This window comes from Kogia breviceps, chromosome 6, assembly GCF_026419965.1.
Source record: "Kogia breviceps isolate mKogBre1 chromosome 6, mKogBre1 haplotype 1, whole genome shotgun sequence".
NCBI lineage: Eukaryota > Metazoa > Chordata > Mammalia > Artiodactyla > Physeteridae > Kogia > Kogia breviceps.
Genome location: NC_081315.1, coordinates 61,071,048 through 62,157,322, shown reverse-complemented (window position 1 = coordinate 62,157,322; position 1,086,275 = coordinate 61,071,048). Strand labels below are relative to the sequence as shown.

The following is a 1,086,275-nucleotide window of genomic DNA, read 5'->3' as shown; positions in this document are numbered from 1 at the left end:
CTGAACCGACTCCATAAAATAAAGTTCATAAAATTCTGGAAAATAATAGGCATCATCAACACTTCTCCACGTATTCAAAAATGATCAAGGCCTTTGGGCAGGGCAGAGAAGAGCTAGCAGGGGGGCTTGCTTTCTCAGCCAGTTTAAACTTAGATGAGAAATAAGGATAACCCACAGGGTTCTTAGGTGTCCCCACAAAGGCTCAGGATTTGTAAAATGCTTTTTTTTTTCCTTCAGAGTATTCTCTTGGCTTACAGATAAATCCAGCCTGCTGAGATGGGATCCCTTAGCTCTGCCCTTAAATTTTATAAGGAGATGGCGGTGCAGGCTTATTACCAAGATAATCTTACAAATAGAATTTCCTCTATTCAGAGAGTTCAGAGTATGATGCAAACTGTGCTTGTTTTTCTCGCGTTAATTTTTCAGCCTGTCCTCTGTCAATCTGCAGAGAACCCGAAGGGAGTTTTACTCTGCCCTCATGGAAGGCATGAAGGAAGCAGAGTTTTATTACCGCTAGGATTGGCCACCTCTTTCAGCACAATTCCCAGGTGCTGTAGTATCTATAGGGTCTCTTTTCTTTGCCTTAACAAAGAGTCCTATCAATTATCCTTGCTTGGAATGGGCCTGGGCCCCAGGAGGTCAGCAGTCATGTACCCTAGATGATAGGGGATGAATGGAGGAAACTCAGCATTGTCAACAGCAGACAACACTATTCCCAGTAAGGCTGGCACAGGCCCAGCTCCCATTCTTCTACCTGAACACGGTCTGTGCCCTGGAGCTTGCCCTCACTCCTCTCTCCAAATCAAGATGTACATTTCTTCCGGAACTCTTGATTTTAACTAGCAATTTGAAGGTTTAAATTTATCAATCTAACTCATATGATTGTGTGACTGAGAATCATTTCATGTTCATTTTCTAGCTGGTGGAGTTTTAGGGCATATAGTAGAGAACATTTTTACCATTTAGGCAGCGAGGGGAGAAATGTGGGCAAGAGAACCTTACAAAACCACAAAATAGGGCTTCCCTGGTGGCGCAGTGGTTGAGAATCCGCCTGCCGATGCAGGGGTCACGGGTTCGTGCCCTGGTCCGGGAAGATCCCACATGCCGCGGAGCAACTAAGCCCGTGAGCCATGGCTGCTGAGCCTGCGCGTCCGGAGCCTGTGCTCCGCAGCGGGAGAGGCCACAGCAGTGAGAGGCCCGCATACCGCAAAAAAACAAAAACAAAAACAAAAAACATCACAAAATAGAAGAGCTTTAAAGGTTTTACCAAGTGATTGATTCCTCTAGCCATCAAACTGCTTGGTGAATGGCCCGAGACCAGGACCACAATCTAAGACTGCTCCCTGGCACTAAGCAGCTTCCCTCCAGAGCAGGCCAGCCTGCGTGGGACTTTGCCCAGGTTCACACCATCAGCAACCTGTGGTGTTTTCAGCTATTCCAGCACTTTTGAATTCACAGATTCTCTACTTGTCAAGAAAAAAAATGGAAAAATCTCATTTGAGATGTACCGAGTATGCTACACACTATCCTCTGAGGAAACCACCTTGCAGTACAACAGGTGTTGGGAGTCGGTCCTGCCTTGATGTTCCCGCAGAATCCTCTATTCTTAGCTAATCGGCTTGGGAGATCAGAGAGCTTTTCCTGGCGGTTGCAAACCTGAGATCTTATGAATGTTTGCCTGGGGAATTCCTACTGCATGTGTGTACAGGGCCGGGAAGCCGTATATGGTCATATTATTTTGTTCTGTAGAGGAGAAGGAGGAGGACTGGGCACTGAAATCCAGCCCCAAGCTGTGTATGAACTTATACGGAGGCAGACTCCAACCGGAGGAAGGGGCACTTTATTGTAATTCATCCTCCCCGATGGGGTACTTTTTCCCACTTGATACAGAGGCTCTTGATATGCAGGGAGCAGCCTTCCTATAGGGCACAAACAAAATGCACTATTCAAGGAACCACCTTGTGTTTGTTACAGCTGAGTTAGGGTTCAAGCTGAGGCTTGAGAGGTAGTCAGGATCTGGAGGAGAGGTTGGAGATCTGTGCTGAGAAATTGCACTTTATCCAAAAGGTCTATGTGAAGCCATTGAGGGATTTTAGCAGTGAGGTGACAAGGTCAGAGGTGCACTTTGCCAAGAAAACACTGGCTGCTCAGCAGAGGATGAATTGGTGCTGGGGGGGAGGGAGTGGGGAGGATGGGGAGTTGGGGCTGTGGTAGGCGTGATCATAAGAATAACATAGAGGAACTGAGTAGGAAATTCTTGTCTTAGACCAGACAATAAATTAGGAGGGTCTGCGCCGAAACAGGGAAGATAGAGAGGAGGAAATAGATTCATAAAATGTTAAGAAGGCAGAGATAAAAGCCCTGGGAGAAGAAGACTCACAGTGTGCGTGTCCTTGAGGATGAAGAGGAACTGAGGCTGGGGGCAGCAGTTGTTTGTGTTACGGGCCAAATTGTGTCCCCACTAAAAAGATGTGTTGGAATCCTGGCACCTAGAATTGGTACCTATGTGCTACTCCTAGTCTCAGTACCTCAGAATGTGACCGTATTTGGAGAGAGGGTCTTCTCAGAGATAATCAAGTTAAAGTGAGGTTATTAGCGTGGGCCCTAAAACAATACAACTGGTATCCTTCAAAAGGGGGAAATGTGAAGACAGACATACACAGGGAGAATGTCATGTAAAGATGGGGTTACACTGCCACTAGCCAAGAAACCACCAGAAGGTAGGAGAGAGGCCTTTCCTTGTGTCTTCAGAGGGATCATAGTCCTGCTGACACCTGTATCTCAGACTTCTGGCCTCTAGAGCACAGACATAATACATTTCTGTTTAAGCTACTCAGTTTGTGGTACTTTGCTACAGCAGCCCTAGAAAACTGTCTGTCTCTTTTATGATTAAATTATGTGTTAGTTGGAGTCTGCCGTTAATTAAATCCCTCTAATAAAGAGGAGGTTTATAAAGGGATTAGGTAATACTTCCTACAGTTTACCTTGAACTCTGCAACTACAATCATTCCATTTTATTGCTAAACATCCTTTTAAGTTTCCATACTTTATTACCTTCAAGTACATCACTCTTAATCAACGTAAAATGAATAGGGAGCTTGAAATGTTTACACAAATCAGTATACATGTCACGAAAATTGATGTGATCCAGTCCTGAGTTCCAACCCATGGTGACGTGGAATATGTGGGCGAAATGGCAGAGTCATAAAGGACTCTGGAGAAAATAATATATCCCTCATTTTATAGATGCATGTACTAAGGTCCAGAGGATTTATGTGACCCGGAGCTAGTGAATTAATAAAATGGTGACGGGGCTAGAAGTTAAGATTTCATCTCTTGACCTGTAGTCTATTCTTTCTCCTTATACTGCTGGTTCAATGCTGAATTTCTCTTTGAACTGAATTGGTCTGAGGCCACCCCAGGTTTTTGAATGCATGTGTGAAAAGTCAAATGATCCAGGACTCTCCATTTTGCAGTAGTTCTAGAAAAGAGATGTAATAAAAAATAAATAGCGGGCTTCCCTGGTGGCGCAGTGGTTGAGAGTCCGCCTGCCGATGCAGGAGACACGGGTTCGTGCCCTGGTCCGGGAAGATCCCACATGCCGCGGAGCAACTAAGCCCGTGAGCCATGGCCGCTGGGCCTGCGCGTCCGGAGCCTGTGCTCCGCAACGGGAGAGGCCACAATAGTGAGAGGCCCGCATACCGCAAAATAAATAAATAAATAAATAAATAAATAAATAGCAATGTATAAGGGAGCAAACACAAAGTCCATGTAAAGAGAAAAAATTTTTTGTTATCAAATCTATCTCATTGGCTACTTCTCAGTTTACTTTGCTGATTCCTTCGTAATCTCAAAACACTGGATTGCCCCAGGGATCAGGGACTCCTTTATTTATCATCAGTACATACTTCATTCAGTCCCATTGCTTTAAAATCCTCTGTTACCCGGTCACTGTTACCGGGTGACTCCCCATTTACAGTGCTAGGACTTCTCAGAGATGGATTCACTTCGAAGATTGCATAGCTTAACCTTTAGGGCCTCTCACTTGTACAAACCCTTCAAAGATGTCAATTTTGAATTGAGTCTTGAATTCTTTGTCTTTTTTTTTTTAATTGAAGTATAGTTGATTTACGGTGTTGTGTTAGTTTCAGGTATACAGCAAAGTAATTCAGTTATACACATATACGTATTCTTTTTCACATTCTTTTCCATTATAGGTTATTATAAGCTATTGAATATAGTTCCCTGTGCTATATGGTAGGTCCTTGTTGTTAATCTATTTTATATATAGTATTGTGTATCTGGCTTTTTGGGGGGGGCGGGGGGAGACTCATACTGTTTTTTTATATCTTTATTGGAGTATAATTGCTTTATAATGTCGTGTTAGTTTCTGTTGTACAACAAAGTGAATCAGCTATACACATACATATATCCCCATATCTTCTCCCTCTGGCGTCTCCCTACACCCTCCCTATCCCATCCCTCTAGGTGGTCACAAAGCATGGAGCTGATCTCCCTGTGCTATGCAGCACCTTCCCACTAGCCATCCATTTTACATTTGGTAGTGTATATATTAATTCCCAGATCCTAATTTATCCCTCCCCCTTGAATTTAACTTAGAAAAACTTCCCCTAGAATTATATAACTCTTGGTTCCACAAGCTAGGGTCCACCCCTAGGCCCACCCCTGGGCCTCAAATTTGTGCACTACACCTCCACTTGGATGGCTGTGTCCAAAAACAAAAAACAAAAAACCTCCTGATTTTCTCTTCAGCGGTAGTCATTGGTACTAGTCACCAAATATTTCCACCTCTCGGATTCCGGGACATGTGGTAGGGTTGCGTTTCCCCTCATCTTCTTTGAAGTTAGGCAGAGCTCTGTGGTGGCTCTGTCTGATGAAATGTGAGGGGAAGTGACTTCACTTCCCAGCAGGAGCTTGAGAAGCCAGAGTACAATTCACTAGGTTCCCTTCCGACTGCAGTGGTGATGAAGGAAGAGGGTCAGGATGAAGCCTCAGTCCCCTTGGGTCCCCAAATTAATAATCAGAGAAGAGCTCCCTGCCATGGCAGTGGACATGCACTATGAGTGACAGGGAGAATTTTGTGGGTTAATCGAGTGAAACTTGGGGGTCTGTTTGTTACCACAGCATAACCTGATGGATACACTTCCCCAGTCTGTGCCTCTTCTCATCGTTCCACTCAATAAATACCATTCAATCTTCTGGGTTGCTCAGAACGAATCACTTGGCCTCACCCTGGACCCCTCTCTCTTTCACTGTATGTCAATAGTTCTGTAGACGGCACCGTCAAATACATCTAGAGACTGAATACGTCTCTCCACCTCCAACATTTCTCCCAGCAAGATGCTATCATGTTTTGCTGGATTATGGCAAGAGTCCCAAACCCTTGCCTTCCTATGGCCTCTATGCCACATACCAGCTAGGGTGGTGGTTTAGAGCACAGGTCCTCTTATGCCACCCAACCCATCATTCACATTCCTATAGTGGTTTCACATTTCACTCAAAGTGAAATCCGAGGTCCTGTAAGAAAGACATAACCCTGCCTCTCCCCCACCATCTTCCCCCTTGTTCATTCAGATCCAGTCACGCCCACCCTGCTGGTCCTCACACACGCTAAGACTTGTCCTAACCATTCCCTTGGCCTGGAGCACTCTTCCCCAGACAGCCCCATGGCTCAGTCCCTTCTTCATCAGCTTGGCTCAGATGTCTCCTTCTCAGTGAGGCCTTCTGACTGATCCTCCCCTGTGATACTGTGCTTTAGAGTAAGAACTACATATTTGGTCTTCGTTCCTGTTTCTGGCACACAGCTCCTAAACTCTTAGGATTTCCTAAGTGATGAGAGTGATAAAGGTGTCTTTTGTTGTATTAATGAGGTGACTTTTGGGCCAAACTTAAGGATGGTGCTGGTTGCCCGGAGAATCAACCATGAACCAATCATGGGATTAAAGGGTTGGATCTTTTAGTCCTACCCCCATCCCTTGACCCCAGGGAAGGGGAGAAGGCCTAGAAGTTGATTCAATCACCAATGGCCAATGATTTGATCAATCATGCCTATGAAATAAAGCCTCCATAAAAACCCAAAAGAGGGACTTCAGAGAACTTCCAGGCTGGTGAATACGTGGAGATTCAGGAAGAGTGGCGTGTGCTCAAAGAGGGCATGGAAGCTCCCTGCCCTTTCCCTGTACCTTACCCTTTGCATCTCTTCCATCTGGCTATTGCCGAGTTATATCCTTTTATAACAAACTTGTAGTCTAGTAAGTAAATATGTCTCTGAGTTCTGTGAGCCACTCTAGCAAATTAATCAAACCCAAGGACGAGGTTGTGGGAATTTTCAAAATACAGCCAACAGGTCAGAAATACAGGTGACAGCCCGGACTTGCAATTGGCATCTGAAGTGGGGGAGGCAGGCAGCCTTGTAGGACTGTGCCCTTAGTCTGTGGGATCTGACTCAGAATTTAGCTGAATTATAGGACCCCCAGTTGGTGTTGGAGAAATGCTTGGTAAGTGTGGGAAAACCCCCTCCACACACTGAATTGGTGACCAGAATTGCTTCCCCTAAAGCAGCAAGCCCCTCCCCAATGAGCCCATTAGTTTGTAATAATGTGTACTGAACTTACTGCTGTATGTTACGTTCTCTGTTAAACTCTTGATAGAGATAAACTCATTTAGTTACAACTATCCTGTGCAATAGAAACCATTCTTATTCTTACTGAAGGAGTAGAGAAGTTGTGGCATATAGATGTTAGAAACTTGTTTAATGTCACAAAAACTGAGTGCCACAACTCAGATTTATCTGTGTCAGACTCTAAATTCATGTTCTTAATTGCTCTGTAATTTCACTCCATAGATTAGGAAAATTTCGAAGTCATACGAACACTTGATTTTTGCCAATTTTTAAGATAAGTATTCATTTTATTCTATTGGTGAACAAATTCAGCCCTTTCACCGCACAGAATTCAGAGCTCACTGAACAATGGTGCCCACAGACTGTGGATGGGTGTCAGTGTAGCCTGGATACAGGTTTGGAACGGAATGGCAGCATTCTCACTCTGTCCTGGTCTGCTCTCATTTTTTCACTGACCAGCATGAAGACTGAAACAGTCACAAAACCGATGTGGCATCAATATTCAAAAAATTTTGTTTTGCTGCAATAAGGAATAAAAATGAATCAGATGAAGCTTGACAGGCTGTTAGGTTCAAAACTCACTCTTGTAAATTCAAGTGGAGAAAATGGGTCTTACAAAAGTTCAGGTAAAGGACCCTAGTGATTTAAATTGACCTGTCTCTCCACTGGACCAATAGTGTAACATCACACAGATGCTTTTAGCAGCCATCTCAGTCTCACTAAGAAAAATCCTGCATCCAGATGGAGGAAGGCTAGAGGTCTATGGCCAACTGGGTTGCTAAACCATATCTGTATTCCATCCTAACATTTTTTCATCCTATTGCTTTAAGTTCTGAAGCTTTTAGAGGGATATTGATAAAGTCTGGAGCACCAAGAAGACAGTGATAGGATAGTGAAGTTTTAGGAATCAAAGCCAGGTGAGACTTTGGCAGGACCCAGAGTTGTTGAGCCTGAAGGGAAGACCTGGTGAGAAATAACTACTGCTGGAAGGTTTTAATCTATTGTGTAAAAGAGAAGAATTGGGGTACAAAAGTGAAGACTACAAGGAAGAAGATTTCAAGTCAATGGAAAGAATCTTCTAATGAACAAATATGTCCTGTGTCCCTAATGGTTACAGGAGATATTCTCATGGATAGTAATGTAACCATACCCTTGCCTTCAAAGTGCTCACTGACCAATAAGAGAGACAGTTCGTTGACTTGTAAACATTGACTTGCTTAAATGCAAGCTTTGAAGTTGCTGGAGAAGTCAGCAATGGCACAGGGGAAGGAGTGATTGATTCTCTCTCCCTAGGTGGTCAGGGACACTTCACAGAAGTGATAATTAAGCATAACTTAGAAGCACAGGTATGAGTTTTGCAGAGGGATACGTACGAGGGAAGTGTTCCCAGGAGAAGCCAGTAAGGGAGTTCGGGATTACAGTAAGTCTCCTACATACAAACAAGTTCCATTCTAAGAGCTTGTTCATAAGTCCAATTTGTTTTTAAGTCCAACAAAGTTAGCCTAGGTACCCAACTAACACAATCAGCTATACAGTACTGTACTGTAATATAGTACAGGTTTATAATACTTTTCACACAAATAATACATTAAAAACAAACACAAAAAAATAAAGAAAACATTTTTAATCTCACGGTACAGTACCTTGAAAAGTACAATAGTAAGTACAACAGCTGGCATCCAGGGGCTGGCATCGAGTGAACAGGCAAGAAGTGTTACTGACTGGAGGAGAGAGAGGAGGTGGGAGATGGTAGAGCTGAAGGACTGTCAGCAATAGGAGATGGAGGGCAAGCTGCAATGTCACTCACTCCTGATGCTGATGGCACAGGTTCTGGTTCCTTGCTGGATTGAATTCTATCTACCCTCTTAAAATAATGACCCAGTGACGTCTGGGTAGTAGCTCTTTTTTTCTTATCATAGATGACACGGTAGCGCTGGATTGCATTCTGAACGGCTGCTGCAGGCTTCATGTACCAGTCTACATTCCGGTCCTGTGCCTCAAAAACTAACAGTGGCTCCTCAAATAAGGAAAATCCCCTCGCCATTTCCGGCGTCGTGAATCTCTTCGGTTCTTCAGTTACTTCTTCTTCCTCTTGTCTCCCTTCGTCCTTTCTCTGGGCCTCCAATTCCTGGCACTTCCTAGCAGTACCAGCTACATCACTGCTGCTTTTAAGCTTGCTTCCAGACATCCTGGCCTTGAAATAAAGATACTGTACTACTGTACGCTATACAGTACTGTACAGTAAAGTACACAAAAGCACAACCACAAGGATGGGAAAAAGCTAAGCAAGAGTGCCATTTCACGTGAAGTCTCAGATTCACCCCAAGCTCTGGATCGTCAATGACACCCCAGTGTTTGTCCTCCTTGGAGGAAGAGAGCTGGGCTTCTCTACTTCTGCACCAGTCTGTCACTGGTAATGGGCTACAAAGATGGACGAGCAGAGGGAGGGCACGGAACTCCCAGGCATATCGGGAATAGGTGGGGCATCTTCAGGGTCCTGGGTGCCGGGCGGGAGCCACTAGCTGCAGAGCAGGCAGAAGTCAGAGGAAGGGTGCCAGATATGGTTAAAGGATCACATATGGTTCCAGGGATCTGGGTGCACACCAACAAAGTCCTCTCTCAGAGTCATGGAAGGGAGGGCCTTCTAGCAAAAGAAAAAGCTGAGTGAAGGTGTAAAAAATGATGTGTGCTTAGAAAAATAGACTCAGTGTTCCTCAACATAAAGGGCAAATAGAACATAAGGGACAACAAGCCAAAGAGCTTTAGTGCAGTTAGACTTCTGTGGTGCCAAGGGGGAAAGATGCCAGCAGGCTCAGGAGAGACAGGGATCTCAAGGAAGCCTAAAGAGAACTGCAGTATATGGATACGTGATAGAGGCTGATTCTGGAAGGCGATACAAGATTCGAGGATGCCCTGAGGATCTCACAGGCAGGAGTTAATGGATTTGTACTTTAGGTCTCTGACAGATTTTCTCAAACTTTCCTAGTTCAAAAATCCAGGGGTGAGAATCTCTTGGCCTAAATAAACATCACTAACCTTGTCCGAGCAGAACTTTTTGTATCAGCACACTTCTGAATTTGCTGTAAAGCTTCGGGGAGGTACCTGACCCTGGTGCCCAGCAGCTGTCACCAGGAGTACAGGGCAATATGTCATAGGTCACAGCTACCTGGACACATGTCACAGGACACAGCAGGGAGATTAAAGCACTGGTGGCCATGGTACGGGCGCTGTGATTGGTCAGAATAAACCTTCCAGGAGCCAGATGGAGAAGATCCTTGTATCGTTATCCATGGCCGTGTAACCAACTACACAGGACCAGGACTATAGGGTGAGGTGAGGGAGGTGAGTAAGGCACCTTTGGTACAAAATGTAAGGAGGCTCACGTTCAGGGTCACGGAAATATGAGTGAAGCCCTGCTTACATTTTGCACCCTGGGTGCCTCACTTCCCTGACCCTAGTTCCAATCTCAGCCACCCGAAAACTGAGTGGTTTGGCTCACAAACCCGAGGGTGGGTAATCTGGGGTGAGCTGAGCTGGGCAGTTTTTCTGCTTGTCTCGGCTAGGCTTGTCCCTGTGTCTGTGGTCAGCTGGCTTTGGCGGGTTGATGATGGCCTTGGCTGGAATGTCTAGGATGACTGGACCCTCCCTCCATGTGGTCTGTCATCCACTGACTTGCTCACGTGGATGTCTAAAGGTCTCAAAGGAAAGCAAGAGAGGGCCTTTTCAATCTCTGCATGTGTCACCGTTGCTCTTGTCCCATCAGCCAAAGCAATTCACACGCCCAAGCCCAAGTTAAAGCGGTGGAGAAATAGACTCCATCTCTTGATGGGAAGAACTGCAAAGTCAGTTTGCAAAGGTGCATACACACAGGGGAGGGAACATTTCTTTGCCACTTTTCAATTTACCAAAATCTCATGTGCAGAGGAAAGGAACATGGTTTCCATCCCATGGCCAAGGGAGCCGTGGATGTCTTTTAAGGTAGGGAGTCATGATCAGATTGAGTGGTGAGAGATGTCGCTGTGGCAGCTGCAAGAAAGAAGGAAGACTGGCAGCGTGAGACGTGAGATGGGAAACAATCAGGTGCAGGTGAAAAGTGATGAAATCTTGTACAGAGAGAGCAGCAGTTAGGATGGAGAAGAGAGGGCAGGATCAGGAATGTTTAACAGAATGAACTATCATGGATGATATAATTGGCTGGAAAAGAAAACTGTGGGAGTGCAGATTGAAGCCACTTCCGGGTCAGGGTTTCCGGATTTAGCTGGGCTCTCAATGGTTCCCTCTTTCCGTGGTCGGTCCAGCCTTCACTTTTTTAAAGAAATGACGTTTAATGGTCTTTTCCATTATGGTTTATCACAGGACATTGAATATAGTTCCCTGTGCTGTACAGTAGGACCTTGTTGTTTATCTGTTCTATATATAATAGCTTGCATCTGCTAATCACAAACTCCCACTCCATCCCTTCCCTGCCCCCCAGTCTTCACTTTCAAAACCCCTTCCATCCTCAGTCCTATTCTCTCTCAGCTGACCATCTTGCCCCCTGATTCACCAAGAAAATTGAGGTCAACAGGGGATCATTAACCCAACTTCCATCTTCCTGCATCTATTCCTCACATTCCTTTTTTTTTTTTTTTTTTTTTTTTGCGGTACGCGGGCCTCCCACTGCTGTGGTCTCTCCCGTTGCGGAGCGCAGGCTCCGCGGCCATGGCTCACGGGCCTAGCCGCTCTGCGGCATGTGGGATCTTCCCGGATCGGGGCACGAACCCGTGTCCCCTGCATCGGCAGGCGGACTCTCAACCACTGCGCCACCAGTGAAGCCCCTCAGATTCCTTTTTAACTGGTTTGCGTTTGCACCCAGTGTGACTATTTGCCAGGGCTCTCCAAGGATAGTATCTTCCCACCCAAGGTTAAGACCTCCTGTGATCGCCATCCCATCTTCTCTTCTCTCCTTGAATCTCACTCTATCCCCTTTTACAAAAGGTTATTGTCCCTGTTATAAAGTTTGAGCATTATGGGGACAAAGACATTAAATGTATTATAATTTATTATAGAGGCACACTTGCAAAATGTCTGTTATGAGTACAGCTGGCAAATAGTCAAGCCCTTTAAAACCAGTCTGGACATTTTGTACAAATAAGGTGGCCACCATAATGAAGTTTCTTTGTTCCTGGTTCCAACTTTGGAAAAGGGTATGAGAAGGGTTAACCCGAGTCCGCACACCATAGTTTCCTTCTGGGTAACTCTGGTGGTGTTTTACCTGAGACAATAAATCGTCAGTGAGGTGCTCTGGGGCCCAGAAGAGATGGAAATACTGGAAGAAGATCAGAGAGTAAGGACAGACATGACTAAGGGAGTAAGGAGGGATTCATTTATGTGGAAACATGAAAGCAGTACTAACTAGGCAGTGACTAATGATATAATAACTGTCTACAAACACCCGTGTGTATGATGTGAATGCCAAGAAGTCTTTGCCTCATTCGGCACAAAGTTACAGCCTGAGCGGTAACACGATAGACGAAAAAAAAGGAAAAAAAATAGAGCATCCTTAATTACAGTCACAGAAGAAAAAAAAAAAGAGTAGAGATTGACGTGATTTCATGAAGACTACTTCCTTTCTCTAAAGACAACTCCTATTAATAAATTAATTAATTCCTTTCTTTAACAAACTTGAAATACTTAAGGAGCTATGAAGAAGACACCTCTTCAGCTTTCCCCATCCCACCTCAGAGGTCCCAGTCGCTAACCTTTCCTTCATTTCCTGAGTGGTTTCCTGAATCCTCTCCATTCAACGTTCGGCCAAGAAATTATTGCTAAAAAGGCCAAAGCAATAGCATCTTGATGTGTAATTTAACTCATCTCAGGAAAAAAAACATCCACAGAAGGCTTGACACTGCATTCAAGTTGCCTGTTGATCCTGGAAGCGTGCCATCCTAGAAGGATGAAGGTTCAGCATGGGGGGGCCACCACCACTGTAAAAGCCCACCAAGGCTTCTGTCACAGGCTCCAGATCAGCCCACTGCTCAGTGCTCCCCGTCACGAGCAAATTCTCCCCTTCTCCCGTGTGACATTGACCCACCCCTACAATCATCATCTTCACGGATCACCAGGGCCAGTGCAAGGCCCATGTCAAAGCAGATGTACTGACAGTGCGCCTCCTCTGGGGAAATTTATCATGAACATCACTGAAGAAGAGGAAATCACAGTTTCACAATGACCCGTTCATTCAATAAACCCACATGGAGTGCAGACATCACGCTAGGCTTTCTGCTGAGAGCTTAAACTGCTCTCACGAAGAATGCCCGAGACATGGTCTCAGCTTCAAGGAGCTGTCTGAGGGCTGCATGCACCACTAGGTACACTGAGCTAGGAACTGCATTACACAGTGTCGGTGTCTAAGGCTGTGTGGAATTATGATAATGGAGGGTCATGGGAGTTAGGTGTGTGGATGGAATAGGGCCAGACAAGAAGGAGTTGGAAATTCAGAAACAATTTGAAGGAGGGGGCCAAGAAGGCTTAGTTAATTGTGGAGGGATGCAGATTAGAGGTGGAAAATTACTAAATGTATTAGACCAAGCACAGAGAAAGTGTGAGTCGGAGGATCCTGTGCTAGCTCCCAGAGACAGCTCAGACAGAAGGGAAGGGCCTTATGAAAGATCAGGCAACCTACTCACAGCATCTTGAACAGAATGAGACTGGGAACTATGGATAAAGGCACAGACTGCTGAACTTTTGGAACTGAATTACCAACTTTCTTTTTTTTTTAACTCCACTGATAACTTCAGGAACAATAGGAGTTTTTAACAATTTATTTAATTGAAATATGGTTAATTTACAATGTTGTTAGTTTCAGGGGTACAGTGAAGGGATTCAGATATACATATTCTTTTTCAGATTCTTTTTCATTATAGGTTATTACAAGATATTGAATATCTTGTAATATATATTGAATATCTATATATTACAATATATTGAATATCTTGAATATTCCCTATGCTATACGGTAGGCCCTTGTTGTTTATCTATTTTATATAGAGCAGTGTGCAGAATCACAATCTGTCAAAAAAGAAAATGGGCTTTAGATGTTGAACTAAATGGGCATCTAAATGGGCTTTAGATGTCTTTATCGCCATCAAGTGGTGGAACAAGGTAGCTCTAAAATAATCGGCTGTGAATTAATTTTTTTAAGCCACAGAGAGGCTGGAAGTTATTAAATTCGAAAGTAGAGTCTGAAAGTCTTTATTCCTTTCGCACACCATCACAATTTTGGAGCTTTTCCTCTTTTTATATGTTTTGTATTAGTTGTCCCCTGATTTCTACTTCTAGCTAGATCAGCCGATTCCTCTAGCTTTGTTGCTGACGACAGTGTGGTTGGAGAAATGCTGCCACTTTGTGGGCAATGTGAAAAGAAGCACTGAGGGCGAGAAAGAAATGGTTTAGCTTTGTGAGAGGGAAAATTGTGAGGCTGGCAGAACAAACCGTTGACATTTCTGTCTTCCTTTTTGTAGGGAAAGGACATACACTATTTTTGAATTGTAGTTTGGTCACTTCTGTGTGGCTATAGGTAAATGAATTTTTTAGCTTCACTTTCCTTGTCTGTAAAGTACACATAATGACACATATATAACACAATAAATATTATTTTCCTTATTTTTTGCCTTCTTTCTTACAAGAGCTTCTTGTCTTTCTCTATCCCCCAAATAGAAAAAAAAGCACCCTGTTTACATTAATTCTCACTAACGTATGCATAACTGCTCTGCTGTTTTATAGTTATGGCAGTCCATGAAGTGCAGGGGTGCAAAAATAAATCTTTATTTGTACAACTGAACATAATCTTCTAGACCTTGACTCTTCCCCACCCCTCTCTTTGGCAATTTCTAGCTTTTTGAGTTCCACTTGGTGGCATTCCAGTCAAAATGATGATTCAGTCCACTGGGTCCCTGTTTAAAGCATCCATGGCCACTTCCTCTCACGGGTCACCTTGGGCCAGTCATCATTTACTCTGGTCCTTGTCCTGCACACACGGCAGATCCTGAGCTCAGCGGAGCCCACAGGACTCACAAGACACAGGTCTCCCAGAAAACAGTTCAAGGACATTGTCCAAATCCTATCTACTTAAGCACATGGAACCCCAGCTTATATATTCTTTTTCTTCCTGTTCCTTTACAGTGGCAAAGGGAGATTTAGATAATAACATTGGAAAAATGCTTTTTAGGAAATCATTATTTTAAACAAATGAATAAAAAACAGGGCCACTGATTTCCATTTTCCAAACTAAACACCTCGAAAGATGGGAACCCGTAAACTGGAAACCTGGGAAATTCCTATATGACTTAAATTTCCCAAGACGTTTTGCTTATTTCCTGCAGGTCCCAAGTGCCACCTGCCTTCTTTAATAGTACGGTAGTTGAGGAGAACACAGGTTCCCAAACCTTATGTGGAAGATCCTGAGGGCTCTGGATTTTCTGGGGAAATCCTTGCCCTTCCTGGTGGCCAGCAGGGGGGAGGCCTGCAGCTTTCTCTGAGAGGAAGGCTTGGCCTCAGCTTGGGGTCTCCTTGGCCCCTTCCCATTCCACAGATCCTTCTCCCTGCAGGATTCTTAGCTTTGCTTATCTTTAATTCACAATATAAAAACAATAGAATCATAGATGCTTCAGCTCGAGAGGGACCAGCCCTATTTACAAATATATTTCTTAGGGAACACCTGGAAGGCCTCAACCTTGAGTTTTAGGTAAATGCGAAAGAAGGAGCAATTACATAATAAAGTCATTTCTGTGACAAGTGTAGTAATTGCTGAGGGGTGAGGCATGGGTTTAGGTGGGATTTCCGAAACGTCTCCAAAAATTACTCTGCAAGGTTTAGACACAGGTAAGATGGGTGGGTATTGTGGCTGGGTTGCTACCTGTTACCTGGTAGTGTTTTGTTAGTACACGTGCGGGGCATTACCTTCAGGGAGAGGACACCTGGTTTCCATTATCGCCTTGGGTTCCTACTTTGTTTCTAAAAGGTGTTTCCGAATCGAAGTGCCCACGGGTGGGCCCAGCAGAGCTTACCGTCAGCCTGTCACTCAGGAATCCCGCGGGGGAGCATTCCTTTAGCTCATCTCCTTCCAATAGTGACAAAGGTAGTTTGCCTCCCACTCAATTCCATCTGTCCGCAGCCCTTTGGCTCCTTGGAAATACTTCGATCACAGGCGGGTCCTCAGGTAGGCGGTATGGACAATTCCTTTTCCTTGATGCAGGGGCAGGGGTGAGTTAGCCGACAGCAGCAGGCACGTGAAACCTGTGCACCCACTCCCGCCTCCCAGGCGCCCAATCCCAAGCTCTGCGTCTGGGTCTGACCCTGTCCTCACCAATACAAGGGACCAATGATCATGATACTTCCTCTTTTCTGATGCTTTGGGATAGAATTATTATAAGTAAGTGATCCTGACCTGGAGTTTGTGGATAGGTTTCAGATGACCCGTGACCGCCTGAAATTGTAAGTGATGTGTATTTGTATGTGTTTTACTACGTATTTTTTTCTGAAGAGAAATTCCATATATTTCCTAGAATTCTCAGAAGGACTCATAATTCCTCAATGGCCTGTTAAACGGCTTTCCAGAGAATACCAGTCTGGTCCTTCAGACCAGTGACTTACCTTCTTGGGACCCAACTATTCCATCTGCTAAAAGGAAGAGATGAAAGTCAACCAACATCTACAGAGCGTCATCCCTATGCCAGGCACGTCCATAAAGAGTCTCTCATCTCATCATCTCAACAACCACACAAGGTCACTACCATTCCCCTGTTCACAGTTGGGGGAGTGGAAGCCCGCAGAGGTCAAGTAACTTGCCCAACAAAACCTGGCATTCAAGTAAGAACAGGCAAACTTCAGAGATATTGCGGGTTTGGTTCCAGACCACTGCCATAAAGTGAATATTGCAATAAAGTGAGTCACATGATTTTTTTGGTTTCCCAGTGCATATGAAAGTTATCTCTATACTATACTGTAGTTTATTAAGTGTGCAATAGCATTATGTCTAAAAAAAAATCAATGCACATACGTTAATTTAAAAATACTTTATTGCTAAAAAAAATGCTAACCATCATCTGAGCCTTTCAGCAAGAGGTAATCTTTTTGCAATAGTAACATCAAAGATCACTGATCACAATCACCATAACAAATATAATAATAAAGAAAAAGTTTGAAATACTGCAAGAGTTACCAACATGTGACACAGAGACATGAAGCAAGCAAGTGTTGTTGGAAAAATGTCCCCAATTGACTTGCTCCACTCAAGGTTGCCACAGACCTTCAATTTGTTAAAAAAAAAAAAAAAGCATTATCTGCAAAGGGCAATACAGCAAAGTGCAATAAAATGAGATATGCCTATATTCCAGACTCCAGGATGCACACATCAGCCTCCACCCTCATGCACTGATGATCCGGCATCCCGCTTGGCTTCTTTGTCAACTCTCTCTTCATTCTTCCTCTTCAGCCACCCTCTGTTTTGTGAAAATCAACCCATTCCTATCTGGCGGGTGTCTGACCCTTTCCTCACTCGTTCTTTGCCTACACACTGGTAAGCCTTGGGTCAAATCTGCCCTGCAGGTATTTTTTATGATGAACAATATTTTACCAATATTTAGCAAGTAGAATAATTCACATAAAAGTTTGGATGCCAGACTGCTTTGGAAAAAGATCAGAAGATCCAAGCCCACATTCTCTCCTGATCAGCGCGGGCTGGAGCTGAGTAGACAGGCCGGCGTTCTTCAGTTCACCGCGGTGCCATCACCCACTCTGGACTCTTCTCCTGGCCAGCGCATCACTCCCCCACATCATCTGCTGAGGGCCTTCGGCATCTGAGTGTTCAACTCTTGTCTTCTCCCTTCTCTTGCTTTCTTCTTCTCCGTCCCTCCATACCCACCCAGCTATGGGCTCTCCCTCCCCACAGTAAACTCCTGGGTGTCTTTGCCTTTCTCTCTCATGCTCATCTCTGCTCTCTTTCCCCTTCTATCCTAATAAAGAGCCACAGACAAAGAGAGACAAATGGAGACGATGCTGTCTCTCCACTAGAACGTCTGAGCAAGGCTCTAAGTAGGGCGAAATGCCCAGGGCTTCCCCTGGTCAATTAATATCTCCTTTCTAGTGTTTCCCTTAAAAAGCAAAATGATCAAATCGGAAGTACTGAGGAAACAACTGCAAGTACATTGATTCCATCTGTGCCTCCCATCTTCTGGACCCTGTCACACACTCAGACATTTGTGGTTTCTTGGCTGCTGAAGGCTTTTTCTGGGATGCTGGGTGTGTGATTGATTTTCAACATTCCGCTCTCCGAGTTAAGCTTCTCAAGGCTAATGTGATTGGATGTGCCACTGCGTGGACTCATTTTATGGAGATTTTCTTTAGTGTTAAATTATGCTCACGTTCCAACGTGTTACCCTTTCTCTTTTGCAAATCTGGGAGGCAGGAGATGGGGGGGGGAGATGCCCTGGGGGATGGAGTAGTACTAAGGGTTCCCTTCCTAATGGCAAAAGTGCATTTATCGAGTTCTTGAGGGTCAACGTTCCTGCTCAGTTCAGGGGTGCGAAGAGGGGAAGGTCAGTCCCTCAGGGACAGAGTGGCACATGTTATTTGTGAAGAAACCCACAAGGCCCTGCTGGTGGCTGTCATCCTTGCCCCTGCCAACTTTACACACAGCGAGGACTTCAGTGCCCCACTCTGTGTTCAATGGACTTGTCCTAAATAGTATGTCATTGCAATGGGTTTGGAGAATGGAAACCTATTTTCCCATTGGCAGTGGGCGTCCCACTTCAGAGACGTTTAATCAGAATCTCTGGCTGATCTTTAGTAGATAGTGGCTCTTACCTCTAAGTTTACTTACCCACACCAATTTCTTCATTACATTTTCCATCGTGGTGACACCTCATACGTTTAAGGAAATCAGCTAGTCCAGTGACTTTAAACTTGAAGACTAGAGATCCCCCAGGGTAGCTAAGTTAGTGCAGGAGGCCAGAACACTAGCACTGCTGGTACTAGTCTGTACTGACTCCTGACAGAATGATGAAGGATGGGCTAAACTGTGAGAGAACACAAGGTGGCAGCGGGGCACTGCCCCCAGGTGGAGCTCCGCCTGCACACCCTGCACCAGCAGAGGACCCCGTAGGGGAATCCTTTGGCAGCAGCCGCTTTACTATGCTTGCAAAATATCGTTTGTGGTATTAGTCTGAAGCACTCCTTGTTTCTCTGCTCTTTAGTTTCCAGTGCGGTGTGAAATGGAAGGCCAGTGGATGGAGGAGTAGGTAGGGATAGAGAGTTACCTGTACCGTGGTTTCTTCTCATCTGTCTTAACTCCCTTCTCTTCGCTTGTGGGCCACAGTGGACGTTATTCTTCTAGCGAACAAAATGTACCTTCCAGGCATTGTGGAGCCTGTCTCTGCTCTCCTAATGCCTTTGATTGAGGCCCTGATGTTGGTGTGTGGTGTGTCCAGGAATCATATGAGACCTGATAAGAGTTCCAGGAGCCCTGCCATCTGTCTGCTCTCTTCTGTCTCCTGATGGACCACTGCCCACTGTGAAATTGTACATTCAGGGAACACTTTATCTGATCTTGAAGAGCTTATTTAAGGTTCAAGAGTTTTGATTTTAACCTGAGACCTGTCACCAATGTGTCCTATGGTCTCGGACTGTTCACTGGGTTTCTCGAGTTCTCTCTTTCACACACTCACATGTAGGATTGTTAAATAAAGCGTGCCTTTCTGTTTGGAAAATATTAGCTGCTTCTTTTAAGGAATGTAGTTGAAATATTTCATATATCTACCACATGCATGTAAAACACTATAGTAGATACTGGGGTAGGGAAGGAGATGCAAAGCAAAGAAAGGAACCAAGAACTTTATGATGAGGGTGTTAGTCCCATTTTACACCTAAGTAAACTGAGGCTTGGAGAAGCTAATTAAATCATAAAAGGGCCGCCGACCTTGGAAGCTCTGGCATTCAAACACAAGTAGATTTAATATCAAAGGCTATGCGTGTCCTTCTCATTGTCCCATATTTGCTACAAAAATGATTGAAATATGGCTTCTGTCCCCAAGGGGCTTTCAGTGTAGAATGGGTGATAGTACATAAACAATAGCTACAATTGCAAGGAATAGTCTTAAGTTCTGCATAACAGAAAAAGCAGACAGCTGTGGGAGAATAGTAAATGCAACAATTACTTAAGGTTATGTTTGGGTCTTTGTTATTGGTAGTGTTGTTACCATAGTTACGGCTTGAACCTTTCTTAGAATTCTGAACTATAAGCCCCACAGATGTCTGTGATGATACTCTGACATTAATGGCTAAATCCGTGCCATAGATGACAGCAAATGCTGGTGTCAAAGATGTTCAGGGAGTGCTAAGTGTTCCAACAGCTGTGGGGATCGGGCACTGGTGCGTTACTCCGACTCTACCCTGTGCTTTCTACCCACGGTTCACAATTTAAGCCTCTTGGTAGCACAGTGACGTAGCCAGCTCCTCTAGGAACCGGGGCTGATCTGAGCTCGCCCTGCCTGTGCTACCTAAGGTTAAGCGAACACCACTCCTCAAACGTGGGAATGAAGGATTTTGAAAGTCCCACTGCAACATTCCGTAAAGAACCAAACACTCATGCTCAGCAAAGGTTAAACCCCAGGCCGGATTCCAGATTCTTATCCTCTGAAGCTCTAGGAGAGAGTTATTACTGCATTCAGAGAGTAAGGATCTGGCCCAATCAAAACAAGCCAAGTTATAACTGTGTGACAGACACATTCTGCTTGTAACTCTCAACTAAGAGGCATTCCGCTCTAGATGTACAGCCCCATGAACGCTCCTGTCACACCCTAAGCAGCTTCATCTGATTTTTAGGTACGGCATTCTTGGGGTTGGACACACCAGGTTCTGCAGCCCCAGAAGGCTGCTGGGTTTGGAACACCTGTAGCCAGTGCACGGGGATTAAGAAGCACTTGTTCCATCCCTAAGCCTTGCCAAGTGTCTCCACCCCACAGAAATGGGATCTGGCCAGTGCGGAGGTCAGAGGGCCCCCAGCTCGCATCACATTCTTCCAGGCTTAATCTACTCAGCAACCAAAGTGGAAACAGCTATCCCCGACCCCTTGGCCAACCGAGTGTACAATAGAGTCTACTGTGGCCACAGAGCAGGCTTCATGGGTGACTGACTCTGCCCTGCATTCCTCCAGAGAGCTTTCTAGAACTCTGCTGAGGGCACGATTTAGGGGACAACAGTTCTTTCACAGGAAGGAGAATAACCTAATATGCATCTGGAAAAAGGTGAAGCTTTGAATGGCAATGACAGTTTAGTTCATGTTTATCTCTAAATTTCTTCTTTGATTCAGTGGAACAGGTAAGATGTGATGGATGTGGCACAATAATACAGAACAGGTGGTTCTGGAACTTCTGTTACAGCTATGATCTTGTGCCTTCAAGTGGGACCCAGCTGGATGGGCGGACATACAGTGTCTTCAGTGCATCTCCCCAAGACTTTATTCCTCAGAGCAGGAACTGGGCAAGGCAGCTTGGCGCTGACTTCACAAAGTGTGGCCAGGTGAGCTCTCTGAATCGGTTCCAGAAAAGGTGGAGCCCTGATTGTGTTTTAGGTTTTCTTACCCGCCTCAGCCAGCTCCCCGGAGGAGGACTTTTCAAAGACAAAAGGCAAATGTCATCTAGCGTTTGTTTAATAGTTTTGTTGATACTAAATCCATAATTTCCAAAAGTATTTCTAACAAAGTTCCCTTTGTCAATTAACCTGTCTCATTTTCATCTCCTTTATCCTGTCTCTTCTTCCTTCAGAGGGAAGATAATGGAGTATCCTGCAGGAGACTTGGACCTGATTTTTATCCCCCAAAACTCTGATTGAGGAGAAACCAAGAAAAATGTCATTTAAAATTATTTCAAGTATTTCCTGCCTTATTAGAAATGGCAGGTTGGATTTACCTTTGGGACATATTATCCTTTTGTTCTGGGAAAAACTAAAACAAAGCAGAAATACTTTATTGGTAGACGAGTTTCATCTAGAAAATTAACCGTCACTGTTCTTGGAAGAAAAACTAAATGCAGTGAAGCAACTCAAAACTGAGAAATGAAATGTTCTGTTGGTAACGCAGTCAGTGAAGGTTCATAACACTGCCTCTCTTATTTCTTGCTGTATTGTGAATGCTGAGAAGGGGTAGGGTCTGTTGCCCAGCAGGCACTCAATGCATATGTGCTGACTGATGGCCTGACTTGTGGCTACAACTTTAGAAGTTATGGCGGTTCCTTTGTTCCAGATTGGGTGGATTGCTCATCTTGGACTGCAAGAGGGTGGGCCTACCTTAAGCAAATGCTACATGTTTCTCAGGTGGTGTCTAACTTGAATTCTTACAAAATAATGATTTAAAATGCACCAGGAAGAAAGCATTTAGAGGACCCCACTGTGAAACTTTTGTGGTGATTATCTTATAAAGATGAAGGTGGAATATGTCTTATTTGTTTGCTTTTGTTTTTTAAAGCAGGCATGTTTGCAATTCGTTGGGATTACTACCACTGATAGAATTGAGAGTTTCTTTTGCCCCAAAAACTCTGTTTTTTTCTTACTTTTTTTTTTTTTTTCCACTGCAAAATTTCCTTTTGGTCTTTATTTTTCATTCTTAAACAAGTCATCCATCTCACAGGCTACTCTCTGGCCAACTGTGTGTTGCCTGGACTGATGTTCCATCAGCCCGTTGGAAATTTCTTACATACAATTTCTTACATTGTTGGAAATGATTATATCTCACCATATTAATTTCCCTGAATATTCCTGCTGAGGTCTTACAGGAATTCTGTTCTGCATGCGTGCAATGTTTGTTCACTGATGGGAAGAGGTCTCCTTTGAGCGCCTCAGGAACATTGAGGGGGGAAGGTTCTGGAAAGAGACCATGAGTTTTGGTTTGTTCTGTTCTCCAAATAGCTCCTATATGAGTGTAGTCAGAGGCAGAGGGCAAGTGCATAGAAAACTACTCATAAGTTGGAAAAAAAATAATTCAGACCCCCAAGGAAGAGAGGACAAATAAAGATAAAGCCCCAGGACAACTGAAGTCACCATAAATATTTTAAAAATCGTAGTATACATGCCTAAAGGATATAATGCATTACTAGGGAATGCACTACAGTCAAATGTATGGCATCTCAATTTAAAAGAATAGGAAGATAACGAGGAGGAGGAGGGGAAAGAAATCCCACAAGCCAAAACAATAAAATAGTTTGGTTATGTAGTACTTATGGTTGCCTAATGTGTTTTTTGTTTGTTTGTTTACATGCCAGTCTTATCTTTATTTAAAACTTTGATAGTTTGCTCATCATGAATTTTTTTGTGTTAACTTTGATTTTTTTAATTTTAAAATTTTTATTTATTTATTTTTTTATTGGATATAATTGCTTTACAATGTTGTGTTAGTTTCTGCTGTACAATGAAGTGAATCAGCTATATGCATACCTATATTCCCTCCCTCTTTTACCTCCCTCCCATCTGTGCCATCCCACCTGTCTAGGTCATCAAAGAGCACCGAGCTGAGCTTCTTGTGCTTTATAGCAGGTTCCCGCTAGCTATCTACTTTACACATGGTAGTGTATCTATGTCAATCCTAATCTCCCAGTTTGTCCCACCCTCCCTTTCCTCTTCTGTGTCCACATGTCCGTTCTCTATGTCTACGTCTCTATTCCTGTCCTGCAAATAGGTTCATCTGTACCATTTTTCTAGATGCCACATATATGCGTTAATATACGATATTTGTTTTTCTCTTCCTGGCTTACTCCACTCTGTACAACAGACTCTAGTTCCATTCACATCTCTAAAAATGACCCAATTTCGTTCTTTTTTAAGGCTGAGTAATATTCCAATGTATAAATGTGTTTGTTTTTAAGCACCATTTGTCTTCAAGTACAGAAGGATCTTCTCATAACAGCTATTGATTATATGGGTTCAATACCTTGTAGGTCTGATGTTTCTAGAATCAGGGCAGCTGCAGAGGATGATAGCCTAATGGATGACAATTGTTAAGCTCCTAGGTTGTGTGAATCCAGTTCCTTTGTCTGTGGCCTAAAGAGTTTCTACTGTGTCTGTCACTTAAAAATACTAAGCTCACAGTTCAGTCCCACACCAGCCCCATGGGCTTCCTCGCTCCACAGCCTGTGAGCGACAGCCCTTTGCTCACACCTAACTGGGCCTCTGGAGTGAGGAGGTGCTGTACAAAAGGAAATATGAGGCACAGAGAAGTTAACTGCCTGGTCTAAGGTCACAAAACTAAGCTGTGTGGCTGACAGGGTCTTGGTGCTCTGGCCTGGTGTCAGGCCTGAGCCTCAGAGGTGGGAGAGCCGAGTTCAGGACATTGGACCACCAGAGACCTCCCAGCCCCATGTAACATAAACTGATGAGAGCTCTCCCAGACATCTCCATCTCAACGCTAAGACCCAGCTCCACTCAACGACCAGCAAGCTCCAGTGCTGGACACCCCATGCCAAACAACTAGCAAGACAGGACCACAACACCAGCCATTTGCAGAGAGGGTGCCTAAAACCATAATAAGGTCACAGACACCCCAAAACACACCACCTGATTCGGTCCTGCCCACCAGAAAGACATGATCAAGCCTCATCCACCAGAACATAGGCACCAGTCCCCTCCACCAGGAAGCCCACACAACCCACTGAACCAACTTTAGCCACTGGGGACAGACACCAAAAACAATGGGAACTATGAACCTGCAGCCTGCAAAAAGGAGACCCCAAACACAGTAAGATAAGCAAAATGAAAAGATAGAAAAACACACAGCAGATGAAGGAGCAAGGTAAAAACCCACCAGACCAAACAAATGAATAGGAAATAGGCAGTCTACCTGAAAAATAATTCAGAGTAGTGATAGTAAAGATGATCCAAAATCTTGGAAATAGATTGGAGAAAATACAAGAAACGTTTAACAAGGACCTAGAAGAACTAAAAAGCAAACAAACAATGATGAACAACAGAATAAATGAAATTAAAAATTCTCTAGAAGGGATCAATAGCAGAATACCTGAGGCAGAAGAACAGATAAGTGACCTGGAAGATAAAATAGTGGAAATAACTACCACAGAGCAGAATAAAGAAAAAAGAATGAAGAAAATTGAGGACATGAAACACATCAACTTTCGAATTATAGGAGTCCCAGAAGAAGAAGAGAAAAAGAAAGGGACTGAGAAAAAATTTGAACAGATTATAGTTGAAAACTTCCCTAATATGGTAAAGGAAATAGTCAATCAAGTCCAGGAAGTGCAGAGAGTCCCATACAGGATAAATCCAAGGAGAAACATGCCAAGACACATATTAATCAAACTATCAAAAATTAAATACAAAGAAAAATATTAAAAGCAGCAAAGGGAAAGCAACAAATTATAGAAAAGGGAATCCCCATAAGGTTAACAGCTGATCTTTCAGCAGAAACTCTGCAAGCCAGAAGGGAGTGTCAGGATATATTTAAAGTGATGAAAGGGAAAAACCTACAACCAAGATTACCCTACCCAAAAGGATCTCATTCAGATTTGATAAAGAAATTAAAACCATTACAGACAAGCAAAAGTTAAGAGAATTCAGCACCATCAAACCAGCTTTACAACAAATGCTAAAGGAACTTCTTTAGGCAGGAAACACGAGAGAAGGAAAAGACCTACAATAACAAACCCTAAATAATTAAGAAAATGGTAATAGGAACATGCATATCAATAATTACCTTAAATGTAAATAGATTAAATGCTCCCAGCAAAAGACATAGACTGCCTGAATGGGTACAAAGACAAGACCTGTATATATGCTGTCTACAAGAGACCCACTTCAGACATAGGGACACATAGAGACTGAAAGTGAGGGGATTGAAAAAAGATATTCCATGCAAAAGGAAATCAAAAGAAAGCTGGAGTAACAATTCTCATATCAGACAAAATAGACTTTAAAATAAAGACTATGACAACAGATAAAGAAGGACACAACATAATGATCAAGGGATCAATCCAAGAAGAAGATATAACAGTTATACATGTCTATGCACCCAACATAGGAGCACCTCAATACATAAAGCAAATGCAAACAGCCATGAAAGGGGAAATGAACAGTAAAACAATCATAGTAGGGGACTTTCACACCCCATTTTCACCAATGGACAGATCAACCAAAATGAAAATAAATAAGGAAACACAAGCTTTAAAAGACACATTAAACAAGATGGACTTAATTGATATTTATAGGACATTTCATCCAAAAACAACAGAGTACACTTTCTTCTCAAGTGCTCATGGAATATTCTCCAGCATAGATCATACCTTGGGTCACAAATCAAGCCTTGGTAAATTTAAGAAAATTGAAATCGTATCAAGTATCTTTTCTGACTACAATGCTATGAGACTAGATATCAATTACAGGAAAAAATCTGTAAAAAATACAAACACATGGAGGCTAAACAATACAATACTTAATAACCAAGAGATCACTGAAGCAATCAAAGAGGAAGTCAAAAAATACCTAGAAACAAATGACAATGAAAACATGACGACCCAAAATCTATGGGATGCAGCAAAAGCAGTTCTAACAGGGAAGTTTATAGCAATAGAATCCTACCTCAAGAAACACAAAAAATCTCAAATAAGGAACCTAACCTTACACCTAAAGCAATTAGAGAAAGAAGGACAAAAAAACCCCAAAGTGAGAAGAAGGAAGGAAATCATAAAGATCAGATCAGAAATAAATGAAAAAGAAATAAAGGAAGTGATAGAAAAGATCAAAAACTAAAAGCTGGTTCTTTGAGAATATAAAGAAAATTGATAAACCATTAGCCAGACTTATCAAGAAAATAAGGGAGAAGACTCAAATCAACAGTATTAGAAATGAAAAAGGAGAAGTAACAACTGATACTGCAGATTACAAAGGATCATGGGAGATTACTACAAGCAACTATATGCCAATAAAATGGACAACCTGGAAGAAATGGACAAATTCTTAGAAAATTACAAACTTCTGAGACTGAACCAGGAAGAAATAGAAAATATCAACAGACCAATCACAAGCACTGAAATTGAAACTGTGATTAAAAATCTTCCAACAAAGAGAAGCTCAGGACCAGATGGCTTCACAGACAAATTTTCTCAAACATTTACAGAAGAGCTAACACCTATCTTTCTCAGACTCTTCCAAAATAGAACAGAGGGAGGAACTCTCCCAAACTCATTCTATGAGGCCGCCAATATCCTGATACCAAAACCAGACAAAGATCTCACACAAAAAAGAAAATTACAGGCCAATATTACTGATGAACATAGATGCAAAAATCCTCAACAAAATACCAGCAAATAGAATCCAGCAGCACATTAAAAAGATCATACACCATGATCAAGTGGGGTTTATCCCAGGAATGCAAGGATTCTTCAATATATGCAAATCTATCATGTGATACACCATATTAACAAATTGAAGGATAAGAACCATATGATAATCTCAATAGATGCAGAAAAAGCTGTTGACAAATTCAACACCAATTTATGTAAAAACTCCCCAGAAAGTAGGCATAGAGGGAACTTACCTCAACATAATAAAGGCTATATATGACAAACCCACAGCCAACTTCGTTCTCAATGGTGAAAACTGAAACCATTTCCACTAAGATCAAGAACAAGACAAGGTTGCCCACTCTCACCACTATTACTCAACATAGTTTTGGAAGTTTTAGCCACAGCAATCAGAGATGAAAAATAAATAACAGGAATCCAAATCAGAAAAGAAGAAGTAAAGCTGTCACTGTTTGCAGAAGACATGATATTATACGTAGAGAATCCTAAAAAATGCCACCAGAAAACTACTAGAACTAATCAATGAATTTGGTAGAGTTGCAGGATACAAAATTGATGCACAGAAATCTCTTGCATTCCTATACACTAATAATGAAAAATCTGAAAGAGAAATTAAGGAAACACTCCCATTTACCATTGCAACAAAAAGAATAAAACACCTGGGAATAAACCTACCTAAGGAGACAAAAGACCTGTATGCAGAAAACTATAAGACACTGATGAAAGAAATTAAAGATGATACAAACAGATGGAGAGATATACCATGTTCTTGGATTGGAAGAATCAATATTGTGAAAATGAGTATACTACCCAAAGCAATCTACAGATTCAATGCAATCCCTATCAAATTACCAATGGCATTTTTCACAGAACTAGAACAAAAATTTCACAATTTGTATAGAAACACAAAAGACCCAGAATAGGGTCTTCAGACTATACTACAAAGCTACAGTAATCAAGACAGCATGGTACTGGCACAAAAACAGAAATATAGATCAATGGAACAGGATAGAAAGTCCAGGGATAAACCCACGCACCTATGGTCACCCTATCTTTGATAAAGGAGGTAAGAATATACAATGGAGAAAAGATAGGCTCTTCAATAAGTGGTGCTGAGAAAACTGGACAGCTACATGCAAAAGAATGAAATTATAATACTCCCGAACACCATACACAAAAATAAACTCAAAATGGATTAAAGACCTAAATGTAAGGCCAGACACTATGAAACTATTAGAGGAAAACATAGTCAGAACTCCCTATGACATAAGTCACAGAAAGATCCTTTTTGACCCACCTCCTAGAGTAATGGAAATAAAAATAAAAATACACAAATGGAACCTAATGAAAGTTAAAAGCTTTTGCCCAGCAAAGGAAACCATAAAAAAATACAAAAAGACAACCCTCTGAATGGAAGAAAATATTTGCAAATAAAGCAACTGACAAAGGATTAATCTCCAAAATGTACAAGCAGCTCATGCAACTCAATATCAAAAAAACAAACAACCCAATCCAAAAATGGGCAGAAGACCTAAATACACGTTTCTCCAAAGAAGATATACAGATTGCCAATAAACACATGAAAGAATGTTCAACATCATTAATTATTAGAGAAATGCAAATCAAAACTACAATGAGGTATCATCTCACACTGGTAGAATGGCCATCATCAAAAAATCTAGAAAGAATAAATGCTGGAGAGGGTGTGGAGAAAAGGGAACACTCTTGCACTGTTGGTGGGAATGTAAATTGATACAGCCACTATGGAGAACAGTATAGAGGGTCCTTAAAAAACTACAAATAGAACTACCATATGACCCAGCAATCCCACTACTGGGCATATACCCTGAGAAAACCATAATTCAAAAAGAGTCATGTACCACAATGTTCATTGCAGCTCTATTTACAATAGCCAGGACATGGAAGTAACCTAAGTGTCCATCGACAGATGAAAGGATAAAGAAGATGTGGTGCATATATACAATGCAATATTACTCAGCCACAAAAGGGAACAAAATTGAGTTATTTGTAGTGAGGTGGATGGACCTAGAGGGGAGGGGGAAGGGTAAGCTGGGATGAAGTGAGAGAGTGGCATGGACATACATACACTACCAAATGTGAAATAGATAGCTAGTGGGAAGCAGCCGCACAGCCTAGGGAGATAAGCTCGGTGCTTTGTGACCAATTAGAGGGGTGGGATAGGGAGGGTGGGAGGGAGATGCAAGAGGCAGGAGATAATGGGGATATATGTATATGTATAGCTGATTCACTTCGTTATAAAGCAGAAACTACCACACTATTGTAAAGCCGTTATACTCCAATAAAGATGTTAAAAAAAAGAAAGAAAGAAAAATACTCAGTTCACAAAAGCTATAGCTAACAAAGGGTCCTACAAGGAAATTGAAAAATAGATCAGTTCAATTCCTCAGAGCTCAACATCAGCATGATTTTAGGTGACAGGTAAATACTGGCTAAAGCAGACCTGAGAGCTGAGAGGAGGCAGACCTGCAGAAAAAAAATCCCTTCCTCATTCCTGGGGAAAAGGTTACAGTTTTTATTTTTATTAATGATAAAAGGCTGTTGGAAGTCAAGCATCACATGGCAATGGCAATGTGCTCCCTTTCACCTCTGTAGGAAATGAGGCTAATTCTGTCACTTTCCTGAGGCTACGACAGGAACTCAAGAAAATAGGCCAAGGGAAAAATCAGGGAGTGTGGTGTAGTGGTTTTAACATGTTATAATAAAGACGAGAGTGGAATAACCGGCCAGAGGTGACTAGAGATATGGATTAGGGTAAATTTTTAAGCCAGGGATGTGGAAAGTTATTTCCAAAATGACCATCCTGTACTCACCCTTAACAAATTTGGTTTTACAAATTCTGCTCCAATATAGCAAAGTGTCTTTCTAATCTGTCATTGAATATGAATTAATTTTAGGGTCTGCTGTAGGAATGATATTAAGTTGATGCAGAAAGTGGGAGAGTAACATTTTATAGCAAATTACTTTATGCTTCCTCTGGAACTGAAGACATGCTTCCCTGACTGAATAATGAATACCAATAATAGAGAGCATTATTCAGCCTGAAAGGCAAATTGAGTATACATATCTAATGAAAATAATAGCTAACATTTATTGCATACTTCTGATATAACAGGCATTATTCTAAGTGCACTGCATGGATTATGTCAGCCCCCATCTGGTCCTTTGAGGTCCAGTGGTCAAGGTGGATTCGTCCTCCATGGTGCTGCCATTGTCTCCCATGCCCCCTGGCCTGATGCTAGTCCTGCCTCCCCTTTTAAGTATTAGGGTGCCATCTAACTGGTCTTTTTGCCTTCCCTGTACATGCTGCATCCCCAGTGATGTTCTTGAAACCAACACAGGTCTTAGCTGGATGAAGAATGGATACTCGCTTAGAACAGATTAAGCATCTGAGCTTTCCCAGAAAGTAGAGCTAGCTATTGCAGACACGTGGTTTTAGGCAAATGAGCAGGGCTGAGCCAAAAAGATTCATGAGCGAAGTTGGCGGGGGTGGGGGTGGGGGCCGGGTCAGAGCAACATGATGGGAAGTGAAGGAGGTGATTTCCCAGGCCACTCAGGACCATTGTAGTTTAGATCAAAAAGTGCCTTTCTCACACAGGAGATAAACAGGGGGACAATGCCGGGAGGTGGGAGGACAGAGCATGCAAGAGTAAAGTCTGGCAGAGCTCAGAGCTCTAGATGTCTGAGACCTCGTGTGAGGAGGAGTGAGCCTGAGGTGGGGTCTGCACTGTGGGTGGGAGAGGAGGAGGGCAAGTAAAACGGGCACAGTCCTTTGGCTCCCTTTGTCCACAGGTCCTATTTTTACTTCTGTAGGATGTTTCCTACATGCAAAAGAATGGTTATGTCAACACATTTCTTCAAACACTTGTTGGGAAGGTCCCACATTGGACAAATATGCCGCTCCCTGGTCCCCACCCCGGGCTGCTTCAGTTCTGACACCTGCAGGCAAACCAGAGAAGGTGGCTCTGTGAATGGTCTGAGGACCCGCCCAGACCTCGCCTAGCATGGTGGCCAAATGCAAATGACCATGGCTGAGAGCATCGCCCAGCCCTGGTCCTGATGGGCTGATGAGAAGGAACCAGAATCTGTGCTTGAAAAGACATGAGCTGAAAACCACTTTGGGCTCCATTAGCACCAGGAACCCATGCTCTGAAACTCGTCCATTTCTCTGTTTTTGTGTTTTCCTTTCTTACCTTTGGTTGCTCTCCCACTGTTGTTTTGTAGTGAAATTCTTTTAGAAACATTCTGATCTTTCCTCAGTTGAACTGAGAGGCTGGGCCCAGGTGAGGTGAAGCCACAGAAAGTGAACTGCTTTGTTATCGCCTGCAAGATGGGTGCTTTCATTCAAATGGAGTCTTGATGGTTAGGGTCAAAGGGAGTCCCTTGTTGGGCATCCAATACCTTTCAAGAGCACTTTGTCAAACATTAGTGAAGGAAAGTGTTGTATTATCATTTGGAAAAGATGAGCCAGAGGAGTCTGAATAATCTGATTCCTGACCACTTCCTGGGTCCGGGGTCACAAGGAATCGCTTGCATCTAAATTCAGCCCTTAGGAGTCTGAGTTCAAATTTCAGATTCTTCAACCCGTTTACTAGACACGAGTATCCTGAGGAGAGGAGAGAGCATGAGAAAAGAGGTAAGAGCCCGGGCTTAGAGTCAGACACACCTGGGCAGAAACCTTACCCTTTTATAGCTGTGTGGCCTTTAAAAAGTCCCTTAATCCCTCTGCCTCAGGTCCCTTGATGGTAAACTGAGGATAAGAAGTCACTGTAGAAACATCTTAACAATTAGATGAAATAATATAAGTAAAATTATCATTAGCACAGACAGTGGCCCATGATAAAATCTCCTAAACGGAAATGCTACTTATTTATCTTGTACCTAATTGAGTGTCTGGAATATTAGAGGTATACAATCATTATTTGTTGAATTTAATTGAATCCAGATTTTTTTTTAACTGGACACATTCCAGTGAAGTGAAGTGGCGGAAGTTTAATACAAGGTTTTAGGGACTTCCCTGGTGGTCCAGTGTTTAAGACTCCGTGTTGCCAATGCAGGGGGCACGGGTTCAATCCCTGCCTGCTGCGAAGCTTGGCCAAATAAATAAATACAAATAAATTAAATATTTTTTCTCTTCTTACAGTTAGTTTGACTCAGGTTTCAAACGAAGTGCACCCATTGCATTGAACTTTAATCCTTTTCAATCAGGAGCAGTTCCTAGTCCATCTTGACTGTCCCACATTCTGGATATTTCTGTGTATTTTCTCATTGTATCATTTAACTTGATTCTTTAGCTCCTGTATTTCTTGTAAACTGGAAGTTAGTTTTAATCACATGAAGTTAAACATTTTTGGGGGTTTGATGCAAAAGTCCATTATAGGTGGTACCGTGTAGTTCTGTTGCTTCACCATGGGGAGGTATAAGATATCTGGCTGCTCTACTTTGATGGTGATTTAATGTCATCTAACTCAGGTGTCATAAACTACGGCCCACGGGTCAAGTCCCACCTACCACCCACTTTTGTAAGTGAGGCGTAACTGGAAGACAGCCACATTCATTCCTTCAAGGATTATCTACGACCGCTTTTGCCCTACAATGGTGGAGCTGAGTAGCTGTGACAGAGATGGTATGGTCCACTGAGCCTAAAATATTTATTATCTGGCGTGTAACAGAAAAGTTTGTTGATCGCTGGTTTAGTGTGGTTATGTCACGACAGACTTATCCTCTAAATGAGGAACCTACGCTCTAAATACTGAATGGATTTGTCGCACAGTCAGGGAGAGGAGGAAGCAGGGTCCTTCAAGGCTTTTTTCTGTAGATCCTGTCTCTTCTCCTTCCTCTATTCTTTGTCCTCCCAATATCCTAAAAATCAAGTGGTCAGACACCAGTAAAAGTTTCATTCTATCCCTGGCCCATCAGCATTCAAACAGAGTTGGAACCCCAATATTTGACAATGCACAGAGAAGGAGGTGTAGTCTGATGTTTGTAGCTGTAACAGAAATCTGACTCAAAGTGGCTCAAACAGGAAATGTATTAACTCTCATAATTTGACGTTATTGGTGCCCGCATGGGCCTGGGTTCCTTCTATCCCTCTGGTCTGCTCTGTGCCTATTCCATTTTCAAGTTGGTTCCCCTCGTGGTCTCAGATGGTGGCCAATGGTAATCAACGCTGCAAGCATTCTTGCCATACCCAGCAGGAGAGACAGATGAGCAACCTTATACTTTCAACGATGGTGTATGAGTCCTTTCCTGTAGTCTGATTAAGTACCCCTGTCCGTCTCTGGAATAGTAACAGTAGCTGGAGAATTCATTAATTGACAGAGAATAATCAAGAGTCTCTCTCTAGGGCTAGAAGTGGGGTGAACCCTTGAAGAGCAATTAAGATTCTGTTAAAAAGAAGGGAGGGGAAAATCACTTTGAGGGAGAGCTGTAGTTTAGGATCTTTGGGGACTAATAAAACTACATATTTCCAGGGTGATTAAATGATGTTAATTGTTAACTAAATTTATTGTCTCCAACCAACTGCGTTACTGTAAGTTAGTTTTTTAGTTCAGAAATTCTGATTTAATCACCTCCCCCTGACCAGGTAATTCTAGCCTACAGTCAGCTTTAGTTGGATCTAAAGACAAGCAAAGACCCCACAGAGGTGCCTTCTCTTCTGGGCCTAGAACTTAGGCCTGGTGTCTAAACCTGAGACCCTAATGGTCATATTGCATTGATTCTAAGATGCCCTCAGCCTCCTCCCACCTCCACCAAATCTATATATACCGTCTCTGAAATTGGGACGTAGTCATCCAGGCTAAGTGCTCAGCCTGCCTGAGCATGTGCATCATCACCTGTGACAGCAGTTTGGAGGAAGATGCTGGGACCAGTACAGTTAAGTCCCTTAATACGAACCTTCAAGTTGCCAAATTTCAAAGATGCAAACGTGAGTTCCATCAGTGTCAGGTGTGAGTGACATTGCAGCTTGCCCTCCGTCTCCTATTGCTGACGATCCCTCAGCTCTACCATCCCCCACCTCCTCTCCCTCCTCCAGGCAGTAACTTTCCTTTTCACTCGATGCCAGCCCCTGGATGCCAGCTGTTGTACTGTACCACTGTACTTTTCAAGGTCCTGTACTGTAAGATTAAAAATGCTTTCTTTGGGGCTTCCCTGGTGGCGCAGTGGTTGAGAATCCGCCTGCCGATGCAGGAGACACGGGTTTGTGCCCCGGTCTGGGAAGATCCCACATACCGTGGAGCGGCTGGGCCCGTGAGCCATGGCCACTGAGCCTGTGCATCCGGAGCCTGCGCTCCGCAAAGGGAGAGGCCACAACAGTGAGAGGCCCGTGTACCACACACACACACAGAAAAAATGCTTTCTTTGGGCTTCCCTGGTGGTGCAGTGGTTGAGAGTCCGCCTGCTGATGCAGGGAACATGGGTTCGTGTCCCGGTCCGGGAAGATCCCACATGCCGCAGAGCGGCTGGGCACGTGAGCCGTGGCCGCTGAGCCTGTGCGTCCGGAGCCTGTGCTCCGCAACGGGAGAGGCCGCGACAGTGAGAGACCCGCATATCGCCAAAAAAAAAAAAAAAAGAAAAGAAAAGTTTTCTTTACTTTTTGTGTTTGTTTTTTTAATGTATTATTTGTGTGTTATAAACCTATTACAGTACAGAACTATATAGCCGAATTTGCTAGTTGGGTACCTAGGCTAACTTTGTGGACCTACCAACAAAGTGGACTTAAGAATGTACTCTCAGAATGGAACTCATTCGTATGTAGGGGACTTACTGTATTGCAGTCCTTTAAGAAATGTGGTATATCATGTGTTGCGTGGACTCCCACGACTCTCAGTCAAAAAGTGACTCAGAAAAGTCAATTCTCAAAGAGAGGGAATTTTGAACATTCTTTAACCAGCTTATTTTGCATAGATTTGTCTTTTTAGGCATGCACAAGAGCAGTGCATAATAAAATCTGTCCAAACAAATCTAAAAAAACTCTTGCAATAAATATAAAAAGAAAAATTCTAAGTGAGCGGAAAACTTTGGGTCATCATTTAATAGGTAGCAATGTTATCTCCTTTCTTGGTGATATAGAATATAATGGTATATCTTGCAACTAATGATATCTTGGATTTCATGAAATATGGTATCAATGTAGTGTTGGAATAAATATATTTTCAAAAGAAAAATATTATTGATTATAAGATGGACAGCATCAAAGAAACACTCATTTCTTTACTCTTCCTCCTGTGGTAACAAGATACTTATTTATTTGAAAATCAGCTTCTCCTTTGTATCTCAACAAGGCTGTCTCTGTACTTCAATCAACATGGGGCTGTCTATCCAGATAGTTTTTCCGACCCTGCTATCAATATCCTTTGTCAACACTGGTTTAAGGGGGAGTCACTAGCTGCTTTGATGGCTTACTTTGAAGGATGCTGAGAAGTTTGTCATAGACAAAAGCACTATCTCTCAGCAACACCCAGACTTTAATAGACAGGGATTCTTTACTTTTGGTTAAGGCATTATCATTAGACAGTATTCAATATATGCTTGACAGAGGTAGTACATTAAATACCTCTTTCTCCACTAATAACTTAGTAAATTCGCTTATTGGAGTATTTCAAGTGTGTGGTCATCTGAGGATAGGATTTGAGATGGGAGAAAGGGAGGGAGAAAGAGTAGAGAGATGTGTCCAAGACACTGGTATGCTGGTATAGGTTTAACAACTGGCTGGATCTCCAGGGAGGAAAATAAGCCCTGATCTGTAGCATTTGCCAGTTTCCATGGTGTAAATACTCCCACCATGGCTGATTTCAAGCTACAAAGTGGTCACTGAACATGGAGTCGGGAAGAGACTCACAGGGTCAACACACATGAGCAGGCAGGAGTTGGTTCCAGCACGTCCCTAGGACACCTGGGGGAAGTCGTTCTGAGAATCCAGGAGATAGAAGAAACACAGGGGAACCTGGGAAAGTTCTTCAAGCAGACAGAAGGATAAAGAGGGAAGAGAGGAGATTTTGTGGCTTCCTCAAGCCATGCTAAAGGAATGTGCCTTCTGCCTCAGGATATGTCCTCAAGCTATTTCTCTTTCCCAGTTTTTCAAGTATAATGGACATAGAGCTGTAATCTCACCATTATTTTTTTTAATTAAAAAAATGTATGGGGTGTGCCCATGATGTCATAGTTCAATGGAGCATGGTTTCCTTCTCCAGCTTACACGTGTAGAATTGAGCTGTAAATCTGTGCATCTGGCATGTTCAGTTAGCTCCAGTCACATGGTGGACGTGCAAGTATTTTTGGCTTTAGATCAAGTAAATTAGAAGATTCTCATATTTATGGTCCTCTTGAATGGATATACCTCATTATTTGTGGGGAAAAGGCAGATGCCCAAGTACTAATTAAATCCAAGAAAAAAATATTGTGTCATTTTTATCTTATTAGCAGTTATTCCTTAAAAGAGGATGTCTGTTATGCTTTGCCTTTCAAAGGAGAGGGAATCATTGGGAGGCTTATGAGGTGCCAAACATTTCAAACTTTTGAGAAAAAGCATGAAATAGTAAGTACTTGAAACAGGCATTTTAGACTCTAAAGAAAGAATAAACTTTTCTAGAAAGACATGTGGGTTAAAAGCTGCCTTTGGGATTTTTTTTTCCTAATTATTTCTAATTAGTTATGTGTTGATGGTATGTGTTTCCCGCATCAGTCACTTAGTTCCTCCCCTGAGATCAGACCCTCAGTCATCAAAAGTCAGGATCCTCTGGTCAGGAAGAAACTGAAACGATTTTATTTATAATGACATAGTGGATATAAAAGCCATAATAAAAAGGAAGACTTTAAGTAAGAGTTAAAGAAGTATAATATAATACCTTTACTCTTTTTTAGCAGAAAAGGAATTTTAAATCTCTATATTTATGATTCTACATGAAACTTATGTATGGGCTCAGATTCAGAAGAGTAGTTTTTGTCAGGTTTTTCTCATTTAATGCTTTTCCTGTCCTTCCAACTCTCTCCTGTCTCCCAGAAGATGAGGATCTCTGTCTCGGGAGAGGCTCACAGACCACAGACAGTCAGTGAATAAATGCTTTCCTGCACCTTTGCTTTCACTGTAGTGATTTGTTCATTTCACGGTCATTCGGGCCCATCAAAAATGTTTGTTGAACTTAGAAAAGTATCAGGGTTTGGATGGGTCTCGAAAAGAATTGTAATAGTTTTTTTGCCCTTGTTTTTGTTTTTTTAACAAGAATGTCATGCCCCAGCAGCCATTTAATAGAAAAACAAACAAGCAATAAAACACCCTGACATATAAATTCTGGTGGAATCCCTAATTTATAGATTATGTGTCCAGTTGAGTAAATATTTGAGTAGTTAATACAAGTAGAGAAAATTGGACTATGAGTTTTCAGCAGATAAGACACAATTTATGAATAAATAAAACTAATTGTCATAGTATCAGAGACAGATGGATATCTTTGTTTCTTTAAGTATATAAATTTTTAAAGATATGTTTAAATACAAATATGCATATATTTCCAACCCTATGAGTTTTATGAAATGTTTTGTTGGCTGGCTTTGTTGGTGAGCACTCCTTATTCCCGATTTGCAAGCAGACTGACTTTCTTGTCCTCCACTTGGTAATTTTTGTCAATTCTTTGGAAATATAAATATAGTCCCTTGTAACTCTTCTATTGTGCATGCCTTATGACAACAAAGCAAATCTTTCCCCATGATGGCTGACTTCCAAATTGTTAAGGTTTTCCAATACTATGTCTGGGTGAGGAATATACAAACTTCACGGAAGGGTGGCTTTGACTATTCGGGTTTGCCTTTTTGAGGTAGGGTCAGTGTTTGATACTTCTCTTTCTTCCCAAGCCACCTCTTACTCTCTTCTTGAGTTACTAGTCATCTCAGCCACGAGGTCCGTATGCCTCTAAGGTGTTTATGGGGCACCTGTACCTGAGAATTTGAAAAGGAATTCCTGCTGTGATAAAAAGTGTTCTTTGGTCAAATGTGTAGTGGTAAAATTAATTGTTCTGAGACTGTGTGTCTCAAGCCATCTATAAAAGCCATATTATTTACTGCCTAGGATGCCACCTGTATAATGCAGCTGTCTCAACTGTTTTGCGCACATATACACACCCCCACACACATACAGATTTACAGATTGAGAGAGAGAGACAGAGACAGAGAGAGAGAGGGAAATTATATTCAAGGGGAGGTTTTATTTGGGTTAAAGCCATACTCTCTGGAGGTTTTGCTTTCCCCTAATTGAAAACACCTACAATACTTCTGCCGAAGAAACCAGAACACGGGTCAACCTGGAGATGGGGCCCTCTCGTCTCTAAACCATGAATCACGGATGATCTTGCCTCATATCTAGGCCCAAGTATTATACAAGGTTCTGCTTATCAAATAAAAATAGTAGCAAACAGCAGGATCACTGAACTGACAGCTACCTGATTCTCAGCCAAAGAATTGTCATTAGGCTTTCAGTCCCCAAATGTTTCTTGGAAGTAGCTGAAGTGAAGTTAATTTTAAATAACTCAGGGAGCTCAGGGAAAAGTCTTTTCTACTTGTACTCCCTGGTGCATGGTTTGTACTGCCATTTGGAATTTTCTTGTCTTCTATAGCCCAACTTCATTTCTTCTTGTAGATTTGAATAGTAACAAGGCCTCGTTCAGTTCATTTATCTCTATTAATATATGAATCTCAAGTTAACTTACCTCTGAGGTCTAGGACACAAATAGAGCAAAGACCATTCTGAGGCCGAAAGAGGGGAGGCTGAGGAAAGCTACTGTTTCTTCAGCCTAGATCAGGGCTTGGCAAACTGTAGACCACAGGGCAAGTCTGACCTCTTGCCTATGTTTGTAAACAACATTTTTCAGAACACAGCCAAGTCCATTTATTTGTGTCTATTGCTGCTCCGTCATAATGCAGAGTTGAGAAGGCGTGACGGTCCACAAAATTGAAGATACTAATTTTCTGACTCCTTATGGAAAGCATTTGCTGACCCCTGACCATTAGGGGTTAGTGTTTGAGGACTTTCCTGGGTATTGGAAACAAGCAAGCAAGCGGCCAAACTCTTGAGCCTGTGAAATAAAGTATAAGAGAAACCTCTGGAAAATGATGGCAGCAGGATAATTCTGTTCTTTGTATACATCAGTGGTGGGCTGTTTGTGAGAACTCACCACCCTGGGTGTATCTAAATGTGGAGAGGGTATATGGAATTATGTTTCCCAAACGTTGTTTCATAGAACCTTCATGTCCTTCCAAAGTGAAATCATTTCATGGTGAAGGGATTCCCTTGGAGAAGTAAGTTTATTAAATACTTGGGCTGAACAAAGTTCAAGAGTTTTCTTTATTCCAGGACTTGTAATACACTCATGTGCTGTGGAACACAAGAGGAGTATAATTTGTACTCAGATCTTACTTGCCCATAGAAACCTTTCTCTTGGGACATCTAGAGATATCTTATGAGCTACATTTTCTCATGGAACACAGTCTAGGAATCCTCTCCAGGGTCCCAGCACACATGAAATCTGAGTGTTTTCTTTTTTCAGAATTAATTGCTGCAATTTTCTTTTTCAGCTGGTAGCACTGGTATTTGCTAGGCACACAACAGTACAGTTTGTCCAGTTGCTAAATGCCTTGAAATACATATCAGTTGGCAAATAACAGCCTCTCTGAGCCCTCAAGTATCTCCTGCAGCCCTGGCTATCCTGGCTCCTTCCCTGAGATTATCCAGACTTCTGCTCGTTCTAATAAATAAAGGTTGTCATGTGCAGAGTAGTGGGGGGAAGAGGCTCTAGGACCATGTTCTAACACTACCCGTGTGTGTTCTAACTGGTCACTGCCCACACCCTATGGGCTGTTAAATATTTTGAATAACACTATCCAAACTGCAGCACAAGTGGGTCGATTTTCTACGCCACTAAGAAATGTCTTGCTCAACTAAGCTCCCAGCCTCCCTGGTGAGGCGTTTCTAAACATCTGTCCCGAAGTTCACATTGGTGAATCCTCCAGTGACACCTCACCATTTCTGTGATACCTCCAGACCCTTCAGCTGCCTTGCAAAGCATGCAGGCGGCACATCACAGCCACCCAATGATTGCAAAATACAGACTTTCATCTGCATGGTCTGGGAATTGTCACTCAACAGCTATTGGTTAAGCACTTGCCTATATGGCCCTCCACACTGTGTGGAAAGCCCTGGAGACTGGAAAAACAAAAAAAGAAGAAGAAGAAAAAAAAGAATACACAGGTCTTGTTCTGAGGACGTTTACAGTCTAATAGGGACAATACTAAGTCATACAAAGACTACTAACAATAAGAGGAAGCAGACAGTAAGTGCCAAAAGAGAGGTGTGGTCATTAGTGGGTTTTAGAGACCAGACGCAGGAGGAGAGCATTTCTGCTTAGGGTGGGCAGGGAGGGGCACAGGGGAGAGATCGGAAAGAGTGAATATCAAAAGACAGAAAAGCTCATAGAACGTGTTAAGCACTTTCTCTAAAATGGAAGGATCATCACTAGTGGGAGACAAAACTGTGAAAGTATTTAGGACAACTTGGGAACAGGACTTAGTTATAAAAAAAATAAAATCAGGATTTATCCTAAAGACAACCCCAAATTTAAATTCATGAATATTGTACAGTATGATCTGTCATTCTCCCTCTCTCTGTTCTCTCTCTCTCCATTTGTTTATACAGTTGACCCTTGAACAGCAAGAGTTTGAATGATGCAAGTCCACTTATACGCAGATCTTTTTCAATAAGTAGTTACCACAGTACTACACGATCCGAAGTTGGTTGAATCTGTGGATGCAGAACCCTGGGTATGGTGGAACCAGAGATATGGAGGGCTAAATAAAGTTGTACATGGATTTTTGACCATGTTGAGGGTTGGAACCCCTAACCGCAATCCCACCACCTGCATTGTTCAAGGCTCAGCTGTATATGTATAGAGATATAATATTCATAAAATATTTAAAATGTTTATTATCAGGTGGTAAGACTTGGGATCACCTGTGGTTTTCTTTTTTTGTACTTTTCCTTATTGCTTAAAACTTTTTTTTTGTCATGAATGTGTATCATTTTTATAAAAACAAAGTCATCATTCTAAAAAATTATAGGTGTAAAGTCACTTGAAAAATGATATCCTAAGTGTCACGTAGAACACAAGTTACAGGGAGGCCATGCGGTCTCATTACACACGATGACTCCAAGTGACAGTGGGAAAGTCCAGGTGAATTCTTTGTGAGGGATTTTTTCTGCTTTTTTTAGTTTCTGCTTTATAACAAAGTGAATCAGCTATACATATACATATATCCCCTCCCTCTTGCATCTCCCTCTCACCCTCCCTTTGTGAGAGTTTTTAAACATTTTCATTTCTGAGGCCAAGTCAGATGACTGAACCAGCTGGAAAGTGAAAACTGCAGTCTAATTCCTTAACACCAGCAAGTCAAATGGTGTCAATCATCTCAACAATTTTCTAAGCTTTTGAAAACAGGTCTGAGATTCACACATCCAGCAACTTTCCACTTGGCTTCTTTCTATCCAAGTGAGAAATAAAAACAATTTATAGGCAAACACTAAATGATATACACATTTAAAACATTTTTTTTCAAAGTACAAATGGCTTTACTTATAATAGAAAACACATATAATTACACACACGTATAACTTGGTCTTATTAATCAGTTTACAAGATACTAAGTTTTTTTTTTTGTTTGTTTTTTTTGCGGTATGCGGGCCTCTCACTGTGTGGCCTCTCCCGTTGAGGAGCACAGGCTCCGGACGCGCAGGCTCAGTGGCCATGGCTCCCGGGCCCAGCCGCTCTGCGACACGTGGGATCTTCCCGGACCAGGGCACGAACCCGTGTCTCCTGCATCGGCAGGCGGATTCTCAACCACTGCGCCACCAGGGAAGCCCCTAAGTTTTTTTTTTTTTTTTTTTTTTTAAACCAAAGACCGAATAAATTGCTAATTGGGGTATGACTCAAAATTGCAACAAAGATAAGGGAAACCAAGCTTATCATCACTCCTTTGAACCTAATATTAAACATGACCGCTTTGCTTCAAAATGGAATCTTGATGGCCCCGTATTCTAGGAAGTGGTGTCAGAGGTTTTTCAGCGAGTTTTCAAAAGGAAATCACCTTTTCTGCGTATTAGTATCAAAAGAACAGATTCACTGCTTCAATAGAATAGTGCAATAGTGCACTTCAATATGCAATAGTGCATATCAATTATATGCACTATAATATCACATTCATATCTTAAACATTATCATTGATCTTTTTATCAAGAAATGTTCTAATTAAATTTGCATTTTATTAATTTTTGACTTAAGACATTTAAAACATTTTTAACAGTATCAGTTTATTTGGAATTTCGCCACCTACTCATCCACACTATCTTGCAAATGTGTGAAGAGGCCCTGGGCACCCTGATAGTGTGAGGAATGCAGACTTTGAGTGCTTGCCCAACTTCAGGAGAATGAACAAGCACTGGACCATTCAGCCCCAAACTAACAATTGCTGCAGACATTACACTGTGCATTGACTGTTTCAGGTCATAGGGAAAGAGAAGTTAACATAGATTGATGTATAGATGTTAAGTCAGAACTCATCTTAGGATTTTGTTCTAATTATAAGGCATTTAGAGTTCTGTTGGTTTTTGAGAAAATACACATTTGCTTATAGCAAAGTCCATTATTATTATTTTTTTACATACAAACCGCATGCATACAAACACTTTTTTGAGGGAAATTAAGTTAAAAAACAAAATAAAATAGCACAAAATGAACTGAGCTCCTATATATATATATATATATATATATATATATATATATATATATATATATATATATGTATGTATAAACATCTTTATTGGAGTATAGTTGCTTTACAATGGTGTGTTAGTTTCTGCTTTATAACAAAGTGAATCAGTTATACATATACACATGTTCCCATATCTCTTCCCTCTTGCGTCTCCCTCCGTCCCACCCTCTCTATCCCACCCCTCTAGGTGGTCACAAAGCACTGAGCATCGCCCTGTGCTGTGCGGCTGCTTCCCACTAGCAAAGTCCATTATTGCACAGTCTCATTTACATCGTCAGTCAAACATTTCACCAAAACGCGCCTTCATAGATTACTATCTAGTGAAAGCCTGATATATGTACCACTCTCGACCTACAAGGCTAATTCATCCTATACCCCAATGCCAGCAATTTGTGGCAGTCTGTAGATTTTTAACACTTGATAATTCCTCTGCTTTTTGATAGATATTTAAATTTGCATTAGTCAAACAACACTTTGGTGATTACAAGATTGAGAAAGAAAAAAAACGGAGACACCTCTGGAGCTCACACAGGATTTTGAAATTTAATTCCCAAAGGGTCAATGTATAGATGGATGAGTGAGGAAATCAGCTGGGTATTACATAAGCTTCATAAGGAGATTTTTTTTCACTCACTGAAAACTTAATATAAAGAAAAACTCTGACTTTTAAATGATTATCTGGATGGTTGTTTCAATTCTTCGGTGTGCTTTTTTAGAAAAAGAGACCCAGTTATAGAACAATTGCATTTTAGAGCTGGAAAGGACCTAAGAAATGCTTTCACTTAACTTTTTGAGGGTGAGAGCAAATGACACTTATTATCTATGATGCTTTCCCAATTCTTCATTGAGACTTAAAAAATCTTATTTATGATTATCAAGCTATTAGGTGCACACTAAAGAAAATGTGATGAGTACAAAGTCTTATTTAAATCTGGTCTATTTCCTTCCAGAATTTCTCCCATTTACCTATTACATAATGTCTTATCACAATACCCTTAAAAATGTTTTTTAAATTGTTGGGGGACATTCCATCAAGTGGATGAACCATACTTAATTTAATACTTTAGTTACAGTTTTGGACACAGATTTTTTTCTGAATTTTTGTAATGATAAGGCTGTGCTTACCTCTCTTTGTGTACACCTCTGATTATATTTCAGGATTAATTTCTAGAGGTGGAATTCTTGTTGAAAGGTAGGGATTGTTAATCTGCTTTTCAGAAAATACAATAGCAGTAGAGGAAGGTGCCAATTTATTTTAACTGCAGCACTTTATGCTTTCATAAACATGCAAATCATGTTGTTTCTGGTGCTGTAATTAGTTGAAGACATGCCTAGATCATTATAGAGATAAGGAAACCAAGAACCAGATTGTGTGGTTGAATTGCCCAAGTTCACATAATTAGTGGCAGAGCTAAAGTTAGAACCAGACTCTCTTGATTTCCAATCTGGTGCTCTTTTGCTATAATTCTTTACACAGTCCTTAACCAAATATATTTATTATCATTACGGCTCTAACTATATATTTTTATTCATTTTAAAGACATTTATAGGTGGACACTAAGACATCAAGGTACTCAGTGTTTTATGCTGTGCTTTTTCCTTTATTTAGGAAATTTCCTTTTCTCTCCCTCATCCAAGTACCAGAGATTCTAAACTTGCAACATCAGTATCGTCTTGTTAGCTTGTTAGAAAAGTAGAATCTTAGGCCCTATCCAAGTCAATGAATCAGAATCTGCATTTTATCAAGATCCCTGGGAAGTTTATAGGCACATTAAAATTTGAGAAGTATTGTGCTAAAACATGTGGGTTATCTTTCCTGCAAACTGGAAATATTTTTAAATTGTCATATTAGAGGGAAATAAAAACATGTATTAACACCTTGAATTGAAGTGATGGATGATATCTTTCCCCAAAATATGACTAAATAGTTCCTGGACAGACATAAGTTGGGCCATAATAAATAAAACCTTTATTTTCTATAGTGCAATAATAAACTTAAGGATTTGTCCCTGGAAACCAATTTCTACCATAAAAGCAGCAAATCTGATCACAAAATAAAGAAACATAATATGAAACAGAAATTAAAAATTTTAGACTATTAGGAAAAAAATATTTATTTGGTAAAACCAAGCATTTTTGCTGTCTTTTGAGGATATTTCTGTAGGGATTGAATTGATGATATATCTTAAAGTACACATCCAGTGAAGTTAGGAACATAATATAGATTTTTATCCCTGGCAACCGTTTGTATTGCAAACAGAGGTATTCTTCATTTCTCCAGACTTCTAAATTTTATTCAAAATTATGGCAATTGCTCTTTAAAAAGTTCTTGCTGATTTGATACTTATGAACGTTGGAGAAAATCTTTAAATGAGAAATTCCAGGGCAGCGCTGGGGTCCTTTGTTACCTTGTGGTGGCCTCCTGCATTCCATTCTTTGGTTGCTCATTAAGATGAATTTTGTTTTTCCTTTGGATGGCTTGTGCGTGACAGAAAAACTTGTAAGTGGTTCATAGGGTTTTTTAAGATCTAGATCTCTATTTTGATGCACCTCTAGGGGAGGTCCGTTGCCTACTGACTTCATGGGCAGTTCTCTGAGAAGACTGATCTGCTGGCTGTGATGGGGAGAAAGGGAGGCTGCTGTAGAGGGTACACCCCTATTCACTAAAAGTCTTCTCAAAACTTTCAAGGAGTCAGAAGAAAATGTTAACTTCAAAGCTTTTGACTTTCAAAGAGTTAGTGTAAAAGGACCCTTGAAATTAAAAACTTAATATAGAAATTATAGCAACTGCCAATATTTAAGACACTTTTTTTGGTCACTTTATAAGATTTAATGACAATTTGCTGTAGGATACAAAAACATAGCTGAAAAAAAAAGTTTTACCTTCCAAACATGAGATCCATTAATTTGGACTTTACGAAACCAAAGAACTCATTTGATTATCATCAACTTATCTCCCTCACATCACCCCACCCTGACCCCCTAGAAATGTACCACTAGGTATTGATTGAATCTTACTTGCCCTTCTAGAGAGAAACCAGTTAAACTGCTTACCCACAAAAACTGTATCTTTTCCATGTCTATCCAAACTTCTTTAACTTATGGAATAATAGTTCCACTTTCCAAAATGCTCTCAGAGAAAACAAAGAATAATTTTAACATAACTTCTTTTTAAAAATGTATTAGCCAAAGGGGATTTTTCTCCCTTAGTCCCCCTCTTGGTAAAAATTGATTTCTTCTTTACAATGTTGATAATCAATAAAAGCCTTTACTTAAACTCCCCAAAGCACAGGTGGTAACCTAGTCCTTCGATAAATCTAGGGCCTCTCCCAGGGGTTTCCAGGCCAAGCCACACCACCTCCACTTTTATGATGATATATGGGGGTCAGATCCAGGGACTTACCCCACATCCTCTAAATTAAAAGTCATTGGAGCAGGTAGTTTAAGGAACAGATTTATAACAAGTTTCAAATGAAAAAAAGGTATTCTTCACAGCTGTGAGCCATCTGCAACCAATTTTCTCATACTCAGTGTGTATTGAAGATAAATATTATCCCCGTATCCATCCCACCCCGTCAAGCACACACAGAGGCTCATATAACATGCCACCCAGAGGAACCTTAACATTTCCGAAGTGTACAGCTGCTCAGCCTCCCTTTGGCCTTTCTCTTGTAGTTCATATCAATTTCAAATCACTACTACACTTATTATGCAGACCCTTACATTGTTGTTGAGCCTGAATACGCTGGTTGGAAAAGTAAGGATCATTTAATTGCTGTGAAGTTCACTGCTATGACTGATTATTCAATGTGGTGGTAAGTAATATTAAAATCACAGTCTGGATAATTTCCCATAAGAGTGCAGAGAAAAATAGGAATATAGAGCAATGTATCCCAGTGGTCCAGAGCAGGGCTTGCATCTGACAGACCTGGGTTAAGGCCTTCTCCTAGCTGTGTAAACTTGGCCTCCATTTTCTCAACTATAACCTGGGGACATGAATAGTACCTGCCTCAGGGTTCTTGGGAAGATTAAATATGATAATGCATGGAAAATCTGCAGAAGGTATTTAGCTTCCAGTAAAGATTAGTTATTATTATCTTTATGAATGATAATATGTCCAAAGTTACTTTTATTAACCATGATGTCATATAATAAAATATGAAAAAGTGATCATGTAATCTCTTTGATCTGTCACCTCATAGCACTGCATCCTACACGACACAGCACCAACTGTATTTATTCCAGCATTTACTTCCCAAGCTGTCCTTCATAGAACATCAGCATCCCATAAGATGTAACATCTCCCTCTTTCTCTTTCTATTGATAAACAAGATAGAGAAATGCTGGGATGAATACAATCAAATAGCCTTTCCTGCCAGAACTTCACAGAGTCTTTAATATACTGATGGTCTGTCAATTTCAGCATGGTGGTGGTAGCAGCGGTGGCTACTTTAAAGGGGGGGAAAGGGGGGATTACGTTTTACATCGTTTTCCAACCTTATTTTACCAAAGAACACTTTTTCATTGTTTGTTTTTCACAGAATATCCAGCTAGGTGGTTTATTAAATGGCCTGAATTTGGAGTGTGTATCTTAGTCTGTTTGGGCTGCTATAACAAAAATATGGCAGACTGGGAGGTTTTAACACAGAAATCTGTTTCTCACAGTTTGGAGGCCGGGAAATCCAAGATCAAGGTGCCTGCAGATTAGGTGTCTGATGAGCGCCCGTTTCCTGGTTCATAGATAACTGTCTTCTTGCTGTGTCCTCACATAGAAGAAGTGGCAAGGGAGCTCTCTACAGTGTCTTTTATTAGGGCACTAATCCCCTTCATTAGGAATCCGTCCTCATGACCTAGTCACCTCCCAAAGGCCCCACCTCTACATCTCACTGCACTGGAGATTAGGTTTCAACATAGGAATTTTGGGGGGACACAAACACTTGGTCTATAACAGTGTGGTATAAACATGAAATAATTTTTTTTTAGTTACCTTCTTCAACTACATACCTTGTGCCAAAGTGATACAGTAAGATCCCATAGCTTTCTAGTCATTCTAGTCCAATCCAGTCCAGTTAAAAACTTCAGTCTCCTTTCCAGTGTGGTACTATACACCATTCTCTTCCCTCAGCACAGGCATTCAAAATAGGGAGGGGGCTTGGTTTGCCCTTTCACCTCTTTTCTCTAACTTCTGGGTTCTATTTCGTCTGTGTTGGGATAGGAAAGAAAAATTAAAGGTTACAAAGAGCAAATGTTCTTTCTGTATGTGTGTAAATGGAAATGTAATTTAATACACTATTGTGTGTCACTTTTGGGTGACCTGCTTAACTGTGAAACCCTATGTGTGACTTGGCAAGACAGACATTCAAATGCTACTTCTCTCATAGGGCCCTTGTTTACTTTCTCTGAGATGTGGATCTTCACTGCATAATGCACTGATGAGCTCCTGGATTGATCTCTTCCAACATTTCTCAGTTCCCACCTGCATGGTAGACCCTACAGCCTCTTGCTTCTGGGGACCCCTCATCAACTGGCTGCCCTCCCAGGTGGAGCACTGGCTCAAATCCAATGATCTTCATGGGAGTGCAGGTTATTCCACTGACACTTCTCTCCACCCTGGCTCCTGTCTCTCTGCAGCCTAGCTCAGACAGCCACAGATAGTAGACTAGCAATTCCATCGCATACGTGGACACTTGACTGGGGACTTAGATGTCTATCCCTCCTTCTAGAAGGATCTGCCAATTTCTAAAGGAGTCTCAACTAGCACCTTCTTTACTCGGCTTTTGGGGTGAGGAAGCAACCTTCTTTTCAGAAGGGGGAGAGGGAAGAGCTATAGTACTATGAGAAGATGTTTGGCACTTCATGCCCTTGAACCTATGCCTTCTCTCCTTCCCCTCCTCCCTCCCTAGTCTTCATGCATGGAAAATGAGTTTGGGCTTGGGTAACGATGGCAGTTCTTGGAGGTAGTTCAGCTGCCACTTACTAGTTCAGCTGTCACTTACTGAACCTAGACATAGTAAGAATCTGGTCTCCAATTGCTTACAATTCTCTCTATCCCCTAGAATAGAGATTATTCCTGACTTTGGGTCCCGTTCAGCAGAAAAGTCTGCTCAACATTTTGCAACCATTATTAAGTTCTTGTAGACCACTGGGGACCTGTGAGACACAGTTCAACAAATGCTGGATTCTAGGTTTCATGTAGACAGGGTCTGTGATTGTTTTGTTCATTTGCATCCCCCAGTATTTTGTAGGAGCTCAGGAAATGTTTGTTGAATGAGCATATTAATGAATAAATGATCAAGCCTAGACATTCTTTAAATTTTAGAAGGAATAAGAATCACTTGTGGAGCTTATTTTAGTACAGATGCCCAGGCTTCAATGGCAGAGATTCTCATTTAATAGGTCTGGGGAGATGAGACACACTTTGAGAAATACTGGTTAGTCCATGCACAGCTTAACCTTGTATGGTTCTACACTTACTGGCTAATGATTGCTTCAACACATGTGTTTAATGCTGATTTCAACAACTTTCTCCTGACTGCATATGAAATAATTTGTATATATCCAGATATGCAGGCACAACTGCACACACATCACACATAGGTAAGAGAGGAGAGGAAATAAGATATGAAATTGATGCCTGAGTCAATACTTTGGGACTCTTGAACACATAACCTCGAGGAAACTGTCCTTGGAAAACCCTATAACCATTTCCGACTTTTACAAATGGGTGAAAGTTCCTTTCCTAATTGTGATTAAATCACATGTTTGTATGCTTCAAATCAAGATTCCTTAATTCCCAGGATCCTTGTCTGTGGTAAAACCCAGGAAGGAGCCATGGGTGGGGCTGTGGTGTATCCACTTTGCAGGTGGTACCAGTTATAAGAATAAATTATGGTTTCCTTTGCTGTGCAAAAGCTTTTAAGTTTCATTAGGTCTCATTTGTTTATTTTTGTTTTTATTTCCATTTCCCTAGGAGGTGGGTCAAAAAGGATCTTTCTGTGATTTATGTCATAGACTGTTCTGCCTATGTTTTCCTCTAAGAGTTTTATAGTGTCTGGTCTTACATTTAGGTCTTTAATCCATTTTGAGTTTATCTTTGTGTATGGTGTTAGGGAGTGTTCTAATTTCATTCTTTTACATGTAGCTGTCCAGTTTTCCCAGCACCACTTATTGAAGAGGCTGTCTTTTCTCCACTGTATATTCTTGCCTCCGACGAAAAGACAACCCTCAGAATGGGAGAAAATGTTTGCAAATGAAGCAACTGACAAAGGATTAATCTCCAAAATTTATAAGCAGCTCATGCAGCTCAATATCAAAAAAACAAACAACCCAATCCAAAAATGGGCAGAAGACCTAAATACACATTTCTCCAAAGAAGATATACAGATTACCAACAAACACATGAAATAATGCTCAACATCATTAATCATTAGAGAAATGCAAATCAAAACTACAATGAGATATCATCTCACACAGGTCAGAATGGCCATCATCAAAACTCTAGAAACAATAAATGCTGGAGAGGGTGTGGAGAAAAAGGAACACTCTTGCACTGCTGGTGGGAATGTAAATTGATACAGCCACTATGGAGAACAGTATGGAGGTTCCTTAAAAAACTAAAAATAGAACTACCATACGACCCCGCAATCCCACTTCTGGGCATATACCCTGAGAAAACCATAATTCAAAAAGAGTCATGTACCACAATGTTCATTGCAGCTCTATTTACAATAGCCAGGACATTGAAGCAACCTAAGTGTTGCTTCAGATGAATGGATAAGAAGATGTGGCACATATATACAATGGAATATTACTCAGCCATAAAAAGAAATGAAACTGAGTTATTTGTAATGAGGTGGATAGACCTGGAGTCTGTCATACAGAGTGAAGTAAGTCAGAAGGAGAAAAACAAATACCGTATGCTAACACATATATATGGAATCTAAGAAAAAAAATGTCATGAAGAGATTAGTGGTAGGATGGGAATAAAACACAGACCTAGTAGAGTGTGGACTTGAGGATATGGGGAGGGGGAAGAGTAAGCTGTGATGAAGTGAGAGAGTGGCATGGACATATATACACTACCAAACGTAGGGTAGATAGCTAGTGGGAAGCAGCCGCATAGCACAGGGAGATCAGCTCGGTGCTTTGTGACCACCTAGAGGGGTGGGATAGGGAGGGTGGGAGGGAGGGAGACGCAAGAGGGAAGAGATATGGGAACATATGTATATGTATAACTGATTCACTTTGTTATAAAGCAGAAACTAACACACCATTGTAAAGCAATTATACTCCAATAAAGATGTTAAAAAAAAAATTGTAATCCCAGTACTTCCTAAGAGTAGTCATCATTACCATACTTTTAGAAAATCTACGTAAACTATATACCAGGGTTATATGAATCCCAAAGAATCTGATTTAATTGGGAAAGATTTGAATTGTCAAAGATAAATATTTTTAAAAGAAGTGAACTCAAACAGCTACAACTTATTTCATATATTTCCTAAAAATTTTTTTTATTAAATAAACATACATACAACAAAATGGACTTCATACACTTGCTCTTATTTTCAAGTTGTATAACTGAAATTCTGCTAGAAACAGGATAAATATTCTAAAATATATTTATTATTTGAAATGAAGTTTCCATTATAACCCTGGAATGCATAGTTGTAGAGGTTCATTTCAGCAGATTAGATTATTATTTTGCAAGCCATGCTATTTTCACATGTTTTCTAGAAAGTTAGAGGACAATTACATGACATTTTACTATCAGATATAGTTGACATCTCAGAGAAAAATCAGGCAAGATATAAAGTGAAGGAGGTCACAGTTTCAAGGGTTTAAAGTGATGAATTTTTCAAAGCAAATGTCAGGAATTACTTCGAGTCTTCAAGCTTCTGAGTTTTGAAATAGCCCCAGTAGCCTCTTTGCCTCAAAGATACTGCTTAGAATGAGAGCTATGATGATACAAAGAAAACTCAGGAGATTGATGCCAAAGCTTTCTTAGATACAAAAAATCTTTGAGTAGAGACTCAAAGATTCATGACACGATGTAAATTATGGGATTTAAAAATATGTCTTACCAAGAAATAAATCAGCAAAATTCAACTCTTCTATCGTGAAATGCAACAGGTCATTTGTAGTTGGATATTCTGCTATGCCCTCTCCTCCCCTCCCCTCTGTTTCTTGCCCCTCCCTTCTTTCCTTCCTTCCTTCCTTCTTTCCTTGCTTCCATTTTATTTTGTAACTTCAGATTATTAATTTCTATTTGGACAGACTTAAACCCCTTATAAGGGCTTCCCTGGTGGCGCAGTGGTTGAGAATCCGCCTGCCGATGCAGGAGACACGGGTTCGTGCCCTGGTCCGGGAAGATCCCACATGCCGTGGAGCAACTAAGCCCGTGAGCCGTGGCCGCTAGGCCTGTGCGTCCGGAGCCTGTGCTCCACAACGGGAGAGGCCACAACAATGAGAGGCCCGCATACCGCAAAAAAAAAAAAAAAAAAAAAACCCTTATAAGGAAGAGGCTACAGTATGGATAATAAAAATGAACCACTACTCTGTCCCTAAGTCCTAGAAGAGAGATCTTTCTTGAGTCTGTATTAATATCTCTGGCCCATTGGGGACGTGTGTGGAAGGGAAGAGAAAAAACTTGGGGAAAGAAATAGAACCAAGCATTTTTAATCACCTATGACATCTACTCAGGGCAGGCTTGTTTACTTGTCCAAAGCATTCCTGAAGTTTTAATTCCTTTCAACATAGAGCTCTAAGTACTTCCAGAGTGGTCATAGAAAACCTAGTTTGATCCAGACTCCAAGGGTAGACTTCAGACATCAAAAGAAAATCTGGATAATCTCTGTAGTGTCTCAGAGAAGAAGCTGGGACAAACGAGAGGTCTAGGAGTCCCCAGAGGGCAGGACATGGCTTCTGGGGTCACTTAACTCTGACTGTAATCCCCAATGGCTCAAGTATTGCCCGAAGCTCAGCACAGTTTTCAGACCGTAGGGTGTGGCATTTATAGAACCTATGTGGTACATTTTGATCTAACCACTTCCCAAATATGTTATGATTAAAATTGATCTTTTATCTTTTTAAAAAGAATAAGAAAATGCAAAACAAAAACCCAGACCTCTCTGCCTGGACATAATTTCTAACACTGAAACTAGACATATTTGCTACCTCTTTACCTGACACTGTGTTCAAAGTCCTGCCAGGACCCCAGCTGGTACTTCAGGAAAGTGTTAGCTTACTGAGCAAGGAAAAACCCAACCTCTTGTGGGATATAAAGCCATAGTTACAAACCTAGAGGATTCTTATATCATGCTGACTGATTTATGGATGTGAAAGGGAAATTTTTAAATGTACTCTATCTTTAGGGCTCTCTGTAACTGTTAGGAATGAAAAAAATTCAGGAGTCCAGTGAAATGTTTTAAAATGTTCTCCCTGCTGTTTTGTTTTCTTTTCTTTTTGCTTTGATTCTTTAAAAGAAGTACTCAACAGAAAACATGAAAACACTTAAAAATGCATGGCATAATTATGACCTAAAATTACAGTTGTGAGTCACTATTAGGCACACATGTATGTGTCCTGCATGATGCTAATAGTTCTTTTGCAAGGATACCCAGATACTTTCTGCTGAACGAACACAAAGGCATCTTGTATTTTACTGTAAAATTTCTTCTTCAAGTGTACTATTCCAATCTATTTCTTTACACATTTTTATGAATTCACGGTTATAGCTCATTTCCTAGTGGTCTACTGTACGTTGATGATTTTACAACTATTCACAGCCTGGGTTATTCCTCCTCATGATATGTTGGAGGAGTTTCTGTCAATAAAAAAAGAGAGGTGCTGGAAACAGGCTGGGAACTGAAACAAAGATCAAAATTGTCCATATGATTGGGATTGACATACATACACTATGTATATATGTATAAAATAGATAACTAATAAGAACCTGTTGTATAAAAAAATAAATTAAATTAAAGAAAAAAGTGTCTATATGTCTATGTGTATCTTTTTTTAACTGATATGCGTCTCTAAAGTTGATAGCCAAATATAAATTATTTTTTGGTTATTCACAATCTGAATCCAACAAACAAAGTGAAATTTTATGACCCAAATAATTAAATGGATACTTGTTATCAAACTGTTTTCTGTCTCTTAAGTGGGCATAACCTAGCAAGCTAAATTGTGCCCAATTTTCAAATGGATCAAATGCTAATCTTTGATTCTTGTCCCCAAGAATAGCCTTGCCAGTGCAGTTGCTCTATACTATGACTTAGAGGACAGCTTTGTATATCCCAAGTAAAAACACAGGGCAACTAAAGGAATATTGATAAGCTTCTATAACTTACATGTTTATTTGTAAATATATCTGTGTTATGGTCTGAATGTTTATGTTTCCCTCAAAATTCATATGTTGAGGGCTTCCCTGGTGGCGCAGTGGTTGAGAATCCGCCTGCCGATGCAGGGGACACGGGTTCGTGCCCCGGTCCGGGAGGATCCCACGTGCCGCGGAGCGGCTGGGCCCGTGAGCCATGGCCGCTGAGCCCGCGCGTCCGGAGCCTGTGCTCCTCAATGGGAGAGGCCACAACAGTGAGAGGCCCGCGTACCGCAAAAAAAAAAAAATTCACATGTTGATCATATTTGGATGTGGGACCTTTGGGAGGTGATACGGTCTAGATTGTATCATGAGGATGGGACCCTTATAATGGGATCAGTGACCTTACAAAAAGAGAAAGAGAGAGAAATCTCATTCTCTCTGCACTAGCAGGCACTGAGGAAAAGCCATGTGAGGACACAGCAAGAAGGTGGCCATCTGTAAGCCAGGAGAAGGGCTCTTATCAGACATGGAATCCTTGGCACCTTTATCTTGGACTTCCAGCTTCCAGAACTGGGAGAAATAAATTTCTTTTGTTTAAGCCGTCAAGTCTACAGTACTTTGTTTTGATAGCCTGAGTAGACTGAGACAATCTGTTAGGAATGTATTACTCAGCTATAACCAACAGAAAACTCTATGAGAATGGGTGAGTGTAAGTGCCTGCCATTAAGCTTGTGATTGTGGAGGCATCCATTTCAAAAGACATCTACTTTGATTAAGCATATCCCCAGCTGTATGACCCTAGCAGAACAACCAGGTAAGGAACTAGGCCACCCACACCCCTGAAGTTCCCTGTGCCGCCTGGATAACAGACCCTGTGTGTGATCCTCCCTCTAATCTCCTGAGCCCTGATTCCCCCTCATGCTTCATATTAGCCCATAATGAGTGACCCTGCAAAACCCCAGACACCTCACCCTGAGACCCTAACCAAAGCAGAGCCCAGGTTCCTTCTCTCTGTCTCTGTCTCTGTCTCTGACTCTCTCCTCGTGATCTCGCTGTGTGGCCCTCGGGTGTGCAGTATACTTTCCAGGATCTCTGAGTAATAAATCTTGCTCCTTAAAGTTCCCTGAAATTTTTTTTTTTTAACTGAAGTGTCTCCTGTGATCATAATAAGCACTGCAAGTGTGGGCCTAGACACAACCCTGGGCCCGGATGTGGGCTTGGAAATGTCTGTGGACCTTGCTAGGAGGGACAGGGCCCAGGCCAAGTGCCTCAGGCCTTCCTAGCCCAGAGCATTACCATTAATAGGCTGGGACCGACAGGACAGAACAAGGGATTTAAATATTAGGATTCTTTTGACACACAGAGAAATGCAGGGAAGGGAAGCCAGTCCAAGGCAGGTGTGGTGGCTCAGCAGTACCATCAGTGACCCATTCCAGCATCTTTAACACGTAAGCCCTCATGTCCATGCTTGCTGCCTCATGGTCACAAGATGGCTGCTGCCCCCCCTAGCCTCTTATTTATGTTCCAGGTGTGAGTAAAGGGGTAAAAGAAATTTGAATGTTGTCCTGTCTTACTAACGAGGCCTTGTCTTTTTACTTGGGGAAGGTTGCCCTCACCAGGTACTTCTATCTCTCTTTGGCTACGTCACCTGACCACTCTGACCTGCAGAGAATGTTGTATATCTGTCTATAGATTCAGGGATCCTTTAGTAGGGAAAATGTATTTTACCACTTGTACTCCTTGGACAATCTGACATCCATCCATACAGTTCTTCACATAAGTGCACTTTATACTGAATGCATTTCCAGCCTCTCCAAGAGAATAACCCCAAGTTCTCCGCCTGCTGCTGTATTCCTCTTCAAGCTCAGGATGTCTAGCTGATATGTAGGTCTCCGTGGAAGATCCGCGTGCAGCCCTGTTGTCCTGGGAGGCTCATCACCCCACCCCACATGGGCTGCACTGACCACTGACCTTTGGATGTACCACGGGGATGAAAATGGGAGGCACCAGTGAATCTACGCATTTGTGTTCTTGATGCTGTCTATAATGTTTGCACCGTTTTTGCTCCTTTAGTAATAAAACCTAAGTGAAAGCAACCTTGAACTGAGCCCAAGTCCGAATTCTTGCTAACTCAGACTAGATTTTGTGGTCAGGCCTAACTCATGGGGCTGGTTTTGCTGCTCTATGAATTGTCAGAACGACTGGTGTGTTTTGGGGAAGAAAATAATCAGTTAAACCTGTCTGACTGAATCATGGGTTAATTCAGTCAGCCTGGTCAGTCTTGTAAAGTTATGTAGACACAACTTCAGAGTTTTTGTTTTCCTGATACACAAACTCCAAAAGGGCCCACAACAGACAAATGCAATATCTTGAATATACTCACATCTTTCACCTGTACTTCCTTCTAACATGAGGCTTTTTAGAGAATTATTACCAGCCTCTCTATTCTTCCTGCAAAGGCCCCACTCCTTCCCTCAGAGTCAGATGAAAATGTCAGAATTCCTAAGAAGTGGGCTGCATTCCACATGTATATTTCACTGTAAAAACAACAGTGCCATCTGATTTACATTCCCTCTGGGACACGTAGAAGGAAGGCCCTGCTTGTAGAGCACAGGTTAATTGCCACCGCTGTCTTCTCTGTGTACTTTACAGCTTTTTCCTAGTTTCTGATCGATGGCGGGGAGAAAGACTGAGAAATGCTTCCATACCCGAAGCTGATGAAATGAAGCATGTTTCCTTTGGAAGTGTCTTTCAGTCTTTCTGAACCCATACTCCAATCCTGAGTTACTGGGCAGGGACAGCATGTGGTTGCCCATGTGCCATTTAATACAGGCAGGCAAATTATTTTGAAGAATCCACGGAGTGTAGGATTGACCCTACGTTTGTATGTCTCTGGGCACCTTAAGAGAGCTTCTGAGCCCCTAAGATGGCTGTTACTGCTTGAGCCGAAGCTGCATTTACTTTAGCCACTAGGGGGCAGCACTGCACAGAAAATGAGGGGCGGGTAGAAGACACTTGTCTGATTTAAAGGATGCGAAGAAGGTTTCTGTGGCCTAGGGCAAGCAAGGAGGGAGTCCCCAAAAAGCAAACAATCAAAAAATAACCCCTACAATTACCTCGTGTAAAAACTTAAACAGATGTGCAAAGATTGCCACATTTCTTTGGAATTCATGGTGGCACTAGAGAAAAATACACGAATATATTTAGATATTTATCTCCCATACCAGTAATGGAAGAAGGAACCAACTACTCAGTTAAACTGAGGGAAAGGTACCAAAATCAGGAAGAAAGTTTAAAGTATACTTTCACTCATTTGGGGGACATGACACTTTAATGTATTTACACCTAGGTTTATATGTCATTTTTATCATTTGCTGAGCTTTGTGATACTGGAAAGTGTTTAATTCTCTAAGCTTCAGTTTGTTCTCCTGAGAAATGGGGATAATAACAATAGCTAACTCACAGAGGGGTTGTGAGCTTAAATGGAATCATGTATTTGAAGAGATTAATTCAGCTAGTTAGCCCTCATAAATATAGGCTCTGGCTATGATGAGTGTCATCCCACAGCTCATTGTTAGAAATAAACTTTGCCCTTCCCAAGTCTTTTAAATCCCGGGTTCAGGCCCCTAAGGGAGATACAGGAGCCAGGAATAAATGGGGCCAGCAGGAGAAGGAGGCAGAGGCGACAAGGCCAGCACTGTGGCCAACACCCTGGTCCTACCATGGGCTTGGGCAAGCTGCCGTGCTGCAGGCAGGATGCTGTGGCCACTGGTTGGCTGGCTGTGTCCTCCAGGCTCCTTGCAGGCTGGGAGCTCAGCTCAGGGATGGGCTGGAGGGAATGACAGTGGCTGATTCCTACCCCTTGTATCTTTGCCTTTAAAATGTTCTGCTGAGCTTGAAGCCACAGTGACGGGAAAGGCGATGGAGTGGGTAGTTAAGCAGCCTGCCCAGCCCAGGGGGAAGCCCCTGCCTCTTTTTCTATTCTTACTACCCTTGGGAACTCTTTTCCTTAGTTTCTTCCTCTCTTGCTTCTTTCAGTCCTGCTCTAAGCTTATCAAACCCTCTGTTCTGCCAACAAGCATCTCCTTTATTTATTCATCCATCCAACAAGAATTTATTGAGGACTGACTGTGTGCCACATATTGGGAATACAGTGCTGAATGGAGGTCAGAACCCTGCTCTAATGAAACTCTTTAGTGGGGAAAACATACAATAAACAAACAAACAAAAAGTCAGATAATTTTGGATCATGGTTAAGTTTCAGGTAATGTAAAAGTTGAGGTGCATAAGATGGTGCAGTCAGGGAAGGCTTCTCTGAGGAGGTGACATTAAAGCCAAGGCCTAAATGATGAACACAAGCCACCCAGGCACAGGTCACAGCATTCCAGGCAGGGTGAAGGCCCCAAAGTGGGCTTGCTGCACTGGGGGACAGAACCAAGGCCCATGGGAGGAGACAGGGAGTGGAGACAGATGACATCAGAGGTCAGCTCAGCATGTCAGCCTGCCAGCCTTCGGAGGTCAAGTTAGAGTCTGAATTTGCCTCTAAAGCAAAAGAGGAGTGATTTTTATGTCTTAATAAAGTGTTCCCTCCTTTGATGTCATAGATAATGTCTAATGTTTTCTTCTACCTGTTTTGCAATTTGGGTTTCTACTCAGTAGAAATGGCCTGGGAAGAAGATTGCTTCCTGTGGGGGAAGAATATGATATGCAGAGAGATTTACAAATCAAAGGAACATAACCAAAATAATTGGGATCTCCTCTCAAGGCCCCTCCTGAGTGAATAATTATACTCATGCTTGCCTTGTAATTTCCTTTGCCTTCTAAAGAGAATGAATGTGGAGACTAACATCTGAACCGTCTTCTGGGCAACACTGGGGCTGGCTCAGATATGAGGCGGAGGAACGTGAAAGGGTACTAGGAAGTACAAAGACAGCACACATGTTATCACTGGCAATTTCCAGCATAGCCCTTGCCAAACAACAATCCAAACGCTACCTAAAAGAGTGAAGCCAGCTGAAATAACTCAGACATTCTCCCTGCTTGTAAAGTAAAATACACCACAGTAAACTGGGAAAGATGACATCAAAGTAGTCCGCAAAGCCAGGGTCTTCATGGAATCAAAGACATCCCTAAAGCTTTCAGGCATCTGCTCTGTACCATTGCCTGCACTCCTCCAGATCTGGCCAGTGTATATCTGGAAAGCACACATCTGGAAACAATGTCAAAAGTACTTCAAAAGTTAATTATTTCTTTGATAAGAGTGTTACTTTCTTCAGGATGAAATAGTGCAGGTTTCCCAGTTAGGCAGATTCTTTATCTCCAAGAATAATAAGTAGTTTCCAGGTATAATCTAAAACAATAGAACAGAGAATAATAATCATTATAATTTCCAACAAAACCAGTTGGAAATTCTCCAATGTCAAAGTCCTTACTCGAACTTGTTTTGACTAAGCCTGTGCACGGATGTAAGATCTTCTGACACGTTGTGGGTATGTTCTCCTCATATCTTCTTGGGTCCCTTACCATTTCCATGCACAGTGGCCAATACCTACTCTGGGCTGCTAGGACCTGCTTTGCCTATTGAAGTGCCTAGGAATTAATGACTCCCTAGGGGCTTCCTTATAAATTACTTGAGGGTGGGAATACAAATATCCCAGCTCCCCTGCCCCTTGGCAGGATAACTCAGGTGTGTACGTGTTGATGCCTTTTCCCAGAGCCTCTTGTTGGATTAGGCTCTGGCTGCCCCCGAGGTAGCTGGCTTCATTCTGGGCTCCAATTGGCTGCCCTATCTGTTCTGTCTCATCTAACCCTGAACCTCCCAAATAAACCATGCATTCACTCTGCATCTTGGAGTCTGCTTCTCAGAGAAACCCGACTAATACACACCCCTGCTGAAATAATTTCTCTCTCCTTAACATTTATATGGAAAGGAAACGTATCTCCTAAAAAAACAAGGGATGCTGCAGGATAAAAATCAGCTGAAGTTTCCTAACATCTGTGCAGCTGCAAACTGGCTGCAGATCCATGAAGACTTTAGTGTTACCAGCCCTGTCCTTACTCAATCCCTTCCACCTTCTTGTGCTTGGCTCTTCTTGCAGTGTGGGAGGAATTCAAGTTTAGAATAGACCCCTTAGCATGTCCCTTCCCATCACACAAAGCAATGAGGTTGTGGATACCATGAAATACTCCTGGCTAAAGAATCATAGGGGAGGTGGAGCTTTCAGGTTAAAATAGGAGGTTCCAAGATGATATATAAAGTGTATATTTATCTGCTTAAGAAAAGTTTGAGGTGTCTATTAAAACTAGATTCCCAGCCTCAAGCCTCAGACATACTGATTCAGTGGGTCTAGGGTAAAATCTAACGATCTGCTTTTTAAATAAGTGTGGCAGCTTTAAAACATGGCCCCATATTCTTTGACGCTACTGGCATTGAGGGCTGAGGTCCATGTCCCCTCTCCTTGACTCTGGGCACACTCATCACTTGACTGATAGAGCCCAGTGGACAGGATGCTGTGCAGATTTCTGGGCCCAGGACTTAAACCTGTAGCTCTTACTTCGGCCTCTTGGGATGCTTTTTTTTTTTTTTTTTTTTTTTTTTTTTTTGCGGTACGCGGGCCTCTCACTGTTGTGGCCTCTCCCGTTGGGGAGCACAGGCTCCGGACGCGCAGGCTCAGCGGCCCTGGCTCACGGGCCCAGAACCCGGGGCACGAACCCATGTTCTCTGCATCGGCAGGCGGACTCTCAACCACTGCGCCACCAGGGAAGCCCTTGGGATGCTTATTGTTTGAACCCAGCCACCGTGCTGTAAGGAAGCCAAGCATCTGTATGGCGAGGCTCTTTACAAGTGTTCCAGCCAGTTGAGGATTGACACCTAGCAACAACCCCAAGTCACGTGACTGAGCCCGTGTTCTGAAGATTCCAGTCCCTGGATATGGGTCACCTTTAAGCAGTACCTACTGACATTTTGTGGAGCACAGACAAGCCAAGCCTGCCATGCTCTGCCCAAATCGAGGAACAATTGTTGTTGTTTGCTAAACAGCAATACTAACCAGAACAACAAATTCTCCTGGTGATGCTTAAGTGCATTGCTTATACTCTTTTGAAAAATACTCTTTCACACAATCACAGCAATTGGCTGTGTCGGGAAATTATGCAGAAGTGAATGGGATTCGTCAGTAGGGGGATGCAGAGGAAAAATATTTTAATATGAGGCCTCCATCCATAATGTGGAGAGCATGAACCTTAGTCTATCTATTCAGATGTATCGGAGAAGTAACTTTGAAAAAATTTGATGACACAGCTTAGTTTGTTCCTTTCCTCATTCCATTCCTTGGCAGTGCTGAGGCACTGGGGACTTCTGATCTTGGCCACTATGTGGTCACTCTTTAGCATCCACTGATGCCTCTTTGGTCCCATGTCCATCAACAGAGATCACTGCTCGGGTTTCTAATCTCCAACTCCAATTCCAAGGTCCCTCAGCATCCAGATTCTGAGCTATATCTGTCCCTCCTTAGGACGGCACAGCAACACACTGTAGCTCTCTGGTCACTACGCTGCATCGTGTCGCCTTCCTCGGGCTTCAAGGAGAGAATAAATCAGTGAAGTGGACCAGTTCTGAGACAAAAGAGGCTGCCGTTACTTTGCTCTAGCTAGTTGCTGCCATGAGGGAATATGGGCTGGGGTGCCAGACATCCTGGTATTTTGAGAGAGTCCTGAGGTGAGAATTGTTATGTAGGCTCTCCCAATATTAATGGTGTGTAACAAAGACACGATTTCAAAATATACTATAAATGTCAGACAACACTTATCTGTGGGTCAGCCATACAGCCTGGCAGTTTGTATGTTCTGTCTTAGTTAATTTTATGCTTGTGGAGCTGTGGAGGACACAAAGAACAAAGCAAAGAATAAAAAGAGATATTGGGGCTTCCCTGGTGGCGCAGTGGTTGAGAATCCGCCTGCCGATGCAGGGGACGCGGGTTTGTGCCCCGGTCCGGGAAGATCCCACATGCCGCGGAGCGGCTGGGCCCGTGAGCCATGGCCGCTGAGCCTGCGCGTCTGGAGCCTGTGCTCCGCAACGGGAGAGGCCACAACAGGGAGAGGCCCGCGTATCGCAAAAAAAAAAAAAAAAAAAAAAAAAAGAGAGAGATATTGGAACTGAGGTCCTGTCTGTGATTTTAAAACAATATTATTCCAGTAAAGAAGAGGAACTAAGGAACAGTATAAAACTGGAAGAAAATGAGATTTCAATCTAGTTTCAAATGGGGGCAGTTTCTCACTACGTGTAAAATAATCAGCCACGCAATGAACAGTGTCCTGCCCAGATTTCAGAGCACAGAGAGCCCAGGGTCTGGAGCATTACGTCTGAAAAGGACTTTATAGAGATTTAAGCAAGCAGGCTTTCTGATGGCCATTTTGAGCGTTACGTTCATCCTCAGATTGAAAAGCAGAAGCAATTGACATTTACAGTCAGTTCCTCATTTTGAATATGATCCCATTCTAAGAGTTATCATGCACCCTCCCACTCAGACATAATCAGAGCTAAGAGTTTAGCTCCTAAAACGTTCATTGAAACAATATATTAAACTTAGGGGTCCAAAAAATGAACAAGGGGCAGAGGAATGCAAAGGTTTGCTAGATGAATATGGGTCCATGAGACCCAAGGAGGAAGAAGAGCTTAGTACAAATGTCCTGTGTGCAGCCAGGCTCCAAGATCAATGCTGTTGCTTTATTGGGGAAGGTCCAGAAGGAAGATTATATATTAGCTGGGAGATAGACAGAAAATTGGTCTGAAGTTCTCCATAATATGGGAGCTCCCTTTCCTTGTGGAAGGCATGGATGAGGGCACTTGGAGAATGCATAAGAGTGAAGGAGCATTAATAGTTAGGGCTCTCATTGAAGGTGACAAAACAAAACCTCCACTAGTCTAAAGCAAGAAGGAAAATATTTGCTCATAGAACTGACCAGTCCAGGGATAGGACTGGTTTAACTCTCTCTCCAGGGCCTCAAATGATGTTACCAGGACTCAGTTACTCTCTTCTCTTGGCCCTGACTGAACACCAGCCCAGAAGCTCCAGGCTAGTGTCTGAGGCCCAGGTTCAAGTCCAGTAGAAAAGAGAATATCTCATTCTGGTGGCTGAAGCCCAAGCTCCAAGGTTAGCTCTGATTGCACCAAACTGAACTACACACCAACTCTTGAGCCAATCATGTGGTCAAGGGAAGACAAACCATCTGACTGGTTGGGTCTAGGGCAGGTCACACAATCCAACATCAGAGCTTTTTATGTTGTTTTTTTTTTCCCCCAGTCCTTTTTCTCTCTATGCTTCAGTTGAGGTCCTTTGCTTTGATCTTTCAGCTGATGAACTTTATCTTCTATTGTGTTCCATCAGCTGTTAAACCAGTCTGTAGAGTTCTTACTTTCATATGTTACATTTTTTTTTCAATTTTAGAATGTCCACTGGATTTTTTTAATGGATTCACCCAAAGCCATGTACAAGTATGTTTTAAAAGAAAGCATTATTTGTAATAGCCAAAACTGAAACCAAAATAATTTCTATCAAAAGTGAATGGGTAAATAAATGGTGTTGTATTTCTAGAATGGGATACCATATACTAGTTAAATGAATGAACCCAACTATAGCCAACAGCAAAAACTAAAGTTGAAAACATAAAATTAAGATAAAGACATCAAATGAAAAATATTGTGTGATCACATTTATATAAAGTAGTTAGGGAATACTGTTTACTTAGTAAAAGTATAAATAAAGACAAGGAAATAATTACAAATAAAGCAAGTACATGCATTTTTGGGTAGCTGTATTATATTTTGCAATAAAGAAAGAATTAAGATAAAGGAAAGGGGTAACTGGGTTTTGAAAAACCCATGAGAACATAAGTAGTTCACCTCTGCCTCTTATTTCTGTGGTCCTCTTCTCCTGCTGCCTCTTTTAAACACCATCGCAAGCTTTCCACAATGATGATTAATTTTTTTCCTAGAAAAGTGGTAAATAACATTGTCTCCAGAAGTCTTCTGTTAAAATTAATCTAGCAAGGTAGAAAAGAAATCAGTGTGTGCTCTAGAAGGAGTTATACCAACTGTCTCTACCATCAATCTGATAGGAGGTAGCTTCCAGGGGCCAACCTGAGACAAATCACGGCTGTAGGAAAGGTGGATTTAAGAGACCTGAGATGGTACCCTGGGAGTTAAACTATAAAATCAGATAATGAATTAAAGCAGAGATTTGAAAATTTCTGCTAAATAATAGGTAAGGTTTATTTAGTATTTACTAAGGTTAATGTTCTAAAAGCTTTATAAGCATAACCCTTACAACAACCTTGCAAGTTAAATGGGATTATGTTCTTAATATTGCAATGGAGGAATGAGGTTTAGGGTATTTCCAATAAAGTCTTCAAGGTCATGTGGCCAAGAAGTGGCAGAACAAAGGTCATCTGGCTCCCAAGTCTCTGTTCTGAACCCCCTCATTATAATCCTTTGGCTGGAGAGGTCCACTGGCTCCCAGGCCTGAGCAAAACTGGAGGGTACATGCTGTTATTTAACAGCAGAAGTGTGGAAAATAAGAGCAACTTGAGAGGGCCAAATCAGGCACTCTTCAGGGAGAGCATCTATCCTGACAATAAATTCTGGTTTTCATCATCCCCTTGCTTTAAGGCTGTTTCTACAGTGGGGCTGGATGTATTAAGCTGACTTAGCCTCATGATATTAAACATTTTAATTATGCAAATAATCTCTCGTCTTCTGAGGGCTTTGTTAGCAAGCAGCTTTTTGATTATCCTTTGACTTTCCAAAAAGAACCCCTGAGAATTTGGAGTCTGTCGATTCGAGTATGCTGGTGTGTGTGTGACGGTTTTTGTTTTTCATTGTCTTCCAATGTATTAGCACTCTTATATATACATTGGTTTCTTGACTTATGTGAATGTGAATTTTTTTCATTAGAAATTGACTTTACATGCCACATCTACAAAAATCTAACCTCCGAGTCTGAAAGACTGAGCACCAAGCTCTGAATTTTGGCAGACTCATCAAGGTAGAGTTATCGCAGGAAGTCTTTTGGGCAATAAACAATTGACCTTTTTCTATTCAGATTTTTTTTTAATATCCCTTCTTTCTTTCTTCCTTCCTTCCTTCCTTCCTTCCTTCCTTCCTTCCTTCCTTCCTTCCTTTCTTTCTTTCTTTCTTTCTTTCTTTCTTTCTTTCTTTCTTTCTTTCTTTCTTTCTTTCTTTCTTTCTTTCTTTCTTTTTCTCATCTTTATTGGAGTATAATTGCCTTACAATGGTGTGTTAGTTTCTGCTTTATAACAAAGTGAATCAGTTATACATGTACATATATCCCCATATCTCTTCCCTCTTGCATCTCCCTCCCTCCCACCCTCCCTATCCTACCCCTCTAGGTGGTCACAAAGCACCGAGCTGATCTCCCTGTGCCATGTGGCTGCTTCCCACTAGCTATCTATTTTACATTTGGTAGTGTATATATGTCCATGCCACTCTCTCACTTCGTCCCAGCTTACCCTTCCCCCTCCCTGTGTGCTCAAATCCATTCTCTACGTCTGTGTCTTTACCTGTTATGGAGTTCAACTTTTAAAACTTAACTTCCCTAAGCATATCAGTTCACTTCACCTGGTGAATGATTGTCGTGCTATAAGGCAGAATGAACCATGAAGCCATTAAATTTCAGTGAATTGATATGGTAAAAGATGGGTTAGAAGGGTGCTGTGGACTGAATTATGCCCCCCCACCAGATTTGTATATTGAGGTCCTAATACCCAATGTGATGGTATTTGGAGATGGGACCTTTGGGAGGTAACTAGGTTTAGATGAGGTCATGAAGGTGGGGCTCTCATGATGGGATTAGTGCCTTTATAAGAAGAAACACCAGAGAGCTTGCTTCCTCTCTCTCCTTTACCCCACCCTCCAACCCCCTCCCCATGTGAAAAGAGGTCATGGTAATGGCCATCTACAAGCCAGGAGGAGAGCTCTCATCAGAACCAGAACAGGCTGGTAGCCTGATCATGAACTTCTAGATGCTAGACCATGAGAAAATACATTTCTGTCATTTAAGCCACCAGTCTATGGTATTTTGTAGGACACGCTGAGCAGACTAATACTCCTTTCCTAAGTGTTCACTGGAAAACAGGCAGGCAGCTCTTCTTTGAGTGACTGAGAGATGTGATGGCTGAGGCAGGACAGGATCAAGAAAACTGAAAGGCGATCCCAAGAATATGAACAACCCAGACAGCATTCTTAAAAAGAAATCTGAAAAACTACCTTTGCTTTTTTTAGGACTGTGTTGCACCTGATATTCCACACCAGGCCTTTTTTCTGAGATTTTTCTTTGTTTCCTGCTCCTGTTTCATTCAGCAGAAGAGTTGCACTAGTGTCATCAACACTTAGAACATTTTTAGAAATCAAAACATTTGACTCAGGAAAAATGTTTCATTACATCATATTCCTTCTGCAGATTATTCTTTCCTTTCTGGAAAAGAATCAGATTATAAAACCTTGGAAATGCAGTTAGCAGGACTTTTAAATGGTGCTTGATTTTTTTTTTTTTTTTTTTAACATCTTTATTGGAGTATAATTGTTTTACAATAGTGTGTTAGTTTTCCTTTTACAACAAACTAAATCAGTTATACATACACACATGCTCCCACATCTCCTCCCTCTTGCATCACCCTCTCTCCCACCCTCCCTATCCCACCCCCCCAGGCGGTCACAAAGCACAGAGGTGATCTCCCTGTGCTATGCAGCAGCTTCCCACCAGCTATCTAATTTACATTTGATAGTGTATATATGTCCCTGCCACTCCCCCACTTCGTCACAGCCCACCCCTCCCCCTCCCCATATCCTCAAGTCCATGCTTGAGTAAGTCTGTGTTTTATTCCCGTCCTACCACTAACCTCTTCATGACATTTTTTTCCCTTAGAGTCCATATATATGTGTTAGCATACGGTATTTGTTTTTCTCCTTCTGACTTACTTCACTCTGTATGACAGACTCCAGGTCCATCCACCTCATTATAAATAACTCAGTTTCATTTCTTTTTATGGCTGAGTAATATTCCATTGTATATATGTGCCACATCTTCTTTATCCATTCATCTGTTGATGGACACTTAGGTTGCTTCCATGTCCTGGCTATTGTAAATAGAGCTGCAATGAACATTTTGGTACATGAGTCTTTCTGAATTATAGTTTTCTCAGGGTATATTCCCAGTAGTGGGATTGCTGGGTCGTATGGTAGTTCTATTTGTAGGTTTTTAAGGAACCTCCATACTGTTCTCCATAGCGGCTGTATCAATTTACATTCCCACCAGCAGTGCAAGAGGGTTCCCTTTTCTCCACACCCTCTCCAGCATTTATTGTTTCTAGAGTTTTTGATGATGGCCAATCTGACCGGTGTGAGATGATATCTCATTGCAGTTTTGATTTGCATTTCTCTGGTGCTTGATTTTTTAAAAAGCTTAGGCATCTGACCATGAGTTTTCCAAGTCAAACAGTAGTATAAAAACTTAGAGGCTTGGAAGTCAGAGGCCTGTAATGCTGTGGGGTACTTCTCTGTCTCTCCCCTGAAATAGTAGGTGAGATCAGCTGAGAAAATTTGCGCAGATACTGTTTGTGTTTCTCTACGTAGAAGACCATTTCTTAAGAGTCTGCCCTACAAACCTTACTAAGATTCTATAATACACTGAGCCACTTTTTGGAAATGTATAAGAAAAAAATTCAGTGTGCTGAGGAAATCTTATTTAACGACACTGTTATTACTTTTTAAAAGTGTCATTTTTTTCTTCGCTTTTCAAATAACGAACGGAAAGACCCAGAGTTTTGGAAGGCCACATAGCAAGCCATGACTAATCCTGATTTTAAACTCAAGAAAATAATATTTTTTTAAAGTTGAAGTATAGTTGATTTACAATGTTCTGTTAATTTCTGCTGTACAACAAAGTGATTAAGTTATAAATATGTATACATTCTGTTTTTAATACTCTTTTCCAGTATGGATTATCACAAGATATTGACTATAGTTCCCTGTGCTATACAGTAGGACCTTGCTGTTTATCCATTATATATATATATAAAATAGTTTTCAGCTGCTAAACCCAAACTCCCACTCCTTCCGTCTCCTACCCCCCTCCCCTTGGCAACCACAAGTCTGTTTGAGAGAGGCCTTTTTAAAGAATGCAAAGATCTCAGTAGTAATTCACATGCTACTATATATAAAATAGATAACTAATAAGGACCTACTGTATAGCACAGGGAACTCTACTCAATACTCTGTAATGGCCTATATAGGCAGAATAAACATGAGAAAAGAATCTAAAAAAGAGCGGACATATGTATATGTATAACTGATTCATTCACTTTGCTGTACACCTGAAACTAACACAACATTGTAAATCAACTATACTCCAATAAAAATTTTAAGAAAATAATAGCTACCCTTTACATTGTACCTACAACATGCCAGTCACAATCCTTGTCATCTTGGATTATTTTTCACTGTTGCAGGAGGTCAACAATGAAGATATTTATAGCGGATGAAGAAAGTAAGGTTCAGAGTGGTTAAGTAACTGGACCAAGATACATTACTAATAAGAGGCTGGGTCAGAACTCTCCAACTCCCTGGCCCTGAAGTCCACATTCTTCCCACTACTATGCCATGTGACCTCCATAATGATATCTGCATTTCTGGAAAGACCAGATCAATCTATTAATAACTAATTTCTCATCCTAGAGTAGTAGAAAACTCACAATGAGAGTAAAATGGATATTGGTGGTCTAGTGACTTGAACGTTATTTCATTTCTCTGCTTTTGAAATTCTTCCAAAGCAAAGCTGATTTTAAAAATATATAGTGGTAAGAGTGTGCTGGAGAAAGGCCAGAGAGACTGAGGACTGTGCTTTACCAACAGGTTCTAATCATGCCATGATGACAGACCATCAAGGTATCGATCTGCAGAGCTTACAGTGATCATGATAATTCATATTTGTAGAGAACTCTATTTTTAGGCCTGAGATAAATTGTCTAGAAGGAGACAAGACAAGTAACTGGATCAGAAAAGAAGCTGTGCCATGTAGATTAGATTAGCTTTCTTTGTGGATTGTGGGGAGAACCTTGACTGGATCCAAGCTTCTGTGTGGGTAGCTGGGGAATTGTAGGTCGTGAATAGTCACCAGGGAAGCAGTCTACCTACAAAATACAACAGATGGAAAAATATGAAATTGCGAATTGGTTTATTATAACAATGGGGGAAATGAAGACGGGTGATGAAGTTCAGGTAGTTACAAACACCCTGAGTAGGAGGAGGATTACCTGCAAAAATAGGGGTGAAAGGGAGGGCATCTTTGTGAGCAGTTTCCTGCACTAAAGAAGGAATGATGTCTAGTCTGCTCGACAGATCTATTTCTGTAGAGAAGGAAGGGAACTCAGTAGTTTTCCCTATCTTCATGGTAATGTTCCCAGGATCATCTAACTCCTGCAACTCTGATTCTGTATTCTCCAAGCAACCTTCCGATTGTAATTGAGTTTCCCCAATAGATTTCTCTTCTGGGAAGGAAATGAGTGGACAGACGAACATGACTATCCAATCGCCTTGGCAGTGTGATTTCTCACTGTAAAATTAAGACTCTGGCTCCTGCAAGTGATGTAGTTGGGTGATATGTGTCAGGTCTTCTTCTGTAGTAGGCTAAGTATCAAGGCCCTAGGTATTGCTATTAGAAATGCTAATAGCAACTATTTACATTCATACAGTAATTTACAGTTAATAAAGCCGTGTCATCTCATTTAGCTTCCATAATGTGTCCATGAGATAGTTATTAAGATCTCTATTTTATTAAGATTTGACAAGGTTAAGTGAATTTCTCAAGGTCATATAGCTAAAGGCAGACAGGAGGCAAAACCCAGGACTTCTGATGATAAACACAGAACTCCTCCACCACAAGGAACAGGTGAGTACACAAATGGGTGGAGACTAGTGAGATGGAGTTTTCAACAACTTGCAGCCTCACTGATCTTTTGCTACAGCAGAGCTGGTGGGTAGAGGGTGAGCCTCTTTTTATTAAGCTTCTTTAGTCATCATGCCTGATCTCCCCATCATCTCCAGGCTTAGAAAACCACTAATCTACTTTCTGCCTCTATAGATTTGCCTGTCCTTGACATTCCACGTAAATAGAATCATACAATTATGTGCTCCTTTGTGACTGGCTTCTTTCACTCAGCGTAATGTTTTCAAGGTTCATCCGTGTTGTATCAGTACTTCATTCCTTTTTATTGACAAATAACATTCCGTTGTAAAGATGTACTACTGCATTTTGGTTATCTATTATATTTATCAGTTGATGGACATTTGGGTTGTTTCCACTTTTTAACTGTTTTGAATAGTGCTATGAACACTTGTGTACAAGTTTTTGTGTGAACATAGGTTTCCATTTCTCTTGGATATATAATGAGAAGTAGAATTGCTGGATCATATGATAACTGTATGCCTTAATATTTGAAAAACTATCAGACTCTTTTCAAAACAGTGGTACCAGTTTATATTCTTACTAGCAGTGTATGAGGCTTTCAATTTCTCCCCCTCCTCATCAGCACTTGTTACTATCTGACTTTTTGATTAGAGTTATCCTAGTGGGTATGCAGTGGTGTCTCACTGTGGTTTTGGTTAACAGTTCTCTGATGTTTAATGATGGTGAACATCTTTTCAATATGCTTATTGACCATTTGCGTATTTTCTTTGGAGAAATGTCTATTCAAATCCTTTGTCCTTTTTTAAATTGTGTTGTCTTTTTATCATTGAGTTGTAGTAGTTCTTTACATATTCTAGACACAAGACCCTTGAGAAATGTATGATTTTAAAAAATACTCTCTCACTTTATGGGTTGCCTTTTCACTCTCTTGATGTCCTTTGCAACACAAAAGTTTTTAATTTTGATGTTGTCCAATTTATCTATTTTTTTCTTTCATTGCTTATGCTTTTGGTGTATAGATGAATCATTTTGAATAAGAAGAAAACCTGATTAGATGTCTAAATACTGTTAACTGTTACTGTGATATTAAATATCACAGTTACTGTGATATTTAAAAAAGAACAGTTTCAGAGTATAGGTATCTGCTTTCATGGAGTTGACAAGGTGATGAAAAGAAAAACTAAAGAAAGAAAAAAGGTAGGAAACAGTAAAAGAAGGATAGGAAAAGTTTTGGTAAGGGATAAATATTGAAACTGAAAGTTCAATAATAGCTTATTCTAGCAATGTTTATTGTCCTCTTTTTTTGTAGTACAAACACATTATATCAGCAAAGTATAGCCCTTAAATAATATATTTTACATTTAGATTCTTGGATGTTTTCCTAGAGGTGGAAGCAACCATGGCTGTATTGTACATTTGCCTTCAAAACTAGTATAAGTCAAATGAGTTGTCCATATATATTTGTATAAGATTTAACTATTTATTTTATACTGACACTTTTGTGTCTATATCATTACTAAAACAGCACCTTGCTTTATACAAAAGTCTTAAATTTCCTCTGAAACTCTCATTTAACATAATATTGTCTCCTTATACAAACCAAGATATATGTAGCTTCTATCTATGACACAATTAGATATCCTTCCTGGTCTGTTGACAGGTATTTTATGAGTAACATCTGTAATATCCAGTAATCTGCTTCAAGAAAAAGTGCTGATTTCATTAGAAAATAATTTGCCTTTCAAAACACTTTTTCATAAATTCTAAGAACTCTCTAATAATGCATCTTAATAATAGATCATCAAGGAAAATTCTGGGAACAGTAAAGAAAAAAAGAAGTATATTCAGTTCAGTGTTGAAAGGAAAAGTGAGTGGAGAAACTTTATCTATGCTTTTGCGTGTGTTATAGTTGCTCTGTACCTACGTTTATATCTAGGTTTAGGTTTATTAACTCATCAGAGTTAAATTTTGAAGTGCTGGTGAGCTGCAAACTCCAGGATACTACTATGGTCCTAGAATTCAAACAACAGTGCTTAATCAAAGTCTTAACTAAACTGTTATTCAGGAAAACATATCTTCATTAAGACATTTAAAGCTCAGCAAGAGCCAGCAAACACTGTACTTAAGAATGAAGTTCAAGGGTAACTTTGAAATAAACCAAGTGTGGGTTATGATTTCTTACCTTCTCCATTTATTTTCAGTTTTTCTCTTTGAACGAATTCTAATTTCATTCTTATGCACAAATGCTTACCAGAAAGTTCTTCTCTGGTTGACCTTGTTTGTTCAATATGAAATTCAAATCTTCCTAGGTTTTGGGCCAGTTTCCCAGATTTGGGGATATTTTTGTAACAAAGTGACTGTAGGATTATTTTTCTTCTCACATCTAACTGATTAAAAAGAAGAAAAAAATTAACTCTTCTGCTGCCAGAAATACACACACACACACACACACACACACACACACACACACACACACATAAAATATTATTTTCATTGTATTATGTTATTTAATATTAACATATAATAATATATATACTCTACATAAAGACTGTCTTTCTAAAAAAATAAGCTTTAAAAACATTAGTGACAACACAGTGTTCAACATTAAAGTAACTTTTTGATGTGTTAAACATCTATAGTGAGGATAGTTAAATAAGCTATATTAGATTTAAACAAAGGTGTCAATCCAGAGGAAAGTAAAGAAGAAATCGAGTTGTGATGGTTTACATCCTCAGTTATAAGTGTCAAGTGTTTGAACTACTTTAGAGAGGGCCTCTGATATTCTCCATATCAGGTGACCCTTTTGAAATAACCTGAGCCACAGTGACATTGCAGGATAGTGTACACTGAAGCAGCTCACAGCATTTTAGGATTAGGAAGGTGTTTTGACCTCTGCAAAAGAGATAAAATCTCCCCTTGAGGGAAAGGGACTGCTGACCCTGCAGATCAGTGTCCAGTTCCCTTGCTCACATGATCTACCCAGTCTTGCTAAGGAAAGGTATCAGCAGGAAGAGGGTGGGGCTGCCCACAGGGCAGGGGTGAGCCCAGAGCGGATTTGAGGCTCAGTGAAGTTATGACGGCAAATGGCCAGTCTTCCTGTTTTCTCAGGAAGGGGACTCTGAATGTGCCCATCTACCCATGAGTGTTTTAACTGAATCTCAGCCCTGTGATTCTGTGGCCACAGATACCATGTCTGTGAAACAATGGATGCAGAATTGCCCTGAAAAGTCTGGAGTCCTCTGCATTATGATCTTTCTTCTTATTGTCAATTAGAAGTAGGCAGATGGGGGACTTCTCCTTCTTTGATTAGCAGCCCTCTGCCCACAGGGGAAGCCAGGCAAGCTCTGCAGGAAGGTCACCCCTCACTCTGCATCTGGGTGTCCAGACTTTGGCTCAGACACCTGCACACTGGTTTACGGTAGCACGAATTTGTGGTTTTATTAACCAGCCCAGCACCCTTCAAGTCTTTTTCGGAGAAGTCCTCAGCCTTTTCTTTCTGAATGGCCTCCTTTCATCTTTCTTGGGACTTTGTCCTTAGTCTCCACCCTTGCCTGGAAACAGAAGCTCTGTTTTCCCATCACTGTCATTTTGGATTTGTTCCATGATCAGAGCTGGCTTCATGGGCGTGCGACAATTACATATGGCCATGTGCTCAGAAGAGCCCCCTTCCTGGTTTACTGCTCTACTGTCACTATCTTGAAATTCTGAATAATTTCTGAACAAGGATCCTGGGTTTTTGTTTTGCACAGGATTCCACAGACTGTGTAGCCTGTCTTGTCCATGACACATGGCCATGAGCCCACCTGGCTCGCTCTCATGGTTTATTTCCCCTGATTCGCTAGCACAGCCTGAGACCCTGTGCAGAGGGAAGCCAGACTGATGAGGATGAGACTCCACATACTTCTCTCCTTGCCTAAATGGGAACAACTGTACCCATAGCTAAAGGGATTCTGTGACACCAGCTGAGGCTGCCACGGGGAAGCCAGGATTTGAGAGCGTATTTAATAAGCAGATGTTGGAAGCTAGGACTGACTTAATCTTCCTTCTTTCAGACAATGTTTAATGAAGACCAAAGAGAGAGATAGAGAAGCAGCCAGTGCCCCTCCTCCACTCCCAATCTTATTGCAGACCTAAATGAGACCTAAGCTTGTATGGCGGAGATTTAAATTGAATGTGAGTTTGGAGTTATGTGGTTACCACATGAGATTAACTTTTTACTTATTTAAGAGTGACTTACCATTTAATAATAACCAGGAGAGCTGTGAGACCTGCCCAGCATTCATCCAGGGTCAGAGAAAGAACCAGTTGAGGGAGTGGGTTCAAAGAGTTAGTGGCAGAAAGAAAAAATTTGCCTTTTGTTTGTACTCTCTGGAATCCAGCTTATTTAATAAGCTAGACACAAGAGCCTTACTGCCTTAAGGCCAGTGGGAAAATATGCAAGCAAATCATGAGGACATAACTTATATTAAACCACAAGTCCTATTCTTTTTATTCATGAGGCTGACCCTGAATTAATTCAGGGACTTATCTAGTCCCTACTAAAATAGTAACTACCAAGTTTTAGCTGTTTACCATGCGCCAAGCAAAGTAATAAGCATATTTTATGTATTATATAATTTCTACCTCACAATGAGGTCTTTTAATAACTGCATCACATAAATGAGGAAATTGTATGTTAGAAAAATTAAAGCCACTAAGTCATATAGTGGGTAAGTAAAGGAGCCAGCATCTGAAGGCAGCCCCATATAACTCCAAAGCTCATACTCTGAACCACTAATTTATTCTGCTCTTAATAGAGCTAAAAGACTGAGTTATTCAGACTTTTTTGACATGCCTTTCTGTACAGTCCATTAAAATAGCATCATTTTCAACCAAACAAATGCAATGAAATTCCTTTCTCATTCCCCTTTCCCTATTCTCTTGCTCTTTCATAATTATACATATAAACTGTAAAACGAACAAAAACAACACCCAAATACATTAATTATGCTAACGTTAAAATTCAGCCATTTGTATAGCTTTTGTAAGTCCTGTTCTGCTAAAAACAAAAAGAAAACCAAATAAACAAAAAACCACAGGTCTTATCCTAATTTCTTGTCAATATCAAGTTTCAGATGATGAAGGAAGCCATGAGAATCACTGTTCTAGATCAAAATCTGATCAACAAGAAAGAGGACCTGACTGCCCAAGAAGAGGAGGTTGTCCATGGTCAGATATATCCTCAGAGTTCAGCAAAGGGCACAGAGTTAGGATCTCAGATTTCCAAATGTCTATGAAGATATAAGGAGAGATGTAGCTGTACAGAATTCTCTCTAAAATCTTGGCTTCATAAAATCAGGAATAAGATGCAAAAGGAGGAATATGCTTGTACCAGGAGTTACAAGAACCCGAAAGAACAATAAGAAATAGGCCACTATTCAGAATAAACAAAGATTTATGGAACTGCTCCCTAATCCTGGTTTAAGTGCCTTACACATCCAACAAAGATCTTTAAAGGACTCTAACTCCACTCTTAGGCTGGGGTCAGAGGAAAGGCTACAGACGTTTGAAAAGGGACAGACTAGGCTCACCTTCCCAGAACCATAAACGACAGTGACAGCAGAGGGACTGTACCCCACTTTAGGAAACTTGATCTGGCCCTTCAATGATTCTCCCACAAACTTCAGGTCATCTGGGCCAGGGAAGGCAGCACCTTCAGAACATAGAATAGGATTTTAATAGTTTTTTTTAACAGTTAGAAAAGAAGCCTATTTCCCTACATCTGCATCCTTTCCTCTATAGCATGTGGTAGAAAAAATTATATTTATCAGAATTTCCTTTTAGCAGAGAATGTCATCTTCAGAGAAAATTTTCAATGAGCCCATTTCGAGAAGGTGAGATCTCAAAGGACCTGCCAGTGGGGATCTGCCCCCTACCTACCTAGAGGGCTGCTGTGAGCATGAGACGTTAAGTCTCGTAAAGCAGGGGTTCCCAACCCTGGGGCCATGGACTGGTACCGGTCTGTGGCCTGTTAGGAACTGAGCCACACAGCAGGAGGTGAGCGGCAGGCCAGCGAGCGAAGCTTCATCTGCTTTTACAGCCACTCCCCATCTCTTGCATTACTGCCTGAGCTCCACCTCCTGTCAGATCAGTGGTGCCATTAGATTCTCATAGGAGCTTGAGCCCTACTGTGAAGTGTGCATGCGAGGGATCTAGGTGGTGTGCTCCTTATGAGAATCTAATGCCTGATGTGAGCTGGAACTGAGGCAGTGATGTGAGTGCTGGGGAGCGGCTACAAATACAGATTATCATTAGCAGAGAGGTTTGATTGAACAGAGACCATAATAAATCATTGCTTACAGACTCATATCAAAACCCTATCAGTGAGTGGCAAGTGAAAACAAGCTCAGGGCTCCCACTGATTCTGCATTATGGTGAGCTGTATAGTTATTTCATTATATATTACAATGTAATAATAATAGAAATAAAATTCACAATAAATTTAATGTGCTTGAATCATCCCCAAACCATTTCCACCACCCGCCTCCAGTCCATGGAAAAATTGTCTTCCATGAAACCGGTCCCTCGTGCCAAAAAGGTTGGGGACCACTGTCATAAAGGACTAAGAACAATGTCTGCCATGTGGCAAGTATAATATCACGATTTTTTATTACTACTTTTTGAGAATCTTGCTCTGGATGACTCTCAAGATAAACAGTCTTTTATCTGCCATAGCTACCTTCTCTCCTTTTTAAAAATGAGGACAACATTTGCTGATCTCGACATTTCATATCTTTTCTTAGAAGACCACCTGCTTTCCTGTAGGTGCTCCATGCTCTTTTCAAGCAGGAGGATATAATGTATGGGGGCCAAGGGGACTTGCACAGCCATTTACAATCTCCTCCCTTCTTTTGGACTTTGCTCCAATAATCATCACTTTCATTGATAGAGAAACATAAGTGAAACAGGCAATTGGTAGTTATTCATTATATTATCCATCTCCTCCAAGGACCAGACCTGTGTTTTACTTACCCTTGTTCCTTCTCTAAGGTTTAACATTTTCATAGCTCTTAACATCTTGTATAAAGCTGGCTAGGGCTATGCCCACTTTGCCTGTCATTCTACCCAACCCCTCACCCCCAGGGGGCAGTGAGGGCTTCTGTGAGTCTGAGTTTGGGCAATGTCCCTTCATACTCACCCTGAAAGGCGGGTTTTTTTTTTGAGAAATAAGAAGGTGGGGAGGGAACAAAATGAAGAATTGAAGGACGATTCCCCCTTGGCTCAGATTCTGACACCAGCCCCTTCCCCAGAGCCCACCTCTGTCTCTATAGTACCTGAGCCTTCGCCCACTGCTGGCACTTAGAGACATCCCATGGTGACTTAACTCAGGCCAATCCCAGGTGAAAGACTGAAATCTACTGAAGAAAGGAGATTTGTGAAAATCAATGTAGAATGTGTGAAGGTAAAAGCTATATGAATACCAAACACAAAAACATCAAACCTTATTTGAAGATAGAGGAAATTCCCCAAGAACATACCTTGGGAAATTCAACCTAACATCCAATTGGCATGACCACTTGTCCCAGGTCTGCCATGTTCTCATTTCATTAACCTTGTCACAATAACACTCCTATTTTACATGTTTGAAAAAGTTTTTGGAGCTCATTTCTCAATATCATCAGTGGGGTTGGAAGGTATTTGTTAATTTATGGATTAATTAATTTTACGGGCATGCAGTAATATTCCTACAGCAACGTTGTATTTTCCCTGACATAACACCTTCTAAGCAATATGTTTACACTTAGAGATTGTCTTTCCCAGGGACCTCAGAATATGACTAGTGCAGTGAAGTGAAGGGGGACAGAGTGTTGCTATGAATTGGCAGCTGGGTTCTACACTCTGCTTGGCCCATAGGCAGCTGTGTGATCTTGGATCAGTCAAATAATCTCTCGGGTTTTCTATCCTTACTTGTAAAATGAGAGGATTAAACTATGATCTAAGATTTTTTAACTACAGTCATCTCATTGCAATGGCTTTGCCCTTTTTTCCCTATTTATGTACATACCTTGATCTATGAATCACAAAGTTCACATTTTATGGCACTGGTTATAACTAATTACAGAATCTTCTCACTTGGTTCCAGTCTTTCCCATATCTCTTTCCTCTTGGAGGAATGCCTATAATGGCGTTTATATGGTAACAGATGATTTAAAGTCATTCACACACAAAAAAATAAATAAAATAAAGTCATTCACATCCTGATGTTTATATCATGCTTACATCATTGACTTTCAAGCTATTTAATGGATATCTGTGCACAAAGAGAGTTAACTGAGCAGACCTGACTCCTGTCTTATGAATGGCTTGGTTGGCATCTGAGAACTTATATTTTGGGATGGATCATGTTATTCTAACTGGTAAGAGTGGCTCACAGTTTCTAAACTGTTTGTACAAACAATTTGGTTTATGCTGAACACCTGCTTTCTTCTAGAAGTCTAGGATTTTGGTAAGTGCTAGGCAGAGGATGCCTATGTGCCCATCCCCCAACAAAACTCTTGGACACTGAGTCTCTAACGAGCTTTCTTAGTAGAGAACATTTTGCACGTGTTGTTCCAGCTTGTTGCTGTGTGACTCCATTGGGAGAGGACTCTTGAAAGTCTGCTCCTGGTTTCCTCCAAACTCTGCTTCATGGGTCTTTTTCCTTCATAGATTTTGCTTTGTATCTTTTGGCTGTAATAATTATAACCATAAGTATTTCTATGTGTTGATCCTGTGAGTCCTCCGAGGGAATCATCAAAACTGAGGATGGTCTTGAGAACCCCTAACCCAGTATCCTTGAAATGTTTCCTTTTCCCTATATCATTTCAGGAACTAGTTCATTTCAGGGACATTTCTGGCAGGAACGTTCTACGTTATATACCAATTTCCAGCCCTGCATAGACTAAATGAATGGGGTAGCCATGTTAATTGACCTAGGATGTAAAAGTACTGTTGCCTTTTTATCCAAGTGTTCTCATGAACATAAATGTTATAGAAAAGTGATTTTTCAAACTTAATTTTTCAGTCATAGAATCCTTTGGGTATAGAAAGATCTTATGGGAAAGCCGGTCTATGAAACATTTCAAAGTAAGGATGCTTTGATTGAGGAAGGTCTCAGAGCTTTGCCTACTCCCTATCCTTCCCCATTCCTGATATCAGCTAGGAAATGTGACTTGGAGGTTACTTTTTTCTTTTATAATATGTATCATAACTGTGAGTAGTCCACAAGGTTCCTCACAGAGGGAGGGAGCTAGATGATAAAGCAATTGCATTACTTACCAGTGAACTCATTAAGTGGAATGATGCAATTAGGTTATGACAACATCATGTTTAACTCTTTAACCAAAAAAACAAAACCTGAGCACTGGGGGAGTGACACATGTCATAGCTAAAGGCACAACAGAAGTCACTTCTGTACCTGACTGTTTTTCCTCAGTATATAAAGAGTAGGGGACTAATTGTTTTTAAACCGTCTGTTATGAACGCACTACATATTGTTGCATTTAATTTTTAGAAAACCATTAGGGGTATTTTCCTCTTCATTTTACAGGCCAGGAAACAAAGTCTCACACTGGTGCAGAGTTGGGATTTAAATCTACCCTTGACTCTTTTTGCTGAAGCACATTGCATCCCTAGGTGTCAACCTGTTAGGTTGTCTACTATTTGGCCCAATAGCCCTGCTCACTAACCTCATGTGCTGTGATCCTTTCTCTTGTGGCTGCTGAAGTCCTTTTATCCGAATGAAGAGTGGCTGCAAGGCCCTACTTCTGCATGCCCTGAGAAATAGACAGGGAGATTAACAGACTGTCATGTGGCCATCCCGCTCACAGAGGCTGTGTTGAAATCTGGATGAACATTTAGCCAAAAATACCCTCAATGGTCTAGCAGTCCTTGCTAAACTGAGCACACAGGAAATGTTCTTTAATTACCACTGGCCGCAGCTATCTTAAAGATATTTTGCTGTTTTTGACTGCTTCCGCCTGAGTTTCCTAATTGTCTCCAGTTTTTCTGTGTTTTTGAAGTTGTGCTTCAGTGAATCCGGAAAGCATTTCCTTTTCCTTCCCAGCTTGTGATTATCCCACTTCAGCCTGCCATACAACAGCTGTCTGGGATCCAGCTGTCACCCTCCAATGCATGTGAGCAGTCCAGCAGAATGATATTACTCTGTATTCTGGCTTCGCCCCAAGACTGTGGGAGGACATCACTCCCCATGGAGGATGGAGGATTGAAGAACGAGGGAAGTTAGGACAAAACTCATAGTTGTAAACGCCCAATCCATCAGCAAGGTGTGGTCCCAACAGGTGATACAGATTTGAACTGGGGAGACAGTATGTATCCTTATTTTTTTTTATTTTTTTTTAATTTTTTTTGTGGTACGCGGGCCTCCCACCGCTGTGGCCTCTCCCGTTGCGGAGCTCCAGACGCGCAGGCTCAGCGGCCATGGCCCACGGGCCCAGCCGCTCCGCGGCACGTGGGATCCTCCCAGACCGGGGCACGAACCTGTGTCCCCTGCATTGGCAGGCGGACTCTCAACCACTGCACCACCAGGGAAGCCCTGTATCCTTATTTTTATTCATTCCCTGTCCTGAGGTTTAAAGACAACATTGAGATAGGGTATGCTTCTCAACACTGGCTATGAAGCATGGTGAGAATAAGGGATTCAGCTCTATGTAGAAGGTGGGTCACTAGGAAACCAGCCTGTATGGCACGAAGGATGGGATTGTAGGCAATAGAAAGAAGTTCACCACTCATTGGCAAAGAATGAAATAATGCCATTTGCAGCAACATGGATGGACCTGGAGATGATCATACTAAGTGAAGTAAGTCAAAGAAAGACAAATATCATATGACATCACTTATATGTGGAATCTAAAAATATGATACATGAACTTATTTGCAAAACAGAAATAGACTCACAGACATAGAAAACAAACTTATGGTTACCAAAGGCAAAAGGAGAGGGAGGGATAAATTAGGAAATTGGGATTAATGGATACACACTACTATATATAGTAGTATACTATATATAAAATAGATAACCAGGCTTCCCTGGTGGTGCAGTGGTTGAGAATCTGCCTGCCAATGCAGGGGACATGGGTTTGAGCCCTGGTCTGGGAAGATCCCACATGCCGTGGAGCAACTAGGCCTGTGAGCCACAACTACTGAGCCTGCACGTCTGGAGCCTGTGCTCCGCAACGGGAGAGGCCATGACAGTGAGAGGCCCGCGCACCGCGATGAAGAGTGGCCCCTGCTCGCCGCAACTGGAGAAAGCCCTCACACAGAAATGAAGACCCAACACAGCCAAAAAAATTAATTAATTAATTAATTAAAAAAAAAAAAAAGATAACCAACAAGGACCTACTGTATAGCACAGGGAACTATATTGCTTCTCCAAATTAATTCATCAAACATTCAGTTACGGGAAGCTATTTAGGCATTAAGATTTATATTGACCATCCTTTAGACGTGGCATTCATTCATTCATTTATCTATCTATTTGCCTGACATAGACGCTGGATAAATGTGCATCCTGATTCCTTTCCCTTCATTGTACATAGCTTAGCAGAAGTCAACTGGCAAGTGTAGGGCTAACTGTGAGGCTGATCAGCTTCCCCTGCTTGATCACTGTGCTGTACCTGAGTCCCATGTGGTTGTTACTACATGTTTCACAAGGCTGGGGAATAAATACGGTCATATCTCTTGCATTTTTCCCAACAGTCATTTGAGAAGATCACTTTTCTTATTCATTAGAAGTCCAGAGGGCTTCCCTGGTGGCACAGTGGTTGAGAGTCCACCTGCCGATGCGGGGGACGTGGGTTCGTGCCCTGGTCCGGGAAGATCCCACGAGCAGCTGTGCCCGTGAGCCATGGCTGCTGAGCCTGCGCGTCCGGAGCCTGTGCTCCGCAACGGGAGAGGCCACAACAGTGAGAGGCTCGCAGACCACAAAAAAAAAGAAGTCCAGAATCACACTTTTAATGCTTTCTCTCACTAAATTGTCCAATAACCTTGAGGGTGTAATTAGTTTGGAGAAGGAGTCTGGGATTAGCCCTGCTTCCAAATGCCAGGTACAAGGAAAATTGGAAAAATGCATCAGTCGGTGGCTGCCATTGTCTCTGGCCACTACAATCTGGTGTCAGATGGTTGGGGAGTGGCTTGCTGTCTGTCCAAGGACTCATTAGAGCCCTCTGCTTAGAATCCTAGGCTAAGGCTCTTTTTAGCGCATACCCATATGGCCAGTGGCTGTTACCAAAAGCACAGCCACTGGGCTAAGCTTCAAAGTGATTTCTGGCTTTGGTTATCCCCATGTTGGAACCAGTCCTCCCCTCATTCCTAAGACCTTGTGCTGAATGAAGGTCATCAGAATTGACTTTTCTTGAATGATGTGGAGCCTCTAACGACCTCTGCTGTCAGTAAACCCTAAAGCCCACTTGGCCCACCGGCTTCTCTAAGTTACACTCTTAGGTAACCATGAGCTCAATCTTCCTCCCTCCTTGCCCCGAAATTCTTTGCTTCAATATGCAAACAAATCCACCTTTACCTCAGAAATCAATTCTGCTTTTCAGAATATTTTCAGAAGGAGCTTGCCTTGTTCCCTTCTCCCAGATAAGTGGGGTTTTCAATAAGAAGGTCTGTTAGACCTGAACGGTCTCCGAAGAATCCCAGCTCGCCCAAGAACCGCCAAGAGTCGAGAGTCGCTGCAACACGCAAGAGGTTTATTAGGAGCCGGTGCACCGGGGTTCCTTGGTCCTCACGCAGGAGGCCGAAGAGGAACCCCCCCCAAGCGGAATCACATACATTTTATAGTTTTCATTTTTCATTATGCAAAGTGTGGATATATCAAGGGTTTTTTTCTCATTGGTTTGTTTGTTCCTGGACCGGAGTGGGGACTTGGCTCTAGTTCCTTGATTGGTTAGCTGTCGGATGCCTACTTTACATTTACCGGAGTGGGGTCTTGGCTCTAGTTCCTTGATTGGTTAGCTGTTGGATGCCTACTTTACATTTACCGGAGTGGGGGTTGAGTCACATGAGTTATGGTTGGCTAGGGCGACCTTTAAACTCTGGCTTAATCATTCTTATCACCCGCCATACTGGTTTGCTCGAGGTTTCATCCCCCGCCATACTTGTTTGCTCGGAACGGTTTCTGCCCAGGGGGGGGACATTCCAGTATCTTATTGCCAGCCGAAAAAGCTTAAAGCTCAAAAGTATCGATAGGTGTAAGTATAGTTAAGGCCCTACATTCCCCCCTTTTCTTTTTGCAATTAATTTCAATCATGGAATTTCAGCCTCTCTCTGCAAGCTTTGATATTGTTGTCTTAGCATTAACACTTGTACTGCGCTGACACGTTGCCTGATAAAGGCTATCAAGCGATTTAAAATGCATGGTCCAAAAGTTAAGGGCAGCAACAAAATAATGAGGGGTCCTAACAAGGTGGAAATTAAAGTAGTAAGCCAGGGTGATTTGTCAAACCATGATTGGAACCATCCTTTTTGATTTTCCCTTTCTTGTTGCCTTTTGTCCAGGCGCTCCCTAAGTCTGTCCATAGTTTCGGTGATAGCCCCAGAATGATCAATATAAAAACAGCACTCTTCTTTTAGTGCGGCACATAGTCCACCTTCCTTAAGGAACAGCAGGTCTAGTCCCCTCCTGTTCTGCATTACTACCTCTGAGAGCGAGGTGAGTGATTCTTTTAACTGAGTTATGGAACTTTCTAACGCCCGGAGATCGACATCTACAGCCTGTCTTAAGTTAGCATAGTAGTGAGGTTGTTGGATGAGGGCTGTTGCACCTGTTCCTACCCCGACTGCCGTTCCTAGTCCTAGGAGTACAGCCAGGGTGAGGGTTATGGGCTCTCTCTTAAATCTCCTTCTGCCTTCATATTCGTCTAGAAAAGATGAATCTGAATGATAGATGAGTCTGGGGACCAGCTGGACTAACACACAAAAGTCGGCCGAAGCATTGAGGACCTCTAGAGAAATGCAAGGGGTCAATCCCGTGTTACATGCCCACCATCCATCCTGAGGAGGGAGGAGATATCCTGAGCCCTGTGGGAGGCTTGAATTGGTACAGAGATGTCGATGGGACGGGGGGGGGGGGGGGGGCGTTCCTACACATGTACCGTTTCCTGATACTGAAGACAAGGTCAATTTACTATTTCCTTCTTGTTTCCATCGACATTGATCTGAAGAGTTGACATTACTAAAATTAGAACTATATCCTATAGCATCATAATAAGGGGGAGGAGCAGCATAGCAAAGCCAACATGATTTGGTAGCCTCTGGATTTGTGGCATTTAGGACCCCAAAAGCCGCCTGGACCAATGAGAGCATTCGGTCTCGGGGGGCTCTGGGTTTGATTGTTATTTCTTTTAGTCCAGAAGTCTGGTTTCTTATCCCTGGTAGTATTGTGGGTGGGGCCAAGGGTAGCAGAGGGTGCCCAATCTCAGGATTGGGGCCCATAGGGACGGGAGTAGGGGTCTCGATCTTTAATTTGATGGTCATTAGGAGCCCATCATCATATTCTGCTTTGTAAAACCTTATACCCCATGAATGGCCACCTATCCAATTTTTGTTTTTCTTCCCAGGTTCACTAAAAGAAATTTTAAGGGGATGGCACCACGTTGAACATTCGGGCACATTGTCGTGATGAGTGTAGTTGGCCATTACCTTGATAAAATCCCAGCTAGAGGTGGGTTTCCAGTAGGTGTCCCCAGTGGTTTCACATCCCCAGATCTTGCAATAGAAATGTTCTCTTCCCCCGCACCGATAATTCAAAGACCGGTGACGATGGAATCCAGGGCATACATAAAAGGAGAGGGCCCTGAGCATGATTCTCTGATTCTTGGTCGAACAACCTCCCCCCCCAGGGACTAATCCCCAGTCCCCGGGCGCTGTCCCCGGCCGCTGATTCGGGGCAGTTTGTTGATCGTGATATCCCCCTACATCCCAGTTAGGGGGGGCTCCCAGGGCCAACTTACAAACATCGGGGAAGAGGTCTGGCCACCAGGTCCAAGGGGCAGCGGTATGGCTAACAGACCATATTACATCTCCAGTTTGGGAAATTACCTGCCAGGTTAAACGCTGGGGCAGGTGAGGACTAAAGTTACTCACAGCCAGTAGGGGTAACAAAGTCAGAGTTATGAGTCTGGTGAGCGCAGGAGCTTGAGCTTGAGCGGGTTGCTGGTCTTTTGGGCCCGCCATTCCGATGATGATGCAGACGCTGGCGCAGCTTTTACGTGTGAGGCGTGAATCCAAGCAGCGATGCCGTCTACCTTTATAGCCGTGGGGGTGGTGAGCAGGACGATGTATGGTCCTTTCCACCGAGGCTCTAGCGTCTGGGTTCGGTGTCGACGGACGTACACGGAATCTCCGACTTGGAAGGGATGAGCCTCTGCTGGTGTTCCGGGTCGGTAAGCCTCTGCCAGCTGGGACCACACCTCCTTTTGGACCAACTGGAGTCCCAATAGCCTAGCATATAAGTCAGTGTTATTCTGGCAGTCAGGACTTATTCCTTCCCCGAGCGTGAGAAGGGGAGGTGGGGCCCCGTATAGAATTTCAAATGGAGTGAGATGATAGCGGGAGGGGGTATTTCTAGCCCGAAACAGGGCTAAGGGAAGGAGCACCGTCCAATCTGTACCGCCAGTCTCTATGGACAATTTAGTTAGGGTCTCTTTTAGAGTTCTATTCATTCTTTCTACCTGTCCTGAACTCTGGGGTCTATAGGCACAATGTAATTTCCAATCAGTCCCCAGGTATTTGGCCACACCCTGACTTACCTGGGCGACGAAGGCGGGACCATTATCGGATCCTATTACCTTTGGTGCCCCGAACCGGGGGAAAATTTCTTCTAAGATCTTCTTGGTCACCACAGTAGCTGTCTCCTTTTTCGTTGGGAAAGCTTCTATCCATCCTGAGAAGGTATCTATGAAAACTAGGAGATACCTGTTACCATACCTTCCAGGGCGTATTTCAGTGAAGTCGACCTCCCAATAGGCTCCTGGGCGGTCTCCTCTGAGCCTTTTCCCGCTCTCAAGCTTTCCTTTATGGGAGTTTACCTGTTGGCATGGAATGCACTCCCGGGCAATCTGTTCAGCTAATTTGGTTAGTCCAGGAGTATCATAACCTGCCTTGTGTAGTAGGGATACCATTTTTTTGGTTCCCAAGTGTGTCCATCTATGAATCTGTTGTAGCATGGGTTTCGCTTGTTGAGGAGACAATGTGTCTTTGGTTATGGCTGGGGGGGTTCTTCCCCTGTCATTTGGTTCCCCAGGACTCTTGTCCGATAGTTCTAGTATGATTTCCCCTAGCGCCACTTCTCGTGCCACCCTATCTGCCATGTTGTTGCCCCTTGTCACCGGGGTATTGTCCTTCTGGTGCCCGGGGCAATGAATGATGCTGACTTTAGTGGGGAGCATGAGGGCAGCTAGCAGGGCCACTATTTCCTCTTTGTTTTTAATTTCTTTGCCCGCTGAGGTGAGCAACCCTCTTTGTTGGTAGATGGCTCCGTGGACGTGGGCGGTAGCAAATGCGTACCTACTGTCCGTATAGATGTTTACCTTTTTGTTTTCTGCTAGTTCCAATGCCCTGGTCATGGCAATTAGTTCAGCCCGTTGGGCCGATGTCCCTTGCGGTAATGCGGCTGCCCAGATGACCTCTTTCCCATCTACCACAGCTGCTCCCGCCCGACGCTTACCTTCTTCTAGGAAACTGCTTCCATCAGTAAACCAGGTAAAGTTGGCATCGGGGAGAGGATGATCCATCAAGTCTGGCCTGCTACCGTGTGCTGCAGCCAATACTTCCTGACAATCATGGATGATGGTGGTGCCTTCCAGGTCAGGGTCAGGCAGCAAGGTGGCCGGGTTAAGTCCTGTGGCTGATGTAAACTTAATACGGTCTGAATTTAACAGCAGGGTTTGGTAATGAGTCATTCTGGCATTTGTTAGCCACCTGTCGGGTGGCTGACGAATCACACTTTCTAATGCATGGGGGGCTGTTATCGTTAAGTTCTGTCCCAAAGTCAATTTGTCAGCATCTTTGACCAAAGCGGCCACGGCGGCGATTATTTTTAAGCAGGCGGGCCATCCTGTTGCCACAGGATCCAATTTCTTTGATAGGTACGCAACCGGGCGATTCCAGGGGCCCAGTTTCTGAGTTAGTACTCCCTTTGCGATACCTTTATTCTCGGCCACGTACAGATGGAAAGGCTTAGTTACATCTGGTAGCCCCAAAGCCGGGGCTGATAGCAGGGCTCGCTTAATTTGGTCAAAAGCCCGTTGTTCTTTATCACCCCAAGCGAAAGGGATGCCGTTCTTGGTCAGGGGATACAAAGGGGCTGCTAATTCAGCAAACCCTGGAATCCATAGCCTACAGAATCCGGCCGTCCCCAAAAATGCCCTAACCTGTTTAGGACTCTTGGGGGCCGGTATGTGGGCAACGGTGTTTTTCCTGCTTTCCGAGAGCCATCTCTGTCCTTCTTTTAGCAAGTACCCCAGGTAACTGACCTGTCGTTGACATATTTGTGCTTTCTTTGCTGAAGTCCGATATCCCAGTGTCTCAAGTTCCGTTAATAGCCTTTCAGTCCCCCTGATGCAGTCTTCTTGGGTCTCTGCCGCTAAAAGAAGATCATCAACATATTGAAGGAGAGTTACCTGTGGGTTGGACTCTCTATAGGATGCCAAATCCTGGTGTAGGGCCTCGTCGAAAATGGTGGGGGAGTTCTTGAATCCTTGGGGTAGGCGAGTCCAGGTCAGCTGGCCCGACATCCCCGACGCTGGATCCTTCCATTCGAATGCAAAGTAAGGCTGGCTGAGAGAGGAGAGTCTCAGGCAGAAGAAAGCATCTTTAAGATCCAAAACAGTGTACCAAGTGTGCTGAGGTGGAAGAGTACTTAAGAGATTGTAGGGGTTGGGTACCGTGGGGTGGAGGTCCGCTACCTGCTTATTCACCTCACGTAGGTCTTGTACCGGCCGGTAATCATTAGTTCCTGGCTTTTTAACTGGTAAAAGAGGGGTATTCCATGCAGATTGGCACCTTACCAGGATCCCTAATTCCAGCAACCTTTGTATGTGAGGACGAATGCCATCCCGGGCTTCCTTGCTCATAGGGTACTGGCGGACTGTCACCGGGGTGGCGGTTGCTTTGAGTTCTACCACCACGGGGGGGCGATATTTCGCCATTCCCATACCGGCAGTTTCTGCCCAAGCCTGTGGAAACCTGGTCACCCAATCTTGCATATCAACTTGTGGAGGCGAGGGCACTTCATATAACCTATGTTCATCTTCCAGCTTCATAGTCAAAATTTGGAGTAATCTCCCTTGGTTGTCAGTTATAGTGGGCCCTTCTGGTTGAAAGTGGATTTGGGCCCCCACCTTAGAGAGTAAGTCCCTGCCTAGCAGAGGGTATGGGCACTCAGGTATGACCAAGAATGAGTGGGTTACTTGTCCCATCCCAAGGTCTACTGTCCTTCGTGTGGTCCATGAGTACTGCTTATTTCCTGTAGCCCCCTGGACCCATGACCTTTTAGTTGAGAGGGGGCCTTTTGGGTGGAGGAGGACTGAGTGCTGAGCGCCGGTGTCTACCAAGAACTGGACGGGTTCCCCCTCCACTTTAAGAGTTACCCTGGGCTCGGGGAGAGGGTCCGAGCCCTGACTTCCCTAATCTTCCTCTTCCAGGGGTAAAATTTTGTCTCTGGTTGGTTTTCCCCCATTCTTCTTTTTAGGGCATTCTCTTACCCAGTGACCTTTTTCTTTACAGTAAGCACATTGATCCTTGTCTAATGGTCGCCTTCCTGTCCGCCCTTCCTGTCTATTCCTGTCTCTAATATTTCCTCCTCTGACTACAGTGGCCAGTATCTTACTCAAATTCCTCTCTTGCCGCTTGTCCCGCCTTAATTCACGGGCCTCTTGCTCCTTCTGCTTCCTTTCTTCCCTTTCCTCTTCTGTTTCCCTCTTATTATATACTTTATCTGCCTCTTTTACTAAGTCCTGAATTGAGAAACCTTGTAGGCCATCCAGCCTTTGTAACTTCTTTCTAATGTCAGGGGCCGCCTGGTCAATAAAGGCCATTGCTATGGTGGCCTTATGTTCCTCAGAAGTTGGATCATAAGGAGTGAACCGTCTAAAAGCCTCCATTAAGCGTTCTAGGAACACGGTTGGTGACTCCTGGGGCCCCTGAGTTACCTCTCTTACCTTGGCCAAATTCGTGGGGCGCCTGGCCGCTCCATGGAGACCCGCCACCAGAGCCTGGCGATACATCTTCAGGTGCTCCTTACCTTCTGGGGTATTGAAGTCCCAAATCGGCCTGACGAGTGGAAAACCGGCATCAATCTCGTTAGGCAACTGGGTAGGTTGCCCATTGGCGCCTAACACATTCTTTCTAGCCTCCAAGAGAACCCGTTGCCTTTCCTCAGTTGTGAGGAGAGTCTGGAGGAGCTGTTGACAATCGTCCCAGGTGGGTTGGTGGGAGAAGACAAGAGACTCTATTAAAGCAGTGAGAGCCTGTGGATTTTCAGAGAAAGTAGGGTTATGCATCTTCCAGTTATAAAGATCTGCAGAGGAAAAGGGCCAGTATTGGAGGGGCCTATTCCCGTGGTTATCGGGGGGGCCATATTCTCTAAGGAATAGAGTGGTAGAATCCGGGGAAATAGCCCTCCGGCTTCTGGTGCCCGCCGAGGGACCCCCCCCCTCTGCCACAACAGGTGGCCCTATTGGTGCGGAGGGTTGTGGAGCTGGGACTGGGGAATCGGGAGGCGGTATGGGGTCTAGGGCTGGAGGGTAAGGTGGTGGTGGGGGATCGAGGAGAAGCAGATCGGACTGCAAGTCTGGATATATCGCCTTCCGTGAGTCCGGGGCTTCAGATGACTTCTCGGCGTCCGGGGCTTTTTTCAGGGCCAGTACTTCCGACCGTGCTGGTGCGCATGCAGACATGCCTGTTGAGGGAACAAAGGGCCGGACCCACGGAGGCGGGAAGAGAACTAGATCTTCCCAGACCAGGATATATGGTGTCTGGTCTGGGTGTCCGTGGGGTCCTGTGTTAAAGACCCTAGACTTGACTAGCCTGATCTGATCTAACATAAAGGATCCCTCGGGTGGCCACCCTGTCTGAAATGTAGGCCACTCAGAGGTACACAGCGTTTGCCATCTCCCTTTCCTTACTTCTACCGAAAGGTTGTGGGCCCTAGACTTAACTTCGGTCCAGTGACTTAGAGTGAGAGAGAGAGGCGTCGTCATAGTTTGTCCCATTATCGTCCGTCAGGAGAAAGATAGAGCACAGGAGAACAATAAAATTTCAGAAGACACACCTTAATATTGCCGCCGCGAGCTCGTTTTAAAACTGCAACCAACTCAGATTCAGATGGCAGTTTGTATATCCTGCCAGGACCGGTGAAGGGGAGACAAAATTTGTCTCTCCTTCCAGATGGACCACCAGGGCGTCCCCCAGGGTCCGTGGACACCAGCTATTGGCACGTCTGCCTAGCCAGGAGTCCAATACAGATTTCACAGAGAGCCGGTTCGCACGGCTTCTTTCTGATGGCGGCTTACAGAGGACAGAAGACGAACAGACAGACAATTAGGCCTACCTGATACCTCCAACTCCCGAGGTTCCTGCGACCCGGGGCGAGTGGGGATCCCGGACGAGCCCCCAATCTGTTAGACCTGAACGGTCTCCGAAGAATCCCAGCTCGCCCAAGAACCGCCAAGAGTCGAGAGTCGCTGCAACACGCAAGAGGTTTATTAGGAGCCGGTGCACCGGGGTTCCTTGGTCCTCACGCAGGAGGCCGAAGAGGAATCCCCCCCAAGCGGAATCACATACATTTTATAGTTTTCATTTTTCATTATGCAAAGTGTGGATATATCAAGGGTTTTTTTCTCATTGGTTTGTTTGTTCCTGGACCGGAGTGGGGACTTGGCTCTAGTTCCTTGATTGGTTAGCTGTCGGATGCCTACTTTACATTTACCGGAGTGGGGTCTTGGCTCTAGTTCCTTGATTGGTTAGCTGTTGGATGCCTACTTTACATTTACCGGAGTGGGGGTTGAGTCACATGAGTTATGGTTGGCTAGGGCGACCTTTAAACTCTGGCTTAATCATTCTTATCACCCGCCATACTGGTTTGCTCGAGGTTTCATCCCCCGCCATACTTGTTTGCTCGGAACGGTTTCTGCCCAGGGGGGGGGACATTCCAGTATCTTATTGCCAGCCGAAAAAGCTTAAAGCTCAAAAGTATCGATAGGGAAGTAGGGGTGTAAGTATAGTTAAGGCCCTACAGGTCAACTCCAGTGCTATAAATAAATATAACAAATATTTTATAACATATATAAATATATTTTTAAAAAATCATTCTGTTTTCCTCTTTCTGTAACTGTCTCATCTATGTATCCTATCATATATATATATATATATATATATATATATATATATATATATATATATATAAAACCTCTTACAAATAATTTGCTATTTCTCCATTACTCAAGGGAGGAAAAAAAATCACTAGATGGATCTGTTCACACCACTGCTCTTTGGCACAGATTCTATCACCAGTATCACCGGTCACAGAGAGAATAGCACCAGAGCCTGAGGCTAGATTAAACCATGTTCCTGTAATTGCTAGAGAAGCCTGTTAAACTCATTAAACTACAGGTCTACTGTTTATGAGCTGAGCATCCGTGAGAAGAATATTTGTATATGGTAAGAACTGTACTTTTCTTCAACTAGTTATTGTTTATCTTATGGACACTCTGAATGTAACATTTGATTGTATTCTTCTTGGGTTGAAAATTCAGAACTAAATGGATGGGACCTTGTGGTATGCATGTATTTATTCTAATATTCCTCCGATTTATCAAAAATAGTTTATACTTCCATATTAACCGTGCTTTCTTTATTCTATTGAGTGAATACATTTCCTTAATGTATCTTTAAACCTTTAAACATATTTGGATAGAGATATGTTTAAAAACTGAGGGTGGATTTGTAGTATCTTTTTCCTGTGTGAGGGCAATTGTTAGTATTATCTAGATCAGATGCTTTTCAGAAAAATAATCAATGTGATTTACATCCTGTGCCAATTCTTAGTGTATAATGTAATAATATACCCTAATGGACAAAATCTCATTGAGAAGATAATGAACCTATTTACATCTCTGAGGGAAGCAGACAAGGCCATTTGGATTTAAATATAGAAAAATCTTTTGCATTCACTAAAGAATGTATTTAAATGCAGGCTACTTAAAATATGCATTCATCAGAAGATGACAACTGATATGTAATGAAGTTCATTTGCTTAAGCATTTCCTAGAACTGGTCAGGAAGTCACCTCTGTGTACAGACAAAATTAAGAACAATTTAACGTCTAGAATTCATCTCTCACATTTGGAACCAGTCTTGGATTATTATTTGAGATGTTAATTAACTAGTTAAAGGGATAAAAAGACTCTTGGTATTCTATCTGCTACCACTCAAGCAATGTTAAATAAAGAATTGAGAAGTTGCTGAGAAAATTCAATACAAGTTTCTCTCTCAATACAAATACTAAACACTGGTTAACTGACTTCATTAGCATATGGTTCATTTAAGGTCAAAACCAGGCTAGGTAACTTCAAGGGCCAGATAACTGCATGGAAAGAAATAGCCACAGGCTGTGTGCACAGAGCCCCAGGACTGGGAGAGACGAGGTATGAGCAAGGCAGGCAGGGAGGTCGTGGCGTGGGCCTGTGTTCAGCAGATCATATTTCAAAGACAGAATGTTTGTTCACTGGCCTCATCATTTAAGTGCACTTCCAAGAACCAGAAGACCTATCCAGATGTGCCAAGTGCTGTATTAGGGGCTTTACATACATTATCTTATTCATTTATGAACTCAGAGCTGAACTAGGAAAAAGACTGGAGACCAGGGTGGTAAGAAAAATGCAAACTATAGGAGCTGATGTAACTTCCTCATGTTATCGGATTTCTTGTTACCTTTTTACTACCCTCAACTCCCTTAGAATGACAAGAACTTTTTTTTTAGGGGCACAAGAAAATTTGGGGAGCCTTGTGGAGAACAGAGGTCAGGGTCGGAGAAGAAGGTGGCAGCAACAAGAAGATGAAAAACAAGAGAATCCCGGAGGCAGTGGTGAACTGGTAAATGTTTTAAAACTGGCTGTGGTGGTAGGGGAAAGCCCTGATTTGTAACGTTTGTGGATTTACCAGTTCTCCTGGTGTGAATTTTCTCACCAGTGCCAATTTCAATACACTGACATAACGTCACTGAACGTGCAGTTGGGAAGAGCCTCATACACTCGGCTGTGTGCGCTGGTTGAGAGCTAGCTCCAGCAAGTGCTGGCAAAGAAAAGCGCCAGGAACTCCCTTGAGCCCAGAGATTGGAGCCACCTGGGGTTCATTTTAATGTTCCTGCCTTAGCTTCAGGCTTCCTAAAGCTGAGATTGTGATTGTTTATCTTATGTCCTTAACTTCTAACAAAGCATCTGACACATAGCACGCCTGCAAATGGTCTGAGAGACAAGAGTCCAGATTCTAAATTCGATCTCTATTACTGTTTGAGTGTTTGTCCTTGAGGATGTCACTTAAACCTCATTTTCCTCATTTGAAATATTGGAATTAAATTTATTTATTTATTTTTGGCTGTGTCGGGTCTTAATTGCCGCACGTGGGCTCAGTTGCCCCGTGGCATGTGAGAACTTAGTTCCCAGACCAGGGATCAAATCGGCATCCCCTGCCTTGGAAGGCGTATTCTTAAGCACTGGACCACCAGGGAAGTCCCTGAAATATTAGAATTTAAAGTAATTCTGTTCCCATGTCATTTCTGGCTCTGAGATGTTATGAAAAAAGGTATTTATTTTTTAAAAGTATTAATTTTCTTCAATCAAGATGCATGTGTACTCACTACTATACATAAAATAGATAACCAACAAGAACCTACTGTATATCACAGGGATCTATACTCAATATTTTGTAATAATCTGTATGGGAAAAAATCTAAAAAAGAATATATATAGATATATCTATATATATCTGAATTACTTTGTGTAGACCTGAAATTAACACAACATTGTAAACTGACCATACGTCAATTAAAAAAAAGATGCAAGTGTACAATGTTTCCCTGATTTCTCAGATTTTTTTTAATTGAGAAATTGTGTCTAGTTTAATAGGAGTTACAGTTTGTAAACTTCTATGGGCTCTGAGCCATAAATGCTTCTTTTTCTAAGTGCTTAAAAGACAGTGGTATGAATTTTATAAGCCACAGCTTAGCTGTACAAAAATAGAACATTTGTTTTCTAAAACTAAGCTTCAATTCATTGTTGAATTCCAATTCTGCTCTCTAGGAGCAGATGTAATCTTACAAAATCAAAGAAAACTCCACTGAATTCTGCAATTTCTCAGGCAATTCAGGGGTTTCCCTCATCTTGACACATCCAGGCTTGTGTGCTATCATTTTCACTTCTGCAAATGGAGGATCATTCAGAATTCATAAGAGCAGCATCAATTTGCTCTAAAGGCTCTTTACAAAAACACACGGGAGGACTTCCCTGGTGGCGCAGTGGTTGAGAGTCCGCCTGCCGATGCAGGGGACACGGGTTCGTGCTCCGGTCCGGGAAGATACCACGTGCCGCGGAACGGCTGGGCCCGTGAGCCATGGCCGCTGGGCCTGCGTGTCCGGAGCCTGTGCTCCGCAACAGGAGAGACCACAACAGTGAGAGGCCCACGTACCACAAAAAAAAACAAAAACAAAAAAACACGGGAATGGAGCAGGTTATCCTGAACATAATCAAGTTAGTGACTCCTCTGATCTCTCTGAGAAGAGACCCTGGGCCTTGGTCTATCTCCGGCTGAGGTTGATGGGGTTTTTTTCTGGACTCCAGTGGCAGCCTATCCCACTCTATGAGGACCAACTAGGTTGCTCTTGAAGGGTTCGGTGTCCATTGTCTGTCTCGAGGACCTTGTGTAAGGATTTATATATGGAGTAGGAGCCTCACACAGGATGTAGGCAGACAGAGATAATTCAGATATAATCAGCTTCCTCCCTACTGGGAAGGGAGACAACATGGAAATTTCTAAAGTGCCCCCTAGGGCTTAGAATCAACCTCAAGGAGGAAAGGAAGAGAAAATACCCTGAGAGAGGGTCTTTCTGAATCATAAACCTAAATGAGAAAATGGCTGAGTTGCATTGAGTTCAACTTAGAAACGAGTAGATTGTTTTCTTTATCAGCTAGAATTGTAGCTGGTAGACAGAAATCAAATTTGATTATTGAGTTGGTAATTGTGAAATTCCAACTTGATAAAATAATAATCTGTTTTAGCATTTTGTTAGAAATTGACACCAAATATGTCTATCTCCTCTTTTTTGGAGTGGCAACTTTTCTACTTCTTGATTCTCAACATTGCCTCTGTTTTCTGTAATTATGCAAGTTACAAAAATGAGCAATATTCACATTTGCAATTCTCAGTTCTTCAGGAAGGAATCCATCTCTGTCTGAAGATTTGTGTTTATTTAAAGCCACTAAGAGCTTTATTTCCAACTGCTTTCCACTTATCCTGGGTTTCCATTCCCTTGCCATCATGCTTGTTCAAGTTTTTCGAGCCTGAAAATGACTGCTCCTTGTGGATTATAATGTACTTTATACTGAATAGATAGATAACACTTACCGTAAGCATGAGTTGTGGTTGATAGATGAAGGGTTATTATAACTAAGTGAAGCCCTGTAGATCATACAGTTGAAGTGAAGTGGGGAATTAATATAAATATGCAAATGAACTTAGCCAAGAACACTTTTAAAACGATCTAGATAACATGGTTTTGCAGCTTCAATTCTTTGGATACTTGAAGTGCTCAGGTTTGTCCCTTTACAGCCCACTGTAGATGAGGCTCATCTACCAAAAGAAGGCGCTGTTGGGGCTTCCCTGGTGGCGCAGTGGTTGAGAATCCGCTTGCCAATGCAGGGGATGTGGGTTCGTGCCCCGGTCCGGGAAGATCCCACATGCCGCGGAGCGGCTGGGCCCGTGAGCCATGGCCGCTGAGCCTGCGCGTCCGGAGCCTGTGCTCCGCAACGGGAGAGGCCACAACAGTGAGAGGCCCGCGTACCAAAAAAAAAAAAAAAAAAAAAAAAAAAAAAAAAAAAGGTGCTGTGGACAGATCCTTAGACAATTAGAATTTCGATTCCCAGATCTTTAGACAATTAGAATTTCGATTCCCTCCTGATTGGCCCAAGAAAGTCCAAGTCAAAGAATTAAGGGAAGCTTTTGAGATGCTAATAATTTTTCAATCTTTCTGCAGACTCTTCTCTACCACCCTTTTCATGAAGACAGAGGTAGTTCACCATGACACTGAGGAAGCTTAAATTTCAAGGCCCTGAAGCAGCCCAAGCAATGTTTTCCTACAGACACGTGTTTTTGTAAGTTTCACAAAAGTAGAATATTTAACTGTAATCTGTTCAGACATCTGAGTTGTTCTTCTCTGACCTCCTCTCTGTCATATTTACTCTCCTGTCAGGAGGCCTTGGAGTGTCTGTGAACATTTTGGGGACTTGAGAGCAGATTTAGGTTGGTATTATCTATGGGGTTTACAATCAGTTAAATTATAGCTGGCTTTTCCTCTGTGATGTGGTTTTCAGGTGTGGTGTGCAACACAAAGGTGCAGGACTGGAGGTGTATAGTGATACACCTGTACTTAGCACAGGAAGCAGGTGGGTCCTAAGGAGAAACATGGCTTGCAATATATAGACTCAAAAGCTAATTTATGGAAAACTATTTCAATCACTGGATGTGTACAATTTTAAACAGAGGATATCATTCTTGTTGATTCCTAGTCAAAATAGAAGTTCTCTCATGTTCAGAATATACTCAATAATACAACATATACAATTGTCAGCCGACTATACTGTTAATAGGAGCTGCTGAAATAGAATTTATCGGAATTTATCTGTGTTTATTGGACAAAAAACTGCACTCAGTTTTTACAAACAGGGAGAAGGCCTGTGGCAGGGAGGGGCGGGTCATGTAATTTAATCATCTCAACTATTAATTAAAGAAAACAGATTTCAGTTAGTCTTATTAGAAGAATGAATTATCTTTTTGTTCTTTCTATAGATTATTTTTTAAATTAACATATAAAAAGGTGATAAAGGAGCATGCAACCAAAAAACGTAGGGAAAAGCTATTACAGAACTATGTTAACCGTTATTTCAAAAAAGCCCTTTTTGTTATTTTCTGGATTTTTGCAATGTCTTAGGTACTTTTCAGCTTCTTAAAATTTATAATTTGTGGTGATTTATTTTCTCATTCTGAACTACTATTCACTTTGTTACCTAATTTTGATATTTCAGTCTTTTATTCTTTTTCTTAACAATGTCTCCCACAAAACTAAAATCTCCCTTCACAAGCCACCATATTTCCAACTGATAAATTCTTTATCATTCTCATAGAAGAACACATTTCATGTATTATTTATTGAGAAATTATGATGTACAAAAGCATTTCATAGTTATGGTCTGACTTAGGGAAATTTGCTCAGCTTCCCTGAGCTGAAGATTCTTTATCTATAAAATAGAAAGCACAGGTTGGCTCACAGCACTGCTTTCCAGATTCAATGAGGTTAAATGATACACATGGAAATGCTTTCTAAATTATCAAGTGCTATTTAAACAGTTAGCCTGGCATACAGGCCACTATGAGAATGGACCACCCTCTGTTATGTTCTGGCTCTACTTTACTAGTGACACTTTCTTGAATCTACTCATCTCTTCACTTGTAAAAATGGGGAAAACATATCCAATTCATAGGGCAGTTTGTTATAAGCCTTAAATGGGTAATCACCATTATTATTATTGAACTGGAGCTGTTATTCATTACCAAGATCTATGTCAAATAATGCCTCTAAAGAAATACAGGGAGTTACAGAGACCTTTTTAAATTAAAGTATTGTTTTTTATTAAAATGTAGTAATTATTATTTTTGTACTTTTCATTTGTATGAGATTCACTTATTTTGCAGCCATGAATATTATACCAGCTTTTAGTTTTATAACTGATTTTTTAGCTTGAGCAATATAAATAAGAAATACAGCAGGACATGTAGCAGAGTCTTAAATATTTGGTCACATCACTTATATCGTAAAGACACATCAGGTCAAAGAGCAGACACTTAAATATCCAGGACCTTGTAGGCATCATAAAATTTCATGCATGATTTGGCAAGACAAATTAATAAAACATCTTTCTTTTCTACCAGGTTTTTAAAAAATATGTTTTGTCTTGTTCTTTCACTCCTCTATCACTTATTTCAAAAGAATAGAATTCAAGAGTAACCTTTTCTGGATTTCTTTCTCATTTAGGTCACCACAGAGTATTGAGTAGAGTTCCCTGTGCTATACAGTAGGTTCTCATTAGCTATCTATTTTATACATAGTATCAATAGTGTATGTATGTCAATCACAATCTCCCAGTTCATCTCCCCCACTTTCCCCCTTGGTATCCATATGTTTGTTCTCTACGTCTGTGTATCTAATAAATTTTTTTTTTTAAATGAAAAAAAAAACGAGTAACCTTTATAAAAAGAGCTTTCCCAAACTTATGCCCTTTTCATTTCTTACCCCAGAAGGAGAGACTTCTCCTTCTTTCAATTAAAAAATTTCTCAGGCTTCCCTGGTGGCGCAGTGGTTGGGAGTCCGCCTGCCGATGCAGGGGACGCGGGTTCGTGCCCCGGTCCAGGAAAATCCCACATGCCGCGGAGCGGCTGGGCCCGTGAGCCATGGCCTCTGAGCCTGCGCGTCCGGAGCCTGTGCTTCGCAACGGGAGAGGCCGCAGCAGTGAGAGGCCCGCATATCACAAAAAAAAAAAAAAAAAAAAAATTTCTCTCCACTTATAGCTATATCTCACATATAGTTAATCAGGGAAATTGTCTTGGAGCCATCTTTGAGGTATCTAGTGTAACATCAGAGATCAGACAACAAGTAGAGCCAGAGGATTAGGAGGAAGATGACAACATTTGCTGGGACTAAAAAGATCAGGATAGGAAATGCTGCATACCTGTACAATAAGCACTTGAGTCTGGTTTGCTGGCAACATCATCTTTCCATGCCCCACCCTCAAACTGTGTTTCTTTTCTGCAGTGAAATTTCCATGTCTATGGCTTCCCTGTGGCTCATGTTAAATGTTCCAGTTACTATTGCTGAAAAACAAACCACCTCTAATTCAGTGGTATAGAACAACAACCATTTTATCATGCTCACAGATTCTGGAGGCCGGGAATTTTGACCGAGCGCAGTAGAGACCCTTTTATCTGCTCCATAAATCTGAGGCCTCAGTTGGGAAGAGTAGAACAGCTAGTGGTGATTTGAATGGTTGAGAGTTGGAATCATCTGGAAGCTTCTTCACTCACATGTCTGACTTCCTTAAAATCCAGTCTGGATATAGGTTAATGAATCACAGATTACATCTTGAAGGGAAACTGTGACAATCTGATGAGCATTATAAAGTTCAATTTTATGAGAAGCTTTGTGGCTGGCAATTGGGAGTATGTTTCACTGTTTTAAAGACCTAAGTTACCCTTTAGGCCGATCATGCTTTATGACCACATATCAGATTTATCTATGACACAAAGCCATAATAATATAGCAGCAAACATTTATTAAGAGCTTATTGTGTGCCAAGTATTATGTTAAACACTTAACAATAGATCGTATTATTATTATCTGCATGTCAGGATGGAGAAACCAAAGTTTATGGGAATTATATACTTGATGAAGTTCTGGAAGCATGTAAGATAGAGAGATAGAATTTGAATCCAAATAACATATATTATACTGACTAATGATACAAAACCTTCTTTTTTGCTAGCCCCTTTTGGACTATGCCAACATGACATTAAATTAGGTTCTGATTCAGTCTAATTAATTTAATTCAATAAATATTTATTAGATAACTCTTCAATCTACCTGGACTAATATTTAATGAGAGGTTAATAGCAACCAGGCACTGGCACATAGAGTTGACAAGATAAAAACTTCACTGTCAAGGAGAATGCACAGTTTATTAGAAGAAAAGATAATTGCAATACTTGAGTGGTAAATCCCAGTCAATTTTTTTTTTTTTGGCGGTACGCGGGCCTCTCCCGTTGCGGGGCACAGGTTCCGCGGCCATGGCTCACGGGCCCAGCTGCTCCGCGGCATGTGGGATCTTCCGGGACCGGGGCACGAACCCGTGTCCCCTGCATCGGCAGGCGGATTCTCAACCACTGTGTCACCAGGGAAGCCCTCCCAGTCTAGTTTTAAACATTGTGTAAGTGCTACTGAAACTAGAAAAATTAGCCAGGTACAATATCTGCCCTCAAATACCTGTAATTTACTTGAAGAACTGAATTCTATTAACACAGCCTCATCAGATAATACAGGCAAATATCCACTCGGGTTCCTGGTTTATGGTTTCTGATGACTATTGGTAGTTTCTTTAGATTTCAAGATTGTGCTTCCTGATGAAACATTCCAATTTTTTATGAATGTAGCCAAAACTGTCAGAAAATAACCAATGATGTTTTAAATAAAAGACAACAAGCAGTGCTTGTATAGATGACTATAGTAGCACACAGATTGACTGTCATTGTGGATGCATTGCCTTCAATTTACAAAATGTTAATTACAAAAAACCCATCCTTGAGAATTTCCTCTTGAATGGCTAGTGTTTTCAGTTAGTTATGTTTTGATCCATCTATTCATCCATCCACCCATCCATCTAACATTCATTGAACTTCACAAGAGTGTGATGGCATATTAATGTCATCTGTCAGCTGTGTGCTGAATCTGGCTTACACAGGCTTGTGAGTGACAATTGTTAAATTTCCAGGAATTTGCATGTTTTAAAAACAGCTATTTTGGGCTTCCCTGGTGGCGCAGTGGTTGAGAATCCGCCTGCCAATGCAGGGGACACGGGTTCGAGCCCCGGTCTGGGAAGATCCCACATGCCGTGGAGCAACTGGGCCCGTGAGCCATAACTACTGAGCCTGCGCGTCTGGAGCCTGTGCGTCTGGAGCCTGTGCTCCGCAATGGGAGAGGCTGCGATAGTGAGAGGCCTGCGCACCGCGATGAAGAGTGGCCCCCGCTCGCTGCAACTGGAGGAAGCCCTCGCACAGAAACGAAGACCCAACACGGCCAAAAATAAATAAATAAATAAATTTAAAAAAACAAACAAACAAAAAAAACAGCTATTTTAAAAATATTAAACCATATAAATCTACAGTGCAATGAATTACAAATAAAGTTAATAAGTACTCAAAACTCATAATTTCCTAATAATTTTACTACATTTCAATATTATCTGTGCTCTTAAGGTTATTTAAATTTCTGATATCTGTATGGTAGAAATATTAGATAATGGTAAATTCCTTTGCCTCTCTTCCCAACTCCACACTCAGTGATGTCATGTTGGTAGCTTGAAACCAATCATAGTGGGAGTATTTACACTTTGGACACTAGCAAAAGTACCTTTATGGGATAAAAATTGCTGGGATCAGTGTTTTAAGTAATGGTGAGCTTGTTTGTTGTTCATTTATTTTGTAATGAATATCTTTTATTTTATTAGACATTTAAAATAGACTACATATATATGATCGTTTAAAAAAATGAATCATATGGGGAAGCTTTATAAAGGAAAAAAAAAACCAACCACAAAACCAATTGAATACAGTCCTACTCTGCATGGCAACTGCTTTTAACTCTTAACTGTTTCTTCTGGTGGTTATTTTCATAGTTAGAAACAATATATTTTAAAGTTTAAGATGTACAGCAGGATGATTTTTAAAATTGAGGTATAATTGACCTATAAAATTGTATAAGTTTATGGTGTACAACTTGTTGATTTGATACATTTATGTATTACAATATGGTTACCACTGTGGTGTTAGCTAACACCTCCATCCTCACATAATTATCATTTCTATTTGGTGAGGACATTTTGCGATACAGTCTCTTAGCAGCTTTGAAGTACACAACATAGTCTTGCTGACTATAACCTCCATGCTATGCACTAGATCTCCAGAACTCATTCATCTTGTAGTTGCAAGTTTGTACCCTTTGACCAACATGCAATATAAGAAATAATATTCTTAAAATGCATACCATAAAATGATTTCAGACACCAAGATACCAATCTTCTATTGTATTTTTCTGCCCCAAAATGATTAAATAATTTTCACTTAAATTTTTTTTCAAATAGAAAATAATAATTTATATTGACTTCATTTTACTTAATATTTATAAATAATGATGATTTCATACACTTGTAAAACTATGTCCCTTCAAATCTGCAAAACAAAGATTTACTACAGTGAGCACTTAAAATTCCACAAACCATCTCCATTTGTATTTGATTCTAGAATTTGATGTTGAAATTATTTTCTCTTGGAATTTTGAAGGCACTTCGCCTCTGTTGTCTAGTAGCCCATGTTGCTATTGGGATGTCTGCTTTCTTTTATCTTAGTATTTGATCTTTTCCTCTCTGGAAGTTTTTGGATCTCCTCTTTATTCCTAACATTCTAAAATTTCAAAGTAATATCCCTTTGTGTGTTTATTTTCAATTTAATGCGCTGGACATTCATTACACCTTTCATTTTCCTTTAGCTTTGTTACAAGAGAATTTCTTGAATTTATCATCCAACCATGTTATTATCATTTTTTTTTAATTTTAAGAACTGTATTTTTAAGTTTTCTGAAATGTGTTTCCAAATTACTTTGTTTTAAATGTATCATATCAACATTTATTGGACTGTAGTCTATATCCAGTCTAAGAATATTTTTGTTATTATAGGTGACTTCTAACCATTTGTTCATTGATGTGACATATATATTCAGTCTTAAATTTACCTTTTTATTTAATGTTATGCTCTTCGCTTTTCATTCATTTTGTTTGGTCACTTGCTGGGATTCTTCAAGCTGCAAATCAAAGCCTCATAGACAAATACAGCATGGTATTGGAGTTTGTTAATTTCATAACCTAAGGACTGAATCATCTTTTATTTCTCTAGACCTTTCCCAGCTACAGAATAATGCTGAGTTTGTTATATATGTAATAGATATTCTGTTTGACATTCTACTGTGTATTTACTATATAGAGCTTGTCAGTGACCAAATTTATTTAATACCCTCCAGTGCTTAGTGTTATTGGGCTTTATAAAAATTATTTATTGAGTGACTAAGTGGTAAGATTAACCTATGCAGAGAATAATTTTTTAAAAAATAACTTGTTTTCTCCAGATTAATTTTTATTTGTGCACTATATGGTGCAAATATGTCAGAAAACCCAAACATGATCTATAGGATAGGAGAAAGACAGTTGTGAGCACTTCTTGGGTTACAGAGTTTTGAATGAAGCTGCAGTCCTCAGTTTTATACTACTATTTTTCTCTGGGAATCCTCCAACTTGTAATAGAAGTCAGTAGGGGAAATTTTCCTTATAGAAACGTACTCTATGATCTAAATCAATTGGGCCCATCTGTTCTATAAATAACACAATGCCTATAAAAAACAATAACAAAAATATCCATTACACTATTTTCATACTTATCACATTATTAGATCTCGTTTAAATAAGACAGGCATTCAAATAGTTAAATGACACGAAGTAAAGTATAACCTAAGATTTTCCCAGTTTAGCCCCATTTTGTTTTTTTCTGGCTCCCTTTAATTAGCCTGGTGGAGTGAGTTCAAGATATTAAGTCTCATGTGAGCCTTGAACAAATTCCCATCTCATTATGTCCAAGTGTAGCCAAGTTTCTCACAATTTTCTCCTTAAATGTAATGCATATCAAACTCTATAGAAAGGAGAGCTCTAAGACGGTTCAGATTTGGCTTTTCGTGAATCCAAAACGATATGCTCTGTAGAGTTTATTAAGGCTTCTTATGTAAAAGTTGATTAGCACTTGTAACTAACTAGGCAGTTTCTGGGCAAAGTCCCACTTAATTTGGCTCCAGGATCAATCTAGAAAATTATCTCTCTCTCTCTATTTTTAATCCCTTATTTCCTTCTTTCACATTTCCTTCCTTCTTTCATGTTTAGATGAGAAGGAACCTGTCTTACTCCCTGACAATATTTCCATTAGCCTTTCCTGGTTCTCCTGACATTTGACAGAGTCTGATGAGCAGTAGTGAGAGGTAGAGAAGTTGGCCAGAAGATTAAGAGTGAGGACAGTGGGGTCCGTGTGTGCCAGTTCCCAAAAGAATCATCAATAGCCTGTGCCAGGCCTGGCACACAGTTTATTAGGAATTTAAATGGACATTTCAATCTTGAGATTGCCATCTGGTTCTAACAATAGGCTATAAGAGCTCTGAGAAGACCACATAGCTGACAGCCCTGTCTGCCTTCCCGCTTTCCCTTGGAGCACCACTCTGTGCCAGACACCGTTCTGGTGAACAAAACACATAGGAGGAAACTGACAAAGAAACAATATACACACTAGGCAATTTACTTATCTAGGATCTTAGAAGGTGATAAGTACCGGGAAGAAAAGTAAAGCAGGGAAGGTCACAGGGAGGGCTGGAAACGGGGATTGAAATTATAGGCTCTACCCAAATCTACTGAATCAGAATATTCAACGGTTTGAGGAGCAGGTAGGTATCTGAATTATGAACAAGCTCCCCATGGGCTCATTTTGCATTCCAAAGTTTGAGCATCACTGATCTAAATAAAATGCCTTGTGTTGCACTATATGTCATAAGAAAGAACAAACATTCTTCTCCAAAAGTTTCATAGATTTTGTTGCTTTTTGAAGCTTTCTTCATTTGCTTTTCCTCTGAACAATTATTGAAAATTTCAGCATACTCATGCTCTTTTCTTTTTTCTTTTTTTTTTTTTTTTTTTTTTTTGCAGTACGCAGGTGTCTCACTGTTGTGGCCTCTCCCGTTGCGGAGCACAGGCTCCGGACGCGCAGGCCCAGCCGCTCCGCGGCATGTGGGATCTTCCCGGACTGGGGCAAGAACCCGTGTCCCCTGCATCGGCAGGCGGACTCCCAACCACTGTGCCACCAGGGAAGCCCCCTCATGCTCTTTTCCATGGCTCTCATGCTGATCTCTGAAGGTTGGCTTTCAGAGGAGATGGTGAAGGTAAGAACACCAGAAATCTCTGTCTATAGGTAAGACGCACTGATTGGTTTCAATAAAAATAACCCAGAGAAGATGATTCTTAGACAACAATGAGTTATCGTAACAAAGTACTTAACTGTCATAATACTTTATTCAATTACATAGATACAATTACATACATACAAGTGTTTTATTTGGACTTGAGGATGCAATTCAATTTCCTTTTGCTAAAAACATGCATGGTCATAAGTTTTTATTATCTTTATCTATGGAAACAGGCTACTCTGGATGACTCTAACATCATATGACCTGTTGACTAAACATTTGGACAGCCCAATAAATCTTGATGAACTTTGTCCAGTGTTCTTATTAGTGAAAGATTAAAAACTGAGATATAAAGTAAATGATTTAATAAGTAACACCTGCTCTTCAGAGGCAGTGGGATATTAGGGTTTGCTGTACAGAAATGCAGTGGAGGCATATTTCTTTCCTTTCAGCTTCCCGTAGCAGCCTCAGGTTTCTGTCTTAGTGGATCCTAGTGTCCTCACATGAGCTGGAAGTTTGTGCAGGACACAAGGAAATGCTTTTCTCCTGACCTCTATCTGAGCCATGGGAAATAGGATAAAATGAGGACAGGAAATGAGTAGAACATTTCCCATTCATTTTACAGTGAGAGTGAGTTATTAGTTTAACTCTTTTTCTAAAAAAATGTTACTGAACACCAATATTGTTGTATATTTTAAGCATACAACTTGAATACACTCCAATTTAACTTTGGTTCCAAGCAAAGAGGGCATACTGGGATTTTAACTGATGAAGTAAACATATTCTCTTTTCTCTCTAGAGAGCCTGGTCCTTTACTGAATGATTCTTAACTTTGAATTTGCTGGTATTTTGTTTCAGAGCTTGAGAAGTTAAATAAATGAGAGGCGTCTTGATATCGTTGAAAACAATCTGGCGTTAGGTTTAGAAAACCTGATTTTGAATTCATATTACTACTAATTACCTCTGTAGCCTTCATTTTTCATTGGCAAAAATTGGAGTAATATGTAAATCCTAGGACTGTTGGGAGGATTAAATAAAATAACATGCAAAGGCAGCTGGCATAGTACCTAGCATATAGAATAAGCTCAATTGACGCTAGTTCATATAACATGATACAACATGGCAGGAGGTTTCATTCAATAATCAATGCATATCATTCAGTTGGTGAAGCTTTCTATACCTGCCTGTAGGAGGACTTTCATATGGGAAATGGTAGGGAATTTAGTATCAATTATTTTAGCAGAAATTTTACACTTGCTGGTAACTTTTGAAAGCTGCAACTGCTGGACATAATCACGCCAACTAAATGCGAAGAACTCTGGGGCAACATGCCATAAAATAGCAGCCATGCATTTTAATAATTCTCTTCATAAAAGGAAGATCTGCTTCAAAAGACAACCCCAAGACTCTGTATGCTTGATTCTGTTGGTTCCCAAGAGAAAAGGAAATGCTGCGCAGTGTGTGCGGGTAGGTAGTGGAAGAGGCTAGTGTGTGTGTGTGTGTGTGTGTGTGTGTGTGTGTGTGTGTGTGTGTGTGGAGGGGTTGGAGTGTTTTATCAGGACTCTGGGTTTAAAGGTTTATAAATATGGGGAGAACTAGAGCAATATCACAATGCTGACCATGAGAATGTAATTGCTCTGCATTAACGCACTTCTTCAAGTCTGGGAGACTGTTTAGCAACTTGGGACCCTGCCCTAGACAGGAGGATTGCTGTCATTACATCCTTCTAGTTTCTGGCTGCCAGAGTACGTATGGTAGCAGCAAAGAAGTTTATCTCCATCCTTAAAAAGGCGAGCCTTAACAGCTGTAGTCAGGACTTCTAGACAACATAGAATACATATGCTGTCTTTGCTTTTCCTCCTTATTTGGGAAATATACTTGATCCTGTGACAGAACGCTCGCTTGCTTGTGAGGCAGAAAAATGAAATGCTCGCCTTCCAGACTAACAGAACCTTGGTGTCACTATTACTATCCAGCCGTGATGCACACCTTTCTAGTCTACAGATTGCTAAGCTTGGCACCGCACGTTAGACTAAGAAGACAGAGAGTTTGCAGTGTAAGGTCAATTTACAAATTGTTTTCTTGTACAAAGGACAGTCTCAGAGGGTCTTTCATAAAATACAATTCCTTTTTTTTTAAAGTCCTATGTTTACACAGACTTGAGCCAGCAAACCTCTTTTACAATTAGTCTTTACTTATTAAACATTTCATCAACTCTTTCCGATGTAAGGATATAAACTTCAAAAGGTTAGAAGTGGAAAATGAAGTAGTTCAATTCTAAAATAGTAATATTATTCCCAAATCAAATAATTTTTAAGACATCACTATTTTCTTTAGCCCATTAGTAAGACAGTTTTGTCCATTCAGATTTGGTTTTTAATTGCTCCTCAGGAGAAATGTTTTTACAGTTGGAAACTTTTTCGGAAAATTTGCCCAAGGGGCTAGAATATAAACTTCCAGTGTCACAGAACCAGTTTGTAGTAAGGCATTTTTACCTATAAAGGAATATAGTCCTACTCAGTAAAGTGATTTATTTCAAAGCAATTCACTTACATTGTGCACAGGATAAGGCACTGAGGGAGGGGTGATGAAGAAGAGGGGAAAAGTACTAACATATTCCAAGGTCTGCAGGCTCTCAGACTTATTGAAGAAGGTAATGGGTAAATAGGATGCAATTAAATGGTAAAGCAAGGCCGCACTGCAGGGTTCATGTGCCAGATGAATTGTATAGGCAGAAAGCGTTCTAGGAATAGAAGTCCAGTCAGCCAGATCAGGCTCATGATATGAGTAGAGTTTACATTACTCTCCCTGAGGCCTTTGGACATTACTTAAAAGGAAAGAAGGAGGGACTGAAGAAGGATGGAATGAAGCAGGTGGAAAGTGGTGTGAGTTTATTATAGACTTGAACCTGGCGTAGCAACAGCTCTAGGGCTTGCAGATCCAAAATACCATGGTAGAAGATTTTCTTCAGCTAGGCTTAATGCTCCTGAGTCTCCCAGACACCTGATACAGTCCCTCATCTACCTAGGTGGGGATATTTTTCCTTTAACTAAAGTCAAGTTGGTATAGGTGATGAACTGAATAGTCCAGTGACTTTGTTTCTCTGCCTCATACTATTAACAGGGTGAAATTAATAACTCTGAATCAAGTCATGAAGGCAAGCCATATCGGGTCAGACAGACTTTATTTACTATCTCAGAGAGGATTTGGGGTGTCATGTAGACTCTGCCATTGATTACCATCCATATTTTCTCTTTCCACAGATGATGTTTATTACTGGAACCAAAGCACATACTGGAGACTTGTCTCTGGCACTCATTATGACAAAGTGTTATAATGTTTGGGGTGGATGTGGGGTTAGATCTAAGGATGACTTAAGTTAAAGAGAATTTGTAGAGCAAGCAGGGCAAATAAAATCTTCAATTTCAACCCTTTTCATTAAGGCTCCCTTCACCTTTAAGATTCTTTTTCAAAAACAAGTTTTCATTACAAACTAGGAAAATGATTCCTTGGCGTTTTTCTCCTGTGCCAACCATCTGGCAGTATTATTCTTGGTGAGAGAAGCATATTTTCCCTATTATTTGTTAATGTTGGGGTGACATGTCACTATCTTACAGTATTTTGGGGGATGCACCTGTGAAACAGCAGGGCTGATTCTCGTCTCCTCCCATCCCAGGCCTAAAAGCAAGTATGAGAAACCATACAGGGCAGTAGGATGTGAACTAGGCAAAGTCGTGCTCTGACAGAGCCCTTTAAAAGTAAACAAATCGGGCTTCCCTGGAGGCGCAGTGATTGAGAATCTGCCTGCCAATGCAGGGGACACGGGTTCGAGCCTTGGTCTGGGAAGATCCCACATGCCGCGGAGCAATTGGGCCCGTGAGCCACAACTACTGAGCCTGCGCGCCTGGAGCTTGTGCTCCGCAGCAAGAGAGCCCGCGACGATGAGAGGCCCGCGCACCGCGATGAAGAGTGGCCCCCGCACGCCGCAACTAGAGAAAGCCCTTGCACAGAAATGAAGACCCAACACAGCCAAAAATAAATAAATAATTTAAAGTGACATGTTATTTAAAAAAAAAAAAAAAAAAAAGGTAAATCAACCCAAGTTACTGTCAAGGTGCAATGGAAACCTCCCTCACTTCATCTCTTATTCAAATAAGTTTCCTCAGACCAAATCTGGAAGAAATACATCATTTTCTTCAACTCTAGAGTCAGTGAAAAAAGATCTATGATTTGATCCATTTCACTGTTAGAAGTTAAAGCAGATCTATAAGGCTCATGGGATCTGAACAAACTCAAGATTCTGTGGCTCGAACACCTGTGGGTCTTTGAAGACTGCTACTGTGTGTGCCCTTCGACAAGGGGCCCTCTGCTCTTTAAGCTGTTGAAAGTTCATTCCTTTTGGCATCTGCATCTCTGGGCACAGTGACAAAACCCGGGGGCCCAAAACACTTTGTCAGCTGTTATGTAGGGGGTGCCCTGACACCACATGCAACCGTACATCTTTCCCGTGTGATTTAGCCATGCCACACAGCGGTTGGTGGCTATTTCATAGACGAGGTGCGAGGGCGCCTCACAGCCAGTTCTCAGTGATCTAAAGAGGCATCATTTCTATTTAACCTCTCCTGACTCTCCCTTCTCACTTGTTCTGCCCATAGCCTGGTGCTCCATTAGATGGCTAGCCATCCTGCCTGATGTTTTTGATAACAATTTATTGATTATTTATATGCCATTTAATACAAAATATTTTTTGAGATGATTTTGCAATGCTCTAGATCCCTATAAAGGTGGCTTCTGCTGAAGGGAATGGGCAACAGTCCTTTTTTTCCATACTGATAGTACTTGCCTTCACCTCAACTCAGGAAAAGGCCACAGATTTTTTTAATAATGTAGGTGTACGTGCTGCAACGAACGTCATTCTGGAATAACGGAACAAGGTGACAATACTCCTAGTCACTAAATAGCAACCGAAACCAATGAGAAGTCCTTCTCAGTAAGCTACCCTCCTACAGTAACATAAAAGGCGTGTGGGATCCTAGCTCCCCGACCAGGGATTGAACCCGGGCCCCCTGCAGTGGAGGCGCGGAGTCCTGACCACTGGACCATCAGGGAAGTCCCCAGTAACATAAAACTTTTAAACAGAGAAGTCACTATCCCCCTAACAGAGTCTGAAATGCTTTGTGGTTGTTTTGCATTCCGAATTTCCTTTAAATTCTTCTTATTTTAGACATGGTTTCTATTAGAAAACAGGCCTTTACAATTTACATTCATATAGTACTTAGTCCATTGTTTTTGGATGGAATGTCCTATAAATATCAATTAAGTCCATCTCGTTTAATGTATCATTTAAAACTTGTGTTTCCTTATTTATTTTCATTTTGGATGATCTGTCCATTGGTGAAAGTGGGGTGTTAAAGTCCCCTACTAGTCCAGAGTATAATAAAGAAAATGTATTACTTTCCTCTGTTTAAATAAAGAGATTCTCCACCACATGAAGAAAACTGAATAGAATTCAGTGTTCTATTTGATTGAAATTTTAAAAATATATATGTTTTAGAATTCAGAAAGAGGTTTCCTGCAAGTACATTCCATTGCCAAGTTCTAGATGTTTTACTTTACTCACAAGATTTTGGGTCACCATAGAGATCTGAAACACAAAAAAACAAAGAAGAGAGAGAGAGAGGAAAAATATATCACTCAGTAAACTGTCAAAAGGAAAAGTCCATATTCCACATCTAGTTATGTGAAAAAACACCTATTTTCCCCTGTGGCCGGCTGAAACAAATTGTTGGGAACAGGACCTTGCCTTTGTATGAGGAAAATACACATTCCACACTTTAAGTAGAAGGTGAACATGGTAAACAATGTGTGTGGGGAAAAAGTGGGAAAGATTTTGCTGCTTCAGTAAGAAGGGGATGCATGTCCACACCACAGATTGGGGGTAGAGGGAGGGAAGTACAAAAACAAAGGAATTCCCTTAGTAAGAGGGGTAAGATGGGCACACAGGGTCAGAGGCATTCCTTGGATCTCTCTCTAAAGACACTTACTGACACACATAATGATGATGGATATGTTGACTCCATGAGCTGTGCTTCTTGGTGAGCTCAGTAAATGCAGCATTTCTGTGTGCATTTGCCGCTAAATTTCTGGAAAGTTTACATCCAGACATTAATGATCCATCACATAATCTGTCAATGGATTTATTTTTCAGTGACTTGCTAGATGATCCTGATTTAAGTCGTCTACCTAAAAATCCTATTCAAAGAGCCAGACAATTGAGATATAACCACTGCATCCCTAAATGGCTTCATTAGTAGTCTCCATAGAGACAGCCAGGGAGACCCCTTTCCCTTTCTTTGCTCCCTTCTACTGGTACCTCTAAGCATTCTAGCCAGGCCGTCCAAGGATTGATCCTCTCTTGCAATGATATACAGTCCAACAGACTCAAGGGGTTGTGATACCTCAAACCCTTACCTGTCCATTATATATTAATAGCATATTAGAATTACTAATAATTCTACATTATTAGTAATTTTAGTAATTACCAATATTATTAATAACTTTAGTATGTTAGAATTAAAGGTAGCAGGCATATTAGAATTATTAGTAATATAATATAAAAATATATATAATGTATATATTTTACTGAATATATTTACTGAGACTAATCTAATATATTACTAATATAAACAGTAGTAATATATAAACTATAAATATCAGTAATAGATTAGTCATTCATTCAGTAAATCATTTTTGAATATTCACTTGTCAGACATTCGTTTAGATCTATAAACAAACTTAACAAAACAGACACAAATTCTTGTGAATGCAGAAGTTTCCATTCTACTGGAGGAAAAAAATGAACAATAACCATAATAAATAAGTAAATTAAATAGCTGATGACTGCTACAGAAAAATAAAAAGTAGAGCAAGACAAGGGAAATCAGTAATGCTGAAGGGAAAGAGGCAATTTTAAATGAGGCAAGAATCACCGAAAAGTTGAGCCTGAGCAAGTCTTGAAGGAGAAGAAAGAATACCTGGGGGACAATAGATCCAGGTAGTAGGACCAGCCAGTGCAAACGCAAAGAGCTAGTTGGAGTGTTCAACAAACAGCAAAGAGGCTACCGCAGCTGGCACGGAGGGGCCTGGGGAGAGTAAAAGATGAGGTCAAGAACCAAAAAACAATGGGTGCAGAGTGGGAAAGCTGATCATGAGTGCCCCATAGGACATTACAAGGATTGGGGTGCTTATTGTGAGTGAAATTGGGAGCCACAATAGGGTTTTTTAAAGGGGTGTGACGGGGTCTGATTTACATTTTAAAAGAATCGCTCTGGCTCCATGGGGATAGAGTGTAAGGGGGGAGAGAAGAGGGGCTGAAAGAGCAGTCAGGAGGCTGCTCTGAGAACCCAGTACAGGATGAGGTGGCCTGGACCTGGTAGTAGCAGTGACGGTGGTGAGAGCTATTCTGAAGTTACTGCCAACAGGATTTCCTTATGGATTTGATTACATCAGACCCTGCAGGACTCCTGAGTGACATCCTTTGGGACCATTCCTCTAGTGCTATTTGGCTTTGGGTATGTCTGTCTCTGTCTGTAGATCAGATTAGGTAAGACTATAGCCCCATTCCTTTGCTCTCTCCTTCTTCATCTATTTCTAATTAAATATTTGTGGTGTATGTTCTTTCTCTTTTCAAAAATTTTATTAAAGTATAGTTGATTTACAACGTGTTAATTTCTGCTGTACAGCAAAGTGATTCAGTTCTACATATATATATACACATTCCTTTTCATGTTCTTTTCCGTTATGGTTTATCACAGGATATTGAATATAGTTCCCTCGGCTGTACAGTAGGACTTTGCTGTTTATCCACTCTCTATATAACAGTTGTGCATGTTATTTCTTGTTAAAAATCTTCTTCCTTTGACACTTAGGGAAAAAAACAATAAGACATAACATGTGTTTAACAACTGTATAAATCAGGTCTTGTGCTGGGCACTTTAAATGCATATAATGAATGAGCTAATATTTATTGAGTGCTTACTAAATGCCAGGCATTGTGCTAAACACTTTTATACAGATCATCTTATTTCACCCTCTCACCAATCATGTGAAGCTACCATTATTATCCCTTCTTACCAGATGAGGATATTGAGGCTTAATAAAAGGTGAATTACCTGCCTAAGATTATCTCATAAGCAGCAGAGCAAGGAATCAAACCCAAGTTTGTCTGGAGCACTTAAGTATTTTGCTTTCCATTTAATCCTCACTACCCATCCCCCAAAAGGCTGTGAGGGAAGAATTATTGTCTCCATGTAAGTATAACAAATTTCCACTCAATTTACTGTTATTTTTTATTGCTAGCATGCATATGTATGCACTTGCATATAGAAAAATTGAGTATATGCCATAGCATCAAGTATGATGCCTTGAGCATAGTTAGGGTTGAATAAATACAAGTTGATTGATTTTGTGCTGTGTTGTTTCATGACATCATCTTACACCACATACAGGGTCAGATTCTACTTCTTTATGCCCCCAGAGTGCACATTACATAGTGTGTGCTCCAGAAATCTTATCCACAGCATATGTTTGTTACTTAATCTATTTCTATCTTTGCAATTCTGCTATGACTCTTTCAGTTTTCACCCAGCTATTTTGTCTGCTATGACTCTTATGAGAAGAAACAAACACTATTTTTTTTTTTTTTCTGGAACATTTTTATTGTATTCCCACTTGGGCAGATAAAAATGAATCTGACATCAGGGCTCAAACAACAGCAGTGTTCACATGGACTTATTTTTCCTATCTTTACCACTCTCATGAGATCTGTAAATTTATAGTACTCTTAGCTTCTTCAACAGGTCCTACAGGCAAATTGGAAAGAGATAGACAGCAATTTGAGCCAGGTCAAGGAAACAAGGACAGGTGTCACTGGATAATGTAAAGAAAAGGCATAAGCCTAGTTGCTAATCTAGAGGTCAGAAGCTTAGGTTGGGTTCCTCAAGAACACAGGAGATCTTGTAAAGAATTGTATGTCAGTTACACACTAGCTTCTTGCCTTTCATTGAATAGTCTATTCTCGGACCATATTGGGGAGCTCCACTTCTGAAAAACAAACAAGTGAACAATAATGGCAAGAAGACATTAAAAAGCACATTCACCTACTACTTATCCTAACTTAAAAACGTTGATTTTCTTCACCCATGATAGAATCTACATTAGTCAGCTCAGGCTGCCATAACAGAATACCATAGACAGGGTGGCTTAAACAATAGACATGCATTTCTCACAGTTCTGGAGGGTGGAAGTCCAAGATCAAGGTGCTGGCTGATTCAGTTCTTGGTGAGGACTCTCTTCCTGGCTTACATTCTTGTTATGTCTTCACATGGCAAAGAGAGAGAGAGAGATCTGGTCTCTCTTCCTCTTCTTATAAGGACTCTAATCCTAAAATCTCTTAAGACCTCATTCAATCTTAATTATTTTAGTAATAAAGTTCCTCTCTCCAAATACAGTTTCATTGAGGGCTTGAGCTTCAATGTATGAATTTTGGGTGGCCAGAATTCAGCCCATAGTAGGGTCTATCTTTGTGATTTATCTAAGACTGGGCTCTATTTATTGAATAGTTAAATATAAATTTTCTTTATCTATAGAATAGTGTTCTCACTTATCATTGTTTTACGAGTGATAGATGTATTTCTGGAAAAGCTGAGTGTTGCATTATTCCTATTTTAAGATGAAATGAACAATAACTTTAACAGCAAAAGCAGATATTTAAAGCAGCCTTGGGAGCCTGAATGCTACTGTTATTATTGTGTCATCAGAAAATCTCATTAACAATTTAGAAGGTCCCTAAAATGATGAGACAAATCTATTCTACTATTAATTAGCTCTAGGATACAGATCATCCTTTACAGGTATACTAATTTCCTTCATTGAGCACTGATCATAAAACAATAATATTCCAAGCTAACTTTTAATATCATGTTGTTAAATACCACCATATCCTTGGCTTTATAATTTAGTCAAAATAAAATCATGTCATTAAACCAGCAATGTTAGGAGGAAAAAGAATATTGTTGATCCCTGACTTTACCTTACTTAAGCCATCTTCATCTTACTAAAGCCATCTTCACCTCAAAGGTGTCTTCGCCTACTCTGCATGACTACGTGACTCCTATTACTATGTCTACGTGGTTTTCTAAACAACAGACAAGTTTTAGTCAATTTAGGGAAATAGCTAGCCAATATAATCAGAGAGAAAATCATATTCATTTTGGGGATCACATACATGTGGTCATGACTGTACTATTTATTATCCCACTTGAGTCAAACATATAAATTGTGATGGTTAAAGGTACTTTTGGAATATGGGCTGCAAAGTTCAGATTCTTTTGAAACAACCCTGAAAAACAGGAGCTTAAGAGATCTTCCAGCTCAACCTCTTTTTGGTGGCTGAAACAATTATTGCAGAAGGAAGGTAAAAATATAAGAGCCCATACCCAGCAGAACCTCGACTAGAACGAGGGGCCAGGTTTCACCATGTTGTATCAAGCTTCTCACCAATATCACCCCATTCTAGGTTTAGATTATTTTCGAAATACACCTCCATGTTCTTTCTCTGCCCAGTAAAACATTCTTCCACCAGTGATACCTGAAACATTTCCGATGAAAGGGTTTGAGATCCATAAGTATTCTTAAAAGAGTATAAGAAGTTGTCTTTCCTTGATTTCCTAAGAACTGTGTGGACATGATGTCTGTGAATTGCCATATTCAGTTTTTTTCTTATAAACTTATAGTTTTAAAAAAGAGTTGTAATTGGGGGGATTCAAAGAATGTTCCTGAGAGTCTTAAGTTTGTATTTACTAGTTCCATTCCTCCGTCACATCTATTTTGCTTTACCTTCGTTTCCTGAAATTGTGAAACTTCGTTTCCCTCTCTCACTAGCCTGGAAGAATCTACTCGTACTAACTAGATTTGGTGATTACTGTGGGTGAGAAAATCATGTGTGCCTATGCATGTACCTTCAGCAGGAACTGGTGAGTTGTCACCATTTGTTTTTGAAGACTCTAGAAGTACAAGACTATATCTGCATATCATACTTTTAAAAACATATTGGAATCATTTCCTATTTCTAAGTGGCATGTGATGTGCAACAGCTGAGATGTTTCAAAAATGGGGCAGATATATTAGAAAACACAGGTACGTGAAAGACTTAAATTTAGTATTGGGTTTTGATAAATAGCATGAGAACTCGGGAGAGTCTGAAGATTTTCCAGTGTGTGATAAACTGAGGGTGCTGTCACATTTATGTGGTCGTATGGTCAAACTCAAGCATGAGAAATAGCTTGGTTTGCTCATGCAGAGTAAGCAGAGTCAGATCATTGTGTTGTTGAACTGAATTAAGCTATGGTAGATACTCTCCATATGGACATATATACATTTACATGCATGTATAGGCATTATATAACTGTAAATATAAGTATACTATAAAACCACATATCAATATATAAATAAGATAACCTATATACAAATCAGGGTGCTAGATTCTGTGACCATTGCAGAGACGAATAAGAGAGTGTGCTTGGAGAGGGAGGCATGTAAACATTTTAATAACATTGGTTAAAAAATGACCAGGACTCTTACAAAGAATCAGGAGACTTTAGACTCTAGGTAAGGGAGTCCTGAAAAGGTAAGGAGACACTGAGATCACCGTTTCCCAAACAATGAAGAAACCCTCGGAACAAAACAAACAAAGCAAAACAAAAACAAATCCACCCTGCCTCCTTCACAGTTGTTTCTAGGACCCTTGATGAACCTAGGGAAGGCCAACTCCCAGGAATCTTGAATTCCAGAACCAGGTGGCATGGGTTCAAATCCGTGCTCCATCTCTTACTTACTGTGCTACCTGGAAAAATTACTTACCTTCTCTGTGCCTTTGTTTCTTCATCTATAAATTGGAGATGATGATAGTGCATACCTCATGGATCTTCATGAGGATTAAGTGAGTAAATATATGTAAAATACTCAGAAACATGTAAGTGATATAACACAGAGGGTAGGCCTCATCTTAAATACAGGGGTTGGGGAGAATTTGGGGTGAGGAGGGGAAAACAAAGTATTTTCTTTTGCTACTCCCAAGGACAGTATGTAATCTAGCTTTAAAGTCTTTAAAAAAATAGAGTGAGAGATACTATGTTGGTAAAATATCAAGCTTGCAACTTCATAACTAATAGGCCTTAAGAAACCTGAGCTCAATGGTTATTGTTATAGTCATGTCACAGAGGTTCCAAGTTTGCTTTACTGAAGATGAAAATTCAATCATTGTCCAAATCAAATTGCAGAGGAATAGGTGAGTTAACATTGTTTTCTGGACTTTTCACTTCCTAACATTTGGGTCAGAAAGGAGAAAACACAGAACCTTTACTTTATATGTTATTTTCTCGCCTTTATCTGAGAACTACAATATTCCTTCTCAAGTCGGTAGGGATCTCAGAATGTGCAAACTGCTCCCTGGGCTGTTGGATACTTTTAGAAGCAGCATTGAGGTTATAGCAAAACACAGTGAGATTATTTTTTTAACTGATGTGCTTTATAAGTAACTGTCAAAAAATTACTTTCTTTTTAAGATGTAAATTAGACATCTTGGGCTGTTTTCCTTTCAATATTTTTTTAGAGTACTTCGAAAGATACAAAAACAACTCAAAACCCTCTCAGTAATTTCCAGATAAATGCCTCCAGTAATGTTTGTGTTTAGGCCTTTGAGCCTACTGTCATTAAACTGGCAACTCTTCTCTCCTTCAGGATGCTAGAGTTTTATTTCTCTGTCTCTCTCTCTCTGTCTCTTCCCCGCCTCCCCACCTTGACATTTCAGAGTGAAGCAATAGATACCTTTATGCCCTTTAGGTACTGAAAAGGCATAAATTGCTTCTTTCCCTAGGAAGACATACTTAATTTTCATTGATTAACATTTCCCTGGAAGAAGTTGTTGGGAAGGGGAAAATTTCCCTCTTGAGTAATAATAAAATTGACGCAAGACTAACAGTGGGGTTTCCCTGGTGGCGCAGTGGTTGAGAGTCCGCCTGCCGATGCAGGGGACGCGGGTTCATGCCCTGGTCCGGGAAGATCCCACATGCTGCGGAGCGGCTACGCCCGTGAGCCATGGCCGCTGAGCCTGCGTGTCCAGAGCCTGTGCTCCGCAACGGGAGAGGCCACGACAGTGAGAGGCTCGCGTAACGCAAAAAAAAAAAGAAAAAAAAAAAAAGACTAACAGTGGAAAAAGAAACAAATTTTAATTCATGTGCATGGAGGTCTCATAGAAATGGGACCTAAGAAGTGGCCAAAGCAGGCAGCTTTTATCCTTTTTAGATAGACAAAATATAAATTTGGAGAAATTTGAAAGAAGCGTACGTTTTGAGTGCTCAATTAGTGAAGAATCTAAACAGAGTTTGGGCTTGAGGTAGTAGATTAAAGAAGTAACAGTGTTTGTTTATATAAGCTTCTTGGCCCTAATTCCCTGTCTCTGGCAATTAAGGGTGCCCTTCTACCTCCGGATGCAGAGTGTACCTTTCACATGAGAGATTTAATTCTTGTTTCAGGGCGAGGGAGAGGAGGGTCAAGGTGTCCCTCTTGTGTTGGCCATGTCTTAAGTTCCTTTAATTCAAACTAATCACTATGCCATTGAGGTGCATTTGGGGGTGGCCTGCCTTGAACCCCAACAAAATCTTGGAGGGGGGAAAGGTTGGGTGGACATTTTTACTTTAACTATTAACCAAAATGTAATTGTTAATGTGAATAAACAGTGTGATCTTTCTAAAGTCATAGGACACATAAAATCATTTATCTCCTCAGCAAAAACACCCACAAAAAACAGCAAGATTTGAAGCAACAGTCTCAACTTTAAGTTAACTATGAAGAAATGCGAATTCAGAGGTTTTACATATCAGGCTTGGAAAATTTGCTTACCTGATGTTTAACAGAAAGAAAGTGATTTGTGATTAAAGTCCATATGAAGAGAAAATGTTTGCACATACTTAAGTGGTTCAAATATTTTTCCTCTTTGATTATTTACCAAATGGTTACTACAACCAAGTGGATTAAATTGAATAGCTTATCAGGGAAACAGCAACGGTCAAGTTTTCAAAGTGGTTGGTTGCTACCAAAAGTTATTAAAATATGCCTGCTTGTGAAGAAACTAGATTTCTATTAACTATCCTCCATGTGATATCGAATTGCATCCCAGACTCCTAACAGAGTCCAACGGGGGTAGAAAAGGACACGGAGGAGACTGACCAGACCTTCTCAGCAGTGCAGGTAAGTTTGCCTGAAAGATCCGGTAGACAGGTGAGCCTTGGCTCTTCTAGAAAGAGGCACTCAGTGACTTAGAAGAACTAGAGGGATTAGCGAAAGAGACCAAGCATAAATGAAAGGAAAAGAGGAAGCCATCAGGAAAGACAGAAATTGACTTTTGTAGCAGTCAAGTTACCATTTCCATGCACCCAGGCCTGACTTCTAACTTTTGGCACCATTGGTCCTTGCCTGCAGGCTCTCTGATTGCCAGGAGAGGCTGGAAGTAAAGGGGAATTATTGCCCCTCAAAAAGGGGAGTTATTTCCCTCCAATCACTCATGGGAGTTTGTGGACAAAATGCCCAGCTCCCTGCAGGGAAAACTCTGAGCTGAGTCCTAACTGACTCCTAGAGCTCCCAGTGGGGATAAGTGCCACTTGCTTGCGGTGGTAACTGGCTTGATCTTTCTTCTTCACTGGATTCCTTTTCCCTCTTGCTCTCTTCTCTGAGCTCTACAGAGTTTCCTGGCACCACCTCCTAGCTAAACTACTTACACTGGAATCTTGTCTCAGGGTCAGCCTCAGGAGGAATCCAAACTAAGACAACTCAACCCAGGAAAATACTTGGAGAAGAAGAGGACACTCTTTGTCAGAAGATAGAAAATGGCAACGTCCATACATTTCCTTCCTTCTCTCCACAATGGCCACCTATGGATACAGATGGGAGCAAATTAATACCATTAACAATTCTTCTAAGCTATATCAGCCCTTCTAAGTCTCTCCCATTGGAAAAAAAGGACTGATGGTCTCTGGTGTCATTCAGCTTCTGCCTTCTGAGGTATGCTTCAGGTTGCCTGCCTTGCTACCAACCAGGAAACCCACACCTGGCTGTCCCTGTTCCTGCTACCATCTGGGTGATCTACTCCAAGTGCCAGTTTCTGCTTCCTTGAGTGACAGCCAGGCACTAGGCAGGAGGTACAGGATTTATGTTGCCATGAGAACAAATGTGCATGAGTGTGCGTGTGTGTTTAGCTATTCCCCAGTTTAGCTCATCTTTATGAATTACCACTATTATATGTTTTATAGGCCAGCTAACAAATAGCATTCACAAAGGGCCTGTCATTCTGCATTTCTATCAATCTCCCAGGAGATGCTGATGCTGATAGGCCTGGCGCCCCACTTTGAGCAGCAAGGCATTGAACTATGCTGTTTCTCACATCAGCTGCTGGCCTAGATTCCACCAGTAGGCTGTGGTCGTAGTACTCTTGAGATAATGGATTCTTGCTGCCTCATCGAATTGCACTACAGGATTTAAAATTGGACCAGAACCTCCCAGTAACCAAGTGCTGACCCTGCACCTGTGGGCTTTTCAGACCTTAGTCCCTCCAGGTCTATCTGTTCTGTTGCGGTCAATCCTTATACCAGGCCACACTAGATGGAATGACTTTTCGATTATGACATGGCTCTGCATTGTGGCCAAGATGTTCTCCTGTCCTCGTAGGTGGGCTATATTTACAATGTTTAGTAGAGTTTTTAGGCCTTCTGGTAATTCTCAGAAATCTCCATCAGATAAAAGCTTTTAGGAAACTGATTATGTTTGCCATAATCCTGATTAATGGGGAAAGATCTATGTTACCGACATCCAAGTAGTCAATAACCCAATGTTAGGTTTATATCCATTCTTATTTTGTTTTGATTTTAATTTTTGTTTTGTTTTGTTTTCTTAAAGCTAACCTCTAAATAAACTTGCATTCCTGTTTTAGGTGTCAGCTAGATAGTGGAGGGAAGTTAGGCAAGATTTTAAAATATGGTAGCAATTTAATGCTTAAAGAATGACTCCCCTATGCACCTGTGTTTGGCAATGGATTATAATAAAAAAGCAGGCAAGGCAAATTCCTAGGACACCAGGTCAGGCAGAACTCTAGCTATTCACTTTGCGCTAGCTATTCACTTAGCACAAAAAAACCTAAAACTCTAATTCATGTCTCTGTTAGTCCACCATGGGTGATGTTGCAAACCTCACAATTTTAGGAGCTCTGATATGCAAGTGGCACAGCATTTCTTGAAGTGTTCCATGGTATGGTGAGAGCTATCATGCAATGAAGGATGAAAGAAACAAAGAAAGGAAAGATAACTAACTAAATTTGGGGAAACATTAGACCAAGATTAGACTAAAAATTAGACTAAAGAAAGTTAAACAGAGTTCTTTCATGAAGCACACCCTATAGACTTTAAGATGTCAGGATGCAATAGGAGTAGGAATTAGCTCATGTCTGCCTTTCCCAAACACTTTTTATAGCCAAACTTTTATTTTTTTGCTTGAATTAGAAAAACATATGGCCTGGGTCAATTCTTTAAAATACACAACTTCCACTGAATATCTGATGAAAGTCATACAGGTATTTTCAGCTCAGATGTCTCTATGAACTGGGTGAAAGCCTGAGGTGGGTAGAGATAGAGTGTGTGGCAAATTGGGAGATATTTTACAAATCCAAAAGCATTTAAATTCAAATTTCTAAGAGCATCCTTCTGGCCAGGTATATTAGTTGGCTGTTACTGTGTAACAAATTGTCTTAAGGAAATTAGCATCTTAAAACAACACATGGTTCAAGAACCTGGGAACAGCTCAGGGTCTCTCATAAGATTGTAGTCACAAGGTTTCTGTCATTTGAAGCCTTGACTGGGGCTACAGGATCCCTCCCAAGCCTAGGCATTTGGCTGTTGGCTGGAGGCCTCAGTCTCTTGCCACTTGGACCTTTCCATAGGACGGCTCACTACATGGCATCTGGCTTCCTCCGTAACCAGTGATCCAAGACAGACAAAGAAAAGGCAGAACATTTCGGTGCCTTCTATGTTGCTTCCAATTTTCTGTAATTATGAAATAGACTGCAATGAACATTTACAATTAAATATCTTAGACATTCATAGTTTCCTTAACATATATTTTTAGAGATAAATTGTGCTCACACTGCCATCATGACTCAAATGTCATCGCCTCTGAGAGGCCTTCCCTAACCAGTCTAAAGTAGACATCTCCCCTGTCACTGCTTATCCAATTGTTCTGTTTTATGTTCTATAGGATTATCACCATCTGAAAGTATTTTAATAATTTATTAAGTTCCTTCTTCTCATAGAGTGTAAGCTCCATGAGGACAAAGATTTTACGTGATTTGATTGTTACTTTACTATATTTCTGGCATCTGGAATAGTGCTTGGCATGTGTAATGTGTTCAATAAATTTTTAACACATAAATTAATGCATATGAGTCTCTATTTTCCTGCCATCTACCTATCACTATCATTAAGAAAAATATTTTCAGGGGCTTCCCTGGTGGCGCAGTGGTTGAGAATCCGCCTGCCGATGCAGGGGTCACGGGTTCGTGCCCTGGTCCGGGAAGATCCCACATGCCGCGGAGCAACTAAGCCCGTGAGCCATGGCCGCTGAGCCTGCGCGTCCGGAGCCTGTGCTCCGCAACGGGAGAGGCCACAGCAGTGAGAGGCCCGCATACAGAAATAAATAAATAAATAAATAAATAAATAAATAAATAAATAAAATTGGCAGTGGAGAATTCTAGAACAGTTTGGTGCCACTGCCTTGAAAAAAAAAAAAAAAGAAAGAAAAATATTTTCAAATAAGTAAAAACTGGTATCTTGTTGATGGTGTCTTTTATGTCTTTGATCAATGTTTAGTTTGAACTTTTTTTAATATGCTTATTGATGACTGTAGTTCTACTTTTAAAAATTGTTCTCTCATATTCTTTCCCCAGTTCAAAACATTGGGGCATTGTTTCTTTTCCTATTGATCAGTAACAGTTCTTTATATTTTGATACTTTGCTTGCCATTTATGTTGCTGGGGCAAACTGTTCCAAATTAATTTCTCTATGCAGGCCAGATCACTTGCAGGCATTGAGTTTTCAATTCCAAGATGACAGTGACAGAGACTGATAGGTTGAATCAGAATGGCTGAAAGGACCCATTCTGTTTCTGAAAGTGCAGATGCAGCTGCTATTTGCAGAGTCTGAGCCTTTTGCTTGCTCTGAGCTTCATGTGTTAGCCTAAGGTCTTTAAAATTACTTTCCCATCAGACCAATGTGACAAAGCTTGCCTCATCATTTGAAGCTGTGCTTCAAGGAATCCTTAAAATAGTACTCTTGTCCCAACCTGCTTGTCACTGCCCTACTTTCACTCACAATCATGAAAGTTCCTTGAGTGTCTGGTGGTCATCTGTTTCCCACATGGGGTCATTTTCATAAAGCTATGCCAAGATAAATGTCACTCTATTGTTGAAGTCCCTGGCAGGCCATTTCCTGGTCCATAAGTTCACAGGGAATTCCACTGGAAATGCTCGAACAAGAAGTGGCTTCCGAGGTAGGTACGACTCTCAAAATGTTCAGAGTTGGGCTTTAGTCTTTCAAGTCACACTATGCCTGCTGTCAACTCAAAGGGCTTAGCCTTGTTTGTTCAGGTTTCTTCTTTGTCAATCTGTGCAATATTGGATTGACAACTTCTTGACACATTTTGGAGATGGCTTCCACCTTTGCATGACTGAAGAAACTCTTTAAAATATGAGTATATTCCTCTGAGGCAGTTTAGCCTATCTTGATCTGCTTTATTTATCTCTTTCTCTCTCTCTCTCTCTGTCTCTCTCTGTCTCTCTTCTTTCTTTCTCTACCTTTCTTTCTATGAAGAAGAGGAGAATGGATTATGACAAGTGGCAAAATGCAAATAAATATGGTCCAGTACCTCTGACCTATTCCTGTGGTGATGAGGGACTAAATTATATTATATATTCCTAGAATGGGTTTTATTTTTATTTTTTATTTTTTATTTTTTTTGTGATATGCGGGCCTCTCACTGTTGTGGCCTCTCCCGTCGCGAAGCACAGGCTCCGGACACGCAGGCCTAGCGGCCATGGCTCACGGGCCCAGCCGCTCCGCGGCACGTGGGACCCTCCCGGACCGGGGCACGAACCCGCGTCCCCTGCATCGGCAGGCAGGCTCTCAACCACTGCGCCACCAGGGAAGCCCCTAGAATGGGTTTTAAATGAAACCATTACAACAGCCTTTTCTTCGAATTATAAAAAGCAGGGAAATAGTAAGAATTTTAAACTTCAGCTCCATGCTAAGCTTCCAGTTATTATAAAATGGGATGACTAGCATTGGGCAGGGATGGACCAGGAAGTGAAAGAAGGTCTTCATGTTGCCATTTAATTGGGTTGACCTCACACTGCTCACTGACCTTTATAAGGGCATAATTGGAATGTGTAAATGTAGCACCTCAAAATCAAAGTGAGTCTTCTGTAAAAGTTCTGTGTGAAAATTCAAAAACACTTTGCTATGCTTTTTTTTTTTTTTTTTAATAGACTTTGCCTCCTCAGTTCAACATGTAATTCAATCAGGCCAGTGATAGAATCTTCTACTCATAGATGATTGCAAAATTGTTCTTCTTGAATTGTTAATGCAGATGTGAAACTGAGGTCATGCTGTTAATTCTCTTGTTTTTGTTTTTGTTTTTGATTGAAAACAGTATGACTTTTGGTGTTTTCTTCTAAGAAAGAACGGTGTGAGCCATAATCTTTTGATTTCATTTTCTGAGAGAGCACTTTAATTGGGCCATGGTCATCTTCATCTCCACTTGGGCTACAGAAGAGCATCTGAATGGATGTAGACTACAACTTCAGAGGTCCTGGTAGAAATCTTGTTTTTGAAATTACTGGCTCTAAAGAATCCCTCGGCTTCTGTGGCTTGTTGCTAGTACACCCCTCCACCAGCTTGGGGGAAACACCTCCTTTTTTAGAAAATGAACTCTACTAACTTTTCAACTCTGGTTTTTCTCCTTTGCAGAGGACAAGGAGCTGTGCCTCCAAGTGTGGCTGACGAGCTAGTACCCCACAGTGTTGAGGTACTTTACACACCACAGCAGCAAATCCACCAAAAGACCCGTGCTTTAAGATGTGCTGCAGTAGAGGCTACTATGGCAAGAATCTAAAACCAGTGGGACTATTGTTTTGTCTTCTTAAAAACAGGATTGGTACATATCCTGTTACGAACGATTAGCTCCTTCATCTAGGAAGGCTTCTCTGAATAGCTGATATTTTTTATGACCTATATTTCCTTTTCATTCCCATTCTTGCTTGTACTTGAGTACTATAACTATTCTTTCTATGCAATTTGGAACTGTTGGAGGAAGGACATTTAATATAAAATAGAAAGTAACAGTACAATAGCATTTCAATTGGACCCATGGTGAAGGTTGTATGGCTCTTACTATCACACTCACCACTTCAGTGGTGTCCTGGAGATGCTTATACTGGCTGCTGAGAGCTACTTTGCTCCTCTTCCCAACCCCACATTTAGTGGTGTCACGTTGGCAGCCTGAAATTAACCACAGTGGAGAGTCAGGTGTGATTATACCTTTAAAAATCAGTCGTATCTCCCCTCGCCCCCCACCACAGGAGGCCCAATTGTTAATCATTTCTCAATGCATCTTGGCTAATGGTCCACAAATGAAAGCAGGAGGACAAAGGTGAATCATAAAAATCCACCAGTGGAAGTCTTTGTGATGGTGGGAATATTACAGCTACTTCAGTTATACAACAACTCATATAAACTGAGACTATAAGGGCTGAGCAGTTCTTTTGAACAAGCACAACAAAACAGAGAGATCTAAATGCGTTTCCTTCCAAAATTCCTACTAGGAAAAATGATGCATTTTGTTCTGTTTAGTTGTCATTGCTCAAATTAGTTTTGAAGCCTCTTCTTGAAACCAGTTCCAGAGAAATGTTTATGAAGCACGTACACGTTTTATTACTTCATAGTCTGAGACATAAGATGCAAAAATGCTGAAATATCTCAGTCCTTACCACACTCTGACATGCAGCTGGTAACATCAGCTGGCATTCCTCCACTAAGTTCTCTGCCCCTATGCTGCAGGGGTTCCCAGCAAGATTTCCAGTGTTCCATTTTCCTTGCTTGAATGGCATTTTAAAGATGAGCCAGCTCAGTTCCTAATCAGATATGTAACCCAAAAAATGAGTCATCAATCTCTACTTCCCAGTCACCGCAAACCTCATCAGACTTCTTACGGGGCTACCCTCCTTTGGATTCAGGGAGGAAAAGTCCTCTTGTCCCAGTAGGGGGAGCTGAAGGGAGGAAATGGTTACTTTGCGTAACACACTGTGCTCCCCTAAAAGATGAAGTCTCTCTAGCTCCTATTTCTCCACTTATATTGTTGAGGGGTGAGAAGAGGGAGAATAGAAATGCCTTGTCCTGACACCTCAAGCCTTGGAGAAGTGGTTGGACACAGCTTCTCACAGTCCTCTTAGAAACTTAGCACCTTTTCTCTCAGCCAGGGCCATAATTGTTTAAAAAACCAGTCTCACCCAGCAGCTAATACCAGGAATCTGATTGTAAAAATAGTGTTTTTTTTTTTTTTTTTTACAGCTTTTATGCTTAGAAACTCAATGTGTGAAAAAATGGAGGCAATGCAACATAGATTTTTTTAACACTATGACAGAATGGTAAATGGTGAGGGTGTGTGTGTGTATGCAAGCTTGTACATAGAGTAATCAGGACTTTCCTCTTTTTAGCAGCTCACAGAAGTCTCCTCAGGGCTGCTTATATTACTGTTCATTCACTTTTTTTGATCTATGATTTTTATCTTTACTCTCTAATCTTTTGAGGAACACTCTATCATATTTCAGAAACTTCTCTTTTAGTAGCCCTCTTGCCACTTGGAAAGAAAATGTGGAAGGTCAAGTGAAGAGGAAAAGCTTTGAGAAACTGTGTGATAAGTAACATCTACTCATTTTTATCCTGGTGGGAGAATCACATTCACTTAATGTATGCCACTGATTCGAAACAGATGGACACAGTTGTAGAAAAATGGTAGGAATGTTAGAAATTTGGTTCTTATCACAATTTCTCCCTCTCTGTGTGGTCAGTATCAGCATCTGAGGTACTGGATGCATTTGACTTAGAACTGACTTGAATTTGGGGATGAGATCAGAGCTGCATGTAGAAAGCTTAGAGTCAGGAAAGAATAAGAAAGAAGAGAGAGAGGACCTCTGGAGGATGGCAGTGGTGAAGGCAAGGGCAGGTGAGATGGGCTTGAGGTTCACCTGGATTAATAGGCAGGATGAGAGAAAGAAAGGGCACTGCTGGGAGGGAGATATTTAACGAAATCGAATTCTATCGTAGCTAGTCCCTGGGAAGTGCTGACACAGGCTGAAGGATGTGTTTGGGTATGCAAACCACTGTATAAATTATATTCAACGAATAACACATGGGAGAAGTCTTAGATGCGTACCTGATGCATAATGGAAATTCAGTTAGCATTAGTTTTCCTTCCCTTCCTGCCGTTAATGATGCTGCCAGGTGGCACATAAAACACATTGTGTGAGTTTGGGTCAAAGCATCATTGTGACAATATTGTCTCAGCAACATTTCCAATGCAGGTAAAAGTTGCACTCAATGTGTGAAATGGCTGAGTGAGAAAAACAGCAGTCACAGATCAGGATAGAAATAAAACTGCAGCCTTAGCTGGAGTTGAGAAAGAAGTAATAGGGGTCTAGTTTCCCTTGGGGGAAGCAGGACTATCTTATATCCCTAGGGGCCCATCCATGAGCTAGTGACCATGACTCTGAGAGGCAAACTAACCCTAGGGAAAAATGTTGGGAAGTCATAAAAAATCAGGTGATATGGGAGTCCATAGATAATGAATCTTAGCATTTGGACGCATTCAGGAATTAAATCTATTTTCTATCTAAGGAAACTAGGATGCACAGGGCAATTAAAGGGGCAGAGATAGGAAGCTGCCTGCTTCTATGTGCCCTCTGGGTAAGACTTGGAAGTACTGAGGTTGGGCCCTTGGAATCTTCTCCTAGCCAACAGGGGTCTATAGTGTCTCATTTGTTTGAGTTGCCTTTTTAGGGTTCCTTCCAATTATGAAATTTATACCTATTTGAGAAAAAAATCAAAATGAAACTTTTCTTTTTACTATTTAATCAACCCTTCAATCTATATTTAGATACTTAACACACACACTACAAATTAAGTTATTAATTTTCTACTACTCTGAAAGCCCTTCATATCTACTTGATCAGATATCACATTATGAAGCCTTCTCTAACTCCTTCCATTAGGATAGTTAAGCTTTCACAATGCACTGTAACACTGTAAAACTTCAGAAAACTTTGGCTTGTGTAATGGACCTGCAACACACTTTTGAAATGACGCTGATTTAATTATCTTTGTATTCATTTGCAGGATCGTTGTTTATTGTTTTCTGCCATTCAAAATCCATCACCTCCTCTTTTTTTGCTAATGGTGCCTTATTTACTTTGGGGGAGAATTATCTCTCTTCCATCATGTTTGTGATCTTTCCCCCCAGAAGAACATATCCTGCCGTCTTCTAGTTGCAAGGTGGGTATATGAACCACGATGGCCAAGTAGACTCTAATGGAACTCTCTCTAGCTATTTAAGCAGAAGGGGATTTATTACAGAGAACAAGGCTTCCAGGAATTACTGGCAGTACAAGATTGGTGTGCAAAGAGAATGTCTCCCATCAGGAAGCTGAGGAATTAGGAAGCCACCACACCAACTTTCGGTGCCCACTGCAACTGTGGGCTCCAGGAATATGCCACCTTAGCTGTGACCTGGGGTTAGAATTCACTGCCAGAATTGGTGGTTCCAGAGCCATGACATCTGCTGGGACTGTACGAATAATATGGATGAGCTATGCCATGCCTCTCAACACTTACTAAACTAGTGGTTGGGTATTGGAACCTTGGCTAGAGAGGTTGCAGAAAAATCAAACATCTTGATATCTACGCTCTGGAGCAGAAATTGCAGAAGCAGCACGAGTATGGTCTCTACCTCACTTCTGCCTTTCCGATCTCACAGAAATGCATGTGACTAGCTGAATAATAATTCTCCCCCAGAACACTGGCTGCAAGGGAGACTGGGGAATATAGTTTTTAGCTTTCTAGGCTTTACCATAAGTGAAGGGATCCTGGAATAGGACAACATGAATAGAGAGCATCAATCCATCATGTGAACAATGAACTCTTCTCCGCACGTGGACTCTTGAGCCTAGTGACTGAAGGACAGAAGAAAAATGGTTGGAGCCAGTGCAGGGTCCTGGAGAACAGCCACTTAGACCTCCCCAAAGCCCTAGTTCTTGTCCTTTCAGCCTTCTGCTTCTTCAGGTTTCCCCTGTGAGCCCCACCCTGACCTCATCATGATTTCCCTTTCACCTGCAATTAGCCAGAGTTGAGTTCTGGTATTTATAATCAAAGACCGTAAATGATACACATATGAACACTGTTTTGCAGTGTCAACAATTCCCCAATTCTTGCTGAATGCATGCATTAAACTCTGTATTTAGAGGTGACTCTTGGAATTCTAGTTTCCTAGAACTCAAAAGCCAAAGAAGTCCTCAGAGATCAGCTTATTCAAACTCTTTTTTTTTTTTAAAGAAATGAAGAATTTGAAGGACAGAGAAAAGCTAAACTCATTTCTTTTCTCATCAAACACATTCCCTTATTATTAGCATTATAAGGATTCTTCCTGAAATATTTCATCTATATAACAGCACAGTCCTAACTGTAACAGCATGGAAATATCCTTGGAAGAAAAAGGTAGCAAAACACACTTAAAAACAATTAAAATAACATAGGCTTTAGGTTGCTCTTGTCATTAGCTAAGAATTTTATTATAGAATTTGTAGCCAGACTTGTGAAAATCTATAAACATCTTATGGAGTTTCTTTGATAAAGAAAATCATGCTCAGTAGAAAGGTTTTTGGGGTTTTTAATGCAGCCATTGATTTCCCCTTCTTAAATTTTAAAACTACAATGAGCCCATCTGTCTGTCAAAACCTACTGTAATGTAAACTTTGCATATGGTCCAGCCACAGTCTTACATCCTATGAAGATTTCAAAATATGCTCCATGTCCTCCCTGCAAAAATACTTTCTGATGAAAATGTTTAACCACGTTTTTTATAGTAGTGGCCCAAAGACTTTGAAAAACATCCTCAAGAAGCTACTACAGGAACTTCCAATTTAATGAATTTTAACAGCTGTTCTGCCACTAGGTCTATACGTAGAAATTGATTTCCCCTTGTGGCAATTCTATTAATTTGTTTTTATTATTTTAGGATAGCTACTACGCTTTTTCTGGCTGGGTTCTGACACTAGAAACTGTGCTCATGGAAAGGCAATTCTGGTCCTAATCAGTACTCCTCTGAGGGCTTCCGCTAAAGACCACCGAGACGGTGGACAGTGCAGGGCTGGGGTGTGAGCAGTGCTGAGTCGTCCCATCCCGCACAGAGGGGTGGAACACTTCTGCTAAGCACTCTGGAGAAGTCCTTGGAAGTTTTCAGTGCTATTATATGCCTAAGATGTGGAAATAAAGATGAGCACAATTTTAAAAGAAATACTTCTACGCACTTAACAAAAGTTTTCCTTAGATAGGAATCTAATATTAAGCTTACCTAAAAACTTTGTGCCTTATAGATCATTTCCCTCTCCATACAATGAAGTTGAGACCAGGTTTCTTTTTTTTACAATTTTATGGCCAAAGGTGAATTTCAAAGGGAAAGAAGTTAGGATATTTGGATTTTTTTTTTGGCCTCGCCGGGTGGCTTGCGGGTCTTAGTTTCCGACCAGGTATTGAAGCCGGGTCCCCTGCAATGGAAGAGCACAGTCCTAACCACTGGACAGCCAGGAGATTTCCAGGATATTTCCTTGAAGAATCTGAAAAGTTTAGTCAGTAGGAATCCTCTGAGTAATTTATTTCCAGTTTAATAATTTTAGTCCATTAAAAAAGTCTTTACATGACAGTATAAGGCATAGTTCAGTTCTTTTAGCCAAATTAATTTGTTAGCTTCTAACATAATCATTCAAAGTAAGAATGATGAACTTGAATTGTAACTAAATGTTCAAATAGTTGAATTAATGCATTTTAGCACAATGACACGGGCTTTGTGTGTAAAAGACATACATACATGAGAGTATGTAAGGAAAGAATCGAATCCTACAATTGAATTGGCTCCCTGTGGTTTGCGTTGGGTTACGTCTCTATCATAACAAGTCATTGCTTGGGTCTGCCTGACTCATAGCACCAAGCTTTACTCTACAGTTGATTGAATTGTGAATGATTTCTCAATGAGTAAAACAACTCTGTTATTTCTATTTTGCTCTTTGTAAAGCTGACTTGAGTTTTCATTTGATTATTGTTGCTGATTTTTGGAGTAGGCGGTCCTGAAAAGATGTGGATGTGGCTAGAAATTTTTAAAAATATATTTGTTTTCTAGTTTCAAAAAGTGTACATATTCACTGTAGAAAATGTGGAAAATTCAACAAAGCATGAGCAAGGAAGTAGAAATCACCCAAAATGGCACTATTCAGAGTAAGACATTTCTATCATTCTGGTATAATTTTTTCTTCTTTTTATTTCCTATGTATATTTTGGTTTTTAAAATATGTACTACTTTGTAATCTATTTTTTCCTTGACATTACACATTATTTACTTGTTCATCTGATAAGTATTTACTGTATCAATTATATGTTTTTAAAGAGCTACAAGAAATTCAATATTGTCCATGTTTTACTATGATCAACAAAAGATGGGAAAGGTATGGCTTTTTTTCTTTCTACTGTGTGTGCCACCCTGATTCACCTAATTGATGTATCTGAATCATTGCCAGTTGAATTTCTAAAGACTCTAAAGTTTGAAGAACTCCTTAAAATCAGGAATTATTGTCATTGTCTCTGTGAGTTATGAACCATTTTTTTACATTAATCTTTTTCAATTTATAGAAAGGCTAGCCATCATCACTGACTATGGAAAGAATCTATATTTCAATAAATAAATACCTTATGGCAAAAACTCTCTGTACAATTTATTTCTTTATTTATTTATATTTTTTTGGTATGCGGGCCTCTCACTGTTGTGGCCTCTCCCATTGTAGAGCACAGGCTCTGGCCGCACAGGCTCAGTGGCCATGGCTCACGGGCCCAGCTGCTCCGTGGCATGTGGGATCTTCCCAGACCAGGGCACGAACCCATGTCCCCTGCATCAGCAAGCGGACCCCCAACCACTGCGCCACCAGGGAAGCCCTGTACAATTTAAATAAGCTTAAATCATTAAATATTTTTATTAAAAATGATAAACATTTTATCTACCTTTTCCTTTATATTAGAATAAATTCAACAAATATTTTATAGAATCTATAATACACAGACATTGAGCAAGAGGATACAAGGATAAATATAACATGATCCCTACTCACAAACAGCTCACATTCTATTTGGGGACCCAGTCATGAATGTAATTATATAACACTTACTTGGTGCTGTACTATAGATATAAATAAATAAAGTGCTATGGCTGCTTAGAGGAATTAGAAATTAATATTGATTGGGGACTGGGGGGAGTGTCACAGAGCAATTAGCATTTTAGTTTGCCTCAGAATTCCCTAGACAAGACCCTGATATCTTAGCATGAGGATTTATGTGCAAGTGGTTTATTAAGGAGGTGGTCCCAGGAGAAACTAGTAAGGAATCTAGGGAAGCAGGACAAGGAGAGAAAGAAGCCAAGCACAAGGGCAAGATTTCTGGCAAAGTCTGGCAGAATGTAGCTTCCACTTGACACTGCAGGGTGCTGAGGAGTGTGTTTTATCTCAGAGTTGGCCTGAGTCAGACAGCTGGGTTTTCATGCTCCTGGACTGGTCAGTCAGAGCCAGAGTGATGCCCTGAGAGTGGGGGATAGGAGGTGAGGCAGGGCATAAACTCCCAAGCTCTCCAACCTCTTCCCCTTTGTGCACAACCTCTCCAGTAATTTCAGAACAGCCCTCTGAAGAGTCATAAGTACAGGCTATTAGAAGCAAAAGCTGAGAGGCACACAGAGCAGTAAAAGGGGTCTGAGAGGCTCTGGGTGGAACACTGGCAGTATTCACAATAGTGTTAGACATTCAAAGGAAAAATGTAGAGTTTCAACAGATTTGGAAATAGGGAAGAACATTCTAGACCTGTGCTATTCAATATATCAGCCTTTAGTCACATGTGGGTAGTAGCTACTGTACTGGTCCATGCAGATATAGAAAACATTTTACCAACAGAAAAAGTGCTATTGGACGGTACTCTAACTAGACTGAGAATAGGATGAATAAAATCATGGAAACTTGGAGAAGCAAACAGTTTAATAGGGCCATAGTGAAGATAGATGGCTAATACAGGCTGTGTTCAAATTTTAACAAGCTTTGGAAGCACTGGTCCTATATCCTATATGACCTTTCCTTCCTTTCCTCAATCTACAATTTTTTTCTACATATGAATCTAAAAGAGGAGAAAATGACAAGACTACAAGCTTAAATCATGAAACATTTTATCTTTTAAAAAATTAATTGTGGTAAAATACACAGCAAAATTTACAGTCTTGATCATTTTTGGTGTACATATGGTTTGATAGTGTTAAGTACATTTACATTGTTGTGCAATCAATCTCCAAAATTTTTCATGTCGCAAAACTGAAACTCTGGGGGATTGGTTCAAGATGGCGGAGTAGAAGGACAAGTGCTCACTCCCTCTTGTGAGAGCACCGGAATCACAACTAACTGCTGAACAATCATCAACAAGAAGACACTGGAACTCACCAAAACAGATATCCCACATCCAAAGACAAAGGAGAAGCTGCAGTGAGACAGTAGGAGGGGTGCAATCACAATAAAATCAAATCCCATAGCCGCTGGGTGGGTGACTCACAAACTGGAGAACAATTATACCACAGAAGTCCACCCACTGGAGTGAGGGTTCTGAGCCCCACCTCAGGCTTCCCGACTTGAGGGTCCAGCAACGGGAGGAGGAATTCCTAGAGAATCAGACTTTGAAGGCTAGTGGCATTTGACTGTAGGACTTCAACAAGACTGGAGGAAACAGAGACGCCACTCTTGGAGGGCACACACAAAGTAGTGTGCACATCAGGACCCAGGGGAAGAAGTAGTGAACCCATGGAAGATTGTACCAGACCTACCTGCTGGTGTTGCAGGGGTTGGGGGGGGTAGCTGTGGATCACTCTGGGGAAAAGGACACTAGGAGCAGAAGTTCTGGGAAGTAGCCCTTGGGGTTAGCCCTCTCAGAGTCTGCCATTAGCCCCACCAAAGAGTTCCAGTGCTGGGTCGCCTGAGGCCAAACAACCAACAGGGAGGGAACCCAGCCCCACCTATCAGCAGACAAGTGAATTAAAGTTTTACTGAGCTCTGCCCTCAAGCAACATCCAGCTCTACCCACCACCAGTCCCTGCCATCAGGAAACTTGCACAAGCCTCTTGGATAACCTCATCCACCAGAGGGCAGACAGCAGAAGCAAGAAGAACTACAATTCTGCAGCTTGTGGAACGAAAACCACATTCACAGAAAGACAAAATGAAAAGGCAGAGGACTATGTAGCAGATGAAGGAACAATATAAAATCCCAGAAAACAACTAAATGAAGTGGAGATAGGCAACCTTCCAGAACAAGAATTCAGAATAATGACAGTGAAGATGATCTAGGACCTTGGAAAAAGAATGGAGGCAAAGATCGAGAAGATGCAAGAAATGTTTAACAAAGACCTAGAAGAGTTAAAGAACAAACACCTAGAAGAATTAAAGAACAAACAAACAGAGATGAACAATACAATAACGGAAATGAAAATACACTAGAAGGAATCAATAGCAGAATAACTGAGGCAGAAGAACGGATAAGTGACCTGGAAGACAGAATGGTGGAATTCACTGCCATGCAACAGAATAAAGAAAAAAAGAATGAAAAGAAATGAAGACAACCTAAGAGACCTCGGGGACAACATTAAATGCTCCAACATTCACATACAGGGGTCCCAGAAGGAGAAGAGAGAAAGGACCCAAGAAAATATTTGAAGAGATTACAGTCGAAAAATTCCCTAACATGGGAAAGGAAAGAGCCACCCAAGTCCAGGAAGCACAGAGAGTCCCAGGCAGGATAAATGCAAGGAGAAACACACTGAGACACATAGTAATCAAATTGACAAAAATTAAAGACAAAGAAAAATTATTAAAAGCAACAAGGGAAAAACGAAAAATAACATAGAAGGGAACTCCCATAAGGTTTACAGCTGATTTCTCAGCAGAAACTCTACAAGCCAGAAGCGAGTGGCACAATATATTTAAAGTGATGAAAGGGAAGAACCTACAAGCAACATTACTCTACCCAGCAAGGATCTCATTCAGATTCTTTGGAGAAATCAAAAGCTTTACAGACATACAAAAGCTAAGAGAATTCAGCACCACCAAACCAGCTCTACAATAAATGCTAAAGGAACTTCTCTATGTGGGAAACACAAGAGAAGGAAAAGACCTACAATAACAAACCCAAAACAATTAAGAAAATGGTCATAGGAATATACATATTGATAATTACCTTAAACGTGAATGGATTAAATGCTCCAACCAAAAGACACAGGCTTGCTGAATGGACACAAAAACAAGACCCATATATATGCTGTCTACAAGAGACCCACTTCTTACCTAGGGACACATACAGACTGAAAGTGAGGGGATGGAAAAAGGTATTCCATGCGAATGGAAATCAAAAGAAAGCTGGAGTAGCAATACTCATATCAGATAAAATAGACTTTAAAATAAAGAATGTTACAAGAGACAAGGAAGGACACTACATAATGATCAAGGGATCAATCCAAGGAGAAGATATAACAATTATAAATAAATATGAACCCAATATAGAAGCACCTCAATACATAAGGCAAATGCTTATGTATTGAGGTATGTATAAAAGACGAAGTCAACGGTAACACTATAATATTGGGGGACTTTAACACCTAACTTACACCAATGCACAAATCATCCAGACAGAAAATTAATAAGGAAACACAAGCTTTAAATGACACAATAAACCAGATAGATTTAATTGATATTTATGGGACATTCCATCCAAAAAGAGCAGATTACACTTTCTTCTCAAGTGCACATGGAACATTCTCCAGGATAGATCACATCTTGGGTCACCAATCAAGCCTTGGTAAATTTAAGAAAATTGAAATCATATCAAGCATCTTTTCCAATCACAACACTCTGAGATTAGAAATAAATTACAAGGGAAAAATTTAAAAAACACAAACACATGGAGGCTAAACAATATGTTACTAAATAACCAAGAGATCACTGGAGAAGTTAAAGAGGAAACCAAAAAATACCTAGAGACAAATGACAATGAAAACATGATGATCCAAAACCTATGGGATGCAGCAAAAGCAGTTCTAAGAGGGAAGCTTATAGCAATACAAGCCTATCTCAAGAAAAAAGAAAAGTCTCAAATAAACAATCTAACTTTACACCTAAAGCAACTAGAGAAAGAAGAACAAACAAAACCCAAAGTTAGTAGAAGGAAAGAAATCATAAAGATCAGAGCAGAAATAAATGAAATAGAAACAAAGAAAATATTAGCAAAGCTCAATAAAACTAAAAGCTGGTTCTTTTAGAAGATAAACAAAATTGATAGACCATTAGCCAGACTCATCAAGAAAAAGAGGGACAGGCCTCAAATCAATAAAATTAGAAATGAAAAAGGAGAAGTTACAACAGACACCACAGAAATACAAAGCATCATAAGAGACTACTACAAGCAACTTAATGCCAATAAAATGGACAACCTGGAAGAAATAGACAAATTCTTAGAAAGGTATAAGCTTCCAAGACTGAACCAGGAAGAGATAGAAAATATGAACAGACCAATCACAAGGAATGAAATTGAAAATGTGATTAAAAATCTTCTAACAACAAAAGTCCAGGACCAGATGGCTTCACAGGTGAATTCTATCAAATATTTAGATTAGAGCTAGCACTCATCCTTCTCAAACTCTTCTGAAAAAGTGCAGAGGAAGGAACACTCCCAAACACATTCTATGAGGCCACCATCACCCTGATACCAAAACCAGACAAAGATACTACAAAAAAAGAAAATTACTGACCAATATCACTGATGAATATAGACTCAAAAATCCTCAACAAAATACTAGCAAACAGAATCCAACAACACATTAAAAGGATCATACACCATGATCAAGTGAGATTTATCCCAGGGATGCAAGGATTCTTCAATATATGCAAATCAATCAATGTGATACAACATATTGACAAATTGAAGAATAAAAACCATATCATCATCTCAATAGATGCAGAAAAAGCTTTTGACAAAATTCAAAATCCATTTATGATAAAAACTCTCCAGAAAGTGGGCACAGAGGGAACCTACCTCAGCATAATAAAGGCCATATACGACAAACCCACAGCAAACATCATTCTCAATGGTGAAAAACTGAAAGCATTTCCTCTAAGATCAGAAACAAGTCAAGGATGTCCCCTCTCACCACTATCATTCAACATAGTTTTGGAAGTCCTAGCCATGGCAATCAGAGAAGAAAAAGAAATAAAAGGAATATAAACTGGAAAAGATGAAGTAAAACTGCCCCTGTTTTCAGATGACATGATGCTATACATAGATAATACTAAAGATGCCACCAGAAAACTACTAGAGCTAATCAATGAATTTGGTAAAGTTGCAGGATACAAAATTAATGCATAGAAATCTCTTGCATTCCTATATGCTAACAATGAAAGATCAGAAAGAGAAATTAAGGAAACAATCCCATTCACCATTGCAACAAAAAGTATAAATACCTAGGAATAAACCTACCTAAGGAGGTAAAAAACCTGTACTCAGAAAACTATAAGACACTGATGAAAGAAATCAAAGATGACACAAACAGATGGAGAGAAATACCATGTTCTCGGATTGGAAGAATCAATACTGTGAAAATGACAATACTATCCAAAGGAATGTACAGATTCAATGCAATCCCTGTCAAATTACCAATGGCATTTTTACAGAACTAGAACAAAAAATCTCAAAATTTGTTTGGAGACACAAAAGACCCCAAATAGCCAAAGCAATCTTGAGGGAAAAAAATGGAGCTGGAGGAATCAGACTCCCTGACCTCAGACTATACTACAAAGCTACAGTAATCAAGACAATGCAGTACTGGCACAAAAACAGAAATATAGGTCGATGGGACAGGATAGAAAGCCCAGAGGTAAACCCATGTACCTATGGTCAACTAATCTATGACAAAGGAAGCAAGGATATACAATGGAGAAAAGACAGTCTCTCAATAAGTGGTACTGAGGTAACTGGACAGCTACATGTAAAAGAATGAAATTAGAACACTCCCTAAACACCATACACAAAAATAAACTCAAAATGGATTACAGACCTAAATGTAAGACTGGACATTATAAAACTCTTACAGGAAAACATAGGAAGAACATTCTGACATAAATCACAGCAAGGTAGGGTAATGGAAATAAAAACAAAAATAAACAAATGGGACCTAATGGAACTTAAAAGTTTTTGCAAAACAAACTATAAACAAGATGAAAAGACAACCCTCAGAATGGGAGAAAACATTTGCAAACAAATCAACAGACAAATGATTAATCTCCAAAATATATAAACAGCATATGCAGCTCAATATTATAAAAACAAACAGCTCAATCAAAAAATGGGCAGAAGACCTAAATAGACATTTCTCCAAACAAGACATACAGATGTCCAAGAGTCACATGAAAAGCTGCTCAACATCACTAATTATTAGAGAAATGCAAATCAAAACTACAACGAAGTATCACCTCACACTTGTTAGAATGGGCAGCATCAGAAAATCTACAAACAACAAATGCTGGAGAGGGTGTGGAGAAAAGGGAACCCTCTTGCACTGTTGGTGGGAATGTAAATTGATACAGCCACTATGGAGAACAGTATGGAGGTTCCTTAAAAAGCTAAAAATAGAACTACCATATGACCCAGCAATCCCACTACTGGGCATATACCCAGAGAAAACCATAAATCAAAAAGACACATGCACCCCAATGTTCATTGCAGCACTATTTATAATAGCCAGGTCATGGAAGCAACCTAAATGCCCATTAACAGACAAATGGATAAAGAAGATGTGGTACATATATACAACAGAATACTACTCAGCCATACAAAGGAACGAAACTGGGTCATTTGTAGAGAAGTGGATGGACCTAGAGACTGTTATACAGAGTGAAGTAAGTCAGACAGTGAAAAACAAATATCGTATATTAATGCATATATGTGGAATCTAGAAAAATGGTACAGATGAATTGGTTTTCGAGACAGAACTAGAGACACAGATGTAGAGAACAAACGTATGGATACCAAGGGGAGAAGTGAGAGGGTGCGGGGGTGGGATAAAAAAATATATAAACTTGTTATTTAATATGGTAATAAAGTGTTTTTATGTGGGAAACACAAAAAACCCCTGAAACTCTGTACTAATCAAACAGCAATTCCCCATCACCCCCTCTCCTACTCTTGGCAATCAACATTCTACTTTCTCTTTCTGTAAAATTGACTATGTACTCTCGGTATTTAATGTAAGTAGGATCACACAGTATTTGTCTCTTTGTGATTGGCTTATTTCACTTAAATAATGTCCCCATGGTTCATCCATATTGCAGCATGTGACAGAATTTCCTTCCTTTTTAAGGCTAGATAATATTCCATTGTATGAATAAGGTAATATTCCATTGTATGTATATATCACATTTTGTTTATCTAATTATCTGTTAATAGATACTTGGTTTGCTCCCATATTCCAGCTATTATGAATCATACTGCTGTGTTCATAAATCATGGAATTTTTACAAATAGCTCTTTTAGAATATAGCCTTAGCTTGGTACCAGTCATCATCTTTTTCAACATCACTTAAAATATATATATTAATAATCATAATGGGAAACTAAAAGCATGCCAAGATACTTAAAGCTATCAAAAGCATTGTTTTGGAGGCCAGATTCCTTATTCAGGTATTTCCTTTTTTATGTTCTATTTCCAAGGCCCTACATTCATAGTGATTACAAATTCAAAAGGCTACTTTTTAAGATATTTAATATCTTACTCTTTTTTCAGGTTACCATTTTTAAAGAAATAATTCAATTATATTCCGTATACTGAGTTCCAAAGCAGAGAACACTAGTCTAACACATTAGCATGATTCTCAAAAAATAAATATTGAAATAAAAATTGATTATGGGTAACATTTTATCTTACCAGAATATTCACTTAATCAGAACATAATAAGTATGTCAATGCTTACTGACTGTACTGCAATCATAAAGAATTGTGCTTCAAAGGATGTGAACCCTTGTTTTAATCAAATGTTGAAAGACTAAAAATGACATTTGTGTGTGGTTAATTTGGGGTAGTATGTCCTCAGCCACATGCAAGAACAGCATTTCAAATAGGTCCTTTCAGGACTGAACTTAACCCCAATACATGAGGCAAATCTTTTTAGAAGGATGAAGAATTGCTCAGCCAATTCAGCCAAGTTTTACCAACCGTAATTTTTACTGTTATGAATGCCTTCTCTCAGGATTTTTGTTCCTTTTTTTGGAATCTGTTAAATTGCATGGTGAGGTTTTTTTTGCACCACACACTCACTTGTGGTCCCAAGCCAATTAAAGACCTTGTAGTACATCTGTGTAGCTGATAAACAAGCTCACAGAACAGTCACAGGGAACAACAGAAAGCCCTGATTTTCTAAGTGACAGTGTTCCCTTCAGTGTGGGAGAAGGAATGTGTGATATTGAATGAAATAGCAAAGAACCAGGCATTTAAATGCATCACTTGGGCCAAAAAAAATTTAGTCAATCCGTTAGTTTCATTAACCGAAAGTGAATCACAGTACAGTTTGATTCACAATCTTATTTCTTTAGTCCTTTTTGGCTTGTCAAGGTATCGATATTTATATTCAACTTGTAACACCCCTGTATTTTTTTCTCCATCAAGGAGAAAGCGGTTATTATAATATCCTGATCTTCTACCTCTCTGTTTAAACTTCTCAGTGTGAAAATCAGTAGGGCTGCCTTCCTGGATAAAAAAGACTTGGTTTTATATTTTCTACATCTCAGCACTCTTTAAAAAGAAGCATGACAGATACAAGGGACCAAAATTCAAAAATCAGAGCCTGCTGGCAAAGCTTGTGATCATGGCCAGCTAGCGTCCATAGTTTCCTACTAAACCCGTCCATGAGTGGGTAATATCTGTTCTCTTTCATTCCAGTTCCTTTCCGAGGGATATAATTTTGTCACATGGGCGCTGTCGACCAAACCAGCCTGAACAGACAGTGAGTTGTATGACTGTGTACATGGGCAAGGGCCTCGGGAGGAATTTGAGGCTGTGGTACACAGTCACCCCAAATGGGGAGGGATTTCCTGGAAACTGAACTTTAGCCGAAACCCAGGAGTTTAAAAAAGGTAAAAGTAAATGTCAGCTTATACCACTGGAATAAGTTATTGACAGTGGATTATGGGGAAAAAAATCATAGTAATTATCTACACATCCCTATCAACTATGTCTTTTTTGTAATTTAATAATATTTCTTCTGGGTTTTAAAATGGTTTCTCAATATTCATATTTGTGTGTGTATGAAAACAGAATATATTTTAAAAAATAAGTGAAAACATAAAATATAAAAAGTTTGATTGTCTGTCCAGTTTATTTTCCTGCCTACCTTTTCTGGGTTCACAAATTTCAAAGGGAACTCTGTAAACTAATTTGTCACATGATTCTTACTGACTTGAGAACTGCAAAGGAAAGATATTTGCAAAAGATGAAGCATATCATTGTGTTTCTTTCTCCTTTTCTCTACTCTGAAACTATCTACTTGCTTTTAGGAAAGACTTTCTTTCTTTGTTTCACTTTGGCCAATGTAACATGTATGGTGGAGACATGTATAACTCCTGGTCTACATATTTTTAAAAATTTTTTCCTGAGAACATTCAGAAGAAAGTAGAGAAACATGAAAAACTATCATTAGATGCCTTTACTCAGAAGATCTGGGTTCAAGTTCCAGCTCAATTACTTAGCAACTTTGTGATCCTGAGTCTACATTCTAAGAATAATGATACCTGTCTCACAAAGTTATTTTCTGGATTAAATGAGATGATGCATGTAAAGCACTGAGTAGGCTGAAACACACCATATTAATTTAAGACATTATCAATATAAGGTCTAGGTAGGTAAGCTCAAAAGACACCAAGCAAAGAAATTCATATTCTGGCCTTGAAAGCACTGAACTAATATGATATGATATGATATGATATATATATATAAGATACACACACACACACACACACACACGAATAATTCCTTGAGAGCCTCTAGATACTGTTCAAAACATGATTTTATTAATCTCCTCTATAATCCTCTGAGGTACTATTCTCCCATTTTACAGATATGGAAAAATGCTTAGCTGGGATACCCTGGTTGTATTTCTAATAGGTGGCAGAATCAGGATTCAACCACTGGTCTTGGTGGCCTGCTGTCTAGGCCTCTCTACCAGCTACTTATGATACAGATTGTGTTCCCAAGAACTCTGTGAACTATTTTAAGAACTCCAGAAACTGTCTAATGATACTACCATAGGTTCTTATGGCTCATGTTTGTAACAGATAGATATTCACAGGATTTTTGAGATTCAGAGCAGAAGATAATGAGGCAGTGTGCTTTAAGTACGTACTGTAAGCCAGACACAGTATTAAATAATGTTTATGTATTGCTCATTTAATCCTTTTAACCCAACAACGTAAGCTGTTCTTTAAGGCCATCCCCATTTTACAAAGGAGGAAAAGGCAGCAAAAAGAGGCTAAGTAACTTGCCCAGAGCTGCACAGCTGGTGAGAGGAAGAAGAGGTCCTTGAACATGCACAGTCTGGCTCCAGAGGCCCAAGTTCTTAACCACTACACTGTGCCTCTGATGGTCTGTGGAAGTAAAAGCATGGATATAGAGTACTTGATTCATATTACTTGATCTGAAGCAACATCACTTCCATTTTGTTGTCATTCTTTTCAGTCATCATTTACTCTGCAGAAAACATATACATTCAGGGTCTCCATGTTGAATCACGAGATGCTGTCTTACACAACATACTTATATCATTTTCCTAAGTTCTAGCATACATGGAAAATAAATCATGTATGAAATATGATCAAAATAAATCAATCCTATCTCCTTGCCTTTTCTTTTTTGCTTCTGCTTCTCAGGAATCCAGACAAGTACAGCAGAATAAGCATGGCCTTTGGAAGGGGGTTACAGTCCTGGCTTCAGCATATCAGCATACTAGCCAGGGTGCACTGTGACCTCAGGCAGGTAGCTTAACATCTCTAGTCTTAGACATCTCAAGTCTTAGTTTTCTCGTTTATAAAATAGAGATGTAAAATTTACTTAAAGGTTTATTATGAGGAATACAGAGACCATTTTGCAACACGTCTCACCTAGGGTAAATGCGTAATAAATATTGCTTCCTTCCACTTTTGCTTCTTTTGGTATGCATTCCAGCTATCTAAGCATCTTTACCTTCTATTTTTTTAAAAAAACCCTAAAGCCCACCAATTTATCTGAATTTCTGAGGATATCTGATGCCTAAAACGGTTTTCAAGCCATTTTCAAATATTTAGTGATCTTCGTGTATCTAGTGATACAGGCAGTCCCAGGTGGTATCTGATGCCCCAAAGGGTGACCCCAGGACAAAATCTGCCTTAAGATTATTCTGACCCTCACAATGACTGATTAGTTTAGCTGACATGAGTTACATTTATCATTAAAACTGTCAGAATCATTTATTTAGATTAATGTTCTATGTCCCGTCCCCTGGAGTCCAAGTGACCACAGACTCAGAAATCTATTTTTCAAATGGTAAATCAGGGGAAGGTAAAGGTACAGTTCTGGCTGCTGTTACTGGATACACATTTTATTTGTTTGTCTGTTTTTAGACGAACTGATATTCCTGGACAGAGAAACATTTCTTTCCAGATCTCTGGAAAATTTGTTGAGTGGGAAAGAAGTATTTTCTGAACAGGGAAAGCTGCTGGAAGTCTTGAAGAGGGGGATTCCAATGGCGATTTTTGTAAGAACACAGATACCAATGTCACTTCAACGTAGAAAGTTCTGGAGAAAAAAAATTGTCTAATATGGTCTGGCACATAGACTTTCTGCTCAGGAAGGACAACACCAAGAAATGCTTCCTTGTTGATTCTGGCAAAATCAAGGAAATTAGATGAGAAAGAGACCCCTGAAGGAGCTAGAGCATTTCCAGAGTAAGGAAGAAAGCAAAGCAAAATTGAAGAACTCTCATGTCCTCCAATATGCAAAGATAAAAATAAAATTTTAAAAAGAAAAAAGATGGTAGAGTGGTTATTACACTACTAGAGATGAAAGACAGAAAGAGGGCCCCAGCCAAAGAAATGATGATTATATGCCAAACCAACATTGTCCAGCTACAGACTATTAAAATGAAAGGTCAAAGCACAAAAGAATTTCTGGTCAGCCTAATGTTGATGGTAACGCTCTTATCTGGTATAGTCAATTGGCAAGCATAGATGAAATTATCTAGGATTTACTCTATGTCCATAAGCCAGATAAATGCTGTATATTAACAAACTGAAATAGAGCCAGGTAGAAAGTAGCAGACTTCCTGGAACATAGGAAATGGCAGATACCCAGTTAAAGCCAATGAAAAAAGGAAAGCAGTGTAATCCTCAAGGAATGGCAAAACCTAGCCATGTCCCCAGATAGCCACAAGGGGAAAATGTTGACACTTTGAAGCTGAACAGTAACTAGCCCTCAACAGAGTGAGAAACTGTGGTGGTGGGACCATAGTGGTACTTTTGAGAGTAGGAGTGTCTATGATTTTTGGTCAAGCATCCTAAAGAAACTAAGCTTTTACAAAAGTATTTTCAAAATAAAAGTTAACTTGCATATAACATTGACTTAGGTTTAAATTTTAGAGCATGAGTAATGTTCCTTCAACAGCAAAAACATCTCAATTCTCATCATTTTCCACATAGAGTAGCTGCTAAATTCTTCATGAAGTTGGACAATAACATGTGCAATAGGCATGGAAGGGTTTTTGAGTGAGATTAATCCAGTTAAAATTAGAATCACAAATTATCAGTTTCCCAGCATGAGAATAGTAAAGCTTCATAACCAAGTAAAACTTTTAAAACATTTTTTGGTCACATTTTTAGCTGTGCTTAAATATGTAGGAAATATTAAAAGAGGAAAATATGGAACTCTAAGTAAAGGTGAATAAACTAGAAAAACTTCCTGCTAGGTGAAGAAACTGCCCTTCAAAGCAATAGTTGGTTGGGAGATTCATAAGAGCTCTGAGATATTGCCCAAAACATTAGGACACCCTGTGGAATACTAAGTCAAATTTGATGACCAAACACATTTAATACTGTCTGTCAAAAAGTAGACTTGCTCATTTTAATATTTACTCAGTTGGGGAAACATTTCTTACATGCATGAAATTTAACTTCTCAAGACTAAGTTTGGTGAAAATATTGGTATTTAGAGATGAACATTACACATAAAAATAAATAAACCATGCTTTCTATCTATGTGAGGGTGCTATGAGGTGTGATGATTTGATTTTTTAGAAAATAGGCCTTGTTAAACTTGGTTAAGAACATACCTTGAAGAACATACTTTTGGCAGAGATATCGATAGGAAAGTACTAAATCTGTGTTTGAAGTGATCACTGCTGTTGGAGCTCACAAAGGATAACCTGAAAGAAAAAGTTAACTAGTTGTGGTAAATTACAACTAGCTCATCCTTGGAGTACTAGAAGGATTAAGTATGTTTTCATTGAATGTATATCACAGTAAATTTTCCATGTAACCAGCACAGCTGTTGTAACTCACTTAGCGGTAGCTGGAAAGTCGACTGCCATAGACTGAATGTTTGTTTTCCCTCCAAATCCACAGGTTGAAACCTAATCCCCAAGTGATGGTATCAGGAGGAGGGACCTTTGGAAGGTGATTAGGTCAGAGAGTGAAGCTCTCAGGAATAGGATTAGTTCTCATAAAAGAGACCCTAGAGAACTCCCTCATCCTTTTCCATGTGAAGACACAGGGAGAAGATGGCCGTATTATGAACCAGGAAGACAGCTCTTATCAGACACCAAACCTGCCAGTGCCTTGATCTTGGACTTCTTAGGCTCCAGAAATATGAGAAATAAATGTTTGTTGTTTACATCCCCCCCATCTTTTGTTATAGCAGCTCAAACAGACTGCTATAGTCTACAGCCTTAAAACCAAGTAGGAAATGCACTGAAATTCAATTAAATATGGCTGTGTCAGTTAACCTGTGCTGGGTAACAAACTACTCTAAACTTTAGTAACTTAAAATAACAGCTATTTATTTGGCATGTCAGCCGTTTGGGCTAGGCTGAGCTGGGCAGTTCTTGCTTTACCAATCTTGGCTAGTGTTACAAGCTGAATTGAGTGATTTCCCCCCACGTGGCCACTCAAATGCATATTTGCATATGACTGGTGTCCTTGTAAGAAGAGAAAATTTGGACAGGGATGCATACAGAGGGAAGATGATGTGAAGATACAGGGAGAACACTATGTCAACATGAAGACAGCTATCTACAACCCAGGGGGAGAGGCCTACAACAGATTCTTGCCTCAGAGCCCTCGAAAGGAACCAACCCTGCTAACTTTGACCTCAGACCTTTAGCCTCCAGGACTTTGAGAAAATAAATTTCTGTTGTTTCAGCCACCCAGTCTGTGGTACTTTGCATTAAAAAATAAAATTGAAGCAGAGTTGATGTACAATATTATGGTAGTTTCATGTGTACAACGTAGTGATTTGACACTTAAATACATTACAAAGTGATCACCATGATAAGTCAAGTCTAATCCCATACAGAGTTATTACAATATTATTGACTATTTTCCTTTTGCTGCATATTATATCCCCATGATTCATTTATTTTATAAATGGAAATTTGTACCTCTCAATCCCCTTCACCTATTTTTACCTAACCCCTCTACCTCCGTCCCCTCTGGCAACTACTAATTTGTTCTCTGCATCTATGAATCTGTCTCTGTTTTGTTTGTTACATTTTTTTAGATTCCACATATGAGTGAAATTACACAGTATTTGTGTTTCTCTGACTTACTTAATATAAACCCTCCAGGTCCATTCCTGTTGTTGCAAATGGAAAGATTTCATTCTTTCTTTATGGCTGAGTTATATTCCAGTGTGTGTGTGTGTGTGTGTGTGTGTGTGTGTGTGTGTGTGTGTGTGTATGTATAAGCCCTAGCAGACTAATACAGCTGGACTTTCTCATGCATCTGCAGGCAGCTGGTGGATTGGCCAGGCCAGCTGATTCTGATTATGATGGCTTCCGCTGAGGTGTCTGAAAGAACTGGGGTCTCTCTCACTGTGTTCTCACCCTCCAGCAGGCTAGCCAAGTTTGTTCACATGGCATTTGCAAGTTTCTCAGAGAGTAAGAATGAAGCTATAAGGCCTTTTGAAATAGAGACTTAGAACTGGCACACTATCACTCTTGCCGTATTCTATTGAGCACAACAAGTTCTAGGGCCAGCACAGATTCAACAGTTAGGAAATGGACTCCACTTCTTGGTGGAAGGAGGTACAGGGTCTCGTGGTCATTTCTGCCATTTACCACAATAGCCATTTGACACTGTGGCACAAAAGCTTTCCCACACATCAGAAGTGTAGGCCAACATTACGCTCCAATATCAATTCTGGAAACCTCTTGAACAGAACTTTCCATCAAGATTATATTGAGGCCAATATCCAAAAAATAAGGACTAGGTTGTTAAACATCATAGATGTTTTTGAGTACATTCTATCCCCATAAACCAAGTTCGTTTCAAGTAGATGCTAACATACAAGACTGGATCCCTGATTAAAAAAAAAAAAAGAAAATTAAATCTCTATCCAACAGGCTGGTTATTAGATCTTAATTTTTATAGCTGGAATTAAGCAATTAAAGGGATTATAGGAAGTCATTACTTGCTGAAACCTGCCTTTCCCCAGTTTAGGTTTTTTTTTTTTTTTTTTTTTTTTTTTTGTGGTACGCGGGCCTCTCACTGTTGTGGCCTCTCCCGTTGCGGAGCACAGGCTCCGGACGCGCAGGCTCAGCGGCCATGGCTCACGGGCTTAGTTGCTCCGCGGCATGTGGGATCTTCCCGGACCAGGGCACGAACCCGTGTCTCCTGCATCGGCAGGCGGATTCTCAACCACTGCGCCACCAGGGAAGCCCCAGTTTAGGTTTTTGAAACAGAGTTCATCAGCTTTGTTTTATAACTCAATGGCCTATCTGGACTCTTTAGTATTACCTTTTTTTTTTTTTTTTTTTTTTTTTGCGGTACGCGGGCCTCTCACTGTTGCGGCCTCTCCCGCTGCGGAGCGCAGGCTCCGGACGCGCAGGCTCAGCGGCCATGGCTCACGGGCCCAGCCGCTCCGCGGCACGTGGGATCCTCCCGGACCGGGGCACGAACCCGTGTCCCCTGCATCGGCAGGCGGACTCTCAACCACTGCGCCACCAGGGAAGCCCCAGTATTACCTTCTTAAGTGTATTCCTTTGATTGATAATTATTTAATGCATTTACTTATGAAATAAATAACGGCAAGGGCCTTATTACTTGCAAGGTCCCAGTAACACATCAGTGAACAAAGTATACATGATCTTTGCTCTTGTAGAACTTTACTAAAGTAGAAGAAGACATTAAGTCAATAAAAGAACACATACAAACATAATTAAAATTGTAAAATTTTATATAAATATACATAAAGTGTGTAATAAAGTATTACTCATTCAATAAATATGTATTGAGTGGCTTACTATGAGCCAGTTAATGTTCTAGGCACCGAGAATACCAATGTGAACGAGTCAGAGACACCTCTTTTTTTTAAATGGAGCTCACTTTCAGCCCCAAAGACCAATAAGTTAATTAATTACAAATAAACAAAGACGTAACAATAACTTGTGATAAACGTTATGGGAAAACAAACGAACAAAGAAAGGGACAAAAGGGAGGCCATCTTTAGAGGCTGTGAGCTGATAAGATTTCCATAGAGAAGGTGATATTTCAGCTGAGATCCGAAGATGAAAGAAGCTGTCATTTTAGGAAGAGGTAGAAAATTCCCAGGGAGAGGAAACAGGAAGTGCAAAGTCTTGAGGGTGAAAGATCATGACCGGATGGAGTAGGAACCTTAATGGAAATCCAATGACCAGATCTGTCGGCGGCTGGGGGTGGGGGGCGGGCGGTGGCAGGAGCCAGATCATGGGGCTTTCATGGGGCAGCAAGAGAAGTGGGGATTTTATTCTAATGAAGTGGGAAGCCCCTGAAGGATTTTAAGCAGAGAGTGATCTGACCTATTCTAATAGTCTGCTGCTGTGTGGAGAATGGATTGAAAGGATTAGAAGTAACAGTAGTGAGACCAGTGATGCAGCTGCTACAGTAGTCTAGGTGAAGGCTGATGGCAGCCCAGAAGGGAGGAATAGAGGAGCAAGGAGCATTTTAACAGGAGTGAGGTAGAGCAGGAGGGTCAAGGCTTCCCTACGTAAGGCTAATGCAAGGTGAGACCCACGGCTGGAAGGTAAGGAGACGCCTTCATTCACACAGCGAAAGCAGGATTAAATTAAGACCTAAAGAAGACTTAAATTCTGAAAAGACTATCGTTTCTCTCTTCCCCAAGACACATGTAATAGCGATGTAATTCAAAAGCGAAACAGGACTAAACCACAAAACAGGTGGAAGCAAGTTCCACCAGATTCACAGTTTTTCCACCACGACTAGGTTAGTGTTTTCACTTTTGAAATTTCGAATACTGAATAATTTCAAGATAGTTTTGCTGATCTAGATCTGCTGAGCCTTTTCGTTTCATCTAGCCTTTAACAAAGGCCCTGAGAAGGGAAAGTGTTTGGAGCGTTTTTGACTGAAAGTAGACTGCCTCCTATTGATGGATCTGCAGACCATGCAGTGACCTGCAAGCTAAACTGGGGACTGGAACTTCAGAACAAAGAAGGAGAAGGTGACACACCTTGGGGTCCTGCCCAGGGGGCGGACAGCAGGATGGAGGCAACCTTGGAGTAGCACCTGGAGGACACAGTGAAGAATCCATCCACTGTTAGAGTCCCGTGCACAGGTTCACAAGGACTCGATCTGGGCTGCTGCAGAACCCTGTCAGATGAGCATGATGGGGCAATATTTGTTCTAGCCCAGCAAGCAGCTAAGTTGACCTTGGCCCCCACTGATATTCCTATGGTGTGTCTAGAATCAGGGAACATTATCATGATCTAGAAACGCGATGGCATTACAACGGCAGTGCACAAAACGGCCTCTTGACATTTCGTATCCTTTCCCCAGCAGCCTGTCACAGGGACTCAATCATACATTGTGTTAATTATCTTATAGAACTAGGAGAGTTCCAGTAGTTAGGCCAGTCATGGAATGTGCATTGGACACTTTTCCATTAATTTTAGAGTAAGCTGCTTTTGGACATTCTATGGATTGACTTATCAAAATACTAGTTAAGAAAATAGCTTTTTTTTGGTCCAATGAGCTGGAGATCACAGATTCTTGGCTCTTGTCCCACACAGCTACCAATAAGCCATGTATGACCTTGGTTATGTCTCTTCATTTCTCCAGCCAATGAATGAGAGTTTGGAAATTTCTTTCTAAATCTAAAACCCTCTCTTTGTTCTTTTCTTTTTTTAAAAACATCTTTATTGGAGTATAATTGCTTTACAATGGTGTCTTAGTTTCTGCTTTACAACAAAGTGAATCAGTTATACATATACATATGTTCCCATATCTCTTCCCTCTTGCATCTCCCTCCCACCCTCCCTATCCCACCCCTCTAGGTGGTCACAAAGCACCGAGCTGATCTCCCTGTGCTATGCGGCTCTTTCCCACTAGCTATCGATTTTACATTTGGTAGTGTATACATGTCCATGCCACACTTTGTCCCAGGTTACCCTTCCCCCTCCCTGTGTCCTCAAGTCCATTCTCTAGTAGGTCTGTGTCTTTATTTCCGTCCTGCCCCTAGGTTCTTCAGAACCATATATATTTTTTTGGTTCCATATATGTATGTGTTGGCGTACGGCATTAGCATGTTTTGAAGGTATAGGTCACTTTGTAGAGAGAATTTTGTTATGTTTAATAAATCTGGTTAGAAGGTGGGAAAAAGAACAAAGAAGGCTATATTAGAGACCAAGAGAGGAGCAGGGAAGTTCAGACTGGACCTGACTGCACTGACCCCAGGGAGAAATGGGTGTGGCTAGATTACAGGTGCTGATGGCAGTGGCAGAAAAATTTTCTGTCAGTTAAAAGTCAGGTCAGATGATTCCGGAGGCCAGTTCTGATCAGATAATGAATACCTTAGCTACTCTACTATTTTTTTAAAATACACTTATTTGTATACCATTTCTCTATTTTGAGTGGAGCAAAGCAGAGTTGAGAGTTACTTTAGTTGGTGTGAATAAAATGTCAGAGGCAATGTATCGGTCTAGTGACTTCTTCTTCAAAAGAATTGAAAAATGTCATCATTTTTATATTTGGAAATTCACTCTCACTTTGTTCTGTTTTGATCTGTATGGTTTGCCTTGAAGATAATACTGTAGTTACCCTGGCCTGTATGTCTTGCGGTGGCTTTTAACCAAACCCATTAAAATTCTGACCTGTAATAATTCACTTTTGACTGTACCAACTTATTTTTTCTTTCTACATTTTTATTTTCCTTGACTCTCTTATTAAGCGATAAGCTCCTTTTCAATGTTTGAATTATCCAATTCTTTGGTCCACAGGTTTCAGAAACTTGAAGTGAGGAACCCATTCATCTTTGTATCTTGAGCAAAAGGACAGTGCATGAAACAAAACAGATGCCCAGTCTGCTTGTGGAATGGAATTTGGACAGTCCTGCCCTCAGGGAGATTGTGGATGACCTGCGGAGTCAGCAGCATCAAAAATGACACAGTGCTGTTGTAAGTGGAACAAGGGAAGCACGTCATGATACAGAAGTAGAAGAGAGAAAGAGAGTAAGATGAGTTATGCACGAAAGTGTCAGGGAGAGTATGAAAGGGGAGGGGATTCCAGGGGAGCAGCAGGGGAAGGACACCCAGGTGGAGGAAACACCATGCAAAGCAGAAGCAAGAAATATCCAGAGATTATAAAGTTCCACAATTCTTAAATGGGCTAAAATGTGCTGAAGGCAGCACATATAGAAGGAGACAAAGTCTAGAGATAAGCAGGAGCAAAAACATCCAAGGCTTTGTAGGTCATGTTATGGAGTTTGGACCTGGTTTGGCAGGCTGTGAGGCAGGGGGCAGGGAAAGGTCTTAGTGTGGATAAGCTGAGTCTCAGTAACATGACATTGCTAAGTCTCACAGCAATAGGATCAGACTTGCATTCTGCAAAGAGCACTCCGACTGTGTCACTGGAGTGAGTTCAAGTGCACCGGTGGATTGACTTGGTAAGGTGCTGTGACAATGAAGCAGATGTGAGAGGACTAGAACCTTCAGGAAAGCAGACGCCATGGAAATGAAGAGGCCAGGTCAATTCAAGAGATTTATAAGATGACGCAAGACTTGATGACTAGATATGAGGATCTGGGGAGAGGGAGATAACAGATTCATGGCTTAAGAGACAGGTAAATGATGGTGCTACCTACCAAGGTAGGGAATACAGGACTGTTTGTGGGGGAATGGGGCAAGTTGATAGTAAAGGGGACAAATCAATCCTTTGGGTCATTTTGAGTGTGGGGTAACTGCGGACGTTTAAAGTAGAGGACACTGCACCTCAGTGTCCTTGCATAACTGCCCAGACAAAGGCAGTTTTTCACAAATATTTTTAATAACCTTCATGCCTTTGTTATCCCTGTATAGCACCCTCTATATTGCATTGTTATTCACTTCACTTTTTAGAAAATGTGCATTTTCTCCTGTGCTTTCCATCCCCATTAATGGTGACATGTTCTCACCACTTAGCCAAACTCATCACCTCAGAGTCGACCTCAATTCTTCTGTCTTTCTTACTAGTCACATCCAACATGTCACTCAGAATGTTCCTAATCACTCTCCTCCTCTCCTCTTTCTGGTCACTGTTTGGTCCAGCATACCTGTCCACTGCCATATACACCTATATCCCCAGGCCTCCCCAGTCAGTTTCTTTCTCCAGACTCTTGGAGTGATTTTCTAATTGTTATTTCTGCCTCTAAGATTTGCCCTGGAAAATTACCCATCACTCACACTATTGCCAGAGCAACCTTTCTGTAACCAAGTCTACTCATATCACTTCGTTACTTAGAAATATCAATAGCTCTTCAATCCCTAAATGGTTATGTACAAACACCTTGTTATCTCATAATTTGGCCCAAACTTATTTTCTAGACATAGCAAATTATTCTTTACTTCACAAATGATACCTAAATTGACTTTAAACATTGTAAGTCAAAGGCACTCTGATATATTAGTTTTATGACTCTGTATTATTTCAGGTAGGTGTTGGACAGGTGAAAGAGGGACTCTGTCTCACTCCACCACCACGGACACAGATACACACACACACGCGCACGCGCGCGCGCACACACACACACACACACACACACACACACACACACTGTTAGATTCAGTTCCAAAACTAATTCACCAAGGATACTGTTATGGGTTGAATTATATTACACTGAAAATGTATGTTTGAAGTCCTAATCCCTGGTACCTAGGAATGTGACCCTATGTGGAAACTGGTCTTTGCAGGTGGGATCAAGTTAAGATGAGGCCATTAGGGTGGGCTCTAATCCAATATAAACGATGTCCTTATGAAAAGGTGAAATTTGGACAACAGTCGCAAAGGGAGAATGCTACATGATGATGGAGGCCCTGTAGCTACAAGACAAGGAATGCCAAGGATTGATGGCCACCAAAGAGGCAAAGCAGGATTCTCCCCTTCCAGTTTCAGAGCGAGCATGGGACTGCCAACATCTTGGTGTCAGACTTCTAGTCTCCAGAACTGTGGGATGATATAGTTCTGTTGTTTTAAGGACCTGGTTTGTGGTAGTTTTTGAAGGCAGCCCTGGGGAGTTAATTCAGATTCGAGATTTCACAGGATGCAGAGTGGCCACAAAGCCTAGCTTCTCCCAGCCTCTAGCATTTCTGGTGGGCACAGCTGCTCTGGTGGCCACAGCTGCTCTGGCGGCACTGTCCCTGCATGGCAGAGGTTCCTTGGATCTGAAAAAAGTGCCACCATTGCACTTTTATGTGTAAACTTACAGCACCATCCCTGAACAATGTACAAACTCTGGCCTTCTGTTCAAGAGAATGTTTACAAACGTGGCGTTCTGCTGGTTCTTGATCCAGATTCAACGTTGACAAAGCCACAACTTCATCCAAGGGGAGAAACGACGGTGAGTGTCAGGAATCTCTTAATCATATCTTTTCCTCTAGCTCCCTGGAAAGCCCATTTCCATGCAGACTCACTTTTTTTTTTTTTTTTTTTTTTTTCCGGTACGCGGGCCTCTCACTGTTGTGGCCTCTCCCTTTGCAGAGCACAGGCTCCAGACGCGCAGGTTCAGTGGCCATGGCTCATGGGCCCAGCCGCTCCGCGGCATGGGGACCGGGGCACGAACCCGTGTCCCCTGTATCGGCAGGCAGACTCTCAACCACTGCGCCACCAGGGAAGCCCCAGATTCACTTTTTGATAAAAACTGTAAAATGTTACCTAGTCTTATACTCAGAAAGCTACTCCTATTTGTCTTTTTTCAGCATTGTGATTTACTTTATCAAAGGCTTTTATATCTTATTTTTCTTTGTAGGTGGTATAGGGAGTGATTTTTGAGCAAAAGCAATGAAATCCTGACCTTACCTCAATAAGGACCTTGTGGTATTTTACTTGACCAACTTTATCAACTTTGTTCTATTTCATCTGCTTCCAGGATATGCTATGCTTTTTTTACATCTCCTGGCTTTTGCATGTGTCATTTTCCTCACCTAGAACATATGCCTGATTCATTTCCAACTAAAGAATGCCATCACTTCGCTAATTATCATAATCAACACTGTCCTGGGTACTACACAGACATGCTCCCATTCGTATCCACAAACTTGTGATTTAGACTGAGAGAGGTTAGAGTGACGAGGAGGTGGCATTAGAACCTGGCTCTTTCAGATCACAGAAACAATGTTCCTGTTGCCTAGCCTCTTGCCAAGTCAGAAATCTTCCTTAACTTTCCTAGCCAAATATTCACTTTCTCCTCCAAGTTCCTGGAGAGTTTTGTACTTACTTTTATTGTTATAAGTCATGAGAGTTTATATTTTAATTACTTATTTGGGTTTGTAGCCCCAGTTGGTTGAATTCCACAAGACAAGAAATGGCTTTTTGCCTACCTGCTTTAATCATGGCTCATAATAGATGCCCTCCAAATATTTGCTGAATGGATTAGAGCATGCTGAATAAATGTACACACGGATTATAAAGTCACAGCATCTTCTATTTGACTGTGAACTTCTAGAAGACAGAGACCTTGCCTTTTAAAATTTTGAATCCCCAAAGTTGAATAAAAGTCTGTTGGCAGAATGAATGATTTAGTCAATGAATGATTTGGCTGAATGAATGATTATAGGTGACTAGAAGCCCAGCATGTGGCAGTTTTCCCTCCATGCTTTATAAGATTTAGGAGCAGGACTTCCCTGGTAGTGCAGTGGTTAAGAATCTGCCTGCCAATGCAGGGGACACAGGTTCAAGCTCTGGTCCAGGAAGATCCCACATGCTGTGGAGCAACTAAGCCCATGAGCCACAACTACTGAGCCCGTGCGCCACAACTACTGAAGCCTGCAAGCCTAGAAGCCCGTGCTCCACAACAAGAGAAGCCACCACAACCAAGGGTAGCCCTTGCTTGTCACAACTAGAGAAAGCCCACAAACAGCAGTGAAGACCCAAAACAGTCAAAAATAAATAAATAAATAAAATTTTTAAAAAAAAAGATTTAGGAGCAAGTGATAAAAGATCATACAAAAAGGCAAAAATTTTTCTAATCTCTGTTAATCTCAGATTGAATGCAGCTAATCCAGCTTCATGATGGGGACTACAATCTGATTTTAAGATGAAGAAAATGAAAGTACTAAAATTGAGGAACAATTTCATTACTTCATTCATTTATTCATTCATTCACTTACACTTGGGAATTGAAAAAGCACCCGAAAGCTGAGTAATTCACAGCCTTCTTTTTTTTTTTTTTCCAATTGTTGGAAGTTTGAGCTTGGGAAGCCAATTGAACTGAATCCCAAAGACAGCCACTGTGGTAAGATGCCTTTGGGACCATCCATGACATATAATGGAGTATGGGGCTTATAAATTAGAACAGTGGTTCTCGAATTGTGGCCTGGCAACCCATGGGAGTCCCCAAGAGCTTTTCAGGGAGTTACAGATCAGAATTATTAAGACAATACTGATCTCTTATCTGCCTTTTAAATTCCCATTCAGTGGACTTTCCCAGGCACTACATGGTATGTGGTATAACACCAGACTGAATGTAGAAGTCAGTATGCAAATCTAGTTATCTTCTATTAAGTCAAACATTAAAAAGATTTGCAAAACCATAAGACAACGCTTCACTTCACTATTTTTTGGAACCAGTTATTTCTCATTAAATGATGTCATTTATGTTAATATTTAATGGTGTATAGCAGTTATTTTAAGATAAATACTTACAAACATTTTCTCAGTTTTACTTTTGAACATGGTAAATGTTGATAGATATAACCCACATAAACAAAAGTATGTTGGAGTCCTCAATAATTTTAAGACTGTAAAACTCATCTGAGACCAAAAATGTGAGAACCACTGACTTAGACAAACATGGACTCATAAGAAGTTTCGGACCCACTGCCCTCTCAGGAAGCATTGCCTAGAGTGTGCTTCCTTCTAGCTGGTGTGTAGGTGGGGTGTGAAGGCAGAAGGTGAATCATTTACAAGGATCTGGACACCCACCCCCTTCACTACTTCATTCCTCTGAACCTACTCTCTCCACAAGGGCAATGCTATTTCTGCTTCACCAGGGATCTGCAACTGGAACCAGATATTTACTCTCTGGTCCGAGGCCAAACTTTGACGTCCATTCTCCCTACAGCAAGTCCCTCAAAGCCATCTTCTTCCAGCACCAGGGAGACTCAACTCCTACAGAAAATCTGTTCAAGGGCGAGTCATTACAATCAGCTCCTGGAGAGTGTGCTAATTATGTACTTTCTGAAATGTTCTCTCAATAAACGAGCCATTCAGTGATGAGGAAAAATAAAATAACTCTTAATCACAGTTGCAGAATTTCTAATAAAAATCTATAATTAAAAAAGAAATTGATCCTCAAGCATTTTCACTTTTATTAAATTGCTAGAAAACAAAGTCGTGTTCACCTCTGGTCTTATAGGAAGGAGCCTAGCAATGAGTATGCATCCATTCAAGAAATAATGATGGGGACTTCCCTGGTGGTCCAGAGGGTAAGACTCTGTGCTCCCAATGCAGGGGGCCTGGGTTTGATCCCTGGTCTGGGAACTAGATCCCATGTGCATGCCACAATTAAGAAGCCTGCATGCCGCAACTAAGACCCGTTGCAGCCTAAATAAATAAATATTAAAAAAAAAAAAAAGAAATAATGATGGACCACCCATTCTGTGTTAGGGATACTGGGAATGTTTGCAAATACCTGGCTGAGAAGATACTGTGTATCCTATGGCCAGCCCCTGATAAGTAGTTACAGAAACTTGGCCTTTATAAAATGAAATAGAGATCAGAACAAACGTAGGAACCTGTTTTAAATGGACCACATTGACAATTAAATTGGTGGTTTACTCCCAATTCGGGTCTCCAAAGGGAAGGTGGACATGTAAATTGCCAAGTCGGTAACAAAGAATAGCATGGTCAGAGAAAAGGAGAGGGTCACGTAGCTTAGGTTAATCTGTGGTGATCCCGATTGGCCAGATCATGAAATAAACAGTGACATCTGACAGTGTGCTAAGACAGAAGACTACGAAGTCTTGTTTCACCGGCTTCTTCATGCAACATGCTGGCTTGATATAGGCCTGGAGATGATTTATTATTTGCTTTCTTTGAGCAGATGATTCTGCCTGGCATTATGGCATCCAATGAGCTCACTTAGCAGCACACTGTTTACACAGACTGAGCAAAATCTGAAAAACAACTTGACCCTCTGAAGTACTGAAACTAAATAGGGATCTCAGTTACTCTTCTTTCAGGGAAATGTTATTGCTGGATGATTAAATGAAACCTTTTGTGTCTGGAGGACTTTCTGAGAGGAAGCATCAGTTACAGACAGTCTGGGTTTGGGAAATAGGACAACTTTATATCTCCACTGAAGTCCTAATGGCTTTAGTTCCTCTTGAATGGTTACATGGAAAGATAAATATAGTTCAAGCCAGGTTTTTCCTGTTTAAATGACAGGGTGTGCAAATAATAGCCCATATCCACATGGCACAATACTCTAAAAGAGCCAAATGAAAAACAATAATAACAGTCAAGTTGTCTTTATCTATCTTTCATTACTTTGGAAGTTGTCACTATGTCTAATACAATTAACATATTAATAACAACGACATAAACAACAAATGGAACAAACCAATAACAGAACTCAGCTACTATTAACAAACAGTTTATGATATCCCAGTGTAACTGAAAGTGCAGTCTGGCTGCTTGTCACTCAAAAGCCAATAGAGAGGCAAGGTTGGTGGAAAGGGAAGTCTGCTTTATTTTGGATGCCGGCAGCTGGGGCGGGGAGGGTGGACGCCTGTCCAAAGGCTGACTCCCCGCTTCCTACAACCAGTGGGCAAGAACTTTTATAGACGGAGGGAGGGGGCTACATGCAGAAACAGTACAGTCGGCTCTGACAGTCGTCTTGAAATTGGTCACTGGTAGTCTGACCAGCATCATCTTGATGGCTTCAGGTACGGTTAATCTTCAGGTCGGTTTGTTTCCATTTCTTTGAGGCCAGTTCTCGGAATTGTGGCAGCTTATGTCATGGCTACAGCCTGCTCATCACGTACTTAACTTCTTCCACCTGGTGCGGGTGGATATGGCTCAGAATATTACCTGTATCCCTTAAAGAGGAACTAAAGGTCCTTGACTATGTTTAATGACTAAACTATTATTATTTGGTCTCCTTTGACTGTTTTCCTTTGTTTCTCTATTTTTTCACTTCTCTGATTAAACTTATTCTTTGGCTAAAGTTTTTCCACAGACAAAAGGCAGGCTGAGGACATGCGGGGCATAGACCACAGGGTCCTGCTCCATTTCACTAGATATTACTAGATAGGCATGGGTGTTCTTTTTAAATTTATAGCTAGGGCTGCCATTTATAGAGCTGTTGCTAAGTGCTATTTCCATTTGTTGGGCATTCGGCAACTGAATGTCAAAACAGCCAACACATCTCTAGTTACTGTACCCAAGGTTGTCGTATGGGATGGAATTATTTCCCAGCATTCCAGAACAATGTTGCCTACTGGGTGGAAGTTATACTTGAGTGGGGATGTAACGTCCTTCTTTTATTAATGGACTTCTACTGAATGATTACCTCGAAGAAGAACTCATCTGGGCTGCATAGGAGTTTACAGTTTAATCCTAAAACAGGTACATAAACATAGGATTATAAAACGGCTTGATAAAAGCTGTGACACAGGCAAAGCCTCAGCCAGATGCTAGCATTAGGGAAACAGGCTTAGGGGCAGGCCCAGGGGTGTGTGAACATCCAGAGCAGGAGCACACACAAAGGTAAGTGTATTTGCTTCTCCTGCTATCTCTCCCCTCACATTCAGCTCCAATACTGCATACAGGAAAGCGTCGTGGTCTCTCAGCTTCTAATCCTTAAAATCATCTTCTTCTTCCACAAAAATTTTCCATCAGGTTACAAGCATGTCTTAGTCCTTGAACCTCCAAACCAGTTGAGACACTATGGAGCTCTTAGCGTTACTGGAGTGGCCACAGCAGAAGGAGGCAAGGCTGCCCTCTGGGGTCTTTCCACTCTAAGTGTGATTCACCTGGGAGCTTATGAAAAATGCAGTGCAGCATCTCAGCCTCCTCCCAGACCTACCGAGTCAGAACCTGCATTTGAACAAGCTCCTCGGGTGAGCAGATGCACTGGTCTAGGGCTGCCTAGGAGGCCAGTGTATTCCTTCAGTATGGACACCTCCCAAGGAAAGCTACAGAATTCAGCCTGACTTGCTGGAAAGCCACATTAAAGATTTGAGACTTTATAGTAAGTGCAGTGGGAAGGCCTTGGAGGTAGAAATGTTTGGGGATTTTTTTTTTTTTTTTTTTTTTTTTTTTTTTTTTTTTGCGGTACATGGGCCTCTCACTGCTGCGGCCTCTTCCATTGTGGAGCACAGGCTCCGGACGCGCAGGCTCAGCGGCCATGGCTCACGGGCCCAGCCGCTCCGCAGCATGTGGGATCTTCCCGGACCGGGGCACGAACCCACGTCCCCTGCAACTGCAGGCGGACTCTCAACCACTGCGCCACCAGGGAAGCCCCTGTTTGGGGATTTTTTATAGGCCCTATGCACTCTGACTTTTGGAGGCTCCACTTCCACAGCATATTAAGCAAATATATTGGCATCACGAAAATGCAGACATATGTTTTTTGAAAAAAATTTAATAATTTTTAAAGTTGTGTTTTTATATGGCTAAATTATTCCTTTTCTTTTCTGCTTTAAAATTGATAATATATATGCATATACATACAAATATACACATATACTCACACGTACACTTGAATTGCTAGTTAGCATAATGTCATCCTTTGTAGATACTTAATTCAACACTTTGTATTTTTCTCTTTTGTAGCACGGGGGGCAATGATTTTTTTCCAGGTCCCATATAATTCCACAGGTCCTTGCTAACATACGGCTGTAAGCACTGTGGCTACATGCCTATTAGATTAATGGGCTTTGAGCAGAGAAGTGACAAAGTCTGCTTTATGTTCTAAAAAGATCACTTTGACAACATGTAGGGAATGGGCTGGGGCTTGGTGTGGGAGCAGGAGTGGCCGCTGAGAAACGATGAGGTGACTCTCTCGGCAGCTCAGGCAAGAGAAGATGTTGACGGTGGTGATGGAGAGAATCTCCTGAATATTAGAGAGATGAGTGTGGCAGAATTTTCAGGACCTTGGGACACATTTCTTATGGGGAGTGAGGGAGAGAAGGAGAAAGGCATGACTCCCTAAATTCCAAACTAAGAAATCTAACTGGAAAACAGCTTATTCGTATAAGAGACACCGAAGGAGTCATTAGTTCTTGGGGACAAGATGTTCCTTTACTTTTGGACATGTTGATATCGAGTGACCTGTATCTTGGTCCCTGAGTGGAAATATCACAAAGGTAGCTGAACAAGCTATTCCGGATCACGGAAGAGAAGAGCCATGTGGAAATGGAGATTCGGGAGTCACCAGCACGCAAATAGGGATGGAAACGAGGGGTTCTCTATGTTTCTCCGTCTTTACTGCAGAACTGAAAGGGGGCACTACTTTTAAGAGGTTGGTCCCTGACAAAGAGGAGAGACAACCTTGCTTAGGGGAGCAAGGACTTTCAACATTTACGTTTAGAGACAGAGTCATTGGCAAGGGAGACTGGGAAGGCGGGTCTACTGTTGTGAAGAAGGAAAGAAACTTGGGAGAATACACGGTCACTGAGGCCACTCCTGTGAGAAGTACCTGCATTCAATGCTGCTGAGAGGTCAACTAAGACACACGTATTTCTAAGGAAACTAGAAATTGGTGACCTCTGGGAAAGTATCTTCGGTAAAGTGGTGGGAAGCCAGATTACTGAGTGCGGTAGGCAAAATGACAGCTCCCCCCAAATACACGCCCTAATCTCTAGAACCTGTGAAGATATTACACTTGCAAAACAGGACTCTGCAGATGTGATTAAGGTAGGGATCTTGAGATGACGAGATTATCCTGGATTATCTGGGCGGGCCGAATGTAATGACAAGGGTCCTTATAAGTGAAAGAGGGAGCCAGAAAGGTCAGAGTCAGAGAGAGCTTTGAAGATGCTAAGATGCCGGGCCTTGAAGATGGAGGGGACCACGAGCCAAGGAACATAAACTTCCAGAAGTCGCAAGAGGCCAGGCAACAGATTCTCTTCCACCGCCTCCAGAAGGAACACGGCCCTGATGACACCTTGATTTTAGCCCAGTGAGACCCATTTCAGAGTTCTGACCTCAAACCGGGTAGCTTAACAACCACCCAGGAGCTTTACTGTCTCCCAGTTCTGGACGCTGGAAATTCGAAACCAAGGTGTTGGCAGGGTTCCTTCCTTCTGAGGGCTGTGAGGGAAGGGTCTGTTCCAGGCTTCTGTCTTTGGTTTGTAGATGGCCATCCCCCTGGGTCACTTTACGTCATCTTCCCTGTATGTGTGTCTGTCTCTGTGTCCAAATTTCTCCTTTTTATAAAGACATCAGTCATATTGCATTAGGGCCCACACTGTAGACCTCATATTAATTAACCCCATCTACAATGACCCTATTTCCAAATAAGGTCATGTTCTGAGGTACTGGGAGTTAGGACTTCAACATATGAATTTGGAGCGAGGGTGGGCGGACGACACACAATTCATTTCATGACAATCATTATTACTCTTTTCTCTGCAAAGAGTCAGTGAGGCTACCCGCCATGAGTAAGAGTGGTGAGAATAAGGTTTAAAGAAAGAGGAAAAAGTTGGCCATTTTTATTATAATAGAGAGAAAGATCTGACCAAGCAAATTCAGTAGGATTGCTAGGGAGTCTTTAGCAACCAGAAGTGGTTGGTATCAAGAATATACAGTGGCCAAAACCCCTAACTTTTTATTAGTGCCTCCAGGGCCCTATGCAATCTGACTCCAAGCTTTCCTCCACTGACTTATCCTGCAGCCCACTCCTCCAAGCTCACATGTTCCAGCCACCATGGACTTCTTCCTGCCCCTGCACCTCACCAAGCTCCTTGTGGCCTCCTGGCCTTTGCTTTTGCTCTTCTCTCTGCCCTGCATGCACTTCCCCTGGAGCATCCTATGGTAGGTTTCACTCAAATGCTCCCTCTTCAGGAAGGTCTCCTCTGACCACCTCTTGGAAGTCGTCTTCCAAATCCAACCTACATTCTGTTTTATAGTCTTTATAACACTTGTCAATATTGGAAAATATGTCTCTTAATTCTTTGCTTCTATTCTATCTCTCCTTCTCCAGAGTTTTTTCTTTTTGCCTTATTCTTTCCTTTGTTCAAATATTCTACTCCCATTCCCCTTCTCCCACAGAGGCAAACATTCCAATGTGCTAATTTTATATCTTTTTATTTGTATGTGTTTTTGCAAATTATTTTATGCATATTTTTGATTTATGCAGAGTATGGTGTTATATATATACATATCTCACATTTCTTTCATTTTTCTATTAGATACTATATATTTAAGGTATATCATTTTTCCTTGTGAATATCAAATCTGTTGTTCTAAGTACTGTATAATATTCTACGGCATATCTCCATGAACAATTTACATATCCATTCTCCTGGAAATGGATACCTAACTACCTTCCCTAACCACAATAACACAAAAGAACCTTCAATAAACATCCTTGTGCGTGTCCCCATAGGGACCTGTGTGAGAATTTTTCTGGGCTATATAGTATACTCAGAAGCAGAATTGCAAGTGAGCTGTACTTAATCTTTTTTTTTTTTTTGTGGTACATGGGCCTCTCACCGTTGTGGCCTCTCCCGCCGCAGAGCACAGGCTCCAGACACACAGGCTCAGTGGCCATGGCTCACGGGCCCAGCCGCTCCACGGCATGTGGGATCTTCCCGGACTGGGGCACGAACCCGTGTGCCCTGCATTGGCAGGCGGACTCTCAACCACTGTGCCACCAGGGAAGCCCTGTACTTAATCTTGAGTAAAGATGGCTCTCCAGAATGGCTTTACCAGTCTAATATAATACCATTGACCCAGATCTTAAGTTCCATGAGAACAGGGCTTATATTTACCTTGTTCCACTAGCACTCACTGTCCAAGCATAAGAAAAAGAAGATTAAAAAAGAAAAGAAAAGAAAAAGAAGGTGAAAAGGGGGATTCCTCCAGGACGGGGGCTTCATCTGGCTGCTGCAGAATACATCGTTGGGGAGAAATACCAAGAGTGTGAAATAATGGACTGCACACTAAACTGAGTAAGAAGCAGGGTAAAGACAGGGAGGAAGAAAACAGAGGGTCAAAGAACCAGAGGTCACTTTAAGGTCAAACACACATGAAGAGAAAATAACTGAGCAAATAAGCTTGAAGGATGGAAAGTTGTGGTCACAGAGTATAAGGGCTTATCTTAGCTTGGGTTCTCTAGGAAACAGAGCCTGAGACAAAGGTCACGTGCTAATTCTTAATGAGGGGGTGTTATCCTAAGGAAATAGGAGTGAGGGAGAAAGAGAAAATGATGGAGAGGAGAGAAAGCAGATTCAAGGTGATGCATTACCAGTCTGCCACAGCTTCTCTAGAAAATAAAGCTGGCTGCTGAGTCATGCTTGGGTAGCCAGAAGTACAGAACCATTGCATCTCTGAACAGCTCCTGGATGGGCAGGAAGGGTGAGCAATTACCTGCTGGCTTCTTCCTGGCTGTTGTCTCTCAATGGTCAGAGTCAGCTCCACAGCACATTAATTCCACTATATCTCTAGGGTGAGTTTTGGGCCCCTCCAGGCAGCAGCTAGGGAAGCCAGAACTTCTGTGGGTCCAGCCAGGTCAGACATGGGAGCTGGAACCACTGAAGCTCCCTCTCCAGTGGGTGTTATGGAGGCCATGCTGGTCTGGTCCTGACTCCAGAGGAGGCTGAGGTCGGTGACACCGTTCACTGGGGCTTTACAACCACTGGAAAGGCATGAGGCCCTGCTGAGACCACTGTGTCTAAGAAGAAAAGCAAAGGGCTAAAGCCTTGAGGGCAGGCAGAGCCAAGCTGTTCTGGGGTGCACAAGCCTCCATGATTTTAGAGGAGATTCCAGGTCTAACTATGGCAGTGAATGCCTGAAGCTGAGCAGACACGAAGATTAGTGGATACGAGGTCTAAGGAGTTGAGAGGCCAAAGTGCTGGATGGATGGTCCACATGGATTTTGAAATAGTACAGGATGTGGGGTGCCAAACACTGTGAGCCTAGTGCATAGTTAGTGCACATGGGCTACGCCCATAACTAGAAAAAAAAAAATCACTATTTAGGAATGTCAGTGCACTAGGGACTAAAACTCAGTATGTGCAGGTAGAAACAGAACATAAAATGTATTTGTATGTTGGTCTTTTGTAGTAAAATTTACTATTACCTGCTTGCTAATTAGGCAGATTATTAATTTCTAAATTGTGTCATTATTCCAAACAATTGTCTTTATTCCAGAAGGAAATCAAGAACACATTTCAAATTCTTTCTATAGAATTTCAGAAACTTAAATACAATTCTTCTAGGTAGTAAGTCATAACTCTTTCTATCCCTAGGATTTGGACCTTCAGTGGGTGCTGTGAGAGACACAGCCAGCAGAGATGAAATCAGATGTGAACCATGCCCTCCAGGTATTTATGGTCAAGTAGAGGAGATAAGCAATGTAGATAGATAACAATAATACAAAGTAGAATGTGATAAATACCACCAGAAGGGCTGAGATAAAGTGCAGCTCTGAAAAAAGGAAGTACACTGAGAAGTGATAATTGAAGCTATGAGGAGAGGTGGGTGGGGGGGTGGGGTGAGAGAGAGAGAGAGAGAGGGAGGAAAGGAGGAAGGAAGGGGCCAAGGACAGAATCCTGGGAAAATTTAGAATGAGTGGGAGTGGGGTAGAGGAGGAAGGTCTTTCAAGGAAAACGTGGGCAAGAGACTGGTCAATTCAAAATGGGAGGCACTTGTAGGCTCCAGCTGCTGCCTTGAAGGGCCGGGAGATTACCCGAATGCGAATGCGCTGTGAGTTAATGCGCACAGGGCTCACGGTCCATCCTCCTCCCCACCAGGGATCAGCAGGGAGGGATTTGGCAAATGAGAAGCCATTGTCCCCTTGGAGAGACGAAAGTGGAATGGAGAACTCAGCACTAGGCCCAGAAGATTGTGTGATGTGTGTAATGGGCTCCCATAGGTTTCTTACTCAAGTCTCTAGTATCTTGGCAAATAGTTTTTGTGCTTTTTGTTTGTTTTTTAAGAAAACAGAGACAGTGGATTAAAGAGTGGAATTGGGGGGGTTGTTTTTCGCATTATGAAAAGACTTCAGCTATGTATGTTCTGAAGATATAAGAGTTAAAACAACAATGTCCGGGCTTCCCTGGTGGCGCAGTGGTTGAGAGCCTGCCTGCCGATGCAGGGGACACAGGTTCAAGCCCTGGTCCGGGAAGATCCCACATGCCGCGGAGTGGCTGGGCCCGTGAGCCATGGCCGCTGAGCCTATGCGTCCGGAGCCTGTGCTCCGCAACGGGAGAGGCCACAACAGAGAGAGGCCCACATAATGCAAAACCCAAAAAAACCCCCCAAAAAACAAAAACAACGTCCCTGCTCTGATGTCCAGTAAAGGATGGAGACAAGCCGATGAGCCTTTGAGACTTGGGGCAGCACGCTCCTGTGGGGTCACAGAACCACCACTCTGCAGAATCAGGGAGACTTCATGGAAGGAATAAACGGCTTTGAAGTGAAGAAAGGGATGGTGGGCTGCAGGGAGGTTAGAGAGCAGGAACACGGTGGTGGAATCAGTTGGTCCCGTTTCATAAGCATTTTGAGGATGCCGGCCCCTGGACAGCAGGAATGCAAACAGCAAATGCTAGTATTTCTCCTGGGTTAAGGTTTGGCAAAGCTGAAGTGAAAGAAGGGCACAGTGACCTAAGGTTCTGGCTTTAGAAATTGAACTGGCTTCTCATGAGGTCAGTCTGGTGAGATAAATAAGCATGCAGACAAATGAAAGAAGACAAGAGAGAAGGGAGCAGAACCAAAGAGACAGGGAGAAACAAGTGGGAACCAGGATGGTGGATGTGCCCCTCTCGTGTCCTCAGAAGAGCTTCTTCTGGTGACACATAGGAGAGAGCTCAGCTTGTACCCCGGGGTGGTCTGAGCTGGGCTCAAACGTTGTGAGCACAAAGGCTGATCTAATGGGGTGGCCAAGTGCAAGGGCTACTACAGAGTCTCCTGTGAGGGCATTTATCCCAAGAGAATAGTATTCCATCTAGATGAACGTGAACGTGAACCAGAACTCAGTTTGGAGTCTGAGCTCAGGGGAAGTAACCTGTTGCCAGCTTAGTCCCTTAGACGCATGTCCATGTGAGAAAGAAAGTACAAGAAACAGATTTCCCTAAAACACCAAGGCTGCTTAAGACCTTCTCGGCGTGTTAACACAAAGATGGGCATTTTACTCTCCACATCTCCACCAGCCATCTCTGAGCTTTGACACCATGAGAGCGCTAGCGCTCTGGTGACAGTGCTTGGTGGGGACCATGACACCCAGTGGAACGGAGGCACACCCAGTTCTAGAGGATTTATTCATGAACACGGGTCCTGCACTACCAGTGGGCCCAGAGAAACCTTGCAGAGGAGGCCTGGAGGTGGCACTCTGTTCCTCAGTCAGTGGCCAGGAAAGGCCAGTGACTTCTGGCTTCTCACCATCTCTGTAGAGGCAGAAGCCACGATTTTAGGCTCTGGAATTAGACTGATTGGCTCTGTGACTTATAAGCTCTGTAAACCGGATCACGTTATTTAACCCTTTGAGCTTTCTTCCTCAGGTACACCTACCTTTTTGGGTCGACGTAGTAAATGAGGAATTGCATGTACACCTTTAACACGTGGCACAGTCAGACCACACACGCTACTCCCTCTACCTGAAGGTGCGTCCTCCTCATTCCTTGCTGACTGTTACTCATCTTAAGTTTAAATGTCATTTTTTTCAGAGGCGTCATCCCTGAGCTCCTGTAGCAGACTCTGGATTGGCTACCCAGCATCCATTGCCACCTCCTCCTTTTTGTTCAGGTATCAACTCCTCAAAGAATGTAATCCTGAAAAGTTCAAGGGTAAATCCTGAAGAGCCTTGACCAGTTACAGTAATCCTCAACTCCCGCCGCTGCCGCCGCCGCCCTCATTCCCAGCATTTTAGACGTGCGTGGGTATGTGACTTAGTTTGGATTGATGACGGGTGAGAAGTCTGCTAGAAGCTTCTGAAAGAGATTTTCCCACTCTGGAAAAAGGACATACTCTGCTACCAATGGGCATTGTCAGGATTGTCTGTCCTAGCGGGAGCTGCTCCGCCTTCCTGGGACCATGGGTGGGGCAGACCCAGTGCCATGCTGGCAATGCTGGAGATGGTAGGGGGAATAACGGAACGGGCCCTGGGCCTTCCCTGACAGCACTGAGCTGCTGAATTCACCAGATAGAGCCTTTGGACCTTGGGACTTCTTGCCATATGAAACAATAAATTTCCTTATCATTAAAGACATTTTAAATTGGGTTACTTATTAATTGTAGCCTCCCTCATCTAAATTATGACGCCATCATTTTTGCTCTCATATCGTATTTCCCTTCATAGCATGTATCACATATATAGTTACTTTTGTGTTTATTTGATTGATGTCTGTTTCCCCATTGGATTCTAAAGTGCTGAGATCACATGTTGACTTTGCTCACCATTAAATTCCCAGATTTTAGCGCCGGGCCTAAGGCATAGAAGCTGCTCAAGCACATTTGTGGGAAGAATGAATAAAGAGCTCAAACATGGTCACTTTTCTCCTCCTCTTCCTCACCCTCCTCCTTGTTCTCTATAACTCTGCGTTGTTGACAGAGCACAGGATCCCTAGGAAGGAACCTAAGTTCTCCTTCAAAGTCTGACTCTCAGCAGCAGCCTGCACTACATCAGTGCCTTTTGAGTTTTACCTCAAGGAACAGTAAGAAAATACATATTACACGGTTGACCCAGTACACACACATTTACATATTTAACCGAAGTGAAAGGTTTACAGAGCATATTTACTTGTACTATGTGTAATGTCTCTGATCTTTTTATCCTATTCTATTTCATTTAAAAAATGCAAGTTCTGGCCCAATACATCCATTTTTGGACCCATTAATTAGTTACCCACAGCACCACCTCCATGTACTAAATTAAATGTAAGGACTTTGAAAATCTCTGATTTTCTCTTTTTTTTTGTTGTTTAACTGTTCATAAAAATGCAGGCCATTGACTTAAATGTCCATTATTACAGTGACTTAACAATGACTTAATTACTTTCCCTTTTCCTGTGGAATTCTTCTCCATCCCCGTCTCCTCTAGTTGGGCTATTTCAAAGGCCTGCGTAAAATGGAAAGACTCTCTCATGTGTTCATGAAAAAGTACTTTGTACTTCTGCTGATTTTTTTCCAGTTAGCACACACAAACCAGGACTACATTTTCCCTTCTTTGAAATTTAATGGCTCTATTCAACATATTTTACGTGGGCCTAACTTCTATGTAAGTTTATACATGTACTAGTGCAGACCGGCTTTACACGAGTCTCACTGCCACCCTGTGGTTTAAAACCCAAGGGAGCTGGGTTCTAACGTTCTCTAGAGGCACAATGAATAGACCCTCACTGTAGTTCTTCCGCACAGAAACTGCCCTTGTCTTCCGAGGATTTCCCAGTGAAATTCCTCTGGAGGTGGGAGAAAAGGGGACAAGCCACACGGAGATCTCACAACTCCAGGGCAGAGCAAATAATGCGGTGGGGTATATATATATTTAGAAAACCATAATGCGAGCCTCAGGAAAAAACATGTAATCAAAAGGCGACGGGGAGAGGATTACCAGCTTGGGTGATCAAGAAAGCTCCCTGCCAGAAGACCTACAGATTCCGAAGGTCCCTTGAAACTCGGTTCAAACCACTGCCCCCAGCATCATGTGAACTGGCAGACTCGGTTCAAGTTATGGCTCCAGAGTCCGCGAAGAGCGCGTCGCCAAGCTGTTCCAGGGTCACATGTCTTCTAGAAGGGCACCGGTGTGACAGAGGAGAGCACGTCCGGAGTACGTGCTCCTGTTTGCGCTCTGGGAGTGAAGGCGAGGTGGGAGAGAGCCTGCAGTGAAAACGGACCTGGGGGCGGGGGGAAAGAAGGAGGGGAAGGAAAAGGACACCTCCCTGAACTTTCCTCTAGCCTCGTCCCACACACTTGAAATAGAAACAATAACATGAAAAAAAAATGCTTACAACCGCGACGCTATCTCCCTACTTAAGTTGTCTCACTCTGGGCGATGCTGTCGCCGCTAGCGTGTCTCGGGAGTGAAGGCTGGGGCCGGTGTGGGTGCGCGGACGGGTGACCCCACCTTTAGGGAAGCCGGTTCTCTGTTCTTCCACGCCATCGCCCCGACTGACCCCCGCCCCCCTCCCTTTCGTCCTCGCCTCTCCTCCCTCCTCCCCCCTCCCTCCCTGCCTCTCTCCCTCTCTCCCAGCGCGTCTCCTCTGCACCGGCCCCCGCGGAGAAGCCAGGCGGCAGCACCGGAGCCGCCGCAGCCTCTGCGCGCAACGCCCTCACCCGTGCCCCCCGGTCCCACATAGCCCGAGCTGCGGCGCGGGCAGTCCCGGGCCCGCGCTACGCGTCCCGCGCCTCGCGCCCGGCCTGGCTAAACTGACCTGCGCCCGGCTGGGGCGCCGCGGGAGGCTGGGGAGGGAGGGCGGCGAGAAAGCGGACGCGGAGACGCAGGGGCGGCGGCGCCGAGGGGACGAGCTGCGCACCTGGAAAGTTACCGGCTGTCTGGTGAGGCTCGCGGGCTGGGAGCTCGGGCACCGAGGGGCGCTGGGGGGCGGTGACCGGGGTCTGCGCGGGTGTCGGCTGGGCGTGCGGGGCGTGCGGTGCGCCTCCGTTCCACACCCAGCCGCTCTCGTGCCTGTGCTGCTGCCGTGTGGACGTGTGCACGCGGTACGTTCGCTCGGGGTGGCAGCCAGCCGGGAGCTCCGGGCGGCAGGGGGAGGCTACTGGATTTCCAGAAGCTCGGCTGGGGGCGGGAGGGGCGAGCTCAGCCCGGGTGGGGAGACGTCAGGTTCTTATTCCTTTAGCCCCGGCGGCCGTGGAGACTGCTGCTCCGGGCTAGGGGCTTGGCAGTGCTCTCAGGGCGTGCGCTCCGGGCTTCGCTTCGCCGAGCTTCGGGGAGCTGCTAGGAGACGAGGACTTGGGCGAGGACTTGTAAACTTGTGTGGGTGTCCTGTGTCACTCTCGGCACCGTGAGGCGCTTTCACATTTCTCGCTCTGTTTTTCCTGGTGAAGAAGCAAGAGTAAACAAACAAACAAAAACGAATCCGTCACTTTGGGGACGAGAGAAAAAGCAAGGGGTTCAAGTTTGAGAAGAACTAGGGTACGGATGCATAGCAGTTGAGACCCTGCAAAGACACACCACAGGCAGAATGAACAGGTAGAAAGGATGAAGCTCTGGTCTTCATCTCGTCGCTGAAGTTCCCAGGGGCTTCTCTATAAAGGAAGAGAGAAACATACACCTGCCTGCGCTCCCCACCCCGAACAGTGCCTTAGAAATTGTTGTCTCTTTTCTTTGCAAGTTCCCATTTAGCTCTTGGAGAAGGCTATTACCTACATAACATACAGTAGGTGTTGTCAGTACTACTGTTAATTTTACGCAGAAGGGTAGAGGCGCTAATATGGTAGAGAATTATCTTTGGAGAATTAGAGGCCATCTTCTCCCTTGGAACATTGTGTAACTAAGAATAAACGACATAAAAAGATGGTACACAGAGATCTTTCTCTTTTACCTGAAATGCTCCATTTCAGTCCTCTGAAATCCTTACAAGTGAGGGCTAGTTCACCTCACAGTGAAGGCGTATGTTGCCTGGATGCTGCCCAAGTCTTTTGAGCCCATATTGTCTTGCTTCCTCTAGGCTATTTTCCTATCAATTATCCCCTCTTCTCCTATGTTTTCATTTTCTCTATATTCACTGATTCATTATTTGGGGCTTACAAATACTCTCAAGTTTTCACCATTCTAAAACTCCGCTGCATGAACCATGGTACCATGTTGAAGTCCCTGCTCTCAGTGTCAGCTCTTTCCACCGTCCTTTGTAATCCGGTTTTTATCCCAGCTCTTCTGTGAAAGGCTAAATTCAGTGTATTTCCCTCATGTGCTTTGATATGTCTTTGGGATGTGAACTGCAGCTTGCTCACCTGTTGAAAATCTTATCTTTATGGCTTCCAGTGTACTTCCAGATCTCTTATTGTACAACTGTTCCTTCTCTGCTTTTGTTATTTGCATCTCCTCCTCCTCTTCTCCTATAAATAATATCCACAGGTACCATCTAAATGTGCATACGTAACCATAGAGGCATTCCTTTCTTTTTTCCTTCAGTGATCTCATCTACTAGTGGGACTTCAGTTCTTGCCTATGAAGTGTTCTCTTGCCTTGACCTTTCTTCTTTGCTACCATGTGTTAGACATTTCCACCTTGATGACTCATAGGCACCTCAAACTCAACAAATATAAATCCAGACTCGTCACTTTTTCCATAACGCTTGCTTATTCTCTTGACTGTGGTCAGTGTCACAGTGCCTAACCCAACCATGGTGCTCTATTCATTTTTAATGAATGAATGAGTTCATAGTACTGCCTTCCTTCCCGCCTGCCAAGATCAAAACACTGGAATCTTTTTTGACTCCCCTTTTGTGTGCACCCATGTAATTACGACATTTAGAGATTCTGCCTCTGCAGTATTACTCCCACCATCTTGTCTTATACAATTAATCCCTCCACATCCTTTCTCTAACACGATAGCTTCTTCTTACTGTCTCTAGTTTTTCTCTCAAACTTCATATAGACCTAAACACTTTTCTTCTCTTCATTGCCAGTCTAATGGGCACTTTTATCTACTTCTTCAGCTTCAGCCTTTACTTATGATTGCTAGGTATTTTCAGCTCCCCCTTTTTGATTTTCTAGTCCCTTGTTTCTTACTGTCTACTGAACTTCTTGACCTTAAACTTTCCACAGTTTCCTCAAACTGTCCAAAATTAAACGCACTGTCATATCCCTCAAATCTGCTCCTCAGTTTGCTTAATGACATCTTCTCTTACCCAGTTGCCACAATGGAAACTTCCAGATCTTTATCTTTCTTCTTAACGTCACTCAAATTCCATCAGCTACCATCTCTGGACCTACACCTATATAATTACATTTCTGTGTGTTTGCCTCCTTATCTGCTTCTTTGGCACCCCAAAATAGCTGAATGGAATGCCACTACATTTGGCAGTGAACATATGGGATATGTGGCATTTATAAGATTCACTGTAAACATTCTGCAGGGTGGGTGTGTTAGGGCGCCATTACAAGGAGATAGCCTCAGGAGTAGCTGAAACTTTGGTACAATAAAAGCTCATATGACTGCCTGACAAGAGAGAATTACTCCACAAATTAAAATGCCATAGACAGAGAAAACAAGCAATAGATTCACAACTGAGCCCGAGGTCAACAGTCACAAGGTCAGATGGACAGGCACTTTTAATTGGAGAATCAATATGAAATTGAGCTGTTTCTCACAAGGACAACTCTTTGTGGTTGCTTCAGGGAGGAGGGGGGGTGGTTATCTACTCAATGATGGTTAATTATTTTCTAAAAGACATTTGGTGAGACAAAGTTAAGAGTAACACCAGATGCATCGGTTTCATATGTACTTAGAAAACTATCTCGAGAAGGCTGTGTCATTCATTTGACTTCAGGCTAACCGGCCCATGTCATGAAAAAGAATCTATTCTACTTTTAATGATTTATTGAAGGGAAGGAAATTGCAGAGTTGCCTATAGCCATAGCTTTTGCCAGATCCCTTATGATAGTGTTTTTCTCTTTTGGCTACCATGGAGATGGTTCATTTTTTCTTGAGTTCAAGATATTAGAATAGGGTTGGGATGCTTTCTGATGTTAACCCTGTCCTCATCCTCTCTTACTTGGATTGGTGCAGTAGCCTCTTATAGCCTCTTATTTTGTCTTTCTCCCTCTAAGCTCTTTTCACTCCATTCCATATTTATTGCCAAAAAAAGTTGTTTATTTTTCTAAAGGACAAATCTGACCATATAACTTAAAAAAAACTTGGCCTACACTAAAATCCAGATACCATAAATGGCAAATGAAATTTTTCAGTATCTCATTCTAGTATATTACTTTTTTAGCTTCACTTCTCATCACTCTCCTTCACCCATCATGCATTTCAGCCTGTTCCTTAAATATGCCATCAGCTTTCTTGCATTCACCCCTAGTACATGTTTTGTTTTGTTTTTAATTAATAGAATTTCTTTTTTCGAGCAGTTTTAGGTTTACAGAAAAATAAGGGGAAAAGTATGGAGAGGTTCCATAGTCTCCCCTCTCCTTCCCTATTCTTAACATCTTGCATCAATGTGATACACTGATGGGCCAATACGGAAAAATTATTAACTGAAGTCCATAGCTTACATTAGAGATCACTTTTTTTGTTCAGTTCTATGGGCTTGGACAAATATATAATGACATGTATCCACCGTAACAGTATCATACAACATAGCTTCACTGCCCCCAAATTCCCTTGTACTCCACCTATTCATTCCTTTCTCCCTCTCCCCAATCTCCTGGAAACCCCTAACCTTTTTACTGTCTCCAAGTTTTGTCTTTTCCAGAATGTCATATAGTTGGAATCATAAAGGATGTAGGTCTTACAGATTGGCTTCTTTCACTTTGCAATATACATTTAAAGTTCCTCCATGTCTTTTCAGGGCTTGATAGTTATTACTTCTCATCACCAAATAATATTCCATTGTCTGGATGTGTCACAGTTTGTTTATCCAGCCATCCACTGAAGGACGTCTTAGTTGCTTCCAATTTTGGCAATTATGAGTAAAAGTGCTGTAAACCTCTGTGTGGGCCTGTGTTTTCATGTCGGTTGAATAAATACCAAGGAGCATGGTATCTCATTGTTTTAATTTGAGATTCTCTAATGACAGGGCATTAAGCATCATTTCATATCCTTATATGCCATGTGTGTATCTTTTTGGTGAGGTGGTTGTTTAGATCTTTTGCCTATTTTGTAGCTGGATTGTTCTTTTTCTTGTTGTTGAATATTAAAGAGTTCCTTGTATATTTTGGATAGTAGTCCTTTATTAGATATGTGTTTTGCAAATTCCCCCAGTCTGTGGCTTGTTGTTTCATTTTCTTAACAGTGTCTTTTACAGAGCAGAAGTTTTTAGCTTTATTGAAGTCCAACTTATCAATTTTTCCCTTCATAGATTGTGCTTTCAGTGTTTTATCTCAAAAGTCATCACAAACTCAAGGTCACTTCCATTTTTTCTTATACTGTCTACTAGCAGTTTTATAGTTTGTGTTTTACATTTAGGACTTTGATTCATTTCGAACTAATTTTTGTGAAAGATGTATAGTCTGTTTCTAGACTCTTTTTTTTTTTTTTTTTTTTTTGCATATGGAGTCCCAGTTGTTCCAATACAATTTGTTCAAAAGGCTATCTTTTCCCCATTGAATTATCTTTGCTCCTTTGTAAAAGATCAGTTGACTAATTTTTTGTGGGTCTGTTTTTGGTCTTTCTATTCTGTACCATTGATCTATTTGTCTTTTCTTTCACCAATACCACATTTTCTTGATTGTTGAAGCTTTATGGTAAGTCTTGAAGTCTGGTAGTATCAGCACTCTAACTTTGTTCTTCTATAATGTCCTGTTGCTTTAGTACATATTTTTTGATCAGTAAGTTTTTCCACTAAAATGAGTTGTTTTATTGGCTAAATAATGTTAACAGTAATAGCAATAATTTTTAATATTTATTGAACACATACTATACGTCAAGCCCTGTGCTAAATGCTTATCATGGTTTATCTCATTTAACCCTCTAACAATTCTAAATGATATGCAACATTATTTTATCTATCTGTCAGTCTGTCTATGTGTCTATCCACCTCTTCTATTATTCACATTCATGCCCAATGTCAAGGCCTAGGGCTTATAAATACTACGTGAAAGTGCTTGGATTGGGACTCTGGCTCTATAACATTAGCCAGCACTATACCATCTCCTGTATTTATAGATATATATATCAGAATCCAGATGGGTAGAGAGACAAATAGATACTATCTAGATCAGAGCAAAGATTTTGGTTTCAAACTACTTTAGAGCTGGAGGAAAAACAGACAACAAAGACTAATTCTTCCCACATTGGCTGTCAGGTGTTAATCTGCCTGCAAGAGCATCCACAGTCAGTTTTGCTTTTCCTGTGTCTTTTCTAGTTACCTCTTGTAGATGACATTTCCTAAGTCATGATTAAATTAATGTAATAATAATTTATAACTTTATATAATTTTCCTCTCTTTTGCTAGATGCCACTGCTCATTTTATTCCTTGCTCCTGTCCCTGGCTGCAGAAGAATGTCCCCTTCAAAGTGAACCATGTTTTTTTTGTTGCCTTTGAAGATAATTAGGTGGGCCCTCTTGGTTTAAGGATATCAGTGTAATATGTGTAAATAGATGGAGGCTACATGAGGGAATTACAAAGGAGGAGTCCTTGCAGTCCTGGAACCTGGGCTGGCTTGCTTATGAAACTTTCTGGTCTTCATCTTTTTTTTTTTTTTTGTGGTACGCGGGCCTCTCACTGTTGTGGCCCCTCCCGTTGCGGAGCACAGGCTCCGGACGCGCAGGCTCAGCGGCCATGGCTCACGGGCCCAGCCGCTCCGCGGCATGTGGGATCTTCCCGGACCCGGGCACGAACCCGTGTCTCCTGCATTGGCAGGCGGATTCTCAACCACTGCACCACCAGGGAAGCCCTGGTCTTCATCTTTTGGTGGGGCTTCGCTTAACTGGGAGGGTTTCCCAGGTTGTTTGTTCCAGAATGACTTTTTGTCTTAATGAAGACAGAGTAAGGATACCCCTCTCCCCCGCCCCCAATAATTTTCATCTTTAAAGACCTGTTGTCCGGAAGACATCCAGTCTACTAGACTTCTTCCCCACCCAGTAATGATGCCCTCTGGGCATTTGCTCATACCAAGTCACTTAGTGCCTTGCTAGTCACATACTATAAACGCTACTTGGTGTGTACTACATGTCTGACAATGCACAGGATATCTTACAAACATAATCTTCATAATAAATCTATGAAATGGGCATAATTATATCCACTTTCTAGATTAGAAAACCGAGGATTCTAAATAATTTATAGAAGGTTACACAGCTGGGAAAAGGCAGATTGTTTTTCTACCCTGGCTGGCTTGACTTCATTGCTTATGTCAAATCCTGATCTTTGTCTCCATGCTCATTTCTTATTACTTCACTATACTTTGAAAACAAACAAACAAGCTCATAGAAAAAGAGGTCAGATTTGTGGTTACCAGAGGTGGTGGTCGTGGGGGGAATTGGATACAGGCAGTCAAAAGGTACAGATGTCCAGTTATAAGATAAATATTAAGGATGTCAAGTACAATATCATACATATAATTAACACTGCTGTGTGTTATATATGAAAGCTGTTAAGAGAGTAAATCCCGAGCTCTCATCACAAGGAACAATTTTTTTTCTATTTCTTAAATTTTGTATCTATATGAGATGATGAACGTTCACTAAACTTGTGGTAATCGTTTCATGATGTGTATACATCAAATTATTTTGCTGTACACCTTAAGCTTAAATAGTGCTATATGTCAATTATATTTCAATAAAACTGGAAGGAAAAATATCCTGATCTTTATCTCCAAGCTCATTTCTTATTACTTTGCATGCTGTTCTCTGATTACAAGAATGATTCTAAGAACCTATAGTTGCTAGATTGATGGGACAAAATCCTGTGGTTCAGTTGTGACTAGCAATACATATTTGAGAAATAGCTTGTCTCTCTTAGTGACTGATGCAGGAAACACAGGGAGTCTAATTAGGTTTTATGAAGCCAGACACTCGAAGCCTTGGCTTGAGGGACACCAGAATTGAAAGGGGTGAACTAAGTAAGAAATCAGACTTAGTATTGAGTCATTCAGTAGTCCTTACATATCTTAAATTAGTGACTTGAAAGATGGGTGAGTTCCTCTCATTTCATCCCTCTTTAGAATTCTAAATAGCTCAAAAGATTTATTCAGCTTCCAAACTGACTTCAGTAAAGCCAGAGAATAGCTGGTGTTTTGGGAGAATTTAACCACCTCTGCCTAACTGTGTTTCAGGTTTGTAAAATTATTGGATTGGTACAGAATGTTCTGACTACCATGCATAGAGCAAAAATGATTCTAAGCCTTCTCATATTTAGAATGCTAGAACTCTTCTCTGTGTCGAATTTGACTGCAAATTCATGGAGCTATGCCCCTGGTATAGTACATGACACTTAGTTTGGTCTTAGTAAACAATTGTTCTATGAATAAAGAATGAGTTGTTAGTTTCATATTAGATTTTAAAACGTTTGTGCTTACTTTTGTTCTTTATAAGGCAATTTCTTTTCTTCCACCCATTCCCCTCCCTCTATCCTGCCTTGGATTAGGAATGCTTGTCCATGAACCAAAAAAGCACATCTAGGAGACGTCTCATTGCTGCATGTTAAAAACTTGTGCACACATTAATTTAAGATCCCTTTGGGGGTACCCTTCTCATGCCTGTCATTCAGAATCTCATTCAAGTTTATTCTCAGGTCCCAATCTAACATCTTCTGAATTGCTTATTCAGGTTACCACAGTGTCCTGGGTCACTTCTTTGAATTCTAGTCTCCTTAACCTTTTTAAATATTCCTAATATATAAGGATAGTAAATGCTGCCGACTCAACAGAAACTTAAAGGTTAGACCTGCCACATCTCTGCAACATATTACGGCAGTTCCCTGGAGGCTAATTATTATTAACGACTACTTTGAATCTGAATTCTACGAAGAATGTCTGGGTATTGCAAGATTACTATTATAAGTGCATTCATTTTCTGTTTCTACCATCCATCTTAGGTGACCTGCATTGACTCTTTGGTTGCATCTGTTTGAAACTTAGAGGCTGTGTATGTCTTTGTCTTTGCTGTAAAGGTTCATGATGATTCCGGTAGAGCTAGTGAAATCAGTCTAAGCTTTTATTTCTCTCAGAGTTTGAAATGTGGGGAGAGAGAGGGCCAAGAATGTGTGAGATTTATAACTTCAAACTTCCATCTATCTCTTATTAGATAAGAAGCGGTCATTCAAACTTAGTTTACAGGCTTCTTGAGTTATGGCTGTCAAAAATTACACGTGCAAAGGTATGAAATTTAAGTAGCTAGCTTAAAAAGACTCAAACCTTATGATAATTAATCAAAGCAGTATTTTCCAAACTTCAGCCTTTCAAGTTCTTTTTGATTTTGCTCATATGTACTTATTAACTGCAGATAATTTCTTTTCTGTTTTCACTGAATTGACTCAGTAAATCTAACTATCTTACTGAACCTCAAAATTTTGTGGTGCCAATTATTTATATTCCTAATGAATGTTAAAATAAATACATAGCTATTGAACTAAAAACCATTTTTTAAAAACATAAATTTTATTTATTTATTTATTTTTGGCTGCGTTGGGTCTTTGTTGCTGCGTGCGGGCTTTCTCTAGTTGCAGCGAGCAGGGGCCACTCTTCATTGCGGTGCGCAGGCTTCTCATTGCGAGCTTCTCTTGCTGCAGAGCACTGGCTCTAGGTGCGCCGGCTTCAGTAGCTGTGGCTCGCGGGCTCTAGAGCGCAGGCTCAGTAGCTGTGGCGCACGGGCTGTGTTGCTCCGCGGCATGTGGGATCTTCCCGGACCAGGGCTCAAACCCGTGTCCCCTGCATTGGCAGGCAGATTCTTAACCACTGCACCAGGGAAATCCCTAAAAAACATTTTTGAATCAACTAAAATCATGCCTCATAGTCCCCAGTCTGCCTATTACATCCTGAGACTCACTGGATTAGGAACTACTTTGGAGCCTACACTGAGGATATTCCTTACAGGAAAATAATAGAGCATTGTACCATAGGTTGTCATTTTTTGGACAATCTTGGCTTTAGGATATAAAGTAAAGGATGTAGAAGAACCCCCATGCCTCTGTTTTACCTTCTGGTAATTGTCATCCGGAAGTTTGCAACAGCGAGCGTTGTCAGAAAAGCCAAACTTAATAGGCACACACGGCTGGAGAAAAGTGCTAATACAGCAACACCAACTGTGCCTCCTCCTCCCGAAGTGCAGATGTGTTATTTTCTAAACCAGGGGGAGGTTTCTTAGTGTAGCCACTCAGGGAGCTGTGAGAGTTGTGACATTAACAAGCCTCTGCTGCGGTAGCTGCTCGTTGGTGTTTTATCTTTGCCATGCTGACATCCGAATCACAGTTTTGTTGTGATGCTTTTGACAGCTGTCCGGAGAGAACGACCAAAGAGAAGAGCAGGTGACACAGGCCGTTTGTGCAAAATGCTTATTAGGTGGGATGCTTGGGCCAGCAAAGGGACGGGGAAGAACGAAACCAAGTGCCAGCTCCTCCTCATTGAGGGACAAAGGGAATCAATCCATAGCTTTCCTTCTGGAAGCGTGGGGGAATTTATTGCTTACCAAACAGCGATGAGCGCTGTGTTTCTCTTTATGGAACAGAGAGGGTTGAGAGGAGCGGCGGTGGCGGTTGGGAAGTGAAACTCCACTAGGGAATCCCCAATTCTCTGTCCTCTTTCAGGTCCTTGAGCAAAATGGGAAATGGTTCCGTGAAACCCAAACATTCCAAGAATCCAGATGGCCACTCCGGGAACCTCACTACCAGTGCCCTCCGGAGCAAGGTGACAGAGCTGGAGAGAGAGCTGAGGAGGAAGGATGCCGAGATCCAGGAGCGGGAGTACCATTTGAAGGAGCTACGGGAGCAGCTGTCCAAGCAGACTGTGGCCATTGCAGAGCTCACGGAGGAGCTCCAGAACAAGTGCATCCAGCTGAACAAGCTTCAGGATGTGGTACACATGCAGGGAGGAAGCCCGTGTCAGGCATCTCCGGATAAAGTGCCTCTTGAGGTCCACCGCAAGACCTCGGGATTGGTCTCCCTCCATAGCAGGAGGGGAGCGAAGGCTGGTGTGTCTGCTGAGCCCACCACCCGAACCTATGACCTCAACAAACCCCCTGAATTTTCCTTTGAGAAAGCAAGAGTCAGAAAGGACTCCAGGTAAGTTCCCACCCGCTTTTGGACACAGGTGGCCTTAAATATTATGAAACATTAGAACGCTATTTATTGAGTCTCCTCAATGGAGAAGCGCATATTAACCCTTTCAGATTTGGCGTTAGAGGGGCTTCGGAAAGGATTTTGTTTTGCAACAGGGTGTCCCTGTAAGTAGAACTTCTCTTTAAAGCAGGACTCGTGCTTTACCTGGACTTTGATTTGTGATTTGCATAACTGAGGAACCGAGTTTACAAAAGTCATTTCTGTTATCTTGAAAACCCTAGGGGAGTGCAGATGTGGTTGTAGGAAGTCTGCCCTTCTCTCTTCCAAAGAAGTAGACTTAATGGTGTACACAAGTCACGCTGAATTATGAATATGTATAGCAAAAGCCACTTCTTAGCACTTAGTCTTCAAGTGTCGTGAAAAAGGGATAAGCTGATGCCTCTGAGGGGGGTGCATTCATTCATTCATCCCAAAGTTTTAGTTAAGCACTGCCTTCTCCCAGCCACTGTGTTAGATGCTAAGTATATATCAGTGAATAAATAGACACAGAGCATTTCCTGTGGGAAGATAGTATACATGGAAACAAGTAAACATTGTGTAGTTATTAATTATGATGAATGATATAATGAAACTGACAGTAGAGTGGGTGGTGTCTGGGATTAAGGGGGAGAGAAGGTCAAGGAGGGGACAGAATTGGGATTGTCATGGAGACCTGGTTGAGGAGGTGACCTTTAACTGAGACCCAAAGGAGAAAAAGGAGAATAGACCAGGTAGAAAGGGCACTTACTTCAGGCAGAGGGAACAATTATATGCTAGAATTAATTTTAAAAATAAGGATTTTTAAAAGAACATGTAAATATTTCCCACAGTATTCTTGTGTGTGTGTGTGCGTATGGGTACGTTTCTCTTCTGGCTCAAGTTTGAATTTCCTAACCAGGAAAGATCAATTAGAAACATTATGAGTTAGGGTCTCCTTTCTGCACTATTTTTTTTTTTTAATTTATTTTATTTATTTATTTGGCTGCATTGGGTCTTCGTTTCTGCGCGAAGGCTTTCTCCAGTTGCGGCGAGCAGGGGCCACTCTTCATCACAGTGCACGGGGCTCTCACTATCGCGGCCTCTCTTGTTGTGGAGCACAGGCTCCAGACGCGCAGGCTCAGTAGCTGTGGCTCACGGGCCCAGTTGCTCCATGGAATGTGGGATCTTCCCAGATCAGGGCTCGAACCCGTGTCCCCTGCATTAGCAGGCAGATTCTCAACCACTGCGCCACCAGGGAAGCCCATGCACTATTTTTAAATGAGTAAATATTTATTAGTTGAAATTAGATCTTTTGCCTCGATAATGTCTTGGCTGAGACTGGATCCTTCTTGCAAAATCCAAGATTTGTGAAATTAAAACAACTTTAATTTATTCACACACATAAATAATATAAATCAAGATAAAACATCTGACTTAAACAAATAAAGGATTAATTTTGATAACAGGATTATAAAGGGAGGTTTAATTCATCAATTTGTTGACAGTGCTTGGCACATAGTGAATGAGCAATAAATGTTTGTTAAGAAAACAAGTCATGCTGGATTATCAACGCATAATACTCTGTGGTTGAAAGAATCTGATTGATATTAGAGTTCAGAAGACTTTTTTTAAGCCAAGAGTTTATTTATTAGTTGGCTTAGAAAGGTCTTATCTATTCCCATTGCAAAAATAATAATTATTTATTTTTAATGGTGTGAATTCAGAAATTATAAATGTTGCTTACAAACTTATGCTTGTTTTTCAAAATTTGAACATCATAGTGTTCTCTTTTGATGTATAAGAGATATATGCACATATAATAATTGTATTATGCATTCTCTCTATATACGTACTATACACATACATATGTTATACATACTATATATGTATACATAAGACAATATATTATTTACCCACAAAAAATCTTTCAAATAACAATGTGCTTATGAACCTAGGAGAAGTGCGAGAGACTTTAATAGTAATTCATCTTCTTTGACCCTCTTCCTACATATTCCACCAGATTTCTCCTCTTTTTTTCGTTTTTAATAAATTGATTTTTTAATTTGTTTTTATTTTTGGCTTTATTGGGTCTTCATGGCAGTGCACAGGCTTCTCATTGCGGTGGCTTCTCTCATTGTGGAACACGGGCTCTAGGCGCGAGGGCCTCAGTAGTTGTGCCGCACGGGCTCAGTTGCTCCGTGGCATGTGAGATCTTCCCGGCCCAGGGCTTGAACCTGCGTCCCCTGCATCGGCAGGCAGACCCTCAACCACTGCACCACCAGGGAAGCCCTCAAGTTATTTTAAAATTAAATAGCCACATGTGTCAAATGGCCACTGTATTGGATACTGCAGTTCTAGATTCTGTGGTTTTGACTGTAACTGCTATCTTTTGAGGTGGGGATTGTGACCGTAGTGAAGTTTGAGAGAACTTACAAACAAAATAAGACCTGTATTCGGTATTAGGACAATGTCACAGAAAATGAAAATGAGCCTGTCAGATGGAGGTGGGCACAATGTGGAATCCCTCTTCAGCTGAATGGAACCTGCAGTCTATCATAGCCTTTTGTAGGGACTTGGCTTTGTGCCCACTGACCATTTTAGATCTTCAGAAGCATACAACCATGTGGGCATGTAGCCCGTTTTATTATAGGTACTCAGCTTTTCTGAATTATCATAAATCATGATGAGTCAGAGCATTCCAGTATATCAAATACTCTGATCTCTGATTTAAATCTATTACAGTAACTATCAGAAGACTTTAGAGCTGGAAGAACCTTAGAGATTGTTTCACGCTTCTCCCCTATTGGAGAAGTGAGGAAACAGGTGCAGGGGAGTTGCAGAATACGCCTTGGTAAGTGGCAGAGCTAAGATTAGAACCCAAGATTGACTTTGGAACCAGTTCTTTCCCTCTACAATCCCCAAAATGGTTGCGCAAAGACTGGATTTGCCTCTGGGTGGGTGTCAAGCCAAAAGACACTACCAAACCAAAGAGCAGGAAAAGAAAGGATTTATTACTTGCAGCAAGTAAAGAGAACACCAAAGATATTTCCCAAAGCAGTATGTCCCTGAACAGCAAAATTGGGAAAGTTTTAAGCTAAGGGTGCATGCATATTTATGAAGAAGCTTGGGCAGTATCTGCATATTCATGGAGGAGAATTCAGTGTAGAAATGGGGCAAAGACTGACAGGGTCCTGGCTCTAGTTGACTGAAATCCATAAAAGTCATCATGATCATTCCTTAGGTTCCAGTTAGTCGGGTGGTTGAGTGCTTGAGGGAGATTTGGATCCTGCAGAATAGTTCAAGAATGTGCTTCAGGGCTTCCCTTGTGGCGCAGTGGTTGAGAGTCCGCCTGCCGATGCAGGGGACGCGGGTTCGTGCCCCGGTCCAGGAGGATCCCACAGGCCGCGGAGCAGCTGGGCCCGTGAGCCATGGCCACTGAGCCTGTGCGTCCGGAGCCTGTGCTCCGCAACGGGAGAGGCCACAACAGTGAGAGGCCCGCATATCACAAAAAAAAAAAAAAAAAAAAAAAGAATGTGCTTCAGAACGATCTTTATTTTTGAAACAGAACTGGGAGTATTTACAACTGATTTATTGTCTCCAATAGGTTATTTTCTGGCCTGATCAAGAGCAAGCACTGTGGCCAGACTTAGATCACAAAATGGCTTAGGCCTAAAATGGCTTCTCTTATGTCAAGAACGATATGTCTGGTTCTCTTCCTCTGGGGGTCCCCGACCCTATCTACCTATACTAGTGTTCTTAACCCACAAAGATCAAAGGGCTCAAGTCAGGTTAGTTTGGGCACCAGGCTGCTTTATTTATTTATTTATTTATTTATTTATTTATTTATTTATTTGCGATACGTGGGCCTCTCACTGTTGTGGCCTCTCCGGTTGCGGAGCACAGGCTCCGGATGCGCAGGCTCAGCGGACATGGTTCACGGGCCCAGCCGCTCCGCAGCATGTGGGATCCTCCCTGACCAGGGCATGAACCCGTGTCCCCTGCATCGGTAGGCGGACTCTCAACCACTGCGCCACCAGGGAAGCCCCAGTCTGCTTTATTTTGATACACTGTATTGATTGGTAGGAAGAACAATGCTGCTTCCCGACTTCTTCCAAGCAGAGTTGAGCAGAGCTTACCCATTTCATTAATATTCACCAAGTGCTAGATCCTCAGAGCTCAGGCCTCTGTGAAAAGGACACAGAGAATTGATTTGATCCATCTGATGGTACAGACTGATCTATATGGAGGGGCACGAATGGGTTCTGAAGCAAGTACAGAGCTTCTCAGGGCTGAGAACTGAATATCAGTGGCAAAGGTGGGTGAGAAAGAGCTCAGATCGCATTTCTGTCCATGTCTGACCTGCCTTGAGCACCAAGAGAACCATGCCTGCAGAGGTCAGACCTTTTACTGAAATTAAATTTTCTGTTGATGTAGACATTGTTTAACAAACTTCAGCACCAGCAGAACAAAATTATGAGCTCGTGCAGAATGTCTGGTGGAACACAGGCAAATTAATCAGAGACATCTGGGAAGTCACTGATATGACTTCCTTTCACTGAGAATGCTTTAACTATCATCTGAAACTATTGTTCTTCTTTGAAAAGGAGAGGTAAAACAAAGACTTGCCATCTGACTTCAGATATTGACTCTAGTTTTAGGAAGGACAATGAGTCACTCCCACCCCAGGAGCAGAATAGGTAAAAGTGGAAAATGCTGGTGAGTAACCCATTTAAACAAGATGGGGGAAAAACAGCCAGGAAGAAAGAGTATGTTTGTTATTATTTGTTCTTCCTTTCGAAAGCAGTGCCGAGCATTTGAATGTGCATTATAGAAATACAGCTCTTTTACTGAGCAGAAGTGTTTGCATGGAATGATCATGATAATAGTAAAAACAGCATCTATACATTGCTAATGATGTGCCAGGCACTACTCTGAGTGCTTCACAAATATTGGCTTATTTAATCCTCACAACAAATGCATGAAATAGATATTATTATCACCATCATAATAGATGTGTTTATGTATCATTTTATATATGAAGAAACTGAGGCTTACAGAATTAAATAACTTGCCTAAGGTTACACAGCTTTTAATATTGGAACCGGGATTCAAAACCAAGAAATCTGCTATCTAAAGTCTGTTCTAAATAAGGACTGACTGTACAGCACAGGGAACTGTATTCATTATCTTGTAATAACCTATAATGGAAAATAATCTGAAAAAGAATACATATATATAACTGAATCACTTTGCTGTATACCTGAAACTAACACAATGTTTAAACCAAGTATACGTCAATAAAAAGTCTGTTGTAACAACTGCACTATCCCACTATACCAAAATGAGAATCAGAGGAGGATTCTTCATATTTTAGTTGGGAAGCCTTGTAAAAAATTAAATAAATAATTAGAGGGCTTCCCTGGTGGCGCAGTGGTTGAGAGTCCGCCTGCCGATGCAGGGGACACGGGTTCGTGCCCCGGTCCGGGAAGATCCCACGTGCCGCGGAACGGCTGGGCCCGTGAGCCATGGCCGCTGAGCCTGCGCGTCTGGAGCCCATGCTCCGCAACGGGAGAGGCCGCAGCAGTGAGAGGCCCACGTACCGCAAAAAAATAAAATTAGATATAGATACGTTTCTATTTTTTGTTTTTGATATGGTTACAAACAGCTCCCTGCTGTTGTCAGGTTGTTTGAAATCAGAAAGATTTATAGCAATAATGTACATTTAGACATCCAGATCAGAGCTGGCTACTCAGGGATGGGGTGAGAAAACCAAGTGTTGGGGCAACTGCTAGACGTCTGTTGTTTTCTATGTATTATCTCATGGAGACTTGCCTAGTGAGGTAGGTGTTGCTTTAACCTTGGACCAAAGGTGAAACGGAAGCTCAGAGGCGTTCAACAGCTTGCTCAAGGTCCTCTGCTGAACCAGGTTTCCAGCGTGAGTCTGCCTGATGTGAGAAGTGTGTTCTCTACCGTTGTGTGCACGACTCTTAGAGCCGGAGCAGCCTGCAGAGTGAATGGCTCCCCTTGGGGTTGGTGAGGGGTGTGGAGGGGATAGGCAGTGCGGTTAAACTTCAGAAAAAGGAGAGGTCAGGAGCGTGGAGGAGTTGAAGAACCTGCCTAGAATTCAGTGGCATCTGCCTTGACACCTCAGAGAAGTGAGATAGATTTTGGCAGATTTTCCGAGTCCTGGCACCCAGCGCCCGCGACTTCCTGCACCTGCCTTTTCTTCTTTCTAGAAGCCAAAGGGCCTGGACTCTTCTCACTCTGCACCCCACCTAAGCCTTCTCTCAACCTCTCAAATTACCCTCTGCTTGGTTTATAGTCGCCCTCTGTTCCTTCTCACTTTATCCTCACATCTTCCAGTCTGTCAGTTGCTAGGTGTTAGGAAAAATGTGTAATTAAGTCTCAGGAAACACTCAGGACTCAAGGACTAATCGTTGTGAAAATCAAAAATCGAAGTGCTTATTTTAAGTTCCCAGCTGACTCGGAACCACCCTTCCCTTGCCTGGTGGTCGGCGTTCCTGAGTTACAGCATGTTCTGTGATGTTTTTATACTACTGCACAATAACCACAGCCATTCTTGACCCCATAGCCTTGGCTAGAAACATTCCCTTTACTCCTTCAGATGAACACATTCATTTCAACAAGTGTTTATTGAATATTGAATTCTTTAATTTTGTTTTCTTTCCTTTCTTTTCTGTAGTTCTTTCTGTCTCCTCTCCCCCATTTCTTTCACTTATATGTTTATTTTGTTTGCTCCTAATTTTCCTCCTCTCTCAGCATCAGACTAGTCAAGGGCCATCAGTACCAATTTCTAGTACCTGGTATAGGCCAGACACACTGAGTTATCTCATTCATTTTCATAACAAACCTACCAGGTGAATATTATTGTATGAGGCTTACCAAGAGTAAGTAACTAGCCCATGGTGGTCCTCAGTAGTGCCTAAATCTGGGCAACCTCACCTAGATCCCGAGACAGCTGCCACTTAATCAGAACAACTCTGAAACCTACACTTATTATATTTTGCCTGCTCTCTTACTACTTTATGGGATATTTATAGCTGTTTGTGGATCTGCTTGCTTCTAAGTAAGTTACTCCAAGTGAATATAGCAGGGCTGGCTTTGAACAGCTGTCCTAAGAGCATGGGCAGAGCCTCCAGCTCTCCTTACTTATGGCTTTTAAGTGAACCCATTTCTCTGAAATGGGTTACTCTTTCCTGACCCATTTTTTCGCTCACACACATTTCATGCCATTTTGGACACTGCCCATTTCCTTGCTAGATTCCCAGGAAAGAGTGTAGTAAAAATAGGATGGTTGAGAAGACAGTGACCTTTTCTCCTTGCTTGTCCAATCAGAGGAAAGCATCATCACTGACTGCTGCCAGTGCGGTCAGTTTCCAGGGGGAGCCTCCCCTTTCTTTACAAAGCCTGAGCATCTCAGCTCATCACCTGACTTTTTCTAGGGTTTAAACTGCTTCTCAAGAAGGGGGAAAAAAATCTAAAGCCAAGGAAAAGCTTTCCAGTTTTTAGACTTTGGAAGTACCTTCTGTGTGAAAGATATATTTGTTGTAATGATCCTTTAACTAAACCTGTTTTTGTTCTTTAAAGTCTCATTTTAAGATAATTTGCTCTCCTCCATGCAGACTTTCCTTAGAAACATTGGTGAGTTGTAGATTTTTCAGTGCAGTCTTGTTTGACAGGTTTTTGAGATCTATGGCCAAGAATCCCCAGTTTCCTTTGAATTGTTCCAGGAGCGTTTGTTTGTCATGAAAAATTAATTTGAATTAGTAAATTCCAAGCATCAACTTTCATAGTCTTTTTGGGGTTTACAAATCAAGCTCTGAGAAATATGAAGGAAAGAAAGATCTGTAGCTTCCAATCTTTTCTCTCCAGATGAGGTGAGAAAAAAGGAGGTAAAAAGTGAGCAGGAGAAGATACTACTTTGATAGTCCTTGGAACTAGAAACTCAGAGAAACCCAGGTGTGTTAGTTTTCTATTGTTGGATAACAAGTTACCACAAACTTAGCAGCTTGAAACAATGCATATTTGTTATCTCACCATTTCTGTGGGTCAGGAGTCTGGTTGAGGCTATTTAGGTCATCTGCTCAGGGTTTCATCAGGCTGCAGTCAAGGTGTCAACCAGCTGTGTTCCTTTCTAGAGCTTTCTAGTGGAAGAGGTCCTCCTCTAAGCTCAAGTGATTGTTGGCAGAATTCAGTTCCTTGTGGTGGTAGGACTGAAGTCCCCATTTTCTTGCTGGCTGTCAGCCAGGGGCTGTTCTCAGCTCCTAGAGGTCTGCCCAGAGTTCCATGTCGTATGTCCCCCTCACATGACAGGGACCCTCTCACAACATGGCTGCTTACTGCTTCAGGGCCAGCTGGAGAATCTCTTTACTGTTGGCTAAGATGAAGTCTTATATAACATACGCTGGGTGACCCTCCCATCACAGTTGCTATATTCTGTTGTCAAGGAGCAAGTCCCAGGTTCCATCTCCACTCAGGGGGAGGGGATTGTATAAGAGCCTGACACCAGATGGGTAGAGACAGTGGGGCCATCTGAGAATTCTGCACACCATACCGGCCCCTTTGCATCTCTAGTATGAGATTCTCTGACTAATAATCTGGCCATGCTAGATATGTAAAGCTATGTATAGAAAGCCCAGAGTCCTGTACATGCATATTCATAGCATATTCATAAGATGCAAATACTCACTGATGGATGAATGGGTAAATAAAATGCAGTATATACATACAATGAGATACTATTCAGACTTAAAAAGGAGGGAATGCCCTTCCGTTTTCATGCTACAATATGAATGAATCTTGATGACTTTATGCTAAGTGAAATAAGTCAGACTCAAATTATTCCACTTTATATTAGGTACCTAGAGCAATCAAATTTCTAGACACATCAAGTAGAATGGAAGTTTACAGGGGCTGGGAGGAGCAGGGAATGGGGAATTATTGTTTAATGGGTACAGAATTTTAGTTTGGGAAGATTAGAAAAGTTCTAGAGACAGGTGGTGGCGATAGGTGCAAAATAATGGGAATATACGTAATGCCACTGAGCTGTGCACTTAACAGTAGTTAAGATGGTACAGTTTATGTTGTGCATTTTACCACAATTGAAAAAAAAAGTCCTGGGGCTGATTTGACAGCATGCCTCTAAGTGCCAGGCTGTTTCAGGTTCCATATAGGATGCTGGAAGGAGGTAGAGTGATGATTTTCTCTTTTCTTATTTTTTTTTCTCTTATTGGTTATCTTGTAACGGAGAATAAGATATAGCAAAGTCTTATGACAACTGAACATCAATTCATTATTGTTAATTAATCAGCCATTAATTACTTAATAGTAATTGATTGATTGCTTGTTGAGCTTTCAATGGAGGCTTGTTCCCAGTGCTGTGGGAAAATAGAGGGAAAGAACAACTTCAAACTCCCTTGTGTTTTCTTGTTTACAGCTGTAATTCTTAAGCTTAAGTGCACATTGTAATCACCAGGGAAGTATTAAAAAATATTGATGTCCTGGTATGACCCCGAGGGAGTCTGATTAAATTGGTTTGAGGTAAAGGCCCTGGGTATCAGGATTTACAGAAGGTCCCTTGATGATTCTAATGTGCAGTGACAACTGAGAACCATTTTGTTATAGGAACAGGCTTCCCTGCAGCTGACTCTATGACACTCTAAGAGCAATGCTCATTACAGACATCTAAGAGAACTATTTACCATTTCTACCTAATTACCATGCAGCGCAATGATGATTATGAATATCACTGAGTGTGTCAGATTAACTTCCTTATATGTTTTGGTTTTCAACATTATCAACATTATTAAGCTCTGTTCTTTGATGTTCCCGGGAATTGGATCATCTGCACACATTTAAGAAAGGGAGAGAGAAATGTTTGTTGTAAGCATGAAGTAACAGTAAGCATGATTCAATTACAACTGTACTTAATTACGTGGGCAATAGGGTAAGAGAGTTGACAGGACAAAGTCATGCTCAATTTCTTATTATTCATGGAATGACCTCATCTTTTCATGCTGGTTTCTCAAATTATAAACGTGTGCATTTATTAGCTATTTTTTTTCTTGCTGGTTTATTACTCAAAAAATTGGGGGGAGAAGTAAATAGATGTTTATCTTGCTTATTTTCTGTGCCTGTTTAGTGGGTGATGGACATTTCCCACCTCCACTCTTGTCTCTGTACCCAGGATTTTTAAACTAAGAGAAAGAACTTAAATGTCCTTTAGTATTAATTTTGTTGAGTGCCTACTTTGTGCCAGATGCAATTCCAATGTTAGGTAAGAGGATGAAGAAAGTGTTGTCACCCTTGAAGATCTCGGTCTCTTTGGGGAAATTAAAATGTATTGCAGTCTTGTGCGATTGATATTCTAAGAGATGGGTGTACAAAGGAGGAAGGGAGCATCCTGTGCTTGGGGGGATCAGGGACACCTCCATAGATGAGCCGACGTTGAGCTGGGTTTTGAGGAGGAATGGATGGCTGGGAGACCAAGCGGCCTGGCACATTTGGGGACCTGCAAGCAGTTCAGTGGGCCTGGGGTACCCCGAGCATGGGGAGGCTGGCCAGGCGGGGGACCTGGATTGTCAGGAGTTTTACTCACATTGTGAAGGAGTCTCCCCTAATAAATAGTGGCAGTTCGCAAGCATAGAGTTTTTAGAGCTATTTTAACTCAAAGATTTTAAAGTTGCTGGTAATTTGCAGACATATAATAATACAGCTATTCCTTCTGTAATATATTTTATGTGCCAGGCCATGTTCTCAGTGCTCAGTATTGTTAACTAACTTAATTCTCATAGAAATCCTATGACGTGTGGACTGTGTTTATTGTCATTTTATAGCTGAGAAAACTTGAGATTAAGTAACTTGCCTAGAGTTCCACTGTTCGTAAGTGGCAGAATTAGGAATCAGACCCTGGCATTCCAGCTTTAGATCTTGGGCCCTCGACAAATATGCCTTCTAATATACTTCCTATTTGTATATATAATTAAGCTCTGATATGCCATACAAGTGGAGTTGCCTCGGCCTTTGTGCGCACAAGAAATTCTTGACAGATAAGAAAGTAGGTGGAGGCCCCTGGTCCCTGATTGGCACTGAGCCTTGTGCAAAGCAGTTTGCAAGACACATGCTTTGTCTGACCTGACAAAAACAAACAGTGAGAACAGAGGCTTCTAGTAAACAGGGCCAGAGAAGGAAGATTGAGGGCCCAGCTTAACAAGAACTGTCAGTGGACTTTGACAAATTAAACTTCCTGAAGCAACTTAGAGGACAGGAATTTAATGCTTCAAAGAATATTGATAATGTAAGTAAGGGGTGTAAAAGGATTATGGCACGCTGCCAATGATGTACATAAATTCGAGATCCAGCCCTATTGGAGGAACTTTGTACTAAGTAGAGTCTTGACAGTGCCTCTTTCTTTCTTCGTGGTTTCTAGAACTTTTCATATTCCACCCTTCCCCACAAAAAGCATACCATAACCACTACTATTGCCAACTACTACTATCACTGCCATTTATTAGGCATATATTATCACCTTATCTGAGTTAATGTGTCCTTATGACGCAGGTATGATTACTAAGCTCTATTCACAAAGAAGAAATCTGAGGTTCAGAAAGGTTAAGGTCACACAGCTAGGAAGTGGAAGAGCTGGGATTTGAACCTAGGCTCTTCTGCCTCCAAAGCTATGTACATGTTTTATTTTTTAAATGAATTTTTTATTGACGTGCACAAATCATAAAGTGAACACGCCCATGTAACCACCAAACAGATCAGGACATAGAACCTCACCAGCACCTCAGAAGCCTCTTCTGCTCCCTTGCAATCCCTATGCATTATCTACTTTGAAGGTAGCCACTATCTGCACTAGTATTATCATAGATTACTATGCCTATTTTTGAACTTTATGTTAGTGGAATTATAGAGAATGGACTCTACAGACTCTGGCTCCTTCAGTTTATACAGTGAGAGTCATTTATGAAATTGTGTGTAGTGATGGTTCATTAATTATCATTGCTCTATAGAGTTTGTTGTGACTATGCTACAACTTATCAGTTCTACTGTTGATGGACATTTGGTTGATTCTGGTCTTTAGCAATTTTGAATAATGCTGCCATGAACATTTTTGCACTTTTGATTTATATATGACTTATGATAGGTATATAACTAGGAATGGACTTGCTGGGTGGTACATTTTATCTAAGTTCACATTTTTGTTTTATAAATTTATTTGTTTATTTATTTATTTATTTTTGGCTACATTGGGTCTTCGTTGCTGTGCACGGGCTTTCTGTAGTTGCGGCGAGTGGGGGCTACTCTTTGTTGCGGTGTGCGGCCTTCTCATTGCGGTGGCTTCTCTTGTTGTGGAGCATGGCCTCTATGCACGTGGACCTCAGTAGTTGTGGCACGTGGGCTCAGTAGTTGTGGCTCGCAGGTTCTAGAGCACAGGCTCAGTAGTTGGGGCGCATGGGCTTAGTTGCTCTGAAGCATGTGGGATCTTCCCAGACCAGGGATTGAACCCATGTCCCCTGCATTGGCAGGCGGATTCCCAATCACTGTGCCACCAGGGAAGTCCCTAAGTTCACATTTAATATAGATTGCCAAATAGTTTTCCAAAATGGCTGGACAAATATATACCCCCCACCAACAGTGTATGAGTATTGCTACTATTCATCCTCACCAGCATTTAGCATTGTCAGTCTTTTTCATTTTAGCCATTCTGGTGGGTATATTTATGTTGTGGTATCTCATTGTGGTTTTGACTTTCTTTTCCTTGATAATTAACAGGGTGAACACTTCTTAATTTATGTGTTTTCCATTGATGTCTGCTTTCCCTCTGTAGCTCTGTAGTACAACCATTGTCATAAATCAAGTATCTATATATGTTTATGTGGGTTTTAGTTCTTTCTATTCAGGTCCAAAGGTCTTTCTTGTGCCTCCTTGTGCCAAGAGTATAGTCTGTCAATTATTTTGATTAATAATAATTTTTTTTTTTGGCCACAGTGTGCAGCTTGTGGGATCTTAGTTCCCCAACCAGGGATTGAACCCAGGCCCTCTGCAGTGAAAGCGCAGAGTCCTAACCACTGGACCGCCGGGGAATTCCCAATAGTGATTCTTGATATCCATTACCTTAAGTCTTCTAGTTTTGTTATTGTTCTTCAACATTGTGATGACTATTCTTGGGCCTTCTTATGATTGTAAGAATTTTAGAATTAGCTTGTCAATTTTCATAAAACATTTTTTAGAATGTCAGTTGAGATTTCATTGAACCTGACCAATTTGAATAGAATTGACATCATTAAAAAATTGTCTTCTCCTTCATGACTCTGCTATATGCCTCCATTTATTTAGCTATTCTTTCATTTCTCTTAATATTTTATAATATTGTTTGTAGAGGTTTTACACATTTTTGTTATATATAATCTTATATAGTTGATATTTTTGATCTTTTAAAAATGATGTCATTTAAAAATTAGCATTTTCATTTTGATACTGACATATAGAAATACAATTGAATTTGTTTACTGACCTTGAATCCAGTGAGATTATTGAAATCACCTATTAATTTTGATGGTTTTACCCTGTCCATTCTTTTGAGTTTTCAATTTACATAACCATGTCTTTTGGAAAGGATGACAATTTTATTTCTTCTTTTACTGTGTTTATATCTTTGATATATTTTTTCCCTTTTGTTTCTTTTTTTCTCAATTTATTAAGTTTGCTCAGACTTCTTATTCAGGGTGGAATTGAAGTGTCCCATTTCTGATATCTGGAGGGAAGCTTCCAATATTTCACATGCGATATGATACTTTCTGTTTTTGTTTTATTTTATAGATTTTTTATCAGATTAAGGAAATTCCCTTCTATTTCTAATTTACTAAGTGGTTTTTTAAAATTTAAAACTCATATACAGGTGTTTAATTTTATCAAATACTTTTTCCTCATACAATAAGATTTTGCTATGTATTTGTCTCCTTTATTCTTTTCATGTGGTTAATTACATTAATTTTCAATCTGGTCTAGACTTGTTTGTTTTTGACTTTTGTACCTATCTTCATTAGGAATATTAACCTTTAATTTTTCTTTCTTGTAATATGGGTTTTTGTTATTAGGCTATTTTGACACTATAAAATAAGTTGGAAAAAATTTCTTTTTTCTGTTTTCTGGAAAAGGTTATGTAAGATTAATAAAGTTTTTCCTTAAATGTCTGGAAAACTTAATGGTATGTCACCTGGGTCTAGAATTTTCTTTGTGGGATAGTTTTTATTTTTTATTTCTTTATTGCTAATCTGATTTTCTATTTTTTTCTAAGATTTGGTATGCATATTTTTCTAGGAAATTTTCATTTAATCTAAATTTTAAAAATAGTTATTCATACTGTCCACTCATTTTTCCTATCTGTAATATCTATAGTGATGTCCCTTTTCTCATTTCCAACACTGGTAATTATCTTTTCTCCCCACCCACCCATTTGCCATGAATTTTTCAGTTTTATTTGACTTTTCAAATAACCTATTTGGGGCTCTCTTGATCCTCTTCATTGCACTTTTTTCTTCCTGTGTTGTCTGTTTCTATTTTGTTATTTCCTTTTCCCTTTTTTGAGCTCAATTGCTTTTCTTTTTCTAGCTCTTTGAGATAGACACTTAGTCATTCATTTTTAATCTGTTTTCTTTTGTGATGTATCTATTTAATACTGTAAGTTTTCCTCTTAGTATTGATTTAACTGCATCCCACAAGTTTTGATAATCACATTTTTATCATTTATTTCAAAATATTATCTGACTTCCCTATGATTTAATCTTCCTTTGATCAATGAGCTGTTCAGAAATATATTACTCAGTTCTCAAACATTTGAGGATTTTCGGATTATTTTTGTTACTGATTTTGTTATTGATTTCTAGCTTACATTTTTAGCTTCTATTGTTTTCAAAGAATATACTCTGTATTATGCAATCTTGTGAAATTTGTTAGGTTTGATTTACAGTCCCCATAAGGTCAGTTTTCGTGAAGGTTCCACGTGTACTTGAAAAGAACGTATATTCCGAATTGGTTGAATACAACCTTTAAAATAACTATTAGGTCAAGAGATTAAGTAAAGTTTGATAATCAAGAGTTTAGATCTTCTATCTTCTGACTAATTTTTGTCTGCTTATTCTATTATTTCTTAGAGAGATGTTTTAACTCTCTCAAAGTGATTGTGGATTTGTCTATTTCTGCTTTTATTTTTGTCAGGTTTTTTTGTCAAGTTGATGGTTGGTATCTAACTGGATGGATACACATTTAGAATATATGTATTTTCCTGAACATATCAATATAAAATATTCCTCTTCATTTCTAGAAATAATGTCTTTCTTTAAAGCCTACTTTCCTGTATCAAGGAAAATTTTCTTTATACAGGCATACCTTGTTTTGTTGTGCTTCACTTTACTGCACTTTAAGATACTGCATTTTTTACAAATTGAAGGTTTGTGGCAACCCTATATCCAGCAGATCTATAGACGCCCCATTTTTCTGACAGCATTTGCTCACTTCATGTCTTTGTGTCAAGTTTTTGTTATTCTCACAATATTTTAAACATTTTCAATTTTTACTGTATTTGTTATGGTGATCTGTGATCAGTGATCTTTGATGTTACTACTATGACTTGCTGAAGGCTCAGACAATGGTTAGCATTTTTTAGCAAAAAATTATTTTTTAATTAAGATGTGTACATTGCTTTTTAGACATAATGCTATTGCACACTTAATAGTCTACAGTATAGTGTAAACATGACTTTTTTATGCACCTGAGAAACCAAAAAATTTGTGCAGCTCACTTTATTATAATATTTGCTGTATTGTTGGGATCTGGAACTGAACCCAAAATATCTCTGAGGTATGCCTGTAATTGGTGTTTACATAGTATATCTTTTTCTGCCTTTTTATTTTGAACTTTTCTATATCGTTATCTTTAAGGCATACCTCTTATAAGCAACATATACTTGGTATTTTCTTTTTTATTTATTTATTTTATCAGTCTGACAATCTGGTCTTTCAATTGGGGTATTTATTACATTTATTTTTAATGTAAATACAAAATATTTGGGTTTAACATTAACATCTTACTATTTGTTTCTTACTTGTTTCATTTCTTTGGTTTCTTTTTCTCTATTTTCTTTCCATTTTCTTGAATTAATTAAGTACATATTATTATTCCATTTGCTCTTCTAGTTAAACTTTCTATGTCTAATCTTATAGGGGTTACCCTAAATTATAACATGCATCTTTAACTTGTTCAATTTCCAATATAGATTAGTGCTTTTAAATTATGTTAACTAACTCCATTTACTGACCATGCAGTTTTGGCTGTTTGTTTTCATACATTTTGTTTATCATATATTTCAAACTCTACAAGATATTATTATTACTCTTTTATAAAGATGAGCTTCCTTTAGTCACCCACATATTTACTTTTCTCATTCTTTCTTTCTTCTAACATCTACTAGTTTCCATCCAGGATCATTTTCCTTCTCTGTTAAGTCTGTTGCCAACGGAATAACATTTTGAAAATATATTCATTTTGCTCTCATTTTTGAAGGCTGTTTTCACTGGGTAAAGATATTGGAATAGGCACTCTGAAGCACTTTGAAGATATTCCACTGTCTTCTGGTTTCCATTATTTCTGTTAAAGAGTAAGTCAGTCCTGTTGTTGGTCATTTGAAGGTAATATGTCTGTTTTCTTCAGATGCTTCATAGATTTTTCTTTTTGAATTTGGTTTTCAATAATTTTACTATGATGGGACTAAATTTTTTATGTATATATTTTGTTTGGAGTTTATTGTCTATGGCTTGATACATTTTCATTGATTTAAGAAAATTCTTGAATATGATACCTTCATGTATTGTTTCAGGCCAATTCTTTCCCTTTCTTTGGGGGTTCAGATTATATATATGCTCAACTTCTCTATCATGCCATATATGTCTCCTGTGTTTTGTTTTGTTTTTGTTTTTATTGTTCTATTTTCTATCCTAGATCTTCTCCAGTCTTCTATCTGGATATATTTTACCTGCCCATATTCAGTTTGTAATCATTTTCAGCTGTGTCTTATCAGATTTTAAACCCATCTATTGAGGTCCAAGCTTCAGATATTGTTTCAATTCTAGAATATCTACTTGATTTTTAAAAAGGTTCATGTTCTCTGTTGACATTTTCCATTTTATCCTTGATTTTCTTAAACCTATTATAGTTGTACTAAAGTTTGTGCTTGATACATACAATTTTTTTAATCTGCTGTGGGTCTGTTTCTTTTTTTTTTTTTGCTCTTGGTCTTCAGTCATTTGATCTTTTCTCCTGGTATGGCTGGTAGTTTTTGAGATCATGCCAGATACTCCTTATGGAAAAATTATAGAGAAAATTTGAGTCCTAGATGTTGTGAACATCCTACAGAGAATATTCACCTTTCCTTCTCACAGGCAGTTAAGCAGGGGCAAATAATTTTAGCCAAAATAGGAATAGTTTCAAAGTTGGTTTGGGGCTCTCTTTGCCTGTTTTTTGTTAGTCTTTACTTCTTGTTTACAGCCCTTTAGATGTCCCATCTGAAATTCTGAGTGTTTACCAGGATCCTCTTTCATGGTGTGTCTTGAACACTGACTTGTGTCTTCCCAACCCTTTGAGACTGCCAAAACTCTGCTTAATGCTGCCTACAAATCAATAAATGCTTTGAAGGAAAAAGCGGAGGTGAATGTCAAATTCATGATCTCTTGTTGATCATCATTCATCAAGCTGTTGCTAAGTTGATAGGTCTCCAATGCTGTAAAACAGATTTGTAAATATATTTTAATCAACTTTTATACTTGTTTTGTGTGAGCAGGGAGAGTTGTGCTTATAATAGCTGGCCTATATCATAGTTATAGGAGAAGTTGCAAACTTCACACTCTTAATCACTGCTGTATGAGGCTTTGTAAATAGAAAATTCCAGACAAGACCCACTCCTCTAAGTATTTATGATTTAGTTTGGAGAAAACCTCATAGGGAGAACTCTTTTCTTTCTTTCTTTAAAAATAAATTTATTTATTTATTTATTTGGCTGAGTTGGGTCTTCATTGCTGCGCACAGGCTTTTCTCTAGTTGTGGCGAGTGTCATTGTGGTGTGCGGGCTTCCCATTGTGGTGGCTTCTCTTGTTGCAGAGAGACTCTAGGAATGCGGGCTTCAGTAGTTGTGGCATGTGGGCTCAGTAGTTGTGACTCATGGGCTCAGTACTTGTGGCTTGTGGGCTCTAGAGCGCAGGCTCAGTAGTTGTGGTGCATGGGCTTAGTTGTTCCATGGCATGTGGGATCTTCCCAGATCAGGGCTCCAACCCATGTCCCCTGCACTGGCATGTGGATTCTTAACCACTATGCCACCAGGGAAGTACCAATAACTCTTTTCTAATAGAATATTACAGTGTGTTTATGGACTAAACTAAATTAAGAGGATCTGGGAACTCTTTGAGGCTATGGGCCATGCTTTACTAATTTTTATGTCTTAACTATTTGCTTGATAAATTTGGTGAGTTGGACGGACATGAAAACGAGTACTCTAGGAGTTTAGGGTAGAAGAGAAGGATTGTGTGAGCTACAGTATCCAGGCAGGGTTGAGTAGGTCATAAGGGGTTTCTTGGTGGATGTCTAATGTTTGGGTAGGTTGAGGGAAGAAGAAGCTAAATTCAAGGAGAAAAGATGTGCCAAGCCTGAAGGTGAAACTGGCACGCATAGGAGACAATGAGGAGACCAGTCTATCTGTAACAAAGGATTTGTGTTAGGGAGTAAGTGCTAAATGGATAGAGTGGAGGCATGTGGTAGGAAATGGGGAATACCAGATTGTGAGAAGTTGATTGTCTTCTATGGCAAAAGGGTTTTCATAATACTTCCATGGAATGTTAATAGGAGTTAAGCCAAAAAAAAAAGAAATAAATAAAGAAGACAGTGAGGTCTGGAAAACATTGGTTTAAACAGATTTGTTTACTGCAAGATTTCTTTGAACCTTTAAACTGTGCATGCTGAATTTCCAAAATTGTTTAAAGTCAGCAAACTTTTGATTATAAAGGAACAGTGATACTTGGAACATATTTTGGGAAATTGGGATATGTGGGCATTGAGGAAACTTGCTGGAATGTTACACTAGCATGAAAGACTCGTGAAATCTGGAACTTTTATGATATTGTTCACAGTTCTACCCTTGAGAAGAATATCTTGCAAAAGTATTTTTTTGGTATATCTTAACTGAATGAATTGTTGGTTTTAGTGGATGAAGGAAGAATGAGATCAGGGTGAAGTCAAGATGAATGTACTAATGTGAATCTGATAGTGTGGTATAGGATGGACTGCAGGGGGAAGAGGCTAGAAGCTGAAAAACCAAAAAGGAAGCTGTTAAAATTATCCAGACCTAAGATTTTTCCTTGGATGTGGTGACCCTTGAATATGGAAACTAAAATGGATAACAGTGATATTTTGCAAAGAGAATTGACAAGACGTAGTGATAGATTAGATGAAGGAGGAAGGAAGTTCTCACGGAACCCAGAGAGTTCAGATGGCTCTGAGGTTGATGGAGTAAGGAAGAAGGAATTCTGTACAAGGCTTTGTTCTGTTTCCTTCCTGAAGCCTACTGATTTGATAGATAGGATCATTAAGTATCTAATTCCATGAACTTTTACCTTGTGTTTGAGAACTTCCTTTCTTTTCTTCTTCTTTTTTTTTTTTTTTTTTTTTTTTTTTTTTTTAATTTAGCCGTGACACCTGGCTTGTGAGATCTTAGTTCCCTGACCAGAGGTCGAAACCAGACGCAAACAGTGAAAGCGCTGAGTCCTGAGTCCTAACCACTGGACCACCAGGGAATTCCCTTGAACACTTTCTGTGCAGCAAAGATCACAAGTTTTTAAACAGCAAAGCTATGTATGGGAGAGAGTTTGAATGAAAAATACAGGAAAATACCCATATTTTAAAAGAATAACACTGAATTTGAGTGAAAGCAAATATATTGTGCAAAGATTCTGACTTAGGCAACTTTTCTTCCAGCTCATAATGCTATGATATCTACATATAAAGTATGCTAATTAGAACATTAGAAATGTAAGGTGATGCAGATTAGGCAATTATTTTGAGCTACTTCTTTTCCAAAACAAACTGGAGTGTTCTAGGATTACCAACAAGTGGGCTTCTGATTTGGGGAGTGAATAGGCTGGGAGGTTGGAAATGTAGGTTCTGTCTAGTCTAGACATACTAAGAGTCAAAACATAGGCAAACCTGACCTATCACCATCACCTGCTATGTCTGATCAAACCTTATGAGTCCCGAGGGAGCTGACTTCTCCACCTCAGAAGAAGCAACAGATGGAATGGAAGCAGCACAGACTTCAGACTCACAGACTTAGATTTAAATCCTAGGGGAGAATAAGTGCTTCTTAGCTTTTAGTCTACTTATCTATAAAGTCGGAATAATCATTATCTCACAGGATAGTAGTAAGGATTAAATAAGATATAAAATGACTAGCACCGTAGGAATTAGGCACACGTGTATACATCAGTGAATGAATACTGTGTTATAGTCCCTTAGATACACCTTCTACCTACCAACCAGACCTGCTTCCCATCTAAAAATCATATGTCCATTAGTATTGCATCTAGGGACCTTGAAGGATGCTACCTTTTGATGATGACAATTAGGAGTGATGATAAAATTGATTTAATAATGATTACCAGAAAAAAATGTTCAAAAATGTTTTCAAAGGATTTCCAAGCAAAGTATGGTAGTTCTAAGGGTTAGGTGTTGGTGGGGCTAGAAAAAAATTTTTTCCTTGCTGGAAAAGTTGTAAATACATAGGTAGTAATATGAAGAATAAAAATGAAGTGACTCTAAAGAGCAAATCATGGTTTTCACTAATTGTAACTAACATCTTCTTTCCATTATACCAGTGAGAAGAAGCTCATTACAGATGCCCTTAATAAAAATCAATTTCTGAAGAGACTGGATCCTCAGCAGATCAAAGACATGGTGGAATGCATGTATGGGAGAAACTACCAGCAAGGGAGTTACATTATTAAGCAAGGAGAACCAGGAAACCATATCTTTGTACTGGCAGGTGGGCTTCACAGATTTTTCCAGTCACCATATAATAAATATTTGCCTATAGTTTAATGATTTTTTGCAAACATTTATAAAAATGCAAAATTGGTTGCTCTATTTGTAGAAAACATAACAGATTGAGCTCATGAAATAGTAACCTTGTTGATCTAATCATCATGTTGCTAATACTTAATATTTACAGAATGCTTCCTATATGTTCAGCATCCTACTGAGAAGTTAATAGAAAAATCTCATTTCAACTCACTGACTCTGTTAGGCAAGTGCTACTATCTTCATGTTACTATGTGGACTGTGTCACAGAGAGGTTAAGTAACTTACCCAAGGCCACACAGCTCATTAGTGGTGGAGGTAGAATGCAAATTTAAACAGTCTGATTAGAGAGTCCATACTTTTAATCACAGTGCCACTCACCCAACATATACAAGAAGGTGTTTCAGAGTATTCAAAACACTGCTGCTTGTGTTGACCTTTTTACATTGCTGTACCATGGAAAAGAAAACAATTATTTTTGTGACTTTGTAAAATATTTTTGTTATATACCAATGATTTCAAAAGACAATTTAGGTACATTTAACCAACAGATAAGTCAAATGGAATGCCTTAAGGTTAAAGCTGGTATTTTTAGAACCATTTAAATGGCTTCCTCCATACATGATACCTTGAACATGCTTCCATGCTGGGTAGATTATAATGGTTAGATAGGAAAAGGATTTATTTCTCAAATGCTTATCAAACACATAAATCTTATACTGGAATTCAACAATTTTTTTTTAGATATAGAAGCAAGAAATCATCTGAACAGGGCTTACGGCTATTGAATGCCCTGTCAAATTCTGAATTGCCCCAAATTTTTTAGTTTTAGGGAAAAAAGTTAACTGGCTTGCTCAGAGGTAGTGGTAACCTGGGATGTGCTGTGGCCTTTTATTTTGCACTGTAGGTCTTGATGATCTAAGCAATGCTTTATAAACTTTATAATTTTTTATTGATGGCCAACTATGGTCAAAGCCCAGTGCTGAGTTCTGAGAGAGACACAGGTGAATAAGACATGATTCCCATGGGAGGTTACATTCTGGTAAGTGGCCTGCAACTTTAGACAAATCCTTGTATAGCAAGGAGGGGTAAAAAGAATCACAGAAACTAAGAAACAAAGTTAAGCAATGCTTTTATGATTCTTGTTTCCTTGAGGCCTTAGGTGTGGAGCAGAAGTTGCCTATCCAAACAAATTAATACACATCTATTGACAGTGTATAAAAGACTGTTTTCTCTATTTTTTTAATTAAAAAAATTTTTTTTGGTTTCTCTATTTTGATTCTTTAAACATGCCATTTGCATAATTATTAGTGTATTATTTGCCATACACGTCTTTGTAGACGGCCTTAAAACTATAGTCATCTTCAAGTAATTATTCTCCCCAAGAAGTGAATTACAGTCTTAATTTAGCCAGCCTTCAAGTTTTAGGGAAAGGTGACCCAGAGCAATTTCCCCCTCTTTCAACTTTTCTCTTGGCTCTTTTACTTCTACCTTGGCAACACTAGAACATTCTGGCAAGAGAAGATAGGGCATTAAGTCAACCAATATTTAGGAAACCTGCAAGGAACGATGAGAAACTCATGTCAGCTCATCTTGTTCTTTGCCAGCAACTCTGATGAAAGGCTTAGGGAGAGAAGGGTTTGAACAGAAGTCAGTATCAATATAGTTATTGAAGTCAGGGCTATAGCACACATGGAAATGAAACTTGGACGCTTTCTTATTTGAATTAATTATGATGTTATCTAAGAATTGAATTGTGTGATTTAATTGATCGAGCAAATTAGTTTGTTAATTCAAAATCTCCCCTTTATAAAATATAGCAAGAATAGCAAATAGTAAAAGCAGATTTAGCTTAAACTTCTGATATTCCATATAATTGTTCAGTGTTGCTCAAGTCCCATGTGCCATAACGAATTAGAAAAAACTTGAAATGCATAAAGTTCCATGATACTAGCTCAACAGTGAAGCAAAATAGTTTTGATGGAATAGAATTTAGTCATAATGAGAAGTTATTAAATTGCATAACTAAAATATAAGATTCGGAGCCAAAATAGAATTTATTTCTTACTAGAATATAAGTTCTAACAGGATAAATATCTTTTCTGTTTTGTCTACCCTGTCTCTCTTTCACCTGGGCTAGTTCTTGGCACAGCATAGGTATTCATATCAGATGCATTGAATGAGTGAGTGGACAGAGATGACCCAGAGCTACTTAGTGGTGAATTAGGAGAAGGAAAGACCAGTTCTTCAAGGGAAAGAGAAATAACCCCACCATTTTCTTCCTCTAAGAATATAGGTCTTTTTTGCAAATGCTTTTGATTAGCTAAGGTTTTATTTGCATTTGTTTGAAAGGAAAAGAGAAGAGAATTGCCAGGGCAGAAGCATGGTGAGGAAGTTGCCTCTCCCTTCCCCCAAACTCTACTTAGCCAAAGATTGGTGTCAAGCACTCTTCTTTTTCTTTTTTATGACTTTAATTTTTAGAGCAGTTTTAGGTTTACTGCAAAATTGATAGGGCGGGACAGAAATTTCCCATATACCCCTGCACCCCCACATCCACAGCCTCTCCTGTTATCAGCATCACTCCTCAGCAAGGTACAGTTTTTTTAAACCAAGGATGAACCTACATTGACACATCGTAATCACTCAACAACCGTACTTGGTATTGTACAGTCTCTAGGTTGTGACAAGTGTATAATGACATATATCCATCATTATAATATCAAGCAGAGTATTTTCACTGCCCTAAAAATCCTCTGCGCTCTGCCTATTCACCTCCTCCCCAACCCCTGGCAACAACGAATCTTTTAATTTTCTCCGTCATTTTCCCTTTTCCAGAATGTTACATAGTTGGAATCATATAGTATTTAGCCTTTTCAGATTGGCTTCTTTCACTTAGTAATGTGTATTTAAGGTTCCTCCATGTCTTTTCATGGCTTAGCATCTCATTTCTTTTTAGCACTGAGTAGTAGTTCATGGTCTGGTTGTAGCACAGTTTATCCATTTACCCAGTGAAGTACATCTTGGTAATTTCCAAGTTTTGACAATTATGCACCGTTCTTTTATTTATTTATTTATTTATTTATTTATTTATTTATTTATTTTTGGCTGTGTTGGGTCTTCGTTTCTGTGCGAGGGCTTTCTCTAGTTGCTGTGAGCGGGGCCCACTCTCATCGCGGTGCGTGGGCCTCTCACTGTCACGGCCTCTCTTGTTGTGGAACACAGGCTCCAGACGCGCAGGCTCAGTAGTTGTGGCTCACGGGCCCAGTTTCTCCGTGGCATGTGGGATCCTCCCAGACCAGGGCGATTCTCAACCACTGCACCACCAGGGAAGCCCGACAATTATGAATAAAGCTGCTGTAAACCTCTGTGTGCAGGTTTTTGTGTAAACCTAAGTTTTCAGCACCTTTGGATAAATACTAAGGAGCACAATTGCTGGATTGTATGTTTAATTTTGTAAGAAACCACCAAACTGTGTTCCAGAGTGGCTGTACCATGTAACATTCCCACCAGCAATTTATGAGATTCCTGTCGCTCCACATCCTCTCCACCATGTGCTGTTGTCAGTGTTCCAGATTTTGGTCATACTGTTAGGTGTGTAGTAGTAGCTCATTGTTTTAATTTGCATTTTCCTGATAAATATGATGTGGAGCATCTTTTCACATGCTTATTTGCCATCTGTATATCTTCTTTGGTGAGCCTCTGTTAAAGTCTTTGGCCATTTTTTTATTATTATTATTTTTTGCGGTACACGGGCCTCTCACTGTTGTGGCCTCTCCCGTTGCGGAGCACAGGCTCCGGACGCGCAGGCTCAGCGGCCATGGCTCACGGGCCCAGCCGCTCCGCGGCATGTGGGATCTTCCCGGACAGGGGCACGAACCCGTGTCCCCTGCATCGGCAGGTGGACTCTCAACCCTTGCGCCACCAGGGAAACACATGGCCATTTTTAATTAGGTTGTTTTCTTACTGATGAGCTTTTAAGAGCTCTTTGTATATTTTGTAAAACAGTTCTTTATCAGATGTGTCTTTTGTAAAAATATTTTCTCTCAGTCTGTGGCTTGTCTTTTAATTCTCTTCTTAGTGACTTCATTTACTAATGCATTTCAATTAATGAGGGGTTAGGCAACAAGCAAGGCATGGTGAAGTAACATACCCAAGGTCACATGGCCAAAGACTAGTCAGAGCCAGGCAGCCTGACTCCAGGGGCCAGCATACTTCTCAGTTATGACAAGTTAGTCCTTCCACCAGTGTAAACACCTGTGCTATGTTTTGAAGACATACAGTGATTGTTGTGTTCCTTGTGCAAGAGAAGTAGTTTCATGTGCTACATTTTTCATGGGGTAGAATGAATTTTAAATGAAACACTTGCCATCCACTGCTTCAGGAAAGAGCTTTGTAACAATCACAATAATAATAATATGGGATTTTGTTTGTTTGTTTTTGTTTTTTGTGGGGATTTTTGGCTGCACTGCACAGCATGCAGGATGTTAGTTCCCCGACCAGGGATAGAACCTGTGCCCGCCTGCAGTGGAAGCGCAGAATCCTAATCACTGGACCGCTGGGGAATTCCCAATAGCTAACACTTACATGGCATCTACTATGTGCTAGCCATGGATCTGTGATCCTTACCTATAGTAACTTATTTACTTCTCACAACTGTATGAAGTAAATATTATTAATATTCTCCCCAATGCTGCCGCATAGCACAGGGAGATCACATCTGTGCTTTGTGACCACCTAGAGGAGTGGGATAGGGAGGGTGGGAGGGAGGGTGACACAATAGGGAAGAGATATGGGAACAGATGTATATATATAACTGATTCACTTTGTTGTAAAGCAGAAACTAACACACCATTGTAAAACAGCTATATATAAAGATGTTAAAAATATATATATATTATCCCCATTATTGATGAGGAACCCATGCAGAGTGGGTACCTCTTCAGGCTAATCAGCTAATAGAAAGTGGGCTTCAGTCTGCATTCTTAACCACTTTATTATAATGAAAATCATAAGATATCTTACCTGTATGCTTTGTATACCTTCTGATTTTTTTTTAACTTATGGAATCCAGGTGGATTTTGATTACTTGTGTTTTCTTTACATTCTACTTGATAGAGGGTCGACTAGAGGTGTTCCAAGGGGAGAAATGGCTATCATCCATTCCTATGTGGACGACGTTTGGGGAACTGGCCATTTTATACAACTGTACAAGAACTGCCTCTGTGAAAGGTAACAGGAGATGAAATGCTGTATTTTTAAAATTGTTACACAACGTTAAAGATAACCTAAGACATTCTTGCATCCTGAGTCTTTTTGTCTCCCATTGTGCCCCATATGCTCTTATTAATAGAAAGGCTATGCTTATAAAAGGTTTCATATTGAAGCCCTTGTCTTAATGATTCAAGCTTAAAAAGACCTTTCCGTCAGATACCTGTATATAAAATATGAATATGGCTTTAAACAGAACTGATTGCAGTATTTGCTGTCGTTGCCATTTCAATTTTTTATTATGTAGACATTTGCCTTTGGCTCATTCAGCATGTTTGCTTTCTATTCTCCATGAAGTTCTGACCATATTACAAACCAGAAATAATTAAACCAATAAAAGTGTATAAATATCAAAAAAGATATGAATTAATTAATGAGAGTTTTTGTGAGTGACTTTTGGGATTAGTTCAATTACTTCTCCTTAGGGTTCTTGTTTTTATCGACTTTATTCATGGTAATACCGGGTTTTCTTCTGAATTACTTAGATGTGGTGCTTCTCAGAGTTTGGGACGAGGTTATGTGTGTCAGCATTGTTGCAGTATTTGATAAAAATGCACATTCTGAGGCTCCACTCCAAATAATCTCTGACAGTGGGGCCCAGGGATCTCTATTTTTAACAAGAATGTCAAAATAATTCTAATTCACTCTAAAGTTTAGTAAACCAGAGATTTTGATTTTGATCTCTTCTGTAGGCTCTCATCACTCCTTTAAAAAATATCTTACTACCATAATTTCATACAGATTTTTTTAGAGCTACTTCTGCTCTTCTTCCTTTTTAGATTTTATTGTTGATTTTAATGTCTTTCCTATGAAAAGTTTGTCCCCAAAACTGTCTTGCATAATCTCTTTGAAAATGATTTTGTATATTTTATGTAAAAGTAACCATAGAGATTCTTAAAATATATTGGCTCCCGTTAGCAACAGTGTCTAAACAACATAAAAAGACATAAAAACAGACTCACACACAGAGATCTTTAACTTTCAATTATCTGCTTGTGAATTTTTCACTCTCTGGATTAGCTACAGGCTGGCTGGCTTTCTTCTGTATCACAGCACAAATCTAAAATACCTCCTGATGATGTAGTGTGTAATTAGGGATTGCAAACTAATGTTAATATCATCCTAAGCAAAACATAATTAGAATGGAAATATTTTGCTGCTCACTTTCAAATCATCATTTATTTCAAACCAAAAATGATGTTATAAAATTACCCACTCTTTACATCACTACTTCCTCCCATTTGCATGCTTAAATAATGCATTGTCCAAGAAATATCATTTTATGAGAGTACATGAAAAATTTATTGATTAACATGTTGGAATGTTTTCTTAATCTAAGAGCTAAACAATATTTTATTATTTTCTTGATTTTTCTAAAGCTATTACCAATGTTAAAACATGGGCACTAGATCGAGAGGTATTCCAGAATATAATGAGAAGGACAGCTCAAGCTAGAGATGAACAGTACAGAAACTTCCTCAGAAGGTAAGAATAACACGTTGGTGGCAAAAAGAGTGGTGGTGTAGCCATATTGTGGATATGTTGGTTTTATCAGAGTAATTATTTTACTACAATCTTTCTTATTTAAGCATTTTCCATATGATTAAGCCAAAGGAACAAAAGTATTCTCTTGCAGTAAATGCCACTATATATATGAAGAATTATGTTTCATTCCCATTAGCCTTGTTCACTGATTTATTTCTCTTGCTAATTTTGCCCTTGTGTTGATGGAGTCATTGAACATAGTATAGAATAATGTGCATAAAATCCTAAAATATTCACTTGGGTTGCTCAGTTGACTTTGAAAGATATCCTATAATTTGGAAGTAGATAACAATAGATCATAATGCTTTGCTTAGAATAATATTAAAATAAATTATTTTACTATCCTCACTTGCTTTATCTGAGACATTTTTTCTCATTGGCATAGTCACGCCATCTCCCAAATTACTATTATTTGTGGCAAATTAACTTGCCAAAAATGTTATTATGCTTGCTATCACGACATGGATCCTTGGAACATACACATTTTGTCAACTGTTCTGAACCCCCAACAACTTGGACGCATCAAATTACAGAGAAACAAGTACCTATGTAACTGAAAAGGTCAGCTACACATTAAAAACATTTTTTTTGGAAAGTATAAGTTCCTTATTTAAACTATTTCTGTGTCTTTTGTGGGAGATTTGATAGTCTCTGAAACTGCAATACATACTGTAATGAAATGTAACCTTTGATAAGTGGTAATAACAATAAAATATCCTGTGGTTTCCAAAAATAAATTCTAAGTTCTTTTTAAGTATAGTGACTTTATCTTGCATCACTAGCCTGCAAAGTCAATGATTTTAGGGCTGTGCCGTGCCTAGCATATAGTGAGGACTCAGTGAATATTGAATGAAGGCATTGTTAATCAGTAGAACATTGCAGGCACTGAGGTTTTTCATACGGATGCTTGCTGATTTACTTTCCCGGAAACAATAAGGACTCCTGGAAGAGAGCTGCAGTAATGACAAGAAGGTGCCTTACCTATTTGACAATCATTGCCTTAGCCATCATGTTGTGGGGTCTATCTGAGTATAGGTAATCTCAAAATCCAGCAACTGAGCAATGCAGGTCAGTATTTAAAGCTAATAAACTGCACTTATGCAAGGGCCAAAAAAGGATACATAAGTAAACCGGTGCCCATGGGTTGCATCATGTCTGAGATAAAATCTGAGCCACTAGGTTTTCCCTGGGAGTCTAGTGTGTTCTGCCTTAGTGGAGGGAGCTCAGAGAATTTCCTAGTACAGGTTCCTTCCCTCCTTTTCTTCTTTTTGTTATCTCATTCATGCCTTTGTTCAGTGAATACTTATTGCCAGGCGTAAACATTGTGGATTCAGTGGTGAACAAGATAAACGCGATCTCTGCCTTCATAGAGGGGAGACAGACAAAAGATTTTTTCTCATATCGATTTCCTCACCAATCCCCAAAGGTGAAAGGCTTACAGGAGAGAATTTTCACTAACGCTAGAGCGCCCAGTTTGGACCCGAAGTAGAACTTTCATGACGGGCATGTGTTAGTCAATTAAACCAAAGGAACAAAAAGTATTCCCTTTTCTTCTATATGCCACTATATAGAAAAAAGTTCTGGTTAACTCTTTTACCTTTTCATCCATAAGGAGACATATTAGGGAAATACATTTCTCTTTGTTTCATAATATACAGTAAGCTCTTTTCCATGTACATCTTTTTATTATGAAGTATCTGACATGTATCACATGATACATAGTACATATGTAAGTTATAATAACATAATAACAACGTGAAGCCCCATCAATGTACAGCCCAGCCTAAGTAGAAAGTTAGCAATGTTGTTGGCATTCTCATTTGCTCCCCTATGTCATTTTCTAACCTTCCTTGGGGTACCTCCTCTCCTTGGAGTAGTCTGTATTCTGAAGTTTGGTAATCATAACCTTGCTATTCTTTATTATTTTTCCTGTAGCTTGGTTTAGCCTATTTTTGAACTTTACAAAATTGGTGTTATTTTTGCAAGTCAATTTTTTCACTCAATATATATTTTAAGGTTCATCTACTTGGTTAGTGCAGTCATTTCTCCTGTTGTAGAGTTCTGTTATCTGACTCGACCACAGTTCATTTATCTGCTCTCCCATTGGGCATGTTCCAGTGTTTTGCAATTACAGATGATTCAGATGCAGACATTCTTAGACCCAGCTCCTGGCTACATGCCTCCTGGTTCTTGTGTTCAAGAATGAATCTAGAGCTCTCTTTTCAAAACTCAGATCCAATTATGTATTTATGGAGGAGCATCATTTTTTCCTTAGGGGTGTCAAATTTTAGATGGTAAGAAAGAAGTATCTATCTTATAGAAATTATATCAACAGACCTGAGTGAAAATGTGTCAAGTAGAAATTTCTCTAAAAGAACAATTTAATCATACTGATGGGTTAATCATACTGAGTGGAATTTTTTGATTTTTTTCAAACAATTTCAGTATTCTATCATTCTCTGTATATTATTATCATCTGTAAAAATGTTCCTATTACATGCCTCTGGCTACCATTAATTTTAAAAGACAGTACAATATGACTAATAATCAAGATCATTTCCATGCTAATTCCTACATTCCCTCCTGGATTCAGTCTTTACTTAATTACAAGGATTTACATGAAAATCTGATTCTCTGGAAGCAGAGGTCCTCATCCATGCTAATAAAAGAGATATTGAGATGTGGAACACATTTCTGGATGTGATTCACTTCAAAAGCCAACAAAAAATGTAATTTTTTTTTTTCTCCAAAGAAACAAAATTTGATTTTTTTCCTTTCATGGGGTCTTACTATTTTTATTTATTTACCTGTGGTAAATGTCTGCTGTTATATGTGATTATATAATTTCAATGTATCTGAAATTCAGTTATTTATGTGTGATATATTTGGAGATTTACTTTGGATAAAGTGCATTATATTTTTTAAATGCATGCATGAATCTTTGTAGAGATGTATATTTATAGTTTAATTTATGATGATAATTAAATAAAGGTTTCTTTTTAATTTTGCAGCGTATCCTTGCTGAAGAATTTACCTGAAGATAAATTAACCAAGATCATTGACTGCTTGGAAGTGGTAAGAAATTTTAAAGTAAAAACTATATTTCATTAAAAGATTATTTAATCTAGTCATTATTAGCACTGTAAATGATTAAAAAGGAAAAGATGGTGATCACCAGTCCACAGAAACCAGGAGTCTTTTTCTATTGTGAAAACTCACACTGAATTAAGGGGCTGGGGTGGGGTTCGGGGACTCTACTGAAATATATAAAAGAAAATTGGATTTGCATGTGTAAAGTGAAATTTGATTTACATATGTTAATCTTTTTAGTATATTTTGTAAAACTAATCTGCCTCACTCAAGAGGCATTTGATTTTCTGCAATTAACATCACAATCCCTTACAGAGTTTTCCTAGTATGAAGGAGTCAGTGATGCATAATTAGGTAATGGAGTAGAGAAAGGGTATATTGGGACTTTCGTGAACAGGCTTCTGAATCAAGCTATGAATGAAACACTCCATACTTGAAAACTCTAGGCTATGAAAAGACATTAAAAAAAGAAACCACAACAAAACAAAACCCTGTACTTAAGAAGCACTTTACCTATTTTAACATCTAGGGGAAAATGGCGTATTGGAACGTGTTCAAAAATTCATATTAGGCATCACGCAGATGGTTGGTTCTTGTCCAAGACTAGTCAAGTCTTTCTGTGAATAATGCTTTTATGACATGTACCTTGGATTCTAATAATTTGCATCATAATGAAAACCTCTTCAGAGATTAATATTCAAAGTAAATAACCTCTGTCTAACTTTTCTTTGGTGTGTGTGGATCAATTTCATTGAAACCAAATTGCTTTTCGGGAATTTAAAGGAGGTAAGGAATAGTAAAGGAGTCAGATGTAGACTTTAAGATTTTATAAAGCTATTCTAGTGGGAGACAAAAAATACCCTGCAACACTGATTGTTGACAGATTCATGCCTCTGTCAATCTCCATATACAATGTAAACTAATACCTGTTGAGAAGGGAGCACCAACCATTTTATCCTTAAGTGTAAGTGACACCAGTAATGTTTCCATTTACAATTCATGGAACCCATCCAGCAGTTTATCAAGGACAGGCCATGATGACACAGTGCCTGGCCTTGTGTCCCCAGAGCGTTCAGGTATGGAGTCATTTTCAAGAGGACTGCTTGCCCTGCATCTCTTGGGATTTTCTCAGTGTAACATAACCCAATCACAGATGTTACAAATTAATAATTCTTCCTAATTTCTGAGTGTTTTTTTTAAAGCTGGAGAGGCCCTATATTTTTTTGTTAACTGAGGAAATCTGTTTTTAATATAACACTAATAGAGTAGATTCACCAGAGGGGAATTCCATGCTGACAGAAAATATTAAAATTTAGTATCATTAAAAATAAATGGTAAATTAGACATATTTATAGTAGCCACAGGCGATAGCTACAGAATATATAGATGGGGGCTCCAACCTAGTATTAATTAACACAAAATTCGAATTTGAAAGTCTCATCTTTAAAACACCGTAAAAGGCTTTATTATATATTAGCATTTGCAGACAGCAGCGTGGTTTATAAAGGGCTCTTTATTCATACCTGGCAAACAAATGTGTCTCTGTAATGTGTGAAAATTCACAAATTCGAAAGTGATTAACAAGGGAGTAATGGGATCTATTTAGCGCTAAGAAAAGCACATAATTTACCAGCATAGCTTGGACTAATGACCCATCGACTGGGTCCTGACCACAGCCAATCACTAATGCATTGGAGTTATGACAGAGCACCTGCTGAATTCCAGGGCCAGCTGTCCCACAAACTGGCTCCATAATCTTTGAGAAAAACAGGCTGAACCTGGCATGCTATTTAGGAGTTGATTTTGGGTGGTTTTAAGTTTTTGTGCAGGGGGAGGGGAGGAAGTATCAGAATTTCCCATCACCAGGCTTGTTGGTCTGATGTGTTTGTTAAGACTTTTGTTTGTTGAAGTCCTAGACCACGTGGCCCGAAAGTGCAGTGTTCCAACAGCATTTCTTGCTTTAGCGTAAATCACCCAAAGTATTCAGTTCTGGAGGCAGACATTGCCTTTAAACCTCTTCTCGTGGTCTAACGGGAAAAAGAGGGTGGGAAAAGTAGCAACATATTCACTGGTGTGTTTTAAGAGTTAACTAATGGACATCCTAAAGCACGACACAGATTCCAAATGCAGTGTGACTATTAATGATAATGAAAATGACAATGTGACTTCCGTACCTGGCAGTTGGGTAGTACGGAAGACAAGAGGGGGAAGAGTTTCTGTTGGACCCAGTGACCCTCTGCACTGCCACTCTGACATGGCATCTTACCTGAAACTGGAGCTATAGTGGGATGTCGGTCTGGGGTGGGGAATGTGAGATGTCCTTGTCCTTAATCAGATCACCAGTGATGCTGCTTAAAAGGCAGATTCCCAGGTACTACCTCACACTTCCTGTATCAGAAACTCTGGGGTTGGGACCCAGAAATCCACATTTTAACAACACGATTCTTAAAGTTTAAAGTTATGAATTGAATACATATATTTAGGGTTTGCCATAGTCTGCCTCTTTAGTCACAAGTTTTCCATTTTGCATCATTTTTTGAAAGTCTAGTCTTCCTTTCTTATAGTTCCTGCTAACACTTGCATAAGCCAGAGGGTTTTTCTCATTTTAATGGTTACATCCAGAACCATAAGAAAGTTGAGATAATTGTGGATTTTGCCAGTTTATGGACCTGTTAATTAAATGGGGGGGGGCAGCTAGGTGTCCTAGAAAGTTAGCTAGTCCAAAGTCTGGAGATTAAGGTTTATGGTCAAGCCTCTGTCGCTCGCAGCTGTCAGTTAATTTTGGTGGGCATCAGGGTCATCTCATCTATAAAATAAGGGGGTGCTGGGTCACATCTCTAAGGGCTGTCTCAGTGTTTCAGTTACAAAATTCTATACAGTTGGCTCACCCAAATGGAGGAATTTCTGTTGATTTTCATTTTGTAGGCTCCGGTTCCTTAGAAATAAGCAATCAGATACTAAATTATGCTGGAATGGTTGATAGGGTCCACCTGATCCAGGTGTGTTTGCTTTAAAATTTCTAAGGTGTTTTAACTACTGTACTTGGACAAACAAAAATAGCTGGTAGCAAACCCCAATAAATGTATACAGTTTTTTAAACAATCAACTTAGGGACATGGTCACATGATGCAGGGTGTGTGTGTGTGTGTGTGTGTGTGTGTGATCATACATCTGACTGTGTATCATCAATTCTTCCTTGTAATGAAGATTTCTAGCCGCACACTAAAGAAACTAAGGAAATCATAGGCTTGCTTCTTTGTGTTTGTCCCCCATGACCTTAGATTTTTTTTTTTTTTCTTTTTCTTTTTGTTTCTTTTTGGTGGTACACGGGCCTCTCACTGCTGTGGCCTCTCCCGTTGCGGAGCACGGGCTCCAGACGCGCAGGCTCAGCGGCCATGGCCCACGGGCCCAGCCGCTCCGCGGCATGTGGGATCTTCCCAGACCGGGGCACAAACCCGCGTCCCGTGCATCGGCAGGCGGACTCTCAACCACTGCGCCACCAGGGAAGCCCGATCACCTTAGATTTTAATTCTGGTTTCATATATTCTATTTACAGGCACTCAGGCTCTAACTATCATTTTGCTAGCTATCACAGAATGAGCATTTTCTTTACATCAAAAACTCTTTCCATCTTTAGCATTTTCTGATGTATGGTTTTCTTCTTTTTTTTTTTCCAGTGTATGGTTTACTTTTAACCTCTATCTCTCGGTCTGCCCTGGAATTGATTTCCTAAGTTTCCTTTTGGCCATATACTAAGTACGTACTCTCAGTGTTTCTAGATATCTTCTTTTAAATCATCTTTTTCAGACTGTGGGACACAACTCATTAGTAGGTCATGAAATCAATTTAGAGGAACACTTTAAAAAAATATCAGAGTAGTAAGCATAAGTATTGTTCAGATATGTTTCAGTTTTATACAAATGTGTGTGTGCATGCTCGCATGTGTGTATGTGGGTGTATATGTAAAATATATTTCTTACTGTGGGTCAGGGTAAAAACTGCTTGAAAACCATCGCTTCACAACGATGGCTTCTTGGTCCTCTAAGGGACCCCTTGGCAATGTAACCACAGGACAATAAACCACACTGTTTGCAGTTCTCTTTTTGGTCTTGGTGACCACCCTGGCTAGACTGGCTGCACTCCCCAGTTGACAAACACTGGCTAGTCTGGCATCGTAGCCAGTACTTACCACTATATATTTTTGGTCTGATCTACATCCACAGCCTTTTCTGATCTATGAAGTTACTGTCAACACACTGGGAGGTACTATTTATCTTCCTCCCATGGTTTTGGGTGACAAAGATTCATCCCTGGGAAAAATACCACTAGGAAGCTTGTCCCTTAAGAAACAACAGAGCTCTTTCTCGGTGTTCCCTTTCCAGCTTCAGCCGTTTGGCTTATCCGACTGACAGAAATTAAAACTGCACATCTGCACAGACTAGAGGCTGTATAATAACTGAAGAACAGCCTACAAGCAGTTCAGAAATTCTCCAGATTCCTTCTGCTGTGTCTGGGTTAAGGGGACTGAGGGTGAGATAGGAACAGGAGAGCCTGAGACCGCCTGAAACAGGAACGTCTACCGTGACACTAGCAGTTCTAGTAAAGAGAATTGAGCATTAACTCTACCATGAAGACCCCTGGACTGCAGTGTCACGGTCACTCACTTAACCATGGCGGGTCACAGTCATCTCAATGGTAAAATCGCACTTGAATCGAGTGAAGGTTTGTGATAGAGCCATAATGAGAAAAAATATAGAGTGGGAGTAAGCAGCTTGTGATGTAAAAACTCAAAATATTATTTTCCAGGTAGAACAGAAGCATGTTTCTTGCTCACATAACAGTCCAGGGAGGATGGTCCTAGGTGGCTACGTAAAATCCTTCAGGAACCCAAGCAGATGGCTACTCTGCCATCTTCCACATGGTCCCTCTCCCAAGATTTCTCTGGGACATGCCGTTACAATTGGGGCACAAGTATGAAGGCACGTGTCTGGAATGGGTCATGGGCCTGGCGTGGAAGTGGCATACATTGCTTCTCCTCAGACTTAGCTGTTAGCCACAGCTAACAGCAGGGAGGCTGGGGAATGCAGTTTACCCGAGGAAGACATTGATGACCAGCTCACAGACTCTTTCACAGGAATTAACAGTCACGAGGTGACCATCTCACCTAGTCCTCACACATCCTTAGGTGTGGTAGGTCATACCATCTTAATTATACAGAATAGGAAACTGAGGTCCAGAAGATTTAAGTCACATCTAAGCAAACTGTTCTCATCCTCCCCCTTAACAGGGCAATCATTAATTGAGTATTTACTACATTTCAGGTGCGTTTAATGCATCAAAAATTAACTGACTTATGGTGATAGGCCAAAATGGACCCCCTCCAAAGTATCCACATCCTAAACCCTGGAATGCATAAATGCGTTATGTTACATGGCAAAAGGAACTTTGCAGATGTAATTAAGGTTTGGGACCTTAAAATAAGGGAGATTATCTTGGACTATCTAGGTGGGTCAAGTATTATTACACAGGCCCTTAGAAGCAGAGAATTTTCTCTGGCTGGAATCAGAGAGATGCAGCAGAAGTGGAAGTCAGAGAGATTCCAAGTGTATGAAGAATTCCATGTGCCCTTACTGGTTCTGAAATATCGGGGGCTTTGGGCAAGGACAGAAGAGAAGTCTCTGGGAGCTAAGGGGGCAGCCCCCAGCTCACAGCCATCAGGGAAATGGGACCTTATCCTACAACCGCAAGGAATTGAATTCTGCCAACAACCTGATTACACTTGAAAGCAATTTTTCCCCCAGAGCCTCCAGAAAGGAACACAGCCCTACTGACACCTTGACTTCAGCCTTGAGAGACCCTGAACAGAGAAATTCAGGTGAACCATGCCGTGCCTGGACTCTCTGACCCACAGAAACTCAGATAATAAATGGGGGGTAGTTTCAAGCCACTAAGTGTGTGTGGTTATTTGTTACAGCAGCAATAGAAAGCTAATGTGCGTATCTTCTCTCAGTCTTTGAGTATAAATGTTCTTATTTGAATTTTCTGGATTGATGAAAGTGAAATTCAAAGCAGAACTGAGATTTGAATTTAGATTTCTATGGCTTCAAAATGCTTTTTCCCCTGAGATATTCTGCTTCCTTCCATGAGATGGTGAATGCCTTGTAAAATGTACATAGTGCTATGTAAATAAAAGGTAAGTTTATTAGTAGTAGGAGTAATGTTTATTCCATAAATGTAAATATGTTTTAAGAGTAAATGACCAAAAAAGATACTGAACTGTAGCAGACACAAAAGTAGTTTTGTTTGGATTTTATTTTCAAGTCTAAAATAAAAATAAGAGAGAGCTCTTGTGTTGTTCTTTATGCCTTTTACGAAAATTAAACAAGCCCATTTTTGTTTGTATAAATAATTAAGAGATCCATTTTAGTTCTATGACTTTGTGGCAATATCAAATTAAAGCAAAGTAGGGATGGAAAGTTTAATCCATCTTTTATTTTCTGAGAGACTGAATTGCTTTTTTGGTCTGGCAGGTGGATGAATTACTTTTCCTTGACAAGAATTCTCTGATTACACTCACCTGTATGAGGGAAACAAAGAAATAAGTGACAGTTTAGGATTTCATGAGGTTAAACTTTGTTGAAAAACAGAATTTACCTGTAAAAATTCTAATGTCAACCTTTCATGATGATAAATCTTTGGGAAGAATCCATATGAAAGAGGTCGTTACTGTGTATGTAGAATTTTCCCAACCATTGCTCTGAAAGAAATTAGGAATTGAGGCTGATATTCCTCATATCCATTGAGGATAATATTTTCAATTTATTAGATAATATTTGTCTTTTTCCTAAACTCTAGTGCCAGTTTCAGACTGTTGCAGATCACTAAACAGTTTATATTTAGATTATTTGGGTGAAACCCAACTTACCTTTTATGGGTGATAATTGCCTTGCTCTCGTTTCTCTGTGTCTTCAGTGTCCGTGCTTGAAATTCAGTATTCCAGGTGAATTGTTTTTTCCATGAAAGATAAACATAAATGCAGATAAACAAGCAAAAGTCTCCTTACTTTTTCATGGTTTAAGACTACAATATTTAAGAAGATTACAATTACAATAAGCAAAAAATAACAGAAACAGGTGTGGAATGCTCATTTCTAAGACACCAGGAGTTCTATTTCATTTGTGTCATCTGAACATCTCTGCTGCATCTAACTTTCTCTTTTTCTCTCACCCCCATAGGAATACTATGACAAAGGAGATTACATTATTAGAGAGGGCGAGGAAGGAAGTACCTTTTTCATTTTAGCAAAAGGAAAGGTAACTTTTAGTTAAAGCTTACTTAAAATAAATCAAAAAATCGTATCAAATCTGTTGGCCATAAATGCAGCAGTGTTCTGCTTTGCAGCCTAGGTCCTCTGTCTGCAGTGAGCAGTTAAAGGACCTTCTGCACGAAGCGTCCTGGGGAAGCGGCGGGGGACAGTCTGAGCACCGGCTTTGGGCCCACAGGAGACTTGCTATGGGTTCCAGCTGATTTAGTAATTTCTTAGCGACCTTAGGTCACTTGGCTTTCTTTGGATGTCGTTTCATTGTGTATAAAATGACTGGATTATTTCTAATAATCCAATGAGTGTGTGATTCTCAGCCCAAGGGTCTAAGATCAAGGGCTGGAACATTTCCCCATCCCACTGATGGGACAAACAACGGGTGAAAGAGAATGAACTAGACAATTGAGGACAGAATGAACAGGCATCAAGCTGTAGAACAATATGGCTCAAAACTTCAATTCGTACACAATTGCTCAAGTTGATTTAGATGCTGATGAAAATTTTATGCTAATATAGACAACAAATCTTTTTGTCTAAACTAGATGTTGAGTGAATAACATGTTGCCGGTTATTCCCAGCTTGACTCTTTACAATGTTCCTTAGAGACAAAAAAGCATTTGTGGAATATTGATGGAAAGGATAAAATCTTGAGCACCTGTGTCTATAAACTGTCAGATTTTCACAAATGCTCTTTCTTCCATGGAAGAGTTTATCATCAGAGAATCAGACACTGCCCTTTGTAAACTGATTTGTGGTTGAACTTTGAACTGGGCCACCAGTGACGGAAAAAAAATTTTTAACATAATAGTTTCAGAACTCTTCAGCACTCAGAACCACTTTTTATCATTTCTCCTCAACCTGGACCTCATACTTTGAAAGAATTCTGGTTAATAAACAAATTGCATTTATCATTTAAAAATTTTTAAATTTATTGTGATTTCCATAAGTGCTAACCAGAATTTCTAATCAGAATGATGCAGTCCTTCTTACCATGTTGAACTGGAATAATTCTAGCCACAAAAAGGAATATTGAAGTTTTTGTTTGGCTCTGCTATGGGGGTTCTTGAACCTTCCTGGGCTGTGGATCGCATTGGGACTGTCATGAAAGTTGTGGATCCTCCTCCATATCCACATTTTGCATTCAGTTTTAGAGGGTACACAGGAATCAACAAGTCAGTCATGGACATGAGATTTAGAACTCTTGATACTCAGTCTTATTCTTGATTGATTTGTCAACTCCATTTGGCTTTTTGAAAAAATAAAGTTCCCACAGGACCATTATTATTTGCTTTGAGCATCCTTAGGAAGGAATAACTGGATTCACATAAAAAATTATAACTTTGAGTGGTGAGTTTTGGATGGAGAAGCTTCCTCTAATAAAAGGTGGATTGTGTTCAATCACAGGATTTTCTAGTCCATCCAAATGAGGTGACTATAGTTAGATTGTCATAACTACTGCAAAATTAAAGCAAAAGCTTTAATTTTTCCTTGTTGAGTCAAGTTTATATAGAACGAGAGGGTCTGGTTGAATGGGTATGTGTTCAGATTTTCCTTATTTTCTTCTCTCTCTCTCTTTACTTAAATTATTTGACATCATTTAGGTAAAAGTCACCCAGAGTACTGAGGGCCATGATCAACCACAACTGATAAAAACTCTGCAGAAAGGAGAATATTTTGGAGAAAAAGCTCTTATCAGGTGAATTCGTGAATTTATATTCCATACTTAAATAATTCTTTGGTTGTTTTGCATGTGCACCTACGCATGGAGAGTTGTCAAACTGAGCTACCAAATTAATGGCCGCCATTATCCAGGAAATAAACAAAATTTTTAAACTGAATTCTAAAAAATTCATTGTTAAGCAGGAAATAAGTATACTAATTTTGCACGGGAAATAATTTAGAAAGTCTTAAGTCTGGTAGTGCAAATAAAGTTGTGTTGTCTTAGAATTTTTAGTTTAAAAGAGAAAGAAATTAAAGACATGAAATTTTAAATTTTCCCATAAGAATGAGTTTATATTTTCAAGGTTTGAAATATTGTCCTGTTTTACCCTTTAAGAAATGATCAAATAATGACTTTGCGTATTTTTTGTGTTTTTAAATCATTATGTCAAAGGTAATATTTTCTTAAGAATTTTTATTGGCTCATTTTGCAAGCTTTAGAAACAACTCAAAATAGTGTATTTGACATTTCTACCTGAACCTCTTAGGCCTTTTGAGATATGAGTTTATTTACTGTTGATCTAAGTTATGGAAGAAACATTTGTAAAGATCAATCAAATTGCTCAGGAGACACTATGTGCTTCCTGGAACTCAGAAAACAACTTCAAGTCTGAAAAAAATTTTTCTTAAATATAAATAACTTTATAAAAATTCAAGTTAGAATTTTGAGCTACACACTCTTTCTTGGAGTTACATATGTTTTTAAATGAATACTTGAAATTAGTTAAGAAAGAACTTAAAATTTACGTTATTACTAAATGCTTTTTATTTCATATTTATGCTTATAAAAATGAGTAGTGTCTCTGCTCATTTTTCTTCCTTTTTAATTTTTGTCTGTGAAGTCCTAGTTCTGCTGATTTACATGTCAGGATTACATTAAGTACAGAGTGAAGAAAAAGTGTTCACATATTACCTGAAGACAAATTTGATTCTTTAAAAATCATAAAGCTCTTATTTTTTAAAGAAAATTAAACTACTTAATCCTAGTAAGTTATGGCTATTTTGTAAACAATTTAAAAATTGAATTTAAAGACAAGTTGAATTTTTATTTCCCATTTTCTAGCTGGTAAGGAACTTGTTTCAATAACGGGAAATTGTCCTCTTTTGTTTGCTTATTTGTGACAGAATATGAATTTGTTCATGTAGTGCAATCATGTAATACCATATTCAAGACTTCAATGTATTTGTTTTTAACATTAACACATTATTTTTCTCATACCTTCAAGCAAAACTATTAAAGTTTGAAAGTGCAGAGAAATTATTTCTAAATGCACTATAGACTCAAAATAGCTCTGGAAAGGAAATATGCTGTCTGGTTATGCTGGATCTGAAATAATTTGTGCTCTATGTTGCAACCAGCCAATTACAGTGTTTTCCCATGAGAAACATGGGGATTTATATTTATTAAAGACACAACTCCCCAAAGCATTTAAAATGTAAAGCTAAAATCAATGAGGAGGAGAGTTGGATACAAATATTTTTACATTTTTGTGCATTTTTATGCTATCACTTTTTAGGGCCACTGACTGTGGCTCAATGTTCCTTATATTCTGTGTATTTTCCATGTATTTCCATTAAATAGTCCCAGGAGTTCTTAGCATTTTACGTGCAAAAATAAATCCGTGGTACTTACACAGTTATTCTGAAAGAAACATATGTGTATTTGTAAACATCTAATACTTGTACACTGTTTGCAGAGAACATTCCTAGTCAAAATCATGACACTGACAAGTTAAAGGGATGCCATACCTCTTTTTTTTTGAACTAGCAAAGCAAATAGTTTACCCATATCCAAGATCATATCATATACATATCTACACACAGATAAGTTGAGTGTAAACTACCCAGCTCCCAACTCAAAAGCATATCAAGCTGAAATGTTTCACCAGTGTCTTCTAGCAAGGATCCTGTAAACTTGAGAGGGACTGTGGGTTATGTCAGAAGGTTTCTGGATGCCAGCTATGTGGATGGGGGACTTCTCTGGAATGAGAGATGGGCTGCCAGGGTTTTCCCTGTCCCATCGCAAAAGGAAGATGAAAGAACTATACTTTTTGTGATGCTGTTTTTGATGAAGTTGCTTAGAGCAGTCTTAATATGATTGCTACTCCAAGTTACCTTAAATAAATCTCAGAGCACTGAGTACCATATGGATGTACTTTTTTTCAGGGTCTTTAGTTATTAACCAATAGAGGGAGACAACTAACATAAATAAAGGTCTCTAAAGAAATACTTTACCTGGTGCTTGACCCATTGGTATTCATTAGGTAATTAAATTTACCATCATTAGATCATATGCCATAATTCATTGTATCTAAGGGGATTATTGTAAGATGCACTATTATATTATGTACCCCTGAGAAAGGAAGACAGTGCTATTAATTACACTGACTCATCGTCAATTGTAGGGCATGCTCTGATTTCAGAGATTTTAATGGAAAATGTACATCTTAGACTACAAAATGAAAGATTTTAGTATTTCTTTAATTCACTGGGTGATATGACACTAAAAACACTTTCTTTAGGTTTTATTCCTGACTGGTTTGTTAAAAGTTAATTACTTCAATATGTTTCTTATAAATTTCTTTGATCAGTTCATTTCAATTTTGCTGCTTATTAATTAGCAATTCCTGTTTGATCAGAGTAGGGCTATCTTATTTGGGCTAGAACAGAGTGTAGAATGAAATTCCATGCACAGTTGTACTCACTGATTCCTTTACATTCTCGGTGCATTTAGCTTCTTCTCGTCTGTATTCCTTGTGTGCATGTCCTTTATTAGGGCACATTTCAAATCCTTTTTTTGGGAAGGGGTAGAGTATAAATTATGATTTTTTAAAAAAAGCATAATCTTTGGAAGGTTTAAGTGATGGTGTTTTATACCAGTAGCAGATTTCCCTAATAAAAATGGATGTTTAATTTCTCACTAGAAAATTGACTTTCCTGTTTTTGTCTGCAGTGAAGATGTCAGATCAGCTAACATTATTGCTGAAGAAAATGATGTTGCATGCCTGGTTATAGATCGTGAGTGAGTATACTGATGTTGTCGGCGAATGCAGGCTACTGCCACCTTTGAAGACTTGGCCTTCTGTTACTACAAGGGCCCATCTGTCTTCCCTTTCATCACCACTTGGAAATGCTGGCCAATCCTCAGCTGCGAGTACATTCTATTAAAATTCATGGGAAGGAACTGGGCCTTCTGATCTGAATCTGTCTGTGGCAGTGGCAGATGCTGGCAGGCTAAATATTTTGTGTGCAGAGTTTGTACATAAATATCAGCAATAGACTGGTTTAAATTCTGCATCTTACAGAGAAATAAGCTTATTAGTACTCTCATGGATTTTTCCTCATACAGTGTAGTGAACAATTTCATAATTTATTGCTAAAATTCTCTAAGCCGTCAAAAACCTCTCTCTCTCAAATTATAAAATGTTCATTAGCTAGATGTATTTCCAGAGAAGTTTTAATTTAATGTTGGTAGTAATTTGCAAAAGATGTGTGTCAATATTAATCTCTAAATGTCTGAGGTTATTTTTCAGAATATTTCATTTTGTGTCCTTAACTCACTTCAAATCAAATTTGAATCTGACTCCTTGGATCTCTCATTAATCAGTTGAATATTTATTGACTATCTAGATATAACAAAGAAAAAATTCAAATATACCAAAACTAGGCCATTGTCTGACAAAAGCCATGTATTGTCAAAAGAAATAGGGCATACTCATATGAAATATTAACAAAAAATAGTAAAATGACAATAGGTATCACAAGACTATGTAGATGATTGCTAATTGAATAAAACATTTATTGAACGTAGAATCATATAGATTTAGAGCTGGAAAGAACTTTGGAATATTTTACAAAATTTTTTTATTATGGAAAGTTTCAAACATATTAAAAAATAGAATGGGGCTTCCCTGGTGGCGCGGTGGTTGGGAGTCCGCCTGCCGGTGCAGGGGGCACGGGTTCGTGCCCTGGTCCGGGAGGATCCCGCGTGCCGCGGAGCGGCTGGGCCCGTGGGCCGTGGCCGCTGAGCCTGCGCGTCCGGAGCCTGTGCTCCGCAACGGGGGAGGCCGCGGCGGTGAGGGGCCCGCATACCGCAAAAAAAAAAAAAAAAAAAAAAAAAAAAAAAAAAAAAAAAAAAAAAAAAAAAAAATAGAATGATATCATGGACCCCATCATGCAAGCTCAAGAATTATCAATTAAAGCCTTATCTATACCACTTTGCCATCCTCTCCCTGCCTTCTACGCACTATTTTCAAGCAAATTCCAAACATAAAATTATTTCATCTATGAATTTTAGTAGCATCTCTAAAAGCTAAATATTATTTATAGTATGTGACCACAATAATATAGCATGCCTAAAAAGTTACCAATTCTTTCTTTCTTTATTATTTTTTAATTGAGGTATAATTGACACATAACATTATATTAGTGTCAGGTGTACAACATAATGATCCAATATATGTATACATTGCAAAATGATCACTACAATATGTCTAGTTAGCATCCATCACCACACATAGGACAATAATTCTTAGTATCACTTTGAGTTACTTTAATCTTTCCCTTAACAGATAAAAAAAGTAAGTCCAGGTCATTTAAAGAATTGCCCCAACAGAGTCATCTGTGATGGAGCAGGGGCTCCTGCCCAGGTCTTCCAGTGCCTTTCAGCAGTCTTTCCACCATGCCATTTGGTTCCCATAGCATGTGTTCAGAAGGGAAGCAATCACAATACTGTGAAGTGGGAAAAGTTTTACTTCATTTTTTAAGTGTGGAAATGGGGCTTAATATTCACAGGCGTTTTCTAGGCAAAGAGGAAATGTGGAAGTCTCTCTGGGTGAAGTAAACCTTAAAAACAAAGGCATAGGGCTAGGAAGTTCAAAGCATGTTCAGATGAAGGTAATCTTTGATGGCAGCTCTCAAATGGAAAATATATTGATATGGTATTGCCCTGACAATGCATTGTTTTGTATATGAGTTCCTTAAAAATATATGCATGCACTAAATAGCATTAGCGGTGTGGTACAATCTTATAAATTGCTCCGAAATGCAAGGACTAAAACAGGATAGAAAGGAAGAACTCCTCCCCTTTTTCTTTATTATAATCACATAACCAAATATTTATACAATATCTCATGTATTCATAATCCATGTAAAGGATGCAATGGTTTTTATAGAGTTTATAAATTATTTGGAAGTTGATAATTTTAAAATGCTTAATTTACATGTGCATAGTTGAGATTCTTATAACAGAGAGTACTGTCCTGTTAGACACAATGAGACATTAAAAGTTACATGAATTTATTCTGTGCATAAGAGAAACTGAATATCAGGTAGGACTGGGTTGACCTACATCCTGGATTTCCTGGGACAGTTCTGGTTATTCCAACATGTTTATGATTAGCACTCCCCTTCACCCTGGAAAACATTCAGTTTGAATGATAAATTATATGATCATCGTAGCTATCACTTATAAAGCTAGTTTAAGATCCCGTAATAATTCTCCCATAGTACCCTTACATCATTGTTCACACTTTATTTGATTGCTTTATTTAACATCTGTCTTCCCACTCTTCTGTTTCTTCATGAGGACAGAAACATTTACTTTGTTCGCTGCTGTTGCTGTGCCAGCATTTGACATAGTCCTTGGCATACAGGAAGCGATCCAGATGTTGGCTGAATAAAGGGCACCATCCTTGCAATGAAATATAGTGGCTAAAAGCCTATGGCTCTTTATTTCTTCTTTCCTAATTCATCACTTTAAAAATGCATATTTGAATGTTACAGCTAGAATGTTGTAGCCATTTAAACTTTAGTTTGTGGAGAATTTCTATAGACCTGTGACACCAGTGTCACATTAAAAAAATAAAATTTGTTTACAACAATACTTCAATTAGTGTCATAGCAAGGAAGATAATGGTGACATGTAGAATAAATAAAATCAATGGGATAGGGAGGGTGGGAGGGAGACGCAAGAGGGAGTGGATATGGAGATATATGTATACCTATAGCTGATTCACTTTGTTATACAGCAGAAACTAACACAACATTGTAAAGCAATTATACTCCAATAAAGATGTTAAAAAATAAATAAATAGAAACAAAAAAATAAAAGAGACAACATAAAAAAGCAAAGTACAAGAAGTATTTCCTTTTACTTGAAAATTTCAACCATTGGGAATTTGAAATTGCATGGCAATACTCTTGTTTCTCATTACTGTACAGTCAGCAAAGGACGGTCCAGAGAGCAGGGCAGAAAAGAGTGCAGAGTAGATCTGAAGGGGGAAATGGAAAATACCCAGCACAGTGCATAAGATATACTTAATAATGTAGGTGTAGGTTGGTGATCAGTTAAATGTGGGTAGAGGTCTTCAGGGCTAGGCAGGCAGTAAGTAGCACCAGTACACTAATGAGGTGAACTCTGGTTTATTAGTTTCAGTTTTAGGTGTTTTGAGGTAAATTTTCATTCCTTTCATTTCTTTATATCCAGGAGCTTAAGATTTACTGAGGTGATTAAAGCATGGTTTCTAGAAGGATACTGTTTTGTAGTAGGGAAGAGAACTACCCTGAAAATCACGAATCCAGGTATATTGTCAAGTGTGGGGTGCAGGAAGCACTGGAAGGATAATCCAGAAAATAGGTTTGTTTGGTGAGGAAGGGGATTATTTTTTTCTCATGGGCAGTACCCTATGTAAGAATTCACAGAGACAAGGGACTGGGGACAGGCGGATTAGATGGGACATGTAACAAACCTGTGATCTGTGAGGGTGAGGGAGGTCAGGGGAAGATGCTGGCTGAGCCTCAGACAGAGAACTACTAAGTTAAGGTAAACAATTTGGATTTAATTATGAAGGAATGTGAAATGAGTAGTATTATCTAGGGACAAAGAAGAGATAAATTGTATCCTTGACTTTAAAAATAAATAGCTTAATTAATTTGGTGAAGCAAAGTTAGAAAAATCTGAAACCCATGTAACCTGTTGATTCAGTAAACAGATCATGTAGCCTATTTCCTTTTCACTGTCTTCTTAAAAAAAAAAAAAAAAAAAAAAAAGAACAATATTGGTAAACCTGAACCACAAGGGGGAAAATTACAGAAATGGTGTCTCTTCTCATTGTTAGCCTCTTTGCTTTCAGAAACTCAGAAGATCAATTATATAGCTTCCAATAACTATTCTACATGTGACAGCAACTTTAATGTAAGAAATTATTGAATAACAATTTGCAAAGCTGTGAATAACCATATAAATAGTCTTTTATGAGTTTAAGAAGAATGGCAAGTTGCAATGGTAACTCTCAGCACTGAGCTTTTTATTTTATCTTATTTTATTCATTTAGAACATTCAACCAAACAGTTGGGACTTTTGAAGAACTCCAAAAATACCTTGAAGGGTATGTGGCAAACCTGAACCGTGATGATGAAAAAAGACATGCGAAGTAAGTGGAGGAATATTTTCCTAAGCTGATTGTGACTTCTGGCAGTTGATAAAGAAGGGGACTGAAGGGTGTGATTTGCTGTGGCGTAAATTTTAGTGTGTTGCCATTAGAAAATTAGGGGGAGTTCTTTTAAGTTGTTCTTCCACAAAGAGGATACCATTTGCCTGGTATCTACCAGGATAATAATAGTATGGCTATTATTTTAGTCAATAAATAGTTTCTTATTTTCAGTGATGGGTAGTAATGTTAGGAAGAAATTTCCTGATAGGGAACCTTGGGAAAGGGATTCTTTACATTGACTGGTGACTTAGTTCAAAAGGACATTAATTCAGAAAGGAAGGCTCTCTTGCCCATGGAAATCAAACAGGAATACCAAGGCATAGCGTAGCCCATTCATTCTGATTCCAGGTAAAGAGCTAGGGCTAGAGTCTGGGTTATTTCAAAATATAAGGGAGCTATTGCCTGTGGTGTTGTGTGTTGGGTTCTAAATGTAGTAATACTGATGAAAATGGTTTTTTGTTTAATAGAAACAATACTTGTAAAATTAAAATTATTTGAAAATCCTTTGCTAAAACATTTTGTAGAATGAATACTTAAGCATATATTCACCAGATAGTACCATTAAAGTTGAAGAGTCAAAAGTTCTAGAAGACTGACCTTTGAGTAAATTAGAGCATTCAGTCAGGACTGCATAAGTTTTTTTTTTTTTTTTTTTTTTTCTTGCAGGGAGTATACTTGCAGTTTTTATGCCAAAGGCCTTTTGTAGTGAGAACAATTTATGAATATGTAACCCAGAACAGTAAACTCTAATTAAAAGAGAATTGAGTATTTCCAAGTAACAATACTTAGACATAAAATATGAACTGTATTTTTCATGTTTCACAAAGCAGTTATTCTGGTTCAGCCAGAGAAATCTTCAAGATCTGACAAAAATAGCAAAATATGGCAAAGATTCTCAGTGTGGAATCCTCCTGTATGTGCAGCAAAGGAAATGGCTCTCTTTTCTGGTTTTATTTCCTCTCACTGATTCTTTGTTTTTTAAACAGCTTTATTGAGATGTATTTCAAATACCACACAATTCACCTGTTTTTACCTCTCATTGATTCAGTTTGACTTTTGTCTATTTTTTATTGTGTGTGAGTATATCTGTTTTTTATTTGTGTAGTCTATTGTTTTTCTCCCCAGATGTAACTGAATCCGATCCTATAAAAGTTGAGATAAGCTCTATAGTAACTATGGGCAGTAATTACTGGCAGAAATAAGACTGTTGTAAGGGTGGAATTTATGTGTGCCGTGACCCCTGCTTGCCCAAGGGAGCGTATGTAATGTTTCTCTTATCTCCTACAGGAGATCCATGTCTAGCTGGAAGCTGTCCAAAGCACTCTCTTTGGAGATGATTCAGCTGAAGGAGAAAGTGGCCAGATTTTCCTCATCATCCCCATTCCAGAACCTTGAGATTATCGCAACACTGGGCGTTGGTGGGTTCGGAAGAGTTGAGCTTGTAAGGGGTTTACGTTTCAAGCATCTGAGAGAAGCCTTTTGACTTTTTTTTGTTTTGTATTCCAGTGTATGTTGGAGGAATATATGCATTGTTATTGCTATCTAAACATTGCTTTGAACAGAAATTAAGACAGTACACTTTTCACTCTTTATGTTGTGTAATAGCAGGTCTGTGCTAGTAACTTATAATAATATAGCTGCTATTTCAAGCCTCTTACATCACATCCTTTTGTGATTTTTTTTTTTCTTGAGGGCAGTTATTGGAGAATGTACCAGTAACCATACCCAAAGGCTACAAAACATAAAATGTGTTTCCTAACAGCAAAATGTATGTATACATACGTTCACGATGCATTAACTATATGCTAAAGCAAAGAAAGTGTCCAGTGAAAGTGTCATAGAAATGAAATCTTTAATATCATAGCTCCATTTCTTAAATAACTCCCCTGCCACGTCTGTATTTGGCTTTCATTATTCTATTTTGGGGTTGCCAAATTTTCTATCAAAAAAAAAAAAAGCTGAATGCCAGGGGATGTTTGAAGAGCAGCCTTCTGTAGTGCTGGTCAGGACAGCTGGGAACTTATGGCCTGATTTCGGCTGCATCTTCCATATCACCACCTCTCTGAGCTTTATAATCAGCCTCCAAAGAGTCGCAGAGTGGCACTGTCAGATCAAGTGCCCTGAGGAAACGGTAGAATGGAGATCGGTGACCTTACTGGGTAGAGATGGCTCTGAACCCTTGGCAATTACCAAGCCCTTCTTTGCCCAGCAGATTTGTAACAATTCACTGTACATTAACCTTGGGAACTATGCTGACACTTCTGTCTGCTGGGTGGCCTGGGTGTGAGCAGATCTGAAATGCTGCCAGGAGACTCTGGATAGTACACTTTACACCCAGTCAATACTTGGGTAAGGGGGGAAGAGACGATTTCTTAAGAGGCCAAAGAGTATTTGTAGTGTTTCTTCTGCTATATGGAGAGATAAGGGAGAGATTCATCTGCTGTATTTTTCATCAAAATCTTGGCAAAAGGATTGAATTAACAATGCTGAGGCTTCTTTTTTATATAGTTAGATAATAATAATTGAAACAATAATTCCACCATTGATTTAAAAGTCATAGGCAGCACTAATGGCAACTGTGAGCAAAATGTGGGGTGCAACCATTTCTGCACGGTTTCATTACTTGTCAAATATAGTCTGCTAATGGGTTTTAAAAGTCTATCTGAATACATGCTTATTAAATTTTAAAAATTTCCTTTTAAGGGAAAATCCTGTTTGTCCATCTAGAGCATGGTCTCCAATAGAGCTTTCTGCGCTGATAGAAATGTTCAGTATCTGTGTGTCCAGTAGGCTAGCCACTGGACATATGTGGCTGGAGAGCTTTTGGATCGTGCAACTGAGGAACTGAATTTTAAATTTTAATCAATTTACAATTAAATAACCTTATGTGACTAGTGGCTATTATATTGGATCGTACAGATATGAATCTTGATGTAATATGTTTTGTTTTGAAACTCAAAGAAGTGACTATTAAGAAAGAACCATTTTTGGCAATTCTGGCCAAAGTTTTTCATGTCACATACTCAAAACCGAAGAGATTTCTAACCATTCAGTCTTCTAACTAGAGTATTTTTCTTGTTTCAATACAAAAACTCTAGAGCCATGTTCCAGATCCGTGAACTCTTTTGGAAATGACAATGAAAAGGAAGTGTGTACACCTGGATAAAATTCAGTTCCCAGAGGGATAAGTGGTTACACGCTTACATGCTATTTAAATGTGAAAGAATTCAAACTCTCATTAGTTAACAATGTATTTTACCTAGATATTGCAAATCTTTCCTAGTAAGTTCATTTTGAGGGCTTGTTCTCTTCTTCCCTAGGTTAAGGTAAAAAATGAGAATGTTGCTTTTGCAATGAAGTGTATAAGGAAGAAGCACATAGTTGACACGAAGCAGCAGGAGCACGTCTACGCAGAAAAGAGGATCCTGGAAGAGCTGTGCTCCCCCTTCATTGTGAAGTAAGCGAGCATTCCTCTCCCAGAACTTAGCATCTTAGGCTCTCCTTTTGAGTGTTCCCGTGCAAGAGGATAGAGGAGGAAGAGGAGGCCCCGCTCTGAATTCTCCAGCCCAGTCACAGCGATGATACATAATATGTTAGAAGTTTGAGATCTCAAGTCAAGAGTCCAGATATTTTGTTCTTGGATAAATCTCAGGAAAGTGTGTGGGGTGTATGTGTGTATTTGTGAGTGTGTGTGTGTGTGTGAATATAAAGTTATTGTGGCAATAATTTGAACTGCTTATTTAATTGAGACCCAGTGCGGAATTTGGGAAGCAAGAATTCATTCAGAACCCCCCAGGGGACGTGCTGCTGTTGAATTTCGACAAGAAGTGGCATCTGGACATATCTAGGTTGTTGAGGAGCTGGTCCTAGCAGTGCCTAGATGCCAGAAGATCCACCTCCTTACAGTTACTGTGCTTTCTTTAGCTGTCACTAGAGTTTGCAAGACAAATGTATTATTCTAGGCCATGGCTCTCTTGTGAATTCATGGGTTAGCGGTGTAGGCCAGTTAAAGCATATTTTTTCCTACCTGTCTTAATGCTCCTGGAGTGTAGCTTTAGAGATTTCTGGGTGATGTAAAGTGCCTCTATAATGAGTAGAATCTACGCTTTTTGATCAAAATGCCTTGAGAGAGTCTTTCTGCCTATCCATATTCTCAGACCCATTTGTTTTCAAGATAAAAAAATGTCTGAACCCAGGCAATGCTGGCAATAGAGTCATCCAAGTATCTTTGTCTGACTTTGTGCCCCTCCCCCCTTTTTAATCAGTAATGCATTAAAAACGATCATGAGCAGCTTCAGGGCATGGATTCGGTTTTATTCATTTTCTCATTTCCAGCTCTTTGCAAAGTATCTGGCATGGAGTAGGGCAATAATAATATTAAGAATAAACATTAATGGAAGCACTTATTGTTGAGAAAGTAACACGTGCCAGGCAGTTTTCTAAGCAAAAATTTAAAAATATCTTATATATACTATATATAATATATGATCTTTATAATAAAACAGGTAAATGTTATGATTGTCCTCACTGAACAAAAACAATGAGAAAACTGAGGTTGCTTAGCTAATAAACGGCCAATCAGGGATTCAAGCCTAGGCAGCTTGGGTCCAGAGCCCACACTGAACCGCTTACTAGATTACTTCTGCTGTCTGTATGTGATATGGCAGCTCTGCTGTCTGCATTAGCCTGGACGTGGTGCTAGGGAGATGAGGACATCTCTTGAGTAAGACCCAGAAACTGCTTTCATCTAACGTTGAAATATGGTACCCTGCCCAGATCCCACTTCCGGACTGAGGCTTTCATTCCTCCAGCTTCTGGGAGTCTCGCCAGCTGGGGACTCTAGCTCATTCCCTCTCCACCGTTGATCTAAGGTGAAGAGAACCACGTGGCCCAAGACCATACTGTTTCTCCAGGCACATCCTGCATCCAGTGATGGCAGAGCTCCTTGAAGCTGAAGCTTTTGTCAAATTAGGTTATAGCCCAACTCTCTCTCTGCCCAAGTCTGCTTCCTTTCTCCCCCATGGGTCTTGGTCCCAAGAGCATTCCCCACTAAACTTACTGCTTACAAATTTCTGTCTCGGACTCTATTTCCTGAGACCAACTAGAGGACATAAGACATGGGGATGAATAAGTATTACGCAAGGCAGATCTTAAAGGAGACTATGCAGAGGTCTCTTTGTCTGGGGAAGAAGGAGAGGCCGTATCTAGTAGGTGGGTTAATGAACTGCTTTATCAGGAAGGAGGACCCTGAGCTTGGCCCTGAGGGATGGACAGCACTTTCACAGTGAAACTGAGATGAGGAATTCAGTCTGTGGGTAGCGGGAGAGGAGTCCAAGTAAAGGGGTCAACAGGGGCACAAGTGAGGGAGGAAGAAAGATCAGAGTGTTCAGGGAGCAGCCTGCCGTAGCCAGAGGATGTTTGCAAGGAGATGCGGACCATCTTCCAAAGTGTTATTCATGATGGTCTTAAGCAACTTGGAAGACGTTTTAAAACTGGGTTTCTAATAATAACTGTGCTTTTCTTTATCTTCACAGATTATATCGCACTTTCAGGGACAATAAGTATGTATACATGCTGCTGGAGGCCTGCTTAGGTGGGGAGCTATGGAGTATATTAAGAGACAGGTAATGAAAAAGAATAATAAACAATAACTTTTGTCTCCTCTTGTCTCATCTAAAAGATGCTATGTTCATGATCATTTAAAGAGGCATGAAGAAAGTTACTAAGAAATGAGTCCAAGAACATATTATCACTTGATAAAAAGTAGTAATAGTGATATTTTCTTAGCTAACATTATAATCATGTAATAGGCACCCTGTAAAGCAGTTACTGTCATTCTCATAGTAGGGATTAAAGAAGCCCAGGCTTAGAGTGTGAACCATCCATGTCACATGGTTAGTATGAGGCAGAGTAAGTAGAAACCCAGATGTTACTGATTCTGAATCTTGAGAAGAGAGATGATGAAAGGGGTGGAGAGTGGTGAAGCCCGGACTGAAAGGCAGAGTGAAATGTCTGCAAAGATTCAGTTTTACAAAAGGGGTGATTTCCACACAGTCAAAACCAGGTATTTACTAAGCTCCACCTACATACAAGGCTCCATAGTAGACAGTGTGGGAAGTTTTCTAAACAAAGTAAACTGTTCTCACCCCTCAAAGTATAACATTTTCCTCCAATGAGTTTAGATTTTATTTTGGGAGATAATGATGTAATGTGCAATTCTAAAACATGTCATTATTTAACGTGAAAACTAAATACGACAAGGAAGTTGGCAGTTTGTAACTAAATGTCCAATGAGTGTTGTGGATAGTGAGCTTGAAGAGGAAAGATAGAAAAATGTGATGGTCCAGGAAGGACTTGAGCTAAACTCTAAAGACAAAACTTGGAAAGGCAGAGAGGAAGGTAAACCGCAGGAAAATGAGGGTAGCATTAAGTGTCTTACTTGCTGAGTAAGGGCAGAATTTGAATAGAGGACAAGGGCAGCAGAAAAGGAGATGGAAGGTGGCTTTGCATTAGGCTGTGGAGGTTAATGCCAGGCCAAACATTTAGACAGCATTCCCTGGCTTAGTGGTTCTCAGCCCTGGCTTCACGTCAGTCTCATGGGGAGCTTTTACAAAGTAGAAATGCTGGGCCCTAGTGCCAAAGGCTTTGATTTGGTTCAGCTGTGATGGGTCCAGAAAATGATTTTGAACTGCCTTTCAGGCAATACTAGTGTGCATTCATGGTCAAGAATCACCGACCTAGGTAATAAGAGACTTTTGAGCATCTGAGTAGAGATTCATGTGTTGTACTAGGAACATATTGTTGGATGGATCTGAATGGGGGAAACCTGGAAAGGTTGAGGAAACTTGCATGATACCTGCAGAAGCATTTGTGTCTTCCATCTTTGCTTCCACAGACAAATCTTTTTAGAAAATATAAATCTATTTAGAGGTGAGAGTTCCTACTCTAGTGTTAGGCACTTTACCTGATCCATAAAACAGCTTTGTTAAGTCAGTAGTAAACCCATTTTACAGATATAAATCTGAGGCTCAGAACAGCCAAACAATTTGCCTAAGGATGCAGTAAGTGGAAGAAGCAGGAGTTAAAACCAGTTTCTCTCGTTCCAAGGCCACAGCCTTCTATTATACCATGCAGCAAATCTCTACCACATTTTAATAATTCAGTATGTAAACCTATACACAGTGCTGACACAGGGCAACTCTAATATCATCAAGGTGCACTAAATAGGAAAGAGTTATGACCCCGTTTCTACATGGGTTATTGTTACAAGCTATACAAACAGGAAATGAAAATGATCACTTGAGTCGTTTTTAGTCAAGCAATCAATTGGAGAAGTCTGGTTCAAGCGCTCCATTGAAATACTTGCATTTTCCCCAGAGTTTGCCAGAGATGTCTTTGAAAAGTCTTATTTTCTTGTCTTTCCATTTTATATGTTCATATAAGATTGGCAGAAACAATTGATTGGATGTAGACACTTTAATTTTAGTGAAGTGGTTCTTGTTTGCATCAAGTAACCCCCTAAATTTCTTTATAATCAGTGGTCTAATTTATTGGCAGCATGAAGTATTTTTTAGTGCTAATGCCGTACAAAACGTTTATATTGCATAAATTTACTGTATAATAATTGACACCTAGAATCTACAACAAAGAGGTGTGTCTAGAGCATTAAGAGGGAAAATGATTTCATTGCAGAGGCAGCTTTGATGAACCCACCTCCAAGTTCTGCGTTGCTTGTGTGACAGAAGCATTCGATTACCTGCATCGACTAGGTATTATCTACAGAGACCTGAAACCAGAAAACTTAATTCTAGATGCTGAGGGCTACCTTAAATTGGTAAGACAAATTCTGCAACTTACAGTATCGTATGAGATATTTCTAAACACAAAGCTGTGTTGCAGTTGCAATTCTCTTTTAATTTTGGTAAATTTTTATTTTCACTCTGGGGGATATGGCCTTTGAAATCAGCACGCTTAACACAGGGAGCGATGCTACAAGTACATTATTTTTGGCCTAGGCATTGAAGGTTTCAACCATATTTGTGACTCCTACTAAGGATTCAAATAATAGAATGCCTTTGAAATCGGATTTTGTTAGCATTTTTATATGCTAACATTTTTATATGATTTCAGGTAGGTTTTAATAAATTCCTGCTACGTATAGGGATTAGCTATGAGGAATAAGGAAAGAAGATAGTACGGCTTCTGTTCCAAGACACTGTCTGTAGAGGGGGAAAAGATACACATATGAAGGTTGGTAGTTTAAAAAAATATTTGTGAGTGCTTCTAAGGTACAACCAGCTGTAGTTTCCTTGAGGACAGAGACTTTCCTTGCCATGCATCTTTATAATGGATAGCATGCCTAACGTGAATTCCCTTGTATGTCGCACAACAGAAAAAAATACAAGTCATGTAAACTGCTTTTGGTGCAAAACTATAAGAGAACTGGGCAGTCATAATAATATAAAGCAGGCATTTTGGATCTCAGGAGGGAACCTCATCAGGATGGGGAACCTAGGATGAATTTTCCCTGAGTCCATTTTGTCAGGAGCTCAAGGACGTTAAACCATTTCTGAACTTAACATTTACAAAGGTATTAGAAGTTTCTAATAACAGAACTTTTTTTATATGGAAATAATAATAGCTACCATTTAAAGTGTAAAGCTGTACTAAATAAACATTTTGCAGTTAATATATTTAACAATTGATGAGATGGGTTTTATCATCCACATGTTATAGTGTTCAATTTAACCTTAGGAATTAAATTCACAATGTGTAATTGCTAGGTGATTTCTCTCCATAGTGAAGGAGTAAAGTAAGTCCTTTCATGTGAGATCTGTCTAACTTCCAAGAAACATTTTGATCCATTCAAGCTTTATTTTATCCATGAAAGATAGCTTTGGGAACTGGTGAGGTACTAACACAAGGCCTTAATCACTTGTCTCCTTCACAATTCCTCCATTGGCTATGTCTCTTACAGCTGTTTAGAAAAATCTTCTGGAATATTCTAGAAGTAAAACCATCATGAAGGATGTAGATTATCCATTAAATTCATTCTTTTTTTCTATTCAATTATTATTTTTTTATTGGAGTATAGTTACTTTACAATGCTGTGTTAGTTTCTGCTGTACAATGAAGTGAATCAGCTATATGTATACATACATCCTCTCCCTCTTGGACCTCCCTTCCACCCCACCCCCATCCCACCCATCTAGGTCAAGACAGAGCACCGAACTGAGCTCCCTGGGCTACACAGCAGGTTCCCACTAGCTATCTGTTTTACACATGGTAGTGTATATATGTCAATGCTAATCTCCCAATTTGTCCCACTCTCCCTTCTCCCCACTGTGTCCACATGTCTGTTCTCTACTTCTGCATCTCTTTTCCTGCCCTGCAAATAAGTTCATCTGTACCATTTGTCTAGGTTCCACATATATGCATTAAAGTACGATATTTGTTTTTTCTTTTCATACCTATTTTTAAGAAATCAGATAGTATATTCAGTATTTATAGGCACAGACGTCCATAACTATCTCTTCTGTTAGCCATTGTTATTCATCAGCTAACTCATTTGACAACCAGCTAAGTGAGGAGTAATAACTAAAGCCTTTAGAAATTAAAAAGTAAATGTTGAGTATTTCCATTTCTAGCTATATGTCAAACCAGATATTTTGAAATTCTCTTACTACAAAATGTCTCAAGTACTGGAGGAAACATGAAAAGCAGTATTATATGCCTGGCTGACTTTATAAGACAGCATTGGGAGCCCCCTGAGGCCAAGAACCAAACTTGGAAAGTAGTGAAGGGTGGAACTCAAACATTGAAGCTGCTGTCTTGTGGGCACCCAGCAATCCTAGGTAGCCCAGAGGTTTTATTTTAATTGCTGTACCCTCTGGGAACAGGAGACCAAGTTTTGGACCTGGGCAGTGTGGAAAGTTGAATCAGAGAACATTGTCAAGAGCCAGGAATCATACAGATTGTACTCTCAGAGAAATAGAAAACAGGGGGAAATCTAATGTCTAAAGGCAGAGTACATGCAAGAAAACATGGTTTTCTCATTATTGGGCTCTTGGTAGAGGAACAAAAGAGTCTAAGAATACTTGGCCACAGGCTGGTCTTCATGGGGTGTTGGGTGCCCAGCCTTCAAGGATGGAGAACCCCAAGAAAAAATTTAAACGAAAATAGATCCATGTTGGTAGCATGTCCAAGTTTCCACAAATCAATGTATATTCTCTCTGGAAGAATGTACTCTCAACTCAGGATACAGAGAACTCCCAGAGATAAACTTCCAGGGAATATAAGCTCACATTAAAAAATAATGTTTAGGGCTTCCCTGGTGGTGCAGTGGTTGAGAGTCTGCCTGACGATGCAGGGGACACGGGTTTGTGCCCCGGTCCGGGAAGATCCCACATGCCGCGGAGCGGCTGGTCCCGTGAGCCATGGCCGCTGAGCCTGTGCGTCCGGAGCCTGTGCTCCGCAACGGAAGAAGCCACAACAGTGGGAGGCCCGCGTACCGCAAAAAAAAAAAAAAAAAAAAAAAAAAAAAAATGTGCATATGCATGAGGGAAAAAAGGTGCCAGGAGCATTATTTGGCAGGCACATAAAAGTCTCATATATGGGCTTCCCTGGTGGCGGAGTGGTTGGGAGTCCCCCTGCCGATGCAGGGGACGCGGGTTCGTGCCCTGGTCCGGGAGGATCCCACATGCCGCGGAGCGGCTGGGCCCATGAGCCATGGCCACTGAGCCTGCGCGTCCGGAGCCTGTGCTCCGCAACGGGAGAGGCTGCAACAGTGAGAGGCCCGCGTACCGCAAAAAAAAAAAAAAAAAAAAAAAAAAAAAAAGTCTCATATATTGCAGTAATCAGATACAAAATGTAAAATAAATACATCTAAGTCATTTAAAAGTAAGAGAGGGACTAACAAATGAGTAAGGAGCAGAGACTCTCAAAAAGGATCTAACATGTTTAGAAAAAAAAAACAAAACTTCTATTAAGAAATTAAGAATATAATAATTGAAATTAAATATTCAATGGAAGTTTTCATTAATAGTGAAGTAGCTTGCATTGGACTAATCTCCGTGCTGAGGTTAATTATAATATATGTATAATATATGTATAAAAATGTGTGAAAGCATTGGAGAGCAACAAGAAATAGACATTCAAACCTTGAAAATAGGGAACCACACTGGGTGAAATCCATATTAATACAGCTGTTCATTTCAAAGCACTCTTTATTGTATAAGGTATGAAGAATAAACTTTAGTTAACATCATACCTGACAGTGAAATATTGAATATTTTCCATTTAGATTATGAACAAGATTATTTTCTTTCACTACTTTTTTTCAACGTTGTAACAGAAGTCTTAGCAAAAGCAATAGAACACAAAAAAGCAATGAAAGGCCAAAGATTAGAAAGGAAGAAGCTATCTGTCTTTATTTGCAGACAACATGATTGTTTATGTAGAAAAGCATGAAGAATCTACCAGCAAGTTCTGGAAAGAATAAGTAAATTAAGCACGATTACAAGTACAAAGTCAATATACAAATAAAAATTTAATTTTTATATAGTAGCAGTAAATATTTATAAATGAAATTTAAATGCCATTTGTAATATCAAAACATAAATTAAATGTGTAAAAATGTGTAAGACCTCTACATTGAAAACTACAAAGTTTTATTGACAGAAAAATGACTAAATGGTAAAATACACTATGTTCATAAATCATATAACTCAGTATTTCATAAGATGTTCAGTCTTGTCCAGTTGATCTACAGATTTAAGGCCAATGCAATAAAAATTGGAGCAGCCATTTTTAGAAACTGAGATGTTTATTCTAAAATTTACACAGAAACACAGTTTAGAAGAGTCAGTAACCACTTTGAAAAAAGAACAAAATTGAGGAATTTATAATATCTGATGTCAGACTCACTATAAAGCTATAGTAATCAAGGCAGTGTGATAATGGTATAAGGACAAATTACTTAATCTAACAGAATAAAGTCCAGAAATAGACATACACAGTCAGCTGATTTTTAGAAAAAATGGAAAGGCTAGTCTTCTCAACAGGTATTGTTGAAACAATTGGATATACGTGGCCAAAAAAAGGAACATGACTCCCACCCCACACCATTTTAAAAAATTAATTCAAGATGGATCATGGACCTATAAAGCACCCAGAAGTGAGCATAGAGTAATATCTTCACAACATGGGCTAGGCAGAGATTTCTTAGAACACAAGTAGTAGTAAGCTTGACAAGTTCAGGCTACTATAACAAAAATACTATAGACTGGGTGGCTTAAACAACAATTTATTTAGTTCTAGAAGCTGGAAAGTTCAAGGTCAAGGTGCTGGCTGATCTGGTGTCTGGTCAGGACCAACTTCCTGGCTTACAGAGAGCTGTCTCCTCTTTTCTTCACATGGGAGAGAGACACAGAGAGAGACGCACAGAGAGAGGGCTCTCTACTATCTCTTCTTATAAGGGAACTCATTCCATCATGGAGGTTTCACCCTCATGACCTAAGTATCTCCCAAAGGCTTTACCTCCAAATTCCATCACACTGGGGATTAGGGTTTCAACATATAAATTTGGGGAGGGGGGATATAAACATGCAGTCCACAATAATTGGACTTCATCAAAATTAAAACATTCTCATCATCAGAATATACTGTTAAGAAAATGAATAGTCATGCCATAAACTAGTAGAAAATATTTGCAATATGTCTCATTACATGACAAAGGACTTGTGTCCAGAAATATATAAAGAACTCAGTAATAAAAGACAAACAACCCAGTTTTGAAAAATTACCAAAGATCTTGAAAAATCACTTTACAAGAGAAGACATAGGCATGATCAATAGACAATATCAATAGTCATTAGGAAACACAAAAACCACAAAGATGTGACATTTCACATCCACTAGAGTGACTATAATTTAAAAGATTGACAATACCAAGTGTTGGTGAGGAAATTTTCCTAAATTTTGAGTGGGAAAGAAAAATTAAAAACTGTTTGAAGAATAATTTGTCAGTTTCTCATAGAGTCAAACATACCCCTATTCTACAACAAGAAATTCCACTCCTTAGTAGAAATTCCACTCCTTGTTATTTATCCAGGAAAATTGAAATCGTGTTTTCAAAATTCTGGGACAAGAATCTTTATAACAACTTTTTCCTGAAAGCCCCCAAATCAGAAGGAGCCCAAATACCCATCATCAATTCCATGTATAAACATATAGCAGTATATTCATCAATGGAACTCTCCTCTACAGTATAAAGCAATGAATTACTACAGGCAACAACATGAATGAAGTTTAAAAACTATGTGGAGCGAAAGGAAGACAGACACAGAAGGCTATTCCCTCTTTATGATTACATCTATTGTAGAATAGATGGTAGAAATTAATGCAACGGTTGCCTCTGGGAGGAGCATTTGACTGGAAAGGGGCATGAGGGAACTTTCTGAGATAATGCAAGTGTCTGTCTCTTGACTATATATGGTGGTTGTGGTTACATGAGTATAATCTGCATCAAAATTCAATGCACTGTACACCAAAAATCTGTGCATTGAATTGCTTATAAATTATACATCAATTTGAAAAATGTAATGGAAAGGTTAAATAGTGGATGATTCACAGGTGAACAGAAAAATCAGTGAATTGAAAGATAAACTAATTTACACAGAATGAAGCATAGAGACACAAAAAGATAGAAAATAAAAGAAATTAGGAAACTTGGAGAATAGAGTGAGAAGTTCTTAAAATGTTCAGTTGGAGTCCAAGATAAAAATATAGAGAATGAGAGAAAAGTATTTAAAGAAATAATGGCTGAGAATTTTCCAGAAGTTATAGAAAATACCAATCATCAGGTAAAGGAACCCCAACCAATCCCAACTGAGACAAATTGCATTTATTGTAGCTTCTGTCTTTGAGTAACAAATCACTCCAAAATTTAATGGCTTAAAGTAACAAGAATCGTGGACCACTTCTCACAGTTTCTGTGTGTCAGAGGTTTGGGAGTAGTTCGATTGGTTGGTTCTGACTCGGGGTCTCTCTGGAAGTTCTGTCAAGTGTCGGCTAGGGCTGCAGATCCACATTCAAGGTGACTCACCCCTCTGGCTGGCAAACTGGTGTTGGCTGTTAGCTAGGGGTCTTAATTCTTTTCCATATGAGTCTCTTTCTGGGTTGGACTTCCTCATGGCGTGGCGGCTTGGCTTCCCTCAGAATGAGTCATTCAAGAGACCAAGGAATAGCTACATTGCCTTCTAAGACTTACTCTCAGTCCCACACTGGCGCTTCCACTGTACTCTGTCGGCCACATGGGGCCAGCCCTGATTTGAGAGAGGACACCTCTGAGTACCAGGATAAGGGAATCATTGAGGCTCTCTTGGATGTTGGCTATTGTAGTGGCAAAAGTGCAGAACAAAAGCAAAGTCTTAAAAGCTACCAAAGAGAAAGGACAGTTTACATATAAAGGAGTAAAAATTAGGCTTTCAGTTGACATCTCAACAGCAACCATAGAAACCAGAATACAGTGGAATAATAGCTTTAAAATTCCGAGAGAAAATAACAACACACTTGAATTATAAATCCAGAGAAATTATCTTTCAAGAAGGGTGAAATAAAGGCATTTTTAAACAAAGATAAAGAGTGTTAACCACCTACAAAAGGATGTGCTTAAGGGAGATAAAAACTCCCCGATGAAGGGTTTGAGATGCAACAGGGAGTGGTGACTATAGAAAAATGGTAAACATGTGGTTAAATCTTTCAAAATGATGGTATAAAGTAATAATTCTCACTCTACTATGTAGTATTAAAAGTGAGAAAATGCTAAATAACTGAACAACAGCAGCAGGTAAACTGAGAGTAGGTGTAATTGAAATAAAAGTGGGAGAAGATGTCAATCATTTTAAAAGAAGGCAGCAAAGGAGAACAGGAAACCTAGAAAGAAAATCAAAGAGAAAACACAAATTGAAAGTAGAAAGAAATTTAACATATGTAAACAGACTTAACTCTTCAGATAAAAGCCAAACACCTGTCAAATAGATTTCAAAAATAAAAATGATGTTTACAAGAGACAGACCTAAAACATGAGGATGCAGAAAGGTTGAAATTAAAAGGATAGAAAAAAATGTGTCTGGGAAATATTCAGCAAATTGAAATGCAGGTTTCATTATGTTGGTATCAGGGAAGAAGTACTACTAAAGATAGAGAGGGTTACCATATGACGATGGAAGGTTCATTTTACCAAGATAATGTAACAATCCTAATCTTTTATTTACCTACCAAAATGCTTCAAAAATAAGAAGCAGAATTTGACAGAACTAGTAAGGAGAAATGGACAACTGTTGGAAATTTTAATACACCTCTTGCAGAAATTGATAGACCATTCTGACCAAAAACCACTAAAACTTTAGAAGATGTGTACAACACAATTTATAAACTTGATATAATTGGCATGTAGGATATTACCAATATTTAGAGAATGCACATGAACAAAATTTGATCATATACTAGGTCATTAAGCAAGTTTCAGCAAATATAAAAAAAATAGGAATTGGGCTGGCAGCTGGCAGCCTAACAGTGCTGCTGCCTTTGAAGGTTCCTGAGGGGGTCACATTAGAAGTGAGGGCAGTGAGGATGCCTGGTCCAGCACATCAGGAATGCACATCTGGGTGATGGACACTGGGCAGTCAAAACTTGGACATGAATGTCCTTGAGGATGAAAGACTCCTTGAAAGGATGACCTTGGTCTCATTCTTCACATTTTCATAAATGGTGTTTTCCTCTTCCTTTATCATGTCTTGGTAATATCAGTGAGAGGTCAGATATCTAAGGACAACAATAAGGAAAGGCTTTTTTCCCATCAGCAAAGAATAACCAGCAAAAGCCTGGAAAAAAGACCTAAGTAGGAGAAAGGTCTGCATTTTGAAAGTGTCTCTCTAAAGGCTATAGAGGCTTGCTCTTTAGTGATAATTACAGAAGATGCATTTGTATTGAGGGGTGAAGACTTGATTCTACTCTTCTTCCCCAATTCATGATCGAGAGTGCCAGACTGGTTCAGTCCCACATGGAGCCCACCTGGTCTAAGCCGGCTCCATCAGGAAACAGATTAGGTGGAGTTGAGCATTAGCAGATACTACTAAAGGACAATGGATATTCTCACATTACCATCTCTCATCTGCCCATCCAATAATTTCCTAAATGTTCCTTCACTTTCCAGGCCAGGGAGAGCTGATGAAGGCAGTCATGGTTAAGAGCCCTCCTTCTGGTTATCCGGAATGAATCTGGGGTGATGTTAAGATGTAGGACAGTACTTAAAGAGTTAAAAACCGACCTTGTTCTCAACCCAAGCAGAATTTGTATAGTAGCTAGCCTTCTTGCAGTTGCATAGGAGAAAACTTGGTTGTAATCCAGGCAATCTCAGCTGTCACTTATCAATAAATGTTCTATATGACTGTGCTATTAATTCATGTGAGCAATACACCTCATGTGATAACAGAACACCTTGATCTTACATTGAGTATTGTATAAGAAAATACATTAAATGTTGATATTATTGCCTGCTTCTTTATGATCTCTGTGCCCGTCTGTGCTGATAGCCCCATAATGGCAGCAGCTGTGCTATGGTATTTACTGCTGGACATAACACACTGCTTAGCACAGAAAAATGAATGAAAGGTCGATGAGGGGACTTCCCTGGTGGTCCAGTGGATAAAACTTTGTGCCCCCAATGCAGGGGGTGCGGGTTCAATCCTTGGTCAGGGAACTAAGATCCCATATGCTGCACAGCACAGCCAAAAAATAAATAAATAAAAAATATAAAAAGACTGAATAAACAATTTGTTAAAAAAAAAAAAAGTCATTGAGGTCACTTCCTCTTCACTCCCAAAATATTTAGGAACATAAAGGTTTTGTTCAGTGACATCAAAGTATGTAAGGTAGAAATCAATAACAAAATTTTAAAAACAGGACTCCAATAAAGATGTTAAAAAAAAAAAAGGAACAGTACAGCTAACTTAAAAATTGCTTCAAAATTTAAAAGGCTAGATCTCATGTTAAGTGTTCTTACCATAATAAAATTTAAAAATTTTAAGTAAAAAAAAAAAATAAATAACAAACAGGAAGAAATCACTAAAAATTTTTGAATTCATCTCATTGGAATGTAAAGGATATTTCAAAATAACTCAAGGATCAATGAAGAAGAAATTTTAATGAATATTATAAAACAGAGTTGCACAGTAGAGAATACTACATATCAACACATGTGGGTTGCAACTAAAATGATAGTGAGAATAATGTTTATAGCTTTTAATGTTTCAACTAGGAAATAAAGAAGGCTAAAAATTAATGAGATAAGTATTCAACTTAAGAATATGGAAAAGGGGGAAAAAACAAAGAAAAGAGAAGGATAAAACAAAGTTAAGAACATGAATTAATAAAATATAATAGGATATGAAGTCAGGATGTTTTGAAAAACTAATAAAACTAACAAACTGTGAAAATACTGATCAAAAGAAAAAGAGAAGCGGTACAGATAAATGCTATAATGAGTGAACACAACTACAGCTATAGTAGAGAGTTACATGATTAGAAAGTATTTGGGCAACTCTACTACTACATATAATATAGTATATTATATATATAAATGGTTGGGCTTGGGTGAGTGCTCTCTTCCTGGTTTGCAGGAGGCTCAGTATTTTATAGGAGGTTCTACCCAATGTAGAAAGATATAGATAAAATTAAAAGAAAGATTGGAACATAAACAACGAAACCTATTTTCCCATGTGATATGATTAACTCTATAGAAATCCAGAATGTAACAGCAAATTATTAGAATTTACTAGAGAGTTCAGTATGGTTGCTGGATGTAAGGTTAAATACCAGAAACATAACTGTTAAATAGGAATACAACTGCCATTTACAAAAAGCACAAACATATAATCAATATATTTATATAATATAAATATAATGTATCTAGGAATAAGTCTGACAAAAATATGTGAAAGCTTTACTGAGAAACTTATACAGATTTATAGAAAGACATTAAAAAGACCTAAATTAGTAGGTCCATTCTCATTTCTTTTGGGCACAGAGCCAGAAAACTTACCCCAGCCTTCTCTGTGGCTACTTGTGACCATGTGACACAGTTCTAGCTCGTGAAATGTGAGTTGACATGCTTTGCACCACTGTCAGACCCAGGCTGATGGTGATCTGTGCAGCTGATTTCTATGCAGTCTTTCTGGCTTGTGGTCGATGAACACAGCCGATTTGAAGTTGGCAGAACCCTGAGATGGAAGGATCCGGCGTCCCTGAACCACTGCTTGGAGGAGATTTCCCTGCTGCTCAGGAAAACCCATTATGTGAGGAAGAAGTAAATTAACGGAGAGTGTAAACTTCTATACTTTCTTGGATATCTTTGTTGCAGTAGCTAGCATTACTCTAATTAACTCAGAAAAATGTATTAGGTTTAAAAATAGGAAGACTCAACATCCTAAAGGTATCGATACTTTGCAAAATGATCTTCAGATTTGATCCGCTTCCAGTGGAATTCCAGCAGAGCTTTCCATGAAGCTTGACAAGCTGATTCTAAAGTTTATACAGACTGACCAAAGGCCAAGAATAGCCAAGACATTTCTGAGGGCAAACAAGAACATGGGAGGGAACTCTCAGATATCAGAACTAATTATAATGCTGTAGCTCAAAATAATTGCTAATGGGAGGTTGCAAATTAAAACCACAGTGATTTAATACTTACAGATGGCAAAAAATAAAAGTTGATGTCACTAAAGGATGGTGAGGATGTAGAACAATAGGAACTCTTTACCACTACTGTTGGTGAAGGGGTTGGTAATATAGGACCTAAGGAAAATAATTTGACAGTAAGCAGTGAAGTTGAACATACCATGTCTTTGACCCAGAAATTCTACCTTCTTACACATGTCCAGTAGGCAAGATGGGAAATGATGTTAATAGAAGCTTTTTGTGTGATAACACACTATTGGATATAAGACAAATTTCCATCAACGGTGTAACAGACAAAAACTTTATACCATTTACAGCATGTTCTTTCAGTGGTGTATGATACAGCAATGTAAATGTACTGCAAAGTGGATTAAATTCAAAAATACGATTTTAAGTGAAAAAAGGCAATTTGCCCAAGAACAGATTAATCTAAAAATTTTTTAAATGAGAACTATATATCATATAAGGATATTAGATATGTGGGAAAATTAGAAATGAAGGCAAGCAAATGATAAACACAAAAAGTCAGGGTAATGGTGACCTCTTGGCAAGGGGTAGAAGGACAGTGTAGAAGGAGTACAGAGGGCTTCTGCATTGGTTTTGTTCTAATTATTAAACTAGTTGTGGATACTGGGGTGTTTTTATTCTCATACTTTATAACTTGCATGTATGTCACATTATTTTATACGTGTCAAGTATTTCTTAACTTGAAAAGTAATCATTTGGGGCTTCCCTGGTGGCGCAGTGGTTGAGAGTCTGCCTGCCGATGCAGGGGACACGGCTTCGTGCCCTGGTCTGGGAGGATCCCACAAGCCGCGGAGCAGCTGGGCTTGTGAGCCATGGTTGCTGAGCCTGCGTGTCCGGAGCACTTGACTCTAACTATATTCTTTTTGACAGACCATTATTAGCTGTACTTATTAAGTGACAATTAAACTTTTCCCACTAACATGCTTTTTATGTTGTTCCTTTTCCCTTAAAAATCTACTTACTAATGAATTTACCTGTAATGTGAAGGTTCCTTTGGAACCTGGTTTCAGTCTCATCTTAAGTCTCCATGACCTTGCTAGACTTTAATTTTGTCATCTTTAACATTGAGATATAGTCCCTAACTCATAAAGTTGTTGTGAAGATTATACATGTACATCTTATTGAAACGGATGTTAACAGTTATGTCTTCATTCAGATTCTTTCACCAAACACATGTTGACCATCTGCTGTGCTACAAATGCTGTAGGGGGTAGAAAATGAATAGGATGTAATTTCTCTCCTCCAGGAGCTAGATTTATTCACACACAACTAGACAGTGCTGCCGTACGGGAGGTCATTGTGGAGTAGAAACTGTTAAAGAACCTCATAAGAGAAAGGAATTGGTTCTGTAAATTCAAGGGAGGCTTCAAGGAGGCGGTGGCCTGTGAGTTGAGCCCGCGATGATCTGATTTTTTTTTGTTTGCTCTCGTGTATGCAAAGCTCCCCATCATCGTTCCCACTTTCCACAACACACTCTTAAGTATTTTGGGGGGAATGTTATGTCTCCATGAATCATCTGGCTTAATTAGACTGGTCATTTTGTATCCTTTTTTTTATGTGACCAAGAGAACCAGTAGCTGACAAATTTACTGACCCAGAGAGAAACTTCTGGGAAAAAGCTAATATTTACTGGATACCAGCTCCAGCAAGCTACAGTGCTAATTTTTCTTTCTGAATGAACCAATCATTGCTTCAGATATTAAGCTATTTTTCTTATAGCTTTCTGGTTTGTTAAAATCTTTAGAGACAATGTTTTTAAGCTTTCAGCATAATGTAAGCTGTCTTTCATAATGGGAATTTAATAGAGACAAGGGAAAACCTGTGTGCAGCTTCTCCAGAGATTCTTCTTGAAAGCTCAGTTCTGCTAGGAAAAAAACATTTTTAAAGGGAAAGTGTCTATTTTCTTATCTTCTAGAATGAGCCCTTTGAAACATTAGTCAGGCCATGCATACCCCTTCTCTTAATCCTCCAGTGGCCTCCTAGAAAACAAATCTGAAACTCTTTCTGTGGTTTACTAGACCACTCCACAATCTGCCTTCACTTCCTACCACTTCCCCTCACACACTTTGGCCCAGACACAGTGGCCTTTTTGCCAATCCTTGATCTCCACCTCGCATGTCCCCGAAGGTTAGGGCCTTTGTGCTAGCTCTTTATCTGTCAGAATCATCCTTGCTCAGATTTTTACAAAGCTCTCATTCTTATTTCATGCAGATTTCTGCTCCAATCTGCTCAAATGCTACCTCCTCAGAGAGACTTTTCTGATCACCTCATTTAAAATATAATTCCTGTTGACCTCAGTAGCTAACTGCTGTATGTTTCTCCATTGCATATATCACTATCTGGCAATATTACATATGCTATGTGATTTATTTATTAATTATTTTTTATTTATTATGATTTTTTTTATTGAAGTATAGTTGATTTACAATGTTGTGTTACTTTCAGGTGTACAACAAAGTCATTCAGTTATATATATATACATAGGTATACATGTACACACACACACACACACACACACACACACACACACACACATATACATTCTTTTTCAGATTCTTTTCCCCATGGGTTAATACAAAATATCGAGTATAGTTCCCTGTGCTACACAGTAGGTCCTTGTTGGTTATATGATATTATATTTTTTATGCATGTTCTCCTCTTTCTCTGAAATGTAAGCTCTAAGAAGACTGGGGGCTTTGTCTGTACCCTGGTGCTTGGTACATAATGGTTTTCAAAAAATACTCATTGAATGAACAAAGGAAAGAACTTACACTTCTATTGACTAGAAGATAAAGGGTTAAAGAAAAGATAGAGGCTTTGTGGTGGTATCCATTGCTGATACAAGACAGGTAGTGTGAATTTTTATAGAAAATACACAGAACTTCACATCAGAAGATCTGGGACCTTCTATATTTGGCACAGGATTTTGAATAGGTCTGAGCATCAGTTTCCTCCAACCAAATGGGTTAGACTGAAGTTGATAAGATCAAAGGAGATAAAGGAAGTGGTAAGTTTTCATAAATCTTAAAATCTTAATATAATTGTTGCCATCTCTTTGGGTCAATATTAAATACAAAAGCAAAATCAGGTACTCAAATGAAAATTTCTTACTTTCAGAACTAGAAAAGCTCTCGTAAACATCTAATGAACTTCCAGTCATCCTTACATGGAAAACTTAAGTGCAGTTTAAAAAATGAGTTGATGGGCTTCCCTGGTGGTGCAGTGGTTGAGAGTCCACCTGCCGATGCAGGGGACGTGGGTTCGTGCCCCGGTCCGGGAAGATCCCACATGCCACGAAGCAGCTGGGCCCGTGAGCCATGGCTATTGAGCCTGCGCATCTGGAGCCTGTGCTCCGCAATGGGAGAGGCCACAACAGTGAGAGGCCCGCGTACCACTAAAAAAAAAAAAAAAAAAAATGAGTTGAAAGGCTGTTACAGAACAACAAAATATAATATTTCCATACATGCATGGATGCAAATGCAATTATAAGCATTGCTTTCTTGTCTCTTAAATTTCAGCCTTCATAAAATTAGCTAAGATTTTCATATTGGTTCTTTATCTGAGGAATAAGTAGATATGCTAATTTCAGCTAGTTACACATTTTAATTTCATAATATTCCCAGCCATCTCTTAGGTACAATCTTTGCGAGTCATTCTGTGTAGACAAAAGAAAAGAGGAAAAGCCCACTTCAAATTAGGTTGTTTAAATTCCCTTATTTCTAATGAGAATATCCTTGCTGTTATGTGATAAATACCAAAAAGCCTTAGTAAAAAGGTAAATTTCTAAGAGATTTTTTAACATATGACAAATATTTTAAGTATTAATATTTGACTAAATAAATGAGGGCTGGATTTTATAGTTCACTGATTCATATTTTTTAAAAGTGAGGGCCTATTTTGATGTGTTAACCTGATTTATTTAATTTTTTTAGCCAAGATTATTGCCATATTACTGAGATAGTCCATGTGTAATGAATCTATTAAAATGTGCATGTTGAAGCCCAGCTATAATTTATGTGTCTGTTTACTTGAGGGAGGTGGAGGGTGGTTTTACTAAAATAATATCTTTATGTATTGGAGATGAAACGTACATGCTAAATCGCCCCTGTGGAAGGAAACCAACTGTTTGTTTTGCAGGGCAGGACTTCAGTCATATACACTGCCTCAATTTAATGAGTGGGTCTTCTGTTGCTCCAGCTTTCTTTCCTGTCTTTATTCAGTGCACGGAGTTCATTGAATAGAGTCTCAGAGAAGTGGAAGGGCCTATCCTGAAAAGACAGAAGAGGGTAGCACCCATTCATCACACTGGGAGAGTTCCTAATCCTCAATCAGTGCTGAGCTCAGATGTCACTTCTTAATGACGTCTTTCTCCACCATCTTCTCCCTAATGTTCCAGAATTCTATGTCTTTTGGCTCTATGAGTTTATACTTTGCATAATCTTCGACTATATCCTGTCTCACATGGCAGTTTTTTAATCACATCTGTTTTAAGTATTCCCAGTACTCTGAGCTTCTCCTAGTCAACACTGTGTCTGTAGCACAGAGCCTGGCCTATTGTGAGTGCTGACAGTAGTTTTGCAGAATAAATAAGTTAATGCAAGTGCTACCACCCTGAGAGAGACTGAGGGTGTACAGAGTTCAGCCAAAGTTGAGATGGGATGATCCTGGCTTTTACTTTGGACTGCCAACATTTAAAGGGTGCAGACATTGTGCATAAAGGTTTTTAAAGACTGTCCAGAATTTTAAGCCCCTCTTCTTCTCAACAGCGGTCCCTTTCCCAAACTCTCAATTCTGCTATAATTTTTTCCTTTTATGATAAAGCTCAAAGGGCACAAGGGTCTATCACTTCCCCCTTCTCTCTTCTTGCCAATGAATACCACTATTGATTTGCAAGTTACTTGTCTACTTGCCCTGAGCTTCACCTTGGTTGTAAGGGTCTCTCCTTGCTAAACCATCCTTCTGGGCCTCTAAGGGTCGTGGGCGTAGAGGTGTGTGCATGGAATTTTCTCCAATGTAACGAGATTTACACTTGTCCCTGCAAAAGAATAAATGAGAAGGTCAGTGGAGTGTGTGTGTGTGTGTTTGTGTGTGGTGTGAAGAGGAGGGTGGAGGTGTTGAAAGAAGATTGAAGAAGTTAGAGGAAGACTTAAAGAAGAATGTGAGTTTTATGGTCTCTGAAAATTTCTTTTCCAGGTTGACTTTGGATTTGCTAAGAAAATAGGATCTGGACAGAAAACATGGACGTTCTGTGGAACTCCTGAGTACGTAGCTCCTGAAGTCATTCTCAACAAAGGACATGACTTCAGTGTGGATTTTTGGTCTCTGGGAATTCTAGTGTATGAGCTCCTCACGGGCAAGTAAGTACCTTGTGTTTAGTCTCTTCTTTAGAGAAGTGCAAGAATAACTTACTAATGATACAAAATATATTATTTAAGAATTTAACATTTTGGAAGTGTTTTTGATTAAGCACGATGCCTTTTCCTCTTCACATTATGTCATATATAACACGCTTTCTAGCTTGTAACATGGTGAAAAGATTCAGGAAGGTTCAGGAAAGGAGTACAAAATTGCTATGGTTTACCTAGAATGGCAAGGCCTGTTATTATAGATAATATACCAAGTGTGTGAAGGTTTGGGGAATCCATCATAAAAATAAGAAAGGAAATTGAAGTTGTGGGCTGTTATTATTTCCTCATTTTTTTTTTGTAGTCGAGAAAATAGCAATCATAATTCCATTAAATCCATTGATCAATTAAATTTAGCTGTGTTCTTCCATCTTCCCAATAAATCATTAGCCAGAAATGCTGAAAGAAGGCAACATTGCTGGATTTAAATTTTAATCCCCTTGTCAACTGCTTTCTAGAGGTGCTAATGAACAGAGACAAGACACAGCAGGAGTTTTACAAGTTAAAATTGGATTGCCATTCCTGAAGCGATTAAAGGACTGTATTAATGAATCCGGGATCCCAAATATTCAACCTGCCTGCACACACATACACACTTACACACACGTATGTACACACACACGTTATCTCACATTTGTAAAGCCCTTGACAGCTTACAAAGCACTTACATGTGTATTATCTAATTTCGTTTTCACAAGCTTGTATGGAAGTTAAAGCAGGAATTGTTTATTATCTTATGATTTAAATTTGTATTATGATTATTTTATGATTTAAATCTTATAGATTAGAAAACTGGGTCAGAGAGCTACTTGCCTAAGATTAAGGATTTAACCTCAGGTCTTCTGACTCTAAATATGACACACTTTTCATTAAACACGTGTGCCTTATACATAAGAGTTTTTAATATAATGCATGGCTGTACACACAGGATTCAGATCAGGTAGTTTTCTTTCCGGTTTTCTACCTTCATTTCTCATTAACTGATTTGGTCATTCTTTTAAGCCTTTACAACCAAATATTCTCAGTCTTGATGTCAGGGAGGATTTGCATTTGAAATGGCATAAGAAATGCTGGAATGAGCCCAGTAACAGGGATTCCAGTCTCAACACCTGCGTTGCCAAAGGAGAGTTTTGTAGAATCTTCTTGAACTTTTTACACCTCAGATTTCAATGTTGGGTTACCCATGGCTCCATTCTTTTTCCTTGTCCACATGAAAGATTTTTTGATATTATCTGTAATCATTTTCAAATGTTCATTGCTTCAGATTTTGAAGTAAAAATTTCCAGGTAGTCATTCGGAGATAAAGTTGCTTAAGGTCTCAGGACACCAGGATTTCTATTTCAAGAGTTTGTTTCCTCATCCCTGGAAAACTTGTCAGCTGCATTTCTAAGAGATTCATGATGGCTCTGGTAGGTAACTGGAGAATATGCATTTCAGTCTTCGTCAGCTGGAATAAATTGTCACAAGAAGTAGGGAAATAAAGTGAGGGAATAAGGAAGGGGGAAAAAAATCCTCATAACTTGGAGTAGCTGAAGTGACCTTGAGCTGTCATGAAGAAGGTGCAAAATTTCTGTTATAAAGGCTTTCGGAGTAGGGTGTGAGAAAAGTTCATTTTAAATGCCCTAAAGTCAGGAGGTAAAAGAAAAGAACTAAAAAACCATACCAAACCAAAACACAACCTACTTGTAAATATATAAATAAGTTGAAGGAACTGTAGCAATGGTTTTTGTTTACTACGTCATTTTCTTTTCAAGTGAAGCATAGATTATTGAAAAGTTGGTGCACCGAACTTGTTTCAGGTTCATTACCAACAGTGGGAACTCTCGGTATCTAAAGGTCTCAAGCGTGACAGAGATACAACAGAGTCATTCATGAAAATCATCTTTAATTTTCAAAAATTAAGTGACACAATAGAATAGGTATGAAAGTATTTTTAAAAACAGAGTTCATGCATGAACATGTTATCCAAATCCAGTGGTTAATTTCCAATGCTTACTTACTCATCTTAGCAACAGTTGCCTTGAAATTCTCTTTTCGTGGTTTCTAGGACCTCCCTTTCTCTCATTTCTCTTCCCATGCTAGAGGCTCCAGCTCAGCATATGTTGCTGGATTCTTCTTGTCATCCTGACCTTCTTCAGTGGTCATTGGGCCACTTCAGTCCTTGACCTCTTTCCTACCCACTCACCCCTTGGGTGATAACATCAAGCCCCATGGCCCGTAGATACTGTATGATGACTCCTTGGAATCATACCCCCAGCCCTAACCTCTTCCCTGAATGTCAGACTCCTACATGCAACTGTCTGCTTAGCATCTCTATTTGGATGTTCAAGATGCAACTCGATTCTCTTCCTCAGAACCTGCTCTGAACCTGCGCACTCCCGGCCTAACCTCCACACCAGTCTTAGTAAACAGTAGCTCCGTTCCATAGGTCCAAACACTTCAGCATCATTCTTGAATCCTTCCTTTCTCCTGCGTACCACATTCACCCCAGTAGCAAATCCTGTTGACTTTATGCCATCGAAATAATCCAGAATCCCACCATTTCTCGCCACCTTCACCACCACCGTTTGAGTCCAGGCTACCAGGCCTGTCTTCCCCCACCACTAGTACCATCACAGTTTATTTTCAACACATTTTTAAAAAGCTTACTCTGGCTTCGGTAAAGTAGATCACCTGATCTGAGCGTATCCCCAGGTCCTTCCCATAGCCTGCTAGATCTAGATGACCATGTTACCCTCACCTCTTATACTCTCTCCTGCTTCCTCACTCCACCAGCAACGCTGCCCTCCTTTCTGTTCTGAGAACAACCCATGTCCACTCCGGACTCCTGGCCTTTGTACTTGCTGTCTTGGAATCCCTTGGCTGTGTGGCTCATTCATTCCTACCTCTGCTCAACTGTCAACATATGAGAGATGCTTTTCCTATCCACTGTGTCTAAAAAAAAACATACCTCCTCTCTCTCACTCTTGTCCTCCCCTTTATTTTTCTTTTTAGTGATTATTACCTCTGTGTGTGCATGTGTGTGTGTGTATTTTGTTAAGTGATATGAAATTATTTTCTAGCATGTATCCTGATTTGCTATAAAACAACTCATGAGAGGGAGAGAGGGAGGGAAAAAAAGAAAAGAAATTTAGTCGTAAATATGTCTCAGATGCTGGTCCTAGTGTCCTATTTTGGCTTTTCTCTAGCCCGCCCTTTTCTGGGATTGACCAAATGATGACCTACAATTTAATTCTCAAAGGAATTGAAAAAATGGATTTTCCCAGAAAGATAACCAGACGACCTGAGGATTTGATTCGGAGGCTTTGCAGGTGAGAATGACTACTAAAAACCCCTTGTTCTTGGGGGAAGGTGTGAAGGCTTCTCATTTCTGCTGCCACACATTTTAAAGTTAGGTGTATATTTACTTTTTGTACTTTTCTATGTAGTTAAATTATATTCAATGAAAATCATTTTTTATTTTGCAGTCTGTGCTAGAAGTTTGAGTTTCCTTCATGTAATACTCAGTACCTACTTATAGTTTAAAAGAGATGCAGATTGTTCAGGTTATCTTTGAGAATCATCTTTGTCTGTTAGAGGAAAATAGAACCACAAAACTTAGCTTAATAAAGGAATAGTTTACAGCCTTGTTATTTTGAGAGAAAATTAGTGGCGATGATAAAGTGTTACTATATGTCCTCTTTCAATCTTCATTTTAAAAAAAGTACTCCTATTTTAAATTACTCCACATTTCTACTTACCACTAAAAATAATTTATTGGAGAACAAAAGACTTCTAGAATTTTGTTTAAGCTTCATTTTGTTGCAGTTTTCTTGCACACTTGAACTTTTTTAAAAGCTTTAAAATTTAGTAAATTTAGAACATGAAACCTAGCTGTGAGTTGCCCACAGAAATTTCTGCATGCTTCTAAAATTTCAGCTCTGTTGTAAATGATTCTCAAAAGCTTTCCCTGGTTTCCTTAGCAGACTTGATAAGGTGGCATCCTCCTGTTCTTCTAAGCATTTATTCATAGCTCATTTAAAGCACTGGGAGATACCTATATCTATATATCCGTATGTATATACCTATATCTATATATTGGGATATATAGATATTGAATACATATATTCATATTCCTGACTGTAATTTGACTGTGGCTATGCCAGAGGGGGCGTGTGTTTTCCATCTCCTTTATACTCAGATGTGCCTGGTTTATGAATATTGTTGACAAAATGAATGAATTAATAAAGAAAACTTGTTAAATTTTAATGTAAAATTCACTCAATCATAATTATAAATTGACTTAAAATTTTTATTTTAGGCAAAATCCAACAGAAAGACTAGGAAATCTGAAGAATGGAATCAATGACATTAAGAAACACAGGTACATAGTTACTTCTTTGCCCAGAAAAATCTAGAAATTTATTTTTAAAGTGTGGTAATCTTGAAGCTTCTCTCAGTCTGTAAAGATCTCTACACAGATGCTCAAGTTTTCATTTTTGGTGCTGTATTTTTAATTTGTGTTTTACTAGCTGCGATGAAGTTATAAAACAAATTACAAAATCACATACTCAAGTTATAGCAACTTAGTTTTTTATCTGCTGCAATCTCCATTATTATTTTTTAATGTTAACTTGGATTCTATAAAGGAATCAAGTTCTAATTTTGACGTTTCATTTACAGTTAAAGTAGGATAGTTATTGTTCTCAATATTCTAGAGAATGGGTCAGCTAAACCAACTGTTAAATAGTATTCTATTTCAGTTTTAATTAATATTATATATTTATTTTAAATATAATTTTCCTTTGACCAGCTCTCCACATTTTGAAGCTTCCTATCGTATTTTACTTTTGGAGTAAAGTACATTGATTTCCACAAAACCTCAAACAGTGTTTTATCCTTATGTAATAATCTAACAAGCACCTTTTTCAGGTCTGTGAATTTCTAAAGCTGGTCTTTAAAACCATCAATAACTTCCATAATATAAACTCTCTGATTTCGTTCCATATGTGGAAGTTCAGGCCTTGGAGTTTTTCTTTTGTAAATCTATGCCTAGCTAAATCCTGCAATCCTCGAGATGTTTTGATTTTGCTTATGATTTACAGAAGTGAAACATCACCTATTGATAGTACAAAAAATAAATTTGAGAATTTCATTACTGAAAACCTTTGAGCACACTGCTGTGTTCACTTTCAAAAAGAAAAACACCTCTCAACATTTTATGCCTCTCTGGATATTTTTACTGAAGAATTAGGGGCACATCAACACAGTGTGAAAATAAAGGGAGAGACGCTGCTGAATAGAAACACTATTCGTTTTTCTGAACAGTAATGGTGCAGCTCAAAAAAAAAAAAAAAAAAAAAAAAAAATCCCCAAGCTGCCAGCCCTGCTCTATCTATTCATGAACTTTCTTGAAATAAAGCCATGTATTCAACATTGTAAATTCATATCGGGCTCTGCCATAAGGATATATCAGGACAGGGATGGGGAAGCAGGGAGGGAGGAAGAGATGGAGACAAACAGACACATCTGTGGATTTGATAAACATCAAAATACGTATTTTATTGTTCTTTGTCATCTTTTGGATTGTCTTTAGTGTAAAGCTCATTATTTGTCTTAGATTCCAATTTATCTCTCTTCCTACATGCGGTTGTCACAGTTTCTTTTCTCATGCTAAAATGACACATGAACACACCATTCATATTGAACAAATAAGTGTCCAGTCAATTAAAAGTCCCCCTTCCAATGTATTTCCTCTTTTATCTCATTAAAGAAGCATCTTCATGTTTGCTCTGGGGTAGTTGGGAAATAGAAGTGATATAATTGTTAACAGGTTCCTGTTTTATCTCTTACTTCTTATTTACCTGAGGCTCATTTAAATATAGCTGTCAAATTGTGATTAGATGTACGTGCAAATTCATGCTAAAGGATTTTCTCACTTCAGCATGGTAATGAAGAATTTTTAATTTCCTTCCCCATAGGGATTAATTTGCCCTCTCTTCTTAACAGACAGGGTGTTCTTTGCCAAGTAGCTGAAGCATACAGCTGAAGCTGCTGTGCGTAGGGCAGAGTTCACTAATAAGATGTACCAAATTTACACAGTGCCTTCCGGTGAGCTGAGGGAGATCAAAAACATTATTTCATCTGATTTTCATAGTGCTTCTTAACATACAAAGATGGGGCACGGGGGTCTGAAAAATAGAACTCTCTTTGCTTTCAAATAGGAGTGTTCTACAACCTTCCATAAGTCTCCAAGGCATATATAGCTTCACTACCCAGTATATTCTTGTAATGTTTTTTTTAAAAAGTATTCTTTCTAAAATTTGCCATCAGATTTTCCCACTCCTCTCTAAAGTAAAACATCTTTTTTCCTTGGAGAACCATTTACTTCAATTTCGTATTTAAAAACAATACAGTTAAACGTGGCATATTGTTATATGTTTGTCCAGTCTGTGTTAAATCATCTTTCTTAAAAATAGAGTTCCTCCCTCTCCTATTTATAAGTTAACTTATAAACTAGGCACCATTCATGTCTCCCAACACCTCTCTGAAAAGAGGGATAATATATTTGTAGGGTACAATTAAATCTTTCCTGCTAGGTAGAGGAGTAATTTGTTTCAGGTCTCTTAATGTTACCTTTAATATTTCCAGTCTCTAGAATTTTACTCTCAAGAATAGCTACTACTCTTCTAAAAATGAAGAAGCAATTTATGTACAGTCGCTGCTAATATTTCTTTAGTGAATATTTTTCACACACGACTGCATGCTGGCACTTGGATTACTTAAAATGTGGTTAGTGTCAAAAAGGCCAGGTGTTAAGTGAATAGCCACTCATGTTAAGTAAATATTGCCATAAGTCAAATTGTAACAAGTACTCAGCAAGAAATGCATAGGCTCTTTGATTCAGTAATGATTTTTATTAATAGTTATTGAGTAGCAGCATCTGGGTGGAGAGCATTGTAAAATATGTGAAAAGGAATTGTGTCAGTCATCGGTGGCAAAAGAAAAGAATCCACAGAACTGTGTGCCTAGAAATCCCTAAAAATGGAGTCTCGGTCTGTGCAAAGAAGATGATGGGTGGATCATGGAGAGGACTTCTGTGGTTTTGCAGCAAGGACAAGGGAAGTCATACATCTAGGATTGCTGTCTGACTCTCACTCTTTGCTTAGAGACTCGACAGTGTAGACCAAAATGGCACTTTGGGTTAAGAATGGCATCTGAAATGGAATGTAGTAAGAGCCCACCCTCTCTGTTTTTAGTACTTTTTCTCTTGCTCAGCTTAGACTTGGCATGGGAAATCCAGTCAAGGAGTGACCCAAAACCAACTCCACGAGAGGGAGGACATTGAAAAAGGTAGAAAAGGGTAACTTCGGATACGGTTGACAGACCGATGAATACGAGGGCCTCGTAAAATCTCCCAGCCTTCATTCTCATACCTCCCACCACCACCCTGACCTGTCACGCCCCCCTGTGGTTATTCTTCACATAGCAGCCAGAATCGTCTTCTGAAAACATATTTAGATTGCATCGCTTCCTTACAACTTTCTACTGGCTTCCCGATAAGCTTAAAATCTTGATTCCTTGTTGTGTTCTACAAGACCCTACAGGATCTGGCCTCTGGCCGTTTCTCAGACACCATATTTTTCTCTCGTTTCCCCTCCACTCACCACACTTCAGCGCATTCCTATCACTTTCTGACATTCAGAAGGTCATTGCCACAAATCTTCCCATGGCTTCTCCCTTCTCTTCATTCTGGCCTCAATTCAAATATCACTTCTTCAGGTAGCACCGGAGCTAAAAGCAGCACCTCCCAACCCACCGCTATCCCAGTTATCATCCACCATTTTATTCTCTTTTATCTTCCTAGTACTTATTAGTATATGAAATTCATGTAAATGTTCGCATTGTTTACTTTTTTGTTTGATTACTTGTCACCTCCTGCCAAAATAAAAATATCCTAAAAGCAGGGTCTTTGTTGGTTTTGATGCCCGCGACCAAGTTGACTTTCCATAAATTTTTGTTGGCTGGCTGACCTGACCTCAGTGTCCCAATAGAAAAGATCAGTGGATTTAAATAGTATTATTCCAGGTTCTTTATAAGATTCTGAGAGACAGAGTACATTGTTTCTGTCTGAGAGGAGCAAGTCCTCCTCATTTCTGGTGTTGCATTTCCAGCTCACCAAGCCTGATACGTATCCTAAAGACCAGATCAGTCCTTCCTTTTAGATTAATAGTTTGGAAGCAATAAATGAAAGAACTTCATCTGGCCATCAGCCTCCTCTCATTACAGATAACTGTAAAATACTTTTTATCTTGGAGCCTCTTATATACATTTCACCAATAGCATCACCACCATGGCAGTGTGATACTGTAAGACATGATAGTTAGAGGTCCTGTGTAAGGGTGTTCTCTTGTAGAGTTATTCAGCAGACATTTATTGGAGCCCCTGTTTTGTGTCAAGTACTGTTGCAGGTGTTAGGGACACAGAAGGAAAGGAAACAGACAAAAACCCCTGCCCTCATGGAGCTTGCATTCTAGTTGGGGAGACAGAAAATAAAGAAAATAATTAAGTCAAGTGTATAGTAGGTATATTAGAAAGCAGTAACTTATAAGGAGAGAAAATAAAGTATGGAAGGAGGATGGGAAGTACGTGGGGGTGGAGATGGGGAGGGGTTGCCATGTTAGACTGGATGGCCAACGAAGGCCTCTCTAAGAAGATGACCTTCGAGAAAATACCTGATGGTGTTGAGGAAACAAACCATGTGAAAATCTGGGGAAAGGACAATTCAGCTACAGGGGCTCAAGTGCAAAGGTCTTGAAGTGGGAACATCCCAAGCTTGTTGAAAGAATGTTGAGGAGACAAAGGAGCAAGGGGGAGAGAAAGAGAAAGGTAGGGCAGTGGCAGGGTGGGGGAAGGGTGGTGGTGGAAAGGGTGATAAGGCCTGTGGGTTTTAATAAAGACATGGTAATGACTTTGCCTTTTACACTGAGTGAAATTGTAGCACTGGACAGTTTTGAACAAAGGCATGATGTGAACAAAGGCTGCAACGGCTGATGGCTTCAGGCAAGCAACATTTAGTGTTTACTGGAATGGCAGGCAACAGTTTTTTTTGTCCGCAGTTGATACAGCGATTAAATTACTCTTTCAAGTTTTCCTGCAAACTTAAAATGTTGGAGGAAACATTTCCTCCAAATGACTTGCATTTTAAATGATCACCCTTGCTGCTGGGCTGTTTCCCATGGACAAAAGCAGGAGGACCTGTTAGGATGTTATTATACTAATACAGGCAAGAAATAACTGTGGCTTGGCCCATGCTGGTAGAGTGGAGGTGTTGAGTATTGGCCAGGTTCTGAATACCAACGTATTTTGAACGTAGCAGACTAGATTTACATATGGACTGAGATAGGATGTGAGAGAAAGGATAACTCCAAAGTCTTTGGTTTGAGCAACTGGAAGAGTTGAGGGAAGTTTGTTGGGGAAAATTTGGAGCTTCAATGTGGACCTGATACAGCTAGATGCCTGTTAGACATCCAGTGGGGAGATGGTGAATAGCACTTGTAGCTAGCAGCCTGTTAAGCTGTGTGTGTGTGTGTGTGTGTGTGTGTGTGTGTGTGTGTGTGTGTGTGTGTGTGTGGAGGGGGGCAGGGTGGTGGTGGAAATAGCAGTTTGGGAGTAATCAGTTTATACATGCTATTTAAAGCCACAAGAGTGAATGAGATTTCCTAGAAAGTGGGAGTATTTGGAAGAAGAAGAGGTCCAAGGACTGAGCCCCAGAGCATGCCAACTTCCTATGGAAATAGCAATGGAAAATGAGAGAAAGCACCCAAGATGGTAGGAAGAAAGCCAGGACAAGGGCATGTCTCTGGAGCCAAGTGAAGAAGGTGTTTCGGGAAGTGTGAGTGATGAGCTGTGCTAAGAGTAAGATGAAAACTGAGAATTGAGGGAAGTCGCTGGAGTGGAGAGGGTGAAGCTTGATTGCGGTGTGCCCAGGAGAAAATGGGTAGTGTCGACTGAAGAAAAACACACAACCTAAAAGTTGCAAGTTATGTTTTATTTGGAGACCTTACTGAGGACTATAGCCCAGGAGACAACCTCTCAGCTCTGAGGCACTGCTGCAAAAAGGTAAAGGAGGAATCAGGATATATAAGAGTTTTTGCTTTAAAAACAGAAGCATGTAGTAGAACATTGGAAGATTACTGCTGAAGTGGGGAGGGGCCATATAAGGGTTGGGGAGTAAGAGGTACAAACTATTAGGTATAGAATGAGCTACGAGGATATATTGTACAACACAGGAAATATAGCCAATATTTTGTAATAAATATAAATGGAGTATAAGTTTTAAAAATTGTGCATCACTATATTGTACACCTGTAACTTACATACTGCTGTACAGCAACTGTACTTCAATTTTAAAAAGAAAAAAAAATTACCGCTAATCACAAATAGAAGACATCTCAAGTCAACGATTTTACTGCTTTTCTATGTATGGGAAGATGCAAGAGTTTGGGCTCCTTGAAATTACCCCTTAGGTATGCATCTTAACTATGTAGGGCCAGTATTCAGTTTTTCTCCATCCTGAATTCCCCATCAGGTGGCTTCAATGGCTGAGGGCTTCAGGGCAGGCAACATTTAATGTTTACTGGAGTGGCAGGCAACAGTGTTTTTGTCCGCATTTGATACAGTGATTAGGTTACTCTTTCACGTTTTCCTCCAATGGGAAGAGAGAAATGGAGTGAGAGTTGGAGGGGAGTTCAGGTCAAGGGAGATTGCTTTGTGGTTGGAAGAATTTAAATGTTTCCATACTGATTCGAATACCCCAGGAGAGAAGATGTTAAAGATTCAGGAGAGAGGAGAATTTAAGGAGCATGTCTGAATAGAGAATGTCTACAAGATCAAATACGCAGCAGAGGAGCTGACCTTAGCGAGAAGCAAGCGCAGTTCATTCATGGTGCAGTAGAGAAAGGAAACACACAGATGTGCGTACACAGGCAGGTTTGCTGGTGGAAAATTGTAGAAGTTCTCTTTTCTGCTCCTGGTTTCTTAGTGAAATAGGAAGTCAGGCCATCATTTGGGAGGGAAGATGGATAGGAGGTCTGAAAGTTTGAGGAGAGAGGATGAAGTATGGATTATGAGTCTAAGGGAGTGTGATGAGGGGAACAACAGGGAAATCTAGACTGACTGCTGGGCAGCATTAAAGGCCCCTCTGAGGGTAGTGGGCATGGATTTAATGTGAGAGACACACGTGTGTGGGCATGGTTGAGTATTTTCCTCTGATCACTTGCAGCTGTACTGTTGCAGGCAGGGAGCAGGCAACAAAATGGGTGGGCAGATAACTTGACATGCTAATAGTTTATCAGATAAGTAATATTTCTCTGTACTTTTCTGATTTCTCAGGTGGTTAAATGGTTTTAATTGGGAAGGACTGAAAGCACGGAACCTTCCATCACCTTTACAAAGAGAGGTATGGTATCTACTATATTACTCTCTTGATTTTTTTCTAAGTATTCGTTTTTGTAAACAGATTTTAGGGGTGTGTGTGTGTGTGTGTGTGTGTGTGTGTGTGTGTGTGTGTGTAGAATAGATTAAAAAATTTTTTTAACAGTTTTTAAATTTAAGTGAAAATGTCTTTGCAGTTGTGACTATATGGTCTAAATAGTATTATGTATTCAATGGACCTTAGCTCAGCTCTTAAGAATGGATTACATGTAAATCTAAATCCCAAGGTAGCCAGTGTTGGTCAGGCTGACAGATGGTTCTAAAAATATAATATGAACCTATATGTAGTTTAAAATTTTCCAGTAGCCATATTAAAAAAGGTAAAAAGAAATGGGTGAAATTAATTCTAATTATCATAATACATTAAAATATTATTTCAACATGTAACAAACACAAAATATTAATATATTAATAAAGATGTTACATTTATTTTTTTCATACTAAGTTTCCAAAAATCCCAAGTGAATTTTCTACTTTCAGCCATCTCAGGTCCGACTAGATATATTTCCAGGGCTCAGTACCCATGCATTGCTGGTTGGACAGCACAGCTCCAGAGAAAGCAGAACATCTGCTAAGTTGGGGAGGGAGGGGGATGGCTCAGGAATAATCTAGTCAACACCCTACATATGTTATGTTGTGTTCTCTGTAAAGGAATTTTGAGGATCTTTGTCTTTCTTTGTACCTTTTTAGATTGACATCTGAATTTTTTCATTACACGTCTAAGTCATTGTGGAGAATGTAATTTCTAATATGTTGTAAATATCGACATTTTACAGTAAAACATTACTCTTACTTTGCCCCTTTAAATATATCCAGTGTAATCTAAATGCCATTGAGATATGAAACCCATCCCCCATTTAAAAAATAGACAGAAATATTACATGACTACTTTTTTTTTTTTTTTGTGGTATGCGGGCCTCTCACTGTTGTGGCCTCTCCCGTTGGGGAGCACAGGCTCCGGACGCACAGGCTCTGTGGCCATGGCTCACGGGCCCAGCCGCTCCGCGGCATGTGGAATCTTCCCGGACTGGGGCACGAACCTGTGTCCCCTGCATCGGCAGGCGGACTCTCAACCACTGCGCCACCAGGGAAGCCCTACATGACTACTTTTTATCTCTAAACTCCTATTTTCATATTTCCATTAGATTTTCTCTATAAAATTTCATCCTGATGTAAAAGATTTTTATACTGGATGGTCTTCTATTAATCATTCTTTAAATGCCTTTCAATTTTAGTTTTATAAAATTAAAAACTTTTGTGAGAATAAAAATTTCGCTGGCAGCACAAATATTTCTTCTGGATTCAGTTATAGTTACATTTTTGTAGCATGCAGTATCAAACAACATACATATATTATAAATTTTTAAATAATTATTTAACAAAAATGTTTTGAAAAGAAATTATTTAATGTACTTGTGGATGAATATTATTTATTAAAAAATGGGATCAGATTCCACATCAATCTATTTCTTTTTAAAATTATTTTTCTATAGATGAAAGTGCTAAGAGTTGTGTTCACATAAATAAGTAAATGAGCGTGGAGGATTTTATAATAGCAATGTCACTTTGAGCACCTTCTGAGTAGTCTTCTTATGCCCCCAAAAAACTCATTATGATGGATCATAAATATTATTTTTAGTGCTCTATCAGCTGATAATTCAATTAGGTACTAATGAAAATTGTTTGAAAGCAAAGAATTGGAAACCACTTGATTTGCAAAGTAATTTAATACCAGAGTCATTTCACTCTTTCAACAAGGTCACTAGTATTTTGAATTGTCCCTTTGTTTGACATATGGGTCAATTAACCCTATAAAAATTCAAGATCAGTGAGAAACTTTTATAAAGTGGAAGAAGGATTCTGACAAATTTTGATTTTTTTAATATTTCCTTTTAAAATATTTTCCAATTTGAAAAAAAAAAAAAAAGAGACATCATTTCTGTCGCCCACCTTTTCTTTCAGAAATAACTCCTTAAGCCAGGCAGCTCCTACTGGAGCTGTAATTCTGGGACCCAATCCATTTGTTCTAAAGGGGAGATCTCATGAGGCTGAGAGTGTGACTCAAAAATGATAACTGGTTATCTTTTCCTTATATGTACATGACAAGCGGTTGCAGTGGAAAATCAGTGTTCAGATACAGAAAGCATTCCCCATATGTTCTAGCATGCTTCGTCAACATTATCCTCACCTTTGGTTTCATCCTTTTTCTACTAGCTAAGTGGACCCACAGATCACAGCTACTTTGACAAGTATCCTCCCGAGAAGGGGGTGCCTCCTGATGAGCTGTCAGGCTGGGATAAAGACTTCTGACAGAAGAAAAGATGATTACTGCCCTACATACACAAGAGGACTATAAGGGCCAACAATCCAACACTGATTATTTCTCTTCCGAGTATTATACTATCTTTTAGAAGACCATTAGAGAAGAGAAACCCCTGCCCATGAGCTGGGGGTGGGAAATAGTAGGTGCGGAGGTGGTTCTGAATGATAATGTCTCATTTAGATGCTGTGAATTAGTCATGTGTTCTGTTCTTTGCTTTTCTCAAATGTTGAAGGCTATCCTATTCCCCTCTCCAAAGTCAGAACCATTTTTGTCAAAGGGATATCATTTTCTCTGCAATCTGTTGCTCTGCCCCAATCATATTTGTCTCCTTTGAGCCCTAGTAAGGATTAAAAAGTATCTTGCCCTTGAGCAACTAAGTCATTCAAATAGAAGGAAGAACAAGGGTGAATTTTGGAAGATTTCCCCCGTTCTCAAGAATCCCACGTAAGCATTATGGCATCTTGAAGTCATGGCTTGCAGTAAACTTGGTAGTCAACAGAAGTTCTTGATTTTCACCTGTGTTCAACCTAGAAATATATATAGGCTTCTGAACCTAGTCTGGAGAAAGGCAAATTTGAGTATTAGTCATTGGTACCACTTTCTAACATAGAAGAGTTAATGAATCCAGCCAGGTAATTATATTCTATTGGGGAACTTAGAAACAATAAACAAAGCAAAAAATATTTTTATTCTCCTGTGACCAGCTGTGATACCTCAAAGACTTTTCAAAAGTCTTGTTAAAGATGGTTATAATGTGTGGTTAATTGATGGGCCTTTGGAAAGGTTTTATCTTATATATTAAATATTTTCACAATCAAATTAGAAAACACGCAGGAACTACATTGTGAAGGCTTTTCCTTCCCATTACATATGGAGGAGAAAAAATTCTAGAAGGTATAAATGCTGACTCTTTGAAACTCTGAGATATTTTGGCCAGTTCTGTGATTGTTGCTATTAATAAACCAGGAGTATAGAAATAACCACAGTTAATTTTTAATGGAAATCCCATTGGCAAATATTGATGCACTCCTAATCACTGCTGCATTAATAACTTTTTAAGGAGACATTTGAGTCATGGGAGTGTTAATAATGGATTGTTAAGGCAGGCAAGCCGCTAGAGAAGTGATGGGACAGTAAAAGGGACATCCAGCATCTGTCCCACTCCTGGCTCCTCCCTGCAGTCTTCCAAATAATGAATAGATTTGTTTCAATAGCATTGGACACCAGTAACCTAAGAACTTTACTAGTAGAATGTTTTTCTGTATCAATCATGATCATTCTCCCACCCTCCTTCCCAAATGGACGGGAAACAGATTTTCTCTTTATCTTTTTGATCTGGCAGAGTAAAAATAACGTCGAAGTTCCTGCATTATTCAAGCTTCTGGTTATACTTTCATATGCTAATGTTCTATAGGAAAAGCATCGCTATCCACATCCACCCATATTTTCAGCATTCAGAGAGTCATCTATCCGCTTCTGAAGTGTTAAACCAGATAAGTGAGGCCCAACCCAGGAAGGTGCATCCTTAACATATTAAATTTCCACATTTAGAATCCTTTTGCTGAACCAAAGAATTTTTGTTTCCTGTAGTAGTATTTTTAAAGTTTATGTATTGTACATAGAAGAACCATTTTTAATAGGATCGACATAACCCACTTAATGGATTTCTAAGATTTTTAAAAGATTTTTATTTGCATTTGGTTTGTAAGCACTGTATGTTTTTCCATGTATATATTTTTAAATTACCCACTTATAAATGTAGGGAATTTATGTATTGGGTGGATATTAGAACTGTACAGTTATACTAGCAATGATATTCTCAAAGGTGATCAATAGTTGTAATTCAAAAAAGACTTACATATATACAAATAAAAACCAACTTAGGGTACTCCAAGTTTATTTTAGCTATGACTGGCCATGTCAATATATAATCTCCACATGTGATTTTATTGTGTTTCCTTTGGAGTACTTTATAAAGATGGAGAAATGAGAAACTGAACCATTAATACAATCCCATTTCTATTTTGTAGCTGGGCGACTTTGGGAAAATGACTTCACTTTTTTGAGTACTAGCTTTCTCACCTGTAGAAAAAAGCACAGTAAAATAATACCTACTTTAGGCGCCTGTTTTGGGGAGTAAATTGATACCTAGACAGTCCTTTGCCAATTTCAATGAAATAATCAATGCTGCATAGATGGGAGCTACTGTTACTATCTCTATTAGAATTAAAGGGGCCTTAATAACCGTTTAGTCCTGGACCTTATGTATCATTGGTATCTGTATGCACAATTGTACCAATTAAATCCAGTATCAATCTTTTCTTTTTCTTTTAAATCATGAAGTAAAGATGGTTAATCAAATTTTAGTGCATGTGATGAAGAGTTAACCCTCACCAAAATGAAGTGCTTTATTAAGAGTTCACTGCTCACCTGTTTCTAAGTTTTAACTTTTTATAAATTAAAGACATATATGTATATGTACATATATATATTCTTAGAAAATACAGGAAATTATTCCCCTATATACAGACCCATCATATTCTTAATCATTAAGTCATTCCTAATCTGTCTTTTCTGGGTACAAAGTTAATTTTTCATTCTTGAGCCTCTTCTCTGCAGGGCCAACTTTTCACAATGGTAGTTTTCTAATATGTTCTCTAAATATTAAAATGTCTGGAGGGAGGAGAATGTAGTGGTGAAAAGTAAGATTTGGAATCAAAAATTATGGGTTTGAATTCTTGCTCTGTCCAGGTTTGTGTGACATTGAATAACAAACCACACCTTTATTCACCTATAACTTAGATATGGTACAGATAAAGCTTTGGAACACTGGGCCAGAATATTATTACTTGTAGGTCATTGATAATAACCATTTGGAAATACATCTATTTCTTTTTGGTATAATAATAAATCCTTGTTTGTTTTTTATTGCCAGGTATTGTACTAGGAGCATTTACATCCATTATCTCATACATACAAGATTCTAAAATAATTATAAACACACTGACTATTGACTGCCTTCAAAGCTAAATATTGGCCTCAAATATGCCTTTCATTCACAATTTAGCTGTGATGGTTTTACATAGCTTAGATCCAGTTGCTATAACAATATAACAAATTAACCCACAACTTAGTTGCTTGGAACACCATTTTATTCTTCGGGATTCTGTGGGTCAGCAATTCAGACAGCACATGGCAAAGATGGCTTGTCTCTGCACCACAGAATCTGGGGCATCAGGTGGAAAGATTCAAAGATTGGGGTGACTCAATGTCTGGGAGCTAGAATCACCTGAAGCCTTGTTCACTCATGTATCTGGAGCCTAGGCTGGGACAACTCAAAGACTAGGACTGCTGTTAAACGTGCCCACACACGTTCTCAATGTGGTTTGAATTCCTCACATTATGACATCCTTAAAGTAGTCAGACTCCTTTCATGGTGGCTTGGGACTTCAAGAGCAAGTGTTTCAGCCAACAGGGAGAAGCTGCACTAAACTTTATGAACCAGCCTTGGAATCACATCACTTCGCTTCTGCCATACTCTGTGGGTGGAAGCATAAGCCCACCCAGATTTGTGGGGAGGGAACATAGGCTCCATTTCTTAATGAAGAGCGTTTCAAAGAATTTGCAAGCAAGTTTTAAAACTGCCACAACCCACTTTCTGGCCACAGACTACTTACATTACTGCCATATGCAAAATACATTCATTCCCTCTCAAGAGTCTCCCTAAAAATATCATCTCATTACATCAGACTCAGGGTCAAGGTCCGGGATCTTGTCATCTAAGTTCAATTCAGGGGTGGATAAAGACTCCTCAGGTGTAATTCCTTGGATACATTCTTTTAGGTCAGAAAGCCTGTAAACTTAGTTAACAAGTCATCTATCACCACACTCACAACACTGAATGGTGAGATGACCAGTGGATAACCACAACGGATTCTTGCATTCTGAGAGGGAGAAGACGAGAGGCACAAAGCAGCACTGGTCCATAGAATTCTGAAATTTGGTGTGACGCATGTTAGCATTTCACTGCTTACGGCTCAGTCCTACTCCCTGTGAGTTGTTCTCTGCAGCTCTTGACCACACCATGTAGAATCTGGGTTCTGCCTCTGAGTTAGCCTTTTTGTTTGTTTGTTTTTTCTATAAGATATGGCTGGTATTTGCAACTGAGTAGACTTCTTAGCCTGTTTCGTGCCTGTAAATGTTTGGTGGTAGACATGCCTTTTTTTTTTTTTTTTTTGCGTTACACGGGCCTCTCACTGTCGTGGCCTCTCCCGTTGCGGAGCACAGGCTCCAGACACGCAGGCTCAGCGACCATGGCTCACAGGCCCAGCGGATCCACGGCATGTGGGATCTTCCTGGACTGGGGCACGAACCTGTGTCCCCTGCATTGGCAGGCGGACTCTCAACCACTGCTCCACCAGGGAAGCCCTAGAGATGCCTTTTTAAAATTTGTCTCTCTCTCCATTGCAAGCTGATACATTTCTTTAAAAAACGTTGTGAATTTCTAATGTATAAATTCATGATCCACTCCATTAGGCAAAAGCTACACTCACAAAGCTTTTCTGTGAAGATGCTGTGGAAATAACGATTCTTAGAAGTTCTATTTTCTTAAAAGTGAGGGTGTGTACAGCACATGCTTAAGATGCTTGGAAGGTCTTTTGCCTTTTGAAAGGCTCTGGTAGTCAGTTTCAAAGATGCCTTCCAATGATCCTTGCTTATGGTGTCCATGCCCTTTTATAATCCTCTCCTCTTGAGTGTTGACTGAATCTAGTGACTTCCTTTTAACAAATAGAATATAATAAAAGTGATGGGAAGTCACTTCTGAGATTATGTTACAAAGTGACTCTGCTTCTGTCCTGTTCACCTTCTCTTGCTCTCTCATTTGCTTGCTCTGATAGAAGCCAGCTGCCATGATGTGAACTTCTCTATGGAGAGGCTCATGTGGCAAATAACTAAAGGAACCTCTGGCCAACAGCCAAGGAGGAAATGAGGCCCCCAGTCCCACAACCTCTGATGAACTGAATCCTGCCAACAACTGCAGGAGTGAGCTTGGAAGTAGATCCTCCTTCACTTGAGCCTCCAGATGAGACTGTAACCTTAGCCAATACTTGGTCAAAGCCCAGTGAGAATCCATGAGCCAGAGGAGCCAGATAAACCACTCCCAGATTCCTGACCTGCAGAGGCTGTAAGATAAGAAATGCGTGTTGAATTAAAGTACTAAGTTGGGAAGGAAAGACGGACATGAAGTAAGGGAAACAGGAACAAAGTGGCCACAAGAGAACAAACTGGCAAGCCAGAACCCAAGAAGACAAACTTTTGAATCTGTGTCTGTCTTTCATGGTTGCCAACCTTGGCCATATGGGTGGCTTGCAGGATAAGCTGACACCTTTTACATGTACCTGACTTGGGATGTGCAGATGCCAGAGGAGCAATCTAGCTGGAACTAAAGGAACCACAAGCCTGAATGCTGCCCTTCACCACCAAGGTGAGGCAGCAAATCAACAAAAATGTGCATGAGCTCCAACTGTGCTTTGTCTTGTACATCTGGAGTATAAACATGGCTGCTATTCACTTTGGCATTTCAGGTCTTATGCAGATTTCTCTTGTGGCAAAGCCAAACAGAACCACACAGAGAAGGAAAATCGGGGAACATATTTCTGGCTTAGCTGAATTGACACAGTACCAAGTCACTCAATTTCAAACCTATATATGTCATTATTTTTATGTAATTTATTTAGAATTTTTAACTAATGAGATTTGCTTCCTGTCTTTCTACCCACTTTCACTTATCAAAGGGCACATAGAGCACAGGCCACATTACTCAACTGAAACCAGCAATATCAATTTGTCTCAGGTGATTTATAGGCAAACTCTAAATTGAGTTAGAGCTTGAGCATTTTCAGTTTTGGAGAGTACAAAACCAAGATATTTTTGTTTATTTAATTGTTTGTTATAAATTTTAAATGGTGTAATAAAAAGTAACATGACATTTGTTTTGACAAATACAAACTTCATCAGTGAGGAAAAACCAAGTGGACATGCATTGGGAAAATAAAAAGCAGAAGAAAATATGATGAGATCAAGGAAGAATACCAGCAATGCATCAATCCTGGAAACCAAGTAGAGTAAATGGGGCAAGGAGAGTTAAAATATTAAGGTATGCCTAGAAATACTTAAAAATTTGATCCATGAGTCAAGGCCAAAGAAAGTAAAGAAAGGCTAGTAAAAATATTAATATATATATTTTTTCTTTATCAAAGGGAGTAAGTGGAATCATTCTAAGGAATAGTGAACGTGAAGAAAAATATTTAATACATGTCTTAGTAGATTCATTCAACAATTATTAACTGAGCACTGTTCCAGGCACTCTTCTAAGTGCTGAGGATACAGCAGGAGGACAAAAATCACAGTCCTAATATATATTCATACTTATTGTATGACTAGGTGATGATCTCCCAGGTGGTGTGATCATGGATATTTTCTTCTATCTCTAAGTTTTATACATTGAACTTATATCTTACAATAAAGAACATTCACTTTAAAACATATACTTGCATCAGAGACATAGGATAGATACCAGAAAAATTATTGGAAAGAAAAGAAGGACTGGGGAACGTCAAATACAGATTTCACTATATCAAATCACTTTAAAGGCAGGTGACAGATATACCCTCTCAGGCCTCTCCAGCATTAAGCTCTTATTTACTTAAATCCTTGCATCAAACTTTTATAGACTCTTTGTTCCTTACCTCTAAATTCTGACCTATTTCTACAGATCCAAATTAAGGCTTTCACTTGTTAGCAACAGGTGATTTACTTCACTGGGTGTTTTTAGCTGTTTTTGAAAAATACCTACTTCTGCTTCTGCCAGATCTCCTATGTCTTGTTCCCCCATCTTCTCCATCATCCCCAGGCAGAGTATCTTCTGACACCAAATTCTCTCCACTACACGCATATGCATAATTTCATTAACTAGCTAATTAACCAACTGATTGATTGATTCCCTCCACAAATATTTGTGTGACTACTCTGTACCAGACCTGGCATTTAGCAGTGAACAACATAGACAAAACCCCTTCCATTGTAAAACATATGTTCTAATTGCAAGAGGATGACAGTAAATTGTTAAACAAATGGAGGGAATTAAAAAATCTAACTCAACATAAAATCTGGATGTGCAGAGATAAAATATAACTTAAAAAAATTATCTGTAGTTTATCTCATCTCCTTTGGGCTTCCACCTACTGGTTAGAGGGAGAGACATGAAAAGTCTCATCTAGTTTAAAGTTAATCCAATGAAGTAATTTAAACAGTCCTTTTAGGGCAGTGGTTCTCAAATTTTGGTGGATATCAACTTTTGATGGGAACTAATACAAGTATAAAGGCCTGGGCCCCACTCCACTTCAAGGAGCCTGGGTCACTGTGGGCTTTCTAAGCTCCCCAGGAGGTTCTGATAAACCACAGAGTTTGAGAACCACTGCTCTACAAAAGGTTCAGTCTCTCTTAGACAAAATTTCTCAGATTCTCCTTTAGAGAGACTCTAATTACATCCCTGAGCAAGATGGAGGATGAGTCAAAGCTCTAAGGCCAGAAATCTACTTGGTTGCTGTGTGTTTGACTGATGTTCATGACAGTTTATGGCTGGAGAAGCTCATCATTTGTCCTCTCTGGGCTGAGACAGGGCCCAAGCCCTCCCTCGATGACTCAGCTTCTTTAGTGCCAGTTACTACTGGCACTAAAGACCTTTGGGGGTTGACTGTGGTCCCTTCCAGCTTTAGCTGAGACCTGCTCACTGCAAAGCCACCTACTCCCTACTAAGGTGATGCCCTCTGATGAGCGACCTAGAAGACCTTCAGAATTATAGGTCCTGTTTTTACAGTGCAGAAGCCTAGGGGACTTAGGATGAAAATAGCTCAGAGTCTCGTACTGCAGGCTACGCTGTGTCCCCAAAGTTACTATGCTGACGTTTATTCTAGAGCAGTCTGTCATGAGTCCCAAACATGGGAAGGAGCGCCTTCCTCTCCTCCTTCTTTCCTTCCACAGTTCCCTGAGGCTAGAAAAGGGCAGGCTTCCTCCTCTTTCTCTTCTGTCTGGACTTTCCTTACTTACGTAAAATTCTCTGGTCTCTTCCACAAAGCCTGATCCTTTATAAGCTAAAGGACATAGAGGAATTTAGATAATCCTTTCTCAGGACCAAAGCTTGGCTTTTGAATTCCAAAAGCATAATGTCACCTAAGACTTTCTCAGTTCTACCCTACTGGAACTAATCCTAATCGGCAGGTGGATGATTCTAGAAAAGAACCAAGATGTATTCTCAGGAAGCAAAAAACAAGATCACAGTAATAATTCAAAAGTAGAATCATTCCCTCTTTGCAAAAATAAATAAGAAATTTTCATCACAGCAATAAACTCTATTAATACAATTAAGTAGGTTAATGTGACAGAGTGAGGCTGAAGAGAAGTGAGAATGGCTTTGAATAAGTGGTAAGGAAATACTTTCCTGAGTAAGTGACGTTTGAGATGAGATTTGAATGGTGCAAAGGAAACAACCTTGAGAATGTCTAGGAAAAAGTGTTCCAGGCAAAGAAATTAAATGCAAAAGCTGTTGGGGGTATTAATGAATTCGGCATGTTGGAGAAACAGAAGTCTTGTAAGTTTCCAGAATAGTGACAGCTCAGAAGGGTAGGCAGGGCCAGATTAGGAGAACCTCATGGACCACAGGCAAGTGTTTGGTTTTTATCCCGAGAAATGTGAAGCCTTTTTATTTATTTTTTCCTGTAGAGCAGGAGAGTGACTTCAGCTGATCTATGTTTTCAAAAGAGCACTCTGGTGACTGTGCTATGAAGGAGCATAGAAGGGGGAGTAAAGGAAGCAAGCAGATCAATTAGCAGGCAATTGAAGTGTTTAATTCATGGGAAAACTAATGGGAACTGGTTCAGACTAGAATGTCAAATGGGTCACATACAAAGAGTGATATTGAGGTTGTGTTTTGGAAAGAGGTGACAGGTGAAAGGACTGGATGCAAAGAATGAGATAACAAGAAGAAGCAACAAGAATGATTCTTGGGATTTTCAAGATTCTAGGTGAGTAAATAGATGTATACAGGTATATCTATATGTGTGTACATATGTATATGTAAGTATATGTGTATATGTATATGTAATTTTTTAAAAAATATTCTTTCTTCTTCTAAGAACCGTTTGTGGTCTCAGTTATTTTTCAAGTAGTGTTGCCAGATATTGGTGATTACATTGTTCAGGTTAAAAATTTTAAAAAAAGGAAAGAGATGAACATCTTAAGCACTTACGTGATAGGCAGTGTGCTAAGTCCATTATAAATTTTATCTCAGTTGAACTTTATGCCTCAACTTTATGAAGTAATAGTTTCTACTACTTAATAGACGAGGAAATTTTACCCTGGAAGGAAAAGAAACTTACACACTTCAAACATGTATTCAACCAACATTTTTTTTTTTTTTTTTTTTTTTTTTTGTGGTACTCTGGACTCAGACTCTGGACATTTATTTACTATATTAGATGGTTTTGTACTGGTTGCTGAACATATCTAAAACACAATTCCTCTTCTTTCATCCCCTAAATCCTGCTATTCTTCTCATCACATTCAGAGGAAGAACCCAAATCACTCATTTCCTATAGTCTAACTCACTCCACCTCCATCTCTGCCATCTCCCTGACTTCCTGCCCCACTTCTTTCTCCCACTCACTACACTCCAGTCACACCAGCCTTCTTGCTCCTCCTCAAACATGGCAGTTCCGCTCTCACCTCCCGCTCTTCGCACTGGCTCCTCCTTCAGCCAGGAAAGTCTTTCCCCCCCACATTTGCCTTCTTTGATTTTGACTCAAATCTCACCTTCCAGTGTGTTTTTGCTTGATGACCCTACTTAGCATTGCAAATGCCTTGCTATTGTTTATCCCTATTCCTCTTGTTACTTTATTCCACAGCACTTACCATTCTCTAATATAATCTACATTTAATATGTTTACCTATGTTTTTTGCTGATTTTCTGTTTTCCTCCAGTAGAATATAAACTTGATGAAGACAGAGTGCTCTACCTGGTGTCTAGACTAGTGCTTGGCATATGTAGGCATTTCTTGGATGAATGAATGAATGAATGAATGAATTGTGGGTGAGGCAAAGGAGCCCAGAAGATTTATGTAACTTCACTGGTGTCAGCAAAACTATTAGTGCCTCAGTCTTCTGATTCCCTAATCCAATATATTTTTCCAGTATACTCTTTTACCACTATGATATTCATATATTGAATTAAATTTGATTTTGTTTGGTTGTCTGTTACCTTTAAATACTTCCAAATGAATAGGGTTTGTTTTCATTCACAAAAATCTCAGAATTTAAAGCATGGCTTGAATCTGTTGATTTCACAAATATTTTCTTTTTAGAATTTAACTGCTTTTCTAAAAAAAACAAAGCTATAACCTAACACAGACCCTAAAATGTTCAGATTAGTATGTTAAATAAAAGAGCACATTAGACCAAGTTGCACAAATATGCCAAATTCTATTTTTATGAATGCAATGAGATGTTGATACATTATCCAGAAATGGCAACATTTACAGTAAATTCAGGGGATGTCATCTATAAATTTTTATGGACCATCAACATTATCCAACATTCTGACCTCATATCAAGCTGTAAGACCTAATCCATCCTCATACATTTTTGCTTGAGAATGTTAGTGTTTGTCAGAGAACTAGGAAGAGAGAAAATAGATATTAGATTACTTTTCTGGCTGAACGGTATATTGTACATTAAGAGAAAATCTAGAGATAGGAAATAATATGTATTTTTTAAAGTATCCAAAATATACCAGGGAGTTTTGTATTAACCTGAAATCTTCCTCTGTCTTGTAAGTCATACTTATGGTGCTGTATTACTGTCTGGTTAAATGGTTGATTATTTTCCCAAGCCTCTTTTAAATGTCTCAATCATTCTCAAGGTAAGTAATGTGAAGATGATGAAGGGGGGGCTCTGTCACATTTGTTACCCAGCTTGAGCTGTTTAGAGGGGAACAATATTAGACATACTAGTATAAACCTGTAAGGAGTTATTTTCTCTATTTCTAAATGAGGATTAAGTTAACTGATGGTAAGCCTCCTAGGGAAGCTGGGGCAATTCGTTTTCATACAAACGAAGCGGAATGATTTTGAATTTTAAAAAAACACGAGTGCTCAGGGTTAGAACTGCCACTTGGGGTTTTGTTTGCCCTACTTTCAGCCACGTCTGATTTGTGTTTATATTTGATAGGTCCGAGAAATGCAGGTGGCTGTTAAAAACTCTGCAAATTTAAGCGGTATTCAAGGCTTAGAAAAGGATGGCAATTGCAAAATTTGCCACGTCCTCTCTGAAAACTGATCCAACAATAATGTGACAAAAGGCAGTCCTAAGTATCATTTCCTGAAAAAGTTGTAATTGAACATGTGCTCAAGAGGAATTCCATTCCAGATCATTTGGCATTTAATCCTTTAGATTAAATGAGGAGGTGAAATTATTTCTCGATTTTTTTTTTTCTTATTTCAGTGCAGCAATATTCTCTCACCAGGCAAATCTAATAATTCAGAATGCTTTGGGAGCAGAAATATCTGACTGAGGACAGATATCTGCCTGAGGGATGCACAGAATACTCTTCCTTTTTAAAAACAATGAAAAATAAAGGAGAGAGAGGGAGGAGGAGAGGGAGAGGAAGTGAGAGTCTAGGAACATTTAAATGCAAACTCGAAATTCTGCTGAAGTGCCTCACAAAAGGATAATTAATTCACAACAAAGAGAAAGACAAAACACTTTGATCTCTGGACTTATCTAGAATTGTCCCTTTCGGAAGCAAGGGCTGTCACAGAGCCTTCTGCACAGTGGCAGGTCACCTTCTGGACGACCATGGAAGCTGGAATGCCCTTCAACATGCAGTGTTGTCTCGTTCAGACTAATAACTGGACTCCATCTAGTGGTCATAATAACACACTGGGATCTAGCTGCTTCCAGAAAGAGATTTTACACCAAAGCAAACAGACCAGTCCTGATCTTGAGATTTGACTCGCTGCTCTTGTCCGAGGGGGCTGTCATGACAGAATAAAACAACAGCAACAACAAAGCACAAAGCCTTAGACCTCTGTGTCAGACATTCTGCTACCCTCCTTTTGCAGGTAGGAGGCCCTGTTGGCCGTGCAGTGCTTTTCCTCCCTCTGATGATTTGTGTGACAGTATTTTATTATGTGAAACATGGGAGGTTGGTGGGCACAGTAGTGGGTGAAGCATCAGGAGCATCATTTCTGCTATGCGAATTCAGGCAGATCCTGGGGCTAAACCTCTGTGGGACAGATTCTGCAAGTCTCGGGTGACAGCGTGAGATGCACAGCTTTTCTCCACTCATCTGTTTAGTACCAGCCAGATCCCCTGCTGAGTGCTTTGTGGGACTCAACAATTTTTAAGTTCAAGAAAGGAATAAGCGTTTAAAGTAAATATCGAAAATACATTCTAGAAGGTACTAAATTCCATAGCAGAAGGCCACAAGAGAGTTCCATGTAGATGTCTGAGGGTTAGATAATTACTCATAGGTGTAGGAATGAGGAGGTGCCATAGAATATTAAACTGTATCTGTGTTTGTGACTGTCCTTGGCTATATCCTTGTCCATATCTATTCTGTGTGTGTATACATATGTAAATATATACACATATAAATATATACACACATACCTCACAGTCGATTTAAAAGATTCACAATCAGCCAAAGACAGATGACCACTCAGGGAAAACATTTGGAACATGAACAACAGATACAAATTTTATATCGTTAATGTATGAAGAATTTTTACCAATGAATAACAATTAAAAAAAAACAACCTCCTTAGAGACAAGAGGAGCAAAGTACATAAACAGGTCATTCTCAGAAAAGAACTACAGAGAGTCAAAAATCCGTTAGAAATTCATTTAAGCTTACCAAGCAAATAGATAAATTAAATCAACTTTTAAGTAGTGAAATCAGTTTTAATTACTATTTAATTATGCAGTTAACTAAAGTTAGCTGTTAATACCAATCTTCTATTATCTTTTATTATCAGGCTTTGTGCTTTCAATCAAGATGGAAAAGATTCCACTTTTAGTATATCTAAAAGAAACAACTGGATGGACAGCTACACAGAAATGTATTTCTAATAATCTTTGTTGTAGCATTTTGTATAATAGCAAAGGAAATAGAAAAGAACCAGCAACAAGCAACCAACCCTAAATATTTTGCTATTTAGGAATGGTTAAATAATTGGGATAGAGCCACATATTAAACTGTTATACTATAATGAAAAATTTTATAGATCTACATTTATAACATAAAATATTTGTAATACATTAAGGACATCTAGCTTACAAAAGAATATATGTATGTCACAATTTTATTAAAACAGTGAATTGTGTATGCACATGAATTACCATGGAAAAATATCCAGCAAGATATAAATTAAAACACTACTAGTAGTTGTCGCTTGGTGGTGAAATTACAGACAATTTTCACTTTCTTTTTATACCTTTCTCTGTTGTCTCTATTTCTCACAAGTATGATAAATTACTTCTATTATCAGATAGATTAAGCAACTTTTATTGAATAGGGAATAAAGCCTGAGTAACTGGGGCAAATTTCCACAAAAATCTCTAACTATGCCTTCCACAGTGTTTCCTAATCTGAATGTATAATTTCCTGCTTCAGTTTATTGCACTACAGAGCTAAATAAAGGAACTAACAAGAGAGATGTATCTTTCACAGACCATAAAAGTTCCATTTCACTGGTAAAAAAATTCTCTCTTCTCATATCCCTTAGGCACGATATTAAGACTCCATATGGAAGGAGGTAAAAAGGAAACTTGCAAAGACAGAAAGACAGTCTCTGCGGGAGGCAGGGTAACAAAGAGCTTGCATGATCAGGACACATCCCTTCTGCCTGCAGTCGTCCCCCCACGTGGTGGTGTGTGTGCTGTGGTCAGAATCAGGTGTCAGAGCTGAAGAAATGGCCAGTGAGAGTTGAATGTAGACAAGGGGGTCGTGGGCGTGACTGAGGATACAGGCCTTTCCTGGGCTCACTGGTGACCACAGTGGTGACCATCCTGTCTCTATACTTATGGACCAGGTCCTGATTGTCTCCCACCTAAGCTTCTCTGAGGACAGTCTTCCTCTTTAGTCCTTAATATTGCTGTCAAACTTACTCCATTGGCTGCTACAATGAGCCCAACAGCACTTGTGTTTTAATCCTAGCATTACCATTTAATATCTCTGTGATGCTTGGGCAAGTAACTGAACTCTCCAAAATTTTAGTTTCCTCATCTGGAGAGCAGGGGTAATACCACCGCATCTAATTCTTACTTTTTTTTTTTTTTTTTTTTTTTTTTTTAGCGGTACGCGGGCCATGGCCTCTCCCGTTGTGGCGCACAGGCTCCGGACGCGCAGGCTCAGCGGCCATGGCTCACGGGCCCAGCCGCTCCACGGCACGTGGGATCTTCCCGGACCGGGGCACGAACCCGTGTCCCTTGCATCGGCAGGTGGACTCTCAACCACTGCGCCACCAGAGAAGCCCTGCATCTAATTCTTGTGATGGGTTAGGTGGCGATAGCTGCAAGAACTATGATTGCACATAGTCAGTGTTCCAGAAATGAAAATTAAGCCATTCACTGTGTATTACAATGAAACAAGTATTAACCCCCATTCGACATAAGGTGGGCAACCATATAATTTATGAGAGTAAAAGGAGTTGCTTAATTAAGCCAACACAAGATGTAATTTGGGAACTGACCTGGGCAAATTAAGATGGATGATCATTCTGGTTATAAGGTTCTTAATTTGATTCCCTCGAACCGTACAGCATTCACAATGTCTGGTGTTTTATTATCAGCATCGAATCTGGATGGTTTCCTTATGGGACATGGGTTGGGAGAATCCGATGGTGCCCTGAATCCACGTCTATGGTGCACGGATGCCGCATTCCTATCATTTGCTTGCACGTCAGTGTCCCCGTGATGTATTATGTGACTTTTCATCCCTGGTGCCTAGCATATTGTACATGCTCAATAAATGTTTATTGAATTTATGACCAGATGTCCTGGAACAATTAGTCTCAGATGCCAGGAAATGGCTCCTGCATTTTCTGGGTGGTTCCTGGCTGTAAGCCCAGCTTTCTAGCAGTTGGATAATTGTACCGTGATGGCCAGACTGAGGCAGCAACAATCATCTCTACTGCCAGTCAGGTCAAGAATAGAGGTTGCTGGGCTTCCCTGCTGGCGCAGTGGTTGAGAGTCCGCCTGCCGATGCAGGGGACGCGGGTTCGTGCCCCGGTCCGGGAGGATCCCACATGCCGCGGAGCGGCTGGGCCCGTGAGCCATGGCCGCTGAGCCTGTGCTCCGCAACGGGAGAGGCCACAACAGTGAGAGGCCCGCGTACCGGAAAAAAAAAAAGGTCGCTGCCTGCTGCTCTCCATATGATGTGCTGGGAATTTTTGAGGGGATAGGACACCACCTGGTCTTCTTGGCATCCTGGCGTGTCCTTGTGCTTTGCCGGCTGAATCACCTGTCCACTGGACTGTGGGCACTTTGAGAGCAAGCACCAAGATCATCTTGTTGAAGCTTGTATTCCCAACCTTGACAGAGTGGCTGGCACAATGCTCACTAAATAACTGTGGAATGGATAAATGAATATGGTAACAATGAAATAATGACAAAGTAAGAGAATCAAAACATAAAAGGTGGAAAGAGTACCGTAACTTGCCATATACATTTAGAAAATATTATCTTTGAGTCTCATTTTTAATATTTATAGAATTAGAGTAATCATATCTCACAGAATGACATCCTCTTTGTCAGTTGTCATAAGTTGGAAGCACTATTAATAGAGCAAGGCTGTCAGTCGTAATGGCTATGCTGTTAGCTTTGCATTCAGATTTGAATCAGAGTTCAAATGGAATCTATCTACCTTTTCTTAACTGTAAGATCTTTAACATTTACTTACCTTTTCCAAGTCTTGGGTTCTGCTGTTGTAAAGATTAAACTAGATGTTATGAAAAGAAATTAGTATTGTCCATTGCTCAAAAAATGAAAGATACTATGAATATTATTATTCATACTGAAGATCTTAGAATTTTATGACTTTTGTTTCTATTATCTATGTAAAATAAGAGTGTTCTTAGCATTCTTATTCACACACTTAGAAAGTCAGGAAGATTTATTAGGTTTAGGTTATTGGGAATTGAGAATGAATTGATAGATACAATGCATAGAAACCAATAATAACTAAAAGTTATATTGTATTTTATGGTGCACAAAGTATTCCACAACGAAAAGATTCTCAACTCTGGAATAAACTATGGGCTGTTGATAGGTTTCCATGAATTACTGTGGATTGCATTTATTCCTCTCCATATTATTTGGGAGTTCCCATGAACACTAAAAGCCATGTGTAACTCATTTACCTGGCTGATGTAAGAGGCGTTTGATAGTTTCCGAAAGTTTCCACTCTCTCTTTCCTAGCCAGAAAATCAGAATGCAGGTGCATCAGAGAGACGGGAGAGAGTTTAATGTAGATTTGTTGAGTTGGGGAGAGTAGTTGGAGAAACACTTTCTGTAACTGTATGTGTGTGGGTGTGTATGTGTGCATAAACACACTCTGTCTACACACCACAAAAGAGAAAGAATAATGGCAGGGGAAGAGCTCTTCCTGCATGAAATGAGAGAAAGACTATGATAAAGAGAAGCATTACAAATTTGTTCTGAGCCATGGAAGAATTTCAAAGCAAGTTCTTTCCTCTCCAGTCTTTCTAAAGCTCTCATTTAAATCTACTTAGCTTTGTAAGTAAATAAGTATACTAATTTATGGATTTCTCAATCAGAATTTATGAACACTTCTCAACCTTAACACTTTATATATCCACATGTTATTATATTATCATCTTGATTACCTATCATTGCTCAGCTTCCACTTCAAAAATCTTACTTCAGTTATGAACTTTTGCTCTAAACTGACTTGTCGGCAAGAATGAAAAAATTCAGTGCTCATTTTCATTTATCCATTCATCTCTGTAGGTGGGATACTGAGAAAAAAATCCTAGAGCTACCCACACATTTTGAAAACATAACTAAGATATATTTTACACACATGATCCCATTCTTAGTCCAGAAACATTAACACTTGCAGTCAATTGACACAGGTTTGTGTACCCTGGAAAGTTAAAAACAATTTTTCAAAAGGGTTTTAGAGGGACATAAGTCCTTCAGAAAACAGAAAGCAAGTATATTCTCTCTGGGTTATAGAGACTGAAGATTTCCCCTCAGTTTCTCTGGGCAAAGACCCAACATCACACGGAAAAGAAACTGGCAAGCCTGAGACGGACTGCTTTTGTCTAGTTTATACCCACAACTTTCTATTTTAGCCTGGAAAATGGCTACCTTTAGGACATAATTATTTTAATATATTTATTACTTATTTTAATAGCAGTCAGTCTCAAAGGAAGGAGGACAGACAAGAAATTTGGAGAACCATTTCACCTTTTTATAAGATATAAATATATAATTTTAACAATACTGTGATTTTTTTCTATAACATTTTACATGGTTGTCAAATCATTTGCTTGTAGAAAAATTAATGAGCAGAGTTACTATCAAAAAGGAATTGAAATAACTGTTGATGAAAAACAGGGTGAAATGGTTTAGCGGTATTTAACATATCTATTCACCTATCACCCACACATATTCCAAATATTCAGAAAGGGCTAAAGACTAATTTCTCACAAAAGTGGACTGAATGGCTCAGGAATAACTGGGGACAGATCTAATGTTATCTTACGAAGTTGTTTAGAATCAAGGGAAAGGCGTTGGGAGTTTCTGTGGGAAGTAGTGTAAGGCTGGAAAGAGTAGCACAGCTGGGTTTGGTAATTAACATCTGTATCATGAATAGCAGGTGAGTAAAAACTGGATCCAGTGCCAGGAGAAATGACCTGAGGCAGATTTTAGGTTAGAGGGTGATTAACATAGAATCTTAAATAAGTACGCGTTATTAACTATACATTGTGATAGTTCTGTTTTTTTTTTTAATGTTAGTTAGCCAGGTGGGCCCTGCATCTTTTACCATGTTTCAGAGACTGCATACTGGCCGAGGATCTCTGTCTTTGATAGTGCACCTTGTCCAAATGAGAGACATAAAACAGACAACATTTTTCTGAAGAGTCAAAGTGAAACTACTTCCTGTTTATCCCTTAGATTAGCGCTATCCAAGAGAACTTTCTGTGATGATGAAAATGTTCTATATCTGTGCTGTTCAATAAAGTAGCCACTAGTCACATGTGGCTATTGGGCACTTGAAATGTGGTTTGTTGGATTGAGGAACTGAATTTTTAATTTTATTCAGTTTTAATTAACTTGAAGTTAAACGGCCCTGTATGGCTAGTGACCACCGTATTTGTGCAGCCTTAGATTCAATCTCTCCTAACTCTTTGGTCCACTGAGGGAATTTTTCTGAATGGTTTAGTATCAGATGCTAGACCTTTAAAACCTGGGCCAAACCTAAAATTTAAGTTTCCTATCATTCAAGCTACTGAAGAGCCTCTTATTTAGGGTCCCTCCAATTTCAGCCACTACTATTTATATGGATTAATGAATACATTACTACTTAAGACTGCTTGTCATTGGTCATGTAACACTTTTCAAATTCCCAGTGGTTCAAAACAGGCATTTTTATTTTCTTTTTTTGAGTAAGAGGCTTTATAAGCAAAATAATTATTTTTCATCAGTCATAAATGTCTAGGACTTGATGCTGTCATTTTCTCAGAAATATAATAAATGTAAAACAAAATCCTTTCAATCAGTAAATATTGAATGTGTAGATTCAATCATTCCATTTTGCACTTATTTTTTTCTGTGTATCCTAATTCAGGTTTGTAGACCATCATCTATATGTGCCTGGTAACAATTCTTGGGGCTATTGAGCCTTCTCACAAATTCAGATTTTATTCCAGAAAGCTGCAAGCGGCCTAAGAAAGAATAATAACACAGTCCAATATTCTTTAAGATTTTTAAAAATATAAATAAGTTACAATATTTTAATTTAAATCTATATACTCATGTTTGGATGATTTCTCCCTTGTTCTCAAACCATGGGGTCATTTTCTTACATGTCTAATAGGTAGTTCAAAGCATAATGTAGTAGAGGAGTCTGCCTTCTACAAGACGGAAATATCTCATCTCGATGACGAGTTCTAGACCTTAATTCTGTAACTAGTTGGAATGGGAGAGAATTTAAAAACAACTCCTATACATAATAGTTTGCATCTGCTAATCCCAAACTTCTGATATAGAATGGATAAACAGCAAAGTCCTATTGTGCAGCACAAGGAACCATACTCTCTATCCTGGGTAAGCCATAATAGAAAAGAATATAAAAAAGAATGTATATGTATGTATAACGGAATCACTTTGCTGTACAGCAGAAACTGACACAACATTGTAAATCAACTATACTTTAATGAAAACAAAACCAAACCAACAAACAAAAAGCAACTCCTATACCACTCTGCTAGCAGAAATAGGAACTACTGATGACTTTAGCAACTTCAAAGTGTTCTCAGCCCAATCTATCAAATCTTAAACTTCATAATATTTGTTGTTGTCCCTTGGAAGTGTTACAAAGTGAGCTTCAGATCAAAGGAAGTAGAAAGCGCAGCTCCAAAGGGCTCAGTTATCTCCTGATGCATGTTCTCTCGCCAGACAGGCTAGCCACCTCTGCACTGTAAACTCCTCCAAACACTACCAACAGCTCCAAGTTTCCCAACTCATGTTATTGACACCAGAGTACAGGCTCCAGTTTCCATATAGTGTTTATCTATGTGGCTGTTTCAACTGCCAACATTTTGATATTGTGTCATTAATTTCTCCCACTTCTAACAAATAAGAGGACTTAATGAAATTACATATGCTGGACCCAATTTTAAAAGTCCCTGCATGTTCATATGTATGTATGTTAGTGTTTATAGTGATGGAAAATCTCCAGAAAGCAGAGCTCAAGTCCTATAAACACCAAAATGTTTCTCTTAAGTAAGTCCATTTTGGGAAAAGCTCTGTCACATGGTTCTTACACATAACTGTCTCACCTCTGAACTGCTGTATTCACATCTGGCCTGAGCCCCCATGAGATGGGGCTTGGTTTCAGCTGGAACCTGAGGGCTGTTTGCCTGTGTTTTGAGCCTGAAAATGCAGTTGGCTACCATTTTGAGTCAAGGGGTTGGAATATAACCATACCTCCCTCCCTGCTTCAGCGACATTGCAGTGGAGTTAGTGTGTGTGTGTGTGTGTGTGTGTGTGTGTGTGTGTGTGTGTGTGTGTATGTGACAGCGAAAGATACTGGGCGAGGGGCTGGGATGAAGGGAATGGGGGGGAAGAAAAACACCTGCTACTCTCCAATTTAACTTTCTGTGGGACTGGATTTCTTATTGCCCTCACAGCAGTGTTTCAATGCCCCATATGGAAATGAGGACAAAATGATAACCAAGTTGTCACAAATTAAAATCGACACCCTTAAGGGTATGCTTCATATTCTCACCTTGTTAATTATCAGCAGCCTCCAATTGTCTCACAGGATAGACGTCTCTCTCCCTACAGGCTAGAGCTCAAATACCCAGACAACCTTGGCCTTGAGGCAAATCAAAGATCTTTTTTTTTTTTTGGCTGTGTTGGGTCTTTGTTGCTGCGCACGGCTTTCTCTAGTTGCGGCGTCTACTCTTCATTGCGGTGTGCGGGCTTTTCATTGCGGTGGCTTCTCTTGTTGCGGAGCACGGGCTCTAGGCGTGCGGGCTTCCATAGTTGCAGCACACGGGCTCAGTAGTTGTGGCTCGTGGGCTCTAGAAAGCAGGCTCAGTAGTTGTGGTGCACAGACTTAGTTGCTCCGCGGCACGTGGGATCTCCCCTGACCAGGGCTTGAACCCGTGTCCCCTGTTTTGGCAGGCAGATTCTTAACTACTGCTCCACCAGGGAAGTCCCCACAGTAATTCTTAAAAAGCAAATCCTAACAGCTACCTGAAATGATTGCTATATATTGTGTTTGTTCCTTTTAGGTTGAAGACAAATGTTCATTATAACTGAAAAAGTGATAGAAGACAGTTTGGATCACAATATATGTTAGAGGAGGCACTTTACCCCATCCCTCACCTTTCCATAAATGGGGCTTTACTTCTACTCCACTTGGCAAGAGGGAACATAGCAGAAGACACGTCCTGGGGAGGAGTGACTTCCCCAGGGGAAGAGGAGCAACGATCCTAGTGATGACAGAGTCAGAACCGGCCATTCGCCAATTGGTCCCTATATCTCAGTGGGGACATGTTAAGATTAAAGATTCCAGTCACTTGTGCTCTTGTTCTCTTGGGCTCTCTGAGCTGAATGGGATGTAAGGAGGAGCCTCACTTCCCACGTGACCGCGTTATGGGGATTGGAGAAGGAGGCTCTGAGTAACAACCCACCTCCCTCTTGTGTCCCACACAGTGACGGGTCCTTTGTCCTCTCTGTGAGGGAACAGTGTGGAAGCACCTTTTTTATTTCCTGTCTCCATCTTTTCTTTTTAAAGGGAGCAACTGATCTGATTGATGTTGTGAAGAAATGGAAACTGAAAGTACACAGTTCAGCCCCTCTCTGACTTTCCCCTTTTCAGAATTATCTGTTCGAAATAAACATTTTTCCGTGTGCCAGGATCTCAGCTCATGGGACAGTCTCTACACCACTTGGAGCTGGGCAGGGAAGTTCAGCTCCAGGGGAAAGGCCTCAGATCCAAACACTAGTCAAGCAAAACTTATTTTTTGCTCCCCATCCAATCCCCTTATTTCCCCCAAATTTTTCAGAACTCCAAGGGAATACATATTCTGATGGCTTTTTTAAAGTAGAGGCTTCTGAAGCAAAGTGGAAAAGAAAAGGACAGGGTGAGTCAACCACTGCTTGAATCTCAGCTCTGGAGCTACCATGGTTCTGACTTCAGTTAAACCAGTGATTCTCCTTGATCAGTAAAATGAGGATAATCCCTGAGATCCTACATCTCAGGATCAAATGAAGATTCATTCATGGAAATGTATAAAATGCATTTAATAAATCAAAAAGCTAATATTCTAGAACTTTTACTTTGTGCTGTAAACATTTCTAAGTGTTGCATGTGTCATAACTCAAGTAATCCTCACAACTCTGTGAGGTAGGTTCTGTGTTTTGTTCTTGTTTTACACATGAGGACATGAAGCAAAGAGAGAGTTAATAACTTGTCCCAGGTCACACAGCTAATAAGAGACAGAGTTGGGATTCTAATGCTCCAAGCCTGAGCCCCTAACTCCCATGCTATCCTCTCTAATTAATGACAGATGAATCTAGTTTAAAAAAATTCTTTTCCTATTAAAATGAGAGAATGAGTGCTTTAAGTTAAATACAGGCATGAAAGGTAGAAGCGTCTCAAAAGCACCATCATATGATAGAAGTGCAATAGAATCTCTGATCATCTAAGTTGAGGGCAGGTTGACCCCCTTTCCTAGTCCTTTCTCACCTGCTTCCCACTCTCCCTTTCATCAGTACTTTGACTGTTTCTTCCTAAGACATGATCAGGACAAAAATGCTTGGAAGTTGTGATTTAGTAAGAATGTCTGGATTATAGAATCTGGTACACTTGAGAAGGAGGGGATTTTAAAGACCATTGAAGAGAAAATTAAGGCCACCAGGAGGTGAAGGAACATAACAAAGCACACAAGCCCAGATCTTAGCAGTGCCAGGGCCAGAATCCAGCGTTACACCAAATACAACTAAAAAAATGAATATTATAACCCAATTTAAGTGTGAAAACTCATACCATGAGAAGATCCTTTTTTTGTGAACATAAGTGCATGAAGAGAAGACCTGTGGATCCTTAAATTTTATGTTGTGGACCTAAATGTATAACCCTGTGGCGTTGTGGTTTTGCCCACTGTGATAATGTTTTAGCACTACTTGTTGATATTCATTTGATAATAGTTACACATACCTAATTTCCAGTTCTGAGACTGTGGACAACTTAAACTTTGATGTCTTATATCGTCATGCACATCTCCGCTAACTAAGATAAGCTTCGTTTTTTTTGTTGTTGTTTGTTTTTGCAGGGACAATGTCATATTTATTTTTACAACCTCTAAACATCTGGCATAGGACCTTCTTCACACTGAATAAATGCTTACTAGGTGTTTTCTGTTTTATTTTTTCAGTTATATGTATATGCATATGAATGAATAAGCAATATTGCCAAATATGTATAACATTTTACAATGTTCAAAGAGCTCTCCCACCCATTAGCTTGTTTGATTCCTGCAACATTACAAAGGTAGCTGGTTTTGTGACTTGGCAGCAAACAAGCCAAAAGTAACTTTATTCCAACTCACCACTGTCCCTTTAAACCTCACACTGTAGAATCAGTCTTCTCTGTCGCTGGATAAAATCCCAGAGTTCTTGTAGCTTTTCCCACCACTTCAAGATTTTGAAAGCCCCAGTCCAGTCTAATATTAAAGTTTCAAACCCTCATTCAATATCTAATTTCTCCCCTCCCCGAGCTTGGGTTTGTGCCAGGCTCAAAAACCTGCATCGGGCAATTGGAGGAGCGCATATGAACAATTCAGCTCCGGTTTCGCTTCGCCTTCTTCTGCACTGACCGTCTCTGGCCTCTCCAAAGTCAAGTAAACAGAAGGAAAAAGAGATAAGAAGGCCAAGGAAAGGTCTCTCTTGTCAGGCACAGGTGTAATCTGGTGTTACTGCCCCTCCCTGGGCGTGGCAGTTGTCCACACGTGGACTTGATTCTTTCTCTTCCGTGACCCCCTTTTTAAAAACTTTTTATTTTATATTGGAGTATAGCCGATTAACAATGTTGTGATAGTTTCAGCTGCACAGCAAAGCAACTCAGCCCTACAAATACATGTATCCATTCTCCCTCAAACTCCCCTCCCATCCAGGCTGCCACCCAAGGGATTAAGTCTCCAAAATTTAAAAACAGCTCATGCGGCTTAAGATAGGGTTTTGTACAAGCTGAACAGTCTTTAGGAACACAAACATCCCATGTCTTTACGCTTCACAGATACTGTGTTTTTCACAAATTGAAATTTTGTGCAACCGTATCAAGAAAGTCTGTCGGCACCATTTTTGCAATAGCTTCTGTTTACTCTGTGTCTCTGTGTCACATTTTGGTGATTCTAACAATAGTTCAAAGTTTTTCATTCTTATTATGTTTGTTATGGTGATCCGTGATCAGCCACCTTTGTGTATCTTTTTTTTTTTTTTTTTTTTGCGTTACGCAGGCCTCTCACTGTTGTGGCCTCTCCCGTTGCGGAGCACAGGCTCCGGACACGCAGGCTCAGCGGCCATGGCTCAAGGGCCCAGCTGCTCCACGGCACGTGGGATCCTCCCGGACCAGGGCACGAACCCGTGTCCCCTGAATTGGCAGGTGGATTCTCAACCACTGCGCCACCAGGGAAGCCCTGATCAGCCACCTTTGATGTTACTACTGCAAAAAGATCACGACTCTCTGAAGGCTCAGATGATGGTCAGCAATTTTAAGCAATAAAGTATTTTTAAATTAAGGTCTGTACATGTTTTTAGAAATAATACCACTGCACACTTAATAGACTCCAGTAGAATGTAAACATAACTTTTATAGGTACTGGAACACCAAAAAATTTGTATGACTCCCTTTATTGCAGTATTCGCTTTATTGCGGTGCTGTGGAATTGACCCCATCTCTGGGGTGTACCTGTACTAAGTGATTTATAGGATGATGTGGATTTGTACTCAGAGTTCTTATTCTCAACCCTTACCTCCACCATATCTTCTGCTGAGAGCTACAAAGTCTTATCCTAAGAGGTATTTCAAGGCAATTCCTCTGGCATGAGAACTGAGTCAATGAATTACAGCAGTGACCCTTTTGGAAGCCTTCATGAGTCACAGAACTGACCACTCTGATGTCATGATGACCTGGTTATTATTCCTCAAGGGCACAGGTCACCCTGGGAGTAACTGGCAGTGTCAGGATTCTAATGTGAAGCTTTTTTGACCTCAGAGACATTGCTCTCTCATTCATGATGTTACGAAGGGTTCTAACACCAGTTTTCCTAGTAGTTTGTCAGATGACACTGAGCGTACTCAACAACTCGAGACAGCGTAGTCAAGATTCTTTTGGCTGCAGTTTACGGACATGGGCTCAAACCCGCTCATGTAAGAGTGAGCACGTTACTGAGTTTGCAGGGATATATCATGTCATCCAAGGACAGAAAGTGCACTTTCTGAGAGACAGGAGACGAAACTGGAATATCATCAAGAACTAGGCAGCTATTCTCCTTACTCTGTAAGGCTCAGTGTTCTATCTGCGCCTAATTCCTTCTTCTCTCTCTGAACTGTCAGATGCCCATCTTGGTTAGTATCAAGGAACCCATGTCTGTTGGTGGGAGCTGGTTTTCAGAAGAGGGCATGATGGGTAGACAACCAAATAGGTGTAAACCACAGCATGTCTACATTTCCTTATTTGGAAAATGAGAAGTCTGGATTAGATAATAATTGATAGTAACTAAATCTTTATTCTGCTTCAGGCATTTGGCAACATAATTTACATGTATAATTTCTTTAAACCTTGTAACAACCCTATAAGGCAAGAAGTTTATTTTAGATAAGTGAGGCATGGAGAGATTAAGGAACTTGTTCAACGTGATCTTTAGAGTGCCTGGTAGTTACAAAATGCTGTGGTTTTTAATTAAACAACACAGTCTGAATAAATGTAACAGAGATCGATTAAATGAGTGAAAATAATATGAAAGTATATTTTGCTTCTTAACCTCAGGTCATTTTTCTTCTTAAAGAGAAAGGTATAGCCTAAACCAAAATGGTGAAATACATCACAATGATCAGATTCATTAAATTAGATGCTTATCATCCTAAAATGGACAGGACATGGTAACAATAACAGATGAAATAAAGCTATTGTCAAATAGCAGACATCCAGAAAAAATTTTTCTAAGTGGAGTTTGTGGTTAAACAAGAAATGCCAAGAGAGAGAGAGAGAGAGAGAGAGAGAGAGAGAGAGAGAGAGAGAGAGAGAGAAAGAAGGAAAATATGAAACAATTCAAATTGAGTTTCTCAAGTTTGGAAGACATAAGAGTTTTCTCCTTATGGGTATATTTCAATATTGTTTCACAGTGTTAATTATGTTTCATGTTATGTTGTCTGTAGGTTATGATGCTCCATTCATGATATCATTTGAAAATGTTCAACTCTGTGTGCAAACTTTATTATCTCTTTTCAAATGCAGCACAGTTTTTCAAGTTTTGAAAATGTTGTCTTTCCCAATGACAAGTAGAGGAGAATGAGGAGGCGTTCAGTTAAGCAGTTTTATTTCCAAACTGTATAGTGAAAAGCTCTCCATTACTGGAGGAAAGTGATACAAAGCCAGCAAAGCTTACACATCAGTAGTGAAGCGTCCTTCACAGTTTCACTGCAATACTCCCCTTTAGCAAATGTACTGAAGAACCAAATGTCATTTTGCAGGTAATAATTGTAGTAAAAACTTTTTCTCACCATATAAGTACGAAAATTATTACCACTGTAGATAGGAAGGCAACAGTCATTAAATAAATTAAAAGCATCTTTAAAGTTTTTCCATATACATATATAATATATATTTTCAAAATTGCCATTGACTGTACAAGCATTCAGTTCTCAACTAAAACATTTACAGAAACTACTGTGGAAACCCGAAGGGAAAGCTTGGCTTTTAGGAAAAGGGGATCATTTAAGCACCTATAAACTACATTAAAATACAATTCTCAAGGGAAAAAAGATATACAGAGAAGTCAGACTTACCCAAGGTATCGTATTTAATCTCATATTTAATCTTACACGTCAGGTGTGCAAAACTATTTTTTAACCCAGCCTTCATTCAACTAAGTCAATATCCAGACGTTTCTTACTTGCTAGTACAGAGAAAAGTGAAAGGCTAAACTGCATAATGTAATTATATAAAAAATTTTTATAAGCCAGACTGATAATAGTATTATACACATATGATTGTCTATGAAAATAATAAATGGGCAAAATTTTTTTTTTTCAGAAATGTTAAAGTAAAAAATCTTAGCTTAATGAATAAGTGATCATCAGTTAATATATAGCTAGGTGAGTGTCAAAATTGATCTGGAATATTGTAGTCCTGAGGTCTGGGGAGTCCAATCTTCCAGTTTAAATTCTACAACCCCAATTCCTGTAAATTGCATATTATTTACACAGGTTACAACAAAAAACTTTGAAAATACATATCGACATCAGCACTCCCTGAATTTGAATTCAAGAGAACAGTTACTGAAAAAAAATTCGTTTTTAACTAACTGTGTGTGTGTGTGTGTCTCATATGTAGGAATGGGGGTGGGAGGGTGGTTGGAAGAGAAAGAGGCATGATTTAGGAAATCTCATTATAAATATAATTTCCCTTCTCATTAATGCCACTTTAATATCAAGACATTTATAAAAAGTTTATATAGTAACTATATAGATACTAGTACCTAATAAATTGTGAAATAATCACTCAATTTTCCAACTATTTCATGTAAATTTTTATTAATTAAAATATTAACTCATTTATTTCAACCCCTTCAACCCCTTGAAAAGTAATCTTCCTTTACTTTGGGGGACTAAACATTTCCCCATTTAAACCATAATATTTGCTCAGTACGGTAGAAAATGATGGTTACAAGGTCACCGAGAAATAACTACTGCTCAAACTCTTTCATTGTGTTGTAATTTTGTCATATCAATTGTTCTTAAAGATTAAATATTATTTAGAGATTTTTTTTTTTTGGCCATTGTAGGATTTAATCTGTAACAAGTGGGCATCAATTTAAATGAAGAAAGGTAACAGACAGACATCAGGATAGAAGAAGGCTGAGAAGTACAACTGGGCATTGCTAGAGGTTTTGGTTGATACATTTCTAGAAAAAACTAAATTAAGAATTTCATTTCAATCTACCAATGAAAGAAAAGTTTTCTTTATTGAAAGACACTATGATCAGGATAAGGCAGCCACACACTGCCTCACTTCTACTATATAATTTTGCTTTCAAATTTTTGACAAAATTTAGTAAAGAATAATTTCATCCCTTGTCTCATTTTGAATCTTTACGCTACCAGAACAAAAAATGACTGGGAGAAACCATAGTAACTCAGGCACCAAGACTTAATTCATTATTTAGAACAGGTGTGTCTCATTCATGGCATCAACACACACTCCAGAAGTGTCAAAAACTTCTTTTCATGGTACTTTTTTAATGGGTTTCCAATAAGGTAGAAATACTACTTAAACCATGGAGGATGCCATACTCCCTCATAAACACTGAGGAGTAGGATGTTTTTTCCTTTGGTTTATGAATAGCTGTACTTGCAGTGTTTTTAAGCTCTATTGCTACCATCCATTCAAGGAAGACGTGTGTGACATAGCAAGTACTATATTGTAAACCCAAGCTTTCGGTAGCAGAAGGGGCTTCCAGCTCAACTAGTCAGCCTCTTTATTTTACCAGTGAAGACACTGAAGTTAACACATGTCTTTCAGAAAACAGATGCTCAATTAGTATTATTAAATTATGAGCCACCATAGATAGCTACAGGCAGGGACAGAACAAAACCCCGTGTCTTCTGATACTTCACAACCTCTGAAATGGCTCAGCTGACTCTAATCAGGTCAGACTGAACTGAGATAAGGACTAACCACAGATAGAATATCAGCAACAATCCATGGTCTGAAAACATTTCTGTCACACACATAAATATAGTGAGGAAAAGATTTTTGAAACAATTTCTTGAAGGCAAAAGTGTAAGAGGAGATATTTATGACAAATAGAAATGGGAAAACACCAAGAAGTGTCTATATTTGACTCCCATTCTTGTTGGATAATTTTTAGTGAGTTTTGCTAAAATGTAGATTCCCCGTCTGAGCCAAAGGCCTTGATCCATGTGAAAAAGTGCCTGGACCTGGATGTGGCTGAACAATGATATTGAACGTGTGATTGTGATTAGACTGGTCACTTAAAGAAATCTCCAATATTCCCTCCACTTCTGAGCCTTGGAATCTATTGATTACTTCATAGGAAGTAAAGGCATATCAAGAGAATTAAACATTTAACTGAATTTTTAAGTTCCATTTAAAAGAACAAATGAAAGCACTCATGGAAAATAGATATGGAAGAAGAATTACGTCTGGGTTTTTGAAAAGTGGGTTGCTGGTTCCCTTTCCTGGGAGGCCATGAAATGAAAACATCAGTATTTCCAAATAAATGGCTGAGCCAAGTGGTAACTCTCTGCATATGCTTTTGGATCAGTCTATTCTTTTTGGTAAAGTTCTCAGAACTGAATGGAGGTTGCCAGAACATGAAATGAAAAAAACCAAGAATCCTGTGCAGACTGAATTATAAAGCCATGTTAAGCAAACTTTCCGAAAGAGGGCACAGGCCCCTGGCAATGTGCTCACATCCATCTACACAGAGCACACACTCTGCACTCAGCTAGTCACACAATGACCTGTAGAGACAAACACAGGTAAACAAGTCTCCACAAATTTTAAGATAAACATCTTAAAATTTGGATTATTTAGCACTTACTGCGTTGCTCGGGAATCTAAGGCAATAAGCCTACTTTAAGATATGAAATGATTCTATTCTCTATGAGCAGAGATCAATGATAAGCTATTGGGTTTTTCCAATCTATTTTCAAAACCCATTACAAAAATAAATCAGTTTGTTCTCTAATAATTCTAAAAACAGTTTGATCACTTGTCTTGTGTGATTTTTTTTTTTTTTAAAGAAAGAGATGTCCATATTTTCTAAAATCTTGCTTTGAGTTAACGTTCAGAAACAGATATAGTCCAGTTCTCCCTGGTGGAAATCATCAATCTATTTACTCATTCTCTTTTGACTATTAAAAAATCTTTTGAAATGAAAGGCATTGGCAGTGCAAAAAAAAAAGTCCATAAAAATAAACTAATGATTGAATTAAGCATTCAGATGAGTTCTTTGCCGGGTTATCTGCAAGCGCAAGACTCTACCGTCATGTTTGGATATACCTTAAGTACCACATTCTTATTTTCATCAAAGAATAAGATGCTGAGCGAGGACATCTTTTCTGGCACACAGCAAGGCTCAGGAATCCCAGGAACAACACCCACAGCTCTCACTATACTCTGGATGGTAGCATGATTTGATGGCTTTAAAGACTGGAAAAGAAAAGGGAGAACACCAGTTAGGTGAAACTGCTTTTCCGCTCTCCAGCCCTCATCGCTAAAATGTATATATTATGAATCTGTTTCAACAGCTTACTAAAACCCTGGCACCATTACACATTCAACCCAACCTCCAATATCACAAACGGTGATTTGTCATTTACTAAGTGTCGGCTCAGTGCCAGGCATATTCTGTGTAATATTTCTAATCCTTACAACAAAACAGCCATCTCGTACGTTTTACAGGTAGAGACATAGACTCAGAAAGCTTAAACGACATGTCTAAAGTCTTGTAGACATGCAGAGTGAGGATTTTAATCCAGTTTTTAAAGCAAGAATCTTTTAATTAAAAATGACTTACTCCCCAGGGAATTAATACACCCTAGGTTGTTGTGGATAACAGGATTGCAACGGAAACAATTTGATCTTGATCCTATGGTAATCATAAAGAACCCTTAACAAGAACCTATTTAACATAGATATTTTTGCCACTGCTATAAGGAAATTTATACTTTGTTTTAAAAATAACACCGGCGTGTCGAGAGGCATCGATTTATTTAATGATTACTACCAGGATGAATTGATGGTGATTACACAATTGGCCACTGGGGGTCACTGTTGCCCAATGGGTTCAGACTTAAAGGTTGCAGCGTCTTCTAAGTCTGGGGCATATCCTCAGGGAATAATCTAGAGGGCCTGAGGTTATCCCATGGCTGTCAGAAGTTTGACCAAAGAAACCCGGGTAAAAGCTGTTCCCCAGAAATGCCAAATGGGATCATTAACATCCACGGGAGACGTGTGGTTTTATCTAGAGAGTATCATCCAGCTCTGCTAAGCATTGAAGACTGGTTACTCTTCCAAGCCCAGAACGCTTAGGTATTGCCAGAGTGGTAAGAACTTCTTCATGAGCGGTGCCACAATTTTCAACGTTAGTTCTCCCCAGTGTCTCTTTTAAGCAGATGAAACCCGTTTTGTTTCAAACAAATTTAAAAACAGGAATTTGGTAACTTGCCAGAGATCATGTGTCAATTCAGGAGTGGGATTTAGGCCAAAACTCTGGTTTTCTAATGTCAAGATTTTGAGCCATGTTTCAGAGGCACCTCTGCCTCCAGTGAACTAATTAGTATTCTAATTTTACACACCTAAAACTCCCAGTATGGGAAACTGGAACAAGTTCAAAGGTTAAGAGTATATATAAGCCAAGGAAGAAGCAAATAATATAGAAAGCTGGCACAGTGTAAAAAAAAAATAGGAGTGGGGGAAGGGGGGCATAAAAGGGGCAAATCTGATTTGTCTCATCTCATCTTTCAATCTTAGTGAAAAAAATTATCCACACATTAGACTTCAACATTATTGCTAACAGGCATAAATTATTTTAAAATTAGTCTTGATGATGGCCAGCTGCCTTACTCTTTCTTCCTAGAGATTTTAAGTGTATGTTAAGAAGAGTAGTTAACTTACAATTAAGTAGCATTGCAAAGAAAGGTATTCTCTCCCCTTAAGGATAAGAAGTCTATGTTGCTCTATTTTGCATATCACGTGCCCTGTGGCTACAATACTATCTGTGTAACTGACAAACTGCAATCCATATTGTACAACAGGGCTCAATGGCCACTGTTTGCTATTTCATTAGTATTGGTGATTTCTAAAGAAAACTTTTGCACCTAAACTTTTCTCTATTAATTTATTTTTAAGATTCAATCATCCAAACAGCATATGATAATACCCCAAAGGATTTTTTAAAAACCATAGATTTTATGACAATATTCCGTTATTGTTAATGTTTTACTGACTCATACTATTTAATTTGCATATAAAGTAGATCTATTTCAGTAGACGAGGACTTGATCCATAAATCCTGCTGTGCACGGCTGGTCCTCAGTGCCTGAAGCAGAGCAGGCTCTCTAGGCACTGAATTAATACTTGCCAAATGGATGAAATACTTAAAAATAATAACATACCCTCCACTGTACCTATTTCTGTGGAAATAATTCCCATCAACAAAAATAAAAGGTTCTGAGCAAATGACCTGGCACAGATATGGAAAATATTCATGGGTGTTCCCTAGGAAAATTCCTATCTTTTTTTTTTTTTTTTTTTTAAGCTCTAACTCACAAATGATAGATTCAGCAACTATGAGCTGTCTCTGCTGGGCTCACTGGAATCCAGGTACAAGCCCTTGATCCCCTGCTGGTGTGTCTGGTCAGCAACCTCTCAGTTTTCGAGGGAGTTGTCCCCTTTTTTCTCACTGTGAAGTTCTCTGATCAAGCTGCCATGACCAGGAATAATTATATCACGCACAAAAGATACATGTGGTCATTTGCTAGTGTGGAGCATTTGCCAGTTTATCATTTTTGTTTGTTTTTGAACTCCGATTACATTTCTCAGGACTCTCTTTACGTAGCTTAAGAAACCTAGTGATGACAAATGCAAACCTGTGTTGTTTTTCTCCCCTCCCAGTCTCCCTTTTTATTGAAGGTGAAACATGACATTGACATCTGTTTCGGTGTTTTGTTTTGTTTTGTTTTGTTTGCTTAGGTAACTCGGTACATTAAGATTTAGGATTTTTAGAGTTCATCTTCATGATCAGGGATTGGAACTGGAAACCTCAGGAAATTAATTGAGGGCACATCATTTTGACCTCATCCATGTGAATTTCTTCTTTATATAGGATGCTTGGTTCAAAGTGTTTAGCTTCTTTGCTCCCTATTTCTGTGTCTTTGCTATTCCCAGCCTTCGCCCCATTCCATGCAAAAAGTCCTTCACTCCTCCAATCTTTGCTGGTTCCCTTGGACCTCTGTCAGCAACAATGGCTCAATCATCTTCATCTGAAACCTCTGTTTTCCATCTCTTTTATGGTGGTGAGGGGAGGCAAAAGCAAACGGCTTGGCTAAAGCTACATGGGTATTTCTCATCTCATGGCAGAATGCCAGGGGTCTCTCTCCCTGGGAGGACAGATTGGCTGCAGGGGCTAGAAATCAGAAAAATTCAAGCTGCCGTGTCTGTGAATGAAATCTGCAGTGGTCAGGCCCACACCTGCCAAGCTGTGGATGATGTCCTCGAGTTGAATCTGATTACAAATGCATTAGCAGGGGAGAGTATGTCATCAGCTCCAAGCCTTCATTCCTGACTCAGGCCATGGGGTTTTGCTCCACACTCTTCCAGTCCAGCCCACATGGGTGTGATAGCCCAGAAACTATCTAATTGGAATCAGTGAAAGGGCAAAGCCTGGAATTTGGGAAAGGCAGAACACAGCTGTTCTGAATTACAGACAGGTTGTCAACTCTTGCAGACAAAGAACCCGCTCTAGAGAGCAGGCTCTCACTCAGGAGGCCAGAAGGAAGGAGGGCCAGCAGAGGAGTCTGGCCTGGGAGAAATTTTCTCTGGGGCAAAATGTATATCTACAGTCTGAAAGTTCTTTGGCACCTCACTTATTCCACATGTGCTTGTACTGATCTGGTCAGAGACCTTGTTTTCCTCCGTTGCTCAGACTGTATTTTTATTTAAATAGTTTACTCTGCTTACCATGCTGGACACTGCTGATAACAGCAACACTGATTAGTTAGCCCTGACATCACAGCTTCACACTTCACACTGCTTCAAGCTTCCCATCCTTTAGGTGACTGTACCATTTGAATGACACAAAGCCTGGAACACTTAAAGGGAACCACTGAAAAGCTTGAAAAGCAGATCCACACAAGGTGATGAGAGACTGAGAACTCCACATCACAGCCAAACTTCTACTCTCAACTTGGCAGAAGGAAATCTCCAACTCAGAGAGAAAACACCCTTATCCCTGTTAAGTCTCCCTGTAGTTCTGAAGCCATCTCAAGTTTTGACAAATATTATCATCAGTTCAGTGCTGCAACCAATGCCCTCCTGATTCTATTACCCTCCAAAGAGGTTATGGACTGTTGGACTGAAGGGAGAATCCAGTTGGAAGCTTTGTGATGTTTAAAAAGGGGTAAGAAACATATACAAAACTTTTTCTTGTCTTACATCTTTTATTCTTTGGATCCCTTTTCCTAAGTGGTTTTTCTTCAGTCCCCTACATTTGATTTTCTATTCTCCTCAGTCCATTGGCCATTAATACAACAATAATAATAAACAATGGCCATTAATAATCATGTCAATGGCAAAAATCTGTTGAGTGCCTACTAAGCCAAGGTGCTCTATGATCTCATTTTCCCACTGTTTTCATTATGTAGATACTATGATATTTTTATTTACTGTGGTACCTGTTTCAAAGATGAGAAAACTAACACACAGAAAGTTTGAGTAACTCCCCCCAGCAAAAAAACACAAACAAACCACAAAGCTGGTAAGAGGTGGAACCAAGTTTTAAGGCAAAAGGATTTGACGACTTAAAGTACGATGTGTGGACCAGTAGCATCAGCAACATCTAGGGGCTTGTGAGATATGCAGAATATTAGACTCAACCCTCAGAACCACTGGATCAGAACCTACAGATTAACAAGATCCTGAGACAAATTGCAGGCATCTTAAGGTTAAGAAACCCAGCAATGATAGAGCATGCACATTTACTCATTCTGTTGCACTACCACACTTCTTTCCTTAAACTTTTCTATTCTTAACTTAACCCTCATAAGTTTTTGAATTATTATTCTTTAGATCACTGAGAGCCACAGTGAAGATCTATGGAAGCAAGGTTTTTGAACAGCAAAAGCAAGCAGAGCCAGGAAATAGGAGAGGCAAATTGGGGTAATTGTGGAGACCAGGCCAGGTAAGCTAACTGACTAAGTATCTCCACGTTATCATGGCTCCCTGGGTCTTAAAATCTGGAGTCAAGAGGAAAGAGGGAAAGTCCTTCCCCAGGCTACCTAGAAGAAACCACAGTTTATGAGAGTGAGAGGAATTATTTGGAAGACTCAGAGACCCACTTAAAATCAGTCATCCCAGGTTTAGAGACAATTTGAATGCATTTCTGCCTCTCAATGCCACAAAGCAAGCCACGCTGTAAAATAAAGATTCATCACTGTCTGTTATATTTGGCATCTTTGTTGTGTGTTTTAAATGCTATCCCAGTTCGACCAAGTTTCGTTTGATCAGTAAAATGTCCTTTATAAATATTTAGACAAGGTAAGGCAGTTTACGTCATTATAAATGTATATAATGCTTACTTTGCGTTGACAAAACATGGAATTCACAAGGTCTAGAAAATGTAGAAAGCTCATCTTCCTGAGGCATTGTAACAGGAAAATGGGATTTAAATCAAGGTCCTGGCCCTGAGGCTGACCTGCTCTTGTTCAGTCGGCCCTTTGCTTTATGGGTGTGTTGCCCTTAGCATCCTAATGATCACAGGCCTGTAACATGAACAAGCTGCTTTAAAGATCTGTAAGCAGAAGTTGGTCACTTTTTGAGGCAAAGGGTTTTTTTCCTCCATCAACATACAATAGCAGAAGTTGATTCACTTCATGTTTTGCAACAAACAAACACAAAATGAAACAAAAAAACCACTCTTATTCTTCCTCTGAATTCTATTTCTAGAACACTTTTCATTGTATAATTCCAATTGTTACAAGCTAAGAATGAAAGTGCGGCAATAAGCTTAACGGAAGGCAAAGAGGTACAAATATGTTTTATTAACTCTAAATTCAAACAGAACAGTCGCTTGGACTTGCTATGCAAGATGGAGATGGGGTTGGGAAGGCTTCTGAGAATAGATCTGTCAGGATTCTGAGTACTGATAGGATGAAGTTCAGTCCATTGATTTTGGAAGAGGCACAGGTAAGCTCTGACTGGTTGAAATGGGTCTTAGAAGTCTACAGAGTCATTGTTCCCTATTCTGACTCCTGTTTTGATATTTATCAGAGAAGCAAATGATATAAACATCTGGTGGATTTCATGAGGTAAGTTTTCCTAGCCCAACCCTGGTCCTAGGCCCCATGATGACAATTCATCTCACAAGAGACTATCAAAAATGTTCTGAATCAGGGCATCAGTTCAATTAGTCCTTCCTTTTGCTCTCATGACATTCACTCATTCCCTGAATACGCCCTCAAAGATCAGCCTTCTACCATTTGGGGCTTGCTTGTTGTGGACCGGCACAGATTCACATGTGACCAGGTAGCTGAATATGCACTGTGTTTGGAAACAATGCAAAAAACATGTTTTACACATACATTTTTTTCTCATATCCTTCTTCATACCAATATTGACTTCATATTATTTTAACAACCATCAAAGTAAAACCAAGCATAACCATGTTACCTGTTACACTTTAGAATGCAAGAAGAATAAAGGTCCAGATGGATTTTGTAAATGAAAACACACACTCAACTTGTGCCTTTCTACTCTGTGGAAATAGGAAGGACAGGACAAAGAACAATGGCTACCTTTGGCATGGGGAACTGGCATGCTCCGGAGCAATAATAAGCATCAAAGGACTTGGGGGAGATAATCCATTCACTCCAGCCAATATCTGCAAAGTCCACTTTAAGGTACCGCCTGGCACAATTGCGAGGTTCAATCCATTGCTTTCTTCTTGCTTTCTTTAGGGTCTGTTCATCAAACTGGAGAGTCTGGGTCTTCTGGTGAGGTCCCTTTCTCTGTTTCTTTTTGTTCTTACTCTTTTCAGGGGGCTGAGTCTGAAGAGTCTTGTAAGGTTTTCTCTCCTCCCATACCCCATCCTCCTTATACTGATATTCTGCCCCAGGAAGCTCATTGTTCTGCAGAGGCAGCAGGACCCCAGCAGAGCGCTTCTTCCTCCGTTCAGTAGAAAGGGCAGCCCTGATATGGCTATCCAGTTTGGGCACAGCTCCAGTGGGGAAATTCCGGGGTCCTTGCAAGCTTGATACCACACTCTCAGGCTCAGAAATCGCAATATCATTGGCATACACCAAGATATAAGGCTCAGGAAAGGGTGTTATCTTCTTTGGCAGCTGGTGTCCTTTGGAAGTAATGTTAAATCCTATGAGGAACTCCTCATTTTCCTTGGCTTTCCTCAAAAGTTGAGTGATGTCTTTAGATATCCAGGAAACAAAATCTCGATGAAGTTTCGCTCCATCTACTGAAAGATGACCCAGGAGTTGACTTTGGTTTCTGGTGGATTTGAGGATCCACGTAGAGAGCTCAATCTGAATGTGTTTCTTTTGGGTATGATGTGAGCATCCTTGGGACACAGGACAACTCAGACTGATATTTATTAGCTCTCCAATATAGAAATACAGTGTGGCAGATAAAATGTTTTCAGACTTGGTTAGAGAAGTCAGGTTAAAAATATGCAGTTTCTCATTTTCAAGTGTTCCTAGGAAGAAGAAAAAAAAAGAAAGTAAATGGAGTAAACGTGACCCCTACCTCACATCATATTCAAAAATTAACTCAAAATGAACAAATGACCTAAATATAAGCACTAAAAACATAAAATTCTTAGAAGAAAACATAGGGGTAAAATCTTCATGGCTTTGGATTTGACAGTGGATTTTTATATATGACGCCCAAAGTGCAAGAAAGAAAAGAAAATAACATATAAATCAGAAAAGTAGATAAATCCATAAAATAGATAAATTGGACTTCATCAAAACTTAAAATTATGTGCATCAAAAGACATTATCAAGAAAGTCTGTACAACCTATAAATGGAGAAAATATTTTCAAATCATATATGTGATAAAATCTAGGACCCAGAATATAAAAATAACCCTTACAACTCAAAACAAAAAGACAAACAAACCAATAAAAAATGAGCAAAGGAATCAAATAGACATTTCTCCAAAGAAGATATACAAATAGCCAACAAGCACATGAAAAGATACTCAACATCATTAGTCATCAGAAAAATGTAAATCAAAACCAAAATGAGGTACTACTTGACATATACTAGGCTGGCTATAATAAGAAAAACAAGATAACAAGTGTTAGTGAGGATGTGGAGAAATTGGAACACTTTTACATTGCTGGCTATAATGTAAAATGGTTCAGCTGCTGTGGAAAACAGTTTGACAATTCCTCAAAGTTAAACATAGAAATGTCACACATATTATGAGGTCATAGAATTATGACCCCACAATTCTACCCCAGGTATAAACCCAAAAGAATTGAAAACAGGTGTTCAAACAAGTACACATACATGCACGTTTATAGCAGTACTACTCTTCATAATAGCCAAAAGGTAGAAACAACTCAATGTCCATCAATGGGTGAATAAATAAATGTGGTGTAGTCATATAATGGAACATTATTCAGCCATAAAAAGGAATGAGGGACTGATAATACTACAGTGTGGATGAACCTTGAAAACATTGTGTTAAATGAAAGTCAGACACAAAATGTCCCATGTTGTACGATTCCATTTACGTGAAATATCCAGAACAGGTAAATCCATAGAGACAGAATGCAGACTAGTGTTTGCCAGGGGCTGAATGTGGAGAAATTGCTTAATGGGTAGGGGGTTTTACTTTGGGATTATAGAAATATTTTGGAACTAGATAAACCTGGTGGTTGCATAACACTGTGAAGATAACAAATGCCCCTGAGTTGTTCACTTAAAGATAGCCATGCTTAAATTAAGTAATTTTCACCACAATTAAACAAAAGGACTAATTTTATAAACTGGATGAAGATGAAAGCAAGGATCAGCCATTTTTACTAATTTTCTCTTTCCTTTACTGAAACACACTTGTAAACTTAGTGGTGTGAGAGCTGAGAGTTCTGGCTTTTAATTATGAGACTGCCAAGAACTATTCCTATAATTTTGGCACAGTGTCATGATAGCATCTTATCTGAAGCAGCATCTAGCCTAATGGTTACAAGCATTGGCGGAAGTAAATTCACTTTGATTCAAATCCTGGCTCAGCCACTTTTTAACTATGTAACTATGTAACTCAGCCACTTATTAACTACATAACTAGTGTTCTCATTCATTAAATGGAATAATACTCCTGTCATCAGAATTAAATGAGATGTGTGTAAATCAGTTCATAAAGGGTCCAGTAAGTGTTTCTAAGTATAAATTATTATTGTTATTAGTGCTGGTGTTAACCATAATACAGGGATTACCCCTTCTTCTATCTTCCTCACAAAGTTAAGGGTGCAGGATGAGGGTGGGTAAGCAAGACCATATAGCTCCATCTTCAGATAACATCTGAAAAAATGAGTCACACATTCAAAGGTGTCATGAAGAATTAGTGCTGTTGTGGAGCTTGTCTAAAGTTTATGACATTACATGAATATAAGAGTTGAATTGCTTCTGTAGAGTGTGACAAAATTATTGAAACTGGGTAATTTGTATTTCCAAGTCTTCAGATGCAGAAATGAGAGAGTAACAGAATGGGCGATTGATTAGTAAGGGCAGAAATTGGTTCCTCTTCTTGAGATCATCTAATGAGCTAATGGTAAGGCTGAGCTTAGGCTCAAGAATCCCTTGTCCTGGGATCGGTCACCAGAGCCTGGGCCCTCCTCCATACACTTGTTTCATATACATATTTGTTTCAGAAACATACACGCAATCATGAAATTATGCTCTTGATCAAAAACATATTTTAGTAAAAACAAAACATTTTTATAAAGATCTGGAAACTTAAAATGAGTTCATTGAGTCCCCATTTATAAGGGAAGTGCAGTGGGAAACATATTTTACTCATTTCTAACATTGTGTGAGGGAAAATGAGTAAACTGCCATTTGTGAATGTTTGTATAATCCATGACACCAGGATAATATTTTACAGACCTTTATAACAAAGCCATGGCATCAGGCTTGTTCAGACTCTAGCTTTAATTAATACTTTTAATTCATACATTCAAAGAGCTTGTACTTTTACCCAGATGGAAGTTTTAAATGGAAGGAAGAGAAGTCACTCTGTTCTAAGTATGTGGCAGTCAGAGGGTTGCCAAAGGAACACACTGGCAGGGAAGAAATGAACTCCGAGGCATGCGGGTGGTGGTGTCTTATTGGGGAAACCAATCCTACTCCTTTTCCCTACATTTTGCTTCAAAATATTTCCTTCTTTCACACGTTTCCAGACACCTTGTGCCCTGCTGTTAACCAGCCTTCACCTTGTGTCTAATCTTCAATATCGTCTCATAAATGTCACAGAACTCGCCATACTGCCTCTTCCGATGGCTTTAATTTTAATTCAGTGCCTTCGTTTGAAGACAAAGCCCTATGGCCCAGCCTCAGCCCCACCACACCCAATAGCTGTACTCAGGCAAATTACTTAAACTCTTCAAGTCTCGGTTTGCTCACCTGTAAAATGAGCCCAATAGTATCAACGGCAGAGTTGTTGTGAGAATTAATTGAAAGAATGCAGGTAATGCACACAGCCCTTAGGAAAAAACACAATGAATGTTAGCTAACTAGACCTGCAATGTCAACTATGATAGCAACTAGTACTTAAGTCTGAATTGAGGTGTGCCGTAAGTGTAAAATTACACACTGTATTTCGAAGCCTTAGTATAAAATATCACATTAATATATTTTATATTGATTACGTGTTGAAATCATAATATTTGTATACACTGGGTTAAATGTTGTGATACTGTGATTTATAATAAAAAATACATATCCATTTCTGGTCTAAAACTCCGAAAACTCTAGGAATTTCCTAGGTGATGAGAGCCATAAGGTGTCCTTTGTTATGTTAATGAGGTGACTTTTGGAGGTGACCTAAGAATGGGGTCTGGCTGCCTGGGATTGGGGGTTTGCCCTTTCAGCTCTAATCCCCACCTCTGGGGTGGGGAGAGGGGCTGAGAGTTGAATTAATCAACAATGGCCGGTGATTTAATCAGCCATGCCTACATAATGAAGCTGTAACAGGGAAGAGCCAAATGTGACTACATATTGGATCTGTTTCTTTTACTTTAACCTCTGCTTTCTGCTGCTTTTGTTCACTAAAAGGATACTGTCTATACATAATGGCCTGCCTCGGGGAACCCTGCTCCTCTGCCTGAATGTTAAACCAAAGTGCCTTTGTTCAGGGAAACATCCGGACCCTGTCCACCTGTGAATGGCTGCAAGAAAGAAGAAATCAACACACCCCCTCCCCAAGGCTGGCCATTCCAGGGGATATTTGCAAAACTTATGGCCTTTTTACTTTACTTCCTCATCTCCTCTCCCTCTCCGTGCTGTTAAAGAAACTGGCATCCAAACCCTGATAAGATGGTTTTTCAGAGACACGAGTCTACCATCTTCTCGGCTTTCCAAATAAAATCGTATTCCTTGACTCAACACCTCATCTCCAAATTTTTATCCTGTCCTGTGGCGAGCAGAGCGAACTTGGACTCGGTAACAAAACCTCCATAAAAATTTTAAAAATCAAGGTTTGGAGAGCTTCTGGGTTGGTGAACAAATGGAGATTGGGGAGAGTGGAATGCCTAGAGAGGGCGTGGAATCTCCGAGCCCTTTCCCCTACCTTGCCCTCTGCATCTCTTTTATATGGCTGTTCCTGAGTTATATCTTTTTATACTAAACTGGTAATCTAGTGAGTAAATGGGTTTCCTGAGTTCTGTGAGCCACTCTAGCAAATTAACCAAACCCAAGGAGGAGGTTGTGGGAAACTCCAATCTGTAGCTAGTTTGGTCAGAAGCACAGGAAACAACCTGGGTTTGGGACAGGCATCTGAAGTGGAGGACAGTCTTGTGGGACTGAGCGCTTTACCTAGGGAATTTGATGCCGTCTTTGGGTAGATGGTGGCAGAATTCAGCTGAATTCTCAGACCCTCCGCTGGTGTTCAAGAATTGCTTGTTGGTGTGGGTGCAGAACATTTAAAATGTAATATATTATTAATTTCTCCTTTCACTTCTCATATTTTTTAATGTGGCTACTCAAATTTTTAAATTACATATGTGGCTCACATCTGTGGTTCAAAGTAAATTTCTCTTGGACAGTAGAATGACCACCATTTTTGTGGTCATATAGTCCAAAAGGAAATAAAAAAGGCATTGTTTTTCAAAGGTGGTGAAGAATTAGGAATTTGCTCAACATGAATATGCAAACCAAAATGTAAGTTGAGCAAAAGATTATTTTCTTGGAATGCAACACACCTTCCATTATTAAGGACGTATTCTATTAAGATAATTTTGGTGAATACTTTTAAATTTTCCCTCCAGCTGTAGCTAATCAGTTCAATCTGCCATCAAAAGTCAAAGACCAACAAACTGCTCTAAAATAGAGTTAAATGGGCAGTTGAGCAACAGTACTTTATGGCAAAGCAATTATACACATAGCTTCAATTGTGTTACTTGTGTAGTATACATATAAAACCACTACAACCAACAAAGAACAGGAACTAAAGCAAAACAAATGTTTTACTTTAACAAATATGAATTGAACACCTATTAGGTGCTGGGCCCTTGGCTGGGTCCCAGGGCTGCCCAATGGCCACTGCTGTCCACACCAGGACAAGGGGAAAAGATTAATATGCAGGTAGCTACACCGTGATGATGCTACTTTCCGTCAAAGGTGTTAACTATGCTTTTGGAGCACAAAGGAGGGAGCAATGAACTTTTCCCATGTATGGGGAAGATGAAACCTTTAACCAGACTTTTAAGAATGAGGAGAGAAAGACAAATATCATATGATATTGCTTATATTTGGAATCTAAAAAAAAAAAAAACACAAACGATATAAATGCGCTTATATACAAAATAGCAATAGACCCACAGACATAGAAAACAAACTTATGGTTACCAAAGGGGAAAGTGGGGAGGGATAAATTATGAGGCTGGGATTAACAGATACACACTACTATATATAAAATAGATAACCAACAAGGAGCTACTGTACGGGGAACTACACTCAATATTTTGCAATAACCTATAAGGTAAAAGAATCTGAAAAAGAATATATATATATATATGTATAATTGAATCACTTTGCTGTATACCTGAGACTAACACGGCATTGTAAATCAACTATACTTCAATTAAAAAAAAAAAAGAGAGGAAAAGGGAGAGTTGGGGAGGAGATAAAAGCAGCACATTCTAGTCACAAGCAATGCTGGACATCTGGAAGATTTTGCATAAGCAATATTTCCAATGTTTAATGGAAACTTATAAAAATATCCCAGATTAACGTAGTTATTCGAAGTCCTTACAGACACCTAAACTGCCGAAATTCAGAAAAGGAACGGCCAATTCACATTTAGCTCCTAACTAAAGGTGTTGTATGATACGTAGCACTCGATGCCTTTGCTATTTCCACCCAGATGAGGAGACGCATTACCTCTGCCTGTCCTAGATCTCCCTCCTCCCCACGTCTTTTTTTTTTTTTTTTTTTTTTTAATTTTTATTTATTTTTTTTTTGCGGTACGCGGGCCTCTCGCTGTTGTGGCCTCTCCCGTTGTGGAGCACAGGCTCCGGACGCGCAGGCTCAGCGGCCATGGCTCACGCGCCCAGCCGCTCCGCGGCATGTGGGATCTTCCCGGACCGGGGCACGAACCCGCGTCCCCTGCATCGGCAGGCGGACACCCAACCACTGCGCCACCAGGGAAGCCCTCCCCACGTCTTTTAAAACAATGAGCTGGAAGTCTCAACAGTTCCACAAAACATTCCTTGATTTCTTTAACCCATACTTTATTTTTGCCTTCCCTGACTTTAAGCATTTCATTTCTGTGCAAGTCAATGTTCTTTTCCCTAAAACAAGTCAACAAATACTTAGTCTTTATAAATGGACAAAAAGAGTAGCGAGAGAGATGCATGGAGTTGAGTAGATGAGTGCAATAGAGTATATAAGATAAGATAAATACCTCCCTGCAAGTTGAAATGTGTGGTAATAATATCTATTCAATTACACTCATGCTTTTTTAGATTTTATATTAATTTAACTTTTCAAAAAAGTATCTTCTCGTATACTTAACAACAGGAGTTTTGCAGTAGCCTTCTCTCTCTTCCCCATGAGTAGCAGACTTATCTGTGAAGAAGATATCTATGTTGAAATATCAGTGAATGGAAAATGCTTTCGTGTTCACTTTTTCTATTCTTCTGAAATATTCCGATACTTACCTATTTGGAATCGATGAATCCGGAAACGGAGGTATACTTTCTGGTTAATAAGAACAAACATATAATAGTAATATTAAAAAGCAATGGCAGATGTTATCAGGTTACAAAACAATAGTTTATGTATTTTTAGGCTGTTGGTAGTCTTCAGATACCAGAGAACGTAACTGTGCCATGCCAATCCAATTCTATCTAGAGTTGCATGCTTAATTCTGGGTTCTCTCATTTTAACTAGTTTATTGATATAAAAGAGAGCAACTAGGAAAGTTACCAAGATGTTGGTCTTAAAGTTATTTCTTACAAATTTGAGTTAAATAGAGAATACCTGCTCTGGAACAAGAAAAAAAAAAAGTTAATCGGTGACGTGAGAATTGTTTGCAAATGTTTGAGGGGCTGCAGAGAGATCAGGGTTTTTCTTGTCAGTGTCAAAGATGAGAATTAAGTCTAAAGGTGATAGCTGAATGGAACCAGAATCAAGGTCAACTTAAGTAATGACTTTCTAAGTGTCTAGCCTGAGGGTGAGACCCCTGTGGGACCAGGCAGACAGAAGAGAGATGGTCATAATTCAAGACTATTACGGGAGGATCTCTTTATGGTAGGGAAGGTGTGAAAAGTGAACTAGATAACGTCTCAGATCCCTTTCAAGGAACTATGATAGGCTATAATTTCCAGCTCTTCCTAAGGAAATGTTTTTGATGCCAAAATATAACTACCAATAGATGGTGCTGTTTTCTTACTGTTTGCTGGCACTGGCACAAGCTTGGATTTTCCTTGCTGAGAATATGTCTACTGTGGTCTAGTTAGGATGTGCCATTGGCATGATAATCTTATTCTGAATTTTCTAGAGTCATAATACCTGTGAATTGGAAAGGGGTCTAGAAGTCAGGTGAGTTTCAGAACAAGTCATACTTTCCTTTGCACATCTGTTAGGACTTTGCAGCTGCTGCCACCTCTCCCTGAAATGCTTTCACCCAACGTAGTTCTCCTTGATTATTATCCAGATTCGATTTTTAAGGCAAAGCAGAGGAAAGCTCGTCACGACAACCCACTCCTTCGGTTCAGACCCCTCCTCTATTACTATTTTCATTATATTGTTATTCCTTCCTAAGACCATAAATTTCATAAAGACAAGGCTCTAGTAATTACATCACTCTTCAGTCCCAAGCATGGGGCTTAACTCTTAAGCGGTGCTCAATAAATGCTTCTCTTGTGAATAAACAGATTTAGTACAACCTATTCATTGTAGAAACGTAAAAATGAAGGACCATAAAAGCCAGCCATCGTGAGCATTGATTTTGGAGAGGAACCCAGGTCTTGTACTACCTATATGGACTTTTTTAGGAGTTTGGTTATTAGATAAAGGTAGAAGATCTATTTCTGTTTTCATCTGAAAAGAAAGCACCTGCACCTCATGAAACCAAGGGCTCAGCAAGGAAACTGTGACTTGGGACCAGCTGTACTATTGCGACAGCTCAGTTCCTCTCAGGGAGCAGCTGAGGCAGTGCCCAGGGAGTGGTGAGTGGAAGGTCACCTTTGTGCTGGCCTACACAGAACGTTTTCAAAGGGAAATAGAATATACAATGGAAAGCTTTCTATGTACAGTCTGATTTTAAAACAAATAGACTAAATGAAATCTTGATGATTTGTTAAATCCCCAGGAAGCAGGGAAAACATTTTAGTCATACAGAAAATATGTAACTAAGAACAACTCTTTTTTTCCACCTCTTTCTCCAAACAAAGCACAGCTGCTAGAAATGCAGGGGTGCCTAGGACAGGGCCATATACGCCCACGGTCACTGGCTGAATATTTGCTATAGATTATGGAGTCAAGGCTGCAGTTCCTGTATGCCACCTTCAGTTTCCAGGCAAAGGTGAGATGGAGAGATTCTAAATAGAACACAAAGTCAGAACGTGGTTTTTCTTGCAGGGTTCCAGTCAAATGACTGACTTTTATGGGATCTCAAAACAACCATTCTCTATGTCCAAAGTAAAACATGGCCAAAGATGGTATAATGCATGTTTTTCTAGAACAGCAAAATGTTCACTAATCAGTTTATCTGCTCTTAGCCTCCACCCAAGGGCATTCCTAGACTGTGAGCTCTCGGAGGGTAGATCCATGTCCAGATAAAGTTTTGAACTCCTAGTTCTTTGCACAGTCTGGAGCATTGATATCCTGAAAAATACTTGTCAGATTTGTTGAACGAGCAACGGTATAAACTTACCAGATTCTAAAGTGTTTCCTACTTCACACTAAAGTGAAAAAGCTTTCAAGTGAAAAAACTTTCAGGTCAGCGAAAGGCCTTCTTGGGGATAAGTACTGTATGGAGTTTCAGTTCATCAGAAAAGAAGCATTACAAGAACAGTGGTATATAAAAGAGAAGAGTTTTGCCATTCAACGTATAGGTGGTAAAGTGTGCCTCGTGGGAAATTCTTTCGCGGCAAGTTTATTTTTAAAGAATCCTTTGCCTGGCAAATAGCTTTTCTACTATTTTTTCTTATCTAGTCCTCTGAACATCTAATTCAGGTCAACTGAAATATTTACTGAGTGCCTACTGTGTGGCAAACTATGCCAGGCCTTCAGAATACAAGCATGAAATGAGATATGCTCTTTGCCCTCCAGAGACTTGGCCCCTGCCCCATCATCCTCTTTCTAGCAATCCTATCAGGCCCCAAACTCTCTGCAGCTGTGAAAGAGGGGTAAGACGTCTTTATCAACTTACTTTTGAACTCCTCCCCAGGGTAAAACTGTCATAAAGACATTAATATACCTTCCAAAGTGAAAGAAAGTTACCCTTACATAAATTAATAAACCTTTTGTCTGGGGGAAAGGCCCACTAAAAGGGCCAGATGAGACCAGAACTGTAACGTTAATCAATCCTAGATTTCAGACGCTGGTTATAAGATACTCAAAACTCCAGAGACATGAGCTTAGAACAGAGTGTCCCAAACATGCATCAGAATCACCTTGATGGCCTGTGAAAACAGAGATTTCTGTGCCCCAAGCTCAGAGTATGATTCAGATGGTTTGGGTGGGCTGGAGAATTTCCAACAATTCCCCGGTGGTGTTGGTGCTGCCAATCCAGGGACCATACTTTGAGAAAAACTAACTTCAAGAAATCACTATAAAAAGGTGCATCTCTGCTGCATGCAGCCACCAAGGTCAGGATAGAAACAGTAATTTCTTGAATGTAGGTTTGGCACAGCATAGCCTGTGTTACAAGAGGACTACTACCGCTTCATATTTACATTGCTACCCAGATATATCCTTTGTGCTACAAACAACTGCAATTATTAATGTTTTACGCAGGTTTTGTGGGAAGCTAGAGAGAAACAATATCTCCAAATATTATGAATACCTCATTTATATAGGGCTTCCAAACTTTCTATGCATTTTCACACTCAATTTTTTTCAGTTAAGTTGCACCATCTTTCTGTGAGACTAGCACAGTAGGTGTGACTTAAGCCATTTGATAGATGTCAAAACTAGGCCTAGCAATATCAGATAACTTTATTAATTAGCAATTCAGCCAATATTAGCATTTAGATCTCTTAATGCTTAGACTCGGGAAACAGAAAAACTGAAACTCTAGGAATTTATTCTCTTCTTGAAAACTATTTATCTTAACCCATGCTTAAATGCAGCAATTATACTCAATTCAAAGAGTCTTTAGATTAATTCCATGCAATTAAATTAAAATTTTCTTTGAAGGAAAAGCAAAGAAGATCATGTTGGGCCTCAATAGTTTTAATTGTAAAATCAGAGGACTGGGCAAAGAAGCTTTCATTTCTAAAGCTATTGGATGCAATTATTTTATAAAAGGAATATTTAACACTTACTATAATATTTAATAGGAATATTTAATATTTACTCACTCAATAAAGGAAGAAGAACATACTGAAGTTGGTAATACAGTAGGATCAGTTTGTCCAAACACTTTTATTTAAAGTGTGCCCAAATAAAATCAAGGCACTGCATTTACTGTGGTTCTAAACGATGGGTCGTAAAGGAAGGTAGATCATTGAAGGGGTCAATAAAATAAAAGGGGTCAATAAAACATGGTCAATTGGCTTTATGGAGTACATGCCGATGTTTCAGATGAATAAAGAGACATCCGTGCCTTTAATAATATCATCCCTGAAAATATTCTAGGACACAGCCACTACTAACATATGAATAGACTAGCAATTTTATGGATTTTAAAATATATTCCATAGAAGAGGGCTCTTCAGTCATACTGCCATGGTTTACTATGGTCCAAAGTAGATATTATCCTGGTATACTTGTGTCACTTGATTAATACTATGTCAGTGTTTCCATTACAAAATTCTATTTTCATGTGTTTGTAACATAATCCTAAAAATTCACTCTGAATTGAAACTTGGCATAGGAAAGTTCAAATAGAGACTATTTGTGATGCCAAACTTCTTTCCACCATACCACTGAAATAAAGTTATTAAGATACTGATTACTAGGGTATACACGTTGGATATATGAGAAAACCATTAAAATTTTAGGAGAAAAGTTCTGACGTAGGAGCACAAAAATCCTGAATAGCAAATACAAAGTATATGCAAAGTTGCTCAATAATTTTCACTAGGCTTTTTGATAGGTATGAGCTTTACTATATCTAATAAATACAGCAAACAAATTGGGATTATATAAGAGATTTGATAGGTGTCTATAACCAAGGATTAATTGTGGTAAAACATTAAAGAAGTGATGTGCATGATCTCTAGTGAATTTTTCCACAAATAAAGTAGCTTTTCTTTTAAAAGAATAATACCAGCTTATATGTAAAATAATAAATATTAATCCTATAGAAGAAAACAATGAAGGAGAATTCACAGGGAAACAGGCAAAATAAAATTTAATGACAGAAACTCTAAAATTACATTCAGAGAAGTTTAAGATATTTAGTCAAGAAGATGGTAGAGTCGGCCCTTGGTATTCGCAGGGAACTGGTTGCAGGACCCCTGCGGATATCAAAATCCACAGATGTTTAAGTCCCTTATATAAAATGGCATAGTATCTGCATATAACCTACCACATCCTCCCGTACACTTTTTTTTTTTTTTTAATTTTTTAAAAAAATTTTTTTGGTGGTACGCAGGCCTCTCACCGCTGCGGCCTCTCCCGCTGCGGAGCACAGGCTCCGGACGCGCAGGCTCAGCAGCCATGGCTCACGGGCCCAGCCGCTCCGCGGCACGTGGGATCCTCCTGGACCGGGGCACGAACCCGCGCCCCCTGCATCGGCAGGTGGACCCCCAATCACTGCGCCACCAGGGAAGCCCCTCCCGTACACTTTAAACCATCTCTAGAGTATTTATAATTCAGCAAAATCAAGTTTTGCCTTGGGGAAATTTCTGAAATTTTTCCCCTGAAATATTTTCAATCTGTAGTTGGATCCCTGGTAACCAGGGATGTGGAGGGCCAACTGTACAATGCCTACTGGACTCAAGTCCAAAAACTAACAATGTAAGTAAACATCCTGAATAAACAAATGAGAAATGAGACAGTTTTCAGTCATAATATTCACTTGAATTTTGCATATCTTCTTTCTTGAGAAATTAGGAAGGCTCTGAACCAATGTTTCCCCAAATAGATATCTTAGAACCATAATTCTCTAAAATGCTCTCTTGGGGAGAAAGTGATCCACTCTTAAGAGGGTCCACTTGCATTTAAAGGACCTGAAAGGTCCCAAAGCAAACTGATCATTTTTCCCAAACTTATTTGACCATGGAATGCAATTTTATGTAACACCTGTTAACATCTTTTAAAGACCCTCTTTTAAAAAATCTTCTCCTAGAAAATAAGATGATAAGAAATCATAGGTTTTTGAGATGAGCTCAGTATGTTTGAAAAACTGTCTGGCAAATACATCATAATGCCCATTTCTTCTTCCATTTAGGTAAGGGGTTGGACTTGCTTTCTTTAAAGCCTCTTCCAAATACAAAATTGTATAATTCCAAAATGCTTAAGAGCAGGTTTGACATCCACATCTCTATTTAATTTTTAGAAAAATCTGAACTGGGTCAATCAAGTGCTTATAAATTTCCACTGCTTAGATAAAATGTCTGTAACCCTTTTAATATATTATTAATTATGTATATATTTTTAATGTACAAATATTCCCCAAGTGAATTATCTGCTTAGGGGATGTTTTTCATTGACCCTCGTGGTCTCTTGGTCTCTTTGAGTATGTCTAACTATACTAAAAAGCTAAATTTAAATTATTTTCTATGTAATACATTCTCTTTCTCTTTTCCATTAGCATAGATAATCAAGAATTCATGGTTTTATGGATTTTTAAATGTCAGAGATTGTAAAGCTGTCTTGCCTATTACAGTAAAAACTTCATTAAGGGCTATCATGTATTCAAAGTAGTGTGTAATTCAAAGCAGCTGCACATCCAGCTCCCCCTCTCCAGATGTACTATTGTTCTTGGAATAAAAACATCAGATAATCTAAGTACTCTTTAATTTCAAGCCTAGTTTCTAGGTGCCAGGGATTTCAAGGTAACTGTGTTTTAATAAAGTTATCACATCCCCTTGCCATCAAATCTATCAAAAATGATGCTTTCCCACTGGCCCATGCATTTTAGAGGACTGGCTCCTATTGGGAAGATTGTTTAGCCCTTAATTATATCTTTCCTAAAGACATATTTTAGACTTGCACTTCAGAAACATGTCACTTTATAATTCTTCATTTTTAAAGACTTTTGGTTACAGTAGGAAAGACTCTCCCCTTTTTCACTGAAGGAAAATATTCACATTTGGGTCTGACTTTCCTCAATTTTCTTTTCTTTTTGTCTATGAAGTCTGTGTGATTTTTTTTTTTTAAGGTGGCATAAATCCACTGAAATGCAACCATTTTTGTAGTTACATGTCATAAATTAAAATAATGATAGTTTCCTAATAAGAACATCTGTGCTTTAATCGCTTTCCCTAAAGAGGTTAAATTTATGATTAAGAAAAATAAGATTGACTATGGAAATGATGAGAAACTAAAGAACACAAAGTATGTATCTTAAAGGATCAAGCCAGGAGAAAACCTCATGTAAAATACTCTTCTTTTATTACATAGAAGCCAAGGACAACTTAAACTAAGATTAAAATTAAAGCTGATTTCATATCCCTCTTGACTTCCTTTAAGACGGTGTGTTTTTCTAAAGCCGAACTTCTCTGTCATCAATAATTTTGTAAATTAACTTTTACAAAGGGAAAGATAAAACGTATCTTTATGTAAACCCTTACACACCACAGAAAGACTTATGAGTTCTCCAAACTTACGGTTTTGGCACACCAACTGCACACCATTGAGGGAGGAGAAAAGGGTTAGCAGAAAGTGTATTTAGGATGAATGCCACCCACCATCAAGTAATGGTTTAAGTAGAAAGTAATCAGAGGGAGACCACAGCAGCTAAATTTCAACCAAAGATATTCTAGGTTTAGAACAATAAATAATTTTAATCAGGTATGTTCCAAGGAGCAAATAGGACTCTAAGGCTATAACTCAGCCTGAATAAGCACTGGGAAAGTCTGCCAGAACAGCAGCCACTCCATAGATACAGCACACACCTGACCTTCCATTGAAATCTGTTAACATCCTTGGTTTGGAGAAGCCCCTACGTTGTAAAACTTAAACACTACAGACTAGAAAACATATCTAATTTATTAATGCAGACAGCATCTTTCGCCTGCATCAGAACATATGTCACAAGATGAAGGATGTTACAGAAATGCTGTTATGGATAAAGGAGAGAGACACACATGAAAGCCTTAGCACCTTCCTGGAGCCCTGCCTTATTTAAAGCCAGAACTGCCTCATAATAAGGTCCTTCTAGTGTGTTAGTAACTAAACACTCTTGGAAGGGGTCCAAGGCGAACAGTCTCTCCAGGAGTCTCCAATGTAGTAACAGGACACTTCAGCTTCCACAAAAACCAGTGTCTACATTTGATGAATAAGTCATTAAGACAGTCTCTAGGATGTTAAAGGAATTACTTTTCTTATCAGGGCACGCAGCCTTGTATATATGCTTCAAGCTGCAATTCATCATTTCAAGGGAACTTCTGGCCTCTGTATCAGAGTTTATCATTTGATGGTATAAGACTACAGAGAGGCTGATAAGGGACACTAAAATTATAATGCATGGAGTGAGTTGGACCCAAAAAGTAAATGGGGCCTGAGTTATTCAAATCCTTATCCATCTCCCACTCATGCTTTTCTCAGTCTAAAACAAACATAAAAAACACTATGCAATAGGTGTGAACGAAACAAACTCACATGCTACCTCCAAACCTCGTGATTCATACTAAAATGAAACTTGCTGATACCAAAAATGCTATTCACCTTTTGGGTACCTCAGCTACTCCCTAGGAATAGTACCAAGAAAATGAATATCGAGATAAGAATGATTCAGGTATCTTCATTATTGCCACCTGCCTTGCCCACCCAACTACCCTTGTTTCTCCCACACTACTTCTTCATTGAGCTCTGCCCTTGGAGTTGCACTAAAGTAAACAGGGCATTCACTGGTATGGTCAGCTGTCAGGACAGCCTTCTCAAGTGGCTGACACACTGTGGATGAACCAGAGCAGGTTTCTGTTTCCGTAGCAAAAGCCAACTCCTTATAGATCATGTTCGTGGTTTTAGGAAGAAAGTGAAATCTGGTTCAGCTCAGACTATAGCTGAAGACTTCTGCATTGGAAAGCATAATTCACGTTTATTGTAAATGTCATCATGCCTATGAGCTCTAGAGCGTATTTACAGTGTCAACCTAGGGCTTTCCTTGATGGATGCTTTTGTGTTGCTCTTTTCCAGGAGTCCTACATATCAAAGCTTTGGGAGATTTCTTTCTAGTGATTCTGACACAATTGATAGAGCATGAGGCATGGCCTCCTTACTTGAAGTTCTTGGCTATTTTTCAACCTTTCATTGAAGACAGGTCCCTTTATCATGAATGTAGTGAACAGAAAAGCCTGGTGCATCCTCAAAGCACATAAACCGAGTTAGTGTCCAGGAAACTTTCCCTCAAGCTGTTAGCACAAGGGAGGCAGGCTGTTAGCATAAGTTATTTGCTTCACCGCAGGGGCCAGGAGAAACCTTGTTAAGCCATGAATTTCAGTCCGCAGTGATCTGTGTGTTGAAAAACTGGATGAGCAGATTTTCATCGGCGGATTCCAAGAGGTGTTTACATCCACGGCTGCTCCCCTCTCTCCCAGCTCCTCCCAGGGTGGGTGGTACAGCCCCTATTTGCCCAGATGGGTTTTAAATAATCGAAACACCCAAGCACCTGATTTAGTTTGTGTGTTTGCCACCAAGGGACTATCAAGTAGAAAGTGTCAAATATAGTAACACAGAGTACGCGAGTTAAGAGGAGGTGCAAGGTCTGGAGAAGCGACTGTCTAAAAGCCCGAGGGAAGACATCTAGTTCAGGTGTGACTTTTCTCTCTGGGGCCACCGGGGTTGGCATAAAATGACATCTGCCTCTAGGTAAACATGGCTAAAGCCCAGTCCAAGGGAATTTCCGCTGACCGACTTAAGAAACATCAGCACAAGGTACCCCGGAGAAGCTCCAGACACCCAGGGCAGGAGGACCCTGTGGCCGGGGGTGGGGTGGGGGGGCCGCCCCTTCCCTTCTTTCACGCACTTCCTCCAGCCGACCCCCTCCAGGGCTCGGCGCGCTTCTCTCCACTTCTCCCTCTCAATCCGGACTCTTCCATTGGGCTGACTCACAGGCGGGATGCGGGGTGTGACAGGACCGAGGGCCTCGGAGGGCAGCTGGAGGGCGAGGGAAGGTCTCTGGGTAACACAGGGCAGACGAGGAAGCCGTGGGGGTCCCGGGCGAGACCTGGGGCGGGACCGCGGAAAGGGGGCGCCTCGGGCACTCACCTGCTTCTCCGGCTCGAAAGCTGCGAACCGTGTTGCCCTTGCGCAGGGGCTGGGGGAGCAGAGGCGGCGAGCCCCGCTCCGAGGACCCCAGTGTCCGCGCCGCCTCGGCTCTGACGCCGCCGCTGTACCTGTCGTAGAGCCGCAGCATGTGCTCTGACACCTTGTCGAGGGGCTGCGGGAGGGGGTCTGGGCCACCCCCTGCAGTGCGGTCGCCTGGCACAGGCTCGCGGAGCTCCGGGAAATGCTGCTTGAGTCTCTGTCCGTGCGCCAGGCTCACGCACAAGCAGCCCAGCCATAGATGGAGCAGTCTGCGCGCCCCAGCCATAGCGAGGTCCGCGTCCGCTGCTGCGTCCTGGGGGGGTCCCTCTGCGGCGCGCGGGGCCGGCGGCACAGAGGGAGGTTGAACTTCCAACGAGCTGGGCGAGGGCGCCCGGAGCCCGGACGCTGCCTGAGCAGGACAGCGACCAGCCCCACTTTTTGCGCCGATCGATCGCGGACCCGCAGGTGGGCTCCTCCCCGGCAGCGGCGCGGACCTCACCAGCGCAGGGCGCTGCCGGCGCAGTCTCCACTCGGACCCCAAGAAAGAGCTGAAGTCGTGGCGTGTGTGACCGGGGTGTTTTCGGATCTGTCTGTACCCTCCTTCCCCGCTTTATTTTCGAGATCAGCCGGCCGAAGTTGCCGCGCTGGGCACGGGAACTAGCGCCGGGCCGGGCGCAGAGACGGAGCGGGGTTGAGCGCCGCGGTCCTGAGGGCGCTCGCTCGCCTTGTGCAAGGATTGGAGCAGCCGCGGTGCGGCCAGTCCGAGTTTTGAGTGTATGCGTGCGTGCGTGTGTGTGTGCGTGCGCGTGTGTGTGTGTGTTGTGTGCAACAGAGAGAGAGAGAGAGAGAGAGAGAGAGAGAGAGTGAGAGAGACTGCCTTCGTTCTCTGGCTGATCTGTACGGTCCGCAGCCAATCTTGCTGTATCCCTCGCCCTCGCAGACAGCTGGGACCCCGCTATAGCCGGGAGAGAAGAGAAGGGGGAAGTAACAAGCAAACCAGTAGGGGGAGGGAGAGAAGAGGAAGCAGGGTTGGGGGTGGTAGGGGAGAGGAGGGGGCAAAGGAGAAGATCGAGGAAGAAGGAAAGGGTAGGAAGGACGGGGTATTATTTTTTTTAATCCCTTCAAGAACATTGGCTATGTCCCGGCCAACAAGAGAGCAGAGGAAAAATAAACTCCTTCCTGGACACTTTCGCCTCTGATTCCAAACACCATCAAGATGTGAACACCATTCTCTCTTCCTTTTGTGGGCCTCTCGAGACCCAGGTTGCGGACCCTGCACTTGTGCCAGGTTGCCATCTCTCCCTGTCTCTGAGAGCTTACCCATCGTCGCTCCTTCTCTTCTGCATCTTCACTTTGCATCCACCCCCTCCCCACCCGCCCCCAGGAGAAAAATACGAGCGAGTGGAGTCAATCCCGTCTTAAAACAAATAAACAAGCAAACACACTACAACCCCCCCCCCCCCAATTCCCCCTCGAGAGGATTCTCTGCAGGATTGCGAGCGGTGGTGAAACGGAAAGACTTCTGGGACACGCCAGAATCCAGAGCGGGCTCTCAGAGTTAGCACCTCTGATATCCTTCCTCACCCTGTCTTTCCTGGCTGTAAAATGGCGATTAAACTACTAGCTAACTAACATTTTACCACATACTTATCACGCCCTAGGTACTCGCTGTTCTTTTGATTTCAAGTGTATTATCTTTAAAGGATTGTAACGAGAAAGCCCATTTTACCGATGAGGAAACTGAGGCAAAAGGACACTCCTAGATGGCAGACCTGAGCTCCAAACTCAGGGAGTCTGATTCTTGGGCTCAAGCTGTTAATCATCACACTATTAATAATGAAACTAGTATTTATTTAATTTATTTTAAAAAACATCTTTATTAGAGTATAATTGCTTTAAAATGGTGTGTCAGTTTCTGCTTTATAACAAAGTGAATCAGTTATACATATACATATGTTCCCATATCTCTTCCCTCTTACCTCTCCCTCCCTCCCACCCCTCTAGGTGGTCACAGAGCACCGGCTGCTTCCCACTAGCTATCTATTTTACTTTTGGTAGTGTATATATGTCCATGCCACTCTCTCACTTTGTCCCAACTTACACTTCCCCCTCCCCGTATCCTCAAGTCCATTCTCTAAGAAACTAGCATTTAAACTGAAGTTTCAGTGTGACAATTCAGGTACATGTTCTTTGCACAGTGCCTGGCCTGCTGCAGTAAAGACCTCGGTAAATGTCTGTTGCAGCGTATCTATCTGTTCCCTCGGTGGGAGCAGAGGGGGGTTTATGGAAAAGAATATAGGCTGTGGGATCACATTGGGCTTCCAAATCTCCCTTTCTTCTTTGAAGGTGGATAAGGACACATTCCTTTTAGAGTTTTGTTTGGATGACAATAGAAGACAGTGCTACATTGACTGGCACACTGGCTTGCCTCCAGTAGGGGCTCAATCTCTTTGTATCCCAAATTTATCCCAAATGCAGACTACATCCTCCCCACTAAGTCACTTCTCAACCCTTTGTGGTTTGGATTTTGCCCTTGGCCACCCCTGGAACTGTTCTGCAGATAATAACACAAACTTCAAGGCTGGTTGTGAGACTTATGTGAGATTCTGTGTGTGATCTTTGCTTGGCATAAAGAACATAATAGCTTTTTTTTTTTTTTTTCATAATAGCTTTTGTGATTAATAATGAAGACCTAATGGCAAAATTCAATAGGCCCTGGAAATTCTCTCCCTCTTTGATTTTTCTCTGTGAATCTTTGGTTCTTTCCCTCTGCTTCTTGCTCTCTCTCAGTTCTGTGAGCTGCCTCCTCTTTCTTGGCCTGCCTTCAGGGTTTCTCACATGTTTATAACCTGCCCTGAGAGGATAACAAATTGAGAAAAAATATCTCCTGCTTTGGTGATCACCTCTGACCTTCAAATATATAGTTCTGGCACTCTCCCAGTCCCAGTCTGCATTGCTTAAGTTTCACCTTCCTCTGTTTTGAAACCATCCCCAAGACTTCCCTTCCTTTAGCTCTAGTGCATAACTCCACTGCTACTTCTACTTTGTACTCGATGTAATTTTCCCTTTTTAGAAGCTCTGCTGTGACTGCTGGAGTTGACCACATGTCTTCAACGTCTACCCTTACTTCTTCCTAGATGTATATACTTTCCCTTCCTTGTGCTTCCATTTTCTTATTTGAGTCATAAGTATAAAGTAATAGTTCCTGTTGACAGGGTCATTGTAAAATATCATGGGACAGCCCATGTCAAGAGATTAGTACAGTGCCTAGCTCATAACAAATGCTTAAGAAGAATCAGCTCTGAGCTAAGAGAGATTGCTTGTATGTTTTTGTCTAAAGCAGAGGTTAAAAAAACAGAGGTCAAGCCATACTCATTTTTATAGTTTAGTGACCAGCCATTACATTCAGAGTAAACAAAGTGACAAGGAGATATTAAGCAGGTAGACTAACCCCTACCTGGGACTCTCACCTGTAATTACAAAAGACCAGGTTAAAAAAGTGTGGATAAAAGCTGGCAAACTGAAGAACACTTGTAGCAGCCAGATCCTGGACCAAAAGCGCCTCATTTACAACTAACCTCCACCCAAGTAGATGGAGCAAGGGATGAACAGATCAAGCCAGCAGCATAATGTTCTTCAATGACAAAGAAATGACACTCATGTCAGACCCTCTGAGTGACCTCCTGAGAAACTGAATTCAAAGCAAATTGAATTGGGAGTAATAGTTCCCTCATCAGAGTACCTAGAGATGCCATCTTGTGATACTTCACAACCGTAGCACAATGTTTCTTTTATCAAAGTTCACAGAATCACAGATCTGGATGGTTTAAGTTGTCTCAGAATGCTGGCATCTTTAGATGCCTTCCCCCCAAAGGGATGAAAGATGGGAATCATAATTCTGGTTGAGCATCTGGCTTACCTGATACTTGGAGGATTTGTAGCTATGCAAAACAAGGAACTTCTGAATTGAATCCAATGGTGGTACATGGTCTGATTTCTTGTTGAGTCTGGTTAATTAAAATCTCTTATATTTTAGTAATAGGAGTTTCCTATTTTTATCTTAGCTAGTAGCTGTTACTGTTACCACCAACCACTGAATCAGAGGACACTTATCAGTCTCTTTTCCTAAACACAAGGAGAGTTAAAGAAAGGCATTTCTGTAATTTAACAACAAATGCAAATTAGAGATTTTAGTGGATTACATTGAGTTGAGCTCTACTTTTGACCACATAATCATGTCTCTCTGTGTGTATATGCATACTCATATATGTATACGTGTATATGTATATACGTGTATGTATATATACATGTATATGTGTATGTATATGTGTATATATGTATATATGTATATGTATATATGTGTGTGTGTATATATATATATATAAAATGCATGTCCTCTTATTAGCCTTCTTAGGCACTATATACATTTATTTTCTGAAAACATCCCATGGACAATTTTTATTGAATACTTACATAAGGCTGCAGTAGCAATTGTGGGGAAAATATATAAGAAGATTGTGTCTTAGGCTTGGAGGGGGTTTAACCTTCTAGTAGGTGAACCAAAGAAACCTACATGGGCCAACTAACAAATAATGGGAGAAGTAGTGTTCAACCATGTTTTTAGATTGTGTCACAATTTTCTGTGTCAATCAAAAGGAGGAAATCAATGGGAGATGGAGTAGTCAGAGAAGATTTCCTGGAAAAGGTGAGTCTTTTTTTAGCCTTGAAAAACTAGTAGGACTTTAAACAAGTCAAACATAAAGAACTTGTAATTTAGGAAAGAATAGCAGTAAGAGATGAGTTGCAGAAGTAAGAATGAGCTTGCTGTGTTAATAAGTCTGTGCCTGTTGGGACTAAGGTTGATCTGATTTGAATAGAGCATGTATGCTGGAGAGTACAGGAAATAGAGATGGACTGTCAGCTAGAATGAGTTTATGGAGGACCTTGAATGCTAGATCAAGGGGAAAGTAGGGAACCATAGAATGTTTTTGAGAAGAGAAGACTTTCTAATGGTCCAAACTCTCCAAAATGGTCTGGAAAGTTTTAATAACTAATAAATTTCCTGCATCTGGAAGTATATAAACATAATGTAGATGACAACTTGGAGAAATTTTAGAACTGATTCAAGTATCAGAATGTTGATTAAAGATATTTAAAGCCTTATTAGTTGCAAATTTACTTGACTGAAAGGATATATCTATATCTATATCTATATCTATATCTATATCTATATCTATCTGATTCACAGCAGCTTAAACATATAGGGATTTATTCTTCATCCTGTTGTAAGAAATCTGCAGATAAAGAGCTGTTGATATTTGTTCAGTGGCTTGACAATGTCATTAGTAATGTTTAGGTGGCTCATCTTTTCTCTCTTGCTGCCTCAGGGTCACCAGATGGCTCCTGCAACTCCAGCCATCCAGCCCTTGCTCAAGGAAGAAAGAAGGAGGAAAGGGGAGGCACCAGCTATATCTCTTCCTTTTCATCAAGAAAAGCAAACACTCTCTCAGAGCTCTGGCTGTTATCACTTATACCTCACTGGTCTAAATCTTATCTCATGGCCATCTTTACCTGCAGTCATTCAAAATTATCTAAATGAGGGGGACAGGAGTATCTTGTCTCAGCCTGGGCACATTGCCATTGCAAATAGAATCTGAGTTCAGTTGTAAAGGAAGAAAGGACAATGGAAAATGTAAAGTAACTAACAGGGTTTAATATAAGGACCCTCCCAATGTTGAGAGTCTATGAATCTTCAATCCATTTATTAGTTATTTTCTATTCTGCCTGTAAACTTGTTTAGTTTTTCTCCATTCTAAAAACAAAACCAAACACCAAAACTCTTTTCCATATCTATTTCACAAACTATCATCCTCTCACTTTCTTTTCTTTGATCTCTGAACTTGTTTAAAAAGTAGTCTACACCTAACATTTCACTTTCTCACTACCTATAATCACATCACTTCATTTTATTTCTTACCATCTGTAGCAAGATCTTTGTACTCTACTGAAACTGTCCTTGTATTAGGCACTAACCTTCTAATCACCAATCCAACTGCCACCATCCTCCGTCCCCCACCCCCAGGCTTCATCCTTATCTGAGTGTTTGACACTATCTACCACCCTCTCCTTGAAACTCTGTTCCTTTTTTATCTTACCTATTCTGGCTTCTTCCTATCTTTTTGATTACACATATTGTTGTTTCATTCATTCAACAAATATTTAGTGTGTACTGTATTTTATTTATTTATTTATTTATTTATTTTTGGCTGCATTGGGTCTTCGTTGTTACACATGGGCTTGCTCTAGTTGCGTCAAGCGGGGGTTCCTTTTTGTTGTGGTGCACGAGCTACTCACTGTGGTGGCTTCTCTTGTTGCAGAGCACGGCCTCTAGGCGCGCGGGCTCAGTAGTTATGGCTCCTGGGCTCCAGAGCATAGGCTTAGTAGTTGTGGTGCGTGGGCTTAGTTACTCTGTGGCATGTGGGATCTTCCCAGACCAGGGCTCGAACCCATGTCCCCTGCATTGGCAGGTGGATTCTTAACCGCTGTGCCACCAGGGAAGTCCTCTACTGTGTTCTTGATGCTTAGTTTGGTATTGAGAATACAGAGATGGAATGAAATGGTCCCTATCCTCTGGAAACTTAGTCTACTGGGGAGATAGGGATATTATCACTTAAGAAACCTTAAGATAATTTTGAATGGCTGAATAAAGCTGGAAGTGCTACATGGAGGAGATGATACTTGAACTGAGATCTGAAAGTTAAATAAGTGGTTTTCCAGGACAATTTCAGATACGCTATTCCAGGCAGAGGAAGTATCCAGAATACAGAAGTAGGAGAGGCCTTTCTTCCGGGATCCTCTTCCAACTTCATACCAATCTCTCTAATTATTTCCTTGGTAGTTAAGTCACTTTAGCTATGTACTTTTATTTACTTTTCAGAAACTCCCCAAATGACTTTCCTAACCTACAAAATTTCAGACTCCATTTTTTATAAACTTGTGGATGTTCTGTTGGCATCATAAATTCTGTGCATCTGTAATGAACCTGATCATCACCCTCCCCACCATCTTATCCTTGGTTTCCATTCTTCTGTGAATGGCACCATTACCCTTATAGCCATCTAGGTTCCAAGTCTTAGAGTCACATTTGCCTTCTCTCTCTCTCTCTGACCACCATGTCTAATCATTGCTAAGTCCCATGCAAGCTATCTCTGTGATATCTCTGCCATCTGTCCTCTTTATTTATATTTATATTGCAATCTCTTTCATTTAGTTGCTAATATATTCTACTCTAGATGAGTTGTCTCCCAGATGGCTTCCGGTTCCTGTCACTCCAACTGTTTTTGATTTCTGTTGCTGCATAACAAATTACCACAAACTTAAAGGCATAAAACAACACCCATTTATTATGTCACAGTTCTGTAGGTCAGATCCAGGTGGGTTCATCTGGGTTTCTGCTCAGGGTCTCAGATTGGAGGGTGTTGGATGGGTGGTGTTCTTATCTGATAGCTCTGAGTAAGAATCTTCTTCCAAGCTCATTCATGTGTTGACAGAATCCAGTTCCTTATGGTTATAGGACTGGGTTCTCATCTTTTTGTTGGTCTTGTTATCAGCTCCCAGAAGCCACTTGCCATTTCTACCATGTGGTTCTCTCCATCTTTGAACCAGCAATGGAGAATTTCTTGCATATCTTATACAGTGCTTCTAATCTCTTTCTCCAGAAAGAGTCCCCATCCTTTTAAAGGACTTGCCTGAGGTCAGGCCTACCCACCAAGGATAACCTCCCTTTCTTAAACTCAATTTTGTCATATAGTATAATCACCAAAAGGATATCCCATCATATCTATAGCTTTCTCTTACACTGAAGATTATACAAATGACTGGAGTCAGTTTAGAATTCTGCCTACCATAGTCATCATCTAAATACTGCTACTAGATTTATCCTCCTAAAACTTACTTCAGTAATATTATAAGCTTTCTCAAAAACAAATAAGTAGTTGCTCATTACCAACTAAACTTAAGCAAAACAAAATAAATCCTCAGTTTGATACTCATAGCCTTCCGCAGTATGTCCTCAGCCCAATTTTCTCTGGTGTATCTCTATTCTTTCCCACATTTTCCCTATGCTCTAGCCAGAGTAGATGGTTCTTTTCCACTTTTTTTTCACTTGCAGTCTTCCTTTGCCTGGTTTGTAATCTTCAAGATCCATCTGAAAATGCTACCTTTTCTGTGCAGTGATTCCTAATCAGTCCAATGGCTTGTGAGCTCTTAATCCTTTAAATCTTCATAGCATTTAGTACCTCTTATAGCACTTAAGAGATTCTGTCATATGCTGCTTTTGTTTACTTTTATAAAGAAATAGCTGCTTCTCTAATAAAACCCAGCTCCCTCGGTGTTGGCAGCAATGGGAGAACATCCACCTGCGGAAGAAGTGGCCGGACCTCTTGTCTGACTCTTCATCCCCAGAGATTTTCCATCTGCCCCATCTTTCTCTGGCTGCTTCCTATTTTTACTACTGCACTGCACAAAAAGATTCTGCTACACCTTTCTCTCTCATTCTAGCTAAGCTTGAACACACAACTAATTTAATTTTGGATTTTTGTCACATAGTTGAAGCAAGCCTGGAATTTGCAAACAATAATTGACTAAAGGTTCATGGAAATAAACACACAGGTGTCAACACACAGCTCCATCATCTGACTTATACCACATTTTGATTTTCTGCTTTTGGGGTCTTTTTCTTCCTGGCTCCTGTCCTACCATCATTTTTGCTAACAATTATTTAACTGAACATCCATCGTGTATCAGAAATCCCTCTACGGTGCTGCAGAGGCAAATGGGAACAACATGATTTTTTTTTTTTAAATCTGGGGTCAAGATAGTAACTCCCAGAGAGGCAGAGGCAAGTGCTTCCTCATCTCTTCATAATTCTTCATTGAGCGTGCGTTATAAGCCATACACTATTCTAGAAGTTGGGGATATAGCCACACAAAAGACCATTGAAATCCTACCCTCATGGAGTTTATATTCCAAGAGAAATGGACAATAAAACCAAGCTGAAAATGTAAGAATTTCACAGAAGTATCATGAGGATAATACAGCAAAGTAACAGGATCTAGAATGGTATGTGTGTCTGGAAGGGGATGCTGGGGTATTCCAGGACGATGAGGTGGTCAAGAGACATCCTCTGAAGACCCAGCATTTGAACTGAGACCTGGAAGTGTCCTTACATTGATCCAACTTCTTATTAGATGCAAAGGCAGGGAGAGTTATTAATCTTTTATGCCCACCACCTTCCTCTAATTTCCTTACACTTCATTATATGCTTAACATAATATTTGCGGAATAGAATCCAACTGAATAGTGACAAGATGAAGGGGTGTTGCACCAGACATCTCCCACCAAACACATTTGTTTTCCTATGTAAATGCATAGAATAAAACATGTTTATCTTCCTATAACACAAAATAATTTGATTTTAGCTGCTGCTTATTCCCTTTTTTTCTGAATTGATTTCAACTGCTTTTCAACTAAGGCATTCCTTAAAATTTGAACGATGTAAAAATTAAAGATGACTAAACAAATATAATAAGGAAAAAGAATTAGATCCTTAAGGGCAGAAACAGTATTTTATATACTTTCACATTACCCATCACCACAGGACCTAAACAAAACCAAAATTAGCATCTTGGGATATAACTTCTCAGTCTCCCTTCTTCTGTGCTTAGGGCATAGAATATTTCTATGTGTTAATTATATCTTTAGAATCACACAGTATTTTGACTTTTTACTGTTTAATTAAAAAATAAAGAAATTATATTGTAAGGGGACTGGATCCTTTTTCATGCTTGACAATGTTGATTCTGCTTCATAATCAACATATCAGAACCAGATGTACACTAAGGTTTTATAACAGACATGCCCAGTCATATTCTCCCTTGTATTATTCAATTCCACCTATACTGAAAATTTCAACTGATAATGATGCTATGAGAATATGCCATTACAACTCCCCCCTCCCCCAAGAAAAAAGAAAGAACTTTACTTATAACAACTGATGTTTTTCCCCTTGGTAGAATGTTTTGTGTCATGCTTGAATCACAGCATGAGAAATTTTGCAAGCCTGTCTTGAAGCTTTCCTTCCACTGGCTGTTCATTTAGTCCTTGTGATTTGATAGTTGGAGTGTCTCCTCAAGTGCTGGTCCTATTGTTTTCTGAGTGTTTTCTATAGGATTTGCATGTGGAACTCTACCTGCCATCTTAATCAGCTTCTTCCTGCAGGCAGTTCAGGTGGCATCCTTCCTCTGGAATTCGTGTTTTAATTCTTATGGCCTCCTAAAGATCTTTTTACCAGCAGATTTCTCTCTCTTGGGCTTAGCTGTTTCTGTACATGGCAGTTTACTGTTTTGATTCTTTTGGGAAAAGCCATTACTTTAAAAAAAGAAAAATCTCCTCTTCTTAGAATTCATCTCTCTGTTCTCCCTCGCCCTTTTGGTGATTGTTTCCTAAACTGAGTTTCTAAAAGTATAACACTTAAATTATTTTGTGCCCTAGCAATTGTTGCACGCACAATTCAGTGAACATTTCCATTCATATGTCCATAGTACTCTCCTAGGTGGTCATGCCTCTAAGCGCCCAGAGGTGAGGATTAGCTGGCAATGCAGAAATGCGTGTGGCTGCCCCATTCCTCTTCTGCCCTCAGGCTCACACCTCTCTCTCTACCTTTTCCCACTCTCTTAATTCTACCTGCTTTTGTCCCTCTTCCTTCCCAACTGGCCCTACCTCTAAATGCAGTCCATATGATGGTTGGTAGTAGGACTATGGATTGAAAAGGTTACTGACCCTCCAGTATCTGGAGGGAGGTGATCTCATTTGTTGCCTTGGCAACCCAGGGATCCAATCATTGGCATGGCTGCAAGTATCTGCCTTTTCACCCTGCAAATAAATTTCCAGGCGTAGCTGCTCAGATGACCCATGTAAAAACCTTAACAGGATCAATTAAAGTTGCTTAGGTATGGTGATGAATCCTTTAAAAATATGGACAGATGGGGGGGTATAGAAATGATAAATATCACCACTGGGAACTAATTTTATTCTCTACTTTCACTTTAGGATTTCCAGGTGTTTTTCTGTCATTTCTTCCTTGAGGGAAGTCATTTCAAACTGCTCCTGGATATCTGCCCACAGAAAAGCAAACAGCTTTCTTTGACCACAAATGATCAGCACCAACAACTTCTCCACCCTGTTTTTCAATTTTTGAACTCTGGGGTAAATTCTTGACTTATAAAATTAAGATCTAGATAACTCTGGCAAGGAGCCAGCCCCTGCAAACCCGTCTTTACTAGGCAATGAAGAGTGATTGCATAAATGCTATATAAATGCTTCAGGTATCCATGTCGTCAGTCCTGGTAACCATTGCTGAGCTGTAAACAGAGCAGGAGTGTCTGGGTAGTGCTGGACGAGCTAAGTAGGATTTGGCTGGACTGGAATTAACATTGAATGGAAGCTGACAGATCCTGAGCTCAGCAAGACCAAAGGCTGCTTCTTTTCCATCTTTGTCATCCTACATCTATACTAAGTATGTATTTTTATTGAAATCCATATTTTGAGGGAAGTGTAAATAATTCAAAAGAGATTCTTGATGATCTTTGTAGCTAGTTCAGCAAAATTTTTGAATTCTAAGGAATTGACAAGGAATACCCTCAAGGAATATGCTGCTGTCCTATGGCAGCTGTTCTTGCTTTAAAACACTCTGGTGCAAATTTCCTCCTAATGTGACACCCAAGCCAAACCAAAATGTGAATCTTCTCCGGATCAGCACACTTCAGATTTTATTTTTTTTCATAAAGTTTTCCTGGATGACTTCAGGCCATTATTATCTGATACATAAACATATGAGAAGTTAACTGACCATATAAACTGGGCATTTGTATACATTTGTGTCTCTTTAGAATGCAGCCTCCTAAGAACAAGAATCACGTGTAGTGCCCGGGAGAGCTTTTTGCCTACAGTAGATATTCAGTAGCTACCCTTTAGAAAAGTGACTGAAATAAGAACACTGAAGCACAAATAGTGATATCCTAGTTCTGTCACCTAAGATGACATAAAGATGAAAAAGAGAAGCTTTAAACGTGGGATAGTCTATTATATCTCCAAACCCCAACAGGGTGAGGAAATTCATGTTGATAGCAGAAATGTGTTTCCTTTTTAGAGAAAAGCAGTACTACTCTTCCAGTGATGAAAAAGATTGGAAGAAAAAATTTTTTTTTCAATATTTTTCTCTGTTCATTCAGCACTTGTACATAATGTGAGTGTAACTGCCTTCTCCAATATTTGTAAATGATGCGTGTCATAAAAGATATGCAAGTGATCACACAGCAAACCTCAGCCCCTGAGTGCCTATTTCCTACTTTCCTTTTGAATCACGTGTAATAGACTGACTATTTGAAACTAATTTAGGAAATCAGATATAAGTTCCAACAAAGGGCAATAGACAACCAGGTATTTTTCTAGTGGTTTTAAATTGTTCCAATTTTTCCCTGTTTGGGTAGGAAAAGGTCTTAAATGTTGCTGATCTTGGAAGTGCTGTGGGAAATGTCTGTCCTGCTAGGTGAAAGAAATCCCAGCTGGTGGCAGTGTTTGGATTGTATTCCCAGCAAATGTCAAGGCACAGTTCACTTACTAACAATATTTGGGCACAAAGAATGGAGCGACAAAATGTTTTCAGGGATCCTGCTGCTTAATGAGGAGGTGGCTCAGACAGAACCAGATGGGTCCTGATGTCAGAAACTTCTGGGCACAAAGATGATTCTTTTGTTCCCACTTCTGTCCTTAGGACAAAGCAAAACCTCAAAGTATACTGGTTGATGTAGTAGGAGAAGAGGTTTCTCTCTGGAGATGTTCTCTGGGGTGGCAGAGCAGGGGGTGAATGGTCCCCTGGGTAGTAGATATTGTGAGCAATGAGAAGGGAACAAACTATCCATCAGTGGTTCAAAGAGCTCTTTTCCTTGGTTCTTGAAATTCATCCAGGCTTCAAGAGCTCCCTAATAAAAGGTAGGTATCCCCGGGAAGGCTAACACTTTGAGTATTATCAACAGGTACCAGTTAACACCTTGAGGGAAACTTGGGAGAGTTGCCAGAAATTGGTAGAAAAAGAAAGGGAAAATAGAAACAGTCCCTGGGATAAAGTATTATCTACCACCCTCTTCGGTCCAGGATGAGCCCTGCTTTAATCTCCAGAACAAGTGGACTTCTGTCGTACCTCAGTGGCCTTGGGCAAGTCATTCAGCTAAGCTAGTTTCTGCTTTATCTGTTAGTAGGGGAGGGTAATCATTCTTTATCTCATGAAGGGTGTTGGGAGAATTTATGGTCTTTAAAACATTTGAGATTTTTCAGTGTGAGGCAATTCATAAGTACAAAGTGTTATTAGTGGTTTTATTACAGGACTGTAAACTTGATCTATGTAGTATCATAATGGTAATATTTTGTGGAAGTACTTATCTCTAGTTCTGCAGAGAGGTGGACCTGTTTTTATCCCCTTGCCAGGCCATGGTAGAAGTCCTACTAACCACTGATGAATATAGAAGAAGTCCTGATAGGAAGGAGATGTTGTTGACTTTTATTACCTAACACAGGTGTTTTATAGTATTTCTTATCAGAGAGCGATATCCGAATACGTAGCTAAGCCCGTTCGTTCAAAGCAGTTTAGATAGATTTTTTTTTTTAATCCCGTGAAAATGTGGAAGGCCTTCTTTTCCATGTCCACAGTCATTTCTATTCTCCCCCTCTTGCATGGCAGCCACAAGCGTCTTCATGCCAGCTTAGAAGAATCGCTTGCTGACGTTCCCTATCTCTGTCCACACAGAAATAGGGAGGATAAGAACAGCCGAGGATTGCCTGGTTGCTTCATGTTTCAGGAATCTACAGTGACTGTCCAGGGCCTAACAGAGTTAACACTTGAACTCCTTGGTCCAGAATTCAAGGGCTTCTAACTTCCAACAGCTTCACTTCCATTTCCATTTTTCCATGAACTCAGTACATGCAATCATTTGCCACTAATGGCTGATCCTCTGTGTCACCTCCATGACTCTGAGGACAATTAGAGCCTCAGTACTATGAAAAGCATCTGGTTCATAGCAGCTGTTCAATAAACAGTTGCTGAACGCAGGAATAAATGATTTAAACCCCAAAACACTTTTCCTTGTTCTTTCTCATAATCTGTGTTGTTGAGTCATCAGGCTCAAAACTCGATTCCTCAGGCAGCCTTGTAATTCAGTGTGATATATTTGCCAGAATAGGCAAACTCATAGAGGCAGAAAACAGATTAGTGGTTTCCAGGAGCTGAGGAGAGTGACTGCTTAATGGATATGGGATTCTGTTTGGGGTAATGCAAAGATTCTGCAAGTAGCTAGTGGTGATGATTACACATTGACATGTGTAACTTTATAATGGTTTAAATGGTAAATTTTGTGTTATGTGTACTTTACCATACACACACGCAAGTTAATATAGTTATAAGTTAATATAGTCTGACTTGTGATTGGTTAGATAACTTTGTGCCAACAATAATTGTAAAGATCCTGCAAATCTGTGTAACACTAACATTTCTTTTCGCCGTGCAATTTACTGCAGGAAGAGACCCTTTAACGTAGGATGATCAACTTGTCTTGGTTTGCCCAAGTCTATCCTGGCTTTAGGACTTAAAGATCCATGTACCACTTAATCTCTCTATCCTGGGCAAGCCATGATGGTTGGTCACTGGATTAGTCAGGGTTCTCCTGCTCTCAAGACCTTCAACTAATTGGACGAGGCCCACCCCACTATGGAAAATAATCTGCTCTATTTAAGTGCAACTGATTGTGAAAGTCAGTCACGTCCACAAATATCTTCACAGCCACGTCTAGACTAGTGTTTGATGAAATAGGCACCATAGCCTAGCCAAGTGGACACATTAAATTAATCATCACAGTCATGTCATTTGAAATGCCTCTTGAAAAATTTGATGTCTACAATAATACAATCTTGAGGAAGTAATGGAAATAAGACATTTCAAAAAGATATCTCAAAAAATATGGATATTGACAGTATACTTTGCAGGGCACTAAATGTGAAATGAGCTACTTTTTAAAATTTTTATAAAACTGACATAGAATTGTGAATAATACTTCAGAGTGCTGAAATAGTTGCATTTGCATTTAGAGAATTTCCAATTTATCTGAAATTGAATCTAGAAGCACAGAGCAGGTGGAAGAGGGTAGCATGTTATGCTATGGTGCACGTCAACCCAGTGAGATAATTGTTCTTCTAATACAGATACTGCAGTGATGGACCAAAGAGACAGTGGGAGGACACATTAAAAACACACTGGCTGGAGTCAAAGAGTTGAATTCAAATCTTGGTTTATACACAGTACTATATATAAAAAATAGATAACACACAAGGACCTACTATAGAGCACAGGGAAATATACTCAATATTTTGTAATAATCTATGAGGGAAAAGAATCTGAAAAAGGATATATATATACATATATATATATACACATATACATATATATGTATACATACGTATATATGTATACACATACATATCTGAATCATTTTGCTGTACACCTGAAACCAACACAACAATGTAATCAACTATACTTTAATAAAAATAAAACAAAACAAAATAAATCTTGGTTTTTCTACTAATGGCTTAGGGGACTTGAACAGGTTATTAAACCTCCATGAGCCTCAATTTACTCATTTACAAAATTTGTTGTAAGGTTGTTGGAAGGAGTACACAAATACCCTTTTCCCGGTGCAGTGTTTGACTCCATTGACACTCACTACATGGCAGCTACAGAGAGGGTAAGAGAGTGTTTAAGTGGTTAACAGTCATTTCATATGCTATGAGCTGTACTAGTCATTTTTCAGGCATTATTTATTTAATCCTCACAATCACCAGTTATGTAGTGATTGTTATCGGTCCTCATTGTACCAGTGACATAATCAGGCTTAGAGGGGTTAACCAATATTCCAAGGTCAAACACATAGTAAATGGTAGAACTAGGATTTGAACCCATCCACTGAGACTCTAGAACCTTCTAGCCTAATCCTTCTAGCACGTTGACTATTTGAAAAAATTAGTTAAGGTTAAAGTCCCTAGATGAGGCTAAGTTTGAATAATTGTTGAGCCAGTTATTTCCTAGATGGATGCCCTTGGGCAAGTTATTTAAGCTCTCTCTATTTCTCTATTAAATAGGAGTAATAATAATTACCGTCAATCCTTATTATGTGCAGATTCTGTATTTGCACATTCACCCACTTGGTAAAATTTATTTGTATCCTCAAAATCAATATTTGGCACTTTTGCAGGCATTCATGAACATGTGCACTGTGGTGAAAAATGTGAGCTGTCCACCGTGCACAAACCCAGCTGAAGTTGAACAAGGCAACCCTCTGCTGTCTTACTTCAGCTCTCATACTATAAACAGGTGTCCTTTTCACAGTCTAGCTGATGCCATGTTTTCCACATTTTTATGCTTTTTGTTGGTGATTTTGCCTCCAGTATGGCCCCAAGCATAGTGCTCTAGTGTGTCTAGTGTTCTTAAGCACAAGGCTGTGATGTGCTTTATGGGAAATAAGATAATGTAATGGATTTAATAAGATAATGTAATGTGCTTGGCACAAAGTAGAAACTCAGCAAATTATAACTAGATTCTTTTTCAAGATACTGTAACACTTCATTCTAATTTAGAGAATATTTAGTACAAATTTTACTATGTTGTTCTAATATGTCATTTCTAAAAGTTACCTTTAAAAATACATGTTATAACCCATATCTCAAAGAAACAATAGAAAACATTTTTTGAATATTACAGTAGGAGGCAAAAACTGTTGCCTATTAGACCTACTGTGAATCCTCATGCGTGGATGCACAGAACTATGGAATAGAATCAAGTAATTAATGTTTCAAAAGACAAACTCTTATTGCCTTGATTCTCTCAATCATAAGAATACAACATTGATTAAAAAAATCAGGACGCTTCTATAAATGCACATACAATTGAACAGAATCCTTTACTTGGCGGGATTTTTTTTTTTTACTAAGGTCTTTTTAGTAGAACAAAGAAGAATGAAACACATCAAAAAACCTGTAAGAACTCATGTACTTTGTAAAAATATTGAATGAATAGGTCACTATTTTAAAACATTTTTAATCTATCTCTGTTAGATTATATGGAAATGTTAATCTTGTTCAGCTGTTTTTGAGACTTTCATAAAATTTCTTAATTTCTCTCAAACAGGATAATTTCTTTACATCCTATTAACCTCTTCTCAAAAGAATACGTATTATTCTCTGGAAAGAAAACCTTTTAAGTTTAAAATTTACAAGATTGGTTTCAAAATCATTTAAATGTCAATACAACGGGTTTTAGTTTTCTGATTACTAGTCAGTTCCTTCTAGTAGGAAAGTCATCCACAGTGGAAACACGTGGCAAAGGCTTGCTCGGCATTAGAGAGAGTTCAGATTTTACTTCCTTTGTGAAGTCTCTCCATAGCCAAGGGGAGCTTTCCAGTCTTCCCTGGAAGCATTCCCAGCATACTGTGTTGTCTTTTGTTTCACTATTAGTACCTTATAATTCCTCCTCTGCCGTCCCCCAGGGTGATGAACAGTGCCTAGTAGAAAAAGGATGTTCAATAAAAGCTTGTTGAATGAATAAACGAATGAATCAATGCCACTAACTTCCCAGTGTTGTGTGTGCATGTGTGTATGTGTGTGTGTGCCCGTGTATGTGTGTGTATTTAGCTACAGCATGTTTGTTGCTTTCCTTATCCAAGGCACATAGCTAGTAAGTAGCAGGGCAGGGTTAGGGAAAAAAAAGTTCTTCCTGATCCAGTGTTCTTTACACTTTATTCTTAATCTTTACCCTCTAATTTTAAATTTGGGATCCTTGAGACCTAGTGTGTTCTGACAAGGAGATCTTCTGGTCTGTGAAACGAAGTGAGTTGATAAAGCCACGTCCTTAAGAATAAATAAGAGGTCATTCTCAAATGTGTTTTTCTTCCTCTAGCACTTACCTTTTTTGGTGTAATGAATGATATCTCCACCAACTGTAAAACAAACTTAGCTCTAATGCAGCATATGTTAACATTAAGGATCTTACTGATGAAGTTAAGATAAGAAACCTGGAAATCTAAGAACCACTCTTGACCCCCGTTCCTGGAGAGCTGTGAGCATTTTGACACGCCTTATCAGTTACCACCGGTTTGAGGAACACTTAGTGATTTCTCGGTTTTCTATGGTTCTTAGAATGACTTAGCTCATGTATATTAGGAAATTATTCCTTTTCATGTGGAACTTCTCAACCAAAAGCTTCTCATAATTTTGCAATCTTTCCTTCCTCTTTTACCCTCTGTTTCTAATTGTTCTCGAGTTTTGCCAGTTCTTCTGGTAAAGATCTGATCCTTTAAAAAATATTCTCATTGACACCACTCTAGTTTACATTTCTATGTCCTGAGGACTGTTTATGCAGCAACCTCGTTAAACCGTTTTCTGACCTTTCAAATTCTTGATTCTCTTTCCCATCCATCCATTTTTGAATACAAGTAATGCATCATCTTTCTGCAGTACAAATTGATTCTGCCTTTTTTTTTTCTGATAAAAACACATCTAATGTTCCCTTTTGTCCATCTGATTAAGGATAAAAGGGCTGGGTGACTAAGGGGAGCATCATCATCACTCTTACATTTCTGTGACCTGGACATAAGGTTTATGCTCTATGCCCATCTTTGCTCACGGCTCTGTCCCAGGACTCAGCAGGGCATGTGGCATAGAGGAAGCACTCATGCCTAATTTTTGATTGAACAAATCAATTTTTTTAAATGGTGTTTAAATTCCATTTGACTTGGGTTTAGCCTCTAAATAAAATATGTAGTTCTGTGACATTTCATATTAATGTACACGGACTCACATACAAAGGCACTTTGAGTCCATAGGAGACATAAAGGTATGACTTTAGTTCTAGTTCTTGCTTCCCAGCCCACCTGTATGTATTCAAGTTTCCTTAGCATTTTGCCTTTATGTATTAAATTATCCAGAAATAGCAATAATTCTTGGATGAGTGATTGTGTCTAAGACTAGTTGTTGTTGTTGTTGTTTTTATTCATATTCCAGTATGGTTTAACGTGGGGAAAGTGATGAAACAATGGGAGTTTGATTATTCAGTTTTTCCCTATTTCTTCCAGACCCACTCCTAATAGTCTTCAATTTTCCTCTCCTATCACCATTTCTGGATACAAAAGATTAGTGGGAAATCTCTCCAATAAATATTATGGAAGTTCAGCCTTTTCTGCCTCTTCTCTATTTCATCTCTAGTGATATTGCTATTCTGCTCCATACTTGGGTTCTCTAAGGCTGCTTTATTTCTAAGCCAACTTTTACGCTAAGGAGAGGGGAGGAGCAGATGTGTATCATTTCACATTAATAAGGCAGTATAGATCAGCGTCACCATATTTACTTCTAAATACAGGGGGAGAGTGTTTCAATCCTTAGTAGTTGACCACTCTACCCACTAAACCTTGTGAATCCTTTCCTGGATTGTGACAAAGTCTGGGCTCAGCTGTGACCTTTTTATCAGCTTTCATGGGATGTCCATATTGGCCTTTTCTACTTCTTCCTGGCCCTTTTTCCCCTGCCCCTCCTCCCTTCTTCTTGTCCTTTCTCCCTGTTACTGCTCTTGCCCAACATCTGCCCTTGGCCCAGAGGGCAATTTCCAGCTCTGGGTATATTGTCTACTTTTTTTCTTTTTTTACAACATCTTCTTCAGGGCAATAAACACACATTTGCATTTCAATAGCAACTCCTGGCTATGTTTAAAAAGTATCACTCACAAATAATTAATATTTTAACACAAGAAACCCTGATTCCCCTTTCTGATCTGTCTCCTCTCTGCTTTCAGAAGGGAGAAGGGCCTAAGCTTCTCACACACTGCTTTGAGTGCAAGTGAAGCTTAAAATAGTCATGCTTGACTAATTGTGCTTTTCACACTTTGAACTTGTGAAGACTGTTTGTCCATTTATGGTTGTAACTGCTCTCACCTTTTTCCTTGGGGACTCACCACACCTTGTTTCCTATAAACTGTCCAATGTTTGACTTATGGAGGGAAAAAATGGAGACTCCCTTCTCTGATTCACACCTTCTGCACACAATCCCTCTCCATCACGGAGAAAGATGATTGAAGACTCTTCAATTTCTTTTGTTAAAATGCTCACTTCTCCCTTTCCCACTCTACTCTTAACCTCACCCCAACACCCCCTAGATAATGTAAAGGTAAATTGAAAGGGACAAAATCTGTGGAAACATACCAGGGACTTTTCACTTTTTTCAAGGAAGTGAAATAAAAATTACTTAATTGTGTAGAGCATTTGTAAATTCCAAAGTGCACTCATTTGAAAATTACAATGACCCTTTGGGGTAGGAAGGATTATTCAATTATAATATTATTACTATATACATTTTCCTAAAGAAACTGACGTTTAGAGAAGTAGGTTACTTGATCACCATTCTGTCAAAAACCAAACAAATGAAAAAACAAAAAAACCAAAACCCATAACATATATTAGTCTGCATTTCCTATCCTCTTACAGTCCAAGACCAAACTAATTCATTTATTCATTCATCCAGCTATCATTTCTTGAATTCCTACTATGAGTGAGGCTGTGTCGACTGCGAGACTGGGAGGTGCTTATGTTAGCTGATGTGGTTTAAAGTTGTTCTACAGATGTCTTAATAAACCTCCTCCCCCTCCGGCCCCCCCTCCCCCGCTTGGTGCTTTGACACTACTTAAAGTTACTACTTTAGCACTACACAGTTGATTCTCATATATTATGTCATCCATTCTTCCCGTAGTGGACCCATGGGAACTGGTTTTCTGCAAGCTTCAGCTAGAACTTTTGTAATTGTTTATTGTAACATTTACTTCTCAAGAATTAATGGATTCTTATTTGTTGGACTCAGATTCTCCTGCTCATGTGCTTTTCCAGATTATTACTTCTATTTACGTTGTTTTTTTTTGGGGAAAAAATGTCATGTATAAATATTTCTTATCCCAAGTTAACAAAGGTGCCATATAGATATTTCATTTGCCAACCTTCTATTAGACATTGAGAAAAAGATATATGATTTAAAAAATATGTATCAATGCTTAATAATAGACGAATCAGAAAAGAAAATAGCAAATGAGTATATCTTTGTTGCAATACTTGAAATAATTTGGTCCCAGTGTAACAGGCAGTTCCATTCATTTGAAAATGTATGGAGGCAGGTAATGAGGAAGATGTGCTATTGTCATCCTAAAGGGTCTTTCCTTTAGTGAGCAATTAAAGTAATAACTTATTGGCACTAAAAAATTGACAAAAACATTTTCTCACATTGTAAAGGTACTTATACAACAGTATAGTAGTCATACAGTATAAATTAAGAGCAAGGTGGAAGGTGAGACAATTTTCTAGGAATGGGTTAAATTATATCAACAAATCCGTAGTACAAACTGTACACCCTTCTTATTGTACAGAGCCATTTTTTGTGGTAAGATGGCAATATACTTGTGTTGGCATCATCCAATGGTCAATTAAATTGATTAATAGTCAGCCTAGATAAAATACTGAATTAACTTTTACTGAGAACTTAGTATGTGCTAAGGACTACTCTAAGAACTTTATGTTGATTACCTTACTAAATTATCTTAACCCAATGAAATGCGTACTATTATTATTCACTTTGCAGATGAGGAACCTAAAGCTTCATGGGGTTAAGTTACTTTCCCTAGTTCACACAACAAGTGAGTAACAAATAGGGACTGTGCTATGAACCCAGGCAACCTGGTTTCAGTAACATGAACTCTTGAAATTAGCTCATTCAAGTCCAAGTTCTATCAGATACATTTTGAAAGGTCACCCTCATAAAGCCCATTGATGATAGAGAAAGTAAAAGTCTATTCTGACCATATTTTCCAAACAAAAAATTAGGACACACAGTTTGACAAACAGTAATATACTCTGTATGGCACAGAGGAGCCACTCAGTAATTGCCTGGGGTGAACACGGCAAGATGTTTGAAATCAAGGCTGTCTTGGAAACCCCTGGGAGATTTGGTGTTGTATGCATGCTCTTCAAGGGGCCAACCATAGACCTTATGCATAAGGTGAATATGTGATATTCCTCTTCTAGAGTGAAAGACTAGTTGATACTCTTTTTCAAGGTCTGTTGGTATCCATCTAGTCATTCACCTATAACTGAATCATTTAATCTTTTGTTGACTGGAAATATTTAATCCGTGGTAATTCATGTATTGATTGAACACTTGACTTACCTGGTAAAGCACGAAGTCTAAAATCTTCTTTGTATTATTTATAATTAACTTTAATCTAGGTTTCATGCAGCATTATAGAATTTTTTCCTGTTCAACTGGGTAACTTTGCTGGGGTTTTTCTTAAAAATGAAATAGTGTACACTGGTTACTATTTAGCAATCAAACATAAACTCAAAGCAAGGGAAGGGAAAAAGAAAGAGGAGAAGTTCTTTCTCCTTTAATTTGTTTTTAAAAATAAAACGAACGTTTCAAGAAGAAGCATTGTCCAGTTCCAAACTTTAGGAGGTTACAGCTTCCTAAATCACTTTGGAAAATTCCAACAACCCTGTCTCTCTATGAGACAGAGACCCAGCAGCGATATTGCTGACTACAGAGTGGAAATTTCAGGATACTGTGTTAAGTCAGATCTTTACATGAAAGAGAAGAAACAGTAGAAACAGCTTGTATCTGGCCTGTTAGCATTCCTGCAGACCCTCACCTCCTGATGCCATGGAGCTTCAAATGAATCTTTCAAAAATAAATATAAAAAGTAGGACTTAGTTCAATTGACTTGGAAGACATCTTCAGCATCAGCAGTGATGTGGTAATGGTAGTATTATGAAATAGAAGGTGTAATTAATGAGTTCTTGTGATCCTGAAATAGTGTATTAGTGAAAATATCCAGACACAAATAGGAGGGCTGATATAACCATAGGAGAGAAGTGATGTATTATTTACATTACACTGTTTCATCCACTTGGTTTTATATTCCCAGTGACAAGTTGTGTGTAGACTTTACATTATGTAATTATATGTTTTTTAAAATTGATTTGTTCAATCAAAATAATCCCTGAATGGGAATGAGTGCTATGCCTATGGGAAAGATGACAAATGGATATCATAAAGACAACTGAGTTTTTTTCAGGTATTCTCCTGTGTGTGTGATATATATAATGCTGAGTCACTTTTACCTTTAATTGTTACATTCACAATCTTTTCTCTAAAATGTCACCTGAATGTAGAGGCTTTGTCATCATCAAAGAATAAAAATAGTAAAAATAAGCATATGAAGTATTCTTAGAAGCAATATATCAGGGTGGATAAGAGAATGAACAGGGGCTCAGCTCCATGTGTTCAAATCCAAGTTCTGCTGCTTAGAGCTGTGTGACCCTCAGAAATTTACCTGACCTCTTTGTGTCTCTGTTTATGCATCTGTAAAATGAGGACAATTAACAGTACTTCCTTCAGAGGGTTGCTTAATTAATTACGATTAATTAAGATCACACAAGTCAAGTCCTTAGAACACTGTATATATGTGCTAGCTACTTAAATTAACTGCAAATCCATTCCCTGCTGAAGTGCAACCAGGAAAGCGTCCCATTCTAACTGAGGTACCTAAGCTGCTTCTTCAGGAGATAAAAACAAGAACCATAGCCTCGTTAATGTTATTGCACACCAACTGATGGTGTGGATCAGTGGAAGACTGGAATTGGTCAGGGGAGACAAGGAGCAAGAATTTATCAGTGCAGACTAGATCTGGCCAAAATAGAGGTTCTCCTGTCAGGTTAGGCCCATTGTAGATCCAGACATAATGATGTTATTCTTGAGTCAATCCAAACCCCTTTGCATCTACCCCATGCTCACTCACCAGAGCCCTCTCACCAGAGCCCTTCTGAGAGGAGTTTAGTTTCTCATGTGCTGGGGACAGAATAGACCCAACCAAGCTGAGTATTACCATTTTCTTGGCATCTATCTATCTATATATTTTTTTGTGTGTGTGGTACGCGGGCCTCTCACTGCTGTGGCCTCTCCCATTGCGGAGCACAGGCTCCGGACGCGCAGGCTCAGCGGCCATGGCTCACGGGCCCAGCCGCTCCGCGGCATGTGGGATCTTCCAGGACCGGGGCACGAACCCGCGTCCCCTGAATCAGCAGGCAGACTCTCAACCACTGCTGCGCTACCAGGGAAGCCCTCTATATTTCTTTTTATAATTCTTTCTATAATTACATTTTGGGTCATATCAGGTTCTGTAAGTTTTACTTCGAAAGGTAATATAATATTGTGCAGAGGTTCTCAAATTTGAATGGGTAAAATAATAACGTAAAATTTGTTTAAAAAAAATTAGATTTTTGTCCCCCTTCCCCAGCAACACACACACACACACACACACACACACACACACACACACACACACACACTCTTTGTGTGGAAGGGCCTGGGGTCCAGGAACCTACATTATAAACAGACACCCCAAGTGCTTCTGATGCAGGTAGTCTTTGGACCACACTTTGTATTGGCGTATCAGGGAAAATTAGCTTCATAATTAGAGAGGCCAGAGTTTGAAACCAAGCTCTGCCTCCTACAATTTGTATGATTTGGGGCATTTCTCAACGTTTCTGAACTTCAGCTTCCTCATCTTGTATAAGATGGGACTGATGAGGCTCTAGTGAGTACTAAAATACGTATTGTGGGGAAAGTGTCTGACAGGGTCCTTGTGTGGCAGTTATTATTATTTCATCAGTGTGAGGCAGGCTCTAGGAGCCTATTCATCTCAAAGAGAAGTGAAGCACCTATTACTATGCTCCAAACCATGAACACTCGAGACTAGACCATAGAAAATGTGACCCCACCAAGATGCTACCGACTCAGTGTACTTACTTCAAGCATCTAACCCACTGTGGGTGCTAATTGGAAATCAAACTCTTTCCCTCCTGCATAGACAGGTGGCATCCCTTCTTGAGATCTTTTGCTTATATATCCTTTGCCTCACAATTTCCAAGATGACCAAGCAAAGTTCGAAAGCACACACTGGTACATCACATTTGGTCTGTTTGGGACAAACATCCCCAAAGTTAAAATACTTTATTTTACTTGTAGAATCCCTGAATCTTATCTATGAAGTTAAAAAAGTAAACTACATCCTAGTGATGCCTTTATTTATGTTATAGAGATTTGAAGCTGGAAACGACCTTAAAATCATCTGGTCCAGATCCTGTCCAATGTAAAGATGAAGAAACTGAGGCCTGGAGACACTGAGAGCCAGGTCTCAATTCCTGTTTCTTGTCCCTTCGGTTCTGCCAGTTTTTAATGGTTCTCTAGGTAGATGTGTCACAGCTACTCAGAGAGTTCTGTTCCATGAGTGTGGCTCAGGAGGGGCAGGTTTCTCGGAGGCTGGGCTCTGGTCATTGTAAGGAGGTGGCTGTGTGAGTGACTTTAACAGCTTTGCTTTGCTTCCCAGATGAGAATCTGACAAAGTCCAGGCACTTTGGAGACTGCTGTGTGCTGACAAATGGCTTGACAAATGGGAGACGTGAAGAGGGTGCTGGTGGGTGGGAGAGGGGCAGATTCTTCCCTTGGGAATACTTTAGACCAAAAGCCAAGGGCTACAAAGTGATTTCTGAGTGTGTGGCCTCATTGGATTTAAGTGGAAGGCTTCTTTCTGTCATGAGTAGTTTTGTATTTCACTTGATATACAACGTCTCCTATCAGAGAATTGGTCCTTTTTCTTATAAAGGCTAAGTTAGAAATTCATTTTGGTGTTAAACAGTGGATCAGGCAGGTTCATTATGGGAATAAAAGGGAGTGTACTTTGTGCGTTCTTTATAGTACTATAGTCCTTTTTCTCTGTAAGATATTAAGATCTGAAAGTTATATGCACGAACATTTAGACCTTAACCGTGGTTTGTACATACTGAGAAGGGTCAAAATTCAGCTGCTTATCCCAGAAATTAAATTTTCACTCCAAACTTTCAATGGGAGTGTTTTATATGCCTCTGGGTAAATTTATTTGACCCTCACAACACACTTTTGTTCCCCCATTAACAGATCCTGACTCTGTGACTACTTTTTTGTATCCTATTTGGCCAAATGACTTTTGCAGGATGAATTATATGTGGCATACATCATTGGTCAACAGTGTCATATATAATTTCAGACTTGACAACCAAAGAGCAACAATAAAATAGTGTTAGGGAAAGAAAGAAATGAGGAAGAGGGGAAGGAAGTAAGAAAGAAGGAAAGAAAGGAGTAAAGAAGGAAGGAAGGAGTGATGGGAGGGACGAAGGGAAGAAATGAGGGAGGGATAAAAATACAAACTATAGGGAGAAATTCACTGTGTGACTAAGTGAAGGCCTAAAGGAAAGCAGTGTGTTTCTATGAAAATGAAGGTCTTATAAAAGTAGAGGGAAGATTATGTGCAAAGGCAAAAGCTCTATTCCTTCTCATCCCTGTCTCTGAGAATCACCACTATATGCTACCAGATATTTCTCCCCTATTGAAATATTTTATTGAAGACTTGTCTACTGTGTGACTATTCCTTTGTGTTCTGCTTCCCTACTTCTGGTAGAAGCATCAAGGGACTGAGAAGTGTCTGTGTTCAATGTCCTTAAATGCCATCACTTATTGACTCTGTCCAGTCTGCTCTAGCAAGAAAGAATGGAATTTGTAATCTTACATATCAGATTAAAAGCACATGTCTTCAATATATCTACAAGGTGGTCTTGCACAAGTTATAAAACCTCTCTGACTCCCAGTTTCCTCATCTGCTTAATGAGGATAATAGGCTTTTAGTGAGGTGTGCTGGAGTGGCTTGTACCAGCTCCTATGAGCCCGGTGTGCATAACTCTTCTAACTCTGTGACCAGAGATGCCATATCAGTAGTTTGAAATGGAAATAGTAGTAGTAGAAATATTTACACTAAATAAATTGGCAAAGACTACAGATCAAGGCCCCCTTTTTATTTTAGAGAGCCTATTGTTAAACATTTATCAGTACATCTCTGCTTATGTATAAAATGAGATAATGAATAGGTTCTCATCAATTGTAGGGAGGCAATATGAATTTTCCTTCACCTGAGCCATCCCTATAGAGCACATGTGTCTGAAAATCTTTGATTTCAACACCTCTAGACAAAACCAAATGATAATAGATTTTTACTTGGAAACTTAATTTCATATTATATTATGTGACTCAGTTCTCTACTCTCTGTTTCTCTCTCTCTTTCAACCCAGCTCAGACAAGATCAGAAATTCAGCCTCTTTTCTCTAATTCTCCTTACATATGCCTAATACAGTGTCCCATGGAGATCATTAAAATATTGCACTTTGGTGACAGTTTTCAGTGTGGGCATAGATAGTTCAACATCACCTTTAACAGACTAAGAGGCACAAGTTTAACATGCTAAGAGTTATAATGGATTTAACACATACTAAAGGTGGAGAAAAGATTTCACTAGGGAGATGGTATTTGTGCTGATTTGCAAAATACAGTAAAATTTCCCTGGAAGAAGAGTGAGAACAAAGCGTAAAATAGGTAAGTGAGAGAAGCCTTAGCTGTATGAGGAAGGGCAGAAACTCAGGATACAGCTGATACAGGTCAGGCTGAGACTACATCTTAAAAGGCAGACAGAGCAGTTTGTATTTCCTTGACTAGATAAGGGAAGATCTGTGGAGTATGAAATAATCAGAATTTTACAAAGATAAATGAAGTAGTGTGAAAGATGAAATGAGGAGAGGAGAGATTAGAGAGTTGTGGAGAGTATCAGTCTCCCCTAGCTTCAGTTTCTTTGCCCATCAAGTGTGAACAGCAATGTTCTCTTGTACAGGTTATGATGGTGATCAAATGAAGTTTCATCTGTAAATGATGGACATGAACCTGGCACAGGGTAGGTATCAAGAGGGGCCTTCTCTCTTTCCAAATTCCTCTTCTTATAGTTGACTTCCAATTCCCCATTTCAATTTGGGGAAATAACAGCATGTTTCAGACAGAACTGGGAGCTGATAACATACAACTGGATGGAAAAGATGCCAGGAATCTGTATAGAAACAGATGGAAATTGTTTTCCTTAAAAAGACTGAAGAGAAGAGAAAGATGTGTGGGAGGCAGACAGGCTATAGAAAAACCATTCTAGTGTGTAGTCTCTCTCAGCATTCACGTAATTAGCACGTCTTGACAGGGGGAGAGCGGCCACCCAGCCTCTCCCTTTGAAGGGCCAGAGGTCATTGACAGCTGCTTCTTGGGCCTTTGGGGGGATATGCTGCTTGAGACCAGCTGGGGGAAATAGATCCCCAGGAAGAGTGGTCACTCAATGATGAGAGCTCTGTTCCTTTTTCTTGTAAACAGTGAACAGCCTTGAAGGCCCATCTGCACTGTTCCAATACATTCTGCACCTGGGTTTTTGTTTTCTTTGCTGAAGAACTGTTGCCTGGTATGCATCAGGAGTTCCCATCTGTCTCACAGATAGTCATGGAGCTCTTGACTGTGTGCATTTTATCTGAGAATGAGTGACTCAGTTCATTCCCACTCCAAAACAAAATCTCATCCTGGTCCCAAATCTCAATATGATGAATGTTTCAGTGGCAGAATAGGATTGTAGCATAAAATACAGAATTATATACTACATAAGACTTAGAAATGATAGACTTCTTGCCTGTCATTTAATGAAAGTCTCATCCTTCTTCAGACTTCAACTTCAGAATTTTTGGCAAACTGCAGTGTCTGCAAAAATACTGTTCCTCTGAAAATTCCCAAACACTTTACTTGTGTCATTTGGTGAGGAATACTGAAATTTGTATTTTATAAGTTAAAAAAAGCAGGAAACGAAGGAGGAAAATACTTGCCAATACCATTTTTGAAAGCCAGAGAAACAAAAGGGCAGATAATTTAGGAATACAGAAGCACCCAACTTCTAATTCAGAGGACTTCACCACTAGGTGGCAGATCCTCTAGATAGAAGTAGGATTCCTATTCTCTCTTCCCGGGTTCTACCGAATTGCGTTCGCTGTGTGAGGTGGAAATCTGGTGGAGTGCCCTCAGCCAAGACACAGTGATTCCAAAGTGCCTCTTTTACAGTGATGGGCTGCCACTGAAAAACAGCTCAGAACAGGTTTTGGCATTTACTGCCCAGTGTGCCTAGATGAGCAAACGAATTCCACAAAGATATGGATGACAGAACACTTATGTGTGCTTTTGACAGAATTTTATTTGGTTTGTCTCTGTCCAAGGATCTTTACCCTTAAAATGGGGGATAATGTGTAACTTGCAGTGTTGTCTCGAGAGTGAGACGGAATAACCCTTGAAAGGTTACCTGGCACATACTAGTTCCTCTATAAATAATTTGTTCAAAGAGTGACTGAATTAGTCAACAAGAAAATAGAGGTAGATAGTTTTCCTGAAATGCCCTGAATTGAACATGGCCTTGTCCAAAGAAAGGGAAACTTAAAAATTATCTTACAAGAAAATAAAGTAGACAAAATCTTTTTATAAAATACAAATATATATACAGATAAATATAAAATACAAATATATATATAGTTTAAAATATACTTTTCCAAAAATTTCTGCTAAAAGTTGACCTACTGTCTGGTAATACTATGAGAGAAGAGTGGGTTATCACTCTAGGTCCTGGATGAGGGTCTATTGCAAATGCAAGGACCGCGGTAATTCACTAATAGTGTATCCTTTTTCCTTTGAGCTGCTATTTCTTTGAGGACTCTGTAGTTGCAGATGATGGAAAATAAAGTGTAAACTACTCAGGAGTTTTTAGATGTTTAAAAAAATTGTCGACAATAATATAAATCCATGTCTATGTATTTTGAATACTTAAGTAAGTCCATTCTAAGCTTAAGACAGCTTCCAGGATTTACATGGTAAGAAGCTTTCATTCTATCATTTAAAAAGCTATACAAATGGAAAGAGTAGGATATATGATGAATGTACAGTCTTAAAAAAAAATTCTCCAAACTCTGTCATGTTAAGATACTTAGACATGTTCAGAGACTTAGACACTAACAAAATCCACTAGAAACAAAATAAACACACATAGTACAGCCCCAGCTATCTCAATTCTGCCATGTGATTCATTTTCTAGATGGTATAACTGCAGTATAAGTTTTCATGTATTTCAAAACAATAGTTTTGAAATTTTGAAAAGTTCTGAAAAGTTTTTTGGTTTACTTGTTTCTTGGATGATAAGATTCCCTTTCATCTGACTCTTTATTTCATACACTATTTTCACTACATTTCTCTTTTCAACATCCCTGTAAGTTACGTTCATTATGAAGATGAAGACTCTGAGAGGCTATTTCTCCTCAGCCACACAGCTATTACTACTCAGCAAAAACAGGATTCAGATCCAGATCTTCTGACTACAAGTTCAGTGCTCACTCAGCAAGGCCGTAGGTTTCTGTGTGGTTTTAGGAAACTGCATTTGGATCTGAATTAAGTGAGTTTTAGCTGTAAAGAGGACTGCTGCTCAAGTCCTGTGTCAATTCCAACTGTAGCAAGAGTAAAGGAACTAATACTAGGCAGGTTGGGACAAGAAAAAAAAAGAAAAAAAATATTTGTAATAAGATAAAATAAGAAAAAAGAAAAATAGAGGAGATGATGAATAGAGACATGGGGAAGAAAGCCACACATGAGTTTTCAGATCACTTCCTTGGAGTTTGCTCCCTTCCACACCCACAGATCCCATGACACATTTAGTTACTTCTGCCACGTACTTCTACAGAATACTCTATCTCTCAATTATTACCACATTATATTATATTAGTTGTTTACTCATTTCCTTGTTATTTAGTAAGCCCCATAGAGGCAGGTGATACCTTTCACACCTTTGAAATTGGTATGTGATATGCACTTACTAGATGTATTTTGAATGCATTAATAAATAGGTAGGGGATAGTCTAATACCTTGGGCTGCTTGGATGCTACTAAATTTTGCCCACATATATTCTACAGGGAAGGGATCTAGAAGCTAGAATGTTTGCTTGAAAGTGGATCACAAATGGTTGGATCCTTAAGGAGTTGCCGTTTGGACTGACTAATTTGGTATTATTCAAAAAATGTAATGGATATTCAACACTTTAAATACATTGAGAGAACAAGTTCTCCTCTTTTGAATTTTGGATTATTTTCTGAATGAGTGCTATTACACTCTGTTTCTTTTGGGTAGAGTTTTCAAATTACATAATTGGACACGATTCATGTTATACTCATATTAGAAACTGAATTTATTCCATAGTACCGAATACCATAATTTGGCAGTGGAAAGTTTATTTCTTTTTCTTCACTAATTTGATTAGGAAGCCCCTGTTTCATTCTCTTATAATAATAATGGCTGTAATGTTTTTGATCTGTGCCCGAGGTCATTTATACCTCAAGAGATTTATGCGTCTTTTCTATGTTGTTTCACTTCCTGAGTTTAAGACTATCTCTATTAAAATATTAGGTAATTAAATAATAGGTAAGGGAAAAAAAATCTCTCCAGGGACAAAAACAAGTTCTTTAAGTTTTATGTTATAACTAATAAGAAATATTTGAACTTTATAGAACCCTAGAAAAATCCTCTCTCCCTGCTATTTAAATCTTACTTAAGCTGGAAAATAGGCATGTGTTTTTAGACCACAGAAAATCATAAAATGCAACTCTTCAGCTTACTCTGTGTGTTAATTACTTTGACTAAATTGTATAATATGGATTGTGTTATTAACATCAAACTTAAACAAGTAAAGAACTTGTTTTCTGAAGCTTAGAACCCCTTTAAAATTCTGAGTTTCTGAGACACTAATCCTAATCTATCTGGTGAATAGTTCAGAAATGTCTTGGTTAAGAAGTCTTGAAATTATATTAAGTTTAAGGTCAAAGACAGCTGTGTGTATGTGTGAGTGTGTTTATGTGTCCTGTTCTTTGACTATGCATTTTCAGTTGTAAAAATGTCTTTCAATGGGCATATTCTGACTATGGGTGCTAATACAGAGTCCTCTACATGGAGGCGAGGCAATTGCTTAGTCTGGGGATAGGGTCTGGAATTTCTGAAAGGGAAGCAAATTTTATAAATAAGATTATTTGCTTTAGTGTATCTTTTATCGAGAATTTTAAATCTTTATTTGGTCTAGTGTTGGTTCCTTCCTCTTCCTCCTCTTTCTTTTTTCTTCTTTCTTCTCCTCCTTCACTATCTCCAAGTACTTAGTAAAGTCTATTTAATGTGTTGGGTTATTGCCAGTCATGCCAAGAGCAGGCAAGGGAGGTCATGGATGAACATTGAGGCCACATTGACAAGAGAGCAGTGGCTCTGGATGATGCTGCACTCTTGGCAGCCATAATTAACAGCCTTTCTCCCATATGGAGAATGCACTTCCAAGGAGACAAAAGTTAAGGTTACAATGCCTACTGACTTTTTCCCATGTGGAGATTATTTTGTATTGCCAACCTTGAACAATCTTAGTTTATATTCAGTAAGTAAAGATAACAGTCCTGTAATTGGTTACTGAGATAATGGTTGGGGAGTATATAAAGAAGAAGAAAGTATAGTCCCAAATTTAAAGAATTTGAAATAATAAGAAAAAATATTAATATTTGCATCCTATGTTAGATTTTACAAGGTGCTTCAACATACATATATCAAAATTTTGCCATCTTCTTCATTTTACAAATGGAGTGGTCACTTGCCTAAAGTCTCTAGTAGCTCAGCCTGGGTGACAGAGGGTGGCACAAAACAGATTTGCTGTTGTTCTGACTTCACAGCCAAATGTTTTTAAAACTATTACATCATCTGGTGTTTTAATTTTTATCTTTCCTTAAAAATTACAAATTATGAAATATTTATACATACCAATACCAAAACTTCAGAAAATAATAACACACACATATATACTACTACTAAATCAAAGAAGATATTCATTTTTCCCCTGTATTTGTTTCAGCTTTCTCTTTTTCAAAACCTCTCATTTTGAACAATGTAATACATTAAAATACCAAACAATTAAAAAAAATATGTTGAAGAGCATTGTTGCAATTCCCATCTATCTCATACCCACCAACTATGTGTAACCACTTCTACTAGCTCCCGTTTTTCTGTCTCTTATTTTTGCTTCAGCAAAGAACATCTACTAACTGCTTAGTGCCAGTGATACCCTAGTAAAGAATACAAACAGCCCTTGGACATTACAGTCTAGAGAGAGAGACAGACAGTAAAAATATACACAAATAGTGGAAGTATTACAGATTGCAGTAAGTTACTTAAACAAAATAATAGATACTGAGATGTCAGTGGTTCTTAAAACTGAATGGGCACCGAGCCATCTTGTTTTTTTAAAACAGAATATGTTAATACATCCACCTTGTAGAAATAAACTACATACAACAGAAAACTATATAGTAAAAAGCATATATATCCCCCAAATGTTTTTCCTCAGAGGTTAAGTTGTAATAATTATATGCATTGCTCAAGTTATTTTATATATTAATTCAAACATATTTATAGGTACATATATAATAAGATGTTAAATATGACTTTTTTATCTCAGAATTTCTGCTGAGGCTCCAAAGTAATAGAGCTATTGCTCCTAGAGCAATAATAGAGGTACCAAGTTCTCCTTACATAGTAAAGCAAGATGCCAGATTGTCTATACAGGATGTATTGAGAAGCCATAAAGCTTGTGTGGCTGCTATTGGCTTGTTATCCATCACAAGGCAATAAAAAAAAATTGGGAGAACAACATTTTTGGAAAGTCGTTTTTCTGCTGTACGGATTCCTTTCCCCAACGAGGGGCACTTGGGTGATCCTTCCTCTTCACATTAGCCCACTTGGGAAAGGACACTTCAAGAGAATTGCTTAGAGATCTTGCCTTGTGCTATCTGGGGTTTGGAGGACACAGTGACCTTGACTCATGTCTGCAAAGTCAAGGACAAGAGACTCCTGAGGGACAGAGCAGATTGAGGACTGCAGGTACCTATTTGCTGAAGGAGAAGATGCAGGGAGAGGCAAATGTAGGTAAGCAGGAGGGATTCTATTGGGAATCATCTTAAAAGGGATCTCATCTAAGAGGACTGCCTGGAAGAGCGATGTAACCTCAATAAAAGGCTGGACTGTCTGAATCCAAAGGCTGAAAGAATGACCTAAACAATCAGCCAGAGAAGTAGCCAGAGACCATTTGGTGGTCTCCAGCCTGAAAACTCTGACCTCAAAAGAAACCCGTAGGAGAAGAGTTATAGTGACTGTGCAGCCACTGCAGTCATGGGGAACCAATGCCAGGTTACAACTGCACCAGCTACCTAAAGCTGTGTTCTTTCTCCCCAAGCTCCTTTCATTTGAAGCCCCACCTTAGAAAGATCAGGAACAGCAGGTACTGAGTGGTAGAGGAGAACTACGAAAGTAAGAAAGGAGAATAGATAAGATGCTTGTCATGGTTTCCAAGCTAGGTTTCCAAGCCTAAAGCTAGCCATAGTCTTGGGGTTAGGGGAATGGGGTATTATTATATTTTAACTTTTTTACTACTTTACTTTAAAAAAAACCCTTTTTATTAACATCCATTTAATGTAACATTTATGCTTATAGTATAGTGCACAGCCTTAGGGAGGGGATAGTTTTAAGACAAATTTTATATTATTCTCTTTGACGGGTGTTAGTAAAACTATATCCCCTCCCGCAATCCTGATTTTTAACATTCACCAATTTTGTGGTGTAAATACTCCCACAATTGCTAACATCAAGCTACCAAAACTTTAACAACTAGCACGAAAGGTGTCCGGATAGTAGATACATTTTAACCTCAACTGAGTTGGTGCAAACTAGTTGAGATTGTTCTGCGGTAAACAGAGAAGGGAAAAATTATAGGATAAGTTCTTCCTCATGGAGTCTAGGGTGGGGAATTGGTGTGGGTAAGAGAACAGGTCAACAGAATCATTTTAACAGTGAGTGTTGAGAAAGAATTACATATCTGTATGGTGGTTCTCCAGAGAAACAGAACCAGCAGAATATCTTTTTATCTATCTATCTATCCATCTATCTATCGATCAATCAATCTATCTATCTGTTAAAAGGAATTGTCTCAAACAATTATAGAGGCTGAGAAGTCCCAAGATCTGCAGTCTGCAAGATGGAGACCCAGCAAAACTGATGCTTTACTTCCAGTCTGAGTCCAGGTGAGAACCTGGAGAGCCAAAGATAAAAGTTTCAATGCAAGTCCAAGTCAGAAGACAAGAGAAGACCCATGTCTCAGCTCGAAATCAGTCAGGGAGAGAGAGAGAGAGAGAGAGAGAGAGAGAGAGAGAGAGAGAGAGAGAGGGAATTCTTTCTTACTCAGCCTTTTTGTTCTATTCAGTCCTTCAGTGGAGTGGATCATGCCCACCCACATTGGGGAAGGTAAACTGCTTTGGTGAGTCTATTGATTCTAATGTCAATCTCATCTAAAATCACTCTCAGGGTCACACCAGAAATAACGTTTAACCCAATATCTGGGCACTCCATGGCTAGTCAAGTTGACACATAAAATTAACCATCACAATATTTTTATTATTGAACTCAGCTGACTTGAGTTTAAATGTCTGTGGAACAGGGTGTTAAAGTGACTTCCTAAATGTTGGGTAAGGCTGAAAGTGGAAAACAATGAGAGATAAGTATTTCCCTATTCTAAAGAGAATTACTAAATTTACCTCCTCTTTTTGCATGATGAATGAGCTTGTCTCTTAACTAGCAGGACTCATCTAAAGCATATAGGAAAGAAAATTACAATTTGGAAAAATCAATTTCCTAAAGAAGTGTGTCACAGTAGGAAATATTTTGACTTTTCTCTTCCCAGAGAAGAGAAGAAGAGGGTACTTCTTTTCTCAGCCAAAGGAGAGTCTCTAAGTCAAGAAACACTTAAGAAGATTGGGCAGGCATGCACCAGATATTGACTAGGCTGAAGCACAGCTATGGGCATGGACCAAAGCATCAGGTATGATCTCAGTGAATGTTCTCTAGGGGTCGGGAGTGTACGTAGTTATAGGGATTAGTTGTTGCTTCCCACCTGGAGAATTAAGAAAGTGGGAAGCTAGCAGGGTGAGGAAAGCAGGCCACAGTTGGGTAAGCTGCCCATTGGTGGAGAAGTAGAGCATGCCATTTTCTGAAGATCAGGGACATTTCGGATGGAGGCTAGGTCTGAGCTGTCTTGAAAGGAGCCTCCCCCAGAGTGCTGCCTGCTGGGCTGGGCCATGGCACCCAAATGAAAGGGGATATCTCATGATTTCTAATGACAGTATATGAATGTTCCACTGCCTGCAGATGTTGATTCATTAGAGCTAGGATGTAGCTTTATTTTTAAAAGTCTTTCCCAATTACTGAGTTGAGTTTAAGATCCACTGGATTTTTAGATGATAACCTCTGTGAACATCTCTCCACAACCACCTGCCTAATTATCTTCATTACTGCCTCCTCACAAGTGTAATAAACAATCTAGAAATAGTATACATTCAAACTCTTAAAAAACTGCATATATAACATGTAAATGCGAATATACATGTAATTAAAAAATGATGTTTTACTTCCCTTACTGCTCAAACAAATGCATACTCTCTTACTTCTAAACAGAATAGTTTTCTTTGGCATATTGCTGTTACGTTGCTGCATACCCAGAAACTGCTAATTGCTACTCAGAGAAGATATAGCTATCCTCACTTCCACCCTGTTTTAGAAATTGGTGGAATTAAAATCCAATAAAATAGATTAGCTTTCTGATATTTTCTTTTTAATCTTTTTTTTGTTTGTTTTTTCTTTTGTGGTATGCGGACCTCTCACCGTTGTGGCCTCTCCCGTTGCGGAGCACAGGCTCCGGACGTGCAGGCTCAGCGGCCATGGCTCACGGGCCCAGCCGCTCCACGGCATGTGGGATCTTCCCGGACCGGGGCACGAACCCGTGTCCCCTGAATCGGCAGGCGGGCTCTCAACCACTGCGCCACCAGGAAAGCCCTCTTTTTAACCTTAAGATGATTTTGATCTCACATTTCAGCATCTTCCATAATTTTCAGCAATCTCAGTTAAACTCACATAGAAATCATACTATACAGCAGAAGATAACACTTGAATGATATACACATATTATATGCTTTTCGCATGGGAACAACTTTTTGCTGCTAGTGCTTTTTGTTTATTTTAAGGTATAGTATTTTCCCCCGTGTTTCATAATATCACTTGCACTATAAAGAGAATGGCAGCAGAGTTTAGGAGAGCAAGCTGTTATAGATGAGTACACACCTGCTCCTGAAGCAGGTTCAGCTTTGACAGCTGTTCCCAAGAGCTGAGCTTCACCAGGTGCTTTTGGTTATTACCATTTTGAGACACTGGCCAGGGAAATGGCTAAGATCTGTGCTTTTATGACACATGGCTGGCTTCAGGAATTTATTCATTAGCTTTGATTTCTAATCTATTGTTAAGATCTAGCTCTGAAAATTTGGAGAACCTGGGTAATTTTCCTGGAGTATGAACCACCGAGGGACCTGGCGTATGACTTTATGAAATTGTACAAGTCTGGCTGCAAGTCACGTCCTTGAATCTCTCAAAACAAACAAACAAACAAAAAACATAAAAAAAAAACCCAGCTCTACATTCCTTCTTTTAGACAGGGAAAGTCTTATACATGCATAGATAACTCAGATAATGAGCCCCTTCTGCCTCATTTCCATGCACAATCCTTCTCCTTTTGTCTTAATACCAAACTCCAGCCAACTGACACTGTTCTCCTCATCGCTCCCGCCTCAAGTTTCTAATCTCGTGTTATGCTGCCCCAAACAGATCCATATGATCACAGATTCCCCAGTTTTGGGGACAGTGAAACATATTCACATCCATTTCAGAATATGTTCATCAGATGTGAATGCTGCAGAATTATTGACGCTCACATTTTGCACTGGGGTAGAAATTATTTGAGTGGGTTCAGCTTCTTAATTTCACTATGAGAAAATTTAGCTTTTAGCCTCCTGGAGTTAATATCCTGTGTATATCGTTTCCTTCATTAAGGATAATATGATTGACCTGTTGCAAGTATTTGGATGGACTGACTGGCAGGTTTAGCCAAATTGGATTTTCTATTTTCTATTGGCAAAAATACCATACAAGGCTCAGAAAGCCAGAGACTGAATAGGATTTCAGAAATGAAGATTTATTATGTAAACCTGGTGTAAGACTGTCCCCAACATAGGGAAGTAGACTAGCCTGTTTAGAATATTGCCATCCAGTGTCCAAATGATATATTACAATTTTAACCTTTTACACACCACAAGACCAAATGGATTACCACTTTACCAAAGATGTACAAAGCTAAGTGCCCTCAAAAGATAAAGTATTATCCTGTCTATGGCTTACCTTTGTGCTCAGAAAAGAAAAGCATTTGCTAGTCTGTGGCTCTGGGCACAGAGAGCCTATAACTTACAAAGTTAAGGTTTAGGCTATAGTCGGAGATGACTACCTCCAAGTTTCCTGAACTTTCCTGGACATCATTTTCTTCAAGTTTTGCGAGTACTCTAAAACAGTGCCTGCATATAACAGGTATTTGGCAAATATTAATGCCTTTTCCTTTGGCCAAGTAAAATTACATAGAATCGACTCTGAGAGTGGTACAAAAGCCACTTCTGTGCCTCTTCTTTACGTATTAATGACATGTTTGGGCAACATTTTAGAAAACATTTTAAATGAAAAATCATACTAAATTATAAACTTTTAGCTCTTGGATAATTTTCAGCTGCTCCATGAAGATGCTGGGCTAATGTGTGCGAGTCAACATAATAAATAAAGCAAGCTTTTCTCCCACCTCCGCCATGAACTCTGTGCCACTTTCACTAGGGTTACTATCGCTTAATGCCATCATCACTTTCCCAGTTTCCCAGGCTGGAGATCACTAGGTCATCTGCAATGTCTTCCACCCTCAGAGCCAATAGGTCTCTAAATCATGTTAATACTACTTCCCCAATATTTCTCACATCTGTTTTCTTCTTTCTAGACCTCTGTCACCCCCTGATGATTCTCTCATGAATTATGGCAAGTGCCTCCTAAGTGACCTTCTTGTCTCTCATCTCTCCAGCTCCAATGTTTCCATTACACTGAGCGATGCAGTCACATCTCTGCAGAAGCTCAAGAACTAACCAAGCCTCTCCTTTTCTCTCTTTGATCCCATGTCATCTAATCTACAAATTAAAATGCCCCTTCTTCTTTCTGTCTTACCTCAATCCTATTGATATTTCAGCTTTTTCTGTCTAGTTTTCCCAGGTTTGTCAATACAAAATACAAATGCATGGGTAGCATGCAGGAGACCTTTCATGGTCTGGCTGTTGTTCACCTGTCCTTCCCATCTCACCAGGCCCATCCTGCTGCAGACACTTTGTTCCAACAAGCGTTGTTTATGCAGAGTTCCTCAAACACATCCTGTTCTCTCTCTAAGTCTTTTTCTGTAGATGTCTCACCTTTGCTTGGGTCTTTCCTCTCCTTCTTTAGGACTTATCTTAGGTATCACCTCATCCAGAAAGCTGTCTTGGTGCATCTTCTTTAGACTATCAAATAATCTTGTGAAAACTTCTGTCATACTCTTTACCCCATTTAATTAAAATCATTTATTTATCTATTCCTACTACTATGTTCTCAGTTCTCAGAAATTATTAGAATTTCTCAGAAGCAAGTTAATTCATTGAAAATAAATCATGGAAAGCCCATTAGCCACTTAGTGAATTAAACAAGTATGAAGTGGCTGAGAATTTAAGCTTCCTGTGGGCAAAGCCTTCTATTATTAGCTTTGGTGTCCCCAGTTCCTCCTCTAGTGTCCAGCAGAGCAGGCATTCAATGCACAATGTCCCCAATATAATTGAATTACTTCTCCCTTTATGTCTCCTAAATGTTGTTAGTTCCAACAACACTGATTTTCTTGTTTCATAGAAATACCATTTTCCAACAGTGCCCTTTTAGAAGTAGAAGTTATTATCTATGTCAAGAAGGTGATTCTCTCTCATTTTTTTTTTTTTTTTTTTGGTGGTACACGGGCCTCTAACTGCTGTGGCCTCTCCCTTTGCAGAGCACAGGCTCCGGACGTGCAGGCTCAGCGGCCATGGCTCACGGGCCCAGCCGCTCCACGGCATGTGGGATCTTCCCGGACCGGGGCACGAACCCGTGTCCCCTGCATCCGCAGGCGGATTCTCAACCACTGCGCCACCAGGGAAGCCCTGATTCTCTTTTCTGAAAATATTGAACCAGTTTCCTTATCCCTTTGTATGACTCCCACTTCAGCCCATATAATTTGCACTCTCTTTGGTGAAAAAGTCCCAAAGCCAAGGAGGACATTCTTAAAACTTTTATGTGGTTATTGTTTCTGGGAAAATCATTGCCCTGTCATCCATATGTTTGGCACATTTGTCTCACTCTGTCTGACTAGGGCTCTGGGCTGACATTGCTTAGAGACAACAACATTGTCATTTTCAAAATGTAGAAAAATAAGGAAATCAGAGAATGGAGAAACAAACATTGGAACATCATTAAAGAACCATATCAACCATAGGGAAATTGTTCAGACTACAAGAATGGTCATGGTCTAAAGATTATCTACAATGTTTATTGCATTGTATGTTACAGAGAGACCCACATGATACTGTTGTATCAGAAGATCTTTATTATGACTGCCTTCTAAAACTGTAATATGATATTTACTCTTTAGTACCATAAAGATAATTCAGTAAAATTAGTTTTAAAGGGCTTCCCTGGTGGCGCAGTGGTTGAGAGTCCGCCTGCCGATGCAGGGGACACGGGTTCGTGCCCCGGTCCGGGAAGATCCCACATGCCCCGGAGCGGCTGGGCCCGTGAGCCATGGCCACTGAGCCTGCGCATCCGGAGCCTGTGCTCCGCAACGGGAGAGGCCACAACAGTGAGAGGCCCGCGTACCGCAAAAAAAAAAAAAAAAAAAAAAAAAGAAAAAGAAAAAAAAAACTAGTTAAAAAAATCTAAACTGTTCCTTTTAAAGCAGATCAGATATGTTATACCAGTTCTTTAAACGAGTCATGAGGAAATGACATAAATGTGTACATTTTCTACACATTTATTTATTCATTCTTTTATTCCTTTTGTTCAACAAAAACATTCTTGTGTATTTATTTACAATGACCTGAACTCAGAGAATTGGGGGTTCAAAGATAAAAGTCAAGATTCTTGTTCTTGAAAAGCTCATAGATTTAATAAGGACAAAACAACATTTCTGTATTAAGAAGTTAGAAGGAACTAAAACAAGATTAAGAGACATAAACAGGGTAAAGAAAGCACAGAAGAGAAAATGATTCATCTCCTGCTAGAGAAGTCAGAAAAGGCCACTTGGAGGAGATGGCAATGGATTTTGAATTTGAAAGACAACTAGAATTTCAGCAAGTGGTGACAAAGAGGAAGCAATTCCAGACAAAAGATGTGCAAAGGCACAGTGGTGGGAAAGGGAAGGACCGATTTGGAGAGTAGCTTATAGACATTTCTTAGGTATGTAATGGTGAAGGGAAATAGTGGAAGATGCCTACAATAAAATTATAAATTCTTTTATATATAATGTTGACTCACTGGAGTTATACTTGACACGCGAATGTTTGCTACAGTCTTGAGCTGGAATAAGAGCATAGGGATGTTCTTATATTGATTAAACTAGCAGCACATGAGTATTCATTTTCAATGGCTGCTGTACCAGATTAACACAAATTTAGTGTCTCAACACAAAATTATTATCTTCTAGTCCTGTATAAAGGTCAGAAGTATGGTGTAGGTCTTGCTGGACTAAAATCCAAGTGTCTGCAGGACTGTGTTCCTTTATGGAGACAGTAGGGGAGAACGATTCCCTGCCCTTTTTTTTTTTTGCTCTTTCCAGCTTCAGAGGCTGCTTGCATTCCTTCTCTCTGTCCCCCTCCCTTCATCTTCAAAGCCAGCAAGCTTACATCCTCTTACCTTTTCCATTTAGTCACATTGTCCTCAGATCACAGGAGGAAAGCTTCTCTGATTTTAAGAATTTGTGATTAGGTTGGGCTCACCTGAATAATCCACAACAAAATCCCCATCTCTAGGTCCTTAAACTTAATCACATCTTCAAAATCCCCTTTGCTGTGTAAGGTGACAAAGATACAGGTTCTGGGAATTAGGATGTGGCCATCTTTGGGGGCCATTATTATGTCTTTCACAATGTAGGTGGATTGAAACTGGGAGGAGGCTTGTCTTAGGAATTCATTAGGTGGCTTTTGATCCTCCCTAGGTAAGGAACAGGATGGACTTGGGCCAGGGCAGTGGCACTGAGACTGTAAAGAGGAATTGACACAGGATTGGAGATCTACCAGACAGACTTTGAACTAAGTAGAGTTCCTGGATATCATAGGATATCAAAGGGAATGGAAGTGTCAGGGGAAGGACAAAGCTTAGAAAGAAATATTACGAATTCCATTTTGAATTTGTTGAGCTTAATGTGCCATGACTTATTCAGGCAGAAAAATTCAACAGGCAGTTGGTAAAATGCATCTGAGTTTTGGGAGACTGGCTGAGGCACAGAAATGTTATAGTAAAAATATATGTTCCTGTATCAGGGGGCTATGCATACCCCTACTGACTATGTGATATAACAACTTAGATGAAATATCCTTATATAATGTTCATTGTAAAAATAAAAAACAGACTGCATCTTGTCAAATGAATACAATTAATGGAGGAAAATTGGTAGTCCCCAAATTGAATTCTAATCTATAATATTTTCTCATTTTATGTTGTCAGCTTTCAGACTGAAATGCAAGTATTTGACTTGGCATTTAATATTTCCACCCTAAATTTCATTATGTTTAGTAAATTTCTTTGGCATTTTTAAGTGGGTTGCATCTATTTCAAAGAAACATATCAAAATATCAAGCATTGGAATCTCAGTCTAATATCAGGGTATTGAGGTTTGCATCTCAAAAATGTTAACAGTTGAGATAGGATCATCTGTATTTAATTTGGGGTTTAGCCACCTCTTTCCTGGCCCTGCGCCCGTGTTGTTCTGCCATTGCCTACTGATGCTCTGCTGAAGCTAACAGAACATCAGGATATGTTTTACATTGGGCAACAGGAAGAATTCTGCACTTTTGGGTATTTTTGAATTGTTCACTAGCCTTAAAAAGGACAATTAAAAGAAGACATAGCGCTGAAAAAGAATGTACTTTTTGAAGATGACTTTGACATTATAAATAATATAATAAATAAATAAAAATAAATAAAATAAAAAATAATAAATAAAAAAATTAATAAATAATAAAAATAATATAAATTCTCTTTTTCAATATTTTATTGCAAGGGGTTATTTCAGGTCTTATATCAGTTAATTCTAACAAAAATATATATGATTATCACTTTGTTTCATGTGAGGAATCTGAAGTTTGGAAAATTAAATTGTGATTTACTTAAAATAATTCAGCTAAAAAGTGAATAAACTGGCACACAAATGAAGGTCTCTTGAGTCCCAAATCATAGCTGTTTATACTATGCTACAGTTGTTCCTCAATCTTAAAAACACAGTTGAAAGTTATAGAATAATGCTATCCTTGGCTGTTTCTTTGTCTATTGTCTGTGTTCCTCTCTGGAAGCTAAGATCCCTGGGATCAGGGGCTTTGACTATATTGTTTACTGCTTCAGTCCCAGGGCTTAGAAGCTTGCCTGGCACATAATAGGTGCTTAGTATTTGTTGTATGAATAAATAAATAATACACACTTTAACAACGTCATTGCTTAGGTGGTGAATATTCATATTTCTAGGCACTTCACAGTATGTGACAGTGTCAGATGCAGGCCTTCAGGTTGATGCTATGAGGTGCATGCAGACTCTCATCAGGAAATAATTGGAGAAGTGCCCACAGACTCTTCCTAAACCCATATGAGGGGGTGAGAGGTCCTGTAGAATATTCTAAACTGTGTTTGACTGCAGTCAAGGAATTATGACATGTGAGAGCTGCACGGCTGAAGATGGGCCCAGAGCAGTTAAAGAACTTACTCAAGTAAACTGCAGGGGGTAGAACATCTAAAAATGAACTTGGATCTTCTACGACTAAGGCTGGTGAAGGTTTTGGGGATGTTTTGGTATGTATGGCATGGGGGAAGTAAGTAAGGGTACCTTCTTACTTTGCATTACAAATATGCCTGGGCAGAGTTACAGTCAACAATAACAGTTGTAGAATTTGGCAAATGTGCGTTTAGGCACAGCAATGCAAAATCATAGGTTTTTATCACTTACATTTCCAGGAATCTCTTGAAGGTTTTTATTTGTTTGATTCCACGCCGCCGCCCAACCCTGCCATTTGTAGCTGATTTTCTAAGTTTTCAGCTTCCTTAGTACACTTTTGGACTTGGACTGGAATTTCTCATCATTATAATAGTTAATTCTTCGTACAGTGATAAATTGAAAGAAACACTGACCAACTTAAAAATAATTGGCAGGAATTCTGGGAAGGACACTGCTCTGTATGCCGTGCAGCCTCCTGGGAGTTGTAGTCCTGGTCCTGAGGCAACTGGAGAGTGAGCGCGTTGTTTATTTATTTGTCTCTTCAAATCTCATCTTGCAGAAAGGAGGGGGAATGAAAAAGACACTGAAGCCATGTGGCTGACAGGGTCTTGGTGCTCCAGCCGGGTGTCAGGCCTGTGCCTCTGAAGTGGGAGAGCCGAGTTCAGGACATTGGTTCACCAGAGACCTCCTGGCCCTATGAAATATCAAACAGTGAAAGCTCTCCCAGAGATCTCTATCTCAATGCTAAGACCCAGCTCCACTGAATGACCAGCAAGCTACAGTGCTGGACACCCCATGCCAAACAACTAGCAAGACAGGAACATAACCCCACCCATTAGCAAAGAGGCTGCCTAAAATCATAACAAGGTCACAGACACCCCAAAATACACCACTGGATGAGGTCCTGCCCAGCAGAAAGACAAGATCCAGTCCCACCCACCAGAACACAGGTACCAGCTCCCTCCACCAGGAAGCCTACACAATCCACTGAACCAACCTTAGCCACTGGGGGAAGACACCAAAAACAAAGGGAATTACGAACCTGCAGCCTGCAAAAAGGAGACCCCAAACACAGTAAGTTAAGCAAAATGACAAGACAGAGAAACACACAGCAGATGAAGGAGCAAGGTAAAAACCCACCAGACCAAACAAATGAAGAGGAAACAGGCAGTCTACCTGAAAATGAATTCAGAGTGATAGTAAACATGATCCAAAATCTTGGAAATAGAATGGAGAAAATACAAGAAATGTTTAACAAGGACCTAGAAGAACAAAAGAGCAAACAAACAATGATGAACAACACAATAAATGAAATTAAAAATTCTCTAGAAGGAATCAATAGCAGAATAACTGAGGCAGAAGAACGGATAAGTGACCTGGAAGATAAAATAGTGGAAATAACTACTGCAGAGCAGAATAAAGAAAAAAGAATGAAAAGAATTGAGGACAGTCATAGAGACATCTGGGACAACATTAAACGCACCAACATTCGAATTATAGGGGTCCCAGAAGAAGAAGAGAAAAAAAAAGGGACTGAGAAAATATTTGAAGAGATTATTGTTGAAAACTTCACTAATATGGGAAAGGAAATAGTCAGTCAAGTCCAGGAAGCACAAAGAGTCCCATACAGGATAAATCCAAGGAGAAATACACCAAGACACATATTAACCAAACTATCAAAATTAAATAAAAAGAAAAAAATATTAAAAGCAGCAAGGGAAAAGCATCAAGTAACATACAAGGGAATCCCCTTGTATGTAGGTTAACAGCTGATCTTTCAGCAGAAACTCTGCTAGCCAGAAGGGTGGCAAGACATATTTAAAGTGATGAAAGGGAAAAACCTACAACCAAGATTACTCTACTCTGCAAGGATCTCATTCAGATTTGATGGAGAAATAAAAACCTTTACAGACAAGCAAAAACTAAGAGAATTCAGCACCACCAAACCAGCTTTACAACAAATGATAAAGGAACTTCTCTATGCAGGAAACACAAGAGAAGGAAAAGACCTACAATAACAAATGCAAAACAACGAAGAAAATGGTAATAGGAACATATATATCGATAACTACCTTAAATGTAAATGGGTTAAATGCTCCAAGCAAAAGACACAGACTGGTTTAATGCATACAAAAACAAGACCTGTATATAAGCTGTCTGCAAGAGACCCACTTCAGACCTAGGGACACATGCAGACTGAAAGTGAGGGGATAGAAAAAGATATTCCATGCAAATGGAAATCAAAGAAAGCTGGATTAGCAATTCTCATATCAGACAAAATAGACTTTAAAATAAAGAATGTTACAAGAGACAAAGAAGGACACTACATAATGATCAAGGGATCAAACCAAGAAGAAGATATAACAATTGCAAATATTTATGCACCCAACATAGGAGTACCTCAATACATAAGGCAAATGTTAACAGCCATAAAAAGAGAAATAGACAGTAACACAATCATAGTAGGGGACTTTAACACCCCACTTTCACCAATGGACAGATCATCCAAAATGAAAATAAATAAGGAAACACAAGCTTTCAATGATACATTAAATAAGATGGACTTAATTGATATTTATAAGACATTCCATCCAAAAACAACTGAACACTTTCCTCTCAAGTGTTCATGGAACATTCTCCAGGATAGATGATATCTTCAGTCACAAATCAAGCCTTGGTATATTTAAGAAAATTGAAAACGTATGAAGTATCATTTCTGACCACAACTCCATGAGATTAGATATCAATTACAGGAAAAAGTCTGTAAAAAATACAAACACATGGTGGCTAAACAATACACTACTTAATAACCAAGAGATCACTGAAAATCAAAGAGGAAGTCAAAAAATACCTAGAAACAAATGACAATAAAAACATGACAACCCAAAACATACGGGATGCAGGAAAAGCAGCTCTAAGAGGGAAGTTTATAGCAATAAAATCCTACCTTAAGAAGCAAGAAACATCTCAAATAAACAACCTAACCTTATACCTAAAGCAATTAGTGAAAGAAGAACAAAAAACTCCCAAAGTTAGCAGAAGGAAAGAAATCATAAAGATCAGATCAGAAATAAAGGAAAAAGAAATGAAGGAAACAATAGCAAAATCAATAAAACTAAAAGCTGGTTTTTGAGAAGATAAAAAAACTGATAAACCATTAGGCAGACTCATCAAGAAAAAAAGGAAGACTCAAATCAATAGAATTAGAAAGGAAAGAAGGAGAAGTGACAACTGACACTGCAGAAATGCAAAGGATCATGAGAGATTACTACAAGCAACTATATGCCAATAAAATGGATAACCTGGAAGAAATGGACAAATTCTTAGAAAAGCACAACCCTCTGAGACTGAACGAGGAAGAAACAGAAAATATAAACAGACCAATCACAAGCACTGAAATTCAGACTGTGATTAAAAATCTTCCAAAAAACAAAAGCCCAGGACCATATGGTTTCACAGGCTAATTCTAACAAACATTTAGAGAAGAGCTAACACTTATTCTTCTCAAATTCTTCCCAAATATAGCAGAGGGAGGAATGCTCACAAACTCATTCTATGAGGCCACCATCACCCTGATACCAAAGCCAGACAAGGCTGTCAAAAAAAAAAAAAAAAAAAAAAAGAAGACTACAGGCCAATATCACTGATGAACATAGATGAAAAAATCTTCAACAAAATACTAGCAAACAGAATCAAGCAGCACATTAAAAGGATCATACACCATGATCAAGTGGGTTTTATCCCAGGAATGCAAAGATTCTTCAATATATGCAAATCAATCAATGTGATAAGCCATATTAACAAACTGAAGCAGAAAAACCATATTAACCTCTCAATAGATGCATAGAAAGCTTTCAACAAAATTAAACACCCATTTATGATAAAAACCCTCCAGAAAGTAGGCATAGAGGAAACTTACCTCAACATAATAAAGACCATATATGACAAACTCACAGCCAACATCGTTCTCAATGGTGAAAAACTGAAACCATTTCCTCTAGGTTCAGGAACAAGATAAGGTTGTCTGCTCTCACCACTATGATTCAACATAGTTTTGGAAGTTTTAGCCACAGCAATCAGAGGAGAAAAAGAAATAAAAGGAATCCAAATTGGAAAAGAAGAATTAAAGCTGTCACTGTTTGCAGATGACATGATACTATTCATAGAGAACCTAGAGATACTTACAGAAAACTACTAGAACTAAGCAATGAATTCAGTAAAGTAGCAGGATACAAAATTAATGCACAGAAATCCCTTTCATTCCTATACACTAATGATGAAAAATTTGAAAGAAAAATTAAAGAAATACTCCCATTTACCATGGCAACAAAAAGAATAAAATACCTAGGAAAAAACCTACCTAAGGAGACAAAAGACGCGTAAGCAGAAAACTATAAGACAGTGATGAAAGAAATTAAAGATGATACAAACAGATGGAGAAATATACCATGTTCTTGGATTGGAAGAATCAACATTGTTAAAATGACTATACTACACAAAGTTATCTACAGATTCAATGCAATCCTTATCAAACTACCAGTGGCATTTTTCACAGAACTAGAATGAAAAATTTCACAATTTGTATGGAAACACAAAAGACCCCGAATAGCCAAAGTAATCTTGAGAAAGAAAAATGGAGCCCAAGGAATCAGGATCCCGAACTTCAGACTATACTACAAGGCTACAGTCATCAAGGCAGTATGGTACTGGCACAAAAACATAAATATAGATCAATAGAACAGGATAGAAAGCCCAGACATAAACCCACACAAATATGGTCACCTTATTTTTGATAAAGGAGGCAAGAATATACAATGGAGAAAAGAAAGCCTCTTCAATAAGTGGTGCTGGGAAAACTGGACAGCTACATGGAAAAGAATTAAATTAGAACACTCCCTAACACCATATACAAAAAGAAGCTCCAAATGGGTTAAAGACCTAAATGTAATGTCAGACACTATAAAACTTTAGAGGAAAACATAGGCAGAACACTCTATGACATAAATCACAGCAAGATCCTTTTTGACCCACCTCCTAGATAAATGGAAATAAAAATAAACAAATGGGACCTAATGAAACTTAAAAGCTTTTGCACAGCAAAGGAAACCATAAACAAGACAACCCTCAGAATAGGAGAAAATATTTGCAAACGAAGCAACTGGCAAGGGATTAATCTCCAGAATTTACAAGCAGCTCATGCAGCTCAATATCAAAAAAACAAACAATCCAATCCAAAAATGGGCAGAAGACCTAAATAGACATTTCTCCAAAGAAGATATACAGATTGCCACCAAACACATGAAAGGATGCTCAACATCACTAATGATTAGAGAAATGCAAATCAAAACTACAATGAGGTATCACCTCACACCGGTCAGAATGGCCATCATCAAAAAATCTACAAACAATAAATGCTGGAGAGGGTGTGGAGAAAAGGGAACCCTCTTGCACTGTTGGTGGGAATGTAAATTGATACAGCCACTATGGAGAACAGTGTGGAGGTTCCTTAAAAAACTAAAAAGAGAACTACCATATGACCCAGCAATCCCACTACTAGGCATATACCCTGAGAAAACCATAATTCAAAGAGTCATGGACCACAGTGTTCATTGCAGCACTGTTTACAATAGCCGGGACATGGAAGCAACCTAAGTGTCCATTGACAGATGAATGGATAATGAAGATGTGGCACATGTACACAATGGAATATTACTCTGCCATAAAAAGAAATGAAATTGAGTTACTTGTAGTGAGGTGGATGGACCTAGAGTCTGTCATACAGAGTGAAGTAAGTCAGAAAGAGTAAAACAAATACTGTATGCTAACACATATATATGGAATCTTAAAAAAAAAAAGTTTCTGAAGAACCTGGGGGCAGGACAGGAATAAAGACCCAGACGTAGAGAATGGACTTGAGGACACGTGGAGGGGGAAGGGTAAGCTGGGATGAAGTGAGAGTAGCATGAACATATATACACTACGAAATGTAAAATAGATAGCTAGTGGGAAGCAGCCACATAGCACAGGGTGATCATCTCAGTGCTTTGTGACCACCTAGAGGGGTGGAATAGGGAGGGTAGGAGGGAGACGCAAGAGGGAGGAGATATGGGGATGTATGTGTATGTATAGCTGACTGACTTTGTTATAAAGCAGAAACTAACACACCATTGTGAAGCAATTATACTCTAATAAAGATGTAAAAACAACCAAAATTGGCAAATTAAAAACTAAAAATTTGGTTTATAAGCTTACTGACCTTTTGACTTTGACATGTGGTTATAACTTGCATATTAAGCACATTTTTCCCCATTATCACATGCCAGCTATGGAATTAATAAACTGCCAAGAAAAAGCAGAAATTATTTTTCAATTTTAAATATTACTTATTACATAATGAGATTAGCAAACACCTACTTATTTGATTTCCTGAAAGAAATAACCAGAACACATTACTGGCTGAATGTTCATATTTTTTGGAAGAAAATTATGTCTGAGAAGGGGAAATCTTTCAAATAATGTTCTTCTATTTCCGTTATGAACCATTTGAAAATGAAATAAAATATCTTTTCTTCAAAATTGACAGTTGTGATCTTTAAAAATAGATATTATTAAAATAAGAATCATCAGTGGCAAGGATTGGAAGAACCAAAAGGAAGATTTGAAAGCTGGTAGTATTCACTCAAGTATTTTCCAAAGTGTAAGAACAGAGCAAATGAAATATTGGAGAAATTGAGGATCCAAACTGGTCCGGTGAGAAAGAAGTGAAAGCAAAATAAAAACTGATTCAAGGTATCAGCGACCAGGTATCCAATTCTTATGCATGTATTCATGGGCTACTGGAGGCTGAAACCCACCAATGAGAAAATGTTGCTTGATTTATGTTTATTTGCTGTTAATCATTAACTAATAATTTTCTGATTACTATGGCAGTACCATACAATTTAAAGTCTTCAAGCAGGCTGGTATTAACTGCTATCACACTAGGAGGAATTGAGGCAGTTTTCCTAACTTTATAAACACTAAATTTCTAAATCTAACAGAGCCTGGAGGGAACCTCTATTAATTAAAGTCTGATAAAATGGATTGAAAAACATAACTTGTTATCAAAAGCAGACTTGTCAAACTGAAGAAAGATATGAGGTGCTTCACACACCCACTATTATGGCCTCAAGATGCAAAGGCATGATCTATACCTGTGGTTCTCAACTGCTGACAATTTTGCCAACCATGCGAGTTTTGGCAATGCCTGCAGACATTTTCTTCTATTACAAGTGTGTAAGGATTGCTACTAGCTAGAGGCCAAAGCTGTTGCTGTACATCCTACAGCTCACAGAATATCCCCCTCTACAATAAAGAAGCTTGTAGCCCAAAACATCAATAGTGCTGATGCTGAGAAACCCTGGTCTATACTACCTAGAGGCTTGGATAGGAGTCTCTCTGCTGTCTTGTCCTCCCCTCCCCAAACTTTATTTTAAAAATAATTTCATCATTTGTCCCAATGAAATATTTCTTGAAACATAAAGAGCTCTTGTAGATGAAAATCCACTGGAGTCTTGGAGCTCCATTAGCTCTGCCTTCTATTGCACTTTGAGATGGTCCTTAAGGCTTTTAACCATAACTTCTGGGCTCTGAAGAATACCATTTAAAAACAGCCACTATGGAGAACAGTATGGAGGTTCCTTAAAAGGCTAAAAATAGAACTACCATATGACCCAGCAATCCCACTCCTGGGCATATACCCTAAGAAAAACCATAACTCTAAAAGATACATGTACCCCACTGTTCATTGCAGCACTATTTACAATAGCCAGGTCATGGAAGCAACCTAAATGTCCATCAGCAGAGGAATGGACAAAGAAAATGTGGTACATATATACAATGGAATATTACTCACATAAAAAAGAACAAAATAATGTCATTTACATCAACATGGATGTACCTAGAGACTGTCATACTGAGTGAAGTGTCAGACACAGAAAGACAAATGTCATATGATATTGTTTATATGTGGAATCTAATTTTAAAAAGGGCACAAAGGAACTTATTTACAAAATAGAAGTAGAGTCACAGACATAGAAAACAAACTTATGGTTAACGGGGATAAACTGGGAGATTGGGACTGACATATACACACCACTATATATAAAATAGTTAAGTAATAAGAGCCTGCTGTATAGCCCAGTGAACTCTACTCAGTGCTCTGTAATGGCCTATATGGGAAAAGAATCTTAAAAAAAAAAGAGTGTATATATGTATACGTATAACTGATTCACTTTGTTGTACACCGGAAACTAACAGAACATTGTAAATCAACTATACTTCAATAAAAATTAAAAAAAAAAAGCACTGCTTTCTCACATGTGTTTACCATTATTTTACCACTCTTAAAATAACTGCACAAGAAGAAGAAGGAATCCTTGCAGTAGTGTTTATGTATGCCCCAGGTACAAGACGCTTGAGCAGATAGGAAGAATCTTGGTAAAAGTGCATGCTGGGAATAACAATTGTCACAGTATCTTTTGGTGCTTGGCATGATGAGCATAGGAGAAAGTCCTACTCAGCCTAGGACAGATACACAATATAAATGACTGCTAAGGACAGCTGCATGCATTCTGCTGTGGTTGAGAAACATATGTGAGTAGATAATTCAAGCAACATCCAAGTGCTGAATGAGTGGAGACAGTGGAAATGTCACCATCTTCTCAAGGTCTAGATAGATTTTACTTCATTGGACAATTAATTTAAGTGGCTAAAATTTATTGAGTATTTACTATGTGACAGATATTATTCTAAATGCAAACATTCCTTATATGCCCTTTTGGAATTTGAAAATGATATTAAAGATAATGTAAAAAATTTATTGTGTGAACTATAAAAAATGTAATGAAGATGAACATGCTCTAAATGACATTAAAAGTTATTATAAGAAAATATTAAAACATGCAATGACCCAGCAATACATGAGATAGAGATACTAGAAATGAACTAAAAAATGGGTGAATTTATTATGATAAATTTGGGATTTTAAATTAGTGAAGAAAAAGTGAATTATTTTGAAAATACTGGGACAAATTAATAGCTATTTGAGAAAAACATTATGTTAAATTTCCTGCATCATCCCTTATATCAAAATAAATCAAAAATGTACAAAAATGTACATCTAAACAATGATAAAAGTATCAGAAGAAAATTTTAAATGTTACCATCTTGGAGTGGGGAAATCTTTCTGCCATTAAATGCAAAAGCTAAGCACAATTGAACTTGACTACTTAAAAATTAAATCCTTTTGCACAACAAATGTTCCTATAGAAAATCAAATAACAATAAACTGAGAAAAACATTTGCATCACATATTTCAGAAAAAAAGAATTCTTTATATATCCCAAACTTTCCCAAATCAATTAGAAAATAAAGAACATCAAAATAAGAAGTAGACAAAAATACAAAAATACATAAAGGTATTCAATAAATACATAAAAAATGTTTAAACTCACTTATGATTAAATAGATACAATGAAACTACAATGGAAAACAAATATTTACCTATTAGTGAGGCAGATAATGAAAAGATCGCTAAGATGCATTATCAGTGAGGAGAAAGATGCACCTTCATATGAACTTTAGGGTTATGAATTGGTGTAACATTTTGGGATGGCAATTTGATAATACCCATAAACATTTAGACATACCTTTTGACCCAGCAGTTCTATGTTCAGGAATTTCTCCTACATGTAAATTCACTCCATGGCAGAAAAATACATGAAAAAGGATGTTAACAAAAGTATAGTTTGTGACAACAAATAGTTAAATACCATAAATACCAGACTGGTTAAAAACATTATGGCGCATTTCTACAATGGAACAGCATGTAGTACTTAGGAAGGCTGAAATATGTTCATGTTCTCTTGGTCTTTGTCTTGCGTAAATGCCTACAACAGCAGGCATCTTAATATTTATTGAAGTGAGTGGGTGACCTTCATTCTAAGTGTGGAGCAATGAGAAGTGGCATGTAGCAATCATCCCAAGTATTTAGGAGAAAAGAAGCCACACATACATATACATGCAACCACAGACAGTATCCTGGAAAGAGAGAGAAGAAACCATTAGCAGTAGTCTTTTCTAGAGTGGACTGAGTACAAGAAAGCAGAGCCAGACCTACAGTGAGGTGAATGAGGCACCTAGGCTACAGGTTAGAGGAAGCACCCTGAGATTAAGTACCTCCTTAAATTTTGTGCCCAGGCATCGAACTCACTTCACCCTCCCCTTGACCTATGAGGGAGGAGACTTGACTTCCAGTTTTCTATCTTTCAATCCTGTTTGAGTTATTTGCCATGAAAAGGTAAATGTAATTTTGGAATTAAAAAAAGGAAATTACTTGATAAAATTAGAATTTAAGAATAGAGATTTCATTTTATAAAAACTTCAGTCCCTTATAAAGGGACGGAAGGTGACATTCAAGCACTTTAAAAACAGAATCAAGAACAACTATCATAAATATTGCTACAAAACTGATTTTAAATTTCAGTAAATATTATTGAAAGAGAGGATATATTAAAAATGAAAATAATATAGCCTTATACCTTAAGATTACATTAATAAGTACTGAAAAATGTTGGGAGTGGTAATAAATTGGGCACTTATTTATCAGACAAATAAAAACAGATATAAAGTAGGGTTGGTATTTTTAATTTCAGAAAAAAATAGGATGCAGGTTAAAAAAAAAAAAGGAAATTGAAGGTTCTTTTCTTTTAGTAAAGGTAAAACCAATGCTGACAATGCCCATGAAGAACAGCAAAAGAAGAGTTTCAAAATTAATTAAACAAACATTTTTAGATTTACAAGGAATAATAAACACTTTTTAGTAGAAAGCTTGACTATATCTCTGTTAGCCTCTGATGGGCCAAAATATATACATTCATACATATGTACATACATACACAGATATACAAATAAAACAAGAGATATAGGTACTTGGATAATACATTAATAAAATTTAAGTGCATATTAAAACAATACTCAGTTTTTTCAACCATCTGTGGAACACTAAACTAAAAAAATAAAACTAACTGTAAGCTAAGTAACAAAAGAAAATAGCAATAAAATCCCCAAAGTAGGAACTATAAAGGCAAGGTTCTTTGACAATAATGCAGTAAAATTAGAAATCATGTTCACAACCTTAGATAAAAGTAATTAGGGTTACTTTGAAATTAAAAAAGGATTCAACAGGGCTTCCCTGGTGGCGCAGTGGTTGAGAGTCCACCTGCCGATGCAGGGAACACGGGTTCATGCCCCGGTCCGGGAAGATCCCACATGCCGCGGGGCGGCTGGGCCCGTGAGCCATGGCCACTGAGCCTGCGCGTCCGGAGCCTGTGCTCCGCAATGGGAGAGGCCACAACAGTGAGAGGCCCGCGTAATGCCAAAAAAAAAAAAAAAAAAAAAAGGATTCAACAAAAATTTTGTGCTAAAGGAAAGTGCAAATCTACAAAGTGTGGAGTACTTATTAAATAAGAAAAATGAGAACACTAATTCTCAAAATTTGTTGATTGTGGCCAAAGCTGTTCTCAGAAGGAAAGATTTTGTGTTAAAAGCTTTCATTATTTTAAAAAACAGAAATAAAAAAAAATGACTAATCACAACTCAAGGAGTTTGGGAAAAACAACAAAACATACCTAAAAAGGCATAAAGAAGGATGTGGTGAAGAATAAAAATAAAATTAATCAGAATCAGAATCAATTAAAAATAAAATGGTAAGCTCTTTAAAACCAAATATCTTATGAATATAATTAAGGGAAAAGGTCAACACAAATTTTAAAAATAGGAATTAGATATTTGATATCACAAAAAAGTATAGAGGAAATATACTATGAAGATATTATATACTATTCTATGAAAATATATTAGAAAATTTCAATGCAGTAGATATTTGAGAAAAATTTAACATTCACATTGGCTCAAGAAATAAAAAGCATTATTTTCTCTTACCAGAAATAATCAAAAATTTTTTTGTGAAAAGCTATGAGCCATGTGGTTTTACTGTTTAGAATTATGTCAAACTTTCTAAAAAAGATAGTCCAAATTCTACATAAAAACTTTTCTCAAATATGGAAAAAGCCAACTTTGATTTTTAAAGAGTCTTTTAAAGATAGTATGAAAAAACTATACTGTATACTTTAAGAGAATGAAAAGAAAAGCCACAGATTGGGAAAAAAAATATTTGCAAAGCATATCTGGTATAGGACTTGTGTCCAAAATATACAAAGAACACTTTAAACAATAAGGAGACAGCCCAATTAAAAAGTGGACAAAATATTTGAACAGATACCTTACCAAAGAAGATATATAGATGGAAAATAAGCATATGAAAAGATGCTCAATATCATATGTTATTAGAAAATTGCAAATTAAAACAACTGAAATACTATTACATACGTATGAGAAAGGCCAAAATAAAAAACACTGACCACACAAAATGCTGACAAGGATATAGAACAATGGGCACTGTCATTCACTATTGGTGGTATAGCCACTTTGGTAAACAGTTTGACAGTTTCTTGCAAAGCTAAACATAGTCTTACCATATTATCCAGCAATCACAGTCCTAGATATATACCCAAATGGGGTGAAAACCTGTCCACACAAAAACCTGCACATGGCTATTTATAGCAGATATATACCATAACTGCCAAAACTTGGAAATGACCAAGGTGCTTCAATAGGTAAGTGGATAAATAAACTGTGGTACATCCAGACAATGGACTATCATTCAGCACTAAAAAGAAATGAGCTCTCAAGCCATGAAAAGACATGGAGGAACTTTAAATGCATATTACTAAGTGAAAGAAGCCACTCTGAAAAGGCTATGTACTACATGATTCCAACTATATAACATTCTGGAAAAGGCAAAACTATAGAGACAGTAAAAACATAAGTGGTTCCCAGAGGTTAAAGGAGATAGAGGGAGAGGGATGAGTATCTGGAGCACAGGAAATATTTAGGGCTCGATATTTGGATATCTGCTTTGATAACTGTTATGGTGGATACAAAACAGTACTTATTTGTCAAAATCCATAGAACTGAATGACAGCGCAAAGAGTGATCCCTAATGTAAACTATGGACTTAGTTAATAATTCTTCAATTTGGTTTATTAATTGTAACAAACATAGCACATTAATGCAAGATGTTAATAATAAGGGAAACCATGTAAGTATGGGGAGAAGAGGTATATGGAAACTATACTTTCTGCCCAATTTTTCTGTAAACCTAAAACTTACCCAAGAAAATAAATTCTATTAATTAAATAAGTTACATAAAATTCAAAATCCAGTGTCCATAAATAAACTGTTATTGGCAAAGAGGAAACCTACATACATAGAAAGCAGTCTCATAAATAGAATTGCAGAAATCTCAAATAATATATGAGCAAAACAATTTGGATGGTCTATTGAAGAAATAATTCAAGAAGCATTTTTACCTGGAAGACATCTCAAAATTTATACACATTGCACACTGTATAACTTAATTTTATTCATAATAATAATTTCAACTGATGTCAAAACTGCATTTGGAAGGAAACACTGACATCCATTCCTGGTTAAGTCTCAAAGCAGCATTAGGAATAGGAATATACTTGCCCCCAGATTAAAATATTAATATTAAATCAAGAGTCAACATCACACTAATGGTTTTTAACTGAGTGTGTTGCTAGTTTCAAGAGATTTCATAGTAGATATTTCTTGGGTGTCTTCCCAACTTATGATAATCTCTCCCTCTCTAGAAACAGCCCTTGAGACATAGGGATGAACTTCCAAGTGTTATGTCTACCATCTGACCTTGACCATTGCTGACTGATGCAGTGGGGGACCCCTAACCCTCCTGCAGCTGATCAGGTTTCATCTCTTGAGAAATTGAAATTTGGGATTGACAGAGACTGGGAAGTGGATGGAGCTCTGCTTTATTTACTGACAGTGTTTGACAGAGAGGCTTCCAGAATTCTTTACTCTTTCTTTCCTGAGTATTGGCTTTCAACCATTCCTTGGATTCTAGTATACTCCTATATCTGCTTAAATGTGTGAGATTTGTTTTTGTGGCTTGCAAACAACAACAGAAAGCCTCCAGTAACTCAGACACTAATAGGTGTTTGATGGTGAAAATGGAGAGGTGTTGATCAGTGGACAATTTGTGTGGGAACTTAAACAAACTTACAGAGTTGTCTTTATTTTGGAACTTCTCAGAGTCAACAAAATGTCACATTGTGAGTCTCTAGGAGAAATCTGTGGTATGCAATTTCTCGGCCTTATTCGACCACAGAAAATTTTAGTTTTTGGAAGATACTTTAAAAAGACTAGTGTGCTATGGAACATACTTTGGGAAATACTTCCCTAGTGGTATTCCCAATAAACCAGCAGGGTCATCCTCATGACTTCATAAGTTCTGGAAAGTATTGGCCAATTCATGGAATACCTATAACAATCTATTGGTAGCTGTAATGAGGAGGAAATCCATCCATAATAGCAGCAGCAGCAGCAACAAAAATAAAAGCATAAGATCTCTCAGATTTCTTTTAAATCCAAGTTGGTGAATTTCTTGAGGGAAGCACTCATTCACTATTGTGCCCCTGGAAGAGTATCTGGTTCACAAGAAACAGACAAATGAGTAAGTAGTGTGTCCTCTATAATTAAATAAGTAGATATTTCCTTTTAATTTCCTTGAGATTAAGGTAGTTTCTGGTTATTGTCGATTGTTTAAATCATATTATTCTGGAAAATACAATAATATTTGAGGAGGTTGGTCATAGATCAGGCAGATTTAATTGTATGATTTCTTATCTTAGAAAGTTGTGTTATAAAGCAGGAATCATGCAAAAAGAATATTCATCCAGTCACATTGCCACTGCTGCTTTTCTTGCTTTTGTCACCACCAGTGAAAAGAGGAAGAATGAATTGCTACTCCAATGACTGAGTACCTTAGCATCCCAGACTTCTTCCTTTTCTCTCTCCTACACTCTCTCTCTACTCCATTGAACTGGATGCATTGTTTTGTCACAGAATTACCTGCTTTTCTGCAGATTCTCATTCATTCACAAAATTGTTATAGTTGTATTAAGGAGAACATAAATCTGCCCAGCCTGACCATTCTAGATTTTAGTGGGGTTTGGCTCACGACTGATGCTGAGTCAAGTTTCCCTTCTCTGGGAAAAAAAGAGAAGGACCTGGGGAAAAAAGAGAAGAGGGAAGGGAGGGAAGGAAAGAGGGAGGAAGAGAGAGAGAAAGAGGGAGAGGGAAGGGAAGGGGGAGAGGAAGAGAGAGAAAAGTGTGTCTGGAGAAACAGAGAGGCTGTTTTGTTGGAAGAGAATAATGACGCCCAGAGAAAAATACAGTAATGAGATAGAGCGGGATGTCTGATAGTGTTCAAGTGTTTGATTATGATTATTCCTGGGATGCAGACATATTCCTTTCTTTAGTTCTGGGACACCCCTCAGTGTTTTTATAATAAAGCTTCAATTTGGATAGCCATCACTTGCAACTAGAGTCTTGGACAATTGCTTAAACTATCACTTGGAGAAAATTACACTTACCTAGCAAGGTTATTCTGTTCATCTGAGGGAGTCTATAAATAGATTAGAAAAACAGCAAGGAGAAATCATAGATGTTTTGGATTTTGAAGGGACCTTCAAGAGCCAAAGTCTGGAGAGATAAAGTGATTTGGCCAATTACCAACATCAGCTTGCCAAACAGTCTGGTTCTTAAGGCTCTTTACTTTGTGTTGCATTGCTCGATTTCTGGTTTCATTTACTTTCTGTTGGCTGGCTCATTCTTTGGTCCTGTGTCTTTGGCCTGCTGTTCTGTTGATTCTCTTATTCATTTCACATATTCCATTTCCTTGGCCCTGCATTCAACAATTAACTGGACTCAGGCACAACAGCTTTCTAATTGCTCTCTCTTCTTTACTGGGTAAAAGTCAATCTGATGAGCTTTCATAAAAGGAATTTCCAATTTCTAATAGTTTCATTAGTTTGACCTCAGTACAGTGAGCACAGAGCAAGGTAAGATGTGAGAGATAAGCTCAACACAACGGGATGCTATTTAAACATTTATAGGAATTGTGGCTCTGTTGACAGAAAGAATATGAAAAAAAATCAGAAATAGAATGAAACCTTGACTATCAGTCAACCTGGGTGGGTGCTGCAAACTTAAATCAGGCTACAAAACTAGGCAATATGACATCCGAATCCAAGGCCATCCACATTTAAAAGACATGAACCTCAGAAAGAACCCTCAGAAGTCTAGACTTGGCTTAGCATTGGACAAGAGGTTCTAATCATGAGAATGTCCTGGGTATTTGTAGTCCACAACCCATGTTATGGGCCAAATTGTGCCCAAATTCACAGCTAAAACTCCACCCCGCCTCCCCACCCCTGGTACCTCAGAATGTGATTGTACTTCGAGAAAGGGTGTTTAAAGAGGTAACTGAGTTAAAATGACGTCATTATGGTAGATTCTAATCCAATCTGACTGTTGTTCTCACAAGAATAAGAAATTTTGACACATGGAGAGACACCAGGGACGCCTGCACAGAGGAAAGACCATGCAAAGAACAGCAAGAGCATGCCGTCTGCAAGCCAAGGAGAGAGGCCTCAGAAGAAACCAAACTTGTTGACACCTTGATCATGGACTTACGGTCTCCAGAAGTGTCAGAAGATAAATTTCTGTTGTTTAAGCCACCCAGACTGTGGTATTTTGTTATGGCAGCCCTAGCAAACAAAAATATCCCATAACCCAACTCAAATCTCTGTTCAGTATTTACTATCATTAAATTCAGTTCAGAAGGTAAAGTAAAAATTACTTGTGATGACATAATTAATTTTTGTGTCTTATATCATGGGACTAAATCTAGGAATAATCTGTAAATATATTAAGTATTTTAAATATTTGAAATACCTACACTTAAAAATATTTAAAATAGTTAAAGCATTTAAGAAACACTGGCATATTAGAGGATAGAGTATTTAATAGGTAAGCATTATTTTTCCAGTTTAAAATGTATACAAAACAGAAACAGACTCACAGACATAGAAAACAAATTCAGTAAGTCCCCTACACACGAACAAGTTCTGTTCCAAGAGTGTGTTTTTAAGTCCAACAAAGTTAGTTTAGGTACCCAACCAACACAACTGGCTATATAGTACTGTACTGTAATAGGTTTACAATGCTTTTCATACAAATAATACATAAAAAAGAAACAAACACAAAAAATAAAACATTTTAAATCTCACAGTACAGTACCTTGAAAAGTACAGTAGTACAGTACAACAGCTGGCATACAGGGGCTGGCATAGAGTGAACAGGCAAGAAGACTTACTGACTGGAGGAGAGAGAGGAGGTGGGGGATGGTAGAGCTGAAGGATTGTCAGCAATAGGAGACGGAGGGCAAGCTGCAATTTCACTCATGCCTGACGTTGATGGCACAGGTTCTGGTTCCTTGCTGGATTCCATTCTTTCTACTCTCTTGAAAAAATGATGTCTGGATAGTAGCTCTTTTTTTCTCATCATAGATGACACGGTAGCACTGGATTGCATTCTGAACCTTGCAGAAGGTTGCATTGCTTCAACCTTTGTGTACCATTCTACTTTCGGGTCCTGTGCCTCAAAAACTAACAGTGGCTCCTCAAATGAAGAAAATCCCCTGTCCATTTGTTGTGTCGTGAATCTCTTCGGTTCTTCAGTTACTTCTTCCTCTTGTCTCTCTTCCTCCTTGCTATGCACAGCAAGTTCCATTGTTATTGCTTGGCGTTTCTTAGCAGTACCAGCTACATCACTGCTGCTTTTACGCTTGCTTCTGGACATCCTGGGCTTGAAATAAAGACACTGTACTACTGTACTCTATACAGTTCTGTACAGTAAAGTACACAAAAGCACAACCACTTGTAGAGGATGCACACATATGACAATGTACGCCAGACACGTGAACTAACTTACGTGATTGGAGATGTGAACGTACTTTCACATCTTTGAAAGTTTGCAACTTGAAGGTTCGTATGTAGGGGACTTACTGTTTATGTTTACAAAGGGGAAAGGAATGGGGAGGGGAGGGATAAATTAGGAGTATGGGATTAACAGATGCAAACTACTATACATGAAATAGATCAGCATAGGATTTACTGTATAGCAGAGGGAATTATATTCAATATATTGTAATAACCTATAATGGAAAATAATATGAAAAGTATATATAACTGAATCACTTTGCTGTACACCTGAAACTGATGCAACATTGCAAATCAACTATACTTCAATAAATCTATACTTCAATAAAAAAAGAAAAAATATCTAAATTAGATCAGCTGAGAGGTAGCTCCTAAAAAATGGATTAAGAGAAATTTAAGTGTTGATAGAAGTTACTTTTATTTAAAAATAAAATAAAATGTGATATTGGAATAGTTAATTCAGACTATTTTAAATTGAAATTTTATAAATTTGTGAACTATATTGAAACTTTAAGAGAACATGAATCATTACAATTTTAATTTCTTAAATTTATGACAGCTATTTAAATGAGTATGAAAGCTTATTTGTTACTTGGAAATTTGAAATCATTAGAAAATTGAATGCAATGAAGTTCATAAATAAAATTTAAAATGTTTAAAGGAATTTAGTTAACTGAACTATAGAAGAAATAAAAATGATTGCTAAGATTTCATCAAATCTATAGATAGAACAAACTAATTTGTATACATACTTAAAATATAGAGTTAAATATAAATAAATATATTTATTTATAAATAAATATAATAAATCAAATATTTATTTTATTTCAAAAACAATCTCAGACTTACAGAAAAGCTGCAAGTACAGCACAAATAATTTTTCCCCATAAAATTTTATAAATAATTTGCTGACATAATGCCCTTTGACTCCCAAATGCTTTAGTGTAATTTCCTACAATCAAGGACATTTTCTAATATAACCACAACATAATCATCAAAATCAGGACATAATCATTTTTATATTACTACCATCTAATCTTCAGAAATCATTCAATTTTCACCAGTTGTCCCCAAATTCCCTTTATACGGTACGGATGAAACTCAAGAGTCTTGTGTTGCATTTGATTATCATGTCTCTCTAGTCTCACTCAATCTAGGACAATTTCTCAGTCTTCTTTGATGATCTGGACACTTTTGAAGATGTCAAGCCAGTTATTTTGTTTAATGTCCTTGGATTTGGGTTTGTCTGTGTTTTCTCTTGATTAGATTCAGGTTCTGCAACTTTGGCAGGATTATTACAAAAGGGATGCTGAGTTCCTCTGTTGCATCTTATTCGGTGGGGAACAAATTCAGTTCACCTCATTACTAATCATATTCTCTTTGATCACTTATGAAAGTGGTGTCTTTCAGGCTTTTCCATTGTTCCCTCTGTAATTAATAAGTATTTTATGTGAGATACTATGTAAATATCCCATTCCTCATCAATTACTCATTTACATAGATCAGTATAGACTCATGGTTTCCTATTTTATGCCTGTTGTTATCACTATTTATTTTGATGCTCAAACTGTCCCAGATTTGGCCAGTGGGAACACTTTCAAGGCGGATTCTGTGTCCTTTTGAGAAGTCCCCTTCATTTTTCCAGAACTGCTTTGCTTTTTGGCACAGAAAGAGATTCCAGACTCTTTTATTTTCCCTGCCTCAGCCCTGGAATCAGTCATTTTTCTAAGGATCCCTTCTTCCCTTTGGCAGAAAATGGTGTTGGGAAACTAAGATCTGGGTGCTAGGTGTGCTCACTGATATTGGTTGTTGCTGCTCCAAGGCCCTCTCAGTGGATGGAGCATTGGAATATGCAGACATACACACATTAACATATATTCTGTACTTGTTGTATATATTGAAAATGATGAGATCACACCAATATATCCAATTCTAATTTAACACCACTCTACTCACCTAGATTGAGATCTGACACATCGTGCCAGACCATCACCTCCACCATGAATACAGCCTTGTCACCTCATTGTAACTGGGGAATTCCTGCTCCGGGATCTCCCACCTCCATACCCACACTGAGCAGACTTCTACCTTGCTTGGCTCCACCTAATTGCTTTAGAACTGGATTGTTTAGAAAGGGAAGAAAGACAATGGGAAGGAGAAGAGGAAGAGCCCTATATGAATCTTAAATCACAAATTGCCTCTGAACATCTTTTCTGCACAAAAGCCACCTGCAGGGGCATATTAGGAAAACATGTTCTTCACTCTTCTGAGGTCCTCATTTCTCTAAAATCTTCTGGTTTCCTTTAGATTTCATTTTCTCAGCTTTATTGTCATGGGGTTCATATTGTCCAGGCACATAAACATATCAAACATTTTATATATCATCTCATGGGATATTTCAGATTATATTTACTCATGTAGTGCTACTAAAAACCTTGTATTTATATTTCCTTATGCCTGTCTTCCAGTGATTTTGGGAGATAGCACTGCCATGTGGTATAAGGCTTGGCCTGCTATATTTGGCAATAGTAGGACCTAGAACATTTTTGGAACATTTGAAAACGTGTGGAAAATCTGAGGTACAAAAGAAGTCACTAATTACTATATCTTTGAAGTAGCAACAAGATTTTCTCCCACGAACTACTGCAATCAGCTTCAGTGTTTAGGAGAAAAAAAATTAGAAAAACCTCAAATCAGATTAAGAAGTTATTTGTACCACAAAACAGATAGTCGAGCATGATTTTCTTTCTAATTTCTTTATCAACTTTTATTATTCTGATTTGTCTTATAGCTACAGGACTCATTTATTATTCTAATTTGCTTCTGGTTATAGGAGTCATTTAAATTTAGCAAACGATTAGGAGATCATCTAGCATGTTGGTAGTTAAGGCTTTCTTCTGGAAACGTGGTCAAAAATGACAGCTTGTATATAAAGCTCTGTCTGGATAGGGCTTCTAGTAGAGTTGTCACCTGGTTGAGCCTAAAACACATAAATCATATCGTTAATCAGTCCAGTCCATGCAAATAATTAGCATGAAATGAATTTTCTTCGTGCTTCAGTGTTGTAGCAAACAGAACTAAGAAGGCTGTGGCCTTGGAGATATGTTTGTGTTTCCCCCCAGATTCTTTTTCTCAGGAGCGGTGATAATTCCAGTCAGGAGCTTTGAGGCCCTGGGTTGTGACATTACTGACAATATCTATAGGATCAAAGCGGTGTTCCCCAGGTCCATGCTTGTCTAGACTCTGCTGAACCCCATGCGTCACGAACTCTGCAAAGTTCCCAGGGAAGGGTTTTGTAAACACATGGGATTGCAGGGTAATAAGTCAAAAAGAACGCTATCTTGATTTCAAGTTTGGCAAATAAAAATGTCTCAAGTTTGGAATTGGTTCAGACTAGTGGAACTAACTACCTATCCCTGGTGGGTTTCATAAAAAACTTCTTATCAGTTTAAAAACTATTTGATCTACTTTTTTTTTCCCCCTTTGTATTGTAAGCTGTGAAAAAAGGTTTGGTCCTTTTACCTTTATTCACGATAGTCTGTCATGCTTACAGGCTCCTAGGGAACACCTATGCGGGCAAGCGTTCACTAATGTGGTACTGGTAAGAGAGAAAACAGATGCTAAACGAGTCAGACAATATCTACAATTGAAAAATATTAGTCATTGGGCCTTTTCTATATTTGAAGTACAAAAAAATGATGTTGCTCTCTCTCCTTCTCTTGTAGGAAGAAATGATAAGAAATTTAGATCTGGGACTAGAGAGAAGCTTTGATATTGCCTTTTCCCCATAGTATTCATTTCCTTACACTAGTGAGAAAGAATATATGTGACCCATCTTTGGTTAAACAGAGTTTGTAAAATTGTAAAGATTTTGAAATGGGTAAAACAAAAAGAGTGGGTGTCTCGAGTGGCTTACCCGTCCACATTTTTGGGCCATTTTACAAATCTTTAAGTTGGAGAAAACTGATAATAATGCAATATATTCTTGTCTACAAAGATGCAAATTAATTGCACCCAGGGGCATGCAATTGATTATTGCCCTGTGTTGGGACCTGCTTTGTACCAATTTGTAAATTAATTTTATTTAACTTTGTTGATCCTCTTTTTCTTTACATATCTTCCGTTTTGCTATTTTTGTGTATTGTTTGTGTTTTCGGAACTTTTACAATGAATACATTATTCCCCATTGGTGACAATGGGGAATTTGAAATTTGATTTTACGTCTTAACCTTAGTGATCTCTGTAAATAGATTAATAGATCACCGAGATTTATTCTTTCTTGAGGGAGAGATAACAGAGAATCTGAATCTGATTTGTTAGCATTTTTTCTTTATTTGTTTACTTGTCTACATTGTTTGTTTTATTTTTTGCGGTACGCGGGCCTTTCACCGTTGTGGCCTCTCCCGTCGCGGAGCACAGGCTCCGGACGCGCAGGCTCAGCGGCCATGGCTCACGGGCCCAGCCGCTACGCGGCATGTGGGATCTTCCCGGACTGGGGCACGAACCCGTGTGCCCTGCATCGGCAGGCGGACTCTCAATCACTGCGCCACCAGAGAAGCCCTACTTGTCTACTTTGAAGAAATTAAGAATCCCATGCTCATCAGGAAAGAGGACAACCCTTTGATATATGGACTGGTAATTTCTTTGCATTTACTTTTGAACTGTGGCTAATGTTTAGATTTGAAGCTATAAGTTCCCTACATGTCTGTGTGTATATATGCTTAGAATTCAGAAAGGCCTTTACATCTTTATGTGTGAGTATATAATATTTTCCTATTTCTGGAGGAATTCATAAATTAGAATTAAAAGTCTCCTAAATTAAAGAAACTCTGTTCTGATTGGCCTATAGAGTTCTTATACAAATAAGTTCTTATGTAAGTCAAATACTTATAAAATTCCAGGAAAATATGGAAATTAAATTTTGGATACTTTAAATGTGCTATCCTTAAAAAGTTATTCTCACAGAAATGTTTAAACAACTTAAGGTCATATAATTGAGATAAATATTTGGTAAATCAGACTACTGTAATAATTTTGGTTTAATGCAAACAGCTTGTCCTCTGATTTATCAATGTTAGGTATAACATAAGCATATACATTTTATTCTACTGTATTTGGGTTTACTTTTTTTAAACTTATTGAGATATACTGGTCAAATAAGCTAACGTTCCGACACAATCTTTAAGATAATGAGAAATGTAAGTCTGTATTCAACAAAATCAAATCATTATTCTGACAACTTTATGTCAACAGTAATTTTGTTTTTTACTATGTCAGCTTGAATATAATTCCCCAGATCTTTCAGTAACATAAAAATTTAGATGACTATTAGGTTGAATTACATAATGAATATTCATATGATATCCAGATAGTTTCTAATTATGATAGAATACTGAAAATTTGATGCCTAATTATTAGGCATAATTTTAAGTTTATATACTTTGCTTATATCCAATGGAAAGTTCCTATCTTGGATCATGTTAATGAACTGTTCATTTTGTCTCTTTAAAAAGATCTGTGTGTGGCTGTACAAAGATGTAATATAAACTTTGTTTGTCTGTTAAAGTGCTTTTGGGAGAGAGACAGTACTTAGTTATCCACCTCTAGTTTTCTCTGTGAAATAGAAGTTACTTTGGTTAAAAATCACAATTAATATGAATGGTTGAGACTACATCATAAGCAATAGGGACAGACTAATACCACTGTCTCTTTGCTTTTGTGTTTCAAAGAGAAAGTAGTTATATCCTATAGTGGAGGCTTTATAACAGCACGTAGTAGTAATTATACATATCTATATACACATATAACACATTTATATATAACTTATACATTTATATATGTATAATTTATATATTTATAAATACAATTTATATAATTTTTATATACTTATAATTTATATATGTTTATATATATAAAGTCACTATTATAGGAACTTCCCTGGTGGCACAATGGATAAGAATCTGCCTGCCAATGCAGGGGACATGGGTTCGATCTTGGTCCGGGAAGATCCCACATGCCGCCGAACAACTAAGCCTATACACTACAACTACTGAGCCTGTGTTCTAGAGCCCGCGAGCCACAACTACTGAGCCCACGTGCTACAACTACTGAAACTTGTGCTCCTAGAGCCTGTGCTCTGCAACAAGAGAAGCCACCACAAGGAGAAGCCCACGCACGGCAACAAAGAGTAGCCCCTGCTTGACGCAACTAGAGAAAGGCCGCGCGCAGCAATGAAGACCCAACACAGCCAAAAATAAATAAAGTTAAATCTTTAAAAAAAAAATCACTGCTATACACTGTTATATACAATATATATTAAACATAACTATATAATGTATATATAGTAGTGTTTTCAGATTTTTCTTTTTTTCTCTTTTGTTCTATCTCAGAACCTCTGTAAAATCTTGGGACTTACTGAAGGCCACAAATAACTTTTATGTGGATTATAACTGTCAATATTTACCATACTGGAAGCGAAAATTGAGCAAATTTAAAATACTGATTCATTTGATCATAGCTATGATGAATATAATTGAAATGTTAACAGAAATTACATCTTACTATTAATATAAAAATTATTTTGAGTTCATGGATCTCCTGAGAATTGCTGTGATATGAAAAAGCAAAATGAAGGACAAAATTTGGAAGTAAATTTTCCTTTCCTTGGTTTATAGTACTTGAGTCTGAATAGAAGTGATGAAATGTGCCAAAATTTTAGTTAAGTTTGCCCTGTCTTGATGGGCTTGATTACTGGCTAATTCCTTTGCCTACTATATGAAAGTCTTTTCTTTTTTTTTTAAACCTTCTGTGTAATCTGTCTAGGTAGCAAATTGTGTCTTACAAGAATAATCTTCTGTGCTTTATGATGAATTTATTACATCCTTGATTGTTTAAGAAAAAGAAAAAATAAGAAACAAATAAAAGAAAGCAAAGAACAAAAATTCCTCACTTTTAAAGAGCTAAGGTTCTTTACAATCATGTTAATGTAATGTTTATTTTTCAATGTTTTATTGTCTTAAATGTTTAATAGTTAACGCAGTATTATTTTTGTAGCACCCTGATCCTATCTTAATCAAGTGTCCAAATATCTTCTGATAGTTTATTTTCCTGATTTTTGACTTTCCATAATTGGATCCTAAGTATAGAAAAAATTAAATAAAACCTTCCAGATATATTTTACACCAGAAACTATATTTGCGATTTCCCAGAGGGCCCCTGGAAAAATCACAAAGATTTATTTTTTCACCTTTGAAAAGAGGTGCCAGAAAGAATTAGATTTTTCTGTAGAATTCTGTGGGAAGAGTTGTTAAATCAGAAGAGGTGCTCAGCCTTGCCGAGGTTAGATTTGTATAGGTATAATGTTATTAACATAAATATTTCAGATATTTTGTGTGCTTTTTGGGAAGTCCCTGGAGTTATGTCATTGCCCTTGCTGTCATATAATATTTACCCTCAGGGAAAACACTGATTGCAACTCTTAGGAATATTTCCATCAGGTTTTGCTATATTTAGCAGAGTTCTGGTGGTACTGAGCCTGATGATATTAGACAACAGTAGTATAATGTTATCTGTCATAATTTCAGCTCTTGTTTATTTTTGTGGTACACGGGCCTCTCACTGTTGTGGCCTCTCCCTTTGCAGAGCACAGGGTCCGGACACGCAGGCTTAGCGGCCATGGCTCACGGGCCCAGCCGCTCCGTGGCATGTGGGATCTTCCCGGACCGGGGCACGAACCCGTATCCCCTGCATCGGCAGGCGGACTCAACCACTGCGCCACCAGGGAAGCCCTCAGCTCTTGTTTTTAAAGTTACAAATGTTTAGGTCTTACTGCAGACTTACTGAACCTCTTACTTGATGTTCCTGGTATAAACAATTATATCTCAGGATTATTTTACATCATATGTCAATAATTCTTCCTCTATAAAATTATTTTCATCCATTTTTCCGAATCAAATACAGCACTCACAAACTTCTTTTAACATAAATTTAATCATTATCCTTAGATGGTTTGTCATATTTGTTTTTGCAGGGGGCAGGGAATGGCTTTATCACCTTTGTTTTGCATGCCACAGAAAGGCCTAACCATTTTGTTTCATTATTCTTATTATGAACCCTCATCAGACTGTTCACATTTGAAAATTATTAGTAATAAATCACTCAGCCAATTTAAGTCTCTATCACCTACAGATGGTATTGTTTTACTCTGATGCTTCCTTGAAGTCTCTCTTATAGTTACAGGTGAGAATCTGTGTCTTCAACTAAGAAGAAAAGTGTCAGAATATTGTAGAAAAGAAATATACCAGGTACTTCAATTATTGACACTTCAAAGCTGAGCTGACGCATAGATTAGACAACTTCCAAACTGCACTGCCGATGGACTGAGTCAGGATTTCCAGGTCCTGTTTTGGCCAAACGAGAGGACTGCATAGGACAGCTAACCGAAGATCCAGTGGAGCAGGAATCAATTATAATAAGACTGAATGAACTAATAAGAGAAATTATGTTGTGGCTATTTGTCTGGAATATTCTTGATATTCTTTTAATGTTCTATTTTCAGATATATAAGAACTACCCTATCTCTCTCTTGTTAAGCAATATGTAACCCACTGCAATGTAGTAAAGTCTGCTTTTGTAAACTGAAGTGAAACATTTTAAAATGATATCTGATTCCCACTTCTCTTCCAGGATTCAGAAATTTATATTGTCTCCTTACTTTCCATGGCCATTTAGTTATTTGCATAGGTTCAATAGTGCTCTGTCATCTATAATTGTACATAATATAATAGTACAAATTATAAAATCAGGGCCTTGCCTAGAATGTCATACTTGAAAATAATGCTTATTTAATCAGGTAGAAACAGCCACTATTTTCAGGTATTAAGTTTGACTTTACTTATGGAAGTAATGCCTACCAAGCCCTGGCCTATTTCTTGGCTTAAAAAGTCCAAGAATATTATATATTCTGTGTAACTAACTTGAGCATTACTTGGGCTTGGTTTCCTAGCCTCAGGTCAACAAATAATAGAGGTTTAAAAAAATCCAACTTGAGAGTTCTTATGAAAATTTCCAAGCACAGTTTAATTTAGTATTTGTTCAAAATTATATGGATTTAGAGTTTACATGGGCAACTTAAGGTGTCCAATATGGTAAAATAAAATTTTTACTTCACCTATGTAAAAACTCAGTCAACTCTAATGAGACCAGCTTTATTTTATAAGAATAATCTTTCTTTGAAATTATTATGATAAAAAGAGGGGAGGAGACTGTCAGGGAAAATTGTGAGATACTGTGAAAGGGCAAAAAACAAATGGTGACTATCTTGACTACTTACTAATTTAGGTTTTCTCATCTTTGACTGATATTACAACTCTGTAAGTTGTAGAAATCTGATAATAATGCAAATACTTCTTGTCTGTATAAATGCAAAGCAGTTGTGTCTGATGGACTGCAACTAAGTTTTGCACTGATTTTGATAGACCAGTTTTGCATCTAGTTGTAAATTCATTTCAAAATTTCTTTTTCCCTTTATATGTCTCTGCTCTGAATTCTTCTTGGAATCAATAGTAACATCTACCAGTTCCTCATTAATTAATGAGTTAAAAATCTTTGATACATGCTCATTTTATATCTATATCCTTAATGATAGATAACAAGAATGCTAGAAATAATCTCACATATACAACAACAAACAATGCAGTTGGTTGAGAAAATTCTGCACTTAGAAAACTCTGACTCCAAGTTCACAGCACTGTAAGGAGTTGCTAAAAGACTTCTGCCTGAAGTCACTACTAGGTCCCAGGAGAGATGGGGACTCCAAGCCAAATATAGAATATGAGTAAAACAAGACACTGGGATAAGATCATTGGTTATAAATTACTGAAAAAGAATAATTGACCAAAGTAAAAAGACTCTAAACTTACTCTTCAAAATCTGAGAAAAGTTATAGATTTAAATGTATAAAGGAAACCATAATCCAATCTACAAGAAAATATCATTTAATACTTGCCCATTCTTAGTATGGCAATCTTTTTAAACATAAAATCATTGGAAGAAATCAGAAAGGGGAATCAATAGTTTGGACTATATAAAATTTAAAATTTGTATGCCAAAAATATTATAAATGTGAAAAGATAGATATCTAAGTTGGAATGTGTCACAAAGAAATATGAAAGCCGGGCTTCCCTGGTGGCGCAGTGGTTGAGAATCCGCCGATGCAGGAGACACGGGTTCGTGCGCTGGTCCGGGAAGATCCCACATGCCGCGGAGCAACTAAGCCCGTGAGCCATGGCCGCTAGGCCTGCGCGTCCGGAGCCTGTGCTCCGCAATGGGAGAGGCCACACAGTGAGAGGCCCGCATACCGCAAAAAAAAAAAAAAAAAAAAAAAAAAAACAAACAAACAAAAAAAGAAATATGAAAGCCAAAGATTTTCTACCTTTCATACTTTAAATTTAATGGAAAAAAAAAAACCAAAACCTAAAACTCCATAGAAAAGTTTGTAGAGGGCAATATACTAACATGCATGTGAAAGAAATGTTCATCCCTGATAATAACTGAAAATGAAAATCAAAGTGACCCTCAATTAATCTGAACTATAAAATTAACAAAGCTTCGAAAGTATGCAAAATAAATAGAGCATGGTTTGAGGACAGCCTTAAACAGTTCAGGTATAACTGTAAATTGATATGGGTTAACTGCCAAGTGATTTGACAATATCTCTCTAAAGCTTTACAATGTATGTATCTTTTGACTAAGCAATTTCCTTTTTAGGAGTCCATCTTAAAGAAAAAAATCAGAAACTTGATTATAGAGAGTTGTTATTTAAACCTAGGGAGAAAAACAGAAACCAACCTAAATGTCCATCAGTGGGAAATTCTTATATAAATGATGAGTACTTTATAGGGTAGAATATTGTTTTACAGCTTGCTTTTTCCATTTAATAGTGTAAATAAACATCTAACCATACTAGCACATCAACTTCAATAAGTATAGCTTTAACCCATTTTTAAAGCTGCTTCATACTATTTCACTGTGATGATGTATCATAATTTATTTAATCATTGCCCAGTCATGGACATATGGATTATATCCAGTTTTTAACTATTCCAATAAAAAATGAAATTCTTTTAGAACTTTTATACACCACCAGGAAACAATATCCATTCACAGAGCACCTATTCAATAGCACATTAAACACGTCCTCTCATTTAATCAGCACAACAACCTTGTGTAAAATGGTTTTTTTTTACAGATTTAACAGATAAGAAAACCGAGGTAGAGAAGTGCTCCGAAGGGGTTAAGTAATTTGCCCTAATCACGAAGCGGACAAGATCTATTTAACTCCAAATCATTTTACCTATTGGCCGTCTTAAACAGCTTTTCCCTGCCTGAGTCCTGGTGGTTATTCCCCACACTTTCCCACTTGTCCTGTTGTTCTTCTAGCCCCTTTCAATTGATCCCAGGCATTTTGGAGAGCCCTTAGGTCTTCAGTTCTCAAGTGGAATTCATTAAGGGACTTAGGCAGGTCTTGTGAATATCAAAATATTATTATATTACTCTGTGTGTGGCCCCATGTGTGCATTTTCTTTTCTGAGCAAATCCATAAAATGTATCAGATTGTTAAAATAAGTTGTGTTTCCCAAAATGTTAAGAACCTATTCTCTGGAGAGCAGCCTCACGTGCTTGTTAAGGTAGTGTTCTGGGTTACCAAGTTGGGGCTGCCATTTGTTTGTATGTTTTATTGTGTTTTTTACTCTTGCTTCAGCTATTTGAGGCTATGTGTATCACTGAGGCCACCAATATTTATGCTGAAGACATCCCAAGCAGCAATAACCATTTAGAAGTTATCAACATGAGATTTTTCTCTCTTGCCAATGGACTTGATTACTATTCATGCTAGTGTGCTCAATGTTCCAATATATTTCAATATCCCTCAACCTGCTTTAGGATTTCAGTGACTCAGAAACTGTAAGCATCTGCTGGGGTGGTGGATCGTTAAGGAGCTAACTACATGTTCAACTATTGAGACCCAGAAGAAATCATGCTCTCTTTGAATTAGAAATAATCCATTAACTGTGGTCTTGCACCAACAATGACTCCACGCCTGACTCTGTGTTTCTGGTGCCTGCTTCTATGTCATTAGTTATCAGTCTTTGAAATCATTAAGGAAACAATTATTTTGTTCTTATTTAAACCTTTCATTTAGCCAAGAAACTAACCTTCCACTCTTTCCTTCCTTGTCCTGATTTGTGACAAATTTGCAAAAAAGTGAGCATGAATTGGGGCTAAAGCTCTCTTCCTCATATTTCTCCATTCTCATTTCTGTTTTGGTCTGTTTTACCATTGGCATAATGTTTGATTAGGCTGTCCTAGTCGGAGGTTTAAAACAGCAATTTTCCTTTGTCATGTATGTTTTATTGAAATATGTACTTTTCTTTTCACAGCAGATATTCAGCTTGGACGGTGAAGGATTATCATTCATACTTTCACTACTAAGCATTGATATATATGTATAATAATTTTAAATTATATATTTAATTTTTTTCTTTCCTCCAGCTCACCTTTTCTGTGCTACACCTTATATATGAGTTCATATATTGGACACTTAACAACAATGTGCTTATCTCTAGGGGTTGTTGCATAATACTGCATAAAAATTAAAATCAGTTTTCCAGGTCAAGAAGAGGTCATCACATTTAAGTTTTAGGAGTTTTAATTCATAAAAGCCAAGCTCTGTTGTGTAATTTTTAATGTATTCCTCAAGGTCATTGATTTTATCAGTTAGTTGAGTAAATACTTAATTTATATGTGGTGGACTTTCAGTTCAGGTATAGCAAGTGATTGCCCAGGGGAGAAAATGTTTAAAAGCTTCTTAGTAGGCGGGTGTTTTCTATAATCAACCAAACATTCAGTAATTTTGGCAGCAAAACCAGAAAGTTGGCAAGGCCTCAGCTTTACTTAATAACTGTGACTGTGCCACAGTTTAAAAGCAACTTTTACAAGAACCCTCTGAGGAAAATCCAGGAGCCAAAAAAGTGCTGGTGATTCAGTAAGTATTCCCTGCCCCATTAATTCAAGTTTGTTTGCATGGAGTTGAGAGAATGCTGTTGAAGACTTTGAAGAAATCATAGCTTCTCTTAAACCTATTCTAGTCAATATGGGTTCTTTTAAAAACTATCCAATAGGGCTTCCCTGGTGGCGCAGTGGTTGAGAGTCCGCCTGCCGATGCAGGGGGCACGGGTTCGTGCCCCTGTCTGGGAAGATCCCACATGCCGCGGAGCGGCTGGGCCCGTGAGCCATGGCCGCTGAGCCTGCGCGCCCGGAGCCTGTGCTCCGCAGCGGGAGAGGCCACAACAGTGAGAGGCCCGCATACCACACAAAAAAAACAAAAACAAAAAACTATCCAATAGGAAATATACCTGGGCCCTGTGAAAAGGCAGACTGTAAAACTGAGGACCTTCAGTGAGGGTAGAGCTTTAAGAGAATAAATTCGAACCATCTGTGGAAAGGATGTAGGAATGTTATGGACCACCATTTTGAGAAGAGAAATTTCAGCCTGTGACAGGCTCCAGATGATTTTAACATAGTCAATGAGCTGGGAGGCAGCATTAGGAGGCAATTAACACCTTTCCTACTAATAGTAGCAAGTGTTTGGGTGGGGGGTTGTGAACGGAGGAGAGAGGAGCTGGAGGAGGTATTGCTGGAATCGTCCTCTAAATTCAGCAAACAAACAAGCAAAATCCCCCCAAACAAAAACATATGTTTTCATTAGTAGAATTTATTTTTAATTTTAAACCTTATTCACCTAGATATTGTTTTGCTCATAGAAAAAGAAAGTAAAATTTGGCTTTTTGATTTTTTGTGTCTTTTTGCATCTGTATCATATACAATAATGACTATACATTCATTTTTAAAAATAATAAAATACCAAGAACCTAGCACAGCGCCATTGCCCTGGACACCTAGAATCAGCACTCCAAAGTTCAGCAAAGGACCCCCAGGGTTAACTCACCTACCAAGGACAGAAAAGCACCAGAGTCAATTACTCTGGCAATTTTCAACTCTTTAAAAATAGCATTAACTCTACCTATGTTCCAAATGTCTAAGATCCTAAAATATTTTAAAGTTAACCTAAAAAGTTAACAGGATATTTTTGGCCCTCCTATTCATTTCTTCAGCAAATATTTAATATTCAGTTTATTCATTCAACAGATGTTTACTAAGTACCTGCCATATGCCAGCATTAGAGACCAGAAAAGGGTTTCTGCCCTACGTTTCAGTTTATGCTTTATAAGTCTCTGTCATGTATGTTTCATATAAGCCTCTGGGCAAACCTACCTGACAAAATGATTCTTGATGAGGCCATGACAGCAAGAATGAGTACCATCACCCTCATTCTATAATGATCCAAGAAAGTAAGGAAAAATAGCGTTGATTTATCAGTGGAAGCATCTACTGTGGTCATTCATATTACTGTGAAGGTTATCCAGAAGCCTTTGGTGTACGGTTTGTATTCTGTAGTCAGTTTGTGCAGTCTCAGGAATGTGTAATTTAGACAATTAAAATTAAGACTGTTGACTTAAAAGGTGTTTTAGAGGAATGAAGTTTGATTACCTTATGGACATATGGTAAGGTGAAACAATAGCTAATGATATATCACTATGAAAAGCAGTATATATCAAATCCAGCTAATCTTTAAGCTCACCTGAGGAGACATTTAAAAATACTCCTGGGCATATATCTGGAGAAAACCATAATTCAAAAAATATATGCACCCCAATGTTCACTGCAGCACTATTTATAATAATCAAGACATGGAAGCAACCTAAATATCCACTGGCTGATGAATGGATAAAGAAGATGTGGTATATATATACAATGGAATACTATTCAGCCATAAAAAAGAATGAAATATTGCCATTTGCAGCAACATGGATGAACTCAGAGATTATCATACTAAGTAAAATAAGTCAGACAGAAGACAAATATAATATGATATCACTTATATCTGGAATCTAAAAAAATGATACAAATGCACTTATTTCCAAAACAGAAATAGACTCACAGACATAGAAAACAAACCTATGGTTACCAAAGGGGACAGGTAGGGTGGAGCATAAATAAGGAATTTGGGAGTAACATATACACACAACTACAAATAAAACAGATAAACAACAAGGACCTACTGTATAACAAAGGGAACAATACTCAATGTTTTGTAATGACCTATATGGGAAAAGAATCTGAAAAAGAAAAAATATATATAAATGTAGAACGGAATCACTTTGCTATACACCTGAAACTAACACAACATTGTAAGTGAACTATAATAAAATAAAATATTTAAAAAAATACAAATTCCTGGGCCTTGCCATAGACCAATGCAGTTTGAACCTCTAGGGGGTGGAGCTTAGTGTTCTGATTGGCTGGCGTGAGGAGAGAGGAAGGGGAAATGCTATATAGAAGTGAAGGAAATTGCTACTAGTCAAGCCATGGTGGGCTGGATGTTGATGAAGAGCTCTTGTGATAACAGTTTGCATTCCAAAGTAGCACATTTTTATGTTTGAACAGTTGTGATTTTCAAAAAGAGGAGAATGGGTTGGAGAGCACCTGCTGTATAGACAGGAGTATTGATATGTAAAGATAAAAGAAATACATTCTGCTAAATCAATGCACAATCTGCATTGCATATTGTCCAAGTTTTGTGACACTCAGGGTGAACCAGAAAGGTTTATGTTATAATAATGTCTTTTGTTTCAATTTCCTACATCTAATAGAAACCACATATCTCTAAGATCTTTTAACATTTTTGTTTGTTTGCTTGTTTTGTTATCAGCTATTTATCAGGGAACTATATTCAAACGCACTCTGTTAGACACTAAACAAAGTAACAAAAAGGAGCCTCTGTCTTACTGAATTTCACATTTTTCATACAATTGATTTTCTTTTGAACACCAATTGGAGTTTAGCCAACAGAAAAATAACCTCCTTTCAAAATATCTTAATCATTTCTGTACTCAGAAATTTTGATTCTAAGTCATAACACAAATGGTACAGATTTTCATTGAACTGTGCAGAATGGCAAAAACTCATTAGATTTGGCTTCCACTCTTGGAGTTCAATTTTCTCTCAAAACTTCTCTGCTATTTCTCTCCTTCCTGTACCTTGGTCTCAACACTGCTCGCAGTTAAGAATCACCTGAGAGCTTTTAAATATGGATGCCCAGGCCTTCCACCCAGACAAATTAGACTAGAATCTTTGGGGATGAATCTTTGGGGATCAAATATTCTAAAACTTTCTGGGTAATTCTGATGTCTGGCCCATGCTGAGAATGACTCTTTAGCCAAAAGGAGCTCCTCTCCCTTCGCATGTAGCCGCATGCTCTGTGCTTCCACACCTTTTATGTGATGTACCTTCTTATCAGAATACTCCTCGGCTCCAGTCCTCATATTTTCACCATACTCATCCTTCAAGATCCAGTTCAGATGCTATCTCTTTCATTAACTTTTTTTTTTGAATGCCTTAGGTCCAAAGTAACTTCTGCCTCCTTTGAATTCTTAGAGCATTTTCTTTCCTCTCAGGTCACTTTCCAGCTTGCCATATTTCTGTACGTATTTTATGTTCTCACCCACCCACTAATTAACCTATAAGCTTTTTAGGGCAAGAAACCCACCTTTCTGGTTCACTTTTTATACCTCACTGTGTCCAGTAGTTACTCAGTAAACATCAGATGAGGAACAGGAGGATGTAAGGAAGAATGAAGAGGCGACAGACTGACTAACATCCATCCAGCTCACCTTTTTCTCTATACTCATCCAGCACTAGAACTAACTCTCTTTCTCTTTCCTAAGTGTTGGAGTAAATGAGATCTCTCAATCACTTTTTCTTCATTGATATATTCTCTAAGTTTTGTCTTTACCTGAATGGCCAGGCAGTTGCGATACTAAAAACGTAACTCAGAAACATCCTAACTATGGTAGGGCCCCTAATTCTGGTTCTCTTTGCTCTTCACCTGGATTACTGTTATGCTCTCATCTTCTCCAGTCTTTCTCCCTAGTCTGTTGTAATCTATACCCTCTAATCTCCTTAAAACACAACTTTCTTCCTGTTATTTCCCCGCACAAGAGCCTGGGCATATTTCCCCATTTCCTGTCAAGTCTACTCCAAGGTCCTTATCAGTCTTGCATTCAAGGCTTTTCATGACCTTTCCATGCTCAGTTCCCATTCTGCTCCTTCTCCAAACCAATCCAGCAGCCAAATTGAACTATTTAGGTTTTCTTTGCGTTTGTTTTACACTCATCAACATTATCTTTGTTAATAGGTTTCATTCCTGGCATTATCTTCTTCTCCATCTCTATGAGTTCAATTCTTAATCATTCTTCAATTTCAGTTAAAAGATTACCTCCTCTATTAATCATCACCTAATAATCCCCAATGCTGTCCCCTCACCATCCCCTTTCTACTGGCTCCTGCCTCAGATCAAAAGTCATCTCTTCTTCCACTGAATCCCCAAAGCATTTCTCTTTTTTGCAGCATATCACTTTCTTCCTTATGTTGCAGTTATATTTTTTACATGCCTGTTTCCTTAAAAATCTTTCAAGCACTTAAATGGCAAGGGTTGAACTCTTGCTCATCTTTACATTCCCTATGGTGTCTCAAATGTATGTTTAAGCTCCATCGCTAGATTCTACTAATGATGAACTCTGTGAGCTTGAGCAAGTCATTTAAACTGTTTGTGTCAATTTGTTCATAAATCAAAAACATATTCTAATTTAATAGTCTTAATTTGAGACAGCTTAAATTACATATTCCTGGGACTGCACAAGAACACTTGAAAGCACATACCAAAATAAAGGTTTCTGTATAACCCCAACAAAGCCTACAATTATGGCAACACTAGCTGTTTCCACCAATAAGTTCCTGTAATTTATTTTCTGACTTACTTGGATCAATACAGAGTGGTGTGACTGTACCCTTTCTAGCTATCACTGTTACCTCAAGCATCAGTGACATAATCCACTCCTCAACTTTGAATTACTATAGCATTATATTTGTGTGTTTGGAGGGAATCGTTCATTTAATCATTTGTTCCATGAATATTTATTAAGTACCTATTAACCAGACATTTTTCCAGGTGATGGGTTTTCACATTAGTAAAAAGAAGAGGGGAGGGGAAAGGAAAAAAGCTGGTGTAACTGTGGAAGATTTTTCCTATTTTAAACATTTTATACAATCTCTCATCTTATTAGTAGATCATGAAGGTTTTAGACAACCTATGTTAGGCTAAGATTCAAAGCAAACTCTTTCAGGTTAATGTTTCCTATAAGCAAAAGAAAAATGCCTAGTTTTTCTCATTTGTCCAGATAATTCAGAGGAGTGAGTGCAAAGTGCATCCCCTCAATCCTTCTAAAAATAATACAATGGAAACATTTTGGTGGGTGTGAATCACTTAGACAAGCATTCTTCACTCAAAAGTAGAAACTGACCTTATTTGTTCCAGATGTTATACAGATGCAGGGAAGTTAAAGCCAGTGGTTCTGTTTTCAGTGCAACCAAACTCTTATTGCATTGGGAATTTCTTAACCAATGAACTCATATTACTTGTTCTAAGACCTGCACAGTTTTCTTTTTTCGACTCTTACCATTCACAAACAACTATGTTTCATAGGAACCATGCTTCAGAATTGAGTCTACATCTGTGTTGTACAAAGGAAACACATCCTGTTTACCAGTGTTTACACTTTCCATTTATCTTGACCCCTTTAATTTTAAGCATAAATATTTCAAAGAGAGTACTTGAAGGAGAGTTGAGCTGTGTTGTTCTTACAACATTTTATAGCACTTTAATTATGGAGTTATTAGAAGGTGTTCATCTTAGGAAGAATTGTCAGCAAAATTATTAAGAAGAATACTGACTATAAAAATGTAACTCATATCATTGTTCATAGTTCAAAAAACTTGACATATTAGCTTATTTCTTGACTCTCCTGCAGGCCTGTAAGAGCTTCTATGTGGATGCATGAAATATAAAAGGATCATGGCTCTTTGATGAGGGTGAAGAAGCTAAGAAATCAGGTAGGTGATGTACATGATACTTTTATATTTAGTCCATAAAAATGAAAATATATGTGTTATATTTTGTTTGAGAACACTTGTGTTTGAGAACAGAGTACCAGATCTCTTGAGATTATTGTGTTTTTATAGATAAGACTTTTTCAAATTGTGGTTCTTGGCAATCTACAGCAGAATCACACTGGTCACTTATGAAAATATGTACTTCTGGGCCCAGTTGAGTCAGAATCTCTGTGAATCAGGTCTGAGCCTGTAGAGGGACTCCAGAGATCAGAAAACAATGATAACAACAACAACAACAGACTCTCATCTTCCAGTTGTGAACAGTAAAGCCTAGGGAGGTAAAGTGAATTTCTCAAGGCCATGAAGCCAGTTAATAGTAAAGTAAGGCCTAGAATTTTGTTTATTAATGCTGAGACTGACATTCTTTTCCAGTAAGTTTTTATCTTTAAAAAGATAAGCTTAAAATAAAATTTAAAGAAATAGAAGTACCCAAATATCATTGAATGTCTCACCCAATAATTCTTTACTTTTATCATTAATTAACCAAATCCTTGTTCATTCTCCAAGATTTTGGAAGTACCTTTCCTTCAGACTCATCATGAATCTTTTGAGTTATAATTAAAATCTTCCAGGAAAAAAGAGGAAGATGTTATATTTCATGGATTGTTGACTAAGTCTTTGAAAGATCATGATTGATTACTTTGTAAATGTGTGTTTTAGTTAGTTATTTGAACCAGTCAAGCAGAAGTTTGGATTCAATAATGATTCTTCAAAGACATAGACAAAAACTAATTCATGACATACATTCTTGATATATGTATATGGCATCAGTTAAAATAGAGCCATAAAAGAGTCTGTGTGATATCATTCAAAACTGATTCAAAAATTTGTTTCATACATCTTAATGATGCTATAAATCAATTTATATCTTTTCTTATGTACATACTTTAGCCTTCAAAAAGGAAAAGACTGTGAATGCTATTTATTAAGCTTTCTGTAATTTGCCTCAAATGATAACATTTTGACATCCATCTCTGATGAGTATAGAGGCACCACTAGACAGAAGATGCACTCATAAACTTCTCTGCTATTCATAGATTCATAATAAATATGGCCCTACTAATGTTCAGGTCCAGTCCCTCATCTTACTAATGAGAAACCTGAGAACAACAACAAAAAAAAAAGAGTAGTGCTCTTTCGAAGGAGATAGCGTTGTGTCAGAAACTGTCACCATGGTTGTTAACTCTAACTCTCCCCTTCCCCCAAGGGAATGTAAGCTGTGGGGAAGTGTTATCTTTGTCTCACAGGAAACCACCAGAAGAGAAAAACAGGAGGCCACCAGAACTGTTTAGAACCAACCAAATCTAAAATGGCTGATGACCTGGTCTTCAGTAGACCTTGAGCCCCATCATACACTCATTGTAATACACAAGCATGCTAAGTGACACACCTGCCGGTGGCCATAACAGGAAGTACCGCACCATAGAAGGAGAAAAAGGAGGTGGCCACCAGTTCCAGGAAGAACCCCGCCTATTCCCAGAAAGCCAATGCATATGCCTTCCTGTCATTAACCCTATTTTAAAAAATCTTGCCTTGATCACCCCCTGACTAGAAGTGGATTTGTGAACTAAGTTCCGGCTTCTCCATTCTTTGGCCATTGAATAAAGCTTGTGTTATTTCAATCTCAGCATCAGTTTTGTTATTGCCTGTGCAAATCTGAACAGGAAAAGAAGCTCCCCTGCCAAGGCAGGGGTCTTCAGCCAGGCTAGGGCACAAGGGTGGGGGGGTGGTCCATAAGGCCAATCTAGTAACAGAACTGCTAGTTGTCTACCCAAACCTCTCTTCTCCCTTTTGTAGAACTCTTGTTTCTAGCTGGACATATGGCTACCTAAATAAAGATTACATTTCCCAGCCTTCCATGTAGCAAGATATGGCCATGTGACTAAGCTCTTGCCATGGAACATAAGTGACCATGAGTGTGGTAGCTTTGGGGAAACTTCCTTACAAGGCAGTGGGGGCACGTTCTTTGTACCTACTCACCTTCTTCCATACATTCTGTTTTAAATGTGGTTGTTTTGGCTGGAGATCTATGTTGGCCTAAGAGGATGAGGGCCACCTTGGCCCAGATGACAGTGTAGCTGCCACTCCAACTTTGGACAGCCACTATCTAGACTTACAAGTGAGAGAGAAAGAAGTCTCTTTTCTCTTTAAGTCACCAGCTTGGGGTTTCTTGTGTTTGAAGTTGTATCTGATTCAAACAAGAATCTATTTCTTGCTACAAAATTTCCTTTATTCATTTTTTGAACACATAGTTACTAAATACTTTTTATGAGCAAAGAACTACATTAAGTGGATGTGAAACTAAATATTTTTTATTTTGAAAAACTGTTTCAAAAGTTTTTAGATTAAGACTCCCCTTTACCTTCGGTCCATCCTTTACCTACCCCAGACAGATCACACAATTTCTATTCTTTCACTATGAAGAACTATTTCCCTTGACTTTGGATTTTAGATTGATACTGTCATGTGAGTAACATGTTTTTCCAAAAGTTAAAAAAAACCCACCAAAGCAACCCAAGCACATACAACTTTTATGTTTCAACCTTCGCCCCCAGCTATATGACAAATCATGTTTAAAAGTCATGATGTAAATGTAGTCTTTGAGAATATGTAAGATGTAAACATTTGTCTTTGAACAAATTCAAAATATCATGGGACATGTTTTTAAAATATTTAAATCACATGTATTTTCTAAGTTAATGCTCAGAAATGCACTAAACACAATACTGTTTTCAGTGTTAGTCACATGAAAAAAGGTACGTATGTGAGGTGAGAGTCTCTCTTCCCTAAATGACTCATCTCCCCTTTCAGAGCAGAAAGTGACTGGACTCCCCAGAATCAGAGCAAACAGATTTGTTGTCACTGGCTCCCTTACCTAATTCTGCTGTCAGGCATGGAGAGGTGTTCCCACATGTGAGTTCCATTTAAATTCCCCCCAAATTCTTCCTTGTTGATTTCTGATAATTTATTGTTTTGAAGTTTTTTTCTTTAAGGATAGTAGATGCTCTAAGTTTCCACATAGCTTTTCACTTCTAAATTTAAAAGCTTAAGGTCAAATATTTAATAATTTTTGAATGATGGTAGAGATACAATAAAATTTGAAGAGATACCTAAGTGTAAAAGCAGACTTACCTTAGGGTCCACGTTGAGAATTTTTCTGTCTCTTTTGTATTTGAAAAGTAAGCCTTCTGGATTATCAGCAATCACTTGGTAGTTGGGAGTTGAATTCCAAACAGCAACATGACTGTCCCAGTTGTAAAAACTATAGAAATAAATATTTATTAGGAATTAATATGCATAATGAATTAAATTGACAAATATATTTCAGAAAATATTTGGGGCAGTTCAGCTTCAAAATAAATGGATAGGATCACAGTCTATACAACAATGTAGACCACATGTGTGATTAAAATTCTTGCAGAAAAGATTAGACTGGGTTATTTTCAAATCATTTAGATACATATTTATGACTGTTTTGCATGATTTCCTGGTTTGGACACTCTAGGACCTAGGACCTATTCCAGTATCATATTCCCAGGAAGTCAAGAAGAAAATTGATGCAATTTAAGGCTATTTCTTCTAGTTCAGACTCTTCAGGATATTGAGTACTCAGGGTATTAAGAGACTGTTTACTGGAAGGAAAGACAGGCTAAGTCACCTCTTTTCATTCAAAACAAATTAATTCATTTCTTTAAGGTTCTATTTTTCAATAATATGTTTCCCAGGCAGTAAGAAAACTACTTGTGTTTGAGAGGTTACCAGAGGCCAGGCCTGATGTGATGTATTCTACAACAACACCCATACGAATTTGCTCTTATTTCACAGACAAGGCAAGCTCTTTCTTAAAAAAGATGAAATATTCTTGAACATGTTTCCATGGTGTGAAGAGGGAAAAGTAGAGAAATCAGGATCCTAAAGAGGCAAGAGCTATAAAAAGGCTTTGCCATAAAAAATTCTATATGAGAAGATGTATCTAATATACAACAGAAGTATGATATTCCTATATCTATGTAGGTTAATTAGATTTTAGTAAGAACCCTGCATATTATTTATTACTATTCCTATTATATAGATGAGCAAACTGGAGCTAAGAGAATATAATAAAAAATTTGAAGTTTACATTACTAGTAAGTACTAGAATACAGTCTCAGATCTAGTCTATAGAATCTAAAACAAGTACTTTTCTAAAAATTTTTATTTTATTGTGGTAAGAACACTTAACAGGAGACTTGCCCTCTTAACAAATTTTTAAGTGTACAATACATTATGTTGACCGTAAGTATGATGCTGTACAGCAGAGCTTTATAGCTTATTCATCTTGTTTAAGTGAAACTTTATGCCTGTTGATTATTAACTCCTCAATTCCCCCTCTTCCCCAGCCCCAGGTAACCACCATTCCATTCTTTGAGTCTATGAATTTGACTATTTTAGATACCTCATATAAATGAAATCATACAGTATTTGTCCTCCTGTGATTGGCTTATTTCACTTTTCATAATGCCCTCAAGTTTCATTTGTGTTGTCACATATTGCAGAATTTTCTTCTTTTTTAATGTTGAATAATATTCCACTGTATGTATATACCATATTTTCTTTTTCCATTCATTTGTCAATGGACATTTAGGTAGTTTCCACATCTTGACTGTTGTGAATACTTTCTTTTAGACCACATATAGTTGAGTGTTGTTTTTTAAAATCCACTTAGCCACTCTGTCTTTTGATTGGGGGGTTTAATCCATTTATACTTAAAGCAGTTATTGATAGGGAAGGATTTACTCTTGCCATTTTATTAATTGTTGTCTGTTAGTCTTGGAGTTCTTTTGTCTGTCTTTCCTCTCTTGCTGTCTTCCTTTTTGTTTTAATTTTTTTATTGATATATTTTGAATACTTGATCTCTTTCTTTTGTGTATCTTCTGTAAGTATTTTTTTGTAGTTACCTTGGGGTTAACATAAAATATAGTTGTAAATGTTAATTTTAAGATGATAATAACAAGTTTAATCACATACACAAACTTTACATTTTAACTTCTCCCATCCATGTACTTTATGCTATTGTCAAAATTTATATCTATTCATACTGTGTATCTTTAACTTTTTTGTTATAATTATGTTTTAATACTTTTGTCTTATAATTTTTATAGTAGAATTAAAAGTGATTTACCCACTGCCATTACAGTAATACACTACTCTGAATTTTTAAATATATTTACCTTTATCAGTGAGTCTCATACTTTCTTATGCTATCATGTTTCTTTTTATCATCCTTTCATTTTAATTTGAAGAACTCCCTTTAGCATTTTTTGTAGGGCAAATCTAGTGGTGGTGAACTTTCTAAGCATTTTTTCTGTGTGGGAAAGTCTTTATCTCGTCTTCATTTTTGAAGGACAGTTTTTCTGAGCATATTACTCTCTGGTAGTAGGTCTTTTCCATCAGCAGTGTGAGTCTATCATCCCACTCCCTTCTGGCCTACAAGGTTTCTATTGAAAATCTGTTAATTGTCTTATAAGAAGGCGAGGAGGATCCATTGGATGTGACAAGTTTCTTCTTTTCTTGCTTCTTTCAAAATTCTCTCTTTGTCTTTTGACAATTTAATTATAATGTGTGTCTTGAAGTAGATTTCTTTGATTTATCTGATTGGTGTCCTTTAAGCTTTTTGGATTTGGATGTCCATTTCCTTCCCCAGATTTTGGAAGTTTTCAGTCATTATTTCTTTGAATAATTTTTCTCATCCTTTATCTCTCCTCATTCTTGGAATCCCATAATATGTATATTGGTTCCTTATGGTGTCCCATAACTCTCTTAAAGTTTTTTCACTCTTTTTCATTGTTTTCTTTTTGCTTCTCTGACTTAATTATTTCCAATGACTGGTCTTTGAATTCATCGATGTTTTATTCTGCTTAATCTAGTCTGATGTTGAAACACTTTAGTAGGTTTTTTTGTTTTTTAAGTTTAATTAGCTTTCGCTCTATGATTTCTGTTTTGTACTTTTAAATATTTTTTCCCTGTTGAATTTCTCCCTTTGTTCATGAATTGTTTTCTTGACCTCAGTGAGCACCTTTATGACAGTTATTTTGAATTCTCTTTTATGTATACTATTAGTACCTTTCTGTAGTGTCAATATCTGGAGATTTATCTTATTCCTTTTGAGGGGAACATTCTTGCCTGATTCTTGATTTTCCTTGACTTTCTGTGTTGCTGCCTGCATATTAGACAAAGCAGGCACCTCTCTCAGTCTTCATGGACTGGACTTATACAGGAGAAGACCTCCACCAAGCAATCTGGACAGAGATTCACTGGCTTCTTCTAACTTTTTCCCTCCTCAGGGAGAAGCAGTCAGCTGTGGGTTTTGTTACTTGCTCTGTGATGAGCAGGGAGTAAGATCTATTTATGATGTCTACCAGCCCAAGCTGCTGTCGCCATTTTCCTCCAGGTGCATGGAATGTGTCTGGCCCACCAGAACTCCAAGACTGGCAAAATTGAAGTTAGTGCTCTGGGGACCCACCCCCCCACCCTTAGAAGAGCTGGGAGCCTGGATACACAAACCAACCCCTACCTTCCTTGGGAGAAGCTGAGAGCTAGGGTGTTTCTTTTTCATATTATGGTGCTATGCTGGCAGTAGGGATTCCAGTAAGAGTGTGTCCCAAACCTCTCTACTGGCTTTGGTGAGGCTTGCTTTGCATTTGCCTGGGGGTACAGGGACCTTTCAATTAGTTTCTGGATTTCTCACAAAGGGAATTTGTCTAGGAATTCTTGCTGAATATGTGTATTTGTGGGAGGAGAGTCCAGGGCTTCCTACTCTGCTATCTTGCTGATGTCACCAATCCAAATGCTCTTTTTAATCTGCTATTTCTTGATTTATTTTATTTTTAATTAATTTTTATTGGAATACAGTTGCTTTACAATGTTGTGTTAGTTTCTACTGTACAGCAAAGTGAATCAGCTATATGTATACATATGTCTCCTCCTTTTTGGATTTCCTTCCCATTAGGTCACCACAGAGTACTGAATAGAGTTTCCTGAGCTACACAGCAGGTTCTCACTATTTATTTTATACATAGTATCAATAGTGTATTTATGTCAATCCCAATCTCACAATTCATCCCACCCCACCTTTCCCCCTTGGTATCCATACATTTGTTCCCTATAAAACTTTTCCTAGAACTAACAAACATAAATTTCAGCTAAAAAAGGAAAAGACAGAAAGAAAGGAAAAATGAGAGGGAGAGAGAAAGAAGTAAAAAAGGAATAAAAAGGGGAAAGGAAAGAAGAGATTTAAAAACTTCCCCAAACATAGATTCTCTCCAGGTCATCACACTTTTCTCCTAATATATTATAATTAAATCTATCTTCTCTATGCCAACTTACCCCGACCACTGTTGCATCTCAGTTCTCTCACCTGAGCTGCTTATCCACATGACTGGCTCAATTGTAAATACTTACTGAGATAAATCATAGACTCCTCAATCTCAACATATCAGAAAATAAATTTTTCCCACCTTCCAAAACTGTTTAAACTTGCTGTACTGTCTCTATCAGTAAGTGGCACTCAATAAATGTTCATTGACTAAATTAATGATATATGCCCATCTTTATTATTATTTATGATCCAGTTGATTACAGTATTTTTAATTATTACAGAATTAAAATAAAGAAGTAGCAAGAAAATTTATTTTAAAATGTAATTAAGAGAATTGATCTAGAACATTGATCTGGGACTTAGGAAATCTAAACCTTCATGCAGTGGTTTCAATTTTCTCTTATCTAAAGTTTAGAGGTTGAACTATATATTGCAAAGGCTCTTTACAATGGTAATAGACTGTTATTATGAAAGCCTCCTTTGATTCAATGAGTTCTTATACGTTATTTTAATTTATGTCTAAGTGGTCACATCTAGAAAATACTTGTAGAAAAGTTCAAACACACTGTATCTAAAATAGATAGAAGAACTTAAGGGGTAACTTATGTGAAATTATTTAAGGTTTAGAAATAAAAGAACAATTTTCCATTTGTTCCCCATGAAAAACATCCAAGGTTTGGGCATTTTGTTGTATGAGAGTGTACTTATACACAACTTATACAAATAAGTTGGGATAATTGAATCGAGATAAATATGTGTAAAATCTGTTCACTAAGTGATAAGGGGGTCCTCATGTATGTTTTTGGAAACAATTACCTGTTTGTCATCTATTTTACATGATAACTCCTGATACCAGAGAAAGTATTTTTATGACATTACACGACAACAGAGCGTTGGACCACCAGGGGGAGTAAATTTCAAAGCCGTGTCTCCAGAATACTTTGTTTGTCCTAGTTTTGCTCAATACTTTCCTTCAAATGGAGTGGAAATGGCATATTTAGGGAAATTATGAAAGCACAAAATGGACAATGTTATCAAAGATTAGAAAAATTTGCACATAAAAATACATTTAAAGGCAATACAAAGCCTTAGGGGTGAATACAGAACAAAAATAATGACTATAACAATTGTAGTCTCCAGTACATAAAGCATAGGGAAAAAATAATATCACTACCACAAGAACAGGAAATTTGAAATCACGGAGAACACATCACTGAAATAGAAGCTATTACCATCTAAGAGATTTTTCCCCATGAATATAACCAATAGTTCATAATGATTAGGAGGGAGTTGTTTCCATCTCTATTAATTATGGAATCTTTTTGGGTTTTAAACAGTTGGACCAGTAGGCATTTACAGTACCTAATACTTGAATATGCTTATAAAGTTTAAAAAACATTTCATTTGAGAGAAAAATAAAGAATATTTATAAGATATAATTTTTAGGACAGAGAGATATTCATATTTAAAGGAAATTTGTAAAAAACAGAAATAAAAACCTACAAAAATTGTTTTTGTGAAATCAAAAGATTTTTATTGAGGGACTTCTCTGGTGGTCCAGTGGTTAAGAATCCACCTTCCATTGAAGGGGACACGTGTTCGACCCCTGGTTGGGGAACTAAGATCCCATGTGACGTGGGGCAACTAGTCCCATGCGCCACAACTAGAGAGGCTGCGTGCTGCAACTACTGAGCTCGTACACTCCGGAGCCCCCATTCTGCAACAAAGAGCCTGCTTGCAGCAGCGAAATATCCCACATACCGCAACGAAGATCTCACGTGCTGCAACTAAGACCTGATGCAGCCAAATAAATAAATAAATAGTAACAAAAAAAAACAAAAAAAAAACAACTGACAGTGGTTTACACCAATAGTTCATTTCTTTAAAAAAAAGATTTTTATTGAAAAATGAAAATTCAGGGGATTTTATGAGAGTCATGGGGACATTTAAGCATTAAACATTATTGTCTCCTTTTTAATCTCTGTGTAGACAGTCTGTAAGTAGGATGGCTTTACAATTTTACTGTCCAAACTAGGCTCCTTCTGTGAAAGAAGAAAGCTGCTACTAATTGTGCCAAGACAATAAGAGTAAGCCCAGACGATGCTAGGAAAACTGAGATGTGTGGTCTCTACACCTACAAACCATTTAAACACTGCTGTTTTAGAGCTGATTTATCCAATGTTTGTGCAAAATGTTTCCAAAGTTTTGCCATGGATTTGCCAAAAATATGATAAAGTTGTTTAAAAAATGCTAAAACATGTTTTCTTATGGTTGATACTTTTTATTTTATTTTATTGCTGTGGAAAAATTATATTATATGAAATTGCAATTGTGGTATAGAGACATGAAATTTAATCTAGAATAATGAACACTCCTGTTCTTTTTCTATTTTTCAAATAATATCAAAGCAGTAAAACATTCTATAACAAACTAATTTCCTGAAATATCATATTCCATGTAAAAATATAGGTTTGATCAGTTATTTTAGTTGGTAAGAATATGAAATCTAAAGTTTAGTGTTTCCATAAGTTAGTTAACTTGGCTCCTATTCATGACTATATAATGCATCTCTAACTTCAATCAGCTATTTAATAAATGCATATGCCAGTTGGGAAAATACAAATAACTGTTGAACAACCTACTGTAACTATTAAAATAATTGAGAACATTAAAAGCCCTAGTGACAGGTAATCAGAAGGGTCATTTCAATTCAATTCAACATGTCAAAAATGCAAACAAAGGATTATAATACAGCATGAAAAATGATACAATAGAAATTTATGTGAGGTATTTTTGGACTGTAGAGGTCAAAAACAATACATATCTTGCTGAAATATATTTCTAATGAGATTTTCCTGATGGAAAGAAGTAGGGCCAAGAATTCCAGGTAGAAAGGATAGTAAAAGTTAGATTAGATAAGAACTGAAAAATGTTCATAATCAGTGTTAACATTTATGAGAGATATTCAGTAGTTTACTGCTAATGAGGCAGAAAGCAAATTGCTGTGGATTGAGAATTAAATGTGAAATGTGATTATTAACTGTCTTCTACCAAAGTGCAGAAAGTTTGGGTGTGCATCCCCTTTGGGGCCAGAGTGGCTCAGAGCAAAGGAAGCAAGGAGAACTGGTAAGGTTGGCTTTCCTATCCCTTTAAGGCAGTGGATAGAAGGGAGTGTTCATTGCCAGCAGGCTATTGCTCCTAATTTTCATTTGAGTAAGAAAACAGATGGGCACCTGTCTAGCATGTTCATCATATCATGTGCTCTGAATCCAAAGTGCAATGTCAAGTATATGGACTGGTTATGGAAGGTGCTAAGGGAGAGATTAATGTAATATAATACTGGGGATACTTGATTATTTGTGATAAGTCCCCAATGGTAGAGAATAATGTAACCCTTGTCAAGAGGAACCCTTCTTACAGGGAGAGATTCTGAGGAAGTATTCCATAACTGCTTCCATAGTCCTATGCTGGCCTCCTCACTGAAGACCCTAGCCCTCTGGTGGGATGTCTGGAATGCTTCATTGCTAGCTCCATGCAATGGGAAAGAAGCAGGTGATAATCACAGATGTACTTATAACCATATCTTCCCATAGTAAGGCTATGGAGATAGATTTATGAGTTACACAAAGCTTTTTTTCTGATTTTGCAATCAGAGCAAGTATTAGAAACATCCTGAGAAGTATTTGCAACTTCTCAGTTGTAAATCATAGAGTGAGAACCTCAAGGTCAAGCAAGAATGCCAGTAGCTAGTCCTATAGTAACTGGGCTATGTGGCCATTCCCCGTGAAGAGATTGCAAAGGAAGTACTTTCCCAAGGCAGAAACCTGAAGGAATGGTGCAGGGATGGGGTGGGTGTCCCAGAGAGCCCTACCTTAATTTCATTCTCTATCTGATATTATTATTGAAACAACTGCCACTAATGTTATTTTACATTGATGTATTGCTTTGTCATTTACAAAGAGCTTTCACCTTTATACTCGTGTTTAATGTCCAGAATAATGATGTATTAGGTAGGGTATTTATTTATAGCTTATTACAAAATATTGAATATAATTTCCTGTGCTATACAGTAAATCCTTGTTGCTTATCTATTTTATGTATAGTAGTTTGTATCTGTTAATCCCATACTCCTATTTTGTCCCTTCTCCCCTCTCTCTCCCCTTTGGTAACCATAAGTTTGTTTCCTATGTCTGTGAGTCTGTTTTTGTTTTGTTATATGCATTTGTTTGTTTTATTTTTTAGATTCCACACATAAGTGATAACATAGAGTATTTGGTTTTCTTGGTCTATCTAACTTATTTCACTAAGCATAATACACTCTAGGTCCAACCACATTGTTGAAAATGGCATAATTTCATTCTTTTTTATGTCTGCGTAATATTCCAGTGTGTGTGTGTGTGTGTGTGTGTGTGTGTGTGTGTGTGTGTGTGTGTGTGTGTATACACCAACTCTTCTTTATCCATTCATCTGTTGATGGACACAGGTTGTTTCCAAACTTTGGCGACTGTAAATAGTGCTGCTATGAACATTGGGGAGTATGTATCTTTTAGAATTAGTGTTTTCATTTTTTTTCCCATATATACACCCAGGAGTGGAATTGCTGGATCATGTGGCATTTTTTTTTGTGGAACCTCCATACTGTTTATCACAGTGGCTATATCGATTTATATTCCCACCAACAGTGTACAAGTGTTCCCTTTTCTCCACATCCTCACCAATGTTTGTTATTTGTAGACACATTTTATGTTTTTGATGTCCCAGTTTACACTGAGCATACATAAGAGATGAGCCTGAGAAGGAGACAGAGAATTGCATACAAATGCATGAGGAGTAAGACAGTTCAATGAGAGTCCAAAGGAACAGAAAAAACAATGAGGAGATTCCTCTTGTCAAATGCAAGGAAGGAATGAGAAAATGACCAAAATGTGATGGCTATCATTGGTAACTGTTCTTTTTGGGGTTAGCGAGAATTTATCTTAGGTTAAGGAGATTGTATAGATAGGTAATCACTGTTGCTTCTGCTGGAATTAGAAGATTAGAGTTCTGTTGCTTAAAAATAACAAACATTCTTTGACTTAACATACTCTTTCTATCTGGAAGGTCTCGACAACTCAAATTTTGTGAATATGAAAATATTTTGAACTATTGCTCCACTCAGCAACCTCACACTCATTTTTACATTATGGATATTGAGATGTTCTTTAGGTTTACTAATCTTTCTATGAGTAGTATGCCAATTCTGCCCTGTAATCACCATAGTTTTCCTTCATATCTGTGGATATATTTCTAGAATTAGAATTTTCTAGTCATGACTATGTGACAAGGCAAGGCTTTTCATTAAAGAAATGTCAGTATATTAGGGAGAGGAAATCATGGTGGGTCTTGGGTCCTAGGGACCAGGGAAAGAAACCAGAAGGGAAAACTAGCGTGTAGGTATGTTGTGAGGGAGACTGGCCACTCCCCCAGGCTCAGGCACTGTAATTGTGCTTTGAGGTAAAATGGCTTTGAATTTGTGTAAACTAAAAGAGATGTACAATTTAGAATTATATTATAAGTGAGTTTAATGAAACAAGGTTTAGGCAGCGTGAAGCTATGATGGAGGAACTTAATGCTGGAGGAGAGAGACTTCCTTCTCTGCTGCTATACTCGGAGACATCACCCAGATTAGCAGTAGAACCCCAGGTCATTAAAGTACTTTTCTTAAGTGGATAGGAGTTTTGCTAGGCATTACCTGCCTGGTACGGTATGTTTGTCTAGGAAATGGGATCATTTGGCAGTACAAGTAAGATGATTTTGAGAACGTTAGAGTTTCTGTGCTTAAATCACAATTCTCTAGGAAGGGAAGGCATCTGAGCTTCTAGGTGGCTGGGTTTCAACAGGAACAACGTGTTAAAAGGGGGCTCCTTGGATACTGAAGATGGTTTTGTGACTTTGTGTCCTTCAAAGGATAGTAACCAAGACTTACTCACTTTGGAACAGGTAGGCTTGGTAGGCAGAATTCAAAATACCTTCTGTGATCTCTGCTTTTTGGGGTTGGATCTGCAATATGCTATGTCACTTGGCAAAAAGGACTTTACTAATTGTTTGACCTTAAAATTGGGAGAAAATCCTAGATTATCCAGATGGGCACAATGTAACCATAGGAGCCCTTAAAAACAGAAAAGGAAGCCAGAAGTCAGAGAAACTCAAAGCATGAGAAGGATTTGATGCACTGTTGCTGGCTTTAAGATGGAGGGACCACGGGGACCTCAGTTCTATAACTAGATAGAACTGAATTCTGCCAACAGTCTAAATGAGCTTGGAGTGTATTCTTCCCCAGAGCATGCAGAAAGGAATGCAGTTCTGCTGACACCTTAATCTAGTCTTGTGAGACCCTGAACTGAGAATCCAGCCACACTGTGCTGACCTGTGGACAGTGACATGAGTGTTATTTTAAGCTGCTAAATTTGTGGTAATTTGTTACTCAGCATTAGAAAGCTAAGATAGTAGGCATTGTAAGTGCTTTGGAGTTAGCTTAAGGGAGTATGTTGAGGATGAAATAAACATTTTATCACAGTTGGGAGGCTGGGATGTATCGGAGGCTCAAAATTTATTTTGAATATTAAAAGGAATGTGACTTCATTTTGTACTCAAGATTGGTGAAGCAGAATATCAGTTATAAATAGAATGTGATCAGGAAGAAATAACAAAAATAACACTGAAACAACACAGATGAAAGCAATGAGAATCCATGTAGTAGAAAAACAACCTTAGGCAGAAAGAGAAGCCAAACACTTCATAGCATTTGACTTTTCATTGGACAATTTTGTATTTCTGTACATGCTATGGAAAACTATCTTCAAAAAAATTTATGTCGGGGGCTTCTCTGGTGGTGCAATGGTTAAGAATCCGCCTGTCAATGCATGGGACACGGGTTCGATCCTTGGTCTGGGAAGATCCCACATGCCGCAGAGCAACTAAGCCCATGCGCCACAACTACTGAGCCTGCACTCTAGAGCCCATGCTCTGCAACAAGAGAAGCCACCGCAATGAGAAGTCCGTGCACCACAACGAAGAGTAGCCCTTGCTTGCCGCAACTAGAGAGAGACCACACGCAGCAACGAAGACCCAGAGCAGCCAAAAATAAAAATAAAAAAAGAGAAAAGATGTGCTGGCTCTTCTGGGACAGAATGAAAATGGGAGCAGCTATTCATTGGGGCCCATCGTGGTGAAGGTAGTAAGAACTGAGGGGGCAAAACATTAAGTGGAATGAATCAGAGCTGCTCATTCAGCTCTCCTTCCTCAACTGACATATCTCCCTTGAAGGCCTTCTTTATTTAAATAAAGTGTTTAATGATTTATATTTACAAGTGAGACCATTACTTTATACTTGTTCTTTTATACCAGAGCTCTTTCTACTACACTACAATACTGCTACTCAGTCTTTTTCCTGCAAATGATTCTCTTTCTCCTTCCTTTGATATTTTTTAACAGTGAAACAGAAGAAACAATGTCTTATCACGTTTATAAGCCATGATCTGATGAATGTGAGTCATCAGTAAGTGATACCACTACCCACCCTGTCACCCAATCTAGAAATGTGGGTCACCTCAGGCTTTTCCCACTTCCTTACCCTGCATCCTGTCTCCCATCAAGTCTCATAGATGCTATCTCCGTAACCTCTCATGTCCACATACTCCTCTCCAAATGCTGCATCATATGCCAATTCTTACCTGAATTAATACAATACGTTCACAATCAGTCCCCCTCCCCCTTTTGTCTGCATCCCCTATCATCTGTCATTCTTGCAATCACAGATATCTTTAAAAATATCACATCAGATATTACATCCCTGCTTAAAATATTTTCCTGACACCCACGATTTTCTAAACACACTCTGTAGCTTAGCACACAAACTCTCCAAAACTTGGAAGCTGCCTCTCTGGCCACCCCACACACTCCCAACCCCAGATTTCCTTAAGCTTTTCCCACTATTTGCATTTCTCTCTCTCTGTCTTTTTTTTTAATTATTATTATGGCTTTATGTTTTTTATTTTTTTTAACATCTTTATTGGAGTATAATTGCTTTCCAATGGTGTGTTAGTTCTTCCTTTACAACAAAGTGAATCAGTTATACATATACATATGTTCCCATATCTCTTCCTTCTTGTGTCTCCCTCCCTCCCACCCTCCCTATCCCACCCCTGTAGGTGGTCACAAAGCACCAAGCTGATCTCCCTGTGCTATGCGGCTGCTTCCCACTAGCTATCTATTTTACATTTGGTAGTGTATATATTAGTCCGTGTTACTCTCTCACTTCGTCCCAGTTTACCCTTCCCCCCAACCCATGTCCTCAAGTCCATTCTCCACATCTGTGTCTTTATTATTCCTGCTCTGTCCCTAGGTTCTTCATACCACTTTTTTTTTTTTTAGATTCCATATATATGTGTTAGCATACGGTATTTGTTTTTCTCCTTCTGACTTACTTCACTCTGTATGACAGACTCCAGGTCCATCCACCTCACTACAAATAACTCAGTTTCATTTCTTTTTATGGCTGAGTAATATTCCATTGTATATATGTGCCACCTTCTTTATCCATTCATCTGTTGATGGACACTTAGGTTACTTCCATGTCCTGGTTAATGTAAATAGAGCTGCAATGAACATTTTGGTACATGACTCTTTTTGAACATGTCATTCCAGGCCCTTGCCAGTGCCTCTCTACCATTGGACATGCTGTTTTCTTTGCCTGGACTGTCCTCTCCACATTTCTTTTGCTCACCTAGTTAAGTACTACTCATTCTCCAAATCCGATATCATGCAATACCTCCCAAGGGAACCTCCAACCCTCACCTAGCCTAATTTATATTCCAGTCTCTGGGCTGAATAGTTACCTACTAACAGAAACAAAAGTTCTGTCCTGTAACAATTGATTTACTATTCTGTCTTCTCAATTAGCCTGTGAGCCTCATTAGGGTAGGAACCAGCTTTATCTGACTATTTCTAGAGCTTCTTGTGGTACCTGGCACTTGGTTATTTCCAACAAATATTTAACCTTTCCCTCCACTACCATGAGACTGCCATGAGGGGTATGATTTGACTTTCATCTTCAGCATCAGCTTCTCTTTTGCTCTTGGGTCTACTATCATCTTCTTTGTCCTTTTGTCTTCACTGCTCTGCTAAGAGCTTTGAGTCAGGACATTATGAATTACTCATACATTAGCACAAAATAATATGTGACTTCTTTCGTTTGCCAATGTCATGGATCTCTAATTGTCGGGGTGTATGCTCTGTCACTTTTAAGCGGACAGATTTTTGTGTGGGAGGTGAGGCAGTTTCCTGACTGTCCTTCAACCACATCACATACTCAGCCACCTCTTTTGTTTATACAAAGCATAACTCTGTTGTTAGTATGACCGGAGCATCAGGCACCCCATTGGAAATTGAATGGCAGAGATCACTATACTTGGGTAAAACACACTGCATTTAAAAATCCATTGTTTCACCCTTAAGAAAGCTGGTAAGATATGCCTTTGACAAGTATTTGAACTTGATAATAATGAAAAAATGTAAAAAGGTAAATTAGCAATATTTTGTTCAGTAAAGATAGAGTGGGCTTCCCTGGTGGCGCAGTGGTTGAGAGTCCGCCTGCCAATGCAGGGGACACAGGTTCGTGCCCCGGTCCGGGAAGATCCCACATACCGCGGAGCGGCTGGGCCCGTGAGCCATGGCCGCTGAGCCTGCACGTCCGGAGCCTGTGCTCTGCAATGGGAGAGGCCACAACAGTGAGAGGCCCGTGTACCGCAAAAAGAAAAAAAAAAAAAAAAAGATAGAGTAAGAAGACCAAAAGAAACTACACATTGAATGTTATAAAGCCTCCAGAGGAAATGAAAGGGAAGACATGTAGGTTACTGTTTATTTGATTGGCACATACCAAGGGATTTCTCAAGCTTAAAAGTAATGGAAGAAATCCCAAAGGAAAAGATAGATCAGTTTAACTTCATAACAATTTAAAATATTTTTATGTCATGAGAAGTCATAAATAAAAATAAAGGCAAACAAAAAATAAGGAAAATATGTGGTATAAATATCCTTAAATCATAAAACTCTCTTAGAGAGTGATTTTTAAAATGTCAATGATCCTAAATTTTAACGTTGGGAGAGACCAAGGATAGATAGATCATGAAAATAAAATAATAACCAAGAAATAATTGAAATGAGCATAAACTTTGCTAATAATAAAAATAATGGTTTTGACTTTTAAAATGGGGAATAATTAAGAAGTGTGTAATACTTCCTACTAGCAAGGGTGCTATGAGACCAGCATGTGCATTGGTATAGCTTGTGAGAGTGCACGTTATTGCATTTTTGGAAAGAAACTTGGCAATGTGCATAATAAGTCTTGTAAGTATTTATATCACTTGACCCAGAAATTCTACTTCTAGGTACTACAGACAAAGATGTATGCACATAAAGACTCTTCACATTATTATTTATAATAGTGATGGTTTGAAATCAACTTATGTGGTCCAAACTCTTATTCTAGGCAATCAGGAGGCCAAATTCTTACTTAAACTGGGTCTGCAACTAGTAGTAGTGATGAGGAGTTAGTAGTGGGAAAAGGCGGACTGGGAAGTAGAACATGTAGAGAACAGTGGTTTTTAAACAGCAGCTATTGTGAGTCTTTTTTGAATTGCAAAATCAATTTGCTGGGCCACAGTCAGAATGAAAATCCAGAATGGTGTAGAATGGAGTACAAAATATCAGAGGGCACTTTACTGTGTAAGTTTTACAAAACGTTTATCTAGAGTATTTATTTAGAGACTCAGGGCATCTCCTCTTCCCCTTTAAAAAAATGTTTTTGAAACATTTCAAACACACCTGAAAGTAGAGACTGGAGTAACAAATCCCCATGTACCCATTATCTAGCATCAATAATTATCCACAAAGGGTCCCTCAGTTTCATTTCTCCCCTCCCACAAACTCACTCCCACCAACCAAATTAGCAAGTTCAGGACTTTATATCATTTCATCTGAAAAAACTTCAGTATGGATTTCTGTGATATTGTAATATAATAAGAAATATATATTTGGTCTTCTCCCCATAAACCCTTGTAATTTCTTGAGCCATAGGAGTGAGAGGAGAATGTTTTGTTATTCAAAATAAGCCCTTTTCAACCATCCCTGAGTGTATGCTAATGAGCAGACTCTTGGTGGGGTCCTAGCTAGCTTCAGGATGGGGGTTGGTTGCCAGAGGAACTGACCTTGTGATTAGAGGGTTAGAACTTTCAGTCCCACCCTTGGACTTCTAGGGAGGGGAGAGGGGCTGTCTGGAGGAGCTAGAGATTGAGCTGATCACCAGTGGCCAATGATTTAATCATTCATGCCTACATGATAGGACTTTTATAAAATCCCGACCAATGGGGGTTTGGAGAGCTTTTGGGTTGGAGAACACATCCCTGTGCCAGGAAGATGGTGCACCCCAAACTCTACAGGACAGAAACTCCTGCACTCTTGGACCCTTCCAGACCTCACTCTATGAACCTCCTTCTCTGGCTGTTTTTCTGGGTCTTTTATAATATCACTTATGATAAACTGGTAAACATAAGTAAATATTTCCCTGACTTTCATGAGCTATTCTAACAAATTATCAAACCAGGTGGGGGAAGTGGGTGGTAGGAACCCCTGACTTTGCAGCCATCTTGGACAGAACCATGGGTACTTGGGGACCCATTACTTGCAACTAGCATCTGAAGTGGGGGCAGTCTTGTGGGACTGAGACCTTAAACCTGTGTAGTCTGACTCTAACTCTGGGTAGTTAGTGTCAGACTTGCATTAAATTGGAGGAGACCCAGTTGGTGTCCTGAGAGTTGGAAAATTCGTGAGGGGAAACCCCGCACCCCATATCAGGTGTCAGAAGTGTTATAAGTAGAGAAACAGATTTCCTTTAATCTCTAAAAGATAGCCCTTTAAAAAAATATAGCTACAAGTTTTCATCATACCTTAATATGACAATAATTATTCAACACCACCAAGTACCCAGTTACCTTTCAAATTTCACCAATTGTCTTATTAGTTTCTTTTTTACATAGGGTTTGCTCAAGTCAGAATCCAAACAAGGTCCATATTTTGTAGGAGTCCTGAGACTCCAACCAATGGAGGACAAAGAGCCTTAGAGGGCACTGAAATTATTTTGAAATAATGCTTAATAATTGAAAATTGGTTAACTAAAGACAGCACCATAAAGTGAGGTACTGGCAGCTGTTATAATTGACATCCATGAAGAATTTTCAGAGAGAAGATAAAGTGCTTACTATATAAGATTCAGAGTTGCATATACACAACAAGACAGCAAAAAAACACATCCATGAGCACACCTACACATACAGTTGACAGTTGCCACCACCTTTGATAGAACTTTTCCCTCTTTATAGTAACATCACAGTAAAAAAGGGCAAATATGTTCTTGAATGCTTACTGGCCCTTAGAGTGACACATATACTCTACATGCTGTTTTGTATATATCCTGAGAGACTATAATGAAAGGCAAAAGTGAAAGGTTGTAGTGGAAGAGATAGTGGTAGATGTGGTGAGAGGTACACAGTTTGGGGCCTAGTTAGATTCAATTCCAACTCCACAAACAGGTGTGCCTGAGGATGTCTGTAACCCCCTCCCTGATTGGCTAGGGGCAAACTTGTATTAGCAGCAATCCTTTGAAGGCAAAGCCCGTAACAACCAGGAAGGAAACCCTCCTTGAGCTAGTGATGTTTTCCCCCTTGGAATAGGTTATTTAAGAAAAATGTAAATGTTTTGCTGCTTTTGCCTTTGTTTAGCACGTAGCAGGCATGTAACTGATTACATGGCACACATTTGACCTACAGTCACTGAAATGAACAGAATTTTGCCCAATAGCCAATCTTCTATCTCTTCCTAATATATATGTGTATGTCTATGTATGTTATATATACATATATTATATATGTTATATATGTATGTATACTGTTTATATTTATAACATTTAAAATAATTGTAAAATTTTCTGTTTATAACATTTTAACATTTATAACACTTCAGGATTTTGAGTTAGGAGAGATTTTGATTTTCTCTTTTATACTTGATACGCTTTTATAGTTTACATGTTTTCCACAATGAGCGTACAATATTGTTAAGTCCAAAAAGAGCAAAATGTTTCTTTTTAAATAGAGGAAAAAGGGGCTTCCCTGGTGGCGCAGTGGTTGAGAGTCTGCCTGCCGATGCAGGGGACACGGGTTCGTGCCCAGGTCTGGGAGGATCCCACATGCCGCGGAGTGGCTGGGCCCGTGAGCCATGGCCACTGGGCCTGCGCGTCCGGAGCCTGTGCTCCACAATGGGAGGGGCCACAACAGTGAGAGGCCCGTGTACAGAAAAAAAAATAATAAAAAAAAAATAATAAATAAATAAATAAATAGAGGAAAAAGAAAACTCTTTATTAGAATATGTGTATTAAATAGATAAATAAAATACATGGTTTTCTTTTGTTTCCAAGTATGTCTGGACGTGATATGCTTTGCAAGATTATATGAAAAATCTTGAAGTATAAACTGGGGGGCTGATTTTGAGAAAAAAGAGTGTTCTTGAGTTTTTATCTGGGACACTAAAAATTGACATGAAATCCATCTATAAACAGTAAGTTATTGTTTTATTTTTGAGAAAAATATTTAAAATTACCTCAAGCTTTTATTCATAAAATCATGAAAAAGAGTTGTACCTGTTTCCTTACCTTTATATATTTTAATTTGAAAGTAAAAGTTAATGATATTTGTCAACTGTCTATCTCAAAACATACGTGCTATTCACATATACACAAAATAATAGTCATTCTTCAAAAACAGTAAATAAAACTGGTACTCCTATGAAAGAAGCATTATCACTGCTAATGGCTTAAAGAACAACCTCCTTGGATAACTTCATTTTCTCTCATTGTGTTAGTTACTACTTATATTTTTAAAATTCCACATCCATTTCGCTGCCTGGACATCTCAGAGATTCAGAATTATATATCTATCTACTGTATTTTAGATATTGCACTGGTACTTAAAATGCAACATAGCCAGAACTGAGTCCTTGATCTTCCCCTAAACTACTGTTGCCCTGAATTTTCCTTCTTATATTTGTTGGTACCTCTGTTTATAGAGACATTCATGTTTTAGATCTGGAATTGGGCTTGACTCTCCTCTCCACATAGCCCATTTCCACTCAGTTCTGCCAGTTTCCCTCCATTAATATTTCTCATATCAGGTCCCTTGTCATCCTGCCTCCCTCGCTACTGCCCTAATCCAGGCCCTTAGCTTGTCTGTCTCCTTTCTTCCTGTCTTATATCTATTCAGTCCATCTTCAGCACAGCCTCCAGGGTGTTTCTCATACTCATTTAACCACTTGCTTCCCGATGTAAATCCCTTTCAAGGACTCACCATCACCTGTAGCATAAATTCCAAGCTTCTTAATTTGGTTTGCATGGGCCTTCATGTCTTATAGCTCCCAGTTTGAGGTTTCTGCTGTAGCAACCTTGAACTGTGAAGTTTCTTTCCTATGGCATTTGTTGTTTTTTAGTTTTATGCCCTTGTTCATGCTGTTCCCTCTGACAAAATGCCATTTTCCCATCTTCCATGCCTGGAAACGCCTATGCATTCCTTAAGAACGAGTTCTGTCGGCACCTCCTCTAGAAAGCCCTGTCTTTTCCCCACATGAATTCTTTCTATATTTTCCTCTATAATTGGATATGCCCTGGGCATATCTATATCTTTCTATTTCTAAATTGTTTTATAATTGTTTCTCTATGTCTCTTTTTATTGGACAATGTGTTCCTTGAGGGAAGGAACTGTATCTTATTTATATTTTATAAAATCACTTAACCGCAGGGGCTTCCCTGGTGGCGCAGTGGTTGAGAGTCCGCCTGCCGATGCAGGGGATACAGGTTCGTGCCCCGGTCCCACGGAAGATCCCATGTGCCGCGGAGCGGCTGGGCCCGTGAGCCATGGCCGCTGAGCCTGCGCGTCCGGAGCCTGTGCTCCGCAACGGGAGAGGCCACCACAGTAAGAGGCCTGCGTACCACAAAACAAAACAAACAAAAAGAATCACTTAACGCTGTGCCCAATGCATAGTAGGTTCATAAATAGAAATTTAGAAAATAAAATAATAAAGATATGTGGGAGGATAAACTAAACTATTTAAAGATTAAGGATATGAGAACTGGGCTTGGTGCTTGCATTTGTCAATTAATATGGGGGAAACGGTGTCATGAAAATTTAGACTGGAAGGAGAGAAATGTGCATATTAATAAATAAGAAAATGGTTATTTAATTCATGAGAAATAGAATAAAAGTCAGGTTAATAGAAGTACTTTGTGGATTTTAGAAGGATTAGGTTGAGTAACTCTCGATAGGGAAATAATATTCTATTGGTAAATTGGGTTTACTTTCAGTTACTTTTAGAAAGTCAGCCACAGCCCAGAATAGAAGTCCTCATCCCTACCACATCTCAATCTTTCCTTTCCCAAATCCCCATGTTTACTCCTAAAAGTATTAGAAAGTGAGGCCAGAGCTTCTCACTTCCTGTGGCAGAAAGAAGTCATGGATATTTAGGGGACTTCTGGACATTATTAAAAAGTAACATAAAGAGACTGGAGGCTGAGACATCACTATTTTGTAGTAAAAGTCACATATCTTAAGGCAGGCGGGCTCAGAGACATCACACAGAAAGGAGCTAAAAGGATGCATTATGGGAATAGAAGGTAGGAGAAGGGGCTAGAACTAGAAGGTAAGAGGACATCCAAGTGGCATACCCTCTCAAGACCTAAAGACATCATGTGAAGACCTAAGTCATGAATCTTGGCCTCTTCTGCAGTCCAGGAAGCAGATTAGGTACACTGATACTACAATCTGGCTCATATTCTATATGGCCCACCCCCCTTTGATTTGCTTAGCATTGATTCAATTTGGTTTAGTTAGGAAATACTTTCATCTCCAGTGGGATCTAGTGTATATTCAATGGAGAAAAGATAGATGAGTCACATTCAGAGTGAGGAGCTAGGAGTCCAGCTCCACATTCATTTGATGGATATTGACAAATTCTGCTTATGACCTTATTTGTCAGGAAGGAATTTTGACCAGGATTATTGGTCTTGCTCTATAAGTTTGAAAGGGTCTGTATAATTGTAGAAGTAACTGTGGTGCAAGATCCTGGGGTGGGGCTGGAGATGGAGAAGTGCATCACACAAGAGTAGTATTTTGCATAGAGGAGGTTTTACAATTCCAAATTTTTACTAAGAATTAAAAAAAAAACAGGTTAGATAATTCTTTAAGAGAGAAGTTATGTTTGTGGCCTATATTGTGGAGCTGGATGGGGTATCCTATGTACACTGGGATAAGGCCCATGTAGACTGGGGCACGTCAAACCCTGCCTATGCAAATGATCTGGGGTAGGCATCCTACTTTTGACACCTGAGGGAGTTAGGTTCATGTAAGAAAATTACAGCTCCCTTTGATTTCATCTGGATGGCGATCTTTGCAATAGTAGTGTCTAACATTGGCCTGGAATTATAGACACAACAAATTTTCCTTTAATGAACTTGATGTCCTGATTCTATGTGAACCAGATAAACTTGGACCAAAACAATAGGAAATGATGCCCACCTAGTAATGAAATGATCCAGACATTGAACTTGTGAGTCATGGATTTGACTCAGAGGGAAAATAGTTTCTCATGTAGCTTGGAAAATAAGAGGACTGCTTAACTTGAAGTAATGGATAATTCAATTTCACCTGAGGATCTCATAGTAATAGCTGAAGATGGAAAACATTGCAATAGCCTGAAATTATAACAGAAAATTCTACCCATTTGAATTATAATGTGCTGAGAACCGCAGATGACTGCATTTCTGTCTTAGACATGATTGTGACCTGAGGCTAAATTCTTGAACTTCATGTACCACATTTGTCCAGTAAGTTGAATTAGAGGGTTGCATGGTAATTCAACATGGTTAATAAAACATATGGAGGCTAAATACTGATATAATACATTGGATTATAACCTGAATTGTGGAATCTGGAAACCATTCTCACTAGGAATATTCTGTTTTGTAATTTGCTCCTTGTAGTATGCTTTAGGAATTAACATTTAGAACTAAATGTGCATTTATTGAAATAATAGAAGAAAATAAATGCAAGTCCTCAGGGTTTTGGGTTCAGTGCCAAATTGTGGAAACTACAGACAGTCCCTGGCTTTTGCCCATACAATTTACAACCAACAGTTACACATGCTGTTGTGTGTGGGCTCTTCCTTTACCCTCCTGATTGACAGAAGGGCTTGTGCTGCTGCTGAAGACCTCAGCCACATCACAGTCTACAGATCTTTTACTTCTACTTAGCTTCCTTACAGATGGACACTGTAAATAGAATTTACATCCTCAGAAACAGCATCCCTGAACCCAGAGTTTCCCCTGATTTAGGGGAAGCTGCTATTGAGGCAGCCCAGACCCTGCCTGTAAGATTCCATTCAGCCTCTCTTCCTTACCTATCCCCCCTCTCTTCCTCTACCGGAGCTGGATTGTGACGTTTGTGCCTGAGTAGGGTAGGAAATTTTTTACCTTTAAGGTGGGAAAATTATGTTATTGGATATTATATATTATTAAATTATATTATATATATTATTATATTATATATTAGATATAAACATTAGAACTTGTAAAATGTTTTTTACATAAAACCACTACTATAGATAAAAGACAGTTATCAGTTTGCCATTAAAGTTTACAGACACCCCCCCACACACAACACACTATAGAAGTAATAATATCATTGAACAGATCTGACTTCAATATGTAACATTGTTGGAAAAATACAGTAAATGTTTCTAATAGCGAGTTTGCAAAATTCTGGAATATAAATCATTCGTAAATTGGGGTCTACAAGGATAAACTAGATACGATTAGTCATAAATTAGATTCTATCATTTGTTAGTTTTCCCCACCATTTTAAAGTGGGGGGAAAGTTTACTTTGTTATTCATAGCCATGGAAACTAGAAATTTATCTCATAATTAGAGTCAAGGCATGCAGTAACAAAGAGATATAGGCAAAATGCTTGTTTTAGATGTGTTGGGAAATCAACTGAATCATTGTAGGTCAAATGGAGATTACCCAGTGTTACCCAGCTGCTTTATGAATGCAATAGAAAACCAGGGCAATGTAAGATACTGACATTTAAGGTGAACAAATCAAAAAATCATGCTTGATTGGCATCTTCCTATCTTAAAAGAGGCTTTAAAAATATTTGCAAGGAGCAGAGCTAATGGTACAGCATGTAGCACTGAGCAGACATCACATTTAATTCTAGTTCTAACTGTGTTATTAATCTGGACAGGAAAGTATACCATTTCCTACTGACAATTTCTATATCTATATAGGAAAGCATCTGGAGTTGGTGATTTCTAAAGTCCCCTGGAATGCTATAACTCATGTTTTTGTCTAATGATTAATTTAGAGTAACAGTGGTGAATGGATTGCTACCCTAGGAAATTATACATAACAGAAAATTGTGTGATGTATTCTGGAAGTGGTCTGTATTATGAAATGAGCAAAAGAATCATCTATTGTGTTTTTAGAGCCTATTTATGCTGTATGAAATCCTTCCTCAAGGCACAAAAGGCTTAGATTCTTTGGGAAATGTGCCATGGAAAGGAAATGAAAGCATTAGCCTGGCAACTGCTGGTGGTGACTATTTAACGATTTGGAGGCTTGTTTATCTGAAGGTTAGCCAAAATTCTGGTAAAGAATATGAGCTGGAGTTCCGTCAAACACAACATTTTACGTGAGGCTTCCAATACTTGTGTAAGTAATTACACAGAAGAATAGCTTCCCTTGAATTATTATGATATTTCTAATTCCTTTTCAAATCTAGAAACCAAAAGACATTCAAAATCTAAAACAGAGAAAATATTATTATTAGTTTTTCTTTTACCAAAGTAAGACTGACATGAGGGTAGAATTTTGAAGGGTAATGCATTTGAGAAATGACTAAATTCATCCATACTGACCATGTCATTTTTTTGTCTAGACTTAGGTCTCCTGCCCAGATCTATTATCTGTAACATAGTTGTCTTTCAACAGTCTCCAGGACATGGTTACTTGGACGTGCCACCTTCATCAGGAAATGCAAGTCCAAAACTTGCTCATCTTCTCCTCTTGAAAGCTATTTTTCCTTGCCCATTTCTTTTCGTTTCACCCTGGCTAGAAATCTTGGAGTCAGCTTTGACTTTTCCCTTTCCATTTCTAATATGTTATACCCAGTGTGTCACCAGGCCTTTCCTTTCAGATAATTTCTTCCTTCCAAATGTTGCTCATAGTAACCACCTTCTCTCTAATGCTCCACACTTATCACTGTTGGGAAATGCTGGATTACTTAACTTCCTAGCTGGTCTCCCTATTTCCACACTTTCTTTCCTTGAATACACAACACAAATTACTTCACCCCAGATTTTATTCCCTTGTATTTTATCAGTTACCTTTTCAAAAACCAATAATAGTTCCATCCTTACTCTTGAATTCAATTGTAACTTGGCTGCTCAGCTAGACTTTCAATGTCTTTTATAACTTATTTTCTCCTAATTGTATAACCCCAGCAACCATTATTCCCTTTCTGTTAGAATTTTCTGGAACCTGCCCTGGCTGAATTGAAAAACAAGGAATTTATTAAAGTATCGGAGGAAGAGTTCCCAGAACTCACCCAAGGGATGAAAGTAGTTCAGATTCCCTTCAGCTGGACTCTAGGTATCATAATATCTGGGTTATTTGGCAGAGTCATTGCTCTGAATCTGCCCAAACACAGCTTGAAAACAAATGTCAGAAGGATCTTACTGATTCCATATAACTTAACTACATTTCAGGACAAAGTGCTACACTCTTTAAAGGAATACAAAAATATCCAGCACCCAAAAATGTAAAATCCACAATACCCAGTTCTAATCAATATACTAGATATACAAAGAAGTAGGAACAGTGATCCACAGCCAGAAGAAAATATCAATTAATGGTAATATACTCAAAAGTGACAAAGATGATGGGCCTAGTTTATAAAAGAGCCAGTATATATGTTTTAAATATGCTTAACAATGTACCTGGTAAAGAGAGAACATGGAAAATATGAAGATAACCCAAATGAGATTGTAAAGAGAAAAAATATAGTATTGGAAATAAAAAATAAATTTGATGGAATTAATAGCAGATTAGACATTGCAGAAGGAAAAACAATACCAGTGAACTTGGAGACACGGCAATAGAAGCTACCCAAAAAAACTTAACAGAAGCTCAGTGAGCTAACATAGGTGTAATTGGAGTCCTCAAAGGAGGTTAGGAGAGAGATGGAGGATCCAGAGGGGATAGTAAAGAGGGAATTCAGAAAAAAATACTTGAAAAAATAGAGGCCTAAAATTTTCTAAACTTAGTGAACACGACAAGCCTGCAGTTGTAAGAGGCTCAATGAACTTCAAGTAGAAGACACATTAAAAAAGATACACCATGGGCTTCCCTGGTGGGCACAGTGGCTGAGAGTCTGCCTGCCGATGCAGGGGACACGGGTTCGAGCCCTAGTCTGGGACGATCCCACATGCTGTGGAGCAACTGGGCCTGTGAGCCACAACTACTGAGCCTGCACGTCTGGAGCCTGTGCTCCACAACGAGAGGCTGCGATAGTGAGAGGCCTGCGCACCGTGATGAAGAGTGGTCCCCGCTCGCCGCAACTGGAGAAAACTCTCACACAGAAACGAAGACCCAACATGGTCAAAAATAAATAAATAAATAAATAAGTAAATAAATAAATAAATTATATATATATATATATATATATATATATATATATATATATATATATATACACACCAAGGCAGCAATACACCAAAAATTGTGGAAAATATACTGAATTGTAGAAAGTCAGTGATGAAAAGAAAAATCTTAAAAACCAGAGAAAAAGATACATTATGTGCAGATTTAAAAAAGGGATAAGAATTATAGACAATATCTTATCAGAAACTATGTCTGCTAGAGAAAATGAAGTGACATCTTTAAAGTACCTAAGGAAAAAGTAATCTGTCAACCTAGAATTCTATACACAGTAAAAATATCTTTCAAAAATGAAGATGAAATAAAGATGCTTACAAAGATAATTGAGAGAAATTTCCAAACATTTTAAAACAACCCACGGATCAAAGAAAAACATCACAAGAGCATTTAAAAAATACTTTAAATGAATAAAAGTGAAAACAAATATATAAAAATTTATAGGATGAAGCTAAAGCAGTGCTTAGAGAAACAGCAATAAATACTTATACTGGAAAAGAAAGAAGATCTCAAATCAATGACCGAAGAAAGAAAAAGGAAATAATAAAGATAAAAGTGTACTTTTATCAGTAAGATTGAGGACAGAAGAATGACAGAGAGAAAAATCTATGATATTAAAACCTTGCTCCATGAAAAGATCAATAAAATTGATAATACTCCACTTGGCTTGATCAAGAGAAAAGAAAGTAGACATAGACTACAGATGGTAAAGAGGATAATGAAGGACTATTATGAATAACTTTCTGTTAAATAAATTTAACAAATTAGATGAGACTGACAAGTTCCTTAAAAGACACAAACTATCAAAGCTCAATTGAGGAGACAGGTAACCTGAAGAATCCTATATATATGCTCATTCAGAGATGCTCACTGCCTTCATTATTAGAGAAATGGAAATTAAATCCACAATGATACACCACTACATTAGAGGTTCTCAATAAGGAGGTGGTCATTTGCCCCCAGGGGATATTTGACAATGTTTGGAGACAGCTTTTGTTGTTATAACTAGAGGATTGTTACTGGCATCTAGTAGGTAGAGGACAGGCAGGTTTCTAAACATCCTACAACAAACAGAAGAAAAAATTATCTGGTGTCAAATGCCAATGGTGCTGAGCTTAAGAAACTGACACTACATATACAGTAGAGTAGCCAAAATTAAAAAGTCTCACAATACCAATGTTGGTAAAGATGTGGAGCAAACGGATCTCATAAAATGCTGGTGGAAGCGAAAAATGTTACAGCATCTTTGGGAAAAAAGTTTGGCAGTTTCTTAAAATGTTAAACATGAGCTTATCGTATCCAACAATACTACTGCTAGGTATTCATCTAAGAAAAACAAAAATGTATGTCCACAGAAAGACTTGTTAATTGTCATAGCCATTTTATTCATTTTAGCAACAAACTGGGAAGAACTCATATATTCATCAATTTGTTAATGAATAAACAGATTGTGGCATATCTATATAATGAAACACTACTCAGCAATAGAAAGAAATACACCATTGATGCATGCAACAGCATGGATGAATCCTGAAAGCATTAACCTAAGTGAAAGAAGCCATACTTCAAAGACTACATGCTGTTTAATTCCATTTTTATGAAATTCAGGAAAAAGACATATTATGGTACCAAAAAGCAGACCACTAGGGCTAGATTGGGGGTTGGGGATTGACTACAAAGGGGTGAAAGTTGTATTTTAGGGGGTGATGAAAATGTTCTATATTGATTCTTGACTGTGGTGGTATTTGGTGGTATTTGCATGACTGCATACATTTGCAGAAACTCACAAATTGCACATTTTAAAATCAGGAAGTTTTATTGTATGTAGATTACATCTCGGAATAAAATGATTAAAGGCGGAAATAAAGAAAGAAACTGCATGCCAAATGAGGGAAACTCCTTCTATAACTCTGGGTTTCAGAACCACTCAGCCTCTATCAAAATTGGGAAGCCCCCTGCCCAAATAGGAAGCTGCCTCTACAATTCCAGTTCCTTCTACCCCCTTCAGAGCCATAGTTCACACTCCCAAACTGGATGTTTACCACCCAGCTCCCTCTCCATAAACACACATCCAAACTGAAGTAGGGAAACCTATTTCTCAGAGTCTAGCTGTACTGGAGTCTGAGCAATGTGATTTTTAGCTCCAGATTCCATAGCACATTAAGGCATATTAAATGGAAGTTGGAACCAAAAACAAATGAGCCAGTCCAAAGTGTTCACCACAATTCTTCAGCTCACCTTGAAGTAGTGACTGGCTAGTCTCTTCCCTGCTTCTCACATGTAATTTATTTTTTTCTTTCTCATTTGGGATCTCTCTCTTGCTACCTTCCAACCTTTCTCTCTTGCTTACTGTCAAGTCCTTCTTTATTCTTGTCTGGATCCTTACTATTTTTCCAAGCCTAGCTCCAGCCCTTCTTTCTGACAATACTGCTCCTAGACCCAGGGAAGCAGGGCTTACATATCAGGGGCCCCTATTCTTTGGAGTGCCCTTCTAAAAAACGTCAAAACACCCTTACAGTGGTACTTAGTGGTGGAGATCAATTGTGGTAGGCAGTGCTGTATGAGTGGAGAATCAGACCACCAAGACCTGTGTTTTCCCTGGTCCCCGTTTTCCCCCTTGAAGGTCCTCTCTGACCCTCCTTTATCCCTAACTCATGCTTGTGGGATCCACCAGAAGACTCGAGGAGCTCTAGGATTCATACTTTCAGAGTCTTCCTAGACCCAGTAGCTGGATCCTCTAGCATGAGATCACAAGAGATTGTGCTGCTAAGAATGGGGATGAAGTTGATTTTGAGTGAGCCTCACATATGTCTGACACAGGAAGTATTCAGGACACCAGGTTACCCCTGATGGATGTGTCAACTTTCTCTGTCTGTTAGGATTGCAGCCCTGCTCAGGTCTACAGCACCCTATGGCCTCCACAGGTCCCATGCAATGAAGAAGGCAGAGTTCCAGGACTGGTCATGTCTATCCTCTCCAAGGGCTTTCAACACTGTTGCTCAACTGTGCCAATTAGCTCTTCCGATTGATGGTCTCTCTTGACTCTGACTATTAAGATGACATATTGTTCGCCTAGGTCTGTCTTAGGTCATATGGATCTAGGGTTGTACCTTCTTCATTCCCACTGACCATGAGTCCTTTGCCTGTCTCCTGGTAAAGACAGGTGTGTGGTGATAATCTGATGCCCAGGTATTCTCTAACTACAGCCTAAATGTTAATGATGCTGGTGGATGTAGAGTAAGTTCTTGGAGAAGGAGCACTGTATCTTACATTTCTTTTGCATTTTCAGTGCATCTAGCTCTATTAGGCACTAGCATGCCATTACTGTTGTATGTTTGCTTTCTCTCTGACAGATTGAAAGGCCCACAGAATACTTATTCTTCTCGATAAATCAAACATTTCATTCAGGGGATCAAATGCTTAATATTTTCTCTGAAAAAAGAAGCTATTAAATAAGGTTGGCCTATTGCCTCGAGGTCAGCATTCCTTAAATTAAAAAAAAGAAAATATGCATTTTTTTCTTTAGATAATTCCAGCCAAATTCTGCTTTTGAAATAGAGTTCTACGTCAGTTATGTCACAGACAAAACCATTTTGCATGGTATAAGAAAAGACCAAGTAAATAGACACAGGTTTCTTGAATGTAAAACAAGTGCCTCTTCCTTTTTTTGTAAATCATTTTCCCTTTCAAGAAGTACTTCTTATGGCATTATGTTGATCCTGACAGAAGCAATTCTGATTTCCTTCCTCTGGTATGTGGTATGGTTTTAAAGGTTGGTGTGATGTGTTTTGGTATGACATGAAAGTCATCATGAGATTTATGGAATTGAGCAGCATCTTATTGCAGCCAGATTTTTTCCTAACAACCTAAGCCTGACATCAATTTGGATGATGAATGTACTCAACTTAAATTTATTTTTAGCATACAGACAAATAAATGGTTAAAAAAAAAAAAATCTGCCATTTGGAATAGGTACCTGGTTCCGAATCTATCCAACACGTGTGTTGGTCATAAAATTAAACCAAAACGTGTTTTGATTCTCTTTCTTCTTTAACCAACACATTCACTAGTATATTTGATATGAAAATTCTTGTAAAACCAATTTGTATTTATGTCAGAATAATGTCTTCAGAAGTGAGTTTGGCAGAATAGAATGGGAGGAGTGTATGAGTGAAAAAGATGGGAAAGGTTAAAAAAAAGAGTGATTGCAATAGAAAAGGAGATATTTTATATATAAGATGGCTTTAAAAAAACAAAATCAAGCAAAAACTTTAAATAATGGATTTGACCAGAGGCAGAGAAACAAAAAAGGAACAAACCACTTATGTTTCATTTTATTTAGATACTCTTGAAGTGCTCAATTGTAAATGTATAAATACTTTAAATATAAATACTTATTTTAAGAATAAAATGTTAAGTTTGGGATGAGTCAATAAACTGAAAGCCAAAGATTAGGAAAAGTTTGTAAGATAAAGTGTTACTGAACATTTATTAAATTATCCAAATTGCTTTTTTTTTTTTTTTAATTTGGAAACACTTCTAGTAATCTATCTTGAGAACTAGAGAGGGTGGTACAAATCTTGCAGATAACTCTGACTTTATATTTCCCAGACTATTTTACTTTTACAGTAGAAAATGATAACAATGACCATTTTAATGAAGTCAATAACTTATGTAAAATAAAGTGTCTATTTGGAGATAAAGTTCAGATGTAAATTTTGGTGTGCTAATCTGCTGGGCTAAGAGGACTTTTTATGATCAAACATATATTTAGTTATTCTGAACCTTTTCCTTGCATATTGAATTTAGATGTAAATATCAATTTGTGGACTTTTAAAAGTATGAATTAATTCAAGCAATTGTTATTAGAAACATAGTTAATAGCAGGTTGTTTGAATTCCATTTATGGCTTTCAAAAATTCAATCATTTGACTAAATTGAACCATTTAAAAAACCTGTTTTCGTTGCAAGCCTGCTTCAGAAATTGAATAGAGAGTTTAAAGCACACTGTTTTCTAACTTTTACATAGGCCATTTTTTCCTTTTAAAATCAGAGATTTTATTTATCGTTTTGGAATATTGAAATGAAATAACTTGTAAAAATGAATAAGAATTTAAAAATTATAGTAATTTCTCTTTCCACTTGAATTTTTAGAAAGGCAAGGCATAATAAAAAAAGAACTTTCTCAGAATGAAAAATTTACAGCATCAAGGCATAAATTGTACATCAAATTTAAATGTTTCCTGGGACTCTAAAATACATATTACTGGTATGTATTCCTTTGGAATCATTAGACCATTACATAATAGATTCATTTCTCATATCTGTTTAGAACAGCTAATTATGAATTTATCATTAAGATTGTCACAATTAAATTACAAATTTTAATCTGATTCCATAGCTGGAAGGAAACTAAATCTTGTAACAAATATCCAGATAAATTCTAGAAAATACTGAACCCTTTTTTACTGCAACCATGAACTAGCCCAAGCATTTGCTAAATTTTGGTGATTATTGAACAAAATATAGTTAATTGTTAGTATTCAAGTAGTAAAAAATATAAAGTCAATTGGTAAAATAGATTTGGATTTAAATTCACAGCCACCACTCTAGATGTATGTTTTAAGTAAGTGTTTATAGGTTTTGCATTTGGAAAACTGGGGAGAATTGTGAGAATTAAATAAGTTGTGTATATATTTGGTAGAGAAAAAGCCTTTACCATGCTATGAGACTTTCCAGAAGTTTGGGTCATAATGTCAGCATCAGGTCATGACTCTCATTACCTGAGGGCTCAAATCAGGTGGGACTAAGGCAGAATGTGAGTTCATATGTGTGTTTGTGCACACACATGCACGTTAATGTGTATATGTTTAAAATGCATTTTCAAACACTTGCATTAGATCCAGAGTTATATTTTTGGTATAGATCATGCACAAGAGTAAAGTGGTGATGAAAAAGGTGAGCATTAACACCTAAAGATAACTTCAATGAACTTGCAAACTGTTTCAGCAAATATGTCAATTGACAATTTGAACAACCTTAGCGATATTACACAGGTATAGTACAGCAATACCAACAAGGCAATTTGGCTTGCACACTTACTTCCAAAGGACATTTTATTCTGGAGATGTAAAGAGACTCAGCCCTTAAATAAGGAAAGGCTTTCTCTCTCCTGACTCTAATGTGTAGGGGCAGGTGCATCACCAAAGCAAAGTATGGAAAAATAAAATCCTGGCATGGGAGCAACTCTATCTTGGATCACTTCTCCACTAATTTTTCCCAAACTTTGTTACTTAAGCAGGTAGGAATGTCATGCTAAATCCATATTCTCAAAATATTAAACAAAGAAGCGGTGGAGAACAAAACTTGAACTCAAAATATATTCTTAAAGTTTAAACTCTATGGGACATCCTATCAGCAAAATAAATTAAGCGTACTTGACTTTGTGTTTTGCGGCTGTTTTCACAGCGTTGATAAATGTAACCCGCAGGATTTGTCCACTACCTGCTGTCAAGTCATCGTCATATACACATGTAAAGTGTCTCAACTGAAACACCAGAGTTCATTACACACTCGCTAACAGTGACTATTGGGGACCATTGAAAAAGTAGTAGAAGCGTTTGTGAGAATTGAGAAATTCCAACACCAATGAACAAGACACTTCAGGCTCCCTGAAGCAAAGTTTGAAACCATTTTGCATTTGCCTGTTAATCTTAAGGTGAAAAAGCATGATGAAAAATTGCAAGGATGAGCCCTTTGCCACAGGGAAGCTGCATTGAAAGCTAACGGAGAACCGTTTCTCCACTGCAGCAACAAGGTGATGGGGCATGAGCTCCCTTAAGCTTCCTGGCAGGTTTCTCCTGGTGAACTTGATGCATTTTGGGGAACCTTTCTGGGTGAGGGAGATTCAGAGTAAAAACACTGTCAGGAGATTTTCTTTGAGTACTAAGAATATTACTGCTCTGTACATCCAAGTCTTTAGAATTCTAGTCTTTTTTAAAAAGACATATTTTCTGGTTAAAAACTATTTTAGTGATTAAAAGGAACAATGGAAAGCAGCCCAGCAGTCTCCGTTGAGGAGCAGGAATTAGATGGCAGTCCTTATCTATGGGCAAACTCACCAGTAAGTTTGGTTTAATAGCTGTTTTCCTTTATTCCTGGCTTTTTTTGGTGAACGGACTAGATTCAAATATAGTAACCGTTAAGTTGATGGACTGAAATGATCAAATAATTGAAATGATAAAAGTTGGTTGGCAAGTAGTACATAGGTTTGCATTGTAACCAAGGAGTGTTCTTTTAGTGTAATTAAGCATTTCCAGTTTTTCCCAATTTCAAGAAAAAGGGAACTTTCAAAAGTATAGGGAGTGGGAGTACTGTGTCTTTAAAAAATTTTTAACTTATACAATTTTGATCATGTCTTTATTACAAACTCATGTAGAATTTCATTATCTCACACATACTTTTAAAATATCATGAAGCTGGATATTCTAACAACAGCCTGTCATATTGCAAAACCATTGTGTATTCATCTCCCACCGTACAATGCTTTTTTCCTCATATTTAGCAGACGGTTTTTATCGCCTGTGACAAAGGCTTAAGATACTCATGTTTGCTTCTTATGACACATATCACCTCACCAGCTTCCCTGAGGACCCATATCAGCTTTACTGCATATCAAAAGATTCACTTCTTCTCACTAAATGTATACATGGATGATTTTTATTATTAGGCTTTTGTCCCAAATTCCAGTGCATTCTCTTGAGAGCTAGGCTGAACCATGGATGGCTTTCCTAGACCAGGTTGACTTAAGGCCTATAAAAAACATGCTGAACAGCCTCCTTGTTCCTTTTATCTTGGCCTGGTCTCCAGTATAGGTGTCTCCAGATATTACCACACCAATTGTGAGGAAAGGCAAAACCCAAGGAAAAGTCCTTCAAGGAAAATGAGGGGGAAAAAGAGCATTCCCTTAACTAGGGTGTGAAACAAAAAGATGAAATTATCCAATGTAGAGCTTCTTAAAGCATTCCCCATAGCATCCAAGCAAAAGGACCCTACCTGCCAATCTGACCAGGACCTTGGGGTGGGATGGGGTAGAGAGAGGCAGGTGTCTTCACGTCATTACTGCAGCAGGCCTCACTCATTGACTTACCAATATGCACTCCACAACTCTAAAAATAGTTCAAGCTGTTCCCACCTGACTTTGAACCATGTTCTGAGATGCACTGCTTGGTTTCAGGGCTCCTCAGACCAAACATGTCATCCCTCCAATTGAATTGCAGGATTAAGCCAGATAACACTTAGCATCATGCTTGGCAGAGAGCAATGAAGGCAACATTTCCAAAAACGATACACATGAAACTGGGAAACCTTCAATTTTACTTTAAATCCATAGATAATTAGCTAATTGCACTGCACATGTATTGCTCTAAGTAGAATCTAAAGCACACAAGTATATCATACGAATCATTTTGAAATAATATTACCTCTATGAAGTGTATTGACAAATAAAAAGTGATAGAGTTTCTACTAAGTATATGTGTCTTTGGGCAATTCAGAAATGTTTCTCTATGCTCCTGATTAAGTATAAATTTAAGTTTAACTTTATTTTTCTATGAATCCCTGTAAAAGTGTAGGGAATAATAAAAATTTCTTGAGACTAATGACTATGTGTTACACTGCTGTGTATGTTATAGATAATCAAAATTATTTAATGGGTTTCACCGAATTGACTGATAGATGCCTCTCAGATATATGTTTGAGGAACTTCCTTACAACAAATGAAATAATTACAAACAGTCCTCAACTTAACGATGTTTTAACTTACAATTTTTCGACTTTATAATGGTGTGAAAGTGATACGCATTCTGCAGAAACTGTACTTTGAATTCTGAATTTGGATCTTTTCTTGGGCTGGTGATATGCAGTATGATACTCTCTCATAATGCTGGGCATTGGCAGTGGCAGCAGACACAGCTCCCAGTCAGCCATGTGGTCACAAGTACATACGGATAAACCACTCATATGCTTACAATCATTCTGTACCCATACAACCATTATTTTTCACTTTCAGTATAGTATTCAATAAATTATGTGAGATACTTGACACTTTATCATAAAATAAGCTCTCTGATAGATGATTTTGCTCAACTGTAGGTTACTGTTAAATCAGCAGTCCCCAACCTTTTTGGCACCAGGGGCTGGTTTTGTGGGAGAAAATCTTTCCACAGACCAGGGTGGGGGGATGGTTTCAGGATGATTCAAGTGCATTACATGTATTGTGCACGTTATTTCCATTATTATTATTACATTGTAATATATAATGAAATAATTATACAACTCACCATAATGCAGAATCAGTGGGAGCTCTGAACTTGTTTTCACTTGCCACTCACTGATAGGGTTTTGATATGAGTCTACAAGCAATTGATTTATTATGGTCTCTGTGCAGTCAAACCTCTCTGCTAATGATAATCTGTATTTCCAGCCACTCCCCAGCGCTATCATCACTGCCTCAGTTCCAGCTCACATCAGGCATTAGATTCTCATAAGGAGCACACCACCTAGATCCCTCATAGGTACAGTTCACAGTAGGGTTTGCACTCCTATGAGAATCTAATGCTGCCACTGATCTGACAGGGGGCGGAGCTCAGGCAGTAATGTAAACAAAAGGGAGCAGCTGTAAATACAGGTGAAGCTTTGATTCCTTGCCTGCCATTCACCTCCTGCTGTGTGGCCCAGGGGTTGGGGGCCCCTGTGTTAAATGTTTTGAGCAGTTTAAGGTAGGTTAGGTTAAGCCATAATGTTTGGTAGGTTAGCTGTATTGATGCATTTTCAATTACAATATTTTTAATTTACGATGGTTTATGGGGATATAACCACATTATAAGTTGAGGAAGATCTGTGCTCTAAAAAAGAATTTACTAGAGCAATTGAAATAATCTTGTATGACAGCATGATTCAAATTTTGAAAAAACCTGTATTAGGATCTACATATTTATGTGTACCTATATTGATATCAATTTTGCTATTGCTAATTTTATATCTTCACAACTAAAGGGATACCAGAAGGAAATATCAAAATAATAACAGTATATCTTGGAGTGATAAAATTATGGATGATTTTAATTTTCTTTATACTTTTGTATACTATTTGTCTTCACTAAAGGTAAATTATCTTTATAATTACAGCCAAAATAAGGGTTATGATAAGAACACTTATGAAAATAAGTGTTATGATAAGAACACCTAGGAAAAGTTCTTTGTATTTGATTTTAATTGTTTTTCTATGTAACTGTGATAGAACTAGAAATCTGCCTTCTGGATAATAAATAGAGGTAAACTTCTCCCTTTTCCATTCCCCAATTTCTCTGGAATTTTAGGTTCTTTGTTGGACCACTAGGAAAAATCTCTCCTTTGGCTATGCAGACCAATGATATACGGTCATGGACAACACCAACACTGAGGATTTTTTATCCCTGTCACATCTGCAGACAGACATGTGATTTGAATTCTGAGGTCAGGGTGTCCCAGTGGGGCAACAGCTGTCAAAATGAAAGATGCTTTGTAGCATTCCATAGTTTTCTCTATCCAAAAAGGTAGGAACTTTCAATATCATCTCACCAAAGATTTAGGTTTTCCCACTTTGTCTTTGCCAATAAATTCATTTAAAAGACTTCTCTTTGACTGAGAATTCCTAAGAGTCTAGTAAATCATGATGACCTGGTTATAGTGTAATGCTTTATATGAAATTATACCAAAATATTGAAATCATCTCAATTTATTTGAAGCATAATAATATTCACTGATTATTTATAATATGTACACATAAATGAAATATTTATGTGTAAATATAATTCAATAATCCACTACCATAATGTCCTATATACAGGTGTAGCTCAGAGATATTTCAAGTTTGGTTCCAGACCATCAAAATAAAGCAAATATCACAATAAAGCAAGTTATATACATTTTTTGATTTCCCAGTACATATAAAAGTTATGTTTATACTATACTGTATTCTATTAAGTATGCAATAGCATGTCTTCAAAAAGTGTGTCTTCAAAATGTGCATAAAATAATGTACATACCTTAATTTAAAAATACTTTCTGCTAATGTTCATAGCAGCACTATTTACAATAGCCAAGACATGGAAACAACCCAAGTGTGCATCAACAGATGACTGGCTTAAGATGTGGTACATATATATACAATTGAATATTACTCAGCCATAAAAGAGAATGAAATATTGCCACTTGCAGCAACATGGATGGTCTTAGAGAATATTATACTTAGTGAAATAAATCAGAGAATACAAATACTATATGATATCATTTATATGTGGAATCTAGAAAAAGAATAAAAATGAATCTACATACAAAACAGAAACAGACTCAGAGACATAGAAAACAAACTTATGGTTACCAAAGGGGAGAAGGAAAGGAGAGGGGCAAATTAGGAGTATGGCACTAACACATACAAACTACTATACATAAAATAGATGAGGAACAAGGGTTTATTGTATAGCACAGCAAACTATATTCAATATCTTGTAATAACCTAAAATGGAATATAATCAGAAAAAAACTTGAAACACTTTGTTGTACACCTGAAACTAACACAACACTGTAAATCAACTATACTTCAATAAAAAAAAATAAAGTAGTAGGACTTTTTTTATAAAATGTTTTTTGCCTAAAAATGCTATCATCCATCTAAGCCTTCGGCAAGTCATAATATTTTTGCAACAGTAACATCAAAACCCACTGATCACAGATCACCATAACAAATATAAAAATAATGAAAAAGTTTGATATATTGGGAGAATTACCAAACTGTGACACAGAGACATGAAGTGAGCATATGATGTTGGGAAAATGGTGTTAATTGACATGGTAGGTGCAGTGTTGCCATAAAACTTATATTTGTAAAAAATGCAATAGCTGCAAAGCACAACAAAACGAGGTATGGAGATTGGTTCAAGATGGCAGAGTAGAAGGACATGTGCTCACTCCCTCTTGTGAGAGCACCAGAATCACAACTAACTGCTGAAAAATCATTGACAGGAAGACACTGGAACTCACCAAAAAAGATACCCCAAATCAAAAGACAAAGGAGATAGTAGGAGGGGTGCAATCACAATAAAATCAAATCCCATAACCACTGGGTGGGTGACTAACAAACTGGAGAACAATTATACCACAGAAATCCACCCACTGGAGTGAAGGTTCTGTGCCCCACCACAGGCTTCCCAACCCGGGGGTCCAGCAATGGGAGGAGGAATTCCCAGAGAATCAGACGTTGAAGGCTAGCAGAATATGACTGCAGGACTCTGACAGGACTGGGGGAAACAGAGACTCAACTCTTGGAGGGCACACACAAAGTAGTGTGCCCATCGGGACCCAGGAGAAGGAGCAGTGACCCCATAGGAGACTGAACCAGACCTACCTGCTGGTGTTGGAGGCTCTCCTGCAGAGGCAAGGGGTGGCTGTGGCTCACCGCAAGGACAGGCACACTGGCAGTGGAGATTCTGGGAGGTGCTCCTTGGCATAAGCCTTCTTGGAGTCTGACATTGGCCTCACTGAGGAGCCTCTATTCTCCAAGGCTGGGTCACCTCAGGCCAAAGAGGGAGGGGAACTCAGCCCCACCCATCAGCAGAAAAGCAGATTAAAGTTTTACTGAGCTCTGCTCACCAGAGCAACACCCAGCTCTACTCACCACTAGTCCCTCCCATCAGGAAGCTTGCACAGGCCTCTAAGATAGCCTCATCCACCAGAGGGCAGACAGCAGAAACAAAAAGAACTATAATCCTGTAGCCTGTGGAATGAAAACCACATTCACAGAAAGATAGACAAGATGAAAAGGCAGAGGGCTATGTACAAGATGAAGAAAAAAAAACAAAACCCCAGAAAAACAACTAAATGAAGTGGAGATAGGCAACCTTCCAGAAAAAGAATTCAGAATAATGATACTGAAGATGATCCAGGACCTTGGAAAAAGAATGGAAGCAAAGATGGAGAAGATGCAAGAAATGTTTAACAAAAACCTAGAAGAATTAAAGAACAAACACCTAGAAGAGTTAAAGAACAAACAAACAGACATGAATAATACAATAACTGAAATGAAAAATACACTAGAAGGAATCAGTAGCAGAATAGCTGAGGCAGAAGAACGGATAAGTGACCTGGAAGACAGAATGGTGGAATTCACTGCTGCAGAACAGACTAAAGAAAAAAGAATGAAAAGAAATGAAGACAGCCTAAGAGACCTCTGGGACAACATTAAACACACGAACACTCACATTATAGGGGTCCCAGAAGGAGAAGGGAAAGAGAAAGGCCCCAAGAAAATATTTGAAGAGATTACAGTCGAAAACTTCCCTAACATGGGAAAGGAAATAGCCACCCAAGTCCAGGAAGCACAGAAAGTCCCAGGCAGGATAAACCCAAGGATAAACACACTGAGACACATAGGAATCAGGTTGACAAAAATTAAAGACAAAGAAAACTTATTAAAAGCAACGGGGGAAAAATGACAAATAACATACAAGGGAACTCCCATAAGGTTAACAGCTGATTTCTCAGCAGAAACTCTACAAGCCAGAAGGGAGTGGCACGATATACTTAAAGTGATGAAAGGGAAGAACCTACAACCAAGATTACTCTACCCAGCAAGGATCTCATTCAGATTCAATGGAGAAATCAAAAGCTTTACAGACAAGCAAAAGATAAGAGAATTCAGCACCACCCAATCAGCTCTATAACAAATGCTAAAGGAACTTCTCTAAGTGGGAAATGCAAGAGAAGAAAAGGACATACAAAAACAAACCCAAAACAACTAAAAAAATGGTAATAGGAACATACATATCGATTATTAACTTAAATGTGAATGGATTAAATGCTCCAACCAAAAGACACAGGCTCATTGAATGGATACAAAAACAAGACCCATATATATGCTCTCTACAAGAGACCCACTTCAGACCTAGGGACACATACAGATTGAAAGTGAGGGGATGGAAAAAGATATTCCATGCAATTGGAAATCAAAAGAAAGCTGGAGTAGAATACTCATATCAAATAAAATAGACTTTAATATTTTTAATATAAAGAATGTTACAAGAAATAAGGAAGGACACTACATAATGATCAAGGAATCAACCCAAGAAGATGATATAACAATTATAAATTTATATGCACCCAACATGGGAGCATCTCAATACATAAAGGAAATGCTAACATCTATAAAAGAGGAAATTGACAGTAACATAAAAATTGTGAGGGACTTTAACACCCCATTTACACCATTGGACAGATCACCCAGGCAGAAAATTGATAAGGAAACATAAGCTTTAAATGACCCAATAGACCAGATATATATCATTAATATTTATAGGACATTCCATCCGAAAACAGAAGATTACACTTTCTTCTCAAGTGCACACGGAACTTTCTCCAGATAGATCACATCTTGGGTCACAAATCAAGCCTCAGTAAATTTAAGAAAACTGAAATCATATCAAGCATCTTTTCCGACCACAACACTATGAGATTAGAAATCAATTACAGGGACAAAAATGTAAAAAACACAAACACATGGAGGCTAAAAAATACATTACTAAATAACAAAGAGATCACTGAAGAAATCAAAGAGGAAACCAAAAAATACCTAGAAACAAATGAAAATGAAAACATGACAACCCAAAACCAATGGGATGCAGCAAAAGTTGTTCTAAGAGGGAAGTTTATAGCAATACAATCATACCTCAAGAAACAAGAAAAATCAAATAAAAAATCTAACCCTACACCAAAAGGAACTAAAGAAAGAAGAACAAACAAAACCAAAAGTTAGTAGAAGGAAATAAATCATAAAGATCAGAGCAGAAATAAATGAAATAGAAACAAAGAAAACAATAGCAAAGATAAATAAAACTAAAAGCTGGTTCTTTTTAAATTTTTTAAAAATTTTAAAGTTTTTTTTGTTTATTTCTTTTTCCTTATTTCTTTATTATTTTTTAATATTATTATTTAAAATTTTTTAAAAAATATTATTTAATATTATTTTTTAATAAATAGTTTTTTTCTATTTTTTTATACAGCAGGTTCTTATTAGTCATCAATTTATTAAAATTGATCTTATTAGTCATCAGTGTATACACGTCAATCCCAATTGCCCAATTCATCACACCACCACTCCCACCCTGAATGGCTTTCCCACCTTGGTGTCCATACGTTTGTTATCTACATCTGTGTCTCTATTTCTGCCATACAAACCAGTTCATCTGTACCATTTTTCTAGGTTCCACATATATGCGTTAATATACGATATTTGTTTTTTTCTTTCTGACTTACTTCACTCTGTATGACAGTCTCTAGATCCATCCACATCTCAACAAATGACCCAATTTCGTTCCCTTTTATGGCTGAGTAATATTCCATTGTATATATGTACCACATCTTCTTTATCCATTCTTCTGTTGATGGGCATTTAGTTTGCTTCCATTACCTGGCTACTGTAAATAGTGCTGCAATTAACTTTGGTGTGCACGTGTCTTTTAAAATTGTGGTTTTCTCTGGGTATATGCCCAGTAGTGGAATTGCTGGATCATATGGTAATTCTATTTTTACTTTTTTAAGGAACCTCCATACTGTTATCCATAGTGGCTGTATCAGTTCACATTCCCACCAACAGTGCAAGATGGTTCCCTTTTCTCCACACCCTCTCCAGCATTTGTTGTTTGTAGATTTTCTGATGATGCCCATTTTAACTGGTGTGAGGTGATACCTCATTGTAGTTTTGATTTGCATTTCTCTAATAATTAGTGAGGTTGAGCAGCTTTTCATGTTCTTCTTGCCCATCTGTATTCCTTCTTTGGAAAAATGTCTATTTAGGTCTTCTACCCACTTTTGGATTCGGTTGTTTGTTCTTTTAATATTGAGCTGCATGTGCTGTTTATATATTTTAGAGATTAATCCTTTGTCCATTGATTCATTTGCAAATATTTACTCTCATTCTGAGGGTTGTCTTTTCGTCATGTTTATGGTTTCCTTTGCATAGCAAAGGAAACCATAAGTTTCATTAGGTCCCATCTGTTTATTTTTCTTTTTATTTCCATTACTCTAGGAGGTGGATCAAAAAAGATCTTGCTGTGATTTATGTCGAAGAGTGTTCTTCCTTGGTTTTCCTCTAAGAGTTTTATAGTGTCCGGTCTTTTATTTAGGTCTCTAATCCATTTTGAGTTTATTTTTGTGTATGGTGTTAGGGAGTTGTTATAATTTCATTCTTTTACATGTAGCTGTCCAGTTTTCCCAGCACCACTTATTGAAGAGACTGTCTTTTCTCCATTGTATATCCTTGCCTCCTTTGTCATAGATTAGTTGACCATAGGTGCATGGCTTTACCTCTGGGCTTTCTATCTTGTTCCATTGATCTAAGTTTCTCTTTTTGTGCCAGTACCATATTGTCTTGAATATTGTAGCTTTGTAGGATAGTCTGAAGTCAGGGAGTCTGATTCCTCCACCTCCATTTTTTTCCCTCAACACTGCTTTGGCTATTCAGAGTCTTTTTTGTCTCCATACAAATTTTAAGATTTTTGTTCTAGTTCCGTAAAAAATGCCATTGGTAATTTGATAGGGATTGCATTCAATCTGTAGATTGCTTTGGGTAGTATAGTCATTTTCACAATATTGATTCTTCCAATCCAAGAACATGGTATATCTCTCAATCTGTTGGTATCATCTTTAATTTCCTTCAACAGTGTCTGATAGTTTTCTTAACACAGGTATTTTGTCTCCCTAGGTAGGTTTATTCCTAGGTATTTTATTCTTTTTGTTGCAGTGGTAAATGGGAGTGTTTCCTTAATTTCTCTTTCAAATTTTTCACATTAGTGTATAGGAATGCAAGAGATTTCTGTGCATTAATTTTGTATCCTGCAACCTTACCAAATTCATTGATTAGTGCTAGTAGTTTTCTGGTGGCATCTTTAGGCTTCTCTATGTATAGTATCATGTCATCTGCAAACAGTGACAGTTTTACTTCTTCTTTTCCAATTTTATTTCTTTTTCTTCTCTGATTGCCAAGGCTAGGACTTCCAAAACTATGTTGAATAATAGCAGTGAGAGTGGACATCCTTGTTTTGTTCCTGATCTTAGAGGATATGCTTTCAGTTTTTCACCATTGAGAATAATGTTTGCTGTGGGTTTGTCATATATGGCCTTTATTATGTTGAGGTAGATTCCCTTTATGCCCACATTCTGGAGAGTTTTTATCATAAATAGGTGTTGAATTTTGTCTAAATGTTTCCCTGCATCTATTGAGAAGATCATATGGTTTTTATTCTTCAATTTGTTAATATGGTGTACCACATTGATTGATTTGCATATATTGAAGAATCCTTGCATCCCTGGGATAAATCCCACTTGATCATGGTGTATGATCCTTTTAATCTGTTGTAGGGTTCTGTTTGCTAGTAATTGTTGAAGATTTTTGCATCTATATTCATCAGTGATATTGGTCTGTAATTTTACTTTTTTTGTAGTATCTTTGGTTTTGGCATCAGGGTAATAGTGGTCTCATAGAATGAGTTTGGGAGTGTTCCTTCCTCTGAAATTTTCTGCAAGAGTTTGAGAAGGATGAGTTTTATCTCTTCTCTAAATGTTCGATAGAATTCACCTGTGAAGCCATCTGGTCCTGCACATTTGTTTGTTGGAAGATTTTTAATCACAGTTTCAATTTCATTACTTGTGATTGGTCTGTTCATATTATCTGTTTCTTCTTGGTTCAGTCTTGGAAGGTTATACCTTTCTAAGAATTTGTTCATTTCTTCCAGGTTGTCCATTTTATTGGCATAGAGTTTCCTGCAGTAGTCTGTTAGGATGCTTTGTATTTCTGCAGTGTCTGTTGTACCTTCTCCTTTTTCATTTCTAATTTTATTGATTTGAGTGCTCTCCCTCTTTTTCTTGATGAGTCTGGCTAGTGGTTTATCAATATTGTTTATCTTCTCAAAGAACCAGCTTTTAGTTTTATTTATCTTTGCTATTGTTTTCTTTGTTTCTATTTCATTTATTTCTGCTCTGATCCTTATGAAGTCTTTCCTTCTGCTAACTTTGGTTTTTTTTTTTTTTTTTTGTTCTTCTCCCTCTAGTTCCTTTAGGTGTAAGGTTAGATTATTTATTTGAGATTTTTCTTGTTTCTTGAGGTAGGCTTGTATAGCTATGAACTTCACTCTTAGAACTGCTTTTGCTGCATCCCATAGGTTTTGGTTTGTCTTGTTTTCATTTTCATTTGTCTCTAGGTATTTTTTGATTTCTTCTTTGATTTCTTCAGTGATCTCTTGGTTATTTAGTAATGTAGTGTTTAGTCTCTACGTGTTTGTGTTTTTCATGTTTTTTCCCCTTTAATTCATTTCTAATCTCATAGCGTTGTGGTCAGAAAAGATGCTTGATATGATTTCAATTTTCTTAAATTTACTGAGGCTTGATTTGTGACTCAAGATATGATCTATCCTGGAGAATGTTTCGTGCACACTTGAGAAGAAAATGTAATCTGCTGTTTTTGGATGGAATGTCCTATAAATATCAATTAAATCTATCTCATCTATCATGTCATTTAGAGCTTCTGTTTCCTTATTTATTTTCATTTTGGATGATCTGTCCATTGGTGTAAGTGAGGTGTTATTAAAGTCCCCCACTATTATTGTGTTACTGTTGATTTCCTCTTTTATAACTCTTAGCAGTTGCCTTATGTATTGAGGTGCTCCTATGTTGGGTGCATATATATTTATAATTGTTATATCTTCTTCTTGGATTGATCCCTTGATCATTATGTACTGTCCTTCCTTGTCTCTTGTAACATTCTTTATCTTAAAGTCTATTTTATCTGATATGAGTATTGCTACTCCAGCTTTCTTTTGATTTCCATTTGCATGGAATATCTTTTTCCATCCCCTCACTTTCAGTCTGTATGTGTCCCTAGGTCTGAAGTGGGTCTCTTGTGGACAGCATATATACGGGTCTTGTTTTTGTATCCATTCAGCTTGCCTGTGTCTTTTGGTTGGAACATTTAATCCATTCACATTTAAGGTAATTATTGATATGTATGTTCCTATTACCATTTTGTAAATTGTTTTGGGTTTGTTTTTGTATGTCCTTTTCTTCTCTTGCATTTCCCACTTAGAGAAGTTCCTTTAGCATTTGTTATAGAGCTGATTGGGTGGTGCTGAATTCTCTTTTATCTTTTGCTTGTCTGTAAAGCTTTTGATTTCTCCATTGAATCTGAATGAGATCCTTGCTGGGTAGAGTAATCTTGGTTGTAGGTTCTTCCCTTTCATCACTTTAAGTATATCGTGTCACTCCCTTCTGGCTTGTAGAGTTTCTGTTGAGAAATCAGCTGTTAACCTTACAGGAGTTCCCTTGTATGTTATTTGTTGTTTTTCCCTCGTTGCTTTCAATAATTTTTCTTTGTCTTTAATTTTTGCCAATTTGATTACTATGTGTCTCAGTGTGTTGCTCCTTGGGTTTATCCTGAATTGGACTCACTGCACTTCCTGGACTTGGGTGGCTATTCTCTTTCCCATGTTAGGGAACTTTTCGATTATAATCTCTTCAAATATTTTCTCGGGTCCTTTTTCTCTCTTTTCTTCTGGGACCCCTATAATGCGAATGTTGGTGCATTTAATGTTGTCCCAGAGTTCTCTTAGGCTGTCTTCATTTCTTTTCATTCTTTTTTCATTAGTCTGTTCTGCAGCAGTGAATTCCACCATTCTGTCTTCCAGGTCACTTATCCATTCTTCTGCCTCAATTATTCTGCTATTGATTTCTTCTAGTGTAGTTTTCAGTCCAGTTATTGTATTGCTCATCTCTGTTTGTTTGTTCTTTAATTCTTCTCAGTCTTTGTTAAACATTTCTTGCATCTCCTTGATCTTTGCCTCCATTCTTTATCTGAAGTCCTTGATCATCTTCACTATCATTATTCTGAATTCCTTTTCTGGAAGGTTGCCTATCTCCACTTCATTTAGTTGTTTTTCTGGGGTTTTATCTTGTTCCTTCATCTGGTACATAGCCTTCTGCATTTTCATCTTGTCTTTCTGTGAATGTGGTTTTTGTTCCACAGGCTGCAGGATTGTAATTCTGTTTGCTTCTGCTGTCTGCCCTCTGGTGGATGAGGCTATCTCAAAGCTGGTTCTTTGAGAAGATAAACAAAATTGAGAAACCATTATCCAGACTCATCAAGGAGAAGAGGGAGAGGACTCAAATCAATAAAATTAGAAATGAAAAAGGAGAAGTTACAACAGACACCGCAGAAATACAAAGTTTCCTAAGAGCCTGCTACCAGGAACTCTATGCTGATAAAGTGGACAACCTTGAAGAAATGGACAACTTCTTAGAAAGGCATAACCTTCCAAGACTGAACCAAGAAGAAACAGATAATATGAACAGACCAATCACAAGTAATGAAATTGAAACTGTGATTAAAAATCTTCCAACAAACAAATGTGCAGGACCAGATGGCTTCACAGGTGAATTCTATCGAACATTTAGAGAAGAGATAAAACCCATCCTTCTCAAACTCTTGCAAAAAATTTCAGAGGAAGGAACACTCCCAAACTCATTCTATGAGACCACTATTACCCTGATGCCAAAACCAAAGATACTACAAAAAAAGTAAAATTACAGACCAATATCACTGATGAATATAGATGCAAAAATCTTCAACAATTACTAGCAAACAGAACCCTACAACAGATTAAAAGGATCATACACCATGATCAAGTGGGATTTATCCCAGGGATGCAAGGATTCTTCAATATATGCAAATCAATCAATGTGGTACACCATATTAACAAATTGAAGAATAAAAACCATATGATCTTCTCAATAGATGCAGAGAAACATTTAGACAAAATTCAACACCCATTTATGATAAAAACTCTCCAGAATGTGGGCATAAAGGGAATCTACCTCAACATAATAAAGGCCATATATGACAAACCCACAGCAAACATTATTCTCAATGGTGAAAAGCTGAAAGCATTTCCTCTAAGATCAGGAACAAGACAAGGATGTCCACTCTCACCGCTATTATTCAACATAGTTTTGGAAGTCCTAGCCATGGCAATCAGAGAAGAAAAAGAAATTAAAGGAATACAAACTGGAAAAGAAGAAGTAAAACTGTCACTGTTTGCAGATGACACGATACTATACATAGAGAATCCTAAGGATGCCACCAGAAAACTACTAGAGCTAATCAATGAATTAGGTAAAGTTGCAGGATACAAAATTAATGCACAGAAAACTCTTCCATTCCTATACACTAACAATGAAAGATCAGAAAGAGAAATTAAGGAAACAATCCTATTCACCACTGCAACCAAAAGAATAAAATACCTAGGAACAAACCTACCTAAGGAGGTAAAAGACCTGTAGTCAGAAAACTATAAGACACTGGTGAAAATAATCAAAGATAGCACAAACAGATGGAGAGATATACCATGTCCTTGGATTGGAAGAATCAATATTGTGAAAATGACTATATTTTTCACAGCAATCTATAGATTCAGTGCAGTCCATATCAAATTACCAATGGCATTTTTACAGAACTAAAACAAAAAATCTTAAAATTTGTATGCAGACACAACAGACCCTTATTAACAAAAGCAATCTTGAGGGGAAAAAAAATGGAGGTGGAGGAATCAGACTCCCTGACTTCAGACTACACTACAAAGCTACAGTAATCAAGGCAGTATGGTACTGGCACAAAAACAGAAATATAGATCAATGGAACTGGATAGAAAACCCAGAGTTAAAGCCACGCACCTATGGTCAACTGATCTATCACAAAGGAGGGAAGGATACACAATGGAGAAAAGACAGTTTCTTCAATAAGTGGTACTTGGAAAACTGGACAGCTACATGTAAAAGAATGAATTTAGAACACTCCTTAACACCATATACAAAAATAAACTCAAAATGGATTAAAGACCTAAATGTAAGACCGGAAACTATAAATCTCTCAGAGGAAAACATAAGCAGAACATCTATGACATAAATCACAGCAAGATCTTTTTTGATCCACCTCCTAGAGTAATGGAAATAAAAACAAATATAAATAAGTGGGACGTAATGAAACGTAACACTTTTGCACAGCAAAGGAGACTATAAACAAGATGAAAAGACAGCCCTCAGAATGGGAGAAAATATTTGCAAACGAATCAAGAGACAAAGGATTAATCTCCAAAATATATAAACAGCACATGCAGCTCAATATTAGAAAAAAACAAAAACAAAAACACAACCCAATCAAAAAATGGGCAGAAGGCCTAAATAGACATTTCTCTAAAGAAGACATACAGATGGCCAAAAGGCACATGAAAAGCTGCTCAACCTCACTAATTATTAAAGAAATGCAAATCAAAACTACAATGAGGTATCCCCTCACACTGGTTAGAATGGGCATCATCAGAAAATCTACAAACAACAAATGCTGGAGAGGGTGTGGGGAAAAGGGAATCCTCTTGCACTATTGGTGGGAATGTAAATTGATACAACTTCTATGGAGAATAGTATGGAGGTTCCTTAAGAAAGTAAGAATAGAACTACCATATGACCCAGCAATCCCACTACTGGGCATATACCCAGAGAAAACCATAATTCAAAAAGACACATGCACACCAAAGTTAATTGCAGCACTATTTACAATAGCCAGGTCATGGAAGCAACCTAAAGGCCCATCAACAGATGAATGGATAAAGAAGATGTGGTAAATATATACAATGGAATATAAATAGGAATGAAATTGGGTCATTCGTAGAGATGTGGATCGACCTAGAGACTGTCATACAGAGTGAAGTATGTCAGAAAGAGAAAAACAAATATCGTATATTAACACATACATGTGGAATCTAGAATAATGGTACCGATGAACCAGTTTGCAGGGCAGAAATAGAGACACAGGTGTAGAGAACAAATGTATGGACACCAAAGGGAAAAGTGGCTGGAGTGTGGTGGTGTGATGAATTGGGAGATTGGGATTGACATGTATACACCAATATGTATAAAATAGATAACTAATAAGAACCTGCTGTATAAAAAATAAAATAAAATTCAATAAAATAAAATGAGGTATGTCTGTATACCATTTTACTCTGTAAAAATAACTTACTGTTTTATTTGAACAGTTATGAAACCTAATTGGAAGTAAAAAGTTGTTTATCAACTTCTTTAAAAAGTACTTCCAGAAATCTGCATTTATAAAAAGTGATGTTCTCTTGAAACTGTTTCTTCTGTGGTTAGCAAACCAACCATCCTTTTTTTTTTTTAACCAAAGGCTGATGACGGACAGTCATCCCTCATCCACATCCTGGAGATACCAAAATCTAGGGAAGCTCAAGCCCTTTGTATAAAATGTAGTAGTGCAGTATTTGCATATAACCTATGCACATCCTCCTGTATAGTTTAAATCATCTCGATTCCTTATAATACCTAATACAATGTAAATACTATGTAAATAGTTGTAAATACAATCTAAATGCTATGTAAATAGTGGCCAGAGTATGAAAAATTCAAGGTTTGCTTTTTGGAACTGTTTTTTTTTTTTTTTTTTTCTAAATATTTTTGATCCACAGTTAGTTAAATCCATGGATGTGGAACCTGCTGATATTGAGGGCTGACTGTACTGCAGTCCTAACTAGAGATTACCTAAATCAGATTTGAAAAAAAAGAACAGTACTGAAAACCAGGAGCCATCTTCTGCCACATATTTATTGTAGATATGCAGATGGTTGCGACAGCTCTTACTTCCATCCTGGCTCCAGAGAAAGAAAGGGCTCTCTGGGTTACATGTTCCGCAGCTTCTCCTTCCTTAGGGAAAATGTTCAAACTTTTCTCACAGAGAAATGTAACTTCAGGGCATCTCACAATGAGAAAGAGGGAGGAACCTGACTCAGATGAATAATATCACAATTTCACTATTTAAAGTGCCACTTTTGAATATGTGTAAAAGTGTGTAACTTTAGAGATGGGGAGATCAGAGTATGGGGTGAGGGAAAGCAAACATTAGCCTAAGGCGAAAACTAATTGGCCAACTCAGGAAGAAGGGGGAGAATTTACCTGGCAATTTTTGAGAAGGAAAAATGAAATCTATTCTAAAAGTTTGAAAGAAGATTAATTTAGAGCTCTCTTTGGAAACTGTCAGCTTAATAAGCCTCTAGTCATATTTAAGCTAAACTAGGTGTCCATATCTGAAAGAAATGAGAGTTGGACAAATAGCTAACAGTGATTGAGCCAAGAGGATAATATGTTAATAATTATTAAATCTGTAGTCCAGAAACCCATCATTCTAGACAGTGGAATAAGATGAATATTTGCACAGTGACCCAATTTCAATGGGTTTTAAAACTCCAAGCAGATACAACTGTCATATACCTGTGGCAATACCTAAGGACCACAAGCATCTTAGAATTGACAAAGTGAAGCCAAACATCTTTCTTTAAAATGTTTACTATGATGGAGTATGAGAGCAAACGATTTCTGTTCTTTTTTCACCCTCAGAAAGACCCAGTATGTTTAATAAGAATATCCAGTAACATCCATTACATAATTATACTGCTTCATCCAAGGGAGAAGGGAATGTCTTTAGCAGATCCTGAGGGCTGCTAAAAAAATCAACCCTTTGATAAAGCAATGGATTTCAAAAATTAAAATTGCTTAATATGTAATGTGTTCGTGTGTGTGTGTGTGTGTGTGTGTGTGTGTGTGTGTGTGCATGCGCATGAGTGCATGTTCTAGTCTATGTTACAGATTCTATACTTGAAACTGTTTTATTCTGCATTGGGTATATTTTGCTTACACTTCCACATTCCTTCTCCACCCCTTCATGCCCCAAGGGAGAGTCCTGACTCAATACGCAACCTTGCCGTCTGATTTGTGCATAGTTGCTTACTATGGTGGTGACGTGATTTTTCTCACGCTGTTTCACAACTGTCCATTTTCCAGTTTTAGAACCAAAATTATTCTAGCACGTCATGTATTTTCCTCCAAGTCTATTCCACATGATAGGTGGTCTATGAAATTTATACTTTTTACTGGCCTTCATAAATTCCTTTTAATCCCACATTTTTTTAAACCAACTTCACTACTCATTGACACTCAGCACTTAATGAAATAATTAACAATGCCTTAATATATTAAGCATCTCTTATGGGTTAGTTTTCATGATAGGTACTTTACATGCAATACCATATGATCATATGATCCTCTATCATTTGAGGAAGATATTATTTATCAACTTTTATAAGATGTAGAAACTAAGGGTCATAGAAGTCAAACGTTTGTCCAAGATGACAGAAACAGAATTAGAAATGAAGGTTGAGTGATTCCAAAGCCCAGGCTCTTTAAATATAAGGCATATAACCAGACAAGGACATTGCTATTTTAATACCTCCCTATTAGAATCATTGTGTAGTTATAGGAAATGGGCATGTATACATATAAGAGAGAAATATAAAAGAATTGATTTAGAATGACATAGGATGGGATGATATGAATTCCATTCCATTTCCTTTTTGCTCTTCTATCTTGTCCTGAAGAACTTTTTTAGTTCTCAGATCTCTCTTCCTTGATTGACTACTATTCTCATCTATCCCTACCAACACACACACACACACACACACACACACACACACACACACACACACACACCGATGCAATTTCTTCCACTTTGATTTCTTTTCTCATCGAGCTTCTAGAGTTTTCTACTCATGCTGTTTCTCTTTCTCCACCACCAAGTTGCCTTTCAATCCACTACAATACAGTTTTCCCAATACCACCACCATGTGACAGAAACTGTTCTTATAAAGTTCACTAATGTTCTCCACATTTCCAGACACAATGGACTTTTAAAAATGCTCATCTTATTCAATAGATGACACTACTTCATTCTTTTTTCCCTAGCTTTACTGAGTTATAACTGACATATAACATTGTATAACTTTAAGGTATACACTATGTTGATTTGATACCCTTATATACTGCAAAATGATTACCACCACAGTGTTAGCTAATACCTGTGTCACGTCACATAATTAAAATTTCTTTTTTTGTGATGACATTTAAGCTCTACTCTATTAGCAACTTTCAAGTATATAAGAGTGTTATTAATTATAATCACTATGCTGAATTCCATCATATGATTGGGCTCTGCTTTTCCTTCTATGCCACTGTATCTTCCTTCTGTTTAGTTTACTGGGTTCTTTTCCCTTCCCAACATCTAAAATTTGGCATTTTCACATTATATCTCTTCTATTCTTTTCCCTAGTTAGCAACATTCCTTCCAAAAGATTTAAATACTAATTTTCTGTTGACTACTTTCAAATTTGTATCTCTAGACTTATCTCATAGATAACTCAGACTTAACATGTTGGAAAAGTTAATGATAATGACAACAGTTTTTACTGCACATATTATGTGTCAGTCACTGTTGTAAGTACTTTACACACACTAAATCATACAATCCTCACAGTAACCTTCTTTGGTAGGTATTATTATTATCCTTGTTTTATAAACAAGGATAATGAGAGTTAGAGTAATTTGCCCAAGATCATAAAGTAAGCAAGAGGCAGAGAAAGTTTTTGACCCAGTTTGGTTCTAGAGATCTCACTCTTTACTAGACTCTATATATCTCTTTGCCTAAAATCATCTTTCCTCACTCTTCATGTGGAAAGTTAGGAAGCACTCTCCTCTTTTAGGAATAAGCCTACATTTTACCTATTCAGGAAAGCTGTCCTTACTCATCCTATCTAGAGCAACTCCTGCCTGCTTGTTCTCTCTTAGCCTCCTATTTATTTCTTTGAAATTATTTATTACAAATTGTAAGTCATGCAATTTACTCATCACTTTTGTCAGATAACATGGATTGTTTTGCTCAATATCCATTCTAATCCCTTTCTGGTGTGCCTTCCTGAACTGCTGAGGTGGAAGGCCTAAAATCTACTTTTCTAAAATTACCTTGCAGCTGGGTTTTTCCATGTGATTTAGTTTTCACCATTTAGAAGCTCTCACAGGGGTAATTAATTTAGAACTAAGTTATGTGGGGAGAGACACAGGCTATAAGGAACAGTTTTGTTCAAACAGATTTTGGCAGAAAAGGCACAGTTCTAGAAGTGGCAGGTGTGACAGAAAATTCAAGATACTGCAGCTCCTGATTGTTGCAGAACCAGCATGGTTCTGGAGCTGTCAACAGTGGTAGAAGCTTCTTGATAATGTAGTTTCCTGATTGTGGTGGAAGTTGCAGCGTTTTGCCAGCTCAGTTCTGCAGTGTGACTTAAGTGTAGAAACTCAATCTGGAGTCTGTTTCTTCAGTCCTGCAAATGATTTTGTGAACTATTTATATTCTTATTAAATCTCTTTGTGCTTAAACCAGCTTTAGTAGACTCTGTTGTCTGTAACTAAGAAACTTGGTCATTATATCTAATAATTTTTGTTTCTGTCTTATCTGCCAGAATATAAGCACTTCAAGAGAAGTTAGCCTTTTACTGTTGATTGCTGAATTCTGTCAAGTAGAGCTTAGCTCATAGTAGGTGTTAATATATTATTACTGAATTTCATGACAAAGATTTAAAACTGTTTAATTTCTTCTACAATTATAGAAACTGCTTTGGAATACCAGCTAAAAAACTGCCAGCCTACCTTCCTCTTTCTCTATGTGTATTATATTTCATTCCAGCTTGGTCCTAGAATATGATGTATCAAGGAGACCAAGATTGCTGAATAGGTATCAGTTACTCACTGTTCCTAAAATTTGTCATGGTTTCTCATGAGCTTTTGCTCCTATTTGGAATACCCCGTCCTCCACTTTTCTACTACATAGATTCCTACTTGTTTTTCAAGGACAAGCCAAATTATTTTCTTGCAGCAGCCTCTCCTGTACTTCCCCCAAGTGATTAATTCATCACACCTTAATCTGTGTTCTTGTAATACATTGTAGATATTTTATGATAGTATTTAAAACATTTTAATATTATATGTTATTAATGTTATTAATAATAACATTTTATTACTCTGAGTCATTGTGTTACAATTACTAGGTGAAATAAAATGTATGGGTGAAGAACATTAAAACAACAAAATGCTTGTGAAAATGTGCTATAAACTCACAAATGTAAGTTATTTTTTCTTTCCATAGGGTTTATTCCAATAGTACACTCTAACAACATAATTTTTATTCTTCCTCATTTGAAATCATGTCAAACTCACAGAACAGTACAAGAACAGTACAAAGAACTCTCATGTACCCTTTACCCAGAGACATTATTCAAGTTTTGCCAACTCTTCCAGTAACGTTCTTTAGGAAAGGGATCCATCCAGGATCATGTGTTGCAACTAGCTTTGTCTAGTCTCTGGGAACAGGTCCTCAGCCCTCCCTTGACTCTCATGACCTTAATATTTCAAAAGATCACAGGTCAGTTATTTTGTAGACTCCACAAGTTTGTGCTTGTCTGATGTGTCTTCACAATAACATGAAGATTATGTGTATTGGGCAGGAACTACATATTGATAGAATGATGTGTGATGCTGAATCCCCTTGAGGGGCACTTGAAGTTGATTTGCCCCATGCCTGGTAGTTTGCTCACTAGAGTAAAGTGGCATTGCCCAGATGTCTCCACTATAAAGTTTCTCTTTTTCCCTTTGTAATTAATAAGTATTTTTGTGGGAAGACACTTTGACATTACTAAATATCTTGTCCCCTGTCCAACTTTCACTCCCTAGTTTCTTTTTTTTTTTTTTTAACACCTTGATTGGAGCATAATTGCTTTACAATGTTGCGTTAGTTTCTGCTGTGTAACAAAATGAATCAGCTATATGTATACATATATCCCCATATCCCATCCCTCTGGTGCTTCCCCCCCACCCTCCCTATCCCACCCCTCTAGGTGGTCACAAAGCACCAAGCTGATCTCTCTGTGCTATGCAGCTGCTTCCCACTAGCTATCTGTTTTACATTTGGTAGTGTATATATGTCAATGCTACTCTCTCACTTCGTTCCAGCTTACCTTTCCCCCTCCCCATGTCCTCAAGTCCATTCCCTACATCTGCATCTTTATTCCTGTCCTGGCCCTAGGTTCATCAGAACCAATTTTTTTTAGATTCCATATATATGTGTTAGCATACGGTATTTGTTTTTCTCTTTCTGACTTACTTCACTCTGTATGACAGACTCTAGGTCCATCCACCTCACTACAAATAACTCAATTTCATTTCTTTTTATGGATGAGTAATATTCCATTGTATATATATGTGCCACAACTTCTTTATCCATTCATCTGTTGATGGACCCTTAGGTTGCTTCCATGTCCTGGCTATTGTAAATAGTGCTGCAATGAACATTTTGGTACATGTCTCTTTCACAAATATAAGTTATTATCTTTATTTTTACATGCAGAAGCAGAGGAAAGTTATTTCTCAATTTCACTTATTTCTCTTTCCAGGTAGGTAGACCTCTAATTTATTCCATTTATCTTCTTTTTGTGGACTGACTTACACATGACCTGACTTTTGGAAGCCCAAGAAAGAAGGGCCAGGAAGCCTTTGGCATACACATGCTAATCTGTATGGCTGACTTGAAGTGTAAAAGCCTCCCTCAGAGTAATTCCTCAGAAAATTAAGAAACAATTCAGTTTGGAGCTAGTTCATTCCTGCATACAAAAAAATTATAATACTGTCCTCAAACAGATAAACACAAGTGAATCTTTTTTACTTTCTTTGTTCTTTTAAAATGATTTATACTCACTTTCAAAATCATGCTGCATTGCAAGTATACCAAAATGACTACTCTTCATTTAGAGAATTTTCTTTCATAGCATTTAATATATTAGGTGACTCATATTCAAACAATAAAAAGGTTTATTATTTCCAATATTTTCAATTTTCTTCTTCAGTGGCTTTTGTTAGCACATGTTAGAAAACAGGTATTATTTTGTATTTTGAATATTTTATTTGAAATATCTAGCATTTGTAATATTAATACATCTCTCCACTGATTTTTATTTTATTTTTGTTAATAAACAAAAATTTACATCAAAAATAAAGTAAAAAATCAGAGGTAATATTTACAATATTAAACATAAGCCAGATGTGGAAGCATGCTTTTCCAGATTAAACATTTACTGAGTTGGCAGAAAAAGACTTTCTTCCTCATTCATCCAAGTTAAGTTTTGTTTGAATGGATTCTAATTTCTCATTCCTTTACCCTTTTCACCATCTTTCTGTTGCTTTGTTTACCTAATAGTGATTTTTCCTTACCACTGTCTTCCACAGTTCTATACAGCTGCTTCCCAGATGAGCTAAATAGCTCATTTTCATCTTTATACAAGTATAAACTATGGTTTAATCCTGCATGGCTTTCACAGACACAGTGACTGAAATCTCTTTGTGACAGTTCTCATACATACATGTATGTTTTTATTTTCTGCAGGTATTCAAGTAAACTTGACTATAGAAAATCACCAAACATCATTATCCGGTTCCACATCCTTCAAATCTTACGTATTCTTTGAAAACTAGTGGAGACAAGGTCTCAAATTACGAAGAACATAAAGTATGCATTTGGAAATAAAGAAAATGGACCTTTCCAGCAAATTGAAAAAGTTTCTAATTTTGTTCTTTTCTACTAAAGGTTGATTAATTTCTAGAGTATTTCACACAAATGCCTTTAAAGTGGCTTCAATCAACATGAGCTGATGAACTAAAGCAATAATTTCCTTTCCTTTCTTTTCTGTGTTCATTTTTCTGCACTTTCTTGACAGTTCATCACAGAAAAAGAACTTAAGCACCAGCATACTCTCCAACTTAAACAGCAAAATCCCAAGGATCGGACACGCAGGCTTCCATTCAGATGGATGATAATGGATAGAGCTTATGGGAACTAATAAGAAGGATTGTTGGCATTCCCAATGACTTGCCTTTTCATGTTGGACTTGTTTATTGCTTTCCTTATTTGAAGGTAAGGGAGGGAAATGAGAGGTTGAATTCTGTGTTATGACTAAAGATGCTAAACCATTTAAAGTGCCATTATTCCATTTCATTAAATTTTGGCACAGAAGTGCATGCACATGTTACCGGATTGTAAGGTGTATTCATGAATCAGAATTACACGGCTTGAGGGCTTATCTGGTTCACATTCTTTCTCGAAAAATGATTATGTAAAAATAAGTAAAAATCAAATATAAATGTTGATATAAAGTAAAGATCCTGAGAGTTAAAAGAATAAAAATGTTGGTATGGAAATTTTAGAAGCATGTCATCAAGTTAACTTCCCTTCTGTTGTGCCTTTACAAATTTATGTGTGATGGAACATAAATGAGTCAGAATATGAATGTGTTAACAAGCCTTTACAATATTTGTGTGTGTGAGAGTTTGAATATATACACTGTATTGCTGTTTCCATAGCTAAATAACATCTAATTGTGCTAATGTGGGAAAGTCAGGAAATCAAAGAATTATATTAATTGTTCCTGAATTCAAATGCTCAGGCAAACTGCAGTTGGGTTTGCCTTCTTCAGCTGAGTGTGCCTAGGGCTAGGTGTGAAATCTTTGTATGTTCCTGGATCATCTTATAGAAATAGACAAAGGTAAGACATAATTGAATCAGGATTTTGATTTCATTCTTCTCATTTGCTCATGAAAACAAATTGAGAAATCATCAAATTGAACTGAATTATTTAACTCTTTTAAAATGAGCAGCCTTACTCCTAAACTGAGGGGTAGGGAAAATAAAAAATAACACACAGAGTGTTCTCTTTACAACAAAATCTTTAAGATCAGCTTGATTTTTCAAATTGTTGTTCTGGTTTTGAAATTTATGTGAAAAATTTTGTAACATTTGAAAATGAAATCAAATATTGTTTAAAGAAACTGATCTCACGTTGCTTCATTCAATTTCATAAATTGGTAGAACTGGAATGAATTTAATTTTATAAGTAATTTGGCAGTTCAAGTTCTAAATTTTATAAGCGCTTGTATCCCGACTTACTGCCCTACACACTCCTTTTATGTAACAAAGTAGAACCAAATGGAAATGTGATAATATAAAGGAAATCATTTCTATACAAAAACCAGAAGGAAATTCAGACACTTTGTACATATCACACTCTATATTCTTGGATGTTTATGAAAACAGTGAAAGATTATACTAAAATTTTAATTAGTTTTTGAATAAAAGAGGCAAGAGTGGGCATCCTTGTCTTGTTCCTGATCTTAGAGGAAATGCTTTCAGTTTTTCACCATTGAGAATGATATTAGCTGTGGGTTTGTCATATATGGTCTTTATTATGTTCCATCTATGCCCACTTTCTGAAGAGTTTTTATCATAAATCAATGTTGAATTTCAACAAAAGCTTTTTTTGCATCTATTGAGATGATCATATGGTTTTTATTCTTCAATTTGTTAATGCAGTGTATCACATTGATTGATTTGTGGATATTGAAAAATCCTTGCATCACTGGGGTACATCCCACTTGCTCATGGTATATGATACTTTTAATGTATTATTGGAGTTGGTTTGCTGGTCTTTGCTGAGGAGTTTTGCATCTATGTTCATCAGTGATATTGGCCTGTAATTTCCTTTGTTTTGTGTTATCTTTGTCTGGTTTTGGTATCAGGGTGACGGTGGCCTCATAGAATGGTTCTGAAGTGTTCCTTCCTCTTTAATTTTTGGAATAGTTTCAGAAGGTTAGGTGTCAACTCGTCTCTAAATGGTAGAATTCACCTCTGAAGCCATCTGGCCCTTGACTTTTGCTTGTTGGGAGTTTTTAAATTACTGAATTAATTTCAGTACTGGTAATTGGTCTGTTCATATTTTCTATTTCTTCCTGGTGGTTCAGTCTTGGGAGATTGTACCTTTCTAAGAATTTGTCCATTTCTTCTAGATTGTCCCTTTTATTGGTGTATAATTGCTTGTAGTAGTTTCTTATGATCCTTTTTATTTCTATAGTGTTGGTTGTAACTTCTCCTTTTTCATTTCTGATTGTATTGATTTGAGCCCTCTCCCTTTTTTTCTTGATGAGTCTGGCTAAAGGTTTATCAATTTTGTTTATCTTTTCAAACAACTAGCTTTTAGTTTCATTGATCTTTTCTACTGTTTTTTAGTTTCTACTTCATTTATTTCTGCTCTGATCTTTATGATTTCTTTTCTTCTACTAACTTTGTTCTACTAACTTCAACTAACAAACAAAACTTTTGGGGTTTGTTTGTTCTTCTTTCTCTAGTTGCTTTAGGCATAACGTTAGGTTGTTTATTTGAGATTTTTCTTGTTTCCTGAGGTAAGATTGTATCACTATAAACTTCCCTCTTAGAACTGCTTCTGCTACATCCCATAGGTTTTGGATCATTGTGTTTTCATTTTCATTTGGCTCTAGGTAATATTTTATTTCCTCTTTGATTTCTTCGGTGATCCATTGGTTGTTTAGTAGCATATTGTTTAGCCTCCACATGTTTGTGTTTTTTTGCAGTTTGTTTTTCTTGTAGTTGATTTCTAGCATCACAGTCTTGTGCTTGGAAAAGATGCTTGATATGATTTAAGTTTTCTTAAATTTACTGAGGGCTGCTTTGTGGTCCAGCATGTGATCTATCCTGGAGAACGTTCCATGTGTACTTGAAAAGAATGTGCATTCTGCTGCTTTTGGATGGAATGCTCTATAAATATTAAGTCCATCTGGTCTAATGTGTCATTTTAAGGCCTGTGTTTCCTTATCAATTTTCTGTCTGGATGATCTGTGCATTGATGTAAGTGGGGTGTTGAAGTCCCCCACTATTAATGTGTTACTGTTAAGTTCTCCTTTTATATCTGTTAACATTTGCCTTATATATTGAGGTGCTCCTATATTGGCTGCATATATATTTTCAATTGTTATATCTTCTTCTTGGATTGATCTTTTGATCAGTGTGTAGTGTCCTTCTTTGTCTCTTGTAACAGTCTTTATTTTAAAGTCTATTTTGTCTGATATGAGAATTGCCACTCCAGCTTTCTTTTGATTTCCATTTGCATAGAATACCTTTTTCCAACACCTCACTTTCAGTCTGTATGTGTCTCTAGATCTGAAGTGAGTTTCTTGTAGGCAGCAAACATATAGGTCTTGTTTTTGTATCCATTCAGCCAGTCTCTGTCTTGTGGTTGGAAATTTAGTCCATTTACCTTTAAGATAATTATCGATATGTACATTCTATGGCCTTTTTGTTAATTGTTTTGGATTTGCTTTTGTAGCTCTTTTTTCCCTTTTCTTCTTTTGTTCTCTTCTCTTGTGATATGATGACTATCTTTAGTGTTATGTTTGGGTTCCTTTTTCTTTTTTCTGTGTATATCTATTACAGATTTTTGTTTTGTGGTTAACATGAGAATTTTGTAGAGGAGTCTGTACTTATAAATGCTTGTTTAAAGCTGCTGATCACTTAATTTCAAATGCATTTTGGATATCCTGCATTTGTACTCTCCTCCCCCATGATTACCATTTTTGATTTTATATTTTACATCTAATTGTTTTGAGTATTCCTTAACTGTTTATTGTGGATACAAATGATTTTTACCACTCTTGTCTTTTAACCTCTCTATTAGCTTTGTGTGTGGATGATTTCCTACCTTTATTGTATGTTTGCCTTTACCAGTGAGCTTTTCCATTTTGTAACTTTCTTGTGTCTAGTTGTGGCTTCTTCTTTTCTGCCTAGAGAAGATCCTTTAGCATTTGTTGGAAAGCTGGTTTCGTGATGCTGATCCCTTTTAGCTTTTGCTTGTTTGTAAAGCTTTTGATTTCTCCATCAAATCTGAATGAAAACCTTGCTGGGTAGAGTATTCTTGGTTATAGATTTTTTTTCTTTCATCACTTTAAGTATATATAATAAGTATATCATGCAACTCCCTTCTGGCCTGAAGAGTTTCTACTGAAAATCAGCTGATAGCCTTATGGGAGTTCCCTTATATGTTATTTGTTGCTTTTCACTTGTTGTTTTTAGTACTCTCTCTTTATCTTTAATTTTTGTCATTTTGATTATAATGTGTCATGGTGTATTCCTCTGTGGGGTAATGCTGTAGGAGAATCTCTGTGCTTCTTGGACTTGGGTGACGGTTTCTTTCCCCAGATTAGGGAAGTTTTCAGCTATTATCTCTTCAAATATTTTCTCAAGCTATTTCTCTCTTCTCCTTCTGGGACTCCTGTAATGTGAATATTAGCATGCTTGATGTTGTCCTACAGGTTTCTTAACCTGTCCTAATTTCTTTTCATTATTTTTGCTTTTTTTCTGTTTGACAGCAGTGATTTCCATTACTCTGTCTTCCAGCTCACTGATACATTCTTCTGCCTCATTTAGTCTACTATTGATTCCTACTAGTGTATTTTTCATTTCAGTTACTGTATTCTTTAATTCTGTTTAGTTGTTCTTTACATTTTCTAATTCTTTGTTAAAAACTTCTAATTTCTCACTCTATGCAACCATTCTTGCCACTTTTATTCAACACAGTTTTGTAAGTCCTAGTCACAGCAATCAGAGAAGAAAAAGAAATAAAAGGAATCCAAATTAGAAAAGAAGAAGTAAAACTGTCACTGTTTGCTATGCAGATCCAGTTTTTCCTCAGGCAGCCCTGATGCCTGGCATTGACAGGGGGAAGTAGAGGCATCCTCTAGACCAGTGGTTCTTAAAGTGTGGTGCCTGGACTAGCAGCATTGGCATCACTTGAGTATATATTAGTAATACAATTTCTCAGGTCCTACTTTAATTTTACTAAGTTAAAAGCTCTGGGAGTAGGGTTCAGAAATCTGGTTTTAACAAGTCTTCTATGTGATTCATGTGTATGCTGAAGTTTAAGGACCATGATTAGACCAACTTTAACAGAAAACCCAGTGTATGGAGTTACTGGACTACCATTGAGAAAGTTGACATTTTAGATCCAGTAGCTTCTGTTTTTCTCTGCTTCTATCTTTATTCTCTCCATAGTTTCCTCTTAATTCTATAGACAGCATGATCATGTAAAAATTTAATTCACATCACTTCTATTACATTTACCCTTTTGTGCTTAAGCAAGCCATTAATCCTCTTCTCACTTGTGAGATTTACACTTAAGCATCCTTAGATATTTAGATTTTCAATCATCACCAGATTGATAGTGTTCCCCAAGTTATGAATGTTGGACTTTTGAACAGAATCTACCCGAATGTATTGATTTACATGTATTCAAAGAATAGGAACTAATCTTGCCTACTACTCCAGAGAGTAAGATGTGTTCCCTGAAGCATGTTATCTTCCTTTTTTGATTCCATCATGGTCACAGATATGTTATCTGAAGGAAGATTATCATGGCGTGTCCCTACTTATTTAATTAACCCAAAAGGGATGGTCACCATATACGTGAGGCAGGGAACTTGCAAGAGGGTGGAGACATTTATTTGCTATCACAGAGTTTCTCCTTGCTACAAAAAACAAAATTAATGTTTCAAAAGAAATAATGGGTTTGGCATTTTGTGAGTTGACCTAGGAAATGGACTGATAGCTTCTCTAGGAAAATGGTTTTGAGTTCCATAAACAAGTGCAGTTTTGTTGCACAGTTTATCTACATATTGGAAATTGTTTATGATTTGACAGCTCTACAGTATAACTTTATTTGAATTCTGTTATAACAAATACTGTCTTTTATTCTGATTTAGAAAATTAAATGAAAAAACTCTGGATATCAAGGTTAATTTACTACTAATAGTCTTTCTTTTAAAAAACAGATTTTAAATAGGAAATAAACACATACATAAATGTTACTAGTTTAGCTACTTTAAAATTTTCCCAAGGAAAATAAAATGTAGTTTTTCAGAAGAAATATTTAACAATTCTTCTTTAACTAAGGGGTCAAATTGAGCATCACTAACTATAAGACAACTTGACATTAAGCACCTTCTGATATGATGCAATACATAGTTGTCACCAATAGAGAATTCTTACTGAAAAAATATTTACACTTAATACAATCAAGCTTTTAGACTTATCTCCCAGTTTAAAGAAAATACAGATATGAGAGAAGCAAATCAAATAATACTCCAAGGAAACAATCAGACAAATCCAGAATACAGGACAATGTAAAAGGCAACTGGCCTTATCTCTTTAAAAAAACAATGTCACGACCAAGAAAAAAATACCTTGTTGGAAAGTAGGGGAGAAGGTGCTATCTTAGAATAAAAGAGAGTCAAAATACATAAGCAATGCAATTTTTGTACACTGTTTGGATGATGATTCACAAAACCAGCTACAAAACACTTTTTGGAACAATTAGGAAAATTTGAGTATGAGCTGGATATTAGATAATAATAGGAAATAATTATTAATTTTCTTATTATGATAATGCTAATGTTATATAGGAGAATGTTCTTATTCTTAGGACATGAATGGTGAAACATTTAGGGGTAAAATCTGCAAGCTACTTTAAAATGGTACACACACACATACACACACACCAACATACTAAAGAGAGTTAAAGCACATTTGGAAAAATGTTAACAGTTGTTCAGTGTAGGTTGTGAGTATATTGGCATTTATTGTACTGTTATTCAAAATTTTCAAAAATTTTTAAAATTTTATAATAAATTTGGAAGAGTTGCACAGTTTGAATGTACTTAATGCCACTGGACTGTACACTTAAAAATGGTTAAAATGGTCAATTTTATGCTAAGTATATTTTAACAAATTTTTTTAAATGCTGGAAAAAATCTTGTATAAAGAATAATACTGTCACGACCACAGTAAATGTTGTCAGTGAACTAGAGGTTGTCTCAGATCTCTAATTATTCACTTAAGGATTACCCAGAGACATAATCTTCAGGGGAACACATTCTAGACAATTAAAGATACTACCAGATAATTGTTCTGGGATTCTGACTTATTTTAAGGCAATGAGCCAAACAGCCTAGATAGAATTCTACCATAGAATAGTGTAGACAGAGATTTCAATAGTAATTCAGTAGGAACTATTCTAGTATATTTGGGTTTTATAGACCAACAGAAGGAGGTCCATCTTTCAGATCTCTCTTCTCCATCCTTGAGTCTTCCATGAGAGATAGCAGTTAATGTTTACCTTTGGATAAGGAAAAACTAAAATGAGTTAAGTATTGGAAAATTAAATTTATTTGTAAAAGAATTCCATGTAAATATTACAAAAATTATGTGAACCACAGTTCAGAGGATATGAATAGATTCTAAAAGTATCCTGGAACATAACTGAGGTTCAACAAGTCAGGGACATTTTTTTCCCTAAAGATTTTTAGGCTGAAGCCACAATTAAAGGCCACTTTTAATTCTGTCCCGAGCTCTTCCACACACAAAGCTGTGGGCCACTATAATGCTTACTCATAGTGACTGAAAATAAAAGCCTGGTCAAGTACAAAGAGTTGTTTTCTGCCAAGCTCAATGAAAGGAGGAAGTGGCAAGGGTGGGTACAGGATGGCTGAAATTCCCGTCTTAACCATGGATAGCAGGATTGCTTAAAGTTCTGAAAAACAACCCCGAATTAGGTCTTGTCAAGTCAGATACACATCTGCAAAAGAAATATATGACCTGACAATGACTAGGATATGGATGTGAGACCAAAGGGGAAAATATCTCTTCATGACAAATCCTAAAGTAGAATCATGTAGCATCGATTAAAAAAAATCATGGCATCTGGGGTTCCACAGATCTCTATTTGGACCTGGATTGTAAGTGCAACTGTCTATGTGTAACTTTGGTTAAGCCAGTTAACACCACTATGATGCATGTTCCTTGATGTTAAAATGTGAAAAATATTCCTAACCCATAAGGTTGTTGTAAAGAGTAAGTGAAATGATGTATATAAATTATTTAGCACAGTGCCTTCTGCACGGTAAGCTCTCAGTTAATTTTTATCAGCATCATAATCATCTCAGGCTTTGACTCAGACCAGTCACAGTGGTATGGAACAACCTGAGAGAGCCCAAGGGCTGAAGTTAAACCCACCCAGAGGGGTCAAACAAAGGAGATCATGACTGGGCTAACGGCAAATATGACTTTAAAAACCTAAGGTGGGAATTTAGAATGGAAGTCACAAACTCAAATGCCTAGAATAATCTGATAGGTGTTATCTGAATGAGTGACTCAAGGATGACAGTGCAGTTACCAATAAGTATGAGTGGGCAAGTCTCTGTTAATCTGGTGAGAACATACCCCATCTCATGGAGCAGCTTCTATTTAATCATGGCTGGAATGAGAGAATGCAGGCTCAGTGTGGGAAGACCTTATTAGTTTTTAGGAGAATCGGTAACTCAAACATATTTTATGTGACTTTTCCTGTTTCTAGAACATTGACATTGACACAACTTTAAAATATATTGTGCAGGCCAAATAAAACATGTCTGCAGCCAGGCACTATTAAATGGTGATCTCTGGTTTATGACTTCTTGTATCACACCTACCTAAGATCAGTATTAGTCCTAAAGATCAGGATGGGAGTGAACCTCTGGGTTGGGGACCAGCAGACCAGAACAGTGCTCTGTGTGTGTGTGTGTGTGTGTGTGTGTGTGTGTGTGTATAGTGTGAGCCATAAACATGAGCCATATATGTCATTTTGAATTTCCTAGTAGCCACACTAAAAACAAGTAAGAAGAAATAGGTGAAAATAATTTTAATAATATAGCTCATTTAACTCAATATATCTAGCATATTATTATTTTAACACATAGTGAATGTAAATTTATTAATAACATATTTTATATTTTTAGGATGTCTTCAAAATCAGGTGTGTATTTTACACTTACAGCACATCTTAATTCAGGGTTAGTTACACTGAAAGTACTCAATAGCCATATATGGCTAGTGGCGATCCTACTGGACAGCACAGGTCTAGAGTATGCTTCTCAAACTTTAATATGCATATTGAAATTTGGGGGATCATGTTAAAATGCCATTTCTGCTTCACTGGTTGGGATAGAGCCTGAGATCCTTCATTTCTTACAGGCTCTCAGGTGGTGTCAGTACTCCTGGTCCATGGACCACGCTTTGAATATCTAGGAGCTAGATGGTTATGGCAAGTCTACTTCAATTAGCACTTTTGCCCCCCAAAGCACTCCCTTTTCTTTCAAATTTAGCAAATATCTGTTGAAGAGACTAAGTTGATATTCTAATGTTTAGTCACCATATTTAGATGTGGAATAATATTAATAACTTTAAAATAGGCAATATTTTATATACCACTTGTAGAAGCACTGAGTCATTTACTCCTTTTTTTTTTTTTTAACTTCAGAACCTGCCAATATGTTACCAGATGCTTTCATGAGAATGCATTTAAGCACAGGATAAGTGCAACTTTTTATTTCTAACTTCAGAGATTTGGCAGGTTCAATGTTTTAATAAAACAGACAATGGGACGGCAAGGGAAATTTGACAATAATACCTTTCTAAGCTTTAGTATTTAGGGGCATTCCTCGGTCAAGGGTATGAATATTTCATGGACTCTCCAAAGAGAAACACAAAGAGAACTTTTTCATTTCCTCCTGACCATTCTACTTGAGGGATGGGTAGAGCTCGACAGGCAGACCTTAGATCTTTGTTCAACAATACATAAATACAGAAATTTAAGCAAATAAATGTGGGGCAGAATGTAACTCAAGGATTCTACATAGTGCAAATATCCTCAGGATACAAACACTTTTAAACCTAGAAGAGTGTTTTGGAAGTAAGCAGTGAATTCCTAAGAACTTGTTCTCACTTATCACTGTTTCACTTGTGAACTTTAGCAAGTGATTTATCCTCTTTTATCCTCCCTCAGATGTTAAGAATAATGCTTGTTGAACCTATTTCACAAAGTTGTTCTAGGGAAGTGTAAAGGAACTTGGTAAAAGGTAACATGCTATTTGCTTATAGTTTATTCACAATCCTTCACCAAAGGAAGGTACTGAATTGTAAACACATGGTCAAGATGAAGTATGAATTGACAAGATGATCAAGTTCTAGGCCCTTTCTACTGCTGCATTTCATAACAGTTGCAGCTGTCAGCTCATATTTATGTTTTCCACAGTAAAAATGCAAGGCAGGATTCTAATCATAGAACTACTGTCTCTTCCTACACAGAATAAAACATCATGTCAACAGATAAGTAAATAGAAAGGAACCTTTTGAAAGCTTTAAAAATTCTTTGTTTTAGTTCTGAATCAAATTAAGTGTGGAATTATGGATGCCAAAGATATTTTTTACCTCTAATAACAACTGTTTAAGTCATTTAATGGCATGAAATTTCTTGAGTGAAAAATCTGAAGTATGATTCTGATGGATGGCTTAAATTAAACTCAACATGGTAAAATTTTACAGTGGGGTCTTTGTAATAGAGCTAATTTTGTTTGAAAGCTCAGAAATTATCTGGCACCGAGGAGGAAAAAAAAACCCAATGACAAAACTCTCTAATTGAGAAAATTATAAAATATTATTAAAAGACATTAAAGAGGGCATAAATAAATGTAAATAAATAAATGGAAGACTTAATACCATAAAGATGTCAATCAGTGGTACATTGGTCATAACTTGAAAACAATTCCAATCAAAATTACACCACTTTTTGTGTGTGAATATTTGAAGTTGACTACAATTTATATGAGAGAATAAAGGACAAGCATAGATTAGATACTCTTGAAGAAGAAAAACCAGATGGAGAAATTGCCTTTCTTTATATCAAGAATTATTATGAACATATAACAAATGAGTAAGATTTAATTATTTTAAGGAGAAACCCAGTAAAACAAAAGAGTGAGCCCAGAAACAACCCAGCACATACAGAACTCAACTTTTGACACAAATGGTGTTGCAGATGTGGGAGAAGGGATAGTGGACTTTTCAATAAATGTTGCTAGGACACATTATTAGTCATATGGAAGACAAAAACAAAAAGTGCACCCTTACCTAACCACCATATACAGTGTTAAATTCGGGTAGGTTAAATATATAAGATAAAAAGCAAAACTACAGTACTTTATAGGACAATATCTTTATGACTTCCAGAAAGGTAGGAATTTGTTAAACAAAACAAAAAATGCAAACCTCTGAGGAAAATATTAATAAAATGAACTAATCTATCAAAACTTCTGACTTCTGACCATCAAAAGTCCATGTAAAGGAAGTGAAAGGAGAATTACATACTGGAAGTTTACATTTTCAATATATATGAGGCGAAGGATTAATCAATATTCAAAAAAAAAGGAACTCCTACAATTCATAAGAAAAGGAAGAATAAATAATCAATAGAAAAAATGAGGAAAAGTCTTAATAGATACTTCAAAGAAAGGAAATCTGAACAACCAATAAAAGATGCCCAATCTGACTAGTAATCACAAAAATAAAAATTAAGATCACCATGAGAGATCATTTATAATTTAGCACAGTGGAAAAAAAAGTTTGTAGATGTCATGTGTTGGTAAGGATGAGGGCTAATGAGAGCACTTATATAGTATTTTTGGTGGATATAAAATAGCATAACCACTTTGAAAACAATTTGGCACTATATACTCTTGTGCTTTCGGCTTTTCATTTTTTCATAAACAGGAAAATAATAAAACATTTATTTTGTCTTTCTGCATGAATTGAATTCTACTTCAGGGCAATTACATAACCAATGAGGAAAAGTTATTCTCTGTGGAAGAATTCTAGCTAAAAAATGCAGAATGAATGATAGAATTAGAAAATCACCATTGTACAAACCTTAGTAAAAACATGTAGGTAGCCTTCATTATTGTATGCTAAAACCACTGGGTGAAATTTGATGGGAACTTTATAATAGAATCATCAGACTGATAACACCTGAACTCACTAATCAAACTCACAGAGTTTCACATTTAAAAAAATCTTACCTAAAAAAAATTGAAACTGAATTATAGGGTTATAGTTTCAAAGACAACTCCACTCCAGAAAAGTGATCAAATCACTCAAGAGAATGCATATGGTAAGAAAAGAAGTCCAAGGATGATCTCTGGTGATTACCAACATGCATGAAATAAACAAGGGGAGAGTTCAATGAGAGATTCTGACATAAATGTTAGAATATTTGAATAGTTTTGAGAAGAAAGAGTTAATCAGCATAAGGATTAATCAACAGTAATTAAATAATGTAGAGAAGTTAAATAAGATGAGAAATAAAAATAGTGCAAAAGATTTTGAAACTGGCAGTCACTGGTGATTTTAGCAGGAGTTGCTTCATTTGAATAATGGTGGCAGAGGGCTAATTACAGTGGGTTAGCACCTACATGAGAAGTGAGAGTTGGAGACACTTGTTCTTTTGAGGAGCTTAGCTGGAAATTGTAAGAGAGGTAGAGGATTTCTTTTCTTTAATATAGAAATGGTTCCAGCATGGTTAGAGGCAAGATAAAAGAGCCAGTTGGGAGAGTCAGTTTGAGAATGTACATTTTAAAAAAAGAGGACAATAGATGAAGTATGGCTTCAGTGATAAGAAGGGTGAAAAGGATAAAAAACAAGTTGAATAAATTAGCTCTAACCAAGTCAAGGAGTCCTTTTCTCTCTGAATCTGGAAAAATGTGGTGAGAGTAGATGCATGTATGAAGGAATATTTCACTTAATAAAAATGAACTACTAATTTTTTTTCCAGAAAAAAACTGTTTCAAAAAGTAGAGAGTGAAGCCACTTATTTTATTTCAGAAATGTCACCAGAAAAGCCTGAGTCACTCTGAGGGCATATACTCCCTCGTGGTCTTTGGGGAAGCCTAAGCCTTGCTGTGTTGGGGGAATGTGGACAAGTGTGCAGCAAATTGGGCCTCTGAGAGGTAGGCTGAGGGAAGGAGGGCATGTGGTGTTCTAAGAGTTAGGTGCAGATGTGTTCTGAACATAGATGGTGGGCCCAGGGGCCAGTAGCAGCCAGAATGGAATTGTGATTGGGAATAATCAGAAGGGCACTCTGAGGGGGGCGCCAGCTAGTGAGGAAGCTGATTTTGGTTGACAGACAGACAGACAGATCAGGGGTTGGTTTCTATGTTTAGACTCAATGTTCTCTGTGAAATGTGAGGCAAATATGGATAGGAGTCAGGGTCAGCAGTTGAGAACAATGGTTTTGAGAGAGTGGTGCAGCTTCAGAATATTTTGGGGGGAGAATGGTGAAACTACGAATTGAGAAACAGCAAATAAATGGGTGGCTGAGGGCCAAAAAATGGGCTGGCTGAGTTTGGAGACGATAAATTATTGGTAGCAGCCATCTACACTTTTTTGAAATTTCTTAAAATTTCCTTCTGTGTTACCCAGGGGTCAAGCTAATGGTGCAAGCAAGAGGATAACTGGGTCAATCTGCTTTTGAGGGTTATCAGGACAGATACAGCCAAAGCACAAAAAGACATGGGCAGCTGGGATTATTGCAAGAGGCAAGTTAAATGATTTTGCTATGCATCTAGGTTGGATGGGAAAAGGGGTATATCCATGAAATGGTGATGGGTTATGAAGTCTTTAGATAATAGCAAGAAGGATGTACACAAGAGGGCAGGAATGTCAGAGGAATAGTGTTGTTAAAAGTGTCCAGTAATCTGCTGTACAGTGAAGTGGAGTTCCCTGTGCTATACAGCAGGTTCTCATTAATACCCCAATTTTAAAAAGTGTTAAATAATCTGGATACAGCAGTGGAGAGTTAAAGCAGAATGCTACTACTACTTTTGTGTTCTATAAGTGAGAGGTGTAGAATAAAAAGTTTAGCTTGAGAGCTATTCAGGAGGTGGTAGAAGGATCAGGATCTATAAATAGGTTGACTTTGTAGAGTAGATCCTATGTGGTGGGATAAGGGTTACAGAGGAAAGGATAGGGGTCAATAGTGAAAAGAATCATGAGTAGAAGAAATGCCCAAATAGGCCAGTGGTGAGAGTAAATGAGGGTGAGCTACTCAGAGGCCTGGATTTTGGTTGGTGACCAAAAAAAAAAAAAAAAAAAAAAAAAAGTGGGAGGAGAATGTGTTACATGGACTGCTCTTGAGGCTTCTAGACAGATGAAGTCCCAAGTGGTGCAAGAGCCATGTGAGAGTAGCAAATTTTAGGCTCTACTTATCATTTAAAAGGAATGTCACTGAGAATTTACTTATCTCATCTCTGAAGAGTTCCCTTCCTCAGGCTGTTAATGGAAAATCTGCATCTATGTTCATTCCCCGTTTTAAAATGTATTTACTTTTTACTCAAACCACTCTTACCACATTCCTGCTATATATATATTAGCGTCCCAGAAAATAAAATAAAAATCCTTATCTTTACCTCTGAGAAGCTTGTTCTCTTATTGAAGGTGTGAAAAATGTACATAACTTACCTCATATCTGTGGGTCTTGGAAGTAGTCTTTTCTTTCCACTAAAGTAGACTTCAAAATCTTCAATCTTTAGCCTGTGGGCATAGTCAATGTATCCTGACACCTCCTGCCCATGAGAATTTCTGTCCCGAATAAAGATCACGGACTAGTACATAGAAAAATAGAGAATGGAGAGAGTAAATGAACAAAACTCACTTCAGTAAATTTTACATGATAATAAAATCTACAGTTATTGAGTGATACCTGTGTTATATCCTATTCTAAGTGCTTTATGCTTCATACTTACCATGATCCTATGGGGCAGGTATTATTATTTTCTCCTGGCAGTGAAGAAGTTTATGAAAAGTTAACTGAACATGCATATAATGTTTACATATAGCAATTGTATATAACAATATCAATAAATAACTCATAGAAGTCTTCCTAAGGACAAACATTATTTTCAGTATTTGAAATACATTATTTACTTTTTTCCCCAGTCCCATTGTCTTCTCTTTGTCATCATTTTTCAAGTTAAAAAACTGAAAAACAGGGCTTCCCTGGTGGCGCAGTGGTTGAGAGTCTGCCTGCCGATGCAGGGGACACTGGTTCGTGCCCCAGTCTGGGAGGATCCCACATGCCGCGGAGCGGTTAGGCCCGTGAGCTGTGGCCGCTGAGCCTGTGCATCTGGAGCCTGTGCTCCGCAACGCGAGAGGCCACAACAGTGAGAGGCCCGTGTACCATAAAAAAACAAAAACAACAACAACAAAAAACCCCTGAAAAACAGAGAGGTTGAGTACCTCACACAGCTAGTAAATTGAGAAGCTCAGATTAAAACCTAGGCTCATATGTTTGTCCTTCTAATCATTACATTCTTTTTCCATTTAAACACCTATATATTTTATGTTATATATAGAGAAATGGGGTCCCTTCTTTTTATTATCATGAGTCAAAAAAATCTCTACAAAATTAAAATCTCTTTGCAAATTAAAATCTCTTGGGACTTCCCTGGTGGTCCAGTCATTAAGACTCTGTGCTTCTATTGCAGGGGTTGCAGGTTTGATCCCTGTTCAGGGAACTAAGATACACATGCTGCACAGCATGACCAATAAATAAATAGTTTTAAAAAAATGAACCACTTAAAAAAAGTCTCTTTACAAATTAAAATCTCTTTATAAAATTAATTCTATAGGTCAAACCTATACAGAAAGTACATATTTCTCCTTTGTATCAATTCCTTCACAAATATCTTTGAGCAGCTACTACATGGGAGACACTGTTGAATGTGCCAAGGATACAGTGCTAAGCAAGACAGTAAAGGTCCTGATCTCTTGGAACTTATGTTTAGGTAAGCAGAGACAGACAATAGACTTGAAAAGCAAACAATACTTACAGCGAGGGATAAGTGTTATAAAGCAAATAAAGAAGATGGTTGGCTAGAGGAGTTGTTGGTGGTGAAGGCTACTTTAGGTAGAGTAATCAGAAAAGACCTTGAGGAGGTCTTTAAGCCAAGACTTGAAGGCTAAGAAGAGGTAAGCCTTGTAAAGATCTAGAACAGGAGCCTATCAGGAAAGGGGAACAGCTGGTAGAAAGGCCCTAAAGTGGAAACAAGGTAATGCAAATAGAAGAATTGCAGTCTTTTCCTGCTCAAGCCAATAGACATTGATCTCAAGTTCTAGGAGGAAAAAAAGAAAAAAACCCTAAGTGTAATTGGAAAAGCTCATAATGTATTCATTTCCAAATCTAGATCAAAATGTAGAATTTCATGGAGAAGTTCTATATTTGGAAGAACCTGTAAACAAGCCTTCCTGTTCCTCTTGAGCAATTATTGGATTGTTACTTGTTGGGTCTTTGTGTAGTCAATTACAGGGAGCACTAACACAGGTCACCTTAGATAGCAGTTTCCAAAAGGGTGAACTTAGAAAATTGAAATAATTCTTTTCCCTGCTACACCTATGAAAACAGTTTGCTAACAATATGCCAAAGGAAAAATGGAGGAACAGAGACACAACTTACAATTATTTGTTATTCTGCTGCTGCTTCATCTTCCAGCTTACTACGGAACAGCACTGGGTGCTGAGAAGACTGTGCTAAGAAGAATCCTGAGGCACTTTCTTAGCTCAAGGGGAGGGAGGGTTGTGCTGGATTACTGATGTTTCCCATAGATATGCCTGGATGAACTAATATTCATTGTTATTCCTGTGCCCAATTGTGTATAAACTCAATCCATAGTCCTTCTCATTTCCCCCATGTAACTCCCAGTTAAATTTATATAGATTTCTCCATACTTTTAGTCACCTAGTTTTTAGTTTATACAGCACAAAATTTAAATGGATAGTAACTTAGACTTCTTGAGATTCTCACACAACTAAACCAATAACTAACTTTGCTGTCCCTACTTAAACAAGGCCATGAGCTATACATATTTCATATGTAATACGAAAGGTGCTTGTAATCTTTATTCAATCAAGGCTGCTCCTGATGTAAGGCAAATCATGCAGGGACAGAGAGGGGGAAAAAGATCCAAAATAAGTCCTTTACTTTCGAAATGGAACTCTATTAACAGAAAAGAAAGCTCCTCTGTCTCTCTCTGTCTCTGTTTTTGTCTCTGTTTCTCTTTCTCTCTTTAAATGAGAGATGGACCAGCCTTATTCTTCCAGCAGAATAGCATACCAGATATTGTAACTGACCTTTATGCTGAAAACAAATACAAAAACTGGATAAAAATCTAAAAAATAACTTGTAACATGCATTGATACACTGGCAAGAAAATGATGAATACTCAGAGTCCAAAAAATAAATGAAAGCAGGAGCTCAGAGAGGAAAGCAGAACCCTAAAGTCATCCTTGTCTTGCAGGTATTTGCCCAACCTTAGAGAATCTCAGCAAAGATTTCATGATTATGTCAGGTGGGGGTGACAGGAAACAAAATCCAGTCTTTCAGATAGAGAGGCTAACAGGACCTATTGCAGCAACATAAAGCTAATAAACAAAAAAAAGGATGAAAAAATATCTTTACTGTGTTCAGAGAAAAGAAGAAGAACCATTCCAGAGGAAACACTTTTATGGTGAACAATATATAGATTTTTTAGACCAAATAAATAAATAAATAAATAAATAAATAAATAAATAAATAAATAAGAGACTTGGCTAACAACAGCCTCTTGCTCAAAGAAATTCTGCAGGATGTACTTCAGGCAAAAGAACGTGACTCCAGCTGGCAAGTTAGAGATAAAGAGTAGAATAATAAGAAAAAATAGAATAGATAAGGAATAGAATCAAATATTATAAATATGTAGGTAAATATAAACAAACGACTATGTTAAATAATAACAGTATCTTCTGTAATAAAAATAACAGTATGCCTAAAATTTTTTTTAATTTTTAAAATTATTTATTTTTTTGCGGTACGTGGGCCTCTCACTGTTGTGGCCTCTCCCATTACGAAGCACAGGCTCCAGACGCGCAGGCTCAGCGGCCATGGCTCACGGGCCTAGCCGCTCCGCGGCATGTGGTATCTTCCCAGACTGGAGCATGGACCCGTATCCCCTGTATCGGCAGGCGGACTCTCAACCACTGCGCCACCAGGGAAGCCCTAAATTTTTTAATATAAATGTATGTTTGGAGAAAGTTGTCAGAGTTAAAGTTGGAGTGTCTAAATTTTTTAGAATGAGGTCAGCTATACTGATTAATTTTAGAATTTGCTAAATATGTATGTATAAATTTGGGTCAAAACAGGAGATAGTGTATATCATCTTTAAATTATTAGAGGATAAAACAAAGTGAGGAAAAAGCAATCAATCAATGAAACAGAAGGCAAGAAGGAAGAGGAAAAATTTGGAAGAGGCAGGACAAGTAAAATACACAAATGTAATGATAGTATTATGGGCTGTATTGTGTTCCCTCAGAATCCATATGTTGAAACCTAACCCTGAGTATCTCAGAGAATGTTTTAGACAAAAGGACCTTTAAAGAGTTAATTAAGTAAAAATGAGCCCATTAGGGTAGGCCCTAAAGCAATCTGACTTTATAAGAAGAGGAAATTTGGACACGCAGAGAGACATTGGGGGGTTGTGTGTATGGAGAAAAGACCATGTGAAGATACAGTGAGAGGAACCATCTGCAAGCAAGGAGAAAGGCCTCAGAAGAAACCAAATCTGCCAACATCTTGATCTGTTTTGGACTTCTAGCCTTGAGAACTATGAGGAAATAAATTTCTGTTATTTAAGCTACCCAGTCTATGGTATTTTGTTATGGCAGCTCTAGCAAATTAATACAATAATAATAAAATAATTAAGTAATTACAGTAAATGGCCAAATGTTTAAGTTAAAAGACAAAGATTATTAGAGTGAATACAAAAATATGAAGTAAAATATAAGGTTGAAAATTAAATAATCAAAGAATACACATAAGAAAGTTCCTATTCAAAAGAGAGCTGGTATTGGCATATTAATATTAGACAAAATGGACTTTAAGGCAAAACGCATTACTGGAGATGGAGAGTCAATAGATAATGATGAAAGATTCCATTTACAGAAAGATATAATAATTCTAAACTTGAATGAACCTTTGAAAACATAGCCTTAAAATATCTAAAGCAAAAATTGATAGAACTGTAGAATAAGTCATCATCACTTTGGTAAATTTAAATCTCCCATTAAGTTCTAGATCCAAGAGAATAAATACTTAAATATTATAGAATAAATATAGATTATAAATAATTAAAAAATACAAGCTTGACTGTTCAGTTTTTAACTTAGTCAAGTACCTAAACATCTTTTGTCTTTAATGTTCTTGTGGATAAAATGACTGATTGTCTAAACTGATATATATTTGACCATAATTTCACTATTTTACATTATTATATACATCCTTCCCATGTGTATTAAAGCCCTCTGACCATGGAAATCTGAATAAATTTCAAATCTCACTTCTTTAGCCTTGTGAGAGTTAAGTGCCTGCTCTGTGATTTTTGTGAATCCTGAGATTTTGGGGTTTTCTGAAGTTAGATAACTTCAAGTAAGGCCAAACTGGGTATAAGTGTGATTCCCTCCATGTTCACTGTGTGTCTTTGAGTGGGTTGTTTAAACTCTTAATGCCTCTCTATATTCATAAGTCCTATAGCCTTAAGTAGGTTCCTGAAAAATCCAGCAAGTCTCTACACCAAACCAAAGTGAACACCCCCCAAAACAAAACAAAACAAAACACACCAAAATAAACAAGAGGCCAAAATCCTGCTTGGACCTAAGCATTTAGTTAGTTAAGCCTCCTCTTTCTTTGTTCCTTTTCTTTTTTATTTAAGTATAGCTGACTGATTCAGTATATTTTCACTTACATATGAAATCTAAAAAATAAAACAAATATAACAAAAAACAGAAACAGACTCACAGATACAGAGAATAAACTAGTGGTTACCAGAGAGGAGTGTGGGGGGAGGGGCAAAATAGATGAAGGGGATTAAGAGGTATAAACCACTAGGTATAAAATAAATAAATTACAAGGATGTAATACACAGCACAGGGAACATAGTCAATGCTTTTTATGACTTTGTATGGAGTATAATCTATAAAAATATGGAGTTACTATGTGGTACACCTGAAGCTGATATAACATTGTGGTTAAGCCTTCTTGCAACCTCTCCCTTCTACCTGTTTGTCTTTTCACTCTACAGAGTAACAGAATAATCTCTTCCTTTTGTCTTGCATGAAACTGCTAAATTCACATTTAGGTGCTGCCAAAGCCTTACCTTCTGCCCTATTCACCCAATTTGTAAACAACATGCAAATACTGTTTCTTTCCCAACAGGAATTCTGGTGGTCATTGTATCTATGATTCCTTTTATTTTCAATAAAAACAAAATGTTCAACTAAAATTTCTATAATTTTAGACCTAAGAAATTAATCAGGAGCTGTTTTCACAAAAATCTGTACAGACTAAATGAAAATTACTTTATTCATCTTTCCAAGTATGGTTACATATGTGAAAAAGTATATTTTTTAAAAAACTTTTTAGTAAAATTTTAAAAAGTTGCTAAAATGAAAAATCTTCCTAATGAACAACACGCTTTATGAAATCATTTAAAAAATCTGATTAGAACTGTTGATGTATAGTAATTGGTGATAGTCAGGAAGCTACAAATTTAACTTTAGAAATGCATCATTAAAAAAGCACAGGGCTTCCCTGGTGGTGCAGTGGTTGAGAGTCCGCCTGCCGATGCAGGGGATACGGGTTCGTGCCCCAGTCCGGGAAGATCCCACATGCCGTGAAGCGGCTGGGCCCGTGCGCCATGGCCGCTGAGCCTGCACGTCCGGAGCCTGTGCTCCGCAATGGGAGAGGCCACAACAGTGAGAGGTCCACTTACCGCAAAAGAAAAAAAAAAAAAAAAAGCACAGTGTAGGGACTTTCCTGGTGGTGCAGTGATTAAGAATCTACCTGCCAATGCAGGGGATATGGGCTCGAGCCCTGGTCCAGGAAGATCCCACATGCTGCAGAGCAACTAAGCCTGTGTGCCACAACTTCTGAGCCTGCGCTCTAGAGCCCGTGAGTCATAACTACTGAGCCCGCGTGCCACAACTACTGAAGCCTGTGTGCCTAGAGCCCGTGCTCTGCAACAAAGATGAGCCACCGTAACGAGAAGCCCATGCACCACAGCGAAGAGTAGCTCCCCGCTCGCTGCAACTAGAGAAAGACCACACGCAGCAACAAAGACCCAACACAGCCAAAAAAAAAAAAAAAAATTAATTAATTAATAAATTAATTTTTTAAAAAAAGCACAGTGTAGGGTAGTAGAAAAACAGTGAGATAGAAGAGGTGAGAGGTAGTTAGAGAATTAGAATGAAGTTAACTAATGCTCTTGATTAATTAATTTAATGTGTTCATTTGTAAAATGTGTATTTTCCTCCAACGTGAATACTAATTACTCCTACAATTAATACTACTATCTATCATCTATTAAGAACCCACTATGTTTTGAGCAAAATATTAGCTTTATATTTATCATCTTATTTCTCTAAAATATATACATAATGGCTAGATAGCATTATTATCCTCATTTTGTAAGTGTAGGACCTGAAAGCATTGAGAGTTTGAGGAATCTCCCAAAGGACATGAAGCTAGAGAGTGGGGCACACACACCCACACACCTACTTCCCATGAAGCCCATGCTCCTAACCACCATGCAGTGGACACACAGACCTGGATCCAAATGCTGACCCTGCCACCTACTTACTTTGTGACATTGGTAAGTTAGTTATCCTTTCTAAGATTCAGTTTCCTCTATTACAAAATGGTCATAACACCTACCTCTTAGGGTTGCTGTGTGAATTAAATAAGACTATCTTTGCTAAGCACATAACAATGCCTAGTACATGATAAAACCTCAGTAAATATTACCTATTGCTTAAAAAATTTTTTACTATATTGTCACTATTGTAGTTATACTGTGTTAAGAGTTTTGTCAATTCCTTTGGGATAAGGAAATGGAATGATCATATCAGAATTCCATTACCTAAGTGTGTATAATTATGTTTAGGTTGTAGTACATGGTTCAATTCATTTGTTAAATTTAGTCATCCTCAGTTAAAACTTTGGATGTATTTTGAAGTTAAAATTTAAACAATCTTTCCAGCTATTATACAGGATGGGCCTAATTGACAGTAAAATCATGATTCTGGCATCCAGAATGGATATAATAGGTTAACGGAGCCCCTTTGAAGAATCAGGTTTATTTCAGCTTGAGTGTGACATATTTTAGTAATTGAAAGCTTTCTTATTTGGATACCTCTGTTGCTTCAATAGGAATTAGAAAATGTTATAAATAATTGTTTTAAACTTCTCTACTAACCTTGGCTCCGGACGTGCAGGCTCAGCGGCCATGGCTTACAGGCCCAGCCGCTCTGTGTCATGTGGGATCTTCCCGGACCGGGGCATGAACCCGTGTCCCCTGCATTGGCAGGTGGACTCTCAACCACTGCGCCACCAGGGAAGCCCCTTTCTTTTTCTTTTAAAAAATATAATAGCTTTATTGAGGTATAGTTTACGTAATATAAAATTCATCCTAAAGTTTTAAATGTATAATTCAATGACTTTTAGTAAATTTCTAGAGCTGTGCAACACAATGTAGCTTTAGAATACTTTCATCACCCCAAAGAGATCCCTTGTGCCCATTTGCAGTTATCCCTGTTCCCACACCCAGTCCCAGGCAATCACTAATCTACTTTGTATCTCTATAGACTTTCCTTTTCTGGATTTTTTTTTCATATAAATGGAATCATACAATATATGGTCTTATTCATTCTAATAACTTTTAAGTCACAGTTAATTTCCCAAAAGACACATGAAAACTCTATACTTTATATATCGAAGGGCTCTTTTAAATGATGTTATGTTTATAAAAGGAAAACTTCCAAAATGCCCATAGTCCTCAGATAAGACCCTTTAATCTTTTCTAGAATAATTCAAGTTACAACCAACACAAGTATTTCAGTAAATCAAATGATACTCATTTGAAACCATGAATAATAGTCTACATTTATCTGCAACCTAAGCAAGACACAGATTTTTTTTTTTTTTTTTTTTTTTTTGCGGTATGCGGGCCTCTCACTGTTGTGGCCTCTCCCGTTGCAGAGCACAGGCTCCGGACGCCCAGGCCTAGCAGCCATGGCTCACGGGCTTAGTTGCTCCGCAGCATGTGGGATCTTCCCGGACCAGGGCACGAACCCGTGTCTCCTGCATCGGCAGGCGGATTCTCAACCACTGCGCCACCAGGGAAGCCCCAGATTTTTTTTTTAAGTAACAAAAACAACAATGAAAAACACAAGAACAAGCTATTGATCAATATCAAGATACAAGAATTCCTGAAATTGAAGTGGGGGGTCAGACACCAAGGAGCATGTGGAACCTGAGATTTTACTGAGATGGTCTGTGACCTCAAGTGTGAATCAAAAGACTTATGGAATGCTTAGTTAGCTCCTCATTACTTCTCATGTGCTGGGAAAAGATGAATTAAAGTACAATTTAGATCATTAATCTATCATTTGGATCTCTGGCTGCTTGTCTTTTCCCAGAAGTGGATTAAAATACAAATTCATAAACTTGTTATGAGTTGAGTACATGTGTTGCCTGATTTTTCTTGTCAAACACTAATGAGGAGGCGTAAACCTGATACATCGAAATGGGACTTTTTCAACAATGAAGCCAAAGTCAGTTAAACAAAAAGCGCACTAAGCAGTATGTTGCTGCACAAAAACTGAAACATCCATTTCAGGGTATGAAAGCTGTCAGACAAGCTAAGTACTGGTGACTCCCCCCCTGAGACTGTCAGCATGTCCCCTGATAAAGACAAATGAAGAAAGAATTTTATCTCCTAGAATTTTAAGACTCTGGAATGCCTTTATGAATCTTTAGTTTTAGGGAATTATTTTGTTGTGGAAGAGAAATGATTTTGCAAATGGAGTTTAAGTTTGGACAAACAATTGTTTTCTAACATTTCGAAAGGTCTGTCATTATAAATTTCTCTGATACAAGTTATTTTCCGAATTTTTTATGCTGATAATTATTTCAAAATTCTATATCTTCTTATTTATTTGTAATTAGACATCTCTTTTCACTATTCACACACTTCTCAGGGTTATGTGAAAGACAGCTTTTGTCCTCCCTGTTGGAAGCTTATTCTCAGAACCAGCAGACTTTTCCTTCCACATCCTGTTGCACAAAGCAGGTCACAGGCCAGCTGAGATTCAAGAGGCAGGCAGAGTGACTTCTCTTCTTGATGGGAGCACTTGCCAAGTGTCATTGCAAAGGGGCATGGATAAAAGACAAAGTGAAGAATGGTGGCTATTTTTTGCAATCTATAAGTATTTACCATAAAGAATCTAAGAGCTTTGCTCATTTTTCAACAGTTGGAGATTTGATTTCTGAAGGGAATCATTGAATTTATTAATTTTTTTTCTCTCCCAGCTTACAAAAATGTCCATATTCAAAAAGGTTCTTTGCATTACCAGTGAGGTTAAGAACTTAGGAACATCTGATCTCACTGTTAGTATTCAAAATGTTCTGGAAATTTTAATGAATGAAAATAATATTAAAAGTATATATAAGCTCTAAATACTGAAAGGAGAAAAATATCATATTTGTATATAGACTGATAATTTACTTAGAAAATCAGAGACCGCTAACTAAAACCAGTACAAAATATCTACACAAAAAAATAATAGTTTGGTTTCACACTAGAAATAACCTATTAGCTATTGTGCATGTATCTTTATTTGTAATACGCTTTTTAAAAATTATAACATTCTTCCAAACGTTTTTTATGCAAGACTTTTCTAAAATAACATAAAAACTAAACAAAGAGGCTACATTGCTGAAGGAAATATATTATTATAAAATAAATGTATTAAAATTTTAAGCAAAACACCAGTGGGGTACTTTTGATTCCTTAGAATTTTACCTTGAAGATTGTGGCTAACATTATCTAAGATAATTTTGAAAAGGAAGAATAAACAGCAGAACTTGCATTATTAGATATGAAGTTACAATAATTAAATCTTATATCATTGGTACAGTGATAGATGGATAATGGAAAGTAATAACTTCAGAAACACACCCTTACAGACAAATGTGTATGTGTATAGTGTATATGTTTTTCTATAGCATGATATTTTCTAAATTTTCTATAATGAATGTATACTCTTCTTTAACTACACGATTCCAAAATCTTTTCTCCAAACATACCACTCTCTGAACCTCCACCTCCTATTTTTCTAGCTCACATAATCTGGAAGCCCTTTCAGATCTTTGGAACTGCTGATCTATTAAACTACCATGTTTCAATGTTTACTACCCTCTTTATATACTCGCTTTCCGCTTTATACAGCTAAGATTCCATGGTGGAGTGTCATAATTGTTCACTTGTATACCTCTTCAAATTCCTTGCACATATCCTGTTACACTCATGAAAAAATTCCAGTACTGTTTCGACCCAACTTTCCTTTTATTGTTTTTGCATAGCTATGACTGAGTTTGACAAGAAAAAAAGAAAACTGTAATGACTCTTCTTACAAGTATTAATGACCATAAACTCCTTTGGACCTATAGCGCTTGCATAATAATTGTCTATGATAAGCTCTTCCTCTCTCCCACACTCCCATTATTTTTATATCTTCTCTCCTCAAACTTTCAACAATACCCTTTTTCCCCCCTCACATTCAATGATTTCTCCCTCTGAAAATAGAAGCATCTTGGGAATTTCCTCTGCTTGTTACCTGAGCTCCCATAACAGTTTTAAAAATATTTTTCTTTTTGCACTTATTATTTTATATTGTAGTGTTCAAGGTCCTTGGAGACTGGAGACTATATCTTTATCTAACTTTGTATGCTTAATATCTCCCCCGGCCCTTGGTTCAAAGAAGGTGTATAACCAACATGGTTTTGGACTTGAGGTGATTAAACAAAGTCCAACAAGATAAACTGCCAGCGTGCTATTTATTTAATCATGCTTCACAGAAAGTGTCACCATGTAACAAAATAATGCTAGTGCTAAGAGCTAACTTTTAAAGAGTGTTTATTAAGTGCCAAAATTTCTCTCATTTAATCCGAACACAAGTCCCATAATGTAGGTAACATTATTAATCCTATTTTACAGATAAGAAAACTAAAGCAAGAGGAGGCGCTAGGGCCCAGGCTTATATGGTTAGTGTGTCGGTCAGAATTCCAACAGAAAACAATGGCAACATTTGTGTATGTATGCAGGGATTAATGGATGGCATATAGGGTCATCACAAGGGATCCTGCATGAAGCCAGGGCTACTAGTACTGAAACTGACACTATCCCTACCACAGGTCTCTCCCTCACCCCCAAGTGGGAGAGTTTATCAGAACCCAAGAGGGAAGGAGAGATGCACAGGCTGAGAGCATGCTGGAGAAGAGCAGATAACTGACGTCAAAGGACATAGATAGGTATAGGTAATCTCACAGAAGGAGGATCAAGGGAATAAATACCTTCCTGCTGGAGCATCATATTGGCCAAATCTAACTGGGTCCAGATCCCTGATACCATGCGTGTCCCCATAGACGCAGCTTCCCTAGGTAGAGAGTAGGGTGGAGAGAAGAATGGAAGAGGCTATGAAGAAACAAAACCAATGTATGTGGAATAGTTAGTGATAATGCTGGGATTTGCACACAAGCATTTGACTACGAAGCCTCTGCTATGCTCATGGGGTGGCAGGCAGGAAGTGAGGTTTCGTTTTCAATTCAGATTCCAAAAACAAAGTGATTCTTATGAACAAAGGGATTTTTACCTCTTTTCCACCATTAACATTGATGGAACATTCATTTTGCAGGGATAATACAATTGCTTAGGAGAATAAGACACAAATCTGGGAATAAGAGAAAAATGACTATGACATCACATATAGATTCTTTTTAGCAAGCTGATAGGCACTTAGAATTTTGCATGGTGTTATTGGTTTGGATAAAAGGGCTTCACGCATGATCGAAGACGAAGAAATCAGAAATAAGAGAGGCTGACAGAACGTGGTCATCCCAGTGGGATAACTGCATCCTGACAATGAATATATGACAAAGCCAGAACATAGTCTCTTCAATTAACAAGAATAATTGTGGGTTAAAACCACTTCCTTAGTGAGGAGAAACTATAAATTGATACCTGAACTCATTATATAGTGAGGTTTTATAATTCATTCACTATGAATGTGTAGTAAATTATTTATCATTCTCATTATAGACTGGATTCTGTCAACCTCAAAAAAATTTTTCATTGTCTCCATACAATTCGAAGTTAAAAAACTCATCTATATCTTTTAATATAGGCTTCTGAACAGAGTTAATCATACTTTGCTTTTCAAATACTTTTCAAATACTTTGCTTTTCAAATATACTTATTGAAAGACCAGTGTGCACCGGGCACTGTCCTAGGTGCTGGAGATACAATACTGAACAAAATAAGAACCTGACCTCATGGAGTTCACAGTCTAGTGAAGAAGACAGGCAACTTCTCCATATGAAAATCTGGAAGGAACTTCTTCTCCTTTACCATCTGGGCATTTTCTCTTATTCTTAGAACTCATTTTCTTGAAGGATTTTGTGGAACCACCCCCCTGCCCCTATGTAGTATCCCCACAGAACCCATTTCTTAGCTCTCCTCTCAACTATCATATTGTATCTTATTGGTCTCTTGACTGTCCCCCTGTTAGACTGTAAGCTGCTTGCGATCAGGGATGTTACCATCATGTACCTTTGTTCCTCCACAGTCAAGCCTCATGCCCAGGACAGAGAAGACATATGATAATGTTTATTGATTAAATGCATAACTGAACAAAAGAGAGAAGAAAAATATCTTTCTTCTACCCACTTTCCAAATGTTAACCTCAAAATGGGCATGAGTCATATCCACACTTGATGGTGAGAAGTATAAGAGTCACAATTTATTGATAGTCCTCTATGTGACAGGGGCTTTACTTGCATTTCTACTAAGTAAGTTAGGCATTTCTATTTTCATTTTTTTAATCACATAAGAAATATATTATATTTTGCCCAAGGACTCATAGCTAGTAAATGGCCGAGTTGGAACTCCGAATGAAAGTTTCCAAACTCAAGTCTTTGCTCTCTCCAACACCAGACCACATCCCAGCAAGCATGGAATAATGTCTCAAAATTAGTTGTAAATTGTTGCTATGACAATGAACACATTCTCTAGTAAAATGTCCTCAACCCTATGTATAAATTAGAAACATGGTGGGATTGTAAAAACTCATACTGCCATACTTTGCCTTCTATACAAGATTGTGCATGGTCTAAAGGATATTGCCAATCAACATTGCCTGGAAGTGAGTACCTTCTGGAGGAAACGAGGGCTTATCCAAGGGTTTAGTAAGTGTCTGCCTCTCCATCCTCAGCCCTCAAAGAGAGGTGATGGTGCCCCACCCAGTAGTCAGTAAGCAAATGAAAAAAGGAAGCCTGTGCAGCATTACCTGGAATGTGAAATGCAGGGTGACCATGTGGAGCAGCAGTCCCCAACCTTTTTGGCACCAGGGACCAGTTTTGTGGAAGATAATTTTTCCACGGACGGTGGGGGACAGGGTGGTTCAGGCGGTAACCCAAGTGATGGTCCAGGCGGTAATGCAAGCGAGCGATGGAGAGTGGCAGATGAAGCTTTGCTCACTGGCCCACTGCTCACCTCTTGCTGTGCGGCCCGCTTCCTAACAGGCCAGGGGGTTGGGGACCCCTGATGCGGAGAGTTAAAGGGATTAGGTAAAAGCTAACTGATATAAAAGTAGCAAACTCCTAAACAATATTATTCAATGCTTAATACATTTCAGAGGTATGGGATGGGGAGTCAGTGGAGACGAGACTACTACTAAAGAAAGATTTCAGGTCATTCATTCATTCTCATGTTTAATGAATATTTATTGAGAATCCATAAGCAAATCGCTGTTCTAAACACTGATAATAAATGGTGAATAAGATAAGGTCCCTGCTCTCACTACAATGCTTTTCAGTAGAGAAAGAAGAATCATAAATATGTAAACAAATAATTGTAGGTATAGATACTGTGCTGTGAGAACAATGAAGTTGATATTAATTGGAAAGGACCTAGCTACTTTAGATAGGTTGAATCAGGCCTCTCTGAGAAGGAAATGTTTTAATTGAAACTTGAATAATACAAAAGACATGGGAAGATGCTAGGTAATAACATACCAGGCAGAAGGAATAGCAAATGCAATGGTCCTCTTACAGGAAATCGCCTGGCTTGTTCAAAAATGTAGAAAGAAGGACATTGTGTCTGGATTACTGTGAAAACAGAGAAGTGGGTGGGGAAGGGATGACATGAGGTAACTTTTAGGATTAAGTAGGGCCCAAATTTTGTAGGCTAAATGGGCTCTAAGAATGGCTTTCAATATGATTTAAATGAGATAGGTCTGCGTCTTTATTCCTGCCCTGCCACTAGGTTCATCAGTACCATTTTTCTTAGATTCCACATATATGCATTAGCATACGGTATTTCTTTTTCTCATTCTGACTTACTTCACTCTGTATTACAGACTCTAGGCCCACCCACCTCACTGGGGAGGCTGGGACGAAGTGAGAGAGTAGAACGGACATATAGACAATACCAAATGTAGAATAGATAGCTAGTGGGAAGCTGCTGCATAGCACAGGGAGATGAGCTCGGTGCTTTGTGACCACCTAGAGGGTGGGACAGGGAGGGTGGGAGGGAGACGCAAGAGGGAGGAGATATGGGGATATATGTATACATATAGCTGATTCACTTTTTTGTACAGCAGAAACTAACACAACACTGTAAAGCAATTATACTCCAATAAAGATGGGAAAAAAATGCAATAGGAAGTCACTGAGTAGTTTCATGTAACAGAGCACAATGAGTTTTAATTTAAAGACATCGCTGGAGAATTTAAAAGGTCTTCTGGAGAAGAAAGTATGGGGCTGGAGCAGACAGTGCTGTGATAAGAATGGAGGATGGAACAGAAAAGACAACTGAGGTGTATAAGACTTTGTCCCAACCTTCAGGACTAGAAGGCTGCTGCAACCAATATGAACACAACAGCCATAAATTCTATTTAGTCATGTTTTAGGCAGTGAATTGGCATTTAACTTACATTACTGTTGAAGAAAGATAGTAAGATTGGATTTAGCAAGAATACCCCAGACCCTCAAACCCTATCCACTACCCACTCCTGCAAAGAGTCTGAAGCAAATGAAAATGCTAGTGAACATTCATGATTACTCGGAGGTTCTGTTGGCAACACCTGGTGTCATAGCCTAAGGATTTAGGCTGAATCACGTGAAAGGGCAACTGTTATTACGGTGCCCGAGGTGACCCTGAGTCTAAGATTATAGGTGGCTGAAAGGCATCCTTTCTCACATCCCATTTACTCTCCCATCCAAGCTTCGGCTATTGTTATTAAAATCTAATATTTATTAAACGATCAAACTGGGTCATGCACTGTGTAGACTGGGCCATGCCCTGTGCTAAACATTTCACATGCATTATTTCATCTAGTACTCACAATGAACTTACTAAACAAGCACACTTATCACCTCCACTTTACTGATTAGAAAACTGTGACTTGAGAGAAGTAACTTCCCCAAGGTATAGCTATATGTGACAGAGCTAGAATTAGAAGCCAAGAGCTTCCTCTGGCTTGTTTTCTTGCCAAGATTTTCTCATTAGCCTGGTAAACAAAGAATTACAGAAGACACCTTGGGTGAAAAGGAGACAAGAAGTTCCTCTTAGTCTATTTCAAGTGTCTTGGGTCACTTCGGACAAAATCTAGTACAGACAAAAAGGCATCCTTTGTGTGGTTTAGTTTTGCTCATCATGGGATTTGGGACAAAAATCTCATTTTAAAAGAGGGTACCCATTTACCTGGATTATTATCTTAGCATTCTATTGGGGAAGTTTGTTGTCACACAAGTTTTAGTTGTCTGGGGATCAAATATAATGTTTTGGATTTAGATTGAAATATAACTGTAATACTACCTTAGATGTACCTTACATTACCAAGCATAATTTTGTAATATTTTAATTACTTTCTTGGTTTCTAAACATTTTGTTTAAGGAGTATGTTATAATAGGAATTTCTGAGCCTGTGTGGATTTATCTGCTCATCTGGGCAGCAGAACAATATGGTCAGGGACTGTGTTGGAACATCAACTTGGGGGCGTTGTAAGATGTTATTTGCACAGGTACGTTTGTATGGTCACTTTGAGCATTAAGATCTTCAAGACCAGTGCTCTAGAGGTTATTTCCTTCTAGATAGGAAGAGTCTGTGACTGTTATTGCCCATGAGACCACAAAATCAAGGCTAATTGAACAGCTAGGCTTCAGTTAAGATGCCTACCTCAGCCAAAGATGATGCACTGATTCCACTGCTATGTGATAGAGCAAAATGAGCACTGGCCAGCAGCTCCACTATTCAGTGTATGTTTATAAAGTGTTTATTGTTATTGTGTGCTAGGCACATGGATGAACAGGACACCATCTTTGCCGTCAATCTTCCTCCATTCTAATGTAGAATGACATATTTATCCTTCTTGGAAACATTTAGTTGTCATGAGTGGCAGTTTGGGATAGTGGAAAGAGTCTAGACTGGGTAGGAGGGAAAGAATCAGGGGCTCTTCTAATTTCTGCCTTTAACCAGCTATATATGACCAGACATAAGGAACTTAAGCATTTTGTGACTTATTTTCCTCATATGTAAAAGGAAAGTGGCAGGAATGATCAGACATCTGAATCTAAAAACCTAAGAGGTAAACATTTTTTTGGAGGCCATTTTAGTTTGGCGTTTTCCAAAAATTCTGGAATTACTTGTATGCTTAATAAATATTAAATAAAAATAAGATCATCTTGATCCTCTTCTTCCTTTGCTCATAAATCCAGAGGATCTTTAAAGAACTTAAAACTCTTATGTATCATGCTAGGGAAAAAAAATCAAAACAAACTCTGAGAATAAGCATAAGATAAAAAGAACTGCCCTTACTCCTAAACTCTCTGAAATTCAAAACATGCAGGATGTGGTTTAAGGGTAATGTGCAAATACAACATTGTGATCTCAAGATTAAAAAAATAATAAATGTGTGCTTATCTTTGTTATCTTCCCATTTAAAATACTTTTGTTTTTAACCATGATAATTATGCCAAAATCACCCAATAGCATCTACTTTTAAAACAAAATACCGACTTGTCTACTTATATTTATGTCATTTTAAAATATCAAGTCAACCAAGTCCTTTCTGTCTGTATGGTTTGATTATGCACTTTAAGGCTATCAAACATGTAAACATTTTTGATAGTCATAGCCATAGAAATAGTTGATGCTATTTATTAATGAAGATTAATTAATGAAGATTAAAGCATAACATACAGCATCTAGTTCAAATCACATATTTTGATTATGAGAAATGTGAATTTGAATGTGGATCACTCAAATCTGAAATGTCAGATTTTTGAATTTTTAATAAACATGAAGCTATTCATATCAGCAAAGCAGATAGATTAATAGAGGAACTTTTTCAATTTTCCTGAGTTAAGCACCTAAAAACAATGTCTTTGCATAATGGTTTTCACAAAAAATTTACTCATTTGCAACTCACAACAATCCTGTAAGGCAGTTTCATCATCTGTAGAATGAGTACAATCTGTAGAGTGGGTACAACAATAACACTTCAGATAAATTAGGCTTCAGCGTGGGCTGGGGTTTTCCTTGCTGGGACCTAGATCGTTTCTTGGACGTTTCCAGAAACGTCAAGGTCTCAGAAGCAAGGAAGGCAAGTAAATTGCTCTAGTGTGGAGCCACAGAGCAGAGGAGGGGCTTTTATTACCTTGAAACACATTCAGGGGATTTTTAAAACGGGAATTCCACAGAGAATGCCTTTTAAAAACCATTTATCCCCTTGGGAATTCCCATTTGAGAATGTGATTTTAAGATGACAATGAAAGAGAATTTGGTTTTTATGAGAAATATACCTTTTTTTTTTTTTTTTTTTTTTTTTGTTTTTTTGCGGTATGCGGGCCTCTCACTGTTGTGGCCTCTCCCGTTGCGGAGCACAGGCTCTGGACGCGCAGGCTCAGCGGCCACGGCTCACGGGACCGGCCGCTCTGCGGCAAGTGGGATCTTCCCAGACCAGGGCACGAACCCGTGTCCCCTGCATCGGCAGGCGGACTCTCAACCAGTGCGCCACCAGGGAAGCCAGAAATATACCTTTTTAAAATAAATTATCTTCTATTTTTAAAATATACCCACAGTATAGCCTAGTGGTATATATAGGAAAGAAATTGCTACAGTGGCAATTTTGCAGGATGAGGAAACAGCACAATGGCCAAGATAACAGCTTGCCTAGAGTTAGTCTGCTAGTGAAGGCCTGAAGGAGTAGGAAGCAGATCTCCTGATTTTTTTTTAATCGCTTAAAATATTCATTAGATCACACTGCCTTTTTGTGCTCATGACTGGCCCATGAATTCACCAGTACCAGGCAGTATTTCCTTTCCTGTGTATGATGAAAGAAAAACATGTGTTAAGCATTTCTGAGGACATTCTTTGCTGTTCTAGACAATGACTTGTCATTTTCTCAGTAAATGCTTACGGATGATGCTAATAATGATGATGAGGATGGGGAAGTGATACTGCTGAGCAACCAACAAATGTGCTATAATTACCTACAAGGGGCAGAACAGTATGATAAGCACACGAGGAATATGAAGAAACATAATGAATATCATTTGCCACCATGTAGTTCACAATTCATTTGGAAGAAAATGTTTATCCATAGAAAAAGTAATGCATAATTCAAGGCAGCTCACATGTACCAAATGAACAATATACCAAAGAAACAGTTTAAATCTTTGGAAGAACCATATCACTGTGGACTGGGATAATCAGGAGAGGCTCATTGGAAGAGAGGGATATGAATACATTTTGATGAATTTGCGGATTTGAGACAGGCAGAAATGTCCACATACCTAAAAAAAATCGGCAGATGAGAGTCTGCTAGTTTTCTCTAATGTTTAGGCAACACATTCAGTTAACGTGTTAGAAAAACACAATGAATCAATAACTTGGTTACAGTGGAATTTAAAGAACCACAAAAAGGATTATAGGTAAAATATTTGTGACCTCTTACTTTAGCTCTTTTTTCCCTTTTGATAGGCACTGGTAAAATCAATATCTACATCTCAGCTTGTTAATTTAGAAAAATAGGATAATTCTTGTCTTTCACTTCAAGAAAGATCATCTAACAAGTAACTAAACAATATATTTTAAATAGTACTACTAAAATTATTATATATCTTTAATTTAGGAAAAATAATAATTCCAGTATAAAAACTACTCTAACAATAATGATTCTCAAAATGGCTGAAAGTCTGGAATTGTATTTAGCAGCACTATACTATAAAATATTTGGATGAGTAATGTTTTAAATAAGTATTTTACTTAAAGTGAGTGACTTTAGAAAATAGTTAAGATTAAAAAATCAAAAAGGCTCTTTTATTTTCTAAAAGTAACTCGAAATATTAAAATCTCCTACATCATCAAAATTAGGTTGTGGAACTAGAAAGGCTAGATCATGGACCCCAAGGATATCCATGTCTTAATCTCTGGAACCTGTAAATATGTTGCTTTACATGGCAAAGGGACTTTGAATATGTAATTAAGGTTAAGAACCTAGAAATAGAGAGGTTAGCCTGGATCATCTAGGTCAACCCAATGTATTCGCAAGGGTCCTGAAAAGAGGAAAACGTTTCCCACTGTGATCAGGGAGGAGCTGTGACTCTTGAAGAAGGGTCATCAGATAGATGCAACACTGCTGCATTGAGTATAAAGGAAGGGGGCCATGGGCCAAGGAATGTGGGCAACCACTAGAAGCTAGATAAGAAAACTAATTCTCTCTATAAATCTGCAGAAAGGAACTCAGCCCTGCTGCCACTTTGATTTTAGCCCGATAAAACTCATGTCAGACTTTTGAACTATAAACTGTAAGATACTAAATTGTGTTGTTTTAAGCTTCTAACTTTGTGGTAATTTGTTATAAGTTGCACAGAAAACAATGCAGCAAGAAATTTAGACTACTTACTTTCCTTCTACATTAGAAGGGGTTATTCAATAATTAGCTACAACCAGGGATTATTTAGAAAAATCAAATCCTATCATTAATTATACAAAGGCTGAGGGTAAAAGTGCTAAATCAATTTAAGAATTACAATAATTAAGAATTAAGTAAATAGGGCCAGTAATTGAGATACAGAAATTTCTCAATGCTAAATATGTAACTGTATTTGAAATTGAAAAGTAAAATGGAAAAAAAATGAGCAAGTTATGTCATTCAGTAATATGAAGATATCAGACAGGGACTTTTCGCTCATTTCATTCAGGTTCCCTAAAAAGTGTTCTCAGAAAAGTATATGAGTCTTAATGGCACCAAAGGATGAGAGATATTTCATTTAAAAAAGAATTAAAGCTGGTATATTTATTTCCCTCTTGCTGCTATGAAAATTACCATAGACTTGGTGGCTGAAAGCAACAGATGTTTAATTCAATCTCAGTTCTGGAGGCTGTTAAGTCCCAAATAAAGGTGTTGGCAGGTCTTCACTTCCTCTGGAGGCTCTAGGGGGAGAATCTGTTCCTTGCCTCTTTAAACTTCTTGTGACTAAATTCCTTGGCTTGTGGCTACATCACTCCAATCTCTGCCTTTGTCTTCACATGGCCTTCTTTGTGTGTGTCTAATCCCTCCGTCTCTCTCTTATGACACTCGTGATGGCATTTAGAGGCTGCTTGCTTAATTCAGGACAATTTTTTTTTTTTTCATTTCAAGGATCTCCTATAATTATATCTACATAAACTTTACAATATATGGTAACATTCACAGGTTTCCAGGATTAGGACTTGATAGCTTTGGGATCACCATTCAGCCCACTATAGCTGATTTCTGGAGTGCTGGTAATAATGTTTTTTTTGTTTTTTGTTTTTTAATCCTGATGCTATACTAAATTGCATTTAGTTTATGAAATATGTCTGACCCTAAGTCTTACCGAAACCTGCATTGTAACAAAATCCTCAGTTGATTTCTATGCACATTAAAATCTGAGAAGCACTATTCAATAAATAGTTGAAGGTGACATTGTCAGAACTTGAAAAGTGATTGGCTGGCAGTGAAGAGAAGTAAGGAGTAAGTCAGAAGGCAGTATGTAAGACTTTAGCCAAACTTTTATATTTTAAAGGAATAAAGTTTTAGGCTAAGGGAACAATGATTTTTGGTTCTAATGAACACATTTCCAAAATGAGAGAAGAATGGCAGAGATATTTGAGTCAGTCTGTCACTGAAGTCTCTGAAATTATTCTCTGTAGGTGGATGCCCATTGTCCAGAGGTGCAAGTCTCTCCTGTAAGTACTGATGACAGCCTCCAGGTTCATCCAAAATGTTCCACAGCTAACATCATACTCAGTGACAAAAAGCTGAAAGCATTTCCTCTAAGATCAGGAATAAGACAAGGATGCCCACTCTCACCACTTTTATTCAACATAGTTTTGGAAGTTCTAGCCATAGCAATCAGAGGAGAAAAAGAAATAAAAGGAATCCTAATTGGAAAGAAAGAAGTAAAACTGTAAGAGGCCATCAGAAAACAACTAGAGCTCATCAATGAATTCAGTAAAGTTGCAGGATACAAAATTAATATACAGAAATCTGTTGCATTTCTATATGCTAACAACAAAATATCAGGCAGAGAAATTAAGGAAATAATCTCATTTACGATCGCATCAAAAAGAATAAAATACCTAAGAATAAACCTACCTAAGGAGGTAAAAGACCTGTTCTCAGAAAACTATAAGACACTGATGAAAGAAATTGAAGATGACACAAACAGAAGGAATGATATATCACGTTCTTAGATTGGAAGAATTAATATTGTTAAAATGACCATACTAACCAAGGCTATCTACAGATCAATGAAATTCCTATCAAAGTACCAATGGCATTTTTCATAGAACTGGTGAAAATTCTTTTAGTCATAAAATTCACAGCTTCCAAAACACTTTGGCCTCACATGAAGCATCAGCCATTGTAGCACTGGTAACAACATAATTGATACTTGCAACCATTAAGGGCTTATTTGATGCCTGGCACTCTCTCTGAAAGAGCGTTATGGTCTCAAATAATGTTTACAGCAACCCATGAAGTAAGGGAGGCACTTCACAGATGAGGAGACTATGGCCTTTCTTGCACATCTGGCCCCCGGTTGCTTCAGGATGCCTCTAGCTCACTGGCATAGTGTCTTCAATCATAAGTGAGTATTAGAAATACTCACTAGCTCATTCATTCAGAAAATATTTATTGAGTGCTAGGTAATGTGAATGAGCTGGGGTATACATGCACTCTGAGGACAAAACAAAACAAAACAAAAACCAGAAAACCAAAAAACTGAGCTTCTTTAGATGCATATACAGTTAGGGAACAGCAACTATTTTCTGGATGAGATAACTAAAAGAGCTTTACCTTTTTACTCCTCTCTGTGAACTTGCAAACTTATCACCTTTATCTACTCTCTAATATACCACTGATTTGGGATGTTCTCAGCTGGCTTCCATTTCTTACTCTACTCTGGTTCAAAAATTAATCCCTGGAATTCACTGAGAAGGTTGATATGGGGTTGTCTGTGTATCACTGTATCAGTAATGTTAACGCTAGAGAGACCATATGTTATTTCACATCTACCAAGGAAGCTTTTTCCTTCATTAGAATAGGCACAGTCTGGTAGACAGTTTTCCATACAGGGTAGGTTCCACTGTTTGCTTGCATTTGAAATTATTTATTCATTAAAATATCTCCAATAATCAAGCAGTCATACTATTGGGGGAGAATGAATGGATGTATGAAATATAGAGAAATATCCTTAAACATACTTTTAATCAATAATATCATGTATTTCCTTATTAAGCTTATTAGAACTTCCAAGTGGTAATAAAATTGTCTCATTTATGTTTTGCCTCTTTTCCTTCCCTCCTGAATTCCTAAAAGTACTTGCCTCACACACTGTGTGGCACATAGTAGGTCCAGTACATTGTGTTTCTCTCCCTCCTTGCAGAACTGTTGATAATGTTATAAATTAACGATGAAGCAGGTAGCTGGGGAGGGCAAGATTAGTGTTAGGGAGGTCTCATGGGTTCTCAGTTCCCAAATAAGCAAATGTTGATTTTAACTATCAATATTCAATATATTTTCAGGTTTAAGAACATGAATATATTTGTCTTCACTACAGCACTCTGAAATTAAACTGATAGTACTTCATAAAATAGGTTTATGGGCTTGTAAATTATGCCTTTTATTATCTGAAATATTTGACCCACTTTTGGTTACTATGTTCAGTAAATACTGCAAAGTCTGTTTTGCATAATCCCATGCTAATTGAGTAAAGTAAAATATCATTAAAATATATGGTTAAGAAAACATAATTACTATAAACTCACAAAAGTTCAAGTATCATACTCTCTTCCAGGTATGAATATTTCAGGTTTAGACTCTTTTATAATACTTGGACTTAGAAGATTAAGAAAGCAAACGTCAAGAGTAAAAGAGATATGCCTGATTTTTTTTTTTTAAGAATAAGAATTTTTTAAAACTAGTTATCTCTAAATGGTAATAATTATGACAAATTTCTTGAAATTTTGAGATATACTATCTTCTTGCTTCTAATGTACATGTAAAGTGAAAATGTTTATATTCAAATCTCTGATAAAAATATTTATTTAATCATTATATGTCTGTAATAGAAAAACACATTATTATCCCAAAACCTGGGACCTCAGATTTTGTGATAACAAACACTATTGCTTTGCGAACAAATTAAAAATGCAGTTTATTGTTTAAATAAGCAGCCAAGATTAAAATAAACAATCTTAAATCTTTACATTTTGAATTAAAGCCAAATTAAGGAAAAATTAAAACTTTACTTTAAAATTTAATATTTTTGAAAAATTGTATGAACTCTTTTTTGACTAGCTGCAATAGTTTTTTATAATTTTTTGAACCAAATTATCAATGATCTTATCTTTGGTGAGTACATGTCTTACTTTTATTTATTTATTTATTTATTTATTTTAACATCTTTATTGGAGTATAACTGTTTTACAATAGTGTGTTAGTTTCTCCTTTACAACAAAGTGAATCAGTTATACATATACATATGTTCCCATATCTCTTCCCTCTTGCGTCACCCTCTCTCCCACCCTCCCTATCCCACCCCTCTAGGTGGTCACAAAGCACAGAGATGATCTCCCTGTGCTATGTGGCAGCTTCCCACTAGTTATATAATTTACATTTGGTAGTGTATATATGTCTCTGCCACTCTCTCACATCGTCACAGCTTACCCTTCCCCCTCCCCATATACTCAAGTCCATGCTCTAGTAGGGCTGTGTTTTATTCCCGTCCTACCACTAATCTTTTCATGACATTTTTTTTTTCTTAGAGTCCATATATATGTGTTAGCATACGGTATTTGTTTTTCTCCTTCTGACTTACTTCACTCTGTATGACAGACTCCAGGTCTATCCACCTCATTACAAATAACTCAGTTTCCATGTGTTACTTTTATTTACCAATGTACTTTCGAGCTATTTTAGTCAACAATGTACATGTACCATTTCAAGTAAAGGACATATTTCCCAATGTGATGCCATAGAAAATAGTAAAATAAGACTTAATTTAGAATTTTAAAATTTCTTTGGGATTTAATTACTGCCTCTGAGAGTTGTCACCATGTTGCACGTCATAGACCATAGTATGCATGATGTCCCCTGGAGTTGTGCAGTGCACATCCTGCATCACTGTACATGACAACCCTAACTAATAGACACATGGGAAGCCAATTTCTGGGGAGGCTCAAAGCCCATTAGCATTAAACAGCAAATATTTTGAATCATCAGAGGAGTAAAAATCCATTCCTATTGTGCTCTTTGTTCTGACACAGAAAAACAAATCTGACACATGTTTTCTGTGGAAGCGTTATTTGGAAACAGTTCGTGTAAGCTTGCTGTGGCCTAGATTTATTATGAATGGGCATAGTACAGTTCTGACATGCAAAATTATTTGGAACACCATTACAGAGTACCAGTTCCTACTGATTCAAGGATTTGTGTTCTCTCTTTCACACAATAGTGATTGATTTGGGAATGATTGGAAATGGAGTACTATACTTTCAAAAAGTAAACAAAAAGGAACAGAATTATTAGATGCTAAAATGGTATGTCCTCAATATATTCACTGTTACACATTTGGAAGATTAATGGTATAGCTTTTATTATTAAAATACCTCTATAATATGCATGCAGATAAATACCACATACTATTAGTTGTCAAAATTTATTGGACATAACTGTCTCTTGAGAAGCCAGTTAAAACGTAGTTTCTGAGCCACACTCCCAGAGATCCTATATAGAAGCATGGGAGGGGACCTAGGATTTGCATTTTTAATAAGTACTCCTGAATTCCTAATGCCAGCAGTTTTGCTCTCCCATTTTGAAAAACACTGCCATAAATTGTATATAATGGCAGCTCTCAGCCCTGGCATCTCTGAGAAGTTTTAGAAAGATACAGATACCTCTCCACATATTTATTCCATGGGGTGAACTCCAGACATGCCTTGATTTTAAAAATGCTAAGGTGGGAGGGTGGGAGAGAGGGAGATGCAAGAAGGAAGAGTTATGGGGATATATGTATATGTATAGCTGATTCACTTTGTTATAAAGCAGAAACCAACACACCATTGTAAGCAATTATACTCCAATAAAGATGTTAAAAAAAATTTTAAAAATTATAAAAATTAAAATGCTAAAGGTGATTCTGACTCGCGGCTAGGCTGAGAAACAATGGGGTAAATAGAATTAACTTCTATTGGCTGTTCATTATTAAATGCTTTTAATATTTGACCTGTTTAACTTAAGAGAAATAGTAAAACTTCTTTTGATATTTAGATCATGAAACTAATAAATTATATATAACATCCATTTCCATTAAAGTGTTTAAAAATATTTTCATTTTCTTGACCCCCTTCCCCAATACACCCTCTCCCATTATTCTTCAGTAAATGGCCATACCTTCTACCCAGTTGACGAGAGACTGTCTAGATAGTGGTTATGAGCATGGGTTTGGGAGTGAACCGTCCTTGATTGCAGCCCTAATTCTGCTATTTCCAATCTGTGCTACACTGCACACGTTACCCAGCATTTCTAAATTAGTAAATACCTCATAGAGCATTGTAAGAATTAAGTGAGATGATTTATGTAAAGTGCTTAATACAAGGTCTGGGCCATGATGAGCTTTTTAAAAACTCAGTTGTTGGGAATTCCCTGGCGGTCCAGTGATTGAGTCTGCGCTTTCACTGTCGTGGGCCAGGGTTCGATCCCTGGTTGAGGAATTAAAATTATCCCACAAGCCGGGCGGCACAGCCAAAAAAAAATTTTTTTTTTAAAGTCACCTGTTATTATCATTCTTAATTCCTTGTTCTTCTCATAGGTGGTCACCATTTTCTGACTCTTTCACTTGTTAAGCGGCTTGGATATTGTCCACTTGTTTCCACTCTTGTTGCAATTACCCTAGTCCAGTCTATATGACCTCTTACCTGGATTACTAACATAATTTCCGGCCATAATGAACATTTTCATTCCTGGTATGTGCTAGTTTCTCTTTTGCTTCTGGGTCTATGTACATATATTTCCTCTGCCCAAAGCACATATCCATCTCTCCTCATCTTCTTCTCATTCCTCTGGAAGGTTATCCTTCCCTTCAACTAGTCTTGATCACTTTTCTATGGATTTGCCCCCTTCATAATACACATGGTATTTTATTGTGATTATTTGTTCATTTGAGTGCTTTTCATGCTGGGATATGGGAATCTGGATGGTCTTCACATGCATTATTTGACAACTGTGAATCCTATAACACATTAAAAAAATTGATGACAATCTATAAAAGTAAAATAAGTATCTTCTGGAATAGCTGGGTGACTATGCATTTTAGTGTCTGTATTTTCAATTTTTTTTTTACATTTTAAAAAACATATAACATAAAGTTTGTCATGTTAACCACTTTTTCTCTTTCACGGTACGGGGGCCTCTCACTGTTGTGGCCTCTCCCGTTGCGGAGCACAGGCTCCGGACGCACAGGCTCAGCGGCCATGGCTCACGGGCCCAGCCGCTCCGTGGCACGTGGGATCCTCCCGGACCGGGGCACGAACCCATGTTCCCTGAATCAGCAGGTGGACTCTCAACCACTGCGCCACCAGGGAAGCCCTATGTTACCCCTTTTAAGTGTACAGTTCAGTGGTGTTACATATATTCATATTGGTATGTAACCGTCACCATCATCCATCTCCAGAACTCTTTTCATCTTGCAAAACGGAAACTCTGTATGATTCCCTCTTTCCTCCAGCCTGTGGTAACCACCATTCTACTTTCTGTCTCTACGATTTTTCAATACTCTAGGTACCTCATGTAAGAGGAATCATATAATATTTGTCCTTTTGTGATTGACATTTCATTTAGCACATCTTCAAGGTTCACCCATGTTGTAGCATATGTCAGAATTTCCTTCCTTTTTAAGGATAATAATATCGCATTGCATATACATGCAACATTTTGCCTATCCATTCATCCATTGATAGACACTTGGGTTGCTTCAACATTTTAACTGTTGTGAAAAATGCTGCTATGATCATAGGTGTACAAGTACATTTCTTTGAGACTCTACTTTCAATTCTTTTGGGTATATGCTTAGAAGTGGCATTGGTAGATTGTATTGTAATTCTATTTAAAAAATTTTTGGAACTGCCATATTGTTTTCTACAGAACCTATATCATTTAATTTCAATCAGCAGTGCACATGGGTCCAATTTATATACATCCTTCTCAGTATCTGTTATTTTCTGGGTTTTCTTTTCCTTCTTTCTTTCTTTCTTTTTTTTTTTTTTTTTTTTTTTTTTTGATAGTAGCCATCCTAATGGTGTGAGATGGTATCTCACTGCAGTTTTGATTTGCATCTCCCTAATGATTAGTTCTGTTGAGGGGTTTTTTTTGTTTTTGTTTTCACATGCTGTTGGCCATTTGTATATCTTCTTTGGAGAAATGTCTATTCAGGTCTTCTGTTGATTTTTGAATCTGGTTGTTTGGTTTTTGTTGTTGAGTTTTAGGAGTTCTCTATATAATCTGGATATTAATCCCTTATCAAATATGTGAATTGCAAATACTTTCTCTCATTCTGTAGGTTGCCTTTTTAATTCTGTTCATAGAATCTTTTAATGAAAAATATGGTTTAATTTTCATGAAATCCAATTTGTCTATTTTTTCTTTTGTTGCCTGTGACTTTAGTGTCATATCAAAAAAATCACTGCCAAACCTAATGTCATGTCATGAAGCTTTTGTCCTAGGTTTTCTTCTGAGAGTTTTATAGTTTCAGCTCTTACATTTATGACTTTAATCCATTTTGAGTTAATTTTTGTATATGGTGGTAGGTAAGGGTCTAATTTCATTCTTTTGCATGTGGATATCTAGTTTCACCAGTATCATTTATTGACAAGACTGTCCTTTCCCCCATTGAATGGCCTTGGCATCCTTGTTGAAAATCATTTGTCCTTATATGTGAGGGTTTATTTCTGGGCTCTCTATTCTATTCCATTGATCTATATGTCTGTCTTTGTACTACACTGCTTTGATTATTAGAGCTTTGTAGTAATCGGTTTTCAAATCGGAGAGTTTTCCAACTCCACTCTTTTTCAAGATTGTTCTGGCTGTTTGAGGTCCTTTGAGATTCCATATGAATTTTAGGATGGATTTCTCTATTTCTTTAAAACTTCATTGGGATTTTTACGGAGATTGCATAAAATCTGTAGATCACTCTTGGTAGTAAGCACACTTTAACAATATTAAATATTCTAATCCATGAAAGAGTTTCTACTTACTTATGTCTTCTATAATTTCTTTCAGCAATGTTTTACAATTTTCAGCATACAAATTTTTTACCTCCTTGATTAAGTTAATCTGAGTATTTTATTCTTTGTGATGCTATTGTAAATGAAACTGTTTTCTTAAATTCCTTTTCAGATTGTTCATTGTTAGCATATAGAAATGTGATTGAGTTTTGTGTGTTGACTTTGTATCCTGATCTTTTGCTAAATTAATTTATTAGCTCTAAGAGTTTTTTGTGTAATTTTTAGGGTTCTCTACATATAAGATTGTATCATGAACAGACATAACTTTACTTCTTTTCCAATATGGGTGCATTTTATTTCTTTTTCTTGCCTAATTGTTCTCAGTAGGATTTCCAGTACTATGCGGAATAGGAGTGGTGAGAGTGGGCATTTTTACTTTCTTCCTGTTATTAGAGGAAAAGCTTTCAGTTTTTCACCATTGAGTGTGATGTCCACTGTGGGTTTTTCATATATGGCTTTTATTATGTTGAGGCTGTTTCCATATATTCTCAGCTTGTTGAGCCTTTTTATAATGAAAGAATGTTGAATTTTGCCAAATGCTTTTTCTGCATCAATTGAAATAATCATGTAACTTTTTTCTCCTCCACTCTGTTAATATGGTGTATTACATTAATCTATTTTCATATGTTGAACTATCCTTGCATTCAATTATAAATCCCACTTAGTTATGATGTATAATTCTTTTAGCATGCTGTTGAATTCAGTTTGATACTATTTTGTGAAGATTTTAGCATCAGTGTGTATGTTTACACTTACTGACATCTTTATTTCCTCATATAGCTTCAAATTACTGCGTAGTGTCTTTTCATTTTAACTTGCAGGATGCCTGAGCATTTGTTACAGGGCAGGTCCAGTGGTCATGAACTTCCTCAGCTTTGTTTATCTGCGAGTGTCTTAGTTTTGCATTAGTGTTCATAATGTAGCTCCAAATATCGAATATCAAATGAGTCACAATATGATATATCAAGGAAAGCTTCATGGAAATGAAAATAGAAGTGATTTTACTCTTGACATTTTATTATGAAAATTTACAAACATACAGAAAAGGTGAAAGAATTATACAGTGAATCCTCACATGGTGCCTAGATCCTATAATTAACATTTTTGAAAGCAACTCTATTCAAATATTAATTCTATAACTTCTTAGCTGGGTAACCTTGGGCAAGTTAACCTCTTTGAACTTCAGTTTCCTTATCTAGAATAGGGGGAATGACAGTACTTACTTTATGCATTGTTGTAAAGTTTAAATGTTATGATCTGTGCAGAATATTTAACACACTATCAGGCACAAATAGATATATGCAGTCAGTGAAAGCTATAGTCGTATTTGTTGAATAAATGAATAAACAAAGGCATAATAAATTTCCTGAATCTTCTAAAGGAACTTTAATATCTATATTTCAGCTTCTGGATGTACAAAAGTGGTGTATCTATTTAAGAATAAGCATTCTGAAGAATATTAATATGGAAATTTTTTCTTTTTTTTTTTTTTTGGAAACTGTTTCTTAATAGCTGAAACAATGTACCTAAATAAGCATTGTACCAGCCAAGTTATTTATTATTTAAATTCTGGTTACATGCAGTGAAAAAAAGTCCCCAGTATATCCCTTGGATTTCTTTCATAAAAACAATAAAAAGACAATATAAGGGAATTGCTACAGTTTCTGATTTATTAATATGTAGCAGTGATTGACTACTGGCTATACTGAGTTTCAATTATCTGCTGGAGCAAAGAGGAGAGGTATGGGAAACAGGAAATGGAAGGGTCCTGGGAGCAATCTTGGCAACACAAACTAAGTCTCTTGCTCTCTCCAGGTTTCACTCCTGTCCCTGAGGAGTCCAAGGGCATATGTTTAGGGTTAGGGCAAGGGAGGAGGTGCTAAGTAGGTCCAGGTGGAATTTTTTAAGCCAAACTGGCTTTTCTCCAGCTTCAGGTTTTGCTCACATACTTTCTACAGCTGCATTGCTCTTAAACCACAGCTGGTGCATTCTCTGTGGTCCAAGAATGGTTTTGACTATTCCTAAGATGATGTAAGTTATTTTAAAGACCATCAGAGAGATTGTTAATGAGAAAAAAATGAGACAAAACCAAAAGATTTCAATTTTCTAGAATCCCTAAACAATTTGAGACAGTACCCAATTTTTAACTCATTTTTCTTACAGAAAATTACTGCACCATTGACAAATACTAAAGGAAGCCATGCACAAGATAGGCTGTACAATATTCTAGAAAGAGTATATTGTATTAGAAGCTTGAAATCTAGTTTCTGTGCTAACTCTGTGCCCCTTCTTATGTGACCCTTGGTTATGTTATGATACATCTTTGGATGCAATAATTTTCTATTTTTATGCCCTCTCATAAATCTTATCCAGTTTAAAAATATTATAAGTGAATTGAATCTTAGGTTTTTGAAGCCACAGAATTATAAAAGTTAGCTTTCCTTTATTTCTCCTGCCATGAATAAGCATTAATCAAAAGCATTGAGTGTACTGCATATTTAAAATACCAAGCAGGCTCCTTAAAAGTGTTAATTATTGTATTTGAATATATTTGAAATATTTCTTTCATAACATGATGTTACTACATATATTCCTATTTATTCATTACCAACTTAAATCATATTTTCTGAATTATTTAGAAAAATATTTCAAACTCGAATTCATAGAAGAAAAAAAGACCTTTGTTGTCAATTCCAAGAAATCCAGTTCTGAAAAGTTTTCAAATGTTAGTGAAGGCTTTTCAGGTTACGTGAATGCACCTGCTTGATCAGACCTTCAACTAAGTATTTTCATTGGCAAATGTGTAATTTATGAATAAATAAGAAGTTGGATCCTGAGAAAGTGGAATAATAAGCTCCATGCCTTCAAGTCTTTGTGTACTCTTGCATGCCGTTTCTACCCAACTTCTGCAAAATTAATTTCAGCAAGTCCAAGTGCCTGGGATACAAGGGGATGACTGCATACAGAGGTCTTTTCACACATGGCTGCTCAAAGTAAGCGGTTCTTTTCTATTAGCCCTCTTGACAGTCCAGCAAGCCCTCGGGAGGGTCCTTGGTAAACTTCTTTCAGGTGTGTGTGTGTGTGTGTGTGTGTGTGTGTGTGTGTGTGTGTACTGTGCCAGAGGATGGTTACCCATCCACCCTCAGTCCAAACGTTCCCCCTTGGATGAACAATTCTGCACTGTGAGTGTTCTGCAGGTGTCTCTGGTGTCAGCCGGCCTCTGTTTATTATTGGTGTGCTGTGTACAGGGAGGCCTAGTGGGCCATCAGTAACAACTCTTGGCAAATGGGTCAAGGAAATGAAAATAAAGCCTGTGCAGCAGGAACTTCTAAAGTCTGGGGTTTTGCTGGCAAGCTCTGCCTGAGTTCCTCTTTAGGTGCTACTTTAAAATTGTTACTTGTTTAACTTGGACGAGACTTCACATGGCGAGGCCGTGTGAGATATGTGAAAGGGGGGACCAGCTGCGAGCAGGTGTGCTGCTTTTCCATTTTAGCTTTCACCAGAACACATCCTCTGCTTGGTCCTGAGGTAGTTCTCTTCTTCAGAAGTTTGTTTGTATAATTTGTTTTCCAAAAGTGAGGGAAGGGGGTTACTATTAAAGGAGCTAAGAATCATTTACATGATTTTGAACTATTTTATTTTTCAAATCTATTATGCACAGTTGAATAAAAAGAAATAAACAACTTTTCAAATGGGAAACCTTTTCCTCCTCAAGTTACATTTTCAGAGACCCAAAACTAAGAATGGAGCTTCTTACCATGATTGTTCTGTGATGAATTTCCAAATGCCCCTTCATACATGGGAAGGTTACTGGTTTATTTACCAGGCTCACTCAAAGTAAAGTGTATGAGGTTTACTATCTTAATTACAATATTCAAAAACAATTTCTGCCGAAGGAATTGCTAATTTGTAGAAATTACTTAGCATAATTGTTTTATGATAATTCAGTTCTGTGATCCTCTTTGCCATCTTTCCCCATAACTACTCTAATAATATTGTGGACCCTATTCACTACATTTAAAGGGATGCGGTAAAGTTAAAAGCGGCTTAGGATTATTAGGTTGGGAATCTTGTTTTATTTATTTATTTTTTTGGCTGTACGCGGGCCTCTCACTGCTGTGGCCTCTCCCCTTGCGGAGCACAGGCTCCGGACTCGCAGTCTCAGTGGCCATGGCTCACGGGCCCAGCCACTCCGCAGCATGTGGGACCCTCCCAGACCGGGGCACGAACCCATGTCTCCCGCATTGGCAGGCGGACTCCCAACCACTACGCCAGCAGGGAAGCCCTAGGCTGGGAATCTTTTAACTGGTTCTCAGTGCTTAAAATATTCCTCTCTGTCTAATGACCTCTATTATTCCAAATGACAGCTTATATCACTTGAGAAGTTGCTATTTATTATAATCATAAAATCTATCATGAGTCATAAATATCTTCATTCATTCATTTACTCACTCAGTGAACACTGACTGAACCATCAATGTGTGCCAGGCAATGTACCCGACAAAGCAAAGTGAAACAAAGAGAATGATGGTGTCATTCCAGCCCCTTCTCTGCCCACCCACCACACTGATCCATAGCGCCCACAGGTACCCTTTAAAAACATGAGTCAGATCACGTCGCCCCTCTGCCTAAAACTGAGCTACACCTCTAAGGCTAGCACCTCACTCCCTCTCACCTCATGTCCTGCCCCACTCCTGCCCTTAGTCTGCTCCAGCAGCAATGGCCTTCTTGCTGTTCCTCAAACACACTGCCCCCAACTGCCTGTTCTACAAATTGTAGCTGCATATTTCTTTATTAACTCCATGGTATTTATCTCCTGATCTGATCCCGTTCTCATTAATCTGTAGCTTTGGTCTGATCTCTTATTCAAGTTTCACGAGGTTAGAGGTTTTTGTTGTTTCCCTCTTGTATCCCCTGGTTCTGGAACAGTCCTTCATACAGTACAATTTCAATAAATATTTGTTCAATAACTGAATGAAAGCATTCATACATGGTCTTTAGGCTACTTAGAGATATGTGAAAAAAGAACCCTAATAAATCACCATAAATCTTTAGTGTTATCGTGTAAGATGTTATAGTGATCATATACCCGTCTATGTTTCTTAAAATGGAAATTTACTAAAGTGTAAATCCACATGCTACTAAAGAAATGTTTAGAAGTCAAGGAAAGCATCATTTGTTTCAAACTTTATTATATTACTAACATTTCTTTGGGCTACTGTGATACAGCCACTTTTATCTGTAATTCTCTTATCACTTCTCAAATTGTCTGGAGGCCAAAAAAAGAAAAAAAGGAAAAAAAAGAAAAGAAAGAATGAAGGAAAGAAAAAAAGGAGAGAGGGAGGAAGGAAGGAAGGAAGAAAGAAAAGCTACTTTCTGAAAATTTTCATCTGGTTCTCAAGAACTTTGGCTAGTTAGCCTTTCGAGTTAGTCTTAGGAAAACTCATCACACTTTGTCCATGAGAATGATGCCTTTTAAAAGGTCTCTAAAATAGTAGGAGCCTGGTGTTGACAACACTGTTGTATTTGTTTTTGTCAGTTTTATATTAAGACTCCCCCAGTACTTACTCAAGCTAAAAGCTTTTTTGGATTTTATGAGCTGGGATGTTTCCCAATAGACTTTTTTTTTAGTTTAGGTAAATAGAAAAGAAATGATTAAGGTCAGTGTTCACCGACATCCTTCCTGTAGCCTGGGAATGAATAATTCTATGGGAATGAATAATTCTATTGTTCTCTTACTTATCCTTATTGAGATTGTAAGTTACAGCAATTTCCTCCTCTATACCAGTTAGCTGCTTTTTTGTTTCTTTTGATTGTCTAGACATCAAGTTAATTTTGACCACTTCCCTGGATTACTTGACCTGGAAACTTGTTTCTTGTGGCTTGGTTGGCTCATTAGTACAACTTTTGTGTGAAGCCATTCTCAACAGTCTCCAAAATCTACCAGGTGGTTTGATCTCTTTTTTCAACTAACACACTCTTAACACTCCTAACTCTTAAGTCTTAGGCTGCCTGCACTCCCTGATGTGGCTTGCCTTTCGTCAGTATTTTTACACCAAGGCTGTTCTGAAGACCTTCTGTGACTTTTCTGAAGCCCTAGACAGTTTTTACTCTCTGAAATTTTTCTCACATACTTGAAGCCCTCATAAATCCTACACAGCTTCTTCTCCTAGCTGAGGACTGACTGCTCAAATGTTATCATTTTCAGCTTTCTCTTGCCACACATGAAATCAGTTTCATATACAATGGCTTCCTAATATACCTAAGTCAAAGAAAATCACATTCCTCCATTTCTCCTTGTATTGCACGTGTCCACCAATTCATATAAGCAGTCATTTGTCTCACTCTGAGTTACATGTATACACTTTCCAAACCTGGTTTATAACAGTATGAAGTGAAAGTATTTTCATTCCCCTCCCGGGTGACTTTCTGTTGAGAGAGAACCTCTCAGCTTACCTCGCCTTCAATGTGCTCCAGTAATTTAGGTGTTACTTACCTTTCTTTCTTTTTTATTTTTTCTAAGATTTTTAGTGAGTGAGTTTTATTTAATTAAATTGAATCATACCATAATGACTTAACAAGCAAAAATCTTAAAGAGTGGGTAAAAGGACAGCATTTTAAATAGGCAATATGAAGCCTGAGGGAGGGGGGAGAAGCAGAGAGAAGGGATGGTTCACCGGCCACCGTTTTGCCAGGACAGTATATTATCCTGTTTGGTTTGATGGAACAGGTTTTTACAGGTAATATATTTCCCAATCCCAAATCAGGGACTACTAGGTTGTTGTTATTGTTGTTTTTGTTTCAATAAAAATCATATGTACTTAAGGTATACAACATGATTTGATATACATATACACAGAGAAATGATGACGTCTACATCACATTTTAATGTGAAACTCATTGTTTTTAGTTCCTTATTTCAAAGTGTTACCAAGGCTCTCCAAATCTCTAATAGTTCCCTTTGATTTGCTTTTTCCAATTTCAGCAAATTATTGTACATCTAGATTACTTTTTTTGGTGGGTGAAGCTGACTTGATACAACAGTTCCTTGTATTTCCTTGAGAGAATGTAAAAGAATCTAATGATATGTTAAAGAGAAGAGTAATGATGCATTTACAGTTGAACTTTAATATTCTATTACCAGCTAAGATATTGTCAGATAGAGCAATGGAACCAAACATAATATAGTAGACATAAGTACATATAAAATAATTTAGTATATGAAAAAGTAGTGTTTTGAAACAGTGGTAAAAGAACAGTTTATTCAATAAAAAGCTATTGGAAAAATAATTGGCAAACTATTTGGACCCAAACAAAAGAAACTTTTTAAAAATTATTTTCTAAAATCAAAATATATTACATATTGATTAAAGATGATTAAAACATAAAGGAAAATATGTAAGCACTAGAAGAAAAATAATAGCACTAGAAGAAAGTTGGGATGATGATGAACATGCCACCAAAGCCATAAATTTAGAGAAAGTTATTCCATGATAAAAAGATTTTTTACAACCTTGATTTTAAGACACAGATAAAATTAAGAGGCAAAGAAAAGTTTGGGAAAAAATATTTGAACCTACCTATAAAAATGTTTTTGAACAAGAAATAATTCTAATTACATACTACGTGTCAGATTTGTCCTATATGTGAATCACTGATGGTCCTTGCTCTCATAAAGTTTCTAGTCTAGTGGAATTAAACATATTTTATTATATTAAACAAATATCCACATGGGTGAATATACAGTTAGAATCTATGATAAGATCTGTGAGGAAAAATTGCATGATGGTATAAAAAAAAATACCAAGGCAATCTAATTTGTATTTTGGGGTCAAGAAGGCCACATTAAGGTAGCTGGATTTGTAATGTAATTTTACCATATTCATATTAATACTTTAAAACCAATTAATTTTAATTTATTCATATATCAATACTTACAAATTATATAAACTGTGAATATATACATTTACATTATATTATCAGTTATATATCAAGCTGTATATTAATATAGTATATATTATATCCCATGTATTCTCATTACTTGATGAGAAGAAAGGGAATGGATTCACAGTAACACAATTCATAAGAATGATATACATATCAAAACTCCAATCTATTAATTTTCACAGAGTATATAACTGACATGAGGACCAAAATATTTGTCTTGTCTGACAGTTGAAAAAAATCTCCTTGTGAAAACAAACTGATACCAGAAGGTTTCTTGTTTTTTAAATTTTTTTAAACATCTTTATTGGAGTATAATTGCTTTACAATGATGTGTTAGTTTCTGCTTTATAACAAAGTGAATCAGTTATACATATATATATATATATATGTTCCCATATCTCTTCCCTCTTGCGTCTCCCACCCTCCCACCCTCCCTATCCCACCCCTCTAGGTGGTCACAAAGCACTGAGCTAATCTCCCTGTGCTATGAGGCTGCTTCCCCCTAGCTATCTATTTTACATTTGGTAGTGTATATATGTCCATGCCACTCTCTCACTTTGTCACAGCTTACCCTTACCCCTCTCCATATCCTCAAGTCCATTCTCTAGTAGGTCTGTGTCTTTATTCCCGTATTATTCCTAGGTTCTTCATGACCTTTTTTTTGCAGCTCTATTTAAAATATCCAGGAGATGGAAGCAACCTAAGTGTCCATCATCGGATGAGTGGATAAAGAAGATGTGGCACATATATACAATGGAATATTACTCAGCCATAAAAAGAAATGAAATTGAGTTATATGTAGTGAGGTGGATGGACCTAGAGTCTGTCATACAGAGTGAAGTAAGCCAGAAAGAGAAAAACAAATACCGTATGCTAACACATATATATGGAATCTAAGAAAAAAAAAAAGTCAGAAGGTTTCTTGATTTGTATCGTATCAGGGGAAAAAAGCGATGGTACTAAAAGATACCTGCTTTCAAATTGAAATAGTCCCATTATACCATTTTCTATATTAGAAAGATGCATTTTCCTTTACTGCTGAAGGTACACTGATAATTTTTTTTCCAGACTTAATGTATTTTATTTTATCTTTTTATTTATCATTTTATTTTATCTTTCTTATAGTTTACTTATTGGTTCTAAATTTGGAAGACTCTTATCCACAACCATTCACAAATCATTTGCAGGGTGAGTTGCTCCTGGGGAAATTTTGCACATATTTTATATGAATTATTACCTAAAGAGGGTGTCTTTTTTAAAAACTTTATTCTCTAATTCTGATGTACTCTACTAATTCATTGACTTTACAAGTGTCTTTGTAGAAATGGTTTGTCAGATAGGAGTTTTATGATTATGTTGTAATAATTTTTTTCTGATTTCAAAATGTTTTTATTGATAAAATTATCTTTGGAAAGTAGCAAAATATTTCTTATTTTTAATGTTACAAGTATTGTAAAAATATTTTATTGATAAAAAATATTCACTGCAGTTTTCCATCACCACTCCCAACCCTAGTTCAATTCCTACTCAGAGGGAAACAATGTTAAAAATTTGACAAATACCTTTCTAACCCTTTACCTATGCACTCACATTTAATCATATGTACTATACATAACATTCAAACATAATTGTGGTCACAATTTACACATTGTTCTGCTACTTGCTATATTTTATTTTTATGATTGACTTGGAGAACGTTTTAGGGCTCCACAGTATGCTTATAACAAATTGATTGGCTATAGTACCTATTTTAATAGATAATTGTTATTAATTAATGTTTATTGTGATTAGAAATGTTTGCTAGCTTATTTTTCCTGCCATCTTATTAATTTTTAAACAAACCTCATCACTCAATACCACTATTTATTTAGTTTGATGTCTTACTCTTTCTTGAGTCTTTCTATGTTTATTATTTCAACCTTCTTATATATTAAATATAACTAGAACAGAAAGGGTCTGTAGTTAGTGACTTTCTGAGACCTGACTCTGAAAATTATTTTCAATATTGGGAGTTTCTTTTATTTCTTTCTTTATTTCTTTCCTTGAATTTTCTCAGTCCTATCCTTCTAGAACTCCTATTAGACAAATAGTAGAAATCGTAAATTTATCTTTTGTGCTTTGGCTTTTCTTTTACATTTTCCATCTCCAGGTCCTTTTGTGTTACATTTTAGAGATAACTTTATTTTGATCTTCCAGCTCATCAATTCAATCTTCAAAATGCATCTATTTTGTGCTTCAACCCATATATATATGAAGCTGTATTATTTAGATTATCACATATATCAATCAGGGTTCCAGCTGCCCTCTGGCTAGATTAGGTAGAAAAAATTTAATAGATTAAATTAGATGTTTACAAAATCATCTGAAGGTCAGGAGGAGCAGTCCGTAATTGGGAAGTCCTGGAACAACTCCCAGAGCATGATAGAACTGGCCAGGCTGAGGGCTGTTACTTGTGCTACTGGGAAGAATCTGCCACCACAACTTCTGGCTCCATGTCTAAGTGCCTCAGGCCCAGCTCAGGGATAAGGGGTCATTACGTTACATCTCTGCTGGCTATAGAACATGCAGCCTCAGCCATGATATGTACCAGTAAACACGTGTCACATGCTGCTTCTGAATGCCCCTGAAGCCAGAGGACAGACATTTGGAACTCTGCTAGAGTTGCCTCAGAAAAGCCAAATGCCTCCCTGACTGTACTTGCCAGCAGACACAACAAAAGCAGCTGAAGTGTGGCCTCGACCTCAGCATGTTCATGTCTGCCTTCCACACTTCACACACTGCATTCTCCTTTTAAGAATCCATCTAGGTCCCACGCAGATACCTAGAGGGAAAGGAGTTTGAGAAATACAGACTTCCCAGTCTCTAGCACGCAATAGGGTATGTTACAAAGAGGTTGGAACAGAGTTGAGAAAGGACATCTACTGCATTTGCCACATCATAGTTTTAATTTTACAAAGGTTTATTTCTCTTTCTTAGTAGCTTAACTTTATTTTATAGATGCAATATCTTCTCAACTCTAAGTACATAAAATGACAGTTTTAAAGTTTTTCTCTGTTTGGTTGCGAATTCTTCTGTTGAGTTTGGCACTTCTCTTTGGCTATTGGTTTTCATCAAATGTTTGGCAAGTTTGTTTATTTGTTCATATTTGTACTCAGTAATTCCAGTTTGCCTTTGGGCAATGTAGGTGCTGACTGAATTGGCCAGCTTCTTCTGACTGGTGTGTGTGTGTACGTTTGCATTTGTATGTGTGTATGTATACGTGTGTGCACAGAACATGTATCCATTTGAGATATATGGGTGGCATGACTTCTAGATTTTACATGTCTTGGGTGGCATGTCTTCGGAGCACTATCCTGATACCTGGGTCAGAATTTTCAATACAAACTTTATCCTAGGAGCAAATTTTATTCTTTATTTTATTTTTTCTCCTTTACTGTCCTTAATGCAGATAAGAGGTTACCTCAGGCTTTGCCCGGCTTATTTTTCTAGTGTCAATATTCACTAGGGACTTCCTCTCAGCCAAGCTGTTTAATTTGTTAAGAAAGAAAATGAAGACTTTTTTAAACCTTCATTTTAAATTAATAGCTGAAAGCAAGTAAAAAGAACTATTTGCTAAATATTCCAAGGAAGTATTTTAAATCACGTATGTAGAGCTTAAACTAGTTGGAGACATTAAAATGACTCCCAAATTACAAAGAATCTTAGAAAAAAAATCATATGAACACAAAACTCACTGGGGAGTTGATTTCTTGCATGTTTTTCTGTGGAACGTGTGTTCTGGCTCAAGTATTCCCCTTTCATTGAAACTATCTAAAGGCCTTCAAAATCCACTTTAAACATGAAAAAAATGCCTCTCTGTGGGTTTACTAATGACATGATGACACTCATGTCCATCTGGGTTTGATACCAAATGCTAACATCAAGTACACTTCCAGAGCATGAAACAGGCACGTGCTTTTAACAAGTTTTGGGGTTCCTGAGGAACACGTGTGGATGTCTCAACAACATTTTAAAAGGAAAGAACATCATTAGCTCACTTGTTTAAGGGAAGTGATGAAGTGTAATTGATTTCAACTTATTCAAACACACTTTACAAAGCTTTGAGCAGTAGAAGTCTGCTTATTAAAGTTCTGGGATAGCACAATGACAAAAGACAGAGAAAGAAAAATACTTGTGCTAAATAAAACTTTCCAGTACTTTTGAGAGATAGCTAACATATATGTAGTCACAGCAGATTGTAATATGTAGAATAAAGTACACCAACTTTTAAAAACTTAATTAATTAGAAAAGAGAAAATAAACACGATCAAATGCAACCTATCTTTACTTAGCAATGATAATAAATTCAGACACACTGACCAAACCGATTTCACAATAAGCTAAGGATTTTCCAATATGCCTTCAAATTTGATTTTTTTTTTCTGGGTAAGAAATTATACCAAATTTTTGGCTGCATTGGGTTTGGCTTCATATCTATACTTATATTTCTGACAATGATTTTTGTCAGTGCTGATGTTATTTTCATTTATTTGTTAATTTCATAAACCCATTATGGCTACTCCACATATCCCCTCCCCACCCAATAGATGTTTAAATAAACTCCGGTCTCCTAAACTTCTGTATTCTGTGTGAATTAAATCAAAGTCTTGATTCATGTAAGTTCTGCCTCATTTGGTACAGATTTAGTTGATGAGCCATAGGTTTTATTGACAAGCCCAGAAGACTTATTATTTGGAACAGATAACTACTGCCAAAAAATATACTAGGATAAAAAGAAGAAGATGTCCTTCCTGTAAATACATATACAGAGCCACTTTGCCTCATTGCTTGCTATCCTATATACAATGCCCCTTGATTTTCACCAAAAAATCCTTTGAAGAATTTAATATAGTTTTAAGAATAAACCTTTAAACTCCAGAAACATTCCTTTGTTCATGGAAACCTGCCTTTCATAAATCTAGTTGTTGAGTGATAGAAAACTGCTTCTCAGTTTATGTCAAAGACCCAGTATAATAATTTTCCTCATCTATTTAATGACAATCTGAACTTTGGTAATATAAACTTTTTCTTCTGTGTTAATAAGTGTACTTTAAGCATGTGGAGTTTTACTTGCATATCACCATCTGTGCATACAGGTAGAATGAGCATTTCTATGGATCGTATAATTTAATATGTGATGAGAGGTTTTCATATTAGTCTTAATTATGAAGTGTTCAGTTAAAATATTTTAAAGTTTTAAAGCAACACAGTTTTCTCTTCAAATTTAACATTTTCTGAAAGTTACTAGAACACTAAAATAGAAAATAACACTTCATGTGAAAAGTCAATAATCTCTTAAAGAAATGTCTGCAGACTTTAATGGGTATGCTTGTAAATAAATATATTAGTGATATTGTTAGATCCAAATGTGAATGCTTGTAAATAAATATATTAGTGATATTGTTAGATCCAAATGTGAAATATGGAACCAACATACACTGTAATGATTAATATAGAAGTCTCAACCATATTGTAGTCAGTCTTTAGGATAAAGTGATCTGAAAATTGTTCGTGTAAATTATGATTAACCAAAGTGTTTCCCCTGTAGCCATTCCATTTTTAACACAAATGCTCTATTTTTCTTTTTTGCGATACGCGGGCCTCTCACTGCTGTGGCCTCTCCCGTTGCGGAACACAGGCTCTGGACGCGCAGGCTCAGCGGCCATGGCTCACAGGCCCAGCCGCTCTGCGGCATGTGGGATCCTCCCGGACCGGGGCACGAACCCGCGTCCCCTGCAATCAGCAGGCAGACTCGCAACCACTGCGCCACCAGGGAAGCCCACAAATTCTCTCTTTTTCCTAGGTGAATGTTTTATTGGTTTGAAAGCAATGTAAAAACGATTCCTGCTAATTTGACCATATTGGTTGTCTGCACTGGACTGCAAGGTCCAGATTAGATTGTAAAGCTCTAAAGGTTTTTCAAGCCCCGTGCAGTGCCTTGAAAATAGTAGGTGGTTCAATGAGTACTTACTAACTAAATAAATGGAATAAATGCAAGCTACTTTTCATGATAAATTTTAGTGGTTCCATCACTTTTTAGAGCCTCCTTCTTCAGTTTAAGTGCCATTTCATCTTGGAAGCTTTCCTTGCTGAATTCCAAAACAAAGGAGGAGACTCATGTAATATGTAATCCCACTACATACAAATTTCTATCAAAACATTTGTCACCTGTACTTTAATAGTGTCAGTACATCCAACCACCTCTGCAATCTTGTGGGAGGTAGGGACTATGTGTGCAGAGAAGCTTATGGCACCTAACAGGTGATCAATAAATGCTGAAGCAAAAAACAAAAAATCAAGGCAATCAGAAAACCGTTCCTTCCAGCTATGACTCATTGGTCAACTCAGCTTACTGGGTACAGATGATAGACACATACTAGTCGCCATTTTTACAAGCTTAACTTTTGGAATTTTGGAATGTATAAATACATTACTGACTCATTAAAAAGAGACTTTATCTCTCACTGTTGAAACTATGTGGCTGCTATTGCAATCCACTTTCACATAACTTTGTTGTTCTTCAGCTACTTCATACATTGCATTTTTATGTATTTATGACCTCCCATAATCCTGCCTTATTCTAGCTTTTTTTGATTCCTTGATTCTTTCCAAATTTCTCCTTTTGTGTTTTGTTCTGCTTTTACACCTGCTCTCCTTTTCAGCCAATTTTGGCTCTGGGCCTTCAGTTTACACCAAGATTAACCTCTCAAGCCTGAAGTGCCAGATGCCTTATCTTCAAACTTTGATGCCCTTTACAACCAGCTCTCCAGTAATGCAGCTTCTCAACTCACTGCCCTTTGAACACAAAGTGGACACGTCTGACCAAGTGTCACAAATTTTTGAGTCAGCCAGCTGTGGTAAAGGGGACAGTCTGTAGCTGCAAAACTAAGTAGGCCATAGGAGATAAAAACCATGGCCTTAGTTATGGTCTTTGAAGCAGTAACTATGAACAACTCTATGAAACAGTCACTAATACATCTGTCATATTAACTTAGATGGCAATTTTGGATTACATGTTTTCAAGCATGCAAACATTTTCATCTAAAGAATTTACATGAGAAACAAATTATTATCATAGCTGATCACAATGTATACAATTAAGTCACATGTTAAAGAATAGCTACACTGTGATGGCCATATATTATATATAATATTTGTATTTGTTTTGGGAATATATCATATTTTTTGCAATTGATGATGGATACATATGCTTCTGGCTAGCAATGTGATGTGTATCACTGAAAAGGTATTTAAATATACATTTTGTATATTTTAAATATGTAATTTGTATACTAATAATATCTTGATAAAAGATGATTGAAATTTAAATGAATTGTTTTTAATGACAGATTTTTCAATAAATTTACAGAATCATATTATTCATAAAGTTCAGAGGTGATTTGGATCAATCAGTTAACATTTATCACAGCCTATGGCATTAAAATTGCTCTAAGGGGTATAAAAATGGGTGGGGATACGATTTCAACCTTACAAGGTTTATAGTCCTTCATGTGCAAAGGCACAAAGGGAAGACAAGATAGGAACCAAATGAGTAGGGCTGATGGCCTTTCAGTGAAGGTTCAGAACAGAGAGCATCTGTGGCAGGCTGGAGTGATTTAATCAGAGAAGGTTTCAACACATAGGGAGTAATTGAACAGAGACTTGAAAGATGGATAAAATGATGCTTACATATTGGCTTCCTGAGGCTATCATAACAAATTACCACAAACTGATGGCTTAAAATAACAGAAATTGATCACAGTTCTGGAGCCCAGAAGTCTAATATCAAGGTGTAGGCAGGGTTAGTTCCTTCTGGCAGCTCTAAGTGAGAAAGCATCCCATGCTTCCCCCTAGGCTCTGGTGTTGCAACAATCCTTGGTGTTCCTTGGCTTGCAGATGCATCCCTCTATTCATTACCTCTGCCTTCACATGATGTTCTTTTCAGTGTCTTTGTGTGTCCTCTCTTCTTAGAAGGACACTAGACAAGAGATTTAGGGCTCACTGTAAATCCAGGATGATCTAGCCTCAAGATTCTTAAATAATTACATCTTCAAAGCTGCTATTTCCAAATAAGGTCATATTCTGAGGTTCTGGATGAACATGAAGTTTGGAGGGACACTATTCAACCCACTGCAGATGGCTAGGTAGTGCTCACAGAGGTAGAGGACTCTGATTATATTTCTTCAAGGACTCGGAAGTAACAAGTAAGTTACTAGACATCAAGATCAGTCTAAAAAATTGCAAATTCAAAACATAATTAAAACATGGCTTGCCAGATACTTCTGGAGGAAGGATTTAGCCAGAGGATACCTGGTGTGTATTCTCCAATAAACAACAACAGCAATAAAAATACCTCTCAATTTGAGAGTGCTTACTATATGCCAGGCACTGTTATAAGTGTTTGACATGTTGGTTAGTATTTGGAATTTTCACCAAGACCCTAAAATGTGCATGAAATTATTAGAGCCACTTAGATGAAGATATTGAGCGCCCGAGTTGTTACATCACTGGCCCCCAGCCATGCAGCTGGTCAGTAATGTCACTAGACCTCAAACCTGGACGATCTGAATTCAGTAGGCCATGGGCATTTCCAAACACAATATTGATGTAGCCCTATAGGAAGGGATACACCAAGAAGAGGAGTTTGGGAACAGCTTTGGAAGTTTGTGAAAGCCAGGTATGGGAAGTTCTGCAAGGAACAGAGTCACTGAAGTTTTGGGGAGGATGCATAACATGATAGAAACAAGGAAATGGGAAGATTGTGCCAATGGTTAGTGTCCGGGAAAGACTGAAGAATGAGGATCTTGATGCAATCTGTTAGGAGACATTTGCACTAAGAATCCTTGCAATCAACAGTCAAGACTAATAAGGGCCTGAACTAGGGCAGTGGTAATTGACTCATTTCAAATATACACTTGGAGGGAATAATCCTGGCTGTGTAGAGATCTCTCATTCCCCTTCTCTCTTTCTCTTTCATAGAATTTAAAGATTCTCTCTAAGCAGTTAAGAAAAAGTATGAAACATTATTGTAGAACACTTGCATGGTTTATTCTGTGGACAATTTTACTTCCTTAAAAGTTGCACCTAGATGGAAACAATGCAATCCTCCTGTTTCCACCCAAAGGATTTAGCTATACTACACTATCAACAAAATCATGAGTGATCCCTTCCCATATAATTACAGGGTGTGCCATGGTACAGATGTATCCATGCAAAGCAGGAGTAGCCTGCAATTAGTCAGAATTCTGCAGCAAATGTGGTTAGAGGCAAAAGGTTTACTCTAAATTTGACAGCTTGAGCTATAGCTATAAATAGTTTGTTGGGTTAAATTTTTTTTTTTTTTTTGGTCTTTGTCAGGACATTTTTGCTTCATCTGAGCATTTTCTGCAAAATGTGAGTGTTACAGCTATGGATGCCATATGTAAAAGCTGTTTTTGTTTTGGATTGTTTTTCTGCCCCCACTCAAAATGGTCTGAATAATCCATTATGAAAATGTCTTTGCATTTTCCCTGCATCTGGAAGGTATGTGTATGAATTTATAATCTTATGTGAGGCATAAGTTAGTGGCTAATCCATCTGATTGTAAATCCTGTGACTATGTACCATGACCACATTAAAACTTAACCACAAATAAAAAGGGAGAGTGGGCTCTAACCTATAATTGTGGCTCTTAGAATCAAGACTCTTGCAAGCGTTTAGTCCTAAATGTGTCACATGTAAGAGATGCTTGAAAAATCATATTAGTGAATGTCTAACATGTGCAGCACATGAAGTGACAGGTTAGCACCTTTTGTAATGCTTTTTTTTTTTTTTTTTTTTTTTTTTTGCGGTACGCGGGCGTATCACTGTTGTGGCTTCTCCCGTTGCGGAGCACAGGCTCCGGACGCGCAGGCTCAGCGGCCACAGCTCACGAGCCCAGCCGCTCCGCGGCATATGGGATCTTCCCGGACCGGGGCACGAACCCGTGTCCCCTGCATTGGCAGGTGGACTCTCAACCACTGCGCCACCAGGGAAGCCCTGTAATGCTTATTTTATGGAAAGAGAGAAAAGGATCACTACATACTCAGTGCAAAGGCAGTAGTAGGGTTGACCACATAACATATACTGAAATCAAAGATCTTTACTTCACAAAACTCAATAAATGCCCTGCACGTCAGAATTAACAATACATTTTAGAGTAATGTGGAGTATACATTTTTATTTTTAATGCATGCTCTTTGTCATGTTTATTCAATGTGAAAGCCCTTCTTTAAAACACTTAGAGCAAAAGAACAGCATTTCAGTTCATTGTGCCATAACCTAGGATTGATACCCAGGGACCTTTATTAAAGATCAGATTTTAAGAGTGTATTTTCCTACTAAAGTCTTTAATACTTTCTGATTTTTCTCTGGTGCTTCTTTGTGACGAGCATAACCTAAAATGTGCATGTTATTGTGTAGTTCAACATCTATTAGTTACTTCACAACTGGCAGAAATATTTATTAATTTTGAATTTAAACTAAATTAACTCCAAAAATTGCAATTTAATTCTATGTTTTGATTCGTGAGATGGTTATGCATTTACAGCATACATACATTTCACTGTAAAGATAACTTTTCTTTAAAATATTTGGCTTTATCTGTAGGCAAAATGGAGGACCAAAGTGTTTTATATTTATTCATCACCCACATTATAAAAAAGTTTATATATATATATATATTTTAATTTAATTTTATTTTTTTTGGCTGCGATGGGTCTTGCTGCATGCTGGCTTTCTCTAGTTGCAGCAAGTGGGGGCTACTCTTTGTTGCAGTGCATGGGCTTCTCATTGCGGTGGCTTCTCTTGTTGCGGAGCACGGGCTCTAGGAGCGTGGGCTTCAGTAGTTGCAGTGTGCGGGCTTCAGTAGTTGTAGCACGTGGGCTCAGTGGTTGTGGCTTGCAGGCTCTAGAGCGCAGACTCAGTAGTTGTGGCCTGCGGGCTTAGTTTCTCCGCGGCATGTGGGATCTTCCTGAACCGGGGATCGAACCCGTGTCCCCTGCATTGGCGGGCGGATTCTTAACCACTGCACCACCAGGGAAGTTCCAGTTTATATATTTAAACAAAAAAATCAGTCTTTAAAATAGAGAACCTTGTTTAAAGGGGATAATTTACTTCTAAGAGAAGAAGCACAACTTTACTTCTATAAACTGCCAGCCTTCCTTCAGCTGACAAGTTTGACACCTCATGAATAGGTCCCAGGGTAATTCTTTCTTATCTTCAAAGCATACTTAATATGATTCAGCCTATACTTTTACAATTATTAACAGAGAAACTGATGTCTTCAGATGATTAAAAATCAACAAGATACACCCTGGAGATATTCTGGCATTTTCTACCATCTAATAGGTTTTAGATTTCCTTAATATATTATCATCTAAGAGGAAATGAGTGCTGTGTGTGAACAGATACCTTGGAAGCCCTGTCTCCCTCAGGACCTTTGAAAGCCTTCAACTTTCTTTGGCGATGTCTGACACCTCCTGTTAACCCAGCAAATTCCAGTTCATCCTTCAAAGCCTACCCTAAATGTCCAGGCCCTCTGTAGTTTCTACTAACTCTTCTCAATCACTGGAATTAATTATCTCTTCATTGTAGGTCCAATTGCACTGGAAAATGAATTCCACAGGGCAGGGATTTTTGCTGGTTTTGCTTGTAATATATCTCCAGTGGTACACCTCTAGAACACTGCCAGGTTCATGATAGGAGTTCAATAAAATTTGTTGAATGAACCTCTCTTTGTAAATTCCTTAGTATTTTCACATTATATTTTGGTTCTGTATCTGACTGCCATAGGAAAGTTTTTCAAGGACTTCTTTACAACTCCAGACCATAGCACAGGGCCTGCTACATAGTAGATGTTCAATAAATACCTAATGGACTAAAGTTTAGTAACACGGTTTTAGAAAGCAAGCAAAGGGTCTTTTTCTGAAAACATAAACAGAGGTAGAAGATGAGGAATTATGAATTAACCTCTTTAACAGGACTTGATGTTAAATGATGACATCGGCAGTGTGCTCATCAATGACTGGCACATAGAATATATTCAAGAAATTGGGCATTTTCAATCATTAAATCAATCAGCATGATTTGACTTGCCTGATTTTTAAGAATGTGCAAAGAGAAGTGAGTCCACAACCTCCCTTAGTTGCTATTTAGTAGTTTACTGTTCTGGCATTTAACACCTCCTTCTTATATCTGATTTTTTATTATTTTACATATTATTAATTACTGTAGTTCTCCCCAAGTATGTTATAGGATTCTTGAGTGCAGGGATTATTACATTTGTTTGTATTCTCAGAGCTTTTAGCACATTACCATGCTCTGAATAGGTATTCAAAGATTATTTGCTAGAAGTATTTTTACTTTAGTTTAAAATCACTTATTTTATGAATTAAAGAGATATAGTCCCTGATTTTGTGAAGCATTATAATTCAGTGGGAAGACCCTACTGACATCACTTTCCTCTGAAGGTTTGTGGTTCTTTTTTTTTTTTTTAAGTGTGTGGTGACAAAAACTGCACTCTGATAAGCATTAGAGATACAGAGTATACTGAAAACTTGCAAGTTTTCAAGTTATTGTTGTATCTTTTAATATCATCTATAACAGACGCCATTCTCAAAGTTTCTTTAACTTAAACACTGCACCCTAAAGTTTCTGTTTGTGTTCCCAAAATGAAAATTTTAGTAATGAAAGTATAAAGTTTACCTTCTCTGTAACTTAGTGTCTTTTATCTGTAAAATGGAAATGATAATAATGGGATGACTGAAAAAATTAAGTGATAATATAGTAAATTCTCAAACATGGCAACACTCATTTCTTTACATCATATTTTCTGTGTTTGACTATTCTCAATTTGTCAAGGTCATCTGGAATTTAATAGTACTCTGACATAGTATTGTTCCTTGAAATTATTTAGAGATCAAGTATATGAACAAAGACGATAAGGAGCATGTATAATAATAGCAAATCAGTAGAAATAGTATCTAGAGAGTAGAGAAGAATGAAAGAGGCAGTGGTTAAATGCTTAAATTTATGTATTATCTGCATGAAAATTTCACAAACCACAACAGAAGTCTGTGTAACTGTATGGATAAGAATAAAGTAAATTTTCTTAAGTTCAGTCACGTTTTCTAATAGTATGTATGTATGTATGTAGACAGTATGTATGCCTCCATTATACTCACAAGTTGATTTACGATACCATTTTAGAGGTATTTTTCCAAATACTTCTAATGATTCCACTGTTAGATGTAAAGGTAAAAAACAAATCAGCAAATTCTCATTTATCTAGAGGGGTTGTGGGTGCTCCAGTTAATTGAATATTTTGGTTATAAGAGTGCTATATTACCTCATAATTTATACATAAATGATCAATTTTCAAGAGATTAAAGTTATAGCTGACACATAATTTAACAGTTCATTAACCACTGCTCTAAATGCTTTACATTTATTAACTCAGCTAATCCTCACAACAACCCTCAATTACAGTTTAAGTAACTTGTCCAGAGACTCACTACTAGTAAGTGTTAGAGACAGGATTCACACGCAAGAAGACTGACTACAGAGTCGTGGCTCTTAACCCTTCCATTATGTTGCACAGAGTCAAGTATAAAACACTTAGGTTAAGAAGACAATCAACTAAGACTTTTCTAGATCAGAAACTATGCATCATTCTTGGAACCTCCTGCTCCCTCATACCCACTATCAAGTTGATAATGTCCATTCACTCTACTATCAATCCCCCTTTCCATGGCACCCCCATGATCACCACTTTAGTTCAAAACCTCCTCGTCCTTATGGGGACTACTGCAATAACTTCTCAGTTAGTCTGTTTGCTTCCAATCATCCACCTTAATCCATCTTTCAAACTTCCAACAGAGTGCCACAAGTTGGTCATATTATTCCCCTGCTTAAAATATTTCTTATTGTCTATAGCTGGATCAGTCACTGTGGTGGCTGTGTGGCTATTAAAGCATTTGAAATGTGGTTAGTCCTAATTAAGATGTGCCATGAGAGTAAAATACACATGGGAATTTGACAACTTAATATAAAAAAATGTAAAATATCTCATTAGTAATTTTTATTTTGATGATATTGAAATGGTAATAATTAGCCATATTGAATTAAATAAAATATATTTTATATATTATGTATAAAATGCAATGTATTATATTCTGTATGACGTATCACTAAAATTAATTTACCAGTTTTTTTCTTTCTTAATATGGCTACTAGAAAATGTAAAATTACATACGTAACTGGTGTTGTTTTCTACTGGACAGAACTGACCCACGGGATAGGATAAATGTAAGCCTCCCCTTGCTCCAATTTCCACCTTCCTCTCCAAACCTTTAGCTGATCATTGAATCAGCCCATGGTCCAGGCTGTGATCCAGTTTGGTATACACTCTGTGACCCAGCCTGTGATACTTTTACATTCATTCAGACTTCTAAATACCCCAATTTCTTTGATGGAAAGCCTTTCAATTATTTTATTCCCTTGGTGAAATCCTAGTAACATTGCAAAACTTATTTCAATGCTTTCCTTTACGAGATCTCTGATCTACCCAGCTAACACTGACCACTTCTTCATTGATGATGTTCCCATATCTATATGTATGTTAATAATTTCCCTTATTGAACTATATTGTAATCATTGGTATACACCTATCTCCTGTAACAGGCTGAGAGTTCTCCCACAAACTCTAGATGCACTTAATAAGTACTCATAGGATAAAAGAACATAAATGAAATTTGGAGTAAAGAAGTATTTTGAATTATGTCCTCAACACTGATTACATGGGTGAATTTTAAACTTTTATTTAAATTCTAATATGCAGATAATGTAAGAGATTGAGCTGAGTCTGTTAATTATTCTATTGTATGCCATTTGAGACTCCTTTAAAAAACATATCCTTTGTATCAACTTCCTTGCCATTAACTTTTTGTCAATAAAGGATATTTCCAGGTTTTATAAATAAAGATATGTCTAGGTTTTGGTTTAAGGTTAATGAGAGATTTCAGTATAAAAGAGTTACCGAAATCATACAGATTAATAATGCAATAATGCATAATTTAGAATGGCAATTTGTTACATATTGTATTTTTTTAACCTTAGGAAATTCATTATAGTTAAATGAACAAAAATTGCTTGTATAGAAGAAAGGCCAAGTGAAAGACAATATAGTCTTTTAAAATTATACCAAGTGAGGGAGATGGAAAGAAATGAAAGAAGGCATGGTGGGGCTCATTTCAAATATTGACCTTTTTCCCAGAATTTCTTCTAAACACTGGAGGTTTCAAATATCAAAGACTGTTTTTGATGGCAGAAAAAGTTGAGTGCATCTGGGAGCTTCTAAGATGGTGGAGGGAAAATCTGAAGTGCTCATAGATGACCACTAATGAACCGGCATCATAGCAGCTAATAATAAAACCAAGTTGAAGACATGTATTAGAGAATCCATAATTCTATTATTCTTTTAAAATGAAATATGATAGAATGAGAATAAGAAATGAAAAATAAACAATACCACAATCATATATACCACAACTCAAAGCATTCACCCACTTCTAAAAACATATATCTTGAGTAAATCCAGGCCTCAAAACGGATACGCCTAAGTGTTCTAAAACCTCTGTCTCATTGCATTCAAAATATATTTAAAATTAGTTATTTACTCCCTTTTTCCATTCCTACATTCCCTGCATCTAGTCTTTCTGTTGTAAAAGAAGAAAGGTGTTGGAGATAAGAGTGTTCCCAAATCCTTTAATTAAAATGATGAATAAAACAATCCTATTTTGAAAGTTTTAGGCTAATTCATTTTGAACATTTAAATCATGTTTTGAAAAATACAGTGTTTTGTTCTTTATGCTAATTTGTAACTTCCTACTTCAGCAAAAATGGCTTTATAGAAACACACAACATGTTTCTCTGACATCAAAAAGTGCTTGCAGGGACTTCACTGGTGGCGCAGTGGTTGAGAGTCCGCCTGCAGATGCAGGGGACACGGGTCGTGCCCTGGTCCAGGAAGATCCCACATGCCGTGGAGCGGCTGGGCCCGTGAGCCATGGCCACTGGGCCTGCGCGTCCGGAGCCTGTACCCCGCAATGGGAGAGGCCACAGCAGTGAGAGGCCCGCGTACCTGCGTACCTCACACACACAAAAAGTACTTGCAAACCATTGTTGTGCTGAATTAGTTGAAAGTGAATCAGAAACATAAGGATTGCATTTCTACTGAACGTCACAGGAGCTTGAATGTGAGAAAGCAAAGAGTGCTTTGGGCAGAATGGTTTTGAGACTTTACTTAACCCATTCTTGTGAAAGTCAGACATCTTTTTCTGTACAAAGGTTTGCCTATTCCAGTTTGATGGACAATCTACTTTGCTCTCTTTCGTCCTTCCCAGTTGATGCTATAACTCTACAGAGCTTGAGAAGAATCTGAAAACAATCCACCAGTGATGAGTGGAACATGACTGACACTCCTTCATGATTTCTTCTGCTAACCATGAGTAATAAAAAGCAAGATTCTGACTTAATTCATAAAACTGATTTGGAACAAATGCTTTAAAATGCAGCCTTTATTCTCTCTTATTTATGTAAATTTAATGAACAGCCTATCAACTTCTTGTCAACCATTTTTTTAAGTAATGACTAACAATTCATTTTTCTCTTTATTTGGATTTCACTTCACAGAAAATTTCACTAAAAAATTTAGAGTAAAAGGATAAAAATCAATACATTACTTACATTTGTTATTCATGAATTTTATTTCATAAAGCTTTTCTGGGGGGAGGAATAACTATTGCAGGTAGAGAATTCTCAAAAGCATTGTTTCAAAAATTAATCATTTAGCATACAGAAAATAATTTTTGAAGTTCAAAATTCATTTTTTTTTTTTTGTTGAACAAGAAATAGGTGTCCCTCAGTTACGTGTTCAGGAAATAAGAAAACTGGAGATCATTAGATCCCTACTTTCAGATAAATATTATGGGAGGACTAAGCTCAGAATCTCCCTTTGATCCATAGCTAAATATGCCCAAAACATAATATGACCAAGATTTTAGTTAGACCTAAGAGTTGTACATGGATATATGTTGATCTTGCAAAATTCAAATTGCTTACACAAATTGGGTTGTGGAAGGGATAAATGCAGAAAATCTATCTGAACAAACATTTCAAAATACAGATTTTGTTTATGTAGGGATATTAAAAAAAGAAATTCCAAGTGTGGTTTACTTAACAATCTTCAACTATTTGCCTAACAATACTGTCTCAAACCCACAGCCACTGAAAAATGTAACATTTTCATGATTAACTAAATAACATTATACTTAAAATTCATAATCACTATAATGACAGCATCATATATTAACACTATGATTCACCCAAAATTTCTAGAGTTGTAACACATTTCTACCTTTTCTAAAGGTTGTTTAATTCTTTCACTATTGCTAGGAGGCATTTTCCTATTTACTTGTCTGGTCTATCACTCATGGTTTATGAATTTAATCCAAAAGAATACTAAATCCTACTGCAACTCAGTCAGAAAATTCAACTTTCTTATGAGACCAAATCAACCCAGATACAATTTTGCTGTACAGTCCTACCAGATGCCTACAAAAGCTTTACTAAGTCAATAGTGTGAAACAGAGATCATATTCTGTTTTTTTGTTATTGAAGATCCAACTCGGTGTCACTGAGATTAGATCTTTAATTTAACTTTAAATAAATATTAATTTTAATATTCACATGTAGTAGATGACCATATTGGAAAATTGTTACCTGATAAAAATTTCAAGCTACATACATAAAATTATAGATAATAATATGATAACACTACATAAACTTTCAGATCAAATTTATTGTAACACCCAGTTATTAATTTCAACTGATTTGGTGTGTATTCTGTTTAGTAGCTCTTGGTTAAAGTTGTGTATATTTGATAACCCTGCTCCTCGATGTTGTCCACCAAGATTCTAAGAACATGTGGATAATTAAGATTTTATGCATTTAAAATATATATTTGTCAATATTTCCTTGAGAGGGAATATGGTCTCAATTTCCTTTTTCAGTGAGCTTCTATAGTTTATATTGATCATTTATGTAGGCAACAATACACCTTAAGTCCTTGAAATCTTTACTCATTGGTCATTATTCCCAGGCTCGTTTTCTTTCTCAAGTCATCTCGCATCTATTTAAGGGTTTGCAAAAGTGCAGTAAAGTGAAGACTGGGGGAGGGGCGGAGTCAAGATGGCTGACTAGAAGGACGCGGAATTCACATCTCCTCACAACTAGGGCACCTACCAGGCACTGGTCAGGGAACACGGACACCTAAGGGGACAGGAGGAGCCCCCAGTGACTGGGTAGGATGTGGGGCATGGGGGGAAGTGAAGGGGAGTGAGGGGGGGAGGAGAAGTGGAGGCAGGAGGGTACTGGTGCCCCTGAGGGGTGGCTGGGGGAGGGAAAGGGATCCCATGCCTGAAGGGGGAAATTGGGGGACCACTGGGAGGGCAGAGGATCAAAAGGGAGTGTGGCCAGGTTTCCCCTGCTCACTTGGGCCCCCCGGGAACCTGCTAAGATGCTGGGCCTGAACCTCTGTCCACCAAAGCCTCCTCCAGCTGCCAGCATCCTGAGAGAGTGGGAGGGAGGGAAGGCGGAGCAAAAGTAAAGGCCAGACCTATGGGACCGGCACCCATGAGGGGTGGCTGGGGGAGGAGAGGAGTTCCTACACCCAGTGGGACCCACCCACGTTAGGGGTCCAGCAGGGTTGGGGGAGACCCTGGGGGGTGGGGCACAGAGGAATGGGAATGTGGCCAGTGATTTCCCTGTCCACTTACTCACTGGGAAGCCTGTGGGGCTCCCAGGCCTAATCCTCTGACCTTGGAGCCTCCCTCCTACCATTCAGAGCCCAAGCCCCGCCCCTACACTCCCACCCAGGGCCCTACCTCTACCCTTGGAAACCCCCTCTGAGACCCCCTCCAACTGTGCTGGGCCTAACCCCCACCCACACACCCTCACCCAGGGCCTTACCTCCAAACTCCAGAACTCCACATTCCAGAGGCCCCCCTTTAGACATGCTGCCTCTCCCCTTCCACGCACATCCTAAGCAGAGGCCCTGCTCTGCGCTTGAACGTAGCCCCGCCTAGGCCCCGTCCCCAAGAGTTTTTCCAGCTGCATGGGCCCTGAGCCAAGGCCCCCCATAGCCGCCTAGGTCCTGCCCTACCCTAAACCCCTCCCCTGCCTAAGTTCCACCCCCACCTAAACTCTGCCCCCATACCCAAGGATTTTTTTTTTTTTTTCTTCTTTTAGGTTGGGGTTCTTTTTCCCTTGTTGTCGTTGATTCATTTATATTTTAATTTTTTCTAATAAATATATTATTGTTCTAATTTTATTTTATTCTTTATACTTTGTTATTGTTCTGCTTCTTTGGCTTGTGCCCACCCCCACTTTTTTTTTCTTTTTTCTGTTGTGGTTTTGTTTTATCTTGTTGCAGTTGTTTTAATTATATTTTTATTTTTCCTAATATATTTTTTATCTTTCTAATTTTATTTTATTTTTATTCTTTGTTATTGTACTGCTCCTTTTATTCTTTTTTTTTTTTTTTTTTTTTTTTTTTTTGCCATGCTACGCAGCTTGTGGGATCTTAGTTCCCAGGCCAGAGGTCAGCCAGAGCTCCTGTGGTGGAAGCACAGAGTCCAAACCACTTAACTAACAGAGAACCTCAGACCACAGGGAATATTAATCAGAGTGAGGTCTCCCAGAGATCCTCATCTCAGCACCAAGACCTGGCTTTATCCAACTGCCTGCAAACTCCAGTGCTGCACACCCCAGGCCAAACAACCAGTAAGACAGGAACACAGCCCCATCCATCAAAAAATAAAATGAAACGACAAAAAAATGTTACAGATGAAGGAGCAAGGTAGAAACCTACAAGATCAAATGAATGAAGATGGAATAGGCAACCTACCTGAAAAAGAATTCAGAGTAATGATAGTAAAGATGATCTAAAAATCTCAGAAACAGAATGGAGAAAATACAAGAAATGTTTAACAAGAATCTAGAAGAACGAAAGAGCAAACAAACAGTGATGAACAACACAGTAACTGAAATTAGAAATATTCTAGAAGGAATCAATAGCAGAATAACTGAGGCAGAAGCATGGATAAGTAAGCTGGAAGATAAAATGGAGGAAATAACTGCTGGGGAGCAGAATAAAGAAAAAAGAATGAAAAGAATTGAGGACAGTCTCAGAGACCTCTGGGACAACATTAAATGCACCAACATTCGAATTATAGGGGACCCAGAGGAAGAGGAGGAAAAAGAAAGGGTCTGAGAAAATATTTGAAGAGATTATGGTCAAAAAATTGCCTAACATGGGAAAGGAAATAGTCAATCAAGTCTAGGAAGCACAAAGAGTCCCATACAGGATAAACCCAAAGAGAAGCATGCCGAGACACATATTAATCAAATTATCAAAAATTAAATACAAATAAAAATATTAAAAGCAGCAAGGGAAAAACATCAAATAACTACTTGATGGAATGTTAAGGGAATCCCCATAAGCTTAACAGCTGATTTTTCCGCAGAAACTATGCAAGCCAGAAGGGAGTGGCAAGACATATTTAAAGAGATGAAAAGGAAAAACCTACAACACAGATTACTCTACCTGGCAAGGATCTCATTCAGATTTGACAGAGAAATCTAAAGCTTTACAGACAAGTGAAAGCTATGAGAATTCAGCACCACCAAACCAGCTTTACAACAAATGCTAAAGGAACTTCTCTAAGTGGGAAACACAAGAGAAGAAAAAGACCAACAAAAACCAGGCCAAATCATTAAGAAAATGGTAACAGGAACATACATATCAATAATCACCTTGGGGCTTCCCTGGTGGCGCAGTGGTTGGGAGTCCGCCTGCCGATGCAGGGGATACGGGTTCGTGCCCCGGTCTGGGAAGATCCCACATGCCGCGGAGCGTCTGGGCCTGTGAGCCATGGCCGCTGAGCCTGCGCGTCCGGAGCCTGTGCCCCGCAACGGGAGAGGCCACAACAGTGAGAGGCCCGCGAACCACAAAAAAAAAAAAAAAAAAAAAAAAAAAAAATCACCTTGAATGTAAATGGATTAAATGCTCCCACCAAAAGACACAAACTGACTGAATGGATACAAAAAAAAAAAAGACCCTTATATACACTGCCTACAAGAAACCCACTTCAGACCTAGTGACACGTACAGACTGAAAGTGAGGGGACAGAAAAAAGATATTCCATGCAAATGGAAATCACAAGAAAGCAGGAATAACAATACTCATATCAGATGACTTTTAAAAGAAGAGTGTTATAAGAGATAAGGAAGACACTGCATAATGATCAAGGGATCATTCCAAGAAGAAAACATAACAATTATAAATATTTATGCACACAACATAGGAGCAATACATAAGGCAAATACAAACAGCCATAAGAGGAGAAATCAACAGTAACACAATAATAGTGGGGGACTTTAATACCCCACTTACACCAATAGACAGATCACTCAGAAAGAAAATAAATAGGGAAACACAAGCATTAAATGACACAATAGACCAGATAGACATAACTGATATTTTTAGGACATTCCACCTGAAAGTGGCAGAATATACTTTCTTTTCAAGTGCACACAGAATGTTCTCCAGAATAGATCACATCTTGGGTCACAAATCAAGCCTCAGTAAACTTAAGAAAACTGAAATCATATCAAGCATCTTTTCCAACCACAATGCTATGAGCCTAGATATCAATTACAAAAAAACCCCTGTAAACAATACAAACAATGGAGGCAAACAGTGCACTGCTAAATAACCAAGAGATCACTGAAGAAATCAAAGAAGAAATTTTAAAAATACCTAGAAACAAATGACAATGAAAACATGCGACCCAAAACCTATGGGATATAGAAAAAGCAGTTCTAAAAGGGAAGTTCATAGCAATTCATGCTCACCTCAAGAAACAAGAAAAATCCCAAATAAATAATCTAACCTTACATCTAAAGCAACTAGAAAAAGAAGAACAAAAACCCCTCCAAAGTTAGTAGAAGGAAAGAAATCATAAAGATCAGAGCAGAGATGAATAAAACAGAAATGAAGAAAACCGAAGCAAAGATCAATAAAACTAAAAATTGGTTCTTTGAGAAGATAAACAAAATTGATAAACCTTAAGCCAGACTCATCAAAAAAAAAAAAAAAAAAAAGAGAGAGGACTCAAATCCATAAAATTAGAAATGAAAAAGGAGAGATTACAGCTGACACTGCAGAAATACAAAAGACCATAAGAGACTACTACAAGCAACTATATGCCAATAAAATGGACAACCATGAAGAAACGGACAAATTCTTGGAAAAGTACAACCTTCCAAGACTGAACCAGGAAGAATTAGAAAATATGAACAGACCAATCACAGGTAATGAAATTGAAACTGTCATTAAAAATCTTCCAACAAACAAAAGTCCAGGACCAGATGGCTTCACAAGCAAATTCTGGCAAACATTTAGAGAAAAGTTAACATGTATCCTTCTCAAACTCTTCCAAAAAATTGCAGAGGAAGGAACACTCCAAAACTTGTTCTATGAGGCCACCATCACCCTGACACCAAAACCAGACAAAGATATCACAAAAAAAGAAAATTATAGACCAATATCACAGGTGAACATAGATGTAAAAATCCTCAACAGAATACTAGCAAACAGAATCCAATAACACATTGAAAGGATCACACACCATAATCAAGTGGGATTTTTCCAGGGATGAAAGGATTCTTCAATGTATGCAAATCAATCAGTATGATACACCATGTTAACAAATTGAAGGATAAAAACCATATGATCATCTCAATAGATGCAGAAAAAGCTTTTGACAAAATTCAACACTGTTTATGATAAAGAGTATCCAGAGAGTGGGCATAGAGGGAACCTACCTTAACATAATAAAAGCCATATATGACAAACCCACAGCAAACATCATTCTCAATGCTGAAAAACTAAAAGTATTTCCTCCAAGATCAGGAACAAGACATGGATGTCCACTCTCGTCACTATTATTCAACATAGTATTGGAAGTCCTAGCCACAGCAATCAGAGAAGAAAAAGAAATAAAAGGAATACACATTGAAAAAGAAGTAAAACTTTCACTGTTTGCCAATGACATGATACTATACATAGAAAATCCTAAAGATGCCACCAGAAAATTACTAGAACTAATCAATGACTTTGGTAAGGTTACACGATACAAAATTAATACACAGAAATCTCTGGCATTCCTATACACTAAAAATGAAAGATCAGAAAGAGAAATTAAGGAAACAATCCCATTTACCATTGCAGCACAAAGAATAAAATACCTAGGAATAAATCTACCTAAGGAGGCAAAAGACCTGTACTGAAAAAACTATAAAACAATTATAAGATAAATCAGAGATGACACAAACAGATGGAGAGATATACCATGTTCTTGGATTGGAAGAATCAATATTGTGAAAATGACTATACCAGCCAAAGCAATCTACAGGTTCAATGCAATCCATATCAAATTACCAATGGCATTTTTCACAGAACTAGAACAAGAAATTTTACAATTTGTATGGAAACACAAAAGACCCCAAATAGCCAAAACAATCTTAAGAAAGGAAAACGGAGCTTGGAGGAATCAGGCTCCCTGATTTCAGACTATATTACAAAATTACAGTAATCAAGACAGTATGTACTGGCACAAAAACAGAAATATAGATCAATAGAACAAGATAGAAAGCCCAGAGATAAACCCCCTCACCTATGGTCACCTTATCTTTGACAAATGAGTCAAAAATATACAATGGAGAAAAGACAGCCTCTTCAATAAGTGGTGCTGGGGAAAATGGATAGATACATGTAAAAGAATGAAATTAGAACACACCCTAACATCTAACAAAGATAAACTCAAAATGTGTTAAAGACCTAAAAGTAAGACCAGACACTATAAAACTCTTAGAGGAAAACATTGGGAGAACACTCTATGACATAAAATCACAGCAAGATCCTGTTGACCCACCTCCTAGAGTAATGGAAATAAAAACAAAAATAAACAAATGGACCTACTGAAGCTTAAAAGCTTCTGTACAGCAACGGAAACCATAAACAAGATGAAAAGACAACCCTCAGAATGGGAGAAAGTATTTGCAAACAAAGCAACTGACAAAGGATTAATCTCCAGAATATACAAGCAGCTCATGCATCTCAATATCACAAAAACAAACAGCCCAATCCAAAAATGGGTGGAAGACCTAAATAGACATTTCTCCAAAGAAGACATACAGATTGTCAGCAAATACATGAAAAGATGCTCAATATCACTAATCATTAGAGAAATGCAAATCAAAACTACAATGAGATATCATCTCACACCGGTCAGAATGGCCATCATCAAAAAAATCTAGAATCAATAAATGCTGGAGAGGGTGTGGAGAAAAGGGAACCCTCCTCCACTGTTGGTGGGAATGTAAATCGATATAGCCACTATGAGAACAGAATGGAGGTTTCTTAAAAAGCTAAAAACAGAACTACCATATGACCTAGCAATTCCACTACTGGGTATATACCATGAGAAAACCATAATTCAAAAAGATACATGTACTACAATGTTCATTGTAGCACTATTTACAATAGCCAGGACATAGACGCAACCTAAGTGTACATCAACAGATGAATGGATAAAGAAGATGTGGCACATATATACAATGGAATATTACTCAGCCTTTAGAGCAACGAAATAGAGTTATTGTAGTGAGGTGGATGGAGCTAGAGAGTGTCATACAGAGTGAAGTAAGTCAGAAAGAGAAAAACAAATACCATATGCTAATGCATATATATGGAATTTTAAAAAGTGGTACTGATGAACCTAGTGGCAGGGCAGGAATAAAGATGCAGGTGTAGAGAACAGACTTGAGGACATGGGGAGGGGGAAGGGGAAGCTGGGATGAAGTGAGAGAGAATCATTGACATATATACACTACCAAATGTAAAATGGATAGCTAGTGGGAAGCTGCCTCATAGCACAAGGAGATCAACCTGATGCTTTGTGACGACATAGAGGGGTGGCATAGGGAGGGTGGGAGGGAGATGCAAGAGGGAGGGGATATGGGCATATATGTATACATATAGCAGAGTAACTTTGTTGTACAGCAGAAATTAACACAACATTGAAAAGCATTTATACTACAATAAACATGTGAAAAAAAAGCAGTAAAGCACGTGTTATTTTACTTCTCCTTCACCAATAATGTATTCATTCTCTGATTTCAGTATTAGATTCTAATGTGCATGAAGGGTTTACTCCTAACTTATCAAAATATGTACCACGTCTCAGTAATTGCTGTAACTGCTAATATATATTGAAGACCTCCCATGTACAAGAATGGTACTAAATACTTTCTGTGGATTATCTCACTTAATCCTCTCTACTGTTCTTGAAATTAGGTATCATTATCCCCATGGTTATCCCCTCGTCTAAGAGTCAACGAGGTTAAATATTTGTCCAAGTTCACAGTTAGGAGACAACAGAGCTAGGAATCAAATCCAGTCTGTCTGACTTTAAAGCCCACAGACTTAAATAGTTTTTTCCCCTGAAACTCTCATCCATAACAGGGAAATTTTATCTTTTGTGTTCATGAAACAAAAGGAGACTTGCTAAGTAATGTATTTCCTTTCTCTAAAATAATAATGAAAATTACAACCAGTCAGAAAATTCAACTTCAAACTTTGTTAATGTTAAGATCTAGTTAAGGTCTAATCATTGAAAATTTAAGAGTGTTTTTGTTTTTTCCCCGGAGGGAGAAGGCATGCATGTTTGGCATTATATCATTAGAAATTGCAAAACCTCACTTATATAGTTCATGGTTTGAGATATATTCAAAAATAAGTGTCCCATTATAATTTTAACATGGGAACCGTTTCTGCTATTTAAGATTTTGGATGGAATATTACTAATCTCATCCTTAATTAAATGTTCTCTGCTCACATGTGATGGTTGTGATATCTTTAGCAGGTAAATCTCCTAGTTTATCATCTGTATGCTGATTGTGGTTCAAGATGAATCCCAGTGTCTATGAAAAAGAAAATCAAACTGTGACAATTAAGACAGGGACTTCCAAACCTTCTGGAGTTTGTGAAGTTTGTCTGTGTTGTACTGCAAAGTGGTAGTGTGAACTAGAAAACAATGGAGAGCATCCTTTGGCCACAGGTAAATTCATATTTCAAGGAAACCTACTCATTTAAAATGGAACCTGGTGGTTTTCAAACTGGTAAATAGTAAATGAGAATAACGCTTCAATAAAAATGATAACATTTGATCCTACTTTATGCACAAAAGAACTATAACAGGACTTTGCATGGAAATGCAAAAAAATGGATTTGCGGGAAGACAATATAGTGATGTAGACTCTGGTTTATTTGATGGATGATCTTGAGCAAGTCTCCTTCTGATTCCTACTAAGGAAATAAAATACTGGTATATTAGTACCTACCTTACCTAGCCATTATGAGTAGAATATGTGAGGGTAGAAAGCACATTTTCATTTTTTTGAAAGCAAATTAACTCTTAGGTGAGGGGTCTATATTAGCAAAATAATTGGATGGTTAACATACAGAGATAGTTAATGCAGTTTTAAAATATGTGAACAGGTGAATAGATTTTCATCCTTGATGAGGAGGATTTAGCTGAAATGTAGTAAATTCTAGATTTGCAGTCAGGAACTTGTCTCACATCTGCTTACTAAGAGTTATTTTCTTGGGCAAATCTCTCTTATTCAGAGGTTCTGTTTGTTCATCTCCAGAGGTTCTGTTTGTTCATCTCCATGTGAAGAATAAACGCATGTCAAAGAGCCTAAACATAGTATACGCTTAATAATGTTTGGTTTTTCATTCACAGATGGTGAAAGTAACTGAGCACTGATTTATAAGGATGTTTAGGATAGAATGATTTATCAGCGTTTTAACAAATTCATAGTAATCCTATATCAGGTAATTTTCTATTAGTATTAACTTTTACCCAAGTTAGTGAAGTTATTTAAAGTAAGTAGAGTAGATTAGGTTCCAACTGAAATCAATTCCAAAAGTTCATTCTGCTTTCCTCTCAAACCCCTGCCTAAGTATACTAAGAAATCAGTTTGGCACTGAAATCACTCCAACATAGGAGTAAGATATTTCTCAGTTTTCAGGATTTTGGTGGTAAGAATAGCTTCAATGACATTCTAAAGACCTGACAGACTGAAGTACCTTCCTTCCTGCCCAAACTCTGGTCAGTTGTATATTTCAGTCGATGATAGCTGTTCACCTATACTTCCTAGAATTTGAGACTTTCTCTTAGTCAAAATCCCTCCGTGTTTTAGTGTACATACATGCAAAATCTCCAGATGGAAAACTAACCTCACACTATATGTTAATCATTATTCAAGAACTGTATTTCAGCAACCCTCAAGTGACTTGGCAATGTGCCAAGGAGAGCAGATATAGGAGATGAAGAAAGTATTAGATGTTTATGTTAAGTTAACCACATTTAATTTAAAGGCTTATCCATTCCAATGAAAACCAAAGCTTTGAAAATTCAAGAACATATTGTCTAAGCCTAAACCACTTTTTAATAAACAAGGACTTTCCAGTTACCACAGAGAATCATGTTTCAGAGACCTATCATGTGTCCTCTTGTCCTCTATGTAATAGCTTTTTTTGTCCTCTTGCTTCCACTGCTCTCCCCCACCCCTCCACAGAAGCTGACCAGTACAAGCTGTGCAGTTAAGATGGTTAGTAGCCAGAAGAGAGAGACTTTTCAAACAAATTTATTCATAATTCTAATAGGATACTACTTACTAAGTACTTAAGATGCACTAGCAATGAGCTCATCACTACACACACACACACACACACACACACACACACACACACACACTTCAAAACCAATAGAGGGGATTATATCAAACATATTTATATATGTAACATATGTCAATACATTTCATTTAATAAAATAACCAGATATGGGGTATCCTAGTTTATAATCCATAAATATAGATGAGGAAACTTAAGGCTTGTCAGCTAAAATTAGATACCCAAGTTACCAAACAGCTAGTTCAGCTAGTTGCTGGTAAAATAAGATGCATTTCTGCCTCTCTCCCAAGTCTATAAGATTTTATTTCTCAGTACTGATTGCTTAGTGAGTGTCAGGCACTGTGCTCAGGTACTGAAAGTACATAGAGTTGCCCCTTGGTATCTGCAGGGGGATTGGTTCTAGGGCCCCCTCAGATACAAAAATCCCTGTATGCTCAAGTCCCTTATATAAAATGGCTTAGTACATTAGGCTCTTCTCATCCATGAGTTCTGCATCCATGGGTTCTAAACCAAGTCCTTTGCCTTCAAATAGTTCACAGTTGAGTTGGGGAAACCCTACATTGTCTTATCATTTTCTATGTTTGATTAGAACCTGGAACAGTGAGTCTCAAAGTGTATCCCTACATTACCAGTATCAACTTCTCCTAGAGACTTGTTAGAAATTAAAAATTTCAGGCCTCACATCAGATCTACTGAAACAGAAACTCAGGAATCTGAACTGCAACAAGCCCTCTAGGTTTTGGTTCACACTGAAGTTTGAGGGCCTAAATACACAGGGATTAGAAAGAAACACATGGGAGAAAAGGGAACCCTCCTACACTGTTGGTGACAATGTAAATTGGTGCAGCCACTATGAAACACAGTATGGAGGTTCCTCAAAAACTAAAAACAGAGTTGCCATATGATCCAGCAATCCTACTCCTGGGCATATAACTGGACAAAATTATAGTTCAAAAAGATACATGCACTCCAATGTTCATAGCAGCACTATTTACAATAGCTAAGACATGGAAACAACCTAAATGTCCATTGACAGATGAATGGATAAAGAAGATGTGGTACATATATACAATGGAATACTACTCATCCATAAAAAAGAATGAAATAATGCCATTTGCAGTAACATGGATGGACCTAGAAATTATCGTACTAAGTGAAGTTAAGTCAGAAAGAGAAAGACAAATACCATATGATATCACTTATTTTTTTATGATATCACTTATACATGAATTGAAAATATGACACAAATGAACTTACCTACCAAACAGAAACAGACTCATAGACATAAAGAACAGACTTGTGGTTGCCAAGGGGGACGGTGGGTGGCAGAGGGTAGGACTGGGAGTTTGGGATCAGCAGATGCAAACTGGTATATAGAGAATGGATAAACAAGGTCCTACTGTATAGCACAGGGAACTATATTCAATATCCTGAGATAAACCATAATGGAAAAGAATATGAAAAAGAATGTATATATATATGTATAACTGAATCACTTTGCTGTACAGCAGGAATTAATATTGTAAATCAACTATCGTTCAATAAAATAAAATTTTAAAAAACCACAGATGTTAACTTGGAGGTTAACTGATACTTGAGCTGTGGGGAGGATTTATAAATTTTTTTCCAGGCAGAATGGACAACATTAACACAAGCAGAGAGGAAAGAATGCCATTTGTTTGACATTCCTAGAAATTGAAAGTAAGAGGCAGGGGATGGTAATAGATACACTGGAATTGGAGTGTATGTGTATGCCTTAAATATTGCAGGTCTTGTCTCATACAGTGATTGGTATGAGGGCTGGAGCAAATAACTTCAGGGACCCACTGTGAAAAGGACCTGGAATTGATGTAAGATTTGGGTTTCCTGTTTGCCATCTGTTACAGACCATGGCTTTCCGGAGCTGCCTCGGGATGCTCTTAGGTAGTGTGAGGAAGACACTTTGCTGTCCAGTGCTGGGAGAGAAGGAAAGAATCAGAAGGGAGGGAGCCTCAGACTCAGGTGCTTCCATATAGGTGCAGAAGCTCAGGGACCCAGCTGGGCTGTGACAGATGTAAGCGAAGGTGACTGAGCTGGAGTAAAGAGAGGGAAGAAAAGGGGTGGAAAGATAGCAAATTGTGCTTTTAACTAAAGTTTCCTTTATTCTAAATAAAACAGACACAAACAATAACAAAAACAACATAGGGGGAATTAAATTAACCACATAGATATGTATGGCTATTATATAGTTACTATAGATAGTTCACAGACCAGGAGATAGAATATTATCTGTACTTCATTGTTATCTAAGATACTATTGATGATGACAGGGTCAAGCATCAGCTCTGCACACTTTCATTTATTCCTTCTGTTAGTTTCCCAGCAATCTGTTATTTACAAGTTTGGGAGTGCTATTTTATAATCCTCAAGCCCATTTTATAGGGACAATCTCTGAATATCTTACCTGTCCATTTTATTGATCCAGTGTGTCAGAGGGACACACTTCTTAGCGCAAATGGTATAAACATTTTGAGCAGTGAGGGATTACATTTAAAGTGAATATTTTGTATCAATCACTGGGGAATCTGAGTTACAGAATGTGGCTGACTTGAGAATTGGTAGCACTGCAGCAACCCAAAAGCACTTTCGAACTCTGGGGCCTCTAGTGGCTGAGGCACAGCTACAAATTTAGCATTCCCTCATTTTAAGCATTCCAAATTATTTTAGTGATTGTCTTGATAGGATTCCAGTAAAAAACAGCTGTCAAAACGTATCATATATTTGCAAACCTCCTACACAACACTGTTGCTATAATTGGTTGAGGAAAGCATAATTTAGGTTTGGTCAAACTTTTATTAATGTTCACTGGAGGACTACAGTCCATAATTAGACTTCAGTTTTTAAATATTTCATATTTGAAAAGTGAGCAAGCATAGAGGTGGCAATTTTTCTTTATAGCTTCATTAATCTGAAAGTCAAACCCTCTTGGACTGTAGTATGTACATAGTATTACAAGTCACCACTTTTTAATCTGATGTATCTGCTCCATCAAAGAGCCAAAGTAATTTGGTCAGCAGTGTTTTCATTGGTTTTAATATCTCCTTCCCCACCCCCTTTCCACTCCAAACTATGACTTAATTGCACTAGGGTTATCCTTTTAAAGTCCTGACATTAAAATAGCCTGGAGTACTATAGTTCTTTCTGCAGAAACCATAGTCCACTAAACAGAGGGTCTATTTCACCAGCCACATGTCTTTCATGAGGTCTTAGAGTTTAGGGTAACTAGTTTACTGGTTAAATCAGAGCCAAAGACAATAGCAATTCCAAATTGCAAGATTTCTAGAAAATATGTGGAGGTCCCTTCTGACATTGAAAGAAAAAAAATTAAAACTTATGAGGGTTTTTTTTTTCATTATTCCATTCTGCTTGGCCCTGAGCATTGAGCTTTATTGCCAGACTCAAGAAACGTACCTCGAAAATATTATTTTAGTGCTCTGAGTTACTTTAACTGTGTTTTGAAGCAAGGCACTTTCCTGTATTGATGAAACTAATTATAGACTCCTTCAGTTAAAAAAAAAAGTTACACTGTGAAGAATATTAACCCTAGTAATCACTGGGAAAAGTATCTATTCACATGGCTTCAACAGGCAGCTCTCTATATGCCTCATGATCAAAACTTCTATCCTGACTTTTTATGCTCCATGCGGTCTAATGACTCTTACTATCTACAGACATTGCTGTATCATCATTATCCAAAACACGTGTGTTTACATAAGACTCCATAATTTCATATTTTCACTTTAGTAAATGAATGTTTGGTGCATTTAATGAATGAGCCCAGTAGAGTGTTCCTGGGGTGATTAGAATATGGATTGAAATTTTGACCATGGAAATGGAAAGAAAATGGTGATCCTAGGGATGCTCTGCAAGAAAAATTCTAGACATGATGGAGAAGAAAATACCTTAGCTCAAGGACAGAAGTGGGATACCATTGGTAGAGGTGGGAAAGTAGGGCACCATATATAGATATCCCTGAAAGTATAACCTTTTGTTTTCATCAGGGAACTTTTAACACATGTAAATAAGAATATTAGCTTTAAGTACATAAATAATGACAAGCTAAAGATGAAGTGCTAAAGCTACAGTGACATGGAAAAAGAGGTTTCTTTTTGTTGTTAGGGTATTCACAAATATTTTGTCAAAGAAAAATGATACTAAAATTTGGCAAAATTTATCAGCCAAATTGACTCTGTTAAAATAATGTTTTAAATAAAATTATTGGGTCCAACTTGTCTTCTTTATCAATCACAAAGCATTTACCTGTTCTGTAATATGGAACATGCCATATGAACAGCAGAGCATAAGGGTATTTGTACAGTCATTAAACTCTTGACTTTATGAACTGGGTAAAGCCTTCTAAACATACTGTTGGTCCAAAAAAAAATCAATATAAAAGGATGAGGAAAAACAGGCTATTTAAAGCAAGAAGAAAGAAATATGGATGAAATATTAACCATTCAGAATATTTTGGTGAGCTAAAATTTTTTAGAAAATCCCCTAAAACTGTGCTCTACGTAGGGTTAATTTTTCACTTTACTTACAATTTGCTTCTTTCCAAGTAAGTTATTTACTAATTAAAGGTGTAGATGTTGGGCTTGTAATTCTGTTTGCCTCAGTGGAACTTCTTTGCCCGTTTCTGCCTGGCTCCATTCCCTTAAGACTGATCCTGACAAGTGCACTCAAAGCTCCCAAACTGGCTGGCTTCTGTTTAGGTTTGGCCAATGGAGATGCCAGGAAAGTTGTTCCAAATGCCTTAATATACATGAAATCTCTTTGAAACAGCCTTTTGCAAAGTTATATTATTTTAAGCCTCACTATTACTTACTATAGTTTTAAAACAAAGACATGTTTCAACATTAAAGTGAGAGAGACATTGTTTTACATTCTATAGTTTTACATCCATATATGAAGGAAAATGAGTTGCTGAACACATAAGTAATAAATAACTTTTACTGAGACAGTTAACTAAAAAGCATTGCATTGTGATTAAGAGAGTAGATTCTGGAAAAAGACTGGACAAGTCCCAAATCTTGGGTTTTTTTTTTTTAAAGTTTTTAAAAAATTAGTTAATTAATTAATTAATTAATTTTTGGCCGTGTTGGGTCTTTGTTGCTGCGTGCGGGCTTCCTCTAGTTGCAGTGAGCGGCGACTACTCTTCATTGTGGTGTGCAGGTTTCTCATTGCCGTGGCTTCTCTTGTTGCAGAGCACGGGCTCTAGGCGTGCAGGCTTCAGTAGTTGTGGCACACGGGCTCAGTAGTTGTGCCTTATGGGCTCTAGAGCGCAGGCTCAGTAGTTGTGGTGCACAGGCGTAGTTACTACACGGCATGTGGGATCTTCACGGACCAGGGCTCGAACCCGAGTCCCCTGCATTGGCAGGCGGATTCTTAACCACTGTGCAACCAGTCAAGTCCCAAAATAATGTTTTATCACGTAATAGCTATGTGACCTTGGACAAATTACTTAAATATTCTGTCTTAATTTCTTCATATTTAAAATAGAGATAATAACATGCTCTTGTGTGGTTAGCCAGTCTCCAAGGTGGCCCCTGATGGTCCCTGCCTCCTGGTATTCACGTCCTTGTGTAGTCGCCTCCTACACTGAATAGGGATAACTTGTGTAAGCAATAGGATGATATGAGAGTGGCAGAGTATCACTTCCAATACTCTATCATGAAAGAAAGTGAAGCTTCTGTCTCTACCGGATCATTTACTCTTCTCTCTTGAAAGTGGATCCTCCAGCCCCAGTCAAGTCTTTGGGTGTCTGTAATCCCAAATGGCATTTTAACTGAAACCTCACGAGAGACTATGAGTCAGAGCAGCATCAAATAAGCTGAGTCCAAACTCCTGACTTACAGAAACGATGAAACAATGAATGTTAAGCTTTGGTGTAATTTATTATGCTACTATAGGTAACTAATATACCCTGCCTGATAGGTTGTAAGATTAAATGAGATAATTATGTGAAGCCAACAGAATAGTATCTAGAATATAATGAATACACAGAAGTGTTTGTAATATTCCTTAGCACCAGTGTGTTTTAGAAACTGGGATATATATATATATCTCCTATCCTCTATCCTAGTTCATATATATATATACATATGTATTGTCTCACTTAAACCTCATATGGTTAGCATTCAGGTGTCCAAAGACCCAACTCAAACTGGTTAACTGAACCCCCATCCCCTTATAAAATACAGAATTTTTTCGTTGAAGTAACTAAAAAGACAAGGCAAGTGCTTCTTTCACAAACTGCTAGATTCAGGGGCTTAAACAACACCACCTTGTCTCTCTCCATCCTTGCGCTTTGCCTTCTTCCCATGTTATTTTAGTTCTCAAGCTCTTCCCAGCAAAGGCTCCTAGCAGCTTTGGCCTTACATTCTTCTCGGATCCAGTCCAGTGAGAAAGAAAATGCCTCTCTCTCCCAACTATCCCAGAAAAATTCTCATTGTATCACTGTTGCTCTGACTGGACAACATAAATGTCTCTGACCCAGTCACAGAGCCAGGGGAAGGACACCATAATCGGTCAGGTTAAATCACATGCTTCTTCTGATGAACATAAGTTAAAAGTAGGGGAGGGGTGGCTGCCAGAGGAAAACTAGGGTACTAGGGTCTCATGATTAGAAGAAGGGTAAATGGACACTGGGCAAAAATAATAAATATCTCCCATACCTCACAACAATTATATGAAGTAGTTGATATGATTATTACATTCCACAGGGGACACTGAAGTACAGAGTTTGAGTGGCTTGCCTGAAATTGCACAGCCACACCTGGAAGGGCCAGTCAGATTCCTGATTCCATGTGCTACATGACATTATTATATTACCTCTCTAAGTGATCCTATGAATTATTACTTTACTGTGGCTTGGTGATTTGAGTTATTTAGATACTACACATGTTCCACGCCCTTTCTTCTGAATTATACTCCTACCCTGTATAATCTGGTCAATTTCTTCAATTATCCTTTATACTCAGCTATGAAACCTAAATTTTTGAGTCATGGTCTGGGCTATAGAAAATCAGTGTATAATCTTGTTAATTAAACCTTCCCTTGTGGTTACTGGATGAACAAGTCTTAATAATTTCCCCTCAGGCCTTACAAATGGTCTTATTCTAGTTTCCAGCAAACCAAGATCAAGGGCTGTGACAGTCAAGTTTTTATTGGCTATCCTTTCTGCTCTTTATGTAATCTAACCCTTGAAGATTAAATCTCAAAATCAATCTACCATTCTAGAATATTATACAAAGATATAGGTGCTTACCTATTCCTCTTCATTTAACATAACAATATTGCATATATCTGTCTTATTTGACATTCACTCTTATCCCAGGCCCTTTTCAAGTACCACTTTAATATTGCTATTGATTATTAAAACCATTCTTAAGTTTTTCAAGATCAATGATATTAATCAAACAGTTCTGATGATGATAAAATAATTGCCCTTTGTCACTTTCCCTGAAACAAAGAAAATATTATGACTTTTCCCCCAAAATAAGATTCTTTAAACTACTCAACAATAGCAGATACTTGAAGGCATCAGAATTTTCTTCTTCCATTCCTTAATACTCATACTATGAGATATTAATATCTTAATATCTTCTTAATATCTCATACTATGACTTCTTGAACTTGATTAATTATAAATCTCCTCTAAAGAAAACAATATGGTATGATAATGTCTAAATAAGAAAAGTATACAATTATGAATGTGATAATTATGTAATACACATTTTATATATATTTCTTATGGCTGAAGTTTGTCACAAAGAATCAGCATAGCATGAAAATATATGGGTTTGGGGTCCAATTCATAGGCATAACATACTTAGGGAAAAAAATCAACTTAACCCTTTTTTATTTATACCAACTGCATTTCTACCATAAACATAGATTTTTATTTATACATACCAACTGTATTTCTACCGTAAACATAGACTGTGTGTATTTAGTCACTGACTGTGCAATCACTGACAGGCTTAGATATTATTTTTACTTATGTTTCTTTCCCAGATTCAGTTGTATAGGCATATAAGCAAAACTATTTGAATTTTCATTAGTATAAGTTATTAGGAATAACTCTATGCATATGATCAAAGACAAACATTTTTCTAACTAAAAGTCCGTAGCAACAGATTTGAATGGGATTATTGGGTTTAAGTGAACTATGAGACCAATAAGAATCATTTGCTTGTTTCTAAGGTTACCCAGAATTTAAATATTTTCCTTAAACACTGTGTACCTCATATAATTTCTATACCCCAAGCTATGATGTTGTAAACATTTCAGTTATTCATTTAACAAAAAATGTCTGTGTAGGCCTTATAAGTAGTATGCTCTGCTAATTGCCATGGGAATGCAAAGAAGTACTTTGCCTGATTATGTAGTGGCAAAGATGGGACTCTGAGAAAGTTGCACTGCCATTCAAGAGCTTGTAATGGCACAAAGAGACCATCAGAAGTCATAAATCCCAACATAAGCCAACATATTATTAAATGCCTAAAGGATGCATTGGTACAGGCAATAGCAGCCAAAGAGATGCTGGGGAAAAAAACAAGGTATGGGAGTGGAGTGAGAAAAGGAGGCAGTGTCTTAGATAGAGTTTGTTTGGAGAATTAATAAGAATTGTAAATGTGGAGGGGAGGAAGGAGATCATTTCAGGTAAGGACAAAAACATATGAATCAAAGCAAACAATGAATAACCATGGCAACAAAAATGGAAATGTGGAGAAGAGGAGAGGAAGGTTGAGAGGGGTGGAAAGAGTTGTATGAAATAATGTAAAGGTGGAATAAATAAAAGCAGAGGTGTTTTTAAGCTGTGTTCCACAGAGCCTGGAGCTTTTATTCAATGGGATTCTGGAGAACTTTTTTTTTTTCAATACCTATTACATACTGGAATTTCACATATGCTTTCTTCAAAGAAGAGTACTACTCTTCTCACAAATAAATAAATAACTAGAAACTGATAGCCAAAGATTGAGAAGAAGACACTACAATGTTGAGTAGGGGAGTGACAAGATGAAGATTTAGGAAATGATGTGCCAGCTGGATGAGAAGAATAAGTGTCATTGCCGTGGGTGAGGAGTGGAGGCAGGGCTGAGAGAGGCTGGAGGAAATAAAAAAGCTACAGTCTGTTACAGTATATATATGAAAAGTGTCTGAATATCTTAATTCATTATATTGAGGAATTCAGGTGCGCAATGACAGGGTCTGGACCCAGCTGTGGTGAAATGAAGAAGAAATAACAGATTCAAAGGGAAAGAAGGCAAAAAATTCTTGTTATTATCTCTCCAACACTGTTCTAGACAGTTGACTTGCTGGGTCTCACTTAATCCTTATGCCATTCTAGTAAAGTAGGATAGACAGATAGCTAGGTGCTGGGCCAGCTGTGACCTGAACTTAGAGTCATAAAAAAATAACTTTTCTGTCACAGAACTAGATGACATATTGAAGTAGAGATGTTGGCTCAAAAAATTCTCAATTAGTAAGCCCATTTAGAAAGTATGGAAGAGCTGAAAAATGAACTAATTTGTCAGGGCATACAGTGTAAAGATTAAAAGCACAGACACTGGATCAGAATGCCTACCTCAAGTTTGAGCTTTCCCCCTGGTTTGCTATGTGACACAGGAGTGAAATGTTTAAACACTCTGTGCCTCAGTTTTTTCATTTTTAAAATGGAGAGAATAAATAGTGCCTACTTTCTAAGTTTGTTCTGAGTACTAAGTGAGTTAATATATGTAGGATGCTTAGAACACTGTTGGGCATATATTAAATACTATATGTGTTAGTTATTTTTAGGATGGTTCAGTTAACACATGGTAACTGTACAAACCAAGTACATATACACAAATAAGTGCAACTAAAATTGAGGAAATTCAGATAAGATTGATGGGTTGTATCAATATCAATATACTGCTTGTGATAATGTACTATAGTTTGTAGGATGTTAGCAAAGGGGAAAACTATGCAAGAAGATATTATTTCCTACAACTGCATGTGAATCTACAATTACTCAGAGTATAATTTAAAGAAGGTGTGGGTTGTTCTCTATCCCTTTATAAATCTGTGGAAGAAATGGCTGTGTTGCAGTGCGCTGGTTTATGTGAAGGGGAGGATTTCATGTAATATGGAGAGAACAGTCATCTTTTAACGGCTTAAAAGCAGTTTGCACCAGCAGTGTGAAAGAAGGTGGTAGAAAACCAGTGAGAGGAGGAGGGGGTAGTTAATCAGTAATTGTCTATGAAAAAAAAAAATCAGTTTGAATAGCAGAGACTGGATGATGGAGAAAATATTCCATAATCCCAAGGCTGTCTCAAGAACTTGTTTAATTTGTTCATTAAATAATAATGCCCAGCTGAGGGATCAGCAAAGGCTGAAACCCAGATCCCAAACAAGTGGTCTCCACTAGGACCTTTTTTCTAATTCACGCGAAGGATCTCTAAGGACCAGTACAGGTACACAGTAAGACTTGCTCCTCTCCAAATTGGTGTATAAAGCACTGTACGGGTGGTTTGTAAATATCTGTTGCATTTTAGCTAGGAAGTCTTGAAGCAGTGTCTACATAACAAATTTGAAAGAAAGAAGAAAAAAATTTTTAAATGATTCTAAGCCCCTATAAAAGTACTGAAACTTTGGAATCTAGAATTGTTGCTTTGACTTTTTGTGTTTCTGAGAAAATATCTGGGACTTAGGTATAATAAAATAATTCCACAGATATGCCTTTTTAAACTATCAATTGTAATCTCATTTTGTTCAACTCAAATAGCTAAAAGTAATTTCTTTCTCTTTTTAAAGTTTTGGCTTTTTTATTATAGAAATGTTCTAAAACACAAATACAGGTATAGTAGTATGATAGATTTCCTATATTCATCAACAAGCTTCAAAAATTATCAACACGGTGGGACTTCACTGGTGGTGCAGTGGTTAAGAATCCTCCTGCCAAAGCAGGGGACACAGGTTCGTGCCCTGGTCCAGGAAGATCCCACATGCCGCGGAACAACTAAGTCTGTGTGTCACAACTACTGAGCCTGTGATCTAGAGCCCACGTGCCACACCTACTGAAGCCCGCATGTCTAGAACCCCTGCTCCACAACAAGAGAAGACACCACAATGAGAAGGTCGTGCACCACAAAGAAGAGTAGCCCCCATTTGCCACAACTAGAGAAAGCCCGCGTGCAGCAATGAAGACCCAACACAGCCAAAAATAAACAAAATAAATAAATTAAAAAAAATCTTCAACCTCGTAAATCTTAAATCTCCACTGAATTCTATTAAAGTAAGTCATGAATATCATATTATTGTGTTTGTAGTTTGGTACATGTCTCTAAGAGTTAAGGGCTTTAAAAAAACATATCCAAAATAGGATTATCACACCTACAATTCTCCAATTGTTTCGCAAATATCTTTTTTCAGTTTATTAAAATCAGGACACATGCAAAGTTCCAGCACTGCATTAGATTAATATGCATTCAAGATAATTTCTCTTTCTCCTCCTCCTCCTCCTCCTCCTCCTCCTCTTATTTCTCCTCTCCCTCCCCTCCCCTTCCCCTTCCCCTTCCTCTTCCTCTTTTTCTTCTTCTTCTTCCTTCTCCTCCTCCTACTTTTCTCCTCTCCACTTCTCTTCTCATTCTCCTCTTTGTTCTTCTATCTGTCTGATGCAGAAACCATATGCCATTAGAATTTTCGACATTCTGGATTTGGCTGACTTTATACCTGATGACACTTAAAATGATCTTCTATATCCTTATGGCTTTTGTAGTTATATTTATAACTTTGATTAGATTCATCTGGTTTCCATAGTTTCTGGTTCATAGTTAGGTGTCAGTCTTACTACAGCTTCACTGAGGGAAATGTTTTTTTGTTTTTTTTCTTTCTCTCTCCGGCTGTTTTTACAATTTTTTCTTGTCTTAAATTTTCAGAAGATTTTTTTATGGGATACATAGGTGTGAGTTCTTTTCGTTCATACTCTTTAAGATTAACAAGGTTTTATTAATTTATGATGATACCTTTAGTTTATTATTTTTTTTAAACTAGTATCTCTTCAAATTGTGCTTCTACATCATTATCTCTCTTCTGTATATTAGAACCCCTGTGACAGGTATATTAGGCTTTTTCACTGGGTCCCATGTCTCTTACATTTTTAAAATGTATCTTCCATCCTTCTTTCTTTCACTGCTTTAGTATAGTTTTTATCTGCTTCTAAACATATCTACTGTGCTCTTAATTTCATTAATTGTAGTTTTCACTTTGAGAATTTTCAATTTTTGCATACATTATGACTCTGTGGTGAGTTATCAATACTGTCATTTATTTTCTTAAATATATTAATCAGTTGTTTTAAAGTCTACACCTGGTAACTTCATTATCTTGACACTTCCAGGTTCCCTTTTAATAATTTGTTTTCCTCTCTTGCTTTTCACTTGTCCTTGTCTCCTGACATTTCTGGTAGTCATTGATTAAATGTCAGGCATTGAGTATGAAAAATTATAGAAGTTCTGGATAAAGTTATGTTCTTCCAGAGAGGATTTACTACTCTTCAAGTTGTCGAGAAGAGTGGGTAAAAATCAAGGACTTTGATCCAATCAAGGGCTGAGAGGGATCAAAGATGAGAGTTAGGTTTTGTGGAGTCTTTCTATTTTGAGTTTGCTCTTAGTCATAGATCATAGCCTTTCTGAGGTCTCAACTGAAAAACATGTATTTTCCAAGGCTCTTTGATACTTTTAGCTTTCCTTTCTATTATGGCACTGGCAGTCCTAAAATCCAATATTTGTCCCTCCATTTCTGTGAGAGAGACATAAAGTCATGTCTGCTTTACAGGCTAGATAGTTGCTGAGAAAACCACTCAACTCTGCCCTTGTCCTGCAGAGCAGCCACAGACATTACATAATCCAATGAGCATGGTATGTACAACAGGCCAGATCTGGCCCTTGGGTAGCCGTTTGCTGACCCTTGCTTTAGGTTATTGTTTTCTGTTGCACCTCAATGCTGTGACTAAAATTTGCCTAATATTCCATGGGGAAAATGGCAAAGAAAGTTGAGTCACCTAAATTTCTTTCTGGAATGTCGAGCCCTCAAATGCTGGCTGCTTTGGTTGTTATCCACTGATTAACTTTAAAACATTGTATTTATTTATCTATTAATTTTTTATCCTGCCTTTATAATTATACTCAGTAGAAGAGATGGTCTGATGATAGAGATTACTCCATAGTAGCCAGAAATAGAAGTTTCATTTACCTATCATTCTTCTTTTTTGATTATGAAACTGTCTTCCACAAAACCCCAGTATTCTTTGAGAGCTTCCTTGATTTCTAGCATGTCAGAATATTCTAGGTTTATTTCCTATGTTTGGAGGAGGGCAAGTGTTGCAATCTTGACAGGCTGGCTTCACTTGAAAAATAAAGACATGAAGTAGGAGATAAGAAATAAGAAATACATTTTTAACTGGGGGGATGGGGGAGGGATGCAGGGAACAATCCAGCTTAAGTGAACAGCAAATCAAAAGCCCTGAAATGGAAGTTTGTGTGGAATGTTTTAGGAACTGTAAGAAAGTCAGCATGGATAAAACTAAAGAATAAGTGGTGGGGGTTTGGACGGTAGTAGAATACGTTAAAGCATAGAGGGATGCATATGGTATAAGGCCTAAAATTTGCTAAGCATTTACTGAGCATTCTTCAGTTTTCTACATGTATATAATACAATAAAAATATAAACGCTGTTAAAAATTGAATGTAGAAAAGATGGAAAGAAGAAAGCTGTTCTAGAAAAATATGTAGAGATAATCTTTTCTAATTCTTATAACACTATGAATTGGATATTAATATTTCCATTTTATAGATGAAGAACTTGATGCTTTGAAATGTTACATAAAAGGTCCAAGATCACACAACTAATAAGAGATAGAACTAAGAATCAAACTTCAGTGTTTTACATCTGTATGACTTGTATTTCTCCATATGCCATGCTGAAAAGTGTAGAAGCATTAGTTAAGATCAGCACTGATGTAATTAAAGAGAACCTTGCCTAGTTTGAATGAAAACTCAAAGCAAGCACATGAGTGACTTAACAGAAGGTGAGGTCAAACAATCAAATGTCCTAGTGATAGAAAAGAGTAGATGAAGTAGGTGTGGGGGCTGGAGTAGAAATGGGGGATATGCAATTTCATTATACTTTATGGAATTGTAGCAAATACTACATCTGAATACATGAAAAATTATTTGATTTTCAAAGATGAGAAACATTTGTTATGGCTCCCTCCCAAAGGTAAGCATTTCTCTATTAATATAAGATGAGGGTACAGATAGGAGGAGGATTAATCCTCTTTGGTGTGTGTGGTTTAGATCACACCTGAAGTTTGCAAGCTGGGAACCACACTTGAAGAAGCAATAAATGATCAAAGTGGAGTATGTATAAAAGAGAGTGAACATGGTGATGGGGCAACCAGTCTTCAGAAAGGAAATGTTTAAGAAAATAAGAGTGTTTAGAGTGGAGGAGATTTTAGGAGTAAATGGTGAATTATTTGTTCTATTAAAGGGTTTTAGTCAGCTCAAATGACTAGACTTATTCTGTTTTGTCCCAGAATGAATGTATGTGTGTGTGTGTGTGTGTGTGTGTGTGTGTGTGTGTATTTTTTAAGTACTTGATCTATTTGAAAATGTAATCAGCTACCTCTGCAATGGTTCTTAATTCTTTTGAGGATGCTGACATTTTTGGGAACTTAAGATATGAAAACTAACACATTAATCCAAAACTTTGCATGTAACTTCAAGGTGTTATATGATCCCTAAAACTTGTTTAGGTACTCCTATGGCATTTGTGACCCCAAGTTAAGAACCTAGGAGAGATTGAGAGTTCTCTGTTCTAGAAACATTTAAGTAGAGGCTGAGCAACCACTGTGGCCTGACATTGTAGAGAAGCATGCTTTGTTGAACTTCTGGCTACGATCCTAAAATAAGTGTGAAAATTGCCAAATTAGCATGTTATATCTGTATGTTCCCTCTCTTGATCACCTGTACAAGGGTATCCTTGTATCCTAAACAGTCATAAAAGCCTCATTACCTTGAAACATTTCATCCATTGCACCTTTTAAATTATTTCCATGGTGTTAGAATTGGCAAGAGAATACTTTGAACCTGGTGGCAATGATCTCAATCCAGGGGGACAAAAAAAGTAAGAGATGCAACCTGAGCCAGAACCACCATCTACTCTACAAGACAATTTCTTTTATAAAATGCCAATATCCTCAAATGGCATCAAATTGTCATATTTATTTTGTTGACTCAGTTGGTTCCTAAATTGCAATTCAAATCACTTACTGGAATATTCCAATGTGTTAAAAATAATATCGAAGCAAACAAAGACTCATGCGTTTCTCACTTCATACAACCATTTTGTTTATGAATTTACAGCCCAGACAAACTTGTTTTATTTGGATGACTAGTGTTTCAGAAATGTTCTCCAAAATGCTCCCAAGCCCAAGATTTTAAACTTTTGTACAAACATATTTGCACTGATTTTTTTTCACTTTTAGTGTTCTGGTGCTTCTTTTAGTTAATTTTCAAATTATTTCTTGTTTTGCAGTGTAGTCTCAGTCAAAGAATGCTTGGTTGGAATTTGGAAGACTGTGCTCTAATTTCATTCCCTAAACTGATGAACTAGATGATCTAAAATTACACCAACTAAACAGAGCCAAATAGCAAGAAAATAAATATGGTGTGTTACAGATGGAAGAGTCCTAGTCATGAATTAGTGAACAGAATGAATGAATGAATATATAAAATTGAATATTCCTTATTTTTGTTATTACACTTTAAATAAATAATGTATTATGTATAATTATTAAAGTAATATCTAACCATTGAGGAAAACCTGGATATACAGAGATGCATAAGGAAAATATATTTTAAAATCTGTAATTCTAGCAACCTGAGATATTGAAATTATGTTGTAATACTTTCTTGTCTTCTTTTATACCTTATAAATATATCTCTATATACTACATATTCATTTTGATTAGAAGCGTATTTATACATAGGTTTATAGCTTAGTTTTCCACTAAGCAATATCCTCATGAAATTGTTCTGAAACAAAGTTTTTAATAGCTACATCATATTTCACCAAATGAAGACAACTTTTTAATGAGTGTTTTCTTTGGATGTTTAGTTTTATCCAATTTTTTAAAAAGTATGACTGTGATGAATATCCTTGCCTGTAAATATTTTGAAACAGAACCAATAGATCAAAGAATGTGTATGTTCTAAGCCTTTTGACATATATCACCAAGGTATCTTCCAGAGAGTCTGCCTCTTTTCCAGATTCATTTTACCAGGACACCATTACCCTGATACCAAAATCAGACAAAGACACTACAAAAAAAGAAAATTACAGGCCAATATCTTTGATGAATAGGGATGTAAAAATCCTCAACAACGTATTAGTAAATTGAATCCAGAAATATATAAAAAGTATCATATAACATGATCAAGTGGGATTTATTCTAGGAATGCAAGGATGGTTCAGTATCTGCAATCAATCAATGTGATATGCCACATTAAGAAAAGAAAGAATAAAAATCACACGATCATCTCAACAGACACACAAAAAGCACTTGATGAAATTCAACATCCATTCATGATAAAAACTCTCTTCAAAGCTGATATAGAGGGAATATAACTTGACATAATAAAGGCCATTTATGACAAACCCACAGCTAACATTATATTCAATAGTGAAAAGCTGAAAGCTATTCCTTTAAATAAGGAACAAGACAAGGATGCCCACTCTTGCCACTTTTATCTAACATAGTATTATTGGAAGTCCTAATCACAGCAATCAGACAAGAAAAAGAAATAAAAGCCATCAGAATTGGAAGGGAAGAAGTAAAACTGTCACTATTTACAGATGACATGATGCTATATATAGAAACCCTAAAGTCTCTACCAAAAAACTCTTAGAACTAATAATGAATTTAATAACATAGCAAAATACAAGCTTAATATACAGAATCTGTTGCTTTTCTAAATATATACTAATAATGAACTATCAGAAAGAGAAAGCAAGAAAATAATCTGTTTAAAAATCACATCAAAAATGTCTAGGAATAAACTTAACCAAGGAGGTGGAAGACCTATATTCTAAAAACTATAGAACATTCATTAAGGAAATTGAAGATGATACAAAGAAATGGAAAGATATCCCGTGTTCATAGATTGAAGAATTAACATTGTTAAAATATACATATTACCTAAAGCAATCTACAGATTTAACACAATCCTATCAAAATATCCATGACATTTTTCACAGAACTGGAACAAATAATCCTAAAATTTATATGGAACACAAAAGACCTTAAATAGCCAAAGCAATCTTGAATAAAAAAGAACAAAGATGGAAGTATCATGCTCCATGACTGCCGACTATACTACAAAGCTACAGTAATCAAAACAGCATGGTACTGGCACAAAAACAGACACATTGATCAATTGAAGAGTATAGAGAGCCCAGAAATAAACCCACACAAACCCACACATTTATGGTCATTAATCTATGATAAAGGAGACAAGAATATACAATGGGGAAAAGACAGTCTCTTCAATGAGTGGTGCTGGGAAAAACTGGACAGCAACATGTAAAAGAATGATTTTGGAACATTTTTTCTCACCAAATATAAAAGTAAACTCAAAATTGATTAAATACCTAAATGTAAGTTTTGGAAACCATAAAACTCTTAGGAGAAAACATAGGGAGAATGCTCTTTGATATAAATTGTAGCAATATTTTTTTGGATCTGTCTTCTAAGGCAAAGAAAACAAAAGTAAAAATAGACAAATGGGACCTAATTAAACTTAAAAGCTTTTGCACAGCAAAGGAAACCATTGCCCAATCAAAAAAACAACCTACTGTACGGGAAAAAATATTTGCAAATGATATGACCAATGAGGGGTTAATATCCAAAATATATAAACAGCTCATACAAATCAATGCCAAAAAACAATCTAATTAAAGGATGATATGAATAGACATTTTTCCAAAGAAGACATACAGATGGCCAACAGGCACATGAAAAGATATTCAAAATCACTAATCATCGGAAAAATGCAAATCAAAACCACAATGAGATACTATGTCATACCTATCAGAATAGCTATCATAAAAAAGACCACAAATAAGCAAATGTTGGCAAGGATCTGAGGAACAGAGACCCTAGTACACTGTTGGTGGGAATTACATTGGTGCAGCCACTATGGAAACAGTATGGACGTTCCTCAAAAAACTAAAAATAGACCTACCATATGATCCAGCAACTCCACTTCTGGACATATATATATATATATATGAGGAAAACACAAATTTGAAAAGATACATGAACCTCAGTGTAGCATTATTTACAATAGCCAAGACATGCAAGCAACCTAATTGTCCATTGACAGGTGAATGGATAAAGTTATGTATACTACTCAGCCATAAAAAAGAGTGAAATTTTGCCATTTGCAACAACATGGATGGACCTCCTGAGTAATAAGCTTGCTAAAATAAATCAGAGAAAGACAAATACTATATGTTTTCACTTATATGTGGATTCTAAAAAATAAAACAAATGAATGAATATAACAAAACAGAAATGGACTCACAAATATAGAGAATAAACTAATGGTTACCAGAGGGGAGTGGGAAGTGGAGAGGGACAACATAGGTATAAGGGATTAAGAAACACATACTATGTATAAAATAAATAAGCTATAAGGATACATTGTACAGCACAGGGAATATAGCCAATATTTTATAATAACTTAAAATGGAATGTAGTCTATAAAATATTGAATCACTATGTTGTATACCTGAAATTAATATAAATTGTAAATCAACTATATTTCAATAAAAAACCTTTGTCCAAAGAAATGTGTTTTACTCAAAAAAAGAGAAAATAAACTTTAACTGCTTATACATATAAATGTATGTGTTTATATTAGCAGAGAAAAAAATGTGAAAGGATATATGCCACTGGAAGAGAATGTTTAGAAGTGCACAAAGATACTTAGTTTTTTGTTGTCATTTTTTTTTTAAACTGGGAAAATTTTTTTAATTAAAAACATTTTTTTTGATATCTTTATTGGAGTATAAATGTTTTACAATGTTGTGTTAGTTTCTGCTGTACAACAAAGTGAATCAGCTATATGTATACATATATCCCCATATCCCCTCCCTCTTGAGCCTCCCTCCCACCCTCCCTATCCCATCCGTCTAGGTGGTCACAAAGCAGCGAGGTGATCTCCCTGTGCTATGAGACAGCTTCCCACTAGCCATCCATTTTACTTGTGGTAGTGTATATATGTCAATGCTACTCTCTCACTTCATCCCAGCTTCCCCTTCCCCCTGTGCCCTCAAGTCTGTTCTCTATGTCTGCGTCTTTATTCCTGCCCTGCCACTAGGTTCATCAGTACTGCTTTTAAAAATTCCATATATATGTGTTAGCATACGGTATTTGTTTTTCTCTTTCTGACTTACTTCACTCTGTATGACAGATTCTAGGTCCATCCACCTCACTACAAGTAACTCAATTTCATTCCTTTTTATGGCTAATATTCCATTGTATATATGTGCCACATCTTCTTTATCCAATCATCTGCTGATTGACATTTAGGTTGCTTCCATGTCCTGGCTATTGTAAATAGTGCTGCAATGAACACTGAGGTACATGTAAAAGATATTTAGTTTTTATATGCACTTTTGTTTAAATTGGTATTACTCTTATTTTTAAAAATATAAGTATTACTATCCTTCCCCCTAAGAAAGTATTTGTCTGTGTCAAACTTTGGTGACTGTGAGGTTAACTCTTTTTTTTTTTTTTTGGTGCTAGGCGGGCCTCTCACTGTTGTGGCCTCTCCCATTGTGGAGCACAGGCTCCGGAAGAGCAGGCTCAGCGGCCATGGCTCACGGGCCCAGCCGCTCCACGGCATGTGGGATCTTCCCAGACCGGGGCACGAACCCGTGTCCCCTGCATCGGCAGGCGGATTCTCAACCACTGCGCCACCAGGGAAGCCCCGAGGTTAACTCTTATGCCTGGAACAATTAATTATAGCTATTTGGATTCTTTAAATACTAAATTTAATAAATTTACAAAATCACAGATCTATTTTACCTAAGACTTTAACTTCAAATTTTAAATTATCTTATATTTTTCTTCATTATTCTTTTAATAAATTGAGTAAATTTTAACAATATCTTCCAAGAGAGCCTTTGATTAATGTTTAACCAGTCTAATATAAACAAACTGAAATTTCTTAACAATCTCTACCATTTACAAACTTAGTTAATTAAATTTCTTGAAACACTTTCAACTACAGCTCATGTATAAATTTGTTATTAACTTTCTTTTGAAGTAATTCAGTTATTCCAAGTTAGCAGTTTGCTAGAGTACTTAAATAACTTTAGTAACCCAAATATATTAAACTCTGAAGTATGACACCTAAGACTCACCAATAACATGAAAAATTCTTTTATAACTTTCGACCTACAAATTGCAAGTCTCAAAAAATTACTCAGGTACACATTTAATTGAAATCTAAGGTTCACCTGCTAAATATCACTTCCAATTTCCTTGTTAAAATATTTAAAATATTAAATAAAATGACTGATAAAATTATTACAAAAATCTGCATTTCTAGATTTAACCAAAACATAATAAGGCCATGCTTACAATTTACTCTTTATCACTTATATTTGCAATTCTAATACTTCTGGAGTTTTAAAGAAAATTATCCACCAAGGAAAAAAGAAAATTGGGATCACCATGTTTCTGCAGAATGAAAGAAAAAATGGACTGCAGACATCCAGATGGATTTTTCCCTTGCCAATGAGGGACATATTGGGCCACTAGTCACTATAACAGCCATGGATTCAAGTCCATACCTTCCACATGGTGCTGGCTAACATCAACTCAGGGCTCTCAACTCAGGAAACTTTAGCAAAGAATATCTTCTGTCTGGTTTGAGTCATACCCTACTCACTTTAATACTTACTAGGATTCCATGAATCTATCCCCTGCTTCATGCTATTCTGAATTTGTTTCATATTCTTACAGTATGCCAGGCCACAATTCTTAAAGGATATTTAAATGATATCTGATTATATTCCTTATATCTGAGCTATGCCCGTTCTGTGGTTGTGTCATTAAATTCATACTAATGACAGTTATAAGGAAAAGAGTGCATATTAGGAAAATGTGCTTTCTCAAGTGGCTATAGATAAATATTAGCCTAATTATATGTGAGATTTTAGTTTAATGATTTATATAGAGTCACTATTTTATCCAGCCTAGAGATGAGTTCCCTGAAATGGGAGCATCATCTGAATAGAGCTGAATGAAATTAATAGCACTTATTCCCCCACACAATTGTATTCCATGTCTTTATATGTCAGTCATATCCTCTTTTCCTCACAACCTCTGAAGCAATCAGATGCCTGCACCACACTTTATTCTGGCAACTCTTGACATTCTTGTCATGTTTCTTCAGGCTCCATTGATGTTTATAATGTCCTTTGTAAAGGAAAAAAATTCTACTAATTTCTTATTGACCACTGATCTTTACCATTTATTTGGTTGCTATCTTAAATGTGCTTCTCTGCCCAGAGTCAGTAAAACCTTACATTTTCATATCCTATGTGATTTACCTACCATTCGTTAGCCAGAAATGATAGGTCAAAACCAGTCATAACAACCTGAAGTACTGGCCAACAACACTCAGGGCAGCAATTACAAAATATGTGTCAGTCACTGCTAATGGTCCTCTGATCTTCATTTTCTTTTTTTCTATGATAATAAAAAATTTTGGCTGAATCTGTCATTGTTCATCAAAGACTAAATTTCTTAGAGACCTTTGCAGCTAGGAATGGCCATTTGACTAGGCTCTATAAAAAATGGGATGTAAGAGAAAGCAACTGTTAGTCATTCTCTTAAATAGAAATGTCCATGGACATGCTCTGTTCTTCCCCTTGTCCATGTTAGCTAGAGGTACAGCAGGGGTCAGAGGAGCCACGGACATAAAGGAAGACATATTTTTAGGATCACTGAGCAACAACACGGAGGGGGCATGGGTCTCTACCATATCAGATCTAATTGCTTATAGTTAGCCTAATACTTAAGTGAGATTTTAAAAACCTATCTTATAGTTTACCATTTATTAGTACTTGAATAGACTTCCAACTAATAATATAAGCTGAAAAGATGCACACAAAAGTGCCAAAGTAGTTTTTATTGGTTGAGATCATGTAATAGACTTTATTCAATTGAATTGACTGGGTATGAGAACAAATTTAGTTATATTAACTGTACTAACCAGTATTGTAATTAATGTTTATATATGTAAGATGTTTCTGTATCAAATACCTATATTTCTGAGCAAATATGGATTTATCTCTTTATGGGTGGGAGGTAAATAAATTTGGTCTGTGCCTGATACTTTGAAAAAGCATGTACATCTATCCTGGATTTAACATATTAAATTATGAAATATGCTTCAAAATAACTCTAGGAGATTGCAGTATAACCTAACATTAAAAGAAGGAGCTTTAGAGTAAAAGAGGTCTGGATTTAGATTATGTCTACTTCAAGAGATTAAGAGTTGTCTCACACACTTAACCAAACTAGAGGACCTCTAAGAAGAGGAGCCAAAGAGAAAGGAGTTATCTCACAAAGATTTGTGAGTATGGCTTTGCCTAATGGAGTGAATGTCATGGAAATCCATGGAAGGCCCAAAAAGTCCTTGAAAAAAATTCTATTAGTACAAACATCTCAAGCTTGGCCTGAAAAGGACAGAGGAAGTACAAAATGAAAGGAAGCTGTCAGACTGCTCCTCCCCCACCCCCGCCCTGAGAAATTCTACTGCCAAGAAGCAGGCAGATAAACTACTCAACTGCAAACTACTTTTCATAAAGAGAAAGGATGACTCAGAGGGTGAAACCTAGAGCCCAGAGAGTGGAATGAAGAGCCACAGAGAATTATTCACAGCCTTTACAAAGTAATCAAGAAACTCTGGATTACAGAAATGTTTTGGACCAGTGACTCCTTTTGACCTTCCATTTCTCTGCTTTTGAACCAGAATGTTTATAATCTGATATGGCTGTCTCACCTTGTACGTTGGGAATGTTGTGAACAGACTACTTTTCTGTTTAATTGTATAGATCTACAGATGGAGGGGAAGTGTGCCCCAAGTTACATTTATGGATTATAGTAGGAGCTTCATCTATACCCCATTAAGATCATTTGGATGATGAAATGTTTTTACTTTAAACTAAGGAGATTTAGATACAATTTTGGACTTGACCTGAATGGATTATGAAATTTTTGTTTAGATGATGAGATTTTTGGACTGCAGCTGATGGTGTGATGGGATGAGTCTTTGGGGGACTTCAGAAGGGGAGTGAATGTATTTTGCATCCGTAAGGGCAGACAGTTCTGAGAGGGCCTCCAAGATTTTGGTCCCCTGGTGTATACACCTTGTATAGTCACCTCCTTTCAAATGTGGGTGGAACCTGTGAATATGATGGAATAGTAACTCATTTTCAGGTTAAGTTTTATGCCAAGTGGTGATAGGATTGTCATTCAGTGATTACTTTACATTCTCTAAGACTCCATCATAACAATCTATAAAGGTATTTAGAAGTCAAAGGGATCAGCTTCTCCTGGCCTGGAAGAAAGCAAACACTCACATTGTGAACTTCTTATGGGCGTCAGCTGGAAAGGAACTGTGGGAAGCCTCTAGTTGCTAAGAGCAGTCCCCTGCCAACAGCCAGCAAGAAGACAGGGACCTTAGTCACAGCCACAAGGAAATGAATCATGCCAACAACAGATAAGCTTGGAGGAGGTTTTTGAGCTTCAGATAAGAATCACAGGCTTGGTGAGACCCTGAACAGGGGATTGAGCTAACCTGGACCTGTATTTCTGACTTATAGGACTATGAGATAATAAATGGGAATTGTTTTTAGCCACTAAGTTTATGGTAATTTGTTACACAGCAGTATAAATCTAATATAGCTACGAATAAGCTATGCCACATTCAGTAAAATTCTATAACAGACTCACTAATCCTGAGTTAGAGAATCAGTAAAATAGGATAGTAATACCTCTGTCATACTACCGTGTATTGAATGAAATAATTCTCATTAGCCAAAGCAAAATGTCAGGCCTGGCAAGAATTAACAAAATATATATATCATTATTTCCAAGAAAGTTACAAAAGCCTTAAATTTTTCTTTCAACTGACTATATTGACTTCTATCAAAGGCTTAACCTAAGGTTATCTAATCTGCTCTGCTTACCTACTTATTCTCCATCTTTAGAAAGTATCCCTGTACATCACAGATCAGATTAATATCTCTTGCTGCCTAAAGCTTTACTTGAATCCTCTCAGACAGCATTAATCAGTCCATCCTTGGAGCAACCACAGTATTTGTTATTTGTAGTTCTATTTAAGGCATACTTTATCCTACCCTCTATCTGGATGTTTGCATGTCTATATTCCCCTTAAATGGCAGATTGTTTGAAATGTTTTATTCTTCCTGGTATCTCTGTCTTTGACCCTTGACTCCAGGAATCTAACAAAGCATCTGGTACACAGTAGAAGCTTAATCAATATGTACTGAATTAAAATGAATCATCAGAAGGAAATTCTACATGATGTATTCAGTTAATAAAACACTTTGAATTTCCCATAACAAAAAAAAATGGTGATTTTCTGTATACCTGTGATGGTTAAATATTGGACCTACTTAGGCAAAGCAATAGAATAGCCCTGCTGAATAATAAATTTATTTTCATGTTGCAAATATGAATCTATCTTTAACATTGCTAGTAATTACATGTTAGTCTTTATATAGTATAGAACAGCCAGATAATTTATAAAGTTCAGTTAAAATCAAATGTTTTGTTCATTAGATATGAATAAAATATCATCTGGATAGATTGGATTTTTTATATTTCCACTTATTTTTTTCTCATTAGAGATGGTTGAACAATCTCTATCTCCTTGACTTTAGGGTAAGCCATTATACTTAAAATAGTAAACAGATACAAGTTACTATTAGATGATGCCTTCTTACTTCTCAGGTGTATGTATAGTACGACTTCTTGATAACATCTGTGGAAACCTCTACACTTTTTGAAAGCTGTGTTTTAGAATCTTAGGTAGCATTTTTAAAGTTTGGTTACTGATGATTCAGCCTCCCTGAAAGGGAAAAAATGGGTGCTAATAATGTTGACGGCACTCTGGACCTCACTTATTAAAATGCTCTCACTTGTAAAACGGAAACACTAACTATATTTTCAAGTCCAAAGCAAACATATTGTGTATAAGTAGAAATAATACATTTTACTAGAAATTATAGCACTAGTTTTAAAACATCAATGCTAATATTAATTTATTTGACAAAGATGTACATAGGGTAATTTAAAGGAAATTATAATTAACTAGTGGAACAAAAATATAGAGATTCTACTTGGATGAAGGAGAGTTGTATTTGATAAATAATAAATGGAAAAATCAGCTTAAGTTTTTCAAAAGAATGAAAGTCATCCAATAATAGAGCAATAAGTCAGGTGATAAAAGTCATAAGAAGGAGACAATTGAATACCAGAAATAATACTAAGTCTGTTATTGTCCTTACTGCATCATTCAGGGCTTAACAGAAATGCAACAAGACTCATATCTGCTTAAAACTAAAATCTGCTCCTTTAAAACACATACACATACACACAAACACACATGGTTTTTAACAAGTTGACTCTCCACTTAAGATTCTTAAATCAAGGAGTGAAATAAGAATGAGGAAATGGCTTTATAGCAATTTGCGAAGCAAAATTTGATGAGATCTGGCAAAATTTCATTTACTTAGACCTCAAATACAAAATGTCATTTCTAGCATGTTATCCGGCACTCACAAAATCCCAACATTCATTATAGTTCTTTTTTTGTTGTTTTTTGGCTGCTTACTTGGTTTTAATTTGTGTCGCATAATAAAGAGAGCCAAGGAACGAGTCAAAAACGTCTGAGGAAGTCTCAAAGTATTTTAGAACTTCAATCTCACTCTCCGTAAAAGAGAAATGGTACTCCTGTCTGATTTAACTCTGTGTGTGTGTGTGTGTGTGTGTGTGTGTGTGTGTGTGTGTGTATGTCTGAGGGCTATGTAGAAATGTTGTCAAAGTGTTGTATTGGCTGAAAAGACCCCATAAGTGATATAAAACTAGTCTTTGGCCATTGCTAATGATTTCATATTGCAACTGTGTAGAGAGGATAAAATTCAATTATCTTAAGCGCTTAAAAATGAGCAAATTATTTCCTGTATATATTACACATCTGTATAAGTAGAATCTTTTACCTAAACAACAGCTTAGATTTCTAATGTAACATTTATTGTCCTTGTGAAAGTTGAAGCTATTTTCTCATTGTCTTTTTATCTCTGTTGTTTTTGATATTTCATACTATTGTGTACATTTTAACTTGTCAATCTGTTTTTCTTTGGTAGATGATCTGGATTTTTTCTATAGTTATTTTGAGTATTTTCTCCTTGTTCTTGGTGTTATACATTTCACTATGTTCTGTCTAGGTGATGGTTTATTTTTATTTATCCTGCTGTTAACTCATTATGCTTCTCAAGTCTTAAGATTCATGACTTTCATCTATTCAAAAAAATTGGGGACTATTGTTTTTTTAAATTTATTTAAAAATTTTTTTACTTTTAAAAAATTGAAGTATACTTTGATTTACAATATTATATTAGTTTCAGGTGTACAACATAGTGATTCAAAATTTTTATAGATTATACTCCTTTTATAGTTATTATAAAATATTGGCTATATTTCCTGTGCTATACAATATATTCTTGTAGCTTATTTATCTTACACATAGTAGTTTGTACCTCTTAATCCCTTACCACTCTCTTGTCCCTCCTGGCTACTGTTTTTTCAAGTACTGCTTCACTGCCATTTTCTCTGTTCTGTCCTTCTGAAACTTATAGTAGATGTGTAGTCCAACATCTCATTTTATCATTTGTGTGTCATAACCGCTTTATTAATTACAAAATATTATATATCTATACTGCATTCTGGGTAATTTATTTAATTCTATATTCTGAATTACTAATTTTCTCTTCCATTTCTTTAATGTTATTTAATCTGTCCATTGAGGTTTTCCCCTACTTTAATTATAATACAATGTTTTTATTACATTTTAGAAGTTCACATTAGTTCTTTTAAAATTTAACATTTTCATAGTGTCTTGTTCTTTCGGATGACTTATTTATTTTATTTTTTAATCGATTCATTTAAAAACACTAATTTTAAATTCTCAATCTAATTATCTTAAATTCTTGAAACTTTAGTTCTTTAGTATATTTATGTCTACCAATTAATATAAAGTGAATTTTCTTGATATGTTTTATAAAGCATAAGGCTTCCTAAACCACGTGGGTAGAGTAAATTTGGACCTCAGCATGGGCTAGGCCCAAATCCAGCAGTTAGACCTCTCAAATAGATTTTTTTTTTCCCTTCCTATGCAGTATCTTGGAAAAACAGATAGCCATCCTGTGCCATTAGGCAGGTTACCTGTAGTCCACTCTTTCACCAAGTGTACATGTCACGGATTGGGTTCTCTGAAATACAGACTGAGAGTTAGTGCTCAAGCCATTTGTTAGGAATGCTCTTGGGATTAACACCTCTGGAAGGAAAAGAAAGGAAATAAGATTGGACAACGGAAGAAGTTAAGCTGTATGCAATTAGATTAAATGCCTCTGCTGACCTTATGTGTGGCTTTGGAGTTGGGATGGCCCTTTATAGTTTTTTCTCACTGAGGAAACAACAGGGCCAGGTCTTTATACCCTTGTCGATCAATCGTTGGATGCTGGCCGCCCTGGGAAAGGGGCATGGCTTTGGTGAAATAGCTCTCTTTAGCTGAGGCAATTTCCAAAGGGGGCTGGTAGCAAAGGACTGTCTGCCAGGCACTCCTAACAACTGGAATAATAAGTATTTTATTGAAAGGGGATCTAGAAGTATGTCATTCACTACAGTATAGACTTTAAGGGCCCCAACTCCCCTCCTCTGGTGGGCTCAAGACCACATCTCCTATTCCTACATGAGCATTAAATTTACGCTCTAACTTACTGACATCAAAACTACAAACTCAATTCTCACCATATTCCATCCCCCACACCAGGACCAGGTGCATTAATAGTTCATGAGCTTCTAGTTCCTGTTTATAATTAGTGGAGTCATCCAAACCAAGATAGTTTTGGAAGTCCACTTACACTTGGACGGCAGGACTGTCCCAGGCAAAAGGAAAAGTATATCATTTATTTCATGTATCTTTCTTTCTTGTGATTTTTATCCACGAGATCAACATTTTTATATTTCATCCCTAGCATTTCTATGTATATGTGGGAAGTTTTTGATGTTATCTTAGTCCATCAACTTGCAAGAAAAGAAACGTAGGTTTTCAATTTTTAAAACTTAACCTAAATTTATTAGAATTGCATCAAATTAATATATGCATATACTGTTATATTTTATACCAAGTTAAAATCCAGCACCATTTATGGAATAATTAATCATTTATCTATTGATTTAAAATGATACTCTATTATATTTGAACCCCAAACACACATAAACATGCACAAAGATATTCAACCACATTTCTGTTCTTGTGTTTTCTATTCAACTCCATTAATCTGCTTATCTACTTCTGTACCAATAACACATTATTAGATATTTGTAGATTCATATTTTTTCTTCCTATACAGGATTCTCTTATGCTCTCCTAACATGGGTTGACTATTACTTAAAAGAAATATTAAAATCGCCTGTAAAACTGCATAAACTTGCATGGGAAATTTGATCAGAGCTTATTAACATTATTTAAAGCCTGAATTTTTTTGTTAAGCTATTTCTCTAATTATTTTCTAATTATTTTATATTTATTATTAATTTTTGTCCTTTACAGAGTTGGCTATTATAGATATAGAGGAAATCTTTTGCTTTTTTTTCTGTATACATTGTGTAGGCATCTACTTTATTGAATATATATTTTAGTGTTTTTTTTTTATACATTTATTTTTATTTATTTATTTTTGGCTGTGTTGGGTCTTCGTTGCTGCACGTGAGCTTTCTCCAGTTGCGGTGAGCAGGGGCTACTCTTTATTGCGGTGCATGGGCTTCTCATTGCAGTGCCTTCTCTTGTTGTGGAGCATGGGCTCTAGGCGCGTGGGCTTCTGTAGTTGTGTCTCGTGGGCTCTAGCATAGGCTCAGTAGTTGTGGCACACGGGCTTAGTTGCTCCACAGCATGTGGGATCTTCCCAGACCAGGGCTCGAACCCGTGTCCCCTGCATTGGCAGGTGGATTCTTAATCACTGTGCCACCAGGTAAGTCCCTATACTTTAGTTTTTATAGCCTGGGCATTTGAATCTAAGGTGAAGCATTCTCTCTTTTCCCCCTATATGGATGAAAATATATAAAATTTTCAGTTTGGAATAGTGCTGCATATCATTGTAACTAGAGATTGACCATGCTGATAACAACAGGAAGTAATGCACCCATGATTGTGGTTTCTTTAGTAGTCTAATTCTAAGCAAAGTTCCACTGTGGTTTAGTTTACAGAAGAGTCCTCTTATATTTTCCTTTGGAAAAACAGAGACCACCATAGTGACCACCCAGAAGTAAAGGACTTGTTGCTAAGAGGATATTGAGAGAGAAAAAAACATTTTCTTAAACACATGTTCTTGTTTATATTATACTTTTAGACAAATTTAAATTGAGATTTTTAAAATAAAATAAAGTTTCTATCTGATATAATTATTTCTAAAACATCTGCTGTGAGACAATAATACCAATTAAAGCACATTCTTATCTAGGACCAGAAGAACTTTTAAATGACAATCCTCAGATAACTGAATTACTATCAAAATGAGTATGGGGACAGGAAAAAATTAAATACATTTATAACAATTTACCAAAGAAACAGTAATTTGTTCATCAAAGGTTATGCAGTCCTCCTGGGGACTCAGCATTCTATTGAGAGTTATCCTGAACTTTTTTCAGTTCTCCCAAGACAGCATGATATCTCTTGGTTCTGGGGCATTTCACATGTTACGTTCTTTCCTCTACTTCTCTCCCCCATCATCCACCACATCTGTTCACCCATCAGGTATTAGTTTAGATGTCTCATTGCCCAGGAAGTCTTCTCTGGTGAACTATTTTGAAAAGGCCTCTGCCGTTCCCATTTTTACCAGTACTTCTTGTTACACTTTTATTTTGTTTCTTACAGTTTTGTCCCTGAAAAAAGTTGAATTTTGAGGAGAAGTGGCATTCTTGTTTAGAACTGTATCTTCAACAACTAACAAGGGGCTTGGAAACTTGTAAGTGTTTATTAAATAACTGTAAAATAAGTGAAATTATATACAAATGATTTTTTAAAAAGAGCAGTGTGGTAGTTTTGTACTATGTCAACTTAGCTAAGCTGAAACTGTTTCTCAGAATCCCCTTCCCTGGATAGTTCCTGGCTAAAGTTAAGCAAAAGAGAAATTTGCACAGGGTTTTGAAATTGGAAATTACCCAGTGGCCATTGCACTTTGAATGTCATTGTGGTTAGATATGGTAGAAATAGATGCAGAGGGGGTAGTGGGTCTTAGTTTGTTCTATCTCTCCCTTCCTCTATGTCCAGCTCTTCTTCCTTCCAGACACCTAAATTATTCCCCAACTTCTTCCACAGCTATGTAAGATGCAACTCCTACAATGGGTCTATTATTCCAAAAGCTCATAGTAGAGTAGTTCTGCTTTGTGATGAAACACTGATTGATACAAAAAGTAATAACCACTATTTCTCTCTCTTTCAGGTTATTTCATAGTTTGTTAAACATGCTAAAGATCAAAATTCAGGTTAGTGATTTCCTAGTAGATGTTTATTGTAGAAATAAATTGAACCAATATGAAAATTTAAAAAGACAGTCTAGCTTTGTGAAGAGTTTATGAAAGCCATAAAGTTGACTAAATCAGGCTAAGCTAAATAAAGATTTTTCTCTGTCCTTGGACATATTTCTTAGACTTGTAAAAAGGTTGTCTGCAGCTATGGGCAAACTTACCCATAACACAATCCCAAATAAAAAACTGCTGTGATAAGATGTAGAGGGTTTTTTAATATTTAAGAAAACAAAAAAACTTAAGGAGATTAAGTCCATATTGAGGTAAATAAATCTATGGAAAATCAGGAGTAAAATATGGAATAAAGTTATGGAATTAATTAAGTTAGTAAATAAATTCAGTGTAAAAGTTATGTACATCATCATTATTTCTATTTTTGTTAAATCCCTGTAACATTGATATCAAATACTTCCAGTTTTCTATGTTTATGGAAAGTCTGTCCTATACTCTAACAAGAACAACAATAAAATAATTCCACAAAAAACTATAATAATTCCACAAACAAATGAAATAATGGTGGTGTCAAAATTGCCATGGATATACAATAGTCAATATTATTAATTTGATATTTTTTCCCATTTCTTAACATAAGTCAGAATAGTTGTTGAAAGGAGCAACATAAAACAACAAAACCAACATATAAAACAGAAGACAACTTTGCTCCCATTTTTCTTCTATGATTTTTAAGCACAACTATAATCATAACTACCCTCTACTCAAAAGCTTTTAATGAATACAAATGAAGGTCAAAGTATAACCATGGCATTCAAGCTTTTCACTTTAATAGGATCTCAGACTACCACTTTAAATCTTTTTTCTCATAACCTTATCTGATACACATTTGGCCATGTAGAAATTGTCCAAATTCTACATCAACTGTTGGACTGTGAGTACCTGGAGAATCAGTTTACATACTGACCAAGTTTATATCCTCCTTCAGAGCCTAACACGGTGCCTGGCAAATAGAGGCATTCAAAAAGATTTATTGAAATAAAGTGATTCACTAAAACCACGCTAAAAAAAGAAATAGGAAGTTTTAAGCACGAATATTACACAAATCAAGTTTTATGTCTTTTTGTGGTCATGATTTTTATTTTTTATAAAAATATAAATATATTTTTCAAAGTAATTTGAGTGAGCTTCACCACTTCTTTTCCAGAGTTAATTTTAAGAATAAGAATCCAGGACAGTACAAAAAACATTAATAATGTTTTCCTGCTGTTTTAATATTTAGAAGATGGTAGGAATTCTTTTTGGCCAATAAAATTTACCCTGATTTTATCCATATTTGAGGAAGTTTACTTCTGCTTTCTGCACATCTTTGACATATAATTCTCTCTGTTTTGCTAACCTCAGAAAATATACCATCTTTACATGCCTGACATACATTTTTTTGCAATCAATTTAATAAAAACTTTGAAAAGGGCAATATTGTTATATCTATATTAATATCATTTAGGTCCACAAAGTTATGTCCTTTAGAAATTCTTTATTATCCTTTATTGTTTATATAGTGCATATGTTATAAAACATAGGTCCAGGAGGAAACATCAGTTTAATTCAACTTAGATTGGGAAAATTAAAAAAGTGATTTTGTGGAAAAGTTAGAACTAATGTTTAACAATGAAAAAATATCTACATTAACTTGCTAATATCTAATACTAAGCTAGCAATATGAATAGTGGAATCTTAGCTCTGGTAAGAAACTATAGAAGCTTTCAGGATAAAGGTGACAAACCCAACTGTTCGTAGTCATGAGAAATACAATTTTAAAATTATTTTTTACTGAATTTTGAATCTTAAACAATCATTTGATTAATAATATATTTTTTAAATTGAACTTTCAGTAGTTATCAAATATCTGATATTTTACTTCTAATTATAATTTTGCTTTCTCTTTTTAAAAATATTCTGTCCAATGTCTCATATAAACTAATGAAGAGAGATTATAAAAACTGACGTACCAGAACATAAGAAAAACCAAACATTGATGTGTTATGAGAATAGAAATATAGTACTGATTTCTAGGTGTGGTTTGAGTGATTATTTTCATTATTTTAAAATTGATTAAAACCCCAGCCATGGTGTGGGCATTCTTGGGGAGGAATCAGTATTAGCTGCATGTAACCACAAATATCAACTACATTATTTTGTAAAAATCCAATATATTTTAGGACGTCATGAATTCTAGGTAATGATAACTCTTTTGCATCATCTACTGTTTGGCACACTTCTTTCTCCTTGAATTATTCTTGATCTTGATCAATCTAGATACTTTATAGACAGCAGAGGCCAACAAACATTTCCTGTTAATTGGCAGATCAGTATTTTAGGCTTTGTGGGCCATACAGTTCTGTGGCAACTACTCAACTCTGCTCTCATAGCAGAAAGCAGCCATAAATATTTCAAAGACAAATGGGTGTGGCCATTCCAATAAATTTTTGAAAAATACTAAGCAAATAAAATTCTAATAAAACTCAATTTATGGACATTGAAATTCGAATGGCATAATTTTCATGTGTGGTAAAATATTACCCTTCTTATGATGTTATTTTAAAAATAATTTAAAAAATATGAAAACCATCCTTAGCTCCTGAATGTACAAAACAAGTGATGGGCCAGATTTGGCCTGTGGGCCATAGTTTGCCCAACTCCTGACACAGAGTACTGAGGAGCCTGTCAACTGAGTTCAGTTGTGGGATAACAATCTTAAGCCCACTGATGGTGGTCAAACATAGGAAACTAATCACAGGTTTTCATACTTAGAGAGTAAACTGTAATATGTTTCTATAAAGACAAATAGATGCAGTGACACTGTGCAAAGGCAACCAGCCAAATATTTAAACCATACTTTCTTCAAAGAAAGAAAAAAATGAAAAACTTGGGGCACAGAAAACAAAACAAATGAAACCACACAGATTAATCTAACATGCTATTTGTTGTCTAGCTGGAGAACTATTACAATTGATTCAAAGTAGGCACAGCATTTTCTATATTAAAACTACCTAAATTGCAAAGCAGAGATACATGGGCTTCCTCTGAAAATGAGACAGGCTGGAACCTGGGACCTGGGACCCTTTGCTGCAGTGCTTGCATCTAAACAAATGTCTCTTCAAGCAACAGAATACAAAGAAAAGATAAGGGACTAAAAATAACACACTAGGAGCAAATTATGAACAACATGATACAAAAAGACCAAAACCCAAGTGCCACTTCTGAGGTGTTGGGGGCAAAAGCAGGGTCCTGCATAGGATCCCTGCACACAGCACCACTAAGTGGGTGAACAGAACACACAGGCCACCCCTCCTGCCTGACCCCAGGATCTGCCCTTATCCTCACCCTACTTAAGGGACCAGCTCACCCCCCACTTAGGGGGTGAGCAAGGGAACCTGTTACCTGTTTTCACTCCCTCGTGTTGCAGCATGAGTCCCAAGAAAGCCTTGCCTGAATTTCTTGTCTGGCCTCTTATCAATTTCTATTGATTAAGGAATCCAAGAACCCTGGTCAGTAACAACAAGATGAAATTTTGAGGGACAACAAGGGGTCTAATGGAGGACATGTGTTTTTCCCTTCATTTCAGGAACTTGGGTAACATGTTTTCTTGAAGGTGGAGAGAGCAGAGTCCACACAATATAGCTCTCAGATATCTCTAATGAGAGAGACCATGGGCAGGATGGGAGGGAGGGCTGCCCTAAAACTGACACTAGCCCTTTGTTACCAAAAGCACCAAAGGAAAGAAACAGGCCTGCTTGAACCAGTCTTTTTTATTTATTTATGTAGAAGTACAAAAATACTTGCTAGTAAAATGAACTAAGCTGATGTTTCTGCTGGCCACAGAGTTCTAATGAAAACTTCACTGCTCACTGCCCAAGAATTAGAAAGGGAGCCCTTGAGTTTCTCAAGCATCGAGAAAGACCTATCTAGGACCTATCTTGGATTATGTTGGATTTCCACCTCCCATTTAGCTCAACTTCTACTTTCATTATTCATTATCACTCTGAAGAGTAAAGGGTGAACTTAATAATTGAACTAAATCATTTTCTACACAATCTTTTAAGATTTGTTCTACATGACTTATGGTCCTTTAATTTCATTCTCAGAGTATTTTGTCATAATATATAATTGAGAAAACATTGAAGAATGGTTTCAAAATCAATCAAATGAAATGGAAAGAAGTACTAGATTTTAATGTCTTACAAAGAGTTTAGCATTTTTCACCCATGATTTGTGTTTGGTTGTTTCTTTTCTTTTGTTACATCTGACTCCAGAGCAGGCAATTTTGTATTTAGCCCAATGCCTACTGGTTCTACTCACCTCTCTCAAAGAGCAGACCAAACAGTGGTACATTATGACTCTTTCTATAAAACTATCAGGCAACAATAGTAGAGAAATAAAAACCACTGTCCATGTCTCTACCTCTTCCCTCTTCACCCCGTCCATAGACTCAGCTCTATCTCATTTGGTTACTATCGACCTAGAAAACCTCAGACTGCCTGGACCTCTAAGACTAAGATGCTTGTTGCCAATTGACCTTTAATGACTTAGAAACGAACACCTAGTTCCACACAGGAGGTAGAAGATACCTTCGACAACCTGCAAACACAACTTTTCTTGAACTCATCAGAGTTGAAGTCACAAACTAACTAACGTGAAGTCTAAGGAAAGGCAGGCATCTCCACAGACAGAATACAAGTTTTCTTGCTTATCTAGAGTGGATCCCAGTGAACATCAGGAAGAATTCTGCTAAAACTTTTAACAAACTGCTGAAGGCTGACTGTGGACAGCAAGAGAATATAGAACATGTGAGAACCACAAACACAAGGGAAATTCACACAAGCACTCAGGTTCTTCTTGCAAAAAAAAAAAAGACCAATGAGAGTCGTGAGAAAATATATGTAAGGCACATGCCTAGGGGAGTTGAAGAGTGACCACTTTTAGAAAAGGCGCAACACCTGACCAGATCTTCCTCTCATTTCCCTAGGGGGAAAAAAGGCCTTAAAATGGTGGGGGAATGCCAAATAAACTGTCACCCTTAGGGACCTCCTGAAAACTCACTGCAACTAGAAGAATGGAACTAAGAAGTCCACTTTGCCGCTGGAGGAGGAGAGAGGAGAGGGATATATTTATGACCCAGACCTGAATCCGGGATTGGGACAGAGTCACTGAGAATGCCCTATTTCAATGCCCATTGACAAAGTGCTTACCTACACCTAATTCTTAATCAAGAAAAAATGCCCCTGTCCCCCATCCCAGCAGGAGGGCAAGCACTGGGTAACAGCAGTCTTCTTACTCTTGGGAGAGGGACAAGAGGTGGTAGGAAGACAGTCTAAGGCACTATGCAAAGGGTGGAGCAGCCTAAAATATGTATATTAGAACAGGAAAAAAAAGAAGAAGAAAATCAATAGTCCCTAAGTATTCATCTCAGAGAGACAGAAAAACAATAAAAAATAAATGAAGAAAAATACAATGAGGGGAATATAAAAGATAAAAGCAATAGAGTGGAATCTTACAGACAAATTTAGATCTTTGATAATAATAATAAAAATGTCACCTGGTGATACTGACTGTTCAAAAAAAGAGAGAGAGAGAGAGAGAGAAAGCATAATCAATTCCAAGAGATGAAAAAGGAACATTACTTCAGGTCATACAGACTTTAAAAAGGTCAGAAAAGAATTTCACAAAATTTATGCAAACAAATTGGAAAGTCTGTGAAGATATAAAATTCCTAGAAAAGCACATCCCACTACATTGACGTAAGAAGAAATAATTTCATTGAATACATAAATAAAAATCTTTCTTACAACAAAACTCTAGCTCAGATAGTTTCATCAGTAAGTCTTACTAATCACTTAAGGAAGAAACAATGTTAATCTTGTAAAAACTCTTCCAGAATACTGAAAAAGAAAAAATACATCCAAATTTGTTTTATGGGGCTAAGATACTCTTGATGCCATAATCTGAAAAGAACATTACAGGAAGAGAAAATTACAGGCCGATCTCATCGATGAATATAGCTATGAATATTTATGTTCAAAATATTAACAAACGAGGGAATCTGCCTTCCAATGCAGGGGACACGAGTTCCAGCCCTCGTTCAGGAAGATCCCACATGCTGCAAAGCAACTAAGCCCGTGCGCCACAACTACTGAGCCTGCACTGTAGAGTCCACGAGCCACAACTACTGAAGCCTGCACGCCTAGAGCCCATGCTCTGCAACAAGAGAAGCCACCGCAGTGAGAGGCCCATGCACCGCAATGAAGAGTAGGCCCCGCTCACTGCAACTAGAGAAAGCCCGCGTGCAGCAACAAAGACCCAATGTGGCCAAATATAAACAAATAAATAATTAACTTCTATAAAAAAAAAAATTGACAAAAGAATTTTAGTCATATTTAAAAAAAATCCGTCATTGCCAGGTTAGGTTTATTAATATTAGAAAATCAGTTGAGGTTATTCAACACATTAAGCAGAATAAAGGGGGGAAATAAAATTATTCTCTCAAATAACATACATAACGAAGCATGTGTAAATTTGTGATTTAAAATATTTCAGCAAAATTAAAATTAGAAGGGAATATTCTTAATTTTATTAAAAAAATCAATGAACAATTCTAAGCAAATCTCATACTTAGTGGTAAATCTTTCCCTCTGACACCAGGAAAAAAAAATGGATGCCTGCTATTAGCAATTCTATTCAAATTGTAGTGGAAAGCCTCATCAATGAAATTTTAAAAAAGGAGAAAAGAAAAAAAAAAGCAACATCTATGAGTTTTAAAAGAAAAAAATAATAGTTTATTTGTATATAATATGTTTGTGTATATAGAAAATGCAAAAGATTTTTTAGAGTAAATAAGTTAACCATTTGGCTTGACAGAAAGTTAATATTTTTAAAAATCTATTATATTTCTATTTAAGAGCCACAAAGAGTTAAGAACATGACATTTTCAAGTTATCATTTATGATAATAACATCAAACACTTAGAAATAAATCTAGTAAAAATTTTAAAACATTATCTTGAAAAATGAATAGAAGGAAATATCATATTCATGAATTGAAAAGGCCATTTTTTTACAGGCTCCCGATTTTCTCAAAATGGTTATGAGCCAATAAAATTCAAAATTCCATGCAATATTTTTGTGAAAATTGACAAAATGACTGTAAGACAGTTATGGACGTGCAAAGGTCAAATAGCCAAGACAACCTTGAAGAATAACAAGATGGGAGAACTTATTCTGCTTAACATCAAGGTGTGTTTGTGCAAGTACAGACAAATAGACCAATGGAACAGAGACAAAAGTAGAGACAGTTCTGTGGAATAAATCATCTCATTTACAAGAAAGGTTGCCTCTGAAGGGCGGAGGGGAAAGGACAGTTGTTTCCATAAATGGTCCCAAATTCAAGGGATATCCATACAGGGAAAAAAAAATAAAACCTTACTCTCGACCTCATTTTATGTACAAAAACCCATTCTAAGTGTTTGGTAAACATAAACATGCAAGATAAAATGGGATAACATGTGAGAGTATCTTCATGTCATTAGGACAGGGAAATATTTCTTAAACATGGCAAGAAAAAGGCACTAACCATAAGAAAGAATGATAAATTGGAGTACATTCATTTTGGGAGCTTCTTTTCATCAAAGACACCATCCAAAGAATGAAAATGCAAGCTATACTGCAGAGATGATATGTGCAACCCATGTGTATTAGTTTCTAAAGCTTCTCTAACTAATTACCAAAACCCAATACAACAGAAAGGTATTCTCTCACACTTCTGGGTGACTGAGGTCTGAAATCAACATCACTGGGTCAAAATCAAATTGTCAGCAGGCCCTAGAGGGAGAATCTCTTCCTTGCCTCTTCAGGCTTCTGAGGCTGTGTTGACAAGGCTCTAAGTCCTTGTCGCCTTATCTTCTATGTCTTCACCAAATCTCCCTCTGCCTCCCTCTTAAAATGATGTTTATGATTGCATTTACAGTCCATCCAGATAATCCAGGGTCATCTCTCCATCTCAATATCCTTAATTAATCACTTCTGTGAAATTTTTATCACATAAAGTAACATTTATAGGTTTCAGAGATTTGGACCTGATATATCTAGAGGGCTGTTATTCAGCCTACTGCACCATGTAACCAACAGAGGGCTCAAATCTAAACAATATTAAGAACCTTACAAATCAACAAGAGAAAGGCCAAGACAATAAAATACGAAGCACAAAACTTCACAAAAGAAGATATCTAAATGGCCAATAAAGATTTTAAAAAAGTCAACTCTATATTAGAGTTTGCAGGGAAATGCAACTCACTAGAAGGGCTAAAAAAGAGACTGACAGATCTCAAATTTTGCTGGGGCTCTCAAGCAACTGGAAGTCTCACACATTCCTGATGGGGATGTGTTAAAACTACTATGGAGAACTGCTAATATTTTGTACTACACGAGGAGGTAACGACAAAGCAATTCCACTGCTAGGTCTATTTCCTATATTGATGTATGGAATGTATAGAGAAGTATAGAAGTATAGATGTATAGAGAAGTCCACCAAAAGTCAAGTCAAAGAATGTTCAAAGCAGCATTATTCCTAATAGCCAAGGGTTGGAAACCAACCCAAATGTCTGTCAACCGTATAATGGATACATAAATCCTGGTGTATTTATACAATGGTATATTATTTGTAACAGATCTTCAGCGGTCCATCCATACGTCCTTGTACTCCTTTGCCCTCTTCCTTGGTGTACTTTCATTTTCAGCAGCCAACACCTGCACCTAGATCAGAAGGCTGTCTTTAGACTACAGGAACCTAATTTATTGTGCACCCAGAGAGCCAGAAGTACCTGAAAATTTATGTACCTTATGGGCAACCCTTAACCAATGAGAGACATGTGCAAGAGTCTAAGTTTCCCAACTCCTCTAGCCCTGATCCAGACAACTCTGACTTCAAGTTACACTCTGCACAGGGCTCCCCTGTGAGATTGGGCACAATTCCTCCTGGCAACTTTGCTTTATATTGTACTTAGCTTGCTTGGCCTCTAACCTTCTCTATAACCCTCCCACTGTCCCCTACCACTTTTTTCCTTGGGATTTTATTAGGAATGACAAAATCAGTTTAACATAATCTGTTATCCCAGGTTTTGCTTCTGGGGAACATAATCTAAGATATTTTCAAACATGAAAATGAATAAACTATTGCTACACACAATAATAATACTGAGCAAAATAAGTGAAACACAGAAGAATACATACTGCATGGTTTATTTACATAAAATTCAATACCAGGAAAAACTAATCTATATAGCTATAAGTCAGGATATTAGTTTGCATTACAGAGGAGAATAAAAAGGAGGAATAATGCATCAGTGATGAAAGAGGTAAAAGGAGGGCTTCTGGGATGCAGGCAGTGTTTTATTTCTTGATCTTGGTGGTATTTATGTGGGTGTGTGCACTTTGTGATAATACCTTGAATACAGCTTGTGATTTGTGTATTTTTTTTACATTGAATAGAATATTTAAATAAAGGTTTAAAATATTAAAAACTGCATATGTAACTATCATAATAGCTATAGCATGGTCTAAGCTATCCATGAATCCTCTATTTCTAATTTATGTTACAGCAGAAATAAATTTCAAATTAAAAAATATATAGAATGAATTATTTAATATATGACCAAGAAATTGGATCACGTCTCAATCATAAGTAATTATTCAAATCAAAATAATAAGCTGGATGTGCATATAAACTCTGGTATAAAAGATCAATTTTAGGTAATGGTGTAATTTAAATACACTTATTTTGCTAGCCTACCATTTTGCCTAAAATTAACCTTAATATTACTCTTAGAAAGTTCTTCTTAATACCAATTTCAGTTGCACTGAGAATTATCTTGGTAGTGTAACAGAATTGAGAGGTAGATAATATATTAAGATGTAGAGAAAGTATAGATTTTGAGAACCAGGTGCTAGATAATGAGCTTTCAAAAATGTTTAGAGTTGCCTGCTTCCTCTGGACCAAAAATGATAAAGGGGAATCCAAGACAATTTCCAGCTACTTAATAATTTTGGTTATTCATCACCATTACCATTATCATCATCATCCTTGTCCTAATTTTCAACTTTGTCATACGTAAGTACTTCTACTTCATATCCTTAAGTAGAGGCTCCATAAATCACAGTCTGCATTATTTTAAGAACGTATTAGATTTTATCTATTGAGATTTTTCTTATTTAAAAATGCTGAAATGGCTTTTCCCTCCCTAATGACAGATGCATTTCTTGAAGTTGTTCTTGGTATCCAACTTTACAGAGACATTGTCTGTAATAACACAGACTGGATGGCATATAAACAACATAAATTTATTTCTCACAGTTCTGGAGGCTGGGATGACTAATATCAAAGTGCCGAAAGATTCAGCGTCTGGTGAGAACCTGCTTTCTGGTTCACAGATGGCTAGCTTCTTACTATGTCCTCACATGGTGGAAGGGAAAAAGGAGCTCTCTGGGTCTCTTTTATAAGGGCACTGATCACTTTGATGAGGTCTCTGTCCTCAGGACATAACCACCTCCCAAAAGCCCTACCCTACTTTCAAATACCATCACACTGAGGATTAGGTTTCAACATATGAATTGGGGCAGGGGCTCAAGCATTTGGTCTATAGAAGACATATTAAATTAGTATGTGGAAAAAGTAATAGTAATTATATTGCAAATAGAATGCTTCATCTTTTCAGTATAGGAATAGTTGCAAACAATAGAAATGTAAGCTGAACTTAAACCAGTCTGATTATATTTTACAAAAATATAACACCATTTCTTTCAAAAGAACATTTAATATTTGACAAAAAGAAGACAACTCAAATTAAGATGTCTGCATACCTTTATAATTTTTCACTTCCTGGTTTACAACTTGTTAATTTTTAAAAACTTAAATGTAATTTTAAAAAATGGTCTTTTTTCCCCTTTTAAACTCAATATACCTAACTCTTTTTCATTTCAGATTTTCATTCCAGAGTGATAGCAAAGAGGTAAAACTATAGGGAAACGTATTAGGGCACATACACTTGGAAATAATTTTGGAAAACAGACCATGTATACACTTATAACTAAAAGAATCTTTAATATAGAATATTTCTTTGAAATGAATGTTAATGCAGAGGGCTTGGAATGTTTCAACATTTCTCTTGCATAGATAGCAGCTAAGGACATTATACTTACTTTGCTCCCTGAAAAATTAATCCTACTCATGCATACAATATTATTATATTCAATATATTAAGTATGTATTGAAAACGACTATAGCCCTAGAATTCAAACCTGTCATCATGTGATATGTATGTGAATTTAAGAATATATATTCCTTCTACCATGAAACTTTCCCAAATTTCTTTGGCTGGAATTTATTGTTCTACTCTTTTTTTATTCTAATTTGCTCAAAAACATACTATAGAAACTTATATTGTGTTCACCAAAATTCATACGTTGAAGTCCTAAGCCTCAGAATGAGTGGATTTGGAAATTGAGTCTCAAAGAGGTAAATAAGGTAAAATGAGGTCATGTGGGCTGACCCTAATCCAATATGACTAGTGCCTTTACAAGGAGAGGCAATTATGACACAGAAATACACAGAGGGAAGACCATGTGAAAACACCAGAAGAAGAAGGCCATCTACAAGCCAAGCTCAAGAGGCACCTTAGAAGAAATCAAACCTGTTGACACCTTGATCTTGGACTTCTAGCCTCCAGATTGTGAAAAAAAAAATTCTGTTGTTTGAAGCCACCCAGTGTATGGTATTTTGTTAAGGCAGCCCTAGCAAATAATAGAGTACATAATTTTACTCTTTAGTTAGAGATTATTGTACAGGTGAATATTTTAGACATTGGAGAACAGGGATCTCATCCCTTTCCTCTTGTTCTGCTTCCTCTTCCTGTTTTTCTGTGTCTTCTTGCCATTCCTTTCCATCTTCTTCTTCTTCTACTCCTTCTTCATGGTATTTCTCACAGTCCCTGTTTATTTGTCAGTTAAATTTTTAATAAATAAAAATTTGTGAGCAGCAACTCTGATATTCAGAGAAGGCAGAGCAGAGAAAATCATGGAAACACTTTTGGAAAAATGAAAGTAATAACACTAACCTAAAATTTTCAAAGAATAAACTTTAAAAGATAAAATTGGAAAGACAATTCTCTCTTTTGAGCAAAGCTCCTCACTCTGAAGGCACGTACTTTATAAGACTTTGTGTTTGGAAATTTATCATGCTGCCTGGAATCCATGCTTTCCTTTTCCTCCCTCCTCCTTTCTCAGGCCTACATTATAAGTTGACAACTAAAAGGTGAACCAAGCTTCTGAAACTCTGAACATGGTATTAACTTGCAGCATTCTTTATGATTTTGTCTTTGTTAAAGAACAGTTTAAGCAGAGCCTGACATAATCCAAAGCATGTTTTGTTTCTGATGTTGTCACAACATGATCAAACCATGATATTGTGAAAGTAACTCACACAGGGGCTGCAGCTTTCAACATGACTTAAATACAAAGAATCCTCTGCTCATTTAAGTATGCAAAGCATTTAACAATGATCTAGATGTGTCAAGCATATTATGAATACTTTAAAGTGATATCCTCTAATTTTTAAAAATATTACTACTTTTGAATGTAATTTGACAAGGGTGGCAGAGAGACTTTTCATAATACCATTTTAAACAGTTTAAATGATTTTTCATGGATTTGTATAACTTATTCATACAATATTAGAAATTTTACATTAGAAAAAATAAGTATTGGCACGTTTCATATTTTAAAATATATTTTATAGTATAAGCAATAATTTCAGACAAAAGATTTATTTTCTTAAGTTTTACTTTAGTAATTGCTAAGATTTATTAATTGCTTACATAGCACTAGGTACTGTGATAAATGCTTCTTTTTTAATCCTCACAACAGCCCTATAAGATGAGACTTCATTTCCATGTTATACTTAAGGAAACCAAAACAAGTAGCTTGAACAGCTCCTATGTGGTGCAATGAAGATTCAAAACCAGGTTGTACATTCCAAAGCCTTGCACCTCATACTCAGTATTACCTCCATGCATTGAACACCATGTAGCATTATTATTCATGATTCCCTAACTATTCAATAAATGTTTTAAAATAAGTGGATGAATGTTCTTTTTCTATTTAATGGCATGTAAATAGAGCCCTACCATATATGTCTGCACAAATGTTTCCTATTAACTAGTGAATGTGAAATGGTTAAAGAGAAAAAAAATGATTTCATTCTATAGAGAAAGAAAATTAAGAGAGTTGTTAATTAGTAAGTAGTATGGTATTCATGCTGCTGTATTGTATATATGGGCAGAAGTTTACTTTTAATATTGGACCCCAAATGTTTACCAAAAAGAAAGAACAAACCCCATCCATTGTTGCAGTGTGGCAAAAAAATACACAGGCTGAACACATGGGCAAATAATCAGAATGTACAATCCTTCCAAGAGGGCAAAGCCAGTCCCAGGTCTATAAGCAAATGGTGGCAGAGCATATGGATAAGAAGAGATCACCTTAGGAATATGATAAATCAAGACACTGTATTAAAATCAATTTGAGCAAATTCACAAACAGTGATAACATCTAAAACCAAAAAAGAGATATTCCAGAATAAATGAGAATGTGGAAAACACAATAATACATTCTATCCATTCAACAAAAATATACTAAATAATTACTAAGTGTTAAAAAAGAAAAAACAGTTGTTTTCCTGGAGTTTACAATCTATTTGGGAAAACAGACACTCATCTAGGAGAATGAAAAGAGATGAGGTTGAATAAGTCAACAAGATGAAATTATGGCCAATTGTTTAAACTACTTTAAGGGATAAAGGGATTTTTATTACCCAAAAAGCTTGGGAAATCACTGAAGGGGGTTAAACAAGGGAATGACAACTTAATATTAGAATTCTATCCTTTTATTTTGGGGGTGGGGTGGGGTTAACCTCGAGGCATGTGGGATCTTAGTTCCCTGACCAGGGATCAAACAGATCATGCCCCCTGCAGTAGAAGGGTGGAGTCCTAACCACTGGACCACCAGGGAATTCCCCTGCATCCTAAATAGATTACTCTTCAATGTGAAAAAGGCACTGGGGCTACAGGGTAAATGTAAGGGTACTAATTATAGAGCAGTTGGTGTAATCTATGACTTGATGGTGGCTGAAAAGAGAAATATTTAATAAATAGAAGGCAGGATTATGCAGGTGACAGTGTGACAGTGTATAACAGTTGAAAAAGAAAAGATGGGTATAAAGGATGATTCCCTAGAACTTGGATAATAGGTGTGATTTACCTAACAAGAGAATATTGGAGAGTTGTAGAAAGTTCATGAGTTCATTTTTGGACATATTTGATTTCAAGTGCCTGTAAGCTGATAAATCGGGAATTCAGAAAAAATGTTTGATCTGAAGATAGAAATGTGTAAGCTTTCAGAATATAGCCATGAACACAGATAAGAACGCCTGATATGGAATAACCAGTGAGAAAATAAGAAAGTTTATGAGTGAGAGTGCTATGAATTTTACCATTTCAAGTTGGATATCATAGAATTTGAACAAAAAAGACTGAGAGTAACAAAAAATCAGCGAGGTACTAGCTATGTCAGGGCAGACAAAGGAAAATGCTAATTGAGTAAAACTAGCATGCAGTCAACTATGCGGAATGCTACCAAGATATTATAGAAGGTGAGAATGTAAATAACACACAAAAAAAACCATAGGAAATCCTAAAGATGCCACCAGAAAAATACTAGAACTAATCAATGAATTTGGTAAGGTTGCCAGACACAAAATTAATGCACAGAAGTCTCTGGCATTCCTATACACTAACAATGAAAAATCAAAAAGAGAAATTAAGGAAACAATCCCTTTTACCATCACAACAAAAAGAATAAAATACCTAGGAATAAACCTACCTAAGGAGGTGAAAGACTTGTACTCAGAATGCGATAAAATACTGATCAAAGATGGCATAAACAGATGGAGAAATATACCATGTTCTTGGATTGGAAGAATCAATATTGTGAAAATGATTATACTACCCAACACAATCTACAGACTCAATGTAACGCCTATCAAACTACAAGTGGTATTCTTCAGAGAATTAGAACAAAAATTTTTACAATTTGTATGGAAACACAAAAGACCCTGAATAGCCAAAGCAATATTGAGAAAGAAAAATGGAGTTAGAGGAGTCAGGCTCCCTGACTTCAAACTATACTACAAAGCTACAGTAATCAAGACAGTATGGTACTGGCACAAAAACAGAAATATAGATCAATGGTACAGGATAGAAAGCCCAGAGATAAACCCACACACATATGGTCACCTAATTTATGACAAAGGAGGCAAAAACATACAATGGAGAAAAGACAGTCTCTTCAACTGCACAGCTACATGTAAAAGAATGAAATTAGAACACTACCTAACTCCATACAAAAAATAAAGTCAAAATGTATTAAAGACTTGAATTTAAGACCAGACATTATAAAACTCTTAGAGGAAAAACACTCTTTGACATAAACCACAGCAAGATCTTTTTTGACGCACCTCCTAGAGAAATGGAAATAAAAACAAAAATAAACAAATGGGACCTAATGAAACTTCAGAGCTTTTGGACACCAAAGGAAACCATAAAAAAGATGAAAACACAACCATCAGAATGGGAGAAAATATTTGCAAATGAAACAATGGATAATGGATTAATCTCCAAAATATACAAACAGCTCATGGAATTCAATATCAAAAAAACCAAACAACTCAATTAAAAAAATGGGTGGAAGGCCTAAATAGACATTTCACCAAAGAAGATATACAGATGGCCAAGAGGCACTTGAAAAGATTATCAACATCACTAATTATTAGAGAAATGCAAATCAAAACTACAATGAGGTATCACCTCACACTGGTCAGAATGGCCATTCTCAAAAAATCCAGAAACAATAAATGCTGGAAAGGATGTGGTGAAAAGGGAAGCCCTCCTGCACTGTTGCTGGGAATGTAAATTGATACAGTTACTATGGAGACCTTTATGGAGGTTCCTTAAAAAACTAAAAATAGAACTACCATATGACCCAGCAATCCCACTACTAGGCATATACCCTGACAAAACCATAATTCTAAAAGAGACATGCACCACAATGTTCATTGCAGCACTATTAACAATAGCCAGGGGGAGACCTTCAAGATGGCAGAAGAGTAAGATGTGGAGATCACCTTCCTCCCCCAAAATACATGAGAAATACATCTACACGTGGAACAACTCCTACAGAGCACCTACTGAACGCTGAAAGAAGACCTCAGACTTCCCAAAAGGCAAAAAACTCCCCACATACCTGGGTAGGGCTAAAGAAAAAAGAAAAAAACAGAGACAAAAAAAATAGGAGTGGGACCTGCACCTCAGTGAGGGAGCTGTGAAGGAGGAAAAGTTCCTACACACTAGGAAGCCCCTTCACTGGTGGAGATGGGGGATGGTGGGGGGAAGCTTCAGAGCCATGGAGGAGAACACAGCAATAGGGGTGCAGAGGGCAAAGCAGAGAGATTCCCACACAGAGGATTGATGCTGACCAGCACTCATCAGCCCAAAATGCTTGTCTGCTCACCTGCTGGGATGGGTGGGGGCTGGGAGCTGAGGTTCTGGTTTCTGAGTTCAGATCCTAGGGATAGGACTGGGGTTGTCTGTGTCAACACAGCCTGAAGGTGGCTAGTGCACTGCAGCTAGCTGGGAGGGAGTCCGGGAAAGTCTGGAACTGCAGAAGAGGCAAGAGGCCATTGTTTCGGGGTGCATGAGGAGAGGGGATTCAGAGCACTGCCTAAACGAGCTCCAGAGATAGGTGCGAGTTGCAGCTATCAGCACGGACACCAGAGATGGGCACGAAATGCTAAGGCTGCTGCTGTGGCCACCACAAGCCTGTGTGCAAGCACAGGTCACTATCCACACCTTCCCTCCCAGGAGCCTATGCAGCCCGCCACTGCCAGGGTCCCATGATCCAGGGACAACTTCCCCGGGAGAACACACGGCATGCCTTAGGCTGTTGCAACGTCATGCTGGCCTGTGCCACCGCAGGCTTGCCCTGCATTCCATACCCCTCCCTCTCCCCGGTCTGAGTGAGCCAGAGCCTCCAATCAACTGCTACTTTAATTCTGCCCTGTCTGAGCAAAGAACAGATGCCTCAGGTGACCTACATGCAGAGGAAGGGCCAAATCCAAAGCTGAACCCCAGGATCTGGGCAAACAAAGAAGAGAAAGGGAAATCTCTCCCAGAGGCCTCAGGAGCAGCAGATTAAATCTCCACAATCAACTTGATGTACCCTGCATCTGTGGAATACCTGAATAGACAATGAATTCATCCCAAAATTGAGGTGGTGGACTTTGGGAGCAACGGTATATATTCTTTTCCTTTTTCTCTTTTTGTGAGTGTGTATGTGTATGCTTCTTTATGTGATTTTGTCTGCATAATTTTGCTTTTACCATTTGTCCTAGGGTTCTCTCTGTCCATTTTTTGTTTTGTTTTGTTTTGTTTGTTTGTTTTTTAGTATAGTTTTTAGTGCTTGTTATCATTCGTGGAATTGTTTTCTGGTTTGGGTGCCTTCTCCTTTCTTTCTTTTTTATTACTTTTTAATTTTTTAAATTTTTAATAAGTTTTTTTATTTTAATAACTTTATTTTATTTTTTTCTTTCTTTCTTTCTTTTCTTCTCCCTTTTCTTCTAACCCACATGGCTGACAGGGTCTTGGTGCTCTGGCCGGGTGTCAGGCCTCTGCCTCTGAAGTGGGAGAGCCGAGTCCAGGACATTGGTCCACCAGAGACCTCCTGGCTCCATGTAGTACCAAATGGTGAAAGCTCTTCTAGAGCTCTCCAACTCAAAGCTAAGACCCAGCTCCAGTCAATGACCAGCAAGCTACAGTACTGGACACCCTATGCCGAACAACTAGAAACACAGGAACACAGCGCCACCCATTAGCACAGAGGCTGCCTAAAATCATAATAAGGTCACAGACACCCCAAAACACACCACCAGACACCTGCCCACCAGAAAGACAAGATCCAGCCTCACCCACCACAACACAGGCACCAGTCCACTCCACTAGGAAGCATCACAACCCACTGAACAAACCTGAGCCACTAGGGGCAGACATCAAAAAAACGGGAACTACGAATCTGCAGCCTGCGAAAAGAAGATCCTAAATACAGTAAAATAAGCAAAATGAGAAGACAGAGGAACACATAGCAGATGAAGGAGCAAGGTAAAAACCCACCAGACCAAACAAATGAAGAGGAAAGAGGCAGTCTACCTGAACAAGAATTCAGAGTAATGGTAGTAAAAATGATCCAAAATCTTGGAAGTACATTGGAGAAAATACAAGAAACGTTTAACAAGGACCTAGAAGAACTAAAGAGCAAACAAACAATGATGAACAACACAATAAATGAAATGAAAATTTCTCTAGAAAGAATTAATAGCAGAATAACAAAAGCAGAAGAATTGGATAAGTGACCTGGAAGATAAAATAATGGAAATAACTACTGCAGAGTAAAATAAAAAAAGAAGAATGAAGAGAATTGAGGACAGTCTCAGAAAACTCTGGGACAACATTAAAAGCACCAAATTTGAATTATAGGGGTCCCAGAAGAAAAAGAGAAAAAGAAAAGGACTGAGAAAATATTTGAAGATATTACAGTTGAACACTTCCCAAATATAGGAAAGGAAATACTCAATCAAGTCCAGGGAGCACAGAGAGTCCCATACAGGATAAATCCAAGGAGAAACATGCCAAGACACATATTAATGAAAGTATCAAAAATTAAAGAAAAAATATTAAAAGCAGCAAGAGAAAAACAACAAATGACATACAGGGGAATCCCCATAAGGTGATAAGCTGATCATTCAACAGAAACTCTACAGGCCACAAAGGAGCGGCAAGATATATTTAAAGTGATGAAAGGGAAAAGTCAGCAACCATGATTACTCTACTGAGCAAGGATCTCATTCGGATTTGACAGAGAAATTAAAAACTTTACAGACAAGCAAAAGCTAAGAGAATTCAGCAATACCAAACCAGCTTTACAACAAATGCTAAAGGAACTTTTTTGGGCAGGAGATACAAGAAAAGTCCTACAATAACAAACCAAAAACAATTAAGAAAATGGTAATAGGAACATACGTATCGATAATTACCAAAAATGTAAATGGAATAAATGCTCCAACCAAAAGACATAGCCTGGCTGAATGGATACAAAAACAAGACCCATATATATGCTGTCTCCAAGAGACCCACTTCAGACCTAGGGACACATACAGACAGAAAGTGAGGGGATGGAGGAAGATATTCCATGCAAATGGAAATCAAAATAAAGCTGGAGTAGCAAATCTCATATAAGACAAAACAGACTTTAAAATAAAGATTATTGCAAGAGACAAAGAAGGACACTACATAATGATCAAGGGATCAATCCAAAAAGAAGATATAACAGTTGTAAATATTTATGCACCCAACATAGGAGCACCTCAATACATAAGGCAAATGCTAACAGCCATAAAAGGGGAAATTGAAAGTAACACAATCATAATAGGGGATTTTAACACCCCACTTTCACCAATGGGCAGATCATCCAAAATGAAAATAAATAAGGAAACACAAGCTTTAAATGGTACATTAAACAAGATGGACTTAATTGATATTTATGGGACATTACATCCAAAAACAACAGAATACACTTTGTTCTCAAGTGCTCATGGAACATTCTCCAGGATGGATCATATCTTGGGTCACAAATCAAGCCTCAGTAAATTTAAGAAAATTGATATTGTATCAAGTATCTTTTCCGACCACAATGCTATGAGACTACATATCAATTACAGGATAAAATGTGTAAAAAATACAAACACATGGAGGCTAAATGGGACACTACTTAATAATCAAGAGAGCACTGAAGAAATCAAAGAGGAAATCAAATATACCTACAAACAAATGACAATGAAAACACAACAACCCAAAACCTATGCGATGCAGCACAAGCAGTTCTAAGAGGGAAGTTTATAGCAATACAATCCAAACTCAAGAAACAAGAAACATCTCAAATAAACAACCTAACCTTACACATAAAGCAATTAGCAAAAGAAGAACAAAAAAAACGCCAAAGTTAGCAGAAGGAAAGAAATCATAAATATCAGATCAGAAATAAATGAAAAAGAAATGAAGGAAACAATAGCAAAGATCAATAAAACTAAAAGCTGGGTTTTGAGAAAATTAAAAAAAAATTGATAAAACATTAGCCAGACTCATCAAGAAAATAAGGGAGAAGACTCAAATCAATAGAATTAGAAAGGAAAAAGGAGAAGTAACAACTGACACTGCAGAAATACAAAGGATCATGAGAGATTACTACAAGCAACTATATGCCAATAAAATGAAAAATCTTGAAGATATGGACAAATTCTGAGAAAAGCACAACCTTCTGAGACTGAACCAGGAAGAAACAAAAATTATAAACAGACCAATCACAAGCACTGAAATTGAAACTGTGATTAAAAATCTTCCAACAAACAAAGCCCGGGACAAGATGGCTTCACAGGGGAATTCTATCAAACATTTAGAGAAGAGCTACGCCTATCCTTCTCAAATTCTTCCAAAATATAGCAGAGGGAGGAACACTGCCAGACTCATTCTACAAGGCCACCATCACACTGATACCAAAACCAGACAAAGATGTCACAAAGAAAGAAAACTACAGACCAATATCAGTGATGAACATAGATGCAAAAATCCTCAACAAAATACTAGCAAACAGAATCCAACACCACATTAAAAGGATCATACACCATGATCAAGTGGGATTTATCACAGGAATGCAAGGATTCTTCAATGTACACCAATCAATGTGATACACCATAATAACAAATTGAAGGAGAAAAACCATATGATCATCTCAATAGATGCAGAAAAAGCTTTTGACAAAATTCAACATGATTTATGATAAAAACCCTCCAGAAAGCAGGCATAGAGGGGACGTACCTAAACATGTTAAAGGCTATATATGACAAACCCACAGCCAACATCTTTCTCAATGGTGAAAAACTGAAACCATTTCCAGTAAGATCAGGAACAAGACAAGGTTGCCCACTATCACCACTGTTATTCAACATACTTTTGGAAGTTCTAGCCAGAGTAATCAGAGAAGCAAAAGATATAAAAGGAATCCAAACGGGAAAAGAAGAAGTAAAGCTGTCACTTTTGGAGATGACATGATACTATGCATAGTGAATGCTAAAGATGCTACCAGAAAACTACTAGAGCTAATCAATGAATTTGGTAAAGTAGCAGGATACAAAATTAATGCACAGACATCTCTTGCATTCCTATACACTAATGATGAAACATTTGAAAGAGAATTTAAGGAAACACTCCTATTTACCTTCGTAACAAAAATAATAAAATGCCTAGGAATAAACCTGCCTAAGGAGACAAAATACCTATGTGCAGAAAACTATAAGACACTGATAAAGAAACTGAAGATGATACTAACAGATGGAGAGATATACCACGTTCTTGGATTGGAAGAATCAATATTGTGAAAAAGACTATACTACCCAAAGCAATCTACATATTCAATGCAATACCTATCAAACTACCAATGACATTTTTCACAAAACTAGAACAAAAAATTTCACAATTTCTATGGAAACACAAAAGACCCCGAATAGCCAAAGCAATCTTGAGAAAGAAAACCAGAGCTGGAGGAATCAGGCTTCCTGAATTCAGAGTATACTACAAAGCTATAGTCATCAAGACAGTATGGTACTGGCACAAAAACAGAAATATAGATCAATGGAGCAGAATAGAAAGCCCAGAGATAAACTCATGCACATATACCTTATTTTTGATAAAGGAGTCAAGAATATACAATGGAGAAAAGACAGCCTCTTAAATAAGTAGTGCTGGGAAAACTGGACAGCTACTTGTAAAAGAATGAAATTAGAATACTACAAAACAGTATACACAAAAATAAACTCAAAATGGATTAAAGACCTAAATGTAAGGCCAGACACTAAAAAACTGTTAGAGGAAAACACAGGAAAAACACTCTATGACATAAATCACAGCAAGATCCTTTTTGATCCACCTCCTAGAGAAATGGAAATATAAACAAAAATAAGCAAATGGGACCTAATGAAACTTAAAAGCTTTTGCACAGCAAAGGAAACCATAAATAAGAAGAAAAGGGAACCCTCAGAATGGAGAAAATATTTGCAAATGAAACAACTGACAAAGGATTAATCTCCAAAATTTACAAGCAGCTCATGCAGCTCAATATCAAAAAAACAAACAACCCAATCCAAAAATGGGTAGAAGACCTAAATTTACATTTCTCCAAAGAAAATATACAGATTGCGAACAAACACATGAAAGAACACTCAACATCACTAATCATTAGAGAAATGCAAATCAGAACTACAATGACATAACACCTCACCCCAGTCAGAATGGCCATCATTAAAAAATCTACAAACAATAAATGCTGGAGAGGGTGTGGAGAAAAGGGACGCCTCTTGCACTGTTGGTGGGAATGTATATTGATACAGCCACTATGGAGAACAGTATGGAAGTCCCTTAAAAAACTAAAAATAGAGCTACTATATTTCCCAGCAATCCCACTACTGGGCATATACCCTGAGAAAACCATAATTCAAAAAGAGTGATATACCATAATATTCATTGCAGCTCTATTTACAATAGCCAGGACATGGAAGCAACCAAAGTGTCCATCGACAGATGAATGGATAAAGAAGATGTGGCACATATATACAATGGAATATTACTCAGCCTTAAAAGGAAACAAAACTGAGTTATTTGTAGTTAGGTGGATGGACCTAGAGTCTGTCATACAGAGTGAAGTAAGTCAGAAAGAGAAAAACAAAGACTGTATGTTAACACATATATATGGAATCTGTACAACACAAACTAACACAGTCTTGTGAAGCAATTATACTGCAATAAAGATCTATTTAAAAAAATAAAATTATTGCTTAAAAATGTTAAAAAGAAAAGAAATCATAGCCAGGATTATTATTGTCCATGGCTGCTGACAAGATAGTGAAGAAAAGGAAGTGAAAATTTGCTTCAGAACTCTACTATATAACTAGCTTATATATAGCTATAGTCTCATGAAGAAGAAGATTATCAAACTGGACTACATTCATATTGGGAGTTTCTGTTCACTGACACCCCATTAAGGAAATAAATGTAAAGGCAAGGTATAGAGTGACAAATCATGTTTACATTCCTAGAGAAGCCTCAATACAAAGTACATAAAGAACACTTACAAATCAACAAGCAAAAGACAAACCAATAAAAAATTCACAATTGCTTCCACAACCTCACCAAAGAGATATCTAAGTGGTCAGTAAACATATGAAAAAAATTGTCAACTCCATTAGAAATCAAGAAAATGCACATTTATACCACAATGCAGCATCTCTATAAACTCACAAGAATGGCTATAAAAGGTCAACAATCCCATGTTTTGGTGAGGTTGCAGACAAACTGCAAGTCTCACACACCAGTAGGCACATAAACTGTTAAAACTACTATGGACACCTGTTAATATTTTCTACTAAATGTGAGCCTAAAAACAACCTATGGTCCAGCAATTCTACTGCTATTTCATACACACACACACACATATATTTTTTTTAATTTTTCTATAGTAATGTTTGCACAAGTCCACCATAAAAGAATGTTCACACCAGCATTATTTGTGATAGCCCAAACCAGAAACAACTCAAATGTCTGGTGTTTGTTTCCTCTATCTGTTATTGACCCTAATCTTTCTCTTACAAAGTTCTACCCAGTTTTAAATCATATTTCCTAAGAACTATGTCAACTCTCATATATATCACATCAAACTCACTGAAATTAAGGAATCTCCCTATCCATATCAGAAATAATTTTAATTAGGTAAAATTTGTGTCACAGTGGAACGGACACATGCACACAGAAACAAAATCATCACTGGTTGGCTAATAGCTGCCTCTTGCTATCCCAAGACAAACTACAGGGCTAAAACCTGTGGAAATCTGAGAAGTGTCATTATAAGAACGAAGCAAAGAGACAAGGAAAAACGGAAAGAGAAAGAACATGATAGACATCAATCTTTGTTTGGAATATTGATTTTTAAGAAATCCAGACAAGGGCAGTTAAATCCCAGCAACTCTATTCAATGTGATAAATCTTTATCACTCCATTAATATGATGTGTACCTACTAACTGCTGGGTGCTAAAGAACAGCTCCCCTTAAACCATTGATAATCCCAATGAGCAGATTAGAAAGCCCTCAGCTAACAATTGCACAGCTATGAAGGCATACCACTGTGCTTAAGGTTAAGTACCAACAGTCTTGGCACCCTCCTTATTTTTTATTTTTTATTTTTTCTTAAAGTGACTTCTCCTTGTCAAAGTAATTTGATTAGTCATGAAATCACAGACTGACTATTTAGAACTACTGCCTTGCTTTAGGGAAACGGAGCTGGATGCTTGGGCTATTGTCCATAGATACGATAATGGCATCTGTACTGGAAGAAGAAAACGGACTCATCTGTAAGCCAGCTGAGCTCTAAACACAAGGTTGCCATTTGTGTGCTCACTGATTAATTTCATTGAGGCTTTCTAGTTCCACTATGCTCCTCCTTAAAAAAATTAAAATAAAATAAAGAAAGCTTAGACCTAAGAATATTTCTTTTTTGTGCATGTAGCCATTCTTTTTTCCCCAACTTTGCAAAATGTGTTTAGAAATATTGGCTATATTGAGAACCTCAAAGTTCATTAATTTTAATGTTTTGTTCTCTCGAAGCAGTAAACAATTAGACTACCAAATGAGTCTGTATTTCCTATGATTATAATTATAATTATTATCTAGAAATATGTTCAGTGTGAAGGCTGTTGAATGTACTAACTTGGGAAGAGCACATGCCTTTAACAGAGATAATAATATTTGCTTTCAATGGCATTTTACAATTTTCTAAGTGTTTTCATTTGGAGCCTATACCAGATTCAATTAATCTGCACAACAATATTACTTATAGATAAAACAATTCCAACTTATAGATGGTCCCAACATGAAAATGTTTGTTAAAAAATAGAGATTTTAAGCAACAAACCTAGCTGGAACTCAGGATTTTGGTCAAAATACCTTTTTCTCCAGTTTCCATTTTTATTTTATATTTAATAGTGATATTTTTAATGTGACAAACTGCATTCTTTAGACCTTAATTATTTAATCAATTCATTAGGATATAATAAGCATCACCTTAGCATCACTTGATTATTCAGTTTATTAATTGCATATCTTCTTTGTTATTTTTGGTTCCTCTTATTCTATTTGTGAAAGTTTTCCACTCAAAAATGGCAACCCCAGTCCCTAGAGCTGGAAAGGAATTATTTTGTGCATCACCTACTTATGTTCTAAAATTTCATAAATTTAATTAATTGTTGATTTGAGATATTTTGCCAATTGTTTCAACCAATTTACTTCTGAGTCCACCTTAGACTTTGGTGTCTGGAATTGATGTGATAAATATTATGCCCTTTGCTTAAAACAGAATTTGACTACATTTAGTAAAATTAAGGTAACTATCAAGCTAGCATTTACATTTATTGAAAACTTAAAGAGCTGTGGAGTGAGTTCATTTGTAAATTTCTTAGTCATGTACTGTGTATATATTAAACTATAAAGTTTCTTCCATACCTGATATATTCTGAAACTTTACTTAGTAAAATCTTAATGAGCGTTTAACCATAGTACACATGTATAAAGAACTTCTATATATTGCTTGGAGCAAATAAATTTATATTCCTACTGGATGTATTATTTCTAAGTCCTCTTTATATTTAGATGTACTTTACAAATATATGGAACCTATTTCATGGAAATGTTGTCTAGTAAATCAAACTATTCCAGTGCTTTTTTGAGATTAATACAATTCTATTACAATAATGGAGGACAGATTAGCTAAACTATGAAACAAAGACAAACAATCAAATATCCAGCTCACCCAGGCAAAAGCTATAAATCTCGAGCATCAAATCCTATCTGCAAAGATTTTGACGGTCTCTCTGACATACACCAGTGGCACCCTCTCCTTTTTTTCCTGTATCTTTCTCGGCTTCTCCATCTCAGTAGGCTTAAAACCATCTTCCACCTGCTTCAGATAAACTTAAAATTGGCTTGTAAATAGAGATTTCTTCCAAAACCAAATTAAATAGAAAGCAGAAAGAAGAAGCAGAGAACATTAAATTTCCTTTAGGCTCCCTGCCTAATTCTTCTTGGGCTCAGAGCCCAATTTCCACTGAACCCATTCTGGTTTCTTTAAAGCCATGGATACAAAGGCCAGTACTTATGATCACTCAGTCTTACCCAACTTGTCATATTCTGACGACCATTTCCTAGCTCCTAGTTTGTTTTTCTAATGCCTTTATTGGTGCACACAAGCTCTGAATGGGCTTGATTAGGTTACTTTTTACAGGCTAAATGAAAAATGCACTTCAGTTAGACTATATACTACCTTTTTTCTATTTTCACTATCCACTTGAATAGAAGCCTATAAAAACAGCCATCTGTCCCAATACTAGATTATTTTCACTATAGAATTAACTCTTCTTTGACTATGAATGTAATTTTAATCATTAGTTACTTAAGGGTGATTAGACACTAAGGAGCTGACCCGTCTCTGCTCCTGAAGGAAGTCACGACAACCTGATTGATATCAACCTCTAAATTTGATGAACAACGAAATTTTAGCACCCTAAAAGCTGAATAGATTCTAGTGAAACCAAGTGCAAAGAATGTTACTTCCCTTAGTATAATAGTATATATTTCTAAATTAAATATTTTCACAAATTAAGTAGGTTTACTTCTCAAGTCACTCATTTTTAATAGATTCTTATAAAGCCCTATGCTGTGCCCAACTCTTTACTTGTTGTATCTAATAATATTTTTAAAGCTACTACTTATTAATAACATTATGTCAAAGAACTATATCAGAAATGTAGCATGCTTCATTTATTTTAATCCTTAGAACATCCTCTAAAGTGGAAGGTGGCCCTTTACTGATGAGTAAGCTGGCTCTAGGAGATTTCTTGCCTCGGTACGAAAATCTAATGAGTGGTTGAACCAAGACTCAGGCATAGGTCCTTTTTGTTTTCCGTGATATTTCCATTTTTTTACTTGCAGAAAAGCTCCAGGTCCTAAATTGCTTGTACCTTGGGTTTTTACAACATGACTACCTCAACTCAGATAGGATTGATAGCCAGAAGATTCTAGGAAATTGAGGTAGAATTTGAATTCCTTGGGAAATTTCTTAGCTCAAGACACATATAAGGCAAATGAAAACACAATCATACAAATCCCTACTGAGGGATGTTCTGACCAGTACTCCTCCAAATTGTCAAGTCTTCAAAAACAGAGAAGCCAAGAAAAGCCTAAGGAAACATGGTGACTAAATCTAATGCAATGGACTGGATGGGACCTTGGAGGAGAAAAAGGACCTTCAATAAAAACTAAGGAAATCTGAATAAAGTAGGGACTTTAGTCAATAATAATGTATCAATATTGGTTCATTAATTCTGATAAATGTTTCAAACTGATGTAAGACATTAATAGTAGTGTAAACTTGGTATGTGGTATATGGGAACTCTATATTACCATCACAAATTTTCTGTAAATCTAAATCTATTCTAAAATAAAAAGTTTATTAAAGAAGTTTAAAAAATGCTACTCTATACTTCATTTTTACTAAATGAGATCTATAAACACAATTCTCAAACTGAATGCAATCTTTTTGAAAACTTCCTAAAAACATATAAAGGAAATTTTATTGGTGCATCATACCCACGTGCAATATTCCAACCTGCAACTTAATTAATTAAGGTTTGGTTCATATTATGTTGGATCTGCTGGTCATTTTAGTAATATTATTTTCATACAAACTATGTCATTAGTTTCATACATACCATCAAGGCATAACCTTTCACAAACTCCTTAACTCGTCTCATTCTGTTTTTTTTTAACATCTTTATTAGAGTATAATTGCTTTACAATGTTGTGTTAGTTTCTGTTATATAACAAAGTGAATCTGCTATATGCATATGTATATCCCCGTATCCCCTCCCTCTTGTGTCTCCCTCCCACCCTCCTTATCCTATCCCTCTAGGTGGTTGCAAAGCACCAAGTTGCTCTCCCTGTGCTATGCAGCTGCTTCCCACTAGCTATCTATTTTATATTTGGTAGTGTATGTATGTCAATGTTACTCTCTCACTTCGTCCCAGCTTACCATTCCTCCTCCCCATGTCCTCCAGTCCATTATCTACATCTGTGTCTTTATACCTGTCCTTCCCCTAGGTTCATCAGAATCTTTTTTTTTTTTTTTTTTTGATTCCATACATATGTGCTGGCATATGGTATTTGTGTTTCTCTTTCTGACTTACTGCACTTTGTATGACTGACTCTAGGTCCATCTACCTCACTACAAATAACTCAATTACATTTCTTTTTATGGTTGAGTAATATTCCATTGTATATATGTGCCACATCTTCTTTATCCATTCATCTCTCGATGGACACTTAGGTTGCTTCCAAGTCCTGGCTATTATAAACAGTGCTGCAATGAACATTGTGGCACATGACTCTTTTTGAATTATGATTTTCTCAGGGAATATGCCCAGTAGTGGGATTGCTGGGTCATATGGTAGTTCTATTTTTAGTTTTTTAAGGAACCTCCATACTGTTCTCCATAGTGGATATATCAATTTACATTCCCACCAACAGTGCAGAGGGTTCCCTTTTCTCCACACCCTCTCCAGCATTTATTGTTTGTAGATTTTTTTAATGATGGCCATTCTGACTGGTGTGAGGTGATACCTCATTGTAGTTTTGATGTGCATTTCACTAATGATTAGTGATGTTCAGCATTTTTTCATGTGTTTGTTGGCAATCTGTATATTTTCTTTGGAGAAATGTCTGTTTAGGTCTTCTGCCCATTTTTGGATTGGATTGTTTGCTTTTTTGATATTGAGTTGCATGAGCTGCTTACATATTTCGGAGATTAATCCTTTGTCAGTGCTTTGTTTGCAAATATTTTCTCCCATTCTGAGGGTTGTCTTTTCACCTTGTTTATGGTTTCCTTTGCTGTGCAAAAGCTTTGAAGTTTCATTAGGTCCCATTTGTTTATTTTTGGTTTTATTTCCATTTATCTAGGAGGTGGGTCAAAAAGGATCTTGCTGTGATTGATGTGATAGGGTGTTCTGCCTATGTTTTCTTCTAAGAGTTTGATAGTGTCTGGCCTTACATTTAGGTCTTTAATCGATTTTGAGTTTATTTTTGTTTATGGAGTTAGGAAGTGTTCTTATTTCATTCTTTTACATGTGGCTGTCATTTTTCCAGCACCACTTACTGAAGAGGCTGTCTTTTCTCCACTGTATGTTCTTGCCTCCTTTACCAAAGATGACGTGACCATTTGTGCATGGGTTTATCTCTGGGTTTTCTATCCTGTTCCATTGATCTATATTTCTGTTTTTGTGCCAGTACCATACTATCTTGATTAGTGTAGCTTTGTAGTATAGTCTGAAGTCTGGGAGCCTGATTCCTCCAGCTCCATTTTTCTTTCTCAGGATTGCTTTGGCTATTCAGGGTCTTTTGTGATTCCATACACATTGTGAAATTTTTTGTTCTCATTCTGTGAAAAATGCCATTGGTAGTTTGATAGGTATTGCATTGAATATGTAGATTGCTTTGGGTAGTATAGTCTTTTTCACAATATTGATTCTTCTCATCCAAGAACGTGGAATATCTCTCCCTCTGTTTGTATCATCTTTAATTTCTTTCATCAATGTCATAGTTTTTTTGCATACAGGTCTTTTGTCTCCTTAGGTAGGTTTATTCCTAGGTATCTTATTATTTTTGTTGCAATGGTAAATGGGAGTGTTTCCTCAATTTCTCTTTAAGATTTTTCATCATTAGTGTATAGGAATATAAGACATTTCTGTGCATTAATTTTGTATCCTGCTACTCTACCAAATTCATTGATTAGCTGTAGTAGATTTCTGGTAGCATCTTTAGTATTCTCTAAGTATAGTATCATGTCATCTGCAAACAATGACAGTTTTACTTCTTTTCTGATTTGGATTTGTTTTATTTCTTTTTCTTTTCTGATTGCTGTGGCTAAAACTTCCAAAACTATGTTGAGTAATAGTGGTGAGAGTGGGCAGCCTTGTCTTGTTCCTGATCTTAGTGGAAATGGTTTCAGTTTTTCACCATTGAGAACAATGTTGGCTGTGGGTTTGTGATACATGGCCTTTATTATGTTGAGGTAGCTTCCCTCTATGCCTACTTTCTGGACGGTTTTTACCATAAATGGGTGTTGAATTTTGCCAATAGCTTTTTCTGCATCTATTGAAATGATCATATGGTTTTTATCCTTCAGTTTGTTAATATGGTGTATCACATTGATTGATTTGTATGTATTGAAGAATCCTTGCATTCTTGGGATAAACACTTGATCATGGTGTATGATCCTTTTAATGTGCTGCTGGATTCTGTTTGCTAGTATTTTGTTGAGGTATTTTGCATCTATATTCATCACTGATGTTGGCCTGTAGTTTTCTTTTTTATGACATCTTTGTCTAGTTTTGGTATCAGGGTGATGTTCCCCTGGTAGAATTAGTTTGGGAGTGTTCCTCCCTCTGCTATATTTTGGAAGAGTTTGAGAAGGATAGGTTTTAGCTCTTCTCTAAATGTTTGATTGAATTCCCCTGTGAAGCCATCTTGTCCCGGGCTTTGTTTGTTGGAAGATTTTTAATCACAGTTTCAATTTTAGTGCTTGTGATTGGTGTGTTTATATTTTCTATTTCTTCCTGGTTCATTCTAAGAAAGTTGTGCTTTGTTATGAATTTGGCCATTTCTTCCAGATTGTCCATTTTATTGGCATATAGTTTCTTGTAGTAATCTCTCATGGTCCTTTGTATTTCCACAGTATCAGTTGTTACTTCTCCTTTTTCATTTCTAATTCTATTGCTTTAAGTCTTCTCCCTTTTTTTCCTGATGAGTCTGGCTAATGGTTTATCAATTTTGTTTATCTTCTCAAAAAACAAGCTTTTAGTTTTATTTATATTTTATACTGTTTCCTTCATTTCTTTTTCATTTATTTCTGACCTTATCTTTATGATTTCTTTCCTTTTGCTAATTTTTTTTTTGGGGGGGGTTGTTCTTCTTTCTCTAATTGCTTTAGGTGTAAGTTTAGGTTGTTTATTTGAGATGTTTGTTGTTTCTTGAGGTAGGATTGTATTGCTATAAACTTCCCTCTTATAACTGCTTGTGCTGCATGCCATAGATTTTGGGTTGTCATGTTTTCATTGTCATTTGTTTCTCAGTATTTTTTGATTTTCTCTTTGATTTCTTCAGTGATCTCTTGGTTACTTAATAGCATGTTGTTTACTCTCCACGTGTTTGTATTCTTTACAGATTTTTTTCCTGTAATTGATATCTACTCTCATAGTGTTGTGGTTGGAAAAGATACTGGATATCATTTCAATTTTATTAAATTTACCAAGGCTTGATTTGTGTCCCAAGGTATGATCTCTCCTGGAGAATGTTCCATGAGCACTTGGGAACAAAGTGTATTCTGTTGTTTTGGGATGGAATGTCCCATAAATATCAATTAAGCCCATCTTGTTTAATGTATCATTTAAAGTTTGTGTTTCCTTATTTATTTTCATTTTGGATGATCTGTCCATTGGTGAAAGTGGGGTGTTAAAGTCCCTTACTATTATTGTGTTATTATTGATTTCCCCTTTTATGGCTGTTAGCATTTGCCTTATGTATTGAGGTGCTCCTAGTTTGGTTGCATAAATATTTACAATAGCTATATCTTCTTCTTGGATTGATATCTTGATCTTTATGTAGTGTCATTCTTTGTCTCTTATAATAGTCTTTATTTTAAAGCGTATTTTGTCTGATATGAGAATTGCTACTCCAGCTTCCTTTTGTTTTCCATTTGTATGTACTATCTTTTTCCATCCCCTCACTTTTAGTCTCTATGTGCCCCTAGGTCTGAAGTGGATCTCTTGTTGACAGCATATGTATGGGTCTTGTTTTTATATCCATTCAGCCAGTCTATGTGTTTCGGTTGGAGCATTTAATCCATTTACATTTAAGGTAGTTATCAATTTGTTTGTTCCTATTACCATTTTCTTAATTGTTTTTGGTTTGTTTTGGTAGGCCTTTTCCTTCTCTTGTGTTTCCTGCCTAGAGAAGTTCCTTTAGCATTTGTTGTAAAGCACATTTGATGGTGCTGAATTCTCTTAACCTTTGGTTATCTGTAAAGGTTTTAGTTTCTGCATCTAATCTGAATGAGATCCTTGCTGGGTAATCATGGTTGTAGGTTTTTCCCTTTCATCACTTTAAATATGTTTTGCCACTCCCCTCTGGCTTGCAGAGTTTCTGCTGAAAGATCAGCTGTTAACCTTATGGGGATTCCCTTGTATGTTATTTGTTACTTTTCCCTTGCTGCTTTATTATATTTTCTTTGTATTTAATTCTTGATAGTTTGATTAATATGTGCCTCCGTGTGTTTCTCTTTGGGTTTATCCTGTATGGTACGCTCTGTGCTTCCTGGACTTGACTATTTTCTATCCCGTGTTAGGGAAGTTTTCAACTATAATCTCTTCAAATATTTTTTCAGATGGTTTCTTTTCACTCCGTCTTCTGGGACCCCTATAATTCGAATGTTGGTGTGTTTGGTGTTGTCTCAGAGGTCTCTGAGACTGTCCTCAATTTTTTTCATTCTTTTTTCTTTATTCTGCTCCCTGGCCATTATTTCCACCATTTTATCTTCCCACTCACTAACCATTCTTCTTCCTCAGTTATTCCGCTATTGATTCCTTCTAGAGTATTTTAAAAATTTCAGTTATTGTGTTGTTCATCACTGTTTGCTCTTTAGTTCTTCTAGATCCTTGTTAAATGTTTCTTTTATTTTCTCCATTCTGTTTCTGAGATTTTGGATCATCTTTACCATCATTATTCTAAATAATGTATTCTGAATTCTGTTTCTGCCTATTTCATCTTAATTTATTTGGTTTTGTAGGTTTTTACCTTGCTCATTCATCTGTAACATATATTTTTGTCATTTCATTTTTTTGTTTTTGATGGGTGGTGCTGTACTCCTTTCTTACTGGTTGTTTGTCCTGAGACGTCCAGCACTGGAGTTTGCAGGCAGTTGGAAAGAGCTGGGTCTCGGTGCTGAGATGAGGACCTCCGGAGGCCTCACTCAGATTAATATTCCTTGGGGTCTGAGGTTCCCTGTTAGTCCAGTGGTTTGGACTTGGAGCTCCCACCACAGGAGCTCGGGCCTGACCTCTGGCCTGGGAACCAAGATATTGCAAGCTTGTTTTTTTTCCTTTCCTTTGTGCTTAGTCTGGTTTCACTTGCTCACAGGGTGCTGTGTGCAGAGGCCTTGCCCTGCACACAGAGTTCCTGGTGCAACATGGCTGTGCCCATCACTTCAACTTCAGGACTGTGGGCAGAAGTTGCAGACAGCACTCAATTCCAGATGGCAGTCTCTCATTCTGTTTCTTTGTACTTAAAGTGGGGATAACAATTTATAACCCACAGGATTGCAGTTGGGATGAAATGAGATAATGATATCAATACTAGTAGTACAGATGAACCTATTTCCAGGGCAGGAATAGAGATGCAGATGTAGAGAATGGACATGTGGACACAGTGTGGGGAGGGGAGTGTGGGATGAAATGGGAGTTTAGATTTGACATAAATACACTACCATGTGTAAAACAGATAGCTAGTGGGAACCTGTGGTATAGCACAGGGAGCTCAGCTCGGTGATCTGTGATGACCTACAGGGGCGGGATGGGGGTGGGGGGAATGGGAGGGAGGTCCAAGAGGGAGGGGATATAGGTATACATATAGCTGACTCATTTTGTTGTACAGCAGAAAGTAACACAACATTGTAGAGCAATACTCCCCAAAAAAGACTAGTGGAAGATCTTTATATGTTACCTCTTAAAATATATGGCACCCTATTCAAACATTATTTTTGTTGAGTATAGGACATCATATTTTGCTTCCCTGCTTGTAACCATCTGAACACTTTCAGAGGGCATGTGGCACAGATTAGAAATATCCCTTTGAGGTTTCACTAAAAGATGGGCTAAGGCACATGGCCTCTGGATGAATCACCAAACGTGAGTATTGAGGTGTTACAACACAGTGATGTGCAGCCACCATTTCTGAAGATTTGCTGTGTCACTGCTTCGAGGTCATGTCCTTCTCTGTGACTTAATGCCTGCCTACACCGTGGAGTTTGCTTAGACACTGTATGTTTATGATCTTCATTTTAAAGTCAGTGTTTATCTGTCCTTTTCAATTATTTTTGGCCAGATGAGTCATTTGGCTTTGTCTTGGTTGAAACAAATAATACATTGGAAATTCCTCTTTGGTAGGGCAAGCCTTAGTTCAGAATGCTTTTGTTCATTTATCAGAAATGTTTTCTTATCCCTCACTGCCACATATAAGGTGACCTTCCCAACCAGTGGAGTAGTATTTTGCATAATTTTTGAAGTGATCTGTATCTGAAATGATTTGGATTTTTTTCAATCATGGAACTCACTTTCTCAAGCTGAGGAGAAATTTGAGGCTTATTATTACAAAAGGTAGTCAAATTCTTAAAAAATCAATGTACTTCCTGTAAACTCTATAAATGACTAAAAGGAATAATTTATATGCTGGGTAGATCTCATGTGTTAATAGGAATTAATAATTTCCTTTAAAAAGGAAAACAAGAAAACCATAAAAGGTAAGAGAAAGGAGGTGTTCATAGGCAGGGAAGCAGGTCTATCTGCCAAAAATGGTGACCTAACATGCAAAATGTCAAGGCTGACCTGCATTAGTAATATATGTATATCAAGTTTTTCAAAAGTGAAAATAAGTGCCTATTCATCTATTTTCCACTATCTTCCCCCTGTTCTTATGAACTACAGTAAACATCTCTGAGTTGGCTGGTCAGGGTTACAAACAGAGACACAGACACAGCAGGGATTACAACTAGGACCTAAATGAAGCACAGTGTCCTTGGATTCTTCCTAGGACATCCGAACAATGGAAAGACAGCAATAGCACTTCTTATAAGGTCATTTTATATTACTGTCTTTAAAATGAGATGTCTCTGTTGTGAAGAAACTGCCATCTTATTTTCCTACCCTTTTCTTATATTATCTTCTTTCACAAAAATCATGAACATTCAGTCCTAACCTGAATTACTTAAGTAATGTTATCGTATTCCTTTAAGAGATAAATAAAATAATCTAACTTACAGTTTGTAGCAAAATACAAAGATATTATCTTTATGGAAAACTCACATCTGTAAAGAGTTGAAAACAGATTGAACTAAATTTCCCAAGGAACAGCCTGGGTCCATATTTACAATCTGGCAGTAATCATATTTACTATAAATGATGAAAAAGACCACTTGTGTTATACATGTAGGCATGAAAGACCTTTAGATACATTTGCTTTTATGGCTTCTGACATGTGGCAAATTAAGTCGTATTTTATAGATTTCAATTCTACTCATTCTCAAATACCACTGAGCAGCTGAATAGTCTCTTTTAAAGATTCCCACTTAGGCTAAGCCAGAAAATAGTTCATGAAAACCAAGTCATTATATATTGTAGACTCAAAATTCAAATTAACATTATTTTATATTTATAATCATTTATATGCATGTATTAATGGCTATCATAAAATGCATTTCCTATTTTATCAGAGGTCAAAAGCTAACCACGGGATCAGATAAACCTGTGTGTGTGCGTGTGTGTGTTTTTGTGTATGTATGTGTGTGTATATATACAAAATAGTATAAATACATATAAATTATCTAAAGAATTAGGTTGGGTTATGATGTTTAAAATTTTCCTTCCTTTTTTGTCATTTCTAGCAACACGTTATATGTGTATAAGTCATAGTTCTACAAATACTTTTTGCTGAATATTTCTGTGCTGGTTTGAGATTGCTCCTTTACCATTTACATTCCAAGTTACAGGATTAGCATAGGAAATTCAAGGAATTATGGACCAAAAGTGAACATTGCTCAATGTGGAATGAAGCTTGGCTTCTGACCACACATGACAGTACATTAACTTTTTGAAATCAAGTGTATTTTATGAATTTAAATGCATATTTAACAGTTATTTTTACGATTTTGGGGGCAAGGATTTAGACCTCTATAGGGAAGAAATAAGAATTGTTTTATCTATCTAGACATATTCTTTCAAAACCTAATATTTCCTTGTGTAATCAATACCTCACTAAATGGGAGTAAAACAGTTTGATTTAATTTTAGAGGCAATATGTTCTCTCAGATCCAACTCCTAACTGCTGATGAAGAGAACAAAATTCTATCTTCTCTGAAAATGTTACCAGCTACCTGAACTTGAAAAAGAAACCAATGACTTCAATCCAACTTCTTCCTAGAGATAAAAATCATATCCGACTGTTTCCTATTAACTAATTACCTGCCAACATGCCTCAAAGAAACCCTAATACTTTAATGATCATTTACAAAATAAGTTTGAAAAGTTGCTTGAACCTTGTTATGAATGAAATGCAGTATTATATAACAGATACATTGTGTATATAAACACACACTATATATATACTCACACTTTTCAATGACATATAAAATAAATATCAAATTTGACAACAAGCTACACAGTCAGGTTGAGTCAAATACAGAAGTTGTTAGATGCATATATTCTTCAAAATTACCTCACTTGTAGAAAACCTTTTCAGATCCTGATATCAACTTTCTGATAAAGAGCTCTCCCCTTACCACCTATCAAAATAGCCCACTCATTCTCTGACCTGTCAGTTTTCTTCATAGCACTTATCAGAGGATGACATTATTCTTTCTATCTGTCTGTCTGTTTATCTGTCTGTGTCTCTTTATCATCAGTATATGATAGATTTGTTTATGGTCTATCTCTACCACTATAACTTCACCTCCCTGAGGGTAGGGAATTTGTTTTCTCTCCTGCTACAGCCTAGAACTAGAATGGTGCCTGGCGCTTTTTAGAAACTCAATAATTATTTCATGAATGACTAAGGAAATGAATAAATAAACTTAATGACTTTTATTAGAAACTGCCTTATTTTTCCTATAAGAGCTCTATCTATACACTTCTTATTTTATTCCCTTTCTAATGCCCTATGTTAAGCTGAGACAAAATTAATTGTTCATTAAAATTGGCATAAGTTCAAAGAGTAACTTGGTAGTTCATTAAAAATTTATTTGCATGCCTTTACAAGTGTTAATTTATATTTAATACCCATTCATAGATTTTCAGTTATAGTTCAGGCTAGTAGATTTATGTAAACTTCAAAATTATTTTATGCAGAACTTAATATATTATTGTCTCAAAATTATAGACACATGCAGATGATAAGCAACCATAATCACATTACTGATGTGGGTCCAATTAATACTGATTTAGTAGTATACGTGTATATTTCAGGGAGTTTTAAAAGTAACCCATGCCAAATGCTTCAATAAGGCTTATAATTCATCAAGAGTTAGAAAACAATGCTAAATTTATCATCATAGCTCTTGGCAAACAATGAAAAATTTATCCTGAAGTTCGTTCTTGCTGCCTTTCCTCAAAACATTTGTTGAGAGTCTATTATGTAACAGACTCTTTTCTAACATGAGGAATACAGAGAAGAATGAGCTCAAAGTCTAGAGTAAACAGAAGAGAATACTGCAATGTGACAATTACTCAGTGTGGGGACTCAGGAAAGGGTATCAGAGAATACTTTTCTCAAGTTGATCTTGAAGTTAGAAGAGGAATTCGTGAAGAAAAATGAGAAGAATAATGACCCTTAAGGACAATAGTTACTCTGCATCTAAAAGTTGAATTGGAACAGTAATAATTAAATATTACAGTGTTGCAAAATAATTCTTCTCCAGTTGCTGTTTCTTTTCTTTATTGGCTAAGTAGATGAAAACTCGTATGCATGTCTTAACTAACCCTTGTATGTGGTCTCACTGTGTTCTGTATTTCCAGTCAAAAGGGAAGATAATTTCTTAATTATTGAAAAGCTGAGGAAGCAAGGTTAATGTGTAATCGAAGAATAAGAAGCAGGTCATTCTATGCATCTGGAAACAGCAAGGAGATCTAATAGGTCAAGGTGTGTGATTCTTAAAGAAAATTCCCAGAGTATCTATGGCTTTCCTCCAAGTAAACAAGATTTATGAAGGAAAACCATGAAACTGAACGCTTTCTTTCAAATATTCCAACCTTCCTGGAACACTTCCAATCAGATTGGTCTTTTTCCTGCTTTCAATGTCTACACTCAAAACATACAATATATATATTTTTTAATGCAGGGAAATATTTGTACAGCATTTTAAAGGAGAAATCACATAACAAAAAGAAAAGTTTATGAAAGCTTTCAGAAATGAGGCAATTTGGGGTATAGCAAACACATGAGAAGCTGATAATAAAAATTATGAATTATAGAAATAAATCAGTAAAGAACCACACTGAGGGTTGATGAAAATTTAAAAAGTCAGGGAGTTTTTAGAATTCTATACCTAGGAAATGAACTGGTGATAATTGTGACATTCATTATGAGAAAACGCATGAAAAGCTGATGAAAATCAACTTGGCCAAAGGCTTCTATAGTTTTAGGCCAATGAACTTAAGAATACAAGGTCACTCACTCACTAGATTATGGTGAAATCAAGGAATTTTTTTTTTCCTTTCCATTGGTAAACTGAGCTAGCCAAGGCAGTGCTAAATGAGTGAACGATGAAGGTGAACAGATGGAGTGAGCACTGGGGTAACAGCCAGTGATAACGGGATTAAGTAAAAACAAAAACATGTTAAGAACCAACCACACCTGCACCTATTAAAGCTTGGTTATGGCCACTGGGCCCTGACAGAAACCAGAACGTTTGACTTCTTGTAATCTTAAAGTTACTTTACAAGCCATTATTGTGCATTTCCTCATGCATGTCTTCCTTTTTATAGTCAGTGGAGGTTTCTAGAAAAATTGCCACAGGGCATTTTTAAAATGCAGAAGATCTGGTGATTTTACTGTGTCCATTTTTTTACTCATATAGCCTAACAACGTTTATTCCAACGATGTGGAACTACCTTGTACCTGCTTCAATATGTGATTTGATTGGCATTTTGAAGCATTCATAAGTTAAAAAATAAATAAATAAACCAGGGACCTACTACTCTCACAAAGGTTTTATTTTTTATGTTCCAAGAGGAAAAGTAGGTGTCATCTTTAGACACACACACAGAGAAAAGAGGCACATAGAATTAGGTTATATGTTTATGAGTCAGAAGATCTCTCAAATCATTACAATAGAAAGTCAACAGTAGGTACAAAGCGTAGAAATAATAGAAAGGAAGTGCTATGTAAGTTTACCATCTCAGGATTCTCAGAGTAAGACTAGAAAACAAGTGAAGATGAAGGGCAGATAGGAAGAAGAAAGGCATGTGAAAAGGAGGGAAGAAATGAAACAACTTGGTGTGTATGGGAATTTCTGAAGTCGTTCAGTACTTTAGCAGTGTAATTAAGCTAATGGCAGCCAATGCATTGCATGGAGGTGTGACAGTTGTAAGGAACAGTGTATTGGTTATTTATTGCTCAAATGACCCCTAAAATTTAGCAGCTTAAAATAACAAATATTTATTATTTTACAGTTTTTGTGAGCTAAGAACCTGGTCCCAGACGAACTGTGTGCCTCTGTCTCAGGGTCTCTCAGGAGACTGTAGTCAAGCTATTGACCAGGGCTACAGTAATCTCAAGGCTTGATTGAAATAAAGGATTAATTCCCAAGCTCACTCACGTGGGTTTCTTCCCAGGACTGCTCATAACATGTCAGCTTGCTCCCCCCAGAATGAGCCATCTAAGAGAGAGTGCTCAAGAAGGAAACCACAGACTTTTTAAACCCAATTTCAAGAGTAGACATACCATATTCTCTACTGTATTCTGTTAAAAGTGAGTCATAAAGTCCAACTTATTTGAGGGAAGGAGGTAGCATAAGTGCATGAATATCAGGAGGGGAGGACCATTGGGAGCTACCTGCCTAAGAGGCTGCCAATCACAAACACATGTAAATTTCCTTCCAGGCATGCTTAAGGTGGCATTGCTGAGGCTGAGGGGTCAGCAACCTATAAAAGCTCTGAGGTGGCATTGGTGTAAGCCAAAGCTTTCACACAGAACCTTATATACTGTTCTGCCTATGAGACCAAACTGGTGGCCTCAGTTCCACTGATGACTAGGAAATATGTGAAAGCTTTGTGGCAACACCCAGAGTAGACACTTATTAGGATAAAGATGCATCCTCCTTCCATTATTTTGTGTAATATCAATCTCATCATTGAAGGGGGACAGACTACAACAGCAATCTGCAATCTTTTTTTCCCCAACTGTCTAAGAAACTTTGTGTTGGTTAATCGAACTCACTTTTCCTGATCACAGGCAAAAGGAGTAGATCTCTTTTGGTTGTATGTGGGTTGGGGGGAGCAAAAGCATCCTTTAAAAACTGAGTGTACGTTGGTGCAAAGGTCAAAGCAAGATACTGAATAGGCAGGCAGGAACAAGCAAAAGTAGGTTTTATCTCTCACCCTAAAAAAACTAGATTTTCCCTATGGGCAATGTGTGACTTCTGAAGGTATTATGTTTTATAGATATCACATTGACAGTAACGTGGAAAGAGTGGGTTTGAAGGCTTTGTTTCAAGGATGATTATTTCTTCAAGTCCTCATATTTGGGACTGGTACAGGAACTAAGACAGGGACAGAAAAGACAGAGAGAGAGTGGAATTGAGAGATTTTTTTAAAGCAAAATGCATGAGATGATGATTGATTGAATGCAGAGTATATGGAAGAAGGAAGGATTTAGGTTAGTTCCCAGTCTCCTAGTTTACTTGATGAGATCAATTGGGAAGACAGAAGGAAATGTAAATTTGAAAGAAATTATAACAGGAAAAGACAAATATAGAATATGTCACTGAATAGTTTCATAAATCTGAGGTCAAAAGCAAATGAAGAAAGAACTAAAATAAGTGCTGTTCCTGGAAAAAGTATTTTTTAAAAGAAAACAGAATCTATAGTAACATTCCTCAGTCTACTGTTTTTTGTTTTTCCACAATATTTTTAACCTATTACTCTGCTATCATTGTAATATGTGGAAAGTGCTAAGCCAAAGTTTTTTAGACTCAGAATTAAAGAGAAAAACACTAAGATTAGAGGAAATAATATTCTACAGGTTTGGAAAAATAAGGGGATAAAAAAAGAATATCACTATTGTGCAATAAATCATATCAGTTTTAAGATTACTTACTGAGGTTTGAATATGGAGATATTAAGGATAGTTTCCTTTCCAAAACCAACTGGAACTTTGTTATTGCTATTAATTTTTAAATTGTAATATGTTCTGAAGGAAAATCCCTGACATTCATGGTTTTAGACATAGCAATTGTTCTTTTGTTATTCATTAAATGCATAATTGACTTGAGCTTTTCTTAGACTGCCAATTAAAAGTTGCAAAAAGAAATTCCATTTATAAATTTATTAATATTGCTGTCACTTCAAAATAGGATGAGGAATTTCCTAACATATTTTACCAGTAAATTCACATTTATTTTCTAGACCATTTTCTGAAATATATTTTGCTTGTCAGTGGAAGCCTAGGAAGTCAGGACTCAAGACCTAAAGATCTGTCCCAAATCTAACAACAGAATATTCTTGGGCAACATCTTAAAATGATCTTCCTTGATTTGGTAATAATGATAATAATATTGTTACTAGTTTATGATAATAATGACAATTAATACATAACACTTATTGAATTTTTACTAAGTAAGTGGCCCTATGTAATGCTTTTTATGTCTTACCTTTCTTTAAATTTCTTAACATTTTTATGTGGTACTATTATTAGCCTTATTTTTAAAATGAGGACACCAAGGGCCATGCTTCCACAAGACAATAAGTGGTGGAAATAAGATCTGAACTCAGGTAGTCTGGCTTAAGAGTCCATTATTCTTAACCACCTCTACATATTTTTCCAGGCATTTGTTGTCCTTAAAGCAATAACACATGATAGTGCATGTAAGTTAATACAATTCATATTCTACATTCTTTATCCTCTTGGAGGAGCAAAGTGAAGTACAGCCTAGTTAAATAATTTTCAGAATATATTCTAGCTATTTTAAAATATTATAGCAGTAAAGTAGTAAATAAAATGTTCCAGAAGGAAAATAAGAACATGTAGATACCTTCATTAAATGACCTGGAATGCTGACTATGTCATATTTTACTAGTGAGCTGAAATAAAAATATTTTTTCTAGAAAGGATACATAGACGTTCTTTCACATTGAAAGTAAATATTTTCCTTAAAATATCTAAATGTTATCTTGGAACATATAGGACATTGCCCTAACTCATGGCGATCTATTTTCTTTTATTTATTTTTTACTTTATTTTTCCTGGAAGGCTGGGGGTGGGGTGTGGAAAGAAGAAACCTTTAGATTTTCTCTGAGGGAAATTACTGAACTGAAATAAAAACAATACAATCATGAAAAGTATTCCTAGATGAGAAAAGACCAACTGATAAACACATATCTGCATCCAACTGATTATATAATACCTCATGGGTGTTGCGGTAATACTGTCAAAACATGGTTTGTATCTTTGAAATATCAGATTTAATTTAAATCAATTTCAAGCCAACTACTTTATTCCACCATTGGTGAGTAATACAGCCAGTCCCCACAATGTTTAAGTTAGTGAAGAAATGGAAAATCAGGAAAAGAACATATGCTAGTTTTGATCTGCTATGAATGTGAAGTGCCAAAAGCATTACAAAGAAAGATAGCTCATAACACATTTCAACACCAGTGAAGTGTGGGGAAAAAAAGTTAATCTTCTTGATACATTTTGTTTTTTCTTTCTTTTTAATTTTCATTATTTGATAATTACTTATTCAACTTTGAACACTGGTTGTATAAATATATTTATTTTATTTTTAAGTATATTTAAAGTAAGTATACTTTAAATATACCTATATATTTAAAGTAAGTATACTTTAAATATACATAAAATAAGTATAAAAATTTTATTTGGAGGCTTTTTAAGAGACATTTTCTTCTCTCTTCTGAGTTAAACTTACCAAGTATTAGTGATCACCTAATGGGACAATTTTAAAAAAATGCAAAAAAAACCCCCACCCAAACACTTGAAAATTACAGACAGCTTCAGTATATAAATTTTAATGTTATTATTCTAATTATGTCATACAGGAAGAGTCTTATACATACAAGCTTCTGGTTAAATTTGACAGATTGAACACACTCATTTACCTCTGCTCCCTCTGGAAAGCCTAATGAAACAACAGTAAAAGGATACAGATTGCATAAACTCACGAGAGCAAAGAGAATTAGGGAGGAAATGAGTGACAAAGAGAGAAATTCACAAAACCACAGAAGATATCAAGCAGATTGTTGAGCACTAGTTAACAGCAGAAGAGGTTGATGCCCAAGTGTTCTCTGCAGAGGGGAAAGAAAATTAGAGGCACTCGGTGTAAGAAGGTTCCTGTGGGAACGGGGCAGAAATCAAAATTATGTGAAAGCCTAAATGGATACCACTTAGAACTATCTTCCATCCCCTCTCTAGGTTTGGCAGCCAGGAAAGTGTCTCTCCTTCCCTTACCAATGCAAGAGTTCAGAGAAGTTGAAAAACACAGGGTCTCTGGAACTCAGAGATCAGTCAAGCAGGAGGATTAGAAGCCACAGTGAAAACAGGATCATGAAGTGAAAGACAAGAAACCAGAAAGTCTGAATAAGAAGACTCCAGCCCCTTATTCTTAGCACTCGGGTTGGCAGAGTTGCCCCCTTTTTAATCTCCATTGTGGGAAGAAGATTAGAGAAGTCCTCACTGGTGCTGACCTCTGGAGAGAAAGAACCTGACTTGGGGTAGGGGTCCCATAACTAATTAGGTTCTTCTCCACTCAGTACCTCCATGGTGAGATCTACTTTTTTATCTTTGGCAAAACTCAGCCACAGGGATAGAGACCTTCCAAATGGCCTTTTAAGTGCATTTTCTTAAATATAAGTAAACCAAGGAGCTCCAGACATTGGAGGGAAGTTTCTAACATGAAACAAATGTGATAAAAAAGACAAACTGAAAATGGGACTCAGGGGAAATATAGTCGCTTCATGCTAATGAAGAAAGCAAAATAAAAACCTCAAAATATATAAAATTAATATCTTCAAAGAGTTAAAAGAAAGAAGTTCATCCATGATATAAAAAAGAAACATTCAGAGAATAAGGCAAATCTTTTAGGAATTAGAAAAATAATGAAAATAAACTATTCAATAGGAAATATTAAGAAACAGTTGGATGTAGTTGCGTATCAAGTGTGGGACGATGGAAATGGTCTTACCTGGGTACAGGCAAGAAAGGGGTGCACTGTGTGTAGAAAATTTTAATAGAACAAAACCAACTAAAAGTAGTCTGCTATGTATTAGTATTATGAGCCAACAATTCTAAACTGTGTCAGTGATAAAACAGTCTTATCCATAACAAGTTTGTGTGCATCTAACTTCTAAACAGTTGTTGCAGTTGCTGTTGAGTCTATGAAGAAATGAACTCAAGGAAACAAAGATATGGACAGTACTAAAATTTCTGGAATTTATTGTGAAATGAAATGAGATATTTATGTTTTAACAGAGATTTATGTATTATCATTTCATACCTTGTATAATTTTGCTTCCCTTCCCCTTTTCCTTACGAAATTAGCTGGTGGTTTGTCTATTTTCTTAGGGTTTTTTTGTAACAGCAAGGTTTTGAATTATTAGTTAGGTAGGCTATTTATCCACTGTCTACCTCATTATCTTTACTTTTATATGTAATAATTCCTCCTTTGAGCTTCCTTTGATTTGTTGTTATTTATCTAGGTTTTTTTTTGTGGGGGGCTGTATTTATTCAATCCATTTATTCATTTTATTTTTATATTTTAATAGGTACCATTGACATACATTAAAATATGCACACATATAAAGTGTACTATTTACGTTTTACCTGCGTAAAATCTGTAAAACCATCCTGACAATATGGATAATGAACATACCCATTACCCACAAAAGTTGTCTTGTTGCCTTCCATACCCTTCCTCCTACTTCTCCCCAACCTCTCATCCTGAGACAATCACAGATCTGCTTTCTTACACTGTAGATTAGTTTGCATTTTTAGAATTTTGTATAAATGGAATCATCTATGGACCCTTTTATCTGGCTTCTTTCACTCAGCATAATCATTCTGGGATTCATCCACGTTGTAACATGTATCAGCAATTCATTCCTTTTTTGATAAGTAGTATTCCTTTGTATGTCTATACTACTGCTTTTTTATCCTTTAGCCTGTTAATGGATATATGGGTTATTCCCAACTTGTGACTGTTATGAATCATGCTCCAACCATTCATGTACAAGTCTTTGTATGAGGATATCTTTTTGATAACTGACTAGGAGAATAAGTCATATAGTAGGTGTATGTTTAACAGTTAAGAAACTGCCAGAAAAGTTCTCCAAAGTGATTGTACCATTTTACACTCCCACTATAGAGTATGAGAGTTCCACATCCTTGCCAACAGATGGTATAATCAGTCTTGTTTATTTAAGACATATTAATTGGTGTAAAGTGGTATCCCGTTACAGTTTTAATTTGCATTTCCCTAGTGAGATTAGTAATGTTGAACACTTTTTCAAGTGTTTATTTGCCATCCATGTATTGTTTTTGGTAAGGTATTTGTTCAAGTCATTTGCCTGCTTTTATTATTGCATCATTTGTACTCTAATAATTGAGTTTTGAGAGTTCTTTATATATTCTGGATACAAGTCTTTTATCAGATATATGCTTTAAAAGTATTTTTCCCAGTCTGTGGCTTGTCTTTTCATTCTACTAAGAGCATCATTTGAAGAATAACATTCTAAAGTTTTATAAAATACAATTCATCAATTTTCCTTTTATGGATTAAGCTTCTACATATGTTAGAAAACCCACAACTTGTCATTAGTTTTGCTTTAAACAGTTTATTATATTTTAAATATATTTAAATACATTAAAAAATCTATTTACCAATGTACTTATCATTTATGGTGTCTTTCATTCCTTTGTGTAGATCCAGGATTCTATCTGGTGTAATTCTCCTTCTGCTTAAACGAGTTCCTTTAACATTTTTTGTAGTACTGGTCTGATGGTCGTGAATTATTTCAGCTCTACTGTGTTTCAAAATGTCTTTATTTTGCTAGTTTCTTGAATAATTATTTTGTTGGGTAAAAAGTTCTAGTTTGACAGGTTTTTTTTTTTTTTTTTTTTTCAGTTGTTTAAGGACGTTTCTCCACTGTTTTCCCACATGCATTGTTTCCTACCAGAAATATGCTGTCTCCCTTATATTTGTTTCTTTGGATATAATGTATCTTCTCTCTCCTCCCCTTCTTCCTGCTGCTTTTAAGATTTTCATCTCTGATTTTTATCTCTATCACTTGCTTTAAGGAATTTGATTGTGTTGTGCCTTAGTGCAATTTTCTTCATACTTCTTAGACTTGGGGTTCATTGATCTTTTTGGATCTGTGCGTTTATAGATTCCATCAAATTCGGAATTTTTCAGCCATTATTTCTTCTCATTTTTTTTTCTATCCCTGTATTTTCTTTGTGAACTACAATTGTACATATATTATGTTGTTTGAAGTTACCCCTCAGCTTTCAAAATTGCTATGTTTTTTTCATTTTTCTTTCTGCATTTAATTTTGGATAGATTCTGTCATTAATTCAACAACTGCATCTTTTTTGTTAATATTTTGTTAATATTTGTTAATATTTTTTCCTCAATGTCTAATTTACTATTAACCCTATCCAGTATATTTTTCATTTCAACTGCTATAGCTTTTATCACTAGAAGTTCAATTTGGGTCATTTAAAAAAATATCTTCCAACTCTTTTTTTTTTTTTTTGGATTGTACTCGGTATTCTTTTTTTTTTTTTTTTTTAACATCTTTTTTGGAGTATAATTGCTTTACATTGTTGTGTCAGTTTCTGCTTTATAACAAAGTGAATTACTTATACATATACATATGTCCCCATATTTCTTCCCTCTTGCATCTCCCTCCCTCCCACCCCTCTAGGTGGTCTAGCACTGAGCAGATCTCCCTGTGCTATGCGGCTGCTTCCCACTAGATATCTATTTTACATTTGGTAGTGTATATATGTCCATGCCACTCTCTCACTCTTTACTTAACATGTTCAGTCTTTTCTCTAATTTCTTGAACATATGGAATACAGTTATAATAACTATTTTAATATCTTTGACCATTAATTCTATCATCTGTATCAATTCTGAGTCTGTTTTGTCGCTGATTTTTCTCCTCATTCAATAGAGTCTATTATGTGTAGTGGTTTTTTGTTTCTCTGTATTTTTGGTAATTTCTATTAGATGCCTGACATTGTGAATTTTACCTTTTGGAGTGCTGGATAATTCTGTATACCTATAAATATTCTTGAGCTTTATTCTGGAAAATTGTCTAATTACTTGGAATTGGTTTCATCCATTCAGTTTCATTTTTAAGGTTTGTTAAGTGGGGCCAGAGCAACATTTAATCTAGGGTTAACTTTTCCTACTACTGAGGCAAACTCCTTCTGAGTACTTTACCTAATGCTCTGTGAATTGTGAGGTTTTCCACTCAAGTTAGTGGTCCTGTGTTGGCTTTAAAGACTGTTCTTTCTTACCCTTTCAGGAAATTAATTCTCCCCAACTCCAGACAAGTTGCTCACATGCATCACTAATACTCAGCTGATTGCTTGAGAGGGACCCTCTACAGATCTCAGATATTGTCTCTCTGTGTAGCTTGCTCTTCTCCAGTCAACTGCTTGGTGAACCATAGCTGCCTTGGCCTCCCCAGGTTACCAATTTCATCTCTTCATCTCATTGAGACTTCTGGGCTCTGCGTGGTTTCCCCCTCCCTGCATTGCAACCTACATACTTTCTCCAGGCAGTGACCTGGGAAAATTACAGGGCTCATTTCATTTATTTTCCATTTTCAGGGGTAACTGCCTTTTGTTTTCTTGATATACAATGGCAGGACAACTGTTGTTTCATATATTTTAATCTATTTCTTTAGTTGTTTCATGAAGAAGGTAAATCTGGTTTCCATTACCCCACAATAGTCAGATATGAAAATATCTGAACTATTTGTAAATTATCCAGGGCTGGTATCTCATTCACCTGCTTCTCCCCCACTTCTCCACCTATGCACAAAGATGGTAGCAGCAAAGGTCTTAATTCAATAAGTTTTTGGATTTTTTTCTGATTACTGTTTAAATATATGCCATTGGTCCTGATATGTAGTATTTTAAATTATTATTACTGTTTGAAAATTCTGTCAGATCAGTTTATTTTTCCCTTTTTATCTGAAAGTTGTTTAACAGAAGATTTTATTTTTAATTTACAGATGGAAGGACCTTTTTCATCTTTATTTTATGAATAATTTCTAATTTTATTGCCTTGTGATTGAAGAATATTTTTTGTAATATTTTAATAACATAATAAATTTTGTAGTATTTTTGTAACATCAGGATACTTACTGATGTTTTATTTGTGACCTAATATATAACTGACTTTTAAAATACAAATATTTTTTAAGAATTACTTTATTTTTTGTTCTTATTTTCAGTACTTTTAAAACCTTCTCTTCCATTAAATTCCTAAAGTCTCTGACCATCAATTGTTTGCTCTTTTTTTTTTTTTTTTTTTTTTTGTCTGTGCTGTGTGGCTTGCAGGATCTTAGTTCCCTGACCAGGGATCGAACCTGTGCTCCCTGTACTGGCAGCACATGGTCTTAACATTTGGACCACTGGGGAAGTTCCCAATTGTTTACTTTTGACAACTGTTCCAAAATATTATACAGAGACACTGCTACTGTATGTTTGCATGAATGAAAATAACTGTTTTAAGCACATTCCTTATTGAAGAGATCCTTTCCCCCTCCACCTGTATATTCAATTCACAGACACAGTTACAACTGTTCCAAAATACTAAACAGAGACATGGCTCCTATATGTTTGTGTTGATGAAAATAACCATTTTAAATACATTCCTTATTGACGAGATTCTTTCCTCTCCATCTGTATATTGTTACTTTTAATTTTTAAATTTTTTTAATTTAATGTTTATCTTATATTGGAGTATAGTTGATTTACAGTGTTGTGTTAGTTTCAGACCACCTGTATATTCTTCAGTTCACCAAAAAATTGAGCATAATGTGGGTACCACAGATACCAAGTTGAAGACTTAGTCACTGTCCCAGAGGAAGCATGGTAATCAGCCATGTCTTTTTTTCTCCTTGTGTTTTGCTAGAATCACTCATGGTTTTGTTCCATATTTTTAGGTACAATGTTCCAAAGAGTTAGTACTGCCATGCAAGGTTACTCAAATTATTGTAGAGTCTATCTAGAAAAACTATATTAATGATCACTATAACAATATTGTGTATCATCTTCACATCTTCATGTTCTCGCTTACCCTTCCCTGAGTTATAAAGACTCTGGCTTCAACAATTAGTAGGGCATTACTATTACCAAGTGTAAAATTAAAGGAGAGGTCATAGAAAAATAATACATACTGGAGAATTAATACACAGTTATAAATATAAAACTAAAAATGGTCAAAAAATTATAGTGATTAATAATAAGAAGGTATTTGTCAAATGGGGAAAGTCAAATGCTTTAGCTAGCACACAGCTGCACATGTAATATTTTATAAAAGTAAGACTTCATGATTAATAGAATAAGAATTAGACAAACTGCACCTCAATTTTTATTTGCACAGTACGGTGATAAAAATATCAACTTATGGGGTTGTTGATAAGATCAGAACTAATGAATGCAAAAGCTTTCTTGACACATAGCAGACACTAGATATAAGGTAGTTCTCATTTTCATTATTAGTGCATTCTTATATAAAGATAGACATTAAAAACAATTTTTTTAAACAGTGATCCTGAAACATAAATAACTTAAAGGCCTTTCCAGGATACATTTTGGGGGAATTTAGATATTTTGTCTACCAGTAGTTGGAAAGAAAGAGTAGTAGTCATATGTGATTTCTGCTGACCTGAGTTTATTTCCAGTAACACACAGTGGTCACAACAAAGCGTTCAAATATGACATTGTATATCTCAAATGTCATGGGAGAATCTGGAACTACACAGAACAAAATCATTGCCAGACTTTCTGGTTCTCTTCTCTCATTTAAAAACAGCTAATTCAACTAATCCTTCGGTTTTCTGCTTAAACATGCTCACTTCCTTAGTAAACCCATTCCCTTTAGGCTAGACTCTTCTAAGTGTCCTAACTTCAAATTCCCCTATCATAATATTGACTGCATTTTTTCATAGTTATTTTTTAGCTGTATATCTTCTCAATATATTGCAAACTCCATAAAAAGAAGAGGCCTGTCTGTCTTATTCATTGTTGCCCCAGCACTACACAGGCTGTTGGGCACAATGTTGGCAACTCATTACTTATTGAGTAATTGAATAAATTCCCTAACAGACATGGAAATTTCAATGTACAGCCAGCGATAGTTCTAGAATCTGGGTCTGAAGCAAACACCAGAGAACATGCAAGCACACTCCTCCAAACGACTTGATAGAATGAGAAAATTTTATCCCCAGGGCAACTTCTCTATCATTGATAATGATGGCAGACCTTCAGAGACCTTCAGGATTGGCATTGCTTCGGAACCAGCAAAGATTCCTTAATCCACAGCTATGTGTTGAATGCTTACATATTCAGATTCAACTAAACTAGATTGTAGAGAACTAGCTATGTACTAGGCTAAGAGCTATGTGCTTTATCATGCCATTTTACTCAGTGGCACAAACTATAAGGGCGTAGGATGATCATTTCTACTATAAATAAGTAAAAGTGGCCATAAAATATGTCATAACTGATCAAAGTCACGTAGCTTGGTAGTAGAAGAACCAGGATGCATATGCAAGATGTAAGCTTACATGTTGGGAGTGAATTTTTTTTTTTTTTTTTTTTTTGCAGTATGCGGGCCTCTCACTGTTGTGGTCTTTCCCGTTGCGGAGCACAGGCTCCGGACGCTCAGGCTCAGTGGCCATGGCTCATAGGCCCAGCCGCTCCGCGGCATGTGGGATCTTCCCGGACCGGGGCAAGAATCCGTATCCCCTGCATCGGCAGGCGGACTCTCAACCACTGCGCCACCAGGGAAGCCCTGGAGTGAATGTTTTAAGGTAAGACACAGTGAAGTGATTACATTCAAGTTGTTTTTGCATGGGTGTAAGCAGGTGCACATGTCACCAATGGACTCAAGTGAAGCTCAAATTAATGTAGTTATGCCATATATTAGGAACCAGAGTTATCCTTACTGACATTCACTTGCTGTCAGACGTTAGATATTTTAGCTCTCTAAGCTTCCTTTTCCTTATCTACAAAGTGAAACTGTGTGCCTTGTTTATCTCACAGGATCATTGGGAGGAACAAATAAGACACCCATATAGAAGCCACATTGTGTTAACATATCGCTTCAAAGTTTTAAAGGGATTGTTAACACACCTATCATATTGATTTTCTTACTCTATTTTACTGAACAAGGTCTGCTTTCTTCCTTCTTTCCATTTGGAGTTTTATAGCATTATAGGTTATAACTCCTGCATTCTTTCAGTCCCATGAACATTATCCTAGTAAGTTTACAAATAGGAGAATTATTTTCAGTTTCTGACATAATGAAAATCAAATCAGGGTCCAAGAAAAATAACAATTCCTTACAGTAAAGGTTTGCTATCTCTTAGTTACACTGAAATGGGTACAAATTCAAGGTTTGATGGAAACCCTGGACATGACTTTTAAACGTAGCTCTGCATTCATTATCATTGCAACCATTAGTTTGAAATCCTTTCCAATAAAATGGGGATAATAAACTCTAAACTTCTTAAAATCATCAAATGCCATCAATTTTTTTGATATTTGAATTTTATTTATTTTTTATACAGCAGGTTCTTATTAGTTATCCATTTTATACATATTAGTGTATACATGTCAGTCCCAATCTCCCAATTCATGACACCAACCCCCTCAGCCCCCAGCCACTTTCCCCCCTTGGTGTCCATATGTTTGTTTTCTATGTCTGTGTCTCAATTTCTTCCCTGCAACCCGGTTCATCTGAACCATTTTTCTAGGTTCCACATACATGTGTTAATATACGATATTTGTTTTACTTTCTGACTTCTTTCACTCTGTATGACAGTCTCTAGATCCATCCACGTCTCAACAAATGACCCAATTTCGTTCCTTTTATGGTTGAGTAATATTCCGTTGTATATGTACCACATCTTCTTTATCCATTCATCTGTCAATGGGAATTTAGGTTGTTTCCATATCCTGGCTATTGTAAATAGTGCTGCAAAGAACACTGGGGTGCATGTGTCTTATCTTTTTTTTTTTTTTTTTTTGGCGGTACGCAGGCCTCTCACTGTTGTGGCCTCTTCCATTGCAGAGCACAGGTTCTGGAAGCGCAGGCTCAGCAGCCATGGCTCACTGGCCCAGCCGCGCCACAGGATGTGGGATCTTCCCGGACTGGAAAATGAACCCATGTCCCCTGCATCGGCAGGTGGACTCTCAACCACTGTGCCACCAGGGAAGCCTGCATGTGTCTTTTTTTTTTTTTTTTTTTTTTTTTTTTGCGTTATGCGGGCCTCTCACTGTTGTGGTCTCCCCCGCTGCGGAGCACAGGCTCCGGACGCGCAGGCCCAGCGGCCATGGCTCACGGGCTTAGTTGCTCCGAGGCATGTGGGATCTTCCCGGACCAGGGCACGAACCCGTGTTTCCTGCATCGGCAGGCGGATTCTCAACCACTGCGCCACCAGGGAAGCCCTGCATGTGTCTTTTTGAATGATGGTTTTCTCTGGGTATATGCCCAGTAGTGGGATTGCTGGGTCATATGGTAATTCTACTACTAGTTTTATAGGGAACCTCCATACTGTTCTCCACACTGGCTGAATCAATTTACATTCCCACCAACAGTGCAAGAGGGTTCCCTTTTCTCCACAACCTTTCCAGCATTTGTTGCTTGTAGATTTTCTGATGATGCCCATTCTAACTGTTGTGAGGTGATATCTCACTGTAGTTTTGATTTTCATTTCTCAAATAATTAGTGATGTTGAGCAGCTTTTCATGTGTTTCTTGGCCAACTGTATGTCTTCTTTGGAGAAATGTCTACTTAGGTCTTCTGCCCATTTTTGGATTGGGTTGTTTGTTTTTTTTTTAATATTGAGCTGCATGAGCTGTTTATATATTTGGAGATTAATCCTTTGTCAGTGCTTTGTTTGCAAATATTTTCTACCATTCTGAGGGTTGTCTTTTCATCTTGTTTGTAGTTTCCTTTGCTGTGCAAAAATTTTAAAGTTTCATTAGGTCCCATTTGTTTATTTTTCTTTTTATTTCCATTACTCTAGGATGTGGATCAAAAAAGACCTTGCTGTGATTTATGTCAAAGAGTGTTCTTCCTATGTTTTCCTCTAAGAGTTTTATAGTGTCCGGTCTTACATTTAGGTCTCTAATCCATTTTGAGTTTATTTTTGTGTATGGTTTTAGGGAGAGTTCTAATTTCATTCATTTACATGTAGCTGTCCAGTTTTCCCAGCACCACTTATTGAAGAGACTGGCTTTTCTCCATTGTGTATCCTTGCCTCCTTTGTCATAGATTAGTTGACCAGAGTTGTGTGGGTTAATTCCTGGCCTTTCTATCCTGTTCCATTGATCTATATTTCCATTTTTGTGCCAGTACCATATGGTCTTGATTACTGTAGCTTTGTAGTGCAGTCTGAAGTCAGGGAGTCTGATTCTTCCAGCTCCATTTTTTTACCTCAAGACAGTTTTGGCTATTTGGGGTCTTCTGTGTCTCCATACATATTTTAAGATTTTTTGTTCTAGTTTTGTAAAAAATGTCATTCGTAGTTTGATAGGGATTGCATTGAATCTGTAGATTGCTTTGGGTAGTATAGTCATTTTCACAATATTGTTTATTCCAATCCAAAAACATGGTATATCTCTCCATCTGTTGGTATCAACTTTAATTTATTTCATCAGTGTTTTATAGTTTTCTGCATACAGGTCGTTTATCTCCATAGGTAGGTTTATTCCTAGGTATTTCATTCTTTTTGATGCAATGGTAAATGGGAGTGTTTCCTTAATTCCTCTCTCAGATTTTTCATCATTAGTGTATAGGAATGCAAGAGATTTCTGTGCATTAATTGTATATCCTGCAACTTTACCAAATTCATTGATTAGCTCTAGTAGTTTTCTGATGGCATCTTCAGGCTTCTCTATGTATAGTATCATGTCATCTGCAAATAGTGACAGTTTTACTTCATCTTTTCCAATTTGTATTCCTTTTATTTCTTTTTCCTCTCTGATTGCTGTGGCTAAAACTTCCAAAACTATGTTGAAAAATAGAGGCACGAGTGGACATCATTGTCTTCTTCCTGATATTATAGGAAATATTTTCAGTTTTTCACCATTGAGAATTATGTTTGCAGTGGTTTTGTCGTATATGGCCTTTATTATGTTGAGGTAGGTTTCCTCTAGGCCTATTTGCTTTTTATATCATAAATAGGTGTTGAATTTTGTCAAAAGTTTTTTGCATCTATTGAGATGATTACATAGTTTATATTCTTCCAACTGTTAATATGGTGTATCACATTGTTTGATTTGTGTATATTGAAGAATCCTTGCATCCCTGGGATAAATCCCACTTGATTATGATGTATGATCCTTTAAATGTGTTGTTGGATTCTGTTTGCTAGTATTTTGTTGAGGATTTTTGCATCTATATTCATCAGTAATATTGGTCTGTAATTTTCTGTTTTTTGGGGGGAATATCTTTGTCTGATTTTGGTGTCAGGGTGATGGTGGTCTCAAAGAATGAGTTTGAGAGTGTTCCATCCCCTGGAATTTTTTGGAAGAGTTTGAGAAGGATGGGTGTTACCTCTTCTCTAAATGTTTGATAGAATTCACCTGTGAAGCCATCTGGTCCTAGACTTTTGCTGGTTGGAAGATTGTTAATCACAGTTTCAATTTAACTACTTGTGATTGGTCTCTTCATATTTTCTATTTCTTCCTGGTTCAGTCTTGGAAGGTTATACCTTTCTAAGAATTTGGCCATTTCTTCCAGGTTGTCCATTTTATTGGCATAGAATTAATTTTTCCTTTCTTTAATTTTTGCCAATTTGATGAGTATGTACCTTGACGTGTTTCTCCTTGGGATTATCTTGTGTGGGACTCACTGTGCTTCCTGGACTTGGGTGGCTATTTCCTTTCCCATGTTAAGGAATTTTTCAACAATAATCTCTTCAAATATTTTCTCAGGTCCTTTCTCTCTCTCTTCTCCTTCTGGGACCCCTATAATGCGAATGTTGCTGCATTTAATGTTGTCCCAGAGGTCTGTTAGACTGTCTTCATTTCTTTTCATTCTTTTTTCTTTATTTTGTTCTGCGGCAGTGAATTCCAACATTCTGTCTTCCAGGTCACTTATCCATTCTTCTGCCTCAGTTATTCTGCTATTGATCCCTTCTAGTGTATTTTTCATTTCAGTTATTATATTTTTCATCCCTGTTTGTTTGTTCTTTAATTCTTCTTGTTCTTTGTTAAACATTTCTTGCATCTTCTCAATCTTTGCCTCCATTCTTTTTCCGAGGTCCTGGATCATCTTCCCCATCACTATTCTGAATTCTTTTTCTGGAAGGTTGCCTATGTCCACTTCATTTAGTTGTTTTTCTGGGGTTTTATCTTGTTCCTTCATCTGGTACATAACCCTCTGCCTTTTCATCTTGTCTGTATTTCTGTGAATGTGGTTTTTGTCCCACAGGCTGCAGGATTGTAGTTCTTCTTGTTTCTGCTGTCTGCCCTCTCACAATCAAATTTTAAATAGCAATGTTAGGAAAAAAAAATGTATGTAAGGAAGACATCCATTAAAGGGAAAAATGTGTATTTTTTATATTTAAAAGCATTTTTTCTTTTTTAAAAGACAAATGCTTTATTTCTGAAAAGCACTTACCCATAATGTTAACTAAATTGATGAACAATGGAATATATTTCTTTGACATCACTCTGTAGGCTCATTTTGGTGTTTCAGAAGTGCAATATTTATGACAACCCTCAGGAAATTAAAAGATATGTTATCTCTAGATGAGAAACAAGAAAAAATAATTTATGTTATCACAAAACAGAAAACAAAGCTTTTTGTGGAAAATATTTCTTGATCTGTTATTATCAACAGCAAACAGACTTAAGTATTGCCAGGATTCACAGGGATATCAAAATATATCTGTGGTAAGCCAACTTGCCTGTTTTTCCCCTCCTCTCTTAAAGTTTGTGTCATACAGAGGCAGCAAAATGTTTTGTGTTTCTTTTTCTGTGTTCCACCCAAATCATACATCCAAGTTTCACTACTATTATGTTTATATAGTGAACTTCAAACACCTATTTCCTAATTTGGATTGATCAGAACATCTTCAAAACATCTGCCCAACTTGGTACACTGCCCAGGAAGTCTAATGACTTTTGAGAAGAGAAAATTAGATTTATTGGCTAAGACAGGGAACTACCTGGAAAATTATGAGGTTTTAGTAAGACTATCAGTAGTCCTAAGTTTGCCAAGAGTCAGCCATGTGGAATGCAGTAAGAACTCTAGGCAGCCTTAAAATAAACTCTTTGATTAAATGCAATTATAAAAAAAGTCAGCTGTCAGAATTTATATTTTTCCTTGGAATAATGTAAGAAGTCATCAATGTCGGAAGTATGATTAGTAGATTTCCAAAACGGACTCAATTTTCTACATGATATGGTCTGGAGGTAATGGAAAAGTCAGCTTTCTCAGAACTCTATCTCCCTTCCAAGCCCTAAGATGGAGATGCTTACAATTTGAGTTTCTAAACAGGTCTTGTAAAACTTTCCAAAATGAAGGGACATATAGCCAAGTAAGGGTGTAACATAGGAAGACAATCTGTATTATTGCCAAAGAGCATTAAAAGAGAGCATTTTTCTTGATGGATTCACCATTACTCCAAGACTATCCTCAGTGTGTCAGACTTAGAATTTGATCTGGGAGCATTCTGGGAATGGATTTGCATCTCAGAAACTGACTCACATTAACCAAAGGTGACAGACATGTAACAGATAAAACCAGATGCTATTTTAGGGATTAAAATCGAGAACTATAATGTACTGTGTATCCAGGTACTTCATGTTTACTCAGAGCACCCTCTCCAGGCAGTTCAACCACAATGAAAGTCATCTTATAATCAGACGTTTGCTTTGAAGGAGAGAATCTGAATATGGAATTTTTTTACTATGTAATTTGCATGCTTATTTTCATCATACAGGATGACTATTTTAAAATTAGAGTTAGTCCTTCTAGGAAGCAGCCCATTCCAAGTACTTCCAAAGTCTCTCTCTTTACCTTCTATCCTTGTATAGCCCACTCTTCATATAAAAACATCCTCTAGGAGAAATATCCCACTGAGTCACTAATAATCATAGATGTTAAAATCAGTTTCTCAGATAACTTTTATCCCAAGAGTTGGGAAAGACAGCATTAAATCACAGATAACCTAGTTAAGACGATAAAAGTCAACAAGAGCTGCTTGTAAATTTTGGAGATTAATCCTCTGTCAAACAACCTAATCTAAAAATGGGCAGAAGACTTAAATAGACATTTCTCCAAAGAAGATATACAGATTGCCAACAAACACATGAAAGATGCTCAACATCACTAATCATTAGAGAAATGCAAGTCAAAACTACAATGTGATATCATCTCACACGGGTCAGAATGGCCATCATCAAAAAATCTAGAAACAATAAATGCTGGAGAGGATGTGGAGAAAAGGGAACACTCTTGCACTGTTGGTGGGAATGTAAATTGATACAGCCACTATGGAGAACAGTATGGAGGTTTCTTCAAAAACTAAAAATAGAACTACCATACAACCCACCAATCCCACTACTGGGCATATCCCTGAGAAAACCATAATTCAAAAAGAGGCATGTACCACAATGTTCATTGCAGGTCCTTTTACAATAGCCAGGACATGGAAGCAACCTAAGTATCCATCAACAGATGAATGGATAAAGAAGAATTGGCAAATATATACAATGGAATATTACTTGGCTATAAAAAGAAATGAAATTGAGTTTTTGGTAGTGAGGTGTATGGACCTAGAGTCTGTCATACAGAGTGAAGTAAGTCAGAAAGAGAAAAACAAATACCATATGCTAACACATATATATGGAATCAAAAAAAAAAAAAAAAGAAGTGGAGAAACTAGGGGCAAGATGGGAATAAAGACACAGACCTACTAGAGAATGGAGTTGAGGATATGGGGAGGGGGAAGGGTAAGCTGGGACAAAGAGAGTAGCATGGACATATATACACTACCAAACATAAAATAGATAGCTAGTGGGAAGCAGCTGCATAGCACAGGGAGATCAGCTCGGTGGTTTGTGACCACCTAGAGGGGTGGGATACGGAGGGTAGGAGGGAGGGAGGGAGATGCAAGAGGGAAGAAATATGGGGACATATCTATATGTACAATTGATTCACTTTGTTATAAAGCAGAAACTAACACATCATTGTAAAGCAATTATACTGCAATAAAGATGTTTTTAAAAAAGTCAACAAGAAATAAGGGTGAAGAGACAAGAAGGGCTGAAAATATATTCTACTACTTCATAAATTTAATAGGGCCTGCTTTGCAGTTTACTTCTGTTTAGGTATGAGCAGACTCATCTAGAGTTTAAGCACCTGTCAAAATGACTGCAAACTTGGAAGTTAAATGCCTTTTTGAAGCGTGGGCAAAAGCAGTCACAAAGCCCACTTACTTGCCTACTTTAGTAGACAAATTTATTTAGTTTTTATTCTGAAAGTCATTAGTATTTTATGCAAACTTAAAGTTATAAATAAAATAAGCTTGGTTGCATAGCACAGTAGTTAAGACCATAGCTCTAAAAAAGATCTGGCTTTGAGTCTCAGTTCACCCAATTCCTAGCTGTGTGATCTTCTCTCAACATGGAGATAATGAGTACCTAACTCAAAAAGTCACAGTAAGGATTGCGCTGGAGCATATATAAAGTCTTGGCAGAGTGCCTGGCATCAAGTAAGCTCTCCATAAATTCTGGTTGCTATTGTTGTTGTCACTGATGTTACCATTGTTGCTATTGGTGATGTCTTTGTGGGATCCGTCTGATATCCTCGAATTCTTTCTACATTCTAGAGAACGATTTATTTTCTATGGAACCAGAACAGCCTACTTCAGACCATCATCATCTCTTGCTTGGCCTCTTGCCTTTAAGTCTGATAGTTCTCTTTTCAAAATTGCACACAGCTGCCTGTTGCACAGTTGGATATGCAATTCTTCTGACTTCAGCTCTTCAGTGGCCTCCCTTCAGGGGCTCAAACCCATTAATAGAATCCTTATAGCCAAGCTTTTGCCCAATTCTCCAGCCTCCTCTTTTTACTTTATGCTCCATAAACACCATTAACATTTAGTCCTTTATACTTTGTGCTGTCTCTCACTTCCATGCCTCTGCTCCAGTCTCTCTGCTCTCTTGGAATGCACTCTCATGTCCCATCCATCAGGTTAACTCCTGCATATTCTGAAATAGTCCGTTCTTACACCCTCCCCTAGGCTCTCAACTCAATGGTTGGCTCATCACTATTCCCTAGCACCCAGAACAGTGCTTGGCACACTGTTGGCTCTCAAAGAATGAATGGATGAAAGGATACCCCTCTGATAGGGTACCTCCCCCCGCTACAGAGAGATGACAAAATGGAGGCATACGAAAGCTTCTGCTTGCAGGTTCAAAGTACAATACTGGTCAGAGTGTAAAACAGTCTTCATGTATATGAACATAGCAGAACCTTTAGTACCATTTTGTTAAATCTAAAGGTCAACAGATCATTTTTTGGACAAACTATTCACTGATTTGTTGAATTAATCAAGTTATTATGGAAAGACAAATGATACCAAATCATTTCTATATCTGATTTTTAAAGTCTTTGGCTCTATTATAATACATTTGGTTGTTGATTTGAAAGTTTACAGTTTACTCATTTTAGTGAAGAAAATAATTAAAAATTGTTAAGTATGGATCATACAGTTAGTCATCATTACTGACTTATACATTTAATTTGTTCAAGTCAAAACGAGATTTTTTTTGTACAGCCAGAACTGCAAGCTCAAGCTAGTAGCTAAGAAACGAAGATTGCCATTGTTAGCTGGTCTTCGTCATACTTTATGTTATCACATATAACCTAGATTCTGGACTTAGTATTTATCTGAAGTTTTTGTTGATACATGAGTTTAAATGAAGCCAATCTACTCTATCCTGGCTGTACTGGCTTTGCAATATTAACAGTGGTACAGATGTAGGGTTTTCTTCTCAGTATGCTCAACAGTCATAATTCAGATAGTACTTAAGGAGCAGATGTTAGGAGATAATGGTTCTGAGGGCAGTATGAGAAGTAACCAAATGAATTAAATACATAAAGGGCACATGTTGTCAGACACCTGTACCTTTAGCTTTCAAGAAGTATGGTTACCTCATAACCACAGCCTCAGCATGTGTGAACTTACCAGAAGTTTGGCTTCATTAAACTTTTAATGACTTTTTGAACAACATTTTAAACTAGATAATTATTGCCTCTTCATTACTAACATGAAAATTTAATGTTAGTAAAATTAACATTACAGAGGATCCTGCGTTTTAGAAATGCAAGCAAAATATAACTTTAAACATTGGGATGATAACTGAAACTTTACATTTTGTTCTACTTTAAGAAACAGAATCAATTCTTAGAATTTGTGTTCTACAATGCCTGGTCAAAGAAGTATCTCTTAAGCCTACTGGGAGGGTCTATCTTGAAGTAACCTTATTTGATGAAAGATAGCAACTCATTTTTACAGCATAATTAGAAAATATGTCACTTTGGATGAGAACATCTCCAAGATGACTAAATACTTCCACTTTTTAGGTTCATAATTTAAAAAATAGCAATAGTGAACAATAGTTTAAGGAAGTATGGTACAATGGGAAGACCTTCAATTTTGGTTCCAGTTAGGTGAGAATTAGGACCGTGGTCCTGCTACTCACAAGGTATGTGGCCTCAGACAAGTCATTAACATACCTTAGGCTAAATTTCATCATCTGTAAAATAAACATAATGTTACTGACCCTGTAAGGTGGTTCTGAGGGTTAGAGCACCAAGCTGAACTCCCTGTGCTATGTGGTTGCTTCCCACTAGCTATCTATTTTACATATGTGTTGACATATATACACTACCCAAGGCAGTGTTTCTTGACATGTGATCCATGGAGCAAGCACCTTGGAGGGGGTGCTTATAATAAATGCATATTCATGCCCTTCTAATTTTATTTCATTAGAAATCTACACTTCTATTAAGCTATACAGTTAATTTTTGTGTATACTTAAGTTCAAGAACAACTTTCTTGATATGGAGATACTTTGGTAGGTATTACCTAAGTGATGAAATCAATGTTTCATGCTTATTATTGAAACCAGAGAAGCCCATATGTATATCTAATTATCCACAGAAATGTTGTCAAAACTGACTGCAGCATAAAACTATTCAGTAAATCTCACTCTAACGAATTGGTATGAGAGCAAAGGGAAACTGGATAACTCAGTCTTACATGCATGATAAACATACACACGTGGTACACACACAGAGACATACACATTGCCACACAATCCTCTGTCCCATAGCAGGAAGAAATTCAATGTATCTATGAAATGTTTATAAATTTCTCCTTAGAATTATTCAGGCTATACTTCCATATATGATTTCATTAATGATTATTAGGAATTTGTATATTTGCATGTTGGGAGGGTATTAGGAGAGAAGAGAATAATAATTTCATTCAAATATGATTTGAATTCATGTTTTTCCCAGAAACTTTTCTTTTTTAGGAAAACCTTTATTTTTTGAAACTTTGAAGCTTGTGCTAACTAGTGAGGCCAAGACTTAATATAAGTAATTTTTCCTTTAATCCTTAGACAATATAGGGATTCTGGAATATTCTCATTTGTTTTAATTAAAATTTTTAACATTTTAAGATATGTTCACACAAACCCAACTCCCAAATATGAGAAAAAATAAACAATATTTTCTTAAGACATAGCATAGACCACGAAGTAACAAAGATCAATAACGATGACAGTTTTTTAAGGAATGCACCTGGGCATACTTGCTAATGAGAGCCCACATTCAAAGTCAAGTTAAGATTATAAGAGAATTATAATCTGAATTTTGAAAATTCCATAGTAGGCTTTTAAACATAACATATACATTAACATAACATTGGCACTTAAACACATTTGAGAAACCTGTACTCACCACTTAAAAAGCAAGAGTTTTTATTTATTTCATAAACAGTATTGAGGCAATAGCAGACATGTTTAAAATGAAAAAAGAAAATGTAAAATCCCACTACTTTAACAAATGAATATTATCATCCTCTTTAGTCAAAACGCACTCATTATTATTATTTTTTGTTAGGTGAAAATTTTAATTAAGAAATAGTCTGGAAATTCATAAAGGACATATCAGCTAAAAGTACTTTTGTAACAGCTTTATCTCACTACAATTTATATACAGTAACATTCATCCATTTAAAATATATAATTCAATCTTTTTACTTTATTTACAGAATTGGCCAATAACTAAATTTTAGAACATTTTTTAAACATCTTTATTGGAGTATAATTGCTTTACAATGGTGTGTTAGTTTCTGCTTTATAACAAAGTGAATCAGTTATACATATACATATGTTCCCATATCTCTTCCCTCTTGCATTACCCTCCCTCCCACCCTCCCAATCTCACCCCTCTAGGTGGTCACAAACCACCTAGCTGATCTCCATGTGCTATGTGGCTACTTCCCACTAGCTATCTGCTTTACGTTTGGTAGTGTATATATGTCCATGCCACTCTCTCACTTTGTCACAGCTTACCCTTCCCCCTCCCCATATCCTCAAGTCCATGCTCTAGTAGGTCTGTGTCTTTATTCCCATCTTACCCCTAGGTTCTTCATGACCTTTTTTTTTTTTTTTTCTTAGATTCCATATATATGTGTTAGCATACGGTATTTGTTTTTCTCCTTCTGACTTACTTCACTCGGTATGACAGACTCTAGGTCCATCTACCTCACTACAAATAAATCAATTTCGTTTCTTTTTATGGCTGAGAAATATTCCATTGTATATATGTACCACTTCTTCTTTATCCATTCATCTGTTGATGGACACTTAGGTTGCTTCCATGTCCTGGCTATTGTAAATAGAGCTGCAACGAACATTTTGGTACATGACTCTTTTTGAATTTTGGTTTTCTCAGGGTATATGCCCAGTAGTAGGATTGCTGGGTCATACGGTAGTTCTATTTGTAGTTTTTTAAGGAACTTCCATACTGTTCTCGATAGTGGCTGTATCAATTTACATTCCCACCAACAGTGCAAGAGGCTTCCCTCTTCTGCACACCCTCTCCAGCATTTATTGTTTCTAGATTTGTTGATGATTGCCATTCTGACCGGTGTGAGATGATATCTCATTGTAGTTTTGATTTGCATTTCTCTAGTGATTAATGATGTTGAGTATTCTTTCATGTGTCTGTTGGCAATCTGTATATCTTCTTTGGAGAAATGTCTATTTAGGTCTTCTGCCCGTTTTTGGATTGGGTTGTTTGTTTGTTATTGAGCTGCATAAGCTGCTTGTAAATTTTGGAGATTAATCCTTTGTCAGTTGCTTCATTTGCAAATATTTGCTCCCATTCTGAGGGTTGTCTTTTTGTCTTGTTTATGGTTTCCTTTGCTGTGCAAAAGCTTTTAAGTTTCATTAGGTCCCATTTGTTTATTTTTGTTTTAATTTCCATTTCTCTAGGAGGTGGGTCAAAAAGGATCTTGCTGTGATTTATGTCACAGAGTGTTCTGCCTATGTTTTCTTCTAAGAGTTTGATAGTGTCTGGCCTTATATTTAGGTCTTTAATCCATTTTGAGTTTATTTTCGTGTGTGGTGTTAGAGAGTGTTCTAATTTCATACTTTTACATGTACCTGTCCAGTTTTCCCAGCACCACTTATTGAAGAGGTTGTCTTTTCTCCAATACACTCATTATTTTTACAGTTGCCAATCACAGTGGGGATAAGACTTTGTGTCTTTGGAAAAATAAGAATTTTCCACATTGCCTCATCATCAAGGGTCATGTATAGTAATGGCACTGAGCAGGTGAATTCTAAAACTATTCAACAGTTTTCAAATGTTGGATAATGAGGTTAATGGCTGACTTCTTAATTTTAAAAAGGTATTCAAACAAGGTCTAACTTAAAGGAAACCAGCCACGTATTCCCAAACATTAAGTGGAGATTAGGGTTAGGTAAGAGATAACCTTCCATATTAGATTAATATACCAGATACTGTTGTCACAATGCCTACTAAGCAGTTAGCATGGCACCAACTGTGAGTTGTTCTACACCCCTTTTCCTCTTCTCCTAGGCACAAAACTAGAGTACATTCTTAGCTTCCCTTACAATTAGGTTTGGACACATGACAAATTTCTGGATAACAGAACAAAATTTAGCACAATCAGAGTGCTACACTTCTATATTGGCCCATCAAACTTCCCAGAAGCCAATTTCCAGGATCTTTCTCATTCTATCTTTGGAAGGAGACAACTATACAACCTTGGAAGCCATGTCTCGAGTATGACAGAAACTCCATTAACCTGGGTTCCTGAATGACTAAGCGGAATGAAACATTCCCTACCTTCCACTAAACTTGAATAGCTCAGGACTGTTTTGTGAGCAAGAAATAAACTAGTTGTTCAAGTAATTATAAATGTTGTGGCACATTTTTTATAGCAGTTACTATTACCCTATTATTATGTAATTGGGGATGTAGGCAAAGAGGAGGTTACATTTTCTCTTTCTTCTTTCCAAGACAAAACTGCTAGCACTCCTTTCAAAAAAAATTTAAAAAAGAAGAATAAAACTGCTAGCACTCTTGTCCCAACAATGCCTGTCAAGCACTTCTGATTTCATTGTCATTACCATCTCTAGTTTCTACTTGAACCTGTACTAGAGTCTAAAGCCAATGGTTCTGTGATCTCTTATCTCTACAAAAACAGGGTGAGCATTATCCAATTACTATCATTGTATCTAAAATGGTAAAATAACCATTTAATCCTGTAGTCTTAGGTCTTCTTAACTGACAGCTCCAGTAATGCAAAACCATTGTATATCAACATTCTATAAAACAGAATTATATATTTATTAGAATTGATTGAAACCTCCATAAGTGCTTGGTACATCTGCACATATGGTTCTATCTAGGACAGGCTGGTATTACATTAGATTATTTTAGCAACCAATAGTTATCCATTTTGTTAATATTAAAGGCTTGAAGAAAGGCATGCTGCTTCTGCAATTTCAGGAATGTCTGATCTTTTGCCAACAATAACACTGACATGTAATTATGCCTTTTATCTGCTATGTCTATCAGGAACCTAATCATAAAATGTAACTGTTCTGCATCATGCCTTATTCTTAGAAATGAACAAAATATGAGATTCCTTAATTGCAACTTGCATCATCTCTATATGTATCTAATCTCAACTAGGTCTTCAATTTAACTTTGCATTCCTTAACTTCAGCTGACAACCTATCTTATTTCCTATGATAGCCCTTCCAGAACTTTTCTACTCTTCTTAAGTGTCCATCATCTCCAATCCTGCATTTCTCATTTTCAGCAGTTATGTTACTGAGAAGATGCAGGCCATCATAATGACTTCACTCAAATTCTTCAACTTTCACCTATCTATATCTTTATATATATATTCCTCCTTACTCCCTAAAGCAATAAATAACTGTCCAGCATCTCTTTGAAGCCTTATCATGCACTACCTCCTAGACTCTAGATACAGCCCTATCTTTACTCTTGATTCAGTTTATTTTCACCTCCTCTAGGTTTTCTCTATCAAGCTTCCTCATTTTCCCAGTACATACAATTTTCTCTTCTTCTCTATTAATTTTCTCAGTCGAAATCAAAATTCTAAGGACAAAAAGAAAAGAGAAAGGAAATCTTCCTCAGGGACTCGCAACATTATTTCACCTTTCTCCTTTTTACTAACAAACTTTTAAAAGGATAACCTACATTTTCTGCTTCTTTTCCTTTCCCAGCCGCTGGTTTCTTAATCAGTTTTAATCTAGACTTATGAGGAAGTGGGCTGGATATTGTCCACTGAAGATGGACTAAGATAGGCATAGAAATAGTAGAGCAAAGTTGAGACAAAAAGACAACGTTTTTGGAGGGAAATATATTTATCTTGTTGGGTGGTTGCAGAGAAAGAAAGGGAGAAAGGGCTGAGAAAGTAGACTATGATAGAGTGTAGAGGGTCCTGAATATCAACATCTATGTAGCATATTCAGCAGTTTCATTATAGTTATTTTTAAGCAAATAAATATTTCATAACCTCTAAAACCGCCAAAATATGAGAATACACTTTACATTCAGGAAAATGGGTAAGTAAGGAAATTTAGCTACTCTTCTTGGCCCCAAATCCTTGTATTTTGCTACATCCTATCACTTATTCCTTGCTATTATATTCTTCTGCCTTTAGACCAAATCTAACTAACTACGTCCTTATCACATTACAATTTACAGCTTTCTTTGCCACTATCAGAACTGACATTTTCATATTTTATATTTTCCATAATAAATGAAATACAGTGAAGACAAATCTGAGTGTGTAAATGAGCCATTAATACAGGACATTCTGGTTAAAAAATGAGGAATAACTAACCATTTACCATCACTTCCAGTATTTCTTATGGGCTTTATGAGATATGGCTCTTTCACAAGATTGCTGTGACTATAATGGAACTTATTGAACCACTAATTTAGCCTTACAAACAGATTTGCTCTTTCAGGAATATATACAATTGTCACTGTTCCTTCTAAGCTTTCTCATAGAGTTACGGTGTGTAATGGGTTTTGGGTGCCTGCTGAAGCAAAGTCCATGGGCTGACCTGATATGTGCATAACTATCTACAGGAATTGATTTATTGATTGTTGACTTGTTGATTTTTTCTGTTTTCCATACACTGTTCCATATGCTTTACATTTATTAACTTACTTAATTTTTTTTAAATAAAGAAAGGTGGTTCGGAGAAGCCAAGGGTTTGAATTAAAGTAGGAGAGACAGGATCTGCCCAGGTAGATGAGTAGGTGGCCCACGCTCTTTTCATCACATAACTGGGACTTTTCCTAAGGCACCAAAAGCTGCTACTGCTATGTACAACCTTTCCCAAGTCCCAGTAAAAATAGTTCATGCAGACAACAAAGGCAAGGAGTGTTTTCACAAAAATATCACAATTTAAGGGAAAGTGACCTGAGAAAGAGATGTTCTATTTTCTCCCAATTACAAGCAAACTTGTGTGCATCAGTTTGCCTCGTTTTCAGATTAGATATTTCTCTGTAATAATTAAATTGAAATTTGATTATTTTTCTGTATGGAAGTGAACGGCCAAGATTATTTATGCACTGTTGATTACAGAAGGACAAATGGGCAGTAACAGAGAAGACAGGGGCAGAGACCAGAGAGAATTCTATAGATATTTCTAAAAATTTCTATAGTTATTTCAATTTTGTTTAGAGGTTTTAATTTCCCAGGGTTCAAGTCTTACTGTTTAAAATTTTCATCCTTGGTCACAAGGAAGTTGCTGTTATTCTGTACAGAAAGACAAGAGATATGCTGATGATCAATATCATTTCAATAACTGACTATATTAACATTTCATTGTCTTTAAGGATATATATATGTATGTATATATATATATATATATATATATATATATATATATATATATATACACAAAGATTTCAGTTTAATGAATAAGAAAACTACAGATGTTAATTGGGGTTAACCTGAAGCAACCAAGACCTATTAACTTCTTTATTAAGAAGACATATGCTATGTTTGTGTTATGGGGCAGAAGTAGATTCCCCTCCAGTCCCACTAAGACAAAACAGGTCATGAAAGGTGAAATAGACATAAGTAGGAAGAAGACAGCTGAGTATATGTCGAGCTGGAGGTTGATCTAACTATGAAGGATGGCATTAGCACAGTTTATTTCCATAATATCTTTCCAGAAAGTTAAGCAATTTTTCTTCCATTATGTCAATTTTTTCAAGGCTAGTTCCGAAATGTTCCATGAATCAGAATACAGACTCAGTTGGAATAGTTTCCAGTTTATCTGATGAGGCTTATTTGTTATATGATACAAGATTTTAAACCCCATTAGCAGTTAACAAGCATGAAATACTTAATATAGGCAAACTTAATTGAGACTTCATATGTTTATTTTTAAAAATATAAAATGTAAAATATTTGCAGATTCATTTCTTTCTTACTTAGCAGATGTTGTGAGGCAAAATGGGCAGGAAAAAAATATTCAATGAAATTCCAGAATTTACCCAAATAGCAAAAACTTTAAAAAGGGACAAATAAAAGTAGTTATATGGTCTTATCTGAGTATAGTTTTCTAGAATGACCTAATATCCATCACAGACTTGCAGATTAGCTTGTACCGATGCCAACATTTCAGACATTTGGTAAGATATTTATCTCCATTCCACTAAGGAACAGCTTAGTGCTGTATATTAAAGCAGAAAAATAAATTATTTCTGCAGCATTTCCAAGAGAAATTTTCTGTGCCATAAGCTTTTTTAATTGATAAATGTCTTTTAAAAAGATGGGAAAAATGCAATAAACCAAGTATGGATTCGTGAAATGTATGGAAAAAGAGTTTCTGAAAAATGAATATTTAAAAACATTGAAATACATCCTCTACATTGTGTTAAGCAAAAGAAAATACAAGGTCATGAGTACTGAGAATGAGAATGAATGTAATGAGAACGTCCTAACCTTGTGATTAACTGAAAAGGGCTGAGAAGATTTTTGAAAGGCCATTTTAAAGATAAATCTATTTATGCATCTCCTCAAGCATCACTGTAGAGGTTTTCCACTCCACCCCATTCTCCCACCTGTTTGGAAAGATATGTCCTGGCAGTGTGTCTAGAACCTAATATCATTCCTAACCACATACAAATTGAATTCCAGCCTCATAGCATCAAATCTCTGGGGAATAAAATCTGGCCACATAAAAAGAACACAAACTGTTCCTTAACAAGATGGCAGGTATTTGGCACATGATTTGGGTTTTGTTTAAACAAGCTGATTAGCAGTATCATGTTGGCAAGTTCATTGTTTATAATCATTCTATTTCATTTGCCTATTAAAAGTAGAAGCACACATTCTATTTTATAAGCCTGGTATGAATCAGTACGGATTTTTTTCCCCTCAAGTAAATACTGCATAGATAAAATAAGGGGGAAAAATATAATTTAAGTACAAGGGATTTTAAAGTCCACCAACATTGCTGTAAGGAAAAGGTTTCTGCTAACAATTACCCCATTAACAACATTCAAACTATTGTGGAAAAAAAAAAAAAAAAAAAGACACACCAGTAAATCTCACTGTATTTCCTGCCTAAAATCAGTTTAGATAAATGGACTCACATCTAGGATTATTATTTTTAAATATCACTTTCAAATCCTTCTTGACAAAGGAGTCATAGCACTTCCTCAAGAGAACCAACAGATTTAGGTATTCTTGAAAAAGCAGTAAGTTTATTAAACTTGTTTGATGACTGGTGTTTGACAACTGAATATTAGGTTTAGACATTTTTAATATAAATAATATTTGTTTTCACAGTGTACAAGGTATGAGAAATCTGTTCTCTATATCCTCTCACTCGTTTAATATCTTCCTTTCTAACCCAACCCAAAGATTCTTCAGTCATATCCTCAACTATTTGATGCTCTTGGTTTATCCATTTTTAAAAAAAAAATATTGACATATAGTTGATTTACAGTGTTGTGTTAGTCTCAGGTGTACAGTAAAGTGATTCAGTTATACATATATATATATATAAATATATATTCTTTTTTTTTTACATTCTCTTCTATTATAGGTTATTACATTGACTTTTCCATTTTTGTTCTCAATTCTAACCCTTACTTTTGTTTTTAGGATCACTGTCCATTATCCCTTTTATTCCAAGTATGGGAAGCAAAACAGTACAGTTCTTATAGACAATAACTTTGGTAACAGGTAGTCCTGGGTTCAAGGCCACACAATCCAGCTTAGCCTCTCATACTCCAAGATTACTCATCCAGTAACCACCTTGCTTGGTTCTGAGGGTCCAGTGGGATAATGAATGTAAGTACTTAGAACGGTGGCTGACACAAAATAAGTATGCCTTTTCATTAGTCAATAATTAATATTAGTGTTTATTTTGATTTTTATTAAGCATTTTCCTTTTCCTTGCCATCCTCTGGCTTTGCATAAGTTTAGTCTATAAATATATTAAATCTTTTTTTATTTAAAATATTTTAAGATTTTATTTTTAAAAACTTTATTAAAAAATTCTTCCTCTCTCTGACTACTGCCATACATATTTTTCTCTCATCTACAACTTCTTGAAAAAATATGCTAGACATCCTATCATCACATTCTCATTTTATTTATTCCTGAACAAATTGGTTTCTGTTTTGTTCCCAAACTCTAGCACGTGTTTTTAGAGGGCAAGCTTACCTACTCACATTCTTCTAGCCAGACCCCTTGCTAGAACTGCAGGCTCATCTTATGGTGGTACGTTGCTACCTGAACATACGACTGGCACCTCAGACTCAGTAAGTCTAAATTAAAACATTACCTTAATTTTCAAGTATACTTTGCCTCTTCTATTGCCCATTCCAATTAGTGGCACAATTACCATCCATTTGATAAAATAATAAGTATTATATTAACTACAAACTTTAACAGCAATAACTAAAGCTATCTGAATGTTTACTGTGTTCCAAGCACTGTTCTAAGTATTTACAAATATTAACTCACTAGTGGTCCAAAAAATCCTAGGAAGCAATTCCTACCATAGCTGATGAAAAGCAGGCTTAAGTAACTTGCCCAAGGTTACACAGCTAGTAAGTAGTAAAACCAAGTATTCTGCCTTTGCAGACTGCATATTTAACCACTTTGCTATACTGACCTCAGCTTAGAAGACAGAAAGATGAAAGTCACCTTTAACTTCTCAATTTCCTTCACCTCCTTTAATGGGCTAGTATACCAAATTCTACACATTTTAGCTTCTACATACCTAACAAATAGATTGCTTCAGATTCTCATTTTATCTCACCTATATGGTTACTACATTCTTTGCTTCTAGTTTTTTCCAATCCATCTACCCTAATCCTGCCTAAAGGATCTGTCTAATATTAAATTCTGATGAATTACTTCCCTGCTTCAATGGTTCCCAATAACTTTGAGGATAAAAACTAAGTTTCACTATACAGATACTGCCTACCTCTTCAATGCCAACTCTTGTCATTTTTATCCACACATATAACTAGGGATCTCAAATTGAGTATAGACTGTGTCCAGAGCTGAAGTTCAGGCATGTGTGATAACCTAGCAGTCTATTGAGCCAGGGACTTAGGAACTTTCTGGGAGAATTTAAACCCAGGGACAAAAAGACAAACCAACCCAGTAAACCAAGAACTAGCCGAAAAAAAATGGGACAGGATATTAGGATTCAAGGTAAGTTTGAAAGGTAACATAATGAGTTAAATTTTTGAAATATTGAGTTTGAAGAGCCAGTGGCATAACCATATGGCAATGTACAATAAACTAGTGTAAACTTGCACTAGTAACAAAGCCCTGGTTATCAGAGGTAAGGAGTTATTTCATATATAGCCACTGACCATCTCTTCAACTGTTCTCTGGAACTTGACTACCTGTAACAATTGAAGAAGCCATAAAATATTAGCGAACAGCATTTCTCGGGCAACTCTAATAAGGTATAAGTCAGAGGAAAGTTACCTTCCCGTTTTGCCCATTTTGCCACAGATTGCTTCCCATCTTGGGCACTATGGTGATTCAGAGTGTTTCTGGTACTGCCTTGTGGAATAATAAGTATGCTTTCTGCATCTGGGGAAAATGTGGCAGGTGGTTAGGAATTATGGGGTCTGGCAAAGCAGCCATACATACCATGGTATCTGTTGGAGCAGCAATGAAGTTGTAGAGTGAAATGTTAACAGGCAACCCATAGCCCAGCAGACAGCCTGCCCTGTCCAACAGAGCAAATGCAGAACCCATTTGGAAAAAGTTTTTTTTTATAAACATGTCTGAGATAATACTGACTAGTCTCAGACAAAGTTAAGTTGCTGGGGTGAAGGGATGTATCAATTATACCCCTTTGGGGTCTGCAAGCTTAAGGCACTTACTGCAGAGGAGAAAGAAGTTGCAAAATTTAATTATCACTGTAGGAGAAAGAAGTTGCAAAATTTAATTATCACTGTTAAGTGATTTCTTTGGTACCAGTAAGCTTATGAGGACTGAGGAAATTCAAATTGTGCTAGAAATATTAAACATTTAGTAATTTTCCAAATAAGCTTAACATGCTTAGGATTCTAAATTCTTATCTGTGTTGGAATTATTTTGTGGCATATGTTGTGAAGTCTTTGAAGGCAATGATCATCTAACTAAGAGAGTGCTTCATATGTAGTAGGTACTAAAAAAATATTTAGTGGATTGAACAAAAGTTGAGAAAGAAATCCAATTAATTTAACTTATTAAGAAATTTAATAGAGCCACTATGGAGAACAGTATGGAGGTTCCTTAAAACACTACAAATAGAACTACCATATGACCCAGCAATCCCACTACTGGGCATATACCCTGAGAAAACCAAAATTCAAAAAGAGTCATGTACCAAAATGTTCATTGCAGCTCTATTTACAATAGCCAGGACATGGAAGCAACCTAAGTGTCCATCAACAGATGAATGGATAAAGAAGATGTGGCACATATATACAATGGAATATTACTCACCCATACAAAGAAATGAAACTGAGTTATTTGTAATGAGGTGGATAGACCTGGAGTCTGTCATACCGAGTGAAGTAAGTCAGAAAGAGAAAAACAAATACCGTATGCTAACACATATATATATGAATCTAAGAAAAAAAAACGTCATGAAGAGATTAGTGGTAGGACGGGAATAAAACACAGACCTATTAGAGCATGGACTTGACGATATGGGGAGGGGGAAGGATAAGCTGTGAAGGTGTGAAAGAGTGGCAGGGACATATACACACTACCAAATGTAAATTAGATAGCTAGTGGGAAGCTGCCGCATAGCACAGGGAGTTCACCTCTGTGCTTTGTGACCACCTAGAGGGGTGGGATAGGGAGGGGGAGAGGGAGGGTGACGCAAGAGGGAAGAGATATGGGAACATGTGTATATGTATAACTGATTCACTTTGTTGTAAAGGAGAAACTAACACACGATTGTAAAACAGTTATACTCAAATAAAGATGTTAAAAAAATAAAAATAAAGTTTAAGAATATTATCATAAAAAAACAGATGAATGGATAAAGAAGATGTGGCACATATATACAATGGAATATCACTCATCCATAAAAAGAAATGAAACTGAGTTATTTGTAATGAGGTGGATAGACCTGGAGTCTGTCATACAGAGTGAAGTAAGTCAGAAGGAGAAAAACAAATACCGTATGCTAACACATATATATGGAATCTAAGGGGAAAAAAATGTCATGAAGAGACTAGGGGTAGGACGGGAGTAAAACACAGACCTACTAGAGCATGGACTTAAGGATATGGGGAGGGGGAAGGGTAAGCTGTGACGAAGTGAGAGAGTGGCATGGACATATATACACTACCAAACATAGGGTGGATAGCTAGTGGGAAGCAGCCACATGGCACAGGGAGATCAGCTCGGTGCTTTGTGACCACCTAAAGGGGTGGGATAGGGAGGGTGGAAGAGGGGATGCAAGAAGGAAGAGATATGGGAACATATGTATATGTATTACTGATTCACTTTGTTGTAAAGCAGAAACTAACACACCTTTGTAAAACAGTTATACTCCAATAAAGATGTTTAAAAAACAAAGAAATTCAATTGCAGTAGAGTCATTCATATATTCATCCATTCTTATATTTTTTCAAAAACATTCATTGACTACCAGGTCACTGGGCTAGATTCTAGAGATGTAAATGTACTAAAGAAAATATTTGTCCTCAAGGAGCCTATGGTGATAGAAAACAGTAATGGCAACTGCTAATTTGGGGTATTTACTATAGGACAGACACTATGTTAGTGTCTGTTAATGAACGATTTCATTTAATTCTCACAAAAATAATGATGAAATTTGGAATATTCCTCCCATTTTATAAAAAGTGGTCCCTCAAAGATTAAAGTGATTTGCCAAAGTCATACATCTAGGAAGTCAAAGCACCAGAATTTCAATTTAGGTATCTATGTTAGGTCAAGTCTATCATTCCTCAATCTTCCATCGTTCAGCTATGACGTTGACAATTTTTGTCATATAAGGTACTATTTCCATTTAAATGTTACCTGTCTACAGCAATACTGTGTACAAAATCCTTAGTTTGATTTGTTATAGTTCTTTTCTTCATAATATTCATTAAAATAAATATATTTCTAACAAAATTAAAAGTTTATCCTCATACAACCACAAGTTATCTTGACTACCACTTTGTATGGACAGATCTTGAGACATACTGCCCCATGTCATGCATGGTAAATTGGAGGGCTAAAGTGAAGCTGAGTAGTAGCATCCATAAATCTCGCTTTTGTCCACTTCCATTGTGAGGAATCTAAATGTTATGATCACGCTTACCTTTCACCCTGGTCCAAAGCCACAATTCTACAAATCTAAGAGGTTTCCATGACCCTTCCCAGGCAGTGGTCCCTACTAATGTCACCCAATGTCGCTGCTGAGGTTTAGCCTAAATTGTGTAGGTTCATAACACCAAGTCCAAAAGGCCAGGAGCCACTTGATTCTTGTTTCAGTCTGTCTTTTGCAGTTGTGGTTTATTCTGTTTATTTATTCATTTGTTTGGAGATGAGGCTAGTCGTGGCTCCTATACTTGCTTGAATAGACTTGGAAAGCTGAGGCAATACGGTTCTATTATGAGAGTGACAGCAATTAAAAAGACAACAAAAACAGTGATTGCACAAGCACAATTTGCTTCTAAAATTACCCCCAAACCTTAGGCTATCCCATAAAGAAATTCATCCTCCTCAAGGCCCCCTTTAACCAGGATCTCCATTTCTGAGATAGATCATTTTCTTGGTAACTAGAAATAACTGCTTTAAGGAATGTTTAATTTTTAAATATTTAAGTACTTTGATTAAAATCTTTTTTAAAAGCATCAGTCTTTATATGGTCTCAAATGTACTGAACTTCATTTTTTTCCACTGACACAACAGAATATAATCCAAATTGCTTCTCTTCACAAAAGGTCACGTGTGATTTGTATCTGGCTACCTCCTCCCACCCTCATCTCATACCACTCTTCCCAGCGCTTACACAGTCCAAGTATATTGGCCTTCTTACTGTTCGTCATGCACGTTACATTCATTTATGCCCCAAGGTCTTCACATTTACTATTCCTTCTGCCTGGAACACTTTCATCAGTTCTTCCCTTTGCTCTTCCATCCATTCAGCCCTCCTCTCAAATGTCACTGTCTCAGATAAGCCTTTCATAATCACCCTTTGAAAGTCTTTATCATGCCTTGTTTTTATTCCCTTTTGTATTTTTCCCATGAAATGATCAAGTTTATTTTTATTTATGTGTGTCCCCACATAGAACATAAATTACACAGAAAGAGGAGCTTTGTCTGTTTTATCCTCTGTTTTACATTTTCAGTATCCATACCCTTACTCACTGTTCTATATCCTTATTTGCCATTCTGTATCCTTATTATATAGAACACAGAAGACAGTAATTTTTAAAGAAAGAAGCATTTTAGAGACCAGGTGATGAAGTCTGAAGATTCACTGTACTTTCACAGATCATGTGCTGCTTTCTTTATTTTTCTGTCTCTTATCTTGGTATTTGATTGTCATTTGTCACTTTTAACTGCTGTCAGGAGGTTCTCCTCTCACATGGTGCAGGAAAACCACACTATTCTTCATAAATCCAGCTTCTCCTCTTTCCTATATGTCCACTGAACAAATGACTCATTTTAAATTAGTAAATTTAAGACATAGTGACTCAAATTTTTCTTCTATAGTTTTAAAAATCCTATATACATGAGGCTTTGGTCTATTTATGCCCAAGTTTTTGTACCATTTAAGATGATATAAATGTGGTTTGCATTGGTGGGTTTCTGATACAGTCAACTCTAGCTATATGAAAGGAGAGGAACATTTGAGGATGTGGTGGTGGGGAGTAACACAAACAAAATTTATACAGGTGCTCACATCCATTTGGGCCATATTTTCTTTCTGAAAAAAACAAAACAAAACAAAAACACATGTGGATGGATAAAACACAGCTTGTCCCATCTGGGTAGTGAAGGTACCTGCCAAGGATGGCAACTGGACCTCACTGCATGTGAGGAAGCTGTCCCTGGAATAAGGTAAATGGGAAGAAGCTAGGTGGTAAAAAGCAAAAACAAAAACAACAACAACCAAAAAAACCCAAGAAGGTTCTAGCAGTCCATATATTATCACTAGACTTAACTGGTAAGATATGCTAATGAAATCAATTCTATAATATACCTAGGATTATCCAGAATAGTCCACACTGCCTATTAGTTAACAACACAGCAAATATTTCCCCAAATGAATGATGAGGTGTGGACGTGCTATCGAAATATTATCCTGTGCCTAAATAAGAAAACCATGTGCACATTCATATTAATGTGGCTCTCATCACATATATGTGTATACTTTGTTTAATGACGCTATTTTGAGACATTTCCAAATACTACAGAGTGTATAGGGTTTGTTAGCAAACCTAAATGGTCTGATAACCACTAGAACAATTTTAGCACCCCAAATTTGGCCCCTGCATCTAAAAAAAGGTCAAGTTATGGAGACTCTTCTAAGCTACACAAATGAAGTTTCAGTTTCTGCCTTGGACCCTAAACCTTATAATGCATTTGTTCTGCATAATTAAATCACAGTAGTTTTTCTTTACGTTACTTTAAAAAGTGTCAAATTCAAGACACAATGAAAACAATTTCAACTAAATACATGTTGTAAATAATCTGAGATTCCTTAAAAATAGTAAACATGTTTTCCACCCACAATTGAGATTTATGAATAATAAACATAACAATTTCTAATGAAAGTGAAACTTTTTAGAGAGCTATTGCCAAGTTAGAATTCAAAATATCAATTAAATATTAATTATTCTGGCAAGTAACAATTAAATTCACAAAAACTACGCAGATACTGGCAACTCTTTTGCACACCTGTTATTACAAATTACAAGGAAATTTAAATATTCAGTGTATTTGGCAAGTCATCTACTTTGAAGCTATGTTGGTAGATAAAGTTGAGAGCAGTATATAGATATACCCTGTTCCTTCCTACTGAGAAAACATTACCATATATAAAACTACTGGTGACCAGCATCTGGTCTTGTAAAATAAGAATAAAAAACACAGACTCCTCCACTCTCAGTCAGGTGGCATGAGTGCTGAGCTTTTTGCTTTTCATTAGAATCTGCAGGAAAGAGCTGAATAACGCCTGTCTTGTGAAACATACGTATTGACCTCAAAGGGTGAAATGCAGGGCACTATTTATTCAGGTGAAAAAATACAAAGCTTTGCGTGTTGTTCAGCAGTGATCAAACAAAGCAGATTCCAAAGAATGTACTCCATGTGTGACTTTCAGAACTCAACTGTTGTATTTCCAATATTAAGTGGTGAGGCAGAAACACCAGTTCTTAGGGCAGTGACAATTTTATTCATAGTAAACCTTAAAATGGAAGTTTTAAAATAATTTTTATGTATAAACAGTAAATATTAGGAATGACTCCCTCTATGATTAAATTTAGCTGTTTATGACAGCTATAAGGGCATTAATCTGCTGAGATGAAAGAATGATTTTTACAAATTATTGTGTTGGCCAAAAAGGTCATTTGGATTTTTCCGTAAGATGTTACAGAAAACCTGAACGAACTTTTTGGCCAACCTAATATTTTTATTGCAAAGTTTCTAATGATGGAAGCCAATACTCTACATTTTGGATGGCCTGTAGATGATGAAAAATGGTCACCATTTTCTATCATGTAAATCTAATCAGGATGTCATCATCAAATTATTTACAAAGCACCCATTACATACTTGCTAGGTGTTGGGTATGAGACCCAAACTCTGATCTCAAAGAATTTACAACTGTGATGCCCACCCACCATCCACCCCCTTCCCCAGGGATAAAATCTTCCTCTGTTATCTTTAAAGCTTTCTTCAATAGCAAGCTATTAATTTTACCTTCCATGGCTCTCAGTTTTCTTACTTATAAAATGAGCTTATTAAAATAGATCACTTATAAAGCTCCCTTTAGTTATGAAAATTCTGAGATCCTACAATAACTAATTTCAAGAGTTTTGAGGCTGAGGATATCAAGGGTGGTAGAGCTGGAGTTTGAGATAAGAATGTGAAATATGGAGGTTTAATAAATAGAGAAGAGGGAGGAGCACATTCCAGGGAAATGGAATTGGGTGAGCACAGATTAGAGGAGAGTTGACATAATAGTTTCCAAAGTCCAGTGATGGGTCAGATTTGTTCAAGTGAAGACACATTGGAGGGTGGCAGGAGAGAAAGTTGACTGGTAAGTTGGGCCAGATGGCGTAATGACTTAATTATACAGCTCAGGGTTCAGGATTTATTTTAGAAGCAAGAGTGTTTTCTAAGGAGAAGGGGTAACTTTTGCAAAGTATGTTTTATAGAGATTTATGAAACTGATATGTGTGGGTATTTTAGAGGTGATAAGTCCAATTAGCAAGCTATAGGGATATAGGAACAAGTATATAAGGAGCATAACTCAGGGGCTTTCAGCTGGAAGTGTAAAGGGAAAAACAGAACTGTTATACCATGCACATGGTCTCCAAATCACTGCATTGTAGAGTGGAGATCAGTTTTACATGCAACTTTAGAGGAAATTAGTCCATATTTTCATTTGGCAGGGCAGATGCTTCACATCGCGGTAGAAATCTAGGCTCAGGAAAGGCCATATCCTGGTTAAGTGCCAAAGATATGATCAAACATTGTATCCTCTGGAAATCTTCTTGTTCCTCAGAATTAAGAATGGCATCTATGTGCAGCCACTGCACCATAAACCCTGCCATTGTGCAACAGCAATAAGACCCATGAAATAGGGAGACCTGGGGCAGCACTTCTGTATCCAGTAGGGTGACAAAATTTTTCTTCACATGCATTTGTATGATCATAATGAACTAAAAAAATTACTCAGCTGTAATGGTTCTTTTAGGAAGAGAATAATATTTGCAATGCAAATAAAAGGATTTTTATAACATAATCTCAAAAAGGAGCAAGAAGAAAGTACAAAAAAGCTAGAGAGGCATATGAGCAACTGGAGGGCAGAAGGTTGCAAAATGTGGATTTCACTAGATAGGTCAACAATCTAAAAAGTTCTCTTAGGAGTTGAGCCTAATAGCATCCAAATGTAAGTTTCACCAAAGTTCTCATGGATTTATTTAATCCTCAATATGTAGGTTATGTTTGGTTGGTTAGGGCAAATTTGCAATTAAATTTTGAAAATGGTTCTTAGCATGTTACCTCTGGGGTCCTTTTTTCTAACTTAGTTCCCACAAGAAGATGAAAAATATTAAGAACCTGAATCACTCAGTAATACTTGTGCCAGATATACTATGTAGATCCCATGGCAAGCATACTTAATGAGGGAGTCAGTTGCTGCCTCAGTTCTAATTTGGCCTTTCCCAGTGTCCAATATGTTTCTCTCAGATGAACTGGTCCACTGGGAGCTTCAAAAAGTCAGGGTGTATGAAGAGAAGGAACAGGAAAAATTTCAGCATTATGACAGTTTTCTGCAAGCTTTATTTTTTACGAAGTTATGTTAATTGATTTCCATGGTTTAAATTAACCAGGGCATAGGCACCTTAATTAATCAAAAAATTCCCCTTAATATCAATTCACACACATGCTACCATTCCACTGTAGAGTAACATATTTCTTCATTGTCCTACATATGGTCCAAATTAGCACCTGAATAGTTCAGTTATTAAATGAAAAACAGCCCTTTACTTGACCTAGAGAGTTCTTGTATACAAGAACCTATCCAACAGCATTATGTCTTCCCTTATCAGATGTGTGTGGTATGACATAATGAATGTAACACTTCAGTGCAATTGGCAAGATTTCAATTCCCAAGCACAGGGTCACATTTCCCTGCTCATTGTTTTGAAAGCAGACATTATGTGTTGGGTAGCTAATGGTGACGCTCTGGAGTTTTCTCCTCAGAGATCTCAAGCCAAATCTAAGAAACTAGTAACCTAAATTTAATAACATTCTGAAAATTCATTCACTGAACAAGAGCTTCTTAGAATAAGTGATGAAAACTACACAGAAATGTTAGCTGAATGAGTGAGGCCAGTCCCAAAGTCTCTTTTATCTGAAAATTTTAAAGGACAATAGCATTGTATAGAGTATTCAATTCTGGCCTTGTGGAGAAGTTTCCTATTTTTGCTGCCTTGATAAGGCAACATCCGGATACAAAATTTTAAATATTTTCTAATATTTAAATTGTGTATAATTACACAAATAATACATATCAATATCATTGCACTGTTTATATGAACTTTAGTATTTTACCATTTCTATTTTTAAAATTTTGTCTGAGATGTTATTGGGACAGACATAATATACATGTATGTCTGAAGTGCCTAGGCTTCAATGGAAGAAAAACAGTTTTGAGACTGTGTAAACAGAAATAATAGAACCTACAGAAAGATGTACTTTTACTCAGAAAAAGAAAAGTGCGAAGGTAATTGTAATAAGAGTTTTTAATGATGTAAAGCCTATTAGTCCTGGGTAAGAGTGGCTAAACCTTATCCATTGGGTGAAGGACAAGAAAAATGGAATTCATTTCAAAGAGAAGGGGTCTATTTAGATAATATTAATGGCTTCCTGATTCTAAAAAATTAAACCAGCATATAATAGTTAGAAAGATTAAAAAATAGGTATCTCAGGATAAATGACAGAAATAAAACAAAGAAAAACATCTTAAGATGCCCTGGAACAACAAATAATGGTCACTCATACCTAAAAGCTTACATTCTGATTAATCAGTTGTGGAACAGAAAAGATACAACTATTCTGGCAAAGATTCAGAAATGGACAACTGCAATTAGAAAGGATGGTATGTAGCTCTCATACAAGATTATATTAGAAGCAACTGGGACTCCAGTTTAGAAAGTGAAATTTTAAAATAGATATGATTAAAGTCTATAAAATTCTAAAACTTATAAAATGGACTACTCCCCCAAATATTAAGACTAGAACTAATGTACACTCCTTGACACTCAAAGAAAGACATTTTATAATTCAGAAAAGAAAATACATGAGATTTTCATAACACAAAAGCTCTTTAAATAAATACTTACTGAGCATCTGTTATGGATAAGGCACTGTGTAAATAGTATGTACTCAATAAATACCTCATAAATTTTGTGCTATTCCTATTTTTCAAAACTAAAATTATAAAAAATTCTATAATATTTATTTTAGGCAGTTTAGTAGTAAACATATGGAACTCATTAACCTTAAAAGTAAAGCTAAAAATACAAATATGTTCACGAGATATTTCATTAAATTCAATGTGTATAGATCCACATTACATTAGTTAAAAGAAAATGGAGATTTTACAGGTAATCCTGTAGGTTTTATGTTATAAAATAAATACCCATCTCCTCTATTAAACATCTTTTGGTAATGATAAAATAAGAAAATATTAGATAGAATGTTCAAGGGGAACTTCTGTAAGACTTTTGAGTTTATGAAAATCTAGACATCAGGCACTAGGTTTTGTTACTAAGAAGCATGAGGACTTATAGATATTTAAGAAATAAATAATATAATTATTAATGTATTGGCATGAAGCAGAATATATTGGGAGACCCCTTGAGATATTTTCACTTTGTGAACTTAAACATAATAGTTTATAGAGTCTTCATATTTACACTGTATTCTGTCCACCACCGTCACCACATCAGCCCATAGAACAGCAAATTCATTCTCATATTATCTTTAAGATAAAGGTGTTATACTAGAGAAGGAAAAATAATTTGACGAAATCTGTGGACCAGGTTTTTAAAAATGGGCTAAATGAGAGTTAATTCACAACCTGTAAATCAGCAGCCTGCACAGAATGTTGAATTGATACAATGTAAAAACTGCTCTCTGGAAGATGACCTCAGGGCTCTGCTCTTGGTGTGAATCTATTCAACAGTCTTATCAAAAATTGGGATGATGACAGGGAAGGTTTTATCCATTGGCAGCCTTCAAGAGCTAGGAGAAAGGGGTAGGATGTCAGAAACATTGGAAGGATCTCAATGGGCCAGATTTGATAGAGTGAAACTTGAAAAATGAAATCTAAGTGATATGCTGCCTTAGAGAGGAAGATCTAGCCTAAAAGCAGTGAAAATATGACCTTTGAGAAAGGGACTTCACCTTCTCAGTCTCAGTTCTCTCATTTATGTGATGGAGGCAATAATATGGTTGTCACAAAGAATAAATGTGCTATGCACATAGAATGCACAGCTTAGCACTCAAATTTTAGCTATTCTTCTTATCAAAAGAATATGAAATAAACAACAGATCACAGTTTCCTACCCCAAATGTAAGGTGAGACCTTATCTGATAATAATAATGGTGCATTAGACTAAAAGTTTGATTTAGACTGGACTGGACTTTTAAAAACTGAAAGTGAATTTGAATTAACCATAAGACTATTTTTAGTGGGAAAAAAATAGAAAACTAAGCCTGTGATATTGTCCAGGGAAAAGGAAGGCAGATTCCACAGGACAAATCTAAAAGCAGCAGTTGGAGAGGAATAAAATTGACCTTTTTTGTATATCCCACTGAAATCAGCCCGTTCAACAGCTAATTTCTCCCTTTTCTCTTTCACTTATATTCGAATATCACCTTGTTATCTCTTTCCTCCACCAGTTTCTAAAGTTGTAAGTTTCCAAGGCCTTCCCCAAAGTTCTGGGAACTTTTGGTGGTCTAATATTCTCCAAGTTCTTGAATTCAACACTGCCTTTGCATTGGGCTATGTGGATGCAGGCATGAGAATTAGACCTTTGGCAGTTTAAACACACTAAAATGTTTCTCACACAAAGCACTGATGAGCTTAGGGGACTTTATTGAATATTTTGTAGTTACTGGTCAGGTTCACAATTATACATCTTACACATCTTGCCATCTGTTAAATTACCTTTGGCTGATGCTATGCTACATTACATTCTCCTTCTAATTTCATCCAGTTTTTATGCTTCACCCTTCCCTTTCAACACGTCAGGAAGAGTTTTCTCCTTTTCTCTGCTTCTATATCTCTAGGTCCCTGGGCAACTAAAGATGTGGGTAGTCCTAATTCTAGTTCAGATGTATAAGTGGAAATGTCCTCTACTGCCCCAGTTTCCAGCACTCCAGTCCCAAACTTTCCAGTTCTACAAGCTTCCCACCTCCTTTTCTCCACTGGCCTCTCCTAATTGTTTGCTTCTGGTGCTAACCCCTTGTGATTTTTCTTGTTTACCCAACTTACTCCTTTCTGCACACCTGGGTACCAGTTGTCTTTCATCCTTTGTTAAACTTCCACCTCATCAACCTCCTGATTGATGGGGTATTAACAAACATATGCATGTACAGAATTCACAAGAGATTTCCCTTTGCCACAGGAAGGGCTACACATACATTCGATAGAGAGAAGGACTATTTTTCATAATCATAATATTAGCTAGGAGTAGGTAGGGAAAGGAACTAAAATGCTATCATGCAGAATTTCCAAAGATTATATTTTTCATAAAAATTTCAGAGTTAGAACATATTTAGACATAATCCATTTCAATACCCTCAGTATAAAGATAAAGAAACTGAGGCCCAGATGGATTAAATAGCTTGCTGATGACCACATAGCTAGTTAGAGGTTAGAACCAGAATATCTCAACTTCTCAACTGCTATTCAAGGTTGTTTCCATTACACAATAATGTCTTCTTTGTATTCTAATGGTTCAGGTATTATTAATATCCCAAAATATGCAATATTCTCCTGCACTAAAAAAACTGATGGAATACTAGTTGCTTTTATTTTATGCCCATTTGTGTGGTTGAGCAAAAAAGAGGACAAAACAATGTGGTTGATAAATAAAATTCATATGAAATTTCAAGGCACCCCAAATAGTCAAAACAACCTTGAAAAATAACATAGTTGGAGGTCTCACATTTCCTGATTTCAAAACTTACTAGAAACTAATCAGTGTGGTACCAGCATACAGAGACATATAGACAAAGAGAATGGAATATAGAACCCAGAAATAAACCTTCACATGTATTCTTAAATGATTTTCAACAAGGGTGCCGAGATCTTTCAAGAGAGAAAGAATAGTCTTTTCAAATGGTGTTGAGAAAACTGGATATCCACATGTAGAAGAACAAAGTTAGACTCTTACCTTAGAGCATAATAAAAAAATGAACTCAAAATGGATCAAAGACCTAAACATAAGATCTAAAACTATAGAACTCTTAGAAGAAACAAAAGGGGAAAATCTTCATGACACTGATTTTGGCAATGATTTCTTAACTATGACACTAAAAGCACAGACAAAAAAAGAAATGTAGATAAATTGGACTTTATCAGAATTACAAATTTTTATGCATCAAAGGATATTACCAACAGAGTGAAAAGACAGTCCACAAAATGGAAAATGTTTTCAAACTATATTTCTGATAAGGGTTTAATATCCAGAATATATAAAAGAACTTCTATAACTCAACAGCAAGAAAACAAACAACCCTATTAACAAATAAGGCAAAGGATTTGAATAAACATTTTTCCAAGGAAGACATACAAATGACCAACAAGCACATGAAAAGATGCTCAACATCCCTAATCATTAGAGCAATTAAATCAAAACCACAAAGAGACACCACTTCACACCCACTAGGATGGCTACTATCAAAAACAAACAAACAAAAAGAAAATAACAAGCATTGGCAAAGATATGGAGAAATTAGAGCATTACTTGTGGGAATTTAAAATGGTATCGCCACAATGAAAAACAGTAGAGCAGTGCCTCAAAAAGTTATATATAGAATTGCCATATGATCCAGCAATTCCACTTCTGGATATATGCTCAGGATAATTGAAAGCAAGGACTTGAACAGATATGTTTACACCCATGTTCACAGCAGCCTATTCACAACAGCCAAAAGGTGGAAGCAACCCAAATGTACATTGACAGATGAATGGATAAACAAAATGTGGTATATACATACAATGGAACACTGCTCAGTTTAAAAAAGGGATGAAATTCTGACCATGTGACAACCTGGATTAACCTTAAGGGCAGTATGCTAAGTGAAATAAACAGTCACAAAAGGAAAAATATTGCGTGATTTTACTTGCATGAGGTACCTAGAGTAGTCAAATTCATACAAGCAGAAAGCAGAAGGGTGGTTCCATGGGGCAGGGGCTAGCTATTGTAGAATGGGAAGTTTTGGTTTAATGGGTACAAAGTTACTGTTACGGAAGATGAAAAAGTCCAGAGATGGATGGTGCTAATGGTTGCACAACCATCTGAATATATTTAATGCCATTTGACTGTACTAAAAAAGTAAAATAGCAAAATTTATGCTATGTGTATTTTGCCACAATATAAAATGTTGGTCAATAATTCCATTCATATCTCAGTAATCCTTAATCAAGACCATGCATACACTCAAAATATTTAAATATTCAAGGTACAAAAACTGAAAGCTAAAAGCTGTGGGGATACAAAGAAAAAAACATAAACTATTTCTTAAAGAAAATTACAAAAGAGTAGAACAGAAAAAAATCATCATGTAAATAAATGAATTCCAATGTATAAAACGATGAGAAGTAATAGAATTTGAGTGATCTAGGAACTGGAAGATTACATTTGTAGGGGTGAGGTTAGGGCCGATTATGTGAAGAAAATGCAGAATAAAGGCTTGACCACAGGAAATTCTGGTTTAGGTATGAATAACAAAAGCAGTCCTGTTTGTCTGTAGTACAGAGTAATGGAAGGACAAAAAGAAAATAAAAGTAGATGAGCTGATCTTGGAGAGCCTTGAATGCCAGACTATGGAAATTGAAGGCAAGTCAGTCATAAGAAATGTTCAATCACTCTTCATCCCTTGGGAACTTTGATGTTAGGGTTTCTGCTTCAACTGTCCAAAATAATCAGATGGTACCATCAAGGTTTGACAGAAGATATGGTGCTTGGTGAGTGTGACTACTGCATCTTCTTGCTTAGCTCCTCCCTATTTGGAGGTATCTATGTCACATGTAGAAATCTAGTTGCAAGACAGTCTAGAAATATGTAATTTTATTATTTTCCAGCACCTAGAATTTGAGAAGTCAAAATAGAAAGGGACTGGAATGGCTGTTGAATGAGATACTCTGCTATTGGTATTGAAAAGCTAAAATTGATAAGCCTTGATGAGTATTGTGGGAGATTAGGTTAGAAGGAAGATATTACCTATAGGATGATGTCCATGTTCCTGGCCTTTTCAAATAGTAGTGGGGAAACACGGGGCTTGGAATAGGAGGAAATGAAAAATAATAAGTTCTGTTTTGGAGAAGCTGAGTTTAAAGTGTCTGTAGAACAACTCAGTGGAGATTTCCAGCAGCACTTGATGATATGGTTCTGGAGTTCATAGGAGAGAGCTGAGATGAAGAAAGATCTGTCAGCCTTGAGCATGAGGTGAAAACTTGGGGAAAAAAAGAAGTACCCAGGGTAGAGTAAGTTTAATAAGAAAGGAATATACAAACATGAATAAAATTCAGACATTTAAGAGGCTAGCAGTGACATGAGATGCTGCTATGAAAGAGTACCAGCTCTGGAGTAGGAGGGAGAGTTAGAAAAAGGCAAAAAGCTTAAATGGCTAATACTATCAAATGCTACAAAGAGAATGCAATCAAGTCTTAGAAGTGAGCAATAGATTTAGCCATGGTAAACAATTCTCACCCCAGATGTCTCATAATTTTGAGACATACAAGTAGTATATTAAAAAAATTTTAATGATACTTTTACATTATCAATATTTAGAAATTATTTTAAAAATATTGATAAAAATTCAAAATCCTTTTTCACTTCAAAATTCATAATAATGGGTATCAAAACTATTTTTATACTTTAAGTGTTAACTTTCCTTCCAAGGAATCCTTTAGCATTTAGAATCTTCATGGAATAAACAAGATTACTATAGATGAAAGTTACATGTTTTCAGCATTAGTTTAAATAGTAGATGCTGACCCCAAATACAAATGATAATCAACATTTTTCTTTTTGTTTGGATATTCTTTATGAAAAAATCCAAAGCTATTTTATAAATAATACATTAAAATTTAAGTTAATAATAAGGTATGCTCAGAGAGGTAACATTTTCAAAACGTTAAAAATTTCAAAAAATTTAAAAAGAAATAATTTAAAAATAGAAGAAATGTATGGCTGGACAGACACAAGAATTGAATAAAAAAATGAAAGCTAATGAAAAGTCACAAAGTTCTAGCTTTGTCCTAATGAGAAATATATGGCAGGGAGCACGCACGTTAATTATTTCACATGGCTTTGATAAAAGCAAATGACTATCTTCAATAACCCAAAATTGTATTAATAATTTTGAGGGATAATCATAAAAAAAACTAAATAGAATTTTTTGGAAACTTTGAAAAGGAAAAATTTCTCTAGCTTTCGTCAAAGAATTTTCTAAAAATTTTCAAAGTGTAAATTAAGTAGCAAAATATATCTTAAAGGCCCCATAACAATAATAGTCCATTTTGTACAGTATCAAAATGCAACAATAATAGTTCTGCCTTAAAAATGTTCAATGCAAACTGAAATAGCCAAGAAGATAAAGTCACACTTTCTTTTTAATCGGAGCTGAGCATTGGTCTATGCATATTCAAAATGATGTTGCACAATTTAGTGCAGCTGCCCATTTTGAGCAGATGAGAGGAAATCATTAAAGCAACTTCAAACCACCTGACTTCCACCTTCAAATAGAAGTACATGGTAGAGAGCAGGGAGATGGTTTACATGTCAACAAAGGGAAGAGGGTGACAAAATGTAAATTTCTTTGTGATATCTCTGAATGTTTTCATAAAACGCAGCTGGCAGCTTTCCAGCTTTCCTTGAAGGGTCCCCACGTTTATAATTTCAGTAGCTAAAATCCACATAATTACAATTTCAATTTCACTTTGAGGATATTGTTGGGCTTCTTTTGTGCTTGATCAACTGAACAGCTGTGTCTTCAAGTTGAAGTGTCTACTCACTGTTTCAAACATTTTAAGGAAATAAAATGAAGATAATATTTGGGACTATTATTAAAAGGAAAAAAAATATTCTCATGCCCGTGGAAGATGAGGGGACTGCTTTATTATTCACTCTTCAAGAATGATACATGCAAAGCGTTTGTGAAGCCAACACAGCTGCAGGACCCACTTACCAAACCAAGTCTGTCTACCCAGTATCCTTTCTAGCTTTTATATAGATTCAAATTTAAGACACATGAAATGTATTTCCTGCCATGATTCCAGAATATTGGTTTTTAAAATAAGTATTTCAGTGATATTGTATCAGGCACCAATGGAAGATAGCTTATCTTAGTACTTTGCAGTGTCACCTTTACTTCATAGTAAATCCTTTCTTTCTTTCTTTTTTGCAGTACGCGGGCCTCTCACTGTTGCGGCCTCTCCCGTTGCTGAGCACAGGCTCCGGACGCGCAGGCTCAGCGGCCATGGCTCATGGGCCCAGCCGCTCCGCGGCATGTGGGATCTTCCCGGACCGGGGCACGAACCGTGTCCCCTGCATCGGCAGGTGGATTCTCAACCACTGCACCACCAGGGAAGGCCAAATCCTTTCTTTCTATCCACTATGCTAGAGAGACTGTTTAGCAAATAGTTACTGGAAATGATAAATGGGCAACTGATATGTTATCAATAATTTAATGGAAAAAACCTATTCAAGTTAATCAGTTTCACTGAAAACCTTCACTGTCTTTCATTAATTCTGTGCAGAATACAAACTCCTAGGACATTATTTTTATAAATAAAAGTAATAAGTTAATATTGATAATTAGGTGGCATTGCCTAGAATTCACCCTTAATGTCTTTTATGAAAATATTCCCTTGGTTGGGGGGTCTCTGACTAAAGGGACTAGGAAACAGAAGTCTTGGAATATTTCTTACTTATATAAGTGGAAATATCTATTATTTTTAAAACAATATTTAGGATAATTAATATAAAATTGTACAAATTAATAAATTAGTGTAATATAGGTGGTGTATCTGTGGACGCTCTTACAGTTGTGTGCTTACTTTAAATTTCTATTGACATTTTATCCCCAGATAATCATTCATTTACAACAGAAAACTTCACAATAAGATAAATCAGACCTGAAACACAGAGGGACCAAAAAGCTGAAAAAAGGAAAGAAACCAAGAACCATAAACACATTATTTAGTATAGAGTCTGACAAGACCTAATAAGAACTATCAGGTCTTTGGAGCACTGCAGAACTTAAGGAAATTCCATGAGCCATCTACACTGACCAGTAAATACCACTTAAATGCCTGCCATCTAACTTTATGCCTTTCTTTTTGTGCCTCTCTTTATCCTAAGAACATAATGAATCACTAAATATGCTTCATCTTCCTTGAATATCAGCAATTAGAAAGATACACATGAACCCAATAATGTATTAGTATTGTTGATCTTCTTAATCAGCTTTCAGAAGATGCTTATCATTCCCTAGTACTCCAACATCATGGAGCTTTATAATCAGGTTAGCCATAATTTGAAGCAAATCTTATACCTGAATTGGAGTAACTGCAACGAGTGAGCATCTGAAAAAAAAAAAAATCAGCTTAATGCTTGCCTATTGCATTTGTATATAAAAATGAATTCTCCTTAATTAGCACACTATGCATACCCACATCTACATAACAGACATTACTAGTATGTGAGCAAATTGGACACAGACTTCATGGCAGTGAATAATTTCATAAAACACTCACATGAAATGTCCAGTAAGAAAAGAACACTACATAGCTGTCTATTTTAATGCAAAAAAATCTTAGACTATGAAAAAATTTCAACATTGGAGTGTAATAATTCAAGTGATAAACAAATAATTTTAGTGAAAATCAAAAGCATTTTAATATAAAAATGAAGTGATTCTTGATACCTTCATGAATATCCATCTTTTATTATGTGAAGTATTAAACAACTGAGTAACCACTTTTGAGATAGTTCTTAATTTTCCCTTTGCTTTCAGGATGTCAACTGTTTCCTCACATTTTTTTGCCTGTGCCTGCCTCACAAGTACTCTCCTCTAGGAGAACTGGGAAACCAGATAGTGAAATTTATTATACACTATATTTAAATTAGATGGTCAGGATTATGAATAGCCCTTTTTATCTTGTCAAAACTTTTAATTTTATCCTGCCTTTCCTAAATAGCATATATTCTATAACTATTCTAAATTTATGCTATTGTATTAACCTTTTAAAGAATATGCACTGTAAGTAAAAATAAAACACAGAAGTATTTTAAGTTTGTGCCTTTTTTGTTTATTATAAATAGATAAATATATACATATATTTATTATGTTACTAACATGGATGTATGCTTAAACACACATTAAATATATTTTTAAAGGATGCAACAGAGATGAAATATAGAATATTTTTTAACATCTTTATTGGAGTATAATTGCTTTACAATGATGTGTTAGTTTCTGCTTTATAACAAAGTCAATCAGCTATACATATACGTATACCCCCATTTCTCCTCCCTCTTGCATCTCCCTCCCACCCTCCCTATCCCACCCCTCTAGGTGGTCACAAAGCACCAAGCTGATCTCCTTGTGCCATGCAGCTGCTTCCCACTAGCTATCTATTTTACATTTTGCAGTGTATATATGTCCATGCCACTGTCTCACTTCATCCCAGCTTATCCTTCCAACTCCCCATGTCCTCAAGTCCATTCTCTAGTAGGTCTGTGTCTTTATTCCTGTCCTGCCCCTGCCCCTAGGTTCTTCATGACCTTTTTTTTTTTTAGATTCCATATATATGTGTTAGCATATGGTATTTGTCTTTCTCTTTCTGACTTACTTCACTCTGTATGACCAACTCTAGGTCCATCTACCTCACTACAAAAAACTCAATTGCATTTCTTTTTATGGCTGAGTAATATTCCATTGTATATATGTGCCATATCTTCTTTATCCATTCATCTGTCCATGGACACTTAGGTTGTTTCCATGTCCTGGCTATTGTAAATAGGGCTGAAATGAACATTGTGGTACATGACTCTTTTTGAATTATGGTTTTCTCAGGGTATATACCCAGTAGTGGGATTGCTGGGTCATATGGTAGTTCTATTTTTAGTTTAGAATAATTTTTAAATAAACATGCTTCATTCACCCACCCCCAAATTTACATTTAACACTTTGTAAAACAGTGCTTTAAAAATCTGGTTCTAAATTTGGTTTAGCTGCCCACTTGCTCTTGATATCTGTCAGAACTGAAAAAAGATAACTCACAAACTTACTTAGATGCAAGTAGAAAAATTACAAACCAAGATGCACTCACTACATCATGACACTCATTTTTCAATTACATCCACAAATTACACAATTTGGTTAAAATTCAGCTAGCAAATTTTCATCTTTTCTAATGTTAATTTTTTGCCAGACAAATTAATTGAAAGATATTAGATATTACAGCTTTTATCTACTTTTTAAATGTCTTTTATTTAATCTAGTCTCCCTAAAGAAAGATTTTCCTCACTTAGAAAATTTATTCAATAATGTGTGGGAAAGACAGTGTTTAAAGAATACAGTTTTTATTTTCAACAAATAGTTCCCTAAAATAATAATAACCTCTTAATTTCAAAATAATCTAAAAGATTTATTGTCTAAAATTTTAAATGCAGAGATGATTATTTGGAATTTTCCTAAAATTATTTTCAGCAATGAAATAATATAATAGTGGAACATATTCAAATCAGTTTCCAAACGTTCTCTCCTATAGCAAGCAAGAGTTTGCTTCAAAGATTAGTTTGTCTTCAGGTTCTAGGTTCTTGACTTGGCAAATCGTTGGAGCCTCATATTTTCATCACTAATAGCTGAAGGCTCAGTATATACTTCTGGTAAGATTTACTGTTAAAGACAGTGGCTGTAAATCAACATTTCCAACTGTCTGCTTTCTAAAATCTAATTTTAAAATTTAATTTCAAATTTAATTTAGTTTGGCCAACTTCTTATTCTAATTAGCTCACCACTGTTTTTATCTCCAATGTGAATTCTTTGAGTTTGTACCACATGTAGAAGGGTCAGCTCTGCCACTTGCAAATTATTACTTGTGTGTTGATCATTAGTATTATTCCTAATCACCAGGCTTTCTTTCTTTCCCACCCTCACTTTCTCCTTTCTTCCATCCTCCCAACCTCCCTCCCTTCCTTCCTGCCTTCCTCTCCCCTCTCCTTTTCTCCCTCTCTTTCTTTCATTTTGCAGAAATATTTGTTAGTTTCTTGTCCATTTTCTAAAGGTTAGTTTAATTAAAACTAGATATAATCAGTAAATCCAATTAACTTGTCACACATGAACTGCAATACGTTATATATGCTAAAGAAGAAAATAAGTAAAGGTACCACTAGACAATTGCTAGAGTTTTTAAATTCCCACTTTCTCCTCAATATATCTTGTTACTGTTCATAACCAATGGCCATAGACTATATAGATTGAATGAAAAAAAAAAAAACAGTGCCAATCCAGCCAATACATATTTTAATACAAATAAAGATTAATTTCTTCCTAATTTTATATATTCACAACAAACACAAAATGTTCTCAGCACAAAAAAATAAATTATAATTATGTGATGTGATAGAGGCATTAGCTAAAGCTACAGTCTTAATCATATTGCAATATATAAACGTATCAAATCGACTTGTGGTACACCTTAAACTTACACAATGTTATATTGTCAATTATACCTCAATAAAAAATAAATAAAAAAACAAATATAAATATAATTGTTAATGTTTTCTTCCTGCACTACACTGGTTTGTCTTGCCCACCCTTAAGGTTTGCACTTTGGAGACCACTGATACAGACATTGAGGAGAAATGGTTTTTGAACAGGAGGATGATATTGATAGATCAATGTTCTAGGATGTTCACTCTGTGTAGAGAATAAATTTGAGTAGGCAATATAATAGGTCAGTAAGGAGGTCATTTGTAATTTTTAATTTGTTACTACATACATAATCTAGCTGAGTAAAAATGAAGCCCTAAAACTATAGCAGTGAGAGGGAAGGAGGAGAGGAAACAGATGGCCAGGGTGGAGTCACTGGAAATGAATGGGGGGACAAGTTCAGGGTGCCTCCTATGACTCTTATCTGCACCATTTGGCAGTAGCCCTGCAATTCATCAGCACACAGCACAGGAAGAGGAGGTTTAGGGTAAGTGTGAGGAATTATGCATCCACTTTAGTATATGTTTGCTATACAAGTAGGGCATGTAGCTGAATATAGAAACGTGGAGCTGAGAAAAGAGGTTTGGGATCATTTCACAGTTTTAAGTGGACAGCAGAATCGTGGGCCGTTGTCTCTGAAGGCCATCGATAACATGCGACAAAGGAGAGAAGAGGCTCTATGTCTTTTATTAACAATTTTCATATAGTATTAATGTTTTAGACTTGTCAATTCACCATTTGGAAAACATGGGGGCCTGAATCTGAGACTCTATGGCAATAGGGCACATGTAAGATAAGTAAATTGGAAGTGAGTCAGGTTTAGAAGCTCAAGCTCATTAATATGCTTCTTGGGGAGAACTTACCCAAGGTATTTTGGCAGAGAAAACTGAACAGCCATATCAGGAGAGCATCCACCAGAGAGCAGTGAGAGAGCACCAGAGGCAGAACAGAAACACAAGACAGGTAGGAAGGAGGTCAATACAGTGTGGAAACGTGATGGGGGAAGGGGAACCAGACATGAAGGAAGTACCTGGCACACAGGACACATTCAGAAGTATTGACTATCACTGTATTTATTTTAGATACTTTTGTGATTTCAAAAATTATTAAAATATTTTAATAGCTTCTTCAAACAAAGCCTAGGCATAATGTATACATAAGGGATAATAATGATAATAACAACTTGTGTAACCACCACCACTTTGAAAATTCTCAATAACTTGTTGCCCCTATTTACCCTATTCACACTCCCTTTCCTCTCTCCCAAAGGTAACTACTAACCTAAAATTTACGTTTTTCATTTTTCACTTTTCTCTATAGTTTTGCCAAATATATAAATACATATTTTCTAAAAGATTGTTCATACAATTTTTGTACTTGGTGAAATTTCACCGCATGCAGAGAATTCACTTGAGGAAATATTTTTGTCACTGTTGAAGTTCTATATCCATTAACAACAGTATTTCATCATCTAAAATGTAGTGTCCCTTCTAATGGGAAACATTTATTGGCAACCATGCAGTGAGTTTCAAGTTCTCATCAGATGAAAATTTCATTGTGACAATCACAGCCTAATTTGTCATGAGTGTTTTGAGAGACTTAATCATACCACTGACTTTTTATCTCCTAGCATAAGTGTAGATTTTCATCTTCATAGGAATTCTCTCTTCTGTTCTATTCTCAAAACCACCCAAATACACTAATTTTGAGTAGAGTATGTCCTAGATTGTAAGAGCATTATCTTTCTTTTAGAGAGAATTCATTAGCCCCAGAACATTTTTTTTTTTTTTTTTTTTTTGTGGTACGCGGGCCTCTCACTGCTGTGGCCTCTCCCGTTGCGGAGCACAGGCTCCGGACGCGCAGGCTCAGCGGCCATGACTCATGGGCCCAGCCGCTCCGCGGCATGTGGGATCTTCTCGGACTGGGGCACGAATCTGTGTCCCCTGCATCGGCAGGCGGATTCTCAACCACTACGCCACCAGGGAAGCCCCCCAGAACATTTTTAAGGCCTTAACCTTGCAACTTAAGTGAATCCTCAAATCCATAAATATATGGACTGTTTAAATAGGCTTTGACTTTTTCCTGAATGAAATTGAATATGTAGTGGATTAATATTTCAAAATTTATCTGAGTGGTTTATCCTTTTATGTGCCCATTTACAGCCCTATACCACACACAGACCCAGACACACACACACACACACACACACACGTGCATGCACATAACAGCCTAGACAAGAAAGCAAGATATTTAGATTAGACAAATCAAGTTATAAATATCTGCATTTCAAAAATGCCATAAACAAAATATCAAAGCAAGGGACAGGAGGAGGAAAATATTGGCACCCTAATTGACAGAAGTTACCATATAAATTCACAGAAAAGTACATTAATGTGCAATTCACAAAAGTATAAATAGCCAATAAATGTAAAACATGTTCAATACTGAAGAAATGATTTTTAAGCAGAAAACTACAAAGAATAAAAATAACAAAAACAATGATGAAATAATGATGCTACCTAGGATGGGAGAGTTTAGAGAAAGTAGGCATTTAAATTGGATAGCCCTTTCACACTACGAATCAAAAGCCTTAAGACACTTACTGCCTACATCCTTGTACTGCTCGCTAAGAGATGGGCACAAATATTTAGGTCTCAGGTAGTTCACCTTCATGGTTACATTAGAGACAACATGAACAGTGTAAATGCCCACCACAGATGACTAAATAAAATATGATATATAAATTATATATCATATTACATATTATATAAATAAAATATGGTATATCAATATAAGATCCCATTCTTAAAAACTGATTTAGAATATTAAAAAGATGTTAACAGGATATGCTAAGTAAAGAACTGAAGTTTAAAAAATGATATATCAATCTAATTTTTGTAAGAAAACAGTAAAAAATAATAGGTTACATAGTTCTATGTATCCGTAAAAGATATATCCTACAAAGTATTTTGGGGGGATGGTAGGATAAAAAGTAATTTTTTTTGTCTTACTGATGTTTCTAAAAAGTTTTTTGTTAAGTATTAATTTAAAATTGTTATTTTAAAAATAAATACCTAATACACAAAAATTACAGCTCTCAATATGTGAATACTATGAATTCTGCAAATGCTTGCAAATATTAATCTTCCCTACATATTTTTAAATGATTCTATATATGAGCTGTATTCATATTTCTTATACCACATGTATTATATAAGGCATTTCTGTATTATGAAGCTATTTTGTCACTATTTTGCTTATTTACAAGCTAAGGACACAATTGTACTTCTTTCCCTTATTAATCATGAATAAAACTGAAAGTCCATTTCACAAGGAACATATTTTTCAGTGATTTATGAAAGGAAACTCCTTAATGCCTAAACATACATGAAACTGAACCATATGGCAACAATTAGGAATCTTTCAAAAACATTTAAAATCCAATTTTAGTGGTCTTTTAATAATAATACAATTTGAGCAAACAATTTATTTTTCTACAAAATAAAATTGTATTTTCATTTTATATTTCATTTTATTTAGAAATAATGATCAGTTTTGATCTAAAGGTTTTTTAAATTAATTTTTCACTTCAGTCAAATGCCTCTAAGATACTTAGTGGTGGACTTTCTGAATGTAAGAGAAATGGACAAATAAAGCAGAAGGAAATGATAATTTCTTAATTTAAATTCCGCTAATTTGAAATTTATTTTTAAACTTCAACAGTAATTACCTTAAAATGAAGGGAAATTTTTTGACTAAAGCCATAAATTATTTTCCATTGCACCATATCAGTATCACTGTCTCTGCCTCTGGTCTCTACCTCCTTCAAATTATGCCCAGTAAGTAGATCCAAAATATGGATCCATCAAGTTAAAATGAAGTGTCATCTCCTCTATGAAGAAGCTTCCCTACAGGCAGAATTAGTCATCGTTTCATAGGTTCTCCCATAATACTTCATACCCTTCTTAACAGATGTTCCATAAATTAACAGTCAGTGTCATTTTCAGACTCAGGCAACGTCAGTGGCTCAAAAAAGACACTTACTTAAAAGGTCCAATGCCTTGGCCTTCAGGCAGCTCCCTCCTTCCCCTGCTCCAGGACCAACCGCTTCTACCCTTCTTTATAAGTACTTTCCGCTTCTCTTCTACCATCCTTTACTGAGTTTCCTCTCTGCAATTACCTTTCCCTCTATCTGCCAGAAAATTTTAAGGCTGAGTTTAAACTTACTTCCTATGTGAAGTCTCCCCTATTCCCTTACTGCGAAGGAAGCCGACCATCCATTGATTTCCTTTGTATCAATCTGATATTGTCCTGTTCTAACTATTCTTTCTAGAGAGCCCAAGCAGGATCTGAATCACTTTTGAACACTCTAAAATAGAGTATTTGAAGCATATTTTGATAAAGAAATACTTTTCTGATGAAAACTTATATAAATCCCCCAATATATTAAAATGTGCTTTAGAATTTCTTGTTTAAGTTTGCATTTATGATCTTTACTTATTTGGTAGTTAATCAGTGAAAACAATGAGGCTGTTTTGAGAGACATTTGAAAAGAGAATCTGAGTAACGTTTATTTTCATGTCTAACAGCTGTACTTTTTCACTTATTTCTGAATTTTCTCTAGGTTGTACAATATCAAAAAATCATGACTCACACAATTAAGTTGCAAATGGTAATAGATTTTTAACTCCTTATTTTTCAGTCTCAAGATCTTTCAATAACATTGCCCCAGAAGCATGAAAGAGGAATAAAAAGAAATGTCAAAGTTGAATTATGGTAGAAGGCCTCTTCACTGACACAGTTAGACTGGTAAGTAGTCCGTGTGTCAAAAAAAACAGTTAAGAAGAGGATTATGAAAGGATACAAACAATTTAATTTTTCATGTAAAACATACAAAGGTCCACATAGTGGCTGTTTAAACAAATTTTTTATTGCGGTATAGTTGATTTACAATGTTCTATTAGTTTCAGGTGTACAGCAAAGTGAATCTGTTATACATACACATATATCCACTCTTTTTTAGATTCTTTTCCCATTATAGACTATTGAGTAGAGTTCCCTGTGCTTCACAGTAGGTCCTTATTAGTTATTTCTTTTATATATAGCAGTGTGTATGTGTCAATCTCAATCTTCCAATTTATCCCATTTTAAAACTATGGATAAGCCTTTTCTAAGTAAGCAGCTGCTCCTCAGAGCTTCTTACGCATCATCTACAAAGTCTAGTATCTGTTTCTTTAAAACATGACAGGAGGGCTTCCCTGGTGGCGCAGTGGTTGCGAGTCCGCTTGACGATGCAGGGGACACGGGTTCGTGCCCTGGCCCGGGAAGATCCCACTATGTCATGGAGCAGCTGGGCCCGTGAGCCATGGCGGCTGAGCCTGCGCGTCCGGAGCCTGTGCTCCGCAATGGGAGAGGCCACAACAGTGAGAGGCACGCGTACCACAAAAAAAAAAAAAAAAAAAAAAAAGACAGGAACTCAAAGATATTTAGAAGCAACTGGCACATGAAAATCATCTAGATTTTTATGATTCTTTTTCCAATAATTTATAATTATTTTTCCTACACCTAATTTAACTATGATTTTCACCAAACCTTTCCAAAGCATTTACCTTACTTTTCTTAGAAATAACATTTCTTTTTGCTCCCGTATTTCATCTCCTTACGTAACACTCAGTTATGTGAACAATTAAATATTAAATTTAATGTAATAGTAAATAAGAGAACAACTAGCATACACAGGTAGGGAAACAAAAATAAATGGCTCATGATGAGGATCCAGCACAGCTAGAGGGAGCAGGAGTGCACAGGGCTGTAACCAAGTATTTCACTAACTTTGAACACCCATCCTACCATGGGCTTTCAGAGGAAATGGATCATTTCATAGTCCAGTGAGTCATGAAATGTAGATTTAGAGGCTTTCTACTGTACTAATTACTTAACAATATTTGGAATCCCTGTTAGAAATATAAAATAGAGAGGAAACATAAAATACATGTGAAATCCATCTGTAATACCATTTTAGTACTTGCCATTAAAACATTATTTCATGTTCTTCAACTGACAACAAAGATAAGAGCATCCGCCAAACAAATGTATCTGAGACTTGACTGATTTTTAATTGAGTTCTATGCAGGTGAGTTGAATTGATTAATTAATGTTCATTGACTCCCAAAACATGCAATAAACTGTGCTCAGTTCAAGAAATATACTGATAAAAAGATCCATTCCTTTATAGAACCTATATTCTTGAGTTGTAGTCTCTAAACTTATTGTTCACACATCTCTACCAGTAAAAATATTTGAGGATTATCTATATATCTTTATTTATAAATATATGCTTATCCATATACTTATCTATGTACATATATGCATATATACACATATATGCATATTTATATATTTATAAATTATATGGTGTACATCTGTACATATTCTGCTTTATGAAATAGTCACAGTCAACTTTGGACTCCATGGTTCTGAATGTAGGAAAATTATTTGTTACTTCCACCATTTTACATAAGGGGACATGCACAGAAGTGAGTTTTTCTTTTTAACATGACCAGTGAAAAGATACAGTCATCCATTTGATAAAAAATTTATCAGAAGAGGGCTTCCCTGGTGGCACAGTGGTTGAGATTCCGCCTGCAGATGCAGGGGACGCGGGTTCGTGCCCCGGTCCGGGAAGATCAGCTGGGCCCGTGAGCCATGGCCGCTGAACCTGCGCGTCCGGAGCCTGTGCTCCGCAACGGGAGAGGCCACAACAGTGAGAGGCCCGCGTACCACAAAAAAATAAAATAAAATAAAATAAAAAATTTATCAGAAGAGCCAACTGCACCATGATTGAGAGTTTATTCCATGGTCTACACCAGGGGTCCCCAACCCCGGGGCCATGGAGCGGTACTGGTCCACAGCCTATTAGGAACCTGGCACACAGCAGGAGGTGAGCTGTGGGCTAACGAGCAAAGGTTCATCTGCCCACCTGCCGCCCCCATCATTTGCATTACTGCCTGAACCATACCCCTCCCCCCCGTCCATGGAAAAACTGTCTTCCACAAAACCAGACCCTGGTGCCAAAAAGGTGGGGGACTGCTGGTCTACACCAGAAATAAATACACCTGTCTTCATAAGTAAACAAATTGGTGGACCTAAAAAAGTTTACAATGCACGTGAGAGTTTTTTAAATTATATTTTAGGGAATGCTCATAGAGTTTCTGTGAAACCCTAGCATTCACTAGCACATGGTTTGAAGGACACTGCTCTCTGGTCTGGGGCATGTAGGTCCACTGCCTGGCACAGACGGTCTCTCCATAATATTTATTATTTGACACGTTATTTTAAGGAGAATTGTTCATATACTTTAACCACAAACTATTCCTACACTTCATTGTCCAGTGTTGGGAAATATTTATATATTCAAAAAACTGAAAAACCTAATTGAAATCCAATTTCAAGTTTTTATTTTCACTCTATATATTTCAAAATCACAGTGTCAGATTGGAGAATATAATATAAAACCAAAACATTATTAAATAATTAATATTTAATATTATTATTTATATTTTAAAATATTATTAACCCATTCTGCATTTATGTTACTTTATTAGCACACAAAATATGGCTTATAGTTTGGAAGGAGAAAAAAGAGGGAGAGAGAAGAGACAGGGGCAGGGAGAAAAGGGAAGGTGGAAAGAAGAACAAAACAATATCAAGAATTTCCATGTTATCTGGAGTCTAGGATTTAGAGAAGACAGTGAATATCACCAGTCAAAACGCATTGTTTTCCAGGAATGAATATGATAAAAGTGTGACACATGACCTTGTTTTCTGATAAAACTTTCAAAATGATTTGGATTGCTTTTTTTCTAACCTTTCAAAACACTCAAAAATTAAAGTGGCTCACACAGGAGATAATTAATTAAATGTAGAATTTGTAAACATGAAACTGAGAATAAGACTTTTTTGGAATAAACTGCAGCACTCATATTCTGGACAGTAGATCTATTATAATCAGCTGATGAGAAATTAGGATAATAAGTCACCAGCAATCAACAATTTAAATTGGATGCAGGAAGCCAGCACTGGCATGGTGCTGTTTGGTGACAGGAAAGACATCATGGAAGAATTTCCAGGCTAAATATCACATCTGGGTGAAGCATGTCCACTCCTTTCTTTTTCTTTTTTCTTTTTTTTTAACAAATATTGCATGGGATGAAGGAATGTCAAGGCAAAACTTTCTAATACAGATGCAGAACACATGCATTTGTGCCAGCTCAAAGCAAGATTACAGATACTGGAGGCACTGTTGTGGTTTGGCAGTTGAAATCATCCATTTTCATTAACTTGTGATTCAAAGATACAACCACGTTTAGGAAAGGACACTGCCTTTTCAGTGACTGTGTGTTAAAACTCAGTCCTAAAAGCTAAAGAGTGAAACAACCACATGTTTGGAGATCATGCTAAATTTCAAATATTTCAGACTGAAAGCAATTCAACCACAGTAAAAACACAGGTTCTAAACAAAACTTCTTTGCAGATAATGTGTACCAAGAACTTTCCTCATTTTTACTTGCTATTGTTTGTGAGAAAAGGCACAACCAGCACTTAACCTTCCGAGTCATGAAGGCCTTGGAAAATATGCCAAGTAATAGAAAGAACACCACACAATGGAAGCCAAATGTCTCTTCCCCACCTCAAAAATAATCCAAGTGATGGGAAGACATTTCAAGCACCCAGAGAGCTATTAGTTCTCCCTTTTTTCCTAGTTATTTTACATTTCATAAGCTAGATGACTTGCAACTGACTGTTGCAGGGTGACCTAAAGAAGTAATTAATTCAGCTCCTGAATATAACATTAATTTAAATCAGCTATAATTCTAGCCAGTTACTTGCATTATATAAAGTCAAACCTCTTGCTCTCAATGTCGTCTACTTGGATAATGGCATTCTAATCTTTCAAGGCAAAATAAAAGTCAGACTACCTCTACAATATAGAGGGGAGTTTTCCCTGGCAATATGATTTTTGACTAATATGGACCATAAAAATCATAGGGTTTGGGAAGTGGAAGAGAATTTTTCATTTTCTAGTTGGGGACACAGGTCATAATTTGCCCAAGAAAGGGAGCTAATTAAAGGTGGGGACCCAGCAGCACCACTCTGCTGTGGGATGCTTCCCAACTGCATAGCTCCAGCCACACTGAACAAGTGTGGCATCAGGAGATTCACTGTCACAAGTGGCCTAGACACAGGGGAAAAAATAAGCACTAATTATGTCCAATAACCAATTATTTTATTCTTTTAATTCTCCTGTGTTTCCAAACTCATACACTAAACTCTTACTGTACAAGTGTGATTTTATTGGAACACCTAAGAACACATTAGAAGAAAGGATATTCCTGACCCCGTAGCCTCGTGCTACACATATCATGTTTGCTTTCACATTCTCTCACTCCAATTACTTTATAAATATTTGACACCCCATTCTACTCTCCTTTTGTTGTGTGTGCATCTAATTTGCATACATTTTGTAGGGTGAACCCATGTGTTAGGTAGAATAGTGGCCCCAAAAGACACTCACATACTAATCTATAGAGCTCAAAAATATGTTGGTTACTTGGCAAGGGAGAATTATTAAGGTTAGAGATGGAATTAAGTTTGCTAATCAGCTGACTTTGAGATGGGAAGATTAGCCTGGGTTATCTAGGTGAGTCCAATGTAATCATAAGGGTCTTTATAAGTGGAAGAGAGAGGCAGAAGAAAGTACAAACAGGAGATGCAGCATGGAAAAGATGCAGCCCAACATTCAGAGAGGGATCCCAAACCAAGGAATGCAGGTGGCCACCCTAAGCTGGAGATGGCAAGGAAACAGATTCTACCCTTGAAACTCTGGAAGGAATGCAGCCCAGCCAACACCTTCATTTTACCCCAGTGATACCTGTTTCAAGCTTCTGACCCCCAGCATTTTAGAATCATGAATTTGTGTTGTTTTAAGTCACTAAGTTTGTGGTCATTTGTTACAGCAGCAAAAGGAAACTAATACAGGGAAATAGAAAAAACCAAAGTGGATAAAAGATGCTAAATATCGGACTTTCTGAAGGCTCAAACTGGGGAGAATCCACTTCCAAGCTCATTCTCACAGCTTCTGGCAGGATGAGATGAAGTAATTCATGGGCTATTGGACTGTGGGCCTCACCTCTTTGCTTGCCGTTGAAGTACAACTCTACAACTGGATAAATGATAGACATCTCTCTGGTTCCCCCTCTTCTGCCTCTGTGTGTAACAGTTATAAGAACTATAAGTATTTTAAGGACCCTCAACATTTGTTGAGATGGCAAACATTGGAGAACAGTGATGGGAAAGATGGGCAATTCAGCTTGAGCAATGTCAGTTTCCAATTTTGATCTAATGAAGAGCATCTGTATGTAAAGTAAGTACTCTGGAACTCAGGGAGGAAGTCTGAGCTGGAAGACATAAATGGGGTTCGATTTCTGTGGGAGAATGTTCTGTCACAGAAGCTAGGTTAATAAAGTCTTTCAAGAAGGAAAGCTTGACTAAAAGCAACAAACACTGATGAAATATCAGTGAGAGTGGAGGTGAAAAATACTTCTGCGTCGAATATCCTTTTTTCTTTTTTTGCTCACAGTTTTGCTATGAATTAGGCAATCAAAAATTATTTCATTTCATAATGAAGCATGAGAAGTATTGCCCTATGAAGTTAGGCAACAGGCCCAGAGTCATACATAAGCCCATTACAGGGGCAGCAGCTGCCTCACGCATAAAATTCTTCCAAATAGCTTGCAAAATCCACTCAAGGAACAGAAGTTCCATTCTCTAAACTTCTGAATTAGGCTTCATAGAACACTTAGACATATACATATTATTGTCTCCTTCAACCCAATTACCAACTGATCTGTAATTCCATGGGTATACAGGAAGAAGAAAACAGGATAGTAGTATGAAAAGTCCAAAATATGAAAAAAGTCAATATAGATTTTTTTCATAAAAGGAACCATAAAATGGAATTGTTAAGTCTGTTTTCTGGTGTTGGGTGTGTTACTGAAGGATGATATTGAATAATTCACAGTCTCTACACCTTGTTTGCTCTTTAATTTTTAATTAAATAAATGTATATTCATTATCATCAGTGAAACAGTGAAAAGATATGTAAAAATAAAGCTATTAATCCCTCCTTCACTCTTTCACTCTCACTCCCCAAAAGTCAATTAATGCTAATAGCTTACTATGTATCCTTTTGCATTGATTTTTCATATTAATGACATGATATACAAAAATATACACAAGACACATGCTTTTTTAAATATAAAATCTGGGATCATAAGAACTACATTACCCTATAACTGGCTTTTCTCACCTGACAAAGATATATTGGAAATACCTCTAGTCCAGTAGCTGTAGAGCCAACAAATTTATTTTCTAATAACTGCATAGTATTCTCCAGTGTGGATGTACCATAATGAATTCAACTACTTCCCTATTGATGGACATTAGAGCTATTGACACTATATCTTAGAATTTGCATGATGCAAAAATCAATATCTCATACAGATACTAAAGCAGCCTGTACTGCCTAATGTTACAAATATCTTTCAAAAAGACATATTACATTGTAACATGAACATTTTCTCTTTTTTCCTTTAAATCTATTATAAAATAATATATTTCTGATTATTGATGAGAGTTACACAAAAAACTCATTCTCAGCTAATTTCCTTGATTCTTATTTTTCTGAAGCAAAGAGAACTGAAGCAGTAAGAACAGAACTTCCATATGTTCCCTCAATCATACCTACCAAGCCCTTCATCTGGACCCCGAAACTCTGTTTTCCCTTATCATACGGGATGAATCATCCATCTTCCTATCCAAGAGCAAACTCTCCAACTTGCATGCTGGATGCCATTGCCTCTCACCTATTCAAAGACATTGCTCTAGAATTCTTCCCTTTACTTACTTTATCATCATGTTTCCTTCTCTGGTGGATTTTTCCATCAATAAACAAATATCCTACAATTTCATCCACTTCAAAACAGACAAGCCAATGACTCCATGACCCCTCTTTCCTCTCTAGCCACTGGCCTCTTTCTATAGTCTTCATTATGGCAAAGTCTTCTGATAAATGGTAGGGTCTTTCACACTTATTCACTCTTCTTTTTTTTTATTGGTCCCACTCCACTCAGGTGTCTATCCTCACCCTTCTCTTCAAAGCAGTTCTTCATGAAGTCACCAACAACTTTCATCTTGCCAAATCTAATGACCATTTGTTTGTCTTCCCCTTCCTCTACCAGTAGCATTTGACACAGTAGGTCACTCTGTCCTTCTTTAAACAATTCCTTTACTTCTACTCCAGTTTAGCATCTCTCTGGATTTTCCTCCTATTTCATTCAAGTGTCCTTAGCTGTTTTTCTACCACTAAAATGTAAGCTCCATGACAGGAGGGTCTTAGTTTCTGTCCCTTTTATTAACTGCTTAATATCCCAGCACTTAAAGTAGGGTCTGGCATGTTGTAGCCCATGTAGTAGGTCTATGGTATGATTGCACAACTATTGACTTTTCACCAAATTACCAAGGTAGATACTGGTAATTTTGGCACAGTGAACCTCAAGAGTTCCTACTAATTTGTAAAATGCCTAAATGATTGATTATATTTTCTCATAAATCAACTCTTCTCCTGACTTTCCTAGTTCAGTTAATAATGCCAACATTCATTTCCTTGGCTGACTAGATTATTCAGGACAGTACTTAAATCCAAATTTATTCAGTTGCCAAGTCCTGTGAGGTTTTATGTTTACCGTATCCCTTCCAACTGGATCCCTTGGCCTCTATCCTTCCATAGTTTAAATTACTCTTCACACTGTTAACAGATTAATTCTCCTAGACAGAAGATTTAGAATGACAATTTGCAATTTATAAATTTTTAACTCCCTAAAAACAACAGATTAAGCACAAACTCCTCAGACTGGCCTTTAAAGGCCCTATTAAATGCAAACCCATCCTCCCTCCATTAGCTTCATTTAGTTACCCCTAAATATCCATTAAACAGAACCATCCCTTTATCCTGAAGTAGGTACCTGTCATTGATTTTACAAGTTCCTCGCTGCCCCGAATGACCCCTTCATTAAGTATTTGCCGAATTGTACTTTGCTTGATTTCAGCTTACACAGATTCTCCCTATCCCATTTGCTTAACTCATATGATACCTTTTCCTGTTCAGCTCAATGATATGTGAATGGCCCTCACTGTGTGGCCATATCCATGTGATGCCCTTTCTACTCTATTGTTCCAATCATTTGTACTTTCATATGAAATGTAAGCTGTGGGTAGATTTCTTATTCATGATTAAATTCTGTATAGCACCTAGCACAATACCTTGTACAAGTATATACTTAACTTTAAAAGTAATTAAACTAAGGTGACAAATAGGGCAAAATGTTGTGCAAACTCTGGATAAATACCACTGTGATATTGGATTTAAAAGAGAAACTGTTTATGTAGCCAAATATGCTACGATGAATATATTAAACTTGCAGAAATGACTTTTAAGTTATAGATATGATGATGTTATACCTGCATAATTATACTGATTTAGTTTTTTAAATGCTTTGATGATCAAAAAATCAAGTCTTTCAAAATAATACTCTGTATAATAAATTTTTTCAAATTCATGTAATTCATCTGATATCATATTTAGCAGTTATTAAATTTTTCTATCTATAGTGACAGGCTTACCCAGAAAATTTAGCTAATGGACATAGAATATTTATTTACATATTCTATTAATACTGCATGGAAATGTAAAATATTTTTATCTAGATTTTGTTGAGCAAAGTATAGATGATATTCCCTAATGATTAACTGCAGAGTTTGTCACTTTCTATATACAGGGGGCCACTAATTAATCTTGAGTAACCCTCTGAGACACAGAATGTAAGCAATGTGCACACAGGAGGAAAACAATAATTCACCAGAAAATAGACACAGAGAAAAAACAGACTACATTTAAACAAATACAATGAGTATTACAGGTGATATCTAGTGTCACTACTGGAGTTCACTTTGGGGGGATTATAAAATTCCCAGGACTAATCCTGAAACATGATTACATGTGTTTCTTAGCACTCCGTGGAGGAAAATATGTGAAGATGAATTTGGGGCTGCTGCTTAACTAACCACTGGCAATGGGAATACTCTGAGTACTGCTCTGTTTTCACAGGCTAATCAGTATTAAGCTCTGAACTTGAGATAGGGTTACTGTGCCCAAGGGCACAAGACTTGAATAAAACAGGTGGCTAATTAAGAGGAAAGAGGGTAAACCTCATTGGGTAGGCAAGCAATGCTATGGGCCAAAATGACCTGGTCTCAGTCTACTGTTCCAGCTTTCGTCTCCTCTCAGCCCTGACACACACACACACATATGCCTCTGGCATTCGAGCGGATCTAAGGACTCAGCATTTTCCTAGCTGCTGCAAATCAGAGCTGGATTCATGGGCATACCTCCCAGCTGTCACATAGTGCTGTGGACTCAGAAGAGCCCCACACTTGGTTTATTTATTTTTTTTATTGTGGTAAAATAGACATAACATAAAATTTACCATTTTAATTTTTATGTGTACAGTCCAGTGGCATTAAGTACATTTACATTGTTGTGCAACTGTCACTGCCACCCACTACCAAAAGTTTTTCATCATCCCAAACAGAAACTCCGTATCCCTTAAAAAGTAGCTTCCCATTTTCCCCTTCCCCAACCCCTATAGCTATGTGTCTACTTTGTCTCTGAATTTGTCTACTCTAGATATTCCCGTATAAATGGAATCATACAGTACTTGTCCTTTTGCCCATACTTGAATACTTCACTGTCACTGCCTTGAAATTCTTAATAATTTTAGAACAAGAGCCCCTCCAGTTTCATTTTGCACTGGTCCTCTCACAAGTTATGTAGCTTGTCCTTCTGTGAATAATTGTAATTACCTCTGTCTTCTCCACACCAAAATCATCTCCACGTCCTTCTGAGCTTGATTTAAAATTCATCTCTTCTATGAGATGAATAACAGATGATACAGCCCACTACACTCCTTAGAGTGTTTGTATTTACTCACTGATGGCACTCTTCACATTGTATTGTGATCCTTTCTTCTTAAACCTGTCTTCCCTGCTAGAGAAAATGCCTTACTTATCCTTGTATCCTTCATGCCTGGTGTAGTTCCTGAATTGTGCCCCGTCCCACGAAATGCATATGTCAAAGCCCTAATCCCCAGTATGATAATATTTGGAGATGGGGCCCTTGGGAGGTAGTCAAGTTTAGATGAAGTTGTGGTAGGGGGTTACTGCACTCATGATGGGAATACTATCCTTATGAGAAAAGAAACCAGAGAGCTTGTCCTTGTTCTTTCTGTTGTGTGAAGACACATTCAGAAAGTGGAGATATGCAAATCAGGGAGAGAGTCCTTATCAGAAATTGACCATGCCAGCACCCTAATCTCAGACTTCCAGTCTCCAGAAACTGTGAGAAAATAAATTTCTGTTGTTTAGGTCAACTACTCCATGATATTTCCTTATGGAAGCCAAAGCAGACTAAGACAACCTGCTACAAACTGAGTGCTCTAATATGTTCACCGAATATAAGAAAGGCTGCATGCTCCCATAGTGGATCCCAATTGGCATTGTTATAGGACTTTAAATTTAGTAAGAACTGATGGGGAAATGATAGAACACTGGGAAATGTGATAGCTTTGGTGTCCAGAAACTCTAGTCAGGGACTTGGTCTAGTCACTGAAACTGTGAGCTGTAACCTAGCACTTACATTCTCAGGAAAGTGTGACCCAGGTCTTAGACTCCATGTGTTGTCATCCAATAGGCGTGCCCTAGTGTTTCTGATTCTGGAAGTCTCTAGCTCCCTTTTTTTGGAATTAAGAATAAGGCTACCTTACCTGTTTGTATCTTTCATGTCCACCTTGTATTCTCATCTGGGGACCTATGACTAGACCTAAGAAGGATGGCTAAATAGGTTTCAAAGCTTATAGTACCACAAGCACACGTATCAGTAAAGTGCACGATAATATTTAAATTTTGAAGGAAATGTCCTCAAATTGGATCCCTTTGGCATAACTTAACTCCTTGCCGCACCTCAACAAATAAACTGAATAAAAGTTCTCCAAGTAGGGAATTAAAGTGGCACTGTGCGGAGTCTATGACAGAAGGTTGGTGTCATTTGTTTCTAGTCTATCAGCCACACTCTTACACATTGTGTAGCTCTGGAAATAAGGCTCTCTGAGACTCAGTTTCCTTATCTGTCAACACAAGAGGGTTTGGTGAGGTGAATCTCCCTGAACTCTAAACACTACAAAAGTCACCAGTTTCCCTCCCATCTATATAAGTGCAAGTAGAAAGTTAAAAAAGCATTGTCTTTATTTCTAGAAATCAACCATGATACTATAAATTAAATATTATTTTAAGAGAGTCAACTATGTGTGACAAAAGAAACACATTGTACTGACTCTTTACCAGTGGCTTCTCCAGTGAAGACTTGGAAGTAAGGCACCATGACCTTTGGTTGAACTGCTACTTGGACATGTTATTTTTTTAAAGGACATGATAGAGATTACAGACTTTTGTTAATTACTCTTTTGACATTCTTTTAAGTCATCTAATCGGCTCGTTCTAGTGTTTCTGTTAGCTCCTTTTCTATGGAATGAGACGACCTTACTTGCTTGTATCTTTCATGTCAACCTCATATTCTCATTTGGGGACCTATGACAAGTAAACGAGCCTGGCTGGTGAACAGCTTTACATAAAACGAAATGCTATAGTGCTGGGAATTCTTCTTTAATTTTAACTTTAAACTCGATCTTTCGGTTGCATGACTGACCACCTTATTATTACCTGTACTGAAAAAGGTCCCATCAATACTGAATGTTTTAGGTCCACAGACCAAAGACAAATGCTGCCATTGTGCACCATGGTATAATCTGTCAAGGAAATGCACAGGCATTGACAACCATTTCTTTACAAAGTAAGGGAGTTTCACAAGAATGAAAATGCATGTCTATCACTTCTCCTTTTTACTGTACATTATATAATATCTATTATACCTTGCTGACAATGACTTTTTTCTCATTTACCCTCTATTTTGTTGGAATACAATTTAGAGAATATTATCCATACCTTTTATATAGCCTTTCCATACTAAGATTTTATGTTCATTAAACATAATACAATGGGTTTTAGATTCTTGATCTCTAAAAAAGGAACAAAAGTAATTTATGAAAGACCCAGGTTTTATAGCATCCATGGATGGCTATAATCTTTATTTTTGATTGGAGATTCAGAGTAAAGTTTCAAACTATTTTTTGATAGGCACATTGAACAACACTTTTTAAAACACTGCAATTGTTCTCTTTTCTAGCACACACTCTACCTTAGTTCTCTATACGAGGGGTTGGTGAACTTTTTCTGTAATAAGTCAAATAGTATGTACTCTATATTTTGGGAATCATACAGTCTGTGTTATAATTAGTTAACTTTGTCATCTAGCACAAAAGCAGCCATAAACAATATGTTATTGAATGAGCATAGATGTGCTTCAATAAAATTTTATTTACAAAAAAAAAAAAAAAAAAAAAAAAACAGGCTGCATTTGGTCCACAGGCCATAGTTGCTGACTCCTGCTCTATCCTATTCTAAATATGGTGTTGTGAAAATCATAAATATAGGATGCCAAGATATGTTCATTTAGAACAAGCTTTTTCATCAACTATGTCACTTTGGGCACATCTCTTAGACTCTCTGAGCTCCCTAATTTGTAATGTGAAGGTGTCTGGTAGAGGTGAATATTAACAAACTCTAATATTTCAATAGTCACTTGAGCACCCCCTCCACTACTTGTGGACAAATGCTAAAGAAGCTAAATGCTACAACTTGTGAACAGTTTTTTTTAAATCTTAAAAAAATTCCTTTTTACAAAATATTTTATTTTTTATTGCTTTCCTTTGAAAAGTAAACTTTTAGAACCACTCAATAAAATTTCTGAGTGGTTATAAATGACACGCTCCAATCATCCATAATTGAACTTTTAATATTGAAAAGGAAGGGTCTGAGAAAGATCTGGCTGTGACGTCTGATACTGCTTGAATGGCCAAGGTTAAGGCTGCTGTTCTGTCCTCTTTCTCCCTCTCAAATTGCTGTCTGTACCCCTGAAGAAGAGAGTGAGCTTTCAGGAGAAGGAGGGGCCTTTATTTTCTGAACCTTCTGAGGAATATTAGTGACCATGATACATGACAACTGCGGTAGTATCCAAAAGGTTTGTCATTTTGGTAATAATACAGTACTCCTATTAACTAGCTGAAATGCTGATAAGATTTGCTTTTCATGGTACATTTACTTTGGGTATTAGTGAATTTATGTGAAGTTTCTTCCAAGAAACATATAATTTATAATTCTATCAGAATGTAAAACTATCCAGTTATCAGTGGGCCATATTTAACCAAAGATCTAAGATCTCCAAAGTTTCTGCAGTTGCCTAAGGTAGTAAAGTTGAATAAGTGAGGGCCCATGGTTGTTAGAACACTATAAATTGATAGATGAATGCCTGCTGCTACTTTCAATACTAACATGGGTCATAAAAATCCACTTCCTAGCAAATTATTGCTGTATTACCTGAGGGGAATCTGAGGGCAGCTGTGAAAACGTAAAGTAGCATGTAAAATAATGAAATAACCTGCTTATTTTACCTTTACATTTATCTTTTATTAATTTCAATTCTAAGAATAAGTTACAGATAAAGAGTAAATAGCAGTCACTACCATACATTAAATTTATGAGCAATTTTGTTTCAGAGAATTTATCTTAGCTTTTAATAAAATGCTGTATTTTAACAAAATTTAAAAATGTAAATCTATTTTCTTTGTGTATTATTTATTTTGTCTAAACGTAATGGAAGTAAAGTAGGAAAGTGAAAGCAGCTGTTAGTTATAGAATGGCTGTTTGCAGCAGGAAGAAAAAAGAAGGAAAAGCAGATTCTAGATCTTTACTTCATGGTAGGGAGATTGCATTCCAGATTCAATATTCTGGGGGGGTAGTTCTCTCTCATGAAACACACTTCCTGTGGGGAAAGCTGCATATGACAATCACTATTTCAGCTATTTCCAGCTTAGTTCCATGTATGTTAAACGTCAACATGAGCTAAAATGTTATAAATGAAAATTTTCCATAAACATGAATGAAATTCATTTCCTACTTTATAATTATAAGAATTACAGAATTTTATAAATCTAGATTACTCTAAGGGTGCCTATATTAAGAAAGTACAATTAATCATTTCATATACTAAATTCCTTTGGGAAATGGCATAATACGAAATGATTTACAATGACCTCAGTGGAATACATAGTTAATTGTATTTCACTATTCACATTTTGATGATTTCAAGTTAGAGAATGCATAGCCTACAGCTTTTATATTTTAGCAATTCAAGTTTTACATGCATTCACTAAATGGAACTCTTTGTCAACATAACTTTAATACAACTACAATTAAATGATAGTAGACGTTCATAATGATGTCTCCAAAGAACTTAAAAAAAAAAAAAAAAAAACCCTAAATGCTTTTAGAAGCTTACAAAATTCAAATGAGTAGATCCAATGTGGTTGGCTTTTGAGTACAATTTAATAATTCAATTATAGTAGCCTACCAAAAAAGTGTGTTTTGTCGCACATGTTCAACCTCTATGCTCTAAGATCACACTACTTTACAATCATTGCAATCAAGGTAGAATGTTTAAACAGCTAAGTGAAAATATTAAAAAATAATAGCAAACATTAACAGAGTGTTTATAAAATAGCAGGCACCCTCTTTTAAATGTTCCTATGTATATATAACTATATATATATATATATAGGTATATGTATATATATATATATATATACATATACCTATATATATATATAATGAAAATGACAGTCTGAGGAAAGTATTATTTTCTCTATTTTACACATGAGGGAACTGAGAACCACAGAGATGATCTTGACCAAGAAGTTGACAGCAGAGCTCATTTGAAGTGAGCTTAATCTGGCTCTAGCCCCTTCACCTCTACTCTTCACCATTATTCTGTGCTATCTCATGAGTTTTCCTCTCAGTGAGCAAGAATTTACACTCAGATTGTTGTTTTAATAGTTTCATGGTTCTCATTCTATGCATATTAAAAATGTTTAAAGAGGGAAAAAAATTAAACCATGAAGAAAAAATCTGTAATTAAGACTAATTATTTTCAGGAAAAATTGCTTCTCATACATTAATGCAGTTGGTATTAGTGTACAAATTTGAGCAAAGTAAATAATCAGTACAGTTCAAAATAAATTATTTTCCCATGAAATTCAGAAAAAAGGAGCAATATTTAATTTTTTAATGGTAGCTATAATCTTAATTAGACTCAAAGAAAATTCAAGAAAGAAAGTATCTACATTCCTGATAGTATCCTGCCATATATAAAACCCTAAAGCCATGGCATAATCTAATAAAATGTGTCCTAAGAACAAAAAATTAAACCAAGTAATAAGGTCTATTAAAATTAGCAAGGTAATTTTTAAACTCTAATTTAAAAAGTTAAGTAGTCATGTTCACCTTTTAAAAAAAGAAGAGTCTACTACCATAATGTATATGATTTACAAGTTTCCCAATTTTAAGAAGTGTTAAGATAAACATTTAATTTTTTTTCAAAAATGGCATTTTAAAGAGATGAAAGATAATCATGTTTAATATATTCCCTTTCAGTAAATTTTTATGTCTTAATTGTTATATCAAAGTCACTCATATAAAATATTTTATTCCTCATATTGTGAGTTTTCAACACAATATGATTGTGCTTATTAAAATTATATTGTTCACATAAATTATTTTTACTCTCTTTTCTCTCTTCTGTTACAAATAAGGTAAATGGGTTAAAAAAATTTCCACTAATGAGACCTTAGGAGATATTTAAATTTCTGTTTACTTGATAATACATTTTCTCTAGTTCAATTACCATTGTGTTGAACATATACAAAGAAACTTGCAAAAAGGCACCTCCTCACCAAAAAATGATTTTATTTCTCATTATATGCATGAAAAGTGGTAAATGTATGTATTCTCATAAGCATGTATATGTAAATTAGTCTGCCCCACATAAGTCATTATTCTTGTTCTTTGTTTTCTTCATAGTATTGTAGTTATCACTCTACATTTACTTATTGTTTATTGTCTATCTCTCCTAGGGAGCATTAATTTCCATGATATCCAGGGACTTTTCAAGTTTTATTACCAGCAGCTAGCATTTGCTAAGCACATAAAAGATGCTGAATAAATGTAGATTCATTGAATGAATGAATAAATGGATTAACTAATATGGATAAAAGAATAAATAAATAACTCAGTGTTAATAATAACCAGGAGTATTTGGCCTTTGTGAAAAGAAAGTCATATTGTTATAAAAACAATTTTGATACAAGAAAATGATTTTTTATTACAAAATGTTTATATCATAATGAAATAAATCAATAAAATGAACTACAAAATGAAACCTCAGATAAAATGTTCTGAAAAACTCTAATTTTCCAAAATGCTTTTACTATTGTTAACATGATAAAAGCAATCATAATCCATGATGATATGGATTAAAAAGAAAAAAACTTGAAAGAAATTTTATGCAAATTGATTTGAAAACAATATGTTCATACAGTCAGAATTATGCTAGTATTTGAACATTGCAAGAGGCAAAGTGAAATGTCTTCTCATTTTTAAAATGAAACAGATAAATACTTGAATATCTGAGCTACTAGGATTATAATATACCAAAAAGCATAAAGGAAAGGATGCTAACTTAATAGAAAATTATTAAAAGGAAAGAAATGCATATGGCCAGGAATCCCACCATATATATTTTTTAATGTTTAATCTTATCAAATACTAATTTCCAGCCCTAGTGTTTAATTCATAATCTGTGCTTCATACTTATATGAGCATCTATTTTAAGTATTTGCATTAAATCTTATGACAGTTATATAATTTATCACTTAATAATGTATATGTAAATATAATTTAAAAAGCATAAATTATATAATACAATATCAACAGATATTTCATATAAAATCAATTATAAAATAATAATGCAGTTTACTATTAATATCTACCAAACCGGTTAACATTCAATAATCACAAAATCAACACTTTTACTGTGTTTTTTATTAAAGTACCATTGTATCTTTTATTAAAGTTAAAAAGATAATCCTAGTGACTATACCAGTTTAACATATCAAAGACTGGGCCAATTGATGTGAACACAATGGTAGTTTATAATTAATTTAAACAACACTATTCTCTAATAAAGAAAGTAACTGTATTTTATGAATATCCCTACAACTGATCATACTTCTCTTATACTTTCTAATTTTAACATTTTAACAGTCTAAATGGCATCTTCCTGCCATTAAGGTGATTTGGTGAGGGTCTGTTCTCATATTAGACCTAATTAATCTCCAAAATATGTTGTGCTAAAGTAATATGTTAACATAACTCTTACATATGCTTGAGTGAAAAAATAATTTACCAGTCTGCCTATACTTGGCATTGATTTCATGGAAAATCTACCATGAATCAAGTAATATCATTTAAGTTCTTATAAAAAGTATCATGCAGTTATGGTCAATATAGTACTTAATAATAAATGGATCATTAATTTCCATCTATAGTACTAACATGTAATGAAAAAATAATTTAAATGCCATGTACTAAATAATTAAGTATATATGCTGAAAACTTTATCATCATAACTTTTTTCTTCTTTGAATGAGTCCCATGGCCCTAAAGCAATGCATTTTCCAGGCCCCTGGGCTATTTCAAACTTTTGACAAGTTTATCCAAGTAGAAGAAAAATGAACGATTTTCAAGGAAGAACATAAAAATACAGAACTATTTCTGTTTCCAAAATATAAAGACAATTGATATTTTCAAATACTATACCAAGGAAACTACTTTATAAGTTGTAAAGTTTTAGGAAACTATTGAAGATACATTTATAAGCAAGCCCTTAAAAGAAAATAAGAATCCTGAGATATTGATTTATAGTTGTGATGTAGTGTGTGTGTGTGTAGATCATATATCTTAGCAAAACTGGTACTTTTACAATTGCATTATTAATATGGTCTCAAAATTTCAACATATTGCATCACCTAATTTGGTGGTTTGTTTTTTAAAATTTTCTAAGAAATTGTGTAATTTGGAATGTGTTTAGAGTCAGGATTATGATCACCAACTATCAATGAACTGTAGATCTACTGAAGGGGCGGTTATCAAAGCTTTTGCTATTAAAAAATAAGCGTATGCCTTTCATTTGCCTTGAACAAAATATGACTAGAATAATATCAACGTTATAGTTACCACTAAGGTCTTTTCTAAAGCATTCCAAAACATAACACTTCTTAAGTTTATTATCTCATAATTTATTTAAAGATTGCACTCTTCTTAATTTAGTTATCACTCAAGCTACAGTTTTTAAAACAATGGTATTCACCAATTTACAAAGTAGAAGACAAATTTAGAGCAGGCTGCAAATTTTCCTTTTAAGATATCTTTAAAGACAGGACTCTTCTGATACATGCTATAATGTCTGTCATATGCAACTTTCACAGATGCAGAGTGATGAGGTTGAATTTGAAATAATTTTACTCTACCATTAGTCAGTGTTTTCATTTTCTCTGCCACAAAAAAATAAATAAATAGACAAATAACAAATATTGCTTTTGTTCCATTACTTCCATAAACTGCTGGAAGTCCTATTGAAAATATGTTGAGCCTCTCAATCTATCCTCCATATCTCTTGGATGTTTTATATTTCCCATCTCTCTGCCTCTCTGTGCTACATTCTGGGTGAGTTCCTGAGTCCAATCATCCAGTTCACTAATTTTCTCTTAGATGATGTTCAATCTAGAATTTATTCCATCTAATACTTTTATTAACTTCAATAAAAATAGTTGCATTTCCAAAAGTGTAACTTGGCTCTATTCATATCTAATTATTTTTATTTCCTTTCTGCCTTTTTTGTCATGAATATTATTATCAGACTATTCCCTAAAATTAATTTCATCTTGGGTGCATTCTTGTGAACATTTACCTAGTTTGTCGGCTGTGTTTCTTAACATTAAGTTTGCTCATATACTTTGGAATCTTGGTTTGCAAGTTCATTTGAATGAAAGGAATCCCCTCTCTCCTCCACCTTTTCTTTCTCACTTCTCTCTCTCTCTCACCTATTATAAGCCCTTTTTATTCTTCTGTACTGTAGTTGTATCCACTTAGGCTCCTAATGAGTTAAGTCCAGAATCAGACAATAAAATAGGTCCTTCTTTGTGGTATATCAGTGATAACACAGGCTTTAACTACTAAGCCAAGGAGCAACTTGACTCATTTTCAATTAAAAAAAAAAGTGATGTATTGGTATTCTTGCCTACTTTGACCTACAGTGTCTTATAATGCCATAGTCCCAGGCTCACAATCACTACCATAATTCTAACCTCCTTTTCTGAGTGGCACCAGAATAAGCAAGAGTCATTCCCATCCCAGACATGAAGCAGTAAGCCCACTCTCTCTAGTTTCAAGTATTACATAGAGATTTTTAGACCATGTGACTCAAACCATGTTCTGGGTCTACAGAGATACTGATCTTGCTTTTGAGCCCAGCTATATCTTTTAGATATTCTTTATTTTCATCTTTCACTGCTATTTTTTGAAGCAGAGGTGGTGGTTTAAATATGAATTCACTGTGTTATCCCAACCTGAAATGCAAGTTATTGTTAAAAAAAATCTATAAGAAAAATTATAAAGACTGGTAAAGTTAACATATTACAAGACAAGATGGTTTTAGAAAAGATGCCTATGTAAAAGTTTTTATCTAAGGAAGAACATTTTGGCATACTGAGATTTGAAACAGAATGATGATCAGCATTCTCTGATCTAACTCATCTGAGGTTGGCCTGATCCAGACAGTAGGGCCATGGTGCAGGCATAATCATTCCATGTTGATGTGAAGAAGAAAACAGAAACTTCCCCATATACGTCACAGTACACCTGGACTGTTGTATTCCTATTCAATGCCCTTCTTCATCTTACATCCCCTCTCACCTGACTATTGCCACAGTCTCCCAATTAGTCTCCCACTATCAGTTTCTCCTCTTCCATGACAAGAAGAATTACTATTCTAATAAAAATGATCATGGCATATCTTTGTATTAAAGAATCCAATTTTTCCCCATCCTTACAGGAGAGAGACTGACTTTCTAAGTATGACACTCAAAGCCTTTAGCATCTGACCCCAACTTGTTTCTACATTCTCAGCTTGTAGTATTGAACTTTAAGTGCCTTCACAAAAACATTCCTAACACAATGCTTCACTCTAAGACTATAAAAGTCTTTTTCCTTAATACATTCCCCTCAGCAGCCCACACTTCCCCCAATGTCCTAGAAAATTCTCACTTCCTTAAAGATCCAGGCCAAATATCTGCCTTTTCTGCATGTCCCAGCAGTGGGTTGACACCTCATTTGAAGCACTTATCATACTGTATTAATTATTTATGAGTAAATAATTACAACTAAGATCTTCTAGAAAGAGTCCTTATCTCCTTCACCCCAGGATCTTCAATGTTTGTCTAACTAATAGTTGATCTTTTTACTCAGTGAGTCCAAAAGCAATTTTTTAAGAATCTGGTATTTAATCTTTCATAAGTCTTCATAATTTAACTACTCTCTTAAATAGGTTCCAAGCTTACTCCTTGGGAAAAGGGAAGAAGTCATCTTCAAGTGGCAACATTCACAGCACACATTTCAAAGCATCTTGGATAAAACTGATGTGGCTTCACACCCATAACTGGATCCTGGAAAAACATATTTTTCATAGTATACCAAATATTGAAGGCAATAATTGAAGGAGGGAAGCTCTCCACTGGAAATACTCACGGGGACCACTAGAAAAGGGTGTCAGTGACTTTACTAAATGTCACTCACTTGATGAAGTAGATAGAGCTGTTGAGACAGTTCCAGAGCCTGGAAGTAGCAGTCACAGAAATAGCTCCAATTTACCTAATTTACCTAAATAATGTAGGCCAAGTACTCTAAATACTTGTGTCATTTAGTCTTCAACACAAACCAACCCCCAAAGGTAGACATCATTTTTCTTATTTTATATATTAGGAAAGTATGGTTTATAGAGAATAAATAACCAAAAATCTCATAGCTAGAAAGTAGCTAGGCCAAAATTTGAACCCAGATCTACTTTGCTGTAAAGCCAGGGCTCTGACTTTCTACAGGGCACAGATTTAAGGATACAAAAGAGACAGGAGAGACTATCAGTCAGTCAGTGTAAAGTTGATTAAACATGACCTCAAAGAACTAATTAAATCAAGGGATGAGAATGATGACAGGAATGAGGAGTCCAACCTGAATTTATCATCAGGAATAAAGCCATCCCCTGAAGCAATAGTAACGTAGGCTAAGTTCACTCAATCGTAGATCAAACAGAAAATACAAATGAAAGATTTATTAAATTCATTTCAAAACTGTTTTATGAACATCTTTGAATAAAGTCACAATAGCTCTCAATCACAAAGCCCTTTCAGAAATCTTCTTGTGCTATCTCTGAGAGTAGAACAACACCTCCTTCATTACCAAGACATCCCTGGCACCTCTGTGGTCACCCCCTTTCCAACAAATTGTTCTGTTCATTCTTCTCTGGAGTCATCCACTGATAAGCCAACCATAAATAAAGTTATACATTGTATTACTGTCCTTATCAATAAGCAAGGGTAATGGCAAACATTCAACTCCAAAGATTCTTATCTATAAATTCACTGCACAGCCTTGACCACTGTACTCTGCCTACAGGTGTTGAGACAAGTGTGTACTGTTGCATGGATTTTTTTGTATCTTTTTTCATAAATGTAACTTGTGAAAATACATAGCATTCAACCTAAGAACAATAACAGTAACAAAATGCTTTGTATTTAATATCACATATTTAAAAATTGTTTCCACAACTCTGTCTCATTCTCTCAATGCTTTTGACTACTAATGGCATTTTTCATTAATATATCAAAATGTTTATATGGAAATTGGAAAGCAGTAAGTTTACAGATCATTTAGTCATTTTTATAGTAGAAAATGGACTGCTAACAGCATCATGACAAATTCTCTCAACCTCAGCTTAGCCCATTGCAATAGAGAAAAAATATTACAAAATCATTGTATTAGACACAATCGCTCTGGAATATGTCCCTAAACATATGCATAAAATGCATATGTGGACAGATATTTTACGTAGGCAAATCAAATCAACTGTCACAGAGAGTGATAGGAGCTTAGAGAGTGAGAGTTTTATTAGGTGCTTAGTAAAGATCTGTTTGCACTGTGTTTTTTTGGGTGTTTCTGTTTGTTTGTTTTTGTGGTATGCAGGCCTCTCACTGTTGTGGTCTTTCCCGTTGCGGAGCACAGGCTCCACACGCACACGCTCAGTGGCCATGGCTCACGGGCCCAACCGCTCTGCGGCATGTGGGATCTTCCCGGACTGGGGCACGAATCCATGTCCCCTGCATTGGCAGGCGGATTCTCAACCACTGCGCCACCAGGGAAGCCCTGCGCTGTGTTTTGGGATGAAGGAAAATATACTGTATTTCAGTCCTTCAAGAGTACTAAATATCTGCTGAATATTTAACTACATTCTAGATACATAATATGTGTAAGGCATCTAGTTGGGTGGCTGGCACATTAAATATATTTTCTCCTTTCCTTCTTTTAGGGTTGAAGAAGATAATAAAGGTTAAGGAAATGAGTAATTAAATGTTTTCCAACATTAAATGTATTCAGAAAATGCCATGTGTATAAACAGGAAGTTCAATTATTGAAAACTACAAGATAGAAATAGAATGTCAACTCTAAAGGGGCTTCAGTGCCCTCTGAAAGGCCACTGCCTTGAGCAGGCCACTGCGACCTCGTGGCATTTTGATTCAACAAGTTTTGATAAGTGATGTATCCCTAACATATCACAATGAAGTGTAAACTGGAGTAGGGATCTTTCCCAATTATTTCCTTTGGTGGTAAACTTATTCTCACTGGATTTTAATGCTGTATAGGTAATTTTTTTCATATCTAGTTTGTATTTTCACAGGTTCAGACAAGTCAATCAATTACCTTCTAATAAAATATTCAACGACTTAAAATTGTCCCTGAGTTCTGAATGTCTTTGCAAAACTGAAAGGTAACCAAAGATCACTTTAGTAATTGTGATATCATGATTTATAAGAAAGAGGGCTTCCCTGGTGGCGCAGTGGTTGAGAATCCGCCTGCCAATGCAGGGGACACGGGTTCGTGCCCCGGTCCGGGAAGATCCCACATGCCGTGGAGCGGCTGGGCCCGTGAGCCATGGCCTCGGAGCCTGTGCTCCACAACGGGAGAGGCCACGACAGTGAGAGGCCTGCGTACAGCTGGAGCAATTCCTGTAATGATGATAACACATAAATTTGGGCTTCTCTGGTGGCGCAGTGGTTGAGAATCCGCCTGCAGATGCAGGGGTCACGGGTTCGTGCCCTGGTCTGGGAAGATCCCACATGCCGCGGAGCAGCTAAGCCTGTGAGCCATGGCCGCTAGGCCTGCGCGTCCGGAGCCTGTGCTCGCAACGGGAGAGGCCACAGCAGTGAGAGGCCCGCATACCAAAAAAAAAAAAAAAAAGAAATAAATATAGACTTGGTCATTCAGATGACCAAAATATATTTCTCATATATATTTGATCTTCATCCACAGTTCCTGGCTCACAGCTCCCCAAACACCTGGAATTTCCTAAGCAATAAGAAGAATAAGAACAACTTTTATGACAATATTTGGTCTCCTATCCTCAGTCCCTGAAAGTGCCTCAGAGCCACAAAGATGAAATGGGTGTTTTGTTATTCTTGACAAACCCCTTTCCATCACTACTGAGTCTATATTCATATTATGGAAGGTGACTTTTGGAAAGTACTAAGGATGAGGGCTGGTAGCCAGGAAAACCAGCCATGTGATTAGAGGGTTGAAAATTTCAGTTCCCCCCTGCCATGATTTCCAGGGAGGAGAGAGGAGCGTGAGCTTGAATCAATCACCAATGGCCAATGAGTTAATCAATCATGCCTATGTAATGAAGCTTTCATAAAAACCCAAAGGAGGGGGTTCAGAGAGCCTTCAGGCTTGGGAACCAGATCACTTCCAGGTGCCACTATGCCAGGCCTCAAGCTCTACGAGTATGAAAACTCTTTTGCCTGAGACCTCACCCTATATATCTCCTCATCTGACTGTCGATCCATATCCTGTAATATCCTTTGTAATAAATCAGGACTCTAATGAGTAAACGGGTTTTCCTGAATTCTGTGAGCTGTTCCAGTAAATTAATCAAACCCAAGGAAAGGGTCATGTGAACCACTGATTTATATAGTCAGTGGGTCAGAAGTACAGGTAACAAACTGGACTTATAATTGACATCTGAAATGAAGAGTGGTCTTGTGTGACTGAGCCCTTTACCTGTGTAATCTGATGCTATCTCCAAGTAGATAGGTCAGAATTAAGTCAAATTATTGGACATGTACTGGTGTCCAAGAATTGCTTATTGGTGTGAGGAAGCCTACACACACAGACACGCACACACACACACACAGACACACAGACACACACACACACACACACACACACACGCTGGAATTGGGTCTTCCTGGAATAATAAATTGGGTCCCGCAAAAGAGTAATAAGTATTGCATATATAGATGTCATACTTCCTCTATTTTTAATAAATAATTTTTATTATGAGTTTCACCTGTGCCTTAAATAAAAATTTTATTTCATTTCTGCTATTAGAAGGTACTTATTTTAAGCCCTTAACTAGTGGTTTGTTCTATTTATAATATAGTAAACCCTACTCTAACTACAGTAAGTAAAAATCCACTTGTTATTAGCTATCTCCTCTTCAATTGAATTGGGAAAAATTGATATTTTTTTTTTAGTTTATTGGTAATAAAAATCATGGAAATAATCAGAGTTCATGTGACTGATCTGGCTGCAAGACCCTTCAGAAAGAACTCCTTTCCTGCTACCTCAACTATTTTTATATGATTTTGGTTTGTGCTTCCATTTTATCTTCTAAGACATCATCGATATTTACCTAATATGATTTCACCTCTAAATTACTTTTATATATCTCTAATTCTTTTCTAACACAGTAGAGGTCCTTAACTTTTTTGTATTCATGGTACAATTTTGAATATATAAGAATACTTGATCACAAACTTGAAAGACTTAATATTTAATTATTATCAAACTACTTATTTGCTTGGTTGTCCTTCAGTCCTGTGTCTGTTTAAGAAAAACTGTTTACTCTCTTTACTTACATTCTCATGAGATAAAAATCTTACATGTTGCAGATAATACATTTTTCTTTAAATATAACTTAACTTCATACAATACCTCTTAATTCCAAGAGTAAATCTTGCACAACCTCTTATTTTTTCTTCAAAAACCTGAAAGAGTAAAAGCTTATTCTTTCCATGCTTGACCTTCATTAATATAACCATAAGATGCTTATAGGTTATAATGGATTCTTAACCTTTCATTGTAACTTTATATGTTTGGGGGCAGCCAGAAGGCTAGGGCTCACAAAAAAGAGCTACTTTGGCCTGGTTCCATTCTTGACACCCAAAATGAATAGTTTACAGTTTGCCTGGGAAGACACACAAACAAAAGTTACATGAAAATAGAATATGATACAACATCATACAATATAATACAGTGTGATATTTGTTATAATTTTATGTGAGGTTAACTCTTAGACATCTGAGGTTGTATTAACCAATCAGAGGAAATAGCTCCCCTTTCCTGGAAAGGGTTAGTAACTAAGCAGTGGATAATTAAGGCTAATTACCAGCTCCCAAGCAGCTGAAGGAATGGCATTGAGAGTAAGCCCCAGACTGCTCTACTTTGAAGGAGACAGTGAGGGCCCAGATACCCACCCACCTAAACCTACCCTACTCCATGCCCACAAGCAATAATGTGGTTTTTTCAATAATGCCCTTCAGGTCTTGTAAAGGTTGCTGAGTGAAACAGGGGAGACAGAAATTACTTCTAAGCTAACATTGCTGAAAATACCAAGATGCATGCCCACCTAGGGTGAATCAATCAGTGGTGTCAGTTTTCTATTCTAAAGTAGACACATTGCAGTTAGGCATTAAAGTATTCCTAAAGATTTACTTTGTAAAGAAGTTTGACTTCCAATAACCCATAATACTTTGTTATAAATAGATGGAAATATTAGGAAAAAAGTAAACACACTCTTATTTACTTTGCACTTGTACAAGTTTGCTTCCATATCATTATTTACCTAGCCAATCAACAATGTTTGACCAGTAAATAGCCAACGATTTCTAAATTCTGCACTCTGTTTACAGTTCTCTAAGCTCAAATCAGGATTCCTAAAGCCTAGTACACTAATTTTTTCATATTAGTAAATATTAGCAAATTCAGTTCTCAGTATTAGCCAAAATTTGACTACACAGAGAGAAGGAAAGAGTTAATGAAATAAAAATACAGAGATTTTCAAGTAAAGTATACTATTAAAATACAAATGAACTTTTAATACTCTTTACCATTGAGGAAATCCATAATAGAATATGGTATTTAAAATATAGTTAGTTGATAAACATTTAAATATATCCATAAAGAAATGGGAATCTTGAGTCTATAGTTAAAAATAGTTCATAAAGTTTGGTACAAGTGCAAGCAAAGGTGTCTTCTTCTTGTTGACATTAAAATCATGTTTTTCTATTCTGATCAGAAAACATTTCAAAACATGTCAATGTCAAACAACATTTTAATAGCATGTGTATGCAACGCTTTTTCAAAACTTTTGGTAAATGGGACTAACTCATCTACTTTTTTATAGGCAGGGATAACTAGAAATTTTATTATTTAGCTTTGAAGTAAAGATCTATTAACGCTGAAATCCAGGTAACTGACATTCAATGCAATAAGATAACACATTACTGAAGTATAGTTGAGTTACAATATTACATTAGTTTCAGGTGTACAGCATAATGATTCAGTATTTTTACAGACTATGCTCCATTAAAACTTATTACAAGATAATGGCCATAATTCCCTGGGCTATGCAATATATCCTTGTTGCTTACCTATTTTATAGATAGTAATTTGTATCTCTTAATCCCAAACCCCTAATTTGCCCCTAACTCATTTAAATTTGACTTGTAACCACATTTAAAAAGAGCCACATTGCCAGAAGTTGACAGCATTTATTCTTACAAGTTAAAAAAAAAAAAGCATTGTCCCATATTACCTAACTTCTCTGTCAAACAAACTACATGAACTTTGCCTCCTAACCTTTCAGGAGTACAGCTAGGCTTCCAAGGACACAGTGACACATGCTTTTCCAGCAGAAGACCTGGCCCCAGTTCTTCCCCATCACCTATATCAAATCAGAGCCATCTTCTCTAATTAGAGTATCTGTGATATCTGCTACATCAAGATCTCCTTTTTCAGTAGAAGTGACTTTAATTTAAAGACAATGCTGGGCTTCCCTGGTGGCGCAGTGGTTGGGAGTCCGCCTGCGGATGCAGGAGACACGGGTTCGTGCCCTGGTCCGGGAAGATCCCACATGCCGCGGGGCAACTAAGCCCGTGAGCCATGGCCGCGGAGCCTGTGCTCCGCAACGGGAGAGGCCGCAGCAGTGGGAGGCCCGCATACCGCAAAAAAAAAAAAAAAATAAAAAAAAAAAAATAAATAAAGACAATGCCTTTCCACTGCCATGTACCTCTGTCATCTGTATTAAATATAGAGCTAGAGGGACCTGGTCACTATTAGTCATACACATGTACTTCTTAGGACACTTTCTGTCAGGAACACTCTATGTGTTTTGAATCACCCCTTGAGACAAAATATTCTAAGATAGCAGTTAATTTTAATCAAAACTCTTCTCATTAAGATAGGAAGAATATCATAATTTCAGTGTAAACTGACATTAACAATCTGTTGGGGTAAACCTAGCTTGTAAATGGATGATTTGTTATATATATGGAGAGAAAAAATGGAATACAGTTTACAAATGTACTTAACAAATAAGACAGGGGCCCATGAATAATAGCATCAATTAACAAAACCCAATTCCATACTAATTGGGAAACAACAGTAATAACTTAAAATAATTGGAGTGAATGAATCAAATATGTTCTGGCCTGCTTTTTTTGGCAAAGGAATAGGAAGAGCATGGCCAACAGCGTTCAGAGTTATAAACCAAAGACAGACATTTGTTTTCCCCATCACTTCTGTCTCAGTTAACAGCGTTTTGGGCAAGCATTAGTCTTTATCAGTGTAGATGGATTGTAAAATGCAGTCAGTGCAAAACACCACCATCATATGAACAAGGGGAAATTATGTTGAACTGCAAGACAGTGGTTCTCAGATTGAAGTGCCTAAGCCCCAGTCCCTGATGATCTAATTCAGCTTTCTACAAAGAGCAACATAAGTGATTCTCATGGAGGTGACCTGTGGATTACATTTTGTAAAATACTGCTACATGGTAGGGGTGCATATCAGTAAAACATAAAAGCCAGCTGAAATGGGGCAGGAGACAAGTGCTTCTGTTTATCCTGATTGGCATTATGTATGTGACTGAGCTTTGGAGAGAGAGTGAAGGAAATAATGTAATTTGGGGTTATAATGAATTGAGTTTAAGGAACTGAGTTATTTAAATTTATTTGAGACATCCGAGGGGCCACATCAGTTTTAGCGTTAAATGATTCAGGCAATGACAACAAAAATATGTAAAATAATGTATTAATTATCTTTAGAAAATGAGAGGTTCCACAAAAGACATGATACCAATGACTTCAAAGCTCTGTATGTTTTAACCATTTCTGTGGATCTCCCTAAAATGAATTCTCTACTTCTTGCTCTGACTAACACACTAGATAACATTTACACTCACTGTATAGGTGACTTATGTAATCCTTCTGATTTTTCCCCACTGGTTTAAGGTAAAATATACTGAGTTAATATCCCAATTCTGTTGCTTACTATCCTTGAGGAAAATTGCATGCCCTATGCCTTAGCCTACTTATTCATGAAATAAGTAATGTACCTCATGTACTTCTTTGTGAAATAAGTAATGTACCTCATGTAAGGTGAGCATTAAATGTGAAAGAGCCTAATAAACTGTCTAGCACATCATATTTATTTTCCTTTCTCTCCTTCGCTGTTAATTTTTACTTTCTCGCTATGGTACTTAATTGTTTTGTGTTGGTGCTTATTATCTTCTAAAGGTGAATAAAAACAGAAAAACAAGCTTCTTAAGAACCATGCATTAAATGGAAGAAGACTTGGAGTGATAGCCCAAGGCCACAAGGTTAGGGTTTGGGGTGTTCAGAGGCATTTTGCACCTAATTGAGAGGACTGTTCAAAAGCTATTTAAGTAGAAATAGTATTAGAACACTTTAAACCACAGAAAATTATTTAGTATAAGAATTATCCGGGTAAAGAAATAGGAATAACTCAATTTTCACAAATCATTTATATAGATAAAGAGATTCCACAGAACACAATACATTTTTTGGGAAGTCCTAGCCACGGCAATCAGAAAAGAAAAAGAAATAAAAGGAATCCAATTGGAAAAGAAGAAGTAAAACTGTCACTGTTGGCAGATGACATGATACTGTATACAGAAAATCCTACATATGCTACCAGAAAACTACTAGAGCTCATCAATGAATTCAGTAATATTGCAGGATACAAAATTAATACATGGAAATCTGTTGCATTTCTATACACTAACAATGAAAGACAATAAAAATAAATTAAGGAAACAATCCCATTTACCACAGCATCAAAAAGAATAAGATACCTAGGAATAAACCCACCTTAGGAGGCAAAAGCCCTGTACTCAGAAAACTATAAGAAACTGATGAAAGAAATCAAAGATGACACAAACAGATGGAGAGATATATCATGTTCTTGGATTTGAAGAATCAATATTGTGAAAATGACTATACTACCCAAAGCAATCTATAGATTCAATGCAATCCCTATCAAATTACCAATGGTATTTTTTTGCAGATCTAGAACAAAAAATCTTAAAATTTGTGTGGAGACACAAAAGACCCCGAAGAGCCAAAGCAACCATGAGAAAGAAAAATGAAGCTGGAGAAATCAGGCTCCCTGATTTCAGACTATACTATAAAACCACACTAATCAAAACAGTATGGTACTGGCACAAAGACAGATTTATAGATCAATGGAACAGGATAGAAAGCCCAGAAGTAAACTCACATACTTATGGTCAACTAATCTACAAAGGAGGCAAGAATATACAATGGAGAAAAGACAGTGTCTTCATTAAGTGGTGCTGGAAAAACTGGACTGCTACATGTAAAAGAATGAAATTAGGGCTTCCCTGGTGGCGCGGTGGTTGAGAGTCCGCCTGCTGATGCAAGGGACGCGGGTTCGTGCCCCAGTCCAGGAGGATCCCACATGCCGCGGAACGGCTGGGCCCAGGAGCCATGGCTGCTGAGCCTGCGTGTCCGGAGCCTGTGCTCCACAACGAGAGAGGCCACAGTGGTGATAGGCTCACATATTGCAAAAAAAAAAAAAAAAAAGAATGAAATTAGAACATTCTTTAATACCATACACAAAAATAAACTCAAAATGGATTAAAGATCTAAATGTAAGACTGGATACTATAAAACTCTTAGAGGAAAACATAGGCAGAACACTCTTTGACATAAATCGCAGCAATGTCTTTTTGGATCCACCTCCTAGAGTAGTGAAAATAAACAAATGGGACTAACTAAACTTAAAAGCTTTTGCACAGCAAAGGAAACCATAAACAAAATGAAAAGACAACCTACAGAATGGGAGAAAATATTTGCAAATGAAGTACCCAACAAGGGATTAACCTCCAAAATATACAAACAGCTCGTGCAGCTCTATATCAAAACAAGAAACAACCCACATTAAAAAAGTGAGCAGAAATCTAAACAGACATTTCTCCAAAGAAGACTTACAGATGGCCAAAAAGCACATGAAAAGATGTTGAACATTGCAAATTATTAGAGAAATGCAAATCAAAACTACTATGACGTATCACCTCACATGGGTCAGAATGGCCATCATCAAAAAGTCTACAAAAAGTAAATGCTGGAGAGCATGTGGAGAAAAGGGAACCCTCCTACACTATTGGGGGGAATGTAAATTGGTATAGCCACTATCGAGAACAGTATGTAGATTCCTTAAAAAAATAAAGATAGAGCTACCATACGATCCAGAAATCCCACTCCTGGGCATATATCTGGAGAAAACCATAATTCAAAAAGATACATGCACCACAGTGTTCATTGCTGCACTATTTACAATAGCCAACACATGGAAGCAACCTACAGATAAACAGAAGCAATTGACAGATGAGTGGATAAAAAAGATGTGGTACATATATACAATGGAATATTACTCAGCCATAAAAAAGAATGAAATAATGCCATTTGCAGCAACATGCATGGGCTTAGAGATTACCATACTAACTGAAGTAAGTCAGACAGAAAAAGACAAATATCATATGCTATCACTTATATGTGGAGTCTAGAAAAATGATACAAATGAACTTATTTACAAAACAGAAATAGACTCACAGACTTAGAAAACAAACTTATGGTTACTGAATGGGAAACATCAGGGGGGGATAAATTAGGAGTTTATCATGTATGTGTATATGCTACTTATATAAACATGTAACATGTATATGCTAATTATATAAAATAATCAATAAGGGCCTACTGAATAGCACAAGGAACTCTACTCAATTATCTGTAATAACCTATATGGGAAAAGAATCTGAAAGAGAATAGATACATGTATATGTATAACTGAATCACCTTGCTATACACCTGAAACTAACACAATATTGTAAATCATCTATACTCCAATAGAGATTAAAAAGTTTAAAAATAATAAAAAACCACATCACATTAAAAGATAGTAATTCATTTTTAGCCTTATATGTGGTTGAGGTTGTTTCTATAAGTAGGATATTAGTTCATTCATAAAGTTTCAAATAGATACTTCAGATGTTTTCTCATTAGACTCTAATGTAATCATTTCCAGACAAATTAAATTTGCATTGTGCTTTTGATGTAAATTTTTTAGTTTAGCAACCCGTTGAGTCAATCCACACTTTTCACTAAGTTTTAGGCTCTGTTTTGTTAGTTTATTGTGGTTTTTTTCTCCTTAGGGGAAATAAGAAAATGGACAACACAGGGTAAGAAACAAGTACAGAGACAGAGAATTATATATTTACTTTGTGTTCTGAAAAAAGTAAAATACAACTTTTTGCTAATAATTGTGGTGGATAACTGTATTTGTGTCTTCTTCACAGTATCACTAACCTAAGAACTACTGGCACATACTTTCTCCTTGAGGGATAACAACAACTACAACAAAAAATCTTTACAGTATGACCATTATCAGTGATTTGTGAAGTTCACACAATATTCATTCATTTACCTAATTGAGTTTTAGGATATTGACCCAAACTTTTTCCCTCACCCTCATGTTCATCAGACCAATAGATTTATATTTCAAGAATTCTCTAGCTGGGACAGTGTATGGAGTTCACGGTATGGGCAATAATGACAAAATTCAGTTTTTCTCATTGCTTAGATCCAGACCTACCATAGAGAGTGGTAGCACTACGGGTAATATATTCAGTCTTCTGGCTTCCCTTTCATCCTTCAGTAAATGGGGAGTTAAGAGACCAAGTCCTCAGAACTTTCAAGAGAACTCAAGAGAGTTTGCTCAATAGAGTTCAAATATCAGGCTGAAAGCAAGTTGCAATTTTGACTTGAACCCTGCTTCCTACTAATGTCTCAACCCAGGTGTGACCTGCAATTGATAAAACATTAACTTTGTTCTCTATGTAAATAAAATGGTGGCTGTCCAGGTGCACCTGCTGTATGGTATTACAGGCAAACACAAAGTTATCAGAGGGTAAGGCAGAAAAAATAAACAGAACAAGTGTGCTAAGGGACACATTTAGATTGCCGTTGTAGATTATGTATACAGTTAAATCTTTCTGTCAAATAAGTTCAATGCAGTTACTGAATATAATGTATAGCTCACATGGAAGCTAATTTCCTCAAGGTTCCCTGATCTAGGGGAATATTTTTAAAACCATCTTATGTGAGAATGTTTTAAATTATCTCAACAATTACATAACTGGAAGGTATTGAAAAGTACTGTGGAGAAAAGAAAAAAGTGTTGCTAACTGAATTTGGAATAAGCTATGCTTCCTTTTAATATCTTTTGTGAAATGACAGAATGATAGAGAGTACTGGGCACATTTATTACTGACAGGTGTAATTTCACCCCTACTTGAAAGGCCATGACTTTAAAAGGAGATGAAAGCCTCCAGCTGATGAATGAGGGAAGAAAAGTCTGACAGGAATAACACGACTGTCTCAAGGGAATTGAGTCATGTGGTCCTGCGGTTTACCATTTGGCCATGAAGTTACAAAGATTTACAGTGTGCTCTGAAGGGGTTTGGAACCCGTTTATTTGCATTTACTTCTAGAGAGCTGATAGAACAACTTAGTGAACCTACAAACAGTGTGACCAGCTCATCCTGCAGCTGATAATGACATAATGCTTATAGGCCACCCAGAGCAATTGAACCATGACTGATGAAACCCTCCTGCCAGCAAGTTTCTGGGCTAATCACAAGATTTAAGACAGGGACCTGGGTATAAAAAGTCTTTATAATTATCACTGAACACAAAACATGGGTTTACATTTAGAAAGGATCTTATGTCACTTTTTTAGATTGTATAGTATTGAGAATAAGGTCCCAAAGGACTTTTTAGCTTTAAGTCCATTCTGATAAAAGGTCTTTGAATTGTATTGATTAATTAAACCAACATACTATTATCATTAAGGCACTGGGCTTAGCAACAGTGAGTTTAAGAAAAATTTTAAATGTGAAGGAGAGAAGATGTAAGCGCAAATTACTATAATATAAGGAAGAATGTAATGAGTGTCACAGGAAAGACATGGGATAGAATGGGAGACAAAAACAAGAAGTGGCTATTTCTCTTTATATATCAAATTAGCATACCATTTTGTTAGAATTTACTCTTTGGGGAGAAAAATAATTGCAAACCATATATCTGATAAGAAGTTCATACCCAAATTATATGAGGAGCTCATGCAACTCAACAGCAAAAAAAAAAATAATCCTGTTAAAAAAATGTGCAAACAATCTGGACAGACATTTTTTAAAGCAAACATACAAATGGCCAACAGGTATATGAAAAGGTGCTGAACATCACTAACCATCAGGAAATGCAAATCAAAGCCACAATAAGATATCACCTCACACCTGTTCAAATGGCTATTATCAAAAAGTTAAGAGATAAGTGTTGGAGAGGATATGGACAAAAGGGAACCCTTCTACACTGCTGATGGGAATGCAGTATATATATATATATAATTCAGCCATAAAATTATAATTATGAAATATTATTAAACCATAAAATAGAAGGAAATTCTGCCATGTGCAGCAATATGGATGAACCCTGGGAACATTACACTAAAAGAAATGAGCCAGACACAGAAAAACAAGGACTGTATGACCTCAATTATATGTGAAATCTTAATTAACATAGCCAAACTCACAAAAGCCAAGAGTAGAATCATGGTTGCTAGGGGCTGTGGAGTGGGGGTCTGAGGGAGGAATGGGGAGATATTAGTCATAGAGTATAAGACAAATAGTTATAAGATGAATAGATTCTGGGGATCTAATGTACAGCATGATGACTATAGTTAAAAATACTGTATAGTATACTTGAAATTTGCTATGAGAATAGATCTTGTGCTCTCATCAAAAAGTGTATGTGAGGTGATGGACATGGTAATTAGCTTGATTATGGTAATGATTTCATAATATATATGTAGCTCAAATCATATTTTACATTTAAATAGATATGATTTTTATTTGTCAATTATATCTCAATAAAGCTGGAAAAAATTGCTCTCTCTTCCTTAAATGTGCACCTTTTACTACTTTGGCACTATGTACAGTTGGGGTGGATTGGGGGTTCAGATGAGTTCAGGGGTATTCATTCCCGTGAAACCAGTGTAACGTCTTCTGTGAATAGAGAGCAGACTATCATTTCCCTCCACATTTTGCTGATGTTATTTATTTTTATTAGAGCTTCTATTAAATTAAAGAAGTTAATGTGATCAGAAAGAGGCACTACAAAGGGGAACTGAAATCTCTTCAATTAATAAATTAGAACTACCTCATAAAATATAAAGATTAAATAAATACGCAAATTACCTGAAAATCCACAGATATTAATGAGTATTATTCTGCCTTTTGTAAAGTTTCAAGAAACTTCCCATGGGTAAAATGTTGGCCAGATATGATTCAAAGAAAGAAATAACTACTAAAATGCATTTGGTTTGTTCAAAGACAGTTTAGAATTTTTGGCTTCTTTTCACTTTATCATTTTGAGGGTCATTTATGAACTATTAAAACAAAATCATCATTTTACCAGACAAAAATCCACTAGTAGGCACAGGGACATGGTCACAGAAAGTCACAGAATGTGGCAAACAAACAGGCAAATATACAGGCAGGCTAGGTACCATTGAAAAGTTACCAAAACATACTGTTATACATAAAATAGAAATTATAAAAAATTTCACTAATGCCATATAAACAAAAGACAGGGAAAGTTGTAAACATTCAAAGCACCATTAAAAAATCATCAGACCACTCCTTGATATTTACCCAAAGAACTGAAGGCTTACATCCACAGAAAAACCTTCACACAGATGCTTGCAGCAGCTTTATTCACAACTACTAAAACTTGGAAGCAACCAAGATATCCTCCGGTAGGTAAATGGATAAATGAACTGTGGGATATTAGTCAGTACTAAAAAGAAATGAGCTATCAAGCCATGAAAAGATGTGGAAGAAACTTAAATGCATATTGCTAAGTGAAAAAAGCCAATCTGAAAAGGCTACATACTATATAATACCAACTATATGACATTCTGGAAGAGGCAAAACTATGGAGATGGTATAAAGATCAGTAGTTGCCAGAGGCTGGGGGGGAAGTGGGGAGTGATGGAAAGGCAGAGAACAGAGGATTTTTAGAAACCTATAGAATGCACACCACCAAGAGTTAACTATAATGCAAAGTATGGACTTTGGGTGATCACAGTGTGTCAATGAAGTTCATCAATTGTAACAAATGAAACACTCTGTTGAGAGATATTGATAATGGGGAAGGCCATGCATGTGTGGAGGAAGGGGACATATGGGGAAAAAGTAATAACTACGAATATTATTCAGATTTCACTGTAAAATTTTGCTAGTAAACATAATTATAGACAAGGCAAGAGTCCTACTGATTTACAAAGTCATGTTATTTAACAAAATGTAAACTTTTTTTTTCCCCTAAAACAACCTTAAGTTTCTGGATATAGTAAGGTGCTCAAATAGCAAATAGTATAGTTACACAAAAAGCCCTCAGAAACTTTTCCAAGAAATTCACCCCTACATTTCTTTGTATTGAGTTATAAGCCCTAATTTAAAAGTCTCACACACTTTGTGAACCTTAAACAATTGGAATAAACTTAAATGTAGGTAATCCCAAATCATTTGTAGAATAAAATTGTATCATGAAATATTTTCACACATTTCCTTATGTTCACCTCCTTTTCATCATCCACTCCCTCTCAACCTCTCTCTCTCTTTCTTTTTCTCTCTCTTTCTGCATACATGCCCACAGATACACACACACACACACACACACACACACACACACACACACACACACACTGTTAGCTTTACTCAGTTGTATATAAGAATTCTAACCTTTTTCTGACCCTCAACATGATTATTCTAACTCTCTATTATTCCTCATTAAACCTCTTGGCTACATCCCATTAGGTAACACCTGCTTCCTATCAATGCCAAGAAAGACAGGTTCTTTAAATAAACTTTTGTTACAAAATAAGAATAAAAATGTAGGAGTTGTATGGATCTTTAAAAAGTAGAAATCTAGGTTCTTTTATTACATCCAAAATGAGTTTTTCTATATGAAAGTCCTCCATTTACTTCATGAAAATTGTGGAAAACAACAACATCTGTGTACTGCAATAAGAGCACTACTTGTAACTGCCATTCATCAAGCCAGTGAGTAATCTGGAAAACGGTAGCAGTAGACCTTGGAGTGTAGTGTATGTAGGATGAAGCCAAAATGTTTTTCTAACTTGTAAAGGAAACTTTTCCACGAGCACTACTTTCTGCCAGTTGCTTCTTCAAGGTATGAGCAGCATCAGCCTCCTGTTGATTTAACTCCAATAAATTGAGAGGAAATCCAAATGAGGCATGTTCCATAGGTTAACAAATGGTCCTATTAGAGTATAATTTAAATCCTACCTTCTGTTTTTGTTGGCATCAGTCATCAATCAGACATATTGATAATATGAGAATATTGATAAGTAAAATGAACAAAAAATGTGCAACCTGCCATATTTAAAGTAAATATTTAAAGTAGATATTTCATTTACTTTCCTTTCAAGAACCCACTTTCCAATGTTGGTGAAAACAGACATATGGCCCCAAAAAGGAGAGTGAAACAGAAAAAGCAAGAAGCTTGTAAATTGAATAAACTACTTCCTAATTTTTTAGGTTTAACAACACTTATGAATGGTATTAAATTTAAGATGGTTCATTTGTGAATGTGAATGCCTCTGTGCATTATAATTATATTTTGTATGTACATATATATATAGAAATATAGATAGTTATATAATTATAATGTAGTGGATTCAAAAATAAATTTTAGCTAGGAAATGTTTTAGAAATGTCTCCACTACATTACATTCTAATCTAAAATAAAAATAAGCAAAACTACCTCAGATAACCTTCACACTCTTACATTACATGAGCTTTGAGTCCAGTGCAATTTCCAAGTGGTCCCTCTATGATGGATTCATGATCGTTATTATATTCCTATTCCCACAGCGTTAGGAATAGAAAGCAGATATTTCACCTTTACAGTGTTACCTTTCCCAGTTCTCTTTGCACCACTTCATGGAAAAACAAGTCCTCCAAACAATCTTTCTCATTCTGGACCTTCCAACACTCATAGCTTTCACTCTGCAGTCAGAAACCAAGCTATGGTCAACTCCTTTGGTTTGCTGAAAAATGACCCAGTGTTTTCCGATTCTAGTCAGAAAATACTGAGATTCTTATATCTGTGAGTTTTTTTCTTTCTTACCATTCATTTTTACCTATTTCTCCCATATTTACAGCTCTAACTCCTGGCATCATCAACCTTCTCATCTCCCTCCTCTCCTCCCTCCCTCCATCACTCCTTCCCTTCCTTCTTTTCTCTCTCTCTTTATTTCTCTCTCTCTGTGTCTATTTCTCCCTATCTCTCTGTCTCCCTCTCTCTAATTCTCTCCTCCCCACCACCTTTTTGCTTTTAACAAATGCTGAACATCTAGACATCCTCATGTAGAGAACACACTGACAAACAAGACAGACACGGTCTCGATCCTTATGGTGCTTCTTGCTTCTGATCTAAGGAGACAGACATCAAAAGAAAATGCAAGTGTGATGAAGAAGTTTAGGGTATGACAGGACTGTACAATAAAAATATTTAACATTCTATTTCTTATATTCTTTCTGAGGAAGTAAGAGTCAAGCTGGCCTCTGAAAGATGTAAAAATTACATAATATTTTAAATGTATGCAAATACAAGATATAAAGCATAGTAGAAAACTTGTAAGTAAAGTCAATCATAATCTTGTCTAAAAGGTCCCTCTTCTTCTTCACTTAGGTAAAGGAAACTGTCCCCAAGAGACTAGCCTTCTTTACTTCTTTCCCTCCCTTTCTACCTCCTTCCCTCCCTTCCCTCTACAAATATTTTCTGAATGCATACTGTGTTCCAAACACAAGAAATATCAAATAACCATTATCAAAATTATTTAACAATTATTATCACAATTTAAATGCACAAATACCCTGCTAGAAGTTTATTTTACAGAAACTCAGTTAAGATAAGGATATTTGTTAGTTCTGTAACAGCAAAAGGTAAAAAGAAAAAAATTAAATACTTATTTGTAGTATGGATTACAAAATTATGGCATATACACACAATGAAATATTATGCAGCTTTTAAAAAGATTGAGGTAGATCTATATGACCTAATATCACAAGCTAATTCAGATATATTGCTATGTGGAAAGAGCAAGCTGCAGAAGAGTATATACAGTATAACCTCATTAGACTATATATGGAAAAGGTTTTCTAAATCTATATCTGTAATTCCACTTACAAGTGTATTTATAATTCTATACATGTCTATAACTATTGGGTTTGCCAAAAAGTTAGTTTGGGTTTTTCCATAACATCTTACGGAAAAACCCAAACTAACTTTTTGGCCAACCCAATATATACCTATTGCTATAATGATGGCCATATATCTTTGTACATCCGTAGAATTTTTCTGGAAAGATTTACCAGATACTGTTAGTTGCAGAAGGAGTAGTGAGATTGGAAAATGGGACTTTCACTTTTAAAATGTATACCTATTGTTAAGACTTATTTACTTGCTAACACATTTATTTATTTATTGTTTTTTAATTTATTCATTAGGTAGAATTGTTGGGAGCTTCACTGACTCTTCTTTCAACAAGTGGAGTGGCCCCTCTTAGAATTACAAAAGAAAGGCAATTTGTCTCCTGTTGCCCTAAGAGGACTTGTGTGGACTGGCTAGAGCTGTCCCTCCCTGGAAGCAGGGCTGTTGCCCATGAAACGCACAAAACAATGCAGCATGACTAATTTTTAAGTACTCAATATAATAAAATTTTGAAAAGTGTCATTAAAAATGATAGGTTAGGGCTTCCCTGGTGGCGCAGTGGTTGAGAATCCGCCTGCCGATGCAGGGGACACGGGTTCGTGCCCTGGTCCGGGAAGATCCCACATGCTGCGGAGCAACTAAGCCCGTGAGCCATGGCCGCTAGGCCTGCGCGTCCGGAGCCTGTGCTCCGCAACGGGAGAGGCCACAACAGTGAGAGGCCCGCATACCGAATAAAAAAAAAAAAAATGATAGGTTACAATAGGTGAATCTGGGTAAAAGGTATACAGATGCTGTCTATATTATTCTTGTGTCTTTTCTATAGTTTAAAATTATTTCTCAAGAAAAAGATTCAAAATCAAAAAAAGAAAGCTGGCATAATGAAGTGTTATCAAGCAGGTGACAAAACAAACTATTTTTGGTTTTCTATAAAAACAAAAAAATGTCCTCTTTTCATTTCATTTGTAGGTTATGTTTAGAGCCAGAATGAAATACCACAAGCAAAAAGCTCATTCTTGAAAGAACATTCCTAACATTTGTTTCTATTTCTTTTATTTAAAAGGTAATGTAGTAAATCAGTAGGAGTATTTCATAATGTTATTTCCTCTTGGCTATATAACCTAGTTTTTCAGTTTTCCAGTCTGTATCTAGAGTTAGATGTATTAGTGTAACTTCTTTTATGTTTAAGGAAAAATTATTATTATGGAAACACATTAGGAAAATAATTTTGGTATTTTTCTTCTCCCATTAGGCCACTTTTTACTCTTGGAAAATATAGTCACAGACATACTTATTAAGCATTTGGTTGAAAAGTAAATGTTGTTCAAAAGAAAATGTATTTGTACAGAAGTATCTCTTCAATGAAAATCATCTAACTCCCACTTTTTACAATATGAATAAATTATCTTAACATGACCTCAAGTAGGATACACATAACAATTTCTTTTTTAACTGAGGTATGAATTTTACATAACTCAGCCATGAAAAATGGAGCTTTAAGATTTTTTCTGTGTAACTGAACTTACCTTGTGAGTCCCCATTTCAACTGGTGGCAAAATATGTAATCGTGCAAGTGTAAAATAAACTCAGTTACTTTAAACACACTTTCTCTGAGAAAAATATTCTGATGGCTCAGAATTCTCCTCCTCCCTGTTCTCTTTTTGATCCTCCCAGGGTTAAATTTTTCCTTCTGGTATCACACTGGCCTCAGGGGACACGTGTCCAATCCAAGGTCACTGACATCTACCCATTCTGCCTTTCTGATGTGATGTGCAATTCATACTTTTGTACGACTCATACTTTGATTATTGATTGTTTTCCTGTGTTCACCTTGAAACGTGGGTGTCCCTCTTTGCTTCCTAGTTGCCAGTCATGGGCAAACACCACCAACACTTTACAGTGCAGATAGAACATGGGGGTTACCGAGAGAAAATTGACAAGCAGAGAAGCAGTAGAATACACAGCATTCCCAGCCCTCAACTCTCATCATCCACTGCTCATATCCATGTGCACATGGCCAATATTCCAGCAGAGAGGAAGTTCGCGTCAGTAACACCCCACATATTTGTAAGGCTAAGGATCAGGGAAATCTATGGGATCTGTATCAGTAGAAACCTTCTCATCAGGGGATGGCCCTGTTAGAAAGGGGTTGCCTTTGGACCCCAGTGACTGTTCTTCTGTTGAACTAACTTACACCTTCTGAGCCAGTTCTCTGCTAAGCTACCAAGAAAGGAAAAGAGGTTAGTCACCAGGGCTGCTGGATTTGTCTCTCGATTAATCACTTTTTATATTTAAATTTTTAGCCTGGAATTCTCTGGCAGAAGGTAAAGATCTGATATTTGGTCTTCTTACCTAGTACTTTCAATAATTTTTCATTTAGTTCTCTTGAACTTTGAAAAAATGACATCATCGTCCACTATTGATTCTTTGAATTCTTCCTTTCCATGTTTACATATATGTTTTTTATTTCATTAGGTTATTTCTTAAGCTAGAGCCTTTAGTATAATGATAATCTTACACAACTGCAGTGACTACCAACATTCTTGCCAGGTAGTCCAACTTTAACAGGCCTGCATCTAGGGTTTCATCCCTGAATTCTCCTCATCTACACTTACTTGGAACCTCTGGATTTTTAAGAAAACTGCCTTGTTCTACCTCTTACTCCTCCCTACAGAAATGGACAAGTTAGTAATCCTTGCTTCTCTCAACTAGGTAGAGCTAAAAAAGCTGTAACTGTGAAGTGGTGTAGTGATCCTAGGTAAACGAAAACTTCACTCTGTAGAGCGAACTTTCCCTTTAGGCTAGTTGCTCCAAAATCTATCCTGGGAAAAAGAACAGGAATGGCGAGCCCATTTGCTTTCATCCTAAGCCACCCATTCAATATACATTTATATATCTGTTTGAAGATCAGTATCATTTTCCCATTCTGTCTGATTTTAGGATCTTCTCTCAATCAAATCCAAATTTAGGTGAGGAACAGAGAAATCATATATAATGTCCTCAAACTACAACAGTATTTATTGTTTATTTATTCATACCACTTACATCTCAAAATGCACAAACTATGGTATATTTTCCATTAAGGAAATTTCATCAAATGAAAAAATTTAAGTATCCGAATCAGATAAACTCAAAATTTAAGTTATACTAGTTAAGTTATACTAGTTAAGTTATACTAGTACAAAAGTTAAGTTATACTAGTACAAATTTCCACTTTAAATAATGCTGTATGATAAAACAGTGAGATTAAAAGCTTAACCTCTTCAATTTACCTTGTTAGGTAATTAAGATAGCTATAATAACCTGTCACCTCTGAGTCTCAATTTCATCACCTGTATACAAAAGATAACTGAACCTTATTAATCTTTCCTAGTGATGCCATTCTTCAACCCTCTGGGAAGGTCACTACTTTATATAATAATCTTGTGTGTAAACCTTAATAATAACTAATATTTATTGAGCACTCACTAAGCACATCACACACTCTACCTAATTTAAAGCATTCCATAATCCAATGACTGAGAGCCACTATCATCCTTATTCCATAACTGAGGAAACTGAGGTACAGAAAGGGCATATCATTTTCCCCAAAGTGCTCAAGCTAGTAAATATCAGAGCTCAGCTATAAATCTAAAACCCTGAATCCAGCATCTACTATTTTTTAAAATCACAGAATAAGTCTAAATCCATTTATTAGAAAACTTCTTCCTTAGATTTTGGAAACCCAGAACCATTCCTTTAGGAGCTGTTCATTCCCATGGAAAAACATCTTAATTTTTCAATGATGAAAAGAAAAGAAACAGCCACAGTATTTAATAACTGTCATGATGGCTACAGAACAGACTTGATGAAGCAGTCTTAATTTTGCCACTTTTTGCAGCTATAAAAGACTTTAAGAAAAAAGCTTATTTTTTGTTTCAAACCTCATAACAGCACACGGAGGCCAGTCTGTATTATCATACATTTGCATTTGGAAAATAAATTTACACTGTCAAAGGAGAAAACCGACAAACAGAAGCTGATTAAATACTTGAAAATAATTCAAGTCACTATACCACTGAAGTGATTCCAAAAAGTGACATGGATGTAATATAAGATCTTGAACTACATCAGAACTCCAGGAATTAGCAAAAGGGTAAGAGGGGAGTTCATTCACATAGAGGAAGAGAAAATTTTCTTTGGACTAGTTATATCAGATAATATGTTTGTTTAAGGAAAAATAAATAGGTGGGAAAAAGTTCTGCATGCCTAACATGGAAGGAGAGCATATTTGTGCCTAATATATTGCAGAAACTGTTTTAGTACAGCTCATTCTTTCAAAAATACTGCTCCCATACAGTGGCCAAGGTCAGTTTGAATCTAGGTAATCTGCTATACATAAGTGCGGATCATATATGTTAAACTGATCTCAGAGGTATTCTGACACCCTACCTTTTAAAAATATTTTCTCTGTTTATTATTCATGGATTACTAATTTTTCTCTTTGAGATCTGGTCATCTTTAGCTTTTTGTTTTGTTTTGTATCCCAATTTCAAGTGTATAACATCCAAGTTTCCAACTGATAATCAACAACATTTATTCCTTCATCACTAAAGGCACATATTATGATTTGGTCACATGCCTTATAAAAACACTACTGTAAATGTTTCAGGAATAAATGATCCCTTGTAATCTAAACACAAGTTTCAGACCTCAAAGATTTCCTAGGAGTGTAACAGTAGTAGCTTGCAAGATCAGGAGCGGCAGTACCTCATTTTACATGAAATTCACAACAACACGGTCATGAGGTACACCCAAGAGAGTTTTGAGTCTGTATTCATTGTTAATAAGGCTCCTTAAATTCAATGCCTCTGCAATTCTGAAGTCCCACTTTGTGGACTAGTGAAAGAAGAATAGAACTGGACATGAGGGCATTTATTTTCTAGACCCCGCTGGCCACAAACTACATGACTTAACCTCTAAAAGACTCAGTGTCCTTATTTCTCATGGTCAACCCTCTGTATGACAGTAGAGAATCAAAGGTGGTTCACAGGATAGGAATATTAGGTATGTGGCTGTAAAGAGTCAAATACTGTCACTGCTGGAAAGAACTTAGAAAAGCACCTTGTAACAAAGAGGTGTCTCAAAGAAGCAATGATATCACAGGAAACGATCTGGGAACAAATTACATGGAAAATGAAGAAAATTATAGAGTTGTGGACTCACTAGCAATATAAGTGACAGACCTCTAAATTAGGTATATGGTGTGATGGCAGGGATCCATAATTCATGTTACACTCTTCATAACATCTAAAACAGTGCATTGCATAAAACAGGCACTTCGTAAATGTTGCAGCTGAAATGAATGTATGCTCAGGGACTTTTTCTTCTTGAATTTGGCTGAATAAAAGCTACTCTGCACAGTTTTTACTTTCACACTGTTGGAGGTGGCTGGAGGCCAAATGTGACATTTGGGCATGCATCATACCATGTTGTGGATATTCCTTCTTGCAGAGGTGAAATAAATTGACACTGGAAGTAATTTACTCTGACAAGAATGTAGGCAAGATTTCAGCATTAGGTGCCCCACTCAAGACTACCTAAAGTGAGATTTCAAACAAAGATGGCTTCTCTCAAGATTTCCTTCCTAGAAAAGCTGAGGAAATATGATCTGGATGACAGTAAGTTAGACATAGTTGAACAGTTTTGCTGAAACAAGGTTTGAGATTGGTAGCGATGTTAGCTAGAGGAGGAAGGTTTTTAGTGTACCAAAGATTTCAAGATATGATCCTGTAGTATCCAATATTCCCTATTAGTCCCTTGCTTATCAAATCTATAAATGTTGAATGTCTGTATGTATGACAGATAGCTAACATGTTGGATTAATTATTTAGAATTCCAAAATATCCTGATAGGTTGAGACAAATAACCTGAATAACATGAAAACCTCATAAAATGCTCAAGAAAAAAATATAAATTGTTGCTTTTATATGACAACTAATTAATGCCATTAGTGCAGAATGAAGCATTTGGCTTAACAATTCATATTAAAAAATATGACATTCTGGTTTGCCATAACATTGAACTAAGTCTATGTTCTGCCTTGACTGTGGCATAAGCCAGCACAATCATGGGATGCACTACTGAAGGTGGTATTCAGATGGCCAGAATCTATAGTACACTCTGCCCTATGTTAATATGCTGTACTCCACACTAACATGTAGCAGAGTACTGAATGTAATTTTAGGTGACGTGTTGGCATGACCTTGGGCTCTGCCTTCAGGCTTCTTCTCAATCTATGCTCATTTATCTAGCAATAGCAATCAATCTCATAACTTTAAGCAGCATCTTGCACACTGAACACTCCTAAAACTTTAACTTCAATGCAGACCTCCACTTGGAAATCCAAATTTTTATATCTATGCCAGCTTGGCATCTTTGTTAGGATGTACAATAGGTATCTCAGGGGAAGTTGACCTCTACTTCACACCATATTTGAAAAACTAATTGCAGGTAAAATATACATCTAATGTAAACATTAAACAATAAAACTACTGGAACATAGTAATATATATTTATGATCTTGGAATAGCATAGATATCTTAAACAGGATAAAAAAAAAAAAAAGCTCTAGCCATAAAGGAAATGATTAATAAATTAGACTACATTAAAACTAGGAACTTTCATTAAGAGAGCAAAAAGTCAAGGTACGGAGTGGGAGAAGATATTTCCAGCACAAACAATCAACAAAGACTTTTTATCCTGAATATATGGAAAATGCCTTAAATCAATTAGAAAAAGGCAAAAAATTACAGTAGAAAAATGGAAGAGTCTTGAACACTTCTCAGAAAAGGATATCCAAATGACCAATGAACATATGGAAGACCTCATCAATAATCAGAGAAATGCCAATTTAAATCACAATGAGATAACATCACACACTTATTAGAATTTCTAAAATCAAAAATTAAAATAAATGAATGTTAATGAGACTGAGGCAATAGGGACTCTCATACATGATTGCTGGGAATGTAAATTGGCTCAATCACTTTGGAAAGTGGTTGGCATTATCTACTAAATCTAAATATATATATAACTTATGACCTGACAATTTCATTTATAAGTTTATATCCAATAGAAATAGAAATGTTCATGCACATATGCACACAAAGGCATGTGCAAGAATGTTCATAGCACCATCATTCTTAGCAGCCCCAAACTGTAAACAATCCACAGTCCATAACAGTAAAATAGAAAAATAAATTGTGTTATTATACAGTGAAAAACCACAGAAATGAAATATTATATACTACAACTATACACAACAACATGGATGGTCTCACAAACAACATATTGAGTGAAAGAACTCAGACAATCTGGTTTTATTTATATAAAATTTCAAAAATGACAAAACTGTTCAATGGTGTTAGAAATCAGAATATGATTATATTTGGGGGTAGGAGAGTAGTGAATAAATGGGCACAGAGGGGGCTTTTTTGACATCTGTAATGTTCTTATTCGGGGTATTGATCAAAGGGTTTGTTCATTTATGGTAATTTATGAAGCTGCATATTTACAAGTTGTGTACTTTTACATGTATGTTATAATTCAATTTTAAGAAGTTTGTTAAGGGACACTGAAAATTAGGGAATTTCAAGAAAAAAATCAATCAGAATACTGAATGTTTAAATAAAGAGTGATTGAAGGAAATAAAAAATTTAACTTAAAAAGGCCAGAAAATATAAAAGAAAAAAATGAAAGCTATCCTCAAAAATCAGTATGGCAGCAGCATTATTTTATATTATTCCAGAAGACAAGTAACTAAGAGGAGGCAGATTTTTCCCAGATCTAACTGTTGGATCTGAAATGTAAATGACAACCTACAGAGAAATGAGCTCCCTGCCAATGAAAGTATTTAAACTATTCTGTCAGAGAAGCTGAAAAAGGGATTTACATATTGGAAAAGGGCTGAACAACATGCATTCCGCTCCCTTCATTTCTAAGATGCTATGGTACATGATGAAATTGGTGTCAAATGTATCTTGTCTTTCTCTCCTCCCTCCCTCCCTCCCTTCTCTTTGTCCTCCTTCCATAATCCCTCTCTGTCCCCCAGACTCCAAAAAGATAACAATAGAAAATGACATCTTTTGTTTTCTTAATTCTATTTCCTTCAGGTGAATCACACAAAGACTGGTAAGTGTGATGGGAGCCCTCACCATGGGCCAGATGTAGAGTGCTACATAGTCCATGCCCTGCCAACTTTGCTTCTCCCAAAAGAGAAAATATTTTGGAACTGGATGTTTCTTCTCCCCAAATATTACACCAAGAATCTTTAAGAACTCCACTACCTTGGAAAACACACAGTAAATACATACATAATAAATATTTCAAACCTGACTACAGATGCCAAAGTGGTATGCAGAATTCTTTCAACAATACCTTATTCCTTAGGTCTTCAGAACAACAGCATTTGGTTGAATTTTATATTCATTTCAGCATATTAGTTCTCAAATAATTGAGATGTCATTTTATTTTTAACCCCAGTCCAATAAGGTAGAAAGCATTTAATTAAGAAGTCACCTTAGTTCTGGCCTATCAAATAACACCTATTGCAGAGCCACACATACACACAAAGTGTTGAACAAGCCCCCTCAACATAACACCCAAAGAGTTCCTATATAATTTGGTGCATATATTACATTTCTTAGTATTCCTAGAAATCTTTAAAATATGGGAAAATCTGCTTTACCAAAAATTACATTAATAAATGAACAGAACATTTTCTTGTATAATTTATAAATTATACATCTATATGAACACACTATGCTCATATCAAACGTTGGATTCTTGGTGGTGAGGATACAATGGCATAATTCTATTTTTAAAAATATAGCTCTGTAACTATCAAGGATTAAAATATACCTGTCATTATTAATAAAAGAGAATCAGGTATAACTGGGCCTATTCACAAAGGAGGAAAGGAAGAATAGATGGCAGGACGGAATAGGGAGAGGACTGCATCCAAGTAGGAAACCAGTTTTATCAGCCGAGCCTTGGAGAAGCTCAGAACTCAGAGATTCCACTTACATAAGTGTCAAAGGCTAAGAAGTGAGCTAGAAACAAGAAAGCCAATCAAAATATACTCCACCTGCATGAACAGATTTATCAGTAACTAGACAGTCCTGACCTCAAACACCCAAAGAATTGAAGATTAATATCTAAAGAACCTGCACAAAGTCCCTGGGGAGAATCAGAACAGCCACGGATCAAGATCTTCCATATTTAAGAGGGCTGCTGCATTATGGTAAGCTCCTTGACCAATCACAGGTTAATGCAAAACCCAACAGAGCTCATAGTCAGCTTTTATGTTGCCTTTTTCTTAAACATGAATGAAAAATCTTGCAACATGATAGACAAAGATACATATAAAATGATTTCCCCCAGAAGACAAAGAAGTAATTTAGGCAACAGAGAAAATTAACAAACAAAAACCCAAAACCTCTAGTCTCCTCAGGGATCACGTAAGAACACAATACTAGGATGAAAGAACATCAGCTAGAACAGTGATATATTAGTCTGTTGATCTCAAACAGTGCTATATTAGTCTGTTGATCTTAACTAAGACTATGGCAGTAAAGGAAGAAGAGGCATAGGTAATCAAAGTTAATAAATTAATATTAGACCTTGGGGCAATCTTAGAAGCTGGAAAATACCCAAATATTTGGCAACTAAATAATAACTTTTAGATAACTCATGGGCCAAAAAGAAGTTCAAGGAGAAATCAGAAAGTAATTTGTACTGCATATCAAATGAATTGCATGAAAATGAAAACATGACCTATCAAAATATCTGCTGGAGCTAAAGCAGTGCTTAGAGTGTAATACATAGCACTAAAACACCTGTATTAGAAAAGAAAAAAAATATCAAATCAATGACTTAAACTTTCATCTTAAGAAACTAGAAAAAGAACAAATTAACCCAAAGTAAGCAGAAGAAAAAAGATAATAAAGGGCAGATATCAATGGCATAAACAATATGAAATTAATAAAGAAAATCAATGAAGCAAATAATGGATTCTATAAGGATATCAATAATATTGGTAAACTACAGGGCCAGACAGCTCAGGGAAAAAGAGAAGACACAAACTGCCAATATCAGGAATGAAAGTGGATATCACTATAGATCTTACAGATGATAAAATGATCAACGAATGTTATGCATAACATTATGCTAATAAATTTGACAAATTACAAGTACCAACAAAAAGTGAACATTCAATAAAAGACAATTATCTTAATTGTAATTGTAATTTGTAAACACTGCAAAGGCTCTGTTGATCAAATATGAAGAGGAATAGAAATTTCTAAAAAAAAAAAAAAAGAGTGACACATAAAATGATCCTTCTGAGATTTTTCTTCCATCTCTCAAGAGCTAAAGTTGAGTATAAATGTATTTGACCCCCTACCATGCCAAAGGAAGCAGGTATTCTTGCTATCTTGAGTTTAATGAAGACATTGGTACAGATCTGGTCCCTCCCCTGGAACCTCTCTACCCAAGATTAGTAAATATAGAGACCAGCAATGGTCAGACATGTAGAACTGGTCCAAAGAAAGGCACCCGGCAACACTACACTATTTTTCTCATCTAAAGGAACACAATCTTGTCATGTGTTTAGAGCTATAACATATACCTTTGCTTGGATTGGAGAACGTGGGAAAAAAGAAGAGCACTTAATTAATTCACCACATACTGGAGTTAAAGAGGAAAAGAGAAATCAACATGGCTGCTAAGTTTCTGTTTGTGATCCAGACCTTGCTAAGAATATATCTACTAATCTCTTAAAGTTCTAAATTATATTCAATTGAAAAATCAAAAGAAAAAATCTTCTAAATGTAACATAATTTTTTCCTAACACCACAAACATTAAATTAGAACTATTAGGTACTACAACTTTCTGTCAAATTCACCATCACGTTTTGCAAATTAGGTTGAGCAAAAATGTTAATAAATGTTAAAGAGCAATCTTTGTTATATCTCTCTTATTGTTCTGAAGGTCAGCTCTATTATTTATTACAGTAAACAGCTAATTTTCAGTAGAAACTTCCTTACAAGATCCTCTGTTAATTTCAGGAAGTGAAACCATCTGTTGACAGAAGAGTTAGTTAATTCATTCATTGCTGAGAGCATATTTTATGTATCAAGAAATTTTCTTTTCCTGTTGTTTTTGTATCACTCACTTTATGAAAATCCTTGTGTTCATTAACATTAAGCAGCCAGAAGTTTTTTCTTAAAATTTATGGATTTGAAGAAAGAAATATTACTATATGTTGCATCAATGGTCAAATAGCCTCATGAATGTACTGGGTCTCCACTGCACATGTCCAAATACAAAACAATCTGTAAATGTTTCCTCACTTATATAGAGTATCAGATGTATAATTTAATTAACATATAACATAAAAAAATAAAAGCTCTTCTGTATTCACCACAATTGGCACATCCATTAATTTTACATTTCACTGGACTCACAGCATTTTGCATTGCATCTCTCCAAAATTTGTTTCAATTAACCTTTGAATTGCTGTGTGAGAAGTACACAGAACTGGGTTTAGAGGAAGTAATAGGTTTCTTAGATTCACATGGAGCATGAATCCATAGATTCCAACTCTACCAACGCTTTTGGAGGTTTCTTCTGGATGAAATTGGAAATATCATATTCCCACAAAAGGATTCTGCTAAATGATTATCCCCTCTCTATCAGAGATAAACATTACTAATTTTAAGATTGTAGGTTCCCTTGCTGTAAGCCAGGAATTGGACTCTAATTTAAGCAAAATGGAGGTTTTATTGGAACAGTCCTGCAATATCTCCCAGATTCAAAGGCAGGATTGAATGTTCAAAACGTAAGAGTAGATACATAGGCAGCTCAGATAACTCAGCAATTGGAGTTCATGAACCATTTCTCTTAGCGTCAGTGACTTCTTGGTTGTGTATCTCAGCATTTCTAATGTCACTTCCCACCAGAGAACATCCTATTGACCCAATATGAATCAGTCATCTGGATGTATAGGGGAAAGCAGGACACCTGTGGCCTCTGGAGGCCCTCTTCTGGATCTGGGTTCCATTCTCAGAGGCAAAAGAATTGTGAGCTGCCACCCCAAAATTTGCCCTGTGTGTTTGACCTCTTGGCTGCATTTTTTGTTTACTTCCTTATAAAAATTTAAACTCACTCATTTAAAATTTTTTTCCAAAAATATTATAATCTGTTTTTCCTTCCATTTATGACTATGAAATATTTTAAGCATAAAGAAAATTACAGAAAATATTAGCATGAATAATATTTATTAACATAACTACCATAACTAATACACCTTAGCCAACATCCAGCTAAGTAACTTGCTTAAATCTTTACATTCTCCCATACCGGCATCATAAATTTTAAAGAAATAAAACATTACATAAAAGTCTGTTCTTCAATTCTATTCTTCTCCCCTCTTTCCTTTCCAACCTCTTCTTACCTTGTACAATATAACCACTTTCCAAAGTCTGGTGTATATTGACCCCATGAAGTTTTTATACAATTAGAACATGAGTATATCCGTAAAAAATGATCAGTGACTTTGTATTTTTTAAAGCTTACATAAATGTTTTTAATAATGGTATTTGTTGAGAATTTACTGTGCTCCAAATAGAGTTCCAAGCACTTTGCTTGTGTTAGTTCCTTTAAACTTCACACCAATTCTACTAACTTAATACGTGATTAGTTCAATAGGCAGATAAGGAAACTGAGACATAGAAAGGAACAGAGCTTGTCAGTGACTGAGGGAGGGTCATCCTGCACATGTCATTCTGAAACACACTTTTTTTCTTTTAACTTAAAATGATGTTTTTAAGATGACTCTACGTTGATATACAGAATACACCTAGCTTTTCTCATTGACTGCTGTACAATATCCCACTCCATAAACAGACCACAACTTGTTCTCATGTCTGTGAACATTTAAGTTAATTTGCTATTCTAAGCAATGCTATAATGCACTTACTTGTAATTATCTTCTTATATATATGATTGACAGTTTCTCTTAGATATATATCTAAGTAGATATATATCTACTAGTTTAAAGATTGTGTACATCTTTCTTTCAACCAGATATTGCCATAGCTGAAGTGCACTTAACAATGCACTCTCCTGCCATCTCTGAACATGGTTTCCTACTTCTTCACATCCTCACCTGCATTTGGAAAGATCAGTCCTTTTAATTTTTGCAGATCTTATGGGCATGAACTGTAACTCATTTTAATTTTCATTTCTCTGATTACTAGCATAGTTGAGCCTACTATCTTTTCACACTCCAGTACCATATTGACTTAGTAATGATAGATTTTTAATGTGTATTATTATCTGGTAAAACTGGTTACCCACACCATTATTCTTCTTTTTCAGAGTTTGCCCATTATTTTTAGAAGTGTAAACATCATTCATTTACTAAAGATCACTGATGGCCTTAATTAAAAAATAATTTTTCTGTGAATAAACATTTTGGGAATATGACACAGCAATATATATATATACATAATATAATGTGTACATATGTATATGTGGCAGACCCCAGGAACATCTAGGAGCTCATCAATCACATTTCCTTTTCCCCCTGTCACTCAGCTAGACTGCATTTCCCAGTCATCCCAATTAGGTGAGGCCATGTGACTGAGTCCTAAGCACGAGAAGTGGGACAGAGTACTGTAAACAACACGTCCAGGCTTGACCCATAAAGAAACGTCTGCATGATTCTCCTCTCTCTCTTCCCTGAGTGGATTCTCAATATCATGAGCATTTTCAGAAGCTATATAATGAAGATAATAGAGCACATCTATCAATATAGGTTCCTGAATGAATGCAAGAAACAGAAAAAGCCCTACTGTGAGTTTAACTTGGACAAGAGACTGAGCATAAAATGAGAGAGCAATAAATTTTTATTGTATTAAACCACTAAGATGTGTTTTGTTTTCTTATACAGCTCACTGCACCATAAGTAATACTTTGTATTATATGTATACAGGTTAATAACTTTTATCTGAAATCTCTGGAGCTAGAATTGTTTTAGAATTCAGAATATATGAATTTTGGTAAGGTAACATGGTGGATATTCAAATATCAATCCACATTCCCACAGAAGCCTAGGACAGCATCTATTAATCTAACACATTGATTTTTCTGTGATGAACTAAAAGGATAGTCACAGTAAATGAGATAAACCCCATAAAGACCCTCATGTCAGGTCAGGTTTCAATGCCAATTTACTTTATTCCAAACTTAAAAAGTCCTTTGGTTTTCAGAACTTTGTGGATTTTGGATTGGTGGTTAAGGGACTGTGGACTTGGAAATTCACAAAATCTTTCATATCAGGGCACTTGATGTCAGTAAACTGGTGCTTTTTTAAAAAAACATTTTTAGCTCTATTTTCATTTATGGAGAAAAGTGTCGCATTCTTAGGATATTCAGACATTTGTTAATATCTGAACAATTCTATTATATTTCACCATTAGACAAAGAACCAAGGTAACTGGTTTGCACAGAACATTGGGGATATAATAACTCCATAATGTGGCAAAGAGATTCATTTTCAAATTTTGGTAACCATATATCAAGTTTACTCTTTTTCATATCCCACAAACAACCAAAAGCATCCAAAAATATTGTACTAGATCTGAAAATGCATTGTGTTTAGCAGGTAATAAACTGTATCTCCATTCCTTATGATGACTTTATTTCTTACTATATTCACAAACATATCTTTGATGAATGCACTCAAACGTGAGGTTCGTTGCTCACTCATGAGTAGAGTCACTAGGCATTGATTCTGTCAATCCTAACAAAACATTCTATCTATATGGGGACATGTACTAGTGGAAATAAGACTTAAATGGGAAAGCTTATTAATATATGCAAAATTTCTGGACCTGAAAACCATGTCTGGACTTCTGATTATTTGTAAATGAAGAGGTCTTTGCAGTATAATACATTTTATTTTAATTCAAATGATTATGGAAAGGTAACACTAAAGAAATAAAATTTTATATAAAAGTGATTGATAAATTTAAATATTTTAAAAATATGTTTTGTCTATAAGATTACATTATTGAAAGAGGGGCATTCTTTTCTTTCAAAAATGGCTGAAACTGAGCTTTTGCATTTGAAGAGTATGTTGGTGGGGTCCCTCCTAGGTCCCCTTTCCCAGGCTGGTACACTCAGTTCCAGATGCTGCAGGTGTTAATGGCTAATGGTTCACACTTGCACTTCCCTCAGAAAGGATTGTCCTTTGGTGACTGGAGCCACTTTCCCTCCTCCCCCAACCCCTATGGCAGCTGAGAATTAATTGATGGACACAGGAAAGGGGACAGAGAGTGTATATAAGCACATCTCCCTTACCTCAAGGCAGAACGAATCTGATACAATTCATGCTCCAGAGCCCCCTGTGTGATCAGACTGAGGTTAGATTTCCACTGAAACCACATCTCTGCCTACCTTTTTCTTCTATACAATCATGCATCCCTCATTCCCTTAACAGGTTTCATATGCGAAAACTTTCTCATGTAATCACTTGCACTAAAATCTGCATCTTAGACTCTGCTTCTAGAGGACCTGAACTAACACAACACATACTATTTATAATTTATTAAACACCTACTAAGGATTAGGCTAATTTGTGCTTTAAACATGGTATAATTTTATTATAGAAGTATCTGAACTATATGAAAATTATGATCCCCATATGATTGGTGGGGAAACTCAGATTGTAGAGTTGAAGAACTTAGTGTATAATAAGTGGGAAATCCAAGAATCAAACTCAGCTGAATATGGCTCCATAATCTCTACTCTTTAGAATTTCTCACTGGCTCTGTATCATATTTTTATCCAGAAAATAAAAAATTAAAGATCTACTTGACTATACTTTTTTTAGTGAAATGGAAGTTGATGTGCATTCTACCTTTCAAACATTGATGTAATTTGTTTAAAATGAAGGTAAGATTGTATGAGTCATATAATTTCCATAGGGTTTATTAGTGGACAAGCATGGATTCAATTAAAAAGGAAATAAACATCTGTATAATACCTTCATTTTCTTGAAAGGGAACATTTTATATAAGTTGGAAAACACCAAGGAGGGAAAAGATCATGTCAGCACAATGTTACTGGTCATATACAACGCAATCTTATGTTTCATAGAGATTTCAACACAGGAAATGGGTATATTAGGAACTGCCTAATTCATAGGTTTTCCTGCCCCACATACAGTAGTTTCTTTGAATGACTCTGAAGGAAAACCTGTAAGCAGTGCTTTTATACCAGCTTCAATAATGCATACTTCAAAGCCCAAACTAGTCAGCCATGTAACTGTTTACACAGTCAACATTCAGTGGGAAAATAAGTGTCAACAGGTTCTATTTTCCCAACCCATAACAGCTGTGACCCTTCATTTCAATCTTTTTTTTTTTTTTTTTCATTTCAATCTTCATCAGTCTCTGATTAGGAAGGGACTTTTTATTTTTGTTTTTGTGGAATCAATAAATGCAGGATTCTTTGTTTACTACCATCTGAAAAATAACAACTCCCTTCACCCACCCCCACCCTGCCACTTAGCTACTTAAAAGAGTTATGTAACCCTATCACACTAGAAACCCTGTAGGGAAGGCCTGTGTCTTTTTAGTCTTTGGAAAACAGCAAACATTATGGCAAAGAGCAAAGTGGTTTGCACGGAGCAGAAAACTAATGAAATGGACTGTGGTTTCCTATATGGTTTCCTATAACATTAAAAAAAAAAATCCATAACATAAAGGCTTTTAAAAAATACTCTGATTGCTATAATATCTTGCCAATGACCAACAATCTTTAGATCTCTAATAAAATCTATCAGTATCTATGGTCTCAAGGAACCCTTTCCACGATCTTTTCTAAAAAAAGATTAAAAACTATTCAATGTTTACCTTAAAATCTATAAACAAAAGTACTGCATACTTTCTACAATTTCTATTTTATTTACAACTTTAGTTCTAGCAATGCTACATTTTCTTTTACTGCAGAAATCACATTGTTGATTTATTTTTATTTTATTTATTTTTTTATACAGCAGGTTCTTATTAGTCATCCATTTTACACATATTAGTGTATACATGTCAATCCCAATATCCCAGTTCATCACACCACCCCCGCTCCCGCCACTTTCCCCGCCTTGGTGTCCCTACGTTTGTTCTCTATATCTGTGTCTCAATTTGTGCCCTGCAAACCGGTTCATCTGTACCATTTTTCTAGGTTCCACATATATGCATTAATATACACTATTTGTTTTTCTCTTTCTGACTTCCTTCACTCTGTATGACAGTCTCTAGATTCATCCACGCCTCTACAAATGACCCAATTTCGTGCTTTTTATGGCTGAGCAATATTCCACTGTATTTATGTACCATATCTTCTTTATCCATTCATCTGTCGATGGGCATTTAGGTTGATTCCATGACCTAGCTATTGTAAATAGTGCTGCAATGAACATTGGGGTGCATGTGTCTTTTTGAATTATGGTTTTCACTGGGTATATGCCTAGTAGTGGGATTGCTGGGTCATAGGGTAATTCTATTTTTAGTTTTTTAAGGAACCTCCATACTGTTCTCCATAGTGGCTGTATCAATTTACATTCCCACCAACAGTGCAAGAGGGTTCCCTTTTCTCCACACCCTCTCCAGCATTTGTTGTTTGTAGAATTTCTGATGATGCCCATTATAACTGGTATGAGGTGATATCTCATTGTAGTTTTGATTTGCATTTCTCTAATAATTAGTGATGTTGAGCAGCTTTTCATGTGCTTCTTGGCCATCTGTATGTCTTTGTTTGAGAAATAACTATTTAGGTCTTCTGCCCATTTTTTGATTGCGTTATTTGTTTTTTTAATATTGAGCTAAATGAGATGTTTATATATTTTGGAGATTAATCCTTAGTCCATTGATTCATTTGCAAATATTTTCTCCCAGTCTGAGGGATGTCTTTTTGTCTTGCTTGTAGTTTCCTTTGCTTTGCAAAGTTTTTAAGTTTCATTAGGTTCCATTTGTTTATTTTTGCTTTTATTTGCATTTCTCTAGGAGGTGGATCAAAAAAGATCTTGCTGTGATTTATGTCAGAGTGTTCTTCCTATGTATTCCTCTAAGAGTTGTATAGTGTCCAGTCTTACATTGAGGTCTCTAATCCAGTTTGAGTTTATTTTTGTGTATGGTGTTAGGGAGTGTTCTAATTTCATTCTTTTACATGGAGCTGTCCAGTTTTTCTAGCACCACTTATTGAAGAGACTCTCTTTTTTCCATTGTATATCCTTGCCTACTTTGTCATAGATTAGTTGACCATAGGTGTGTGGGTTTATCTCTAGGCTTTCTATCCTGTTCCATTGATCTATATCTCTGTCTTTGTGCCAGTACCATATTATCTTGATTACTGTAGCTTTGTAGTATACTCTGAAGTCAGGGAGTCCGATTCCTCAAGCTCCATTTATTTCCCTCAAGACTGCTTTGGCTATTCGGGCTTTTTGTGTCACCATACAAATTTTAAGATTTTACGTTCTAGTTCTGTAAAAAATGCCATTGGTAATTTGATAGGGATTGCATTGAATCTGTAGATTGCTTCAGGTAGTATAGTCATTTTTACAATATTGATTCTTCCAATCCAAGAACATGGTATATCTCTCTATCTGTTGGTATCATTTTTATTTTATTTTATTTTTTTTTGCTGTACGCAGGCCTCTCACTGCTGTGGCCTCTCCCATTGCGGAGCACAGGCTCCGGACGTGCAGGCCCAGCGGCCATGGTTCACGGGCCCAGCCGCTCCGTGGCATATGGCATCCTTCCTGACCGGGGCATGAACCTGTATCCCCTGCATTGGCAGGCGGACTCTCAACCACCACGCCACCAGGGAAGCCCTGTTGGTATCATTTTTAATTTCTTTCATCAGTATCTTATAGTTTTCTGCATATAGGTCTTTTGTTTCCCTAGGTAGGTTTATTCCTAGGTATTTTATTCTTTTTGTTGCAATGGTAAATGGGAGTGTTTCCTTAATTTCTCTTTCAGATTTTCCATCATTAGTGTATAGGAATGCAAGAGATTTCTGTACATTAATTTTGTATCCTGCAACTTTACCAGAGTCATTGATTAGCTCTAGTAGCTTTCTGGTGGCAACTTTAGGATTCTCTATGTATAGTATCATGTCATCTGCAGACAGTGACAGTTTTACTTCTTCTTTTCCAATTTGTATTCCTTTAATTTCTTTTTCTTCTCTGATTGCCGTGGCTAGGGCATCCAAAACTATGTTGAATAATACTGGTGAGAGTGGATATCCTTGTCTTGTTCCTGATCTTAGAGGAAATGGTTTCAATTTTTCACCATTGAGAATGATGTTTGCTGTGTGTTTGTCATGTATGGCCTTTATTATGTTGAGGTAGGTTCCCTCTATGCCCACTTTCTGGAGAGTTTTTATCATAAATGGGTATTGAATTTTGTCAAAAGTTTTTTCTGCATCTATTGAGATGATCATATGGTTTTTCTCCTTCAATTTGTTAATATGATGTATCACATTGTTTGATTTGCGTATATTGAAGAATCCTTGCTTCCCTGGGATAAATCCCACTTGATCATGGTGTTTGATCCTTTTAATGTGTTGTTGGATTCTGTTTGTTAGTATTTTGTTGAGGATTTTTACATCTATATTCCTCAGTGATGTTAGTTTGTGCTTTTCTTTTTTTGTAGTATCTTTGTCTGGTTTTGTTATCAGGGTGATGGTGGCCTCATAGAATGAGTTTGGGAGTGTTCTTTCCTCTGCAAATTTTTTGGAAGAGTTTGAGAAGGATAGGTGTTAGCTCTTCTCTAAATGTTTGATAGAATTCACCTGTGAAGGCATCTGGTTCTGGACTTTTGTTTGTTGGAAGATTTTTAATCATAGTTTCAATTTCAATACTTATTGGTCTGTTCATATTTACTATTTCTTCCTGGTTCAGTCTTGGAAGGTTATACCTTTCTAAGAATTTGTCCATTTCTTCCAGGTTGTCCATTTTATTGGCATAGAGTTGCTTGTAGTAATCTCTTAGGATGCTTTGTATTTCTGCAGTATCTGTTGTAACTTCTCCTTTTTCATTTCTAATTCTATTGATCTGAGTCCTCTCCCTCTTTTTCTTGATGAGTCTGGCTAATGGTTTATCAATTTTGTTTATCTGCCCAAAGAACAAGCTTTTAGATTTATTGATCTTTGCCATTGTTTTCTTTGTTTCTATTTCATTTATTTCTGTTCTGATCTTTATGATTTCTTTCCTTCTACTAACTTTTGATTTTGTTTGTTCTTCTTTCTCTAGTTCCTTTAGGTGTAAGGTTAGATTGTTTATTTGAGATTTTTCTTGTTTCTTAAGGTAGGCTTGTATTGCTATAAACTTCCCTCTTAGAACTGCTTTTGCTGCATCCCATAGATTTTGGATCATTGTGTTTTCATTGTCATTTGTCTCTAGGTATTTTTTTATTTCCTCTTTGATTTCTTCAGTGATCTCTTGGTTATTTAGTAACGTATTGTTTAGCCTCCATGTGTTTGTGTTTTTTACGTTTTTTTCCCCTGTAATTTATTTGTAATCTCATAGCGTTGTGGTCAGAAAAGATGCTTGATATGATTTCAGTTCTCTTAAATTTACTGAGGGTTGATTTGTGACTTGAGATGTGATCTATCCTGGAGAATGCTCCGTGTGCACTTGAGAAGAAAGTGTAATCTGCTGTTTGGGGATGGAATGTCTTATAAATATCAATTGTCTATCTGGTCTATTGTGTCATTTAAAGCTTGTGTTTCCTTATTAATTTTGTGTTTGGATTTTCTGTCCATTGGTGTAAGTGAGGTGTTAAAGTCCCCCACTATTATTGCGTTACTGTTGATTTCCTCTTTTATAGTTGTTAGCAGTTGCCTTATGTATTGAGGTGCTCGTATGTTGGGTGGATATATATTTATAAATGTTATAGCTTCTTCTTGGATTGATCCCTTGATCATTATGTAGTGTCCTTCCTTGTCTCTTGTAATATTCTTTATTTTAGAGTCTATTTTACCTGATATGAGTATTGCTACTTCAGCTTTCTTTTGATTTCCATTTGCATGGCATATGTTTTTCCATCCCCTCACTTTCAGTCTCTGTGTCCCTAGGTCTGAAGTGGGTGTCTCATAGACAGCATATATTTGGGTCTTATTTTTGTATTCATTCAGCGAGTCTGTGTCTTTCAGTTGGAGCATTTATTCCATTCACGTTTAAGGTAATTATTGACATGTATGTTCCTATTACCATTTTTTAAATTGTTTTGGGTTTGTTTTTGTAGGTCTTTTTCTTCTCTTGTGTTTCCCACTTAGAGAAGATCCATTAGCATTTCTTGTAAAGCTGGTGGGGTTGTGCTGAATTCTCTTAGTTTTTGCTTGTCTGTAAACCTTTTGATTTCTCCATCGAATCTGAATGAGATCCTTGCCAGGTAGAGTAATCTTGGTTGTAGGTTCTTCCCTTTCATCACTTTAAATATGTCATGCCACTCCCTTCTGGTTTGTAGAGTTTCCACTGAGAAATCAGCTGTTAACCTTAAGGGAGTTCCCTTGTATATTATTTGTCATCTTTGCCTTGTTGTTTTCAATAACTTTTCTTTGTCTTTAATTTTTGTCCATTTGATTACTATGTGTCTCAGCGTGTTTCTCCTTGGTTTACCCTTCCTGGGATTCTCTGCCCTTCCTTGACTTGGCTGGCTATTTCCTTTCCCATGTTAGGGAAATTTTCGACTATAATCTCTTCAAATATTCTCTCGGGTCCTTTCTCTCTCTCTTCTCCTTCTGGGACCCCTATAATGTGAAGGTTGTTGTGTTTAATGTTGTCCCAGAGGTCTCTTAGGCTGTCTTCATTTCTTTTCATTCTTTTTTCTTTTTCTGTTCTGCAGCAGCGAATTCCACCATTCTGTCTTCCAGGTCACTTATCCATTCTTCTGCCTCAGTTCTGTTATTGATTCCTTCTAGTGTATTTTTCATTTCAGTTATTGTTTTGTCATCTCTGTTTGTTCTTTAATTCTTCTAGGTGTTTGTTCTTTAATTCTTCTAGGTCTTTGTTAAACATTTCTTGCATTTTCTCAATCTTTGCTTCCATTATTTTTCCGAGGTCCTGGATCATCTTCACTATCATTATTCTGAATTCTTTTTCTGGAAGGTTGCCTATCTCCACTTCATTTAGTTGTTTTTCTGGGGTTTTATCTTGTTCCTTCATCTGGGACATAGCCTTCTGCCTTTTCATCTTGTCTATCTTTCTGTGAATGTGGTTTATTTTCCACAGACTGCAGGTTTGTAGTTCTTCTTGTTTCTGCTGTCTGCCCTCTGGTGGATAAGGCTATCTAAGAGGCTTGAGCAAGTTTCCTGATGGGAGGGACTGGTCCACATTATTTATTAAATACTTGTCATGTATCATGAAGTGTGCCAAGTGTTTAACCTTTATTTTCTTTTCAATACTCAATCAGTATTAAGATGAGGGTACCCTTTTAATCTCTACATTACAGAGCAGGACATTGTAGTTTAGGGAAAACTAGCATAGTCTTTTAGAAATTTGTAATACTGCTTAAATAGTAAATCTGGAACTTTAGACTAGTTACTGTCTACTGCAAGTTCTATGCTCTTAGCCACTGAACTACACTAAATCCTCTAAAGCCAGGATCACACTTCTCTTCCCGTAAATAAAATTATCATCAGTTGTTTATATGCTCCATTGAATCCCCCAACTGGAAATGCATAAACAGTACTCAAAACTTCCTCTCACCATTTCCTTATCAAAAAAACAAAGTTATCTTCTGAATTACACAAATCCATCCTTTCCCACCACTCATTCTGTCATTTCTTTATCCCAGCCTTTTATTATCTATCTGAAATGTTACAGTGGCCTCTCAGTTGATTTCCCTGTCTCATATCTCATCTTCTATCTTTATAGATACATGCTTTTCCTTACATCCTGTCCCCAATGTACTCTTAAAATACACATCGGATCACATGGACCATTTGTCTAAATTCTTTCATGGATAGCCATCATCTTCAGGGCATTACCCACGCTACTGAGCACAGCACAACAGAGCTCTCTGAGCTGGCTGTCACCCACCACTTTGGCTTTCTTGTCACAACTCCCAAATTTATTTGAGACATATTTACAAGGTAGAGTTGACCAGGTTTGGTCACCAACTGGGTGTGATAACTGAGGAATAGAAGAGGAACAGAAATTTGATTTAGCTATAGATCAAATATAAGTATCTGAGGTATAGCAATGTGGAGATAAACATTGGCATAGAGTTTAGATCTTCTTCTCCAGCTCTCTATTTAACACCTCAACAACTTCTTTTGTCAAAGACAACTCAAACTCAGTATGTCCAAAATCAGACCCATGATCTCTGTACCCTATTCCCCTATCTTTCACTGCCCCACATCTCAAAGAGTAGCAGCACCTTCTATCCAGCTGTGAAGGCCAATTACATGACCACTCCCTTTGCCTCAGCCCCCTCCTTAGCCATATCCTAACTGTCACCAATTCCTGCCCAGTTTACCTTCTAAGTAACTCTCAAATCTTCTTTATCTTCCTGGTCCAGGCTACTATCTCATCTTCTCTTATCAGATCTTGCAATGCATTTATTGCATTGCAAAAAATAAAGCATCTGCTTTATGCTTTCTATAAATTATTATCTATATTGATAGCACACTGATCTTTTTTTCTAAAAATCTGATCATATCATCTCTCAACCTACTTAAACACAATCAGAACTTTCTGTGTTTTTCATTCATAGCACTTATCACAGTTGCAATTTTGCTTTATCTGTATGTTTACTTGATGATACACTTTCTTTTCCAAGCAGCTCTAAGCTCTGTAAGGCACTTGCCATCCACTGTATCCCCAGAAGCTCATACAGTGCTTTGCACAGAAACAGTTATCACTGGTTATAAAGAAAAAAAGAATCAAAAATACTTATTTACTAAATAAGTGAATAAATTAATAAATAGATGGACAGCAAAGAGCTAAGTCTCTGTTTTGGTAGCAAGAAGCATACAGTTAGTGAGTTCATGGGTCTGGGTGATTCACCAAGGGAAAATGTATATAGTGGAAGAGATGCAGGTCAAATGGAGGTATATGGTGGTCAGCCCAAGAAAGAGACTGAGATCAAAATCAGAAGAAAATTGGAAAACTATAAGATAATCATGTCATAGACACCAAGATAGGAGAGAAAAAAAAGATTAATCAACTATATAAAAAACTCAGAGCAGTTTAGAAAGAAATTGGAAACTATTGTCTTGGAAGAACTCATTTTACCTCTTCACTCTGTTGTCTAGCTAGTCTTTTCTTTATACAATCATCACATCTTGACCTCAAATATTTTCCTTAGTCTCTATCATGAACATGAAAAGCTCTTAGGATGTAACATCTTCATTCAAGCATCCTCTGTAACTCAACCATTTCTATTAAGACATTTCTGGAAATTATTTTTTAAAAAATTACCTTTAATCTCACTCTCATTTAAATAATTATTTAACATTTCCACTGATTTTTCTGAGAAAATGCATTTTGCACTATCTCATATGTTCACACAATGTGCTCAGTTCTCTGTGAATTTTTTTTTATGTCCACTGTATCACTATGATTTGCCTCTGATCTGAGTTTCTGGATATCTAGAACCAGACCTGTTTAATGTGCTTTTCCAAGCACTTGTTATAAACATACACTTAATAAATGGCTCATTGTGGTGGCAGTGTTAAACACTTCATAGCATGAGCAATCAAAAAACTACACTTTCCCAGGAAACAATAAATCTTCTTACCAATGAGAAGAAAATGGTTAGTCATTTTAGTCTTTTAAAAAGTTTTAATGACATGATACTATACATAGAGAATCCTAAGGATGCTACCAGAAAACTACTAGAGCTAATCAATGAATTTAGTAAAGTTGCAGGATACAAAATTAATGCACAGAAATCTCTGGCATTATTATACACTAATGATGAAAAATCTGAGAGTGAAATTAAGAAAACACTCCCATTTACCATTGCAACAAAAAGAATAAAATATCTAGGAATAAACCTACCTAAGGAGACAAAAGACTTGTATGCAGAAAACTATAAGACACTGATGAAAGAAATTAAAGATGATACAAATAGGTGGAGAAATATACCATGTTCTTGGATTGGAAGAATCAACATAGTGAAAATGACTATACTACCCAAAGCAATCTACCGATTCAATGCAACCCCTATCAAATTACCACTGGCATTTTTTACAGAACTAGAACAAAAAATTTCACAATTTGTATGGAAACCCAAAAGACCCCGAATAGCCAAAGCAATCTTGAGAACGAGAAATGGAGCTGGAGGAATTAGGCTCCCTGACTTCAGCCTCTACTACAAGGCTACAGTAATCAAGACAATATGGTACTGGCACAAAAACAGAAATATAGATCAATGGAACAGGATAGAGAGCCCAGAGATAAACCCACACACATATGGTCACCTTATCTTTGATAAAGGAGGGAAGGATATACAGTGGAGAAAAGACAGCCTCTTCAATAAGTGGTGCTGGGAAAACTGGACAGCTACATGTAAAAGTATGAAATTAGAACAATCCCTAACACCACACACAAAAATAAACTCAAAATGGGTTAAAGACCTAAATGTAAGGCCAGACACTATCAAACTCTTAGAGGAAAACATAGGCAGAACACTATACGACATAAATCACAGCAAGATCCTTTTTGACCCATCTCCTAGAGAAATGGAAATAAAAACACAAATAAACAAATGGGACCTAATGAAACTTAAAAGCTTTTGTACAGCAAAGGATACCATAAACAAGACCAAAAGACAACCCTCAGAATGGGAGAAAATATTTGCAAATGAAGCAACTGACAAAGGATTAATTTCCAAAATTTATAAGCAACTCATGCAGCTCAATAACAAAAAAACAAACAACCCAATCCAAAAATGGGCAGAAGAACTAAATAGACATTTCTCCAAAGAAGATATACAGATTGCTAACAAACACATGAAAGAATGCTCAACCTCATTAATCATTAGAGAAATGCAAATCAAAACTACAATGAGATATCATCTCACACCCGTCAGATTGGCCATCATCAAAAACTCTAGAAACAATAAATGCTGGAGAGGGTGTGGAGAAAAGGGAACCCTCTTGCACTGCTGGTGGGAATGTAAATTGATACAGCCGCTATGGAGAACAGTATGGAGGTTCCTTAAAAAACTACAAATAGAACTACCATACGACCCAGCAATCCCACTACTGGGAATATACCCTGAGAAAACTATAATTCAGAAAGACTCATGTACCAAAATGTTCATTGCAGCTCTATTTACAATAGCCAGGACATGGAAGCAACCTAAGTGTCCATCAACAGATGAATGGATAAAGAAGATGTGGCACATATATACAATGGAATATTACTCAGCCATAAAAAGAAATGAAACTGAGTTATTTATAATGAGGTGGATGGACCTGGAGTCTGTCATACAGAGTGAAGTAAGTCAGAAGGAGAAAAACAAATACCGTATGCTAACACATATATATGGACTCTAAGGGAAAAAAATGTCATGAAGAGGTTAGTGGTAGGACGGGAATAAAACACAGACTTACTCGAGCATGGACTTGAGGATATGGGGAGGGGGAGGGGTGGGCTGTGACGAAGTGGGGGAGTGGAAAGGACATATATACACTATCAAATGTAAATTAGATAGCTGGTGGGAAGCTGCTGCATAGCACAGGGAGATCACCTCTGTGCTGTGTGACCGCCTGGGGGGGTGGGATAGGGAGGGTGGGAGAGAGGGTGATGCAAGAGGGAGGAGATGTGGGAGCATGTGTGTATGTATAACTGATTTAGTTTGTTGTAGAGGGAAAACTAACACACTATTGTAAAACAATTATACTCCAATAAAGATGTTAAAAAATAAAATAAAATAAATAAAAAAAATAAAAAGTTTTAAATCTGAAATACGAGTCATGAGGTAGAAATGTTTTCTTACATGAATAGCTCACATTTAAAATAAAATTAAATAGTTGTATTACTAGGAAAAATAGTTATTGTATCTGTCATTTGAAGTACTACACAATTAAGCCTTTTGAAGATTTTTGTACATGAATTACACATAAGGCTCAATGTTTTGTCTAAACAAAATGCATGGAGCATCACAGTAATTTAAAACAGTATTTTGGAAAAGATGTAAAAAAAGAAATGTGTGCTTATACATACATATACATATATATATGCTTATATGTGTGTGTATATATGTATAAATATACATACACATTATTTTGTATACATTATATACAAAATTCAGAGGCAATCATGAAATAATACTAATTATTGAATTAAATTGAGTTACCTCTGGTTTACTACAAGCTTCTTAAAAAAGGGACTTATCTAAACAATATCTATATGTAGAACATCTGACCCACTGAGCCACTGAAAGCTTTAAAGGAAGTACATTTTCAAGAATTTTTATTCTTTAAATAGCAGCTATATAAATTGCTAATTTTAATAAAACCCTATTCTCTCCCAGGGCATAACCGAAGACTACACACCCAAGCAGCAGCTTTGTGGGAATGGTATAAATGTATATAATAAGCAAATAATCCTATAACTTGCACATTGAAAATATTAGGGTGGAGGTCCCTGGAGATGGGGGGACAGAGAGGAGTGCTGTTTTCCTAAGCTCCAGGCTCTATAGCAGAGTAAATTCAAAGCCTAAGTGGAGAAAACTAATAAATCACATTTGCAATTATTTGACCAGAGGGAGAAAGAGGACACTCAGAACAAGATCCAATTACACTAAATAGCATTTGAAACTTGGGATCACCAAACTTAAAAATAAAATAAAAAGTTATGAGTGTGGGAAAGTAAATCTAATTTTCTTCTAACTTCCTAGATACATTTAAAGAAAATTACCTAGGAAAATTACTATGAAATTAGCCTTCAAACCTTATTAGGTCATGCAGGTCAAGTCAACTACGTCAGTTCTAAAACTCTAACATAATTTTTTCTAGTATGTACTTTCAATAAGATGAAACAAAAAGAGTAGCAAATGTGCCTCTGGGTTGAAGTTCTCCATTTATTTTGACCCTACACATTATGTAGAGAAATCTCAATGCTCAGGAAATAGTCATTTCCCTCAGAGAGTTCAGACCTCATAAAATTCACATGTAATTTCTGCTAACAGTAAATTAATATAGATTCAAATCTCATGAATATTGTATATTTTATAGGACTACTTTTTAAAAAGCATATCCAGTTAGTAAATGGTTTTTAAAGTAAGCTCATGATCCTAATAATTAGATCTTTCTAAAATATCTTGTATTCTGTTGTAAATTGTTTGCTCTAAAACTGTTTGGAGTCTTCATTAAGACAAGACTAGGATATAGAAAATTAAGCCTTAAATGTCACCCTTGAGACAATGATATGTAGGCTGCTGATTATAATAGTATCACAAATTCAAAGGCCCAAATAAATGACCATATGTTATTTTCAAAATCAGCAAGCAAGCTATGAATCTAAAAAAGACGCTTGTTTCCAAATCAGTGACAACCTACCCAACATTAAATGACTCAAAAAAAGTTAAATTTATGATATTTTCTAAGGGGAAAAAAACCATAACAATGTAGTTAAAGGTCATTTGGAGCAGCAATGTAGAAAAAAATAGATAAATTCACAGCAGAGCTATCTCATCTTCCCAAATCGAAATCCACCAACCTATTTGGCAGATGTGCCTATATATTCTTTCTTCCCTCCTGCTAGTGGTTTCTGCCCCTCTCAGAGACATACCCTTTCCCGGTGCTCTGAAACCCAGCAAAGATCCCCTTTGTCCACTGTGCCATCAATATCCCTCTCTCTAATGGGTCATTCCCATTAACATAAACTTGGTTAATATTATCCATCTTAAAACAAACTTCCTAGACCCCCAGCCCTGTACCAGCTGTCATTCAAGGTCTATGTTAGACTTCACTGCAAAAATCCTCAAAAACAGTTGACCTCCTTATCTTCACTTACACACTTTCTCCTTTTCTATACATACTCCAGCGAGATATTTAACCACAGCCCTCCACTGAAACAGCCCTCATCAACATACTCAATGATATTTACCTAGCCAAAATCAATAGCAAACTTTTCATCATTTTATGTCCCCCCAAAGATATGTTGAGATCTTAACACTTGGTACCTGTGAAAATAACCTTACTTGGAAACAAACTCTTTGTAGGTGTAATGGAATTAATATTAAGTCATATTCAACCAGAGGAGGGGGTGCTAATCCAATGACTGATGTCTTTATAAGAAAAGAAGACAGAGACACAGATACATAAGGAGAATGTCATGTGATGATGGAGGCAGAGGTTAGAGTGATGTGTCTACAAACCAAAGAACACCAAAGACTCTCAGACACACCAGAAGCTAAGGGAAAGGCATGGAATAGAGTCTCCCCTAGACGATTCAGAATGGTTCTGCTGACACCTTGATTTCAGACTTCTGGCCTCCAGAAGAACTGTGAGAGAACAAATTTCTGTTGTTTCAAGCCACTCAGTTTGTGACAACTTGTTATGGCAGCCATGAGAAAGTAATAGATCATCTTATTTAACCTCTCAGCAGCATATGACATGATGAGCATTCCTGCCTTTGAAATATTTTCTTTTCCCATGTCTATAGCATGGTTCTTACCTGATTTTTCTCCTACCTGTTACTTCTCAGGTTCCTTAGCTAGTTATTTCACACATTTAAGATTTCTAAACGTTGGAGTGCCCTAAAAAATCTGTCATAGAACCCCACTCTTTCTACCCACACTCTTTGCCTGGTAAACTTCTGCAAGCCCATGACTTTTACATACCATTTAGATGTTGTTAGCGTTCAGATTTATATCCTAGCCAAAACTTCTCCCAAGTTCCAAACCAAAATATGTAAATAACCAATCAACTTCTCCACTTGGATATTTAATAGGCATCACAAAATTAATATAGCCAAAACAGCTATTTCATTATTGATTCCTGAAATAAGTTTCCCTGTCACAGTAAGTGCCATCATCATCCCCACCTGTTCAAACTAAAATACTAGAAGTCATCCTAATTTCCTCTTTTTAATATTCCACATCCAATCCATCAGTGAGTCCTGTCTGCTTTGCCTCCAAAACATAGACACAATTCAGTAACTTCCTTCTGTCTCAACTACAACCATGCTGTTTTGAGAGTTTCATCTCTTGCTGGTTGATTACAAGAGCTCCCTAACTTATCTCCTTGCTTCTGGCTCTAGACTTCTTCACCACATTCTTCTACCCCACACAGCAACAATGAGATCACTCTTTCTAAAGTGTAAACCAGATCGGGTCACTTCTCCGCTAAAGATCATCTGTCCATCAACTTTCTATCACAATAATAAAAGAATAAATATAAAAATTAAAAATAATAAAATCAAAATTCCTTAAAACCTACATGATCTGGCTGCTGACCTCCTCTCTGATCTCATCTGTCTTTCTAATTCCCTTCAATAGCTGCCTTCCAGCCATTCTGGTCTTCTTACCATCTCTTGAATATGCTATGATTGCTGTTATCTCAGGACATTTTAATACATGTTCCTTCTTCTTGGGATATCTCTCCCTCTCAAATATTTATCTCTTTGGGGTATCTCATCCTTCAAATTCCATGGCTATCTTCCTCATTTCATTCAAGTCTCAACAGATGTCACCTCCTTAAAGTAATTTTTCCTGTATACAGTAAAGTAACCAACCACTGTCTATTCAATCTCTCTATATTCCATATTCTAATTCTATGTTCTTCATAGCACCTATCCAGAGCTGAAATTAATTGTTCCATTTTTATTTTGTTTACTAACTTTTTATCTCCCTTTCTAAAATATAAACACTTTAAGGTCATAGATTCTGCAGTGCCCCTGTGTCCCAGCGACTAAAACAGTTCCAGACTTGAGCAGGTAAACAAGAAATATATGTTGAGTGATTGGAAAATGGACGGGAGTTGGCCAAGAAAATACACAGGTGTATCATTTAGGAGGCTGTTAGAGTAATATATTTAAGATATGATGGGTGTTTGAATCTAAATAAATGATATTTGAGATGGTGAAAAGTGAAGCAATTTGACACATTTAGAACTTAGTGGCTCATTCAACATGGGTAGTTTATTATGGGACTTCCCCGGCAGTCCAGTGGTTAAGACTTCACCTCCAATGCAGGGGGTGCAGGTTCGATCCCTGGTCAGAGAGCTAGATCCCACGTGCCTCATGGCCAAAAAACCAAAACATAAAAAACAGAAGCAATATTGTAACAAATTCAATAATGACTTTAAAAAAAGAAAGTTTATTATAACTGACATACTTCCGATCTGGGTAAATGAGTGGATGTTGCCATCATGCATTGTCAAAAGAAATACCAATAGGATAGAAAGGATAAAAAGACCTTTTCGAGAGGAAGTACACCATTACAGTAAAAAAAAAAAAAAACAAACAAAAAACAAAAAACATGGGCCTAGCATCTCTAATGCTGTTTCTGTTTGTTGATGCTACTGTTTAACCATGGACCATTTTTTTTTTTCAACCCTAAGAAACCTTATTTCTATCCTTCTTATGAATGGAATATGTTGTCAACTTTTTTTTTTTCTTTTAAATGTGCATGTTCCCAAATACAACAGATCCTTTTTCAGTTCTTATCCTGCTTGATCACTGATGATCATTTGTTCCTTCTTCAAAGTCCTTACCACGGATTCCTATGTCACCACATTTTTCTGCCTTTCTTCCTACCTTTCTAGCTGCTCCTTCTATTAATGATCAGATGAATTCCAAACTTTTCTGTTGTGATTGAAAAAGTCCTCTAAGTCTAGTCCCCACGCATATTTCCAACCTCACTCAGCCCACTTCCACCAAGAAACTTTCCCTGCTTTCAAGTCCAGGATCATTCTATACAATTCTCTAACAAAGGCATGATTATTTTTTCTTTCTGAAGAACACTGAGGACTTTATCTGCATGTGAAAATTTCAAGGGACATGATAGTGAGAAAAATGCCAACTTTTTTATTGAGAAAACTTTAGTAAAAATAGACACCCTTATAACATATTTTTTTGTTGCTCTAAATTTTTCATTGTACTACTTCTGATTATTTTTCTGTAATTCACTATTACAGTTTCAGCATATTTGTCTACTTTTATCTGTAACTTGGAACACTTTGAGACTTACAGAAGACTGTGAACACCAATATTATACTAGCAAAGCATGAAAGCAAATATTCCAAATAATATTAGCAATTTTAAATATTTGATCTAGCACATATTTTAATAAAGCAAGAGCATGCTCTCCTTGTATGATTCAAAATCATATCTCTCCATTATGTGGTTTCTATCACACCTCCTCACATAGGACGACTATAGGGCAGACTCTACCTTCTATAGGTAGCACGAATCAGGAAAAACCTTGGGGATGAGTGGATGACATGATTTGGAGAAGTGTAGTAGGAGCTTGGGTTGAAAAGAAGCATGATGTTTCAACATAGGAGTAGCGCAGAGTTGGAGATGACAACAAGTCTGCCAAATACAGACATTTTCTCCACAACAAATACATAGAATACTACTAATATTTTTTTACCATTTGGCTATTTCTACAGATGTAAATTGGAATAAATTTTTCTACATATATTCTTATAATATATAAATAATAAAGAGCTATATTACATTCCTCATGAATTACCTTTCAGAGACAGTAGTAAAAGTTATATTATTAACTAACTATATATTATATACTATCTGTGCCTTTAAGGTATACATTTTTAGCCTTTGAATGAAATGTACTCACGCTAACTCTTCCACTGCGATTGTCTTCTTCTCTCACTGCCAGAGCCTTCAGAAAATTATCATGCAGGTCTTTACCAGCACTTGTTAATGTCCTATAAAAAGCAGGTCCTCAGTTACAATATATTAGATAAACAAATATGTTGAAAATACTCTGGGTTCAAAAAACAATGTGTCTTTATTCCAAGTGACAATCCCTTTAACACTAAAACTATATATACACATTATACAAAATCATTATAAACCATACACAATTATTATAATCTATTAGGTTCTTCAATTTAATTTCAGTTATGCAGTCTTTATTTATAAATAATTGGAATCAAGTTTATAAATAATATCAATACTCACACCAGATACAGTTAATTCCATTTATGTGCCCATTTTATTCTTTTTATCATGCCATGAAAATTTAATATATTTATTCCCCTCACTGCAAATAATAATTTTAAATTGCCTGTAATTTAAGTACAATTTATTAATTTAATATAAGAAAACTAAAATATTAGCCACTTAAGCCAATTCAGTTACTGGAACAGAGCACTGGTTTAGTTTTATGAGTGGAGGTAATCAAGGCAAGACAGGAAACTAGGTTATCTGCCAGATTAAAGAAAGCATTAAGAATTCAAGAGAGAAATGACTTTCTCTGGAAATAAATTTTAAAGAAAATTTATCACAGCGATCTTGATCAAGCAACACTGAACCACAAAATAAAGAGTGAGTTCAAGAGTGATTTGTGAAATAATAAGCATTTATTTATTTAGCAATTTTCTATATATTCAACAAACATTTCTATTGCATGTCTATTATGTACCAGGAACTGTACTAGGGACAAAGATGAATGAGACATAATTCCTGCTTTCAAGTTGCCTGTGGTCTTATGGAGGTGAACAGATACAGGAACATTATAATATCAAACCATGTGATAAGTGTAATAATAGAGATATGGATGGATATTGAATCATAAGAGAAATATCCTACCTATTCAAGGAAAAGTCACTTAATTTTTTTTTTCACACACACACTGTATTTTATTTTTACAAGAGATAAATAAGTCACTTAATCTTAAGTTTTAAAGCCATCGTTGAACTAAATGTTAAAAGATGAGACAGCATTAGCCAGTTTGGGGGTGAGGGCAGTGCAAGAGGGAAAGAGTTATGAGTAACTTCAAAGGAATTAAAGAACAGAGATGAAAAACTGCCAGGTGCCCTTGGGTAACTGCAAAACAGTCAGAAAGTAAATAAGCACAGGAAGTGAAGGAGAAACCATACAATATTAATAAAAGCTAACATTTTTACAGACATACTGCTGTAAATATTTAGTTAAGGCCACTCAGCTAATCAGAGCAGGCCTGTTTTCAAACTCAGGCTGTCTGGTTCTAAAACTCATTCTCATAACCACTAGGCCATGCTGCCTTTCCAGGAAGGCCTTGTATGTTACATTAAGGAACTTGAGCCTTATCTTCTAGGAGATGTTGAACAACAAGGGTCCTATGCGAGGAAATAAGATGGTCAATTTTGTGTTTCAGTAATAGTATCCAGGCATTGTGATAAACATAGCCTGGAGGAGAGCCACACTGGAAAGATTAATTAGGGGGCTTTAGTAAGAGATGATGAAGACCTGAGTTAAAGCAGTGGTGGTAAGAATAAGAGGGGATAGATTAAGGAAATATTTAAGAGGGAAATAGAACTGGTGATTTCTTTTTGTGAAGAGTTAAAGAGAGATTACTACCAGGTTTCTTTAAATCAATATAGGCATGTACAATATGTAACCTACTGATTATTTTGTTGAACTATAAATTCAACTCATTAAGTTGATCACAGCTTGTCAGCTTTTCCTTTTCTAGTTTTATGTGCCTTGGCTTATAGTATCAATATCAACTAATAATCAAAATATCTAAATATACATAAACTACTCATTGGTACCAATGCAGAGAATCAGATATTTGAGAAATTTCTCAATTTATTGTTCTATTCGAAAGTGAGTCTTCTATATTATAATACACCTATGCACTGCTCTGACATTAAATCTCCAAAATATCAAATTTATTTTGGCAGAAGCTTACCCAGAGAACATGTATTGTTTCTCCATTGCTCACAGGTTAATCATTTCATCACTGGTCAGTTTCTACCTAATTTCCTGCTTATGGTCTATATTTAAAACCAGAACGAGTTAGAAATTCCTTGTGAAGTTTGAACAGAGAATTAGTTTTACAAGTGTATCAATCAGGACTGGTTAGGTTATGCTATACTAACAAGTGGCGCAAATGTCTGTGGTTTATAATTACAAAGGATTATTTCTCAATAATGCTATGCATCAGTAGCAGATTGATTGTGGCTCTTCATCTTGAAGGGATGAACTGGGAAGCTTATGAAATAGCTTCTATCTGAGACATCTTTGGTTATTGTGTAGAGGGAACATGATCACACGCTGGCTCTTAGAGCATCTGCTTGTAAGAGACTCATGTCACGTCCACGCACATTTGATTGGCCAAAGCAAGTGCCATGTCTGAAATCAATGGGATGGAAAAGTATAATCCTGCCCAGGGAAGAGTAGTAAATATCGGTAAACAGTATCCTATATACCTCTTGCTTCTATAGAATAACCAAAAAAAGGCTGAGAGTAGATAGCTCAGTAAACAAGAACAATAAAGAAAACAATTTCTGAGCAAAATTTAAAGGTATACAAAATGTGTTAAATAATGTGGTTCATTGCAATTTTTTTAAACCTCTTTTATTTGAGTATAAGTGTTTTACAATAGTGTGTTAGTTTCTCCTTTACGACAAAGTGAATCAGTTATACATATACATATGTTCCCATATCTCTTCCCTCTTTCATCACCCTCCCTCCCACCCTCCTTATCCCACCCCTCTAGGTGGTCACAAAGCACAGAGGTGATCTCCCTGTGCTATGTGGCAGCTTCCCACTAGTTATCTAATTTACATTTGGTAGTGTGTATATGTCCCTGCCACTCTCTCACTTTGTCACAGCCCACCCTTCCCCCTCTCCATATCCTCAAGTCCATGCTCTAGTAGGTCTGTGTTTTATTCCCATCCTACCACTAATCTTTTCATGACATTTTTTTTCTTAGATTCCATATATATGTGTTAGCATACGGTATTTGTTTTTCTCCTTCTGACTTACTTCACTTTGTATGACAGACTCCAGGTCTATCCACCTCATTACACATAACTCAGTTTCATTTCTTTTTATGGCTGAGTAATATTCCATTGTATATATGTGCCACATCTTTATCCATTCATCTGTTGATGGACACTTAGGTTGCTTCCATGCCCTGGCTATGGTAAATAGAACTGCAATAAACATTTTGGTACATGACTCTTTTTGAATTATGGTTTTCTCAGGGTATATGCCTAGTAGTGGGATTGCGGGGTTGTATGGTAGTTCTATTTGTAGTTTTTTAAGGAACCTCCATACTGTTCTCCATAGTGGCTGTATCAATTTACATTCCCACCAGCAGTGCAAGAGTGATCCCTTTTCTCCACACCCTCTCCAGCATTTATTGTTTCTAGAGTTTTTGATAATGGCCATTCTGGCAGGTGTTAGATGATATCTCATTGTAGTTTTGATTTGCATTTCTCTAATGATTAAAGATGTTGAGCATTCTTTCATGTGTTTGTTGGCAATCTGTATATCTTCTTTGGAGAAATGTCTATTTAGTTCTTCTGCCCATTTTTGGATTGGGTTGCTTGTTTTTTTGTTATTGAGCTGCCTGAGTTGCTTATAAATTTTGGAGATTAATCCTTTGTCAGTTGTTTCATTTGCAAATATTTTCTCCCATTCTGAGGGTTGTCTTTTGGTCTTGTTTATGGTATCCTTTGCTATGCAAAAGCTTTTAAGTTTCATTAGATCCCATTTGTTTCTTTTTGTTTTTATTTCCATTTCTCTAGGAGATGGGTCAAAAAGGATCTTGCTGTGATTTATGTCATAGAGTGTTCTGCCTATGTTTTCCTCTAAGAGTTTGTCAGTGTCTGGCCTTACATTTAGGTCTTTAACCCATTTTGAGTTTATTTTTGTGTGTGGTGTTAGGGAGTGTTCTAATTTCATTCTTTTACAGGTAGCTGTCCAGTTTTCCCAGCACCACTTATTGAAGAGGCTGTCTTTTCTCCACTGTATATCCTTCCCTCCTTTATCAAAGATAAGGTGACCATATGTGTGTGGGTTTATCTCTGGGCTTTCTATCCTGTTCCATTGATCTATATTTCTGTTTTTGTGCCAGTACCATATTGTCTTAATTACTGTAGCCTTGTAGTATAGTCTGAAGTCAGGGAGCCTGATTCCTCCAGCTCCATTTTTCATTCTCAAGATTGCTTTGGCTATTCGGGGTCTTCTGTGTTTCCATACAAATTGTGAAATTTTTTGTTCTAGTTTTGTAAAAAATGCCATTGGTAATTTGATAGGGCTTGCATTGAATCTGTAGATTGCTTTGGGTAGTAGAGTCATTTTCACAATGTTGATTCTTCCAATCCAAGAACATGGTATATTTCTCCACCTATTTGTATCATCTTTAATTTCTTTCATCAGTTTCTTATAGTTTTCTGCATACAGGTCTTTTGTCTCCTTAGGTAGGTTTATTCCTTGATATTTTATTCTTTTTGTTGCAATGGTAAATGGGAGTGTTTTCTTAATTTCACTCTCAGATTTTTCATCATTAATGTATAAGAATGCCAGAGATTTCTGTGCATTAATTTTGTATCCTGCTACTTTACCAAATTCATTGATTAGTTCTAGTAGTTTTCTGGTAGCATCCTTAGGATTCTCTATGTATAGTATCATGTCATCTGCAAACAGTGACAGTTTTACTTCTTCTTTTTCTGATTTGGGTTCCTTTTATTTCTTTTTCTTCTCTGATTGTCATGGCTAAAACTTCCAAAACTATGTTGAATAATAGTGGTGAGAGTGGGCAACCTTGTCCTCCTCCTGATCTTAGTGGAAATGGTTTCAGTTTTTCACCATTGAGAACAATGCTGGCTGTGGGTTTGTCATATATGGCCTTTATTATGTTGAGGAAAGTTCCCTCTATGCCTACTTTCTGCAGGACTTTTATCATAAATCGGTGTTGAATTTTGTCAAAAGCTTTCTCTGCATCTATTGAGATGATCATATGGTTTTTCTCCTCCAGTTTGTTGATATGGTGTATCACGTTGATTGATTTTCATATATTGAAGAAAACTTGCATTCCTGGAATAAACCCCACTTGATCATGGTGTATGATCCTTTTAATGTGCTGTTGGATTCTGTTTGCTAGTATTTTGTTGAGGATTTTTGCATCTATGTTCATCAGTGATATTGGCCTGTAGTTTTCTTTGTGACGTCTTTGTCTGGTTTTGGTATCAGGGTGATGGTGGCCTCATAGAATGAGTTTGGGAGTGTTAATCCCTCTGCTATCTTCTGGAAGAGTTTGAGAAAGATAGGTGTTAGCTCTTCTCTAAATGGGTTCATTGCAATTTAACCAAATAAAGATGCTTTTGGAAATTAAGATCACTAATGTTAGCTAGCTCCAAAGCAGAATATTTTCCCACGGACCCACAATACTTCTAAAAATTATGGCTGAAGGAATGAAATAGCCTTTGGTATGTGGTCTTCTGTGATAGTCATAGACACCTGTTGGTTTTGCCTCCCTGACATCCCTTCCCACTTTTGATAACAGAACCTAATTTTTATTTGGAAAATGGTCCCTCTCACATTCTATGCTTTGGTAACACAGTCATTTAAGGTACCCACTCACGACTCTTACCTCCCAAAACCCAGCGAATGAATATACCTCAAGCTTAACCAATACCACTTAACCACAAGAGAATGTACATCATAAACAGAGAGAAACAAGGATGAAAAGCAACTGGAATTGTAGTGATTGTCCTTAATTCCTACTACATAACCTCATCATTCAACTTTTTCTTCAAATCTATGATAACCAGTGCTCCTCCAATAACTCTCCTTTTTTTATTTAGTTCATTAGAATTGGTTTCTATTGCTCACAACCAAAACCTATAATTGACACGATGGTTATCTAGTTAAGATACTGCAGAGCTCCTAAAGGTTTCCATATAGTAAGTCTACTCCCCACTCCTCCCACCTCCCCAAATACACCTTACTTTGCTGTAAATCTTTAGAACATTACAGATAAGTTAAACTCCAATTTGATCACCAACCCCAGCCTCAAAACACCAAAGGTAACCATCATTATCATTTCTGCATGCATCCTTCAAGGTTATTGTCTATTGTTCATGTATATACTTGTGTACCCATAAAAGCACATATAGTATCATTTGGTGAGTTGTTCATTTTATAACATATTTTTCAACTTACTGTTTTGTTGCATTGTTGTTATTGTTCCTGGGAGTAGATGTTTATGAGAGTGCCAAGGAAGATTAAAATTATTCCCAAGTTTATCAGACATGAAAAGTCAGAAGAATAGATTTCTAGGTACCATTCACTAGCAAGGAAGGAACTCCTAATATACTGCCAGGCCTAGCTCACTTGCAAACAACTGAGGTTTTTTGCAGGTATCTGGGCAGGGCAGGAAAAGGAAATAATTGCAGTAGAATTTTTGCTGTCCCTGGACACTTACTTTGACCTACACTGTTTTCCCTTTTTCCATAAAAATAAAACCCCGGTTTTCACCTGAGCATGTAGCTTCCTGGAATAAAGACTATATTTTCTAGGCTTTTTTGCAGCTATTAATGCCCATATGACTCATTTTTGCACAATGGTATCCAAGTGAAAATTACCTACAACTTCTGTACTTAAAGGAGGTGGGTGCCATTTTGCCTATAGCTGGAATGTCATATAATGACTGTTGCTCCAGCTGCCATCTTGACTGAAGTGGGAGGCCACTGTTATGGAGAAACAAGAGAAAGAAGGAGAGTCCCTGACACCCTGGAGGACCAACCCAGCCTTGATTGACACCACCTGGACATCTGAAATTTGAGACTAAAAAGGGTTTCTATTTGGTTTCAGCCACTGTCATTTTGGGTTTTTCTATTATTTTTAACTAAACGTAATCTAAGCAGATGCATTCACCATATGAAATTGCCCACCCTTCCGATAAAGATGCTGTTGTGGTATTGGCTTGGTGATCAAACTAGACTTTAACCTCACCCATAATATTCTGAGGATATCACAGGAGACTGTATTACTTATCTAATCAAAATGAATTATTTTTTAAACAGTCAAAATGTTAAGTATTTTAAATGAAAGCATGAGATAATGGAAATTAAACTGAAATATAAGATGGGACATCAGTCTTTAATTCTTATCCATTTACCAACTGATTAGTCATCATGTTTTTCTGAACCTGGGTTTCACGATGGGCTAAATAATCTCTAAGCCCCCTAGCAGCTGTACAACTTATAATGTAAAATGATCATACTCTATCATCACTCACCAAACATCATTCATTTATAATCAGCTTAAGAAATGTGACTGCCACACTGACAATACATTAAGAGCATATTGTTCAAGTCTTACATACACAGGCTTACATCATTTCTTATAACATCTATGAGGAAGATAAAAGTATTTTTGTCATATAAATTAGGAACAGAGAGGATACGGTCTATAACCCCTAAGCTATTTGCAGCAGACTAAAAAAAAAAGTTATATAAATAATCAATTATTATAACATGATACACCTGAGAACCTGAAACTTCTCAGCAAGGAGAAATATTGGAAAAAAAAAGGTAATACCTAGTGTGTGGTAAGGAATTCTTAAATCTTTAACATGCATTACTCTTACTTAACTAGATTTATTTAACAGTCAGTGACCTGAGAAACCTTGCTTAAGTAAATATTATAAAAGGAGTTAACTTCCTCAAGAAGTGAAGTAGTTCTGTTACAAAATCTGAGGATTATAAGTTTTATAAAGGCAAATACTCCATCTTTGTTGTTTACACTCCACCACAATTCAAAATGGCGTAAAAATCATATGGATGAGTTAATTTTTACCAACCTTGTTTAATCATTAGCTAAATGTATTTATATAATTCTACATGAATGACTATATTCTTAATCCTCAAAAATTAGGCTACTGGTTTTATGATTTCATTACATTGCTTATATATCCCACATTCACATTTCATATTTCTAGAATTTACATTCAACTCTTTAGCACTTGTTTCAATATGTAATTCAACCTCTCTGTGCCTCAGTTTCTTTAAAAGGATTTTTAGTAACTCAGTTTGGAAAAGTTAAATGGAGAGTATAGTAAAAAATAAAGTAAAAAATAGTAAATGAGTAAAAAATTATTATAAAAACTCTATAATATTATCTTCTTAAGAAACAAGCACACTTTTTATGAAAAAGTAGTTTTCATAAACAGCTTTATTTCCCATGATGAGTTTACTGACAAAACTATTTGTATGAGGGCTTCCCTGGTGGCGCAGTGGTTGAGAGCCCGCCTGCCGATGCAGGGGACACGGGTTTGTGCCCCATCCGGGAAGATCCCATATGCTGCAGAGCAACTAGGCCCGTGAGCCATGGCCGCTAAGCCTGCATGTCCAGAGCCTGTGCTCTGCAATGGGAGAGGCCACAGCAGTGAGAGGCCCACGTACCGCAAAAAAAAAAAAAAAAAATTGTATGTATGTGTATTTGTATGGTCTCAAATAATATAATTTTGATTTTTTAGAGGCCGAATGGAAAAAAATTGTTTGCAAAGTTGATAAAAAATAAATAATTTTCATTAAAACTGTGTGAATTTTTAGATAAGTCATTTGAGTGTTTGAGTATGAAATAGGGAGATATGTTTTTATAGTCCTTTATCATAGGGCTTTGTCAGAGAGTGATGATCTTGCCTATTTTTTCCAGGACAACATGATACCTTTTGTTTTGTCCTTTACATAAATTAGGAGGAAAAAAATCTTATTTTTTCCCAATAAAATGTTTTATACATATCTTTAAATTGGTAAATCTTCACATTCCTTTTCTTAATTTGTCATTGTATATTTGCTCTGTATTAATCAGCTCAGGCTGCCATAGTAAAATACCATAGTATTTTATTATGCCCATAGACTGGGTGTCTTCAATAACAGAAATTTATCACAGTTCTGGACATTGGAAGTCTGACGTCAGGGTACCAGCATGTTCTGTTTCTCTTTAGCTTGCAGCTGGCTGCCTTCTCACTGTGTCCTCACATGGCAGAGAGAGAACAAGAGCAAACTCTCTGGTATCTCTTCTTATATGAGCACTAAACCCATCACGAAGGCCCCACCATCATAATCTCATCTAAACCCAACTACCTGCCAAAGGCCAGTCTCCAAATACCATCCCACTGGGGGTTAGGGTTTCGCATATGAATTTGGCAGGGTGGGAGTGGGATGAGAGGTGCACACAATTCTATTCATAGCATATTCTTTCTCCCTTCAGAACTCATTTCCCACATTTTATTTTTTCTTGCAATATTCTGTGTTGCTTGCCTTATCACTTCTTTGGTACAACTTTGATATTTCAAATTTTCTTTTATCATGTGGGATAACTTAGCAAGTTTTTACCTCTTGAGATATGCTAGATTAAGTTACTGCAGTCAGCTATTTGTTCCTCTCCAGCTATCCTTATAAAGGTGCAAACAATTTCAAGCCAGATAACCACAGAAAAACTCCAAATGCCAGACCATAGGAATTTGCCTCAGATAGCATAGAGAAAAACCTCCTTCTCCTTATCGTGAATGTGAATTTAGATGAAAATAATACACGCATTCTAGGACTATTTTAACTTTTATATGTGTGGAATATAACCAACATACATAACAACAGCACACAACTTAGAGTTAGTTAATCCGTTATGACAAAGCCAACCCCTGTAACTCATCACTTGGTCAAGAAATAGAACAATGATGAGAGTCCAGGACCCCCACTTACTCCTTCCTTCTCAATACTCCATCTCCCCCACCATCATCACTACAGGTAACCACTTTCTTACTCTTATGAAATCCACTCCCATGCTTTTCCCTTATCTGTCTTCAACTTTCATGATCATCATTACCTTTTATCACTTAAGTTTGTATCCCCAAACAATACAGTTTAATTTGCCTGTTTTTGAATTTTCTACAAATGGGATCATGAAGTGTGTATTTTTAACATACTGTTTCTTTCATTAATATTTTTGATGTACATTTTTGCCTACATGCTGATGCACGGGGCTGTACCTCACTTTCACTGAATTCTTTTACATGAATATATAATTATTTATTTATCCTTTTTATTAACATAGACCTCAAAGTTGTTTCTCATTTGGGTGTATTATAAACATGCTGCTAGAATTTCCTGTACATGTGTCCTGAGCATACATTTCTCTAAGATATGTAGCTAGCAATGGAACAGCTGTGTTGTAGGATATTTGTAACTTTAACTTTACAAAATAATGACAGCTTCTTTCTGAAATGGTTGAACCAATTTACACTCCTACTACCAGAACATGAGAGTTCTTTTTGCTCCATTATCATTCCCAAAATGTTGTATTTTAGGGCTTTTAATATTAAGCAACTCAGTGTATTTGTACAAGTATATCATCATGCCTTTAATTTGCATTTCCCTGATTACTTTTATGTTTTGTATGTACATACTTTTATGTCTGATTTGTATGTCCTCTGAATACCAGAATGAATACCAGAAATTGTGTAGAAGGAAAAAAGCAACCAGTGAACAATTTCAAGTCCTTTCCTTTGAGCATAAATCCACTTTTAATACTGGAGGGATGATTTTTTGAAGATCCAAGAGGAAAAAAATAGTGGAGCTAAATCCAATGTGTGGTTTTTGAGTCTTCTGTCTTTTCTTGTAAGCTATTCTTGGTGGCTTTTCTTTCCTTCTTTTCTTAAAATGTAATTGAAACAATGCTCCTTAGGAGTCAAATCAGCCAGGAATACATTTGGAGACATTTAATGTTTAGGAACTTTTATACCATATATTGTGATTCCCACAGAATTTCCAGGAGGTCATCAATTTATATTCTAATAAATTCCAGAAAAGGAGACTACTTGAGAAATGAGATTCATTTATTGGTGAGAAGGAATGAGAATCAAATTTCCATTAAGAAGATGAATGGCACCACCTTCACCACCCTTTTCTGTGTGAAAGAGTTTTTAAATTATCAAATGTACAGTAAAGCTATCAACATCTCTGGGAAAAAACTTCAACTGTCAGAAGCACACTGATGAAAGACAAGAAGTGCTAACACGCACACTAGACAGCTGTTTCTTTTCATTTTCTATTTTGAGAAAAACCCAAGTGGGAGTCCTGAAAAATCTGCGGTATCTTACATCACTCAAACTCCACTTCGCCTGGATGAAAATTTGTGCTTTTTTTTGAGGGAACAAAATGGTTTGGCTTCTGTGTGAGAAAGTGTCAATGAACTCCTCATTTTTTGGTACATTTGGCAAGTTTCTCTAGTTAATTCTTAAATATGGTAGGTTAAGATGTTCTCACACTTTGAGGAGAAAAAAAGTTGCTTAGAGAGAAATTAATGCTCTTAGTTTCTGAACGTGTTTGCTTTTATTCTGTAAACACAATAATATATAACTTTGCTTTTACTCTCCTCTGGGAGGCAGCTAAATCTTTTATCTGGTTTGAAGCATATTCCCTCATCTTCTGGTTATATTTTTACAGTGAAAGCCAGTGAGAAAATAGAAAGCAAGGAAAGTAACTCCTGGTTTGATATGCTTGCCTTCAAACTCCTCTCTATCTGTGGGAATCAGCCTTATTGCTCCATAGAACACTGAGGTTGTCATGCACATGAGGCTTTAGAAAGCTGAAGGTCTTGAGGCTCAACATCTTTATGCTATCTATACCTAGTCTTTATGTGTGTGTCTCCTGTTAATAATTTTTGAAAGATTCTATATAAGGAGGAAGACAATTTGATACAATGAAATTCCAGGGGGCAATTCCTCACCAGAGAAAAGCAGTCTAAGCAGAAGCCCACACTGCATTTCTCAACAACTGTATGAGGCAGTAATGTCTGTCATGTATCGGGAATAGTGGACATATGGGTGCTCAGAGCAGAAGAGTATACAGACGAGGGGGGTGCTGTATGGGAGGAGAGGGGGGTATCCATGTGGGACCTTGAGGAGAAAGATACCTAAAGAAGGCTGTTAGGAAGGCTTGCTGCCTGATGTCCTCTGTATGAACCCCTGTGTTAGCCCTTTAATAAAAGTTGCAGTACTGTGATGCAAGTCTGACCCTTAGTGATTAAGAGAGTTTAGAAAAGATGGGACAACATTAGAATGAGGAGACAGAAAGAGAGACCTAAACTGCTATGCTAAGGAAGGTTCAGCAAAGCTCTACATATGTCCTTGAACCAAAGTCAGCCAATAAGGAGTTACAGCCCCCAGAAACGGATTTGCCCTTAATATCCCTGCCACACTGAGTTGCTGAGGGAAAGCAGCTTATAGGAGGTGTGGCCTGGGTGCAAATGCACAATAGGTTTCAAAACCATCTGATGGGGCCCTCAGTTAATTACACTCCTTATGTGAGGTACATTCTCCTAACAACCACAATCTCCTTTCATCCAAAACAAAAATCCTGAGGTTCAAAATCACCAACACAATAATTCACTTGTTTTATCACAAATGCAAATAAAATACTCAAAATAAAATAATAAAATAAAATAAGGGTATATCCCAGTAGGGATGCATGACCACATTACTGTGTTGTAAAGTCACCACACTTGAAAAAGATCCCTTCTTTATAGCTATGATCCCAGCTAGATACATAATTAGGTTCATTTATTAATTTTATTTCAGTTTTTAAGCTATTTTAAAATTTGCCTTATAATTATAGAAAATATTCTTAGAATTCTAAAGCCAAATCTACAATTTAGAGATTTAAAGAAGTCTAGCTTGTATCTCTCCCAGTTCACTCTATCCTGTTCTATTCCCTCCCTTCTATATAGATCATCATTTTAAACAAAAGGATTAGCTTTATATTGCCTTTTTAACTTATTTTTTAAAATATAAGCATATCTATCTATCATCTAGCTAGCTAGCTCTATATTTATTTTGTTAATAGTAGCATCCTATACTCATTTATCTCAACCTTGCTTTTTCACTTAGCATTATATTCAGGGAATTGTGCTATAGCAGTAAGAGACATTTTCACTCCTATTTTAGTGGCATAGTACTCTATTATAATATAGTCACTTAGCTACTTATGGTCATTTGGGTTGTTCTCTGTTATTTTTTATGACAAATATTGCTTATAGCTTTGGGCATAGGTCATTTCATATTTTTTGCCAGTAGATTTTTGGAATAAATACCTTGGTGCAGAATTCCTGGTCAAAGAGTGCATGAGTATTTTATTTTGTTAAATATTATAAAATTCTCCTTCAAGGGGCTGGGCTATTTTGCAGTTCTCCCTGTCATTTATTAGAGTACCTTTTATAACTTTCTGCACAGACTCACCAAAAAAGTATGTTCCAAAGCTTTTAGATTTTTGCTGATGTGGTAGGTGAGAAACTATCTCAGTACACTTTTTGTATTTATCTTATTTTTTTTTAAGTGAACATATTTTCATATGTTTAGACTATTTGCATTTCTTTTTCTGTGAACTACATGTTGATACCTCATTTTTCTATAATATTCTTGGCCTCTTTTCTTCTTTAAACATGAAGAATTTTAGCTATTCTCTGTGATATGAATTGCAAATATTTTCCCACTTTTTCATTTGTCATCCTACTCTGCTTAGAGTGCATTTTACCAAGAAAATGTTTTATTTGTGTTATCAAATTATCAGTCTTTCCCTTCCTGACTATGGATTTTTAATCACTTACAAATTATGGAGGAATTCATGTTGTTTTTTTCTAGAATTTGAATGGTTTCTTTTTTTATTTGTTTTAACATTTATATCTCTAATTCCTTGGAATGTACCATAATTGTCTTGTGATAAATTGATCCACTTCTAACTTTTTCCATTTGCCTATTCCCAACACCATTTATTTAAAAGTCCACCTTTGTTTTTTATACTGATTTGAGATGATGTCTTTATCAAATAATGAATTTCCATATATGCCTGAGTCTATTCCTATGTTTTCTATTTTGCTCAGCTGCTTTGTCTGTTCATGCATTAGTACCACATTATCTTGATTATAGAAACTGTATCTCTTAATATCTGGTAAAGTTACCCCCTCTCACTGCTATTCTTTTTCAGGGTCTTTGTGGATATTCCCACCTATGTGCTTTTTTCAAAGCAAATAACTTTTAAATTTTATAATTAAATTGTCTAGTTCCCAAAAACCCTCAAAAACTGATGATCATTTACCAGGATTACTTTAAATTTCTAAATGTCATAACTTATGTTTCTAAAGATGGTTGCAACAATATCCCCCATCTCATGCATTCTTTTTTTAATTTTGTAACATGAGTTTTGCTCTGTCTCACTAAGATGTAGAATCTACTCCTCCCTTTGACCTATACAATATAGCAGAAGTGACATTAAGAAATGACATTAAAGGGCTTCCCTGGTGGCGCAGTGGTTGAGAGTCCGCCTGCCGATGCAGGGGACGCGGGTTCGTGCCCCGGTCCAGGAAGATCCCATATGCCGTGGAGCGGCTAGGCCCGTGAGCCATGGCCGCTAAGCCTGCACGTCCGGAGCCTGTGCTCTGCAACGGGAGAGGCCACAACAGTGAGAGGCCCGCGTACCACAAAAAAAAAGAAATGACATTAAAAAGGCCAGATAGCTTCCACTTCTGCACTTTGGGGAAGCCAGCCACCATGTGTAAGAAGTCCTGCTACTCTGAATCTGTCCTATTATATGAAATCCCAAGCTAGCTACTTGGAGAGTCCACATGAAGAGAGGGAGATGTTTGGCCAGCCCCCAGCCATCCCAGATGAGAAGACATGTAACTGAAGAAGCCATCTTGGATATTCTAGTTCCAACAGATGCCACACAGAGTAAAAATAAGATATCCCCACCAAAATATGCCCAAATTGCAGAATCATAAGCAAATAAATAAATGATTACTATTAACCACTGAGTTTTAGGTGGTTTGATTTGTAGTAATTTGATTTGTAATCTGTAATTTGATTTGTAGTAATTTGTAGTAACAAATAAATAAATAAATATAATAAATAAATAGAAATGATCAAGATTTTTCTCCTTAGCATTGTTTATATGATGGATTTTATTGTTTTCTATCTACTTCTATTGAATCACCCCTGTATTCTTAGGATAAACTGCACTTAATCATGATGTATTATTTTTTGATACACTGTTGTATTTTATTTAAGATTTTTGTATCATATTCATAAGCAAAGTTAGTTAGTAGATATCTCTTTACATATAAGCTTTGTAAGGTTTGTGAATCAATGTTAAACACACTTCATAAAATGAATTTAGAAGTTTTCTTTCTTTTTCAATGTTCTAAAGTAGTCTAATACCTGGGACTATTTGATATTTAAAAGATTGGTGGAATTCCTGTGACACCACTGTGACTGGAACTCTTTTTTGGTGCATCTCCTTAACTAGTCTGAATCATACTAGTTAGCCATAAAAAAGAACAAAATTTTGCTATTTGTAGCAACATGTATGGACTTGGAGGGCATTATGCTAAGTGAAATAAGTCAGAGAGAAAGATAAACACTGTATGATATCACCTATATGTGGAATCTAAAAAATACAACAAACTAGTAAATACAACAAAAAATAAGCAGACTCACAGATATAGAGAACAAACTAGTGGTTACCAGTGGAGAGAGGGAAGAGGGGAGGGGCAATATAAGGGGAGGGGAATAAGAGGTACAAACTATTAGGCATAAAATAAACTACAAGGATGTATTGTACAACACGGGGAGTATAGCCAACATTTTATAATAACTATAAATGGAGTATAACCTTTAGAAATTGTGAATCACTAGATTATATATTTGTAATATAATATTGTACAGAATTATGCTTCAATTTAAAAAAAAGGTTAATTTCAGGCCTGTGTCAATCCAGGCCTGCCTAAGAGAACAATCTCTAATCCATTTGCACAGAACTGTTTTCTTTAGAACTACAGAATGGAGATAGATATGAAATTTCTGTCTGCTCATCTGCTGTATGGGACTGCACTGGATTGAGGGAGCTTTAAATTGAAATGTAGGCCTTGACTAGAACAGTGTAAAAGATTGGCATGAAACTGGAATCGCAGTTTCTCTGTGTCATGGTTATCCACATGTATCCTGGCTCCTGTAGACGCTGTGTACCTGAATTATTGCTACGCCTTTCAAAGAGAGTAAAATGCTCCACTGTTTTATCTCCAGTTCTATATTTTCCATTAATATAATAAATGTAATATTAGATTAAAACCATGTGTTTTCATGAGTCTGATCACCAAACTGAACTCATAAATACTATCATACTGTGCACCATCTACTTCATTTCTGTCTATAATAATTGATCTATTTACACGATCTCTTCGGTAACCAATTTTGGATAGTTGTATTTTTCTAGAAAAATTTATCTATTTCATCTATTGTTTACAAATATAAAGTAGTCTCTATTGATTTTTTTAAAGTCTTCTGTTTTAACAGTTAAAACCCCCTACTATTTCTCATTTTATGTACTTGTAGTTTCTCCCTTTTGTCTTAGTTGGGTTAGCTAGCTGTTTGACTATTCTGTTAATTTTTTTTCAAAGAACTGGCATTTGGATTTATTATTAATTCTATGTTTTTATCACTTATTTGGATTTTTTAATTAATGTCTTCCTTTTACTTTTGGGGGTACTCTGTAGTCCTTTTTCTACCTTTTGAATTGGGTACCTAGTTCATTTGTTTTTATTGATAAAGATATTTAATGCTATACATTTTTCTCTGAAAACTGCTTTAACCATATCTATAGATTCTGATAGTTGTATTTTCACTATTTTTATTTTGAAGAAATTCTGCTATTTCATTTTGTTTCCTCTTTGACCCAAGAGTTATTTAATAATATGATTTTAAAAGCCTCACTTTAAAGTCGTTTTTATTGTTGTTGCTATTAATGTCATTTAATTGAATTGTGGTCTGATAATGCTCTTTGTAGTAATCAAGGGAGTGAAATTTATTAAGGGGATTTTTTTTTTTTTTTTTTTGGTGCACATGTGTGGCAAGATATAATTCAATTTGGAGAATATTCCATGTAGACATGAAGAGGTGAAGTCTTTGTTATCAGAGTTCAGAGTTTGCTATATACTAATAAAAATGGACTTATTAATTACATTGTCTTTCATCCCTCTAATAAATATTTGCCTGCTTGTTCTGATCTGGATTGAGATAAACATGCTAAAGACTCCTATTATTAGTGTGTTTCTGCCATTTATCACTTCCTCTACTGTGTTTCTGCTTTATCAATTTGTGTTCTTGAGTTATTAATTGGCTAATATTAACTCATATCTACAATTGTGAATTATAGCTTTAAGCACTATACTTTGTCCTTCATTGTCTGTTAATGCTTTTTTATTTAAATACTAATTTGTTATATGTCAAAATTATAACTCTTTTATTTGTGTCTGGAGTATTTGCATTTTAAAATTTTTACATTTCTATATTTCTCTAATATATATATTTTATATAAAATATGGACCATTTTGTTTTTATAGTTGAATTAAGTTCATTTACATATACTGATGTAATTGATAAATTTGGCCTTAGTTTGTGTCATAATGCTTTATATTATAATATGCCATACTGATTCGTAGTGCATATAGCGTGCGCGCGCACACACACACACACACACACACACACACACACATATGGTTTTTCCACTATGAAGATACATCTTTTTTTCTATGTATTCCCTGGCATTATGAAGGGCCTGTATTTTGTTCAAATGATTACCTTTATATGAAACCTTTATATAAAACTCTTGCCCATCTTTTTCTTTTTAGCTAATGTTCATTGTTCCTACTATGAAAAATATTGAAATTAGCTAGCAGCATTTTTTTCTACCACTCTTTCCTATCTCTAAACATCTAATCTGGAATCATATGCTTTTTTCCTTTTCCTCTCAGTTAATATCTATAAGGCAGTTAGTGAATTTATTTTATTCTTCGTATACTTTCCCTTATTTTTGATAGCTAATTCTATCTGTATCACCAGTGTATACAACGTTATACTATACTCCCTCACTTATATTCCATTTAGTCTTAGTTTTACAGATAAATATATATTTATTGTTGACCACGAGTCCTTTGGTTTACTTCTTTCTGGTCATCTTGATGATCTGAAGTGTCTTCTTTAGTTAATTCCTCAGGAAGGCTCATGGGAAAAATATTCCTGAGTTTCTGCATGCCCAGGAAAGCATGTTTGCAGCTTTTGTACATGAAGTTTAGGTTGGCTGGAAAAAAAAATGCTTGGCTCATAATTTCTTTCTTTGAGTCTCTTAAACGTTCTCCATTATTTGCTGCATAAAACACTGAAAAGTCTGATGACAATCTGAGCTGCTTTCCCTAAGAAGTCTTTTTTGCCTGTATACCCAGAGGCATTTTTTTTCTTTTTCCTTAAATTCTATTTTACATGTCTTGTAGGCTATTCTGTATTTTCCTGGAAAAGTAGTGTGCCCTTCCAGTCTTTTATTTCCGAAAATGTCCTTAAAGTATAATGCTTAGTTCTAATTTTATGCTGTTGTTTTGTTTTTCTTCTCCAGGCACTCCTACAACATATGTGTATATGTATATTTGTTATTCATGTTCTTTATCCTTGTTGTGTTAGCTCTTTAATTTTGTAATAATGGGAAACCAACATGCCTGTTTTTCTTATTAACATTATCTATAAGATAGAACTATATCTCTTACTCTGCTTGGTGAACTCACTCTGATTGACATACCCAAGTTGAAAAAAAAAGAAAGTAAAAGACATTAGACAAATGCAACATTGATAAAAATGTCTGCTGCCTGTTAGCAATTCTTGGCAGCCCAGAATGAAACTAGAATGAAAAAAGATCGTTGACAATAACAGTATATAATGCAGTAGTATTGCCATGGGCTGTAAGATAATTTATGCAAGGCCCTTAGTACATTGCATGGCACATAGTAAGAGCTCAGTAAATAAAACTATTTTTGTTAACATTATGATTATTATTGACATCATTTGATGGAGGATCAAAACAGAGAAAGAGATAGCTGGTGTAGTAAAGTTATACTTTAACATTTAAATTTTGAGTCTCTTTTACCTTTACCTGCCTCTCTCTATGCTCCAATAAAGGAGATATGTGGGCTTCCCAAATAGGTAAATCATAAAGTATCCATCTAGACCACTGCTTTTTAAAAGATTTATTGGACATTGTGTTAGACTGTATTTTTCAAAATGGCAGCAATAGTATCTCCCATCCTACATACTCATATGCATTGCACTCATGTCATCCCTCCCAGCAGAAAGAGTAGTCTTTTTTTCTCCACCTCCTCGAATCTGATTATTTTGAACAACAGAATATAGGGAAATAACACTGTGCCAGCTCTAAATCCAGCTTGTACTTGAATTGGCATCTTTTCTCCTTCTCTCTTGGAACATACTGTCTCAGAAGCCAACTGCCATGTAAGCCAGCTACACTGAGACAACATCCATGCTGTGAAAAGCCCAAGCCACAAGAAAAAAAACCCTGGAGAAGGAGCTGTCACTTGGAGAGAAGGAGAGGGAGAGACAGACAGACACTGGTACACAGAGTACTGGGGCCATAGACATATCAGTGAAGAGGCCATGTTGGAAGTGGACCCTCCAGCTCCAGCCCCCTCAGAGTCTACTGAGCAAAGGCCAGCTTTCCAGACAAGCCCTTCCTGAAGTCCTGACTCACGGAACTATAAGCAAAACAAAACAGATATCTAAACCTGTGGTGTGTTTTGCAAAAGAAGGGATACCAGAACAAATATTTATTTAGAAGATGTAGAATGAAGTTTATTTCCTATGGGAAAAATATTATAAACCTTCATGTTTATGTTCAAAATAAATGATTCTCACATTCAATGAATGGAAAACTACATTTTAATTTATCTTTCATTTCATAAATTTGTCTGCCATTCATAACTGGCTATTCACTCACATATGTTCTAAGAATAAAGCTTCTAGATGTAGTAATAAACTCTTGTTCAAAATATATTTAAATGTAAAGTCAGCTTTCATGTTAGCAAAATATTTCCCTTTTTCTTTTCCTCTCTACAGCTTCCTTTGTAATATTCTAGACCATACAAATAGATAGGAGACATATTAGAAGACTTTAAAGTCTAGATAATTAAATATACCACTCATTTCTAATAAAAAGCACTATGGCCCATGCTGTTCTGGTTGGGAATTTCACCTGGCTGGCTCAGAGTTGGTGGAACAATTATACATATGCTACAAAAGCATTTTACATGTCAGGGCCAGGGAACAGATATTTTTCCTTTTCATTTCCTTTTGATGGCATTTTCTACTTCATCAAAAGCAGAATCTATTTCTATTTCCCCAAATACAAAAGCAATCAAGTTGGTCACCTGTGTTACCAGCACCATATTCCAATTTAAACCAGCCATATTTTAATAGCTTTTATTAACTGATGTTCCAAGTAGCATGTACTAGTTAGGTTGCCCCGATAAGGAAAACAAAAAAGATTCTATTATTTAAGTGGCTATTTGTATCTAAATACTACCTTGAAAGGCAAAGAATTTTATTACGTTCTTATCTTAAGTAAATAAAATGGTTTCAGCTTCGTTAAAAACATTAGTAGATACATAACTTACATGAAAATCTTTTATACACCAAAATTCAAGTATTAGTCTTCTGAAGAAATCTTAGATTTAATATTGGAGGAATTGTACACATAAATTTCCATGCATAAAACTAAAACCCACTCCAAGGGAAAAAAGTTTTAACACATGATATTATTTATAGTACAGTTAGTTGATATCTGGACTTAGAATATTTATGAATTAGAAATAACAATGTATATGTTGTCAGAATAAACATTTTATTTATGTATACCCTTTCTATCATGTATTTTATTTCTAAGTTAAAGATACTTTTAAAATGTACTATCCTTTATAAGAAATAATTGGATTAGGAAGTCTTTTTTTAAAGCTTAGACTGTTAGTCATTTTGACATCGTTGGCATTTCGTCAGCTGAAAATTCTACCATAAAAATTTGATTGCTACTTACATAATCTAATGTACAGGAAATGCCTTTGTAAGGATCTTAATACCGCATTTTTATTGTTTAATAAAGTGAACAAGTAATTGTAAAAACTACACTTAGTATATGATATTTGAAACTCCACAGAGTAAACGATTTAAAAAATATTACTATTGCTCACATACTTCAGTTGAACAGTTTCCATGGTTATGGGGGTTTTGGCTTACACTGGAAGTCCACACCTGACCAAATATTGGCACAAATGTTTCAAACAGTTAACAGAGCTACCAGCAGCATGTCCCATGTCACTTACCCAGCATTAACAACATATATATATATATATATATATATATATATATATATATATATATATTTCTTTATCAGCTTTCTGCTAAGTTTGTAAAACCCACCACTTCCAGAAAGGGGAAAAAATTATAACTGAGAAGCTCTTCTTATGTGGTTATAGCATAGCCCAGTATATGTGAAGAGGTAATTTTTGTCCTTCATATTTCATATTTAGAAGTGTGTGTCTGTGTGTGTATCTGTGTGTATTTGTGCATGTGTGTGTGTGTGTGTGTGTGTGTGTTGAGTGATACTTTTAAATATTTAGAAAATATTCTAAGTTATATACGTTGCTACAGCCTGAATTATACGAGATGTTAAGTTAGGAACAATGTTAATTTTAGGATAAGAATGGTAGGCATTAAAAGAAGAGGGATCAGGGTCAAACTCTAACTTCATTTTCCATATGAATAATTAATAATAGTAAATAATAAAACAGAACCTATTTTGAAGCCACTTAAGAAGATGATATTACCCAGTCAAAAATCTAAAGACTTTTTTTTCTTAACATCTTTATTGAGTATGATTGCTTTACAATGGTGTGTTGGTTTCTGCTGTATAACAAAGTGAATCAGCTGTATGTATACATATATCCCCAAATCTCTTCCATCTTGCGTCTCCCTCCCACCCTCCCTATCCTACCCCTCTACGTGCTCACAAAGCATTGAGCTGATCTCCCTGTGCTATGCGCTGCTTCCCACCAGCTATCTAAAAAATCAAAAGACATTTGAGCCTTAAATTGAGACATGGCTACAAAAAAGTAAAATATGCCTATATCAGATCAGCCCAGCTTATGTAGATAAATGTGTACTTAAATGTAGGAAAGAAAGAGTTGGATATGGTGACTCAGGATTCAGATGATTCAATTAAAATATAAAGGGATACTTGTACTTAATATCAATCAATAAATATTAACATTGGCTAATTTTTTATGAGACATAATTTTCATGTCTTATTTATAATTTTACATGCAATACATGTCTAATATAATATTTAGCTCAATAAATGATTGTTGAATAGACAAAATCTCCTGTGATAGATTAATGCTATGTTGTGTAAAATTTTAAGTAGCTGCATTTTTAAAATTTCTACAATCACATATAATTATAAAATATTAATTAGAATGGCATTTTGTAGATAGTTAAATTTTGCATAATATAAAAATAAATGTTATTTAACGAACTGGTAAAGTTTAAGGTGTTTGAATGAACAGAGGAAAATTTTGACAAAGGATAATTTCTGTAGATAAATTTTCATTTTTTTCTCTTACCTTGCAGCAATGATAAAGTGCATTTATAACATACAAACCTTTTTCTGTCTAATAAACTTATCAAACATTATATTCTGCTTTCAATGGTTTTTCTAAAATCCCTTTTTATCTCAATTCCCAAAACATAAATATTCTCAATCAGCTAAAAGAAAAATTTATTAAAATTCAGAATTTGTTTCTATGAGAGCTCATTTACTCCTTTAAGCAGCAAATCACAAAGTATGTTCAGGAAAAGACTAAGTCTACAAGAATTTCATCAAATACAAGAGTTTTTATTGTCATCCTGCTGAAAATCCACTGTGCACATTAGTGTATTAAAGACATGGAAAACTCTTATAGTAATCTTTTTAACTTTGCCTAAACTCAGTGTTTCCAAAATTCATTTGACCACAGAATGAGTTTTTGTCATTTTACAGAACATCTATTAATATATGTGTAACAAGTATATACATAAACATATAAAATATTTTTGGAAACATTGTAAACATTTCAATCATTTAATCATGTGGTGTCCTTCTGTCTCACTCTTCACCAAGTCTTGTTAAGTCTCCCTCTGTAATATATCTAGAAACCATTCAACTTCCTCTGTCTTCTTGCCACTATCCTAAATCCAACCCATAGTCATCACATATGTTCAAAATTACAATAGCCTCTTAGCCGGCATAAGTTTACTCTCCAGTCAGTTTTCCTCATTGAAGCCAGAGTACCCTAAAAATATGTGTCGGTATGTGTGTGCATGTGTGTGTGCTTCTAGCTTGATTAAACCCTTCTAATTAATTGTTTCCTGCAGAACTTGGAATAAAATATAAAAATCACAAACCTGTCTTGAAAAGCATTACAAGATTTTTCTTGTCACTCTCTCCCTCTCACTACTTTGACCGTACTGGTCATGTACAGTTCTTGAAACATGTAATGCTGTTTCCCACCTCAGGTCTCCCTACAAGATGTTTCCTTTGCTGAAAATACTATTTGAAATATTCTTTTGTCTCTCTAATTCCTGCTTATCTATAATATATCAGCTTAAATGTCACATCGGCAGAGAGCCCTCCCTGACCTCCTTTCTAATTTAGGCAATTACACAATTTCAATGAAAGGTAATTACAGCACTTGAAAATACAGCAGATTAAAACTAAGGTTTTATTACAAAAGAAAGTAATACTAAGGGGAAAATGAGTTAAGCAAACCATCATAACCTGATCAGAGCCTTAATTCACACAAACTCACACAGAGCAAGGAGATTGGTAGGGCCACAGTTTCCTTCACAGGGAAAAGACAAAACACACTGCAGTCATACAAACTGAATTTCTCATATCTTAGAGTTTTCATAATTAATTATGTAGATGGATATTTCTAGCCTAGCTCTCATGTTTTACAGTGGCTTTTTCTTAGTTTTCTTGTGAATATGCCTTCAAACTTGATTCCCTTGCCAATCCTTGGCCAATGGCTCAGTAGTGGCCTAGTACCATGATAATAAATAAACTACTTGGAATTCCTACCACATTATTATAGAGTTCCCACAAATTCACACAGAATCCTTTTCTTTATCTTTATAGCGCTTATAACATTTATTTTTGTGTTTAATTGGGAAATGTCTATTATCCTCACTGGGCTGAAGCTGGTGAGACCAAGAACCTTATCTACCTTGCTTAACTGCATACGCAATGAGTAGCAGAGTGCTTCAATAAATGTCTGTGAACTGAGTAAATTATTATATGAATTACCTACTGTATCAGTTACTTTGATAAAAACTAGAAGAAGAAATGTGATAATATATCCTTCTCTTAAAAAGTTATAAATTCAATAGAAGAAGATAGAATATTAAACAGAGAATTAGAAGTTTGATAAAACCTATGAGGTACAACGAGTGCCAAATAAACCTGTAGAAATGGCATATAACACTACATCAAAAATATCCTAATGTTCTCTTAACTAATGTAAAATGTTAAGAAGAAAAATGTGCATAATATGCATATATTTATTTATTTATTTATTTATTTATTTATTTATTTATTTAACAAATTTATAACTTTGAGTGAACTAACCCAACTGTCTCTTGGAAGAAATGTTTAATCCTTATAATGGTCAAAACTACCAACCACAATGAAGCAACATGAAAACAAAGTGTTCAAATAAATGTAACCATGTTCATGTGGAATACACATAAACAGAGAAATTATATTTCTGCAATGTCTAAGGAAAGTTAGAAAAAATGGCATTTATATTATTTCTCACAATAATCTTTCCTGTCATATGAAACATTTATTTTCTGTTCATATTATGCCTAAATCACATAAAATAATATCTCCATCATGTTTCTTGGAAAAAGCAACATACATTACTAAATGTCTTAGAGGAAGCAAATTTCTTTTTTGTAACAAGATTTTAACTTGACTAGGACACAAAGATCAGAGCAAGAAGTGAATCATCTGCTTCTCTGACCCTTCTCTGTGGTTAGCAGCTCTGATAATTATCAAGAATAAAAATCCCCATCAAATAAACATATGAGAGTTTTGCAAGAGTTGGAAAAAATTGTCAGATAGCTCCCTGCTAATCACTACAAAGGTTTCTTATATGACATAGGAAAAAAATTACTTGGGGCTATTTGTGGCACATTAAGAACTCTTCATTTTTTGTAACTTTCAAGTATACATTATTTCCTTTACATCATGGAAATAAAACCTACATATAGAGAAAATACACACTTCATCCTTCTTATTTGAACCAGAGGTTTTTAGCTTGCTATCCATGGGTAGGGGTGTGCTGAACATCCTGAGGTATGATCACCAACTCTGTCTTTCTTCTCTCTGTTCCACATAAACAGACTTTGTTTTGGTTTCTAACTAAAGTTGTTCATTATAAAGAGTTGTGTGCTTCTAAATCTCTTTGTGTCATCAAAATAGTCATAAAAGTCTATATTTACAACTGAAGTTTACAAGTTAATTTGCCTACTTTTTATTTCCTGTCATTGTTTGCTGTATTGGAACTACACAATCTTGCAACATATTATTTGTTTATCCCACTTACAATTTCTCCCTTTCATCATGTGGTTCAGTAGATACTTAAGTTTCAAGCCATAATTATTTTATTGATATTCATGTTTAATATTGATATTCATAATATTGATATTCATGTTTAATTTAATAGTTAAACATATTTTCAACTATTTATGTCTGGATTCTCTATTTATTAAAAGAAAATTCAGGAAAATGTAGACTCCTAGAAAGTCACTGTATATCTCAATGTTCTTAGTTTTAAACAACAGAATCCACTCTGGCTAGGTTAAGCATAAATCAAATTTAATCAAAAGATCTTAAGGAGATCACATAACTTTGAAAAAGGGCAGAAATCCAGAAACAGAAGCTACTCAATTACTTTGAATTGATAGCTTTAGCAAAAACACTTAGCCTCTGTACTTAGCCAAGATATTGTGCTTTTATAGACTCCATAGCTCATATAAAAAATACTAAGACTAGATTCCAGAAGATTCCCCACTGCAGGCCCCAAGAACTAGATGCTTTACTTGCCAAAAAATGTATTCCCAATGTCTTGATTCCCCCACCTTGGACACCTCCAAATACAGATCTCTTGCAAATCAAGAGATTTGTAAGTTGAAGTCACATGTTCATGCCCTAGAAGCAAGAGAGGCTAGGATAATGATCCTGGCTTCTACTTTGAGGAAGCATTCTGTGTTTTGTTTTGTTATGTTTTAATTCTGTATTTGTCTATTTGGCACTGAATAATCACCGAGCTAAATTAACAGCTAAAATTGTTTACATCTCCCTTGCAATCCAGCTTTTGCAGGTATATGAAGATGATAGTATAAACCCTCCAGCCAATCAAGACTCCATACTCCCAACAAACTCCTTTACCTAACTCTCACACACCAAGCCAATATTCTTCTTGTCCTAAATCACCCAGAGCCAGGTACCAAACAACTAGAGACTACGCCTATTGCCCAGAGCCTGGCTGACATTCAAACTAGCCAACCTAAGTTGTTTCCTTTGCCCTGCCTTGCCTTTCCCACAGAAAACATGATAAAGGCTCTCAGCCATGCTCTCCCCCTCACTCCTGCTTCTGCCTCCTGACAAAACCTGGTGCTTCTCCATGTGGCCCTCCGGGGCATGGCCTGTCCCTTCTCTTAGAAAATGTAAGTAATAAATTCTTCTTTCAAAGGCATATGTCCCCTTGCCTGTCACCTTACCATATCTAATTAAACCAAAATCCAGGGTACAAATCTTAAACCATGAGTCCAAGGCATATAATCTGAAGAGCTATCCAAATACAGAACAGGTGTTTCAAAGATGTTGCAAAGCCACAAATATGATAAATGACCAGTACATCTAATAAGTAAATGAGATCATTTTATTAGTAGAAAATTTTCCAGTTAATTAAATTTAGTGAGAGAAATTATAGACAAATTTCAATTTAGGATACTTCCCTGGAAAACCACCAATATGTCCTTTAAACTTGTCCTTAATCTGAAGATGTCTTCAGCGCTGTGAGACAAGTAAAAGCCTACTAAGGAAGTTACAGTGTAGAAATGTGAACCCTATTGTTTATACGACACATTTTAAAGTACCTTAATCTAAGAGTTGTGGATGATGTAGCACTCTTCTGAGTTTTTGTTAATGAAATAATATTCATCTAATGAATCTCAGAGTAGTATAATTAAAAGATCTTTAAATGATACATGTATTTCATGACTTAGAGTTATCTAGTGGAATAATTATGCAGATTTGTTTATGTAGAACAAAACTAGAGTCATAAAATCAGAGAATCTAGGGATTCCTACCCAGTGTAGGAGTCCACTTAGTGACATCCTTGAAAGGCAGTAATTTGGATTCTGCAGCAATATTTTCCACGGCAGAAAATTTCTAAAGGCCAGTTATCCCATTGTTGAGCAGTTCTAATGATTAGAAAATGGTTCCTTACACTGAGTTGAAATTTTCCTCCCTGTAATTACTACCTACTGCTTCTAGTTTTGTTTTCCTAAGCCTCACAATTATGCCATCCATCGGGCATACCTTTAACTATTTGAGGATAGCTTTTCTGTGACCACCTTATACCTCACCTCTTTATGCTAAATATCACCAGTTCCTTAACAACTTCAACATACATGGTTCTAGAGCTCTCATTAGTTGATGACCCTTCTCTGAATAACCTCCAATTTTAAAGTATTTCCTATAAAATAAACTTCCCACAATTCAGAACTATACTCTGCAGGTGGTTAACTGAGAGTACAATGGGAAAGCATTTCTGCTCTACACTTGTAAGCACTTACATCATGCTGTTGACACAGACTGATTTTAACAAATCTTAAAGTCACTTTTACTAATTGCCCAAGGTATTTGCAAGGTTCAGTCATACACCATTAAAGCTCAAGGCTGAAAGAATGACTATCAAGTTAGTAAATGCATCAAAACAGGAAAAGAGTTTGTTAAAATTCCTATTCATAAGAATCAAGGTTCTCTTCTAGTGTTAATATCGCCCCTTCACTAAGTGTTCACCAATCAGTTGTCTATTTATATGTTCCAAAACAGGGCTAGGGATTGACATGAAGCTCCTCAGTCTAGAGTCTCTGAAACTGAATTCTTTTCCCATTTGGAAAACTAAAGTAGGGTCCCCTGTCAGGTCTCTCATTCTTAGAAATGACTCTGAAAACAAAATTGCTACTGTATTCTACTCCTAACATGTGAGTTTTGGGGGCTAAAAAATGGGACTTAGAAAATATGCTTCACGCTTAACTTTGTATACGTTTATGGTATGTGCTTTGTCCTACCCAGGTTGAAAATGATTCTCCTCAATGAAACAGGCACACACACAAATTAGCTAAACTATGAGTCCCTTTCCTTTGTCATGCAGTTATAGCCCATCATCTCATCCAGGACTGGCATGAATGTGATGAAAGTTCTCTTTTAATCCTTACTATTTTTATTGTTCAGAAATCAGGTTAAAAAAAACCCTGCAGAATCTAGAATTCTTAAAAGACTTCTGGATAGTCTTACAAATTTCTCTCTGGTTATTCGTATCATCCAAAGTTTTCAATCATTCTTACATTTAAAAAAAGAAGGGAAAAAAAAATCCATGTCCAATTAAAAATACTGATGAATAATGAAATCCATTTATTTTCTTTAAATTGGAGATTGTCATTCATAAATTTCCCAGCTTGAGTCTTAAAATATCTTTTTCCTATAAATGTGTTAGTAAAAGAAAATGTCTTTATTTTAATAACAGGAGCCCATGGCTTACTTTCTTTCTGGTTTTTTTGTTTGTTTTGTTTTTGTTTTGTTTTGTTTTAATTTTTATTGGAGTATAGTTGCTTTACAATGTTGTGTTAGTTTCTGCTGTACAGAAAAGTGAATCAGTTATACGTATACATATACCCACTCTTTTTCAGACTTCTTTCTCATTTGCCCATGGCTTATTTTCTGAAATAAGAAGAAAATGTCTTTATATTCCCGACATAAAACTATAAATTAAAAACCTTATTTTGGGCTTCCCTGGTGGCGCAGTGGTTGAGAGTCCGCCTGCTAAAGCAGGGGACATGGGTTCATGCCCCGGTCAGGGAAGAGCCCACATGCTGCAGAGCGGCTAGGCCCGTGAGCCATGGCTGCTGAACCTGCATGTCCCGAGCCTGTGCTCTGCAATGGGAGAGGCCACAGCAGTGAGAGGCCCGCGCACTGCAAAAACAAAAACAAAAACCAAACAACTTTATTTTTTATATTCAACTGATTACCAACTGTGGAAGTAACCAGATAAGGCACAAGATGGACTAGCACATTCTGAGCCCCATATCACCAAACCAAAACCTATCTATGTTCCTATGCTTGACTCTCAGAAAGGGAGAGACTGAGTCAACCACTCAACACTTGCCAGCTCAGCACAACTGACCTGACCCGGCTCTAATACTTCCCTTTGCTCCACCCAAAGAAAGTAACCCTGCTTTAACTAATCAGCAAATGCCCAGTGTAAATTCCTCTTCTTGCTCATTTTGGTCTATAAAACCCTCTCGCCTTATACAACTCTTTGAAACATGATTGTATTTTCTAGACTAGATGCTTCTTGATTCACTAAATAAAAGCCAACCGGATCAGTAAATTGTCTGTGGAAAACTTTCTTTTAACACCACAGTAAATCATTTTGTTTCTGTGGATATATGGAACAAAAGTTAAATTTGTTAAACCCTAAGAAAATCATCAAAATCTTAAGAGATAATTTTCTCTTTCTAATTATCAAGATTAATTGTGTGTTGTACTTAAAGTACATTTAACTACTAAGACCAGGCCAGCATACATTGCCGATGGAATCGCCTCACACAGAAATGTTATAAAAGTTATCTGAACTTTCTAAACCTTAACAAAAATATATCAGAAAAATGTTGGTTGATTTCTTTATGAATTTTATGTTTAATTTGCAGATAATTTGCTTTTAAGGAAAGAGTCATAAATTTTTTGAGCTTTTTTTTTTTTTTTTTTTTTTTTTTGCGGTACACGGGCCTCTCACTGTTGTGGCCTCTTCCGTTGCGGAGCACAGGTTCCGGATGCGCAGGCTCAGCGGCCATGCCTCACGGGCCCAGCCGCTCCGCGGCATGTGGGATCCTCCCAGACTGGGGCACGAACCCGTGTCCCCCGCATCAGCAGGCGGATTCTTAACCACTGCACCACCAGGGAAGTCCCTGAGCTTTTTTAATGTTATAAAATAACATAGTCATTTCTCAAAGGTTCAAAAATCAGAGATAAACAAAAATAGAAAAATAAAACAACCTTTAATCCACCTCCCAGAAATGATCACTTTTACTGTTTGGGGCAAGAATTTTAAATATGTAGCATTCAGGACATTAGTATCCTTTTCTTTACCTATGACAGTTATCAATAATTAATCTTAGTATTCTCTCCCAGTGATGATAATGTTTGCCTCACAATTATTCTGAGCACAGTGCTGGATCTAATCAACATCTATGTATATTCGCATTATTTTTACATGATACAATGCAACGTATCTGGGGTTTTATTTCTTACTTAAGAAGTCAAGAACATATTCCTAGGTTATAAAACAGGTTTTTTTTTACAATATTACTTTAAAGGACAACTTAGTTTTCAGTTGTATGTGGGGTCCACATTTTACTGTAGAAAGCTTCCCAGGTTTTGTCTTATAAACCTATGATGAACATCCTTGGACCATGTGTGCATATGACGTGAATTCATTGACATTAAAATGTTCCTGATATGTATTGCTAAATTGTTGTTAGAAGGTTTTTTGATTTTTTGTTTTGTTTTGTTTCAAATATTGAAAGACTGTGAGAAATGGCTGGACCTTACACATTTAGTCCATAGAACCAGCCACAATCCTTTTTTAAAGTTTCCCCGAGGCCGGAAACCCAGTAGCTTTGTTTTGCCAACTGTTAAGGCTTTTCTATAATTAAAATTGCAAAAGGTACCCACCCTGAAAGGAAAAAAGTATTTAGTGGCAAAAACTTCCTTTCTAGATAGAGGAGTCAAAAATAAGGTTTAATGAAGAGACTGTGACATTCCAGTAAAAGAATTTATAAATAGGAATCTTAGAATTCCACACCTGTGCATACTAATAAATGTTAACAACATTCACTCAAGTTTGTAAAGACTAAAAGGCAGACAGCTTTAGGGAACCATGCTTGAATACCATGTTTTCATCTTTTGTGTTTGGCCAGGTAACCACTGACAGCTTCAATTACCCAGCTACTATTATGCAAATGAAATTGAAGCCAGAAGTCGTGCACCTGTGCTTGCCTCTGGATTTAATATTTCTAATGAGTTCTTAAATCCTGTTCCACAGACAAGCATGTGAGATTGCTCAACTCAGATTACAGTAAAGCAGGTAAAAAGCTTTTTAAAAGAAGACAATACTTTCAAGGAATTCAATAAGGCATAGTACATATAAGGTTTAGACATTGTCAGATGGAAAACAGACACAACAAGAATATAATAAATTATTAAGAAGTTTTTTAGTATTGAGATGCTTGGCCCAGTGACATTAAAGTAATGGGAAGAAAAAGGTAAAGAACAGTACTTAGCTATCCATTAGGCTTCTCCTTGTAGGAGGTCTTTTGTACTCGCTTGGCAGACAACTTTGGTGTAACTATATCAGATCTGTGGTCTCTCTAGCTTTGTGGAGTTTTCTTTCTGCTTTATAAACAATGTGTTCAACTTAAAGTTTATCTGCCAAATTTTTTACTGTGTTACTCAAATAACATATAAATTTCCAAATATCAATGAAATAACACCAATAATAGTAGCAGTTAACATGTAATTAGCTCTTACCATGTGCCAGACATAGGCTGCGGAATTTCAGAAGATTTACATAATTTACCAATATTATGTCATTTAATCCTCACAACAAACTAATCAGAAAATAACTATTGACCTTATTTTAAAAACCAGAAAACTGAACCTTAGCCCACGCATATGATTAAGGGACAGAGCAGAAGACAATTCTAAAACTACCTGATACTACAGAGAATGGGCAACATAAATATGGCTTTCCAATCTTACATTCCAGAATGTTGCAGAGAAATGACCAAAAAAGTCAGTAAGTTTATAATGGACTAATAACTATTTTTTAATATCTTGCTCCTTTCTAACAAATCTTTTCCGAACACTTAGCAGTAAATATCTAGAAAATGTCACATTCTTCCTTATGCTTATTTCTCTTATTTTAAAAAAAAATAGAAGTACTAAACTGTGATAAGATATTCCCAAAATAGCCAGATATCCGAGATATTAAATACTCAATTGAGATTTTAAGACAGCTCAAAGTAGGAAGAAGAAGAAAAGGAAGTAGGGAGAAGCACCATGTGATCTTGTCTTTATACCTTAAAAAAACTTTACCAGAGTCTCATCACCTGTGCTTGCCTCTTACATTTTAATGGTCAAAAACGGGTCACATGGCCATGTCTAGTTGCCAGGGAGGCTGAGAAAGCAAGTATATTTAGCTGGGCACATTTCCACCTTGAACCAAATCAGAGATCTCTCTTTAATGAAGAAAAGAACGGATATTCAATAGGTCACTATCAGTTGCTTCTCACAGACTAAAATAGTTTTTTGTTTTTTTTCTGTAGGTTTTCAAAGATGATAAAAGATTATAATTTAGTACTATAATTAAAATATTAATTCTAAATTGGAAAATTGTATCAGCTGCAGGTGGAGTAACATTTGAAAACAAATCTTTGAGCCACAAGGTAAAATAATAAAAACTAGTAAAATTATCAAGCACTTCGTTTTGCACTTTAAGAATTATTTAAAATTATGTTCTAAACATTAAAAAGCAATGTTTAAATTGAAATATAAAGGTAGGTAACAAAACTATAATTAGAAAAGATACATGTACCCCTATGTTCATAGCAGCACTATTTACAATAGCCAAGACATAGAAGCAATGTAAATATCCATTGACAGATGAATGGATAAGTAAGATGCAGTATATATATAAATACACAATGGAATATTACTCAGCCATAAAAAAGAATGAAATAATGCCATTTGCAGCAACATGGATGGACCTAGAGATTATCATACTGAGCAAATTAAGTGAGAAAGAGAAAGACAAATACCATATGATATCATTTATATGTGGAATCTAAAATACGATACAAATCAATATATCTACAAAACAAAAACAGACTGATAGATATAGAGAACATACTTGTGGTTGCCAAGGGGTATGGGGGTAGGGGAGGGAAGGAATGGGAATTTGGGATGGGCAGAGGCAAACTAGTATATATAGGATGGATAAACAACAATGTCCTACTGTGTAGCACAAGGAACTATATTCAATATCTTGTGACAAACCATAATGGAAAAGAATATGAAAAAGAATATATATATATATATCTCCGAGTCAATTTGCTGTATAGAAGAAATTAACACAACATTGTAAAATAACTACACTTCAATAAAATTTTAAAAAATGATAAAAAAGAAATATAAAGGTAAAAAATTTAAAATAATTCATGATTTATTTCTTTGACTCACATTTCACATCTAAGACATCAGGAAGTTTTCTGAAAGCTGCCTTCAAAATATATCTGGAACCTGGCCATGGTTTTCTATTTCCACCCTCTTACCATCATGGTCAAGCTATCCTCAACTCTTGCCTAGATTATAAAACTAGACTTTTAACTGGTCTTCCTCCTTTGCCTCTCAACACAGCAGCCACAGTCATATTCTAAAATGTAAACCATTTTTGCCTCTGCTTTTAACCATCTAAAAAATTCCAATCTTTTTCCAAAACAAAATTACAAGTTTGTATGTTGACATACAAACTTGAGCACAAGGCCCTATGTGATCTGTGCCATCACCCACTACCACCTCACAGATCTTGAATCTCATTTCCTATTGGCTCTACTACTTATCCACTCTAGCCACTCCTGGAAGCACACGTCCACCTCAAGCTCTTTGTACATGCTTTCACTCTGCCTGGAGCACTTTCTCTCCCAAATTTGCTTGGCTTTCTTCCTAAATTTCCTTGGTTTTCTTCCTAAATTTCCTTTCATCTCTTCTTCACTCTCATCGTATTGATTAGGCATTGCTGGGGGACACTATGAAAAATGGCAGCCCAGCCCCTCTCCTTCAGCATTCCGTATCCTACCTCTTCTGCTTTCTTTTTCTTCTCTGCATTTATCATCCTTGTAACATACAATACATTGTCTTGTTACTTATTTATTGTCTCTCTTCCCTCCACAGAGTAACCTCTATCAAAGCAGGGACTTTACTTTTTATTAACTGATGAACCCTTGTGCCTGAACATGGTTAGCACATAGGAGATATTCCATAAATATTTGTTGAATGGCTTGATAGACATCATTATTTAATAAAAAAGAAGAAATGCCTTGTAGTTCAGAAATAGAAAAAGAAAACTAGATTACAGCTTAATTAAATGACTTTCTTTTTTGCATAAGATTTCTACAAATGATATTCTCTAGAAAATATCAACTTGGTAGTAGGGTACCCATATCATCTTAAAAACATTTCACTTGACTGTTTCAGGAAGTATTTATATCTTACAAATAAAATCTATACTATTTCTGAAAGAAATCACCAATATTAACATGACATATTTTGTTACTCTTGGCATTTCAAATTTTGAAACACTATGATCATAGTTTCAGACATATTTTCAAATATATTTGTGATGTCATTGTAATCACATTCCAAAGCAAGCATCTAGATGTTGAAACCCCTTGTGTATTTCACATAAATATTCTCACCATACTTGTGAACGTGTGACCTGCTTTGCTAACTCACATACGTTTAAAAAATTAGTATTTATAGTCTGTAAGGAAAATATTTCAACTTGGTGATTTATAAAATTTCTTCCCTCAGGTCACATTCTTTTTCCCTCACTGTGTTCAAATACTGCTTTCAAAACAAGAGATTAGGTGTTTAAACATTTTGCACCATATTAGAAAAAGGAAAATCTGCTGTCTTTTAATTCAGTTAATTTGTATGTAATTCACTGTCCTTCCTTTGGGTCCATAGGTTCCCTCACTTCCCTGGGTTTTTCTTACAACCTACCTTGTTTGCCAATGAAAGGAAGGCCCTGTGTCTAAACAGGGAGTTCGCAAGTACAGGTGAGCAAAGAGTCCTTAGACTCTCTCCATGCACACAGAAAAGAAAAACAAAAGCTAAAACTAAACACAGCAGTTCCAAAATAGCTCTTTAAAATGTTTCTCTGCTAAAATTCAGGATAAAAATGTGTTCATGTGAAATACATGACTGTATTCCAGCAATGATTAAACCACATTAGGGTGACCCAAATGGCCAACTAATTTTAGTGTAAATGAGTGAAACTATCAGCACAGATTGAGAGGAAATAAACAATCCAACACAGAGATACAAAAGCATTGAGTACTGTTTTGAAAATTCAACTATGCTAGTTCATGTTTAGAAAATAAGAACATTATTTGTCTTATACAATGAAGTATACTATAAAAATGAACCAGGAAAGGTTTCTCAAACGTTCTCATGACTAAACTGAGACCTGAGACATGAGTCATACCTCTTCTCAGGAAGGAATTGGAAGAGAGCCTATGAGCAGAGAACACAGCACATGCAAAGGGCTGGATGTAAGAGAATATGGTGCAGGCAAAGGTGCAAGAGACTGGGGCTTGAAGAATCCAGCAAGAGAGAAGAAGACTGTTGTCAGATCACAGAAGTCACTGAAATGTTTCATTGAGTTTGAGAAAGATTGTTTTGGCTACATGCAGAGAGTATATTGAAATGAAGATATTCTGAAGGCAGAGAAAGTTTGTGGGAGTAATCCAAACAAGGTAGTTCCATGGCCTGAAATAAGATAGTGAGTGAATAGAAGTGAATGTATTTGATATCAGTAAGGTAGTAAAAGTAGAAGGATTTAGGAATTGTTTGGGTAGACCAAGAAAGGAGAAAAAAGTGGTCAGAATAAGCAAGAGATATTGGGACACTGAAATTTAAATACCAGAATGAGAGCTGGAGTGAATAAGATGAGTTTAGTTTTGAATACACTGTCTTTAAGGTTACTGTATAATATTCAAAGCCAAAATCCAGGAAGAACCCTTGTCTCTTCTCATCTAGTCCATGAGCAAAGCCTACAGGCTCTAACTTCAAAATATACCCAGAATCTGATCTGACCATTGCTCACCATTTGCTCTTCTCTTATCCTAGTCCAAGGTAAGGACTCTCTTGGGATTATTGCAACAGTCTCTTAATTGGCCTCCTTGTCCCTTTATAATTGATTTTCAATATAGCAGCCAGAGTGAACCCTTTAAATTTAAGTCAGATTGTGTCACTGCTTGGCTCAAAACCCTCCAAAGACCTCCCATCTCACAGAGAATGAAATTCAAAATCTTTAGATATGACCTTGGACATAGCCTCCAAGGTCATGCCCCTCCAACTAGCCTCTCTGATCACATCTCTAACTATGCTGTCACTGTTCTCCTTGCCATTTCTCAAACAAGCCAAGCATACTCCCATCTCAAGGCTCTGTACACGTTCCTCTTTCTGCCTGGAACACTCCGCCATCAGATATCTGCATAGCTCACTGCTGTACTCATTCACTTTATTAGGAAGGTCTTCCCTGATGAACCCATCCTGAGCCTATCTAAAATATCACCCTGCCCCTTTCTAACTGTTTAAACATTCTTATTTTCTTCATAATATAGTACTCATCACTACCTGAAATTATACTATGCATTTATTTATGTGTCGATCATCTATATCCTTGCATGGAATGGAAAACACATGAAAAAAAATTGGTCTGCTTTGATCACTATTCCTATCACTTAGGAAAGTTCTTGGTCATATTAGGTACTCAATAAATAAATTTTTAATGGATTCAAGAGGAGATATCTAATAGGCAGTTGGATATATGGGTATGAAAAGACCCCAGTCAACTTGAAACAAAGCTTTGGTGGCCCTTAGTTACAGTAATTAGGACATGAGAGTAAATGTTTCCCAAGGAGAAGGAACCCGAGCATTTAATTGCCAAACAGTCATAGAACAAAAGTGCTAATACATGTCCCCAAATCTGGATGTGGGGGTTCCATCTTTCTTTTACAGATTTTATTTTCCTATTTCTTTGATTCTTCTAGATATCTCTACCTGACTATCACACAAGTATACCGATAGATAGCTCCTTTCTTTCCTACAGGCCCACAGTTATGAAGCTTTATCAAATCTAGTGCCTAAATTATCTCTTGATTCTCTCTCCTTCTCTCTCCTTCTCTCCTCTGCCACTGCATTCATTCATCCACTCATTCAAAAAACATTTATTAGCTTATCTATTACACTCTAGATACCATACTAAGATCTGGGAATGACAAGATAAATAAATTAAGAAAAACACAGTTTAGTGAAGATGAAAGGAATGTAAATAATTATAACACAATGTGGGACATTGTGATTAAAAACACAGTGTTGCACAAGAGAGAATGCAAATTCACATTTTTGGAAGTGGGCTGGCAGTGATTGTGACCTGGGTCTGGAAGATAATAAGAACTGCAATGCAACGTGGGAGAGATGTGGCATTTCTGAAGGGAAAACAAAGGGCAAGTTCAAAGCCAGGGAGTGGGAGGTGTGAAACAGCATGAGATGTTTCTGGAACATGAGATGCTCTTAACTGTGTAAGGCTCTAGTTTAGGGTGTAAGGCAGTAAAGTGACAGGAACAACAGAACTTAATAACTATCAGCAGAAAACAGGAAAGATTTTTTTCTAGAAGAAAGGAATATTGCCAAGAGTAGTAGGTTGAATTCTCTGAGAATCAGACTTTGAGCTTCTAGGATTATGTGTATGAGGTTTATTGGTGAGTGTTCTCATCATTTCTGTAAGGAATGTGCAAGGGGAATAGTTTATACTGTGGTTGCAAAAGGGGTCTCACAGAGACGTTATAGCTCTTCAGAGTTATTCCAATTCAAGGCAAGAAGACCAGACATTTATATCCTGACATCAACTGGTTATTGGATGTGGGCTGGGCATGAGGTCTGGGTAGTAGGCCTGGGAGGTGAGCCAGGCAGTGTCCTTCTGTAGGGCAATTCCTGGAGAGGAGCTCAACTGTGAGGCTATAGCAGCCAATAATCTCCCCGCAGCTGGAGAAGAAGGGCCTTGATCTGAAAGGGGGTTGCTACAGACAAATGTTTACGTTCCCCCCAGATTCATATGTTGACATCTAATCCCCAGTGTGATAGTATTAGGAGGTAGGGTTTGGAGGAAGTGATTAGGTCATAAGAATGAAGCCCTCAGGAATGGTATTAGTGCCCTTATGAAAGAGACCCCAGAGAGCTCCCTCGCTCCTTCTTCCACGTGAGGACAAAGTGAGAGACAGCCTTCTATGAACCAGGAAGCGGGTTCTCATCAGACACTGAATCTGCACAGCCTTGATTTTGGACTTGCCAGCCTCCAGAACTGTGAGAAATAAATTTCTGTTGTTTGCAAGTCACCCAGTCTACGGCATTTTTGTTATAGCAGAATGAACAGAATAAGACAGGGATCTAACCATCTCTCGATGATGTCCACTACAAATGGAGACACTTAGACATTAGACTCAGAAGGTTCCATGAACCATGACTCTAAAGAAAAATGGCTGGAAGGAGACACAGGAAAGTACTTGCCTTTTTCTTTTCAAACAAAGTGGCATAAGCATGTTGTAGGGAAAGATCCAGGAGCAGAATGAGGTTGCAAATATAGGAGAGAGGACCTAATGGGCTTAAAAGAAGCCTAGAGGAATTCTAATGATTGGCATTAAATTCAAATATGGAAAGGCTTCCAGTAAGATGAAAACTATTGAGCAGCTTCTGATATATCTCCTTCCATTTATTTATGAGAATACATAAAGTGGTATTTTAGGAATACGAATAAGGCCCTATGCTCTTCTTCCGCTTCTTCATTGCCAACACCTACATAGGCAAACATTGTGAGGAAAGACGCAATAAACAAAAAAGGTCACAGGCAAATCCTTATAAAACCCTCCAAGTCTCTTCCTATGCTAATCTGTCATGAAAACTGCTTCTAATCTGAGTAGGATAATATTTTTTACAGAAACAAATGTTACTGTTAAGATTAAAAACTTTTACTAGCAAGTCCCCAATGATTCCATGACAAGCAAGCATGATGTAGCACTGAGGAACACATTTCTGAAAGATGATGATGAATTTATATAAAGAGCAAATAACAACTGCTAATATTACCTGAATATGTTTAGTATGAACTAGGCATTCTATTAAGCACTTGTGTGCTTTATCTCACTTGATCCTCGCAATAATAAATGAGGTAGGTACTGGATGAGGAAAATGTAGCTTGAAAAATTTAAGTAACTGCTCCAAGGCCACACAGCTGATACCTTGCTTTTGTACACTGAACTTTGGAAAGAGATGGAAAAAGTTCAAAGTTCATTTTTTGTCTAATTAATTGTAACATCTCAAAATAAAGGCCTTATATACGTGTTTATTCAAAAACTAGATATTAGGCTCTTAGGACGCGTACAGTGCTGGCTAGACTGGGAACTAAAAGGGATATAAGACATGATGCAATAGAACAGCTAAGTAAATCCATCTGCTTGTCTGTTTGTCTATTTGTTTATGTTTGTTGGTCAGTTTTACTTAGAATCACAGTACATACCTTACAAGCTATAGAACAACCTTATTTACTAAAACAACAAATTACCAAGAGAGCCCATTAAAAAATGGCAATACCTCATTTGATTTTAAAGTTATAAATTGCAATTGTAGGATTGTACTAATGCAAAAAATCTATACTCATTATTAAAAGTCATTAGAATAATTAGAAGGTTTCACTTCCCTTTTTTTAAAAAAAATGTATTTATTTATTTATTTTTGGCTGTGTTGGGTCTTAGTTGCTGCATTCGGGCTTTCTCTAGTTGCGGCAAGCAGGGGCTACTCTTCGCTGTGGTGCACGGGCTTCTCTTTGCAGTGGCTTCTCTCATTGTGGAGCACGGGCTCTAGGCACACGGGCTTCAGTAGTTGCGGCATGCAGGCTCAGTAGTTATGGCTCACAGGCTCTAGGGCACAGGCTCAGTAGTTGTGGCACACGAGCTTAATTGCTCTGCGGCATGTGGGATCTTCCCGGCCAGGGATAAAACCCGTGTCCCCTGCATTGGCAGGCGGATTCTCAACCACTGCGCCACCAGGGAAGCCCTCACTTCCCTTTTAATTGCTAAGACAGGATGATATTGAAGAGATGACACACAGGTTTTTAATTTAAATTTGCTCTTTAATAAATATACATTAGCATAAATAGTAGAAACTATGTCACTAGTCTCTAGAGATTTATGATTTTGATTTACTATGTATTAGTCGAATTTGTACGAAAGACTTTTTTAACTGGGCAGTAGAAAGATTTGGGGCCCTAAAGGAATAGAGAGTTATTTTTCACTTTGAACTTCTCTTCAGTATTATACAATGAATTTTCTATTTTCTATGCCAAAATGTAGTCTTTCAATCTACTTTCCAAATGAATACATTTTCTTAATTTCTTGATTAAAATTGCTGAGCAATTCATCTCAGTTGAAGTTTTCAGAGTATTTAATTGCAGCCTATCTTAGTCCGTTCGGGCTGCTGTAACAAAATACCACAGACTAGGTAGTTTATAAACAACAGAAATGTATTTCTCCCAGTTCTGGAGGCTGAAAGTTCAAGATGAAGACAAAAGCATGGCTGCATTCTCTGGAGAGGGCTGTCTTCCTGGTTCATAGCCAGCATTTCTCTCTGTGTCCTCACATGGTGTATGAGATCTGACCAAGGGTCAGAGATCCCTCTGGAGCCTCTTTTTATAAGGCACTAATCCCATACATGAGGGCTCCATCCTTATGATCTAAGCACCTCCCAAAGGCCCCACTTCCTAACACCATCATCTTTGGAGGTTAGGACTTCAACATATGAATGGGGGGGTAGGGTATAAAACAATCAAATCATAGCACATCCCAAGCAGAGAACCCAGCTGAGCTATGCCCGGACTCCTGACCCTCAAAAACTGTTAGATATATGACTGCTAAGTAGTACATGTATGTACTGTTCTCATTCTAGAATCAGCTGATATTAAAAACCAAACAAAGTATCCATATCTCCTATATGATTGCAGTTTCCTGGATTATCTCTCAGATCAATTATTCATCTACTAAAACAAAAAAAAATTTTAATGCCTATTATGTGTCCATCAACAGAGGCATGGATAAAGAAGATGTGGTATGTATATACAATAGAATATTACTCAGCCATAAAAAGGAATGAAACTGGGTCAATTGTAGAGATGTGGATGGACATAGAGACTGTCATACAGAGTTAAGTAAGTCAGAAAGAGAAAAACAAATATCGTATATTAACACATATACGTGGAATTTAGAAAAATGGTATTGATTATCTTTTTTTTTTTTTTTTTTTTTTGCAGTACACTGGCCTCTTACTGTTGTGGCCTCTCCCACCGTGGAGCACAGACTCCAGATGCGCAGGCTCAGTGGCCATGGCTCACGGGCCCAGCCGCTCTGAGGCATGTGGGATCCTCCTGGACCGGGTCACAAACCCGCGTCCTCTGCATCAGCAGGCGGACTCTCAACCACTGCGCCACCAGGGAAGCCCAGATTATCTTATTTGCAAAGCAGAAATAGAGACACAGACATAGAGAATAAATGTATGGACACCAAGGAAGAAAGAGGTGGGGTGGGAGGAATTGGGAGATTGTGATTGACACATATACACTATTGACACTATGTATAATATAGACAACTAATGAGAACATACTGTATTGCACAGGGAACTCTACTTAGTGCACTGTGGTGACCTAAATGGGAAGGAAATCCAAAAAAGTGGGGATATATGTATATGTATAGTTGATTCACTTTGATGTACAGTAGAAACTAACACAACATTGTAAAGTAGCTATACTCCAATAAAAATTAATTATAAAAAAACAATAAATGCCTATTATATGTCAGACCTAGTACTTCATGCAGAGGCTAAAAAGTAAGCAAAATAAGACACAGTCCCTGCCTTCACAAAGCTTATTGTCTAGTGGAAGAGAGAGACATTATTCAATTAACCATAAACTCATGTATAACATTGAGACTACTATAAATTCCAAGAGGAGGAATTTGTCATAAGAAGAGTTTATATACATAGAGGTCAGAAAGTTTCTCTGAGGAAGTGAGCTTGGTGATGATGAGAGGTAAAATCTTTCTAGGTGAAGGAAGAAAATGTATACAGAGACCCTGTGGCAGAAGGAAGAAAAAGATCTGAAAAAAGCTGAAATGACTGGAGCAGACACAGTGAAGGGGAGCAGTGAGGGAGGAGACCAGGGATCTTGATAGGAATTACCAGTTAGCAGGAGCCCTGGAAGTTTTGATAAGGAGTTTTATCCATCAAGAACTCTTGAAAGACTTTGGAAAGATTTAAGCAAAAGGGGGACATGAACGTATTTGCATTTCAAAGAGATCACATTGGCTATATGGTAGAGAATGGATTGGAAAAGACCAGAGCAGATGTAGACAAACTCATTAAAGAAGACACTGCAACAGTCCAGATAAATGATGACAATAGACTGGAACAGGTTCATAAGAAAGGCTGAGGAGGAGACAGATGGAAGCTGGTAGATATAGATAAACATGTTAAGATAAAATTCATTGGTAATGGATTGATTTTTCTAGGGAGGTAATAACACCCTAAGATGACCCCCAATGAGTCATGCTCTTATATAATCCTGTCTCCTTGAATACAGGTGGGACCTGTGACTTGATTCTAACTAATAGAATATGGCAAAGGTAGTGGGATTTTACTCTTGATTACATTATGTCATAGAAGGCTGTCTTAACAGACTGGCGAGAGATGCTTTTTCTGGCCTTGAAGAAGCAAATACCAGATACTGTGAACTGCTTATTGAGACGATCATAGAGCAGGGAACTGTGGGTAACCTCTAGGACCTGAGGACAGCCTCCAAACAACAGCCAGCAAACAGTCAGGGCCCTCAGTCACATAGCCACAAGGAAATGAACTTCAACAACAACCAAAAGGAACTTGAAGTAAATTTTAACCTAGTCAAGCCCTCAAACGAGAATAAAGCCCTGCTGTGGACTTCCCCAGTGGCGCAGTGGTTAAGAATCCACCTGCCACTGCAGGGGATACAGTTCTATCCCTGGTCCAGGAAGATCCCACATGCTGCAGAGCAACTTAGCCCGTGGGTCACAACTACTGAGCCTGCGTGCCACAACTACTGAAGTCCGCACATCTAGAGCCTGTGCTCCACAACAAGAGAAGCTACCACAATGAGGATCCCACACACCACAACGAAGAGTAGGCCCCGCTCACCACAACTAGAGAAAGCCCACATGCAGCAATGAAGACCCAATGCAGCCAAAAATAAATAAATAAAATAAATAAATTTATTTTTTAAAAAAGAATAAAGCCCTGCTGACACTTTGATCACAGCCTTGTAAGATCCTTAGCAGAGGAGCCAGCTAAGCTGTGTGTGGACTCCTCCTGACTCACAGAAACTGTGACGTAATAAATGTGTGCTGTTTTAAGCCACTATATTTGTGGTAACTTGTTACACATCAGTAGATAATGAATACATATAGAAAAAGAGAGATATCTACGTTCTGGCTTGCATAGCCAGAGGGTGTGGCGCTTTTCATTGAGTGAGCAAGGATTGGTAAACACCCAGATTTAGAGACAGGAGTTACACAATTAGTTTTGTTTGGGGCATGTTGAATTTGAGGCTCCTTGAAACACTCAAGAGGCATGGTATTTAGATATTTGTATATATGGAGCTAAAAGAAGCCTTAGGCTAGATCAATGGTGATTTTGCCCCTCAGGAACATTTGACGATGTCTAGAAATGTTTCTGATAGCTACAAATGGGGGTTACTACTGGCATCTAGTGGGAGAAGCCAAGAATTCTGCCAAACATTCTAAAATGCACAGATCTCCATGCCAAAAAAAACCCACCCAAATTATCGATAATGTTAAGGTTGAGAAACTCTGGACTAGATATATAAATGTATACATAGGTGTGTGAATAATGTATGAATCAATGGGCATGGTATTAGATTATCCAGAAAAAAAGCATAAAGTGAAAAGCTGAGACAATTAAGAACTGAGCCTTCAGTAAGGTCAACATTTTATGGCTGGAAAGAGAAAGATTAACCTGCAAAGGAAACAAAGATGGAGTTGCAAGAAAAGTAGAAGAGAGTACTATATTAAATAGAAGTTTGAGTTCTTCCAGAGTTTGTCCTAGGTATTTCCCCTTCTAGGCTGTATTCTTCAATGATCTCATCCACTATTGTGTTTCAAGAGAAGTGAGTGTTCCATGGTTAATTCCAAGGTTTGGGTGTTGTAAAACTCAGTGGTATATGACTTGATTCCTATGTTCTCAGATATCTGTGGATTAGTATTTAAAAAAATCACCTAAGTCAATTTCCATTCTTAACTAACATGCCTGGCCAATCAAAGCATTCATCCAATAATGAACACATTATAACATTTCATCAGAGTGAGCAAGTTTATGTTCAATTTATCATAGTGTCCATGGTCTTAGAAATTTAAGTCAATTCTTCTCTCAGTCTTTCCTTGTCCAATATGAATCCAAAATATTTCATCTGTTCTCAAATAAATATCTACACATCACTCTTCTTTCATGCCTTAGAGGGTGTTTGAACATGATCTTCTAGGCATGGATAAAAAGAAAGTCTCCTGGAGGTCAAAAGACATCCTTGAATTTTAGTGGTCTTAATGACTACAGTAATTTGAAAATCGTTGATCAATTTTCTTGTCATGAATAAATATGTGAAAAGTTGCTCAACATCACTCATTAATAAGTACAGTTGACCCTTAAACAACGTGGGGGTTAAGGATGCCAACTTCCCCCAGAGTAGTTGAAATATCAGGGTTTAAATTCATAGTCAGCCCTCCAGCCCTCCTTATTGGTAATTCTCCATCCACAGAACCAACCAACCGCAAGTCTTGTAATACTGCAGTACATATTTATTGAAAAAAAATCCACGTATAACTGGACCCACACAGTTCAGACCTGTGTAGTTGACGGGTCAACTGTACAGGTAAAAATATAGTGGGTATCATTTTTCATTTGGAAATTTGAAAAGATAAAAAAGAAGTTTGATAATGCCTGTGGTAGCTGAGTACAGTAAATCTCATAGCCCATTTTTAGGAATGTAAGTTGGTAAAATTTGGGGACGACTATTTGGAAATATCTATTAAAATTTAAAATATACATAGTTTAGCCCAAGGATCCACTTCTCAGAATTTACTATACTAATATACTAATAAAAGAAAGCATATATATTAATATATTCACTGTAACATTTTTAAAATTTATTTTTTATTGAAGTATAGTTGATTTATAATGTGTTAGTTTGTTAGTTTCTAGTGTACAGCAAAGTAATTTAGATATATATATCTGAATGGTTTATCTCAGGATATTGAATATAGCTCCCTGTGTTATACAGTAGGACCTTGTTGTTTATCCATCATATATATAATAGTCTGCATCTGCTAATCCCCAAATCCCAATCCATCCCTCCTCCACCTCCCCACCTCCCTTGGCAACCACAAGTCTATTCTCTAGGTCTGTGAGTCTGTTTCTGTTTCATAAATAAGTTCATTTGTATCACATTTAAGATTACACATATAAGATTACATATATATTTGTCTTTCTCTTTCTGACTTACTTCACTTAGTATGATAATCTCTAGGTCTATCCATGTTGCTGCAAATGGCATTATTTCATTCTTTTTTTATGGTTGAGTAATATTTCACTGTATATATATACCACATCTTCTTTATCCATTCACCTGTCAGTGGAGACTTAGGTTGCTTCCATGTCTTGGCTATTGTAAATAGTGCTGTTATGAACATAGGAGTCCACGTATCGTTTCAAACTGTAGTTTTGTCCAGACATATATACATGACTGGGACTGCTGGATCATATGGTAGCTCTATGTTTAGCTTTTAAGGAACCTTCATACTGTTTTTCATAGTGACTGCACCAATTTACATTTCCACCAACAGTGGAGGAGGGTTACCTTTTCTCCACACCATCTGCAGCATTTATTTGTAGACTTTTTTTTTTTTTTTTTTTTTTTTTTTTTTTTTTTTTTGCGGTATGCGGGCCTCTCACTGTTGTGGCCTCTCCCGTTGCGGAGCACAGGCTCCGGACGCGCAGGCCTAGTGGCCATGGCTCACGGGCTTAGTTGCTCCGCGGCATGTGGGATCTTCCCGGACCAGGGCACGAACCCGTGTCTCCTACATCGGCAGGCGGATTCTCAACCACTGCGCCACCAGGGAAGCCCTATTTGTAGACTTTTAAATGATGGCCATTCTGACAGGGGTGAGATGATACTTCATTGTAATTTTGATTTGCATTTCTCTAATAATTATCAATGCTGAGAATCTTTTCATGTGTTTTTGGCCATCTGTATGTCTTCTTTGGAGAAATATATATTTAGGTCTTCTGCCCATTTTTTGATTGGGTTGTTTGTTTTTTGATATTGAGTTGTATGGACTGAGTATATATTTTGGAAGTTAAGCCCTCGTCATTCACATTATTTGCAAATATTTTCTCCCAGTCCATAGGTTGTCTTTTCATTTTGTTTATGGTTTCCTTTGCTGTGCAAACACTGTAGCATTTTGATAAAGGTAAATAATTGGGAAAAATCTAAATGTCCATCAATAGGAACCTGGTTAAATAAATTATAGGACATCCATATATTAAAGTAATGAGGTAAATTTATATCTACCAAGTGAAGTGATATTTAAAATATATTGATAAATGATTAAAAAGAAGGTCAAATATATTATTCCATTTATATGTAGAAAGTACATGTATGTGTACATATATAAAAATTGTATATATTTTCTATTTAAAAATTTCTGAAAGAATGACTACCATAATATTTTCAGTAGCTTACTCCAAGGATTGTATTAAGGATATAGACAGATTTGCTTTTTATTTCACACAATTTTATTTTTTAACTTTTGAAATAAATATATATTGTTTTGTAATAAAAATATTTTAGAAAAACTATAATACAAAAACTTTCAATAAAAAATAGCAATAACTTCAACCAGAAAAATTCTAGTAAATAGTGCTAGTTTCAAAAAAAGATTAATTATATTCTCTCTACATATATGTGTATATCTAAAATACTCCTCAAAAATAGATTTAATAACATAAAATAAACTTTCTAGTATGAATGACATATAGAAAATAATATAGAAAATTTAACGTATTTTTAAAATATTTCCCTTAAAAGGACTTGAATATGGTTGAAGGACAAACTGGATAAAAGTCAGAATACAGAAAAGAGATTTAGAAGAATGCAATATGATTTTTTTTTAAATAAAGGGATGCTTATGGGGTAGTTTGGGGAGGAGGATCCTAAGGGCCTGAATTATGTAGACAGAATGTGGAAAAATAAAGGAGATCAGAACAGTAGTAAAGAAGAGTGCAAATAGGGAAATGGCATTGAAGATGGATAGGAAAAAAATGCTTTCTGGATATATTTATGACGTAAAATAGGTAGATGTTAGCAATTGACCAGAAATTGGGAGCAAGACTATGGGAGGAGTCCAAGATGACTCCCAGTTTCATGGGAGATGAGAGTGAACCCAAATAATGTAATGAATATTGAAGAATCTATTTCAAGCAGGACATACAATCAGTTTTTAATGGATTTAAATATTAAGGTAAAGGAAAATTTGGGGGATTCAGTAAATAAATTTTGGGAACACTGGGCAGGTGGTAGGTGATCATCCTGGGGTAAGTGATCATCAATGAGAGTCTTAATAATATTACCAAAGTTCTGGCAGACAGTCAGGCAGCAATCGCTGGCGGGAAAGCTTAGTAAGTTCTAGTAAGCCACAAGCTTTAAGATTCAGGGTTCCAGGGCTGGCATCCTATCTTTGGCCACATAAAGCAGGACCTTAGGTTGACAGAAATGAGTACTGAGAAGGATAGCACATAGCACTCTAGCTTTCAGAATCTGTTTTATGTGCTCTTCTGTTCTTCAAGGTCATATTCTTCCTCCCATTAGCCCAAGATTCTTCACTTGCTAGGACACCAATAATGAATACTAGAAAATCATTAGATCTGAAGATGTTAAATTTCCAAGCCATTTGTGTTTAATGATTAAACTGCCATTTAACTCTTAATAACATAAAAGCCTTTGAGACCTAAAGTGATAGTGAGGGAGATATCTTTGAGTAAAAGGTATCTCTTGGCAGTCTTCAGCTAATATACTAGCAGTAAAAACTTACTTTGTCTACTTAAAAAAACTCTTCATACTTAAATTCTCCCTTATCCAACTCCTCCTTCCTGAGCTTGCTTTAAGTCTCATTTTAATACTTTTGTATTAGTCTAATTTCTGCTATTAGACTGTGAGCTCCTTGAAGGCTGAGAATATCTCACCTATAATTTTATATTTGGCATTGAAAATAGCACAGTGTTTTGAAGCAGACATTTATTAAATATTTGTTGAATGAATGGATTGGTTTTCAAGGTAACACTGTCTAATAAATAGAAGACTGGGTCAGCAAATTATCTGATGTCTTATTCATTTTGGATGAATTTCAGCTGCTTCTATAGTGACTTAGGGCATCCCTTGAAGTTTACTTAAAATGATAAAAAATCTCTGGTTTAAATACCATAATGGGTATTTTTATCATTCTCTCTTTTGAAAATATCATCTCATGTAAAGCAAGATGGATTTCTGTTGTATGAGCATAAATTACAGTACAGATAGTACAGATTTGTTCAAGAGCATACTGTGATAAAAATCAGAACTGGGTATGAGATTCAAAATTACAGGTTCCTGTTCTGCAACCACTAGACTATTTATGAAAAATTTCCCCTTAATTTATTGTATCATTTACTTGTATTTACCTTTTATTTCAGGGAAATTTCTGAAAGTGGTAAAATAACCCTTTAATATTTTAGTTAAGTAATTTACCATTTTCATAAAAGTGTATAAAACATTTGGCACAGAACAAGACATTTTATGCATGTTAAAATAAAACCATTCGTTTAATTTTGTCATAGCCAAAGACTACTTATCATAACATTCAAGTATAAAAACATTAGTTTCATATAACAGAAATAGAATCCACTTCAATTTAAATCAAGGAGTAAAATATTCAAGTGAACATCAATTTTGTGATAGTCATATAATAATTAGAACAAAATTTATCTCTTATTGTGCCTAGAGAAAATCTGTACCAAATCTGATTTCATTTGGTGAGTTTTACTTAGAACAATACATACAAAAACTGGTTTTTGTCAGTTTAATCCTTCAGGAATGAACCTAAAATCTCCATCATTTCAGTTATTAATATCTAATTTTTTGTACTATTTTTAAGTTTTCAAGTGATCCTAAGACTTTCTTTTGTCTACATATTTGGTGTCATTGCTCTTATGGCAAAAGTTTTCTCTATTTCTTTATGTACATAATTCCTTGGTCCTGTGAGTTTATCTTTTTTTTTTATACAATTTTTAAAGTTTACTTTTCATTTATCATTTATTACAAAATATGGGCTATATTCCCCATGTTGTACAATACATCCTTGAGCGCATCTTATGCCCAATAGTTTGTACCTCGCACTCCCCCATGCCCATATTGCCCCTCCCCCTTCCACACTGGCAACCACTAATTTGTTCTCTGTCTGTGAGTCTGCTTCTCTTTTTTTCATTGACTGATAAAAAACTTAAATTGGTGGCCCACTATTCACAAGCATGGCACGCTGTGGTATGCATTTTCATAGACATCATACCCTATCTCTATATATCTTTATTTTTTCTTCATTTTCTTTTTTGTTTCTAAATTATATTTGCTTGCTATAAGGTACCTTAAATTATTTGTAGAATAAGTTTGAACACAATTTATAGTTTTTTAAAAACCACCATAAAGTCTTCTTAACCACAGTTTTAATTTTTAAAAATGTGTCTACTATTTTTAAAGTCACTTTTCTGAAAGTATATATGACTTGGGTGTTTTCTGCTAGCACAACCACTTATTCGTGAGTAGATATGAATCAAGGTCTCATCTTCTCACATACAAGGCTGACCTCAGTACCTTGAACTTGTACACTAGTGGGGCATAATTTGGTGAAGGTGTATTATAGCTGAGCTACTGCTTGTAGGGAATGTTTAATGATGATCCATGGGAAACTTTTTCCCACATTTATTGGAATGTAATTGACATATAACATTGTGTACATTTAAAATGTACCAGGTGTTCATTTGATATACTTACATATTGCAAAATGATTACCACTGTAGCATAAACTAACACTACTATCACATCACATAATTACCATTTCCTTTTTGTGAGGAATACATTTCAGATATACTCTCTTATTTTTCAAGTATATAATACAGTACTGTTAACTATAGACACCATGCTGTACACCAACCAGATCCCTCAAATTTATGCATCTTCTAACTGGAAATTTCTACCCTTTGGCCAACATCCCTCCATTTCCCCCAGCTCTCAGGCCCTGTTAACCACCATTCTACTCTCTGTTTCCACAAGTTTTGCTTTTCAAAATTCCACATATAAGTGATATCATACACTTATTTATCTTTCATGTCTGACATTTCACTTAGCATAATGCCCTCAGGTGCATCCATGTTGTCCCAAATGGCAGAATATCCTTCTTTCACATAGCTGAATAATATTCCATTATATATGTATATACCACAACTTCTTTATCCATTTGTCCTTGATGGACACTTAGGTTGTTTCCATATTTTGGCTATTGTGAATAATGCTGCAATAAACATGGGAGTGTAGACACTTCATTGGGATTCTGTTTTCATTTCCTTTGGCTATATACCCAGAAGTGGGATTTCTGAATCATATGATATTTCTGTTTTTAATTTTTTATAGAACCTTTATACTATTTTCCATAAATGCATCAATTTACATTATCATCAACAGTGGTCCCTTTGTTCGGTATCCTTGTTCCCCATCAAAGGTTCCCTTTGTTCCGTATCCTTGCCAACACTTGTTATTTCTTGGCTTTTGGATAAAACAGGTTTGAGGTGCTACCTCACTGTGGTTTTAATTTGCATTTCCCTGATGTTAGTGATGTTGAGCACCTTTTCATGTACCTTTTAGCCATCTGTATGTTGTTTTTAGAAAAATGTCTATTCAGATCCTCTGCCCAATTTTTATTCAGATTATTTTTGTTATTGAGTTGAATAAGTTACCCTTTTATCATATATATGGTTTGCAAATAATTTCTTCCATTCCATAGGTTACTTTTTCATTTCGGTTTTTTTTTTTTTTTTCTGTTAAAAACTTTGATTTGCATAGGGAAGTAGCTTATTGCTCTTGAACAATGGGGCTGTCATATGAAAATGAAGATACATTTCAGAATACACTCAATAAATTTACTGATACTTCATGTATACTAGATAATGTTTTAAATTATTGAATAATAATGCTTGAAATAGGTCATAACTACTTATCCTCATTTTATAGTTTAAGAAGCTGAGGTTATGTAATTACCCCAGTTACACAGCTAATAAATATTAAAGCTGGGCATCTGAAGATAAGCATTTACTATGTGATAATATCTGCTTGTAGTGAGAAAACACATACCCCTAAAATAATGCAGTATTTTTAAATTAATTTTTATTGGAGTATAGTTGATTTACAATGTTGTGTTAGTTTCTGCTATACAGCAAAGTGAATCATATCCACTCTTTTTTGGATTCTTTTCCCATATAGGTTGTTACAGAGTACTGAGTAGAGTTCCCTGTGCTTTACAGTAGGTTCTTATTAGTTATCTATTTTATATATAGTAATGTGTATAAGTTAATCCCAGTCTCCCAATTTATCCCTCCCCCACTTTCCCCTTGGTAACCATTTCCTTTGTTTTCCTCTGACTGGGTATTTTCAAAATTCCTATCTTCTAATGCACCGATTCTTTTTCTATTTGGTCTATTCTGTGGTTGATGCTTTCTATTGCATTTTTAATTTCATTCACCGAATTCTTCAGCTCCAGAATTTGGTTCCTTTTAGGACTGTTATCTCTGTTAAATTTCTCATTGTGTTAATGATTTCATTGAATTGTCTTTCTGTGTTTTATTGTAGTTCATTGAGTTTCCTTAAAACAGCTTTTTAAAATTCTTTATTGGGTAAATCATAGCTCTCCATGTCTTTGACTTCAGTTACTGGAAGATTATTGTGATCTTTCATAATGTTTCCTTGATTTTTCCTGTTCCCTGGAGTTCTGTATTGCTGTCTTCACATCTGAGTTAGCAGTCACCTCCTCCAATCCTTATTAACTGACTTCAGTGTAACAATACCTTCCATCAGTCCTGGTAGACATTTTGAGGCTTTCTCAGACCTTGTATGAATATGCCTGCTCCATACTTCTTGGTCCCACTGTGGCATAATTCTTAAGCTTGTATGTCTTCTCTCAATCCTACAGTGCAACAGGCTGGCTGCTGATAGCCTCTCTTTGTTTTCCTGAATGTAGCCCTACCATGGGACTTTTCAGTGGTTTCCTTCTGGCCCACAGAACCTGGCCTGCTTTCTGTGCTTGCTTACTAGCCTCCTACCAAAGCTCACTCTCCCTGCTTTCTGGAGTGACCATAAGGAGCCAGCAGCAGAGTAGGGGGAAGTGGGCGAAGGCATGCAGGTACTGCAGGTACCCAAGGGCCAGTTGGGGGAATTCACACATGAGGCTTCCCCAGTGGCTCACGGGCAAGCTTCCTAATGGAGTCCACTATGCAGCCATCAGAATCTTCATCCCTTTAATACCCTCTCAGAATCATATCTGCCTCTTTCCCAATCTCCTTCTTCCTCCCAGTCATGAAGCTCTCAGTTTAGGACTCTGGATGCTGGAAGAGAGAAATGAGTCTCTTTGGCAGCATCCCACACAGCTGGGGAAGCCTCACATTCATTCACCATTTCTCCCTTCTCCCATGGGAGACATCTCAGGCCAAATGGGTCTCATTTAGGCCTAAGCTGTGCCACATGGGGGATGGGTGATGTGGGCAAAGTCAAGTTATTCTCCTTATCCACTCCAATTCATCCAAACTCATATTTTTTTCTCTCCAGCAGAGTGCTACAACTTCTTCTCTGGAAACCTAGATTTCCACAAAGGCTCTCTTTTCCCTCCATGGGTAACTGCTCAGGTCAGTGTTCTCCAGGTGCTCTGGACCACGGCCAAGAGGGCTGGAACTGGTTCACAGGCTACTGCAGGGTCCACAGCCGGTACTGAGGTCTGTCAGTCTATTACCCGATGCACATGTGGGCGAGACTCTTTCCAGATCCCTTGGCATATGGTACTGGGTCCCACAACTCCCACAGAGGCAGTTTTATTTGTGGATGAATAAATGCCAAATTTTTGTTGTTATGGGGGCGACAAAAATGAGGAATGTCTTATGCTACTGTGATGGTGATGTCACTACCATCTTGGGAAATGTTTTGACAATTCCATATTAAAGGTAAAGGTAAAGGAGGAAATTTTAAGGAAAAAATTCTTAAAAAATCAGTAGATTCTTCTGGCAGATCAAAGTATAGCCCTCCCTAATGTGTCAGAGAAGGTAATCACAGAAAAAATGCTGATACAGAACAGGACCAAGTGAACTAACTCTAAGGTATGCTGTTAAATATACCCCAGCTAGCTGGTAAAAGTCAACATTTTGGTGCTCAGAGGAGATAAAATGAGTTAAGGAATGCCCCTTCCAGAACAATGTTTTAGATAGGCTTATTTCTCTCTGGTTGTGTCACATGATACAATTAAACATACTAAGTACTCAAAACAGAGTGAACACATAGAAAATTAAAGAACTTTTAAAGAGCTTTAAAAGTCAACACGTGCTGGGCTTCCCTGGTGGCGCAGTGGTTGAGAATCCGCCTGCTGATGCAGGAGACACGGGTTCGTGCCCTGGTCCAGGAAGATCCCACATGCTGAGGAGCAACTAAGCCCGTGAGCCATGGCCGCTAGGCCTGCGCGTCCGGAGCCTGTGCTCCGCAACGGGAGAGGCCCGCATACCACAAAAAAAAAAAAAAAAAAAAAAAAAAGTCAACACGTGCTTCTTTCATACTGTCTTCAAAGATCTGTTGGCAGCTCTCCAGTGAGACCCCCAAACTCGTGGTTGCCTAGAATGGAGATGGGGAGGCAGGCAAGGAGTAGAAAGCCTGTATCTCTTTCTGTCCTGGCCCATCCCAACGCTCACTAACTATAGTTCTTACACTATATGAATCATAAAATTATGTGCTCAGAACTCAAAACGATGCTCCAGGTATGGACTAACTTGTAGGTTTCTGGGCTCTTACCCACTCGCTTTTGTAAATTCTAGTGCGCGACATATATTTCGGGATCCATAATTTGGGTCCTTTGTATGGCAATGTTGACACATATTTGGCTATGGTCAGTTAAAGTCCCTCCATTTTCCAGTCCTAAACGGCTCTTCAGCTCGGCTTACCACCACACCATTCTGCACTTAGCTGGCTGACTTCTTGAACATGAGGCTAAAATTGTATATTGGTCCCGATATTAGATTACACCTCAGTGTTTTTGGCCCATTCCAGTCTGTTCTCAATTTTTTTTGAAATCTAATTCAAATGTGTTGATTCCTCAAAGCTTTAGGTAACTGCAAATGTATTTGTTCAACAAATAGTAACAGAGTGCTTTCTATGTGTTAGTAACTATGCTAGGAAGTGAGGTTACAGAGATGAGAAAGACAAAAATAGTTTTTATTTAATCACCAGCATTGATAAAACTTTTTTACTCTTTTACAATCGAGCCTCATGGTCTACTACTCCTGCCCACATATGCTGTGGCTCTATCCATACTCAATTTTACAGCATTCACTTTACTTGAAAAGTCCTTTCATAGTTTTATTTCTTAGTGTGTGCTATTCCTTCTGCCTGTTACAGCTTCCCATGCTTTTTTTCTAAGCAAAGTCCTACTCACTTCGTCAAAACCTAGCTTAAATGCCAAACTAGGCCATCGGTGACTGTTCTGAGCAAGCTGAGGGTCTCACACTCCCATTCACCAGGGCAGGAAATCTGATTCATGTTAAGTCAGCATTCCTCTTTCAGTCCTGTTATCTTTCCACCCAATGTGTAACTTTCATCGGTCATTTTCTCTCTCTTAAATTCATATCTCCATACATTTCTGTAATTCCTCTCAACTGACCAGACGTTGGTTTTCCTCCCTCTAAAGACAGAGTGGTCCCAAAAAAGTATTTCATGAAGAACAAAGAGACATGTATTCTGAACATTTTCACTGAATATCTTCTCTATGTCCTTGTCTTGATTCAAACCTGGTTTTCCCATATAGAACTCATGGGTAAAATCTGCTCATTTTCTCATATTCTGTTTTATGTTAGAGTCAAGATGACTAGTTATCATAATCCCAGATCCTCAATGATGCCTCTAGATCTTTATGCCTACAGAATTCCATGAGAACCTCTGATCTTTAAAGGCTTATGCTGCATTCCAGCTTTCTACCCTCTAAATCTCCTTGTTAATATTTATCTATCAATCTCTTAGCCATTGCTCCACATTCACTGAAGGCTTCGCGCTTCTCTCAGCATTATTTCCTGTACACCAATTGCTAATATCACCTTGAGTATCTTCAAAGTCCAAAAGCACAAGCTTAATCTCCCATGCTTCCTCATCTTCAGTGAACCTCACTTCTACTCCACTTTACCATCCAACTCTCTTTTCTGTATCCTGGTTCTTTTCATAACCTGCAACTGGTCCACTGCTAAACTCTGAAACTCAAACAACCACACCTGTCCATTATCCTAGCTCTATAACTCAACTTTTCTCCCCGTTGCACCAGGTCTTAGATTTTAGTAAGGTACCCAATTTCTAATGCTTCTACTTTCTCCCTATCAAATACACTAATCATATCTCTACTTTATCTCCTCTCATATTCAACTCCATAGTGCACCGTATCAATTGCTCTATGTCCTCAACTCCCTCGCTTATCCCTACAATACACCCTCACTGATTTAAACTGAATGTCTTCCTTCTAAACCTGCAAAGCTGTACCTTGCTAGAGAAAATAAGGAATGCATGTCAGCATCACTAAATATCTGTGGCCTCCAATATCAACAGCTCACTTTGCTGTCTAGGACAATTTTAGGTATCACTAGCAAATGCTCTCTTTCCAGTCCTCATGCAGACTTTTCAAAAAAATCTCCCCTCATCTTAAAACTCTGGCTATACCCTTGCTCAATATAAAATAATAACCTTAGCATTACACAACAAAAATTAAAGCCAACAGCATCCCCTCAATTTTCTGCCATAAGACCTACAAACTTAGCTGCATCAACATGCATGTTTTCTGTCTTCTCTCCTGTTACAGTGGGAGAGGGGTTTGGCCCCCCGATAAGGGCAATTTTTTACTTATTCCAGCAATTTCAATATGTAGTTATTGAACTTTGAAGCAACTATGCTTTTATCTCCATTAGATTTTTTTTTCTTAAAAATGGACATAAAATGATACTCTTTTTTAACAATTTAAAGAGGTAGATGAAATAGAGAAAGGAGTGAGAAAGGTAGGGAAAAAATCGTCAGGTATACAAAAATGTGGTTAGGAATGAAAAGAGGATATAGAGCTCAGTGCTTTGATGGGATTCAATTGCAACATCAAGGCGCTAGTGGGCTTTAAACAATCATTTTAATTTGATAGTGGCTTGCCGGTCACCTTTTGGTAATTCACCTGAATTAGCCCATTTTTATGCCAATAATTCTCTTCCAATTGACTTGAAGAATTAAAAACTTTTAAAACTCTGATCCACTCTGATCCTTTCTTTTCCCATCACATGCTATTACAGACACTTATAGTTTATTGTAATTACTGACTACCTCTTAGTTTAATTGTAAAATTGGCTTAAGTGTTATTAAATTCCTGAAAGATTAATAACATGATCAAAGAGCAAAGCCCATTCCTTAAAGTGCAGTTCTCAAACTCTGCTTTCAAATTACTGGCCGAAAAGTTCACGGCCTACTGATGTCCCAAGCTTTCCTCCTCTGTAATATGGTGTATTTTTTTAATTGATGTTAGGCTGAAGTCACAAGCCATCTCTCTGAACATGAAAGAAATTTGTAACATAACATGGAAAGTATATTTTTAAGGGGCTCCAGAATAATTATTGATAAGCTTTCAACAGCAAGTCTGAAGAAATTCATGGAACCACCATTCACCATGACAAGAAATTCAATTATTTCATGGGTACTCTCCCCTCCACATTGTTCTTTTCTTCCTTCATATTTAAACATATATGGGTTAATGTCTCCCAGTTAATATCTCACTTGGGGTAATTTAGTTAATTCTCCTTTAGTGTATCCTAATAAATGTGGATACTAACGACTGGCTATTTTTCAAGTAAGAATTTCATTATTTGCATTGTAGCTTGGATGACTTGAAAAATAATGCCATTAACTTAAAATAAATTAATATATTTTTAAAGTTTAGAAAACTATCATTGCTACCCATTCATTCATTTAACAGATATCTATTAGGTACCTACTGCATAGCAGACATTATGCTACATCCAGGATGATGCTTCCAGAAGCCAAGAGTTTACCTGAGGATGAAGCTAATGAAGCTATAGCTTCCAAAAGATCTTTTTTTTACTGAATAATAACACAAACTCCTAAGTACTGCACAAATGAAAATCTTAACATGTGAGATATGTTAATATGTTAGGGGAAAAAGTGGAATTGCATTTTTGAATGTTTTGAATAAAACATGTTAGAAAGGAGTAATACTTTTTTACTTTAAAGAATGTGGCAAAATATTTGGAGGAATGCCTCATAAAGCAGCATTGGTAAGAATGACCAGGCAGAAGAACTGATGTTTATTATGACTGGACACAATTTGCACCACTACGTGTGAATCACAGACTGAAAATTTCCAGAATATTTTAGATTATAAAAGCACATCACCAATAAATTATCTGTACTAGGTAGGATTTACATATGCTGTATCAATCAAAGCACAATATTGTTGAGAGTCAAAGACAGTGTTATGAATTATTATGCTGGGACAACTGACACAATCTGACAGTATCCAGACAAAGCCACCAGCAAAAATGGCCTTCTTAATATCAGGGGACCAAAGAATGAATGTATAATTCTTCCATACATTTTTATTTAAATGGAAATTCAGCAAAGTTTAAAAATTGAACTCAGCTTGGGGTATAATTGGAAATATTCTTGATCTACTATTTATTTTATGCCTTCAACAAAATTTAAAACATGTAATTAGTTTATTTTAATCACTATCACTAATCATTTATGTGGAGACAGAAAGAGAAAAATTCTAAAAATGTCAAATATGGTACTAGATGTAATTGAAGTTAATCCTCTAGAGACAAGTACAAAGTATTGTTTTCCTCAATATTATTATCACTTAGTCATCAAATACATTTTACTAAACTTTCTTGGTCTTCACATCCAGAGATTATTTTTGCACAAAGGCTCTAATGTAATTTCTCTGCAGCTGGATAATGAGAAGTTACTTAACACATTCGTTGAGAAATGATTAAAGGTGCTTATCAGGTTACATTACAACTGCTTGAAATCATTTATTTATGGATTTATTTAAATATTATTGCCCAACTACTTCCCCCTAAAATGGCTCTTGTTGTGAGGTTATATCCTGAGTACTCTTCAAAGGAGCTGTGGGTATTTCCTAGGCCTGGCTATCCCAGAGAAGGTCAGTGAAACACCTCTGAGAGAGGAAAACTGGTTAAAACCCATTTGTATTGCTCTGGCTAAATATTAGTGAAAGTAAGTGTCATGGAAAGGTAAAGAGAAGAATCTAGAAACTAAGATAGGTAAACATAAGCAGTCTTTATTTAGAGTCACTGTCTTTCATTCACTTACTTAGAGTACTATTTATTTCCTTTACAGCTCCTAAACCACTATCTAAAATTGTGTTGTGTATTTGAATAACTTTGAGAAGGGGAGACATGAGAACACAGATATTGTGGCTCTTGTTTACCCACTGTATCTCCTAGGGTAGATGCTCAATAAATGCATGTTGAATATAAGAAATAGAAATGGACCTATTTCCTTTTGACATCTTTTTGGCTTACTTACCTCAACAGACATTTTTTTAAAAAATGAAAATTAAATTTTTGTGAATTTTAAATGAAATTTGATAATGAATAAAGTTTTAAAACCTATTCAAACACAGCTCTGCATTTTCAGCCTTATTAAAATACACATATGCACCAAATGCAGTGACATTATTCCTGGGGCCTAGGGAGAGCCTGAAGGGCACCGAGGCTATCTACTCCTCTTTACAGTTAGCTTTACCCCAAGGGTGTCAGCCAGCTCTCCAATCACTCATACCCACTAATACTAATCAAAATGCAAAATTCCAATTTCACTACTCCAGTGCAGGGGCACAGATATTTTTCCAGGGAGCCACAGGTAAGGCTATTAGTAGGTCATACCTTAGTGTGTATTTGCCAGTGGGTATGGTCCCAAGTGCTTATCATGTAAGAAAAAAGAGTTTTGAATTGATGGAAGGGGCAAGAGGGTAAGAAGTTATTATTTTAATACTTTCTGATAAGGCAGACACAAGAAAAGGACTAGAGTAATGGACTTTAGAAAACCAGTGTGGGCAGCTTAAAGGCATTATTTTTTAAGAGTGGCTAAAAAGGGAATATTGAATACTGGAGAAGAGACAAGAGTGTAGAAGGGGAGATGGAATGCTATAAAAAAACAAATTTCAACAGTTTCATTATTTTGCCCAGGCCAGGTGAGTAAAGGTGTTATTGAAAAGTCTGATTTCTCTCCCCTTATACCTAGAGAAAGGCAGCAAGAGTAACAATGGTTTAAGAGAAAGCCAAATATACGGACATGGAAATTCTTCAGCTATATGTTTTCTATATACATATAATATATATAGACACACACACTCATATATATACACACTTGTGTATATATGTGTGTGTCTATTATATAAGAGAGACACCTTATATATATACATACAATATATACATGAAGTGGGTACTGTACTAGCATAATTTGTTTCACAGATGAGGAAACTGAGGCACAGAGAGGCTAAATAATTTCCCCAAAGTCAAAGTCACACCACCAGCAGGGATATGTGCTGTCCTTTGTGTTTGGACTCTTGACCACTATGATATCCAATATCCAATATTGGGACTGGTGTTGGGGGCTGTGGGAAATGTATAGTTGTTTACAATATGTTAGCACTAAAGTCTAAAATTTAATTTTCAAATTTGTACTTTGTAAACTATAATTTCAAATGCTCCCTGATTGAATTTAATAAAAATTTTAATTACACTGAATGTTCTTTATCTAAGCATGAAAGTTTTTAAATAAAAATATGAAGTACAAGTCAACCAGTTTTGCACTGTATTTTCACAAGCTGGCTTTCAGCATGGATTTAAACACTAGAATTGTGTTAGAATGTAAATATGGCCTTACTTCTGTGCTTTCTAACTTATGTATCCTTCCATTACAGTGGCTCTGGTGAGCTAAATATTTGTGATTGTATTTAGGTTAAAAGATTTGCAATGACTTTGAAGCTATATGTTAAAGATTCATAGCATCTGGTTCCTATTTACAATCTTTCAGTCTTCCAGGGTACATCAATGAGGAACACAATGAGGTAAATTGGATTTTTACAGAGTTATGCTTATTGATAAACATTCTCCCTGATGTAGTCAGACATGACTATACCTAAAAATTATATGGATTACAAAATATTTCAAATTCCATACTTTTAAATAATGTAATGATAAACATAGAAAACAGGTACCAAAGGGCAAGGAATCCTGAAATACGTTAACAGTACTAATCACTACAAAGTAGAAATCAAATAGGAAAGTTTTTTTCTTGAATTCTGTACAAAATTTATTACTAAATTTCCAAATAATAAAATTAAAAATAGTCAGCATTTATTGAGTGATTATTAAGTACTAGGCATTGTTGTTCTAAGAATAATACTTACTCCTTATAATAACTCCATCAGGTAGTTATTATTCCCATGTTTCAGATGAGAATACAGAGACAGTAAGAAGTTAAGCCACTTACACAAGGCCCCACAGCTGCTAAACAGTAGAGCTGGGGATTTGAACTGAGGCAGTCTGACCTCTTGAGTTTAACTGGTAGCTTCTATCCTATAGTACCCCACTACCGAATGGCTCTAGTTGTCTTGTTGGGCAGCTCACACATATAATATATAACTTACTCAATAAAAGCCTTGAGGACTGCATCCTCATCTGGGTCCAAAATGTGTGTCACTATACCGAGTACTGCCATTTAGAGCTGTTCTCCATGTGTGCTCCATAAGCATACTGCTGCTCTATACGTTGTTCGTTAGAAGTTGAGTACAATTTTCTCTTGCAAGACACAGCTCTTCCTAGCATAGCAAGTTGCATCACTTTCTCCCATTTTCTTCAAATTAGTAGATATTGAGGTAATCAATCAGGGAGATGGCTGATGGGAAAAGATATATTTTATTTTATACATACATAAAAAACTCCCAAGGTACTAGTATATAGTGTTTAAAATGTGTGCCTGCCATCTCTACCGAACAGAATTGACCTTTTTATTATTTTCTTCTTCTATGGTTGTACTTCATCTTCGTTTTAATCTGATTTCACACATATAAAAGTGTTGGGAGTTAGAGCTGAACAATTTGGTTTGTCCCAGGTCCTAAAAAAACTGAAGGGGGGTGAGGGGACACTCTCTTAAAAAAAAAAAAAAACTTATATATGTTGATCAATAATTAAAACTTAAGAATTTAAAAAAAAATCAACTTCTAGGCCTCTATGAATCTCAGGATTTCATATGAAATCTTAGCCTCAGTGTAGTAATCCTTACAATGATCCTAAGAGAAATTAGCATTAAGGCAATTCCTGAGTTAATATAACTTTGAAGAGAAGAGGACCTGTTATTTTATGCTTGTTTTGACTACAGTTATTGGACATACCATTAAGATATATAAAGATTCTCTTCAGTCAATCTTTAGGTCATATGATGGGCCTGGGGTCAGTAGCTTTATAAATGTTGCACTATAGTTTGTCTGAAGATTCCGGTCTTTAATAAATTCAAGAAAAAGAAATACACCCTAAGTGCTGCAGAGTGACTAATTTCATTATCACATCCATAGCCACTAACTTCATTGTTAGTAACTACTGACTTACCAAAAACCAGATATTAAAATAACAATCTATTCACTTTAGTGTTAACATATGAACCAGTAGTTTTGAATACTTCAATATATTAGTTATATTAAACCATTATTTTATTTCTTCATAGAAAATATTAGCCAAATTAAGATATTAATCAATTTATCAATTAAGGAAAAATCATTTACAAATCAGTATTGACTATAGCTGTAATACACTCAAGCAAAAATTATCAAATGCTATGGGGATCTCCTGTATTTCATGTCAAAAGTAACAATCACCAAAATCAATAGAATGCTTCCCATGTGTCCTCAGTTCTAATCATTTTATATGTAGTTTATTCATGCAGTAGGTACTTTTACTATAGTTATGGAGAGGCACAAAGAGGTTAAGTAGATTGCCCAACATAATATATAGATAAGTGAAGAGGGACTTGAACTCAGTCCAACTTGAGCAACCATGATCTTAGCTTCAGGATGGGGGCTGGCTGCCAGAAGAACCAACCACGTGATTAGAGGCCTGGAACTTTCAGCCCCACCCCCAGAACTCCAGGGAGGGGAAAGAGGCTAGAGGTTGAATTTTATCACCAATAGCCGATTGAATCAATCATGCCTGCATGATGCAACCTCCATAGAAATCCCTAAATGACGTAGTTCAGAGAGCTTCTGGGTTGATGAACACACTGAGGTTCTGGGAGAATGGTGTGATCTGAGGGGGCATGGAAGCACTGCACGCACACATCCCTCCCCCCATACCTTGATCTGTGCACCTCTTCCATCTGGCTATAATTTTCCTGGGTTCTGTGAGTTGTCCTAGTGAATTATCAAACCTTAGGGGAGGTCATAGGAACCCCTGAATTTGTACTCAACCATGCAGAAATGTGGGTCTCCTGTACACCTCACTTGTAGCTGGTGTCTGAAGTGGAGAAAATCTTGGGACTGAGTCCATAAACCCGAGGAGACTGACACTAATTACATATAGTTAATATCAGAATAAAGTTGTAGGACATTTGGTCAGTGTCAGGAAGGAAAAAAAAATAAAATAGGACACACATTTAAAAAGTATCAGCAGGTCCATTTCATCAAGAAATTTTATAATTATAAAAATATCCAATATATTTTATTATTTTTTAGAATTTTATTTATTTTGTATACAGCAGGTTATTAGTTATGTATTTTATATGTATTAGTGTATATACGTCAATCCCAACCTCACAATTTATCCCACCACCACCACCACCCACACCTGCTTCCCCCCTTGATGTCCATACGTGTGTTCTCTACATCTGTGTCTCTATTTCTGCCTTGCAAACCAGCTCATCTGTACCATTTTTCTAGATTCCACACATATGCATTAATATGTGATATTTATTTTTCTCGTTCTGGCTTACTTCACTCTGTATGACAGTCTCTAGGTCCTTCCATGACACTACAAATGACCTAACATCGTTCCTTTTTATGGCTGAGTAATATTCCATTGTGTATATATACTACATGTTCTTTATCCATTTGTATGCCGATGGGCATTTAGATTGCTTCCATGACTTGGCTATTATAAAGAGTGCTGCAATGAATATTAGGGTGCATGTGTCTTTTTTTTTTAACATCTCTATTGGAGTATAATTGCTCTACAGTGGTGTGTTAGTTTCTGCTGTATAACAAACTGAATCAGTTATATGTATACATATATTCCCATATCCCCTCCTTCTTGCCTCTCCCTCCTACCCTCCCTATCCCACCCCTCTAGGTGGTCACAAAGCACCAAGCTGATCTCCCTGTGCTATGTAGCTGCTTCCCACTAGCTATATATTTTACATTTAGTAGTGTATATATGTCAATGCTAATTTCTCACTTCATCCCAGCTTAACTTCCCCCTCCCTGTGTCCTCAAGTCCACTCTCTACGTCTATGTCTTTATTCCTGTTTTGTCCCTAGGTTCATCACAAACATTTTTTTTTTCAGATTCCATATATATGTGTTAGCATATGGTATTTGTTTTCCTCTTTCTGACTTACTTCACTCTGTATGACAGACTCTAGGTCCATCCTCCTCATTACAAATAGATCAATTTCATTTCTTTTTATAGCTTTTTAAAATAGCTTTTTAAAGCTTTTTATACCTTTTTATTTCTTTTTATATCCATTGCATATATATGTCACATCTTCTTTATCTATTCATCTGTCAATGGACACTTAGGTTGTTTCCATGTCCTGGCTACTGTAAATAGTGTTGCAATGAACATCGTGGTACATGTCTCCTTTTAAATTATCATTTTCTCAGGGTATGTGCCCAGTAGTGGGGTTGCTGGGTCATATGGTAGTTCTATATTTAGTTTTTTAAATATAAAAAAACTCCATACTGTTCTACATAGTGGCTGTATCAATTTACATTACCACCAAAAATGCAAGAAGGTTCCCTTTTCTCCACACCCTCTCCAACATTTAATGTCTGTAGATTTTTTGATAATGGCCATTCTGAACACTGTGAGGTGATACCTCACTGTAGTTTTGATTTGCATTTCTCTAATGATTAGTGATGTTGAGCATCCATTCATGTGTTTGTTGGCAATCTGTATATCTTCTTTAGAGAAATGATTGTTTAGGTCTTCTGCCCATTTTTGGATTGGGTTTATTTTTTTGATATTGAGCTGCATGAGCTGCTTGCATATTTTGGAGATAAATTCTTTGTCAGTTGCTTTATTTGCAAATATTTTCTCCCATTCTGAGGGTTGCTTTTTTGTCTTGTTTATGGTTTCCTTTGCTATGCAAAAGATTTTAACTTTCATTAGGTCCCATTTGTTTATTTTTCTTTTTATTACCATTTCTCTAGGAGGTGGGCCAAAAAGGATCTTGCTGTGATTTATGTCATAGTGTGTTCTGCCTATGTTTTCCTCTAAGAGTTTGACAGTGTCTGGCCTTACATTTAGGTCTTTAACCCATTTTGAGTTTATTTTTATGTATGGTGTTAGGAAGTATTCTAATTTCATTCTTTTACATGTAGCTGTGCAGTTTCCCCAGCACCACTTATTGAAGAGGCTGTCTTTCCTCCATTGTACATTCTTGCCTTCCTTATCAAAGATAAGGTGATTGTATGTGTGGATTTATCTCTGGACTTTCTATCCTGTTCCATTGATCTATATTTCTGTTTTTGTGCCAGTACCATACTATCTTGATTACTGTAGCTTTGTAGTATAGTCTGAAGTCTGGGAGTCTGATTCCTCCAGCTCAGTTTTTCTTTCTCAAGATTGCTTTGGCTATTCGGGGTCTTCTGTGTTTCCATACAAATTGTGAAATTGTTTGTTCTAGTTCTGTGAAAAATGCCAGTGGTAGTTTGATAGAGATTGCATTGAATCTGTAGATTGCTTTGGGTAGTAGAGTCATTTTCACAATGTTGATTCTTCCAATCCAAGAACATGGTATATCTCTCCATCTATTTGTATCATCTTTAATTTCTTTCATCAGTGTCTTATAATTTTCAGCATACAGGTCTTTTGTCTCCTTAGGTAGGTTTATTCATAGGTATTTTATTCTTTTTGTTGCAATGGTAAATGGGAGTGCTTTCTTAATTTCACTTTCAGATTTTTCATCATTAGTGTATAGGAACGCAAGAGATTTCTGTGCATTAATTTTGTATCCTGCTACTTTACCAAATTCATTGATTAACTCTAGTAGTTTTCTGGTAGCGTCTTTAGGATTCTCCATGTATAGTATCATGTCATCTGCAAACAGTGACAGTTTTACTTCTTCTTTTTCTGATTTGGGTTCCTTTTATTTCTTTTTCTTCTCTGATTGTCATGGCTAAAACTTCCAAAACTATGTTGAATAATAGTGGTGAGAGTGGGCAACCTTGTCTTGTTCCTGATCTTAGAGGAAATGGTTTCAGTTTTTCACCATTGAGAATGATGTTGGCTGTGGGTTTGTCATATATGGCCTTTATTATGTTGAGGTAGGTTCCATCTATGCCTACACTCTGGAGAGTTTTTATCATAAATGGTTGTTGAATTCTGTCAAAACCTTTTTCTGCATCTACTGAGATTATCATATGTTTTTTCTCCTTCAATTTGTTAATATGGTGTATCACATTGATTGATTTGCATATGTGGCAAGAGTGCAGGAGAGAAGGCCAATATAAGGGTAGGGGATTAAGAGGTAGAAACTATTATGTATATAATAAACTACAAGGATATATTGTATAACACAGAGAATATAGCCAATAGTTTATAATAACTATAAATGGAATATAACCTTTAAAATGTTGAATCACTATATCATATATCTGTAACATAATATTGTACATCAACTACACTTCAATATTTTAAAATGCTCTATAAATGGAATCAAGGTATGTAACTTTTGGTGATTGGCTGTTTTTCAGTCAGCATAATTCCCTGGAGATTCACCCAATTTGTTGTATGAATCAGGTCCTTTCTTTTTATTGCTGAGTAGTAGTCCACGATACATATGTTCCACAGTTTGTTTAACCATTCATCTGTTGAAGGGCATTGGGGGTCATTTCAGCTTTTGGCTATTCCAAAGAAAGCTGCTACCAACGTTGTACAGGAGTTTAAGTGACCATAAGTTTTCATTTCTCTGGGATAAATGCCTAGGAGTATAATTACTGGATCATATGGTAATTGCATGTCTAGTTTTATAAGAAACTGCCCATTTGTTTTCCAAAGAGGCTGTACCATTTTACATTCCCACCAGTGACAGACCTAGTTTCTCCACATCCTCTCGAGTACTTGGTATGGTCACTATTATTTTTTTCACTTTTGCCCTTCTGATAGCTATGCAGTAACAACTCACAGTGGTTTTTTAATTTGTGTTTCTTTGATGCTGAACATATTTCCATGTGCTTATTAGCCATCTGTATATCCTTTTCATTGAAATGCCTCTTCATGTTGATTTTCCATTTTCTGTTTAGACTATATTTTACTGTTGAGTTTTGAGAGTTCCTTATATACTCTACATTTTAGTCTTCTGCTGATAAATAGCCTGCAAATATTTCCTCCCAATCTGTAGCTTTTATCATCCTTTTGACATAGACTTTCTCATAGCAAAAGTTTTAAATTTGGATGAAATCAAATTTACCCAGTTACCTTCTATGGGTCTTCGTTGCTGCTGGCAGGCTTTCTCTAGTTACAGCGAGTGGGGGCTACTCTTTGTTGTGGTGCACGGGCTTCTCATTGAGTTGGCTTTTCTTGTTGCAGAGCACAGGCTCTAGGCACGTGGGCTTCAGTAATAGTAGCACGCAGCCTCAGTAATTGCAGCTCACAGGCTCCAGAGCACAGGCTCAGCAGCTGTGGTGAACAGGCCCAGCTGCTCTGTGGCACGTAGGTTCTTCCCGGACCAGGGCTCAAACCCATGTCGCCTGCATTGGCAGGCTGGCTCTCAACCCGTGCAATCCTGCATTTTTAAGTTAATATTTTCATATATACCTTTTTCTGTCTTTTACTTTCAACCTAACTATGTCATTGAATTTGAAACAGCACATGGCTGCTCTTTTATTTTTTAAACCACTCTGCCAATTTGTCTTTTGATTGGTATATTTTGATTGGTATCATTGAGGTGTCAATGCTCTAGAACTTAAGTCTTCCATTCTTATTGAATTTTTTTCTGTTTCTTTCTCCTGGAAATCATTCTTCTGTTTCTCTTTTCTTGCCTTTCTGTGGGTTAACTGAATATTTTTTAGGATTCCAACTTGGTGATTTATAGTGTTTTTAACTGTATCTCTGTGTAGTTTTCATAGTGTTGCTCAGAGAATTACAGTTTACACATGTGACTTATAATACTTTATTGGTATCATCATTTTTACCACTCCTATTTAAGTGTGGACACTTCACTTCCATTTAAGTCCCTTTACTTTCCTCACTTTTAAATACTATTGTCTTGTGTACCAGATGGTTACATCTGATAATTTATAATTTTGTTATGATCATCAGAATAGGATTTATAAATCACAGGAGAAAAATGATAGCACATTATATGTAACCACACCTCTGACCTTTTCATTGTTTCTTTTCTTCTTGCTTCCTGAACATCAAAGATTTTTTCTTTTACAATTTCCTTTCTGGATATTCTGTAAGGCTTCTCTCATTCTAATATTCTATGAATTCAAAACCTTTCCAAAGACACTGAGTTTAAAATAGGCAATCAAATAAATAAACGTTTTAGAGTCTGAGATTGGAGTCAGAGACGGTCTAGAGCTGGGGGCCTTACTGGAAAGACCACACCAGGAAGCTAGAGGGAAGTATATATCTATGAAGGAAGATTAATTTATACCCTCCACAATTATGTCTTGAACAATACTAAATTGAAAGAAATTTACCACTAAAATAAACCATCCTAGAAAGGCCTTTCATTCAAACATTATAGAACACCTATAATGTGTCAAGAACTGTGCAAGGTGGTGGAGATGCAGAGATGAGTAATAAATGGTCCCTGTCCTAATCAGTGATTGACTCAGACAGAGGTACCTAGCAGCAAAGCCTGAGTCAGAGATTTGGGTACTTTTGTAGTATTAAGGGAATGCTCAGAGGAGAAAAGCAGTGAGGGAAGCAGGATAAGTCAGAGGACAGAGGATGATCAGGGAATCGGTTTTATGATAAATCCATGTTTTTTCTAGGTAACTTTATCATTACTCACCTCAATGAAACAAAATGTTAAATCTTCAAAACGTATGGTGATTTTCTGTTGCTGATTAGTTAATTCTAACATCGGTAATAGTCAATTCTATGTGAAGAAATAATAATTATGTATCCCTAATGTATATGGCCTAATAAATTCTGTTGCTAATTACTATTATTTTCAGAAATAAGCAACTTTATAAGATCACAATATAGAGTTCAAATGTTCACACTTAAAGGTCAAGATTGAAGGTTTGACTAAGGAAAACTGCTATGAGTGTATATAACAATATATTTTTGACTACAAGCCACATTCATGCGTGTTTATTCACACATAACAAAAGATTTGGTGTTTACTCAGATTTCATTTCATTTTAAGTAAAAGCCTACTTCATGTGAAAGCAAATACATTGTTTTGTGGGATTTTTTTTTTTTTTTTTGCTGTACGCGGGCCTCTCATCGCTGTGGCCTCTCCCATTGTGGAGCACAGGCTCCGGACGCGCAGGCTCAGCGGCCATGGCTCACGGTCCCAGCCTCTCCGCGGCATGTGGGATCTTCCCGGACCGGAGCACGAACCCGTGTCCCCTGCATCTGCAGGCGGACTCTCAACCACTGGCCACCAGGGAAGCCCAGCAAATACATTTTAAAACTTTGTTTCCGGGCTTCCCTGATGGCACAGTGGTTAAGACTCCACGTGCCGGGCTTCCCTGGTGGCAGCAGTGGTTGAGAATCTGCCTGCCAATGCAGGGGGCACGGGTTCAAGCCATGGTCTGGGAAGATCCCACATGCCGCAGAGCAACTGGGCCCGTGAGCCACAAATACTCAGCCTGCGCATCTGGAGCCTGTGCTCCACAACAAGAGAGGCCACGACAGTGAGAGGCCCACACACCGCGATGAAGAATGGCCCCCACTCGCCACAACTAGAGAAAGCCCTTGCACAGAAACGAAGACCCAACACAGCCAAAAATAAATAAATAAATTTATTTATTTTTTAAAAAAGAGTCCACCTGCCAATACAGGTGAGAAATGGGTTCGATCCCTGGTCCAGGAAGATCCCACATGCTGCAGAGCAACTAAGCCCATGCACCACAACTACCGAGCCTAAGCTCTATAGCCCGCGAGCCACAATTACTTAGCCCATGTGCCACAACTACTGAGCCCACATGCTGCAACCACTGAAGCCCACGTGCTGCAACTACTGAAGCCTGCACACCTAGAGCCCATGCTCTGCAACAAGACAAGCCACCACAATGAGAAGCCTGTGCACCACAACGAAGAGTAGCCCCTGGTTGCTGCAACTAGAGAAAGCCTGTGTACTGCAACAAAGATCCAATGCAGCCAAAAATAAATAAATCAAACAAATAAATTTAAAAAAACCTTTTTTGTTTCCTCTGTGTGCAGAGTACTACTGTCTATGAATACTCACATTTAATTCCGCCTCCTCTACTCAAGCTTGTTCTAAAATGCTTTCACATAAATTCAAGATTTAACAATATATTTTAACATGCTATAGACTAATAAAGGTTGCCATGCTGTTACTTTTTATAAGTTGTTTAAAACAAAAATTACATAATTTCACATATTTAGAGTACATGAGCAAATGTGTTTATTATTTAATTTATATAAGCCATAATTAGGTATTTAATTCCAACCATACCATATCTTGTGGTTTAAACATCTTCCCTCATTCCCTTCATTAGTCACCAAGATCATCATGGAAACACCTGGGGTCAGGAAGTTATCTTCCAGATTTATAGTCAACAAAGGCTAAACTTCTAGAGCTGACCTCCAGTTCTAGAAATTTGTGGTTCTCTGTTTAAAATGTAATCTCAACCATTTCCCATATTGCTCTGTTGGCAACTTGTCATTTGGCCTGTTCTGGTGTCTGGAGAGCTGTGTTCCAGAGAAAACCTATAAACACTGAGGAGAGGAGGCAATTCACCATGAACTTGGAAATTACTCAGTGTTGGATCTGGAAACCTGAAAATCTCTGAGGGTGGCTTTTATTTACTTATTCTTAAGCACGATAGATAGGAACTTATTTACCCACAGTGTTTTTGTATATATGATGGAGAGTATCTGGATTCTCCTCCTGTATAGATCTCAAATGTTCCCAAGGTCAGGGCAACCCCTATTCTGCAGTTCCTGTAGAAGATATTTTTGCCAATCAGAGCTGTATAAAGAGCTTCATATACCAGGCGAATGGCCCCTGAAATGTAGCTAAGAAAGCAATTCTCCACAGTCATCATATGAATTGTGGTTGTCTATTGAGTTAAGGATACATATTAGTTAAAACTTTCAATATATTTGAAAAAAGAGATGTTTGAAGTAGGTATGAGGCTCTACCCACATATTCAGTTGTAAGGGAAAACAAAACCTTTAATTTTCTATAACAATTTAATTTCTGAACTCACCCAAATTCCAGATAATTTTGCTTAGGATTGAGTCTACATGCCAAGGGTCTAATGTAGTATTAAAACATAGGGTTGGGAGTGTTCCTTGGTGACACCTGCCCAGGCTCACACATTCTGAATCTTACCTTATCTGTGGTCTGGTCCTTGGAAGTCAGTCTACTGAGGTCACAATTCTGTCAAACCTAATTCTCATTCATAGGATCTTATCCAGAAACTCTCTCCTTTATTTTCATGACCCTTTTGGGTGCCTGAGGATTTCTGGTCACTGCAGAGCATGGTGGTCCATGGGAAAACTATGGGTTAACCTCAGGGCAGTCTGCTTAGATGTGTTATGTAGCCATCTCTACTAGCCAGGTCTCCAGGTCCCAGGCCCTTCCTTAAGGGTAAGGTCTAGGTCTCCTCTGCTCTGGGATCTCAATTGAGATCTCTATTGATCTTCACCTGGGGCTCGACTATTAGAGGGAGGCAATCCGGGTACATGACTCTTTTCTCAAGGATTCCTCAGACTGAGATAAAACCTTTATCAATTCTCCTTTGAATTTCTCCCCAGCCCCTATACCCTCCTGAAGCAAGACATTCTCTTGCTTTTCCCTTTATTCTCAACTTTTTTCTGAGTATTCCCTTCTCTGGAGAAATGAATAAAGACTTCCCCAGCATACTGAATAGCAGATGGACCAAGAGCCACCAAAATTCTGGGAAAGAAAAGTGGAATATACTTTGAAATACTATCGGCTACAAATGATTTCATTTAATGTTTATAGGTTGATTCACAGTTATTTATTTTTAATAAAGGACTGTTGAGCCTAACTCTTAAAATGGATATAACTTGCACATATATAATACCTTCTTAAAACGATTACACTTAGGTTAATTTTTTTCATGTGTATCACATAATTAGTTAGAATAAAAGTGTAAAATGACATTTCCTGTACCCAACATAATCTAGAAATGATAGCTTTATTTATACACAGTTTTCAGACAGTCAAGTGACTATAAGCATTTACAAATCAAGTTTATTTTAACAATTTTATGACAGTCTTCTAACATATATTTTTACTCCTCCTTAAATAAGGAATAAGACTAGACATGAAGACGCCTTCTAATTTTTTTTTCCAAATACCCATGTTGCTTCAAAATGTTTAATATCTTGATAATTTATTATAAAATTTAATCTCTGAACAATACATATGGTGCTGACTACAGGACTGACATTGCTCTTCCAGTCCATCAACCTTCCAACAAATTTATGCAATGTGTGGTGGTCTATTTGGAGACTTTATGAGACTTTTAAAATATCTGAAAATGTGAAACAACTGGACTTTGTTTAAATGACATTCTGTTGTATATGGTGTCAGGAATAAAATAAAAATTAATTCTTACTTTGTTTTAAACTTTACCAAAAGTATAGTCAACATTTGGTTTTCATTATTACACCTAAGTTCTAAATGAAGCCAGTTACCTCTTAAGGAACTGTTATAAGAAGTTAGATTCATCTAAAGCAACTTACTTGACCTCTTTCCTTCCTTCAGAGAGAAGCAAGATGTTAAAATACAGATCATATACAGCAAAGGAAACCCTAAACAAAACGAAAAGACAATCCACAGAAAGGGAGAAAATGTTTGCAAACGAAGCCACCAACAAGGGATTAATCTCCAAAATATACAAACAGCTTGTGAAGCTCTATCAAAAAAACAAATAACCCAATTTTTAAAAATGAGCAGAAGATCTAAATAGACATTTCTCCAAAAAAGACATACAGATGGCCAAGAAACACATGAAAAGATTCTCAGCATCACAAATTATCACAGGAATGCAAATCAAAACTACATTGAGGTATCACCTCACACCAGTCAAAATGACCATCATCAAAAAGTCTACAAACAATAAATGATAGAAAGGATGTGGAGAAAAGGGAACCCTCCTACACTGTTGGTGGGAATGTAAATTGGTACAGCCACTATGAAGAACAGTATGGAGGTTCCTTAAAAAACTAAAAATAGAACTATCATGTCATCCAGCAATCCCACTCCTAGGCATATATCCAGAGAAAACTGTAATTCGAAAAGATACATGCTCCCTAGTGTTCATTGCAGCACTATTTACAATAGCCAAGACATGGAAGCAACCTAAATGTCCATTAACAGAGGAATAGATAAAGAAGATGTAGTATACATATACAATGGAATACTACTCAGCCATAATAAAAAAGAATGAAATAATGCCATCTGCAGCAACACGGATGGACCTAGAAGTTATCATACTTAAGTGAAGTAAGTCACACAGAGAAAGATAAATATCATATGATATCACTCATATGTGGAATCTAAATTTTAAAATGATACAAACAAACTTATTTACAAAACAGAAACAGACTTACAGATATCAGAAACAAACGTATGGTTTTTACCCTTAGAAAATGGAAATGTGGAGGGGGGAATAAATCAGGAACTTGGGATTAATATACACACACTGCTATATATAAGATAGATAACCAACAAGGACCTGCTGTATAGCACAGGGAACTTTATATTCTGTGATAACGTATATGAGGAAAGAATCTAAAAAAGAATGAACATATGTATATGTATAACTGAATCACTTTGCTGTACACCTGAAACTAACACCACATTGTAAATCAACTACACTCCAATAAAATTTTTAAAATAAAAACAGATCCTAACACTAATAAAGATTATTGAAGACACTGAACTTGGATGGATTTTATCTAGGTTTTCAATCTGATAATGGGCAATAAATCAACACAATTCCCTGAGAAAGAAAATATGGTCTAAAAATTAATCAAAGAGTAATGAGAGTATTATTTAAAACATTTACTAATGAATAGTCAAGTTGTCAAGGTTGCCAACAGTATGTTTTAAAATTTAATTCAAAAGGTACCCATGTACTATTCATTTAAGAAGAGGTTTGAAAGCATCAAACAAATCTTAGCATACAATAAGATAATTATTAGATGTACAACAAATACTATTTCTGTGACACTGGTAGAATTCCAATAGAGAATATATATGTGATTCACTTATTCAACAAATAATATTTGAATACCTATTATGATACAGTTACTGAATGTGTAGTGGTAAACACTTGGTATTTGCCCTCCATGATGGCACTTATGAAAATAGGCAAGGGTGATAAGGTGCAAAAATATGGCTTGGTATAGGATGCAATGACTGCAGCTAATTCACTCTTGACATGGGGGAAGGAAGGGAAATAAAGCCTTCCCAGAGGATGTAAAGTTTAAATAAGATTTGAAGAATGAATAAAATTACAGGGTGAAGATGGAGAACATTTGCATTGTGTTTCATTCATTCATTCATTTAATAAGCATTGTTATAACCCAACCAGGCACTATTCTAGGCACTTGAAGATCAGCAGGGAGAAAACTAAAGTCTCTATCCTCCTGGAGCTTATATTCCAATGTGGAGGTAGACTATGACCACATAAGCAAGTAAATATATATTCAGTCATATGGTAGGTGGTAGGATTGGCCTCACTGAGAAGGTGATGCATAAGCAAAGGTGCAAAGGAGGTAAGGGTGGGACTCACAAGCAAGGGTATAATCTGGAAGAAGAGTGTTCTAGGCAACAGGAATAGCAAGAGCAGGGTCCTTGAGTTAGGAGTTTGTGTGACATGTTAAGGTCAGTGAAGCTTCTGTGAAGTAAGTAATGGGGAGACTGGTAAGAGGTAAGGTCAGAAAGGTGAAGAGAAGCCAGTTTGGGTAGGGCTTTGTAAGCCATCATGTGGACTTTGGCTTGTACAGTGAAGGAAAAGAATATGTACTGAAAGTTTGGGGTAGAGAACTAAACTGATCTAAATTAATATGATCATTCTGACTATTGAGTTGAGAAAAGAAAGTGGTGGGGAAGCAGGAAGGGCACAGAATCAAGCAGACCAGTTAAGAGGCTATTGTATGGTATATATATTCCAGGCTAGAAATGGCGGTGTGTAGACCAGAAAGGTAGTAGTGGAGTTAGTGAGTAATGATTTGATTCTGGATATATTGTAGAGGTAGATCTTACATGATTTGCTGACAGATTTGATTTGGGGTGAGGTAGGAAGAGAAGGATCAAGGTAACTCAAATATTTTTTGGTCTGAGCAACTGGATGGATGGATCTTCCACTTCCTGATATGGGAAAGCCTGTGGGAAAAGAAGGTTTGGAGATGGAGTGAGAGGTCAGAAGTTCAGCTTTGGACACAGTAAATTTAAGTTGCCTGGTAGACATCTAAGTAGAGATGTCCAATAGGCATCTGAATATAAAAGTCTGGAGTTTATGGGAGAAGTCTGGAAGTAACAACATGTAAGTGGATATGAAGAGGTCAAGATCTTAGCTCTAGAATACTCAAGCATTTATAATTATGGAATGTTAAAAGTAACCAGTCAGTGAGACTGAGCAGGAATGACCAATGAGGTTGGAAGGAAACTAGAGGAATATGGTGTCCTGAAAGAGTCTTAGAAACCAAGCGGAGATGTTTCAAGAAGAATAAAGTGATTGTCTCTGTCAGACCAGGACTGAGGATCAGCCACTGGAAAAAACAACATGGAGATCAGTGGTGACCTGAGCAAGAGTAGATTAAGTGGAGAGAGGTGGGGATGGAAGGAAGCCTGGTAGGGTAGGTTCAAGAAGAAAAGCATTGCAACTTTATAATAGCAAAAACACTGGTATGTGTTTCAAGACATAGCACCCTGCAGTAAGACCATACCAGAGAGCATTGCTAATAAACTATCTTTCTTGCTAGTGAATATAGTCCCTCCAAGATAAAATGATAATTTTCATGTCACAAAGGTAGGTACAACATATCCCATGAATTTTGTAAAAAGTGAAATGTCACATTTAAGTATCTTTTCATTGGGAATTTTTTAAAGGGAGACTATTTAATAGCCATGTTTTTAAGATGATAGAAAGCAAAAAGGTTTTAATAATATTAAATGGAAAAATTATATAAAACTCACTGGTTCAAGAAATCATAAAAGAATAAAACAAATTTTGTACACTACATGGTGCTAATCAATAAATCTGAATACAATTTTTTCTAAGGTGAGAAATAATAAGAGGAGAAGACTTGGATGCAGAAAGTATAAATAACTATCTCAAGTAGTTTTGTTGTAAAGAGAAACAGAGAGATGGTATGATATCTGGAGTGAAATATGGACTTAAGATTGGGATTTATGAGATGAGAAAAATTACAGTAAAATTTTCCACTGACATGAATGACCTAATAGTGAGAGAAAAGTTTCTGTTGAAAGAAGAGAGGGTGCCTGGAGAGATGTCCTTAAGTTGGCAAGCAGGGACTGGCTCTAGTATGTCAGTGTGTGTGTGTGTCACCGTACTGTTTTTCCAGTAAATTTACTTTAGATAGTCAATAGAGCTGATTAGAATTGAAGAGATAAAGGGAATCTGAAGACAACACCTACTTGATACACGATAGAGTCATTACAAGGTTTATACAACTAAGTTCTTACTGCAAAAGTTTCTTCCTTATTTTGTTTATTACATTAGACAGAAAACAAATCAAAACAAAAAATTGCTTTTACAGGACCATCTATTCCATATTGGTTGAATAAGAAAAAAAAATTACACTTTTCTACCACACGATAAAAAAATAATTGTTATACCAAACTATATCACAGAATAATATCTTTACACAGTCCTTCTCTATGAAGAAAGTTATTACATGGATGGTCAATTTATTTGGATATTAATATTAGCAAGGAAGAAGTGTGGAAATATCAGAATATAGGTAAATAAGTAGAAAAAAATCAAATTCATACTAACTGCTTCCCCTAAAGAAATAACACCTTTCTCAGTATAATCTAAATATAGGTTTTTAAATTTTTTTTTCCTAGGGTGCAGTAGACATGACATAATTTTAAGGTCTCAATTATGTATTATTCTTGTATACCAGCTGAGACCAATTTTAAAAATGTATCTAGCTAGTATAATTAAAGTTATTTTGGTCTGACTAATTATAGTGTACAGTATAAAGACAAAACTGACACAAAAGTGTCATCTGTCTTTATATGGAAATCAGTTATAATTTATTGTTTTTGAATCAAGAAAAGATAACATAAATCCCCCAATAAGTGAAGCTTCTGGAACCTGAGTCCATTACGAAAGTTCCTAAGGCTTAGAGTTTGACACCTGTAATGTGGTTCTGCTGTAAAAGCATCAGACAGGGGGCTTGTCGAGAAGAAGAAGAGCCAAACTGCAAGCGCCCAGACCAGGTAGGAGGCCAATGTGGTGGTTTTCTACGGCGGAAATGATGTGATTGGACCAGGACAGTGGCAGTGAAAACTGGCAGATGTCAGTAAATTTAAGATCTCTTTTTGAACTGGGATCAACATACTTTGGTGATCGATTAGATTTTAATTAAAAGTCAATCTTCCAAAAGAATACTTGTGAAAGATCCAAGAAAGTAATGCTTCTAAAGCTAGTATTAGAAAATTAATGCAACACTCTGAAGGTACTACTTAGAAAATTGCCTCAACTCTTGTTATAGGTTATAGTTCTGAAGGCTCCCAAACACATTAACAATATTTTCAAATAAGTATAATCAGGATCTACCTTAGGAGCATTTGGAGTGGAAAGACCATGTGATGCTCCAAAGAATGCTCTTCCCATCGCATTGCCCAAGGCTTGTTACTCTGAAGTTTAACTGCTAGCAATGCCTTCAGGAATCTGTGGCAACATGATGACCTAAGATGATAAGGACAGCTCCTTCCACCAACTACCGACATACAAACACATATATGTTTCTTATGAACATGAAGACATAAACCTCCATAAAAGAATGTGAGCAGATATGAGATACAGGAGAATCAAAATCTCTAGAACTGGAAATGACAGGACAATCTGATACTGAGTTTTAAATGACTAAGAGATGGATTCTTTGAAGTAAATTCAGTTCTCCATTAAAATACAAATAACTCTGGAAAGTACTGTAGCCTTATCATCTAAAAATGGAAAATACTGTTAGATAGACTTTAGTTCATAGAATTGGATTAATCACCATGGGCCATGCATGATCAACTTTTCTTTTTTTCTGTATTTTATACTGAACTTCCATGAACTGAACAACCAACTCTGGAACTAGAACACTGACAATAATTCACACCAATCTGTGTTATTTTCTTATATCCCACTGCTTTTGAGATGCTTATTAGGTAACTGAGAGTTGAAGTTTATGAGGCAGATAAAGAATAACTAGGAATAGCTGAGGGATTAGGACAGGAGAAGAGTTTTGGGGAACTAATTCAGGAAAAAAGGACAAACTTCGTCCAGTTCACAATTCAGTCAAGGGCTTCCTGAGGATTTTTTTTTTTTTTGGTACGCGGGCCTCTCACTGTTGCTGCCTCTGCCGTTGCGAAGCACAGGCTCCAGACGCGCAGGCTCAGCGGCCATGGCTCACGGGCCCAGCCGCTCTGCGGCATGTGGGATCTTCCCAGACCGGGGCACGAACCCGCGTCCCCTGAATCGGCAGGCGGACTCTCAACCACTGCGCCTCCAGGGAAGCCCCCTGAGCATTTTTTTAACTTATTTTTTAAATTTTATATTGTAGCATAGTTGATTAACAATGTTGTGTTAGTTTTATGTGTACAGCAAAGTGATTCAGTTACACATATACTGAGTACTTTATATCAAGACATCAGTCAATATATTGACACTCATTCAAGTTACAAAGAAATGAGTTTGTTACCCTAATTCTGTTTCCCTTCAAAACCATGAACAGATATAAAAACAAAGGTGGTAGTAAAAATTTCATTCAAAGAATTTCATAGAAATAGCAAACCACAGAGTTTCATTTAGCTAGTCTAGCCTCAGTGAGATTTCCCCTCTGACAAGTACACTTTCTCACTATAGTATTATTATCTCTGCATATACACAACCCCCACGGATTCCAATAGTCACATTACTATAAAAAAGAATATTTCCCACATCTAGAAATCTCTTTACGTAAATAGGTGTCTCAAACAGTCTCACCTGGATTTACTACAACCAAAAATTCTTAAAATGAGGACTGATGTTAAAATGTATCTATGTACCATAACTCAGTCTAGAGATTTATGAATAGTAGAATTTTAAATTTAAAGTCACAAGCAATTCAATTTCATTTTTATCACTTACATCTAAATGTCATCTCCCACACTGAGTCAAGAAAAAAGCATAAAATAAGTACATTCAAATTTATCCACAAGCAGAAAATGCCAAGCAGATATTAAACAAAACAAAACAAAACGAAAAAACCCCACAAAGGTATGACCCATAGGATTTCCTTTTGAAGTAATAAAACATATCTTTTCTTCATATATTGTAGACTTTAACCCTTCAGAAAAAGTATCTTCACATATATTACTATACATACTTATATCTTAATAAGCACCTTTCTTATATCGCTTAATATCTAAGTGTCTTGGGAAATAGGCTAGGAAAATAAGAGGTAGTTGAACTTATTTTTCGTAATGATATTCACATTTTATACGACTTCCATTTTTAAATTTTTTACAGTAATAGTCATTTTTGTATTGTTATTTTTAATAGTTTTATTGTATCATTCCTAGCCTCTGTCAAAACAAATACAACTGCACAGGAAAATGATGAAAGCTTATGTCACTCCCCTGTAATAAAAGGATATCATTTATTACATCAATTAGCACCTACACAAGCTAATTAATGGAGAAAAGAGCATTACTTTAAAATGTAACAAGTTTGTTCCTCCATTCAGAAAATAACTGGATTAAATTTTGGTCACTACACATATAACTTAGCAGTACAGTTCAATATTTGAAAGAATATAGAAGAAATAAAAGTTGCAAATCACAAGTACTAAATGTATTACTACTCTAGAAAAAAATTGTGAAAAGGTAAGAGGTATTTCCATCTCTTTGATATATATATATGTGTATATATATACACATACATATGCCTTCTTCATCATATATGTATCCTACATACATATCCTTTCATATATATGTGTGTGTATATATATATATATATACATATATACATACATATACATACACACACATATAGAGAGAAAGAGAAATCCTTTCATATATGCACTTCTTCACTTCCTCTTCACTCCTGTTCCTTTTAGCCTTAGTAACCACATGCTACCCTTTTCTCAGCCCACTTTGCCTTGCCAAAAAGTGCCATGTAATCTCTCATTTCTAATGTGCCTTCTCATCCTCAATTTTCCACAAACTCCCCAAAATCTTAGAAATTGAGGTCTTAATAAACAAAAACTAAAATGATTTAATGTATTTCCTTCCCAGTAGTGCATATGTTTTTAAAAGGGAAGCTTCATTTTATTCTCTGAATGGAACTTTAGAAAGAGATGATCCATTCCAAAGGAAAAAAATCTATAATGCTGGGATTTTAAGTACAATTTAAGTACATATTTAAGTAAAAATAAGGTAAGTTAAAAAAAATCATAAAGTACAAACTTTAAGTAAAAATGCTGGGCAGCTGGCTACTTTGCTACTTTGTATGTTTTTTAAGGCTTTCCTTGGACATGAGCTCCAGGAAGGACTATCATGTATGTGATACCATCTCTTTGTTTTTTCAAATCCATCCAAGTCTCTCCATCTTCCTAACGTTACTTAATCATCATCAAACTAATGGAAACATCTCATCATCATCCTAAGATATCAATTTAGATCCTTTCTAGGCCTATCCATCCGCTCTTCACATTGCAGGCAGAGAATTAGGGTTTTTTTAAGTGCAGAACTGATAACACCCAGTACTTAAAATGGTTTCCCATTATTCTCACAATACAAAACATACTCCTACTCTACAAAGATCTATCTCTACTGTGCCATCTCCTACCATGTTCTCTCTTGCTCTCTCTGTCCCAGACACACTGGCATCTTTCCCCCATGCTTACCAGGTTCTCTCTACCACCAACTTGATCAGCCATCCCATCTCAGAACATCTATCGGGCTTCCCTGGTGGCGCAGTGGTTGAGAGTCCGCCTGCCGATGCAGGGGTCACGGGTTCGTGCCCTGGTCCGGGAAGATCCCACATGCCGCGGAGCAACTAAGCCCGTGAGCCATGGCCGCTAGGCCTGCGCGTCCGGAGCCTGTGCTCCGCAACGGGACAGGCCACAGCAGTGAGAGGCCCGCATACCACAAAAAAAAAAAAAAAAAAAAAAAAAAAAAAAAAAAAAAAAAAGAACATCTATCAATTCCTCAGGGAAGACATTCATAACCTCCTAAATCAAGTCAACCTCCCCCGACGATAAGCACAAGAAATGCCACATACCATCCCTTCATAGCACTAGACAGTTTGAATTTTATATCTATTTGCATGATTATTTGTTTAGTATCTTTCTTAACCACCATCTATAAAATTCACAAAGGCATGAACCTTGTTTCTTTGCTCACCATCTTATCTCTAGTTCCTAGCAGTGTGCCTGGCACAGAGTAGGCTATCCATAAATACTTGTTGAATGAATGAATGGTTCTGATGCATAATAGGAAATACCACCCAATCAACTAACTAAAGCCTGAACTTTAATGCCGTGGCATCCCGTTCAACTCAGTCTTACAAATATCTATTTTTTCGTTTACTCTGTGGCCAGCACAAAGGTGAATAAGACAGCTTCTGCCCCCAAAAGGCTTGTAGTTTGAACATACAGGTTGATATATAATAAAAAAGTGACAACTAACAAAGTGACTGCTTAATACAAGTCAGCCACTGTTCTAAGAAATAAATACCTACCTAGTGGACAAGTAAGTTCTTTATATGAAATATCTAGTCTTTCTAGAAATTTAGAAATGCTTGATGTATTTAAAAGTAGAAGTAGTGGAATAATGCTTCTTGTAAATAGCTTGTAAAAACTGATGGGAAATACTATCTTTGGAAATGGAATTGTTAAACCTCCTCTCTGCACAATATACCCTGTGCTTGTTCATTGGGTTGAGGGAGGTGGGAGGCAAGATTGCAAAAGATGTTTTGCTAGTGTGTACGAGAACATTTCAACTTATCCATTGCTCTATATGTTACATGCATTTTGTTTAACTTTATGTATTACATACATACTGCACAAATGGGTCCCAATTTTATAATATCTAGTCTCTCGATATTAAAAAATGTTGCCAATGTATGACAAAAGTAGAGTCAGTAAACTAACACATTTTGTACACTTTGTGTTAAAATTCATTGGAAGGCCATCTTCTGAAAAGGACCTTTGGAAGTGAAATTGTAAATCACATCTAAGTGACACACGTGCCTGTACTCGCCCACTGTTGGATGGATGGCAGAAAGGAGGAATTGGGAGAAATGAAGGGTTCTAGACTGGAATGTTCCTACGTAGAAGACACTTTCAGATATAACCATTGTTACGTGTGTAGTTTATTCAACATTACCATGTATACAGTGGATATACTTAAGTCCTTATTTAAAACATCTAGTCTTTCTAGATGTTTAGAAGTGCACAAAGTATGTTAAAGGTAGAGGTAATGAAATTGCACATTTTTTAGATATGTCCTTTTGTTAAAATTCATATGAAATACTGTCTTCTAGAAATTGAATGATCAAAATGATCAAACCACCTCTGTGAGCAGTACACATTATTTTATTTGTGCTGGTTCAGGGAGAATAAAGATGGTGCAAAGGGCTTTATACCAGTATGTTTATAGTTAGGCAAGATTAACCATTGTCCTATATGTCTCTGCATTTTGTTTTACTTAGCTGTGTATACACTGTACATAAAGGACAAACGTCCAAATTTATAGCATCTAGTCTTCCTAGATGTTAAAGAGGTGGCCAGTGTATGACAAAAATAGCAAATAAATACACTGTGCACACTTTGTGTTAAGATTCATAGGAAAGACTTCTGAAAACAACTGGAAGAAGTGAAATTGTTAAAATCCTCTCTAAGCATTACAGATGCTTATTACACTTGTCCATGGGGTTGACGGAGATGAGAAGGGGAAGGGTTCTAGGCCAGAGTGTTCCTGTTTAGAAGACACTTTGAGATTATAGCCTTCGTGTGCAGTTCATTCAATGTTACTATGTGTATGTACAGTGGATCAACTAAAATCCTTATTTGACATATCTAGTCTTTCTAGATGTGTAAAAGTACACAACATTAAGTTGAAAGTAGTGAGTTAAAGTAACACCGTTTAAGTATTTTTTTCTGTTAATTCATAGGAATGGTTGTATTTGGGGGGTGGAATTATTAAACTTGAGGCTTGGAGAGTAAGTTGTTCACTGGGTAGTGGGGGAGAGGAGAGGGGACAGAGAAGGAAGTACAGAGAGAAGGGATCTGTGCCCATGAGTCTTTAGACAAGTTCAGATTGTCTAACCATTGTTCTATTTGCACATTTTAGTTAATATTGCTATGTAGTAAAGAATAAGCAAGTCCTAATGCCCAAAGTATATTAAAAGTAGAGGTAGTAAAATAATCCCTTAATAAATGTCCTTTTGTTGGTTTTTAGGAAGGGCTGTGTCTTCTGGGAGTGTCTTTGTTAATCCACCTCTTAGAGCTAGATATAGTCCTGTACTTAGTCGCTGGCTGATGTGCTGGAGGAGGGGTAAGAGGAAGAGTGAAGGGAAGGGCTCTTGGCTAATATCTCCATATCTAGAAGACAGTTTTAAGTTATAAACATAGGTCTATATGTGTATTTTTGTAAAGTACCTATCTTTATTATAGCCAAGGTTCATTCTTTATTTTGCAACATCCAGGCTTTTTAGATGTTCTGAGGTGACTATATGATAAAAAAGTAGAGCTAGTGAATTAACTAATTTGTAAATATCTTTGTTATAATTGATTTGAAAAAGCAGTATCTTGGATATGGAATTGTTAAACCATCTCTGAGAAATGTATGTCAGGACTTGCTCATTAGGTTGGCAGCAGAGGGCAGTATAAAGGGAGGGATGTATGTGGATATGCTCATATTTATATTTTGTTGATAACCATTGATGTGTGTGCATCTCTTGGCTGTACTATAGGAATACATTATTAAGTAACTCAATGGAAACATACATCCTTGCTAATACTTTAAGAGTTTAGATCAGATAATGACTCCTCTTAGAAGCATTATACTTTGTGTACTCTGTTGCTTTATGTCTCATTTTTAATTGAAAATTATGGAAATGTAGTATTTTAATCATAACTCTGCCAATATCTTTGTCTAGAGGCCCATTGCCATTTTTGTATTTTATGAAATTTTTGTCGCCAAGAAAGACAGGATTACATTTTTTCCTTCCAGATTGAGTTGGTGTAGTGTATTCTTGATTATCAAAATACTCATAGCTTTGGGACTTTGAAATGGTAAGCATTCATGATGTGTGAAAAAATATGATACATAACTGTATGATCTTAATTACATACAAATGGATGCTTAGTTGTATAGATACACAAACAAGACCTGGAAGGACACATCAAACAGTAACTGCTTGTGATTATGGATGACTTTGTTTTTTGCTTCTTGTGTTTTTTGGTTTCCTATTATGCACATGTTAACTTTTAAGAACAAATGTTATTTTTAAAACCTTAAAAAAAAAGAGAGAGAGAGATACCTATGGCCCTTACAACAACCCTATGAAGTACTATCATAAACTTGTACAAGATCACACAAGTAACAATCAGAGGAATCAGGATATTGATTTCAGGCAGTCTATGACCTGGGTCATTGCTCTTAGCATCAATACAACACTGCCTCTTGTGAGCATGATACAATAGGAACATAATAAAGTCACGTAAATAGTTCTATGAAAACCCGTTGTGGAGGAAACTTTCAGAGGCACAATATTTCATTGGACTTTGAATGATGAGTAAGAGATGCTCACTAGGAACAAAATGTGGAAGAAAAATGACAATCTAGGTAAAGAAAACAGTGGAAAACAAATGACAAAGTATTAGGTGTACATTTATGTTTAGGGACCAACCAAGTAGATCAGAGGGAGTTCTAGAAATTAGATGAAAATTAACTTGAGATATGACCTACTTCAAGTCCTAGACTGAAGGGTTTTAACCTTATTTTGTAGATGATAAGATAGCACTGAAGGATTTTTGTCAGGTATCGTTACCATGAGAATGATGTTTGGCAAATTCAGTTTTAGACAGGATGCAAGAATCTTGCTTGTTCTTCTACCTCTTCATGACATCATTTCCACAACTGCCTTCAAATTCCACCTCAGTTATCAGTTCCTCCAGGAAGTCTTCCCTAACCACTCTTTCCTCAATGGGTCAGATTCTTCCTTTTATTTTTCTAAATTATTTATTTATTCTGATAGCTCTAATGGAGCTTTATTCTAACACCTACCACAGCTTTGTAATTATGTTTTACGGGTGATCCAGGCTCATGAGCTAAGAAAGCGTTTGTATGCATATAAAACTGGGAGTCATCAGTAGTTGAAGCCATAGGAATAAATGAGATGGACAAAGAAAAACATGCCAAAAGGAGGACGAGAAAGCATATGTGAGAAACCTAACTAGTAAAGTTAGGTAGAAGAAGTAGATCTGGGGAAATAGCCCAAAAAAGGATCCCAGAAGGCAGAAGATAAATTAAGAGAGAAGTGTGACATGGTAGGCAGAAGCTGAGATATTATCTAGGAAGTGTTGGTCTCAGTGACAAATGCTATCAAGAGATTGGGTAAGATGAGGATAAAAAACAGTAGTGGACTTAGATTTTTCCAGAAGAACTCACAAAATGGTGGGAGGAAATCAGATTGATATTTAAGGACTGAGAAGTAAAAGCAATGAATACAGACTTACATCTTCAAGATATTCTGTGGTAAAGATAACCGTAAGGATGGCTTGGAGAAATCAAGAGTTGAGAGTAAGCTTTTTCAGACATTAAAAGACAATAATCTCAGTTTGCCAGTTCCATGTAATTCCTCGGGTTTTCTGTGATAACTCAGTTTAATAATTCCTACCATGGAGGGCAGATGGTCTTTCAAAATCCTAGAGATCTTTGGATCTCACACTTTCTCTCACATGCCCTTCAGGAAATTAACAACACATTTCTACCCTTCACCACCTTTGTCCACTTCCCTACCTCAACTTTTACTCCCCTCTAGAGTTTGATCAATTGTGCATCAGATTAAATTCTCAGTAAATGAAAAGCGTTTACTCAGGATCTCTTATTTGCCAGTTTCTCTCTGGAACCACCTGAGTAAAGGAAATTTGCTAATTTAATTTACTTGATAAGTGGGTATGTGGGGCAAAATAAAAGAAAGCATCAAATCTGACTCATTCATCTAAGCATTTAATAAAATAAAAATAGGAGAGGGATTATATCATGGCCTTTTATAAAATCAGTCATCTTGATCAAGAATAATTAAAATGGACCACCCAAAACATAAAAGTATTTCAAATTATTTACCATGGGGTAAAATATTGGGCAGTTGAGCAGAACTGAGCAGAACCAAGACAATGAATTATAACCTTAGTAAAATGATCAGAATAATTAAAATTCATCCTAAAAAATGAAAAACCATATCTTCCAAACTACAAAACTTTATATGTTTCATTTCTCTATTATGTTATAAACAAGAAAAAATAAAGAGAATAAATATTACATCAAACATAGTGTCATCTGTGAACACTGTAGAAATATTTTTCTGTGTTCAAAAATGTGGAGATAAGTTCAAACTGTTAAGACAACTCTTAGAAACCTACTCAGTTACCTGAATAGAATTTTGTGACATATGTTTATATATTTATATACTATAAATATACACTTATTTCTATTTATAGATAGAAATTAATAAAGAATACATTATTTTAATTACAAAAGAAAGTGTCTCCTAAGAAAAATTGAGTCCACTATTAAGCACAATGGACCAATTCCATTTTTAGTACTTTTGTTCCCATTTAAAACAATTTCAATAAGCAATAACTCATATTGTAAATACAAATGTCCAAGAACAGTGATAAGGTAAGCTAGAGTTATGAAGGCCCATGTTATCTTACAAATTATCAGGAAGGTTGACCAGTAATGTACCAGTCTGTACTTGCTGTGACCACACATTTTACAAGCTTCAATGGGCTTTATTAAAACCCCCAGTTTCAGAAAAATCAGACTTAGACAGCTATCATTCTAGTTATGTGTCCACATTTTATTTAAGTAAATAAAATTGCCTTCCACTTGGTTATTCCAGTAATTTTGAGTACTTAGAAGATCCAGGAAATGTAAAGTGCCACAATGAGCACGTAGGCGGCCTGCTGGAAGGGAAAAAAGTTTTTAAAAAAAGAACTAAAATCACTTCCTGTGGTTAACGCTTTAGAACCTAGTCCAGAACAGTCTGTACCAATATTGTGGGTTTGTTGGTATCTTATTTATGAGCATCGGAAACAGACTTGCACTGGAGCCATACTCTGAGTAGGACGCACGTGTAAGACAGATGGAACTTGTATTTCTAACAGATATAATTAAAGACTTATTGAATATAGTGCCAAATACCACAAATATTAAAACATTTCAGAATAAATTTACCATTGCTTTGACAGCAGTTTCAACAAAATAGCTGGTTATTCCAACAAATGAGAAATTGGGTACACTGAAATAGCAAAACTATTGCAATTTAAAATATGGTAGCTTGGTATAGTCTAATTTTACTAATACTGTACAATCTACACAGATTTAAATTTAAGGATTTTATTATAATAAAATATATCAGGCTCTTGTATGTGAAAAATTAGGAAACAACTTTTAAATGAGCTCTTCCAAGGATATATTAATAATCAGAAGAGAAAAAACTCAGACTAAACACTGAATGAAACTACCTTCCATACATGGAAGAAGGCGACCCAAAGGAGACTGCCCATTAAGACACTACTCTCTCATGGTTTCTCACCATATTCTTCTAGGAACCCCTTTTTTCAATAATGCGAAAAGCATCAGAGAGTTTAATTAGGATAGCAGTATTAAATGACCAATGAATTGATTAACTAAAAGTCACTGGTGATGTTGACAAGGGCAATTTTATTTGAGATGGGAGTTCAATCCAGATTGCAGTGGTCTGAGGACTAAATGGAAGTGTAGGTAATATACCCCCTGACCAAAAAAATCAAGTGTTAACATTTCAAAATGCAAATGCATAGGCCTATCATAAAAAAAGAGCAACAACAACAACAAAATGAACTCAATAAAATAAGTAGGTTTCTAAATTCCTTAGAGCTAGGCTGGCTATTAATGGCTATTTTATGTAAATAAAATATGAGATTTAAAATGGCAAGGCTTGGGCTTCCCTGGTGGCACAGTGGTTGAGAGTCCGCCTGCCAATGCAGGAGACACGGGCTCGTGCCCTGGTCCAGGAAGATCCCACATGCTGCGGAGCGGCTGGGCCCATGAGCCGTGGCCGCTGAGCCTGCTCGTCCGTAGCCTGTGCTCCGCAACGGGAGAGGCCACAACAGTGAGAGGCCCGCGTACCGGAAAAAAAATAAATAAATAAATAAAATAAAAATAAAATGGCAAGGCTTAATTAGAAGTTATGAGAAATTTTGCCATCATACTTTAGAATGTGGGCTTTAATCAGAGAAATATTGACTTTATGTTTATTATTAAACTTAGAAAAAGAGCTATCAAGAGGAGGTAGAGGAAACAACCTAAGTATGCATTGATGGATGAATGGATAAAGAAAATGTGGTGTGTGTGTGTGTGTGTGTGTGTGTGTGTGTGTATGTGTGTGTATATTCAGCCATTAAAAAATGAAATCTTGCCATTTTTGACAACACAGATAGACATTGAGGGCATTAGGCTAAGTGAAATAAGTCAGACAGAGAAAAACAAATATCATATGATCTCACTTATATGTAGAATTTAAACAACAATAAACCTCATAGATATAGAGACCAGATTGGTGGTTCCCAGAGGCAGGGGATGGGGAGTGGATGAAACAGGTGAAGGGAGTTAAAAGATAAAAACTTCCAGTTATAAAATAAATAAGTCATGGGGAGGTAATGTACAGCATGGTGAATATAATTAATAATACTATAATAAATATTTGAAAGCTACTGTTAGAGTAAATCTGAAAAGGTCTTATCACAAGAAAAAAAATTTTGTAACTATTATACATATGGTGATGGATGTTAACTAGGCTTAATGCAGTGATCATTTTGCAATATATGCAAATATCATACCATTATGTTGTACACATGAAACAAATATAATGTTATATGTCAATTATACCTCAATTTAAAAAAGAGGAGATAGAACTAAATGGACGTATACTGCACCTACCCACTAAAATTAACAGAATTTTAAAATTCTGTTAAAATTAAAACAAATTAAAATTAAATTAATTAAATTAAATTAATTAATTAAATTAAAATTAATTAATTAAAATTAACACAAATTAAACAGAAATATTGAAAGTAGGCTAAAATCTCTTCTTAACTATCAGAGATTTTCCACTTAGATGAATATATTTTTTTAAAAAATACAGGCACACTGTTAACAAGAGACAAACCTATATCAAAATACAAGAAAAAAAAAGGTAAAAATTAAAGGGATGAAAAAAGTACATGGGGCAAATGCTAGTGGTGTGTACAGTAATGCAGAAATGTTAATGTCAGAAACATTAGATTCAAGGTTAAATCATTACATGGTAAAAATAATATTTATTAGTGTTCTAGCAAGCAAATTCAAGTTTGAAGCATATTATCATTATTTTATTATATTACAAGAAAAGAATGTGAAATATAAAGTGCAATAAAAATCCTAAACATGGTACATCCATATTATGATATTGCCATTAAAAATTATATTACATGAAATCACTATCTTGAAGAGATATTTGTGCTCCCATGTTCAATGAAGCATTATGTATCTTATCCAAGGTATAGAAACAACCTAAGTGTCCTTTAACAAATGAATGGATAAAGAAAATGTGGTTTACATATACAATGGGATATTATTGTGTTTAAGAAAAAATCCTGGCATTTGCAAAAACATGGATGAACCTAGAGGGAATTATGCTAAGTGAAGTAAACCAGACAAAGAAAGATAAATACAACTGCCCCTCGGTATCCATGAGATATTGGTTCCAAAACCCCCCACAGATAAACAAAACCCACGGATGCTCAAGTCCTTATATAAAACGGTGTCATATTTGCATATAGCCTATGCACATCTTCCTGTATAACATAAATCATCTCTAGGTTACTTATAATACCTCATACAATGTAAATGCTATGTAAATAATTGTAAATAAAATATAAATGCTATGTAAATAGTTGCTGGTGTGAGGCAAATTGAAGTTCTGGTTTTTGGAGCTTTCTGGAATTTTCTTTTTCAAATATTTACCATCGTGGTTGGTTGAATTTGCAGATGCAGAACGGATAGGGAGGGCAGACTGTACTACATGGTCTCACTTACATGCAAAATCTTAAAAAAACAAAACAAAAAAAACGAGAACTCATAGAAACAGAATAGGAATGGTGGTTGCCAAGGGCTGGGATGTGGGGGAAGTAGGGAGAGGCTAGTTAAACGGTAAAAACTTTCTGTTATAAGATAAATGTGTAACATGGTGACTACAGTTGATAATACTGCATTGTGTAATTGAAATTTGCTAACAGAGTAGTACTGAAGTGTTCTCACCAAAAACTAAAAAATAAAAAAGTTAAATATGTGAGGTGATGGATGTGTTAATTAATAGTGGGTATCCAGAAATCCTTTCACAATGCATATGTATACCAAATCTTCATGTTGTATGCCTTAAATATATAAATTTTTATTAAAAATATATTTATAAATAAATAAACAATAAGTTACAAAAAATATGCAATGATTTTGAACATTGCCCATAATATACTATTAGGTTAAAAAGCAAGTTTCAAAACGGAATGTATAGCACGATCCAAATTGTAAATAATATATAAAATATAGATTCACATATATATATAAATAAAGAGAAAGAAATATATCAATATACCAAAACAAGATGACAGAATTAGAGGCAATCTTTATCAATTTTGCTTATTTTTTTATTTTCTATATTGAATATCATTTTTATAAAAGGTAACTTTTAAAGTAACAAGTATTGACTTCATCTTATTTGATACTCTATTCCTTACCTTTTAAATTAACACATTTCTGTTTTACTTCAAGAGTCTCATTTATCAAAGCCACTTAAGGAAATCTATCTCAAAAGAAATGACAGCAAACTGCTGGTTCCCAGTGCGGGGCAGGGCGCGATACAGGGCTGGGGAAGTGGGAGGTACAAACTACTGGGTGTAAGATAGGCTCAAGGATGTGATGTACAACACAAGGAATATAGTCAATATTTTGTAATAACTGTAAATGGAAAGTAACCTTTAAAAATTGTATAAAAATAATTTTTTTAAAAAGTAAAAAAAAAGAAATGGCCAAAGTCACTTATTAACTAACAAAACTTGCATTACTGCTTTAAGAAAATTAAACAAAAAAATTGATATGAATTGTATAATTACTTTGGTAGAAATTAAAGCAAATTTTCTTATAAATAAAGAAAAACTATAATTTTTTTACCCACATTAAAAATTTCACGGGGCTTCCCTGGTGGCGCAGTGGTTGAGAGTCCGCCTGCCGATGCAGGGCACACGGGTTCGTGCCCCGATCCGGGAAGATTCCACATGCTGCGGAGCGGCTGGGCCCGTGAGCCATGGCTGCTGAGCCTGCGCGTCCGGAGCAAAAAAAATTTCACGATAACCAAAAATTGACAGCTAAATGTGTCTGTGATGTTTATATGATTTCTTAAAATGTTACGTTAAATATATAGGTAAAATTTGTTCGTGCTGCAGATGCTTTTCTGCTAGTAAAGTAAGCGATATAAGGATACATGTCAAGAAGGAAATTAGAGTTTCAGCCAAATTAGTTTTTCCTTCTCCTTCCTCTTGCTACCTTCATTGTAAAATGTAAGCTAATACTGAATTTTCACATTCTGGACGAACACCAAATCCATAAAAACTAGCCTACCTTTATATGCCTTAACAAAACAAAATAAAATTTAGCATATAAATTGTGATGATTTTCTTTTAAAACATGAGGTAAAACAGAGACATCTCTCTTTAGATTATAATTGAGAAATTGCTGGACTTGGAGTCAAATATACTGGAATTAAGACTCTTAATTGCCACAGATGATCACTTCGATTTTTCTGAGTCTACCATATATATTAATATATTGCTTTATTCCACAAATATTGACTATGTGTATACTCTAGTCACTAAAACATAAGGGTGATATTAGAGCAATGGGAAAGAGAAAGAGACTGGGTCTCAGCTATCTTGAGGGTTTCAATTCAGTGGAGTAAAAGACAATAAATAGCTGAATAACTAAACATAATTATAAATTGTAATTTTTTTAATGCTGTGAAGGAAATAAAAGTGACATAGGGTTAAGGAGCAGAGGATGGGTTAGTTAATTCAAGTGATCAAGGAAGACTGCTTAACATAACTGCCATACGAGCCCAGACCAGAAGGATGAAGAGTCACACACGTAGAACATGTAGCAGAGCAATCCAAACAGAGGAAATACAGGTAAGGGAAACAAGAATGCACTTGGGGTGTGATAAATGGAAAGGAGGCTATCATGGCCAGAGGGTCATGAGTACATGAGCACAGGTAGAGTGTATGAAATACAGATAGAAAGCCAGGCAACTGTCAAATCATGTAGGGACTGATAAGCCACAGTAAGGAGTTTAGATTTTACTCTCTATATAAAGGGAAGCCAAGCAGAGGTTTTAAGCAAGGGAGGTCAGATGTATGTTTAAAAAAAAAAAAATCGTACTGCCTGTTATGTGAAGTACTACAGGAGAGCAAAACGTGGGAACAGTTAGGGTACTTTGCTAATGACTTGGTCTAACATAGTGGAGTTGGGGATAATGGGAAGAGGAGCAGTTGGAAATCAAGCAAAATGTTAACTTCAAGAATATAATACAACCAGGTATGAGATGTTGATGACACAGTTCAGGCTCAAGTTCAAAGAGAGGCCAGAGCTAGATATAAATTGAGTCATTAGCATATAAGGAATTTTAAAGGCATGAGAATGTATGAAGCATTCAGTTAGATGAAATAAATTATAAATACTATACCGACCTTAAGGGTTGGTGAGAGACTTGTATTAAGCATCTTTTTATTCTGATGCTATGACAACTGGGGCCTTGCTGACCCTGAAGAGTTGTCCCCTCCTTGGGCTAGCCAATTTCCTAGAGACAGTAAAGGACTCTCCTCTCCTTATACCTTGCATGTGTAAACCAATTGATTCAAAGCCCCAACCATATATACTCCCAACCATACCTTTTATCAGGTTCTCACACCCCAAGCTACTATCATCCTGCCCTAATCACCAATCCCAGGTACCATACAACTAGAGACAGTCTTATATATACTCCAGAGCCTGTTGAAACTATTTAAACCAGCAACTAGCATTATACTATACCAAGGTGTATTTCTTCCTTACTCCTTTACACATACTTGCAAGTCCCTCCACTTTATCCTACATAAAAGCTCTCTGCCTTTGACCTCCTATTGGTTACAACTATTTTCCCTGCCTCCCCCAAAGAACTAGTTTATGAGCCACTACACGCTTCTTTACTTTTACAAACATCTCTATCATTAACCCTTCTTGACACTGGATTGTCAAAAATATTAACTCATGAAATCAGTTAAGAATGAACAGAAAAGTAGAAGTTTTTCAAAGTTATTACACACAGATATGGGCTGTATAATATCATGTTTAACTGACTACAACAAAACATTTCCTTAACTAGAGAAAGAAAATGGCTATATTACTCTTATGTCCTATTTATGAACGTTAACTATGGTATCTGTATGCATATCATATGTGTTGTCCTGCATAACATATTTTCCAGATGAGTTATTTTTTAAAGCCTGAGCAAAACTCATTATTGTTTAAGTGCTTTTATCAAATGGCATTCAGAATTCTAAGTTTAATTTTCTACCTCTATTTTTTTTTAAACATCTTTATTGGAGAATAATTGCTTTACAATGGTGTGTTAGTTTCTGCTTTACAACAAAGGGAATTCTACCTCTATTTTTATGAACATATGAAACTTACAAAAAATCTGGTATCTGGCCTATATAAATTCTATTTTTAAACCATGAAATAATCCTTAGAATTTTTTAAAAATCTTGTTCGTTAAAATAATCGTTACATAAAATGTGCGGTCTTTCCTAAAAAGCAAATTACAATTATTTTCATTAGAGTTAAATAATTTTGATCCACAGCTTAATGACATCCATATTAGACAAAATTAAACATATTAAAAAAGCATTTCATGTCAGAATATGTCTACTCTTGGCAAACATTGTTAAATGCTAAATTGAACTTTTTGTTGGGAGAATGACAAGCTACTCAGGCACTGTTAAAACAAAAGATTTGCCTTTCGTAAAATGGAGATGCAGACAAGATTAATTAAGCAAGAAAAACATCCTCTTTATAGAAATACTAGAGAAAATGAAATTTATATAATAAAAAGTTATGAGTAAAATTGTCTTTTAAAAGGCAGTAAGCCCTTCTGTAGAATATTTTACTGAATTATTGGAAAGTTGTAAGGGTTAAATTTTATACATAATGACTATTTAATGCAGTGGATTTAAAACTATGAGATCTCAAAACAAATGTGTTTGATTTTTTTTAAGTGCCAATTTAAACCAAAAAAAAAAAAAAATCCAGGAAAGTTTTGTTAAATGTGAAGAACGTAATTGGGAATTCCCAGAATATATAAATGATATTACTTCTAGAAGAAGAAAGATCGTATAAAGAGGCACTTGGTTCAGCATTTATATAATATCTAACCTCTGTTATAATCCAGGAACAACTCAGGGTATTAGTGAATGAGGCAGAAGAGGTTTCTGCACCCATAGGTCTTATACTCTATAGGGTGGACATTGATAAAGTAGAACAAAAGTAGATGCTGACTTGTTAAATCAAAGTCAGGAGGTTTTGTAAGAGAGGCAATATAGGCAGGCTGAAACAGAGAAGTGAAACAAAGAAAGACCAAGTAACAAAGAAGCTAAGGTTTAGAAGAGTCAAAGTCAGGAGGCATAGGTAAGTATTCTGAAACCCTCAGGTGACACAGCCTTGAGAGGCTTTACCTAAGGCAAAAAGATCCATATATTCACCACATGAAAAACAGTAGTGAGAGGATGAAGAGACCCTTATAGACTTGTCCAGGATCCCCTGAGTTGGGTAGATTATATTAACTTTCACAGAGTGATATTCAGTAGAACAGAAAGAGATATGTCAGGGAAAAAAAGAATGTATATTACTATTTTTAAAAACCTAAGTCATCATAGTTGACAAAGATCATTGTTGATAAAGCAAACATTTTTTAAAATTTTATTGAATGAAAGATTTTTAAAATTCTACAGTGCTTTCCAATCTTCAAAAATTTCACACACATGATTTCATATAATCCCATAATAACCCTTTTTCAAAATCCCCTATTCCTATATTGCCCCTCTCCTCTTCCTTCTCCCCTCTCGCCACTGGTAACCACTAGTTTGTTCTCTATATCTCTGAGTGTTATGTTGCCCTATTTTTATTTTATTTATTTTTTTGTTTTTTAAGGTTTTTTTTCACACACACACTGTATTTTATTTTTACAAGAGATAAATAAACTGACACCAAGCATTGTAAATGGATGACCACAACAAAAGCAACAATGATTGCAATTACCAAACAGGAAACACACTCATACTATGTCATAATATTGACATTCAGTCCAGTAATCCTCCACTGTAACAGCTCCTGATAAAGTAAACATTTTTTTAAAAATTAAATGCATCTTCCATTATTACTAAAATATTGTACTAAATAATAGTTTGAAATTACTAAATTTATTTTTTGCATGACTTTGGTGATATAAGTTCTGTATATTTTCCCAAAGTATTGACATAATTGAAATAATGCTACACTACAGCAGCACCTAGAAATGGGGAGAAAAAAAGCCAACCTATATAAATGCCCAAATACACTTGGGACTTGACATTCAAGAAGAAAGTTCTGCTTACTATAATGTTATAGTCTATAGGAGATAGTATAGATCTAGAAAAATATAAATTCAAGTTGCAATGAGGACTCCAAATGTCTGAAGCAGTTGGCTGATCACACAGGCAGGTTGTCACATGTAAACAGGCTCGGGGAATACTGATTTCTGCTAACCCAATCCCCAAGAGACTGCTATAAAATCAGACAGCTAATCTGCATTGGGAACTGTAACTGCCAAAAAGAAATTCGACAAAGAAAGCATATTTAAGATCAGAAGGTGGCTTCAATGGTCATGGATTCCAACAAGAGCAGATAGCTGAATAATCTTAATGGTCAATAAAAATAAAGTTATAATTAGTAGCCTGATAGATCAAAACTTAAGGATATATTTGCCAAGTAGTCTGACAAGTTTGAATGCTACGGTAGAATCATCAAAGGAACTTGTTTCAAAACTTCTTATACAAAAGTAGTACCTTATTACAGTTAGGAAGGTCGCAAGGTGGGAAAATGAACTCTGAGATAAAGAGGAGGTCAGCTGTCTGAAATAAAGTAGGATTTTATATGTAACCATGGTTACTTGTACCTCTCCAGCTAGATGAATATCCCAATGCCTTGCATGACATAGCCCAGCTAGATGAAAGGCCATGTTTGCTTTCTACATTTGCCTTCCTTAGCTTCCATATTATCTCTTGTCTTCTTGTGACACTGACTGAAGTTGAAACTTCATCCAGTAACAGACTCTTAATTTTCATGCTGCCCAAAGACCATCTGCTGGTACATTCAACCCTACCTCTCTCCTTGGTCAGCAGTTGAAGAGAACTGCCATCTTCAGGTCTTACCAAGATGAGCCAATAAGTGAGCAGCGGCCATCTGAATGGCAGCTCCCAATTCAACAAAAGGATACATGAAATCGTTTTAAAAATAATAGTAAAAATACCTTTAGATGTACCTTGTTGGAGAAATCTATGTTGTCCAACTAGCAGAAATCTAACTCTGGACCCATCTCCAAGGAAAAACAGAAAAAGTAGAGAAGAAACATTCAGGGAGGCCACAACACCTTTGGCTCCAGCTGACCCTTTCTGTTAAATCTAAATAAATATCATCGTTCTTTGAAGACAAGGAAAATGGAGTAAGTACTTTTGTTTCAGGCAACCATTAAGGTGAATCTGGGCAGTGCCAAGAAACACATTGACATAAGCTTGCCATCTGATTCCAGATTCCATGCTGAGCATCCCCTTTTCTTTCAACAGAGTTTTTCCTTTGTGAAAGATATAATAATATATTCAATTGATTAAGAGCAGTTACCATGGTATTTTGTTTGTTGCTCTTTTACCTAGCATAGAACCTGCTGCATAGTAAGGTACAGTCAATAACCACTAATGAATAAATGAATGGATGGTTTTAAAATTTCTCAGCTGCAACCACAATCCAGCTCTACCTTTCTGAGACAACATTCCAGTATACTTGATTGGAATTTTTATGTGTTTCCAAAACTCCTCAGGATTCATTTACACCCACTCTCTTGGGTTACTTCTGCAGAGAGTTGTTCCAGTTAAGTCTTCATTTTACTAATTAAACATACGAAGGCTCAAAGTATTTTAACGTTCTTAGAGATCTCTTCACAGGTTCATCTATATACCAATTGGAAATAGTATTTTGTCTAAAATTATTATTTTATATTTTATGTATACTAGTAAATTATATTGGTATTCTGCCCAAAAGTATTACTATTAACTTTTTAGTGTCAAGCTTATTTGAAGTCATGATATTTTAAAATTAGCAGGCATAAGAGTTTGAAGTTGCTGTAAGCTATATCATTTTCCAACAGAGATACAGAAAACAGACAACATACTGAACCATTACTACTTTACCATCTATTGCACTTTCCCATGGATGAATAATTAGAAGACAATGTCAGTCCTCAAATAATGTCACTTTTTTCCCCAAATGTTTCTATAGGTATTACAAGAAAGTAAATTTTCTTACAAAATTATAATTACTACACTTAACAAAATTCCATTAATATCATTTAATATCATTCCTATTAAATTTATCCCAATCATCTTCAAAAATATCTTTTAATAGTTGGCTTATTAAAGTTGGGATCCTAACAAAATCCACACATTTAATTTAGTTTTTTAATTCTCTTGTAAATAAGAACCACCTCATTCTACCCACCTATCAATGCCATTGACTTGTTGGAGAAATTGGGTTGGTTGTCCTGAGAATACTCCATATTCTGAATTTTTCTGATTGCTTCCTCTTTTATAATTCAGCTCGTTCCTTTATCCTCCATATCTCATAGAAATTGTACTTAGAGCTAAAGGCTATATTAGTCAAATTCAACTTCTTTAGCAAGACTACGTCATAGATGGTGCTGTGAAATATATACAGCATCGTATGAGGAAACACATAATGCCTCATTGTCTCCATTTAGTGATGCTAAGCCCAGGTGATTACAGCCCAGTCCTTCCATTATCAACTTCCTTGTCACTCTTTCTCCTAATGGTTTAAGCATTCATTGCTGTTACTAATTCATTTATTTCAATAGGATTGAAAATGGTGATTTTCTAATGCTGTCATTCCTTCTATGGTTCTTAGCTGGAATTTTCCTATAAAAAATGTTCTCTCATCAACTAGGGCCATTTCTACCCTGAAATATAATTTGTATAGGACAAATAGGAAATTTTTTTTTCCCTTTATCCCAGCTATATAAAAACATATGCACTAAAAAAGAGCAGGAACACTTATAGTGACTGAGTTAGTAGGTGCTGAAATTTGCAATAATTTTTCTTTATCTTTTAAAATTTTTATAATAAAATTGCATTCATAATGGTAAATTAAAACTAAAATTTGGGGCTTCCCTGGTGGCGCAGTGGTTGAGAATCCGCCTGCCTATGCAGGGGACACGGGTTCGTGCCCCGGTCTGGGAAGATCCCACATGCCGCCGAGTGGCTGGGCCCGTGAGCCATGCTGGGCCCGTGAGCCATGGCCGCTGAGCCTGTGTGTCCGGAGCCTGTGCTCCGCGCAATGGGAGAGGCCACAACAGTGAGAGGCCCGCGTACCACAAAAAAAAAATTAAAAAAAAAAAACAAAAAAAAACCCCTAAAATTTGTTATACAAATGCTTCTGATGGAGGAAGGCAAATCTTATAAGGAAAAAAAATTTTAGCTTGTAGTCCTGTACTTCAAACAATTTCTGCCATCAGTATTCACTTCATTTACACTCATTCAGATAAAAATATCATTAAGTTACAGTTATCAAATACATTTATTTTAACACAACAGTGCATCTTGTTAGGTATCTTTAGTGAATATGATTTAAGATGTTTTTAGTAGAAATCAATTTTTTATATTTGATCTCTTCAATTATTCATTTTATTCAGGCATTACAGTTACAGAGAAACTGAAATTAATAGTATTTAGCAGACAATTAAAGTTTGTTTAAAAAGCTACATTTCACTAAGACCAAAAAAACAGGAAAAGAGAAAGGTAAACATATGCAAGTTGAAAGCAAGTCATTTATTATTTTAAAAATCACTATACTATTTCAATACCTCTTCCATATTTGAATAAAATGATCTTTTCTCTACCATGTTTAGCATTAAGAATTTGCTCTTTTAAAGAAAAATTTTGAGACTGTTATAAAAACTAATGCTTTCAATACTATTGCCAAAAAATCAGGTATTACAAGTGGTATAGAACAAAACAACAATTTGAACATTCAAGTATCCCAATTATTTAATTGTAAAAGAAAATGTTTTAACAAGAGATTCAAAGTTTACTTAAATAATTAACAGCTACAACAAGAGTCTAGGTCTTTGATTCACAAAGGTGTTTGGGGCAAAAGGAAGAAGGAAGGAGGAAAGTTTTAAGAACACTACTTTTAAAATATTTTCAACATTTGATGTACACAGTTTTGAACTGACTACTACAAACTACTCCTGAAGAATTTTTAATATTTTCATTCAGATTTTAAAAAATTGACCCCATACTTCATCTAGTTATAACTATACTTTAATCTTGATCAAACACATTTTTAAAGACTATGGGGGGCTTCCCTGGGGGCGCAGTGCTTGAAAGTCCGCCTGCCGGTGCAGGGGACACAGCTTCGTGCCCTGGTCCGGGAGGATCCCGCGTGCCGCGGAGCGACTGGGCCCGTGAGCCATGGCCGCTGGGCCTGCGCATCCGGGGCCTGTGCTCCGCAACGGGAGAGGCCACAGCAGTGAGAGGCCCGCATACCGCAAAAAAAAAAAAAAAAAAAAAAAAAACGACTATGGAGAAACTTAGTGTATAATGAAGTCAAAATTGAGAATTACAAAAAGGTTTTTAAAAATATTCGTATCCATAATCCAATGAAGAGAATAAAAAATAGGAAATCATCAATGTAACTCATCATAATTAGAAAGAAAGAGAATGATAAAACTGCATCTGGTGCATTAATTTTCTATTGACGCTGTAACAAAATACCACAAACTTTGTGATGTAAAACAAAATATATGTATTATAGTTCTGTAAATTAGGGCTCTAGGGGAGAACCCATTTCGTTGTCTTTTTCACATTCTAGAAGGCACCCGCATTCCTAGATTGTGGCCTCCTTCAATCTTCAAAGCCAGAATGCAGGTTAAATCTTTCTCACATAGGATGCTGTGATCACATGACTTCCTCTTCTGCCTCTCTCAGCCACTTTCAAACACCCCTGGGATTACAATGGGCCCACCAGGATAATCTAGGATAATCTCCCTACTTTAATGTGAGCTGATTAGCAATCTTACTTCCATCTACAGCTTTATTTCCCCTTTGTCAGACAGGTAACATTCACAAATTCCAGGGATTAGGACATGGACATCTTCGGAGGCTCATTATTCTGTCTACCTCAATTCTCTTTGAAGTCCCTTCTTTGGAATTTACATATACACTAATAAGTACATTTAAAAGACAAAAGTTGAGGTGACAATATCATTCACCGAGAGCTAGTGTTCAGAGAGACACCTGATTTAAATTTCAGCTTCAGCATTTAATGGCTATTTGATTTAACATATTTTTGAAATTATCTGGGCAATGCTTTCCTTATCTAAGAAACTGAGACAAAAAATATCTCATAGGATTATTGTGAGGATAAAGGTAAATTAGGTAAAGGATAGGACACAGTACCTGACTTAGTATAATCAATCCTTCAAAAACACTAGTTGATATTATTAGATTATTAAAAACAATATACTATTTCCTACCTCCTCAAATTTCTGCCCAGAGTTAAGACTTTTTCCTTAATTTATTCTCTACTGCTTTGTTCTTTATTGCTTTACTAACTTCAACAATTGCTAAAATGCATATGTCACAACAGCCTGAATGCCAAGATATTTTATTAAGTGCATGTGCTAAAACTTTCTTATTTCTTGGATGACTTAATAAGAGATTTCTTAGTAGTGTTAAAACCTTGAGTGGTATTTTAATCTTTCCAAAAGGAATGTAATATTATTATTAAACAAATGATAGAAATATCATCTGGACAAAAGTGACAGTCCATGAGACTTCACTCTGAATTTCCTCTCATGCTTTAATATCGTTTCATGGTCAGAGAAAAGAGAAAGGGCAGTTAGAGCCAGTACCAATATTACTACAAAAAGTAATATGTACTTTCTTATTGATCTAGTACTCATTTCTGGTAAAAGAATTTCAAGCATCATAAAATCTTTCTTTAAATTCTATATTCCCAGATAGAGTTGCCACCTGTGCAGTTTTACAGCCATTTTACACTTCCACTTCTTTTATTATTATCCAGTTTTAGATAGTAAGCCTTTCTCATATATTCACTCAAAACATGTGTGTTCCCATATTTTCAAATAATGCCATATATACCAGAACACAAAATATTTTGTCTTTCCACTTCTTGGAATAGAATTTCTAATTAAATGTGTGATACTGAGCATTAACCATGTACCAGGTCCTAAATATAAATGAGGCTCGTACTGAAAAATTCTTAGAGGAACAGAATATAAATGGGGGAAAAAAATACATGGTAGCACCGCTATTACCATATGCTACTGGTAACAATAAATACATACTCGTTCAATTATATTTTCTATTTTCAGCTTAGAAGTAGGAACACCTGTATTTTAGCCCCAGTTTTGCTACCAATCAGCATGAAATTTTTAAACAAGTCACTTTTAAGCCCTCAGGGTCAGGCATGGTTTCCTCAACCTGTAAAATAAGGAAATAAAGACTAGATCTCCAAGTTTCCTTCTAGTTTTAAACTTTATCCACATTTAGTGGCTACAGTCAGTAATCAAAATTCTCTAAAGAAAACAAAATTTATATTAGCAAAATTATTTCATATGTACTTTGCAAAGCCAGTAAAATAGGTGAATTTACTCTTTCTACAGAGTTTTTTAAAATGCCTTAAGTTGAGTGCAGTCTCTACAGTGAGTTTCAATTTTGTTAACAAAAAAATCAATAGCTCACTAATACACATAGATCTTAAAATGTTATTTTCTATGCCTTTGGGAGGATTTAAGTGGTGGTAATTAATCATTTTAGCACATTATTTTGTTTTTGTGGCATAAAGAGATTTTTCAGAAACAACCAGCTATGAACTTCACAAGAGCATCTTCATTTCAGTGAAGTACTGGCATCCTTGTCTAGACTATTTGCCTTTACAAGTCAGACCCAAAATCCTCAGAACATCTGTTGGCTGCCTCTACTGATACTAAGCCTTTCCAACAAAGTGCTGCCTCTTCTTAGAAGTATCTATGACTATGCTTTCCCATCTGCCATACATGATGATGTCACTGTCTTTGAACATGCCATTTCTGCTTTCATCGCTTAAAGAGACTAAGAGTCTAAAAATATATCTTTGGGGGATTTTGATACTTTTCCAAGGATAATGATTGAGTTTCTGGCCATCAGTTGATCTTTAACAATAGCACATACTTGTTCAGATAATTTATTAGCTAAATTAATATAGAATGATTTTTTAAAAAATACTTCATGGACAAAGCATATTTTATTGTACTCTGTAAATTGAGTAGAGCTATGAATAGTGAGAACAAATCCAATACCAGAACTTCAGAGGTTTTTCTACACATACTGTAATTGGAAATTTATTTTGATTGGAAATACTATCTTGAAAATGTAATTCTTTGAAACAATCCATCAAATAAACAACCAGAAGCATCTTTACAATATCCACTTAGATACTTTTATCCTTGGAGTACTATGCAATCGATAAGAAAGCATGGGGATAATACTTGAACAAAGAACACAGTTCAAAGTTTTGTATTAATTTGTTTTTAAGGAAAATGCCCCAGTACATTAAGGGAAAGAATAAATTAAATAAGTACTGCCCAGGTTCACATTAAATTGTTATAGCTGGGTATAACCATTAAAAAAAAAGTCTGGATACAACTATTAGCAGATATTTGGCCAGCATAAATCAGAACACATGTTTTAGCTCTATGGCAATAGGCCGTGAGCTTTCTGTCACTTGGTTCTCTTAAGGCTTCCCAAAATGTGTTAGTGTTCCAGGTGTCCACTTAATTCAGTTAGTACTGAATAAGTACAATATAAAGATTTTTCAAGATGTAGTCTAAATTTACTGAACTAACCAATTTCATTGGACTAAAGTGATGTAGCACTTTCTAACACTGCAGTAAGTTCTACATGACCACTTAACATTAAAATATCTAATTTGAATTTTTTATCTAATGGATTTGTTTAAAATGCCATTATTTAATATAGACCAGTTTTCATAATAAATAATTCATTACTTTATCAGTCTGGGGCAAATATTTGCACTTTTGACCAAAAATATGTCCTAGTCTTACCTCACAGTTGTAAAAACCAATTAATGATAGAAACATTTATTTAAAGTCTACTTTGGTGTTTTCCCAGAGTGTGTTCCACAAAATATAAAAGTATTTATCTGCTTTTCTTATGCATGTTAGCATATTAAATGATCTGAGAAATCTGGCAAAAAAGAAATAAGTTTGATTTTCTTTAACTCGGCATTTCCCAAATTTATTTGACTATGGAATCCTTATATCCGATAAAAGATATTAACCTCACGCAGAGAGTACTTTAAAAGGCTTGGGATAGAAAAGATACCTCCAAGTTTTCTTTGTATACTTCATTTCTAATTCTTAAATAATTTGTTTTCAAGTCTTTCAAATCTATATTTTTTTACTTTGAGCCCCCTATGTCTCATTCTTTTTTTTGTTTTAATAGAGGCTATTGATAAACGGGCAACCTTAAACTCAACTTTTACATAATCCAACTCAATGCAGTAAATATTCACCAAGGTACTGTGCTTGGCATTGTAAAATTGTTATATCACTTCTTAGTTTTGACTTTGGTAGACTAAATAGACCAAAGTCCTACTATTTTTTTTCCTTATAAATCATAATTTATACCCGTTTGACCATTCTTCTGGAACCCTATCTTTTCAAAAATATCTACAGCCATTTTGAATTGTGATAATCGACACTAGGCATATCAATCTAATGAAGACAGCATACTCCAAGAATCAGGAACCACTTTACACATCGAGACCTATCTGATATTACTGCTGCACATTCCCTTTTTAAAGTAGGCTTCTTTGAAAATTTTATGTGAAATCACCACATCAACACCCTGCACTCCCACCCTCATCCCCCAAAATATGGCTTTTTTTTTTGCCAGGGCACTCCACTACAGTCATCCTTCTAAGCAAGGATTTTAAATTTCATAAATAAATGATAATAAATTAATAAATATATTAAGACAGAGAGTTAAACTTTCAATCTAAGGAACATGCAAGGAAATAGAATCAACTCACACCCAACTATTATATTCAGAAACAAAATGGTTTCATTGGGTGCATATATTTATTGGTGCTTAAAATTGTCAGTCTCTTTTGACCCTGAATTTCCAGTAATTTTTTTTTATTTTTAGGCTTATTATTGTTTTATGAAATACATAAAAGATTATTTATTTGATCATCTACTTACTAAAAATATCTGTACTGATAATAACCCATTAACTACTTTAGGGGCTAGTGGACTATGCTAATGGAATACAAAGAATTTGTAAATTTTTATTTATAGGCATTGTTTTTCCAGATAAGTATGATAGGGACATAAATGAAAGGCTATCAAACAAAAAGAAAAATTCATTAGAACAAAAAAAAATTCTGTAGGGTAAGTAGAATGGAATTAAAGTCAAACATTAGTGACAGACATTTTGAATTGTTATGGAACAACTTGTCTGGGTTTTTAAATGGGAAATAGTGGACATATCTGCTATGGCATTTAGTTTCCATTGGATACATTTTAAAAGGTGGCATACAATATAACAGGCATGACATCCTTTGTAATAATTTAAATTATGGTGAAAATATTAGATATAAACTTAAAAAATACATGAGGAGTGTAGAGTTTTTCAAAATTCTTCTAGGAGTAAATGAACAATATGTTTGAAGACCACTGACTTAGGAAAGTGGGGGACTAAACAAATGAACTAGGGAAATATTGTAGGGTTGCGGGAGCACTAAGGGTTCATGTAGGTTAGTTCTTAAGAATTCAAAAAAAGATCAGTCACTTTTGCAGGATTTTCTCCACCTATGTTCAGGTCTGCAAGTGCAGGTGTGGAGGGAGAGGAGAGTTGGATTTAACCAGAGTTGGAGTTCTGCCAAGCAACAGTACTAAAGCAAAATATAGAAGCAAGTGAGTTGACAATGTCTGCAAGGGAGGGATTATAATGATGCACTATGGAATTCAAACTAACTTGGGAGGGAAATGGGAGAATAGGGACTTAAGGGATAGTTTTTAAAAGGTGTAGGAACAATGGGCTACAGGGCTCATGAGTGTCAAAGAATAAATCTAGAGAACTAAAGAGAGACCTGTGGAAATGTCAGTGGTGGTGTTGAGAAAATGAGATAATTTGAAATTGAGATTATGGAGGGACTGCAGATATCAGTAATGCAAGATCTAGGGTCTGATGGTGGGACGAGTTGGATAAGGTTCACTGGTGGACAAGCTCATTGGAGGAGAAGAGAGCCAGGATCTGAGTAGCCAGACTGAAAGCTTTACCTCCATGCTTATTGAATCCCCAAGAGTATGATAGGCATGGGGACTGTTAAGTTATTTAAACAACATGCCATTTGACTGAGGTGACTCTAATGTCTTAGAGGCCTATCTAAGTAAGCAAACCAAAATCTAAGCCATAAATTCCTCAAGGTTACAAAATCGAAACCTAAGGACAACCTATCAGAAATAGCCAGCAAGGCTTTAAGCTGTAGTCAATAAATAATTTTCCTGCTTTGCTTCTGCCTTTTCTCTATACAAGTCCCTCCCTGAGCTCCTGTTGGTGGAGCTCTCCTAACCACTTCTGGTTTGGTGCTGCCTGATTAAAATCGTTTCTTGCTCAAATAAACTCCTGACATTTTTCATAGGCTTCAGTTTATCTTTTAACAGTTTGAAAAGACTGACAGATCCAGGAGGTTAAACTGAAGTTTGTAGAGAACATCAAGAAGCAGGGGTGGTAGATGATATAGTCTGAAGACATGATTTTCAAAGCTGGAAGACTGGAGCAGACAAAGGAAAATTGTCCAGAAACAGCAGTCCCAGGGGTATGAAAGTGTAAAATTCATCATCATTCAAGAGGGCTGCAGGGGAGATAGTGTCCTTGAGGAAGAGCCAGTAGGCAGTGAAGAGAGTGATCAGACAAGAGCTCCAGAGAGCATAGTGAAAGGGATCCAAAACTTGGAAAGAAATGGAAGATAGAGTCAGAAAAGGAGATGCATAAATAGAATGAAATTCCAGGGGATAAGGACTCCTGGAAATCTTGAGTGTCTGTATTATAACTGACAGTGAAACAGAACATGAGATTAATCCTGATGCCATTATGGGAGAACCACTTGGACCCCAAGAGTTGGTATAAAGATTAATTTAGGTGAAAACATTTGAACTATAGAAGATGCAGAAAGAAATATTATCTGAATTTCATCTATCTAACCTGAAGTAGAGTCTCCCAAAAATACAGCTACTTTTAAACCCCCTCCAAGGGAGTTTCCTATGAATTCAGCTACCATGAAGACAGACTACTCATTCCCATTAGCATCAAAAAGCCCAACAAAACTTTCCATACCTTCCCAGTGAAACCCTAACCCAACACCCCACCCTTGTGAAGTTTGGTATATAAACCTTTTATCTCTGGCTACTGAGTTGCTCATCACTGAACATCCCACATATATCCCATATCTGTGAATGGACAAATGAACCTTGTCTTTTCTCCTGTTAATCTTTCTATTGTCAATTTACTTGCAGGTCCCCAAACACTAGACCCAAGTTGGAAGAGGACAAGTTTTCCTCCCAACACTATCAAGGCAGACAGAAGTGGTTGGTGAAATTGTCAGTGTTAAGAAAGAAGGGATCTTTCCAGGAGCTTGGAGATTCAAGAACTCCTTCATTACTCCTGCCATTGATGCTTTAGTGGTTGGAGGAGGGACAGCCTTATTACAGCACTTCATCCATTAAAAAAACAGGCCACTTGGTCTCACCAGGGACCAGTAAGAGTTTAGCAGCCTCTGCCAACTAAAGAATGTCACTAGCCATCTGGCTCCACAAGGATTGAGTCATTAGCCACTGCATTTGCTGACCTTCAACACACCCTGAAAGGAGTTCAGGACAGAAATCAGGAATGAGTCACTCTGTGCTCTGGGAAAACCGCCAAAACACGTCTTCAGACAGATATTTTCAGGAGAAAATTTTGTGAACCCAATTTCTTGCATCTTCTCACACTTAGAAAAGCACTAAAATCATTAAGTAACATATCTGTGCCTTGTGACTAGAAGTAACCTTCTACCAAGATGTGTGCTTGATTGCATGTACCCCTTTTCTCTAAAGGTACTCTTCACATATATGCTGACCTCCCCCCCTTACCTCTTTGGAACAGTTCCTCAGAGCTGTCTGAGAGGCTGTATCCTGGGCTATAGTGCTCAGTAAGTCCCCAGTAAAACGGAACCTCACAGCTCTCACGTTGTGCATTTTTATTTCAGTCAACACCTCTTTCTTTACTGACCTCTGGGACAGCACATTCTCCTGGCTTCCACCCTGCCTCACTGACTCTCTTTCTCAGTGTCCTTGCTAGATCATCCTCCTCTCCTAATGTCTAAATTTTGAAGTGGTCTAGGACTCTGTCCTTGGCCCTCTTTACTTCTATCACTTTCCCTGGAGGCTCTCAATTAGGCCCACTAAGTTAGCTTTAAACACCTGTGTTCTCATCACTGAACACCCAGCATATACCGCATACCCGTGAACATTCATTTGTCCATCCATTTGTACTGCACCATCTCAAGTCAGCCCAGGCACTGTGTTCTGCTTCATTTTCTCATACTATCAACTAACACTTAAACCTGGATTTCAAATTGATTTGTTTACTTCCTCACTAGACTATAAACCCCATGAACACAGGCACCATGTATGTCTTTTTCATCTCTGTATCCCCCAAACCTTGAAAGATAGTTCCATGACCAAATAATTGCTGAAAGAATTGAGGAATAAATGAATGGTCAATTTATAAATAGATTCTGTACATTCTTATTTTTTTTTGCTTCATACACTAAATCTCAAATTCTACTCACTTATACGACTCAGTTTAATTCTTGTTTGTATTCTGCAAAATATTTCTAACCTGTCCCATTTCCTGCATCCCATTATATGTTATAAAGCCATATTTAAATAGTTGTCATAGTATATTAATGGTGAGATGCAGGGATTTTTCTTTCCTTTTTATAACTGAAGTATAAGTGACATATAACTTTATATTAGTGTCAGGTGGGCAACATGATGATTCAATATTTGTATACACTGCAAAATGATCACAATAAGTCTAGTTACCATCTGTCAAGATACAAAATAACAAAAATTCTTCTTGTGATAAGAACTTTTTAAGGTTTACTCTCTTAGCAACTTTCAAGTTGTTTGTTTTTCTTGTTGAGTTGTATGAGTTGTTTATATAGTTTAGATCTTAATCCCTTATTGAATATATGCTTTGCAAATATCTTCTCTCACTCTGTACCTTTGCTTTTTCATTTTGTTGATAGTTGCCTTTGCTGTGCAGAGCTTTTTAGTTTGATGTTGTCCCACTTGTTTATTTTTGCTTTTGTTGCCATTGCTTTTGGTGTTAAATATGAAAAACCATTGTGAAGACCAATGTCAAGGAGCTTGCTATCTGTATTTTCTTCTAGGAGTTTTATGTTTTCGGTTCTTACATTCAGATTTTTGATCCATTTTTAGTTGATCTTTGTGCATGGTATAAGATAGTAGCCTAATTTCACCTTTTTGTGGCTGTCCAGTTTTCCCAATACTATTTATTAAAAAGACTGTCCTTTCCCCATGGTGTATTCTTGACTCCTTTGTTGGAAATTGACTGAGACTATATATATATGTCAGTTTCTTTCTCGGTTCTCCATTCTCTTACAGTAATCTATGTGTCTGTTTTTTATGCCAATACCATACTGCTTTGATTACTATAGCTTTGTAATATAGTTTGAAATCAGGAAGTGTGATGCCTCCAGCTTTGTTCTTCTTTCTCAAGATTGCTTTGGCTACTTGGGATCATTTGTGGTTCCATACACATTTTAGGTTTATTTGTTCTATTTCTTTGAAAAATGCCATTGGAATTTGATTGGGATTGCACTGAATCTATAGATCACTTTGGGTAATAGGGACATTTTAACAATATTTATTCTTCCAATCTATGAGCACAGAATATCCTTCCATTTATTTGCATCACCCTCAATTACTTTCATCAATGTGTTATATTTTTCAGTGTACAGGTTTTTCACCTTCTTGCTTAAATTTATCCCTAGGTATTTTATTCTTTTTGATGCAATAGTAAATGGCATTGTTTTCTTAATTTCTCTTTCTGATAGTTCAATGTTACTGTATAAAAACACAACAGCTATCTGTATATTGATTTTGTACCTGCAACTTTACTGAAATTTTTAAAATTCTAACAGTTTTTTTTAATGTACTCGTTAGGCTTTCTATATATAAATAATTTCATTTGCAAATAAAGACAGTTTTACTTCATCCTTTCCAATTTAAATGTCTTTCATTTATTTTTCTTGCCTAACTGCTCTGGCTAGGATTTCCAATATAATGTGGAATTAAAGTAGTGAGAGTGGGCATCCCTGTCTTATACTTTATCTTAGAGGAAAGATTTCAGCTTTTCACCATTGAGTATGATGTTAGCTGTGGGTTTGTCATATATAGCCTTTACTATGTTGAGGTATGTTTCCTGTATACTCACTTTATTGAAAGTTATTTTTTATCATAACTGGATGCTGAATTCTGTCAAATGTTTCTTCTGCATCAATGAAGATTATCATATGATTTTTTATTCTTCATTTTATTAATGTAGTGTATCATGGTAATTGATTTGCAGATGTTAAACCATCCCTGCATCCCTGGAATAAATCCATTTGATCATAGTATATGATCCTTTTAATATATTGTTTAATTTGGTTTGCTAATATTTTGCTGAGGATATTTGTATCTAGGGTCACCTGGGATATTGGCCTATAATTTTATTTTTGTGTGGTGTACTTCTCTGATTTGAGTATCAGTAATGCTGGCCTTGTAAAATGAGTTTGGAAGCATTCCCTCCTCTTCAACTTTCTGGAAGAGTTTAAGAAGAATAGGTAATGAATCTTTGAAAGTTTGGTAGAATTCACCAGTGAAGCCATCTGGTTCGGGACTTTCATCTGGGGAGAGATTTTTGATCAGTGGTTTAATCTCCTTACTAATAATTAGTCTACTCAGATTTTCTGTTTCTTCATGATTAAGTCTTGGAAGAGTGTATGTTTCTAGGAATTTATCCATTTCCTCTATTATGATCCTTTGTATTTCTTTGGTACACCTTGTAACTTCTTTTTCATTTCTAATTTTATTTATTTGGGTCCTCTCTCTTTTGTTCTTAGTGAGTCTAGCTAAAGGTTTGTAAATTTTGTTCATCTTTTCAAAGGACCAGCTATTAGTTTCATTGATCTTTTCTACTGCATTTTAGTCTCTTTCATGTATGTCCACACTGATGTTTCTTATTCCCTTCCCTCAGCTAACTTTGGGCTTCATTTGTTCTTCTTTATGTAGCTCTTTTAAGTGTAAAGTTAGATCGTTTATTTGAAATGTTTCTTGTTTCTTGAATTAGGTCTGTATCACTATGAATTTTCCTCTTAGAACTGCTTTTGCTGCATCCCATAAGTTTTGGTACGTGTATTTCCGTTTTCATTTGTCTCAAGGTATTTTTTAAAATTTCTCCTTTGATTTCTTCATCGACCCATTGGTTGTCCAGTACCATGTTGTTTAATCTCCACATATTTGTAATTGTTCCAGTGTTCTTATGGATTTCTAGTTTCATACCATTGTGGTTACAAAAGATGCTTGATGTGATTTCAATCTTCTTAAATTTATTGAGACTTGTGTGGCCTAACATATGATCCTTCCTGGACAATGTTCCATGTGCACTTGGGAAGAATGCAGTCTACCTTTTCTGGAAGGAATATTCTGTATATATCTATTAAGTCTATCTTGTCCAATATTTCATTTAAGGCCAATATCTTCCTTATTGATTTTCTGTCTGGATGACTTATACATTGATGTAACTGGGTGTTAAAATCCTCCACTATGGTATTCCTGTCAGTTTCTCCATTTAGGTCTATTAATATTTGCTTTATATATTTAGGTGCTCCTATGCTGGGTGAATAAATATTTACAAATGTTATATCTTCTTGTTGGATTGACCCCTTTTCATTATGTAATGCCCATCTTTGTCTTTTATTACACTTTGTTTAAAAGTCTATTTTCCCTGATATAAGTATAGCTACCTCAGCTTCCTTTTGGTCTCCATCTACATGAAAAATCTTTTCCCATGCTTTCACTTTTAGTCTGTGAGTGCTTACATCTACAATGAGTCATTTGTAGGCAGCAGACAGAGAGGTCTTGTTTTTTATCCATTTGGCTATTCCTCATCTTTTTAAAAAATTTTTATTTTATTTATTTACTTTTTATACAGCAGGTTCTTATTAGTTATCTATAATATACATATTAGTGGATATATGTCAATCTCAATCTCTCAATTCATCCCACCAACAACACCCCCACCCTGCTTTCCCCCCGTGGTGTCCATACGTTTGTTCTCTACATCTGTGTCTCTATTTCTGCCTTGCAAACTGGTTCATCTGCATGAGTTTTCTAGATTCCACATAGACGTGTTAATACACGTATTCGTTTTTCACTTTCTGACTTACTTCACTCTGTATGACAGTCTCTAGGTCCATCCACATCTCTAAAAAAAAAACCCCAATTTTGTTCCTTTTTACGGCTGAGTAATATTCCACTGTATATATGTACCACATCTTCCTTATCCATTCATCTGTCGATGGGCATTTAGGTTGCTTCCATGACCTGGCTATAGTAAATAGGGCTGCAATAAACATTGGGGTGCATGTGTCTTTTTGAATTATGGTTTTCTCTGCATATATGCCCAGTAGTGGGATTGCTGGGTCATAAGGTAATTCTATTTTTAGTTTTTTAAGGAACCTCCATACTATTCTGTAAAGTGGCTGTATCAATTTACATTCCCACTAACAGTGCAAGAGGGTTCCCTTTTCTCCACAACGCCCCCCCCCGCCCCAGCATTTGTTGTTGGTAGATTTTCTGTTGATGCCTGTTCTAATTGGTGTGAGGTGATACCTCATTGTAGATTTTTTTTTTTTTTTTTTTTTTTTTTTTTTTTTTGGCTGTGCTGGGTCTTCGTTTCTGTGTGAGGGCTTTCTGTAATTGCAGCAAGCGGGGTCCACTTCATTGCAGTGCACGGGCCTCTCACTATCACGGCCTCTCTTGTTGCAGAGCACAGGCTCCAGACATGCAGGCTCAGTAGTTGTGGCTCACGGGCTTAGTTGCTCTGCAGCATGTGGGATCTTCCCATACCAGGGCTCAAACCCATGTCCCCTGCATTGGCAGGCAGATTTTCAACCACTGTACCACCAGGGAAGCCCCCTCATTGTAGTTTTGATTTGCATTTCTCTAATAATTAGTGATGTTGAGCAGCTTTTCATGTGCCTCTTGGCCATCTGCATATCTTCTTTGGAGAAAGGTATATTTAGGTCTTCTGACCATTTTTTGATTGGGTTTTTTGTTTTTAATATTGAGCTGCATGAGCTGTTTATATATTTTGGAGATTAATCCTTTGTCCATTGATTCGTTTGCATATATTTTTTCCCATTCTGAGGGTTGTCTTTTCATCTAATTTATAGTTTAATTTGCTGTGAAAAAGCATTTAAGTTTCATTAGGCCCCATTTGTTTATCTTTCTTTTTATTTCCATTACTCTAGGAGGTGAGTCAAAAAAGATCCTGCTGTGATTTATGTCAAAGAGTGTTCTTCCTATGTTTTCTGCTAAGAGTTTTATAGTGTCTGGTTTTACATTTAGGTCTTTAATCCATTTTGAGTTTATTTTTGTGTATGATGTTAGCGAGTGTTCTCATTTCATTCTTTTACATGTAGCTGTCCAGTTTTCCCAGCACCACTTATTGAAGAGACTCTTTTCTCCAATGTATATCCTTGCCTCCTTTGTTGTGGATTAGTTGACCAAGGAGCATAGGTTTATCTCTGGGTTTTCTATCCTGTTCCAGTGATCTATATTTCTGTTTGGGTGCCAGTACCATATTGCCTTGATTACCATAGCTTTGTAGTATAGTCTGAAGTCAGGGTGTCTAATTCCTCCAGCTCCGTTTTTCTTTCTCAAGATTGCTTTGGCTATTCAGGGTCTTTTGAGTCTTCACACAAATTTTAAGATTTTTTTGTTCCAGGTCTGTAAAAAATGCTACTGGTAATTTGATAGGGATTGCATTTAATCTGTAGCTTGCTTTGGGTAGTACAGTCATTTTCATGATATTGATTATTCCAATCCAAGAACACAGTATACCTCTCCATCTGTTTGTGTCATCTTTGATTTCTTTCATCAGTGTCTTACAGTTTTCTGAGTACAGGTCTTTTACCTCCTTAGGTAGGTTTATTCCTAGGTATTTTATTCTTTATGTTGCAATGGTGAATGGGATTGTTTCCTTAATTTCTCTCTCTGATCATTCATTGTTAGTGTATAGGAATGCAAGTGATTTCTGTGCATTAATTTTGTATCCTGCTACTTTACCAAATTCATTGATTAGCTCTAGCAGCTTTCTGGTGGCATGTTTAGGATTATCTATGTGTAGTATCATGTCATCTGCAAACAGTGACAATTTTACGTCTTTTCCAATTTGAATTCCTTTTATTTTTCTTCTCTGATTGCTGTGGCTAAAACTTCAAAAACTATGCTGAATAATAGTGGCAAGAGTGGACATCCTTGTCTTCTTCCTGATCTTAAAGGAAATATTTTCAGTTTTTCACCATGGAGAATGATGTTTGCTGTGCGTTTGTTGTATATGGCCTTTATTATGTTGAGGTAGGTTCCCTCTATGCCTGCTTTCTTTTTTTTTTAAATCATAAATGGGTGTTGAATTTTGTCAGAAGCTTTTTCTGCATCTATCGAGGTGATCATATGGTTTCTAGTCTTCAGTCCATTAATGTGGTTTATCACATTGATTGATTTGTGTATATTGAAGAATCACTGCATCCCTGGGATAAATCCCACTTGATCATGATGTATGATCCTTTTAATGTGTTGTTGGATTCTGTTTGCTAGTATTTTGTCGAGGAGTTTTGCATCTATGTTCATCAGTGATATTGGTCTGTAATTTTCTTTCTTTTTTTTTTTTTTTGGTAGTATCTTTGTCTGGTTTTGGTATCAGGGTGATGGTGGCCTTAGAGAATAAGTTTGGGAGTGTTACTTCCTCTGCAATTTTTTGGAAGAATTTGAGAAGGATGGGTGTTAGCTCTTCTCTAAATGTTTGATAGAATTCACCTATGAAGCTATCTGATCCTGGACTTTTGTTTGTTGGAAGATTGTTAATCACAGTTTCAATTTCATTATTTGTGATTGGTCTGTTCATGTTTTCTGTTTCTTCCTGGTTCAGTCTTGGAAGGTTATACCTTTCTAAGAATTTGTCCATTTCTTTCAGGTTGTCCATTTTATTGGCATAGAGTTACTTTAGTAGAGTTGCCTGCTGTAGCCTCTTAGGATGCTTTGAATTTCTGCAGTGTCCGTTTTAAGTTCTCCTTTTTCATTTCTAATTTTATTGATTTGAGTCCTCTCCCTCTTTTTCTTGATGAGTCTGGCTAAAGGTTTATCAATTTTGTTCATCTTCTCAAAGAACCAGCTTTTAGTTTTATTGATATTTGCTACTGTTTTTTTTTTTTCGTTCTATTTCATTTATTTCTGCTCTGATCTTTATGACTTTTTTCCTTCTAGTAACTCTGGGTTTTGGTTGTTCTTCTTTAGTCTCTTTGGGTGTAAAGTTAGATTGTTATTTGAGATTTTCCTTGTTTCTTGAGGTAGGATTATATTGCTATAACCTTCCCCTTTAGAACTGCTTTTGCTGCATCCACAGGTATTGGATTTTCATGTGTTCATCATCATTTGTCTCTCTAGGTTTTTAGATTTCCTCTTTGATTTCTTCAGTGATCTCTTGGTTATTTAGTAACTTATTGTTTAGTCTCCATGTGTTTGTTACAGGGATTTTTCCCATGTAATTTATTTCTAATCTCATAGTGTTGTGGTCAGAAAAAATTCTTGAAATGATTTCAAATTTCTTAAATTTACCAAGGCTTGATTTGTTACCCAAGATGTGATCTATGTTGGAGAATGTTCCATGTGCACTTGAGAAAAAAATGTAATCTGCTGTTTTCGGATGGAATGTCCTATAAATATCAAATCTATCTGGCCTGCTGTGTCATTTAAAGCTTGTGTTTCCTTATTAATTTTCTATCTGGATGATCTGTCCATTGTGTAAGTGACGTGTTAAAGTCCCCCACTATTATTGTGTTACTGTTGATTTTCTCTTCTATAGCTGTTATGTATTGAGGTGCTCCTATGTTGGGTGTGTATACATTTATAATTGTTATATCTTTTTCTTGGATTGATCCCTTGATCATTATGTAGTGTCCTTCCTTGTCTCTTATAACATTCTTCATTTTAAAGTCTATTTTATCTGATATGAATATTGCTACTCCAGCTTTCTTTTGATTTACATTTTCATGGAATATCACTTTCAGTGTGTATGTGTCCCTAGGTCTGAAGTGGGTCTCTTGTAGACAGCATATATACAGGTCTTGTTTTTGTATCTAATCAGTGAGCCTGTGTCTTTTGGATAGAGCATTTAATGTGTTCACATTTAACGTAATTATAAATATGGATGTTCCTATTAACATTTTCCTATTGTTTTGGATTTGTTTTTGTAGGTCCTTTTCTTCTCTTGTGTTTCCCACTTAGAGAAGTTCCTTTAGCATTTGTTGTACAACTGGTTTGGTAGTGCTGAATTCTCTTTGCTTTTGCTTGTCTGTAAAGCTTTTGATTTCTCCATCAACTCTGAATGATATCCTTATGGGGTACAGTAATCTTGGTTGTAGGTTCTTCCCTTTCATCACTTTCAATATATCATGCCACTCCATTTTGGCTTGTAGAGTTTCTGCTGAGAAATCTGCTCTTAACCTTATGGGAGTTCCCTTGCATGTTATTTGTCATTTTTCCCTTGTTACTTTTAATAATTTTTCTTTGTCTTTAATTTTTGTCAACTTGATTACTACGTGTCTTGGTGTGTTCCTCTTTGGGTTTATCCTGCCTGGGATTCTCGGAGCTTCTTGGACTTGGGTGGCTCTTTCCTTTCCCATGTTAGAGAAGTTTTTTACCATAATCTCTTCAAATATTTTCTTGGGTCCTTTCTCTCTCTCTTCTCCTTCTGGGACCCCTACAATGAAAATGAAAATGTTGGTGTGTTTAATGTTTTCCCGGAGGTCTCTTAGGCTGTCTTCATTTCTTTTCATTCTTGTTTCTTTATTCTGTTCTGAAGCAGTGAATTCCATCATTCTGCCCTCCATGTCACTTATCCTTTCTTCTGCTTCAGTTATTCTACTATTGATTCCTTCTAGCGTATTTTTCATTTCAGTTATTGTATTGTTTATCTGTTTGTCATTTAATTCTTCTAGGTGTTTGTTCTTTAATTCTCCTAGGTCTTTGTTAAACATTTCTTGTACCTTCTCAATCTTTGCCTCCATTCTTTTTCCAAGATCCTGGATCATCTTCACTATCATTATTCTGAATTCTTTTTCTGGAAGGTTGTCTATCTCCACTTCATTTAGTGGTTTTTTCTGGGGTTTTATCTTTTTCCTTCATCTGGTACATAGTCCTCTGCCTTTTCATTTTGTCTATCTTTCTGTGAATGTGGTTTTCATTCCAGTATTGTAGTTCTTCTTGCTTCTGCTGTCTGCCCTCTGGTGGATGAGGCTATCTACGCAGCTTGTTCAAGCTTCCTGGTGGGAGAGACTGGTGGTGAGAGCTGTGTGTTGCTCTAGTGGCCAGAGCTCAGTAAAATTTTAATCCGCTTGTCTGCTGATGGGTGGGGCTGAGTTCCCTCCCTGTTAGTTGTTTGGCCTGAGGTGACCCAACACTGGAGCCTACAGGCTCTTTGCTGGGGCTAATGGCAGACTCCAGCAGGGCTCATGCCAAGGGGTACTTCCCAGAACTTCTGCTGCCATTGTCCCTGTCCCTGCAGTGAGCCACAGCTACCCCCCCACACCTCTGCAGGAGACCCTCCAACACCAGCAGGAAGGTGCGGTTCAGTATGCCACAGGGTTACCGCTCCTTCCCGCTGGGTCCCGATACACACACCACTCTATGTGCCCCCTCCAAGAGTGGAGTCACCACTTCCCCCAGTCCTGTCAAAGTCCTGAAGTCAAATCCTGGTATCCCTCAAAGTCCAATTCTCTGGGAATTCCTCCCCATGTTGCCAGACCCCCAGGTTGGGAAGTCCAATGTGGGGCCCAGAACCCTCACTCCAGTGGGTGGACCTCTGTGGCACAACTGTTCTCCAGTTTGTGAGTCACCCACCCAGCAGCCATGGGACTTGATTTCACTGTGATTGTACCCCTCCTACCATCTCACTGCAGGCTCTCCCCTTGTATGTGTATGTGGGGTATCCTTGTATGTGGGGTATCTTCCTTGGTGAGTTCCAGTGTCTTCCTGTCAATGACTGCCCAGCAGGTAATTGTGATTCTGGCACTCTTGCAAGAGGAAGTGAGCGCCTTCTACTCCACCATCTTGAACCCGCCACTCCACACTTTTTGACTGGAGAATTTAGTCCATTTACATTTAAAGTAAGTTTGATAGATATGTACTTATTGCCTTTTTGTTAGTTGTTTTCTGGCTGTTTTGTAGCTCCTCACTGTTTCTTCTTCTCTTGCTCTCTTCCCTTATGGTTTGATGACTTACTTTAGTGTTATGCTTAGATCCCATTCTTATTATCTTTTGTTTATCTACTGTTTATTTTTTAGGTGTGGTTATATGAGGCTCACATATAATCGCCTATGTATGTATATTTGTGTACATATAGTAAGTTCCTTACATATGAACGAGTTCTGTTTCAAGAGCACATTCATAAGTCCAACTTGTTCATAAGTCCAACAAAGTTAGCTTAGGTACCCAACTAACACAATTGGCTATATAGTACTCTACTGTAATAGGTTTATAATACCTTTCACACAAATAATAGATAAAAAATAAACACACACAAAAAGAAACATTTTGGGGCTTCCCTGGTGGTGCAGTGGTTGAGAGTCTGCCTGCCGATGCAGGGGACACGGGATCGTGCCCTGGTCCGGGAAGATCCCACATGCCATGGAGTGGCTGGGCCCATGAGCCATGGCTGCTGAGCCTGTGCTCCGCAATGGGAGAGGCCGCAACAGTGAGAGGCCCGCATACCACACACACAAAAAAAGAAACTTTTAATTTTACAGTATAGTACCTTGAAAAGTAGAGTAGTACAGTACAACTCCTGGCATATAGTGGCTGGCATTGAGTGAACAGGCAAGAAGAGTTACTGGAAGAGGGAGGGGATGGGAGGGATATAGCTGAAGGATTGTCAACAATAAGAGATGAAGGGCAAGCTGCAATTTCACTCATGCCTGATATTGATGGCACAGGTTCTGGTTCCTTGCTGGATACAATTCTATCTACTGTCTTGAAAAAACAATCTAGTGATGTCTGGGTAGTACTGTACCAGCTACATTATCACTGCTTTTATGCTTGCTTCCGAACATCCTGGGCTTGAAATAAAGATACTGTACTACCGTACTCTATACAGTGCTGTAAAGTACACAAAAGCACAACCAATTGTAGAGGATGCATGCACATGACAATGTATATCAGACATGTGAACTAACTTACGTGATTGGACATGCAAATGAACATTCGCATCTTTGAAAGTTTGCAGATTGAAGGTTCATATGTAGGGGACTTACTATATATATATATCACTCTATTTTAAGTTGTAGCAATTTCAGTTTGAACACATTCTAAAACACTACATTTTTATTCCCCATTCCCCACATTTTATGTTTTTGACATCACTTTTTACATCTTTTTATTCTGTGTAACTAATTATTGTAGTTATATGTATTTTTACTACTTTTGTCTTTTAATCTTCACATAGCTTTATAAGTGATTAATCCCCTACCTTTACTATATATTTACCTTTACCAGTGAGATATTTATAATCATATGTTTTTTTGTTATTAATTAGTGCCCTTACTTTTCACCTTAAAGAAGTCCCTTTAACATTTCTTGTAAGGCCAGTTTAGTGGTCATGAACTCCTTTACTTTTTGCTTGTCTGGAAAACTATCTTTCCTTCAATTCTGAATGATAATCTTGCCAGGCAGAGTATTATTGCTTGAAAGTTTTCCCTTTCAGCACAATGAATATATTATGCCACTCCTTTCTTGCCTGCAAAGTTTCTGCTGAAAATCTGCTAATAGTCTTATGGAGATTCCTTTGTATATAACAAGTGTTTTTTCTCTTGCTCTTTTAAGATTCTCTCTTTATCTTTAACTTCGACATTTTACTTATAATGTGTCTTGGTGTGAACCTCTCTGCGTTCCTCTTATTTGGAACTCTCTGGGCTTCCTGTATCTGGATGTCTATTTCCTTCCCCATGTTAGGGAAATTTTCAGCCATTATTTCTTCAGATAAGTTTTCTGCCCCTTTCTCTCTCTCTTCTCCTCCTGGGACCCCTATTGGGCAAACGTTCTGCTTTATGTTGTCCCATAGGTCCCTTAAGCTACCTTCACTTTTAAAAATTCTTTTATCTTTTTGCTATTCTGTTTGGGTGAGTTCCACTGGCCATCCTTCCAGACCACTGATCCTTTCTGCTTCTTCAGCTAGTCTGCTGTTGAACTCCTCCAGTGTATTTTTCAGTTCATTTATTATACTCTTATTCTTATTCATCCACGACCTCCGTTTGCTACTTTCTTGTATTTTCTATCTCTTTGTTGAAATTCTCATCTTTATGACCATTACTTTGAACTCTTTATCAGCTAAATTACTTACCTGCATTTCATTAAGTTCCCCCGCCCCCGCCCCCAGGGATTTATCTTGTTCTTTCATTTGGAACATATTCCTCTGTTTCCTCATTTGCTTGACTCTCCATGTTTGTTTCTATGTATTGGGCAAAAAAGCTCACTCTTCCAGATTTGAAGGAGTGGCCTTACATAAGAAATGAACCTTATCATTCAACTTTGCCCTAGTTCTTTGTTGTCTCTCAAACCTTTGTGATTGTTTAAGCAGCCTGATTTACTTTTGATAGGTCCCAGTTACTGAGGGTGTGCCAAGAACTGTCAGCATTCCAGAGGGAGGGATCTCAGTCAGAACAAGTTTCAGGCTGAATGGAAGCCAGACTCAGGCAGTAGCTTTTAAAGTATGCACACATATACAGTCCTGTGGGACCTCAATCATAAACCTTGCTGGCCTCCAAACTATGTGATCTGGAGGTATCCTCTTAATGAAAGTTACAAAAATCAGGGGTCCAGACAAGTGTATAAGCTCCTTTCTGGGAAGTACTGGCAAGCTGTAGCAAGGCCAAGGGAGAGTGCAAAGATGGTTCCCCTGGCCCACATACCCTGAGAGCACCTCAGTAACCTCTAGATGTGTGAAGTCTGTTGCTCAGGCTGAAGCTCCAGGACAAGTAAGTAGGCTTTTTTCACAGGATGACTGGGGATGTGTTTCAGCCTACTGTCTGTGCAAAGCCTGCCAAGAACAGTCTCTCTGATTGTTTTCAGTTCTGCAGGGGACAGAAATGCAGAGCCTGATGGCAACAAGCATCACCAGCTGCGTGGACTGTGTGCCCCCACGAGCTTTAGCAGAGTGACAGGAGAGTGTGAGGCCAGTGTGCTCCTGTTGACTTTAGCAGGTCCATAGGTGAGCATGAGGCTGGGGCACACCTACCAGCTTTTGTGGGACTGTAGGAGAGTCTGGGGCCAGGGCATGCCCACTGTTGCTAGCAAGGTAGATGATGAACACAGAAATGGCACCCAACATCACCTCTTTTCCCAGAGAGAGCGCCAACAGGCTCCTACCACTCCAACAGATGTTTTAAGATTAGCAAATGAATCTCCTTCACATACAATCTATGTGCTTTTCAAACTGCTGCTTTTGTGCTGGGTCCCAGGGTGAGTGACTCTGTGAGTGAGTCCTTCAGGAGTGAAATCTCTGTTCCCTATAGTGCGTTGGGTCTCTTGGATATAATCCCTTTTGGTTTTCAAAGCCAGACCTTTTGGGGGCTCCTCTTTCCAGTGCAGGTCCCAAGGGTTGGGATGCTTGACGTGGGGCATGAACACCTCACTCCTCAGAAAGAAGCTCTGTATTTGTGAGATCCCTCCTGACTGTGGGAGGGTCGAATGTTTGGTGAGACCATGTCTCTGCCTCTCCTACCATCTCAATGTGGTCCTTTTATCCTTTATTGGAGAGGAACCATTCAGCTAGTTTTTGGGTCTTTTTCAGAAGAAATTGTTCCAAACGTAGAACAATTGGTTCTACACACACAATTTGTGTGTCCATGGGAACGGGTGAGTTTTCAGGATCTTCCTACACTGCCATCTTGAATTGCCCCTCAGAAAATTGTTTTAAAGTCATATTTGATCAAATATACTCTTCATCCCACCCTACCATGTCAAAGAAGAAAACTGAATTTGTTTTAGATTGCTTGCTTTTTATAGATGAACAAGGAATTATTCAATACCTCACTAACCTTAATTGTCCTAAAACTGACTTTATTGTCCCATCCAGGAAATTTCTAGGTGGAAAAAACGTTTTCTAATTACAATCACTTTCTTACTTCCATTTTAAAAATAAGGAGTATTATTTGTCAGATCTGTAAACTCACTGCTCAGCTTTTTGAAAAGAGTCATAATTCAGTAAGTTAAAACTATATATAAAATCATATTTACCAGATAAATTATGCACCCAAACATTATTGTTCAAATAAACACATTTTTTCTTATTCTATTATTCAGCATGTCCTTTGCTTAATGAAAATGCTGATAATACAAAATTGGAGAAGCCTGAGACACAGCCATAATGTGATGAAAACAAAATTTTTCCAGCTCCCTTGAGATATATAATTGAATATTAATGTTATGTAAGTTTAAGGTGTACAACATGTTGATTTAATATACTTAATATTGCCAAATGATCACCACCATAGTGTTAGCTAACACCTGCATTATGTCACATATTTCCATTTCTTTTTTGTGGTGAGAACATTTAAGATCTACTCTCACAGCAACTTGCAAGTATATAATACAGTATTACAAACTGTAATCACTATACTGTACCTGAGAGCCCCAGAACTTATGCATTAAATTTCCATTTTAATTTCAACATATTCATTAAATTATTCAATTCAATTAAATTTATAATTTAACTTTATTCATTAATTTAATTTCAATTTTAAAATCATAATTTAAATGGTCAAAACATATTTTAAATAGTAAAAAGAATGATTTATAATAAACTTTTTTAATAGTACAATTTTTTAATAGCAAAAAGATTTTTATTTTCAATGTAGTTTATAATCAACCTCTTTTTGGTAATTCATGGACTAAAACAAAATTTCTAATTTTTTTGAACAGGGTGTGCTCTTTCTATTTTACTCCCAAAGGGCACAAAATATATAAATAAAAGAGATATTCCCTGAGAGACAGTCCACCTCCCTAAAAAAAAGTAGCACCTTGGATTTTTTTTTTTTAAAGCATGGGATGATTTAAGCCTATCGAAAACTATAAATTTAAAATTAAACCTTAGAACCACTTGGGAAGGATTAATGATACTGGCCTCAGACTCATTTTACTGAATTTGTTTTGTAGAAATATGTTTTTGGTTTGGGGGATTCATACATCTCTACCTTCTGCCTAGAATATTCTTTACCCAGATCCTTACCTGGCTGGCCTCTACTCACCTGTCAGATCTCAACTTGGCTGTATACCCCTCTGTGTACAGGCTTTCCTTGTCCCACAGCATCTGGGTTAGGGGTCCCTCCTGTGGACTTCCAGAACATCCTGCACTTCTCTTCTTATTTATTCTTATTGTAATGGTCTATTTGCTTGTCTCTAACCCCTAAACAAGTTTAAGCTCCTTGTAGGCAGGAACTGATTATCTTCTTCAGCAATGAACTTCTGGAAAGCATAGTTTGTTTCATGAATCAATTAATCACATCAGTCACATTCACTGTAGTTGAATATAGCCACAGTACCTGCTATTTCCCAAGAAATCTGGAGGTCAATGCACTCCACTCACTATTCATTCAGCAGGTTCTGAGAGCAGTGGCATATATTTTGATGAAAAGATTAATTATGCATCAAATTTTTCATGAAAAGTAACATCTAAACACTTTAACCATCACTGCAAAGTTGTATTGTTATAGATTTTTTTTGCTTTAATATCTTGTACTTAAAACCTAAGAAGCCTCAAAGAAACATTATCCCCCTTCCTGTCTTGCTATCTATTTTGCTAAATAACTAACTCATTTTAAGTCCATGATCCCTATTTTTCAAGAGTTGCAAATGGAGAGAAATATCTTAAGTCCATATAAAAGCAAAAAGTTACATGAAAACAACTCCCCTGTCCCACTCCCTTTTTAAAGTTCAACAGTATTTTCAAGACATAATCAATTCCAGTTTAGGATTTTAGAAAATGTCTGTGTAACATTCTAAAATGAGTGAGATTCAACAAACTGATTTATATGAAATTCCAAGCTTAGGACTCCTGAGTCAACATTCTAACAGTGCTAGCTAGTGAAAGTGCAGGGACAGTGCGGCCTGCCATGGCTGAAAGCAAACCGAAAGCTGTGAGTGAGGGATGGCTGCGGGTCATGTGCTGCCAAGGCCTCAATGTAAACACAGGTGTGTGGGAAGGCACGCAGGGCTCTCCCATCTAGCAGCTAAAGAAACACTGGCGGTCACACTGTGGAGTCTGAATGCGAAATTCTGAAAATAGACCGTTTTTGTAAAATTGCTACATCTTAATTTGCAGGTTAATACATCCTCAACTTAAAGGGTTCATGAAGCACACCTGAACCTCATATCATTGTTTTACATTGAAAATTTTAAGAGATGGAAAGCAGATCTTTTTTTTTCCCCCTGCTGAGCATCTCCCTGCTGAGTAAAGTAGTTTGAAGTTATTACCACCTCATTTGATGGCATTTAGCAAGGATTGTTTTTATGGTTGCATGGAATTAATGCCACAAGAGGATTATTCTTGCCAAAGTCTGTTAAATGGCATAGCAGTGCTTTTAAAAACTATATTAGGACTATGCCATACCTTACCAATACATGTATCAATAAATATAACATTTGTTAATAGGTTTAGGTTTGGGGTTTTTTTTCTTTCATTTTTTAGGGTTTTGCTTTTTTGAAGTTGTTTTGGTTTTATGTGGGTTTTTTGAGGGGGGAAGGGGTGGGTTTAGTTTTGATATATCTGTCTGTTGTTATCAAAAATAGTGTTAAAATAGTGTATAATAACTTTTAGGGTAGCCAACAGTTACAAATATAGGTTGTAACACACCATTTGTAAAGCAATTATACTCCAGTAAAGATGTTAAAAACTATATATATATATATATATATAGGTTGTGAAGGCAGACAGTCTCAGTTCATATTTTAGCTGAACAACCTATGAGGCTTGAGCAGATTATGTAAATTCTCAAGCCTCAGGTCTTCCTTTACAAAATGGAGATAAGTGTGATAGCTCCCTGTAGAGGGTTATTTTGTTGGTTATACAGTGCCTGGTAATAGTGTAAAATAACTATTAATCTCATTATTACCACTTTTTAATAATACCAACTTATTTCATTTAGAATTTAACTTCATTTGATATGGTTCCTAAACTGCTTGATTGTATGAAATGATTGCAAATGCAAATAAATCAATTTGTGATTAACTTCTCTGCTGAAATATAATCTCTCTCCCCTATTCTATTCTATTTTCTCAGTTTTGAACATTTCTCTTGAGTCAATTTTCTGCTGTATGAAAGATGGCACTTTGGTAAAATCTGTCGAAATGCATCCCAGAATTTCATTAACAACATGTCATGCTATTATTCCTGATTCACAAAATAACTGACAAATTTTAAGTCAACATGAAATTGAGACAACTGTCATATCCACAACTGAATCTAAAGAAAATAAAAACAAGTACGGGCCATTAAATGACATCAAGTGACTCAGTAACAATACATATAATAACAATTACAGTTGTATAAGGTATTTAAAAGTATCACATTTCCATTTGAGGTGATAGCTACATTAACTGAATACCATGTTCTTAATGACAAAATGAATTTCATTTATTAAAACATTGCCCTAAACTTTGTTGTGGAAGCCAGTATACTCAGGCACAGCAATAGAAAGAGAGGGAAAGAGAAGAAGGCAGATGCAGAATCAATTCATTCATTGTTTCTCCATTCATTTAACAAATGGTATCTATGTGACCAAAATTTTGTATACATCAGCCTCAACTTGTGTAGAGCTGTGTTATTTACCAAGCATTTTTACACAGATTTTCTTATATGATCTTCATAATCCATTTAAGAGATGGAGGAACTGAATATATGACATGTACAAGGTAGCAGAGGCTTGTGTTTGGTTTTCCTGAATACTGGCTAGTGCTCTTTTCACTATGTGGTATTACTGGAAAATCATTTTTCATTATGCAGAGGAGAGACTGAGCATGAGAAAGCTTATGACCACAGAAAGAACACAGAGGCATTCCTTCAGTATGGAGACTTTTCCTGTCTTCCTAGCATTCTTAAGTAAAGTTATTTTACTAAATCAAATGATACTCTTAGGTTTTTTCTTCTTTCTCTCTTCTATTTTTTTACTAAGACAAAAGAAAGTAAGTGTGAAGGAACTTATAATTAGAGACTTATACAAAATAAGGTGAATTTTTTAAAAAAATAGAACCAAGGAGCTAAGGGACGTAAATGTATTATACAAGAAGTCTTGAGTAATTGATGGGATTGAGCATCAAATTAGGCCCTGAGTATCTTAGCAACCAAAGTAAAAATGAACACTTGAAAAATTATATAATTCTCATTAGCAGAAATGAACAAGGGCACTTATTTCTTGGGGAAAAATAAAACATTTTTCCTGCCATTAAACTTTTAAAGGAAATTTCTCACCTGTTTTCTTTGATTGGACACCCACATATAATATATTAAATGATGCCATTTCCTAACATCCTAACCCAGCATCCTCCTATATATTGTTAGCTATTGTTAATACTATTATTAATATCAAATGTATAATAATGCCGAATTTTTATGTGTTTTCACACAGGATATCTTTTGAATTAGGTACTGTCATTATTCCCACTTAATGGATGAGAAAACCTTTGTACACATGAGAAAACTTAGTAGCTTGCCCCAGGTCACATAAACAGTAAATACTCATGCATTTTATCATAAACACTTATGCACATCCTGTTACTCCAAATCCTATGTTCTCCTTCAGATAAAAAGAGCACCGCATTGGCAGTCAACTCTGTGGCCACAGCTCAGAAGAGTGGTTCTCAAAACCAGCAGGCATCGATCACCTGAAGGGCTTGTGAAAAACACAGATCACAGCCCCCCCATCCATCCACTCCCCCCACCCCTCCCTCCCTCCCCCACCATCAGAGTTTCTGATTCAGTAGACTTGAGGTGTGGCTAAGAGAATTTGCATTTCTAACAAGTTCCCACATGATACTGATGTTGCTTGGTCAGAGATCACTTACTGGGAACCACTGGCCTAGAATTTTAAAGCTTCTAAATATATACCTCACTGAGATAAAGAATAATGAAAGATGAGTATCAAGAAATAACATCCCTTTTTTTTTCAATTAGGATATTTTTTTATTGTGGTAAAATAAACATAACATAAAATATGCTATTTTAACCATTTTTAAGTGCACAATTTAGTAGTATTAATTATTCAGAGTGTTGAGCACCACTACCGCTATTTACAAAACTTTCCATTATCCCAAACAGAAACTCTCGACCCATCAAGCAATAACTTCCCATTACCCCTCTCTCCAACCCCTGATAAATATTAATCTACCTTCTGTCTCTATGTATTTCCTACGATATTTGTCCTTTTGTGCCTGGCTTCGTCAAGGTTCATCATGTTGTAATATGTATCAGAACTTCATTCCATGTAATGGCTGGATATTATTCTATTGTAATTAACATCCCTTTCTAAACCACATTTACCTACGAGTTTTCTAAAGCTAACAAAGGAACCAATGTTCACTTTGGTTCTCACTATCTTCTTTTATTAAAGACATTTACAGTGGTCACATTTCTTTTGTTCAATCTTATTTCATAAGTGAAAAATCTGGATTACATATAAGGGCAAAAAAAACAAACAAGCAAAAGACAGGTAACACAATTCCTATGTAGTATCAACTTTTTCTTTCTCTCATCCACACTTGTATCATATCCCTTAGCATTAAGATATACATTATTTAGTCTCTACTACATATTCAAGCGTTGGAGGGCACATGAAAGGAAAATATTCTCCCACATATCGAATAAGAGGGATGCAGGTGCAGGCAAAGTAGTGGATTTAGGGCTTCCCTGGTGGCGCAGTGGTTGAGAATCCGCCTGCCGATGCAGGAGACACGGGTTCGTGCCCTGGTCCGGGAAGATCCCACATGCCGCGGAGCAACTAAGCCCGTGAGCCATGGCCGCTAGGCCTGTGCGTCCGGAGCCTGTGCTCCGCAACGGGAGAGGCCACAACAGTGAGAGGCCCGCGTACCGCAAAAAAAAAAAAAAAAAAAGTAGTGGATTTAGAAGCCTGCCAGACTGAGACAAGGCAGAGAATTGGGGAACTTTCTGGGAAGAGATTCAGGAGGCAGATGATTTTACAAGAAAGGTAGAATGGGAAAAGTTAGAGAGGGGAAGTGGATTAGTCTGGAGAGGAAATCTAGAGCAAAATGAAAATGAGAAAAAAGCAGAAAAACGAAGCAAGGTTTGCATTTTAGGAAGTGGTTAAGACAGTGGTACCACCAAGGCATTGGCTTAGAATGGCTTTAGCTGCTCTGCTCCAATCACTATCAATAACCCCAAACCTGGCTGGGGTGGGGACAGAGGCCCTGAATGATAGCATTTGCCAGTATGAATGGTGCAAAGGTGTAAACACTCCCACCTTGGCCAATTTCAAGCTACCAGCTGATGGCCTATCTGGGAAGAGAAGTGCCCAATGGTCTTGCTAATTTGTGAAAGCTGGCTCCAGCACATCCCTGCCCCAAACCCACACAGGAAAACACAACCTAAGAGAAAATCAGTGGACCCACTATTCAAACACAGCTTCAAGACAATAGCTCTACAGCATTCTCCACAGCCCTCTGGTAGAATGTTGACCTTAAAGTCCTCGGTAGAATGTAGAACTATCTCTTCTCTGTATTGAGAGAGAGGCATGGGATTACCTTCTTCCAAGTTTCTAAACAAAGCCTTAGCCTGCAGATATTTCATCTCTTGGTACTGACATACATCTCTAGCTGCTCTCATTGTACATATACCCTGCAGTGCAAGGGTCTGAGGTGATGCAAGACTGCAGCAGCCTGGGGTGACAGAGCATTTGACGGAGTGGTAAAGATTACTTGTGGTCAGCTTCAGGGGCTAGATCAGTGAAAACAGAATTCAAGAGCTGAGGGATGAAAAATGCTGCCTTCAGCTGACTCTCTGTCATGTGGGGTGGGCTGGTAAGGGGGATAAGGCTCTCTACCACAGTTGGCTTCAAAGTAACTAGAAGGAAAGCAATAGATTTTTATGCATATTCATCTTAAAAATACTTTGAGAGAAACCATCGCATATTTTGTTTCTTCCAACTTTGATAAGCAATTCAGAGAATTTTTAAAACCTTAAAATACTTGGTTCCTTTTGTTTGAAAGAACATAACGATGACTATCTTGGTGGTATTTCCATAACTTACACTTTTTATTCCTTTTTTCAGAAAGGGTCTAGAAAGATTTGGGCTCAAAAAGGGCTTCTAATTTGTACTTTGTGCCATTTTTTTGTACATAAGTCGATGCCATTCCGGTCTGAGATGACCTTACATAAAAACTAGATATTTTTCCCTTGATTATTAGTTCATATACATTTTAAATTACTAGAAAATGATTTGAGTTTTTTAAGGTACCCTGAATTATTTTCAGGCATCCTCCTTTAAATTAGAAAATTGCAACTGGGGACCTCAAAAACTGGAAATTCTGTGCTCCTCTGAACCTGTGCGAGGATCTGTTTCTTCCCAGAAATTATGGCCGTTGAATGAAAGAGGAGTTTACATTCGTCTGTGTGTGAAATACAGCTTGAGTTGCCCGGCTGCAATCCTCAGGGTTGTGAACATTAATCACACAAAGTGTTTATTCATTAGGCACTCCTTTTTTGTTTTCTTTGGGACCGCCTGTCTCAGGAGCCTTGCTCATGTATGTCCAAGGAAAGAACAGTCTTCAGAGGGTTAAAACATTAAGGAAAAGCTCCAAAACGTGTCAAAAGGCTGTGATTTGTTAGTTTGTGTGTTGGTTTGGTTTGTTTTTTTCATTCTGTGTCACTCACTCCATTTCTTCCCTTGATTTCTTTCTCTTTCACTCTCCCAAGGGGAGAGAGGGAGGGACAGTGATCTATTTTAATTTCCTCATAATATAGCAACAGTTTTTAGCGTGTGGAAGGGATGGAAGGGGAGTGATGGATATAGAAAACTGAAATATTTGGTTCCCTCACTCCAGTCCCAATGCATAATCTCAGGTTGCTCCTGGGATCTGTGGGGCATTTTGGAATCTTTGCCTCTGTGACCCTCTACCACCTCTTTTCTAATGCAGTCCACTTTGAACCTTCTTGTCTCCCTTCACAGGGAATTATGACCTCCCAACATCACCACCCTCCTCCCGTGTCACCTTAGTCTGTATCTCTGGCATTTTTGTTATCTAAATTAGGGTGCCATATAAAACAGAAATGTCAAATGCTATTTTTGTCTATTCTTGACTTATGTCTGCTGGAAAATAAGGTCCAGTACATACAATGCATGGTAACTTAATAAAATAATCCAGATCATTTAGGTTACACACACACCCAGGAATCGTAATTTTTATTGCATTATTAATTTTAAATCAAATTTGATCAATACCTGAAAGCAACTTAGCCATGGGAAAATCATTTTTACATGGAATTATGAAATAATTTATAATTTTAATGCCATTCCTAATAAAAAAGTTTAGGCTCATCATAGAAGAGAAAAAAATACTAGCTAGTTTTATCTTGACAGAGTAGAAAATTAAATAACTGAAAAAGACATAAAAGTGTTCTCTGCAGTTCACAGGATCCTTGTTTTTCTATTAATAAATTATATGCCAGGTACCTTTTTAATATGAAGCTCACTAGAAGATGTCAAAATATTATGAGAAGTTAGAAGAAACTATAAAATCTCTGGAATTTACATTTTTATGTCATTTGGTACAACTCACAGAACATTTAGCCCATTTAAAATTTATTAAAAATGAATTATTTCAGTACTACTAACTTTATCTGCAAATGGCAAATGCAAGAAAAAGTGTGTTTCAAAGGAAAGGTTACAAAAATAATGGAAGTAAAACAAAAACAAAAAGTTTGCAGTTTAATTTTTAAGCCTTTGAAATTTGGAGTCCTGGATGATATACCTCATCTGTAAAGCTCTAAAATGTTAGGAGCAAAGTTTTAAATATTGGAAAATTGAAAGACACTCAGTGTTTTTAAAGTTCTGCATCACACACTATGGGTGTACCATTTAGCACTGCAACGTTTTGAGTGGCCAATGAATGTTACCTTTTTCACTGCTTAGGTAAAAATCTCATTTTCTTAGTGAATGCTGAAAAGAGTAAAATGCACAGAAAATACAGCACATAGTTTCATGTGTCTTGAATTAAGCAGCCACATTCAGTTTGCTTTAGCTTAAGGACTAGTAATGTAAGTAAATGTTACAGTAAGCAATTGGCAGCACCATAATGTTAAGGTTCTAGCAAACTTCTACATCTTAGGGAGTTATAATTTGGTTTTAACATTGGCTCCGGGCTTAAACTTGGCATGGAAGTTCTTCACTAGAGTGTGCAATTTTTTTTTTTTCTTTTACCTTACAAAATAAAGTCAAAATTAGTTTTCTTGTTATTTAGTCAAAGGTGGCCAAAAATAACATGGTCTTGGCTAGAACTTAGATACTTTTATGCATCTCTCATTTAAAGTCAGTTTTAACTTTAAAAATGAAATGTTGCAGACATTTGTAGATAATGAAGACCAGGTCTAACTGGCAGAGCTTTAACATTTGTGCACATGAGCCTATGCCATGGGAGTAATAATATTACCTAGTAAGCAAAATATCACTTCAGTGAACCTCTACTGTGTTTAGTATAATGGTATGAACTGAATAGTGTCCCCCTAAAATTCATATGTTGAATCCCTAATGCCCAGTGTGACTGTATTTGGAGATAGGGCCTTTAGAGAGATAATTAACATTTAATGAGGTCATAGAGCATGACCCTAACATGTTAGGGTTGGTGTACTCATAAGAAGATATGTTTCATCTCTTTAAGGTTATTTCCTTTTGTTTGTGAAACTCTTCAGAGCAGTTTCTTGATCATACCTCATGTTCTTTCTTCATATAATTTATAGCATTCATTCCTAATTGGTTCAATCCTATGATAGTGTTTCTTAAAATATCCATTTGCTATACATGATTTTCACAAGTTTTGCTTTCCTTCTGAGTGTTTAGTCTCCTGTTTCTTTTCCTCTGTTATATAAAAGTTTTTAAAAGTCTTGTGTTAAAAAGATATTTTTAATATCTAGTCATTTTATTCTGACTTACTGTTGCCAAAAGATAGATTTTGAAGATTTTTCCTGTCCCACTCACTACCTGAGGGGAGCAGGCGATTTCTTTTCTCAGATGCACAACTTCAAAACAACCTGACGTGCATACCTTCCTCTTCTACTTCCTGTTTTGCTCAGATATTCACCTGGTCCTTTTCTGTCATCCTTAGGAGTCAACTTCTCCTGCCATCACAACCTCATCCTCCAATACTCTAGACTGAAGTGGTATGTTGAAGAAAAAAAGAACTAAAGCTTCCAGTATAGGCTGTTATTAGGACTCTGTTATCATTGAAAAGGGAAATTTAGGAACAGGAGGAAGTTTCCCTGGGTGATAGGCTGATGCGTGAACTTTGGGACATGTTGAGTTAGAAGCATCTATGGATTATCCAGTGAATAGTTGAATAAACAGATCTGAAACTGGGCAGAGGTTGGGACTGTTGTAAATTGGGAAAGCATGGGTGGGAAGAGATCACTTAGAGTCTATAAAGAGAGAAGAAAGCAAATCAGTACCACCAGCATGAATAGATAAATTGATGGTGGGAGGGCAAGAGCAGAGAGATAGGAAGAAAACCAAAAGTATGTTTCAAGGGAACATGTTGTGGTGGGGGAGTGACAACAGCATGAAATCCAGCAGAGAAATCAAGGAAACTAAGACAAGAAGAGTGCTGATGTACTTTTAATTTAAGAACTACAAAGTCTTGCTTAACAAACAAGCAAAACAGCTTAGTGAAGCGATGGAGACAGAAGTCTAGCTATGGTGGGCTGAGGAGGAGAAGAGTTATGTAGATAGCTCTCCCAGAAAGGTTGCTCATAAAAGAGAAATAGAGCAGGAGTTCGAGGAGTTTAAAGGTTGAGGAAGTTTTGTTTACTTCTATTTGGTTTTCATAGGGACAGAATCGACTATATACTAAGGAGGAAAGGTATCAGTAGAGAGAATGATGTTGAAAATACAATAAAGAAAATGCAATTATTTTCTCACTCAAGAAATTTGTTTTGAACACCCACTAGGTATCATGTACCATGCTTCATGTTGGGGATCCAAGGATGGGTTAAATTAGCATGGCTGCTGCCGTGCTGAGATTCCCAGATGGACCAAAGGCTCTAAGAAGGTAAATGAGATGCATATCCAAATGGAGCTATTAGCCTCAAGGAGAAAGAGAATCAATTCTTTCATAGAACTAGGGTAAAGTGATGAATGCAGGCATGTTTGTAGATGGAGGGAAGAGCAGGATAGGAGTTGGGTAGGAGTTTGAAAAAGTTCATACATCAAGGTCTTTCCTATTTCTGTAATACAGGATGCAAATCGTATACCCAAATGAGGACGTTCATAGTAAAATAAATAAAATAATTATTGAATGAAATGAGAAAAAGAAGAAACATGATACACAGGGTGATCATCGAGCACAACTGACAATCCAGCTAAAGTTGAAGGTGGTAGATTTTGGTACAAATCCACATGATGGTGAGAATTTCTCCAGTACCACTCAGTAACAGACCAAACATGGGGAAGAAAAAAAAGGCAGAGGTGTGGATCTATCTTTGCTTATGATAACACCAAATGCTATAACAGATTAACTTAGAAATTTCAATTGTTTAACACAGTAGAAGCTTATTTCTCCTTCATTTAAATTATTTAGGAGTAGGGATTTATTAATGAAGTCATTTAGGGAGTCAAACTAGTGAAGGCTCACCCGTCTTCAACATGCGACTTCCAAGAACACCTTGAGTGTTGTCATCCAACCAGCAGATGGGACTGGGGGAGAGATGAAGGGTCATGCCAGAGGTTTATTTATAGACCAGGCTTAGAAGTGGCACACATTATTTCTACTCACAGCCTATTGGCTAGGCCTCAGACACATGCTAAATCTAACTGGATGCCTGTGTGCTAGAAAGAAATTTAAAAAAAGGTTTTCGGTGATGAACTAGCCAAGTTGCTGACATAGGGGTAGGTTTCAGTAAGTTAGGATGGATGGATAGATAGATAGATAAAAAGAAAGACAAAGAGGAAGATATAGATTAAGGAAGGAAGAAAGGAAGGGAGGGAGGAAGGGAAAAGGAAAGAGGCAAAGACAGAGACAAGCTAAGAAGTTGAGAACACAAGCAAAGGAAGATTTAAGTAGTAAGAGAAAAATGACGTTAAGCCAAAAGGAGAAGGAGAGATGGAGTATAAGCAGTTAAGGAACTGGAGATTAAGATTACCAAGTAGGGGAGAGAAAGTTAGAAATATTAGGGATTGTGACTAGAAGTAAAGATAGTAGAATTTTGGAGTCCGAACAAGGAGTACTGGGAATGAGAGGTTCCAGGATGTAGCCACCTGGCAGGTTATCGTAAGAACTGTGAACTTTCAGAGCTGTGTGAACCACAGGAAGTAATGGTAAAAAATGAAGGCACTTGGAATGACAAGTAAAATTTTTGACCTAGGTGCCAAAGCCCTTCACAAACACAAGAGATGGATTAATATGTCACAGAAGGATGGAGATGGATGTCAGGAATAAGTCTCAAAGTAGAAGGAGGATTTTTACTGGAAGATGCAGGAAATGGTATAGAAAATCAACAGGGAACTACAAGCTCTGTGAAACACAGGATGGATAAATAGTCTCTCTTGCAGATGGCTGCCAGAAAAATCATATCCTCAGCAGGTGGGCCTAGTTTCAGTTAGGGCAAAAGTAAAGTGTTGTATGAAGCAGTCTGTGAAAAATGAGTGTTAAAGTAGAATGTAGTTAAAGAAGGCCTGGAAGGCATTTGAAAATGACCCATGGGGCAGGGAAGAACCAGCAAAGTTAGGGTTGGCTCAGGAGAAAACCTATGACTAAAAAAACCTTGAATTTTTGAGCAGTAGCCTATGAATCAAGGGCAAAAATGAGATGGTAACTGTATGATGGTACTATATGGAACGTTTGCACATAAATTTGTTCCAGTGCCACCTGAAGATCACAGAAGAACGACGTTTGTTGCCTCTAGCCACAGAGGCCCTGGAAGCTGAATGTTTCCCCTGTGTCACACCTGGTATGGCTAGGACCCTCCATTCTTGGGGACCAGGCTCCCTAGGCCCACGATGCAAGGTACTGCTCTAAGGTGGGAATGGATACCCTCCTACTCAAAAGATCTGACAGCATCTATCCTACTGAGTCAGAAAGAAAATGTGTTCTGTACCTCTCCTTACTTTCAAAGACTGGTCTCTCTCTGCCCTTCAGGACTCCAAGCAGAAGCTCTAGGAAAATATCAATAAATGAGGGAAGGAAACGCAAAGGACCAACAAATAATATCTCAACAAGTTCACATATATTGTTGTATCAAAATTTATAATAAATGAAGTATTAAGAGCACTCTAGGCACCCAAAGAATATATTAAAAGTAGGAACTTTTCCTGCTACCCTGCCAATGCATCCAAGCCAAAGCGATTCAGTGGTTAAACATCTATCACTCCATTTAATTTTGCATAAGTGAGAAAACTCAAAGAATATGTTTTAAAATACCACAAACAGGGTAGCCTCTCTTACTCTCTTCTCCAAACTAGGGAAATTACCAAAACCAACTTTCCAACATGCCCCAATAATGATTTCAGGTTTCAGAGATGCTATTAGGGCATAGGCAAATAACAAAGAGAGTTACTCAATGTCCCATGTGATTTATTGGGGGGTTGGGGGGGAATGCTGCCTGTGGATCATCAAATAGTGTAACCCTTCCCTTTCAATTTAGTGGTTAACTCAATAATTTACTTCTACTCTGCTTACTTCAAAGTTGTATTTGAAGTGGCTACATTTTGGTATAGTGTAAACTACTTGTGCAGTATAACTCTCCCATTTTCACTTATTTGCATATCCTCATAAAATAAGAAGAACACTATCACTACCCATTTGCAGATGAAAACATTTTTATAAAAGCATTCGGAATGACTGACTACTGCCTCCTCCTCAAAATACTTTCCTCTCTCGGTATCCAGAACACCATACTCCCTTTGGTCTCTTCCTGGCTAACCCTTTTCTGTCTCTGCTAGGAAGTCCTTCCTCATCACACAGATCTCTACGTGCTGGCATGTGGCAGGGCTCATTCCCTATAACTCTTCTTTATCTTATCCATTCACATGACTTTAAATACTACTATATTTGAATGACTCAGAAATTAATATCTCCAGCACAGACCTCTCCACTGAACTCCAAAATGCTTACCCAACTGCCTTCTCCATCTCCACTTGGATTTCTACATGGCATCTCTAACTTGATATGTCTGAAACACAAACTCTATAGATTCCAACCCTCCATAAAATCTTCCTCCCAACCCCACACCCAGCAGCACCTTTCCTATCTCCTTTACCTGCTTTATTTTTTTCCAAAGTACTTATGACTATTTATCATACTATATATTTTTGGTTTTTGTTTATTGTCTATCTTTCCCAACAAAAACATAAGCTCTGTGGATACAGAAATATTTGTACGTTTTGATCACTGTATCGATCACTACTTGGTACTTAAAGTAAAGATAGGCAAATAGTAGATGCTCAATGAATACAAGATAATGAATAAATAAAGGATAATTCAATGATGTGTGAATCACTGAATATTGTACACTGGTGACTGTCAAAATTTGTATCTGAAAATAGTGACTTAAAAAATTTAAAGGCATTTCAAGGAGGTGCTTATTCCCTTGGGCTATATGTTATAAAATGAAATAGGTCAGTCAGTGTATTTTTTTCCTGTTCTCTAGGAATTTTTCTCAACTTCACTGGTCCTACATTTGAAACCTTTTATTGTGCCTATATTTTTTTAAAAAATCTTTCTTGTTCTCCAAGTGTTGTTTTCACACAGCATTGTATCCTTGTTTTTAAGAATACTGAATAGAGTGTGAAAGTGTGTATGAGTGTGTGCTGGGAGAATTCACTAAAATCCCCATATAATTTGAATAAGTATCTGTTTCATTTGTGACTGTGTGTGCATTTGTAGGCATTTTTTAATATGTTTACCCTAGTTTTTCTTTCTTATGTTTCAAGTTTTCCTCAAATATCTGTTGAACCTTAGTCATCTTTTCACATTTAGGAATGAGGCAATAAAAACCTAAATAATGTGGCAATGTGTGCATGGATGCTGGTGGAATTTTTCAGTGATGAGCTGGTCCTTATGCTTGAGAACTCTTACCTCCCAGAATGCTGAGGTCTTTGATCTGGGCACCAACTCCCATACCAACTGTCCACATGCATTCAGACAGTCACTTATGTCTAAAGGAAGGAACCTTCTAATATTTTGTTTAAGTGGGTTGATGGTCATTTTGGGGTACTCTGTCCACCATGTGAAGTATAAGATTATTGTGACCTTCCATATATAGATCTTAATGGTCTTGTTTTTCAAATCACTCTTCACTCCTGTTGTTCATCAGAACTGGCATTCCAGAATCTTGAGGCTCTCCAGGATTCAGCAGGGTAGATCAACTCCCCTCTAGGTCCTGGCCCCCTCTATCCTGCTTCTTCCAGTAGCTCTCCCCAAACTGCTTTCTGTCTGCCAGAAAATTGTTGAAAATCGTCAACCACTAATGGTCACCTCCTATTATCTTCAAAATGATGTATTTATATGTTTTAATACCTTTGAGGTGTCTGAAATGGTAAAGGACACAGTACCATGTGATTAGTGTGACATCATGAACCAAAAATCTTCTCTGACCTTTAAAGCTACTGTAAAGCTAAAAAGCTAGGAAAATAGCTAGTTGGGTAAAAATTAACATCAGGCTTGTGGGATTATTTTTAAGGAATAATTTGAGGATTAGGTATATGTGAATTTTTAAAAATTATTCTATAGAACATTTCTAAGGCTTGTTAAAAATTTAGATTACTGGGCCAAAATACTGACTAATTAAATTAAGATGTATAGGACAGGATACATGCACACTAAAATTTGGGAACAAATGAATTAAAGGGATGATATATGAGAACACACCTCTTAGTATGAGTACTCTCTCGGAGCACAGGCTCCGGACGCACAGGCTCAGTGGCCATGGCTCACGGGCCCAGCCGCTCCGCTGCATGTGGGATCGTCCCGGACCGGGGCATGAACCCGTGTCCCCTTCATCGGCAGGCGGACTGCCAACCACTGCGCCACCAGGGAAGCCCCCGGGAAGCCCCCAGTATGGGTACTCTTAAAGGAGTGTAAATGCCTCTGTCTGAATGCTCAGAGAAAACTCTGTTGTCTATTAAAAATTGGAGTGTTTGTGATATGCAAGGTTCATTAGACAAAAGCATGATCTCTCCTAATAGTTTTTATGATTTTAAAACCTTTTCTTAAATATAAATAAATAAAAGGGATTGAGTTCTCACCGCTTACTCTATAGCCTTGTAGAATAATAGGTGAGTGCATGCTATTATCAATCACATGAAACTTGATAAGACTGCAGTTTCTATGAGACTCTACTCAGGGATTATGTTGACTCCTGAGTCAGGCATTTTAATAACCTGTGCCAATTTTAGTTTCTCCTCTGCTCTCAATCCCTCTGCAAACACCAGGGGCTGCTTTAATGTAAACATTCTAAGTACAAAATGCATCATCACAGCCATGTGCTTTTACTACCGTTTCTCACGGTGTCTCTGACTTCAACTAATAATGCAAACATCATTTTCAAATTAATCATCAACAGAGTAGTGTGAATTGTTTTAAGTTAAATTAACATCTCTAAAGATGACTAATGGTAAACACCAGTGTGGACAGATGTTTTCATTTGGAGAAATGTGTTATATCCCTTCAAACAAATCCCATAATCTAACCCCACAACTCCTACTGCTTAACAAGTAATCAAGTAAAATACAATAATATAATTACCTTATTTTTCAGACTTATTGTTGTTGTACCATATTGTTCTCATTCAGCTTGGTTTGACAGCCCTTTTAATGTTAGTAGGATTAACAATAATAGCTTTAGCTCCAAAAGGCATTAAATTTCTGTCATCTAAAATACATCATGAAATGTATTTTACAAAAGTCTTTACCCAAACAGCAGCATGTTAACATAACTCAGCTAGTTCCATACAGAATACCCAAGGCCTTTACAAACCTGAGAGACCAACAATTCTCGGAAGAAATTATAACAGTAATTTTATCCACTTCTCTTTCCCAGAAATGACAGTAGCCAGAAGAAAACTAATTTGGATTCACATATCCTGTAACTTATTCTGGGGGGCATTCCTCTGTATCAAGAGGAACAAGTGGGGAATGAAATGAATAGCTGAGGGCCTGTTTGCCCCAACAGGATGATATAACCGAGTAAAATATACCCACAGAGCCATGCAAAGACTAAATTGATCCTTTAAAGTAAGGAAAGAATTCAGGTTATGACATACAGCTTACTGTATGCACCAATCATGGCATGGCAGCACTCCCAGGCAGAGGGCAGGCTCGCCTGCCTCAAGCCCCCAGCAAACATCTATCAGCAGGGTCATGTCTCTTCAGGGTGAAGATCTCCTAAGGCCTTCTGAAAGTTACTTTAATATTTCTTCCAGTGGGTTTATATTTTTACCCTCACCAACTGTTCTTGTACCCATGAGGCACAAGTTAACAGGTAACATACCTAGCATTTTTCTGAGCGTTTACTGCAGGACCTAAGTGTTTACTGGTGCACCATCAGTTTTCTAGGAACAATTTTCCAGTTAACAGGCTCAGGATTTAGATATGATGGGATCTAGTCTTTCACTGAGTAATTATCAGATCAATATAGACATTCTTAAATGAGGCTCCATATTCTCAGTAGCATAGTTTGTTAGAGTAATGGGCAAAGGTGAGGAGGAGACTAAATTAATCTAAGCCATCTATCACTGACATTTCAAGCCTTTGTATAATGTTTTGTATAACTGTTGTCAAAGAGGAAAGGGAATGAATGGATTGTATTGTCAAAAGATTGAAAACAAACACTAAATCAAGCATTAAAAAAAGTTTAAATGAAAGCAGTTATTTCTGTAGATAATTAACTATATTAATTATATACCTGACAGAATTATGTTTCCTTTATCATTACTGAATATTATGAAAATCATTCCTACACTGAAAGATATTAACTCAAATTTTTAAAAATGAGCTCTTACAGAGTCTCAATTGCATTGCTGCACCCTTATTACGGGCTGAACTGTATCCCCCTAAAATTCATATGCAAAAATCCCAAGCCCCAGTACCCCAGAGCATGATTATACTTGGAGATACACTGTATAGGCAGACCCTATTTCAATCTGACTGGTGCCCTTATAACAAGAGGGAAGTTAGACACACGAAGAGACACCAAGGATACTTGTGCACTACAAGAAAGCAGCCACCAGTAAGCCAAGGACAGAAGCTTCAGAAGAAGCCAGCTCTGCCAACATTTTGATCTTGGACTTCCATCCTCTAGAACCGTGAGAAAATGAATTGCTATTGTTTAAGCCAGCCACCAAGTCTGTGATACTTTGTAACAGCAGCCGGAGCAAACTAATACAACCGCCATTCACTCAACAAATACTACCTGAGCACCATCGTGGGCTGGGAGGGCGCCAGCTGCTGGGCTGGGTACAGCACTGGGAGACTGGTCCCATCCCAGCTGCTCAGGGCATTACAGAAACACTTCACGTAATTGACAAGCACAATTACTAAAACACTGTATAAAAATCAATGTAGAGTTTTCAACTTCCCAAGAACAGTTATCTTCCCTAATCTATTTTAGCTTTACCTCATTTATTTTTTTACTCTGATGAAAATTACCCAACTCATTTAGTCCAATCTTTTAAACCACTACCTTCTTCACTGCCTGTTTTCAAAGATGCTGCTTTTTTCAGCCCTGATAATTTCACCAGTTATTGACTCACTATTCTCCCTTGCCACATTATAAAGAAGTGACTCACAGCCTTTTTTTCATAACACACATAGAAATAAAATTTTCACAAAACTGACTCTGGGAGCATCTATATAAGACTTAGAGGAAAAAAGTATTACATTTCCTTTGTGTTTTATGATTATAATATAAATAAAATACGAAGTATTATGGAAGATTTAAAATATTGACTATAAATGCACTTTCCAAAAAATGTTTTCTAACTTTTAATAAGAAACATGAAATTTCTTCCATGGACATAATGCTTTAGTATACAGTTTTACGTTCAAAATAGCTTTACACAAATCCTTATCGAGACTTTTTAATGATGATCTCCTTAAATTTTTCATAGTGATATTAATGACAAATTTTGTTCACACAAGTAGATGGTATCAAATGAATATACGTTGCTTGTATTTCAATTGCTTTCTTACAAAATTACCAGAATTCAGATAATTCTGTTTAAATTATATCGATATTTCACGGGAGCAATCAGTCCTTTAAAATGTCTTCCCTCTTTTTTGTGTGTGACAAATTTAACAATGAACAGTCTGGTGGTAACACTGACTTTAAACCTTCAAGTATTTAAACATATTAAAAATTTTCCTCAATCCTACAAAGATGTTGCTTTGCTCATCTTAAATGTTTAGGATTCATATTTTTCCATTAACTCTATCAGTACCCGTTAAAATACTTTAATTAAGCTCCTTGGAAGCTGAAAAAATACAAAGTGCACTATTTTGAAAGCCAACAACAATGCTTTTAAAAAATATGCAAAGTAAGAAACCAGCCCCTCCTCTTCCTTACACTCCTTCATCTCTCTCTCTCTCTCTCTCTCTTTCTCACACACACACACACAAACACACACACACACACTTCATCAATAATTTTATAAATTCTTGCCTAACTCTCCTTGAAGAACCAATGCACTTCAGTATGAAATTGTGTTCTGATCATATTTCTTTGAATGAAGATGAAAAATATATTTTAACAGCTTGGATTTAATTACCATTATATATATATTACCCTCATTTTTTATTACCAATCACCATTTTAATAACATCTTTTAATATGGACTGTAAATCTATGGACAAACACTGACATATGTAAATATATCTAATGTTAATTAAATAATGTCTTTTTGAATTCTAGGGTTTAAAAAGAACTTTTGATGTAAATCTCATATGTTTTCCTACAACCTAACATAACCTTCAATGCCCAAAGATATTTTAGTGAGTGCTTCCTTAGTATGTTATTGGTTTCAAGTATCCCTTTACCACTTTGAACATTTTATTCTCAGATGTTTGATATAGAGCTTCTTTGGAACAAATAATATTCTTCCAAGCGTTTGTCTTCAGGGATTCCAAGCTGTATGATATTGGTAAGTATATTACTTCTGTGGAATCATCCACGTGTAATGAAAACTTTATGATGTACTATTCTTCTGGATTCATGTTGTCTGTCATATTTGATATGAATGTCAACGTATTTACTAATAGCATTGTTTGAAAAGGCAACTTTTCAATTTTCTTCCCATCTTTGGTATCAAATACAGTATTGATAAGTTTTTATATACGGCTGGTAAAATTAAAGATTTGCAGTTATGTGAGGTGTCTTTATTTCTAGCACTAGGACTTAATTCTAAAACTAGCTTCTTGGGCTTGATTTGCTGTTATAAGCAATCTCAAAATAATGGGTTTTTAAAAATTTTGTGCAGCATAATGTACTTTGCTCCACTGCTTTATTGCCTATCTTTTCCAGGCAAGTAAGACATGTGGGAAGAGGAAGAGAGAAGAGAAGAGGAAGAGAGAAATTATTGGGGGACCAAAAAGCTATTTGAATTAGTAACAAGGTAATCTCCCTTATGAATCAGAAACTTTCTAGCTTTGAGAAAGAAGTTGTACATTTTGGTGAAAAATTAATATCTATAAGTATTGAATTGAATTAAAAATAAAGTACTGAAGGAGACTGTGGGACTTTCTAGCTTCAGAAGATAAGTTTGTCAGTGCTTTTTGGATGTTGGCATTCTTAGAAATTATACAAAACAAAATTGATTGAAAACTTGATAGTTAAGCACATTAGCAAAGTAGAAAATATTATAAATTATTTAATTTCATTGTAATCCTGTAAAATTCAAAAAATATAATTATCAATTATGATCATTATTTTAAATGTTTTTAAAAAATAGATTTCTGAATCCAGTAAGACACACAATCATGTTTAATAAAATTATTAAATTATTTTCATTTATTTGCTTTTAGAAGTAAACATTTTCTACCTCTACATGAAAAAAAATTGTGAAATTGCATCAAGAATCAGACTTGGCTAATTGTTAATATCAGTAGCCAATAAGGAAATAAGGAAAACAAGAATGAAGCTAGAGATAATTTAAAAAGTAATTCTGTTTTTATTATAAAAATAATAAAATTAAGCATGAAACAATTTCATTGTGAAAATTCAGAACAAAATAAATCTTAAGAAAAACTGAATATTTTACATGTACCCACAAAACAAAGAACTTTATTGATAAACATCATGACTTAAATAATAATCAGACTATGGTAGGAAAGTGAGTGGGATAGTCTCCATGCCATCATGCAAACTTTGATTAAAAATCAAAACAAAATAGAAAAATGCAGGTGGTATATCTTCACCCCATTGGGATATAAGACCATCTGCAAAATGACTCTATACTTTGCAGACTGTACCAGAGGAATATGTGGATCTTCTTGTCTTGACCTAAATCTCCAATAAGTACATTAAGCTGCTTTGCCTGATGTTTTTTTTTTTTTTTTTTTTTTTTTTTTTTTTTTTTTTTGCGGTACGCGGGCCTCTCACTGTTGTGGCCTCTCCCGTTGCGGAGCACAGGCTCCGGACGCGCACGCTCAGCGGCCATGGCTCACGGGCCCAGCCGCTCCGCGGCATGTGGGATCTTCCCGGACCGGGGCACGAACCCGCGTCCCCTGCATCTGCAGGCGGATTCTCAACCACTGCGCCACCAGGGAAGCCCTGCCTGATGTTTTTAATTTAGCTCTATCCAGGGGGAGACAGAAGATTAGATGATCACTTGGTGTATGTTTCTGTCACAGGATTAGTAACTGCCTCATCATTGTTATATACGCAAAGCCCAGAACACCAAAACTCTCACTTAGAAATATGTTTGATAACTTTCTATACTTTCTATACTGGATATGTCATAATTTCATTAGAATAATAAACAAAATAATTGCAACTTGAATTCTAAAAATTACTTGAGGCTGACAATAAAGCATATTAACTGTTAAAATTGGGTCTGGAGATGTGTATTTCTCTATTATGTTTAATGTTACTAACACCTAAACACAATTGAAAAAAAAAAAAGGCCTAAGTATAAACCCAATAACCAAAAAGACACATTATTGTACCTTAAAGATTTATTGAGGAGTATAAAAGAATATTTAAATAAATTAATAAACAAATCACATTCTTCTATGGGATGACTCAGTTGCCATATTCATTTATCTATTTATCTATCTGTCATCTATTAAGGGCAATATAAATTAAAATACCAAGAAAATGTTGAAATCAGACATAGGGATTATACATTTCAATTGTAAAAATAAGGAGGAAAGTCTAGACATTTCTTTAAAAAGTCATATAATTAAAATAACTTCTTAATGAATTTTAAAAATTGATAAACAGATGAATGCAACAGAAGTAAAAAAAAAAGCTTAATTCAGATAAGAATTTATTTTAATTCTTTAAATGACAAAGGTAACATTTCAAATCAATGGAGAAAGAAAAAGATTACTCAATAAATTATCTTAGAAAAACTAGATAACCTTTTGGAAAATTCTCTATCTTAACTCTTACAAATGGATGAAGCATGTCTCTCTCTCTCTCTCTCTTTCTCTCTCTCTCTCTCTCTCACACACACACACACACACACACACACACACACACACACACACACTCACACACATAAAACCATAAACTTGTAGAAGAAAAAAAAATCAAGTTTATATTGTCAGAGTTAGGATGACCTTTGGAAGCTGAACAATAAACGGATAAGTAATAGGAGGACACTTCCTGCTATTCCTCAGACACATGGAGGCCCACTATGGGCTCAAGGCCTTGCACTTCCTGTTGGCTTTTCCTAGATCTCTTCCATCCACCCTCAGATAGGGCCCAAACAGCCTCAAGGTTTGCTCACTTATTTCAGATTTTCATTCAAATGTTACTTTCTCAGTAAAGCCTTTGTTCTCAAATGGCAACCCACTGGAATCTTCCTATTCCTCTATTCCTTTACCTTGCATTAATTTTCTTCTTAGTACTTGCCACCACCTGAAATATTATATATCATTTAATTTATCTCACTTATTATCTGACTTCCCCTACTAGACTGCAAGTTTAATGAAAGCAAAGGTGCTTTTTCTGTATTATTCCCTTCTCAGTGCCTACAAGACTACCTGGGGCATACGAAGTGCTCAAAACATATTTGATAAATGAAGAAATAATGAATAAAAAGTCAAAGGAGTAAGAAGAAAGCCTAGAGAAAACGGTGTAATTAAACCAGAATGGGTAAAATGACAATAGAGCCATAAGCTGTAAGAGATCGTTAGATAAGCAGACAAAAGTACACGTTAGAACAAAAATTAGAATGTCACTAATGACTTTGGCAAAAGCAGTTTGGGAGACAGTTCTCCATGGATCTCTCATCTCTACACCTGTTGCTAGTAGGGATACTGACTGTCCTTTATTCCAGAAGATCATTTCAAGTATGTTTGTATCGTGAACAGCCTTGGAAGATGTGGTATTTACTCTGCAGTAAGAGACAGGTTTACAACTTTGGAAGATAAAGATATTGTCTCCCCTCTGTAGCAAAAGGTAGGATGCTTACTATCCATTATTTTAAAAGGTGGGCTCTGGGCTTCCCTGGTGGCGCAGTGGATGAGAGTACGCCTGCCAATGCAGGAGACACGGGTTCGTGCCCCGGTCCGGGAAGATCCCACATGCCGCGGAGCAACTAAGCCCGTGAGCCATGGCTGCTGGGCCTGCGCGTCCGGGGCCTGTGCTCCGCAACGGGAGAGGCCACAGCAGTGAGAGGCCCGCGTACCACAAAAAATAAATAAATAAATAAAAATAAATAAATAAAAATAAAAGCTGGGCTCTGTGTGCTCTGGATTCTTCTCCTGTAATGCAACCCATAGAGAGTGCAGGTATCAGCTCACCCTCTTTGTGTTTCCTTATGGGAAATGGAGCCCAGAAAACAGGTGCAAAAAACTGCTGATTTTCTGGTTGCTGCTAATGCTGTGAATAATAAATTGTTCATCATCTCTGACCCAAGAGTCTTGTCTCCCGTCAGCATCTATAAAACTATAGCAAGCTAACTTATTAGTGTGCAAGTAGGGTAAAATACCAGGTCTTTTTACAGTTCTAGATAGAGATGGCAAAATAACAGGATTTTTGTATAGCTACACTAGCATTAGCACTGATATAGTAATTTACTTCCACTCAATACAGTACTAAATTACACCTTCAAAACTCAAAACCATCATTCAACTTCTCTTTCACCTACATGATATTCATAAATGCATAACAGTTCACTATTATGTAGGATAGTTCACTACAGTCATTTATCTGGCTCTCATAATTCTTAGCTACAAACAGTATACACACTCATATGATCTTAGGAGAAGTATGAGAATATGAAGCAGAATTTACCATTCTACCTGAAGTATGAAATAGAACTGTTCCAACCAATTCATGAAATCATGAGCAAGAAATAAATGATTATTTTTGTATGTCACTGCAATTTTCATATTGTTTGTTATGCAGCAATAGCTGACTGATACAAGACCCAAATATCAACCCTCTTAATGTAATAAAAGTTTACTTCTCCCTTGTGAAATACTCTTAAGGGAAGCAATACAGAACTAGTATGGGAGCTCTGCTACACAAAGTTACCCAAGGACAAAAGCTTCTTCTATCTTATTGGTCTACCTTTCCATCAAAATCATCCTTAGTTCTTGTTCCAAGATAGCTCACTAACTCATTTGTGTTCAAAAAAATGGGACACAGGAAGGGTGACAGAAATGCAACACACTCGCCTTTTAAAAACATCCCAGATTCTGCACCTACAAAGTCTCCTTACATCTATTAGATATTAGTCATGTGGCCACACCTAACTACAAGGAAGGTAAAAAAACTTTATTTTTGGCAGTCCTGCACATAGACAAAAATCAGGGGCTTTATGGGCATACCTTGTTTTGTTGTGCTTCTCTTTATTATACTTCACAGTTATTGTGTTTTCTACAAATTGAAGGTTTGTGGCAACCCTGCATGGAGCAAGTCTATTGGTGCCACTTTTCCAACAGTATTTGCTCACTTCACGTCTCTGTGTCACAGTTTGGTTAACTCTCACAATATTTCAAATTTTTTCATTCTTATTATATTTGTTGTGATGATCTGAAATCAGTGATCTTTAATGTAACTACTATTACTCAACTGAAGGCTCAGATGATGGTTAGCATTTTTTAGCAATAAAGTATTTTTAATTAAGGCATGAACGTTGTTTTCTTAGACATAATGCTATTCCACATTTAATACACTACGCTATGGTATAAACATAACTCATATACACTGGGAAACAAAAAAAAATTGTGTATCTCACTTAATTGTGATACTCACTTTATTGTGGTGGTTTAAAATTGAACCTGCAACATCTCAGAGGTATGCCTGTGTCTCTGTTAAAGGAGAGAATGAACATTGAAATACAACTAGCATTATTTGCCACAGTCTATTCATGTGGCAACCCAAATATCCATCACAATCTCTCTCCTTCACATAGAATACACTGATCACCTCCATAAGGGAGAAAATTCCAAAGACCCACTGGTTACTGTACCCAGCTAAAAGTATCCCCTCTCTGGATGATGTATAGCCCTTTCCCTTCATTAATCATGGATGTGGAGCCTCATGATTTGGCAACCTACAAACTAAAACAAGTTTATCTGTCCCCATACACTCAATACTCATGGCTTGTGAAGAAATAGATATTGCAAACTAAACTGCCCCTATTGAGCAAAGAGGGATTGGGAAACTTATAGCAGTCTCTGGGCCATGGCAATAATCAAATCCTACTAGGTAGGCGTTACAAATATTCCATGAACCAACAATGGATTAGTCTCATCTGGAAGGCCCTGATTCTGCTTTCCTGGAAGAAATGTGTGCTTTCTTCCAAAACCTTTGGTTCTACCCCCTGGCGGGTGCTTTCCTATCTTTTGTCCTCCCTTGCCATGAATCAAGCAGGTGGTACAAAGATTGCTCTTCTTGGAGACTGCGATATTTTTGTAGCCTTCTCCTTGCTGGTCCAGATTTGGCGGCCCAGGAATTTTCTAAAGAGTTGAACAATTACAGGCTTTTGCAAGCTATGTTGTTGTTCTGTAGCCATACAATTCCCTCAAAACCTTAGCAAGCTTCCAGGCAATTTGTTTTGGATTAGTTCCATATGTAAGTAACTATAGCCAAAGATTTAATCTAGATGTACTCTTTAAGCCTGAAGATGCTTGTCTTTTCCTTATTACCCTGTGTGCTTTCTTTACCCCCTCTCTGGATGGAAGCTACATCCAGGCTATCTAAACCATTCTGTTTGGGTGGAAAAGCAATACTCTTAATTTGATTTTGCTTCTCGTCTGGCTCCCAAATCTGGCAGGACATTGAATTTATCTCCTACTAAGGCAGTGGCTTTGAAGCTACCAGCTATAATTGCTTTGGTTTGGAATACAGAACGAGTTGACTTTTTCAACCCTCAAAGGCCTCAAATTATAGGACTCTCAGTGAAATTATTTTGCTAACCTGGCACAAAGAGCCTTTCTTAATAGAACTACATGCCCTTCCACCTCTGCTTGCAGACTGGTTAACTCTAGTCTGAGTTCATCTCTGTCATAGGATTTTGCTGGAAGAGTAAGAAGCTGCCAACACACATGAAGATCCTGCAGCTTTCCAGTGATTTCCCCTAATATTATGTATGGCCTCCGTCACCATTTAATCTGCCTTCTAAAATACTGTAATCAACAGTTATATCAATGCTTTGCCTCAGCATATCAGGGGTCAACCAGCTTTTCAACTTCCAATATCTGTGTCTGTGCTTCCTGCCTCCCAAGTGCTAAACATATTATGCCACAGATCTAGGTTATGCTACTTCATACACCCCATTTCTGGTACCAAATTCTGTCTTAGGAAATGCATAACAGAGATTCAAATATAGTCCATAAAGAAAATAGAGGTTTATTCCTTTCACATTACAGTACGGAAATGATAGTCTAGGGATTTTATGGGGGCCCCAGGCTTTTTCTATTATGTAGCTCTGTCATCCCTCAGATAGTGCTCTTATCCACATGGTACAAGATGATCCATCATCACAAACACTTTTCAAAGCAGCAGGATGGGGAAAAGGTGGCAGAGGGCCAGCTCTTCTTCCTATAAGGAAAATCTGGGAACCGCACACATCACCTCCAAGGGAGCTTAGAAAATGCAATGCTTACTCTGTAGCCACATGTCCTGCTACAAAACAAGAGTCCTTTCATTATAGGAGAAGAGGATCATGGATATCAGGGAGCAAAAAATGTCCTTGCTACAGCCTTAAAATAAGTGACATTATTGGGATCTAACATGGTGTTTTGTGAACCAGTATTTATAACAATAAGAACTAAGGTGAATAGAACATTATTTTAAGAATAACTGCTAACCTAATGATATTTATAGAATATTTTCCAAGGTATAACATCCAAAATATAAATTTTGAAATAAATAAATGTAAATTTACAGTTTACCTTTTGCATTAAACATCTGATACATAATAGGCATTTGATAAATAATTGTTGAATGAAAGAATGAGTGAACTAAGTAACAAATATTTACTGCAATGAGGCCATGACTGTGTAGACACCAAAGACATATTAAAAAAAAGGTATGACATATGGAAGGGGCTGGCAGCAATTTACTTGATGATACTGGCAACGTGAAGTGCTATACACATCTAATAAACAAATAAAATAATAATAATATATAAATAATAAATATAATAAAGAAATTTTCTACACAATTCCCAATGATTATACAGAATAATAAAACTTCCTAAATTAAATTTTTCTTAAAATAATTTTATAATTTCAAATAAGATAAAAAATTGAGTATCCTTTTTCTAACTCACTCTGAGTAAGAAGGTTACTCTAAGAGCAAATGAATTAATTGGTATTTATTTATGTAATTTTTATATTATACTGAATCTTACACTTAAGATTTTAGTAAAAAGTAACAACATATTTAGCATGAAAGTGTGACATGTAATTATTTGCTTAAAATTGGAATGGTTTTCAAGTAATTTAAATCAATGACACATACATGCACTATTTCTTTATAACCATCAAAGCTATTTGTGCTTACATACGAAGAATAAAATAATTCATTTGTAGTTTTGAGAAACAGAGAAAAGAAGAACTTGAACCAGTACTTTCAATGAGGTAAACTATTCTCATTTTTTCACAAATCTTTCTCTTTTCTGTTCTTCCATTCCTAGAAGCAGCATTTAGTTATCACCACGGATTATTTTTAGGAATGCATTGCTATAGACTATTGGGATATATTATTTAGAAGGCTGTGCACACATTAAGGGAAATGACCTCTTTACAAACATATATAAAATGTTTGTTTTAAAATCACTCAGGTACATGACACACCCAGATGTTTCTACAGAATAACACCTTAGGAGAAATCACATATCTTTAGACTTTTATAACTTCTTTTCTTCTGTAGTTTTGCATATTTGGGAATGAAGAGATGAACAGAAAAAATTAAGGACAATAGGTGCAGGAAAACAACTGCTCAATACCTGCCTTGTCAAACAAATAACAGATTTTTTTATAAGTCTCCTTGATGAGAATAAATTTTTGTTCTTTGAGAGTGGACAAAGTCATTTATTGTTCTATCAAGCATATAAGGTGAGTAAAAAAGCTGAGAAGTATTTTTCATTACAACACATTTATTAAAAAACATAAACATTGGTGAAAATATTCTGAGAAAGATGGCAAGCTAGGCACACTTATTCCTCTTCATCCAGCTCCAGATTCCCATTAACATGAATGAAAGTATATAAAAAATAGGGTGTACACTGTATAAGAACTGGAAACTTTGTGCCAAAAAAAAGACAAAGACTGTTTTAGAAATAGCATAGATAAAACAAATGAAAGAAAAAACTATGTGCTTATTACCAATATTTTATCATCATAAAATAGTTTTCATCTTTATTTGTTTTTAGATTTTTCTATCTATAAGTGAAATTTAGACATTCCTTCCTTTATTTAACAAATATTTATTTTCATGACCAAGGCAGTGTCCTAGGTCTTGCTATTCAAAAAGTGTTCCTATTCTCATAGGGCTTACAATTTACTGCCATGGAGAACAATAAACGAGTCTGTGAATGTAGCACAGTAATCATAGGAGGTACTAAAGGAGGGTTATCCAGAGCCACGATGGTGGGCAGCAGCTCGGACACTCACTAGAAGAACAAGCCACTCCCCAAATAGAACGTTTGCAGCCACATATCAATGGCATTCAATGACTGCTGAGCTGCCAGGAGCAGAATTCAAATTATAGGGTTAATAGGCTGTGACCCTGATAGATGCGCCACGGCTTCAGTAGGGACCGCTCCTCTCTAAGGGTCCGAGCCTCGCCAGCCTCTCCCCCAGAAGACCGTTGCAGTCGGCCAGCCGCTGCTCTTTGGTAACCATGTGTGACCGAAAGGCTGTGATCAAAAATGCCAATATGTTGGAGGAGATGCAACAGGACTTGGTGGAGTGTGCTACTCAGGCATTGGAGAAATAAAGAGAAGGACATTGCTGCCCATATCAAGAAGGAGTTTGACAAGAAGTAGAACCCCACCTGGCACTGCATTGTGGAGAGGAACTTTGGTACTTATGTGGCACATGAAACCAAACACTTCATCTACTTCTACCTGGGCCAAGTGGCCATTCTCTTGTTCATATCTGGTTAAAAGCATGGACTGTGCCACACATGCAGTGATGCATCCAAAAACAAGGACTGTAGCCTAAATTCCAAATACCACAGACTGAAATCTTCAGCCTTGCCCAAGGGAACACCTCAATCTTTATTGTGTTGCTTTGTACAGGGCATACTCTGTACTAGTTTGTTGTGGTTATAAAGCAATTAGCAAAACAAAACAAGAAAAACAATAGGCCATGACCCTGAAGATGAAGAGGCTTCTATGATGTCCAGGCAGCCCACACCTCAGGAAGACTAGGCACGGATTTCCCACATAACCAAGTGACTGCCAATCCGAACAGAGAGCCAGAAATAGAAAACTGGCTTTAACTCAGCAGCTTCTCCAAACGTATTAAGAACAATGAAGAAAGAGGAGGAAGAGGAAGGGGGCCGGGGAAGGGAGGAAGGAAGGGAGAGAAAGAGGGAAGGAGGGGAAATGGTGAGGGAAGAAGGAAGGAGGAAAACCCTTCAGAGATGTGGTTCCTCTGCTCTGGAGCCCCACATTCCACTGAGGACTTACTGCATGCCAGATACCATTCCTGGTATAGAGCAAAACATGAAATTTCCTGCCCATGGAGCTCACATTCTAGCAGGAGAGGAGCTAGCAAAAGTACAAAGGAAGTAAAATACATAGTATGTTAGACAGGGATAAATGCAATAAAGAAAAACTTAGCAAGGAACATAAATAAAGGGTATATAATTTTTCAATAGATAGGCCAGGGAAGGTTTCACAGAAGTGAGTTTGGGAACAAACCTGAAGGATGTGAGGGAGTGTGCCATAAGTAAATCTAGGAGATGAGATTTCCAGCAGAAGGCCCTCAGGCTGAACCATATACGGTATACTGGAGGAACAGCACGGAGGCTAGATGGCTGGAGTTGGGAAAATGAGAGGTAATGAGATCAATAAGACAATGGACTAGAGATGTGTTAGAAGAGAAAGAGAAGTGAACGATAGCTCTTAGATTTTTGGCTGGGGTTACCATTTACTAAAATGGAAAAGCCTGCAGGACAAGCCAATCCAGAAGGTACAATCAGGACTTTATGTGTATCAGATATTAAAGAAGATATATGGAGTGAACAATTCCATAGTGAACCTGGAGATCAAGGGAGAGGTCTAAGTTGGAGACTAATGAGCAGGCAGTTGTCAGAGTAGACAGTGTATTTAAAGCCATGCTAATAAATACAATCATCAAGGATGCAAAGAAGACAAGGAGGAGAAGAAGTTCAAGAACAGCCCTGGAGAATGTCAATATTAAGAAATCAAGAAGATAAGGAGGAACCAGCAAAGGAAATAGAGAATGAACAGACAGAGAAGAAAACCTGGGGAAATCCCAAAACTAAGTAAAGAAAGTGTTGCAAAGTATTGAAAAAGATCAGCTGTGTTGAATGCTACTGTAAGTCAACTAAGATGAGAACTAAGAATTAGCCATTGGATTTGTTTGTTTATTGTCTTCTCTCCTGCTATAATGTAAACATCATTATGGTAGGAAGTTTATTCCTGTCTTAGTCCTTAGTAAATTCTGAGGGACTAGAACAGTGTCTGGTAGATAATTCATGTTCAATAAATGCATATTAATAAATGAATGAATCTCTGTTGTGAACATAAAAATAAAAAATAAAGTGAAAAATGTTTTATGATGGTGAAATGCTTGTAAACCTTGTTAGATAGAAAAAAGTAGAACTTTGCTATAAAGCTTCAGGTTCTACATAGTACCAATTTAACTACAAAATGCAGAGAGAGTTGATAGTATACAGGATAGAAAACTTGGAAATAAAACAAAAATTTGCATCCCTAATTGTTGCTTTAGCATCCAAATTACTTATTTTACCTAAACCTTGCATATTTACAAACATGGTCATTTTACATAATGTTTTGCAATGACACATTACAAATTACAGCTCTTAATCCCAAATCAACTTCTTTCAAAAAGCAATATTTAATTCTATTGGAAGACACTGAAGAACTCCACTAGAATTACATTAGTTGTTCACCATTTCACAGCCTGCTTGAAATCAAGCAGGACCCTGTGGGGCACTCCCAGGTACAAAAGCCTTTTCTTGTCTCCATTTTCATTGTAGGGAAAAGACTTCAGCCTCCTAAACCTTTCCTGAGTTTCAAAGGTCAGATTCAAACAGTTACTAAGCAGGGAAGTGAAGGAATGCAGAAACAAAGGAAAAGCAGTCAAACAATAGTGCAGCAATAAGGTCCTAGCTCCTCCTCAAGGGATGTACCTAACTATCTTTGAGTTCTTCTGCAGGAAGTAAGGACTCCACCCAGGTGGAGGATGGTAGCTTCAGGCTGAGCACAAGATCCCTGGAGCACTGCCCTGTTAACTCACTGCTAAGCAATCAGAAGAAAATCACACATCCTGCAGTCCGCACCCCAAATTCTGCCTTTAAAACCTCTTTCCTGAAAACCATCATGGAGTTTGGTTTTTTTAGCACGAGTTGCCTGTTCTCCTTGCTTGGCCCTCACAATAAACCGTTCTCAGCTCCAAATTCTGGCATTTCAGTTTGTTTGGCCTTACTGTGTGTCAGTCACACAAACTTGGATTCAGCAACATGCTCACACTCTCAAAATCAAATTTTAGACTCACACTATAATAGCCAATCTGAGTCTATACTCTCAATACCACTGTAATATTTTCCATGAGGCAGAGTGTATAGTTCAAAATGACATAAAATTTCAGCACTATAGCCACCAAAATAAATTAACAAGTGAAAATGTTGATGGCATAGTAAGAGTACAACAGTAACATGTCATTAAATGAAGTTAGAGCAGAAACATTTCTAAGAAGTTCCTACTTACATTTTATCCAGAGATATATAGATATTTCTATAACTTACCAATAATATAATTATCATATTATCAAAGATACAAATTCAACATATATGTTCTCACCAATTTTTAGGCAAAAGAATATTTGAGTCTTTCAATTAAATGTGTCCTATTGTTTCAACAAGTCTAATGGAGAGTCATCTTATTCAGATAAATAACTCTAGAGCAATTAGTTAGTCCCAGCTGACGACTGATTTTATAATATTAGTTGAATATTGGGTGGGATGCAAGGAAACCTACCAGAATTTTCCTAGGCAATTTGCCAGAGAGAATTCTTGTCAAGAAAAACAGTGCTGTGATTTCAACTTTGAACCCTGAACTGTACATTGTGTGAACATGTCAAATACTCATCCCCCAAATAACCTCATGCTCTTTCTGAAAATCTTGCCAAATGCAATGAATCTGATTTAGTGGAAAAAAAATTTTAAGGCCAAGAAAAATACACACATTGTATATGCAGTGTCAGTAATTCCAGAAATATTAGTTTACCTCTATTTATGATTTCACTCTAAAAGAATGCAGTGTTGTTTCTGCTGAAAATTTTTTTACCATAATTAATTCATTTTTCTCCCAAGGAAACATTTTCTTCATATGTTACTACATTTGTACATTATTTTCTTAGAGTAATTAATTCAACTTTTTCAAACATGATGCTATTAAGGTCAAGGTTTCAGATTTTGCACCCTCAGCCATTCCCCATTCCCAGGCACATCACTTAAATTATTAAAATTACACACTGGTACCTAAATCCTGCCCACATCACTTTATAGAATACAGATTAAAAAAAATGGTGCCTGCCTGTTTTCAATATAAAATAGACTTTTTATAAAAAGATGTTGGATGGATAGGAACAGTGGAAGAATGAAAATAGAAATTTTATGGAATTAAGAATCAAACTGGGGCTTCCCTGGTGGCGCAGTGGTTGAGAATCCGCCTGCCGATGCAGGAGACACGGGTTCGTGCCCTGGTCCGGGAAGATCCCACATGCCGCGGAGCAACTAAGCCCGTGAGCCATGGCCGCTGAGCCTGTGCGTCCGGAGCCTGTGCTCCGCAATGGGAGAGGCCACAACAGTGAGAGGCCCGCATACCGCAAAAAAAAAAAAAAAAAAAAAAAAAGAATCAAACTGGAAATGAAAGGACAGTCATTAATGGGAAGTTCTGTGATACAGAGCCAAGGAATAGCATCAGAACAGGTGTCTGAAGCAACAAAACAGGAGTAAGTTTAGCTATTCAACAAACTGCTAAAAATGCATCCCTTCAATCTCTGTTGTTTTTTTTGGGGGGTGGACACCTGCAATGGCCTGCTCTCTAGCATATTAACCTTACTAATTATTGTCCAATAAATGTAAAGTTCAAATGAAGACTTATATCTTAATATCACCTGATGATTCTTCTTTTTATTTCATAATATCTAATATATGGCAACTAGTCGCTATTTAATAGCCATTTGCGAATAAATATAAACAAACAAACAAAACACATCAGGAAACTAAAGCAACAATGAAAAAAAATTGAATCTGCTATTTAATATAAAAACATAAAGAGTGTGACTTCCCCTGCCCTTTTATACAAGTTATAATCATTATAGGTAGTTGAAATAAAAACAAAATGTCCTAAATGCCTTCACCCATATATTATAGTGTATCTTTATATCTTGTTTAGATACCTAAATTGCTATTTAATGCAGTACCTTGATTTGGGAAAGGAAAAACTACACTAATGGTGGCAACTACCTCCTATAAAAGAGTAGGTCTTAATCTTACAAGGGTCACAAACTCTTTGAAGACTGAATTTTAAAACAATGAGCCCTTTCTACAGAAATGTGCACATCTTACACAAAATACCATACCCAATTTGGGGATTGCTCATGCCATTCATTGGAACCTGAAAAGGTCCATAAGATGCAGATTAAGAGAACTTCCTATAGAGGAGATGACAGTAAAGTTACAGATTTGTTATTAACTTTAAAAAGCCAAGAAGGGGCTTCCCTGGTGGCGCAGTGGTTGGGACTCCGCCTGCCGATGCGGGGGACACGGGTTCGTGCCCAGGTCCGGGAGGATCCCACATGCCGCGGAGCGGCTGGGCCCGTGAGCCATGGCCGCTGAGCCTGTGCGTCCGGAGCCTGTGCTCCGCAGCGGGAGAGGCCACAACGGTGAGAGGCCCGCGTACCACAAATAAACAAAAAAACAAAAAAACAAACAAAAAAAAAAAGCCAAGAAGATTCATTATATTAGTGTATAGTATAACATCCCACATATTGTAGAAACCAAATAAATTATTTTAACTTATATTTCCCAAGCTAAAACTGGTTTTAATAGTCATTAATAGACTAAAACTTATTAATTGGTGATATGAAAAGTAAAATAAAATGAAATGTATTGGAGAGGAATTATGTAGTTAAATAAATTTGGATTATTTAATTATGTAGAATTATATAGTTAAATGCTAGATTAAACAAAGTTAAGCAAGAATTTCTTTACTACATAACTTTTGAGAGCTGTTACTGTATAAATATAAAAAAATGGGATAGATTATGTACCATTTTCTCAACTTTTTTTGACCATGAAGTCCCCTTTTCCTCAAAACACCTGTTACCTGTTGTTGGAAATTACTTATGATGGGTGTGGTAAGAGCTACAATTGTTTTTATTAATGCTGAATTTTGAATAGAAATAAATCTACATTTAATTTACATTTTATTCCTCTTGAAAGAAACCAAGATATCAGAATAAAAGAAAAATAATATATCTGAGAAGATTTCTTAGAAAATTTCTTTAGATCAAAACATGAGAGAAATTAACAGAGGTAAGGCAGGGTCACTGGTAACAGTGAGGCAGGTTGAGCCCAGCAGAGAGGGACCCTGCTAAGAGGGTGAGGGTAGAAAATTCAGCCCACATATTGTGGGGCTAGAGCAGCCCTAAAAATGGCACGTTTTTACAATTCTTCCCCTAGTGGGAGTGTTTTCCTCTACTTTTCACAGACACTGTGTGTATTAGCAGGAACCCTGAAGCAAGGATACAGATATTGAGAAACAGAAGCTAATTTTTTTTAATGTTATAATTGGTTTTGGAACACATTTTGCACTTCTTTCAATATGCATTCCAAATTTCTTACCATTCATAACCCAAACAAAATGAGAAAGAAACTTAATGAAAACAAAAATGTCAAGAACTAAAATATTGCCCTACTGGCCAATGAACTTGACCTTACTCCCATACCTTACCCCTGACTGAGGATGGAGACTAGTTTGTAGTTCCTGAGCTCAGCAGAGTGGCAGTGACATTACCCCATCTACAGTACTTTATCTTTGATTTATATTTTATAAGTAATAAGAGGGGCAGATGAGTGGTAGTTAAGCTAGAATGAAACAAGGAAGAGGTAAATGAACTATTAGGTAACTGATGGTTGAAGCAAAAATTGTAACACTGTCTGATTGATTAAATGTACGGAGAGGAGAGGTTTAAAACTATTATGTAATAAACAAAGGAAAATAAAAGAATTAAACGGTAGGTAAGCCTTATATATTTAACTCAAATGAGAAAAATGATAATAGCGTCAGATTGTAATAAATTAAGTATATATCAATATAACTAATCCAGTGCAAACCAAAAAAAGCTATGAAAAAAGACACATCAAAAACAACACAGATGCTGGACACGCTGTGCCAAACAACAGGGGAGACAGGAATACAACCCCACCCATTAGCAGAGAGGCTGCTTAAAATCATAATAAGGTCACAGACACCCCAAAACACACCACCAGATGTGGACCTGACCACCAGAAAGAGAAGATCAAGCCTCATCCACCAGAACACAGGCACTAGGTCCCTCCCTTCCACCAGGAAGCCTAAACAACCTACTGAATCAACCTTCGCCACTAGGGGCAGACACCAAAAACAATGAGAACTACAAACCTGCAGCATGCAAAAAGGAGATGCCAAACACAGTAAGTTAAGCAAAATGAGAAGACAAAGAAACACACAGCAGATGAAGAAGCAAGGTAAACACCCACCAGACCTAACAAATGAAGAGCAAATAGGCAGCCTACCTGAAAAATAATTCAGAATAATGATAATAGCTATGATCCAAAATCTTGGAAATAGAATGGAGAAAATACAAGAAACGTTTAACAAGGACCTAGAAGAACTAAAGAGCAAACAAACAATCATGAACAACACAATAAATGAAATTTAAAATTCTCTAGAAGGGATCAATAGGAGAATAACAGAGGCAGAAGAATGAATAAGTGACCTGGAAGATAAAATAGTGGAAATAACTATCGCACAGCAGAATAAACAAAAATGAATGAAAAGAATTGAGGACAGTCTCAGAGACCGCTGGGACAATATTAAATGTATCAACATTCGAATTATAGGGGTCCCAGAAGAAGAAGAGAAAAAGAAAGGGACTGAGAAAATATTTGAAGAGATTATAGTTGAAAACTTCCCTAATATGGGAAAGGAAATAGTCAATCACGTCCAAGAAGTGCAGAGAGTCCCATAAAGGATAAATCAAAGGAGAAAAACGCCAAGACACATATTAATCAAACTACCAAAAATTAAATACAAAGAGAAAATATTAAAAGCAACAAGGGAAAAACAACAAATAACACACAAGGGAATCCCCATAAGGTTAACAGCTGACCTTTCAGCAGAAACTCTGCAAGCCAGAAGGGAGTGGCAGGATATATTTAAAGTGATGAAGGAGAAAAACCTACAACCAAGATTACTCTACCCAGCAAGGATCTCACTCAGATTTGACGGAGAAATTAAAACCTTTACAGACAAGCAAAAGCTAAGAGAATTCAGCACCACCAAACCAGTTCTACAACAAATGCTAAAGGAACTTCTCTAGGCAGGAAACACAAGAGAAGGAAAAGATCTGCAATAACAAGCCCAAAACAATTTTTAAAATGGTAATAGGAACATACATATCAATAGCTACCTTAAATGTAAATGGATTAAATGCTCCAACCAAAGTCAGACATAGACTGGCTGAATGGATACAAAAACAAGACCCATATATATGCTGTCTAGAAGAGACCCACTTCAGACCTAGGGACATATACAGACTGAAAGTGAAGGGATGGAAAAAGATATTCCATGCAAATGGAAATCAAAAGAAAGCTGGAGTAGCAATTCTCATATGAGACAAAATAGACTTTAAAACAGACTATTACAAGAGACAGAGAAGGACACTACATAATGATCAAGGGATCAATCCAAGAAGAAGATATAACAATTGTAAATATTTATGCACCCAACATAGGAGCACCTCAGTACATAAGACAAATACTAACAGCAATAAATGGGGAAATCGACAGTAACACAATCATAGTAGGGGACTTTAACACCCCACTTTCACCAATGGACAGACCATCCAAAATGAAAATAAATGAGGAAACACAAGCTTTAAATGATACATTAAATAAGATGGACTTAACTGATATTTATAGGACATTCCATTAAAAAACAACAGGATACACTTTCTTCTCAAGCGCTCATGGAACATTCTCCAGGATAGATCATATCTTGGGTCACAAGTCAAGCTTAGGTAATTTTAAGAAAATTGAAATCGTATCAAGTAGCTTTTCTGACCACAACGCTATGAGACTAGATATCATTTACAGGAAAACATCTGTAAAGAAATACAAACACATGGAGGCTAGATAATACATTATTTAATAACCAAGAGATCACTGAAAAAATCAAAGAGGAAATCAAAAAATACCTAGAAACAAATGAGAATGAAAACACAACGACCCAAACCTATGGGAAACAGTAAAAGCAGTTCTAAGAGGAAATTATTTAGCAATACAATACTGCCTCAAGAAACAAGAAACATCTCAAATAAACAACCTAACCTTACACCTAAAGCAATTAGAGAAAGAAGAACAAAGAAAACCCCAAAGTTAGCAGAAGGAAAGAAATCATAAAGATAAGATCAGAAATAAATGAAAAAGAAATGAAGGAAATGATAGCAAAGATCAATAAAACTAAAAGCTGGTTCTTTGAGAAGATAAACAAAATTGACAAACCATTATCCAGCCTCATCAAGAAAAAAAGGGAGAAGACTCAAACCAATAGAATTAGATATGAAAAAGGGGAAGTAAGAACTGACACAGCAGAAATACAAAGGGTCAGGAGAGATTACTTCAAGCAACTCTATGCCTATAAAACGGACAACCGGGAAGAAATGGAAAAAATCTTAGAAACGCACAACCTTCTGAGACTGAACCAGGAAGAATTAGAAAATATGAATAGACCAATCACAAGCACTGAAATTGAAACTGTGATTAAAAATCTTCCAAAAAACAAAAGGACCAGATGTCTTCACAGGCGAATTCTATCAAACATTCAGAGAAAAGCTAAAACCTATCCTTCTCAAACTCCTCCAAAAAACTGCAGAGAAGGGAACACTCCCAAACTCATTCTACGAGGCCACCATCACCCTGATCCCCAAACAAGACAAAGATGTCACAAAAAAAGAAAACTGCAGACCAATATCACTGATGAACATAGATGCAAAAACCCTCAACAGAATACTAGCCAGCAGAATCCACAGCACATTAAAAAGATCATACACCATGATCAAGTGGGGTTTACACCAGGAATGCAAGGATTCATCAATATATGAAAATCAATCAATGTGATAAATCATATTAACAAATTGAAGGGGGAAAACCATATGATCATCTCAATAGATGCAGAGAAAGCTTTTGAGAAAATTCAACATCCATTTATGATAAAAACCCTCCAGAAAGTAGGCATAGAGGGAACTTATCTCAACATAATAGAGTCCATATATGACAAACCCACAGCCAACATCATCCTCAATGGTGAAAAACTGAAACCATTTCCACTAAGATCAGGATCAAGACAAGGTTGCCCACTCTCACCACTTTTATTCAACATACTTTTGGAAGTTTTAGTCACAGCAGTCAGAGAAGAAAAAGAAATAAAAGGAATACAAATCAGAAAAGAAGAAGTAAAGCTGTCACTTTTTGCAGATGACATGATACTATACATAGAGAATACTAAAGATGCTACCAGAAAACTACTAGAGCTAATCAATGAATTTGGTAAAGTTGCAGGATACAAAATTAATGCACAGAAATCTCTTGCATTCTTATACACTAGTGATGAAGAATCTGAAAGTGAAATTAAGAAAACACTCCCATTTACCATTGCAACAATAACAACAAAAAATACCTAGGAATAAACCTAACTAAGGAGACAAAAGACCTGTATGCTGAAAATTATAAGACACTGATGAAAGAAATTAAAGATGATAAAAACAGATGGAGAGATAAACCATGTTCTTGGATTGGAAGAATCAACATTGTGAAAATGACTCTACTACCCAAAGCAATCTACAGATTCAATGCAATCCCTATCAAACTACCAGTGGCATTTTTCACAGAACTAGAACAAGAAATTTTACAATTTGTATGGAAACACAAAAGACCCCAACTAGCCAAAGCAATCTTGAGAAAGAAAAACGGAGCTGGAGGAATCAGGCTCCTGGACTTCTGACTATACCACAAAGCTACAGTAATCAAGACAGTATGGTACTGGCACAAAAACAGAAATATAGATCAATGGAACAGGATAGAAAGCCCAGAGATAAACCCACGCACCTATGGTCACCTTATCTTTGACAAAGGAGGCAAGAATATACAATGAAGAAAAGACAGCCTCTTCAATAAGTGGTGCTGGGAAAACTGGACATCTACATGAAAAAGAATGAAATTAGAGCACTCCCTAACACCACACAAAAAAATAAACTCAAAATGGATTAAAGACCTAAATGTAAGTCCAGACACTATCAAATTCTTAGAGGAAAACATAGGCAGAACACTCTATGACATAAATCACAGCAAGATCCTTTATGACCCACCTCCTAGAGAAATGGAAATAAAAACAAAAATAAAGAAATGGGACCTAATGAAACTTAAAAGCTTTTGCACAGCAAAGGAAACCATAAACAAGATGAAAAGACAACCCTCAGAATGGGAGCAAATATTTGCAAATATTTGACAAAGGATTAATCTCCAAAATTTACAAGCAGCTCACGTAGCTCAATATCACAAAAACAAACAACCCAATCCAAAAATGGGCAGAAGACTTAAATAGACATTTCTCCAAAGAAGATATACAGATTGCCAAGAAGCACATGAAAGGAGGCTCTATGTCATTAATCATTAGAGAAATGCAAATCAAAACTACAATGTGATATCATCTCACGCCGGTCAGAATGGCCATCATCAAAAAATCTACAAACAATAAATGCTGGAGAGGGTGTGGAGAAAAGGGAACCTTCTTGCACTGTTGGTGGAAATGTAAATTGATACAGCCACTATGGAGAACAGTATGGAGAGTCCGTAAAAAACTAAAAATAGAATTACCATATGACCCAGCCATCCCACTACTGGGCATATACCCTGAGAAAACCATAATTCAAAAAGAATCTTGTACCACAATATTCATTGCAGCTCTATTTACAATAGCCAGGACATGGAAGCAACCTAAGTGTCCATCGACAGATGAATGGATAAAGATGTGGCATATATATACAATGGAATATTACTCAGCCATAAAAAGAAATGAAATTGAGTTATTTGTAGTGAGGTGGATGGAACTAGAGTCTGTCATACAGAGTGAAGTAAGTCAGAAGGAAAAAGGAAAAAACAAATACTGTATGCTAACACATATGTATGGAATCTAAGAAAAAAAAATGTCATGAAGAGCCTAGGGGTAGGACGGGAATAAAACACAGACCTACTAAAGCATGGCCTTGAGGATATGGGCAGGGGGAAGGGTAAGCTGTGATGAAGTGAGAGAATGGCATGGACATATATACACTACCAAACATAGGGTGGATAGCTAGTGGGAAGCAGCCAAATGGCACAGGGAGATCAGCTATGTGGTTTGTGACCACCTAGAGGGGTGGGATAGGGAGGGTGGGAGGGAGGGAGATGCAAGAGGGAAGAGAGATGGGAACATATGTATATGCATAACTGATTCACTTTGTTGTAAAGCAGAAACTAACACACCATTGTAAAGCAATTATACTCCAATAAGGATGTTAAAAAGAAAAAAAAGAAAGAAATACATAGGAATATAGGCAAAAGAAAACAAGAAACAAAAATTAAAATGGCAGACTTAAACCCCAACATATCAATACATATATTATATGAAATGGCCTAATATACTTATTAAAAGACAAAGATTTGCAGAGTGAATTAAACCCCACGGACTAACTATATGCTGTCTAAAGAAACTCACTTTAAATGTAACAATATAGGTCACCTGGAAGTAAAAGGATTAAAAAAGATATATCATGTAAACATTAATCAAAGGCAAATAGGAGTGGCTCTATTAATATCACATAAAATAGACTTTGGAGTAAAGAAAATTACCAGAAACAGAGAGACACATTATCTAGTTATAAAAGGGTAAATCGACCATGAAGACATAACAGTCCTAAATGAGTATGAATCAAATAAGAGAGCTGCAAATTATGTGAATTCCAAACTTCTAGAACTGAAAATAAAAAGAAGTAAATTCCAAAATATACTTGTAGACTTCAACACTCCTCTCTCCACAATTGATAAAACAGCCACCAAACAGAAAATCAGCAAGGACATAGAACTTGACAACATTTTCAACCAACAAAATCTCAACATTTATAGAACAGTTCACCCAACAACAGCATAATACACCTTCTTTTCAACTGCCCAAGAAATATACTCCAAGGTAGACTATATTCTGGGCCATAAAACAAGTCTTAACAATTTAAAAGTATTCAAATCACATGCAGTGTGTTCTTCAAAAAGAGATTAAGCTAGAAATCAACAAGAAAGATAATGGTAAAATCTACAAACACTTAGGAATTAAACAACACACTTCTAAATAGTAAATGGATAAAAAAAAGGTTCAAGAGAAATTTAAAATACATTGAACAGAATGAAAATGAAAATACATCATCAATTTGTGGGAGACTGCTCATAGTGCTGAGAGAAAAAATTTATAGCGTGAACTTAATGCAGTAGAAAAGGGGAAAATTCTCAAATCAATAATTTAAGCTCCCACCTCAAGAACCTTGAAAAAGAAGAACAAAATAAACCCTGAGCAAGCAGAAGGATGAAAAAAAGTAGACAGCAAAAATCAATGAAATTGGAACAGTGCAGAGAAGCCAGAATGGGCCCACACAAATATAACCAATTGATTTTTGACAGAAGTTCAAAAGCACTTCAATGTAAAAAAAAAAAAAAAAAAAAAATCACCTTTTCCATAAATACTGGACAATTAAACATCCATAAACCAAAAAATAAAACTCACCTAAGTCTCACTCTTTGTACAAAAATTAGCTCAAAATAGACCACAGATTAAATATAAAACTTTTGGAAGGAAAAAAAAATGCTGAAGATCTAGGATTAAGCAAAGCTCTCTTAGTCAACACCAAAAAGAAAAAATGATAAATTGGAACTTATCAAAATTAAAATCTCTTGTTCTTCAAGAGATCATATGGTAAATGTGAAAAGACAAGCTATAGTCCAGGAGAAAACATTTACAAACCACATATTTGCCAAAGAACTAGCCTAAAATATCTAAAGAACTCTCAAAACTCAACAGTCAAAAAAAAAAATCCGATTAGAAAATGGGAAAAAGACATGAAGAGACATGTCAACAAAGAAGATATACAGATGGCAAGTAAGTACAAAAAAATATGTCCAGCATCATTAGCCAGTAAGAATGCCTTAAAACCACAATGAGATACACCTGCAAGAATGGCTGAAATAAAAACTAGTAACACGCCCACATGCTGGCAAGGATACAGAAACTCTGGATCTCTCATACTCTGCTGTTGGGAACGTAAAAATGATACAGATACTCTAAAAAGTGTGGCACATTCTTTAAAACCTTAAATGTGACTACCATATAACCCAGCAATTGCACTCCTGGGCATATATCCCAGAGAAATAAAAAATTACATTCACCAAAAAACCTGTACACCCATTTATAACAGCCTTATTCATAACAGCCAAAACAACCCAGATATCAGTCAATGGGTAAATGATTAAACAAACTGTGGTACATCCATACCATGAATAACCACCAAGCAATAAAAAGACATGAACTTTTGATACACACAATGACCTCAATGAAGCTTCAGAGAATTACACTGAGTGAAAAAAAGCCAATCTCAAGGTTACATATTGTATTACTCCAGTTACATAACATTCTTGAAATGACAAAATTATAGAAATGAAGAACACATTTGTGTTTGTCAAGGGTTATAAGGAAGGAGTGGTGGTGAGTGGGAGTGGCCATGGCTATAAAAGGGCATTAGGAGGTATCCCTGTAGTGATGGAAATGTTCTGTATCTTGACTACATCAGTGTCAATGTCAAGGCTATGGTGTGTTACAGTTTTGTAGAATGTTGCCATTGAGGGAGAATGGGTAAAGGGTACATGGGATCTCTGTATTATTTCATACAACTGCAAATAAATCTACAGATATCTCAAAATAAAAATTTTAACTGAAGAACATTTACATAAAGAACAATAACTATGCTACCAACCTTTATTACCAACAGAAAATTAAGAGATGCTTGTGGAAATTAATACATGAACCTTAGTTTCTTTATTCAGCTCCATCACCTGTCTTGGTTTTATCTGGGTTTTATCTCTGAATTTCATCTAAAACCAACCTCTTCTGCCAAAGGCCCAGGCCAATTCTGTGCTTCTAGCTGGCTGTATTCCACATCGTCTCCCAGCAATGCAATGTGGTCCAGAAAGAAAGCAAGAAATGTATGAGCTTTTAAAGTATTTGCTGACCTTTATCTTCTAAGCAAAGCTACTATTCTGAATCTTTTTTAAATCCAGTGAATCATGAGTACAGACCTATCAGAATGGACACCAGACCATGAAAGGTAGGTAAATATTTAGCAAACATCTCTGCGGGGGGGATGGTTGGGGAAGTTTGTGGAGTTTGCCAACTTGTGAACATTCCTGCCACATTCTATTTCAAGCTGCCAATGAACCTGGAAGGGATATGCAGAATTGCCTATTTTGAGTGAATATATGATACTAAGGATTGAAAAACGAATACTAAAATCCCTAAGATTTTGACCTTCAACCTTTAAAACGTGCGATGAAACTAGGAGATATGCGTGAATTGAAGTAAACTTATGTGGTGTTAAATTAAGTAAAAAAGAAGCCATCAGACTGCGGTGGTACTAATGTCTGGGTGGCCTATGTAAGCAAACCAAAATCTAAGCCTGTAAATGCCTCATGGTTTTGACATCAAAATGCTAAGCACAACCAATCACAAACAGCCAGCAGGGCTTTAAGCCAACCAATAATTTCCTTTCCTTGCTTCTTCATCCTCTCTAGGTAAGTCTTTCCCCTGGCTCCTGTCCAAGGAGTGCTCCTAACCACTTCTGGTTTGGCACTGCCCAATTCAAGTCAATTTTTGCTCAAAAACACTTTTAAAAATTTTAATATGTCTCAGTTTATCTTTTAACAGTGGTCACTCAAAATTGGTCACATTTTTTTTTCTGATATCTCTTGCTTAGTAGCTTTAATGATCAAAGGCAGGTGAGTGCTGCAAGTGTCCTTTTCGACAACTCACCACCAGAATATGTGAAAAACAAAGTTAGCTTCACAATGAATTCCCCCACATGTATAAACATTTATAGCAAGGAGGCACAAACCCAGGTCTGTAATCGAGATGAAGTCCTCACTTGCCCTTGGGCTCTCCAGGAAGAGCCTCATATTAAAGATTCAAAGACAAACACAGCATTCTGTGGGCAGGATGAGCTGATCTGAGAGCCTAGCTGAATCACACTTTAAGTGTGATTCTCCCATCCTTTAAGTGTTGGGATAAAGGACTGAAGGAAAGTCAGCATATCTGTATCAATCCAAAGGAATCAAGCTGATGGACGCTCCTAATTTTTCTACCCTAACCATGCAAAAGTGGTGGTGCTTTATAGTATCTACCCAATCCACGTAAATTGAAAGCTCCCAGTTAATTAATGAAAATTTTTGTCTAAAATCACTTATGCTAGTTAATAACCCCTCTCTTGCAGATCCAGATAATTATCTCTTTGAATGCTAACTAACTTCCCTTAGCCCGTGGATTCCTGATTAGGCCATTTCAAATGTTAACAGTTGTTTAAAAATAATTTACAGGACTTCTCTGGTGGTGCAGTGGTTAAGAATCCGCCTGCCAATGCAGGGGACATGGGTTTGAGCCCTGGTCCGGGAAGATCCCACATGCCGCAGAGCAGCTAAGCCCATGTGCCACAACTACTGAGCCTGCGCTCTAGAGCCCTCAAGCCACAACTACTGAGCCCGCGTGCCACAACTACCGCAGCCCACATGCCTAGAGCCTGTGATCCACAACAAGAGAAGCCACCACAATGAGAAGCCCGCACATCGCAACGAAGAGTAGCCCCCGCTTGCCACAACTAGAGAAAGCCCACGTACAGCAACAAAGACCCAACGCAGCCAATAAATAAATAAATTTATTTTTTTTAAAAAACAATTTACACATATATATCACACTTTCTATGCATAAGTATTTAAAAGTAACTTACAGACAATACAACAAAAACCATCTTTTAGATCTGTTGCAACATTTTACTTCAGGAAAATGCTGTATTTTTCAAAATGCCAGAATATATGTGGTATAAATGTGCCTTTTTGTTAGGGAAAAGCTCAAAAGACTGAATTAGCTTCAAAGAGCTGAAAATAGCATTTTGGTTCATTTGATTCTCACATTAAATAGTAGTAACCAACCTATTTAAATAATCAGTGTATTTCATAATTTCTTTGAGAAAATTTATTTGAATATATACTAAATATTATATTACAAATGATAGTAGCTAATATTTATTGAATGTTTACCTAGTGCCAGGTCTTGTACTAAATACCTGACACAATTTACCATCTCATTTAATCCGTACAGCAACCCTCTTAGTAGGCATTACCACTTCCCCCATTTTATGTATGAGAAAACTGAGGCTTAGAACTTTTAATACCTTCTCCATGAATAACCTGTTAAAAAATGATGAAATCAAGGTTCTAACTCAGATATTCTAGTCCCAAACACCTGCTCTTAACCACTACCCAATGTTTTGTATGTTAAACAAGCACTCCAGGCCCTCTCCCTGGAGATTCTGATTCTGCAGGCCTGGGGGACCCAAGAATCTACATTAGCAAGAAGTCCTCCTGTAAGCAGATGTGATGGGGGGTCCCTGGAGAAAGAGAACCAGGCATAGCTTTCTTGACATAAGAGAAGCTATTTTGGGCCTGAGCCATTTTGTGATCTAAGCCGGGCCACAGTGCTTGTCCTTGAACAGATCTCAGTAATTAATGATCCTTAGGGAAGTAAGGGAATTCAGGAACAAAGAAACAATAGTTCAGTGATAAAACAGAGTCCTAGTTCCTCCTCAAGGGATATAACATGACAATCTGATACATATCTTTGAGTTCTGCAGGAACTAAGGCCCTCACCCAGGTAAAGAATGGATGATGACGTTGACCTTTCTGGACTTCAGTCAAGCTAGAGCTTGGTCTCTGAAGACCTTTGCCCCACTTCTATGCTGAATTCTCCTCTGCTGAAACCCCTTCATGAATATGCATGATGTTTAGTTTAAAACTTCCCCCATTTTGCTGTTCAGGAAGACATAACTTTGGGAAATATCCCTGGTGTTCTCCTTACTGCTGCAAGTAATAAATACTTCCGCCTCCCGATCTTTGGCTTGGTTGTGCCTTTTGTCTTGACACTCACCAAGGTGACATACCCAGAAGATTCTTATGAACAAGCAAGTTTGGGAAATCCCACACTATGTTATGCTGAATCTCTGAAAATTCTAACATATATGTAACCTAATTTCTAACATATATTAATCTAAATTCATACATTTTATTTGTTTTCTTTACATCTTTATTGGATTATAATTGCTTTACAACGGTGTGTTAGTTTCTACTGTACAACCAAGTGAATCAGCTATATGTATACATATATCCCCATATTGCTTCCCTCTTGAGCCTCCCTCCCTCCCTCCCCATCCCATGCCTCTAGGTCATCACAAAGCATGGAGTTGACCTCTCCGTGCTATATGGAAGCTTCCCCCTAGCTAGCTATTTTGCATATGGTAGCGTATATATGTCAATGCTACTCTCTCAATTCGTCCCACCCTCCCCTTCCCCACCTGTGTCCATAAGTCCGCTCTCTACCTCTACGTCTCTATTCCTGCCCTGCCACTAGGTTCATCAGTACCACTAAATTCATACATTTTAGTTTTTGCATGTACTTTTTTACCTGAGGATGAAGAAGAGCAGATAGTTTTTCATCTTTATATATATTCTCCACCTTTTGAGAAAAACTCCATATTAGAGAACTCCATATTCCAATATAAAGAAAATATCTAGAGTCTTCCAGAAAATACAGCAAAACATAATGCATTAATCATATTAAAATATACAGTAGAAAAATAAAGGATAATAAGAATAACTTTTTTCCCTTTCATAATTTCTTTTAAAAAATAACTGAAATAATCTCTATTAAATAAGCATTGAATATGTTCAGGTAAATAAATGTGGAAACAGTCAACATGAAACAAGTCTAATATTTTTAAAAAGTCAAGTAACAAGAAGAAAACTGACAGCCCTAGGAACTCTGTTAAACTGTCTTTGGTTGTGTTGGAGAGGAAGTATTTTCCCTCCACCTTTCCAGGTTCTCAGTTGATATCATCTATAATAAAACACAGATTAACAGGAGAAAACAAACAGAAGCTTTATACTATGTATACCTTTTATAAATATCGGAGATACCCAGGAAAACTGAGTACCCAGGAAATGGCCCAAGCACTGCCTTAAATACCATTTCCACCTAAAGACAAAAATGTTGGGGTAGGGGAACCAGTTATGGGAAATCATCAGGCAAAGCACAATAAATAAGGCTAATGCTGTTATACAGATTTAAGTCATAGCCTTCTCCATTGATAAGAGTTTCTAGAGATTTGGTCATCCTCCTCCTCCTGTTAAAGCAGGGAGACACCCTTACAAATGGAGATTTCCCTTATAACTGTCAACGTCTCTTACTTCTATTCAGTTTTTGAAGCTTTTCTGTTTCTGCTGTTTCTTAAAAAATAACCAGGTAAAGATAATCCTTATACCAAACAGGCATATTTTGGGGTGGCAAAATCTGCTCCCCTTCCCTTCAGTGGTCAATTTTATTAAATATATTGATGTTATCAAAATTTTAATATACATAGCTATTGACTAAATGATCCTTTCCTGTGTGTTTAGATAAAAATCTAACTTCATCTATAACTTTAAATACACACACACACACACACACACTTGAAGCATTTCTAGTGAGCACAGCTTTCATCAAGCATTTTTACCAGTCTTTTTCACTTTAACCTAAGAGTCTGATATTTTTACACAAGACTATAATCATTCCCCAGTGTAAAATCACTCCCCAGGCCATTCAGTGGCTTAACTGGCAACACCGCCCTTTTACTAACAACTCCACAATAAAGGGAATGTTTTTAAACAGTGAATATGTAACAAGGCAGCATGTGATTAAAATTCAATACATTATCTCTCTCGAATTTTATTACTGCAGGTGCAGAAAACAACTGTTCAGAGGCTTGCTAAGGGCAAGGTTCCCTTTCACTGAAAACAATTCTATTTATACACCTGTTTTACAGGGATTCTAAATGAAAAGACCTAGGAACAGATAATGGAACAAGAAAATAACACTAAACATTTTCTTCACAAAGCCTGAATCAGTTCTCCCCAAGGACAAGAAAGGGTGAGAATAATCCTTGTTTTAGCAAAGGTATCCCCAGAGCTATGTAAGTGTGTTCTCAGAAATTTATCTGTAGCAGTAAATAACAGGAAAATATTTTTTATTATCCCCCAATGGAGAAATAATTACCAGGAGTAACAGCTAAGCATTTTCTCTGTGCCATTTGTTTTACAGTTATCCTTTTCAACTCAGCAGGTATGTATTAAGCAGCTATTATTCATTCAACAAATATTTATTGAGAGCCTACCATATGTCCTCAGTGTACAATGTGAAAAAAAAAATCATGTGAGAAACTATGGGCTATGCAAGAGGTAAAAAATTACTAATAAATAAAACAGTCTCCAGGAACAGATGGTACCATTCCTTCCAAACAATCCATGGACAAAGTGTTGATTCTGGCTAGGCTGCCCCTAGAGTATGTAGGGTCCCTGTCTATATAAACTAGTAGATTAAATAATGTATTTTTAAAATTCATGAACCTATATGATATCTAGTGATTAATAACAATTTAGTAAAATGAGTAGAAAACAGGTACTTAAGTATTTTTGTATTGTCCAATCAGTGTATGTGAAACCAAGTACCCCTAAAACCGAGTTTCTCTGTCAGGTTTACGATTAACTTCTTTATCCAAAACTTTATTCTCTTTCTTGCCCTGCCCTCTGTTCCCATGAGGATTGAGAAATATCAAAGAAAAAGAAGGGTTGAAACCAAGCAGGACCATGCAGGGCCTTCCCAGGTATAAAAGCTCCTCTTTGTCCCCAGTTTCTTATTTGTAGAAAAAAGCTTTAGTCTCCTAGGCCTCCCCTGAATTCCAAAGAGCAGACTCAAGCAGTTACTAATTAGGGAAGTGAGGGAATTAAGAAACAAAGAAAAAGCAGTTAAGCAAGAAAAGTAGCTTAAACAATAATTCAGTGATAAAAGAGTCCTATTCCTCCCCAAGGGATATACATAACAATCTGATGCATATCTTTGAATTGTTCTACAGAAACTAAGATCCCCCTGCCACCCAGGTGGAGGTCAGGACACACTGACCACAAGCAGCAGACCCTAAACTGGTTAGAACCAGAAGGCTGATGGTTAAGATTCCTAAAACATCACCCTGTTACCTCACCACCAATGAATCAGAAGAAAGTCCATGAGCTGCAACTCTCACCCCAAATGTTGCCTTTAAAACACCCTTCCCTGAAAGCCATCAGGGAGTTCAGGTCATTTGAGCGTAAGCCACCCATTCTCCTTGCTTGGTGCCTGAAATAAATGCTATACTCTCCTTCACCACAACCCAGTGGTGTCAGTAGATTGTCCTGGCTGCGTGGTGGGCAAGCAGTCCCAAGTTCAGTCCAGTAACACATGTGACAATTCCTCCTAATGTCTAGGTAGCATCCCCTCTTGAACAAGTCCAGGAACTATCTCTTTCTGTTCTTTATTATCAAGTGTGCTATTCTTGGTCCTATCCCCTTCAGCAAGAAAAAGTTAGCAGTACTATTATTACTCATAATGCCATGACTCTTTGGCACTTGTTTGTATTGAAACAATACACCTTCTTGCCTCTGCACTTCCCTAATACCAGTTCTTTCATGCTAATTACATCATTCCTTAGGAACCTGCCTCATCCCTCATGCCACTCATGAATGCTGGCATGGCATCCAGCAACATTCAAAAGATGATACTTGCTTTACTGATGATAACCACAAAAGCAAGTCTTACCCAGAACATGCAGGAAAGTGTGAACAATAATTCCTTTTCTGGTCATGTTAAATTTACCTTTGGATTTTTATAACACAGAACAAACATCTTTCAATAGTGCCTCTTCCTGAAGTCTTCTGGTTATAATCACTGCATTCATAGAATGTGGATTCTTTTGAAACCACAACCCTGCCTCCCACACACTGCCGCTAGTGTCCTGGTTAGGGGAAGAGCCATGGTCCGCAAGAGAAGAGTCCCAACAGAGTAAGGAATGTCCTTCTTTTCTGACATGGCTTAAGATTGACCAGGAGAACATGCATCTACATAGATCAGAGACAAGAGAGGATATCAATCAGTAGGGACCACTGGTGTTGAGAGCAATGATTTCTAAAGTTCTCAGAGGCAGGGGCATGCCCACTTTGGAGGAACACCTGCAGAGAGGTGGGTGGCTTCCCTGGATGCCAGCAGTGGGAGGGGTGGGCAGGGGTGGGGAGTGCTGAGAGTAGAGTAGACTCAAGGCAGCACCACAGTTGGAATACACTGACAATGCCTACACCTGCCCAAGTGGTTCAAGCACAAGGTTCTTTCAGTCTCCTAGAGCTCTGAATTTGTTCAATGACCTGCACGGGTGAGTCACCAATAATCTGTATGCCAGTACCATTCTTGTGACTCAATTTTGCCCAATCAGAGAAAGAATTACTGCACCAGTGAGAAGAGGGATCTTCCCAGCCAACTTCCCCCCAGAACCCCAGCCCAGTCATGGTGGGCTGAAGTGACCCCAAAAGCTGAAGTCCCAGAGCTTCCGTGACATCTAATTGGCTTCATCCTCAAGGTAGAGCGTTGGAGAGCTCCCCCAGTAGGAAACACAGGGACTGCAGCCCACACAGTCCACAACTTGCCAGGTGCTGCTCCAGAACCCACCACTGGTCTTAACAGCTCCCAGGAACCAGAAGAGGAGTCCAAACATTTGAGGAAAGGGCTTCTGGCAACCAAACTTAGCTGGGTGTCCTATATTTTTATTTGCTAAATCTGGCAATCCCAACTATATCAGGCTATTCTAGGGATCATCAATATCCAGTTATTATGCCATGATTTCTCCATTATTAATTTTGATTAATTTTTGTCATCTATAATATTTTTTTGGTGGTCTGAATATTTTTTGTTGCATTTGATCCCAGAAGCTCTGAAATCCAGCCCATCATAATCCAGTTAAATTTTCAGGGTTCCTTTTCTCCTTTCTGTTCATTTATTCAGGAAACATTTATTGAAAGACTCTTCTTTCCTGGCACTGTGCTCTCTCTTTTTTCCAGTTTTCTTATTGTCTTTTTTACCCCCAGTTTTATTGACATATAATTGACACACAGCACTGTGTAAGTTTAAGGTGTACAGTGTAACAGCTTGAATCACATATATCATGAAATGATTATCGCAGCAATTTAACATCCGTCATCTCATATAGATACCAAAAAAAAAGAGATAAAGAAAAAAAATGCTTGTCTCCTTGTGATAAGAACTCTGAGGACTTACTCTCTTAACTTTCAAATATATAACACAGCAGTGTTAGCTATAGTCATCGTATTGTGCATCACATCCCCAGGACTTATTTATAACTGGAAGTTTGTACCTTTTGACCACTTTCCTCCAATTCCCCCTCCCACTTCCACCCAGCTCTGGCAACCACAAATCTGATCTCTTATACTGTGAGTTTTCATTTCTTCTTTTTCTTTTTCCTTTTTTTTTTCTTTTTTGGTTTTAGATATGGGAAATTATACAGTATTTGTCTTTCTCTGTCTGCTTATTTCACTTAGCATAATGTCCTCTAGGTCCATCCATGCTGTCACAAAAGGCAGGATTTCCTTCTTCTTAATGGCTGAATAATATTCCATTATATATACCACTTTTCATTTCCTTTGAACAAACTCCCAGATATGGAACTGCTGGATCATGATAGTTCTATTTTTAATTTTTTGAGGAATCTCCATACTGTTTTCTGTAGTGGTTATACCAGTTTACAATCCCACCAATATTTCACAGGGGTTCTCCTTTTCTCCACATTCTCACTAGCATTTGTTATCTCTTTTTAGTGATAGCCATTCTAAGTGGCATGAGCTGATATCTCACTGTGGTATTTATTTACATTTCCCTAATAATTAGTGATGCTGAGCACCTTTTCATATACCTGTTGACCATTCCTATAGCTTTTTGGAAAATGTCTATTCAGGTCCTTTGCCCATTTTTAATTAGATTATTATCATTTTTTAAATTTTTTGCTATTGAGTTGCATGAGTTTTTTATATATTTTGGATATTAACACCTTATCAAATATATGATTTGCAAATATTTTTCCCATTCTGTAGGTTGTCATTTTATTTTGTTGATAATTACTTTTGCTGTGCAGAAGCTTTTTAGTTTGATGTAGTCTCACTTGTTTATTTTTTATTTTGTTGCTTGTGCTTTAGGTGTCATATCCAAAAAAATCATTGCAAAGATTTAAGAAGCTATTTTCCTATGTTTTCTTGGAGTTTTATGATTTCAGACCTTACATTTAAGTCTTTAATACATTTCCAATTCATTTTTGTGAGTGGTATGATACAGGAGTATCCAGTTGCATTCTTTTACATGTAAATATCCAGTTTTCCCAGCATCATCTATTGAAGAGATTGTCTTTTTTTTTTTTTTTTAAGGCTTTATTGAATTTGTTACAATATTCCTTCTGTTCTATGGTTTGGTTTTTTGGCTGCGAGGCATGTGGGATCTTAACTCCCTGACCAGAGATGGAACCCACACCCCCTTCATTGGAAGGTTAAGTCTCAACCACTGGACTGCCAGGGAAGTCCCAAAGAGAGTATCTTTTCTCTATTGAGTATTCTTGGTTCCCTTGTCAAAAATTAGTTCACAGTATAGAATATTTCTTAAAATAATGTTTTCAAGACGGGCACATAGGTAAGAATGTGTTAGTAGATGATCAGTATATTTGTCTGGTATACATATATGCAGTACAAGTATCCATGCAGAAAAAACTAGGTTCTCTACATGAAAATGTGTAAATGACTGTGAAGGCTATTTTATATACATTTTTATGTATATAAAATGTATATTGATCACCTACTAATACTTTATCCTATCTAATTACCCACATGGCCAGGGCAGAGTATTGGCTGCCTGAAGACTATATCTTACTTATCAGTAAGTAAGATACCTGGTGCTCAGTCCTGGTACAGGGTACTTACTCAATAAAAACTGGTGGAGGGCTTCCCTGGTGGCGCAGTGGTTGAGAGTCCGCCTGCCAATGCAGGGGACACGGGTTCGTGCCCCGGTCTGGGAAGATCCCACGTGCCGCGGAGCGGCTGGGCCCGTGAGCCATGGCCGCTGGGCCTGTGCGTCCGGAGCCTGTGCTCCGCAGCGGGAGAGGCCACAACGGTGAGAGGCCCGCGTACCACAAAAAAAAAAAAAAAAAAAAAAACTGGTGGAATAAATAATTGAGTTAGTTAACTTCTTTTAAGGAAAAAATAACAGGATGAGGAAAAGTAAAAAGCTGAAAAAGTGCAAGGCCCTGCAAGTAATCTCATTTGTAAGAAACTTAGGTTCTATGTATGAAGGTCCTGGGAGATGCAGTTAGAAATGCAGCTCACTAACCATACTGTGGAGGGCTAAGCTGAAGATTTTTTTCTTAATTTGGGTAGCACTGGAAAAGCCAATGCTTTTAGATTAGTAAAGAGGAAAACTATTTATTTCCTAAACTACAGAGGACTGTTTTCCATCAGGTATGTAATACCAGTGACTTTATAGGACACTGAATTATGGTATATAGTTATGAGTACAAATTCAATGGAATGAGAGTGTCATTCCAGAATCATTGCATTCTCTGTTTCCTTAAACCTCGGTCAGCTTTAAGCAAGGCAGCATTTTTTTCACTCTTTTAGTATTTAGGGAACAAATCACATGCTCTTTCATAATAGTACACCAGCCCTTGGGACTGCTGTATTCATATTTTTGTATTTTATCTCATTAAGACAGGAAAAAAAATGACTTTGGCATTCACTTCTCTAAGTCTTACTAATGAATGGTCTCTTAGTGAACTATACTAAATAACTGTTCTTATCACATGGACTTTTGCTGACAACGATAATGTCTAAAATTAATTTATACATAGAATTTAGTTTCCAAAAACCCTTTCATATATAGTGACCTTTTTTGAAATGCCGGGATAAAGTAGAAGGATGAAGAAGACTAATTAGAATGGTGGGGTTCTTTGTTCTTATTGTTGTTTTGTTTTGCTTTTGTGTAAAAGATGCCTTTGAGAATTGGATAAAAACTACTGACTCACCCACAACAAGATTGCATATAATATCATGGAGTTTCCAGACACTCTAAAGGCCATTCATGGAATGCTCTCTTTAAGGAGTTTGGGGAACACAGGTTCAAAACCTGATTTGGTCTACATCAAATTATTTTATATTTTTTTCCCTACTTTTCTTTCTTATCCAAACATTTTAAATAAGAGAAAGACAAGACAGAGGGAAATAAAAATTCATGGGACTATAAGATAAGTAATCAGTTACTGCTAATTATTTAGAAAACTACTGTACCAAGACCGCAAAATGTCATAAAGTAGATATATCAGTCTCCTAATTTCTCAAAATGGAAATCAGTTTGAATTAAAACTGGTCTAAAATCTAATTTCTGTTATTTATTCTGCAAATGCCTATGACAATCTACAAAGTACCACGCTAGGGATTATGGAGAAAGCAAAATGACTAAAACATAGTCTACGTCCTCAAGGAGACTATAATCTAATAGAACCTCTAAAAGCCTTACATAAGTAATGATGATACAAGACTGAATGTGATTTTTCATGAGCAAAATACAGATAATGTGACAATATGTCATAAGCTCCCAGAAGAGAAGAATAGGGCTATCAAGGTATTATCATGGAAGATTTCATGAAGTGTCTCAGTTGGGCTTTGAATAATGGATAGGATTCTACCGCATATGAGGAGGTTAAGAAAGACAGCTGCCTGGCACGAAGCAGCCCCAACACTTGGTTATTCAACAAACAAACAAAGGAATATGAAAAGGCAAAGAAGCAGGGCAGTCCAAGGCCTGTGTGAGCCATAAGAAGCATCTTATCTTGGTGAAAGTAAATAGCAAGAGGAGAGGTGAGGAATTAGATAGGAAAAGTAAGTTGGAACAATGAGTGAAGGGAAGCTGTTAAAGGGTTTTGACCTAGAGAGAAGCAAAACCAGAGCTCGATTTTTGTGAGAGGAGAGTAGGATAGAAGATCCAAGGGCAGAGATGAGGGCTGGGGGCCACAGAATCATGGGGCACATCATAATCACCCCCTTGTCAAAACCTCCCTAAAACATGGCAAGGCATCACCTGGCATCTTAGGTGCGAAGCTCTGGAAACACTCTTCAGTGTAATGAAATATAGAATATAATTAGATTTCAAATTGCCACCCAACAGTGAAACTAATCCTTCTGTAATAGTAAAAATGACCTAGTATTGCCAAAATAGAAACACAACATGCTAAGTACCACCTCAAGGAAAGAGCCACCAGCACAACATCTGAGCATTTATTCTTGATCTCACATGCAGAATGGGGCTATCTTACTGTTGGTGAGCTGTTGTGATAGAACTCCTGCCACGGTGCCTTCCTTTTCTGAATGTCAATGTTATGGGCCTTTACCAAATCCCCAGGTTTCAACATCTGTACACGGGAGATCATTTTAAATTAATTTTTATTTAAATTAATTTTTAAGTCAGTAATTATAACACAATGATGCAATTTATAAAGTAACTTCATGTATTTGGTTTGCTCATTATAATAGCATCTTTTGAGAACTGTCCTCATTTTACTCAAATCAGTGAATGGTAGGATGAAATTTATGGAAATGTCATAGAGAAACTTGCTATATTTCTTTTATTTCTGATGAGCAGAAATATGTGGATTTACAAGTTTAGACAAATAAGTAGTGCTGCCATTTACACCTATGTAGACTATGCAGACAATGAAATAATCAGCACTCAAAAGAAATGAACTATCAAGCCATGAAGACATGGAGGAAACTTAAGTGCATATTTTACTAAATGTAAAACCAATCTGAAAACGCTGCATACTGTATGATTACAAAGATACGATATTCAGGAAAAGGTAAAACTGTAGAGACAGTGAAAAGATCAGGGATTGATAGGGGAGGAATGAATAGATAGAACACAGAGGAACACAGGGCAGTGAAAATACTCCATACAATACCATAATAATGGATACATGTCACACATTTGTCCAAATCCACTGAATGGACAACATCAAGAATGAACCATATGTAAGCTATGAATTTGGGGTGATTACAATGTGTCAATGTAAGGTCATCGATTATAACAAATGTACCCCTCTGGTATGGGATGTTGATAATGGGAAAGGCTATGCATATGTGGGAAGGAGGCATATGGGAAATCTCTATACCTCCCTCTCAATTTTGCTGTGAACCTAGAACTCCTTTAAAAAATAAAGTCTTAATTAAAATATTTAAATATATATATATATACATACATAAACAAAATTCAAAAATTTATTTCACTCCGATTCAATGTGTTGAGGTAGGATTATACACAAATTAATAATCCACTATACAAGTGGCAGTAATTTTTATGCAAGTGGTAAATGTTTGCAAGAGTAATTTTTTATTTGACCTCCTTTACAGTATAAAATTATTTGGGGAAAAAAACCTCATAAATGGAAAATTAGTAACAACTTTTAAGCCTCCTAAGTCATTTTTTTAGGCCTGAACCATACCTTAGTTAATCCAGAAAGACTGGCACATTTTCACTAGATATTTTATCACAGGCACAATTGTAATAATACCAAGCAGCACTAGATAGAGTTTCTATTTTTATTTTTAAGTTGACTTAATTAAGCGAATATTTATTGCACAACTACTAGACTTTTGTTAGGTGAATGGTTTTTACAGTGTGACATGGTCCCTATCTTTATACTTTTATTATAATTTATCTATATTCATTCAATACAACTATGGCTTCAGCACATCTGTGTTCCAGCCAGGGAGTCTGGGTTGGTAGGGTCACCCTGGTGAACCAAAAAGTTCAACAGTCCCTTCAGGTCCCTAACATAAACATATATGAAACTATTCACATAGAATGCACATGCAAAAATGAAGAGTAAGTATAATTAAAATAAATATGTCAAGAAAGATGAAATTCCTCTACAGTACACCAAGGGTAGTTTCATGTGGATTCTGGACGTTGAAAAGGGGTTAGAAATAGAAGACGGAACGTATTGGGATATAACATATATTTCAGAGAATGGGGCAGTGAGGGTTCCATACCCCTTGACAATACTTCTGCCACAGCACTCCACCCACATCTTTTCTATCTTGTGGAGTTGCAATGAGATTTCATTTGCAAAAAGATTCTGCTGAAGGAAAAACAGAAAACAAAAAAATTTGAAAATCACTGACCTATTTACTATGCTTCATTTTATTCCTTAAACTTGATGCAAAACCACTTTAGAACTATGTAAAAATCCTTTGATTATCATGGATAAAGTTTTGAACTGGTTTCTATTAAAAAATTAGACTTGGAATAATATTCTTCTCTAGCTGCATTTTCCAGACATATCCCACTACACCAGAAATGCTCATCCATTTCCTGCATGGCCTTCACACCCCACTCCAAGACAATGACTAGGTCTGCTTTTCAGAGAAGATATTCATGCTTGTTAAGAGGACAATGGACCAGAGACTTTGCTCCCTTAGCCAGAAGTGACTGGACCTGGGTCAATCACACTTTTTGCTCCTAGAAATTTGCAGTTGTGACTCACGACTTTTATGAGTTTCTGATTGCTTGAACAGAAAGATATATAAGGCTGCATCTGTCATTTTATGGTATAAACACAGAAATAGAGAAGCAGGTTTGTAGCTAAAGACAGAAAAGAATGACACAGGTAGGCAGACAAAAGCAGACGTGAGTGACCATGAGACAGTGGAGAGGCAGAGAAAGAAAACTTCATTCCTGACTTTTTAGTTCCTGAGTTCTGGTGCCTTATGAGACCCAGCCATAAAATGGGCTTCTGTTCCTTTCATCCAGAATTCTAAGGTGTCCACCACTCTCCACAGTTCCTCCAGTTTCTTGGTTCCTTCATTGTCCCAGACTTTTCTTCCTCTTTTTTTACTCTTGTAGAGTGAGTTTCAGACTCAGAAGTCTGCGTATTACAAACAGGATTTTACTAAAGGTAATAAGCTACATTTGCAGGTGTTAGCCCCTGTCTGCATAGCTGCAAGCAACCCCAGCTCCTGAATCTCACCTTGGGAGGTGTCACAGGTGAGCTCATGCACAGTCTTGTCATCTTTCCCCACTCTGGTCCCTCTCAGGAAGCCTGCTGCTTGTACAATCATTTAAGGGTAAGACTTCAAAGCTGTGGTCAGCACCACAGTCAACACCTAACTAATGACACTAGTGTCTGGGTCTACACTTGGTTCTATGCTTGCTGTCCAATTCCACTCCTCCCATTCTCTCTTAAACCCATTCCAATTAGACTTTTACCCCTATAATCAATGTCATCACACAGGCAGCTTTGGATACAAATGTAACATCTTTTCTAGCCTTTTAAACTCTTCTGATAAATCTTAGTTATAAGCCTAGAAATTTTTAAGGGTCTGTTTAAGCAGTCTTTGATTGACATTTTGTTCCATTTATAAAATTAAATACATTCAAACATATAAAGTACATTCATAAATTCAATATACTCAATTTCCTTTTTAAATACTTCAATTGTCTTATTGGAAAAAAAACTTTACAAAGTATTTAAGTATTTTTTATATATTTAGTAAATTAAACATATAAAAAGGGTAATCTTAAGTTCTCTTAAATGTTCTAATACAACATATAAATTTAGAAATATTTATACATAAAACCACAAGTTGAAACTACTTAGTCAATTATACATTTTAATTTGAAGCTACTAGGTTATCATTTTAAAAGCTTGAGATCTGCTCATTTTAAGCAAACACAATGCTAATTACGAAGATTCTTCCTTAACACAGAGATAGTAATGCTCTAAAGTTTTGAGTCTTAAACACTATTACACTCATTTTAAATCTTCTTGAGGTTGAAAAAATGCATACTTATTAAGGAAGACAATCACCATCCCAATTAACTGATATTACTTTAACCAGAGATTTGATAAGAGTGAATAGCCAGGTGGATGGATATGTGTGTGTGTCAAAGTGCCATTTCTGATGTTCATAATCCAGCAAATCATTAAGAGATATATCTACACATTGCTGCATTCCTCCCCAGTCCTCAATGAGCATAAGCTGCTGGAAAGAATGTCTCTCTTTCCTGTACTTCACATTGTATGTGCCCACATGTCTTGTAGTTACCTATTTAATACATATCCTTTAGCTCTCTCTCCCTATAGCAAGCTCCATGGCACTATACTTGCCAAATGAGAATGCATCTCTCCCTCCTCTGTGCTTCTGGAATATGTTGTTTATACTTGTCTTATACCAGTTAGCACATTCTGCTTCAAGCAATATATTTAGTTGAATTTATGTGTTAATCTCTCTGAATATAAGCTCCTTAACAAAACAAAAAGAGCTTTTTCATGCTTAACTTTTATCCTAAAATGTGTCATGCAAAACACATTCATTTTAGTCATAGCTTAGAAGAAACAAATATTTATGTGAATTGTAAAGGTTTTATGATTAGTGTTTAATAAGCACAAAAGTAAAAACACTATGTTGATTCAAACTATTAATTAGAAATAAGGTACAGAAAGCTTGGACTATTGAAATGACGGTTATGAGATTTTCCATAGGCAAGTGGTCTCAAAAAGACAGGCAGCACGGTATAAGGCCAAAAGCATGGTCACTAGATTGCCTGAGTATGAATCCTTACTCTTCCACTTACTAGCTGGGTGACCTGAGTCATTAGCTAACTTCTTTGTGTCTGTAGTCTACATATCACATACTCTGTTTCTTATTCCATAAGAGGAGCCTAATCAAAATCCCATTCATAGGATGAGTATCAGGATTAGATGAGATAATACCTGCAGAGCATTTAGATGATTACCTGTCATAGAAAAAAGAAACCACTGCATAGACTGTACCATAGATGGTGCCCTTTGTGGAACTGACAGTAAGTGTTTAATAAATGTTATTTATTATCTTTCTTTCTCTTTGCTACAAAGTAAAAGAAATTTAAATTATGGAATACAAAAGAGAAATTGGGAAAAGAGAAATCTTATCCTAGAAAATAATATTCAAGTGCTCTTAACATTATTTGCCTGATAAGCTGAAACAGTAACAAAACAGGGTGAAAGACTTCACATTTCTACTACCCTAACAAATTAAGACTTCATAATACATAGCCGCAGGTTCTTTAAAGTTTATCATTGGATAGATTAATGAGAAAGGTATTATTTTTTCTAAAAACAAGATAAATACTGTAGTATGTTAATTGCTAACTTTTTAATTTAAAAAATAGATTGTTTATATCCCTTTTATCTATTTAGATTTTCCCAGGAGTATTTTTTACTAGAAATACAAAGAGTCAGATTAAGTTAACTCTAAACAAACTTTAGGCAGAGATAAAATTAAATGAGGTAATTGATTGAGGACCATTAAGAATTAGTGAATCAAACATTAAATTAAACATATACCATTTGATTTATTTAAATTTCCTCTAAAATAGTTATATTATCATTTTGTGTTTAACTTAATTGTGTAAGTTTGCAATATCCCATGTCACTCATGTCTTTAGGAAGTATAGATGCTCGAACTTCAAAGCTTATTTGAATTGTCAAGTTTTTATGATTCATGAGGCCACTATTCAATTGTCCTAACTATAGATCAAATAGCCAAAGTAAATAATCATCTTTGGTTACATAAAGTGCTGCTTTAGTGAAGGGGAGCAACTTAATTATGACATATATCACAAAACATCACAAATTTTACTTCAAATCTAAGTCTGGGTCATCATTCATTCAACACATATTTCCTTATATTCTCCTAATGATGATTATTACTTTTGTACCCACATTCTATTCTTAATAATAACAGAAGCTTCCATTATTAATGAAGAACACATCTAAATGTATATAACCTCTCATTAGAACAGAGACAAAGAAGAAGTCCGAACAAGAATTCTGCCTTTGTCACTAACTCATTGGAGGACCTTAAGCTAATGACTAAATTATTTAAGTCTTGGTTTCCTTATCTGTGAAAGGAGAAACATACCACCTGCCTGTGATTGAGATTGTTTTGTGCAATGCCTGACCTTCCATATCATAGTAGCTAGCATAATCCCTGAATTACCACCGCATATTCAGAAAGCTCTGGGAAGAAAAAACATATATACTATAGTTCTACAAATGAACAGGTAAGAAATTACTTTCTCCTCTCTGGTCCAGTCACTAATACCTATGTAGTTAGAAGGAGATCAGAGATACTAAGGGGAACACCGGGTAGCCCTTTGATCTCTGCCTTTGCTGAATTCTAGCTTCTATCCTGGGATAGATACTACTAACTGACTATCTTCCAGGTAACTCTGAAAGAGTAGAAACAACATGCATAGAATCTCAAAGTGGGAAGAGTTTCAAAAAGAGAAACAGGGTAGCTCCCTGCACTGAGGTAGAAAACACTTAAACCATCCTAGGCATATGGCTGTCTATTCCTAGTTTTAAAGATCTCTAAGGATTGAATTTCCCCATATTCCTTGGTTACCTGTTTCAATGTTTAATCCCTTCTTCATAGTTATGTCCATCCTTATGACCAACTGAACTTTTTCTCTGGCTACAATTTAAAACTATTTCCTTTTATTTGCTCTCCTGTGGAAGTAAAGAACATCTGTTCTGCATCTTCCATATAATAACCTTTCAAATACTTGAAGACAGTTAAATCACCCCTTAGTCTTCCCTTCTCCAAGTTAAACAGTCCTGATCCCACGGAGCCCTCTCTTAGGAGCTAGTCCCCATTCCTTACATCACTTTTGCTGATCTTCGCTGGACCTTCTCCAGAGTCCCCATGTACTTTGCCAAATGCAAAGACCAAAATCGAACACAGCAATAATGCCAAATAAAGCAAAAGGATTACTTTTCACTTCTGTATCCCTCTCTTGATAAAACATTCCAAGCAGTGTGCTTGCCCTTTTTTCCAAAAATATATTGCTCTTTCTAATCTTCCCTGCTTTGTAATCATGTATGCTATCATCTTGTGGTACCTTCCTCCAAGGCTCAGATCAGATTTCGGGTGCTTCAAATAATTCCTCCCTGTCAGTAAGGACCAAATTTAGACGCGCACAGCTTCAGAACATTTTTCTACCTTCTATCAAAGCTTAAATAGAAAAGCTATGAAAACAAAATCAAAATTCACACAATCCATGAAATAACCATCAACATTTACATCTTGATGACATTTAAGAAACATGTTGTCTTCACATATATGTAGAAATCCATTTTCTTCTAATTTAAGATGACATATTCTGACAGATTTTATAGGAGTAACTTGTAAACAAGTAATAACAACACCAGAAACAAAAAGGTTAAAATTTACAGATGAATTTGTCAATAAATTTGTAAAAATGGTGAGACCAGCACATTTTAAATCTGATTTGAGTTTCATAATTATAATCTAGACTCTATCTTTTAATGATGTACATTACATTAAGCATTTTCAGACACATCTTGCTTTAAATGTTTGAATGTGTATTTATCAAGGGATACATTTTGGAGGATGTTAAGAGTTGCCAGTAACTCTAATTTTTTATTTTGAACTATTATAAATAACTATATTTGAAATAAGCTAATATTTCTCAGTTTTTTCTATTTACCTTCATGAAGCTACTGAACTATGTACAAATTCTCACTTCACAAACATGTTAAGCCAGAATTATACAGTTCCCTAACATATATATTTATCAGTTGTTTATATTTTTAAGACATCATTTAACCACTTTATTATTTAGGAATGCTAAAACTGAAAGACATAAAAAGAAAAGTATTACAATGATTTGAACAAAAACAGTAAATGCAATGTTTTCATTTTAGAAATTAATTTTTTAAATAGGGAATTTTCTTCCCAATTTGTTCCATATTTTCAGAGCCTCTTCTGGGTGCCTGCCATTCTTAACCATTCCTTCAAACAGCAGTACACAATCTAAGGAATGTATGGAAGAGAGGACAATATGCATCTCTGTTTTGTGTGTGACAATGCAAATGTATAACTCACTCCATGACTCTTCATAACCTCACATCCAAATTAATTTCACATTCCGACTATCAAAAGACATCTTAAACTAAGGGAGAAGACAAATTACAGACTATAAGGAACTATTTGAAGTATACAATCCCAAAACAAGTATAAATAAAATATTCCTGCAAGAAAAGCACAAAAGAGAAACCTATATGGCCAATAAACATATTGGTATTTTCAATTCAATTTCTTTCGTGATTAGGGAACACAAAACTACATTGAGAAGTCACTTTAAAAACATTCAAGTGACAAAAATAAAACAAAATTCTGATTGGGTGGGATGGAGAGCCAAAAGATATTTTAGTAATTGGTAGTAGGAAGGCAAATTGGCTCAACTACTTTGGAAGTAAAATTAAACATTCTCAATACTCTACAACTGATATATCTCAGTGTGTGGGATATGCCCAGGAGAAACATGCATTAGGAGATATGTTCACAACAGCACGACCTATAAGCAACCCAAATTCCTATCAATAAGGATGTTTAAGTCTCAGTGCTGATACCATCAACAGAATGTTATACAGAAGGCAAAAAATAAATAAAATATAGCAACACACAACAACATGAATTATTCTTAGTAATAAAATATTGTGTGAAAAAGTAAATCCCAAAAGAGGATATTTAGCAATACCATCCTTTGTAAAGTCAAAACAATTAAAATTAAAAATTTACTTTTTAGGATCACATATAGATAAAATATTATATTAAAAGGAAAGCAAGAGGATAGTGAATGCAGAATTCAGAATGTTGGTTAATTTGTGATAATAGAAATTAATCAAATTTTTACAAAAATGGGCTCAATCTTTCATACCTCTCCCTACAACTACGCCCTTTTCAATATTATTTTGCACCTTCTTCCATCAAGAGGCAGAGTCTGTTTTTCCATCCCGTGAGTCTGGACTGGCCTTGGGACTCACTTTGGTGAACAGGATGGTACAGAAATGATAGTGTGCTGGTTCCAAGTCTGGGTCTCTCTCCCTTAGATCCCTGCCTCTGCCAGGAGAACATGCCCAGGACCCGTGCTACTAACATTTTGGAAGCAAATATACAATATCATTAAATAATGTGTGCTGAATATATCGACATCCCTATGCCTCTTTAAAATTATTCCTCTTGGGTCTTTCCTGTGTGTGATTTACCTTTTTTATCTTTCAGTTAAGATATGGCATACCCTGATGGGTACGTATAATAAAAAATATCACCCATAATTCTGCAGTTTTTGATCAGCCAATTTTAAAAAAGCATGTGAGTTGATAATAATTATTGTCAAGGCTAAATATAATAACTATATCCAGGATATAGTTAATACTTTCTCAGGAGCTGAAAAAAGACTAAAATGAAAAAGAAATAATATGCTCTTCAAAAAATGACAAAGGAAATTCTAACATATGCTACAACATGGATGAACCTTGCAGGACATCATATTAAGTGAAATAAACTAGTCATAAATCAGAGAATACAGCATGATTCCACTTACATGAGGTATCTTAGAGTAGTCAAATTCAGAGACAGAAAATAGGCTGCCAGGAGCTGGGGGGAAGGGGAAACATAGGGAGTTTTGTTTAACAGGTATAGAGTTTCAGTTTTGCAAGACCAAAACGTTCTGGAGATTGGCTGCACAATAATGTGAATATACATTTCTGAATTGTACACTTTAAAATGGTTAGGATGGTAAATCTTAGGTAATGTGTATTTATACCACAAATATAGAATTTATATTATATATATTTATATATTATATATGTTATATATTACATATAATTGTTACTTAACCATTGACTTGTTAATCATTGTCATTGATTCACAATCTAAATTAGAAGCAATTTGCCTAAGTACCTAACTGCACATAGATGTAAGTTTTTAAAAGATATATGGAGGTATAGGTTTTGGCAGTGTGATTTATTTTAATAATGTAGGTTCAAAGTGCATGTGTTAAGTTTCTGAACTCGGGTGAAGCTCTTGGGTACCATATCTGGGACCCCATTGTCAATGCTGGATAAACATTAGTGTTGCAGATTGAATGACAAACCATTTTACTGCTACCTTGTCCATAATACATCCAGCACCTGGCACTCTCAAGTCCTGAATCAAAAAGTCATTTATTCAACTAGTAGTTGAGAACCTACTATCTATCGGGCACTAAGGTTGACTTTGGTGAGACAGTGGTGAGCAAAAGAAAGACACCTGTTCATACAGAGCTTACGTGTAGCTGAGGAGAAAGACTGCATATATCAATCAATCAATACAAGCAAAAACCTATGAAGTTTGTTTTTTTTAAATTTATTTTTATATATTTATTTTTGGCTGCACTGGGTCTTCGTTGCTGCATGCAGGCTTTCTCTAGTTGCGGCAAGAGGGGGCTACTCTTCGTTGCAGTGTGCAGGCTTCTCAATGCGGTGGCTTGCCTTGTTGCAGAGCACGGGCTCTAGGCACGCATGCTTCAGTAGTTGTGGCACATGGGCTCAGCAGTTGTGGCTCGTGGGCTCTAGAGCGCAAGCTCAGTAGTTGTGGCTCACGGGCTGAGTTGCTCCGTGGTATGTGGGATCTTCCCGGACTAGGGCGGGAACCCATGTCCCCTGCATTGGCAGGCGGATTCTTACCCACTGGGCCACCAGGGAAGTCCAACCTATGAAGTTTTTGACCTCAGAGAAGAATAAAATAGAGCAATGTTGAAGCAAATGACTGTGGCCAGATTAGATTGACCGTCTGGGGATATCTCTATTGAAATATTGAGATACGAACTGTGATCTGAATAACATAAAGAAGCCAGCCACATAATGATCAATCAGGCAGAAGAGTTGTCCAAACAAAAAAAACAGCTATTGCAGAGTCTATATCAGGAACAAGCTTCATGTTCACAAAAGAAACAAATCAAAACTGTCAGTTAATATTGAAATAAAAGAGGAAAAGTATTCAAAAGAGCAGGATCCTTTTAAACCTATGCGTAACAAGCCTTGGACTCCACAAACAAATTACTGCCTCTAGCCCCTTTTGCTTGAAGATTATTAACTTATTACAAGTAGAAACAATCCCTATTAAAAGGAAATGTTTTGTTGCACCTATGTAAACAAATTTTATTTATTTATTGCTGCAGGGTTTTCCAAAATTATTTAGATTTAGACTATTTTTCAATCATAGAAAAAAAATATTTTAAGGAGTCCAAATTTATTCTTAGGCTGAGAAAGTCTGTTATTGCTGTCCAAATCCAGGTGCAAAAACATTTTTGCTAATGTTACAAATTCACTACTAAGAGAGAAAAGCTACCCAAACACACCTGCACCTTTTCAGAACAGATTTAATATTGTGTTAAAGTAAACATATTAAGGACATGAAGTTTAGTCATCAAAAAGCTCTACTGCCCAATCTGTTACTTAAAGTGAATTAAACAAGCTATTTGGATTCTGATAAAGATAAATCTTCGCATTTCGTGACTTCCGAACCTTCGCATTTCGTGACTTCCGTTTCAAATCCAATATTATCAGGTGGTACTTGGTGTTTATAATTTCACTTTACTATTACCTTGGTCATAAGACATACATGATTAAGAATACACAGAGTAATGTACTGAATATAAGGAAAAGGCTATGTACTGAGGATATGGCATTTAATGACATATTTCATTACATGAGGCAAGGAGTGTAGTAGTTAAGAATCCAGGCTCTAACACCAGACTGCTTGCGCTTCATCCTGCATCTGCCTCTTAATGGTTCTTTAAACTTGTATATAAACTCTATGTACTGAGTTTTTCCACTGTAAAATGGAGATAATTATACTTATATCCACGAAGGTGGTTGTGAACGTTAAATAAGTTAAAACACATAAAATGATCTATGGTGCCTGGCACATATCAGCAAATGATAGCTACAATACTAACTATTATTATTATATTATACACAAAATACACTCAGATCACTATACTGTCAAACTATTCACTGCCATGAAAGTGTGTTTCTAAATACATATATATGTATATATTGTTCTATGATATATGGATATATCACTCAACATATAGACATAAAGAAAAAGATAATATATAAACTAAAGTCCAAAATTAAGAAGTCATAACATTAGCCCAAAAAATAGGGAAATTAAATTTTAATGTTAAAAATCTAGTAGCTTTATGATGATAATTTGTTTCAAGGATGTGCCATACAATCATTTAATGTTATGGCAAAAACAAACAAAAAACCCCTCTGGTTTAAAAGAAAATCTATGTTTTCTAGAATGTATAAGTTGTGTCAAGTAAAGAAATTAGCTCACATCTGGAAATTATTTCAACATTTTAATTTAAAAAGATGACTTACAATCATCTTGATTGGGATAATTCTACTAGTAGAATTCTGTACACTTGAAAGAACTTAATGCTTACTACCTGTCTCTAAAATTAATACTGATGCTAATAAAATTCATAGTATAAAATTTTAGAAATCATTATCTGAAAACCATATATATGAAATGTTTTATATATATATAATATATATTTTATTTTCTCAATGGATGTTTGCAATTACCCTTGAAAATATATTTGAGGAAAACAAGGGTGTTTACGATGTACTGAACTGACTCATGAGAAACTGGAATAAACTCTGTTTACCCCCTTCCTGACATCTCTCCTTATTATACATTGATTACTGGAAATGAACATCTCTAACTCAAAGTAGATCAAAGGACCATTGTAGTGAGGTTTTGCTATCCTTCTCTCAGATCAATATGGTTTGATGGTTATAAAGAATTTTCCCATCAAATAAAAACTAAAACAAACAAGAAAAATAATTTATCAACTAAGCAAACTAGTTAATCGAATATGCTAAAAAACTTGAGAGCAACATATAGCAATGTGGAAAATATCTATTGTTCCGTTTACTTATTTTCCCTCAGTAGTGACTCTAGACACATTAACAGAGAAAGGGAGAGGAAAAAAAGGGAAAGAGAGAATACATTTGTGTGTGTGTTCTGTGTGTGTGTGTGTGTAGAACATAAGCATTTTTTAGGTTCTCCAGGCTCAATCTTAATACCATTTCAATGTTAACCTATTATAATAAATACAGTAACCAGGGGTTAAAGGAATTAATAGATCATTAACATAGTAAATTATTCAATGACTTGATAAAAAATGAACACTTTCATGGGCTTGAATTTAGTTTTAAAACTTCATTCAAATTAATAAATATAGCAAAAAGCTACATGCCACAGGTTTATTTAACTCATTCCATTTCTTTTTTCAAAACTTTTACCTAATAACTTGTAATAATCAGGTTAAGACTCATTAAACTTCTCACTTAAGGCATGATACTTAGAAAATGTTTTAAAATCTCTAGTAATCAATTCTTAAACTAGAAAACCACTATGGGCTCTGGCCTAGATTTAAATCTTCAGCTACATACCAACTGAAGGACTTTGGCCATGTTTGTTGATTTCTCTGTGCCCAATTTCATCATCCATGAAATGGTTTTAATAAGTAAATACTAAAAAAAGCATTTTAGTACTAAATATCTGAATGTTATTATGGGTTCAATAATGTTAGCTATTTTCATTATCAATTAAACAATGGAGGCATAAAGTAAAAATGCCTCTAACTAGCTCAGTTAGTCAATGACTTACCCAGGTAGTAGATCTTGATTTCTTAATGACAGAATCAAGCCCCTGTCTTCAAATAAACATTTTCTGCCAAAGTCTTATCATTCTACTAATCCCTGTTCCCCTGGTGCAGTTAAAACCAAAAAGTATTCTATTTATCCTTCATCCCCCAGATACCACTGATTTTCTGTTATGGTTTTTTGTCCATTCCAAGCACAGGTCCCTTGCCTGGACTACGGATTTAGAAACAGCTGGGGACTGCCTTGTTTTTTAGTTCCATGAGGACCAGACCTATGCTAATTAAGTGTGTTTTAAAAACATCCTTAGACTCTTAAAATGGGGCTTATAAAAGATTGATTTAACCCCAGAGGGGAGAGGTAGGGGAATGAAATAGGGAGATGTTTAGAAGGTAAAGCCCTGAAGAGAAGAGTTAGTTTGTTATGGTGATACCAAATAAAGTGATTAACAGGTAATATCAGTAGAAAAATCCAAGAGACAATCCAGATAAGTTGCTATTATCTGAGTCCAAAAATGAATAATAAACCTGACCAACTTAAGTTTATACCAGGAATGAAAGGATAGTTCAGTATTAGAAAAACCTTAAGTATCTTTCTCCACTTTAATAAAAGGGAAAAAAACCATATGATCGTCTATCTCAGTAAACTGCATATAGAAGGGAACTTTCCAGGTCAAACACATACAAACACACGTGCACACACACACACACACACACACACACACACACACACACACACACCACTAGAAACAGGGAAATAGTAGACACCATCTCTTTAAAATCAGGAACAATATAAGAAAGCCCACTATCAACATTCCCATTGACCCATGTACTTGAGTGCCTAACAAGGACAATTTTTAAAAGAAAAACAAATTAAGCAAAATAATTGGAAGAAACAATATGATATCATTATTTGCAAATGATATGATTACCTACATTGAAATCCCACTGCCCCAAATAAACTACTAACAAATTATAAGAAATATAGTATATATAGTACAATTCATATTTCTGCAAAAATTTAAACATGATTTTTCTAGAAAGCATACATTTAAATGTATGAAAGGAAGAAAGCAAGGGAAATAAATTAAATATTCTAGGGTAGGTATATTAAGAGGAAGAGAAGTGCAATTGAAAATGGGGGACAAAGAAGGAAAACATTAAAATTTTTTCATTAAAGAGAAGCCTAGTAAGGACTCATGGAAATAGCATGCAATGGAGAGAAGAGCACAATCAGATAAACTCTGTGTTCTGAGGTCCTTAAATTTAAAAGGGACTGGGAAGCATGACATCAGCTTTGCTTTCTAAAACAAATACCTTCAATATTCTTGGTATTTTTGTTTGTTTGTTTGTTTTTGTGTTACGCGGGCCTCTTACTGTTGTGGCCTCTCCCGTTGCGGAGCACAGGCTCCGGACATGCAAGCTCAGCGGCCATGGCTCACGGGCCCAGCCGCTCCGCAGCATGTGGGATCTTCCCGGACCGGGGCACAAACCCATGTCCCCTGCATCGGCAGGCAGACTCTCAACCACTGTGCCACCAGGGAAGCCCTTCTTGGTATTTTTTAAATTTTTTATTGAAATATAGTTGATTTACAATGTTGTGTAAGTTTCAGGTGTACAGCAAAGTGATTCAGATATATATATGAATATATAATTTTTTAAAATAATTTTAAAAATAATTTTTAACAATTTTTTTTACATACTTTTCCATTATAGGTCATTACAAGATATTGAGTACAGTTTCCTGTGCTATACCATAGGTCCTTGCTGGTTATCTATTTTATATATAGTAGTGTGTATATGTTAATCCCAAACTCCTAATTTATCTCTCCCCAACCTTTGGCAACCATCAGTTTGTTTTCTATGTCTGTGAGTCTATTTCTGTTTGTAAATAAGTTTATTTGTATCTTTTTTTTAGATTCCACAAAAATATAAGTGATATCATATGATATTTCTCTTTCTCTTTCTCTGTCTGACTTACTTCACTCAGTATGACAATCTCTAGGTCCATCCATGTTGCTACAAATGGCTTTATTCCATTTGAATAAATGGAGGCAGACTCTCAACCACTGTGCCACTAGGGAAGCCCCTATTTGTAGACTTTTTGACCAGTTGGCCATTCTGACCAGTGTGAGGTGATACCTCATTGTAGTTCTGATTTGCATTTCTCTAATAATTAGTGATCTTTTCATGTGCCTCCTGGCCAACTGTGTGTCTTCTTTGGAGAAATGTCATTTTAGTTCTTCTTCCCATGTTTTGATTGGGTTGTTTGGTTTTGATATTGAGCTGTATGAGCTGTTTGTATATTTTGGAGATTAATCCCTTGTCAGTCACAGTGTTTGCAAATATTTTCCCCCACTCTGTAGGCTGGGTTTTTTATTTGTTTATGATTTCCTTTGCTGTGCAAAAGCTTTTAAGTTTAGTTAGGGCCAGTTTGTTTAATTTTGTTTTTCTTTCCATTACTCGAGGAGACAAATCCCAAAAGATACTGCTGTGATTTATGTCAAAGGGTGTTCTGCCTATGTTTTCCTCTAAGAATTTTATAGTATTCAGTCTTACAGTTAGGTCTTTAATCCATTTTGAGTTTTTTTGTGTGTATGGTGTTAGAAGATGTTCTAATTTCATTCCTTTACATGTAGCTGCTCAATTTTCCCAGCATACTTATTGAAGAGACTGTTTCTTCTTCATTGCCTCCTTTGTCATAGATTAATTGACCATAGGTGCGTGGGTTTACCTCTGGGCTTTCAACCCTGTTCCATTGATCTATATTTCTGTTTTTGTGCCAGTACCATACTATTTTGATTACTGTAGCAATGTAGCATAGTCTGAAGTCAGGGAGCCTGATTCCTCCAGCTCCATTTTTTTTTTCTCAAGATTGCTTTGGCTATTTGGGGTCTTTTGTGTTTCTACACAAATTTTAAAATTTTTGGTTCTAGTTTTGTGAAAAATGCTATTGACAGTTTGATAGGGATTGTGCTGAATCTCTAGATTGCCTTGAGTAGTATAATCACTTTGCCAATATTGATTCTTCCAATCCAAGAACATGGTGTATCTTTCTATTTGTTTGTGTCATCTTTGATTTCTTTCATTAGCATCATATAGTTTCAGAGGACAGGTCTTTTGCCTCCTTAGGTAGGATTATTCCTAGGTATTTTATTCCTTTTGATGCAATGGTAAATAGGATTGTTTCCTTAATTTCTCTTTCTGACCTTTTATTGTTAGTGTATAGAAATGCAACAGATTTCTGTATATTAAATTTGCATCCTGCAGTTTTACCGAATTCATTGATAAGCTCTAGTAGTTTTCTGGTAGAGTCTTTAGGATTTTCTATGTATAGTATCAGGTCATCTGCAAACAGTGACAGTTTTACTTCCTCTTCTTTTCCAATTTGGACTCCTTTTATTTCTTTTTCTTCTCTGACTGCTGTGGCTAAGACTCCCAAAACTATGTTGAATAAAAGTGGAGAGAGAGTAGACATCCATGTCTTTTTCGTAATCTTAGAGGAAATGCTTTCAGCTTTTCACCATTAAGTATGATGTTAGCTGTGAGTTTGTCATATATGGCCTTTACCATGTTGAGGTAGGTTCCCTCTATGCCCCCTTTCTAGAGAGTTTTTTATCATAAATGGATGTTGAATTTTATCAGAAGCTTTTTCTGCATCTATTGAGATGATCATATGGCTTTCATTCCTCAGTTTGTTAATGTGGTGTATCACACTGATTGATTTGCAGATATTGAACAATCCTCACTTCTTTGAGGACAAAGAAATGCCAAGAAGAATCCTAACAAACAGGCCTTGCTAAGTTTCCCCTCATTTACTATAATTACCTCATATTCCTTAACCTGTCATATTCCTTGATATCTGTCCACTTTTCATCAAACCTAGTATAAAATACTCAAGTCTGTTTCTTTAGGTCTTTATTTCCTCTTGAAGGATCCTGTATCATGTAAAACTTATATTAAATAAATGTGTATCCTTTTCTCCTGTTAATGTGTTTGTCAATTCAATTTTCAGATGCATCCAGGGACCCTAAGTGGGTCGAGGAAATTTTTTCCTTCCCTACAGCTCTCAGAACCAGGAATATCTACACTTTTTGTCAATGGTTTTGTTGCTCCAGGTGGACATAATGAATTATGTAATGTAAATATTTACTTCTTTGCATTATCTTCCAAAATCTGGCATACATTTTGGGCACTAAACTCAAACTCAGCTTCACTGCATTTCTTCCACCTTTACTTTTTTTTTTCTCTACCTTTTAAAGTCTTGTTGCTATGAGATATTCCTATTTCCCTTGTAAACTCATATTCTTACCTCATATTCTTTTGCAGAGATGCAGATTTAGATGCTAATAGAAAGAGGAAGGAATGGAATGAGGAAGGGACAGGAGGAAAGAGATGTTTTGAAAGCTGTTTCACAGACGTATGATCAGGCAGCATGCTATTAGAGAATGAAGAAAGTTGAGATTGAGCAATCAGGTACGACATCGCAATAAAAGTCAATCTGAAGAAAAATTGGATTAGCAACATGTAAGTAGAGTGAAAAATGTATGAACGTAGGAGCAAATCTGAACAAAGGAGTCAACAGAAATCCATTGTTAACTGCCTTTTAGAATTGCTCACAAGTAGACTTTGAAGATATTGTAAAATATAATGCCTATAGAGTTTTTTTAAAAATGGTATTACCAGCATTAAAAAATGGAATTTTTGTATGGGGAGTGGATCTGTAAGGAAACAATAATGAGACTTTTTTACTATTTTGTTATTGGTTTGACAACACAGTATTAAAACAAACATGGAGTTGAAAACCCAAGAAAGAAGTCAGGATTGGAGATATGACACAGGAAAACAGGAAACATAAAAGTGGTTGATATATGAAAATAGTGGAGTATAAAAAGGGTGAACAAAAAACAAAGAACTGTCCTTTGGGAGAGATGCAAATTACTGAGAAGGAAGAAGATACAGCAAAGATAATGGACAACAGCAAGCAGAAAAAAATGGGAGGTTAAAGGTAATAAAAGTCAAAGATAGGGAACATTTCAAGAAATGGATAATTCCAAATTGCTGTTAAAGGCATCAGTAGATGTCAACCAAGCAAAGTGAATCTGAGAAGAAATCCTTGAATTTGCCTACAAAGGGACTATGGATGAGTATTGAATGAATCAACACAATTTAAACCAAGAGCTAAATTAAGAACAAAAAAGAAACAAATCTAAATAATATTCTGAAGAAAAGAGCTATAACGTTTTTAAACATGTGAATTTCATTTGCTTTTGATTAATCATTAGATGAACTGTCATCAATATTGGATTTTGTCTACATAGTTTTCTGTATGACTATTTTTAGATTCATTTTAAGCTCAAATAGGCTAAGATCTATAAATGTGGCAATGTTAACAACTTGCCAAATACAAAAATAATCAATTCATCTAAGCAATGGGTCCATTTACTCTCTGAGATAGAATTAATTGCACTTATGAGCACGTTCATATAAGTACTCAACTAAAGAATAATATGAATACATCTGTAGACAGATAGATGTATAGATAGGTAGATAGATAGATAGATAGATAGATAGATAGATAGATAGATACAGATAATATGATGTTCCTTGAAAAGATCAACACCATCTGTATTACTTGCTTGTTGGAGAGAGAGGGAGAGAGGGAGAGAGAAAGAGAAGGAAGAAAAAGTGGAGCTTTTTTAGCTCCACTCAGAAGTGGAGCTAAACCTCAAGAATCCAGGGACTTGTAATTATTATAAAGACCGACAAGCTCAGAGTCAAGGACCCTAACCTTTAAAGTCATGAAGTTGGTTTATTGAACACGACATCCCTTGAGGCAAAATAGATAGGCGGTCAACAAAGGTACTACTCAATCTGTATCACAACAAGAAATCAAAGTTAATTATCTGAGGTTGAGGTAGCCATCACAATAGAAAGTCAGGATGTCTTGCCCAGCATCTCTACCTGATCCAGTTCTCAGACTAGGAACCTGCTGACTAAAGAAGTTACCCTGTCCTAGAGGAAGAGACCTGTAACACTATATCAATTATCCATTGCAATGATTCCCTCTCTTCTTCCCCCAAGGGATCTTTAACCATTTACTTAAATGAGTAGACCCTAAGGAAAGGAGAATAGCTAGATAGCTGATAGAGTATTGGGTGCAGGGTCATAGCTGAGATTGGTATCTGGAGATCCAAAGCATCATCATGGTCCCACTATTAGAGTGAAGGCATAGAAGGGTAAGATAACACATGGAATCCTGGCCAAGGGTTGGTTTATTAATAGGTCCACTGTGTCCATGGGTCCACCCAGGGATCATTGATCCGAATATCTGCAATGATCTTATTTCCAAATCAGGTCACATGCTAGGGTACTGGCAATTAGGATTTCAACATACCTTTGCTGGAGAACACATTTCCACCCATAAAATTCAAAGATGGCCTTAAATTACAGTAGGGAAGTAAAACTTTCCCAAATGGGCAGAACTTCTGATGACACATCTGACCATCCATTTTGTGTAGAAGGATAAGGAAAAAGAAATGTCCCAATGATTAGAAGAGACTCATGAGCAATGGTGAATGGACTGGCTGGCTGGGCATGAAACTGTGAAGAAAAAAGGTGGAGACTAGGAATGTCTGAGTCACGTGGATGGACATAGGGGAATGAGTACAGGTGTGAAGATTTTTATAACACCCACCAAAAATGATGCACTAAACAACCCAAACAGACAAAAGGGCTCAGCCAGTTGATGTCAGCCAGCCTTGTCAGCAGTCTTCTTAATACTAGCATGATGGACACATGAACAAAGTAGAGCAGATAAAGGTTATCCAAGGACCCAACAGCATAGACTCCCACTTTCCAAGGCCAATCTAGCTACTTCTACTTCTCCATGTCCAATTTGCCAGCAACACAGACCAATGTTGAGCCCCTGGTAGGTCATTATTCCTCAAGGAGAACAATTGACTCAATACGACTACACTGGGTCCTTTTTATAAACCAAGAAGGGACAATAGTTCATTCCCACAGGAATACCTACCTATTCCAGATATGAGTGTGCCTTTTCTGCCTCCTTGGTCTTAGTTGGCCCCACTATCTGGGCACTTATAAAATGCCTGATCCACAGGCATGGAATCCAACACAACATAGCACCCCAACCAGGGAACCCGCTGTACAACAAAAAAAGGTGTGGGAGAGAGCTCATGACCATGGGATCTTCTGGCCATATCACACAGTGCCCCATCAGAAGCTGTCAGCCTGAAAGTGTTGGAATGGTCCACTTAAGGCACAGCTGAATCACCAGCTTAGAGGCAATATTGTTCAAGGATAGGGCCCCATCTTCTAGAACACTCTCACCAGGGAAAACAGCAAGTGTCTCACTGAACTACAAACTATGGCTGCCACGTGAGCACTTTGGGCATCTTGTGCCCAGGGAACAGCAGGCAAGACAGAGAGACACTATCTTGTGAAGAGTAATTGCTACTGATCAGCAAGAGAGATAGGACTGTTGTTACAGAATGGGGGTAGAGAGTAACAAGTGACAAACTCGAGTGGCCCACCTAGCTACCTCTTGGTACCCCCTTATAGTATTTTAAATGAGAATGAGAAATGCAACAACCCCAGCCAAAGGACATTAGGATTACCAGGGCCTCCAACATCTTATGATTGAGACTCAGAGAGGTGACAGCTGAAGGCAGAGGATTTAGGATGGATAATGGAAGGAGGAGATGATGAGAACCACCTCTGGCCTCCAAACCAACAGCAGTGTTGGGGACTAACTTTCCTCTTCTGAGTATCCTGCCCAGGAGAAAGGCTCTCGGTGCTCTGGAAGAACTGCTCCCTGCCTGCACAAAACAGATCTGTCTGTCACTAGGGGCGAACTGTGGCAGGAATGTGGACACATCACTCAGATGCCCCTTGGAGAAAGGCCTCTCTGCCTGGCTGTGAGGAGTTGCTGAGCTGACAGCCTCCAACTGTGAACCTTTTCAGGGTCTGCCTCAGTTTCAAGCTGAGATCACACTTTTGGGGGCAGCCCTCAGGCAACGACTGGGCACAGAAGAGGTACCAGGGCCTGAACATTTCACCCATTGTGGGACTTCTTTAATGGACAACATTTACCCTGGAGCTTTCCACTGTGCTGGGAGAGTCTCTGTAACTTTGGCATCAAGATTCTGACCCTGCTTAGTCCTGTTTCCTCACTTTTCCTTTCACAGGTGTTACGTCCCCATCAAACCGTCTGCACTCTTAACCCTCACTGTCTGTTTCCTGGAGCAGCTAGTCTGCGACAAGCCACAACTCCATATTTTTTGTTTAAGAGCTATAAAATGTATGAGAATAACTTTTAAAACATAAAATATTTGAAACAAAGCAAAAAGTTGAAACCATTTCACAGAAGTCAGATTTTATCTAGCAGAACATTTTAAACTTACAGTAATTCATTTAATTCACTAGCATATGGTATTCACTTTTGATCATAAAGTGAATGGAGTAAAGTCATTTTACATGAAACAAATTTTGGCCTTTTATCCAACTTCATCTTCATAAAATTAAAAGGGCAGGTTATCAATTAATAGATACTTCCAACTCCTATTTTTAAAAACAAATTGAAGGGGCTTTCCTGGTGGCACAGTGGTTGAGAGTCCGCCTGCCGATGCAGGGGACATGGGTTCGTGCCCCTGTCAGGGAAGATCCCACATGCCGCAGAGCGGCTGGGCGCATGAGCCATGGCCGCTGGGCCTGCACGTCCAGAGCCTGTGCTCCGCAACGGGAGAGGCCACAACAGTGAGAGGCCCGCATACCGCAAAAAAAAAAAAAAAAAAAAAAAGAATAATAATACTCCAATCATACCAGAAATAGTTGACAGTTGATAAGCTGACTAGATTGGCTAGAATAAAAAAGGTTGGTGACTTGTCCAACTTTTTAAATTTAGTCCCAGATGTACCAGAGGATAAAAGGACACAAAAGCCTTCTCCTTAATCACCACAAATATCCTCTTCATTTCAGCAAAAAAGATCACAGGGATCCCTGTATATTCAGCTCTGAGACTCCTGTCAAGCTCACTTTACAAGAATTCCCAAAGGCTCAGCACAAAGTCTCTCGAGAAGATAGCAACAGCCAAGCAGTATAATTATCATTTCCACCAGGGCTGCCATTTATTCCATCTATGTTTCAGATTCTGTGTTTCAGTAAAATAAGGTAATTATCTCAGAAGCAGTTTTAAGAAGAGCTAATTCATCTCCTTAAAAGATAAGCTGACCCAAAGTGAAGAGGCCAATGGTCTTACAAGTTCATCCAGGAAAGTGTTCCGCCTGAGAGATGACTCAGTTATAACTACTAACTAGATCCCAAGAACCCAATATTCAACTCATGTGCAAACAGTCAAAGTCTATCTCTCCATCACCCATAGAAATCAACTAAACTTCTCACTACAAATAGAAATTCTCCAGGACTTATGATGGGAGCTACCTCAGTAACCACCAGCTAAACTTATCCCATCCCTTCTTTCCAAACTTTATAGTCTCTGCCTTGTGGCTACTAAACCCAGCAGGCATGAATCTCAGGGGAAGAGAGATGAGAGATGCTGTTTACGTGACAATGAAGCAGAGATGGCTTTGAAGCAAAGCTTGAAGAAGCTAGGAGAATGCAGAGCCCACCAACCACCGCCACTGCCACCACCACCAATCCAGTACATGTGGAAATGAGTGGCCTCTAGCTGGCACAACTTTAGGGGGGGAAAAAGTCTTAGCAAGGGAATAGGCACAAGTTAAAACAAAGAGGTAGAGAGAATGATTTGTGAAGAAGAAAAATTTATCATAGAATTGAGGCAAAGTAAATGTGTCCATCTTCATACCCTTGTTTGCCTGCTTGGCTCCTACTTATCCTTTAAAGGTAAATTTAGCAGTCATGACTTAAAAATAGCCTTCCCTGTTCTCCACATCCTTCAAATCTTGACTTAGTACTACTTTAGGGTTTTGCCACAACACCTATGATAGCGTATGTTATCTTCCATTGTAACTGCCTTTTTTAATTGAGATATAATTCACATACCATAAAATTCAAACTTTTAAGGTATACAATTAAATGTTTCTTAGTGTAGTCACAAAGTTGTGCAGTCATCACCAATATCTAATTCCAGAACATTCTATCACCCCAGAAAGAAACTCCATACCCATTAGCAATCATTCTTCTTTTACTCTTCCTTCCAGCCCTTGGCCACCACAAATCTACTTTCTGTCCCTATGGATTTACCTATTCTGAACATTTTATATAAATGGGACTATACAATTTACAATCTTTTTGTCTGCCTTCTTTTGCTAAGCTTAATGTTTTCAAGGTTTATCCATGTTGTAGCAGGTAAGAGTACTTCACTCCTTTTTATGACTAAATGCTATTCCATTTTATCTATGTACCACATTTTTTTATCCATTCATCAGTTGATGGACATTTGGGCTGTTGCCTCTTTATGGCTACTATGAATAACGTTGCTAGGAACACTGTTTTTTAAGTGGACCTCTGTTTTCAATTCCCTTGGATATATATCTAAGAGTGGAATTATTGGGTCATATGGTAACTCTATGTTTAACTATTTGAAGAATTGCCAAACTATTTTCCATTGTATACTCCCACCAGCAATGTAACTGTCTTTCATTTATCTAACCCTCAAATTTCTTGAGGTCAGGGACTAAGTCTTATGTTCTATCGTATCCCCACCACCTAGCATAGTGCCTAATGGAGTATGGTTGTCTATGAGTATTTGTGAAGTGAATGACTAAATAAAGGGTCAAAATATTTTTTTTCGGGCTTCCCTGGTGGCGCAGTGGTTGAGAATCCGCCTGCCGATGCAGGGGATACGGGTTCGTGCCCCGGTCCGGGAAGATCCCACATGCCGCGGAGCGGCTGGGCCCGTGAGCCATGGCCGCTGAGCCTGTGCGTCCGGAGCCTGCGCGTCCGGAGCCTGCGCGTCCGGAGCCTGCGCTCCGCAATGGGAGAGGCCACAACAGTGAGAGGCCCGCGTACCACCAAAAAAAAAAAAAAAAAAAAAATATTTTTTTTCACTTTATACCTTCTTCTGGCAAAATACTTATCAAAATACCCCCTCCCGATATCTTTAACCAGACTCTTTTTATCTATGAAACTATTCTAAGTAAGTGACATACTCTTAGGTGCCAGCACTTCTTGAAACGGGTGCTGTATAATTGCTAGTGAAGAGGATTGTGATCTACTTGGGGCTGCTCACCCACACATTAGAGAAGTTAACGTAAGATAATCTGATAGTAGAATCACGTGTTTCCAAGTTGGTACCAGTTGGCCAGTCACATGTTCATGCATATTTTCAAAATGATCCTCAAGCAAATATAGGCACAGGACATATTTGGTGTCCACATTCTGCTGGCCCTGCTGCCAATAACACTACAACGGACCTGACAGGGAAGGAAAGAGGAAACATATGGGGCCCATCCCACTACAAAGGCAGATGAGAAGATGTGCAGATGAAAAGGCTTTCCGATTCAAGCAGCTCTGTGTGGGGATTAGTCTCCCAAGACTGGCACTTAAGTAGTCTGATGGCTTCCAGCTCTGGCCAGTTAAAGAGACTATTGATAGATAAATACTCATTTTGAGCCAAACACAAAATGGACAGGTACATGGATAGAATTTATACTGTAAACATGACCCACGCCTTTTGATATAAAATAGGATACATCTCTAATAAAATATGAATATACATTAATTCCTTATAAAATCACACAAAAATCTCTATACTTCTGCTCCTGACTGATAAACATTTATTGATTAAAAACAGAAAGAGAAGACTCCCCTGATGTTTTATATGATACATCACATGTACACATATATTTTGCATCATTTCAATTTGCTACAAATAGAAGCCAAGTATACTTGTGTTGCATAAACTAGTGAAGTTTTATATAAATTTACCTTTGGTAAGAAGAATGGCCCCTTCAAAGATCCCCATGCCTAATCCTATTAGTATGTTACAGTACATGACAGAAGAGACTTTGCAGATGTAATGAAGGTTATAAAACTTAAAATAGGGAGATTATCCTAGATTATCTAGATGGACCCAGTGTGATCACATGAGCCCTCAGAAGAAGAGATCTTTCTGTGGCTGGAGTCAGGGAAGACTTGCATAAAGAGAAGTCAGAGAGATTTAAAGGTTGGCAGGATCTTGACCTATTCTTGCTGGCAGGCAGCCACATGGAAAGCATGAGAAGGAATGTGGGCAGCCTACAGGAGCAAAGAGGAGTCCCCAGATTGACGGGTGACAGGGAAATGAGACCTCAGTCCTATAATCACAAGGAACTGAATTTGGCCTGAATGAGGGTGGAAGCAGACTCATCCACAGAGTGTCCAGAAAAGAACTCAGTCCAGCCAACACCAGGATTTTAACTTTGTGATATATGTAGCAAAGAATACAGCTGAGCCACTGTACTCTGATTTCTGACCTACAGAACTATGAATAAATACATTTGTGCTGTGTTCAGCGACTACATTTGTGGTAATGTTATGACAGCAATAGAAAACTAGTATATGACTGAATGTTACTGTATTAAATGACAATATTCTTGGGTTCTGAAATACAAGAACCACTAGAACAAGCAAAATTGCACATTCCCAGAACCAATTCACATTCCACTACCAAATGTTATTTTTATAATAAATACATGGGAGACTTCTACTCATAATTACTGGGTATTTTTTAAAATGTTATCTAAGAACAATATACCAATTTCTAAGTAATTTTTCTCACCAACATTTACAACTTTATCATTCATTTTTAAAAAGTAAATAGATAATTACTTTGTCAAGTCTTTTCCAGATTGTCTTAGTTTGATATGGTTCACTTTAGGTGTACATCTCTTTCCTAACATACTTTATTAGATTCATATTTTATATAACCACATATGAGTCATATTAACAAAAGCCAGTGATAGTTAATAGAGTTCAATGAATCAATGTTTACAAAAATGTGAGAACATAAATGAAGCCAAAGATTTACAGGCCTCAAAAGTACAAAGAACTCTAAGGCAAAAGTCACTCATACTTTTAGTATATAAATGTGTAAAGTCAATAATATGGAGCTATGTGTAAACAGGACTTTATTGGTATGATGGCCATATTTTGGTATTTATATTTTTAAATTTGTAGCTCACAGTTATATGTGTCTTTATCGCAACAATATCACAGTTCCTCCAATACCTAATCTGCAGAACAAATTCTTAGAATATTCCAAGTTCTACCTGCTCCAACCAATGTTTCTAAATTACAACAATGCCAACAAAATTGGATTTTTCCAACGACTCTACAATGTAATATAAAATCCATTTGGAACATGGACACTTACTTTTTCTGAGTTCTTTCAGCCAACCTTGCAATCTCTATAGCTGCCTTCCTTGCTTCAAAATCTTCCCTTTTCACCACCTCTCCAGTCCCGCAGTAGCCTAGCTCCACCAACTGGCGGGCCAGGCCTTCATCCTAAAAAGAAAAATCAATTGTTAACATTTGTGGATTAATGAGACATCTTATTTTATCCAGTGTATACTGAATAATTGTTTTAAATGAAAAATAAAATGGAATATTTAAATATGAGACAAGATCTATTAGATATGAAAAGTCAGAATTCTAATAGTTTTATAAACATCTGATTTGTCATCCCTTTCCCAAAGATGTAAGATGAAAAAATAATAATAACATCAAGCACTAAATTTTCTCTAAGGGATTGCAGGACAAAAGTCTAATGTTTTTAATCAATTTATGAGAACAGCTGTAGATAACAAAGTATCTTTAAAACAATAAAAAACTATAGACAATAGTATTTATACAAGAAAGACTTTTTAAAAACCAACTGCACAAAAAGAAAACTGGGTTGCTTTCAGCAAGTTCAACATTTCAGAGACTTACTTCCTTGAAGTCAATTAACTGATGACACAGAGCATTATAACTTTAAATATAAAACAAAGGACAGATGAATTTCCTATTTGAGTAGAAAGATATTGTTTCCATATAATGTTGGTACCAATAAAAGCAGAGAAGTAGAAACCCAAGAAGATGACAAGAAGATTCAAACTGAAAAAAAAAAAAAAAAAAAAAATTTCCCCACAGTCCTTTACACCTTTTATATTTCAGTTACTTTAAGAACTGTCACACACATTTTTGTCACTTGCATAGCATATTCAAAAAAGAACAGCATTTCCCCAAAACTTGAATAGGTGACATTTTACTTGAAGTTACTAATATAAAGGTTTATGTATTACATAAAAATATGTATATTAACATATTACATTATCCTTACATTAAATATGAAATGTCTGAAATATAGAGAAAACAGCATATATTTTATTGTTACAGACCCTTACTACATCACTGTTGAATGCAAGAACTGTCTAACAGAGTTAAATAAGAAAACTTAAGATTCATGGTTAATAATCTATACAACCCATGGTGGCTATTTTAAAGTTCCAACTATTCTAACAGAAAAATTTAGACACCATCAACCTAGAAAACTTTGCTACTTTGCTTGGCTAAACACTAAAAGCAAATGCTGAACTCTGTGTAGCAACATGGATACATTTGCCAAGTTAAGGCAAAGCACCAGACTTTGCACAAGGGTGCTTTGCCTTCTTTCTGACTTGTTCCCCAGCTCACTATACTTGCTATCCCAGGTTGCTTTAGTGTGAACAACAAAACTAAGCAAATGCCTCCACCTAGTGGGGTTAATATTTAAATGAAAAAGCGATGCAGATTTCGGGTTTGATTTACAAAAGTGGAATGATTTGAGTGTAAATTTTCTTAAATACATTACTTAAAGTGAGCTTACGGGAAGAACTCACAGTGAGCTCTGCTGAGACTGTGGGGTTCTTCTAGTGGAATATAAGTTGCTTGTGATCAACAGAGTATTTTACATAATAAAGACCATTAAAAAGTTGCTGTACTAACTTTGTATATGGAATGAATTATGCATTCCTGTGTGCCTTACCTGAGCCACACAGAATCATTTGGATAGTTCTGCACTCACTGACACTCATGTATATTACAACAAATGACAAGATCAAGTACAAAGTTGAAGTTGTTGCCCCACTTAACCATTACCATGTTTTAACTGGTGGAATTACAAGCCATCTCTCCACTGTAAATGGTCAATAATCTTTAAAGAATTATCTTTAAAGAAACTGAGAAATAAAATACTTTTATTTATTCACATATTTAGCATTTCTGGTGATTTTCATTCCTTTGCGTAGACCTAAGTTTCCTACTAATATATGATTTTCCTTCTACCCAAAAATCTTTAACAATTCTTATAGTAAAGGTCTGCTAACAACAAAAGTATCATGGCTTTTGTTTTACTGAAAAAAATATTGATTTCACCTTAAGTTTTTTCTTCCAGTTTTATTGAGATATAATTGACTTACAGACATCATGAAATGATTACCTTAGTAAGTTTAGTGAACATCTATCATCTCATATAGATACAAAATTAAAGAAACAGAAAAAAATATATATTTTTCCCTTGGGATGAGAACTCTTAGGATTTACTTTCATATATAACATAAGGCAGTGTTAATTATATTTATCATGCTGTACATTAGATCCCTAGTACTTATTTCTCTTATAATTGGCAGTTCAATACCTTTTCACTGTCTTCATTCAATTCCCCCTCCCTCCACACCCCAACCTCTGGTAACCACAAATCTGATCTGTTTTTCTATGAGTATGTTTGTTTGTTTCTTTTTGAAGTATAGTTGACCTACAACACTAAGTTAGGTCCTATCACACAACATAGTGATTCGATATTTCTATACATTGCAAGATGATCACAATATCTAGTTAACAAATATGTCACCATACAAAGATATTACAGTTATTGACTATATTCCCCACACTGTACATTTCATACCTGTGACTCATTTACTTCTGTGCAACTGGAAGTTTGTACCTCTTAATCTCCCTCACTTATTTCTCTCCTCTCTCCAATTCCCTCCCCTTTGGAAACCACCTGTTTGTTTTCTGTATCTCTGACTCTATTTCTGCTTTGTTATATCTGTTCATTTGTTTTGATTTTTTTGATTCTACATATAAGTAAGATCATACAGTATCTGTCTTTCTCTTTCTGACTTATTTTACTAAGCATAATGCCCTTTAGATCCATCTATGTTTTCAGAAATGGTACGATTTCATTCTTTTTTATGACTGAGTAATGTGCTATTGCAACCACATCTTCTTTATCCATTCATCTGTGAATGGGTGTTTAGGTTCCTCCTATATCTTGCCTACTGTAAATAATGCTATGATGAAAATAGGGGTGCATGTCTTTTTAAATTAGTGTTTTTCATTTTCTTTGGATAAATACCCAAGAGTAGAACTGCTGGATTGTATGGTAGTTCTGGTTTTAATTTTTTGAGAAATCTCCATACTCTTTTCCACAGTGGCTGCAGCAATTTACATTCCCACCAACAGTACATGAAGGTTCCCTTTTCTCCACACCCTCACCAATACTTGTTATTTGTTGTCTTTTTGATAATACCCATTCTGAAAGTTGTGAGGTAATATCTCATTGTGGTTTTGATTTGTCTTTTCCTGATGACTAGTGATACTGAGCATCTTTTCATATGCCTCTTGGCCATCTGTATATATTCTGTAGAAAAATGTCTATTCAGATTCTCTGCCATTTCTTTAATCAGGTTGCTTGAGGGTTTTTTGATGTTGAGCTGTATGAGTTCTTTGTATATTTTGGATATTAACCCCTTCTCAGATATATCATTTGCAAATATCTTCTCCCATTCAGTACGTGGCCTTTTTGTTTTGTTGATAGTTTCCTTTGCTGTGCAAAAGCTTTTGAGCTTGATGTAATCCCATTTGTTTATTTTTGCTTTTGTTTTCCTTGCCTGGGGAGAAATATCCAAAAATATATTACCCAGACCAATGTCAAAGAGCACACTGCCTATGCTTTCTTCTAGAAGTTTCATGGTTACAGGTCTTACATTGAAGTCTTTAATCCATTTTGAATTTATTTTGGTGCATGGTGTGAGAAGGTAGTCCAGTTTGACCCTTTTGCATACAGCTGTCCAGTTTTCCCAACAGCATTTATTAAAGAGGTTGTCTTTTTCCCATTGTATATTCTTGTCTGCTTTGTCAAAGATTAATTTCCCATTAAAGTGTGGGTTCATTTCTGGGCTCTCTATTCTGTTCCATTGATCTATGTGTCTGTTTTTGTGCCAGTACCATGTTTTTTTGATTACCATAGCTTTATATTATAGTTTGAAATCCAGCTTTGTTTCTTTATCAAGATTGTTTTGTATATTTGAAGTCTTCTGTGTTTCCATACAAATCTTAGAATTTGTTCTAGTTCTATGAAAATAACCCATTGGTATTTTTATAGGGATTGCATTGAATCTGTAGATTGCCTTGGGTAGTATGGTCATTTTAACAATATTAATTCCTCCAATCCATGAGTACTGTGTATCTTTCCATCTGTTTGTGTCACCTTCACTTTTCTTCATCAGTGTCTTAAGTTTTTCCAAGTACAGGTCTTCTACCTCCTTAGTTAGATTTATTCCTATTTTATTCTTTTTGATGCAATTGCAAACAGGATTCTTAGTTTCCCTTTCTGATAGTTCATTGTTAGCATATAGAAAAGCAACAGGTTTCTGTATATTAATTTTGTATACTGCAACTTTACCAAATCCCTTGATGAGTCCTAGTAGTTTTTTGATGACATCTTTAGGATTTATTATGTATAGTAACATGTCATCTGCAAACAGTGACAATTTTAATTTTTCCTTTCCAATTTTGATTCCTTTTATTTCTTTTTCTTCTCTGACTGCTGTGGTTAGGATTTACAATACTATGTTGAACAAAAGTGGCATGTGTGGGCATGCTTGTCTTATTCCTGATCTTAGAGGAAATGCTTTCAGCCTTCCACTGTTGAGTATAATGTTAGCTGTGGGCTTGTCATATATGACCTTTATTATACTGAAGTATGTTTCCTTTATACCCACTTTGTTGAGAGTTTTTATCATAAATGGGATATTGAATTTTGTCAAAAATTTTTACTGCATCTATAGAAATGATCATATGATTTTCCTTCATCAATTTTGTTAATATGGTGTATCACTTTGATTGATTTGTGGATATTGAGCCATCCTTGTATCTCTGGGATAAATCTCACTTAATCATGCTGTATGATCCTTTCAATACAGTGTTGATTCCAGTTTGCTAATATTTTGTTGAGGATTTTTGAGGCTATTGGTCTGTAATTTTCTTTTTTGGTCTGGTTTTGGTATCTGGGTGATGCTGGCTTTGTAGAATGGGATTAGAAGCATTACTTCTGCCTTAATTTTCTTAAGTGTTTGAAAGGTATAGGTGTTAACTCTTCTCTAAATATTTAGTAGAATTCACCTGAGAAGCCATCTGGTCCTGGGCTTTTGTTTGTTGGGAGTTTATTACTGATTCAATTTCATTACTGGTAATTGGTCTGTTCATATTTTCTATTTCTTCCTGGTTCAGCTTTAGGACATTGTACATTTCTAGGAATTTGTCCATTTCTTCTAGGTTGCCCATTTTATTGGCATATAGGTGTTCATAGTAGTCTCTTATGATCCTTTGTATTTTTGTGGTGTCAGTTGTAACTCCTCCTTTTTCATTTCTGATTTTATTTGTTTGGGCCCTCTCTCTTTTTTCTTTGATGAGACTTGCTAAAGGTTTATCAACTTTATCTTTTCAAAGAAACAGCTGCTAGCTTCATTGATCTTTTGTTTTTCTAGTCTCTATATCATTTATTTCTGCTCTGATCGTTATGATTTCTTTCTATTTACTCACTTTGGGTTATGCTTGTTCTTCTTTTTCTAGTTCCTTTAGGTGTAAGGTTAGGTTGTTTATTTGAGATTTTTCTTGTTTCTTGAAAACCTTCTTTCATTATATACTTCCCTCTTAGACCTGCTTTTGCTTCATCTCCTAGATTTTGGATTGTTGGGTTTTCTTTTTCATTTTCCTCCAGGAACTTTTAAAAATTTTCTCCTTGATTTCTTCAGTTATTTCACCATAATTTTTGAAAGACATTTTTGCTGGATTAGTGTTCCAGGCTGACTTTTTACCTTTCAGCACTTTAGAGATGTCATCCCATTGTCCCAGGACTTGTACTATTTCTGATGAGAAGTTCAATCTTTCCTGTCTGAACTCATTCTTGCATTCCTATGATAAATCACACTACTTAAGAGTAATATTAAAAAAAAAAGAGTAGTATTTAGTAGCTTCTGATCTATTATTTCTTAATATAGTCCTAGATTCATTTTTCACTTCTTTTCCTCCAGTTCATAAGTAAAATTAGTCTTTAGCTTTCCATTTCGTGCTATCCTTCTCTAGATTGATGTCGGGGTTACACAAGTCCTATAAAATGGTTTAAGAAAATTATATGCTTTTCATTAATTTTTAAATATATAAGTCAGACATAAATACATTCTCCTTGTGAAAAAAATTAACATGTGGCAGATGTAGTAAATTTGTATTCTGTCAACTTAGATAAGCTGGAGCTTTGTTTCCATAATTTTTCTTCCTTAGATAGTTACAGGTTAGATTGGGCCACAAGAGACATTTGCAATAGATTTGGAAGACAGAAAAGGAGAAGCCATATTGTTCTAGCTCTTATAGAAGCTTCTCCTGTACCTCCTCCAACTCCTGGGCCAAGTGCATGAGTATGTTAAGCTCTGTGACCAAAGGTGTCAGCTTCCTCTGCAGCTCTCTTCTACCATCAAAGTTGGAGGTGTGAAAGAGGTGAGGGCCTGATCCAAGTTCCAGTTTGTCCTTATGAATTCTAGCTCATCCTTGCAGGTTTGTTTGCCCTTGTTTCCCACAATTCTCATGTACATTTCCTTCCTGGCTGTCTGTCCTAATGACTTCAGGTTCCAGCACCAGACACCAGCAAAACAGCCTTTCATTGACCATTTAAACAGTTCTCATAATTGTGTAGGGGCAAATCTCTATAAAAAAGTAAATACATGTGATACACATATATCTACATCTACATCTACATCTATATCTATGTGTGTGTGTTCTGCTTCTCTGACTGAACCCTGAATGAGTCACAATTAGCTATTGGCAATGGTTCTAGAGGGACAGAAATTTAAGGGTGGGTTCTCTGAATTGGTTCTGGGTTACCTAGAATTGGTTCTCTGATCTTATTAAAAGTATTACAAGCCCTGTTTACAGTAGAAAAGATTATACTGTAGTCAGTAAAATGCAGAGGCCAAGTTATTTATCACCTTTAGAGACATGCAATGAAAACAGAGTTTTAGGTAACCAAATGTTTGCTGCCAGAGGACAATTTAGTGGTAAGAAGAAACATAACTGTATTGGTTGCCTCCAAGTGTGTTGAAGGCCTTGGGAAAAGAAAATGAGAAGCTCACAGTTTGGGAATTAGACAGCCATTTGGTGGCAGGTTAGTTACACAGGACTACCCACATCATGAAAGGGGAAAATATTTGACATACGTTCATGATTTTTAAAAGCTTTTTTCCATAAATGATACTATGCCATACATACACAACTTTTCATGTAATTATTATTTTTTAGTGTCCATATAAGAATTACCTGTTTGTTAAATTTGCTCATTTTTCTATTGGATTTTATTTATTTACTATTGATTTATAAAGCTATATTCTATACAGCAAGTCTTTGTTGAGTATACATTTTGCAAATATTTATTCTCAGGTAGTTGCTTATCTTTTGATTTATGATATATTTTGTCATACAGAGTTTAAAAATTTTGGCAAGGAAATTGTATATGAAACCTTAATAAAATACACAGAAAAACTGCATCAGTGGATTTAATAGAAAAAAGGAAGCTTGAAAATAAACAGCTAACCATTCAACCAGCGAAAGAATAACAAAATACACCAAAATGATATAGAAAGAAAGAATTAATAAAAACTGAATGAATTGTTCATTTCATTATGAAAATGAATAAAATAGAAATTAAAATATACAAATCCAGTCGGCTTTAATTGTCTAATGAAAGCCAAGAGCTTATTCTGTTTTTTTTTTTAATTGAAGTATAGTTGATTTCAAGAGCTTCCTCTTTTTTAAAAAAAAAATATTTACTTATTTATTTATTTGGCTGCACTGGGCCTTAGTTGCAGCACACAGGATCTTCATTGCAGTACATGGGATCTTTAGTTGAAGCATGCGGGATCTTTAGTTGTGGCATGTCGATCTAGTTCCTTGACCAGGGATCAAACCCGGGCTCCCTGCACTGGGAGCATGAAGTCTTAGCCACTGGACCACCAGGGAAGTCCCTCAAGAGCTTATTCTTTTATTTAAAAAAAATTTTTTTGCCGTACTCGGGCCTCTCACTGTTGTGGCCTCTCCCGCTGCAGAGCGCAGGCTCTGGACATGCAGGATCAGCGGCCATGGCTCACGGGCCCAGCCGCTCCACAGCATGTGGGATCCTCCCAGACCTGGGCACGAACCCGCGTCCCCTGCGTCGGCAGGCGGACTCTCAACCACTGTACCACCAGGGAAGACCCAAGAGCTTATTCTTTTAAAAGACCAATAAAATAGATAACATTTGGCAAGATTTATGGTGGAAAAGAAGGAATACACAATTTTAGAAATCAGAAAAGAGCCATAACAACAGATAAAAGAAAACTACATACAACTTTATAGTAATAACTTGAAAATCTGTGTAAAAATATATGAAGCATTTGCTCAAGTTATGAATTCAGAAGAGATCTGTTGGTGGTTTTATGAGTCCTTGATTTTCCCCCAAAAAAGTCTTCCTTTTGCATTGCCATTTGAATATTAGTTTATTTAGTCAGAGTCCAGGCAGGAAATAGATGATGTATTTAAATGGAGTAACTGAAGGAAACTGAATGGCTGAGTTAATTTACAAAGGTATTCACCAGGTTAAGAGAAATCCAAGTGGGACAATGAAATACCCTGCAGCTAGCAACAGCAGTAAGCTAACTGTATTAGTAGCTATTAACCTATGCAAATGAGGTAAGGGAGGGAGCAACTAATAGTACACAGGGAGATGGCTGTAGGACAGTGTTATCAGACCCTGAGCTTTGGCTTGGTGCAAGAAAATATTGACTGCTTACCTGCAGCACAGTATGGAAGGAGTCTGAAAAAAAAAACGTCCAGCCTCCTGGCTTCTAATTTCTTACCGGTGCCTCTTATTAGCTGAACCCAACTGGCCACATGTAAAGGGAGTCCAGTTGAAGTAGTCAACAGAAACCAACCTCTTGGGGCACACAACACAGAGCACGTTGGGGTAGGACAGAACTCAAGGTAAGACAGAATCTCAGGGGCCAAACAGGGACAGAATATAGCCAGGGACAGAATTCTAGGCTCAAAGCAAAATTTCCTAAGAAGTTTAAAGATATTACTCCATTTTCTTCTAGGAATCACTATTAGGAATGCAAAGTCTAAGATCAAGCTGATTCCCATTTACAGGTTATTTGTTGACACTCTGAATTATTTTTTAAATTGTGGTAAAATACACATGACATAAAACTAACCATTTTAAGTGTACAGTACAGTGGTATTAAGTACATTCATGTTATTGCGACATTATCATCACTACCATCCATCACCACAACTCTTTTTATCTTACAAAACTGAAACTATGTGCCAGTTAAACAATAGCTCCCCATCTTCCCTTCCCCCAAGACCCTGGCAATGACCATTCTACTTTCTGTCTCCTTGAATTTGACTACCCTAGGCACCTCATATAAGTAGAATTACACAGTATTTGTCTTTTTGTGGCTACTTATTTTGCTTAGAATAATGTCCTCAAGACTTCCATGTTGTAGCATGTTTCAGAATTTCCTTCATTTTAAAGGCTTAATAATATTCCATTGTAGATATATACCACATTCTGTTTATGCATTCATCCATCAGTAGACACTTGGGTTGCTTCTACCTTTGGCAATTGTGAATAATGCTACTATCAACATGAGTACACAAATATCTGTTCAAGTTCCTGCTTTCAATTCTTTTGGCTACATAGTATCCAGAAATGGAATTTCTAGATCATATGGTAATTTTCTTTCTAATTTTTTGAGTAGCTGCCACACTATTTCCACAATGGCTACACCTTTTTACATTCCCACCAGCAGCGTACAGTGTTCCAGTCTCTCCACATCCTCACTGACACTTGTTATTTTCTGGTTTTTTTTGCTAATAGCTATCTTAATGGGTGTGAAGTGATATGCCATTGTGGTTTTGACTTGCATTTCCCTAATGATCAATGATGTTGACACCTTTTTATGTGCTTATTGGTCATTTGTGTACGTTCTCTGGAGAAACATCTTTTCAAGTTCTTTGCCCAATTTTTAATTGGATTATTGCTTTTGTGTTGTTCAACTGTAGTTTTTTCCATATTCTGGATATTAACCTCTATCAGATATATAATTTGCAAATATTTCCTCCCATTCTATGGGTTGCCTTTTGACTCTATTGATGGTGTCTTTCAATACACAAAAGTTTTTAATTTTGATGTCATGTATTTGAATTATTTTTGAACTATCGTTCAAAAATAATAGTGGTAGAGTTCTGCAACTCTACCACTATCTGCCAAGATGCGGATCTTTTTCATTCATCCTACTAAGCAACTGATTGTAAGATGGGCACTTACAATCTTGCACTTATCTCCAACACAGAGAATTTTTGTTGTTGTTGTTGTTTCATTGATTATTTTATCCCCCTAATTTTCTGTATAATTTCTTTCTGGAATGTTTATTAGATAAATATTGAGCCTCCTGGAATTATTTGTTCATACTTTCCTTCTAATTTTCCTGATTTTTTTCTTACTGCATTCTAGGTAATTGCATCAACTTTAACTTCCAGATCATTAAATTGTCCTTTAAAAGTGACATTGTCCTACCATTAGTTAGCTCTTTTAAAAATGTTATCAGGGCTTCCCTGGTGGCGCAGTGGTTGAGAATCCACCTGCCAATGCAGGGGACACGGGTTCATGCCCCGGTCCGGGAAGATCCCACATGCCACGGAGCAGCTGGGCCCGTGAGCCATGGCCACTGAGCCTGCACGTCCAGAGCCTGTGTTCCGCAACGGCAGAGTCCACAACAGTGAGAGGCCCGCGTACCACAAAAAATAAATAAATAAATAAATAAAATATTATCAAGTTTTTAATTTCTAAGAATTCTTTCTTGCTCTCTGATTGCTCCCTTTTCATACCAGTCTATTATTTTGCTTACAGACTTCATATTATACATATTAAAATGCCTGTAAGGTAGAAAATTGGAATTTATTTAAAGTTGCCTCAGGGTTTTGAGTGTTTTGTTTTGTCTGACATTACTTGTTCTCCTTATTCATCTTAGGCCCTCTCTTTCATGCTCCTGTGTTCCCTCAAACATCTGGGAATACATGGTTATGAATAGAGAACTGGGTAATTAGCAAAGTCATTAGCATGGATTCCCTCTAGAGTTGTACAGATCTGATTCCCTAACTGGTTTCTCCTCTGAATAGATGAACTGAGGAAGTTATGTGTAAAAGAGCAGAGTATAGCAATGTACAGACTCCACTTGAGGATGTGGACATGAAGAAGGAAGGTGGTCTGGGGTAAATCCCACCCTCTCCAACCTAATTACCAAAATAAGAAGGACTTGGTAATAAGTGTAACTCTCTCCAGATTTTATTCTCCTCTCCAACATCTATTCTGGACTTCTAGCACTATCCAGCTACTTCACACTTAGTTTCGATTATCTCTCAAGCCCCTTTACCTGCTCCAGGACTCCTTGCTAGGCATTTATTTTAGAGAGCAGTTCTCTCACTTATCCTTGGGTTAAACATTGTAGGTATATGCTGGGGATAGGATACACCTCTGGCTTAGCTAATTCAGAATTAACTTATTTAATCAATTATAGGTTCTCTTTTGCTCTTTGTATTATTGTTACCTCTGACTTTTCTCTAAATCTGCTTTACCTTCCCAACACTGTTCTTATTTATTCATTTTGGGCTATGGTTTTCTCTATCTTGTCAATCTCTAACTTATCAGAAATAAGCACAATTTCTGATCCTGTAGAGTAGCATCCTTTCATGTCTCCTAGTGCTATTATAGATTTATTCTATTTCATATTTATGAGGAAAATGGATAGACAGATGACAGGTAGGAAGGAAAGGAAGGAGGGAGGAAGGGGGGAGGATGAGGGGGGAAGGAAGGAAGGAAGCAAGCAAGCAAGCAAGGAAGGAAGCAAGCTTGATTATATCCAGGGCTCTACAAGTCCACAGTGTCTACCTCAGCCACAACTTTTTCTTTTTTTTTTCTTTTTTTTTTTTTTGTGGTACATGGGCCTCTCTTGCTGTGGCCTCTCCTGTTGCGGAGCACAGGCTCCAGACACACAGGCTCAGCAGCCATGGCCCACGGGCCCAGCCGCTCTGCGGCATGTGGAACCTTCCTGGACTGGGGCACGAACCCGTGTCCCATGCATCGGCAGGCGGACTCGCAACCACTGCGCCACCAGGGAAGCACTCTTTTTTTTAATATACCTAAAAAGCTTCAGAGAAAAATCTTCTTGCCTCTAGTTGTAAAGCAATCCAATCCATCCTTCCAGTGGAAGACTAAATGATTAAACCAGAAAGTGTCCATTGGATTTAGTGACACATCCCTCACTTGTCACCATGGCAAGAACAATTTCTATTGAATGTAAAGATGGGACCCAGCTAGCAGTGGGTTGAAAAACGGAAGATGGAGGAAATGAAGATTAAGGATTTTACAATTCATTCAAAAAGGATAACTGTAAAAAACGAAGAAAAGATAGATATAGAGGGGAGAATGGGAGATACCTCATTGAGCACAGAAGGAACTGTTGGAATTAAAGGTGAGAGGAGCTAATCAATAGAGGTAGTTCCCTAAATACATGAAGGGAAAGGGTAGAGAATGCAAGTGACCATCATCGATCAAGCCTATTAGTTGCAAACAGCATTGTTTACTCTAGCCAGTCCAAGCATAAAAAGGAATTATTAAAATACAATAGCTCGGGCTTCCCTGGTGGCATAGTGGTTGAGAGTCCGCCTGCCAATCCAGGGGACACGGGCTCGTGCCCAGGTCCGGAAAGATCCCACATGCCGGGGAGCGGCTCGGCCCGTGAGCCATGGCCGCTGAGCCTGCGCGTCCGGAGCCTGTGCTCCGCAACGGGAGAGGCCACAACAGTGAGAGGCCCGCATAACGAAAAAAAAAAAAAAAATACAATAGCTCAAAAGATCCCTGGGAAAATGAAATTTGAAGCCTACACAGCCAGAAACAATACTCTAAGCCATACAAACTATTTCAGCAAATATCCCTCACTGCCACCACTGAAAATATACTACAACTCACCATGTTGACCTAGGACATTAAACGCCCGAACTTCTGCCACTGCATCAACTGAAAGTCAAGAGCCTCAACCACCTCATTCAATACAAAATGGATTCTATATGGTGCTTTATTCCTCATGTCACTCTTTTCCTATACAGCAGTCTCATGTAGGTGTATATGATTGGCATGCCTAAGTCACACAAAGATACACTAGCAGCAAGGAAAACTGAGAAGATGAATTCCTGCCTCTCCCTTAGGGAGGTGGGACTCAGAGTTGGGAAAATTCCCAAAACATTATAATGATAATGGGTGTTCAAATGCCAGATTCAGTATATTCAGATAGGCACCATGCATGGTAGACACCATTAACACAGGTGGGAAGGAAGAGAGGATGGGCAGAAATTAAGGTGATTTTTTTTAAGTTTCATGGTAGAAAACTGAAGAGGGTTCCAGCCTGATTGACTCTTTTTGTTGATTTGGAGAGATGAAGTCATCCACTAAGAGCTTAAAGAGAGGAAAGAAAGTTTGAAAAACAAGCTGGGGGGGCCGGGGGGGCAGAATCAAGGAAGAGCAATAGGCAATTTGCAAAAGAAATGCAAATGGCCAGGAAAAATTTAAAAGATAGTCAACCTCACTAATAATCAGAGAAATTAAAATTAAAACGAGTTTTTATTCACATATGATTTGACAAAAAATAAAAGGGTTGACAATATCAAGTGCTGGTGACAGTCTGTGAGAAAAGGTGTCTCATACATGCTGGTGGGAGAGTAAATGACTACTCTGGAGGGCACTTTGACCATGTTTATTATGACCCATCAATTGTACTTTTTGATACATTTACAACTGCACACAAAGAGGATGTACAAAAGACGCTCATTTCACTGTTGTTTGGGATATTGCAATAAGGAAAATGAACTTCCAAAGGACCAACTTAAGTGAACAATGGATTCAATGTAGCAACTTATAAAGAACAGGAAGATCTATATAGAGTGACATTAAACGGCCTCCAAGATTTAATGTCGACTTTTTTTTGTTACAGAAAGATATAAATATTACCTTTTGTGTAGAAAATATAAATGAAGAATAATATATATATTTACATATAATGAAAATATTTATGTAGTATAATACTGATGCCCATGTGCCCTGGAGCCCGCGCTCCGCAACAGGAGAAGCCACGGCAATGAAAAGCCCCCGCCCTCCGCAACTAGAGAAAGTCCGTGTGCAGCAACAAAGACCCAACGCAGCCATAAATAAATAAATAAATAAAATTTATTTTAAAAATATATATTTTTGAAGACTACTCAGATGTATGCAAGAAGAAGAAAGGTACTGGGGTAAACTTCAGCCCTTGTTGCTGCAGCTTGACTCAGAACCACACAAATACCATCTCCTACCTCTGCCACCTAGTCTAGATTCCCCTCACCCTCAACTAACATCTCTACTGGTCTTGGTAGCATATCAAGTGGTGTGAGCCAGACCCTCATTCCTGAGGGCTCTGAACCCCTTTTCACCATGCCCTTTTCAAGTCTGGGTTGCTGCCCTTGTACATTTACCACCACAAGTGAGAAAGAGATTACCAAGAGGCATCCAAGTGAGTCACCAGAATTCCAAACACATTCCTTCATGACTGATTTTATAAGTCCTAACTTTTCCTGACAGTAAAGCTCAATTATGCTTGCCGGAGATGGTGACTCTCTTCTTGCCTCCTGATTCCTAGACGAGGAGCCTGAAGATTCCAGGCAAGAGTTATAACTTCTAATTCAACTGACTCTCACCAAGTCACCTGATGGCATGTTCCCCCATTTACTGCCCGGACAATTAACCTGCAGAGCCCTCAGTGAGGAAAGAAAGTCCAAATTCTTTGGGTTAGGTGCTTTAACCTCTTAGTTCCCAGAAAAAGGGAACAAAGCTCAGTGCAAAGGTCTTGGATGCTAAGTATATGCTGTTTCATGGCGGATGGCACCCATGCTCTGAAACTATCATCTCCAAACTGGCATTTCATTTATGCTTTTAGCAACCTATTCCAATGATCTATCTGCTGGCAGCTCTGAATGCTTCTGAATATATTATTAAAAGTGAACCACATGCTCAGGTCGTTACTCCCACAGTTCCTCTGTTGTAGCCTAGTCTGATGCAGTGGTAAATGGGACCCTGTGCCTGTGGATGAAATAGTCATTCCATAAGACCCCATCTATAGATGCTATGCAATTGCATCAAGATTGATTTTAATGACATTTTTTTTACAGAAGTAGAAAAAAAATCCTAAAATTTATATGGAACTACAAAAGATCCCAAACAGTCAAAGTAATCTTGGAAAAGAACAACAAACTGGGAGGCATCACAATTCCTGATTTCAAGCTATATTAGGAAATTATAGTAATCAAAATAGTATGGTAATGGCATAAAACAGACACATAGACCAATGGAACATAATTGAGAGCCCAGAAATAAACGTATGCATATGGTCAACTAACATTTGACAAGGGAACCAAGAATACTCAATAGAGAAAAGACAGTCTTTTCCATAAGCGGTGCTAGGAAAATTTGATAGTCACATGTAAAATAATGAAATTAGACCCAAATCTTACATGAATCACAAAAATTAACTTGAAATGGATTAAACAAAACCAAAAGTAAATAAGTGGGACTACATCAAACTAAAAAGTTTCTGCACAGCAAAATGATCAACAAAATGAAAAGGCCACCTATGGAATGGAAATCATATATCTGATAATGAGTTAAAATCCAAAATATAAAAAAAAGAAAAACTCATACAACTCAATAGCAGAAAAATAAACAATCTAATTTAAAAATGGACAAAGAACCTGAATAGATATATTGTCCCAAGAAGATATTCAAATGGCCAACAAGTACATGACAAGGTGCTCAACATCACTAATCAGTAGGATGAAAATTAAAAGCACAGTGAGATACTACCACAGCCTGTTAGAATGGCTATCATAAAAAGACAAGAGATAACAAATGCTAGTGAGGATATGGAGAAAAGGAAATGCTTGCAGCCACTATGGAAAACAATATGAAGTTCCTCAAAAAATTACAAATAGAACTACCATACAAGCCAGCAATTCCACTTCTGGAAATACATCCATAGGAAACAGAAACACTATGTTAAAGAGATATCTGCACCCCCATGTTCATTATAGCATTATTTACAACTGCCAAGACATGGAAACAACAACATAAGAGTCCATCAACAGATCAATGGATAAAGAAAAGTGGTGTACAATTCAGCCATACTGAATACTATTCAGTCATGAAAAAGAAGGAAATTCTGTCATCATCAATGACATGGATGGACCTTGAGGACATTATGCTAAGTGAAATAAGTCAGACTAAGAAAGACAAATACTGTATCTCACTTATATGTAGAATCTAAAAACAAACACACACAAAAAAACAAACACAAAGAGATCAGATATGTGGTTACCAGATGAAGGGACTGGATGCCCATGGTCAAAAGGTACAAACTTCCAGGTATAAATTAGGACTGGAGATGTAATGCACAACCTGATGACTACGGCTATCACTGCTGCGTGGTAGAGCTGAACGTTGCCAAGAGAGTAAATCCTAAAAGTTCTCATCACAAGGAAAACACCATTTTTTCCTTTTTTTCTTTTTTTCCCTTTCATCTACATGAGATGACAGATGTTAACTAAACTTATTGTGGTAATCATTTCGCAAAATATGTAAGTTAAGTCATTATGCTCTATACCTTAAACTTAGGCAGTGCTATATGTCAATGAGATCTCAATAAAACCAAGAGAAAAAAATATTCCATTAGGTAGCAGAGCAGTGTTATGACTATAGCCAGAAGAGGCAAACCCATTACTACCAAATGTGGCTCTTCCTATCACACTGAATTGCTGACTCTTCCAAAGTTGAAGGGGCCCAATGCTTTTAGTTGCCACCAAGTGGCTAGTTGGTTCCCTTGAAAAATGGTGCTATATCAGAGGCATTCGACTTGCTTGCTGACAGTTGAATGCCTGTCATCCAAGTTAGACATTCTGAGGTAGCGGTAGCTACATCAGCCTTGGCAAGTGGGAACCCACCCTATTGGGCCCATGTGTAGCCTCCATCTTCCTCCCTGGGCCCATCATGCCAGCAACTAAGGTGGCCAATGAAAGAGGCTGGCTGACAGCAACTGGCTTAACCAATGCCAAATTTAAAAGTAAATTTCTTTACATTTCACCTAAACATAGTCACCATTTCCCATTTTGCAGACTTTTAAAATTCTGATTGATGAAACACAAAGTATTAATTTCTCACTCCAAATCAACGTTAATGTTTTTAGTTTCTAATTCACATGAAAAAAAAAAAAAACTCTGCCTTTAAAAAATTGAAACCCTTCTTAAGGATATCAAGCTTAAGCTTGCCAATTTTCCACAATTGCTACAAAGATGATTATAGCCTATTGGGATATTTATTGTCTATATTTCATTCTTGTTTATTTAGATATTCAAAAACTTAGATACAAACACTGTTTGGCACCACTATTTCCCCTTCATTGCAGTGACTTCCATGCAAGGCATAAAACGGAACCTTCATGATTTTAAACATGTTATCTGTATAAAATATTAAAAAGCTTGTTTTTGAAATCAGAAGATATGTTGCAAATACCAACTGGCTTTTTTTAACAGTTAATTCCAGAAAGATCAAATTATCTGTCCAAGGTCACACAACTTGTTCTTAGCAGAGATAGGACTAAAATTAGATGATGATTCTAGTTCCTTAAAATTATGTTCTTGGGCTTCCCTGGTGGCGCAGTGGTTGGAAATCTGCCTGCCGATGCAGGGGACACGGGTTCGTGCCCCAGTCCGGGTAGATCCCACATGCCGCTGAGTGGCTGGGCCTGTGGGCCGTGGCCACTGAGCCTGCGCGTCCGGAGCCCGTGCTCCGCAACGGGAGAGGCCACAACAGAGAGAGGCCCGCGTACCACAAAAAAAAAAAAAAAAAAAAAAAAAAAAAAAAATTATGTTCTTATCTACAATATGAATGTGTTTTGGAGGATAAGCACTTTTCAGACTTTGGAATCCACACTGAAGTAAAATCTCACTTTGAACACGATCATTGGAGTCCAAAAAATTCAGTCCCCTAAACGGCTGAATCACGTTCTTGCGGATAAGGAGTTTGGAGATTGGCTGCAGGATACAAATCCTTCTCAGACTCAGGTGTGGTGTGACCCCAAAAAGAGGCCCTTGTTCTTTCTGGCCTAAATAGAGAGGGGCAATTGGCGGCTCTGTGGCGTGGCTCCAGGGCAGGAGAATCCAAGTCAGTACCCATTTAGTCGGCCTGGTCTGGGAATACGCCAGGGCTCTAGGAACCACCGTCCACCTCCTGCTTTTCAGGACCCGCAGTCTATTATTTTCCCCTCTCAACTTGGTTCTCCTCGAAGAGGACAAGAACTCCCTCTCTCCGCGCCCCCCCGCCCCCTACCCTCTTCCCACCCATCTCCACACCTTTAAGAAGCAGGCCGGAGGATGGCTGCTGGGAAGAAGACAGTAGCCAATCCCAATTACGTTCTATTTTGCTGTGTTGCAGGATTTTTTTTTTTTTTTTTTAACTATCAACAATAGTTGTGAACAACCAACTCGAAAAAATTGAATCAGCTCATGCCTGCAATGCCAGGGAGCTGTAACGTGTACCCGTAATTAAAGGTTTTCTGAGTCAACTAGCTTGGGGTGGAAGTTCATGGAACCAAATGCCCAGTATATTCTAGATACACCTGGAAGGATACTGTCTTCTGTTCTTTAGTACAGACTGGCAAAGGAGAAACAGTGTCAGACCTGAATTGCAGCCCCCGGAAAGGTCTCAGCGGGCCTCGGAATCCAGCCCCGTTCCTCAAAGGAGCAGGACTTTGGAAGGGGTACCGGCCAGGAGGGGAGCGACGGAGGCCGCCGTACAGACATTCCAGGCCCCGCAGCGAGTGTACGTGCGCGCGCGTGCGCGCGCGTGCGCGCGTGCGCGGCTCTGTGCCGGGTCACGGACGCCAGGGGCCCGAATTCTGTACGGACCCAGGCCCCGCCGTACAGCAGTCGGGAAACTGCTGGGCCTGCCGTTCCCGCAGTCCACCGCCAGGGGGCGAACACCTCCACGACGCGGGGGCTCGGGAGGGACCTAGGAACGCGAAGCTGTGGCCACCCTGCGGGGCTGCCGCCCTTACCCCCAGGTAGTACAAGTCCAGTGTAGTGATCTGCGAGTCCAGGAAATCTTCATAGGTGTTGAACTGAGTGACTATATTGTCCACGGTGGTCGACCCCTCTTCCTGATCCATTGCGGTTGCCTTGGTCGGAGCGTCCCCAGCAACGGAGGCGGGGGGGGGCGGGGGTGGCAGGGTCAGAAGGTCCCACCCACTTCGTCCCTTCCAATCAGTTGGGAACCGGTGCGGAGCTTTGGACGTTAATCCCACCCCCGTGATTTGCTAGCGTTTCAGGCTTCCTTCTAACTCCTAGGAACGCCGTCTCAAATTACCCCCTCCAAGTTCAGGTCTGACACCGTCAACTGACTCGGACTTCTGCGAAACATGCAGCCAAGGGAGAGATGCAAATTGCAATCCATAATTTAAAAGAATATGTAGACAAAATACTATAGATCAGCGCTTCTAATCTTGTTCTAAAACAGTGCTGTGAAGGACAAAAATATCAGCGTTAGTTCTCAAGTAACTGAAGATCCATTTTTGCAGGGAGAGTATCTCAAAACAAGTTTCTGGAAATGGTCTTGTGAACAAATCCGATAACAAAATACATTAATGATTGTGTTATTTCAAAAATATTGGATACAAGGAAGTATTTGTGAATTTCCCAACGGAAAGAAACTCAACGAAATATCTTTGAAGACCTCTTTTGGCCTCAAGTGCTAGTTTTTAAATTTTTTTTCTTTTTACTTTTTAAATTTCAGTAAGCACACAATGAAAGACCTTGGCTTGTCGAAGCTGCCTTTTACAAAGGGTACAATATCTGTGGAAACTTAGACAGTAAAGGTTTTTACTAAAGACTTTTTCTTTAGAACAGTTTTGCATTTTTAAAACATGGATTTAAAGTAATCCAACCTGGCAGCTGGCAAAACTTTTCAGAATCCATTTTTGGATTTTAACGTTCTACAAATCGTCCTTAGGAATTAACACATAGTACAACACTTGAGCCTGAGGTAGTTGCTCTCTAAGCACTTACTGAATTGATTTTGAAGATTTTCACAGAAGTGCAAAAACATTTTTTAATGAAAATATCTGGTAAGATACTTCACCTTGAGTTAGCTTCCTTAATTTAAAAAGTCATCTCAAAATTAGGATGTCATGAATGTAAAAATTTTAAGTGATGTAAACAATGAACTCTAGGATATTACTGACTTGTCTTTTAATTAATATATTCTGAAATGTTTTAAAAGGCACTTTGGACATTATTTTTAAATGCAATGTAATCATTTAATTTAGGAGAACAGAAAGAAAGGAGAGAGAAACCCTGGACACATAATAATAACAACAACATTAATAATAATACCATTTATTGAGTGCACCCTGCATACCAGGTACTGTCCTAAGTGTCAACAATGAATTACATCTTTAATTAGTAATTATGCTAAAATTAACAACCACCAACACTTTGATATCATCTAATCTAAAAAGATATCCATGTCTAAAAAGACTTGAAAATTCAAACAGCCCAAGGATGAGAAGAAATCCATGTGACTTAAGACATTCTAATTGATAAGGGACACAGGTCTCAGTATTCTCAATGATCCAGAGAGTTCTATAAATGCCTCCTGAAAGAGGCATTATTCTGGATGAACTGAGCATAAGGAAAGGCTTAGAAAAGTTCTAGCCACTTACTATGTATGGAAAGTATATATTTGTTTCAGTATAATCATATTTATTAAAACTTTACCATGTGCCAGCCCTGTTCTAAATACATACTTTACATGCATTATCTTGTTTAATCATGACCTCAAATCCACCAGGAAAGTAGCACTAGCATTATCCATAATATAGAGACAGAATGAATCTTAGTGGTTTAGCCAAAGTCTTAAAGATAAAAATAGCCACACAACTAATTACTCCTGATTTCCCAGAAAGAGAAAGCAGAAGTGAATAGAGGTTTGAAGGGCCACATGGAATTACCTATGAAAGTTGGTTTTTTGTGTTTATTAGACAAATAAGTCCAATTGTGAGAGGGAGTACGGGTCAGTGCAAATAAAGGAGCAAAAGGTGATGGCATATTCCGAGACATGGAGGCAAGGAAAATTGTGTAGGGAAGAGCTGCACATCGATCCGACCGCTGTGAGGGATCCAGTAAGGAGAGCAGAGGAAAGGAAGCTGACTAAGGAGGAAAACTGGTAGGGAGGCTTTCAGTGCTTGGATGAATCGCTTGCAGAGATAGTAATCGTGGAAGAAGAGAGGGTAAAATGAAAATGACTGTGAGTGATGATCACGTACCACTGAACAAAACGTGTCTTACTCTTAAAGCCTCCAGAGTGCTTATATTTATTATATTAGCTTTGAAGTCCTCCTCCATCACAATCTCAGCACTTTCGAGAAACTGTAAAGCATCTAGGGAATCTTTGGGTTCATTAAACTATGGCAGTTTGATTACAAGGACCTATATGTTAGTAAAATGTGAGGTTATTGTTTGCCTGTATATCGTTCTATTATCCATTGTGACTATGCATTTTCAATGGAAACCTCATTAAATCAACAGCTCTTTGATGAAGTAATCTCTGAAACATCTAAATTTAAACAATCATGAAAGTATTTTCAGTCAATGAATCTAGTAATGTGTTCCAACTCAAAACACTGAGGATGATTTTCAACAAATTAGTTTCTCTATGAATAGTGAAAGAAAAAATGAAAATGTGTAAACATAGGCTTGGTTCCCACAGAAAGGCTTGCATGATAGTAGGCCTAATTCAATTGTGTTTTGCTTAACTTTCAATTTAAGTTCAAAAGCAGTTTCAAACCTGTGCCTGAGAAATAGCATGAAAGAAATTGCGTGACATAGCACAGAGAGATCAGCTCGGTGCTTTGTGAGCACCTAGAGGGGTGGGATAGGGAGGGTGGGAGGGAGGGAGATGCAAAAGGGAGGAGATATGGGGATATATGTATATGTATAACTGATTCACTTTGTTTTAAAGCAGAAACTGACGCACCTTTGTAAAGCAATTATACTCTAATAAAGATGTTTAAAAAAAAAACTGCGTGAAAGAAATTAACAAGCTTCATCAGGTCTCTATTTCCTATTGCAAAGTCTTTGTTATGATCGGGAAATACTTTATTTTGGATAACATGAATTCTTACTTAAAGTTGAGAATTTTTAAAGATTGAAATCTGAATTTAGCACCCAACCCCAGATATTCCATGTTTTTGCAAGAGGACCAGCAAGGATTATGTATATTCACAACAGAACTCCAAAAGATAAGAGAAAAGAAACACGTGCTATGTAAAGGTAACAAAATATATACATATTTAGCTTAGTTTACTGAGTTCAAAAAAATGACACAATATAAAAATAAAAATCATAGGACTGTAAGCAAAATCTAAGCATCATTATCTCTGAAATAAAAAGGCTTTGGTATTATACTTACCTGATGAAAGTATATGAAAGAATTTCAAATTAAACTCTATGCTTTTCTATGTCCAAATATCTAGCAATATACCATGAAATCTGGGAGAGTGAATAGAAAACATACTTTTGATATTTTGATGTGTTAAGAAGGGGAAAGCCCTGCTTATTATGTTAATAAGATGCTAAACACTCTAAGAACTTGAAGCCCTATTAAAATGGACATATTGTATGGAAGAAAAACATGCTCACACAAAAATGATAAGAAATTTGTGTCTAATGTTGCCCAATTGCTTGTAAAATTTCTGTGGATTACAGATAAGGACTGTTGCTTAATCATCAGCTGAAGAGAGCTCTTTTGTGCTTTATAATAATGACGACACTGAATTTATTCAAGATATTTGTTGTGATGAAATCGCTGGACTTCCACACCATCTTAATTATTAAAGGTGCTGGAGTTCTGGTTCCACAGCTTCTCTGTCATGGAGACATGATGGGTTCGTGTGTCATAACTCCAGAGTTTTCTCCTTGCCTGTATCTGACAGTGTAAAAGGAAGGATCCAGAAGAGAGAAAGACAAGTATAAGAAGGAACTGCTCCCAGGAGTGGAGATGACAGGTGTCAGAAGCTAATAAAGGTTTGACAGTTACGGTGCTGTGGGATAGATGATGGATATGGTAGCCTCAACCATCTCCTTGGAACAGAAAAAACTTGGGCTCCCAATGACTCTTCCTAACAATTTCACTGAAAATTCCCTCACCCTCCTTGCCTACATGGAAATCAGGCTCTACCCTGAAACACCACTTCCCCTGAGTGGCCAAACACTCTCAAAAGACATCACCCGTGAATAGACGGTCACCAGGATCAATGCAGAGCTGCCAGTTTCAAATGGCTGCTCAGCACTGCCCCCAATCTTTACTATGTTTTTTCCCTTCAATTCTCTCTTATTTCCTACAATGACTTTTCCTACTCTCTCTTCTCTCTTTAATCCTATATCCTCCCATCTCAAAGCAGACAATCTTAACTCCTACATCCCAAGGGAAGTAAAGGTCATCAGATTAGATATCCTGTAGTCAAACATACAAGCTTACTCACATATCAATCCTTTACTTCTTCCCTTTTGTTTCAAAGGAAGACATTCATGTGCTCTTAGACCTTCATTCTACACTGGTTCTCTCCTTCCGCTTTCTTGGGATTTCTTATTTTCATTATCCCTTCTCACTACTGTATCATTATCTCTCTTCCTCTCTCTTTCCCTTTCTCTCTCTCTCTCTCTCTGTCTCTCTCTCTGTCTCTCTCTCTCTCTCATACTTCCTTTCCCATTTTGAAAACAAGCAAATGAACCCCAAAACAAACTCCCCGTCAACCCCACAGCCTGCTTCAGCTATAGGCTCTCTCATCCTTCACAGCAAGGCTTCTTGAAAGAGTTAGCAACAATCCCTATCCCCATTTTCTTACCTTCCACTTTCCGCCCAACACATTCCAATCTAGTGTTACACACTGTTCGATAAAACTATCTTCACCAATATGATCTCCTACGCATGTTTTCTGTACTCATAGTACTTGACTCTCAGGGGCATTTGCGTCTGTGACCACTCCCTTCTCTTCAAAACTCTCCCGTAGCTTCCATCACATTACTTTGTCCTAAGACTAGTTGGTTGGTTGGTTTTCCATTAGCTGGGTTTTTTTCTGTCTCTTTTGTTGGCTCCTCTTCCCCTTAACTAGCTTTTAAAAACAGGAGAGTCTTGGGCTTCCCTGGTGGCGCAGTGGTTGAGAATCTGCCTGCCAATGCAGGGGACACGGGTTCCAGCCCTGGTCTGGGAAGATCCCACATGCTGCGGAGCAACTAGGCCCGTGAGCCACAATTACTGAGTCTGCGCGTCTGGAGCCTGTGCTCCGCAACGAGAGAGGGGGTGATAGTGAGAGGCCTGCGCACCGCGATGAAGAGTGGCCCCCACTTGCTGCAACTAGAGAAAACCCTCGCACAGAAACGAAGACCCAACACAGCCATAAATAAATAAATAAAATTAAAAAAACAAAAAACTGGAGGGTTCCCTCATAGGCCTTTTTCTGCTTCTACACTCTCTGACTTTGAGACTAAATCCACATCCATAACTTATATCCTACATGCGTACGGTTCCGAGGTTTATGCAACTACCCAGTCACTCTCCTGAGCTCCAGCCCAAATAACCAACTGCCTACAATACATCACCAGATGATAACGTGTATAAAATTGAATTTTTTTCTCTTCCCATGCTTCCTAAACTTGCTCCTCCCCGTGTGTTCCCTCCTTCAGTATGCATCTTTCTTTCTCCTCTCCGTGGTTCATGGAAGAAACCCGGAAGACAGTTGTGATCCTTGCCTCTCCTTTACCCTTGAAATATATGACCTGTTATTTCCGTCTCCCAAATACATCACTTGAAGGCTTCAATTTCTCTCCAATCTCATTGCCTTTGCTTTCTTGCCTAAGCCAGAGACTGACATCTAGACTCCAAAGATAGCCCCTTTTCTGGTTTCCTTAGATCCCATAGGCACCCTTTCCATTCCACTCTTCACAACGGAGTCAAAGTGTTTATTTAAAAACACTGATCTGATTTCATCACACTCCTCTGAAAACCTCCATGGGCTTCCCATTGTCCTGAGAGTAAATTTTCTGTCCTTTTTTTTTTGACATGGCTGACAAGGCCATCCACATTCTTTCATCTGACAATCTCTATCCTCCATCTCACACATTACACCTAGGAGAGATGGATTCTAGAAACCTTTGGGGAAGAAATTGTATAGAGGAACAACTGATTTCAAGTTGAATATATACTTTTACCCTCAAATAAGATTCAGAAAATTTTCATTTCAGACCAAACTTTTGCCTGCTCAAAATAAGAAATACAGTGACGTGGCTGGTTTTTAATGAAAGCTTGCAACTACTCAATAAACTCAAATAATGAGGCAATGATGTGAAGGTAAAAAAAATTCAGATGAAATTTCTGGAGAAAATAAACAGTGACACTTTTAAAACTCCAGAGACAAGGTGGAAACAAACTGCTTCCCTGAGGAGTATATTTAGCACCTCTAAAATACGCACTGACCTCTATAGAATTCATCAGAGGAGAAGCTTGATCTATTTTAAACCAACATCTTCTTTCTAGCCTCTGAGTACAGTGTCAGGGCTCATCAGGTACCAAAGTGTTTTTACGGACATGGTAATAATACAACTCCAGTCACAACTAAGCCAATACAAAACAGGGAAAAAGATCACTAGACTTCTTTAATCACTCTAGAAGAAGCATTAAAGGAAGGGATGCCAATTCCATTAAGAGGAAATTCACTCATTGAACTTGTCTCTAATTCTCCAGGATATCAAACATTCTCTGACTACAAATAAATTAATCACAGTAATTATAATAAAAGATGTTTTGGTCCATCTTTCCCACTGACACTTACTTATCAAAGCAATAAACTTAATCACTCAGCAATAATTTAACATAACCAGATCAGGCACTGCGCTAGGCCCTGAAAGTGCAACAAAAAATAAAACCTGGTCCTTTATATCTTCAAGGATATTATAATTTAGGCATGGGAGATAGAGGGCCTGAACTGGTAGTTGGTTGAGTGAAGGAAAAGAAGGAGATGAACTAAGCAGAATTGGGAAACACATTTTTAAATAAATGAGGAAATGAAAAATTTATAGGAGTTATGATAAAAATATTTACAGTGTACAGAGTGGGATATAGGTGAGAAAAATTGGTTCTATGTGTGAAGGACATACTTAATAGAAATAATGCAAGAATGTTGTACTTTAAGAAGTCAGAAAATAATTTTGTCTTCTCTAAGAGAACTATATGATCTGTGAGATCACATCTAGCTTCAAAATTCTGTGATACTCTAACATAACATAATGTTTATTAAATGTTTGGACTTAACCTAAAGAAAGTCTCTGAAAAGAGGGGGAAAGAGTAGAATTGCTCCCCTATAATGGGTTTTGCCTTAAGAAAAACACATATTGTACTAAATTATTTTATGACCAAAAATCTCAGCACGCTTAGCAAGACTATCATATTGTCTTAGTGTGTCCAAAAAATGTGAATTTACAATCTTCCCTCTTATTCAAAAATTGTCTCTTTCCTTCTCCCACCCTCTACCACTACCACCCACCCAATATTGACATCTACACAGCAATTTAATTTTTCAATATGAAAACAGATAAGATGAATATTATTTTTAGGAAAATTCAGACAGATAAAGCTAACCCTAGCCAAATAATCTGAACACAAAATATATTAATATCTTAGAATGTATTTATGAAGAAAAATGAAAAGCTTATATAAATAGACACTGTTACCACTTGCCAAAATGATGTGGTTAAGTTTAGCCAAAGGCACACAAAAATATTAATTTCAATAACCAAGAGTGAATATTTCTAGCAACTACAGTGTTTCAGCAATATGCACATTAAATGTGAAGTTATTTTAATGAACATAACACGAATGTGTTATTGTGTGAGTGACCGTGTTAAAAGATCCCCAGCTGCCACCTTTTCTATCTGGACCTTATTAACACTTTTATTTCTCAGATTCCTTTTACCTTTCTCCCCAGACTTCTCCTTTTCCATGTCCATTCAGAATATCTACTGTCATATATAATTACTGGCCCACATTTTCTTTTTCAAAACTGTTGCTATTCTCAGAATTTCAAATTTCTTTAAAACTTGTTTTCTTCCAGGACACATTAGTGTTAATATCTCTGATTTGCATTACAGAACATTGAGACAGTTGAGGTGATGGCAACAATACAACTAAAATGGCTGTGAGTGAGTCTGTGATAAAGTTTTATCACATAAAATGTGGCTCTATACGCATACATATCAATAACCAAATGCATTAATAATGATAACTTAGGCGTCTGTTTACGATACCATGTGTAATGCACTATGCTTCTAATTTTTTCCCTTTCCATTTACTATTTAGTTTATGAGTCAGTTACTGGATTTTGAGGGTTTTTGTAAAGGGGCTGATAATAAAAATTGATTGCAAAGTACTCTGAGAGCCTTTCATGATAACCACTCTGGGGAGCAAAACAGTTTTTTTACTTTGTGCTCTTTCATAATGTTTCCCAGTAGATCACACATTCCAGAAAGACTGTACCTGTAGTATAAATTCCTGAATTAAAAAAAAAAAATGTAGTTTAAGAATATTGTCCTCTAATAAAAATCTAGTTATTTGCCTTAAAGTATTACTGCAATGGAAGCTATCAAGAACATGTGACTATACAAGCTATAGTAATCAAGATAGTATGGTACTGGCAGAAAAACAGAAATATAGACTAGTGGAACAGGATAGAAAGCCCAGAGATAAGCCCACACACCTATGGTCACCTAATCTGTGACAAAGAAGGCTAAAAAAAATACACAATAAAGAAAAGACAGCCTCCTGAATAAGTTGTGCTGGGAAAACTGGACAGCTACATGTAAAAGAATAAAAATAGGACACTCCCTAACACCATACACAAAAATAAACTAAAAATGGATTAAAGACCTAAATGTAAGGCCAGACACTATCAAACTCTTAGAGGAAAATATAGGCAGAACACTCTATGACATAAATCACAGCAAGATCCTTTTTGACCCACCTCCTAGAGAAATGGAAATTAAAACAAAAATCAACAAATGGGACCTAATGAAACTTAAAAACTCTTGCACAGCAAAGGAAACCATAAACAAGATGAAAAGGGAACCCTCAGAATGGAGAAAATATTTGCAAATGAAACAACTGACAAAGGATTAATCTCCAAAATATACAAGCAGCTCATGCAGCTCAATAACAAAAAAACAATCAACCCAATCCAAAAATGGGCAGAAGACCTAAACAGACATTTCTCCAAAGAAGACATATGGATGACCAAGAAACACATGAAAAGATGCTCAACATCACTAATTATTAGAGAAATGCAAATCAAAACTATAATGAGGTATCACCTCACACCAGTCAGAATGGCCATCTTCAAAAAACCTAGGAACAATAAATGCTGAAGAGGATGTGGAGAAAAGGGAACCCTCTCGCACTGTTGGTGGGAATGTAAATCTATACAGCCACTATGGAGAACAGTATGGAGGTTCATTAAAAAACTGAAAATAGAACTACCATATGACCCAGCAATCCCACTACTGGGCATGTACCCAGAGAAAACCATAATTCAAAAAGACACAGGTACCCCAATGTTCACTGCCACACTATTTTCAATAGCCAGGACATGGAAGCAACCTAAATGTCCGTCAACAGAGGAATGGATAAAGAAGATGTGGTACATATATACGATGGAATATTACTCAGCCATAAAAAGGAATGAAGTTGGGTTATTTGTAGAGACATGTATGGACCTAGAGAGTGTCATACAGAGTGAAGTAAGAAAGAGAAAAACAAAATATCATATATTAATGCATATATGTGGAATCTAGAAAAATGGTATAGGTGATCTTATTTGCAAAGCAGAAATAGAGATGTAGAGAACAAAGGTATGGATATCAAGGGGGAAAGTGTGGGGGAGGAACTGGGAGATTGGGATTGACACATATAAACTATTGATGCTATGTATAAAACTGACAACAAATGAAAGCATACTGTATAGCACAGGGAACTCTATTTAATGCACTGTGGTGACCTAAATGGGAAGGAAATCCAAAAAGGGGGGATATATGTATATGTATAGCTGATTCATTTTGCTGTACAGTAGAAACTAACACAACACTGTAAAGCAACTATACTCCAATAAAAGTTAATTTTAAAAAAGAAAGAAAAAAGATGTCTTTTGCCAATCATTCTAATTAACCTAAGTCACTCAATGTTTCCAAATAATTATTAATACATAGGAGGAAATCTAATTTTTAATTTAAAACAAACTAAAAATATGCTAAGTAAGTTTAAAATAGAATTAATGCTTCTACTGATTTCTGAAAGTTTGGCCTCCATAATTATTCAAGAGTAAAAAATGATATTTTTATGAAATACTTGCACACTTTCTATTATAGGCCTATATAATTTATTGACCATATAATATACATGATTACATAATTAATTTATTCCTCCACATGCTAATCAATCTTAATCAATAGCTTTCTTAGGCTAATGTAATTTTTATGTAGGTCTTTGGATACTAACAGAAAAAAAGTAATTAAATCTTTTCTTGGGTCAAGAAAAAGCTATTTAAGGCAGTTTTCCTGAGAAGCCAGCATTTAACATATCATGTTGGTTTAGGTTCGAAAAAAATCAAGGCTCAATTATGTTTATTTAGTTGGGAACCATAGCAAATCCTATAAGTCCTTTATGTCTTAATTTATTGAGAGACAGTGATAATTACAGCTTCAAGTCATAGTTAAACAGTGAAGTTAATTAAGAGAAATGAGCTACATAAAACAGAAACCATGTTTTCATCCTTTCTTTTTTTAAGTCATGAGCTCTTCAATCCATAAACTCTGCACCCAAGACATTAGATGACAGCTGGCTTCTAATCACTATTCAAGGTTCTCGGTCCAGAACAAATTGCCCTAATTTATACACTGTGTTCCAACTAGTTTCTGACCTCTCTATTACTGATGAAGTTTGTTACTCTTCCATTTACAATCTGACTTTGCCTTTCCACCCCATATTTTACGCTGCTTCCCCAGTTATGACCTTAGCCATTGCTTCTGGCCTGGAGATGGATTTTTCTTCCACGTTGCTTCGTCTTTCCCTGAGTAATGCATTTATTCCAACTTCCTGTGGGTGGCGCTCCTTCCCGAGTCTCCCCAACCTGAAAGCATGATCCAATGGTTACTTCTGTGTCTGCCAATGGTGCCCTTCAGGAACAGCTTTACCTACAAGTGAAAGCTGTAATACGGTGTGGTTTGAAGGGCATCGGGCCTGTCAGCCAAAAACTCGGCGGGAAGCCTACCTGAAATTCCAGCCAAGGATCATTAGTGTTGCTCCTTAAAATAACTTTGTTGTTTTGACTCTGAATCTTTCTTGCACCCCTCCTACCTTTTCCTCTTTGAAATAATTGTTTCCCTACATGATTATTGAGAACTCAAGGTTTCCTAGGATTTCAACAATTGCGTTATAGCAGAACGGATGGTGCTTGGTAAGCAAGATTTTTACTTTTTTTGTAATCCTTTTATTCTACTTTAGTATTTAGAAAGGAAAAAAAAGTGTTAAAAATAAGTTTGCCTAAAGACAAGAGATTGTATGCACATAAGAAGAGAGTAGCGGGCTTCCCTGGTGGCGCAGTGGTTGAGAGTCCGCCTGCCGATGCAGGGGACGCGGGTTCGTGCCCCGGTCCGGGAGGATCCCACATGCCGCGGAGCGGCTGGGCCCGTGAGCCATGGCCGCTGAGCCTGCGCATCCGGAGCCTGTGCTCTGTAATGGGAGAGGCCACAGTGGTGAGAGGCCCGTGTACCGCAAAAAAAAAAAAAAAAAAAAAGAGTAGCCCAGGGGTGATGGTAACAGAAGTAATGGAAACTAACCAGAATGAGAAAAATCCAAGCAAACTCAGTTACTCAGGGAACATTCTTCATCAGATGATTCTACTTCCTAAAACACAAGAAGTTCTGAGTTTTCCTTTCCCTGTGGAGGTTATTTTCCTTATAAATAGATTTTAACTTAGAAGTAGATTTTAACAAGATTAAGCCTTTTGTTGCCTGGAACAAAGAACACATTAATTAGTAAATGGATCATTAAAGATACATTTAATTAATTAATTAAGCTGCTTACAACAGCACAGTACTTCCTGGAACAAATGGAGACCTTGCCATGTTGGTTTGGGGTAGGGAGGGATGAAGAATCAAAGGAGTGAGCTTGGTCCAGGTGAGGTAACCTGTTTGGTAGAGGTTTAAGAGCAGCCAGTGATAAACGTGTGGGAATACAGGGTGATGGGGTGTTGGGAAGGAATCACCAACATGACTGAGAGATGCATAAAGGAGGGGCAGAGGAAATCAAAGCATCTTTTTTTTCTAAAGCTTTAAAAGTTTTTCTTTATTGAAAATTGTAACACACCAAAAGAAAAATACCCAGAATGATTTATATCAAAGTGAATACCCATATTAATTCCCCCAAGGACAAGAAGTATTTCCAGTACCCTCCCAAATCCCTTTTTCTCCTTCTACTTGCTATTTGCTCTCTCCCCTACTAAAATGTTACAGTTATACTGATTTTTGCAGCAATCTCTCCTCCCCCAAAGGGAGATCTTAACCAAGTTTACCATCCTGCCCAGGGTTTAGAGTTAAATTGTTCTGAAAATGTGCGCTCCTTGCAGAAAAGAGGGAGTAACCATGGAAATGTACACATAGGAGGATGTCTTAGAAAGACTAGTTAATATCTACTCTCAGGTCCAGCCCCAATATTTACATGGCCTGGAGCCCAATTCTCCCCTCTCCTCTCATCCCTGATGCACATGCAAAGGTTTATTCTGGGTTCATGCCTAGCCTGACCACCCTTCAGGCAGGGTCCGTACACCTGCCATGTGGAGGCCCTGTTAACAGAGAATTCTGGAATCCCAGTACCAAAAGCCCAGTCTAAAAGGAAAGGATCCAGATCTGAGTGGACTTGTTCTTCTAGCCATTTAGCTCTTCAAATTGGGAGGGGCATGGCAGGAAAAGGAGGGTGCTCTTAAAAATACAGAGGCCAGGCTTCAGTGTCCTCCTCTCCATCCCCCATCATGAGGAAGCAGATTGATTGTGAGCAGGGCTGAAGGACCAAAGGGCAGTTTATAAAGTGGCCCATACCCCATAATGTGACTGAGACTAACAACACTTGCTAGCCCCTACTGGGCTACAGCTACACTGGTCTTCATTGCATTTGGTCATTTTTTTTTCTTGAAAAGGGGAAGAAAAATAAAGGAGCAAGTAGACTAGAATCCAGCAGTTTTTCAAGACTAACAAAATATCTTGTCATTCCTCCCTGTTCAGACTGGAGGGAATCTCAAGTCATTTAAAATTGTGACACTATACCATAAGTCGCCCAATGTCACATTTCTACTGCTGACTTTCCTGTCAGGTTGTACGCACACCCACAATTTTCATTTAAAGTGACTTTCAAAATTTAGTTTAAGGCATGTACAAGACTTCATTAACATCACTTAGAATAGAGGGAGCTTCCCTATGAGTGAGAAATCATGGTGTACAAATATGGGTAAAATTTCTGATTTCTCTAGAACAAAGGTCAAATGTGTTAACCTCTGCTCTCTGGATCATAGGAGAATAATCTACTTTACAGCTTAAAAATCATGTTTCATTTTACATATGAGGAATCTGAAATCCTATGAGTTTAGACATCTAGACCGTACTTTGCACATTCACAGTATGTGCTTATAAATATTTGTTGGATGATGGAAATATTACCCAAAGGCAGAGTTAGTGACAGAGCCAGTGTTAGAAGCCAGAAGGACTCCTGGTTCCTGGTCAGTTGTTCTGGCACAATTCATCCTCACATTTTCCCTAGCCATAGTCAGCAATGCAATAAGACATAACTGTAGTCATGTAGGTCTGAAATCCAGTAAGGAAAAGAATCTACTCCCAATCACAGAAATGCATCTTTGTATACTTCTAGTTAAAAGAAACATAATGCCTATCCTTTATAAAGGGCAGAACAAAATGTCCTTGCCTGGGGCGTCCCTGGTGGCGCAGTGGTTGCGAGTCTGGTCCGGGAAGATCCCACACGCCGCGGAGCGGCTGGTCCCGTGAGCCATGGCCGCTGAGCCTGCGCGTCCGGAGCCTGTGCTCCGCAGTGAGAGGCCTGCGTACCGCAAAAAAAAGTCCTTGCCTGAGGCTCCACGGGCACAAGACCCTGGCAAAAAGGAAGCTATTCTAACCTTCTGCTCAAATGAGATTCGAAGAAGTGTTTTAACTTCTTTAGCCCAGATGCACAAAAAAAAAAAAAAAAAAAAAAAAAAAAGTTTTGAAGTATATCCAAATGTACCTAAAACTCTCTCTTCTAAAGAATTTCTGGACAAAAATCTGGCCTACGATAACTTCCCAGGTACCTTAGCAAATGGCCAGTGCTGATTTTCTTTTACAGTATTGCATATTTTAACACAATAGTTACTTGAGACAGAGAACCGGATTCATTGAGTCCTTTATTAATAGTCTATTGTTTTTAAAAATACTACAACTACAGGGGACTTTCCTGGCAGTCCAGTTGTTAAGACTCCATGCTTCCACTGCAGGGGACATGGGTTCGATCCCTGGTCAGGGAACTAAAATCCCTACATGCCAGAGCGAGGCCAAAAAATAAATAAATAAAAATACTACAATTACAGATCTGCTAAAAGCATGGAGTCATTCCCTACTAAACCCATGTTCCAAATGTAATTCCATCTGCTTGATACTTTGACATTTTAGGTACTGAAAAGCACAGGGTGAAAGATGGCAAAGAGCGGGGAAATTTTAATTCAGAAGCGCAACAGCCCACTTAGAAGAGAGCTTTAGGAAAGCAGAATCCAAAACCACTGTGACTAATACAGTTTTCAGATTTATTAAGTAGAAAGGCTCAGAGGCAAAAGAGAGATAAGAGGCAAACAGAATTGGCTCTCACGCCAGCTCTTCAGGATTCTGGTGCGATGCCCTAAGATTATTTTTGTAGCTGGGCAAGAATAACAGGTTGTAAATGTATAACTCGTTGGCAAGACAATACTTTCTGAAAATAGTCTTTTCTACTGAGATAGCAACAAAAAAGATGGATATAGGGGTTACACCAACTGTTTCTCTGGATATGGTGCACCTGTTAAAAAAGAAAAAAGTCTAAAGAATTTGTTCTCCTATTTCACATCCCTTGACCTTTTCAACTATAACTTCACAATGCTAGTAAGCATTGTGACATACCAAAGTTTAAATGAATCTGTATTTTTGAAGTATATTGGATGTTTCTTCATCCCAAACAAAGTTCTCTTCAGAAATGTTTCCTTATTTTGCACAGGTATAACTGGAAAACCCATGTTGAAAGGGCTGGATACTTAATATTAAAAGTGTGTGATTGTTGCCTCAGAAATAATGTTTTTCTTGGTCACAGCTGTATTGAAATATAATTCACATACCATATAATTCACAAATTTAGAGTGTATAACTCAATGGTTTTTAGTCTATTCAAAGAGTTGTGCAACCATAAACACAATTAGTTTTACAACATTCTATCACTCCCCAAAGAAACCTTGTACCCTATAGTTATTCCAAGCCAGCCAGACTCCCACCCTCAGTCCTAGGCAACCACTAGTTTACTTTCTGTCTCTGTAGATTTGCCTATCCTGAATAATTTATGTAAATGGAATCTCAAAATACATGGTATTTTGTGATTGACTTCTTTCTCTTAGCATCTGGTTCATCTATGTTATAGCATGTATACACACTTCATACCTATTTTTAGCCAAATAATATTCCATTTCATGGATATACCACATTTTGTTTATCCATTCATTAGTTGATGGACATTTGGATTGTTTCTACCCTTTGGCTATTATGAATAATGCTGCTATGAAAAGTAATGTACATGTCTTTGTATGTATATGTTTTCATTTCTTTTGAATATATACCTGGAATTAGAATTCTTGGGCCATATAGTAACTCCATGTGTGACTTTTTGAGGAACTACCATACTACTTTGCAAAGTGACTGTACCATTTTACATTCCCACCAGCAGTGTACAAGGATTCCAATTTCTTCACATTCTCATCAACCCTTGTTATCTGACTTTTTGATTATAGCCACCCTAGTGGATGGAAAAATGGTATCTCATTGTGGCTTTGATTTGCACTTCTCTGATGAAAAATGATATTGAACATCTTTTCATGAACCTCTTGACCATTTGTACATCTTCTTGAGAGAAATGTCTGTTCATATCCTTTGACCATTTTTTAACTGGGTTACTTGTCTTTTCAGTATTGAATCATAGGAATCCTTTCTATATTCTAGATAGAATCCCCTTATCAGATATATGATTTACAAATACTTTCTCTCATTCTGACAGTTGTCTTTTTTTTTTAACATCTTTATTGGAGTATAATTGCTTTACAATGGTGTGCTAGTTTCTGCTTTATAACAAAGTGAATCAGTTGTACATATAGATATGTTCCCATATCTCTTCCCTCTTGCATCTCCCTCCCTCCAACCCTCCCTATCCCACCCCTCTAGGTGGTCACAAACCACCGAGCTGATCTCCCTGTGCTATGTGGCTGCTTCTCACTAGCTATCTATTTTACATTTGGTAGTGTATATATGTCCATGCCACTCTCTCACTTTGTCACAGCTTACCCTTCCTCCTCCCCATATCCTCAAGTCCATTCTCTAGTCGGTTTGTGTCTTTACTCCCATCTTGCCCCTAGGTTCTTCATGACCTTTTTTTTTCTTTATTAGATTCCATATATATGTGTTAGCATACGGTATTTGTTTTTCTCTTTCTGACTTACATCACTCTGTATGACAGACTCTAGGTCCATCCACCTCACTACAAATAACTCAATTTCGTTTCTTTTTAAGGCTGAGTAATATTCCATTGCATATATGTGCCACATCTTCTTTATCCATTCATCTGTCGATGGACACTTAGGTTGCTTCCATGTCCTGGCTATTGTAATAGAGCTGCAATGAACATTTTGGTACATGACTCTTTTTGAATTATGGTTTTCTCAGGGTATATGCCCAGTAGTGGGATTGCTGGGTCATATGGTAGTTCTAGTTTTAGTTTTTTAAGGAACCTCCATACTGTTCTCCATAGTGGCTGTATCAATTTACATTCCCACCAACAGTGCAAGAGAGTTCCCTTTTCTCCACACCCTCTCCAGCATTTATTGTTTCTAGATTTTTTGATATAGTCATTCTGACCGGTGTGAGATGATATCTCATTGTAGTTTTGATTTGCATTTCTCTAATGATTAATAATGTTGAGCATTCTTTCATGTGTTTGTAGGCAATCTGTATATCTTCTTTGGAGAAGAAGATTTAGGTCTTCTGCCCATTTTTGGATTGGGTTGTTTGTTTTTTTGTTATTGAGCTGCATGAGCTGCTTGTAAATTTTGGAGATTAATCCTTTGTCAGTTGTTTCATTAGCAAATATTTTCCCCCATTCTGAGGGTTGTCTTTTCATCTTGTTTATGGTTTCCTTTGCTGCGCAAAAGCTTTTAAGTTTCATTAGGTCCCATTTGTTTATTTTTGTTTTTATTTCCATTTCTCTAGGAGGTGGGTCAAAAAGGATCTTGCTGTGATTTATGTCATAGAGTGTTCTGCCTATGTTTTCCTCTAAGAATTTTATAGTGTCTGGCCTTACATTTAGGTCTTTAATCCATTTTGAGTTTATTTTTGTGTATGGTGTTAGGGAGTGTTCTAATTTCACACTTTTAAATGTACCTGTCCAGTTTTCCCAGCACCACTTATTGAAGAGGTTGTCTCTTCTCCACTGTATATTCTTGCCTCCTTTATCAAAGATAAGGTGACCATATGTGTGTGGGTTTATCTCTGGGCTTTCTATCCTGTTCCATTGATCTATATTTCTGTTTTTGTGCCAGTACCATACTGTCTTGATTACTGTAGCTTTGTAGTATAGTCTGAAGTCAGGAAGCCTGATTCTTCCAGCTCCATTTTTCATTCTCAAGATTGCTTTGGCTCTTCGGGATGACAGTTGTCTTTTCATTCTTTTGGTAGTGTCCTTTGAAGCACAAAAGTTGTAAATTTTTATAAAGTCCATTTAATCTTTTTCTTTTGTTGCTCATGTCTTTGGTAGCGAATCTAGGAAATCATTGCTAAATCCAAAGTCATGAGGATTTATCCCTATGTTTTCTTTTAAGAATTTTATAGTTTTAGAGTTTCCTTTAACAAATTTCTAGTTAATTTTCACATGGAGTATGCCGTAGTAGTCCAACTTTTTTTTTTCAAAGTGGATATTCAGTTGTCCTATTGACATTTGTTGAAAAGACTCTTCTTTCCTCATTGAATTGTCTTGGCACCCTTATTGAAAGTCAACTGACGATAGAGATGTTGATTCTTTTCTATAGATCTATATGTCTCTCCTTATGCCAATACTATGCTGTCTTAATTACTTTTGCTTTGTAGTAGTGAGCTTTGAAATTGGGAAATTCAATTTCTCCAACTTTGTTCTTTTTCAGAATTGCTTTGGTTATTTTGGGTGATCTGAATTTCTATATGCATTTTAGGATCAGCATGTCAGTTCCTACAAAGAAGCCAGGTGGGATTCTGATAGGGATTGTGTTGAATCTATAGATCAGTTTGGGGAATATTGCCATCTTAACAGTATTAAGATTTCTAATCCATGAATACAGGATGTCTTTCTATTTACTTAGATGATTAGTTTCTTCCAACAATATTTTGTAGTTTTCAGAGTATTAGTTTCATACTCTTTTGTTAAATTACTCCTAAGCGTTTTATTCTTTTTGATGCTATTATATGAATGAAATTGTTTTAGATTTCATTTTTGGATTGTTCACTGCAAGAGTACACAATATATACTCTTATATGTATATACAATATAGAATTTTATATATTTATCTTATATGCTGCAGCCTGGCTGAATTTGTCCATTACTTCTAATGGTTTTTTAGTTGATTCCTTAGTTTTTTCTATATACAAGTTCATGTCATCTCAAATAGAGATAGTTTTACTTCTTAGTAATGCCTTTAAAATAATAATTTACCACATTTTAGCCTTAAATGAAATCATTGAGTATACTAAGTCCAAATGTAAGAATTTATACATGGATTTTTCATTTTTGTCAAATCTACATTTCACCAATATATGATTCTCTGATAAATATTCCTTTTCTTCCTTTTTTTTTTCTTTTCTTAAATATATGCTTGGACAGTTGTTTCCTCTGACCACTTTACTTCCTCATAGTAAAACTGTTACCTTTCTGCCAAAAATAAAGATGTTATTACCATTTATTTTGAAAGGATTATGTTATCTAACCAATCGCAGGGTCAGTAGTATTTGATTCAATAAAATAAGACAAATTTCTTTAGAATAGAGTTTTACACAGCAATCAAAAGTACAGAAGAACAATGTCACATCACTATGGCAGTAAATTTGTAGTAATATAAATAAGAAAATAGAACATCTTCCCACAAGAGGTCAATTAAAATTTTGATGTATGTGTTGCCCACATCACAAAACATAAATACTTGCCACTTATGGCTAATTTCCCCTCTACAGAAAAAAACCGCCCCTGCAATCACTTTGTAACACATTGAATTAAAAAACAAATCTACCAGCATTTGGCACAAGACTACTAGCAAAGCAATAAAAATTAGTCAAGAATTGTATATTTGATTCTGGGAACACTGTGAAGCTTTCAACATGTCTCTCTGTCTCTGTCCAAACTCCATCTATCAGCCACATATGGCTGTCTTCATTAGAATTATGTTTCTGAGGCACTCATTAAGGAGCTCAGCTGATGGGTTACTGTGTTACCAAAGAGGATACTGAGTTCAGGAGCAACCTCCTGACCCCAGGATGTGGGGTGATCCCAGAACCAATGTATATTATAAGGAATATGGCCATGAAATGTCTGAGAAAATATCTCTTTTAAGGAGTTTTATCTAGAAGTTAGGAGAGTGACACACAGAAAAAGATGCTGCATTTAGAATGAGGTTAAAATCCTTAATCAGAAGGAAATAGATTAATCTGTGATAGAACTTCAGCTCTGTTCTGAGATATTTTGTATTACATGCTTCTAGAAGTGAAATATATATAATCACAAGAAAGGTTTAAGTAATTAGTCTTCTAGTCTGGCTGGTTATATTTCATATTTTTAACTGTTGCCACTCACACATTTTTTAAGACCAAGCTTTAACTGTTATAAAAAGTTATCGAACATACATTAAAATTTGACAGAGTTGATAGCCGCAGTTATCATTAATTCATAACAAAACAAACCGCAAGAATGCTTACTTACAAGTGACTTATCCGAACATGCCTCCACAAACTGTATTTTTTTTTTTTTTTTTTTTTTTTTTTTTTTGCGGTACACGGGCCTCTCACTGTTGTGGCATCTCCCATTGCGGAGCACAGGCTCCGGACGCGCAGGCTAAGCAGCCATGGCTCACGGACCCAGCCGCTCCACGGTACGTGGGATCTTCCCGGACCGGGGCACGAAACCGTGTCTCCTGCATCGGCAGGCAGATTCTCAACCACTGCGCCACCAGGGAAGCCCTACAAACTGTATTTTAATGCTGTTGATTTCAATCTCAGTGAAAACACGGGAGCATCCCTATTAGTAAAGAGGTAGGAAAGTCAGTCTAGAATTGACTCCAGAGCCTTAGCTATTAACCAGAATAAACTGAATTGTAGTCTTGGATCTACCTTTTTGTGGCTGTGTCATATTGGGTAAATCTCAAAATTTCTCCTAAGCCTGCTCTCTTCTTTGTAAACTGAAAGTAATGGAACTACTTAGCTTAAGAGTTATCTTAAAAGATGAAATGAGAATATGTACATTGAAAAATTTAGCACAATGCTTGGCACATGGTAAGTTCTCATATAGACTTTGAATTCTATTCCTTTCTTTGCCTACTAATCTGAAAATCAATGAATAATTTGTCTTACACTCACGTTTATTTTAATTATAATTGAGAGCTAATAAGAATACACTATAATTTCCTCTTATAACATATACATTGATACTGTCTACTATTAATATTACTGAAACACTTTAAATTTAAAAGATAAATATATAACATATATATATACCATATATGCTGTATATAAAGCATATATATTTATGTATAAAGTATATATATGTTATATATATTATATATAAAATTTTCCAACTTTTGTACCTTAACATTCACTTTATTATCTCCTTTACTTCCAGGAGGGCAGTACTCCCTGGATGGAGGACTATCAGGTAACAAACCACAGCCTGCATTGAACCATATGCCCTCATTAATTCAACAGCTGCTATTATGTCCAGGGTGTACCTTTTTCAGAGGCACTAGGCACACAATAGATGAGATATGACAAGCCTATTTCCTCTATGTATCACCTAGAGGTCTTAGTATTGTACCTAGGAAACAGTAGGAGTTCAAAAAGTGTTCAATGAACAAAAACTACATTCTGTACTTGGTGAAAGATAGGGGGGAGATGATAAGGTATTTTAAAAAACTCAATAATACAAAAAAAGTCCCCTTGGATATGCTATAAAGCAATATAAAAATATTTACTCTGACACATATTATTGATAATTATATATTGGTACAATAGTACTTTATGCAATTTATAAATAAAAATATAAAATTTGGGGTCTGGGTTCAAATAATCTTTTATTAATAGGGTTAATTTTAAAAGGTATGGAGACTTTGGCGGGGGGTGCTGAAATAGCTTTCACTCATCTACCTATACATCTATCTACCTATTGATCCAACCACCTTTTTTTTTTCAGCTTGAAATTTCTCTCACCTGAAATTCTTGTTTAAATCCAGATATGATGGAAGAGAAAACAGGAGGTACGATTGATCATCAGTGGTTATAAAATGGATTGTGAAAAGTCTCTTAACATCTAATTCCCCAAGCCTCATAGGTACCACACACATCATAGCATCCAAGAAACTCTACTTGTCAAACTCTTAATGTGTATTGGAAATATTTCACAACTCATAGTTGGAGAACTTGTCTTGATATACAGCTTGCATCTCTCTTGCTGAATTAAAACAATCACCTTCTTATAAGTCCTCAATAAGATTTGTAGGGGTTTTGGATTGTTATTTTTGGTTTGTTTGTTTTCATAAAAGAACTATAATTGCCTTTGTTTGTGGATGAACCCAATACTCTAATTCACCCACTTAGCAGTCTTTTCTGTTACTAATTTTCTGTTATAGATTGTCCCCTATATAGGTGACTTTCCCTTATAAACATAAAAAATGAATATGTAATACATATTTATATCATGTTTGTGTTATAAATATATATGAAATTGAAATTGAAAAGGATGAGATAAAATGCAATTCATAAAGTTTTTAATAATTTTTGTTATTTACCAATAGTTCAAATAATTTTTCTCTCACTAATATTAATATTTTAATTAAGAGCAAAATGACTGAGTGTCTTGTAATGTTTTTAACTTGATTTAACCCTTTGTGGTACAGCAATTCAAAGCTATGGGTCTAAATTCAGCATGTTTCAATACATGATTTTAAATAGCTGTTGTAACTGAAAAATATTCTTCCTAAGCTTCATAGACCCATATGGGAGAGGAGCAACATAGGCGCTGCTTGTTGAATCACAATAGCATTTTTCAATCTCATCTGCCAATTAGGTAAAAAAGAGTTTTGTTGAAATCCAGCAAATATATCTCTGTCTTCCCTGATAACAATCTTTCATGCTAGTTAGAAAGTACTGTGCATCTTTAACTAGAAGAGGTCTCATTTCCTCCAGCTCAGTACTTCCTGGTTCAACCTCTAGTCCTGGCCCATGTGACTGCCTCCAAGACCATGTTTTGGTTAAAGAGAAGGGAATAGTTTTGCTATTAAGTCTGCAAATGTGTTTATGTGTGCACGCATGCACATGTGCACGCACACACACATGCACACACGTGTATCCATAGGCACATATGTATTTTGAGATTTGTTAAAAGCATGTGAATGAAAATTGGCATTTATCAATTGACCTATGCCTCAACAAAAATGAAAGTTTATATGAACCGCTTAAGTGAACTTTTCTGACTTAATAATACTTGGAGATATGTTAGAGTAAGAGGGCGAAAGGGAAGGTAGGGAGAGAGAGAGAGATGGGAAAAGAGTCCTTTTATGTTACAGCAGAACGAATATTTACAATATTAATATGTAAGAAGGATAGAGTATAGGAGCAATAAAGCCAGAGGCCATATCTGTCTCCTTCCTAAGTACTCCATTTAGAATCTGATCTTTGTACGGTTTCCAAACCCAGTGGTTGAAACCAACCATGATGGATGGACCATAATAATTATATGATACGCTTCATATGGTACCTGTCAGAATCACATACTATCTGGAGCATCATTTATGAGAGGACAGGAATGTGCTGCACTCAAATCCTTCTCAGCTTATAAGTTGACTTGATAGTAAGAAAGAATCATGAAATCAAATTTAAGCACATCTAATCGCAGCTTGTTAAAAAAGGCAGCCAGAGAAGCTTCTTATTTTCTATAGCCAATTCCATTCTTTCATGAAAACTTGATTTTACAGGTACCTGAATGGATTGCTTTCAACTGATTTTACAGTTAAAAGAGGTAAAGTGGACACTCTCAGTTCATAGTGTGAACTTAATTCCAGCAATTTCTGTGTTTCCCTTAGAGCGTCAATCTTATTTATCAAAAGGGGAAAGGTTAACTCTAATAAATGAAAGAGCCAAAGGAATAAGACACAAGGATTGAGATCTGTGATGCATCAGACCTTGTTGTCTCTTAATAGGTAAATGTACAAATATCCGCTTTGCATGAAACTAAAGAAGGTGGAGGAAGGGTATTGAGTAATACAGACAAGGAAACAGGTGCAGAGTACTTAAGTTATTTGACCTCATTGTAGAGCTTTTTAGTGGTGAGGCAGGTGCTCCAGTGTAGATTTTCTCCGAGACCAAGTTCTTTCCATGAGCCTCTCTACTTTCCCCTCACACAGAGCACAGTTGCAAAAGGGGCAGTGAGCTCTGTTCAAGGATATACAACTCTACTTGTGCATGTGTCCAGCAGCCTGCAAAGGCTGCTGACAGGTCAGACTAGGAACAATGGCAGTGGCCTTGCAATCTAGACAGTCTCTTCATTGTGACAGGAGCTCTGATAACTCAGCTAACTGGTGGCTGTTATCATCCAGTACTTAAATTGTGTTTTTAAGGAAACATCACTAACTTTCTCTTATGGTATTTTAAGTTCCAAACTTCAGGTCTCTACAACGGTGATTCTCAACCTGGGCCACTGCATTAGTCTCTGAGCGAGCCTTAAAATTATGGAAGCCTGGGACCCCACCTCAAGGAAAATGCAATTGCTAGGATGTGGCCCAGAGTCGAGTTTTTTCATTTGGTTGGTTAGTTTTTTGGTGGTTGGTGGTATTTTTTTAAGTGCCCCCACATGATACTAATATGCAGCCACAAGTTGAGAATCACCTTTCTCCTGCTCCCCTGTTAAGTTGTCCTTATGAAAGACTCTACTGCGAGTGATAGACCAAAGTCATAGCTAATATCCTAGGTCTTTTGAGCCTTTCTTTAGGAAAATTGTTCTAAGACTGTGTTCTCAAACTTTCCTATTCATGAGGATCCTCTGGAGAGCTTGCTAGAACACAGATTTCCGTGCCCTCGCCCAAGGTTTCTACTTCAGTAGGTCTAGGATGAGACCAGAGATTTTGTATTTCACAGGGGATGCTGTTGCTGCTGGTCTAGGGACCACACTTTAAGAACCACTGCTCTGAAAGTTGATAAAATCTCACCAGGTTCCTTCTTCCTTAATGATCTTTCCCCACAGAAGGCAAGATTCTTTGACAACTAACTGCCAAATCCCCTTCTGATCAGTACCTAACCTCTCGCAAATGTACTTCCCTCTCAGTAGCTTTAGTAAGCTTCTAGCAGATTTTATCAGCTAGACTCTGCCATTTGCTTTTAGTTCTTAAAGAACAACTCTCTTTCCCTCAAAATATTTCTAATACATTTGAAGAGTAACCTTCTAAAGACATGATCTGTTTCCACAAATGCAGCACAACTGTGATTACACTACACTGTCTCTTGTCCGTGCCAGCTAGATTTTGCTTCTTCGTGCGGTACAAATAAGTGGGTAAAAATGCCCCTGATAAAAAAAAAAAAAAAAAAAAGTGCTCCTGATTTTCCTTCTAAATACATTAATTCAAGAAACCTTCTGTTGGTTAATAGGAAACTGATATTCAAAGTCTGGGGAACACCAAGGTAAACATAAATCGGGAAGATATGAGGATCATTTAAAATGTAGCCTAAAAAAGGAACTAACATTTATTGAGTGCCTACTAGAAGCCAGAGCATTACACATTTTTAATTCACAAGATGGCCATCTGTGTTTTAGCAAGGGCTCCAGGTAATTCTTATGCAGACTAATGTTGGAGAACCATTAATCTAAAGAAAGAAATATTTGAATGTTGGTATTTTAGAAAAAAAAAACCACTTTGACATTTTAACAGGTCTGGTGAGGTCTCCCCTGAAAGAGAAACATTTAATGAGAAACCAAGATAGCTGGGAACTTGGGGAGATTACTGGGGGCGGACAGACGCAATGTATAGAGAAGAAACAGAGCTGTCATCTGTTTCAAGCAATCCATGTGCATGCCCTACTGCCTTACTATGGGGTACTTGCAGAATATGCTAGGGGACCCCTTTTGGAGAGGTGGAAGAGGGAGGTTTTATTTTATTTTATTTTATTTTAAACTGTAGTTGATTTACAATGTTGTGTTAATTTCTGCCATATAGCAAAGTGATTCCGAGAGATACATATAGACACATATTTCTTTTTCAGATTCTTTTCCATCATAGGTTATTACAAGGTAGTGCATATAGTTCCCTGTGCTATACAGTAGGTTCTTGTTGTTTATCCATTCTATATATAATAGTCTACATCCGCTAGTCCTTCTCTCCCCCTTGGCCACCACAAGTCTGTTCAAAGAGTGATGTTTTAGACATAGCCTGACTCAGTGGCTTTCAGGATGCCTCTCACACCTGGGATTCCACCATTCTGAATGTTCACAGGACGGCCTCACAAGCATGTCAAGAATATAGACGGAGTTAAGAAAGAAATCGGACTTGTGGGGAGGGATGGGCTATACAAAGCAGGGAAAGGAGGGCAAATGCTGCAGGAGTCAGACAGATTCAGACTTGATTCCGAAAGTCACTTCCTAGCTGGTGATCTCAGGCAAATTACTTAATCTAATTCAGGTTTTGTCCTTATCTATAAACGGGGATAATCATACCTACCTCAGAGAATTGTTGAGAGGATTGAAAGAGATAATGACATGCTTGGTACCCAGTAGGAACTCAATTGTCCAGAGGCAGCTGGCCGACCCACGCTCCCTCCGGCATAATGGAAGTAGTCCTACCTGTTTTCTTAAGCTGAAGCTTTTCTAGGTGGGTTTTTGCTTTTCATTATCTGCTTTGTCTTGTGTGAATAGAAATGACCAAAGAGAAAGAGCTCCGTCTTCCCCTGCAAGTAGGTGGGAACTGGTTATGTAGCAGCTTGTTCTTTCATCCTGCTCCCAACATATCCAGTCATTCCCTCCTGGTGGTGGTGGTGGGCGGGGGGGGATGCCAACCACAGGCGTGTCTATGTACTCTTCCAACACTCAGCCAGGTCTGCTCAGAGACCCAGCCTTAATTAGTCATTTACCTAGCATAACTCAGCAAATCTGTGTTCTAAGTAGAACTATCCTATAAAAAAACGTATCTATTTCCTATTTGGCCTCTAAAAGGAGGAGGAGAATGGAGAAGGAGAGGCAGAATGGAGGAGGCTTAGGTCTTATTTTTTCTTCAATGTGCCTGGTTTGGATTGGGGAATTTTTTAAGTAAATACTTATGATTCATAGATGAATTCTGCATGCCAGCTACCTGTCAAGTGTAGCAAGTCCTCAGCCAGCTACTGCATTAGGTTTTGGTTTAAAGCCACTCTAAATGATTTATTGTTTTTAAATTATTTACATGGTATTGTTCCTTTCTTGTAAAATGCAATAGTGCTGTCAGGAACAGCACAGCAGCAAGGTTATGAATGGAATTACAAGTAAATCAAGGGAATTAGAAGCTACCAGTTGCAAATACTCACAAGTTCTCCACCAGCCAGCCACCACTTCACTGACAGTAATAAAATTTGCATGATTTCCTGACATTATACTCACCACATATTTTCATTGCATGCTCACTGTAATTACTTAGGTCATGATCTCACGCTCATGGCAAGCAGAACTTTCACTGAACCCAGCCATGACTCTTACAGATGCTTAGAAATGAAGCAGGTGGAATTAAAGGAAGAGTTCCCTACATAGTTTTAGGGACCTGTGATGTATCAACTGAATTTTGACAGCTAAGAAAAAGGGAAATATTCTCAACTACTCCTCAGCTACAATCAGGTCAAATTTTAAGGAGACAAACATATCTCAAAGACAGGATTTGGGTCCTGAGTTTTGTGATGATTGATTCCTACCATTTGTATTCTGTTTCCTTGATGTAAAATTTTTTAAAATTGAAGGTGATATTAATCCCTGATATGTAGGTGTAACAACAGAAAGAAAAATTGTATGTTATTCATCAAAAATCAGAATGGACAAGTAAAAAGGATTCAATACCTTAAAAGATCAGTGGGCATCTCCAGATGTATAGGGTGACATACATGTCATTCAATACCCATAATCCTTATCCAACCAGTCATTTTGTTATTTCTCAGAGCTTGTTGCATCTCTCCTGTATACCAACACACAGATTCATAAACTCTCCACGTGCAGGCTCAGAAAACCAAATTTACATCTGACCATTTGCTCTTCTTTTCTAAACCCTAGATCCCCCCTGCACCCTACCCCCCCCCCATAGCTGTCTCAGTAGAGAAGGTAACATTTAGGTTTTGAACGATGTAATATATAACAGAGTTTCAAGGATGAACACACTGCTTTTAAGCTAAAACTTGGGGGACACAGGGGCCAAAAACAAACCCGATTTGCTTCTCAGTTTTGCACTGTGATCCTAGAAGACTTAATCCCTCAGTCTCAGTTTCATCAGCCTGAGAAGGGAGAAATTACTCAAGTCACCTGCAGTGGTTGTGAGGGCTAAAGATATAGGATGAAAGCACTGAGCACTGTACCTGGCCTATTAGAAGTAATGGTCGATTATGAATGAAAAAATAGAGCTAATTATCTGGAAACGGCCTTATTTCATAGGTCTTTTAGCAAGTCTACATAGAATGGGAAGCTTTACTATGGAAAGTTAGTGTCTGAGTTAAGAGAAACTATGAGACAGCAAGAAAAGGAGCCTTACTTTCTAGAATATAATAACACTCCACCAGACCTGAACAAAAAAGGAGAATTTTATAAATGAGTCCTCTCTCCCCCCACCATGGAAAGCAGCTTGTGGCATAGCAATAAAAGTAACTTAACGTTGAGACAATCATATCTTAGGAAGTTATCACCCCAAATCACAGTACTCCCAAAACTAAAGGTATGTACTGATAAATCTCTGAAGTAGTGAAATTCGTGAAGGATTCCCAGATCTTAGCCGGGCTCTGGTCAAAGTGACAACCATAGTTCCTGGATGTACCTCCTCTAGAACTGTTACAATGCAAATATCTCTATGCTTTCTGTGAATATGTTGGGGGAGGGGTTGCTTTTGTAATGGTAAGGTATATGAACTTGTAGTAACATGCATACAATCTTTAGAAAAGTGGAATAAAAGTCCATTGTAAATAGTTTGTGTTAATTACCATTAAAGATTACATCAAGCTCTGTGGTAGGTTTACTCATCTTTAATTATATCCATTTTTAGACCAGTAGTAACTTTTAAGATTTCTGGAATGTGTTTAGTAATCCACTGAGGAGACTGACTCAGTCACAGAAGAAAGATTTTCAGAGTGTCCAATTGCCATGACTGTTGACTTCTATCACTTGCTACCCACACTTTTACATGAATAGAGAATGCACCAAAAGTACAGAGTTCAATTAACACAATGGTAAGCATGATGCTATTATGTAGATGGGACATATTTTTTATTGGATCATATGAGTGTTCATAACTTCTGCTAAAAATATGTGTGTCATTTTCCTTAAAGTGCCCTTTCCTTTGCCCCCTACTGTATTCTGAAAACAAAACAGACTATCTTTTGTAGAACTCAGCCGTACGTTCATTTTCTTGTTGTTGTTGATAACAAGAGTGTTCTCATTTCTCCCAACTTAAGATATGTGGAAAATGAATTTTAACTCTCTCAGAGACAAGATCAGAAGCTTGGTTTAAAGCCACTCTAAATGATTTATTGTTTTTAAACTATTTACATGGTATTGTTCCTTTCTTGTAAAATGAATACCTCACTACTAGAATGTGTGGCTTATCACTGAAATATTTAAGCACATCTTAAGGTCAGTTCCTATGAGGGCTATTACTGTGGTTTTCCACTTCAGTGAGATTTTCAAAAAATGACTTAAATTATAATTAATGTAGCAGCTGGTCAATCAACATATCTAAAACTAGTGAGTTTTATGTAATTTTAAAAGCTTAAACTTGGATAGTGCCTTAGAAGCAATTTAAGATGCAACTTCCTACATCTTACTATAAACATTTCTATCTTTGTCTTGTTTTTTGTCACATTTGTGTTTATAACTGTAAGATTGTCTCTCTCTCTTTAATTTGGAAAATATTCACTGTAAGAAAGGAAAACAAGTCTTAAAAGAAAATTGAGTTTCTATATCAATAGGTTATTTCTATATCAATAGGTTAACGGGAGCTACATTAGGAAGTGTGATTTACTTTGGGAAAGTCAAGTTGAAAACAAGATTTAAATCTAGTAGGAGAGCTTAAAAGTTTTGGTTACCTCTAAATTGAAATAACCTCATCAACTCCTTCTACCCCAGAGTAGAATGTTATTAAAAGACTTTTGAGAGTTGACCTACACCAGCAAAGAGAGTAATCTTTGTTAATTTTTTCTTTCATTCAATTAACTGTACTGATTAAACTAACCACGTCTTATTGGTATCCTCTCCCCCTTCTCGCCCTGTAGTCTGTAATTATTAAGTAGATCATTTCTGAGTGCACCATGTTCCAATGTTAGAAGGACTCTGTGTTCTTACAGAAGACTTTGTCTTATTCCTATTCATCCACTAAGGTCTTCTTAAAGGAAGCTTACAGAGGTCTGTGGAGTTTTGCTGGAAGAACAAAGAGTTCTCCACAATATCATTTACAGCCTAAACAGAAGTTCAGCCCTAAATGCAGCCAATTTGGAAGCTGGACTGGAGGGAAAACAGCAGAAAACCCAGCTGTGATGGTGAATTTTATGTGTCAACTTGACTGGACTAAGGGATGCCCAGATAACTGGCAAAACATTATTTCTAAATGTGTTTGGAAGAGTATTTCCAGGAGAGATTACCATTTGAATGGGTAGACTGAGTAAAGAAGATCACCCTCCCCAGTGTGCTTGGGCATCCTTCAATCCACTGAAAGCTTATATAGAATAGAAAGATGGAGGGAGGGTAAATTTATTTTCTCTGTTTGAGCTGGGGCATCCATCTTTTCCTGCCTTCAGACATCAGTGTTCCTGTTTCTAGGCCTTTGGACTCAGATTGAATTATACCATTGGCTTTCCTGGTTCTCCAGCTTGCAGATGGGGGAAATCTCAGACTCCATAATCATACAAATCAATTCCTATATAAATTGCCTCTTTAGATATATAGATAGATGATAGTTACATAGACAGATAGATCGATCGATCCTATTGGTTCCATTTCTCTAGAGAACCCTGACTAATTCACCAGCTCACCTTGCTGGGGAACTTTACAAATCATCAAGTTAATCCCCATTAAGATGCCCAACCCCTTCCAGTTAATTCATGGCAGGGCTAAGGTCAGGACACTGACTCACATCTGCCAATTGCAGCTCTTTCTATTACAAGCAGTTCACCCAATGGCTCCCCGCCTTGGAGAATGCACCCAGTAAATGGAACAACTAACAGAAGAAGTCTTCTTTAGTCATTTTTACAGATTTGTACATAGTTTGTGTTTGATAAATATTATCTGACAATAAAATGCATGGCTTCTTAAAACTGTAATAAAATGATTGTTTATATATTAATCTGCTTTATATTTTTATTTGCTACTGACCTGTGTGATTTGAAACTGATATTATTTAATAATAAATGTATATTTGACCTACAAAATGAAACAAAGCATGAATCAAACAATTGTCAACTCGATTGAATCCAGTAATAAGGGTATACCATGCAAAATTTCAACCTGTCCAACACTGTCAACGAAACACTTTGGACTTAAGTTATCTAAGCCATATCCTCATGTCTTTTGCCAAGGCAAATATCATCATAAAAAGACAATGCATTTCAAAGATGATCAGATTAAAGATGGTTGCTAATGTTTAAAAATGAAGGTTAATGTCAGAAAATACAAGACAGAAGCTCGCCTGGCACACTAAAGAATACGTTATGACTTATGCCTTAGGCTTCAATTCTTTGCTTCATCTAAAAAGTAAGGATACATTTTTTGCTATATATTTGTTATATATATATATAACATATCTGTATAGTTGTATATATTTATATTTACACAAATATATGTGTATATTTGTTTCTATAACCCAACATATGCATTTCTAAAAAAATCACTGCAATACACAAAATTATGCAATAAAAACCACAGGAGAGGGCTTCCCTGGTGGCGCAGTGGTTGAGAATCCGCCTGCCAATGCAGGAGACACGGGTTCGTGCCCTGGTCCGGGAAGATCCCACATGCCCCGGAGCAACTAAGCCCGTGAGCCATGGCCGCTAGGCCTGCGTGTCCGGAGCCTGTGCTCCGCAACGGGAGAGGCCACAACAGTGAGAGGCCCGCATACCGCAAAAAAAAAAAAAAAAAAAAAAAAAAAACCACAGGAGAAAATTGTAGGGGGGGTAGGAGTACAACAGTCAAAACTTCCTCAGGTGACCCATTAAAAAGGGATAGAAACCTAATAAAAATGACAGCACAGATTATACATGTTAAATGGTTAAGATATATACACATATGTATAGATATAAATATAAATATGCCATTTTACCTTTTCAAAAGTCTTAAGTTTGCTTATACTTAAGTTTCCAGTATAAGTAACAGAGAAAGAAAGAGATAGAAAAAAAGTGAGACAATACTTTTATAATAAAAGAGCGCTAAAGAGAGGAAAAGAACAGAGATGAAAAAAATACCAAAAAGGCTAAGAGGAGAAAGGGGGAAATTAAAAGGATGGAGGGTGCCAGACTGTGTGACCATGGTGGCTTTAGGGAGGGGTGTGGCTTGTGACTTCTTGCCAAGTGGTTTGTGCCAATCTGCTGTGGCTGCCGTCACTAAAACCTACAGAACAGATGGCTTGAACAACAGAAATTTATTTCTTCCAGTTCTGGAGGTTGGAAGTCCCAGACTGAGGTTCCAGTAGACAGTTTCTGGTAAGGGTTCTCCTCCGGGCTCTCAGATAACTGCCTGCTCTCTGTGTCCTCACGTGGCCTTTTTCCTCTGTTGCATGAACCTGTGCATCAGTGCGAGGGTAGACGGAGCTCTCTGCTTCCTCTTACTCTTCTTATAAGGACACCAATCCCAGCCAATCCATCAAATTAGGGCCCCACTCTTATACACTTGATTAACCTTAATTATCTCCTTAAAGGTCCTATCTTCAAATACATGGGGGATAGAACTTGAATATATGAATTTGTGGGAGACACAGTTCAGTCCATAAAATGGTTGAAGGAGGGTTGTCTAAATCAAGTGGAAAGTTGTAAAACCAGATGTGGACAGGTGTGGCTCGCTGACTTCATGAGAAGTGTGCAGTGTATATTGTGTATGTCTATGCAGTTTGCTTTATCTGAAATGCATAATATTTCTCATGGATGAAATTTCATATAAGCAAACACAAATTCTCATTTTGTTCAAGTTGTTCCTTTACATATCAATCAAGTTGGAACAAATTAGCGTTCTCGAAAGAAGCATCACAACAAAACTGACCATATTCATTCACTCAATCAATAAATATTGGGTGCCTCCTACGTGCCAGGCTCATTGCTTGGCGCCTGAGATACTGCAATGAATAAACCAAACAAGGTGGCTTCCCTCAATGAGAGGATGAGATGGAGTTAACTTGGGGAAGAGGCTTTAAACAGAGCTATCAGAGAAGGCATCTCTGAGGAGAGAGAGCGAGTGCAGTTGGTGGAGAACTGGAGGGAAGGCATTCCAGGCCATTGTGTTTGCAGCAGAGGCAGTGAGGCTGCTGGAGAGTGGGAGATGTGATGGGAGACGGAAGAAGGGACCAGGTCCATTCTAGTGGGCAGAGAAGGACCTGAAGGGTTCTGAGCATGATTGAAGTTTTGAAAATTTTACTCTGATTTCTCTGTAAAATCCACTCTTGTGAGAAGAGAGACGAGTTGGGAGGCTGTAGCAATAAATGGAGCGAGAAATGAGGGTGGCTTGGACTCAGGTATGGAGTAGAGAGAGAGGATTCAGAATTTATTTCAAAGGTTTGGGCAAAAGGAGTTACTGGTACGTTGGATGAGGGTTATGAAAGAAAGAGGAGGCACAAGAATGATTCCTATTAGATTTTAGGCTCTTATCACTAAATATATCATCACGCTGTTTATTAAACTGTGGAAGTCTGGACACTTCAGCTGTTTGGGAACAAGAGTTGAGTTTTGGACAGTCTAGAGCTCAAATTCCTGTTAGAAATCCAAGGAGCAATGTCGAGTAGGCAGCTGATTATGTGAACCTGGAGCTCTGGGAGAGGTTGAGGCTGGAGATTTAAATTGGAGAGTCATCAGCATACAAATGATATTTAAAGCAGCGATGAAGTCACACAGAGAGTGAGTTTTGAGAGAGAGAGTTGAAAAGAGCCAAAAACTGAGCCCTGGGGTCCTGCAAGATTTAGAGGTCAGCTGCAAGGGGGGTAGCCCAAGAGATGAGGAAGGAACGGCTCATGAGTGTCACAGCACTGAAGAGGGAATCTGCACGGAGCTAGCCACTGAGCTGGCAGGAAGACCAAGAGCGTGTGGCACTTTGGAAAATAACTAAAACATGCGGTTCACAAAGGTGGGAGTGACCAACTTTTTAAGAGACTTTCAGAAATGTTGGTGATAAGTCACAAAATGATTACATTCCTTGCATAATTTTAGGAAAATACAGTCCAAATGCTTTGGTATAACACATACAAACACATAGACTGACAGCCGATATCTTGGTGGAGTGAAGGGTTGATGCCTTAAGATCACACTTAGGATAAAAAATAATTTAGGGGTTGTATAGCCACTGAAACTTCTGAATTTGGCATTGCTTATGAGTATAACGGTCTTTATGCCCAATGAAAATGTTGAAATACGTCCCCCCAAGTGTGGATTCTAGATCCTATTCTTGTTCCTCTCTGAGTTTTCATTGGCAATCCTGGGTAACCCTTAGTGTTTCGTGCCCATAGTATCTTTTCCTGGAGAATGGATTCCCTGGAAACAATCTGTGGCTGACAACACACAGAAGGTTTATTGGGGAGTACGCTCGAGAGTAACTTCCCTAAGTATGGTTGCCAAACTTAGCAAATAAAAATACAGGGAGCCCATGCAACATCTGAATACACTAATACTAAAACATTATTTGGTTTATACCTGGAATTTTAATTAAACTGAAAGTGTTATATTTTATCTGCATCCTTACCTGTAAGGAGGTGAAGAAGGCAGGTTAGAAGGAGGTGATCCTCTGTATGATTACAACGAAGGGCTCAGATTATCCTGGGGGCACTTTGAAGCTAGCGTGGTCCTCCTTATTTATTGTAAATTGTGGCAAGTGGGCTAGGCCATTGAATCTCTGAATCAGCCAATCACTGGCCTCATGGTGCCTCTGGGAGTGGGTATAATCTTGGACAAGACTGTTCTCTAAGGGCCAAGGGCCACAGCCTTGAGTAGGTGCATTTATGGCAGCTGCGGAATGAGTGTCACAGCACTGAAGAGGGAATCTGCACGGAGCACCACAGGGTTCAAGGTTCAAATGCCAACACTTTAGAAACTATTCATTTCCTTCGAAGCGTTTTAACTATACATCTAATTAGGTAAGGTAGCTAAATATATTCTAAAAACCAAAAATGCTAAGTTAAAACCAAAAAGCACTGTTCCAATATAAGGTAGTAGTAGTAATTAGAGTAGTCAAGTTCTGATACTAATATTATTGTCTACCTGGCCCAGCCCCTTCACTATAGCATGTATAGGGCTTATTTGCTGAATTGTCCACCTTCCCATCTGGACTAGAAGCTTTTTGACAGAAGAAACCATGTCTTATTTATCTCTGTGTACCCAATACTTGGTACTGTATTAGGTATACAGTAGGTACTCAACCAGTGTCAATGGAAAATAAAGAGGCAGGAGATGAATAAGTAAGCCATTCAAATGCTGGTTTACAACAACTAGACTCATCCTCCATTAGGGTGCAAGGAAGGTAATATTAGGCCCCCAAATCAATGTGAGACTTCATTTTCATTTTTCCTTATATTTTCTTCAGCGATACAAAACTGGTTCTACCCTCTTTGGCCTTTGAGTTTCTTTATTAGGCAATCAGAACCTTGACCATATCCTGCATCATTCGGTTTATTAGATATTCACTTAGTGCATTACTGTTTCAATGCACCATTCATGACAGGTTTTACAGAGTTAAGGAGACAAGAACCCTTTCCCATTTGTGCGCCTGACTTTGGGAAATTTTGAGAGTTTCGTTCCTAAATGGAAGGTGACATTGTACATTACGTCAACAGTGAAAGCCCTGGTGAGAAGTCCAAAAGGCCTCTATTTCTCTCTTAACCTGCAACCTCACCTATTATGAATGCTTCCTTCCATTACCCCTTGAGTGAGTCACACTGATGCTTGATGATAATCCTCTGGTGGACATACTTCTCCTCCCAGAATGAGTGTTGACATGAAGAAGTCTCCAGATTCCCTACAGCCAGACCAGTGATCCCAAATTTTAACCACATTGGATCCTGCCTGTACATCCTGCCTCTGGCTCGACACCCACCTTTCCTCCCACAGCAAGACCATGACCACAGAGGCAGACACTTGCAGGGTGGTCCTCTGAGCACACCCTGGGGGCAAGAGACATGAAATACTTATTGACTGCAGGCCAATGTTACAGGAATGCTGGCTGAAAGCACTGCAAGGGTGCCTCTGTAACACTCAAGGTAGACACTGCAACATTTGCCAACCCCCTCCCATGTCCTGGGGGAGGTTGGTTTGCAGTAATCTTAGCAGCCCCCGAAGCAACAGCTGTTCTCAAAGGGAGTCTGAGATAATCCTTTGTTTAAGACCAACAGTTGGAGGTAGTTTTGTTTTGTTTTTTTTTAAGTTCTAAATTGTTAACAAGTTTTCCAGCTTCCTGCAAACAGGTAGAAAAGAGCCGAAAAGTTAGGCAAGACTCAGGGCCACATTCACATTTTGATTTTTTACCCACACACTTGTTCTTAACCCATGGACATCTTTGTTGTGGGAAAAATATCAGAATCTGGGAAGCACAAGTCAGTTTTTCCCATTTCGAAGCAATACTGAAATTAGTTGGCCATTGATCTTCCAATCCCAGCTATCAGGTCAGTGTTATAACAGATAGAATTAGAGGTCTCCATAGAAAAATGTACGTCCCATTTTCCCATGTGCTATTGTCTTCCTAATTGTCTTTCAATGAGTGTAGAATAATCTTCCATCTTTTTCAATAACCAATAGAAAACATGCTATGAATTTCCAAAGGGAGCACCAAAGAATTTTGTGAAGCACTTCCATAGTTATAATGTAACCTACAGCTTAAGATTTGGGGATTATTGTGGTAAATAGTATCCTAACATATTACATTTCTTTGGCAAGAATAAGTGTCATTTTTAACTAACTGAGAACTGGATAAAACACTCAAAAGAAATAATCCACTACGCTGACAATAGAAGCAAGAACATAAGTTTCCTCTCAAACAGGTGTTATCTTTAGTTCTTTCCCTAGAACCCCAGCACTATGCCAGTGTCTTGTAAGGGGTTAAATGAACAATGAATATTTTTATCAGAAATTTATTAGATATTTCTGCCATAAATTATTAGCAACCAAGAAATCATTACCCCTTTAGTTTGAGTAGGTTTCTTTGGACCTTGGAGTTTGCTGGACAGAGTTGATTTCTCATCATTAAATGTTAAACTCCTTAACTAGTAGAGAGATCTTGTTGTTTGTGCTCTGTACCGGCACGTTGGGCTCTGTCTTTTTCTCATTTGCTCTCTTTGCTCTCCAGACGGTAAAGGTTGAGAATCTCAGCTAGCATGATTTCCAAGGTGAAAGCAAACTCTCACTCAGAGCTGACTCAGTTTTATGACCCAGTGATATAATAAATGTGGCAACATAAATGGGCATAGCTTTCCCTCCTCCTCATCATTTACACCAACTACAGGTCTCAGAGGAGATTTATAGTAGTCATTGCCATGACTGTTACTCTTTCATTACCTAAACAGAAAACATCTTTTCGCCCCTTTGTAATGCATCTTGTATGCGAAGAGAGAGAGAGAGAGAGAATAGACAGAGAACATACAACTTCTGACTGCTTTTCACTTCTAGACTTTAAACTCATCCTGTCCCATTCTCCATTAGGATGTTGACTACTAGGGAGGTCTTTGTATCTTCTTCTGGTGCATTTAATATTCTAGTATATTTCCACTTGCTCTCAGGAACCTTTTATGGAGAAGAATGTAGAACAACTAGCAAACTTTTAAAAATGTAAATATATAACCTGTGTCAAAGTATGGAAACAGGTTATGGAATGCACGCATCCCACAAAGAGAACCCTATGGAAAACTAAGCAGGGCTGTAACAGCAGAATGATAATTGCACTCCGGAGAGTAAAAGACATTGTGTTGCTTCCTCAGCAGAAATTCACCTCCCTGTATGAAAATCTGTTAAATTTTCCAGTTTCCCACAGAGGGAATGACAGAGAATTTAATGAGAAACACATTGGAACCGGACCTGTCACTGTGTGATTATGCATTCACTAATCTCTCTGTAGGGTACAGAAAAAGGCGGCCTTCTCTGAGAGAGTTTAATCTGACAAAAGGGAAAAAAACACGTCTAGAAACAAATTACCAAAAAGTAATGTCTTCACCCTCCCACTGATACCTACTGACATCCCACTGGATTGCTTATTTGGCCTGCAAACAGCAAAATCATCGGGATTTGCAGAGTCACCTATTTTTCTGATTGTCAATGAAACTGGAGTTTCATACGATGACTAATTTATTGATATTTAAATGCAGCTTGCAAGTGCCTGATATTTCTAGTCTACTTGGGACAAGTAGAGTAAGGGAAGCAGACAGTGTTCTGACTCTTGTTGTTGGAGCCATTTTGTATCTCACAGGAATTCTCTTAACCATCATCATCCTCTTCATCAAGTAAATGCTTATTCAGTGCTAATAACCATCCTACAAGCTTTTTTTTTTTGAGCACCTAACATATTCCATATAGGGACCTATAGATATAATTATATAGCCAGTACTTTGAATAAATAGAATGTCCAATAGCCTCCATGAAGTGTTTAAGTCAGAGGAACACATCACTCAAAATTGCTATATCAGCTAAGAGCATTTCTTAAGTTCCTTTTATTAGCCTGAACTCGGGTTGGGCAACGTGCAAGGAGAGAGCAGCTATATTCCCTGCAGGAGTTCAAAATCTAAGACTATGTTGATGTCAACCTCTACAAGGAACATACTGAACAAGTACTGAGCAAATGAAGAACTGTTTCACTAGCTGAATGTCTTGGCAAAGCAGGATCTCAGAAAATACTGAATTATTGGGATAGTAAGGGAATGGTGGTGGAATGTCATGAGTTACACATATTTGAAGGAGTGGTGTCAAGATGAGATTACTCATATTTCTTCATGAATCTCTAGAAGGCTTCATGGAGAAAGTGCAATTTTGGTCAAAACAGAGATGTTCAACAATTACATGTTTAGTTAAGGTCATGAATTATGTATTATCAACAGTGATGCTACTCTGACCATTCCTATCCAGATTAATAGGAAATTTGATTTAATTAATAGGAAATTAATGCAAATTTGCAAAGTCCCTCATGAAAAGGTCAGCCCAGGGGAATTCCCTGGTGGTCTGTTGGTTAGAACCCAGCGCTTTCACTTTCATGGGCCCGGGTTCAATCCCTGGTTGGGGAACTAAAATCCCACAAGCTTCTTGGCAGGGCAAAAGAAAAGAAAAGAAAAGAAAGCCCAGAATTGATCCCCATTTTTTAAATGTCTTGATCCAATCTCACACTCAGTTTATTTTTTTTTCTTAATCTAAGACAAGTCCTTTTAAAAATATCTGTTTATTATTTATTTCACAATTCTTTTCATGTGGTTGTGCAATTTCAACTGGACATAGACTTTTAGTTTTGCCTGAAGAGGAACCATATCCTCTTTTTTGGTACGTAAACATTTTAAGACTCAAACAATCACTGATGACAAAGCTGGAAATGATGTTTGAGATAGCTTGGGTGAAACAAGACCTAGAGATTGACCTCTGATAATCACACATCACAGTCACAAAAGACAACTTAATAAAATTAAAAGTATGTAAGAGCTATTGCTCCCTAATCTAGTATTTTTATTACAAAAAATTGCTTAAATACTGATGGATGATTTGTAGCTCAGTTGTCTGATGGTATCTCTGAATGTTGTATGAGATTCTTAGATGTAAAAAATGCCTCCACTGACTCAGGCTGAGTTCTCCTCCCTTCTCTCCTGTGGAATGACATAGAGGAGGTAACACTTTTCTTGGACTAATGCCTAATCATACGATAATCTTATTTCAAAAACCGACTAGTACAATTAGATGACTTACAAAAGAAAAATAGAAGTCATGTTCACTTACTTAAAAGTCTCTTTCGAGCTTCCCTGGTGGTGCAGTGGTTAAGAATCCGCCCTAATGCAAGGTACACGGGAACGAGCCCTGGTCTGGGAAGATCCCACATGCCATGGAGCAGCTAAGCCCGTGCGCCACAACTACTGAGACTGCACTCTAGAGCCCACAAACCACTACTGAGCCCGTGTGCCACAACTACTGAAGCCCACATGCCTAGAGCCCGTGCTCCACAAAAAGAGAAGCCACCGCAGTGAGAAGCCTGCACACCGCAACAAAGAGTAGGCCCCGCTCTCTGCAATTAGAGAAAGCCCGTGTGCAGCAACAAAGACCCAATGCAGCCAAAAATAAATAAATAAATAAATTTTAAATAAAGAAAGAAAAGTTTCTTTCAAAATGTGCAAAAAGATGATTGGCTTGAAAAAGAATTTTAAGTGATCAAAATTTAGTTGTAGCAATGAAATAAATCTTGAAGAAGGTGTAGAAGTCCTTGGACAAGATATTTTTGTTTTCTTCCCACTGCAGCATTGTCTACAATACGGTTTTTATTTTAAAAATTAACTGTACAAGAAATTTTCTGCAGCTTTAAAAATCGTGCCAGAATTCAAGTTTTTGGTTAGTGCAGTATTTTCATTTCGTGATTGAAAATGTGGGAAGTTATGGCTTAATTTCTCTCTCCTTTGGAAGGTTGAAAAGTTAATGTAAGACAATTGTTCAGTTTTCTATTTCAAGATCAACTTTATGGAAAATTTACCGACTAGATTTATGGTGTTTTATTTTCAGGTACAAGAGAAAGTATCTAAGATGATATAACTGTTAAGTTTGGAAATAACTTTTGTCAGAGTCCTTTATCAACGAAACACAGTTTTGTACAACTGAGTCACTATAACTCAGCTAAAAGAACTAAGATAATTTATATATACCCACACTCTCAAATTAGTTTCTTGAGAAAGAAGTGACGGTATATTACGTGAAATAAAAACCATGATATTATTACATCTTATTGAAAACCTCTATTTACCTCTATTGACGCTCCAAATAAAGATTATCTTAAATTAAATTAAACATAATATAATTAGTAAAACTTAAATGTCATTCTGAAGGTGTTTGTCACCTCTCTTCTAGACAAATGAGGTTCTGAAATTGTACTATAAAATTCATTGACATTTTTAGGTGAACACAATCTCAATTAAACAATTTTATTTAATATTAGATAGGTCTAGTTACTTCAAAATCACCAAAACTACATAAGCAAGGACCCCTTTAAAAAGTGCTAGGTATTGGTAAGGAATTATATTTATACATATTTTCTCTACATGAGTTCTTTCAATTAATTAATTTAGGTAACCTTTTGCTTCAGTGAGCTTTAATTAAATATAATTGTGTATGGTCAGTAAACTAAAGAGAAGTGTAATTTAAAGTTTTTTGTTTTTAATTTTAGCTTGGCTTTAAATTTTGAAATTAATGAGTCCTGACTTGCATAATATATATTTGGTAGCTATTCTACTTGAACTTCCATATGCTAATCAAATCAAACTAAGAGTATAAGATAAGGTCATTTTTTTAGTTTAACATAAATTACCAGCAACATTTGTCCAATACAATATATACATTAACTTAGTTTGTTGTTATCCTCATTAAAGTCATCTTTTCCTTGCCCATTTAGGGACATATGTCTACTGTTCTCCTGTTCTGCAATTTTATTTCTCATGTGGAGTAACAACTTGATATACAGTGCACAATTTTTAACGATATATTAAAATAAACTAGAGGATTATTTTTAGCTTTATACCATGTATATATGTGATATGCCAATTAGATAAGAGTTAGACATATCTGTGTTGGCAAAATTTCATTTCATTTAATCCAGGAGATTTTTAATGTATAAATTAGTTAAAACTATTGTAGCATTTTATTTGTTTTTTAAAAAATCATGTATTAAGGGACATCCCTGGTCGTCCAGTTAGGACTCCACGCTTCCACTGCACGGGGCACGGGTTCCATCCCTGGTCGGGGAACTAGGATCCCGCATGCCTCGTGGTACAGCAAAAATAATAATAATAAATTTTTAAAATAAAAAATTATGCATTAAATGCAAACAATGTTTAATCATATTATTAGTTTTATAATAAAACACCATACTAGAGTATATGTGTGATGTTTTAGTTGATGGACGGATTTTATATATATTGTATATAATATATATGTGTATAGTTTCCATTAAAACAAAGCAGTCTGCTTAAATGTAGTAAGTTCAATTTTGCTGAGTTTCTATTTTGCATTTGTGCATCAAAAGAAACCATATTTTGTTTTTAAAAGAAGTTTAGCAATATTCTCTAAAGGAAAAGAAACATGCTTAAATACCAGCCATAAACTTTCTGTGACTGCTTTTGCTCTTCCTATGAGACATACTTTTAAACATTAGCTTTACCATTTTTATTGCCACATTTCTGAAGATAAACAATTACGCTTCATAGAACTCCATAAAAATGATTACCCAAGAAAATAAATTATATAAATTCTTTTAAGTTAAATTTTCTGTGATTTATGCCCAACATCCAGTATTTGGGTTGACAATTAAGTGCCATTTTCAACTCATCAAATTCCCAAATTAAGTTTCCCATATCGCACAGCCAACTTTTTAAAGACATACATCAGAAATTTTCCTTATAAAAGGGCAGATCTATTCACTGGGATGGTTACCTTTAGGATAGGAAACTCTAAGTGTGTTTAACTGAGTAATAAGAATATTTTTGACAATGGGACTTGCCATGGGTAACTGTTACATGATTCATCTCCTTCAGTTCTCTGTGTTTTACCACTAAGTGGGTTGCTCCCTGTGGATCTATACAGTGGAGATAGCAGAGGGTCATAAAAGAGGTATTTTAAGCACTCTGGTTTCATAGTGTATGCTTGATGGACAGAATAAAATGTATTCCTCCAGCTGTTAAAGAATGAGGGCAGGGTAGATAAAAGGAGAAGTGAAGGCAAGGCAGAATTAGGTATCAGTAAATGCTGCAAACTCAGTGTACTTGTACCTCTAATCCTTTTCCTTATCTCCAACTTTTAATTCCACCAAAAAAGTCCTTATATTTTCTCCGTACTTCCCACTCATTGTAGCCCAGCCACCAAAGAGACAGGATTCCATATAATAGCATGAATTTATACACACACACACAAATACACACACACACACACATACAAACCCAAGCTCAACATTTGGTGCTGTTGAAGAGAATTTAAACATTTTAAGATGCAAGACTAAACTTACATTATCTGAGGTATGGTAAAAAAAAAAAAAAAAAATTCCTATAAAAATTAAAAGTGCAATGAATAAGAAAAATGAAAAAGAAATCCACGTTACAAATGGACTATAAACACATTTATAATTCATAAATTTCATTAAAATGGCTGTTTTATGTCTTATTAATTAAAAATAACAAAAGTAAGAAAATATGCTCGATGCAAGGTACTTTTAAAAAAACCAAAGATCAAAAAACAAACGTTAATAAAATATTTTTATCTGCATCAAAATAGTCTTTGGAAACCAAAAATAAAAATGTATCGTATGCTTTTCCAGGTTGATCTGTAAAAGTCAGAAAAATACAAATCCCCACCATTTAACTTTCTGGAAACAGAGTCCCAGTATGCACCAAGCATAAAGCAAAAGGCTTTATGTCATACTGAATTAAAGCAGTGAGCTCCCTATATTGGTACAAAGAATTCCAGTTTAGTTCCTATCAGGAGACATTTTTGTTTCAGCCAAACTGAAACAAATGTCCTGACTTCAGTACAGTGTAGTGTAACTGAAGCAGTGTCCAAAAAGTTGTCTTCAGAGCACAAAGACACCTACAGAAACTCCTGAAGGGAAGGCATAGTTTCTCACAAGGCCAAGATGAATATTATCCAAAGCGAAACTTGAGTCTGTATTTCACTGTGTTGGGACTTCTCCGAGGTGCGGAAAGGGGAACCTTTGGCTTGATGGGATTAGGTGGCTTTTTCTTTTCAGGAACAGTAACTGTGAAAGAAAGTTCTGGCTGCTCTGATTGCTTGAATCTTGGCAGAAAGTGGGTAGAGATGTGCTGAGGTTTAACACGGGGGCTGCAGCCCCGTTTAGCTTTCCCTCTCTTGTTCAGGGCCACGTACCACTCACGCCCCGTTTTTTCAGTTCTGTGTATTGCTGAGGCATAGGTATTATAGCTGTTTTCTTGAAATCGCTCCCTGAACTTGCAGTCATCTGTAAATTTGGCCTAGGGAATAAAAGAAGAAGAGGAAATTCAAGTAGTGATAATACTTTCAGCATGTAATAAAATGAGGTCTTTTACTGTAAAGAGAAAACAAGAATTCCATTGACCCCTGCCCTCCTACTCTATTCTCTTTTATAAAGACACATTTGGTTCTCTTAGAGTTGCTTTAAAATTACGATTTTCGTTTCTATATTCCTACTTTATTCATCTTTGTAATGCTGATTTCTGTTTACTATGTACAATCGTGAAATAATATCAATGTATATAAAAATGATAACAGGAACTCAGTATATTTAAATTCTATTACTCTTTTTAATTACTTTGAAATTTTTAGTTAAAAATTTAACTTATAAGATTTTCCCCCTCTTAAGCCATCAAGAAAATAAATAGTACTATATTATTCAGAGAAATGGGGTCATATTATCCTTTGAAACAAGAATACATTTTTCAATCTTATCAGCATGCTTCATGGTGCTGAGAAAGGGGTAGCATATGGCCCTATTAATATTGCATATGTTAGAGTTCTTTAGGAAAGAATGTATCTTCACACAGTGATACAGGAGAGTATATTTGATGGCAGGAAGAAAAAAAAATTACCTTTGGAGTCACTAACAATACTTCAGCCAGATCTCTCTCTCTCTCTCTCTCTCTCTCCACACACACACACACACACACACACACACACAACTCTGCCCTTGAAATGCTCACAGAACAGTGGATTAAGCAAAGAAGTAGACATCCATCATGATCCAGCTTGATAAATGGAATTATGACAGCGGTATGCAGAGGATACAATGACAGCATAGAGGAAGGGCATCTGAGAGGATGGAGGTAGCAGTGAAGAGGGCAGTAAGTCTTCCTAGAAAAGATGACTTCTGAGCTGAGTCTTCAAGCTCAACAAGGTGTGAGCAAGGCAGGTGACGTGAGAAAGGATTTCAGGGAGCAGAACTGGTGTGTTCACAGGTCAGCAGGACACCACTCTAAGTAGTTCAGTGTGACTTCCACTTAGGACGCACAGAGAAAGGAAGAAGAGATGAGGGTGACGCCACAGCAAGCTCTGAAAGGCTGAGTTTGCCGTATTGAGGAAACTGAACGACCACAGTATAGGGGAAGCAGGTGAGAATGTGTCAGACAGACATGCAATCAAATGCCAATCCTGCCAATTGAGTTCTTAGCTTTAGGCTCTTTATCCACAATCCTTGCAACTGTACGGCTATTGTAAGAATCAAAATATTTTTCTAAGGAAAGGATCTGGAGCTTTTATCAAATACAAGAGTCCATAGCCCCCAAAGAATTCAAATCCCAAAGCTGTACTAGACCAACATGTTTCACAATTTCAGGGAGCACCATTTGTATAAATGTCCTGGGCCTGGAAATACCAACTATATTGACCCCTATATATAAGAACACTACACACACACACACACACACACACACACACACACACACACACACAGATATGATTCTTTCTATATCAAACCAAGAGGCTCTATAATAGAATTAAAAGTCCTTTAATTTCCTTGCTTTTCTAATAATGCCAAACTTTCTTCTGCAATAAAGATCCCAACACTGTAATCTAGAAGTCTGAACATTGCAGGGCAGTCTACACAGAACTACTGTGGATGGCCACATGGAAGTTTTGACTTGTGCAAGGTACTGACAATAGCAGAAGACAACCAGTTTCAGAGTATTTCCAGCAGCACATTTATCTTATGTATGACAGTCTAACCAGCTTATTTACATTCAAGTGTAGTTCAATCAGTAAAGCTCTTTATTTGGAGGCTATGAAGCTATATATAAGCACTTGTCTACTGACGATTCCCTGGGCTGGGTCTCTAGCAGGCTGTAAGCCCCTATTTTAAAGAACCACTGTCAATGGCTTTCTCTCATCCCATCATAACCTACAAGCCCATGACCAGGACAAAGGTGCTATGCTGCCATTCCTTTAGAAGAGCACACATTTATTGTTCCTTTTTTTTTTTTAATTAAGAAGTCTTTCTTACAAGTCAAACATAGATTTGTCTGTTTAGCTCTTAAAAGGACTTCAATGCTCTCCCATTCAATTAGATAATCCCAAAGTTTTATTTTAAAATAAAAGCTATAACCATCTGGAACATTTTCTGCTACAGAAAAGAGCAAGCATCTTAGAAAGGTGTGGGAGATTTCATTAAAAAAGTGTAGCAGGTATATTTACCCTGCCTCAGATTTTTTTAAAAAAATTTATTTGAATAACATTTTTAATATATAATACATTATAGACCTGACTTCTACCCTTGTTTCCTACACAAAAAAAATCATTTTCCTGAAATAAAGACAGCAGTGATTGCTTTATTCAATTTTGACAGTTAGACTTTTTAAGTGTACTGCATAATTTAACCTTATTTTTTCCTTAATGGTGTCAAAAAAAATAAAGAAGGAACATGTCTTTTTTAATTGATGTGACCAACAGACACACATGCATGTCCATGCACACACACACACACACACACACACACACACACACACACACACGGTATATTAACCTATAGCAATTCCATCTTACTGTCTTTCACGGGGTGAAAACCTACCGACGCCACCCCCGAAAATTATTCCATCTGAAAACTTTCTCTTTTCCCCCTCAAGTTTCATGTTCTAAGTTCTTTCTTAAGAGAAGACTTAAAGAGGATGGCCGTTCAGGCTCTAGATTTTTCAAGGGTCACCTACCTGTCACATGGGGTAGAGATGTTCGGGATTCTGAGGACCCACACTACTTGCTGGCCCTCAGCCCCTCCAAACCCCACATTAAAACAGGAGTGAAGGTAGTCAGACTGTTTTAATTGACTTCTAATTTAATATTTTGTCTGAAAAATTCTTCCAGCTATGATGGAACAAAACCATTTGAAACAAACATAGTGAGTTTTTCATCAGGAGATCTGGTTTCTTCTGGAGGGATGGACTGTTCCTGTCAGTATTCCCGGTCCTGTTCAGACAACACGGCGGCGACGTTAAACAGTTCATCTCTGTCCCTAATGTTAAGCACGAAGCATCTTCACAACAGAGTCACCAAGCGGCAGAGCCATTTAAATATATTTACCATTTACCATTACACAATTTTAGATAATAAACTTTCCAGGTTACTTTAAATTTTTGAATTCTCCTTTGAATTATAAAAAGTGCTTTAGCAATATACTTTTAAAACAATAGAACTGGATTATTTCCCTAGAAAATGGGAAGTGGACGTAAAGACTTTATCTACAGTTCAGCTGTGAAGTAGAGAGGGTAAATCTAATTTCAAATAAGCTATCGAAATCAGGACCCCCATAACCTCCACCCTACCACCATCAGCCACTACAACAAACGCATTCATTCAAATGTTCGTAAAGAGCCCCTATCTTTGTTTCAAACTCAGTTTTTGTGGATTAATTCCACAGATATTTATCGACTGTATATCACATGTCAGACACTGTGCTGGTTGTCACTTTTACAATGAAAAACAATATAGCCATGGTCCTGCCCATGTTCTTTGTTGACTTAAATTATCTATGTTTTTCTCTATAATTTCTCCTTGATCTTGCAAGTGTAAAAATAAGTTACAGTCAACAAGTCATAATTGCAAAACTAACATGTTTAAATTGGCTGATTTCTATGTCATTTAAAAGAGTCTTAACTGAACAAAACAGATGAAAATTAAATTAAACTACTTTTGTTTGAATATGCACATTATTCAGAGGTGGGGCAATATAGTGCTATTAAATAAAACAAGAATTTTTGGCTTAGGAGGATACTTTACCTTGATTCTACTCGTCTCCTTGCGTGATGAGGGCACACAGTGAATATTTAAAAGAAAGGTCAAATTCAGTTCAAAGAAAGTAAAACTTTGACTGTGATATTCCAGAAAAGACTAATTCTGCTTAATTAAAATCTGAAGGTCAATGAAACCAAACAGAGAATTCTTTCTGAAACAATGTTTTAAAAAACCTTCTAAAACCTCTTATGTTAAGAGGTTTTGTTCTTTAGTAAACATGCTCTATGATGATTGAGAATCTCGTAGCAAATGAGTTGAGGCTATGCCTACAAGTCCCGATTCTCATTACATGTGACTGAAGAAGTAAATATGCATTTTATGAGAGACGTATATAAAGAGGATTGCATTTGGACAAACCCTGGAGTCTGCAGGCTATTTAATCATTTAATCAATTTTACTTCTTTATTTCACTTTGTTTTCTTTGATTTGCCTCTTTCTCTTGAAAAATTTTATAAAGTTAAGAAATAATTAAACATAAGTAACTAAAATGCTATTATAGACTATATAATATTATTAAACAATTAAACTATTATTATAGACTGTAATGAAAACAATTAAAGAACAAATTGTGCTCTAAGCAAAGTTTTCTTGCTGCCTGCATCCGTACACTTCTGGTTCCCCTGCCTCCTTTCAATGCATTTTGGTTGCCACCCCTAGTCCCAGCAATGGGACTGCCCAGGTCAGGTCCCCTAAGCCCAAGCTGTTTTGTACGGCTGTGTAGGATGTTCCCAGCACAAAAGCACCCACCTCTGGTGGTGAGGGAAGGCTGAAAGCCAGACCCTATTCCAACTGCTTCCAAGCAGAGAACCCCAGAACAGGGCTGCACGCACGTACAGGAGCTGCCTCTTTCTCTTTACTTCACAAGCCTCATATGGGTCAGATGATGTATGACCAACTCCAGAGCATGGTCATATTTCCTGCTTGGCACTAGGTATCTGGTCATTCTGTGTCTCAGTTCTTCATGCAACCAAGGGAATATACAAGTTGGATTTAAATCAACCTGAGGTAAGGTAGTGAAGAATGCTAGCCACATGATTTCTCCTCCTCTGAACCTCTTGAATTTGACTTCAACTTACTCAGGGTGCCAGGTCAGAACACAGATTCCCCAGGCCCTATCTCCAGAGATTATTTTAGTAAGTCTGAGCTGAGACCCTGGAATCACATCATTAACCAGCATCCTCTGTGATCTTGATGCAGGTGAGGTGAGAACCATACTTGGAGAAACACGGTATAAGATAGTTTACTGTCTGAAGCTCTTAATAGCTCAAAAAAGCTGGGCTATTGAGGGCTACCATGTGCCAGGTGTTTTACATATATTATTTCATTCTTGCTATAATACCATGACTATTAGGATGCTATTACCTGATTTTCCAGACAGAAGAGTAAAGAAAAAGATTCGTCTAAAGCCCCACATTTATCACGTGCCAGGGTAGGCCTGTGACTTAAATCTCATCTACTGATTCCTAGATTCAAGCTCTTTCGGTAACACTGTACAAACCCAAGGCATCTCCTAGGTTTCTATATAGTCCTACCTGCCATGAAGTTGCTCCATATTAAAATACTGATGAAAAACAAGTGCCATTCCCCCAACCATCTAAGACGTAGAACACCATCTCTCACTTTAGGCTGAAATGGATCGCTGAAATTACAAGTCAATTTATCACAGGCAGATTTCCTCAATAAAATGAGCCCTCTAACCAGATTTACATAGTGTGAAATTAAGAGAAAACTGACATTTACTGCCAAGGTAGAACACTGAACCCATTTTTTAGCCTGAATTACTAGCTATTCAATTTTACTATGTAAATTGAAAGCTCTTAGAGGGCAAGGCGAGTTTCTATTCAGTGCCTTTATATAGCTCAGGGTCTTGACTGCAAGAGTGGAGTGCTTAATAACTTATTGTTTTAATGACGTTGATAACCATTACTCAAGCCTCCGTTTTCCCTTTCAATAAACATGCCCAGCTTGAGGGGCTGTGGACTCCTCTTCACTCTGTCCCCAGCTCAGGAAGTCTAGTCCAGACTCTCATCCCGGGCAAGCAAACTGGCACCCTCTGAAACCAGGAAAGGAGGCTGTTCTAGTCCTTGCTTAGGGCTGATCAGATCAAGCACACATTCCATGCCTATTTCGTAAACTCTGCAATTAGCTTTCCTTCCAAACAAGATTCCCTAAAATCCTGAGAAACAAAAATAATTCCACCACGTGCTTCTTTCTGTAACTTTAAAATGAGCTAAAATGTTTTTTCCCCAACAGGCAATAAGTGAACATGCATACGTAATGAAAAGACTGAAGAATTCATGATAACCACCTTTTTCAAGAACTAGATTTTTTAAGGGGAAATGCACAAGAAGGATCTTAAAAAATTATGAGATTATGACCATTGGAAATCCTTGCCTCTTTAAGATCTTGAACCTGGGAATTTTGCTTTCAAATTAGGTTCCTTGGAAAAAGGAAAACCCAGGAGAAAAGGGGCTACTGTATGCAAGACGAGTCTGGACCTAAAGAAAAAAGAGGCCAATAATAAATGGGATTTGTGGCTGGTCTAAATATCTGAGGGGGTCACAGCTGCCTGACCCCAAAATCAGAAAGTATTCTGAGAGGAGATAGAGGATCATCAAACAGCTGCCTGAGAGCAAATTCAGGAAGATCTGTTCTAACATTAAATGCTGAATACTTTCCAGGAACTATTCTAAGTGTTTTATACGTATTATCTCATTTAAAATGGTCATCTATCACCATGTATTTTTACTTTAACTTTCTTCCATTTTTAGCTGATAAAACCAAGGAATAGAAAGATTAAGTAAAATAACACAGTGTACCTTAGGTAGAATGACACAATTGAACTGTGTTCTTCACCACCACACTCAAGACCTTCTACTCTTACATCTGGACCCACCTCAGATACATCCAGAAAGGCTGCCTATGCAACTTTGGATAAAGACAATAAACCTGAGGAGACTGCAAGAACAGACTGAGGAAGAGCACGAACAGACAGGCAGGCAGAGGTAGAGCCCAGAAGAGAAGGGTGCTCAGCCCCACAAAGCACCTCAGTCTGGGAATAAGTTGAGAAAGAGGATACAGGCCACAATGAAGGCTCTGACTAACCCTCATGGCTCTTGGGGAAGCAATTACCTGCTCTTACTCTCAGTGATTCCCAAGGCCTCTTGAGAAGAAAACCAGACACCTTCATCCTTGTAAAGAATGCTGAAAAATCCCTGCTTACTAGGAATTGAAATGCATTGTCTACTTAGGGTCTATCAGTCAAGGTCTTAAGGAGAGCTGCGTGGAGATTACTATGAGTAATGTAGGTTATGTAGGTTGACTGAGTGCATGAGCAAAGCACACTGAGATGGCTGAAGTTCAATGAAAACTTCTCTTATGGATTAACAAATTTAGCACACAAAGGAAATCAGCATATATGTTGCCTAAGTTTAAACTTTCTGGCCTGATAATAGTGTTTACCATCTTCCTGTCCACTGACAATGAAGCATTTTCTAAATGAAGAGTTTCTGTGAACAAAGTAGATCTCTTTTCTGTTCTGAAAGTACGTCCTAAAAGGGGTTCCCTATGCAACTCATCTTCACACTGAATAACCAACGTTTATAAAACTGTGTGACAAGTTTTGTGGTGTACACATCCCCTCCTTTCTAGACTTTAAAATCAAGTAGGAGACACAGAAGTAGATGGGAAAAAAAAGGTCCTCCTAAAGGGTTTGGAATGAGAGAGAGAGAGAGAGAAGCAAGCAAAAATATTCTAAGGATGAACCACAGTACTCATTCTTTAAAACGTAATACAAAATATTATTAAAACATGCAATTATTAATTCCTATAAAATAATAACTGAAAACAGTGCAAATAGTTCCAAATGAAACAAAAAATCTTCTTTCAAGCTAACTTTTCCCTACCAAGTATTACAGCATTTAAAGGGAGAGAGAATTTTTGAAGTATGTAATTCTGGTTCAATCAATTGTTAACTGTGGTAACTTAGGAAAATATTTAACATCTCTGAGACTATTTCCTCACCTAACTATGTAATGAGACAATGTGAATGAAAGAGATTTTAAAGAAATATGCAAACCTTTTACCTCTGCCAAGTAGCTAATTTTTAATAGTCTGATTGTTACTATAAAAACAAAGTTGAAAATCTCCTATTATCCATGAGTATTTCTCGATGTGCTATGGGTTTACTTTCCCCAGAATTATATGAATACTTTAGATTTATAGTTCACATTTACTTTGTAAATAAAACCCTAAAGTTACTCTTTATTTATTTAATTTTTTTTCCATTTTTATTGAGATATAATTGACATATGACATTGTGTAAGTTTAAGATGCACAACATGGTTTTATATACATATATTTTTGAAATGATTATAAAGGTACTCTTTAAATGCCTCTGCACAATTATTAATTTAAAGCAACTCACTAATCCTAAGCAACATTTAATCCTAAAAGTATAAGGGGTTTTAGCCTTTTTAGTGGTGATGAAATTTTGTAAAAACCAAAACTAAACCAAATAATTATATTTAAAGCTAGCTATAAGAACAATTTCTCAACATGTTTAACTAGAAACTGAAAAAAGGGAAGAAACCATCTGGCATAAAACTAATAATGGTTAGAATTAATACTATTTGTAAATTCAACTTCCTTAAAAATAAATCACTATAATTTAATTAGGTTTCCATCTAGAGAAAAAGTGCTAATAAATGCTAAGAGAAAGTGGACTTGGACACATGGTTTAGAAAGCATCCACATAATCATAGGGCTTAATTTTTTTATCTACAATTCAGCTCAAAGTCATCAGAATGACTTTTATATCAAAGGGCTTCAGTGAGTGACAAGAGCAAGGCTCGCTTTGTACTGTTTAAAAGTCATTATTCCATGAAATAACTTTAGCCTGCCAAGATGAGAAAGAATAACAGATGCTGTTTTTGCATTATCTGCATTATTTCGGCCAGCCATCCTTAGACATTTGGGTCAAGTTTCTGGAAATTTGTTACTTGCATTTGACAGAGGAATCATGTAACCTAACCTTTCAGTCTGACCTTTCTAATTGGCATCCATTTGTAGTACTTCGCTTTCTGTTGCAATTATCCTTAAGCTGCCCCAAGGTAGTCTATTTATTTGCGTGTACTAAAGAATGAATCAGAATATTTTAAAAATTAAGATTTTCACCCAAAACAAGCAAACCAATAAGAGAGAATTTCTTTTTAGGCATTGCATATCATTATGATGCTTAGATTTTGAAGGTGCTTCAATCTTTTATCACCTTAAAGTAGATCAAGGAAAAGTTATTCAGTGTAGATGCATTTGATCATTGTTTTTTATTTTGTATGTGGATTTTTAAAAATCAAATATTTTTTTAAAATAAAATGGCATGTCCTACTTTTCCACAGCAATGAAGAACTTTTTCCCTTAAGATATGTAATAAATCAAAGAGCAATAATTTTATGAACACTATATTGTGGTTTACTAGAATACAGTAACCAGCTCAGAAGATGAAATAAGTAAATCTGGTTATAATTCTTGTAATGTATGATCAAAGAGGTTACCAAAGATTTCCCATCTACCTTAATAAACTGAGATTTTAGTCGTTTGTTATATTTGGACTATATTTAAATTATCATTCAATAATACGTAATATTTATTGAGTACTTACAAGGTATCTAATACTATTCTAACAAGCTTTTAATATATTATCTCATTTAATCCACAAATAACTGTAGAAATAGCTTGAATTCTACTGTCTCCTCCAAGAGATATTAACAAACCATCTTTAGATGCTAGAGAAAGGAAAATTGAAAGTCTTAAACATTAAACCAAGTGAAATTCTCTTTCAATGTTTTAAAGGTTTGTAAAGAAGAAATCATAATTAGCAAGTTCCAATTGATTGCACTCAATTAAAACTTCCTATATACTTTGAAAATTGGAAAAGTGATATTTCTCCAATTTGTTTAATAAGAATTAAAGTGAATAAGGATTAAAGGAGTAGCTTTAAAGAAGAATTGCTTTTTAAAATGATTTAATATGACAAAACTCAGTACACTACAGAAAAAGCATACATCACTTTTAAGGGCTGTGCATACTACTAATACTAATAAACAGAATCTGTGAGCAGGAAAACTAAGCTAAATATATTTAATTACCTTTAAAACATTTTAATGCTTCCCAAGTAATGAGCATTTTCAGAACAAAGCATAGAAATCTATAATTTGTAAATAGATTACAAACTGTATTAAGTGGGCTGAAGAAATTTTTAAGAGTGCAAAATTAGTCTTCATAGTTTTAAGAAGTGTTTTTGATGCAACAAAAAAACAAGATGAAAATTTCTCAGATGAATCAAATTAAATTTCTCTATTAAAGGTCAAAGTCTTCTCACTATTGGTTTCTTCCCTCCATACTTATTAATATGAATATACGTTATATTACTTAGACTCCATTTTTGACATCATGAGTAGCTTTTAAAATTAAGAACATGATCTACTGAACACACACACACAATCACCATAAACATATAAATTAAAAATATAGTATTTCCATAACATTTCTCCTCACTTGGACCACTTTTAAGAAATAAATAATGGCAATCACTTAGAGAATGCTGTTTTCAAATACACTTACCCTTAAAACTTTTTGTGGATTCTATATTATCTTCTCAAGTAAATAAAATATTTAAACGATTACTTACAAAAACACATACAATTCTCTTGGTTTAATGTACATATAATTTTACAAAAACAAAAAAACATTAAGTTCTCTGGGCAAATTGTCCTATCAATTTGGAAAATCACTTCATTCCATTTTACAAATGTAAAATCTCTATAAAACCTTTAACAAATATAAAGTGGTTCTACTTACACTTGCATGGAGTTTTCCTTTTTTTGACATCGCTAAAAATTTGTTGCTGAAAACTCCTCGTATTCCTACAATCCCCTGAGACACAGCAAATATTTCCAAAATACCTAGGATGACAGAAATCCCAAAATAAAACACAGACTCTTCTATATACCATTGTGAAGAATTAAATTTCTAAGTAGATTGTCTCTCCTTATTTTTTGTGACATTTATTATGTAAAAGAAATAAAAAGGTCTAGCACTCAAGTATTCATTTAAAATGATAAATTTCAAGGTTCAAAAATTTGTGCTTCATTAGTAATTCTTTTTCTTCTTACAAATGATAAGTCACTTTTAGTAATCAATGTTTGACAGTAGAATCTTTTCAAGTTCTAAAGGAATGGCAAAGACTTTTTAAAATGTTTTACAAAACAATTCTCATGTATTGTTTTTCTGTCAGAGATAATACAGTACTTTTAATATTAAAGCACAGAAGATGGTACTCAAGATTAGTATAAATCCTTGGAAGCCTTGAAAATAATACTTATCTACATAAAAGAAACCCCTCTTCTCAAATGATCATAATACAATCGATAAATCAATATATATCACACTATCATTTAGTGAGTTGCTCACTTAAAGATTATACATAAGATATTGAAAGCAATATAAATAATCTGAGGCTATTGGCTCAGTGAAGTGTTTGATGGATTATGGTTTGAGACATCTTGCATTTTGAGTGACTTTTCTGGAAAACATTTAATGAGGTATTTATTGTTATTGTTTATATTTGGCATTTAGTAGTCAGAATTATCAAGTCGATGTCCCTCTGTCTCCTTTAATAATTTGAAAGTCCACATCCACTGGGTCAAGAGAGTCACACACCACAGTTTAGAGTATTTTAAGAAGATGAAACTCATAGTTTGTATATAATTGGGATTCCTGCCTGTTTACCTTAAACTTGTATGTAATGTTATATGAACAGAAGAAAAGCATAGAGCTTTTTGTTAATTGCCTATAACAAAATGCAAAAAAAAACAAAAAAAAGGACAAAATAATATGGTTCACTAAAGCTAAAAAAGGACTTGTCCTGGAAGAAAGGAAGGAAGCAGGCAAGGATGGGAGGGAGGAGGGAAAACACATCTCAACACTTCAATCTGTAATATTTTGAGTACATATTTTAATTAGAATATGTCAATAGGACTATGACGAATAGAGAAATTCACCAGATTTTCTTAAAATAGCAGTCTCCCTCTGCAGTATTTGAAGTACATATAAGATTATTCAACCTACCAAATGCAGTGTATGTATTGTGGATACACATATATATAATACATGTAAACACATATATGAATATCTTTATAGAGCACTTATGTTGAACAATTATAATACCTATAATTGCAGCAAATACTGTCGCTTATTTATTTAACCTGATTTCTTAAAAATACTTGATCAGAAAGTTCATGAAGGAACTACTGTTCTTGTGATAAGCATTCTTAGCCTAGAGTAAATAAAACACATCTCAAGAAAACTGCAGCTACCACTTTATTAGTGGATGTTTCTTTAAAACAAACCAAAAAAATCTAAAAACTGTTGGAAAGGAACTACTTCCGCTTCTAGGAAGAAACTCCTAAGAAAAAACTGTCTCAAAAAATTCTTTCCTTCAAAATGTTTTCAAAATGCTATTTACAATAGATTTTGCTATGCAAATTATTTGACTGTGATGCATACCCAGAAAAGATTTAAAAGCATTATCATTTTATCAAATAGTAACAAAGCACACAGAATCCTTTGTAAAGATAAATTTACTACACAATGTAGTGTTGTAATAATATTAATAAAACATGAATAGAACATCTGATACAAAGTTATATTTCTGTCAAAATTACAGAATGATATTGAAAAACAGCATTAATGATTTTGGATATTTCAGAGATGGGGGATGTGATTGTGAATACTGTGTAAATGTCTGTTAAAAAATGAGACAGGGAGAACATGAGGAATCATCTACGTGTAGAATGACAGTCACAAAAGAGACAATGTGGAGTTGGTAGAAAAGGAGACTTGACCATATGTTTCCCCCAATTTACTCCTGGTTCTGCATTGTTAAAGGTTTTTTATACCATTGTCTGGAAAATTACCTGGTTTTGTAAATGCAAATCTATTGTGTATTAGTGGAAAAAAAATACATGGTAGCATAAAAGATAATCTCATTAAGCATATATGTTTGCAGGCTATCATTTAAGAGGTCAAGACAAAAGGACTCTGTAAATACTTCTTTAATGGGAGCACTGCTTTGCTTATGTAAACTATTGGTTTCTGAAAACATATTCTATTTTTAAGAAAGACCCATTTTGACTCAACTTGTTTCCCAACACACTGTACATTCTGCATGTATATGTTATATAAATTTGCATTGTAATAAATTTTAAATATGGGGAAGATGAAATAATATGTGAAAGTGTTATTTTATTACATACTACATGGTTTCTTTTCCTGTAAGTTCCAGTATAAAAAATGATATAATGCCTGAGAATGAAAAGATTTTATAATATTAAGAAAGTTAGGCTTCCCTGGTGGTGCAATGGTTGAGAGTCCACCTGCCGATGAAGGGGACACAGGTTCGTGCTCCAGTCTGGGAAGATCCCACATGCCGCAGAGCGGCTGGGCCTGTGAGCCATGGCCGCTGAGCCTGTGCTCTGCAACGGGAGAGGCCACAACAGTGAGAGGCCCGCGTACCGCAAAAAAAAAAAAGGAAAAAAAGAAAGTTATATTTAATTGAAAGCTTAAAAACATACTTTTACATACATCATTCTATTTAAAAGTATGAAGAATGCAGGAAAGAAAAAAGATCAGATTGGATGAAATAATTGTTTTCTCAAATAGGCAACTTTGGTATGATGTTCTAAATAATGTAATTATTGTGTGATATTAGGAACCTTGTTAAGATCATAGTTTCCAAAGTAATTTCAACAGCAATTTCATGATGTCTTTTTTCCTAGAATATAGGAGCAGATTCTACAAGCCCCACAATTCAACCTCCTGCCCCCACACCCCAAAAATATCACAGGCCTATTGCTTTTTCATGCCAAATCTCAGTAACTCATTAAAGAATTCTAAGTATTTTAAACCCATGTGCACTAAATCACACGTATATAAATTCCAGAAAACATTTCTCTAAAACTGATTTTTTTTTTCAATTTCAGTAATTTCCCCTTAGGAGTCAGTAATAATAAATTTGATGGGAATTTACAATTCACGTGGAAGCCCAGATGGTATCCCTAAGCAAAATTGTGGAAGGCCAAATGTGTCTCACAGATCATAGATAGTCAATGAATGTTTGCTAAATTGGATTGTTTCTTTGACCTTCTTACTACCTCTCTCCCTTTTCAGGACACCCCATGTGTGTACACATGTATGGACACATGTCTTAGTACTCTCCTCCCATTTTGGCCCTCTACTGCTGGGGGAGTGGGGCAGGGAGAGAGTTAAAGTGCAAGTGACAACTGTTATCTTTCCTAGGGTGTTCACATTTAAGAGGATCAAAAGAAAAAAGCAGTGCTTAACTGAAGGAGTTATTCTCTCTTGGTGGAATTTTGCGATTGACATCTAGGTTGAAAGATGCAAGAACTCAGTGTCTCTCAGATTATACACTGTTTAATCCACTTACTTACAAGCATAAGTATGCATTACAAAGTACAATTATTCCGGATACAGATTTTCTTACTTAGTCCCCTCTAGAATTTTTAATACATTAGGACTCTATCAATGATGGTTGATACAATTATGTAGACTTCTCCTTTTTCTCTCTTTTCTCAATGAATGAGAAAGATATACAGATATTCCATGTATTCAGAAGCTTTCAACAGCCCATCTGAAAAATCCTCAAAGAAAAATCATTTAAACCTGAAGTTTCTCTACTTATGCTCACACAGCAACAAATATGCCATGTCTTTATCAAATCTGAGTCTTGAAATAATATCCAGTTTAGTAGTCTTCATTGATTAAGTTAGCAACATAGAAATTTCCTACTTGAGTTTTTCCATACAGAAGATAGAGATTCTGGTTTATTTAGGCTTTGGTGACTATATAAAGGTTGACTCTACATTAACATCAAAATGGATAGTGAATTCAGATTTTTAAACGTTAGTAAAACTGAGGGTTTGGTTTAGCCAAAATACATAATTGGAATTTCTATATTTTATGTGAACAATTTGGCTTTGTGTAGCTATAGCCTTAAGCTTTTGCTCCCTAAACTGACAATTACTTGATTGCCTATTCTTCAATGGCCCAAGATAAGCCAACAGAAGCATTGTTTTGGAACTAAACTTGAAAGCATAAAAAGTAAAACAAAGTCTTTGTTTCTACTCAGTAGTGGGGTTTTATCATCTATCTTGTCTTGCCCATCTTTCTTCACCCTTCCCTAGTATTTCCTTATAATAAGAGTTTATGTGCAATGAGCTTGATTCTTTTACCTGTCTTCAAAACCTGGTATAACTACTGTATAAAAGAAGCTAAGAATATATTAAGTGGTATTCCTTAACTAAACAAATTATGTTTCAAATCTATGGCCAGTGTACTTCTGATAGCCAAACTAGAAAATATTCAGTTTGCAAAAATTTTAATGTCAAAAGATAGTTGTGAAACATATATTCCAACATATATTTATTTCTTCTGACAAACATTACAGAAAATTATTGAGTTTAAAAGAACCTGATAGAATGCTTGGCATGGCAAAGTTTTGACTCTTTACAGAAGTAGCAAGCTGTGACAAAATAGTGTAAGTTTTCTATCACTACTAACTCACAGAGCGTAGAATTAGATGATGAGGTAAAACTCTGATGTATTCTCCATGATCCTCATGTTCCAAGCTCACTCAGTTTCTCTTGAGAGACTTGGACAAATGCTTCCTCATCAATCTAACCAACAATCCATAAACAACTCCTGAGTTTACATTATGTATCAGGAAACCATCAAGTGCTATCTACAAAGAGGTATATGACCAACTGCAATTAGCAGGTCCTGTTTCTCTTTCACAGCTACTTAAAGACCGAGATTCATTTTAAACTTCCAAATTACCTGCTATCCTTTTAAACATGATGTATTTCATAAATTCTTCATGGATCTATGGTAGCAAAATCTTATGATATATTATTGGACATTCCAGACATCACAAAGCTGAAACTCACCATGATTTAAACACTTAAATTATACTTTCCTCTGTGAGAAAAACCTATGGACGGCAAAGGAAAAAAAGAATCCCAGCTAACCCAAAAGTAACCAAAATAATAAGCTTGGTGAGCTAGGTATCCTATGTTGGGTACATGAATAAATGGATGAATGAATAAGTGAATGATTGCAAGCCAAGTGAAAGACACAGACTAAACTCTGAAAGGCTGTTATAAACTGAAATGAATTAGGAAAGTGTTCATTAAATTAAGAAAGTTTTATTTAGGCACTTCAGTTTTGTTTAAGAAACAAAGCAGTGTTTTGTGTCTGTTCTTTGTTAGATATCTTTCAAAGTGGATTTTAAAATGAAATGTACCTTGGAAATAAATACTGGCCAATGTCTTCTTTAGCTGAATGTGTTCTTTGTTGATCTGTTCTCATTTTCCTTTCTATCATTTTCTACAATTTCCCCTCCACAAGGCCTAAGCTGCAAAAATCTTTGTCTCTTATGGTTTCTTCCAAGAGAAGAGGGTGAATATCTTGGGAATAAGTCTGGTTTTCAGAGATCCCTAGCACACGGAAACCCACCTCCCACACATCCTTTTACCCTCCTGGGGTCCAACCTGCCCTTCTTGCAGGCTAACTTTGGATGTTCCCTTGGGAACACATAAGTTATCCTCTGTTGAGGCTGATTTTTTGGATAAACTGCAAGAACAGAATAGAAACAGTGTTCATGTAAGCGAAAGGGGAAAATATTACTAGAAGTGGGGAATGAGCTCTGATGGCTGGTGGAGGAAAAGAGTTTGGTGGGACAAAATGAGGACAAATGGAAATACTGAACTAGACTCTTGCTTACCCTTAAATCTCAGGAAATTCCTCTTCGCCCTAACTGACCTTGCCTTTTAATCACCAGAGATGGTCAGTTGCTTAGTGAGCATAATGAACCTTAAAACATAAAAGCAGACACCTCTAAGGAGCGTGTGGGAGGGCCTGGGACTCACTGGGGCATCCAGGGAAGGCCCTCTCTCGGGTTTGGTGCTCCAGGCCACCTCGCCACGTGCAACACAGACAGCTGGAGCGGCAGAGCCCGAAAGACCAGTCAGGGGCAGGAGGCTGGCGTGGATCCGCTCCTCTTCCAGCGCGAACCGCCAGCTCTTCCACTTCCAGCCTCCTGAATCCCCCGGAGGAAGTTTGCCGGCCGGCCATCCCACAGACGTGCACACCTCCAACCCTTGTCGGGGGCAGGTGCCAGATGCCAGCCCCGCTGTGGAGCCCGCGCTCCTCCGGAGCTTGGGTAAGAAGAAACCCGTGGGGTCATTGGTTTGAGACGGAGAAAGTTAAGTACACCTGGGAGCCACCAGGCTGACACTCCGGAGCTGGGTGACCGTGTGCGCATCGGTATCTCCTGGCCATGTTTCCGCTCTCCCTGGGTCCCTCTGAGGCCCGGGCTGTGCTTCTGTCTGTTGCACTAACCCCGGCTGGAAGACCATCTGGCCCTACGGAGGAAAAGGCCCGCAGAGATCTCCCCAGTCCCGCATACAACCGCAAATCATCTCTCCCCTCTGCTGCCTAGAGGGACAGTGAGAGGAATTGGAGGATTGGCAGTGATGGTCTGAAAACTCAGACGGGGTGGAAGGGAGGAGAAGATGAGAAAGGAGGGAGAGAGGGAGAGCTAAACTCAGAAAGAAAATTTTAAACTTGGCTTAAAAAAAAAACCTACAAAATTTTCACCTATACCGAATTGAACCGCCTCTGAATTTCTTCTAAAATAAAGAACTTTCCCCTAATTGTCCTTGGGGACCAAAGGTGGGCCGCTCTTCCTCACAAGGTCTGGTCATGGTTTCAAGATACTAAAAGGTGCTAAACCCAACTCCGCAACTAATAATTCTAATGTCCATCACGTCTCCCTCTCTAAACGTGTCCAGTTTTCTAGATCACTGTCTTCTTCCAAACAGGGAATGTCTGGTCTCCCGTATAATATACATATATATTATATATATATATGTGTGTGTGTAAATATGTATGTATCTACAATAGACATATCTGCATGCACATATGTATATATACATTATATATAATACTAATTTGGGGTTATGGCAGCTGTTGTGAGGGGCAGTATGTGAGATTTGATTATTCTAAATTAAACTGTTGAGTTATGGGCAGGGCAAAGGGATGCGCTTTGATGCCCAGTGAAAAATGCGAGTCTGGTCAACAGAAGCAGAAGGTAAACAGAAGCTAAACGAGGAGAAAGGAGATTATTGTTTTTCCTCCAGGCACTGGCTGGATCTCCTCTTTGGGACCAGGGCAAACTGGAAACAAGGTGCCTGTCTGCACCAGCCTCTGGGTAGCCTACACCTCAGTAATCGCCATTCCTCGTACCCACGAGAGGGGAAAGTGTGTGCCCACCACATAGACGCATCTCCACCCAGCCCGCCCGGTTGTGTGGAGGGACGGCTGGATCTCAGTGGCCGGGGCTCCGGAAGGTGGGCTTGCATGCAGCCCAGGGAATCACCAGCTGTCCCCTCCCGAGACTCCCGCCGCCCACTTAGGACAGGTTTTGTAGGAGAGCAGGCAACTTACTTAAAATATTGGCTTCGTGGGAGCCATTGACTTTGCCATCCGGGTAGATCTGCAGATGGAAACCGATGCCCACTCTGCAGTACAGGCTGCCGGTCCGGCGCCCCGAGGGGCTCCACTGGAAACTGCTCTGCTCCAAGCCATTTCCTTGGCTGCCCAGAGAAGCCCCGGGGGAGGAGGAGGCTGAGGAGGAAGAGGAAGACTTCGTGCTACTACTGCTCTGGCTGCTGCTGGCTCCTTCGGGGTTCCTACCGGTGGCAGCCGGTCCGGCTTGCCCTTTGGGTGCGAGGCGCTTCTCCCCTTGAGCCCAGGCGCTGAGGATCAGGTGGCTGAGGAAGAGCAGGAGGAGGAAGGACAAGCTCATTCTTCCAGCCGCGGGGGTCCTAAGCGCATTTTGCAGGGCTGGTTCTGGGCTCTGTAGCCCGCGCGCGGCTGTGTGCCTCTGGCGCTGCCCCCCTCGCCGCACCGGGTGGACATAGCCTCGGGGAAGAGAGAGGGAGAGGGGGAGAGAGAGAGAGGCCACCCGAACGGATCTCGGCGCTGGCACTGGGATATTTATAACGCCGGTGATCTCACTGCTCGGTGCACGCCTGCGAGGCTTCCCCTCACCCGCCGCTTTGTGTACTCTCCGGCCGGTGCGGGGAGGGAGCCTCGCCGTCCCGGGGGCGGGGGTGTGGAGGAGGGAGGAGACGGGAGAGGGTGGGTGGGAGCAGAAGCCAGGAGGAGAGAAGCTGCACCCCGACGCTGGGCGCGCGCACACCGAGGCCACGCACCCCGGCACTTCTCACGCGCCACACGGCCACCTTCCACTCCAGCCAACGCTGCGCGGAACTCAGCTCCCCGCGAGCCCTGGAGTCCTCCTGGGGCAGCCTCGGGAATGGGAGGGTGAAACGTGGGAGTGAGTTCTTGTCTCTCGCACCTCTGCCGCAGGCTTGCGTCCCAGCAATGCGCTCTCGCCTACCCAGGACCCAGTTTCCAGGTTCCCTTCCCTTTTGCCCTTCAGACCCGACTGTTACAACCCCTGCCCCGGGGATGTCTCGGGAACTGCGTCCCGCCGAGGGATCCCACCGCTGCAAGTGTTTGCGGCGCAACTTGGAAGGCTTTGGTGTGGCGCGGTGGGGAGAAGGCTTTTGTTGTTGCTACTGATTTACTAAAGAGCTAATGAATGGATTCAGCGTTTAGAGAGCCGCCCTAAGCCTTTACGCCAGGGCTCGAGCCTGCTTTCCTGTTGGGAAACTCTTGGTCGCGCTAAGCATAATGCCGCCGAATTTGTTTTTCCTTCTGGGAAGCTCTAGGTCTGCGCCCGGGAGACTGAGCGCACACGCACACCGTGCTCGGAGCCGGGCAAGAGGGGTAGGGTCTGGGCACTAGCACATGTGACTAACTGTCCAGTTGTCCTCTCTCGCCCCAGGATCCCCGTGGCAGGAAGGATTAGCTAACGGCTCGCTTCAGCTTACTCAGAGCTGCCATTGACTGAAGGCCGACTCCAATGAATGATTAATGATGCGCGCGCTGGATTTCAGGAAACCTGAGAACGGAGAATTCCCGTGTATGCAATGCCCCTACTGTCATTTATCTGAGAAATATACCTGACTTACATTCTTGAAATATTTCCATCTGAAAACATATTTGAAGCTTTAAACTACACTCTGGTACATTATTCATAGCTCATTTTAATGAAAAGGCTGTGATTTGGACCGATAAGGTCAATTCATATAAGCCAAGGTTGATGCTAAGAGGTGGCTTTCTCCATTTTTTGAGTACCCACTTAAGGATTCCTATCTCAATAATAAAAAAACCATATAAAACATATGTTTATTTTTCAGGATTGGAAATCTCCCACAGCTAGAATATTTAACATCAAGGCAGCTGTAAACAGAAAATCACCTGGACAACTTAGTGAAGCAACAGGGTGGTGGGGGGGCGAGGGAGGGGGAAGAATGGGCGCGTCACACATAGATGTGCACGGCCTGGGCACTATATAAGATGCTGTCCTGGGCTGAACACCCCTTCTTTTTCTGCTGTGCTAGGCTCAAGCTTTTTGCTTCTGGTTTAACCACCATAGGTAAGCAGACCCTTGCAAGGCAATCCTGAAAGTGGACATTGAGGACGGGTGGTCCCTCAGGACTATCCACTTGACTGACATTGCCTCTTTCCAGGGTGAATGATTGTGGAATGCTGGGCCTGGGCACTGTGCTTTCTGCAAGTGATATCCTTGGGTCTCTAAAAAAGCTGTCAGGGTTTAAGACCCATTGGTGGTGCTGGATGCCATCACTAAGTTCCCCTGTGTGTCACCCATTCCTCAAGTGACAAAGATCTTCCAAAGTAAATCCAGTTGCTTGTGTCTCACTCTTCCTCTTCTCTAAGAGTCTGCTGAAAGAGCAGGAGAGTGGCTGACCTTAGAGGCACTATCAGCCTCCTTCCCAAACTCAGGAGGTCAAAATCACTCTGGGGCTGAGCCTCTGGAACTGAGATTACGCCTTTTCTTTTCTTCTTTCTTTCAGCTCCTCAAGCCCCACCCCCAGTGAAACAACCATTCTCGTATCCCTCTCATGTCCTGCAACATTCCAGCTGGGGATCAAACTCTTGTCTAGGGATGACCCAGGAAGGCCAAGACACCTATTCAGGTTTTAGCCCAGGTCAGCCTGGAGGGTGGCAAGGTGCACTCCAACCTCCTCTGGGGTCCGAGGTTGAAACTTTCGGAAAAGCAGAGCATTCACTAAGTGGAGAGCAGTGACCAGCTCTTGTGACTGAGTTTGGCAAACTAGACCCCAGGTTCCTTCTCAACTTGCGTGAATGCTAGGAGGCTTTTTTTAAAGTGCGCCCTTAAAACTGAATCGGTATGGTGTGCGTGAGCAAGTAGGGTGGGTGCCAGTAACCTTTTGAAAATCTACAAGAGGGTTGAACATGAATTTGGGTCTTCTTTCCTTTTTTAATGTAAAGACCCGCAAAAACCGAACAGTGAAAGAAGACAGCACCGCGCCTGTCCCGTGCGCTGAACAGCCAAGCTCCCTCTCTCCGCAGCTCTGCCGAGAGAGGAGCCAGTCGCCCTGCGCTCCCGGCTGCGCCGTCCCTGGCCCGCGCGCTGCCTCACTCTCGGCGCAGCAGTTCCGCGGAGCCTGTGTCCACCGCAAATCTGCGGTCGGAAAAATTCTCATTTCACGGTCTTGGCTATCCGGGCTCTACTCCCATAAATTCCACTCAAAAGAGAGTGCAAGCCTGTACCACGTTTTTTTTTTCCGGTTATTTTCTGGATCATCAAAAGCACCCTGGCTGGAGACGACCCCTCAGTCCATTCACAGGCCAGTGAGTCTGGTCAAGGTCGCCAGGGCATAGGCGGAGACGCGCCCGCGGCCGCTGCGCCGTGCTGTTCTTGATTCATGCGCTCTCCCTGCCGCAGAAACAAGGTCGGGGAGAAGGTGCAGGCTCCTGGCTACCTGCAGAGATACATGCTAGTTTCCACTCATCTCCACTGGACGGGGCACTGAAAAACTAACAGGTGAATGGGTCCCACCTGTCATCTAGGCATAGCTCTGGCCCCCATCTCTTCGGGTTTACCTTCCTCAGCTCTTCAAACCCTCGGCCTCACGTTCTGTAGCCTCACCACCTCAGGTTCACCTTTCCTAGCCCCAACACCTGAACTTTCTTTCCAGGCCTCCCCTAGTTCTGTGTGGGAACCAAAGGATGAATTTCTCGTAGGTCTTTTGTAGCTATAGCTATGATCCAGTTACTAGCAACAGGGGTCAATTCAAAGCAAGATACAATGACTTGTATCCTCAGGCTGGCACTTAAAAGTCTAGGAAGAAAGAGATCAGGGCAAAGACAAGCTTCCCTTCACCGGAGGGACAAGCTTCCTCATTACAACATTCCTCTGGATGTAAACAGACGTTGGAGGTCTCTGAGACCCCAGGGCTCCAGAGGAGAGGCCAAAGCCTGGTCTGTCCTACAGTGCATCGCACTGTGACGGAGGGAAGGACCAGACATAGATGGTGGGATAGGATGACCAACCCTGGGCAGTGCAAACCACAGTGCCCGGAAGGCTCTCCAGCCCACAAACGAGGCTGCCAGGTGGCCCGCGGATCTCGCACAGGCTTCTGTTCAGAGCAAGTCAGTCTCTCCTCATCTCTTCTGCTGGAGGTGCCCACAATCTATGAGGTTTGCCTAGACTGGTTTGTTGCAGTTCAAGGCAAGGACTGGTTTTCTTTGCTTGATTCAAGCAGACAAAAGCCCAGAGGATTTCAGAAATTTTTCCTAAGTGAAGGGCTTGAATCTGGCCCTCCCTCTCCATCCCTGCGGCCCTTCCACACACTCAGAGGCTGAATCCAGACAGCAGCACCACTTTTTGCTAACCAGGTCCCTGGTGACCCCACAATGACTTCTAGTTCCATAGGATTTTTGTCGGAGGCACAATTGCATTGTGGGAGGACTCAGGCGCTGACCCTGTTGGGGCCATCAGTCCGCGTTCTTGCCAGGACCCTCTAGGCCTGGCTTCTCACCAGCCAAGTTGGCAGCAATTACAGGAACAAATAGCCTGTGGCTAAAGGAGCCCTGAGCAGGCTGAGAAGGGTGGGAAGGGCTGGCTGTGCGGGAAGGAAACAGAGAGCGGGGGCGCGCAGGCAGGGTGCTGACAGAGTGATTAGGCACTCCGCAGGTCCGGAGGTTAGATCTCTTCTTCTTTCTCCAGGGTCTATTACTTCTTGCTGAACAGGCAGCTGTTTTGAAATGGCCACAGGCAGCTGGTCTCCTCCATATCTGTGGAGTCAGAAAGCAAAGCAGCCCTGGATAGTAGAAAGAGATCTTTTGTGAATTGACTCAATGAAATCCATTACTTTTTCTCATAAAGCTCATTTCTAGTGCTTTCCAGCTAACCTGGTGACTAGTTTTACTTTAGTTTCTGGTACATCCATACACTGTGTCCCAAAGCACTACAGGCCCCCAGTTATCTCAGCACACAATATCCAATTGCAGGAAATAACTGCTCTTAAAGTACTAGAAGCCCTTATCCTGTCCACGGCCAGCCATTGAAGTTGGAGGATGTATTTCCTTGTGCTGGCTACATATGAGTACAAAAGTCGTGATTTGAGATCATGCCATCATCCCCTGCCCCAAACAGAGCCCAGTTTGCCTTTATGATGGGTTTTGTTGCTGGCACAATCTGTATCTAATAATGTCTAGAGAGGTCGTTCTGAGCATAGGTGGAGAGGTGTGGTACTTCCAGTCTTAATTCTCAGTAAGAAATGGGTTAGGTAGCAAAAAGAGTGAGGAATCAGAGACTTTTCTCATCTCTCATCTTTATCATGAGAGATAAAGAGGGTGAATTATAGTTGCTGCTATTGGAATAGCTTTAGCATTCTGGATGTTTGGTTTGTATCCAGAGAGACAGGCCATAAGCAAATGGGCACTCATTCAAGAAAAATGAGGGTGGGGGGGATGAAGAGAAAGGAAGCACAGTGTCCTCTTCTAGGACATCCCTTTTGTGCCAAATGAGACAGGAGGAAGAGAACAGAAGTGAGACCAAGCCTGGTACCAGTGATAAACAGATAGGAAGCTGCTGAAACCCAGGACACATGGGCTATCTTTTCACTGACCCAGTCAAAGGCCATTTGTTCAGAAAGTTATTTGATCAAAGCTGATTTCTCAGACTAAGTCTGAGAGCCAGTCCACACAGACAGTGTTTTTTTTTCCCCCATAATAAGATGCTTATTTTTCTTCAGTTGTTAAAGCAGTATGGGGACCAAAATTGAAGATGCAACTGTTGGCAGGGAAGTACACAGAATTTGAAAGATATCTTCAACAATACCAAGTGGATGTTTTGCTTTGGTTTAGTTTTTTTCCCAATAAAACTTTAGACATCACATTCTAGAGAAATACTCCTTTCATACTTTTTTTATAATCAAGAACTTTCTGAGAAGCCCCCCAATTTTTTTCGGCTTAACCAAAAGCTGTTAAAAAAAAGAAAAAGCAAAAAAGTGTTCCATTCCTGTGTCCTCTAGAAGAATTATTTGTGAACTGTCTTTTTAATTTCTTTCAATGTTTTTTTTTTTTTTTACATTGAAAAGTACCTAGCTGAAAAATCCAGGACTGTTCTTTTAGCAATCACAGTATAAAAGTATTTAATAATTGCAGTATGCAAGTTATTTATTACTCTATTTTAGTGAATCAAAATACATTACTTATCCCTTTAATAATTATAGAAAACTGAAATAAAATATGATCTTACTATGTAATACACTAAGAAAATCAAAATAAAAGGCATAAAAATTTTAAACTTGGCTAGAGAGTTGGGAGAGGGGAATATGAAGGCCTACAAAACTGAAAACTGTATAAGCATTTTTAAACAATATATGATGAATAATAATTACATTGTTTACTGGAAAAAAAGAATATCTATACGTTTTCCACTTCTGTAAATTTGTTAAAATAAAGAAGCTCCTGATGGCAAAAATAATAGTAATAGTAATCACAGAATGCAACAGCTAGAATTGAACTACCCACATGCCTCCCTTCAGCTCCCATGTAAACATATAAAAAAAGATTGAAAATGGAGCGGAGGGACTTAACAGTTATAATTTATTTTACATATTTTGATCATATATGCATAATATGAAAATCCTATTGATAAAGTCCATGACGTCTTCTGACCTGTGTCCTCACCCTTGGTGCCTTCCACCCTTTGCTTTTCATTCCACTAGCCCACTCAGATCAGAGCAGTGAGACGTTTCTTAGCTCCTGAAACACAAATGAGTGACTGATGTATGTTCACAGATTTTTAAAAAAGAAATATTTACCTTATGCACACCATTCTGCTATCCGCCCTAGCTCTGAAGCTCATGTATGCTTCCTAGGGGAGGAATTGAGAAGCACACCGCATATTACTATCAAGACTTTTCCTGGTTGTAAATGAGGCAATTTCCCGCTGGGAGGCCGTGGGGCACACAGTGGAACTTGCTGTAAGGAGGGTCACCACCAAACGTATTGTGATTTGAGTATTGCTTAGCTGTTTCACTTTTCTTATGGATATATATGGGGCTCTCAAGTAAATCATAAGCCCCTCAAAAGCAGTCTCCTTCAGCATACACTGCCTTGTAATCCCCCAAATGCACAATGACATAAATTCTAAATGAGGATCCTTAAGAGGGATGGTTTCAAAAGACGCCTTAATAATCATTTCAATCTCTCCCCCAAAGAAGCAAGAACCTTAGCATTTAAAAGTATATCATAATTCTGGGTGATCTGTAGTCTGTCATTTCCTCTATCCAGGGGAACAGAGAATTTGGGAGAGTGTAAGTGCGAATGTGTATGAGTTTTCATCGTTTGCATTACCATAGCTCTTAATTACAGTAATCATTTTCACAAGTGGGCTTTGTTTTCTACTCTGGCTCCTTGGCTTTTGGCAGGCTGCACCGGGCAAACACCTGTTGTCTGGTTATACAGAGAAACACCTGTCAGTGGAGTCAGTAAGTACTAATGTAGAGACTGTCATCTGGGGTCTTGGGAACCTTTACTATTGTCAGAAGAAAGGAAAGAGCACCTGCTTAGGGCCCGGGAGGGCTGAATAATAGCTTACTGACTTCTGACAGAAGATGTCGATGAATCCCTTCCCTGGGGCCGCAACACCTGTTAATGAGTGAATGAATGTGGTCAGCTTTAAGGAAATTCCTTTCTAAAGGAGACTGCAGCTTAACAGATATGAGGGCTTTGAGGTATCAAACTATAAATGGCCTTTATGTATGAATATCCAAGAATGGATGAAGGGAAGCGAGAAGAAAAGAGAGAGGATGGGAAGAAATGGTGGTGGGAGAGCAAGAAAAATGGGACAAAGAAGATTTTTTCCATATGACAACCTCCTTCAGAAAATCACCGTTTGGAGTGCATTCGTGGTACTGTGCTGGTCCTATGTAGAGACAGGTATAACCAGCTTAATGGACTTCTCTGGAAAAAGTCAGTGTCAGTTCCTGAACTTATCGATTATTCTTTGACAGTTTAGCTATTTAGATACAGTTTATGTCCACACATGGAGAAGGAAGAAAATGCAATGATACAAAGGTTTGGGAAGGAGAGAGAGGAGATTAAAAGCCTACATTTTTTCAAAGATAGATTTTAAGCACCAATATTTATTTTTAGATATCCTAACCTTTTGTTCCCCATAATCAAGATATACAGAAATCCACTCCAGCTCAGAGAAACGTCTTGATCCTGCCTCATCTGGTGAAAGATAACCCACAAAGCTAGGGAGTGTAAGAATGGGGTCATCGAGCCTTTCCGTCTGTATCTCTTTCCAGTTGGAACTGTTTTCCACTATATTCTGTGGGAGGAGCTGTCAGCTTGAAATTCCTCCTCCAGATGGATTTTGCTTCTCTCTTCTGTCCCACTGTCTCCTTTCCCTACGTTATGACTTTTCCTAGGCTCAGAGCTCTCTTGGCATTAGATAAAAAGAGGAAACAGGGGGTGCATGAATAGAATTGTAGGTAAGGAGAGCAGAGAGGAGAAGTCATTAAGAGAACTTTTAATCTTGGATTCACTCTTGATTTTTCTCTTTCCTGCACCCACTATATGCAATCTTTCAGGAGCTCCTTTTGGCTTTATCTTCCAAATATATGCAGAATCCACACACTGCATACCATCTCCATTGTAACCACCCAGGTATAAGCCATCATTACCTCCCAAAAGACCTTGCTTTTGGCCTCTCCACCCTTTCAATTTATTTTCAATGCAGCTTAGTAAACTTTTTCAAAAGAAAAGTCAGTGTATGCCACTCCTCTCCTTAAAACTACCGATCACTTCTCATTTCACACCTAAAATAAAAGCTAAACTCCTCCCAGTGGCCTTCCAGCCCCTAAATGAACCCCAGGCTCACTCTGTTCAAGCCGGACTGGTTCCCTGGCAGTTCTCAAAACTTAGCAGCCACTCGCTCATCTTAGGACATTCACCAAGGTCACTTCCTCTGTTTGGACTAATCTCAATATATTTGTCTCTTTCACCTCTTTAAGGTTTTGCTCATATGTTTTCTTCCCAAACATTACCTGCCCACCCTATAAAAAACTACAGGCTCGAGGCTTCCCTGGTGGCGCAGTGGTTAAGAGTCCGCCTGCCAATGCAGGGGACATGGGTTCGTGCCCCGGTCCGGGAAGGTCCCACATGCCGCGGAGCGGCTGGGCCCGTGAGCCATGGCCGCTGAGCCTGCGCGTCCGGAGCCTGTGCTCCGCAACGGGAGAGGCCACAGCAGTGAGAGGCCCGCGTACCGCAAACAAAAGAAAAACAAAAAAACTACAGGCTCCACACTCCCTAACTTTCATGCTGCTTTTCTTTTTAATTTTTTTTCCACAGCAGCTCTTTGTTTAATAAACAGTTATGTGGCTCTTACTATCAATCAGGCATTCTTGCCAGGTATTAATTCATCAAATGCACATAGCAACCTTATGGAGTAGGCCCTATTGTCTTGTCTATTTTATAGTCATAAGAAAACTGAGGCACAGAGAGGGTAAGTAACTTACCCAAGTCACACAGCTAGGGAGTGGTAGAGCTGAGGTTCAGACTCAGTCTGATTCTAGGAGCAATACCCTTACAAATGTGCTCGAAGTACTTATCACTTTCTAATATACTATAGGATATACTACTTATTGTATTTATTGTTTATTGTCTGTTTCATCCCGCTAGCATGTAAGCTCCACGATAGTAAGGATCTTCCTTCTGTTCACAAATATTTATCATTCACCTAGAATGATGCTTGACATATATTGTGGGTGCCCAATAATTATCTGTTGAATGAATAAATAAAAGGGATGATTGAGAGTTGGCTCCCCAGCTTGAGATACATTATTTTGGGTTCATTACCCAAACATCCACTTCTCAGTTTATCCTCCAGGGACTTCAGGTAGAATAAGAACAAGGAGAAACAGCATTCTAGTTCAGATATTTTATTTCACCCTATAATTTTTGAATAAGAGAAATGGCCTCTGAGATGGGGCTGTTATTTCCCTCTAATTTTTTTTTTCACTGTAAATTTCCTTTACAACTCCACCCACTCCTCTCCACCCTATATTTGGAGTGGGTAGACGTGAGAAGAGAGAAGGAAAGAAGTGAGGGTCACACACACATACTAAACAGCAGTTAGCCTTTAAACCTTACTTCCTCTAAGAACTCTGTAGTGATGACAACACGAAGACCGATGGATCTGGAGCCAGAAAATGGGGATGGACTATGTGATAGCAATGGAGATGGTTCTTTGTGGTACCCACACTTGACAAACAAAGCAAACCTCCTGCATCCAGATTTTTAAAAATTCCAGCGTGGAAGCCTTCAGTGCTTCACAACTCAGTTCATTTTGTAAAGACAACGGGGGCAATGGTGGAAAAGATCCCTAACGAGAACCAATATACCTGAATTCTAATTCCACATCGCACCTCCACACATAAACACACACACAGTTACGGTGTGGTGACTCAAACCTTAGAGTCTCATTTTCATTCTCTGTAAAAATAGGGGTAATAATTTCCATTTTGGTGTTCTTTGTTTTGAGAAGTAAATAGGAGCACAGCTGTGACTATAAACGTGAAATTATCACACAAATTTAATTCATAATTAAAATTATATAATTATTAAAACTAGAGTTGTTCATGTTAAATTTGTCAGAATAATGCACTTCCTTAACATACAAAAAAATCTAACAATGTATGAGTATAAAAATATTTTAGGGCTTCCCTGGTGGCACAGTGGTTGAGAGTCTACCTGCCAATGCAGGGGACACGGGCTCGTGCCCCGGTCCGGGAAGATCCCACATGCCGCGGAGCGGCTGGGCCCGTGAGCCATGGCCGCTGAGCCTGCGCGTCCGGAGCCTGTGCTCCGCAACGGGAGAAGCCACAACAGTGAGAGGCCCGCGTACCGCAAAAAAAAAAAAAAAAAAAAAAGTGATCCTAATACTGCTAATACTTCTAAAAGCAGCAAGAGTCACTGGTGTGTCATCTCTTCTGACTCTAAGGCCTTTAGCAGGTACAGCAGTTTGCAGAGTAGGAGAATTTATCCAGATAACTTGTCCTTTGAAAGAAAAGGAGTTCTCGTCAGATTTCCATGTGTGAATACCTTGGTAGCAGACACATTGACGCCATGGTAGTGAAAGCTACTTGTCTTAAAATCAAACAAATAATTTCCACAGACTGCGTTGAGTAACCTCACAGTGTCTGAGGTGCCAGAGGAGGGCACTTGGAACAAACTCTAACCTGTTTTCACCGCGTTTTCTCCGTGAGTAAAACTGAGGCACAAATTTGTCAGTTTTAAGAGTTTTCCTTATATATGATTAATCTTCAAAGTTTTTTTAAAAAGTATTTTAGGACCTCTTACTTCATTAAGCTTCATCTGTAATGTGTTTTGATTTGTTCGGAGAAAGATGAGCGACAGGACTGTAGGTTTACTATAAACAAGGCCTCATAGGGGAAATTTGGGGCCATGTCTAAGATGAAAAATTTTAAAGGTCAATGTGTTTTAAGAAAAAAAAGAATCAAAAAGAAACTCTATTTCAGTGGCAAAGACCACTGTTGGTTTGTTACCAAGGTAAAGCATTTTAAATTATTATTAAAAATATTAGCTTTGCATTGATTAATAAGGAGGTTAATTGATTAATTGGAAATTCTTGCAGCTCTCCATTGCAGTTGTTTCACACCTAATCCATTGACATTGAAAGCAGGACTGTTAACAAAGCAAAATCTGGGGGACACTTTGGTTACAGCTTCTTAAAGGGAATCACAGGAAACTAACTTCTATGTAAATTCTGGGAACCAGGAATTACAGGATTGAGATCTTAATATGAATTGAAACAAGATGCAGGCCCAACAAGAAGAAATCAGCACCTAAACATGAGCATTAGAGGCTGATTGGGTGAATTATGCAGCATTACTCCTCTCCACAAACACACCTGACCTTGGCACATGAAACACACACTCAATCATCTGCACAGGCATAATACTCCTAGCTCTGCAACCTGGACCAACTTTCTTAACCTCTCTGAACCACACTCTCCTCACTGGTAAAATGGAACTGGTGATAACCTCTGTCTCCAAGTGCTGTTTTGATTATTGTTGTAAAAGCTAAGGAACTAAGGCACATAAAAGAATCAGTACTATCCTTTCCTGTCACGTTGGGTGCCTCAATACTGTTAACCGTCAAAATGCAATCCCTCTTTTCCGCTCACTTATTTGGAGGGAAATCATTTTAGAAGAGAGGGCTTCACATTTTGATGCAAGTTAACAAATGCATCTAAATGGACCTTCTTTTTCTAAGTCAGATTTCTTCAATTCTGTGAAAGGAAAAGTAAATGCTCTTTATCCTGATGGGTAAAAATCACAAGGGATTTCCTTTGTCATAAATATCAGAAACAATGTCATCAGATGACACGTAGCGAAGTGACAGGCCTCCAATTTACCAACAATAGTACACGAGTTTTGCAGGCTATGGAATAATGATCACTCATGTCTTCCTATTTCTGGAGTGATGATATTCAGGCACCTATATCATGGGTTCTCCCAGTGTGGGTAGCATATCTTTTCTAGATAGCAAAGACACCTGCCACCTAATGCCAGAAGAAAGCCTTAAAATGACACTCCACTTGTCACGTCCGTATGTCTCAAAAAGTATTCTTCTTGCAGGGCTTTTCCTAGCCAGTCCACATATTAGATGCATATTAAAGAGTCCTTCCTGTATTAGAAAAATAAAACATAAAACACTCGAATAAAAACAAGTGCAAACAGTCCAGGGTAATATTAGAGTTTCCAGGAAGCACACATTTATTTCTGTGTTACTTGCTGCTTCTTTACATGAAGCCCAAGAAGCAACTGGACAACAGTAGTCAATGCTCTACTTTATTTCCATTTTGTTTATTTTGTTTTTCTTTCTTTTAAAAATTTACATACAGTAAAATTCATTCTTTTTTGGTGTACTGATCTCAGTTTTACAAATGCACAGACATGTAACCATCGCCACAATCAAGACCTTCATTTGGTTGTAATTGGCCCTAAGATATACATAGCACAATATAAATACAAAGTGTAAGTGATTCAGTCCTTTAAATGGAAAACACAAAGAATGGGGGAAAACTTAGAAGAAAGTTACATGGGCTTCTGTCTTCTGAAATAAGCCCTCCACCTCCCACAATTTTTCTTAACTAATTTCTTCTCTTTTGTCCCTTTTTTTAAAAAAAGATCTCAGCTTAAAAGCTATTTCCTCTCAAGTGCCTTCCCTGATTCATCTCCCACCCCAAATCTAGATTAAGTCCTCCCTTGATGTCTTTTCAATGTATCCCATTCTTTATAAAGTATTCCTACTTGCCATAATTGTATCTATACAGCTTTATTCTACATAGCTTTTTATGGGATAATAAACCAAAGTCCATCTCTCACATCACCTAAGCTGAAAAAGGAGTTGAGAATACAATTGGTCCTAGTGTCTCCAAAAATGGTATTTTTTTCAACAATTTTTTCAGGCTCAAGGGTAAAACAAGCCTAATACTATCAAATTCTTTTTTTATCTGTTTTATTTACTTTTTAAAATTGAAGTATAGTTTACAATGTTGTGTTAGTTTCAGGTGTATAGCAAAGTGATTCAATTATATATATATATATATATATGTATATGTATGTATATATTATTTTTCAGATTCTTTTCCATCATAGGTTATTGCAAGATATTGAGTATAGTTCCCTATGCTATGTAGTAGGTCCTTGTTGGTTATCTATTTTATTTTAGTTTTTTTATTTTTAAATTTTTCTTGGAACATAGTTGATTTACAATGTTGTGTTCATTTCAGGTGTACAGCGAAGTGAATCAGTTATATGTATACATATATCCACTCTTTTAAAATTATTTTTAGATTCTTTTCCCATATAGGCCATTACAGAGCATTGAGTAGAGTTCCCTGTGCTATACAACAGGTTCTTATTAGTTATCTATTTTATATATAGTAGTATGTATATGTTAATCCCAAACTCCTAATTTATCCCTTCCCCCTCTTCAACTTGGTAATAATAAGTTTGTTTTCTATATCTGTGAGTCTATTTCTTTTTTGTAAATAAATTCATTTGTATCATTCTTTTAGATTCTACATATAAGTGACATTATATGATATTTATCTTTCTCTGTCTGGCTTACTTCACTTAGTGTGATAATCTCTAGCTCCATCCATGTTGCTGCAATTAGCAATATTTCATTCTTTTTAATAGCTGAGTAATATTCCATTGTGTGTGTGTGTGTGTGTGTGTGTGTGTGTGTGTGTGTGTGTGTGTGTGTGTATCACATCTTCTTTATCCATTCATTTGTCAATGGACATTTAGGTTGCTTCTATGTCTTGGTTATTGTAAACAGTGCTGCAATGAGCATGCATCTTTTTGAATTATAGTTTTCTCCAGATATATGCTCAGGAGTGGGACCATACCATACCAACCTTTTTCTAATGGTTGGGTAAAAACTGTGTGAAAGTAAAGATCAGTGTGTACAGCTGAAAATCAGCATTAGGGTTTATAAAGTACATAAATGAAGTTAAATGTGGAGGCTTCCTTGTATGAACTTGTTTCCATCCAACAAATGGCATGAGACCTACCATCAGTCTCTCTCCTCCTAGGGCTAGACTCTATAGTCAGCTACACTTTTCAGTAGCTTTCAATGGACAATCAGCTCTAAGCCAGGCTGGCTCACAAATGTTGATCTAGGTTCAAATACTGGCAAGAAAGGCAACCAAATGCTAACAAAGGTTTCTTTCACTTTATCTTACTACAGAACCAGCAGTCATGTAGAGTAAGGCTTATGCACAGAAAGATCTTAGAAGGCAGTACTTGTGACTGATCATTTCTCCTCAGTTCTTCATGCTACAGTGTGCAAAATGTTGCATTAGCTTATTCAGTCCTTTAAATAACTGACCAGGTAAAAGGAGACAAAAAACCATAAGCCTACCGTGTTTTATACTATTTTTTTTTCTATTACTCTAGGAGGTAGATCAAAAATGATCTTGCTGTGATTTATGTCAGAGTGTTTTCCACTAAGATTTTTAGTGTCCAGTCTTACATTTAGGTCTCTAATCCATTTTGAGTTTATTTTTGTGTATGGTATTAGGAGTGTTCTAATTTCATTCTTTTACATGTAGCTGTCCAGTTTTCCCAGCACCACTTCTTCAAGAGACTGTCTTTTCTCCATTGTATATCCTTGCCTCCTTTGTCATAGATTAGTTGACCATAGGTGTGTGGGTTTATCTCTGGGCTTTCTATCCTGTTCCATTGATCTATCTTTCAGTTTTTGTGCGAGTACCATATTGTCTTGATTACTCTAGCTTTGTAGTATAGTCTGAAGTCAGGGAGTCTGATTCCTCCAGCTCTGTTTTTTTCCCTCAAGACTGCTTTGGCTATTCAGGGTCTTCTGTGTTTCCACACAAATTTTAAGAATTTTTTTGTTCTAGTTCTATTAAAAATGCCATTGGTAATTTGATAGGGATTGCATTGAATCTGTAGATTGCTTTGGGTAGTAGAGTCATTTTCACAATATTGATTCTTCCAATCCAAGAACATGGTATATCTCTCCATCTGTTGGCATCATCTTTAAGTTCTTTCATCAATGTCTTATAGTTTTCTGCATACAGGTCTTTTGTCTCCCTAGGTAGGTTTATTCCTAGGTATTTTATTCTTTTTGTTGCAGTGGTAAATGGGAGTGTTTCCTTAATTTCTATTTCAGATTTTTCATCATCAGTGTACAGGAATGCAAGAGATTTCTGTGCCTTAATTTTGTATCCTGCAACTTTACCAAATTCATTGATTAGCTCTAGTAGTTTTCTGGTGGCATCTTTAGGATTCTCTACATATAATACCCTGTGATCTTCAAACAGTGACAGTTTTACTTCTTCTTTTCCAATTTGTATTCCTTTTATTTTTTTTTTTCCTTCTCTGATTGCCAAGGCTAGGACTTCCAAAACTATGTTGAATAATAGTGGCGAGAGTGGACATCCTTGTCTCATTCCTGATCTTAGAGGAAATGCTTTCAGTTTTTCACCATTGAGAATGATGTTTGCTGTGGGTTTGTCATATATGGCCTTTATTATGTTGAGGTAGGTTCCCTCTGTGCCCACTTTCTGGAGAGTTATTATCATAAGTGGGTGTTGAATTTTGTCAAAAGCTTTTTCTGCATCTATTGAGATGATCATATAGTTTTTACTCTTCAATTTGTTAATATGGTGTATCACATTGATTGATTTGCATGTATTGAAGAATCCTTGTATTCCTGAGATAAATCCCACTTGATTGTGGTGTATGATCTTTTTAATGTGTTGTTGGATTCTATTTGTTAGTATTGTGTTGAGGATTTTTGCATCTATATTCATGGGTGATATTGGTCTGTAATTTTCTTTTTTTTAGTATCTTTGTCTGGTTTTGGTATCATGGTGATGGTGGCCTCAAAATGAGTTTGGGAGTGTTCCTTCCTCTGCAATTTTTTGGAAAAGTTTGAGAAGGATGGATGTTTGCTATTCTCTAAATATTTGATAGAATTCACCTGTGAAGCCATCTGGTCCTGGACCTTTGTCTGTTGGAAGATTTTTAATCAGAGTTTCAATTTCATTACTTGTGATTGGTCTGTTCATATTTTCTATTTCTTCCTGGTTCAGTCTTGGAGGTTATACCTTTCTAAGAATTTGTCCATTTCTTCCAGGTTGTACATTTTATTGGCATAGAGTTGCTTGTAGTAGTCTCTTAGGATGCTTTGTATTTCTGCAGTGTCTGTTGTAACTTCTCCTTTTTCATTTCTAATTTTATTGATTTGAGTCCTCTCCCTCTTTTTCTTGACGAGTCAGCTAATGGTTTATCAATTTTGTTTACCTTCTCAAAGAACCAGATTTTAGTTTAATTGATCTTTGCTATTGTTTTCTTTGTTTCTATTTCATTTATTTCTTCTCTGATCTTTATGATTTCTTTCCTTCTACTAACTTTTGATTTTGTTTGTTCTTTTCTCTAGTTCCTTTAGGTGCAAGTTTAGATTGTTTATTTGAGATGTTTCTTGAGGTAGGCTTGTATTGTAAACTTCCCTCTTAGAACTGTTTTGCTGCATCCCATAGGTTTTGGGCCGTCATGTTTTCATTGTAATTTGTTTCTAGATATTTTTTGATTTCCTTTGATTTCTTCAGTGGTCTCTTGGTTATTTAGTAACGTATTGTTTAGCCTCCATGTGTTTCTGTTTTTTACGTTTTTTCCCTGTAATTGATTTCTAATCTCATAGTGTTGTGGTCAGAAAAGATGCTTGATATGATCTCAGTTTTCTTAAAGTTACTGAGGTTTTATTTGTGACCCAAGATGTGATCTATCCTGGAGAATGTTCCATGCGCACTTGAGCAGAAAGTGTAATCTGTTGTTTTTGGATGGAATATCCTATAAATATCAATTAAATCTATCTGGTCTATTGTGTTATTTAAAGCTTTTGTTTTCTTATTAATTTTCTGTTTGGATGATCTGTCCATTGGTGTAAGTGAGGTATTAAAGGCCCCCACTATTATTGTGTTACTTTCGATTTCCTCTTTTAGAGTTGTTAGCAGTTGCCTTATGTATTGAGGTGCTCCTATGTTGTGTGCATATAGATTTATAATTGTTATATCTTCTTCTTGGATTGATCCCTTGATCATTACATAGTGTCCTTCCTTGTCTCTTGTAACATTCTTTATTTTAAAGTCTATTTTATCTAATATGAGAAGTGCTACTCCAGCTTTCTTTTGATTTCCATTTGCATGGAATAGCTTTTTCTATCCCCTCACTTTCAGTCTGTATGTGTCCCCAGGTCTGAAGTGGGTCTCTTGTAGACAGCATATATATGGGTCTTGTTTTTGTATCCATTCAGCAAGCCTGTGTCTTTTGCTTGGAGCATTTAATCAATTCACGTTTAAGGTAATTATCAATATGTATGTTCCTATGACCATTTTCTTAATTGTTTTGGGTTTGTTTTTGTAGGTCCTTTTCTTCTCTTGTGTTTCCAACTTAGAGAAGTTCTTTTAGCATTTGTTGTAGAGCTGGTTTGCTGGTGCTGAATTCTCTTAGCTTTTGCTTTTCTGTAAAGCTTTTGATTTCTCTGTCGAATCTGAATGAGATCCTTTCTGGGTAGAGTAATCTTGGTTGTAGATTCTCCCCTTTCATCGCTTTAAATATATCATGCCACTCCCTTCTGGCTTGTAGAGTTTCTGCTGAGAAATCAGCTGTTAACCTTATGGGAGTTCCCTTGTATGTTATTTGTCATTTTTCCCTTGTTGCCTTCAATAATTTTTCTTTGTCTTTAATTTTTGTCAATTTGATTACTATGTGTCTCAGCATGTTTCTCCTTGGGTTTATTCTTCCTGGGACTCTCTGCACTTCCTAGACTTGGCTGGCTATTTCCTTTCCCATGTTAGGGAAGTTTTCGACTATAATCTCTTCAAATATTCTCTCGGCTCCTCTCTCTCTCTGTTTTCTCCTTCTGGGACCCCTATAATGTGAATATTGTTGTGTTTAATGTTGTTCCAGAGGTCTCTTAGACTGTCTTCATTTCTTTTCATTCTTTTATCTTTATTCTGCTCCACAGCAGTGAATTCCACCCCTATGTCTTCCAGGTCACTTATCCGTTCTTCTGCCTCAGTTATTCTGCTATTGATTCCTTCTAGTGTATTTTTCATTTCAGTAATTTTTTGTCATCTCTTTTTGTTTTTCTTTAATTTTTCTAGGTGTTTGTTCTTTAATTCTTCTAGGTTTCTTGTATCTTCTTGATCTTTGCTTCCATTCTTTTTCCGAGGTCCTCGATCATCTTCACTATCATTATTCTGAATTCTTTTTCTGGAAAGTTGCCTATCTCTACTTCATTTATTTGTTTTTCTGGGGTTTTATCTTCTTCCTTCATCTGGTACATAGCCCTCTGCTTTTCATCTTGTCAATCTTTCTGTTGCCTTTTATACTTTTAGGCTGGGGGAATAGGCCACACCAGCAGCCAAGATCCTATCAATGAGTAATTCTTGCTACTCCACAATTAAATATTCCCAAGTTCTCTTTCTCATGTCACCATTGGATCTATAGCAGCCCAGCCATGGTCTCCATGGTCACGAACTCCATTACAGCGGGAACTGTGTTTATTTTGGTCACTAGTTGAATCCACATGATGCCAGCAACTGAGAATGCACTCAGGAAATATTTGTTGCCTGAGTGAAAAAATGAATGAGTGAATGCATCAATGTGTTCTGGTTCTGTCTCTGCCATCGATTAACCATGTGGTTGCCAACTTCTTCATTTTCTCCATACATCAGGCTTTCCTCAACAGTAACATGTAAAATCTGAAAAGCAATTCAATTAGATAATCACTAAGAGTCTTAAAAAAGACAGATGTTATAAACACAGGATCAACAGAAAAAGTCACTTATCTCTACCTTATTTCAGGATTTATAGACCACATTGCAGCCTATTTCAATTAAACTACATTAAATGACAGAAAGATTATATCTTAGTCCTGGCAAGGTTGATTATTGGTATGTGGTTTTGCATATTATATAAACTGCATGGACCTTCATTTTCTTATATACAAACTTAGGAGAAGAATCAGGATATTTCTGACCATTTTTATCACTAACATTTGATTATTCTAGTTTTTAAACATTTTTCTTTGTTTAAAGTTACTTTTTTTGTGAAAATTCTTGAATTAGTGTCTTTTAAATGCCTAATATCCAATGATTTTCTTTAAGCTTGTCAAACTAACAAGTTCTCTAAACCTTCTAAAGACAATAAGTATTGTAGAAAACAGTTACTTCTGAAAAAGACAATAGAGAGTATACACAAAACTAGGAGAAACAAAGCATAGAGGAAAAGTGATATCCCAGGAGATGGGGATCACTGTGCTTGCAGAAGGATTAGGATAAGGAAACATGATCACAGCATCCTTGCCACGAGAAGAGTACTCTAACTTACAAGAGTGGATTAACATCATTTCATCTTCCAAACTCTTCACTTTTTGTTCTCTTTGAAACAACAATGTTGATTCAAGCAGAACACTTTTACTTTTCCCAGACACAAACAGCTTTCATTATTGCAAGGATTTCTTTTAGCCTTTGGAAAAGTGCCAAAGATCCAGGATTTCTCCAGATTTTAACCACCTTTCTGACACTGTGCATCCAATAAGATATGACACATGGACATAACACGTTCCTAGAGATTTTTTTTTTAAAAAGAAAATAAAACTCACTGTGTTATAATACAAAACCTCTCTTAGACTGACAAGACCAAGCATGATCAAAGTATCGTTTATTATGTTCTTTCCCATTGTTTTTAATGACACTTCTTTGCATTTGATGAAATAAAGGCACACAGAAGGGAAAATGCCCTTATTTAGAGCAATTAGATTTAGGAAAAACTTAGGTGTGGTCCCAGGGCCAGAAACTCAAGAGTAACCAAAGATTCTCTGAAAAGAAGCTAGACCTGTATATAGTCACATATGATCCATTTGAGGAAGAAAAAAGTGAGGCATTTTAAACAAAATTTCTGTTCAGTAAACTTTCTTAAGATCTCATACTTTAAAAATAAAAACAGTAAAATAGGAGAAGGGGCACAGAACATGATAAATGCACATAAGGGGCAGAAAGAACAAATTTTAAAAGGGTGAAGAGCAAAATGAGTCAAGACAATGGAAAGACTCTATTTTTGAGATGCCAGTAATTAATTTTTAACTTTCTAATGGACATCTTCAATGAGTCTCCCAAAGACTCCTAAAACTTTATCATGTCCTAAATATCATTCATTATCTTTATCTTAGATTTGATCAGAGCCTGAGACAAGGATTGGGTGTAAATAGTTTATTTGGAAGATAATCTGAGGAAGCAGATGAGAGAATGAATCCAGAAATGAGGAGAGAGCCAAAAAAAGGATAGATTATTGAACTGGTTTCCAGCATCAGTAACTGGGGCACAGACCCACAGGGGACATGCTGGGCACCCTTTAGAAACTGGTTTAAAATTGTCTCATAGAAGGATGGGGAAGTTGGAGCAATTATCCATTGATTCTTCTTCCTCCCACTTCCAGGATGCATCTATGTGCTGGATGAGGGTACTGTCACCTTAGAAGAAAGCCCTGTGGTAGAAAAGTAGAGAGGTACATTTCCTGTTTGAGATAGGACCCTGGCAATACACAATGAACTGCTTACTACAGCAAGGATGAAATATTTGGGAAAAGGAGAGATGGTGCAAAGCACCACAGCATCTATTAATATCTTCACTCCAAACTGCTCCTCTTCATACATATTCACTTTTTCCATTAATGCAATAACCCTCTACCAAGTTTCTCCAAGCCAGAATGCTTTGAGTGATCATATTCTTCCCCATCCACCATATCTAATACTGAAGTTTGCTCTTTTCACACTTTTTTATAATTGTGGTAAACACACACATAACATAAAACTTACCATCTTAACCATTTTTAAGTAGTGTTAGTTCAGCAGTGTTAAGTACCATCACATCGTTGCAAAACAGACTTCCAGAACTTTTTCATCCTACAAAACTAAAAATTTATACCCATTAAACAACAGCTCCCCTTTTCCCTTTTGCCTTTTGTCCTTTTAAGTCAGGAAACAGGCCACATTAGCACCCAAGATCCTATCAACTGGGCACTCTTGCTTCTCCACAATTAAATGTTCCCAAGGTCTTTTTCTTATGTCATCATCAGATATATAGCAGTTTGTTCAAACAAACAAGATGAAGGTTATTTTAATTTTTGTATTTAAAAGAATATAACTTTTCATTGAAATATCATTAAAGAGAATTAGAAAGCTATCAGAAGGTGGTGGGAGGACAAATCACTTATGATTCTAACCCGTAACCATACTCGCAGTCAATAATTCTGATCTGTTTATTTTCATTTTCACTTCTTTTAACAAGTAGTGTATTTTTCACATAGTTTTAGTCACACCATATGTACAATTTAGTTCCTTTTAAAATTTTAACATAGTGAACACAGTCAATGTGAAAATGGATAATGATAAAGCCCTACATGTAGGCTTAAAAAAATCAATTGCTCAGGTACAAGATAGATGGGGCAGAGAATCTAACATAGTTTGTATTAAAACATTCACAAGTACAACACAGGTAAAAGATCTTGGGACTGTTAGTTTGCCTCAATCTCAATGTAAATCTCTACTGAGACAAGCCTTCTCAAAATCAATTGCAGTATTGGGATACTTTAGAAAAGATATGGATGGGACTTCCCTGGTGGTCCAGTGGTGAAGACTCCACGCTTCCACTGCAGGGGGCACATGTTCCATCACTGGTCAGGGCACTAAGATCGGCACATGCGGTGTGGTGGGGCCAAAAAAAAAAAAAGATATGGAAACTGTTTCCAAAACAGTGTGACATATTTTACAATAGGACCAGAGAATTACAGACAATACAGTATAAAAGATCTGATAATATTAGTATTTGATTGAATGATCAGAGGATATTTATCATAGAAAATATAATTGGAAGGACTATACCTCTTTTTGGAGTTATAACTTTTCTACATTTACTTGGTTGTATTCCCAATTTCAATCGAAATATAAAAGTGAGGACTTAAAAAAAACAGAGGCCTTATTGCCATAACTATTAGAGTTGAACAATGATTAACAGGATCCTTAATGATTCGTGTATAAAAACCAAAAGTCTCTTAGTTATAAATTTGTCACTGTGACTGGGAAAATTAGTGTCTAATTTCCACACCAGAAGAAATTCTAAAAACAACTTCAATTTCATGTATAGTTATAGATCAGCATAGATTGAGATTTACTTTTAAAAATATGTTTTGTATTTTTAGATATTATTTTAAATTTTAAAAAGAATGCAAACATTCAAATAAAAGGGACTTATATATATTTTTTTAAATTAGGGTATAGTTGCTTTACAGTGTTGTGCTAGTTTCCGTTGTACAATGAAGCGAATCAGCTATATGTATACATATATACAGATCCTCTTGGATCTTCCTCCCATCCCACCATCCCACCCATCTAGGTCACCACAGAACATGGAGCTGAGCTCCCTGTGCTATACAGCATGTTCCCACTAGCTATCTATTTTATACATGGTAGTGTATATATGTCAATCCCAATCTCCCAATTCCATCCCACTTCCCCTTCCCTCAACCCATGTCCACACATAATCTCTCTACATCTGCATCTCAATTCCTGCCTGCCAATAGGTTCATCTATACCACTTTTCTAGATTTCACAAATATGCGTTAATATATGATATTTGTTTTTCTTTTTCTGATTTACTTTGCTCTGTATGACAGACTCTAGGTACATCCACATCTCTATAAATGACCCAATTTCATTCTTGTTTATGGCTGAGTAATATTCCATTGTATATATGTACCACATCTTCTCTATCCATTCATCTGTTGATGGACATTTAGGTTGCTTCCATGTCCTGGCTATTGTAAATAGTGCTGCGATGAACAATGGGGTGCATGTATCTTTTTGAATTATGTTTACTCAAGGTATATGCCCAATAGTGGAATTGCTGGGCCATGTGGTAGTTCTATTTTTAGTTTTTTAAGGAACCTCCATACTGTTTGTTTATAGTTGCTATATCAATTTACATTCCCATCAACAGTGCAAGAGGGTTCCCTTTTCTCCGCACCCTCTCCAGCATTTATTGTTTCTATATTTTTTGATGATGGCCTTTCTGACCAGTGTGAGGTAATACCTTGTAGTTTTGATTTGCATTTCTCTAATAGTGATTTTGAGCATCTTTTCATGTCCCCCTTGGCCGTCTGTATGTCTTCTTTGGAGAAATATCTATTTAGGTCTTCTGCCCATTTTTTGATTGGGTTTTCTGTTTTTCTGATGTTGAGCTGCATGAGCTGTTTGTATATTTTGGAGATTAATTCCTTGTCAGTTGGTTCATTTGCAAATATTTTCTCCCATTCTGAGGGTTGTCTTTTCATCTCGTTTATGGTTTTCTTTGCTGTGCAAAAGCTTTTAAGTTTCATTAGGTCCCATTTGTTTATATTTTCATTACTCTAGGAAGTGGATCAAAAAAGATCTTGCCATTTGATTTATATCAAAGAGTGTTTTTTAAAAATATAATCAATGTTGGTTAGTAGTATGTTCCTCCATGCCTTTTTCTGTGCTATTTCAAACACATATTCCCAAATATATATATTTGGGTTTTTTTTGTTTGTTTTAAGAAATGAGACCATATAATACACATGACTGTGCTTCCCTCATATAAAAATATGCCAAGGGTGGCCTTCTTAGTCTAGATCAGTACATATGAATCTAGTTCATTCTCTTAAATAATTGCTCTATGTTCCATAGAATCATATACAATAAATATATATTATTTCACTGTTGCTTAACTTGTTTCCAGTATTTTTTAACCATAGTTACTTAGAATGCAAAACTTTCAAATGTACCTTTGATTTTATTTTTGTGGGATAGATTTCCAAAACTGTGATAGCTGGGTCAAAAGTTATGAGCAATTTTTATTTGAATAAACCAAACTTTTGCAAAATATCCCTCCCTTCATCTCCCCATAAATAAATTTTGATAATGACAATCAAAGGAGAAGACTTTAAAAACAAGCTTAATGGAGTAGTTTTAATTAACAGTTAGTTAGATTTTATTTTGGTAGAAGTTGAAGTTCTTAGAAAGCTGGGGAGTGGAGGAGTGGGGAGTGTTCTTAGAGCAGTAAACACCACAGGCCTCAGAACTTGGTGGTTAAATATCTAGGCAGCAAAGAGAGTGAGTACACCAGCTCAAGGACAGATGACATGATATTTCCCAGATGTCACTGTTTAGTTGTGTCACTGTCCAGCAGCAGCCACCAATTAAAAAAAAAAAAAAAAAAAAAAACCTTTTCCCCTGAAGGAGCATAACCAGCACTGAAGGCAGTAGGGGAGATGTTGGCAAGGTACCGGAACAGGTGGCAGCAGCAGGTGTGATAGGCGAGAGATGACAAGGGCACAGAGTGTGCTGTTGGCAAGCTGTCGGTAACCAGAGTTCAGGAACTTCTGATAGCACAGAAAGAGCAGAGATGGTGGCACAGGGATAGAGGAGCAGAGCAGAACAGACTGTCATAGCAGGATGACAGGTACCCGCTGAACAAACAGGAAATGTGTTGAGAGTGGAAGTGGTGGCCTGCAGCCCCAAATTGGCTTGGGAGGATCACACCATGATGACAGCAAAGCCTGCAGTACCCCAGCAGACATGCGAGTCACCCAGAGCTCCCATGCCAGAAGGCAGTCCACACATGCAGCCACATGGAGAGAGGAAAACAAAGAGAAAAGAGCCTTAGTGATATTTTTTTTTCATTTATTGTTGATGATTTGCTTTTTTTTCCACTCAAAGAACCATGATCTGAGAGGAACATCTGGGTGTCCCCAAATACTCTAAGAACCCAGAGTTCTTAGATTGAGATTAAATATCTTGTTATAGCCCCAATTCTATCTGCTTGATAGCTGTGATGAGACCACATGTCAAGATGGCTAATTACAGATGATTGTAAAACGCTTCTTTCATACAATTCAATTGAGTAAATATTTACTGATGCCAGATTACTGCATTAAAAGTCCTATAAAATAAGGAGTCACTGAGGATTGCTACTATGCTGCATTTGGATACTGCCTTGTCACTATGTAACTATATGATTACATACATAATTCACTGTGATAGAATTGCATCAATATTTTATTATGTTTATTTTGATAAGTTGTCTCACATAAGAAGATATTCCTCCAGGATTCCAAAGTGTCAGTCTTGCTGAGGGGAGAGTTGAGTTGCAAAGCAGAGTTTAATTTCAGTACATGACTGTATATTTTAATAATTTTTTAAATGAAGGTTCTTAAAATGTCAACCTGTAGGTATGACTAGATTGGTTTATTCATTCAAAATTTTTTTCTTAGCTCTTACTTCGTACCAGGTGCTGTCCTAGGTACTAGAGATATAATAAACAACAACAACAAAAAACAACCAAGACTTTTGTTGAACTTTCATTGCAGTGAAGGGCGGCAAATGATAAATAAACCACTAAAAAAATTAATCATAGTAAGCAGGATGGAGATATTTGGTTGGAGGATAGAACGTTGCTATTTTATATAGAGTGATCAAGGACAGCTTTTTATTTTTATTTTTTTAACTAATTGCCATTGCAAAGAGATTAAAACGTGAGGAAGCGAGCTGTGCAGATATGGACAAAAAATATTCGAAAAAAGACATGTCTGGTGCAATTCAGGAAGAACAAGGAGGCCAATGTGATTGAAACATAATGAGAGAGAATGAGAGTTATAGGAGAACAGGTGGATGCTTATCATGTGTGACTTTACAGCTGATGGTAAGGATTGTGAATTTTATTCTGAGAGGTAAGGGAAACTGTTGAAGGTTTCTGAGCAAAATTATATGATCTGACTTAATTTTCCAAAGGGTCACTCTGGCTGTTGGGTAGACAATAGACTGTAAGAGGCACAAAAGTCAAAGCTAGAAGTTCTATTAGAAGACTATTGAAATAATCTAGTACTGAGATGATATGGTTGGACTAAGGCATTTGCACTGAAAGAAACTGAAGTGGTTGGATGCTGGATACATTTTGAAGATAGGGCAGCGGGAGCTACCCATGGATAGAATGTATGGAGTACAAGAGAAACAGAGAAACCAGAAAGGACACAAAGATTCTTGAACTAAGCAACTTGGTAGAGGGAATATGCCATTGAGTGAGATAGGGAAGGCTCCTGGAAGGGTCGATCTGGAGAAGAAAATCAATTGGGAGTTCTATTTTGGCTATCTATTAGGTAACCACATGAAGACATTGACTGGGTATTGATTGTAAAATTCTGGAGTTTGGGAGACATTGGCTCTAGAGATACAAATTCCAAAGCCATGGGTGGACACATGAAACAAAAGCCCTGAGACCAGACGAGGTCACCTGGGAAACTTGTGCAGATACAAAAAAGTCTAAAGGCTTTTTTTAAAAAAACACAAAGTAAAATTATTCTTTAATTATATTTTCAAGCAATCCAAATGAGGTCTAAAGACTTTAAAGTTAAGCTACAGCTAAAATGAAAACAAAACAGACTGAAATCCTCTGGCCAGTGAGGTAAGAGAAAAACTGAGAGAAAGGGGGCCAGAAACCAAGAGAAGAAATTATTTCAAGGAGGAGGAGATGTGCATTCACATTAAATGTTGACAGGTTAGAAGAGAACGAAGAATCTGACCATTAAATTTGGCAACAAGATCCTCATCAGTGACCTTGACAAATACGATTTTTCTAAATGGTGAGAAAGAAAGCCTGATTGCAGTGGGTTCAAGAGAGAACAAGAAAAGAGGATTTGGAAAATTTATTCATTTATTCATGAATTTTGTTGTTCAGGGGATCTGAGAAATGGAAAGGTGGCTAGAAGGGAATGAAGAAATGAGAAAAAAAGATTTTTTAAGATAGAGGGTATTAATCATATATTGGTATGAAGACAAAATGATAAGGTAAGAGGAAAAACTTGATGATACAAAGGAGGGAGGAGAGAAATGCTGGGATTCAGGGCTCTTGGGTAGGTCAGGATTTCTCTGCTTCAGCACTACTGACACATTGGGCCAGACAATTATTTTTTGTGGAGATTCTCTTGTAAATTGCAGGACTGCCTAGCAGAAACCATGACCCTACTATGCATTAGATGCCTGAAGCACTCCCTCCCCTATAGTCAAGTTGTGATAATCAAACATGTCTAGACTTTGCCAAGTGCCCCCTGAGGTATAAAATCACTGAGAACCAGTGGTGTAGGACTTGGTCTTAGGCAAGAGTACAGATAGTTCACCCACAGTAGCAAGGGGAAAGGCAGAGTAAATGGTCATGGATTCAGATAATTTTGAAGATGTGATAGTGGGAATATAAGGATTGATTCTATTTCATCTGAGAATATAAAGGGGAAAGAATGCACTGGAAACTGGAGAAGAGAAGAGCAGTATCTCAGAGAGTGGGAGAGTGAATGGAGTAGGGAAATGTAGTTGGATTACCAGAGAGCCCTAAAGCTAATGGTAATGAATTTAAAGTAAAGCCAGTCAGCATGGTTAAGGCATTGCGACTGTGGTGGTGGGTGAAGGACAATATCATTAGAGGAAGGCAGATCAAAGAACTGCAAGGGTATTGAAGGATGTATAATATGGATAGGGAAACCATTAAGAGATAGTTCAGAAATAATAAATTATATACATGATGGGGGAGGGGAGATAACATCTTCAGGAAATAAGATCTGGGCATCTGTAGACATCTCCAGCAAGGAGCAACAAGGAGGGTAGCAAGTGGTATAATCCAATGATATGACTCCAAAGCTGGGATTCAGAGAAATGAGGGGCAAGAATGGCACAAAGGGACTTAAAGAAATAGCTGTGACTTGAGAAAGCTGTCAGGGAAGCACAGTCCCTTGTTTAGAGGGGAACAGAGAATAAATTAGAGCAAAAAGATGAAGGAGCATTTAGAAATGCAGTTGAAGACATCGTGGATTTCTCTCATGACAAAACAGGAGCTTCAGATGTCACAGTGGAAAATGTGTGAGGGTTAGGGAAGAAGGTGGAGAAGGGTTAGATGAAATGTGCAAAGTTCTATGGAGACGAGAGTCTTCTGGATGCAGTCAGCCAGAATGCAGGACATGGTGGCATTAGTCCTAGTAGCCTCCTGGGCCAAACCCTTAAAACATTTTGCTTGAAGAAGTGCATTTTATGTGGCTTCCAATATACACTTTCACAAACTAGCACTTAAGTTAGCCGTGGGTGAGACTTTTTATGGACTCTCTTTTCTTTTCCTTATCTACACTATTCTCTCTACAATGTTGTAGCCCACCAATCAGATTCACAACCCACTAATAGACTATGCTTAGCAGGTTGAAAAACACTATCTTAATCAGGTTGTATGGAGGGAAGATTGTGAATGGCTGAAGAAAGAAACCTTGTCTTAAATACTTTTCAGTCATGGGGAACTAAGCACAACTCGCCTATAGCGGATATGAATTTCCAAATTCTTAGGTGTGAGGAATATAATTCATCTTATGTAACAACTGAGTTTATTTCTCTGGGTCCTTATTATGTCAGATTGTCAAAATACTAGTGATTCCTGGGATCTTTATCCCTCTCTCCATGTTGGGGGCAAGGTGAGGGAGAAGTAGGGAGTCTTGGCTATTAACTGTTTGTGAATATAGGTTGCCACTGGAATGACCATTCATCCACCCTGAACTATCCCTTCAAAATTATTAAACTTGTGCTGGTGTATGCTGTATTTGTGGTATGAATTCACCAGACACTTTTCTCAAAGGTTTTCTTCCTCTCTGATAATGCTACCTGAGCCTCAAAGCCCCCAAATATCTCTCTCCTCGTAAGTCTGCCTCCAGGCTACCCTTATCCACAATATTGGAGGTTGTACTTTTAGTCTGTGGGTGGGAGAGCACTACCTATGCCCTTGAGTTCTGAGGCACCCTGTTGATACCTGAGAATTCCCTTGTCTCTGTGACTTCATCCACAAAACCTCTCAGTTCTCCTAAGTGCTGTTTGGACTTTCAGTACCCTAAAATACTTGCGTGGTGCTTCGGCTTCTACCCAGCCATGTAGCTCCTCTAGCACAATACAGTATATAGTCAGCCACTTGCTCTGACAGAGATCAGGGGAATAGGAAATACAGAGAAAAAGGAATTTAAATTAGCAACTCAAGGTATTACCTAATCACATTAAGAAGCTATTCGTGGCTACTCCTAATAGACACTTCTAACAAGGGTCATATTTTGAAAATTGTAAATATGCTTCTCTCCTTCATCTTTCTGAGTGTAAGATCTTTACCAAGCTGACGCAAAATATACAACTGCCTGGAAAGTGAAAATAATGGTAAGAGTTTGCTAGAAGGGATAAAGTAATGTTTTACTTCTGACATGGAAAACAGGATTAGGCAGCAGGGTTAGTTAGGAATAGCTTTGTCAAATGGACTACTGTCTTGATAGACCAGGGTTTATCAAGTCTCAGAAAAGTTTCTCTGTTTTGGGGGGACTGTCCTGTGCATTGTAGGCTGTTTAGCAGCATCCCTTGCTTCTACCTAGCAGCACCCCAAGTGTGGCAACCAAAAATATCTCCAGCTGCTGCCAAATATCTCCTGGCGGAAAAAAAAAAAAAAATCCTTAGTTGAGAACCACTGTGGTAGAAGATTTAATAAATTCCTTTTAGTTCTATTTAATATATCAAGCCAGTCCTGAAGGATTTACATGATAGAAGCTTCCAAAAGATGGAGAAAATACCCCTTTCACCTAGAGTAGCTAAACCATAGAAAAAAGGTATAATCTGAAGAGAGGGGAAAATGTACAATTAGGCAAAAGACCCCCTCACTTTCTTTAAAGCAGTAAAAATATGCTTCCACTTTTGGTCCAATTATCATCCTCTGGAAATCAATTTAATTATTTATTTAATTGCTATTCTATTTAATAGCACTTCAGCTATTTGAGGACAGTTGTCATGTCCAATCTAGTTCTTCCTCTTTTTGAGTTAATCTTTCCCAATTCCATCAACCAATTTTGCATGTTGGTAAATTTTTGCTGTGAATCATATTCATGGGGGCCCTGGAGGATAAAGTATAAGCTGTCTTTGTATCTGTGTGAACTTAAGCAAGAGGATACATCCTCAGGGCTTCTTTACACACCCAATAGACATTCCTCTCAAGACACTGACAATATCCACAATTCTGTTTCTTTCATGAATGCATAATTATCTTATAATATCCCTTATTGGCCTCTTACAAAAGTAAGGGCACTCACTTCTGTTTTGCTACTGGCAAGCCAGTATCTACTATAATGACTCATAATATTCGAGAAGTATGGGAGAAACCGGGAACTCCTAGGACTGGGGACACCAGCCTCTAGTCTCAGCTCCAAGATTAATGGTCAGTGTGACCCTTACTCGGTGACTTAAATAACTGATATTTCTTCTTTTTAGCAATAACTGTATCTTTTTACCTGTATCCTGAAGCTGTAACATGATAACTACAGCCTAAAAGGGTAAGAAGTAATGATTGAAAGAATCCAGTAGCAGTTACAAGAAATTACCAAAGGAAGAAAGAATGGGGAGAATAAGCTAGAAAAGAAGTTAATAGCCACAGAAAGGAAGGTGTGGGGGTAGGGGGAGAGGTAGAGGAGGAACAATAGTAGGAAAACAGCCAAAAAGTATAGGTTGTGAATACATGCTTTCTCTTTCTCCTTTTTAGGAACTGACAACTCCTAGTCATCTATAGCAACTGGAAGGAGGGAGTAGTGAGGGGAGGGTATGGAAGGACCTGTGGATAGAGAAACTGAACACCTGAGAAGGGAAAAGGAAGGTAAGTGAAACTGTGGAGAGAGGAAGTGCAAATATTCAAAGGTATTCCAAGAATTGGTGTGTCCCAGATGAAGGAATGGAAAGTGAGGAGAAGGAAGAGAAATCTGAATTTAAAAGAGAAATTGGTAATCAGAATAAAATGTAAAGAAGGCAACAAGCAATGAGAACTTTGTTAAAACTCACCTAAGAATAGATAGCTTAGAGCTTCTCTCAGATTATTATAAATTATAGAGATATATTTATATATTATGTTTTATATCATACAATTATAAATATTATATTTATATATTATATTATATATTTATAATATTATATATATACATGATTTCCAAGAGAGTTAACTAGGCGATATAGTCAGAATGAGAAGGCATTTAGGAGTCTGCTAACTATGATGCTGTGTAACAGGGAATGTTGGTTCATTTGACCAGCAGGGAAAGTTGAATGGTTTTCCAAATTCTCCTTAGATGTTGCCATGGTAAGAAAGAATATTTTACAGCAATTGTGATTTCAAGAATGAACCTATGTAATTTAAATTTTGGAAGGAGAAAATGTATGAAACATTTTCAAGGAAACTGGGGGCTTGGGTCTAGTTTTATGATATGTTTGTACCCATGTTTTGTAACAACGAAATACTGCGTTCTGCTTAACACAAGAGGTCACTGCAAAAAAAACACGCCTGATTACTTGACCTCCTCTTTTACCATACTGTACATTTGACTTAGAAAATAAGCACAGGGCAAATTTTAAAAGTATTAGAATAAAGAAATATTTATTTTGAAGTTACTCTATTGTGCTTTTAGACTGACTAACTGTAGTAAGCAACCAACCCAACTGACTTGACCTCAAAATGGCTATGTTTGGGCTTCCCTGGTGGCGCAGTGGTTGAGAGTCTGCCTGCCGATGCAGGGGACACGGGTTCACGCCCCGGTCCAGGAGGATCCCACGTGCCGCGGAGCAGCTGGGCCCGTGAGCCATGGCCGCTGAGCCTGAGCGTCCGGAGCCTGTGCTCCGCAACGGGAGAGGCCACAACAGTGAGAGGCCTGTGTACCACAAAAAAAAAAAAAAAAAAAATGGCTATGTTTATTTGTTTGCCATGAAGACAGGGAGGAAGCTAATGTACCATTTCCAAAGAAGTTCTTCTAAAAGTTTAAACCTCAGAATGAGAGGAATACTTATGTTAATATGCTATTTAAAACATTATTTCTGGGGCTTCCCTGGTGGCACAGTGGTTGAGAGTCCGCCTGCCGATGCAGGGGACACGGGTTCGTGCCCCGGTCCGGGAAGATCCCACATGCTGCAGAGCGGCTGGGCCCGTGAGTCGTGGCTGCTGAGCCGGCACGTCCGGAGCCTGTGCTCCACAACGGGAGAGGCCACAACAGTGAGAGGCCCGCGTACCGCAAAAAAAAACAAAAAACAAAAAAAAACCCAAAAAAACATTATTTCTGGGTGGGGGGATTGGATGACGGTGGTCAAAAGGTACAAACTTTCAGTTATAAGATAAAGAAGTATTAGGGATGTAAGGTACAACATGATGACTATAGTTAAAACTGCTGCATGGTATATTTGAAAGTTGTTAAGAGTTCTCATCACAAGGAAAAAACGTTTTTTTTTTTTCTTTTAATCTATATGAGATGATGGATGTTAACTAAGTCTATTGTGGTCATCATTGCACAATATATGTAAGTCAAATCATGCTGTACACCTTAAATTTATACAGTGTTGTATGTCAATTATATCTTCATAAAATTGGAAGAAAAATAAAAATGCTTAAAATGATATAACAGAAAATGTTATTTATTAATTTTAGAACTAAAAATACATTTGTGAATCATTTCCAGGGTTTCCATGAAGATCAGATGAGAATGTGTAAATGAAATGCTTTGGTAAGTGTAAAATGCTAAAGAAATTCAAGCTCTATTATTCATATTTCTTCTGAAATATAAGTCATTGCAAATGTGCATTTCTGATGGCTCAACTAAATGAAAACATTAAATGATAAAATACATATGAAGAAAGATAATTCAATTCCTACAAATTTAGAGGAAAATAAAGTTTGGAAGATACAAATATTTAAAAGAGAAAACCAAGTAATGTGGACTAAAGTTTAAAGAGGCAAAGTATTTACTACTGTTAGTCTTATAAGGAGACGATCACCCTTGCATCATGGAAACTTATGAAATTTACTCATGGGGAAAATTTCTGGTAGAAATACCTTGTATTTGTTTTTTTTTTTTTTTTTTTTTTTTTTTTTTTTTTTTTTTTTTTTTTTGCGGTATGCGGGCCTCTCACTGTTGTGGCCTCTCCCGTTGCAGAGCACAGGCTCCGGACGCACAGGCTCAGCGGCCATGGCTCACGGGCTCAGTCGCTCCGCGGCATGTGGGATCTTCCCGGACCAGGGCACGAACCCGTGTCTCCTGCATCGGCAGGCGGACTCTCAACCACTGCGCCACCAGGGAAGCCCAAATACCTTGTATTTGTAGGACACATTTCAGAAGGAGTAAGAAAAATAGACAAACAATAGTTTTGTTATAATGTACAATGTTAATAATATATGATTTTGTAAAGATGGGGAAGTTTAGTAAAGAGAAATAGTGCCTCAGATCATTTAGATAACTGGCACAAAGATAAGTTAAATTAAATTAAAGTGATATAAAATAAAATAAAATGTCAGTAAGCAATGGAAACCCTGTAGAAGATGAGTGTCAGGAATGAAGGGAGAGTTTATGGATAAAAGCTCCTTGAAAGAGTGAGGGAGGAAGGGAAGAGGTGATACAAAGCAGACCAGCTTGGTGCCACTGCACGGGCAAGCCTGGGATCTCCTGACTGATTTCAGGAAAATGTGAAGTAGGGTCAGCTTCACAGTCACATGACCTGTGCAGGTGCTCAGGGCCCTAGACTCAGAAAGACCCTGGTTGGTTTAACACTCTGCTCTTGCTATCTTGAAATTCTTAATAATTTTATCCTTGAAATTATGTTTCGGATATGAAGTCTAGTGGGACAAGGAAACATGTGGGAGAGCAGAGAAGATATGCCCAACATGAGTGTCCACCTCTGCTTCTCACTGCCCCACTCACATTTTGTACTTGTGATCCCCATGAGCATAGAATTCCAGTGGACCCATGATATCTGGGAGTTCAGTGAGGCACAAAGCCAGTACCAGGTAAGTCTGATACATCTAAGACCAAGAAAGGGGGGTGAGGGAGCGCTGCTGACAGTCCCCAAGGGCCACACTTTCAGTCTGAACCAGAACTTGCTTTGAGAGCAGAAAGAAGGCAATGGTGGTGTGCTGCTTTCTTGTATTAGCCAACCACTTATGCTGAAAATAAAGACATAGAAGAAAAGGGAAAGATAGGACAATGCACAATTTCTTTTCCTTTCAGGCGTTCCTTACTTATCAGGAAGCCAAAAGCAAAGACTATTGGTAGAACGTGTGTCTATTAAGAAAATAAATAAAAACAGTTGAGTTAGTTTTGTGCAGACTGCCACTGTTCTGGTAAGAACAAACTACAAAGCCACATGTATGAGGTACAAAATAGAATTGTGTAATTTCAATGATTGATTCTGCAAACTTGTTCAATATTCTTATATTTACATTTAAAACTGGCATCACACAACATGAAGATGAACAGTAAACTTTATGCAATAATTTACATCTTAAAATTTTCTTTACTTAGAACCATATTAAATAGCTAATGAAAAAAATAAATAAATAACCCAACACGACAAGTTGAGAGAGAGAAGCAGAAGAAAAGGAAAATCTTTTTTATCTTAATACCTCTAATGGCACCTCCTGCCGCACTTGTTGTGCACTGGGCCCTGCAAATCCTGTAGCCAGACTAGTCTGGGACATCTCCACCACCTCCCAACCATCACCCAAAATCCCTTTCCACCTACTTACTGGGGCCTCAAATTCTGTTAAAATAACACAAAGTTGTCATTAAACAATTGCAAAGAAGCTTACAATGCTCAAAGAGGTGTAATACAAAGAGCGGAGATTTGACTAAAAGAGAGGAATCGAGTCCCAACACTGTTACCATGTGTATTTGGGGAAGTTACTTACATTTTTTTGCCCCTAATTTCCTCAACTGTAAAATGGGCTAAATTTTCTATCTGTGAGGCCACTTCAAGCTCCAAGGAATCTGTAATTATAAGAAATTACAGACAGAAAAATTCCAGCTAATAATAATTAAAGAAGAAATGTTAGAATGTCACCATTTTTCAACATTTGATGAAATAATGGTCAAGGCAATGACCATCAATGGTCATTATCATTCCTAAGTGAAACAACAGACAGATGGCTCCTATGCATGTTCACAGTACCACCTATGAAGAATTCTGATCAAGTCTCTAGAGATCTAACTGCACGTTTACATGAAATAAAGGTGACAGAGAAACATGATTTAATGACACTACAATGCAATCCAAAACACCTAGAATGTAGGAAATTTTATAAGACAAATGGCCAATTTTTTCATGGAATAAATTACCAAAAAAAAATAAAGAAAGGAGTTGTAGATTTTAAAAGGCTTGGGTAACATATAGATCAGTTGCAACTTAGATCCTAATTCAAACAGTTTGTAAAATTAATATGGGACAACCAAGGAAATTTGAACACTGATTTGATTTGATACTTGATGATGTTAAGAAATTAGTCTTAAGTTTTAAAATGTGATCATGGTTATTTTTTTAAAACTTATCTTTTAGGATTGCATATGATTTGCTGTCTGGTACATGCTTCAAAATAATCTATTAAAGCAGAGAGTAGGAAATTAGAGATGAACACAAATTGGTCATGAGTTAATTGTTGTTGAATTTGGGAGATAGTTACATATGGGTTCATTATTCTATTATTTCTACATTTGTATCTGTTTGAAATTTCCCATAATGTAAACCATCCAGAATTTAATCATTTACTGCCACTATCTCTACCACCACTAACCTAGGTAGAGCTGCAATCACTCTCACCTGAATTATTGTAATGTCTCCTAATTGAACACATTGATCCCACTCTTGTCTCCCTCTACAGTCTATCCTCAGCACAGCTCCTGGAGTAATTAGTTTAAAATTTAATGCAGAAATACAACATATTTCTATGTATTAATTTTGTATTCTGCAACTTTACTGAATTCATTAATGAGCTCTAGTAGTTTTCTTGAAACATTTTAGGATATTCTATGTATAATATCATGTCATCTGCAAACAGTGACAGTTTTACTTCTTCTTTTCCAATTTGGATTCTTTTATTTCTTTTTCTTCTCTGATTGCTATAGCCAGGACTTCTAAAACTAAAACAAACAAACAAACAAAAAACAAATGAACTTATTTACAAAACAGAAATAGACCCACAGACATAGAAAACAAACTTATGCTTATCAAGGGGGAAAGGGATAAGTTAGGAGGTTGGGATTAATACATACACACTACTGTATATAAAATCGATAACCAACCAACAAGGACCTACTGTATAGCACAGGGAACTATATTCAATATTTTGTAATAGCCTGTAAGGGAAAAGAATCTGAAAAAGATTATATATATATATATATATATATATATATATATATATATATATATATATGAATCACTGTGCTGTACACCTGAAACTCACACAACTGTAAATCAACTATACTTCAATAAATTTTTTTAAAAAGAAAAGCAAAAAAAAAAGGTGGATAAAATAAAATTTAAGTCAGATCAAGTCACTGAAGGTGGAAAAGGGCTTCAATAAGGAGAAGCATTAGAAGGTTTTGATAATAATCCAGGCTTGAGATCATCTTTGCTTGGATCAGGCAGTTGGTAGTGGCAAAAATGATGAGATGTGTGTCATATTCTGATACATTTTGATATAGAGCCAACAGGATTTATTGATAGTTTGCATGAGGAATAGGAGAAAAATAGAGGAATCAAGGATAATTCCAAGGTTTTTAACATGATAAATTGTGAGCATGGAATTGTATATCTTTTATGAGGAATAATCATATTTTCCAAAACCAAAAATAATTTAGTAGGAAGAGAAGCTTTGTTTTACATTTCTGAAAATCTCTTTACTATCCTGATTAAAAGACAGCTGGATTCTCCTATCTGCATTCAGTCTGTTGTGATAGCACACCTCCTATCGCCTCTGAAACAACACAATCCATTGTGAGAAATTGAGATTATATGAGTTAGTATTGACATTATGGACTCCCCAAAAGTATCTCAGGGATCTCTGAACTTTCAGAACTGTTGTAGTATACTACTGGTAAATATATAAGTTTGAATGTCTGTTTTTACTTCTAGAATATGGCAATAACAATTGAATCAACTCATATTTTCAGAGGCACAACTTTTCTCCAGCTTTCGATATTCATCTTCTATGTCTGGCACAAAATGAGCATTCTTTAACTGTTTGTTGAATAAATCACAGACTCCTTATACTGTCATTGGTTAGAAGTATTCATTATAACAATGCCAAGACCAATAATGGACTAACTATTAGTCAGTAAATTTTAAGCAGCAGTGTTCTTAGGAAAAACTGGACAAAGTATTTAATATATAGTTTAAAATTGTGTTATATCTGATATTTTAGTACACACCAGTGGTATATTCTTTATACCTTTGGCTTCAGATTTCTCTGACAAACAGCCTTAGAAAAAAGAATTTCAATTAAGAGAAAACCTAAAGATTAGGTCAGAAGTTTTAGCTGCCTCTGATTATTTTTCTAGGATGATCCTCAGCTTCACTCACATTGAATAGACTAATTCATGTTGTATGCAATTTATTTGAAGTACTGAGCAACACAGTAATCCATTATAACTCAATACTTTCAAAATAGTGATTACCCTGTTTAACAAGAATAATATTTTATTACATTATATGCAGATTAAAAACTAATATCATGTTCCCTAACTTAATAAAAAGTGGCTGTCAGAAACCCAGCAAAATCATAATGACATAATAAAAATTTTCCCATTAAAGTCAATAGAAGACATAGATGCCCAATATTCCTTCAATTCAGCATTTTAAAGATCCTAGTTAAATGCAATAAACCAGAAAAATAATAAGAGGTCTATATCTTTGGAAGGGAGAAATAAAACTGTCATTGTCTGATGATGATATGATCACTGATGTAAAAATCATCTAAGAGGGTCACCTGACAAACTATTAGAATTAATATTTAGAATTAATATTTAGAATTAATCCATTTAGGTAGACAGACACAGGATGAATCTTTAAAAGTCAGTAGCTTTCTTTTACACAAGCAATCATGAGAAATGGCAAAAGAATAAAAGGTTTCATTCACAATATCAATAACTATAGCATGACTGAATAAAGCTGGCAAGACCAGTGTATTAGAAAAATACATTAACTGAAGGACATAAAGTGACATAAAAATTTCAGAGATACATATTCATTGATGAGAGGACTCAACATGCCATTTCACCCCAGACTGATATGTGAATTCAGTGCAATTATTGACTTTCAGTAGAATTTTTCAGTAACCTTCATAAGCTAATTCTAAAATTAATATGAAAGAGTAAGTGAGCAAAAATAGCAATGATAATTTTGCTATTAAGTTTGCTATTTGAAGAAAGAAAAAATGGTTTGATATGTCTGTTAGCGAAACATGGGCTACTTTTTTTTAAAATTAATTTATTTATTTTTGGCTGTGTTGGGTCTTCGTTTCTGTGTGAGGGCTTTCTCTAGTGGCGGCGAGTGGGGGCCACTCTTCATCACGGTGCACGGGCCTCTCACTATCGTGGCCTCTCTTGTTGCGGAGCATAAGCCCAGACGTGCAGGCTCAGTAGTTGTGGCTTACGGGCCTAGTTGCTCTGCGGCATGTGGGACCTTCCCAGACCAGGGCTCGAACCCGTGTCCTCTGCATTGGCAGGCAGATTCTCAACCACTGCGCCACCAGGGAAGCCCTGGGCTACTTTTTAAAATGTGGTGTTACACAGGTATGCATGAATAATAAATAATAATAAATTTTAATAATAAAGTGCCCAGGAATAATTCTGTGAAAGTAAGGAAATTTACATTATCTTAAAGGTAAGAAGATGTCAACTATTCATCAAAGGAATATTTATCATCCATTTGGGGAAAAAGAATGAAATGAGATTTTTACCTCACACACACAAAATAATCCTCAGAAAACCTGAAGACTTGGGGAGAGACCTTCAAGATGGTGGAGGAGTAAGACATGGAGATCACCTTCCTCCCCACAAATACATTAGAAATACATCTACATGTGGAACAACTCCTACAGAACACCTACTGAATGCTGGCAGAAGACCTCAGACTTTCCAAAAGGCAAGAAACTCCCCACATACCTGGGTAGAGCAAAAGAAAAAAGAAAAAGCAGAGACAAAAGAATAGGGATGGGACCTGCACCAGTGAAGGAGGAAAACTTTCCACACACGAGGAAGATCTTTCACCGGTGGAGACTGGGGGTGGCAAGGGGGGAGCTTCAGAGCCACAGAGAAGAGCACAGCAACAGGGATGTGGAGGGCAAAGCAGAGAGATTCCTGCACAGAGGATCGGTGCCGACGAGCACTCACCAGCCTGAGAGGCTTGTCTGCTCACCTGCTGGGGCAGGCAGGGTCTGGGAGCTGAGGCTCCGGCTTCGGAGGTCAGATCCCAGGGAAAGGACTGGAGTTGGCTGCGTGAACACAGCCTGAAGGGACTAGTGCACCACAGCTAGCAGAGAGGGAGTCTGGGAAAAAGTTTGGACCTGCCTAAGAGGCAAGAGACCATTGTTTCGGGCTGCGTGAGGAGAGGGGATTCACAGCACCACCTGAACGAGCTCCAGAGATGGGCGCAAGCCATGGCTATCAGCGTGAACCCCAGAGACGGAGGTGAAATGCTAAGGCTGCTGCTTCAGCCACCAAGAAGCCTGTGTGCAAGCACAGGTCACTATCCACACCGCCCCTCCAGGGGCCTGTGCAGCCCGCCACTGCCAGGGTCCCATGATCCAGGGTAAGCTTCCCCGGGAGAACACATGGCCGCATCAGGCTACTGCAACATCATCCCGGCCTCTGCCGCTGCAGGCTCTCCCCGCATTCCGTACCCCTCCCTCCCCCTGCCCTGAGTGAGCCAGAGCTCCCTAATCAGCTTCTCCTTTAACCCCGTCCTGTCTGAGTGAAGAACAGACGCCCTCAGGTGACCTACATGCAGAGGCAGGGCCAAACCAAAAGCTGCACCCCAGGAGCTGTGTGAACAAAGAAGAGAAAGGGAAATCTCTGAGATTTCCCTCAGGAGCAGCGGATTAAATCTACACAATCAACCTGATATACCCTGCATCTGTGGGATACTTAAATAGACAGCAAAACATCCCAAAATTGAGGTGGTGGACTTTGGGAGCAACTGTAGACTTAGGGTTCGCCTTTTGCATCTAATTTGTTTCTGGTTTTATGTTTATCTTAGTTTAGTATTTAGAGTTTATTATCATTGGCAGATTTGTTTATTGATTTGGTTGCTCTCTTACCTTTTTTTTTGTATATAGATATATATATTTTTTTCCTTTTTCTCTTTTTGTGAGTGTGTATGAGTATGCTTCTTTGTGTGATTTTATCTGTCTAGCTTTGCTTTTACCATTTATCCTAGGGTTCTTTCTGTCCTTTGTTGTTTTTATTTTTAGTATAGTTTTCAGTGCTTCTTATCATTGGTGGATTTGATTTTTGGTTTGGTTGCTTTCTTCTTTCTTTTTTTTCTCTTTTTTTAGTACTATTTAATTTTTTTCTTTTTAATAAATTTTTATTTTTTACTTTAATAACTTTAAAAATATTCTTTCTTTCTTTTTTTCTCCCTTTTCTTCTGAGCCGTGCTCCAGTTGGGTGTCAGGCCTGTGCCTCTGAGGTGGGAAAGCCGAATTCAGGACATTGGTCCACCAGAGATTTCCAAGCTCCATGTAATATCAAATTGCAAAAGCTCTCCCAGAGACCTCCATTTCAACGTTAAGTCCCAGCTCCACTCAACGACCAGCAAGCTACAATTCTGGACATGTTATGCCAAACAACTAGCAAGACAGGAACACAACCCCACCCATTAGCAGAGAGGCTGTCTAAAATCATAATAAGGTCACAGACACCCTAAAACACACCACCGGATGTGGTCCTTCCCACCAGAAAGAGAAGATCCAGCCTCATACACCAGAACACAGACACCAGTCTCCTCCACCAGGAAGCCTACACAACCTACTGAACCAACCTTAGCCACTGCAGGCAGACACCAAAAACAACGGGAAATATGAACTTTCAGCCTGCAAATAGGAGACTCCAAACACAGTAAGTTAACCAAAATGAGAAGAAAGAGAAACACACAGCAGATAAAGGAGCAAAGTAAAAACCCACCAGATCAAACAAATGAAGAGGAAATAGGCAGCCTACCTGAAAAAGAATTCAGAGTAATAATAATAAAAATGATCCAAAATCTTGGAAATAAAATGGAGGAAATACAAGAAACATTTAACAATGACGTAGAAGAACTAAAGAGCAAACAAAGATGAACACAAAAATAAATGAAATTTAAAATTCTCTAGAAGGAATCAATAGCAGAATTACTGAGGCAGAAGAATGGATAAGTGACCTGGAAGGTAAAATAGTAGAAATAACTACTGCAGAGTAGAATAAAGAAAAAAGATTGGAAAGAATTGAGGACAGTCTCAGAGACTTCTGGGACAACATTAAAGGCACGAACATTTGAATTATAGGGGTCACAGAAGAAGAAGCAAAAGAGAAAGAGAATGAGAAAATATTTGAAGAGATTATAGTTGAAAACTTCCCTAATATGGGATAGGAAATATTCAATCAACTCAAGGAAGTGCAGAGAGTCCCATACAGGATAAATCCAAGGAGAAACATACCAAGACACATATTAATCAAACTACCAAAAATTAAATACAAAGAAAAAATATTAAAAGCAGCAAGATAAAAACAACAAATAAAATACAAGGGAATACCCATAAGGTTAACAGCTGATCTTTCAGCCAAAACTGCAAGCCAGAAGAGAGTGGCAGGACATATTTAAAGTGATGAAAGTGAAAAACCTACAACCAAGATTACTCTACCCAGCAAGGATCTCATTCAGATTCAATGGAGAAATTAAAACCTTACAGACAAGCAAAAACTAAGAGAATTCAGCACCACCAAACCAGCTTTAAAACAAATGCTAAGGGAACTTCTCTAGGCAGGAAACACAGAGAAGGAAAAGACCTACAATAACAAACCCAAAACAATTAAGAAAATGGTAATAGGAACATACATATCAGTAGCTACCTTAAATGTAAATGGATTAAATGTTCCAACCAAAAGACACAGACTGGCTGAATGGATACAGAAACAAGACCCATATATATGCTGTCTACAAGAGACCCCCTTCAGACCTAGGGACATATACATACTGAAAGTGAGGGGATGGAAAAAGATATTCCATGCAAATGGAAATCAAAAGAATGTCGTAGTAGCAATTCTCTTATCAGACAAAATAGACTTTAAAATATAGATTATTACAAGAGACAAAGAAGGACACTTCATAATGATCAAAGTATCAACCCAAGAGGTAGATATAACAATTGTAAATATTTATGCACCCAACATAGTAGCACCTCAATACATAAGGCAAATGCCATAAAAGGGGAAATTGACAGTAACACAATCATAGTAGGAGACTTTAACATCTCACTTTCACCAAAGGACAGATCATCCAAAATGAAAATAAATAAGGTAACACAAGCTTTAAATGATACATTAAACAAGGTGGACTTAATTGATATTTATTTGACATTCCATCCAAAAACAACAGAATACACTTTCTTCTCAACTGTTCATGGAACATCCTCCAGAATAGATCATATCCTGCATCACAAATCAAGCCCTGGTAAATTTAAGAAAATTGAAATCATATCAAACATCTTTTCTGAAAACAATGTTATGAGACTAGATATCAATTATGGGAAAAAATCTGTAAAAAATGCAAACACATGGAGGCTAAACAATATGCTACTAAATAACCAAGAGATCACTGAAGAAATCAAAGAGAAAATCAAAAAATACCTAGAAACAAATGACAATGAAAACACAATGACCCAAAACGTATGGGATGCAGCAAAAGCAGTTCTAAGAGGGAAGTTTATAGCAATACAATCCTACCTCAAGAAACAAGAAAAATCGCAAATAAACAACCTAACCTTACACCTAAAGCAATTAGAGAAAGAATAACAAAAAACCCCAAAGTTAGCAGAAGGAAAGAAATCATAAAGATCAAATCAGAAATAAATGAAAAGAAATGAAGGAAACAATAGCAAAGATCAATAAAACTAAAATCTGGTTCTTTGAGAAGATAACATTAATAAACCATTAGCCAGAATCATCAAGAAAAAAACAGAGAAGACTCAAATCAATAGAATTAGAAATGAAAAAGGAGAGTAAAAACTGACACTTCAGAAATACAAAGGATCATGAGAGATTGCTAGAAGCCACTATATGCCAATAAAATGGACAACCTGGGAGAAGTGGACAAATTCTTAGAAAAGCACAACCTTCCAAGACTGAACCAGGAAAAAATAGAAAATAAAAACAAACGAATCACAAGCACTGAAATTGAGACTGTGATTAAAAATCTTCTAAAAAACAAAAGCCCAAGACCAGATGGCTTCACAGGAGAATTCTATGAAACACTGAGAGAAGAGCTAACACCTATCCTTCTCAAACCCTTCCAAAATAGAGCAGAGGAATGAACACTCCCAAACTCATTCTACGAGGTCACCATCACACTGATACCAAAATGAGACAAAGATGTCACAAAGAAAGAAAACTACAGGCCAATATCACTGATGAACATAGATGCAAAAATCCTCAATAAAATACTAGCAAACAGAATCCAGTAGCATATTAAAAGGATCATACAACATGATCAAGTGGGGTTTATCTCAGGAATGCAATACTTCAATATAGGCAAATATAGGCAAATATAGGCAAATCAATCAATGTGATGCACCATGTTAACAAACTGAAGGATAAAAAACATATGATATTCTCAATAGATGCAGAAAAAGCTTTTGACAAAATTCAACACCCATTTATGATAAAAACTCTCCAGAAAGTAGGCATAGAGGAAACTTACCTCAACATAATAAATGCCATATATGACAAACCCACAGCCAACATCACTCTCAATGGTGAAAAACTGAAACTATTTCCTCTAAGATCAGGAACAAGACAAGGTTGTACACTTGCAATCCTTATCAAAATACCGATGGCATTTGTCACAGAACTAGAACAAAATATTTCACAATATTTATGGAAACACAAAAGACCCCAAATAGCCAAAGCAATCTTGACAAAGAAAAACGGAGCTGGAGGAATCAGGCTCCAGACTTCAGACTATACTATAAAGCTACAGTAATCAAGATGGTATGGTACTGGCACAAAGACAGAAATATAGATCAATGGAACAGGATAGAAAGCCCAGAGATAAACCCACACACATATGGTCACCTTATTTGTGATAAAGTAGCCAAGAATATACAATGGAGAAAAGACAGCCTCTTCAATAAGTGGTGCTGGGAAAACTGTACAGCTACATGCAAAAGAATGAAATTAGAAAACTCCCTAACACCATACACAAAAATAAACTCAAAATGGATTAGAGACCTAAATGTAAGGCCAGACACTATCAAACTCTTAGAGGAAAACATAGGCAGAACACTCTATGATATAAATCACAGCAAGATCCTTTTTGACCCACCTCTTAGAGAAATGGAAATACAAACAAAAATAAACAAATGGGACCTAATGAAACTTAAAATCTTTTGCCCAGCAAAGGAAACCATAAACAAGACGAAAAGACAACCCTCAGAATGGGGAAAAATATTTGCTAATGAAGCAACTGACAAAGGATTAATCTGCAAATTTTACAAGCAGCTCATACAGCTCAACATTAAAAAAACAAACAACCCAATCCAAAAATGGGCAGAAGACCTAAATAGACATTTCTCCATAGAAGATATTCAGATTGCCAACAAACACATGAAAGGATGCGCAACATCACTAATCATTAGAGAAATGCAAATCAAATCTACAATGAGGTATGACCTCACACCAGTCAGAATGGCCATATCAAAAAATATACAAACAGTAAATGCTGGAGAGGGTGTGGAGAGAAGGGAACCCTCTTACACTGTTGGTGGGAATGTAAATTGATACAGCCACTATGGAGAACAGTATGGAGGTTCCTTAAACAAACTAAAACTAGAACTACCATATGACCCAGCAATCCCACTACTGGGCATATACCCTGAGAAAACCATAATTCAAAAAGAGTCATGTACCAAAATGTTCATTGCAGCTCTATTTACAGTAGCCAGGGCATGGAAACAACATAATTGTCCATCAACAGATGAATGGATAAAGAAGATGTGGCATATATATATACAATGGAATATTACTCAGCCATAAAAGGAAACGAAATTGAGTTATTTGTAATGAGTTGGAAGGACCTAGAATCTGTCATACAGAGTGAAGTAAGTCAGAAAGAGAAAAACAAATACTGTATGCTAACATATATATGGAATCTAAAAAAAAAAAAAAAAAAGTGATTCTGAAGAACCTAGGGGCAGGACAGGAATAAAGACACAGATGTAGAGAATGGACTTGAGGACACGTGGAGGGGGAAGGGTAAGCTGGGATGAAGTGGGAGAGTGGCATGGACATATATACACAACCAAATGTAAAATAGATAGCTAGTGGGAAGCAGCCACATAGCACAGGGAGATCAGCTCAGTGCATTGTGACCACCTACAGGGATGGGATAAGGAGGGTGGGAGGTAGATGCAAGAGGGAGGAGATATGGGGATATATGTATATGTATAGCTGATTCACTTTGTTATAAAGCAGAAACTAACACACCATTATAAAGCAATTATACTCCAATAAGGATGTTAAAAAAAATAAGAGTATCTGAAGACTTTAATAATTATAACAATAAAACGATATAAGAATTAAATGAAAAAATCATATATAAGAAAAATATATAAAATATATATTTGTTGTGAGAGTGGGAGTTGTCTTCTTAAGCAAGATACCAAAATAAAAGTAATAAGAGAAAGAATTGAAAAATTGACCACATAAAAATATAAAAAATTTTGTGACAGTGAAATCATAAAGAAAGTTAAAACTCAACAGAGAGACTTGAAGAATATTTGCATAAATATAACCAATAATGACTTGATAGTCAAAATATGTAAAATCTCCTAGAGATTAGTCAGAGAAAGCACATGATGCAGTAGAAAAGGGGCAAAAAATATGAATAAGAAATTAACAGAAGAGGAAATACAAATACCCAATAAATGCACAGAAATACGGTGAACATAATTAGTATTAATAACTAAGGCAAGTACAATTTCAAACATGAGATACCATAGAAATGACCGAAAATATAAAGGTAGGTAATGACTGTGGACCTGGATGTGAGGAGTCTGCTCTTCTGCGATTGCTGCTAGTTGAGAAGACACTGGTGAAACACTGAGAGACATTGGGAGAGCCATTTGGCAGTATCTGTTAACATGTTCAGTGTCTCTTCCCTACGATTTAGCAATTCTCTTCACAATATTCAGTGTAGAGGAAGGCTTGACCATGTGTAGGAGAATATACACACATATGCACATTGTTTCTAAGAGGAAAAAGAAATGACTGTTCTTATCTAGGAAAATGGGTAATTCAGCTATAGATATGTTCATTCTCAAAGACTTTATGCTGTAGATCAGAAGAATGAGAGAGATTTATAGGAACCAACATGTACATAACTCCAACATCTATTATTGAATAAAAATCAAGCACATAAATGACAGAACAATTTGTTCAATGTTATATAACATTTACTTTAAAAACACATGTACATAAAACAAAACATGTAGTACATGTATATAATAGTAGTATGGTATGTAAAACATGTAGTACATATGTATAATAATAGTATGGTATATATTCTAGCTGTTTGAAACATTTGAATGTAAATATTTATCACAAGATCTGGAAGAATACACAAAAGAAGGTATCTTTGGGCCACTTTGGAGATTAGACCTTGTAAACAACGGAGGTCGCCTCGTCTCTGTAATATTTCAGTATTTTACATGGAGAAATTATTCATGTATTATATTCGTGCATGAAAATAAATTCAATAAGTAATACTGTGCAAATTAGGTATTATATGTAGAATGATTTAAAGCATACCTGCTGTTTTAACATTTGTTTTCAGATATCAAATATTTTCTTCAGTAATATCTTTTCAAAAGTGGTAGAAATTGGGCTTCCCTGGTGTTGCAGTGGTTGAGAGTCCCCCTGCAGATGCAGGGGACACGGGTTCGTGTCCCGGCCCAGGAAGATCCCACATACTGCGAAGCGCCTGGGCCTGTGAGCCATGGCCGCTGAGCTTGTGCGTCCGGAGCCTGTGCTCTGCAACGGGAGAGGCAACAACAGTGAGAGGCCCATGTACTGCAAAAAAAAAAAAAAAAAAGTGGTAGAAATTATGTTAAAAGGCCCTCTGTTATAGTGTACTTAGATGAGTGTTGAGTGAATGATATAAAGAGATAGTCTTTTGGAAGGTAAAAATAAATCTATGTGATTTCTCTACAAATGCCTCCATTTCATAGAGAAATGAGATATTGCACCATTTCTGAGTTTAAAAACTGCTGACTTGAGATAAATTTTTTTAAGAATAACTAAAAATCAATATAGTTATGAAGAGGGCATTTGTTCAACTGGGAAGCCAGAAAATTGTAACTTTATGTTAGACAGCTTAGTGAAAAGTACACAAGACTATATATACAGAAAGATATGTTTGTGAAGTGACTTTTTATTTACAAGTAGTGGTACTAACAATGTAATAGCAGTTTGTGAACACTTACATGCTATTCAAGCCTCAAGCAAAAAAGTGTGTTAGATAAACAAAAATACATTAGGTATTCACATTTTAGAGTCATTGTTTTTTTTTTTTTTTTTTTTTTTGCGGTATGCGGGCCTCTCACTGTTGTGGCCTCTCCCGTTGTGGAGCACAGGCTCCGGACGCGCAGGCCCAGCGGCCATGGCTCAAGGGCTCAGTTGCTCCGCGGCATGTGGGATCTTCCCGGACCAGGGCACGAACCCGTATCTCCTGCATCGGCAGGCGGATTCTCAACCACTGCGCCACCAGGGAAGCCCTAGAGTCATTGTTTTTTAAAAAGTGATTCAGAACATGGCTCTAATGGATCACTAGGGAAATTAAATCAAGAATGATGCAATTCAGAGATTCAATTCAACAGGTGTGGATACTGGATGTTTTTCATCAGCACTAGTGTTTGTGACAAAAAGCAGAAATTGAGCAGCTGTTTCGAAGTCTTAGGAAGACTGTACTCTGGTTCTTTCACACTAATACAGCATTTTAAAGTCCATGAAAACTTCAGGAAATAGACACATGTTCTAGATGCTAGTGTTCAAATAGAGATATTTAAATAATCAAAAATAATATAGACTTAATTATATATCTAAGAAGGTCATTAAAAATGTCACAGTAGAAAATATACTTGAAACATAAGGACGTATGACCCCAGTATTAGAAAGATTTCAGGAAAAAGAGATTGAGAAATAGAAGAAATTTTTCTGGGAGGAATCAAAAGTTCCAATGTGGAAAACAAAGTCATGTAAAAAAGTTTCAAGGCAGGAATCAAAGCTAAATTTTTCTGTTTTTAAAGGAAATACATTGAAAAAGTGACCTCTAGTGGACTCTTAGATTCATGTATAAAGTTTTGCATTTTGACCCAGCAATCCCACTACTGGGCATACCCTGAAAAAGCCATAATTCAAAAAGAGACATGTACCACAACGTTCAGCTCTATTTACAATAGCCAGGACATGGAAGCAACCTAAGTGTCCATCGACAGATGAATGGATAAAGAAAATGTGGCACATATATACAATGGAATATTACTCTGCCATAAAAAGAAACGAAATTGAGTTATTTGTAGTGAGGTGGATGGATCTGGAGTCTGTCATACAGAGTGAAGTAAGTCAGAAAGAGAAAAACAAATACCGTATGCTAACACATATATATGCAATCTAAAAAACAAACAAAAAATGGCCATGAAGAACCTAGGGGCAAGATGGGAATAAAGATGCAGACCTACCAGAGAATGGACTTGAGGATACAGGGAGGGTGAAGGGTAAGCTTGGACAAAGTGAGAGAGTGGCATGGACATATATACACTACCAAACGTAAAATAGATAGCTAGTGGGAAGCAGCCACATAGCACAGGGAGATCAACTCGGTGCTTTTTGACATCCTAGAGGGGTGGGATAGGGAGGGTGGGAGGGAGGGAGATGCAAGAGGGAAGAGATATGGGGACATATGTATATGTATAACTGATTCACTTTGTTATAAAGCAGAAACTAACACACCATTGTAAAGCAATTATACTCCAATAAAGGTGTTATAAAAAAAGTTTTGCATTTTGAAAAAAAAGTTTTTATTATGAATATAAGTTGCTGAAGACACAGAATCTGGATAACGTATCTTAAAAATAGATTTAGTAACAATGTATTTATTTTGATTGTTTTCAAAATTTAAAAATCATAATTTCAAGAGGAGATCATAAATTCTCCTGATATAATCTAATATATTTAAAATAAGCTTTAGGGGACTTCCCTGGTGGCACAGTGGTTAAGAATCTGCCTGCCAATGCAGGAGACACGGGTTCAAGCCCTGGTCCGGGAAGATCCCATATGCCACAGAGCAACTAAGCTCGTGTGCCACAACTATTGAGCCTATGCTCTAGAGCCCATGAGCCACAACTACTGAGCCTGTGTGCTGCAACTACTGAAGCCCATGCTCCACAACAAGAGAAGCCACCGCAATGAGAAGCACATGCACTGCAACAAAGAGTAGCCCCTGCTCGAGGCAACTAGAGAAAGCAGACGTGCAGCAACGATGACCCAATGCAGCCAAAAATAAATATAAAATAAATAAATAAATTTATAAAAAAATAAAAATAAATAAAGTTTAAAAAGTACTTTTCACACATGGAATAGCGTTTATCGGCCAAAAATGCATTTCCAGTCAGGCCAGGACAGACACGGTTTAGATCTATAAGGAATGAGTGATAGGATCTCACCAGCACTTGCCTCTGTGGGCCCAGTGCTTCATTTCTTTCACCTCCCACTTTGCCAGTCAACAGCGCACCTGCAAGACTGACCCACAGCACATGCTGGTTCCTCACATTCTAAAATAAGGCTGGGGCTTCCCTGTCTGTGCAGTGGTTAAGAATCCACCTGCCAATGCAAGTGACATGGGTTCAAGCCCTGGTCCGGGAAGATCCCACATGCTGCAGAGCAACTAAGCCCATGCGCCACAACTACTGAGCGCGCCTAGAGCCCGTGCTCCGCAGCAAGAGAAGCCACCACAATGAGAAGCCCGTGCAGCGCAACAGAAATTAGCCCCCACTTACATCAGCTAGAGGAGGCCCGTATGCAGCAGCAAAGACCCAACGCAGCCAAAAATAAATAAATAAATTTATTTTTAAAATAAATAAATAAGGCTAATCCACACAAAAGAATGAAATTATGCCATTTGCAGCAACATTGATGGACCTAGAGATTATCATACTAAGTGACATAAGTCAGAAAAAGACAAATACCATATGATATCACTTACATGTGGAATCTAAAATATGACACAAATGAACTTATCTATTAAACAGAAACAGACTCACAGACATAGAGAACAGACCTGTGGTTGCCAAGGGGGAGAGGGGGAGGGAGAGGGATGGGGAGTGGGGGTTTGGGACTAGTAGATGCAAACTAGTATATATAGAATTGATAAACAGCCAGGACCTACTGTATAGCACAGGGAACTATATTCAGTATCCTGTGATAAACCATAATGAAAAAGAATATGAAAAAGAATTATATATTTATAACTGAATCACTTTGCCATACAGCAGAAATTAACACAACATTGTAAATCAACTATACTCCAGTTAAAAAAAATGAGGCCGATCCTCTGAAGGGGCTCAAATCCTGTGATGAATAAGTGCCACAAACCAACACCAGTTGTTTCCTGACTTCAGGATCTTGAAGGAAGTTCCTTAAAAAGTACAAGTTGGAGACAAGATGTTGATTTACAGTAGGGTGATAAAATAGTAAAAGTAGAAGAGGTTCTCACCAAGTTAAAGATGATATTTCTCTTCAAAAATCACCAGATATTCTAATGAAAAAAAGAAGAACCATTTTTTCCCAAAGAGTAAAAAAAAGTTAAGATGAAATTTCTTGAATATAAAAGCAAATATATTTAGAAACTGTATTTTCAAGTAAACAGAAATTCTGTACAAGTTCCAAGGAGCATAGAAAATTCCTGGAATGATCATTTTACTCTTTCTAACCCAGAAAAACTGTAATTTTTGATTAGAGTTAAAAATTAATTAAAAATTAATTTCTGAAAATTTGTAAATCAGTAATCATCTTGAGGTGAGGAGATTTTTAGAAGGAGAACTTTATAGGTCTTCTTTAACTAATATAATATAGTTTTATGGGACTAATAAGATTTCAGTAACCATTGAAAACCTCTTGTAACTCAATCCCACATCCATTCAGAGAAATATTAAAATGGAATGGGGTGTGTAAGCTTAGTATTACTTTCATCTAATTTTCATGTTTTGTTTTTCCTTTTTACTCAATTCCTTTAGAATGAAAACTACAGAGCCACGAATTTTTCATCCTTCCGGGTTTAAATTTTTCTAGCATCCAGGTAATTCAGGGAAAATAGGAGAACTGGTAGGCTATTTAAAGAGAGGATAATTCTTTTCCAAAGTTAAATGTAGAGATTTGAAAATATTCTATATAGAATCATCTTTTAGGGCTCTAATAGGATAACATGCTAATAAAACCTTGCTTTTATTCTTTTTTTTTCTTTGAATACAGACTTCTTAGCGACCACTTGACAATTTGTCTCACCAGCCTATACAAGTGCTCAGAACGTGCCTTACGTGCTTAAGAAGCCAGCTTATCGAGACCTCCCATACTGCTCACTCTGAGTCTGAGCGAGCAAACAGGTCTGGCCGGTGTGCCCTAAAGGCCAGCATTCCTGGGCTCCACCAGACCACCAGGGAAGGGAGCTCTCTGGAGTAGTGAGCTCCCAGAGGAGTCTGGGGGAGTGGATTTTTACCCAAGATGTCGAGGGGAGGTAAGGAATCTATTCTGTCAGGTGGAGGAGTCCGTGGTTCAGGCTCCAGCTGTATTTGTCTTAGTTTCCCACCTGCAATTCTCAAGAAAAGAAACAGTCTGCATCCCAGGAAATCGCCTTTCATAGTTTCCCAGCAACATCCTCTTCTTTGTACACATAGAGTACCGAAGATGTCTCCCTTCATTCACAAAAGGGAGAAAACAGTTTATAAAGTTGAGTAACCCCAAGGAAATGGAAAATTCACAAAGACCTAAAAAGTGGGGTTATGGAAATAATTTTTATGCATCTAGTGCCTACTAGGTGACTTGGACTTCCAAACTTTATCGCCAGTCTTTACAACAACCTTATGTGGTCTTCAGTATTCCACTTTACAGGGGAGAAAACTGAGGTTTGGAAAAGTAAGGTGACTTGCCAACAGTACACACTGCACAGACAACTACCGAGAAGAAATGCCATGGTCTCTCTGACTCCGATACCTGTTTTTGGAGTCAGAAAACCTAGAAAAGCAAGAAAAGGCAGTGGTCATTCCTTAGGTCATCAGTAATCTCAATATCTGAATAATCATTCTTGTTAGCTGCCTATCCAATAATTTTGAACCCTGACTTAAGTTTTTTCCCACCAATGAACGAAAAGAAAAAAAAAATCTCTAACAAGATGAAATAAAATAAAAACTTGTGACTTTTTTCAGCCCACCTAGAAGCCAAATTCATCCACTCAAATACACAGAGGTATTAAAAATATCATATATAAGCCCCAAATGAAGGCTCTACCTCTAAGGTAGATAGAGAAAGACATTTAGGTAACTTGTGTAGCCTGTCAATTAATATGCTTTTCAGAGTGCAGCAACAAGAGGACAAAGAATTGTTATGATTTGAGATACTGAAAAAGAAACAAAGACTTTGAATCTCTCAGGCATTTGTTTGACTCTTGGAATAGTAGAATACTCTAGGCTGCTTGCCAAATGAATGTTTGGTTGAATATAAATAAGCTTATTATCATGCATATGTATAAATGTGTTCAATAGAACTGAGGGTTAATAAAACATTTTTCTGTTAAGCAGACCAATATTTTATCAGAAAGAACTATTGTCAGTTTTGCCTCTATTTCTGAGACATTTTTCCATCTTAACTCTCTCTGACTTCTAAGTACGAGCAGTATTTTCAAACTATTTCATTATACTGCAACTTCTTCCTATTAGGAGCCATAGAAAATGCCTGGAATTTAACATGTACGACTTCAAAAATGTCTTTTCATTTTTTGTGAAAAAAAAACCTTTGACTTTTAAAATTCAGCTTCCCTGGAATGTGTATCAAATGAAAGTGCATTTGGATAATAAAAAGGAAAAAATCAATGCAGTCAAAACAAAGTTACCTTACAAAGTACCCATTCCATGAGTCTGTACTTAGGATGCTTTCTTTAGTTGAAATGGAATATTTTAATAATAGATTACTAGAGTAGGAATCATCTCATTATTTCATATGTTCTTTAGTACTCTTCCACTACAATGCAGGGGAAAATGCTATCTTAAAAAGAATAATAATGGTAATCAGTTGACAGATGTATCTGTTCAAGGAACAGATATTTTAAATTATGTTGAAATTTAAGTCATAGATCAATCTGATAGTTTTTTTCAAACCTATAGAGATTGCTTCCTTAATGACATGTGTCATGACCTTTAATTTGTCCTTGTCATATCCAACCATTGTTTCAAGCATGCAGTATACCCCTCTCTCATATTTTATTGCTGAAACTTCCTACCTAACTGAGAAATTTGACGATATATAACAGGCTGGTGACATTGATAATGAAAGTGATGTGAAGCAGCCATATAATCTGATAGAATAAAGAGTATTTCACACTATTAACTGAAATTTTTACCTCTTAAACTAGGTGGATCTGGTTATTCATATAGAAAAAGCAATAGGGGAGAAACAGTTATGCTTCTAAGAAGACAGGTAGTTTCTGGCTACATATTTGAGACTTAGAACATTATTTTTCTTCAGTTTTGCTTGTTTGAAAATAGAATAGGTAAAATGGGCAACAAGTATCACAATATGCACCTAAGAATCAATTATTGCTTAAGAGAACACACAAAAAGAGTTTCTAGGAAGAAAAACTGAGACCCTAGATGTCTTCTCTGTTCTCCTCAGCTGTCAGAAGCAACTTTCTGTGACTTTATTAGAATAAATGCACTCTGGAAAATTAGCCATTTCTCTCTCTTTTGTTCCTTTCCTTTCTTGCCTCTGTTGGGGGGTGAGGGTGGGACAGAAAAAGGGACAAGTAAGGGAAGTTACTAGAAATAATACAATTAGCATTCCCTAATGCCTTATCTCTGGATAAAGCCTCGAACAGAAGTTTGATATCAATCTTTCCTATGTATTCTAACTATTTTCTTAATGCTCATATAAATGCAGTTTCTCACAATTAATTATTTAAAAGTTGAGTGATTATAGCAAACTACCTATCTGTAGTATTTCACGACACCTACTAACTTAGCATGCTTCCTTATTTCCTATAGACATATTGAATTTGCACATTAAATCCATCCTATTTGAAAGGGAAAGACGTCTGCCTTAAAGCTGTACAGCAAGAAATCGTATCCAACAGTTTGAGCCAAAACAATTTGATAACTTAAGCTCCCTGAATTACATCACCTGAAATAGGACCTTTTCGGAGGGCATACACATAGTAGGGTTAACTAATTAAGGATTGTGACACTCTTGATACATACCAAGGGCTATTAAAAGGGAAGTATCTTTAAACTCTCCTTTCCTTCCCTGGCCTATGGTAAGAAAGACCTACAGAATTACCAAGTAGTTAATATTATCCTTCATCCTTATTAAAGGTCAGCAACAGTAA

General features: G+C 37.4%; 4 protein-coding genes and 2 pseudogenes across 6 annotated transcripts; 3 read left to right on the top strand and 3 right to left on the bottom strand.

Moving 5' to 3' along the window:
* Positions 1-150,566: 150,566 nt before the first annotated feature.
* On the top strand, positions 150,567-150,839 carry LOC131758341 (ragulator complex protein LAMTOR5 pseudogene; annotated as a pseudogene).
* Positions 150,840-171,142: 20,303 nt separating this feature from the next.
* On the top strand, positions 171,143-267,620 carry PRKG2 (protein kinase cGMP-dependent 2). Of its 3 annotated transcripts, none has more exons than XM_059066509.2 (19): positions 171,143-171,212; positions 181,086-181,559; positions 202,514-202,680; positions 207,831-207,944; positions 209,363-209,468; positions 212,540-212,603; positions 219,854-219,931; positions 221,541-221,635; positions 224,612-224,680; positions 228,993-229,091; positions 230,439-230,592; positions 232,472-232,608; positions 234,686-234,775; positions 236,844-236,985; positions 253,110-253,273; positions 256,510-256,632; positions 257,622-257,684; positions 264,695-264,761; positions 267,011-267,620. In XM_059066509.2, the coding sequence occupies exons 2-19, from the start codon at positions 181,099-181,101 to the stop codon at positions 267,104-267,106; spliced, it is 2,289 nt and encodes a 762-aa protein (XP_058922492.1). In that variant the 5' UTR covers positions 171,143-171,212; positions 181,086-181,098; the 3' UTR covers positions 267,107-267,620. The 3 variants fall into 3 exon arrangements, with proteins under 3 accessions (XP_058922492.1, XP_066892009.1, XP_066892010.1); XM_067035908.1 differs by lacking the exon at positions 171,143-171,212 and adding an exon at positions 180,776-180,806; XM_067035909.1 differs by lacking the exons at positions 171,143-171,212; positions 181,086-181,559; positions 202,514-202,680; ... (5 more) ...; positions 224,612-224,680; positions 228,993-229,091 and having other exon boundaries at positions 230,533-230,569.
* A 26,371-nt stretch (positions 267,621-293,991) lies between these two features.
* On the bottom strand, positions 293,992-322,242 carry BMP3 (bone morphogenetic protein 3). Its single transcript, XM_059066511.2, has 3 exons — positions 321,247-322,242; positions 303,756-304,666; positions 293,992-297,393 (listed from the first exon to the last, which is right to left on the bottom strand). The coding sequence occupies exons 1-3, from the start codon at positions 321,569-321,571 to the stop codon at positions 297,202-297,204; spliced, it is 1,428 nt and encodes a 475-aa protein (XP_058922494.1). The 5' UTR covers positions 321,572-322,242; the 3' UTR covers positions 293,992-297,201.
* A 63,923-nt stretch (positions 322,243-386,165) lies between these two features.
* On the bottom strand, positions 386,166-968,506 carry CFAP299 (cilia and flagella associated protein 299). The gene is made up of 6 exons (XM_059066513.2): positions 968,390-968,506; positions 949,243-949,373; positions 743,148-743,238; positions 476,014-476,156; positions 405,641-405,770; positions 386,166-386,357 (listed from the first exon to the last, which is right to left on the bottom strand). Exons 1-6 carry the CDS (start codon positions 968,498-968,500, stop codon positions 386,262-386,264), a joined length of 702 nt encoding a protein of 233 aa, XP_058922496.1. The 5' UTR covers positions 968,501-968,506; the 3' UTR covers positions 386,166-386,261.
* On the top strand, positions 895,397-895,814 carry LOC131758433 (dynein light chain 1, cytoplasmic-like; annotated as a pseudogene).
* A 43,461-nt stretch (positions 968,507-1,011,967) lies between the features above and the next one.
* On the bottom strand, positions 1,011,968-1,031,442 carry FGF5 (fibroblast growth factor 5). Its single transcript, XM_059066179.2, has 3 exons — positions 1,030,923-1,031,442; positions 1,023,198-1,023,301; positions 1,011,968-1,012,558 (listed from the first exon to the last, which is right to left on the bottom strand). The coding sequence occupies exons 1-3, from the start codon at positions 1,031,281-1,031,283 to the stop codon at positions 1,012,211-1,012,213; spliced, it is 813 nt and encodes a 270-aa protein (XP_058922162.1). The 5' UTR covers positions 1,031,284-1,031,442; the 3' UTR covers positions 1,011,968-1,012,210.
* Positions 1,031,443-1,086,275: the final 54,833 nt, after the last annotated feature.

Bases quoted from the DNA above. Each gene is read 5' to 3' on its own strand.
- BMP3 (XM_059066511.2), bottom strand. From the start codon at position 321,571: ATGGCTGGGGCGCGCAGACTGCTCCATCTATGGCTGGGCTGCTTGTGC. The intron at 304,667-321,246 runs GTGAGTGCCCGA...TCTTCTTCCTAG, and splicing joins CTTTCGAGCCGGAGAAGCAG to GAACACTTGAAAATGAGAAA. The intron at 297,394-303,755 runs GTAGCCATTGTT...TTTCTTTTCCAG, and splicing joins GCCAGTTCCCCATGCCAAAG to TCTTTAAAGCCATCAAATCA.
- PRKG2 (XM_059066509.2), top strand. From the start codon at position 181,099: ATGGGAAATGGTTCCGTGAAACCCAAACATTCCAAGAATCCAGATGGC. The intron at 209,469-212,539 runs GTAAGAATAACA...TTAATTTTGCAG, and splicing joins TACAGAAACTTCCTCAGAAG to CGTATCCTTGCTGAAGAATT. The intron at 257,685-264,694 runs GTACATAGTTAC...CTGATTTCTCAG, and splicing joins AATGACATTAAGAAACACAG to GTGGTTAAATGGTTTTAATT.
- CFAP299 (XM_059066513.2), bottom strand. From the start codon at position 968,500: ATGGATCAGGAAGAGGGGTCGACCACCGTGGACAATATAGTCACTCAG. The intron at 405,771-476,013 runs GTAAGTTATGTA...TTATTTCTATAG, and splicing joins CCAAGACCCACAGATATGAG to TTTTTACAACTGGGACAGTC. The intron at 386,358-405,640 runs GTAAGTCTGCTT...TATGTGTTTTAG, and splicing joins TTCTCAACGTGGACCCTAAG to GCTCAACCAGGTGACAACTC.
- FGF5 (XM_059066179.2), bottom strand. From the start codon at position 1,031,283: ATGAGCTTGTCCTTCCTCCTCCTGCTCTTCCTCAGCCACCTGATCCTC. The intron at 1,023,302-1,030,922 runs GTAAGTTGCCTG...CTGTCATCCTAG, and splicing joins CCACGAAGCCAATATTTTAA to GTATTTTGGAAATATTTGCT. The intron at 1,012,559-1,023,197 runs GTAAGTAGAACC...TTTATTCCCTAG, and splicing joins AAGGAAAACTCCATGCAAGT to GCCAAATTTACAGATGACTG.